The 1,123,281-nt window shown below is 44.6% G+C and overlaps 2 protein-coding genes across 2 annotated transcripts; both read right to left on the bottom strand.

The window, feature by feature from the left end:
- Positions 1–148,696: 148,696 nt before the first annotated feature.
- On the bottom strand, positions 148,697–670,357 carry LOC146808907 (phospholipase A2 inhibitor and Ly6/PLAUR domain-containing protein-like). The gene is made up of 6 exons (XM_085614801.1): positions 670,284–670,357; positions 669,815–669,828; positions 259,311–259,430; positions 252,888–253,043; positions 219,577–219,726; positions 148,697–148,827 (listed from the first exon to the last, which is right to left on the bottom strand). The coding sequence occupies exons 1-6, from the start codon at positions 670,355–670,357 to the stop codon at positions 148,697–148,699; spliced, it is 645 nt and encodes a 214-aa protein (XP_085470927.1).
- On the bottom strand, positions 612,180–652,901 carry LOC146808908 (uncharacterized). Its single transcript, XM_085620361.1, has 4 exons — positions 651,683–652,901; positions 651,383–651,528; positions 636,251–636,889; positions 612,180–612,260 (listed from the first exon to the last, which is right to left on the bottom strand). Exons 1-4 carry the CDS (start codon positions 652,884–652,886, stop codon positions 612,180–612,182), a joined length of 2,070 nt encoding a protein of 689 aa, XP_085476487.1. The 5' UTR covers positions 652,887–652,901.
- Positions 670,358–1,123,281: the final 452,924 nt, after the last annotated feature.

A 1,123,281-nucleotide genomic window follows, 5' to 3' on the forward strand; every position in this document is an offset into this window, starting at 1 on the left:
AGTACTCTAGTGGTAAATAAGTGATATTAAAGCCCCATTAAAGTACTCATGCAGTAGCCCAGATTCCTACTAATGAATGAGATAATTACTACCTTGACTGTGCAGAGAGGGACTTCTGCGCAGAAGCAAATTAGAATGCATTGTACATAGATTTAGGATTGTATGCATGGCTTTGGTGGTGGTAAATTTGTTGTGGTGATAAATTGCCTTGTACCAGAAGGAAAGTATATATACCTAGGACTAGAGGTAAAAGTAGAAGAGGACTACTGTTGCTGTCTGTGGGGGTATGGAACCCCCTGCCATATTGAAAAACTCTGCTGTTCTGGAAGGGACCATCAGTCCCAGAGATTGCCATGCTCTCAGAACCCCAACACTCAGAGAGGGGCCGGGCTACCTGACCATCAGCACTACAAAGTGTCGACCCTTAGCCTGTGGCACAGACACTCCTGGGCAGGGTCGGATTTGGATCACATTTGCTGGGCGTGCCCTATTATAAAACACCATTTGGTTACTCTTAGAGGTCACATTTGTAGATAAATGTTTGGTAAATTAAGCCTTTTAAAGCTTATAGAGCCAGTAACATTGGTAAAGACTAAGAGCCCTGCAGTTTTGAAAACTGAATACTTACTTGTTGTCTTAACGCTCTGCTCCATGCAGTTAGATACTCTTTTCCAACCAGCTATGTACTTGGTCTGATCATCACATAAATAATAAAATCTAGTACAAAGTCAAGGGGAAAGGGTCAGACTGGAATCTCTGGGAACAGAACCTGTAATAACAAAAGTAAGAGGAAGAGCAGCGCTGAACCTCTGCCTTGGAGAATAGAACCTCTAATGACAAACAGTGAAGAAATACATTTTGCATATCAACTATAAAACATTTTGCAAAGCACTCAAAATAAATGAAATCTAGCTCCCTCACAAAACTTTGTTTTTCCCTGAACGTAAGTACCTTTTGTTCAGAAACTTGACTCTGCTAGCTCTTCTGTGATCCACTTGTTTGGGCCTCTGAGTATCGAAACTGCAATAATACATAGAGAGAAAAGCATGTATAAGTCAAGTATGGAAAGCAGATCCTAAAGATCGCCGAACTTAATAAAATCAAATGCCTTCACAAGTCTGGCTTGAACCCGAATTTATGTAGATTTTGACCAAAGTATTCTCTGGAACATCTCCATAACAGGAGATGAAAATGAAATTCCTTTGTTTATACTTACGTGAAGACTAAACACCTTGCACAAGGTGGAAAGATATCCATTCCCAACTAACTTTATGCTGGACATTGATCATTAAACAAATCAGAAATCTCACACATAGTCAAGTGGGAAAGGGTTAGGTCAGGACATCTGGGAACAAAATCTACAACGACCCAGAAAGAACAGGTCTTAAACTCTTGTGGGTTCTTCTCTTGCCCATTCACAATAAACGGACTTGGGGGAACAGAACCTACAACAACAAAAATAAAGAGAGTACCTTTATTTTTCACCCATTCATAAAAGAAATATTACAGATTGTAAAAAAACAGATAGATTCTATCATTTTACCAACAGGTATAGTTTGTGTTCGTTGCAACACCTCTCTAATTCCAGCAAATTATTCCTTCTTCCTGATTTACTGGAAGAGAACCCTTAATATAAATGAGACCTACACCACATAAGTGTACCAAATTCACATATATATACAATTATGCCCACTCAAATGATTAGTCTTTCACCTAAAAGTATGCAGACTTTGCCCTACACATTAGCTGAATAATTTCCATTGGGCTAGAATGGATTTGAAATTTCTGAGCATCTTTTCCATTCCCTGGTCAATAGAGGAGACATTGTAGAAAACAGAACATTCAGGGACACATAATAAATATTTGATATGGGGCAACAAAATTATACTGTAAAAATCCCAAAGTAAGAAATCTAGACCTATCACAATGTGTAGTCTTTTACCTGGTTGTACAAATGCTTGTCCAAGGTTTTTACTGCTGGCCTCTCTCTGTACGGCTAGATTGTCTCATCACCAAGGGGTCTGTCATGCAGATTAATACTGCCCTTGTCCAGCTTTACTGTGGAGGACTCCAGAAAAAAGAACTGCTACAATATAGAAAGAACAAAAATAATATCTAAAGTCACCTGCTTAAAGTAGACTTACAAAACCTCCACAACATAATGTAGCTCAATCACAACCCCTGATCATTTCTTGAAAGTAGCATCTTTTCTCCACAGAATTTTACAGGATTATACCTGAAGGATTAGAGGGCAGTTGAATTTTCTGTGGATCATTGCTAGCTCCTGATTCACATGGGATGGATGAGTGGGCTAGTGGAGAAAAGAACCTGTGGAAAGGAAATACCAGATTAAAACCTACCAAAGAATACTCCCCCAAAAAACTAAAAAGTTAACTCAAGCCAGCATAATTTGTTATGATGTACCTGCATTTATGTACCTGTTGCCTAAAATCTTCACTAGGATATCTGTTGAAGATTGAATTGAATCTTATTATTGTCTTCAACATTCATGTAGATACTTCTCTTGTTCAAATGAATGACTGAGGCTCTAGAGAATATAACTTGTGCCAACAGATAAAAGAAATAATAAAAACAAAATCATGCAAAATCGAGCAACATACATGGAATCTGATTCTTGTAATATATGAGGTATTCTACCTAATCATATGCAGCTTCCAGTCCAACTCTTCACTAGGTTTTCTCCAAAGGATTGAGTGAGGTTTGGTAAAAAGGAGCAGCTTTGATATCAATGTGGCATCTCTTTTGAATTCACAAACAAGGAAAAGGCAGTCTGGGGTGTAAAGAATGCTGAAAAAATATATCCGTACAATCTATTAGTAAATTTGTTCCAAAGCCAACAGTTGACATACAAAAAACACAGTTATTGTCCATATCTGTTGCTGTCTTCATGTCTGGGCCAGGGGGAGACTGAGGATTACTTAATCAAGAGTTCATGCAGCAATGCACTTTTTTTTGCAACTAAGTCAATAATGTCATCGGTTTTCAACTGAGACAGGACATTACATTCAACTGACATGAGGATAAAGGCGTCAAGGTTTTCCTGACCAATTTGGTTTCTTAGGTAGGTTTTGATGCACTTCAGTTTTGAAAAACCTCTCTCACAGGCTACTTGTGTACATGATATGGTCTAATTATGTGGGGAGCGCGTAGCCCGTGCTCCACTCCCAGACGCACTGCATGTGAAGGATACCAGATCCAACCTATTTTACTCCATTTCATCTTGCGCAACATTCATCCAGTTTATCCATAAAGTTTATCATGCGTTTTTCTTCTCTCATTTATCCACATATGTCTCATCATGTGTTTGGAATGCTTCTCATATTAACGTGTGCCCATCCAGGTCTCTTCGGAAATATGATCCAAATACAAAAGTAGTTCAGTGCAGCATTTCTTTATTCAAAACCCAATGCATTTCGGGCTAATGTTCAGCCCTTCGTCGGGGGTATCTGCTTACACCATTTCGTTCTCTCTACTCGGCGTTCACCACCGGCTGATTAGTTTCCCTCGCATAGTTGCGAGGGAAACTAATCAGCCGGTGGTGAACGCCGAGTAGAGAGAACGAAATGGTGTAAGCAGATACCCCCGACGAAGGGCTGAACATTAGCCCGAAATGCATTGGGTTTTGAATAAAGAAATGCTGCACTGAACTACTTTTGTATTTGGATCATATTTCCGAAGAGACCTGGATGGGCACACGTTAATATGAGAAGCATTCCAAACACATGATGAGACATATGTGGATAAATGAGAGAAGAAAAACGCATGATAAACTTTATGGATAAACTGGATGAATGTTGCGCAAGATGAAATGGAGTAAAATAGGTTGGATCTGGTATCCTTCACATGCAGTGCGTCTGGGAGTGGAGCACGGGCTACGCGCTCCCCACATAATTTGTTCAAATTAGGATGCATTCAGGGCAATGCATAACCCAGTTCTGCACGCAACAGTAAAAGTTTGTTTAAAATATCACTGCTTAAAAATGCGAGAAACACGGAGTGCATACCACCCCCCATGTTGCATGATATGGTCTAGACATATTTGTATGACAGAGGCACTGCTGAAAAGAAGGGTTTTTTTTCAAGCTAAAGTAACAGCAGACAGCACAGTCACTGCAAGTATTACACTTTGTTGGCCCATACTCAGGTTCTTGGTCAAATTGTTGTACTTGCAGTTATTTGTCTTCATTAGTCTAGTCTTCTCTGTCATACTCTTCAGGTAGTGTCCTTTTTTAAATTTGCCCATTTAGCAGCAGAATCTTGAAGTTCTTCCTGCAGAGTTTGCACAGTTGTGGAGCTATCTATGTTTTGCAGCAAGGAGCAAAGTCTCAGAAGAGCATTGCCTGGGAGACTCTGATTGAAGTTCTTTGGGTCCAGGCAGCCTATATCTTGCAGCCAACGTTAAGTGTGTCCTGAAAAGTGTGGTCAGACTTTGAATAACCATGTCTCTTACTGCATTATACACCCCTATACGAAATCAATCTTTGGCTAGTGTTATTGGCTCATCCCAGGCAGACACTCTCCCTTCAGGAAGTGCCATTTCTTCTTTTTGGTCACAGTTCTTTTCTTCTAAACTTTTGTTGACCCACTCTGAAAATTCTGTGGCAGCAGAGCACACAGCATCCAAATTGCGTGAATCGGTGTCAAGGAGTTTTATAGTGTCTGACACCATTCTCTGCGCCTGCAGGATATCAATTCTACTTGTTTGGAGATACTTAGACAGTGGTGCAGTTGAAGCAAAAATGCAAAGATACAATTGGGCTGTTAGGAATGGTTGAAATTTGAATATATCCTCAGCAAATTGTAAGGCTTGGCAACCTACATTTGGAATAAATCTAAGATTGGCAGATTAAATATTATGAAGGGATTTGATCTAATCAATAAACATAGAATTGACAGGGTTATTGAAAGAGCCAAAAACATTCTTGAGAGAAGCATCTTTTGCCCACCACCTAGTTTCTCCAATGATCTGGACTGTCTGGCCATCCTTTGCCAGCTCACTCCACAGAACCATCCTTGTATATGACTCACAGACTGCGTGTAGCAGTCCAAAGAGAAAGTTGGTTGATTTAGATGCTTGGGTCAGAAAGCAGAAACAACATATAACCTCAACATACTAGAAAAAGCAATCTTGCTTCACAGAAATAGAAGTGTCAAATTTGCAAATTTAGCTTAGACTTGTGCAGGGCCTGTCTGAGAATGAGGCTCAAACAGTTTTCTTTTGAGAAAGCACATTACACAAAGTCTTAAATATATCCTAAAATCAACGCACACATGTTGGCACATTCTGGCATAGGACCTAAAATAGAGAATAGTCAGAATGACCTACAAACCAATGCCAAAAACTAACCAAAAGTTACTAATTAATATTCCTGGCATGTAGAGAAATAAGTCCACTATCTGCAATTTTGGATAAAGCCTTTAAAATGGAGCTAAAAGGTTGACTAGCACACTAATTAATCAGTTAATTGTGCAACAAAATGGTAAACAATCACTACAAATGGTTCCTACCTGTTCCATTGTGCTTCAGAGGAAGGGAGCAGCTAGCAATACACTGCGTTTCTGCTTGCTGGAGGTGATAAGTTAGTAAAGTGATCCAGCGCAAGATTGGGACTTAAGGAAAATATACAGATATCCTCCCTGTGTCGCAGACCCGTTATCACACTAGCTCATTCATACATGCATTCATTGGTGGGGCCCATAACACCAACTCTCATACGTCACTATTCACGAGTGTGCACACAGGAGGGATGAATGATTCTAGCGCTGGACATGTGGGGGGTACCTTATAACCTAAAGGGAAGAAAAGTTTTGTTACAAAATATACATTAGCATCCGCCTCCTATAGATTCCTAATCCTAAATATCAAGGCACTCCACCACTCGGTCGACGGACCAATTAGTTGGATTGGTTGATGGTGATTTAGAACCAGCTAAAACACATTTAAGACTCAGAATCCTTTACTCTCTTCATTAAATAACCACAAACTCGTAAATTATGTTAATCAATATTTGTTTATCTAAATATTATTTCCTTTAGTCTCAACATTTATAATTAATCAAAGTTTAGAGTTTATTCATTTCGCATGACATTATATTTACCTTTTCTTGCTATCTGGATTTTCTTTAGTTCATTTGGCTCTGCATAACCGAAATTTTGCCGTTAATTGTCCAAATAAGGCAGGCCAAATCTCAAAGTCCGAAAGTTCTCTGCTCAGCACGCTACAGTCCCAAAGATCTCCAAAGGACCAGAAATTCATGCCAGCATCTGTCATCAATAGGTTTGCGGTCATAGAACAAAAAGCAGCATCAGATCCGAACAGCGGTTCAGAGGTCCAGCGGCAGCGAGCAGACCCCTCCCTATTCTACTACTCTTTTATAATGAAATTCGGGATAACATGAAACAATTTTAGACCAAGGAAGTACGCTATTGGCTGATTGGAAACGTCCGATTTTACATCAGAATAGTTCACATGGATTTTGCTGTTTCGCTTCCGTAGGGTCTGCTAATCCTTATGTTACAATGTTTCAGGTTTTGCTTGTATAGCCCAATTGTTCCTTTAAACCAGTTTTTTACTTGTTCGGAGTCTGGCAGTCCACCAAGTTCCTATCCTTGACTGAGGACATGGTGTGCAAAGAGCCATCCGAGTCTGCGCAGTAGACATCGCGTTCACAAGACTGTGGCCACTTCTGAACTCCATGTCGGGTGCCATTTTCTAGGTAGGCCCAAATGCCAACTTAAGCGAAACAAACACAAAAGAATATTTAATACAAAGAAATTAAGATTCTAATGTTAAACCCTCACTAATCCCTTTATGTATTAGTATTTTCCTAGCATATAGCGACATTTAAAGCAATTATATTTACCTTTACGGTCCTCCACGAGAATGCAAAATGTCACAAAAGCAACATAAATCATGCGATTTCTATTTCTACATGTACTACTATTAATATGTGTACAGTTTTTAGTTATTAGAGTTATTTCGCCATGCAAATAGCAGTTTCCCACGTATAATTGGTGTATGCGATTTGTGAGAAAGGCTCTAGGTGAGGTGTCAAATACAAACGATGGGCCCCGATTCACAGAACTAACTTAAGACAAAATCCTAAACATACTACCATTTTGGTATTCACAGAAGGCACTTACTCATTTTGGTATTCACAGAAAGCACTTACTCATTTCGGTATTCACAGAAGTTAGTAGTCCTTCTGTGAATACCGAAAGCCTTAAAATTAGGATTTTTCTCAGTTTAGTAGTAGTACAGTTAGGACTCCTAACTTTAGGACTCCTAAATGCCTTCTGTGAATACCGAAAGTCTTAAAATAAGGATTTTTCTCAATTTAGTAGTAGTAAAGTTAGGACTCCTAACTTTAGGACTCCTAAATGCCTTCTGTGAATACTGAAAGCCTTAAAATTAGGATTCTTCTCAGTTTAGTAGTAGTATAGTCAGGAGTCCTAACTTTAGGACTCCTAAATGCCTTCTGTGAATACCGAAAACCTTAAAATTAGGATTTTTCTCAGTTTAGTAGTAGTACAGTTAGGACTCCGAACTTTAGGACTCCTAAATGCCTTCTGTGAATACCGAAAATCTTAAAATGAGGATTTTTCTCAATTTAGTAGTAGTAAAGTTAGGACTCCTAACTTTAGGACTCCTAAATGCCTTCTGTGAATACCGAAAGCCTTAAAATTAGGATTTTTCTCAGTAGGGTAGTAGTAAAGTTAGGAGTCCTAACTTTAGGACTCCTAAACTGAGAAAAATCCTAATTTTAAGACTTTCGGTATTCACAAAAGGCATTTAGGAGTCCTAAAGTTAGGACTCCTAACTTCTGTGAATACCAAAATGAGTAAGTGCCTTCTGTGAATACCAAAATGGTAGTAAGTTTAGGATTTTGTCTTGAGTTAGTTCTGTGAATCGGGCCCACTGTGTCTGGGCTAAATGGTTCACAATCACCCGCTCTCCAGATCACCATCAGGGTGACTGCTTGGCAGGGGGTCAAGGAGAGGCCGCAGCTGATAATTGCCGAACACCATATCACCTGGTACCCCAGTAAGGCTGCTTTACTCTCACTGTCTAGTGACCTCTGTGAACTGGGAAAGAAAACAAATGCCCCACAGAGGGCACTGAGACACAGACCCTTCAGCCAATGCTTGTGTACCTGCAGTACCAATCCGTTCCTGAATGTCGGTTATGCCCGGGCAAAGCTCGGGTCAAGGGCAAGACCATCCACCCCTGTCGGAGCCGAGAGGAGGTTGGGCTGGGCCCCCCTCTTGGTTTTTTAAACTTGACCCATCTAACTGGCTAAACCCACTGGACCATCTGGAACTGATGCAGGTACTGTGACTACACTGCCCTGTGAGTTGTGTCCCCAGCATTGTTTATTTGTCGAGTATCCTTGGGAAAGGAACCTTGTTTGTGTGCTGTTGTGCACATGAGCCAAGGAATACTTGTCTATCTATCGAATCCCATTAGCTTATAAGGGAACTATATGTTTTAAGGAAGTGACTGGGTTGGGGGTTTGTTGCTGCCTCCAGATTACGCTGCCCAAACTATACCACCAGAAACTCCTTTGCTATATTTCCATGTAACGTTTCTATGACTATGTGGACCCGGCTGGTGGTGGTTGGACATAACTGCTAACCTTCATGTCTCTGCACTGGTTTGGGGTGGGGAAACTTCCCTCGGTCATTACCAGTGCAAGGCGAGTGGAGGAGGTGACTTGCCACTCCAAGCGTCCAATGAGTGATTGTAGTCTCCGGTGTGCTTAGCACCTTCATTTCACTCCTAACCTACATTTTCTTGTTGTCTTTGCATAGCAGGGAAAGAATCATTGGCTAAAGGAAAATTCCAAGGGACAGAGTCATTACTTCTGCCAATACCTCAGGAGGTACAACACTCAACACTTTTTTTGATTTGTGCTGTCAATGTTGTTTCAAAGGACATATAACAGGCTGAAAGCCATCTCTCTCTGGATTTTGGCATTGCCTCTGGTTGTCCTCTAGCTTCCCCAGTCAGGTCAATGTGCACCTTATCAGTCCCACCTAGCACCCCTAGATTAATGCCGGATATGGCTACAGACCAGATGGCTGCCCTGCCCAATCCTACATCTTTCTGCAATCTGGATGTTATGCATATCAGTAACAGTGTACCTAGCTCCAAAAGGAAGCATAAAATGTAGCAAGGGGGACCTATTAAATTACAATGCAGTTTCAGTCATAGTACTCGCCGCAAGGTGTCTGTAGACACCACCCCCCCTTGCTGCTGTCTAGGCAGGATTCTATTAAACCTACAGCTGGGGATGGTGTAGTGCCACCTATCGACAGGGATGGCATTTTGTACAGATGTTCGTCTTCTGTGCATGCACGCATCTCTCCCTTGTTGGATAAGATTAGTTACAGTGAACATACTGTTAGCCAGTTGATTTTTTCTTTAAACATTGCCTCAGGTCGGCAGGTTTCGGTATAGCCGCAGTTGACTAGCACTGTTGGTAATAGTATTCCTTCAACTGTCCGCTCAAGGTTACTGGATAGCATAGGTCCTGACCAGTCCTCCCAAGTTCAAGTTGATTTGTGCCCCCCACAGTCAGGAGCAAGATGGGTAGATGGTTCAGGTGTGTAAACTTTAGGATTGGGTGCCCTGGACAGGGCACAATGATAAGGGCCTAACTCACAGATTCAATCATCTTCACCCAGCCTCAGTCCTGCCTAAACCTACCCCCTGCCTCCTGTACCTAAGTGGTCATTCTAACTGGAGTTCCCCCACCCCTAGAATCCTGTAAGGAGTCTTGTGGGCACCTTAAAAATAAGGTATTCTTTAGTTGATCAATCATACGGATTTCAAAATCCCTGAATATGACAGCATCCTATTGGTAAGGACGGTGGGTTGGGTGGAACCATCACCCAAAAACATTAGTGGGTAGCCCATCACCGAAAAATATTAAAGGGGATTGTTTTGTCATTAATTGTAGGAACCCTAGTCTGGCTCAGTGGTTGGTCAGGAGTGGGACTAGAGCCTGTTTAGTGAGAGACAACCTTAACCTTGTCCCCCTGGCATTTTTTTAAGCATTTGGCACCCAAGGAAAGGGTGGGATCCATGTCCTTGCCCTCCAGGGTTACTTCTGGGGATGGTATTTCAGTCTCAACCTCCAACAGATATCTTCCTCTCTCTGACCTATATAGTTTAGACTGACACCCTGGTCTGTCTACCAGCAATAGCGATATTCTGGCTACTCTTCTCCAAATTCCTTCCCACCAAGGTGGAGCCGTCACCCACTAATCTCCCCTGATCTGCCCCAAATCCTTCTGGAGTGTGTGTCCCTTCCCTTAGTTATGTTGGGCCTCCAATTGTATCCCCCATAGCTTTGGAGTCTCATGTTTTGGGCGCCACTGCGCCACAACTGCACTCCCATTACAAGATTGTCTCCTGGAATGTTGCTGTATTGCTGTCAAAACTTGAGTACCGTGATTGGAGTCTTTGCACAGATTCATTTGACATCTGCCTTTTCCAAGAGACTTTGGACCATATTTACTAATTTCTCATGCAGCGCAGTGCAGCAGCCACAAATCTTGTGCTGTGTGAGAAAGAAAGAGCAGGAGAGTGCCAAATTAACTGAAATATGACACTCTCCTCCCCTCTCCCTAGTACCAGTGCTGAAATGAGCTGCCGTGCGCCACAGAGACCCCTTTGTACCTCAGTGCAAAGGTGTCTCCGTGAGTCAAGCAAAGGTTTTGTACTGGAAGGGCAGCCTAACCAGTACAAAATACCATGCTTAGACTAATTTTAAACGTTTCCCCACTTTGTATGTGTGCTGTACAGTGTAGCACACATGCGAAGTTGGAAAATGAAGGAGAAAACTAATAATTTCTTCTTCATAGCGCCTGGTTGAAAGGTGCACTATTTTCTGATGCTAAACTCTGTCTACTTTATTTAGCAAATTGGGTTTAGTGTCAGAAACCTTAGAAGGCTGCATGGGGAAGCCCATGCACCACCAATGGCATGCCCCCTTGGTGCTAAGTAATGCAGCAGCTCTATGTGCTGTTTTGAGTTACTTTCATGTTATTTCCAGTGCTAACCAAGTTTAGAACTGGCATGAAAATTGGACAAAAAGATTGAGCGCCGATATGCGTCACTTCTGTGACACAAACACGGCATAACATCCTAGTAAATCTGCCTCTTGGTCAGTTGCCCCAGAGCACAAAGCAGGGTTTGTCAATTTTTCCCTGGTTGCTACCACCACGGGAAAGGCAGACCCTCGGAAGGGTTGTCAGTTTGGGTCAAAACCACTGATTGCTGCATGTCTAGGGAGTTTGCATTGGTAGCACTGACGTACAGTGTGTTTCCCTTTTCTTTTTGCCAGGTAGGGTATACTACTTATATAATGTGTACTGCAGGCATGGGGCTATTGGTGCTGAGCTTCAAGTAACTAATTTAATTAATTCACATATGGCTGATTTGCCAGCAAATTATTTTAAAATAGTGGCAGGCACTTTTTAATTGAAATTCTGAGCCGTTGTCTGTCCTGCTAGAAGATCCTATTGGTGATGAAGATGAAGCCGGGTGTGTTCCTGGACTCACACATCCCCCCCTTGTCAAGAGGTGGTCTGCTGTTATGTAACAACTAAATGCTTTTACATATAGAAATGGTCTCTGGGCATGCAATTGGAAAACCAATTCAGACTGGATGGGGAGCCACACATATCATTGCCCACTGTGCACTTTTTGGCTAAACCTTATAAGACATTAGGTTGTGGCTATCCTTGGTAGACATCTCAGTAGTCCCCAGGCAGGATAGTGATTATAATGCCCTGGGGCTGACGTTGGGTGATCTGGACAACACCCTTCTGAATGCCTTTTAGGAGCCACTAGACAGAAGGTTGGTTGCAACCAATAATCGGCGTATGCTCAAATAGAGCTCTCTGTCAGAAACCAGAAGTAGCATTGGGAAAAGAGTTTCAGATAGTGTCGTTTGGCTTGGATGCTGTACCACAGATTTTAGGACCCTGGATGACTCAGCTTCCCTGTTGAGATTGAGTGAAATTTGTAACCTTTTGTTTGCCTCAATAAGGGACATATTCTTGATAGAATCCAGGCCCATTCCCACAAGGAAGAAAAAGGCCCCCTGTTACACCTGCTGAGCGGCCAAGTGTGCCCTTTCCCAATCCATCAAAAAAAGGTGTAGAGCACCCATCTGGATTGCCAGGTCACTCTACAAAAATCAATTGTTAATTCTAAAAGAAATTGTAACGTTCAAAATGGTTGCCATCTAATGCAAGTTAAATGCAAATGAGTGCCATCAAATGCAAGTATTATAGCTCTTTTTGGCGCATCATCACTAATGAGGACTCTGTTTTCCATGCACTATTGGATAGTAAAATTATAAAGTTATATTCGGGAGCTGTCGACCAGGGAATTTCCCATGATATCCTTTATTCCAAAACCACCAGGGTGGTAAGTATTAACCCCTTTCGTAGGTTTATGGCTGAACATTTCATTGAGTTGGTGGTGCAAACAGCCAACAGTATTTCCAGCATTGAGATCTCTAAAGCATTAGATTGGATCGTACCAAATAAAGGCCCAGATTTGAATGGGATGCCAGGTGATTTTTTCAAGACTTATACAAATGTATGGGGTCCTATTTTTCTCTGTTCTTTATTGCTATTGATCAATGCATCTGTGCCTCCCACTTGGGCGGGGCCTGAGATGATCCCAATTTTTAAAAAGGGTTATCGGTCCCTACCCTCTAACTACAGACCAATCATTGATAGTTCATAAAAATTGTTCAGTTGTATAATTTTGAATAGGTTGAGTGAGTGGATGTCCAATTCGAATGTACTAACTTCCTTGCAGTTGGGTTTCACCAATGACTAGGAACAATTAACCCGGTGTTCCACCTGCAATTGTTATACTGGAAATACATTCACCTGGGGGGCGTCAAACTTTATGTTATTTTTATGAACCTTCAGTCTGCTTTTGATCTAACCCCCAGAGAATCTCTGTGGAAGGTATTGGCAGAGATTGGGGTCTCTGAGTATTTAATAGAAGTTTTAACTAGACTACACTAGACCAATTATGCCAAGTCCAGATGCCGGCCCCAGGGTAAATTAACACATCTCATCCTGTTTGATCAGGGAGTAAGGCAGGGGTTTGTGCTGGCTCCCACCCTCTTTCTCTTATATATTATTGATTTAGTATAACAGCTTGAGAAATGTGAGAGTGACTCCCCACATCTTGTCGGGTTAAGATCCCAGCCCTATTGTTTGAATACAATACCCTTTTTTTATTATCAAAATCAGAGAATGCAGAGGAGACTCGAGATTAACCTAGGCAAGACAAAATACATGGTTTTTAACCCCTGCCCAACTACCCATGCAAACCGGCCTCTCAGTGGAGGGGCTCTCGAGAGTATTCAGATAGTTGATCATCTGGGGGTTACGCTCACAGAATGATTTGATTGGTTAACCCATATTCAGATGCGCGGGATCAAACTACACTGTGGGAATATTTTGAGGGCTCACAGCGGCTACTTTTTTCACTTGGTGACTCCAGTTCTTGAAATCTACAAACGTCAGGCACTAGGAGCTACTCTGTACGGTGGAGAGCTTTTTGGCTTCCAAGACACTAGATCCTTAGCGATTATGTAAAATCGATTTTATAAGGAACTTAAGTAGTTTAGCAGCTGGCAACCCACTTGTCACCCTTTGTCTAGATTATGGGCTTAGATGCATCAATGACACAGCTGTGTTAAGACGGCTTTTGTACTGGCTGAGACTCTGAGTTACCCCAGAGCTCATGACATTTCATATGACCATAGAGGACCTGTAAGAATGCCTGGCTTCAGACAATGTAAGATCGTCTGGGCCAGATTTGGTACAAGAATCTTTGGTTTTCCCGTGCAGATGCTGGGTTAATTTTAAATCTGAGCTAAAAGGTGCCTATTGGCGTTATACTGACGACCAATCTCTATACCCTCTTTGGGTATTCAGTCAAAATATAAAGTTTGAAATGTCAACTTATACTAGTATTGAGTTTTAAATATCGTGACACAGAAATATTGACAGCAAGAATATTGTGGTCAAAAATATTGACTTTAAGGTAAGAAATATCGATTTTAAAAATATAGAAATCATTAATATCGTTTGCAAAAATATTGTTTTTTAAAATATCGATTTTTTAATTAGTTATGTATTTTAGTATATATTTTAAATGTATGTGATGTATTTTTCTGTATAGTTATGGTTTATGTTTTTTAATATATGTGTTACATTTTTAGTAGTTATTATTTTATTTTAATTAGATTTTGCGTGTTTATTTCAGTAGTGGGTTGTGGATTTATAGGGAAATAGGTTGGGAAGTAATTTAATTATAATAAATAATGAATATATGTATTTATTAATATTTTTTTATTGAGATTTTATAATAATAATTGTGTTTACAAAAAAAATTGGATACATTTTAGGTGTGGGTTGGGGGGTTTATAGGTGTAAAGGGTGGGAAGTAATTTATTTTAAAGTAGTTAATAATTAGTTGTTAATTCTACATGTATATCTAAATTTCTGACCCGTGGAATTATCTGGGTGAGCATTTCCCTAACTTTTCGCTTTGCTCTTCGGTCCGCCGCGAGGTCTGTCCTCGGTAGTGCGGAAAGAGCTCCACCTTGCTTTGCTTTCCTATTCTCAAACCGGGCCCCCATCATAGCAGTTGGTGGTCCAGCTCTTTCAAGCTCTTCCGGTTCCCCACTTCCGGTTCCCGCTCCTGGGGCATATTTTCGCAATGCAGTCCTGAGCGTGCAACGGACGCATGGTGAAGTGAGGCGCATGCGTTTGACTAGTGTTAATACTGATGTGGCATACTTGCATTTCGGCACTAAAGAATCTCTTTAACTTACTTACGTTGCTTTTACTGGTGCTAACCTTTAACCTTTTTAAGTTTAATTTAAATCTAAATTTCTGAGCTGTGGAATTGTCTGGGTGAGCATTCCCCTACCTTTTTGTTTTGCTCTTCAGCCTGCCCCGAGGTCTCTCCTCGATTGTGCGGAAAGAGCTCTACCTGACCTCGCTTTCCTATTCTCCAACCGGGCCACCGTTGGTTGGCGGTCCCGCTATTTCAAGCTCTTCTGGTTCCTCACTTCCGGTTCCGGCTCCTGGGGCCTATTTTAGAAATACTGTCCCGAGTGTGCAGCCGACTCACGCAGCGTGCGCGCCACTGGTACACCAAAAGCAAGCCCATCTGCGCCCCCAGCACCCAGAATGCGCCATGCACCAGGGCCCTTGCTCATCTCTTAAGAATTAGCTACTTTTCAACACAGCATATAATAATGATAAGCATTGCAACTCAGCCAGGTGGTCTGAGGGGGACGATAATGACAACTATCATAAGGACCCCATCGCACATACTTCCACCCCTAACCCCTGCTGGTTGACAAGAATTTACCAGACCCTAGGAAGGATAGCATTAAGGTCCCCTTAGTTTAGCACACCCCATGCAAGTTAGCAAAAAACAACAATACTAATCGTAAATTAGAGGCGGGATGTCTAAATGCTATATTGCTGAACACAAGATCGGCTATCAAGCACAAATATGGACTATATCTTTTACTACAGACCTTAGACCCTGACTTGGTTTTCCTTACTGAAATCTGGGCTACCAAAACACTTTGGAGCCTGACTGGGCTATTGTTACACCAGCAGGTTACTCCCTTGCCAGTGTAGAAAGATCAGGGAAAAAGGAGGTGGCATAGCGATTATCTACTGCTCCACTTTCAAGGCCACTTTCATGTCTTGCCATCTCCCAGGAGCAGACAAGCAATGGATTTTAATATTAAATACTCCAATCCTGCTTCCTTTCCTGGCTTGCTCCTATACGGCCCCCGGGCCCAAAAATGCTCTTCTTACAGGGTTTACAGACACTTATGGAATCATGTCTGGACTTCCCGTCTTTCACTATACTGAGGGATTTAATTTCCACTTAGAAGCAGACAAAAACTCAGATACAGCCATACTGGTTAATACCTTAGAAGGTTTTGGGCACACACAACTAGTCTCGGAACCCACACACAAGGCCCAAAACTCTCTTAATAGTATCTTCTCCAATAACCAGAATACCTCATTTGGAAAAATACTTCCAGTAACATAGTCAGATCACAATGTAATCTCCTTCAAAATTACCTATAAGGAGAGTGATAGGCTCCAACCAAAGATCATGCCCCCGGTGAAATCCAGGCCTTGGCATAAAATTAGGAAAGAAGAGTGAACAGAGCTGTTGGATACAAGCCCACCGTCTCTAGGGATGAACGTTAATTAGGCAGCTGATAATATGGATGGATGGATCCATTCAGCAATTGATCAGTTAGCCCCGCTAAGATAAAATAAACAATGGCAAAAACGGGCCTCTCCCCCTTGGTACAATCCAGACCTTAAAGCCATAAAAATCAGGTGTCGGCACTTAGAGAGGGGCAGGAGTGCAGATTACAGTGAACAGAGTAAACTGCCCTACAAACTTGCCTTAGAGGAGTATAAGCAAGCCATCATAAATGCAAAAGAGTTGTATTTTATTAGTAAAATTGATGGGGCAAAAAACTCTTCAAGAGAGCTTTTTAAGACGGTCATGGCACTATCAAAACCAAACCTAGAAAATCAATCTGCCCAGGAACAGAATTTCTGCGACAAGATGGCAAGTTTCTTCCAGACAGAAATACAACTGATCTACAACAAATTGGCAGGAAACTTACGAGCCCTTGTAGTACTAGCACGCCAGAGCCAGCTAGCTTAATTGGGCCGTCATGTCAGTTGAGCAGGTTTTCCCCTCTATCTACGGAGAGAACAAATGATCTGTTACTAACAGACCCTTGCCCGCTGGCTATTGTACATTTGGTCTTGAATAAAATAAGCACCCTACTTGCCCCACTTCTAAACAATATCATGAGCTCAGGAATCTTCCCCACCTCTTGGAAGAAGGCATGTGTCAGGCCAATCTTAAGGAAACCAACCTTGGACCCCTACTTGGTCTGCCCATATCTTGTCTACCACTAGCGGCAGAAATACTGGAAAAATCCATGAATCAAGACTTAATGGGTATCTAGAGCTTAATTAAATCTTAGACCAATCTAAACACGGGTTTAGACAACACCATTCCACCAAATCAGCCCTAATTATGGCCACAGAGGAACACTCAGGCAACTGGACAGTGGAGGATAGGCCATCCTAATCCTCCTTGAACTCTCAGCTGCATTTGATACCGTGAACCATCAGGTACTGATTCAAAGGCTGAAGGCAATAGGTGTTAATGAGATGGCTCTTAGCCTTCTGGCCTCATTCCTCATGAATAGGGAAAAAAGGGTGTACTGGGACAACCATCAATCAGAGAGGTTTTCCATCCCCTGTGGAGTTCCCTGGGGGTCAGTGCTGTCCCCAAAACTCTTTAACATTTATGTGACACCTCTGGCTGAGCTAACCAGAGGGCATGGCTTCTTGCTGGTGTCATAAGCTGATGGCACCCAACTTGTCATTTTCATCTCTTCAAATGTGGACACCATTGCTGGGAAATTCCATGGCTGTCTAAAACATATTATGGACTGGATGCACCAGAACTATCTCAAGATAAATACAGGAAAAACAGAAGTGATGGAGTCTGGGTCTGGTGCACCGCTCTGGGACCAGGAATGGTGGCCGGCAGAGGCAGGAAACTGCCCTGTACCTGTAGGAAAAGTCAGGAACTTTAGAATCTTGTTGGATGATCAACTGATTTTCCTAGGCCAAATTAACCAACTTACATCCGCTTGCTTCTTCCAGCTGAAAGTCCTACGAAAAATGTACCTCTTATCCCCCTGGAACTTCAGATAACGGTTCTTGTCACTTTGATTCTTTCAAGGATTGACTACTTAATGTCCTCTTTAAGGGCATTACCAAGCGCCAACTGTCCAAACTACAATCTGTTCAAAATGCCGCAGCTAGAATGCTGTTAAACATTCCTAAGTTCCACCACATAACTGGCAGCATTAACATCCTTCACTGGCCGCAGGTGCAACAGCGAATTGAGTTTAAATCTTTGTGCTTAGTACATAAAACTCAGTTTGTGGGAGGAGCAGTGGATTTACAGAAACTATTTCAGCAGTACACTTCTCGGCGCAATCTTAGGTCGGCTAGCAAAGATCTAGTCTAGATACCCAGAATACAAAGAGCTAGATGGGGTGGTAGGAGCCAGACATGATGTGCGTCAAGACTATGGAATGAATTACCAGACGATATCAGGCTCCAACCTTCCATAACGCGATTCAGGAAGTTACTGAAGACGTGGCTATTTACTAGGCAGAAGTAAGGTTCCCCTCTTGTGCCAAACTGGTGTCCTGATACAGCGCCAAGATGCCTCAGCATTTGTCCGCTCTACAAGCATAATACTTACTTTTTAAAATTATTTATTTTATATTATTGTCCTCTCTCTTGCTAGGGTTACTCTTATCCCTCAGAAGCCAAGGAGGGGAAAGAGAACATTTCCACACAAGAATACTTCTGTTTCCACTTCCATCTCCTCACGGAAGGGGACCACGACACAGGAGAGGCCAGGACAGACAGCATGTTTGGCTTAATCATCTGACCCACTTGCCTTCCCTCTCTAATCTACCAGCATTGTCCAGATATTATCCTGACTGCTGGGGTCACAGGCCATATCAGACTGGCTCGTATAGATGATACTTTTGAGGGACTCAGCAAAAGATGGGGGGCTTTCAGACTTTCAAAGCCTACATATCTCCCGCCTCGCCAGCAGAACCACATACAAGATCAACTTGGAGAAGGCTGAGTTTATCCGCACATCTTCTTCTAGATTGAGTCCAAAAAATACAAGACGAGGGCTTACCTTAATCAGTTTACCAGTTACTTCCCCAAGAAAATCACATACCGATGTCCAGTAGGAAGCAATGTTCGGACACTGTATAAACAGATGCAGGTCATCTGCTGATGGGAGCATACACCTTGGGCAGTTGTAGAGATTACCTATGACCTTTGATAACTTTGCTGGGGACCAATAGACTCTATGGGTGGTAAAAAGTTGATTACGTTTAAGCAAGGCAGGTTTTACCACTGCTCGTAAAATGCAAAAATAATCCAACCACATTTGCTTCAAATCTCCATCCCCAAGCTCTTATGCCCATAGGTTTGAAATTTCAATATCGATCTTCTCATCCGCCTCCAGAAAGGCCCAATACCAGAATGAGACTTCCTTTTCCCATCGGTCAGCTCTCATCACCTGATCAAGCTTTGAATCCCCTTTCTTTCCTACCCAATCTTGTGTTACCCACCAGGAACACAGTTACTAATATTTAAATCCCATCAATTGTACCTTGGTGCAGTTGCTTAACACTTCCCAACTCACTAGGCTTGAACCCATTTTAAGATCTGCCCAATAACATAGCCCCCCAGACTTTAAAGGCTGACTAAGTTGATCTCACAGACATTCCGGGGTACCCGGAGATTCCCAGATCGGAGCCCGTGTTGAATAATATAGGACTCCCAACCTTTTCCGCAAGTACAACCAAGTTCTTAAGACAGACCTCAGAATCTTCAACCTCACCTTTAAAAAAAAAATCAGGTCTCTGTATTTAGAAAGGAAGTGATGCTGGCTTTGACAAACATCGGCTAACATTGCCTCAAAAAGTCGACCCATAGACGACCTATCTGTCTTATTAGCAAGCATAGGAATATTCTTAAGGTGGAAAGCGTAGCAGTACACAAGCAAATCAGGTAAAACCAAACCTCCTGCCACTAACCTCCTCCTCAACGTTTTGCAAGCTATCCTAGGGCCCCTTGAAGCCCAAATGAAACTCCCTATTTTCCCCTGGAGCTTGGCTATATCCTTCTTCCGAAAGGTTAAGGGAATAGAATTAAAAAGAAAAGTGATTTTAGGAAGAACAATCATTTTTATAAGATTTACCCGACCATTGATATATAAAGGTAGGTTGGCCCATCTTAACAGCAAACTCGCTATCTCCTGACTAACCTTCTTTCAGTTTGTTTTAGGGACATCATCAAGCTTCTTTGTGATCAGTACTCCTAGATAGCGCATTTGAGTTTTAACCCCCTGACATACTCTGATTCCATTCCATTATTTCGTTTTTTTCTGCATTTACGTTATATCCTGAAGTTAAACCAAAGCGCTCTGCCTTGCCATCAGTTTAGGGATTGCATCTTGCGGATTGGTGGTATAAAGAATCAAGTCATCTGTGTATAGGGCCAATTTTGCCCCAAACCCAGAGGACTTAAAGGAAGGATAGTGGGATCTGCTCTGATCAAATTAGCAAAAGGCTCTATGGACAAATTAAAGAGGAGCAAAGACAGAGGACAACCTTTTCTTGTACCCCTTGAGATGTTAAACCATTCTGACAGTTCTCCATTCACCAACACCTTAGCCCTAGGATGATAATAAAGATTTTGCACAGCCCTCACAATATTCTGCGGAAAGCCAAAACTACTCAAGGTCTCTCAAAGATACACCCAGTGCACTTGGTCGAAGGCCTTAGCTGCATCCACAGCTACTATACTCAAAGGTAGATGCTGGGCCTCGCCATATCTATAACCCCCAACATCAAAACCGTAAGTTTGTTTAGCTGCCTCCCTGGTAGAAAGCCTTTTTGGTTGGAGTGGATACATTCCTTTAAACCTTTGCTACTCTTGATGCTACAATCCCTGAGAAGATCTTATAGTCTGTATTTAAGAGGGATATTGGTCTGTATGAATCCACTCTCTGCGGATCTTAGTTCGGTTTCAATATTAAGGTTACCGCAGCCTCCGACCAAGAGCTGGGAGAAGTTTCCCCATCTATATATATAGCGTTGAATAGGTCTTTTAAGATTGGGGCCACTTTGTCTATGATGTGAGTATAGATGTCAACTGGAAGACCATCTGGACCAGCTGCCTTTCCTCCTGCCATTCTCCTACACTGTGCCCTGATCTCCTCTTCCATAATCTCACCTTCTAGGGCCCCCTTCTGCTCATTTGTTAGTTGAGGGAGCTCTGTCATCTTTAACCATGCCTCTATTCATTCCCGCCTAAGTTGTATATCATCGCTATAGAGGCTACTCATATAGCTTCGGGCCTCTCCACTTATATCTATAGTAGAGTACAACAACTCCCCTGACTCTACTAATGAAATTCCGTATTGTGCTTCTGGCCCTATCTGTTTTGGCCTTCCAGGCCAGCAGTGAGCTACACCTTTCCCCATACGTAAAATGTTGGAGCTTACTCACTTTCCATTTGTCTGGTATCCTCTTCTCTAACTGTGCCTGAAATTCTGCCTGGTGCCCCTCCAGTTCTTTACTAAGCTCAAATGCTCTACATGAATCTTCCATCGAGGCCTTCTGGAGAACACCTTCTCTAGTCTTAATCTCCCTGATACAGTTCTCATCTTCCTGCTTCATAGCACGCCTTTTACCTACCATTATAGATCTTAAAATGTCCCTGAAATATGCTTCAAAAGCATCCCAAACTATTACACCTTTGCATAGCCCTTATTAGGCAGAAAAAAGTCAACAGTTCTTTCCATTAAGTTAAGTACTACCTCCTCGTCAAGTAGAATCGTCCTATCCAACGTTCACCTTCGGTGCCCCACTTTTTGATAAAACCTCACAGATAAGGACACAGAAGAGGGGTCTGAGAAAACCACAGGAACATGAGTTACTCCCTCCACTTCTGCGAACAACTCCTAATCTACCAGAAAGTAGTCAATATGAGAGTGATGTCGATACTTCTTACTATAGAAGGTAAAGTCCCTCACTTCCCCATCTTACTACGCCGAATGTCAATCTCCTTCATCTCCTTTGGCATAGACCCTAGATTGAACTTCCCAACCCCATGGAACCCATAAATGCCCTCAGCCAATTTATGGAATAGCAAACAGAGGACTATTTTTTCTTTCTTCCCTTTTAAATGGCCCTAGAGGTCTATAATCCTTCCTTGTTAATCATAGGTAGCATCATCGATAATTCACTGTGGCCACCGGAACTGTCTGATGCTGAGAGTCACGTTTTACGAACAGGACCACAATTTGAACTAGCCACATCTCCTTACCACCATCCTGGCTACAAGTAATTTGGCCAAAGTGAGGCACACTGTAAAGACACCATGTTGTTTGTGTGCCAATCTCATGTCTGTTGGGCCAGCTTTGTCTATAGGTTGGGTTCCACCTGTAGGCACATTGAAGCCTTGAGTATTTATTATATGTATGTATATATGTATGTCACTTATAGAGAGGAAATGGAGTGATGTGGATGGTAGAATTTGACAGTACAGAGCAGACAGACAAAGAGGAGATCGATATTTGTGGAGCAAGGATACAGCTCTGAGTGGTGAAATTTTAAGAGACAGACACCATGAGCATTATAGTGGACATTTATATGATTAGTCAAAGCGTTTGTTTTTTTCAGTATTGCACAACATTTGTGATGTACTTGGTCCCAGAGGTGTCAGTAGCAGCAGCTGGATGCATGGGGCTGGTTTGACCAATGAAACAGGCTTCAAAGGGTTTTAACTTCCTAATAGCATTGTTTCGGTGAGTAATGAGCCTTTGAAAGAGGGATACCATGGCTGATCCTGTTCAACTCGTCTGTATAACCTTGAAATATACTGCAGGCTGCATGTCTAGCTAAATGCATACCTTTCATCCAAGTATAATCTCAATCTTGAGCAGCTTCTTCCCGGGAAAAGAGAGAGGACTCTGAAAAGTGCAGATGATCAAACTCTATAGCTGATCATCCCATTTTCTTCCACACTTCTGGCCAATGTCTCCTCGCACCGATTAGCCACACTTCTGCAACACAGAATGCACTTATATTTGTGAGTCTTTCCCATGTGTTTCCATATCAATTCTTCTCTTCCACATCCCTTTTTGTAGGTGGCAACAAGTAAACACAGGGAAAGCAGCCTGAGGCAAACAAATCTGTCATCAAATTGGCCATGATACATTTCATACTTTTGCACTTCGCGACTGTGGTGATGGCAGTGTGACACATTTTTTGTTTGGAATTTAGATGGGGTTCTCTTCATGTATCTTTGAGCCTTTAAGACTGTTGGTAATGGCCATCTTGAGTGTGGTATTCCACTAGATAGATATTTTTCTTTTGCTGTATCCATTTCTGCTGGTCATAGGACTGTGTACACCTTACTACTGCTAACAGCGGTAAAGAGATGTGATCTCCTCTCTAAACATTTAATTTATTTGTAAGTCCTTAGTAAATACTACCAAATGTATCCAGTTTTGTACAGTGACTTTGCCCCAAGAGGGATGAGGAGTGATGTTGTGGGTCTGGTGAAATGCATCAATAAGGCAAGTCAGCAGTCCACTGCCTTCATTACTGTGATGTGGACACACACAAACTCCACAAACTGTAAGATCATTGTAAGTGATGGGAAAGGAGTTATGTGTTTCTTTCAGTTGGAGATATGATAACATTGCAGCCCTAATAATCAGTCAATGTGATGTTTGGAAGTATTTGCCTTGCTGAGGTGCTGGGGAAGAAGACTTCTGCCTCTAAATGAATGCCTGCTTCATACTTGGCAAGCTTCCAAGGTGTGGCCCTAGAACATCATCATCAGAATACTGACTGACATAAATATTGTATCTTAAATGTAATTTACAAAAATATTTTCCCATTGGAGTTAAATATAGAAAACCCACACCCAATGCGGCTCTATATGTTTAAAAAATATCCGTTTTTTTTCTTTGAGTCAAAACTGTTAAAAATGATATTCTGACAAATAACTGTTTTCAGAGCAGACCCACTGGAGCAGTTGGAGCACACAATCACGCAGTAGTGATCCAGCAGGTCTTCCACCTTTCTGAATTTCTGACACGGGAGTGATTAAGAGTTGACTGGAGGTGTCAGCACCACTAAGCATTCTGTTAATATTTAGTAGCTGTGTTGAGAACCATGGTTGCTTGCTTCTCCCTTGTCTAAAAGCGAAGAAGCAGATTCCAAGAGGAATCCGATAGACATTTGGTTGAGACTGTCATATAGCAATCTGAATGTGTCATAGAGAGAACAGCATGAGAAACATTGTGCCACTGAGCTAGTGTGTACCCAATGAGCTTTCGCAAGGCTCAAATTAGCACAAAATAGTGTTTTGGTGAGATGGGACAATGAAATTAAGTTAATGTGTGTTCAACAAATAATGACTCTGGTCAGATCACTAACCATGGGATTTTCAGCCTAAAAAGACTTAAAGCTTTGTCTCACCAGTTTATGAGGCATCTAAGAATTTCCTGGGCAGACTAAGGGCCTAAATTATGAGGAACAGCGCTGCAAGTCTTCTTGCTGTGCTTCTCTATGCCAATGTGAAAGGGTAGGAATGCACAGTATTTATGAAATACAGTGCATTCCTGTCCTCTTCCCCTGCGCTAGTGCACAATTTGCTGCCTAGCACAAACAGGGGCACCCTTTTACCATGGTGCCTCTGTTGCATGTAGGATTGTTTTGCGCTGCAAGGGACACCTTCCTGCACACAAACAGTCCGGAGAGGCATGTTCCTCTTTCCATGTGTACTGCACATTGCAGCACACATTGGAAGAGGAAAAAACAAGAAGAAATACAAATATTTCTCCTCATTATGCCTGCTCTGGGGAGTTATTGCCTCTGCCCCAGAGTTACGTGATTAAGTAAATCTGGGGCAGCATCAAAATCCATGGGCACTGCGTCGGAAAACCCACCGCAATGCGCATGGAACTCTTCACTGATGCAGAGTAAAGAAAGCCAGCGGCTTGCTCTGCTTTGCCTTACTCCATATCTACAAGGCTGTAGAGTGGCTTTGCGTCACCTCATAGATGTGATTGAGAGTATTGTGCTGCAGGAGCATAAAAAAATGTGACACAGCGGCAGTACAGGCCGCTTGTGAATGAGGCACTGAGTCTTCTGCATGAGGATCAGAACTGCGACTCATGGATCATCATTTAGCCTCTAATGCCTCCGTAAACTCATGTGGTGTCTGCTTTAGAGATTAGGATTCATCTCAGATTGTGAGCACAGTGGAGGTGGGACTGGAATGTGTCATGGTTGTGGTGATACTTTGTAGATGGATTCTTCTGCACAGTTCAGGACTATCATTCAAAGATCATCCTGAAGCCTGTAGTGCCTCAGAAAGCCCCTCTGGTGTCTGTTTTGGATCAGATGATCCATCTCAGATTGTGGCCACTGAAATGTGGAGATGACACTGGGATGTGACACGGTTGAGATAAGACACAGTAGATGGGTCCTCTCAACGAAGTTCAGAACCACCACCCAGAGATCAACAGGAAGCCGGTGGTGCCTCTGCAATGGGCCTTGGGACCCACATAGCTGTCAAGTTTTCAGATTGCTTGTGTAGCTTTTTCATAAATTCACTTTAATTATGAGTTACATTCCGCTACTATGAGTGACACTTTTTTGTGAGCAAAATCAAGCAATGAAGATGAGGAAGACATAAATATCGGAAATTCCACCCATTTCAGCAATGAGAATCTCTAAAAAAAAGTAAAAACTGCTGCAAATGGAAGAGTACTAACCTAGTGCCCCACTGTAGTTTTTTCAAAATATTTAACTTTACTCAGGCTCATGATGGTTCGCTCTAAGTTAGTAAATTAAATTAGGATTCATCAGAGACGATCTGCCAGCTGCCAGTTTGCACATGTGTAACATTTCCTTATCTGCACTGTGATTGTGTGTGACACTTTAATGCCATACGAGTAGGCTTTCCTGTTTTCAGTTTCTATTTTTGGTAAATTCTGGTGGGGTTTTTTCAGTGTTTTAAAGTGATTTCAATACCTCACAGTGGTTATCAGTGGTTACACATTTTCGCGCCATTAAAAACAACATAAACAGTGTTTTTCCGGTGTTTATTGAATGTTTTGCTTTTATTATTGCTTGCTTTCTGCACTGATAGCACATGGTATATAGACAGTGTACATATAGTGTATATGAGGTCCAAATGAATGTTTGCAAATTAATTAATATAGTACACCATAGAATACTTCTTCAGGGAATCTTTGGTCATGTGCGCTTGCTAATTCCTTTCCATGTAAACTTTTTTATGTGAAAAGGCCCTCTCAACATTGGCACTTGAGTTGGGCAATACCAAAACAGCCAGTACACAATTTTTTTTTCTTTGGCCATTTACATAGCTTTCCATGCCAATACTGGGGCACTTGAAGATTGCGATTCTCAGGGTAGGTTCTGCAACATTTGCATTGAACTGGGCGCCAGGGTTGGTGAAGGGACATTTCTATGCATCATTACAAGCCATTTCCATTACATTGTTAAATAAAAGTTCCTGAATTGCTCTTCAACGTTGCTTTGCTTACCAAGTGGCAAGCACTCTAACATGGAACATGTTGCAGTGCCAAAGTCACTAAAGGTGTCACCCAGCCTACTCTCAAGGAGATGTTTCACATCTACACCAATTATGCTGAACACTTGGCAGACAAGGGTGTTTTCAGACTCTAATGTTTTTATTATGTCCACTACGGCAGGTATGTTTTCGTGTAAATATCTAAGAATGCAGTAGAGTGTACTTTTTTCACATCACTATCAATAGGTGACCAAAGATCCTCACATTTCTTGCCTTTGGCATCATCACTAAGCAGAAATTCTACAAACGGTTGCCAACTGGATAATAAAGCATTGGACTGAGAACCATCATCTAAGTGACACAGTTGGGATGACTTTCATTAATGCCACACAAAGCACAAAATTAGAAATATTTGCGTTTTAGTTCCTGTGCATAACAAAACAGTGCACAAGAATGGACTAAAAAGGCAATAGCTTTCTTCATTAAGTCTGAAGATTGTAAATATGTTTTCAGTATATCATCTAACAAGTGACAAGGATCTCTTACAGGGAATACTTCAGCTCAGGTATCGATTTTGACAGAACATCACACAACTTTTTCATATACATAGCTGAATCACTGCAAATACAAACAATATCACTCCAGTCTTTGTTGAACGTGGAAGGAACCTTTTTGCAGAGCATTCCAAGTGACACTGTGTTCCATATTTTCCAAAAGTCTGGTGCCATGTTTTCGCCCCTATTCCAGATGCTTGGTGATAGCACTCTTTTCACATATACTTGTCCCCATACCTTGCATTGAATGTTTAAAGCCTGAGGTATTGGCAATTTACTTACTATCAAAACTGACTCACTAGTAACTGGGAGCTGATGCATCAAGGATTTTTATGCATTCTCTGTGGGTAAATGTGATGACACATATTGGGAAAAATTCCAAGCCATTTTATCAATCAGTGAAAGAATCAAATGCAGCCAAAATATCAAGTATGATTTTGATATTTCCTGATTCTCTACAGTTTATAAAATAATTAAACAAGACCTAAAACATGCTTCTAAACGCTGCATCTTTAGACCAAAGACAACAAAACTGAAAAAACCGAAAGGAAGAAGAAACAATATTTTCCCTAAACAAAAAAACTCAAGCAGAATAATGTTAGCCCAGTCTTTCTTGCCGCTAGCTTATATAACATAGGTTCATTGTATTGGCCACTCCAGGAAGATAAAATTACTCTTTCGCTCTCTTTGTTTCTCTCTTTGAATGGCATTTAGTTAGTGGTTGTGCAGGTGTTTTTTCAGTGTTTATATGTTTTCACTGGTGATGGCTATTTGTCTTTCAGTGGGGTTTTATCAGTTATTATAGGTTTAAACCTAAAACCGGACAGCCTACTTATGAATGAGCCTTTGAGAGACACCTTTCAATGAATGAATGAACAATTTATATAGCGCAAACAAATACCCTCATGAGTCTAGGTGCTAAAGCAATTACAGCTATCTAGTGGGAGCTGAATATAAAAGATCAAGTTTCCAGAGTAAAAAGCCAAGTCTTCAAGGCCTTGTGAAAAGGAAGATGTAACTCTAAGCCAGATTTAGTTAAAGGAAGATATTCCAATGCTTGGGCGATGCGAGCGAAAAAGCTCTTCCTTCCCATCGTGACCTTTGGTATCTTGAGACAGCCAGCCCATTTTTATTGGCTGGTTGCAGTTGTCTGATAGGGACATGTAGGTGGAAGATGTTCCTGATTCCCTCTGGTCCTGAATTGTGTAGGTCCTTATGCACAAGGCTTTAAATAGAATTATTTTTTGTGCCGGAAGCCAATGCAAATTCTTGATGGCAGCCGAGATTGAATGGTATTCAGGAATGTCTAGTACCAGTGTTGCTATCGCATTCTGTACCAGCTGGAGTTTATTGATGGAAGACCTGTTAGATTCTGAAAGAAGGACATTACAAAAATCCAACCTTGATAGAATTAGTGATACAGCAGCCTGATTTCGTGAGCCAAGGGAAAGAAATGAGAATATTTTTGAAAGAGTCCTTATGATCCACAAGCAAAAGGATACAGTCCTTTTAACCTGAAGGTTGAAAGATAGACTTGTGTCAACTATGACACCAAGGTTTCTTGTAGATTCAACTGGAGTGGGACATGACCCCTATGTTTCTGGCCACCAAAAGCTGGTCCATTTGGGGTGATGATTACCAAACATCAAAACTTCCGTTTTATCACAGTTTATCTGAAGTTAGTTGTCTCTCATCCAGAGAGCCGCCAACTTCATGCAGTTATTGAAATTGGCGGCTGAGACTTCTAAGTCTTGTGCGATAGACACAATTAGTTGTGCGTCATCTGCAAAGGATATTACCTCCAGCCCAAATGTTCTACCAGTTTGGCCAGTGGAGAGACGGATATATATTAAACAGTGTGGGTTTCAAGGAGAACCCCTGAGGGACTCCACAACAGTTTAGAATTAGGTCTGAATGTAATTGATCCATCTTAACCTGTTGTGATCTGTCAGTCAAGAAGGAGGCCAGAAACTTCAATGCACATCCTGAGATCCCTATTTGTTGGAGCAAATTGATCAACTTGTTAGGGGAGATGGTATCAAAGGCTGAAGACAAATCCAAAAAGATCAACAGAAATGTTTTGCCAGCATCGACCTGAATGTGCATATTATTAACTGCAGTTATTAAAGCAGTTTCTGCTCCATGGCAAGTTCTGAATCCATACTGGGAAGGATCCAACAGATGATGTTGCTCCAAAAATGCACTAAGTTGTGAGTTGAGATGTTTTTTCATAATCTTGGCCTGTACCGAGACTAAGGAAATTGGCTGATAAGTTTTAAAGTCTGTGGGATCAAGATTGTCTTTTTTTAATAGAGGCTTGATGACCGCTGTTCTCTAAACACTTGGATAGCATCCCAATTTAATGGCTAAGTTCCGAGTCTCTGTTAGATGGGGTATAGCAATCTCCCTGCCAACCTCATCAACTTTGAGAGCGCGCCTCTAGAGGGGAGCCAGATTTAATTCCTTCCAGAAGATGGTTGGTTAGTTCATTCGAGAGGAGAAGGATGGCCATAAGGCAGTGGTCGCTTCCCAAAAGCTGGGGGAGGCTAATAGCTAGGGGTTAGTATTTTGGTCCTTGTTGAGGCCATGGCATCACTCTTCTCCAAAGAGGAGTAAATGTTAGCAATTTTAGAGTGAAAATAATCAGCCATACCATCACAGGAAGCCTGTGTGCTCTCATGCAGTCTAAAGAGATCTCTAGAGGACTTGAGAGATGATGTCACCTGAGTATAAAAGGCTGATTTTTTCTGTTCTAATTAATAATTTATATTCTGATAGTTTAACTTTATACTTTATTTGCTCCAATATGTCATACTGTTTATGCCAGATGTGTTCTTGGCGACGACAGGATTGATTAAGTAGCTTGAGTTTTTCTGAGAACCAGGGGCGGTGTTTTTTTTTCTACCCACATACATTTCTTTAAGAGGGGCCAGCGAGTCAACTGCTACACCTAACCAGGTGGAATATGTTTTAGGGCCTGTGAGAAAATGCCCGTATTAATGTTTTTAACATTTCTTTGAGCATTTCATTGTTTTCATTTTTATCAACTTTTTTAGTTATTGGAAGCATCAGAGAAAATGGTATAGCATGAAGATCTGACCATGACAGAGGAAGGGATTTCCCTACCTTAATACGCTGATCGTTGGTAAAAAGGCAATCCAAAATGTGTCCAGCACAATGGGTGGGAGTGTTTACTAATTGAAATTAACCACAATTTAACAAAGCCTCTTTGAATGCTTGTGAAACCTTGCAGGAGACATTATCAATATGATAATTAAAATCTCCCAAAAAAGGTGAAGTTATGTTTACCGAGATACGACTCTATGAGGTCAGTGAACTCCATGATAAAAGCGGACCTGGGTTCCGGTGGTCGATAAGTTAAAATTCCTGCAAAAGTCTCTGTTGAGGACATTTTAATAGTGAAGGCTAATGCTTTGCGGATGTCCGAGGCTGTTGACAGGGCTTTTATAGGACAGAAAAACAAATCCTTATAAATGATTGCTAGCCCACCTCCACTTTTCCCTACTATATCTAATCTCGCAAGGTTAAAATTCTTTATACATGTACAACTAAAAAGTTATGCCCATTCAGTTATATTAGTTTCAGATATAATTATTTCAGCTATAAATCCTCTGTGCGGTTAGATTTCCCTGAGCTTCTGAACTGCAGTTATGATTTCTGCTTTAATACAACTTTCAAGATAAGATCCGAGCTGTGGGTAATGGATGTCAGAGCCTTATAGCTGGACAGAAGCTCACACACTTTTCCAGTTAAAAGGAAGTGGAAAACATAATTCCTGGATATGGGCAGCTTTGAAGCCTGGAGCCCTTCATAGTGAGAGATACTTCTAAGAGCAGTCTGATCCCAAAGTGCAGCACTTCTCTGAGCCTAAACTGCCTCTAAGTACTCCAAAAATCCAGAAAAGTTGTCTTTTTACTTATGGAAACTTTTCAGTCTTCATTGCACTTTAGTGATGAGTGATGGCCCCAACCCCCGAACCTCCCCTGCATAGCTGAGAGTGCTGCTGTCTCCCTTCAATTGTGATGCCGCAAGTGCACTGCTTCTGCAGAGCTGTCAAATGAGGTTAAGCTGTGAAGTCTCCAATGGGGTAAGGTAGCAGAGCAGCGCAAAACTTGTTTATTTCAAGTGATAACACTTCTAAAAGATTTCGGGGCAGATTAACAAGCCCCTTGCGCATCATTTACGCCGCTGTTGCGTCACTTTTGTGATGCAGCGGCGGCGCAAATCCTGTGCCATGGTGCGGGGAAATCTACAAGATTTCACTCAGTCACTTTTAGGCCCATGCTGCGTCAAAACCCTGCGCCTGCCTGAAGCAGGCGTAAGGATTGACGCAGCATTAACAAGATAGGGCCCCCCAGAGCATTGCTGGAGCTGCGTCGCGCTTGCGACGCAACTCCAGCAATGCGCCACTTTTATGGCACAGATGCGTCATGCATCTGTGCCGTTTTTGCCCCATGGTGCGCCGCATTGTAAATGCGACGCATCCATGGTGGCGGAGCTGTGGCGCACAATAACGGGCGCATCCCTGCTGATATGCAGCGATGCGCCAGTTATTGTAAATATGCCCCTTCGTTTGTTACTCTTCCCCCCCCTTTTCGGGGGGGGCAGGAATTTGGCTAATTTGAATATAACCTTAAATCCACTGCTTTTAACTGCCTAAAGCCTGTTGCTTTGAAGAATTAGGCAGCAGCCTAAACTCGGAGGCAGAAGTCTCATCTAAGAAGCGTTCCTACAGCATCAGTGATCCAACACACCAAATATCTGCTTGAAACAGTGGAGTTGAACATATACTGTTTCTTTCTTGTAAATCTAATGAGAGTTATTGTACAATTTCAATAGCTTTTTTTTTTTTTCTTTTTTAAATGAATCTTAATATGTGCATTGTTAGACTTGCCAAATATTATAAAGGAATGATAAAGTGATCGACACTAGAGAGCCAACCTCTTAATCTTAACCACTACCGGTAAGATTAAAAGGAGTTGAATTTGAATAACAAAAAAAATCATGACCCCACCTAAGCGACAGGGAAAACATGTTTTTGCAATGTATGCTTTGTGGAACCGAATAACGTTTATTGCGTAATGAGTAAATTATGTAATTTTGCAAATGGGGAAATATAGCACAGAATCAGAAGAAATAATGTTTTCCTGAAACCGACTCATCTGTATTTAACATTCAGAGGAGCTGATGAATCCCAATGAAAATAATATGCATGCTTTGTGTATTTACTCGCCACAGTGCTAGCAAAGATTTGGTACGGTGGGGGTCTATCGTCCTCAGTGTTCTCGGCCTGTGTTACAGTCGCCTTCCAAAGACTCAGCAAGCTAAGATAGCAGTCATCAGGTCACTTCAACAGCATGTCTGGTATGGGAAGCCAGGGTTTACCATCGGCATGCCTGATTCAAGGCCAGTTGGACCTCAGGGTCTCACCTGTGAATGTTCAGGATACCAGCAGCCCACCACAACGACATCCCCCTTCACGGGCAGTGGCCGCGGTCCAGGACTTTACGACTCATGCAGGCTGCCTGCTGAAGTTGAAGCACCACCACTGCAGTGGCGGCCACAGTCTGGGTCGGGCCACAGCCGTTGTCACACAATGCACAGTGTACGCTGCCAAATTTAAACTGACTGGTGTGCCGCCTACTCACGCCATGGGCGGCAATCATGCCTATGAATGTGTGTAGTCTTTGTCCATCAGAAGAAACCATTGGGCAGGGCTAATCATTCAGGCACTGATTCATTTGAATCATCAGTGAATCTGAATGTGGTGCTACTGGTGAAGTTGTTACATTGTTGCCCCTAAATCCAGCCCAGAGATGACTGAACCAGCCCTCATGCCTGCTTTACGCAGCGTGGACCCAGTGATGCCAGCTTTCTGTCAGTGGTGATACCTAGCCGCTAGCTCTCAGCTTGACAGCTGAGGAGGCTCTATAAATGCATGACAATGCATTTTAATGCGGTGATGCAGACCACTACACTGAAATGTGTTAGTCTAACCCCCTATGCGTGGTACTTGGCAGGGCTGGACCCAATTCAAGAGGAGTGTCCTAATGGTTGTGCTTTCCAAAGGTGAGCAGAAATACCTTCAGTGAAAAACGTGAGGATTAGTCAGTAAGGAAACCAGTTACATCACAGAAGACTGTGACTTCTCTCCGGCACAGGCTGCCAAGGCAATTTCCATCATAAACTCTCCACTGATAATTTATTGTGTTAACACTTTGAAAATAATACTCTCCTGAGAAAATTAATGCCATTGAACCACCAGGGGACAGCAAAGCATTATTTAAGCCTTGCTCTTCCATTGGTGAAGAACAACTCTTGCTTGTTTTAAACACTTTTTCCACAGCATAAAGGGGCTTATTTATGAGAGGTTTGCATTATGTTTGCACCCCGCAACGTGGTGCATGTGTGATGCAAAACCTCTAAGTCAGATTTTTGAAGCCACGCAAAGCCACTTTGTGTCACACGGAGTGGCTTAAAAAAAGTGAATAACGCAATGCAGCACAAATCGATGCGTTGCGTTACTATGCCTCGGGAAGGCAGTCCATGGGTGTTGCTTGGTGTTCCCATGCAACGCCCATGTTTTGTGACGCACCCCCAAATTTACAAGACCTTGTAAAACACACATAGAAAGAGGAATATGCCTCACAGAATTGTTTTTGTGCAGGAAGGGTTCAAGGGTGCCTGCGTTGGCGCTAGGCTGCCAAAAGGGCAGGAATGTGCCATATTCTCCTTAATACGGTGCATTCCCTCCCTTTCCCTGTCATGCAGCTCAGCAAGATGACTTGCTGTACTGCACTGCATGACTTTCCCGTAAATGAGGCTTATTGTATTTACAATACATCAACCTTTGGCTTTGCTAGTCCCTGAATATTAGGGACATGTAAAGACTCTCTACAAGTCCCTAATAATGTAATAACAAAGAACTCTAACTCATCTTCCCTCCCCTAAACATTGTCCACCCACCAAATACTCTAAAACCACCTTCTATTAGAGGTCAAATATCTAACAGATCAATATAACATCCTCTTAATTCTTATTCCTCTCTAATTCTTTAATCTTATATCTTCATCGACTGTCTGCATATTTTGTGCATTGTCCAGAAACTGGAAATGTTCCCATTCACAACGGACCCTAAATGAGGTCCATAACCATCCCCGACAGCATAGGTCATAACAAGATATATTTATGTTGTCATTACACAATAGAGATTAAAGGTAAACCTTTATTAAAGAGATTTCAAAACTTATCAGAGTGTCAAAGCCAAGGGAGCAAGCGAAAGTGGGTTATAACACATGGGGTTCTACAATCACTGCATAAAACCTGTCTTTAATGTTGTTATACTAGGAGAGTTGTGATGCACCCAGTCCCTTTTATAAAGAATTTCATAAGAAGTTATTATTATTTTTTTTGGCTTTTTTTTATTTAAAATTTTTCCGAAAATACAGAAAGCAAAAACACATATTTTCTAACCACATTTTTGTTCTAGCAGTAATCATCATCGAAAGAAAGAAAGCATCAACATTGGTGGGAAGAAAGGAAAAAAGAAACAAGATATAAGTCATACAGCGCTTAAAAAAATTTTTAAGAAAGGAATGCACTTTAACCCCTTCGCTGCCAGGCCTTTTCCCCCTCCTGTGCCACGCCCTTTTTTGGCTATTTGGGGTAGTGCGCGCTGAGGCCCCTGTAACTTTTTGACCACATAAGGTATCCACACCAAATTTGTGTCCTTTTCTTTCAACATCATGGGGATTCTGAAAGTACTCAGGGTTTGTGGATTCCCCTGGAGGGGTCACAGAAATGAGCCAAAATACAGCAAAATTGAGGTTTTTTTTTGGGATAATGGGAAAAACGGGCTGCAAATGAAAGCATCTGGGTTTTTCCCTGCAAATGTTATAAAAAAAGGGTTTGTGGGGCTGAAATCACAATTTTCCCAGCTTTTAGGGGATACCAGACTTTTGTCAGAAACCCAAAAATGTTTACACAGTTTTGGCATTTTTTATGGGACATAGCCTATTTTTGCTATTTTTTGTGCTTTCAACCTCCTTCCAGTTAATGGTAGAAATGGGTACAAAAGCAATAATGGATCCTGGAAAACTATACATTTTAGAGAGGTAGACAAAATTCTGAATTCAGCAAGGGGTAATTTGTGTAGATCCATCAAGGTTTCGTTATAGAAACTAACAGTTAAACATAGGATAAATTGAAAATTTTTTGAAAAAAAGCGCCTTTTGTGTCAATGTTTTCACCTGTAACTTCTTCTAATTTTGACAGTTCTTTGAAAGCAATATACCGTTACATCCGCTGGACATTACTGGTTGTGGGGATATATAGGACTTGTAGGTTCACCAAGAACCCGGCGAACCCAGAGCCAAAAACTGAGCAGCAATTGTTTTTTATTATGTACCGGGTATATAGTAATTATTCTGTAAAAATGTGTACATGGAAAAATCTGTATGAAAGACACCTATGTATTTCTGAAATGGGAACAAAATATAGAGTTTAGAAACAGTAGATATTTGCACATTTCCGAAATTGGGATACTCATATAGCATGAGAATTATCAGTCATTTTTTAGAATGACTTCTTTTTTACACAATGTCTTTCATTTGGAAGGCAGAAATGCATCGGAAGTCAATAGGTAATAACAGTTCCTTTACAAATCTGAATTACCCTAAGTCTCCTGATAAAAATGGTACCTCACTTGTAGGGGTAGGCATAGTGCCCACAACAGGAAATGGCTCAAAACCCAACGTGAACACACCACATTTTCACAATGCAAAATTACCCTTTTTTAGCAAAGTGCCTAGCTGTAGTTTTTGAACCTTAGCTCTACCGGCACCTAGGGAAACCTAGCAAACCTATACATTTTTGAAAACTAGACACCCAGGGGAATCCAGGAAGGGGGGGACTTTACTGCCTCCCACCAGGTTCTGTTATCCAGAATCCCTTGTAAACCTAAAAAATTGCCAAAAAAACACATTTTCTCCACATTTCTCTGGTGGAAAGTTCTGGAATCTGCGTGGATCCACAAATTTCCACCCACCCCGCGTTCCCCAAAGTCTTCCGAGAAAAATGGTACCTCACTTGTGTGGGTCGGCCTAGTGCCCGAGACAGGAAACGGCGCAGAACGCAACGTGGACACACCTCAATTTCGCTGTGAAAAATGACCCTTTTTTGGCAAAGTGCCTAGCTGTAGTTTTTGAACCATAGCTCTGCCGGCACCTAGGGAACCTAGCAAACCTATACATTTTTGAAAACCAGACACCCAGGGAAATCCAGGATGGGGTGACTTGACTGCCTCCCACCAGGTTCTGCTACCCAGAATCCCTTGCAAACCTAAGGAATTGCCAAAAAAAACACATTTTCCCCACATTTCTGTGGTGGAAAGTTCTGGAATCTGCGTGGATCCACAAATTTCCACCCACCCTGTGTTTCCCAAAGTCTTCCAATAAAAATGGTACCTCACTTGTGTGGGTCGGCCTAGTGCCCGCGACAGGAAACGGCGCAAAACGCATCGTGGACACACCTCAATTTCGCAGTGAAAAATGAACCTTTTTTGGCAAAGTGCCTAGCTGTAGTTTTTGAACCCTAGCTCTGCCGGCACCTAGGGAAACCTACCAAACCCACACATTTCTGAAAAATAGACACCCGGGGGATTCCAGGGAGGTATGGCTTGCATGGATCCCCCAACGTTTCCTTACCCAGAATGCCCTGCAAACCTCAAATTTAGCTGAAAAAAACCCATTTTTCACACGTTTTTGTGTGGGAAAGTTGTGGCATCACCGGGCTGACACAAATTTCCTACCACCCAGCGTTCCCCCGGGTCTCCAGATAAAAACAGGGCCTCACTCGTGTGGGAGGGCCAAGTACCCGCGACAGGCAAGGGCCCACAACGTAGTGAGGCGACATGAAAATTGCCTACCTCAAAACAACCTGGTTTTGCAAGGGGAGTCACCTGGGTTTTTGGCCCGGTGCTCGGCGGCCACCTAGGGAAACCTACCAAACCCACACATTTCTGAAAACTAGACACCTGGGGGAATCCAGGGAGGTATGGCTTGCGTGGATCCCCCAACGTTTCCTTACCCAGAATGCCCTGCAAACCTCAAATTTAGCTGAACAAATCACCTTTTTGACACATTTTTGTGTGGGAAAGTTGTGGCATCACCGGGCTGACACAAATTTCCTACCACCCAGCGTTCCCCCGGGTCTCCCGATAAAAACAGTGCCTCGCTCGTGTGGGAGGCCCAAGTACCCGCAACAGGCAAGGGCCAAAAACGTATTGAGGCGACATGAAAATTGCCTACCTCAAAACAACCTGGTTTTGCAAGGGGGGGTCACCTGGGTTTTTGGGCCGGTGCTCGGCGGCCACCCAGGGGAACCTACCAAACCCACACATTTCTGAAAACTAGACACCCGGGGGATTCCAGGGAGGTATGGCTTGCGTGGATCCCCCAATGTTTCCTTACCAAGAATGCCCTGCAAACCTCAAATTTAGCTGAAAAAATCACCTTTTTCACACATTTTTGTGTGGGAAAGTTGTGGCATCACCGGGCTGACACAAATTTCCTACCATGGTGCTTCCGATCCTCATCCCACTGCCTTACAATTTCATCTTGTGTCATCATAATCCTGCACAATGCCATCCCCTCATTGTCAGCCTCTCTCAGATCAACGTTAGCTGCACAGCCCGCACATATGCATATTTAGAGAGCCATGACGCCTGCATTACCAGCAATACATTTTGCAATACATCTTGCCTTCATCAGTACTCCTTACGTACTCCATGCGCACTCCATGTGCTGAATATGTAAATGCTTAACATGTAACCTCGCTCCGCTCCGCTTAGCGACGTGTGATCCGCAGCACTCGCTGGTTAAAGCCAAGGAGGGTGAAGTGAGTCCCCCACCAGGAAGTCCACTCCTGCACACCCCTTATCGCCGTATATTGAGTTATTTGAGAGACCAGCTAACGCTGCTGATTTTCAGTGTCCCGAGAGGAGCCTGATATCCGCCGTCACTGCCGCCATTTTGTGTAGGAGCATCCATATGCACCAATCCAGCTCTCTACCTGAGATACGATGCACTCATTTGCAGCATTAACCATAAAGTACTTCACACTTCACATGCTCCAGTAGCAATCCCGCGCTGACCTCCCTTCTTATTGAAGCCTTTCTCGCACGCCGACAAATACACAGCAGCCTCGGAGACTCTCACCGCCGCCATTTTGCTTCTTCCACGCGTCGGCGTTTACCCAGCATGTTGGGGATGATATATATATTAACCATAAAGTACCTCACACTTCATACACTCCGGTGGCAATCCCGCTCTGACCTCCCTTCTTATTGATGCCTTTCTCACACTCCGACAAACATACAGGAGCCTCGGAGACTCTCACAGCCGCCATTTTACTTCTTCCATGCATCGGCGTTCATCGGCAATACCCAGCATGTCGGGGATGATATGTATCCACCCTATCCAGTCCTTTATCCAGGCCCACTCACTCTTGGATGTGGTAGCGATGTGACCCCCCTCCAATCCTCCGAGGAGGCAGCGACAGCGTCAGCCCGGGGACCAGCAGAATCCTACGGCTGCATGCACCGCTCGTGGTCAGTCTCCAGGGCACTTGCCTAAAACTTGCCTTCGGGACCGCCTAGAAGTCTCAGATTCAGCCCAGTGTGGTAAATTTAAATTACCTAGACTTAACTTATGCGGTAAAATACAATACGAATAACTCAGTAAAAATAAGAGGCAGAATCCGTGGTATTCGAGGGTATAATAGGGAATTTATTCCTTACAAAGGAATGATGGTTCGAACCAGGCAATCGAGTTCCGTCACCACGAAGGTTCAGGAAGGGATCAGCAATACATTATTGACAGGTTATAATATATATAGTCAATGCATTACAGTAAAGACAGATGCAGGAGGCGTTACAGTTGATAAGAATACACATACGTAATGAAAAAAGGCGTTACAATAGGCGTGCATAGAGGCGTATACTAGAAACGTCATTAGGATGATGACACAAGTGGGTGGATCGATAAGAGAATCCTGCAAAGTCAGCAAAAATATATGGCAGAGATGCGCGCACAGCCGCATGACGTGTGATTGACGTGTAACTAGAGGGTGAAGGGAACTTGACATTTAGCCCTACATGAGGAGACAGAAGTCTGGGGTGTCAGGACAACCTAGTCCTAAATCATATCTAATATCTTGTGTTTAGGGAACTATATTATCTGGAAGGAAAGGTCTTTTCGGACAGATCCTATTCTATACTGACTGCTAGTGCGTGTAAAAGCGTCTAAGTGTCTACATGAGATGCGAGGGGGCATGGGCCTACCATGGTAACGAAAGTCATGAATTACTTGAACGGAGACAGTAAGGCCGGGCCCTTGGCTCTGCAGCTGGAGGGATGTTTACCTAAGCTACTAGACAGGAATGTATTTCTTGAGGAGCGGAGCAGATAACTTGAAGGCTGAATACAGTTTTGGCAGGCAACAGGCCGGGCTAGGCACCGTTAGCCGCGCAGGAAGTAAGACAAAGTTCATGGATACAGATGCAGGTCCAGGCTGGAGCATTCAGAGGCAGAAGCAGGAAAAGCTCGATGGCAGAATTCAGGGCCTACCTTGCCAGAGCTGGAAAACGTGAAAAGTATACCATATAAAGACGGTGGCAAGGCATACTTAGGAACGGAATATCTGACCCATTCATGGCAGATCTGAAAGAGGACATATTACGTTGGACACAATTGTATTTGCGTCTTCATAGCTTGAAGTGGAGGGAACATACATGTACTTGTAGCATGTACATGGAGCCGTTGGGGTCTAGATAGGGGACACAATTGACCATAAAAATTCATATTTCCTCATTCCCTCCTTGTCCCCTACGGACCCTTCATGAAATATCGATCTTCAGGAATCCATCAATCTGTTCATGTAACATCATTTGCTCTTCTTTCTTCTTCCGGGATCTTGAATGAAAATTTGAACGTGGAATACACGATGTGGCACACAGGCCGCAAATCGCTGGTCCACATTGTAGGCACAGGCAGCAACTGAATACTACGAGAAGGCCAATACCTAGGAAGGATAGGACTTTCCATCCCCAGGCTGACAACACGCTCCAGAACCAACCGGACCATGTCCAGGTGCCTGGAGTCTGATGTATCTGGTTTGCAATCTTGTGAAGACGAGTTATGGCTTTATATACGGATGGCGCGTTTTCTGGGATGAAAACACAGCAACTTGATCCGATGACCCTACAGGCTCCGCCCCTATCGGCTAGGATGACGTCAAGGACAAGACGATTTTGGAGAACAACAATCCGCATCGCAGACTGCTCCTCTGTTAAGTTGCCTAGGGCAGAGGTAGTTTCATTCACTACTGCTTCAAGTGTTCTAGTTAATCTACGTATCAGTTTACTATTTGAGACCACACCTATGTAAGGAAAGAGACCTTTATGGAAGTCTGTATACTGTTCCCATGCTGTTTCGGTGTAGTCAACAATCGGGATATCTCTCTGGGGTCTATGGTGTACTAGATTGGTATTTCTATGATAATCAGGAGGGGCTAGGAAAACAGGTGGCAGAAGGAATGCAATGTAACAGGTACCATCCCAATCTAGAGGTAGGCGTATATATGCGGTATGACCACATATGAAGTAGGAATGACGGGAAGCTCTAAATGTAGACTTGCCTTTATCACTGAATTCGATCACAGTAGTACATTTACTATGACCCAGGTGTACTGAACCATTCTTTCTTACACAGAATTCACCTTTGACTGGTAATACGGACATAGCAGGCAAGACTAGTGTAGCTTCAGATTCAACATTCAGAATCATGAGGTTAAGTGTAAAATTACCTAGTCCATATACTTCATTTTCTAGATCAGTTCCTGTTCTTTTGGGAAGTCCCTCCTTGTCAGGATAACAGGCTTTAAGCAAAACTAAGTTCAGGTTTCCCCATACCCAGTTGCTCTGGTAAACTACAGTGTTTGAGTCTAGAGAGTTAATCAAACTAAACCATGCTCCACAGGAACCATTGTGTGTGAACGGGTACGGAAAGAGAGGCAGAACTCCTTTGTATTTCTGATAGGGAGGGAGTCGGCCACATATCCAACAATTTGTAGCATTGCTGGTCTGATGGGAATGATGTAACATACTAATGAATGTGTTGTTGCGCAGCGCAAATCTATAGGACAACTCATGTGGAGGTAGTTCACTAAAAGAATGTTCGGCAGTAACATTGTGAGCACGCTTGAAAATAGGATAGTACATGTGCAACAGTATACTTGCAGCAATAATAAAAAGGCTTAGAAAAAACATAATCAACAATGTCACTATACAGTGACTATGAAGTGATTTACAATATGCATGTTTCTTGAGCTGTTTCTGTCTATTTCTCTCTCTAATTCGGTCTAGAGGATACATGTCAAAGACTTAATTCAACCGATTCACCTTGGAGAGGACTTAAACAATCGAATTGTCTGACTTGCTAGACCTTAGTTTCAGTTTATATTCCTGTGATTCGGTCTTTTCAACCAGGGGGAGTTTTGAATCAGTCTCTGGAAGGGAGCAGGGCTGAGAGTTCAGATCAGATGGTAGTCCATGAAATTTCTTGATATGGCTCGAGTGTAACCAACCCTTGCGACCCTCGACCTTCACTGCTGTCCTCGTCGTTAGAAGAACCAGTTTTGGTTGTTGCCAGCGAGGCTCCAACGGGTTCCTCCTGTCGAAGTTTCTGATGAAAACTAGGTCTCCAGGAACCACTTCATGGGGCTTTACCTCGGTGTTGTCGGGAAAGGCTGCAGCTACCTGTGAACGGCAAGATTGGAGTGCAGACATCAAGGAAGCAAGGTAATCTGTCAGCATATTACAATCAACATCAGTGATTTTACGAGGTATAGGCGTCCCCCACATATTTGGTGGCCTACCGAAGACCACCTCGTACGGGGATAGCCCTGTGCGAGAATGTGCTACCATTCTCATGTAAAATAGTGCAACTGGTAAGGCTACTATCCAGTCGACACCTTTCTCTCTACATATTTTAGAAAGTCGTATTTTCAGGGTCTGATTATGACGTTCCACGAGACCTGCTGCCTCGGGATGTCGGACACAGTGGAATTTCCATTGATAGCCTAACAAGAGTGAAATGTGTTTCATTAGCTCGGATGAGAACGGCTGGCCATTATCTGAGTACACGATACGGGGCAAACCATACCGTGGGAAGAATTCACAAACTAATTGTTTGGCAGTAGTCGGGGCAGTGTAATCTGAGACGGGATATGCCTCTGTCCAACGGGAAAGAGCGCATACAACTACGAGGACATATTTGAATCCTCGACATCGTTCCATCTGGATATAATCCATCTGGAGGACTTCAAAAGGGTGATCGGGAGGTTGAAATCCACCCTGCTCTACAGGTACGCCTTTACCTGGATTGAACTGACAACAAATCATACAAGTTCGGACTTTCTGTTTGGCTGCAGCTCGTAAGTGTTTGTTGAACCAAATGTGTTGAATACTGTCTAACATAGCTTTCTCTCCTAGATGTGCTGGACTATGTATTGTGTTAATGATAACTTGAACCATTGAGTCGGGGAGAAACCATATAGATTTTCCCTTCGTCATCCATCCCTGATCTGTTTGGATCCCTCCTAATTCAGTCCATTTCTTTATTTCTTCTGGCGTAGCATGTGTCTGTATGTCAATTACATCAAGGGCGGGATCCCTAACTGTCATGCAGTGTGTCGGCGTCGGAACTAATGTCTTTGTCAAGTCAGTTACATGAGTCCTATTCTGTGCTGTTTGCTTAGCTGTTCGGTCTGCTAGGTCGTTACCCTGGGAAATAATATCGGTGACTTTTGTATGGGCTTTACACTTCATGATAGATATTGAAGTAGGTAGATGTATTGCATTTAACAGAGCTTGAATGAGGGGACCGTGTTGAATGTTGGCACCGTGAGAAGTCAAATAACCTCTCTCTCGCCAAAGGACTCCGAAGTCGTGTACAACTCCGAATGCATAACGTGAATCTGTGTATATGTTAACTTTTCTATTCTTGGCTTGAATACAGGCTTGTGTCAGAGCAATAAGCTCTGCTGCTTGAGCTGATAATGTGTCAATACAATTTGTTTCAATGATTTCGGTGTCTGTCGTGACTGCATAGGCGGCCACTAACTCTCCTTTACTTGTTCTCATACATGAACCATCTACATAAAGTGTCAGGTCTGGGTCTGGTAATGGGACGTCTGTCAAGTCTTGTCTGGGTTTCGTCGTAATAGTAATGACTTCAATACAATCATGTGCCAGTGGGTCTGTTCCACTTAATGGCAAAAGTGTGGCAGGATTTAATGTACTACAACGTCTGATTTCTATGTGTGGCTGAAACAATGTGAGTTCGTAACCTGTCAGTCGTGCTATAGTCAAGTGTTGTGTCTGTGTCCGGTTCAAGAGAACCTCTACTGCGTGTGGTACCTGTACTGTCAATTGATGTCCTAATACTATGGAATCGCTTTGTCTGATCGCTAGAGCTGTCGCTGCAACTGATTTCAGACACGCAGGAAGAGCTTGAGCTACGGGATCTAATGTGCTAGAAAAGTAAGCACATGGCTTGTGTGATCCTGCTTGTTCCTGAGTGAGTACTGACAAAGCAGTACCTTCACGTTCTGTAACAAAGAGTGTAAAAGGCTTACTGTAACATGGTGTCGCTAAAACAGGTGCTTGGCATAAAGCTTTCTTTAAGTCTTCAAATGCTTGTGTATGTTCTGAAGTCCAAGGGAGGACAGTCGATGTCGCTGCCTCCTGGGTTGTCAACTGAATGAGTGGTTTTGCTAAAAATGCATATTGGGGAATCCACTGCCTACAGTACGAAGTGTGGCCTATGAAGGCCCGTACCTCCTTTTGTGTCTTGGGTGGTGGCATGTTTACAATTAACTGGATGCGGTCAGGTGTGAGCTGTCTCCCCCATTTGGACAGCAAGTGCCCTAGGTACACAACTTGCTGGGCACAGAATTGCAGCTTTGAAGGGGACACCTTGTGCCCCTTGTCGGCCAGAAAATGTAAAACCGTCAGTGATGCTTTTTCACATTCGGGTTCGCTTCGGGCGGTGATCAGCAGATCATCGACATACTGAAACAGTGCAGTGTTAACTGGCATGTGGATACTGTCAAGTTGTCTTTTCAGTGCTTGGCTGTAGATGCTAGGACTTTCTGTAAATCCTTGAGGTGCGCGTGCGAATTTAAAACTTCGTCCATTTAAACTGAATCCGGTTAAATATTGGCTTTCCGGATCGATTGGGACACTAAAGAAGGCGTTCTTGAGGTCAATTACAGTAAAGAACGTTGCCTCCGAATCAATAGCTGTCAGTAATGAGGAGATATCTGGGACCACGGGATATTGTGGTACCATGCATTTATTCAATTCGCGTAGATCAATAACTAATCGGTATACTGGGGGTGCTTTTGGATCAGTTCGTTTAAGAATCGGAATGATCGGAGAATTACATACATTGGAGTCGGTTTCTACAACTACTCCTTGTGCAATGAGCTCGTCAATGATTTGCAGTAAAGCCACTACAGCATCTGGAGGTAACTTGTATTGTCGCATTCGTGGTAATACCACTCCTGCTTTGAGTGTAACTCGATATGGTGTAATGTGCATATAACCTACATCACTGGGGCCTTGAGCCCATAAATGTGCAGGTAGATTCTGTAACCGGTGATCCATGTCTCTAGACACGTAGTGACCTTTAAAGTCACGCAAAAATAGTCGTACTCCGTCCGGAGAACAACATATTATAGCTCCTAGAGCTTTCAATGTTTTTATACCTAACAAGTTTTCTGGGCATGATTTCGTAAGCAATAGATCTGTAGTCCGTGTCAATGGACCAACTGTAAATGCGATACTTCGTTAATAGTAGGCTTTCCTGAGAAACCAAGGGAAATATTTTGTGAGCCTGAGAGGGGTGCCCCTGGGACTTCATCGTGACTTATAGTTGTTCTGCTTGCCCCTGTATCAAGTAGAAACTTTCTGTCTTTCCCTAATACTTGACTCTGTACATAAGGACCCTCTTGATCTACAGGAACCTCAATAAGGGGTAAGCCAACTTCCCTCTCTAGGCTATTTCATGTGTATCGCTGATACTCTGGATAGTCATTTTGTGCATACTGGTACATCTGTTGTGTCGTGTTTTGTGTTGCGGCAATAGGCTGTGGCTGTGGTACCGCTACGGTCTGTTGTGCAGCTTGCATAGGCTGTACATTCTGAGGTACTTGTTGTTGGATCTGATCCTGTCTAGGCGGACGTGGTCTCTCCTTGGTTTTACCCGTAGAGATATTATGTTTCAGAACTGCACAATCGTTTATATAATGACCTGGCTGTTTACAATAGTTGCATGTCCCTTTAACGGGAACCGCTGAATTACTGGACAGTGTCGCACCCTTTTTATGACCGTCAGCTGGAACTGACTGAGCGACGAGCATTTTCATTTTCGTGTCTTTCATACGTCTTTGTTCGTGTTCTTGTTCTTCTCTAATTCTATTCTGGTGATACTGTAACATTTGTAACATTTGTGAAGGAGTGTTAGCTTGCCAAGTGCTCTCAACTTTCAATACTCTATTTTTAACCTGTGGCAGGGAATTCTCGACTAGTTTTGTTACAAAGAGATGTGGATATGAATCACTATTTGCTTTCAGGCCGCTATTAATACCAAAACATTTTTCAAATCGGGAATAAAAATCACTAGTGTCTTCATCGGGTTTCTGTTTACAAGCTGAGATTGCTCCCCAGTCTTCCTTTTTCGTAGTTAATAAACGTGGCAATACTTGTACTAATAATCCTGGCAATGCTTTTGTTCTCTCCCCAAGCCCTACGCCTGCAGTTCGGGCAGTTTCTTCGTTTTCTAATACTGTCCAATCAATCTTTTGGTCTCCCACTTCCCATTCTTTTTCTTTGAGTTTCTCGTAAATACCGGCAGGCAATAATACTTTCAATATTTTCATAATGTCAGGATAGGTATAGTCACCCATGAGTAACATGTCCTTTAGTTCGCGGTGAAAACCTGCTGGATCTTTGTCATGGCTGGGCACTAATTTTTTCATTTCCAATAGTTCTATTTTAGTTATGGGCGTGTACACAAACACGCGTCTAAACGTATTGTCATCATTTCTAACTGGGTGTACTTCGCGTAAGGGATTCTGTCTGTCTATGTAATACGTTTTTCTCTCCATGGAAGGAGCTGGATCATGTTCTGGACAAAAAAAGGCACTATATCTATGTCGGTATTCTAGAATTACTTTAATTAGATCGGTACCTAGACCTCTCCATTTGTTCAGGAGTAGTTCTATCAATATATCAGGTAGGGGACCAGGATCGGAGTGTTGGCCTTTATATAATATAAGGAGATGTTGTATCATGTATATACTAGCTAAACGCTGTTCATCTGGGGCAAGATTCAGAAACGTGTGTGCTAGTGCATCATCACTGTATTTTTCAGGGCTGTCAGCCCATTGTACTGCTGACCTGGCTAATTCTTGTTCATCCATAGAATCGAGCACATGGTACCCCCTTCGTTCTCGAAGTAATTTATCAGTAACCTGGAATAAGTGTTCAGGGGTCCTTGGATTTGAGATAACTGTTTGAAAAATTCTGTTACATTCTGGACGTATCGGACGTATTGGATTATTAAAAGATCTTCCTTTTCCTACATAAGCTATCGTTGGTCTAGCTGGTAATTCTAATTGTCCTGTGTTCATTTCTGACTGTTCCTCCTCCTCTTCCTCTGATTCAGTTTTATCTGCTTCTAATCTTCTTTCATGTATTCGTTCTACTTCTTTTCTGATCTTTCGGCACATGACTTCTATATACTTCTGTTTATCATGTTTTCCATCTGTTATATTCTGACCCCATCTGGTAAGTACTTGCATTTCCTCCGGATTTACTTCAGGCCTATCTCTGTTTCTGATCAAGCAGTTTATGAAAAAGCGTAACAATAATTTTTGCATGTCTACTTTCTGGTATTCCATAGCCTCGCTAATACTTTCAGGACCTTGCCCTGTTTGGACAAAGCGATATATTTTGTCTAGATGTTCAACCATTCCTGGTAACGTCATTAAATAGTTTGCAGCTCGTCGTAAACGTACTGAGGATAGCAACATTCTGTCGTGTTTACCTGGCACTGGATCATATCTACAGTCTGTAAGAGGCTCATTCAATATATTGTCATTAGCTCTTTGGGGTGTACGTTGGTATGCTAAATCCCTATAAGTCAATCTAGTTGTTGGCGGTGGCGTGGAAAAACCTCCTGTCGCACCTCCTGAGGTGCCAAGTCCAAAAGGATTTGTTGGGTGTAGGGTAGAGAGTGTGGGTGCAGGAAGGACTGTAGAAACAGATGGAATGTCTAGAACGTGAGGAGGACTTTGTTGCTGCGGAGGCAGGTGCAGCTGATTCTGGGGTTGAGCGTCGTTAACAGGTGGTGTACGTGGCTGCGCACCATTAGCATATTCGGGGGCTGCATCATCTAAATAGGAAGAAAGGAAAATGTCCTTTGCGGTCTTGGGATGTACTTTAATCGGGAGTAATGGAGGTGGCAGATCCTTTGGTACCTCCAAGGTGGCCTTAGGCAAACCCTCGGCCAGAAGAGGATACATACCATTCATAAGAGTGTTTCGTTGTCTGTCTACTTGTTCTGTTTTTACTCGGATACCTTCGTTAATTAATATGTTTTCTCGGGCTCTTTCTGAATCTTCCCTACTTTTCTCTTCCTTTCTGAGCGCTTTCTCTGTGCGCCTATGCGATTCTTTACGCCATAGTTCAATGGCATCTTTCTGTGACTGTCTGGCTTTCTTTTTCCATAATGCTTCTTCTACTCTCATGATGCAATCTGCATCCCATTTTCCAGCAGCGGGCCATCTCTGACTCTCTGCTAAATCCTTGGTGTAGTCCACCCATAAATCAAGATATAATACGGCATCTAGGCCATGTTTATGGTACATAAAGTACCCTGGAGTGTCCCTAGGTGGAATGGGAACAGCTTCCTCGAGTATCCCTTTTCTAGTTTTTATCTGTCTTAATTTTGAAAATAACGGCATCTTGAACCTTGCTACTTAATTCTTACTCGGTCCTGGACACAATAATTACAATAAACACAATAATGAAGATCGAACAATCACTCATACCACGACATTTAAAATATATCAAAACATTTTAGAACGAACAATAATAATTAGAATAAAAACTAGTTAACTGCATAATACTAAATATACTGTATGTACTGCTAAACAGCACCGATACACTGCTAAAACAGTGCAAACCAGGTCTGTGTACCCAAACCCGTCTTGACCGGCACAAACTAATGTGCACGTCTAGATTAGTCCCCAGCAACGGTACTCACCGGGAAGCACGGAACGGAAGGCCTCGGAAGTCTGGACTGGACTAGACCAAAATGGACTGGACTCGACTCGTGACTTAGATACTTCGGAACTTCGGAATCTGGTGGGCCTCTGTATACCTCGGATCTTGCTCTCTCAGCTAGGCTCTGGTCGGGATTCTCCGCACTCCTCACCGCCTCGTCTGGGTGTTGATCGCAGCCTCAGTCGCCCCCGTTGGCCTGAGGGAGATACAGGAAATCCTGCAGGTACGCGTAATTGTCCGTCCGGCTGTGGCAGGAGACCGGGTCTGCAACGCACCTCCGGCGCGTGGGGTGTGAGAGGTGTCCCTATTCGGGCGCCAATTATGTGGTAAATTTAAATTACCTAGACTTAATTTATGCGGTAAAATACAATACGAATAACTCAGTAAAAATAAGAGGCAGAATCCGTGGTATTCGAGGGTAGAATAGGGAATTTATTCCTTACAAAGGAATGATGGTTCGAACCAGGCAATCGAGTTCCGTCACCACGAAGGTTCAGGAAGGGATCAGCAATACATTATTGACAGGTTATAATATATATAGTCAATGCATTACAGTAAAGACAGATGCAGGAGGCGTTACAGTTGATAAGAATACACATACGTAATGAAAAAAGGCGTTACAATAGGCGTGCATAGAGGCGTATACTAGAAACGTCATTAGGATGATGACACAAGTGGGTGGATCGATAAGAGAATCCTGCAAAGTCAGCAAAAATATATGGCAGAGATGCGCGCACAGCCGCATGACGTGTGATTGACGTGTAACTAGAGGGTGAAGGGAACTTGACATTTAGCCCTACATGAGGAGACAGAAGTCTGGGGTGTCAGGACAACCTAGTCCTAAATCATATCTAATATCTTGTGTTTAGGGAACTATATTATCTGGAAGGAAAGGTCTTTTCGGACAGATCCTATTCTATTCTGACTGCTAGTGCGTGTACAAGCGTCTAAGTGTCTACATGAGATGCGAGGGGGCATGGGCCTACCATGGTAACGAAAGTCATGAATTACTTGAACGGAGACAGTAAGGCCGGGCCTTTGGCTCTGCAGCTGGAGGGATGTTTACCTAAGCTACTAGACAGGAATGTATTTCTTGAGGAGCGGAGCAGATAACTTGAAGGCTGAATACAGTTTTGGCAGGCAACAGGCCGGGCTAGGCACCGTTAGCCGCGCAGGAAGTAAGACAAAGTTCATGGATACAGATGCAGGTCCAGGCTGGAGCATTCAGAGGCAGAAGCAGGAAAAGCTCGATGGCAGAATTCAGGGCCTACCTTGCCAGAGCTGGAAAACGTGAAAAGTATACCATATAAAGACGGTGGCAAGGCATACTTAGGAACGGAATATCTGACCCATTCATGGCAGATCTGAAAGAGGACATATTAACGTTGGACACAATTGTATTTGCGTCTTCATAGCTTGAAGTGGAGGCAACATACATGTACTTGTAGCATGTACATGGAGCCGTTGGGGTCTAGATAGGGGACACAATTGACCATAAAAATTCATATTTCCTCACCAGAGGTAGACATTAACCTCCGATCACCAATGTCTTCATTCTCGTTATTCACGGATTAGATTGTGACTCCCAAATTACTCCGTGCTTCATTGCCACGGGAGGAGCGATGCGCTATGCCGCCATTTTCTCCGGCGTTTTATCCGATCACTCATGTATCTCCCTGTCCATCTCCAACGTCAAATCTTCCACTCACCAATCAATCTGGAGGTTTAATGAGGAGGTCCTCGATAAATAACAGCATAGGGTAACGATCAAGACCGCTATTAGAGAATATTTAGAGCATAACAGTAGGGGAGACACTACTGACTTGATACGGTGGGAAGCACTAAAGAGCACGATAAGAGGGGTCATTATTAAAATAAAATCTGCCATAAACAAGAACCACAATAAAGCACTGGAGGCTTTAGAGGGAGAAATTGCCACACTGGAGAAGAGACACTTGCTTGATAGGAAGGAAGAAACACTGAATAAACTAGCCAATAAGAAGTACGAATATAACAAAATAATAAGTGAAAGAGCAGGGATTTGGTTAACCAGGAGGAAACAATTCCAACTATGTGAATCAAATAAGGCAGGGAAGAGCCTTGCTGCATACCTCAAATTCAAAATACAGAAAAATATGATAAATTCCATTAGGGATCAAGGGGGGACGGCACACTCGGACCCGGTTAAGATAGCAGAGGTGTTCAAACAATTCTATGAGCAACTCTATGCCAAAAATACAGAGGTGGTAGACTCCAAAATTGAGGGCTATTTGGATGAGTGTACTCTTCCCTCACTCTCTAATACGGATCGTGAAGACCTTAACGGTCCCATCATGCTTCAGGAAGTCGAGATGGTTATTAAGTCGTTAAAATGCGGTAAGGCACCCGGACCAGACGGGTTCACTGCTAGATTCTATAAGGGTTTTTCCTCACTTAAATCACAACCACTCTTGCACCTATTTCAGGAAATCAGCACTGCTGGGGAGGTGAAGGGTACGCTATCTGAAGCCATCATTGCGGTACTACCAAAAGAAGGGAAAGATCCAGCGCTCCCAAAGAATTATAGGCCTATCTCACTTATTAATCTTGATTGTAAGCTCTTAGCCATGATTCTAGCTAATCGACTTCAGAAGGTCCTGCCCAAACTGATACACGCTTCACAGGCGGGCTTTTTAAAACATAGACTGTCCAGTGATAACACCAGGATACTAGCACATGTACTCGAAAAAGCAAAACTGTTATCTACCCCCACTGTTGCAATCACACTTGATGCCGAAAAGGCATTCGACAGAGTCGATTGGAACTATTTGAATGCGGTAATAAATAAATTCAACCTAGGCCAATTTTTTACGAAGACGGTGATATCTCTATATTCTTGCCCCTCTGCTAGAGTTAGGGCTGGAGGTTCGTTTTCCTCCACGTTTCAATTGCACCAAGGTACCAGACAGGGGTGTCCCCTCTCACCTTCACTGTTCTTATTAGCCATTGAGCCATTTCTCTATCACTTGAGAGCTAACAAAGGTATTGCTGGAATTCCATTTGAAGACTGTACAATAAAGCTAACCGCATATGCGGATGATGTCTTAATTGCATCGGAAAGGGCGGAGGAGGCTATACCGGCCCTCATCTCTACCATTGACGAATTCTCCAGGGTGTCGGGATACAAGTTAAATAAAGATAAAACAGAGGTTAAATTGTTGAATAATTTGGGAAATAGAGAGGTTATGGGGGACTCTGGTCTGACGTGGCAACCAGGCTGCTTTAAGTATTTGGGGCTGGAATTTGATAAAGATCTAATCACAACATTGGGGGTTAACGAAAACTTGACTCTGAAGAAAATATCTAAATTACTAGAAGGATGGTCACCGAAATATCTTTCACGGTGGGGAAGGGCAGAAACTTTAAAGATGATGGTGACCCCATTGGTAAACTACCTGGCGAGTATGTTACCGATGACCTTTTCGGAGGCCTTATTGACAAAGGTAGATAGGCTATTTGGTGAATTCTTGTGGCAGGGGAAGAAACCCAGGATATCAATGAAGAAGCTACAGCTATCAAAAGGAAAAGGCGGCCTGGGTCTTCCTAGCTTCAGGAATTATCAGACGGCCTTTCTCTGTAAACAGGGGGCGCAGTGGCTGACTGAGGACTCGGACTACACTCCGATGTGGATTGATATTGAAAAATCCCTGATTGGTAGAGCTCCTCTTATAGCATTGCTCACGATGGATCTATCCCATCTCCCCCACTCCAAATATATCTTACTAAACACTAGAAGGGCCCTTCTGAGGCTTGATCAAACTCATAAAGTGGGACTACTTTGGAGGAAGACTACTATGGTGTCCTTATGGTATAATCCCTCACCTAAGATGGAAGGAAAACCTATGCAGTGGAAGAATTGGTCTAGGAGAGGAGTTAACCTGGTGAACGACTTATTCCTCGCTCCAAGCCAGCCACAATCTGTCACCGATGGATTTCTATGACTTTTTGAAACTCAAAGTTATTCTGTCTACTCGCTCCCTTAACAGGAGTGACCCATGGCTTAAGACCCATGTCCCACGACTTATGAAGTCGGGTCATTTTGTTTCCAAAATTTATAAGCTGCGTCTCCCTGCCCCAAGGAAGGCACACAAGAAGAATGAATCCAAGTGGGAGTCTGAACCCAACTCTACCGGTTTAGTGTTTGACTGGGATTTGATACATGCTGCTGCCCTAACAAATAAGATCTCCCCGATTCTAGCTCAAACCAAGTACATGCTCATTAATAGGACATACTAGACGCCAGAAAAGCTCCATAAACTTCATCTGAGAGATAGCCCCCTATGTTGGAACTGTGATTCAGCGGTAGGAGACTTAGCTCATATGCTCTTTGGCTGTTCTGCGTTGGGACCATTCTGGGGAAAAGTATTCGATTGCATAGATCATATTTTCAATATCAAACCTAAAAGAGAGTTCGTCTATGTTCTATTGGGTGTGTTGGATCAGGAGCTCCATAATGACAATGATCGTCAGTTGTTAAATATCTTGCTTACTCTAGCCTGTAAGGTGGTGCTGCATAAATGGAAAAGTGCCTCTGAGGTCTCATTCAGGGTATGGCAGGAATGGCTCTCGTTTCTAAGAGGAGCTGACAATCCAGATCTGCACTCCTCTCCGTGGCGTGCTCCCCACAGGAGGCTATGGAAAGCTCTAGATGGATCTTCATTCTCATTTGACCCACCCTGACTGGAGGATACAGAAATATGGCGAATAATGCTCTGTCATAAAGGGCGTGGCGGATTGCAGCATGGGCATTCAGGACGGTAACACACATGTAATAAGGTATTGGCAGTTATGGTGCTCACTCAACATAGCGCAATCGGATCTTGGTATGCTAGGCATGGTTTCATGACATATCTTAGTTTGTTTTAATTTAATTTAATTTAAATCTGATATAAGTTAATTCAAATTACTCTGATGTGAGGATCTGAGTTAATGACCTGACCTACTGATTTTATTATTATGTTTATGAGGACTATGGCATTACACATGTCCGTGATGGGTATGAACCACCTATAGACTTGCCGGATCGCAGGTACTGGGACTTCATATGTCATTTATTGTATGTATTTGTCATTTTTCTATTCTTTTTCAATAAAAACGATTTGAAATTAAACAAAAAAGAAGGTGTTTAATTTGATGATGCGCAGCAGTCTACCGAAGGGATGCGCCAAGTTAGGAACATGATGCTGTTGTGACCTCTGCCTATCAAAAAAAAGGCTCAGATTTCCTTCTGCAAAGTTTACTGGTTGAGCCCCTGTTTATATCCTGGCAAATAGCTTGCAGCCTAAAACTGTGGTTTGCCAAAAGCTGGCACCTCCACTCCTTTAAAATGCGAGCAATAAGTGCAAACAATTTGGTAGGATATAAACGTGGGGCTGGTGATGGATGGCTAACTGTATTTGATGGGGATGGTCATGATATGTGGGCTTGGGCAGGCTGTAAACTCTAGGAAAGGAAATGTTTTATTTTAATTTTTTCAACTCATCTACAAATTGCCTAATGAAAATAGAACATTAACTATTGTAGTTGCACAGAAATGAAGGGCGGTGATTGCATCATATGTATATGTTACAGTAATAGCCAAAAACCCAGAGTTTTGATTTTAGCATTGAGTAGCTGAGAATCTGTGAGACCATAAATACTGTGTTTCGTTTGAGCGTGGAGAGAGCTACAAGTGGGAGATACTGATTCAGTTAAAAACAGGATATCCTTTTTGTGAAACTTAACTGACACATCATCTCACTTCAATGAAAAGTTGACCTATGACATGGTGCAGTAATGCAGTAACATATGAGGAAGGTTTCAATGTGTTTAAATATTTCAAGGGTATGCATTCACAATTGCGTTATAAACCTTCATGCTTGCTCAAATTTGCTTCAAAATGCACCATTTGCCTTCTCTTTTTTTCAGAATTTTCTAGGCAGTCCTCCCTCCCCACTGAACCTCCCCTTATAACAACAGGCTCACTTGCTTTTCTTGCAACATGGCACTCATCCCCAACTTTTACGCCCCGCCACTTTGCAATGTCACCAGCGGCCACTGACAAAGATATACTTGTAAACCCCATCTGAGTGTAGGGGGCCTCAGTGGTCCAGATAGACACAAGCCAATGGTCTTTCAGATATTAGTAGATTTGTCTGCACTGGACATGCTTCAGTGGAACCCTTCATCTGTTGACAGATGTCACATTTTATGATAAAATTCTTCATCTGTTTTGTTAAATCAGGCCACCAATAGTGTTGTTTCAGTAAAGAAACAGTTACGTTAATCCCTGCATGTGCAGAACCTAGACCCTAGTGTGCAGCTAGTATTAAACCTAATCTACGATCCATGTTTGGTGTTACTCCATCCACCACTCCTGGAATCTGAGCATACGGAATGTTGTTTGCATCTAACTTGTAGGAGTATTTAAGTGGAAAACCTTTTGGTAATGCTGAGCTGTTTTTGCTTGAAGCAATGACAGCTATCATCTGTCCATCTATTCCCGTTTTCAACGAGTGATTGCAGCTACGGCAGCATTTCATACTACCCCCTTTGCAGCTTCATCAGCCAATGAATTCACTTCAACTTGAACGTCATCACGTTGATGACTCAGTGTGTGTATCACGTGAGCTCTTGGTAGTTGTTTTTCAACACAGCTACCTGTTCCCATAGCAACATATGCTTGATTGTGCAACCTTTAGAGTCTCTAAACCCGTTCTGACCCAGCGCCTTGAGACCCTCTCGGGTGAGTAGCGCGCTATACAAATCCCTGATTGATTGATTGATTGACCCCAGTAGTGAAGATATTCGTTGTATGACTGGACACAGTAAAATTAATCGCACACTATGAGTGTGGGTAATTCTCGATCCGTATTTATTAGTGCCAGTAATAGGGCTTTTAGTTCTGCCATCTGAGGAATGCAGTCTCCTAGAGACTGTGTCTTTGTATCACTGGGATGGAACTTGCCATCCCTCATATGACCTTTTACCAGCGGCGCTGTATTGCTGTTTAGTTCCTACAGCAGGCTGAGCAGATCTGTCAGTGTAAATAATGTATTCATACTGATCCAGAGGCATTATTTCATTTGGTAGAGGATATTATTGTTCATATTGCAGAAATGCTTGTGTCTATAATCTTGGGTCATATCTGTATTCTACATCCGTTGCAGTGAGAGAATTAGCCCATTGTATCCATTTTGAAAGTAAGGTTTTAGCATTAGGAACGCTTGCCTTTGTAGCAGCCTCTAAGGCTGGTACTGGAGTTACGACAAATATTTGTTTCCCTTGAGCCAGTGCTTTCTCCTACTACACCAGTCTGTACTGCTGTCAGTAGTTTCTCTGTAGAAGCAAAGCACATTTCAACATTAGTGTACAAATGTGATTTGTAAGCTATGGGTACTGTTTCAACTTCATTAGGTAAGTATACCCGGATTGACCCACTATAACGTGGATCACCAGATTGCTTATATTTACGCATGTCTGTAAGTGTTTTGAAGCTATCATGTCAGCTTGTAGGGAACAAAGGATATCTGTGTGTTCCTGTATCCAATGCCTAACTGAAAAATCAGGTCTTATTAAGTCATAGAAAGGATTTACTCTTTCTGCGTAATCCAAAATGTATGCTCTGCCAAAATTTAAAATCCCAATATAGATTGTAAGTTTTTTAAAGATTTAGAAGGTTGGAGCAGCATACATCTTTCTAAAAAAGGTAGCTGCCAGGCTTTTTCCTTCACTTGATAGCTTGTATCCTAAAAAAAGGACATTTAGGTGGTCTATTTTTTATTTTTAAAGTTGAATTTGGGATTAGCCATCAGAGACGAATCCCAAAATGATGGTGCTCACCCTGGTTAAGTGATCCTTTAAATCATCATCCATCAGATAAATATCATCTACATAGGACAATGCCTCTTCATCCAAATTCTCAAGTAATTCTGTTTCCCTAGAACTGAACAACCCACGGCTATTTGTATACCCTTGGGAGAGTCAACAAAAATGACCCTGGGAATCTAGCACGGAAATTCAGTTAGATACCTGCTTTCAGGTGCAATATTTTGACAGAAGAATCCAATTGAGAAATTTGGGGGCCCATTAGGATCCTGCCACACTAGCGGTGCTGGGACCGGCTGCCAGTGGTGCGGCGGTCCTGCACCTGCCGTCCCGCACCTGCAATTAGGATGCCACCGCCACCATAGCCAAAAGTTATGTTCTCCCAAAAGAGACCTTTAACTTTTCTGGGTTTGTCCCCCTCCTTTTGGTGTGTTATTGTATGTGACCTATGTGGGACACTTACCCTCGTATCAGGTGTTTCCACTGTGATGTGCTCATTCAACTCTGCTGTCACCAGAAATTCCATCAAGTTCCGCCGAGCTATTGTTACTTCTGCTGTGCTGTCTAGCATCGTCAGAGCCCATTCCCCGTTCAGTAGTTGAGTCCTCAGAATTCTGAGCAAATCTAACTTTGAGACCTGCTACTGTCTTCTTTTTAAATTGAGGTTTAGATTGTGGTTTGTCTTCTATTTTTAGAAGTGTCGCTTGAAGCGCGTGGCGTGTCTCTGGATTTCGTATGCTCTTCTTGTCTGTGTTCTGACTGTTGTTCCCTCTCGGAGTTTCTTGGTGAACCCTGAAAGGAACCGTGAGGAACGTGTATCAGAATCCTGATACCTGTCAGGCTTTTTAATGTTATTCCTAAGGTTGTATATTATTTCAGAGGCCTCCTGCTGAGGAGACCCACTCCTGAATAGCGTTCTGTTTTCTCTAATCTTTTGGTTTTTATTATTATTATTCCATTTCTTCTTAGAAAAATCAGGTGCATGCTTGGTGTTCTCTTTTTAAGGACCACTCATGATTTGAGGTTTTGTTGCTCTAGCTCCCAAACTATCTCTACCTTATTCAGCTTAGGTGTCTGTGATAGTTTTAGGTAATTCACATTCTTGTTGTAAAGGAGTGAAATCCCTCAGGCGTTAGAGTATTGCCACTGCTGCTGCCTCCCCTTTTATATTTGCTAGTATTATAGCTGACACCTGGGCAAAATTATCTCATAATTTCATCCCTAAGTGCAGAGCAGGTTCTGCTCCATACTCAGTCTGTATCTGTCTTAACATGTCTGGTAATACTGCTAATGACAAGATACCATGTGTCCTGGTATGTATGGCAGCGAAAACTGTACCCCAAGTGGTACAATCCTCTATCTGGGGAGCTATCCCCATTGGCAAGCAGATTGTTAGCATTATATGTTTTTGTTGAGGGCTTATGTGTGGAAATACTGCCTCTATTCTGTGTTATTGTTTGAGCTATCCAGAATGGCATTTGCTCATGTTCAGTAGGCATTCTACCCATAACTGCGCATAGCGTTTGTTGTGCAATTTTAGTTGTAAAACACTGAATTTGTACTGCTTGTGTAGCTCTTGATGGCTGAAGTGTGAGTGTTCTCATGACGAACTGTGTCAGGTTTCTGTAAAGTTTTATTATTTCTTTATGAAGTAGACACAGGTCTGCTACTGGCATTGTGTCAATGTCTGGATGTGGTGTGTAAGCCACAAGGACAGGCCAAGTGGCTTCATCTCTTCGGAGTGGACCTAGTCTTGCTTTGTCTTTTGTATGGGGAAGGGTGCCTTTAAACCAGTTTATGTGCTCCTGGTAGGTGAGGGGAATTTCAATGTCCTCATATGGACTGTATTATCTAGTATTTCATCTTCAGTGTAAGAATGAAATGTATTTAATTGTGCCTCTGCTTGTGGGAATTTAACCCATTAATAGAATACCTCTGTTCTATATGATTCGTGAGCCTCAATCACGAAGGTTACTGTCCCACCCCTAGCTGTGACTCCATAGCCTGTTAGTTTTTGAGTAAGGGCATAGCAAACATTTTCTGAAATGTTTATTTCCCCTTCTATTTCTTCTTCCCTGATTGCAGCAGGTTGTGTTGGCACAGCGGCGTTTTCTTCAGTCATTGCTGAAAAAAAGATTTTTCCTCAAGGAAGAGTTTCAAGGAAACTGAGATTAGGTTTTATGCACAATCGGAACTGTTTGTCCTTCAAGCTTGATAAACCTACATCCAATACATAGGAATTGTGCCTACTCAGCTGTGGCGGATAGTTCCCTTCCCACTCCAGACATCTCTGAGAAAATGTGAGTAGGGGTCTCTGAGAATAGCATGACTGAAGCACTCAGATTTTACGTACCCAACCAATGTAGGAGGCGCCCTGTAGTATAGTTCCTATAAACCTATACACAATCTGCGCCTTTAGACAACATATACTGTAGGAATGGAGTCAGACTGACTCTAGACACCCCTCCCGAATATGTTATGCCGTTTCCCTGCTTGCTCACAGTGCCACTAGAAACCCCTCTTACCAAGGAGAGAATAGTTCTTGGCAACTATCAAACATGACAACCCTGATCCCTCAGGATTGTGGAAACAGTGTACTTTTCGTTCAGTCACTGGTGCTCACTTCGTCTCAGAGAGATACACAGACTTGTCATGTAGTTCCTATAAAACCTATACAGGATCTGCGCATTTAGGCAACATACACTGTAGGATTGGTGTCAGACTGATTCTAGACACCCCCACCGGGTATGTTGGCTTGTGTACCAGCTAGCTCACAGTGCCACTAGAAACCCCTCTCACCAGGCAGAGAATGGTTCTTAGCAACTATCGAGCATGACAACCCTGATCCCTCAGGGCCGTGGAAGCAGTGTACTACTTTTCGCTCAGTCACTCGTGCTCACTTAGTCTCAGAGAGAGACACAGAGTAAACAGTATGGACGTTTTTCAATAAGTATTTATTGAACAGTTGTTATTCTAGAGTAAAATAGGTGTGCTGAAACAACCATTAGATAGTAACAGATATAAATGATTAGAAGCACCAACAAAGGAAAAGGATGGTAGATTTCTACCATTTTGCTATAACCATGAATACAGGCAAGTATAAAAAATACATTACAAAAGAATGCGTACTCCTACTATGCTACCCTAACTAGGTGTACCTAAGTGTACCTGGCATGTATGTAGGTTTCAAGCCAAAAATCCCTCTAGGATAAAGTCAACTCCTTTACCTCAAGTGATAGACTGTAGGACCCTGTCTTGGTCTTGAGTTGGACACCCCACAAGGGATGTTAGACCACTGCAAGCCGGAGTATCTGCATGCAGAAATCTCAGCGTCTCATGTCAGTGTGTCGGCAGGTAAATCCTGATCTCTCTGTTTGTCTCAGTAAGATGTGATGTTTATATACCTGAAGGTCTCCCTGGGAGTTCTACCTTGCTCTGTCACTTGTCGGACTTAGGATGACGTCGGGAATTAACTTTATCCTTAGTTATTATACAGTAATAATAATAATAATAATTGTATTTGTTTGATTAATTAAAATCTTACAAAAAATGCTAAAATGTCATCAAGTTCAATAAAACAATCATATTATACAGGAGATGGTAGTCCTGCTGAGTTTCCAAGAATCCTCATGCATAATGTATGAGGCTTTTACTAGTGAAAATCCTGCGTTCTGTGTGCAGTGTTGCATCTAGGTAAAAGGTCAGCCCCAAGATCCCTTGTTGTGTGTAATGAAGGTAAGAATAGAGGTGAAAGGTTAGGATGTTACCTGAGCCTATATTGGGTTACCTATATGGAATATAACAGAATGAATAAACGGTGGGAACGTTTCTTAATAAGCATTTATTGAATCAGCATCATTCTAGTGTAAAATAGGTGTACTGAAACAACCATTAGACAGAAATATATATAAATGATAATAAGCGCTAACAGAGTAAAAGGATGGTAGATTTCTACCATTGGGCTAAAACAATGAATACAGGCAAGTATATAAAATACATGACAGTAAAAATGCATACTCTATGATGCGTCCATAACTAGATGTACCTGAATGTACATAGCATGTATGTGGGTGTAAAGCCCAGAATATCTCTAGGATAAATTCAAGCCCATTATGTGAAGTGAGAGACTGTGGGACCCTGTCTTGGTCTCGAGATGAACACCCCGCAAGGTATGGCAGACCACTGCGAGCTGGAGTATCTGCAGGCAGGGACCTCAGCGCCTCGCGTCAGTAAGAGATGATGTATATATACCCAAAGTGATACCACCTGGGGATATGCCTTGCTGTGTCATGTCATACTGGGATGATGGAAGGAATGACCCTTGTACATAGTTATTATGCAGGAGATGGTAGGCTTGCTGTGATTCCAAGAATCGTCATGCATAACGAATGAGGCTTAAGCTTTTCGGAGAAAACCCCATGTCATCTTTGGATATTGCCGTAACTAGGTAAAAGGTCATTACTAAGAACTGTTATGTAGATTAATGGTAGGGAGAATATAGGTGAAAGGTTAGGGGACTACCTGAACATATATTAGGGTACCTGTATGGAACATAGCATACCCAAGGGGGAAGGGGTCCCCTGGGGACCCCTTCCAGTTTATGAGAGCCTTACCACCCTTTTGAAAAGGGTGGTGAACTGCGAGTGTTTTGCAACAGTAATTGTGGTTGTAAAACATTTATACATAGGTTTTTGAGTCACAATTAGGAAGGGACGCCCTTGGCAAGACCCTTCTTAATAGCGAGTTGCTAACCCAATTTTGTGTGTCGCTAATTGATGTTCCAGGTGTTCTAGTCAATGTATGGTGAGATCTGTATGCTGATAGACCATGGCTCTGGATTGAGCTATTAGTAGAATGTCATCCAGGTATAAAATCATTCACTCCCCTTGCTTGAAGCCAGGCCGTTACTGAGTAAAAGACCTTGGTGAAGCACCAAGGTGCTAAAGAGAGGCCAAAAGGAAGACTGCAGAGCTGCCAAAGTATGCCCTTCCTAACAAATTGGAGACATTTTGGAAGCGGGCCAGATCAAAAAGGTCAAATATTGCATCCTTGAAATCTCATCTTGCCAGCCTCCATTTCTCAGTATATCCCACAGAAGATGGATCCCTTACATTTCAAAATAATGGTAGGCTACCCAATTGTTTAGATCTTTCAAATTGATCACAGGTCTCCAACTTTTTACTGGGAAGATAAAACCTGACTCTGTTCCCTCTCGAATTGCTCCTTTGGCCAGCAATTCCTCTAGGTGTGTGTCCTCCTGCGAGAACACCATTTCCCATGGGATCTTCAGTTGGACCAGGGTGTCTACTAATTCGAACCTGCACCCTTTGACAATGTCCAGAACACAAGAGTCCTGAGTTACTAAGTTCCAATTCCCACAAAATTGGAACTTTCTTGGGGTACCTGAAAGGTTTTTCCATACCCTTACCTGCAAAGAATTCTCTCTGCTTGCGATCACCTCTGAATGGTCCCCCACAATACCTCTTCTTTTGTGGATATAAGGTTTGCTGGGTGCCGAACTGTGACTGTGGAAATCTTCCTCCACAGCTCAGGAAGGGTCTTGTTGTGGTGTGACCACAGCCGAGGAACCACCCCCTCGTTCTCTTGGTCCTGTCATGAACCTTATCCTAAAACCCCTACTAATGTATTTTTGGGATTATTGAATGGAGCTAAATACTCCCATATATTTGGCCAGGTCCCTAATAAAATCGTCGCCGAAGAGGAGCCCCTGAAAGGTAGGTCCTCCTTAATTGTTGACCAGTTTAGGGTCTATTTTTAGTAAGACACCCTTCTACTCTCGTTTGATTTTGCAGTATTTGCATTGCCTAGAAGGCAGATGGTCCTTTTGGCCCATTGCCGCAGCTCTTTGGGGTCAACACATGTGTCGCCAAGGTAAGCTACCTCGCCCATTTAGAAAATGTTGGTTAGGGGTTAAGTGATGTCAAGCAGATGATCCTAGAAAGACTTCAGGCCCATGTCACGCCCTTTCCTAGGGTCCTTGCCACCCTTGGCAATGAATGCTACAACCTTGGCATCGAGGTCCGGGACCATTGTGACCTGGTCAAAGAGGGAGGGGCATGGACATTCCGATCTCAAGCGAGACCTGACCTCCTTCTGGATCTTACTTCTAAGCCAGAATGAGAATTACTCAGCAACATGCTGAGAGGGCACCCACTCGGAGCACAGGAGGTGTTTGATAAGCAGTTGGTTATACATATGGTCTCCGAGGGGATCAAAGATATTCATTTTAGATCCTGAGGCCTTACATGCTTCCTCAGATCATCCAATTCTCCTGACCTACAGTCTTCAGAATCAGAATCGAATTCAGAGGAGCTGGACATCTCTATTTTGGGCTCAAGGGCTTCCTCACTATCACTAAGGATGGGAACCTCTGGGTCTGTATCTTGCTCATCTGTAGTGCCCAAGGCACAGTTCTTGTCACATCCTGTAATGCCTGATGATATCGCCTTGGTGGTTTTTGGCTTTTTTCCACCCTTTAGTAGGTTTTCCCCTGCAGTCCTCTTCCTCAGAGCTTTATCTGCCAAATCTGAACCTTCGAGCAGTCCTAGGCCATGCTTTTTGTGAAAAGGTTTCAAATGTCTTACTGATGGCCTCATCCAGGGATCCCACTACTTTTTCTAGGGCCTTGTTTACCAGGTCCTCCAATTTATTTTCAGTGCTACTCCCCAGAGATTCCATAGACATGTCTGCAGTTAAGTAATTAGAGGGAATGTAACTGGTAACAATCAAATAATTTTGCCCCTGTAGGAAAGGAAAGGAGGTTGGTAGTTCAGTAGGTCAGCTGTACCATGACGTAGCATGAACTGCAACTGACTACAACTACCAAAATTCACTGTTTATGGCAACCAATGGGTTAAAGTGGCCACCGTTATCACAATAATGTGTATTTCCCAATTTGTTAAAATGGCGGCAGGCACACATGTTGCGTGCGCAACCGGCTGTGAAGGCCATTCCTTTTTTTAAAAAAATGTATTAGTCTAGGCGATGCAGTCGTAATGCGCCGCACTGCCAAATGTTATGTTATGTTATGTTAGCCGGATTTATAGAGCGCACAGATGCCCCAGCAAAGGGGCGTCCCGGCGCTATGGAGGACAAAATACCGGACACAGGCAGTACCAAAGACAAGAGCATAACACTAAGAGTCCAGAGGAAAGAGGAAGGTTTTAACGGCCTTCCTAAAGACCAAAAGTTCGTTAATTGCGCGGATATGAACAGGAAGAGAGTTCCAGAGCCTAGCAGCAAGCACTCTAAAGGAGCGGCCACTGGCCCTAGCCCTCTTAAAGCGTGGGACTGTAACCAGGTGAAGACCTGAGGATCTTAGAGAGCGCGAGGGTACATAGGGCAGAATAAAATGCCCCAAAATCTGAGGAGAAGAGTGCTTCAAAATTTTAAACAAGAGGCAGAGAGACTTAAACTTAATCCTCTGAGCAACAGGGAGCCAATGGAGTTTGCCGATGGTTTTTTTGGCCGAACAAAATCTCGGTAAGCCAACCAGAGCCGTGGCGGCAGCGTTTTGAACGCGTTGAAGTCTAGAGAGTTCGGCCAAATTAGCTCCCAAAGGAGATGGGACCCAGTCACCTAGAGAAGCAGGGGATCGTGGGGAAGCAGTCGCGTTGACTTGTTGCGGGTACCGCTGGGGCGTCGTCTGCTGTTATGGAAACTGGGAGGCTGAGTCACTGGTAAGCAAGCTCATGAGTGCAGCCGCTGCCATGAAGACCATAACACGGCGCCAGCTTTCAAAGTAAGCCGGTCCGCCGTACGGAGATCTTTTGGTCAAAATAGACCTAAAGTAAGCATTAGGGCAAGGAAATGAATCGACAACAAGCCTTAAAGCAGAGTAAAGGAATTTAGAAAAGCCATCCTCCCCCAAAAGAAAATAAATAATATTGTAGAAAGGGGAAAGTAGGAGTAATTTCCGACAAGGGGGGGTGGTAGGGAAGAACAGACAGTAGGCTAGTTCAGTTGGTAAAAGAAATTAGTACAAGCCGCCATATGATACTTATCTTGTGAGCAGCAGCAACAAAGAAGAAGGAAGAAGGCTGCGCATGGGGGGACTTTATATTTGGTTAGGATGTTCCTTGAAGTTCTATATTCATCAAGTGTTGCTGCTTTGAGCTGGCCATAAAGAAGATTTGCATAATTCTTCTTGTCGTTTCAATCTGCAGATCTGAGAGGCTCTGCACCTCTCATATATTTATGCAGTGTTCTCTGGTGACAAGCAGGGGGTCACCCCTTTCCAATGGGGTGCGGGGGAATGCCCCAAAGCATGACAACTTCCTCCAAAGTGCGGCATGGTCATGTCCTTGAAAGCACTAATCTCTCAAAATCCATCATGGCTGAAATTTCAGCAGAGAAGCAAGATATAACTAAACCAAACTCAGAGTATGGCTTATTTCCACAAACTCCACCCATTCACATCTGGGAAATACTTCCTTAAGCCTCCCATCGGGCAGGGATAAAGGGTGGGCCTGGCTGACAGGCTTGATTGACCTTGTCAGTGTTTGAATGATATATTCCACACTCCATAATGTCCATAACATATTGTCAAATTAGCCTATGAGGCCAATTATCTTCAAGTGGAAAAATCAAATGTGCAATTTCTTCCTCACCAGGGTTTATAAAACCTCATTTATAAAGCCCCTGTTCACAACGACAGGACCTACACCCCTACAACACCTAGGGAAGAGCTGGGGGGTTCCTAATATGCAAAAACAATTTTGGTTGTTATTTCACAGTGCCCACAGCAACAAAGTCAAATGTGTAGTAAATTTGCAGCACTGTGGAAAGAAATAGACAGCCTCTACTCACCAGTGTTTATAAAACCTCCTATATAGGGAGACTGTTCATAGTTACATGACCCCCCCCCCCCCTTCCCCGGAACACCTAGGGGAAAACTTGGGGATACCAACAATGTACAAATAAGGTAGATTATCACTTTTAAAGTGCCCATACAATAAAAGTCTAGTTTGTAGTGAATGTTACTTTTAAAAGCAGTTCTGCAACACAGGGTTGCTTTTAAAATGACCTCAGGCTCTCAGCAACACTCACATGCAAGTGCAAGAAAGGCTGCTGGCCTGTAAACTTCCATGCCCTATTATACAGTAGGGATTTAAAGGTAGTTGTCATCGACTATTCCTATTATCTACTAGGGACTTCTACGGTAGGTCATGCTAATTATAAGTGAACCTCAATATATGTGTTTGTTTTTAACATAGCACTGGCCCGGAGCATGAGTAACAGAGTCATATACATAGTCAGAGTCAGCTGCCACCATTCCATTCATTACCAAAAAAGTAAGGAAGCTGGAATATAGGCTGGATAAGTGTTTGTTGTCAGGGGTTTGTTGTCAGAGGTTTTGCTCACGCAACACAGGAGGTGTTCAGCTCGAGACACTGCAATTTTTTTAATGTTTTATGTCATGTTTTAACTGTGTGGAATTTTTATTTGGTGTCTCTGTATTCAACTGCTGGGGAGATTTTTTAGCTGCTTGCACTCTGCACCATTGATTTTCCTTTCCCTTCCGGTCTGAGGACAGCAATCTAGTTACTGACCCAGATGCCATCTTTGGCGTGCACGCCCTACTAGAAAGGAGGATATTGACACGCACGAGCAGCGGACCCGCCGCTGACGCGCCAAAGGCTCGCCAAAGACGAGCCCATCTGCGCCCGTCCGTGCCCAACAGGGACCAGGGGCCATAACCCCTGATAGTTTCCCTAGAGACACCAGAGAGACATTATCCTATACATCCGACCACCTTCCCCACCTTAGAACTGCCAAAAGTATATGTATCCATCCTATTTGGCCAGACTGTAAGGCAGCCTACTGCCCGATTGTTTATTTAATCCTTCCCAGCACTAGCAAGCACACTGCTCTGTTTCCTCCTACTGTTTTCAATATGTTCCTACTTAATTGTCGCTCGATCCCAGGGCATACTACGGAAATTAGATTATTGCTAGAGGAAGAGAAACCTGATGTTCTGTTTTTAACGTTTAACGGAAACATAGCTAACGAGTGAGGCTGATTCGGCCATCATTCAAGCTCTCCCCCCGGGATATGTCATACAAAGACAAGATAGAGAATTGAACAGAGGAGGTGGCTTAGCGATTGTTCATAAAAGCAATTTTAACTTCCGCATGTTAGCAAATCCTATTCCTGACTGTGAGAGTCTGTTCTTTTCCATTAGCCTATTTCACACCTACACTACCTCTGGGATTTTAATGTACTGCCCCCCTGGGCCTCTGGGCCAATTTGGCAAGGATCTACCGGACATCACAGCTAATTTAGCCTGCCCCCTGTCTAATTTTTTCCTATTAGGAGATTTTAATATGCATTTTGATGAAGCCTCAGTGTCAGCAACTCGTGAACTAATAGGCGGTTTGGGAGCCCTCCAATTTAGTCAAAAAGTGAGAGGTCATACACATTCGAAAGGACACCTGCTTGATCCCATTTTTTCCAATGATAATAACTTTCAGGTTGGGAGCCCCAGCCCTGTGCCTTGGACAGATCATTATCTGAGCCCTTTCTCCTGGACCGTTCAATCTAATGAAAGACCGGCGGCAAAGTTCATCAAATTGCTTTGTCCCTGCAATGGTCAAATCCCTTTTAAAGAAACCAAATTTAGATCCAGAGGTGTTAGAGAATTATTGTCCCATATCATAATTGCCTGGTATTAGTAAAATTGCTGAAAAGCATGTAAACTCTGGGCTCTCTACATTTCTGGAACGCAACGGATGCCTTTACCCCTCCCAAACTGGTTTCAGGCCCCAAGAGGGGACCAAGACAGCCCTTCTGGCAGTAGTTGAGGAAACCAGAAAAATCTTAGATAATGGAGGATGCGCTGCCATTGTGCTTCTGGATTTTAGCGCAGTCTTCAACACAGTCAATCACCAGTTGCTTATTCAGAGACTCAGAGTAGCCGGAGTGATGGGAATGGCCCTTAAGTGGCTCTGCTCCTTCCTGGAGGACAGGTCTTTTCAGGTATTCCAAGATGAAATTACCTCTGAACCTAGGCCGCTAAGATGTGGGGTTCCCCAGGGATCCTCCATGAGCCCCACTCTTTTCAATGAATATATGAGTCCTTTAGCCAGCATCGTCAAACCCTTTGGCATTGAGAAGCTTAATTATGCTGACGATACACAGCTGATTGTCCCTTGTAATCAGCTCAACAAAACTGGCCCAGATTTAATAGGGTGCCTTGAAGAAGTTTCGTCCTGAATGGAAGTATAATTTCTGAAACTTAATGGGTCTAAAACGGAGCTGATGCTACTAGGCAATCCCTCGCCCAGTTTTAGGCTACCATGTCCTAGCTGCTTTGGCCCTACTCCCTCATCTCAAGAATATATTAAAAGTTTAGGGGTCTGGCTGGATCACAAGCTAGATTTTGGAGAACAAGCTCAGAAGGTGGCAGGCAGCTGTTTTGGGTTGCTGAGGATGTTACGAAAAGATCTCCCCCTGATTCCTTGCCCCGCGAGGAAAATGGTGGGTCAGGCCCTTGTGCTCTCTAGGCTCAACTATGCCAATGCCCTTTATCTAGGAGCTCCTGCCACACCCATCAGGAAACTTCAAACTGTGCAGAATTGTGCAGCCCACCTGCTGCTGAATATTCCCAGACGACAGTCAGCTAGGACCGCCCTGGGAATTCTGCACTGGCTGCCCATTCAGGAAAGAGTTCAGTTCAAGGCACTATGCATTGTACACAAGGCACTGCTAGGTAATGGTCACCCTAACAGAGCCTTGTGGTTAAGCAACAAACAGCTGGCGATGGTCCCTAAAATCCGGAAAGCACGGATTGGTGGTCGCCTCTTTTCATATAATGCAGCTAGGTTGTGGAATACGCTTCCCCTGGACATTCGTTGCAAGCCCAATCATCTGGCCTTTCGGAAACGGTTAAAAACATTTTGTTTCCATAATGCTAGTACTTGGTCCCTGAGCTGCCGCCTCTAGTGCTGGGATGCCTCCGGGTAACCATGCGCTTTACAAATGCTTACTCAATTCAATTGTCCCTGCTGAAATCTGGGCTTCAGCTTAGGGAAAGGGAAAGAGCTTGGAAAGTAGATGCAGTGGAGAAAAGGGAGTGAAAAATAGTTAGAGAGTGTGTGTAAAGTAACAGTGTAAAAATATGTGTTTGTGCATATGTCTCAGCTGCTGAACCCTGACACCGAGCATTCTTGACAAAGTTCTAGCTTTCCCTTCCATAATGCTATTAGAAGTATAATTGTAGAATGCACCAATGAGGTGACATCTGTGAAGTCTTGCTAGATGGCGCTTATGTAATCCAACTCAGGACGATGAACATATAATTGAATCAGCTCGAGTTGAACCTGTGACCATGGGGTCACATACAGATCACAAGAAAGGATTCATTAGGCCCTGAGCCACCAGACACACCTGTACTAATTAAGGTAGACCATCAACATATAGTGGCCAATATTGATAACATTTTGAATATCCCAGGCTTATTAGAGGGATGAGATGGGCTTGAACCAGTGCCCATTATTATCTTCTGCCATGCCCCAACAACTAAAGAGACTAAACTTACAAAAATTAAATGCATTCAAAAAGCCAGAGACCTGCAAGCAGCAGGAGCTTATCAAGTATTGGACAGAACATGCTGACCACAATTTACTAAAAAACTAAAACTTGTCAATGGTGTTTAGATCTCAGATTTCCAGGGGTCAAAGAGACTACTTTTAAAGCCACCTAAAAAAGCAGAAGCCTACCTATCAGGTACATATCATCCTGGGCTTCCTGTGAATATACTATAACACGATTATTGCATTTTGTTTCATTAGACTGATAAAGCACTGCCTTTGACCAGAGGAGATTCTTAATGACCTAAACTAATCAGTTTTACCCCTGCTTAATAAAAATTAATATTTTAACCCTGACCCCCTACAAAACTACTGGCCTCTAACCAGCATACTTGCTATCACATATTATACTTGTGTCTCAGCTCTAAGCATTCGACTCTCTTATGACAGCTTAAATAGACATCACATACATTTTAGGTATCAATATAGCAATGCTGAGACACTGCTAGACAATGTGCTTGGTGCCGAGGGCAAAGGCGATATATCTCTGTTGGTACATCTGGATCGGTCTGCAGCATGTGCCTAAGAAGATCTTGAAATTGTTGTCTCAATGCTCTTCTAAGTCTGATAAGGACTTTAGTGCTCTGGGTTATTGCTGTTGGCAGTACACCGAGGGTAAAGCTGGATCCTTTTCAGTCTAGTAGCGGAATGTCATGTCGCCATTTTGAATTAAAAAGTTCTGCCTGGGATAATTGGCCCTTCTATACGAGACAACAGAAACAAGCTCTAGCCTGTGTGGATGAAATCTTCACAAAAGTACTGTTGGCTATCTTGCAAATTCAAAACTTGATTCACTAATATCATATCGAGAGTTCTTACGAAGTACCAGATTGGACAGCTCCTAATTGTACCACATTTGTAAGGCAGGCAGAAAATACTATTGCCTCGGGGAAATCTTTTCCTCCTATCCGTGCCTTCAGTTATCGAGTTGTCCTGTCTGGGAATTAAATGTCTCAAATTAATTACCCCTGGCTACTTCTAGGAACAAGGATCTAGGTATCTTCATACACGAGCACTTTGAGGTGACCATCAAATGCTGCTCAGAGTTCCAAGAACTAGGCTGCATTGAGAAAGAAATCACTGTTTTACTGTCTTGGGGCCCCACTACTGAAGGATATCAAACAGTTTTCCTCAACTGTGAGATTTTGAAAGTTTATAAAAGTCGTGCTGAATATTGTAAAGCTATCTCTTTTAAAGCCCTCTCTTTTATGTTGTAAAGCTCTCTCTTTTATATTGTAAAGCTCTCTCTTTTATATTGTAATGCTATCTCTTTTAAATCATAAAGTTCTCTCTTTTATATTGTAAAGCTATTTCATTTATAGTACAAAGCCATTTATTTCGGTCATTATAGACCATAAAGGCAGAAAGTATAATACATATATCACTGGATTTGAGCGATAAAAACATCAATAAACCTTAAAAAATATAACCAGAATGCAGATGAATTGATCAGGTTTCATAAATATGTTAAAATTTAAAAAGAAGTAAAAACAGTGATTATATGAATTAGTAGTGTTAAAACAGTACAAAATACAAAAAGGGTGTTTAACATATGCAGGGGGAGTTTAAAAACTTAGGGCACCTAAGCCACATAGAATTGAGGAAACGGGACACAGCAAAAACAATCGGAGGATGGGTGTCAGCTCTCAAAACTCTAAAGGCCTCCAGACACTGCCTATACCCCAAGTTCCTGCAAAGTGGTAAGAGCCAGTACCTCCTGGCTGCATTATAGCATGAACCGGCAGGGAGCACAATCTGAACTGTATATATAGCTTCCTTGCCATGGATGGTTGCACAACATCAAGGAAAGACTAAAATAGATACTGGTCTTTAAAATTAAGGAAGTCAGAAGTTAGGCGGCCACGTTTTGTGCTCCCCTGAGTTTCAGCCAGTCTGAGCAGTCTGTAGGCTTTAACTAGTTCTATCCGCGATATTGTCAGGGACACTTCCTCAGGGTGGGTCCATAGGTTTGGCCGGCCTAATCTGAAGCACATATCTCTTATGTGTGCAACCAGGATAGTTTTCCCACCCCTGGGACTCTCAGAATCACCTTAAGTTCAGACTGGTAGACTGTTAGTTCGGGGGTCGCCCATAGTCCACGCCAGAAAGTCAAGGGTCGCAGTTCAATCTCCTCCTCTATGAGTCTAATGCCAAAATCCATAGGGGAATAAGGGGATCAAAGGGGTACTTAGTGGTAAACCAAGAGCTGCCGCATAAGCTTATTCTTAGATTTGGCCAATCCACCTGCAGGGAAATTACCCCAAAGCTCTGCCCCATACATTATAGCACTCCTGATTTGGACTTTGTAAATCTTGGCCGGCGGGCCCGGCAGTCTATATGATGAGTTCCTGAATGATTTTACTATACCCCCAGCCATCTGTACTTGCCTTAAGCCTGCCATTTGTTGCTGTGGGCCCCATCCAAATGTTTCTGTCAGCGTAACACCAAGGTAATCAAAGACAGCTCTCCTCTCCAGCTGGGTGTCATTTAGAGAGGGATTTGGGCGAGATGTTTTGCTTGGGTTAAAAACCATATACTTGGTTTTTGATGTGTTGATCTCCAACCCCCTCCCCTGTCTTTACATAATAAAGAGAAGCTGTCAAGGATCCTTTGGATGCCCATGGGAGACTTGAATAGTAACAAGGTGTTGTCCGCATACATCATTTCTGGCACTTTGTCACGGACCAGCTTTGGGGCATCATTGTTAGCTACCTCATTTAATTGGTCCACCAGAGCATTAATAAAAAGACAGAACAGTGTAGGGGCCAGAACACACCCCTGCCTTACACCTCTATTTACTGGGAAACGGGGGGTTAGTTCCCTATATTTCCGGTATCTCACCTGGGCAAAATTTACAGTATGCAGACGCTTAATAATAGACAGCAAGTAGGGCGGAATGCGCATTTGCTCAAGAACCATCCACAGTTTATCTCGAGGTACCAAATCAAAGGCTGATTTAAGATCAACGAAAATCAAATAGAGGCTCCCACCCTCTATTGACACCGTCTTCCAATATAATAATTGGAGCAATAGTGGAAATATTTTTACGAAAACCAGCCTGGCTCGCACTCAGGATTTCGTGCTTGTCAACCCAGGACTGGAGACGCTCCAGGACAATCCTGGCAAACAACTTCTGAGTGATGTCAATCAGGCTGATCGGCCTGTAATTAGTGGGCAGGAGGGGTGAGCCCTTCTTATATACTGGAAACATGTCAGCCCCTAACAAGTATCCGGGATTTTCATGCCATTTAAAATGGCGTTAAATATTACCCAAAGATACGGGCCCCAGATATTGGGTTGTTCCCAAAATAAGTCCCCAGGGATCTTATCTATACCAGGGGCCTTTCCAAGGGGAAGCTTCCCAATAGCACTCAACACTTCAGTCAGAGTGACAATGTTCGGCTCAATAGATGAGTTCTCTGTGGAGCTATCTGTACGAACTAGGATCCAAAATGCCTTCATATCCCTGCTAGTGATTGCATCCCATCTTTCAAGCTCCCAGTTCTTTTTGGCTAGCTTTATACTATCACTATATAGAGCCCTATTTGTTTGTATCAGAGATCTGTCTTTGGTTTTTATAGCGTCGATAAGGGCGCCCTTTGCCATTCTGCAAGAATTATTAAACCATGTAAGTTCTGTCTTTTATATTGTCCATCATTCTCATTTATATTGTAAGGTTCTCTCCTATGTATTGTAAACATCTTTCTTTTATATTGTACAGCTATGTCTTTTATTTTGTAAAGTTCTCTCCAATGTATTGTAAAGCTCTCTTTTATATTGTAAAGCTCTCTATTATAAAGCTATTTATTTTATATTGTAAAGTTCTTTCTTTTATATTGTAAAGCTATTCCTTTTCATATTGTAAATCTCTCTCTTTTATATTGCAAATCTATTTCTTTTAAATTGTAAAGCTATCTCTTTTATGTTGTAAAGTTCTCCCTTTTATATTGTAAAGCTCTCTTTTTATATTGTAAAGCTATGTCTTTTATATAGTGAAACTCTCTCTTTTATACTGTAAAGCTCTCTTTTATATCGTAAAGCTCTCTCTTTTATAATGTGAAGCTCTCTCTTTTATATTGTAAAGTTCTGTCTTTTATATTGTAAATCTCTCTCGTTTATATTGTAAAACTCTCCTTCATATTGTACAGCTCTCTCCTATGTATTGTGAAGCTCTCTTTTATATTGTAAAGCTCTCTATTATAAAGCTATTTATTTTATATTTTGTAAAGCTCTTTATTTTATATTGTAAAGCTCTATCTTTTATATTGTAAACCTCTTTCTTTTATATTGTACAGATATGTGTTGTATTTTGTAAAGTTCTCTTCTTTGTATTAAAGCCCTATTTTATATTGTAAAGCTCTCACTTTATATTGTAAAGCTCTCACTTTTATTTTGTAAAGCTATCTGTTTCAGTGGCAAATCTTAGCAATGTGTTCAGCAATTTACAGAAACACTAGTGCTTAGAGAAGCTTTATCTTGTGAATTGTGCTTAACCAAAAAAATAAATCAATACATCAATTGTGGTCCAGCCTTAAACAAATTGTGGGCATTCGTGGTGACGTTTAGGCTCTCATTGGGCATAACCGAGGCCCATACATGACATTTAGAATCCATTATTGATGTTGTTCTAGTTACTGATTTTTCTTTTGTTTTTAAAAAAATATCTACTAGATTTTTACCGTCAGATATACTTCAAAGTCTAATGTATAATATGCGACAAATATAACATTTTTGCAACCAGAGTATAGCTATTTATATGAGATTTAAAAGTGCCATGTGCTAATATCACTCAAGTAAAAGGTGTTCATTTTGTAATCTCATATGTATTATAAACCATCCAATCTAACTGAAATGTAACCCTGAAACTTGAGCAGTTAGTAATAACCCACTGTGCTATCTTGTCAGCAGATTTAAGTCATGCTGGTCTTACATTGTTCATTCATCAGCAATGTGCATGTCATCTGTACTTCCTGTTCTGCACAGCTGCACATGGTCCCTTTTTCCTGTCCCATTCATTGTGCACCTGACAAATATTATGTTTCATTTTTGTTTTAGTGCAGTAAGGTGTTCCTTTCTGCACACTAACAACCCTGCCTGCAACACAGGCACCCATGTACTATGGTGCAAGCGTGCTTGCATTGGCACTAGGCAGCCAAACCTGCGCCAGCACTTGAAAAGAGCAGGAAAGCACCATATCTTTAGGGGCTACAGTGTAACAACTTCATCCACGGCACCGCATTAAAATTCACTTATGTCACTTGACAACTCGAGTGAATCAGTGTCTGCATGATTTGTTCTGCCCAATTGCTTCCTCTGACAGACACTGACTACACACACCCATAGACAAGCCCGGTCACCCGAGGCATGAGCAGGCAAAAGGCAGATTTAATTTGGCAGCAGGCATCATGCTCTGTTGTGCCATATGGCCCAACCCAGACTTTGGCCACTGCCGGAGTGGCCATGCTTCAATTTCACCAGGCAACCTGCACGAGTCATTAATTCCTGGACCGTGGCCAGTGCCCGCAGCCTGGGCCGTGCATTCGGCAGTCATTATTGCGGGCTACAGGTATCCTGAAAAGTCACAGGGGAGACCCTGGGGCTCAACTGGCCTTGAATCAAGCATGGTGATGCTAAACCCTGTCCACCCATACCAGACATGCTGTTGAATCAGCCTGATCACTGCAAGCACTCTATCTTAGCTTGCTGAGTCTTAGTACGGCAGCCAAACCGTAGGCTTTGAACACTGAGGACGATAGACCCCCCCCACCTAGCTGAATCTTCCCCAGAACTGTGGCAGTTAAATAAACAAAGCACACATATTCATTTTATTGGGATTCATCAGCTCCTCTGAATGTTAAAAACAGATTTCTCACTCGGTTTCAAGAAACCATATTTCTTCTGATTCTGTGTTATTTTTCCCCATTTGCAAAATTAAATCTATTTACAAATGACACAATTAAAAATATTTGTTTCGAGAAAGCATGGATTTCAAAACCATGTTTTTCATGTATTATAGCCAGAGGTCATGATTACATTCGTTATTAGTTTTAAATTCAGCTGTCTTTTAATCTTACAATTAGTGATTAAGTTTAAGTGGTCGGCTCTCCAGTGTTGATCACTTTATTATTCCTTTATAATATTTGGCAAGTATAATGCACATGTTAAGTTCATCTACTGATGCTGTGAGGCCAATTCTTAGATGAGACTTCTGCCTCTGACTTTAGGCTGCTGCCTAACTCTTCAAAGCAACAGGCTTTAGGAAGTCAAAAGCAGTGGACTTAAAGTGACATTCAAATGAGTCAAATTCCCCCCCAAAAAGGGAGCTGAACAGTAACAAATGAGCTTTCATCCAATAAAGTCTTTTGGAAGTGATATCACCTGAAATAAACCCGTTTTGCGCTCCTCTACCATATTACCCCATTGAAGACTTCACAGCTTAACCTCATTTGACAGCTCTGAGGAAGGAGTGTACTTGCAGTGTCAGAGATGAAGCAAGACAGCAGTACTCTCAGCTATGCAAAGCTGGCACGGGTGTTCAGAGTTTGGAGCCCACTTCCGTCACTAAAGTACACTGACGACTCTATCCTATCACTAAAGTTTACAGATGTAAAAAGCCAGCTTTTCTGGATATTAAGAGCATTCATAGGCAGTTGAGGCTCAGTGAGATGCTGTACCTTGGGGTGAGGCTGCTCTTAGAAGCATCTCTCACCATGAAGGGCTCCAGGCTTGAAAGATGCACATGTGCAGGAGCTATGTTTTCCACTTACTTTTCCCTGGAAAAGTGTGTGAGCTCCTGTCCAGCTATAAGACACTGGCACACATTGCACAAAGCTGGGATCATATATCAAAAGTTACATTAAAGCAGAAACAATAACTGCAGTCCAGAAGTTCAGGAAATCTAGCAGCACAGGGGCTTTATAACCAGAACACTCATCTGAAATTAATATAACTAAATGGGCATAACTTTTAAATTTTACATGCATAAAGGTGTCACTCAAAGGGTCACTCGTAAGGCACTGGAGTGCCCCATACCATCACAGAACACACAAGGAAATGTCACACATATGCAAACAACATTTACTAACTTAGAGCATGTCATCATGAGCCTAAGTTGAGTCTTTTGAAAAAATTACAGTGGAGCACTAAGTAAGCAACCTTCCATTTCTGGTGCTTTGCAGCAGTTTTAAGATTTTCTAATCTACATTACTTTGTTGTGCTCACATAAATTGTCACTCACAGTTTCTGAATGTCTCTCATAATTACACTGAAATTATGAAAATGTCAATCATTAGCCATCTGAAACCTTGGTATTTATGAGGGTCCCAAGAACCAGTGCTGAATCACCACAGGCTTTCTGTTGATCTCTGGGTGGTGGTCCTGAACTTCGTGCAGAGGACTTCACCTGCTGTGTCTTACCTCGACCGTATCACATCCCAGTGTCACTTCCACTATCTCAGTGGTCACAATCTGAAATGGATCATCTGTTCCAAATCAGACACCATATGAGACTTCTGAGGAATTGCAGGCTTCATGATGATCTTTGAGTCGCAGTTCTCATGCAGTAGGCTCAGAGTCTCACTTATTACCGGGCTCCACCGCAGCTGAGTCAGTTTTGTTGATGCTGCAACAGCGCAAGCACTTCAATAACACCTATGAGGTGAAGCAAAGCCACTCTGCGTGCCTTCCCATGGCCTCATAGATATGGAGTTAGAGAAAGCAGCGCAAGTCGCTGCCTTGCTTTAATCTACATCAAGGAGGCATTCCATGGGCATTGATGTGGGTTTTCCCAAGCGACTACCATGGATTTTGACGTTGCCCCAGGTTATGCTTAATCACGTAAACCTGGGGCAGCACCAAAAACATACACTTCCCTAGAGCAGGTGTAGCAAGAAGAAATATTTTTCTTCTCATTTTTTCTGCTTTCCATGTGTGCTGCTTTGTGCATCACACATAGAAAGAGTAAAAAGCCTCTCGGGATTGTTTTTGTGTGGGAAGGTATCCCTTCCAGCGCAAAAAGAAATCATGCATGAAACTGTGGAAATATGGATTTTTATGATCAGTTATGTCCCCTATCTTGGACCCCAACGGTTTCATGTACAAATCATAAGTACATGTATGTTTCCTCCAGTTCCAGTTATGAAGACGCAAACACATGTGCGTCCACCGTCAACATGTCCTCTTTCAGACCCGCCATGAATGGGCCGGATACTCTATTCCTAAGTATGAAAGGCCACCGGCTTTATATGGTTCACTTCCCACATTTCTTACAGTCCAGGCGAGTAGGCCCTGATTCTGCCATCAAGCCTTCTCTGCCTTCTGCCTCTGAAAGCTCCAGTCTGAGCTCGCATCTGTATCCATGAACTTTGTCCTACTCCCTGTGCGGCTAACGGTGCCTGACTCGACCTGTCTGCTTGCCAAAAACTGTATTTCACCTTCAAGATTATCTGCTCTGCTCCGCTCTTCACCCAATGCATTCCTGTCTAGTAGTTTAAGTAAACATTCTTTCAGCTACCGAGCAAAAGGCCCGGCTTCTCTGTCTTTATGCAAATAATTCATAGCCCTGTTACTATGGAAGATTTCTGCCCTCGCATCTAGTGTAGACACTTAGACGCTTGTACACGCACTAACAGTCAGTATAGTCAGTATAGAATAAGATTCTATCCTAAGAGACCTTTCTTTTTGGATAACACAGTTCTTTAAACATAGGATGTTAGATATGATTCGGGATTAGGTTGACATAACCCCAGACTTCTGTCTCCACATGTAGAGCTAAAATGTCAAGTCCCCTTCACCCCCTAGTTGCACGTCAATCACACGTCATGCTGCTGCGCGCGCATCTCTGCCAAGTATTTCTGCTGACATTGCGAAATTCTTTCATGGAACCACCCTATTGTGACATCATACCTGATGACGTTCTTTAAGTTACGCCCAGTTACACCCATTTTAGTTACGCATGTATGTTCTTATCTTTATTATCAACTGTTACGCCTCCTGCATCTGTTTCACTGTAACGCCTATTGTATAAAAATGATTACTTGTCAATAAAGTTTGTCCTTCACTTCCTGAACCTTCGTGGTGATGGAATATGGAGTCCATCAATTCGAATTGATTTTGGAATAAAGCCCGTTCCGAACCTCTAATACCACGGATTCTGCCTCTTATTTTACTGAGCTATTATTATAGATTTTCCGCATCAAATTAAGTTCCGGTAATTAAATTATTTACCACATATATGGTGCCCGAACAGGGACACTTTCTCATCTCACGCGCCGGAGGTGCGTTGCAGGCCCGGTCTCCTGTCACAGCTGGACGGACAACAACGCGTACCCACAGGATTTCCTGTATCTCCCTCCTGCCGAGCGGGGGTAACTGAGGCTGCGATCAACACCCAGACGAGGCGGTGAGAAGTGCGAAGTATCCCGACCAGAGCCTAGCTGAGAGAGCAAGATCCGAGGTATACAGAGGCCCACCAGGTTCCGAAGTTCCGAAGTTCCGAAGTTTCGAGTCGAGTCCAGTCCGGTCCGAGTCCGAGTCCAGTTCAGTTCAGTTCCGAGGCCTTCCGTTCCGAGCTACCCGGTGAGTACCATTGTCGGGGAGGCGTTCTGACGTGCACATAGGTTGTGCCGGTCAAGACGGGTTTGGGTACACAAATCCGGTCTGCACTGTTTCAGCAGTGTATCTGTACTGTTTAGCAGTATACCAAGTATGTCTAGTATATAATTCAGAATTACCTAGTTAGTGCCGAGTATCATGTTTAGTGACTAGTTCCCCAAATGGCCATCATTGTTGTTCATTAAATGTTAAATGTTAAAATGTTTTAAATACGTTCTGCATATTGTGGTGTGAATGACTGTTCATTACTGTGTTTTGTTGTATTAAACGTGTTCAGAATTAGGTATCAGATCAGATCAGTTCTCAAAAATGCCGCTCTTTTCGAAATTAAGACAGATAAAAACTAGAAAAGGGGTACTCGAAGAAGCTGTTCCCATTCCTCCTAGGGACACTCCAGGGTACTTCATGTATCATAAACATGGCCTAGACGCCATATTATTTCTTGATCTATGGGTAGACTACACCAAGGAATTGCCAGAAAGTCAGAGGTGGCCCGCAGCTGGGACCTGGGATGCAGATTGCATCGTGAAAGTAGAGGAAGAATTATGGAAAAAGAAAGCTAGACAATCACAGAAAGATGCCATCGAATTATGGCGTAAAGAATCGTATAGACGTACAGAAAAAGCACGTAGACAGGAAGAGAAGAGTAAGGAGAATTCAGATAAAGTCCGAGAAAATCTATTAATTGAAGAAGGTACCCGAGTAAAATCAGAACAAACAGACAGACAAAGGAATGCCCTTATGAATGGTATGTATCCTCTTCTGGCCGAAGGATTACCTAAGGCTACTCCGGAGATACCAAAAGACTTGCCACCCCCATTGTTCCCGATAAAAGTACATCCCAAAGGGCATCCCAGAACGGCAAAGGATGTTTTTCTTTCCTCTTATTTAGACGACGCAGCTCCCGAGTATGCTAATGCTGCGCCACATAGACCGCCTGCCGAGGGGGTTCAACGCCAAGACCCTCCTCCGTCTGTACCGCCGCAACAACAAACTCCGACACAAGTTCCGGCAAGCACATCTGTTTCTACAGCTGTACCCACATCTATGGTTGCTATATCACGTTCAACGAATCCTTTCACATCCAGCACCCCAGGTGGTGCTACGGGAGGTACAACAAACATTTTTTCCACGCCACCCAGAGTAAATAAACTTTCCTTTCAAGAATTAGCCCACCAACGTACGCCCAAACTAGTAACTCCCGACACGCTTAAGGAACTTCTAATAGATTGTAGATATGACCCTGTGCCCGGAAAAGGGGACGAAATGCTGCTGGCATCATTACGTATCCGACGAGCTGCAATATATTTAGGGAGGCTACCAGGAATGACTACACATTTAGAAAATATATATCACTTTGTCCAGTCAGGACGAGATTCTGAAAGTATTAATAGAGCCTTGGAGTACCAGAAAGTGGAGATACAGGGGGAACTGTTACGTTTCCTCATAAATTGTGTGATCAGAAATCAAGACCGACCAGGGGTAAATCCGGAAGAAATGCAAATTCTTACCACATGGAGTCGGAATATATCAGAGGGGAGACATGATAAACGATCATGTATAGTAGCTATGTGCCGCAAGATCCGCAAAGAAGTAGAACGAATACATGAAGAAAGATTAGCAGTAGACGAGCCTGAACAAACCGAGGAGGAGGAAGAATTAGAACTGCCCACAGGACAGTTAGAAACCATGGCCTATGTAGGTAGAGGAAGATCTTGTAATAATACTAGAGGCTTTACTGATCCGATACGTCCGATACGTCCAGATAATAGCAGAATTTTCCAAACTCCTATAATAAATATACGGTCCCCCGAACATTCGTTCCAAGCCGCTGACAAATTACTCCGAGAACGAAGGGGTTATCATCTACTCGATTCTATGGACGAACAAGAATTAGCCAGGTCAGCCGTTCATTGGGTTGACAGTCCCGGAAAATATAGTGATGATACATTAGCGCACACGTTTTTGAACCTCACCCCAGATGAACAGCGTTTAGCTGGTATCTATATGGTTCAACAACTCCTTATATTATATAAAAGCCAACACTCCGATCCTGGTCCCTTACCTAATATCTTGACTGAATTACTCACGAATAAATGGAGAGGTTCAGGTACTGAGTTAATTAGAGAAATACTAGAATCCAGAAAGCAGTACATTCTTTTTGTATGTCCCGAACATGTCTCACTGCCCATAAAAGAAAGAACGACGTATTATATGGATAGACAGAACCCCTTACGCGAAGTGCACCCGATAAAAGGTGATGACAATCAGTTTAAACGTGTGTTTGTATACACACCCATATCTAAAATAGAACTATTAGAAATGAAGAAAGTGGTACCCAGTCATGACAAAGACCCAGCGGGTTTCCACCGTGAAATTAAAGACATGTTGCTCATGGGAGAATATACCTATCCCGACATTATGACAATATTGAAGGTATTAATGCCTGCGGGCATTTACGAAAAACTCAAGGAAAAGGATTGGGAGGTGGGAGACCAGAAGATAGATTGGACAGCATTAGTAAACGAAGAAAAAGCTGGAGGTCCAGGTTCAGGGCTTGGGGAAAAGACCAAAACACTACCAGGTTTACTAGTACAGGTACTGCCACGTTTATTAACTACGAAAAACGAAGACTGGGGTGCAATCTCAGCCTGTAAACAAAAGCACGATGAGGACACTAGTGATTTCTATGCCCGATTCGAAAAATGTTTTGGTATAAATAGTGGAATAAAAGCAAGTAGCGAATCGTATCCACATCTGTTTGTGACAAAATTAGTTGAAAATTCCTTGCCCCAAGTTAAGAATAGAGTATTGAAATTCGAGAGTACCTGGCAAGGTAACTCTCCGTCACAAATGTTACAAATGCTACAGTACCATCACAATAGAATTAGAGAGGAACAAGAACATGAACAAAGACGCATGAAAGACACGAAAATGAAAATGCTAGTTTCTCAGACAGTTCCAGCTGACGGTCATAAAAAGGGTATGACACAGTCCAGTGTTTCAACCGGTCCTGTAAAAGGGACATGCAACTATTGTAAACAGCCAGGCCATTATGTACACGATTGCCCAGTTTTAAAACATAATATCGCCACAGGTATTACAAAAGAAAGACCACGGCCACTTAGACAGGATCAGAACCAACAAGGAGCTCCGCAGCATGCACAGTCCATGCCAGCTCCGCAACAGTCTATGCCAGCTCCACCACAGCAGCCTATTGCTGCCATACAAACAACGACACGACAGATGTACCAGACCGCACAGTATGACTATCCTGATTATCAACGATACTCATGAAACAGCCTAGAGAGGGAAGTTGGCTTACCCCTTATCGAGGTCCCTGTAGATCAAGAAGGACCTTACGTACATAGTGAACTATTAGGCCAAGATAGAAAATTTTTACTTGACACAGGGGCAAGCCGAACAACCATAAAACGTAGTGAAGTTCCAGGGGCACCCCTCTCAGGCTCACAGAATATTTCCCTTGGTTTTTCAGGAAAACCTATCATTAACGAAGTATCACAGCCTCTTCCCCTTACGATTGGTCCCTTGACACGAACTACAGATTTATTGCTTACTAAATCATGTCCAGAAAACCTGTTAGGTATAAAAACTTTGAAAGCTCTAGGAGCTATAATATGTTGTTCTCCGGAAGGAGTAAGATTGTTTCTACGTGATTTCAAAGGGCACTACGTGTCCCGAGACATGGATCACCGACTGCAGACTTTACCCACACATTTATGGGCACAAGGCCCTACAGATGTTGGTTGCATGAACATTACACCATATCGAGTCACACTAAAGGCAGGAGTGGTACTACCACGAATGCGACAATACAAGTTACCCCCAGATGCTGTAGTGGCTTTACTGCAAATCATTGACGAGCTCATTGGCCAAGGAGTGGTTGTGGAAACCGACTCCAATGTATGTAATTCCCCGATAATTCCGATTCTTAAACGGATTGATCCAAAAGCCCCGCCAGTATATCGATTGGTTATTGATCTGCGCGAATTAAATAAATGTATTGTACCACAATACCCCGTAGTTCCAGACATTTCTTCATTACTGACAGCCATTGATTCCGAAGCAACATTCTTTACTGTAATTGATCTCAAGAATGCCTTTTTCAGCGTCCCAATAGATCCGGAAAGCCAATACTTGTTCGGATTTAGTTTAAATGGACGAAGCTTTAAATTCACACGCGCACCTCAAGGATTCACAGAAAGCCCCAGCATCTATAGCCAAGCACTGAAACGAGAACTTGACAGTATCCACATGCCAGTCAACACTGCCCTGCTTCAATATGTCGATGATCTGCTGATCACCGCCCGAAGCGAACCTGAATGTGAAAAAGCCTCACTGACGGTTTTACATTTTTTGGCCGAAAAGGGGCACAAGGTGTCCCCTTCTAAGCTGCAATTCTGTGTCCAGCGAGTTGTTTACCTTGGTCACTCGCTGTCCAAGGAGGGAAGGCAGCTTACACCAGATCGCATCCAGTTAATTGCTAACATGCCAGTACCAAAGACACAAAAGGAGGTGCGGGCTTTTATAGGCCTCACTTCATATTGTAGGCAGTGGATCCCTCAGTATGCATTTCTAGCAAAACCACTCATTCAGTTGACAACACAGGAGGCAGCCACATCGACTGTCCTCCCTTGGACTCAGGAACATACACAAGCTTTTGAAAGCCTAAAGAAAGCTTTATGTCAAGCACCTGTCTTAGCAACACCATGTTACAGCAAACAGTTTACACTCTTTGTTACAGAACGCGAAGGTACTGCTTTGTCAGTACTCACACAGGAACAAGCAGGATCACACAAACCATGTGCTTATTTTTCTAGTACATTAGATCCCGTAGCTCAGGCTCTGCCTGCGTGCCTGAAATCAGTGGCAGCGACAGCTTTAGCAATCAGACAAAGCGATGCCATAGTGTTAGGACATCAATTGACAGTACAAGTACCACACGCAGTAGAGGTTCTCTTGAACCGCACGCAAACACAACACTTGACTATAGCAAGACTCACCGGTTACGAACTAACATTGTTTCAGCCACACATAGAAATCAGACGTTGTAGTACATTGAATCCTGCCACACTTTTGCCAGTAAACGGAACAGACCCACTAGCACATGATTGTATTGAAGTTATTACTATCACGACGAAACCCAGACAAGACTTGACAGACGTCCCATTGACAGATCCAGACCTGACATTGTATGTAGATGGTTCATGTATGAGAACAAGTACAGGAGAGCTAGTGGCCGCGTATGCAGTCACAACAGACACTGAAGTCATTGAAACAAATCGTATTAATACCTTATCAGCTCAAGCAGCAGAGCTCATCGCTCTGACACAAGCCTGTATTCAAGCCACAAATAAGAAAGTCAACATATACACTGATTCACGTTATGCATTCGGAGTTGTACATGACTTCGGCGTGCTGTGGCGAGAGAGAGGTTATTTAACTTCTCACGGTGCCCACATTCAGCACGGACCCCTCATTCATGCCTTATTAGATGCAATACATCTACCCGCTGCAATATCAATTATGAAATGTAAAGCCCATACGAAAGTTACTGATACCATTTCCCAAGGCAATGATCTAGCTGACAAAACAGCTAAACAGACTGCTCAAACTCACACATCTGACATGACAAAGACAATAGTTCCGACACCAACACAGTGCATGATGGTTAAGGATCCCGCTCTTGACGTAATTGACATACAGACACATGCTTCACCAGACGAAATAAAGAAATGGACTGAATTAGGAGGGATCCAAACGGATCAAGGATGGATGACGAAGGAAAAATCTGTATGGTTTTTTCCCGACTCAATGGTCCAAGTTATCATTAATACAATACATAGTCCAGCACACCTAGGAGAAAAGGCTATGCTAGACAGCATTCAACACATTTGGTTCAACAAACATTTACGAGCAGCAGCTAAACAAAAAGTCCGTACCTGTATGATCTGCTGTCAGTTTAACCCAGGTAAAAGCATTCCCGTAGAACAGGGTGGATTTCAGCCTCCTGATCACCCTTTTGAAGTCCTCCAGATGGATTATATCCAAATGGAACGATGTCGAGGATTCAAATATGTTCTCGTAGTTGTTTGTGCTCTGTCCCGTTGGACAGAAGCATACCCGGTTTCAGATTACACTGCCCCGACTACTGCCAAACAGTTAGTTCGAGAATTCTTCCCACGGTACGGTTTACCACGTGCTGTCTACTCAGATAACGGCCAGCCGTTCTCATCCGAACTAATGAAACACGTTTCACTTTTGTTAGGTTATCAATGGAGATTTCATTGTGTCCGACACCCCGAGGCAGCAGGTCTCGTGGAACGACATAATCAAACTCTGAAAATTAGATTGTCCAAAATATGTAGAGAGAAAGGTGTCGACTGGGTAGTAGCCTTACCAGTTGCACTCTTTTACATGAGAATGGTAGCACACTCTCGAACAGGGCTATCCCCTTATGAGGTGATCTTCGGTAGACCACCAAATATGTGGGGGACGCCTATACCTCGTAAAATAACTGACGTTGACTGTAATATGCTGACAGATTACCTGGCTTCCTTGATGTCTGCACTACAATCTTGTCGTTCACAGGTAGCTGCAGCCTTTCCCGACAACACCGAGGTGAAACCCCATGACGTAGCTCCCGGGGACCTGGTGTTAGTGAGGAACTTTGACCGGAAGTCTCAGCTGGATCCTAGGTGGAAATCGCCTCAACTCGTACTGTTAACCACGAGGACAGCCGTGAAGATCGAAGGTCGAAAAGGCTGGATACATTCAAGTCATATCAAGAAATTTCATGGACTACCATCCGATATAGAGACTAAACCCTGTATTTCCTCAAAGACAGACTCAAAGCTTCCTTTGGTTGAACAAACGAACTCAGAACTATATAGACTAAAATTGAGGTCCAGACAGTCAGACAATTTGATTGTTTAAGTCCTCTCCAAGGTGAATCGGTTGAATTTGTCTCTGACATGTATCCTCTGGACCGGAATAGAGAAAGAAATAATCAAATCCAGTTGAAAAAACATGCGTACTGTAAATCACTGCGTAGTCATTGCACAGTGACGTTATTAATTCTGTTTTTCTTATGTCTTTTAATAATCGCTGCAAGTATATTGTTGCACATATATTATCCTATTTCTAAACATGTTTATAATGTTACTGCTGAACATTCTTTTAGTGAATTTCCCCCGCATGAGTTGTCATATAGATTTGCGCTGCGCAACAACACTTTTATTAGTATGTTACATCATTCCCATCAGGCTAGCAATGCTACAACTTGTTGGATATGTGGCCGACTCCCTCCCTATCAGAACTATAAGGGAATTCTGCCTCTCTTTCCATATCCGTTCACACACAATGGCTCCTGTGGAGCATGGTTTAGTTTAATTAATTCCCTAGATTCGAATTCCGCAGTTTATCAAGACAACTGGGTTTGGGGAAACCTGAACTTAGTCCTGCTTAAAGTCTGTTACCCTAACAAGGAGGGACTTCCCAAAAGAACAGGAACTGATCTAGAAAATGAAGTATATGGATTAGGTAATTTCACGCTTAATCTCATGATCCTGAATGTCGAATCCGAAGCTACACCAATTTTGCCTGCCATGTCCGTATTCCCAGTTAAAGGGGAACTATGCATAAGAAAGAATGGCTCCATACACATGGGCCATAGTAAATGGATCACTGTAATAGAATTCAGTGATCAAGGCAAATCTACATTTAGAGCTTCTCGCCATTCCTACTTCGTATGTGGTCAGACTGCATATACACGTTTGCCTCTAGATTGGGATGGTACCTGCTACATCGGATTCCTTTTGCCACCTGTTTTCCTAGCTCCTCCTGATTATCATAGAAATACTCATTTAGTACACAATAGACAGCAGAGAGATCTCCCAATAGTCGACTACACTGAAACAGCATGGGAAAAATACACAGATTTCAATAAGGGTTTCTTTCCTTATATAGGTACAGTCACTAATAGTAAGCTGATACGTAGATTAACCAGAACCCTTGAAGCAGTAGTAAACGAAACTATTTCCGCCTTAGGCAATTTAACAGAAGAGCAGTCGGCTATGCGGATTGTTGTGCTTCAAAATCGTCTTGTCCTTGACGTCATTCTGGCCGATAGGGGCGGAGCCTGTAGGGTCATCGGATCAAGTTGTTGCATTTTCATACCAGAAAATTCGCCATCTGTGTATAAAGCCATAACTCGCCTTCATAAGATTGTAAGCCAGATACACCAGAATCCAGGCACCTGGACTTGGTCCGGTTGGTTTTGGAGTGTATTATCTACCTTTGGATGGAGGGTCCTATCCTTCCTAGGTATTGGCTTTCTCATACTATTCAGTTGCTGTTTATGCCTACAATGTGGGCCAGCGATTTGTGGTCTATGTGCCACCTCGTGTATCCCACATCCAAGTTTTCATTCAAGATTCCGGAAGAAGAAAGAAGAACAAATGATGTTATATGAACAAATCAACGGATTGATGAAGATTGATATCTCTTAAGGGCAAGTAGGGGACAAGGAGGGAATGTGGAAATATGGATTTTTATGATCAGTTATGTCCCCTATCTTGGACCCCAACGGTTTCATGTACAAATCATAAGTACATGTATGTTTCCTCCAGTTCCAGTTATGAAGACGCAAACACATGTGCGTCCACCGTCAACATGTCCTCTTTCAGACCCGCCATGAATGGGCCGGATACTCTATTCCTAAGTATGAAAGGCCACCGGCTTTATATGGTTCACTTCCCACATTTCTTACAGTCCAGGCGAGTAGGCCCTGATTCTGCCATCAAGCCTTCTCTGCCTTCTGCCTCTGAAAGCTCCAGTCTGAGCTCGCATCTGTATCCATGAACTTTGTCCTACTCCCTGTGCGGCTAACGGTGCCTGACTCGACCTGTCTGCTTGCCAAAAACTGTATTTCACCTTCAAGATTATCTGCTCTGCTCCGCTCTTCACCCAATGCATTCCTGTCTAGTAGTTTAAGTAAACATTCTTTCAGCTACCGAGCAAAAGGCCCGGCTTCTCTGTCTTTATGCAAATAATTCATAGCCCTGTTACTATGGAAGATTTCTGCCCTCGCATCTAGTGTAGACACTTAGACGCTTGTACACGCACTAACAGTCAGTATAGTCAGTATAGAATAAGATTCTATCCTAAGAGACCTTTCTTTTTGGATAACACAGTTCTTTAAACATAGGATGTTAGATATGATTCGGGATTAGGTTGACATAACCCCAGACTTCTGTCTCCACATGTAGAGCTAAAATGTCAAGTCCCCTTCACCCCCTAGTTGCACGTCAATCACACGTCATGCTGCTGCGCGCGCATCTCTGCCAAGTATTTCTGCTGACATTGCGAAATTCTTTCATGGAACCACCCTATTGTGACATCATACCTGATGACGTTCTTTAAGTTATGCCCAGTTACACCCATTTTAGTTACGCATGTATGTTCTTATCTTTATTATCAACTGTTACGCCTCCTGCATCTGTTTCACTGTAACGCCTATTGTATAAAAATGATTACTTGTCAATAAAGTTTGTCCTTCACTTCCTGAACCTTCGTGGTGATGGAATATGGAGTCCATCAATTCGAATTGATTTTGGAATAAAGCCCGTTCCGAACCTCTAATACCACGGATTCTGCCTCTTATTTTACTGAGCTATTATTATAGATTTTCCGCATCAAATTAAGTTCCGGTAATTAAATTATTTACCACAAAACGGAGGCAGCCTTGCTCCATGGTGAAAGGCGCATACATTGGTGCGAGGCAGCAAATTGTGTGCCACAGCAGGGGGAAAATGACAAGAAGGCACCTTACTTCATAAATACAGTGCATTCCTGCCCTCTCACATTGGCGTAGGGAAGCATTGCAAGAAGACTTGTAGTGCTTACCTACGCCAGTTCCTCATAAGTGAGTCCCTTAGCCTGCCCAAGAAATTCTTATATGTCCCATACACTGGTGAGACAAAGCTTTAAGTCTTTTTAGAATGATAATCCCATGGTTCGTGAGCCAACCAGATGCATTATTTGTTGAACATACGCCAACTTTATTTCATTGCCCCATCTCAACAAAATACTATTACATGCTCATGTGAGCCTTGAGAAAGGTCATTGGGTACACACTAGCTCAGTGGCACAATGATTCTCATGCCATTCTCTCTGTGACACATTCAGCTTGTTATACGATAGTCTCAACCCTATGCCCATTGGTTTCCTCTTGTTAGGTGCTTCTTAGCTTCTAGACACTATAGAAGCAAGCAACTAAATGGTAACAGAATGCCTAGTGTTGCTGACAACTCCAGTCAACTCTTAATCACACTCGTGCCAGAATTTCAGAAAGGTGGAAGACCTGCTGGACCACTACCCCTTGGCTTATCGAGGGATCAAGCTCTCCATTCAAAAGCCAACAGTTTGTGGGCTCTAACCTCCCCAGTGGGTCTGCTCTGGAAACAGCTAGATGCCAGAATATAATTTTTAAAAGTATGTATTCAAAGAAAAAAACATGAAATTACACATATATAGCCCCATTGGGTGTAGATTTTCTATATTTAACCCCAACGGAGCAATAGTTTTGTAAATGACATTTAAGATACAATATTTATGTCAGTAAATATTATTTTGATGATGTTCAAGGGCCACACCATGGAAGCTTGCTCTGCCTAGTATGAAGCAGGCATTCACTAAGAATCAGAAGTCTTCTTTCCCTGTACTTCAGCAGGGCAAACACTTCCAAACATCAAACTGAGTGCGAATGAGGACTGAAATGTCATTATCTCCCCACTTGAAAGAAACATACGACTGCTTTCCTATCACAGTCCTATTAACAGTCTGTGGAGTCTGTGTGTGTCTACATCACAATAAAAAAGGCAGTGGCCCAACGACTCACCTTATTGATGCATTTCACCAGACCCACAACAGCATGCCTCATCCTTCTTGGGACAAAGTCATTGTATGAAACTGGATACATGTGGTGCTATCTACTAGGGGCTTACAAATACATTAAATGTGCCGCTTAGTGGTATACCAATGCCAACATTTTTAAAGAGGAGATCACAATCACTTTGCCACTGGTTAGCAGTAGTGAGGTGTACACAAACCTATGGCCAGAGAAAACGGATACAGCAAAAAAAGGCAGAAATCTGGGCGAATACCACACAAAAGATTATCATAACCAACAGTCATGAAGGCTCAAAAATACATTAAAAAAGCTGCTTCTAATTTCCAAACCAAAAATGTGTCACGCTGCCATCACCACACTAGCCAGGTGCAAAAGTATGAAAAGTATCAAGGTCAATTTAATGACAGATTTGTATGCTCCGGCCTCTTTCCCTGTGTTTACTTGTTACCACCCACAAAACGTGATGTCGCAGAGCAGGATGGATATGGGAACACACAGGAAAGTCCCACAAATATAAGTGAATTCTGTGTTTTAGAAGTGTGGAAAATCAGTGTGAGGGGACATTGGTCAGAGGTGGAGAAGAATATGGGGATGATCAGCTACAGTGATTGATCATCAGCACTTTTCAGTTTTGTAAGAAGCTGACTTAGTATATGGTGCACACTTATGTAAGTGGGCACCCTGCACTAATCCAGACAACCCTTATGGTGATGTTCCATCACCATAAGCCACTGCTTACACCTGCCACTTAGAAAGCTCTCTAAGTGGCAGGTGTAGAGAGCAGCCTTTGGGCTCAGTCCAGAAGGAGTGTAAAGCAACTTGTTTTACCAAAACATAATCCTATTGGTATAGATTAAGTAAAAAAAGAATCATACAGTGTATTTATAATAATATGTATATATTATAAGACACTCACTAACACATACAAATATCTACTACCCAGAAATATACACAATGCACACAATACTTTGTAATAAAAACAGGTAAGTAGCACCAATACACAGTGGTTGCCATGGGGAGGCTAAACGATATGATAAAATAGTGATATGCGAACCATGACTCAAGTCGAGACTATACCGAGAAGGTACAGAAGCACCGGGGACCCAAAGAACTGCCTGAGGTAAGTAACCAGGAATCCCACAGAGGCTGTGTGCAGAGTGGGAACATGACGGCAGGTTCATTACAAGTCAATGGGTAAGTTGCGGTTGCAAAGTTAAAGAAGAAGGACCCTTCCCAGCAGACCCCGAGGAAGCCCCATGGCATATAGAGGTTGGAGAGCCACCCCACCCGTGGATGCCCCTACACCAGGGAAGCCAGGTGCATAGGTGTGAAGTGGCATTGGAAACCGCTGTCAAACTCAATGGAGGACTTCAGGAAGATGCCACTGCTGGAGAAGAAGAAAGTGTTAGGTGAAATCCAAAGGTGGACTCAAGATGAAAAGTACCTGCAAGCAGAGGGGACAGAGTCTATGCCTCTCAGGAGTGACCATGAAGCACAGAAGACGAATGCCCACTGATGTCGGGAGTTGCGAGAGAGTTGACAGTGACTTTGGAGCTGCAGCTGTGAAGACATGGCAATGCTGTGGATGACCAGGAGCTGTTCACAAGCTGTCCCATGTCTGATATCGAGAGCAAAGGGGTCAGTGTCCATCAAGAGCACCAATAAACCTTGACAACTGCAAACAACATGCTGTGTTGGGACCAGCAAGATTCAGGTGACTACCCACAAGCAGGGGAGTCAGGGCAGGCCTCGAGCAATTAGGGGAGCCCACAGAAATCAAAGAAGACGCTCAAGAGGACCCACAGGCCATAGGTACTGGAGTTGCAAGCGGACCTCGAGCAGCTCACCAAAGATTCAGGCTTATGGTGCAAGTAATGTGTTGAGAATGAAGATCTTGGTCACAGGAAATACTTGATGTTGGGGCTACTTGGAGCCCAAAGATCATGGAGTAAGGAAATAAGTAAGCCTTTGCAGTGGCAAGTCGACATGGTGCACAAGGGTTCCGTTCATGTGGCTATGACAAGGGATACTGGCATCAAACTTGGTGAGAGGAAGGGGCAGGCCTCAAGGGATGTGAAGAACTACCACCTGTGTTGCTGACCCTCTTGAAAGTCCATGGGAGCCCAGGATCAGCAGCCGGTCAGAATAGATTGTGGTGCCTTCACTTCTAGGGAGATTCTTTCAGGTGTCTTGGATGTCGACAGGCTGAGGAAGGTTCCTGTATGGAGCACAGGCACAGAAGTTACAGCAGGTGAGCAGGGTGACGAGACCAGAAGCAGCAGGAGTCTTCCTAGTTGCAGTCTTGAGGCCCAGACGATCGAAGAAGAAGTGGTGTCTTGAAATTAATCTTGTCCCACGATGAATCTAGGGACCTACCTACAGGTAAGCCCTTAAGTACCCTAAGTTAAGGGTTGGGGCAATTCAAGGTTCCCTCTCAGGGGAGGGGTAGGACCGTGGGGAGGATACTCCTATGTCCTATCTCCAGTTTCGCACCAGAGAGGGGAGCCAACGGCTCCCCGAGCTGGTTTGAACTGGACTATGCAAGGAGGGCACCAAATGAGCCCCTCAAGCAGACTGTGTGGTGCTGGCAACCTATCCTACTGGCCCCAATACACTAAACCCCATCTGGGAGGTGGTCACACCTCCCTGTGATAGGATACCTATTGTTCTGCCTTCCCGTTCTTGGCTCAGTAGCAGGAGGGAAGAATTGTTTCTCTGGTTAGCAGCAGCCATGTTGTGCTATCTGGGTCTAGAAGACTGGTAATGGGAGCACCTATGTCTCAAATAGGAGCTTTACAGTGCATGGAATCATACTTGTGGGGGTATGATTCCAACATGTTTGATACCAAACATGACAGGGTTCATGACAGCCAGTTGAACAATGGTTATCGCATAATGATGCATGGCCACTCTATGTATCATAATGGCTGATGCACTTACAACCCAGGAGAATGGACTCCAAAGGTTGTAGGGGTGTCCTGCTCATAACGGACCACCCTCACACTTAGAACCGAGCACCTTGCCTTCAGGATTAAAAGGCCTGCTTTAGGGGTGAATTTTAGACTTTAAGTACAGTGACCTCAGATATAAAGAAACCTGTATCTGTCGGAAGTAGTGCTAGCACCAGCTTACCCAGTCTGCAATGGCAGGTCTGTAGTTACAGCTTGAGTGATCCCCCATGGATATCATTATGCATGATTCAGCCCATGGGGGACCCCTGGTGTACCTATGCCCTGGGTTCCTCAGTACCATATACTAGGAACTTATAAGGGTACACTAGTGTCCAATCTGGGATGTACCTAAGTACTTACCATACCAATTTAGGGGAGAAAGTACAAAGACTGGGGTCCTGATTAGCAAGATCCCAGCCAAACTAGTCAGAAGCAGCATAGAAACCAGGCAAAACGTGGGGTGAACCATAAAAGCAGATCCTACTTTCCTACAAGAGTCCTCTCTCAGAGGTAAGTGGGCCTTTTCTTGCTAGTCCTCGGAAGGAGCTGCTCAAGTTTGAGATGATACTGGGAAGAAAGGGATGCGGTTAGCTAGCCATGCACCATATTTCAAGGTAAATCAGGATTCTCCATGGTATCCCTCTTTCAAATTCTCATTTGTCTCACATACAATGTCAGTAGGAAGTTAAACCCCTTTGAAGTCTGGTTCATTAGGTAAACCTGCCCCATGCACCCAGCAGCTCCCACTGAGACCTCTGGGACCAATGACATCACAAATGTTGGACAATACTAAATAACTGAAGTTTTGACTAATCATATACATGATCACTATAATGCTCATGCTGGCTATCATCTTCATGGCTCCAAAAATTCCAACTCCTCTTTGTCTACCCGCTATGTACTGTCAAACTCTACCATTCACATCACTCCATTTCGTCTCTATAAGTGACATACATAATACATACATATAATAAATGTTGAAGGCTTCAATGTGCCTACAGGTAGAACCCAATCTACAGACAAAGCTGGCCCAATAGAAGAGGGATTGGCCCACAAACAGCATGGTGTATTTACAATGTGCGTCACTTTGACCTAATTAGTCGCCAGCATGGTGATAAGGATGTGGTTAGTTCAAACTGTGGTCCTTTTCATAAAACCTGACTCTCGGCATCAGATGGTTCCGATGGCCACAGTGAATTATCGATGAGGCTACGTATGATTAACAAGGCTGAGAAAAGGATGGATTGTAGACTTCTAGGGCCATTTTAAACATTACTGGCAGGAATACATTTTACATCAAAATGAAATGATGTAGATGGCGCTATTCTGAATTGTCCAGCATCACAGGCAACCTTGGTAGCACACCCTCTAATGCTGTACCCTTTCACTGTTCTACCTGAAACACAAAGATAGCACACGTCAGTTTTCCATCAGCTAGTGTATTTTGTAAGTTGGTAAAACTGTAGAACTCTGCATAACATGCATTGACTGGGTGAGATAATGTTTTAGTATGAAAAGCTGTACATCATTTAATTTGCATGTTTGATGATTGAACTGAGACTTTTTTTCTACAAAAAGAAGGACCCAAACAATGGACTTATTTCTGTTCAGTTATGATACTAACAACCTAATAAGAGAACTTACTGTGCTAGTGAGTTCATTTGTTGGGAACCTCATACCCTGATGGGTACATTTCTAAGGGTGAAAATAACACATTTCTAGAATGAAGACTTTTGCTGCAAGAAGTAACTTCAGTATTATATTATTTATTCATTGTACAACATTCTACATTTTTAAAACCTTTAAGCAGACACATGTTTCGCATGGTGTTTGGATTGATCGAATAAGCTTTCTGAAGGCTGGATTGGGCAATAAAACAAGAAACCAAAAGTTTAATCAAGTGAAAACCTCATTCCAAAGTTCATCTTATATTTTCTCAGGCATGCAGTAAGTATATTAATGGAATTAAGGCATCATGTGCTTGACTAACAATACATTTTAAGAGCGCAACCTTCCACAGCAATAAGTGCCCAACAGCCAGGACACTGCGATATAAGGATATCAGTGATGCATATTTTAGTGGAAAGACGGCATGGGCACTTAGAGGTGTAATACTTGGTACGTGGTTATCAAAGCATAATGTTTCATATATGTGTTGTAATACCGTACCTGCTGTGGCTGGTCATGGAAGCATTTACTGAACCATTGTGTATTGTTCCGACTGTTCCCCCCCATTGAACATATGGTAGCTTTTTCAGATCATGGTAAGAAGAAGCAAATCTTGGGGAGATCCACTTTGGATTTCCAGGCAATAAAAATTAATAGCATCTCAGACCAGTCTACAGATGACTACATGTTTGCCATCCCCAGGTAGTCCATGGCACAGCTGTTCCTTCTGGATACACGTACCCATTGAAAATTGTGCAAGTGTAATGCCTAGTTCTGATGGGGTAATGCTTTGTCAATCTGATTCTTCAACAACATGATCTTTCAAAAATTCTGATTGGGCATGCCTTCAACCAATTAGTAGATATTTCATACAGTTAAGTCGATTCTGATCGGGCTGCTAGTGATTTTCTGCCTTTCTCTATTCTGCTCTTGGGGTATATTTTTTTTTGCAGTTTTATATGCTGTGATCTTGGTTCACAAGGTGGGTTCTACAAGAGAACTAGACTACATTAGATATATATTTGTCTTGTAGGGAAGCATAATGTAAAGATCTGAATTGGAGGAATCTAGTTGGGGGATAGGTTAGAAAAGAGAAGCCAAGTAACTGTCAGTGGAGAGGATGTATACAGCCCAGAAACATAAGATCTTCAATAACCAACTCATAGGGAGCCTGTAAAGGAGAGGAAGATGGACAAAAATGCTAGTTTTCCTGCTCAGCCTCAGACTAGGCACTTTGGTTAAGTTGTAGTTTTTAGCAGGGATCAGCAACAATCCTACAAAAGAGAATTGCAATAGTCCAACCTAGTGATGATAAGGGCCTGAAATAGTTTTTTTCTGGAGCAGCTCTGCAGGAACTGAGTAATATTCCCTGGTTACTTTAAGCATAAAGAAGCAGGTGGTAAGCTTCTTAATATGTGACACAAAAGATTTGTCATTAAAAATATTGTACATAATTATTAGGCAACAACTTGCCTATGGACAATAATTTGGTAGAACCTCAAAACAAATCACCAGGCCCGTAATCCCCTACCTATGCAATATAGTGAAATAGATCCTGGAGAGATACAAATACTGCATTTTTTAAGTCAATGCATTTGTTACAATTTCAGATGATCTACTGGAGACAAATGCCTTTTTCTTTCAAATGGCTGCAAGTCCTGTAGTGTTAAACTAGACAAGCTATTTCTTTTATTCATTCATTACAAAATTTCACATCTCTATTATTCTCCTTCATTTAAATGTAAAACACCATATGTGTTTGCACCCAGGTGACTTATAGTAAATGTGAGACAGTGCTCATGACTTGTTTACAGAATATGTCACATACATTAGCATTCGAGTCTAATACGCTACGTATAAAACCTTAATACCTCACTTCCACCACATTTATAAAAATTGCACAAAACTACTGACGCAATAGGCAACCTTCAAAAACTGTACACAGTATCGGAAAACTTCTTAGGCTAACTACAAGAAGATATCATCACCGGAACTTTACTTTTAGTGATGTTCTGGTGGCAATATGCCCTTCTCCATACTAACAAAGTAGCATTAAGCAACTTTTTGTGGCTTAACGCCACCTTGTAAAAGCGGCTCCTTTACACTCATCACTTAGCGTGACAGGGGCATATTTGGGGGCTTTCCACTGCAACAGCCATTGCTTTTGACACTGCCCCATATTTATAAGAGCAGGCATTAGAATGGCAAAATTAGGAGAACTAGCCTCCATGTGTACATTAAAAATTGTGTGAAAGAGAACACAATGCATAGTCTGGTAACACTTCTTAAAATACTGGATGTATTCCTAAAATTCCTAATCTGCATGTTAGTGCAAATCCACTTCCTTCTGATGCTTATGCATGTTGAACAGAAAAATATGACATGCTCAGCTGATTTGACCACCTCAGGGCAGAACAGGCCAAATCTGTCACAATTGCTAGAGTGGCAATTCCACTTGACCGCAAAATAGCAAATAGGCAAGATACCCTTTCAGAACACAACATAGAAAGGCTTTACAACGGGGGGTTTGATCGCATCCAAAAATGCTTCCAGGTGGTAATCTACTTTGAGCCGTAAAAAAGAAACAGCTAGAGAACTGGCCATAAGAGCGTATTCAGTTCGGTTGTCAGTATAACGCCAATAGATACCTTTTAGCTCAGATTTAAAATTAACTCAGCATGGGCAGGGAAAAACCAAAGATTCCTGTACCTAATCTGGGCCAGCCGATATTTCATTATCCAAAGCCAAATAATCTTACAGGTCCTCTATGGCCATGTGAAATATCACGAGCTCTGGGGTAACTCAGAGTCTCAGCCAGCACAAAAGCAGTCTTATCTCAGCTGTGTCATTGATGCGTATAAGGCCATAATCTAGATGTGGGGGGACAAGCAGGATGCTAGCTGGTAAATTTATTAGGTTCCTCATAAAAATAATTTTCTATATTCTCTAAGGGTCTAGTGTCCTGGAAGCCCAAAAGCTCTCCACCGAGTGGCTCCTAGAGTCTGACTTTTATAGATTTCAAGGGCTGGAGTAACCGGATCAAAAAAGGAGCTGTGGTGAGCCCTCAAAATAACCCCACAATGTAGTTTGAGCCCACACGTCTAGATAACCAATCAAATCGTTCTGTGAGTGTAACCCCCAGATCATTGAATACCTGTACTCTCTCAAGAAGAGCCACTCCACTGAGAGTCGAGTCTGCATGGGTTGTTGGCTAGGGTTTAAAAACCATGTATTTTGTCTTGCCGGGGTTAATCATCAGTCTCTGCTGCTTACAGAAGGACCCAAAACAATCCAGAAGAATCTAGAGCCTTATAGGGGATTTTGATAATAAAAGGGTTTTGTCTGCAATCAAAAGGGTTGGGATCTTAACTCCGGCAAGGCGTTGGGTGTTACTCTAACATTTCTCAAGCTGTGGTACTAAATCATTCATATATAATAGAAAGAGGATAGGGGCCAGCACACCACCCTGCCTTATTCCCTGATTATATGGGATGGGGTGTGTTAATTCACCCTGAGAACCACACCTAGGCCTAATTGGTCTAATGTAGTCTAGTTAAAACTTCTATAAGATACCCAGGGACCCCATCTCCGCCTATACCTTCCACAGAGATTCTCTGGGGGCTAGATCAAGAGCAGATGGAAGGTCCAAAAATATAACATAAAGTCTGCCTGCACCCCCCCCAGGCGAAACACTTCGTCAATTGTTCCTAAGCCATCCGTGAAACCCACCTGCAAGGAAGTTAGTACATTTGAATCGGACATCCACTAAATCAACCTATTCAAAATTCTCCAACTCAACAATTTTTAAGAACTATCAATGAGGCGGATTGGTCTGTAGTTAGAGGGTAGGGACCTGGAAATCTTTTTAAAAATTGGAATCATTTCAGCCAGTGCTTAGTTTGTAAAATTTTAAGTACAGGTGCTCACATTTGTTTGGGAAGCCACACCCACTTCCACAGCTCCACCCACCTCATTTAATTGCTCTACCCACATCCACAAGCCTCAACACATCAGAGCCACCTCCTCACTTCTTGAGTTCTGCATGAAACTGAAGACATGGCTCTACATATGAGTGCCTTGGGGACCTCCCACCAACACTTCTGCCCAAGTACCTCGATACTCTCCCGGGTGATCAGTGCACTTAACAAATCATTATAACATTTCATAATATAACATATAAAATGCCTATGACAACAACTCAAAAGTTAACTCAGATTAGAGAATGTGCAAACATCTCAAAATGCAGCATTTGGAAAGATCATTTGAGGCTTTGAGGCCTCAAATGAAGAAAGTAAGTAACGAATGAAGGAATAAGGAAATAATGCACTGAGGGAGGAAGAATGGCGAATGAATGAGGATGTAAGGAAACAAGAATGGAAAGAAAAAAGGAGGCATGGAGGTACTGGGTCAAGGAGGGACAGAGGGAATAAAAACAATGTAATATTGGAAATAATATTAAAAAACAAAAGATGAAAATAAATTTCTATGTCCGTAACACATCATATATCTTTGCAAAGTACATATATCCACCAGAGAGGGGCCTGACACCAAATTAAAAATGTTTGTATCGGAGGAGCCTAGCGCGCAACCAAGATGGCCGCGTAGGTGCGAGGCTCCCGAGGACCTCCGCAACCTCCCACGACTATCCTGAATTTATCCTGTCTCGGATGAGGGGAATGTGTTGGTGAGCCTGAGCTGAGGTGGCACCCGTTTCCCGTTGTCAAATCGGACCTCGGACACCGGAGTGAGCACCGATTGAAGTCTGCGGCCTTCTCCTCGCCAGACCCCGGATTTGCGCTGAGGGGTGTCCCAGTGACAAAGTGAACAACAGCGGCGGGCCGGGCCTGGCGAGTCGCGCACCCCGCGCTTTCGCTTTCGCACCCCCTTGCAGTCACTGCGGGGTTGGGTCGCGGGGCTCTTTGTGTTGGTGTGGTCTCGCTGGGAGACTTGGCCTGCCCGCCGGCTGTGACCCACCCCGCCGATCTGGGGTGGCCCCCCCCGGAGCTTGTGGCCCTGATTGCCTGCCCTTCACGACGTGACTGGTGCGACCGGGAGACTAGTGGCCATGGCCACCAAACAAGATGGAGACCGGGCAAAGACCAAGCCGACCCGGCGTGGCACCACCCATCAGGCCAACAGTATGGACCGCTATACCCTCCAGAAGGGATCTCCCGGCGGACCGCACAAATCCCCTGAGGACCCTCCTGATGCCCCGGACCTGCCCACGGATCTGACTCTGCGGGATGTCATGGGCGCCATTGCCGAGATGAAGGCCTCGGTAGGCCAGCGGTTCGACACACTGGCACAGAAGATCGACTCGGTCCTCGTGGATGTTGGCCTGGTGAGGGCCGATCTTTCCAAGACCAACGACCGAGTTGATTCTTTGGCCCACACCGCATCGGGCCTTACTACTGATGTGGCGGCGCTACAAACAGAGGTGCGCCGGCTTAGTCAGGCGAGCGCGCTTATGGAGCGGCGCCTGGAGGACTCCGAGAGTCGGGCCCGGAGAAACAACATCCGTATCATCGGAGTACCCGAGGGACGGGAGGAGGCGGCGGCGGACCTATTTGTGGAGGACCTGATCGCTACCCATCTCCAGCCACGGGGGCTGAGTAAATTCTTCGCGGTGGAGCGGGCCCACAGGGTTCCCGGGGTAAGGCCGAAGGTCGGAGCCCCTCCGCGGCCCCTCATTGCCCGGATTTTCAACTTTCGGGACAGAGACGCCTATCCTGCAAGCCTCCAGACTGTTGGGGCCGGTTAAGCTTGACAACATGGAGGTGAACTTTTATCCGGATTTCACCCCAGCGGTCCAGAAGCAGAGACTGAGCTTCCAAGGCGTCAAGCGCCGTCTTCGGGACTTGAACCTTAAATACGCAATGCTCTTCCCAGCCAAGCTGCGAGTGGAGGTAGAGGGTCGCACACACTTTTTTGATCGCCCCGAAGCGGCCGGAGACTGGCTGGACACTCTGTCTGGGGATCGTGATCTGGGGGGCGGGGGGGGGCGGCGGGGGGAGACGGCACACTGGATCGGGACTGAGGGGGTGATATTGGGCTTCACTCTGGACAAAAATGATGCCACTCTCGATTAAGCATCTGTCTGTATATTTTCCCCTCCTATGGAGGTTGTGTGGGGTCTCTTGGGGGTTCTCCCTCCTCCTCTAGGGGGCTTAGCTAGTTTTTATTATATATATGGGGCGACAGGCACACTGCACGTTGGGGGGGCTGTTCGGGCTCATGCAGGGGTGCAGAGAGGGGGGAGTTTTGTTGGGGTGGGTGGGCAGGGATGGGGGGGTGTTGTTCGATTTTACCACAAGGCAAAAGTATCATTGTGCTAGCTCTATAGTGCTCTCGGGGGGACGAATGGTGGCTCTTGTCTATGATGGGGGGTAGGGAACTAACTCTGTTGTCCTGGAACGTGAATGGACTGGGGGACAGGATTAAACGTGGGGTGGTCCTGCAGTTCTTGAAGCGAATCTCGCCCGATGTAGTTTTTCTGCAGGAGACACACCTCATTGGCAACTCCTTCTGCGCCATGAATCGGCGTGGCTATCGCCTAGTGGCCCATTCGGGCTTTACGTCTGGCTCAAGGGGTGTGGGCATCATGGTTAAGAACTCGCTTCCGCTGGAGATTGATGAGGTGCTCCATGACGACAGGGGACGTTACGCGGTCTTGGTGGGAAGGATGGAGGGCAAAGTGGTTGTTTTTGTGTCAGTATACGTCCCACCGGGGCTGCAGTCGACTACCTTCGCGGACCTGGGGCGCCTCCTCCTTGGCCTTCCGGGGGGATTCTGGTGGTGGGGGGGGATTTCAATGCGGTGGTTTCCGGGACTGTGGATCGTCACGCCCCTAGGGACCTCCCCCGGGCCCAAGCGTGGCTCTCTGGTCTATTGGACACTTTGGGATTGGTGGATTGCTGGCGTTTAAAACATCCCACGCAGTTACAGTATACCTTCCATTCGGGGTCCCATGGTAGTCTCTCACGACTAGATTATGTCCTGGTCCCGGCGGCCTATGTTGGGAGGGTGGGAGAGGTGCGCCATTTGGCACGGGGTATCTCGGACCATTCCCTGCTCCTGTTACACCTGGACCTTTTTCCGAGGGGTGAGGGTAGGGTGGTCCCGATCAATCCCTGGTACTTGCGCGACCCCACTATTCGCGCTGAATTGATTAAATCCCTCCAGCGCTACTTTGACGAGAATGTGGGGTCCGTGCCTTCGGCTGTCTCACTGTGGGAGGCATTCAAGACAGTACTACGAGGAGAGGCCCTGTCCCTCATTTCCCACACCCGGAGGCGCGAGCGGGAGGAGGTGACCCGGGTGGAAGCTGAGATAGCCGAGTTGGAGGGTAATCTAGAAAGTGGGGTGACGGATGCCGTATTACATGTCCTCCAACTCAAGCAAGCGGCCTATAGGGCCCTCGTCACGGAGGCAGCCAGGGGCCTCAGTAGAGAGCAACAGGGGAGATTGTATGATGTGGGTGATAAGGCTGGTAAATTGATTGCGTGGCTGGACAAAAAGGAGAGAGCGAGTCGTGTAGTCCCGCTAATTGAGAAAACAGACGGTGTGTGTGTTACTGAGCCGGAAGAAATTGTCTCCTGCTTCGCGGACTATTTCCGTGGGGTGTATTCCCCGGTGTCTTCCTGCTCTGAAGAGGATTCCCGTACCCTGCTCAGGGATATTGCGCTGCCTTCCCTTTCGGAGGAGGACAGAGTGTCGTTGGACGCCGCTCCAACCTCCGACGAAATCGCCCTCGCCATACGTTTGGTCGCTTCCGGCAAGGCCATGGGTCCTAATGGTCTCCCCATCGAGTTGTACAAATTGAGACCGGATACGCTGGCACCACATCTCCGATCGATGTTCCTGGAGGCCCATTCGGTGCGCTCCCTCCCGCTGGACCAGCGTCTGGCTACAATCGTGGTTATCCACAAGGAGGGGAGACCTCGGGACCGGGTTACATCCTATCGGCCCATTTCGCTACTGAACGCGGAGCCTAAAATTCTCGCCAAGGTCCTGGCCAATCGGCTGGTCGGCGTGGTGGGCGAACTGGTTCACCAGGATCAGTCCGGCTTTATTCCCCATCGTAACACAGCTCTTAACTTGCGGCGTTTGCATGGGGTGCTCGCACGTGTTCAGTACATACGGGAGCCGGCCATTTTGGCATCCCTGGACGCCACCATGGCGTTTGATACGCTTGAATGGCCATACATCTGGGCGATGCTTGCGAAGTTTGGCTTTGGCGCAGGGTTCATCAGTTGGGTCAAATTGCTGTATTCGGGCCCATTGGCGCAGGTGGTGGTGAACGGTAGAGTATCGGCTCCGTTCGAGCTGGGCCGGGGCACGCGGCAGGGCTGCCCCTTATCGCCGCTCCTTTTTGCGCTTGCCTTGGAGCCCCTGGCAGAGTGGCTGCGGTGGGAGCCTCCCATCCGTGGTCTCCGTTGGACCCCCGAGTATGAGGACCGCATATCCCTATACGCTGATGACATCCTCTTGTACCTAGCTTCCCCACGTAACTCACTTATAGTACTGGTTGATGTTTTGCATTCATTTGGTCGTAACTCCGGCCTTGTCATCAACTGGGCTAAATCGTGTGTGTATGTTCTCTCTGGGGAGGCTCCTATTCTCCCGCGGGGCTGTCCGATCCAGATCGCCCCGCAGGGATTTCGGTACCTGGGTGTCTTCATTACTCTGGACCCGGAGGCCCGGTATGATCGGAACTTGCTTCCCCCCCTCCTGCGCCTGAAGGAAGATGTCACGCGCTGGCGGCGCTTGCCGCTTTCGCCGCTCGGCCGGGCGGCATTGTTCAAGATGATGTCTCTGCCGCGTTTCCGGTACGCCTTGCAGAACACCATGGACCTCGTCCCAGCGCGCTACTTCCGTGAGGTGGAGAGTTTGCAGCGCCGCCTGTTCTGGGACGGGAGGCCGCGTATCGCGCTGGCGAAGCTGACGCTCCCATGGTATGACAGAGGGATCGCCCTCCCGGATATCAAGCGGTACTATTGGGTCTCCCAGCTGGCTGCGATTAATCACGGCCTGTACGGGCCCGCCTTAAACCCGGCATTCGAAATGGATAAGATGCTACTCCCGGGTGGGGACTATAATCGAGCGCTCTACTCTAGCGCGCCCGACGCTCGGCTTACCGGCCCCACGCGTGTCATGGTGCGAGTGTGGCACGCGGCCAATGTGGCGATGGGGTGGAAGGACCGTCTGACCCGGGCATCGCCACTATACGCGTCCGAGCAGTTGGGCTCCCTGTGGACCTCGAAGGGCTTCGAGAAGTGGGACATGATAGGCATCAGCAAAGTGGGGGATCTCTGGACGAGGGGAGGATTTAAAACGTTCGAGATGCTGCAGACGGAATTCCAGTTGCATGACAGAGAGTACTTTCGGTTTTTGCAGATCCGTCATGCACTGGGCTCCGTCTTCCCGGACGTTGCATCCATCCTGGAGTATTCCCCCCTGGAGGATAGAGTGCTGGATGGACACGTTCCGGACAGCACGATCTCACTGATCTACAAAAAACTGATCAATGACCGCTCGGGATTGCTGATTGCCCTTCGTGAGGCTTGGGTTGCCGATGGACTGGAGCTGGACGACGAGGACTGGACCTCTGCGGTGGCCTCCCTGAAAGAGGTGGCCATACCGGCCCGCCTTCGCTTCGTCCAGCTCAAGATACTCCACAGAGTCTACATGACGGGGCCGAGGCTTCTGCGTATGGGCTATGCTGTGGACGGGTTGTGTAAGCGTGGGTGTGGCGCTTTGGGGACCTTTCTGCATATATTGTGGGAATGCCCGGAGGTGGAGCGATTCTGGCGTGGTGTGCATGAGGTCCTGCGTGTGGTTACGCATGTGGTGCTGCTACCCGAAGCGAGGAGATGCCTGTTGAATGTGTGGGAACCTACCGACTACTCGGCGCCACAGACGTGGTGGGTGACTCTGGGATATATGGTGGCCAAGCGTGATATTGCTCAACTGTGGGGATCTCAGAGGTCCCCGACTGTCTCGGCCTGGAAGGAACATATGGATTGGTGCATGTTTCGGGAAAAGGTGGTGTATGTTGCGAGAGGTAAGCCTGGGACATGGGTGAAAGTCTGGGGCCCCTGGAACGCCTACCGCGGGGGAATCTGTACTCTGCCGTTATTGCCTGATCCGTCGCCTGCCCCATCCCCGTAGCCGACCCATCTTCCCTGTTCCGGGCATTGAGTTTTACCCAGCCCTAATCCTGATCTCTTCCCCTTCTTGATACTCCTATGGATTGGTAGGGTCCCCCTCTCAGGGGAGCACATGCTGCTATTTCTGATTGTAGATTGCCTTGTGGTTTTGTTTTTTCTGGTTGTTATTTCAGTTTAAAATGAAACCGTACAGTGGGGTCCGGATGGTGTGGCTATCAACGCTGCTAACTCCTGTGCATCTTCCTCAGCCGCAACGCGCGCTCTACAATGTGTATCATATGCTCCTTTTGTTTGCTAGCGGCCGGCCGGAAGGTTGTAGGCCCATCTTTGTATATTTTTTGAGTTTTGTAATAAACGGTTTCAAAAAAAAAACAACTCAAAAGATAACTCAGATTAGAGAATGTGCATACATCTCAAAATGCAGCATTTGGAAAGAACATTTGAATCCTCAAATGAAGAAAGTAAGTAACGAATGAAGGAAGAAGGAAATAATGCACCGAGGGAGGAAGAATGGTGAATGAATGAGGATGTAAGGAAACAAGAATGGAAAGAAAAAAGGAGGCATGGAGGTACTGGGTCACAGAGGGACAGAGGGAATAAAAACAATGTAATATTGGAAATAATATTAAAAAACAAAAGATTAAAATACATTTCTGTGTCTGTAACACATCATATATCTTTGCAAAGTACATATATCAACCAGAGAGGGGCCTGACACCAAATTAAAAATGTTGGTATCCAACTCAATAGCACACATTTTATCGACCTCAGAAAGATGAAAGTCTAAGTGGCCACACCAAGATTTAAATTTATGACCCTGAGCTCAACTGTGGATTCCTGGGGTGGATATAAAGATATGTGCAAGAAGCAAAAGCATAAAAGGTAGAGTGAAGAAGTAGGAAAGGTCTGAAGGTAAAGGTAGATAGGGGAGACAAAGAGTGTGAAGAGAAGTGGAGAGAGCAATGATTGGGACTGCAATATTGGAGTGGAACATGATGAGAACTAAAAGTGGAAAGAGGAGAAAAGCAAGGGAAGAAGATCAGATAGCTGGGATGAAAGGAGTGTAGAAGGGAAAGATGAGAAGGTAGAAAATAAAAAGCAGTTAATGCGGGAGGTGGCAATTAAGAGTAAACGCAGACGTAGGTCAGAAAGTGAAGGGAGCATGGAGACAAGGAATGGAGTGAGGTGTGAAGAGGAGGAACAAAAGCAGATAATGATGAAAATCAAGAAAAAGAGTACACCTCTTCTGTATTAAAAATACAGTAATTAATGTTGTAAAGTTGAGGGGTGACAGGGCCGTATCATTCTTGGGCCTGTCTAATAAATGCATAGCTGTGCTGTCCAAGACACACAATAGCAATTCTTTAACAGTGTAAGACGTATTCCATTAAAAGATGTGTTGTGGCATCACAATAGGAGTTTTCGATAAAAGATAATAAAGTGTCAGTTATACCATAAGGATTAAGCTTTTATTGAGAATCAAACTCTCATGTGTCAAAGAAATAATTCTATTACATGAGCAGGCTATGAGACACAAAATCCCATTACCACCTATTTCAAAATGAAGTCAGACATTCAACTCCATTAGGAGTGGATTTCACATGCACTTTTGAACTAATAAAGCATCAAATTCAATGGAGTCTGCCCTGCTGTTGTTGAGATGTGGGCATATTCTCCTGTCCCCTCAAACCTTCAACCTGCCCCTTGAACAGTGGAGCTGATCGCGCCTTGATCCAGGAATCCATGCTGGGTGATACAGGGCAAGGACAACCTAAAGTCCTAGGAATATCATCAGCCCTGGACTCCCTGAAAGGTGACTTGCAAACCCGGAATGGAAACCCAAGGCGACCCAATGGATGAGTGGCAGTGGCCCTCATTACAATCTGTCACTTTCACAAAATTAGTCAGCAATGGAGCCTTACACTCTCAATCAAACTTCATCTCTTTTTGGACTGTGAGGCAATAGCCCCTTGTGGGATCAGAACTTTTACCATCTACTTGGCGGGACAAAGCTCACAACTCAATCTGGCTGCTCCCACCAAAATACTCTCTTATCCTCAATAAACTCAACATTAACGACTGCCATTAATGCTCTCACACGGCAAACACAGAAACTTGAAATTCAAATGGACACCATGCAGGCAAAAGCAACAGCTATAACGAACATAGCATCCAGAATTGATAACTTAGAAGGGAATCTGGAAATGTTGAAGAAGCAACACTCTGTGAGGTGTTCAAGCCTTCCAATTGTTGAGAAGCTCAGCTCTCTGCCAGAAGTTGTCACATCACTAGTCACACAATTAAAACAAAGACAAATATGATCACAGACAATCAGAATCATTGCATACAGGACAAGGCTCCAACCAAAGTAAAAAACAACGCAAGCAATGAGACAGCCGAATCAGAAATCTTACCAAATATCCCACATTCAATAACAATGAAGAGTCCAAATCATGCTCCTTAGAATCATTGTTTAGAAGTCAAGTCCCCTACCCACGTTAAAAACCAAGCTAGTAATAGTAATAAATCAATCTTAATTCAGCAAAGCATACAAGCATAAAAGACACGCTACAGTAAAAAACTAAATAACAGAGTCAGACAAATGGGTTAATTTATTTTGTTACCACTATAAAAGTAACAGCACATTAAACACTCCTCTTACAGGGTCATTAAATTATACATACGTCTCAAAACCGGATGTTTTTCTAGAGGCCTAATTTAGATGTATTACAATTTACATAAAACACCTCACTATTGCTCTTAAAAAGTGTGTAACCACAAATAAAATATGTTCAGTCTGTAACAGTTGCATGTACAAAAGCGCAATTCGAGCCTGTCTAAAGCCTATGGGGCAGATTTATGTCAACTGCCGCATCCCTGCATATCAGCAGGGATGCGCCAATTATTATGCGCCACAGCTGCGCCACCATGGATGCGCCGCATTTATAATGCGGCGCACCATGGGGCAAAAACGGCACAGATGCGTGACGCATCTGTGCCGTAAAAGTGGCGCATTGCTGGAGTTGCGTCGCAAGCGCGACGCAGCTCCAGCAATGTTCTGGGGGGCCCTATCTGTACAATGCTGCGTCAATCCTTACGCCTGCTTCAAGCAGGCGCAGGGTTTTGACGCAGCATGGGCCTAAAAGTGACTGAGTGAAATCTTGTAGATTTCACTCAGCCACTTTTAGGAGGCGTTCCTGCGCCGGAACGCCCCCACCTGCCCTGGAACGCCTACATTTGGCGCAGGGCTTTACAACGTGACGCATCTCCCAGATGCGTCACGTTGTAAATACCCCGCACCATGGCGCAGGATTTGCGCCGCTGCTGCGTCACAAAAGTGACGCAACGGTGGCGCAAAAGTGGCGCAAGTGCAACATAAATCTGCCCCTATATCTTTTAGATATGGTTTAAGATTCAGTTGCCGGGAATGCGTAAAATATTTGCATAAAAACACAAAATGTAAAATGTCCTGTGGAGACCTATTATCACAGCCACAGGGTCCTCTATCTTCAGTTCTCGCTATAAATCCAATAGGGACAGCCACAAGATGATGGAACATATTGATTCTAAAATGAGTAATTAAAAAATGTGCATAATCACTAGTTAAAATAGTAAGATAGTGTTCTATTCCCTTGCACTGTTTTTACTAAGACATGTGCTCTAACTAACAGTTTTAGCAATTCCTTAGCTTCTTGTTCCATGCTAACCTTTTTATCGCCTTTCTTCACCGATCTAATTTTTTTAACATATCTGATATTCCAAGGCTTTCCAACGTGTCTTTAATATACCTTAGTGATGCAATTATTTTAAGGGGGTTCTCCAATGTGAGGCAATACAGGATTATCTCATGGTGATTAACAGTCTGTGGAGTCTTTGTGTGTCTACACCACAGTAATTAAGGCAGTGGCCCAACAACTCACCTTATTGATGCAATTCACTAGACCCACAACAGCATGCCTCATCCCTCTTGGGGCAAAGTCATTGTATGAAACTGGATACATGTGGTGCTATCTACTAGGGACTTACAAATATATTAAATTTGCCGCTGTGTGGTATACCAATTCTAACATTTTTAAAGAGGAGATCACAAGCACTTTGCCACTGGTTAGCAGTAGTGAGGTGTACACAAACCTATGGTCAGAGAAAACGGATACAGCAAAAAAAACCAAAATGTGTCACGCTTCCATCACCACAGTAGCCAGGTGCAAAAGTAATGAAAAGTATCAAGGTCAATTTAATGACAGATTTGTATGCCCAGGCCGCTTTCCCTGTGTTTACTTGTTACCACCCACAAAACGTGATGTGGCAGAGCAGGATGGATATGGGAACACACAGAAAAGTCCCACAAATATCAGTGCATTCTGTGTTTTAGAAGTGTGGAAAATCAGTGTGAGGGGACATTGGTCAGAGGTGGAGAAGAACATGGGGATGATCAGCTACAGTGTTTGATCATCAGCACTTTTCAGTGTTGTGAGAAGCTGGCTTAGTATATGGTGCACACTTATTTAAGTGGGCACCCTGCACTAATCCAGACAACCCTTCTGGTGATGTTCGTGCTCTTAGACAACCTTAGAAAGCTCTCTAAGTGGTAAGTGTAGAACGCAGCCTTTGGGCTCAGTCCAGAAGAAGTGTAAAGCAGCTTGTTTTACCAAAACATAATCCTATTGGTACAGATTAAGTAAAAAAAGAATCATACAGTGTATTTATAAAAATATGTATTATTATAAGGCACTCACTAACACATACAAATATCTCTTACCCAGAAATATACACAATACACACAATACTTTGCAATAAAAACAGGTAAGTATCACCAATACACAGTGATTTCCATGGGTAGCTCAAACGATATGATAAAATAGTGATATGTGAACCATGACTCAAGTCAAGACTGTACCGAGAAGATGCAGAAGCACCGGGGACCCAAAGAACTACCTGAGGTAAGTAACCAGGAATCCCACAGAGGCTGTGTGCAGAGTGGGAACATGACGGCAGGCTCATTACAAGTCAATGGGTAAGTTGCGGTTGCAAAGTTAAAGAAGAAGGACCATTCCCAGCAGACCCTGAGGAAGCCCCATGGAATATAGAAGGTTGGAGAGCCACCCCATCAGTGGATGCCCTAGGAACCAGGATACCTACACCAGGGAAGCCATATGCAAAGGTGTGAAGTGACATTGGAAACCGCTGTCAAACTCAATGGAGGACTTCAGGAAGATGCCACTGCTGGAGAAGAAGAAAGTGTCAGGTGAAATCCAAAAGTGGACTCAAGATGAAAAGTACCTGCAAGCAGAGGTGACAGAGTCTATGCCTCTCAGGAGTGACCATGAAGCACGAAAGACGAATGCCCACCGATGTCGGGAGTTGCGGGAGAGTTGACGGTGACCTTGGAGCTGCAGCTGTGAATACATGGCAATTCTTTGGAAGACTAGGAGCTGTTCACGAGCTGTCCCATGTCTGATATCAAGAGCTGAGGGGTCGGTGTCCATCAAGAGCACCAACAAGCCTTGGCAACTGCAAACAACGTACTGTGTTGGGACCAGCAAGATCCAGGTGACTCCACACAGGCAGGGGAGTCAGGGCAGGCCTCGAGCAATTAGGGGAGTCCACAGAAATCAAAGAAGACCCTCAAGAGGACCCACAGGCCATAGGTACTGGAGTTGCAAGCGGACCTCAAGAAGCTCACCAAAGGTTCAGGCTCATGGTGCAATGTGTTGAGAATGAAGATCTTGGTCACAGGAGATATTGAGGTTGGGGCTAATTGGAGCCCAAAGATCATGGAGGAAGGAAGGAAGTAAGCCTTTGCAATGGCAAGCCGACATGGTGCACAAGGGTCCCGTTCCTGTGGCTATGACAAGGGATACTGACTTCAAACTTGGTGAGAGGAAGGGGCAGGCCTCAATGGATGTGAAGTACTACCACCTGTGTTGCTGAGCCTTTTGAAAGTCCATGGGAGCCCAGGATCAGCAGACCGGTCAGCTTAGTTTGCGGTGCCTGCAGATGCAGGGAAGTTACTCCTTCACTTCAAGGGAGATTCTTTCAGGTGTCTTGGATGTCCACAGGCCTAGGAAGGTTCCTGTATGGAGCACAGGCACAAAAGTTGCAGCAGGTGAGCAGGGTGACGAGACCAGAAGCAGCAGGAGTCTTCCTAGTTGCAGTCTTGAGGCCCAGATAATCGAATAAGAATTGGTGTCTTGAAATTAATCTTGTCCCACGATGAATCTAGGGACCTACCTACAGGTAAGCCCTTAAGTACCCTAAGGAAAGGGTGACCTTTGACCTTTGACCTTTGACCCTGCCTCAGGTAGGTCGCCCCTCCAGCCACCACACGGACCTCCTGTGATGCCTGCCCCCGCTGTCGCCTGCTCCTGCCGCCTGCCTGCTGATACGTGAGCCCCCCTTGGTCCTCACGCACTGTCTGTGTTGTCACTCGGCTTTCCACCGCCTTCTTCCCGCCGTTCTTCCTCTGTGCACCTTGCCCCGTTTTGCCTCCTGTGCCCCTCACACCTGTTGCCTGTTCCTCCGCATTTCCGCCGTTTCTGTCCTTCTGTGCCGCCTGCCCCATTTGCCTCTGTGCTCCCCTCACTTGTTGCCTCACTTGTTGCCTGCTCTCTTCCGCATTTCTGCCGTTTCTTCCTTCTGTGTCCCCCTGTTGCCTCTGCTCCCCTTCATTGTTGCCTGTTTTCGTTTTTCGTTTTGCTCTGTGCCCCTTGCCCCGTTTCTGTATTCTGTACCCCTTCACTGTTGCCTGTTTTCGTTTTTCGTTTTGCTCTGTGCCCCTTGCCCCGTTTCTGCCTTTTGTACCCCTACACTGTTGCCTGTTTTCGTTTTTCGTTTTTGCTCTGTGCCCCTTGCCCCGTTCTTTTTTTTTCTCTTTCTGTACCCCTTCATTGTTGCCTGACTTGCGCTTGTACCACCGCTGTTTTCCGTCTGTGCCCTTCCCCCGCCTTCCTCCTGTGCCATTTCCCGCCGCTGCGTCCCTGCGGCCCCGCCCCCCGCTATCCCATTCGCCACCCCGCTCCCGCCTCCCAGCTGCTCCTCCCTCCCACAGCCCCTCATATTGAGGCCGCGCAGCGGCCACGCAGCGGACGCGAGCAGCGGGTGCGCCACGGACGCGAGCAGCGGGTGCGCCGCTGACGCGTCTAAGGCAAGCCCGTCTGAGCTACGACTCTGCCGCCCTGAATTCACTCAACACCGGACAAACACCCGCCTGCTACCGAGCCACCCCGAAGCAAACCCACGGACCCTTCACCTGTCAAGCATGCAGATTCACCTTCCTCCGAAACTGTAGACAGCCCACCAAACCCAACATCAACAACAACCACCTCAAGTGAATCCTCATCTACACACGCTCAGTCCACAAGCACGCCATCGAACTCTGTGACCTCCTCGACACAACAGCACCAGACGTCGCCTTCCTCACGGAAACCTGGATGAACGCCTCCTCGGCCCCCGATATCGCCATAGCCATCTTGGACGGCTACAAGATCACCCATAAAGACCGCGTCAACCGAACCAGAGGAGGGATCGCCATCGTCCACAGGAACACCATCAACATCACGACCAACACCGAAGACACACTCTCCGACGCCGAACACCTGCACTTCCAGATTCACACCGACCCCAAGACCACCCTTAGAGGAACGCTCATCTACAGACCTCCGGGCCCGCGCACACAATTCAGCGAAACCATCGCCGACTTCATCAGCCCACACGCCCTAGCCTCACCAGAATACATCCTCCTAGGGGATCTGAACTTCCACCTGGAGAAAAACAGCGACAACAACACCACCACCCTGCTCGACAACCTCGCCAACCTCGGACTCAAGCAACTGGTTAACACCCCCACCCATCTGGTGGGCCACACGCTGGACCCCATCTTCTCCGCCAGCAACCACGTCTCCTTCAGCCACTCCACCGGACTACACTGGACCGACCACAGATGCATCCACTTCACCTTCAAAAAGCATACATCCCACCACCGCACGCAACAGATCCCCCGCAGATGCTGGAGCAAAATCACCGCAGACCAGCTCCTCCCATCGCTGAGCCAGAACCCGCCAGCCGACACCGCTTACACCAACAACGCAGCCCACAACCTCACACAGTGGATCACCCACTGCGCCGACGACCACGTCCCCCTGAAGAACCCCCCAGGCAAGACCGGCAACAGGAAAACCTCATGGTTCACAGACACCCTCAAAGAATCAAAGAAATCCTGCCGAACCCTCGAAAAAACCTGGCGCCACGAACGGACGACAGAAAACATGGCAGCCCTCTAGAACGCCACCCGCGAATACCAACAGCTGATCCGCTCCACCAAAAGGTCATCATTCAAAGAGCGGCTAGACAACAACACTCACAACAGCAAGGAACTCTTCAGCATTGTCAAAGAGCTCTCCAACCCCAGCGCCAGCAACAACGACATCACACCATCACAAGACCTCTGCAACTCCCTCGCCACGTAATTCCACCGCAAGATCGCAGACATACACGACAGCTTCGGGACCCAGACTACGCCTCCAGTCATCGAACCAACGACCCCGACCACCACCCTCAACGCCTGGACCCCCATTAGCATTGAAGACACCACCAACGCCATGAACTCCATCCACTCCGGCTCCCCCTCTGACCCATGCCCCCATCACATCTTCAACAAAGGCGACACCATCATCGCACCCCATCTCCGGAACATCATAAACAACTACTTCACGTCCGCCACCTTCCCTGAGAGTTGGAAGCACGCAGAAATCAACGCCCTTTTGAAAAAACCCACAGCGGACCCCAAAGACCTCAAGAACTTCTGCCCCATCTCTCTTCTTCCCTTCCAGGCTAAAGTCATCGAGAAGACCGTCAACAAACAGCTGACCGCTTTCCTGGAGGCAAACAACTCGCTCGACCCATCCCAGTCCGGATTCCGAGCCAACCACAGCACCGAGATCGCCCTCATCGCAGCCACCGACGACATCAGGACCCTGATGGACAACGGGGAAACTATCGCTCTCATCCTCCTAGACCTCTCGGCAGCCTTCGATACCGTATGCCATCGCACCCTAACAATCCACCTCTTCAACACTGGGATCCCAGGAAAGGCCCTGGACTGGATCTCCTCGTTCCTCTCCGACAGAACCCAGAGAGTCCGCCTCCCTCCCTTCCGCTCAGCGGCCACCGAGATCATCTGCGGCGTACCCCAAGGCTCCTCGCTCAGTCCAACCCTCTTCAATATCTACATGAGCCCCCTCACCGCCATCGCACGCAAACACAACATCAACATCATCTCCTACGCCGACGACACCCAGCTGATACTCTCCCTCACCAAAGACCCAGCCACTGCCAAAACCAACCTCCAGGAAGGAATGAAGGAGGTCGCCTGAAGCTGAATACAGACAAGACGGAGGTCCTCATCTTCGGACAATCCCCATCCGCCTGGGAAGACTCCTGGTGGCCCACAGCGCTGGGCTCCGCGCCAACACCATCGGACCACGCACGCAACCTGGGATTCATCCTGGACTCCTCGCTCACGATGACCAAGCAAGTCAACGCCATCTCGTCCTCTTGCTTAAACACCCTGCGCCTGCTCCGAAAAATCTTCAGGTGGATCCCCACCGAAACCAGGAAGACCGTCACCCAGTCCCTCGTCACCAGCCGACTGGACTACGGAAACGCCCTTTACGCAGGAACCACTGCCAAACTTCAAAAACGACTCCAACACATACAGAACGCATCCGCATGACTCATCCTCGACATCCCTCACCACAGCCACATATCCGCCCACCTGAGAAACCTGCACTGGCTCCCCATCAGTAAGAGGATCACATTCAGGCTCCTCACCAACACACACAAAGCACTCCACGACATGGGCCCCGAATACCTCAACAGCCGCCTCTTGTTCTACACCCCACACACCAGCTCCGCTCCGCCAGCCTCGCTCTCGCCACAGTCCCTCAGATCCGCAAAACCACCACCGGAGGGAGATCGTTCTCCTACCAGGCAGCCAAAACGTGGAACTCCCTCCCGCACACCTACAACTGACCCAGGACCATCTCACCTTCAGGAAACACCTCAAGACCTGGCTATTCGAGCAGTAGCGGCACCCCCCCTCCCTTCAGCGCCTTGAGACCCTCACAGGTGAGTAGCCCGCTCTATAAATGTCCTGATTGATTGATTGATTGATTGATTCATTGATTAAAAGGGTTCGGACAATTCAAGGTTCCCTCTCAGGGGAGGGGTAGGACCGTGGGGAGGATACTCCTATGTCCTATGTCCAGTTTTGCACCAGAGAGGAGAGCCAAAGGCTCCCCGAGCTGGTTTGAACTGGACTATGCCAGGAGAGTACCAAATGAGACCCTCAAGCAGACTGTAAGGCACTGGCAACCTCTCCCACCGGCCCCAATACACTAAACCCCATATGGGAGGTGGTCACACCTCCCTGTGACAGGATACCTATTGTTCTGCCTTTCCCTGCTCAAGCTTGGCTCAGTAGCAGAAGGGAAGAATTGTTTCTCTGGTTAGTATCAGCAATGTTGTGCTATCTTGGTCTAGAAGACTGGTAATAGGAGCACCTATTGTCTCCCAGAGGAGCTTTACAGTGCATGGAATTACCATACCAATTAAGGGGAGAAAGCACAAAGACTGGGGTCCTGATTAGCAGGATCCCAGCCAAACTAGTCAGAAGCAGCATAGAAACCAGGCAAAAAGTGGGGTGAACCATAAAAGCAGATCCTACTTTCCTACAAGAGTCCTCTCTCAGAGGTAAGTGGGCCTTTTCTTGCTAGTCCTCGGAAGGAGCTGCTCAAGTTTGAGATGATACTGGGAAGAAAGGGATGTGGTTAGCTAGCCATGCACCATATTTCAAGGTAAATCAGGATTCTCCATGGTATCCCTCTTTCACATTTTCATTTGTCTCACATACAATGTCAGTAGGAAGTTAAACCCCTTTGAAGTCTGGTTCATTAGTTAAACCTGCCCCATGCACCCAGCAGCTCCCACTGAGACCTCTGGGACCAATGACATCATAAATGTTAAACAATACTAAAATAACTTAAGTTTTGACTAATCATATACATGTTCACTATAATGCTCATGGTGGCTATCATCTTCATGGCTCTTCAAGGTTCACCACTCAGGGCTGTAGCCTTGCTCCAAACATTCCATCTCCTCTTTGTCCACCCGCTATGTACTGTCAAACTCTACCATTCACATCACTCCATTTCCTCTCTATAAGTGACATTCAAAATACATACATATAATAAATGCTGAAGGCTTCAATGTGCCTACAGGTAGAACCCAATCTACAGACAAAGCTGGCCCAATAGAAAATGGATTGGCCCACAAACAGCATGGTGTCTTTACAATGTGCGTCACTTTGACCTAATTAGTCGCCAGCATGGTGATAAAGATGTGGTTAGTTCAAACTGTGGACCTGTTCATGAAACCTGACTCTCAGCATCAGATGGTCCTGGTGGCCACAGTGAATTATCGATGATGATTAACAAGGCTGAGAAAAGGATGGATTGTAGACTACTAGGGCCATTTTAAACTTTATTGGCAGGAATACATTTTACATCAAAATAAAATGATTTAGATGACGCTATTCTGAATTGTCCAGCATCACAGGCATCCATGGTAGCACACCCTTTCATGTTGTACCTTCTCACTGTCTTACCTCAAACACAAATATAGCACACGTCAGTTTTCCATCATCTAGTGTATTCTGTAAGTTGGTAAAACTGTGGAACTCTGCATAACATGCATTGTTTGCCTGGTTGAGATAATGTGTTAGTATGAAAAGCTGTACATCATTTAATTTGCATGTTTGATGATTGAACTGAGGCTTTTTTTCTACAAAAAGAAGGACCCAAACAATGGACTTATTTCTGTTCAGTTATGATACTAATAACCTAATAAGAGAACATACTGTCCTAGTGACTTCATTTGTTTGGAACCTCATACCCTAAGGGGTACATTTCTAATGGTGAAAATAACACATTTCTAGAATGAACACTTTTGCTGCAAGTAGTAACTTCAGTATTATATTATTTGTTCATTGTACAACATTCTACATTCTTAAAACCTTTAAGCTGACACATGTTTCGCATGGTGTTTGGATTGATCGAATAAGCTTTCTGAAGGGCTGGATTGGGCAATAAAACAAGAAACCAACAGTTTAATCAAGTGAAAACCTCATTCCAAAGTTCATCTTATATTTTCTCAGGCATGCAGTAAGTATATTAGTGGAATTAAGGCATCATGTGCTTGACTAACAATACATTTTAAGAGCGCAACCTTCCACAGCAATAAGTGCCGAACAGCCAGGACACTGAGATATGAGGATATCAGTGATGTATATTTTAGTGGAAAGACGGCAGGTGCACTTAGAGGTGTAATACTTGGTACGTGGTTATCAAATCATAATGTTTCATATATGTGTTGTAATACCTTACCTGCTGTGGCTGTTCATGGAAGCATTTACTGAACCATTGTGTATTGTTCCGACTGTTCCCTCCATTGAACATATGGGGGCTTTTTTAGATCATGGTAAGAAGCAGCAAATCTTGGGGGGATCCACTTTGGCTTTCCAGGCAATAAAAATTAATAGCATCTCACACCAGTCTATAGATGACTACAAGTTTGCCATCCCCAGGTAGTCCATGACACAGCTGTTCCTACTGGCTACCCGTACCCAGTGAAAATTGTGCAAGTGTAATGCCTAGTTCTGATGGGGTAATGCTTTGTCAATCTGATTTTTCAACAACATGATCTTTCAAAAATTCTGATTGGGCATGCTTTCAACCAATTAGTAGATATTTCATACAGTTAAGTCGATTCCGATCGGGCTGCTAGTGATTTTCTGCCTTTCTCTTTTCTGCTCTTGGGGCATATTTTTTTTCCAGTTTTATATGCTGTGATCTTGGTTCACAAGGTGGGTTCTACAAGAGAACTAGACTATATTATACATATATTTTTGTCTTGTAGGTAAGCATAATGTAAAGATCTGAATTGGAGGAATCTAGTTGGGGGATAGGTTAGAAAAGAGAAGCCTAGTAGCTGTCAGTGGAGAGGCTGTATACGGCCCAGAAGCATAAGATCTTCAATAACCAACACTTGCTCATAGGGAGCCTGTAAAGGAGAGGAAGATGGACAGAAATGCTAGTTTTCCTGCTCAGCCTCAGACTAGGCACTTTGGTTAAGTTGTAGTTTTTAGCGGGGATCGGAGACAATCCTACGAAAGAGAATTGCAAAAGTCCAACCTAGCGATGATAAGGGCCTGAAATAGGTTTTTTTCTGGAGCAGCTCTGCAGGAACTGAGTAATTTTCCTGATTACTTTAAGCATAAAGAAGCAGGTGGTAAGCTTTTTAATATGGTGGAAATATGCCCTTCTTCATCCTAACAAAGTAGCATTAAGCCACTTTGTGTGGCTTAACGCCACCTTGTAAATGCGGCTACTTTACACTCATTACTTAGCGTGATAGGGGCATATTTGGGGGCTTTCCACTGCAACAGCCATTGCTTTTGACACTGCCCCATATTTACAAGAGCAGGCATTAGAATGGCGAAATTAGGAGAACTAGCCTCCATGTGTACATTAAAAATTGTGTGAAAGAGAACACAATGCATTGTCTGGTAACACTTCTGAAAATACTGTATGTATTCCTAAAATTCCTAATCTGCATATTAGTGCAAATCCACTTCCTTCTGATGCTTATGCATGTTGAACAGAAAAATGTGACATGCTCAGCTGATTTGACCACCTCAGGGCAGAACAGGCCAAATCTGTCACAATTGCTAGAGTGGCAATTCCATTTAACTGCAAAAGAGCAAATAGGCAAGATACCCTTGCAAAATAACTCATAGAAAGGCTTTACAACGGGGGGTTGATCGCATCCAAAAATGCTCCCAGGTGGTAATCTACTTTGAGCCGTAAAAAGAAACAGCTAGAGAACTGGCCATAAGAGCGTATTCAGTTCGGTTCTCAGTATAACGCCAATAGGTGCCTTTTAGCTCAGATTTAAAATTAACTCAGCAAGGGCAGGGAAAAACCAAAGATTCCTGTACCTAATCTGGGCCAGCCGATATTTCATTATCTGAAGCCAAGTAATCTTACAGGTCCTCTATGGCCATGTGAAATGTCATGAGCTCTGGAGTAACTCAGAGTCTCAGCCAGCACAAAAGCAGTCTTATCCCAGCTGTGTCATTGATGCGTCTAAGGCCATAATCTAGATGTGGGGGGACAAGCAGGATGCTAGCTGGTAAGTTTCTTAGGTTCCTCATAAAAATTATTTTCTATATTCTCTACGGGTCTAGTGTCCTGGAAGCCCAAAAGCTCTCCACCGAGTGGCTCCTAGAGTCTGACTTTTGTAGATTTCAAGGGCTGGAGTAACCGGATGAAAAAAGGAGAGTCGAGTTTGCATGGGTTGTTGGCTAGGGTTTAAAAACCATGTATTTTGTCTGCCGAGGTTAATCATCAGCCTCTGCTGCTTTCAGAAGAACCCAAAACAATCCAGAAGAATCTAGAGCCTTATAGGGGATTTTGATAATAAAAGGGTTTTGTCTGCAATCAAAAGGGTTGGGATCTTAACTCCGGCAAGGCGTTGGGCGTTACTCTAACATTTCTCAAGCTGTGGTACTAAATCATTCATATATAATAGAAAGAGGATAGGAGCCAGCACACCACCCTGCCTTACTCCCTGATTATATGGGATGGGATGTGTTAATTCACTCTGAGAACCACATCTAGGCATAATTGGTCTAACGTAGTCTAGTTAAAACTTCTATAAGATTCCCAGGGACCCCCATCTCCGCCTATACCTTCCACAGAGATTCTGTGGGGGCTAGATCAAGAGCAGATGGAAGGTCCAAAAATATAACATAAAGTCTGCCTGCCCCCGCCCCCCCCCATGCGGAACACCTCATCAATTGTTCCTAAGCCATTCGTGAAGCCCATCTGCAAGGAATTTAGCACATTTGAATCGGACATCCACTCAATCAACCTATTCAAAATGATCCAACTCAACAATTTTTATGAACTATCAATGAGGCGGATTGGTCTGTAGTTAGAGGGAAGGGACCTGGAAATCTTTTTAAAAATTGGGATCATTTCAGCCAGTGCTTAGTTTGTAAAATATTAAGTACAGGTGCTCCACCCACCTCATGTAATTGCTCTACCCACATCCACAAGCCTCAACACATCAGAGCCACCTCCTCACTTCTTGAGTTCTGCATGAAACTGAAGACATGGCTCTTCATATGAGTGCCTTGGGGACTTCCCACCAACACACCTGCCCAAGTACCTCAATACCCTCCCGGGTGATCAGTGCACTTAACAAATCAATATAACATTTCATAATATAACAAATAAAATGCCTATGACAACAACTCAAAAGATAACTCAGATTAGAGAATGTGCATACATCTCAAAATGCAGCATTTGGAAAGAACATTTGAATCCTCAAATGAAGAAAGTAAGTAACGAATGAAGGAAGAAGGAAATAATGCACCGAGGGAGGAAGAATGGTGAATGAATGAGGATGTAAGGAAACAAGAATGGAAAGAAAAAAGGAGGCATGGAGGTACTGGGTCACAGAGGGACAGAGGGAATAAAAACAATGTAATATTGGAAATAATATTAAAAAACAAAAGATTAAAATACATTTCTGTGTCTGTAACACATCATATATCTTTGCAAAGTACATATATCAACCAGAGAGGGGCCTGACACCAAATTAAAAATGTTGGTATCCAACTCAATAGCACACATTTTATCGACCTCAGAAAGATGAAAGTCTAAGTGGCCACACCAAGATTTAAATTTATGACCCCGAGCCCAAATGTGGATTCCTGGGGTGGATATAAAGATATGTGCAAGAAGCAAAAGCATAAAAGGTAGAGTGAAGAAGTAGGAAAGGTCTGAAGGTAAAGGTAGATAGGGGAGACAAAGAGTGTGAAGAGAAGTGGAGAAAGCAACGATTGGAACTGCAATATTGGAGTGGAACTTGATGAGAACTAAAGGTGGAAAGAGGAGAAAAGCAAGGGAAGAAGATCAGATAGCTGCGATGAAAGGATTGTGGAATGGAAAGATGGGAAGGTAGAAAATGAAAAGCAGTTAGTGCGGGTGGTGGCAATTAAGAGTAAACGCAGACGTAGGTCAGAAAGTGAAGGGAACATGGAGACAAGGAAAGGAGTGAGGTGTGAAGAGGAGGAACAAAAGCAGATACTGAGGGAAAGCAAGAAAAAGAGTACACCTTTTCTGTATTAAAAATACAGTAATTAATGTTGTAAAGTTGAGGGGAGACAGTGCCGTATCATTCTTGGGCCTGTCTAATAAATGCATAGCTGTGCTGTCCAAGACACACAATAACAATTCTTTAACTGTGTTAAGGTGTATTCCATTAAAAGATGTTTTGTGGCATCACAATAGGAGTTTTCAATAAAAGATAATAAAGTGTCAGTTATACCATAAGGATTAAGCTTTTATTGAGAATCAAACTCTCATGTGTCAAATAAATAATTCTATTACATGAGCAGGCTATGAGACACAAAATCCCATTACCACCTATTTCAAAATGAAGTCAGACATTCAACTCCATTCAGAGTGGATTTCACATGCACTTTTGAACTAATAAAGCATTACATTCAATGGAGTCTGCCCTGCTGTTGTTTAGATGTGGGCATATACTCCTGTCCCCTCAAACCTTCAACCTGCCCCTTGAACAGTGGAGCTGATCGCCCCTTGATCCAGGAATCCATGCTGGGTGATACAGGGCAAGGACAACCTAAAGTCCTAGGAATATCATCAGCCCTGAACTCCCTGAAAGGTGACTTGCAAACCCGGAATGGAAACGCAAGGCGACCCAATGGATGAGTGGCAGTGGCCCTCATTACAATCTGTCACTTTCACAAAATTAGTCAGCAATGGAGCCTTACACTCTCAATCAAAGTTCATCTCTTTTTGGACTGGGAGGCAATAGCCCCTTATGGGACCAGAACTTTTACCATCTACTTGGCGGGACAAAGCTCACAACTCAATCTGGCTGCTCCCACCAAAATACTCTCTTATCCTCAATAAACTCAACATTAACGACTGCCATTAATGCTCTCACACGGCAAACACTGAAACTTGAAATTCAAATGGACACCATGCAGGCAAAAGCAACAGCTATAACGAACATAGCATCCAAAATTGATAACTTAGAAGGGAATCTGGAAATGTTGAAGAAGCAACACTCTGTGAGGTGTTCAAGCCTTTCAATTGTTGAGAAGCTTAGCTCTCTGCCAGAAGTTTTTACATCACTAGTCACAGAATTAAAACAAAGACAAATATGATCACAGACAATCAGAATCATTGCATACAGGACAAGGCTCCAACCAAAGTAAAAACCTACGCAAGCAATGAGACAGCCGAAGCAGAAATCTTACCAAATATCCCACATTCGATAACAATGAAGAGTCCAAATCATGCTCCCCAGAATCATTGTTTAGGAGTCAAGTCCCCTACCCATGTTAAAAACCAAGCTAGTGAGGGGAGGAGCCTAGCGCTTGACCAAGATGGCCGCGTGAGCTTAGAGCTCCCGAGACCCTCGCGCCCTCCGTCGACTATCCTGACTCTAATACTGATGGTATGCATGGCACCGTGTAGCTGAGTTGTCAGGGAGGCGATTGATGCCACCCGCGGTCGGATCGCCCATCGGGAACCGGACTTACGACTGGCGAAAGATTGCGGCCTAACTCCCGGAGATGCCAGGGGCTAGAGTTGGCAGGATGCCCGACTCCTAGTTGATCAACAACGGCCTGGTGAGGTGTGAACTGTCGGACGGAGGCCTTCGCTTTTTCACTTTCGATTTCGTTCCCTTTGGCTGCCCGGACACTGTAGAGCTCTGGGTGGCTTTATAACCCCAAGGACGCTCGGCGGGCTACTCTGGCAGCACAAGACGGACCTGCTCACTCCTTATTCCTCTTTCTGAGAGCGAACGGTCTTCACTGCATTGGACTGCCTGGAGTCCATTATGTCGGGCAAGGCAGAAGGGGATCAGCTGAAGACTAAGTCCACCAGGCGGGGAACGTACTCCCAAGTCAACAGTATGGACCGCTACGCCCTCCTGAAAACATCGCCTGGTGGACCGGGCCAGGCGCCGGATGCCCAGAAGGAGGACTCGCCTGGGACACCGGAGCTATCCCTGCAGGATGTCATGGGCGCGCTTGATGGGATGCAGACCTCGATGGGGAGGCAATTCGAGGCCCTGGCGCATAAGGTGGATGCCATCCTGGTGGATGTCAATTTGATCCGATCGGACCTGGGCAAGACAAACGAACGCGTCAAGAACCTGGATCACAAGACCACGGGCCTCACTGATGATGTCGCGGATTTGCAGAACGAGGTCCGGAAGCTGAGGGCCGAGAGTGACCTCGCCGCCCGCCGGCTGGAGGACTTCGAGAGCCGGTCCAGGCGCAACAACGTGCGCGTCATCGGGGTCCCAGAGTCCTCGGACGAGGCTTCGATGGACCTGCTTGTGGAAGATTTGGTCCTCAATCATCTGAAGCCTAAGGGCCTTGGAAAGTTTTTTGCGGTGGAAAGGGCCCATAGGGTGCCGGGCGGGCGGCCCAAGGCGGGTGCCCCGCCGCGGCCGATTGTCGCCCGGCTCTTTCATTTTCGAGATCGGGACGCTATCCTGCAAGCCTCGAGGGTGACGGGCCCAGTCCCCTTCCAGAATGCGTCGGTGAATTTTTATCCGGACTTCACCCAGCAGGTGCAGAGACAGAGACAGAGCTTCCTGGGGGTGAAGCGGAGACTTCGGGAACTGGACCTGAAGTATGCCATGCTTTTCCCCGCCAGACTCCGGGTGGTGCATGAAGACCGGACATTCTTTTTTGATTCTCCTGTTATGGCCGATGAATGGCTGGACGCTTTGCCTCGGCGACGGACCGGGGACGACACAGCCGAGCATGGAGACAGTGGCCGGGATGGACAGGGCTGATATCTCAAAGCCGGCCTGACTTGATTTAATCATACTTGAAGATTTGAACAGAGTGCAGTAACTGTGGAGGGTCGCGGGAGGACGAGGGGTGCTCTTTTCCTCCCTTAGGGTACTTTTTGTAGATTTTTGTTTTTGTAGGGCGACAGGCACACTGCAAGTTGGGGGGGCTTTTTAAGCTGCAGCAGGGGTGCAGGGTGGGGGGAGTTTTGGGGATTTTGAGTTTGTTGTTGGGGGGTTTATTTCTGCAAGGCATGATGATTATCCTCAGGGCTGTTCCGTGGTGGCGCCTCGGGTGTGGGGTGGGCCTCTTTCCGTTTGAGGATGGGGGGTAGAGGCTTAAGTGTTATAAGCTGGAATGTTAATGGTTTGGGGGATCGCATCAAGAGGGGGATTGTTTTGTAATTTTTGAAACGCTCAATGCCAGACGTTGTCCTGCTGCAGGAGACGCATCTCATAGGCAATACGTGCTATGCCCTGAATAGGAAGGGGTATAAATTCATTGCACACTCGGGATTCTCTTCTGGGTCCAGGGGTGTGGGCATCCTCGTTAGAGCATCGTTGCCTTTAGAGGTGGACTCCACCATTGTTGACGATAGGGGGAGGTTTGTGGCGGTGGCGGGGCGGTGGGAAGGAAGGACTTTGGTTTTGGTTTCGGTTTATGTCCCGCCGGCCCTGCAGGCCTCCACACTTGCTGAATTGGGCAGGGCTTTGCTGACTCTCCCGGGGGGAATGCTGGTAGTGGGAGGGGATTTCAACGCTGTGGGTTCAGGACTGTTGGATAGATACCCGCCCAGGGACACAGGGGGGGCTCAGAAATGGCTTCCAGACTTCCTGGATACGTTTGGTCTGATCGACTGCTGGAGACTCCGGCACCCCACACAGAGTCAATACACGTTTCACTCTGGGGCGCATGGTAGCCTCTCCAGGATTGACTACCTGCTCACTCTGGCAGCACATGCCTCGTTGATATCCGAGGCGAGGCACATGGCACGCGGTATCTCTGATCACTCGCCAGTATGGATCCGGCTGGATCTAGGTCGGGAGGGAGGAGGGAGGGTGGCCCCCATCAACCCATGGTATTTCCGAGACCCCAAGATGCGCAGCGCCCTGGTAAAGAAGGTAGATAATTACTTTAAGGACAATCTGGGAACCGTGGACTCGGCGGTGTCGCTGTGGGAAGCTTTTAAGACCGTGCTTCGGGGGGAAGCCCTCTCCCTGGTGGTGGCTGCCAAGAATCGGAGGGATGGCGAGGTGCGGCAAGTGGAGGAGGAGATTGCGGCCCTTGAGGGGGATATGGAGGAGGAGGTTACAGAGTCCTCATTGCATGAGCTTTGCCTGAAGCAGGCGGAGTATAGGGACCTGGTGACGAACGCTGCTAAGACCCTCAGCAGGGAACAACAGGGCCGCCTGTATGACGTTGGGGATAAGGCAGGGAAACTCCTGGCGTGGTTGGACAGGAAAGAACGGGTCAATAGAGTGGTGCCAGAGTTGATTGGAGAGGGGGGAGAGGCGATTGTGGAACCTGAGGGGATTGTGAAGTGCTTTGCGGAGTATTTTCATAGGGTTTATTCCTCTGTGTCGGACAGGCCGTCCGAGGACTCGTCTGATCTCCTCCGTGATATCGAGTTGCCCTGCCTCTCTGACATAGATAGGGACGATTTGGATGGTGACATCACGGTTGACGAGGTGGCGGGGGCGATTCGCGCGTTGAACTCGGGTAAGGCCTCTGGACCGAATGGACTGCCGATCGACCTGTACAAACTGTTCCCGGATAGGGTCGCCCCTCACCTGCGCGCCATGTTTTTGGAGGCGCGGGGGGATGGGATCCTTCCGTTGGACCAGCGGCTGGCGTCGATTGTGGCCATACATAAAGAGGGTAAACCCCGAGATAGATGCACCTCCTATCGGCCCATTTCCCTCCTCAACGCTGAGCCGAAAATTCTGGCCAAACTCCTGGCTACCCGTTTGATTAGGGTACTTGGCGATTTGGTCCACCCGGATCAATCTGGCTTTATCCCGCACCGAAACACAGCATTGAACCTTAGGCGTCTTCATGGCGTCATCGCCAGGGCGGGCACGCTGCGTGAACCGGCTGTTGTGGCATCTCTTGATGCCACGATGGCCTTTGACACGGTGGAGTGGGCATATTTATGGGCCGTGCTGGCCAAGTTTGGTTTCGGTCGCGGTTTTGTGAGTTGGGTTCGGTTGCTGTACGAGGGGCCACTAGCGAATGTTGTGGTGAATGGTCGGGCATCTACTCCGTTTCAGCTTGGTAGGGGTACTCGGCAGGGCTGCCCCCTGTCGCCTCTGTTGTTCGCCCTCGCCCTTGAACCGTTGGCTGCGTGGATACGTTGGCACCCGGATATACGGGGCCTTCGGTGGTCGCCTGATCACGAGGACCGTATTTCGCTTTATGCCGATGATATCCTACTGTACCTTGCCTCACCTAAGAAGTCACTTATAGTGGTCTGTGACGTACTCGCCTCGTTCGGTAGGAACTCGGGACTTGTGATTAATTGGGGCAAATCGTACTTGTACGTTCTTAGTGGCGAAGTCCCACCGATCCCTAGAACATGTTCGATACAGGTTGCCCAGCAGGGTTTTGTGTATTTGGGGATTTTTATATCCATGGATCCTGCTGTGCGCTATGAGAGGAATCTGCTCCCCCCCTTGGCACGCTTGAGGCGAGATGTGGAAGGTTGGCGGAGGCTGCCGCTCTCCCTTGTTGGGCGTGCGGCCCTGTTCAAAATGATGTCTCTACCTCGCTTCCTCTACGCCCTCCAGAACACCTTGGACTGGGTACCGGCCAAATACTTTCGGGAGGTCGAAGGCCTCCAAAGGACGTTGCTGTGGGATGGGCGGCCACGAATAGCTATTTCAAAGTTGACGCTCCCATGGTACGATGGGGGCATTGCGCTCCCAGACATCCGACGGTACTATTGGGCCACGCAGCTGAGCGCGATCAACCATGGGTTTTATGGCCCTGCCCTCAGCCCTGGGTATGCCATGGATAGGTGGCTGCTGCGCGGCGGCAACTACTACAGGGCGTTGTATTCGCGGTCCTTAGACTCGTCCCTCACGGGGCCCACAGGTGTGGCGGTGCGCGTATGGAAGATGGCGACTGACTCGTTGGGCTGGAAGGATAGGCTAACCCTCGCTACCCCATTGTTTGAAACGGAAAGATTGGGGAAACTCTGGCACACGAAGGGTTTTGATAAGTGGGATCTGATAGGTATATCCAAGGTGGGAGATGTGCTGCATAAGGGGAGGGTGAAGTCCTTCGAGGAGTTGCAGACTGAGTTTGAGCTAGGGCCCTCAGAGTATTTCAGGTATATCCAGCTGCGTCACGCCCTCCGATCAGTCCTCGTGGAGGGTGAGAAGGTGCCAGAGTCCTCTCCCCTTGAGGACCGAGTCCTTGATGGTCATATGCCCGAGAGCACGATCTCGCTCATATACAAGAAGCTGATAAACGTCCGGGCAGACTTGCTATTGGGGCTGAGAGAACAGTGGACCAGGGATGGCCTTGAGTTGGATAATGAGGACTGGCAGTCAGCGGTTTCATCGCCTAAGGAGGTTGCGATCCCGTCGCGTCTGAGGCTGGTGCAGCTTAAAATACTACACCGGGTGTATGTGACGGGGCCAAGGCTGGTCCGCATGGGATTCTCGGAGGACGGCCTGTGCAGAAGGGGATGTGGTATGGTGGGTACTTTCCTGCACATCATTTGGGAATGTGGTGTCATTGTGGAGTTCTGGAGGAGAGTCCATGCAGTTATGGGGGAGGTGACGGGCATTGTGGTACAGCCGGAGGCGCGGTGCTGCCTCCTGAACGTTTGGGGGCCCACTGACCTCGATGAGGCGCAGACCCAATGGGTGACTCTGGGTAACATGGTAGCTAAAAGGGATATCGCGCGACTATGGGGCTCCTCGGGACCCCCTACACTGACCGCGTGGCAGGAGAACATGGATTGGAGCATGTTTAGGGAGAAGACGGTCTATTGCTCTAGAGGTCGCCCCCGGAAGTGGCATGCCATCTGGGGGCGGTGGAACCAATACAGGGGGGGAATATGTCATGCCCCGGACCTGGAACCTCCCGAGGAACAGCTTTCCCCCTGACCTACTTTCCAGCACAGTTTGGTTTTCGTAACTGTTCTGGGCCTCTGCTGTTCCCCTTCTTCCTCCTTACACAGTCTTGTACTTATTAGACGAGTGGGGTCCGGCCTCCCCTGGGGGCCTCCGCCATGGGCTTTCATTGTCCTTGCCTTGCTGGGGTTTGTTGTTAGTTTTTTCTGTGTTTACTTAAAATTGGACCTTTGCATTACTCTTTGAACTGCATTGGGGACACATCACTGTATCTAACTTGCAATGCTGCCGAACCTCCGGGCTGTCGGCTGAATAGCTGTGTCCTGAATTTTGAAATAAAGGTTTTCAAAAAAAAAACAAAAAAAAAAAAAAACAAGCTAGTAATAATAATCAATCTTAATTCAGCAAAGCATACAAGCATAAAAGACTCGCTACAGTAAAAAACTAAATAACAGAGTCAGATAATTGGGCTAATTTATTTTGTTACCACCATAAAAGTAACAGCACATTAAACACTCCTCTTACAAGGTCATTAAATTATACTTAATTCTCAAAACCGGCTGTTTTTCTAGAGGCCTAATTTAGATATATTACAATTTACATAAAACACCTCACTATTGCTCTTAAAAAGAGTTTAACCACAAATAAAGTGTGTTCAGTCTGTAAAAGTTGCATGTTCACAAGCGCAATTCGAGCCTGTCTAAAGCCTATATCTTTTAGATATGGTTTAAGATCCAGTCGCCGGGTATGCGTAAAATATTTGCATAAAAACACAAAATGTAAAATGTCCTGCGGAGACCTATTATCACAGCCACAGGGTCCTCTATCTTCAATTCTCGCTATAAATCCAATAGGGACAGCCACAAGATGATGGAACATATTGAATCTAAAATGAGTAATTTAAAAATGGGCATAAGCACTAGTTAAAATAGTAAGATAGTGTTCTATTCCTTGCACTGATTTTACTAAGATATGCGCTCTAACTAACAGTTTTAGCAATTCCTTATCTTCTCGTTCCATGCTAACCTTTTTATCCCCTTTCTTCACCGATCTAATTGTTTTTAACATATCTGAAATTCCAAGGCTTTCCAACGTGTCTTTACTATACCTTAGTGATGCAACTATTTTAAGGGCGTTCTCCAATGTGAGGCAATACAGGATTATCTCATGGTTAAGGAAGGCATTCTCCTTTGCCCAAATGCTCAACCACACTACTGCTTTCCCATCACACATAATGATTTAACAGTCTGTGGAGTCTGTGTGTGTCTACACCACAGTAATTAAGGCAGTGGCCCAACAACTCACCTTATTGATTTAATTCACTAGACCCAACACAGCATGCCTCATCCCTCTTGGGGCAAAGTCATTGTATGAAACTGGATACATGTGGTGCTATCTACGAGGGACTTACAAATATTTTAAATATGCCGCTGTGTGGTATACCAATTCTAACATTTTTAAAGAGGAGATCACAAGCACTTTGCCACTGGTTAGCAGTAGTGAGGTGTACACAAACCTATGGCCAGCGAAAACGGATACAGCAAAAAAAGGCAGAAATCTGGGCAAACCCCACACAAAAGATTATCATAACCAACAGTCATGAAGGCTCAAAAATACATTAAAAAAACTGCTTCTAATTTCCAAACCAAAAATGTGTCACGCTGCCATCACCACAGTAGCCAGGTGCAAAAGTATGAAAAGTATCAAGGTCAATTTAATGACAGATTTGTATGCCCAGGCCGCTTTCCCTGTGTTTACTTGTTACCACCCACAAAACGTGATGTCGCAGAGCAGGATGGATATGAGAACACACAGGAAAGTCCCACAAATATAAGTGCATTCTGTGTTTTAGAAGTGTGTAAAATCAGTGTGAGGGGACATTGGCCAGAGGTGGAGAAGGACATGGGGATGATCAGCTACAGTGTTTGATCATCAGCACTTTTCAGTGTTGTGAGAAGCTGGCTTAGTATATGGTGCACACTTATGTAAGTGGGCACCCTGCACTAATCCAGACAACCCTTCTGGTGATGTTCGTGCTCTTAGACAACCTGAGAAAGCTCTCTAAGTGGTAGGTGTAGAGAGCAGCCTTTGGGCTCAGTCCAGAAGGAGTGTAAAGCAGCTTGTTTTACCAAAACATAATCCTATTGGTATAGATTGAGTAAAAAAAGAATCATACAGTGTTTTTATAAAAATATGTATTTATTATAAGACACTCACTAACACATAAAAATATCTACTACCCAGAAATAAACACAATGCACACAATAATTTGCAATACAAACAGGTAAGTATCACCAATACACAGTGATTGCCATGGGGAGGCCAAACGATATGATAAAATAGTGATATGCGAACCATGACTCAAGTCAAGACTATACCGAGAAGATGCAGAAGCACCGGGGACCCAAAGAACTACCTGAGGTAAGTAACCAGGAACCCCACAGAGGCTGTGTGCAGAGTGGGAACATGACGGCAGGCGCATTACAAGTCAATGGGTAAGTTGCGGTTGCAAAGTTAAAGAAGAAAGACCCTTCCCAGCAGACCCTGAAGAAGCCCCATGGAATATAGAAGGTTGGAGAGCCACCCCATCAGTGGATGCCCTAGGAACCAGGATACCTGCACCAGGGAAGCCAGGTGCAAAGGTGTGAAGTGGCATTGGAAACCACTGTCAAACTCAATGGAGGACTTCAGGAAGATGCCACTCCTGGAGAAGAAGAAAGTGTCAGGTGAAATCCAAAGGTGGACTCAAGATGAAAAGTACCTGCAAGCAGAGGGGACAGAGTCTATGCCTCTCAGGAGTGACCATGAAGCACGAAAGACGAATACCCACCGATGTCGAGAGTTGCGGAGAGTTGACGGTGACCTTGGAGCTGCAGCTGTGAAGACATGGCAATGCTTTGGAAGACCAGGAGCTGTTCACGAGCTGTCCCATGTCTGATATCGAGAGCTGAGGGGTCGGTGTCCATCAAGAGCACTAACAAGCCTTGGCAACTGCAAACAACGTGCTGTGTTGGGACCAGCAAGATCCAGGTGACTCCACACAAGCAGGGGAGTCAGGGCAGGCCTCAAGCAATTAGGGGTGCCCACAGAAATCAAAGAAGACCCTCAAGAGGACCCACAGCCCATAGGTACTGGAGTTGCAAGCGGACCTCGAGCAGCTCTCCAAAGATTCAGGCTCATGGTGCAATGTTTAGAGAATGAAGATCTTGGTGACAGGAGATACTTGAGGTTGGGGCTAATTGGAGCCCGAAGATCATGGAGGAAGGAAGAAAGTAAGCCTTTGAATTGGCAAGTCAACATGGTGCACAAGGGTTCCGTTCCTCTGGCTATGACAAGGGATACTGGCCTCAAACTTGGTGAGAGGAAGGGGCAGGCCTCAAGGGATGTGAAGAACTACCACCTGTGTTGCTGCGCATTTTGAAAGTCCATGGGAGCCGAAGATCAGCAGACCGGTCAGCTTAGTGTGCGGTGCCTGCAGATGCAGGGAAGTGACTCCTCTCTGCTGACCTCAAAGTAAAAACAGCACATTACGAAGAGAGGGCTATTTTAACACACGACACTAAGGCACTACCCACCATAAATTTACCGCCAGAGTCATGTCCGTTGGTGGTAGTTTTTGCTGGGGTTCCGGAATTAAAACACGAACAGAGAGAATCACACCAGGAGCTAAAAAATAAACTCATTTATTGGCTGACCCAAAATAGACCACTAGCTAATAACCAGGACGGGGAAATCCTTCTGGTCAGAAGAGTGAACTGGTTAGGAACTAGACCCAAAAACATTGAAGGCAATTGTATTATTGCCAATTTTAGGGATAGGGGGGTGGTTGAGCACATCCTTAGACAGGGACTATTTGGACGTGTGAGTGGCATAAGGCCTTTGTCACTCAGTTATTTCTATCTAAGGCAGCAGGAAACTAATGAGGGACAGCATAATACATGGAGAAGTTGGGAGGGACCAAACCCAAGCTCAAATAGGGCCCCTAATCGCACACGACGAGTGACAGGGATTTGGGAAGGTGGACACCCATGCTGGGCAAATAGGTTCTCCCCATTAAGGTCGCTAGAGGAGATCGATTGACTACTCACCCCATACATCCCGGTAATGCAGGCTGACACGGATCATAAGAAATCTGATCTGGACGCATTGATAGGAAGAACACCACTCACACATCGCTTGGCCAAAGAGGACGGACAATTAACATTAGGGGTGGGCAGCTGTAGGACCCCATTAAAGACCACAGAAGCTTCTAACTCTATCGCTAAGGGATGCCCGCAAACAATCTAAGGGAGAGGAATCATAGCCCCAGATCCAATACAGCAGGGCAGGGCTTTGCAGAGACTATCTAATAGGAATCAAGTGGGGCTGGTTAATATCACTCAAGGCATGTCTGGGCCAGGGACTGTTAACGCCGTGAAAGAGGGACTGAGAACTATCTCTTGGAATATAGCAGGTCTTGCGGGTAAATTCGATAATGAGGACTGGCGGCAATACATGGCCCATTTCCATATAATTTGCCTGCAAGAAACCTGGGTAACGGACAACACCCACTTTCATATTGCTGGTTATAAATGTTTTTTTATTCCAGCACAAAAAACCTCTTCAGGCAGGGCTAAGGGTGGTTTGTCCATGTATGTAGACTTAAAAATACAAGGCAAATGGTCCAGTGTGGACTGGTTTGCATGGAACATCCAGGCCCTGAGGTTCAGGAATAAAGGGCTAGGGCTCGTGTTGTTCAACGTGTATAACACCGGCCTTTCAGAAAATGACACTTCCACTCTGAGGGAACTAGATGCCAGGTTGAGTCAAGAACTCGCACCTGCTTATGGTGCCCTGGCCCCATTGACACTAGTAGTGGGTGATTTGAACTGCCACTTATGCCCCCGGTTGTTCCCGATCAATGTGAACTGGTCAAAATGCCCAGTGAAAAAAGGTCCCCATTTTAGCCACTCATCGAGTGGTATAGAATTGGGAAAGCTCCTCCAATCTCACGATCTGGAACACACGGTCGATATGATCCCACTGGGGCTTGATGGCTCACTCCCCCCCACTTTCAAAGGGAGAGGGTGCTCCTCCTAAATAGACTACATTCTTGCTTCTAGATGTTTAAAAAACCGGATCATTGAAGTAGGAATTGAGTGGAGCCCCTTCAGCGATCATAACCCCTTGGTTATGGAGTTTTTGTACCTGGCCAAACAAAAGAACATCCCAGTCGGGGGCATCACTGAAAGAGTGACGGCCCAAGGCAGAAGACTTAGGTGGGCGAAAATAGATGGGGACAGATTTTACCGGTCCTTAATGGAAAAAGGTAAATCACTCATTGATGAGTGTTTAGACTTCTCTGTGGCAGGGGCTTGTTTAATAACCGTATTGGGCCAAATAACTAGCCTGGTGGAAGGGCTACTGTGGACCAAGGCTCCAAAGAAAACGAACTCTAACTCGCCGAGATGGTTTGACGGGGATTGCACACGAGCCTTGAAGGAGTTAAAGAAAGCCCTTAGTAGCAAACCTAGGGACTCAGTAAAAGTCAACACATGTAGATCAAAATACAGAAAGGAGCTAAAAAGAAGGAAAGTAACACTGCAGGGGGAAGCATGGGCGGCCTTGAGGGAGGCCTCCGAAAAAAAGGATATTACAGAATTTTGTTCCTGAGTAACGTGGAGTTATGGGCCCCTATTTTAACCAGAGTAATAAACGCGGCCATTATGGTCGGACTGCCCCGGTCTTGGTCGTTGGCCATTATAGTACCTATTTTTAAAAAGGGCAACAGAGATAACCCCCAATGCTATCGCCCAATTTCTCGGATAGATGTCACAGATAAAATCCTAGGAAGAGTAATCCTGAATCGCCTGACCGAGTGGGCTGAGGATAATAACATCATCTCAGATGCCCAGTACGGTTTTCGGACCGGCAGGTCTACCAGTGACCAATGCCTGAACCTCTACATGCTGGTTGCAAAGTATACTAAAACCAGAAACGAAGCCATTTACCTGGGGTTCATGGACTTGGCCACTGCATTCGACCATGTTAACAGGAACAAGCTCTGGGCAATGATGAATCACCTGGGAATTGACCCAGGTATAATCTGCCTGCTGAGGGAACTGCATAGAGAGACCTCTGCCAGGGTACGTTATAATAAGGATGGGGGGTTGACGGATTCTTTCAGCTGCACCAGCGGTGTGAGGCAGGGCTGCATTTTAGTCCCTTTCCTATTTTCGCTATATATCAATAATTTAGAACAGTCCCTGAACAACCTAAAAACAGATTGCCCAAGGGTGGGGACACGCAACATCCCGGTGCTGTTGTACGCAGACGATGCGGTTCTCCTGGCGCGAACCCCCAAAGGCCTGCAGATCCTAATCGATGGGTTTGTCAATTTCATGGACGTGTTAGATCTGTCCGTCAATTTAAAAAAATCATATGAAATGACAGCAGGTCACAAACCACGGACTAGTTTCCTATATAGAATTGGTAATCAAACACTAGAAAGGGTGCAATCGTTCTCGTACTTAGGTGTGCTCTTTGACGAGTCATTGAAATTTTCACCTCTGGCTCAGGAAAGGTGTGGCAAATTGGTGGCATCAACTGGGGCCATTGCAGGTTACGGGAGGAGAGTTGGCCGCTGGTGTCCGGAACAAACAATGAACCTTTATGGCTCAATGTGCTGTCCCAAAGCCTTGTACGGCTCAGAAGTGTGGGGCTTTATAAATCTTGATGCATTGCAAAGGGAGGAAAATAAAATATTCCGCTCAATATTGAAAGTCCCTAATTGCACACCAGCCGTTATAGTCCACAGAGAACTAGGAAGGCCCTACCTAGAGGATTTGATTAAGTTTAGACCAATTCTGGCCTGGCTCAAAATCTGGACGAACCCGGAAGCCGCACTGAGTAGGTTGATCCTACAAGATTGCCTTGGCAGAGACAAAAGTCTGAATATTCCATGGCTTAACTACGTCAAGACTAGCTTGGAAAACATGGGTTGCCAAGAGCTTTACTTAAACGCTTCAGTGATCATCGCACAGGATAAGCTTAACCTGAAGAGAATTTTCATGGACCTAAGAGTATCGGGCAGAACCACAACAGAAGGGGTCAAACCATCAGTGAGTGCTTATAGCAGGCTTGAAACCACTGAAGGGATGGAACCGTATCTTTGTGTCATGTATAATGCTCAAGAAAGGTTTTTAATGTCACGTTTTAGGCTCAATTTTTTACCTTATTTGTTGGCTGACCCAGCTGGTTTTAGTCACTCAATTGAGCAGAAAGGTGCCTGCGGCTGCGACAACAGGTCTCCGCAGGACACCCTTCATTTTGTACTCTTATGTCCCCTATATGCAATACCAAGACGAAGATTTTTAAAAGAAATTCTAAAAAAGGCTAGGTTCACTCGAGCCAAAGAGGCACTGACTTTCCTACAAAGGGCTAGCGACCCGCTAACACTGTGCTCTGTGATAAGTTTCCTGAAATTTGCATTAAGATTAAGGGTAACTAGAGGCCAGTATCATGCACGAACCCTGTAGGCTCCTCCACCCGTTATTTTGATTAAGCGATCAAGGTGGATTCTTTGTGAATAATGAATTATTTTTATGTACATAGATTCAGTCAATGTTCTTGTATAATCATTTAATACTCTTTTAACTGTATATATGTGTACCCTTTTATGATGGTTTTTAACCACCGAATAAAGAACTATTGAATTGAATTGAATTGACTCCTTCACTTCAAGGGAGATTCTTTCAGGTGTCTTGGATGTCCACAGTTCCTGTATGGAGCACAGGCACGGAAGTTGCAGCAGGTGAGCAGGGTGATGAGACCAGAAGCAGCAGGAGTCTTCCTAGTTGCAGTCTTGAGGCCCAGACAATTGAATAAGAATTGGTGTCTTGAAATTAATCGTGTCCCACGATGAATCTAGGGACCTACGTACAGGTAAGCCCTTAAGTACCCTAAGGAAAGGGTTGGGATAATTCAAGGTTCCCTCTCAGGGGAGTGGTAGGACCGTGGGGAGGATACTCCTATGTCCTATGTCCAGTTTCACACCAGAGAGGGGAGCCAACGGCTCCCCAAGCTGGTTTGAACTGGACTATGCCAGTAGGGCACTAAATGAGCCCCTCAAGCAGGCTGTAAGGCGCTGGCAACCTCACCCACCGGCACCAATACACTAAACCCCATCTGGGAGGTGGTCACACCTCCCTGTGACAGGATACCTATTTTTCTGCCTTCCCCTGCTCGTGCTTGGCTCAGTAGGAGGAGGGAAGAATTGTTTCTCTGGTTAGCAGCAGCAATGTTGTGCTATCTTGGTCTAGAAGACTGGTAATGGGAGCACCTATTGTCTCCCAGAAGAGCTTTACAGTGCATGGAATCATATGTGTGGGGGTATGATTCCAACATGTTTGATACCAAACATGACAGGGTTCATGACAGTCAGTTCAATGGTTATCGCATAATGATGCATGGCCACTCTATGTATCATAATGACTGATGTACTTACAACCGAGGAGAATGGACTCCAAAGGTTGTAGGGGTGTCCTGCTCATGCCGGGGCACCCTCACACTTAGAACCGAGCACCCTGCCTTCAGGATTGAAAGGCCTGCTTTAGGGGTGAATTTTAGACTTTAAGTACAGTGACCTCAGATATAAAGAAACCTATATCTGTCGGAAGGAGTGCTAGCACCAGCCTACCCAGGCTGCAACGGCAGGTCTGTAGTTACCGCTTGAGTGATCCCCCATGGATGGCATTATGCATGCTTCAGCCCATGGGGGACCCCTGGTGTACCAATGCCCTGGGTTCCTCAGTACCATATACTAGGAAGTTATTAGGGTACACTAGTGTCCAATCTGGGATGTACCTAAGTATTTACCATACCAATTTAGGGGAGAAAGCACAAAGACTTGGGTCCTGATTAGCAGGACCCCAGCCAAACTAGTCAGAAGCAGCATAGAAACCAGGCAAAAAGTGGGGTGAACCATAAAAGCAGATCCTACTTTCCTACAAGAGTCCTCTCTCAGAGGTAAGTGGGCCTTTTCTTGCTAGTCCTCGGAAGGAGCTGCTCAAGTTTGAGATGATACTGGGAAGAAAGGGTTGCGGATAGCTAGCCATGCACCATATTTCAAGGTAAATCAGGATTCTCCATGGTATACCTCTTTCAAATTCTCATTTGTCTCACATACAATGTCAGTTTGGAAGTTAAACCCCTTTGAAGTCTGGTTCATTAGGAAAACCTGCCCCATGCACCCAGCAGCTCCCACTGAGACCTCTGGGACCAATGACATCACAAATGTTGGACAATTCTAACATAACTTAAGATTTGACTAATTATATACATGTTCACTATAATGCTCATGGTGGCTATCATCTGCATAGCTTCTCTTTGTCTACCCGCTATGTACTGTCAAACTCTACCATTCACATCACTCCATTTCCTCTCTATAAGTGACATACATAATACATACATATAATAAATGCTGAAGGCTTCAACGTGCCTACACGTACAACCCAAACTACAGACAAAGCTGGCCCAATAGAAGAGGGATTGGCCCACAAACAGCATGGTGTCTTTACAATGTGCGTCACTTTGACCTAATTATTCGCCAGCATGGTGATAAGGTTGTGGTTAGTTCAAACTGAGGTCCTGTTCATTAAACCTGACTTTCGGCATCAGATGGTTCCGGTGCCCACAGTGAATTATCGATGATGCTACGTATGATTAACAAGGCTGAGAAAAGGATGAATTGTTGACTTCTAGGGCCATTTTAAACTTTATTGGCACGAATACATTTTACATCAAAATGAAATGATATAGATGGCGCTATTCTGAATTGTCCAGCATCACAGGCATCCGTGGTAGCACACCCTCTAATGCTGTACCCTTTCACTGTTCTACCTGAAACACAAAGATAGCACACGTCAGTTTTTCATCAGCTAGTGTATTTTGTATGTTGGTAAAACTGTAGAACGCTGCATAACATGCATTGACTGGGTGAGATAATGTTTTAGTATGAAAAGCTGTACATCATTAAATTTGCATGTTTGATGATTGCACTGAGACTTTTTTTCTACAAAAAGAAGGACCCAAACAATGGACTTATTTCTGTTCAGTTATGATACTAAGAACCTAATAAGAGAACATACTGTGCTAGTGAGTTCATTTGTTTGGAACCTCATACCCTGAGGGGTACATTTCTTAGGGTGAAAATAACATTTCTAGAATGAACACTTTTGCTGCAAGAAGTCACTTCAGTACTATATTATTTGTTCATTGTACAACATTCTACATTCTTAAAACCTTTAAGCTGACACATGTTTCGCATGGTGTTTGGATAAATCGAATAAGCTTTCTGAAGGCTGGATTGGGCAATAAAACAAGAAACCAAAAGATTAATCAAGTGGAAACCTCATTCCAAAGTCCATCTTATATTTTCTCAGGTATGCAGTAAGTATATTAGTGGAATTAAGGCATCATGTGCTTGACTAACAATACCTTTTAAGAGCGCAACCTTCCACAGCAATAAGTGCCCAACGGCCAGAACACTGAGTTATAAGGATATCAGTGATGTATATTTTAGTGGAAAGACGGCAGGTGCACTTGGTACGTGGTTATCAAAGCATAATGTTTCATATATGTGTTGTAATACCGTACCTGCTGTGGCTGTTCATGGAAGCATTTACTGAACCATTGTGTATTGTTTCGACTGTTCCCCCCAATGTACGTATGGGGGCTTTTTTAGATCATGGTAAGAAGAAGCAAATCTTGGGGACATCCACTTTGGCTTCCCAGGCAATAAAAATTAATAGCATCTCACACCAGTCTACAGATGACTACATGTTTGCCATCCCCAGGTAGTCCATGCCACAGCTGTTCCTACTAGCCACCCGTAGCCATTGAAAATTGTGCAAGTGCAGGGCCTAGTTCTGATGGGGTAATGCTTTGTCAATATGATTCTTCAACAACATGATCTTTCAAAAATTCTGATTGGGCATGCTTTCAACCAATTAGTAGATATTTCATACAGTTAAGTGGATTCCGATCAGGCTGCTAGTGATTTTCTGCCTTTCTCTATTCTGCTCCTGGGGCATATTTCTTTTTGCAGTTGTATATGCTGTGATCTTGGTTCACAAGGTGGGTTCTACAATAGAACTAGACTATGCTAGATATATATTTTTGTCTTGTATGGAACCATAATGTAAAGATCTGGATTGGAGGAATCTAGTTGGGGGATACGTTAGAAAAGAGAAACCAAGTAACTGTCAGTGGTGAGGCTGTATACGGCCCAGAAACATAAGATCTTCAATAACCAACACTTGCTCATAGGGAGCCTGTAAAGGAGAGGAAGATGGACAGAAATGCTAGTTTTCCTGCTCAGCCTCAGAATAGGCACTTTGGTTAAGTTGTAGTTTTTAGCGGGGATAGACGACAATCCTACAAAAGAGAATTGCAATAATCCAACCTAGCGATGATGAGGGCCTGAAATAGGTTTTTTCTGGAGCAGCTCTGCAGGAATTTTCTGATTACTTTAAGCATAAAGAAGCAGGTGGTAAGCTTCTTAATATGTGCCACAAAAGAGTTTGTCATAAAAAATAATGTACATAATTATTAGACAACAACTTGCCTATGGACAATAATTTGGTAGAACCTCAAAACAAATCACCAGGCCCATAATCCCCTACCTATGCAATATAGTGAAATAGATCCTGGAGAGATACAAATACTGCATTGTTTTTAAGTTAATGCATTTGTCACAATTTCAGATGATCTACTGGAAACAAATGCCTTTGTCTTTCAATTGGCTGCAAGTCCGGTAGTGTTAAACTAGACAAGATATTTATTTTATTCATTCATTACAAAATTTCACATCTCTATTATTCTCCTTCATTTAAATGTAAAACATCATATGTGTTTGCACGTAAGTGACTTATAGTAAATGTGATACAGTACTCATGACTAGTATACAGAATATGTCACATATATTAGCATTCAAGTCCAATACGCTACGTATAAAACCTTAATACCTCACTTCCACCACATTTATACAAACTGCACAAAACTGCTGACACAATAGGCAACCTTCAAAACTCTACACACTATCGGAAAACTTCTTAGGCTAACTACAAGAAGATATCATCACCGGAACGTTACTTTTAGTGATGTTCTAGTGGCAATATGCCCTTCTCCATACTAACAAAGTAGCAATAAGCAACATTTTGTGGCTTAACGCCACCTTGTAAATGCGGCTCCTTTACACGCATCACTTAGCGTGACAGGGGCATATCTGTGGGCTTTCCACTGCAACATCCATTGCTTTTGACACTGCCCCATATTTACAAGAGCAGGCATTAGAATGGCGAAATTAGGAGAACTAGCCTCCATGTGTACATTAAAAATCGTGAGAAAGAGAACGCAATGCATTGTCTGGTAACACTCCTTAAAATACTGTATGTAGTCCTAAAATTCCTAATCAACAGGTTAGTGCAAATCCACTTCCTTCTGACACTTATGCATGTTGAACAGAAAAATATGACATGCTCAGCTGATTTGACCACCTCAGGGCAGAACAGGCCAAATCTGTCACAATTGCTAGAGTGCCAATTCCACTTGACTGCAAAAGAGCAAATAGGCAAGATACCCTTGCGGAATACAACATAGAAAGGCTTTACAACGGGGGGTTTGATCGCATTCAAGAATGCTTCCAGGTGGTAATCTACTTTGAACTCTAAAAAAGAAACAGCTAGAGAACCGGTCATAGAGCATATTTTAGCTCAGATTTAAAATTAACTCAGCATGGGCAGGGAAAAACCAAAGATTCCTGTACCTAATCTGGGCCAGCCGATATTTCATTATCCAAAGCCAAGCAATCTTACAAGTCCTCTATGTCCATTTGAAATGTCTCGAGCTCTGGGGTATCTCAGAGTCTCAGCCAGCACAAAAGCAGTCTTATCCCAGCTGTGTCATTGATGAATCTAAGGCCATAATCTAGATGTAGGGGGACAAGCAGGATGCTAGCTAGTAAGTTTCTTAGGTTCCTCATAAAAATAATTTTCTATAATCTCTAAGGGTCTAGTGTCCTGGAAGCCCAAAAGCTCTCCACTGAGTGGCTCCTAGAGCCTGACTTTTGTAGATTTCAAGGGCTGGAGTAACCAGATGAAAAAATGAGCTGTGGTGAGCCCTCAAAATAACCCCACAATGTAGTTTGAGCCCACGCATCTAGATAACCAATCAAATTGTTCTGTGAGTGTAACCTCCAGATCATTGAATATCTGAACTCTCTCAAGAAGAGCCACTCCACTGAGAGTCGAGTTTGCATGGGTAGTTGGCTGGGGTTTGAAAACCATGTATTTTGTCTTCCCGAGGTTAATCATCAGCCTCTGCTGCTTTCAGAAGGACCCAAAACAATCCAGAAGAATCTGGAGCCTTATAGGGGATTTCGATAATAAAAGGGATTTGACTGCAAACAAAAGGGTTGGGATCTTAACTCCGGCAAGGCGTCGGGCGGTACTCTAACATTTCTCAAGCTGTGGTACTAAATCATTCATGGATAGGAGCCAGCACACCACCATGCCTTACTCCCTGATTATATGGGATGGGATGTGTTAATTCACCCTGAGAACCACATCTAGGCATAATTGGTCTAATGTAGTCTAGTTAAAACTTCTATAAGATACCCCGGGACCCCTATCTCCGCCTATACCTTCCACAGAGATTCTCTGGGGGCTAGATCAAGAGCAGATGAAAGGTCCAAAAATATAACATAAAGTCTGCCTGCGCCCCCAGGCGGAACACCTCGTCAATTGTTCCTAAGCCATCCGTGAAACCCACCTGCAAGGAAGTTAGTACATTTGAATCGGACATCCACTCATTCAACCTATTCAAAATTATCCAACATAACAATTGTTATGAACTATCAATGAGGCTGATTGGTCTGTAGTTAGAGGGTAGGGACCTGGAAATCTTTTTTAACATTGGGATCATTTCAGACAGTTCTTAGTTTGTAAAATATTAAGTACAGGTGCTCACATTTGTTTGGGAAGCCACACCCACTTCCACAGCTCCACCCACCTCACTTAATTGCTCTACCCACATCCACAAGCCTCAACACATCAGAGCCACCTCCTCACTCCTTGAGTTCTGCATGAAACTGAAGACGTGGCTCTTCATATGAGTGCCTTGGGGATTTCCACCAACACACCTGCCTAAGCACCTCGATACCCTCCCGGGTGATTAGTGAACTTAACAAATCAATATAATATTTAATAATATAACATATAAAATGCCTATGACAACAACTCAAAAGTTAACTCAGATTAGAGAATGTGCATACATCTCAAAATGCAGCATTTGGAAAGGTCATTTGAGGACTTGAGGCCTCAAATGAAGAAAGTAAAGTAACGAATGAAGGAAGAAGGAAACAATGCACCGAGGGAGGAAGAATGGCGAATGAATGAGGATGTAAGGAAACAAGAATGGAAAGAAGAAAGGAGGCATGGAGGTACTGGGTCACGGAGGGACAGAGGGAATAAAAACAGTGTAACATTGGAAATAATATTAAAAAAGAAAAGAATAAAATACATTTCTATGTCCGTAACACGTCATATATGTTTGCAAAGTACATATATCCACCAGAGAGGGACCTGACACCAAATTAAAAATGTTGGTATCCAACTCAATGGCACACATTTTATCAACCTCAGAAAGATGAAAGACTAAGTGGGCACACCAAGATTTAAATTTATGACCCTGAGCTAAAATGTTGATTCCTGGGGTAGATATAAAGATATGTGCAAGAAGCAAAAGCATAAAAGGTAGAGTGAAGAAGTAGGAAAGGTCTGAAGGTAAAGGTAGATATGGGAGACAAAGAGTGTGAAGAGAAGTGGAGAAAGCAACGATTGGGACTGCAATATTGGAGTGGAACATGATGAGAACTAAAAGTGCAAAGAGGAGAAAAGCAAGGGAAGAAGATCAGATAGCTGGGATGAAAGGAGTGTAGAAGGGAAAGATGGAAAGTTAGAAAATGAAAAGCAGTTAGTGCTGGAGGCGGCAATTATGAGTAAACGCAGACGTAGGTCAGAAAGTGAAGAGAGCATGGAGACAAGGAAAGGAGTGAGGTGTGAAGAGGAGGAAGAAAAGCAGATACTGAGGGAAAGCAAGAAAAAAAGCACACCTCTTCTGTGTTAAAAATACAGTAATTAATGTTGTAAAGTTGAGGGGAGACAGGGCCGTATAATTCTTGGGCCTGTCTAATAAATGCATAGCTGTGCTGTCCAAGACACACAAAAGCAATTCTTTAACTGTGTTAAGATGTATTCCATTAAAAGCTGTTTTGTGGCATCACAAAAGGAGTTTTCGATAAAAGATAATAAAGTGTCAGTTATACCATCAGGATTAAGCTTTGATTGAGAATCAGACTCTCATGTGTCAAACAAATAATTCTATTACATGATCTGGCTATGAGACTCAAAATCCCATAGCCACCTATTTCAAAATGAAGTCAGACATTCGACTCCTTTCAGAGTGGATTTCACATGCACTTTTGAACTAATAAAGCATCAAATTCAATGTAGTCTGCCCTGCTGTTGTTGAGATGTGGGCATATACTCCTGTCTCCTCAAACCTTCAACCTGCCCCTTGAACAGTGGAGCTGATCGCCCCTTGAGCCAGGAATCCCCGCTGGGTGATACAGGGCAAGGACAACCCAAAGTCCTAGGAATATCATCAGCCCTGGGCTCCCTGAAAGGTGACTTGCAAAACCTGGAATGGAAACGCAAGGCGACCCAATGGATGAGTGGCAGTGGCCCTCATTACAATCTGTCACTTTCACAAAATTAGTCAGCAATGGAGCCTTACACTCTCAATCAAAGTTCCTGTCTTTTTGGACTGGGAGGCAATAGCTCACAACTCAATCTGGCTGCTCCCACCACAATACTCTCTTATCCTTGATAAACTCAACATTAACGACTTCCATTAATGCTCTCACACGGCAAACACATTAACTTGAAATTCAAATGGACACCATGCAGGCAAAAGCAACAGCTATAACGAACATAGCATCCAAAATTGATAACTTAGAAGGGAATCTGGAAATGTTGAAGAAGCAACACTGTGTGAGGTGTTCAAGCCTTCCAATCGTTGAGAAGATCAGCTCTCTGCCAGAAGTTTTTACATCACTAGTCACAGAATTAAAACAAAGACAAATATGATAACAGACAATCAGATTCATTGCATACAGGACATGGCTCCATGATATCTTACCAAATATCCCACATTCGATAACAATGAAGAGTCCAAATCATGCTCCCCAGAATCATTGTTTAGAAGTCAAGTCCCCTGCCCACGTTAAAAACCAAGCTAGTAATAATAATAAATCAATCTTAATTCGGCATAGCATACAAGCATAAAAGACACGCTACAGTAAAAAACTAAATAACTGAGTCAGACAAATGGGCTAATTTATTTTGTTACCACTATAAAAGTAACAGCACATTAAACACTCCTCTTACAGGGTCATTAAATTATACATAAGTCTCAAAATCGGCTGTTTTTCTAGAGGCCTAATTTAGATATATTACAATTTGCATAAAACACCTCACTATTACTCTTAAAAAGTGTGTAACCACAAATAAAGTGTGTTCAGTCTGTAAAAGTTGCATGTACAAAAGCGCAATTCGAGCCTGTCTAAAGCCTATATCTTTTAGATATGGTTTAAGATCCAGTCGCCGGGTATGCGTAAAATATTTGCATAAAAACACAAATGTAAAATGTCCTGTGGAGACCTATTATCACAGCCACAGGGTCTTCTATCTTCAGTTCTCTCTATAAATCCAATATGAACAGCCACAAGATGATGGAACATATTGAATCTAAAATGAGTAATTAAAAAATGGGCATAAGCACTAGTTAAAATAGTAAGATAGTGTTCTATTCCTTGCACTGATTTTACTGAGACATGCGCTCTAACAGTTTTAGCAATTCCTTATCTTCTCGTTCCATGCTAACCTTTTTATCGCCTTTCTTCACCGATCTAATTTTTTTTAACATATCTGATATTCCAAGGCTTTCCAACGTGTCTTTAATATATCTTAGTGATGCAATTAATATAAGGGCGTTCTCCAATGCGAGGCAATACAGGATTATCTCATGGTTAAGGGAGGCCTTCTCCTTTGCCCAAATGCTCAACCACACTACTGCTTTCCCATCCCACACAATGATTTAACAGTCTGTGGAGTCTGCTCGTGTCTACACCACAGTAATTAAGGCAGTGGCCCAACAACTCACCTTATTGATGCATTTCACTAGACCCACAACAGCATGCCTCATCCCTCTTGGGGCAAAGTAATTGTATGAAACTCGATAAATGTGGTGCTATCAACTAGGGACTTACAAATACATTAAATGTGCCGCTTAGTGGTATACCAATTCTAACATTTTTAAAGAGGAGATCACAAGCACTTTGCCACTGGTTAGCAGTAGTGAGGTTTACACAAACCCATTGCCAGCGAAAATGGATACAGCAAAAAAAGGCAGAAATCTGGGCGAATACAAAACAAAAGATTATCATAACCAACAGTCATGAAGGCTCAAAAATACATTAAAAAAGCTGCTTCTAATTTCCAAACCAAAAATGTGTCACGCTGCCATCACCACAATAGCCAGGTGCAAAAGTATGAAAAGTATGAAGGTCAATTTAATGACAGATTTGTATGCCCAGGCCGCTTTCCCTGTGTTTACTTGTTACCACCCACAAAACGTGATGTGGCAGAGCAGGATGGATATGGGAACACACAGGAAAGTCCCACAAATATAAGTGCATTCTCTGTTTTAGAAGTGTGGAAAATCAGTGTGAGGGGACATTGGCCAGAGGTGGAGAAGAACATGGAGATGATCAGCTACAGTGTTTGATCATCAGCACTTTTCAGTGTTGTGAGAAGCTGGCTTAGTATATGGTGCACACTTATGTAAGTGGGCACCCTGCACTATACCAGACAACCCTTCTGGTGATGTTCGTGGTCTTAGACAACCTTAGAAAGCTCTCTAAGTGGTAGGTGTAGAGAGCAGCCTTTCGGCTCAGTCCAGAAGGAGTGTAAAGCAGCTTGTTTTACCAAAACATAATCCTATTGGTATAGATTAAGTAAAAAAAGAATCATACAGTGTATTTATAAAAATATGTATTTATTATAAGACACTCACTAACACATACAAATATCTCCTAGCCGGAAATATACGCAATGCACACAATACTTTGCAATAAAAACAGGTAAGTAGCACCAATACACAGTGGTTGCCATGGGGAGGCCAAACGATATGATAAAATAATGATATGCGAACCATGACTCAAGTCAAGACTATACCGAAAAGATGCAGAAGCACCGGGGACCCAAAGAACTACCTGAGGTAAGTAACCAGGAACCCCACAGAGGCTGTGTGCAGAGTGGGAACATGACGGCAGGCTCATTACAAGCCAAGGGGTAAGTTGCGGTTGCAAAGTTAAAGAAGAAGGACCATTTCCAGCAGATCCTGAGGAAGCCCCATGGAATATAGAAGGTTGGAGAACCACCCCACCCGTGGATGCCCTAGGAACCAGGATACCTACACCAGGGAAGCCAGGTGCATAGGTGTGAAGTGGCATTGGAAACCACTGTCAAACTCAATGTAGGACTTCAGGAAGATGCCACTGCTGGAGAAGAAGAAAGTGTCAGGTGAAATCCAAAGGTGGACTCAAGATGAAAAGTACCTGCAAGCAGAGGGGACAGAGTCTATGCCTCTCAGGAGTGACCATGAAGCACGAAAAATGAAAGCCCACCGATGTCGGGAGCTGCGGGAGAGTTGACGGTTGGAACTGCAGCTGTGAAGAAATGGCAATGCTTTGGAACACCAGGAGCTGTTCACAAGCTGTCCCATGTCTGATATCGAGAGCTGAGGGGTCGGTGTCCATCAAGAGCACCAACACGCCTTGGCAACTGCAAACAATGTGCTGTGTTGGGACCAGCAAGATCCAGGTGACTCCCCACAAGCAGGGGAGTCAGGGCAGGCCTCGAGCAATTAGGGGAGCCCACAGAAATCAAAGAAGACCCTCAAGAGGACCACAGGCCATAAGTACTGAGGTGCAAGCGGACCTCGAGCAGCTCACCAAAGATTCAGGCTCATGGTGCAAGTAATGTGTTGAGAATGAAGATCTTGGTCACAGGAGATACTTGAGGTTGGGGCAACTTGGAGCTCGAAGATCATGGAGGAAGGAAGGAAGTAAGCCTTTGCAATGGCAAGTCGACATGGTGCACAAGGGTTCCGTTCCTGTGGCTATGACAAGGGATACTGGCCTTGAACTTGGTGAGAGGAAGGGGCAGGCCTCAAGGGATGTGAAGAACTACCACCTGTGTTGCTGAGCCTTTTTAAAGTCCATGGGAGCCCAGGATCAGCAGACCGGTCAGCTTAGTTTGCGGTGCCTGCAGATGCAGGGAAGTGACTCCTTCACTTCAAGGGAGATTCTTCCAGGTGTCTTGGATGTCCACAGGCCTAGGAAGTTTCCTGTATGGAGCACAGGTATGGAAGTTGCAGCAGGTGAGCAGGGTGATGAGACCAGAAGCAGCAGGAGTCTTCCTAGTTGCAGCCTTGAAGCCCAGATAATCGAATAAGAATTGGTGTCTTGAAATTAATCTTGTCCCGCGATGAATCTAGGGACCTACCTACAGGTAAGCCCTTAAGTACCCTAAGGAAAGGGTTGGGACAATTCAAGGTTCCCTCTCAGGGGAGGGTTAGGACCGTGGGGAGGATACTCCTATGTCCTATGTCCAGTTTCGCACCAGAGAGGGGAGCCAAAGGCTCCCCGAGCTGGATTGAACTGGACTATGACAGGAGGGTACCAAACGAGCCCCTCAAGCAGACTGTAAGGCGCTGGCAACCTCTCCCATCGGCCCCAATACACTAAACCCCATCTGGGAAGTGGTCACACCTCCCTGTGACAGGATAGCTATTGTTCTGTCTTCCCCTGCTCGAGCTTGGCCCAGTAGCAGGAGGGAAGAATTGTTTCTCTGGTTAGCATCAGCCATGTTGTGCTATCTGGGTCTAGAAGACTGGTAATGGGATCACCTATTGTCTCCCAGAGGAGCTTTACAGTGCATGGAATCATACGTGTGGGGGTATGATTCCAACATGTTTCATACCAAACATGACAGCGTTCATGACAGCCAGTTGAACAATGGTTATCGCTTAATGATGCATGGCCACTCTATGTATCATAATGGCTGATGCACTTACAACCCAGGAGAATGCACTCCGAAGGTTGTAGGGGTGTCCTGCTCATGCCGGTGCACCCTCACACTTAGAACCGAGCACCCTGCCTTCAGGATTGAAAGGTCTGCTTTAGGGGTGAATTTTAGACTTTAAGTACAGTGACCTCAGATATAAAGAATTCTATATCTGTCGGAAGTAGTGATAGCACCAGCTTACCCAGGCTGCAATGGCAGGTCTGTAGTTACAGTTTGAGTGATCCCCCATGGATGGCATTGTGCATGCCTCAGCCCATGGGGGATCCCTGGTGTACCTATGCCCTGGGTTCCTCAGTACCATATACTAGGAACTTATAAGGTTACACTAGTGTCCAATTTGGGATGTACCTAAGTACTTACCATACCAATTAAGGGGAGAAAGCACAAAGACTGGGGTCCTGATTAGTAGGATCCCAGCCAAACTAGTCAGAAGCAGCATAGAAACCAGGTAAAAAGTGGGGTGAACCATAAAAGCAGATCCTACTTTCCTACAAGAGTCCTCTCTCAGAGGTAAGTGGGCCTTTTCTTGCTAGTCCTCGGAAGGAGCTGCTCAAGTTTGAGATGATACTGGGAAGAAAGGGATGTGGTCGCTAGCCATGCACCATATTTCAAGGTATATCATGATTCTCCATGGTATCCCTCTTTCAAATTCTCATTTGTCTCACATACAATGTCATTAGGAAGTTAAACCCCTTTGAAGTCTGGTTCATTAGTTAAACCTGCCCCATGCACCCACCCAGCAGCTCCCACTGAGACCTCTGGGACCAATGATATCATAAATGTTGGACAATACTAAAATAATTTAAGTTTTGACTAATCATATACATGTTCACTATAATGCTCATGGTGGCTATCATCTTCATGGCTCTTCAAGGTTCACCACTCAGGGCTGTAGCCTTGCTTCAATAATTCCATCTCCTCTTTGTCTACCCACTATGTACTGTCAAACTCTACCATTCACATCACTCCATTTCCTCTCTATAAGTGACATACATAATACATACTTATAATAAATGCTGAAGGCTTCAATGTGCCTACAGGTAGAACCCAATCTACAGACAAAGCTGGCCCAATAGAAGAGGGAGTGGCCCACACACAGCATGGTGTCTTTACAATGTGCGTCACTTTGACCTAATTAGTCACCAGCATGGTGATAAAGATGTGGTTAGTTCAAACTGTGGACCTGTTCATAAAACCTGACTCTCGGCATCAGATGGTTCCGATGGCCACAGTGAATTATCGATGATGCTACGTATGATTAACAAGGCTGAGAAAAGGATGGATTGTAGACTGCTAGGGCCATTTTAAACTTTATTGGCAGGAATACATTGTACATCAAAATGAAATGATTTAGATGACACTATTCTGAATTGTCCAGCATCACAGGCATCCATGGTAGCACACCCTCTCATGTTGTACCTTCTCACTGTCTTACCTGAAACACAAAGATAGCACACGTCAGTTTTCCATCATCTAGTGTATTTTGTAAGTTGGTAAAACTGTGGAACTCTGCATAACATGCATTGTTTGCCTGGGTGAGATAATGTGTTAGTATGAAAAGGTGTACATCATTTAATTTGCATGTTTGATGATTGAACTGAGGCTTTTTTTCTACAAAAAGAAGGACCAAAACAATGGACTTTTTTCTATTCAGTTATGATACTAATAACCTAATAAGAGAACATACTGTGCTAGTGACTTCATTTGTTTGGAACCTCATACCCTGAGGGGTACATTTCTAAGGGTGAAAATAACATTTCTAGAATGAACACTTTTGCTGCAAGAAGTAACTTCAGTATTATATTATTTGTTCATTGTACAACATTCTAGATTCTTAAAACCTTTAAGCAGACACATGTTTCGCATGGTGTTTGGATTGATAAAATAAGCTTTTTGAAGGCTGGATAGGGCAATAAAACAAGAAACCAAAAGTTTAATCAAGTGAAAACCTCATTCCAAAGTTCATCTTATATTTTCTCAGGCATGCAGTAAGTATATTAGTGGAATTAAGGCATCATGTGCTTGACTAACAAAACATTTTAAGAGCGCAACCTTCCGCAGCAATAAGTGCCCAACAGCCAGGACACTGAGATATAAGGATATCAGTGATGTATATTTTAGTGGAAAGACGGCAGGTGCACTTAGAGGTGTAATACTTGGTACGTGGTTATCAAAGCATGATGCTTCATATATGTGTTGTAATACCGTAGCTGCTGTGGCTGTTCATGGAAGCATTTACTGAACCATTGTGTATTGTTCCAACTATTCCCCCCATTGAACATATGGGGGCTTTTTTAGATCATGGTAAGAAGAAGCAAATCTTGGGGATATCCACTTTGGCTTTCCAGGCAATAAAAATTAATAGCATCTCAGACCAGTCTACAGATGACTACATGTTTGCCATCCCCAGGAAGTCCATGCCACAGCTGTTCCTACTGGCTACCCGTACCCATTGAAAATTGTGCAAGTGTAATGCCTAGTTCTGATGGGGTAATGCTTTGTGAATCTAATTCTACAACAACATGATCTTTCAAAAATTCTGATTGGGTATGCTTTCAACCAATGAATAGATATTTCATACAGTTAAGTCGATTCCGATCGGGCTGCTAGTGATTTTCTGCCTTTCTCTATTCTGCTCTTGGGGCATATTTTATTTGCAGTTTTATATGCTGTGATCTTGGTTCACAAGGTGGGTTCTACAAGAGAACTAGACTACATTAGATAGATATGTTTGTCTTGTAGGGAAGCATAATGTAAAGATCTGAATTGGAGGAATCTAGTTGGGGGATAGGTTAGAAAAGAGAAGCCAAGTAACTGTCAGTGGCGAGGCTGTATACGGCCCAGAAACATAAGATCTTTAATAACCAACACTTGCTCATAGGACAATAATTTGGTAGAACCTGAAAACAAATCACCAGGCCCATAATCCCCTACCTATGCAATATAGTGAAATAGATCCTGGAGAGATACAAATACTGCATTTTTTTAAGTCAATGCATTCGTCACAATTTCAGATGATCTACTGGAGACAAATGCCTTTTTCTTTCAATTGGCTGCAAGTCCTGTAGTGTTAAACTAGAAAAGCTATTTCTTTTATTCATTCATTACAAAATTTCACATCTCTATTATTCTCCTTCATTTAAATGTAAAACATTATATGTGTTTGCACCCTGGTGACTTATAGTAAATGTGAGACAGTGCTCATGACTTGTATACAGAATATGTCACATACATTAGCATTTGAGTCTAATACGCTACGTATAAAACCTCAATACCTCACTTCCACCACATTTATAAAAATTGCAGAAAACTACTGACACAATAGGCAACCTTCAAAAACTGTACACACTATCGGAAAACTTCTTAGGCTAACTACAAGAAGATATCATCACCGGAACGTTACTTTTAGTGATGTTCTCGTGGCAATATGCCCTTCTCCATACTAACAAAGTAGCATTAAGCCACTTTTTGTGGCTTAACGCCACCTTGTAAATATGGCTCCTTTACACTCATCACTTAGCGTGACAGGGGCATATTTGGGGGCTTTCCACTGCAACATCCATTGCTTTTGACACTGCCCCATATTTACAAGAGCAGGCATTAGAATGGCGAAATTAGGAGAACTAGCCTCCATGTGTACATTAAAAATTGTGTGAAAGAGAACACAATTCATTGTCTGGTAACACTTCTTAAAATACTGTATGTAGTCCTAACATTCCTAATCTGCATGTTAGTGCAAATCCACTTCCTTCTGATGCTTATGCATGTTGAACAGAAAAATATGACATGCTCAACTGATTTGACCACCTCAGGGCAGAACAGGCCAAATCTGTCACAATTGCTAGAGTGGCAATTCCACTTGACTGCAAAAGAGCAAATGGGCAAGATACCCTTGCAGAATACAACATAGAAAGGCTTTACAACGGGGGTTTGATCGCATCCAAGAATGCTTCCAGGTGGTAATCTACTTTGAACTTTAAAAAAGAAACAGCTAGACAACCGGCCATAAGAGCGTATTCAGTTTGGTTGTCAGTATAACGCCAATAGGTGCCTTTTAGCTCAGATTTAAAATTAATTCAGCAAGGGCAGGGAAAAAACCAAAGATTCCTGTACCTAATCTGGGCCAGCCGATATTTCATTATCCGAAGCCAAGTAATCTTACAGGTCCTCTATGGTCATGTGAAATGTCACAAGCTCTGGGGTAATTCAGAGTCTCAGCCAGCACAAAAGCAGTCTTATCTCAGCTGTGTCATTGATGCGTCTAAGGCCATAATTTAGATGTAGGGGGACAAGCAGGATGCTAGCTGGTAAGTTTCTTAGGTTCCTCATAAAAATAATTTTCTATAATCTCTAAGGGTCTAGTGTCCTGGAAGCCCAAAATCTCTCCACCGAGTGGCTCCTAGAGTCTGACTTTTGTAGATGTCAAGAGCTGGAGTAACCGTATGAAAAAAGGAGCTGTGGTGAGCTCTCAAAATAACCCCACAATGTAGTTTGAGCCCACGCATCTAGATAACTAATCAAATTGTTCTGTGAGTGTAACCCCCAGATCATTGAATATCAAAACTCTCTCAAAAAGAGCCACTCCACTGAGAGTCGAGTTTGCATGGGTATTTGGCTAGGGTTTGAAAACCATGTATTTTGTTTTGCCGAGGTTAATCATCAGCCTCTGCTGCTTTCAGAAGGACCCAAAACAATCCAGAAGAATCTAGAGCCTTATAGGGGATTTTGATAATAAAAGGGTTTTGTCTGCAATCAAAAGAGGTTGGGATCTTAACTCCGGCAAGGCGTTGGGCGTTACTCTAACATTTCTCAAGCTGTGGTACTAAATCATTCATATATAATAGAAAGAGATTAGGAGCCAGCACACCACCCTGCCTTACTCCCTGATTATACGGGATGGGATGTGTTAATTTAACCTGAGAACCACATCTAGGCATAATTGGTCTAATGTAGTCTAGTTAAAATTCTATAAGATACCCAGGGACCCCCATCTCCGCCTATACCTTCCACAGAGATTCTTTGGGGCCTAGATCAAGAGCAGATGGAAGGTCCAAAAATATAACATAAAGTCTGCCTGCCCCCCCAACCCCAGGCGGAACGCCTCGTCAATTGTTCCTAAGCCATCCGTGAAACCCACCTGCAAGGAAGTTAGTACATTTGAATCGGACATCCACTCAATCAACCTATTCAAAGTTATCCAACTCAACAATTTTTATGAACTATCAATGAGGCGGATTGGTCTGTAGTTAGAGGGTAGGGATCTGGAAATCTTTTTTAAAATTGGGATTATTTCAGCCAGTGCTTAGTTTGTAAAATATTAAGTACAGGTGCTCACATTTGTTTGGGAAGCCACACCCACTTCCACAGCTCCACCCACCTCATTTAATTGCTCTACCCTCATCCACAAGCCGCAACACTTCAGAGCCACCTCCTAACTTCTTGAGTTCTGCATGAAACTGAAGACATGGCTCCTCATATGAGTGCCTTGGGGACTTTCCACCAACACACCTGCCCAAACACCTCGATACCCTCCCCGGTGATTATTGAACTTAACAAATTAATATAACATTTAATAATATAACATATAAAATGCCTATGACAACAACTCAAAAGTTAACTCAGATTAGCGAATGTGCATACATCTCAAAATGCAGCATTTGGAAAGGTCATTTGCGGACTTGAGGCCTCAAAGGAAGAAAGTAAAGTAACGAATGAAGGAAGAAGGAAACAATGCACCGAGGGAGGAAGAATGGCGAATGAATGAGGATGTAAGGAAACAAGAATGGAAAGAAGAAAGGAGGCATGGAGGTACTGGGTCACGGAGGGACAGAGCGAATAAAAACAGTGTAACATTGGAAATAATATTAAAAAACAAAAGATTAAAATACATTTCTATTTCCGTAACACGTCATATATGTTTGCAAAGTACATATATCCACCAGAGAGGGGCCTGACACCAAATTAAAAATGTTGGTATCCAACTCAATGGCACACATTTTATCGACCTCAGAAAGATGAAAGACTAAGTGGGCACACCAAGATTTAAATTTATGACCCTGAGCTCAAGTGTGGATTCCTGGGGTGGATATAAAGATATGTGCAATAAGCAAAAGCATAAAGGGTAGAGTGAAGAAGTAGGAAAGGTCTGAAGGTAAAGGTAGATATGGGAGACAAAGAGTGTTAAGAGAAGTGGAGAAAGCAACGATTGGGACGCAATATTGGAGTGGAACATGATGAGAACTAAAAGTGGAAAGAGGAGAAAAGCAAGGGAAGAAGATCAGATAGCTGGGATGAAAGGAGTGTAGACGGGAAAGATGGAAAGTTAGAAAATGAAAAGCAGTTAGTGCTGGAGGCGGCAATTAAGAGTAAACGCAGACGTAGGGCAGAAAGTGAAGAGAGCATGGAGACAAGGAAAGGAGTAAGGTGTGAAGAGGAGGAAGAAAAGCAGATACTGAGGGAAAGCAAGAAAAAGAGCACACCTCTTCTGTATTAAAAATACTGTTATTAATGTTGTAAAGTTGAGGGGTGACAGGGCCGTATCATTCTTGGGCCTGTCTAATAAATGCACAGCTGTGCTGTCCAAGACACACAAAAGCAATTCTTTAACTGTGTTAATATGTATTCCATTAAAAGCTGCTTTGTGGCATCACAAAAGGAGTTTTCGATAAAAGATAATAAAGTGTCAGTTATACCATCAGGATTAAGCTTTGATTGAGAATCAGACTCTCATGTGTCAAACAAATAATTCTATTACATGATCAGGCTATGAGACTCAAAATCCCATAGCCACCTATTTCAAAATGAAGTCAGACATTCGACTCCTTTCAGAGTGGATTTCACATGCACTTTTGAACTAATAAAGCATCAAATTCAATGGAGTCTTCCCTGCTGTTGTTGAGATGTGGGCATATACTCCTATCCCCTCAAACCTTCAACCTGCCCCTTGAACAGTGGAGCTGATCGCGCCTTGAGCCAGGAATCCCCGCTGGGTGATACAGGGCAAGGACAATCCCAAGTCCTAGGAATATCATCAGCCCTGGACTCCCTGAAAGGTGACTTGCAAAACCTGGAATGGAAACGCAAGGCGACCCAATGGATGAGTGGCAGTAGCCCTCATTACAATCTGTCACTTTCACAAAATTAGTCAGCAATGGAGCCTTACACTCTCCATCAAAGTTCATCTCTTTTTGGACTGGGAGGCAATAGCCCCTTGTGGGACCAGAACTTTTACAATCTACTTGGCGGGACAAAGCTCACAACTCAATCTGGCTGCTCCCACCACAATACTCTCTTATCCTCGATAAACTCAACATTAACGACTGCCATTAATGCTCTCACATGGCAAACACATTAACTTTAATTTCAAAACGACATCATGCAGGCAAAAGCAACAGCTATAACGAACATAGCATCCAAAATTGATAACTTAGAAGGGAATCTGGAAATGTTGAAGAAGCAACACTGTGTGAGGTTTTCAAGCCTTCCAACCGTTGAGAAGCTCAGCTCTCTGCCAGAAGTTTTTACATCACTAGTCACACAATTAAAACAAAGACAAATATGATAACAGACAATCAGATTCATTGCATACAGGACAAGGCTCCAAACAAAGTAAAAAACAACGCAAGCAATGAGACAGCCGAAGCAGAAATCTTACCACATTCGATAACAATGAAGAGTCCAAATCATGCTCCCCAGAATCATTGTTTAGAAGTCAAGTCCCCTACCCATGTTAAAAACCAAGCTAGTAATAACAATAAATCAATCTTAATTCGGCAAAGCATACAAGCATAAAAGACACGCTACAGAAAAAAACTAAATAACAGAGTCAGACAAATGGGCTAATTTATTTTGTTACCACTATAAAAGTAACAGCACATTAAACACTTCTCTTACAGGGTCATTAAATTATACATAAGTCTCAAAACCGGCTGTTTTTCTAGAGGCCTAATTTAGATATATTGCAATTTGCATAAAACACCTCACTATTACTCTTAAAAAGTGTGTAACCACAAATAAAGTGTGTTCAGTCTGTAAAAGTTGCATGTACAAAAGCGCAATTCGAGCCTGTCTAAAGCCTATATATTTTAGATATGGTTTAAGATCCAGTTGCCGGGTATGCATAAAATATTTGCATAAAAACACCAATGTCAAATGTCCTGTGGAAACCTATTATCACAGCCACAGGGTCCTCTATCTTCAGTGCTCGCTATAAATCCAATAGGGACAGCGACAAGATGATGGAACATATTGAATCTAAAATGAGTAATTAAAAAACTGGGCATAAGCAATAGTTAAAATAGTAAGATCGTTTTCTATTCCTTGCACTGATTTTACTGAGACATGCGCTCTAACAGTTTTAGCAATTCCTTATCTTCTCGTTCCATGCTAACCTTTTTATCGCCTTTCTTCACCGATCAATTTTTTTTAAACATATCTGATATTCCAAGGCCTTTCAATGTGTCTTTAATATATCTTAGTGATGCAATTATTTTAAGGGCGTTCTCCAATGCGAGGCAATTCAGGGTCATCTCATGGTTAAGGGAGGCCTTCTCCTTTGCCCAAATGCTCAACCACACTACTGCTTTTCCATCACACACAATGATTTAACAGTCTGTGGAGTCTGCTCGTGTCTACACCACAGTAATTAAGGCAGTGGCCCAAACACTCACCTTATTGATGCATTTCACTAGACCCACAGCATGCCTCATCCCTCTTGGGGCAAAGTCATTGTATGAAACTGGATACATGTGGTGCTATCAACTAGGGACTTACAAATACATTAAATGTGCCGCTTAGTGGTATACCAATTCTAACATTTTTAAAGAGGAGATCACAAGCACTTTGCCACTGGTTAGCAGTAGTGAGGTTTACACAAACCTATGGCCCGTTGAAACGGATACAGCAAAAAAAGGCAGAAATCTGGGTGAATACAAAAAAAAAGATTATCATAACCAACAGTCATGAAGGCTCAAAAATACATTAAAAACGCTGCTTCTAATTTCCAAACCAAAAATGTGTCACGCTGCCATCACCACAGTAGCCAGGTGCAAAAGTATGAAAAGTATCAAGGTCAATTTAAAGACAGATTTGTATGCTCCGGCCTCTTTCCCTGTGTTTACTTGTTACCACCCACAAAACGTGATGTGGCAGAGCAGGATGGATATGGGAACACACAGGAAAGTCCCACAAATATCAGTGCATTCTGTGTTTTAGAAGTGTGGAAAATCAGTGTGAAGGGACATTGGCCAGAGGTGGAGAAGAACATGGGGATGATCAGCTACAGTGTTTGATCATCAGCACTTTTCAGTGTTGTGAGAAGCTGGCTTAGTATATGGTGCACACTTATGTAAGTGGGCACCCTGCACTATACAAGACAACCATTCTGGTGATGTTCGTGCTCTTAGACAACCTTAGAAAGCTCTCTAAGTGGTAGGTGTAGAGCGCAGCGTTTGGGCTCAGTCCAGAAGGAGTGTAAAGCAGCTAGTTTTACCAAAACATAATCCTATTGGTATAGATTAAGTAAAAAAAGAATCATAAAGTGTATTTATAAAAATATGTATTTATTATAAGACACTCACTAACACATAAAAATATCTCCTAGTCGGAAATATACACAATGCACACAATACTTTGCAATAAAAACAGGTAAGTAGCACCAATACACAGTGGTTGCCATGGGGAGGCCAAACGATGTGATAAAATAGTGATATGCGAACCATGACTCAAGTCAAGACTATACTGAGAAGATGCAGAAGCATCGGGGACCCAATGAACTACCTGAGGTAAGTAACCGGGAACCCAACAGAGGCTGTGTGCAGAGTGGGAACATGACGGCAGGCTCATTACAAGTCAATGGGTAAGTTGCGGTTGCAAAGTTAAAGAAGAAGGACTCTTTCCAGCAGATCCTGAGGAAGTCCCATGGAATATAGAAGGTTGGAGAACCACCCCACCCGTGGATGCCCTAGGAACCAGGATACCTTCACCAGGGAAGCCAGGTGCATAGGTGTGAAGTGGCATTGGAAAGCAATGTCAAAATCAATGTAGGACTTCAGGAAGATGCCACTGCTGGAGAAGAAGAAAGTGACAGGTAAAATCCAAAGGTGGACTCAAGATGACCTGCAAGCAGAGGGGACAGAGTCTATGCCTCTCAGGAGTGACCATGAAGCACGAAAGACGAATGCCCACCGATGTCGGGAGCTGCAGGAGAGTTGACGGTGACCTTGGAGCCGCAGCTGTGAAGACATGGCAATGCTTTGGAAGACCAGGAGCTGTTCACGAGCTGACCCATGTCTGATATCGAGAGCTGAGGGGTCGGTGTCCATCAAGAGCACCAACAAGCCTTGGCAACTGCAAACAATGTGCTGTGTTGGGGACCAGCAAGATCCAGGTGACTCCCCACAAGCAGGGGAGTCAGGGCAGGCCTCGAGCAATTAGGGGAGCCAACAGAAATCAAAGAAGACCCTCAAGAGGACCACAGGCCATAAGTACTGAGGTGCAAGCGGACCTCGAGCAGCTCAACAAAGATTCAGGCTCATGGTGCAAGTAATGTGTTGAGAATGAAGATCTTGGTCACAGGAGATACTTGAGGTTGGGGCAACTTGGAGCTCGAAGATCATGGAGGAAGGAAGGGAGTAAGCCTTTGCAATGGCAAGTCAATATGGTGCACAAGGGTTCTGTTCCTGTGGCTATGACAAGGGATACTGGCCTCAAACTTGGTGAGAGGAAGGGGCAGGCCTCAAGAGATGTGAAGAACTACCACCTGTGTTGCTGAGCCTTTTGAAAGTCCATGGGAGCCCAGGATCAGCAAACCGGTCAGCTTAGTTTGCGGTGCCTGCAGATGCAGGGAAGTGACTCCTTCACTTCAAGGGAGATTGTTTCAGGTGTCTTGGATGTCCACAGGCCTAGGAAGGTTTCTGTATGGAGCACAGGCATGGAAGTTGCAGCAGGTGAGTAGGGTGACGAGACCAGAAGCAGCAGGAGTCTTCCTAGTTGCAGTCTTGAGGCCCAGATAATCGAATAAGAATTGGTGTCTTGAAATCAATCTTGTCCCACCATGAATCTAGGGACCTATCTACAGGTAAACCCTTAAGTACCCTAGGGAAAGGGTTGGGACAATTCAAGGTTCCCTCTCAGGGGAGGGGTAGGACCGTGGGGAGGATACTCCTATGTCCTAAGTCCAGTTTCGCACCAGAGAGGGGAGCCAAAGGCTCCCCGAGCTGGATTGAACTGGACTATGCCAGGAGGGTACCAAATGAGCCCCTCAAGCAGACTGTAAGGCGCTGGCAACATCTCCCATCGGCCCCAATACACTAAACCCCATCTGGGAAGTGGTCACACCTCCCTGTGACAGGATAGCTATTGTTCTGTCTTCCCCTGCTCGAGCTTGGCCCAGTAGCAGGAGGGAAGAATTGTTTCTCTGGTTAGCATCAGCCATGTTGTGCTATCTGGGTCTAGAAGACTGGTAATGGGAGCACCTATTGTCTCTCAGAGGAGCTTTACAGTGCATGGAATCATACGTGTGGGGGTATGATTCCAACATGTTTGATACCAAACATGACAGGGTTCATGACAGCCAGTTGAACAATGGTTATCGCATAATGATGCATGGCCACTCTATGTATCATAATGGCTGATGCACTTACAACCCAGGAGAATGGACTCCGAAGGGTGTAGGGGTGTCCTGCTCATGCCGGGGCACCCTCACACTTAGATCCGAGCACCCTGCATTCAGGATTGAAAGGCCTGCTTTAGGGGTGAATTTTAGACTTTAAGTACAGTGACCTCAGATATAAAGAAACCGATATCTGTCGGAAGTAGTGCTAGCACCAGCTTACCCAGGCTGCAATGGCAGGTCTGTAGTTACAGCTTGAGTGATCCCCCATGGATGGCATTGTGCAAGCCTCAGCCCATGGGGGACCCCTGGTGTACCTATGCCCTGGGTTCCTCAGTACCATATACTAGGAACTTATTAGGGTCCGCTAGTGTCCAATCTGGGATGTACCTAAGTACTTACCATACCAATTAAGGGGAGAAAGCACAAAGACTGGGGTCCTGATTAGCAGGATCCCAGCCAAACTAGTCAGAAGCAGCTTAGAAACCAGGCAAAAAGTGGGGTGAACCATAAAATCAGATCCTACTTTCCTACAAGAGTCCTCTCTCAGAGGTAAGTGGGCCTTTTCTTGCTAGTCCTCGGAAGGAGCTGCTCAAGTTTGAGATGAGACTGGGAAGAAAGGGATGTGGTTAGCTAGCCATGCACCATATTTCAAGGTAAATCAGGATTCTCCATGGTATCCCTCTTTCAAATTTTCATTTGTCTCACATACAATGTCAGTAGGAAGTTAAACCCCTTTGAAGTCTGGTTCATTAGTTAAACCTGCCCCATGCAACCAGCAGCTCCCACTGAGACCTCTGGGACCAATGACATCAGAAATGTTGAACAATACTAAAATAACTTAAGTTTTGACTAATCATATACAAGTTCACTATAATGCTCATGGTGGCGATCATCTTCATAGCTCTTCAAGGTTCACCACTCAGGGTGGCAGCCTTGTTCCAAAAATTCCATCTCCTCTTTGTCTACCCACTACGTACTGTCAAACTCTACCATTCACATCACTCCATTTCCTCTCTATAAGTGACATACATAATACATACTTATAATAAATGTTGAAGGCTTCAATGTGCCTACAGGTAGAACCCAATCTACAGACAAAGCTGGCCCAATAGAAGAGGGATTGGCCCACAAACAGCATGGTGTATTTACAATGTGCGTCACTTTGACCTAATTAGTCGCCAGCATGGTGATAAGGATGTGGTTAGTTCAAACTGTGGTCCTTTTCATAAAACCTGACTCTCGGCATCAGATGGTTCCAATGGCCACAGTGAATTATCGATGATGCTACGTATGATTAACAAGGCTGAGAAAAGGATGGATTGTTGACTTCTAGGGCCATTTTAAACTTTATTGGCAGGAATACATTTTACATCAAAATGAAATGATTTAGATGACCATATTCTGAATTGTCCAGCATCACAGGCATCCATGGTAGCACACCCTCTCATGTTGTACCTTCTCAATGTCTTACCTGAAACACAAAGATAGCACACGTCAGTTTTCCATCATCTAGTGTATTTTATAAGTTGGTAAAACTGTGGAACTCTGCATAACATGTATTGTTTGCCAGGGTGAGATAATGTGTTAGTATGAAAAGCTGTACATCATTTAATTTGCATGTTTGATGATTGAACTGATGCTTTTTTTCTACAACAAGAAGGACCCAAACAATGGACTTATTTCTGTTCAGTTATGATACTAATAACCTAATAAGAGAACATACTGTGCTAGTGACTTCATTTGTTTGGAACCTCATACCCTGAGGGGTACATTTCTAAGGGTGAAAATAACTTTTCTAGAATGAACACTTTTTCTGCAAGAAGTAACTTCAGTATTATATTATTTGTTCATTGTACAACATTCTACATTCTTAAAACATTTAAGCTGACACATGTTTCGCATGGTGTTTGGATTGATCGAATAAGCTTTCTGAAGGCTGGATTAGGCAATAAAACAAGAAACCAAAAGTTTAATCAAGTGAAAACCTCATTCCAAAGTTCATCTTATATTTTCTCAGGCATGCAGTAAGTATATTAGTGGAATTAAGGCATCATGTGCTTGACTAACAATACATTTTAAGAGTGCAACCTTCCACAGCAATAAGTGCCCAACAGCCAGGACACTGAGATATAAGGATATCAGTGATGTATATTTTAGTGGAAAGACGGCAGGTGCACTTAGAGGTGTAATACTTGGTACGTGGTTATCAAAGCATAATGTTTCATATATGTGTTGTAATACCGTACCTGCTGTGGCTGTTCATGGAAGCATTTACTGAACCATTGTGTATTGTTCCAACTGTTCCCCCCATTGAACATATGGGGGCTTTTTTAGATCATGGTAAGAAGAAGCAAATCTTGGGGAGATCCACTTTGGCTTTCCAGGCAATAAAAATTAATAGCATCTCAGACCAGTCTACAGATGACTACATGTTTGCCATCCCCAGGTAGTCCATGCCACAGCTGTTCCTACTGGCTACCCGTAACCATTGAAAATTGTAATGCCTAGTTCTGATGGGGTAATGCTTTGTGAATCTGATTCTACAACAACATGTTCTTTCAAAAATTCAGATTGGGCATGCTTTCAACCAATGAATAGATATTTCATACAGTTAAGTCGATTCCGATCGGGCTGCTAGTGATTTTCTGCCTTTCTCTATTCAGCTCTTGGGGCATATTTTTTTTTGCAGTTTTATATGCTGTGATCTTGGTTCACAAGGTGGGTTCTACAAGAGAACTAGACTACATTAGATAGATATTTTTGTCTTGTAGGGAAGCATAATGTAAAGTTCTGAATTGGAGGAATCTAGTTGGGTGATAGGTTAGAAAAGAGAAGCCAAGTAACTGTCAGTGGAGAGGCTGTATACGGCCCAGAAACTTAAGATCTTCAATAACCAACACTTGCTCATAGGAAGCCTGTAAAGGAGAGGAAGATGGACTGAAATGCTAGTTTTCCTGCTCAGCCTCAGACTAGGCACTTTGGTTAAATTGTAGTTTTTAGCGGGATCGGCGACAATCCTACAAAAGAGAATTGCAATACTCCAACCTAGCGATGATAAGGGCCTGAAATAGGTTTTTTCTGGAGCAGCTCTGCAGGAACTGAGTACTTTTCCTGATTAATTTAAGCATAAAGAAGCAGGTGGTAAGCATCTTAATATGTGACACAAAAGATTTGTCATAAAACATATTGTACATAATTATTAGGCAACAACTTGCCTATGGACAATAATTTGTTAGAACCTCAAAACAAATCACCAGGCCCATAATCCCCTACCTATGCAATATAGTGAAATAGATCCTGGAGAGATACAAATACTGCATTTTTTTAAGTCAATGCATTCGTCACAATTTCAGATGATCTACTGGAGACAAATGCCTTTTTCTTTCAAATGGCTGCAAGTCCTGTAGTGTTAAACTAGACAAGCTATTTCTTTTATTCATTCATTACAAAATTTCACATCTCTATTATTCTCCTTCATTTAAATGTAAAACATTATATGTGTTTGCACCCAGGTGACTTATAGTAAATGTGAGACAGTGCTCATGACTTGTATACAGAATATGTCACATACATTAGCATTCGAGTAAAATACGCTACGTATAAAACCTCAATACCTCACTTCCACCACATTTATAAAAATTGCACAAAACTACTGACACAATAGGCAACCTTCAAAAACTGTACACACTATCGGAAAACTTCTTAGGCTAACTACAAGAAGATATCATCACCGGAACGTTACTTTTAGTGATGTTCTCGTGGCAATATGCCCTTCTCCATACTAACAAAGTAGCATTAAGCCACTTTTTGTGGCTTAACGCCACCTTGTAAATGTGGCTCCTTTACACTCATCACTTAGCGTGACAGGGGCATATTTGGGGGCTTTCCACTGCAACAGCCATTGCTTTTGACACTGCCCCATATTTACAAGAGCAGGCATTAGAATGGCGAAATTAGGAGAACTAGCCTCCATGTGTACATTAAAAATTGTGTGAAAGAGAACACAATGCATTGTCTGGTACCTGTTTTGTATTGCTTTTATGACTTTCGTCGAATAAAGCTCTTTTGGATTGGATTGGCAAATCCACTTCCTTCTGATGCTTATGCATGTTGAACAGAAAAATATGACATGCTCAGCTGATTTGACCCCCTCAGGGCAGAACAGGCCAAATCTGTCACAATTGCTAGAGTGGCAATTCCACTTGACCGCAAAATAGCAAATAGGCAAGATACCCTTGCAGAATACAACATAGAAAGGCTTTACAATGGGGGGTTTGATCGCATCCAAAAATGCTTCCAGGTGGTAATCTACTTTGAGCCGTAAAAAGAAACAGCTAGAGAACTGGCCATAAGAGCGTATTCAGTTCGGTTCTCAGTATAACGCCAATAGGTGCCTTTTAGCTCAGATTTAAAATTAACTCAGCAAGGGCAGGGAAAAACCAAAGATTCCTGTACCTAATATGGGTCAGCCGATATTTCATTATCCGAAGCCAAGTAATCTTACAGGTCCTATATGGCCATGTGAAATGTCACGAGCTCTGGGGTAACTCAGAGTCTCAGCCAGCACAAAAGCAGTCTTATCTCAGCTGTGTCATTGATGCCTCTAAGGCCATAATTTAGATGTAGGGGGACAAGCAGGATGCTAGCTGGTAAGTTTCTTAGGTTCCTCATAAAAATAATTTTCTATAATCTCTAAGGGTCTAGTGTTCTGGAAGCCCAAAAGCTCTCCACCGAGTGGCTCCTAGAGTCTGACTTTTGTAGATTTCAAGGGCTGGATTAACCGAATGAAAAAAGGAGCTGTGGTGAGCTCTCAAAATAACCCCACAATGAAGTTTGAGCCCACGCATCTAGATAACCAATCAAATCGTTCTGTGAGTGTAACCCCCAGATCATTGAATATCTGAACTCTCTCAAGAAGAGCCACTCCACTGAGTGTCGAGTTTGCATGTGTTGTTGGCTAGGGTTTAAAAACCATGTATTTTGTCTTGCCAAGGTTAATCATCAGCCTCTGCTGCTTTCAGAAGGACCCAAAACAATCCAGAAGAATCTAGAGCCTTATAGGGGATTTTGATAATAAAAGGGTTTTGTCTGCAATCAAAAGGGTTGGGATCTTAACTCCGGCAAGACGTTGGGCGGTACTCTAACATTTCTCAAGCTGTGGTACTAAATCATTCATATATAATAGAAAGAGGATAGGAGCCAGCACAACACCCTGCCTTACTCCCTGATTATATGGGATGGGATGTGTTAATTCACCCTGAGAACCACATCTAGGCATAATTGGTCTAATGTATAATGTAGTCTAGTTAAAACTTCTATAAGATACCCAGGGACCCCCATCTCCGCCTATACCTTCCACAGAGATTCTCTGGGGCCTAGATCAAGAGCAGATGGAAGGTCCAAAAATATAACATAAAGTCTGCCTGTCCCCCCCCCCAGGCGGAACACCTCATCAATTGTTCCTAAACCATCCGTGAAACCCACCTGCAAGGAAGTTAGTACATTTGAATCGGACATCCACTCAATCAAGCTATTCAAAGTTTTCCAACTCAACAATTTTTATGAACTATCAATGAGGCGGATTGGTCTGTAGTTAGAGGATAGGGACCTTTTGGGAAGCCACACCCATTTCCACAGCTCCACCCACCTCACTTAATTGCTCTACCCACATCCAAAAGCCTCAACACATCAGAGCCACCTCCTCACTTCTTGAGTTCTGCATGAAACTGAAGACATGGCTCTTCATATGAGTGCCTTGGGGACTTTCCACCAACACACCTGCCCAAGCACCTCGATACCCTCCCGGGTGATTAGTGAACTTAACAAATCAATATAACATTTAATGATATAACATATAAAATGCCTATGACAACAACTCAAAAGTTAACTCAGATTAGAGAATGTGCATACATCTCAAAATGCAGCATTTGGAAAGATCATTTGAGGCTTTGAGGCCTCAAATGAAGAAAGTAAGTAATGAATGAAGGAAGAAGGAAATAATGCACCGAGGGATGAAGAAAGGTGAATGAATGAGGATGTAAGGAAACAAGAATGGAAAGAAGAAAGGAGGCATGGAGGTACTAGGTCACGGAGGGACAGAGGGAATAAATACAGTGTAACATTGGAAATAATATTAAAAAACAAAAGATTAAAATAAATTTCTATGTCCGTAACACGTCATATATGTTTGCAAAGTACATATATCCACCAGAGAGGGGCCTGACACCAAATTAAAAATGTTGGTATCCAACTCAATGGCACACATTTTATTGACCTCAGAAAGATGAAAGATGAAAGCACACCAAGATTTAAATGTATGAACCTGAGCTCAAATGTGGATTCCTGCGGTGGATATAGAGATATGTGCAAGAAGCAAAAGCATAAAAGGTAGAGTGAAGAAGTAGGAAAGGTCTGAAGGTAAAGGTAGATATGGGAGACAAAGAGTGTGAAGAGAAGTGGAGAAAGCAATGATTGGGACTGCAATATTGGAGTGGAACATGATGAGAACTAAAAGTGGAAAGAGGAGAAAAGCAAGGGAAGAAGATCAGATAGCTGGGATGAAAGGAGTGTAGAAGGGAAAGATGGGAAGTTAGAAAATGAAAAGCAGTTAGTGCTGGAGGCGGCAATTAAGAGTAAACGCAGACGTAGGTCAAAAAAGTGAAGAGAGCATGGAGACAAGGAAAGGAGTGAGGTGTGAAGAGAAGGAAGAAAAGCAGATACTGAGGGAAAGCAAGAAAAAGAGTACACCTCTTCTGTATTAAAAATACAGTAATTAATGTTGTGAAGTTGAGGGGTGACAGGGCCGTATCATTCTTGGGCCTGTCTAATAAATGCATAGCTGTGCTGTCCAAGACACACAATAGTAATGCTTTAACTGTGTTAAGATGTATTCCATTAAAAGCTGTTTTGTGGCATCACAAAAGGAGTTTTCGATAAAAGATTATAAATTGTCAGTTATACCATCAGGATTAAGCTTTGATTGAGAATCAGACTCTCATGTGTCAAACAAATAATTCTATTACATGAGCACGCTATGAGACACAAAATTCCATTGCCACCTATTTCAAAATGAAGTCAGACATTCAACTCCATTCAGAGTGGATTTCACATGCACTTTTGAACAAATAAAGCATCAAATTCAATGGAGTCTTCCCTGTTGTTGTTGAGATGTGGGCATATACTCCTGTCCCCTCAAACCTTCAACCTGCCCCTTGAACAGTGGAGATGATCGCCCCTTGAGCCAGGAATCCCCGCTGGGTGATACAGGGCAAGGACAACCCAAAGTCCTAGGAATATCATCAGCCCTGGACTCCCTGAAAGGTGACTTGCAAACCCGGAATGGAAACACAAGGCGACCCAATGGATGAGTGGCAGTGGCCCTCATTACAATCTGTCACTTTCACAAAACTAGTCAGCAATGGAGCCTTACACTCTCTATCAAAGTTCATCTCTTTTTGGACTGGGAGGCAATAGCCCCTTGTGGGACCAGAAATTTACCATCTACTTGGCGGGAAAAAAGCTCACAACTCAATCTGGCTGCTCCCACCAAAATACTCTCTTATCCTCAATAAACTCAACATTAACGACTGCCATTAATGCTCTCACACGGCCAACACAGAAACTTGAAATTCAAATGGACACCATGCAGGCAAAAGCAACAGCTATAACAAACATAGCATCCAAAATTGATAACTTAGAAGGGAATCTGGAAATGTTGAAGAAGCAACACGCTGTGAGGTGTTCAAGCCTTCCAATCGTTGAGAAGCTCAGCTCTCTACCAGAAGTTTTTACTTCACTAGTCACAGAATTAAAACAAAGACAAATATGATCACAGACAATCAGAATCATTGCATACAGGACAACCAAAGTAAAAATCAACGCAAGCAATGAGACAGCTGAAGCAGAAATCTTTCCAAATATCCCGCAGTCGATAACAATGAAGAGTCCAAATCATGCTCCCCAGAATCATTGTTTAGAAGTCAAGTACCCTCCCCATGTTAAAAACCGAGCTAGTAATAATAATAAATGCAATCTTAATTTGGCAAAGCATACAACCATAAAAGATACGCTACAGTAAAAAGCTAAATAACAGAGTCATGCAAATGGGCTAATTTATTTTGTTACCACTATAAAAGTAACAGCACATTAAACACTCCTCTTACAGGGTCATTAAATTATACATAAGTCTCAAAACCAGCTGTTTTTCTAGAGGCCTAATTTAGATATATTACAATTTACATAAAACACCTCACTATTGCTCTTAAAAAGTGTGTAACCACAAATAAAGTGTGTTCAGTCTGTAAAAGTTGCAAGTACAAAGCGCAATTCGAGCCTGTCTAAAGCCTATTTCTTTTAGATATGGTTTAAGATACAGTCGCCGGGTATGCGTAAAATATTTGCATAAAAAAGCACGAAATGTAAAATGTCCTGTGGAGACCTATTATCACAGCCACAGGATCCTCTATCTTCAGTTCTCGCTATAAATCCAATAGGGACAGCCACAAGATGATGGAACATATTGAATCTAAAACGAGTAATTAAAAAATGGGCATAAGCACTAGTTAAAATAGTAAGATAGTGTTCTATTCCTTGCACTGATTTTACTAAGACATGTGCTCTAACTAACAGTTTTAGCAATTCCTTATCTTCTCTTTCCATGCTAACCTTTTTATCGCCTTTCTTCACCGATCTAAATTTTTTAAACATATCTGATATTCCAAGGCTATTCAACGTGTCTTTAATATATCTTAGTCATGCTATTTTAAGGGCGTTCTCCAATGTGAGGCAATACAGGATTATCTCATGGTTAAGGGAGGCCTTCTCCTTTGCCCAAATGCTCAACCAACAGTGAAGGGGTTTAACTGCTACTAAATCCCCCACATGCCTCATCCCGAGTCCTTCCTAGTCTGAATAGGCAGGCGTGGCTTGAGGGACCTTTAATACCCATCTCAGGTATTTATTGTGTTTCGTCTGAAGCTCCCCCATACCCTTATAGCCCCAAATTGCACTCCCATACACAGCTTTAGAAATGCAAATTGATCAATATAATTTTAAAATCACCCCCGGAGATCATGTGCCTAATCTACCACCTTCTATTCTTTCAGTGTGTTCCAATTGTAAAGTGTATGACTCTTCTCTCGACCGCCCACTTCCATCACATACGACTTTCCGTAATTGGGAGATAAGTCCAGTCCCTTCATAAAGGAGACAAATGCTCTTGGTGTGCGTGCGATGAGGATGACATCATCTGCGTAAACCAAAACTTGTACTGATCTAGTACCTATTCTCGGAGTATCGTCATGCAGAGATATCATGGCAGATTGCAGCCCATTAATGTACAATGTGAATAAAAAAGAGGCAAGAATGCAGCCTTGCCGCAGCCCTATTTGTGAGATCACCCTCTTGAGTAAAACGTACAGCAGCGGTGGTATAAGCATATAAAGACATCAGGGCATTTATAATTGAGCGCTCTACACCCAGATCATCTAACAGGGCCCATAGTTTACTACGGTTCATCCTGTCAAATGCTGCAGTGAGATCCATAAAACCTAGGTAAATGGATCCCGTTTTAGCAATTGTGTATTTGGCTATCACTAGGAAGAGGTTCAGGCACTGGTCCACTGTGGATTTGTCTGCTTGGAAGCCATATTGGACCTCAGAGATAACTTTATTTGTGTCTGCCCTTTCCACTAGTCTGTTAAGGATGACCTGCCCAATGACCCTAACGGTCGAGTCTAACAATGAAATGACTATTTATCAATTAGGGTTATCCCTATGCCCCTTCTTATAGACAGGGACGATAATGGCTGTTGACCATGATCGGGGCATGGCTGTTGACACCGCCACATTCAAACCATGGTTAAAATAGGGGACCACACGTTGATTTTACTTCTACACAGGTCATGGGGGAAACTGTCTGGGCCCGGCACCTTATTGTTGGTCAGTCCCTCTATGCATAATATTACCTTGTGTAACTGGAATACCATATACAAATCATATGGGAGAGGCTCCCATGCACTATTACAATAAGCTTTCTCCCCAACATTATAAACTGATTGGAAGTGGCTCTCCCATTGGTCTTGTGTAATGTGATGTCATATAGATGATTTGCCAGGTTCAGAGAAGAAGGGTCTATTAATAACATTCCAAAATAGAGAGCTATCTTTCAGCTCACTGGCCTCTACCAGTTTGTTGCAAGCCTGTTTTTGTAGAATTGACCTCCTTTCGTTTAAAACCTTTTTATAAATACTACGGCATTAGCAATGTTACATCTGCTATGTGGTGTCTCTTTCAGCGTCACTTTAAGGGATCTCAGTGCTTGGGAGCATTCCTTATCAAACCACCTTGGGATATCTGGCTGAGACATGACTACTGGGACAGATGGAAGAATCCTCACTGACTTTGCTATGGTGTCAAAAGATCTGAGTACATCCTCCTCTGAAGGTAGGATATCTAGGCACTTCCGAATCTCGTGTTTCCTCTCTTTAAAAAGGGATGAATAAAAAGCATTACTATCAACCAGTGACCATCGCAAATGTCTCCCCTGGTCCGTTGACTTTAATGTCCTTCCCACCCTCCAACTATTGGCTTTTTTTGGCCGCTGAGTCCACATCCCCATAACCAGAAGGTTATTATCACTGAAAGGACTTTCTATCATCCTGAAAGATGTTATATTATGTGTCAGGGCTGACAACACAAAGATGTAGTTAATGGTGGATGCACAACCCATACCTTTATAGGTAGGGGGATAAAGAGTAATGGGTGGTATAACGGCCTTTTGAAGTGTAAACGTCAGATCATAATTATTATTTAAGAGAGCATTTATTTCCTGACCCTCCCCAGAGTGTTCCATGTGCCATTCTTCCGCTTTCATACATGTGGGAGTAACCCCAGTGTTTTGCCCAATATTTGAACAAAAATGACAGTTAAAATCCCCTAGCACAACCAAGCTAGTAACCTTATTGCAGGCCCAGACACTACTCCTACCTATTTGCAGCTGCCAACTGCGATGGGTCAAAATAAAACCCCTTATGACTCAACAGCAATGAGCAAAGCTGCACTGAGGAGCAAAGGTCCGATGGACAACCTTGAAGAGACCGCAGAACCTAGTAAATTGCTTTCCAGAAGGGCAAAAAACACCTGAAGAAGCAAACAGAAAACACTTAACACCACGTTGTGTAAAGCAACTACAATTGTCCCTGGAAGCATTAGACGGTAACCCGGGTCCCAAAACAGACCCAAAGGTCGACCAACAACCAAAACCACTTTGGCCACAGACACTCTACCCAATCTTTCAAAAGGCGAGGTCTACCATCAGTCCAGGGATTGACCAGCCAACCACTGCACCTGTAGCACAACCACTCACAAAACCGCGCCACGAAGATGGCCCCGCTGACGAAGGGCCAAAGCAAGCCCCGTAGGACATCAATCTTCCTCTCCAAATTGACAGTAGAGAATGCAACGACATAGCACAGTATCTAAACAGGCAGGAGCAAGATGTGCATCCACTCAATATGGATAGCACAAGAACACCACTCCCCTAAATAAACAGTATAGGGCTGCGGGAGATCACTGCAGCCCAAACAGATAGCAGAGCAAATATACCAAATAGATACTGCCCGGAAACATACGCCATTAAAATAAGGCTAAGGGTTCACACTGGAAATGAATCAGAAAACAACATCATAGTATTTACACCCGAAAATACATCTTGCGGAGGTTTAGATACATTAAATAGGGCTAATATTTTACAAATTCTCCATTATAATAAATCTCACAACAGAAGATGTAATCCGAGTTCAATTCAAGGCCCGGAACAGCAAGAGAATCAACAATAGCAACATAGAAAACCAGCACAATAGCCCAAATTATTATTAGCAAAATGGGGGATCAATTTACATGAACCCAAAGAGGAAAAATATCCACACATGCTAACGGGCAGACCCAGCAACAGAAATACACAGTCGCAGAAAAAGTCCATTTTGAGAGGCACAACTCAAGCACAGAGCTGAATTTGAATTTTTACAGACAGGGGACCTGCTGTGTCTCCAGGAAACCTGGCTTCTCGCCCCATTGGTTATATCAAGATTAATTCGAGGAATTTCAACACCCAGGCTAAAAAGCATGATATATTCGGAAGACCATCAGGGGGCCTATCCATATACATAGGCTTGGGTACTACCATAACATCAGCAAAATCCCCAATAAGCACAGACATGGTCCAAGCCTTACACTTGCAAGGCCTGAAATTGAACATGTCCCCAATAACGATACTGCTCATGAATGTTTACATCAATTGCAACGATAGCCCGAGACACGGCAAGATGAGGCAACTGGTCAATACACTTGAAGAAATGTTCAGCAACTACCCGGATTGTGGGATAATAATGGTAGGTGACTTCAATACTCATAACCTGGGTACAGAAATAAACATCCTACCACAAAGGGATCGCGCTGGTAATTTGCTTAATACATTTCTAAACACTTACAGACTAAGGTCCGTACAAGAGGTACAAGCTGCAAACCACGCTACAGTTAAAGATTCCCAGGGTAAATCCAAATCAACTATTGATCACATTTTTATGGGCTACTGCCTTCAAGTACAAGTGGTAGAATTTCTAAAACTAGTACAGCAGACCAGTGATCATCTGCCACTGTTCACACCTATTTCTTTGCAAACAGTTAGCCTGAAGCACATCACTCCCCATGGCGCATTTAATGGGGAGGAAATACACATGCTCCTAAGGCGACTAAAGTGGAATAAAATAGACTCATCTGGCCTGGCAGACTGCAAAAGAAATTGGCCCACACGCAACATCAACTACACTGAGGTGAATATACCCGTAAATTTGTCAAAACTGGTGCCGGAGCTTGCCACATTCTACTAGGCACAAAAACAAACCTTTGTTCAGGATCCAAAAAAAAGGTGTGCTGCCAATATCAGCCAAGGTAAGAAGGCACTGAGACAAGCCAACCGCAATTAAAAATGTGCAAGAGATGAAACAGGACTCCAAAAACGGCTGACAGGCAGGAATATGCACAGAAGAAACATACGGAACTTCAAAAGATTCCCAATGGCTGTACATCCACAGTCTTTTAATCCCAAGTAGACATGCACGATTTTGGCTATACATCAACATGCTGTGGAGGCACGGCCACGACCGGTGAAACAGAGTTCCAAGTCACACATGGATTAACCATGTGGAAACACTCTACTGCAAGTCTTCTTACAATACCCTTCCAGAGTATCAATGATCACTTACAAGCACCAGCCAGCATATTGTCACTGGTGAAGAAATTGGAGCAAATCAAATAATCATGGAAGAAACAAGTGAACCTCCTGATGTGTACAACCATGTGCTAATAATATTAAATAACATCAGAAGCAACAGAGTCCCCCGGGACCAACAGCCTACCAGGACACCTAGTTAAAGAGGATCACGTATTCTGGGAAACTATACTCACCCCATTATACAAGTCCTTTAGGATTAATTCAACAATCCCCGTAGCCAGGAAAGGCTCCCTACTGCAACCAATCCATAAAAAAGGCGACACAGGAGATCCAACCAACTACTGGATCATTGCCCTTCTGAACATTGCGGCAAAGGCATACGCAAGTCTCCTCTTAAAAGACCTACAAAACTTGGATAATGAGGAGGGAACACTACCAGTCTACCAATCTGGCTTGAGGGCAGGAGCATTAAAATTGGATAATAGTCTAGCCCTAGCCTACCTGGTAGAACAGTCCACCTGGGAACAAAATTGCTCCCTTTTTGCATGCATCATTTACTATTCTGCGGCGTTCGACTGTGTCTATAGGAATTTAGTTTGTCAAAAACTACAAAACTGGGGGATCTCAACCATGCTGTTAAACACCATAATTTACCTCTAGACCAGAACCTGGGTACGTGTTAAACTAACCTGGAGCACAGCAAATAAGAAGGTGTACACGGATTGAGGGCTGAAACAAGGATGCGTATTGGCACTTTACTTTTTATCTTATATACTGCAGGCCTTGGCAAATCAATATCAAAAGCCAGCTTGTTAGCACCCAAAATTGGGCTGACCCGACTGTTCTTAATGCAATGCACTGATGACATGGTCTTGATGGACCACACGAAACTGGGCCTGCAAAGAGCACTGGACACACCAAGCACCTACACTGACGAAAACAAATTGACAGCAGCTGCTAATAAAACAAAGGTAGTGAATGGTGATCTTTGTAAAATATGCTAACAAACTCAAATACCAATGGAGAATGGGTAACCTGAAAATAACTACAACAACTCAGTATATCTGTGTGAGGGTTTGGATCACGTGCAATGGCAAGCCGACAGCACATATTGCATCCATAGAATCAAAAGCCAAGGCAGTGACGTACGCTCTCTGCAAACTCAACTCCAAACTGCGCTGCCCGACAACAAAGCATATCCAGCAGGTTATAAAAGGCAAGTTACTTCCCTCAATTTCTTACGGGCAACTAGTCTTTCCTGGGGCACTAATTAACACCATGAGGTATGCCAACTGCTGAGCATTTTAACAGATCTTCCAGATACCTGCCCATACCCGGAATGCTTGAGTACGGCTAGAATTTGGACTAAGCAAACAATCTTACAAACACTGGGCATCGATCATCGGTTACTACTGAGGGACATGTGCAGCCCCCCTAACACAATGAAAGCAACCCTGAAAGAAATTTTCACGAAAGGCAAAAATATTTGGGCAGAAGCTCTATCTACTGCTCTCACTGAACTGCACCTTACTTGTCCAACTGGGGGAATTTTATTCATCAATCAGGATTTCTAAACACCAGTTTTAGGAAATGAGTAAGAGTATTATCCAAGCAAGACGACTTGGGGTTAATAGAGTGCTCTAGTAGCAACATTGGGGAATTTTGCCAGCTCCTACAAGGGTAAATTGAGGCAGCCATATCTTGAATCAGCTCTGAACGAATCAATTCTAAAGGAAATCCTGTCAAGTGGACAAATGGTCATACCAATGATAGACATAAATATTCACTGGAAATCCTTAGAGGCAGTATCCTCTTGCAGATTGTGTCATCGCTACGATGAGATTTTGGCCCACCTAGTTTGTATTTGGCCTCAATTGAGTCATGCACGCTGCACTTTATTAAAACCTTTGATTTTAATATATGGCACCCATACCTGCCTAGACGCAATAAAACTCCTTTTTAACTTAGAGATCCCCATGGAACTGGCCAGATTAACAAAATTTGCACGTCAATTTAAAGAATTTATAAGCAAAGATTGAGCCTTGGTCTAAAGGCAGACCGTAGGCCCAATTTTGCTGCATGTATTACATTTTCTGGATTCCTAATTTTGTCCTGTGTAACTGTTCAAAAGGTACTAAATAAAATGATACGATGTTGTTTTTATTAATGACCGAAGAAGGTGCCTGGAAGGACATACCATGCACAGTCTTTTGTAACATTTGTTCATTCATTCATACTCCTGGAAATGCAGCAACCCACATGTTCCAATGAAGCCTCCACCCCATTCATGCAGTCTAATTCACAGGGGGTTATTTCTACCTCTCCATGAAGAAAGGCACAATTTTGAACCCTCACAGAGAGGCTGAGTCCTGCACCCACCTCTCTCACATAAAGTACTACATTCAAACGTTGCATATCAAAGATTGACGGCTTCTCACCTTTGAAACAAAGCGCAGTGTTTGCTGGGAGCTCAAAGTGCAAGGAGGTGGCAAAAATCACACAGCCTAACTTTGTGCCTCTTCCCCATCTTACACCATTTAAACAGTGGAGTTACAAAACTTTAAGAGGCCTACCTGCAAGGTATCCTAATGTGGCCCTAGTCATATCTAGAGTTCACTAGCACCTGCCTAATTGTAAACCCCTGTGAAAAGGCTTCACAACATGTAAACAAGTCACAATTTGTCTTAAGACAGCAGATGGATTCCCCAGGCAACAGAAGTTGCAGGCTCAGGCCTCCCAGAAGAGCTGCACCTAAAGAGTTGCGGAATTTTCCAACTTTAACTTCAGAGAGTAGAACGAAGGTTCCACTGATCTCACAATTTTCAATTTCAATTTCTTCTTATTGTTTGATTAATTAAAATCTTACAATATAGTAACAATAATTCCTATTATAATAAATATATTATTATTACAAGTATGATTTAAATTGTTTAAAAAAAAATTTCATTTAATAAACTGATGAATTTCATCTATATAGTTAAATATAATAGCACTTCATAATACAACATTTCCCGTTATATACATCCTATATTACATCACGCCTTGATCTCAAATTAATCTACTTCCCTTCTTACTATTATTAAGGTTTTACAAAGACTGAAGTCCGTAATATGACATCTTAAACCAATCTTACTGGTCTAATGCCCTTTTCACTATTAATAAAAACTTTAGAAAAGCTGAATTCAGTGCTATGTCCTCTGCAGGAAGGCATCTTATCAATGCTTGTCTGCAGGTCTGTATTCCTGAGGAGCTGAAATACCACTTAAATATAGCTTTTCTTTCAACTTTAAGTTTTAGGCATATACACAGTAATTGAATAATGCTCTTTTTTCCCATTTTACATTGGCAACAGGGCATCATCTCTATTGGTCGAAGCAAAGGCATTACGTGGCATGAGCCTGGTAAAACACCTAAGTGAGCTTTTATGAACAATTTTGTATGCTTCAAGGACCAGGGAGTTTCTAAGTACGATTGGACTCTCAATTTTGTATACCCATTTGCTACTGACCAAGCATGCGTTCTCTTTGCCAAGGAATTTTTATCATTAAATAATGATAAATATTTTGTAATTTTGTTGATAGATTTTTAAAATGAATCTGTAGTTATTGGCATAACCCAAATTGTATCCGCTGAATATTCAACTAAGGTGGCTTGTAAATACTTCCAGAATGAAGACTTCTGATTTGTTTTTATTTCCTGCCTTAGCAAATTGGACATTTGATTTACGTCATCCATTTTGATTCTTTTTGATACTTTTATGTATTGGCCTTTTCTTGCAATTAGCTGGTTGGTTAGGCCAAATTCCAATCTCATTTGTGCAGGCGATGCATTATATTGAAGATAAAAAAGTGATTTAAAATGTTTGTCACATCATTATTGATGATTATAGCATCTTTTCCATACAGTGCTTCACTACCACATGTTAAATTTGATAATTGTTTTTCCGATATAACTTTTAGTAGCGGTAAGTAAGTCAGCCCTCCTAATGACTTCTGCAAAGTTCTAAATTCAGTCAGTAAGGTGTTTGATCTTCTTTGGATCTCAGCCTTAAGTGGACGAAATGATCCTTTATCGTGGAATAGTACTCCCGGATATTTGTATGTTCTTACATGTTCTAATGGCAAGTTTTGGAGGAACCATTTATACTTATACTTTGATTTTCGGTTTTTGTTAACCTCCATAGTTTTTGTCTTGGCATCATTTACAACCATACCATTCTCTTGGGAGTACCTTGATATCTTATTTATCATATGCTGTAGCCCAACATTTGTTTGGATTAATAGGATAACATCGTCTGCATATAACAGATTTGATATATGAGTGCCACCTAATTTTGGTGGAAAGGTATTCACTTCATCGATTGCGTGTGTTAGGTCCGATAGAAACAGAGTAAAAAGCAATGGGGCCAGAACACACCCATGCTTTAGGCCCCTGGAAGTTGGAATTTCCTTAGATACAGACGAGCCATTATCCATCCGAACTCTGACCCAGGTCTTTGAAGAGTAGTTGGATCGATCTTAAGAGGGAAGGTGTAATTCCTTGCTCTTTACGTTTTTGAATTTGTTTGCATACTTGATTGGGTGTTATATCAATTTTGTCGTCAAATCCTTCTATTGGCACATCAATCACCTTCACACTGTAGCCTTTTGGGTGATTTCACAGTTGTAGTTAAGATGTATTGTTAAAAATCAGATCCAATCTTCTTCGCCTAATGTAGATGATACACCTGTTTCGGAGGATCATGATCAACCATTTATAATTTTCCCCAAATCCCTTGAGTTCGATTGTTTGCCCAGAGATCTTGCTTGCTTGATTGATTTTTTCCTCCCAGATTAGCCTCTGCAGGTTATGATTAATACTTTTAAAATTAAAATGTAGAACCATATCATTTGGGCGTTTATTTATCGGTCCCCAAAGTCTATTATGGGATCTTCTCAGAAACTGCGTTGAGTATAGTAACTTGATTTTATTTCTCAGTTCGTCATGTCTATTTCGGAACTACTTTTAATGGCGCTTAGATTCATATGTATTAACTAGTTTTTTTATGATATTCGCCCATCTTTCCATTACAGTCAAATGTTCTTCTTCAAAGAATTCTTTAACCAAGTTTTGAGCCAGCTTATGGGTAAGTCCTTTGGAGTCTTCTTTCCAGTACAGTCTCCTGTAATTAGTTGTTCGCGTCTGGCCAGGTACAGTTGCATACATTTTATGTTGCCTATAATGCAGCTTTATGACAAGTATTTGCTGGCTATGGTCGCTATCAATCACTTTTTCCATATGGAAACATGACATTTTGTTGAAAAGATTCGAAGATGCTACTGTATAATCAATTCTTAATTTATTGCTGTGTGAATGATATGTCCATGCTGGGGGTATATCTTGTAGAAACCTCCCATTTAAAATTCTTGATCCCAATGCATTCATATCTTTAAGGAAAGTTAGTTTGATTTTACTTCGTGTGATACTCATTTCCGTAGGTAATATTTGTTGAGGAATTGCCCAAAGATAATCCTGTTGTGCGATTGAGTCATCTCTAAAATAGGGCACTAATAGATTTAGATTAAAATCCCCTGAGATATTATATTCAATAAATGGATCCTCAATTGTTTGCTGAAGTAAGAAACTAAGGGGCATATTTTCAAGGAGTTATCGCCGAGTTATCGGCATCTTATCGCAGCCAAAGTTGAGATAAATTTATCGCACCATTCACAAGCTGGTGCTAACAGCCGATATCACTAGTTTTCTGGCGATAGCATCCTCAAAAAACATCGCCACGGATGACCCCGTCAGCTATCGCTAATGAGATGCAGATTAGGCGTACCCGAGCACAAAGCAGCGACAACACCACTCCGCAACATTCTCAACAACCAGCCAGATCGGCGATAAGATCCCAAAACTGGCGATAAGGCTTGTTAGCAGCAGGAAATTAACACTTGCGCTGACCTGGTGCAAAGCCGGATGACAACCTGCAGTATCAAAGGGAGCCCAGCCTAGAGCCACACCTGAAGAATAACAGATGCCATGGAGCTACTCATCATGCAGCTTGGAGCCCCAACAGGACCACCACCCCCGCCGCCACCACCCCCAGGACCGCCCCCCGGTACCCCCACCGCCCCCCCGGACCACCACAGAGGAAGCGCAGACAAAGACAGCGGACCTTCAGGAAACGCACCAGCCTCACAGACTTAACATCAGAGCATGCCATTGCTAACTACAGACTCAAAAGGACAACAATCCTCCGCATCCTGAACATCAATGCCCACTGGCTGACGGCACCAACACAGCAGACAACCAATATCCCTCCGCAGACAAAGCTGCTGGCTGTGCTGCACCGTTTGATCTCTGGGACTTTCCAACCAACAACCGCCAGAGCCGGAGGAGTCTCACAACCAGCCCTATCCAAGTTCCTCAAACATGTCCTGGATGCCATCATCAGCTTGGTACCCCAGTACCTATACTTCCCCCACACTGCACAGGAACAGCTGGAGACCAAGCAAGGCTTCTACGCCATAGCTGCATTCCCGCATGTGTTGGGGGCAATTGACTGCACACATGTCCTACTTGTGCCCCCTGCCGACACTGCATACAATTACCGTAACAGTAAGCACATGCATTCCATCAATGTGCAGGCAATAGTCGGCCACCAGGGACTCTTCACCAATGTCGTCGCCAACTACCCAGGCAGTGCGCATCACTCATACATCTTCCGACAGTCCATCATCAACTGCCGCTTCCAGGATGGCACCTACGGAAACGCAGTGCTCATTGGTAAGTACCAAATGAACACACTACACACCTTAACTCCACAATCATGCAACTCACAACTCTGTCAAAACACATGCTACAAACACACATACTACATGCCAAACATGCCCACCCACCAGACATGACAGCACAACTTACTGTGGTAACCTGGGCTAGCCATGTACATTAGCCATCAACGGCATGGCACCTCAGCCATACAATAGCAGGATGTGGGGAGAGGTGGGAACCAGGCATGTGCGAAGGAGGCAACTGACCCATGAATGAGAAAGTACACAATGCCAAGTGTGGCGTGGATTTGCTGGACAGACTGTAGTATGCAGACCACAGACATGTCCATGTTGACATATAATGCTGGTGGTGGTAGTGTTGTGGACAGTGGATGCAAACATTTCACCCAGCCAGTGGGAAAGATCACGGAAATGTAGCTTGGTACGTCCCCCCTGTAAGCGTGTCCAGAGTGGGATGGCCCGGCGTACGCCAGGCTTGAGGAGGGGTGTGAATAAAAAGCATGTAGCTCTGGGCGGGGTTCTCTTCTGGAATGCCCAACATCTCTGCCAGGGCAGCGCCTCTCACCCCGCTACGAGGCCGACGACATGTGCGGCTGTGCCTGTGGACCTGGGCGCCTGCCGCAGCCCGGGCCGCTGCTCCCAGGACCAGTCTCGTCTGCCCATGCACATTCCAGGCCTCACTGCTCACCTGCTGACGCCTGTGTGTCTCCAAGAGTGCCAACCATGAGCCGGTGCAAGCTCCAAGCCTGAGGTCCACGACCGTGGCAGCGTTCTCAGACCATCACGGCCTCCCCGAGCAAAGCCCGCAGTACTGCTTTTTCGTTGACGTACTCCACCGGCATACACAGTGGATAAGTAGGTCACACATTTGAAACTGAGTCTTGTTCACATAGTGGCAGAGTACATATCTAAGGCATAGGTTAAATCCCTATACTCCGTTCGATGTGGTGCCATTAACTCTGTGCATAGCATTCCGACAACACGCGTCTTTGGGCCCCTGAGGACTTCTCCCTTAGGCCTACACACCGGTCCAGCAGACCTCAGACAAATCCAATCCAGTCCATCCCAGGCCCCCAACTCCATCAACCAGGAATCTTCTCCACATGCCATTCCAACGCTGGGTGTTAGAGATCCAGGAAGAGCTGGCTGCACAGTGGTTGCCCCATGCTGACCGCTGCCTCCGGCACATACTGCGGTCGAGTAGGACACACAATTGGAACCGAGTCTTAATTTGTTAATTGCAGAGTTGAATTCATTGTACAGCCCTTATCGCAGACTGCATCCCCTTCCTGCTCTGGTGCCACTGACTCATTTGTTGGCATATGAGTCTATGGCCTGGGGGCTGTCTTCATCATGTAGCTGATACAGACATGGTGGGAAAAAAGGAGACTGTAGCATTCAACTCCTCCATGTTGCCTGTTTCTGCTTGCTTCTGTCCTCTGCATCATGCCCTGGATGGACACCTTCCACTGTCCCCCGTAACACTCCGCGACATTCTCCTTGGACATCAACGAGGACCCGCTCAGCTCTCATGTCCCTTTCTCAGTGCACCGCAAGTCACCGTCCCTTGCGGGTGTGCCTGTTCACCGCAGTGCATCCGGGGCCACTAACTCTGTGCAGCTCACATCATGGACCCTTGCTGTTTGTACTTTGAACTTCAGATTGTCTGATCACTGTTGTAGTTGTTGCCAGCACCAACCAACCCCTGAGGGGTTGCTTACACTACCCAACACCCATCCAGCACAGGCGTCACTGGATGTGTGACCCTGGCAATAAAAGGGTCCGGGCGCACGTGCCCATAGCTAGTTCCACAAATTCTCTCAGTGTGTCCATGTAGTCATTATATATGCATGAGGGCCCCGGTCCATACCACATCACATTGTGCTGTGTACAGCGTGCGGAACCTTGTCACCTGAGGCAGTGGGGTAGGCCTGGGAGATGTAGCTGTGCTGGACCCCCTGTGATCGTAAGTGAGAGGACCGGCGTATGGCAGTGCGGCGTCGGGGTGTGGTCATTCGACACGTGGCTCTGGGCGTGGTTGAGTTTTGGCCTTGACAAGGAGGTAACTGATGCATGTGTCTCTGGTGTAGTGTCTGCGCCAGCCGTCACGCAATGTGCAATGTTGCCATGTAGCATGCCCACGGATTGCAGCCTCGGGCGATGGGTATATGAGGGTGAGCAAGGCCACGCGGGGTCCGGGATCATACATGCCAACTTCTGTGTGTGTCGCTATTTCTGCAGCATAGGCCAAAGGTCTACCTCAACCGCAGGGCAAGTTCAGCCAGGCATGAACTCTACATCTGTGTCCGCTCTGTCCTTACCATAGGCCTAGACACACGTGGCCGCCCACCTTCAGCACACAACATCACTGTGTCGTTGTCAGGCTTGTGGACATGCACAGACGGACATGACAATGGTGTAGGGGTGCAAGTGATGCAACCCCGCTGCGCACACTGGTGAATGGGCTTGGGGGGAGGGAGGAGCAGCAGTGAGGCTACGTAATACACATTGATGCCGCTCATTTGCAACAAGCAGTACATGTCATGAATGAATCACCTGATGGGGGCGCGGCTTGGCCAGCTGCAAAATGGCCGCACTCTGAGTGGGCTCTGCAGGCCAAGCTTAATAATCCGTCACTATCCTGCAGGTTTTGCATCTTACCTGCACTTCGCCACTGGCTCCTTAATCCCCACGATGAGAGGTGTCGATCGGTGCTGATCTTGCTTTCCTGCTTGGCTGGGTGGCTGAGTTGCACCATTGGAAGGCAGCTCCTGGCCTCCGTACCGGCTCTCGTGTGGGCCGCAACTAACCTCTCCGAGGCCGCCCTGTCTGTGGTAAATATTTCATTACCGGTACTATTTTTTATGCGGTAAAGTCTAGTAAGAATAACTCAGTAAATATAAGAGGCAGAATCCGTGGTATTAGAGGTTCTAAAAGGCTTTATTCCTCTATAAAGGAATTACAGTTCGAACTGTAGGCTTCAAATTCCATCACCACGGAGGTTCAGGAAGGGAAGGCAATACATTATTGACAAGTAATGATATTTATATGAAAAGTATTACATTAAGACAGATGCAGGAGGCGTAACAGCTGATAATACAGATAATGATATACATACGTAATGGAAAAAAGGCGTAAACATAGGCGTAACTAGAAACGTCATTAAACATGATGTCACAAGTGGGTGGATCCATAAGAGAATCCTGCAATGTCAGCAGAAAATATTTGGCAGAGATGCACGCGCAGCCGCATGACGTGTGATTGACGTGCAACTAGAGGGTGAAGGGGACTTGACATTTAGCTCTACATGTGGAGACAGAAGTCTGAGGGGTCATGTCAACCTAATCCCAAATCATATCTAATATCTTATGTTTAAAGAACTGTATTATCCAAAAGGAAAGGTCTCTCGGACGGAATCTATTCTATACTGACTGTTAGTGCGTGTACAAGCGTCTAAGTGTCTACATGAGATGCGAGGGGGCAGGAATCTTCCATGGTAACAGGGGCTATGAATTACTTGCATGAGGACAGTGAGGCCTGGCCCTTTGCACGGTAGCTGGAAGAATGTTTACCTAAACTACTAGACAGGAATGCATCGGATGAGGAGCGGAGCAGATAATCTTGAAGGTGAAATACAGTTTTTGGCAGGCAACAGGCTGGATCAGGCACCGTTAGCCGCGCAGGGAGTAGGACAAAGTTCAGGAATACAGATGCATGTTCGGACTGGAGCTGTCAGAGGCAGAAGGCAGGAAAAGGCTTGATGGCAGAATTCAGGGCCTACTCGCCTGAATCTGTAAAATGTGGAAAGTGAACCACATAAAGTCGGTGGCCTTTCATACTTAGGAATGGAATATCTGACCCATTCATGGCGGATCTGAAAGAGGACATGTTGACGGTGGACGCACATGTATTTGCGTCTTCATAACTGGAACTGGAGGGAACATACATGTACTTATAGCATGCACATGGAGCCGTTGGGGTCTACGATAGGGGACATAACTGATCACAAAATTCATATTTCCTCATTCCCTCCTTGTCCCCTACGGACCCTCAGGAGATATCGATCTTCATCAATCCATCGATCTGTTCATATAGCATCATTTGTTCTTCTTTCTTCTTCCAGGATTTTGAACGAAAACTTGGATGCGGGATACACGATGTGGCACACAGACCACAAATCGCTGGCCCACATTGTAGACATAAGCAGCAACTGAATAGTATGAGAAAGCCAATACCTAGGAAGGATAGGATCCTCCATCCCCAGGCTGACAACACGCTCCAGAACCAACCGGACCAAGTCCAGGTGCCTGGACTCTGGTGTATCTGGCTTATAATCTTATGAAGGCGAGTTATGGCTTTATATACTGACGGCGAGTTTTCTGGTATGAAAACACAGCAACTTGATCCGATGACCCTACAAGCTCCGCCCCTATCGGCCAGGATGACGTCAAGGACAAGACGATTTTGAAGCACAACAATCCGCATAGCAGACTGCTCTTCTGTTAAATTGCCTAAGGCGGAAGTAGTCTCGTTCACTACTGCTTCAAGGGTTCTAGTTAATCTACGTATCAGCTTACTATTAGTGACTGTACCTATATAGGGAAAGAAACCTTTATTGAAATCTGTGTATTGCTCCCATGCCGTTTCAGTGTAATCGACAATTGGGAGATCTCTCTGCTGTCTATTGTGTACTAAATGGGTATTTCTGTGATAATCAGGAGGGGCTAGGAAAACAGGTGGCAGAAGGAATGCTATGTAACAGGTACCATCCCAATCTAGAGGTAGACGTATATATGCGGTCTGGCCACATATGAAGTAGGAATGACGGGAAGCTCTAAATGTAGACTTGCCTTGATCACTGAATCTTATTACAGTGGTACATTTACTATGGCCCATGTGTATGGAACCATTCTTTCTTACACATAATTCCCCTTTTACTGGGAATACTGACATAGCGGGCAAGATTGGCGTAGCTTCGGATTCAACATTCAGAATCAGGAGGTTAAGTGTAAAATTACCTAATCCATATACTTCATTTTCTAGATCAGTTCCTGTTCTTTTGGGAAGTCCCTCCTTGTTAGGGTAGCAGACTTTAAGCAAAACTAGGTTCAGGTTTCCCCATACCCAGTTGTCTTGATAAACTACGGGATTTGAATCTAGGGAATTAATCAAACTAAACCATGCTCCACAGGAGCCATTGTGTGTGAATGGATACGGAAAGAGGGGCAAAACTCCCTTATAGTTCTGATAGGGAGGGAGTCGGCCACATATCCAACAATTGGTAGCATTGCTGGTCTGATGGGAATGATGTAACATACTAATGAAAGTGTTGTTGCGCAGCGCAAATCTATAAGACAACTCATGCGGAGGTAATTCGCTAAAAGAATGTTCTGCGGTAACATTGTAAGCATGCTTAGAAATAGGGTAATACATATGTAACAATACACTAGAAATGATGATCAGAAAACTTAGAAAAAACAAAATTAATAATGTAACTGTGCAGTGACTACGAAGCGATTTACAGTACGCGTGTTTTTTAAGCTTTATCTGTCCATTTCTCTCTCTATTTCGGTCTAGAGGATACATGTCAGAGACAAATTCAACCGATTCACCTTGGAGAGGACTTAAACAATCAAATTGTCTGACTTGCTAGACCTTAATTTCAGTTTATAGAGTTCATTTTTTGTCGGTTCAACCAAGGGGAGCTTTGAGTCTGTCTGTGAGGGAATGCAGGGCTGAGTGTTCACATCGGACGGTAGTCCATAAAATTTCTTGATATGACTCGAGTGCAACCACCCTTTACGTCCTTCAACCTTCACGGCTGTCCTTGTTGTCAGCAAGACGAGTTTGGGCGATTTCCACCTGGGCTCCAACTGGGTCTTCCGGTCGAAGTTCCTCACAAGGACCAGATCACCTGGAACCACGTCATGGGGCTTCACCTCAGTGTTATCGGGAAAAGCTGCAGCTACCTGTGAACGACAAGATTGTAGTGCAGACATCAAGGAAGCCAGGTAATCTGTCAGCATATTACAGTCAACATCAGTGATTTTACGAGGTATAGGCGTCCCCCACATATTTGGTGGTCTACCGAAGATCACCTCGTACGGGGATAGCCCTGTTCGAGAATGTGCTACCATTCTCATGTAAAAGAGCGCAACCGGTAAGGCTACTATCCAATCGACACCTTTTTCTCTACATATTTTGGACAATCTAATTTTCAGAGTTTGATTATGACGTTCCACAAGACCTGCTGCCTCGGGATGTCGAACACAGTGGAATTTCCATTGGTAACCTAACAGAAGTGAAACGTGTTTCATTAGTTCGGATGAGAATGGCTGGCCGTTATCTGAGTATACAACACGTGGTAAACCGAATCGTGGGAAGAATTCTCGAACTAGCTGTTTGGCAGTAGTCGGGGCAGTGTAATCTGAAACCGGGTAGGCTTCTGTCCAACGGGAAAGAGCACAGACAACTACGAGAACATATTTGAATCCTCGACATCGTTCCATCTGGATATAATCCATCTGGAGGACTTCAAAAGCATGATCGGGAGGTTGAAATCCACCCTGCTCTACGGGGATGCTTTTACCTGGATTATACTGACAACATATCATACAGTTACATACTTTCTGTTTGGCTGCTGCTCGCAAGTGTTTGTTGAACCAAATGTGTTGAATACTGTCTAGCATAGCTTTTTCTCCTAGGTGCGCTGGACTATGTATTGTGTTAATGATGACTTGAACCATGGAGTCGGGAAGAAACCATATAGATTTTTCCTTCGTCATCCATCCTTGATCCGTTTGGATCCCTCCTAATTCAGTCCATTTCTTTATTTCTTCTGGTGTAGCATGTGTCTGTATGTCAATTACATCAAGGGCGGGATCCTTAACTGTCATGCAATGTGTTGGTGTCGAAACTATTGTCTTTGTCGTGTCAGTTGTATGAGTCTGGTTCTGAGCAGTCTGTTTAGCTGTTCTGTCAGCTAGGTTATTACCCTGAGAACTGATATCGGTAATTTTTGTATGAGCTTTGCATTTTATAATCGATATCGCAGTAGGTAGATGAATCGCGTCTAATAGAGTTTGAATGAGGGGTCCGTGTTGGATGTGGGCACCGTGAGAAGTTAAATAACCTCTCTCTCGCCACAGCACGCCGAAGTCATGGACGACTCCGAATGCATAACGTGAATCTGTGTATATGTTGACTTTCTTATTTTTGGCTTGAATACAGGCTTGTGTCAGAGCGATGAGCTCTGCTGCTTGAGCTGACAAAGTGTTAATACAATTTGTTTCAATGACTCCAGTGTCTGTTGTGACTGCGTAAGCGGCCACTAACTCTCCTGTACTTGTTCTCATACATGAACCATCTACATACAATGTCAGGTCTGGATCTGATAAAGGGATGTCTGTCAAGTCTTGTCTGGGTTTCGTCGTGATAGTAATGACTTCAATACAATCATGTGCTAATGGATCTGTTCCATTTACGGGCAAAAGTGTGGCAGGATTTAACGTATTACAACGTCTGATTTCTATATGTGGCTGAAACAATGTTAATTCATAACCGGTGAGTCTTGCTATAGTCAAGTGTTGTGTTTGTGTGCGGTTCAAGAGAACCTCTACTGCGTGTGGTACTTGTACTGTCAATTGATGTCCTAACACTATGGCATCGCTTTGTCTGATTGCTAAAGCTGTTGCTGCCACTGATTTCAGGCACGCAGGAAGAGCCTGAGCTACTGGATCTAATGTACTAGAGAAATAAGCACATGGTTTGTGTGATCCTGCTTGTTCCTGAGTGAGTACTGACAAGGCAGTACCTTCGCGTTCTGTAACAAAGAGTGTAAACTGTTTACTGTAACATGGTGTTGCTAAAACAGGTGCTTGACATAAAGCTTTCTTTAAGCTTTCAAAGGCATGTGTATGTTCTTGAGTCCAAGGGAGGACAGTCGATGTGGCTGCCTCCTGCGTTGTCAACTGGATGAGTGGTTTTGCTAGAAATGCATATTGAGGGATCCACTGCCTACAGTATGAAGGGAGACCTATAAAAGCCCGCACCTCCTTTTGTGTCTTGGGTGGTGGCATGTTAGCGATTAACTGGATGCGATCAGGTGTAAGCTGTCTTCCCTCCTTGGACAGCGAGTGCCCAAGGTAAACAACTTGCTGGACACAGAATTGCAGCTTAGAAGGGGACACCTTGTGTCCCTTGTCGGCCAGAAATCTTAAAACCGTCAGTGACGCTTTTTCACATTCAAGTTCGCTTCGGGCCGTGATCAGCAGATCATCGACATATTGAAGCAAGGCAGTGTTAACTGGCATGTGGATACTGTCAAGTTCTCGTTTCAGTGCTTGGCTATAGATGCTGGGGCTTTCTGTGAATCCTTGAGGAGCGCGTGTGAATTTAAAACTTCGTCCATTTAAACTGAATCCGAACAAATATTGACTTTCCGGATCTATTGGGACGCTAAAGAAAGCATTCTTGAGATCAATTACAGTGAAGAACGTTGCTTCTGAGTCAATAGCTGTTAGTAATGAAGAGATATCTGGGACCACAGGGTATTGTGGTACAATACATTTATTTAATTCGCGCAGATCAATAACTAATCGATATACTGGTGATGCTTTTGGATCCGTTCTTTTAAGAATCGGAATTATCGGGGAATTACATACATTGGAGTCGGTTTCTACAACCACTCCTTGTGCAATGAGCTCGTCAATGATTTGCAGCAAAGCCACAACAGCATCGGGTGGTAACTTGTATTGTCGCATTCGTGGTAGTACTACTCCTGTTTTTAGTGTGACTCGATATGGTGTAATGTTCATGCAACCAACATCAGTCGGGCCTTGTGCCCATAAATGTGTAGGTAAATTCTGCAGCCGGTGATCCATGTCTCTAGACACGTAGTGACCTTTGAAGTCACGTAAAAATAATCGTACTCCTTCCGGAGAACAACATATTATAGCTCCTAGAGCTTTCAATGTTTTTATACCTAACAAGTTTTCTGGACATGATTTAGTAAGCAATAAATCTGTAGTACGTGTTAATGGACCAACCGTAAGTGGAAGAGGTTGCGTTACTTCATTAATGATAGGCTTTCCTGAGAATCCAAGGGAAATATTCTGTGAGCCTGAGAGGGGTGCCCCTGGAACTTCACTGCGTCGTATAGTTGTTCTGCTTGCCCCTGTATCAAGTAAAAACTTTCTGTCTTCCCCTAATAGTTCACTATGTACATAAGGTCCCTCTTGATCTACAGGAACCTCGATAAGGGGTAAGCCAACTTCCCTCTCTAGGCTATTTCATGTGTATCGCTGGTAATCGGGATAGTCATTTTGTGCATACTGGTACATCTGTTGCGTTGTTGCTTGTGTGGCAGCAATAGGCTGCGCTTGTGGTGGTGCTACGGTCTGTTGTGGAGCTGCCTGTTGCGGAGCTGGCTGTTGCGGAGCCGGCCTATATTGTGCATGCTGAGGGATTTGTTGTTGATTCTGATCCTGTCTAGGTGGACGTGGTCTTTCCTGAGTTCTACCTGTGGCAATATTATGTTTCAAGACTGGACAATCGTGTATATAATGACCTTGTTGTTTACAATAGTTGCATGTCCCTTTCGTCGGACCTGCGGAATCACCTTTTTTATGACCATCAGCTGGAACTGACTGGGCAACAAGCATTTTCATTTTCGTATCTTTCATACGTCTTTGTTCATGTTCTTGTTCTTCTCTAATTCTATTGTGGTGATATTGTAACATCTGTAACATCTGTGACGGGGTGTTACCTTGCCAGGTACTCTCAAATTTCAATACTCTATTCTTAACTTGCGGCAGGGAATTTTCAACTAATTTTGTCACAAATAGATGTGGATATGACTCGCTACTTGCTTTTATGCCACTATTGATACCAAAACATTTTTCAAATCGGGAATAGAAATCACTAGTGTCTTCATCTTGCTTTTGTTTACAGGCTGAGATTGCACCCCAGTCCTCCTTTTTCGTAGTTAATAAACGTGGCAGTACCTGTACTAGTAATCCTGGTAGTGCTGTAGTCTTTTCCCCAAGCCCTGATCCTGCAGCTCGGGCCTTTTCTTCGTTTTCTAATGCTGTCCAGTCTATCTTTTGGTCTCCCACCTCCCATTCCTTTCTCTTCTTGTCTGAGCGCTTTTTCTGTACGTCTATATGATTCTTTACGCCATAATTCAATGGCATCTTTCTGTGACTGTCTGGCTTTCTTTTTCCATAATTCTTCTTCTACTCTCATGATGCAATCTGCATCCCAGGTCCCCGCTGCGGGCCACCTCTGACTTTCTGGCAACTCTTTGGTGTAGTCCACCCATAAATCAAGAAATAACACGGCATCTAGGCCATGCTTATGATGCATAAAGTATCCTGGAGTGTCCCTAGGTGGAATGGGAACAGCTTCTTCGAGTACCCCTTTTCTGGTTTTGATCTGTCTTAGTTTTGAAAAGAGCGGCATTTTTAGACCTTATTATTTGAACACACTTAATACAATAAATACAATAATGAACAATCATTCACACCACAATATGTAGAACGTATTAAAACATTTAACATTTAACAGTTAATGAACGATGATAATTAATAGAAAACTAGTTACTGACATAATACTGACACTAAATAATACTGAATTATATGCAAGACATACTAGATATACTGCTAAACAGTACAGATACACTGCTGAAACAGTGCAGACCGGATTTGTGTACCCAAACCCGTCTTGACCGGCACAACCTATGTGCACGTTTAAATGCCTCCCCGGCAATGGTACTCACCGGGTAGCGCGGAACGGAAGGCCTCGGAACTGAACTGAAACTGGACCGGACTGGACTCGACTCGACTGGACTCGGAACTTCGGAACCTGGTGGGCCTCTGTATACCTCGGATCTTGCTCTCTCAGCTAGGCTCTGGTCGGGATACTTCGCACTTCTCACCGCCTCGTCTGGGTGTTGATCGCAGCCTCAGTCGCCCCCGCTTGGCCGGAGGGAGATACAGGAAATCCTGCGGGTACGCGTTTTTGTCCGTTCAGCTGTGGCAGGAGACCGGGCCTGCAACGCACCTCCGGCGCGTGAGATGAGAAAGTGTCCCTGTTCGGGCGCCAATTTATGTGGTAAATATTTCATTACCGGTACTATTTTTTATGCGGTAAAGTCTAGTAAGAATAACTCAGTAAATATAAGAGGCAGAATCCGTGGTATTAGAGGGTCTAAAAGGCTTTATTCCTCTATAAAGGAATTACAGTTCGAACTGTAGGCTTCAAATTCCATCACCACAGAGGTTCAGGAAGGGAAGGCAATACATTATTGACAAGTAATGATATTTATATGAAAAGTATTACATTAAGACAGATGCAGGAGGCGTAACAGCTGATAATACAGATAATGATATACATACGTAATGGAAAAAAGGCGTAAACATAGGCGTAACTAGAAACGTCATTAAACATGATGTCACAAGTGGGTGGATCCATAAGAGAATCCTGCAATGTCAGCAGAAAATATTTGGCAGAGATGCACGCGCAGCCGCATGACGTGTGATTGACGTGCAACTAGAGGGTGAAGGGGACTTGACATTTAGCTCTACATGTGGAGACAGAAGTCTGAGGGGTCATGTCAACCTAATCCCAAATCATATCTAATATCTTATGTTTAAAGAACTGTATTATCCAAAAGGAAAGGTCTCTCGGACGGAATCTATTCTATACTGACTGTTAGTGCGTGTACAAGCGTCTAAGTGTCTACATGAGATGCGAGGGGGCAGGAATCTTCCATGGTAACAGGGGCTATGAATTACTTGCATGAGGACAGTGAGGCCTGGCCCTTTGCACGGTAGCTGGAAGAATGTTTACCTAAACTACTAGACAGGAATGCATCGGATGAGGAGCGGAGCAGATAATCTTGAAGGTGAAATACAGTTTTTGGCAGGCAACAGGCTGGATCAGGCACCGTTAGCCGCGCAGGGAGTAGGACAAAGTTCAGGAATACAGATGCAGGTTCGGACTGGAGCTGTCAGAGGCAGAAGGCAGGAAAAGGCTTGATGGCAGAATTCAGGGCCTACTCGCCTGAATCTGTAAAATGTGGAAAGTGAACCACATAAAGTCGGTGGCCTTTCATACTTAGGAATGGAATATCTGACCCATTCATGGCGGATCTGAAAGAGGACATGTTGACGGTGGACGCCCATGTATTTGCGTCTTCATAACTGGAACTGGAGGGAACATACATGTACTTATAGCATGCACATGGAGCCGTTGGGGTCTACGATAGGGGACATAACTGATCACAAAATTCATATTTCCTCATGTCTCCTGGCGCCGCCTGCTGCAGGCCGGGATCAGAGGATCAGCCATAGAGACTCCCGGTGAGTGGCGCCGACCGGGAGGGCGATTGCTGGCTTGGTTGGGGGTCCGCAGAACCACCGGGTCCGGGACACCGCGGCCTTGGTGGGGATGCGCCGCTCTGATTCATCTAGTCGTCAACACCCGGACCTGGTTGATGGGGGCGGCGGTCCCCCCGTGTCTCCTTGCCGGCCCTGCCCCCTGTGTGTCGCGCGCCCCCGCTTGCTTTCCACTGCGGCCCGGCCGGGCTGTAACCCCCTGTGCTGCTGCCTCCGCTTTGCACCATCTGTCTGGCGGCCTGCCTGGACTCTGCCTGCTATTCCCTCATTCCTTTGGGCCCGTGACATTTCACCTCAGCGCACCATCACTTGGCTCCTGAGACTGGTGGAGGTACCGGGGAGCGTTCATCGGACGGTGGCCTTACTGTTGTGGATTCCTGGCGCCGGCCTTGTGGTGGGCCCCACGCCGGGCTTCTCATATCTGCTGCTGGCCGCCGCTGCCTCTGTGGGGTTCGCCTGCATGGGGTGGCCCCTTCCCCCGCTGCTGGTGAGGGGGGTCGTGGGAGCCCCCTGGACGCTGGTTGACGGGGGAGACCTACTGGTGCCTTGACTCTTTCCTTTGGGGGATCTCCTCTGCATACCATGGGTGTTGTGGGACTGGGAGAGTTCACGCCCGGCTGCTCTACACATGCTCGATTGCACCGTGTGCTTGCCTGTGTGCAGCGGGCCGCAATCCTGGGGGTTGTGGTTGGGGTGCGGCAGCCCCCCCTGTTTTTCATATTCCTGGAGAGTCCGGGATGGAGGTGACCCACGCTGGTGACTTGCTGGTTGCACGCTCAGACTCCTGGTTCCGTTCTGGCCCCTGGTTCTTCTCCGTCACTGGCCATCGTCCGGCTGGAGTCTCCCATTGGCCCGGCCGCCGTATTGACTACTCTCCAGGTGGGGACTTTTTTGTACAGCTTCAGTGATTTTGCGGTCCTGATACTTCCATGCCCTTCACCTCTCCGGTGCCTTGGCCATACATTCATCACTCGTCACTGTTGTTGTGCTGGAGGTCATCTATACTTGGGGTATACGCCCGGCCACTGCTCCCTCACGTGAGCCAGTCTGTTTCGGGGTGCTGGTCAACCGGGTGTCTCACTCGCCATGGGAAAGTCTGACCCAAAGCAGCCGAAGATCGCCTTCGATCTCCGCAGGTCCTCCCGCCAGGAGGGTTTCAGTGCTGAAGGAGGTGAGCCTGTTGCCACCCCGGTTGCTCCCCTCTCCCGAGATGACGACTTAAAGGCAATCATGTTAGACGTAAAGTCGACGGTCACCGGCATCGCCACCCAGGTAGACCAACTCTCGGCCCGCTTGGACTCAGTGAAGGCCCGTGTGGATACGCACGACAATCGCCTATTACATGTGGAGTCCCGGGTGTCCGATGCAGAAAAGGCCGTCATGCAGGACCATCAAAAATTGCTCCAAATGGACAAGATCCTGTCTGTCATCCGGGAGAAGAATGAGGATTTGGAGGCTCGCTCCCGCCGGAGCAACCTCCGCATAATAGGCCTTCCAGAATCGACCAACATCTCCCGCATGGAGGACTTTGTTGAGACCCTGATCAAAGAACTCTTTGGCGATGTCCTCTCCTCGGTGTTCATTGTGGAATGCGCACATCGCTCCTTGGGTCCTCGCCCTGGTCCCGGCTTGCCCCCACACCCCATTATCGCTAAACTGCTCAATTTCCGGGATCATGATGCTATACTCCGAGCTGCACGGGACAGAGGCACCATTACTCACCAGGGCAATGCCCTCTCCTTTTTCCCAGACTACACCACTACAGTTCAGGCTGCCTGGCGGGAATTCCTAACTGCCAAACGAATCCTACAGCAACACGAAGTCCCATACTCCTTGGCTTATCCGGCAAAGCTCAGGGTCCGCCAGGGTGCTAAAACCCTTGTTTTCTCAGATCCTCTGGAGGCTCTAGCGTTCGCCAAGAAGCTCGAGAAATCGTCCCGGCCATCAACATCCAGAGACCCGTCTGAAGCTGTGGACCGCCTAAGTGACAATGACTGAAGTGTCATGCATTGCTTGTTGTTGGTTCTCTTTTTTCGTTTATGTGAGGCCTGAAACCACCTTAGCTTGGCCACCCTGCTTTACTGTAGGGGTGTTTGCCTAGCACTGCCACGCCCTCACGGGATGATTCCCAACTGCACAGTTGTTTTCCCCCTCCTAGTTGTGGGTTCCTGGGGTGGGGTGGGTTGGAGTCTCAGCCTGATTGGGGGGTTGGAGTGGGTGTGGGGTTGGGGGTCCTTTTGATTTTCCTTTCCAGTCATTTCAGTTGGGGGGGTTTGTTTGGGATGGGAGGTAGAGCACTGTTCTCTTTGCTGTGTTCCAGGGTGGTTGGGTTGGGCTGGGGAGATTGCGGGGGTTCTTGGTTTGCCTTCAGGGGATGCTGTTTTCTTTTGGTATTGTTTGGGTTTTTTGTATTGCTCACACATGTTCAGTCCTCGACACCACATTGTGCTCCCAGCTGCCCATCTTGGCAGGCCAATGGCTATTCACTCTCCACTTCCGTGCTGCAATCGCCTGCTCACGGGTATGGGGCACTCTCCTGGTCCTCAAACTAGTCCTATATCCCTACTACATTTTCGGCCTACCTTTGCCTATGGGTGGTTCCCCTGTTGTTCCGCCGGCTGACTCCTTTGCCGCGCACTGCTCTGCGGTTGCGAGCATGTGGCGCATCCCATCCGCGCAGAGCACATTACCAATTCTGATCATCTTAATATGAAGGACATTGTCTGCTGGACTTGGAATGTTCGTGGCCTGAACGACCACCGAAAGGCGAGACTCATCCACTCACACTTGCAGCGCCATAGAGTGGACATCTGTCTCTTACAAGAGACGCACCTGTTGTCGGGATCCCTTTCCAGACTACAGGCGCGCTACTGGGGGGAGTCTCACTCTTCCACATACTCGTCCTATGCCAGGGGGGTTTCCATTCTCATTCGTAGGGGCATCCCATGGCACACAGATCAGACGCTAACGGATCCCGAGGGATGGTATGTTATCCTTCATGGTTCCCTACTTGCCCAGCCCGTGACGATTGTCGCTGTATATGGTCCCAACTCGGACGACCCCGACTTCTGTAATCACATTTGGCACCTTGCATCCGCTGGCGACCAGGCCGCTGTTATCTGGGGAGGGGATTTCAACATTACACTTTTGGCGCACCTTGATAGGTCTGGTCCCCACAGGTCCCATTCGCGCGCTGCCGCAACACTCAGGTCCATACTAACCGATAACTCCCTCTATGATGTCTGGCGTTACTCACGGCCGGATGCCCGTGAGGGCACCTGTGTTACTGGTGTGCGGGCTTGCCGGTCATGCATAGATTATTGGCTGACCTCCCCAGATGCTCTGATGTGGTTAGTCGATGTGACTCACATGGCTCGCACCTTCTCTGACCATGCTCCAGTCCAGCTCTGCCTGCGCCTCCCCCATTCCTCGCAGCGGGCCTTCACCTGGCGACTTCCCCCTAACGCTCTTTGGGATACTGTATTTTGCGCAGACATTCGCACCGCAATCACTAACTATTTTGACCTGAACACGGGGTCTGTCGACTCGGCTTCGGTACTTTGGGAGGGGTTCAAGACGGTCATCCGAGGCGAGTGTATCTCTAAACTGGCTGGTGTTCTCCGATCAATCCGCAACTCGCTTGCTAAGCTTGAGGCCGAAATTAAGGAACTGGATGCCGCCCATGCTGCATGCCCCGGGCCCCAGACACTGGCTCTTATACGCCAAAAACACACTGAATTCTCTGTGGAAGCTGACCGAGAGCTCTCATTTCTGGGTAGGGAGGGCCGGGCTCGCCGGTTTGATGAGGGGGGATCGCCCTGGCAGAACCCTAGCCAATCATTTGCGTCCACCGCGTGCTGCCTCCTACATCACGGCCCATGCCGACGGTGGTTCGGCCAGGACGACCTCCCCGGAAGAGATCAAGTTCCGCTTTCTGGACTTTTATTCACAGCTCTATTCGGCCAGTTTACCCCCGTCACGGGAGACTTTCGATCAATACTTCGAATCAATTACGCTGGTCTGGCTAGAGGACTACCATCGGGAAATTCTTGGACGTGCCTTTCACTAGGGCGGAAATACTTGCCGCGATCAATGGGCTTCCTGGGGATAAGGCTCCTGGCCTGGATGGCCTACCGGCTTCCTTTTACAAAATGTACGCGGACATTCTAGAACCACACTTGGCTGCCATGTATAATGAATCGTTCGATAATGGCCTCCTTCCCCAGTCTCTCCGTAAGGCCATGATAACTCTGCTCCTTAAGCCCGATAAGCCGGCTGATCGTCGTGATTCCTACCGCCCCCTCTCTTTAATAAACATTGACAATAAAATCTTCGCCAAATTGATCTCTGCCCGGCTCTTGCTACTCATGCCCCTCATCGCTCTCCCGGACCAATCTGGCTTCATTCCCGGCAGAGCTACTTCGCATAACCTCCGTACAATCTTTTCAGTCCAACATCAAATCAATCCCAATCTTCCTGCAGTGGCTGCCCTCCTGGACGCCACGAAGGCGTTTGACACGCTCAAGTGGCCTTTTCTCTTCTACCTCCTACTACGAACGGGCTTCAGCGAACTCTTCATTCGCAAGATTCGGCTCCTCCACACCAGTGCTTCTGCGCGCCTCCGCATCAATGGACAGATCTCGGACCCTATTTGCATCGAGCGAGGTACCCCGGCAGGGGTGCCCCCTCTCACCCATGCTCTTCGCTATTCTCCCTTCTTCAAGATATATGCCCTATGCGCCCAGGCCAGCTTTTTCACTTCTGGATTCATCCCACCCCCCATTAGCCACACGTGGCGGTCGAAACGGACATAGCATCCCCTTGGCCTTTATCCACGGCATTGTTTGCGCCGGCACTACGACCGGGGGCGGAGGTGAATACGGTCAAGACATTACGCTGGGCCTGGTCCGGTCTGCGTTGGCTCTCTAATCTTCCTTTACTCTCTGCGAACGCCATGCCGATATTTCAACACCCTGATTTCCCTCCATTTCAGCCTTCCGGCATGCATAGACATGCGGCGCGCTTAGGTCTGCGGAGGGTGGCGGACCTATATCCAGGGAACACCGTTTACTCCCTTCCAGACGCCTTGGGCCCATTGGGCACTATCTTATTTTACCAGCTGCGGGCGATTTGTAAAACTACACTCCACATTCCCTCGGCCCCCTCCCACCATGCCGGCTCTTGATCTTCTTTATACATCCCCGTCCCCACGTAAATTGATTACCAAACTATACGCTTTTACGTTAACGTCCACAGCTGTCTTTGTGGACCGGACGCGTGTGGCATGGGGTGCAGACCTTGGCATGGACATTGCGCAGGCGAACTGGCTTTACTTCTGTAATCAAACGAAGAAACTTTCACCAAATTACCGGTTACGATTGATACATTTTAAGTACTTGCACTGACTTTACTGCACCCCTGTTCAGCTCCATAAGCTGGGGCTCATACCTATTGACTCCTGCATGCGTTGCACTGCCCCCGCTGCGGACTTTGCGCATCTGGCGTGGCTGTGCCCTAAGGTTTCCGAGTTCTGGCGGGCGGTGTGCTCCGTCATCTGTAACATTACTGCCACCACGGTGCACCCTGACCCCCCCATGTGTCTTCTAGGGTTTGTTAAATTCTGTCCGGACCCTTCTCGCCGTCTGACTGCTATGCTGCTGGTCCTGGCCAGACATAGGGTGGCCATGTGTTGGGGTTGTAGACCTGCCCCTAAGGTCGAGAGTTGGCTGGAGGATGCCGCTAGGTGCCAGACTTTGCTATCGGAGTTCTGGGATCTCTTGCCCGCCAAGTCCCGTCCAGCTGACATTTGGGGTCCTCTGGTGACCTATCTCCTTGCCCGCTCCCCCCAGTGGTGCTGCCTCTCCCGTGCTCCCCGCCGGTGCTCCGCCCGCGGCGGCTGCCGGTGATGGTCAGTGATCATCCTGTCCTCTTTCATTCCCCCCCGCCTTGTGGTTATGCACCCCCCATGCTGTGGACGAGTCGGTATCCTCCTCTGGGGAAGGGTCCCCCCATGGAGAAATGTTGTGATTGTAGCCTCTAATGTTTTCCTGTTGCTGGTAGAGTGCAGCTGATTTTGATTCTATAAGTCCTGGCTTGTACAATACTGTGTCCTTAGTGTTATTATGTAGCGCAATGTAATGTGTCTGTATTAACTATCCTTAATAAAGGTTTCGGAAAAATTTAAAAAAATAAAAAATATATAAATAAATGAATCACATGATCACACATATCACACAGCAATGAACCAGTGAGCCGGCCAACACGTCATGCAGGACCAACTATTGACTCATGTCTCTCTGCACTGTCACAGGTGACCAAGGATATACACTCTGCGCTAGGATGATGACGCCCCTCCGAGCCCCGAGGCAGTACAATGTGGCCCACAAACACACCAGGGGCATCGTGGAACGCACATTTGGCGTGTTGAAGTCACGTTTCAGATGCCTGGATGTCACAGGTGGAAGGCTCCTGTACAGCTCAGGCATCGAGTGCAAGATGATCGTTGCATGTTGTGTGTTGCACAACATATGTGTACGCAGCAAGGCACCATGGATACCAGTTCCAGAGGCACCGGACGAGGATGATGAAAATGAGACAGGTGGACCATACCCCACTGCAGCCGCAGAAGGAATTGCCCGCAGGGACACCATCATTGCAAATTTCTTCTGATGAACACGTCACATTGTGACAGTCCTTGGCACTCATGGGACAGTACAGGATAGCCACAGACACAGCATGTGCAAATAAATGCATTCCAAAATAACATTCCCTAAGTGCATGTCATTCATCTATTCGGGCACATCACTCAGAGAGGTGAGAGTGCGACATGTGTTGATGACGATTTTATGATGCGTTCATGGATGGTGGGTGTGTCCCCTCTGTGCATAGGGGCTGTTTGGGGTGTCACGTATTCGAACTGCCAGCTCTGTGTGTCACAGTTAGTAGGGTATCCCACTCTTCGGCGTTTCACGTGTGTGTGTAACATGTGTTGAATTTGCAATTTCAGGGGTGCATCAGGGTATCCTTTTGGCACCTTGGCACCCTTGAAATTGCATGCGCAATTTGCGAGCACCTATTTGGTACTCACAAATTGCGCATGCTATTCCCATTGATTTCTATGGGCCTCTAGGCCCATAGCAATGAATGGCAATCAATTCCTTATTGGCGAATCGCATTTTGCGAGTCGCAAATAAGGAATGTGTAGGAATCTCAAATGTTTGTGATTCCTACATGCATAAGCATTTGTGATTCCTAAATAGCAATTTCTTAAAAATCGCAATTAATAAATTGCAAATGCACTGTTTGATGCATGTGGCACATAATCTGGTAGTTATTTAGCATTGAAGTTAGATATGCATTTTTATTTTTGAACGTATCCCATTATGTTCCAAGAACAAAGTATAGATTCACTAAGTTTATACATTTCCTCCTTAGGCCTTTTAGAGTTATACTGTCAAGGTTAAGTTCTCCCATGAAGGGCCACAGTAATCCATCCTTAATTTAACCTGATTGGCATTTCTTTTTTGGATGTATTCGTTATCGATGTGACTGCTTTATCTGTTTTTCTTAAAATGTTTTTCAATATTGAGAAGACCTGTTGATTTGTATTTTCCTTTTGATATTTGGGGCTCTCATTTAAAGTAAATGGACTTGGGTATGTTGTTTGGTAAGGCCTACTAATTTTTATCCCTCAACTTAAGAACGTTTCTTTTTCGTTAATGATTAGTTCCAATATTTAGACAGAATTCAGAGATGTCAATGTCATTTCTTGGGTACTTTCTTTATTTGAAAGAAATTCAATAGCCTCAATGTTTTCACTTGTGATATTTTCTAGGGAAGGGATAGCTTTAAAAAGACGTAGGATATTCCCTCAGTTTATTATATCATGTTCAGTATTCAGGATTAAATATGAATTGGATATTACCATTAATTGTTGATTTCTCACTTCCGTCCTTTACAATGATTAAATGTTCCTCATTTGATAAGTTTCCGTAGGCATTTATTGGCTGCATCGATCCCTTTGGTGTCAGGTACACACTCTCATTTGGGCGGTTTTGGTATTGTTTTGAACTTTGTCTTAGACTTTGGTTTAAATTTTGATATCCTGGATTGTTCTTTTTATTGGAAGCATTGGATAACTTTCTGTTTCGTGATTCCCAGGTTCTTCAGTGTTTACCTGAGTCTAGAAATGCTTTTGTATTCCAGCCTTTTCTAGCAGCACATCTGCTCTAGCAACTGACATCTTCTCTTTGGTTTACGATCTTCTAACCACACTACTTTTTTTGTTTTGTTTTTATGAATCCCTTCTATGTCTGGTTCGTAAGGATAAACTCCACTTTTTTCTTCCTTCAAAGGCAAATACAGTCCATCACATGATTCAGTATCCACTTTACGCGGTTCCTTGTGCGTTTTTTTCCTTTTTTACCCTTATCAAATAGAGAAAAGTACTTCATGCTTTTTTCGTTAGATTGAATAGACTTTTTTCAGTGTGATTCTATATTCTGATTTCCCGGTGTTTCATTATATTGCTTTGTACTGATTGTACAAGTCTCCTTCTGTCCAATGTCTTGGTGTTGTATACTGTTATTCGAGTTAGGTAACTTTAGCCTTGTTTCTTGCTTTTTGCAGCATTTTCCTATGTTTTTTTGACAGTGGAGAAGTTAATTGCTTGCCTCCCTGGTCCTCAGTGTTTTCATCTATAGACAATCCTATGGGTTTTTGATGATTGTTTGGCTCAACCTTTCTTGTTTTTGCCAATATTGTATTATCCGTATTTGTCTTTTTGCGCATTGAGTTTAATTGAACCACATCACTTTCTAGGTTTATACTTCTGATTGATTCTATTTTCCAGTTGTTCATTCGACCTTTCAGTTTGAAGACCAAATTTTAAAACTTCGAGGATAGTATTCATCACATCTGGTATTGTTGCCAATTTATTGATTATTGGGGCACATGTACATTCTAAAGAGGAGCCAGCTGCTTGCGTTTGAGCTCTAATTATCAAGCTTTTTAGCTTGATAGTTTCTGATCTATTCTGGCCATCGCATTTGCCATGGCATTGAGTAAATCAATTTGTACCTACATTTTATTTGATTGAAGCGTAAAAACTTCTAATGTTAAGTGTGAAGTTCGATAAAATATGTCCCATATTGTCATTAAATCCTGTGTACCCGAAGTTAGTAAGTTTTCAGTTTGCTGGCATTCAGAGTCACATAGTGATGTATTTATGGAGCCAACTGTAGAATTTAATTGCTCGTCCTCTTTCTTTTTTGTCATACTTGGACCTTTTTTTGTAGGTATGATTGTTATTTGGAGTACTCAAAAGCTGTAATTTATCCTCCTTTATTCCAAATTCACCCTTTTTTTCTTGATGGGCTTCTGGCTCACCTTGAATGCTGTTCCCCGTATCCGGATCTAGTCTTATCTCTAAGCTTAGACCCAAGGAATTCTTACTGCCACTATTAACTCTGTACTGAGGTTTCTGAGACTCCACTACTGATGACTCTTGGTTAACCTGGTTCATCTCAGGAATTAGGGGCGTAGACTCCATCTCAGTTTTGGTCTTTTTGATTTCTACTTTAACTTCAGGGGGGGAGGAGTGCCCCAAATCAGTACTTTCTGTGGTATTCCTAGTGCATCTGACTCCTCATGTGAACATGGCATTATTGATGCTAGTGTTAGCATTTCCGAGTCCGTAATATGCCCCTCTAAAGCGCCTTCCTTTTCCCTTTTCACATGGTAGTTAAAGTTGGTCACATTTGTTGATTCTTGTGTTATACAATCAGGTTTAATTGGGGATTGAAGTTTAGTTGTTTCTGTCTCAGTTTGTGTTGACAACATGGTTCCAATGGGATCTTCCATAAAATCAAATTTGTGTAGAACTTTCATAGATTTTTCAAACATTCGTTCAATTGGTGAAATTAGCTAATGATTTCCTCCTAAAGTATTTTCTTTTACTTTTTTTGATGTTTCTGAATCCTGCAATTTCTTTGTTCTTTTTGTGGGAGGAACAGGAGCTCGTTCTTTACCTGAGCACATGCTGCCTACTATCATCGGTGATGATATTTGTGCACTGGTCCGTAAATACATTTTGGAGTCTCTTAAGGTTTGATGAAGGGTCCACCGGAGGGACTACAGTATGGTGCCTGAAAGGATTGATATGGGCTGAACTTGACTCTTCTGGTCACCAGTACATGCGTTTCCGAACACAGCGCTGTTAGATGTACCCAAAACCCTGGTCTTGAGAGTTGATAAGATAGCAATGATAATAAATAGCAGAAAAATGGAGACTCCATGGCGTTGTTGAAAAGCAGTTACGAGTGAGGCGACCTGGGAGAGCAACAGGCTGCACCCGGAACTAAACGGGCCACCTCTGCGGCTCTCTTCAGGCCTCACTTCCCAGCCGCCGTCTAATGGCAGCCGCACTCATGTTCACAAGCCATATCAAACAACCATTGTGGCAACTGGCCTGGGAGAGGTACAGGAGTACAGAAGTCAGCGGAAGTTAGCAGAGAGGGGGTGAATACCAAGACCGTACACCCTGACTCACCGGCTTAGCCGCTTCCTCAGTCCTTATTCCTTCATCCTTGTGGCATTGTGCCACAGCTGTTACGCCAAAGCCAACACAAGAATCCCCACCATAAAGGTGCTTGCTGCTTCAGGTGATGTTGTCGCAGGTACGAGATTCCTAGATTGCAGCTAATTTGACTACCCTAACTCCCGCTCCTGGCACCAATTTTCCATGAGCCCCAGCCGATGCGGTTAATGCAACCGGCACAGGCTACAGGCTGCAGGAAAGTGGCGCAGTGGGAGTATGGCAGGAGTACGGCTTCTTCGATGGTCGGAGGGCCACTACAGCCTTTTTCCCTCTTCCCACTGTCCGCTTCTCTACTGCTTTTTTACCACCTGCGGTGTCTCCGGAGCACCGTGGGAGAAGGTGCGGGTACGGTTGTGGGAGCTGCGCGGCTTCTGTTCTGCCACTCTCTAACTCGCTGACTCGCTTTGTTGCTCGCTCAGCTCAGCTCAGGGTCGAGCAATCGACTGTCAAAAACCATGTGCTGTGCATTCGTGGAATAACACAGATCCTACAAGAGATTTCTTGAGACGGGAGACAGTTTTACACACAAAGTACACTAGTATTGGTTTTCAAACAACAGCACTATGTCGCACTAATAGGCACTGACTTTAACTACCAGATCAATACCCAGGTAAAACAGAACCTACATAGACTGGCTTTGGTATGACACAGAAACAGTATGGGCCACATTTACTAAGGCTTTGCTCTTTTGCAATGTGGCCCAAAGTGATGTATAGGTATTCATTTTCAAGCGCAAATGATGCTTTGTGCAGTGAAGGTGCCCTTTTCAACCGAAAAAAGATTTTAACTGCTTTGCAGAGCTTTACTTATTTAGGTGGATCAATGCAAATCCCCTTAGGTTTTGACGTGAAACTTCACCTGCCAAGGTGCCAGACTTGTCTTTGCATAGAAAAATAAAGCAGGTGTTAACAAGGGGAAATGTGTTCATGCCTCAAAACACCCACGCAGGGCATGTGTACTGAAGTGCACCGCACATATCCAATGCCAGGGGCTTGTTTGAGTTTGTCTAGGAACAGAATTTTGTACTGAAAAGGTATGCTTCCTGCTAGACAATGCTCACTCACCTCTACGTCATGGTGTGTTGCACAAGGCAGTTTTATTAGAGAAACAGTGTGGACTAGCACGCCAATCTTAGTAGATATGGGTCTCCGCTGCATTTTCTGCATTGTGCTACGCAGCACTGCAAATTTGGTTACTGTGCTATGACGCTTGAACATTTTCAAATCTGGCCAGTCCCCTTAAAGAGTTATTACTCAGCACAGAACATAAACCTCTAGGCTATAAACAGCAGTCCAACTCTCAGGCGACAGATATGGGGCAATTCAGCTAATCTTCTGGGTTCACTGCTCTCATTGCATGAGGGTGAACTCTATCTAAAACCCGACAAACTCCTCATGAGTGCCTAAGTAGTCTTTTTATAAAAACAGGCTATGCTTTCCTGCCTTTGACCCTGTGCTTCATTCCTCATTGGATACTGCACTACTCACTGTGCTGCGCCCTTCATTCTGGGCTCCTTCCCACTTTCTCAGCCAGTGCTGTTTGCCACTACATCAACTTGTGCTTCCTACTCCTGGACTCTGTGATGCCCTCTGCTGCTGGAACCCGTGCTGCACCCAACTCCCAGTGAACCTTGTGTTTTGCTCTCACCACTCTACGGTTCCCTGGTCTTTTCATTCTGGACTTTGTTATCCCCAGCCCCACCTTTAACTTGAGCTTTTTTCCTCCTCCTCTGAGCTGCTGCTTCCCGCTTCTGCACCATTCTCATACTTGCCAACATGTTGTGACCAGAAAAAGTCTGGACCAATAGGTTTTAAAATTACTAGTGAGAATAATGATCATGTCACCACAAAGACATCAATTGATCTTACCCCCTGTGATGTCACTACAGAGATGACATCGCATGGGTTGTGAAGGGAGCTTTCCCAACTTACTTCCCAGTACACGTAGCAGGACTCAGTTGCCGGTAGCAGGATGATGTATGACAGTGGTTAGAGATACAAAGGCCCATCATGAGCACACATGGTGAGCACTCAAACACCTGCCTTTTAAACATACTGCTCTCCAACCCTTCTTTAACTTGCAATGCTCTCTGACCCCATTTTTATCCTGTGCTTGTCTTCCAGCCCTTGGAACCCTTTAGTGTTCACTCCCCTCCACCGCCCTAGGCACAGTAGTGTTCTCTTTTCGCTGTAGACCCTGTGCTGCTCTTTACAGCATGCTAGTGTCTGCCCTCTGAGCCCTCTTGGCACCCTGCAGCTCTCTGCCACTCTCTGCTCCTCTTTGACCCGCTGTGCTGCTCTCGCTCCTCTCAGTTGCCCTTTGCTCCTCTCTGCCTCTCTCTGACCCTCACCGCTCTTGTCTGCCCTCTCTGCAGCTCTCTCTACTCCTCTCTGCCTCTTTCTGCCACTAGGGCCGGACTAGGAACCCAAACTGGTCCTGGCAAACTGCTGTATTGGCCCCCAGGAGGGGGTGCGGCTGAGCTGTTCGCTATGGCCAGCTTTGGCCGATTTTCTTACAGGGGGCAGATATTGCCGGCCCCTAGTAACAAAAACAGCCCCCACACTAGCAGCACACCGGGGAAATGCCTGGTGCCTACTACGGCCAGTCCTGGCCCTGTTTGCCACTCTGTGCTCCTCTCTGCCCTCTCTGTTTCTCTCTGCCCCTCTGTGCTGCTCTCTGCTCTCTGCTCCTCTCTGTTACCCTTTGCTCCTCTCTGCCACTCTCTGCCCCTCTCTGCTCTTGTCTGCCCTTGTCTGCCCTCTGTGCAGCTTGTAGTGTCTGGCTGGACACGTTCTACTGTTTCACCCTGTATAACACCCACACTAATCAATCAATCAATCAATCAATCAAAGCATTTATATAGCGCACTACTCACCCGGAGGGTCTCAAGGCGCTGGGGAGGGGGGGTCCGCTACTGCTCGAACAGCCAGGTCTTGAGCTGCTTCCTGAAGGCGAGGTGGTCTTGGGTCAGGCAGAGGTGGGTCGGGAGGGAGTTCCAAGTCTTGGCGGCCAGGTAGGAGAAGGATCTTCCTCCTGTTGTGGCTCTTCGGATGCGGGGGACGGCGGCGAGGGCGTGGCTGGTCGATCGAAGCTGGCCGGTGGGAGTTTAGAAGTTGAGGCGGCTGTTGAGGTATCTTGGGCCTTGGTTGTGTAGGGCTTTGTGAGCGTGGGTGAGGAGACGGAAGGTGATTCTCTTGTTGACCGGGAGCCAGTGCATATCTCTCAGGTGTCCGGAGATGTGGCTGTGTCGGGGGATGTCGAGGATGAGTCTTGCTGAGGCGTTCTGGATCCGCTGGAATCTCTTCTGGAGCTTGGCGGTGGTTCCGGCGTAGAGGGCGTTGCCGTAGTCCAGTCGGCTGGTGACGAGGGCCTGGGTGACCGTCTTCCTGGTCTCGGTGGGGATCCACCGGAAGATCTTGCGTAGCATGCGCAGGATATTGAAGCAAGATGAGGAGACGGCGTTGACTTGTCTGGTCATGGAGAGGGAGGAATCCAAGATGAAGCTCAGGTTGCGTGCGTGGTCTGTCGGTTTGGGTGCGCTGCCCAGGGCGGGGGGCCACCAGGAGTCGTCCCAGGCGGAGGGAGAGGAGCCCAGGATGAGAACTTCCGTCTTGTCTGTGTTCAGTTTCAGGCGGCTGGTTGTCATCCACTCGGCTACGTCTTTCATCCCTTCGTGTAGGTTGGCTCTGGCGGTGGCGGGGTCGTTGGTGAGGGATAGGATCAGCTGAGTGTCGTCAGCGTAGGAGATGATGTTGAGGTTGTGTTGGCGTGCGATGGCCGCAAGGGGACTCATGTAGACATTGAAGAGGGTGAGGCTGAGCGAGGAGCCCTGAGGAATGCCACAGATGACTTCGGTGGCTTCTCATCTGAACGGTGGAAGGCGGACTCTCTGTGTCCTTCCGGCGAGGAAGGAGATGATCCACTCCACTGCCTTCTCCTGGATTCCGACGTTGCTGAGGCGCTGCACTAGGGTGCGGTGGCAGACAGTGTCGAATGCCGCGGAGAGGTCCAGGAGGATGAGGGCCGCTGTTTCTCCGTTGTCAAGCAGGGCTCGGATGTCATCGGTGGCAGCGATGAGGGCGGTCTCGGTGCTGTGGTTGGCCCGGAAGCCAGACTGCGAGAGGTCGAGGGATCCATTCGTCTCGAGGAAGGCGGCCAGCTGCTTGTTGACGTTCTTCTCGATGACTTTGGCCAGAAATGGGAGGAGCGAGATGGGGCAGTAGTTTTTGAGTTCGGTGGGGTCCGCTGACGGTTTCTTGAGTAGAGCGCTGAGTTCGGCGTGCTTCCAGCTCTCAGGGAAGGTAGCGGTGTCGAATGAGGTGTTGATGATGTCCCGCAGGTGGGGTGCGATGACAGCGTCGGCCTTGTTGAAGACGTGGTGGGGGCAGGGGTTGGTTGGAGATCCAGAGTGGATGGTGTTCATCGTGCGGATGGTGTCTTCGGTGCTGATCGGGGTCCAGGCGCGTAGGGTGGTGGTGGGGAGCGTAGGTGCGGTCGTGGGGAGCGTTGGTTGTGTGCTGAAGCTGTTGTGAATGTCAGCGATCTTGTTGTGGAAGTAGGAGGCGAGGGAGTTGCAGAGGTCTTGAGATGGGGTGATGTCGTTGTTTCCGGCGTTGGGGTTGGAGAGCTCTTTAACGATGTTGAAGAGTTCCTTGCTGTTGTGTGCGTTGTTGTCCAGTCGTTCCTTGAATGCAGTTTTCTTGGTGGCGTGGATCAGTTGATGGTGTTTTCGGGTGGCGAGCTTGAGGGTGGTCATGTTGTCTGGTGTAGGGTCTCTGCGCCAGGTTCTCTCGAGGGCTCGGCAGTTCTTCTTGGAGCTCTTGAGTACGTGGGTGAACCAGGGTGCTTTCTTGCTGCCGGGTCTGCTAGGTGGGGTCCTCAATGGGGCGAGGTCGTGAGGTTGTCGGCGGCCTGGCTGGGGTTCGCTGAGCTGGTGGGGGGGTGCTGGCTCAGGGATGCGGCGAGCTGGTCGGCTGTGATCTTGTTCCAGCTTCTGCGTGCAACCTGTTGCTGGTGGTGGTGGACCGTTGTTCTTTTGAAGCTGAAGTGGATGCAGCTGTGGTCCGTCCAGTGGAGTCCGGTGGCGTTGCTGAAGATGATGTCCTTGCTGGATGAGAAGACGGGGTCAAGTGTGTGTCCGGCGTAGTGGGTGGGGGTGGTCACCAGCTGCTTGAGACCGAGGTTGGCGAGGTTGTCCAGCAGGGTGGTGGTGTTGCGGTCGTTGTTGTTCTCCAGGTGGAAGTTGAGGTCACCGAGGAGGATGTAGTCAGCGGAGGGGAGGGCGTGCTGGCTGATGAAGTCAGCGATGTCTTCGCTGAATTGTGTGCGGGGTCCCGGGGATCTGTAGATGAGGGTGCCTCTGAGGGTGGTCTTCGGGTTGGTGTGGATCTGGAAGTGCAGGTGTTCGGCGGTTGTCAGGGTGTCGTTGGTGTTGGTCGTGATGCGGATGGTGTTCCTGTGGACGATGGCGATGCCTCCTCCAGTTTGGTTGCCGCGGTCCCTCTGGGTGATCTTGTATCCGTCCGGGATGGCGATGTTGGGTGTTGAGGAGGCATTCATCCAGGTTTCCGTGAGGAATGCGACGTCTGGGGATTTGGTGTCGAGGAGGTTCCAGAGTTCGACGGCGTGTCTGTGGACGGAGCGAGTGTTGAGCAGGTTGCACTTCAGGTGGTTGCTGCTGGTGCTCGGCTTGGTGGGTGCGGTGCAGGTCCGGATGCAGGTGAACTTGCAGGAGTGGCAGCTGAAGGGTCCGTGGGTTCGTCTCGGGGTGGCTCGGTGGCATCCCGGGGTTCGGCCGGTGTTGAGTGCGTTGAGTTCGGTGGTGTTGTATGTCCGGCGGGGGGGCTGGTGTCTGCGGGGGCCAGGGGTTCGGGCGCTGGGCGCGGTCCAGGCGCGGACGGGCGCAGACGGGCTTGCGCGTCAACGCTGCGCGTTTGCCACTCTGCCATATGAGGAGAGTGGGGGGGGCGAAGCGAGGGAGGAGCAGCTGGGAGGCGGGAGCAGGGCGGCGAATGGGAAGAGTCCTAGGTGGAAGGGGGCGGAGCCGCAGGGGAGAAGCGGCGGGGAGGTGGCGGGAAACGCGGCGGGGGCACAGCAAGGGAAAACAGCGGGCAACAAATAAGAGGACAAAGGCTGGGCACAGAAAGGGCAACAGAGGATACAGCAGCAATCAGAGGGGAAACAAACCGCAAATCACAGGAGACAGGTCACGAAACGGGCAACAGGGGGGAAAACAAACAGTCAGCAGGAGAAAGCGGCGCTGCGCTACGGAGGCTGAGACCACACCAGTGGTCAGGAGCACAGCTGCGGGCAGCAGCGGAATCGGGGCAGCCTGGGCACACCCACGGGGAGTGTGCGCGGTGCGTGGTGGTGTGACCGGCCCAGAGGCACCCACCCTTCACAGGCATCACCGGTCAGGTGATCCTGCTAATAAAAGGGTCCAGACGCACTTGCCCGTGGCCAGTTCCAGTACCCATACACGCTGTGTCTGTGGCGACGAGTGGATCTTACCCCATGTGTGAGGAGGCAGCCGCATCCCAGTCCTGTGTGGGGGAAAGTGTAGCTTGAACAGAGGGCACCTCCCGCACCTGCTGCTGAGCGACCGCAGCACCTGAGCTGTAGCATGCCTGGACACGCGCCCTCCAGTTCGTCCTACATCCGACTGCATGCTGACCCGGTTGCAGCCCACCGCACGGACCATCACAGCACCAGGCTTGGGGTGACTGCATGCGATGCGATCGGCACCTCAGGAGGTAAAACTCCACCCCTCACCAGCATCACCTGCATGAGGCGAGAGAACTGTGACCATCTGATAATGGAGTCCCCAGGTGAGAGGAGCCAAGAGCGGCCCTGCCCCGACCCCCCAGGCACCTGCTGTCAGCGGCCGAGAGTTATGGATAAGGGGCAAGTGTTGTAGCTAGCTCTGCACTTGAGGCACTCTCCCACTGCTCACCCACCTGCAAGAGGCAAGACATCTCCCTGCTCTGACAGTGTCCACATGGCAGAATGAAAACTGAGTTAGATGGAGTACCCGTAGTGCCCCCCGTACCCGCCAGAATGCGGCCCCCGGGGGAAGGAAGGTCAGCAGACTAGTCTTCCCCTGGGGTGTTCGCGCAAGGGAGGGACAGGACAGTGAGGGGTGGGATAAGGGGTGGGGTTTTTAGGAAGGGATAAAGGGGGCTGGGTGAGGAAGTCCTTCCTCTTCCTTCTCCAGTGCCCCAGGGGAAAAGTTAGCTTTGTTTTTGGCCGCCCGCCCACCCTACAGTTCGGTGGGAGTAATCGGGTGGAATTCTATAAGGCGTGCCAGTTTAGGATGGGTTGTGAGTGAGTGTGGCGGATTTGGGAGGGGGGGGATGGGGGGGGGAGTCCATGATGGGCATACTCACCCTTCCGGGGAGGGGGATACTGGTGAAAGGTGGGGGTGCGTCATACCAGATTACGATGGATGGAGATGAGGGAGGAGGTTGGAAGAGAAGTGAGGAAGCGAATTGTATAAGTGAGGAGTTTGCTGTGTGAGGTGGGATGGAGTTTTTGGAGTATGAGAGAGAATGGAAAGATGAGAGAGATGTCGTTGGGGATTGTTGGGGGGTTTGTTTGATGTTTGGTTATGGTTGTTCAACCCTGTCCTAATAAATGGCCTTTTACGCTAATAACTGGCGTGGAGTGGTTATTGCGCGAGCTCCACCAGCTGCCTAATGCCGGCCTGGAAGGAGGAAATCGGACAAGTCACGGCGGTGCAAGAGGTATGACCCCTGCTGCCTGCCGCCATCTGCCCGATGTGGAAGGAGGGAGCAGCCCCCCCCCCCAAGAGGTGCAGTTAGGCCCATAGCGATGCCTACGCAGTAACAGTTTCCCCAAGGCTGTTTTTCATGCCTGCTGAGACCCAGCAGGCTGAGGAGAAGAGTGAGGCCTCGCCCGTGTCTGCAGCCCCTGCAGAACAAGACAAGCTGCTCCAGTCATAGAGGGTTGCGGCAGCGTGTTGGAGCGTTGCCCGCCTCACCGCTCTCAGGCCAAGAAGAAGTGCAGTGAGTCGCCAGAACCCTGCACCCCACGGGGTTTGAAAAGCACCGCAGGTGCATCCGAAATGAACTACTGTGCGTGTGACCCAGTGCTCCCACAGCCTCCCAGTACGTCCCGATCAGCAGCGCTCCCGCAGGCTGCTCCCGCATGCTGACATGACATCCTCCCTGTGGCAGAATAGGACGAGGTCCCGCCTGCCTGTATGGTGCGCTCAACCTGTAGCTTATAAGATGACTGCCAGGGGACACAGAAAGCCTGCATACATGCTGTGACCCCGTCTTTAACAAGGATAGATAATGTAGAGGCCCGTGGCGCAGTCAAGGAGAAGGCTGCCGAAGCCTGTGCTGGGAAGAAAAATTGGCACTACAGGCCTTACTAGGGGCAACCCCTTCCACTCCAGCAAGCGAGCCGCTCTGCCACACCAGCGCACCCACACAACAAGATGACCAAAGCATTTGCAAGCGCAGAGCCCGGTGAGCAGCTCTGGGTGACTGAATAGCTGCACTCAAACCTGGTGATTGTCAAAAACCCTGCTTTACAGAGCGACGTCTGCAGTGCGTGCACATACCTCTGCAACAGCCCACTGCAGCAATGATGACCTCCCGCTCTGCCTGCGAAAGCTGCGACCTGTAGTTTCATGAAGTTGGGAATGGTAGCTGCAGTACCACCTGGTGGTGTTTCCCGCCATCACATCTTTAAATAGAAATAGCCAGCTATCGCCTAAAGCCAATTCCCTGTGCTACAGTGAAGGCATACGCAGCACCACAGAGACTACCCAGGAGAAGGACCACAAGCCTCCTCAATGCAAAAGCTGTGAATAAAGGAAAGGGAGGTTACCCCATGAGAGACACATCTGCAAGCCAGTGTGGCAAGATGTGGAAAGGCAGCATTGCCAACATGACCGCTGATCTGCCTGAGGAAGATTTGAGCCACACGAGCCCTACACTGGGTAAGAAAGAGAACAAGCAGTGCCCCATCACATAGCCACAAACAGTGAGGCACAGACTAGGAAAGAGGGGCACACCAATCACATTGGCAGCGCAAACAGAAATGTATACAAGCTGGACTTACCAGCTATACTGCTGCACATAACCTGGAGAGTACGCCCCCACTCCCAGCAGGACCCTGCTGTGACTGCTGGACTGACAAAACATGTGTGTCCTGACACACTGGCCGGACTCTGCCACAGAGGAGTCAAGAGAGAGACTGGGCAAAATTACCATTCACACTCAAGTGAGTTACCTATCCATTGCAGGTCAGACTGTAACTGCGCACAAGGGAAATCTCAAAGAAGTAAAGGAGCAGCATGGCCCACCACGTCAGCAAAGTTGCCCCGCCCTCAGCGGAAGTAATAGTGGTTCACCAGAGACTGTGAAAGCCCGTAAATTCCGCTGCCACTGCTGGCAGCCAGAGATCTGCTTTCCCTGTGAAGGCGCACTACGTTGTGGCTACAGAGACGAGGCCACACAACAAGAAAATACTACACCTGAAGAGAGAAGTGAGAAATACGCATCCCCAGTGGCTGTTTGCCAGCACAGCAAGCGAGGAAATTGTGCCACTCGCCCCTGATGGTGAACAGCCACCAAAGCAATAAAGAGAGAGTCAGAGAAAAGCAATGCAGAAGACCACAGGGAGATCCTTTACATCTCCACCATGCCAGCGAAGCCCCGCAGTGGGCCGAAGACAGCAGAGTGTCCTCCCTCACACTGCCTCAAGACGGAGTCGCTAGAAGCCGAAGACAGGCAAGAGGAGAGTCACACACCCCACGAGGCAAGCTGCCACCACAACGTGCGTCCCGACAAAGGCGACACGTGGCCGGATGCCACAGTCGCATCGCAAGCATGGAGCAGGTCACTCAAAGTGACCAACCCTGCCAAGCATACCCGATCGGAGGCAGGATCAAGCACCACCACGGCGCAGCCTCGAGGTGCAAGAACGACACCCCGAATGAGGACAAGAGGGGCATCGCAAAATCCCTGAGGAGGGGACGGTGCCGTGAAAGGTCCTCAAGAGGAAGAAGCAAGTCCTACCAACAGGATAGAGCTGTGACAGGTCCACAGAAAAGAAAAGATTGTCCCAAGAACCAGAGACAACCGGTGAGATGTCCATGTGGCGCAAACATGACACAGGTGGCAGAACACCACATCCATGTGAGGAGCCTAGTCACAAGGAGGGGAAGAGTGTGGCTGGATGCCACTTAGCGAAGAAGAGCATGGCATGATGCTACTCCGCAAAGGAAGAAAGAAAGAACAGTGGCACAATGCCATAGGGCAGACAACCACCACAGGCGCGCATGGAGGAATGGAGAAGAGCAACAGAACAGAGGACTCGTGCCATCACCTCAAACCAGCCACCGGGGTGCAGAGATGTCACTGGAGACAGCTTTGTGGAGGACCAAACGGAAGCCGCTAGCAAGTGCGATTTGCGCCCAGGCCCCACGCATCGCAGTTTGATCGTCCTCTCACCTGTTACCAGCTGCTTGGCATCGATAGCACCACGCATATGAAGTGCACCTGCTGGAAGACAACTGCAAGTGGCCACAAAGACTCTCCAGTCCGCCTCCCTTCACAAGGTCACCCAAGGCAAGAGACGCCGCATGTTGCCCAAGTAAAGGAAAATTACTGTGTTTGCCATCATCATCCAGGTGTATCATCACCAAGGAAGTCAAGGGAGCATCGCACCACCAGAGTGGATCCCAACACTCCAGACAACCTGAGTTCAACAAGGCTAGCCACCCAGGAGCGTTCTGTTTACCCCTGTCAACCTGAAGCCTGCCGAAGTAGAGCATACCTGAACATTGGAAAAATGCACCCTTGGGGTGCCATGAGGTTTGGCAGTGGCCCTGTTGGGAGTTCTGCAGCGACCCCTCATCGCGGCCTAAGAAAGGCCCACACAGCCCAAATGGTCACGTGACAATCCAGGGGCAAGGGCCTCGACGGAGTTCCTGTGTGAGGGGAGTCCGAATAGGAGAGATGCGTCGGCAGCAGCTCCACAACAGGCAGGGGAAGCATGGAGGTCACAGAGGAAGACAGGTCACCCAAAGACCATCGGATGAAGGCATAGAGACCGAGTCCTGACGGTGAAAACACCCAAACTGAGGCGCCACCCTCTGCGGCTACATGAGCAACTTGGCTGTGGTCCTGTTGGTAGTTCCTCAGTGACGCCTCGCGCGGCCTACACAAGGCCCGCACAGTCCACATGGTCCCATGGCAGCCTGGCCGGAAGGCCCTCCAGGGAACTCCAGTGAGAGAGGAGTCCTTGCACGAGAGGCAAGTCCTAAGTTGCTTGGCTATCAGTAGCTGGGAAGATCAAGTACGTCGCCTCCAAGGTAAGGCCGCATTGACCAAGTTTATCCTCAACAGCTGATGGCTTGTCGTCCACCGGAACCAGAGAACATGCAGGATCTCCAAAGTGGCTCCACCACTGCTCCAGATGCACCACTATTTTGAACTTTGTATATAGACTTCAACACCGCGAGAACAGGGCGGTCTTAATGACGTTGCCAGGCGGACTAAAGCATCCCGACCATGCGGTCCCAAGCTCCAGCGCTGCCTGGCAGATGGCCTGAAGAGACTCACTTTGTACTGTGTATTGGTTATTTGTTTTCTTATAGGTTGGACTTTTGTTTGTTTCTTTTCATTAAAGTTTGGGAGGGATGTAGTGTTCAGCTGGACACATTCTGGTGTTTCACCCTGTATAACACCCACACTAACACCCACCCATCACAGGCGTCACCAGTCAAGTACCATTTATAAGGTTCCACATCTCTCTTAGATTTAAAAATTGGTTTTTGCAGAGTGATCTGGCCATCCAGATGGAGGCTCTCCACCCAGTTTTGATGGATTGGGAAATGGTACACTTGAACGCTCAGCAGGTGTGGCAGGGGCCTCTTTCGTCCTCATGGGAATGGGCCTAGATTCTATCAAGAATAAGTTCCTTAGTGAGGTTAACATAACCTTACAAATTTCACTCAATCTCAACAGGGAAGTTGAGTCATCCAGGGTCCTAAAATCTGCCGCTTCAGCAACTAAGTTAACAGACACACACATTTTTCCCAATGCTACTTCTGATTCCGCCAGCGAGCTCTACTTGAGCCTACGCCGATTATTGGTTGGAACCATCCTTCTGTCTAGTGGCTCATAAAAAGTATTCAGAAGGGTGTTGCCCGGAACACCCGACGTCAGCCCGAGGGCATTATGATCACTATCCTGCATGGGCACTACTGCCCTGTCTAACAAGGAGTGCAAACACCTAACGTTTAATACGATTTAGCCAGTAAGGCTGGTACACTGTGGGCGATGATGTGTGGCTCCCCTCCCAGTCAGAATTGGTTCTCCCATTGCACGCCCAGAGACCATTTCTATATGTAAAAGCATTTAGCTGTAACACAGCAGCAGACCACCTCTTCACCAGGGGGAGTGTGATGCCAGGAACACCCTAGGCTTCATCCCCATCACCAATAGGATCTTCTAGCAGGACAGACAACAGCTCACATTGTCAATCAAAAATTACCTGCTTCTATTTTAAAAGTATCTGTAGGCTGATCATCCATATGTGAACCAATCAAATCAGTTACTTGAAGCTCAGCATCAATACCCCAATGCCTGCACTACACATTAAATAAGGAATATACCCTCCCTGCAGGAAAGGAATGGGAAACGCACTGTACGTCAGCGCTAACAATGCAAACTCCTTAGACATGCAGCAAACAGTGATCCAAACTGACAACGCTCCCGAGGGTCTTCCCTTCCCTGTGGTGGTAGCAGTCAGGGTAAAATTGACAAACCTTGCTTGGCGTCTGGGGCAACTGACCAAGAGGCAGATTTACTAAGATGTTATGCCGTGTTTGTGTCACAGAAGTGAAGGATATCGGCGCCAAATCTTTTTGTCCAATTTTCTTTCCAGCGCTAAACTTGTTTAGCACTGCAAATGACGTGAACGTATCTTGAAGCAGTACATAGCATTACTTAGCACCAAGGGGGCATCCCATGAGTTGTGCATCGGCATTCGTATGCAGACATCCAAAGTTTCCGATGCTAAACCCAATTTCCTAAAAAAAGTAGACAGAGTTTAGCATCAGAAAATGGTGCACCCTTTAAATAAGCGCTATGAAGGAAAAATAATTTTTGTCTCCTTTATTTTCCGACTTCTGATACACTATACAGCACACATACAAAGTGTGAAAATGTTTAAAAATAGTTTATGCATGGTATTTTGAACTGGAAGGGTATACTTACAGTACAAAACCAATGCTTGACTCCTCGTGACACGTTTGCACTTTGGCGCAAAGGTGTCTCAGTTGTGTACCGCAGCTAATTTCAGCGCTGCAATAGGGAGAGGGTAGGAGAGTGCCATATTTCAATAAATGTGGTGCTCTCATGCTCTCACCTTCTCAGGCAGTGCAGAATTTGCAGCTGCTGCACTGCGCTGCATGAGAAATTGGTAAATCTGGTTGAAAGTCTTTTGGAACATGCAGATGTCAAATGAATCTGTGGAAAAACCCGAATCAGGGTACTCAAGTTTTGACAGCGAGCCAGCAACATTCCAGGAGATGATCTTAGTATGGGAGTGCAGGTGCGGCGCAGTGTTGCCCAAAATGTGAGACTCCAAGGCTATGTGGGATAAAAGAGTGGGCCCAACACAACTAAGGATGAGGATACACACTTCAAAAGGAATAGGGGCAGAACATGGGGGATTAGTGGGGGACAGCTGCCCCTTGATGGGAAGGAATTTAGAGATTAGTAGCCAGAATATCGCTTCTGCTGGTAGGCAGACCAGGGTGTCAGTCTAAACTATCCAGGTCAGAGAGAGGAAGAAATCTGTTTCAGGTTAAGACTGAAAACCCATTCCCAGCAGCATCTTTGGAGGGCAAGGGCCTGGATCACTCACTTCTTTGGGCACCAAATCTTTAGGGGTACAAGGTTAATGTCGTTTCTCACTAAACAGTCCATAGTCCCACTCTTAACCAACCACTGAGCCAGACCAAGATTCCTACAATTGATAACAAGACAATGCCCTCTAATGTTTTTGGGTGATGGGCCCACCCAAGGCCCACCCAACCCACCCTCCTTACCAATAGGATGTCATCAAATTCAGGGATTTTGAAATCTGCATGATTAATCAACCAATTACATACCTTATTTTTAAAGTGCCAGTAAGACTCTTCACGGTTCCCTGGGGTGGGGGAACTCCAGTTAGAATGATTACATAGGTACAGCAGGCAGGGGGTAGGTTCAGGCAGGACTGAGGCTGAGGGGCGTTGCTTGAATCTGCGAGTTAGGCCTTTACAGGGCACCCAATTCTAGAGTTTGCACCCCTGAACCATCTCCTCCACTTGCTCCTGACCGTGGAGGGCACAAATCACCTCGAACTTAGGAGGACTGGTCTGGATCTACATTATCCCGTACCCCTGAGGGGACAGCTGAAGGAGTACAATTACCAACAGTGCTAGCCATCTGTGGCTATGCCGAAACCTGCTGACCTGAGGCAACGTTTAAAGAAGAAATCAACTGGTTAACAAATCTTATCCAACGTGGGAGAAATACATGCATGCACAGAAGATGAACATCTGTCCAAAATCCCATCTCAGTCGATAGGTGGTGGTACACCATCATCAGCTGTACGTCTAATTGAAGACTGCCCACACAGCAGCAAGGGGAAATCTACAGACTCCTTGCGATCAGTACTACGATTGAAACTGCGTTGTAATTCAGCACGTCCCCCATGCTTCGTTTTATGCTTCCTTTTGGAGCTAGGTTCACCGCCACTGATTTGCGTAATGTCCGGATTGCAGAAAGATGTAGGAGTGGGCAGGGCAGCCATCTGGTCTGTAGCTATATCCAGCAATGAATCCAGGGGTGCTAAGTGGGTTGGAATGATGGGACCTGCGGATTGACCTGCCGGGGAAGCTAGAGGACAACCAGAGGCAAAATCCAGAGAGAGCATTAGTACTTTAGTGACCCTTCCATTTCACTTACTCACCACTAGAGCACTATGGGCCAAATGTACTGCCCTTAGAATTTGCAAGTCACAAATTCCATCTCTTTGCGACTCGCAATTTACGACTCACAAAATGTAATTTACAACAGTGTCTCAGACACTGTTTGCGATTCCTAATGCAGTTGCAAATTGCCTGCAACATTGATATTCATGAGGCAGGTGCAATTTGTGACCCCATTGGGAATGGCTGGCACTCACAGGTATGGTGGCCAGCAGGGGTCAGCAGACCACCATGTCTGTGACTGTTTTTTAAATACAGCCTGTTCTCCTTAAAAGGAAAACGAGCTGCATTTAAAAGAGAAAAATGAAACGTTCTTGTTTCATTTTTTGAGAGCAGTTAGTGGTCCGTGGGACCACTGCCTGCTTCTAAAAAATATTTACGCATACATTCACAAAGGCGATGGGATCCCCTGGGGACCCTTTCTCGTTTGCGAGTGACTAAACACCTACTTGAAGTAGGTGGAAAACTGCAAGTGTTTTGTGACCGGAATTGCGGTCGCAAAACAATTGCACACTGAAGTGCAACTCGCTATTTGGAAGGGAAGCCCCTGGCATGCCCCTTCCTGATAGCGACTCGCAAACCATTTTTTGCGAGTCAGTAATAGCTTACTGACTCGCAAAATAGAGTTTGTACATGGGACAGACCAATATTCAGGTCACAAGCGGGCAGATTTCCCGTTTGCAACCGCAAAATACTGTCATACATCTGGTCCTAAGTCCTCTGCCCTGAACACCCCAGGCTGGATACAGAGAGATTGCTGTATAAGTATGTGTGACTTACTATTGTAGTACCCCTAGCCTACTCATGAATTTCACAAGTGAACCATGAGTACCTCTGGTATTCTATTGGAATTAAGTAGTGCGACAAGTGTAAACACATCAACATCTTTGTGAATCGGGCACCTCTACCTTCACACTATTGCCAAGCTGACTGGCTCTTCATTAAGAACAGGGCCCTCCCTCTACAAACTACTTGCACTAGTCCTCAAAGCCATTAACGCTAATCCCAAAATTGTCTTATGATGCCAGACATATCTCTTCCTGCAACTTAATGTCAGCTAATCTTTGCTTCTTAACCGTAGCAAGACTCCTGCCTGCTCCTCTGAGTCCAGTCCTTTTGGGACCAAAACACCAGAACCCTTATCCACTGGCTACCAGGGCCAGCCGAACAGGATAGGAGTGCAAAGGTCGTGTTTAACTGTTTATGCAGTCAAAGCTTTTAAAAGAGCTGAGTCCTTTCGACTCTCAGACCCGATAGTATTTTAGGACAGACATTGAAACGAGTCCCTATTGGGCCCTATATTCAGGCCCTTGACTTTCATGGGATTTCTGAGCTTAAATATAATAGATTTTTAGGTAATCCATGTCAGTGATTCAGTTCCGGTTTATATTTCACATCTTGTCCCGAATCTTGCACTTCATTAGAGTATTGCTATCTCCAGGATGTTGCTTTTTGTGTATGTTTTTGTAGCATATTACTCTTGTAAGGTGCATGCTTTGGCCTAAGCCATCATCACGTGTTTATAAAAGGTGCGACTGAGAGCTCTGGACTTGAGTCTAAAGGCAGTGCGAGTTTCTCACAATGCCTGTCAATGGGATGCTCAGAATACATGGTCAACCAATCCCTGGCTTTTCTCCACAAAAACAACCATTGACAAAGCCAACAGTCTTGTCTAGTTTTAGGTGTACTTATGTTGTTGTGTTTTTATAACAGAAAGCTCAGAGAGAAACCAAAGCACTGGTCGGGTGACACACACACACAGAAACTGTTTGTGTTTAAGTCACGGCTATAACTGCATAGGGCACACTCCTTTCAGAGATCCCCACACCTTTTAACCCATTTGAGCTCTGCATGCAGTTCTTCGTAAGAGTGCAGCTATGTTAGTTGTGCCTATGTACCTCAAGCAAGCAGTCATTTGCCCGTTACACTGACCTCTTAACATGTTTCAGACGTGGGTCCCGTGCTCACTACGCCACTGGAGTCAAGCTATCCTGGCTGATGACGGCTGATAGCCAGAAACCGGTCCTAGGATGCTTGATTCTGGTCCAGGGAAGACATGGCTTGGCAGTTCTGGCTGGACTGTTCCCATGAGGCACAGGGTCAAGACTGATTTGCATATGGCCATGTCTGAACTGGGGTGGCTTGGTGAGCAAAATAACGATGGATTAAACCCAGATCTGTGACTGGGGGTGAATGTGTTGCCATTGTGCAACATTCCGTCCATCATCTTGTGTGTTTTGCAGGTTCAACGGTACTCACATATCTATGACCTTGTTGTTTTCTGTTCCATTTACTAAGTGTATTCTTCCTTTAATGTACAAAACGGTTTTTCAAAATGTTAATTGCTGCTGCATTTAAATATATGCATGTTTTATTTTATTTAATAAATAAACACTTTTTTTATTTTAGCTTTCTTATCTATTGCTCGTAGCCACAGTCCATCAGGGCGTTGTAGAATTATACAACATGATGCACTGCTTTTTACTGGGACCTGTTCATAAGTTACCATATTAAATAACTTGTAACGATGATGCTTCATCCATGAGGCTTACCTGCTTTGTAGCCTGATCTAGTGTAGCTGGCACACTGGTCCTCATTGCCTACACAGGGAATATCACCCACAGCTCTGCATCCATCAGGTGACTGTTCCTTGTAGCAAGTTGGACACTTGTATCCGTTCAGCGTCTGATTTATAGGAGGCACTAAAGGAACAAGGAAAATACATCTCAGGATTTTTTCCACTACATTTGAGGAATAAAAAAACGCCACAAACGTGATGATTGCAGACCCAATCTCAACAGGATATGAGGACCTGTCCTTACATGGACCACATCACTCCCAGTAAGACTGTCCCAGTTAGCCACCTCCCCAAGATAGCTACTCATTTCTCAAATCTCCCATAGAAAGAGAGGCCCAGTGTGCACTCCTGGACAAAAATACAGTTTCCAGACAGGGGATAAGCAAGTCCATCTGTACATCTCATCTACTGGGGACATGCAGCACCTAAGGTCCTGTCAGTCTCACCTGCGATGCCAGCTGTCCCGGCATCTTTGTTTCCCCAGAACCTCTGATCACAACACTGTGGCCCGTGGACTCCACAGAATAAATTTGGGAGTCAACCCTATAGACTTCATATAATGTGGACTGTGAGGCTTTTTCACTCTCTACTGGGGTAGTGGAGCCATGCCTCAAGGCTTATTCTTGGAGAAGTATTTAATAAAGACTAAGATATAGCACAATAAAGTAAACAACACACAAACTCAAGATGGAAAGGGCTTTTATTGACAGGTGTAAAAAATAGTAAATTAATCACAATACATAGAGAACCCTGAAAGGTCCCAACATTTTCTTGGATCGAGGAACAACCTAGAGCATTCATATAGTGTTCATGCACTCGGTTGCTTTAACATTGGTTTCCCAATGGGCTATGCTTGAGTTAAATCAGGGAACATTTGGACTTGCTACAAGTGATGCAATGTTGCATTAATGCAACAATATTATGATATTTCCGACTTCATTCTAAGTGCTCTGGCCCGGGAGGACTACTATGCTGGTAGAAGCTTTAGCTACTCAGTTTCTGGTAGGAGAAGGACAAATCCAGGATTCAGAGCATAACACAGTGGTTAGGGTTGACTTAAGGGGACTACAGGATGTAGGATTCACATGCTACAAAACTCCCATACCTCGCCAGCAGGTACTTTAATCACTAGAGTAATCGTGACACTTTTGTGTTACCTGAAAACTTCTGAATACACAAGAAACTTGCAGTGCTTTTGAAACCAGCCCCCACTAACAAAACCGCCCCCCCACCCTTCCATCTTCCAGGGGAAGCAGTGATGTCTGGAAGGGCCAGTCTAGCCTTGCTTCTTCCATGTTCTCTATCCTGCTGGGCTTTGTGCAGATCATTCCATTATTAGGACACCATCTATTTTTTGAAGAGGAATTCAGGTCCTCCTTTCGTAGAGGAAGGTAGCTCATCTACTCCCCACAGGTCACACCAGCCAAGCATATTCTAAGAGCACACTTTTTGTCCCCAACCGGGGTAGGAAAATCCTACAAAAGTTTGTTTCAAAGTAACGTACTTGTTTTGAGCTGGTGCAAAGATGTCCAAATGAAAGGCCCTCTAGAGTTTGTATCCCCCTTTAGTGGTATAGAGGTTAGGGCAAGAAGTCTAACACATTCAAGTGGTTCTTTATTTTACTAGGCCAGACTCTTTTCAGTCAGGGTGAAGTACATCTCATTATTGTGTGTGGGCTCCACAGGCTTCTCCGGTGACCATAAAACAACTTTCTCTTCCAGTCTATTTGTTCAGGGTATGCTATCTCACTGGATGGTAGTCCATATTTGTAACTATTATCAATCAATCAATCAATCAGTGACACTTGTAAAGCGCGCTACATACCCGTAGGGTCTCAAGGCGCTGGGGGGGGGGGAGGGGGGGGTGCCGCTACTGCTCGAACAGCCAGGTCTTCAGCTTCTTCCTGAAGGAGAGGTGGTCTTGGGTCAGGCGCAGGTCGGTAGGGAGGGAGTTCCAGGTCTTGGCGGCCAGGTAGGAGAAGGACCTTCCTCCTGTAGTCGCTCTTCGGATGCGGGGGACGGCGGCGAGGGCATGGTTGGCTGATCGGAGGTGGCGTTTGGGAGCGTGGAAGTTGACTCGGCTGTTGAGGTAGCTCGGGCCTTGGTCGTGTAGGGCTTTGTGTGCGTGGGTGAGGAGGCGGAAGGTGATTCTTTTGTTGACGGGGAGCCAGTGAAGGTCTCTCAGATGTCCGGAGATGTGGCTGGTTCGTGGGATGTCGAGGATGAGTCTGGCTGAGGCGTTCTGGATCCGCTGGAGTCTCTTCTGGAGCTTGGCGTAGAGGGCGTTGCCGTAGTCCAGTCGGCTGGTGACGAGGGCCTGGGTGACGGTCTTCCTGGTCTCGGTGGGGATCCACCAGAAGATCTTCCGTAGCATGCGTAGGATGTTGAAGCACGCCGAGGAGACGTTGTTGACTTGCCTGGTCATGGAGAGGGAGGAGTCCAGGAGGAAGCCCAGGTTGCGTGCATGGTCAGTCGGTTTGGGTGCGGTGCCCAGGGCGGGAGGCCACCAGGAGTCGTCCCAGGCGGAGGGTGAGGAGCCCAGGATGAGGACCTCCGTCTTGTCCGAGTTCAGTTTCAGGCGGCTGGTCGTCATCCACTCGGCTACCTCTTTCATCCCTTCGTGCAGGTTGGATCTGGCGGCGGCGGGGTCGTTGGTCAGGGAGAGGATCAGTTGGGTGTCGTCGGCGTAGGAGATTATGCTGAGGTTGTGTTTGCGTACGATGGCCGCGAGGGGGCTCATGTAGACGTTGAAGAGGGTGGGGCTCAGAGATGATCCTTGAGGGACGCCGCAGGTGACTTCGGAGGCCTCTGACTTGTACGGTGGTAGGCGGACTCTCTGTGTTCTTCCGTCGAGGAAGGAGATGATCCAGTCCAGCACCTTGTCCTGGATTCCGATGTTGCTGAGGCGCCGTACTAGGGTGCGGTGGCAGACCGTGTCGAATGCCGCAGAGAGGTCTAGGAGGATGAGGGCCGCTGTTTCTCCATTGTCCATCAGGGCTCGGATGTCATCGGTGGCGGCGATGAGGGCGGTCTCGGTGCTGTGATTGGCTCGGAAGCCGGACTGTGAGGGGTCGAGGGATCCGTTTGTCTCGAGGAAGGCGGCCATCTGCTTGTTGACGGTCTTCTCGATGACTTTGGCTGGAAACGGGAGGAGCGAGATGGGGCGGTAATTCTTGAGGTCGGTGGGGTCCGCTTATGAATTCACAGGCTTTCCACTATTGGGCTTGTGCTGCTACATTCTGGTGGAGTTTTCGTAAATTCCACTTTGCTGGGACTCTCAACTTACAGCAATGACTTACATTCTGGTAGGATCTGCTGCTGGCATTTCTCTTCCTCCACCATATATGAAGGCACCTAGGATACTGATCCTGTCATACCTAGACCCACCAAGGCACTTCCACGTCACAGGGTGGAAACATACTCCAAGTGGTTTCTGGTGTTTTTTTCAGAGCGCTATACATGAGCACCAGTTGCGTTACACAAGGACACATTCATTTTTTGTTAGGTACAGGGAGATTAGGTGATTTTCCCAGAATCACAGGAGGTTGAGCGTCATTGACGAGACTCGATCCCATTTCCCCAGATTTGAAGTCAACCGCCCTTGCCGTTAGACCTCATCCTCTCTCCAGAGGGTTAGCACTACCTCCACTTCTAAGACCCCAGTCCAGCAGGCATTCCATACTAGGCCTTATTTTAGGGCAACAGTAGCTGGCCCGGGATCACCATCCATCTTCAGCTAGACATTGCTGACAGTTGCAATGAATATGTGCAAAAGGGATTGTGAGGATATTCTTTGACTGGCCTACTGTTTCTGAAAGAGACATAGATGGACAGGGAGTGGTGGTGTTACAAGTTAGCCAACCTGATGCCGTTTACAAACACAGGCTCCTGGTATTCCTGGCTGTTGGTTAGGGTTTGAGGTTTGGTACCTCCTACACAGGTCATCCACAGCCAGCTCTATTTCACAGAGGAGCTTCTAGAGCAACTCCGATAAATCTGCTGGACTGAAATCTATACAGCCGGAGGAATATTTGGGACATTACACTTTAATTGACCATGTCCCCCACAGCAATAACGCCTATCCCTAATGAGCTGAGGTACCACCTTCCTACCTCCGCCATTTACATTTTTGAGAAACTTAGAAAAGGGAATTACTGTTTTCATTCCCAACATTTCGGCCTTTTGCCACATGTTTTTGTCACCAAGGTTGCTTCTTCTGATCTCCCTGTTAACAACTCACTTATTAGAATGTGCTTTAAATCGTGTAATGCTGCTGTTCAGTGAATCAATCATGGCAAAAATGTTCTGAGCATATGTAGCAAAATTGATTTATGCACATCAGATTAAGAAATCCAAGTAAGATTGTCAGTTTCTTTCCCTTCACATACCACCCAAACTTTTAAAATTCTATCAATAAATGTTTTCCAATTCACATTGAACATCTTCTTAGGACCTTTAAATAGTTTTAATAATGATTCGAACATTGGAATGTTTGAAGCTCCATTGAAAACGATGGAGTGCTCTGGGCTTCTCACGGCCGGCAGAAGCCCTGAGCATCAACATTCTAATGTTTAACAACGGCCTCATGATGCCCAAGGGGATTACAACCCCCTCGGCTCCGTTGAGCCTTTGTTTTACAAATTAGAACATTTGGCCCTTTAGGGGCAGAATGTTCTAATAGCCTTGGAGCCCATGATAGTGGGCTCTACTGGCCATAAAAGGCCACTTCCTTGTTAAAAGTCCTTGCCTTTGGTGAGTGCCTTTAACACTGAAGCAGGCCTTTAATGGCCAAGTAGAGTCTGCTATGGCAGGCTCCATGGCTATATTAATGTTCCACTCAATTCCGAAAATGATAGAAAACTTCAGGCAGTTCTACTACCAATGGAGCACCACCTGGAGAACTTTAAGGCGGTGCTCCATTGTAGCCACGCTGCTATATTTTCTCATCTACACATAACGGAAACAGGCTAGGTGTCATTTAAAAAACATTCACCCATGAACTTACTGAACATGGAGGGGTACCAATCTGAGATGCATCTCTCCATGTAAGGCACTACAGTGGCAGTTGGAAGCTCATACTGTCTCAATTCTAGGGCATCAGCAAGCTTCATCTCCTGTATCTTCTTCTTTCTGAGATCCAGACACTCCTGAGGCACAGCCGGGAGCTTAGCGCTAGAAACACGAAAATCAAGCCTTTTTAAAAAAATTGTGATTGTGTCTTTATTTTAACTTTGCCCGCCCTTACCTGCTACTTGGGGTTTTATTTTGCTTCCTGACCCCCGCGCAGCCGAGCTGAACGCTGCTGCGGGTCAGGCTTTCCCTCTCGCCGCCATCAGCGAGGCTCCCCCAGGCCACGCCCACCTTTGCTAGGCCACGCCCACCCGCCTATGTAAACGGAGCTGACCACGAGCTCTGTGATAGATCCAGACACTCCTGAGGCACAGCCGGGAGCTTAGCGCTAGAAACACGAAAATCAAGCCTTTTTAAAAAAATTGTGATTGTGTCTTTATTTTAACTTTGCCCGCCCTTACCTGCTACTTGGGGTTTTATTTTGCTTCCTGACCCCCGCGCAGCCGAGCTGAACGCTGCTGCGGGTCAGGCTTTCCCTCTCGCCGCCATCAGCGAGGCTCCCCCAGGCCACGCCCACCCACCTATGTAAACGGAGCTGACCACGAGCTCTGTGATAGATCCAGACACTCCTGAGGCACAGCCGGGAGCTTAGCGCTAGAAACACGAAAATCAAGCCTTTTTTAAAAAATTGTGATTGTGTCTTTATTTTAACTTTGCCCGCCCTTACCTGCTACTTGGGGTTTTATTTTGCTTCCTGACCCCCGCGCAGCCGAGCTGAACGCTGCTGCGGGTCGGGCTTTCCCTCTCACCGCCATCAGCGAGGCTCCCCCATGCCACGCCCACCTTTGCTAGGCCACGCCCACCCGCCTATGTAAACGGAGCGGACCACGAGCTCTGTGATAGATCCAGACACTCCTGAGGCACAGCCGGGAGCTTAGCGCTAGAAACACGAAAATCAAGCCTTTTTTAAAAAATTGTGATTGTGTCTTATTTTAACTTTGCCCGCCCTTACCTGCTACTTGGGGTTTTATTTTGCTTCCTGACCCCCGCGCAGCCAAGCTGAACGCTGCTGCGGGTCGGGCTTTCCCTCTCGCCGCCATCAGCGAGGCTCCCCCAGGCCACGCCCACCTTTGCTAGGCCACGCCCACCCGCCTATGTAAACGGAGCTGACCACGAGCTCTGTGATAGATCCAGACACTCCTGAGGCACAGCCGGGAGCTTAGCGCTAGAAACACGAAAATCAAGCCTTTTTAAAAAAATTGTGATTGTGTCTTTATTTTAACTTTGCCCGCCCTTACCTGCTACTTGGGGTTTTATTTTGCTTCCTGACCCCCGCGCAGCCAAGCTGAACGCTGCTGCGGGTCAGGCTTTCCCTCTCGCCGCCATCAGCGAGGCTCCCCCAGGCCACGCCCACCTTTGCTAGGCCACGCCCTGAACTCCTCTACAAAACATGTGCTTCCCACGTACGCGCAGCAGACGGGCGCAGCGGGCGCGCCGTTTGCGCGACGAAGGCGCGCCTAAGGCAAGCTCGTCTGCGCCCGTCCGCGGCCGACCGGGGCTAGGGGCACGTCACTCTACCCAATTCATCACCTACACTTCCTCTCAACTCCGTAGTCTCCATGGCACGTGGCCCTTGCCTGCCCCCACTTGCTCTCGCATATCTTCACTTGATCTGTCCCCTGTCTCTTTATCTTCCCGCCCTCTCCCTCCCCCTATTCCACTTCATTTCCCCAGAGAAGATGCCAGCCTAGTATCATTTAGGACTCTCTCGGCCTATTATCTTAATACCCGGTCAGCAGTGGCCCACTCACACGAACTGTCGGTGCTGCTGGACCTTCACGCACCGGATCTTCTCTTCTTAACAGAGACTTGGTTTAGTGATGATTCTCTCCCTGTCTTATTGGCCACTCTCCCTGCTCCATACTATGCTCTACGAGCAGACCGCTCTGCTGGTCGGGCTGGGGGTGGCGTAGCGGTCATTACCCGGGCTGACCTCCCCTTCCAACTTCTATCTTTGCCAGATATTGCCACAACAGAGTACCTTGCTATTCGTACTACATCTACCACCCCCCCTCTTACTTGAGTTCTCACTTATCGTCCCCCACAGTCAGCCTTACGTTTCTCTGTGATTTTCAGGAGGTACTGGCCACACTTACGGTCAATAACTCTTCCATCTTATTATTGGGAGACTTTAATTTTTGGTCTTCAGATCCAGCGGAATGTCCGTCCTCAAGAGAGTTCTCAGATACCCTTCAATCCCTCAATTTTGTGTCACATGTTCATTCTCCCACTCATGTCAAAGGACACATCTTAGATCAGATTTGGTCCTTAAACTGTCCGGTGGACTCCTTGTCCATCTTACCCTGAACCTGGTCTGACCATCATTTGATTTCGTTTACCCTTCCCATTAAAAATCAAGCCTTTTTAAAAAAATTGTGATTGTGTCTTTATTTTAACTTTGCCCGCCCTTACCTGCTACTTGGGGTTTTATTTTGCTTCCTGACCCCCGCGCAGCCAAGCTGAACGCTGCTGCGGGTCAGGCTTTCCCTCTCGCCGCCATCAGCGAGGCTCCCCCAGGCCACGCCCACCTTTGCTAGGCCACGCCCTGAACTCCTCTACAAAACGTGTACTTCCCACGTACGCGCAGCAGACGGGCGCAGCGGGCGCGCCGTTTGCGCGCCGAAGGCGCGCCTAAGGCAAGCCCGTCTGCGCCCGTCCGCGGCCGACCGGGGCTAGGGGCACGTCACTCTGCCCAATTCATCACCTACACTTCCTCTCAACTCCGTAGTCTCCATGGCACGTGGCCCTTGCCTGCCCCCACTTGCTCTCGCATATCTTCACTTGATCTGTCCCCTGTCTCTTTATCTTCCCGCCCTCTCCCTCCCCCTATTCCGCTTCATTTCCCCAGAGAAGATGCCAGCCTAGTATCATTTAGGACTCTCTCGGCCTATTATCTTAATACCCGGTCAGCAGTGGCCCACTCACACGAACTGTCGGTGCTGCTGGACCTTCACGCACCGGATCTTCTCTTCTTAACAGAGACTTGGTTTAGTGATGATTCTCTCCCTGTCTTATTGGCCACTCTCCCTGCTCCATACTATGCTCTACGAGCAGACCGCTCTGCTGGTCGGGCTGGGGGTGGCGTAGCGGTCATTACCCGGGCTGACCTCCCCTTCCAACTTCTATCTTTGCCAGATATTGCCACAACAGAGTACCTTGCTATTCGTACTACATCTACCACCCCCCCTCTTACTTGTGTTCTCACTTATCGTCCCCCACAGTCAGCCTTACGTTTCTCTCTGATTTTCAGGAGGTACTGGCCACACTTACGGTCAATAACTCTTCCATCTTATTATTGGGAGACTTTAATTTTTGGCCTTCAGATCCAGCGGAATGTCCGTCCTCAAGAGAGTTCTCAGATACCCTTCAATCCCTCAATTTTGTGTCACATGTTCATTCTCCCACTCATGTCAAAGGACACATCTTAGATCAGATTTGGTCCTTAAACTGTCCGGTGGACTCCTTGTCCATCTTACCCTGAACCTGGTCTGACCATCATTTGATTTCGTTTACCCTTCCCGTTAACCCTACTGTTAGGCCCCCGCTCCCAAAGAATGTTTGGGTCCGCTCATTGAGCCGAGTGGATCCGGAGAATCTATCCGCATTACTAACCTCTTCCTACCCTACCCTACAAGGCCTATCCACCCTCTCTCAGGCCGTTGCCATTGAACATTGGCTCTCCTCAGGCTGTGATTCCATTGCCCCGCTGAAGCGGGTGACTTCAAAGCGGGAGAAGGATGCCAACTTGTGGTTTAACGAGGATCTTAAGACCATCAAACTAGCGGTACGCCGAGCCGAGCGTGCCTGGAGGAGGAATTATTGTCCCTTACTCAGATCTGAGTTTACCACTATCCTGGCTCAATATAAGAAGGCCATCTTGGCTGCAAAAACGGCCTACTTTTCCTCAAAGATTCTTGCAGCTGAGAATCAACCGAGGGAAATTTTCTCGATTGTCCACAATTTGGCATTCTCCGATAGGACATCTCTTAAGCCCTCTCCTTCCCAGGACCTTTGTCACTCTTTAAATAATTTCTTTATTGAGAAAATTGCTATTATTAAAGCCAACATTCCCTCACCCCCCCTCACTTTTGTTGACCCTCAGTGTCCTCCACCTAAGGGACAACTCGATGCCCTTCCCCTCTTGACTAAGGAATCCTTGACCTCGATAATTCCCCTTGTTAAATCCGGCTCTCCATTGGACCCTTGCCCCGCGCACATCCTTCCCCACATTTATACAACTTGTCCAGACCCCCTTCTTCACTTCCTCAACAGTTCTCTTTCCCAGGGGGTTGTAGCCAATTCACTGAAAACAGCTGTTATTGTTCCCATCTTAAAGAAGCCCGGCGCTGACCCTTCGGTCCCCGCCAATTATCGCCCCATCTCCCTCCTACCATTTCCGGCTAAGGTGCTCGAACGCCATGTTACCAGTTCTTTGAGCACTTTTGTGGAGGAGTATGGGGTTTTGGCTCCCCGCCTGGCCGGCTTCCGCCCCGCACACTCTACGGAGTCCGTAGTACTCTTGGTCCTTGACAACCTCAGGGAGGGAATGGATACCAACCAGGCCCAGGCTTTGGTCCTCCTCGATCTCTCAGCCGCCTTTGACACGGTTGACCACACCATCTTGCTTTCCCGTGTCAGGGTGGCGGGGATCGGGGGTACCGCCCTGGTGTGGTTATCCTCCTTCCTGAGGGACCGCACCCAGGCTGTTCGCCTGGGTGACTTTTCTGCGGACTTCCGGAAAGTTCAGTGCGGGGTTCCCCAAGGTTCCTCCCTTTCACCTCTTTTGTTTAACCTCTATATTGCCCCCCTTATTTTTTCGTTGCAGCAAATGGAGGTCAGCATATACAATTATGCGGATGACCTCCAACTTGTTTTCAATCTCTCTTCTTCCTCTGCTTCCATCTTAAATTTCCAGTCCATTATGATTTTTATCCGGGACTGGATGAACCACAACCACTTGAAACTTAACCCGGACAAGACCGAGTTGGTGTTGACGGGTGGTTCCTCCAGTCCCTGGTCTTCACTTTTTTGGCCCCCTTCCCTTGGTTCTTCCCCGGTCCCTTCTACCTCAGTTAAAACTTTAGGTATCAAACTTAATTCTCAGCTCACTCTTCACTCCCAGGTTAGCTCTGTGGTGTCTTCTTCTTTTCTGTCACTGCGCACCATCCGCAAGGTATCCTGCTTTTTTTCCTTTGATGCCTTAAAATTGATCATCTTGGCGATGGTTATCTCCCGCCTGGATTATGGCAACGCCCTATATGCAGGTATACCTGCATATAGTTTAAGGCGTTTGCAGTTGATCCAGAATCAGGCGGCACGGTTGGTGTTCAATCTTCCAAAATCCCATCACGTAACATCCCTTCTCAAATCCTTGGACTGGCTCCCTGTCCGTGAACGCGTCCAGTTTAAGCTTGCTTCTATCATCTTTCAAGCACGACTGGGCGCGGCTCCGGCCTTTATTTCATCTGAGATCGTTCCCTACGTTCCAACTAGGGAACTACGCTCATCCACGCAATCCCTGCTGTCAGTCTCCCGTTTCCGGAGGAAGAAGTGGGGAGGATCGAAGTTTGCGACCCTTGCCCCAGTCCTGTGGAATTCCCTGCCTTTAGAGCTTAGATCTCTAACTTTCTACCCCCAATTTCGGAAAAAGCTCAAAGCTCATCTATTTGCTAAATTTTTTAACTAGATCATTTGCTGTTTTTGTCTTCTTTTTATTATTTTCTGTTATTTCTACTCTGGGGATCTGTCTGTTGCAGCGCCATGAAACCGCTGGTGGAAGTGCGCTATATAAATATTTTTAAACTCAAACTCAAACTCTGCTTAATGTCTTCCACTCTGTCCCTTTCTTTCTGTTGTATCCTGTGGACCTTCACTTCATTTTCACTAGTAAGCCTTTGTTTCTTGATTTGAAACTCTATATCCCACTCGCCCTCTTTGAACCTCCACCTTTCCCTTTATCTCTCAAAGTGTCTGGCTCTATTTATGGGGGAAAGCAATGCTGCAGGATTAGGTATGTACCCAGTGTGGGAAACCGGGGACACAGGAATATCAAAGGTGGACAGTCAGAAGCTGACGAGACTATACCTACTGCTGGTACTGTACTTGTGATGACAATATTTTCACCATTGAATGTTTTGAAATTCATACTGATATTAACATGTAACACGCAAATGTACTAGGTGTGTACTTTTTCACGTTTAAACTGACCACAGCTAATGTAGACCTCATTTTAAAAAGGTTAGTGCAGTGTCTGGCTGCCACCTTGTTCCATGTTGTGCATCTTTCTTTATTTCAGGAGAAACTGAACCAGCAATCTCAAATGGTGTCACTTTTGTTTTCTGTCCCTATGTGAAAAGTTGTGTACATTCCTTTACAGAACACACTAACGAGCACGAGCAGAGTACTTCTTGGACCAAGCGTATCTCATTATGTTGCAGATAAACGTAAGTCCAAAGTACGTTTAGAGTTGGATCATTGTGCAGTAGCCTGTGAAAATAATACATTTGTATTATCTTCACGTCCCTTAAAGTGGTTGGCCCTTCCTGGGGGAATCATGGGTAGGTGTATCAAGTGTTAGAATTGTGTGATTTAAACTAATGCAATGTAGACAGAGATTCAGTTGCATAAGGCAGATGCCCTTTCACTTGCCTTAACATCAGAACCCTTTTTCCTGACATCCTAGTAGAGCCTTTGCATGACTTAGCAAGGCGGGGGGGGGCTATTTATGGTAGAACGGACCTTGCTAAATTTGCCTTTGAGAGGTATAATAGTGTTTATTCATGATCTTTAATTTGCTTCCAATCATGATTCCGAAGCAACCATAGCACAGAGACTGCCCTACTCGCTGCCACAGACGTCATCCGTAGCCTTCTGGACATGGCTACTCGCAGCCCTCATCCTACTTGACCTATCAGCAGGCTTCGACACCGTCTCCCACTGCACACTAGTCAGCAGACCACATGGCGCAGGCATACAAGGAACAGCCCTGGACTGGATCCGATCATTCCTCACCGGAAGAAGTCAAATAATCAGAATCAGCGGCGCTTTTACTGAATTTGAGCAGGCCAGACGAGAGAGCCTCATTTAATATTGGTGTGGGGTTTGAAAAGTGTCTGCTTTTAAAGTATTTAAAGTCTTAGCCGAGAACTGAATTTATTGTGAATGTACCGTGACTGCACTACCGCGAGCTGTGTTATAGCTCTGGGGGGGGCGAGGGGGGGTAGGAAACATCAGTGCTGATAGAACCTAGGTAACCGTTGTAGATACTGACGCTGCCGCACCGGCGCGCGCACTCACCCGATAGAAAAGGGGCACCTGTCCGCGCCCGACCGGGGCCAGGGGCCAGAAACCATGCCGGTTTTTCGAGGGTAAAGCTCTCTTACACTGCGGATCAGCTCAATTTTTGCAGAGGGGCAATTTCATCGACTGGTGCCTGACAGCAATAATAACCACTGCCCCTATTGTCCTTTTAAACTGTGTCCTCGGATTAGGACACTCGCAGTCACCCCTCCCAACACGGGGCTTAAAATGTTTTTACTTAACTGTCGGTCAATTCAGAAACATGCTATTGAAACTCGGTTATTGTTGGAGGAAGAAATCCCGGATGTGTCGTTTCTAACAGAAATGTGGCTCAATAGTGAGGCTAATCCTGCCATTGTTATTGGTATGCGATTCAGAGGCTTGATCGGGAGTCAGGAAGGGGAGTCGGCATAGCAATTATTCATAAAACTGAACTTAGCTGCTGCATCTTGTGGAAATATGGATTTTTCTGGTCAGTTATGTCCCCTATCTTGGACCCCAACGGTTCCATGTGCATGTCACAAGTACATGTATGTTCCCTCCAGTTCCAGTTATGAAGACGCAAATACATGTGCGTCCACCGTCAACATGTCCTTTGACAGATCCGCCATGTATAGGCCGGATATCCCATTCCTAAATATGAAAGGCCATCGGCTTTATATGGTTCACTTATGCCACTTTTCAGTCCAGGCAAGTAGGCCCTGATTCTGTCATCAAAACTCCTCTTGCCTTCTGCCTCTGAAAGCTCCAGCCCGAGCCTGCATCTGTGACCATGAACTCTGTCTCATTCTCTGCGCGGCTCACGAAGCCTGACATCAGCTTACTCTCTGCCAAGAACTGTATTTCACCTTCGAATTATCTGCCTCCCCCTCAGCCGATGCATTCCTGCCTAGTAGTTTAAGTAAACATTCTTCCAGTTACCAAGCAAAAAGGCCCATCTTCTCTGTCCTCATGCAAGTAATTCATAGCCCTGTTACCATGGAATATTCCTACCCCCTCGCATTCAGTGTAGACACTTAGACGCTTGTACACGCACGCACAGTCAGTATAGAATAGATTCTGTCCGAGAGTCCCTCTTTTATGGATAACATAGTTCTTTAAACATAGGATGTTAGATATGATTTGGGATTAGGTTGACTTGACCCCCCAGACTTCTCGTCTCCACATATAGAGCTAAATGTCAAGTCCCCGTCACCCCCTAGTTACACGTCAATTACACGTCATACTGCTGCGCGCGCATCAATGCCAAGTATTATCTTATAGATCCACCTATGTATTACATCATAACCAATCATGTTCCTTTTTACTCATTATTACACCCATTTTCGGTTACGCAAACCAAACGTCAATGTCCTTATCAATTGTTACGCCTACTGTATTCACTTCATTATAATGTATGTACTATAAAAGTTACTTCTTGTCAATAAAGTATGTACTTCACTTCCTGAACCCCCGTGGTGATGGAACTTGAGGCATCCGATTATAATCGATTATTGGAATAAAGCCCATTCCGAAACTCTAATATCACGGATTCTGCCTCTCATTTTACTGAGCTATTTTATAATGTTTCTGTATCAAATTCAGTCCCGGTAAAGGAGAAATATTTACCACATGATGGCGCCCGAATAGGGACACTTTGTTTAGCAGTATATCAAGTATTCCGAGGTATTCCGAAGTATCTAGTTATTGTCTAGTTATTGTCGAGAATTAAGCTTGGTGATTAGTTATGCAGACGATCATCATTGTTGTTTCAGTTAAAGGTTTAATGTTAAATGTTTAAAGTGTTTAAGTATGTTCTGTATATCGTGGTATGAATGACTGTTCATTATCGTGTTTATTGTATTAAGTCTGTTCAAATTCAAGTATCAGGTCAAAATCAAGTATAAGGTCAGTTCTCAATATGCCGCTCTTTTCGAAATTAAGACAGATCACTACCAGAAAAGGGGTTCTCGAAGAAGCCGTCCCTATTCCTCCTAGGGACACTCCAGGGCACTTTATGTATCACAAACATGGTTTAGACGCTATATTATTTCTTGATTTATGGGTAGACTATACCAAGGGATTACCAGAAAGTCAGAGGTGGCCCACAGCGGGGACCTGGGATGCAGAGTGCATCATGAAAGTCGAGGAAGAGTTATGGAAAAGAAAAGTCAGACAGTCACAGAAAGACGCCGTTGAATTATGGCGTAAAGAATCACATAGACGAACAGAAAAAGCACGTAGACAGGAAGAGAAGAGTAAAGAGAATTCCAATAAAGTTCAAGAGAATCTATTAATTGAGGAAGGTATCCGAGTGAAATCAGAACAAGTAGACAGACAAAGAAATGCCCTTATGAATGGTATGTATCCCCTTCTGGCCGAAGGATTACCTAAGGCTACTCCAGAGATACCGAAAGACTTGCCACCCCCATTATTCCCAATCAAGGTACATCCTAAGGGGCATCCTAGAACCGCAGAAGATGTTTTTCTTTCCTCATATTTAGATGACGCAGCTCCCGAGTATGCTAATTCCGCCCCACGTAGACCGCATACCAGGGAGGTCCAACGCCAAGATCCAGCACCCGTATCCCTGCAGCAACAAATCGAGTCACAAGGTCCGGCAAGCACATCTGTTTCTGCATCTGTTCCTACAAGTACTTCTATAGCTGAATCCACACCTATAGTTGCTGTGTCACGTTCGACGAATCCTTTCACACCCGACGCCCCAGACGGGGCCACGGGAGGTGCTACCAATATTTTTTCTACGCCACCTAGAATAAATAAACTTATTTTCCAAGAGTCAGCGCATTCACGTACACCCAAATTCGTAAGTGATCGTACGCTTAAGGAACTTCTTATAGATTGTAGATATGACCCGGTGCTCGGTAAAGAGGACGAAATGATCCTGGCATCATTACGTATCAGACGAGCCGCAGGGTATTTAACGAAGTTACCAGGAATGACTGCGCATCTAGATAAAATATATCATTTTGTTCAAACAGGGCGAGATCCAGAATGTATTAACAGAGCTATGGAATACCAGAAAGTAGAGATACAGGGGGAACTGTTGCGTTTCCTCATAAACTGTGTGATCAGAAATCAAGACCGACCGGGGGTAGATCCGGAAGCAATGAAAATTCTTACAAAATGGAGCCAGAATATATCAGAAGGGAGACACGATAAGCAAAATTGTATAATAGCCATGTGCCGAAAGATCCGTAAAGAAATAGAACGCCTACATGAAGAGAGATTAGAGACAGACGAGTTCGAGCAAAGCGAGGAAGAAGGGTCAGGACTGCCCGCAGGACAGTCGGACACCATAGCCTATATAGGTAGAGGAAGATCTTGTAATAGGAATCAGACTAGATGTCATACTGACCCAATACGTCCAATATGTCCAGATAATGACAGGAATTTCCAAATACCTATAATTAACATAAGGTCTAACGAGCATTCGTTCCAAACCGCCGACAAACTACTCCGAGAACGAAGGGGTTATCATTTTCTCGATTCTATGGATGAACAAGATTTAGCGAGGGCAGCTGTTCATTGGGTGGACAGTCCCGGAAAATATAGTGATGAGACAGTAGTACGCACATTTTTGAATCTCACCCCAGATGAGCAGAGGTTAGCTGGGATTTATATGATTCAACAACTCATTATACTATATCAGAGTCAGCATTCGGACCCTGGTCCCTTACCTGACATATTGACTGAATTGCTTATGAATAAATGGAGAGGTCCAGGTACCAAATTAATTAAAGAAATTCTAGTATCTAGAAAGCAGTATATTCTTTTTGTATGCTCAGAGCATGTCTCATTGCCTGTCAAGGAAAGAACGACGTATCACTTGGATAGACAGAATCCCTTACGAGAAGTACACCCAATAAAAGGCGAGGACAATGAGTTTAAACGTGTATTTGTATATACGCCTATATCGAAAATAGAATTGTTAGAAATGAAGAAAGTAGTACCCAGTCATGACAAGGACCCAGCGGGTTTTCACCGAGAAATTAAAGACATGTTACTCATGGGAGAGTATACCTACCCCGACATTATGACAATATTAAAGGTGTTGATGCCTGCTGGCATTTATGAGAAACTCAAGGAAAAAGAGTGGGAGGTAGGTGATCAAAAGATAGAATGGTCAGCATTAGAAGCAGAAGAAAGGGCCCGAGGTCCAGGTTCGGGGCTTGGGGACAAAACTAAAGCACTACCAGGTCTACTAGTACAGGTACTGCCACGTTTATTAACTACGAAAAAGGAAGATTGGGGTACAATTTCAGCCTGTAAACAGAAGCAAGATGAAGACACTAGCGATTACTATGCCCGATTCGAGAAATGTTTTGGTATAAATAGTGGCATAAAAGCAAGTAGCGAATCATACCCGCATCTGTTTGTAACAAAATTAGTGGAAAATGCCCTGCCCCCAGTAAAGAATAGAGTATTAAAATTCGAAAGTACCTGGCAAGGTAACACTCCAACACAAATGTTACAAATGTTACAGTACCACCACAATAGAATTAAAGAGGAACAAGAACATGAACACAGACGCATGAAAGACACGAAAATGAAAATGCTAGTTTCCCAGACAGTTCCAGCTGAAGGACATAAAAAGGGTATGACACATTCCGATTCAGCAGGACCTGTAAAAGGGACATGCAATTATTGTAAAAAGCCAGGTCATTACGTACACGATTGTCCAGTGCTAAAACATAATATCGCCATAGGTAAAACACAAGAAAGATCACGGCCACTAAGACAAGATCAGAATGAACAAGGAGCTACGCAGCATGCCCAGGCCATGCCAGCCGCACAACAGCCAATACAGTTTGTGCCAGCTGCACCACCGTTGCCTGTTGCTGCCACACAGACAACAACACGACAAATGTATCAGACTGCACAGTATGAATATCCGGAGTATCAACGTTACGCATGAACTAGCCTAGAGAGGGAAGTTGACTTACCCCTTATCGAGATTCCTGTAGATCAAGAAGGACCTTATGTACATAGTGAATTATTAGGTCAAGATAGAAAATTTTTACTCGATACAGGGGCAAGTCGAACAACTATAAAACGTAGTGAAGTTCCAGGGGCACCCCTCTCAGGCTCACAGAATATTTCCCTTGGTTTTTCAGGAAAACCTATTGTTAATGAAGTGTCACAACCTCTGCCACTTACGATAGGACCTTTGACCCGAACTACAGATTTATTGCTTACTAAATCATGTCCAGAAAATCTATTAGGAATAAAAACGTTAAAAGCTCTAGGAGCTATAATATGTTGTTCTCCGGAAGGAGTAAGATTGTTTTTACGTGATTTTAAAGGTCACTATGTGTCTAGAGACATGGATCCCCGACTGCAGACTTTACCTACACGTCTATGGGCACAAGGCCCTACTGATGTTGGTTGCATGAATATTACACCATATCGAGTCACACTAAAGGCAGGAGTGGTGCTACCACGAATGCGACAATACAAGTTACCACCAGATGCTGTAGTGGCTTTACTACAAATAATTGACGAACTCATTGCCCAAGGAGTAGTTGTGGAAACAGACTCCAATATATGTAATTCACCGATAATACCGATTCTTAAACGAACAGATCCTACAGCGCCGCCAGTATATCGATTGGTTATTGATCTGCGCGAGTTAAACAAATGCATTGTGCCACAATTTCCTGTGGTCCCAGATATCTCGTCATTATTGACAGCTATTGATTCCGAAGCAACATTCTTTACTGTAATTGATCTCAAAAATGCCTTTTTCAGCGTCCCAATAGATCCGGAAAGCCAATATTTGTTCGGATTTAGTTTAAATGGACGTAGCTTTAAATTCACCCGCGCACCTCAAGGATTTACAGAAAGCCCCAGCATCTATAGCCAAGCACTGAAACGAGAACTCGACAGTATCCACATGCCAGTTAACACTGCCCTGCTTCAATATGTCGATGATCTGCTGATCACCGCTAGAAGCGAACCCGAATGTGAGAAAGCATCACTGACAGTTTTACAATTTCTAGCCGAAAAGGGGCACAAGGTGTCCCCTTCTAAGCTGCAATTCTGTGTCCAGCGAGTTGTTTATCTGGGACACTCGCTGGACAAGGAGGGAAGGCAGCTTACACCTGACCGCATTCAGTTAATTGCTAACATGTCAATACCCAAGACACAGAAGGAGGTGCGGGCTTTCATAGGCCTCACTTCATATTGTAGACAGTGGATCCCTCAGTATGCATTTCTAGCAAAACCACTCATTCAATTGACAACACAGGAGGCAGCCACACCGACTGTTCTCCCTTGGACTCAGGAACATACACACGCCTTTGAAAGCTTAAAGAAAGCTTTATGTCAAGCACCCGTTTTAGCAACGCCATGTTACAGAAAACAGTTTACACTCTTTGTTACAGAACGCGAAGGTACGGCCTTGTCAGTACTCACACAGGAACAAGCAGGAGCACACAAACCATGTGCTTATTTTTCTAGTACATTAGATCCCGTAGCTCAGGCTTTGCCTGCATGCCTAAAATCAGTAGCAGCAACAGCTTTAGCAATCAGACAAAGCGATGCCATAGTGTTAGGACATCCATTGACAGTTCAAGTACCCCACGCAGTAGAGGTTCTTGTAAATAGAACGCAAACACAACACTTGACTGTAGCGCGACTTACAGGGTATGAACTTACATTGTTTCAGCCACATATAGAAATCAGACGCTGTAACACATTGAATCCTGCCACACTTTTGCCAGTAACCGGAACAGACCCACTAGCCCATGACTGTATTGAAGTTATTACAATAACAACAAAACCCAGACAAGACTTGACCGATGTTCCATTGTCAGATCCAGACTTGACATTTTATGTCGATGGTTCATGCATGAGAACAAATACAGGAGAGTTAGTAGCCGCTTATGCAGTCACAACAGATACTGAAGTCATTGAAACTAATCGTATAAATACTTTGTCAGCTCAAGCCGCAGAGCTCATCGCTCTGACACAAGCCTGCATTCAAGCCACGAATAAAAAAGTCAACATATACACTGATTCACGTTATGCATTCGGAGTTGTACATGACTTCGGCGTGCTGTGGCGAGAGAGAGGTTATTTAACTTCCCACGGTGCCCACATTCAGCACGGACCCCTCATTCATGCATTATTAGATGCAATACATCTACCCACTGCAATATCAATTATGAAATGTAAAGCCCATACAAAGGTTACTGATATCATTTCCCAAGGCAATGATCTAGCTGACAGAACAGCTAAACTGACTGCTCAAACTCAAACCCCCGATATGACAAAGACAATAGTCCTGACACCGACACATTGTATGACAGTTAAAGATCCTACTCTTGACGTAATTGACATACAGACACATGCTACACCAGACGAAATAAAGAAATGGACTGAATTAGGAGGGATCCAAACGGACCAAGGATGGATGATGAAGGAAAGGTCTGTATGGTTCCTTCCTGATTCAATGGTCCAAGTCATAATTAACACTATACATAGTCCAGCACATTTAGGAGAAAAAGCTATGCTAGACAGCATTCAACACATTTGGTTCAATAAACATTTACGAGCAGCAGCAAAACAAAAGGTCCGTACCTGTATGATCTGTTGTCAGTTCAACCCAGGAAAAAGCGTTCCCGTAGAACAGGGTGGATTTCATACCCCTAATCATCCTTTTGAAGTACTCCAGATGGATCATATCCAGATGGAACGATGCAGAGGATTCAAATATGTTCTCGTAGTTGTCTGCGCTCTGTCCCGTTGGACGGAGGCATACCCGGTTTCAGATTACACTGCCCCGACTACTGCCAAACAGTTGGTTCGAGAATTCTTCCCACGATACGGTTTACCACGTGCTGTTTACTCAGATAACGGCCAGCCGTTCTCATCCGAATTAATGAAACACGTTTCACTTCTGTTAGGATATCAGTGGAAATTCCACTGTGTCCGACACCCCGAAGCAGCAGGTCTCGTAGAAAGACATAATCAGACACTGAAAATCAGACTGTCCAAAATATGCAGAGAGAAAGGGGTCGACTGGATAGTAGCATTACCAGTTGCACTTTTTTACATGAGAATGGTAGCACACTCTAGAACAGGGCTATCCCCGTATGAGGTGATCTTCGGTAGACCACCGAATATGTGGGGGACGCCTATACCACGCAAAATAACTGATATTGACTGTAATATGCTGACAGATTACTTGGCTTCCTTGATGTCTGCACTACAATCTTCTCGTTCACAGGTAGCTGCAGCTTTTCCCGACAACACTGAGGTGAAACCCCATGACGTTGTTCCGGGTAATCTTGTCTTTGTGAGGAATTTCGACCGAAAGACTCAGCTGGAGCCCAGGTGGAAAGCACCCAAGTTGGTCCTGTTGACCACAAGAACAGCCGTGAAGATCGAGGGCCGCAAGGGCTGGATTCATTCAAGCCACATCAAGAAATTTCATGGACTATCTTCGGATATAGACATTGTGCCCTGCACTCCCTCACAGACTGATACAAAACTCCCTTTTGTTGAACCTAACAAATCTGAAAATTACAAACTAAAGCTTAGGCCCAACCAGTCGAGCAATTTGATTGTTTAAGTCCTCTCCAAGGTGAAGCGGTTGAATTGTCTCTGACATGTATCCCTTGGACCTGAGTAGAGAAAATACCCGAAAAATGTTGAAACGACAGGCGTATTGTAAATCACTGCGTAGCCACTGCATAGTGACATTATGTTAGAATCAGTCCCTGTTCCGATACTCCTCAGGATTCGGGCGACGCTATATGGGGTCCACCTCTCGACGTCACCAACTTCCTGCACTAAAGGCACGGAAGACTGGAGCAATCAAGCGAGGGAAGGGAAGGATGGGAACAGCGGGGATTAGAACCTGTAAAGAAAGAATTAACAGGCAACACAAAACACAAGTACACTGCCAATACAGATTACTACTCTCGATAATTCTCGCTACAATTTCAACAATCTAGTAATGATTTCTTGAGTTCATTATAAACATACACACACATACTCGCATGCGCCAATATCCATTTGAGAGCCTGGTGACCTCAAAACCAATTAGAACCCCTGTGTCTTAGGGAATGTATGAAGAAAAGATATATATAGACAATGCAATGTCAGAGCACCAGACGTTTCTTTCTCTGGAACTGTGGAGAAATTGGTATCAGGACGATGCAAATTGGAACTCCTTCCTGTACTGCACACTATCCTATGGATTCCCTCTAACTTGTAACCTAAATATATATGTCCTATTATTCTTGTAGGACAAGGTCTGGAAGGCTGCCTATACGTGTCCTGACAGCCAAGGTTATGTACTATCCACCTTCATTACTCCCCGTATTTACAAGAAGTAGTGAACCGGTCGTAATTCAGTGCGGTAACAATGGCGGTTACGTCACCGCTCAATTTCGCCACCACACACGAAAGAAGGAATATCCAGGCCTTTCCGGAAAGGTAAGTGAGGTGCTGTCGCTAGACGGGAACTTAAACCTAAAGTACTGAGTCCCCTTCTCCGAGGACTTAACAAGAAGTACTGAGTCCCCTTCTCCGAGGACTTAACAAGAAGTACTGAGTCCCCTTCTCCGAGGACTTAACAAGAGCCACCACCCATACTTGCAGTTTGTGGAAGCTCCGGTATTCGCCCTTCTCGTACACTCCGCCGACGCGCGGAAACTCGTACTTCAGAGGACACACTTCTTCGGTGTCCCAGTGAAGTGAAGAACAAAGGTCTCCGGTCCGTCCTCGTGCTGCAGGCACTCTCACCGGTGCCCTTCTCTTGGATTTGCGGTCTCTGCCGCCTGTGACTCCAATGCCGATCTCGTCGGCTTCCAGGAACTAATTGCGGGAAACTCCGTAACAAGGTCCCCGCTCCTCGAGTCTTCGGATTCGAATAATTACGCACAACGTCGTGCGCGCGTTCAGGGCGTTTTAAGCCCGTGGCTCCTCCCACTCATGCACAGTGCATTCTGGGAATCGTAGTTGTGGCAGGCGCTTCCAGCCCAGATCCTGACAGTAGGTCCCCCTCCAGGCGCCTCCTAGAACCCGGTTTATTGGGATATTTCTTGTAGAAAGACTTGAGTTTAGCTGGCGCGTGCACGTTGGCACTGGGAACCCACGAATCCTCCTCAGCCGAGTACCCCTTCCAGGAGATTAGGAACCACAGTTTTCTCCCTCGATACTTTGAATCCACCACACGTCGTACCTCATATTCCTGACCGACATCCGTGGTTAGTGCAGGTGGAGGCTTTCGCACTCCTCCCTTTGCTGGTTTTAGCAGACTACAGTGGAACACTGGGTGTATACGTAAGGAGCCTGGAAGTCTTAGCTTATAAGCTACCGGATTCACCTGTTTTATCACACTATAAGGGCCGATGTATCGTGGATGAAAAACACTCCGTAGCTTAAACCGGAAATTCCTGGTGGACAACCACACCCGGTCCCCTTTTTTGTACTGTGGGCCCTCCCTTCTATGCTTATCCGCCCAGTTTTTATATCGGAGCTTGGCCTTAACCAAATGTTTCTGTACTCTTAAGTGTCCTTGACGCAACTCTCTCAAGTGGTCGTGGAGCGAAGGATGGTTGCGGACCCGGCCAGGCATGACAAACGGCAAGATCCTCGCGTCATATCCGAAATTGGCCCTGAAAGGCGACATCCCGATGGAGCTGTGTGTGGCGTTATTATATGCCAACTCTGCCATCCATAGCATGTCCACCCACGATTCATGAGCGTTTTCTGCATAACATCTTAAGTACTTTTTCAAAGTTTGGTTTAACCTTTCGGTTTGTCCATCCGATTGAGGGTGGAAACTGGAGGACAACGCTGAGTCAATTTGCAGAGCCTTACACCACCCTTTCCAGAAACGTGCCACAAATTGAGGGCCTCTGTCAGACACGATAACCTGTGGTATGCCATGGAGCTTCACTATGTTTTTTAACAACAGTCGTGCCGTCTGTCCAGCGGTAGGCAGTGTCTTGCACGGGACAAAGTGGCCCATCTTGGTGAGACTGTCGATCACCACTAGTATGGCCGTATGCTCTTGGTCCACCGGGAGGCCTGTAATAAAATCCAGGCTGATGTTCTGCCAGGGTGCACCGGGGGTAGGTAAGGGAACCAGTTTGCCTCTACCTGCGGAGGTGTCTGTCTTCCCCCTTGCGCAATCTTCACACCTCGACACCCACTTCTTTATGTCCTGGACCAATGATTTCCACCAAAAAGATCTTTGTACCAACAGCGTGGTCTTTAGTATGCCCGGATGCCCTGCCAAAGGAGAGTCATGGCACCATTCAAAAGCCCTTTTTTGAAGTGCTGGTGTGGGCAGGAACAATTTCTTGTTTATGAAGGGCAGTCCTTCCTGTATCTTGCGTTCCGGGTCTTTGTCCGCCCAACGGCTCCAATCAATGGTGGGATTGTGAAGGCTGAACCAAGGCATCCCCAGAATAATCTCATACTGAGGCGCATCTATGATATTTAAGGCCAACCAGTCTATGTGGCTCATATTGCCCGCTTTACAGGTTAACTTGACTATCTCGGTTTGTTCTATGAGCAGTCCGGAGGTGAGAGGCTTGCCATCCACCGCTAATACTTCCTCGGGGATATCGCGCTTGGTCTTTCCTATGGCTAATTTGTCCACTAATCCTTGATGGATAAAATTACCAGTGGCCCCTGAATCCAACATAGCGGTGATCTGAAAGGTTTGCACTCTGGTTTCTAACCACATGCTCAATTCCAAATGTCTTTCTGTCTCACCCTGTGGTTGAGTGTCAAGGGAGGGTATCGTCCACCTGGGAACCACTACTACCTCTGCTGTTTCACCCTCCTTTACGGGAACTTCTCCTCCCGCCACCGTGGCTATAGCCTTTTTGTTCCTGTAGTTCCCCCCTGGTCTTTTGGGCCTAGCTGGACACTCACGGACATAGTGCCCCTTCTTTCCGCAGTACATACACAAGCCTTGTGTCCGTCTGCTCTCTCTCTCAGTTCTTGACAATTGAGCACGGACCGCTCCCACTTCCATGGGCTCCGCAGCTGTCTCACTTACCGTGGCCTCCTTCCTACTTCTATCTACCCTAAACCGATCCCCCCCTCTGTCGGTAATACGACCATCCAACCGCAATGCCAGACTAATGAGAGCCTCGCATGTCCTGGGCTGAGGATCGATTCGAGCGATTACGTCTTTTAACTCGTTACACAATCCCTGATAGAAAAGAGACATTCTCTTCTCTTCTGGCCACGCCGCTTCCGCCACCAACCGATTGAATGTGGTTAAGTAAGATACTAATTCCGTTCTCCCCTGTTTCAACTCCAATAGCTCCCTGTCAGCGCTAAAAGTGGTTGTTCTCCTGTCAAACACCCCTTCCAAAGCGGTTCGAAACTCGTCCCAATCCGATAATACCGGATCATTATGGCGTACTAAAGGCACCGCCCAATTGGCTGCATCTCCAGCCAAGTAGGAGATAGCAAACGCCACCCTAGAATGGTTAGTAGGGAATGAGGAAGGCCTACAGGAAAAATGCATCAATATCTGAGTTAAAAATACCTGTATTTTCTGTGGGTCACCTAAGTACCGCTCAGGATTCGCTAAAGGAATGGGAGGAGATACATGAACCTGAACGGGATGCACACTTGATCCCACATCAAAAGGGTTCCGTGACAGTCTATCCACTTTATCACGTAGGTCCGCCGTTTCGGCCCTAGAGGCCGCCAACTCTCGCTGTACTGCGGCTAAAGCAACTAAGACCTCTTCCATACTGCGTCCTTTCCTACCCCCCGAACCGGGAGGAGTCTCAATACATGGGTGCGTAATTCTGTTAGAATCAGTCCCTGTTCCGATACTCCTCAGGATTCGGGCGACGCTATATGGGGTCCACCTCTCGACGTCACCAACTTCCTGCACTAAAGGCACGGAAGACTGGAGCAATCAAGCGAGGGAAGGGAAGGATGGGAACAGCGGGGATTAGAACCTGTAAAGAAAGAATTAACAGGCAACACAAAACACAAGTACACTGCCAATACAGATTACTACTCTCGATAATTCTCGCTACAATTTCAACAATCTAGTAATGATTTCTTGAGTTCATTATAAACATACACACACATACTCGCATGCGCCAATATCCATTTGAGAGCCTGGTGACCTCAAAACCAATTAGAACCCCTGTGTCTTAGGGAATGTATGAAGAAAAGATATATATAGACAATGCAATGTCAGAGCACCAGACGTTTCTTTCTCTGGAACTGTGGAGAAATTGGTATCAGGACGATGCAAATTGGAACTCCTTCCTGTACTGCACACTATCCTATGGATTCCCTCTAACTTGTAACCTAAATATATATGTCCTATTATTCTTGTAGGACAAGGTCTGGAAGGCTGCCTATACGTGTCCTGACAGCCAAGGTTATGTACTATCCACCTTCATTACTCCCCGTATTTACAAGAAGTAGTGAACCGGTCGTAATTCAGTGCGGTAACAATGGCGGTTACGTCACCGCTCAATTTCGCCACCACACACGAAAGAAGGAATATCCAGGCCTTTCCGGAAAGGTAAGTGAGGTGCTGTCGCTAGACGGGAACTTAAACCTAAAGTACTGAGTCCCCTTCTCCGAGGACTTAACAAGAAGTACTGAGTCCCCTTCTCCGAGGACTTAACAAGAAGTACTGAGTCCCCTTCTCCGAGGACTTAACAAGAGCCACCACCCATACTTGCAGTTTGTGGAAGCTCCGGTATTCGCCCTTCTCGTACACTCCGCCGACGCGCGGAAACTCGTACTTCAGAGGACACACTTCTTCGGTGTCCCAGTGAAGTGAAGAACAAAGGTCTCCGGTCCGTCCTCGTGCTGCAGGCACTCTCACCGGTGCCCTTCTCTTGGATTTGCGGTCTCTGCCGCCTGTGACTCCAATGCCGATCTCGTCGGCTTCCAGGAACTAATTGCGGGAAACTCCGTAACAAGGTCCCCGCTCCTCGAGTCTTCGGATTCGAATAATTACGCACAACGTCGTGCGCGCGTTCAGGGCGTTTTAAGCCCGTGGCTCCTCCCACTCATGCACAGTGCATTCTGGGAATCGTAGTTGTGGCAGGCGCTTCCAGCCCAGATCCTGACACATTATTAATTTTGTTTTTATTGAGTCTTTTAATAATTATTACAAGTATGTTGTTGCACATATATTACCCTATTTCTAGACATGTTTATAAAGTTGCTGCTGAACATTCTTTTAGTGACTTACCTCCGCATGAATTGTCTTATAGACTTGCGCTGCGCAATAACACTTTCATTAGTATGTTACATCATTCCCATCAGACTAGTAATGCCACCAATTGTTGGGTGTGTGGCCGACTCCCTCCCTATCAGAATTATGAAGGAGTCCTGCCTTTCTTTCCACATCCATTTACACATAATGGCTCCTGTGGAGCATGGTTTAGCTTAATTAATTCCATAGACTCAGACACAGCAGTTTACCAAGATCATTGGGTATGGGGAAATCTGAACCTAGCTTTACTCAAGGTCTGTTACCCTGACAAGGAGGGTCGCCCCAAAAGAACAGGAACTGATCTAGAAAATGAAGTATATGGATTAGGTAATTTTACACCTAATCTCATGATTCTAAATGTCGTATCTGAAACTGAACTAGTCTTACCCACCATGTCAGTATTCCCAGCGAGGGGTGAATTATGTGTAAGAAAGGTTGGTTCCATACATATGGGCCATAGTAAATGCACTACTATGGTATAATTCAGTGATCAAGGAAAATCTTCATTTAGAGCTTCTCGCCACTCCTACTTTATATGTGGTCAGACTGCATATATGCGTCTACCTCTAGATTGGGATGGTACCTGCTACATTGCATTCCTTTTGCCACCTGTTTTCCTAGCTCCTCCTGATTATTACAGAAATATTCATTTAGTACACAACAGAGAACGGAGAGATCTCCCCATTGTCGATTACACTGAGACGGCATGGGACAAGTATGTAGATTTTAATAAAGGCATCTTTCCCTATATAGGTACTGTTACTAATAGTAAGCTGATACGTAGATTAACTAGAACCCTTGAAGCAGTAGTGAATGAGACTATTTCCGCCTTAGGCAATTTAACGGAAGAGCAGTCTGCTATGCGGATTGTTGTGCTTCAAAATCGTCTTGTCCTTGACGTCATCCTGGCTGATAGGGGCGGAGCTTGTAGGGTCATCGGATCAAGCTGCTGCGTATTCATACCAGAAAATTCGCCATCTGTATATAAAGCCATCACTCGCCTTCATAAGATTGTAAGCCAGATACACCAGAACCCAGGCACTTGGACTTGGTCCAGTTGGTTTTGGAATGCGGTATCAGCCTGGGGATGGAGAGTTCTATCCTTCCTAGGTATTGGCCTTCTCATACTATTCAGTTGCTGTCTATGTCTACAATGTGGACCAGCAATTTGTGGTCTGTGTACCACATCGTGCATTCCACATCAAGATTTTCATTCAAGATCCCGGAAGAAGAAAGAAGAACAAATGATGCTATATGAACAGATCAATGGATTGATGAAGATTGATATCTCTTGAAGGGCAAGTAGGGGACAAGGAGGGAATGTGGAAATATGGATTTTTCTGGTCAGTTATGTCCCCTATCTTGGACCCCAACGGTTCCATGTGCATGTCACAAGTACATGTATGTTCCCTCCAGTTCCAGTTATGAAGACGCAAATACATGTGCGTCCACCGTCAACATGTCCTTTGACAGATCCGCCATGTATAGGCCGGATATCCCATTCCTAAATATGAAAGGCCATCGGCTTTATATGGTTCACTTATGCCACTTTTCAGTCCAGGCAAGTAGGCCCTGATTCTGTCATCAAAACTCCTCTTGCCTTCTGCCTCTGAAAGCTCCAGCCCGAGCCTGCATCTGTGACCATGAACTCTGTCTCATTCTCTGCGCGGCTCACGAAGCCTGACATCAGCTTACTCTCTGCCAAGAACTGTATTTCACCTTCGAATTATCTGCCTCCCCCTCAGCCGATGCATTCCTGCCTAGTAGTTTAAGTAAACATTCTTCCAGTTACCAAGCAAAAAGGCCCATCTTCTCTGTCCTCATGCAAGTAATTCATAGCCCTGTTACCATGGAATATTCCTACCCCCTCGCATTCAGTGTAGACACTTAGACGCTTGTACACGCACGCACAGTCAGTATAGAATAGATTCTGTCCGAGAGTCCCTCTTTTATGGATAACATAGTTCTTTAAACATAGGATGTTAGATATGATTTGGGATTAGGTTGACTTGACCCCCCAGACTTCTCGTCTCCACATATAGAGCTAAATGTCAAGTCCCCGTCACCCCCTAGTTACACGTCAATTACACGTCATACTGCTGCGCGCGCATCAATGCCAAGTATTATCTTATAGATCCACCTATGTATTACATCATAACCAATCATGTTCCTTTTTACTCATTATTACACCCATTTTCGGTTACGCAAACCAAACGTCAATGTCCTTATCAATTGTTACGCCTACTGTATTCACTTCATTATAATGTATGTACTATAAAAGTTACTTCTTGTCAATAAAGTATGTACTTCACTTCCTGAACCCCCGTGGTGATGGAACTTGAGGCATCCGATTATAATCGATTATTGGAATAAAGCCCATTCCGAAACTCTAATATCACGGATTCTGCCTCTCATTTTACTGAGCTATTTTATAATGTTTCTGTATCAAATTCAGTCCCGGTAAAGGAGAAATATTTACCACAATCTCTGTAAGTCTCCTACTAGACTGTGAAAGCCTCTCCTTCACACTCCGTGTATCGCATGGATGCACATTCTCTGGGATCCTGAATTATCGCCCCCATGGCCCCCTTGGCCAATTTAAGAAGAGTCTTCCCGCGATAGCAGCTATTTTTGCTAGCTCTCTTCCCAATTTTACGCTTTTAGGGGATTTTAATCTTCATTTTGAGGACACCTCACAGTCAGCCACAAGTGAACTGATTGATGGTTTAGATGCATTTCAATTCATCCAAAACGTTTGTAGCCCTACTCACTCTAAAGGCCATTTATTGGACCCTATTTTTTCCAACCTCGAGAGTCTTTCAGCCGGGGACCCCCTTCCGGTGCCCCGATCCAACCATTTCCTAATCCCTTTTCGTTGGGTCCCACAGGGTGTCTCTATGGCTGCCTTGGGAGCCAAAAGACAGGCTGGTACGTGGTCTAAATTATCCTAAATTATCAATAGAGTCATAGGCAACGACCCTGGAAAACTCTAGACCAACATTTGACCCAAATCCCATCACCACAAATGACAAATTCAATGAGTGGCTTGAGTCATCACTGAATATTGTCCTTCCAATAAAACGGACATATAATAAGGCAGGGACCAAGAGTAATCTCTGGTATTCCCCAAAACTCCGTGAACTCAAGCAGGCATGTAAAAGATCTGAAAGGATATGGAGGAAGGATTTCTCTGCAAGTCATAAAGATAACTATAGAGAGGCTATAAAAATCTATAAAGCTAAAATTAAATCCGCCCAAGCTCTCTAATATGAAGAGAGAATCATAGCAGCTGCCAACTCCCCATGCGAAATCTTTCGCATTGCGAAATCACTACTTATTCCCCTCTCTCCTCCTACTGTATCTGATGATACTTTAGTTTGCTGCAATAAAATGGCAGAGTTTTTTCCAATAAAATACAAGTCGTATATAACTCCTTCCCACAGGTGATAGCCCAACAAAATGTAGTATTGAGGGATAATAGGTCCCAAGACAGAGATGGTTTAATTAAAGAAATCCCCTTGATCTGACTACTGTGCAAGGTATTCTGTGTAAATTAAAACAGGGCTCTCCTACAGACCCGCCCCCCCAGCATTCTAAACTTAGTTCCAGAGACGCTGTTTCCAGTCATTCTTGACCTGATCAATGCTTTATTCACGTCAGGACTTGTTCCCCCTTTGTGGAAGCGGGCAATGGTCAAAGCACTCCTAAAAAAACCTGAAATTTGGACCAGGAAGTGTGGAGTAATTATCGTCCCTTCTCTTTACTGCCAGGTATCAGCAAGATTGCAGAGAAACATGTGAACTCTGTACTCTCTGCTCTCCTGGAAAATAACAATTGTCTCCACCCCTAGCAGATGGGTTTTAGACCGCAACAGGGCAGGGAAACTGCAATGCTTGCAGTGGTGGAGAAACCCAGAAAAATTCTAGAAGCTGGCGGCGGCGCTGCCATTATCCTTTTAGATTTTAGCGCAGCCTTCGGCACGGTTAACCATCAGCTGCTGATCCAGAGGCTAGGTGAGGTGGGAGTGTCTGGGACAATGCTTAAATGGTTTCACTCCTTCCTGTAGAACCGATTCTCTGAAGTTTTTGAAGATGCAATTACTTCAAAACGGACTCCTCTTAAATGTGGGGTACCCCAGGGGTCATCCCTGAGCCCCACTCTTTTCAATGTTTATCTAAGCTCTTTGGCAGACATAGTCTTACCTTTTGGAGTCCAGATTGTCACCTATGCTGACGTTACCCAGCTAGTGGTCTCCCTCAACAAGCAGGATCCTACTGGGCCTGGCCATGCCCGCTGCCTGGAAAAATTTCAATGTGGATGGAAGATTCATATTTGAAACTTAATGGGTCAAAATTGGAGTTAATGCTCTTAGGTAAACACAAGACTCTAAATTTAGGATTGTTCTGGCCTAGCTGTCTTGGTCCAGTCCCCCCTCCTAAAGATCAAATCAAGAGCATAGGTGTCTAGCTTGATCATAATCTTGATTTTATCGAGCAAGGAAAGAAAGTGGCAGCTAGTTGCTATGGGATATTAAGGATGTTACGCAAAGTCCTCCCTCTGCTACCTTCTCTTGCCAAAAGAATAATGGTTAAAGCACTCATCCTCTCCCGGCTTGACTATGCAAATGCCTTTTATCTGGAAGCACCTTGCTCCTCGATAGGAAAACTACAAATTGTGTAAAACTGTGCGGCGCGCATGCTCCTGAAAATTCCAAAGCGCCTTTCGGCTAAGCCTGCTTTGGCGACACTTCATTGGCTCCCTATCCAGGAAAGGATCCAGTTTAAAGAGCTGTGTATGGCACATAAGGCTCTTTCAGGCAAGGGATCACCCGCTATTTGTTCCCTTATTCAGCCATACCGTCCTAATAGGACTTTGAGGTCAGAGAATAAGCATTTGGTGGCAGTACCGGGAATCAGAAGAGTACAAAGTGGCGGACGTCTCTTCTCTTATAATGTTGCCAAACCATGGAATCGTTTGCCCCTACTGATCCGTATTCAACCAAACTATTTGATTGTTCGGAAACAAATTAAAACATTACTTTTTCCTTAATACTGTTCGGAGTCCATAATTGAGCCGTTAGCAGCGTGGGGATGCCTTCGGGTAACCAGGCACTTTAGAAATGCTAATTCAATTCAATTCACTACCATCCTTCCTCTCTGATCCCCCGAAAATCACCTGCGGAGTCCCATACGGGTCATCACTGAGCACAGCACTCTTCAACATCTACATGGGGCCCCTCGCAACCATCGTCCGACAAAACGGCCTCAACATTGTATCCAAGGATACACCCCTGAGTGGTGAACTTTGAAGAGCAATAAGGAGACAGATACCATGAGCATTTATATGATTAGTCAAAACTTACTAAGGGTATTTTAGTATTGCACAACACCCTCTGCATCCTTCAAATGGATCCCCCCTGAGTCAAGGAAGACAGTCACCCACGCACTCATCACCAGCAGACTAGACTATAGAAATGCACTCTACGCCGGCATCAACAAGTCCCTACTCCGCAAACTCCATACAATACAGAACACCGCCGCCAGACTCGTCCTCGGCCTCCCCCAGCATGAACACATCACCCAGCACCTACGAAAACTCCACTGGCTCCCTGTGGAGAAAAGAGTCACCTTCAAAATCCTTTCCCATGCCTACAAGTGCCTACATACGAACGGACCCAAATATCTCAAAGACAGAATCATCTTCCACGTACCCAAAAGAAACCTGCAATCCTCCAACCTCGCACTGTCCAAAACCCCACACATCCTCAGAGCCAGAGCAGGTGGAAGATCCTTCTCCCACATTGCAGCCAAGACCTGGAACAAGCTACCAGCAGACATCAGAAGAGCCCCCTCCCTGAACACCTTCAGGAAAACCCTCAAGACCTGGCTCTTCGGCTAGACTGATCTAAGCCCCCCCAACCCTCCCAGCGCCTTGAGACCCTCACGGGTGAGTAGCGCGCTTACAATTCCCTGATTGACTAATACATTTATGTATTGATTAAAAACTAATTTGATGATTTGAGTTTAAAACTTTGCTAACCCTTTGCTAAACCTTTATAGTTTTGAAACTTAACCACTCTCTGTCTTACTTGCGGAGCCAAATGGGTTTCAGGGTATTGACTTGTATTGATGTTTGATGCCAGCCTCAGTCAGAACTAAAGATTCATCAGAGATTGCCTTCCGAAACTGAATTTGTACCAGAGTTTTCAAGGAGCCAAGCATTCTATCACTGGTCACATTGTGGGCATCCTGTCACCTTAAAAACTCAGTCACAAAAATCTGCCTTATGCAGCCCTGCATATGTCAGCAGCATTCTGTACAAGCTGCTTTCAGCTGATTATTTGTCATTTAATTGGTGCATATGCAGTTCTTCTTTGACAGTCCTATTAAGATTCGCCAAATAACTGCAGATTTATCCAATAATGAATCTGGAGATTGAACTCCCTCCTGGATTCTTCGGTGATGGAAGGCAGATTTCTTTTCTTCGGCTTCCAAATAGTATCCATCTTAGATTTAAAAAGTATGTGTTGGTAATGCTACTATGGTGAATTTATAAGTACAAATTATACAAATTGGGATCCCCTATAAACATTTTTAAACCTTTTTCAGGCATGTTCCTTACCAATAATTTTTTCATTGTTACACTTTTCTGAGTCGCAGCACTTTCGTGTGATCTTCAAGAAAACGTCACGACTCGAGACCACAACTTCTTTTCCACAGGTGGCCTGTTTGGCGGGCTTCACGCAACCCTTGAACGCAGTGAGAATGACTTTGGGCCCTATGCAAAAATAACACATTTTTTTGTTAAAAGAAAAGGGTACAGCAGCAACAAGCAGCCTAATATCTAACACCTACACAAACACAGGCACTCTATCTCCAAATGACGCTGGGCAACCTTGGTCATTTTTAGACTGTTTCTTCATTCCTTTCTCTAGCCCCTCAGTACATTATGAACTTGCTTCTCTCAGTGTAATGTGTGTTGTTGAGATCAACAGCTACTCTTCTGGGTTCTAACAGCAGCAACATTTGCTTCTGGCATGGCAAGAAGTTCTATAAGTGTTCTAGAGGTTAAAATGATGTCATAATAATTGGAAGAGGGCGCAACTGATTGATGTGTAATACAAATGAAGTGACATGCAATGAAATTTAAATATTGAGCTAGTAGTGTTTGGGTGAGTAACACACACTTCTCTCACCCATAAATCCCAACACATTTTTAGCAAAATCAAGAACCTTAGCTGTTCTCCCTCTGCACTGTTAACCAACTTCAAGAACCTTAGCTGTTCTCCCTCTGCACTGTTTACTAACGTCTTCCAACATTTTGTAAATGGTCTTTCTAACCTAAGTTTCAGAATATCTTCTCAGCTATGCTCTTTAAATCAAGTTCTAATAACTTTAGGTTTAAATGCTGTTATCGGACCAGCCCATCCATAAGTTTGGACTGACCGTCTCAACAATGTTCCATTAGTTTACCAATATGGCCCCAAATTAGCATCTTCCATAAATTCTACGCCAAAGGAGTGCAAAGGAGTGCAAAATCTCATAATTATTGTCCCAAACTTATGTGAAATGTCAGAAATTTGTTAAAAATTACACATAATTTACGCAAAATGCAATTTGTGTTATCTCGAGTGAACACTGAATGCAGGTGCATACTTTGCACTCAAAAGTCGCCGACAAGGGGAATGGTTCATATTGGAAATTTCCCTTATGGCACATTTTCTGCCAGAATCTGTATCCCGCAAGACCTTTTATGCTTGAACAGATTCCCACCAAAAAATGAACTTACACAGTGGCGTTACCACTGACATTTTGTAAAGTGTGCATGCTGGAAAATTATGATTGAGCGGGTTGTACACAATTTTGTATACCCCCCCATTCTGCATGTTTATACTAATTAAAATAATCTATTAATTATAATACTATTAATGTGTTTGTGTGAAATTTAATCAACATTACTAATGTCCGAAAACATAAGTGGGATTTGTATTTTGCATGGCTAAAATAATTTGTAATTAACATATGTACGCATACTAATATTAGAAAAATTGAATATTGCATGATACATGTTGCTTTTGTGACGTTATCGTATGTTGCACCAGATGACATCACTGGGTGAATATGAACGCTTTAAATGTCGCCATATTCTAGATAATTACAAGCACATAGTGGAATTAGTCAGGGTTTAACATTTTATTCGTAATTTCCATATTTTAATTACTTTTTGTGTTTGTTTCGCTTAAGTTATCCTTTGGGCCTAAAAACAAGATGGCCGTCTGACACACTCGACCCGATGGACACCATTCCACGAGGTTTCAGACCAAGTGCGCTTGCGCCAAGCACCCGTACCAGTAGCCTCAACATGACCCCAAACACGATGTGCCTTAGCAAGGTCATGATGGGACGCTTGCCAAATGTTCAAACAAAGGACTTATGCAAGGAACCGGATGGATCATGCCTGACAATATGACATTATGAACTGTGTGAAACTTCACCGGACGATTCCAACTGACCAATGGGATAAGCCCAAATTCTCTAATTTGTAACTTTTAAGCCTTATTTCCATTATATAAATGATGTTAGAATAGAGAGAAAAAAGCTGCTGTTCGTTCATCTCTATCTCATACTTCCCTTTTTGCTGACGGACACGACGGTGACGCTACGTGACGGCTGTGTTCCTGAATCTTTGACAGACTGAATTGCTGCCCAATTTCTTGATGAACTAAAGACTTACGAAATCTATGGGCACTGATCGATACGTGCACGTCTCTGGTCCTTGACCTGATCTTTGGGACTGTAGCATGCTGACGACTGAATTTGATGACTTAGAGGACGACCGATAGCCAGAATAGGTAAATATGGTATTCTATGATTTGCGTAATGATTAATAAATTTACTAGATGGAACAAAAATTCTTGCATTATTTAGATAAACAAAAATATTGATTAACAAGAAAATGTGTTTGGTCGTTTATTGAAAGGGAGTAGATCAGGAATTTTGAGTACGCTTTAGTTGGACTGAATCACCAAACTCAAAACAACTAATTTGATCCGTCGATCACGTGGGAGGAGTATCTTAATGTTTAGATTCATGATGAGCAGTAATAAAGGTATTAGTGAATAGAAGTGTAAATAAGTGTTCTCTCTATAGGTTATAAGGTATTCCTTTCATGTCAGCACTTGGAAACAGTCATTCCTCCCGTAAGTACAGGCCAGTGAGAAGCGGAGTGTGAAAGTTGGTGTTATGGGCCCCACCAATGATTGTACGAGTGAATGTGTTAATGTGTTATTTGGTCTGTGACGAAGGGAGGATATATCAGGTACAGGGTTTTGTCTTGATTCCCGTTACCCAGGTTTCCGCGCTGCATCAATGACACAAGCTTGCTGTAAAATTAGCATGGTCTTAGTTATCACACGCTGTGCTGAATTGCACCCTGAGCAAATAAGTCCAAAATATTTGAATGAATGTGCTGCCCCAGAGCAGCCGCCAGGGCAGCACACTCAAGTGAAATACGGATCAGCTGTTTCAATCAATCAATCAATCAGTATTTGTAAAGCGCACTACTTACCTGTGAGGGTCTCAAGGCGCTGGGGGAGGGGGTGCCGCTACTGCTCGAAAAGACAGATCTTGAGGAGTCTTCTGAAGGTGAGTAGGTCTTGGGTCTATCGTAGGTGGGTAGGGAAGGGTGTTCCAGGTCTTGGCGGTGAGGAAGGAGAAGGATCTGCCACCGGGGGTCGTTAGTTGGATGCGGGGGACAGAAGCGAGCGCGAGGCTGGCTGAGAGGAGCTGGCGGGTGGGGGTGTAGAGGCTGAGTCTGCTGTTAAGGTAGGCTGGTCTGGTGTTGTGGAGTGCTTTGTGTGCGTGGATGAAGAGCTTGAAGGTGATCCTCTTGTCGACAGGGAGCTAGTGTAGGTCTCTCAGGTGGGGGGTGATGTGGCTGCGGCGAGGGATGTTGAGGATCAGTCGGGCGGAGGCGTTTTGGATGCGTTGCAGTTGTCGCAGGTGTTTGGCTGGGATTCCTGCGTAGAGTGCGTTGCCGTAGTCCAGCCTGCTGGTGACGAGGGCCTGTGTCACTGTTCTTCTTGTTTCGGTGGGGATCCACTTGTAGATCCTGCGGAGCATGTGGAGGGTGTTGTAGCAGGAGGAGGTGATGGCGTTGACCTGTTTCGACATGGAGAGGGAGGACTCGAGGATGATTCCTAGGTTGCGTGCGTGATCAGTGGGTGTTGGTGCTGTTCCCAGCGTGGTCGGCCACCAGGAGTTGTCCCAGGCTGAGGGGGTCGGTCCAAGGATGAGGATCTCCGTCTTGTCTGAGTTCAGCTTCAGTCAGCTGCTCCTCATCCATTCAGCGACGTCCTTCATTCCCTCATGGAGGTTGGTTTTGGCGGTGTGCAGGTCCTTGGTGAAGGAGAGGATGAGCTGGGTGTCGTCGGCGTAAGAGATGATGTTGAGGTCGTGCTGGCGGGCCACTTGTGCGAGGGGGGGCCATGTAGACATTGAACAGTGTTGGGCTGAGGGATGCGCCCTGGGGTATGCCGCAGATGATGTCGGTGGCTTCAGATCAGAAGGGTGGGAGTCGGACGCTCTGGGTTCTGCCGGTGAGGAAGGACGTGGTCCAGTCAAGGGCTTTCTCTTGGATTCCGGCTTCTTGGAGGCGTGCCTTTAGTGTGCGGTGGCAGACCGTCTCGAAGGTGGCTGACAGGTCCAGGAGGATGAGGGCTGATGTTTCGCCGTTTTCTAGTTGGCACCTGATGTCGTCTGTGGCGGCGATGAGGGCTGTCTCGGTGCTGTGGTTTCTTCTGAATCCGGACTGGGATGGGTCTAAGATGTTGTTGTCCTCGAGGTGTTGGGTCAGTTGCATGTTGACGATTTTCTCGATGAACTTCGCCGGGAACGGGAGCAGGGAGATGGGCCGGAAGTTCTTGAGGTCCTTGGGATCCGCCTTGGGCTTCTTGAGAAGGGTGTTGATTTCGACATGCTTCCAGCTTTCCGGGAAAGTAGCTGTCTCGAAGGAGATGTTGATGACCTTCCGTAGTTGGGGTGCGATGGCTGCGTCTGCTTTGTTGTATACGTGGTGTGGGCAGGGGTCTGATGGTGATCCTGAGTGGATGGAGTTCATGATCTTGCGTGTCTCGTCATTGTTGACGTTGGTCCAGGAGGTCAGGCCGTTGATGCGGGTGGTGTTCGTCGGGTGGGTGGGGACTGGTGTTGTTGGGGTGGTCGAGGTGTTGAAGCTGACGTGGATGTCAGCGATCTTGCAGTGGAGGAAGGTGGCCAGCGAGTCGCACAGTTCTTGTTAGGGCGGGATGGCGTTGGCGCTGGGGTTGGAGAGTTCCTTAACGATGCTGAAGAGCTCTTTGCTGTTGTGTGCGTTGTTGTCCAGGCGGGCTTTGAAGGACGATCTCTTGGCTAATCTGATGAGGTGGTGATGTCTGTGGGTGGCGTCCTTGTGGGCTGCGTGGCTGTTCGGTGTACGTTTGTGTAGCCACTTCTTCTCCAGTTTCCGGCATGCTCGATTGGAGGTCTGGAGCTCTTCGGTGAACCAGGTGGCTTTCGTGCTGGTGCGGCTGTTGGGGGGTTTCTTGAGAGGGGCGAGGGTGTTGGCGCAGTCATCGATCCACTGTCTGAGGTTGCGGGTGGCGGCGTCTGGGTCGGTGGGGTCGGTTGGCGGGCTCTGGGCGAGGGTGGTGTTCAGCTGGTCCTCTGTGACTTTGCTCCAGCATCGGTGGGGCAACTGTTGGGTTCGGTAGTGTGTGGTGGGTTTATTGTAGGTGAAATAGATGCAGCGTTGGTCGGTCCAGTGGAGTTCAGTGGTGTGGAGGAAGGAGACGTGGGTGCTTGTGGAGAAGATGGGGTCAAGCGTATGGCCGGCGGCATAGGGGTGTGCGGTGACGAGTTGTCTGAGGCCGAGATTGGCGAGGTTGTCAATCAGGGTGGCGGAGTTGGCGTCGTTGTTGTTCTCGAGGTGGAAGTTCAGGTCCCCGAGGATGATGTAGTCCGTGGAGGCGAGGGCGTGGGTGCTGGCGAGGTCGGTGATGGAGTTGCTGAACTGTGCTCAGGGTCTGGGGGGTCTGTAGACGAGTGTTCCTCTGAGGGTGGTGTTGGGATCGGTGTGGATCCGGAAGTGCAGGTGTTCGGCGGTGTTAAGGGTGTCGTCTGAGTGGGTGGAGACCTTGAGGGTGGAATTGTGGATGATGGCTATTCCTCCTCCGCTGCGGGTGATCTTGTAGCTGTCCGGGATGGCTATGGCGAGGAGTCGTTCCACCAGGTCTCGGTCAAGAAGGCTACATCAGGGCGGAGGTGTCGGGCAGGTCCCAGAGCTCGACTGCGTGTTTGCGTGCGAAGCGGGTGTTCAGGAGTATGCAGCAGAGGTGGTTTGGCCCGGTCCTTGGAGGTTTGGTGGCTCTGTCACAGGTGAAGCTGCAAGTGTGGCAGGAGAAGGGTCCGTGGGTGCGTTTCGGGGCAGCCTGGAAGCAGCTGTGGTTTCGGCTGGCGTTGAGTGCGTGTAGAGTGCTAGCGTCGTAGCGGAGTCCGCGACGTGGCGTTCGCGGGGTCCAGGGGTTCTGGCGCTGGGCGCGCTCCAGGCGCGGACGGGTGCAGACGGGGCTTGTCTCTGGCGCGCCTCCGGCACGGCTGCCATTTAAGTCGGGGAGGGACGGAGGAGCAGCTGGGAGGCGGGAGCGGGGTGGCGAATGGACGGTGAGGGGGCGGGGCCACAGGGGAGCAGCGGCGGGAAACGGGCCAAAGGGAACCGAGGAGAAAAGGGGGAGAGGGTAAAACGAGCTAGGTGAGCGGACACAAGTGCAAGACAGTACAGCAAGGGCAAACGAAGGCAAGACAGTACAGCAGTTCACAAAATACAGGCACAAAACAGAGATATTAAACTAATTGGGCACAACAGACAGTCAGAAGCGGGACACAGCAGGATCCCTGGGGGAGCTCAAAGTGGGTGCACATGCCTTTTATGCCCCCTGGGCACAATGTATAAAACGAGCCTATGTCAGCAATAAAGAGACAGTTCATCCATACATCCATGGACACGTACCTGATGTTTTATTCCGCAGGCCATTGACGCAGTGAGTGACTTTTTTGGAGCAAAGTACAAAACTGCCAGAGCAAATGTCGCTTTTGACTTTTAAGCACTTCTCGCAAGTGAGGGAACTCCCTGGAAAGAAAAGAATGTTTATATTGTCAGATTTTGTGTGCATTTAGATTTTCCATTAGGCAACTATTTTACTACTGGGTTCGGCATGTTTGTAAGAAACTTATATATATGATATATGTTGGCTCTGAGAACGTTTTCAAAGGTACACCCTAGTTCTACTGTGCAACATATTGTAGGATACATATTGGTATACGATTAAACTGCACCTAAATTTCTCACTTTGAGATTATTGTCCAATCTGGGGACTGTGTACATTAAATGATGCTGAGCCACATGTTGATGAATCATTTTCTATATTTTATGCACAATTTAATTGGCGTGGGAAGGAAATTGCACTGGCAGTGTTATTAAGTATGGCTTATAACTTAAAGTTCCTCTTCTGTCATTGATGTAATTTAGGAACTCACTAAGTCACCATGAATGCACTCTGTCACTCATTCCTGGACTGATAGATCGATTCATCCACCCAATGAGTCATTCTTGCATTTAGCCAATTATCCACCCACAATAAAACATACTGACAAATGCCCACATGTACGATAAATAAAAAGAGCGCACATAGAAAAATGAAAACATACCACCTCCTAAATTTGGTGAGAAAAAGCAAATATAAAATTAAACATCGGAAGAGGCGGTCATCTTTCAATGGTATTGTACACAGTGTACAACTCCTTTACATTCAACATAGATGCCACATTAAGTAGCAATGAATTGGCCACCTTGGAGCAGTAAAAGCAATGACACAGAGTGCAGAATACAGTCGTAAAATGCTAAAAAGCCATGCTAAGCCAAGACATAACACTTCTAAATATGTTTACCATCTTGGAACTATAAAACAATGTACACTATAGACAATACCATTTTCAGATGGGCAACCAGTTTAGAAATAGTGACCACAGAGGATGCAGCAAATGGAATTTGGGGCAAGCGAGCAGCCGGTAGGAGTGTGTGTGAGCTGCAGGACGCTCATGAAAAAGAATGAAAGAAATGAAAGCTGACCTATGAAGTGAAAACACAGAAACATGGAAAACTAATAGATTGGTCACCAGCCCAGAAAAAGAAGTGCCCTCATTTTTAGATGGATGTGCACATACGATCAGGACAAATACTGTTACTCACTGCCAATTGCAGAAATGGAGGAAACAATTGCCCCATGCAGTATGCTGCCATGGGGAGAGAGTTTTTTTTACAAGGACCTGGCAGACACCACCCCACTTAAGAAGGCCTAACAAGGATTACTACAAGGCCAGTCCTCTTCTTGAAAGGTTGTCCGAGGTATCTGAGAGATTCCACATAACAAAATAAATATCAGTTCACAGCCTTCAATACGGTATCAGATTAATCCACCCATAAAGGCCTATTGGAGTTAATGATTGTAGTTCACAATAAGTAGGCCAGGCCTACTCCCTTTGTAACGTTTAATAAGAAACCTATCTGACATATTGTTCCCTAATGAACCTATCCAGACTATGATCTTCATTATTGAGTTATCACCATAAAAAACTGAGGCCTCCTGTCTTGCACATAATCCGGCAACCATCATCAACAGTCGAAGAATAACAAATATATACAAACTTACGTTTGTCCAAGTGGGTGACCAAACTGCACCCCTTGAATACAATGTACAACTGTGACATTCCTTGTAATAAAATATCTGTCTGGAGCCTTTAACTAAGTGTAGTGACTATCTACACTTAAAGGCCCGTTGGCATTAACCAACACTTTTCACAATGAATTAGTCAGCTTTACTGCCTTTGTCATAACTTTTCATGATAAGCATATCAGAGGCAGATGGATGGGTTGCTGACGTGCAGGAAACATTGTGGGGCACTGTGCCGCCCACTCAAGCTGCTGCAGGCGCTGCCACAGTTGTGGCTGCTGCGAGCCCTGCTAGTAGATGGAGGCCCGAGGGCCTTCACGATCAAGTCCACCTCCATGCCCCATACTTTTGGCTCTTTGGGACCTCTCTAGGGGGCAATTAGAATCCAATTGTCCCACAGGATAGACAACCGCTGCCTGTAGGCCAGCATGATAGTTGTAAGTCAGCCCACCTGAAGACCCACATCAGTGCCAATGCCAAGGAAGAAGAAGCAGTGTGAGGTAGAGAGGCGATGTGGATGGCCATGCAGACAAACAGCAACACCACCAGTGGCTGGAGATTAAATTCTAATGGGGCACAAGAAGTGAGATGACAGAAGTAGGCAGCAGTACTCCTTACCCAGGTACCTTGGAGCGTGGATGAGAAATTTAGCACTGTTTCTGGGGGTCAAGTGGGTGGAAGTGGCCCAGCTAGGTCTGTGGTGCAGCTAGCCTCCCACTGTGTGCTCTCCCACACCTGTTCCTAGCCTAAAGTACCACAACCTTCCTTGCATGTCCTTGATGGTTGTGTCACACAAGATTTGAGTAGTCTCCAAATAGTCTCCAACACCAAGCCATACAAAACACTGCATAGTGCAAAGAAAGTTGGTGCTCCATTAAAACCAAGATCTATGCTCCATGAAGGCACTGTCAGCTTTATTCTAGGAACACTGTGTCAGTTTCAACTGTAGAGTGGGGCGATTGACAAGAACTGTACAAGACTAACTATTCAGAGGCACGCAATTTATGGCTTACGACTCATGGTCAACTGAAAAGTTGCTCCATTCTGGAATCCCAAAAAGAACCGTGAAAGGAAGAGAGACAGGTGCCTCTTTGAGAGTGGAGGCCATCACCCCCACTTCCCCTTAATACTCAAAAGTGCTTGGTGGTGTCAAACCTAACCCAGGAGCTGAAAACCACTGCGCATAAGCAGAGGTGCACTCATGCTGCTAAAAGTAACAGCATTCAGTGCTCGATTCCATGAAGTAACAAGACAACAGGATCCACCAGCAAACGCACCTTGGCCCCAGGAGCATACACTTAACTAACCTACAAAAGACTCTAGATGGTTGTTGGGCAGGCTGGCCTCTTCCACCATTTCATTTGCCTCTACCTTGGAAGCTATCCCCTAGTTGTAAGAAATGAGTTTGGTAGAAATAGGTACACTAGCGTGTACTTTGGTCTCTTGGGATCGATCTCCTGATCTGGCTGAAACTAGTGTATTGTTAAATAACACTCAAAACTCCCCAATGCAACAATATCAAAGAGATGAAATGCAGGAGACTTGGGAGTTCCTGCTAAATTCATTCCAAGTGGCAGTAGACATTCTAAGGTATCACTCAAAGAAACATGGCCTGCAGGTCAATTTACTTAATACCTAGGCAATGCGCTCACTGTGATCGATTCCAAAATAGGGGCCTTAATTAATCAGATACAGCGGCCACAAGTAGATGTGGCACAATTGGCAGTGGCTTCTATCTGCGGTCCACTGATTGTCAAATTATCCACCCTTCCTGCATAACGTGATGTGGTACTAAACTAAGTAAAACTCCAACTAAAGCCAAGAACTGCACAACTAAAAAAACAAGCAATCTACAAACTACCTACAATGATAACCACTTAAAGATAGTACCTAATGACCCCAAACTCAGAGTAGGTTGAGTCTATAGACCTCTCTAAAGAGACCTCCTTATCTCTTCAGAACAACTGATTCTTGGGCCAGGGCTAACTAGTCTCGGTCAAAAAGCAACACAAACAACAAAGAAAGGCCCAGAACAAGCAGCCCTCTTAAGGGCAGCAAAACCAAACAATTGGATCAGATAAAAAGCATAAAGAGCATCTAAAAAACTAGAGACAGCTCCGGAGTCGCCAATGGAGGCCACAGCAACAGGGGCAAGCTGGAGTTCTCCAATAATAGCAGGGTCTACCTTGCAAAATAACAGTCAAGTAAAAAAAAAGTGGTTGTGCATCGTCCTTTCAGCAGAATACACAAGATACAAGTAGATCCCTTGGTTATCCAGAAGGAAACAGGTCCCAGTGACCCCAAGCAGCAATTAGACAAGTGTGAAATGCGACCACCTAAAACCACCATATAGACAGCACACCAGATCTTATGTCTGGATCAAAGAGTACTACAGCTCTGAAAACCATCAGTGCTGGAAGGTGTTACACTTGCAGTATAACATGTCCGGTACCTCCAGACCTACCAGGCATCATAAAGCTAATAGAACCAAGCAACGGTGTCATCCTTCAGGTCACAATAAAATGCCCATCGAATGATGATCACAGTCACTTGAAAGCTGAGAGCAAGGACCAGAACGCAGTGAAGGCACAAAACACCTGTACCTTGCAGAATAAAATATTTTTCACCCAAAGTAAATTTTCTTTATTTGCTGATTAATTAGAATCATTAAAAAAGACAGACCAGTACAACATTAAAACAATCTGTAACAGATAAGGCACAATTTCAATTGATACATTGTGCTTTTTGTTTACAAAGGAAAATGTATTTAATAACCGGTTAAAACTCTCTTGGGACAGAGGATACCCATAATTACTAGGATGCAGTTCAGTTGTTTCTAAGCAAAAAACGGTATGGAGGGAGCTTCCTACTGCATTCCATGCAATGGGCTGCCACTCACAGTTTCTGCACTGTGCCCCTTCTGTGCTTGTAACAGTCTATTAATTTGCAGTAGGAAGTTCGCTGCCCTGCTTAGAGAGCTGGAGCAACTGACTGTTCAAGAGTGTCATTACGGCGGAATGGCAGGTTCTTATTAGGCCTGGGCGGTAAATTCCGTTCCGTTCGCGGAATTTGCGGAATTTGGGCAATTTTGCGTCCTGCGGAGAAAGCGAAATTGCCCAAAATGCCGCTTTACACGACTTCGCGAAATTTTTGCTTGTTCGCGTTCTCAAAATGCGTGTTCGCGAGATATTTCTCCCCGAGCACGCAAACAGCGATTGTGAACAGGAAAAAAGCATCGCGAACAAGCCATTCCGCGTGTTTGCGGAATTTCTGCGTGTTCGCGGAGATTTTTTACCGTTTCGCGGAGATTTGCGTAACGCGATTACGCAAATTCCGCCCACCCCTAGTTCTTATCTGGAGGGTGTGGAGAGCTAGTAGTGGCAGTTTCCATCTCAGCTGGCTGACGGCGAGACAAATGTTAAAAAATGCGACAAATGCATTTGAACAGGGTAAACTCAAGTTGATTTAGAGTGGTCGCATCCTTTCCCTTTAAAAACTCTAAACCATGAGTAAGTGTAGGGAGACACCTAACTGCTATTACTTGTAGATGGGAGTGTGATGTGCACCCCAGTTTTGTTCGTAGTGTTTACAGTGCAAAACGCAATTTATTAGTCGGAGCTTTTCTTTGAACAAGGTGCTCTTTAAACTTTAGTCTGGTGTCCAGGACCGCTTCTAGGGTATTTGTAGGGCTGATGAGCTCTAGTTTGTTCCCCACTGTTTCCCACTTGAATTTGATATTGTGATGATAGGAATTTGCAGAGAAACAGATGACCTTTGTTTTATTATAGCTCAATTCTAGACTCAGGACTTCTGTGCATGGAAGAAATGTGGTTATCAGGTGCTGAAGACCAATTGGGGTCTGGCTACATAGAACATTGTTGTCCGCGTATTGTAGGCACATCGCTGGGCTCTTTGCTAGTTTGGGTGGATTGCTTTTGCTTCAGATAACCATTCATCTAGGTCCGCCATGAAAACGGTAAATCAGCAAGGGGCGAGCACACTCTTCTTTAGGCCAGTGTGTGTGAATATAAGTTGACTATGCCCCCCAGGAGCTTCTGTGGTGGGCCTCATATGGCCATCTTTGCCCAAGGAGCTCTCTCTGGACCATGTACAAGGCCGATTTTAGTTCAACAAAGCAGGTGTATAATTTAGAGGTCTTGTGAGTAGCTTTTTCAACAAGGGGACTCAGGGCAAAGAGTTTGTTCATTGTGCTCATGACAGCTCTAAACCCCATTTGTGTAATTGGAAAAATGTTGCTGGCTGCAGCCCAAGCCTCAAGGTCTAATAGTAGATTGGAGGCATACAATTTGGCTTCAACGTCGATAAGCGCGGTCAGTCACTAGTTCTCTGGGTTGGATCTACTGCCTGCTTTGAAGATTGGATTTAATTTTCACCCCTATATACAAGTCCCAGGGAAAGCATGATGTAATTAACAAAGGTTTAAAGTTACTTATGACCCTGGAAAACCCTTCTCTACAGCACATCTCTACCACTGACATTTTAACAGTTGCATTCCGATGACCTACGCCGAATAACATGAAAATTACTACCATTATTACTTAAATAATCAAATCGCACAGCAGGAATGGAAGAAGAAAACAGCATTTGAGAAGTGGGGCATAGAAACTGCACAACACATGAAACTTGCATATCCATTATTCATAGCCCCAGGCCGAAGGCAACAAAGATGCAATGCTAGAATTACAAATGGAAAGGTACCCTTGGAAATAATGTAGTCCATAAAGTTTACGTATATGTTTCAAAGCATATGTTTTATTCTTTCTTTACTTTATGTCCATAGAAACATTTTTCCCATACAAAGAAGATCCAGCCAATGCATTTTGTTCAAACAGGATTTTGAACTTCGTCAGGGCTGTAAGTAACATACAAAAACAAGAGTAAGCCAATTATTGCTGGCACATTGAGACAATACAACACTATGTACAAATACATGAAGGGCAACAGAACAAAAGATTTGTTTGCTACCATACATATATTACAACATAATACGAAACAATTTTATATCAACACAAATAAAGCATGACAATGCTTTGAAATGAATCTAAATTTAGAAAGAAGAATTACAAAAGAACCAAAACAATATCCCATTACACAATTATTACAACATTATAAAGTTCAATGAACTTGTGTACATGTTCAATGAACATGTAGAATCACATGTGTATAGAGGGAGACTCAAACATGTGAAAATAATAAACTCACTCCCATAATTTTATAATGAGTTACCGAATCCCTAGTCCTCATGTTGTGAGTTCATTAATTACCTATTATTCACAAGCAAAGAGGGAGGGATAACCCACATTATATCTACTTGTCCCCATTTAAACGGAACATACCTAATATACATTTGCTCTCTTTATACTCCTAGTATGGAGAATTTTTTCACTTCTTTGTGAAATCCTTCCAAGTGTGTTTGATAAATGTCTAATGTAAGAAACAGCTCTCATATTCTCATATTCACGGATGAGATAATTCTAGGAAAATATATTAGTGCTATCAGAGATTTTCTAGGAGGAATCCCTCTGGATATGATACCTAGAGGATTATACGGATTTTATATATAAATGATGAAATGCAAAAATGAGCCATCAAGGTCCTGCAAATAACAAACAAAATATCAGAAGGATTATACCGGTAAAGAGCTCAAAATCTCTAATATAAAAACCTCATATGGCAACCCAAATAGGGCTCTTAATCAAATGCCTACTTCATGAAGACACACACAATTCAGTAACATAGGGTTAAATCCCCCAATAGTACGGTCCCAGTAAGTGTAATAAGCCCTTGTGTGCAATAGCCACAAGACAACATTTGTGGTGTACCGCAATACGAGAAGCAACAAATCTTGAACATTAAACTCTCCGGACCTCAATTTGTCATATACGGTGAGGCTTAAGTGCTTGAACTGTGTGAAACCACACGAACACCATCAATAAATAGTTTGTCAGATTAACCACATCCTTCAAAGCTTTCGAGAACTTGAACACAATTGTCTGATATAATGTGTGTGGGCCTTAAGATGGAAAACATGTTCAAGGATAAAACCGCCCACCGACAATTAAATCTATTCATAAGAGAATTACTAGGGACTCAAGGAGGTCCAAGATCATAACTAAACACAGGTGGACATTCTTGCATTGCGGGACCAAACCCCCGTACGAGGGATTCCATTTTTGTCAGAGCTTTACACCATATTAAAGACACTGTTCCAAAACCTTAGCTTAGCGCCCAGTAACCACATGTAACTTGATACGTATCCTGTAACAGGAGCCGTGTTGGTTGTATAAACACTGCCCCCAGGTTACGGTGCCCTGTTTAAAGGAATCTGGAAATGCTAAAAGTGATCAGCAGGTTCATGGAGCTCGCGGAAAACCATGGCCCCCGGATATCAGGGACTAACTCATAGGTGGCTTCCATTTTAGTGTGGCATAAAAGAATATGTATGCTTATGAAACCATAATGATATCAATGGTTATCACAGATCACTGGAGAGTCAAGGTGCTATTTCAAATATTGAGATATCATAATTGTTTAGTCCTAATGTAATATACTCCTTAGACATGTTGCACGATATAAATGATCAAATTGCCAATATCCAATTGAGGTGATACTGGAAGGGCATAGTGGGCAAGAGAAAAAATATTAAGAATTAAACTCACAGAATACTATTGTGTTGAGAGAAGCACTTAAATATGAAATTCTAAATAATGATGCGGCACTGGTGGTCCCTCCAGATGCCATACATTTATAAATAAGGGTCTTTAGGATGAGTCAAAATGTCACTAAACAGTGTATTGCAAAAATTAGAGATAAAAAAGTGAAATGAAATAAGTGGGTCACATTCACATTATTACAAATACGATAAGACAAAGACAATGATGTAGCTAAAAATTCCAATGTCAGAATCACAAAGGCATAATGATCAAGCAAAAGAAAACTTACAATTTAATAGTCACAAGATACTGTGGTGGTGGGAAAGAAAACCTCACCAGATTCAACCACACAAAAAATGTACGTTTAAAATTAGATGGTGCTGGAAGTCAGTTCAGGTACCATTCATCTATATATGGAGATCTTCAATATAACCCCGCATACCATATCAATTTAAAGTGTTGGAGTAGATCTGTAATAAAGTCTCATAGACTAATGGTATATACGGTCATTATCTTAACCCAAGAAGTGTTGACATTCATTGTCTGTGTTATGGCCATCAGTGATAGCTCTCAAACGGCATATCCATTTGGCCTCAAGTTGTTTCTCTCACATGAGTTCTCAATAATGTGGTCAATTCTCAGGAACTGAAAGCTCGAGTCATTTGGATGAGTCACCCTGTAATGGTCAGTCATGGGATATTTTCTATCTCCATTCCTTAAAGCTCTGAGGTATTCTTGTATTTGTGTCTTAAGATTACCGGCTTTTGTGCCTGCATAAATCATATTGCATTAGCAGCCAATTACATATACTACAAAGTGTGTGTTGCAATTAACAAAATATTGTGAACTGTGCTCTTATGATGTATTGAACCTAAACTCGTATGCCTTGTTTTTGTCATATGGACATACATTACAGGCATAACATGTACAAACAAACTACATGGTTTGCATGGCAACCAAGTACCTCCTTGTTGTGTTGAGGTAATGTAAGTTGGGCACAGAGAATCCGTTAATGTGCGTCCCCTCCTGAATATCACCCGCGAACTTCTGTAAATTGTGTTGTATGCCTTCGAATATCCAAAAGGAGATGCAAGTGTTTTTGTTAGATTCTAAAAATCTTGTCACTATGTACTGAGTATGTCTTGATGAAGGCCAGTTTGTCTTGTTCCCTTCCTCGTGTATTCTTTCTGTTGTAAATACTAGTCTCTAGAGTCAATTCCCTCAGTAGTTGATACACTCCTTTCTGCCTCTGTCAAAGCCTTGGCATTATAACCTCTGTTCAGGAAACTTCTCCCGATGTCTGTTATGTTTTACCTAAAAATAGTGTACTCACTCCAGATCCATCTTACACGAACCATTTCTCCATATGGAATGTTTCTAATGATTGATGTTGAATGTGCGCTTGATGCATGTAGAATACTGCTACAGGTAGGTTCCTTACTGAACATGGTGGTATGAATATTACCAACTCTAACATAAAACTGAAGGTCCAGAAAGTTGATTCTATCTTTGTGATGGATCAATGTTAATTTGATGTTATAAGGATTATTATTAAGATTGAGAAAATAATCATACAACGCCTAAGTGGAACCTGTCCGAAAGCAGATGATGTCATTGATGTACCTCCTATAGAAGACTATATGTTCTGTATAGTGGAGGCACCTTTGCCACAGGCATGCTCTCTCTCATGCTAGCCCATAAGGAGGGCAGAATAATAGGTAGCAAACCAGGAACCCATAGCTGTCCGCTGCAGTTGATGATACCAATGGCCACCATGAATGAAATAATCCCTGGATAGGATGATGTCAATCATATCCAGAATCATGGTATTCTACTCAAAGTGGTCTGCTTCGTCCTCATCCAAAAAGGATTAAACTGCTGTAAGTCCAATATCCTTATGTATGCATGTATACAGGCGGGTTACATCCAACGTTACAAATTGAATGTTCTCTAACCATGAAAAGTTGTTGAATTTAACAAGAATGTATTTGCTGTCCTTAATATATGATTGCAGTTTGGTCACATATTTCTGTAATTTAATGTTCCCAAATTCAGATAGCCTCTCGGTGGGGGACCTCATCCCTGAGATGATGGATCTCCCTAGGGGAAAAGCACCTCCCTTGTGAACCTTAGGCAAGACATAGCTGCAAGTTAACCTTGCATTCACAACCAATAGATTATGGTAATCATCATCGGATAGTAAACATGTGTCTCACCATTCTCTCAGTTTCATATGGATGAATATTGTGAGTTCATTGGTGGAATTGGTTTTGGTACAGTCATATCACCCGTGATCATTTAACTGCCAGATAATCTCATTCATGTAGTCAACTTTATCCATGACTTTTGTCCTCCTCACTAATTACTATATTAGTGTCATTCTGTAATCTAAGAAGCGCTTCTCTCTCCTCATGTGAAAGAATATTTTGAGGTTGTGGACCGAACCTAGTAAGATATTCAAAAGATGCAATTTGCAGGTCACTCTTTCATTGAATTCATCAATGTTTGGATGGTATGCTGTAGAGGGAATACATTTTGATTTAGGCCTCCACCCACTTTCCACATCCAAGCTCTCTTTTGTATCAAGATCACACAGTAATGATTTCATGTACTTGACTTCATCATTTCCAATAGACAGAAGACACTGTAGATCATGGATATCTGAAATTGCTGTGGGAATCTGCTCAGAAACACTAACATCAGATTTATGTGAATGTTGAGAAGAAAACATTTCCTTTAATTTTAAAGCTCTTGTGAATTTGAACAGATCAATATGCACATCAACCACACACCCCTTTTGTGTGTGACAAAAATGTAAACCCTTTTGCAAAACATCAGTTTCATTCTGGACAAGTAATCTATCTGGAAATTTAAATTTTTAAACCCTTGTGTGTGCTAGTATCATTCAAAATGTTTAAAGTTAAGTTGGGAAACTCAGTATTGCAAGCAATAGCATTAACAGGGATCATACCAGCTAGTTCTTCTTGGAGTGTGTCTGGACACCCATTCTTTCTACATGTTTTCCCTTTCCACCTCCTTTCAACCCTAATGCTTTTTTTACTTACTTCTTACTTTGTCTGCAGCTTATTCATAGCCTTTCCAACTCTTTTTGAAAGGATGTGCTTCCTTCCCTTAGAGGTGGTAGTACTCATAGCAGCAATGTAACTATTAATTGCTGACTTGGTTTCCTCACTCTCCTCTCTGGCCCTCTTCCTGTCCTCCATTGTGTTTACATTATTGTACTTTTTCACAAAGGATTATAGGTGGCCTTCTCGATAGACACGTTCATCTTGCTTGATTTTTCTCATTTGTTTGTCTTTAAGATATTGCTTGGGATTTTCTACCACCTAGTTCAAGATATCCTAATTCTTCTCAATTAGCTCTTTACAAACAATTGTCTCAATTTCTTTTTCTAGAATTTCTATTTCACATTGTAGATTTTCCCCCTATTCTTCAGCATGTTTAATTAAGAGCTGCATCATAGTGTATGATGCCCTCTCTACGTTACACTCCCATTCTGCCAAAAGTTCCTCACAAAGATCTTTAAAATTGAGAAATATTAGCATGCGCAACCCTCACAGGATCATTTTGTGCTCTACATACTGTTGTAGGGTGACCCCATCCAACCACCGTGTTTTTTTAAATGTTCTAACTTGAACAAACAAGATCACAATCCAAAATTCTGTGGGTCTCTAGGCACTGATGGTGATGAGGTAAACTCTGTCAAAAATATATTGTGTCAGTTTCTCTCTCCTATGCAAAATAAACAATTGATGGATGGAATGCTGGACAAATAAAACATTGCAGGTCCCAGATAATAGAGATTTTGTGCTCCTTACCTGTATAATCTTTATGATATTTGGTGTGCTATTTGCAGGATATTGATGTCTTAATTTTGTGTTTCATCATTCATTTATATAACATTTGTATAATCCTTATAGATGTCATACCTGGAGGGATTCCTCTCAGAATATTTTCTGATAGAACAAACATATTTCCTTGGATGGATCTCATGATCTGATACATGAATAGGTCAGCTGTTTCTTACATTAGATATTTATCCAACACACGTGGAAGGATTTTACAAAGAAAAGAAAAAGTTCTTCATACTAGGAGTATAAAGTGAACAAATGTATGTGAGGTAGGTTCCATTTAAACCTCATATGGGGACAAGCAGATATAATGTGGGTGATCCCTCTGTGGTTGAGAATAATAGGTAGTGAAGGTACTCACAACATGAAGACTGGGGATTCAGTAACTCATAAACTATCCAAGTGCTCTTTGTATACGTTGCCTTGTTAGTGCATTACTTTGCTTGAGTTACAAAGAACTAAGCAGTAGATGATGGGAGTGAGCATAATATTTCGCATGTTTGAGCCCCCCTCGATACACATGCGATTCTATAGGCCCATCAAACTCTATAATTTTGTTATAATCGCTTAATGTGAGGATGTTTGTGTGTTCTTTTGCAATTCTTGTTTTCTAAAGTTAGATTCATTTCTAAGTATTGTCATGTTTTTGTTTGTGTTAATATATAATTAACTTGTATTATGTTTTCATATATGTATGGTAGTGGACGAATCTCTTGTTCAGTTTCTCTTCTTGTATTTGTACATAATGTTGTATTGTCGCAATATGCCAGTAAGTATTGTCTTACTCTTCTTTTTTGTATATTACTTACAGCCCTGATGAAGTTCAAAATCCTGTTTGAGTGAAACACGTTGTCTGGATGTTCTTTGTATGAGAAAAATGTTTGTACGGACATGAAGTAAAGAAAGAATAAAACATACTTTCAAACATATATGTGATCTTTATGGATCACAGTATCTCCGGTTGCACCTTTCCATTTCTAATTCTAATCTATTTCTACTTGACAAAGGTACTAAATGACAGTGGGTACCGGAAAAGAAGTGCACTTGGGGGCAATTTCTTGGAATTTTGAGTGAAGTGCGGTCTCTTTAGTCTGCATTTGATGCATGATTTTGGTTACTAAAGATGCATTGTTGAACTGCTGCAGCTAGAAGATCGCTACAACAAACAAATGATGGACGGAATGCTGACAATGCATACATTCTCCCCCAGTCAAGAGATCTAGGTTAAATCCATCGTTCTTTTGCCCACTACACCACCCCAGTTTAGACATGGCCATATGCAAATCAGTCTTGACCCTGTGCCTCATGGGAACAGTCCAGCCCGAACTGCCAAGCCATGTCTTCCCTGGACCGGAATCAAGCATCCTAGGACCGGTTTCTGGCTATCAGCCGTCATCAGCCAGGATAGCTTGACTCCAGTGGCGTAGTGAGCATGGGTCCAACGTCTGGGAATACCCATCCCACTTAGGGCGAAAAGCGTTACAACAAACAAATGATGGACGGAATGCTGACAATGCAGACATTCTCCCCCAGTCAAGAGATCTAGGTTAAATCCATCGTTCTTTTGCCCACTACACCACCCCAGTTTAGACATGGCCATATGCAAATCAGTCTTGACCCTGTGCCTCATGGGAACAGTCCAGCCCGAACTGCCAAGCCATGTCTTCCCTGGACCGGAATCAAGCATCCTAGGACCGGTTTCTGGCTATCAGCCGTCATCAGCCAGGATAGCTTGACTCCAGTGGCGTAGTGAGCATGGGTCCCACGTCTGGGAATACCCATCCCACTTAGGGCGAAAAGCGTTACAACAAACAAATGATGGACGGAATGCTGACAATGCAGACATTCTCCCCCAGTCAAGAGATCTAGGTTAAATCCATCGTTCTTTTGCCCACTACACCACCCCAGTTTAGACATGGCCATATGCAAATCATGGATTTAGGCCCAGATCTCTGTACTGGGGTGAATGTATGACATTGTTCTGCATTCTGTCCATTAATTGTTGTTTTTGCATCTGTCACCCCGAGTGGGAAGGGCATGCCCAGCCGTGGGTCCCTTGCTCTCCATGCCACTGGAAATCAAGCAAGCCTGGCTGAAGACGGCTGAAATGCCAGAAACCGGTCCTAGGATGCTTGTTTCCAGTCCAGGGAGGACCTGGCTTGGCAGTTCGGGCTGGACTGTTCCCATGAGGCACAGGGTCAAGACTGATTTGCATATGGCTGGGTTCAAACTGGAACGGCATGGTGAGCAAAAAAACGATGGATTTAGGCCCAGATCTCTGTACTGGGGTGAATGTATGACATTGTTCTGCATTCTGTCCATCAATTGTTGTTTTTGCATCTGTCACCCCGAGTGGGAAGGGTATGCCCAGACGTGGGTCCCTTGCTCTCCATGCCACTGGAAATCAAGCAAGCCTGGCTGAAGACGGCTGAAATGCCAGAAACCGGTCCTAGGATGCTTGTTTCTAGTCCAGGGAGGACCTGGCTTGGCAGTTCGGGCTGGACTGTTCCCATGAGGCACAGGGTCAAGACTGATTTGCATATGGCTGGGTTCAAACTGGAACGGCATGGTGAGCAAAAAAACTATGGATTTAGGCCCAGATCTCTGTACTGGGGTGAATGTATGACATTGTTCTGCATTCTGTCCATCAATTGTTGTTTTTGCATCTGTCACCCCGAGTGGGAAGGGTATGCCCAGACGTGGGTCCCTTGCTCTCCATGCCACTGGAAATCAAGCAAGCCTGGCTGAAGACGGCTGAAATGCCAGAAACCGGTCCTAGGATGCTTGTTTCTAGTCCAGGGAGGACCTGGCTTGGCAGTTCGGGCTGGACTGTTCCCATGAGGCACAGGGTCAAGACTGATTTGCATATGGCTGGTTTCAAACTGGAACGGCATGGTGAGCAAATAAACGATGGATTTAGGCCCAGATCTCTGTACTGGGGTGAATGTATGACATTGTTCTGCATTCTGTCCATCAATTGTTGTTTTTGCGTTTGTTTTTGCAGCTAGAAGATGGCACTTATGAGAAATCTGTCCTAAAGCGAAAGAGGAAGGGGCTCCTCCAATATCAGTGCTCAAAGGAGCAAGAAGCCACTCAGTTCTGTCATCAGCTGAAGAGGTTTGCAACTGTGGCCGCAAAAGCGAGGGTAAGTGCAAACTAACTGTGCTTCTATTGGAGTGGCATGGCTCCCGGGAGTATTGCACTGTAGTTCTAAGAGCAGTGCTAGCCACTGACCAAAGAACATAATTCCCATATCCCAGTCACAGGAAAAATGTGATCATGGAATATAGAGGCAATACAGAACAAAATTGAAGATCGATAATTCCTGTATTACCTAAACGCCTTTCATTTAGTAGCACTGCAGGAAACATGGGCACTAACTCCGTCACACATTCCGGCATTCATAGGATTTATCAAGTTGGCAGTTAAAACTTACACACTCGGCCGCCCAGCTGGTGGCCTAGCCCTCTACATATCAGCTGGTATTAACAGAAAAGTAACAGAGATGCAAATGATCATCCAAACTTACAAGCTGTGTAGTTGTCGAAGTGTTTTCAAGACAATGTTAACCACTGCTAATAATGAACACTTATATTCACCCATTTTCAAAAACAAAAATAGCAACAATTGAAACCTCAAATGCCTTTATCATTCGATATACGACAAATAAGCCCACATCATGCATCCTCTTGATGGGATTTCAACAGGAATGCCAGGTAATCAAGTGCTGGGTATCTCAAACCAAATTTGGCACACACAACCTTAAAATCTCGGCTTCCAAGAAAGGACAATCAGGGCCTGGCCTTTATGGAAGTTATGGAGCACCTGGGCCTGAGGACCCTGAACAGAAAAAAAAGCAGTGAGGTATCAGCAGAATACACTTTCCATCCGAGCAAGGAACATTCGACCCTCGAGTGCAGCTTGGTTGGCTTACCTCTCTACCAAATCTTAACATATTTTAAGATCAAACCTTGCCTTCAAAGTGATCAGCAACCACAAGGGATCCACCTTAACTTAAGCTATTGACGGCATGCACAATCATAGCTGGAAATCAGCACAGTCACCACCACATAAAATAGAAAGCTCAAATTGACACCAAGCTCAATTACTCACACTTAAGCTTACGCAAGAACTGTATGGGTAAATATAAGGTAGGTCAACATAGATCTGATAGCACAATGAACCCAATTTCCAGCTGCACTACTGCCTGCAAAAACATAAAACCACAGAGGCACAAATCTTCGCCTATATGCCCGCCTCAAGAAACGATCAACTAAGATTGCAGCAGCAAAACGGTACTAAATCATGCCCTGAGGACATTCTGAAGAAAGCACATACCACTGGCACATACAATTAGCTTGAGCAAGATGAGAAGCTTGTACGAAAATCAATATATGAAAACTATGAGACAAAGAGAGATCAGTCCTGGCAGAAACTGTTGGTAGCCACAACAACAAAAAATGCACAAGAGTTCTGGAGACTCATGAACAAGACTGTGGGACCTACACCACCCCCAGCATCATTCAACATAGATGATGAAATGTAGGCATCTACCTGCCAGAAACAAAAGTAATGTAAAGGTGCCATTTCTAAAACCCTACAGGTGGAATACAAACATGGCTATTGCCCCCTCAGGGCCAGAACTTTCCTCTACTCAGGAACCTGTCATCCTGAAAGTTGTCACAAAAGCAATCATGCCAGGGCGCGGAGACAAGGCTCCTGTCTCCAACAGACTACTACAGGCCATCTTTAAAGAAAATCTGCAATACTCTGCAAAATATCTTATGCTCGCTCTTTAATTATGTTCTTTTCCATGAGGCAATCCCCGACAGCTGGGGGGTTTGATAATAACCTGAATTTACAAAGCTGGGAACAAGTCCCTACCATTCAATTTAATGTTGATTGCCTTGGTGGATGGGCAGACAAAATATTTAGCATAAGTGCTATTCACTAATGAGAGAAAATCCCTAATGCCTCTGAACCAAAATGGCTTTAAAAAGGGATACAGGAACTTAAACGAATAACTTAATGCTTTCCCAAATAATTAACTAGTCATGGCTCCAACACCATAACCTACATCTATGTTTTTTGGACTTTCGGTCTGCATTTGATACTGTCCAGCGGAACCTTCTTTGGCACAAACTCCAGCAAGGTGACATTGCACCAACACTTCTAAATGATATTCAGCTCCCATATTCCAACACATGGATACAAATCAGGATTGGGACTGGAACTACACTTTTGCGGAAAATACACATTAGCTTTGTCTTGAAACAAGGGTGTGTCAATGGGCTGTTCTTGTTCAAGTTATATCTGGCAGAACTCACATCTACACTTAAGAAGGTAAACTCTCACTCCCCAAAGGTGGCAGGTTTTAATGCTTCAAACATGATATATTCTGATTACGTTGTTTTGATAAGCCACACAAAAGTGGGATTCCAGAGGTTAATAAACTTCATGGTGAAGTTCTCAGAAACATACTGGCTAGTAGTCAATCTCCAAAAACTAAAACAATGTCCATCAGAACAGAGAGATTTCAAGCACCAGTATGCTATTTGAACAGTGATGTGCTGGAATCAGAACCAGAGTACAAGTACCAGGGGATAATGTTTGGTACAAGAGGGACATTTGCAGCACATAAATGTTCAATAACAAAAAGGAGAAATACACTGTTAGCTGCATTCTACACACTAAGTAACTCTCTAAATAGCCCATCTCTTTAACCTCTGGTGAGTTGTAAGTTGGCGAATTAATTCTCTTTCAATACTGAGGGTCCCTGAGGGCCAACTAGCCCACCAGGCACCTCCAGTATGCGCCACCGAGCTGCGTTGCAGACAGGTGTTCAGAGACCACGCCCCTTTTTACACCTCTCTGTAACGCAGCTCTGTGGCGCTTACTGGAGGTACCTAGTGGGCTACTTGGATCCTAGGGACACTCTGGATTCAAGGGGACTTAATCTCTCAAATTAAAATGACACAGGGCGAGTTTACACAGTGGTGAAGGGAGGGGATGGGGCCTGAGGTGACGTGTGTAAACAAGCCCTGTGGCGGGTTTTCAAATGGGGAAATAATTCCCCTTCAATCCTGAAGGACCCTGGGGCCAACTAGTCCACCAGGTGCTTCCAGTAAGCACTACTGCGTGGCGTTGCACAGAGGTGGTCCAGGCCGTGCCCTTTTTTACACCTCTCTGCAATGCAGCTCGCTCTCTGGTGCTTACTGGAGGAACCTAGTGGGCTACTTGGACCCTAGGGACCCTCAGGATTCAAGGGGACTTAATCTCCCGAAATTAAAATTGCCACAGAGCGCGTTTACACAGTGGTGAAGGGAGTGGATGGGGCCTGAGGTGACGTGTGCAAACCTGCCCTGTGGCATGTTTTAAGATGGGGAAATAATTCACCTTCAATCCTGAAGGCCCCTGGGGGCCGACTAGTCCACCAGGTGCTTCCAGTTGTCGTACTTTAATCTCTGTGACCGCGTAGGGGACAGGGCCCCACCCCTGTCCATCCTGGTATTAGCAAACCGCAAATGGTTAATGCGGTATGTACGAGTGCTTTATATATCATTCTAGCTATGAATGCACTGTGTACACGTTATTCTGCATCACTACGCGGGTTCCATTTTGGAAGTGGTGGCCATCCTGTGATTGCCCTCACATAGGCTATAATGAAGCAACTACGGGCCTTGCAATGCATGTGTCTTTCCTTGACTCTTCTGTGACCTGGGCAGCTTGGCTCTGCTGCCCCAGGTCAAACTGGTCTCACGAGTTCCCCATCCCCTGGCCTCCTGTGATGAGCATCAGGGCTTGACACACCATAAAGTCTTTTCATCCTACACGAGCCTCCAGCTAATCTCTTTCACACCTGGCTGTTCCTGCTTTTTGGCTTGTTTCCCAAAACAGGAGATGCTCATATTTATTGGGGCCTATCGATATCTAATGTGGGATCTGAACCTTGCTGTGTAAATAATTGTGGGCTGGTTTAACTGGAATGTGGGATGGTCATCATGACTCTGCTCTTTCGTTTGAAATGTACACTTGTATATTGCCGTATCATAAACCTAGGAATGTATGCCTGAGGCAGGAAAAACTGTACTTAAGGAGAAGCCCGTTTCTATGATTTTTAGCAGTCTCCTGAGAACATACACGCTGTTGTACTTCTAGGATACCTGTAATTGGTCTGCAGCCAATAAATTAATCTTTGACTTCACCCAGAAGACTCTGTGTTTCTGTAGGTCTGGAACAGGGAGAACCCAGAAGTCATAGGGTGTGTGCCCCTGCACCGCTGGGTCTAAAATACCCAGTACTTCAGTTTGGCGCCCAACTCGGGACGATTTCAGCGGTACCAGTCCAAGCCAGAGGTTCGTGAGGAGCTTCGTGTGGATATTCCGGAGGAAGGCCGCCACTTCATCGACCCCTGCATGTCGACGTGGTCCGAAAGTCTTTTCTGCGAGGTTCTCCGCGTCCCGACGGCTACAAAGGACTGCTGCCCTGATTAATCGACCTGTTTTGGACCCTTGACGAGTTTGAGAGAGCGAAACAACTGAGAGAGTCTTCTGGTGACGCCATCAATCAGCAATATTCAGTTAAGTATAAGTGGAGCGTCTCCCATTTGTTTGGTATCCCTCGGGATCGTTTTGATTTGGAAATTTGGAGTTTGCAAACGCCAAAGCCAGAGGACTCGTGTATTCACGAGACTATCGTAATTGATAATCCTTTGACGTTTAGATCTAGACTAGTGAGCGAAGATGCCTGGTTCTAGAATATTTGGTAGATTGTTCTGTTTGGGTTGTGGAAGAGATTTCCAGCTGGAGGAATCATGTCCGGTTCCTCCGGTTGGAACTCCAACTTATGAGCTCTATGTAAAACATGGCGTAGGCCCCATTGCATATAACGAAGTATGGATCCACTACACCAGAAAAGACGGTGTTTTAAAATGGCCCCAAAATGGTAGTTTCGATACCGATATTTTAGATAATTTGGAAATTAAATTGTTTAAAAAGAAAGCCCGGCCGGCGATGTTTGATTCTTTCCGCTTATGGCGAAAGGAAGCCAAACAGAAGGAAATTAAGCTAGCGAAAAAGAATAAAAGAGAGAGAGGTATGACAGTAATGCAAGCAGCCGTACAATTCAAAGACAATGAGAAGGAGCAGATGAATGAGCAATTGCACAGGCAGCGTAAGTTAGGGATCGACAAATGTTACCCAGCTTTACCACACTCTAAGCAGAATGAGTTAGAAGAAAAGGAGAAAGATCCCCTGATGTCGCATTTGTTGAGTTCGCCACCCCCGTATGCTCAGAATGCCACGGCACCTCCCCAGCTTGTGAATATGCCACCCCCAGTTAATGTGCCGCAAGCCTTGCCACAGCCGCCAGCTGCTTCGCAGCCGGCTCTTATCCCTATAGCGCAGCCCTCTCAAGGGCCGCCAGTTGTGTTTCCAACTGCCCCCGCGCTTCCTGCGACTTTGCCTAGTATATTGACTGCCTCCCCTGATACTCTTCCTTGCACCACTCCAGTACCTGTTTCTGCATCCTCTTTTCTCCCCTCTGTTTATCCCCCTGTTTTCGCCTCAGCTTCTCCTTCAGCGCGACAGCGCTTAGCTAATGTGGTTACTACGTTAATGTCTCCTCTCTTTGAGTCATCTGGTGCGACTCCTGGTTTGCAGCGTAAGCAATTGCGCAGTCAATTGCCTAACCCCGATGAGAAAAAGGTAATAGATCGCATGGGGCGTAGATGGATTGTTTTCCCTTCACTGTATGATGTGGAATCAGTTGTCAACGTTTTCCATCAATGGGATGCCCCAAAACAGAGATATGTGTTTGAGAAAATGTGCGAAATTCTCTGTGAGGAATTGGAGGATAGTGGTAAAGACCCGAGCCCGCAGGAGTTGTGTAGAGTGAGGTTTGATTTTGGAACTGGTACAATTGTGGATCGCGAGGTAGATAAAGCAGTTGCGGTTGTATTGTCCTTCAGGAATGCTGATTGTCAACAGTCATTATTTGAACAAGATGTCCTTGTGGGGAAGAAGGTAAAAGCGCGACAATACCCCATGAGAGAAGTTCCCCCGGTATGGAAGGAAGCAGTTGCAGCTGACGCCGGTGCCGGTATCGCTGCTATGCCAGCGCATTTCCAGCGTGTTTGGGTGCATGTTCCATGGAAGCGTTCTGAGGTGTTAGCGCTTAAGCAGACATTGCCTGATCCCCGTAAAAACCCTGCAGGATATTATAAAGAGTTGTCACAGACGGCAGGGTCATGCGTTATGAATTTGGCCGACATAGACATGTTGTTTGGTAATGTTGTTCCACAGCCCCTATGGGGATCAATTCGTAATGCAGATCACGATGCAGAACTAGGTGCTACATGGGCTGACATTATTGCCGCTGACGCTAGACAAACTGGTGGCGCGAAACCTGAGCCATTAATAGCAGAACTCCCTGGTAGAATCATCACATATATGAAGACAATAATGCCTGCGATGCGCATAAATTGGGACAAGCTATCTGCATGCAAGCAGAAGAAAGATGAGACAGTGTCAGACTTCTTTACCAGGTTTGAAGAAACGTTTATTGATCACAGTGGGCAAGATATGAGTACTGAGGGTGGCCAACGGTTATTTGTGGATAAATTTGTGCAGAATTTACTTCCTGACCTGTGTAAAAAGTTAAAAGATTCAGAAAGTTCTTGGGCTGTTTCCTCTTCAGCGCAAATACTGGCTACTGCACAGTATTATGAAAACAGAGATAAAGACGAAAAAGATAGAACAGATAAGAAAACGAAGGAACTAAAGACGAAGGTCCTTTTGCAGCAGGCCTATCCGCCACGTGGAGGTCAGAATAATTATAGGCAACCCCAAGGTGTCTACCACCAACCCCAACAATTTCAGAACAATCAGCAAATGAATGGGTATTATCAACCACGTGTCCCTGTAGGTCCCAATCAATGCTCATACTGCAAAGAGGAAGGTCATTTTAAATATAGTTGCCCTAAATTGATGCAGCGTAACGGTAATGCGTATGGCGCAAGAGGTAGGCGTGGTCAGCAAGCTCCTAGAGGCAGAGGGCGTGGAAATGCTCCCCAGAACGCGCGTCCTCTTCCGCCTCAAAATACCATCAATAGTTTTGACCAGCAAGCTAACACAACTAGTAATACAGCTCAGTATTACAATAATGATTATTATGCAGAGGACGGCGATGCAGAAAATAATGGTTACTAGGACAGCCGTAGACAGAGAGAGGGAGTTGTTCCAGTGCCAGTGGATCAGAGCGGACCGTATGTTGAGGTAACTACAGCAAATGTAACGGAGCCCTTTCTGCTAGACACTGGTGCTGCAAAGAGTTCAATCATGCATTCAAAACTCCCTGGCGCACCTTTGTCTGGCGATATAAATGTCTCAGTAGGTTTTTCTGGCGCCCCAGTTAGGAACCCGATTTCTAGTCCCATGTCACTTTCTATTGGACCTTGCGAGCTGAAAGCACCCCTGATTCTAACAACAGGTTGTGGTGAGAATTTGCTAGGGTTAGATTTGTTGAAAAGATTGCATGCTACACTGTATTGTTCACCGTCAGGGGTACAACTTACATTAGGCAGGAAAGTGATTTCCCCGATGTATTTGTCTCAAAATGCAATGCCGCCTGAATTGTCATCCCTTCTGGATGTCCTTTGGGCTACTGGTCCCAATGATGTGGGCCTCTTGGAGATACCGCCATACGTGGTAACATTAAAGGCTAATGTCAGACTGCCACATATTCCCCAGTACAAGATCTCTAATGAAGGCCAGAAAGCATTGTTAGACATTGTCAGCGACTTGATTAATAAGGGTGTAATTGAAGGGACAAGAGGCAACGTTTGCAATAGTCCGATTTTACCTGTCTTAAAACGAACGGACCCTTCACAGCCACCTGTTTACAGATTTGTGATCGATCTTAGAGAAGTTAATAAGATTGTTGTGCCACAGTTTCCAGTTGTCCCTGATATAACTGCCTTGTTAACGATGATTCCAGCCTCTGCTGCATGGTTTTCAGTGATCGATTTAAAGAATGCTTTCTTTAGCATCCCAATTGCAGAGGAGAGCAGAGACATTTTTGGCTTTAGTCTGGGAGGCCGAAGCTTCCGCTTCAAACGCGCTCCCCAGGGCTACTGTGAAAGTCCATCAATATACAGCCAAGCTTTGAAAGCGCAGCTTGATGCACTGGTTTTACCGAGTGGCGCTATCCTGATTCAGTACATTGACGATTTACTAATCGCCGCGGATACTGTAAAGATCTGCAAAGAAGCCACATTGTCATTATTGCGCCATTTATCTGCTTTCCATCACAAAGTGTCTCTCTCAAAGCTGCAATATTGTCGACAAGAAGTGACCTACTTAGGTCATCTCTTGTCGAAGGAGGGAAGGAAACTGACCCCAGAGAGAATTCAAGCCATTGCACAGTTGAGTGTGCCAAGAACACAGAGAGAAGTGCGTGCTTTCTTGGGCATTACCTCATACTGTAGGCACTGGATCCCAAATTTTTCCTTGTTGGCAAAACATTTGTTAGCACTAACATGCAAAGACACACCGAATCCTATCCCATGGTCTGAAGAGTGCCAGAAAAGTTTTGTGGAATTACGCAATGCATTATGTTCAGCTCCTGTGTTGGGTACCCCTGACTACAGCAAGCCTTTTACATTGTATGTTCACGAGAAAGATGGTTGTGCGTTATCAGTGTTAACACAGCCTTTTGGCGACAGACCGCGCCCATGCACATATTTTTCATCAACCTTGGACCCTGTAGCGAGGGCATTGCCAAGCTGTCTGAGAGCGACAGCTGCTGCAGCTATGTCTATCCGACAATCTGCTGGTTTGGTAATGGACAACACATTGATCGTTATGGTTCCACATGCTGTAGACACATTATTAAACAGAACCAAGACACAACACTTGACTAGTGCGCGATTATCAGGCTATGAGCTTACACTGTTAGCAAACCACATACACATAAAGAGATGCAACACGCTGAATCCAGCTACGTTATTGCCAAATCCAGCAGACCTAGATGAGATTGAGCAACATGACTGTCTGTTTAGAACAGAAGAAGAGACGAAAGGGAGAGTAGATCTAAAAGATACTCCCCTGGCTGAGTGTGATGGTACTTTATGGGTGGACGGTTCGTGTTTCAAGCTCCCAACTGGTGACACGACTGCTGCATATGCTATCACGACGTTACACATGGTCGTGGAAACTGCACGAGTGCCACATAATTCGGCCCAAGCAGCAGAATTAATCGCCCTCACAAGAGCATGCGTGTTGTCTGAAGGAATGAGAGTGAATATATACACCGGTAGCCAGTACGCCTTTGGCGTGGCTCACAGTTTTGGGCGATTGTGGAAAGAACGTGGGTTCCTGACGTCGCATGGAGCTAAAATTCAGAATGGCAAGTTGGTGAATGATCTCCTTGAGTCACTGACCCTACCGTTGCAAGTTGCGATTATGAAATGCAGTGCGCACAGGAAAATCACAGATGATGTTGGACGTGGGAATGCGTTTGCTGATGAGATCGCGAAAGAAACAGCACAGAATGTAAAGACTAGAATGTATGTTGCAGGCCCCGCAAGATGGGTTGACGATGCTGGAATGTGTGAAAACACGATAGAGAGTGTGAAGTCGCTTCAAGCTGAAGCTACAGAGAAAGAATTAAGCAAGTGGAGAGAAAGTGTGGGTAAGTTGGATGAGAATGGTTGTTGGATTGATCTGACAGAACATAGGCGATGGTTGTTGCCTGATGCATATGTGCTCCCAGTAGTTATAATGGCACATGGAATGGCACATATCAGTACGAAAGGTATTTGTAAGTTGTTGGCTCCAGTATGGCAGAATGCTGGAATTCCCAAGTGCGCAGACAATGTGGTCAAGAATTGTATGGTATGCTTGAAGTACAACCCTGGTAGGGGAACCCCAACTCCAGCTGGTCATTTTGCACCCCCATCATACCCATTTGAAGTTTTGCAGCTGGACTTTATCCACATGGAAAGGTGCAACAACCTGAAATATGTATTGGTGGTTGTTTGTGCTTTCTCGAAGTGGATAGAGGCTTATCCTCTGCAAGATAACACTGCCCTGTCCACAGCCAAAGCTCTTGTGAAGGAGTTTTTTCCCAGGTTTGGAATGCCAAGAATGGTGTGGTGTGATAATGGAAGTGAGTTTGTGGGTAAAGTAATGAAGAATGTGTGTGAGGGTTTAGGCATCAAGCAAAAGTTTCACGCTGCAAATCACCCCCAATCAGCTGGATTAGTAGAGCGCTACAACGGTGCTTTAAAACTTAAACTGGCCAAAATCCAGGCGAGCACCGGTCTTAAATGGCCTGATGCTCTGCCTTTAGCACTCCTGTCCACCAGAATGACCGTACACTCACGAGTGGGACTTAGTCCTTATGAAGTGGTTTTTGGCCGCCCGGCCAACGTATGGGGTGTACCAAGGCCTACGAAATTCAGTGAGATCGAGCATCCAGTACTACTCGATTACTTGTATGATTTGACTGTTAAACTGCGTGTTTTACATCAACAGGTGCATGATACTCTTCCCCAAGCTTCTGAAACTCCTGGACACACTATCGACCCTGGCACATGGGTGCTGATTAGAAACTTCCAGCGCAAGAGCAACGACGAGCCTCGGTGGATCGGCCCCCACCTTGTACTTCTGTCGACAAGATCAGCGGTTCGAGTGAAAGGCAAAAAGAACTGGATCCACGCCACCCACGTGAAAAGGATCCCTTTGCCTCTGCCATATGACCAGTGGGTCCAGGAGGGTATCGCAGACTCTGAGACAGATACTGTACTTCGTGTTGTACCATTCAGTGATGCACGCATAAAAGGCACAGTTTCAGACCAAGAGAGTGACAATATTCTGCAAGAGGCTGTGCCACTGTCAAATCGATTGGACACCACAGAGCCTGAACTTTTGTTCCAGGATCAAACAGCACCTGGCCGTCTCCGCTATAATTTGAGACCAAGGCCTATGGACAAATAAAGATTTCCTTACTATTTCCTTTTTGACATTTTAGCTCTCCCATCTGAAGGACTTTCTTGATTTTTGTTTTTCGAACCACCATCCGGGTTCAGCCGCAGGGTCGCGGTGCCAAGACTTTGGGGTACAGGCCGAAGACGTTAGGTCAACGGTTCTGGTTGGTCTAGGGCGTTTCCTTGGACTGACAGGCGTACTCCTTAGCAGAAGAAACTCATCCGCCGCGAGCGGCCCGATTAGAGGATGGAGTTTTTCAAGATGGAGAGACCCGTTGAGGAAATGAACTTTAAAGCAAAGATGTGTAAAATTATGAGAAGCAAATGTTTTGTATTTTTGTGCCTATTTATACTATGTAGTATAATAATGTTCATCGTTGGATTTGTATTTTTCTCCTTTCAAAAGCCCATTGCACCCACTGTACAGCCTATACCTCTTTCTACTGCCTCCTCACACTCTTTTCACCCTTTGCCTGAACACGAACAGACCAGACGATCAGAATTTGTAAATAACTCGTTTATTCAGCTCTTGCACCAACACCAACTAGTAATGAATACAACCAATTGCTGGGTCTGTGGGTTAATGCCACATACCATTAACAAGGGTATTCCCTATTTGTTGCTGCCATTTAGTTACAATGGATCGTCATGGGCATTCCAGACCATGTTTCTCTATGCTCTAGATGCTTACTCCCCGCGACAACCGCGTTCCATCAGACCTAGTACAAATAATAAAGCCTTAGTGAGAGGAGTTGCCGATATGAGCAGAGATATCGATGCATACTCATCCATACCCAAGGATGAGTTAAGACCTTATGTAGGGTGGAACACAACGGGGTATAGTATTAGTCTGGGTGAAAGACAGCGAAAAATCTCATCCCCAATCTGGGTCGTACCCCACATGGGTCGGTTCTGCTTACAGGGTAATGGTCAGAATCCTAGAGCTCAACTGGGAAGAAGTGACTGTACTGAAACGTACACTTTCCCGTCACAGTTTTCCCCTGCGTTTTTGGCTGCCAAGGGTACATATTTCATCTGCAATGACCGAGCATATACATGGTTGCCCCCTGATTTCTCGGGCACATGTTATATTGCGAACTTGCTACCGCCAACATTTACTGCTGCCTCTGACTATCACAAGACCAGAGTTGTGAGGGGCGTGTTTAGTAAGGAGGATACTGCCGGTCAGGAAGCAGGAGACTTCTTCTTGGGTTTCCTGCCCTTTTGGGGACCTATGGTAAATAGTAGGAACCTGAGACAACTGACTCGTGTGGTTGAATCCACTGTCAATGTAACGGCTGGTGCCCTTGGTAATCTGACCGCTGAGCTCCAAGCGGATCGCCTTATGACTTTGCAGAACCGCATGGTTCTAGACGTTTTTCTTGCAGACCGCGGTGGGGTATGTAAGGTTATCCAATCCAGTTGTTGCATTTTCATACCAGATAACGCTCCAACAGTCTATCAAGCCATCTCCAAACTGCATAAAATATCTGAGTCCATACACGTGGATAAAGGAGATTGGTCACTGGTGGGGTGGTTCTGGGAACTGATGTCTGCCTGGGGTTGGAAAGTTCTGATGGTCATTGGAATGATCTTAGCCATTCTTTTCCTGTTCTGTCTGTGCATACAGTGTGCTCCTGCGATATGTGGCCTCTGTGCTACCTTATGTGTAAGGAAACCTGTATCGAGGGACGAACTAAGTAATAGGATGATGCTACAGCAACATCTCCATGAATTCGTGAACATTGACCTAGACTCTGATTGAGATGAGTATAATGATTGCCTATGTAAGGGCAAAAGGAGGGTCTGTCGTACTTTAATCTCTGTCACCGCGTAGGGGACAGGGCCCCACCCCTGTCTATCCTGGTATTAGCAAACCGCAAATGGTTAATGCGGTATGTACGAGTGCTTTATATATCGTTCTAGCTATGAATGCACTGTGTACACGTTATTCTGCATCACTACGCGGGTTCCATTTTGGAAGCGGTGGCCATCCTGTGATTGCCCTCACATAGGCTATAATGAAGCAACTACGGGCCTTGCAATGCATGTGCCTTTCCTTGACTCTTCTGTGACCTGGGCAGCTTGGCTCTGCTGCCCCAGGTCAAACTGGTCTCACGAGTTCCCCGTCCCCTGGCCTCCTGTGATTAGCATCAGGGCTTGACACACCATAAAGTCTTTTCATCCTACACGAGCCTCCAGCTAATCTCTTTCACACCTGGCTCTTCCTGCTTTATGGCTTGTTTCCCAAAACAGGAGATGCTCATATTTATTGGGGCCTATCGATATCTAATGTGGGATCTGAACCTTGCTGTGTAAATAATTGTGGGCTGGTTTAACTGGAATGTGGGATGGTCATCATGACTCTGCTCTTTCGTTTGAAATGTACACTTGTATATTGCCGTATCATAAACCTAGGAATGTATGCCTGAGGCAGGAAAAACTGTACTTAAGGAGAAGCCCGTTTCTATAATTTTTAGCAGTCTCCTGAGAACATACACGCTGTTGTACTTCTAGGATACCTGTAATTGGTCTGCAGCCAATAAATGAATCTTTGACTTCACCCAGAAGACTCTGTGTTTCTGTAGGTCTGGAACAGGGAGAACCCAGAAGTCATAGGGTGTGTGCCCCTGCACCGCTGGGTCTAAAATACCCAGTACTTCACAGTAAGCGCCACTGCGCTGCGTTGCAGAGAGGTGGTCCAGGCCGTGCAACGCAGCTCTGTGGCGCTAACTGGAGATACCTGGTAAGCTAGTTGGACCCAAGGGACACTCAGGATTTAAGGGGACTGTATCCCCCAAATTAAAACAGCCACAGGGCGCGTTTGCACATGTCAGCTGAGCCCCCCCTCCCTTCACCAGTGTGCAAACGCGCCCTGTGGTGCGTTTTGGGAGGTAGTTTTAATCCCCCTGCCCTAATATGTACTAGGGCCTTACAGAGGAGGTCATTTTAATCACAGGGTACCCCAACGCATAGTGTTTCCTTGTGTATGTAGGTGTTTTTTAACTGTATTCTAAGTGTCTTTTAGCATAGCACTGGCTCTAGGAGTGGTTAGTCAGAGTCAGTTACCACCAGTACCCATCTGAAAAAATTGTAAAACCCAAACACTTATAAATTCACCCAGGTACACTCCTTGCAGTACTCTAATCATTCAGTCACTACTCAAGTACTCATGCACTGAGCCAGGCCTTAGCACATGGACTGCTTCAAACGCCTATACACTATGCATGCAGTCCTCTAACCACCTACACACTTGTCTTTCACACCTTCAATTCCCCAGTCAGTATCCATACATGTCCAGCAAACACCCTGTCACTCCCCTTACACTCCTTTAGTGACCCATTCAGCACCATGTACTAATCCATTCACTGCGCCAAAACCCAAACACTTAAAAATTCACCCAGGCATTCTCCTTGCAGTACTCTAATCATTCAGTCAGTACCCAAGTACTCATCCATTGAGCCAGGCCTTAGCACATGGACTTCTTCAAACCCCTATCCACTATGCATGCAGTCGCCTAACTAACCAACACACTTATAGTTCTGCACTTATATATTCATAAAAACAAACAATATTTCAGTTTCAATATTTAAAAAAACATTTTTATTTCCATTTATATTAAAAACATAGGGCCCGATTCACAGAATTAACTTAAGACTAAATCCTAAATTTACTACTTTGTGGTATTCACAGAATGCACTTACTACTTTTGGTATTCACAGACTGCACTTACTACTTTTGGTATTCACAGAATGGATTTACGACTACTAACTTTACGTCCGCACTCGGGCCGGAAATTCCGGCCTGGAGGCAGAGCTTCCGGCACAGAGGCGGAGCTTCCGGCCCGGAGGTGGAGATTTCGGCCATGGTTAAATCTCCGCCACTGGCCAGAATCCCCACCTCCGGGCCGGAAGCTCCGCCTCTGGCCCGGAAGCCCCGCCTCCGGGCCGGAAGCTCCGCCTCCCGGCCAGAAGCTCCGCCTCCGTGCCGGAATATCCGGCCCGAGTGCGGATGTAAAGTTAGTAGTCGTAAATCCATTCTGTGAATACCAAAAGTAGTAAGTGCAGTCTGTGAATACCAAAAGTAGTAAGTGCATTCCGTGAATACCACAAAGTAATAAGTTTAGGATTTAGTCTTAAGTTAATTCTGTGAATCGGGCCCATATAATGTAATTTAAAAAATAAAATATGTAAAAATAATCATTTAAAAAACTGTAGAAAATCAGTATCAGAAAAATACATATAACTTTTATTACATTTAAATATTATCATTTAAAAAACCTTAGAAATTCACTGAAAAAACCATAGGTTTCAGACATCTTATAGTTAGGAATTAGCATTTAAAAAAACCTTAGAAATTCACTGAAAAAACCATAGGTTTCAGGGCTGTTATAGTTAGCTGGACATTTCACTCGTACAAAAAAATTGAAATTTCTCCGTTATAGATAATTCTGCTAACTATAACTTGCGCGCCCGCAGTCCACTGCTGATAATGTCACATATTACATCATTCATGACATGGTCAGTGACATCACTGATGACATCACTGATGACATCATCCACATGACAATTAGATACACCTCATCATACACTAGTTTAACCTTTCATCACTCACTGTAAAATACAGAGTACCATATTTGAATCCATTGACACACCAATACAAGTTTCTAAAAACCCACTCAGTGATTCCTAGATCTACACACACATCTAATCACTTACCTATAGATTCACTCATACATGCTGTCAATGATCAATAGAACACTATCAAATATACTTATACACCTATATTGACATTACACACCAGTACACATCCTATTCACTAATGCAGTCATCTTACTCACGTATGCAAACAATGGATCATACTTACATTTAGTCAGCTACACACTTATACAAACACCACTTCATTTATTCATATAGATAGTAACTCATACTTAGTGTGTTATAAAATCACTATTACAAGTATACAGTTATTCATACAGTCACTCATACAATCACTGAGTCTTATGTATACTTATTTATATACAACAACTTTCACATACACTGCCTTTTATTTTTCTAGTTTGTTGGACATGTACCATTGAGAGATATATTTGCTCATCACCACACCCATAAAGATATTCACTCACCCAAACAACTGTTACAACATGTAGTCTTATCTCATATACCTACTGAATCAACTATTCACATATCTTTGGGCAGTCACACCCTCCCCACCAAACCACACACACATTCACTCTCCCATACAAATACTCAGTTAACTAATCAATAACTAATATAGACTTTCACGTAGCTAGTAACCAACTGGTGCAGCAACTGACAAAGCGATACAGATATTCACACAGTTTAGTCACTAATCAATATATTTAGTGAGACACTATAAATTAGTCAAGTAAACAGTCAATCACACTGCTATTAACCTCTTCAGTGCCCATGACGAGATAGTCTCGTCATGGAGCACGGTCGCGCTGTGCCCATGACGAGACTATCTCGTCATGAACCCCACCCACTAATGTAACGCCCGGCACAGGAGGGGGAAAGGGCGTGGCACAGAAGGGGTTAATCCTCCATCCAGATATTTATATTTATATATCCACTCATTCTTCAATGCACATTGCTATATATATATATATGATACATATTTAAATAACGAACATAAACCACATTCACTGGATGATGTCATTTGAGATGTCATCAGTGATGTCACTGACCATGTCATGAATGATGTAATATGTGACATCAGCAGCAGTGGATTGCGGGCGCGCAAGTTATATTTAGCAGAACTGACTATAACAGAGGAATTTCAAAGGTTTTGTATGAGTGAAATGTCCAGCTAACTATAACAGCCCTGAAACCTATGGTTTTTGCAGTGAATTTCTAAGGTTTTTTAAATGCTAATTCCTAACTATAACATGTCTGAAACCTATGTTTTTTTCACTGAATATATATATATATATATATATATATATATATATACAATAACAATCGGGTCCTTCCGGGGTCCATATGGGTACGTTTGTATATGAGGCACTAGTCCGTATAGAAATCCCTATAATTGAGTTCGAAGTTTGCAAACCATTACATGCATGCCTGCACATCTATAGGAACGTATGCGGCACTAGTCCGCTGAATTGCGCATGTGTAGTGGGGCTTGACTTTTCAGCATTACTAGCTTTTGTCTGTTTATCAGCTCACAATGGATAAAGTTGATTGAATGTTTTGTCTAAATTTAAGTGCGGTTAAACGTATTACATATACTCGACAGCATGACATAATCCAATATGTATATTGCAAACAAGCAACAAGCTGATTGAATGTCTGAACTCAAAGAATACTAGGTTAGATTCATCTAATTGTACGAGGTTTGTACCTGTTTAGAAATGGCGGCCGCTTTGCAGCCTAAATGAGCAACATGTTAGCACCTCTTCTATGTTTACATATACCTATATGTATGTTCGAGAATCCAGAAGTAATCGTGTGATCAAGACACAGGTTGTGTCGAAACGCGTAGCGATTCATGATTAAAAAAGACTGACCTTTGAGAGTGCGTTTTTCGTTTCTTGAAGTAATATATATATATATATATATATATATATATATATATATATATATATATATATATATATATATACATATATATATACACATAGATAGTTATAGTTAGGACCGTGTTTCCATAGGAAATCTCAAAATTCTATTTTGAATAACTTTGGCGCCGGTTGACGAATCCTCGCGAATTTTTCAAAATAGGTGGGGCGCTACGCTCCGCTCCTACCCTGAAAGTCTCGGGGGGATTCGTCAAGCGGGGGCTGAGATAAAAGGGGGGTCCCAAAACGCGTTTTTCCCATGCATTTTTCCATAGGACCTTTAGACACAGCTACAGCCCGAACGGCTGAACAGAATTACTTGAAATTTGGCAGAGAGGTAGTCCTCAGGTCAAGGAAGTGCCTTTTGTAGGTTTGGTGTAAATCTGTTCAGTAGATCCTGAGAAAATAGCATTTAAAAGCATATATATATGTGGGCGGAGCCTAACCACACATCTCATCCTGAGATCTGATTGGCTGTCAGCACTTCATCCAAGAAGTGTTGGCAGCCATCTTGGGACCAATATACATGATAGCACCTCATTAAAAAGCATTGCAGTTAATAGAAGGTTTTAAGACTTTAGTTACATTATAAATCATTTGTTGATGGTACCATACTCATTTTAGGAATTGTGGTATGTTCTAAGGTGATTTCACCATGTGAAAAAGCCTTCTGCTGGGATATCATGATTGAGAGAAAAATATTTTCTCATGCTTTTACCACAGAGGTTTGGAAGGTGATCTATAGGCTAAACTGAGAGCTTATTTTCTGTAAATTCACATTATCTTTCTCAGTCATGTGAGAATGAAGTCTGACATTCTCAGTAAAACATGTACATCCAACAAGGGCAGAGACTGTCAGTTGATTCCTTTGTGTTCTACTGCAGCTTCCCAGAGTGTTCCAAAGAACTACTAGAGCGCTAACAGTCCTACTTATGATAAACTTATGGCACACCTGAAGCCATCTTGCTTGGATTAAAGTGGTAACTCTTAAAACATTTAATTTAAAAAGGAACAAAATGAGGGGGTTCATTTTTCAATAAAAAGTATGATTAGTGCTGCAGAAAGAAAAATTAGGGCACATTTTGAGTGACTTCTCAAATCCTCTTCTATTTCATTAAAAAATTCTGACATGCAGACTGAAACATGCACTTTCAATACCAGCAGCAGTTTTCCCTGGTGAGCAGTAGCTTTACTACAGTGATCTAATGAGCAAAAAGAGTGCTAACATTCTGAATTTATGGCAAATGTGTGACACATCTGAATGCCTTCTTGATGGAATCAAAGTAAAAAACTGAAAGTATTTCCTACTGAGGAGACTGCAGTAAATGAGGAAATTAGGAAACTTCATAACAAATAAGTCTCCCAAGATGGCCACCAGAGACAAAAGAGCCCAAATGTAGCCCAAATATCACCCAGATGTAGCCCAAGTATAGCCCAATGACAGAATGTCCCAGAATGTTCTTAAAAACAACTAGAGCGCTTACTGTCTTCATTATGACAAAAGTATGGCACACCTGAAGCCATCTTGATTGGAATAAACTGGTAACACTTAAAACATTTAATTTAAAAAGGAACACAATGAGGAGGTTCATTTTGCCATAGAAATTATGATTAATGCTGAAGAAAGAAAATGAGGGCACATTTTGAGTGACTTCTCAAATCCTCTTCTATTTCATTAAAAAAATTCTGACATGCAGACTGAAACATGCACTTTTAATACCAGGAGCAGACTTCCATGGTGCAGTAGTTTTACTACAATGATCTAATGAGCAACTAGAGTGCTAACATTCAGAATTTATGGCAAATGTGTGACATATCTGAATACCTTCATGATGGAATCAAAGTAAAAAACTGAAAGCATTTCCTACTGAGGAGACTGCAGTACATGAGGAAATTAGGAAACTTCATAACAAATAAATCTCCCAAGATGGCCACCGGAGACAAAAGAGCCCAAATGTAGCCCAAAATCACCCAGATGTAGCCCAAATATAGCCCAATGACAGAAGTGTGCAAAACACTTATTATTTTGTGTTTTTGCAGTGTTATATAGTGCAGACTTGTCAGGTATTGGAGTGCTTTACATGAGCATTGGTTACATCACACAAGAACACATTCATTTTGGTTGTAGACATGGGGAGACTAAGTGATTTGACCAGAATCACAGAATGTCGAGCTGAAGCAGAAACTTCAACCTGGTTCCCCAGTTGCAAAGTCTGCAGTTCTGGAAGTAACACCACATCATCTCCCCTAAGTGCAACATTTAATCAAGTGGTCAACTGGATAAAAAAACATAAAGATAACAAATAATTTAAAAGTGCTTTGTCGCTATTTGAAAACTCAGAAAATATGTCCTTATTTTAGCCTTTTAGAGCACTAACCATAATTTTGATGCCAATAAGACCCTCTCATATATGTAATTTCTAAAGGAAATGCTCTAGGTATTACAGTTTTGATTACATCAAGATGATGTCAGGCGTTCCACACTTTTGTAATAAATATAGAATGTTAGCAATCTAGTTGTTCATTAGGATACTGTTGAGAGGCAGAGGCCAGGGGCACGGACTCTGAAAATTGAAGGCAGGTAGGAGGGTGCAAAGGCAACAATTTAACCACACTGAGCAGGCAGGAAGGGCCGTGGAAGCACAACAGACTATGGAGGGCAGTGGAAAGGGGGGCAGGGGCAACAAACCAACAATACAGGACTTGCAAGAGAGGCTGTTGGAGGCAAGATCTATTACGGGTCAAGGAAGCTAGGGGCGGTCCCCAGATCCCCGGGAGCCACCACAGAACTGAGCAGGAGAGTGAGTCAGGGACAAAAGGGGCACCTTAATTTGAGCCGGGGTGCCTAGGAACGCTTGCTCCAAAAATGAAGAAAACAGACATATGAGACATGGAATTGGAGGCAGAATACAATGGCAGTTTAATGAGAAGATGCAACTTCAAAGAAACCGCAGAATAGAGACATAAAGTACAAAATACAGAATCCAGATAATCATACAGCTGTCATGATATTCTCTGTATCTCAATTAATGTACTGACAGAGAGAGAGAGAAAACACATCTATAAATGCATCATGAGAAACAAGTTACACCAAGGAAAATGTTACCTAGGAACACTCACGTTTACTCTTAGAGCAAGCATTCCTGCAATTACAATACAAAATCTTTTAAATGCAAAAGTAAAGAGAACAATGGTTAAACATAACATGACATTTCATATAGGTAAAATAGAATAAGATACTTCAAGCAAAGCAGAGCAAGACATTTTAAGCAAAGGAAGACAAGAGCTCCCAGCTCTTGGGGAAAACCTGCACTGCCTGTTAACCTACATACAGACGGCGAGGTAGTCCGTCGATATCTGTGGGTGCTCCCTTTTTATATCATTTTGTGGGCTCCTTTGCACGCTACATCTACCTACGTATGCTACCCAAAAGCTTCGTCTGCAGATTTTACCAGACATTTCGTCATTTACCCACTTAATGCTGACAATGGACTGGGTGAAAAGGTCAGTCTCTCAGGCCAATCGCTTATCGTAAGTTCCATAGAGCAAGCAGAAAATAATGGGTATTGTACGGGAATTCAATATATTCATGTATAAAATCTCCTCAGTTCTCCTAACTTGACGCTCTGCGGTTGCCACTTCCTTAAAAGCGGGAAACCTGCCCAGGAAGCAAGTACCAGTCCAGGATGCAGCCTACTGTATGTCGACAGCTTCAGGGGGATGTTGAACTTTGATACCGAGCACGGAGCACTCGGGTAGGGTGGGGGCTACTGGTTTGGAGCAGAAGGCCTCGCATACCTGCCTTCAGACTGCTATACACTAAAATTGCAGAGCTATGGTCAATTTAACAAAGAGGCCTACATATTGAACAGAAGGGCCTACACAGGGGTTTTATACTGGCTGAGTGGTAAGGATGTCTCAGGATAATTATATAGCAACACAGGACCCGCTGGTCAATTTAATACGGCCTACAAATGCAGCTGGCAGGGCAAGGACAAGGGTCTCATACTTCAGGTGTGGACAGAACGGGCCAGGGGCCCCCTGTGATACAAAATCTACCCTCCTTCAAGCCTGTGGCAATGTAATAGACCATTGTGGGCAGAAGGAAGAGGCAATGGTAGTACAACCATACATGCCAACAGACCCGATTCAGCCAGAAAACGTCCAATGTTTTTAAGCTCAAATGGGCTTTATTTGATCTGTCTCCTGTCTACAATATCCTCTTTTTCAATGTAACTCAAAGGGGAAAATCAATACCCCAGTTTTTTTTCAAAATCTCCCTCTTACCAAGTTCAAAATGTTCGCAAGTATGGTACATTGGATCATGGAAGGAAATGGGATAGGGACATGGACTTGGATAACAGAGGACAGGAGGGACATGGAGAGGTGCACCAAACTGACCCTGCAGGGCAGGCATCAGGGTTTGCAGCAGCACAATACACCACACGGGAGTGCAGCACAACAATCCATAGAAAGCAAGAGGGAGGGGACAAGACCATGCACATGGACAACAGAGAACAGAGGGGCAAGAGGCAATGGTAGCTAGCTGACCATAATGGACAGACAGGAGAGAAAGCTGCAGCATAACAGACCATAAAGGGCAGGAGGGACGGATCAGGGGCATTACAATGGAACAGACAAGCCAGGAGGGAGGGAGTAGGGCTGGGGGCAAGGGGGCAGGGCAGGAGCAGCAAGATAGCCATGGAGGTCAGGCAGGATGGGCACTAGAAGCAAGACACACCATGAAGAGCAACAGTGAGACTGTGATGGCATACACACAGACCATGGAGGGAAGGTGGGAGGGGGTCAGGGGCAGCTAACTGACCACACAGGGAAGGTGGGAGGGGCCATGGCAGCACAGAAGACCATGCATGGCAAGTGGGAGGGTTAGTGGCAGCACAATGGCTATGATGGGCAAGAAGGAGGGTGGAGGGGCATGCACAAAGGACGATGGAGGATAGAAGGGAGGGTCAGGACCTGTGCACAGACAAGAAAGTTCAGGGGAAGGGACCTCACAACAGACCACACGGGGCAGGCAGGAGGAGCAGCTGCAGCACAACAGACCAGGGAGGGCAGAAGGGTGTGGCAGTACAATGGACCATGTAGGACAGGAGGAAGAGGATAGGGGCATGGCATGTGGACAGGCAGGGTGGAGGTGACAGGGACAGGTTACAGTCATCTGACAATGCTAGGCAGGTGGGAGGGGAGTGACAGCTCAACAGAACACTCAGAGTAGATAGGAGTGGCAGGTCCATGGGACATGGTGGGCAAAAAGGATGGAGCAGGGGCATGCACAAAGACATCGGAGGGCAGGGGGAAGGAGAATAGGGGCAGCAAGCTAAGCACAGAGTTTAAGCAGGAGGTCAATGATGGGGCATAGAATTGGGCAATGGAGGGCAGGAGGAGTGGACTGGTGCATCATACTGAGGGCAGTGGCAGCACATCAGACCATGCATGGCAGGAGGGAGGAGGCTAGTCCATGGATTCACACAACAGAGGATAGGGAGGAAGGGGATGGGGCAGCAAGCTAACTGTTCAGAGAAGGCGGGTATTAGGAACTTTATTGTTTTTAAAACATTGTGTCTGTGCGAACTACTTAAAATATGAACAAGTATGCAGCATAATCTCACTTTTATTCAGGAAGAAGAGGACGTTTGTGACTGTGACTCCGGGCTCACTTGGCAGAAACACCCCCTGACCCTCCACCCCCTATCGCAAAATGTAATGCCCGTGAAAAGGGTAGGTGAACACAGTGTTATATAGAACATAGTCCTGAGAGCACGATTGAAAATGAAAACTAGATATAGTGTATGGTATAAACTATGCACCAAAAAGTGTGATATAAGATGAACCGGGCGTGAAATATAATATGCAATACATTGTGCGCAATGACAGATTCATTGGAGAGCGCGAGATAGCACAGGCACTAGCGCGTGCTATGCGATATGCGCCTTGGAGTGTAATATGCACAGGGCAGTGTTGTGTAACCTAACTAGTCTCTAAAGTTGTAATATAAAATATGTGCTGGGGAGTGTAAGGTTGCATATGCACTGTGACAAAGATATGGATCCCAGATTGTAATATGTATGGCATAGCACTGTGCGTTATAACATAGGCATCGAGAAAGGCACGTTAGATGGGGCAATATAACCCGTGCGAAGACAAGTGTGGCATGACATATTCACGGGGTGGTGTTACAGTGCACATGGGCTAGAGAGTGTCATAGCATATGCACTAGCTAGTGGAATACAACACAGAGGTGTGTGGCACACGGCAGGCAATGGTGGGTGTAACACAGCATTGGGCTCTGTCAGGAGCGCGCTGTGACTCTCAAGTGATGTTCGTCCCCTTTCCAGAGAGTAAAATAAAAAGTATTACACATCCGGCAGTGGATGTGTGTTTTATTAACCGTGAGGGGGGTTTCTTGCATAGTTTTGGTCGAATTTTTGTCGAATCCCCGTTGAATGGCTTGGTGTGCATGTGTATTAAATGTGCCCGTCAATAGCTACCCAAGTTTGTATAAATAAACGACAAGGGTGTCTACCGGGATTAGGCACGGTAGGGCATCAGACATGTCAGAGCTTCACTAGTGGTGTAAATACATTCCACGTGGATTCAATGCATGCATAGTCGCCTTTTAATGAATATCACGCAAATCGTCATGGTGATAGGTACGTACGGTTTGTCCAGCATGTCCTAGGTGTGTCTATAAATATATATTTTTAAAAAATAATAAAAAACAGTGGCCGGCCCTGGGGATTGGGGTCAAAAAAATATAATTAGGAGACTGGCCCTGGGGGATGGGGTCATCAGGGCCAATAAATTAGAATAAGAAGGGGAACCAAACAGCCCCCCTTCTTAAAAAACTAAAATAAATAAAAGACTGGCATCGTGCAGGAGGCCATGCCCCCTCCGTGCAGCACTCTGCAAACGCGCCCCCAACAGGTATCTCCAGTATGCGCCAGGGAGCTGCGCTGCAGCCAGGTGTTCTGAGGCCAAGCCCCTTTTTACACCTCTCTGCAACGCAGCTCTGTGGCGCTTACTGGAGGTACCTAGTGGTCTAGTTTGACCCTAGGGACCCTTAGGATTCAAGGGGACTTAATCTCTCAACTTAGAACAGCCACAGGGCGCGTTTACACAGTGGTGAAGGGAGGGGACGGGGCCTGAGGTGACGTGTGCAAACACGCACTATGGCACGTTTTAAATTGGGGATATAATTTCCCTTCAATACTGAGGGCCCCTGGGGGCTAACTAGCCCACCAAGTGCTTCCAGTAAGCGCCACTGAGCTGCATTGCAGAGAGGTGGTCCAGGCCGTGCCACTTTTTACACCTCTCTGCAACGCAGCTCTGTGGCACTTACTGGAGGTACCTAGTGGGCTAGTTGGACCCCAGGGACCCTCAGGATTCCAATGAACTTAATCTCCCAACTAAAAATGGACACAGGGCGTGTTTACACAGTGGTGAAGGGAGGGGACGGGGCCTGAGTTAACGTGTGCAAAAACGCCCTGTGGCCTGTTTTAAGAGGTAGTTTTAATCCCCATGCCCTCTTATATACTAGGGGCTTACAGAGGAGGTCATGCTAATCACAGGGGGACCCCAACGCATAATGTTCCCTAGTGTATGTAGGTGTTTTCACTGTATTCTAAGTGTCTTTTAACATAGCACTGGCTCTAGGACTGGTTAGTCAGGCTCAGTTACCACCAGTATCCGTCTGAAAATGTTGAGGGTACAGGATGATTTTGCAACAAGGCTTCTTTCTGCTCTTCTTTTTGTTCTTTCTGCACGTTATCCTTCTTCCTGCAATTATCTTCGTATTTGAGGACTTCTGTTGCTTCTTTCTGCACTTCTTTTGTTTCTTTCTGTGCATTTTTTCTTCTTTCTTCACATGTCCTATCTCTGTAGGCATAGTTAGAAATTAGCATTTAAAAAACCTTTGAAATTCACAGAAAAAACCATAGGTTTCAGGCACGTTATAGTTAGGAATTAGCATTTAAAAAACCTCAGAAATTCACTGAAAAAACCATAGGTTTCAGGGGTGTTATAGTTAGCTGGACTTTTCACTTGTACAAAACCATTGAAATTCCCCCGTTATAGTTAGTTCAGCTAACTATAACTCGGGCGCCCGCAATGCACTGCTGATGACGTCACATATTACATCACTCATGACATGGTCAGTGACATCACTCATGACATCACTGATGACATCTCAAATGACATCACTGATGACATCACTGATGACATCATCCTTGTGATAGAGTGGCAGACCTCCTCTCACCCTAATATAACCTTTGATACACACATTCAAAAATAGAGACTAAAATTTTCAAAACAATGGACATACCAATACCAGTTACAACAACCTCTTCAGTAATTCTAAGATCCACATACACATCCACTCATTCACCAACAGTCCTATACAGTCACTCATACATGTACTCACTCATCATATGTACTCATACACCTATACATCCTGTTACACAATGCCACTCATCCATAGAGTTACTCACACACATAGTCACTCATGCTAATAAAGAATCAAACATACATTTACTTGCATATACAGTTATACACACACCACCATACTTACTTCTACGGAAACTTACACATACATAGTCTTTTAAACAATCACTTATAGAAACACATACTTATTCATACAGGAACTCTTTCAATCTCTCACTCTCACATATACTCACATATATACACCAATAGTCACATATACTAGTTTAAAACATATGTAGTTACTCATAAAGACACTACCGAGACAGTCATTCACTCACTAACACACCCATACACACACTCATCCACCCATACAGTCCTGCACACATGCTGTGTTCAACACATACAAACAGTGAGTCACTCATTCATGCACCTATGCACTACATAATACCCCCCACCGAACCATGCAGACACTCAGACTGATACTCAAAAAAACAACTAATAACCTATATAGACACCCATGTAGCTACTCACCAACCCATGCAGCCACTTATACACAAAGTGAGAGACTGATACAGATATTTACATATTTAAACATTACTCACTAAGCCATGTATTCACTATGATACACTTAATCAGTCAGTTACACAATCAATTTTTCAAAAACAAATCATCCATTTAGACACTTATATACCCATTTATTCTTCCATCGACCTTGAGATATACATATATAAAACATATTTAATTTTCAGAAAAACACACATTCACTGGATGATGTCATCAGTGATGTCATCAGTGATGTCATTTGAGATGTCATCAGTGATGTCATGAGTGATGTCACTGACCATGTCATGAGTGATGTAATATGTGACGTCATCAGCAGTGCATTGCGGGCGCCCGAGTTATAGTTAGCTGAACTAACTATAACGGGGGAATTTCAATGGTTTTGTACAAGTGAAAAGTCCAGCTAACTATAACACCCCTGAAACCTATGGTTTTTTCAGTGAATTTCTGAGGTTTTTTAAATGCTAATTCCTAACTATAACGTGCCTGAAACCTATGGTTTTTTCTGTGAATATATATATATATATATATATATATATATATATATTATCTACTGGCGGTCGCCAGTAGATAGTTAGTGTTTCCATAGGAAATCTCAAAATTCTATTTTGAATAACTTTGGCGCCGGTTGACGAATCCTCGTGAAATTTTCAAAACTAATGGGGCGCTCCGCTCAGCTCCTAACATGAAAGTCTCGGGGTGATTCGTCAAGCGGGGGCCGAGAAAAAGGGGGGGTCCCAAAACGCGCTTTCCCCATGCATTTTTGCATAGGACCTTTAGTCGCAGATACAGCCCGAACGGCTGAACAGAATTACTTGAAATTTGGCAGAGAGGTAGCCATAAGGTCAAGGAAGTGCCTTTCGCAGGTATGGTGTAAATCTGTTCAGTATTTCCTGAGAAAATAGCATTTAAAAGCATCTCAATATCTATACGCGCGCAGGGTGCGCGCACTGTGCAAGCCCTGTGCGCGTACCCTGCCGTGCGCGAGCGTAATTCTGATTGGTTGTTAGATGTCAGTAAACATTCGAATCGGTCAAAATCAGGAAGTGTCGGCCGCCATTTTGTCTGTTGCACTGAAAGGGAAAGGTGGAGAACGTGAATAGGAGCAGAGTAGGGAGTTCTTGACCCCCTAGCCATTGTCAGGGGGTCACAGTAGGACCACGAAGGGCAAAAAAAAAGATTTAATTTTTTTTTAAAAACATCGCGAGGTGCGCGCACTATGCGCGCACCCGAAAAAAACATTTAAAAAAATAGAAATAAAAATCAAGTTTAAGAGTTTAGATATTAGGTGGCTCTAAAAAGAGCCCTTGTGTTTATTGAGTGATTTTCGGTGAAAAACCTGAATAAAAAAAAATTCATAAATACATAACTTAGCATTTAAAAAACCGTACAAATTCACTGAAAAAACCATAGGTTTCACACACGTTATAGTTACGAATTAGCATTTAAAAAACCTTGCAAATTCACTTTAAAAAACCATAGGTTTCACACATGTTATAGTTAGCTGGACATTTCACTCATAAAAAACCAATGAAATTCCCCCGTTATAGTTAGTGCAGGCAACTATAACTCACGCGACTGCAATCCTCTGCTGATCACGTCAGATATTATATCACTGATGACATATGTGTCTTTATGAAAAATAAATATTTGTAATATATGTATAGCTAAAGAGTAATGGAAGAAGACATGGGTAAATAGGTGTCTAAATACAGTGATGTAATATCTGACGTCATCAGCAGAGGATTGCGGTCGCGTGAGTTATAGTTGCCTGCACTAACTATAACGGGGGAATTTCATTGGTTTTTTATGAGTGAAATGTCCAGCTAACTATAACATGCGTGAAACCTATGTTTTTTTAAGTGAATTTATATATATATATATATATATCTATAGGGATTCCTGTTTTCAGTTTCTATTTTTGGTGAATCTGGTGGGGTTTTTTCAGTGTTCAAGTGATTTCAATACGTTAAAAAACAGTGTTTATCCGTGGTGACACATTTTGAAGCCATTAAAAACAACAGAAACAGTGTTTTTCTGGTGTTTAGGGAACGTTTTGCATTTATTATTGCTTGCTTTCTGCACTGATAGTCATTGGTATATAGACAGAGTGGCAAGCACTCTAACATGGAACATGTTGCAGTGCCAAAGTCACTAATGATACCGCCCAGCCTATTTTCAAGGAGATGTTTCACATCTACACCAATCATGCTGAACACTTGGCAGATAAGGTTGTTTTCAGACTCTAGTTGTTTTATTATGTCCACTAAAGTAGTTATGTTTTCCTGTAAGAATCTAAGAATGCAGTAGATGCATAGATCCTCACATTTCTTGCCTTTGGCATCATCAATACTGTAAACGGTTGCCACATGGATAATATAGCATTCACAGGCCCTTGGACTGAGAACCATCAGCTAAGTAACACAGTTGGGATGACTCTTTCTTTGATGCCACACAGAGCAAGAAATATTGGTATTTTTATTCCCCTGCATAACAAAACAGTGCACCGGAATGGACTACAAAGCCAATTGCATTCTTCATTAACACTGAAGTTTGCAAAGATGCTTTCAGCATATCATCTAACAAGTGGCAAGGATCTCTTACAGGGAAGTACTTCAGCTCAAGTATCGATTTTGATAGGTCATCACACAACGTTTTCATATAAGTAGCTGAATCACTGTAAATACAAACAATATCACTCCAATCTTTGTTGAACTTGGAAATAACCTTTTTGCAGCAGCATTCCAAATGATATTGCTTTCCATGTTTTCTAAAAGTCTGGTGTCATTTTTCACCACTATCCCAGATGCTTGGTGATAGCACTCTTTTCACATATACATGTGACTTTAACCTGCATTGAATGTTTAAAGCCTGGGGTGTTGACAATTCACCTTCTATCAATACTGACTCACTAGAAATTGTGTGCTGATGTATCAAGGATTTTTACCCACTCTCCGTAGGTAAATGTGATGGCACATATTGGAAAAGATTCTTATGAAACCAGCCATTTCACCTATCAGTGAAAGATTAAAACGCAGCCAAAATGTCAAATATGATTTTGATGTTTACTGATTCTCTACAGTTTATAAAATTATTAAATAAGACTTGCTTCTAAACCCTGTATCTTCAGGCCAAAGACTACATGCCTGAGAAAAGCAAAAATAGTTTTTTAGTGGCATCCCTTAACAAGCAGAATAGTGTTAGCCCAGTCTTTCCTGCTGCTAGCTTGTATACCAAAGTTCCATTGTATTGGCCCCTTCAGGAAGAAAAAAAATGACTCTTTCACTCTCCTTTTCCTTTCTTTGAATGGCATTTAGTTTGTGGTTCTGCAGGTGTCTTTGCAGTGTATATATGTTTACACTGGTGAGGGCTATTTCCCTTTCACTGGGGTTTTATCTAAACCTAAAACTGGACAGCATATATATATATATATATATATATATAATTCACTGAAAAAAACATGGGTTTCACACACGTTATAGTTAGGAATTAGCATTTAAAAAACCTTGCAAATTCAGTGAAAAAACCATAGGTTTCACACACGTTATAGTTAGCGGACATTTCACTCATAAAAAACCATTGAAATTCCCCCGTTATAGTTAGTTAAGCTAACTATAACTCGCGCACCCGCAATCCACTGCTGATGACGTAACATATTACATCACTCATGACATGGTCAGCGACATCACTCATGACATCACTGATGACATCTCAAATGACATCACTGATGACATTTGTCTTTATGAGTTATTAAATATGTTTTAAAGAAGTATATTTGAAGGACACGGATAGGTCTCAATCAACTTGCAGAAATGGGTTCCGTGGCCATGCAGTGTGTACGGACGATGCCGGATCAACTGTCAAATTGAATATTGAGCATTCACGTAGAGTTGGCATTAAGCAGATGACACTTTTCTTTTCTGCAATGTTCTTGTATATCTTCTCTGCAACTATTTCTTCCTTTGGAAATAAATTATGTAGCAACCGACTCTGTAATGCTTTTGTGCCAGCTTCAGTGAGTAGTCCAATTCTGATATCTTTCAGAATACTTCCATATTCTTCATCGTTTGCTTGCCTCATATTAGTAGTAAGTTCCTTGTACTCAAAGAAGGACCAAATATTTGCATTACCAATGCTTCCCAATGACTTCTTTGTGTCTTCTTGTGTCACAGTATTAAACACTGGTTGTCCTTTAACTGGAGTAAGCTGTAGAAGATCCCCAAAAACGATGACATGTTTTCCACCAAATAACACGTCATAGTCTGTCCTTAGAATTTGCTGCATTCTTAAATGCACAAAGGCAAGCATTAAGTTTGATACCATGCTCACCTCATCAATAATGAGAACTTGCATCTTCTTCAATACTCTTGAAACTTCCAAGCAGGCTTCTCCAGTTAGCTTGTGGTATTGTATTTTGTTCTCATGCTCCACTGGTAACATTAGCAAACGATGTAAGGTGATTCCTTTTATGTTATATGCTGCTAACCCAGTTGGAGCAGTAACCACACAAGACAAAGTTGAATCCGTTTTTTGCTGTAGGTAGCTTCTGATGACTTTTATTAAGAAACTTTTTCCAGTTCCAGCTTGTCCGCTTACATACATCCTGATTGGATGAAATGATGTGCATGAGCACTCTTTTTTTTCATGTAGTAATCCGTGATCAATTTTGTTTCTGATCTCTTCATAAATTTGTTGCTGCTCTTCATTCAGTTGTCTTTCCAAATTTGGTAAGTCTATAAATTCTTCTTGAGCTTGATTCATAGCCGTTTCCACTTCATTCATGGCTATTGCAGCTTCATTTTCAACGATTGGTTGTCCTAGGGGATCTTGACTGAGTGTTCCTGAACTTTGGCTGTCTTGAGAACTGTCTCTAGCTACTTCAGCTGCAATTGTAGTTTCCTGTTCAATTTCTTCATTTAACATTTGCACATAATTTGTGAAAGTACTGCATTCTATGCTGTCTTTGCAAGCATTAAAGGAATCTTCATAGCTTTGAAATTCTCCCAGTAGTTCATCCTCTGTACGCCATGGTTTAAACAGCTGTAAAAGAGCCAAGTAGTAAAATTCCTTTTTGTCAGTAGTGTCGCAACTCAGCTTCCTGTGATTTATCAAACTTCCTTTTGTTTGCTTCACCAAACATCCTTCCTCACCAATGACTTTATATTTTCCATTGTTGATGTCTTCTGTGGCTTTCCGTTAATTAAATGTAGTTCTGCAGCACTTCATAAAGACACATGTTCTCTAGATGAAGACTTCTCTAGGGATAATATGTGTCCAACATGTTTGATTTCAAAATATCTGTACTTTCTGGGTCATTCTCGGACAAATATTCAATTTCTCCAACAGATTTCAGTACCCGATTTCTCATTGCTGCAAGGCCTAAACTTTCCCAAATTATTCTTCTTGATTTTGAGTAGAGACTTGCAGAAGATAACCTATCTGAACATTCGTAGGATCCAATTTCTCGATGCGATAACATCTTTAAACTGAAACTGTACAGCTTCTTACTGACATTCTTCTTGTGAGAAATCTCTTCCCACATTTCTTTCAATTCAGTTTTTTCTGATTTAGTAATGTAAGACGTTACATATCGAGCCCCAGCAATGGAATTGTCAGCTACATACTGTATATCCATGTTAGCATTCCACATGGATAAAATGACTGGGTTGTAGTCATTTATATTTTTTGATTCTTCTTTTCTTTTAAGGTTGTAGGTATTTTTTGGTGATTTTCTTGTAATAGTATGTCTCACAGATGACATAAAACTGTTGACTCTTCCATTTGAAAGAACAGGTCTAGTAAATCCAAATCGACATTTAGTGTAGTATTTATCTTTGCTCTTGTATTTCCGTCGACAGTATTTTCCACACCGATGACTTTGGAAACGTAAAACTTGCTCCTTCAACTTTTTCTCTTCTGTGCTTTTTGGTATAGCACATGTTGCATATTCTTCAATGAAAGATAACACTGCTTCATCAGTATCTGTTCCAAACTTTGGGGCATACTTTATCCACAACAGCATATGAATATGAGGAGCACCTCTTGCCTGGTACTCTTTTCTCCAAAAGAAATCCACTACTTCTCCAAGAGGTGGATTTTTTTTATTGCAGATGAAGGACATCATAGCCTCAAATCTATGATTGAAATATCTGCAAACATTAACCGGATCCAATGAGCACAGTTCTCCTGCTGTCTTGTATTCGATGTTTTTAATGTTTGAATTTGCCTCTCGTAGAAAATCCAGTAAATCATCCCAAGCGTACTCAGCACAGCTTAGGGTAAGGAACCATGTTGGTGTTCCTAAATTCCGGAACATGCATTTTAATTCACCATGGCGTCGGTACCAATATTCATTTGTCCCACGCTGACAAGCCATCAGATTGATCAGTTGTGTTTCCAAATGATCATCTCGGTGCTGCACTTTCTCCATAAAATCCTTAGCAGACACATTTTGTAAATGTACTCCACTTTTTAAAATGTGATTTACTGCATATGATAATGCAGACAAGTCGCTTTCAAATAAAAGATGGAACAAATAAGGAATACTTTGTCGAAATCTGGGATCTTCTGCATATAGTCTTGTAGTTCGATACTCAGAAGCTGGAATCTGTTCTGGACGTTCATCGTATCGTCCACCTTTTCCTGTAGGAAACAGCTGGGGAAAACATCGAGCTTCCAAGCTCTCCTCCCATACACTCACGGGAGTTCCTTTTGCTTTCTTCATCTGAAACAGATCAATATTGTCTCCCATAACTTCTTTTGAATGAAGAGGATGTGTGCTAAAATGTTCATAAATTTCTTCTTCCTTTGACTTGTCCACTTTTTCAATTTGTCCAGTTGGTGTTTCTGTGTCTTCTTGTAAATCTTCTTCTTCTTCTTCTATATAAATTGATTCATACCATTTGTTATTCCTTTTCAAATACAGATTTGCTCTTTGTACTTTCCGTACATCTACCAGCTCCTGCCAAATCTTCTTATTCTTTGTAGGTACACCATTAACCAGAATAACTAATGGTTCAGTTTCCAAAGTGTCTGCATCAATAGTTTCCATATTTTTTTTCAAATCCAAGGGCAAATACACCACTCTACCTTTTAAACCTCTCAGTAAATCTGAAGGAGGTAATTTACCAGTTTTGGGCTCCATACGTACTATGGTCTGGAACGGATGAACACATTGAATAAGTATAGACTCATATGTATTTAATTCAGAAAGTTCGGCAGGAATAGCATCCAATTCTAAATTATTATGTACAGCTCTGGTCGGCATTCTATTTTCCTCTAACTTGTTGTAACAGTATTTACAAATACGCTGATCTTCACCCAATTCAAAACAATTTTCAAGAAATATATATGTGGCAAAATCCTTCCACTTATAATTATCTTCATTTTCACTTTTTCTGTAGAGATCCACATTCCTGGTTTGTGTTCTATAATGAGTTCTGCGGCAACAAATACAAGTAATATTTGGTCTTTCATTAGAGATTATTGCAAATTTTGTTATGTGATCATTAAATGCCTTACTTACAGAGGGTTCTACATTCTCTTCCACTTCTTCCTCATTTACTGTGTCCTTTTCTGCACTTTCTTGTTCTGGACCAAAGTAACAAAACTGAATTTCATCAGTAACCTTCTCTACATCTGATACCGATCCACGGAACAGAGCCCTATTCAATTCATCTAACTTTATTGCTGGACTTTTAGCAAAATACAACCGTCTCACAAACTTTCTCATTTCAGTATGATGAACAGCCAGCATCCTAAAATGATGAAAAACACTTTTACACACTTTTCTAGATAGACAAGCCAGAGAATGTCCCTGCAAACCAGTATTCTCTCTCACTCTGCATGGATCTAGACTTTGAAGCACCTTAATCTTCTGTTTAACACTTTTTTTTACTATATTCTCTTAGAAACTCACGAAATTTATCAATAGATTCCTGACGCACAGTGCAAATACTACTACAATTCCAAGTGTACACTGGGGCTTTAGGACGTCTCCCCATAGCCTCATCCGCCATCACTTGTACCTCATCTCTTGGAACCATTTTCTCCTTCTCCATTATACAACCATTTTTCACTTCATAAGCACGACCTCTGGTGTATTTGCATTACTGACTGCAACCTCAAACCCCACTCGGTTGTGAATACTATGCATGATTCCAGAGGATAAGCAGCTGGGTGTGTGCTAAGAGTCTGCTTCTGCAGAAAAAATACCTCCCCCTTGCCATCTAATGCAACTGTAAAATTACCAGAGTAATACGCAATAAATCTCTGTCTATAATTCCTCTTTGCACACAGAGTCATGGTTTGATATTAGTCAGAAAACGAAATTTCTTTGCCAATTGGAAAGCACACTTACTACTCTTTTTTTGGCAAGTGATAAGTACTTTTACAGTCTGACACATTTTGAATCCACTTTTCAGATTCTGAAAAAAAGCACATGTCCAAACAGCTTTTTGAGACCAGAAACATGTGTAACCTGGGTGACTGACTACACTCCAGCAAGGGCAACCAGCCTTAGTGAGGCTGAATGTATTTGCATTACTGACTGCAACCTCAAACCCCACTCGGTTGTGAATACTATGCATGATTCCACAGGATAAGCAGCTGGGTGTGTGCTAAGAGTCTGCTTCTGCTTAAAAAATAGCTCCCCCTTTCCTACTAATGCAACTGTAAAATTACCAGAGTAATACGCAATACATCTCTGTCTATAATTCCTCTTTGCACACAGAGTCATGGTTTGATATTAGTCAGAAAACGACATTTCTTTGCCAATTGGAAAGCACACTTACTACTCTTTTTTTGGCAAGTGATAAGTACTTTTACAGTCTGTCACAGTTTGAATCCACTTTTCAGATTCTGAAAAAAAGCACATGTCCAAACAGCTTTTTGAGACCAGAAACATGTGTAACCTGGGTGACTGACTACACTCCAGCAAGGGCAACCAGCCTTAGTGATGCTGAATGTATTTGCATTACTGACTGCAACCTCAAACCCCACTCGGTTGTGAATACTATGCATGATTCTACAAGATAAGCAGCTGGGTGTGTGCTAAGAGTCTGCTTCTGCTTAAAAAATAGCTCCCCCTTTCCTACTAATGCAACTGTAAAATTTCCAGAGTAATACGCAATAAATCTCTGTCTATAATTCCTCTTTGCACACAGAGTCATGGTTTGATATTAGTCAGAAAACAAAATTTCTTTGCCAATTGGAAAGCACACTTACTACTCTCTTTTTGGCAAGTGATAAGTACTTTTACAGTCTGTCACATTTTGAATCCACTTTTCAGATTCTGAAAAAAGCACATGTCCAAACAGCTTTTTGAGACCAGAAACATGTGTAACCTGGGTGACTGACTACACTCCAGCAAGGGCAACCAGCCTTAGTGATGCTGAATGTATTTGCATTACTGACTGCAACCTCAAACCCAAAAAGTATTCCTCATTTATAACAATACACCTTATTTTATGGTGAAAACATAGTCCATATTAATTTACATGTTCCTTACATTTAAATTTCTCCCAAAACACAAAACGATAAACACAACTTCAACAAAAGGAATTCCAATTCTATTATTCATTTCTCAATTTACCATATACATCCCCTCTCAAACTCATAACTCACCTTTAAAATTACTTAGTTGTGAAAGAAATGTGGCACTCAAACAGCAGATTATCAGAGCCAGGATCTCTGTTCTGTACACCTCTCTCCTCTCAGCAGAACCAGATAATGGCAAAGTTTCCCTCTCTTTTTCCACACATATACATGTTAATTTCAAATCTCAGTGCTTCCCCCTTTTTTTCAAATGTAATCACACATTTCTATTGGTTGAAAACCAACCCTTTTCCAAAAGTACCCTTCCACCAACTTGACTTCAGCCTAGTACCCTTCCCCCAACTTGACTTCTGCCTGCTACCATAGCAACAGCTCATGCAACACTGCTGTGTAGAGTTAGGTCAGAAGTTCACCACACAATGTTTCATTTCCAAAGAGCAAGAGTGCTTGACTTTTCAAACCTAACAGCAAATCCATAGCACTGTTCTTTGGTAACACATTTTTCTGTACCAATACAAAACATGCTTCTATATATTGATGCATATAGCCTAGTTTTTAGTGTAGAATGGTATGAAACAGCCAATGAGTTATTTTTGTTTTAAAAAAATATGTATGCCTCCATTTCCAAACTGTCTTTCATTTCTTTTTCTCATTCTACTGAAATACACCTCCTGAGTGCATCCAGATCTCCTTGGAAGATGTTCACAGTGTGGATTGTAGGGCACAGCTATGTCTTCTGGAGTGAAAAGTACGCAGAGAAAACAGGTATGGTGAGAGACCTTGCTTTGCCAAATGTAGACATTAAATGGATTGGTCAGAGAGGGTTAAAGTTGCACCAATTGATGCCATTGGTGAAATCTTTCATGCAAATCCAACACCCTGACCTCATAATAGTGCACTGTGGTGGCAATGACCTAGGCACTTTGACTGGGGTAGGTCTGGAAATGCTTATGAAGGAGACCTTTGCACAACTGTTTTCACTTTTCCCTAAAACTGCCTTTGCGTATTCTAACATATGCCAAAGGCAAAAATGGAACTGGTCCAACCAATTTTGTCCGCAGATTGACAAAGCAAGAAAGCACGTCAATAAATCTGTTTCTGCTTTCCTCCGAGACTATGGTATGGGTTCCATTTACCACAACAACTTGCGTTACGACATGCAAGACATTTATAGAGGAGATGGTGTACACTTCACTGATGAAGGGAACAGAGTCTTCCTATTGAACCTTAGACTCTGCATCGGTACTTACTTGTAGGTACCACTAAAAAATCAAATCACTTCATAAACACAACGGCTCTTTTTAGAGCCCCCTAATATCTAAACACTTAAATCTGAATTTTATTTCTTTTTTTATTTTTATTTTCTACCGTACGCGTACGGTAAGCTCACCGTAAGCTTACCGTAAGCTTACCGTACGCGTACCCCGCGATTTTTTTTTTTAAATTAATAAATGTTATTTTTGTACTTTTCTGTCCTTCTTTGACCCCCTTTCAAATGTTAGGGGGTCTGTAACTCTCTTCCTAGCCCCCTTTTCACGATATCTCCCTTTTTTTTCTGAGTGAAACACACGAAATGGCGGCCGACACTTCCTGATTTTGTCCGATTCGAATGTTTACAGTCAATCAGATTTGAGCTCGCGCACGGCACCGTACGCGTACGGTAAGCTTACGGTAAGCGCACGGTAAGCGCACGGAGCGCGCTTACAGATATATATATTGATTTAAATGCTATTTTCTCAGGAACTACTGAACAGATTTACACCAGACCTACAAAAGGCACTTCCTTGACCTGCGGACTACCTCTCTGCCAAATTTCAAGTAACTCTGTTCAGCCGTTCGGGCTGTAGCTGTGTCTAAAGGTCCTATGGAAAAATGCATGGGAAAAACGCGTTTTGGGACCCCCCTTTTTTCTCAGCTCCTGCTTGACGAATCCCCCCGAGACTTTCAGGGAAGGAGCGGAGCGTAGCGCCCCATTAGTTTTGAAAATTTCGCGAGGATTCGTCGACCGGCGCTAAAGTTATTCCAAATAGAATGTTGCGGTTTTCCTATGGAAACAGGGTCCTAACTATAACTACCTACTGGCGACCGCCAGTAGGTAATATATATATATATACTTTATCTTTTACCAAAGATCCATAAACACCCTACTATTCCTCCTGGTAGGCCGATTGTCTCCTCAGTAGGAAACGTGTTGGAAAATATTTCAAAATATGTTGATCAATTCCTGAAGGATTATGTCATTGAACTTCCCTCATACGTAAGGGATACTAAGGACTTCCTTAACAAGATCGAGGGCCTGGTATGGGAGGATGAGTATTTGTTGATTACCTTAGATGTAAACACACTATACACTATTATCGATCATGATCAGGGTGTCGAGGCATGTTTACATTTTTTGAAGTCACGAAATATAATGTATCTGCAACATACTAACATGTTGAGAGACATGATATTGATATGTCTTAAAAACAACATTTTCCTCTTCAATGGCATATTATACAAGCAGGTGCGAGGCACGGCGATGGGTACGTGCTTCGCACCTAGCTTTGCCAACCTTTTTCTAGGAAAATGGGAAGAGGAAATTCGTGCAGACATCACTTTATCGGAAGATTTCAAGTCAGTAATAAAATGGCTGCGATACATCGATGATTTGCTAATTGTATGGAAGGGTAGTGAAGCAGAAGCCCTAAATTTTATCAAGAAACTCAATAACAACCAATATAATATCACCTTGACCCATACTATCAGCAAAACATCTGTGGAATTTCTTGACATTAAAATCGAAGTAGAACAGAAAGAAATCACTACCAGTCTTTATCGTAAAGAGACAGCTGGTAATAGCCTTCTTCATGCCCTCAGTGAACATCCAGAAGCCTTAAAATGGAGCATTCCATATGGCGAACTACTGAGGGCAAGAAGAAATTGCAACAATGAAGCCAAATATATACTGGAACAAGATGTCCTTTTGAAAAGATTTAGAGAACGTGGATACCCTGAATGGGTGTTGAAAAAAGCATTAGAAAAGATCTCTAAAATAAGCAGGGAAGTAGCATTGGGCCAAACACCCGAATTGGAGACCACTGAATCTGTCACAAGAGTGATTACTACTTTTAATAGTCATTCTAGAAAAGTACAGAAAATTCTATGTGACAATTGGAATATCCTCAAAACCGATAATATTATTGGTACAGAAATAGGTGATAGACCCAAAATAACTTATAGAAAGGGTAGAAACCTGAGAGATATTCTAGTTAAAAGCGACATCACAGTGATGAAGAAAAGCACGTTCCATGATCTGAAGGGCTTCTTCCCATGCGGTCATTGCAGATCTTGTAAATATAGTCCTTCTGTTAAAGAATTCAGTATTCCAGGCAGAACACGCAAATGGAAAATACAACAGTTTCTCACATGTAGTAGCTCCTACATAATATACATTTTGGAATGTCCCTGCAAGTTGAGGTACGTAGGAAGCACCACATGTATGATAAAAAAGAGGGTTATGGAACATCTAAGAGCAATTACCAACACTGACGCTCATTATCCGATTGCCAGACACTTTAAAAGATTTCACAATTCTAACAGTGATCTATTACGCTTTTATGCTATTGAACAGATTGTCCCTAGTAATAGGGGGGGGCAACAGAGAATTGGCCCTTCGTAAGAAAGAATCCAAATGGATACTGGAATTGGAGACAAAATTCCCTGGGGGCCACAATATTGATGATGAAATGGCAACCCATCTGTATGAAGAATGAATGTTAGTCAGTGTAACTCTAATTGACTATATCGTGACAAAAAGTAAGAAACTGTAATTAATTCTCAATGTTCTGCCTCTATGGATAATTCGCTACGATGAAGTTCATTCTTTATTGTATTTTAAAATGTTGTTTTTCTTCTTGTTTTCACATTTATAGGAAGAAAGGAAGGGACCCACCGTATTAAATGGTAACCACATGGGTACCCTACCCTTTCCTTCCACCGGGCTCGGAACTACATGTGAAACAAGATAAGAGAGCAATTTGAATTTTACGCTAAGTTTGAATTTGTACAAAAGTCTGATCATTTACTTGCACTTCTTTCACTTTTTTAGGGATTGGGTTATTAATTTTTTGATAACCCTTATTACTTGGTGGACTTATATTAAGTAGGGTGTGCACATGTTTTTTAGTTCTGCTATTGTCTTATGGTTACAAAAAAAAGGCCGTCTCTTGAAAAACTATATATATAGTAAATTTAAAGAAATGCAGTACGAGGCAATATACTGTTATCAAAAGCATGTTGTGAAGTGATTCCAGTTAAAAATGTAGCTAAAGCATAAAAGCAACTAGTGTGATTGGATGTAATTCTCATGATGTGTAATGAATTTACAAATGATATATACTATAGATATGTTAATATATAAAAACCGTTTTCATATCTTTTTTAGCATCACCTTGTTTAGCGCCACTAGAGCGAGATAGAAATTTATAAATCAAAGTTGTTGCCTTGTATATACTGCAGTTATTACGATATTTATCGAATTACAAATGCCACATAAGTTTGGGTTTACCAGTACAAGTTGCCCGATACGTGTCAATGATAGGACATATATATAGTAACTTTAAAGAAATGTAGTACGAGGCAGTATGTTGTTATTAAAAGCATGTTGTGAAGTGATTCTAGTTAAAAACTCAGCTAAAGCAAAAAAGCCACTAGTGCGATTGGACATAATGCTTATGATGTATAATGAATTTACAAATGATATATACTATAGATATGTAAATATAGAAAAACCTCTTTCATATATTTTTTTAGTATCACTTTGTTTAGCGCCACTAGAGCGAGATAGAAATTTACAAATCAAAGTTGCTGCCTTGTATATACTGCATTTATTAGGATATTTATCGAAATACAAATGCTACATAAGTTTGGGTTTACTATTACAAGATGGCCGATACCTGTCAATGATAGGACATAGCATGAATGTATAGAAGTCCTTCATCGATTTTACATTTGTATTTAAACACGTCTTTATTGGTTTATACTTTGTGTGAACAAGACATTCATTTGTCGAAACGCGTAGCAAACAATAAATTGGCTTCCTGCTAAGCATTTAAACTTCGAGAGTGCGTGTTACTTTGAAGAAGAATAAAAGATTATTTACCGGCGAGGGCATACCGGCAAACGCACCACCTGACTTCGGGCTCAATCCCAGAATGACCCACCTGGAAGATTGTAAATATATATATATATATATATATATATATATATATATATATATATATAAATATATATATATATATATATGATAAGAAGTTCTCCTCACTTCTCCTCCAAATATAGAAGGTGCGTCGCAGGTAAGAATCACAGCACCACAAAGTTCAATCCGTTAGTATTTATTCGTCAATGGAACAGGGCATACGCAAAAGACGGTCTACGCGTTTCGGCACTCGGCCTTCGACTGGACCATAGAGTCTCGAGGCCCAGAGTGTCCATTTTAAGGTGTGGATACAAATTAACAAATAGAAAGTGAAGACATACTGGGCATGGTCGACAATTCGTTTTTTTGAAGTAAACAATAATTTGATTGCTACAATTTATCCACAATTGCAATTGATTGAATGGAAGAATAATGAATGGTAGCATTTTGCTCACGGTCTACAAGATAACAGAAAGTCAAGGTAAAGTACCTTATTAAAGGAGGGGGGAACATAATTTGTGAAAGGGAGTGATTCCAATTTCATATTAACTTCAACTTTGACAATGAATAATATACATATATACAAAGTATTTACAATGATTCCTATAGTATCTACATATAGTATCCTAATGAGTGTTAATTCTTGTGAAAAGAAATATATGTATATTCTAATTCATGTATACGTAAAGTACTAAGTGGTCAAGGTTGACACGAAGAAATAATACTGGAAATCACATCGAGTAATACGTTCCCACCTTTCCAAATAAACCACTTGCAAGGAGTTTATATAATTAATCTAGTCTGTTACAGAGAAAATGAAAGGAAAGCAGCAGTGTGTAGTTGAGTGATATGTATAACAAGGATCAACTAGTTAGATGAAAAAAGTCAATTAATTCTATCCTCTTTGGAGAGGGGATGTCCATGTTCTGTTTACTTTTTATTCTGGTTTATAAGTGTACATGTAGTTCAGCATCCAGATTATGGCCCCATGGCTTTTCGGTGCCAATTGATAATATTGTTCTTGACTCTGCTCTTCTTAGTTCAAGAATTCTATTACCACCCCTTTCTTTCAGTTTGATGATTTTGATGCCAAAATACTTTAAAAGAGTACTATCACCAGTGTGAAATTCAGAAAAGTGTTTGGCCATAGGGTAGGAAAAATCTTGATTTTTGATGGCGCGGAGGTGTTGAAGGATGCGGAGTTTAAGTTTATTGATCGTACTCCCTACATATAGTTTCTTACACGGACATTCTAGAATGTAAATGGCAAATTTCGATTCACAAGTGATGTGGTCCTTGATTCGTTCCTCACGACCATTTTGTAGTAGATATGATGTTGTATTCTTTCCATGTTCACATGCTTTGCACTTTGAGCACTTCCAAAAACCCGGGGTGTTCAACCAGGATGTTGTAATTGTTGGTTTGATCTCAAAGTGACTGTGTGTCAGTAGATCACCCAGAGACGCAGTTTTCCTGTAGGTGATCTGTGGTCTTGAGGATAAGATGTTTTTGACAGTTTCATCCAATAACAATATTTCCCAGTGTTTTCTGACAATTTTGCGTAGGTTATCACTTTGATTGTTAAAATCAATGATTAACCTGGAAGTTGTTTCGGTTTCCTTTGCCGGCTTGGTTTGAAGAAGATCAGATCGTTTTTTCGTGCTGACTCTGTCTTTAGCCGTATTGATGACTTCCATAGGATATCCTCGTTGTAGGAAACGTTGACTGATTTCTTGGAGTTGGAAGTTTAGATCAGAAGGTTCTGAGCAATTTCTTTTTGCTCTCAACATTTCCCCGTAGGGTATACTCCATTTGAGTTTTTTTGGATGTCCACTGTTGGCATGAAGAATGCTGTTGCTGGCAGTCGGTTTCCTATGCATTTTTGTACAAATTTTGCCATTTGAGATATAAACTTCGACATCCAAAAATACAATGTTAGTAGTGCTTGTGGTGGAGGTGAAGGTCAGCTTATATTTGTTGGTATTGAGAGAGTCAAGGAAATTCCTGAGGCCATCAATGTCGCCTTCCCATATGATGAAAAGGTCATCGATATATCTAGACCAAGATCTTATATTCCTAGCTTTCTCCTCTTTTAGAACCTCCGTCTCCCATACAGCCATCAGGAGATTGGCATACGTTGGAGCAAATGAAGTCCCCATCGCGGTCCCTTGTCTTTGCAAGAATAGATCTCCTTTAAAAAGGAAAATATTGTGTGTCAAGCAGAACGTGAGCATTTGTATTAACATGTTTGAATGTTCTAAGTAACAAATTGGTCGGGTGTCAAGAAACTGTTTCACCGCTGCTATTCCATCTGAGTGATGAATGGATGTATACAGGGAAGATACATCAATGGAAGCCATGATATAATTTTCTTTCCATTCCAATTTTGCAATTTTTTGTAAAAAATCCATAGTGTCTCTTAGATAGGATGGTAAGGCTGTGACGTAGTTCATCAGGAAGATGTCAATGAAACGAGATGTGGATTCCAACAGAGAGACGATGGAACTGACAATGGGCCTGCCTGGTGGATTAATGATGGATTTGTGGATCTTTGGAAGAAAGTAAATGGTTGCCGTTATAGGATGGTTTGTTTTCAAGTATGAATATTCTTCTGAATCAATGAGGTCTCTTTCTTTCCAGATCAAAAGATTTCCATGATATTCCTTGGTCCAGTCCCTAATCTGATTGGTCGTGAGCTTCTCATAATGTTCCTCAAAGTTCAATGGTCTATAGGCTTCTTTAACATAGTCCTCACATGATTGGATGACTATGTTACCGCCTTTGTCTGAGGCTTTGATGATTATACTTGAATCTTCCCGTAATTCTTGTAATGCCGTATGTTCAGTGGGTGTGAGATTCCATGTCTTTTTCCTCTCCTTTTTTGAATGTGACATCAGATGATTGATGGACATTTTGTTGATTTCCTCTACCATGATTTCTCGGAAAAGGTCTATTTTATTTCCTGGAGGGAGTTGTGGACAAAAAGTTGATCGTGTTTTGAGGCCACTGTTGCCACCTCTGTTAGTTTCATGACCCATTGATTGGCAGTATTGTAGATCAGATACTTGGGAGGATTCACTTATTGTAACTTGTGTACTCGACTCAGTTTGTAGTGAGGTTGCTGTTCTAAGTGCTGGAATATCCTTTATGCTCAACGGTGGAATACTTTGGCTTATGAGTATAGGTGATGGTTGAGACGTCTTTTCTTCGAAGTATTTCTTGAGTTTAATTTTTCGGCAAAATTTGTAAAGATCAATACGTATATTTGCCAGATATATATATATATATATATATATATATATATATATATATATATATATATATATATATATATATATATATATATTCACTGAAAAAACCATAGGTTTCACACACCTTATAGTTAGGAATTAGCATTTAAAAAACCTTGCAAATTCACTAAAAAAACCATAGGTTTCACACAAGTTATAGTTAGCTGTACATTTCACTCGTAAAAAACCAATGAAATTCCACGTTATAGTTAGATCAGGTAACTATAACTTGCGCCCCCGCAATGCACTGCTGATGACGTCACATATTACATCACTTATGACATGGTCAGTGACATCACTCATGACATCAATGATGACATCTGAAATGACACATTGTGCATTGCGGTCGCGCAAGTTATAGTTACCTGATCTAACTATAACGTGGAATTTCATTGGTTTTTTACGAGTGAAATGTACAGCTAACTATAACTTGTGTGAAACCTATGGTTTTTTAAGTGAATTTGCAAGGTTTTTTAAATGCTAATTCCTAACTATAACTATAACTATAACTATAACTATAACTATATATATATAGATATATATATATATATATATATATATATATATATATATATATATATATATATATATATATATATATATATATATATAACATCACAAAGAAACCCAATGCCAAGACAGTCCCTCCAGCGAAACACAAGGGCACAACAAACTCCGAAAGCTGGTGTGAACAAGGATGGAAGATTATTCACACATCAAAAAGTCCAACATGACGCGTTTCGGCTGCCAGACATGCAGCCTTGATCACATAGCGCTTTGTGAGAAAATGTGCAGAATATACAGGTAGATGTAAGTGGATGCAGTAGTCTGATTACTATGTCCATAGCAGTAGGCATTTTACTTACATCTTACGTCATAGGTCATGCGTGTCTTTTTACTGCAAGAAGAAGAGCACGCTTCTGGTGACATGACACAGTATTGAAACAACAGAAAAAACAGACTATGTACAAATAAAGACAGAATCCTCTGGCGGCGAAATTTCAAAGCAAAATGCATGCAAGAAAAAGCACCAGACTCCATTACACTCACACAGCCTGCACAGAAAAAACATAAATACATTGCATCCTGCCAATATTGCAAGAATTATTGGATGAAGGTATAGGGCCTTCTATCAAATGCTGTCATGTGGCGTGCGTTTATACCAATGACTATACTTTCGGGGGTCCGAGAATAACCCCGCCAGTCAAAAAATACAGGACCGTGCGTGAACCCTTGAAGTGTAAATCAGGGCTAGAATGGTGTGTGCGCCCAGGATAGTAAATTGTCGAGGAGTGTTAGCTGCTATAAAAGCCCCTGTATTATGTGCTGAAATGCATGATACTGGATTCATGGTGCCCGGAAGCATGCTACAAAAAGGACAAAGGTAAGCGGCTACTGCATGGTGATGTCAAAAGTAAAAATAAAACGCACATAGTGAGAGGGGTCGAGGGTGTGTGCTAAGGGGAGAGAGGAAGAGACGTGCGTAAAGAAGTGCACAGTAAATTAAGTGGTGGTATTCATAACCTGAATTAAAAATCCCTTCCAGTCCTCGAGACATATATATATATATGTAACCTGCTCCAACTGGTGGTCACCAGTAGGTAGTTATAGTTAGGATGTAGTTTCCATGAGAAGAGCATTTTTTCATTTGCCAATAACTTGGGCATCGTTTGAAGAATGCTAGCGATATTTTCGAAACTAATACGCCAATCACTTCAGCTGCTATCTTGAAAGTTTTGGGGTGATCCATTAAGAGGGGGCCGAGAAAAACTTGGGGTTTCCTAAATGCTTTTTCTCCATAGGAAAATTTAGACACAGCTACAGCCCAAACTGCTGAATGGAATTACACCAAATTTGGCAAAATTGTGGCACTTGGTCCAGAAAGCAACCTATTTGTTAAATGGTGTAAATCTTTTAAGTAGTTGCTGAGAAATTTAAAGAATTCTCAGATATACAACTGTGGCCACGACCCCTTCCGATCTCGAGCCTGAGATCTAATTGACTGCCAATACTTCAGACTAGGAAGTGTTGGCAGCCATCTTGTGACTTGGTTGGACTGAGTCCCAAGAAAAAAGATTAAAAGAAAAGAAAGGGAGCAGGGTAGAAACACCCTGACCTCCTTTACCTCTACGGCGGGTCCCAGAGGCACGCCAGGACCAAAAAAGCATTTTTTTAAAAAACATTTTGGTGTGAGTCGTATTGGATCCAGCGCTTCATTAAATGGAGGCCCACTCGTGGGCCAGGTTCCAGAGACAGTTTATAAGTTAATATGGGGCTGCCTATGTGGCACCCCTGGGAGCCAGCACCTCCTTAAGGCAAACATAATTAAAGAGGTTTGGGAGGCCTGCACGGTCTCCCACAGCCCTGGGGACTGACTGTTAAACAAAAAGGTACAGGGCAGGCCCTATGGCCTCCCCCGCAACAGGGCTAATGTATTGAGGGGACTGCGAAGACCCCTCCTGCCCCAGTGATCACCACCTCCCCAGGGCTTTTACATTTTAATATGGTGGACCTCATGGACTTCACCAGCCCCGGGGACCACCACCCTCCTGGGGCCTAAGATGGCCCTGGGGACAACCACCCTTCAGGGCCCGCTCCAACATTGTCCAGCCATGCACACCCCCGGGATATTGCAGTGTGCTATGGCATGGCGGGAGCACAGTTCCACAGCTCCAGCTATGCCATAGCAAACAAGTGCTCTGGTGTCAGAAAGCAAGAGCATTTTGCTCTTGCTTGCTGAAAGGGTCGCAATTTGCTTTTCACACACAGGGAGCTGCTTTTCAGAAGCTCTCTGTATGTTGAAAGCAATGCGAGCTCATGTAGGAGGCAGGAAGCCAGCAAGGACTGCGGGAGCCTTCAGGCTCCCCCACAGTCCCATTGATGAGTGCGTGCCCTAGAGGCACCCACTTTAAATGGGACAGCCCTGGGGGATGGGTTCCTGGGGCCACAAATGCCCCAGGATGGGGACGCATTAACCCCCACTCTTTTTATTTTAAATAAATACAAAAAATAATACAACGGTTATGCCCCGGGGGATGTGGTCCCCGGGGCCTTCCTTTTATTTTTATTTTTTTAAATATAAAAATGGTGAGGCCCTTGGGGATGAGGTCCTGGGGTTCAAAATGGTCCAGGGAAGGGTGGACACCAGACCCCTATTCCTCAAAAGTAAAAGAAAAGCTGGCAACTCGGCCAAGAAGCCCGCCTGGTACTTCCTGTAAGTCCTATACAGTGGGATTCCTGAAAACTGGTCGGAGGCCCAGCCCCCTTTCTCAGCCACTCTACAAACCAACTATTGCTGACTGACTATCATGATTAATTCACTGAAGAAAACTAAAGTTACAGGGATGTTATAGCTAGGAATAAGCATTTAGAAAAACCTTAGAAATTTGCTGAATAAACCAAAGGTTACATTCACGTTATAGTTAGGCTCAGGTATAACTCGTACAAGACCAGTGAAATTCAGCAGTTAAGACCTCACATATTACATCATTCATGACATGGTGAGTGACATCCCTGATGATATCTCAAATGTCATCACTGATGACATCATCCACAGAATCTCCGGCGCAGCTACTCACACCTCCATAAAACCTTCCAGACACCCACTCCAACTTCCCTACTCCTATTCTCAAACCCATTTACATACCAGCACTTACACAGCTACTCACTGATTCACAGATCATCACACCCATCCACTTACTCACCCATACAGCCACTCACACACCAACTCACTCACTGTCAAGGAGTTCTTGGATGTGAACCAAGACAACAGAACTTCCACAGGAGTGAAGACCCGATCCCCACACCTTCAGAAACAACTCTAGGAGAAGGACAGAAAAACCTCCTGCCAAGATGTTGTCCGCAAAAAGTGAGGGGAATAACCAATGAGTGACCACCACTCTTCCCCTGAGGTTGTATCAGGTAGCGTTGGTTGTGGAGCAGTAGATTGCTAGAAAAAAGTACAGATTATATTTACAACTTTGTTCAACAGGTTTGCACTCAGAGCCTATAACATTAATGCATTTCACTTACCAATAGAGAGTCACGGTGTGGTTGAAATGTTTTTTCTCCAGAGAAAGTAGCACAGCCCATAAAAGTTTCTCCAGAGGTCTGGCATGTAGGAGTTGACGGACACCTAATGAGAGGGCTACTAGGAGAGGGGCGAGGAAAAAAACTCACTCACTACACAATCAAGCCTGGTCACTAAATGAAATCAAAGGGGAATACTAATGAGTATGATAAAGAAGAGGGTATAGCTCTGGGGGCAAGGGAAGATAAACAAGTGTTGAGATGGCCGGCTCCGGGAGTTAGTGAGCGGAGCAACAACGAGCACTTTGCTTTACAGAGAGGTAAATAAGGTATGTCGTGCTGGCCATCTCATAGAGCAATGTGAGGAGCGGAGCAGCCACGAATATACCCTGGGAGAAAAGGTGTGCTGTGCTAGCTGGCACCTATGAAATCGAGAGGAGAGGAACAGCCACAGACACACTCACAACACACTCCGGGAAATAACAAAAAGGTTGTGTGGCGTTGAATGGTTATAAGCCAGAGAAGGGAGCGGAGCAGCAACGACGCTCACTCCAAAAGGTGACTGCACTCACCTTAATAGATGACACGCCGCGCTGGCCGGCTCATAGAGTAGTGACAGGAAGCAGCGAAGCAACCATCCTGTGTTGGCTATCTCCGGGGCAAGGGCGTAGCCACCACGAACGCTCGCTCGAGGGGGTGACGCGCAGCGCTTACTGGCTCCGGGAAGCAAAGGAGCGGAGCAGCACAGCCTCGTAGTCAGGGCTTTTAGATGGTAAAAGGATCCCAGATATAAGAGGTACAATGCGGGAGAGATTTGTTGGTCTTGGATTCAAAGGTAGTTTTCTTGGAATGGGGGGGCGTGGTCACCGGTCGAAGCAGGATCAGTAAGCCAAGCGCTGCTTCGTGGATGAGACGCCTTCTTATAGGAGACAGGGGATGTCTCAAAAGTACCTCTTTCTAATACTACTTAGGGATCCTCTCAAATATATGTGCTTGCTGAACAAGCATGAAGGTGGATCATGCATTAAGGTTTCGGCTATCTTACATGTTATTCTTTGTTACAAAGGGAATCCTAACACTCACTAATACAGCCACTGAAATATCTACTCATGCCCCCATACAGCAACTTGCATACTAAATCAGTCACCCATAAAGTTACTCACACACCTACTCACTCACCCATACATTCAGTCACACATCCACTTACTCACCCATACACTTACACACACACTCACTTACTCATACAGATACTTACACAAACACACACTCACCCATACAGTCACTCACATACCCCAAAACTCACCTATAGTACCTTTCATATACCCATTTACCACTGACACATGCACTCAATCCCCGACACAGCCACACACACACTAACTCACCCTTACAGCCCTTCACAGAAACACTCACTAACCCATAGAGTCACTGACTCACCCACTCACTCATCCATACAGGCAGTCACACACCTCTTCACTCAACCACACAGACACTCAGACAACCATACAGGTACACAATCAACCAATCACTCACCCATACAGCCAGTCATGTACCCACTCACACACCCATACAGACACTTAGACACCAACTGACAGACAGATGCAGATATTCACACAACCTGTCACTCACCCATATATTCTCTGAGATACCTAAGCACTAACTTATGCAGTCAGTCACACACCCACTGAATCATTCAAACAGGCAATCATACACCAACTGATTCACCAATACACCTTGGTATATATATTTAACACACATAAACCTTTTAAAAACATTCACAGTCACAAGTCGATGTCATGAGTGATGTCATCTGTGATGTCATTTGATATGTCATCAGTGAAGTCTCTGGCCATGTCATGAGGGATGTAATATGTGAGTGCATTGCAGGGGGCACGAGTTATAGTTATCTCAGATAACTATAAGTGTTGAATTTCACTGGTTTTGTACAAGTGAGTCAAACTATAACGTCCCTGTAAACTTTGTTTTTTCAGTGAATATATATATATTTTTTGGTGCGCTGGGGAAGGCATCAATCTGAAACGCTTATGCGGCTAATAATGTTTTATTGAGTAACTCGCGAGTGCTCCATATGTCCTTGCAGTGGTTGTGGAACCAGCGGGTCCTACCGCCGCTTTTAAGATGCACCTGTCTCGAGTTTGGCGGCCCCGGTGGAGAGTTGGCAAGCATATTCTTTTTGGCCTGCCTGAACTGCCGCTGACAAACAGCGTTGACCAATAGAGGTCAAAGATTATTAAAGCCAGAGAAGCCATCCATTTGACTGATGCCAGCGGAGAGATTGTAATTCATCCAGTGGCAGGCAAGGGATATATACAGTAACTTACCATCAACGAGTGGCAGCCCAGGTGAGGTATTGTTGAGGTGCAGGACAGATGGGGTGACAGGGGCCGGAATCCAGCGGGAACGTCGGGAGAAGATTTCAATCGGACATAGAGGTCTTTTGATTGATTAATAACATTGAGGATGCTGACACGTCATTATCGTAACAGAGTGACTGACGCCTTCTGATTGGCCAGAGAACAGCCAATCATAAAGCTGAATAATTTAAATGAACTTGGTGCTGTGTGTATCGGACATTTGTTTTTGCCGCACTGAGGAGTGCATCAAGCTGAAACGTATATGCGGCTGATAAAGTTTGTTTCAATTCCCCGTGGGTGCTCCAGATGTCCTTGCAGTGGTTGTGTAACTAGCTGGTCCTACCCCATGATACAGCACAGCATAGGTGGAAAGGCACTCTCTTCTGCATGTATTTTATATTATTAGCCCTCAGTGAGCTCCACAGGTGAGTTCAACTTACTGTTGCATGCTGGGATCAGTAGTGCACTTTCATGAATTCCTTTACTTTTATTAAGTTTCTGGACTGTAGCATAATGTTCATTTGATTTAAAAGCCATCCAGTGGGCCTCCAAAATGAAAATGTTTAGTATCTATTTATTTTCTGCTTTTCCACTAAGGAAGACTCTGAGTAGTTCAATGTCCTTGTGTCCCCCTGACCTTGAGGGGTGGTGCAGTCAGCTGTCCTGCCAGTCATAAATATTTCAACAAACATTCCCATTTCAAAACCTACTCGAAGAGCAGATGAATTCCACTGAATCTTTAATAAAAGGAAGCCAGCATTTTCATTCAGATGCATATTTTGCATTACACGTTTCAGCGCAACAGCTCCATGGTCACAGCCTTCATGATACTGCGCAGGGTAGGTGGAAAGGCATTCTCCTCTGCAAGTCCTTTAGTTACTAGCATGCAACACCAAGTTGAACTTGTGAAGCCCACCGAGGGCTCATTAAATAAAGGACATGCAGAGGAGTTGTTTCCCATGTCACTACATAGGGTGCCACAAAATGTCCTGCAGCCCACTCTTGGCCGCTAACTTACAGGCCCTGGGTACACTTATGTACCATATACTAGGGACTTCTAGATGAGTTAAGTATGCCTAATAGGGGTATGTCAATGGTGCCATGTTGAAAGAGGGAGTAAAGGGACTTTACCACAGGTTGAGAGTTTACAGCCAGTATAACCAGTCAGGGCAAAAGTCTGGTGGGACAGCTGGCAAACGGTGGTCATTTCCAACAGTTGCATAGCTAACTGTTGGAGCTAAATAGTACTATTAGCTACTACTGTCTCCCATTACATTTCATTGATGCTGAGGCTGGAATATTTAATAGTCAGGTAGGTCCAAATAGTCCAGAAATCAAAGTATCTGCTTTCCCTACTTCATCTTGGAGTCTACTAGAACTGGCGGTGCAAGCTGGGGGACCGTCGATTCAGTCATTAATGCTGCACCTTATCCTTTGCCTGGTAGCCAGCCCCAGTTTCTCAGACTATTAATCAGATCTTTCTTTCTCAATTGAACTTAAAACTGTACTAGAAGTTTAATGATTCCTCTAAAGGCCTATTGTGTCCTCTATGTGTAACATGGCTCTTTCCGGGCAAGCCCAGTCCGCCACTACTTGCAGCCATAAAGCAATAGTAGGTGCATTAGGTGACCTCCAATTCATAGCTATCCCCCTTTGGGCTAGGAGAAAACCATGTTCAACAAATCGGCAAGGTGACTTTTGGTTTCTAGGACTTGAAACCATGCGGAAATCACACATTTCACAAGTGTTTAAATGAGTTTTTCTGTTATTTCTGTGAGTTTTCAAGTGTGAACACCACAGTAGCATACAATAATTTGGTGTACGCACAACATTCAGGGTTAAAGATATCATATATAGAATATTGATTTGGAGTAATTTAAATCTGGTATTTCTGGGCGCCATTGGTATACAATTCAATTTAATTGTGTAGTTCTCGTCTTTGAGGCACTGTGTACCTAGAACCATTTCTCCCTTAGCCCAGCCAGTACACTTTTGTTTCAGTCTATTAGAACTGTAAATAGACGTGAAACTGCTCTTTCCCAGTTCCTATCATGATTAATAGATTTCTTATTTCATGTGTCGGCAATCCTTCACTTTTGCTGCCCCAAAGCTCTTGTATCACTTTGGTGATATTAATGTGAGTTATGAACTGTCCCTCTGATACCCGATAACCCATTCTCATGCATCATGTGCTTGAGAACCCTGTTGTTATAGAACTTTTTCATCTGGAGTCATCCACCTATTCCACTGAGACTCCAGATTCGAATACTCGGAGAATGTGGGCCTCAGACAGCTACTTCAGTCTGTCCAATACTGCCTTCAATAATATCCCTTTCTGTTCTATGTATCTGCACCCTTAACATCCGCAATGTGACTCTCCCAAGCAAGAAGATGGATAGATCTTGTGGCATTCCGCTGCCCTACACAAGCCCTACTGGAAATATGTGCAATTTGGGCCAATTTCCCCTCATACCCGATAGTTCCCTGAACTCTTCTATACCTTCTATAGATGGTCAGAACCCTGTCTTTATACCCTTACGTAAAGCACTATATCATCTCTTTAACAGGAAATAACGCCTAGCTGTATCCTCTTTGTTGTTGCGCTTCGCTTCCATACCACTGGCTTATGGTTCCTTTCCAATTTCAACCTTGAGTGGTCCCTTGCTCTAACCTAAATGACTCCTGCTGCACTGCTTCCTATTTAGTCTGGTTGGATGTTTTGCTTTTCTGATCACCCAGTCTTTGAACTGTTTACTGTGCGTGTGTCTCACTACTGGTGTCTCACCCATGGTAATCACACGACAAACGGATCACTCGTGTTTACCACCAGTATCTCCCTTTTAAGATAAGGCTGCTGCAATACAGCCAGGGTAAGGGGCACTTGGCTGGATACATGTGACCAGGTGTGCACACATGTGTGCACACGTGTGCGGGCTACACTTGGGAGACTACTGTTGTGCCCAGCCATGTAACAGTACACAGACAATGGGCACTCTGCAGGATTAGGTATTCACCTGGGAAAGGCCGTGTAAGGGTAGTACACACTAACAGGGAAAGTCAGTATGCGTTACAATTTATCCAGTAGTGGCACCCATCGTACACATGGGGAGAGAACTACCTAAGAGTATAGTTTCACTCCCCCTTGGCCTACAGAGACCACTGACATCTTGAGTTTGAGTGTAACCTGTACAGGAACACAAAATATGTAGCTTTCAACATGATAACTGTACATCTTATGGGTCATCCAGTGTTTCCATATTTTCCTGACTCAGCTCAGGATCAGAGCCCAGGCCTTGTTTCATTCTGCTGTGCCAGGTATTTACAATTTTTCCAGCAGCAGGAATAAAGGCTGCCCCACATAAAAGAAGCAATTAGCAGTACTTCTCCCAGCTCCTGAGGAGGAAAGTGGTGGGCGGAATGATCTCCATCAATCAATCAGCTGTCACACTGTACCGGGCATGGGCATGCCCAAGCTCACTGTACAAAGGAGAGTGCCTAGAAAACTGGAGCCAACCCAGAAGGGGAAAGCCTTTGAAATTCTATTGTGCAAGTCCCTGCCAGTGATGGCAGTGAGGGGATGGAGCTGAGACCCCAGGAGATATTGTGAGCAGTGCTTCCTTGATGACAATATTTTGGAATTTCCCAACATGCTTTGCAGGAAGGCTGAGACAGGGGTGCATAGGTAATGTGGCTCCCCAGAATTGACCAAGGTTGTCTGTTTTCTGAAACCTTCCTCTTCCCGTTAAAACCCTTGTACAAGGAAGAGACGCTCTCTTGCCTCTGGATTTCTACCCACTTCACTTCTGGATCTTGGGACTGCCAGGTGAGTCCAGGGCCAGTGGGTTTCTCCGAGGGGCAGTGAGGCTGGCTCCCTAACACCCCTTGTAGACCGGTTGGGGGAAAGCCCTTGACTTTTTTGCACCCACCAACAAAGAACCAAAGGAGAAGTGGTGCATAGGGACCAGGAAATCCTTTGGAGGTAATGAGGGTTGCAGCAACTGCCCCTGGTGGATAGAAATCACCACCAGGAGTAAAACGAGTCCAGGATCATCCAAATCCACCCAACAGGGACTGAGTTATGGTATTCTAAAGTTTGACAACCTTTGACCTACTTTCCCACCTCTGTGCTCTGCTGTTGTTCCAATAATCTCCCCCAGGGTGGACCAGGGCCCAGGGAATGTCGCAGAGAAACTACTGGCTTATAGATTTGAGGGGAGCGGTAGTTTGTTGGACCCTATACCCACTCTTCCCTTTTTCCCGGGGACCCCATCCTTCATTCCTAAAGGGGGCAGACCACATCTCCAGACCCTTAGTGCTCAACCAATGCAGGGGAAGCACGGTCGCACTGCCCCAAAGTGTTGGAGAATGTTATTACCCCGTAGGAGGCGCTAGGGGCAAAGGACCCCATCCTTGGATCCCGAGACAACAATATGGGGGATTGGGGAGCACTGCTGCACCCAGACCCCCTATGTGGTTCCCTTCCCCGTTACCCGTGCCTGTGTCTGCTGGGATCAGGCGGTTGCCACACGCACTGCCCATCTGTCCCTTGGAGCAGGCAGATACCAATGACCACTGCCTGTCCGGGGAGACAGCAAGAGCATGTAACAATAGGTAGGGGTAGACAAGGATCAATTGTGATCCAGTAGGGCATTAATTACCATTCACAAGAGAAGGGAATGGAAGGTCCGGCCACAGTCGTAGCCCCAGATATGAAAGCAACAAAAAGAGATGACTGGGCTGTTCCTTAGGAAAGGAAAGAGGAAAGGATCACTAGGAAAAAAGGGTTAGTGCTCAATGGAGGACAACCCCTGGGTATCCAATTTGTTGGATATAATGGCCTCACACACCCTTGCGAGTGTCATGCTTCATCATCGGCAATGCTCCTCGTTGGGCAGGCGGTGCAATGCCCAACGGGCTCACCAGGATAAAATGTGGCCTAAGGTACCGGAAAGTAATTTTTATTCTGGTGGTCCTCTGCCACAAGTAAAATCAAGGATAGCCGGTGCTCATGGGGACTATGGTTTCCCGGAATGGACCAGGGCTAGAGTTCAAATGGTGTGGTCAACATGTTTCTCGCTTTTAGTACATTGACTGCGATTCTTCAGGACCTAGTAAAAAACTACAATCTACAAAACATGACCTAATGATTAGTATCAGTTTAAATACTGCACATAAGTTGTACTACCTGTATGACACTGCTCCTACCTAAGGGTTAGAGTTATAGGGTGTCAACAGTACCCGGTGGATCTGACATCAAGGGAGAAGCCATAAAGTTTCAGGTTTCTACTGCTCGTGTCAGGGCCAGTCAAGCCTACCCATCTCACTGGGTTTTGTTGCAGACAGCAAGAGCAGCCAGGGGTGGGCTCCACGGGCTGCCCTCCGAAGTACCTTGTGGCATGGGGTGCCTGAGTGGGGCCAAGCACCTCACGACGGAAATACACAGCATGAGGCTGCATAAAAAATTAAGATAAACCAAAAGGAGAACCCGATGGGGTGCTCTGAAGAGCAGCGGGAGAGTCAATGCTAAAACATGAACCTTCTCTAGAAAACTCACGTCAAAATGCCTTGAAGTGCCTCCTATTTTAAATAAAGTTTTGCCCAAGCTACTACTGTATCTTTGCTTTATCAATTACCAATATGCTTTCTATCACACAGATAGGGAGAAGCTGTTGCACAAGGAAAATGACTGGAAAATTCCACTTGCTCTTCTGAAACAACTAGTCTTGCAGCATATGGGCACGTGGGTACAAGTTAAGCTAGGGGCTGGTACACACCTATCTAGACGCATGATAACCACCAAAGGCCTGAAGCAGGCTTGCGTCCTTGCCCCCACCCGATTTAATCTTTTTATGGCAGATCTTACACCAAGGTTGAACTGCTTCAAATGCCACTCTATTAACCTTCGGGGGTTGATATTATCAAATTTGTTTTATGCCAATGACTTTGTGTTGACAAGCTGCAATCCGGTTGGGCTCCAATGCTTGCTTGATGTAACATAAATTTACTTGATCCAGAACGGCCTGAAGATCAACTTAGAGAAAACTAAAACTCTGATACTAAATCAAGTGGAAAAAATGTCCCCATATTGGTACTTAGCCAAGCAACGTCTGACGACAGTAGAAGAATTTAAGTACTTGGGAGTGATAATAGACAACAATGGGTAATTCACTCCCAAGAAAGAAGTCCTGAGGAGAAAAGACAGTGCTCTAGATCTTGCATTAAAAACCTGAAGAAGAAAGTTGTGTTCGCCAGTTTTACACCTTTACTGTGGGTAATTCAGGGAAAGCTTGTACCAACAATAACCTGCGGGAGTGAGTCAATGCGGCGCAGAGATGTGCCTCTTCTGGATGGAATAATAACAGGTGCATTCAGACTGATCTAAAGAATACACTTCATCAGCACAGCTATGGCTAGAGTTTGACCTGCAGAAGCAGACAAATGCCAGAAGTGGTGCATATATAAAATGCTGGCATATCATAGAGAGAGCACAATTGAACACCCTGAACTCTCACCTTTGGTTAGAATTAATAACCAGAGACAACTCTCCTGCCTACCTCAATGAGTCAATAAAACAGGTGGTCATACAGGACCTGTGGGAAATGTCTGTTACTCATACAAGCTTGAAAATCCTTGCAACCAAGACCATAATGCAGACCTCATTATTAGAGGATAAAGCAACACTGGCAGCCGGAGCCCACAGTTGCTTTTACAACATCATCTCAACCGTACCCTCCCACAGGGTTCACCAAAGCAGCCATAGAGAAGTACCTGCACTATGGTCTTGGCACATTGCCCTCGTTATTCCATTTACCACCTTGAAAGCGTCATCCAGCCATGACCAGCTATCGGCTGTGCGGAGCAGAGTGAGCACAGAACTACTGAGTGAGCACAGACCAATGCTACGACCTCTCTATAATCAAAGAGGGTTTCAATCATGTAGACATGCAGTCATGGAGGACTCGCAGCTAAATTGACGCCTTGTGAGATACCTAAATTAAGTGGAAGGAAAACTGGCAGCTAACATCAACATTGAGGGCGATCAGGAAAACCAAGGCATACATGCATAAAGGGAAGATAAGCTGAGGACCACCTCTGTCGCTGAGTGAAATTACCCTGACTCCAGGAGCTGAGGATGGCCTCAGCTGCAATAAACCACTCCATGTTTGTGTGGCACCTGCTGAGTACTCTTTTATCAATGAACTCACTACCGGTAAGGGACTGGCAGGCACTGTGGAAATGTACAACTAATGCACTTTTCAGTCTTGATATTGCTTTCTTTTTGTTGACTCAGTTTAGTTACCCTTGCGTCTTTGCATACTCCGGCTAATGACTTCACCCTGCCTAGGAACATACAAGAACTCAAACATCACTTATGTGCTACCATGCGCTTTAAACTGTCAATCTGGGAAACCTTTAAATCAATACTATATGCTCTGGTAATGATGTTTAATACACTCCAGTATGAGCAACAGGTTTTAATAATCATGCAAGACATTGTAAGACAATGGGGACATGGCACCCGCTGAGTACTTTCTATTTTTTAACCAATGAATCTATTGCTGGCAAGGTAGTGGCAGGGTCTTGGAAAGTGCACAACTAACACACTTATTTCTCTAGATACTGCTTTCTATTTGTTGACTGTTTAATTACCCTTGCTTCTTTGCACATTCTGGCTAATGACTACACATTTCCTGTGAACAGTCAAACGCTTGAACATCACTCACAAGCTATATTGCACTTTAAAATGTTAGTGCAATCTGGGGAGCCTTTTATTCAATATTATATTGCAAAGCAATGATGTTTAATACACTCTATTGTGAGTAATAGGCTTTTTAATCAGGCAAGACATTGACAGGAATTGGGGACATGCATTACTTTTGTACTTTTTAGGTCTCGCCTAGGCAGTGTTTGTGCTTTCTCTTCTAGACATGATGGTATGGACTTGAAGCTCCGCCCATTTTCCACTGATCTTTTCAATTGGCTCCTGTTGCTGTCCATTCTAAATGGTTGCTTTTGATTCATGAATAGGCTTTCTGCTTTTGTAACCTCCCATGAGGACTGACATTTTACTTGTGTTGTTATTCAGTATGTTTCAGTTACGGTCTGTGAGCACTATTTTCTTAAATGAGTTTCTCCTCACTGCTGTTCCAGGCACACTTTTCACTTCCTAGCTAACACACAGCATTTATTTCCTGCTCATCATCAGAGGTATTTGGAAGGTGCCTGTTCTGATCTGTGCACTTCCCTGCTGCCCTCCACCCTGCTTGTTTTTTAATAATAGTGAGCATACATCCTCAGCGCTGCACCCGTTCCACGAGCGCTGCAATGGTTTTGCTCTCATTGCTGTGAAATTTTAAATATTTGAGAACATACTTTATCGGCGCTGCACCCGTTTCAAGAGCACTTCGCTGGTTTTGCTTTCATTGTTGTGTATTTTTTAATATTTGTGAGCATACGTTATCAATGATGTGCCCGTTTCACAAGTGCTGTGCTTTCATTGTTGTGTCATTTTTAGGTCTCGGCTAGCGATGGCTGCGCTTGCGCAGTCTCGCTCGCGAGACATAATGACTTGGGAGAAGAGGGGCTTGAACCCGCCCCTCTTCTTCCCTGTTCTCCATTGGCTGGCCTAGTAAATCCTGGCCAGCCATTGGAGAAGAGGTCCCGTCACTCTAATCCTGCCCCGTCCTTTTCGGATCGGGAGGCGTGTTTTTTGCGAGAAGTCTCAGGGAGGAGACAAAAGCAAAACACGCCCCCCAATCCGAAAAGGACACTCCCTTTCTCCGAGGCATTTTCTGCTGTGCCTCGAAGAAAGGCGGTGGTGCCCCGGCGTTGCTCCCGCGCACACACGCTATCGCTTTTACTTTCGGAGCTTTTCCAGTCTCCCCTTTGAATCTAATGACCCATAAAATGTCCCCTTCTGCCTTTCCCGTTCTACCGTCCCCCGAACCCCCCCCCCCATCGCCGTCCAATCTAATTCTGCCCCCTCCGTTGCTCCCTTCCTGGCCCTCTTCACTGTTTCTCTCCCTGCCTCCTCCCCCTCAGGGGACAGGACGTTATCGGAAAGCGAGAGACGTGCAGCAGAGCGGAATACGCCGGGACAGACAGAACCTCTTTCAGGACTCACTCACCATCAGACGATCCCTTCCTTCCTTCCTCGGCCTCTTCTTAGTGCGCACCAGCACGGAAAGCCACTTCCGGGTAGACGGAAACGCGCATCGGGACGGTGCACGAAGGGAGCTAGGCCGAGCTGACTGAAGTTATAACGTAAACTGGCAACACAAAAGGCTTTCTCAGTAGTACAGTTCCTTTCTCACACGATGCGCGTTTTCATTACGGCAGCAGTGATGTGTGATTTTTCTGTTTTGCACATTTAATAGAAAATTTTGAAATACAAACAAAATGGCATCTCTTTTGCGTAGCGGCGTAGTGTCAGGAATAAAATAGTTTGCAAATTATTATATTCGGGAATATGCATTCTGGTACTTGTAGTTCCTTATAACGTTGGTATAATAAAACCTCTCTACCCGAATGGCGTTAACTGTGTTACCCACAATTCAATGCGCAGAGTAAAACTATTTAGCGGAAGTGACGTTTGGTCGCTTTTGTGACGGCTACCGGAGGCCGGAAGTCGTTTCGTTTTCGGCGGCGGCGGTGCGGAGCAGCAACAGAACATGGCGGAGTACCTTCATCAATCTTCGGTACCGAGAAGGACAAGTAAGAACCCCAGAAAGAGTCACAGGCTTTGTAGAGGATGGGAGCTTGGTACCGGTACCTCCGGAGGCCTTTGGGTGGAGGGAACCTCGCAGGACAGAATCGGTCAAAGGAGAGTGGGCCTTACTGTGGAGCGAGAGGATTGGGGCGCGCTGGGAGTTTGTGAGGTGGCAGAATGGAGGCGCTGGTGGGGCAAGGGCGGTGGTGTTAACCATTTGAAAGCGAGAGGATGGAAACAGTTTAAACATTCATAGAAGGGCTATTAAATTGGCTAGTGACACCCTATTATGCGAGCAGGTGTTGGGAGCCCCTTAACTGGCGTCATATCCCATATCAAACGAGTGGGCAGCAGAGTTTGCAGGCAATTACAACCTGTGAAAGATAATCGCGGGGCCTAAGACCGTGAGAGAATGGATGCGACTTGGCGGGCACATGGTCTAGGAGGAGAAGGTCTGATAGTGGCGATGGCACTTATGTTCTCTGTTTTGGCTGAGGAGAACTTTAATTTATCAGCATGTAAGGAGTGGTAGGATAACTTGCGTACAGGTAATATGTGGATACTAATGAGGCTGCAGTTCAGACAAACATCTGTTATGTACAGAGTCAACACTTCATGGAACAACACGTTTGGGTTCGTCTTAATTTGAAATTGTCATGTTTTACTCTGTTGGCTTTGGCCAGATAACTGCTCGCTTTGTTTAGTGTACTGCATTTCAAGTCCCCCTCCTCCTAAATATTCTGTTTTGGCGGTTTGGTTGAGTAGGGCCACTAGTATTTTGTGGTTGGAGACAACTAAATTATGCGGCATGGTTGACTAAATTATTCGGCAAGAAAAGACTACTGTGATAGTATAACTTCATTTTTTTCACACTTGTTAACCATGTCTGATCGCAGGTTCCTGTATCAAAATAAGGGAGTGAGTAGTATTAAAGATTGTCGCCTACACTGTCCAGGCTCATATGATTTATCAGTAGAGTGGACTCACTATTAATAATGCTTCTCTCCAAGCACCCCCCCCCCCCTTTTTAGGTCTCGGCTAGCGATGGCTGCGCTTGCGCAGTCTCGCTCGCGAGACATAACAAGCATTTACAATGCAATGGTCTCGGCATTGTTAAAGTTTGAGCTATTGGCATTGCTCATGGCATTATTTTTGTTTTTAAAACATCTGTCTCTGTCACCAAAATAAGTCTTTTTTTTGTGAGAGAGAGAGAGAGATGTTTTTAAACCAAAAATAATGTCATGAGCAATGCCAATAGCTCTAACTTTAACAATGCCGAGACCATTGCATTGTAAATGCTTGTTTATATTTGTGAGCATACATTATCAGTGATGCGCCTGTTTCACAAGTGCTACACTGGTTTTGTTTACATTGTTGTGTATTTTACCAGCTTCTCCATCCCACTTTCTCAGCTCTCCCTCCCCTCCCAACCAGTCAGCAGGCTCCAGCCTCACCTGCCTCATAGCAGAGTCAGGCGGACAAGACGGAGGGTTGTCCTGCAGCCTACTCAGAGTACGGAGCACTTCTGTCTGTGCCTGCTCCTCGCAGATGCCCCAGACGCGGAGTGGCTCTAGTCTCTGCAGAGACCTGCAGGTATGAGGTGTTTCTATCAGTGGCGCCATTTTCACGAACGCCGTACTTGTTTTTCTTTCATTCTCATGTCTTTTCCCCTGCTCCTCCACCCCACTCCATCTGATCTCCCTCCCACTCCCTTTCAATGAGTCACGGGGCTCCAGCTTGCACCTGCCTCCCAGCGGAGCCAGGTGGATGGAGACAGAGGGCTCTGCTGCTGGTTTACAATGTCCTCACCGTAAGGCTGAGGAGCTGGCGGCAGAGACCGGTGATTTAGCTCACAATTTATAATGCCAAGGATTGTCACAGCCACCTGCTTTAAACAAGCATTGACAATGCCAATTGGTCTTGGCATATTAATGAGTTTAGTGGAGTAGTTGCTATTATAACTATATTAATATACTGTGTTTAGCATCAGATGAATAAGTTAGCAGGTTAGCAATGACTTTAGAAGTAGCAGAATAGTAATGCAGCAGTTTTACTAGTAAAGCAGTTACAGCATGAGCATTCATGGCTTTTAACATTGTGAGTTTCCCGCCAAAATCGATTCTGTTCGCAGATATAAAAATGCTGGTCTTCTTGGAGCAGTAGGAAGAGGAGAGGAGATGTGGCCCCTGCCACTAAATTCTAGGTGCCCATGATTCTGGATAATGAACAAATGATCACATTATTCCAGTAACCCAGAGCCCTAAAAACAAACCTTTACAGAACTGGCCAGAGCTGCCAGCTTTGGAACTGGGACAGCAGGTTCAACTCCCTGTGTCACCTCAACAGCCTGTGATTCTAAGCCAATTACTTAATCTCCCCATGCCTAAAAAAAAGTAATCTGACTTTGGTGTAATGTCTGGCGCTCATGTAAAGTGCTTTAATGCCATTGGGCCAAGTTCATGCAATATACAAATAGCACTAACTATGTATATATGATGAAGAGTTACACATGAACCGAAGTGTCTGGCGCTTCCCTGGTGCTGGAGCTTCTGCCCTCCCTCACCCCACCCTCGAGCTGAGTGGAAGGGCTGGGCCCCAACCAGTAGCATAGCAAGGGCAGCATAGGCCCTGTCGCAAGCAAGTCATATTGTTCCTTTCACTGCTTTTTGGGTAGTAAAATACAACATTTATCGCAGTCAACTGGCCCCTTCTGGGGTCTTTACCCCGTTGACACTGCAGCAGCTGAACCAATGGTGGTAGCAAAGCCCTTGACATGCAACTGAGGAGTATGTCTGCAGAACTGAAGCATCTCAGCAGGAGGAGGGCTTCAGAGAACAGATGCCTGCCCTGGTCCCGCTAAACCTCGCGAAGGCTGAAGAGCAGATCCAGCGGACCAGGGAGACCAGGACAGTGTGCAGGACTGCGGTGAAGAGCTGATAATCATATGGAAGTCGCAATAAAGTCTCAGAAAGTGACATTACATGAAGTGATACAAATAGGTATAATAATGGTCTCTTAAAAGATCAAGGGCCTATTCACAAAAACGACAACGTATCACAAACAAAAGTGAAAACGAAATGTTTTGTTTTTATTGTGTATACATCAACAGCCTATGCTTTTACACATATCCATTTGTAACTAAGCTTAGAAATGGCTGAAAGCGACAATATGTTTAAACAAACAAGTGGACTTTGGAGAGTACATGTTTAAACTACTTTCAGTGAGTAAACTAAATGTGCTAGGGGTATCTTTTAAACATTAAAATTGCTGTTGGTGCGGGTTTGTTTACTGCTGGCATCCTTTCTCCAACTCCAAAGCACAAACGTGCTTCACATTTAAAGTTTTTAAAGCAATAGAACTGTTAATTTTGTCAAGTTTTCAGAAAATACATTTGAAGATGATCTCTCCTTGTCCATTGTCAGAAATGGACTTGAAGGAGGTTTACAAAGACCTTGAGGCCGGCTTACATGCATCAAAGTGTTTGCAAAGGCAAGCAGGAGCAATGCTCGGGTACAAGGTGACACCTCTCATCAGTGGGCAAAGGGCTAAGGGCGACTGAGTCTTCTTTCTGAAAACAGTTAGGGGCACTTCGTACACCTGCCTCCAAATCTGACTTGTGCCATGATAGTGTACCTGTGAGCACATGCAACCATGAGTCTACCTGGTGAACTCACTTCCCTGTAGCAAGAAAACACCTAGTTCATCTCTGGGTCCATCACCATCATAACAAAAGTTCACAATTCTGCCTTCTTGGCATTGACCTTGTGTCTGTGGCCCCAGTCTCATGTGCTGGGGCTGTGTCTGATAGAACTCAACAACACTCAACCCAACCCAACTTGGAGTCAGGGTCCAGCAGCAGGTGGTCAAGTACCAGATCACCCTAGAGAAACTGAAGTTTCCCTTAACCCTGGAGGCCACATTTTTCCAAAGGTCACCTAAATACCTTGGCCTGTGGCCATTTGAAGTAGCCTCGGTATTCCTAGCTAAATACACAAAATTCCCCATAATCCCAACAGAGCCAACAAATCTTCCTACGATTAGCCAGTTCTAAAATGCATGCAGAGCCACTGAATTATGTGATTCTACAGCGGTGGATGCGGCGCTTTCAACATAATTATAGATTTACCTCATTTGCCACATAATCCATCATCTGCTGCATACTTTACAGATTTACCAAAATAAATAATTGTTCTAGCTCAAACAGATCAAAAGTTGCCGTAAATGTTGGGGCACGAGTTGCCTCGCAGAGGAAGGCCCTAGTTGCGAAGTTCGACTGATCACATTTCAATTGCTTATTTCTTCATGTGAGTGTTAAACTGTTACTAATAATTCGGAACCTTTGCCCATATGGTGTTAGCATGTAGCAAAAAGATCAAAATAATGCAAGAATACTGTCACAAGATGGGCTGCATTACGCCAGATAATCTGCCTTTTCTTGCCATATAATGTAGTAAACTCTCAGCATAATTTGACCCCTGCCACTAAATTCTAGGTGCCCATGATACTGGATAATGAACAAATGATCACATTATTCCAGTAACCCAGAGCCCTAAAAACAAACCTTTACAGAACTGGCCACTTTCGCCCTATTGGTTTATTTATCCATTTGGTTGTCCCAATCGGGAACTGCAAGCTCTGTAGCCCCCCCAGCACCAGTGAACAGTTACAAAATATACAAACAAAAAAATCCAAAGTCCTTATAAAACAGGCAACTTTCAAAATAGGTTTATTTTACTTTTACTACACTTGTAGCCCAAAACATCACAGAAACATCTGAACCAATTAAGGTGCCACGCATCTCTAGTTCTGGTGCGCCTGTCTTGTGCTCTGAGACACATTCTATTCTTTGACTGACTCTCAAAGTGATTCTCAGAGTGATTCTCACACACCTGAGCGGTTCCCAGTGACCGGCGGAACCAATATTTTAATGTTAGTAATGTTTTTTAATAATTGCTCATCTATCAATAAATAATAATAATGTACCACTGAACTGCACTAGTGACATATTAGGTTGCAATGGGCCCCAATTCAAGCAAGAGAAATTAGTCCTACAGCCTTGGCATGTGGAGGGAAAGACCGACATGGTTCAGAGGACCCATCATACCCCTGGGCTCCAGTGCCGCTGCACCTGTTGCACTAATGGCAGCTGCTGAACTTCGGCAGCTGCGCCTCTGCACAGTGCCAAGGATGGACGTCCGACATTTTGTTTAATGTAACATGATTTGTCTAGTCTTCACTGTTTTGCACTTTAGCTAGTCCATATTTTTGCTATATATAATCCATGCATTCTTTTGTAGGAGAACTTCTAAGGCTGTACTTTTACCATTACTGTGACAACGTATGTTTGAATATGTAGTGTAAAGTATATCCGTAACCAGCGCTCAAGCCATCGCCTCGCAGTAGGCCTTGGATGCTTGGTCACTGCTAACCCCAGGGTCTGAGGGAGCTACCAATGGAAACTAATGGAGGGGGTCGTGGAAAGCCTTTCCAAATGGCAGTACCCGGTCAACGGGGCGAGAAGTGAGAAAAGGCCGTTTTATTACAACCTGATAAGTGGTTCCCTTTAACCCCCCCCAGGTTTGTATATAATACCTGACTCTCCTCATGCCCACTTTCACCAAATAACCGAATCACTGCCCTCCGTCGCCCCCACTCACTCAAAGCAACCCTCTCAAGGTCCTACCTAAAATCTCCATTCTTCCTAGCCCTCAGCACTTCCCATCGCTTTATCCTATCTCCTTTCTCCAGCAAATTACCTCCCTGTTTTCACAAAAACACCTCCCTACACCAAAAAACATATAAAGGACGAGACTTCTGCGATAAGAACGGACACCTGAGGAAAGAGTACAAGAAACACACCTGCGAAGCGGCTGACATGAGGGCACAGGCGTGATGAGAGCGGATACCAGGGCTAACAGACTGCAGACACGTGAACTTGGCGGCACGAGGAGACCGCTCCGAAATTAACAAAAAGTGTCTCCTTCCAATGCTAATAATGCTCCCCGGTCTACGGCAAGCAGTAAATGCGTGTGGCGAGACAAATAGTGCGAATGCATGAACCAATCAAAAAGCAAACAAGCACTGAAAATGCAATAGGACGCGTATTTACAGGAGTCCTATTGCATTTTTAACAAAAGTGCAGATGTAAAAGAAGGCATGAACAGGAGGGGGTGGGAAGGTGTTGGTGGTCGAAGAACTCACGGAGTACGCGAGTTAACAGGGAGAGGCAGGGGAGCAAAACTGTATAGGAAGTAGAGGGGCTAATAGCCGAGGAAGGGAAAACATGACGACATGCCCGTCAGGAGGCGGGATTACCAAGCCAAGCACCAATCACAATGCTGAAAATATGATGCAAGCCAATCACAAATAAGCCTGGAAAGTGGGCGGAGCTTCCCCACTGTACTGTATACAGCATCTCTCGACGAGACAGCGCATGCGCTGCCTAGTCGAGACCTAAAAACACACACGCAGGCTCTCCCTGACCTGCTTTTCTTAGGGCTACAGAGGTCTTGGGGTAGTGTTAATTTTTGTAGACACAAACGTGTTCGGTCGTGTATGTCAAGAAATTACTTTATTTAATTTGGAAGTTTGCCTGGAGGCTGTCCATTTTCGGTGGCCTTTGCAGTTATACATTTTGGTGGCTGCGGGAATGGAGAGGAGGGGAACTAGACTAGTCTCACGGGTCAGAATTGAAGCCTCTCTTTATGTGAGGGTCTCTCGTATGAGGTAGTTACTGCAGCAAACAGTGAGGCAGCTCCGGTGCAGTAGTTGTGAAAGCCTCTAGCAGTTATTTCTTTTTAACCAATGTAACATTTCTTAACATGATGTTAGTTGACCTGTTTGAAGTTCTATTCATAGGATGTTTTGAAAACCGAGTGGAAATCAGCATTGTTACATTTACTGCCCCTCTCCCCACCCCCCAGCACTCATTGGTGATGCGGGAGCTGGTTATATCAGGTCTGACCCATGCCCTCCTCAGTCACCTGGATCCGATTCATTTAGGGCTCTAACCTCCATAGCACACCGGGTTCTCAGTTTCCTCATTCAGTGTGGTTTTATTGATGACCCTAATACCACAAGCACACTTCCGGTGAGAGCTGGTCTTACGGGTGACGGTCACCTCACGGGATCCGGTTAATTGAGTAATGGTCCCTCTGTGCCATCCCTAAAAGCTGGTTTTCTCACTTCCGACCGTTTAAATCTCTATTTATTATTATTATTTTTTTAAATAAAGAATGGCCTCACCACACTGAGATTGGCATTGCTATTTCACACTCCGAGAGGAGTTGAAAATTCCTCACACAACAATTAATTTTGATATCTACCCACTTTAAATGGATTGAAACATATAAATTGTTTAAAAAATACCATTTGAATGCGCTGTCTTTAGTTAGGTAAACTGTATAGGCGATTGGAATGCATTTTTCCAACACAAAACATGAATTGGCCTTTTCACCTCCGGATTTTTGTGTGGAATGGACTCATTTGTTTCCTAATTCGTCTTGTGTTCGTTTGCCACTCTTTGACCTGATATATTTCATTCCAGTTGATTGTTTTCAAATCATCAATTTCATGCTTGAAGTGCTGCTCTTGTACCGGGTTTTAATTAGTAATGATCATGCATGTGCATGTGAGGATTTAGGTTTGGCAAATCCTCACATGAACATGCATGGTTCTCTAAGTGAGAGTTCTAAAGACTAAATTAAATGTTTCCCATGTTGTGATTTTACTCAACCTTTGCTAAATGCTTGCTACATTTCTTTTCTATGAAGATTTGAAAGCCTGCTTCCAAATGTTCTTTCTACCTTGGAATAGGGCTGTACTGACTGCCATGCCAGGCTTCTCAGAATCTCCCCATCAATGGCCTGTACACATACATTTTATTAGCTTACAGTGGGCTGACAGCCCACCCATTGTTTACTATTGGTTGGCTTCATCATCACGCAGTCCCTTACTTCTGTTTGGTTAGCGGGTGCTAGTTTTAGTCCTTGCTTACGAGAAGCAAGGCTGGCAGTAAAAGAGGCGCAGTTACTGCCATGAGCGACGACTAGAAGTGCAATGTGCGTGCTTACGCACCACTTACAGGTGTTCAAAACACATAAATAAAAGGCATTGTCATTTGCTCAAACTCTCGAGATCTTATGCATTGCAAATGTTTGTTTTTTACTTGATTCTTCTTCTACTTGCTGGTTTTGCTCATTCTTCCTTGGGTCCTCGCACACACTGGCCAACAATTTTCTCCTGCGTGAGAGCTGAGAAGCACTTGTGTATCATTTAGATGCTATCATGCAATTTAAATAAGGCTCCCTGTTTTCCGTTTTTATTGGTTCACCATAACGATTGCACATATTGTATAGGTTAACTATAATGATGCATAATGCTTTGTTGATCACTGCAATATGGACAATGATCCCTGCTAAAGTTATGATAAAACTCACTTGGTATGTTTGGGTGACCCCTCTAGGAGGTCACCAGTGGTTACACAATATAATCTATTGTATGTTCCATCTGCCACTTTGTACATTTGTAAATTACTGCGTAGCATTTAGTAGTGTGTGTGTGTAATAAATGTACTTCATTTTCTAAAGAAAAAGTACTGAGTGAACAATGATTTATTCAGTGTTGTTACTGCGTGCCAGTGATTGATGCTCACTAGCCTACAGTAGGCCTTACACTGCTCTGCTTTGCTACCCTGTAAGAGTTAAGTGCTAGAATGAGGTTGGCTAGGACAATTGTGGACCTATTACTTGTAATGGCCACCCAACTAATAGCCCAATTTCCAACAACTTCTATTATATGTATTCCGTGCATACTATCGTCGTAGGATTGCCACAGGAATTATGTAATTGTGCGGCTGAGGCACTTTTCACATACTTATGGATTTTCTGCATTTGCCACAAAATCCTTCATCTGCCGCATATTCTGCAGATTTTCATAAAAAAAGATTTGTTTCTAGCTCAATAGGGTCAAAAGTTACTAAAAATGGTATGACACGTTGACTCAAAGTGGAAGGCTCTTTGCAAAACTGGACTGGTCACCTTTCTGTTGCTTCTTACTATTTTTTGGTGTCAAACTGGTACTAATGCCCAGAGAGTGTTACCAAGTTTTATTACAAAATGTGCTTCATTGTGCCACATAATTTGCCTTTATTTGCTGCATAATTTACTCAACCCTGTTGCATAATTTGTCACTCTCTTGCCACATAATTCCATTTCATAGCTTCTTCTCTAAAACAGCGCAAACAGGCATGTCCAGCTAATAGTCTTGAAGGACTTCTCAAAGTTTATCAACACCACCAACTATTGGAGGTCTGAAAGAGGGGCAGCATCCAGAGTGTGAACGTGCTCTCTGCTGTTGGGGAAGGTGCTCCTCCCCGCTACAAACCCACTTTGGTGGATGTATCAATTCTCATGATTAACGAAGTATACCATTTGCCTGGAAGTTACTTAGTATATTATAGACTGCTCTTAGCACTGATGACGAGAGGTGCATTGGAAATTCCATTACATATTGTCTCGGTTTTTATAGGGACCCTAAGGCTCTGATCATGGTTGTCATTATATTCTGACCAGAGCGTAAACCCTGTTCACACATGGGTTGCAATTACAAGTTTGTAGTTATTTAACACATCTTGATAATTATTGAATGTGTTAAATAGTTAAATACCCCAACCTATGCTACATTTTCAGCTGGTCAAACTTGCCAAAATATAACAGGAGAAAAGTATACAATATTTACTGTATCATGCGTATTTTGGTGAGTAAAAACACCAAAACCCATATGTTATTCCCCAACAACTATCCCACGCGATAAATAACGTGCCCCGTGGTATTGTTATTCATCAGGTGCGTTAAATAGCACCTAAACTCATAATCAGGCCCTTGGTGATGTTGAGAACTGGTGCAGATCTCTTCAGAGGGCCCAGTCACATTCTACAATCACCTTCTGACTATGAGCACTATCACTCTACAATCACCTTCAGACTATGAGCACCCACATTCTACAATCATTTTCAGACTATGAGCGCCCACTTTCTACAGTCCCCTTCAGATTAGAGTGAAGGTCATTACCTCACCCTGTTTGCTTTGGGCCTCATTGTCATCTACATTTACTGAGCAAATTTCAGACAGAGACGTTTTAAGGCATGGGCAAAGTGGGCTCTGGCCCAGGGCCCCAGCCTGTCAGGGGGCCCCCTGAGAGAGCCAGCTCTGTTCATGCCCGGATGACCTTGAATAATTCTTCAACAGATTGTTTCAAACACCATTTTCCTTTAATTTACTTTTAATGTGGGTGGTGTGTGAGAGTCTATTAGAAACATTTTGCAGAGAAATGTGTTTTTGTTTCATACAACATAAATAAAAAGTTTATTTTAGATCAAAACAGGACCTTACATATTCGATGGCACAGAGATTATTTGCAGTAATATTAGTGAGCTACTGCTGTGTTACAATATTGAAAACGCATCACTATCCTAAATATTAGAATGTAAACAGGTTTAGAATTTGGACCAGTGTGTGTGTGCACTGTCAGTGATCTGGCCAAAGAGGGCATAAAAGAGCTAATCTGGATCATACATTCAAAGCTATTTGAAAAGGGGCCCCCACAATATGTTTGGCCCAGGGCCCCCACAATCCTTAAGACGTCCCTGATTTCAGACTGACAATTCAGGTTCCGGCTACAATATATATCCTCTTTAAATCTAATTAGAAGGCTTGGGCGTTGAACTCCGCTCTGTACGTGGGGTGTACGTAGAGCGGAGTTTTTTTCTCGCTCGCCAACAGTAATTTGGCGAGCAAGGAAAGTCCAATGCTAGACCGCTTTCCCAGCAAGATTTCTCGATGTTCACTTTGAGAAACCTTCCGTTTACATTGAGGAAGCTGCCCCTGGAGTAGAACTTCTACTAGAGCTGCAGAAACAAGCAGCGCTCTCTTGCGCGGCACGTGTTAGCGTTCGCAATTTAACAGCGTGAGACAAACATCAGGAGATAAAAATCAGTGCGAGCAGCGTGAGATAACGCACTATGCTGCTCGCGGAACTCTGCATAGCTTGGAAAATATTTTTTGCGACTACCTGGAGTTGCACTCCGCCCAAGCCTGCGGATTAGACTCCCCATTCAATGTTTTTTAATTTTCTGAAAATTCCACCTGCATTCATTTTTTACCATTTTCTATGAATTCATCAATATTTATTTTTTGTTCTGTGCAAAAATATTAACTTGTATTCTATTATCCTGTTATGTACAATTGCACAACAATAACCATAAGGGGTTTGCTTTAATTAAGTAGCCATTTACAATGCATTATTTATTCATTTATTGTTCATTTTTAGTTCTTTTGTACAGCGTCAAAAGCTCAGACAGCGAGATAACAGATAGACCAACACTGCAAAGGAGGTACCATATAGTTGGGCAGGGATGAACACCTGACATAGGAAAGATAAAATATTAATCATGTCTAAAGTGATGGAATAAGCCTTTGAATGACGAGTGGAGGCGTCAGTCTGACAGTCAGGTGTAAATGTCCCATGTTTTCCATCCAGTGAAACGGCACAGCCACTGGAAGGCCTAAGAGCTAGCATTTTATGAGCCTAGTTTCCATTTTTGCCATTTTTATAGACATAAACAAGCAGAGAAAATCATTTTTTTACTGTACATAGGTAAAAGGAATCGGCAAACATGGAAAACGGTCAGTTAGGTCAGATGCCTGATTATTAGAAGTAAATGTCTTTTAAAAAACCTAAGAGTTAAAAGTTGGAAAGCAATTAGTTAGTTGAAATACTGATTTTGTACTTACCCCCTCATTTGCCTGTACCCACACAGAAGCCCTGTAGTCTATTAGAATAAATAGCTTGTATATGAAACTGCTCCAACCTCATTATTTCCCACTAATTGAATTTATTCTCAGGGCATTCTCATCATCAAACATACACAGGCAAATGGTCTCCTGCCCATTTCTCGAGTGTTGCTAGGATGAGTTGGCATGTACTTCACTGGTTGGGTTGTTTAGCACTCTGGTACATGTCGTAAGCATGTACTGGTTTGCCTTTTCTTGTGTCAATCAGAGTTGTTTTCTGGCAGAAGGCTTTATAGTTTGTGTTTTGAACTATGTGATCCCGAGTTCTACAAGGAGAACTAAAAATATTGAGAAGCTTCTGAGGTCTCACCTTCAGTGATCACAAAAGCAAGAAAGATGATGGCGGTGAGGAATACCCGCATGGTGTTAGAGGAAGGGTGGAGCTGGGAAGTGCAGAAGATCAGGGTCCGGGCAGTTCTTCAGGTCTTCTCCACGTCTGATTGTCTGGCCATAGTATTTATTCAGCTGCATGGAGGGGAGGTCCTGCCTGAGCACCTCATGAGAAGACAAATGCTGATGTGGCAGTCTTGTTATTTTCCGCTGGTCAGTGATTTGGCGCGACTCTCAGGCTTCTCAACTAACACTCCACCCAATACATTATTGAAAGAACAGGCTGTCCTGATGTAATGCACTTCTCTCTACCAACAGCTTCAATTATAAGGGTAATGTATTATGTATACTGACACACCATTTCTGAGATGAGAATTAGTTTTGGGCATTTTGCCTTTGGTCAGCTTCCAATGCAGTCTCTGAGCAGCTCAGACATGCCCCTCGGTCTATCCAGCAGTTATTATATCATAGAAGGTGACACTTCTTTTGGTGAGATGAGTGCTGAAAATGGCTGAAACCAAGTGATAGCTGCTGTGTCTTGGGGGCCAGTAAAATGGTTGAGTCCACCTTGAATTTTCGAGGAACTTAGCACTTCTTGTTATCAAGGCAGCAACTGAAGTGATTGATGTCACACGTGATAGCTGAGGAATATAAGGATGGTATTTGCACTAGGCACAGTTTCCTGGTCTTGCTGCACTCACTCGGATGGACCGTAATCTCTAACTGAGGGTTAGAGTCATCTATTTGAAAATTTCAATCACAATTGTAGGAAACTGAGATACTAGTCGAGTGGGGTGAAACCCTATTCAAGCAGCAACCACAATTCTTGTCAATGTGCAAAACAAGAAAACCTCAAATTAACCTGTGCTTAACCCTCTGGTAGCTTGGCGCAAAAGCTGTCAGGCTTAATTTATAAGCAATTTGTAAAGTTTTTCTGCAGCAGTTCAATTATTAATAAAGTGAAAACACAACACAAGAAAAATCCAACACCAATGTTGAAACATAGAGTAACATTTAATACATTATTTGGCACCAAAACAGCAGAAATTCAATCGGTAGAACCCGAGATATACAATTTTAAAGATTTAGGTAAGAATAGGGCTGAAAAACACAAAGCGCCAAATGTGGATATCTGGGCACACTGAACTAGGACAAACTCACAAGTTCGGATTGACCTCAATGGAGCACTGACCAGATACACTTAGAGGATGCATTGCACATCACTGGTTCACCGCTGAGATGCATGATCCTGCGCTGACAATTCTTTGCACTGCAGCAGTTCTGAGCATTTGCCTAGCAGTGATATAAGGTTCTATGATGAGGATGTGCCACGCTTCAACTGCTCCATGGAGCTGCAATGCAAAATCCTATATCAAGGATGCATTGTGCAAGTGCATTTCCAATGAGATGTCGGGTCCTGGGTTGAGGATGCAGTGCGCGGCAGCAGTCCTGTAACAAACCAAGGCTTTTTGCAGTGTCCCCCCTACATTATTGGCCTACTTTTGACTGCTGGATGCTGGATTTCTAACTCTGATTGTGCCCTGGGCTTTGTCTACCAGACCCAGGGCATGTGCTCTGATCAAAAGTACAACATAATTAGGTATAATTACAATTGGTATGACAGCCTACCTGTAAGATTAATGCACTTAAGTGTGCACTGCTGTGTTGCCTGCTGTCATTTTAAAGGCAGCTCTGCTTTACAGGCTGCTTTTAAAATTAATTTATATGCAAATTCGATTTGATTTTGGAATTAAAAGTACCTTAAACATCTTAAACTACCTACTAATTTACATATACATTATTCCTAATGTCTACCCTAGGTGCCCCCAGTGTAGTTAGCCATGTAAAAATAAGGAGGGGCATTTTAAATGATGTTTTGTATGCCCTGGTGAAGGAATAACTGCCAAGTCAATTTTTCTCCATTGTAGGACATTGGATCCATGGGCTAACATGGGAATACTTTAATATAGTACAACTATTGACAGGAGTAAGCAAAAATATAATTCAAAGACTTAAACGAATAATTATGATAAATCCAACACCATGCCAATGTTACATTTATTATAACTATTACATAAAAGAAGTTATAAAACTTGTTTTTCTGATGTGCCATAATCCAGCCTTCCAGCAGGCTCTTCTGATTGACCAGCCTATGACAGGCTGAGCCAAGCTGCTCCGGTGACCTGTGAAGTGACCTGCATAGAGACAAAGGACATCTGATGGGAGGAGATCTGCAGCTGCACAAGACAATGTGTGTGCACAGGGACTAGTGGCAGTGATAGTGCTTGCACACATGGTCTGGTTTTCTGAAATAGTTGCTGCACAAAGGTGATAATAATTACACGCAGTAATATGACTACAGGCACCTACCTTGCGCAGCATGTGCCTGCTGGCAGTGCAACTGGATGAGGTCTAACAAGTGTAAGTTTAACCATTAAAGTAATTTCTATGTTATCATTCACGATATGGACAAGGGATATCGATAGTATGCGAGTCGAAAAGGAAAGAGGGTGTTTTCCTTTTATTGTATGTTTCATGTTTCTCTGAGCATTCGCTTCTTTAGTGAATGTTAGACAATTGAATTGATGGACAAAATGCAAAACAATGTCATACATTCACCCCAGTACAGAGATCTGGGCTTAAATCCATCGTTTTTTTCTCACCATGCCATTCCAGTTTGAACCCAGCCATATGCAAATCAGTCTTGACCCTATGCCTCATGGGAACAGTACAGTACAAAAGGGGGTGGTGATGGACGGAGCATCAGCACCAATCAAACACTCACACCCAGTCAACAGATCTGGGTTTGATCCATCACCATTCTTTAGCCCACTCTGCCACCCCAGTTCAGACATGGCCATATGCAAATCAGTCTGACCCTGTGCCTCATGGGAACAGTCCAGCCCGAACTGCCAAGCCATGCCTTCCCTGGACCAGAAACAAGCTTCCTAGGACCGGTTTCTGGCATTTCAGCCGTCTTCAGCCAGGCTTGCTTGAATCCAGTGGCAAAGTGAGCAAGGGACTCACGTCTGAGCATACCCTGCCAACTTATGGCGAACAAAGCGGTACAAAAGGGGGTGGTGATGGATGGAGCATCAGAACCAATCAAACACTCACACCCAGTCAACAGATCTGGTTTGATCCATCACCATTCTTTAGCCCACTCTGCCACCCCAGTTCAGACATGGCCATATGCAAATCAGTCTGACCCTGTGCCTCATGGGAACAGTCCAGCCCGAACTGCCAAGCCATGCCTTCCCTGGACCAGAAACAAGCTTCCTAGGACCGGTTTCTGGCATTTCAGCCGTCTTCAGCCAGGCGTGCTTGAATCCAGTGGCAAAGTGAGCAAGGGACTCACGTCTGAGCATACCCTGCCAACTTATGGCTAACAAAGCAGTACAAAAGGGGGTGGTGATGGACGGAGCATCAGCACCAATCAAACACTCACACCCAGTCAACAGATCTGGGTTTGATCCATCACCATTCTTTAGCCCACTCTGCCACCCCAGTTCAGACATGGCCATATGCAAATCAGTCTGACCCTGTGCCTCATGGGAACAGTCCAGCCCGAACTGCCAAGCCATGCCTTCCCTGGACCAGAAACAAGCTTCCTAGGACCGGTTTCTGGCATTTCAGCCGTCTTCAGCCAGGCTTGCTTGAATCCAGTGGCAAAGTGAGCAAGGGACTCACGTCTGAGCATACCCTGCCAACTTATGGCTAACAAAGCAGTACAAAAGGGGGTGGTGATGGACGGAGCATCAGCACCAATCAAACACTCACACCCAGTCAACAGATCTGGGTTTGATCCATCACCATTCTTTAGCCCACTCTGCCACCCCAGTTCAGACATGGCCATATGCAAATCAGTCTGACCCTGTGCCTCATGGGAACAGTCCAGCCCGAACTGCCAAGCCATGCCTTCCCTGGACCAGAAACAAGCTTCCTAGGACCGGTTTCTGGCATTTCAGCCGTCTTCAGCCAGACTTGCTTGAATCCAGTGGCCAAGTGAGCAAGGGACTCACGTCTGAGCATACCCTGCCAACTTATGGCTAACAAAGCAGTACAAAAGGGGGTGGTGATGGACGGAGCATCAGCACCAATCAAACACTCACACCCAGTCAACAGATCTGGGTTTGATCCATCACCATTCTTTAGCCCACTCTGCCGGGACAGCCCGAACTGCCAAGCCAGGTCCTTCCTGGACTGGAAACAAGCATCCTAGGACCAGTTTCGGGGTTTCACCCCTCTTCAGCCAGGATAGCTTGATTCCAGTGGCATGGAGAGCACGGGACTCACGTCTGAGCATACCCGTCCCACTCGGGGTGACAAATGCAAAAACAACAATTGATGGACAGAATGCTGAACAATGTCATACATTCACCCCAGTACAGAGATCTGGGCCTAAATCCATCGTTTTTGTGCTCCCCATGCCATTCCAGATTGAACCCAGCCGTATGCAAATCAGTCTTGACCCTGCACCCAATGGGAAAAGTCCAGCCTGAACTGCCAGGCCAAGTCCTCCCTGTTACAAATGCCATACAAACAAAGAAAATACCAGCTATGCTCCTGTAGAATTCTCCAACTCTGTTTTTCTAAAAAAAAGTTTCTTGCTAAACTGAGGCTTTCAGAATGAGTGCCCCTAACTTTTGCAATCTCTGCACAAACCTGGGTGTGTGCAGGTGTTGTAATTACAAGATGTGCTAAGATTAGGCAACGAGGGCCAGCTATACCAACATTCACATTTGCGAGTTGCAAATTGCATCAAATTGCGACTCGCAATTTGCGACTCGCAAATGTGAATGTACAACAGTGTTTCAGACACTGTTTGCGATTCCCAATGGGGTCGCAAATTGCATGCCTCATTAAAATACATGAAGCAGTCGCAATTTGCGACCCCATTGGAAAGGGCTAGCACTCAAAGGGATGGTGGCCTGCTGGGGTCAGCAGACCACTATGTCTGTGACTGCTTTTTAAATAAAGCAGGTTTTCTTTCTTAAATGGAGCCCGTTTTCCTTAAAGGAAACCGGATTGCTTTAAAAAAGAAAAGTGAAACTTTTCAGTTTCATTTTTTAAGGGCTGGCAGTGGTCCCTAGGACCACTACCTGGTCTTAAAAAATATTTTCTCACATACTCACAAAGGGGAAAGGGTCCCACGGGGACCCCTTCCCGATTGCAAGTGATTTACCACCTACTTGAAGTAGGTGGTAAACTGCAAGTTTTTTGCGGCTGCAAATGCGTTTGCAAAACAATAGCACATGACATGGTGACTCGCTATTAGGAAGGGACGCCCCTTCCTAATAGCGAGAGTCGCAAATGCTATTTTGCGAGTCAGTGACTCGCAAAATAGCAGTTGTACATACCATTACCTTTTTTTAGGGTTGTAAACGGGAGGATTTCCTTTTTGCGGCCGCAAAAAAGGGTCGTACATCTGGCCCTGAGTTATTACCATTCGTGATAAAGTCTGTCCACCCGATATTTTCCACAGGTTGTTGTTGTAAGTAAAACATGCCAATATTATTTCCCTAAGGGAAAACGTCCATAAAATACCAGGAAATGCACATTTTGTTGCGGAAAGCATGAGTATTTGCATGCTAGTCCACATTTTAAAGCTTAACATGGAAAAAGAGATATTTATTGCATCTGTTACATTTTTTACCTTGGTGTGTCAGATATACAATAATGATCACATCTGGGTTGGGGAACCATAATCAAGGCCTACGGGGGCAGCTATCATTATACAGAGTCGGTGCAGTGGCATCGGGTCCAGGCCTGTGAGGGGTCCGCAGTACACCAAGTACGGGTCGGTTTTACTGCCAAACTGGGATTGCGGTGTACATTTTCCTTTCTTGAACAAGCGCTAATGGCACCTGAGGCACGCATCAAGAAGCAGATCTAGTGCGTCTTAGAGATACCGTGGGTGTGCCCTGAAAATGGGGATTAGTCCCCGCCCTGTATTCTCAAGGGGATGTCCCCTAAAGTCCCTCTCAACAGCCCCTGAATGGTGGCCGCCTATTCTTCGTTTTGGTTTGCAAACGAGCACACATAGTAGTTGCCCATTGGCCTCATTATATAAATTAAGTGCAGAGACTTCATGTTTATTTACCTTATTTGAAAGTACATATGTTTTCAAAATGTTGGCCTTTGCTGACATTATCTTTAGTGCACATTAGTATGAGTCTGGGTTATAAATGCTGTGCAGCAGTACCAATGCACCTGCCATCAGGGTTTGTTGCAGGGATTCTGCACATATATAGAACTATGCGCAGGAAACCAGGACCTCGTGTATAGTGATGTACCAACTATCCACCTTAGTACCCAAAATCCCAAAATCCCAATCAGACTAGCTATAGTGTCGCATTCGCTCTCCATACTACAGCGAAGCTACCAATGATTAGACAACCCAGAAGATGTCACTCCGACCCTCTCAGGAACCGCGGGAACAAGAACACTCTTTCGCTCACTCACTCATGCTTGTCCACAACATGAGTAATCAGAGACACCGTTTAGTTTAAAATGATTATTTTAACTAACGTGCTCTAAGATACAGTACACATGCCATTAATATCAGCATAATGCATAAACACAGTATAGTCAGCATTGTTACAAGTCCATATAATATAAACAGGGTTCACATTTTATGAAGAGAGTGGAAAAAGGAGTACCGTGCCTTGCCACCCTCCCCGTGCAAGGAACTAGTTTATTATAAAAATAGAAGACCTCTGGGCTTTGTCAGCAGGACCACATACCTCAAAGTCTAGATGAAGGTTTTACATCTCCGGACAAGCACAGCTCTTCTCTCTGGAAAGGTATTTCTCCAAGTGTCTACAACATGCATGAATGCAATATTAAAAGCACTCGATTTTTAGCAGCGCAGCTGTCCTTCGTGTTATGTCTAGGTGCGGGGGACAGACCAGAACAGAATAACAAGGGACATTGTTTTTCGACCTTGTACTTCATGTGCAGACGAAAACCACAGAGAATAGCAAGAGACGTGAAAGGTAGACAGTTCTCATGTGAACAGGCAGAAGCAAAGTTTCTGCAAAAACGAAGTAATATAGTAACGTGTATAAAAGCAGCAGCATGTTAGCCAAGCTTGTGCTAAGTTAGCAATGTCAGTAATGAATCCACCAACCTCACTATAGCGTGTCCATATTTGGGCGTGTCCATTTACTTATATATGTAAGAAACATAGTTGCAAGATGGAAGGTGAGAACTGCCCACAGGAAACTACCTAATGCCTATCTTCTCCTTCTCTATTTATCTTTGCTAGCAACCTGGTCCCACCAGCGCAGCCCGCTGAAAGGTCTACCCACACCTTTGAATTTAGATTGAGGCACCTAAAGTGCATTGAGACCCTCACAGGTGAGAAGAAGATTACTAATTGATTGATTGAAGGGAAATACCTATCCTGGTTGGCGGGACATTTATATTTCAAGAATGCAATGGGCCTCTGCACCACACCCTATCTTTGGAAATAGAATCTGGAGCTTCTCCGCAACTCACTGAACATTTGTTGGACTTGGACCTCTGTGGACCCTAGGCAGACCTTATATCCAGAATGTTGTTAGGATGACCCCAAAGGCCCTGCTAAAGCATTGCTGGCCTTCCCTGCTGCTGCTGCCTTTCCTGTGTGGAAGCCCCCAGGCAGCCCAAGAGACCAATCCAAAGTTTTAAAGCCAGTCCTTCCCTGCTAACCACAAGACCTGGGATGGGAGGCTGGAGAGTCCACCATCATAACTATGTCCCTAAACTTGTGACAATCCCCTGACCACTCTCACCATAGGCCAGGCTGGTAACTGGCAGCCTGGGAGATTGTGTCCTATTTATGTAGGTGATGTGGTGGTGAGACAACTAAAAGAGTGCATCCCTACTTCCAATGGCCTTTATTGGGTTTACCCAGTCCACATATTGCTGTCATGGCCTGCCACATGTGGTTGTTTAATATAAGGATAGCTTGACAGCTGGCCAGATCCAGAAATCCCTTAAGGACCACACTAAGACCTGCATTTTTGGCATTATAGCCATATGTTTATCTCAAAACCGTCAACTAGCGCCCCCCAAATTCTCCATAAACCCAACACACAAACTTTGAGATACATTCCCCTTGTTGCCAGGTAGCCTTGACACTGAAATTACAAAAGCTTTTTTGTTTTTTTTATCACTGCAGTTTTCAGATTCTGCAAGCCCTTCAGGCCACAACCATTCCTTCAGGAATTTCTAAAGATACAACATAACATGTTGTAGCAGGAAGGTTGTGATCCTCCTTAGCTTCAAAGCTGCAGTGCGCATTTAGGGGCAGAGTTACAAGCCCCTTGCAGTACGTTTGTGCCTCTTTGCGGCATAAACAATGCAGCCAATTTACAACGTGATACATCTATGATGATGCGCCACGTTGTAAAGTCCAACATCACAATATTCCTCATCAGGTATAATGTATGCAGGGTGTGCGTTCCCACGCAGGAAAGCTTCATAAAAGTGACGCAGTGCAATCTACAAGATTTCACAGCGCCACTTCTGGGACGCCACTGAGTCAAAATCTTATGCCGGCTTCGAGAAGTACAATAAGTATAGGCCTCAACATGCATTGCTGGAGTTGCGTTGTGCATGCGACACAACTCTAGCAATGCATAACTTTTGGGCCAACAGATGTGTCAGAATTTCTGATGCATCTGTCAATCCTTGTGCCATGGTGCGCTGTATTGTATATACGGCGCATCCATGGTGGCGCAAGGGTATCGGAGGCTGGCACAGGGAAACTGACGTATCTCAAAGTTAATTAAGGCCAAGGGTGAACTCATACACGTTTATTCATCTTTATAGATAATGGCCACCCCCTCCCATTTTTCCCACCCTATCTTGTCTTCTAATCCCATACCCGGGTGGAAGAGCTAGGACTAGGTCAGGTGTGGAATACTTTTTCAACCAGGTCTCTGTTATGACAAGTATGTCTAGATCCTCCTCCTCGCTTAAGTCTAATTTCTGTGTCCTGGGAGAGATCTGCTGTTCATAAGCCACATTTTCCACTGTGCATTCTCTTTTTGCTAGGTGATTGTGCATTTTTGTCTGTGGTGCCCTTACTTACGGTGGCCTTGCTATGGCCACAGATGGTCTTCTTACCAATTAAGCTATCGACTGTGAAGATCAGACTGAGGGGCAATTGTTGACCTCATCAGTGATAGCTCTTTCTGATTATATTTTATGTGCTTTGGGGGTCCTGGAGTGAAATGGGCAGGGTTCCTGGCCCCTGGCCCTGTCCGGACGCAGACGCGCGCAGACCTGCTTGCCTTTTGTGTGCCTTTGGCACGTCAGCGGCATGCCCGCTGAACGCTTCCGCACTGCTGACGCCATAAGTTAGCGTTTTCAGTAGATAAGCTGGAGAGCTAATTTGCTCCCCTTAGTTACACAAGGACCGGATCCTCTCTATGTTTGTTTCTCACCTGCACCGCCCTGGACAGCCTTCCAGATCTCCGGCGTGGAGTCAGGCCAATCACCCCCGAATCTTAGTGGGACCTGAATCCAGTGAGTACTTATGACAATCAAATTTAACACAGATCAACAAATAGCTAGAGCAATTCATTTGCTAAAATGTGGCAGCATAAAAGCGGTTTCAAAATACGTGACTGTATTGCAGTGCTTATGACCCTCAGTCAGCTTCTCCTCAGCGCTTCCGTGCCATGGGCACCATAAGTAGGCATTTTCAGCAGATAAACTAGAGTGCTAACTTGCTCCCTCTAGTTACACCAGGACTGGGTCCTCTCTGTGTTTTTTTCTCACCTGCCCCGCCCTGGATAGCCGTCCAGATCATCGCTGTGGAGTCTACATGTAACATGGGGGAATTACATCATCCTTCAACTCCTCCAATTGAGATGACTGAGCAGTTTTACGAACGGTGGGGTTATCATCAGATAGTTTTAAAAAAAATGCTTATATTTTACCTTCACCTTTAAGGATACCTAAATTGGGAGCTCTATTCCTCAGCGGGCTAGCGTTAGTCTTTTGGCACAGTCTGGTGGTCAGTGTACGAGCTGATCTCAATTTTGTAGCCATCATCTTTCCAGTTGTTTGAATAACCAATAGCAAAGTCGGATTTGTTTGAAGGAAATAGCCCACCCCTAAGCCACTCTAGGGAATCTTAAGCATTCTCTTCTAAGACTCATCAACACTGATGGCAAAAACTCCAGAACTGGCTGAAACTGACCGAACCATAGGCTACCTTAAATGAAAGGGGCACGTTCTGCCCTCCACCCAGAATTGATTGGTGCAGTATTCCCTCAATATGCCCTCCAAAAACACCCCAGGCAGTGAATCACTGATAAAAAACAGTGCTTTTGAGCTCCTGTAATCCAGCTTTGTGACCTCCAAATGACCATGTGACCAAAATCACTCCCGGGTGAGAGCCAAATCCTGGCTTATCTCAGAGGCAGTGTGTAAAGCATTTGTGAACACATACAGTAATCAAGTGACAACACTACAGATGGACACCACACAAGTTTTATATCCAAAATAAGTATTCTTTATATAGATTTACCACAAGACCATAAACGACAAAAATCCACAATACTGTTACTTTAAAGTGGTAGAATTTAGCCTATGTCTCTTTAGTTCTTAAATGCGACACTTTAAGTCAATGTACCTTTAGATGCGACACGCAGGGCAACGAAAGTGTTGCAACGATGTTGATGCGATGAAAGTTTGGTGCAAAGAAATAAAGACGTGAAGATCTTCCTGATACGGCATGCTTCTCCGATGTTGCGAGAGATCTCGGCTCGATGCGTCAGCGGCAACACCTTTGTCCAGCGATGCGACGATAGCGGCCTTGGCGGCGACACTCTTCTCCGATGTTGCAAGACACTTCTGCTCGATGCGACAACTGCAGCGGCGACACCCTTGTTCTGTGATGCAATGGCAGCAGCTCCGACGGCGGCACACTTCTCCGTGGATGCGAGGCGCTTTTCTTGATGCGGTGCAATACGACCGCTACAGCGGCGACATCCAAGATGCGACGGCAGCAGCAGCGATGGCGACACGCTTCCTCCTCAATTGCGAGACACTTCTTGTGATGCGGTGCGATGCGACAGCCCCAGTGGCTGCAAAGGCGACACGCTTCTTCGGCGTTGCGAGATGCTTCTCTCGATGCAGTGCAATACGACAGCTACAACGGCGTCATCCAAGATTCATCAGCAGCAGCAGCGATGGCGACACGCTTCTTCCTCTTGAGTTGCGCTTCCAGCTCCTTGCGACACGCAGTCCCTCAGAAGGCCCAAAACAGCAGCAGGCACTTTCAAAGAACTCTTGGGGAGCTGATGGTTGAAGTCCCTGAGACTTCAGCAGGAGGCAAGCTCTTCTCTCAAGCCCTTGGAGATCCTGCAAGTTGAAATAAGCACACAAAGTCTCTTCTCCTTCCTTTGGCAGTCAGGAAAACCACTGCAGGCCAATCCCTCAAGCAGCTCTTCAGCTTAGGGATACTCTCTCTTCAGTTTCTTCAGGTTCCGCTCCTCAGTAAAGGTTTCTTTTTGTTCCAAAAGTGTTCTAAATCAGGGTCCCACTACTTATACCCCAAAATCCTTTGTCCTCTGAGGGCAGAGGGACCTTTGCCTAGTCCAAACCAGTTCTGGTCAGTCCTGGAGCACTTTGTTGACATGACTCCTTCTTTCCTTTCAGAGTGCAGGGCAGAGACATCAGACGCACCACAGGAGGTGGAGCCAGCATTGTGGAGGGAAGGCACAGCCCTATTCAGGTCCCAGGTGCAACTCCTCCCTCTCATCTCGATGCAGATCTCTCTATTCACCACTGGGCTGCCTCACCCTGTCTCCTGGGATTCCCCAGCCCTGTCACTCAAACTCCTGACAAGGAAGACACAGCCAAGCAGAGGCAGGTTTAAATGGTTAGACAAGAAAATGCCTACTTTCTAAAAGTGGCGTTTTCAAACACAGAATGTTAAAACCAACTTCACTAAAAGATGTATTTTATCATTCTGAGTTCAGGCATACTAAATTCGATTTTCTACCACGTTCCCTGAGGATTATAGGATGTAATAATCAAACTGCCCATTCTGGCCTATGGAGAACAGTAAGGCTTGCAATAGTGAAAGACGAAAATGGCTGTAATTCACTATTAGAATATGCCACACACACCAGGGTATGTCCTACTTTATCCTTACAATGCACCCTGCCTTTGGGCCTACCATAGGGGTGTCTGATATGAAGAAAAGGGAAGGTTTAGGGACTGGCAAGTGGGTGCACTTGCCCAGTCAGCATGACAGTACCAGACTGCACGCAGGCTCTGCAATGGCAGGCCTTAGACACACTTTTACAGGCTGCTTCTGTGGGTGGCACAAATAGTGCTGCAAGACCACCAGCAGTGTTTGAATTACCAGCCCTGGGCACTCGTGGTGCACTGTACTAGAGTCTGACAGGTAACCTAAACCACCCAATCATGGAATCACAAATTCATACATCAATTTACAAAAGGGAGCACTTGCACTGTGGCACTGGACAGCAGTGACACAGTGCACTGTGCATCTAACACCAGCAAAAACACATGAGGCTACTGCAAAAATGGAAGGGAGACCCACGCCAAGGTGCCAGGTCTAACACGGGTCCCCTCCAGCTGAAATGTGGGGAGAACTACCCTACCTCCTAGGAGTTCTCATCCCTAAGGCAGAAAAATCTGGACAGACCATCAGCGTTGGCGTGTTCTGTACCAGGGCGGTGTTTCACCATGAAATCCATCCCCTGTAGGGAAATGGACCACCTCAACAGTTTTGGATTCTCACCCCTCATCTGCATCAACCGTCTGAGGGGCCTGCGGTCTGTCTGAACCCGGAAGTGAGTCTCAAACAGCTATGATCTCAGCTTCTTCAGGGCCCACACCACACAAATGCCTCACGCTCAATAGCACTCCACCTCTGTTCCCGTGGCAGTAACCTCCTACTGATGAAGGCTACGGGTTGATCTAGGCCCTCCTCATTCATCTGTGCCAGAGCAGCCCCCACACCATGCTTTGAAGCGTCTGTTTGTACTATGAATTCTCTGGAGAAGTTGGGTGCCAAGAGCACGGGCGCCATGCACATAGCAGTTTTTAGGGCCTCAAAAGCTTTTTGACAGGTGTCGGTCCAAATCACCCTCTTTGGCTGCTTCCTGGAAGTCAGCGCTGTCAAGGGTGCAACAATGTTGCCATAGCCCTTGACAAACCTCCTGTAGTAACCTGTGAGTCCTAAAAAGGCTCTCACCTCTGTCTGGGTTTTGGGCGGCTCCCAAGCCAGGATGGTTTCAATCTTGGGCTGTAGGGGCACCACCTGGCCGCTTCCTACCTGGTGTCCCAAGTACACCACAGAACCCTGCCCGATCTGGCACTTACTCGACTTGATCGTGAGGCCGGCCCTCCGCAGCGCCATCAGCACTTCCCAGAGGTGGCGCAGATGTTCTTCCCAACTGGCGCTGAACACTGCGATGTCATCCATGTAGGCGGCACTGAACGCCTCCAGTCCAGCCAACACCTGGTTGACCAACCTGTGAAAGGTGGCAGGGGCATTCTTCTTCCCAAAGGGCATCACCCGGAACTGGTAGTGCCCATCTGGTGTGGAGAATGCTGACCTCTCCTTTGCCCCATCAGTCAAGGCAATCTGCCAGTACCCAGACGTTAGGTCAAACTTGCTGAGGTACCGTGCTGCCCCTAGCCGATCTATGAGCTCATCAGCTCTGGGGATGGGATGCGTGTCAGTCCTGGTGACTGAATTGAGCCCTCGGTAGTCCACACACAACTGGAGTTCTGGTGTGGCACCCGGTGCGGCAGCCTTTGGGACCAAGACCACTGGGCTGGCCCAAGGACTGTTAGAGGACTCAATCACCCCTAACACAAACATCTTGGGGACCTCCTCCTTGATGCAAGCTCTCATCCTGTCAGTCACCCTGTAGGTTTTGTGCCTCACACGTGTACTATCCCCAGTGTCCACATCATGGACGCACCAATCAATGACACCGGGAACCAGGGAGGACAGATCAGAAAACTGTCCCAGCAACTGGCGGCAGTCATTCTGTTGCTCAGGGGTCAGGGTGGAAGAGAGGTTGACACCATCCACTGACCCATCTTGCTCTGTGGCTGACACGAGGTCAGGAAGAGGCTCGGTCTCCTCCTCCATCCCACCATCTGTTGCCAAGAGCATGCCCACTTGGGAACTCGCCAAGTGGGGATTCAGGCGGTTGACATGCAGGACCCTCAAGGGGTTCCTGGGAGACCGCAAGTCCACCAAGTAGATAACCAGACTTTTGCGCTCCACAACCTCAAAGGGTCCGGTTCACTTATGTTGGAGTGCACAGGGCTCCACCAGAGCCATGACCCACACCTTCTGACCAGGCTGAAGCTCAACCAGAGTGGCATTCTGGTCGTACTACCGCTTCATCTCCTCCTGGCTGGCTTCCAGATTCACCTCAGTCAGTTGCCTGAAATGCCTAGTTTCGTTCCTAAAGGCCAGCATGTAGCTATATACATCCTGGGGAGGTTTCCAAGGAGATTGCTCCCAGCCTTCTTAAACAAAACTCAGAGGTCCTCTCACTGGGTGTTCAAAGAGAAGCTCAAAGGGGTTGAACCCTAGAGATTTCTGTGGCACCTCATGGTAAGCAAAGAGTAGGCATGGTAAAAGGACGTCCCTCTTACGCCTCATGGGTTCCTCAAGACCCATAATCATGCCCTTTAGGGTTCTGTTGAACCTTTCAACCAACCCATTTCCTTGGGGGTGGTAAGGAGTGGTAAACTTGTCGGTTACCCCCACTCCTGCCACAGGTACTTCATATACTTGGAAATGAAGTTGATATCTCGGTCAGACACTACTTCAGAAGGGAAACACTCTGGAGAAAATTCCCATCCGTGCTTGTCCCACCACGGAGGCTGTCACTGTCCTCAGAGGTATGGCTTCCGGGTACCGGGTGGCATGGTCCACCAAGACCAGCATAAACCTGTTGCCCATGGCTGTCCTGGGGTCCAGTGGCCCCACAATGTCAATACCCACCCGTTCAAAGGGGGTGCTGACAACAGGGAATGGCTGGAGAGGAGCCTTGCGCTTCCTCCCACTCTTTCTACTTGCCTCGCAACTCTGACATGTCCTGCAGTGAGTGTCTGAACTCCTGCACATTTGGGGCCAATAAAAGTGGGTGACAAGCCTGACAAAGGTCTTGTCCTGCCCCAAATGTCCTGCCAATGGAACATCATGAGCCAGCCCCAGTAGGAAGGCTCTGAAGCGCTGGGGTACCACCAGCACACGGGCTGACCCAGGCTTAGCAACCTTAGGCTCAGTATACAGGAGGTCATTCTCCCAGTAAATCCAATGTGACCCAGACTGATCACCTGCTGCCTGGTCTGCAGCCTGTTGCCGCAGACCCACAAGAGAAGGGCATTCTTTCTGCTCCTTGCAGATTTCCTCCCTGGAGGGTCCTCCTACTTGCTGCCAATGGGTCAGCTTAGGCAGGTCCCCCAGTGCGACTACCTGTTCCCCTGTAAGCTCCAGGGCATACCCCTCAGGGTTTGCTCCCTCCTGGACCGTGGGAACTTCGGGGGCCAGTTTCCCACACCCCCTGCCTCTACTCTTGACGGCAGGTACCTGGGCCTCCCTCTCAGGCTCCAGGTCTCTTGAGCACCTTTACTCGCTGCCATGGACCGGGTGGTCACACACGCCCAGTCAGGCAAACCCAACATTTCTAAATGAGCACTCCGCAACACCTTCGCCCAAGGGGGGCTCACCAGATCGTTCCCTAACAAACAGTCAACAGGCATGGCGGGCCTCACAGTTACCTGAAGAGTACCAGAGACCGCCCCACTCAAAGGGAACCTGAGCCACCATGCAGTGACTCTGTGTTGTCAGCGGCAACAACTGGATAGAATGCATCAGGGACAACCTGCTCTTGAGACACCAGGTAACACTTGACAGCTGTCACACTGGCTCCTGTATCTCTAAGAGCCTCCACTCTATGGCCATTGATGGTCACCCACTGCCTGTATTTTTTAGTGTTATCAGGCAGCTGGGTCCTGTGGATCATTTCACAGTCTCCTACAGAGACAAGGGACCTCTCTGTGGGACCCCACCCACCTTGGGCACCCATCTCCTCACCCAGGGCTACACTAGCCATCTGCCGGGGGGCTGCACCAGGGGGTGCAGTTTTCCAAACAGGCGACACTTGGGATCATTCGTTTATGACCCAGATCCCCACATTTGTAACATTTGAAGGATCCCTGGGGAACAGGATTACCTGTCGGGACCATTTGCTTTCTCTCTGGGGAAGGCTGGGGACTTTACCCTTGGTTCCCTTGGGGATTACTTTGGGGCCCTTCATTGAACTCCCTCTGTTTACCCTTGTCCCCCCCCACTCTTCTGCTGGGGACCCTGCCCACTCTTGGCTGAGTCTCCCACATGACCCTTGTGGACCCTGGTATTGACCCAGCGGTCAGCCTCCTCAGCAAGCTTCCTAGGATTAGTCAGCCTACTATCAATCAGGTGCTGGCGTAGCTCAGGAAAACAGTTACTTGACAAGTGCTCCCATGCAATCAAATCAAGAAGTCCCTGAAAATCATCAACTTTGCTACCCTTCACCCAACCATCCAATGCTCTGCAGAAAAAAGTGACATATTCAACCCAGGTACTGTTCTCTATCTTCTTGCAACCCCTGAACCTCTGTCTGTACAATTCAGGCGTTAAACCATATATGGACATTAATGCATCTTTCATGTGGGGATATGAATTATAGACATCAGAAGGCAAGTCTAACAGTGTGTCCCGCCCTTCACTAAGGAACCACCCCCACAACCCCGCTCCCCAATCCTTCTCAGGGACCCGGTGGGAAGACATCGCTACCTCATAGGCCTTGAACCACTGCCCAATATCATCATTTTTTTAAAAATCCTTCACCACATCTTTGGGAATGTACACTCTAGACTCAACAGGTACAGAGAGTATGCTGCCACCGGAGGGAACAATCTCTAAGCTCTTGGCCTTCAATTCCAACTCCCTCAAAACCCTTTCATGATCAGACTGCAATATCTTTTCCTCTGGGGCCAATTTGATTTTTTCGAACTCCAGTTGCCCATTCACTTTGAACTTGGTCATCTCCATTTCATGCCTCCTACATCTTTCTCTGTCCTCCAGCTCCTGGGTCCTCTCTCCTTCCTCCTGGGTCCACAGGCCCTTCCAGCTGCTCCTCTGTATTCTCATTATCAAGGGCATTTCTTGATTCTAACCAGGCCCTGAGCGCCTTGTAGAACTCTGCCTTATTTTTGCACCCAGCAGTGGAAACTTGAATTTCTTGCAGAAGTACTTCAGCTGTGTAACTTTGTAGCGTTCTAGTTTCTCTTCTTCCCAATCACAATCAATAGAGGCTATGGATTCTGCTCTCTCCACCACGGTTGTTGAACCTGGCATTTCTCAAAAATAGAAAATCCCTAAAAGAAATCTACCAGCCAGTATGCAGTTGCGTTTTGGTCTGCACTCAGTAGTAGTGTTCACCAATCACTGTACATGAGTCACAAATGCAAGTCCAGAATACTCCCCGCTGACCACCAATGTTAAAATTGGGGGTCTCTGGTTGGCACAGGTAGGTACTTGTGACAAATAGGGACCCTCTCCTCTAGTCAGGGTAAAGGGGTACACTCCTAAAATAACCCCTGCTCACCCCCTTGGTAGCTTGGCACGAGCAGACAAGCTTATCTCAGAGGCAGTGTGTAAAGCATTTGTGAACACATACAGTAATCAAGTGACAACACTACAGATGGACACCTGACAAGTTTTATATAAAACATAAGAATTCTTTATATAGATTTACCACAAGACCATAAATGACAAAAATCCACAACACTGTTACTTTAAAATGGCAGAATTTAGCTTAAGTCTCTTTAGTTTTTAAATGCAACACTTTAAGTCAATGTACCTTTAGATGCGACACGCAGGGCAACAAAAGTGTTGCAAAGATGTTGATGCGATGAAAGTTTGGTGCAAAGAAATAAAGACGTGAAGATCTTCCTGATGCGGCAAGCTTCTCCGATGTTGCGAGAGATCTCGGCTCGATGCGTCAGCTGCAGCGGCGACACCCTTGTCCAGTGATGCTTTTCTTGATGAGGTGCAATACAACCGCTACAGCGGCAACATCCAAGATGCGACGGCAGCAGCAGCGATGGCGGCACGCTTCTTCGGCGTTGCGAGACGCTTCTCTCGATGCGGTGCAATATGACAGCTACAGCGGCGACATCCAAAATGCGGCGGCAGCAGCAGCGACGGTAACATGCTTCCTCCTCTTGAGTCACGCATCCAGCTCCCTGTGACACGCAGTCCCTCAGAAGGCCCAAAACAGCAGCAGGCACTTCCAAAGAACTCTTGGGGAGCTGGTGGTTGAAGTCTGTTGTCCCTGAGACTTCAGCAGGAGCCAAGCTCTTCTCTCAAGCCCTTGGAGATCCTTACAAGTTGAAATAAGCACACAAAGTCTCTTCTCCTTCCTTTGGCAGTCAGGAAAACCACTGCAGGCCAATCCCTCAAGCAGCTCTTCAGCTTAGGGATAGTCTCTCCTCAGTTTCTTCAGGTTCCGCTCCTCAGTAAAGGTTTTTTCTTGTTCCAAAAGTGATCTAAATTCTTGGGATCAGGGTCCCACTACTTATACCCCAAAATCCTTTGTCCTCTGAGGGCAGAGGGGCCTTTGCCTAGTCCAAACCAGTTCTGGTCAGTCCTGGAGCACTTTGTTGACATGACTCCTTCTTTCCTTTCAGAGTGCGGGGCAGAGACATCAGACGCACCACAAGAGGTGGAGCCAGCATTGTGGAGGGAAGGCCCAGCCCTATTCAGGCCCCAGGTGCAACTCCTTCCTCCCATCTAGATGCAGATCTCTCTATTCACCACTGGGTTGCCTCACCCTGTCTCCTGGAATTCCCCAGCCCTGTCACTCAAACTCCAAACAAGGAATAAACAGCCTAGCAGAGGAAGGTTTAAATGGTTAGACAAGAAAATGCATACTTTGTAAAAGTGGCATTTTCAAACACAGAATGTTAAAACAAACTTCACTAAAAGATGTATTTTATCATTCTGAGTTCAGGCATACTAAATTCGATTTTCTACCATGTTCCCTGTGTCAGTTAGGATTATAGGAAGTAATAATCAAACTGCCTATTCTGGCCTATGGATAACAGGTAGCCTTGCAATAGTGAAAAACGAAAATGGTTGTAATTCACTATTAGAACATGCCACTCACACCAGGGCATGTCCTACCTTATCCTTAAAATGCACTCTGCCCTTGGGCCTACCATTGGGGTGCCTGATATGAAGAAAAGGGAAGGTTTAGGTACTGGCAAGTGGGTGCACTTGCCCAGTCAGCATGACAGTACCAGACTGCACACAGGCTCTGCAATGGCAGGCCTTAGACACACTTTTACAGGCTGCTTCTGTGAGTGGCACAACCAGTGCTGCAAGCCCACCAGCAGTGTTTGGATTACCAGCCCTGGGCACTCCTGGTGCACTGTACTAGGGTCTGCCAGGTAACCTAAACCAACCAATCATGGAATCACAAATTCATACATAAATTTACAATAGGGAGCACTTGCACTGTGGCACTGGACAGCAGTGGCACAGTGCCCTGAGCATCTAACTCCAGCAAAAACACATGAGGCAACAACAAAAATGGAAGGGAGACCCACGCCAAGGTGCCAGGTCTAACAGCCCATCATTAATTCTTAAAATTATTGGTTCAAAAGTGCTATTCATGTCCTCTTCTTTTTCAGCATGGTTACAGTCATCATTAAAGCTTCTTAACCTCCGGTCCCCCCTAAACATTGAAGTCTTTGGATTTCATTATGTGGAAATTTTATTTTTTTCCATGGAAGTATGGTGTCACTTTGTTCTCCTTTACAACCACCTTTGCTTCTTACTGTATTTTAAATAGGAGTGTGTAAAATTGACATCATTACTGCTGGTGTAATAATTACTCAAAATGTAAAACAAAATATGCAAAATGATGCGTAATTACGTGAAAAGCAGCTCTTTGCATGCAAAGACACATTTCGCATTAAAAAAACAGCATGGGCCCGCTTCGATGCAAATGGGAACTGGACCTGGGGCGACCACTAGTGGATAAGGAGTAGGAAAGGATACTTAAAAGCCCTGTGCGTATCCCCAGAAACATGCGGTTCTGCCAAATCCAGTTATTCATTGTCCACATGGTTTATCTCACACCAGAGCTGATCAACAGGTATTTTCATCGTAACGATGCATTGTGCCCTAGGTGTAATGAGCTGGGGGCGGGGTTCTTGCACATGCTGTGGAGCTGTCATGGGTTGGGCATCTATTGGCGTGCTATTAGTGGGCTGCTGCAGGGTAGCACAGGTCGTACCATACCCTTTGACTGGCCCGAATACATCTTGCACCACTTTAAGAAGTCCCCTAAAGACAACGTCGCGATTCTTGGATCTGGGGCTCGTGGTAGCAAAGCGCCTCCTTACAAGGAGATGGAAGGCACACGACCCGCTGCACACACGGGCATGGAGTTCCTCATTTCAGGCATGGGCTACGGCAGAGGGGACTGCCATCCGAAGGGAGGAAACACTGGGGTTGCGGAAGGAACCTATAGCGGCCCGCTGGGAACAGATGCTCTGTGCGTTACAGCGGCTGGAAAGGGAGGGCCACATGAGACACACGGATGAAGCTCGTAATGACCACACAGGCGGAGGCATACCACAGGCTGCTATACTGACGGGATGGTATGGTCCCACTTTCTCCTACCCTACCCTGGCACGAGTGCAACTACACTAACGCGGTTATGGTTGAGGAGCACACAAGCGGCCCCGGGGAGCGAGGGGTGGGGGCAAATGTAAGGGGGGAGGGAGTTACGCATGTACACATGGTTTACACTGCCATTGTTATTGTTTCTTTGCTTTGTAAGTAATTCATTTGTTTCATTGCTCGAGCTGAACGATCAGCATTGGACCACACGAGTAACCGGGAGGTTGATACACTGCTCTTCTACTGCACCTTTGAGACTGCATCAGAACTGGCAGAACGCAGTACAGCTAGCTCCTGGGTGAGCATTCATTGTCTCAGTCGCAGTAAAGTTTGAACGCATGTTAAACTAATGTGGTCACATGCCCATGTACCGATGAACAATTTATGCATGATTGCAAACTTCTGTATGCAATGCCTGTTATCACGGAGTGTACTCTTAAAATAATAAAAACAGATTTGATAATTTAAAAAAATAACGCAAAGTGCCGCAATTCATGAAGCATGCATGACCCATTCTGAATAGGAAGTGGCACTTTTACTAAAATCTGCTGATTTCTAACTTTATTCCTTCATGTTCCCTGACTATAATCAAACTCCTTCAGTTTCAATTCTGTCAATCTCTCCCATTTCCATGTAACTTTTTTGCCTCCTTTTTTCAACTGTGTTTTAAATTTTTTCCCGTCTCTTTGTTATAGCTAATTTGTGTTACCCTCTCAACCCCAACCGGCAGAGAATCAGTGTCATGAGAGGAGGCACCTGATCTGGGATAGAGGAGGTTACTTGAGCAATATTTATTTTGGAGAACGAGGTGGCAGCACTTTTTTTCATGTTGGCGGCAGGAGGTAGTCCTTTCCTGAAAGAAAGCACACACCCAGCCATAGTTGATCTACCAATGATCACCAATGGGCCTGAGTGACCAACGATAAGCAAGCCCTGCTGGATCTATCTGGAATTAAGGTGCGAGAGCCCAGAAGTTTACTATTTTTAATTGTATTTTTATTACTTTGAAGGCAGCATTATATAGCTGTAAGTTTAATTGCATATTAATAATAAATATATAAATATATGCTGTCACTTAACATGTCATGATTGATATAAATATGTGAAGTCATATGCAGTACATGATGTAGATATAAGCTATAGAGTGTTCACTAAACTATAACGTTCATATTTCAGTGTTTTTTTTTTTAACCCCTTCTGTGCCACGCCCTTTCCCCCTCCTGTGCCGGGCGTTACATTAGTGGGCAGGTTTCATGGCGAGATAGTCTCGTCATGGGCACAGCGCGACCGTGCTCCATGACGAGACTATCTCGTCATGGGCACAGAAGAGGTTAACCTTAGTTTTGTCTTGTTCCAGCACCTATTACATCACTTTAATAGTTGTTTTTTCTGTAAACTTCTATTTTTGTTTTAAGTTAAGGTCTTAGCACCTAACTTAAATATAGCATTACTTTAACCTTTTTCATTGTATTTTTTGCTATTCCAAAATATTACTATTTTAGAACTGATGAGCTGTTATATGACCGAGAAGATGGGTAGGCTGAGTAGAAAGATGAAGATAGGGGATGCAGTATCTATGCAGACGTCTTTTTAACTATTTTTATCTCTTATAAAACGTTATGCCTCAAATTACGAAAAATCCACACCACATTTTTATCATCTCAATGCACTTTTACATCAGCCTACTCCTCAGGAATGACATTAGGTGCGCCTCACTTTTTGTCTTGAGCAAAAACCAAAGGAAATGATGGACGGAGTGTTGAACATTGCAAGCACTCACCCCCAGTCAACTGATCTGGGTTTAATCCATCACCGTTCTTTAGCCCACTCTGCCACCCCAGTTCAGACATGGCCATATGCAAATCAGTCTGACCCTGTGCCTCATGGGAACAGTCCAGCCCGAACTGCCAAGCCATGTTTTCCCTGGACCGGAAACAAGTTTCCTAGGACCGGTTTCTGGCATTTCAGCCGTCTTCCGCCAGGCTTGCTTGAATCCAGTGGCAAAGTGAGCAAGGGACTCACGTCTGAGCATACCCTGCCAACTTATGGCGAACAAAACAAAAACCAAAGGAATTGATGGACGGAGTGTTAAAATGACATCAGGCTCTGAGCAGCCCACACATGCAAGTGCAACAAAGGCTGCTGGCCTCTAAACTGCCTTGCCCTATTATATACTAGGGACGTAAAGGTAGTTTGCATCCACTATCCCTATTATCTACTAGGGCCTTATAGGGTGGGACATGCCAATTATATGTGTACCTCAATATGTTTGTTTGTGTTTAACATAGTACTGGCCCAGGGTCTGATTAGCAGAGCCAAGGACATAGTCAGCTACCACCAGTTCCATTCAGTACCAAAAAATGGGGGTGAAAGGCCAAAATGGTGACTTTTTCTAACAGTAGGGAAGCTGTAACATAGGCTGCATAAGTGTTTGTTGTCCCAGCCTCCATGCTGGGCTTTAGCATAGGGAAAGGGAGAAAGCTTGGAAAGTAAATCCAGTGGAGGAGAAGGAATGAAGAATAGGTAGAAAGTGCGTGTGTAGGGTAACAGTGTAAAAATATGTGTTTATGCATATGCCTTAGTGCTGGTCCCTAATACTGAGAATTCTTGACAAAGTTCTAGCTATTTCTTCCATAATTCTATTCAAGGTATATAAGTAGAATGCACCAAAGAGGTGGCATCTGTGGACTATAGCTAGATGGTACTCATATAATCAAACTCAGAATGATGAAAAGTTAATTGAAGACAGCTGAAATGCCAGAAACCGGTCCTAGGAAGCTTGTTTCTGGTCCAGGGAAGGCATGGCCTGGCAGTTCGGGCTGGACTGTTCCCATGAGGCACAGAGTCAGACTGATTTTCATATGGCCATGTCTGAACTGGGGTGGCAGAGTGGGCTAAGGAACGGTGATGGATCAAACCTGGATCTGTTGACTGGGTGTGAGTGTTTGATTGGTTCTGATGCTCCATCCATCACCTTTTGTATCACTTTTGTCTTGAACACAAAATGCTATCTCTGTAATAGTTCTTTAGAACTTAGTGGTGAAGGAGCAGTTGATCCACATGTTGAAAGTTTATGTTTTCTCTCTGCATTTCGGAATGTTTCACTGACATGGATGAGAACTCATTTGAGAACTCATAGAAAATGTCTACTGATTTTCACTATCAATAACAGTAACCATGAATTCTATACCAAAAAGAAACTCCTCTTTTGCTCAATCACAGTAGTATGATCTGTAGGAAAGGCTTTCAGTTCTACAGCTTAACTCCATCAAGATGACATTCAGATGGTCCATACATTTGTCATGAATACGTGATGTTAGCGCTCTAGTTGTTCAGTAGAATACTTTGGGGAAACCACCGTAGAACACTGGGGAATCAACTGACATGCTGCTGCTACTGTTGGAAGCACATGTTTTACTCAGAGCATCAGACTTTAATTTAATTTAAAAAGTTTTATATAGCGCTAGCTCCACCCGGGGGTATCAGAGCACTTTACAGTGGCATAAAAATTATTTAGGACAAAACGGAGCAAATTGTTAAATAGTGAGGCAATTATACATGGAGGACTAAAAGATTCAGTTGAGCACATACAGATAATAACAGTAAAAGGAACAAAAGGGTAGGTTCAGTGGACAAAATAGCGCATGGAGGGATTAGGTATGTGAGAAGGAGATGGAGGGGAAAAATTAGGATAGGAAAAGAGGGAAGTAGGGTGGCAAGGGGTGGGGCTGTAGAAGTGTGGGAGGCAAGTGGGAGAGCGGTAGTGTTTAATAGAGGAGGGGTGGGCAGCACAAGTATGGTAAGAGAGGGATTAAGTACCCCAATATTGATTGAGCAAGTGTACTTTAAGGCCTCTTTAGAAACTGATATAGGAAGAGGTACAACGAAGATCTTTGGGGAGGGCATTCCAGATGCTGGGGGCTTTTCCAGAGAAGGAGCGTGACTGAGAGGTTTTTTTCTTTAATAGCGGGGGGACGAGAAGAAGTGTGTTTGAGCTTCTCAACGTCCGGGCGCATCCTGCTTTAGTGAGTTTGTTGGAGATGTAAATTGGTGTCCTTTGATAAAGGACTTTGTGTGTAATGAAGGCAATTTTATAGGAGGATCTGCCTTCAATGGGAAGCCATTTGAGGTCCTTGAGCGCAGATGAGATGTGTTCAGAACGCTTACAGTCGGTTGTTAGTCTGGCCGCTAAGTGGAGTACAGATTTGAGGGGAGCTAGGTGAACTTTGGGTGTTCTGGAGAGTAAACCGTTTCCGTAGTCAATCTTAGAAAGGACAAAAGATTAGATAACCGATTTGAAATCTTCCGCAGGAATGAACGGTTTGATTTTTTTGAGAAGCTGGAGTGTGAAGAGTGCTCCTTTTGCCGAATTTTTTATATGGGTATTGAGCGCAAGTTTACTGTTGATGGTGATGCCAAGAGATTTGACTGATTCGGCTAGGGAGAGAGAGTAGTTAAGGGCATTAAGGTCAGCTATCCATGCTTGAAAGGGGAGAGGGTTGTTTTTGGGAGAGAATGATTTCAGTTTTGTTTGGATTAAGTTTGAGATGGTTTGTGAAAAACCAGGATAGAATATTGGATAGGGCTGTGTTTAAATGTATGATATCCGAGTGGGATTTGATTTTATAGTACAGTTGGGTGTCGTCAGCATACAGGTGGTAGTTAATTTTAGCTTGTTTTAGTATGAGGGTGAGGGGTTCCATAAAGAGGTTGAAGAGGGCAGGAGAGAGGATAGATCCTTGGGGTACACAGAGGGAGATCGATGTAGGGCAGGAGAGGCAGTTTTGAATTTTGATTTGTTGTGTTCTATGTTGGAAGTAGGAGGTGAACCAGTTTAGGACAGTGCCATTAAGGCCGAAACGATCTTTGAGTGCATTGAGTAAGGTTGAATGGTTAACTGTGTCAAATGCGTGAGGTCGAGAAGGATGAGTATGCAAGACTCACCCTTATCCAGGGTAAGGTGGATGTCATCGACAATGTTAAGCAGTGCGGTTTCAGTGCTGCAACCTTTGCGGAAGCCAGATTGAAGGGGGTCAAGCAGGTTGTACGTTTCAATGTGCTTATCCAGTTGAAGTAGGGCACATTTTTCAAGGGTTTTGGAGAGTAGTGGGAGGTTGGAGATAGGGCGGAGGTTGTTGGGGTCATTAGGCTCGGCATTAGGGTTTTTGGAGATGGGCGTGATTTGTCAAAGTTGGAGGGAGATAGGAACACATTCAGAGAGGGAGGCGTTAATGATGTTGGTCCAATAAGGGACAAAGACGTGCTTTAGTTCTTGGGTGAGAGCAGATGGGAGAGGGTCTTTTGTGTGAGAGGATGGTTTTAGTTTGGATAGGATGTTAAAGACTTCTAGTTCAGAAACAGGGTGGAAATTTAGCCAGGCGGCTTTATTTTTAAGCAGTGGGTTGGTGTGGTGTGGTGTGGTTCAGGAGGGGTAGAGGAGGGAGGGTGTGTGAAAGATAGAGATAGGGGGTGGGATCAGGGGCGAGTGTGGTGTTAGAGTAGTATTCAAAGGACATTGGGGGTGGGAGGGAGCTGGTTTACATGGAAGGAGAGATCAATCTTGGTGATTTTTTCGGAGAAAAAGTTAGCAATTTCTTCACATTTGCTTGTTGAGTTCGTCAGGTTATGAGGTGCAGGGGTGGATTGGTTTCTCATGATATTGAACGGTTCTCTGGGTCTTGGTGCGGGAGAGTTGCAAGCGAAAGAAAGATGTTTTTTCAGAGAAAATGTGTTTTTGTAGGTGGATCTAGCGGTTCTAAGGAGGGCCAGATGGGAGGGAGAAGGGTGTTGTCGCCATGTTCTTTCAGCAAGTCTAAGTGAGCGTCTTTCCTTGTTAAGGTCAGAGGTAAACCAGGATTTGGAGGGGACATTTTTTTGCGCTTTAAGTTTGAGCGGGGCAAGTTGATCTAAGACCTCAACGACAGTTTTGTTAAAGTGCTCAGTAAGATCGTTTGCATTGAGAGAGTGTGGGATGAGACAAAGTTGGGTTTGAAGTTTGGACTCCAGTGTGCCAGGGGGGATTTGCTTAAGATTTCTGGACACTGTCATGGTCTTAGTGTATTTAGCTGGGGCGGGCGGGGTTGGGGGGAGATCGTGAACAATATGAGGTGATGGTCGGACCAGTCGATAGGGATGATGTTGGATAGGGAAGCCAAATCAGTGTTAGAGATGATGGCGTCAAGGGTGGCTCCTTTGGCGTGGGTGGGGGAGTGGCAAAGTTGTTTGATGTTGATATTCTCAAGAAGATTAGTGAGAAGGCTGATTGTGGGGTCCTCTGGTTCATTCCAGTGAAGGTTGAGATCTCCTAGGAAAAGGTTTTTGGTGTTAGATAGTGACGATTGTGTGAGAAGGTCTGATAGTTCTTCGGCAAAGGGGAGAGGCTCACCGGGCGGTGGTAGATATTATGTAGTCGAATTGGTGGGGAGTTTTTCAACTTAAGTTCGGCTCCAAGATATTCAAAGGTAGTAAAGTTTGTGTTCTTTGTGAGGGAGAGTTGTAGTTCGTTTTTATAGATAATTGCTAAACCACCCCCTATTTTTTTAGATCTGTCTTTTCTGAGTATGGAGTAGCCAGGGGGGCTGAGTAGGTCAAGGATAGGTGTTGAGTGATCTTTGAGCCAGATTTCTGTGAGAAAGGCGATGTCAATATTGTCGTTAAGGATGGTTTCTGATATTTCGGTTGCATGTCGAACAGCCGAGCGGCAGTTCACGAGCATGCACGACAGGGGTTTGGGGATGGTATTGGAAGGAGGGCATAAGTGAATGGTAGTAAGTTGAGGGGGAGGTCTTGGGGAGCTGGGAGAAGAGTGGATTCTGCAGGTCCCAATGATGACAGGGATGTTAGAGGGGATGGTATGTGAGTTAAATGAGTTGGAGGGGGTAGATTCCAGAGGGGGAGTAGGAATGGAGGACAAAGAAAGGGGAGTATCATAAAGGACTGGAATTGTCAGGAAGGAGAGGGGTTAGTGTTGGTGAAGCGGGGGAGATCTCAGGGGGGTCTTGAGGGTGAGCAGAGGGGGTAGAGGAGTAGGAAAGGACTCTAGGAGGGGTTCAGGAATAGGTGAAAGAATGGGGGACTGAGAAAGGGGGTGACATTGGGGTTAGGTATGACCGGAGGGAGAGGGGTTAGCGTCGGGGAGGCAGGGGAAGGCCATGGGGGGTCTAGGGGATGCGTAGTTGTGGGGAGAGGAGCGGGTGTGGACAACTGGTGGAAAAATTTGTTGAAATGGTGTTCGAAAACAGAGGGGTGGCGTTCGGAGGCTTGAATCAGGATGTTGCCAGTTTTGAAAATGGAAATGTCAATTTCCCCAGGGAAAAGTGATGAGGGAGTGGTGGATAGTTTATAACCATAAGGGATTTTGCTTGATTTAGATACTGGTAGGCTGCGCAGAAGGTGCTTTTCCATTTGGAGGGTCGTTTGGTGTAGAAAATGTAGTTGGTTTTAATGTGGGACATGAGGCTGTGGTAGTTGTCGACAATCAGGGTTTCGGGATGACGGATTAGTAGATTGTGTTTAAACTTTTTTGGGGCATTTTTAGAAAGGTTGGGAAGGTAAGGGATGGACCAAGAATTGGGGCCATGTTTGGTGAGGGGGGTGGTGTTTGGAGGAGAGGGATGGATTGAGGAGGGACATAATGGTACAGTTGAATAGGGGTAGGCGGAGGGAAAAAAAATGGGAGACAAAGAGAGACAAAAGGAATTTGGTGACAATGAGGGGTGGGGGGAGGACTTAGTAGGGAGAGGTGAGTGCTCAGTACAGGAGATAGGGGGAGGTTTAATGCGGGGAAGCGAGGGCGGGCAAGTGATAGGCGGTGAGGGAAAACAGATTCAGGAGGGTGAGATGTAAAATTTGAGATGAATTAAATGAGAGAGTATTGGGTAGGTAATAATGCGTATGGTTCATACAGGCAGTTTTCACAAGCAAATAGGTCCAATTTAGTAGCGAAGAGGGAGCAAAAGGAGCCACCTGAGAAAATTTAGGTTATCAATAGCACATCAGGGGTAAAGTGACCAAGTTAGTGTATATAGAGAGGGTGCATGAGGCATAATGATGGACGTCAAACAAGGTCATCAAACAGGAATAGTATATACGGTCAATACAAGCAGTTTTCACAAACAAATATATCCAATTTAGAAGCGAAGAGGGAGCAAAAAGAGCCACAAGAGCGAAATGTCGGTTAACAATAGCACATCAGGGGCATAGTGGCCAAGTTAGTGTAAATAGAGAGGGCGCGTGTGGCAAAAATGATAGTCCTCAAACAAGGAAGTCCACAGGAGAGCTGATAACAAACAAGTTCAAAATTGTAGGCAAAAAACAGACAAAAGAAAATAGTCCTGAGGTAGAGGGTCCAAGTGAACAAGTCATTTTAGGTAGTGTGCAGAGCACAGGTCAAAACATACAGGAGTAGCCTTGAAATGGAGGGCCCAATGAAAAATAGTCTCACGGAGGCCATTTTAGGTAGTGGGCAGCAAGCAGGCAAAAAAATGGACAAAAAAAGTTAAGAAAATGGTGGGCAGAAAGTGAGCAGCAGATTAGAAAAGGCAAGTTAAAACCCTTTTCCAGTATTAAAGTAATAGCCACCACAGTCTTTGAGTGCAGGGACAGAGCTCGTTGAGAGGTGAAAATGGGGGGCAGAGTAAACAGAAACTTACCCGAAGCCGGTCTAATGTCCGGGCGGGGGGGTGTCACTAGTCCTAGTCCTGAAGATAGGGAACTAGTGAGGTGAAATGAAGGTGGTGGTGCTCATTTACAGCCCGGTGTGAAGGCAACAGGAGCGCGTCTTCGAGTGCATCTCGAACAGTGCCAGACATCCTGGTCCACCGCGGGGGAATGGCGGTACACTGGGGAGGCAGGCCCGGTTAAGACCCATTTCAAATGAAGGAGCCAGAGTTCCATGAGAGCCGTGTGCTACACGGCAACGCGGCGAAGCCAGACCCAACCCCCTGTGCCGGAAACTGAGTCAGTGCGAGAAGAGACTCCAGCAGACAGTTCCGAGCCAGCCCAGTGCTTCGCTGGGCCTCCAGTGTGTCCGAGGCAATTCCAAGAGGCCGGGGCATCGTGGGTTAGATCGTAGACCCCGAGGAGGCAGGAATCTCAGGATGGACGATTCGCTGGCGTTACTAGACCTTCTGCAGAACGGATGACAGGCCAGTCTCCCGGCCAGGGCGCCTCGGAGTCTCCAGACTGTAAGCACCGACGTGAGGTTCCTCATGGAGGTCCTAGATGCGGGAAGGCTGATCAGGAAAAATCCGTCTGGAGTAGAAAGTATGCCGCACCTCGCTACGACTTAGTGTAGCACAGCGGAGAGGGGCAGTACAACGCCATGACCGAAGGGGCCAAGTCCTCGAAGGGGCACCAAGGGGCCGATCATAGACACCCAGGTGGAGGAGGCAAGGCACCTAGAATGTCCCCACTGCACGATCGCCAGCGTCATTCAAACCTCCGGCTATACTGATGTCCAGCAAGTATCTCGCCAAGTCCCTCGCCAGGGGTCTCCAGGAGCGGACCCTGCCGTGAGTGCCAAGTCGAGAGAGGTGAGGATCCTCACGGGCAGCCCCGATGCAGGTAAGTTGTTGAAAACTGTTTGTTCGGTGTCGTCATTAGTCATAGTTAGCTGTATCTCTGAGTAGCGTCGTAGAGAGCGGTGGATGGCAGGGTTACCTGGGGATATACACCATTTTGTGATCCCCAACCTCGGGAGCTCTGATCCAGAGCTCCTACCTGTTAGCGATTTTCCTGTGTAAATTTGAGGCTCATAAAGAGCTATCTCATAAACCGAAGTTTCCAACTGAGGCTGGTCAACAAATCAATACATTTAAATAACGTGAAGCACATTAAGCTCCACAAGGAAGACAGGTAATGGCCACATTTTAAACCATAAATATTTATTTCATGTTTAAAATTACTGATGACAAAATCATCAAGTTAGTGTCAATCAATAATCAATCTACGAATGCATTAATTAATATGAAGATCAAATTGATCATAGTCATAAAATGAGACGACAAACTAACTTAGAGTTGCCTCAAAGGAAAAGTTAAGTTAAATCAGTTTTTACATAGAGAGTATTACTCTGCTCTAAGCCGTCTCAAAAGTTCACAAAGCATCCCTGAACTGTAGGTTACACTGCACTAGCTTAAAGCACTCTGTTTTGCCATCCAATCAGTTTAGAGTGAAAAGATGCCATTTTAAACTCTTTAGTTTCCGAGTATCCTCCACAATAAAGCTTCCTTCAGTGTTCTTCAAGCTTTATCTGCAACAAAAAAAAATGTGTTGGCGAGTCTGTACCTCCAGGTGTACTGTTGAAAGCATATATAATATTCTATGGGTTTCAGGAAAAATAAACACATTTTGCATGAGAAACAAAACAATGGAACACTGTGTTTGTTCATTTGGATATCAGTTTTGCCTAGAAATAAAATTAATCTTTGATGAAGCAAGATGTGAACCAAGGTTAGGCATTTTAAACACTTGCCTACATGTCCTATGGTTAATATAAATGTGAATAATATATCAATCAGGTGTATGTTAAGCGCGACTACTCACCCGTAAGGGTTTCAAGGTGCTGGGGGTGGGGTGGGTCGCAGGTTCCAGTTCATCAAGGAGGGGGTCTGTCGAAGAGCCAGGTTTTGAGGTTTCTTGCAAAGATGGGGAGCGATGCTGTCTGTCTGAGCTGCAGCGGAAGGTCGTTCCAGGCTCTGGCCGCACGGAAGGAGAAGGAGCGTTCTCCCGATCTGGTCTTTCTGATGCGGGGTCCACGGCGTAGGAGAGCTGGGCTGATCGTGGGGTCCTTTGGGGTGCGTGGAATTTGAGTCGACTGTTCAGGTATGCTGGTCCGGTGTCATGGAGGGCCTTGTGAGCGTGGGTTAGCATCTTGAAGGTGACTCTAGCTTCGATGTGGAGACAATGGAGTGTGCGAAGGTGCTGGGAGATGTGGCAGTGTCTTAGCAGGTTAAGGACCAGTCTTGCGGCAGCGTTTTGGATGTTCTGTAGCTTGCGGGTGAGGATTTCTGTTTATTACAGCATAGAGTGTGTTGCCGTAGTCGAGCCTGCTGGTGACCAGGGCATGAGTGAAGGTCTTTCTGTGTTCGAGGGGGATCCATTTGAATGTCTTACGTAGGAGGCGGAGAGTGTGGAAGCAGGAGGACGAGACAGAGTTGATCTGGAGGTCCATTTTGAGCTCTGACTCCAGGATGATTCCCAGGTTGCGTTCGTGGTCCGTGGGGTGGGCGGGCTTCTGAGGGCGGGGGGCCAACGGGTGTCGTTCCAGGCGTCGGGGTTTGGGCCCATGATGAGTACTTCTGTTTTGTTGGTGTTTAGCTGTTGGCAGCTGTTTTTCATCCATTTGGCGACGGCTTCCATGCCTTCTCGAAAGTTGTGTCTGGCGGTGTTGGGTTCAGTGGATAGGGAGAGGATGAGTTGAGTGTCGTCTGCGTATGACACAATGTTGAGTCCGTAGGTTCTGACGATGGGGGCGAGTGGAGCCATGTAGATGTTGAAGAGCGTAGGGCTGAGGGAGGACCCCTGGTGGACTCCGCAGGTAGTAAGTGTCAGGACCGAGAGGAATTGGGGAGTCTGACTCACTGCGTTCTGCCGGAGAGGAAGGAGCGGATCCAGTTGAGGGCCTTGTCTTGGATCCCTGCATCGTAGAGTCTGCGTATTAGGGTGCAGTGAGAGACTGTGTCGAACGCCGCTGAGAGGTCGAGGAATATGAGGGCTGCTGTTTCTCCTTTGTGCAGTAAGGTGCGGATGTCGTCTGTTGCGGCGAGGAGGGCGGTTTCTGTACTGTGTTTTTTTCTGAAGCCGGATTGGGATGAGTCGAGGATGTTGTGTAAGTTGGCTGTTGATGGCTTTCTCAATGACTTTAGCTGGGAACGGGAGCAGGGAGATGGGTCTGTAGTTTTTGAGGTCAGTGGAGTCCACCGAAGGTTTCTTCAGGAGGGGGTTGATCTCAACATGTTTCCAGTCGTCGGAGACCGAGGCCTTTGCCAGGGAGCAGTTGATGGTGTGGCAGAGCATGGGTGCGATAGTGTCGGCGGCTCTGTTGAAAATGTGGTTGGGGCAGGTGTCGGTGGGGCCCCGGAGTGGATTGACTTCATCGTCTTCAGTGTGTCTTCGGTGGTGAGGGCTGTCCAGTTGTCGATCGCTGGCTTCAGGGTGTCGGGGTGGTTGGTGAGGGTTCAGTGTGTTGGTTGTCTTTGTCGAAGTTGTCATAGATGCTCTTGATTTTGTGGTGGAAAAAGGTGCTGAGTTTGTCGCAGAGGTCTTGTGAGGGAGGGATGTTGGTGGACCCGCTGGTGAGTTGGGAGAACTCCTTGATGATGTTGAAGAGTTCTTTGCTGTTGTGTGCAGGAGTGGAGAGTCTGTCTTCAATCGCTTTTTTCCTCATTTTTCTGATGAGTTGGTGGTGGGCTTTGGTGGCAGCTCTGAAGTTGTTGTGGGCTTCTGTGGATTTGGTGTTCCTCCAGGCCTTTTCGAGACGGCAGCAAGTGTGTCTGGACTCTCGAAGTTCTGTGGTGAACCATCTAGCTTTCTTGGCGTGGGTGGTGTTGTTTTTCTTGAGGGGGCTATTGTGTTGGCTCTGTCGGAGGTCCATCTGTGCTGGGTTTGGGCTGCGGTGTTGGGGTTCGTCGTTTTCCGCGATGGTTAGGGTGGAGTTGCTAAGTGATGAGGTTAGCTGGTCGTCGGTGATTCTGGTCCAGTTTCTTCGTGGGAGCAGGTGCTGGTGTCTGTGGATGGTGGATGTTCTGAAGGTGAACTGGACGCATTGATGGTCAGTCCATGGGAGTTTGGTGGTGTGACTGAAGGTGATGGAGTTTCCTGTTGTGAAGAGGGGGTTGAGGGTGTTTCCTGCTGAGTGCGTGGGTTCGGTCACGATCTGGCGGAGTAAAATGTTGTGGTGGTTGTCCAGTAGGGATGTGGTACTGGGGTCCAGTTGGTTGTTGAGGTGAAAGTTGAGGTCGCCCAGTAGAGTGTAGTTGGTGGACGAGATGGCATGCGGGGAGATGATGTCCGTGATGGAGTTGGTGAAAAGTCCAGGGGGTCCAGGGGGTCGGTAGATGAGGGTTCCTCGGAGGGTGGAGGTAGGGCTGGCCAGTATCTTAAAGTGATGGTGTTCCATCAGGTCTGTGGACTCGTTGGGGAGTGTGCTCAAGCAGAGGGTGGATTTGTGGACAGGGGCGATTCCTCCTTCCAGGCAGGTGTGGCAGTCTTTCCTGGAGATCTTGTATCCTTGGGGAATGGCAATGGCGATGTCCGGTCCCGAGGTGGTGTTGGTCCAGGTTTAGTAAAGAATGCTACATCCGGGGTGGTGCTGTGAAGGAGGTCCCAGATTTTGGTGGAGTGTTTATGGAGGGATCGGACATTGAGGAGGATGCATTGCAGGGTCTTCAGTTTGGTTGAGTTCTTGCGGGCGGGTTGCGCCGGGTCTGTGGTCTTGGCGGTGCTGCAGGTGTGCTGGCAGTGGTGACAGCTGAAGGGTCCGTTGGTGTCGGCTGGTGATGCTAGCTTGTAGTTGTTGTTGCGGCCTGGGTTGAGAGCGTGGAGTGCCGCTGGGTTGTGGCGTTGGCGGTGCAGAGATCCAGGGTTCCTGGTGCTGGTTGCAGTCGGGATGCAGACAGGCGCAGACGGGCTTGCCTTTGGCGCGCCGGCACCGGTGCCGCTGTGGTACGTGCAGTGGCCGCCATTAAGTAGGGATCTGGGAGGGCTGGACAGCTGGACGGCAGGAGTGGGGAGGGGAGCTGGATTGGGTCGGTCGCACTGGTTGTGCTGGGGGGGAAGGGCCGCAGGGGCAGCAGCAGCGGGGGAATAACAGGCTGAAAAAGGCAAAAGGAAAAAGGCAAAAAGAGAGAGAAACGTGCAAATGAGGCAATAAAAGTGCAAGAAAGAGTGCAGGAAAGACACAGAGGACAGGGAAGGAGAGTGAAAGGGGGAGATTGAGATGAGGGTAAAAAACAAGTGAAAAACGGAGGAAAGACACAGAAGGAGAGTGAAGGGGGAGCTTGAAATGAGGGAAAAAAAACGAGTGAAAAGGGAGAGAAAAAGCAGAGCGAGAGAATAGAGAGAGAGAGGTCTACTGGACCACCAGGGATGAGGTGCAGGTGATACCTGCAGGTGGAGGAGGGCCTCGAACAACAACAATCGAGAGTGCAGGGGCTCGGGGTATGGCATTACTTACTGGTGGAGCTGTGGGGGAGGGAGAACAATTTTACCGACAATGAGTCAGTGGTCTTGCTATACACAGTTAATACATTTGAATGCTTTCATGGTAATATCAATATAATGCAAAACCGTATGTAAAAAACCTTTTTAATTGCAGAAACAGTTTTCTTTCTAACATTCTTCAAGAAAATCCCAGCAAAGGGCTAGCATTTTTCACAGTGTAAGATCACCCGACAACTCCCCAGAACTTCTAAAATTAGTGTAACACCACCAAAACATTATTTCTATTATATTGTAGTTACAATCTGTTATCAATCTTTATACATGCTCCTTTTTGTAACACTCAAAACCTGGCATTCAAACAATACATTTCACTGGGTACCATGTCCCCATGTCCTGTAATGTCTGCCACAACATGTGGTCCATGTTGTTACAAGAAAATGAAATGTGTGTCCCTTTGGGATGTCCCACATACCACTACATGCTCACACCACCACTTTATATTTTGTATTTAATTTCATTAAACAGGTACTGTGTTCCTGAGTTCTGTAATGGCTACTACAACATATTGTTCATGTTGTGGACAGTGAAGCAGAGCTGACTAGTGCCCTTCAAAATGGCCTATCAGAGAATATATGGACACCAACCGTCCAGACTTCTCAAACTTTTCCAGGAGGTTGTGAGGTTAACCCCTTTCATGATGAACCCAAGGGACTTTTTAAACACAATTTTCTTTTAAACAACTGGACAGGTTTATACCAAATAATGAAAAAGAAGTAGGAACTCTGGGTGGTTCCCAAGTTTTAGGTGGCGAGCAGCTCCTTTATATGGAACACTCTACAACACCACCGGCTCTCTAAAACTGCTCCACCTAAACGTCTTTTACTACTGAAATAACTATAACCTGCACCACTGCCATGCACTGCTAATGACCTCACATATAGCATCACTCATAACATATTTGATAACATCACTGATGACATCTGAAATTATATAATTGATGAAAAAACTGTTACTTTTCCTTCAGGTTGCGGCTGTCCAATCACATGCTTAAGCTACCGGATCAGCCGACCAAAAACTACCAAATGGATTTACACCAAATCACAAAAAGCACACTTTCTGTATCAAGACATAGCTTTCGGACAAATTTGGTTCAATTCTGTTCAGCTGTTTTTGTGGCATCACTGTTCAATTACCCTATGAAAAATTAAAGGGGGAAAATGCATTTTGGGACACACCCTTTTTTCTTGGTCCATGGTTGATGGATCACCCTGAAGCTTACTTTTGTCACTTGTAACTGAAAACGCTCCACTGGCGGAGTTCAATAATCACATGGCCATCTTGATTTGAACATCGGTGATTCAATATGAGGAATGCAAGGTTCATAGATCCACAGATATGGTGGATTCAACAGAGTGTTAATACGCAATCCAAATAATAACCTCCAAAAGAAAAGAACCCATTCCCTGCATGAGAATCCAGGGGCCCCTGGTCTCGCCATCAGAGAATGACCAACAAAGGAGCAGAGGGTTTGAAAACAACACAAGCGCTTCTTTGCAAGGAATCACCGATAGTGCAGGGCCCCCCTCCTGAAGTCAATCATGGCCCCGGGGATCCCACCCCCGGTGCCTAACCAGCCTTGTTGTTTTTTTTGGATGGGGCGCGTGCCCCCCTCCAGAGATCAATTCTGGCCTCGGGGACCCCATCCCCTCGGGCCTGGCCAGCCTTTACATTAAAAAAGTTTTTGGGAGGGGGCCTCATGGCTCCCTTCCTGAGGCCAATCATGGCCCCGGGGATCCCATCCACCGGGGCCTGACCAGCCTTGTTGTTTTTTTTGGAGGGGGGCGCGTGGCCCCCCTCCAGAGATCAATTGTGGCCCCGGAGACGCAATCCCCGGTGCTGTGCCTCAATCTTTTTTTTAATTGGGGGGGTCTGGATGGCCCCCCTTCCCTTGGCCACTTCTGGACCCAGGGACCACATCCTCCAGAGCCTGAACTGACTTTCCTTTCTTTTTAAAAAAAATTGGAGGGGGGACATGTGGCCAATTATGGCCCTGGGGACCACATCCCTCGGGCTGTGCCTCGATCTTTTTTTTTTTAAATGTCTTATTTTTTTAATTAGGGAGGAGGGCTGCATGGCCCCCCTTCCCTTGGCCACTTCTGGCCCCGGGAATCCATCCCCGGGGCCTGGCCTCGTGTTGGGGACCGTGGGGGAGCTCCAGTGCCCCCACGGTCCCTGCCTGCTCCCTGCCTCCTGCGGGAGCTGTGACAGGGTGGGAACCGTGCTTTTGCCCTGCCATATCAAACAGCAATGTCCTGGGGGTGGGCACCCCGGGACATTGCAGGAGCCCGCCCTGGGGGTGGCGGTCCCCAGGGCCATTGGGGGCTCCAGGAGGGGGGCCGCCCGACACTCTCCCTACATTTAACTCAGCTCCAGGGAGGTGGTGGTCCCCGGGGCCGTGAGTCCGTAATGGACCCCCATATTAGCATAATTTGTGCCCCAGGGAGGTGGTGACCCCCGGGTCAATATGGGGAGTGGCAGAAGCCCCTCGCCACACTTCTCTAATTAAACTCGAGCACCGGAGAGGTGGTGGTCCCCGGGGCAGCGTGGGGAGCAGGAGTCCCTCCGTGAATTTTTTTTAAAAGCCCCCACACATTATGAGGAAAGCCCCAGGGAGGTGGCTGTTCCTAGGGCTGTTTTAAATTGCCCCCGGGACCTGGCCCACCCAGGGGTTTTGAACAGACAATGCGCGGGAGCCCGAGGTTCGCTTTTTAAAATTGTTTCATCCGAATTTTCAAACCCAGCGCGCAGTCGACCGATTCTTTTTTTTCAGAAAAATGCTTTTTTTGGCCCTGTGGGTCCTTTTGGGCCCCCTGAGCAGGCCTAGCGGGCAGGGTGTTTCTACCCTGCCCCTATTTGTGTCTTTTAATGTTTTTTTTAACTGTTTTCTTGTGACTCGGCTACCAAATCACAAGATGGCTGCCAACACTCCAAACCAGGAAGTGTCGGCAATCATCTTGTGACTTGGTAACCGAGTCACAAGAAAACATTTAAAAAAAACATATAAAAAAACTAAAAGGGGCAGGGTAGAAACACCTAATCAGAATTAAGCTTGTGCTCGGAAGGGTTTGTGAATCCTTCTCAGTGCTCAGATATACAAATTTTAGTTTTTTGAATTCCTCAGCAACTATTGAACAGATTTACACCATCTAAAAAAAAGGTCGCTTTCTGGACCAAGAGCTACACTTGTGCCAAATGTGGTGTAATTCCTTTCAGCAGTTCAGGCTGTAGCCGTGTCTAAAGTTCCTCAAATGATATTGGCAAAAGAAAAAACACTTTTTGAATAGAAACAAGGTCAGTAATTTAACATATGTATATATCTAAATATATATATTTTTTTTCCTCCCAATGCTCTCTAACAACGTGTGGCACACACTCGAGTTTTTAAATATCAAACACTACTTTATTCTTGTCCCTTGGCTTGACAAACGCGTTTCGGCCATGACGGCCTTAGTCAATGTCAGCGCGACAATCAATTCATAAAGTTTAAATACAAGTCATTCACTGCTTGTTTTCGGCAACAGTAGAAAACGGACTTTCAAAAAGGTTGTTGTCGACATTGAAAATAGCGGCCATCTTGGAGAGGATAACAGAACATGATTATTCCATGCATATAATGAGTATTCCTCTCCATGTTGAATCGTGTAATTCCACATTAATAAATAAATATCAATACATATCAAAATTTGCCCCTGAATGGGCATATGTGTTATGATCATCTGCAATTCATATCATAGAAATCCCAACAATTGTTGGCAAACAAAGTGACCGACAATCTATCCCTGAATGAGCTCAAAATATTTGACAACTTGATACCACCTAATAATCATTCTTTATGACCATATGAGCTGTTTCTAGCATATTCCATGTTAGATCAGTAATGACGTGAACAATAAAGACATATCAGAAAAAATCTAAAAAGTGAGAAAGAGGAGATATTTTGGAGAAATTTAGATAACTTGTATAAACAAGTGAGAAAAGTGGGAGAAGAGAGGAGAGTGGAGTGGAGAAAATGTAGAGGGGTAAAGTGTATATGGCACCGAGTATCAGAGAATCATTCAACCAAGTTGGTGAAAAGATTCTCAGAACAATAATTGTAATTGCCTAAATACATATCCTCTTGATTAGAAGTACGCATCATGCCATATTCATATATAATAACGATGATAACATCCTAGGAATATCTGATATGCATCTAATTGATCTCCCTATTATGTCTGTTCACATTACTTTCTTCTCACAATAAATTCATAATAAATTCAGCATGGCTTAGCCTACATGAACCCATAATTCTTCTTCACAATTGAGGCCATGAGGAGCCAGAGTTTGCAGATCCACTATGTATTTAGACTCCAACTGTCTCAATATTCTTATTTTGTCACCTCGTCTCTTCAGGGGGGACACCTGGTCAATACAGAAAAAATTCAACAATTGGCTGTTGCTGTTGCGGTGTTCTGCAAAATGTCTTGCAACAGGTAGCTGCTATCTTTCTTAGTTATAGCACGCATGTGCTCCAAGATTCTCTTTTTTGTCTGGTATATCCTGCTTCCCATATAACGCAGGCTGTACGGACACACCAGACAATACACAGTGAAATCCGAGTTGCAATTCAATAATTTTGCCATGTACTTGATCTGATCACTACCGGGAACCTGAAACTCTTTCACTACTCTGCTGCTTTTGCAGGCCTTGCACTTGTTGCATGGGTAAGAAACCCTAAATATTACAAGAGCTACCTTCTGTTTTACTAAAATGACTATGCACCAACATATCTTTTAAGGAGATGTTTTTCCTATATGTTATGCTCGGATGGTGTGTGATGGTTTTACCAATCACCCTATCAGACTGAAGAATGTTCCAATGCTTCCCCAGAATCTGGCGGATTTCTCCAGAGTCCGTGGAATATGTCAATATCATTCTAGTGGCCTCCTCCTAAAATGACTATGCACCAACATATCTTTTAAGGAGATGTTTTTCCTATATGTTATGCTCGGATGGTGTGTGATGGTTTTACCAATCACCCTATCAGACTGAAGAATGTTCCAATGCTTCCCCTGAATCTGGTGGATTTCTCCAGAGTCCGTGGAATATGTCAATATCATTCTAGTGGCCTCCTCATCATTGGTTCAGGGTATTTTATTCAAGAGTTCTCTCTTTCGTTGGTTTTCCCTTTCTGCAGCGGACTGTAATACTTTCTGTGGATAGCCTCTTTGGACAAAGCGGTTTACAGCTTGGTTAGTGGCTATGTTTTAATCCTCTTTAGTTGGGCTGTTCCTTTTTAAACGCAACAACTCCCCATAGGGGATGCTATTGACGAGACAACGTGGGTGTAGTGAAGAGTAGCATTACCTGCTGTAGGTTTACGGAATAACTTGATTTTCAGTTGACTGTCGTCAACATATACCAGCAGATCAAGATATGCTACCTCGTGTGTACTAATGGTTCTAGTGAAATGTAGGTTGACCTCATTGATGTTAAGACCATCTATGTATTCATCCAGCTCATTTCTTGAGCCCGTCCAGACATAAAATATGTTGTCTATATAGCGGGTCCAAATAGCTATTCTCTGTTACAAGACCTCATTGGTACCTGCCCAGGCCACGTGCTTCACCCACCAGACAGCGAACAAGTCTGCATAGCTGGGGTCGAAACACGTGCCCATCTCAGTACCTTGCGTCTGGATATACAGTTGGTCTCCTAGGCAAAAATATTATTGTGTAAGCAGAATGACATGGATTGAATTATCATCTGGCTATGTTTCATGTATTTTAGCGGTCTAGTCTTCAAAAACGTTTTTACAGCTTCTTCTCCTTGACTATGATTAATACAGGTATATAAGCTGGAAATGTCTAAAGTCACAAGAAAGAAGGAATCCTTCCAAGCGATATTGGCAATCATCATCTTAATAAAATCAGTACTGTCAAATGACAAATGAAACCAAATCATAGAAAAAAGGGCAAAGAATCGTATTTACTAAGATAGAGTTGTTCTCCAAAAGACTCCCTTTTGAAGACACTATAGGTCTACCTGGAGACCTCTTGTTATCTTTATGTATCTTAGGGATATGATAAAAGGTTGGAGTAACCGGATGATCAACTTTTATATATCTATACTCATCTTGACTTAAGATGCCCTTGTCCCTCCAAAAATCAATCATAGAATAAAATTCTAGAATGCTTAGAATATATTCTTTTTTAGAGAACTTAGTGTAACAATTGTGATCATTTAATTGTCTCAGGGCTTTCTCTTTAGAGGCTATATATAGCATCTTGCACGACAATATGTCCGCCCTTACCTGACGGTTTTATCACTATCATCTGATCTCCTTGCAAAGTTTTTATTACTTGTCGTTCCGCTAAGGTGATGTTGTGTCATTGTTTCATCTACTCTTTTGGTTTAATTCGTATTTTATCCAAGTCTTTTATGACAACCTCGTAAGAACTGTCGATCATATCAAAGGCTGTCCTCGGGAAAAATCTTGACTTTTTTTCTAAGTTACTGGTCATCTCTGCTTGGGCTAGGTCGATTTGCTCCAAGAATTCCATATCATCTATAGCTGGGGATTCTCTTATGTCCATAGATGCACCTCCTAAATAATGGTGCTCTTTTAGGGCTGGAAGATCACTCCCAATTAGTACATCTGTAGGGTCTGAGATTCGTTCTATATTAGATGTGGGTCTAATTGCTCGCCCTTGGAATAGTTTTTTTAACTTCAGCTTTCTGATAAAAAGGTAAAGATCAATGCATGTTTGCATGTAATCCCATCTGTTAGTTGGGCAAAACAACAGTCCTTTGCATAGCACTTGTATTTCCGTATTTGTCAGTTGTCTTTTCAATAAATTCACTATGGTCAAATCCATTTTGTTTACTTCTTGTAAGTTCCTCTCTTGCCCCTGGTTACCCTGGGAGTATATTGCTGTATTTCTTTTTTTGCTCCTTCTGGTTTTCTTTTTCTTGTTCCGGTGGTCTTGTTCTTTGTGGCAATTGTCACCATGATTGTTGTTTTATTTGATATTCCTGTGGAAAATGTATTCTTTTTGGTTATGCTTGCGCTCCCTCCGACTGTTCTGTTTCCAACTGATTCAAATGTGTCTCTCGTTGATGCTGTGTTTGTTTTCTTCGCCTCTTGGACTGATTTTCTTGGCAGGTCAAATTTTCTGGCGAATGTTAGAACCCTGCCAGATTCGTAATCATTCTGGTCTCTTACAAATTTTTCATGCTTTTATTTTCTGATTGTCTCATATTTGACCAGTCGCTGTTTCATTTGTTGTCTAAAATTCTCCGCTGTCTAGTTTGCGGAATCTTATGCAATTAGATCTTCTTTTAATTTCTTCCATCAGCTTCACTCTGTCACTGATTGCGTATTTTATTAAAATCTCCACCATCCCTTTAGCAGAATTGGTTGTATGGTCTGACGATTCTAGTAATAGATTGGGATCGGGGTTTTCATATGATGGCTCCGTATATGTATGCAAAAACCTCGGGTAATGCGATCAACCTCGAAATATCTGCGTAATGATGTAGACGTAGATTCCCACCATTTATGCACTTCTTTTTCATATGTTTTTTCTATTAGTTGGAACAGCAGCCAGACTATATATATATATATATATATATATATATATATATATATATATATATATATATATATATATATATATATATATATATATATTCACTGAAAAAACCATAGGTTTTACAGATGGTATAGTTAGAATTAGCATTTAAAAAACCTTAGAAATTCACTGAAAAAAACCATAGGTTTCGGGGACGTGATAGTTAGTTGGACATTTGACTCATATAAAACCAGAGAAATTCGCCCGTTATAGTTAGTTGAGCTAACTATAACTCGCGCGCCCACAATGCACTGGTGATGACGTCACATATTACATCACTTATGACATGGTCAGTGACATCACTGATGACATCACTGATGACATCTCAAATGACATCACTGATGACATCATCCAGTGAATGTGTGTTTCTGTAAAGTTTAAATATTTTTCATATATATCTATGCCAAGGTGTATTGAAGAAAGAGTGGATTTACAAGTGCCTGAATGGATTATTTAGTAGGTGCGTGACTGACTGTATAAGTGAGTGATTGAACATGTGTTACTGAATGTATGGATTAGTTACTAAACTGTGTGAAAGTCTGTATTAGTGTCTCAGTTGGTGTATAAGTGGCTGCATGGGTTGGTGAGTAGCTACATGAGTGTCTATATGGGTTATTGATTTGTTGTCTGAGTATCTGTATGGGTGCCTGAGTGTCTGTATATGTGACTCTGTGCATACATGTCTGAGTGGGTGATTCACTGGTTGTAGGGATTAAAAAGTGCAACTGGGAAGAGCTGTATGGGTGAGTTTGTGTGTGTATGGATGTGCTGGTGAGTGAATGAATGTCTCACTGGTGTATGTGTGAGTAACTACATATGTTGTAAGGCAGTATATGTGAGTGTTGGAGTATACAAATGACTGTACGTGAGAGTAAGTTATTTGAAGAGTGGGTGTATAAAAGAGTGTCTGCTTGTATCAGTGATTATATAAGACAGTAAGTATGTGTTAGTATCTGCATAAATAAGTGATGTGGTATGTGTATAAATAACGCAGTTGTGTATAACTGTATACATGAGTAAATGGCTATGTGATTGATTATTTGCATGACTGACTAGGTGTTTGAGTAACTCTATGGATGAGTGGCGGACTGTGACTGTATGTATAGGTGTATGAGTGCATATTATAGTACTGTATTGATGATTGCATGTATAAGTGAGTGGATGTGAGTGTAGACCTAGGAAATAGTGGGTGGTATGTAGTATCTGGCATTGTTGTGTGTATGGTTTCAAAAATAGTATTTTGGAGTGCATGTATCAAAGTTTATATTAGGCCATCAGTATGTGCATCAGATTATCACGTGGATGATGTCATCAGTGATGTCATTTGAGATGTCATCAGTGATGTCACTGACCATGTCATGAGTGATGTAATATGTGACGTCTTCACCAGTGCATTGCGGGCGCTAGAGTTAGCTCAACTAACTATAACGGGCAAATTTATCTGGTTTTATATGAATCAAATGGCCAACTAACTATAACGTCCCTGAAGCCTATGGTTTTTTTCAGTGAATTTCGAAGGTTTTTTTAAATGCTAATTCCTAACTATAACGTCTGTAAATGTATCTATTTTTTTTGGGGGGGGAAAGCTAGACTCCCGTACCGGTAGTGCACCAAGCTCCATCACTTCGCGAATCCTATCCGCCATATTGCAAAACTTGTTAAGGATGCACATTTCGTATCCGACGGCTTCATAGCACAGTGTCCCGCCTAACATCACATACGTATAAGGTCGCGCCAGCTCCTAGTTTGGTATGCGACGGCTGCATGGTACCAATATGCGCGTTACATCATCTACGTATAGGGTCGCGCCAGCTGCACGTTCCATATGTGACAAGTGCATGCTGTCAGAACCTGTGTTACGTCATAGACATATGGTATCATGCCGGGTACGCCATTCCCTCATTTTTTTTTTATGTCTCAAAACTATATCTAAATAAGTTTAAAGGGTATATGAGAGCAAGCGATAATCTAAAATATTTTCCACATTTATATTTTTCTAACTGTAATAAACTTATATTATGGTAAATATATTTTCTCAAAATCACGTCGGGTGCGGCCTCCTTGCGCGCTGGGTGCACGATTGCCATGTGACCTTAGAAAAAAGCTTTTGATTGGTTTATAACATTTCCCATTGTAACAGTTGGAGGACCCCACCCATTTTAGTCATCCTCTCTACACCGTTTGATGAGAGACACCTCTTCTGCTTACAGAGCCTTTTTGAAAACGTTTTTGCTGTGTACACATATCTTATAGTTAAGGCTCCCTGTTTTCCGTTTTTACTGATTTTTACAGATAAATACAGACAGAAAACCATTTATTTTCCTGTCTGTATTTATTTTTAAATGTGGATAAAAACGAAAATTGGGTTGTTTTTGAGTGATTTTAAATGCTGTCAATCATGACTGACAGGCCAATAGCTGTACAGTTTGACATGCAAGGTGATTAAAAAAAAATAAGGATTTTAGTAAAGAGCTTTAAAAAGCAGTAGATTTGCACAACCTTGATACTAAAATTTACATCTTTTCTTACAAGTGCATATTTTACTGTCTGAGTGTGTATTTATCATTGAAACCTATCAGGCGTTCAGGCACGAGTGTTAAATAAATGCATAAATATACACATTTCAGCTTAATTTTTTCACAAAACCTAAAACAGATATGGATAAATACAGGTAAAATTAGAAAAAAATAAATATGGATAAATACAGACGTAAATGATGAAAATATAAATACCATAAAACCGGGAGCCCTACTTATAGTACACACTACACGCAACGATCATCTTGATCAATAATCATGCTCTGTACAGTAGCCTTCCATGTGTGATCACCATGCATCTGAAACGTTACATCAAAAAACAAATTTGAGTTACACGATGCCCCTGGTGTGTGTGTGCACGTTCATTATTGTGCTGCCTTTCAGCCTGGGTATTGGTGGCTCGAAGGGGTATCATCAGCCATGGGCAGAGTGCACATCCTAGATCACATGTGACAAACAGTAAAGAGTAATGTGTAGATTTGTGTTACAGTATGCTCTGTTCTCAGGCTTTACCAGTATAGTAGTGTGTCATATGTGAGATTTTCAGATTCATGTTTGACATGCATTGCTTGACTGTAATGAGCGTTATCACTGTGTATGACATAGCCTCACTGCTGATCCTCCCTCCATCAGAGCACATTCACATGTGTGCGCTTTGCGATAGCAACACTTTCAATAATACCGCACACCATTGACATGCGTGTCTGCGCATATCCACAAGCTTGACAACGACATGTGATGTTGTCCATTCAATGTTTTCGGACAGCATCTCATTAGCGATAGTTGCCGCCCTCCCGGTACATGCTACATTAATGTAAATTGCGGATTGTGTGACGTCAAAACTGCAACAGGGACACACACATAAGTACACTTCCTGGCCAGGCAGGAACTGAACAATGCCCAGGTCCCCGGAATAATTATTCACACCCCTATGCTGGCCTGCCGTACGCAAGCCAAGCCCACTTTGCATACGTATAAATAGGATAACGACAACACCACATGTCCCAGTTCTTCCACACTGCTTCAGGTGATAAGGCCGCATCCACCTCGCATATCACAATGCGCAATAAAAAAAAGGGATCCATGAGGTGTACGTCATCCTGGCAACCAAAACTACATCTGAATTGTGAACCCTGCTGGCCGTCGTGTTTGGACACACACCAATGACAGCAGGTGAGCAGTGGGGCCTGGGTGCACAGGGGCTGCAATTGAGCGCTGTGCAGCGGGAGGGGTGGGGTGCAGACGTGTAGTACAGCAACCAGAGTGTAGTGAAGAGGCAGAGGAAGCCCAAAATCAAAAAATATAAATCCTACCAGAGGTAGGATCACATAGTTCGATGAGCCGACGACCCCGCGATGAGTAGAAACAGCTTCACCAAGAATACGGGTCTTCAGTAGAACGCAAGCGAGCTCAAAATCTTGGTGAGTGCTGCCTTCTTTTTACCTTCTCCCGCTCATCGCCAAATTTATGTAGTAAAGAGGAAGACAGCAGTGGATCCGATATGTAGATTCATGCCCATAGCACATCACTTTATAGCAATGAGCTCACAGTTTAATTCCAGAGTCTTCAGACCAGTAGCAGTGAGTAGTTCGTTTACCACTCCCTGTATAGTGTAAACGCATACTAACACTACTTACACAGTTATACTACAGCGGCAAGTTTGCTACAGCGCCCAGAGCTCATCCCTTTACAACATTCAGCTCGGTTTGATCCCAGAGTCTTCACACAGGTAGGCGAAAGTACTTCACTTCTCACTTCCGGTATAGTATAAACGCACGGTAGAGGTCAGTAGCTCGCTTCCCACTCCCTGAATGGTATAAACGCCTACTGACACTACTTCCACAGGTATGCTACAAAGACAAGAGCACATCACTTTACAGCAATGACCTCACAGTTTAGGCTCTCGGTTTCATACCCGAGTGTAGCAGCATCTCATCTCCGCACCATGTCACTCTGAGCAACACCGCACTTTCAGTCCGGAAGGAGTGACTACTTCGCTTTGCACTCCCCCACAGAGGTTACAGTGCTCCTATCCTCCTGTTTCCTACTCTTTTCGCCCTTTTTTCCCTTATTCGTTTCAACGGAATCACAAAATGGCTGCCAACACTTCCTAATTACAACCACTCGCACCGCTCGCAGCCAATAAGCATCAAGCTTGTGCTCGTAACGCCTCAGCCAATGAGATGACAGAATTCCCAAATATCGATATCTGCAAATTTCGATATTTCTCCAAAACTACTTAATGGATTTACACCAAATAAACAAAAGCGTGCTTTCTAGACCAAGACCCTTCTCCCTGCCAAATCTGGGGTTATACCGTTCACCCATTCGACCTGTAGCCTTGTTTAAAGTTTCCTATGGAAATTGCATGGAGAAAACACGTTTTGGGACCCCCCTTTTTTCTCAGCCCCCCCTTGACGAATTACCCCCAAACTTTCAACATAGGAGCTGATATGAACAAAGAATTAGTTTGGAAAATTTCATGAAAGTTCATCAAACACCAAAGTTATAAGCAAAACAAAAAATGCTCTTCCTATGGAAACTTGGTCCTAACTATAACTACCTACTGGTTATATATATATATTGTGTGAAATTGATGGGCTGCTCCGTGCCCATTGCTCGTGAGGCCGCCCTGTAGGGTCGGGGGCTCCTGTTGCTCGGAGGATGTTTGTGATGTTTAATCGGGAGCATGACCCACTTGCTCTCACGTGCCTATTTAAGGAGAATCTATTTCAGCCAATATCGTGAGCACGAGGAAGGGATTCACAGAGGAGGACTTCCCTTGTGATCGTGCTGGAAGGCAAGCATTTTTCAGGGCACTCGAAATATTTGAGCACTTCGCAGTAACTGCTATGTACATGACTTTTTCATTTATTTTGTCCACACTAACATCGTGCAGGTGCAATAGAAAATGAGGATTTCCTTACCTGTATTGTAACAAGAACTTGACCTGCATTATGGGAAATTTATTCTTTACGAACCATTCGTGTGACTATAATTTTTTAAGCAAGCACGTTCGCACTATGCAAATGATATTGTTTCCACCTGTGAACAAGGTGGCATTGAACACTGAAACGCGTAAGGTGATGGAAGCTTTCATGTGCTGCTGTGCCTTAAATAAATGCGACATTTCCAGTATTGGGCCTCACATCTTGTATATATATATATATTATCTACTGCCGGTCGCCAGTAGATAGTTATAGTTATGACCGTGTTTCCATAGGAAATCTGAAAATTCTATTTTGAATAACTTTGGCGCCGGTTGACGAATCCTCACGAATTTTTCAAAATAGGCGGGGCGCTCCGCTCCGCTCCTACCCTGAAAGTCTCGGGGTGATTAGTCAAGCAGGGGCCGAGAAAAAAGGGGGGTCCCAAAACGCGTTTTCCCCATGCATTTTTCCATAGGACCTTTAGTCGAAGGTACAGCCCGAACGGCTGAACAGAATTACGTGAAATTTGCCAGAGAGGTAGCCATAAGGTCAAGGAAGTGCCTTTTGAAGGTCTCATGTAAATCTGTTCAGTATTTCCTGAGAAAATAGCATTTAAAACCATATCAATATCTATACGCGCGCACTGTGCGTGCACCATGCGCGCACCCTGCCGTGCGCGAGCGTAATTCTGATTGGTTGTTAGAAGTCAGTAAACATTCGAATCGGTCAAAATCAGGAAGTGGCGGCCGCCATTTTGTCTCTCGCAGTCTGAGGCAGTGAAAAACAAAGGTGGAGAACGTGAAAAGGGGGCAGGGTGGACAGTTCCTGACCCCCTAGCCTTTGTCAGGGGGTCACTGAAGGACCCCCAAGGGTGAACAAAACATTTATTTTTTTGTCGAAAATGCGCGCGGTGCACGCACGGAGCGCGCACGGCACGCACAACGCTTTGTGGGTGCTCGGCGCGCGAAGCCCACCGAGTGCCCACCGTGCGCGCATGGTGCCCGCACGGTGAAAAACCTGAAAAAAAAAATATTAATAAATACATAACTTAGCATTTTAAAAAACTTACAAATTCACTTAAAAAACCATAGGTTTCACACACGTTATAGTTAGGAATTAGCATTTAAAAAACTTTGCAAATTCACTTAAAAAACCTTAGGTTTCACACATGTTATAGTTAGCTGGACATTTCCCTCGTAAAAAACCAATGAAATTCCCCCGTTATAGTTAGTGCAGGCAACTATGACTCACGCGACCGCAATCCTCTGCTGATGACGTCAGATATTACATCACTGATTACATATGTGTCTTTCTGAAAAGTAAATATTTGTAATATATGTATAGCTAAAGATTAATGGAAGAAGACATGGGTAAATAGGTGTCTAAATACAGTGATGTAATATCTGACGTCATCAGCAGAGGATTGCGGTAGCGTGAGTTATAGTTGCCTGCACTAACTATAACAGGGGAATTTCATTGGTTTTTTACGAGGGAAATGTCCAGCTAACTATAACATGTGTGAAACCTATGGTTTTTTAAGTGAATATATATATATATACACACATTACCTACTGGCGGTCGCCAGTAGGTAGTTATAGTTAGGACCCTGTTTCCATAGGAAAACCGCAACATTCTATTTGGAATAACTTTGGCGCCGGTCGACGAATCCTCGCGAAATTGTCAAAACTAATGGGGCGCTCCGCTCCGCTCCTACACTGAAAGTCTCGGGGGGATTCGTCAAGCGGGGGCTGAGATAAAAGGGGGTCCCAAAGCGCGTTTTTCCCATGCATTTTTCCATAGGACCTTTAGACACAGCTACAGCCCGAACGGCTGAACAGAGTTCCTTGAAATTTGGCAGAGAGGTAGTCTACAGGTCAAGGAAGTGCCTTTTGTAGGTTTGGTATAAATCTGTTCAGTAGATTCTGAGAAAATAGCCTTTAAATCAATATATATATCTGAGCCAGCTTACGGTGCGCTTACGGTGCGCTTACCGTACGCGCACGCCGCCGTGCTCGAGTGCGATTCTGATTGGCTGTTAGATATTAGTAAACATTCGAATCGGTCGAAACCAGGAAGCGGCGGCCGCCATTTTCTCTCTCGCAGTCTGAGAGGGGGTTAAAAAACAAAGGGCAAAAACATGTAAAGGGGCTGTTTAGACAGCTCCTAAGCACCTAGCCATGTTGAGTGAGTCCTCAAAGATCCCCCAAGGCCAAAAACGGAATTTTAAATTTTTCGATAATTTCGCCGATTACGCTTACCGTACGCGTACGGTAAAAAATAATTAAAAAAAAAAAAATATCCATACTCTCCCCACCCCATGTGCAAATGGTGCCCGAAGGGCACCATTTGTTCATGGCATATCACACATAGGAAAAAATAAAATATTACCTTTCACAACGAAGCGCATCATATGTCCTCCATGGGCGCACGGTGCGCGAAGCGCATCGTGCGTACATGGCCCATCTAGCATAACGTGGGCACGCGGTGCGCGTAGCGCACCGCATGCCCACCGTGCATGCACGGCACTAACTGCGTAAAGTGGGCGTGCGGTGCGCGAAGCGCACCGCGCGCGCACGGAACGAACTGCGTTAAGTGGGTGCGCACGCCACGAATGGCGTAAAGTAACTTAGCATTTAAAAAACCTTGCAAATTCACTGAAAAAAACATAGGTTTCACACACGTTATAGTTAGGAATTAGCATTTAAAAAACCTTGCAAATTCAGTGAAAGAACCATAGGTTTCACACATGTTATAGTTAGCTGGAAATTTTACTGATAAAAAACCAATGAAATTGCCCTGTTATAGTTAGTGCAGGCAACTATAACTCACGCGACCGCAATCTTCTGCTGATGCTAATACTGTATTTAGACACTTATTTGCCCATGTCTTCTTCCATTAAATTTTAGCTATACATATATTTTTTTTTCATAAAGACACATATTTCATCAGCAGAGGATTGCGGTCGCGTGAGTTAAAGTTGCCTGCACTAACTATAACGGGGCAATTTCATTGGTTTTTTATCAGTAAAATTTCCAGCTAACTATAACATGTGTGAAACCTATGGTTTTTTCACTGAATTTGCAAGGTTTTTTAAATGCTAATTCCTAACTATAACGTGTGTGAAACCTATGTTTTTTTCAGTGAATATATATATACACACAGAAAAATCCATAGGTTTTAGGGACATTATAGTTGAAAATTAGCATTTAAAAAACCTTGGCTATGCCCCAGGGGATGGGTCCCTGGGGTCAATAATGGCCTAAAAGGGGGGCCACAGGGCCCCCCTCCATTTAAAAAATAAATAAAGACTTTAGCATGTCCAGGGGAGGGGGTCCCAGGGGCCAGTTGGCCCAGGGAAGGGGGCCCCCTTCCCGAATATAAAAATATATATATATTTTTAAATAAGGTTTAGACCTGGGCAATGTGGGCAACGGAGTCAAAATTGGCCACAGCTGGGGGGGCACGCAGACCCCCTCCATTAATAATATTAAAAAACAAGAGCAAGCCTCGGGGGATGGGGTCCCCGAGGTCAAAAGAGACCCAGGGAAGGGGGGCCATGCTGCCCCCTTCCTGTTCTTTTAAAAAATGGCTAAGGCCCTGGGGTCCCCAGGGCATAAGCAATAGTAAGAGAGCCACTGAGCAAACAGGACTCTTGGCGCATTCTGGGTTGGGGGATTGAGTCCCCTCACATCTTAAGGGTCGTTAGGACACAAGTGGACTTCATCCCCCGAGCAGCAGTGCGTCAGGCGGTGCTTTTACAGAGTTTTGTAAAAATGGGGCATGGCCTTGGACCACTCCCAGCAATCTAGCTATGTGGGGCTTACTGGAGGTACCTGGTGGGCTAGTTTGCCCCCAGGGACCCTCAGGAGGCAAGGGGACTTCATCTGCCAACCAAGAGCGCACCAGGAGGTGCTTTTGCAGAGTGGTGGAGAAAGGGACATGGCCTCTGTCCACCACTCAGCAATCCAACAGTGTGGGGCTTACTGGAGGCAAGAGTTGGCCCCAAAGGACCCCCAGCAGAAAAGGTGACTTCAATCCCCATTCAAGAGTGCGCCAGGGAGCGTGTTTGCAGAGTGGAGGTCAAAGGGGGCATGGCCTGCTATGAGAACTTATCAATCCTACTGTGTGGAACCTACTCAAGGTAACTGGAGGGGTAGTTGGCTCCCAAGGATGTCCTCGGGTGCTAACTACCACTCTTATTACCTCCAGTAAGTACCTCACAGTGGGATTGCTAAGACGTTTTCAGAGGCCATTATCCTTTCTCCACCACTCTGCAAACGCACCTCCTGACATACTACGGGATGGGGGATGAAGTCCACTTTACTTCTGCAGGTCTTTGGGGGCCAAGAGGCACTCCTGGTACCTCCTGTAAGGCCCAGTACCATTTCTCCACCACTCTGCAAATGCAACTACTAGTTAAAGAAGCATTTGCAATGTAATAGGTTTCGCATTTGTGAGAGTTAGAGCGATTGGCGATGTAAATGTAAAAGTTTTTTACTAATGTCTTTTGTTGTAGAGTTGATGTAGGTTGTGTGTAGTGGAATTATGTAGTATGTTGCGCAGAGAATTTATGTGAATAGAAAGTATTTTGTATTTAGTGAGGTGCAGAAAAAAGTAAGAGCAGTGCAGAAAGAACCAACAGAGGTGCTGAAGGATGCGGGAAGGGTGCAGAAGCAGGCAGAAAAGGTGCAGAAACAGGGAACATGGGTGCAGAAAGAGGCAAGAGAGGTACAGAAAGAGAAAAAAGGGATGCAGAAAGAGGCAAGAGTTCTGCAGGAAAAAGCAAGAGAGGTGCTGAAAGAGGCAAGTGAGGTGCAGAAAGAGGCAAGAGATCTGCAGAAAAAAGCAAGAGAGGTGCTCAAATAGGCAAGTGAGATAGAAGAAGAAGCAACAGAGGTGAGAGAAGTACAGAAAGAAGCAAGAGAAGTGCAGAAAGAAGCAACAGTGGTGCTGAAAGAGGCACGAAGGGTGCAGAGGCAAGAGAAATGCAGAAAGAAGGAACAGAGAGAAATAGCAAAGAGTGGTGCAGAAAGAGGGAAGAGAGGTGTAGAAAGAGGCAAGAGAGGTGCAGAAGCAGTTAGAAAAGGTGCAGAAACCAGGAACATGGGTGCAGCGAAAAGAAGGATGCAGAAAGAGGGAAGAGCTCTGCAGACAAAAGCAAGAGAGGTGCTGAAAGAGGCAAGTGAGGTGCAGAAAGAGGAAAGAAATCTGCAGGAAAAAGCAAGAGAGGTGCTCAAATAGGCAAGTGAGATGGAGGAAGAAGCAATAGAGGTGCTGAAAGAGGCACCAAGGGTGCAGAAAGAGGCAAGAGAAATGCAGAAAGGAGGAACAGAGGTACAGAAAAAGGAAAGAGTGGTGCAGAAAGAGGGAAGAGAGGTGTAGAAAGAGGCAAGAGAGTTGCTCAAAGAGGAAAGAGGGGTGCAGAAAGAAGCAACAAGTGAAGTGCTGAAAGAGACAACTGAGGTGCAGAAAGACACAAGAGAGGTGCAGAAACAAGCAAAAGAAGTGCAGAAAGAGGAAAGAGATTTGCTGAAAGAAGCAACAAAGGTTTGGAAAGAAGCAAGAGAAGTGCATAAAGAGGCAAGTGAGGAGCAGAAAGAAGCAAGAACAGTGCAAATAGAACCAAAAGAGGTGCACAAAGAGGCAAGAGGGGTGCAGAAAGAGAAAAGAGGGGTACAGAAAGAGGCAAGAGATCTGCAGAAAGAAGCGACAGAGGTGCTGAAACAGGTAAGAGAGGTGCAGAAAGAAGCAAGAGATCTGCAGAAAAAAGCAACGGAGGTGCTGAAAGAGACACATAAGCTGCCGGAAGAACCAAGAGATGTGCAGAAAGAGGCAAAAGAAGTGCAGAAAGAAGCATCAGAGATACAGAAAGAAGCAAGAGGAGAGCGCAAAAGGTAGAGAGAAGTGCAGAAAGAAGCAAAAGAGGTGCTCAAAGAGGCAAGAGGGCTGCAGAAAGAGACACAAAGCAAGAGAGGTGCAGAAAGAAGCAAGAGAGGTGCAGAATGAGAGGTGCAGAATGAGGGAGGAGAAGTGCAGAAAGAAGGAAGGGACGTGCAGAAAGAAGCAACAGAAGTACAAATAGAGGCAAAAAGGGTGTAGAAAGAGGCAAGAGAAGTGCAGAATGAAGCAAAAGAGCTTCAGAAGGCGGCAAGAGAACTGCAGAAAGAGGCAAGAGAGTTGCAGAAACAGGCAGAACAGGTACATAAAGAGGTGCAGAAAGAAGCAAGACAGGTGCAGAAAGAAGCAAGTGAGGTGCAGAAAGAGGCAAGAGAGCTGCAGAAAGAGGCAAGAGAATTGCTTACAGAAGAAACAGAAGTGTAGAAAGGAGCAAGAAAAGTGCTAAAAGAGGAAAGTGAGATGCAGAAACAGGCAGGAAAAAGGTACAGAAAGAGGGAAGATGTGTGCAGAAAGAGACAACAGGGGTGCAGAAAGAAGCAAGACAGGTGTATAAAGAGGTAAACACCCAAAATATCGATTCCAAAATATCGACTGCCCAGAATATCGAAGTTAAAATATAGAGTGGACAGAATATCGACTCATCAAAATATAGATAGGTCAGAATATCGAAATTGGGGTACAAAACATCGATTACCAAAATATAGACCTTAAAAATATCGAATACCATAATATCGAATTTTTTTGTGTTATGTATGGTAGTATATGTGTTAAAATGATGTATTATTTTTGTAATGTATGTTTAATTTATTTCAACAAATGAATGTTATGTAATTTAATTATTGCGTAATTTAATTCCATAGCGGGTTGTGGGTTTATAGGGGAATAGGGTGGGAAGTAATTTAATTATGGTTAATTAAATGTTAATTATATTTATATGTTTTGATAATTAATTAATTGATAATTAATTATTAATTGGTAATTTATTTTTATTAATTGGTAATTATTTATATTAATTGATTAATTGATAATTAAGTTAATTGTATTTGTTATTAATAGGAGCGGGTTGTGGGTTTGTAGGGGAATTGAGTGGGAAGTAAATTAATTGTAATAAAGTAAATAATTAATTTTTTATTTATGTGTATTGATAATTAATTGATAATTAATTAATAATTGGTAATTAATTTGTATTAATGGGTAAATAATTTGTATGAATTGCTAAATAATTTTTATTATTTGCAAAATTATTTTTATTAATTGATTAATTGATAATAATGTTAATTGTATTTTTATTATTGGGAGTGGGTTGTGGGTTTATGGGGGAATTGGGTGGGAAGTAAATTAATTGTAATAAAGTAAATATAATTTTTTTTATTTATGTGTATTGATAATTGATAATTAATTTGTAATTGGTAATTAATTATTATTAATTGGTAATACATTTTTATCAATTGATAATTATTATTTTTAAATGGTAATTAATTGTTATTAATTGGTAATTATTTTTAATTAACTTTTTATCGGTATTGATAATTAATGTCAACATGTTTTTAATTTAAATTATTACTTTGCCTACTTTTGCACTCTCAGGAGTGGAAATAGTATTTTTTACCCTCTGCTATCCAACTCTTTCCCTACTGGTGCACTCATTGGAGTTGGAATAGTAATTTTTACCCTCCTGCTATCCAACGCTTTCCCTACTGTTGCACTCTTTGGAGTGTGAATAGCAATTTTTACCCTCCCGCTATCCAACGCTTTCCCTACTGTTGCACTCACTGGAGTGGGAATAGTAATTTTTACCCCTGCGCTATGCAACGTTTTCCCTAGTGTTGCACTCTCTGGAGTGGGAATAGTAATTGTTACCCTCCCGCTATCCAATGCTTTCCCTACTGTTGCACTCTCTGGAGTGGGAATAGTAATTTTTACCTCTATGCTATCCAACACTTTCCCTACTGTTGCACTCTCTGGAGTGGGAATAGTAATTTTTATCCCTACGCTATCCAACCCGTTCCCTGCTGTTGCACTCTCTGCAGTGGGAATAGTAATTGTTACCCTCCCGCTATCCAACACTTTCCCTACTGTTGCACTCTCTGGAGTGGGAATAGTAATTGTTACCCTCCCACTATCCAACGCTTTCCCTACTGTTGCACTCACTGGAGTGGGAATAGTAATTTTTACCCCTGCGCTATCCAACACTTTCCCTAGTGTTGCACTCTCTAGAGTGGGAATAGTAATTGTTACCCTCCCGCTATCCAACGCTTTCCCTACTGTTGCACTCTCTGGAGTGGGAATAGTAATTTTTACCTCTACGCTATACAACGCTTTCCCTACTGTTGCACTGTTTGGAGTTGGAAGAGTAATTTTTACCCCTACGCTATCCAACGTTTTCCCTACTGTTGCACTCACTGGATTGGGAATAGTAATTTTTACCCCTACGCTATCCAACGCTTTCCCTACTGTTGCACTCACTGGAGTGGGAATAGTAATTTTTACGCTCTCAGTATCCAACACAATCTCGACTTTTTTAAATTACTTATATTATGTTTACATTTTAAGCTTTTATATATTATATTATGTATTGTTTTTAATATTTAATTAATTTTATATTTTTTTTAATACATTTAAAGAATTCAATATTTTGGCTAACTATATTTTGACAGTCTATATTTTGAAATCAATATTTTAGTACTTACCTGTTTGTAGATAGGGAGTCGATATTCTGTCCCTCGATATTTTGGTGTCGATTTTTTGTATAGTCGATATTTTGTCCCTCGATATTTAGTCACTGAACCGTATAAAGAAGCATGGAAAGTGCAGAATGAAGCAACAGGGTACAGAAAGAGGCAAGAGAAGTGCAGAAAGAACCAACAGAGGTGCAGAAGGAGGGAATAGAACTGCAGAAAGAGGCAAGAGAGTTGCAGAAACAGGCATAAGAGGTACAGAAAGAGGTAACAGAGGTGCAGACAGAGGCAAGAGAGGTGCAAAAACAGGTAAAAGGGGTGCAGAAAGAGACAAGAGGGTGCTGAAATTTGCAAAAGAGGTACGGACAGAAGAAAGAGCAGTACAAAACAACCAACAGAGGTGCACAAAGAGGCAAGAGAGTTGCAGAAACAGGCAAAAGGGGTGCAGAAAGAGGGAGCAGGTGGACAGACTGAGGCAAGAGAGGTGCAGAAAGAGGGAAGAGGGATCCAGAAAAAGGCAAGAGGGATGCAGAAATGTGGGACAGAGGTCCAGGAAGAAGCCACAGCAGTGCAAGAAGAACCAGCAGAGGTGCAGAAAGAAGCAAGAGAAGTGCAGAAAGAGGCACTAGAAGTGCAGAAAGAAACAATAAAGGTGCAGAAGGCAAGAGGGGTGCAGAAAGAAGGAAGAAAAGTGCAGAAAGAAGCAATCAAGGTGCTGAAAGAGGCATGAAGGGTACAGTAAGAGGGAAGAGAAATGCAGAAAGAAGCAACATGTACAGAAAGAGGCAAAAGTGGTACAGAAAGAGGGAAGAGAGGTGTAGTAAGAGGCAAGAGAGTTGCGCAAAGAGGGAAGAGGGGTGAAGAAAGAGGAAGGAACGGTGAAGAAAGAAGCAACAGAGGTACAAAAAGAGGCAAGAGTGGTGCAGAAAGAGAGAAGAGAAGGGGGTTCTTTGTTTTTGAGTCAAGATGCACGAGCAAGCAGACAACATCCCAGACCTATGATTATTTATTTTCGGAACTTTTTGCTCAGACAAGCTGTTTATTTTCGAGCTCGCCCAAGTATGACTAATTTATTTGCATTTTCTGTGAGGTCAGACCTCTATAAGGAAACAATGTAACAACTCTGGAATTTAAGCCAGTTGATCGACCCTATGAAGGCAGCTGGTGCACAAGCGTTCCTTCAAGAACCAGCAAGACTTAAAGTTATGCGTGGTGGACACACATGGATGTTCCATACAGCCTCTGAGGCCCAGCAAACTCTCAATTCTTGGAAGTCTTCGGAGAAGCCGGCCTATTAAAAACTTAGATGGCCCTTCTTTGGTGATCCCAATCCCAATCCCTTTCCATCTTATCTTATCTTCAGTTTTTTTCTTAGAATTCTTTTTTGGCACTGTCAGGTTCCGCTATAGTATACGATAATATACTTATGAACGGCTGACTCTTGACAGGGCCAATGTTAACATGTAGCGGGTAGCCTTTGCGAGTGCAAAGCTCTCGTTGGCTGTCAGGTCCATTGAAAGCCTCGTTATGGTGGTTCCTTCTCTAGGATACAGGGTGGGGTGGGGAGGGTTTGAGTGTGGCTCTGGGTAGTTTGGGTAGAGGGGGTTAAGACAAAAATGTCAAAAGGAGTAAACAGTGGAATCATTTCTGATTTGAGCTTCACTGCTTATAACTATAATACCATTAATATGTATAGTTTAGGATTGTATCAAATTATGGTTGAAATAACTTTGTTTGTTTAAGGTCATTGAATGGATTTTTGAACTTTTTACAAAAATGCCAGAAGGAGTAATCATTGGTTTAATTTTTGATCTGAACTCTAACGCTTACAGCTACAGTTTTGCTAGTATTGCTAGTACATATAGTTTAGAAGCCCATAAGCTCCTGTCCGCAAAGTTTTCTTGTTTGCTTAAGAATGATGTTAAAGATAATGGGCAGAGATATGCTTTGTGGGCTCTAGGTTTTCATATGATCAATAATTGTCAGATGGTAAGGGCAGAACTTCAGAATTATAAACCCCATGTTGTTGCTCTGACCGAAACACATTTGGCATATAAGGACAGACATTTGTTAAAACAAGTGGGCTGTAAGACATTTGCTTGTACTTTGCAGATGGTTTCTATTAGAGGTGTTGCTTTGTTAGTCGATAAACGGCTAGACTGTACTCTGCTCAGAACTTCTTATGATAATCGAGGCAGATGGATAACTGTGCAGCTGTTTATTAATGGCCATAAGTTTGTACTCTCTATGGTCCAAATCTGAACGATCCATTTATTTTTGAGTCACTTTCTTTGGACCTTTTTGAGTGGCAGGGGGTCTAATAATTATGGGTGATTTTAATTGCACTATGAATCCACATATAGATTCATCTAACCAAGGCGCTTCAATCAGAATGAGGAAGGTCAGGGCTGCTATTGTGGAAATGGCTCGATTGCATAATTTGAATGGCATCCTCTAAAACCTGGTTACACTTATTATACCATACCATACCACACCAACAGTATTCAAGAATTGACATGATATTTGTTATTAATTCTATCCTTAATATAGTTAAATGTGATGTCTGCCCTAAGATAGTTTCAGATCACAATCCTTTGACGCTCATTTCATTTCATTTATTCCATTTGTAACGCGCTCAGCTACTCAAGAGTGTCCCGGCGCGAACCAGAGGGGGGGAAAGAGACAATCATACAAAAAGGAATGTTTTAAGCTTTTTCTTAAAAGATGCGAGCTCCTGAGTGAGGCGAAGATCAAGAGGAAGGGCATTCCAGGCCCTACTAGCTCTGACCACCAAAGAGCTACCTCCCATCCTCTGAAGCTTGTATCGCGGGACGACAGCCAGGCGGAGGGCCGACAAGCGCAGGACCCTAGCAGGAGCATAGAAGGCAAAGCGTCTTTGAAGATAGAGTGGGCCCTGCCCATGAAGAGCACGATGTGCCAGGACCAGAGATTTAAATTTGATCCTGGCCGCGATCGGCAGCCAATGTAGAGATTTTAAGTGCGTGGTGACGCTCGACCTAGATGAAAAACCTAACACTAGCCTAGCCACCGTGTTCTGGACCACCTGCAACTTCTTAACCAAATAACCAGGTGACCCAGTGAACAAGGAGTTGGCATAGTCTAGCCGAGAGAGAATCAGAGCGCAGGTCACGGTTACTCTGGCTGCCTGCGGGATCAGTGGGAAGAAGCTCCTGAGTGTTTTAATAAGACCAAAGCAACATCCGGCCGTTTTCTTAATGTGTGTAGAGAAGGACAGGTTCTCCTCAAACCAAATGCCCAAGTTCTTAGGGGGCTGTCCTTCCGAAAAGGGAGGAGGGAGCTCTTGAGGCCACAACTGTTGACGGAAGTCAGTAGGAAACGTGCCGAAGAGCAAGATCTCGGATTTCTGCTCATTACACTTGAGCTGAGCATTAGCCAGCCAAGAGAAGATGGATCGAAGGCACTGTTGGGCGGCCAGAACAGAGCTGGAGGTCTTATCCCACGTAAAAAGTAGCTGGGTGTCGTCAGCATACGCCAGTACCTTAGCCCCCAGATCCTCAGCAAGATGAATCAACGGTGTGACGTAAATATTGAAGAGCAGAGGGCTGAGTGCAGAGCCCTGCAGGACTCCCGTAGTGACCAAATGAGGGGAGGAACTAAACGGGGGGATCCAGATCTGTTCGGCCCTTTCCTCAAGAAAAGACCTGAGCCAGCCCCACACGGCCCCAGAGACTCCAATCTCAGTGAGACGGGTCATCAAAAGGCCGTGTGGGACCGTATCGAAGGCCGCCGAGAGGTCCAATAGGATCAGGGCTGCTCTGCCCCCAGCATCCAGGCATGTTCGAACCGCCTCGACCACTTCGACAAGAACCGTCTTGGTGCAATGGCCAGTCCGGAACCCCGATTGTGCTTGATGTAAAATACCCTCCGTCTCCACAAAATCCGACAACTGTTTGTGCACCACCTTCTCACAAACCTTAGCAATAGCTGGCAGGAGGGAGATGGGGCGATAGCTGACCGGATTGAGCGGGTCCAAAGACGGTTTCTTCAGCAAAGGAAGAATCTTGGCCTGCTTCCAGACCTGAGGGACCACCATAGACTGAAGGGAAAGGTTGATAATCAAATTGACCTCCAGATAGATACAATCAGCAGCCTCTGCTAAGAGTCTGGCCGGGCATGCATCGGCAGGGGATACCGACTTAAGCCCTTTAAGAATCTTCAAAGTTTCCAAGGGAGGGACCGGAGAAAAAGCAGACAGTAAGGTAGAGGGAGTGGGCAGAACATTCCGTACGCCATCCCGTACATCACTGTCAGGAGAAAAAGATGCCTGAATGGCCAGTATCTTATCTCTAAAAAACTCAGACAGAGTATTACACCAATCAAAAGAAGAGGGTGTGGCACTCTTCTGAGCCAATGGAGAGATGAAGCTCTGAACTATAGCAAAGATTTCTTTGGAATTGTTCCTGGCCGCCTCAACGCGGACCGCATAAAACAGCCTTTTAGCCGCAGATATGGCGTCATAATAGGATCTTTGCATAGTACGTAGTTTTGATTTCGCCACAGGGCAGTAATTACTCTTCCGCCATGCCCGCTCCAAGATTTTACAATCGTGTTTAAGAGCTTTGAGAGCCGGGGTAAACCATGGCTGACACTTTTATCTAACTCATCTAACAAACAAAAACGTCAATTCTCTTTTCCTCGCTATCTGCTGACCGACATAGAGTACCAATCCCTTATGATGGGGAGTATTAACAATTGTTTATCTGACAACGAAGGCTCTGCCTATTTTTTTTTCTGTTTGGTACTCACTTAAAGCCTGTATAAGAGGAATCACTCAGCAGTATGTTTGGACACAAAATTGTATTAAGAATCAGACAAGTGAAGATACCAGAGAAGAAATCCGACAACTAGAAATTGCACATGCGAATGAAATTAGACATGGGAATATTCAAAAGACTACAGCTTCTACATACTCTCAAACATACTTACTTCTAATTGAAAAACGTGCTGCACAAGGACGGTCCCTAAAAAATAAAACGGCGGCAAATTACAATAAAAATAGAGCTCTCCAATATGAGTATGGTGAACAAGTAGGTAAAGTGCTTGCACACCAAGTCTCTGATAAAAGGTCGGGCGAGTAATAACGAGCATAAGAGGAGGTGGGGGATCTACTTCATACACATTCTGAAGAGATATTAGAACAAGTCTTAGGCTTTTATCAGACACTTTATAGCAATCCTAACATGTTTGATGAAAGGAAATTTATCGACTATATGGATAATGTAAATTTTCTGAAACTATTCATAGACTTGAAATAGATCAGACTCAAGATCTTAATATAGATATTACAGCTGATGAAATATCTGATACCACCGATGCACTCCCTTCCGGAAAAGCAGCAGGAGAAGATAAAATACCCATGGAATTTTATAAGATATTTAAGACTAGCTTAATTCCTATTATGTACCATATTATTAATTATATTGGTGTAACGGGACGGTACTAAACTCATGAGATATGACAAATATTGTCTTCTCTCTGAAAAAGAATAAGCCAAGAGAAGAATGTGGGTCATATCGCCCGATTTCATTCATAAACACCAACGCAAAAATCTTCGCAAAAATTTTGGCGAAGCCTATTGCACCTTATATGGCACAATTAGTCTCTGACCAGCAACATGGATTTATACCTGGCAGGGATACAACTTTGCACATGAATACAGCCCTAGTTGCTTTTGATGCTGCCTCTAAACTTGATTAGGATATAGTGATGATCATGCTTGATGCTGAGAAAGCATTCGATCATGTATCGTGGGACTGTCTTTGGGCTATACTTTCAGTTTATAATATTCACGGCCACTTTTACGATTGGATTCGAGCTTTGTATAAAAGTCCAGCAGCTAAATTAATTTACTTAAATTATCAGTTTGCTCCTTTCTCTATATTGAGGGGTACTCGACAAGGGTGCCCCTTATCACCTTTAGTATTTGCCTTATATATAGAGCCGTTTATTAGATCATTACTTATTAACCCCCATATTCCGTCAGTCTTATTAGGCTCTGAAGAATTAAGAGTGATGGCTTACGCTGACGACATCGCCGTTTTTTCTGCAGATCCAGCCAGGGCCATAGAGGCTATTTAAACTGAAGCTAATACATTTGGGGACTTTTCAGGATATAAACTAAATGTCAACAAGACCCAGATTATTCTTAACTTTCAGGCAGATAGGGCCCTAACCGGGATAGTCACATCAGCAACCTATCTAGGAGTGCAGATTACCGCAGACTTGGGACAGGTCATAAAACTGAATTATGACTCTTTATTTAAGTCTATGGTTTCTAAAATGAAGGAATGGTATAAACTGCCCATTAGTATTATAGGACATTGTAATATTGTCAAAATGATTATTTTGCCCAAATTCCTTTATTTATTTAGGGCAATACCGTTACGTGTCCTGAACTATTTTTTTTTAAACTTGAGGGGGCTATTAGCAGATTTATATGGAGCTATAAACAACCAAGATGTGCTATAAAATTTTAAAACTACCCTACAGACATGGATTATTATACTTTTGGGCCTCTTTTGTAGGGCTTCTCCGTGACCTCCTTGATCCTAATAGACAACATTGTTGCTATAATCTTGCTGTTGGTAATGATAGTACTATGTGTTTGTACAGGATTAATGACCCAAACTATTTTAAAAGAGCATGGTTTAAGACCTTAAGGGACATAGTGTATATATGGCGGGATGTCACAATAAGTGTACCTTGCCTCTGATACACCTTAGTACGCCATTATGGAGCAATCTGATGCTTCTGGAAATGTTTCATGATACGCAAGCCAAATCCTGGAATACATATGGCATCAGCCAACTCAGTCACTTATATAATGCTATTGGTTTTCGTACATTTTTAGATCTTCAGAAGGCATTAGGTATCCCTAGGAATATGTTCTATAAATACTTACAGATTAGAGATTGCTTATGGGGGCGTAGAGAAATAAGACATCCTACGGGATCAGATATATTGAATTACCTACACTTAGTGGGAAAATTGACTATTAGTAAGGCTTAACAACTATTCTCTCAAATATGGGAGAGTGACAGTCTTAAAATAACACCTAAATGGAGCGAGATACTGAGACAGGATGTAGGTCCTGGAGACATAGAAGAAGTATTAGAGATCTCAGATACTGCGATATATTCTATTAATCTAAAATTGCAACAGCTCAAAACTGTATATATGCTCTATTATGCACCAGAACGAATAGTTAAATGGATAGATCCCAGTGGTATAAATATGAATGACTTTATTACTTCTCCAGGTTTGACTGGTTTTTGGAAGGACGTCTTCTGTATAATAACCAATCGTTTAAAAATTAACATACACTTAACGGATAAAGAACTGATACTTGGCTATAAGCCAGATGTAGCTCTGGGATTAAGATCTTTTATATCGATCATTATAGCAACAGCAAGACTTTGCATTGCCCGTGCATGAATATCCAAACTCCCACCCAGAGCGTATGAATGGTGGGCAATACTGAGTGAGGTCTTTGAAAGGGAGATGTCTATAGCCAGAAGTAGAGGTGTCCGCTCTGGAAAGAAGTTTTATCAAATTTGGGGGCCTATGCTAAATTAGACTAAAGCAGGACTGTAATGGTTTTGAATATCAGCAAAACATTGTACCTCTCTGTTTTTTTTCTTTTCTTTATGCTTACTACTTGAGGTGTGCAAAAAGAGGAGAGAGAAGTGCAGAAAAAAGGAAGAGAAGTGCAGAAAGAAGCAACACAGGTGCTGAAAAAGGCACGAAGGGTGCAGAAAGAGGCAAGAGAAGTACAGAAAGAAGCAACAGAGGTACAGAAAGAGGCAAGAGTGGTGCAGAAAGAGGGAAGAGAGGTGTAGAAAGAGGCAACAGAGATGCGCAAAGAGGGAAGAGGACTGTAGAAAGAGGCAACAGAGGTACAAAAAGAGGCAAGAGTGGTGCAGAAAGAGGGAAGAGAGGTGTAGAAAGAGGCACAAGAGTTGCACAAAGAGGGAAGTCGGGTACAGAAAGAGGCAAGAGGGGTGCAGAAGCAGGAAAGAGAAGTGCAGACAGAAGCAAGTGAGGTGCAGAAAGAGGCAAGAGAGGTATAGAAAGAAGCAAGAAAAGTGCTGAAAGAGGCAAGAGAATTGCTGAAAGAAGCAACATAGGTGTAGAAAGAAGCAAGAAAAGTGCAGAAAAAGGCAAGTGAGATGCAGAAACAGGCAAGAAAGGTACAGAAAGAGGGAAGATGAGCGCAGAAAGACAACAGGGATGCAGAAAGAAGCAAGACAGATGCAAAAAGAAGCATGGAAAGTGCAGAATGAAGCAACAGGAGTGCAGAAAGATGCAAGAGATGTGCAGAAAGAAGCAACAGAGCTGCAGAAGGAAGCAAGAGAACTGTACAAAGAGGCAAGAGTGTTGCAGAAACAGGCAGAACAGGTACATAAAGAGACAACAGGGGTGCATAAAGAAGCAAGACAGATGCAGAAAGAAGTATGGAAAGTGCAGAATGAAGCACCAGGGGAGCAGAAACAGGCAAGAGAAGTACAGAAAGAAGCAAGTGGGGTGCATAAAGAGGCATGAGAAGTGCAGAAAGAGGCAAGAGAATTGCTGAAAGTAGCAACAGAGGTGCAGAAAGAGGCAAGATGGGTGCAGAAAGAGGAAAGAGAAGTGGAGAAAGAAGCCAGAGAAGTGCAGAAAGAAGCAACAGAGGTGCAGAAGGAGGCACAAGGGGTGCAGAAAGAAGGAAGAGAACTGAAGAAAGAAGAAACAGAGGTGCTGAAAGAGGCACAAAGAATGCAGAAAGAGGCAAGCGAGAAAGAAGCAACAGAGGTACAGAAAGACGCAAGTGAGGTACAGAAAGAAGCAAGAGAGGTGCAGCAAGAAGGAAGAGAAGTGCAGAAAGAAGTAACAGAGGTCCTGAAAGAGGTGCAATGGGAGCAGAAAGAGCACGAGAAGTGCAGAAAGAGGCAACCAGCTGTGAGGTGCTTACTGGAGGTACCTTGTTAGCTAGTTGGTCCCCAGGCACCCTCAGTATTCAAGGGGACTTAATTCCCCAACTTAGAACGCACCAGGGGGCACATTTGCAGAGTGGTGCAGGGAGGGGGCACGGCCTCCGGCAAAAAGCCAGCTTTTTTTATAAATATTTTTTAAGAAGGGGCTGTATGGCCCCCCTTCTTTTAGTATTTTTGGGATCTTGGGGCCTGACCCTTTTTTTTTTTAACAAAAATGGGAAGTGGGCTGCGCGGCCCCCTCCCAAGGCCGATTTTGGCCCTGGGGACCCCATCCTCTGGGGTATGGCCTCCTTTTTTAATATATATTTATAGGAAAGGGCGGCCACGTGCCCTCCACCACAGGCTGATTTTTGCCCAGTGGACCCTATCTTCTGGGGCCCAGCCATTTATTTAAAGGGACGGGGCCCCCCTCCCCGGCCACTTCTTGCCCCGGGGACCCCTTCCCCGGGGCTGGCCCTCAGCATTGGGGACTGTGGGTTTAGCCCCAATGCCCCCACAGTCCAAGCCAGCTCCCTGCCTTCTGCGGGAGCCGGCATTGTTTTTGGCCAAGGGGAGCTGCTAACATGCAGTTCCACTTGCCCAAAGGTAATTCTGCTTTGCTTCTTGGAAGCAAGAACAGGTTTCCTGCTCTTGCCTCCAAGAAGCAAAGCAGAAGTTTGCTATGACACGGTGGGAGTTATCCTCCCACCCTGCTATAGCAAACAGCAATGTCCTGGGGTGGGCACCCTGGGACGTTACAGGAGCCGGCCCTGGGGGGTGGCAGTCACTAGGGCCTTCGAGGGCTCCAGGAGGGGGGCCACGCGGCCCCCTCTCATCATTCAAACAGCCCCAGGGAGGTGGTGCTCTCCGGGGATTGGGGGGCCCATGAGGCCCCCCCAAATAATTTATGAAAGCCCTGGGGGGTGGAGGTCCATTGGGTTTGTGGCGGGATCTGTGAGGCCCCCATCCACAAAATAAACCCCCAGGGAGGTGGCCATCCCCACTATAAAATTTGGCATTGCCCCCAGGACCTGGCCCACCCGGGGGCTAAATAAAACGAAGCGCAATTCACGCACCCAGCGCAAATTCTGCTGATTTAAAAAAAATATGCTTTTTTTGGGCCAGGGTGTCCCTGTCCCTGAGCAGGCCTAGAAGGTCAGGGTGTTTCTACCCTGCCCTTTTTCTTCATTTATCACTTTTTTTCCTTTTTATTGTAACTCGGGGCTCCGTCTGTGAACTTGGCTGGTGCTGCTGCCCTTGAAGGGATTCCTCGGACTCTTATTTTAGCTTTCTTGGAACCAATACCGCGCCTCGCGGCCCCCGCTTCGCGGGAGCCGCTCGAGGGACCGGGACTTTGCTGCTGCTACTTGGGGCATTGTTGGAGTGCTGACCCTGCAAGAACCGGCGTATTCAGGACTGCGAGGACCAGGGTGCTGTGCACGAAGCAGATCAGCCGCACCTGGTCCTCTTCCTGACTCCTCCCCCAACACTTTAAACAGGCGGTGTAGCCCCAGCATCGTGGGCTCCGTCTGTGAACTTGGCTGGTGCTGCTGCCCTTGAAGGGATTCCTCGGACTCTTATTTTAGCTTTCTTGGAACCAATACCGCGCCTCGCGGCCCCCGCTTCGCGGGAGCCGCTCGAGGGACCGGGACTTTGCTGCTGCTACTTGGCGCATTGTTGGAGTGCTGACCCTGCAAGAACCGGCGTATTCAGGACTGCGAGGACCAGGGTGCTGTGCACGAAGCAGATCAGCCGCACCTGGTCCTCTTCCTGACTCCTCCCCCAACACTTTAAACAGGTGGTGTAGCCCCAGCATCGTGGGCTCCGTCTGTGAACTTGGCTGGTGCTGCTGCCCTTGAAGGGATTCCTCGGACTCTTATTTTAGCTTTCTTGGAACCAATACCGCGCCTCGCGGCCCCCGCTTCGCGGGAGCCGCTCGAGGGACCGGGACTTTGCTGCTGCTACTTGGCGCATTGTTGGAGTGCTGACCCTGCAAGAACCGGCGTATTCAGGACTGCGAGGACCAGGGTGCTGTGCACAAAGCAGATCAGCCGCACCTGGTCCTCTTCCTGACTCCTCCCCCAACACTGCTGCCCCTTATTATATGTACGTTTCCCTGCCTACACGCGCTAGCGGGACGCGCGCGGGTCTTAGCACGGGGCTAAGACCGGGCAAAGAGCGGGCCGTTTGAGGCCGTTAGAGAACGGAAGAGACCGGACCGGGCCACCCCCCTAACACCCTCAACTTTGTGTGAATAGTGTACGTATTACTTCATGTAATTTTATCAGATTATATTATTAGTGTATATTTATGGTTTTAAAAGTGCAACGATACCTGAATACGTACACTTAATCCCTCACCCATTTTCCATTGGTATCTAGAAAACATGGTATTAACGAGAGGGAAAAAATCTAAAGTGAAGGGGGGTGGAGGGAAGTGCCTAGGCCCCATGGATGACTTTATAGCCAAGGCAAACACATTCATTGACCAGAGTATCAGCCTAATAGAAGACAGGTGTGGAAATGTGGATTTTCCTGATCAGTTATGTCCCCTATCTTGGACCCCAACGGTTCTATATGCATGTTACAAGTACATGTATGTTCCCTCTAGTTCCAGTTTCTAAGACGCAAACATATGTGTGTCTACCGTCGACATGTTCTCTGTCAGATCCGCCATCGATGGGCTGGATATTCGATTCCTAAGTATGAAAGGCCACCGACTTTATATGGCTAAGTTACTCCATTTTTACAGTTCAGGCAAGTAGGCCCGATTCTGTCCTCAAAGCCTTTCCCTGCTCTCTGTCTTTGACAGCTTCAGCTTGAGCTCGCATCTGTATCCATGAACTTTGCCCTACTCCCTGTGCAGCTAACGGTGCCTGCCTCGGCCAGTTTTCGCCTGCCTGCCAAGAAGCTGTATTTCACCTTCGAATTATCTATTTTGCTCTTCAGCCGATGCATTCCTGTCTAGTGATTTAGGTAAACATTTCCTTTAGCTCACAAGCAAAGGACTCAGCCTTTCCGTCCTCCTGCAAGTGATTCATAGCCCTGCTGCCATGGAAAGTTTTCTGCCCCTCGCATCTCATATAGACACTTAGGCGTTTGTGCACGCACACAGTCAGTATAGACTAGATTCTGTCCGAGAGTCCTTCCTTGTGGATAACATAGTTCTTTAAACATAGGATGTTAGATATGATTTGGGATTAGGTTGACTTGACCCCCCAGACTTCTCGTCTCCACATGTAGAGCTAAATGTCAAGTCCCCTTCACCCCCTAGTTGCACGTCAATCACACGTCATGCTGCTGCGCGCGCATCTATGCCAAGTATTATCTTATAGATCCACCTATGTCTGATAATCCTAACCAATCATGTTTCTTTTATTCCTTATTACGCCTAGTTTCGATTACGTACCTGTTTTGTCACTTTTCTTATCAAATGTTACGCCTTCTACATTCGTTTCATTGTAATGTACTTATTATAAAAATGCATGTCTGTCAATAAAGTATTGTACTTCACTTCCTGAACCCTCGTGGTGACGGAACCTGAAGGCCGCGACTCGAGTCGGCCATTTTTGATGGAATAAAGCCCATTTAGAAACTCTTATACCACGGATTCTGCCTCTTGTTATTCTGAGCTATTTTATTTTATTTCAAGATCCCGTATGAAATTCAGTCCGGTAAAGAAGATTTTTGTTTACCACATAATGGCGCCCGAACAGGGACACTTTCTCATCTCACGCGCCGGCGGTGCGTTGCAGGCCCGGTCTCCTGCCACAGCTGGACGGACCATAAACGCGTACCAGCAGGATTTCCTGTAAGCTCCCTCCGGTCAAGCGGGGGCGACTGAGGCTGCGATCAACCCAGACGAGGCGGTGAGAAGTGCGAAGTATCCCGACCAGAGCCTAGCTGAGAGAGCAAGATCCGAGGTATACAGAGGCCCACCAGTTATTTCGAAATCCCGATGTCCAGAGGGTCCGCTGTCCGCAGTCATCGAGTCCTGTCCATTCTCTGAGGCCTTCCGTTTCAAGGAGCTACTCGGTGAGTACCATCGCCGGGGAGGCGTGTTGACGCGCACATAGGTTGTGCCGGTCAAGACGGATTTGGGTACACAAATCCGGTCTGCACTGTTTAGCAGTGTATATGTACTGTTTAGCAGTATATCAAGTATTCCGAAGTATGCAGTTATTGTCAAGAATTCAGCGTGGTGATTAGTTAGGCAGACTGTCATCATTGTCGGTCGTTGTTAAAATGTTTAATGTTTAATGTTTAAAGTGTTCAAATATTGTGGTATGAATGAGTGTTCATTGTTCACTGTTCATTATTGTGTTTTTCGTATTAAGTGAGTTCAAGAGTAAGTATCAGATCAGTTGTCAATATGCCGCTCTTCTCGAAGTTAAGACAGATTACTACCAGAAAAGGGGTGCTTGAAGAAGCAGTTCCTATTCCTCCTAGGGACACTCCAGGGCATTTTATGTACCATAAGCATGGCTTAGATGCCATATTGTTTCTTGATCTATGGGTAGACTATACCAAGGGATTGCCGGAAAGTCAAAGGTGGCCCGTAGCGGGAACCTGGGATGCAGAGTGCATCATGAAAGTGGAGGAAGAGTTATGGAAAAGAAAGGTCAGACAGTCACAGAAAGACGCTGTTGAGTTATGGCGTAAAGAATCTCATAGACGAACAGAAAAAGCACGTAGACAAGAAGAGAGGAGTAAAGAAAGTTCAAATAAAGCTCAAGAAAGTCTATTAATTGAGGAAGGTATCCGAGTGAAATCAGAACAAGTAAATAGACAAAGAAATGCTCTTATGAATGGTATGTATCCCCTTCTAGCCGAAGGACTACCTAAGGCTGCTCCAGAAATGCCAAAAGACTTGCCACCCCCATTATTTCCAATTAAGGTACATCCAAAAGGGCATCCCAGAACCGCAGAAGATGTTTTTCTTTCCTCATATCTAGACGACGCAGCTCCCGAATATGCTAACGCCGCACCACATAGACCGTCTGGTGTAGGGGTTCAACGTCAGGATCAGGTATCTGTCCCCGTGCAACAGCAAGTCCCGACGCAAGCGTCAGCAAGCACATCTGTTTCCGCATCTGTCTCCGCAGTCGATTCTACAGGGGTATCGACACCCATAGTTGCTGTGTCACGTTCAACGAACCCATTCACACCCGACGCCCCAGATGGGGCCACGGGAGGTGCTAGCATTACCTTTACACCACCCAGAATAAATAAACTTGTTTTTCAAGAGTCAGCACATTCACGTACACCTAAATTCGTAAGTGAACGTACGCTTAAGGAACTCCTTGTAAATTGTAGATATGACCCAGTGGTTGGTAAAGAGGACGAAATGGTCCTGGCATCATTACGTATCAGGCGAGCCGCAGAGTATTTAGCAAGGTTACCAGGAATGACTACGCATCTAGATAACATATATCATTTTGTTCAAACAGGACGAGATCCAGGATGTATTAACAGAGCTATGGAATTCCAGAAAGTAGAAATACAGGGGGAACTGTTACGTTTCCTCATAAACTGTGTGATCAGAAATCAAGACCGCCCGGGGGTAGACCCGAATGCAATGCTTATTCTTACAAAATGGAGTCAGAATATATCAGAAGGGAGACACGATAAGCAAAATTGTATAATAGCCATGTGCCGAAAAATCCGTAAAGAAATAGAGCGTATTCATGAAGAGAGATTGGGAACAGACGAGTTTGAGCAAGATGAAATGTCCGAATCAGGGAATTCCGCAAGACAGTCAGAGACCATAGCTTATGTAGGCAGAGGAAGATCCTGTGAAAATACTAGATGTTTTTCTGATCCCATACACTCAGTATGCCCAAATAATAGCAGAACGTATCCGACGCCTATAATAAATCTGAAGTCTCCTGAACATTCGTTTCAAGCCGCAGATAAAATATTACGAGAACGAAGGGGTTACCACTTCCTCGATTCCATGGATGAGCAAGAGTTAGCCAGATCAGCCGTTCACTGGATTGACAGTCCTGAAAAATACGGTGATGAGACCGTAGCACACACGTTTTTTAATCTCAGTACAGATGAACAACGTTTAGCTGGAATCTATATGATTCAGCAACTCCTCATATTATATAAGAGCCAACATGCTGACCCTGGTCCTTTACCTGATATATTAACGGAACTACTCACAAACAGATGGAGAGGTTCTAGTAACAAGCTAATTAAAGAGATATTAGTGTCACGTAAGCAGTATGTCCTTTTTGTAAGTCCGGATTCTCTCTCGCTGCCCCGCAGAGAAAGAGCGCCGTACTATATGGATAGACAAAATCCCCTACGAGAAGTGCACCCAATAAAAGGCGAAGACAATGAGTTTCACCGTGTATTTGTTTACACACCCATATCAAAAATGGAATTATTGGAAATGAAGAAAGTAGTACCTAGTCATGACAAAGACCCAGCGGGTTTCCACCGAGAAATTAAAGACATGTTACTGATGGGAGAGTACACCTTTCCTGATATTATGACGATATTAAAGGTGCTTTTGCCTGCTGGCATTTATGAAAAACTGAAAGAAAAAGAGTGGGAAGTGGGTGACCAAAAGATAGACTGGACAGCATTAGCAGAGGAAGAAAGGGGCCGAACTGCAGGTTCAGGGCTCGGGGATAAAGTTAAACTGTTACCAGGTTTACTAGTACAGGTACTGCCACGTTTATTAACTACAAAAAAGGAAGATTGGGGTGCAATCACAGCCTGCAAACAAAAGCAAGATGAAGACACAAGCGATTATTATGCTCGATTTGAAAAATGTTTTGGTATAAATAGTGGTATAAAAGCAAGTAGTGACTCATATCCACATTTATTTGTGACAAAATTAGTGGAAAATGCATTGCCTCCAGTAAAGAATAGAATATTGAAATTCGAGAGTACCTGGCAAAGTAACACTCCGTCACAAATGCTACAAATGTTACAGTATCATCACAATAGAATTAGGGATGAACAAGAACACGAGCATAGACGCATGAAGGATACAAAAATGAAAATGCTAGTTTCTCAGACAGTACCAGCAGATGGTCACAAAAAGGGTGTGACACATTCTGGTGATTCTGCAGTTCCTGTAAAAGGAAGCTGCAATTACTGTAAACAACTGGGCCATTATGTACACGATTGTCCAGTCCTGAAACGTAATATAGCTACAGGTATTGCAAAGGAGAGACCACGATTAGTTAGACAAGATCAGAATGAACAAGGAGCTATGCAGCATGGACAGTCCATGCCAGTTCAACAACAGTCCATGCCAGCCTCACAGCAACCCATACAGTTTGTGCCAGCTGCACCGCCGTTGCCTGCTACTGCCACACAAACCACAACACGACAAATGTATCAGACTGCACAGTATGAATACCCTGAGTATCAGCGTTACGCATGAACAAGCCTAGAGAGGGAAGTTGACTTACCGCTTATCGAGATTCCTGTAGATCAAGAAGGACCTTATGTACATAGTGAATTATTAGGTCAAGATAGAAAATTCTTACTCGATACAGGGGCAAGTCGAACAACCATAAAACGTAGTGAAGTTCCAGGGGCACCCCTCTCAGGCTCTCAAAATATTTCCCTTGGTTTTTCAGGAAAACCTATTGTTAATGAAGTATCACAGCCTCTACCACTTACGATAGGACCTTTGACACGAACTACAGATTTATTGCTTACTAAATCATGCCCAGAAAATCTGTTAGGAATTAAAACTCTGAAAGCACTAGGAGCCATAATATGTTGTTCTCCGGAAGGAGTAAGGTTGTTTTTACGTGATTTTAAAGGTCACTATGTGTCTAGAGACATGGATCCCCGACTACAGACTTTACCAGTACATCTATGGGCACAAGGCCCTACGGATGTTGGCTGCATGAACATTACACCCTATCGAGTCACCCTGAAAGCAGGAGTGGTACTACCACGAATGCGACAATACAAGTTACCGCATGATGCTGTAGTGGCTTTGCTGAAAATCATTGATGAGCTGATTGTCCAGGGAGTAGTTGTAGAAACAGACTCCAATGTATGTAATTCACCAATAATTCCGATTCTTAAACGAACTGATCCTACTGCCCCACCAGTGTACCGATTGGTTATTGATTTGCGTGAACTAAACAAGTGCATTGTACCACAATTCCCTGTGGTCCCTGATATATCATCATTGTTGACAGCAATTGATTCCGAAGCAACATTCTTTACTGTAATCGATCTCAAGAATGCCTTTTTCAGCGTCCCAATAGATCCGGAAAGCCAATATTTGTTCGGATTCAGTTTAAATGGGCGCAGCTTTAAATTCTCACGCGCTCCCCAAGGATTCACAGAAAGCCCCAGCATCTACAGCCAAGCACTGAAGAGAGAACTTGACAGTATCCACATGCCAGTCAATACTGCACTGCTTCAATATGTCGATGATCTGCTGATCACAGCGAGAAGCGAGCCAGAATGTGAAAAAGCTTCTCTGACAGTTTTACATTTCCTAGCCGACAAGGGGCACAAGGTGTCTCCTTCTAAGCTGCAATTCTGTGTCCAGCGAGTTATTTATCTTGGTCACTCGCTGTCCAAGGAGGGAAGGCAGCTTACACCAGATCGCATCCAGTTAATTGCTAACATGTCAATACCCCAGACACAAAAGGAGGTGCGAGCTTTCATAGGCCTCACTTCATATTGTAGGCAGTGGATCCCTCAGTACGCTTTTCTAGCAAAACCACTCATTCAGTTAACCACGCGTTAACCACACAGGAGGCAGCCACATCGACTGTTCTCCCTTGGACTCAGGAACATACACAAGCTTTTGAAAGCTTAAAGAAAGCTTTATGTCAAGCACCTGTTTTAGCAACACCATGTTATAGCAAACATTTTACACTCTTTGTTACAGAACGCGAAGGTACTGCCTTGTCAGTACTCACTCAGGATCAAGCAGGATCACGCAAGCCATGTGCTTATTTTTCCAGTACATTAGATCCCGTAGCTCAGGCTTTGCCTGCATGTCTGAAATCAGTGGCAGCGACAGCTTTAGCAATCAGACAAAGCGATGCCATAGTATTAGGACATCCATTGACAGTACAAGTACCACATGCAGTAGAGGTTCTTGTGAACCGAACACAAACACAACACTTGACCATAGCAAGACTTACCGGTTATGAATTGACATTGTTTCAACCACACATAGAGATCCGACGGTGTAATACATTGAATCCTGCTACACTATTACCTGTAATTGGAACAGACCCACTAGCTCATGATTGTGTTGAAATCATTGAAATAAAGACGAAACCTAGACAAGACTTGACAGACGTTCCGTTGTTAGATCCAGACCTGACGTTGTATGTAGACGGATCGTGCATGAGAACAAGTACAGGAGATTTAGTGGCCGCGTATGCAGTCACAACAGACACTGAAGTTATTGAGACAAATTGTATAGATACTTTGTCCGCCCAAGCAGCAGAACTTATTGCTCTAACACAAGCCTGTATTCAAGCCACAAATAAGAAAGTTAATGTATACACTGACTCACGTTATGCATTCGGAGTTGTACACGACTTCGGCGTGTTGTGGCGAGAGAGAGGTTATTTAACTTCCCATGGTGCCCACATTCAGCACGGACCCCTCATTCATGCTTTGTTAAACGCAATACATCTACCCACTGCTATATCGATTATGAAATGTAAAGCACACACGAAGGTTACTGATATCATTTCTCAAGGCAATGATTTAGCTGACAGAACAGCTAAACAGACTGCTCAGAATCGCACATTAGACATGACAAAGCCAATAGTTCAGACACCAACACAGTGTATGACAATTAAGGATCCCGCACTTGACGTAATTGATATACAGACACATGCCACAGCAGAAGAAATAAAGAAGTGGACTGAACTAGGAGGGATCCAGACAGATCAAGGATGGATGACGAAGGAGAAATCTGTATGGTTTCTCCCTGATTCCATGGTTCAAGCCATTATAGCTACAGTTCACAGTCCAGCACATTTAGGAGAGAAGGCTATGCTAGACAGCATTCAGCACATTTGGTTCAACAAACATTTACGAGCAGCAGCTAAACAAAAGGTTCGTACCTGTATGATATGTTGTCAGTTTAATCCAGGAAAGAGTGTTCCCGTAGAGCAGGGTGGATTTCAGCCTCCTGACCATCCTTTTGAAGTCCTCCAGATGGATTATATTCAGATGGAACGTTGTCGAGGATTCAAATATGTTCTCGTAGTTGTCTGCGCTCTCTCCCGTTGGACAGAGGCGTATCCCGTATCAGATTACACTGCCCCGACTACTGCCAAGCAGCTAGTTCGAGAATTCTTCCCACGGTACGGTTTACCACGTGTTGTATATTCAGATAACGGCCAGCCTTTCTCATCCGAATTAATGAAACATGTCTCACTTTTGTTGGGATATCAGTGGAAATTCCACTGTGTCCGACACCCCGAGGCAGCAGGTCTCGTGGAACGACATAATCAACTTTTAAAAATCAGACTGTCTAAAATATGTCAGGAGAAAGGTGTGGACTGGATAGTAGCTTTACCAGTTGCGCTATTTTACATGAGGATGGTAGCACACTCTCGAACAGGGCTATCCCCTTATGAGGTGATCTTTGGTAGACCACCGAATATGTGGGGGACGCCTATACCCCGTAAAATAACTGATGTTGATTGTAATATGCTGACAGATTACCTGGCTTCCTTGATGTCTGCACTACAATCTTGTCGTTCACAGGTAGTCGCAGCTTTTCCCGACAACACCGAGGTGAAACCTCATGATGTAATTCCCGGCGATTATGTTCTCGTCAGGAATTTTGATCGGAAAACCCAACTGGAGCCAAGGTGGAGGCGTCCTAAGTTGGTCCTGCTGACGACCAGAACAGCTGTGAAGATCGAAGGGAGAAAAGGCTGGGTGCATTCCAGCCATATAAAGAAATTTCATGGACTTCCTCCTGACACAAACAGTACTCCCCGTGTGTCTTCCCCCATTGACTCAAAGCTACCTTTGGCTGAGGCCAGTAGCACCGAACTTTACAAGCAGAAACTCAGGTCCAGATCTAAACTGTCGGACGATTTGATTGTTTAAGTCCTCTCCAAGGTGAAGCGGTTGAATCTGTCCCGACATGTATCCCTTAGGTCTGAATCATGTAGAGTCCAGAATCATAATGAAACGACATGCTTATTGTAAATTACTGCGTAACCACTGTATTGTGACTTTATTAATTTTGTTTTTCTTGAGTTTTTTAGTTACTGCAAGTATATTGTTGCATATGTATTATCCTGTTTCTAAACGTGCTTTCAATATAACTGATGAACATTCTTTTAGTGAATTCCCCCCACATGAGTTGTCCTATAGACTTGCGCTGCGCAATAACACATTCATTAGTATGTTACATCATTCCCATCAGACTAGTAATGCCACCAATTGTTGGGTGTGTGGCCGACTCCCTCCCTATCAGAATAACAAAGGAGTTCTGCCTTTCTTTCCACATCCGTTCACACACAATGGCTCCTGTGGAGCATGGTTTAGTTTATTAAATTCCATAGACCCAGACACAGCAGTTTATCAACAACATTGGATATGGGGAAATCTGAATCTAGTTTTATTCAAAGTCTGTCACCCTAATAAGGAGGGTCACCCCAGTAGAACAGGAACTGATTTAGAAAATGAAGTGTATAAATTAGGTAATTTTACGCCTAATCTTATGATTTTGAATGTCAAATCCGAAGTTGAACTAATTCTGCCCACTATGTCAGTATTTCCAGTTAAGGGTGAATTATGTGTGAGAAAAGTTGGTTCCATACACATGGGCCATAGCCAATGCGTTACTACAGTAGAATATAGTGATCAAGGTAAATCTTCATTTAGAGCTTCTCGCCATTCTTACTTTATATGTGGTCAGACTGCATATATGCGTTTGCCTCTAGATTGGGATGGTACCTGTTACATAGCATTCCTTCTGCCACCTGTTTTTCTAGCTCCCCCTGATTATTATCGAAATGTTCATTTAGTACACAATAGAGAGCGAAGAGATCTCCCAGTTGTCGATTATACTGAGACGGCATGGGACAAGTATGCAGATTTCAATAAAGGTATCTTTCCCTATATAGGTACAATATCAAATAGTAAGCTGATACGTAGACTCACCAAGACTCTTGAAGCTGTAGTAAATGAGACTATAGCCGCCCTAGGCAATCTGACAGAGGAACAATCAGTGATGAGAATTGTTGTTCTCCAGAATCGTCTTGTCCTTGACGTCATCCTGGCCGATAGGGGCGGAGCTTGCAGGGTCATCGGATCCAGCTGCTGCATATTCATACCAGAAAATTCGCCATCTGTATATAAAGCTATAACACGCCTTCATAAGATTGTAAGCCAGATACACGAAAATCCAGGCACTTGGACGTGGTCCGGGTGGTTTTGGAGTGTGATATCAGCCTGGGGATGGAGAGTTCTATCCTTCCTAGGTATTGGCCTTCTTATGCTCTTCAGTTGTTGTTTATGCCTGCAATGTGGACCAGCGATTTGTGGTCTGTGTGCCACATCATGCATTCCATATCACAGTTCTCGTTCAAAATGCCGGAAGAAGAAGGAAGAAGAAATGATGCTCCATGAGCAAATCGATGGAATGATGAAGATTGATATCTCTTGAAGGGCAAGTAGGGGACAAGGAGGGAATGTGGAAATGTGGATTTTCCTGATCAGTTATGTCCCCTATCTTGGACCCCAACGGTTCTATATGCATGTTACAAGTACATGTATGTTCCCTCTAGTTCCAGTTTCTAAGACGCAAACATATGTGTGTCTACCGTCGACATGTTCTCTGTCAGATCCGCCATCGATGGGCTGGATATTCGATTCCTAAGTATGAAAGGCCACCGACTTTATATGGCTAAGTTACTCCATTTTTACAGTTCAGGCAAGTAGGCCCGATTCTGTCCTCAAAGCCTTTCCCTGCTCTCTGTCTTTGACAGCTTCAGCTTGAGCTCGCATCTGTATCCATGAACTTTGCCCTACTCCCTGTGCAGCTAACGGTGCCTGCCTCGGCCAGTTTTCGCCTGCCTGCCAAGAAGCTGTATTTCACCTTCGAATTATCTATTTTGCTCTTCAGCCGATGCATTCCTGTCTAGTGATTTAGGTAAACATTTCCTTTAGCTCACAAGCAAAGGACTCAGCCTTTCCGTCCTCCTGCAAGTGATTCATAGCCCTGCTGCCATGGAAAGTTTTCTGCCCCTCGCATCTCATATAGACACTTAGGCGTTTGTGCACGCACACAGTCAGTATAGACTAGATTCTGTCCGAGAGTCCTTCCTTGTGGATAACATAGTTCTTTAAACATAGGATGTTAGATATGATTTGGGATTAGGTTGACTTGACCCCCCAGACTTCTCGTCTCCACATGTAGAGCTAAATGTCAAGTCCCCTTCACCCCCTAGTTGCACGTCAATCACACGTCATGCTGCTGCGCGCGCATCTATGCCAAGTATTATCTTATAGATCCACCTATGTCTGATAATCCTAACCAATCATGTTTCTTTTATTCCTTATTACGCCTAGTTTCGATTACGTACCTGTTTTGTCACTTTTCTTATCAAATGTTACGCCTTCTACATTCGTTTCATTGTAATGTACTTATTATAAAAATGCATGTCTGTCAATAAAGTATTGTACTTCACTTCCTGAACCCTCGTGGTGACGGAACCTGAAGGCCGCGACTCGAGTCGGCCATTTTTGATGGAATAAAGCCCATTTAGAAACTCTTATACCACGGATTCTGCCTCTTGTTATTCTGAGCTATTTTATTTTATTTCAAGATCCCGTATGAAATTCAGTCCGGTAAAGAAGATTTTTGTTTACCACACAGGGTCTCTCTGGATTTAGCTTTGGCCAAAAGATCATCCATTGGAAACTTAAGGAATGCAAAAAGCCCGGAAACTCTTAGTACAGATGGGCGCAGGCCACCTTGTGAGGGTAGGCGTAGCCTGCCAAATAACGTTGATTTATCGGCCTCCCAACTATCTGAGTTCCAGACAAGTTTAGATTTAGAGAAGACACCAGACATGATTCCTCAATTAACACCGGAAGAAGTGAGACAATCAAGAGGGAGGAGAGAGGGTGCCATAAGGAAACGAAAAAACACCTTTAAAAACTCTAGTCTTCGCCAAATTGCTGATCACTGTAGTGGGGAAGAGATAGAACCTCACAACGCAGAACATCTATCTGATCTAATAGCGATAAATCAGTCTACGCAAGACACTCTAGAAGTAACAAACGAAGAAATTCCTATGCACTCACCTCACAGTAAAACAAGAAATGAGACTGATAATTCACAATTGATTAACAATCTCACGGCCCTCCTAAAATCTTCCCTTGCTCCACTTGAACCAAGACTAATGTGGATAGAGCAACAGCTAGTGAACCTGATAGATGATATAAAACTTAAGCAAGGCCCAGGGGATTGTAGCAAGGAAAGAACTAAGTTGCCCCCTCAAAAGCCAGCAAACAGACAACATAAAGTTTTAGAAAATGTATCAGCAAAACTAACACCAAAATTACCTCCTTCTAAAGTGCGACATGGCAATAGAGTAGTGGAACCCACCCTAAACCTCGTGACAACTCCGTCTCAGAATAACACCCCGAAAGAAAAAATATCAGCTCCGATAACCTTGGCCCCAAAAAAACTCATGCCTAACAAAAAAATAACGCCAACAAACAAAGCCCCCAAAAAAACCGTGGTGCCCGATAGTAACAGTGGCGACGTAAGGAAGCCTCCTGAACCCAGACTGGCTGTGGATTTGCCCCCAGAAGCAACTCCTTTCGTGGTTGTAATGACAGGCGTCCCCGAAATAGATAACCCAAATACAGAACCTACGTGGTCTTTAAAAAATAAAGTCCAATACTGGCTTAATACTAATCGTCCTGTACCAGTAAATTGGACTTGTAGGATTCTGATGGTACGCAGGACCCCATGGGTGGGAAACAGTAGAAAAACTATACCAGGAGATTGCATTTTGATCACATTTGAGGACCCAAGAGTGGTAAACCAATCTGCTCTTGGGAGTTCTCGAATGCAAATGAGGAAATAGGAACTAGGAGACTTTCCTTTTTCTATCCCTCTGGTCTTGTTAAAGGGATCCCAAATTATGCCGTTCGCCCCTGGGAAGCAATAGTTCTACCTCAGGGGAAACAACCTAACCATTGGCAAGTAGCGGGTTCCCGCCACTATGATAACGATGGCCCCTGGCACGCATCGAGACCACAACATTGGAGAGGAGGGCGGGAGGACTGGGGTTCTCGAATGGTATACAGAGAGTCACCCCAAAGTGATTTTTGGTCTAGTATTCCGATGACAAATAGGTATAGTGTTCTTGAATCAGTTGATTGACTACCAGACATGATAGAAACAACAACATGCAAACTAAAGTCCAAGGAAAAAACAATCTGTCCAACAACTGAGCTTGTGACCATCTCGGAAATTACAAACCCTAAGACATGTTACCCAGAACCTAAAGAAAAAATGACCTATATAATAAATAAAGCCCCGGTCAATATAGAACTGCAGCATTTACCCATCCTCTTTTGGAACGTAGCGGGCCTCCGCTCCAAGATTAATGATGGGACGGCCGTTGCTTTCCTGGAGTCAGGGAAAATCATATGTCTCCAGGAGACATGGTCTATGACCGGACTCCATCTTCAGGGCTATAAAACATTTTTCACTCCCGCACAGAGTACCAATGTAGGTAGACCCAAGGGAGGGTTGACCACATACATAGCAAACACAGTCAACTTTCTGAAAGTATCTGTAGTTGTGTATGAACCAAACTTTCAACTACTCTCCCTTGTGAAAAATAATAAAGAGACGATCCTATTGCTTAATTTTTACAATAACTTGGAAGAGGATACATTTTTGTTTGTTCTATCTGACATCAAGGAAAGGATAACCCATAAACTAAGGATAGGAAAAGGGGTAGTTCATCTTCTATGGGGAGGAGACCTGAATCTACACCCATGCCCACATGTAGGGAAAAATCGTTGCGGGATCGTGGACGAAAATGATATTCCCCTGATGCATTTTTTTCATAGCAGGGGGGGAAACGCAATGAATAATGTTTTGACAGACCTGGAACTTGTAATCATCAATGAATCAAGTCCAGGTACAAATTCCCTGCAACCAACATACGTGGGTCGGGGCCATAAAACCACAGTAGATTATATCCTCGCTTCAACAGGATTGTTGCCCCGAGTTAGGCTGTTTGAGGTGTTGACAAACGATTTAAGTGATCATTCTGCCCTTAGGATGGAATGTCATGTAACCGATTGTCAATCTCCAACCGCTGTTATAGCGAAGACCCTCGCACAAAATAATCTTGAGATGGGAAGGCAAAATGGCTATACATTAAAATGGGGACAAGTGGATCCGGAAGAATTTACAGGCAAATTGGTCAACGAGGCATATGAAAATATAATTAAGTGTTTGGATTTAGGAGTAACAGATGTAGAAGTCCTAAATAATTTTGCACAAATTATAGAGAAAATTAAGGAACTTCTCACAGTAACTTTACACAACTCAAATCCAACTACTAAAAGATGGTTTAACCATAGCTGTACTATGGCCTTAACCAAATTAAAGGAGGCGTTAAACAAAACCGATAGAGATCAGGTTCAGATCCAATTCTTGAGACATCAATATCGATGGGCTCGCAAGCAAAGAACCAAAGACTTAAAAGAGAAACTTTGGAATGATTTACATTCTAGCGCAGTTTCTAATAATAGCGCTGCCTTCTGGAGAACTGTTAAAACTCCTTATCTACAAGATAAAGATGGCCCAAAGATAGAAGTCGCAATTGAGGAAGATATCTGGGTGTCTCATTTTTCCAATATTTTTAATAAACATCGACAGGGGCACAATTGCTACTTCCTACAGTTGTATACCCAATCTCCCTGTACATTGATATTTCCGAAGTTATAGAGGCCTTGGTAGCGAGCAAAAGTGGGAAAGCCCCAGGCCCAGATGGGGTCCCAGTGGATCTTTTTAAATTTAATTTAGATCTCTGGTCCCCCATCCTTACGAGAGTATGCACTGCATCAGTGAAGCTGGGCCTGTTAAAATCTTGGACGAAATCGATTATGGTTCCTATCTTTAAAAAGGGAGACCGTCAAGATGTGAAATGTTACCGTCCGATTTCCCTATTAGACTCCTTGGGAAAGGTTGTTGGCAGAGTCGTGCTTGAGCGACTCCAGAACTGGGCCGAAGAGAAAGATATTGTCTCAGATCTTCAATTCGGTTTTCGGGAGGGCTTTGGAACTGTGGAGCAGGCTCTTAATCTTAGCATGATAGTGGCCAAATATCTTCAAGCAAAAAATGACACAGTCTACATGGTTTATGTGGACTTGTCCGCTGCGTTCGACTGCGTTTCGCACGCAAAACTTTGGTCGATCTTAGCCCACATGGGAGTGGATTCCCCCATTCTAGACTTTTTAAGAGAACTGTACTCAAATGCAACAGCAAGGGTTCGCTTTGGCACAAGAGGGGAGCTGACAGCACCTTTTGCAGTAGAGCGTGGAGTCAGGCAGGGATGTGTCCTGGCTCCCTTCCTCTTCTCTCTATACACAAATGGATTAGAGGAGGCGATGTTGAGGGGGGCGCAGGACCTACCACGAGTAAAACAACGCCTGATTCCCGCCCTGCTCTATGCAGACGATGCTGTCATTTTGGCACGCACACCACGAGAACTGCAAAACTCCCTGAACAGATATGTCAATTTTATGGGTGGGCTGGATCTACAAGTAAATGTAAAAAAAACGTTTGTTATGGTAACAGGTAGCGGGAAAAAACGTTTAAAGAACATTTTCCTTAATGACCAAAAATTGGAGATAACCACTCAATACTGCTACCTGGGCATCATGATTGATGAAAAACTCAATTGGAGACCAGCAGTAGCGGCCAGATGTCATCTTTTCAAAAGAGCAATAATTTCCTTGATGAGTTTTTCTCAGTGATTGGGGAAAAGGCCCCCAGTGGAACTATTAAGAATATATATAGCCAAATGCCAGGCCATTGCACTATATGGGGCGGGGCTCTGGGGACATGTAGACGTTAGTGCCCTACAGGTGATTGAAAATACCTTTCTTAGTTTCCTGTTAGCAACACCACGTAGCACTTCGATCTACGCCTCCCATCTAGAACTCGGAATCCCATATTTAGAGGACCTATTAAAGATCCAACCATTATTGCTTTGGCGGCGCATATGGACCTCTGAAAAAAATAGTATAACTCAGGAAGTTGTTGCAGATTCAATGATCCTTGATCAATCATTAAAAATCAAATGGCTTCGATACATTAGAAATTTCTTCAAAGATCTTGGATTGGAGAAATATTATCTCGAACCCAAAAACGTTATCGAGCTATCAAAACGATCATTGAAACAACTGGCCCTGACACATTTAGAATCACTAAGGCTGGCATCTGAGTGGTCAAAACCCTCGGTTTTACATGCCAATACGATCCAGCTGACGTTCCTAATCCAGCCCTATCTTACATTACAGATTAGCACCTATGACAGAATGCTATTAACAAGATTCAGACTAGAGCTTTTTCACAGATTAGTAGCATTCCCTGATAAAAAAAAGTGGGATTTAACTCTCTCTACCTGTCCCTGTGATGAAAAATCAATACAGTCAAATTTACACACAATATTGTTCTGTAAATTCTATCACCCACACAGGAGGGTTTGGCTACTTCCTTTATTAAAGCAGTGGGGATTTAGACAATGTCGTCCAGCCATGTTACGCCTTCAACTGCTAGAATCTGAACTGGTCTGTTATTGCGTTCTCAATTTTCTAAAATGTATTGTAAAACACAGGAAAAATCTGTAAGACAAAATGCCATCGAAAACATAAGAATTGCTTTCTGTAAAACACCTGACTTTGGATTTGTGTAACTATTTCCCATGATTATCATTTTTATTGTATATTTGTATATTTTTGTGTGTGAAATGTACCTTTTATGGTTTTACAATTTGTAAAAATCGAATAAAGAAGTTTATTATTATTGTAACTCGGTAACCTTCTGCTTTGGAGTGTTGGCAGCCAATCAGAATGAAGCTCATGCTCGGGAGGGTTCGCAACTCCTCCTTGGTGCTCAGACATATACATTTTTATTTTTTGAAGTACTCAGCAACTACTGAACAGATTTACACCATTTTAAACAAAGTCACTTTCTGGACCAAGAGCTACCTTTTTGCCAAATTGTACCTCTATGGATGATTGGTGGTGTGTGAGTGTCTATATAGGTGTATAAATGCATATGATAGTTTTGTATGGAGTGACTGTAAGTATGAGTGACTGTACAGGTGAATGAGTGGAGGTGTATGTAGACCTAAGAGTTAATAAGTGGGTATGTAGTTATTGGTATTGCAGTATGTATGGTTTTGAGAATGGAACTCTTAAATTTTGAGTCGGTGTATCAAAGGTTATATTAGGGTGTGAGAAGATGTGCTAATTTATCACATAGATGACATCATCAGTGATGTCATCAGTGATGTCATTTGAGATGTCATCAGTGATGTCATGAGTGATGTCACTGACCATGTCATGAGTGATGTAATATGTGACGTCATCAGCAGTGGATTGCGGGCGTGCGAGTTATAGTTAGCTGAACTAACTATAACGGGGGAATTTCATTGGTTTTTTACGAGTAAAATGTCCAGCTAACTATAACATGTGTGAAACCTATGGTTTTTTCAGTGAATTTGCAAGGTTTTTTAAATGCTAATTCCTAACTATAACGTGTGTGAAACCTATGGTTTTTTCAGTGAATTTCAAAGGTTTTTTAAATGCTAATTTTAGAATTTTTTAATATATTTTTTATATATGTCTTTTACAAAAAATTTCCCTATGTATACATTTATAGATTTTCTGTATCCTTTAATTTGGTGTGGCTCATTTTTTTTTAACTTTGAATTTGGATAAAGTTGAACAGCATTGTTAATATGTTCTATTAACTTATGTACACTTTAGTTTTTTTTTTTTCTATAAATTTTTAGGGTGCGCGCACTGAGCGCGCACCTAGTACGCATGCGTACGTTTTTCATGTACGCCTGCATATGTTATCTACGTACGCATACATACGTTTTAGTGCGCGCTCGCAGTGCGCACCTAGTATGCATGCGTACGTTTTTTGTGTACGCATGAGTACGTTATATACGTACGCATACGTACGTTTTAGTACGCGCTTGCAGCGTGCACCCATTACGCATGTGTATGTACGCTTGCGTGCGTCGTACGTGCTCCGCGCGCTACACTCGCGCATACGCGCGGAGTACGCACGCTGACGTTCGAGCATGCGCGTGTGCTGCGTATGCGCGTTACGTACGCGCTTAGTACTTATGCGCATGCGCGCATACGCGTTCGCGCATGCGTAATTGCACCATGCGCGCTCTGAGCTGCTCCGTGCGCGCACCTCGAGTTATGTGGTTAATAAAACAACACTTTTAATTGGTTTTCATTACTTTCAGTTTCAGATTGTTTCAACACCACACCCAATCCCCTCATGGCAAGTCATGTGATCAAGAAACATCACTTTTCATTGGTTCAAAGTACTTTCAGTTCCAGATTCTTCCAAAATCACACTCACTCCCCTCATTGTTAGTTCTGATTCCCTTGGAGAAGGAGCTACTCTGTTTTTGTGAGACAATGGCAGAGCACCAGCCACCTTCTGAGAGTGAACAGGACACTCTTGAGAGACAGAGGCAGAGGAAGCAGAAAGACTCCTTTTATGGCAGTTTTTCACTTTTCCTGAGGGACAAAAGAAGGTGAATGCACCAAAAGTCACCTGCATACTTTGTCAGCTCACCTTATCACGTGGGAATGCTAATAAGAAGTACTCTTTTAGTATTCACACAATGTTGAGGCACGTTGAAAAATGCATCCTGTGACTTTTCGTCAAGCTTCTGGAGCAAACCCTCCACCTGCTCAGCCGACGACATCTGCAGCAGCTCAGCCGAGCACATCTTTGGCAGCTCAGCCGAGCACTTCTTCTGCGATGGTGCCTTCACCTTCTTACACACCTCTGGATATTCGTCCTTGTTTTGAGAGGATGACTACACGGATTGTGGTACTCTTATTACTATGGGTGAGAGCAGTGTTGATCTCATTCAGAGAAAATTTGAGGAGCACTCTTGCACTGGGCCATAGTTTTGTTATTTTTTTTTCCGTTTTTCTCTTTCCCTGTCCCTACATTAACTCAAGGGCTCTTTTTAGAGCCACCTAAAATCTAAACACAAAAACTTGTTTTTTGAATCTATTTGTCAATTTTTTTTGTTGGGGTGCGCACACCCTGCGCGCACCTAATGATGTTTTTTAAAAAAAATAATCATTTTTTTCAACTTTAGTAAACCTTCAGGGACTCCCGGACAAAGAGAGGGGAGTGGCAAAGTAATTAAAAAAGAGATGGTGTACATTTCACAGATGAAGGGAAGAGAGTCTTCCTATTAAACTTTAAACTGTGCATCAGTACTTACGTATAGGTACCCTAAACCTATCAAAAAAGATAATAGCTCATTTTAGTGCTGCGTTTGAATTGGCTGTATTTACAAGGAGATGAAAAGACACACAGAGTGGCTTATCCTCTCCTTGTAAATATGGAGGAGCACACTGCGCCACTAGTACGTCAAGAAAAGTGACGTAGTGGTGGTGCAGGTGGCTTGTAAATCTGCCCCAGAGATGTTAAGGAAGTTAAGGGTAAAACAGACAAACAGAGAGTGACAGATACAGAGACAGAAAGCAAACAACTGAGAAGGAGTAAGGCAGTTAAAAAGACTAAGACATATGGATACAGAGAAAGAAACATGGATGAAAAATTAATGATGGAGGTAGTAAAAGTAGGGGAGTAGTAGAGAAGGAGTGAGGGAGTTACAAAAGAGTAGTAAAGCAGGAAGAGAGAGTGAGAAGAGAAATGAGAAAAGCAGAGTAAGGAGAGGTGAAGAAAAGGAAGCATGAAACGAAAGCAGTGACACATACAGATATTTTAAACTTACCTGACCATCAAAGTAACTTATTTAGAAATAAATGTTTTTATTTAATTGCAAGGAAACTGAATTACATTTTCTAAATTTTCTTTCTAGTTCTGAAAAAAAGAAAAAAAGTATTAATATTCAACAATACATTTTATTAAACAGTACATGTTTTTTCATATTTAGCAAAGCAATTTTTTGCCCTTTTTTTGCAGTTTTCAGAATGTTTTGATTTTCACTGAAAATACTGAAATCAATTGTATTCATCATTTAACAGCGGGCAAAAAAAAAAACAATCTGAAAGATTGTTTAAAAAAGCCCTGAATCTATCCTCACTAAAACATACCTTAATAAAAATGTCAAAAATACCTTTTAAGTACAATAACAATTTTCAAGAAATAACGTCTGTAAACCTTGTTGCAAAAGAATATTTTCCAAAATAATATCTGTCAAAGAAGTCCACAATTGTTTGTTTTACCTTTTCTAGAGGCCAAATGGTAAGTTTAAAATCCTTGTTGAGTGAAATGTTCAACTTTAATCCTTTAAAATTTAAATAATGCTTTCTTCAGATGCTGAATTTAGTATTTAAAATTTGGGTTTCAGAAAAATTAAGTAACAATTGGGTAAATCATAAGGCAAACGTTGCTTGAAAATCAATTGAGAATAATTACACAGTGTCCATCCTTTTTCACATTTAAGATGAACTGTGTAATGACCAGAAGTTATAGAAGGACCGTCATGAAAAATTATTGCAACTGCTACAAAAGTTTTTCCAGATATAGATAATTGATTACCAACAAACTTCTTTAGTGAAGTTTCCAATTTTGTTCCATCAGCTCTACAACGTTGTACCGTTAAAATTACATACTGTCCATATTTCTTTAAAAATAACGTTGACAACATTTCAGATTTACATTCAGAACATTCCATGTTGTGATTAGCATCTTTAACTGATTTACTAAAAATCACTGTTTTACTTTCTGGTAATGGTAAATATATGAACCTTTCAGAATCAACATTACTACTGCATGTGTTCATACAGTTATCAAAACAATGTTCCCATTTATAAGAGACACCAAATACATTTTCTACTTCTACCCCTTCATCTTCCAGTACCATCAGGATATACATCAAGAATTCCTGTGCATCTTGCTGGACATTTTGTGTAAACTGTGTACATCCAGAACATACATCTAAAAGATTTCTAACATCAGAAGCACTTTCTATTTTATTTTTAACATTACTCAGCTTCTCATAAAGGAGACTCAGCAAAGAACAGAATCTTTTTTCATGATTTAGTATTATCTGCTCTTGCAAACTTTCAAGATAAAATACAACATTCAGAACTACATTTGCGTAGCAGTTGACACCAGAGCTATTTTCAAAATGACAACCAACAACCTCTTCCACACTGTCCTTTTTCTTTTTGCTTGCAGTCACATCACTGTCTTTTTGTTTTTTCTTCTGTACATCCTCATTACAGATATTCTCACATCTCCTTTTCCGACAAACAACACGTTTTTCAAACACAGGATACTGACCTAAATGAGGAGCATAGCTTCTTCTTAATCTATTATACTCCTTTACACAGTTTGCATCAGCACTTACTTTTGAGTCATCAAAGTCTATCATGAATAAACCAGATAATTTTTTCACGCGTGACAAAGCAACATATGCCATACCTTCTTTAAACACAGTAGATCCAATGTTTACAAAAGCACTATCAACAGTTAATCCTTGAGACTTGTGAATAGTTACAGTATATGCTAGAGAAATCAGAAACTGCTTCCTACGTACATATAAGTCTTTCACTAGCAAAAAACGAACTGAACAACGACTAATGACTTTAACCTCTTCAATCTGATCAAATTTTATTTTTAAGAATTCAATTCCATCTTTTTTCTGGTACTTTACAAAACCCACAGCTTTACCCATAGCTCCATTCACTAAACCTTTTTCTACATCCAAATTACGTCTTAAAATTACTCTACAGTTCATACACACATAAAGATTCTTTCCAAACCAGCTGTTTTTTAAATGTTTTTCTCCAGAGAATCCAATTTAGTAGCCAAATTGCCTGTCAATATAATAGTTATTCGTTCATGTTGAATTTTATCCACAGCTTCCAGTTTTATGATCTCTTCATTTTCCAATTTCAAAAGTTCTTGATTGAATACAGAGCATTCATGTAGTGTTGGCATTAAGCAGATTACAGTATTTTTTTCAGCAATTTTCTTGTATATTTTCTCTGGAACTATTTCTTCTGTTGTAAACAAATTACTCAGCAATCAACTCTGTAATGCTTTTCTGCCATGTTCTGTGAGTAGTCCAATTCTTATATCTTTCAGAATACTTGCATAGTCCTCATCATTGGCTTGCCTCATATTGGTAATGAGTTCCTTATACTCAAAATATGTCCAAATATTTACATTGCCTATACTTCCTAACGACTTTTTCGTGTCTTCATGTGTAAGTGTATGGAATACCGGTTGTCCTTTAACTGGAGTAAGTTGCAAAAGATCCCCAAAAACTATGACGTGTTTTCCTCCAAATAACACGTCATAGTCTGTCTTCAGAATTTGCTGCATTCTTAAATGCACAAAGGCAAGCATTAAGTTTGATACCATGCTTACCTCATCAATATTGAGTACTTTCATTTTCTTCAATACTCTTGAAACTTCCAAGCATGCTTCTCCTGCTAGTTTGTGGTATTGTATTTTGTTCTCATGCTCTACTGGTAACATTAGCAAACGATGTAAGGTAACTCCTTTTATGTTATACGCTGCTAACCCAGTTGGAGCAGTAACAACACAAGACAAAATGGAATCCATTTTCTTCTGTAGGTAGCTTCTAATTACATTAATTAAGAAACTTTTTCCAGTTCCTGCTTGTCCACTTACATACATTCTCATTGGTTCAAAAGATCTGCATGAGTACTCTTTACTTTCATGTAGTAATCCGGGATCAATTTTTTTCCTGACTTCTTCATAAATTTGTTTTTGTTCTTCATTCAGTTGCTGCTCCAAATATGTTAAGTCTACTAAATCTTCCTGAGCTTGATTCATAACTGTTTCCACTTCATTCATGGCTATTGCTGCTTCATTTTCGACGATTGGTTGTCCTAGAGGATCTTGACTGAATGTCCCAGAACTTTGACTGTCTTGAGAACTGTCTCTAGCTACTTCAGCTGCAATTGTTGCTTCTTGTTCAATTTCTTCATTTAATATTTGAGCATAAGTTGTGAAAGTACTGCATTCTATGCTGTCTTTGCTAGTATTGAAGGAATCTTCATAACTCTGGAATTCTCCAAGTAGTTCGTCCTCTGAACGCCATGGTTTAAACAGCTGCAAAAGTGCCAAGTAGTAAAATTCATTTTTGTCAGGAGTGTCGCAACTCAGCTTCCGGTGATTTATCAAACTTCCTTTTGATTGCTTCACCAAACATCCTTCCTCTCCACTGACTTTATAGTTTCCATTGTTGATATCTTCTGTGGCATTCCGTTTAAAAATGAAGTTCTGCAGCACTTCATAGAGACACATGTTCTCAAGTGATGACTTCTTTGTGGGTAATATGTGTCCAACATGTTTGTTCTTAAAATGTCTGTACTTTCTGGTTCGAACTCTGCTAAATATTCAATTTCTCAAATAGATTTCAGTACCCGATTTCACATTCCTGCAAGGCCTAAACTTACCCAAATTATTCTTCTGGATTTCGAGTACAGACTTGCAGATGATAACCTATCTGAGCATTCGTAGGATCCAATTTCTCGATGCGATAACATCTTTAAACTGAAACTGTATAGCTTCTTACTGACAGTCTTCTAGTGAGAAATCTCTTCCCACATTTCCTTCAATTCCGTTTTCTCAGATTTAGTGATGTAAGATGTGACATACCGAGCAACAGCAATAGAATTGTCAGCCACATACTGTATATCCATGATAGCATTCCACATGGATAAAATGACTGGGTTGTAGTCATTTATATATTTTGACTCTTCTTTTCTTCTTAGGTTGTAGGTATTCTTAGGCGATTTTCTTGTAATAGTATGTCGCACAGCTGACATAAAACTGTTTACTCTTCCTTTTGAAAGAACAGGTCGTGGAAATCCAAATCGACATTATGAGTAGAATTTATCTTTACTCTTGTACTTTCGTCGACAGTATTTTCCACACCGATGACTTTGGAAACGTAAAACTTTCTCTTTTAAGTTTTTCTCTTCTGTGCTTTTAGGTATAGCACATGTTGCATATCCTTCAATGAAAGATAAAACTGCTTCATCAGCATCTGTTCCAAATTTTGGGGCATCCTTGATCCACAACAGCATATGAATATGAGGAGCACCTCTTGCTTGGTACTCTTTTCTCCAAAAGAAATCCACAACTTCTCCAAGAGGTGGATTGTTTTTATTGCAGATGAAGGACATCATAGCCTCAAATCTATGATTAAAATATCTGCCAACATTAACCGGATCCAATGAGCACAATTCTCCTGCTGTCTTGTATTGTATGTTTTTAATGTTTGAATTTACCTCTCGAAGAAAATCTAGAAGATCATCCCAAGCGTACTCAGCACAGCTTAGGGTAAGGAACCATGTAGGAGTTCCTAAATTCCGTAACATACACTTCAATTCTCCATGGCGTCGGTACCAATATTCATTAGTCCCACGCTGACAAGCCATCAAATTGATCAATTGAGATTCCAAATGATCATCTCGCTGTTGCACTTTGTTGATGTACTCCAGTTTTCAAAATGTGATTTACTGCATATGATAGTGCAGACAAGTCACTTTCAAATAAAAGATGGAACAAATAAGGAATACTTTGACGAAATCTGGGATCTTCTGCATATAATCTTGAAGTCCGATACTCCGAAGCAGGAATCTGTACTGGACGTTCATCATATCGTCCACCTTCTCCTGTAGGAAACAGTTGGGGAAAACAACGAGCTTCCAAGCTCTCCTCCCATACACTCACAGGAGTTCCTTTTGCTTTCTTCATCTGAAACAGATCAATAGCGTTTCCCATAACTTCTTTAGAATGAAGAGGATGTATGTTGAAATGTTCATAAATTTCTTCTTCTTTTGACTTATCCACTTTTTCAATTTGCGCAGTTGGTATTCCTATGTCTTCTAGTAAAACTTCTTCATCTTCATCCATATAAAGTGCTTCATACCATTTATTATTTTTTTTCAAATGCAAATTTGCTCTTTGTACTTTACGTACATCCACCAGCTCCTGCCAAATTTTCTTATTCTTTGTAGGTACACCATTAACCAGAATAACTAATGGTTCAGTTTCCAAAGTATCTGCATCAATTGTTTCCATATTTTTTTTCAAATCCAATGGCAAATAGACAACTCTTCCTTTTAAACCTCTTTGTAAATCCGAAGGAGGTAATTTACCTGTTTTTGGCTCCATACGCACTATGGTCTGAAACAGATGGACACATTGAATGAGTATAGACTCATACGTATTTAAATCAGAAAGTTCTGGAGGAATATCAACCAATTCTAATTTATTATGTACAGCTCTTGCTGGCATTCTATTTTCTTCTAACTTGTTATAACAGTATTTACAAATACGCTGATCTTCACCCAATTCAAAACAATTTTCCAGAAATATATATGTTGCAAAATCTTTCCACTTATAATTATCTTCATTTTCACTTTTTTTATACAGATCAACATTCCTTGTTTGAATTTTATAATGGTTTCTCCGGCAACAAATCCAAGTAATATTTGGTCTTTCATTAGAGATGATAGTACATTTTTTCATTTCATCTTCAAAATTTGTCCTAACAGTAAGTTCTACATTCTCTTCCACATTTTCATCAATAACTGTGTCATTTTCTGCACTTTCTTGTTCTGGACCAAAGTAACAAAACTGAATCTCATCAGTAACCTTCACTACATCTGATACAGATCCACGGAACAGAGCATTATGCAACTCATTTAACTTTAGTGCTGGACTTTTAGCAAAATACAATGTTCTCACAAACTTTCTCATTTCAGTATGATGTACTGCCAGCATCCTAAAATGGTGAAAAACACATTGACACACTTTCCTAGACAGACAAGCCAGAGAATGTCCTTGTAAACCAGTATTCTCTCTCACTCTGCATGGATCTAGTCTTTGAAGCACCTTAATCTTCTGTTTAACACTCTTTTTACTATATTCTCTTAGAAAGTCACGTAATTTATCAATAGATTCCTGACGCACAGTACAAATACTACTACAATTCCAAGTATACACTGGGGCTTTAGGACGTCTCCCCATAACCTCATCAGCCATCACTTCTTCCTCATTTCTTGGAACCATTTTCTCCTTTTCCATTACACAACCATCTTTAACTTCATATGCTCTACCATTGGTTTCAACTGCATGCAACAAACTATTACTTTGAAGATAACTCTCTTCATTAAAAAATGGTTCAGTACTTGAACTATGCTTCAATTCTCCTAAGAACACTTTACAAAAGTTATTTTTTTTCACTTCTCTTTTCCTTTTGCTTTGTGACTTCATTGCATTGACTAATTTATCTAATCTACGCATCCTGTTCAAAATTAAAATGAATAGTTTTTTTTATTTCTAAAGCCTTCGTAACAATACTTTCAATAAATTACTTTTTCTTATAAAATTTGGTTTTCTTCTTATATTTTTTCACATCCTTTAGCAAATTTAACATCACTCTTCTCTGAAACATTTTTCGACGAATGTTTTTAAAATCTATTTTTCGTGTTAAGTCACTCTTTCTTACTTCTGAGTCTACATTAGCATTTTGTTTTTGCTGTCGACTCTGTTGTTGTTTTGTACTTGAAACACTGTTTGAATTTATCTTTCGATCATTTTTTTTTTTTGGAAGATATTTTTAAAAAATTATTTAGTCTGCTTACCAGAAGACTTTTTCTGTTTTCCAACACGAGCTTCTCCTCCTATTTTTTTTTACCAGTTGTCTTCAAATATAGTTGTTGTTGCTTTTCTTTTCTCTTTCTTGACTTTATAGGCATCTTTAAATTTTTTTCACTGTTGCTCAGCAATACCTGCAAGAAACTAAAAAAAAATACCTTTATGTAATTTTAAATCATTAAAAAAATTTTTTGGGCTTTTCAAATCCTATCACATGAGCTGACCCTTTCCTACGAGTCCAAGTCTTACAAAACAAGAGAATCATGAATTAAATCTCTGACAACAATTCCTGTGTGCACACAGACTCATGGTGTGATTCTAGGCAGAAAACGATATTTGATTGGCAATTTCAAAGCACATTTACTACTGTGGAGGAGCAAGTGATAATTACTGTGACAGCCTGACACATTTTTCTTATATTTTAGAGAAGCAGAAAAGAGCAGATGTCCTTACAGCTATTTGAGACCATGACCATGTGTTACAGGGTGAGTGATTAGACTAGAGCAAAGGAAATGAGCCTTGCTGACGTTGAATGTGTTTGCGTTACACACTGCTATCTGAAACACCACACAGAGCTGAGTAGTACGCACGGGAGTGTAGGAGAAGCTGCTGCGTGTGTGCAAAAAGTGTGTTTCTGGAGACTGTGTATTGTCAGTTGCAAGAGAGATCTGCATGGAAACTTGCACAAATGCATGAAGAGTGCAGACATGTGTATTAGAGTAGATGTGTGGTAAGGGTTAATTTGACTTTTGAACATGTAGGAACAACCTCAGCCATTGCAAGATTTGATGGAAAATCTACCTTGTTGATTTGAAATGGGTTAGCATTTGCCTCTCATTTTTGAGATAGTGATTTCTGCTGAGTGCTAACCAACACATTTGAAGAAAACAAGCTGGCCCTTTCCTGAAAGTGCAAGTTTTACAGAACAACAGCAACACAAATTAAATCTCTGACAACAATTCCTGTGTGCACACAGACTCATGGTGTGATTCTAGGCAGAAAGCGATATTTCCTTTAGCAATTTGAAAGCACATTTAGTACTGTGGAGGAGCAAGTGATAATTACAGTGACAGCCTGACACATTTTTCTTATATTTTAGACAAGCAAAAAAGAGCACATGTCCTAACAGCTCCTTGAGACCATGACCATGTGTTACAGGGTGAGTGATTAGACTACAGCAAAGGAAATGAGCCTTGATGACGTTGAATGTGTTTGCGTTACACACTGCTAACTGAAACACAACACAGAACTGAGTATTACGCATGGGAGTGTAGGAGAAGCTGCTGCGTGTGTGCAAAGAGTGTGTTTCTGGAGACTGTGTATTGTCAGGTGCAAGAAAGATCTGCATGGAGACTTGCACAACTGCATGAAGAGTGCAGAGATGTGTGTAAGAGTACATGTGTGGTAAGGGTTAATTGGAGTTTTGAACATGTAGGAACAAACTCACCCATTACAAGATTGGAAGCAAAATCTACCCTGTTGATTTCAAATGTGTTAGCATTTGCCTCTCATTTGTGAGATAGTGATTTCTGCTGAGTGCTAACCATCACAGTTGAAGAAAACAAGCTGGCCCTTTCCTGAAAGTGCAAGTTTTACAAAACAACAGCAACACAAATTAAATCTCTGACAACAATTCCTGTGTGCACACAGACTCATGGTGTGATTCTAGGCAGAAAGCGATATTTCCTTTAGCAATTTGAAAGCACATTTAGTACTGTGGAGGAGCAAGTGATAATTACTGTAACAGCCTGACACATTTTTCTTATATTTTAGACAAGCAAAAAAGAGCACATGTCCTAACAGCTCCTTGAGACCATGACCATGTGTTACAGGGTGAGTGATTAGACTTCAGCAAAGGAAATGAGCCTTGATGATGTTGAATGTGTTTGCATTACACACTGCTATCTGAAACACAACACAGAGCTGAGTATTATGCATGAGAGTGTAGGAGAAGCTGCTGCATGTGTGCAAAGAGTGTGTTTCTGGAGACTGTGTATTGTCAGTTGCAAGAGAGATCTGCATGGAGACTTTTACAACTGCATGAAGACTGCAGATATGTGTGTGGAAGAGTACATGTTTGGTAAGGGTTAATTAGAGTTTTGTACATGTAGGAATACCTCACCCATTACAAGATTGGAAGGAAAATCTACCCTGTTGATTTCAAATGTGTTAGCATTTGCCTCTCATTTGTGAGATCATGATTTCTGCTGAGTGCTAGCCATCACACTTTAAGAAAACAAGCTGCCCTTTTCCTGCGAGTGCAAGTTTTACAGAACAACAGCAACACAAATTAAATCTCTGACAACAATTCCTGTGTGCACACTGTCTCATGGTGTGATTCTAGGCACAAAACAGTATTCCTGGGTGATACCAGGCCCTTTCCTGAAAGTGCAAGTTTTACAGAACAACAGCAACACAAATTAAATCTCTGACAACAATTCCTGTGTGCACACTGTCTCATGGTGTGATTCTAGGCACAAAACAGTATTCCTGGGTGATACCAGTACACCTTAACTTATGTTGAAGACATACTCCATAATATCTAACATGTTCAAGGCACTTAAATATCTTCCTTAACATAAAATGTAAAACACAACTTTTAAAGTGGTAGGAAAATGTACCATGCTATTTTCAAATGTGTTTGCATTTGCCTCTCATTTTTGAGATAGTGGTTTCTGCTGAGTGCTAACCAACACAGTTGAAGAAAAGAAGCTGGCCCTTTCTTAAAAGTGCAAGTTTTACAAAACAACAGCAACACAAATTAAATCTCTGACAACAATTCCTGTGTGCACACAGACTCACGGTGTGACTCTAAGCACAAAGCGATATTTTCTTTGGCAATTTGAAAACACATTTAGTACTGTGGTGGAGCAAGTGATAATTACAGTGACAGCCTGACACATTTTTCTTATATTTTACACAAGCAAAAAAGAGCACATGTCCTAACAGCTCCTTGAGACCATGACCATGTGTTACAGGGTGAGTGATTAGACTACAGCAAAGGAAATGAGCCTTGATGACGTTGAATGTGTTTGCGTTACACACTGCTAACTGAAACACAACACAGAGCTGAGTATTATGCATGGGAGTGTAGGAGAAGCTGCTGCGTGTGTGCAAAGAGTGTGTTTCTGGAGACTGTGTATTGTCAGGTCAAGAAAGATCTGCATGGAGACTTGCACAACTGCATGGAGAGTGCAGAGATGTGTGTAAGAGTACATGTGTGGTAAGGGTTAATTGGAGTTTTGAACATGTAGGAACAACCTCACCCATTACAAGATTGGAAGCAAAATCTACCCTGTTGATTTCAAATGTGTTAGCATTTGCCTCTCATTTGTGAGATAGTGATATCTGCTGAGTGCTAACCATCACAGTTGAAGAAAACAAGCTGGCCCTTTCCTGAAAGTGCAAGTTTTACAGAACAACAGCAACACAAATTAAATCTCTGACAACAATTCCTGTGTGCACACAGACTCATGGTGTGATTCTAGGCAGAAAGCGATATTTCCTTTAGCAATTTGAAAGCACATTTAGTACTGTGGAGGAGCAAGTGATAATTACTGTGACAGCCTGACACATTTTTCTTATCTTTTAAACAAGCAAAAAAGAGCACATGTCCTAACAGCTCCTTGAGACCATGACCATGTGTTACAGGGTGAGTAATTAGACTTCAGCAAAGGAAATGAGCCTTGATGATGTTGAATGTGTTTGCATTACACACTGCTATCTGAAACACAACACAGAGCTGAGTATTATGCATGAGAGTGTAGGAGAAGCTGCTGCATGTGTGCAAAGAGTGTGTTTCTGGAGACTGTGTATTGTCAGTTGCAAGAGAGATCTGCATGGAGACTTTTACAACTGCATGAAGACTGCAGATATGTGTGTAAGAGTACATGTTTGGTAAGGGTTAATTGGAGTTTTGTACATGTAGGAATACCTCACCCATTACATGATTGGAAGGAAAATCTACCCTGTTGATTTCAAATGTGTTAGCATTTGCCTCTCATTTGTGAGATCATGATTTCTGCTGAGTGCTAGCCATCACACTTTAAGAAAACAAGCTGCCCTTTTCCTGCGAGTGCAAGTTTTACAGAACAACAGCAACACAAATTAAATCTCTGACAATAATTCCTGTGTGCACACTGTCTCATGGTGTGATTCTAGGCACAAAACAGTATTCCTGGGTGATACCAGGCCCTTTCCTGAAAGTGCAAGTTTTACAGAACAACAGCAACACAAATTAAATCTCTGACAACAATTCCTGTGTGCACACTGTCTCATGGTGTGATTCTAGGCACAAAACAGTATTCCTGGGGCATACCAGTACACCTTAACTTATGTTGAAGACATACTCCATAATATCTAACATGTTCAAGGCACTTAAATATCTTCCTTAACATAAAATGTAAAACACAACTTTTAAAGTGGTAGGAAAATGTACCATGCTATTTTCAAATGTGTTTGCATTTGCCTCTCATTTTTGAGATAGTGGTTTCTGCTGAGTGCTAACCAACACAGTTGAAGAAAAGAAGCTTGCCCTTTCTTAAAAGTGCAAGTTTTACAAAACAACAGCAACACAAATTAAATCTCTGACAACAATTCCTGTGTGCACACAGACTCATGGTGTGATTCTAAGCACAAAGCGATATTTTCTTTGGCAATTTGAAAGCACATTTAGTACTGTGGTGGAGCAAGTGATAATTACTGTGACAGCCTGACACATTTTTCTTATATTTTAGACAAGCAGAAAAGAGCACATGTCCTAACAGCTCCATGAGACCATGACCATGTGTTACAAAAAACAAGCTGCCCCTTTCCTGCGAGTGCAAGGGTAATAGAGCAAGACCAACACGAATTAAATCTCTGATAACAATTCCTGTGTGCACACTGTCTCATGGTGTGATTCTAGGCAGAAAACAGTATTCCTGGGTGATACCAGTACACCTTAACTTATAGTGAAGACATACTCCATAATATCTAACATGTTCAAGGCAGTTAAATATCTTCCTTAACATAAAATGTAAAACACAACTTTTAAAGTGGTAGGAAAATGTACCATGCTATTTTCAAATGTGTTTGCATGTGCCTCACATTTGTGAGTAACTGATTTCTGCTGAATGCTAACCATCACACTTTAAGAAAACAAACTGCCCCTTTTCTGCGAGTGCAAGGCTAACAGAACAAGAGCAACACAAATTAAATCTCTGACAACAAATCCTGTGTGCAGACAGACTCATGATGTGATTCCAGGCACAAAACAGTATTCCTCAGTGATACCAGTACACCTTAACTTACAGTGAAGACATACTCCATAATATCTTACAAGTTCAAGACAGTTAAATATCTCCTAAAACACAAAATGTAAAATACAACTTTAAAAGAAGAATGACAATTCTAATATTTATTTCAAAAATCACCACATACATCCCCTCTCAAACTCATAACTCACCTTTAAAATGAGTTAGTTGAGAAAGAAATGTGGCACTCAAACAGCAGATTATCAGAGCCAGAATCTCAGAGCTGTACACCTCTCTCCTCTCACCACAACCAGTAAATGGCAATGTTTCCCTCTCTTTTTTCACACATATACATGTTAATGTAAAATCACAGTCCTTCCCACATTTTTTCAAATGGAATCACACATTTCTATTGGTTGCAACTTTCAACCCCTTTCCAAATCATCCCTTCCCCCAACATGACTTCTGCCTGCTACCATAGCAACAGGTCATGGAACACTGGTGTGAGCAGAGAGGTCAGAAGTTCAGCACACAATGTTTCAAATCCAAAGAGCAAGAGTGCTTGACTTTTCAAACCTAACAGCAAATCCAAAGTAATGTTCAGTGGGAACACATTTTTCTGTACCAATCCAAAACATGCTTTTAAAAATGTCAACATACATCCTAGTTTTAACTGTAAAATGGTTTGAATCAGCCAATGAGGTATTTTTATTAAAAAAAAAGTATGTATGCGTCCATTTTTCAACTGTCTTTCTTGTCATATTGCCATTCTACTGAAAGACACCTCTTGAGTGCATCCTGTTCTCCTTGAAAGATGTTCACAGTGTGGATTGTAGGTCATAGCTATGTCTTCTGGAGTGAAAAATTTGCAGAAAAAAGAGGTATTGTAAAAGACCTTGCTTTGCCAAATGTAGAAATTAAATGGATTGGTCAGAGAGGGTTAAAGTGGCACCAATTAATGCCTTTGGTGAAAACCTTTCTACATTTCCCACAGCCTAACCTTATTATTGTGCACTGTGGTGGAAATGACCTAGGCACTTTAACTGGGGTAGGTCTGGAAATGCTTATTAAGGACACCTTTGTGCAATTGATGTCACTTTTTCCACAAACTGCCTTTGTATATTCTAATATATGCCAAAGGCAAAAGTGGAACTGGTCCAACCAATTTTGTCTGCAGATTGACAAAGCAAGAAAGCACGTCAATAAGTCTGTTTCTGCTTTCCTCAGAGACTATGGTATGGGTTCTATATACCACAACAACTTGCGTTACAACATGCAAGACATTTATAGAGGAGACGGTGTACATTTCAATGATGAAGGGAACAGAGTCTTCCTCTTGAACTTTAGACTCTGCATCGGTACTTACTTGTAGGTACCGAAAAACACTCAATAAACACAAGGGCTCTTTTTAGAGCCACCTAATATCTAAACACTTAAACTTGATTTTTATTTCTCTTTTTTTTAATGTTTTTTTTCGGGTGCGCGCAGAGTGCGCGCACCTCGCGATGTTTTTAAAAAAAATTAAAATCTTTTTTTTGGCCCTTCGTGGTCCTACTGTGACCCCCTGACAATGGCTAGGGGGTCAAGAACTCCCTACTCTGCCCCCTATTCACGTTCTCCACCTTTCCTTTTCATTGCGACAGACAAAATGGCGGCCGACACTTCCTGATTTCGACCGATTCGAATGTTTACTGACATCTAACAACCAATCAGAATTACGCTCGCGCACGGCAGGGTGCGCGCACAGGGCTTGCACAGTGCGCGCACGCTGCGCGCGTATAGATATTGATATGCTTTTAAATGCTATTTTCTCAGGAAATACTGAACAGATTTACACCAGACCTGCGAAAGGCACTACCTTGACCTTATGGCTACCTCTCTGCCAAATTTCAAGTAATTCTGTTCAGCCGTTCGGGCTGTAGCTGCGACTAAAGGTCCTATGGAAAAATGCATGGGGAAAACGTGTTTTGGGACCCCCCTTTTCTCGGCCGCCGCTTGACAAATCACCCCGAGACTTTCAGGGTAGGAGCTGAGCGGAGCGCCCCATTAGTTTTGAAAATTTCGCGAGGATTCGTCAACCGGCGCCAAAGTTATTCAAAATCGAATTTTGAGATTTCCTATGAACTATCTACTGGTGACCGCCAGTAGATAATATATATATATATATATATATATAATATATATATATATATATATATATATATATATATATATATATATATATATATATATATATATATATATATATATATATGTATATATATATATGGGAAAACAATGAAACAGTCACTGATGACAGAAATGATTAATCAAACGTACATATGACTACATTCAATCAATCCAGACACCTCTACGGAAGAGGAATTGTAAATCTTGGCCAACGAACACCCTTCAAAGCGAAGTCTACATTTAATCCTATCATGACTCGTGATTCCATAGATATTTCTCATGAACGTGTAGTGGAACAGATAAAAGAACTCAATATAAAAACTAGAAACAACCGAATGCAATACAGCAAACAAAATCACGAATATGAACAACTGATGAAGAAATTGAAAGAAAACAACAACATTGTTATTCGCAATTTGTACAAGGGTGGGAACATTGTCCTCATGTCCACAGAGGACTATACCAAGGAAGCTTATCTGCAACTAAAAGATAGCACGTGTTACATCAAAAGTAGTGTTGCTGAATTGAAAACAATGTATACAACTTTTTACACCAAATTAATGACATGGAAAAACAACAACTTGATAACTGCTCAAGAATACACATTTTTGAAAAATGATCACCCAGTGGTACCCACGATATATTTAATTCCTAAAGTCCATAAAGATCCACAGAAGCCGCCTGGCAGACCTATAATATCAGCCAGGAAGAGTTTACTGGAGCATACATCACAATATGCAGATTTTGTTCCTCCAAGATTTAGTCAAAGCTTTACAATCGTATGTGTGTGACACCAGTTACTTTTTAAGGAAACTTAAAGATTTTATTTGGAAACAAGATTATCTATTTATAGCACTGGATGTGAGCTAGCTGTACACGAGTATCAGACATATGGATAGCCTAAAAGCATTACGGTTTTATCTGGAGAAGAAAGTGGAAAACACAGCAAATCAGAACAAAATGCTAATTGAGATGGTGGAATTCTGTTTAATTAATAATGCATTTATGTTCAATAACTTGTTGTATAGACAGACCAGAGGTGCGGCGATGGGGGCCAGCTTCTCTCCCAGCTAAGCATGTTTGCACATGGGCTGGTGGGAGGAGCTGGTCCTCATGACCCAACACGAGCAGGTCGTGACGAAGAAGGTCAAAATATGGTTACGATTTATCGATGACTATTTGTGATATGGGATGGTAATGTCAACAAAGCCAATGATTTAGTGACAGCTATAAATACTAATGAATTACATCTACACTTTACAGCCAACATCAGTGCAACAGAAGTGAGCTTTTTAGACACTAAGGTGTATATATAGCCAACAGCAAGATTGCAACTAAACTATACTGTAAGAAAACCATGGGAAATTCCACGTTGCATGCTAGCAGTTCTCATGCAAAGCATTTTGTAAAGAGTATCCCCTATGGGGAGATGTTCCATTTGCAACGCATCCACAGCAATGACAATGACTTAAGGGAAGCCCAGTTAGCCAGCAAGGTCAGGTTCCTAGACAGAGGATACTCCAGAAAGGTTATAGATAATACCTTTTTAAAATCTATGCCCCAGGAAAGGTATGAGCTACTGGCAGCAAAATATTCTAATCTTGACAAATCTGCCCAACAGCCGGAAAACAGTAATTTGGGGACTGTAAAAGAATTTAGAATTATCATACAATACAGTCAACAACATAAACAGCTCCAATCGATTTTTACACACAATTGTCTCATGGTGTTACCGACCAGACCCTCCATTACATACAGCAGGGGTCTATCCATGTGAGATGAGTTGGTCAGAACAAGCCCAGAGGTCATTGAGACTACTAACTGGTTACAGACACAAAGGTTTCTTGAAGTGTAAAACTGTAAGGCGTGCCAGCAGGGGGCAAACAGGACATGGTATACAACACCTTTCAGTGCCAGAAATGTAAAAATAACTAAACTTCTAACATACAAGACTGAATATGGAGAATAAGTTTTAATCTGACCATGCAACCTACAGTATGTAGGCAGCACCAAATTACAGGTACATAAAAGGATTTTACCACACTTAAGGATGATTAACAATCAAGATAATACCTACCCTGTAGCGCGCCACTTTAAATTTAAAAGCCAACACGAATCCAAAAGTCAAGACTGAAGATATTATGTGATAGACTCTGTGCCACCTTGTAGAAGAGGAAGGAATAGGGAACAGAGATTGCAGCAATTGGAAACAAGATATATTTTAGAGCTGAACACCAAGCAACCAGCTGGGCTTAATATAACTGAGGACCTTTTTACATGTCTTAAATCCTTATAGTTGTGTGTCGGTCGCACTCCTTCGTTTAACTTTCAATTACTGTGTGATCCTTTCACTATATTATCGGTGCTGTGGGATCTTTTCCCCAGATCAAGAGGGATGTGGCTTAAGACTGAATTCCGGTTCCTTCACCAGTGGAAGGTGTATCCCAGTATGCACTCTTATTACTTCAAACTGTAATAAATTAAACCACGAATGTCTGTAGATCAGTAAACTGTTTTATTTCACAGTTTTCAATTGATTTTGTTGCTTCCAAAATTATTCATAAATTTCATAATTCAGGTTTGTTAAGAACCACTTCTTGTGAATAAATTCCAATATTGTAAACATGATTCCATGTAGTAAATGTGAATATTTGGGTTACAGGGATGAATCCCAATGCATTTCGGGGTCTCCCTTCGTCAGGGGATTCTCCCTATAAACAAAATGACCATGTATTAATAATATTCACGCTAGAATATAACGAGAGTAAAAGCTGATAGCATAACAACAGAGCCAGAGTTTTTACGTGAACAATCACCAATTGCCACGGATCTAGTACGGTGTAGACGCAAATGATATCTGATTCAGTGAAGGTAAATTCCTGAAACATTCCCAGTGCTCGTTGAGTGAACTGTAAAACAACTAAAAAACATGTGAAGTGAAAGTCTACGGAGTGCCGGTAAATGGTTATTGCCGTGTGCCGTATGTGTCTTAACCACGGGTTCAGTGCGAGTCCTTTAAAAGATGTGCCAATTAATTCGAGAGCGTGTTAAAAGATTCCGGTTTAATAACTGGTTATGCCTACGTGAGGGACTTGTACGTCCATTAAACTGATTGTGATTAAAAAGAATCTTATCGTGTATTGTCTCATATGTGCCGCTGCGGTGCATACCTGTGCAAAACCCGTTTCTCGATCGTAGCGATTCCGCGTCCCGTAACCGTTGAGATCAGCTGTGTTCCTTGTGTGCCCCGGAAGTAAATATACACATGCGAGAAAAGAACATGCAAGATAAAGAAGAAAGACTCGAACCCAAACTTAGTGATACGGGTGAATGTCTACAACGTAAAGTTGTGATAACTTAATAAACAAAAAAAATTAAAGAATGTTTGTTGGATTAAAAAACAATGAATTGCGAAACACCATCATCAGGATAAAGAAGAAAGACTCGAACCCAAACTTAGCGATACGGGTGAATGTCTACAGCGTAAAGTTGTGATGACTCAATAAACAAAAAAAATTATTAAAGAATGTTTGTTGGATTAAAAAAACAATGAATTGCGAAATACCATCATCAGAAAATGCATTCCAAATCTGAAAACATTAAATGCAGTCTGTTATTCACAAATGCACACCTGCATGTTGATACGTTATTACAGATAACAATTATATTCCACCCGGTCATTCAGACCCTTCGGGTGTAGTGAATCCAATGCAAAAATCCAATACAGTTCTCTTTGCAACAGAAATTTCTTGTTGTCTCTGCCCGTTTGTACTGGCACCTGTTCCAAAATTAGAAATCGGAGTTGACTAATGTTATGTGATAATCTGTTGAAATGTGTGGCAATGACCGATTTCGGATTATTGATTCTTATGTTACTTTTATGCTCTGTCAAACGGGTTTTAATTTTTCGTTCCGTTTTTCCCACGTAGGTTAACCCACATGGGCACTTAAGTAAGTACACAACAAAACTTGAGTCGCATGTCGCTGTCACACGCAATTTGATGGGAGTTCCTTGTGTTGGATGAGTCAATGTTGTTCCTTTATTTATGTTGTTGCAGCTGCCACAATTCAAACATGGAATAGTTCCCTTGTATGTGTCTTCTCTATTTTGTTTTTTGTGTTTCAACATCTGTTGTAGATTTTTTGTGCGTTGATATGCAAATATTGGTAGTTGGTTGAAAATGCCATTAAATTCTGTTTCCGCTTGTAGCATTGGCCAATATTTTTTTATTGTGTGTTTGATTTTTTGACTTCTGGTTGAGTATTTGGAGACGAACACATTTCGGTCCTGTTGAATGTCCAAAGTCTTTTTCTTGAGTAATCCTTGTCTACTTTGTTTGTTTGCTCTTTCATTAGCGTGATGTAGTACAGAATCTGGGTATGCTCTTTGTTTGAATTTTGCCATCATTGTGTTTTTATTTTCCTGATACAAGTCTTCAGTTGATGATATTCTTTTTATCCTCAATAGCTGTGAGTAAGGCAGATGTTGTTTGAGACTTAATTGGTGAAAACTTGAGAAATGTAGAAAGTTGTTTCTGTCTGTAGCTTTTGTGTACACTGTGGTTATTAGTTTTTGATCAATTATCTTAACTTCCACGTCTAGAAAAGGAATTTTTTCTTTACTCAAAGAATGTGTAAATTGGATACGGTCGTCAACCGTGTTCAGTTCTTGAATGGCGTTAACTAGTGTAGATTCTTCGCCCTTCCAAATAAGAAAAATATCATCAATGTATCTGCTGAATAAAATTGCATTGTCTGTCCATTTTTTATGTGCAAGAATGTGAGTAAGTTCAAAATGATGCATAAACAAATTTGCATACGCCGGAGCGGCGCAATTTCCCATCGATGTTCCGTTCAACTGTGTAAAAAATTGATCCTTCCAGGTGAAATAGCTGTGATACAGCGTAAAATGCATCAACTCCATTAGAAAAACATTGAGGTCGCTCTCCTTATTACTTCTTACTAGGAAAAATTCCAGTGCTTCGAGTCCCAAATTATGGGGAATTGAAGTATACAATGATTGTACATCCATAGTACATAAAATGTACTCGATATCTTCCATCAACTTCATTTTATCAAGTTTTGTGAGGAAATCAGTTGTGTCTTGAACGTATGTGGTCATTTGTGTGACCATTGGTTGAAGGTGTCGGTCTATGTATTTGCCAATTGGTTCATGAATAGAATTTCGTGTACACACTATTGGTCTGAATGGAGGGTGGTGTAAGTTCTTATGAATTTTTGGTATCATGTATAGATACGGTATACTTGGATTCTGCTTAATCAAAAAATTTTTGTCCCTGTCGTTGATGGTTCCCGATCTTAAAGCCTTATCAATGATAGATACCAGAATCTGTTTGAAGGATGAGGTAGGATCCGAAAGTAATCGCATGTATACGTTGGTGTCTGAAACATGCAACTCCACGCTGTTCATGTAGAATGATGTATCCAAAATGACTAGTGCTCCTCCTTTATCAGCTTTACAGCATGTGATTGTCTGATTGTTGGCAAGGTTAGAAATGGCCATTTTCTCATTGCTAGTTAAGTTGGTACCTTTGGATGTTTTGGATCGAAATATGTCATGAAGGTCTTTGCGGACTACTGTTTCAAAAGTATCCAGAATTTTATGACTAACGGGTGCTTGGAATGTGCTGTCTGGCTTTAGATCCATTAAGGTGCCTTGATCGATCGGTGCTGAAAATGTACTGATATTTGTAAAAAAATGTTTCAATCGAAGATTCCTCATGAATCTGAATAAACTCACTTGTGCTTCAAGTTCATGGCTTTGGTACGTGGGTACATACGATAAGCCCTTTTGTAACGTCTGTGTTTGAAATTTTGACAATTCAGTGGAAGAAATGTTAATCACTAAGTTTTTTGACTCCTTGTTGATTTGGCAATTGGTGTCATATTTTGTCCGCCTGGATCTCCGAGTGGGGCCTGGCCTCTTCCTAAAAAAGAAGCGCCGGAAGTTGAAGGTGTTGTGCTTCCGTCATTAGTTGTGGTGAATCGTTTGTCTTGATTAACATTTGTATTCCTAGAAGGGTGTTCTTTAGGTTGAAAATTGGGTTGACGTCTCTGTTGTGAATCCTCAGAGGATGAGGTGTCGTCCGTGGATCTGTTATCAAATTGTCTTCGTTGTCTGCGTGTGGCATACTCCTCTGCCCAACTGTAGTAATATAGTGAAAGGATCACACAGTAATTGAAAGTTAAACGAAGGAGTGCGACCGACACACAACTTTAATCTTTTCCATGATCAAAACGTGTCAGCACCCAGTTAAAATATGTCATACGAAGATATTGCTAATATTACCGGCAACAAAGCCGATACATTTGGTTTCAACACGGAAGATATCAACCGTATATATTCTCTCATACAGGAGCCAGAATGCATAGCAACGAGCACAGGATCAATACAATCAAACATTAAACAACTACTATTCGCCGCCAAAAGGGAAATCAACCAACGACTGCACGCCAGCACATTGATACGCTACCACAAAGTCCAAAGGATTCCAAGAGGTTTAAGAATACCACTGAAATCTACATTATGTAAGAATAATGCACGATTCACTGAACGATGGTACGGCATTTTAAATAAATGTTCATTAGACTTGATACTACTAATCATTGAAGAGCTCTCAAAAGTACTAGAGGATCTTGAAAAAGAAGTTGGCCAATTGAAACAGGAGCTAAGCGATAAAATGACCACGGAAGATTGGAAAAAAACTCTAGAAGATATTAATATTCAACTTGACAAACACACAGCAGAAATAAATGAGAGGAAATTAAGAAAATTCAAGAGAGATACAGTGGATTATAAGTTGGGGGAAGTCTACAGTTGGGCAGAGGAGTATGCCACACGCAGACAACGAAGACAATTTGATAACAGATCCACGGACGACACCTCATCCTCTGAGGATTCACAACAGAGACGTCAACCCAATTTTCAACCTAAAGAACACCCTTCTAGGAATACAAATGTTAATCAAGACAAACGATTCACCACAACTAATGACGGAAGCACAACACCTTCAACTTCCGGCGCTTCTTTTTTAGGAAGAGGCCAGGCCCCACTCGGAGATCCAGGCGGACAAAATATGACACCAATTGCCAAATCAACAAGGAGTCAAAAAACTTAGTGATTAACATTTCTTCCACTGAATTGTCAAAATTTCAAACACAGACGTTACAAAAGGGCTTATCGTATGTACCCACGTACCAAAGCCATGAACTTGAAGCACAAGTGAGTTTATTCAGATTCATGAGGAATCTTCGATTGAAACATTTTTTTACAAATATCAGTACATTTTCAGCACCGATCGATCAAGGCACCTTAATGGATCTAAAGCCAGACAGCACATTCCAAGCACCCGTTAGTCATAAAATTCTGGATACTTTTGAAACAGTAGTCCGCAAAGACCTTCATGACATATTTCGATCCAAAACATCCAAAGGTACCAACTTAACTAGCAATGAGAAAATGGCCATTTCTAACCTTGCCAACAATCAGACAATCACATGCTGTAAAGCTGATAAAGGAGGAGCACTAGTCATTTTGGATACATCATTCTACATGAACAGCGTGGAGTTGCATGTTTCAGACACCAACGTATACATGCGATTACTTTCGGATCCTACCTCATCCTTCAAACAGATTCTGGTATCTATCATTGATAAGGCTTTAAGATCGGGAACCATCAACGACAGGGACAAAAATGTTTTGATTAAGCAGAATCCAAGTATACCGTATCTATACATGATACCAAAAATTCATAAGAACTTACACCACCCTCCATTCAGACCAATAGTGTGTACACGAAATTCTATTCATGAACCAATTGGCAAATACATAGACCGACACCTTCAACCAATGGTCACACAAATGACCACATACGTTCAAGACACAACTGATTTCCTCACAAAACTTGATAAAATGAAGTTGATGGAAGATATCGAGTACATTTTATGTACTATGGATGTACAATCATTGTATACTTCAATTCCCCATAATTTGGGACTCGAAGCACTGGAATTTTTCCTAGTAAGAAGTAATAAGGAGAGCGACCTCAATGTTTTTCTAATGGAGTTGATGCATTTTACGCTGTATCACAGCTATTTCACCTGGAAGGATCAATTTTTTACACAGTTGAACGGAACATCGATGGGAAATTGCGCCGCTCCGGCGTATGCAAATTTGTTTATGCATCATTTTGAACTTACTCACATTCTTGCACATAAAAAATGGACAGACAATGCAATTTTATTCATCAGATACATTGATGATATTTTTCTTATTTGGAAGGGCGAAGAATCTACACTAGTTAACGCCATTCAAGAACTGAACACGGTTGACGACCGTATCCAATTTACACATTCTTTGAGTAAAGAAAAAATTCCTTTTCTAGACGTGGGAGTTAAGATAATTGATCAAAAACTAATAACCACAGTGTACACAAAAGCTACAGACAGAAACAACTTTCTACATTTCTCAAGTTTTCACCAATTAAGTCTCAAACAACATCTGCCTTACTCACAGATATTGAGGATAAAAAGAATATCATCAACTGAAGACTTGTATCAGGAAAATAAAAACACAATGATGGCAAAATTCAAACAAAGAGCATACCCAGATTCTGTACTACATCACGCTAATGAAAGAGCAAACAAACAAAGTAGACAAGGATTACTCAAGAAAAAGAATTTGGACATTCAACAGGACCGAAATGTGTTCGTCTCCAAATACTCAACCAGAAGTCAAAAAATCAAACACACAATAAAAAAATATTGGCCAATGCTACAAGCGGAAACAGAATTTAATGGCATTTTCAACCAACTACCAATATTTGCATATCAACGCACAAAAAATCTACAACAGATGTTGAAACACAAAAAACAAAATAGAGAAGACACATACAAGGGAACTATTCCATGTTTGAATTGTGGCAGCTGCAACAACATAATTAAAGGAACAACATTGACTCATCCAACACAAGGAACTCCCATCAAATTGCGTGTGACAGCGACATGCGACTCAAGTTTTGTTGTGTACTTACTTAAGTGCCCATGTGGGTTAACCTACGGGGGAAAAACGGAACGAAAAATTAAAACCCGTTTGACAGAGCATAAAAGTAACATAAGAATCAATAATCCGAAATCGGTCATTGCCACACATTTCAACAGATTATCACATAACATTAGTCAACTCCGATTTCTAATTTTGGAACAGGTGCCAGTACAAACGGGCAGAGACAACAAGAAATTTCTGTTGCAAAGAGAACTGTATTGGATTTTTGCATTGGATTCACTACACCCGAAGGGTCTGAATGACCGGGTGAATATAATTGTTATCTGTAATAACGTATCAACATGCAGGTGTGCATTTGTGAATAACAGACTGCATTTAATGTTTTCAGATTTGGAATGCATTTTCTGATGATGGTATTTCGCAATTCATTGTTTTTTTAATCCAACAAACATTCTTTAATAATTTTTTTTGTTTATTGAGTCATCACAACTTTACGCTGTAGACATTCACCCGTATCGCTAAGTTTGGGTTCGAGTCTTTCTTCTTTATCCTGATGATGGTGTTTCGCAATTCATTGTTTTTTAATCCAACAAACATTCTTTAATTTTTTTTGTTTATTAAGTTATCACAACTTTACGTTGTAGACATTCACCCGTATCACTAAGTTTGGGTTCGAGTCTTTCTTCTTTATCTTGCATGTTCTTTTCTCGCATGTGTATATTTACTTCCGGGGCACACAAGGAACACAGCTGATCTCAACGGTTACGGGACGCGGAATCGCTACGATCGAGAAACGGGTTTTGCACAGGTATGCACCGCAGCGGCACATATGAGACAATACACGATAAGATTCTTTTTAATCACAATCAGTTTAATGGACGTACGAGTCCCTCACGTAGGCATAACCAGTTATTAAACCGGAATCTTTTAACACGCTCTCGAATTAATTGGCACATCTTTTAAAGGACTCGCACTGAACCCGTGGTTAAGACACATACGGCACACGGCAATAACCATTTACCGGCACTCCGTAGACTTTCACTTCACATGTTTTTTAGTTGTTTTACAGTTCACTCAACGAGCACTGGGAATGTTTCAGGAATTTACCTTCACTGAATCAGATATCATTTGCGTCTACACCGTACTAGATCCGTGGCAATTGGTGATTGTTCACGTAAAAACTCTGGCTCTGTTGTTATGCTATCAGCTTTTACTCTCGTTATATTCTAGCGTGAATATTATTAATACATGGTCATTTTGTTTATAGGGAGAATCCCCTGACGAAGGGAGACCCCGAAATGCATTGGGATTCATCCCTGTAACCCAAATATTCACATTTACTACATGGAATCATGTTTACAATATTGGAATTTATTCACAAGAAGAGGTTCTTAACAAACCTGAATTATGAAATTTATGAATAATTTTGGAAGCAACTAAATCAATTGAAAACTGTGAAATAAAACAGTTTACTGATCTACAGACATTCGTGGTTTAATTTATTACAGTTTGAAGTAATAAGAGTGCATACTGGGATACACCTTCCACTGGTGAAGGAACCGGAATTCAGTCTTAAATCCTTATAGTAACATACATATATTGGTATTCCATGTCAAATGATCAATTTTACGGATTTTTGTAGCAAGTTTTATATAATATTTATTGACATTTTATCTGTATACAACTATGTTTTAAATCTAGTATTTTACTCGATGTTAGATATTTATATCATTCATATTTAATACATGTATACATAGATATCTGTCAGCAATTTATTTGAGACATTGAGGCAGTTTTACACGGACAATTTTTGCACATACAGTTGGCACATTAATGTGCATATATTATGCGTGCATATTTTGTGCAACTAAAAACCCGCCTAACAACTCAAGTTAGGGAATTAAATTGTCAATCTGGTATGGAAACCGGTAGTAACATCCAGATACAACTATAAGTAAAATTATTTCACTTCGGCACGGATATAGTTATTCAGTAGCATGAGCCAGCATAACGTAAGAAATACAAAGAATAGTATTTCATATCCATGTAGCCTACTGGGGCTCCAGTACCAGAGAAACGCAGGAGGACAGTATGTAGTCTCAACCTGATCAACAGTAATCACAATCAAATCCATTGTACTGAAAATGGTATCTGTGTCAAATGTCACAATATAAGCACTTTGGGTAATAGGTGATATTCACATATGCACTTTCGCACTGCAGAACTTTTTTGCACTGAATCTAAACATATGCAAGGCACTAAATAAGGGAAATGAGATCAGTAGAATGGCACAGACATAAATGACAACCAACAGATTTAAAAGCGTTTTTTCTGCAATCATGTATTATAATTGTGTTTTATCAAACATCACAACGAGCTTTAAAGTTTAAATGTTAAGTAAATTGATATTGAATATGATTTGCAAGGTAATTCTATGAAAAAATGTGTGCCACAACTGAAAGAACTACAACTGCAATTTTTACTAGGTCTATTGTGTATTTTGAACACGTGGTGTCAACCACGCTTGCACTAGTCACTTTAAATTGCCAATGATAACGCAGAACAAATGTCATGTGATCATGGCTCCTGTGAGGGCTGAAACGCGTTATGCCGACTTGCACCAATAAAGAATAAATTGCACCAATTACCGTGGTCCGCATCCGTTTGTTGGAGGCATCCAGAGGAGAAACAGTCTTGTGTAGATGTATATATATATATATATATATATATATATATATATATATATATATATATATATATATATATATATATATATATATATATATATTCACTGAACAAAACAAAGGTTTCAGGCACGTTATAGTTAGCTGGACTTTTCACATGTACAATACCATTGAAATTCCCCCGTTATAGTTAGTTCAGCTAACTATAACTCGCGCGCCCGCAATGCACTGCTGATGACATCACTCATGACATGGTCAGTGACATCACTCATGACATCACTGATGACATCTCAAATGACATCACTGAGCCTGAAACCTATGGTTTTTTCAGTGAATTTCGAAGGTTTTTTAAATACTAATTTCTAACTATGCCTACAGAGATAGGACATGTGAAGAAAGAAGAAAAAACGCACAGAAAGAAAAAAAAGAAATGCAGAAAGAAGCAACAGAAGTCCTCAAAGACGAAGAAAAGTGCAGGAAGAAGGATAACATGCAGAAAGAACAAACAGAAGAGCAGAAAGAAGCCTTGTTGCAAAATCAACTTTTTCAGACGGATACTGGTGGTAACTGAGTCTGACTAACCAGTCCTAGCACCAGCGCTATGTTAAAAGACACTCAGAATACAGTGAAGACACCTACATACACTAGGGAACACTATGCTTTCGGGTCCCCCTGTGATTAGCATGACCTCCTCTGTAAGCCCCTAGTATGTAATAGGGCAGGGGATTAAAACTACCTCTTAAAGCGCGCCACAGGGCGTGTTTGCACACGTCACCGCAGGCCCCGTCCCCTCCATTCCCCACTGTGTAAACATGCCCTGTGGCCGTTTTAAGTTGGGAGATTAAGTCCCCTTGAATCCTGAGGGTCCCTAGGGTCCAACTAGACCACTAGGTACCTCCAGTAAGTGCCACAGAACTGCGTTGCAGGGAGATGTAAAAAGAGACACGGCCTAGACCACCTCTCTGCAACGCAGCACAGTGGCGCTTACTGGAAGCACCTGGTGGGCTAGTTGGCCGCCAGGATCCCTCAGGATTGAAGAAGAATTATTTCCCCAACTTAAAACGCGCCAAAGGGCGTATTTGCACATGTTAACTCAGGCCCCGTCCCCTCCCTTCACCACTGTGTAAACGTGCCCTGTGGCCGTTCTAAATTGAGAGATTTAGTCCTCTTGAATCCTAAGGGTCCTAGGGTCAAATTAGCCCACTAGGTACCTCCAGTAAGCCCAACAGAGCTGCGTAGCAAAGAGGTGTAAAAAGGGGCGTGGCCTCAGAACACCTGTCTGCAACGCAGCTCCCTGACGCATTCTGGAGATACCTGTTGGGCTAGTTGGCCCTCAGGGACCCTCATTATTGAAGGGGAATTAATTCCCCAACTTACAACTGGCCAGGGGGCGCGTTTGCAGAGTGCTGCAAGGAGGGGGCATGGCTTCCGGCGCGATGCCGGTCTTTTATTTATTTAATTTTTTTAAGAAGGAGGGCTGTGTGGCCCCGCCTTCTTTTTCTAATTTATTGGCCCAGGTGACCCCATCCTCCAGGGTCTGCACCCTAAATTTTTTTGTTGAAAAAAATTAATTTGGCCCTCCCAAGGCCTTAATCGACCCCGGGGACCCCAACCCCCGGGTCATGGCCTTTTTTTTTTATTATTCTTTAGGAGGGGGTCTGTGTTGCCCCCCCTCCTCAGGCCACTTATGGCCCCGGGGACCCCATCCCCCGGTGCCGGCCTTTGTTTTTTATTATTTAAAAAAAAAATATATTGATAGAAACACCTAGGACATGCTGGACAAACCGTATGTACCTATCACCATGATGATTTACGTGAAATTCAATAAAAGGTGACTATGCATACAATGAATCCACGTGGAATGTATTTACACCGCTAGTGAAGCTCTGACGTGTCTGACGCCCTCCCGTGCCTAATCCCGGTGCCCCCGCCGGTGGGTACTCTCCAAGTAGACAACCTTGTTGTTGATTTATACAAACATGGGTAGCTATTGACGGGCACATTTAATACACATGCACACCAAGCCATTCAAAGGGGATTCGACAAAAATTAGACAAAACTATGCAAGAAACCCCCCTCACGGTTAATAAAACACACATCCACCGCCGGATGTGTAATACTTTTTATTTTACTCTCTGGAAAGGAGACAAACCTCACTTGAGAGTCACAGCGTGCTCCTGGCTGAGCCCAATGCTGTGTTACACCCACCAGTGCCCGCTGAGTGCCACACACCTCTGTGTTGTATTCCACCAGCTAGTGCATATGCTATGACACTCTCTAGCCCATGTGCACTGTAACACCACCCCGAGAATATGTTATGCCACACTTGCCTTCGCATGGGTTATATTGCCCCATCTAACGTGCCTTCCTCGATGCCTATGTTATAACGTACAGCACTATGCCATACATATTACAATCTGGGATCCATATCTTTGTCACAGTGCATATGCAACGTTACACTGCCCAGCACATATTTTATATTACAACTTTAGAGACTAGTTAGGTTACACAACATTGCCCTGTGCATATTACACTCCAAAGGGCATATCGCATAGCACGCGCTAGTGCCTGTGCTCTCTCGCGCTCTCCAATGAATCTGTCATTGCGCACAATGTATTGCATATTATATTTCACGCCCCTGTTCATCTTATATCACACATTTTGGTGCATAGTTTATTCCATATACTATATCTAGTTTTTATTTTCAATCGTGCTCTCAGGACTATGTTCTATATAACACTGCGTCCACCTATCCTTTTCACAGGCATTACATTTTGCGATGGAGGGTGGAGGGTCAGGGGGTGTTTCTGCCAAGTGAGCCCGGAGTCACAGTCACAAACGTCCTCTTCTTCCTGAATAAAAGTGAGATTATGCTGCATACTTGTTCGTATTTTAAGTAGTTCGCACAGACACACATTTTAAAAACAATAAAGTTCCTAATACCCACCTTCTCTGAACAGTTAGCTTGCTTCCCCATCCACCTCCTCCCTATCCTCTGTTGTCTGAATCCATGGACTAGCCTCCTCCCTCCTGCCATGCATGGTCTGATGTGCTGCCACTGCCCTCCATTTAGCATGATGTACCAGTCCACTCCTCCATTGCCCAATTCTATGGCCCATCATTGACCTCCTGCTTAGCCTCTGTGCTTAGCTTGCTGCCCCTATTCTCCTTCCCCCTGCCCTCCGATGTCTTTGTGCATGCCCCTGCTCCATCCTTTTTGCCCACCATGTTCCATGGACCTGCCACTCCTATCTACTCTGAGTGTTCTGTTGAGCTGCCACTCCCCTCCCACCTGCCTAGCATTGTCAAATGACTGTAACCTGTCCCTGCCACCTCCACCCTGCCTGTCCACATGCCATGCCCCTATCCCCTTCCTCCTGTCCTCCATGGTCTATTTTACTGCCACACCCTTCTGCCCTCCCTGGTCTGTTGTGCTGCAACTGCTCCTCCTGCCTGCCCCGCGCGGTCTGTTGTGAGATCCCTTCCCCTGAAGGCTCTTGTCTGTGCCCAGGTCCTGGCCCTCCCTTCTAAACTCCATGGTCCTTTGTGCATGCCCCGGCAACCTCCTTCTTGCCCCTCATAGCCATTGTGCTGCCACTAACCCTCCCGCTTGCCATACATGGTTTTCTGTGCTGCCATGGCCCCTACCACCTTCCCTGTGTGGTCAGCTAGCTGCTCTTGACCCCCTCCCACCTTCCCTCCATGGTCTGTGTGTATGCCATCATAGTCTCACTGTTGCTCTCCATGGTGTGTCTTGTTTCTAGTGCCCATCCTGCCTGACCTACATGGTCATCTTGCTGCTCCTGCCCTGCCCCCTTGCCCCCAGCCCTCTGTTTCCATGTGCAGACCCCTATTCCCTCCCTCCTGGCTTGTCTGTTCCATTGTAATGCCCCTGATCTGTCCCTCCTGCCCTTTATGGTCTGTGATGCTGCACCTCTCGATGTCCCTCCTGTCCTCTGTTATCCGAGTCCATGTCCCTACCACAATTCCTCCTGCCTACCATGATCCAATGTACCATATTTGTGAACATTTTGAACTTGGTAAGAGGGAGATTTTGAAAAAAAACTGGGGTATTGATTTTCCCCTTTGAGTTACATTGAAAAAGAGGAGATTGTAGACAGGAGACAAATGAAATAAAGCCCATTTGAGCTTAAAAACATTGGACGTTTCCTGGCTGAAAACGGGTCTGTTGGCATGTATGGTTGTACTACCACTGCCTCTTCCTTCTGCCCACAATGGTCTATTATATTGCCACAGCCTCTCTTGCCATTCCTGTATTGTTGGTTTGTTGCCCCTGCCCCCCTTTCCACTGCCCTCCATAGTCTGTTGTGCTGCCACTGCCCTTCCTGCCTGCCCAGTGTGGTCAAATTGTTGCCTATGCACTCTCCTACCTGCCTTCAGTTTTCAGAGTCCGTGCCCCTAGCCTCTGCCTCTCAACAGTATCCCAATGAACAACTAGATTGCTAACTTTCCATATTTATTACCAAAGTGTGGAACGCCTGACGTCATCTTGATGTAATCAAAACTGTATTACCTAGAGCATTTACTTTAGAGATTACATATATGAGAGGGTCTTTTTTGCATCAAAATTTCAAATAGCGACAAAGAACTTTCAAATTATTTGTAATCTTTATGATTTTTTATCCAGTTGACCACTTGATTAAATGTTGCACCTAGGGGAGAGGATGTGGTGTTACTTCCAGAGCTGCAGACATTGCAACTGGGGAACCAGGTTGGAGTTTCTGCTTCAGCTCAACATTCTGTGATTCTGGTCACTTAATCTCCCCAATGTGTACAACCAAAATGAATTTGATCTTGTGTGATGCAACCAATGCTCATGTAAAGCACTCCAATACCTGACAAGTCTGCACTATCTAAAACTGCAAATACACAAAAAATAAGTATTTTGCACACTTCTGTCATTGGGCTACCTGTGGGCTACATCTGGGTGATATTTGTGCAGCATTTGGGCTCTTTTGTCTCTGGTGGCCGTCTTGGGAGATTTATTTGTTATGAAGTTTCCTAATTTCCTCATTTACTGCAGTCTCCACAGTAGGAAATGCTTTCAGTTTTTTACTTTGATTCCATCAAGAAGGTATTCAGATATGTCACACATTTGCCATAAATTCCGAATGTTAGCACTCTAGTTGCCCATTAGATCTCTGTAGTAAAGCTACTGCTCACCAGGGAAGTCTTCTTCTGGTATTCAAAGTGCATGTTTCAGTCTGCATGTCAGAATTTTTTTATGAAATAGAAGAGGATTTGAGAAGTCAAAATGTGCCCCAATTTTTCTTTCTGCAGCACTAATCATAATTTCTATGGCAAAATGAACCCCCTCATTTTGTTCCTTTCTAAATTAAATGTTTTAAATGTTACCACTTTATTCCAATCAAGATGGCTTCAGGTGTGCCATACTTTTGTCATAGGTAAGACTGTTAGCGCTCTAGTTGTTCTTTAGAACTCTCTGGGAAGCTGCAGTAGAACACAAAGGAATCAACTAACAGTCTCTGCCCTTGTTGGATGTACATGTTTTACTGAGAATGTGAGAAAGATAATGTGAATTTACAGAAAATATGCTCTCAGTTTAGCTTATAGATCACCTTCCAAACCCCTGTGGGAAAAGCATGAGAAAATAGTTCTCTCTCAAACAGATATCACAGCAGAAGGCTTTTTCACATGGTAAAATCACCTTAGAACACACCACAAGTCCTAAAATGAGTATGGTACCATCAACAAATGATTTATAATGTAACTAAAGTCGTAAAACCTTCTATTAACTGCAATGCTTTTTAATGAGGTGCTATCATGTATATTGGTCCCAAGATGGGTGCCAACACTTCTTGGATGAAGTACTGACAGCCAATCAGATCTCACGATGAGATGTGTGGTTAGGCTCCGCCCATATATATCTGTCTTTTTAACTCTAATTTTCTCAGGAACTACTGAACAAATTTACACCATTTCAGCAAAAGGCACGAGTCTGAACTGAGGACTACCTCTTTGCCAAATTTGGTGTAATTCCGTTCAGCAGTTCGGGCTGTAGCTGCGTCAACAGGTCCTATGGGAAAATGCATGGGGAAAACGCGTTTTGAGACCCCCCTTTTTTCTCGGCCCCCGCTTGACGAATCACCATGAAATTTTCAGGATAGGAGCGGACCGGAGCTGGCCAAAAGTTTGGAAAATTTTGTGAACATTCGTCAATCGGTGCCAACGTTATTCCAAATAGAATGTTGATGATTTCCTATGGAAAATAGGTACTAACTATAACTACCTACTGGCGACTGCCAGTAGGTAATATACATATATATATTCCAAAAGAAAGTGCCCAAAAGGCGAAGACACCTCACACGTCGTTAGTTTGGCCTTTTATTAGTAGACTGCAGGAACACAGAAACGCCCTTCCAGCATGGCATCTTCGGCAAACACGTTTTGGGTTACAATTCCCTTTGTTAATGGCTTAGAGGAAACAGCAATCTTTATTTGCTCGCACTCATGATTTCAAATGTCAATCCCGCCCCACTGGGCGTGTGCTGCCACTGCACCTTGGTCTTTGTAGTTCAGGTAAGTTATAATGTCCATAGTGGGTGCTATTGTTAGTTCCCTTTTATGCTTTTTTAAAAACTCTTATGATTGCTGTCAGAGGCGAGATTCAGCTGCTGCTTCGCTTGTGTCATGCCAATACAGCCACGGTGTTCCATATATATATCAAACGAAATGCCAGAAATGTCCCAGCCACAGCGGTGGCGCAACACAGGGGCACAGACTCCAAAAGCAAGGATGTAGAATAATGGTTTTATTGACACATCAAGGTCCAAATGACGTCTTTCGGCTGCCAGACCTGCGGCCTTTATCACACAACGCACTGCTAGTGAATGGGTGCATTATATACAAGTGATAGTAGGAGTGTGTTTTCTATGTTTACCACATGAGTCGGCGTTTTACTACAGTTGGTAAACTTTTACATGAGCGCAGCTTTACTGCTGGAAGTAAGTCAGCTAGAGCTTTACATAATTTTAGCTTAATGCCACAGACATGATGAACAGACTGTGCCAATGCAAGTGTAAAAACAATATTGTGTGAATACTGGACACAAATTGAACTCTAGAAGCGGTTTACAGGCATAACAGTGAGATATTCTCATATTATGGCAAAGTTTAATTGCATACAATTGAGGGAAAGAACACTGTTACATTTTGCACAAATACGGGCTTGATCGGCTGTGAAATAGACTACTGTTAGAGTTACCAATGTGCTGGATGGAGCATGCTTGGCACTGTCTGTGAGCAAACATAACTATGGGAAACTCAAATGTTTATGTTAGTTTAAGAAGGTACTCGTGTGTAAGTGCGGACATCCGTCATGCGCCCTTAGGATTTTGCAATTTGCTGTGGTTAAAAAAATATTGAGAGCTACTACTACGATAAAGTGCTTTAAGTGAACACAGTGAGAGGTACAGGCAGTGACTCGGGGAATGTGAAGCGATAAAAAGTGATTTGTGAGCATAGAATTACAAGAAATCAGTGCCTTAAAAATTGAAGTCTTATGCTCACGAGTGCTATATATACAGTGCACGTGAATAATTTTAAAAAAAGAGCAATTCAGACTGACTACCAAAATTAAGAGTGACTGAACAATGTCATCAGAGAATGAGCTCAGAAATTGAACAGCGAGAAAATAAAGAAAAGAAAAAATGCTTGCACAAATGAGTGACTATGTATACATAGGATAATCAATACATAACGGTAAGTGGGTAACAAAAGGCTCAGGCTGTATGCCCATGTGTACACTGGCCGCTATAATGAGTTTCACGTTAGATGCAGAAAAACTGAGGAAGAAGAACCCAACAGGATGGTCTAAAAGCTACAGGAAATTGTGTAAATCCTCGCTAGTGTTGAGGCCTGAGGGTGTCTTGGTGTTGAATTCCAAGATGTATTTGCTTTCAAGTTGGCGCAATAATTTTTCTCGATTCCCCCCTCTTCTCAATATGGGTATGCAGTCAATTACAGAGTATTGGAGGTTGTCAAGATTGTTATTATGCACCTCCTTAAAGTGCCATGCTACAGGATATGATGGATCAATATTCAATATAGCTCTAAGATGTTGCAGAATATGTAAGTGCACTTGTAACTTAGTACTGCCTATGTAGCACAGCCCACATTTAAATTCGAGTAAATAAACTGCAAACTCTGTTCTGCATGTTAGGCGGTGTTTGATGGTGAGGGTTCTTTTCTGAAGGCAGAATCTAACTGTGTCATGTTCCTGCCGCATTTACATACCCTGCAGCTGCTGCATTTTACAAAACCTTTTATGCTAGATACCCAATTGGCTTTGGTGCTGATTTCAGGACTATTTCTCACTAGAGCATCATGGATGGAAAATGCACGTCTGTATGTGATGTCAGGATGCTGTGACACTATGGGGCCCAAAGTTGGGTCGGATTTAATTATACCCCAATATTTGTTGAATACCGATCTGACTGCGCGTTCCTCTGTGTTGTATGTGATTATGAGGCTAGTGGTGACCGTGTGTGCATGTGATGATAATTCACTACTGGCGGTGTTACTCCCTGGCATGGGTTTTCCTGTGAGGAGTTCATCTCTAGGGATGGTGTTAGCTCTGTCAATGGCTTTGTTTATGTTACCTTTGAAGTATCCATCTGCCCTGAACCCATTGAACGCTTCATTTTTACACTCCTTTAAGTCATCGTCCGAATTATATATTCTGCAGATGTGAAGCATTTCACCATAAGGGATGCTTGCTATTAAATGCCTAGGGTGAAAGCTAGAGGCATGAATGGTTGATTTGCCCGCAAAAGGCTTCCTATGTAGTTTTGAGTGTAAGGCCCCATTGGAGATGTACAGCATAACGTCAAGGAACTCTATTGAGGTGTCACTGATGCTGACATTAAATTCCAGATTAAGATGGTTAGTTTTATATATATATATATATATTTTTGTTATGCAATCACCCGAAAGCTTCAAAGGACGCACTCACAGCAGCTGAAGCACAGGCTTTATGATTGGAAAAAAACACCATCTTCATTTTAGAAAGCAGTTCATGCCGACGCGTTTCAAGGACACAGCCTCCTCTTCATGGGCAGCTCTAGCCAACACACAGATGGCTCCAATCAATGAATTTAAATGCATGCTGGACCCCCAGGATGCCATGCGTAGTGCGTGTGTTTGGTACCTTGCATGCTGGGACATTGAGTCCCTGTTGGAGTTCTTTGTTACTCACAGTGAGTTCCGTGCGCTGCTAAAATTAAAAAGCATTGTTCTCCCTCCAGTGGGCTCTAAAATGCCATGCTGGTTTATAATGTTTCCTCAGTTGCTGCGCTGACCGTGGCTTCAGTACAGTTACATACGCTACGCAGTCTCTCCTTGCAGTCCTGGAAACGGTTTATCCTTTTCAGGGCAGGGCAGCTGTGTCATCAATTTTGTTTTGCAAAGCTTCAAAGGACGCACTCACAGCAGCTGAAGCATATATATATATATATATATATATATATATATATATATATTCACTGAAAAAACCATAGGTTTCACACACGTTATAGTTAGGGATTAGCATTTAAAAAACCTTGCAAATTCACTGAAAAAACCATAGGTTTCACACACGTTATAGTTAGGAATTAGCTGGACATTTTACTCGTACAAAACCATGAGTGCTAATAAAGGTGTAATGCTTGGAACACCTTGGTGTTTTTCGAGTGCTTTTCAAACCAAACGATCAACCAAGCCGGAGCATGATTTATTGGCGGCGGTCGTGCCGTCGAAGAGCACCACCCCGAAAACCTGGGGGCCCCAGGGGCTGACATCAGCTGGCCTCTTTTTGGGGACTAACATCAAGGAATTGAGGACTACGTCAATCTGCCGGGGCTCATTTGGGGGCTCTGTTCAGCAGGACATTGCACTCTTATTCAAAGCCGACACTACATTGCCCAGAATACTTTGCTCATCGCACAGGTGACAACCGATCATGTGGTATGTCACACGGTGCTTTTAAGCAGGGAGTGATCGGAGGTGCATTTTTCCACTACCAGCCCTGAAGAGAGGATTGCCTGGAAACGCGTCGGCGTACGTGGTGGGAACTGTGTAAGCATTAGAGAGACGTTTACCTTCCCGCTTAATAAAGGTGTAATGCTTGGAACACCTTGGTGTTTTTCGAGTGCTTTTCAAACCAAACGATCAACCAAGCCGGAGCATGATATATATATATATATTCACTGAAAAAACCATAGGTTTCAGGGGTGTTATAGTTAGCTGGACTTTTCACTTGTACAAAACCATTGAAATTCCCCCGTTATAGTTAGTTCAGCTAACTATAACTCGCGCGCCCGCAATGCACTGCTGATGACGTCACATATTACATCACTCATGACATGGTCAGTGACATCACTCATGACATCACTGATGACATCTCAAATGACATCACTGATGACATCACTGATGACATCATCCAGTGAATGTGTGTTATTCTGAGAAATTAAATATGTTTTATATATGTATATCTCAAGGTCGATGGAAGAATAAATGGGTATATAAGTGTCTAAATGGATGATTTGTTTTTGAAAAATTGATTGTGTAACTGACTGATTAAGTGTATCATAGTGAATACATGGCTTAGTGAGTAATGTTTAAATATGTAAATATCTGTATCAGTCTCTCACTTTGTGTATAAGTGGCTGCATGGGTTGGTGAGTAGCTACATGAGTGTTTATATAGGTTATTAGTTGGTTTTTTGAGTATCAGTCTGAGTGTCTGCATGGTTCGGTGGGGGTATTACGTAGTGCATAGGTGCATGAATGAGTGACTCACTGTTTGTATGTGTTGAACACAGTATGTGTGCAGGACTGTATGGGTGGATGAGTGTGTGTATGGGTGTGTTAGTGAGTGAATGACTGTCTCAATAGTGTCTTTATGAGTAACTACATATGTTTTAAACTAGTATATGTGACTATTGGTGTATATATGTGAGTATATGTGAGAGTGAGAGATTGAAAGAGTTCCTGTATGAATAAGTATGTGTTTCTATAAGTGATTGTTTAAAAGACTAAGTATGTGTAAGTTTCCGTAGAAGTAAGTGTGGTGGTGTGTGTATAACTGTATATGCAAGTAAATGTATGTTTGATTCTTTATTAGCATGAGTGACTATGTGTGTGAGTAACTATGGATGAGTGGCATTGTGTAACAGGATGTATAGGTGTATGAGTACATATGATGAGTCAGTACATGTATGAGTGACTGTATTGGACTGTTGGTGAATGAGTGGATGTGTATGTGGATCTTAGAACTACTGAAGAGGTTGTTGTAACTGGTATTGGTATGTCCATTGTTTTGAAAATTTTAGTCTCTATTTTTGAATGTGTGTATCAAAGGTTATATTAGGGTGAGAGGAGGTCTGCCACTCTATCACAAGGATGATGTCATCAGTGATGTCATCAGTGATGTCATTTGAGATGTCATCAGTGATGTCATGAGTGATGTCACTGACCATGTCATGAGTGATGTAATATGTGACGTCATCAGCAGTGCATTGCGGGCGCGCGAGTTATAGTTAGCTGAACTAACTATAACGGGGGAATTTCAATGGTTTTGTACAAGTGAAAAGTCCAGCTAACTATAACACCCCTGAAACCTATGGTTTTTTCAGTGAATTTCTGAGGTTTTTTAAATGCTAATTCCTAACTATAACGTGCCTGAAACCTATGTTTTTTTCTGTTAATTTCAAAGGTTTTTTAAATGCTAATTTCTAACTATGCCTACAGAGATAGGACATGTGAAGAAAGAAGAAAAAATGCACAGAAAGAAACAAAAGAAGTGCAGAAAGAAGCAACAGAAGTCCTCAAATACGAAGATAAGTGCAGGAAGAAGGATAACGTGCAGAAAGAACAAAAAGAAGAGCAGAAAGAAGCCTTGTTGCAAAATCATCCTGTACCCTCAACTTTTTCAGACGGATACTGGTGGTAACTGAGTCTGACTAACCAGTCCTAGAGCCAGTGCTATGTTAAAAGACACTTAGAATACAGTGAAAACACCTACATACACTAGGGAACATTATGCGTTGGGGTCCCCATGTGATTAGCCTTACCTCCTCTATAAGCCCCTAGTATATAATAGGGCATGGGGATTAAAACTACCTCTTAAAACAGGCCACAGGGCGTTTTTGCACACGTTAACTCAGGCCCCGTCCCCTCCTTTCACCATTGTGTAAACACGCCCTGTGTCCGTTTTTAGTTGGGAGATTAAGTTCATTTGAGTCCTGAGGGTCCCTAGGGTCCAACTAGCCCACTAGGTACCTCCAGTAAGTGCCACAGAGCTGCGTTGCAGAGAGGTGTAAAAAGTGGCACGGCCTGGACCACCTCTCTGCAATGCAGCTCAGTGGCGCTTACTGGAAGCACTTGGTGGGCTAGTTAGCCCCCAGGGGCCCTCAGTATTGAAGGGAAATTATATCCCCAATTTAAAACGTGCCATGGTGCGTGTTTGCACACGTCACCTCAGGCCCCGTCCCCTCCCTTCACCACTGTGTAAACGCGCCCTGTGGCTGTTCTAAGTTGAGAGATTAAGTCCCCTTGAATCCCAAGGGTCCCTAGGGTCACACTAGACCACTAGGTACCTCCAGTAAGCGCCACAGAGCTGCGTTGCAGAGAGGTGTAAAAAGGGGCTTGGCCTCAGAACACCTGTCTGCAGCGCAGCTCCCTGGCGCATACTGGAGATGCCTGTTGGGGGCGCGTTTGCAGAGTGCTGCATGGAGGGGGCATGGCCTCCGGCACGATGCCAGTCTTTTATTTATTTTATTTTTTTAAGAAGGGGGGCTGTGTGGTTCCCCTTCTTATTCTAATTTATTGGCCCTGATGACCCCATCCCCCAGGGCCTGTCTCCTAATTATATTTTTTTGACCCCAATCCCCAGGGCCGGCCACTGTTTTTTATTATTTTTAAAAAATATATATTTATAGACACACCTAGGACATGCTGGACAAACCGTACGTACCTATCACCATGACGATTTGCGTGATATTCATTAAAAGGCGACTATGCATGCAATTAATCCACGTGGAATGTATTTACACCACTAGTGAAGCTCTGACATGTCTGATGCTCTACCGTGCCTAATCCCGGTAGACACCCTTGTCGTTTATTTATACAAACATGGGTAGCTATTGACGGGCACATTTAATACACATGCACACCAAGCCATTCAAAGGGGATTCGACAAAAATTCGACCAAAACTATGCAAGAAACCCCCCTCACAGTTAATAAAACACACATCCACTGCCGGATGTGTAATACTTTTTATTTTACTCTCTGGAAAGGGGACGAACATCACTTGCGAGTCACAGCGCGCTCCTGACAGAGCCCAATGCTGTGTTACACCCACCATTGCCTGCCGAGTGCCACACACCTCTGTATTGTATTCCACTAGCTAGTGCATATGCTATGACACTCTCTAGCCCATGTGCACTGTAACACCACCCCGTGAAAATGTCATGCCACACTTGTCTTCGCACGGGTTATATTGCCCCATCTAACGTGCCTTCCTCGATGCCTATGTTATAACGCACAGTGCTATGCCATACATATTACAATTTGGGATCCATATCTTTGTCACAGTGCATATGCAACGTTACACTCCCCAGCACATATTTTATATTACAACTTTAGAGACTAGTTAGGTTACACAACACTGCCCTGTGCATATTACACTCCAAGGCGCATATCGCATAGCACACGCTAGTGCCTGTGCTATCTCGCGCTCTCCAATGAATCTGTCATTGCGCACAATGTATTGCATATTATATTTCACGCCTGGTTCATCTTATATCACACTTTTTGGTGCATAGTTTATACCATACACTATATCTAGTTTTCATTTTCAATCGTGCTCTCAGGACTATGTTCTATATAACACTGTGTTCACCTACCCTTTTCACGGGCATTACATTTTGCGATAGGGGGTGGAGGGTCAGGGGGTGTTTTTGCCAAGTGAGCCCGGAGTCACAGTCACTAACCTCTTCTTCTTCCTGAATAAAAGTGAGATTATGCTGCATAATTGTTCATATTTTAAGTAGTTTGCACAGACAAAATGTTTTAAAAACAATAAAGTTTCTAATACCCGCCTTCTCTGAACAGTTAGCTTGCTGCCCCATCCCCCTCCTCCCTATCCTCTGTTGTGTGAATCCATGGACTAGCCTCCTCCCTCCTGCCATGCATGGTCTGATGTGCTGCCACTGCCCTCAATTTAGTATGATGTACCAGTCCACTCCTCCTGCCCTCCATTGCCCAATTCTATGCCCCATCATTGACCTCCTGCTTAAACTCTGTGCTTAGCTTGCTGCCCCTATTCTCCTTCCCCCTGCCCTCCGATGTCTTTGTGCATGCCCCTGCTCCATCCTTTTTGCCCACCATGTCCCATGGACCTGCCACTCCTATCTACTCTGAGTGTTCTGTTGAGCTGCCACTCCCCTCCCACCTGCCTAGCATTGTCAGATGACTGTAACCTGTCCCTGCCACCTCCACCCTGCCTGTCCACATGCCATGCCTCTATCCTCTTCCTCCTGTCCTACATGGTCCATTGTACTGCCACACCCTTCTGCCCTCCCTGGTCTGTTGTGCTGCAACTGCTCCTCCTGCCTGCCCCGTGTGGTCTGTTGTGAGGCCCCTTCCCCTGAACTTTCTTGTCTGTGCACAGGTCCTGACCCTCCCTTCTATCCTCCATCGTCCTTTGTGCATGCCCCTGCACCCTCCTTCTTGCCCATCATAGCCATTGTGCTGCCACTAACCCTCCCACTTGCCATGCATGGTCTTCTGTGCTGCCATGGCCCCTCCCACCTTCCCTGTGTGGTCAGTTAGCTGCCCCTGACCCCCTCCCACCTTCCCTCCATGGTCTGTGTGTATGCCATCACAGTCTCACTGTTGCTCTTCATGTTGTGTCTCGCTTCTAGTGCCCATCCTGCCTGACCTCCATGGCCATCTTGCTGCTCCTGCCCTGCCCCCTTGCCCCCAGCCCTCTGTTTACATGTGCAGACCCCTACTCCCTCCCTCCTGGCTTGTCTGTTCCATTGTAATGCCCCTGATCCGTCCCTCCTGCCCTTTATGGTCTGTTATGCTGCAGCCTTCTCTCCTGTCTGTCCATTATGGTCAGCTAGCTACCATTGCCTCTTGCCCCTCTGTTCTCTGTTGTCCATGTGCATGGTCCTGTCCCCTCCCTCTTGCTTTCTATGGATTGTTGTGCTGCACTCCCGTCCTGCATGCCCTGTGTGGTGTATTGTGCTGCTGCAAACCCTGATGCCTGCCCTGCAGGGTCAGTTTGGTGCACCTCTCCATGTCTCTCCTGTCCTCTGTTATCCAAGTCCATGTCCCTATCCCATTTCCTTCCATGATCCAATGTACCATACTTGCGAACATTTTGAACTTGGTAAGAGGGAGATTTTGAAAAAAAACTGGGGTATTGATTTTCCCCTTTGAGTTACATTGAAAAAGAGGATATTGTAGACAGGAGACAGATCAAATAAAGCCCATTTGAGCTTAAAAACATTGGACGTTTCCTGGCTGAATCGGGTCTGTTGGCATGTATGGTTGTACTACCATTGCCTCTTCCTTCTGCCCACAATGGTCTATTACATTGCCACAGCCTTGAAGGAGGGTAGATTTTGTATCACAGGGGGCCCCTGGCCCGTTCTGTCCACACCTGAAGTATGAGACCCTTGTCCTTGCCCTGCCAGCCGCATTTGTAGGCCGTATTAAATTGACCAGCGGGTCCTGTGTTGCTATATAATTATCCTGAGACATCCTTACCACTCAGCCAGCATAAAACCCCTGTGTAGGCCCTTCTGTTCAATATGTAGGCCTCTTTGTTAAATTGACCATAGCTCTGCAATTTTAGTGTATAGCAGTCTGAAGGCAGGTCTGCGAGGCATTCTGCTCCAAACTAGTAGCCCCCACCCTACCCGAGTGCTCCGTGCTCGGTATCAAAGTTCAACATCCCCCTGAAGCTGTCGACATACAGTAGGCTGCATCCTGGACTGGTACTTGCTTCCTGGGCAGGTTTCCCGCTTTTAAGGAAGTGGCAACCGCAGAGCGTCAAGTTAGGAGAACTGAGGAGATTTTATACATGAATATATTGAATTCCTGTACAATACCCATTATTTTCTGCTTGCTCTATGGAACTTACGATAAGCGATTGGCCTGAGAGACTGACCTTTTCACCCAGTCCATTGTCAGCATTAAGTGGGTAAATGACGACATGTCTGGTAAAATCTGCAGACGAAGCTTTTGGGTAGCATACGTAGGTAGATGTAGCGTGCAAAGGAGCCCACAAAATGATATAAAAAGGGAGCACCCACAGATATCGACGGACAACCTCGCCGTCTGTATGTAGGTTAACAGGCTGTGCAGGTTTTCCCCAAGAACTGGGAGCTCTTGTCTTCCTTTGCTTAAAATGTCTTGCTCGGCTTTGCTTGAAGTATCTTATTCTATTTTACCTATATGAAATGTCATGTTATGTTTAACCATTGTTCTCTTTACTTTTGCATTTAAAAGATGTTGTATTGTAATTGCAGGAATGCTTGCTCTAAGAGTAAATGTGAGTGTCCCTAGGTAACATTTTCCTTGGTGTAACTTGTTTCTCATGATGCATTTATAGATGTGTTTTCTCTCTCTCTCTCTGTCAGTCCATTAATTGAGATACAGAGAATATCATGACAGCTGTATGATTATCTGGATTCTGTATTTTGTACTTTAGGTCTCTATTCTGCTGTTTCTTTGAAGTTGCATCTTCTCATTAAACTGCCATTGTATTCTGCCTCCAATTCCATGTCTCATATGTCTGTTTTCTTCATTTTTGGAGCAAGCGTTCCTAGGCACCCCGGCTCAAATTAAGGTGCCCCTTTTGTCCCTGACTCACTCTCCTGCTCAGTTCTGTGGTGGCTCCCGGGGCTCTGGGGACCGCCCCTAGCTTCCTTGACCCGTAATAGATCTTCCCTCCAACAGCCTCTCTTGCAAGTCCTGTATTGTTGGTTTGTTGCCCCTGCCCCCCTTTCCACTGCCCTCCATAGTCTGTTGTGCTTCCACGGCCCTTCCTGCCTGCTCAGTGTGGTTAAATTGTTGCCTTTGCACCCTCCTACCTGCCTTCAATTTTCAGAGTCCGTGCCCCTGGCCTCTGCCTCTCAACAGTATCCTAATGAACAACTAGATTGCTAACATTCTATATTTATTACAAAAGTGTGGAGCGCCTGACATCATCTTGATGTAATCAAAACTGTAATACCTAGAGCATTCCTTTAGAAATTACATATATGAGAGGGTCTTATTGGCATCAAAATTATGGTTAGTGCTCTAAAAGACTAAAATAAGGACATATTTTCTGAGTTTTCAAATAGCGACAAAGCACTTTTAAATTATTTGTTATCTTTATGTTTTTTTATCTAGTTGACAACATGATTAAATGTTGCACATAGGGGAGAGGATGTGGTGTTACTTCCAGAACTGCAGACTTTGCAACTGGGGAACCAGGTTGAAGTTTCTGCTTCAGCTCGACATTCTGTGATTCTGGTCAAATCACTTAGTCTCCCCATGTCTACAACCAAAATGAATTTGTTCTTGTGTGATGTAACCAATGCTCATGTAAAGCACTCCAATACCTGACAAGTCTGCACTATATAACACTGCAAAAACACAAAATAATAAGTGTTTTGCACACTTCTGTCATTGGGCTATATTTGGGCTATATCTGGGTGATTTTGGGCTACATTTGGGCTCTTTTGTCTCCGGTGGCCATCTTGGGAGATTTATTTGTTATGAAGTTTCCTAATTTCCTCATGTACTGCAGTCTCCTCAGTCGGAAATGCTTTCAGTTTTTTACTTTGATTCCATCATGAAGGTATTCAGATATGTCACACATTTGCCATGAATTCTGAATGTTAGCACTCTAGTTGCTCATTAGATCACTGTAGTAAAACTACTGCTCACCATGGAAGTCTGCTCCTGGTATTAAAAGTGCATGTTTCAGTCTGCATGTCAGAATTTTTTAATGAAATAGAAGAGGATTTGAGAAGTCACTCAAAATGTGCCCTCATTTTCTTTCTTCAGCATTAATCATAATTTCTATGGCAAAATGAACCCCCTCATTGTGTTCCTTTTTAAATTAAATGTTTTAAGTGTTACCAGTTTATTCCAATCAAGATGGCTTCAGGTGTGCCATACTTTTGTCATAATGAAGACAGTAAGTGCTCTAGTTGTTTTTAAGAACATTCTTGGACATTCTGTCATTGGGCTATACTTGGGCTACATCTGGGTGATATTTGGGCTACATTTGGGCTCTTTTGTCTCTGGTGGCCATCTTGGGAGACTTATTTGTTATGAAGTTTCCTAATTTCCTCATTTACTGCAGTCTCCTCAGTAGGAAATACTTTCAGTTTTTTACTTTGATTCCATCAAGAAGGCATTCAAATGTGTCACACATTTGCCATAAAATCAGAATGTTAGCACTCTTTTTGCTCATTAGATCACTGTAGTAAAGCTACTGCTCACCAGGGAAAACTGCTGCTGGTATTGAAAGTGCATGTTTCAGTCTGCATGCCAGGATTTGAGAAGTCACTCAAAATGTGCCCTAATTTTTCTTTATGCAGCACTAATCATACTTTTTATGGAAAAATGAACCACCTCATTTTGTTCCTTTTTAAATTAAATGTTTTAAGAGTTACCACTTTAATCCAAGCAAGATGGCTTCAGGTGTGCCATACATTTATCATAAGTAGGACGGTTAGCGCTCTAGTAGTTCTTTGGAACACTCTGGAAAGCTGCAGTAGAACACAAAGGAATCAACTGACAGTCTCTGCCCTTGTTGGATGTACATGTTTTACTGAGAATGTCAGACTTCATTCTCACATGACTGAGAAAGATAATGTGAATTTACAGAAAATAAGCTCTCAGTTTAGCTTATAGATCACCTTCCAAACCTCTGTGGTAAAAGCATGAGAAAATATTTTTCTCTCAATCATGATATCCCAGCAGAAGGCTTTTTCACATGGTGAAATCACCTTAGAACATACCACAATTCCTAAAATGAGTATGGTACCATCAACAAATGAATTATAATGTAACTAAAGTCTTAAAATCTTCTATTAACTGCAATGCTTTTTAATGAGGTGCTATCATGTATATTGGTCCCAAGATGGCTGCCAACACTTCTTGGATGAAGTGCTGACAGCCAATCAGATCTCAGGTTGAGATGTGTGGTTAGGCTCCGCCCACATATATATATTGATTTAAATGCTATTTTCTCAGGAACTACTGAACAGATTTACACCAGACCTAGAAAAGGCACTTCCTTGTGGAGCGCCTGACATCATCTTGATGTAATCAAAACTGTAATACCTAGAGCATTCCTTTAGAAATTACATATATGAGAGGGTCTTATTGGCATCAAAATTATGGTTAGTGCTCTAAAAGACTAAAATAAGGACATATGTTCTGAGTTTTCAAATAGCGACAAAGCACTTTTAAATTATTTGTTATCTTTATGATTTTTTATCTAGTTGACAACATGATTAAATGTTGCACATAGGGGAGAGGATGTGGTGTTACTTCCAGAACTGCAGACTTTGCAACTGGGGAACCAGGTTGAAGTTTCTGCTTCAGCTCGACATTCTGTGATTCTGGTCAAATCACTTAGTCTCCCCATGTCTACAACCAAAATGAATTTGTTCTTGTGTGATGTAACCAATGCTCATGTAAAGCACTCCAATACCTGACAAGTCTGCACTATATAACACTGCAAAAACACAAAATAATAAGTGTTTTGCACACTTCTGTCATTGGGCTATGTTTGGGCTATATCTGGGTGATTTTGGGCTACATTTGGGCTCTTTTGTCTCCGGTGGCCATCTTGGGAGATTTATTTGTTATGAAGTTTCCTAATTTCCTCATGTACTGCAGTCTCCTCAGTCGGAAATGCTTTCAGTTTTTTACTTTGATTCCATCATGAAGGTATTCAGATATGTCACACATTTGCCATGAATTCTGAATGTTAGCACTCTAGTTGCTCATTAGATCACTGTAGTAAATCTACTGCTCACCATGGAAGTCTGCTCCTGGTATTAAAAGTGCATGTTTCAGTCTGCATGTCAGAATTTTTTAATGAAATAGAAGAGGATTTGAGAAGTCACTCAAAATGTGCCCTCATTTTCTTTCTTCAGCATTAATCATAATTTCTATGGCAAAATGAACCCCCTCATTGTGTTCCTTTTTAAATTAAATGTTTTAAGTGTTACCAGTTTATTCCAATCAAGATGGCTTCAGGTGTGCCATACTTTTGTCATAATGAAGACAGTAAGTGCTCTAGTTGTTTTTAAGAACATTCTTGGACATTCTGTCATTGGGCTATACTTGGGCTACATCTGGGTGATATTTGGGCTACATTTGGGCTCTTTTGTCTCTGGTGGCCATCTTGGGAGACTTATTTGTTATGAAGTTTCCTAATTTCCTCATTTACTGCAGTCTCCTCAGTAGGAAATACTTTCAGTTTTTTACTTTGATTCCATCAAGAAGGCATTCAAATGTGTCACACATTTGCCATAAAATCAGAATGTTAGCACTCTTTTTGCTCATTAGATCACTGTAGTAAAGCTACTGCTCACCAGGGAAAACTGCTGCTGGTATTGAAAGTGCATGTTTCAGTCTGCATGCCAGGATTTGAGAAGTCACTCAAAATGTGCCCTAATTTTTCTTTATGCAGCACTAATAATACTTTTTATGGAAAAATGAGCCACCTCATTTTGTTCCTTTTTAAATTAAATGTTTTAAGAGTTACCACTTTAATCCAAGCAAGATGGCTTCAGGTGTGCCATACATTTATCATAAGTAGGACGGTTAGCGCTCTAGTAGTTCTTTGGAACACTCTGGAAAGCTGCAGTAGAACACAAAGGAATCAACTGACAGTCTCTGCCCTTGTTGGATGTACATGTTTTACTGAGAATGTCAGACTTCATTCTCACATGACTGAGAAAGATAATGTGAATTTACAGAAAATAAGCTCTCAGTTTAGCTTATAGATCACCTTCCAAACCTCTGTGGTAAAAGCATGAGAAAATATTTTTCTCTCAATCATGATATCCCAGCAGAAGGCTTTTTCACATGGTGAAATCACCTTAGAACATACCACAATTCCTAAAATGAGTATGGTACCATCAACAAATGATTTATAATGTAACTAAAGTCTTAAAATCTTCTATTAACTGCAATGCTTTTTAATGAGGTGCTATCATGTATATTGGTCCCAAGATGGCTGCCAACACTTCTTGGATGAAGTGCTGACAGCCAATCAGATCTCAGGATGAGATGTGTGGTTAGGCTCCGCCCACATATATATATTGATTTAAATGCTATTTTCTCAGGAACTACTGAACAGATTTACACCAGACCTACAAAAGGCACTTCCTTGTGGAGCGCCTGACATCATCTTGATGTAATCAAAACTGTAATACCTAGAGCATTCCTTTAGAAATTACATATATGAGAGGGTCTTATTGGCATCAAAATTATGGTTAGTGCTCTAAAAGACTAAAATAAGGACATATTTTCTGAGTTTTCAAATAGCGACAAAGCACTTTTAAATTATTTGTTATCTTTATGTTTTTTTATCTAGTTGACAACATGATTAAATGTTGCACATAGGGGAGAGGATGTGGTGTTACTGCAGACTTTGCTACTGAAACATGCACTTTTAATACCAGGAGCAGACTTCCATGGTGAGCAGTAGTTTTACTACAGTGATCTAATGAGCAACTAGAGTGCTAACATTCAGAATTCATGGCAAATGTGTGACATATCTGAATACCTTCATGATGGAATCAAAGTAAAAAACTGAAAGCATTTCCGACTGAGGAGACTGCAGTACATGAGGAAATTAGGAAACTTCATAACAAATAAATCTCCCAAGATGGCCACCGGAGACAAAAGAGCCCAAATGTAGCCCAAAATCACCCAGATATAGCCCAAATATAGCCCAATGACAGAAGTGTGCAAAACACTTATTATTTTGTGTTTTTGCAGTGTTATATAGTGCAGACTTGTCAGGTATTGGAGTGCTTTACATGAGCATTGGTTACATCACACAAGAACAAATTCATTTTGGTTGTAGACATGGGGAGACTAAGTGATTTGACCAGAATCACAGAATGTCGAGCTGAAGCAGAAACTTCAACCTGGTTCCCCAGTTGCAAAGTCTGCAGTTCTGGAAGTAACACCACATCCTCTCCCCTATGTGCAACATTTAATCATGTTGTCAACTAGATAAAAAAACATAAAGATAACAAATAATTTAAAAGTGCTTTGTTGCTATTTGAAAACTCAGAAAATATGTCCTTATTTTAGTCTTTTAGAGCACTAACCATAATTTTGATGCCAATAAGACCCTCTCATATATGTAATTTCTAAAGGAATGCTCTAGGTATTACAGTTTTGATTACATCAAGATGATGTCAGGCGCTCCACACTTTTGTAATAAATATAGAATGTTAGCAATCTAGTTGTTCATTAGGATACTGTTGAGAGGCAGAGGCCAGGGGCACGGACTCTGAAAATTGAAGGCAGGTAGGAGGGTGCAAAGGCAACAATTTAACCACACTGAGCAGGCAGGAAGGGCCGTGGAAGCACAACAGACTATGGAGGGCAGTGGAAAGGGGGGCAGGGGCAACAAACCAACAATACAGGACTTGCAAGAGAGGCTGTTGGAGGAAAGATCTATTACGGGTCAAGGAAGCTAGGGGCGGGCCCCAGAGCCCCGGGAGCCACCACAGAACTGAGCAGGAGAGTGAGTCAGGGACAAAAGGGGCACCTTAATTTGAGCCGGGGTGCCTAGGAACGCTTGCTCCAAAAATGAAGAAAACAGACATATGAGACATGGAATTGGAGGCAGAATACAATGGCAGTTTAATGAGAAGATGCAACTTCAAAGAAACCGCAGAATAGAGACCTAAAGTAAAAAATACAGAATCCAGATAATCATACAGCTGTCATGATATTCTCTGTATCTCAATTAATGGACTGACAGAGAGAGAGAGAAAACACATCTATAAATGCATCATGAGAAACAAGTTACACCAAGGAAAATGTTACCTAGGGACACTCACATTTACTCTTAGAGCAAGCATTCCTGCAATTACAATACAACATCTTTTAAATGCAAAAGTAAAGAGAACAATGGTTAAACATAACATGACATTTCATATAGGTAAAATAGAATAAGATACTTCAAGCAAAGCCGAGAAAGACATTTTAAGCAAAGGAAGACAAGAGCTCCCAGTTCTTGGGGAAAACCTGCACAGCCTGTTAACCTACATACAGACGGCGAGGTTGTCCGTCGATATCTGTGGGTGCTCCCTTTTTATATCATTTTGTGGGCTCCTTTGCACGCTACATCTACCTACGTATGCTACCCAAAAGCTTCGTCTGCAGATTTTACCAGACATTTCGTCATTTACCCACTTAATGCTGACAATGGACTGGGTGAAAAGGTCAGTCTCTCAGGCCAATCGCTTATCGTAAGTTCCATAGAGCAAGCAGAAAATAATGGGTATTGTACAGGAATTCAATATATTCATGTATAAAATCTCCTCAGTTCTCCTAACTTGACGCTCTGCGGTTGCCACTTCCTTAAAAGCGGGAAACCTGCCCAGGAAGCAAGTACCAGTCCAGGATGCAGCCTACTGTATGTCGACAGCTTCAGGGGGATGTTGAACTTTGATACCGAGCACGGAGCACTCGGGTAGGGTGGGGGCTACTAGTTTGGAGCAGAATGCCTCGCAGACCTGCCTTCAGACTGCTATACACTAAAATTGCAGAGCTATGGTCAATTTAACAAAGAGGCCTACATATTGAACAGAAGGGCCTACACAGGGGTTTTATGCTGGCTGAGTGGTAAGGATGTCTCAGGATAATTATATAGCAACACAGGACCCGCTGGTCAATTTAATACGGCCTACAAATGCGGCTGGCAGGGCAAGGACAAGGGTCTCATACTTCAGGTGTGGACAGAACGGGCCAGGGGCCCCCTGTGATACAAAATCTACCCTCCTTCAAGGCTGTGGCAATGTAATAGACCATTGTGGGCAGAAGGAAGAGGCAATGGTAGTACAACCATACATGCCAACAGACCCGATTCAGCCAGGAAACGTCCAATGTTTTTAAGCTCAAATGGGCTTTATTTGATCTGTCTCCTGTCTACAATATCCTCTTTTTCAATGTAACTCAAAGGGGAAAATCAATACCCCAGTTTTTTTTCAAAATCTCCCTCTTACCAAGTTCAAAATGTTCGCAAGTATGGTACATTGGATCATGGAAGGAAATGGGATAGGGACATGGACTTGGATAACAGAGGACAGGAGAGACATGGAGAGGTGCACCAAACTGACCCTGCAGGGCAGGCATCAGGGTTTGCAGCAGCACAATACACCACACAGGGCATGCAGGACGGGAGTGCAGCACAACAATCCATAGAAAGCAAGAGGGAGGGGACAGAACCATGCACATGGACAACAGAGAACAGAGGGGCAAGAGGCAATGGTAGCTAGCTGACCATAATGGACAGACAGGAGAGAAGGCTGCAGCATAACAGACCATAAAGGGCAGGAGGGACGGATCAGGGGCATTACAATGGAACAGACAAGCCAGGAGGGAGGGAGTAGGGGTCTGCACATGTAAACAGAGGGCTGGGGGCAAGGGGGCAGGGCAGGAGCAGCAAGATGGCCATGGAGGTCAGGCAGGATGGGCACTAGAAGCAAGACACAACATGTAGAGCAACAGTGAGACTGTGATGGCATACACACAGACCATGGAGGGAAGGTGGGAGGGGGTCAGGGGCAGCTAACTGACCACACAGGGAAGGTGGGAGGGGCCATGGCAGCACAGAAGACCATGCATGGCAAGTGGGAGGGTTAGTGGCAGCACAATGGCTATGATGGGCAAGAAGGAGGGTGCAGGGGCATGCACAAAGGACGATGGAGGATAGAAGGGAGGGTCAGGACCTGTGCACAGACAAGAAAGTTCAGGGGAAGGGGCCTCACAACAGACCACACGGGGCAGGCAGGAGGAGCAGTTGCAGCACAACAGACCAGGGAGGGCAGAAGGGTGTGGCAGTACAATGGACCATGTAGGACAGGAGGAAGAGGATAGAGGCATGGCATGTGGACAGGCAGGGTGGAGGTGGCAGGGACAGGTTACAGTCATCTGACAATGCTAGGCAGGTGGGAGGGGAGTGGCAGCTCAACAGAACACTCAGAGTAGATAGGAGTGGCAGGTCCATAGGACATGGTGGGCAAAAAGGATGGAGCAGGGGCATGCACAAAGACATCGGAGGGCAGGGGGAAGGAGAATAGGGGCAGCAAGCTAACCACAGAGTTTAAGCAGGAGGTCAATGATGGGGCATAGAATTGGGCAATGGAGGGCAGGAGGAGTGGACTGGTACATCATACTAAATTGAGGGCAGTGGCAGCACATCAGACCATGCATGGCAGGAGGGAGGAGGCTAGTCCATGGATTCACACAACAGAGGATAGGGAGGAGGGGGATGGGGCAGCAAGCTAACTGTTCAGAGAAGGCGGGTATTAGAAACTTTATTGTTTTTAAAACATTTTGTCTGTGCAAACTACTTAAAATATGAACAAGTATGCAGCATAATCTCACTTTTATTCAGGAAGAAGAAGACGTTAGTGACTATGACTCCGGGCTCACTTGGCAAAAACACCCCCTGACCCTCCACCCCCTATCGCAAAATGTAATGCCCGTGAAAAGGGTAGGTGAACACAGTGTTATATAGAACATAGTCCTGAGAGCACGATTGAAAATGAAAACTAGATATAGTGTATGGTATAAACTATGCACCAAAAAGTGTGATATAAGATGAACCAGGCGTGAAATATAATATGCAATACATTGTGCGCAATGACAGATTCATTGGAGAGCGCGAGATAGCACAGGCACTAGCGTGTGCTATGCGATATGCGCCTTGGAGTGTAATATGCACAGGGCAGTGTTGTGTAACCTAACTAGTCTCTAAAGTTGTAATATAAAATATGTGCTGGGGAGTGTAACGTTGCATATGCACTGTGACAAAGATATGGATCCCAAATTGTAATATGTATGGCATAGCACTGTGCGTTATAACATAGGCATCGAGGAAGGCACGTTAGATGGGGCAATATAACCTGTGCGAAGACAAGTGTGGCATGACATTTTCACGGGGTGGTGTTACAGTGCACATGGGCTAGAGAGTGTCATAGCATATGCACTAGCTAGTGGAATACAATACAGAGGTGTGTGGCACTCGGCAGGCAATGGTGGGTGTAACACAGCATTGGGCTCTGTCAGGAGCGCGCTGTGACTCGCAAGTGATGTTCGTCCCCTTTCCAGAGAGTAAAATAAAAAGTATTACACATCCGGCAGTGGATGTGTGTTTTATTAACTGTGAGGGGGGTTTCTTGCATAGTTTTGGTCGAATTTTTGTCGAATCCCCTTTGAATGGCTTGGTGTGCATGTGTATTAAATGTGCCCGTCAATAGCTACCCATGTTTGTATAAATAAACGAAAAGGGAGTCTACCGGGATTAGGCACGGTAGAGCATCAGACATGTCAGAGCTTCACTAGTGGTGTAAATACATTCCACGTGGATTAATTGCATGCATAGTCGCCTTTTAATGAATATCACGCAAATCGTCATGGTGATAGGTACGTACGGTTTGTCCAGCATGTCCTAGGTGTGTCTATAAATATATATTTTTTAAAAATAATAAAAAACAGTGGCCGGCCCTGGGGATTGGGGTAAAAAAAATATAATTAGGAGACAGGCCCTGGGGGATGGGGTCATCAGGGCCTATAAATTAGAATAAGAAGGGGAACCACACAGCCCCCTTCTTAAAAAAATAAAATAAATAAAAGACTGGCATCGTGCCGGAGGCCATGCCCCCTCCATGCAGCACTCTGCAAACGCGCCCCCAACAGGCATCTCCAGTATGCGCCAGGGAGCTGCGCTGCAGACAGGTGTTCTGAGGCCAAGCCCCTTTTTACACCTCTCTGCAACGCAGCTCTGTGGCGCTTACTGGAGGTACCTAGTGGTCTAGTGTGACCCTAGGGACCCTTGGGATTCAAGGGGACTTAATCTCTCAACTTAGAACAGCCACAGGGCGCGTTTACACAGTGGTGAAGGGAGGGGACGGGGCCTGAGGTGACGTGTGCAAACACGCACCATGGCACGTTTTAAATTGGGGATATAATTTCCCTTCAATACTGAGGGCCCCTGGGGGCTAACTAGCCCACCAAGTGCTTCCAGTAAGCGCCACTGAGCTGCATTGCAGAGAGGTGGTCCAGGCCGTGCCACTTTTTACACCTCTCTGCAACGCAGCTCTGTGGCACTTACTGGAGGTACCTAGTGGGCTAGTTGGACCCTAGGGACCCTCAGGACTCAAATGAACTTAATCTCCCAACTAAAAACGGACACAGGGCGTGTTTACACAATGGTGAAAGGAGGGGACGGGGCCTGAGTTAACGTGTGCAAAAACGCCCTGTGGCCTGTTTTAAGAGGTAGTTTTAATCCCCATGCCCTATTATATACTAGGGGCTTATAGAGGAGGTAAGGCTAATCACAGGGGGACCCCAACGCATAATGTTCCCTAGTGTATGTAGGTGTTTTCACTGTATTCTAAGTGTCTTTTAACATAGCACTGGCTCTAGGACTGGTTAGTCAGACTCAGTTACCACCAGTATCCGTCTGAAAAAGTTGAGGGTACAGGATGATTTTGCAACAAGGCTTCTTTCTGCTCTTCTTTTTGTTCTTTCTGCACGTTATCCTTCTTCCTGCACTTATCTTCGTATTTGAGGACTTCTGTTGCTTCTTTCTGCACTTCTTTTGTTTCTTTCTGTGCATTTTTTCTTCTTTCTTCACATGTCCTATCTCTGTAGGCATAGTTAGAAATTAGCATTTAAAAAACCTTTGAAATTAACAGAAAAAACCATAGGTTTCAGGCACGTTATAGTTAGGAATTAGCATTTAAAAAACCTCAGAAATTCACTGAAAAACCATAGGTTTCAGGGGTGTTATAGTTAGCTGGACTTTTCACTTGTACAAAACCATTGAAATTCCCCCGTTATAGTTAGTTCAGCTAACTATAACTCGCGCGCCCGCAATGCACTGCTGATGACGTCACATATTACATCACTCATGACATGGTCAGTGACATCACTCATGACATCACTGATGACATCTCAAATGACATCACTGATGACATCACTGATGACATCATCCTTGTGATAGAGTGGCAGACCTCCTCTCACCCTAATATAACCTTTGATACACACATTGAAAAATAGAGACTAAAATTTTCAAAACAATGGACATACCAATACCAGTTACAACAACCTCTTCAGTAGTTCTAAGATCCACATACACATCCACTCATTCACCAACAGTCCAATACAGTCACTCATACATGTACTCACTCATCATATGTACTCATACACCTATACATCCTGTTACACAATGCCACTCATCCATAGTTACTCACACACATAGTCACTCATGCTAATAAAGAATCAAACATACATTTACTTGCATATACAGTTATACACACACCACCACACTTACTTCTACGGAAACTTACACATACTTAGTCTTTTAAACAATCACTTATAGAAACACATACTTATTCATACAGGAACTCTTTCAATCTCTCACTCTCACATATACTCACATATATACACCAATAGTCACATATACTAGTTTAAAACATATGTAGTTACTCATAAAGACACTATTGAGACAGTCATTCACTCACTAACACACCCATACACACACTCATCCACCCATACAGTCCTGCACACATACTGTGTTCAACACATACAAACAGTGAGTCACTCATTCATGCACCTATGCACTACGTAATACCCCCACCGAACCATGCAGACACTCAGACTGATACTCAAAAAACCAACTAATAACCTATATAGACACCCATGTAGCTACTCACCAACCCATGCAGCCACTTATACACAAAGTGAGAGACTGATACAGATATTTACATATTTAAACATTACTCACTAAGCCATGTATTCACTATGATACACTTAATCAGTCAGTTACACAATCAATTTTTCAAAAACAAATCATCCATTTAGACACTTATATACCCATTTATTCTTCCATCGACCTTGAGATATACATATATAAAACATATTTAATTTCTCAGAATAACACACATTCACTGGATGATGTCATCAGTGATGTCATCAGTGATGTCATTTGAGATATCATCAGTTTTGTCATGAGTGATGTCACTGACCATGTCATGAGTGATGTAATATGTGACGTCATCAGCAGTGCATTGCGGGCGCGCGAGTTATAGTTAGCTGAACTAACTATAACGGGGGAATTTCAATGGTTTTGTACAAGTGAAAAGTCCAGCTAACTATAACACCCCTGAAACCTATGGTTTTTTCAGTGAATATATATATATATATCATGCTCCGGCTTGGTTGATCGTTTGGTTTGAAAAGCACTCGAAAAACACCAAGGTGTTCCAAGCATTACACCTTTATTAAGCGGGAAGGAAAACGTCTCTCTACTGCTTACACAGTTCCCACCACGTACGCCGACGCGTTTCCAGGCAATCCTCTCTTCAGGGCTGGTAGTGGAAAAATGCACCTCCGATCACTCCCTGCTTAAAAGCACCGTGTGACATACCACATGATCGGTTGTCACCTGTGCGATGAGCAAAGTATTCTGGGCAATGTAGTGTCGGCTTTGAATAAGAGTGCAATGTCCTGCTGAACAGAGCCCCCAAATGAGCCCCGGCAGATCGACGTAGTCCTCAATTCCTTGATGTTAGTCCCCAAAAAGAGGCCAGCTGATGTCAGCCCCTGGGGCCCCCAGGTTTTCGGGGTGGTGCTCTTCGACGGCACGACCGCCGCCAATAAATCATGCTCCGGCTTGGTTGATCGTTTGGTTTGAAAAGCACTCGAAAAACACCAAGGTGTTCCAAGCATTACACCTTTATTAGCACTCATGGTTTTGTACGAGTAATGTCCAGCTAATTCCTAACTATAACGTGTGTGAAACCTATGGTTTTTTCAGTGAATTTGCAAGGTTTTTTAAATGCTAATCCCTAACTATAACGTGTGTGAAACCTATGGTTTTTTCAGTGAATTTGCAAGGTTTTTTAAATGCTAATTCCTAACTATAACGTGTGTGAAACCTATGTTTTTTAAGTGAATTTGCAAGGTTTTTTAAATGCTAATTTCTAACTATAACGTGTGTGAAACCTACGTTTTTTTAGTGAATTTGTAAGGTTTTTTAAATACTAATTTATCTATGTATTATTATATTTTTTATATATTTATTTTACAATAAACTACCTATGTATATAGTTATAGATTGACTGTATCCTGTAATATGGAATGGCTCAGCTCTTTTTTTGGGAATTTAGATAAAGTTGAACAGCATAGTTAATATCTTCTATAAACTTATAAACAGTTTTTTAAGGGTTTTTCACGGTGCGCGCACTGTGCGGCACCGGCAATTTTTTTTATTAAAGTATATGGTTTGTTTTTTATTTACGAGGTCCTTTAGGGACCCCCTGAGAAGGTCTAGGGGGTCAGGGAGTGTCTTCCCTGCCTCCTTTTCATGTTTTAGAAATCGGGTTAAAAGTAATTCATTTCTGATGCGTGCGTGCACCGTGCGCGCATGCGTGCGAGCACCGTGCGAGCACCGGCAATTTTTTTTATTATACAAAATGGTTTTTTTTGATTTATGAGGTCCTTAAGGGACCCCCTGAGAAGGTCTACTGGGTCAGGGAGTGTCTTCCCTGCCTCCTTTTCATGTTTTAGAAATCGGGTTAAAAGTAATTCATTTCTGATGCGTGCGTGCACCGAGCGCGCGTGCGTGCGTGCACCTTGCGCGCTCCGGCAATTTTTTTTATCAAACAAAATGTTTTGTTTTTTTACGAGGACCTTTAGGGACCCCCTGAGAAGGTCTAGGGGGTCAGGGAGTGTCTTCCCTGCCTCGTTTTCATGTTTTAGAAATCGGGTTAAAAGTAATTCATTTCTGATGCATGCGTGCACCCTACGCGCATGCGTGCGAGCACCGTGCTCGCACGGTGTGCGCACGGTGCGCGTATACGTGCGAGCACCATGCACGCACGGAAAGTCATGTGATTAAGAAACAATACTTTTCATTGGTTCATAGTATTTTATGTTCCAGAATCTTCAAACACCACACCCACTCCCCTCACTATTTCTTCTTACTTCCTGGGACAAGGAGCTGAACAGCTACTCGAGTGAAATCTTACTTGAAAATGGCAGAACAGCAGTCAACTTCAGGGAGTGAGAAGGAGACCTTTGTGGAACCACCAAGGAAGAGCAAGCAAAAACACTCTTTCATCTGGAATTACTTCACCTTTCCAGAGGGCCAAAAGAAGGTGAATGCACCAAAGGTGACTTGCACTATTTGTGGAAGTGTCTTATCTAGAGGAGATCCCAGCCAAAAATACTCCTTTAGTATTTATTCCATGCTGAGACACTTTAAGACAGTGCATTCTGTACGTTATGCTCGTGAAACAACTAGAGCCCTAACGGACAACCCTCCACCTGCTCAGCCGAGCACATCATCCGCGGCCGCAGATTCACCGTGTACCAGGCCACTGGACATCCGCCCCCTTTTCCAGAAGGTGCACATACATTGTAATCTGTGCAATGCTGTTCTTTGCTACGGTGAGAGCCGTATAAACTTGATTGAAAACAGAATACAGCAGCACACATGCTCCAGCCCATAATTTTTTTCATTTTTTTTTTTTGTTCCTGTTGAACAGTTTTTCATTACCTGTTTTTTTTTGGTGCTCTAAAAAAATAAAACAAAATACAAAATTGTTAAAAAACAAAAACAAAAATACAAGACAAAAAAGACAAAAAAAACAGTTCTTTTCAGAACTCACTTTACTTCTCCAAGAACAGCTATATTCCTAATATACTGTGTTGTAATTTTATTGAATGAATGTGTAGTGTATACATGAATGATTGAAATGATTGAAATGACTGAGTGAAGAGGAGGAAAGGACAGACAGAATGAGTGAAAAGAACAAGTTACTTACCTTCGGTAACGCTTTTTCTGGTGGATACGGTATCTGCCTGTCGATTCCTCACCTTGTGAATATCCCCTGCGCCAGCAACATTTGGAAACTTTTGTAGCAGTTCACGCCGATGAGGTCGAAGACGACGTCACAGAGGAACGACACCGCTCGCGACTCCGGTGACGTCACCAGCTCCATAAGAAGACCTCGTCGGCGTGATGACGTCAGTTCCGCCCCTTTTTTACGTGCCTTCGAGGCACACGGACGGACTGACAGCAATATATACACAGTATACACAGTACACAATATGCAGATCAACACACTTAGGGCCTCATGTAGGTAGCTAAATACCGGTCGGTAACGGCCGAAATTCGGTAAATATCCCGTTACCGACCGGTATTTAGCTATTTGGGATGTAGGAGCATAATTCAGGATTCGGTAAATTACTGAATCAGTAAAATACCGTATCGGTAAAATACCGAATCCTGAATGTAGGGAGCACTCTAAAGAGTGCAAATTAGAATAAAGAATTTGTTATTTACCACCAAATACAGGTTGGTGATAAATAACGAATACCTTGCAAAACGCAATATTTTGCAGATGTAAGAGTGCCATGTGGCAGACATACATGCCCTTAGGGCATGTATGTGCGCCACATGTGCACACATGCAAGAATCAGGGGTGCAACAGGGTGTCAATGTGACACCCTGCCACCCTTGTATATGCTCCCCCCATTACCGAATCGGTATTTACCGAATCGGTAATGGTGACTGGCTTCCCATTGATTCCTATGGGCCTCCAGGCCCATAGGAATCAATGGGAAGGTATGCCCCATTACCGAATCGGTAAATACCGATTCATATTTACCGAATTTTTCCGATTCGGTAAAATTTACCGAATCATTACCTACATCACATTTACCGATTCATAAATACCGAATCAGTAAAATTCGGTATTTATGAATCGGTAAATGTGATGCTACCTACATATGGCCCATAGTGTGGAGAATGAATAGAAAGGCCAAAGAAAAATACAATGCCTTTGACAGTAACATACACATTTTGAAATACCATCATCAGAATAGCAGACTAAAACATTATTAACAGAACCTTAGGTATAGAAGGATGGACAACGGGGAGGCGGGTGGGTCAGTGAGGAATCCATAGGCAGATACCGAATCCACCAGAAAAAGCGTTAACTCAGAACTCAGAAGGTCTTAACCAGTCACTTCTTCTGGTTGCGACAGACAACCCCATAATCCTTGCAACAGAATCTGCACTGTCCAGTCCACTCTGGATCACCTGACGTGCTGCCGCCTGAGCATCAGCCAAGATGTCACTGAAACCAGTCCTCTCCTCCTCAGGCAGTTTTGGTGCCAGTTTTTTAGCCAAATCCATCAGTCCGTGCACATAGCGTCCCAAAAGACAAGTGGCGTTTGTTGATTTCAAAGCCATGCTGGCCAATGAAAATACTTTTTTGGCAGACTGGTCTTGCCTTTTAGCCTCTCTGTCCCCAGGAACCTGAGGAAAAGCCCCCTTAGACTTTCCCGAACAAGCTGCCTGAATCACCAGGCTCTCAGGTGAAGGATGAGACGTCAAAAATTCAGGATCTCCTGGGGCTGCCCTATATCTTCTTGCAATCGTCTTGGAGACTGCAGGAGCAGAAAAGGGCTTGCGCCACACCTCTAACACAGGTTCCACAATGGCCTCATTAAAGGGAAGCAAAGGCTCTGATACCGCTGTGGGAGAATGCAGTACCTCAGTTAAAATGTTCGACTTAAACTCTGTAGTTGGCAACTGGAGATCAAGCAGCTCCGCAGCCTTCCTGATAACTGAATGGTAGGGAGCAACGTCCTTAGAGGGTTCATCCGACGGTGGAGTAATCTCCCACTAAGGAGACAGATCCAGCCCACTAGCTTCTTTAAGCTCTTCGAATATTTCATCCGACTCCACCAATTCCCCCTCTTCCGCTTCCTCCTGAAGGTACCTCTGCTCCTCAATAATCCTCTGAGTCTCCCTTATGGAACGAATCCGAATCATCGGCGGCGCCGTATTCGAATCCGATGGCGCCGGTGCCAGCATCGAGCGTGGATCTGCCGGAGCCATCGGCGTCGAACGAGGTCGAGCCGGAGCCGGAGGATGGAAGCGGCGTCGATGTCCTCGGAGCCGGAGGATTCCAAGACGGCGTCGTTGGAAAGAATGGTATGAAAGGGGCCTGTGGATATACTTGCGGCACCCCCAAGTTAAATGCCATTGGACCCATCGGACCCGCAGGTACACCAGAGGTATACATGGCTCGAGCAAACACCCCATACATCGCATTTAAGTAATGCGAGGGGTCCTGACCTGGTCCAGGGAAGGCAGGGTACTGGTCAGGCCTCACCGGACTCGGGCCAACCGGCGCCGATGGTGGAATCAGCGGCGTCGCATGCTCACCCTGGGTTTGAAGAACTTCCGGGGCCGGAGACGGAACTGGCGCCGGAGATGGGACCGGCGTCGGAGTCCGAGCTGGAACCGGTGAAGCCGGAGACAAGGAGACCACTGGAGATGAAGGACCAGCAGGCGAATCCAGCACAGGAGAAGGAGAAACAGAGTCCTTACGACGCCGAGCAGGTAACTTCGGCGTCGAGCTCTTATCAGAATGGTGTCGAGACGAGTGCCTTCTCTTCTTCTTATGTTTCTTGGCCCGAGAAGTATGTCCCGAAGTCGACTTCGACGCCGACCTCGACTTCGATCTAGACCTCGACCTCGTTCTCGATCTTCTTCTCCCTCTCTTCTCCTTCTTCATTTTTGCAATGAAGAGTTTTGCCTCCCGTTCTTTAAGAGCCTTTGTGCTCATCTTCCGGCAGCTGGTACAGCCATCCATGTCGTGGTCCGACGATAAACACCACACAAAATCCTGATGAGGATCTGTGATGGACATGTGCTTGTCACACTCCCGGCAAGGCTTAAATCCAGACTTTTTTGTCGACATCCTCGAAAGAGAACAGGAAAAATAACCAGAATACACAAAGTATCAACGACGCTAACAACAGCGATTCCCGAAATCCGTTGGCTTCGACGGCGCGGAAAAAAGGGAACTGACGTCATCACGCCGACGAGGTCTTCTTATGGAGCCGGTGACATCAGCGGAGTCGCGAGCGGTGTCGTTCCTCTGTGACGTCGTCTTCGACCTCATCGGCGTGGACTACTACAAAAGTTTCCGAATGTTGCTGGCGCAGGGGATATTCACAAGGTGAGGAATCCACTGGCAGATGTATCCATCAGAAAAGGAAAGTTTGATCAGTCATGAAAGGGAAGTGAAAGACTGACTGCAACAAAAGGACTAAGGGTAGAGGATACAGGTAAGAAGAGTGAATGAGTAAAGGAATGGCAGTGAGTAATGGAGAGTGATGGAGGAGGAGTGAGAAAAGGGGAGTAAGGGACGGAGATAGGGAAAGGGAGTAACAGATGAAGCGGATGAAGTACAGCAGGGTAAAGGGATTGAAAGTAAGAGAAGTGGAGTGATGGTGAGATAAGGGGTATGAGGATTAGCAAAGGGGATAAGGGAAAGTGACAGATGGGGAGTGAGGGGATGGAGGGATTTAGGAAACTGGAGTGAGAGAAAGGGAGTCAGGATTTCAATGAGCAAAGGAGAGTGAGGGAGAGTGAAAGAAAGAATGCTAAAAGATGAAGGGGTGTGAGATACAGACAGGAGGAAGTGAAGTAGGAGAATAGGAGTGACTATGAGTAAAGGATAGTGACTGTTAGGGAAGGTGAGGGAAGGAGAATGACGGAGAAGGTTAAAAAACTTAACATAGATGGAAAATGAGTGATGGGGAGTGGAGGAGTGGTAGAAACAGAGATGTTAAGGAAATTAAGGGTAAGACAGACAAAGGGAGAGAGACAGAAACAGAGACAGAGAGCAAGGAACTGAGAAGGAGTAAGGCAGTTAGAATGACTGAGACATATGGAGACAGGGAGAGAAACATGGCTGAAAAAATAGTGATGGAGGCAGTAAACCTAGGGGAGTAGTAGAAAAGGACTGAGGGAGTTACGAAAGAGCAGTAAAGGAAGAGGAGAGAGGGAAGGGGAATGAGAAAAGCAGAGTGAGGAGAAGTGAAGAAAAGGGAGCATGAAAGTGAAGGGGTGAGAAATACAGATATTTTAAACTTACCTGACCAACAAAATAACTTAATTAGAAATAAATGTGTTTTTTTTAATTACAAGAAAAATGGATTCAATTTCCTAAATTTTCTTTCTAGATCTGAAAAAAAAGAAAAAAAGGAGTAATATTTAACAATACATTTTAGAATACAGTACACATATTTTCATATTTAACAAAGTAATTTTTTGTCCTTTTTTTGCTGTTTTCAGAATATATTGAATTTCACTGAAAATAGTGACATCAATTGCATTCATCACTTAACAGCGGGCAAAAAAATAAACAATCTGAAAGATTGTTTAAAAAAGCCCTGAATCTATCCTCAGTAAAACATACCTTGATAGAAATGTAACATATATATTAAAAATATCTTCTAAGAACAATAACTATTTGCAATAAATAACGTCTGTAAATCTTGTTGCTTAAGCACGTACACCAAAATAATATCTGTCAAAGAAGTCCACAATAGAAACATTTACCTTTCCATGAGGCCAAATGGTAATTTTTAATTCCTTATTAGGTGAAATATCCAATGGTAATCCTATAAAATCGAAATAATGGTTTCTTCAGATGCTGCAATTTGTATCTAAAATGTTGGTTTTAGAAAAATTAAGTAGGAATTTGGTAATTCTGCAGGCAAACATTGCTTGAAAATCAATTGAGAATCATTACACAGTGTCCAGCCTTTTTCACATTTTAGATAAACTGTGTAATGACCAGAAGTTATAGAAGGTCCATCATGGAAAATTATTGCAACTGCAACAAAAGTCTTTCCTGATATTGATAATTGATTTCCTACAAACTTCTTTATTAAAGTGTCCAATTTTGTTCCATCAGCTCTACAACGTTGCATCATTAAAATTATATACTGTCCATATTTCTTTAAAAATAACGTTGATAACATTTCTGATTTACATTGAGAACATACCATGTTGTGATTAGCATCTTTAACTAATTCACTAAAAGTCACTGATTTACTCTCTGGTAATGTTAAATGTATGAACCTTTCAGAATCAACATTAGTGCAGCATGTTCCCATTTATAAGAGAGACCAAACATATTTTCTATTTCTACCCCTTCATCTTCCAGTACCATAAGCATATACATTAAGAATTCCTGTGCATCTTGCTGGACATTTTGTGTAAACTGTGTACATCCAGAACAGACATCTAAAAGATTTCTAACATCAGAAGCAATTTCTATTTTAGTTTTATCATTACTCAACTTCTCATAAAGGAAACTCAGCAGAGAACAAAATCTTTTTTCATGATTTAGTATTATCTGCTCTTGCAAACTTTCAAGATAAAATACAACATTCAGCACTACATTAGCGTAGCAGTTGACACCAGAGCTATTTTCAAAATGACAACCAACAACCTCTTCAACATTGTCCTTTTTCCTTTTGCTTGCAATCACATCACTCTCCTTTTGTTTTCTCTTCTGTACATCCTCATTACAGATATTCTCAATTCTCCTTTTCCGACAAACAACACGTTTTTCAAACACAGGATACTGACCTAAATGAGGAGCATAGCTTCTTCTTAATCTATTATACTCCTTTACACAATTTGCACCAGCACTAACTTTTGAGTCATAAAAGTCTATCATGAATAAACCAGATAATTTTTTCACTCATGACAAAGCAACATATGCCATACCTTCTTTAAACACACTAGATCCAATGTTTACAAAAGCACTATCTACAGTTAATCCTTGAGATTTGTGAATAGTTACAGCATATGCTAGAGAAAACGGAAACTGCTTCCTACGTACATATAAGTCTTTCACAACCAAAAAACGAACTGAACAACGACTAATGACTTTAAGCTCTTCAATCTGATCAAATTTTATTTTTAAAAATTCAATTCCATCTTTTTTCTGGTAATTATCAAAACCCACAACTTTACCCATAGCTCCATTCACTAAACCTTTTTCTACATTCAAATTACGTCTTAAAATTACTCGACAGTTCATACATACATAAAGATTCTTTTCTAAACCAGCTGTTTTCGATATGTTTTTCTCTAGAGAATCCAATTTAGTTTTCAATTTGCCTGTCAATATAATAGTTATTCCTTCATGCTGTATTTTATCCACGGCTTCCATTTTCATAATCTCTTCATTTTCCAATTTCAAAAGTTCTTCATTGAATATAGAGCATTCATGTAGTGTTGGCATTAAGCAGATTACAGTATTTTTTCTGCAATTTTCTTGTATATTTTCTCTGGAACTATTTGTTCTGTAGGAAACAAATTACATAGCAATCGACTCTGTAAAGTTTTTCTGCCATGTTCTGTGAGTAGTCCAATTCTGATATCTTTGAGAATACTTGCATAATCATCATCATTTGCTTGCCGCATATTGGTAATGAGTTCTTTGTACTCAAAGTATGACCAAATATTCACATTACCTATACTTCCTAATAACTTTTTCGTGTCTTCATGTGCAAGAGTATTAAATACTGTTTGTCCTTTAACTGGAGTGAGCTGCAGTAGATCCCCAAAAACTATAACATGTTTTCCTCCAAATAACACGTCATAGTCTGTCTTTAGAATTTGCTGCATTCTAAAATGCACAAAGGCAAGCATTAAGTTTGATACCATGCTTACCTCATCAATAATGAGAACTTTCATTTTCTTAAACACTCTTGAAACTTCAAAACATGCTTCTCCTGTTAGCTTGTGGTATTCTATTTTGTTCTCATGCTCTACTGGTAACATTAGCAATTGATGTAAGGTAATTCCTTTTATGTTATATGCTGCTAACCCAGTTGGAGCAGTAACAACACAAGACAAAGTTGAATCAGTTTTTTTCTGTAGGTAGCTTCTAATTACTTTAATTAAGAAACTTTTTCCAGTTCCAGCTTGTCCACTCACATACATTCTGATTGGTTCAAATGATGTGCATGAGCACTCTTTATTTTCATGTAGTAATCCATGATCAATTTGTTTTGTGAATTCTTCATAAATTTGTTGTTGTTCATCATTCAGTTGTTGTTCCAAATTTGGTAAGTCTATTAAATCTTCCTGAGCTTGATTCATAGCTGTTTCCACTTCAGTCATGGCTATTGCAGCTTCATTTTCTACGATTGGTTGTCCTAGGGGATCTTGACTGAGCGTACCAGAACTTTGACTGTCTTGAGAACTGTCTCTAGCTACTTCAGCTGCAATTGTAGCTTCTTGTTCAATTTCTTCATTTAACATTTGTACATAATTTGTGAAAGTACTGCATTCTATGCCAACTTTACATTCATTAAAGCAATCTTCATAGCTCTGAAAATCTCCAAGTAATTCATCCTCTAAACGCCATGGTTTAAACAGCTGTAAAAGTGCTAAGTAGTAAAATTCCTTTTTGGCAGCAGTGTCGCAACTCAGCTTCCTGTGATTAATCAAATTTCCTGTTGTTTGTTTCACCAAACATCCTTCCTCACCAATGACTTTATATTTTCCATTGTTGATGTCTTCTGTGGCATTCCGTGTAAAAATTTAGTTCTGCAGCACTTCATAGAGACACATGTTCTCAAGGTGATGACTTCTGTTTGGGTAATATGTGTCCAACATATTTGTTTTCAAAATGTCTGTACTTTCTGGTTCGTTCTCTGCTAAATATTCAATTTCTCGAATAGATTTCAGTACCCGATTTCGCATTCCTGCAAGGCCTAAACTTACCCAAATTATTCCTCTGGATTTGGAGTATAGACTTGCAGATGATAACCTATCTGACCATTCGTATGACCCAATTTCTCGATGCGATAACATCTTTAAACTGAAACTGTATAGCTTTTTACTGACAGTCTTCTCGTGAGAAATCTCTTCCCACATTTCTTTCAATTCCGTTTTCTCAGATTTAGTTATGTAAGATGTGACATACCGAGCAACAGCAATAGAATTGTCAGCTACATACTGAATATCCATGTTAGCATTCCACATGGATAAAATGACTGGGTTGTAGTCATTTATATATTTTGACTCTTCTTTTCTTCTTAGGTTGTAGGTATTTTTCGGAGATTTTCTTGTAATGGTATGTCGCACAGCTGACATAAAACTGTTTACTCTTCCTTTTGAAAGAACAGGTCGTGGAAATCCAAATCGACATTTTGTGTAGAATTTATCTTTACTCTTGTACTTTCGTCGACAGTATTTTCCACACCGATTACTTTGGAAACGTAAAACTTGCTCTTGTAAGTTTTTTTCTTCTCTGCTTTTAGGTATAGAACTTGTTGCATATTCTTCAATGAAAGATAAAACTGCATCATCAGAATCTGTTCCAAATTTTGGGGCATCCTTGATCCACAACAGCATACGAATATGAGGAGCACCTCTTGCTTGGTACTCTTTTCTCCAAAAGAAATCCACAACTTCTCCAAGAGGTGGATTTTTTTTTATTGCAGATGAAGGACATCATAGCCTCAAATCTATGATTGAAATAGCTGCAAACATAAACCGGATCCAATGAGCACAATTCTCCTGCTGTCTTGTATTGGATGTTTTCAATATCTGAATTTGCCTCTCGAAGAAAATCCAGTAAATCATCCCAAGCACAGCTTAGGGTAAGGAACCATGTAGGAGTTCCTAAATTCAGTAACATACATTTCAATTCTCCATGGCGTCGGTACCAATATTCATTAGTTCCACGCTGAAAAGCCATTGATTAATCAATTGAGATGCCAAATGATCATCTCGCTATTGCACTTTGTTCATAAAATCCTTTGCAGACACATTATGTAGATGTACTCCAGTTTTTAAAATGTGATTTACTGCATAATATAGTGCAGACAAGTCACTTCCAAATCAAAGATGGAACAAATAAGGAATACTTTGACGAAATCTTGGATCTTCTGCATATAATTTTGTAGTCCGATACTCAGAAGCAGGAATCTGTACTGGACGTTCATCATATCATCCACCTTTTCCTGTAGGAAACAGCTGGGGAAAACAACGAGCTTCCAAGCTCTCCTCTCATACACTCACAGGAGTTCCTTTTGCTTTTTTCATCTGAAACAGATCAATAGTGTTTCCGATAACTTCTTTAGAATGAAGAGGATGTATGCTGAAATGTTCATAAATTTCTTCTTCTTTTGACTTATCCTCTTTTTCAATTTGCCCAGTTGGTATTCCTGTGTCTGCTAGTAAAACTTCTTCATCTTCATCCATATAAATTGATTCATAGTACTTATTTTTTCTTGTCAAATATAAATTTGCTCTTTGTACTTTTCGTACATGTACTAGCTCCTGCCAAATTTTCTTATTCTTTGTAGGTACACCATTAACCAGAATAACTAAGGGTTCAGTTTCCAAACTATCTGCATCAATTGTTTCAATATTTTTTTTCAAATCTAATGGCAAATAGACAACTCTTCCTTTTAAACCTCTTTGTACATCTGAAGGAGGTAATTTACCTGTTTTGGGCTCCATACGAACTATAGTCTGAAACGGATGGACACATTGAATGAGTATAGACTCATACGTATTTAAATCACTAAGTTCTGCAGGAATATCAACCAATTCTAAACTATTATGTACAGCTCTAGCTGGCATTTTATTTTCTTCTAACTTGTTATAACAGTATTTACAAATACGCTGATCTTCACCCAAATCAAAACAATTTTCCAGAAACAAATATGTAGCAAAATCCTTCCACTCATAATTATTTTCTTTTTCACTTTTTTTATAGAGATCAACATTCCTTGTTTGAGTTTTATAATGGCTTCTCCGGCAACAAATACAAGTAATATTTGGTCTTTGATTAGAGATGATAGTAAATTTTGTCATTTGATCTTCAAAATTTTTACTAACAGTGGGTTCTACATTCTCTTCCACAGTTTCTTCAATAACTGTGTCATTTCCTGCACTTTCTTGTTCTGGACCAAGGTAACAAAACTGAATATCATCAGTAACCTTCTCTACATCTGATAAAGATTCACGCAACAGAGCACTATTCAACTCATTTAACTTTAGTGCTGGACTTTTAGCAAAATACAATCTTCTCACAAACTTTCTCATTTCAGTATGATGTACTGCCAGCATCCTAAAATGGTGAAAAACACTTTGACAAACTTTCCTAGAAAGACAAGCCAGAGAATGTCCTTGCAAACCAGTATTCTTTCTCACTCTGCATGGATCTAGTCTTTGAAGCACCTTAATCTTCTGTTAACACTTTTTTTACTATATTCTCTTAGAAAGTCACATAATTTATCAATAGATTCTTGTCGTACAGTACAAATACTACTACAATTCCAAGAGTACACTGGGGCTTTAGGACAATTCCCCATAACCTCATCAGCTAACACTTCTTCCTCATTTCTTGGAACCATTTTCTCCTTTTCCATTACACAACCATTTTTAACTTCATAACTTCGACCACTGGTGTCAACTGCATGCAGCAAACTATTACTTTGAAGATAACTCTCTTCATTAAAAAATGGTTCAGTACTTGAACTATGCTTCCATTCTCCTAAGAACACATTACAAAAGTTATTTTTTTCACTACTCTTTTCCTTTTGCTTTTTGACTTCATTACATTGACTATTTTATCTAATGTACGGATCCTGTTCAAAATTAAAATGAATAGTTTTCTTTTTAATTCCAAAGCCTTTGCAACAATTGATTCAATATGTTTCTTTTTCTTATAAAATATTGCTTTCTTCCTATATTTTTTCACATCCTTTAGCAAATTGAACACCACTCTTCTCTGAAACATTTTTTTACAAATGTTTTGAAATTCTGTTTTTCTTTTTAAGTCATTCTTTCTTGCTTCTGATTGTAAATTAGCATTTAGTAATTTCTTTCTATTGTCTTGTTGTTTTCTTCTTGAAACACTATTTGCAGTGAATATACTTTCTACATTTGTTCTATGTTTGAGGATATTTTAAAAAAAATCCTTAGTCTGCTTACCAGAAGACTTTTTCTTTTTTCCAACATGAGGTTCTTCAACTAATTTCTGTAGTCCAGTTGACTTCAAATATAGATGTTTTTGCTTTTCTTTTCTCTTTCTTGATTTTATAGGCATGTTTAATTTATTTCTGTGTTGTTCAGCAATACCTAAAGGAAACAAAAAAAAATACCTTTATGTAATTTAAATATATTACTATATTTTTTTTGAGCTTTTCAAATCCTATTATATGAGCTGCCCCTTTCCTACGAGTGCAAGTCTTACAGAACAAGAGCAACACAAATTAAATCTCTGACAACAATTCCTGTGTGCAGACAGACTCATGGTGTGATTCTAGGCAGAAAACGATATTTGATTGGCAATTTCAAAGCACATTTACTACTGTGGTAGAGCAAGTCATAATTACTGTAACAGCCTGACACATTTTCCTTATAGTTTAGAGAGGCAGAAAAGAGCACATGTCCTAACAGCTACGTGAGACCATGAGCATGTGGAACCTGGGTGAGTGATTAGACTAGAGCAAAGGAAATGAGCCTTGGTGATGTTGAATGTGTTAGCGTTACTCACTGCTATCTAAAATACCACACAGTGCTGAATAGTAAGCATGAGAATGCAGGAGAAGCAGCTGCCTGTGTGCTAAGAGTGTGTTTCTGGACACTGTGTATTGTCAGCTGCAAGAGAGATCTGCATGGACGCTTGCACAACTGCATGAAGACTGCAGAGATGTATGAAAGAGCACATGTGGTAAGGGTTAATTTGGCTTATGAACATGTAGGAACTACATCACTCATTACAGTACTGCAAGGAAAATCTACCCTGTTGTTTTCAAATGTGTTAGCATTTGCCTCTCATCTGGAAGATGGTGATGTGTGCTGCATGCTAACCATCACAGTTCAAGAAAACAAGCTGCCCCTTTCCTACGAGTGCAAGTCTTACAGAACAAGAGCAACACAAATTAAATCTCTGACAACAATTCCTGTGTGCACACAGACTCATGGTGTGATTCTAGGCACAAAACAGTATGCCTGGGTGATACCAGTACAACTTAACTTATGGTGAAGACATACTCCATAATATCTTACAAGTTCAAGGCTGTTAAATATCTTCCTTAACATAAAATGTAAAACACAACTTTTAAAGTGGTAGGAAAATGTACACAACTTTAAAAGAAGGAACACATTTCTTTTATTTATATCAAAATACACCACATACATCCCCTCTCAAATTCATAACTCATCTTTAAAAGTAGTTAGTTGAGAAAGAAATGTGCCACTCACACAGCAGATTATCAGAGCCAGAATCTCTGAGCTGTACTCCTCTCACCAAAACCACTAAATGGCAAAATTTCCCTCTCCTTTTTCACACATATACATGTTAACGTCAAATCACATTGCTTCCCACAGTTTTTTAAATGGAAAGACACATTTCTATTGGTTGCAAATTTCAACCCTTTCCAAATGATTCCTACCCCCAACATGACTTCTGCCTGCTACCATAGCAACAGATCATGGAACACTGGTGTGAGCAGAGAGGTCAGAAGTTCAGCACACAATGTTTCTAATCCAAAGAGCAAGAGTGCTTGACTTTTCAAACCTAACAGCATATCCAAAGTAATCTTCTGTGGGAACACATTTTTCTGAACCAATACAAAACATGCTTTTAAAAATTTAAACATACAGCCTAGTTTTTAGTGTTGAATGGTCTGAAACAGCCAATGAGCTCTTTTTATTAAAAAAAAAAAATGTAAGCCTCCATTTTACAACTATTTTCTTTTCATATTGCCATTCTACTGAAAGACACCTTCTGAGTGCATCCAGATCTCCTTAAAGATGTTCACAGTGTGGATTGTAGGTCATAGCTATGTCTACTGGAGTGAAAAGTATGCTGTCAAAAGAGGTATTGTGAAAGACCTTGCTTTGCCAAATGTAGACATTAAATGGATTGGTCAGAGAGGGTTAAAGTGGCACCAATTAATGCCTTTGGTGAAATCCTTTCTACATCTCACACAGCCTGACCTTATAATTGTGCAGTGTGGTGGAAATGACCTAGGCACTTTAACTGGGGCAGGTCTGGAAATGCTTTGTGCAATTGATGTCACTTTTTCCACAAACTACCTTTGTATATTCTAATATATGCCAAAGGCAAAAGTGGAACTGGTCCAACCAATATTGTCTGCAGTTTGAGAAAGTAAAAAAGCACGTCAATAAGTCTGTTTCTGCTCTTTTTAGAGCCAACCAACATCTAAACACTTAAACTTGATTTTTGATTCTATTTTTTTTATGAATTTTTTGCCGCCGTGCGCGCACCGTGCGCAATATTTATAAAATATATATATATTTTTGGGGACCTTAGGGGTCTTTCATGGTCCCCCTGAGAAGGCCTAGGGGGTCAGGGACTCTCTACCCTGACCCCTTTTCACGTTCTCCACTTGTGTTTTTAGCGCTCTTCTGCCTCTAAAACTCAAAATGGCGGCTGGGGGGGTGCACGCACCGTGCGCGCACCCTGCGATTTTTTTAAAGAAAAATAAAATGTTTTTTTCACCCTTCGGGGTCCATCAGGGACCCCCTGAAAAAGGCTAGGGGGTCAGGAACTCTCTACCCTGCCCCCTTTTCACGTTCTCCACCTTTCTTATTCACTGCCACACACAAAATGGTGTCCGACAATTCCTGATTTCGACCGATTCGAATGTTGACTGATATCTAACCACCAATCAGAATTACGCTCGCGCACGAGTGCTCGCACGGTGCGCGCACGGTGCGCGCATATAGATATTTATGTACTTTTAACTGCAATTTTCTCAGGAACTACTGAACAGATTGATACCATATATGCAAAAGGCACATCCCTGACCTGAGGACTACCTCTTTGCCAAATTTCAAGTAATTCTGTTCAGCCGTTCGGGCTGTACCTTCGACTAAAGGTCCTATGGGAAAATGCCTGGGGAAGACGCGTTTTGGGACCCCCCTTTTTCTCAGCCCCCGCTTGACGAATCACCCTGCGGCTTTCAGGGTAGGAGCTGAGCGGAGCGCCCCATTAGTTTTGAAAATTTCACGAAGATAAGTCAACCGGCGCCAAAGTTATTCAAAATTGAATTTTCAGATTTCCTATGGGAACTCGGTCCTAACTATAACTATCTACTGGCGACATATATATATATATAAAACTAGAAAGGGTAGTGATGGTTTATCGACCGCACCTCTATTTGGCAAGTGCTACTATCTTTATAGAAATATTCTCAAGCAATTATTGTCAGTCCGGTGCTATGTGGTACTGATACATCACACTACCCAATATGCACATACCATATTGGTTAAACGCCTCCATGTTTAAATACAGAAAAATATACCAAACCATCCTTCAATAGTCAACATATGGTGTTCCCACCATGTATATTAATCCATAGCATCATAATCAAAGTGTCAGGAGCCAAGTGTTTCAATGCAGCTTTTATTGAATCCGGAGAGCAGCCGGCACATGTTTCGCCACACAAGTGACTTCTTCAAGGCTGCAGTTACATATTGTACAAAAAATATGTAGAGATCAACCAGTAAATCAGTACGTGTATATACATGTCTTGTTATGCTACTAGCATCACATGGTGATTAAACTCAAGGAGTCAAAACCATATCCGTGCTTTTTTATAATCCCATAGTGGTGTATCCGCTGTGTGAGAGAAACAACGCAGAAAATGCATTTGTGTGCTCCCTTATTATAAGTAACTAGAGAGTGACAGAATAACAATTGAGAGTTCCAGAGAAAGTGGTGATGTAGCGTAGAACCAACAACCCACAGACTAGTATAATGAGATGATTTGAGCATCAATCATCATAGGACTAACATAATAATTCCATCAAATAGCCCCAAACTGGTAGGGCTACAAGTGTAATTTGAGACGTATGATAACTGGTAGCAAGAAAAACGCAATTAGCAATCCATCCCATCCAGCAATGAAAAGAAGACTTACAATTCAAACATATTCCACGTACCAAACTTACAATTGTAAACACCATTAGGATGTAAATCTGAGTATCACGAAAGTGTCCAATTATCTTAAAGATTGTCCTAGTATCTGGGATCAAGTTCCAGATGGTTAAGAGACCAATGAAAGCTTTATCCTAAGAAGAAATGATAGTGTAAGAAAGACATGATAGAGCGTCACGTTATTCTGAGATTGGTAGGGGTGCATCACAATCACTGTTAGTCCGCACCCACATATTATTCGAAGTAGTTTAAGTGTGACATAGAAATTGTATTATTAGAATCATTTAACATAGAAGTGATTAGAAATGTAACCATGCTTCTCATGAAGAATAATGTCGTAGATCATTGCAAATGTATTTTCGTAAATGTATAATGTTTGATTTTATGTAATGCAATGTGTTAAACGTGTGTCGTATAGTTTGCTTATTTACGTTAAAAGAATAATGAACTAATGCTTAATGTGGGATTTAGTAAGGTGTTTAACATTGTAAAGGCCTGATCGCATATACGTTTAAAGAGAAAGGCCTGTTCATTTCTTATGTTAGCTAACGTTGTAGGCCGAAAATGATTTCCCTTGGTAAAGGCTTTGGGTTTCAGGAGAATGGAAAATCTTAGAGAAGAGAAAAGTTTTTCGTTCCCATGTTTCTGTTGCAGGTGCAAGAACATTTAGCTCGTTAGAGAGACTAGGTCTTTGTTTTAGGAGTTAGGATGGTACGAGAAGCCAACGGGGTAGCACATTGGAATTTACGGATGATACTTTCAGCGAAGAAGGTGCCTGGGTCAAGCTAACCATCGTTAGATGGAGTACAAGTTTAGCTGGAAAAGTACTGGGAGAAGACCTGGCTGAAGAGGTGTGCCGAAGGGCGTGTTCTACGTTTTTGGGATTTTGCATTAGGGACAGTGCCCCGAGGGTTGAGCAGTTGAGGTTTAGACGGGACGCTAGAAGGAGCATCTTAGAACGAGCTCTAACTAAGTGAATGTACTTCTAAGGAAGTCTTCACTTCTGACACCTTTTTTTACTCTCTTGCCAGGGAGGGAAATGTTCAGTAGGGACTTCACCTTAGAGCTAGAGTAGGGATAGACTAACTGTTTTTCTTTTTAGGCTAATGATTCCTAATGTAGACATTGGCTTAACCATTGCATTTCTTATGCTCGTTATTGTTTTTATTCTGAGTCGTATAAGACTCTTATGTAGACTTGCATTTGTTCTAGTGCCCATTTATCTTCTTCACCTTGTGCTAAGGTGTCTGTATGTGCAGTTATTTTTGGTTGTAATAATATCTTACAAATTTTAGATTCGGAGTCAGTGGTCCTTTTGAAATGAGATTTGATTATGACGCTCTGCTCTTCATTTTAAAAAGGGGACGTTCTGCTCTTCATTTTAAACTTGCCGTGAGGGGAACGGCTTCCTATCATTCCACGCTTGCCTGAACTTTGATATCGCCATACTCCGAGCCGTGAGGGGAACGGCACCAAAACCTCGCCGATACCGGACCACAACTCCCAGGGGGCCTTGCGCTTGGAGTGCGCCGGACATCACCTGAGGGCGTTTGAAGCCCGTAAAAGCTCTGAGAGCCTCCCGCAGCGCGGGACGTGCGCGGGCCCGTCCTTGGCCGTCAAAGGCCGAAGGAGGCCGGGCTGGGCCATTCCCCTAAAATCGTGCCTGGGGGTTAGTTGGACTTTGTATTATTTACATACGTGGTAAATATATGTGTTTTCCAGTTATTTATCCAATCAGTCAAAAGCCTTTTAGTGTAGCTCTTTTATCTTTAACTATTTGTGTTTCAAGGTATTAGCTGTGATATTCACAAGGAGGCTTTGCCTTTAAGTTCCTTGTGACTAAACCATGGGGAAACATTCTAAGACCTCTACCACCCGTCCAATGACTAGGCAACTAGCAAATTTGAATCCGCCGCTCCCGAGCCTTACTGCTATTGATAAAATGCTCCAGAAAACTATTGGGGTGGTAGCTTCAGCAATTGAAAACACTGAAAGGCGGCTGTCAATTACCCCTGCCATTCCTTAGATGATTGCTCTGTAGATTTACTAAACTAGGATGATGTGGAAGCTGCGTCGTTTATGTTGCCCTCCTTTGCACATTTACCACATGCCCAGACTTCATTCATGGAGAACGTGTCAGTAGAGGCTGCTCTGCTTACATCTTCCATGGTATCTCCAGTGGCACATAAACTGCGTGTACGGCCAAAGAAAAAGAAAAAGAAGTTAGTAAAAAAAACAGCTAAATCTTCAGTCCCATCTTTATACATTCCTGGTCATCCAGATACTGTTGCTCATCCACCCACCTCGGGCCCCCCAGTGTGGGTCACCCACTTAATTATCGAACTACAGACTCATATAGACCAGATTCTAAACGTTCATTTCAAATCTCTGTCAACTAGGATCGACAGATTAGTAACCCTGATTAATAATAAAGCTGCAGGGAAAACTCAGCAAAATACTGCTTTGCGAGATCCTGGTAGTTTGGGGGGTCTGGGAATTTCTGTTATGAATAGTAATGTCACCCCACAGGTTCCCTGTATTTCTCAACAACCTACATCACAAGACCTAGCCCAGCCGCCTTTGATGATGCCAATTCAACCTCCAAATGCTATTGGTCCATCTACCTGTCCCAACTCGTTTCGAGTTGCTACTAGTTTGTCCCCCCGTGAATTACCCCCCATCCCAAAGGCTCTCGGAATACGGAGTCTGGGGGCGGGTAGGCCTCAACCTAACCCATCTGTGAATTTTGGTAAAAAGAGTTTGGTTAAATCTTCTTCCTTCCCGCAGTCATAGACCTTTGAATGGAGTAGGTCGGGGTGAGATTCTGTTTGTGAGGAGAGTGTGTTGGTTGGGGACTAGACCTAAAGATATCTGCTGGGACTGTGTCATAATTAACTTCAGGGACCCGAGAGTGGTTGGTCATATACTGGATCATGGAGGGCCGACTAAAGTAGGTTCTATCAACACTTGTCATTTGGGGTACTTTTACATTCATCCCCGTATCCCTAGGCCCTTGGAATTATCCTATTTCCATCAAGACATTCAGGAATATGATTATAATATCCCGGTCGCAAACTCATTTAATGCACAAAGTTTTGTGGACTGACCACCACTACTGAGGCACGCTGAAGGAAGGGCCATGAATATGGAAGGAGGCCAGGTAAAGGGTGGCTGTAGCACGGAGGTGGGCATCCACAACTTGGCACATGGAACTGGGTTAGGAGCAACTGCTATCCTCCTATCCCCCCAAAGTAACAGCTTAGTATATGGGATAATAGAGTCAGTTGCTCCAGACCCAGTGGTATCTCCCTCTTTTGCTGCTTGTGACTCTTCTGAGGACTGTCTTTCCCAAGTAGAGACACGCAGACCCTTAGTGGGGTCTTGGAATGTGGCTGGACTGGGGTCTAAACTACCCAATCCAGAGTGGGGAGAACTTATGGACAGTTATGACATATGTTTGTTTCAAGAAACTTGGCTACTGTCCATTCCAGTGAGGGTAGGTTATGCGTCCTTTTATGTACCTGCGGTTCAAGGAGCTAGGGGAAGACCTTCGGGGGGGTTAGCTATCTGGGTCGCCTCTCACCTTGGTTGTCCAGCTAAGATCATAGATACTCAGTGCCCAGATATTCTATGCTTAATGCTTAACTTCTCAGCTGGATACTCATTGGTAGTACTTAATGTCTACCTACGCCCCAATCCCCTTCAGATGGGCTTATCGATTTTGGGTGCTCTAGATGCTCTTTTACACTCTCTTCCCCCTTCGTCCCACAAAATTATAGGCGCTGATTTTAATTGCCACTTCGAACCCCTTTTCGGGATCCCCTCAGTGATCTCGGATGAGGATGAAAATAGCAAAATCCCAGACTGTATTATGTACTCGGAAAAACGTATATTGCCTCTGGCCCTTGAGATTAATAAGTTAGTTATTTTACATTCTTTGAGGGCCTGCAATGGCAGACTTCTTCCTGATGTCCCGGGTTCACACACCTTTAATAGACCTGGAAATTGCTCAACAATTGATTATATTCCGGTGAACGTGGAATTTTTGCTGCTATTTGGGAGCCTTTTCTGTCATTCCTAGGGTTGACAGTGATCATAATCTACTGTCATTCGAACTAGCAAATAATATCGGTGGTCGTAGTGTTTCTAGGGGTCTTGTAACATCAAGTTGTGGGAATTTGGTTCTAGCGGCAGGTGGTAGACGCATCAGGTGGGCAAAAATTGTGGTAGAAGAAGCTAAGCTGGCGGAACTATACCACCATGTTGCCTGCTCTCTAGCAGAGGTCTCCCACCTTTTGAGACTCAATGGAGATTTTTTCCAGCTTTACCTCCCGGTCCTGCAGTCTATCCACAATAAACTCCTTAACTCCATGGCCGGCTATTTCTATAGCACTACCACACAGAGGCCTAGGATAACTAAGAATGACCACTGGTATAATAAAAGTTGCAGGTTGGCTAATAGTGCTTTGATTAGGGAAGTAAAATTGGGCACCCAGTCAAGCATTAGATCTGCGAGGGATAACTATAAAATCCTGATGAAGGAGGCTAAATCTGAGTGGGAGGACTCTAGGTGGTTAAGTATGAAGCTTGCCCTAGAAGCGCAAGACTTCAGGGCATTCTGGAAACTAGTTTGAACTGGTTCGGCAGAAAGTCCTTCCGCAATCATTCCTAATCTTAGCGAAGAGGTGTGGCTAGAGTATTTCAAGCCCCTCTATTCGCTTAGTAATCCCGATTGTGGATCAGACTTAGTAACTCAAGCGAATGCCACTGTTATGACTTACCCAGAACATGTGGATCCGGAGAGCCGATCCTGCACCCTTTTGGAAATCGAGCGGGCTCTTAGTAGCCTATTACTGGGGAAAGCCCCGGGTCTCAATAGGATCCCAGGTGATTTATATCAAAGCGAACGAAAAATCTGGGCTCCTTACATTTGGGTCTATTTTAATGCTATTCTGCAGGGCCTTCAGATTCCCCACATTTGGCTAGGAGCCGAAATTTTACCTATCCACAAAAAGTCTTCTCCCCTGGACCCGGCTAATTATCGCCCTATAAGCTTGATTGATGTTTTACAGAAACTGTTTGCCCGCATGCTTTTAACAAGATTACAGAGTTGGATGGAGGAATATCACATCCTAACTTCTCTTCAGGCGGGCTTTCGAGCAAAAGTTTCCACTATTGACCAACTGTTCAGGTTACAGCTGGTCTATTGGAAGACGGTTTCTATGGGTGCTGGCAACTTATACCTGATTTTCGTGGACCTTCGGTCCGCGTTTGACATGGTTCAAAGGGAGAAACTTTGGGCCCTACTATTGGAGATGGGTGCCCTCCCTTATCTGTGCCATCTAATCAAGCGAATGCATGATGGAACTTATGCAAGGGTGAGATACGGGAGATGTGGGGAAATCTCGGGGCCATTTCTGGTTGAAAAGGGTGTGAGGCAGGGGTGTGTCTTGGCTCCAACATTATTTTCTCTCTTCATTAATGGGCTGATTGACCATTTATTGTGTGCTAGTAATCTGGATTCCCCAAGGTTAGCAGGGCGAAAGATACCTGCCCTAATGTTCGCGGATGACACGCTCTTATTGTCACAATCATTTATGGGCATCCAGCGTACACTAGAGGCATTTTGCTCCTTTTGCAAATTAAGGAATCTGGAACTGAATTTATCTAAAACTAAATTTATGGTCTTCAACTGTAGTTGGGCCAATTGTCCTCATCCCCAGATGGAAGGAACAGTGCTAGACCGAGTAACCTTATTTGATTACCTGGGGGTAACTCTTAATGACAAAATGAAATGGGGGTCTCATTTGGTGAAGGCCAATTTGAAGCTGACACAATCTGTGGGGGGTATTTTGAAGGTTTTTAATAACTCCTCATCTAAGCCCCTGGGCCCCCTATGGAAATCTATAAATCCCAAGTAAGAGGGGGTGCGCTTTACGGTGCAGAGCTCTGGGGCCATTGTAGTATTGCCCCCCTAATTGTAACCGAGAACAGCTTTATTAGGCGGGTTTTGAAACTACTAATGAGTACCCCCCTGAGATGGGATCTAGGCCTGGTTCCTATTGAAGAGATTGCCCTAAACCGACCACTCTTGTACTGGAGACGACTCTGGTCTACACCTGAGCTTGTGAGTTATAGGCAGGACCTTGGTGACCTCTTGTCAAGAGGGAATTTGAGGAATATCCCATGGCTTATGTACATTAAGAATCTTTGTTATGCCCTAGGTAAGGGGGACCTGTGGACGACACCAGAAGAGTCTTGTCTTTTACAGACTAAGAAATCACTGAGCGCGGCTCTTCACCAGTATCAAAAGGATACATTATTAAATTCTTCTTTGGGTAGGCTTACTAATACCTTCTTGGACATTAAGACCAGTCCCCATTTTGAAATTTTTTGGGACGTTATCCAGCCCCCACTGGCTGAGAAATTATACATCCAGTTTAGACATGGTTCTCTACCACTGAGGGTTTTAACCCATAGTTGGTCCAGCGCGCTCTGTCTTACGAGATTTTGTCCAGAGTGTGTCGCTACCTGTGAGACAGAGTTGCATGTTGTGCTCTTTTGCCCTCTTTACATCAAGGCAAGAGCAAAATGGATTATCCAACTCTGTAGGTCTAGGGGTTTTAGGGATAACAAGGAGGTATTTAGAATCCTTAAATATGACACTACCCCTTTGATAGTGTTTGTGATGGCTAGATTTCTCCTTTTCATGTGGTATTCAAGGTGTAAAAAATAAAAAATTGATAGGTCATAAACTGTTCCTACAGTGGTGATTCTAGCGCGGTAGCGAAAGCACGCTTAGCCATGAGATTTGTCTAGGGATGGGATGTTGCTTCATTTGTCTACATCTCCCTTGATACTACCTTGTCCCTTTTAACAATGTATTCAATTGTGTTTTAATTGTTTATCCAACTTTTAAAATAGGTTTTTAATTTGTGATTGATTGAACCATATGTAAATGTTTATTTTTTATTAATCTTATTGTAAATATGCATTTATGTCTTTTTATGGTATCATGCCGAAATAAAAGTTTTGACTGACTGACTGACTGATTATGAATTAAGAATTGGGGTTTCTCCCCTCTACACTATTTAGCAGATAAAAAGATCCTGGTGACCTGAGTGGATTGTTGGAGAGAATCAGGTAGGCAAGAATCCTGTCCTATCAGTTGGTAGCTGAGGATGGTTATCTCTGATAGTGAGGGGAGATCTAGATCAAGATAAGAGATTTTTAGAGGCCCACAGAAGTCAAGTGATGGTGACCCATTGGATGGTGAGCGGCGGACGACAGCGGCTGATGGAGATTGATGGAGAGTAGCGGTGCGGCGGATAGCAGCAGCAGTTCGTGGAGGAGTGAGTATGAATAGGGTGACATGTCTTGTAGATTGCGGTGTTGATTTGAATGTCCGATGTCTTGCGGAGTTGGAGTGAGTGTTGAGTGATTGTGAGATCAGGCTGTGAGCGCGCGCAGCCCAGGTAAATCTTAGGCTCGACGAGTAGCTTAAGTGATCGTGGTGTAGAAGACGCCCAAGGTAGATTTTGTTGACCACCGAAAGGGGATCGTGAAATGTCATCTATTACCCGGACCGAGATAGGGGGTGCGAATGTGTGAGGGCATAAGTAACCGACGCTGGTCGTGGGTTGTTGTATGTGGAACATTGAGTGGTTGAAACCTATCAGTTGAGGCGATTGTCCGGTCGTTTCGCGGACAGACAGTTGCCAGTTGAGGTCGACAATTTCGAGAGACTGTTGGAGACAGTCAGAGAAGAGATTGTCCGGTCGTTTCGTGGACAGATAATGACTTCAGCGTATTAATGGGATGAATGCTAGGGTGAGATGTGAATTGTAAAGGAGGGGAACTGCTGCGAGCGGAGGAAGCGTGACTTCAGAATGTGTCGCGCTGCAATAGGTCGGTTGGTGTGAGTCGCGCTGCTATTGGTGGATTGACATCAGGAAGTGAACAAAAACAATGTGTACGATTGAAAATTTGTTAATCATGAAATGTGTTAAGGTTTTCTGAGAATTATGTAGAGGTGATAAACATGTAGTTGCTTGAGGGGGAGAAGAAGCCCCTCCCGAGGATACTCCGGCGCATTATATGGCAAGAAATGTAGGACTGCATACTATAATTTGGCTTGAATATTGGCATAAAATGACCCAGGGCGAGGGAGAATTGGCTTTCCCACGATATGGCTCCTTCAGGTTGGAAGTGTTGTATCAGTTGAAATCTGTAATGTCTTCGTTACGACCTTTGCCGAAACCAACTCAGTTTGAGGCGTTGCATGCATGGATTAGAGCAGCGTATGACAGGAAAAGAGATCGAAGTCAAGAAAGGGTGAAGAAGTCCATTAAGGCATTCCAGGATGCGAGGTGGGATGCACAACAGAAAAGGTGGCGAGCAGAAACGATAGAGGGAGACAGGTTGTACCCGCTACTGGTAAAGACAGACAGTGCTAAGGCAAAGAGTGTGGATGACGATGACAGTGATACAGATGACAGTCTAGTAGAGAGGTTGTTGTCTGAGAGACCACCTCCATACAATCCAGATTCTTATGAAGAGAAGTCGGCTCAAGCAGAAGGGACTAATGGATCACAGACTCAGTCAGAGGTGAGAGTAGAAGGGAAAATCTCGACAGGAACGGAGGGCACGAAAAATCAGCCCATAGTAAACACAGAGGTTGGGAGAGGCGTGAGGTTACTGGATGCTCTCAAAGGTACCGGTTACCATCGGGCCCATTGTCTCAGTTTACGACCCAGATCAAGAGAGAGTTGGGAGTCTAGTACAGTCAGCTGTAGGAGCGGGGAGTGTGGTGGAGGGAAATGGAGCAGTGAGTGGGATGGAGCAGACTCCAAAACCTATAGAATGGAGTAAGCCATTGCCAGCCACCGCAGACTCCTCTAGGGGACAGGTGGATGCGAGTTCAGTGAGACCGAGGTTTTTGGTTGAGTCAAGATCAGATTTGTGGATGTGGGCACCGTCGGTGAGGAATCAGAATCAGAGTGAGAGAACGGTAGAAAGTGAACAAGGCAATTTAGCAAATCGATCCGTTTCTAGGAGCATGACAGAAGGGATTAGACCTCAAGAACAGGAATGCGAGTACGATGAACAGAATGGGGCAGCTTGTCGAGAAATACTGAAGGGAGCTTTGAAAGGGAGGATGCTAGATGTGGTAAGGTTGAAAGCGGAAGTAGACAAAATAATAAGTGGAAATCTGCCTCTTGAAAGGGCATACATGTATGAACAAGATGAGTTACTTTTAGTAGCGAAGGATGTGACTCGCAAATCAAGAACTGCGCATGAGAAATTGTCAGAATTGGCCAAAAGGTATGATGTGGATCAGTCCAAAACAAAGTAATTGCAGGGAAGCCATAGGCTGCAGTATAGCGACCAAGAATTGGAAGAGGAGAGGGTCATGGGATTGAGGTCCCATATCAAGGATTTGATTATAGCAATGCGTGCATGGATCATGCTTGACAAATGGGAAGAAAGGTGATCTAAGAAGAAGAGTTCTAAAAGGATGATAGGAGAGACGCCCCCTCCAGGTTGGGGGATGGTGGATGTAGGAAATTTCCCTGTACGAGAGGTACAGAATGGAGGGTACGTGCATATGCCTTGGAGTAGGGGTGATTTGGCTGCATTTACAAATGATTTCCTCCGCTTGCAGTAGAAGCCCGTCGAGTGGTATAAGCAGGTTGATCTGTTTGTTAAGATCTTGAAGGTGTTGTGGATTGACTTGAATACCTTGTTCGACATTGTGGTTCCAGGTGATTTATGGTCCGCATGTGAAATTGCTGTTGAGTGGCCAACTTCAGAGCCCAAAAGAGATCCTGTTTCGAATGGTCCGTCACCTATAGTCATGAAGAAGTTTGAGCAAGTGATTACACAGCTAAAGTCGAAAATCTCACCTCAGGATATTGATTGGGTTAAGATAGATCGGACAGTTCAATAACCAAAAGAGACAGTGCATGAGTATTAAGAAAGACTCTTGCAGGCCTTCAAGCAGTACAGCGGATTAGAGACTAAAGACATGGGACAGTTTGTCTCGAAGTTTGTGTTGGGGTTGAGACCAGATGTTATTCTCATGATACAGCAACATCTGATTTGCTGGCAGAATAAGCCTGTAGATGAGATCTTACGGTATGCCAGGTACTGTAGTGATGAGATAGAATCAAAGCACAGGAAATTGAAGGATAAGTTGATGCTTGTCTAGATGCAAACGGTTCAAGCTCAGTCTGGTGGAGGGACATTAGGAAGGAAGCAGAGAAATAACCAAGGAGGAAATAAGAATGCCCAGAATCAGGGAAGACCAAAGTCAGTTGATCCCAAGACAGGGATGGATTTGGCGACATTGAAAAAGACCACCGCATGTCATCTTTGTCATCAGGTTGGACATTGGAAACCCAATGAATCAGGTGCAGCAAGAAGTAGAGATAACTCAGGTACCTGTACCTGAAGTAGTTCCCACAGTGACTAGACCTAGGATGGTGAAAGGGGGGACTAGTAGTCCGCAGTTGCAAGTTCCTCAGCCACCTAGGGTTCAAATGTTCAGCAGGGAGTCCAAACTTATCAACAGATGCCTTTGTTCGAAGGGAGTGAGGAGTTTGGTCCAGACCCGTTGGCATGACGTTGCCTGAGGGGGGGAGGAAGACTGCACACTTGGAGCAGTCTTGGAGGTAGTCCAGAGGGGACCATTTGTAGAAGCGATGTTGATGGTCACCCTACCACCTTTTTGGTTGACACTGGTGCTATCCGGTCTACTGTAAGATCAGCAGTAGTCCCCAACCTACCCCTCTCGGGACAACCAATCCAAGTTGTTTGCGTAGCAAATAAGAAATTGACTAGCCCATTGACAGAGCCAATTCCTGTGAGAATAGGAACATTCCGAGAAAGATACCAGTTCGTGGTGTGTGACTCGAGTCCAGTTTGCCTGTTAGGAAGAGATCTGTTGTGCAAGTCGAATTGCACCATCTATTGCACACCAAAGGGAGTTTAAGTACAGACAAGAGATGATGACGCGACCTTTAAGGTTAGAAATCAGCATGTGTGCATAGAAATGTACCCAGCGCTGACAGTGGAGGAACTTCCACTTGACTTGAGGGACTCTGTGTCACTTGATGTGTGGTAATTCAGTGGAGAAGAGATTGGATTGATCAACAGTGTAGAGCCAGTGAAGATTCAGGTCAAGCCGAATGTAGAGTTCCCCAGGACACCCAGTATAATTTGTCACCTGAGACTATTTGCAGGGATCAAGCCTGTAATCGAGTCTATGATCAAGCAGGGAATTCTGAAAGAGATCATGGGTAGCCCATGTAATTCACCTATCATGGGACTACAGAAACCAAGTGAGAAATTCAGGATCGTACAAGACCTGCGAAAGGTCAACACGATAGTTGTTCCATGTTGTCCGGTGGTACCGAATCCATCTGTGATACTGTTTCAAATTCCATGTGAAGCTGAGAGTTTTAGCCTGATTGATCTGTGCCAAGCATTCTTCTCGATCCCACTCCATGAGGAAAGCCAATTTCTCTGTGCTTTCCGGCTGGAGAACCGTGTATTAATGTGCTGTGTATCCCACAGGGTACACAGAGAGTCCATCGATCTTTAATCAGATTCGGAAGAAGAATCTTGAAGGTCTTGTGTTGCCGTAGAACTCTGTTCTGATGCAATACATTGATGATTTGCTTGTTGCCTCAGAAACAGAAGACGCTTGCAGAATTGATACCATTGCTTTACTGAATAATTTGGCTGAGAACGGACACAAGGGGTCACAGAATAAATTGCATTACTGTTTGAGTGAAGTGCATTATTTGGTTCACAAAATTGAGAAGGGCAGGAGAAAAGTGTCGCCAGATCGCATTGAGGCTATTATGAACATGCCTGCGCCCACCACTCAGAGAGAAGTCAGAATGTTTTTGGGAATGGTTGGTTACTGTCGTCAATGGATTCCCATCTTCACTTTGAAGTGAAGCCTTTGCAACGGCTGAGGCACAAGGATGTGAGTGATCCGGAACCATGGGACAATGCTGTTTGATGTCATTTTTGAGGCTGAGAGAAGCCCTGTGTAGCGTTCCAGTTTTGGAGATGCTTGATTACAACAAGGCATTCACATTGTTCTGTTGCGAGAGAGAAGGTTTTGCATTGTCAGTTCTGACTCAGAACCATAGAGGTGTCCGTAGACCAGTTGCCTATTTTTCAGCTACTTTAGATCCAGTAGCTTCTGCGTTGCCCGGATGTCTCAAATCCGTTGCTGCAACAGGTGTCAGTCTTGAAAGATGGGAGAGTATTGTAATGGGACATCCACTTACAGTTTATATGCCACATTCTGTTGAACTGTTGATGACGAGGACCAAAACACAGCACCTCACGAACAACAGATTAACACGTTATGAGCAAGTTATACTTGCTGCAGAAAATGTGACTTTGAAGAGGTGTTCTGTTTTGAATCCCGCAACATTGATGCCTATTCCAAATGCAGATGGTGAAGATTGTGAGGATCATGATTGTCTCGATCTGACTGAACTATGCACCAAACCGAGACCAGACATTGTTGATGATCCGCTCCCTGACCCTGATGAAATTTTCTTTGTGGACGGTTCATGTCTAAGAGACGATGTTGGTCGATTAAGAGCAGCATTTGCTGTATGTACCATCACAGGAGTGGTTGAAGCTGCTTGTTTAGAAGGAGTACACTCCTCACAGGTAGCTGAAATCATTGCTTTGACCTGGCTGCTGATCAGATTCGGATAACGATTTACACTGACAGTCAGTACGGGTTTGGTGTGGTTCATGATTTCGGACAGTTATGGTCACAGAGAGGATTCATGACATCTTCAGGTTCGCCCATAAGGAATGGGGAATATGTGAGACAGCTGTTGGAAGCGTTACAATGTCCGAAAGAAATTGCAGTTGTTAAATATTCAGCACACAGCAAGGGGAGTGATTTCGTTTCCCTGGGAAAAAATTATGCAGATGAAGTTGCCAGTTTTGTGCAGAAAAAGGATGCATATTTACTGGAGAAAGCCAAGAAAGAACTGAGATCAGCATGACGTTAGCCATGGCCGATACATGGGAGGAACTAAAACGTTTGCAGGATGAGGATCCTGATCAAGAACGAGATAGCTGGAAACGAGCAGGATGTGAGAAGGGAGATGTGGATGTGTGGGTTTCGAGTGATGGACGAGCTGTGCTACCGGAAAATCTGTTGAACCCAATGGCAAGATTGATACACGGTGCAGTACATCTTGGTAGAGACGCAATGGTGCAAGTGTTCAGACAAACATGGTACAATCCGAAGTTTCGTGCGGTTGCTGAAGCTGTGTGTCAGAGGTGTGTTATACATGTCAGCAGATGAATGCAGGAAAGAAGACTGCTGTAACTCTGAGTCACATTGGGAGGTCAGGAGGGTCTTTCAATAGGATGCAGTTGGAATTTATCGAGATGCCGAAGTGTAATGGGTTGAGGTACATCTTAGTTGTGGTATGTGTCTTTTCAAGATGGGTAGAGGCTTACCCAACACGTAGGTGCGACACACTCACTGTAGCTAAGCTGTTGTTGAGGGAACTTATCCCTAGGTTCAGATTTCCGACCTCTTTGGAGTCGGACAGAGGGACACACTTCCACAGTGTGATCATTAAATTGCTCTGTGCTGCCTTGAATGCAGTTATCGACCAGAGGCTTCTGGGATTGTGGAATAAGTTAATGGGACTTTGAAGGCGCGGATGGCCAAAGTGTGTTCTTCGACATCCCTGAAATGGCCTGACGCACTGCCTTTGGTCCTCATGAGCCTTCGCAGTGTTCTTGTTAGGAGAACGGGATTGTAACCCCACGAGATCCTGATGGGGAGGGCAATGCGAGTACCATCGATACATGCGACTGCTTTGATTAACATCACAGATGATTTAATTCTCGACTACTGTAAGGGACTGGCTGACGTAGTCCGTTCTGTGTCCCAGCAGGGGCAAACAGCAACTGTTCCATCCGCAAGTGACCTATGCCACGACCTGTGCCCGGGAGACTGGGTGCTTGTCCGCAAGCACGTGAGGAAGAGTTGCCTGGATGTTCGTTGGCGTGGCCCATACCAGGTAATACTGGTCACGAACACGGCAGTGAAGTGTGGGGGACTGCCGAACTGGGTGCATGCCTCCCATACCCGCAGAGTTCCAGCACCCTTGGAAGATACAGCCCCTCTCGTGAATGAAAATCCAGCTGAGGTGGCAGGGCCATCTGAGAGGACAAGCCAAGCTGTGAGGGTTGCTGATGCAGTTGGTTGTGCACTAGATCGAGCTGGAAGGGGTTGTGCAAATCAAAGCCCCGAATTTGACTCAGACGGAGAAAGTGTTGCCTTGGGTGGAGTACAGTCAAATTCAGTTGAAGGAGGAAGTAGTGCACAGGGTACCCAAAGGGAGAGCATAGGTGCCGCAGGAGCAGAAGAGGTTTGGCCTGTGAGTCAGAGATGGCTGAACTTGAGATTGGCACCTGAATGAGATCTTGCCCCAGTTTCTGAAACATCTGAATCTGAACAGAGCAACGAAGAGCAAGCTTGAGGTGGTTTGAGAAGGTCCAGGAGGAGAAGAGTGCTGTGTCAAAGGTACGCCTCACCAGAGTGGGCATACGCTGTGACTGATGCCAGGAGTGTTGAGCTCAGGGAGACTGAGGTCCTTGACGCTGGTCGGCAATTCTCAGGAACCTGAAAGTGGATGTGTTGCTGCTGGTTCCAGGGGTGGAGATCGAAGGAATACTGACTCTCACTATTCCGAATCCACCACTTCTGACAAGATTCGTGAGCTGAACCTGGAGACGTTGGTTTTTCCAACCTTTGATCATGTACCACCGCATCAGGAATTGTTGGTGCTTCGTCTTGAACTCTTGCAGCGTGTTTTAGAGATCTTGGGAGCTGATCTTATTTTGGATTGAAAGTGAACTTTCTTATTCATAAATGCCTAAGGAAAATAACCTAGACCCGAGTGGAAGAAGAATAAACCTAGGGACTTTCCATCGACACAATGAAAGAGGGCTAGGGAAGTTTTTTTGTGGACTGTGTAAATAGGGAACTGAAAGTTGCAAGGGGATTTCTAGCTCTTGAAGTATCGTTCAAATTGGTTGACAAGCGATATCTGGAGGAGAAAAGAGACTCTTAAATGTTGCTGAAACCAAGAACTTTGAGAACTTTGCAAACATGGTAGATGCTAGAAATACTCACCGTAGGTCTAAATTAGTGATAGGTACACTCATTGGGTTGGTAATAGTTTCTATAGCCATAATAGTTATAGCCTCGTACATCGTTTCACATTAGCAGAAAGTAGAGGTACAGGGAACACCTACACCTACCACTTCTAGCCAAAAGGAGGTTACTATAGGAGCTATAAGAGCTATACTAATCGAAGAGAGTCGTAGATTTCACATAAGTATGATTATTATAAATCGGAAGACAGGCTCCGGAAGTATATTGTACCGTCTTTGGAACTGGATATGGCTTATGCTCACCGACATAATTTGACATGTTAATTGTCAGACAAAGAAGTTTATAGGTCAAGTAGAAGATAGATATAGAAAACTAACACAAACACGAAATACAGGAGATAGTCCAGTAGATTGGACTTATGAGGAGAGATTACACAGATCTAAGGGGAGTTATGGACCCAAAGCATTAGACCAGGTGCAAAAGGGGAAGTTGTGTGTGAGACGTCCTCAGACCTACTATGAAAAGGTTTCGGTAGGACAAAGTACGTGTGATTCAGCTAAGAACTTTTTGCAAGGCTCGGTGCAAGTGATCACAACTGTCTATTATGTGTGTGGAAGGAGTGCCTATGTGATGTTGCCTGTGAATTGGTATGGTACATGTTATTTGGCCATTATTTTACCGAAAATCTATCATGCAGAAGATTTGGAGCTCTTGGAGACTGGACATCATTCTAGAGCCAAGAGAGCTGTGAGTGCAGGAGCAGTGATTGGTGATGTCTTTGGAGCGATAATACCAAGTTTGAGTGTAGTCTTGAATGATGTGAAGATCAGAAGGTTGGCAACTGTGGTTGGTGAGTTGTCAATGAATACAGCAAGGTCTTTGATATTGGTGGATGGAGAGATGTTATCGATAAGGACAATGGTTTTGCAGAACCTCCTTGCTTTAGTTGTATTATTAGCAAAAGAGGGCGGAGTCAGTAAATTACTGAAGGTTCAGGAATGTTGTATGTATATTCCAGACAATAGCAAGGATCTGGAGACATATATAGACAACATTACCACGATTCATCAAGAGATTGGGAATCTGACCTAAGAGGGGGTGTGGGAAAAGATTGGTAAAGGATTTGGTCGTGTGGGAAACTGGTTTGCGAATTTGGGAAAAGAGTTCCTTGGATTCGTGCTGAAACCCCTTATTATTGTTGTGGTTTGTGTGATCTGTTTGTGGGGTCTCATCAGAGCTTATAAGTGGTACAGAGGCAACAGAATTGAAAGAGCTCTCAGAGCGAGTGAAATGCGAATGGCTAGACTGCAGGACTGTCAATATCAGAATGTTAAGAATATGGAGAGATTCCGACGGGGGAAGATGGCGACAAGTACTGTTTAGGTTGGCTCTTTCTACAAGGGAATTGATTTTGTGATGGTGTGATGACATTTGTCATCAAACGGGGGAACTGATAGAGCATCATGTTATTCTGAGATTTGTAGGGGTGCATCATAATCACTGTTAGTCTTCACCCACATATTATTCGAAGTAGTTTAAGTGTGACATAGAAATTGTATTATTAGAATCGTTTAACATAGAAGTGTTTAGAAATGTAACCATGCTTCTGATGAAGAATAATGTCGTAGATCATTGCAAATGTATTTTCGTAAATGCATAATGTTTGATTTTATGTAATGCAACGTGTTAGTTAAACGTGTGTCATGTTAAAGTTGTACGTGTAGTTTGCCTATTTACATTAAAAGAATAATGAACTAATGCTTAATGTGTGATTTAGTAAGGTGTTTAACATTGTAAAGGGCTGATCGCATATACGTTTGAAGAGAAAGGCCTGTTCATTTCTTATGTTAGCTAACTTTGTAGGCCGAAAATGATTTCCCTTGGTAAAGGCTTTGGGTTTCAGGAGAATGGAAAATCTTAGAGAAGAGAAAGGTTTTTCGTTCCCATGTTTCTGTTGCAGGTGTAAGGACATTTAGCTCGTTAGAGAGACTAGGTCTTTGCTTTAGGAGTTAGGATGGTACGAGAAGCCAACAGGGGAGTACATTGGAATTTTCGGATGATACTCTCGGTGAAGAAGGTGCCTGGGACCCAAGGTCAAGCTAACCGTCGTTGGATGGATTACAAGTTTCGCTGGAAAAGTACTGGGAGAAGACCTGGCTGAAGAGGTGTGCCAAAGGGCGTGTTCTAAGTTTTTAGGATTTTGTATTAGGGACAGTGCCCCGAGGGTTGAGCAGTTGAGGTTTAGACGGGACGCTAGAAGGAGCATCTTATAACCAGCTCTGACTAAGTGAAACTACTTCTAAGGAAATCTTCACTTCTGACACCATTTTTTACTCTCTTGCCTGGGAGGGAAATGTTAAGTAGGGATGTCACCTTAGAGCTAGAGTAGGGATAGACTAACTGTTTTTCTTTTTAGGCTAATGATTCCTAATGTAGATATTGGCTTAACCATTGCATTTCTTATGCTCATTGAGCTGGTTATTCTTTTTGTTTTGAGTCGTATGAGACTCTTACGTAGACTTGCGTTTGTTCTAGTGCCCATTTATCTTCTTCACCTTGTGCTAAGGTGTCTGTATGTGCAGTTATTTTTGGTTGTAATAAAATCTTACAAATTTTAGATTGGGAGTCAGTGGTCCTTTTGAAATGAGATTTGACTATGAATTAGGAATTGGGTTTTCTCCCCTCTACACTATTTAGCAGATAAAAAGATCCTGGCGACCTGAGTGGATTCTTGGAGAGAATCAGGTAGGCAGGAATCCCGTCCTATCAGACATCATCGCATTTAGTCATGATCTGTCCATGGGACTATCATGCATAATCCATGCCATGTTTAGGACGGGTAAGTCACCTTTAAAAACAACAATAGCCCACCTGGGGACTAAAATGTCATCCTTCTGTTGTCAATTAATAACAGTTAGTCTAGCTGAGGCGAGCCATGATAAGCCGCCTGAAACCGAAAAGAATGTTTGTTATATATCACACAGAGGAAGTGTACAATATACACATATTGAAGTCACATCTACTTTTAGAATATGGAAAATGTATATTCAAACTACATTATGGGCAGTCGACTTGTAAATTAGGTAGCTTCCATGAGACACATCTGTAAGCTAAACCAAACATGGTATATGGTAAAATCTTCTGCCTTCATTCCTATACGTCCAAGACCATGTTACTAAAACTGAGTGGGAAACAGTAACATTTATAAATCCCAACTGGTCAGGCAACAGAAGCCCGATGTGTGTTGACCGAACAAAGCACATTGGTTAACAAATTTAAACAAAGCACGACCAAAACAGTGATAAGGGTTTGTATAAGTTAGTAGCCGACATGCCGTAGATAAACAAACAAAGTGCATAGTTTCACAAATGTATACTGTGTGCAACCCAATCTTAACCATGAAAAGGGTTTGTTTGAGTTAATAGTTGATATTTCATTGATAAATTATCCAGACTACTACTTGTATATATAAAAACTGAATAGTAGAAATCGGAGACAGAGAATAACAACCTAAACGTTCGAGATGTCGGGAGTAGATGTCTCAGGGTATTAGTTGCGCTATATAAATGTATAAATAAATAAAATATCCCTTACCTCAGTACTGGGTACCACGTCCCTGCCAAAATCTCAAGATACCGGAAGTTGCAAACAAACATTCGGAATATCCACTCCCTTTTAAGACGAGATAGATCATAGATCTAGGAAGCGGATTGAAGCCAGATCCAAAAAGAGTGCCTATAAAAACAGGCCACCTTTTATAGATGTGCGTGCCGTGAAGTACAGCTCAGGCATTAACAAAATAATTTAGTAGAGTATGACTCTGGAAAAACAATCTGGACAATAACTACCCAGTGGGGACTAGTGAGGCATCATGTCATATATAGATATATGTATATTTAATTTAGTTTCTGCATCCTTCTTCCTACTGTCCTCTTTGTTTTTCCCTTCTATGTCCCATTCTTTTCTTACTGTGCATCAACCTCCTCCTTACCCTTATTTTACATGTATCCTCTCCAAACCCTTCAGCTCCCTTTATTGTTTTACTGAACTTTCACAAACCATTCCCCTATTGTTAAAACTTTGTTTTATAGAATTGATTATTTGAATATTTATGTTTGTAGGAAGAAAACATTCAAAGAATTTCATTTGCCTAGGAATAATTATAGATTTGTTAGGAGTTGTTTTTTACCAGGTGCAAATATAGTTGTTTGGAAGTGATATTACAAAATAAGTGCCTTTTGTTTTTGTCCAGAACCTTCCTAGGTGGTGGCCTTCCTAGGCCAACAGGGTCAACTAGGAGGTCTGGGGCGACCAACCTATGGAGGTAAAGGGTGATGAGCCGGAAGCTGGTTGGATGAGTCATTCTCAATGACAACAGCTTTTTGTATTAAGGGATTCTTTGCTTCTCAACCCCAAAGTGATACTTTTCAATTGTCTACCTTTCTTCCTATGTTTCTATCACTTCCTCTGTGCCATATGAATTATTAGTAGAAGATGTGAATTAGCCAGTTTCCTCTGTTCACAAATAGCTTCTACCACATAATACTGGATCAATTCCATTCCCATCCTAGCATTTGCCACATTTCTCCCAATTCTTCCTCAGTGTTTTGCTCTTATGTCATCTCTTTCACTACTATGTATTTTACCTTCCATTAGCCATATTCTGTAAGTCTTTTAACACAACCTCTCTATAGATGTCCTAGAGAACCAGCAAAATTGTGGCTGTCCGACTATACAAACATTTGCTTGGAGTGGGGACTACAAATCATGTTCTTTTCTTCTTTCCTCACAACATACAGTTATCCCCACCGGCCCCAGCCGGTTCCACACATGGTCGAGGAGAAAGCATTGCTCCCGCCTGGAGGGAGCAGCTGTGATGACTTCCCTTGTAAACTCCTGGCTCTTGAGGGGAGTTGGGCTCACAAGACAGTTTTCCCACTATCTGAAAATGCTTTGTATTTCACTTGGAGAGCACGGGTTCTTTTTATTTCCAACGGTCTCCGAAGTCGCATGCAGGTGCTGCGGCTCGTCCATTCTGTAGGGCTGTAAGGGGTGCTGTCTAGCGTGCCTTCACTGTTTGCTGTCCCTCCTTCTCAAGGAGTATCCCTCTCCATCCTTACATATGTCCCCGACCTTCCTGGATATTACCCCCTCTCCTTATCATATGCTCATTGTTCCAACCTCCTGGTCAGGGTAACTGCTCCCCCCTCGTTCAGCTCCATCATTGCGGCTCTGCCCCCTGCACCTCTCTGATTACAGGTAGGTGTTCGAAGCCCTCCTCCACTCTCAGGCCCCTGCCTGTGCCTCATCCCTTGTGGTACAGTAGGAGGGCCTTGCTCTTCTGCTGGTTTGCTCTGCTAGCCTTTTTGCTTTTTCTGCCTACTTTTTTCCTTTTTGTCTTTCTGTGCCATTTTTCTGTCTTCTGTTTTCACTGTTTAGCTCTTGATTTCAATGTTGCTTTGCTCGCTCCCTTTTCCGCCACTGCTCGCTCACGGCCCCTCGTTACCTGCGTGTTCCCGCTCCCACCTCCCAGCTGCTCTCCATCCCCCGACTGCTACTTAATGACGGCCGCTGCACAACAGGGTGAGCAAGACCTCTGAACCCCTGGTCAGGGAAACTGATCTGCTCTCTGGCAGCTCTGTCATTGCGGCTCTGCCCTCTGCACATCTCTGATTCCAGGTAGTTGTTCGAGGCCCTCCTTCACCCACGTGTTCCTGCCTGCTCCTCATCCCTTGTGGTCCAGTGGGAGAGCTTTGCTCTTCTGCTGGTCCGCTCTGCTAGCCTTTCTATTTTTTCCGCCTACTTTTTTAGGTCTCGTCTGAGCCAGCGCTTATAGCGCTGCTCAGGCGAGAGTTTTAGTAAGCAGGTTTTTGGAAGTGCTAACCTAGTTGCTTTTTTCAGGCCTCCAGCTTGCGTTCGCGATGTCATGCACACGCACAGCTGCTATACTGGTTTCTAGCATTCCTCGCATGGCCAGCTTCCCCTCCCTCACCCGCTCCTCCCCCTCCCTTACTGCACGGAAGAGTTTCAGCCTTAAACGTAAGGTAACACTTGGAAACGTTTCTTCACTCTATGTCAAACCCTGTGTACTTGTAGAAATACAAATCTCTTATGCAGGAAAAGCTTCACATTTTTAAACAATGACATCCAAAACAGAACTGTTTACGTGGTCACAGGGAGACACTACTTTTATTCTGCTGTACTGGCGCTCGTGGTTTGTTTACTTGTAACACGTGCAAATGCTAAGCTATTAAAGAAGCTGGATGGCTCTGTCTGGCTTCGTGCCCCGTGGCGCCTGTTGTCTGTTCCCTCCTTAGTATTAGTAAATGCAGTATTTGAAGAGCAGATATTTTAGCTACTAGTAAATGTGTGTTTTTATTTAGCCTTTCTGCCCACTTGTTTCCGCTTAATCTTTGCACTCTCCTCTTTGCTCAGCTTTTCAGTCTTTTTCTCTTAAATCGTTCTTTTACTTTTGTCTGAGTTTCTCTCTCACTGTTTGCAACCTCACTTCTACTCAAATCTCTTGACCTTAGCTTGTTCTACTCTTAGTTCATTTTTTCTCACACTCTGCAGTCTCACTCTTCGTTACTATTACAAGGGCACTGCCCACCTTCTATGGTGTAGTGCCTGTCCCTCGCAGCTTGTTCACTCTCTTGTGCCCCATACAAGCCCCTCCAACCTTCACTGGCGGCTGTTGCTCCCCCTTTCACCAGTGGCTAGTGAAGTATCAGTAGATGTTGTAGCACCCAGAATAATGTGCTGCATAGCTAAATACTTACAAGGTCCCAAAGGCGAGACCTATTGGCTTTGCCAATGCTTGTTCCTTTTTGTCTGGCTGTGCCCTTTGGTCTGTTTGTGCCATTTTTCTGTTTTCTGTTTTCACAGTTTTGCTTTTGTTTACACTGTTGCTTTTCTCGCTCCCTTTCCCGCCACTGCTGCCCCGAGTCCCTCCCACTTCATGTTCCCGCTCTCCCTCCCTTCAACCCCTACTTAATCCTCTGACCCCCACTGCTACAACTCAGGGTCCCTCAACGGACTCAAACCTGGATGCAATAACAACTGCCAGCTCACAACGTCAAACATCACCCAAGGCCTGTTCTCCTGCGGACACTGCCGCTGCACCTTCACCCACCTGTAGACCCTGACAGCTACCACCAATCCACTGGATGCCAGCACACCCATACCCCTGAGCTGTATCCTCCTCAAAGTATGCTCCCTGCACAGACATGCAGTAGAAATCTGGGTCCCCCTCAACACCATTGGCCCAATGTCGCCTTCCTCACAGAGCCCTCGACCAACGTCAGCTCCGCACCCCACATTGTAACCCCATCCACGATGGGTACAAGGTCCAGAGGAAAGATTGCCCCAACCACCCTGGAGGAGGCCTCCCCATCATCCACAAAAGCTCCCTCCGACTAACAACTTCCATCTCCATTGACTCCTTGCCCCCAACGGAACACATCTACCTACAGATCCAGGTCAACCCCAGAACGACTCTACGTGGACCTCTCGCCTACAGACCTCCTGGACCACGTGCCCCGTTCACTAACACCATGATAGACCACATCGCACCCCACGCCTTTGCCTCTACGGATTACGTACTGCTCTGAGACCTGAACTTCCACCTCGACAACCTCAGCTACCCCAACTCCACCGCCCTCCTAGACAACCTCACCAACATTGGACTGAAGCAGCTCATCACCACCCCCACCTAAAAGGTAGGATACACCCTCAACCCCATCTTTGCCAGAGGAAACAACGTTCGCTTCAGTCACAACATGCCACCCCTTTGGACGGACCACTTCTGTGTCCACTAGTCCTTCTCGAAACCCACTGCACACATGCCAACACCATGCCCATCATGCAGAAACTAGAGCAAGATCATCGAAGAGCACCTCACCCTCATCCTCAGCCACAGTCCTCTCCCCATCAAGACCAACCCAAAATCTGCAGCCAACATACTCCACAAATGGATCACCAACTGCACCAACACGCTCGCACCCCTCCAGAATTCTGACAGACAACACACCACGAAAGCCACCTGGTTTACCATGGATCTCTGAGAATCCAAGCACTCATGATGAAGACTTGAGAAAGCATTGAGGTACAGCAAGACCCTGAAATCACACACCGCCTACAGGACAACCACCATGGCACACCACCAACTCATCAGATCTACAAAGAGGGACTTCATCCAGGACAGAATCCTCTCCAACTCCCTCAACTCCAAGGAACTCTTCAACATCTTACAAGAATTCACAAGACCCCCTCAGGGAGACCTCCGACGTACCTCCCTCCCAGGACCTCCTCAACAAACTCAGCTCGTTCTTCCACCACAAGAATCAGGACACTCTACGACAACTTCGACGAACATGACCAAGGCACTGACCCAACACCTTCCACCAGAAACCCCATTCAGCAGACCACCCGCGCCTGGACCCCATCACCATAGAAAACACTGCAAAGAAAATGAGGAGCATACACTCCGGCCACCCACTGACTCCTGCCCGCCGCACATCTTCCATAGTGCTGCCCCCGCCATCTCCACAGAACTACTGTTAGACCTGGCACCTTGGCGTGAGATTCCCTTCCACTTTTTGATGGTGTGCCTCGATTGTTTTGCTGGTGTTGTCCGCTCAGGGCACTGCGCCACGGCTAATCCGTGCCGCAGTGCAAGTGCTCCCTAGGTAAAGTGTACCTGTAATTGATGTTCATGATTGGTTTATTGGATTCACTGTCAGTCCCCAGTAAAGTGCACCAGGGGTGCCAGGGCTTGTGAATGCCAATGCTGCTGGTGGGCTTGCAGCGCTGGTTGCGCCACCCACAGAAAGCGGCCTTGTAAAATGTGTCTAGGGTCTGCCACCGCAGACCCTGTGCGCGGTCTTGGACCGTCGCGCTGACTGTGCAAGTGCCCCCACTTGCCAGTCCCTAAACCTTCCCTTACCTACATATTAGCCACCCCTCTGGTAGGCCCACGGGCAGGGTGCCTTGTAGGCATAAGGTAGGACATGCCCTGATGTGTGTGGCATGTCTTAATAGTGAATTACAGCCATTTTCGTCTTTCACTATTGAAGGCTACCTGCTCTCCATAGGCCAGAATGGGCTGCTGGAGTCACTACACGCTGTGACCCCAGTGGACTCAGAGAGCATGGTAGAATGTCAAGTTTAGTATGCCTGAACTCAGAATAATAAAATACTTCTTGTAGTCAAGTTTATTTTAATATCCTGGGTTTGTAAATACTACTTTTAGAAAGTTAGTATTTACTGACCTGGCCATTCAGTCCGCCTCTGCTGTGTGTGTGTGTTCTGCCTAGCAACAGTAAGGAGCAGGGGTGGGGAATCCCCAGAGACAGGTTGGCTGCCAGGTGGTGGGTAGAGAGATGACACCAGGATGGGTGGGAGGAGTACACCTTGACTCTCGAATAGACCAGTGCTCTGCCACCACAAAGCCGGCGCCGCCCCCTGTGGGGCGGCTGATGTCTCTGCCCTGCTGCTGAAAGGAAAGAGCAGAGTCACCATAACAAAGTGCTCCAGAACTGGACTGAGCCAGGCCCAGGCCCCCTGGCGCTAAAGAACAAAAGAATCACTGTATAAAAGTAGGAGCCTGGCTCCTAAGAAATCAGAATCCTGTTTTACCACAAAGAACCTCTGCCCGACTAGAAGGAGAAGAAGACGCTGGAGGAGCTGGCCTGCTGCTTGCCTTGCTGAGAAAGGAGAGGAAGAGACTACTGAAAGGACTTTGCTGCTTTGTGCTTTAAACATTCTCCAAGGGCTTGATCTGAGCTGGCCCCCTGAACTGAACCCCAGGACCAGTGGGTTCTCTGTGCTTTTGCTCGTCCTCCGATTCGAGCCGTGTGTGCATCCCGCTGGAAAGAGACTGCGCCCCTCAACGCCCCTCCTAGGGCCGTGACTCTCAGGAGCTCGCCTGCCGCAACCCCGTGAGAGCCCCGCTCCGTCCGGAGCTGCTCTCTGTCCCCGGGCTAGGCCGCCTGCGCCCCTGTCACCGCCTGCCACTGGAGCGCGCTGAACGCGCTATCACCCCTCCCGCCGGAAACCGTCCGACGACTGTGATCTACGCCGGGTCATCCAGCTGCACTGACCGTGCCCTGTGACCCCGCTTCGCTATCCCCGGACACCTCAGGCCGCGCCGCCCCCACTGTGGAGACCCCCCCTGCACCGCCGTGCTGAGGGTCGCTGGCCGCGCCTGCCTACCTGCCCACACCCGCTGATCGAGGACCCAAGACCACTTCCCAAGCTGAGAGTCGCACCGACCTGTGCCGATTCTCCACATCACTGAAGAAGTTCCAGTATCGGGCTCGGGGCCCGCAACGCCTTATTTCCCCGTTCGCAGGAGTCGATCCCTGTAATTACTGGAACCACAAGTGACATTTGCAAGAGACTGCAAAGTATCTATTTGAAGCTACGAACAAAGAACATTTGCCTGCTTTACAACCTGGTGGCATAGCGAAAACGTTATTGGTCTTGTGATAAGTCTGCTCAGATATATATACCTATTTTTACATAAAGAAGCGTATTTTTCTACATATCCAAGTCTGGTGTCAGTTTCTGGGGGGATTGATGTATTTACTGTGTGTGCAATTGTAAGTGCTTAACCAACAACGCCTGAGGAATCGCCTTGGCTGCTCACGCCACGCACCTAGAGGGTGAGCAAGGGTCATTCAAAAGGGGTTATCCTGCGCCCTGACGTAGAGGAGAGGGTTCCTGCTTGACACAGCAACCTTGCGCCAACCAGAGACCCCCAAGTCTAACAACTACCAAAGACAATCAAATGCACCCTCAAAACAGGCATGTTCCCCAATGAATGGAAATGTGCAGAAGTCAAACCCCTCCTCAAGAGGCCCTCGACAGAGCCGACAGACCTCAAGAACTACAGGCCCAATTCTCTCCTCCCCTTTGCCGCCACCGAAGTCACCGAAAAGATCGTCAACAGCCAGCTATCGAACTTCATAGAATCTAGCGTCATCCTCGACACTTCTCAATCCGGTTTCCACAGCAACCACCGCACCAAGATCACCCACCTAGCTGCAATGGACGACATCTGTACACTCCTTGATCTAGGCCTTACTGCAGCCCTCATCCTACTAGACCTCTCAGCAGCCTTCAACATCATCTCCCACAGTACACTAGCCGCCAGACTCCACAACGCTGGCATGCAGGGAACTGCCCTAGACTGGATCCGCTTCTTCCTCGATGGCCAAACACAAAGAATAAGACTCCTGCACTTCCTCTCCGAACCCACAGAGTTCAGATGCGAAATACCCCAAGGATCCTCCCTCAGCCCCACACTCTTCAACATCTACATGGCTCCCCACGCTACCATTGTCAGAAAACACAGACTCAACATATTATCTACAACACCCAGCTAATCCTCTCCCTCACCAAGGAACCAGACATCACCAGGCACTATTAACATGAAGGACGTCGCATCCTGGATGAGCAGCAGCTGCCTGGAGCTCAACTCAGAGAAAACTGAAGTCCTTAACCTCGGATCCACACACTCTACATGGGACGACAACTGGTGGCCCACCACCTTCAGAAACCATCCCACGCCCACTGAGCACGCCCGCATCATAGTCAACTTCCCCCTCACCATGAACCAACAGATTAATGCTGTATCATCAAGATGCTTCAACACCTTCGGCATACTCCACAAGATCTTCAAATGGATCCCCCCTGAATCCTGGAAGACTGTCGCCCACGTACTCATCACCAGCAGGCTGGACTATGGGAATGCTCTCTATGCCGGAATCAACAAATCTCTACTTCACAAATTCCAGACTGTCCAGAACACTGCAGCCAGACTTGTCCTCAGCATTCCACAACATGACCATATCACCCAGCACCTACGAGACCATCACTGGCCCCCAATCGAAAAAAGAATGAGCTTCAAGCTGCTCACACATGCCTACAAAGCCCTCCACAACTCCGGACCCTGATACCTCAATGAAAGAATCTCCTTCTATGCCCCCAAGAGAAACCTCCACTCTGCTGACCTAGCCTTGGCCAAAATCCCCCACATCCACAGAGCCAGAACGGGAGGCAGATCCTTCTCCTACATCGCGGCCAAGACCTGAAAGGAACTCCCTTTAGCACCACACAAAGCCACACACTGCAAGCATTCAGGAAGAGCCTCAAGGCCTGGCTCTTTGGATGACTGGAGCTGCCCGAAAAGCCCCCTCCCCCTCACCCATTTCCTTGAGACCCTTAAAGTTGAGTAGTGCCCTCTACAAATCTCTGATTGATTAATTGATTGGTTTTCTGCATGCTCCCGAATATTGATCTGTACCTGTGGGTGAAGTTATAGTTTTTAAACTGTGTAGATTGTGTAACCACCTTGGCACAGCCACACTGTAAATCTTCCCAGAACGGATACATTAAAAAGTCCACTTCTATTTGCCTTTAATCTGCAGCATGTCCCCAAGTGGTGTGTGCTCGCAGCCTCTGGGCACCATGGACAAAGTTGGCACCATGTCTCGTTCTGTGCCTTTACTGTAAGCTCACAGTCATCCTAAACATGACAGCCTAGCTACCGCTTGCAACCCAGCAATAGTTGTGCACTGACATGAGATTGCCTTTGTGTATTGGACTTCTATTATAAATCTGCCAAAAGACCCTCTTCTCTTATTTAAATCTTACATAGCATCCAGCCCCTTAAAATGTTTATTTGTGCCTGGAAGCGGGTATCCTGTTTTCTGGGCCCAGAGCATGTCCATCCGTCTGTTTCTCAAGTGCTGAGATGAATGCATCAGGGTGGGGGTGACAGGGAGTGGAGGCGGTATTATGATGTATGTCACAATCTGTAGTGCTGACTCCTATATAGTAGGGGGTTGCAAAATTGTGACTTTTTTTCTTTGAATGTTGCATATTTTGCCCCATAATAACAGAAAAATATGCAAAGGTTGTGAACTTCCAGGCAGTTGGTATTTCACAGGAAAATAGGGATTTTTGCAAAGGTGTGTACTTTCATATTCACAACCTTTTCTTTTTTTTTTCTTTTAGTTTATAAAGTGCAAACTCGACCCAAAGGTCACAGAGCACTTTACATGAGCACCAGATGCATCACAAATGGACACATTCAATTTTTTAGGTACGGGGAGCTTAAGTGATTTACCAGATTCACAGGATGTTTGATAGACTCAAACTAGGTGGTTCCCCAGCTTCAAAGTCAGCTGACCTAGCCGCCTAGCCACACCCTATAGAACAGTGTAGCCTGAGTTAGCTGTCCCTCACGCCATTGATCCCTCACAGGGCACAGCCAAGCAAGATACAGATGCGTACAAAACGAACGGTCATTACCAGAGCCAGATCGTCACAGTACTTGTAAACAGCAAGCATTGCTCGCCTCTTAGTAACCTATAGACTTTGGAGATGGCTTTAGGAGTGCATTCCCGGAGCTGTACAGCATACCTCTTAAAAAGCAAAAAATCAAAAAGCCATATGCGTCACTTTGTGGAGCTGTACACAAAGCATGCACGCACCTACTAAATTATGTGCTCACTTTTGAGGTCGAGCCTGAGCCAGCCCGCAAGTACTGGTCTGGTGATCTGTTGTAGGTACTGTACGGAGGAGAAGCCCCGCCCGCATTTGTCACTGGCTTGTTTCTTTGTCCTTCCGAACTGCTGGGGTCTAATTCCTTCATTGGCTTGTTAGTCCCTCCTTAGTACGACCATGTCGTCATTTGTACCCTCCCATGGCTACTGGCCCCTTTACTTGGTTGTTACACGGACCGTGTTCTATTTCCTTTATTAGGCAAAGCAGCCGGGACAATAGCGGCTGCTTATTTCCAATGCCTTAGGTCACTCATTCAAATGCGACACCTATTGCATTGAAAAATGTATTTTTATTATCTTTACACAATACAGCGTGGTGCCCATTTCACGAGTGCCATGCTTTCAACTTTAAAGCTCCATCTCTCCGCAGGGTGCCCTACCTTCCACCACCAAAAAACAGTCTGCCTATTGAACTCTCCTCTCACCCCCGCTGCCAGGTTAAGGAGTTCATCAGCGACCGGGTTCAGGCTATTCTGCTATGTTTTGCTTGCAGCTTGGATGCTGCATTTCTCCATTGGGTGCCCATACCACTTCACACCTCCCTTCCCTTCTGCTGGGTTATGAAGACTGCCCCTTTGTCATCAGCCGGGCTTAGCCTCTCCCGGGATCACCGCTTCAGCTGCAAGAGCCAGCCTGCCTCAGACCTGCCAATTCTCCATCTCCCCTGCAGCTGCCCACAACACCACAAAGAGTTGTTGCTGACAGGAACTCCGTGCAGTATGTATTGAATTAACCCCATGCTGTTTGTTGCTTTTTTTGGTAGGCATGGGGAGATTTTGAGTGATTTGGCCAGAATCAAAGGATGTTGAGCAGATGCCGAGGCTCGAACCTGGTGCCCTAGGTTCGAGGTCGATAGCTGTAGCCATGAGACCACATCCTCTGTTTATTTCAGCTGAATTGTTGTGCAAACATCTGTGATGGCAAATATGTATGGGCGTGCTGGTTTGTGCCATGCTCTTTCAGTTGTTGGTTGTGAATGAAGATGGGTGGATGAGGGATCAAATCCAAGAACTATAGTGAAGAGATATACTTCTTTAGTAGTTTGGAGGGGATGAAGATCTGTGACACTGAACGTGAATCCTGAGCAGCTGCATTTCCATTTACATGCGATTTGGGCCAACCCTCATAGGTTACTAGGTATGCTGTTATTTGGGGAAAAAGCTCTAGTCAATGGCAACCAACCCGGCTCCTTACCTATTTTATCTCTGTATAATATTTGGCATCATACAATATTTCCACCAGATTGGCTCAAAAGAATGTAAACAAACCAGGGATTGACACACAGCTCTCCACACACAAACACACACCCCACCTCAAACCCAAATAACAGCACACTGCTCTGCACACACACATCCCAATTCAGACCTGAATCATAGCACACAGCTCTGCACACACAGTCGCAAACCCCACCTCAGACCTGAATCACAGGACAAAGTTCTGTATACACCCAGACAGTCTCCCCATGCATACAGCTCTGCAAACACAGACACACACCCCACCTCAACCTAAATCACAGCACACAGCTCTGCACACAGAAACACAGACCCCAACTCAGACCCGAGTCTGGACCCGGGCCGGGAAGGCGAAGCTGGACCAATGAGGGCCTGGGTAGAACGCCATCCGGATGTGGGAGCCCGCCCCCGTCCCACACTAGCAGCGGGGAGTCAGGATTAGATTGGCTCCCTTTAAGCAAAGCAAGCTCCCCCTCCCCAATCAGGGGACGAGGGCGGAAACGCGAGGGGGGAGGATAAGAAGGGGCAATGGCCCAAAGGAGACACATTTCCCCCCTCGCAGGAAGAAAGAAAGAGAAAGAATTTCAAAGAACAATAGATGAAAAGATAAAACATGGACATTAAATGACGCGATGACCATGAACATTTGAAATGGATAAAAAATGTTATGTAAGAAATTAAAGTTTGATGTGATAAATAAACTGCGACCTTTTCAGGCACCAAAGAAAGTTGTCAATGGTGATTGTAAGGTAAAAGCACGCAGTGGTGGTAACAGTGAAGGGAGCGGGATGACTTGACGCCTGGAGGGGGTTACATCACACAGCTCTTCACACACAAACACGCACCCCACCTCAGACCTGAATCATAGCACACTCAGACACACACAGACAAACACCCCACCTCAGACCTGAATCACAGCACACAGCTCCGCGCACACAGACACACACTCCACCTCAGACCTGAATCACAGCACACAGGTCTGCACACACAAGCACACAACCCAGCTCAGACCTGAATCACAGCACACAGCTCTGCAAACACAGACACACACCCCACCTCAGACCTGAATTACAGCACTCAGCTCTGCACGCACAGACACACACCCCACCTCAGACCTGAATTACAGCACTCAGCTCTGCACACACAAACATCGCTTGAGCCGTGTGTTTGCAGCAGTGAAAGTCCCACAGTGGTTCGTGTGATCATTCGGTTTGTAGTTAAGTGGCTTGTGCTGTGACATTGCTTTACTGCATCTACACCAAGTTATGATGATTTATCTCTTTTTTGCAGAGCTCTAATTATGGTGTATTTTAGTCACTTTAGATAGCCTGTCTATTCTGTGGAGTGTTACTGTAGTGACATGTTGGTGTATTGGCCATTAGGTGCCTGCTGTGCTGGACGTGTGAAGTTGAGGCAATAGTGAAACGTTATGATAGCTGTGCCAAATGTTTACTAATCATCTGTCTGTGAGGTATTTACTGCCCATAGTGCTTGATGGCACCAGGCACGCTACACGTCTAGCATACAAATCCAGTACAATACGACTAGGAATATTATAAAGGTCTGTCCCCCTGAACAATGGAAAACAAGCATTTGCATAACAAAAGGTCTCGCATTTTTGAAACTCTGACCTATTAGTATTGTGAATGACAATGTCTTTTAGTATTGCAGGTTTTTTAAACACATACATAAAAGACATTGGGCATATCAGCAACAACCGGTGATAATTATCGCTAAGCGCACCTAGCGCTAGGATAATTATCGCCGGCTAACGTGGATTTGTATCGCTGAGATAGCGTGCTATTAGCAACGCTTATCTCAAAAGCGATAAAAATCCTAGCGCTAACTGCCAAACATGAGATTATCGCTGGAAACCCAGCGATAATCTCACGAAGTTTGGCGTTAGCTTGATGATAGGGCCTCACAAACTTAGCCATGATATCCACCTTCCATAGGATATCATGGCAAAGTCAGTCCTAAAGCAGGCGTAAGGAAAGTAGCGATAACAGGGGTTATCGCTACTTTTCCTGCCGCTATGCTTCATAGCTGGGGCTTGATGATAGGAGAAATGTCGCTTAGCGACATTTATCCAGTCATGTCAGGTCAGGAACGCCCACTTTGTATCTCATTAGAGATGCAAAGCTGGGCATAAAGAATTTGTGCGCTAATGCAAGGTTTAACGCAATAGCGTGACCTTGCTGATTAGGCGATAAAATTATCGCCGCTGTTCACCCAAAAACGGCCGCAAAAGCGGCGATAATTTTCTATCGCCACCTTGTAGAAATGCTCCCTTGTCCTTTACAATGTCAATAGCTCAAAATATTGCAAATGCAAGACCTATTGCATTGAAAATGCTCGGTTTTTCTGTTTGTCACGGGGATGGGGTAGTAACGAAGGGGGTTCAACACCAAGAGGCGGAGCAGCATGGAGGTGGGTGAGGAGCACAAAGGAACATGTGAGGAGAGTATGGGAAGCAACATGTAGTGCAACATGTAGTGCACAGGGAGGGAACTGGGGGGAGAAAGAGGAATGTGGGAGGAGCAAACAAATGAGAGCGAGTGAAATGCGGAGCTGGAAAATGCACCGCGGGTTGAGCTTAGCAGGGGAAGCACACAAGCAGCGAGTGCGGAGAAGGGGGAGAAGTACACAGGAGACACTGCAGGGGAAAAACAAGCATTGGCAAATGCATTAGGTTTCACCTTGGTGATTAATAATAAGCAGTGCGTTTGTTGTAAGTTGTAGCTTGCTGTGTAGTTGTACTATACATACCTGCCAACTTGAAGAACAATCTTGCAGTGTGAGACTCGTACCGAGAAGTACCCTACGAGTCACCTTTGAACGCCACCCCTCCTTCAAACCCCGTCCACCCCAAAGGTAAGCTTGCTGAGCCTGGTGCTGTTGTCCTAGGGTATTTTCACACCCCTTATTGGACGTCAGCAGTTAACAGCCTCTCAAAACAAGCTGGAAAACCACAATATACAGTTGTTTTCAGCTTGTTTTCCCTGCCACCATGTGATATTGGCTCCTCACTGAAAGTCAGTGTGATGGGGGACGATATTGTGTGTCACATGGTGGCACCATGTGAGTTGGCAGGTATGCAATATAAGTTACTGAAAGTCTGTTAAAGTGTTATGACTTGTTTATGTACAAAAATTCAAAATATTTGGTTGAAAAATGAAAGAGGGAAATAATAGAATTAATTGATTCGGCAGGACGGGTAATACTAGCAAACACGTTGGTGCCCCGTCTCCAGTAACACAGGAGTGTGTAAGTAGCATAGCTAAGAGAGGGGCTCGAGACGGAGCACCGAGGGAGAAGGGGCCCGACTTGGGGATAGGGGGGTTGCACATGGATGATTTACTACCTGGGGCAGTTAGCTGTAGTAGGACAAACAAGAATTTTAAAGCAGGGGAGGTAAACAGTAACATCAACATTCTCTCATGTAATTTGGCAGGGATCAAGAACAAATTCTTATGTCCAGATTGGGGTCTGTTTGTAGAAAAACATGATATTTGTTAAATGCAGGACACGTGGGCCCTGGAAAATAACCAATGGAGAGGTTTTGCCACTTTTAATATACCTGCCACAATGAGGGGTAGGGGCAGACCATCAGGGGAGCTAAGCATCTGGGTGGGCACGCACCTGGGTGCTAAAGCAGAGCAGCTGCCAACAAATTCCCATGATATACAATGTGTCCTCCTATCCCTCCCAGCCAACAAACAAATTGCCCTAATTAATATCTATTCAAGGCCAATTCAGAGTGGGCAAGAGTCTAGAGTTATTGAAAAATTGAGAGACTACATACGGACTCTTGAGCCAGAGAACATTTTAATAATAGGGGGCGATTTTAATTGCCAGTTTGAGCCTCTTAGTAATGTGATCCTAGATGACTCAGATAGTGAGAACCAGTGCTGGAACATCCCGGAACCCCTGATCCCACCTGTTAGAGCGTGGACGCCGTTGGTCCTCCAAATAAATTAATTTATTTTTTCTTTTTCCCTGAGGGCTTGTAATGGGAGATTAAAATCGGATAGACCTGGCTTACCAACATTCAACAGAGGAGGGCAAACCTCGACCATAGATTACATTTTGGTGGAATCCAGATTCTGGGATAGGGTCCAGGACTTTCAGATTTACCAGCGGAAAGACAGTGACCACAATGCTCTGGTTATGACACTTAAGCCAGGGAGTTGGGGCCTGTCTAACTACTCAGTAGCGCCCACTCTAGTTCAACAACCTCTCCTGCTACATAACAACAGGCGGAGAGTAAAATGGCCCTACATATTGGGTTCCCCAAATAAGTTAGCACACATATACCAGCAGTTTGTGCCGTATCTTAGGGAAATGGCTGGGGTTGGGCCATTGGGCACTCAAGTAGGGCTGGATGCTAGGCCGGTGGAAATACACAACCATCTGTCTTCAAAGATGCTTGGGGTGTTCTACCCGGAAGTAAGTATTAAAGAAAAACGGTCCTATCTCATCCCTGGTACAATGCCTCCTGCCGCGAAACGAAAAGGGATTTATTAGAAGCTATAAAGGTCAAGGACAAGCCGAGGATAAAGGAACTTTGGTTGCAGTACAAGCAGGCTATTCAATTTGAGAAGAAGGCCTGTGAAACGAAAAAAATGGGAAGATCTGAGAACTGCTCTCCAGCGTAAGGATTTGAAATCCTTCTGGGCAATAGTTAGTGAAGGTGGGAGGGATGGTGGATTAGTGATAGTACCAAATATAGCACCAGCAGTATGGGAAGCCCATTTTGGAACCTTGTATGCTCAGTCAGGCATTGACGATTTAGCACCTTCAACTTTTGGCCCCCTTCATGAGCATCGATTGGGGGGGTACAGGAGATCACTATTGTTGAAGTTGAATCTGCTATCGCCAAGCTATTACCCAACAAAGCACCCGGTCTTGACAAGCTCCCAGGGGACCTATTTCGGTCAGAACCAAAAATATGGGCCCCTTATCTCTGTGTCTTGTTTAATTCCATCTTAATAGGAACGGATCCGCCAGATTCCTGGCGAGGCGCAGAGATATTTCCTATTCACAAGAAAGGCTGACCCCTACTACCGTCCAACTACAGGCCCATTAGCCTGATAGATATCACCCAGAAGCTGATGGGACGAATAATCCTGGAAAGAGTCCAGGCCTGGGTTGAGGAAAATAAGATCCCGAGTACTCTTCAGGCCGGCTTTAGGATGAGCACGTCAACTATTGACCAGATCTTCAGACTCCAGGTCCTGTATTGGAAAACAGTGAGTGTGGAGGGTGGCAGCCTCTACCTCATTTTTGTGGACCTGAGGTCTGCATTTGATCTGGTCCCTAGGGGAAAATTGTGGAGTGTACTTTTAGATCTTGGCATCCCAAAATCCCAATGTTTTAATAAGGCTCCACACAGAAACCTATGCCCAAGTCAGATGCGGGAAGCATGGAGAATTGTCTGCTTGCTTCCCGGTAAAAAAGGGGGTGCGCCAGGGGTGCATCCTGGCCCCTACCCTTTTTAGTTTATATATAAATGGCCTTATAGACCATTTATTAGGTACAAAGGATATTGATGCTCCAAGGTTAGTTACAGGCCGGGTACCCGCATTGATGTTCGCGGACGACACCTTGTTGTTGTCCAAGACATCAATGGGTATCCAACGTACCTTGGATGGCTTCGCCGATTGCTGTGCATCAAGAGGTCTGGAGATAAATCTATCTAAAACAAAGTTATGATTTTTAACCCACCCAGGCAGACCCGCCCAAATCCAGTATTGGACGGCATATCTTTGGAACGAGTAAAAACCTTCGAGTATTTGGGCATCATCCTTGCGGAACATCTGGAATGGGATGCCCAAGTAGCAAAGGCTGCTTTAAAATTGACACAAATGGTGGGTGGGATTTCGAAAATGCACAGAGTATCTGTGTACAAGCCTGCAGCTCCAGTTATAGAAATTTATAAAGTACAGGCTAGAGCGGCTTCTATGTACGGGGCGGAGCTTTGGGAGCATTTTAGGCCCACAAGCCTTACAAGGGTGGAATTTGTTGGGATTGCCAGTTAGCACCCCGTTAGCACCTCTTCGGCTGGACCTAGGGCTTCTCCCTATTGAGGAGGAAGTGGCCCTAAGGCCACTTATGTATTGGAGAAGAATATGGTCAGTTCCTGAATTAGCTCCCTTTAGAAATGAGTTTAGGGATGTGTGGGCTGATATTAGAACCAAGAAAATCCCGTGGTTAATTCATATTAAGGAACTCTGTAATAGGATTGGCTTACCTGAGTTATGGCGTTATAACAAAGGGTAAACCCAAAAAATCACTGGGACCTGGGTATCAAACAGTAGAAGGGAAATGGTCCCAGAACATGAATATTTTTAAAGACTGGACAAGAACAACAAAATTACTTAAACAATCAAGTAATATCCAAGTGTTATTTAATCACACCTAGATAGAAGCACGTTTTTGTTTAGATAAATACACATTAATCAAACAGTGCGGGGTGCCAAGGGAGGGGGGGGAGAGGGGGGTGATGAGTCGAGTGAGGTAATGGGGTAAGTGACATGCGGAGCTCGGGGTTTCCTGACAAAGCTTTGTCAGGAAACCCCGAGCTCCGCATTCATTGATGTTGCTTAAAGCCGTGATCTATTTCACTTGCCCCACCGATGTTTGCCACGGCGTGTGAAGTTGGAGTGAATAATACCTCCTTTGTGATTTGATCAGAAATTAGTGTACGTCACTCCCACCCTCCCTTGGAGCCTACCAGCCCCTGCGCCCTTTGACGCCAAGCTAACATTAACTAGATGTCCATCTTCTAACATGGTGCCTTCCCTCCTTGTTACACTGTCCTTTTGGTCCTGAGGAAGACCCCGCCAGTAAGGACGCAATCAACCTACCTATGTCCAGGGGTCGAAACGTCGACATCTGACCTTGCCAGTACCCTCAATAGTGCAATGTGCACTGTGTTCCTCCGATTGTACATGGTTTCTGTCAAATAATCTATTCTCAAATGAATGAATTTCACCCTGATTATGTGGCATAGTATTGTTTGCCTAACAATTGATTTGTGCCAATGTTACCAATATTCGTATGTCACTTACCCCATTACCTCACTCGACTCATCACCCCCCTCTCCCCCCATCCCTTGGCACCCCGCACTGTTTGATTAATGTGTATTTATCTAAACAAAAACGTGCTTCTATCTAGGTGTGATTAAATAACACTTGGATATTACTTGATTGTTTAAGTAATTTTGTTGTTCTTGTCCAGTCTTTAAAAATATTCATGTTCTGGGACCATTTCCCTTCTACTACCTGAGTTATGGGGCACACCAGAAGAAGTGTGCCCGGCAATATCTAGGGCCGATTTGGTATACCATTACAGGCACCACAATTTATTGTCTCTTGACGCGAGCTCTACAGTTGGTAGACTGACATCTCAGTTCCTCCAAGTAAAAGAGGATTACAAAAAGGAGGATTTCCTTGACCTGATTAATCCAGCTTCGGCAAGGAAACTGTACATGCAATTTAGGATGGGTAGTCTGCTGCTCATGATATTGACTAGTAAATGGGACTTAAATAAAAATACTGAGTGCGCAGCGTGCAAATACCATCTTGAAAATGAGATCCACGTCCTGTTTTTGTTGTCCCAAATATCAGACTGTACGCAATCGTTAGGTGAAACCTATTTGTAGGAACCTTGGCTTCAGAGAATGTTATAAGGCCTTGAGAGTATTAAAATATGATACGCACCCTCCTATCGTTTTCGCCGTCTCGCGCTTTTTAAATGGGATGTGGAATAAGTGCAGGAATTTTTTAATGAAATAAATTGTTGACTTACACATTTATAGGAAATTTCATGTATACCTCCGATAACTACTTTCAATGGTTTAATTTGATTTTAATATATGTCGGTTTTAATAGGTGTATATATATGATTGTGATTGTTTCTGATTAGGTGCATGTTATTTATTTTCTGTAACATAGTGTTTCTGCGTATTTTAACCTGTACTTTTATGGTCCGTTGTGACTGAAATAAAGAAAGATTTAATAGCAATATTATGTGTCTAGAGGAGTCCTAACAAAATTTGGCCACAGTGCCACTGCACCTGCTGCCCCATTCAAATCATGACTCTATTTCCTATAAGGTAACGCCACTTGTAACTGCCTGCTTACTAGTAAAATATTGCAGTATGTGGTGTTTGAAGGGATTTCTAGAGCATTGGGTCCCGGTGTCACTACACCTGCAGCACCATTGAAACCATGACCCTAGTGCTTGCTAGACAACTGCACTTATGACTGCCTGTTTAGTTGTAAAAGATAGCTATATTAGGTGTTTTAAGCAGTTCAGAATGCCCTGTGCCACTGCACTTGCTGCACCATTCAAATAATGACCCTGTTGCCTGCAAGATAACTGCACTTGTGACTGCCTGTTTAGTAGTAAAATATAGCAATATTTGGTGTTTAGTAAAGTTATTAGAACTTTTGGCTATGGTGCAACTACACCTGCTGCACCATTTAAGTGAAACCCCTTTCAACTGCAAGGTAACTGGAATTGTGACTGCCTGTTTAGTACTCAATTTAATTAAATTCTTTCTTTATTCGTCCTTCCAAAGACAAGACATAAAAGATACACATAGATATAAACATCATTTAAAATCAATCACAGCCAATACAAACACATTTTCTGTTTAAAAAGAATACAACAGCTGACAAATACAGTACTTTTTGTTGAAACTAAAGTGGCAGTGCAAAACACTTGGGTTCGTAAGTAGCAGCAGATTTATCTGATGTGTACTAAAGTGACAGTGCAAAACGCTTGGGTTCGTAAATAGCAGCAAATATTATCTAATATCTCAACAAAGAGAAACAACTGCAGCCATCAATAGCAGCCAATATAATCAGAAAATACATGAGTAATAAGATAAGACCTAAAAACAAGTCAGTAAATCAGGTAAATATTTTAGCAGCAATACCAATGCATTCCATGCAGAAAATGATAAAATAGATTAAAGTTAAAACAGCATACTCCTTCTCTTTGCTAAAATGCACTTCAAAAGCTGCCAAAAGCAAAACAGACATCGAGATCATTCAGTTGCTGCAAAAAGTACAAAGCCGCTTTGCACTTAGAGAATTTGTGTCTGCGCAAAAGAGGTATTACAAGTTTCCTGGTAAATGGAAGATAAAATTGACAAAAAAAATACAAAATGTAAAATGGTTTGACTCGAATGTTCATCAGGGGCAGACCATAATAGATTCTGAAAAATACTGACCCAAGGGGAAGCATATCAACCAACGAAAAGATCCCAGCCAGAATCCAGATAACAAATTCCTTTCATACACATTATTTACATGTATTAGATACAGGGCAATGTAGGGAGGAACTTGTATAGGACAATAATCCCTGACCATGAGTTTGACTACTTCAGACAATTCCCTGGACAGATCTTTGTGTTTACGGAAGCTCACCAAAACCCGCTGTTGATCCCCTTTAACAATTTGATCTAGGTGCTCAAACATAGAGGGATAACCAAGTTCCGTAAAACAGGTTTTAATGTATTGGAGCCAGAGGATACAAAGGCCTCGGGTACAGTTTAGACAGTCTCGAAAAATTGCCCTTTTAAAATCAGCTTCTTCATTTGTCCAGATGGAGCACCAGGTAGCTACAGATGCCACATTTATAGTATCTTGGATATACTCGAGACCCAACTCCAAATGAAGGGAAAAATGCAGTGAAGAAGGGGCACTCCTAAGACTCTACAGCAAAATCTGTTCTCCTTCAGCTGCATAGCATGTACATCCCTAAATCCCCAGATCCTCATACCATATGTTTAAATCGGAATACATTTACGCTTATAATTCTCTAAAATAGGGGCTATGGGATTTTTACCTATTGACATTGCAAGTGAATAAGTGGTACCAACTGTGCATGTAAATCTTGTTATTCTAGTTTTTTATGCAGGTATGCCACGTACAATCGTCATCGAAGTCCAGACTTAAATATGGGAAAGAGCTAACCCTTTCCATCTTTTTACCCTCTATATTCAAGCTACAGGACTTAGTGTTTTTGGGGCCACAAATCAGGACAAAAGTCTTCTTATAGTTTGGCCCCAGCCCCAAATCCTTCATAAATTTAACATAACTGGAAATGAGATTTTTTAGACCGAACACAGTCCTTGCCATAAGGACTGCGTCATCCGCGTAAAGGGTGCTGTCACAGCCTTATTCTCCACCTGTAACTAATGTTTTCTCCAAATCGTTTGTATAAAGGAGAAATAGGATTGGGGCGAGAATGCATCCTTGGCATACCCCTCGCTTAATACTGAACTGTTCTGAACATTCATCAGCATTACCATACCTCACTGAGGCAGAGAGATCGTGGTGGAGGAGCCTCAGAAAGGAAACCAGACCCGTATCGACACCCACCCTAGAGTGTGAGACATAGTCGAACACACTGGTTAAATCCATTAATGCTAGGTGAGTAGAGGTGCCCATCACATATTTATATTTGGCCAGAATAAGATGGAGATTAAGACATTGTTTGATCGTGCCTAGACCTTTCCTAAACTCATACTGGGTTGTGGCCAGAATATGGTTTGCACTAATCCAGTCCAGGAGGCGATCTAGTACGACTCTTCCAATAACTTTAACAGAAGAGGACAAAAGAGATATTGGACGATAGTATGCTTGGGATCATGCACATCACCCTATTTAAAAACAGGCACTATCACAGAGGTACCTCAGGAATTTGGGACATCCTCACTGCAAACTGAGTTAAAAACAGCGGTAAGTAACGGGGACCAGAATGCGGGATCTTCCTTAAATAAATCCAGGGGAATTCCATTTGGACCTGGTGCCTTCTTACTTTTACTGCTATCAATCGCTTTTTCTACTTCCCTTACATAAAAAACAAGGTTTTGACAAGTTAAATTCAGCTGTAAAGGGGCTTTCTCTGCAGCAAGGTCAGCCGAATAAAGGCCAGCATAGTGAGTCACCCAAGTCTCAGGGGGGATATGGACAACAACTTTGTTGATAGGGTGGGAGATAAGACAGACCGTACGGCCTTCCAGAAGGCCTGAGGGTCTCTTGACATGCAAGCGCTCACCACTAGTTCCCACTTTTCTTTCTACTTTCTACTTTCTATGGTTTTGTTTTAAAGCCCTTTGTACGGTATTTATTAGCCCTCTCTGCAAGCCTTGTCGAACCAGGAATGTGCCTGATTACAAGACTGGGACGTAGGTTTAGAAAGTAAATGTTTGACTTTGTCTTACATGATTGCAAAACATTGTAGGATGCAAGCTGGCTCACATGGTATACAATTACAGCTAGACACCAGGGCAGAACTAAAGGAAATTATCTGTGACATAATACTATTCATGTTTGCTGAACGCCAGACCACCCTGCACTCAGCATCTTTAGTAGATAATGACTGAATGGATAAAGGCTTGGGCTTCGGTCCCCTGGACGGTAACACTAGCTTAGCAGAGATAGGATTGTGGGCACTATAAGGCTCGATAATGACCTCACAATCCTTAATAAAAGGAAACATGCCCCAGGAGGCGAATACATAATCAATAATACTTCCTATACCTCGTCCAGCACAGGTGGGAATATAGTGGTCAGTCAAATTGGGCTCCATATTAACCAAACCTCTTTCTAACAAGTGGCTAAGTAGGACCCGTCCCCTAGCGTCCATTACATCTTGGATCGGCTCAGCAGCGGCTGGATCAAAAGTGGACTGGGAAAGCGATACTGGAAGACCCAATTTTGCATTAAAATCCCCCACCACCAACAGCTTAAAAGGATGATCCACTCGAGCCTCTCGCTCCACAAGCTTATCAATCAGCATAAACAGACCTTGAAAATTGCCTTTGGATGTAAAGTTATTATTATAAAAATGTACCAGGTGCAGCTTAAAAGTATCTTTCCAGGCAAAGCAAAACACCTGCGCCTCCCCCTGCTCCTGGAATAGCTGAATAATCATGCCAGCAATTCCCACTTTAAACCAAGCCGACATGCCCCCCTTAGTTCTACCTGTTGTAGAAGGAACAGCAGGCAGGTTAAAACACATAAATCCATCAAAAACAATGTCCTTACTCTCCCATGTTTCTTGCATAAAAACGATATCATAGGTCATAATAAAAGACCGCCATCCCTTCAATACAAGGGCTATACCTGCTATATTCCAATTTAGGATCTTCAAACAAGCATTATCTATTTGACCTTTAACATTGATTGTACTCACACTTACCCTGACTGGGGGCGGAAACAGTAAGGGACCAGAGGTCAAATGGGAAGCAGGGGTTAAATTTGCAGGGACCTTCAGGCTAGTCCCAATACAAGGTCCTGCCCCAGAATGGTCAAATGGTAAGATGTTGTTTCTCCATACACCAGATCTACAATTACAAAATCAACTACCCGCCACCTCTAGACCAGGCTCCGAAGGTGCTGGATTAGGTTGAGAAGGGGATGGTATTTGGATATATGTGGTAAATAATTTAATTACCGGAACTTAATTTGGTGCGGAAAATCTATAATAATAGCTCAGTAAAATAAGAGGCAGAATCCGTGGTATTAGAGGTTCGGAACGGGCTTTATTCCAAAATCAATTCGAATTGATGGACTCCATATTCCATCACCATGAAGGTTCAGGAAGTGAAGGACAATACTTTATTGACAAGTAATCATTTTTATACAATAGGCATTACAGTGAAACAGATGCAGGAGGCGTAACAGTTGATAACAAAGATAAAAACATACATGCGTAACTAAAATGGGTGTAACTGGGCGTAACTTAAAGAACGTCATCAGGTATGATGTCACAATAGGGTGGTTCCAAGAAAGAATTTCGCAATGTCAGCAGAAATACTTGGCAGAGATGCGCGCGCAGCAGCATGACGTGTGATTGACGTGCAACTAGGGGGTGAAGGGGACTTGACATTTAGCTCTACATGTGGAGACAGAAGTCTGGGGTTATGTCAACCTAATCCCAAATCATATCTAACATCCTATGTTTAAAGAACTGTGTTATCCAAAAAGAGAGGTCTCTTAGGATAGAATCTTATTCTATACTGACTATACTGACTGTTAGTGCGTGTACAAGCGTCTAAGTGTCTACACTAGATGCGAGAGGGTAGGAATATTCCATGGTAACAGGGCTATGAATTACTTGCATAAAGACAGAGAAGCCGGGCCTTTTGCTCGGTAGCTGGAAGAATGTTTACTTAAACTACTAGACAGGAATGCATTGGGTGAGGAGCGGAGCAGAGCAGATAATCTTGAAGGTGAAATACAGTTTTTGGCAAGCAGACAGGTCGAGTCAGGCACCGTTAGCCGCGCAAGGAGTAGGACAAAGTTCATGGATACAGATGCGAGCTCAGACTGGAGCTTTCAGAGGCAGAAGGCAGGAAAAGGCTTAATGGCAGAATCAGGGCCTATTCGCCTGGACTGTAAAATGGGATAAATGAACCATATAAAGCCGGTGGCCTTTCATACTTAGAAATAGAATATCCGGCCCATTTATGGCGGATCTGAAAGAGGACATGTTGACGGTGGACGCACATGTGTTTGCGTTTTCATAACTGGAACTGGAGGAAACATACATGTATTTGTGATTTATACATGAAACCGTTGGGGTCCAAGATAGGGGACATAACTGATCATAAAAATCCATATTTCCACATTCCCTCCTTGTCCCCTACTTGCCCTTAAGAGATATCAATCTTCATCAATCCGTTGATCTGTTCATATAGCATCATTTGTTCTTCTTTCTTCTTCCGGGATGAATGAAATCTTGGTGGTGGAATACACGATGTGGCACACAGACCACAAACCGCTGGTCCACATTGTAGGCATAAGCAGCAACTGAATAGTATGAGAAAGCCAATACCTAGGAAGGATAGGACCCTCCATCCAAAGGTAGATAATACACTCCAAAACCAACCGGACCAAGTCCAGGTGCCTGGATTCTGGTGTATCTGGCTTACAATCTTATGAAGGCGGGTTATGGCTTTATATACAGATGGCGAATTTTCTGGTATGAAAATGCAACAACTTGATCCGATGACCCTACAAGCTCCGCCCCTATCGGCCAGAATGACGTCAAGGACAAGACGATTTTGAAGCACAACAATCCGCATAGCAGACTGCTCTTCTGTTAAATTGCCTAAGGCGGAAATAGTTTCGTTTACTACTGCTTCAAGGGTTCTGGTTAATCTACGTATTAGCTTACTATTAGTGACTGTACCTATATAGGGAAAGAGACCTTTATTGAAATCTGTGTATTTTTCCCATGCTGTTTCAGTGTAGTCGACTATTGGGAGATCTCTCCGCTGTCTATTGTGTACTAAATGAGTATTTCTATGATAATCAGGAGGAGCTAGAAAAACAGGTGGCAAAAGGAATCCGATGTAGCAGGTACCATCCCAATCTAGGGGCAGACGTATATATGCAGTCTGACCACATACAAAGTAGGAATGGCGAGAAGCTCTAAATGTAGATTTGCCTTGATCACTGAATTCTATTATAGTGATGCATTTACTATGGCCCATGTGTATGGAGCCATTCTTTCTTATACACAATTCACCTTTAACTGGAAATACTGACATAGCAGGCCAAATTGGTGCAGCTTCGGATTCAATATTCAGGATCATGAGATTAAGCGTGAAATTACCTAATCCATATACTTCATTTTCTAGATCAGTTCCTGTTCTTTTGGGAAGTCCCTCCTTGTTAGGGTAACAGACTTTAAGCAAGACTAAGTTCAGGTTTCCCCATACCCAGTTGTCTTGATAAACTGCGGAATTCGAATCTAGGGAATTAATTAAACTAAACCATGCTCCACAGGAGCCATTGTGTGTGAACGGATATGGAAAGAGAGGCAGAATTCCCTTATAGTTCTGATAGGGAGGGAGTCGGCCACATATCCAACAATTTGTAACATTGCTAGCCTGATGGGAATGATGTAACATACTAATAAAAGTGTTATTGCGCAGCGCAAATCTATAGGACAACTCATGCGGGGGTAATTCACTAAAAGAATGTTCAGCAGTAATATTGTAAACATGTTTAGAAATAGGATAATATATGTACAACAATATACTTGCAGCGATTATTAAAAGACATAAGAAAAACAGAATTAATAACGTCACTGTGCAATGACTACGCAGTGATTTACAGTACGCATGCTTTTTCAACTGTATTTGATTATTTCTTTCTCTATTCCGGTCCAGAGGATACATGTCAGAGACAAATTCAACCGATTCACCTTGGAGAGGACTTAAACAATCAAATTGTCTGACTTATTGGACCTCAATTTTAGTTTATAGATGTCTGAGTTCGTTTGCTCAACCAAGGGGAGCTTCGAGTCTGTCTTTGAGGGAATACAGGGTTTAGTCTCTATATCGGATGGTAGTCCATGAAATTTCTTGATATGACTTGAATGTATCCAGCCTTTGCGACCTTCGATCTTCACGGCTGTCCTCGTGGTGAGCAGTACGAGTTGAGGCGATTTCCACCTAGGATCCAGCTGAGACTTCCGGTCAAAGTTCCTCACTAACACCAGGTCCCCGGGAACTACGTCATGGGGTTTCACCTCGGTGTTGTCGGGAAAAGCTGCAGCTACCTGTGAACGACAAGATTGTAGTGCAGACATCAAGGAAGCCAAGTAATCTGTCAGCATATTACAGTCTACATCAGTTATTTTGCGTGGTATAGGCGTCCCCCACATATTTGGTGGTCTACCGAAGATCACCTCATAAGGGGATAGCCCTGTTCGAGAGTGCGCTACCATTCTCATGTAAAAGAGTGCAACTGGTAAGGCTACTACCCAGTCGACACCTTTCTCTCTACATATTTTGGACAGTCTAATTTTCAGAGTTTGATTATGTCGTTCCACGAGACCTGCTGCCTCGGGGTGTCGAACACAATGAAATCTCCATTGATAGCCTAACAAAAGTGAAACGTGTTTCATTAGTTCGGATGAGAACGGCTGGCCGTTATCTGAGTAGACAACACGTGGTAAACCGTACCGTGGGAAGAATTCTCGAACTAACTGTTTGGCAGTAGTCGGGGCAGTGTAATCTGAAACCGGGTATGCCTCTGTCCAACGGGAAAGAGCACAGACAACTACAAGAACATATTTGAATCCTCGACATCGTTCCATCTGGATATAATCCATCTGGAGGACTTCAAAAGGGTGCTCAGGAGGCTGAAATCCACCCTGTTCTACGGGAATGCTTTTACCTGGGTTAAACTGACAGCAGATCATACAGGTACGGACTTTTTGTTTAGCTGCTGCTCGTAAATGTTTGTTGAACCAAATGTGTTGAATGCTGTCTAGCATAGCTTTTTCTCCTAGGTGCGCTGGACTATGTATTGTATTAATGATAACTTGGACCATTGAATCAGGAAGAAACCATACAGATTTTTCCTTCGTCATCCATCCTTGATCCGTTTGGATCCCTCCTAATTCAGTCCATTTCTTTATTTCATCTGGTGTAGCATGTGTCTGTATGTCAATTACGTCAAGAGCGGGATCCTTAACCATCATGAAATGTGTTGGTGTCGGAACTATTGTCTTTGTCATGTCAGATGTGTGAGTTTGAGCAGTCTGTTTAGCTGTTCTGTCAGCTAGATCATTGCCTTGGGAAATGATATCAGTAACTTTCGTATGAGCTTTACATTTCATAATTGATATCGTAGTGGGTAGATGTATTGCATCTAATAAGGCATGAATGAGGGGTCCGTGCTGAATGTGGGCACCGTGAGAAGTTAAATAACCTCTCTCTCGCCACAGCACGCCGAAGTCATGTACAACTCCGAATGCATAACGTGAATCGGTGTATATGTTGACTTTCTTATTCGTAGCTTGAATACAGGCTTGTGTCAGAGCGATGAGCTCTGCTGCTTGAGCTGACAAGGTATTTATGCAATTTGTTTCAATGATTTCAGTGTCTGTTGTGACTGCATACGCGGCCACTAGCTCTCCTGTACTTGTTCTCATACATGAACCATCTACATACAACGTCAGGTCTGGGTCTGACAATGGGACGTCTGTCAAGTCTTGTCTAGGTTTCGTCGTGATAGTAATAACTTCAATACAATCATGTGCTAATGGGTCTGTTCCATTTACTGGCAAAAGTGTGGCAGGATTCAATGTACTACAACGTCTGATTTCTATGTGTGGCTGGAACAATGTCAATTCGTAACCAGTGAGTCTTGCTATAGTCAAGTGTTGTGTTTGTGTGCGGTTCAAGAGAACCTCTACTGCATGTGGTACTTGTACTGTCAATGGATGTCCTAACACTATGGCATCGCTTTGTCTGATTGCTAAAGCTGTCGCTGCCACTGATTTCAGGCACGCAGGCAGAGCCTGAGCTACGGGATCTAATGTACTAGAAAAATAAGCACATGGTTTGTGTGATCCTGCTTGTTCCTGTGTGAGTACTGACAAAGCAGTACCTTCGCGTTCTGTAACAAAGAGTGTAAAATGTTTATTGTAACATGGTGTTGCTAAAACAGGTGCTTGGCATAAAGCTTTCTTTAAGCTTTCAAAGGCGTGTGTATGTTCTTGAGTCCAAGGGAGGACAGTCGATGTGGCCGCCTCCTGTGTTGTCAACTGAATGAGTGGTTTTGCTAGAAATGCATACTGAGGGATCCACTGCCTACAATATGAAGTGAGGCCTATAAAAGCCCGCACCTCCTTTTGTGTCTTGGGTATTGGCATGTTAGCAATTAACTGGATGCGATCGGGTGTAAGCTGCCTTCCCTCCTTGGACAGCGAGTGACCAAGGTAAACAACTCGCTGGACACAGAATTGCAGCTTAGAAGGGGACACCTTGTGCCCCTTTTCGGCCAAGAATTGTAAAACCGTCAGTGAGGCTTTTTCACATTCAGGTTCGCTTCTAGCGGTGATCAGCAGATCATCGACATATTGAAGCAGGGCAGTGTTGACTGGCATGTGTATACTGTCAAGTTCTCGTTTCAGTGCTTGGCTATAGATGCTGGGGCTTTCTGTGAATCCTTGAGGTGCGCGTGTGAATTTAAAGCTTCGTCCATTTAAACTAAATCCGAACAAGTATTGGCTTTCCGGATCTATTGGGACGCTGAAAAAGGCATTCTTGAGATCAATTACAGTTAGGGGTGGGCGGAATTTGCGTAACCGCGTTACGCAAATCTCCGCGAAACGGTAAAAAATCTCCGCGAACACGCAGAAATTCCGCGAACACGCGGAATTGCTTGTTCGCGATACTTTTTTCCTGTTCGCGATCGCTGTTTGCGTGCTCGGGGTGAAATATCTCGCGAACACGCATATTGAGAACGCGAACAAGCAAAAAATTTCGCGAAGTCGCGGAACGCAGATTTTTGGGCAATTTCGCGTTCTCCGCGGAACGCGAAATTACCCAAATTCCGCAAATTCCGCGAGCGGAACGGAATTTACCGCCCAGGCCTAATTACAGTAAAGAATGTTGCTTCGGAATCAATGGCTGTCAGTAATGAAGAAATATCTGGGACTACGGGGTATTGTGGTACAATACATTTATTTAATTCGCGCAGATCAATAACCAATCGATATACTGGCGGGGCTTTTGGATCAGTTCGTTTAAGAATCGGAATTATCGGGGAATTACATACATTGGAGTCCGTTTCCACAACCACTCCTTGGGTAATAAGCTCGTCAATGATTTGCAGTAAAGCCACTACAGCATCTGGGGGTAACTTGTATTGTCGCATTCGTGGTAATACCACTCCTGTCTTTAGTGTGACTCGATATGGTGTAATGTTCATGCAACCGACATCTGTAGGGCCTTGTGCCCATAAATGAGTGGGTAAAGTCTGCAGTCGGTGATCCATGTCTCGGGACACATAGTGCCCTTTGAAATCACGTAGAAACAATCTTACTCCTTCCGGAGAACAACATATTATAGCCCCTAGAGCTTTCAAAGTTTTTATACCTAACAGGTTTTCTGGACATGATTTAGTAAGCAATAAATCTGTAGTTCGTGTCAAGGGACCAATCGTAAGGGGAAGAGGCTGTGATACTTCGTTAATGATAGGTTTTCCTGAAAAGCCAAGGGAAATATTCTGTGAGCCTGAGAGGGGTGCCCCTGGAACTTCACTTCGTTTTATGGTTGTTCGGCTTGCCCCTGTATCAAGTAAAAATTTTCTATCTTGGCCTAATAGTTCACTGTGTACATAAGGTCCTTCTTGATCTACAGGGACCTCGATAAGGGGTAAGCCAACTTCCCTCTCTAGGCTGTTTCATGAGTATCGTTGATAATCAGGATAGTCATACTGTGCGGTCTGGTACATCTGTCGTGTCGTTGTTTGTGTGGCAGCAATAGGCTGCGGTGGTGGAGCTGGCATAGATTGTTGCGGAGCTGGCATGGACTGTGCATGCTGCGGAGCTCCTTGTTGGTTCTGATCCTGTCTAAGTGGCCGTGGTCTTTCTTTTGTATTACCTATGGCGATATTATGTTTTAAAACTGGACAATCGTGTACATAATGACCTGGCTGTTTACAATAATTGCATGTCCCTTTTACAGAACCTGCTGAAACACTGGACTGTGTCATACCCTTTTTATGACCGTCAGCTGGAACTGTCTGGGAAACTAGCATTTTCATTTTCGTGTCTTTCATGCGTCTTTGTTCATGTTCTTGTTCTTCTCTAATTCTATTGTGATGGTACTGTAGCATTTGTAACATTTGCGACGGAGTGTTACCTTGCCAGGTACTCTCGAATTTCAATACTCTATTCTTAACTTGGGGCAAGGAATTTTCAACTAATTTTGTCACAAACAGATGTGGATACGATTCGCTACTTGCTTTTATTCCACTATTTATACCAAAACATTTTTCGAATCGGGCATAGAAATCACTAGTGTCTTCATCTTGCTTTTGTTTACAGGCTGAGATTGCACCCCAGTCTTCCTTTTTCGTAGTTAATAAACGTGGCAGTACCTGTACTAGTAAACCTGGTAGTGTTTTGGTCTTTTCCCCAAGCCCTGAACCTGGACCTCGAGCTTTTTCTTCGTTTTCTAATGCTGTCCAATCTATCTTCTGGTCTCCCACCTCCCAATCCTTTTCCTTGAGTTTTTCGTAAATGCCCGCAGGCATTAATACCTTCAATATTGTCATAATGTCGGGATAGGTATACTCTCCCATGAGCAACATGTCTTTAATTTCCCGGTGGAAACCCGCTGGGTCTTTGTCATGACTGGGTACCACTTTCTTCATTTCTAATAGTTCTATTTTAGATATGGGTGTGTATACAAACACACGCTTAAACTGATTGTCCTCACCTTTTATCGGGTGCACTTCGCGTAAGGGATTCTGTCTATCCATGTAATACGTCGTTCTTTCCTTGATGGGCAGTGAGACATGTTCGGGACATACAAAAAGAATGTACTGCTTTCTGGATTCTAGTATTTCTCTAATTAACTCAGTACCTGAACCTCTCCATTTATTCGTGAGTAATTCAGTCAATATATCAGGTAATGGACCAGGATCGGAGTGTTGGCTTTTATATAATATAAGGAGTTGTTGAACCATATAGATACCAGCTAAACGCTGTTCATCTGGGGTAAGGTTCAAAAACGTGTGCGCTAATGTATCATCACTATATTTTCCGGGACTATCAACCCAATGAACGGCTGACCTGGCTAATTCTTGTTCGTCCATAGAATCGAGTAGATGATAACCCCTTCGTTCTCGGAGTAATTTGTCAGCGGCTTGGAACGAATGTTCGGGGGACCTTATATTTATTATAGGAGTTTGGAAATTTCTGCTATTATCTGGACGTATCGGACGTATCGGATCAGTAAAGCATCTAGTATTATTACAATATTTCCCTCTACCTACATAGGCCATTGTTTCTAACTGTCCTGTGGGCAGTTCCAATTCTTCCCCCTCTTCCGTTTGTTCAGGCTGGTCTACTGCTAATCTTTCTTCGTGTATTCGTTCTACTTCTTTGCGGATCTTGCGGCACATAGCTACTATACATGATCGTTTATCATGTCTCCCCTCTGATATATTCCGACTCCATGTGGTAAGAATTTGCATTTCTTCCGGATTTACCCCTGGTCGGTCTTGATTTCTGATCACACAATTTATGAGGAAACGTAACAGTTCCCCCTGTATCTCCACTTTCTGGTACTCCAAGGCTCTATTAATACTTTCAGAATCTCGTCCTGACTGGACAAAGTGATATATATTTTCTAAATGTGTAGTCATTCCTGGTAGCCTCCCTAAATATATTGCAGCTCGTCGGATACGTAATGATGCCAGCAGCATTTCGTCCCCTTTTCCGGGCACAGGGTCATATCTACAATCTATTAGAAGTTCCTTAAGCGCGTCGGGAGTTACTAGTTTGGGCGTACGTTGGTGGGCTAATTCTTGAAAGGAAAGTTTATTTACTCTGGGTGGCGTGGAAAAAATGTTTGCTGTACCTCCCGTAGTACCACCTGGGGTGCTGGATGTGTAAGGATTCGTTGAACGTGATATAGCAACCATAGGTGTGGGTACAGCTGTAGAAACAGATGTGCTTGCCGGAACTTGTATCGGAGTTTGTTGTTGCGGAGGTACAGACGGAGGAGGGTCTTGGCGTTGAACCCCCTCGGCAGGCGGTCTATGTGGCGCAGCATTAGCATACTCGGGAGCTGCGTCGTCTAAATAAGAGGAAAGAAAAACATCTTCTGCGGTTCTGGGATGCCCTTTGGGATGGGCTTTTATCGGAAACAACGGGGGTGGCAAGTCTTTGGGTATCTCCGGAGTAGCCTTAGGTAACCCTTCGGCCAGAAGAGGATACATACCATTCATAAGGGCATTTCTTTGTCTGTCTGTTTGTTCTGATTTTACTCGAGTACCTTCTTCAATTAATAGATTTTCTCGGATTTTATTTGAATTCTCCTTACTTTTCTCTTCCTGTCTGAGTGCTTTTTCTGTACGTCTATATGATTCTTTACGCCATAATTCAATGGCATCTTTCTGTGACTGTCTAGCTTTCTTTTTCCATAATTCTTCCTCTACTTTCATGATGCAATCTGCATCCCAGGTCCCAGCTGCGGGCCACCTCTGACTTTCTGGTAATTCCTTGGTGTAGTCTACCCATAAATCAAGAAATAATATGGCGTCTAGGCCATGTTTATGATACATGAAGTACCCTGGAGTGTCCCTAGGAGGAATGGGAACAGCTTCTTCGAGTACCCCTTTTCTAGTTTTTATCTGTCTTAATTTCGAAAAGAGCGGCATATTGAGAACTGATCTGATACCTAATTCTGAACACGTTTAATACAACAAAACACAATAATGAACAGTCATTCACACCACAATATGCAGAACGTATTTAAAACATTTTAACATTTAACATTTAATGAACAACAATGATGGCCATTTAGGGAACTAGTCACTAAGCATAATACTCGGCACTAACTAGGTAATTCTGAATTATATACTAGACATACTTGATATACTGCTAAACAGTACAGATACACTGCTAAAACAGTGCAGACCGGATTTGTGTACCCAAACCCGTCTTGACCGGCACAACCTGTGTGCACGTCAGAACGCCTCCCCGGCAATGGTACTCACCGGGTAGCTCGGAACGGAAGGCCTCGGAACTGAACTGAACTGGACTCGGACCGGACTGGACTCGACTCGAAACTTCGGAACTTCGGAACTGGTGGGCCTCTGTATACCTCGGATCTTGCTCTCTCAGCTAGGCTCTGGTCGGGATACTTCGCACTTCTCACCGCCTCGTCTGGGTGTTGATCGCAGCCTCAGTTACCCCCGCTCGGCAGGAGGGAGATACAGGAAATCCTGTGGGTACGCGTTGTTGTCCGTCCAGCTGTGGCAGGAGACCGGGCCTGCAACGCACCTCCGGCGCGTGAGATGAGAAAGTGTCCCTGTTCGGGCGCCATATATGTGGTAAATAATTTAATTACCGGAACTTAATTTGATGCGGAAAATCTATAATAATAGCTCAGTAAAATAAGAGGCAGAATCCGTGGTATTAGAGGTTCGGAACGGGCTTTATTCCAAAATCAATTCGAATTGATGGACTCCATATTCCATCACCATGAAGGTTCAGGAAGTGAAGGACAATACTTTATTGACAAGTAATCATTTTTATACAATAGGCATTACAGTGAAACAGATGCAGGAGGCGTAACAGTTGATAACAAAGATAAAAACATACATGCGTAACTAAAATGGGTGTAACTGGGCGTAACTTAAAGAACGTCATCAGGTATGATGTCACAATAGGGTGGTTCCATGAAAGAATTTCGCAATGTCAGCAGAAATACTTGGCAGAGATGCGCGCGCAGCAGCATGACGTGTGATTGACGTGCAACTAGGGGGTGAAGGGGACTTGACATTTAGCTCTACATGTGGAGACAGAAGTCTGGGGTTATGTCAACCTAATCCCAAATCATATCTAACATCCTATGTTTAAAGAACTGTGTTATCCAAAAAGAGAGGTCTCTTAGGATAGAATCTTATTCTATACTGACTATACTGACTGTTAGTGCGTGTACAAGCGTCTAAGTGTCTACACTAGATGCGAGAGGGTAGGAATATTCCATGGTAACAGGGCTATGAATTACTTGCATAAAGACAGAGAAGCCGGGCCTTTTGCTCGGTAGCTGGAAGAATGTTTACTTAAACTACTAGACAGGAATGCATTGGGTGAGGAGCGGAGCAGAGCAGATAATCTTGAAGGTGAAATACAGTTTTTGGCAAGCAGACAGGTCGAGTCAGGCACCGTTAGCCGCGCAAGGAGTAGGACAAAGTTCATGGATACAGATGCGAGCTCAGACTGGAGCTTTCAGAGGCAGAAGGCAGGAAAAGGCCTATTCGCCTGGACTGTAAAATGGGATAAATGAACCATATAAAGCCGGTGGCCTTTCATACTTAGAAATAGAATATCCGGCCCATTCATGGCGGATCTGAAAGAGGACATGTTGACGGTGGACGCACATGTGTTTGCGTTTTCATAACTGGAACTGGAGGAAACATACATGTATTTGTGATTTATACATGAAACCGTTGGGGTCCAAGATAGGGGACATAACTGATCATAAAAATCCATATTTCCACATAGCAACCACTGGACTAGCAAGTAATCTGTCAGCCTCCTGAGAAGCTGGATAGGCAGACTCCTCCCCATGCCATCGATCTATGTCTTCCAAGCCAGCCAGAGGGGCAAATCTATTGGACAGGTGAAGTGATAGTGAAGAGGGAGGTTCAAACTGTGCCGGGACTCTGGTAGGAAACTGCCCGAGGTACCCACTTGATTTCCCAGATGCTGATAAAAAAAGCCAAGTGGGACTGGCTTTATACAGTATTTCCTGAACTGCCTTTGGCGAATGGAAGTTTACTACAATAACATCTTAAATTTTTCCGCAAACCCCTACCCCAAATATCACTTGCCCGCCTGGCCATTAAAATGTCACTTGAAATATCCCAACTACCAATAACATTTTTGTTCAGCCAATGTGTAGATTTATTTATTAGGCCTTTTGTGGATCCCGCATTAATTTCTGTGAGCCTGGGCACATTTGTCAGTACTACCACGTATGGGGCTGATGCTGGAGGAAGGTCTATCACAGGAAGAGTGGCCATGTCTATGGGGCGAGCTGCCAGGCCCATAGCAGGTGGAGCTGTAGGCACAGTTTTAGCTGGCTGAGAGGCGTCCTTGGCATGATCAGTGGAGATAGGGATGAAATCACTGGCCAAATACTGGGTACAAATAGAGATTAAGGACCGATGATCAATTAACTTTGCTAAATTCGATTCAAGTATATCCAGTCGATCAAGAATGGAGCATAGCTTAGAATCCAAAAGCTCGCTTAAACATTTGTTCAGAGCACCCCATGAGTTCGCATTTGGCTCCTCTATCCCACCCAATACGAAACCATTTACACCTTTGCTTTGGGAAAGGGGATTGCTAGTTTTAGCAGAAACCTTTGGCTTTGTAGTTTTAGCAGTTTACCTCCTCCGTTTTGTTCTAGGCCCACTTTCCCCTTCCGAGGCACTGAGCTGAACCATACCATCAGAACATGTTGGGCCAGGCACCAACTCCCCTCCACGCACAGCCACAGCCCCCGCAATTGCTGGACCTGTGCCCTCCCTACAGGGTTGAATCACAGAAGGGGTCAAGTCCTTGGTGCCTCTTGCTAGCTTCCGGTCTCCACAACACCCTGTATTGGTAAAGGCTCATTACAACTCTGATTGAAGTGAGAATGATTGACCTCCTCAGTTGTAAGGGAAAGGCGACGTTCAACCATCCGAATCTCACTTGAGACCATGTCCACGGCTCGTGTTAGGTAATTATCAATTGTTGAGCGCATGCGAGGAGGTGGTAGCATGCTAGGCAAGCTTCGAGACCCCTTTCTCTTACTCATTTTTAGACTAATCACTTAAATTAAGGTAAAGCGTAACTTCGGGCTCCTTAATTCTGATCTGCCAGTTCACCCCCCTGCATGTTGCTGAAGAGGAAAATGGCACCCGATGGCACTGGGAAATGCAAATACAGGACCGGTTGGGCGGTCTGTTGTTCCCAGTGTTCACAGTACAATACCACCTGCAATCTCCGCTACACTCAGTGGCTTATAGGGTATTCAGGGCATTGTCAGTAGTATACCCATACAGCGGAGGGGGAGGGCGGAAAGGAGTAAAGAAGCGCACCTCAGCCGCTGTGTGCACCAGTGCGGGCTCGCCTCCCGTGCACCTCTGGTGCGATCGGGATCAGTCTGTGTGGGAGGGATTCCGGGGGGGTCTGGGCCCGAGCCTCTACATCGACGGATCGTCTCCCCTTCTATTAGGAGGTGATGATGACAGCCGGATTGCACCGATACGATGTGCTCCACAATGCAGGAACACAGCGGCCTCGCCTACTGTCCCACAACGTTACTGACTCCGTCTCGCTGGGTGATGGCGTCCGCCTCTCTATCCCAGGATGACGATTCTCCTGCACCGTAGCATGAGCAAGCTCCCAAAGTTTAGTACTCAAATATAGCAATATTATGTGTTTAAGGAGTTCTGACTACTTTTGTGCCCGGTGCTTCTGCACCTGCTGCACCCTTCAAATCAAGACCCCTTTGTCTGCAAGGTAACTGCACTTGTGGCTGCCTGTTTAGCAGTAACATATAGCACTGCTCTTGTATATTAACTTTATTTTTTGACCGTGCAATGTTTATAACAACATTTAGAATGTTATCATAATGACCAAATAGATTAAGTTGAAAAAATCAATTCCATAATGCATACATGGTGCAAAGAAAGGTACAGCGGCATGAATAGGAAATGCCACAAACATTCTAAGGCTAAGGTATCTGATTTACACAACTAAGTAATAAAAAGTAAGCATTCCAGCATACTGTTAGCAGCGGTCCCCTTTTCCGTGGGAAGAGATCTTATCATGACATGCATTTGACTTAAGCAGTCTGAACAGCTTTAGTGGAAGTATTGTAAATGCGTGAGACCAGGGGAAGTTCACAAAAATAAATTCCAGACAAATGCGAATGAACACAGTATTTTGGAAATGGGAACTCATAAGAGCCCCCTCATGAGACATATTAAATCCAAGAGATTTCCCACTGTGCAGGTGACACCTTAAAAAGTAGCAACTGAAAATGGCACTTGCGATACCACAAATGTAATTTATGCCTTGAAATGTCCATGTGACAAGATCTATGTAGGTCGAACTGAAAGAAAAGTAAAGACACGAATAGGTGAACACAAGAGTAACATTCGCTTGATGAATGAAAAATCCACAGTCGCAATGCATTGGAAAGACGCAAGACATAACATTGCGCAACTACGTTTCACCATTCTTGAATCGCAGAAACCTACAGGAGAGTGTGATCCTGCTAAATCATTAGCACGCTCTGAATTCTTTTGGACTAAAAAATTACAATCTCTCCAACCTATTGGATTAAATGATAGGATTGAATACAGTTGTTTTCTATAAAATCATATGTGATATATTTTATATGCTGCACTTAACCAATTGTGTATTGTTTCTAGGTTGTATTTCAAAAACTATTTCATTATTTGTCTGTACTCGAGTTTGTTTTCTATGTTTAGCATTCACCACAGCACCCGAGTCTGTTTTTTATGTTTAGTATTCATAACGGTGATCCGCTTTCTATTTTCATTGACCCATTTTTTTAAATGGTGACGTTGAGCACGTCACGCACCCAACCTTGGCTGAGTAACCATGCATCATTTCCAGACTTGGTGAGTGTGACACGCACGGTTGAAAACCTTAGCGTATCTTAATTAACTTGCGGAGCAAATTTGTTACACTGGGTGAGGTGGTTAGCCACAGTTAAACTGCATAACTATGAGTTTAGCCATGAGTTTGGGCACAATCACTTTACTCTTCGCCATCTTTTTTTCACATTAGAGCAACTGTTTTCCACCGAGCCAATCGGTCACGCTTTGTTTTCACCGAAGTAGCATGATCTTTTATCTTTTATCTTTTTTCTTGTCTGTTTTTCGCCCTTGCGCATTTTCAGCTAACTAATGTACACATTTTGGTATGTCATAGAGAGAAAGTTTTTCTCGTACAGCAATTGTAAATTATCAAGTCTTTGGGTTATGAGGACAATGCAGTTGAATTGCTTCTTTTGTTTGTTTTTTGTAGCATGGAATATTGACCCCTGATGAAGGGTCCGCATTTGACCCGAAATGCATTGGGTTCTGTTGAATTTACGTCAGCTATGGATTCTGTTCGTTTTCACAGAACATTGTGATTCTAATTGAAGTGCATTTGCAGAGATAGAATGCAATAAAACCTTCGAAACATTGAAGATCTTCATGAGCCTTGATAATTGAATTCACTCATTTGTTTAAATTGTATAGCAACACGTTTGCTGTGTCTACAGTGCTCACACCAGCAGGAAGTTTTCTTCATGCATTTTCGTTGATATCTAACTATTGAGACCCCACCCATTTCAATCATTCTTCTTTGAGCTTCTTTGGAGAACCACCTCTAAGGAGAGAAGAAGATTTTTTAGACTAAGTTTACACTTAGCTCTAACTTTTTTCAACCAAAAATGGCTTCAGGGCAGCAGGCATCACCTGCATCACCTCATACTTCTGAGGATGAATTTTTGCCGGAGGCACCACTCAAAAAACGTTTCTCTTCAGTGGTGTGGAAATTTTTTACTTTTCCCGAGGGGCAGAATAAGACCAATGCCACCTTGCTCACATGCAAGATTTGCAAAAGAGTCCTATCGAGAGGGGATCCTAACAAGAAATACTCTTGCGGCAAGGCAAGTATGATGAAGCACATGAGGACCCTTCATCCAAACAATCTTGCAAAAGAAGAGTGCCGACGGATGAGAAATACTCCTGCTCCTGCGCCATCCACCTCATCGCAGCCGAGCACATCAAGAGTGCATCCATCAGACCAAACCTTGGACATCCATCCTCAATTTCAATTTTTAAAAGTGCTCTGCACTAAGTGCAATAAGACTTTGTGCTAAGGCGAGCAGTCGATCGATCTGATCTGCCGCCGCCAAGAAAGTCACATTTGCTATTTTTATTTTTTTATTGTTCCCTGAAGTTCATTGTTTGGTTTCTCCTGTTTTTTTTTTTTTTTTTTTTCAGAATAACCCAAAAAATCACAAAATTGTTAGAAACCCCCCCCAAAAAATATAAAAGAAGAAAGAAGAAAAAAAAAAGTTCTTGTAAGAACTAACTTTCCTGGTTTAAAAAAAAGCTAAATTTCTTTGTTAGTGTGTGAAAGTTTAGATGAATGTATCTCTAGTACGTAATTGACTGAATGAATGCCTTAGTAGCGTATGGTGAATGTATAAGTGCAGAACTATAAGGAAGTGCTGCAGCATCACACAGTAACCTCTTTAACTGCAGTGTGCTGTAGTACTTCCGAAGCACAGGGATGCAACATATGTACATAAATATGTTGCAAATCTATGCTTCTGTCTGCACGGCTGCTTAAACTGCAGCCATGTGGTGACACAGCCACCCTTGCACCATAGTGCAAGGATATCTGTGTCATGTGCTGTTTGTTTTTCTACAGGAAGACACACCTTCCTGCACAAAAACAATGAGAAAATGCATTTTTCTCCCTCAATGTATGCTGAACATTTCAGCATGCATTGAAGATATAAAAATGTGGAGAAATTAAAACAATTCTTTTTGTTGTGCTTTCCTACACCAATTGTAGAATGGTGCACCATTCACACACATATCGAGATTTATGATTTATGATAAATCTAGACATGTGTCTTGTTCTATGAGTATTAAGTGCAATCATGCACAACAACACTTATAGAACACCCTTTCAACACAAAGTGGTCTAAATGATGAGGTTGTATTTACATGGAGTATAAAAAGTGCACAGAGTGCCTTTTCCTCTCTTTGTAAATATAAATATATATCTTGCACAATAACTATGTTACAAAAAGTGACATATTTCTGTTTTTAAATTTCCTTGCGAATGATAGCAGGTAAGCACAGAGTTTTGTCTGCAAAGATGTTCAAAGAAGAATGATTGAAATGATTGCGGTCCTTCAACAGCTAAAAAGGTGAAATATTATGAACCCCTCATATCTCTTTTTTTGCAGGTCACATGATGTCTGATTATGGTCAGATTTCAAAACTACATAAACATTGTTCTTAGAAACGTGTTTCAACTTTGTAGCTTCTTGCATGCCTCTTCATTCTGCATATTGAGACTTAGTTAAACTTACCTTCACAGTAATAGGAATAAAACATGGTATTCATTTTGTGCTGTTTTTCATTCAAATATAAATTCTTAAAATTGCTTATTTTAAAATTTGGATCTGTGAAAGAAAAGAAAAAATATATAACATATAATAATACATTTTTTACAACACAACATAATTTCCACAAAGTAATTTGTTTGCCTTTTTTGCTGTTCTCAGAATATATTGAATTTCACTTGAAATAGTGATTTCAATGGTACTCATCACTTAACAGCGGGCAAAAAGAAAAACAATCAGAAAGATTGTTAAAAAAAAACAACATACTATTCTCAGGAAAATACCAGAAAATGCAACTCATACATATATGAAATGCTTACAGATTACAAAATGTTATAACTTTAACTTATTAAAACTGTAAATGTTGCCGCATTAAAATAATCACCGGATAAATGACCACCAAGAAGTCCATAATTCAAAAATATACCTTTCCTTGAGGCCAAATGGTATTTTTGCACTTCTTCTTTATGTAAATTGTCCAATGGTTGTCCTATTAAATTATAATAATAAATTCCTCAGAGAGTGAATTATCTTCCTAAAACTTTGGCTTTAAAAATATTAGGTAGGAATTTTGTAATTCCCTAGGCAAACGTTGTTTGAAAACCAACTGGGCATCATTTCAAAGTTTCCAGCCTTTGTCACATTTTAGATAGGCAGTGTAATGTCCAGATGTGGTGGAAGGACCATCATGGAAAATTATTGCAATTGCTACAAAAGTCCTTCCTGATATTGATAGTTGTGCTGCTACAAATTGTTTTATTAAAGTATCCGATTTTCTTCCGTCAGCTGTACAACATTGCATCATTAAAATTATGTATTTTCCATATTTTGTTAAGAATAATGTGGATAAAATTTCTGATTTACATTGGCTACACTCCATGTTTTGAATTGCACCTTTCACTAATTTATTGAAAGACACTGATTTACAGTCTGGTAATGTTAAATACAAGAATCTCTCAGTGTCTACATTGGTGCTACATGTATACATGCAATTTTCACAATAATGTTCCCATTTGTAAGAAAGGCCAAAAATATTTTCTATTTCTACACCTTCATTTTCAAAAATTGTAAGCATATACATTAAAAATTCCTGAGCATCTTGTTGGATATTTTGGGTAAATTGTGTAGAACCAGAACACACATCCAAAAGATTACGAACATCTGAAACAGATTGTATTTTACTTCTATCTGTTGTCAATTTTTCATAAACAGAATGCAACAGAGAACAAAATCTTTTTTCCCGATTCTGCATAATTTGTGCTTGCAAACCTTCCAGATAAAAAACAACATTGACCACTACATTAGCATAGTAGTTGACACCAGAACTATTTTCAAACTGATAACCAACAATCTCTTCAACAGTGTCCAATTTCTTTTTACCTGCAATCACAACATTATCTTCTTTTTTTCTTTTCTTGATACCTTCAGAACAGATATTCTCTAACCTTCTTTTTCGACCAACCATACTCTTTTCAAATACAGGATATTGACCTAAATTTGGAGTATACACCCTTCTTAACCTATTATACTCTTTTACACAGTTTGCATCTGCAGTAACCTTTGTCTCATCAAAATCAATCAAAAACAAACCAGATAATGTTCTGACATGCGACAAAGCAACATATGCTATACCCTCTTTAAATACAGTAGATCCAATGTTCACCAATGCACTGTCTACAGTTAATCCTTGAGATTTATGAATAGTCACTGCATATGCCAGAGAAAATGGAAATTGTTTCCTACGGACATATAAATCTTTAACAAGCAAAAAACAAACTGAACAACGACCAATTTATTTAACTTCATCAATCTGATCAAATTTAATTTTTAACGATTCAATTCCTTCTTTTTTCTGATAATTCCCAAAATCCACCACTTTGCCCATTGCACCATTAACTAAACCTTTCTCTACATCCAAATTACGCCTTAAAATTACCCGACAGTTTACACACACATACAGTGTCTTTTCCAAACCAGCAGTTTTAGATATTTTTTTTCTAAACAATCTAGTTTTGATCTCAACTTACCCATCAAAATAATAGTGATTCCTTCATGTAGTATTTTATCGATGGCTTCCATTTTTACAATTTCTTCATTTTCCAATTTTAATAATTCTTCGTTGAATATTGAACACTCACGCAGTGTCGGCATTAAGCAAATCACTGACTTATTTTTAGCAATTTCCACGTACTCTTTTGCAGCAACTGCATTTTCATTTGGAAAGACATTGCAAAGTAATCGACTCTCCAAAGCTTCTTTCCCTTTTTTTGAAAGAATTCCAATTCTTATATCTTGAAGAATACTTCCATATTCAGCATCATTTGCCTGTCGCATATTTGTTGTCAGTTCTTTGTATTCAAAATTACTCCAAATGTTCACATTACCAACACTGCCAAGAGACTTTCTGGTATCTTCATGGGCAAGTGTTTTAAATACCGATTGTCCTTTTACCGGTGTCAGTTGCAGTAGATCTCCAAAAACTATGACGTGATTTCCTCCAAATAACACGTCATACTCTGTTTTAAGAATTTGCTGCATTCTTAAATGCACAAAGGCAAGCATCAAGTTTGAAACCATGCTCACCTCATCAATAATGAGAAGTTTCATTTTCTTCAGCACTCTTGAAACTTCACAACAAGCTTCTCCAGATAGCTTGTGGTATTCCAATTTGTTCTCATGCTCTACTGGCAGCATTAGTAAACGATGTAAAGTAATTCCTTTAATGGTATGTGCTGCCAACCCAGTTGGAGCAGTGACAACACAGGACAAATGCGACTCAGTTGTTTTTTTGCAGATATCTTGTAATTACTTTAATTAAGAAACTTGTTCCTGTTCCAGCTTGACCACTCACATTCATTTGAATAGGTTGAAATGATGTACATGAGCACATTCTTTTTTCATGAAGTAATCCATGGTCAATCTGCTCTTTCACTTGCTGATATATTTGTTTCTGTTCAACATTTAGTTGCTCTTCCAAGTTTCCTAACTGTATTGCATCTTCTTGTGCTTGATACATTGCTGTTTCCACCTCATTCATTGCAATCGCTGCTTCATTTTCACCAATTGGTTTTCCTAGTGGATCTTGACTCAGTGCAGCAGAACTTTGACTGTCTTGAGAACTGTCTCTAGCAATCTCAGCTGCAATTGGAGCTTCTTGATCAATTTCATCATTCAACATTTTCACATAATTTGCGAAAGCACTGCATTGTATGCTATCTTTACAAGCATTAAATGAATCCTCATAGCTGGGAAAATCTCCAAGTAATTCCAGTTCAGAACGCCATGGTTTGAACATTTGCAAAAGGGCTAAATAGTAAAATTCCCTTTTGTCAGCAGTGTCGCAACTCAGTTTTCTGTGATTAATTAAACTTCCTTTCCTTTGTTTCACCAGACATCCTTCAGAACCAATCACTCCATATTTTCCATTGTTGATGTTCTCTGTAATATTCCGTTTAAAAGTGTAGTTTTGCAGCACTTCATAGAGACACATGTTCTCAAGATGATGACTTCCCTTTGGATAGTATGTGTCCAACATATTCGTTTTCAAAATATCTGTACTTTCAGGGTCATTTTCTGCTAAATATTCAATTTCTTGAACAGATTTCAGTACCCGATTTCGCATTCCTGCAAGACCTAGACTCACCCAAATGATTCTTCTACTTTTGGAATATAGACTTGCAGATGATAACCGATCTGAACATTCATATGCTCCAATTTCACGATGCGATAACATCTTCAAACTGAAACTGTATAATTTCCTACTTAGAGTCTTCTCGTGAGAAATCTCTTCCCACATTTCGTTCAATTCAGTCTTTTCTGATTTAGTAATGTTAGACGTTACATATTGAGCAACAGCAATGGAATTGTCTGCAACATACTGAATATCCATGTTAGCGTTCCACATGGATAAAATAACTGGATTGTAGTCATTTATGTATTTTGATTCTTCGCTTCTTCTTAAGTTGTAGGTGTTTTTCAGAGACTTTCTTGTGATGGTATGTCGTACAGCTGACATAAAACTGTTCACTCTTCCTTTGGCTAATACAGGACGTGGAAATCCAAAACGACATTTGGTATAGAACTTATCCTTTGACTTGTACTTTCGTCAACAGTATTTTCCACACCTATGGCTTTGAAATCGTAAGACTTGTTGTTTTAAGTTTTTCTCTTCACTGCTATTTGGAAGAGCACATGTAGCATAATCTTCAATGAAAGACAAAACAGTTTCATCTGAATCTGTTCCAAATTTGGGGGCGTCCTTGACCCATAACAACATATGTATGTGAGGAGCACCTCTTGCTTGATACTCCTTTCTCCAAAAGAAATCCACAACTTCTCCAAGAGGAGGGTTCTTTTTATTGCAGATGAAAGACATCATAGCTTCAAATCTATGATTGAAATATCTGCATACATTGACAGGATCCAAAGAGCACAATTCTCCAGGTGTCTTGTATTCAATATTTTTTATATTGGAATTTGCCTCTCGAAGAAATTCAAGTAAATCATCCCAAGCATACTCAGCACAGCTTAGTGTAACAAACCATGTAGGAGTCCCCAAGTTCCGTAGCATGCATTTCAGTTCTCCATGTCGACGGTACCAATATTCATTAGTCCCACGCTGACATGCGATCAGATTAATCAACTGAGATTCTAAACGATCATCTCTCTGATGCACTTGATCCATAAAATCCTTTGCAGTTACATTTTGAAGATGCATTCCAGTTTTTAAAATGTGATTTAGTGCATATGAAAGTCCAGACAAGTCACTTTCAAACAGAAGATGAAACATATAAGGGATACATTGTCGAAACATGGATCTTCTGCATATAATCTTGTTGTCCGATATTCAGATGCAGGAATCTGCACTGGATGTTCATCATATTGTCCACCTTTTCCTGTTGGAAACAACTGCGGGAAACAACGAGCTTCCAAGCTCTCTTCCCATACACTCATGGGACTTCCTGTTGCTTTTTTCATTTGAAACAACTCAATTGTATTCCCCATCACCTCTTTGGAATGAAGTGGATGTACACTGTAATGTTCATAGATCTCTTCACATCTGGAAATGTCCATTTTTTCAATTTGTCCACTTAATGTTTCACTATCTTCTGCTAAATCTATTTCTTCTTCTCCAACACATTTCTATAGTACTCATTATTTTTAACAGATACAATGATGCCTTTTGCACTTTTCTAACATCCACTAACTCTTGCCAGATTTTCTTATTCTTAGTAGGAACACTATTAACTAGAACGACTAGTGGCTCATTTTCTGCATGATCTAAACCAATAGTTTCAACATTTTTCCTTAAATCTGATGGTAAATACACAACTCTTCCTTTCAATCCTCTTTGCAACTCTGATGGAGGTAATTTACTTGTTTTGGGCTCCATACGAACAATAGCCTGAAACATTGTATCAGAATAGACTCATACGTATTTAAATCTATCCGCTCTGGAGGAATAGCAACCAACTCTAGATTATTATGAACAACTCTAGCAGGCATTTTATTCTCATCTAATTTATTATAACAATATTTGCAAATACGCTGCTCACATCCCAAATCAAACCAATCCTCTACCAACAAATAAGTTGCAAATTCCATCCACTTATCATTATCTTCTATTTCACTTTTTAAATACAGATTGAAAACCCCTAGTCTGATTTTTATAGTGACTTCGCCGACAACAAATACAAGAAACATTTGGTCTTTCACCTGAAATTACCTTAAACTTTGTGATTTCATCCTCAACTTTTTCTGTAATTACAGGTTCTACTTTGTCTTCAACATTTTGTTCTACTAATGTGTCAGTTTCTTCACTCTCTTGCTGAGGCCCAAAGTAACAAAACTCAATATCCTCACAGACCTGCTTCACATCTGAAACTGACCCACGTAAAAGAGCACTGTTCAACTCACTTAACTTTAGTGCTGGACTTTTTGCATAATACAACCTTCTCAATAACTTCCGCATTTGAGTATGATGTACTGCCAGCATTCTGAAATGGTGAAAAACACTTTCACAAACTTTCCTAGAAAGACAAGCCAGAGAACGACCTTGCAAACCAGTATGTTTTCTCACTCTGCAAGGGTCTAGTCCTTGCAACAGCTTAATCTTTTGTTTTACACTTTTTTTAGTATAGACTTCTAAAAAACGACATAATTTTTCAATAGATTCCTGTCGTACACTACAAACACTACTGCAATCCCAAGTGTACACAGGGTTTTTAGCACGTCTCCCTAAAACTTCATCAGCTATCACTTCTTCTGCATTTCTTTCAACCATTTTCTCTTTCTCCATTGGACAACCATCACTAACCTCATAACCTCTACCACTGGTGTCAACTGCATACAATAATTTTTCACTTAGTGACTAAGGGCCTCATGTAGGAAGCCAAATACCGGTCGGTAACGGCCGATTTTCGGTAATTATACCGTTACCGACCGGTATTTTGGCTTTTGAGATGTAGGGGGAGACTTTCATGATTCGGTATTTACCGAATCGGTAAAATTACCGAATCGGTAATATTACCGATTCGGTAAATTTACCGATTCGGTAAATACCGAATCATGAAATGAAATGTAGGGGGAGTGTGTGGTGGGTGTGGGGATTCGTTATTTACCACCAACTAAAGGTTGGTGGTAAATGACGAAAAGGTGAAAAAAAGCATTTTTGTGCACGTTTAAGTGTGCAATGTGGCAGACATACATGCCCTTAGGGCATGTATGTGCGCCACATGTGCACACATGGCCGAATCAGGGGTGCAACAGGGTGTCAATGTGACACCCTGCCACCCTTGCATGTGCTCCCCCATTACCGAATCGGTATTTACCGATTCGGTAATGAGGCATACCTTCCCATCAATGGGAAGGTATGCCTCATTACCGAATCGGTAAATACCGATTCGGTAATTACCGAATTTTTCCGAATCGGTAATTGTTACCGACTCATTACCTACATTGCATTTACCACTTCATAAATACCGAATCGGTATGATTCGGTATTTATGAAGTGGTAAATAGCAGCCCACCTACATAAGGCCCTAACTCTCTTCATTAAAAAAAGGCTCTGAACTAGAACTGTGTTTCAATTCTCCCAAAAAAACATCACAATTTTATTTTTTATTAATAACTCTTTTCCTCCTACTTTTGGCCTTCATTACATATATTGGTTTATCTAGTGATCAAATTCTGTTTACCAGTAAAATAAACAGTTTCCTTTTTACTTCAAAAGCCTTTTCCACAATGCTTTCAATATGCTTCATCTTTTTATAAAATAAAGCTCTCTTTTTATATTTCTTCACATCTTTCAGCAAATTATGCACTACTCTCTTGTAAAATATTTTTTTGCGTAATTCCTTATACTGATTTTGTATTCTTTTACCATACTTTATCTCCTTTGACTGAACATTTGCTTTTTTACTTTTCCTCTTATTGAGATTTTTTTTCTTACTTAAAAAATTCTCTGAAGTTGCAGCATTCTCTACATTCTGTTTGCTCCTACAAACATTTTTAATAAATTGCTTTGTGATCTTACCAGAAAATGTTATCCTTTTAGCCACATTATCTTGTTCATTCAATACTTGTGGTTGATGTTTCTTCAAATAATCCTCCTGTCTCTTTTCTTTTCTTTTTCTTTTTCTTTTTTTTCTGGCATAATTTCTCGATTTTAACGTTGAAAAACAGTAATTGCAAAAAAGAATCACAAATAAATGTATATTAATAACTTTCAAATTTACAGTATTTCATTACTGTACAAACACATTTTATATAAAAACAGACTAAGAAACTATAGCCCTGAACCACAAGTGTGACGATGATTAAAACACTACATACATAGTGCATACTACTTTGAAGCAGTTCATGCCCTAAAGCCTACCTCACTAAAAGACTACATGTTAAGTGACTGAATGATTACTGTACTAAAAAGAGACACACTGGGTGAGTAACAGGGTGTTTGCTAGAAGTATATGAATACTAACTGGGGAATTGAAGGTGCGAAAGACAACTGTGTAGCTGATTAGAGAACTGAATGCATACTGGATAGGCATTTAAAGCAGTCCATGTGTTAAGGCCCGGCTCAATGCATGAGTACTTGGGTACTGACTGAATGATTAGACTACAACAAGGAGACTGCCTGGATGAATTTATAAGTGGTAGGCTTTTCGCACAGGGAATGGATTAGTACTTGGTACTGAATGGGTCACTAGAAGAGTGCAAAGGGAGTGACAGGATGTTTGCTGGACTATATGGATACTGACTAGGGAATTGAAAGTGTAAAAGACAAGTCTGTAGGTGGTTAGAAGACGGAATGCATAGTGCATAGTGGTTTGAAGCAGTCCATGTGCTAAGGCCTGGCTCAGTGCATGAATACTTAGACAGTGACTGAATCATTAGAGTACTGTAAAGAGAGTATCTTTGTGAATTTATAAGTGTTTGGGTTTTGGCACAGTGAATGGATTACTACATGGTGCTGAATGGGTCACTAGAAGACTGCAAAGGGAGTGACAGGGTGTTTCCTAGAAGTGTATGGATACTGACTAGGGAATTGAAGGTGTGAACACAACTGTGTAGGTGGTTAGAGAACTACATGCATACTGCATAGACATTTGAATCAGTCTATTTGGTAATGAATGGTTCACAACATAAGTACTTAGAAACTGACTACATCATCAGACTACTTCTAGGACAGTGCCTGAGTAAAATTTTTAAATTTTCAGTTCTGGTGCAGTGAAGACAATACTACATGGTACTGCACTTTAGTGTCAAAGCATGACTCATTTTATCAATGCATAAGCAAACACTGGCTTCTAATGCTACTAAAACTTGACAACACAACAGGTTTTATAACAGTTATCTGTCAGCAAATACACAATGTTACCAAACGCTTCTCTCACAGTGGTTCCCAAATGCACACAGACTCACAGTGTGATTCTAGACAAGCACCACTATCCCTAGGAGTTTACCAAAACTCATTCACTACACTGGAAGTGGTAAGGGAACTGCACACAATCTACATATTTCACGACTACACTTTACTGTCAATACCTAACTCATTTAATGGAAGCATAAGCCATAACTGTCTTCTAATGCTACTAAAACTTCACAACCTGACATGTTTTAAAACAGTTGTCTGTCTGAGGTGACCGCTCAGCCCTCCACAGGGCTTGGTCGCCCCACTCACTGCTGCCGCTCCTGCCTGCCTTTGCCGCCTCCTGCCTGCAGATTCTTTCGCTCGCTGCCCGCTGCTCCTGGGAATTTCCCGCTGCTCCTGGGAATTTCCCGCTGCTTCTTGGAATTTCCCGCCGCTGCCTCCCTGCGGCCCCGCCCCCCTGTGATTCCATTCGCCGCCCCGATCCCGCCACCCAGCTGCTCCTCCCTCCTGGCTCCTTACTTAAGGGGACCACAGAGTGTGACCGCTCAGCCCTCCACAGGGCTTGGTCGCCCCACTCACTGCTGCCGCTCCTGCCTGCCTTTGCCGCCTCCTGCCTGCAGATTCCTTCGCTCGCTGCCCGCTGCTCCTGGGAATTTCCCGCTGCTCCTGGGAATTTCCCGCTGCCCGCTGCTTCTTGGAATTTCCCGCCGCTGCCTCCCTGTGGCCCCGCCCCCCTGTGATTCCATTCGCCGCCCCGCTCCCGCCACCCAGCTGCTCCTCCCTCCCGGCTCCTTACTTATGACGCCCCCAGAGCGACCGCGCAGCAGACGCGCGCAGCGGGAGCGCCGATTGAGCACCGAAGGTGCGCCAAAGGTAAACCCGTCTGCGCCCGTCCGCGCCTGGACCGCGCCCAGCGCCAGACCCCCTGGTCCTCGCCCTCGCCAGCACACCCTGCACATCTACGACGCCAAAACCCTCCACGCACTCAACGCCGGCCGAAACACCGCCTGCTACCGAGCCACCCCGAGACGCACCCACGGACCTTTCACCTGCCTGACCTGCCGCTTCACCGGCCTCCGACCCAACACCGCACCTGCTAAACCGAGCCCCAGCAACAAACACCTGATGTGCATCCTGCTCAACACCCGCTCCGTTCACAGGCATGCCGTCGAACTCTGGAACCTCCTCGACTCGACAGCACCAGACATCGCCTTCCTGACGGAAACCTGGATGAACGCCTCCTCAGCGCCCGACGTCGCCATCGCCGTCCCGGAAGGCTACAAAATCACCAGGAAGGACAGCGTCAACCAGACAGGAGGAGGCATCGCCATCATCCACAAGAACACCATCCGCATCACGACCAACTCCGATGACACCTTCACCTCCGCCGAACACCTCCACTTCCAGATACACACCGACCCCAAGACCACGCTCAGAGGCACCCTTGTCTACAGACCACCGGGACCACGCACACAGTTCAGCGAAGACATCACAGACTTCGTCAGCCCGCACGCCATCAATTCCACCGACTACATCCTCCTGGGGGACCTCAACTTCCACCTGGAGGACAACAAGGACCGCAACACCACTGCTCTGCTGGACAACCTGGACAACCTTGGACTCAAGCAACTGGTAACCACCCCCACCCACTACGCCGGCCACACGCTTGACCCAGTCTTCTCATCCAGCAAATACGTCACCTTCAGCCACTCCACCAATCTCCAGTGGACTGACCACAGCTGCGTCCACTTCAGCTTCAGTAAAACGACGACCCACCACCACCCTCAACAAGCCCCCCACAGGAGCTGGAACAAGATCACCGGCGACCAGCTCACCACCTTCCTCAGCCAGAACCCCCCCACCAGCTCAACGGACCCCAACGAAGCCGCCAACAACCTCACACAGTGGATCACCAACTGCGCAGACGCCCTCACACCACTGAAGAAGAACCCCCCCAGCAGACGCGGCAGCAAGAAAGTCTCCTGGTTCACTGACGAGCTCATCACCTCCAAGAAGAACTGCCGCTCCCTGGAGAACACCTGGCGCACCAACCAGACCACAGACAACATGACGGCCCTCAAACACACGACCCGCAAACACCACCAACTGATCCGCGCCACAAAGAAGACAGCCTTCAAGGAATGACTGGACAACAACACCCACAACAGCAAGGAACTCTTCAGCATCGTCAAAGAGCTCTCCAACCCCGACGCCGGAAACAATTACATCACTCCCTCGCAAGACCTCTGCGACTCCCTCGCAGCCTTCTTCCACGACAAGATCGCCAACATTCAGAACAGCTTCGGCCCACCAACCATGAACCCCACCACCGAACTGATGCCCCCCACCGCCACCCTCCGCACCTGGACCCCAGTCAGCACCGAAGACACAACACGCACAATGAACACCATCCACTCCGGATCCCCTACGGACCCCTGCCCACACCACATCTTCAACACGGCTGACCACATCATCGCACCACACCTCCGCCACATCATCAATGCCTCCTTCAACACCGCCACCTTCCCGGAGTGCTGGAAACACGCCGAGATCAGTGCCCTGCTGAAGAAACCAACTGCAGACCCCTCCGACCTCAAGAACTACTGCCCCATCTCGCTCCTCCCGTTTCCTGCCAAAGTCATCGAGAAGACCGTCAACAGACAGCTAGCCGCCTTCCTCGAGACCAACGGATCCCTCGACCACTCGCAATCCGGCTTCCGAGCCAACCACAGCACGGAGACCGCCCTCATCGCACCCACAGACGACATCAGATCCCTAATGGACAACGGGGAAACTGCGGCCCTCATCCTCCTGGACCTCTCTGCAGCGTTCAACACTGTCTGCCACCGCACCCTGGTACAGCACCTTGAAAAACACCGGCATCCAGGAGAAGGCCCTGGAGTGGATCACCTCATTCCTCACCGGAAGAACCCAGAGAGTCCGCCTCCCCCCGTTCCGGTCAGCGGCCACCGAAGTCATCTGCGGCGTTCCACAAGGGTCATCGCTCAGCCCCACCCTCTTCAACGTCTACATGAGCCCCCTCGCAACCATCGCACGTCAACACAACCTCAAGATCATCACCTACGCCGACGACACCCAGCTGATCCTCTCCCTCACCAGCGACCCGGACGCCGCCAGAGCCAGCCTACACGAAGGGATGAAAGACGTCGCCGAATGGATGAAGAACAGCCGCCTTAAACTGAACTCAGACAAGACGGAGGTCCTCATCCTGGGATCATCACCCTCCGCCTGGGACGACTCCTGGTGGCCCCCCGCCCTGGGAGCCACCCCCAAGCCAACGGACCACGCACGCAACCTAGGCTTCATCCTGGACTCCTCCCTCTCGATGACCAGACAAGTCAACACCGTCTCGTCTTCATGCTTCAACACCCTGCGCATGCTTCAAAAGATCTTCCGGTGGATCCCCACCGAGAACAGGAAGACAGTCACCCAGGCCCTCGTCACCAGTCGGCTGGACTACGGGAACACCCTCTATGCCGGCACTGCCGCCAAACTCCAGAAGAAACTCCAACGGATCCAGAATGCCTCAGCACGACTCATCCTGGACATCCCCCGACACAGCCACATCTCCGGACACCTAAGAGACCTGCACTGGCTCCCCGTCAACAAAAGAATCACGTTCCGACTCCTCACCCACGCACACAAGGCCCTCCACGACCTGGGCCCCAAGTTCCTCAACAGCCGCCTGACCTTCCACAAGCCCACCCGCCAGCTCCGCTCCGCCAGCCTCGCTCTCGCCACCGTCCCCCGCATCCGCAGAGCCACCGCCGGAGGAAGATCCTTCTCCTACCTGGCAGCCAAGACATGGAACTCCCTCCCCATCCACCTCCGGACAACGCAAGACCATCTCGCCTTCAGGAAGCAACTCAAGACCTGGCTGTTCGAGCAGTAGCGTTCCCCCCCCAGCGCCTTGAGACCCTCCGGGTGAGCAGTGCGCTATACAAATGCCTATGATTGATTGATTGATTGTCAGCAAATACACGATGTTACCAAACGCTTCTCTCACAGTGGTTCCCAAATGTACACAGACTCACAGTGTGATTCTAGACGAGCACCACTATCCCTAGGAGTTTACCAAAACTCATTCACTACAGTGGAATAGGTAAGGGAACTGCACACAATCTACATATTTCACGACTGCACTTTAGTGTCAATGCCTGACTCATTTAATCAACACATAAGCAAAGACTGGCTTCTAATGCTACTAAAAGTTGACAACATGACAGGTTTTAAAACAGTTATCTGTCAGCAAATACACAATGTTACCAAACGCTTCTCTCACAGTGGTTCCCAAATGCAAACAGACTCACAGTGTGATTCTAGACAAGCACCACTATCCCTAGGACTTTACCAAAACTCATTCACTACAGTGGAAGTGGTAAAGGAACTGCACACAATTTACATATTTCACACCTGCACTTTAATGTCAATGCCTGTCTAATTTAATCAACGCAAAAACAAAGACTGGGTTCTAATGCTACAAAAACTTGACAACATGACAGGTTTTAAAACAGTTATCTGTCAGCAAATAAACAATGTTACCATATGCTTCTCTCACATTGGTCCCCAAATGCACACACACTCACAGTGTGATTCTAGACAACAACCACTATCCCTACGAGTTTACCAAACCTTATTTACTACTATGGAAGTGTTAAGAGAACTGCACACAATGTGCAAATTTCAAAAGTGCACTTTTGTATCATTGCCTGACTCTTTTAATCAACGCATTAGCAAAGACTGACTTCTAATGCTACTAAAACTTGAGAACATGACAATTTTAAACGAGTTATCTGTCAGCAAATACAAGATATTACTAAATGCTTCTCTCACAATGGTTCCCAAATACACACAGGCTCTATGTGTGATTCTAGACAAACAACACTATCCCTTGCACTATACCAAAACACATTTCTTCATCTACAAGGAGTACTACATTTTACTGCAGAAACATAACTCATTTCACAAATTCATAAACAATGACTGGTTTCTAATTCTACCAAAACATAAAAACTGCATAGTTATCTGTCTACAAATACATGAAAAAAACAAATCCTTATCCCAAAATAGTTTCTACATGCACACACACTGTCAATAATATTGTAGAGAAAAAAAAGTATTCCCTACACTTTAGCAGAAGAAATACATTAGTCTGATTACAATAAAAATAGTCTACATACATCCCCTCACAATTAAATAACTCACCTTTCAAGATGTTTTGTAGATTAAGAAGTATATCAGTCACACACCAGATATCAGTCACACACCAGATTTTCTTATACAGAATCTCTGCACTGTGAACCTGTCAGCAGAACCAAAGAATGGCAAAGTTTCCCTCTCATTTTCCACACATATACATGTAAACATCAAATCACATTCCTTCCCACATAAATTCAAAAGCAAACACACATTTCTATTGGTTAAACATTTCAACCCTTTCCAAATGTCATAAACTTCAACCCTTCCCCCAATCTGCCTTCTGCCCGTTACCATAGAAACAGGTCATGGAACACTGTACTGAGCACACAGGTCACAAATTCAGCACACACAATGTTGCTAATCAAAACAGCAAGTGTGCTTGACTTCTCAACATATCAACTAATCATATATAATATTCCTTACAATCAGTTTTTGTTAACCAATAAGAATCATGCGTTTAAAAAACAGAAATATGCACCCTACCTTTCAGTGTAGAAGGTTGTTAAACATCCAATGATTTCTTGTCTTTTTTCAAAATTGCATCTTAGCCACCATTTTAGAAACATCTTACTTTCCAAACTGCCATTTCATTTACAGAGACCATCTGAGTGCATCCAGACCTCCTTACAAGATGCTTACAGTGAGGATTGTGGGACACAGCTACATTTTCTGGAGCCAAAGGTAGGCAGAAAACAAAGGCATTCACAAAGACCTAGGTTTGCCAAATGTAGACATTAAATGGATTGGACAGAGAGGGTTAAAGTGGCACCAATTGATGCCATTGGTGAAATCCGTCATGCAAATCCAACACCCTGACCTCATAATAGTGCACTGTGGTGGCAATGACCTAGGCACTTTGACTGGGGTAGGTCTGGAAATGCTTATGAAGGACACCTTTGCAGAACTGATTTCACTTTTCCCTAAAACTGCCTTTGTGTACTCTAACATATGCCAAAGGCAGAAATGGAACTGGTCCGATCATTTTTGTCCACAGATTGAGAAAGCTAGGAAACATGTGAATAAATCTGTTTCTGCTTTTTTCCTAGACTACAGAATGGGGTCCATTTACAATAACAATCTGCGCTTTCATTTGCAAGAGATGTATAGGAGAGATGGAGTACACTTTACTGATGAAGGAAACAGAGTCTTCCGCAACAATTTTAGACTCTGTATAGGTACTTATAAGTACCAAAAACTCTCAATGAACACCACGGCTCTTTTTAGAGCCACTCAAGAACAAAACACTTAAGCTTAATTTTTATCTCCCAACAATTTCATTTTTTTCCCTTGGATCCGCGAACCCACCGCGAGAGGATCCGTGCATCCAACGCGATAGGATGCGCGCACCATGCGCGCATTTCGCCGTTTAAAAAAAAAAAAGGGAGGGCCCCAGGGGGTCCTTCTTTGACCCCCTAAGCACCTCTAGAGGGTCAGAGTATTTCCACTCTGCCCCCTTTATATGTTTTACACACTTATTCCCCTTGCTTCTTTAGCCTCGATTCTACCGAGGCAGAAAATGGCCACCAACAGTTCCTGGTTTCGAATGTAGAGAGACACTCGACAGCCAATTAGCATTCAGCACGCAATCGGAAGGGTGCGCGCTCGGTTCGGGGAGGGTGCGCGTACGGTGCGAGTAGGGTCTGCGGATCCTCCCCGGCCATAGATATCACTAACTTTTTTACCCTAATTTTCTCAGGAACTACTGAACATATTCACACCATTTATGCAAAAGGCACGTGTCTGAACTGAGGACTACCTCTTTGCCACATTTGGTGTCATTCCGTTCAGCGGTTCGGGCTGTAGCTGTGACAACAGATCCTATAGGAAATTGCATGGGGAAAACGTGTTTCGGGACCCCCCTTTTTTCTCAGCCCCCGCTTGACGAATCACCACGAAACTTTCAGGGTAGGAGCGGAGCGGAGCTGGCCAAAAGTTTGGAAAATTTCGCGAGGATTCATCAACCGGCGCCAGACTTATTGGGAATAGAATGTTGCGGATTTCCTATGGAAAATAGGTCCTAACTATAACTATCTACTGGCGACCGCCAGTAGATAATATTCATTTACATCTCAACAAAATATAACAACAAGGATTCAGGGTGATAAAAAACACCCCCAGCTTTGGGAAAAAATATAGTGAAATAAATAGCCAATAAAACAAGGCGCTCACGTGCTCTTATTTCAGGCATGCAGCCAGCCGGGCAGAGTTCAGAGGCAGGCAAAAACAGATATACATATATCAGACAGGAGGGAGGAGAGAGGAGAGGCCATCACACCCTGTACAGTGTGTTGTCCAAACAAAATTCTCTCTTAGTAAAATCGCCAGCGAGGAGCTAAGCCCACAAAGGAGGAACATTTAAACCGTTCGCTGATAGGCCTTATCCCCCCCTGTGCTAATCCTTTTTTTTTTGCTATTTGGGTTAGTGAACGCTTAGGCCCCTGTAACGTTTTGGCCACATAAGGTATCCACGCCAAATTTGCGTCCTTTTCTTCCAACATCATGGGAATTCTAAAGGTACCCAGGGTTTGTGGATTCCTCTAGAGGGGACCCAGAAATTAGCCAAAATACACCTAAATTGTAGTTTTTGGGGAAAAATGGGGGAAGAAAAGGGCTACAGTTGAAAGTGTCTGTTTTTTTCCCTGCAAATGGTATCAACAAAGGGTTTGTGGTGCTCAAATCACCATCTTCCCAGCTTTCAGGGACAAGCTGACTTTTGTCAGAAAACCAATTTTTTTACAAAGTCTCCCGATAAAAATGGTACCTCACTTGTGTGGGTAGGCCTAGTGCCCACAACAGGAAACATGTCAAAACGCAACGTGGACACACCACATTTTGAAAAATGACCCTTTTTTTGCAAAGTGCCTAGCTGTAGTTTTTGAACCCTAGTTCTGCCGGCATCTAGGGAAACTTGGCAAACCTATACATTTTTTAAAACTAGACACCCAGGGGAATCCAAGATGGGGTGACTTGACTGGCTCTCACTGGGTTCTGTTACCCAGAATCCCTTGCAAACCTAAAAAATTGAAAACAAAAACAAACGGTGATTCTTCACAAAAATATGTGGGAAATTTGTTTTTTCAGCTAAATTTGCAGCAGAGGCTGGGTAGGGAAATGTACGGGGATCCACGCAAGCCATACCTCATTGGACACCCCAGGGTGTCTAGTTTTCAGAAATGTGTGGGTGATTTGGTAGGTTTCCCTTGATGGCGGTGAGCCTGGGGCCAAAACCCCAGGTGCTACTCCTCCAAAACCAGGTAGTTTTGTTATAGATAATTTTGAAGTTTCCACAATACGATTTGGGCCATTTCCTGTTGCAGCCACTATGCCTACCCACACAAGTGAGGTACCATTTTTATTGGGAGACCTGGGGCAACGCTGGGTGGTAGGAAATTTGTGGATCCACGCAGATTCCAGAACATTCCCACACAGAAATTTGAGAAAAAATAGATTTGTTCAGCTAAATTTGAGGTTTGCAGGGGATTCTGGTTAGGAAAACGTGGGGGGACCCACGCAAGCCATACCTCGCTGGAATGCCCCCGGTATCTAGTTTTCAGAAATGTGTGGGTTTGGTAGATTTCCCTAGATGGCCACTGAGCCCGGGGCCAAAAACTCATGGGACCCCCCCTTGCAAAGCCAGGTTGTTTTGTGATATGTAATTTTGATGACGCATCAATAGGTTTTGGGCCCTTGCCTGTCGCGGTTACTTGACCCACCCATGCGAGTGAGATACCATTTTTATCGAGAGACCTGGGGGAACACTGGGTAGTAGGAAATTTGTGGTTCCACGCAGATTCCAGAACTTTCCCACACAGAAATTTGAGAAAAAAGTGATTTTTTCAGCTAAATTTGAGGTTTGCAGGGGATTCTGGGTAGGGAAACGTTGGGGGACCCATGCAAGCCATACCTCGCTGGAATGTCCTAGGTGTCTAGTTTTCAGAAATGTGTGGGTTTGGTAGGTTTCCCTAGATGGCCGCCTAGCCCAGGGCCAAAAACTCATGGGACCCCCCTTTCAAAACCAGGTTGGTTTGTGATAGGTAATTTTGATGTCGCCTAAATAGGTTTTGGGCCCTTCTCTGCTGTGGGGACATGGCCCACCCACACAAGTGAGGTACCATTTCTATTAGGATACTTGGAGAAATGCGTGAAAATTTTGGCACAATAATGCAAGAAAATTTGACAATTTGAGGTTTGCAAGACATTGTAAGTAAGATAACTTGATCCACAAGAGAGAAATCACTGTGCACTTCCATCGGTGTTTAGTTTATGACAATATCTACAGTTGGTAGGTTTTTCTTAGATAAATGTACACCTTGGCAGAGAGACAAAAAAGACACAGCATACACATACTGGTTGGATTTGGCACGAGGGTGAATGATGGTTCAGTCCACGCACACCGTCAGCTAAGCGCAAGTCCACCCACACTGCCAGCCAAGCGCAAGTCCATCCGCACCGCCAGCCAAGCACCAGTCCACACACACCGCAAGCCAAGCGCCAGTCTACACACACTGCCAGCCAAGCACCAGTCCAGGCACACCTCAAGCCAAGTGCCAGTCCACGCACACCGCCAGCCAAGCACCAGCCCACACACACTGCCAGACAAACGCCAGTCCAAGCACACCACCAGCCATGTGCCAGCCTACACATTTAGGATTTTTTTATACAAAAAAGCAAACACAAACAAATTGCAAATAGATACAAATCTACTAACACAAAATCTGAAACTAAATACATTGCACAAATGCCAACCTTGAAACTGAATGAAAAATATAAAACAATAGAGAGTAGGCAGTTCACTTTACCACTCATGGATGCTCCCAAAAATTATTTTGCTTGTGGTACATTCTAAAACAAGCAGGCTCACACAGCCCAGGGTTAGAAGGACACTTGTGGCAGTACATACGAGTCTCCTTCCGCGTACCTCTTCACCAACAGACTCTACATCTCCAACTGGGAAATTCTTTTGAGGGTGTGGGAGGATTGTGATCAGGAAATTGGCGATCTTTCAATCAGGCCACATCCTCCACCACTCCAACTCTAGGAACACTTGCCACTAGAACAAGGCTGCCTATTACAGACTCCTGAAACTTAGCAAAAGTCATCTTTGACTCAGGACAAGAATCCTTGAATACAACAAAAGCATTAAAGGTTGCCAAGTGGAAAAGATGGATAGCCACCTTCTTATACCAAATGTAAGCCTTACGAAGAGCAGCGTAAGGTTCCAACCTCTGATCTACTCTATCAACACCACCCATGTGCCTATTATAGTTTAAAATGCACACATGTTTGCGCGCTTCAGTAACCTGACCCCAAATAGTCACAGGTGAAGTGCTTTCATCATGGATGGTAGTCAGCATGTAGACATCTTTCCTGTCTGAAAACTTCACAGCTAGAAGTTCCTCGCAACGCAATGCACTGCACTGCACTGTCCCTGCACAAGCTTTTGACAAACAAGTTCTTTTGGGAAACCTTTACAGTTAGAGCAGATTGTGCCACAAGCAACAGTGTCCACTGTGGCCAATTCCCTGAACAACCGCACACCAGTGTAGATGTTATCTACATATAAATGGTGACCTTTGTTAAAAAGTCCTCTACCAAGTTCCCACACAATTTTCTCAGTCACTCCAAAAGTGGACGGACAACCAGGGGGGTTAATCCTGGATTCCTTACCAGCGTACACCCTGAAATTAGAGACATATCCAGTCCTACTGCCACACAGCATATACAGCTTAATTCCATAGCGTGCCCTCTTAGTAGGAATGTATTGCCTAAAAACCAAGCGGCCCTTGAACAACACCAAAGACTCAACCACTATTTCTTTCCATGGAGCATAGATCTCAGAAAATCGATCAACAAAGTGATCAACGACAGGCCTAATCTTTAAAAAACGGTCACAATCAGGGTGACCTCGTGGCAACGCTAAACCATGATCGACAAAATGCAGCATCCGAAGCAGATATCTATCACAACTCATGACTGCCGGAAATATAGCCGTTGCCATCAAGGGAGTAGTAGACCAATATGAAGACATTGATGGCTTCCTTAGCAAGCCCATCAAAAAAGTTAAATCCAATAACTTCTTCATATCTTCCAGATTTGTGGGAGTCCACTGGGTACCTCTAGAGTGGGGCCTAAGGCTGGCGCTGTTTCCCTCAAAAACTGTTCGGTATATAAATGAGTCTGCTCAACAATCTCTGCCAAAAACACATCGTCCATAAACAACTGAAAAAAATATATCGGCAAAACATTTTCTGTATTCACTCTACAACCAGGAACACCAGTAAAGTCTGGCAAAGCTGGCTGCACCATGCCTGGGGCAACCCATAGGTCATCACTTCCAACTGAAAGCCTTGCAGCCCCAGGTTGCAGCCCATATGCCTCTTGCTGCACTATCGGCACATCAATGTCCTCCTCTAAAACAGGCACTTCATCCGCACTAAGAGTAGCTTCATCCGCATTGAGAGTAGCTTCATCATCCGATGATTTGAGAGAAAACTCACTGCCTGAATCTTCGACTCCCTCCTCTGCTTCAGATGCCGAGTCAGTGTCTGAACCATGGTCAGAGGAAGACTCAAAAAGCATACGAACAACCTGCTGAGCAGTGATCATGCGGCTAGCTATTATCCTTACTAAGAAAGGAGACTTCACAAACAAGTCAACAACAACCAACAACCAACACTGTGCAAAATAAGTAAGTAAAAACAATGTGTGCCTTTATCACAAAGATAACGTCATCCCGCACTGTGAATATTTTCCGGCAGCCAAAAACTGCCGGGAAATCAGGACGACGCGAACAAGGACCACCAGTACGCGACGGACAGACAGGACGAGGCGAACAAGGAGGACCAGTACGCGACGGACACACAGGCGAACAAGGAGGACCAGTACGCGACGGACACACAGGACGACGCGAACAAGGAGGACCAGTACGCGACAGACACACAGGATGACGCAAACAAGGAGGACCCGTACGCGACGGACAGACATGGACCCGAACCTACGTGTCATCCCGGCCCTCATAGCAGTCGACCTCCTCTACAGGTTCCGACGCAGACGCCGCAGAAGGTCAGAACAACTAAGGGAGGGGGGAAAGGGGGGTGGGGGGGGTGGTGGCAGGACCAGGGCAGGCCACAAACCCCCCACCAAAGTCACACAGCACACATGCCCTGGACATACCTGACTCCCAGGCCGTGGTCACTACGAGGGGGTGGGGGCGTGTCCAGCTAAGCCAGCGACCGCCACAACGGAAGTCCGTCACGACGCGAACCCGCAACACAACCAGACATCTACGTCCCGTACCCACGACTGAAGAGCGTGGGTACGAGTCGCACCACGCCCACACCCACGTCACCCCAACAATGGCGGGACGGCTCGTACCCACGTGGCAAAGGCCTGGGTACGGGCCGCACAAGCATCACATAGCGTGGGGATGGACATGTACGGACCGTACCCCCAACCCATATGCATGGAGCGTACCCCCACCCCAACAGTGCAAGTACGACCCGTACCCACACCCGCGTACATATGGAGCGTACCCCCACCCCAACAGTGTAAGTACGACCCGTACCCACACCCGCGTACGTATGGAGCGTACCCCCACCCCAACAGTGTAAGTATGACCCGTACCCTCACCTCGAATGCATGGAGCGTACCCCCACCCCAACAGTGCAAGTACGACCCCTACCCACACCCGCGTACGTATGGAGCGTACCCCCACCCCAACAGTGTAAGTACGACCCGTAGCCACACCCCGTATGCATGGAGCGTACCCCCACCCCAACAGTGTAAGTACGACCCGTAGCCTCACCTCGAATGCATGGAGCGTACCCACATCCGTGCATGTCATGAGCGTACATATCGTGACATTGGAGAGGTGGGTGCAGAGTCCTCCCAGCAGTGCCCTGAGACAGGAGGGGTGGGTGCAGAGTCCTCCCAGCAGTGGCCTGAGACAGGAGGGGTGGGTGCAGAGTCCTCCCAGCAGTGCCCTGAGACAGGAGGGGTGTGTGCAGAGTCCTCCCAGCAGTGCCCTGAGACAGGAGGGGTGGGTGCAGAGTCCTCCCAGCAGTGCCCTGAGACAGGAGGGGTGGGGGCCTATCACTCCCAGCAGTGCCCTGAGACAGGAGGGGTGGGGGCCTATCACTCCCAGCAGTGCCCTGAGACAGGAGGGGTGGGGGCAGAGTCCTCCCAGCAGTGCCCTGAGACAGGAGGGGTGGGGGCCTATCACTCCCAGCAGTGCCCTGAGACAGGAGGGGTGGGTGCAGAGTCCTCCCAGCAGTGGCCTGAGACAGGAGGGGTGGGTGCAGAGTCCTCCCAGCAGTGCCCTGAGACAGGAGGGGTGGGGGCCTATCACTCCCAGCAGTGCCCTGAGACAGGAGGGGTGGGTGCAGAGTCCTCCCAGCAGTGCCCTGAGACAGGAGGGGTGGGGGCCTATCACTCCCAGCAGTGCCCTGAGACAGGAGGGGTGGGTGTGATGCACAGTGTGAGCCTGGATCTTTGATTGTGTCGTTGCCCACATTCCACCTGTGTACTTTCAATGGCACGTACTGCTGTTGCCCTTCCCCAGAGGATCATGTCCCTATGACAAAGGTGCAATGCGTTGGATGCATACTAGGACTTGTTGAAAACAGCGAATGTGTTCTAATCTGTGTCCCTGTGACATGTGCCAGGTGTATTGATGTAGTGTCACTTGTCCATCCTCACAGGTAGACGCCTCTGCCAAGGAGCAGATATGGCTGGACGCCGTCTCCTCGCGTATGCGTACACGTAGTGATAGTGAGCGCACATGCGTGTGTACGGCCCGTACCACAACGAGTACGCATACGCGAGGACACCCATAGTGATAGTGAGCGTAGATGCGTGTGTACGGCCCGTACCACAACGAGTACGCATACGCGAGGACACCCATAGTGATAGTGAGCGTAAATGCGTGTGTACGGCCCGTACCACAACGAGTACGCATACGCGAGGACACCCATAGTGATAGTGAGCGTACATGCGTGTGTACGGCCCTATCACTATGGGTGTCCTCGCGTATGCGTACTCGTTGTGGTACGGGCCGTACACACGCATGTGCGCTCACTATCACTACGTGTACGCATACGCGAGGAGACCCATAGTGATAGGGCCGTACGCACGCATGTACGCTCACTATCACTATGGGTGTCCTCGCGTATGCGTACTCGTAGTGGTACGGACCGTACAAATGCCTGTACGCTCGCCATCACGATGGGTACACATACGGAAGCACTCCCATAGTGATTTGGGAACGTACACAGGCCCTCTTAGCAGCAGTACGGCGGTTTTTACACATCACAGTGGTGATAGGCAGCACACAGGTACGAATTGGGCGGACATACCTGTCCATGGATGGACATCAAGCCATCGTCTGTGCATTACTACATGTGTGGGGCACAGGTGTGACAGGCTGTGATGTGGAACATTACTCCTGAGAGGAGAATGCACCAGATGTATGATGAGATGTGTACAGGTGTACTGTGTGACGGTGCAATGTGTGCCAGGCATGCCCTTGACTCCTTTGACATGTGTGAATGTCGCACTGCACCCTTGGGGTGAGCGTCAATGGCATGGCACGGACACCAACACACGGAAGTGTCCCCTGAAGCCTGTTACAGGGGTTACCACACCTGCCTTGTCACTACCCACGGTGCACAATGTGACTATGTCATGTATGTGTGGGGGCTTCCCATCAGGTTGATGTTGGAGCACCCTCAAAAGCAGCAGCTGTTGCAGCAACCAACATGTGTCTGTGTGTAGATTGACATTGCACACTGTTCCACACACCATGCCACATGTGGTATCGGATGTGAGGTGCACATGTATGCATGGGACACGGAGTAGCGTGACAAGGACATGTCTGCATCCTCACAATGATTGTGTGGTGAGTCATGACATGTGCACCTTCATGGCAAGGTGTGTGGGCTGTCCTAGTGTAATGTCATGTGACCTGTGGCTCTAGTGTTCCGCTGCCAGTCTCTGCAATCGGCATCCTACTTCTGCTGATGTGTGGGCGTATGTCACTCCTGTCTTGCGTCTGGCTATTCACTTGCACTGGGACACAGCTATTCCCATGGCATGGCATGGGGAGGTTCTCAATCTCCGTGTGTAGCTGGGTCTTGGTAGGAGTGTCACCTGGCAGCCATACGTGTCCTGGGCATGTAGCACATACCTGACTCCCTATGTAGCATATGTGTATTGACAGATTAACATGTGCTCAGTACAAATGATTTGTTGTTGTGGTGCACTCACTCTTCCTTGTCACTTCAAAATGACTGCAGAGCGCCGCCTCTACCCCGAGCAATGCCGGACTTGGCTGACATGCAGGAGAATGATCGGATCCGGTGCTACCGCTTCCCCCGACGGTTGATTCTGGAGTTGACGGCGAGACTGGCACCACACCTGCAACCGCAGCACAGGTATCCTACGGCACTGACACCCCAGCTGAAGGTAATGGCAGCCCTACATTTTCTTGCCACGGGTACCTTTCAATATACCATAGCTCAGGTTGGTGGCATGTCCCAGAGCATGTTCTGCCGTGTGCTGCATGATTTCTTAGAGGCCATGTTGATTCACCTGGATGACTTCATCAAGTTCCCAACCCCTGAACAGTTGACTGCGGTCAAGCGTGGATTCTATGCCCTGGGAGGGATGCCCCATGTCATTGGGTCCATAGATGGGACACATGTAGCTTTGGTACCACCACACGCACGGGAGGTAGCGTACCGCAATCGGAAGCACTACCACTCCATCAATGCCCTTGTGGTGTGTCAGTCCAACATGTTGATTTCACATGTCTGTGCTCGTTTTCCAGGATCAGCACACGATGCCTACATCATGAGGTGTAGCAGGATGCCTCAAATAATGATGCAGCTGCGCAACGAAAGAGCATGTGTTGTTGGTGGGTACAGTCTGTCAGTCCTGTATTTTGCATAGCCTACCAGCACGACCGCTTCACCAGTTCTAACGATGTCCATGTGCTTCCCATGTAGGGGACGCTGGCTATCCCAACATGCCATGGCTGCTCACACCTCTCCGCAACCCCATCACGCCGGCCCAGCTCCGCTACAACACCGCCCATGGCCGGACAAGGCGAGTGATAGAGAGGACGTTTGGCATGCTGAAGAGCCGCTATCGGTGCCTCCACAAGACCGGCGGCGCCCTCCCATATGCCCATGCAAAGGTCTGCAAAATCTTCATGGTCTGCTGTATGCTGCACAACATGGCAGTTGAGAAAGCTGTGCCACTCATCCTAGATCAACATGACGAGGACCATCCACCCGTGGAGGACGAAGGCCTTGGCAATGGGGCTAGTGATGTGGAGGATGTGGAGCCGCAGGAGGACATCCGGACTCGGCTCATACGCGACTTCTTTGCTTAGTGGTGAGTACCAGTGTCTGTGTGTGCACGCATTTGTCCCCGTGTGGCATGTGTTGTGATGTGTGTGTCCACCTGCATGTATGGCACGTGAGTCAGAGGTGTGTGTGGGTGTGTCACTGGAGTGATGGTGCCAGTCATAATTGTGACCTAGCATGTTGTCATCCTAACATGTGTCGAGTACATGCACATGCAAGTGGCTGTGCTTTTTGTGGCTGACTTCTTGTGTGTCTCTCTTCCCCAGGTACTTGCGCATGCCGTCTGCTGGTTGCATTGTTGTGGCGACCCACTTCGCATTTTGTATTTAAAGCTCCCTGAGCCATGGGTTGACGAGCCCGGATCCCGCACCCGCGCGCCGTGAGAGGTACTATACCTGATAATTTTTTGGCAGTCTACAGCACCCCGCATACGTACCTGCTCCCTGCTGACGAGAGGCAATTACCTCGAAACACGTGTCCAGGGATGGCATTTTAACTTTTTACTCGTGGCATAGGTGTACCCGCCGCTGTCACTACATTCTCCAGAATCCTATGGGGCTATTTGCTAGTATGACGAGCGGTGTGCGACCCACTTCGCATTTTGTATTTAAAGCTCCCTGAGCCATGGGTTGACGAGCCCGGATCCCGCACCCGCGCGCCGTGAGAGGTACTATACCTGATAATTTTTTGCCAGTCTACAGCACCCCGCATACGTACCTGCTCCCTGCTGACGAGAGGCAATTACCTCGAAACACGTGTCTAGGGATGGCATTTTAACTTTTTACTCGTGGCATAGGTGTACCCGCCGCTGTCACTACATTCTCCAGAATCCTATGGGGCTATTTGCTAGTATGACGAGCGGTGTGCGACCCACTTCGCATTTTGTATTTAAAGCTCCCTGAGCCATGGGTTGACGAGCCCGGATCCCGCACCCGCGCGCCGTGAGAGGTACTATACCTGATAATTTTTTGGCAGTCTACAGCACCCCGCATACGTACCTGCTCCCTGCTGACGAGAGGCAATTACCTCGAAACACGTGTCCAGGGATGGCATTTTAACTTTTTACTCGTAGCATAGGTGTACCCGCCGCTGTCACTACATTCTCCAGAATCCTATGGGGCTATTTGCTAGTATGACGAGCGGTGTGCGACCCACTTCGCATTTTGTATTTAAAGCTCCCTGAGCCATGGGTTGACGAGCCCGGATCCCGCACCCGCGCGCCGTGAGAGGTACTATACCTGATAATTTTTTGGCAGTCTACAGCACCCCGCATACGTACCTGCTCCCTGCTGACGAGAGGCAATTACCTCGAAACACGTGTCCAGGGATGGCATTTTAACTTTTTACTCGTAGCATAGGTGTACCCGCCGCTGTCACTACATTCTCCAGAATCCTATGGGGCTATTTGCTAGTATGACGAGCGGTGTGCGACCCACTTCGCATTTTGTATTTAAAGCTCCCTGAGCCATGGGTTGACGAGCCCGGATCCCGCACCCGCGCGCCGTGAGAGGTACTATACCTGATAATTTTTTGGCAGTCTACAGCACCCCGCATACGTACCTGCTCCCTGCTGACGAGAGGCAATTACCTCGAAACACGTGTCCAGGGATGGCATTTTAACTTTTTACTCGTGGCATAGGTGTACCCGCCGCTGTCACTACATTCTCCAGAATCCTATGGGGCTATTTGCTAATATGATGAGCGGTGTGCGACCCACTTCGCATTTTGTATTTAAAGCTCCCTGAGCCATGGGTTGACGAGCCCGGATCCCGCACCCGCGCGCCGTGAGAGGTACTATACCTGATAATTTTTTGGCAGTCTACAGCACCCCGCATACGTACCTGCTCCCTGCTGACGAGAGGCAATTACCTCGAAACACGTGTCCAGGGATGGCATTTTAACTTTTTACTCGTGGCATAGGTGTACCCGCCGCTGTCACTACATTCTCCAGAATCCTATGGGGCTATTTGCTAGTATGACGAGCGGTGTGCGACCCACTTCGCATTTTGTATTTAAAGCTCCCTGAGCCATGGGTTGACGAGCCCGGATCCCGCACCCGCGCGCCGTGAGAGGTACTATACCTGATAATTTTTTGGCAGTCTACAGCACCCCGCATACGTACCTGCTCCCTGCTGACGAGAGGCAATTACCTCGAAACACGTGTCCAGGGATGGCATTTTAACTTTTTACTCGTGGCATAGGTGTACCCGCCGCTGTCACTACATTCTCCAGAATCCTATGGGGCTATTTGCTAGTATGACGAGCGGTGTGCGACCCACTTCGCATTTTGTATTTAAAGCTCCCTGAGCCATGGGTTGACGAGCCCGGATCCCGCACCCGCGCGCCGTGAGAGGTACTATACCTGATAATTTTTTGGCAGTCTACAGCACCCCGCATACGTACCTGCTCCCTGCTGACGAGAGGCAATTACCTCGAAACACGTGTCCAGGGATGGCATTTTAACTTTTTACTCGTGGCATAGGTGTACCCGCCGCTGTCACTACATTCTCCAGAATCCTATGGGGCTATTTGCTAGTATGACGAGCGGTGTGCGACCCACTTCGCATTTTGTATTTAAAGCTCCCTGAGCCATGGGTTGACGAGCCCGGATCCCGCACCCGCGCGCCGTGAGAGGTACTATACCTGATAATTTTTTGGCAGTCTACAGCACCCCGCATACGTACCTGCTCCCTGCTGACGAGAGGCAATTACCTCGAAACACGTGTCCAGGGATGGCATTTTAACTTTTTACTCGTGGCATAGGTGTACCCGCCGCTGTCACTACATTCTCCAGAATCCTATGGGGCTATTTGCTAGTATGACGAGCGGTGTGCGACCCACTTCGCATTTTGTATTTAAAGCTCCCTGAGCCATGGGTTGACGAGCCCGGATCCCGCACCCGCGCGCCGTAAGAGGTACTATACCTGATAATTTTTTGGCAGTCTACAGCACCCCGCATACGTACCTGCTCCCTGCTGACGAGAGGCAATTACCTCGAAACACGTGTCCAGGGATGGCATTTTAACTTTTTACTCGTGGCATAGGTGTACCCGCCGCTGTCACTACATTCTCCAGAATCCTATGGGGCTATTTGCTAGTATGACGAGCGGTGTGCGACCCACTTCGCATTTTGTATGCATCAGGGGTGTATTGGGTGTGGCAGTTGTTCACGATGTATGCACACTGCCCCTGTCGATGTTTGGTTCCTCTGCAGCCATGTAGCATCAGCATGGGACACGACATGCAGCTGGGTACACCTGAATAGATGGTCTGACTGATTGACAGTCATCAGTGATGGGATAGTGGATTGTGATGATGGCATCAATGTGTGTGACACTGCCCTCGGACACATACGATTAGCATTGGCTTGACATGGTGTGGGACTTCCACATCAGCGGATCTATGGTGTATGGCAGGCTCTCCGTGAGCAGCTGTGGGTGTTTAGCTGTTAGCCGACGCTTGTGTGCCAGTTCCATGGCTAACACGCATTTGTGCTGCAGAAGGGGGGTGCCAGTGTTGGACCCACATGTTACTCCACAAGATGTGTTCATGTGTACTTCAAGTTGCCTCTGCACTCCCGAAAACATGACTAATAAAGGTGTCCCTATGCCTCCAAGGTGCCTCTTCTCACTCAATGCTGGTGTGTTGCCGCGGTGCATCCAGCATGTCTGGCATGGTATTCCCTGATTGTGGCTATGTGTCAATGTGTCAAGTAGCAAGATGCAAGCTGTGTGTGGGGGCTGAGACTGTGTAGTGGGCATGATGTCCATGACTGTGTTGGTATTGTGACATGTGCCATCCCCATGCATCCAACGTTGGCCAGGCCCCCATTCTCTGCATCCACCGGACTCAAGCTTGCAGGACATGGTTCTGCCACCTGTCTACACATACCAGGGTGCCCCCCAGGACACTGGACAGGATCCCTGACCTCTGCGCATGTCTGTTGCTGTACTCAATGTGTCTGTCAGCACGGTTGTGCGGCCACCCCCTCAGCTGGTTGGCCCATCACGGGTGTGTATGGTGCTCCATGTCTGTCTTGCCTAATACACTGTGACCCATGTGTCCTGTGCCAGACTCAGGCCCCAGGGTGTGGATGGTTGAAGACAAAAGATGACTCAGGCATGTTTAGACTTTACAAGACACATGTTAGGTAATAATGCAACCAGCAGGCATCTTCTCTTCATAGTGTGATTTATTATTGGGGGGGGGGGACAAAGTGAGGGGCTTTCCGGGAGTTTGGAATCCAAAGTTCAGTAGGGGAGTTGGTGTCCTTGCCATTGGAAATCCTCATAGTCCATGCCACAGTCTTTGTCAACATTGGTCAGACAGTGACCAGCAGGGCCATGTGGCAGAGAATGTCTCTTGATGCTGTGATGCTGTTGCTCCAGTGGGCCAGGTGCCAGGCCAGGTGTCCTGGGAGATGGTGATGTTGCTCCGACCCTCACGGTCTTTTCCGTGGACGACCCGCCCTCCTGCGGGAACCCTCAGAAGCAGGCCGTGACGACGTCTGGGATGCTCTATCGGATGTTTCCTCCTCCTCCTCCTGATCCCTCCCTGTGGGTGGTGATGTTCTCCGCCTTCTGGCACACGGAGGGTCGGCCATGTTGTCGGCCATCCGACGGAGTGTATCGTGAATCCCCTGGAACGCCGTCACTTGCTCAGCCTGTTTGTCCTCCTTCCTCCGTTGGTGTTGCAGTAGACAGGCATGTAGCTCCGCATGTTGCTGGGCCTGCTTGGCCTTGATCCCCTCGAGGACGGACACAACCTGGGCCAGGCCCGTGGTGTCCTGCCGGTATGTGTCCAGGATGTTACGGACATGGGAAAATACCGGTTCCCCAGCCAACTGGTCAGGCTCGCGCCTCCGCCGTCCTCCACTCCCACCACCCCTGCCCACTTGAACCTGGCATGCCCTTGTGGGCACATCGGGTCTCCGGGACCCCTGAGGGGTGGCATTGGCGTTGTCGCCTGCCTCCTCCTGGGTGCCCGGGACACCGTGTCCCTCCTGGCCAGCCTGGCTGCATTGTGGTGTTGGGGCAGGGATCCTGGGTGTCTCCTGGGATGTGGCAGGAGTGGGGGTGGTTGTTGGCACAGTTGTACCTGACGCAGGTGCTGCAGGTGGTTGGACACCAGAGGGGCCAGGTCGGTCGGGGTCGTCCACAGAGTGGTGAGAGTGGTCGCTGCCGGTGGGATCGGGCTCCTGCAGATCCGGGTCCTGTGAGTCTTCCCACCCAGTGTTGGGGGGTGAACCACGACGTTGACCTGTGTGTGAGAGAGACAATGTTAATTTTGGTCCATGCAACATCCATGTTTCATCAGTTTCAAAGTTGGGACATTTCCTCTTGGAATTGGGATCTGTCTTGCAGTCCACTCACAGTGCACTTGTGCATGGGTGTGTCCCTTGGGCACCACTTTGGCCCCTTTAACTATGTGTGGCACGGTCTTACTTGCTGCGTCAAGTGTGACTGCAGTCAGCAGTGGAGTGGGCAGGTGTGGCGAGCCATGCATTGGTGCCTTCCGTGTAGCACTGTACATGTGCACATGGAGTGGATCCACACACGTATATGATCCAGGTAGCTGTCGTTGTGCTCGTGAACAGATTGTGACATGGCCCTGTCTTTTGCCATGGGGAAGAGCGGGGGTTCTGGGACTGGCCACCCTTGTCTACATGCACGCAGTCTACCTGCTGACGAGCAGACATTCGCACACGCCACACGGCTGATTTGCTCTCCCTGTGTCTCGCTCCCTCTCTGTCCCCCTTTCCCTCCCTCTCTGTCCCCCTCTCCCTCCCTCTCTGTCCCCCTCTCCCTCCCTCCGTGTGTCAGCCTCCTCCCTCTGTCCATCTCGCTCCCTCTCTGTCCCCCTCTCCCTCCCTCCGTGTGTCAGCCTCCTCCCTCTGTCCGTGTCCCTGTGTCTCCCTCCCTCTCTGTCCCCCTCTCCCTCCCTCTCTTTCCCCCTCTCCCTCCCTCTGTGTGTCACCCTCTGTCACCTCAGGCCAGCTTCCTGGGCACACACTTTTAGCAGATCTTTGAATGGCCCTTGGCTTGTTGAAGTGAGTTTGTTTCTGATCTCCAGGCACCCATTGGGTGTAGTGTCTGTGTGTGCGCTGCTGCTGTGGTGGTGTGTGCTGCCACTCTTTCACAATGTTGGCTGTTCATCAGCTGCTGTCATGTGCAAAACAGTGCCTTCACCCCCATGTGTTGATGCAAGGCGTCCGCCATTTGCTGGCGAGTCTTTCCTGTGTGGGGACACACTGTTTGTCTGGCTGTGACCTAGGCCATATGGGCAGAGGGCATTGTTGTCTGCTTCTGAGTTGCACTATGTGATTTTTGGGGCCCACCCTCCCGCCATCCGGGTTACCGTGTCATGTGTTGGTGTCTTCTGTGGCCTGTGACTTGACATTGTCCAGCTGGGTGCATGGGGCATGGTGGCAGCAGTGGCATGTGCGTGTTCATGGAGTGTGGTTGAGTCATGCGATGGCTTGGGGTGGTTGCGTGCCTGTTAGTGATTTTGGTTGTGGATGACGTTCCCCCCATGTGAGGTGCGTTGTTTGTGTACTTACCCGGGTCTCGGAGTCCTTCTAATCCGTCCACTGCCTCCACCGGCAGTATGGCCATCACCCTCTCCTCCCAGGGCTGGTAGTGTACGGGTCTGCGGGAGGGCCCTCCTCCAGTGGCGTTGGCCTGGTTGTGTTCCTCCTGCATCTTGGCTCGGACCCTCCTCCGCAGATCGTATCACCTGGATTGGCATTCCTGCCTGGTCCTTCTGGTGTCCCCAACAGCATTCACAGCATCGATGATGGTCTGCCACATGGCTGTTTTTGCTGCCATGCTGGTGTTTCTGACCAATGGTCCAAAGAGCTGTGGCTCGACTCTGAGGATTTCATCGACAAGAACTTCCAACTCTCGGTTACTGAACTTTGGATTCTTGGTAGTGGGCATGGTGAGGGGTGTGGGTGTGGATGGTGGGGGGTGTGTGTGGATGGTGGGGGGTGTGTGTGGATGGTTGTGGGTGTGTGGGTGTGGTTGTGCAGGTGTGTGTGTGTGTGTGAATGTGATGAGGGTGTGTTTGTGAAGGTGGTTGTGTGAAGGTGTGCAAGTGTAAGGTGTCGTGAAGCTTGTAGTAAGGTGCTGTAAGTTGTCTGTGGTGTCTGGCAGCAGTGAGTCTGTTGCAAAGGCTCATGGTTTGTGTGTGTGGGCCCTTTTTATTGGTTCATTGGTGGGTGTGGCTGTGTTTGAACTTTGGGTGGGTGTGTTATAAGGAGTGGTGGTGTTTAGGGCCTCTGTTTGTATTTGGCAGTTGCAGGTCAGTGTATGTGTTTTTTTAGTGTTTGTTGGCCATGTTTAGTGGCTTTGTGCCATTCGAATAGTGTTTTCTTGTGTTGTTTTGTTTTGTCCTGGTTGTGTACGTGCGTTTTGAGCTTGTGTACGGTGTGTAGATGGGCCATTTGGTTGTACGGTGCTGTCCTTGTGTGTGGCTTGGTACGACTCGTACATGCGGTTGTGATGTTGGGGCATGGGGTGCGCTCCGTACTTAGGAGGTTGTGGTGGGGGTGCGACTGGAACGTACTGGGGTGTAGGTACACGGGGGTATGACACGTACAGGGGTGGGGGTAGGACTCGAACGTACAGGGGTGTGGGTACACGGTGGTACGACACGTACAGGGGTGGGGGTAGGACTCGAACGTACTGGGGTGTAGGTACACGGGGGTATGACACGTACAGGGGTGGGGGTAGGACTCGAACGTACTGGGGTGTACATTGACGGTGGTACGACACGTACAGGGGTGGGGGTAGGACTCGAACGTACTGGGGTGTAGGTACGCGGGGGTATGACACGTACAGGGGTGGGGGTAGGACTCGAACGTACTGGGGTGTACATTGACGGTGGTACGACACGTACAGGGGTGGGGGTAGGACTCGAACGTACAGGGGTGTGGGTACACGGTGGTACGACACGTACAGGGGTGGGGGTACGACTCGAACGTACTGGGGTGTAGGTACACGGGGGTATGACACGTACAGGGGTGGGGGTAGGACTCGAACGTACAGGGGTGTGGGTACACGGTGGTACGACACGTACGGGGTGGGGGTAGGACTCGAACGTACTGGGTTGTGGGTACATGGTGGTACGACACGTACAGGGGTGGGAGTAGGACTCGAACGTACTGGGGTGTAGGTACACGGGGGTATGACACGTACAGGGGTGGGGGTAGGACTCGAACGTACAGGGGTGTGGGTACACAGTGGTACGACACGTACAGGGGTGGGGGTACGACTCGAACGTACTGGGGTGTACATTGACGGTGGTACAACACGTACAGTGGTGGGGGTAGGACTCGAACGTACTGGGGTGTAGGTACACGGGGTATGACACGTACAGGGGTGGGGGTACGACTCGAACGTACAGGGGTGTGGGTACACGGTGGTACGACACATACAGGGTTGGGGTAGAACTCGAACGTACTGGGGTGTACATTGACGGTGGTACGACACGTACAGGGGTGGGGGTAGGACTCGAACGTACAGGGGTGTGGGTACACGGTGGTACGACACGTACAGGGGTGGAGGTACGACTCGAACGTACTGGGGTGTACATTGATGGTGGTACGACACGTACAGGGGTGGGGGTAGGACTCGAACGTACTAGGGTGTAGGTACACGGGGGTATGACACGTACAGGGGTGGGGGTACGACTCGAACGTACTGGGGTGTAAATTGACGGTGGTACGACACGTACAGGGGTGGTGGTAGGACTTGAACGTACTGGGGTGTACATAGACGGTGGTACGACACGTACAGGGTTGGGGGTAGGACTCGAACGTACTGGGGTGTAGGTACACGGGGGTACGACACGTACAGGGGTGGGGGTAGGACTCGAACATACTGGGGTGTACATAGACGGTGGTACGACACGTACAGGGGTGGGGGTAGGACTCGAACGTACTGGGGTGTACATACACGGGTGGGGGTTCGACACGTACACGGGTGTACATACAGGGGGGGTGTACATTAACGGGGAGTACGACTCGAACGTATGGGTGCTGGGGGGAGTGTTTGGCACGTATGCGGGCACATTTCTCCATGGTTGCAATGGGAGTTCGGTGCGGACGGTGTTTTTACCATACGGTTGTGAGTTCGGACGCACGGGTGGGATCGTGATTCCTCGGTCGGACTTGACTTTTCACGTTTGTACGGTAAATCGTCCGAGGATGTGTCGGACACATTTTCCGACCCGAGGATGTGTGGGGAATGATTCCAAATGCGGATTGTATGGACTTTTTAGCATGCGAATCGTGATTGCCAGTTCGTACGGCACTTGTACGATTCATACGGTAAAAAGACCGGATACGAGCCGCACGGGGAATTTTTCTATCGGATCGTAATCGGCACCTTAGTGTGCCGCCGTGAGCTAGTGATGAGCTGCCTGACCATTGCGCCTGACCCTGACATGGTGGAAGCGCTCCAATTCTCAGCCAACACTGCGTGCAGAGAACGAGTCCTGGGAAAGTGCCCCTGGTATGCTGCTTGACCTCCATGCGCAATAAGAGCCAGTAGCGGTAAGCGTGTGGAGCAGGAGGGGGTGCTCTGAGCATTGGCCTGCTACCTTTCTAAAGAACTTTACATTGACGAGTTTGGCCCCGTAGAGTCGGCCGAGGCTGGGCATCATCAAGATGGCATCCCCGTAATGAGAACCTGACGGGGAGTGTGCAACGACGCACGGTAATCCGCGAGGGACCGGGCGGAAGAAGATAGCAGTGCGGCGGCAGCGGACTCTGATAGGACACCGGCCACAGTGAAGGAGGTATAGCTCACTTCTCGTCCAGCCAAAATGGCAAGCGCCATCCCTCACACAGGAGGAGTTCAGGAGGCTTCCCTGCAGTCCCATGGGGGTAAGGAAGACATAGTAAGGCTCCCTGTACTGTGGTTGGCAGATGTTAATGAAGAGACAGGTTCAGCGATACATGGGAGCACATAGCCAATGACTGACCTTAAGATGGCTGCCATGTGACATTATTAACTCAAGGTTCCTTCATTTCAGGCACAAATCGTACCGGATAGGCGCCTATTGTTTATCTTCAACCTTTATCAGCCATATAGCCTTGGGCGGACTCTTATGGGATGGCGCCGATGCGGGAGGCCCGATGCACTGGAGCTGCTTCAAGACTCATAAGTGGCCGTACTCTACTTCAATCTCCCTTAAGTCTGTCTCCCGGCCTCCACATCTTAAGGATTCCCCCACTGGGACCCATTTCAAACAATTTCAAATAAGATGCCGAGATGACCCTGCTTACTCTTAACTTTGTGACTCCCATGAGGTTCTCTTCATCCCAGCCCCCTGTTTCTACTCCCCCCCCCCCCAATTCCCTCTATCCATTATTGGGGACTTGTTTCTTCCTAGTTTGATTATGCAACTGTAACTAATGTAACTATGCCAAACTGTTTTTCTTGTTATTCCTGACCGCGGAGACCTGAGCAACATGGATGGTACCCGGTGGAGTTGCTAGATAGCTATAGAGAAGATCGGCCCTGGTTCACCCCCTCAGCAGTCACCTACCCAGCCGACATTGGGCACAGTTCTCCCCACTATGTCTTCTTCCTCCCCCTCCCTCCGACGAATTACCGTAACGTTGTTTATTTCCTGTGTTTTACTATGCTCTTGTAACGCATGTAATTTGTAACTTATAACTTGTAACTCAATGATCCTCATGTAAAGCGCTCTGATACCTCTGGGTCTAGCCAGCGCTACATAAAACTCGTCAAATAAATAAATAAAAAAGGCCCTAGACTGAAGTTGAAGCCCAACATCCCAATCGTAGGATTTTGCCTATTGGGCCCATTGAGATAATCTCTTCGATGCCGATTCATACACTTAGCTGCGACATGGACCCCAACTTCATGCTTATGCCGACTCCCGGGTGGGAGATATTGTCAGTTCTATTAGTCTTGTTGTGTTATTTTTTGATTTATGTTTCTTATACCCATTCTTCCCTCATTCTTCATGACGTTTTTGTCAGTCCCACCTCTTGGGGGGGACATGAGGTGGCGAGGTGGTTGTTTGGCAAGGAAGAGGAGGGTGACTACACTGGGCATGGTGACCATACTTAGCCTCAATGTTAGAGGCCTTAATTTCCCAACAAAACGGCTGGCTGTACTTTGGTTTCTCAAAGATGCCAAGTGTGATACCTGTATGCTACAGGAACCCATCTAGTTCAGTAGGACTGGCGGCGGATGTGCTCTCGCTGGTCGACCCAGCAGTACTTCTCCTTCGGCCTGGGCAAAAATTGCGGGAGTTGCCATCTTGCTCGCCACACACTTTGCGGAGAAAGTTGAGGGTGTCTTTTTGGATGTACCGGGGTTCTTGCTAGCACTGCATATACAAATTCAAGGAACTAGATACACAGTGGCCACTGTCTATGGCCCTAATGACACACAGAAAGAGTTCCTCAGGGACTTCCCGGGACGCCTACACTCTACCCCGGACAGGAAGATGTTGGTGGGGGGGCAACTTTAATGTTATAATGCCGTGAAGCGGGACAGGTCTCACCCTGGCAGGGACAGGATAGGAGCCTTACCATGGGCATCAAGGGTTGGTTGTTCAAAGCGGTACACAGTCAAAATATCGAAAATAAAATTTCGACCTACACTAATATCGAGTTTTAAATATCGAAGGGACAGAATATCGATGTCAATATTATCTATGGACAGAATATCGACCCTAAGGTAAGTATTTTTATATCGATGTTAGTAATATCGAAGTTAGTAATATCGATATCAAATATATCGATGTTACTAATATTGATGTTACTAATATCGATATTTATATTATTGTTATGTATTTTATTATGTATTTAATATGCATGTGTTATATGTTTTTTGTTGAGTGTTTTACTGGTTTTAAAATATATGTATACAATTTTTATATGGTAATAATGGTTTTTTAAGTGAATTTTGTGTTTTAGTACTGTAGCGGGTTGTGGGTTTATAGGGGAATAGGGTGGGAAGTAATTTAATTATATGAAATTTATTATACATTTTTAGGAATTATAAATTAATTTTAATTAATTTTTGCGTTTCAGTTCTGTAGCGGGTTGTGGGTTTATAGGGGAATAGGGTGGGAAGTAATTTAATTGTAATAAAGTAATAATTTATTTTCATTTATTGGTATTGATAATTATATTATTGTTAATTAAGTATTAATTGGTCATTAATTTTTATTAATTGGTAATTAGTTTTTATTAATTGATTAATTGATAATTATGTTAAGTGTATTATTTTATTTTTGGAGTGTGTTGTGCGTTTATAGGGTAATAGTCTTGGAAGTAATTGAAATCTTATTAAGTAGTTATTACATTTGTTGTTGGGTGTTGATTATTAATTAATTGGACATTAATTATTAATTGGTAAATATTTTAAATTATAAAATTTTGGTTATGAAAAATAATTTGTTGTTGATTAATCATTAATTGTGAATTAAATATGATTAAATATTATGTATTGATATTTCTAATTAATATATGAATACGTAATTATTAATTGGTAATTAATGTTTCATAATTATTTTGTGGTATAATTTTTGTTAATTGTTCAATATTTTTTAATTGGTAATTACTTTTTCATAATTCAGATGTTTTTGGTTATGAAAAATATGTTATTGTTTAATATTTATTATTGGGTAATTAATATTTATTAATTGTTTTTATTGGTATTTATTATTAATTTATTGTTAATTAATTATCAATTGGTAGTTATGTTTGTAATCATAATTTATTGGTATTTGTAAATAATTTTGAGTTATTTAATAATTAAATCACTAATTATGTTAAATAATTATTTTATTTATAAGTATGTTATTTTTAACTTCTACGCTATCCAACACTTTCCCTACTGTTGCACTCTCTGGAGTTGGAATAGTAATTTTTATCCCTACGCTATCCAGCACTTTCTGTACTGTTGCACTCTCTGGAGTTGGAATTCTAATTTTGACCCTTACGCTATCCAACACTTTCTCTACTGTTGCACTCTGTGGAGTTGGAATAGTAATTTTTACCCCTACGCTATCCAACACTTTCCCTACTGTTGCACTCTGTGGAGTTGGAGTAGTAATTTTTACCCCTACGCTATCCAACACTTTCCCTACTGTTGCACTCTCTGGAGTGGGAATAGTAATTTTTACCCCTTTGCTATCCAACACTTTCCCTACTGTGGCACTCTCTGGAGTTGGAATAGTAATTTTTTCCCCTACGCTATCCAACACTTTCCCTACTGTTGCACTCTCTGGAGTGGGAATAGTAATTTTTACCCCTACACTATCCAACACTTTCCCTACTGTTGCACTCTCTGGAGTTGGAGTAGTAATTTTTACCCCTACGCTATCCCACACTTTCCCTAATGTTGCACTCTCTGGAGTGGGAATAGTAATTTTTACCCCTACGTTATCCAACACTTTCTCTACTGTTGCACTCTCTGGAGTTGGTATAGTAATTTTTACCCCTACGCTATCCAACACTTTCCCTATTGTTGCACTGTCTGGAGCGAGAATTGTAATTTTTACCCCTACGCTATCCAACACTTTCCCTACTGTTGCACTCTCTCGAGTGGGAATAGTAATTTTTACCCCTACGCTATCCAACTCTTTCCCTACTGTTGCACTCTCTGGAGTTGGAATAGTAATTTTTACCCCTACGCTATCCAACACTTTCCCTAATGTTGCACTCTCTGGAGTGGGAATAGTAATTTTTACCCCTACGCTATCCAACACTTTCTCTACTGTTGCACTCTCTGGAGTTGGAATAGTAATTTTTCTCCCTACGCTATCCAACATTTTACTTACTGCTGTATTTTTTTAGCTGGAGTAGTAGTTTTATTGTCTGTGCTATTTAATATGTTTTGTATTATTTTAGCTAATGTAATATATAATTAATTTTAGCAATATTCAAATTAAATGTAATTTTTTAAATGTGTTATAGATAATTATTTAATTTTTATTCATGTTATTGTTTTATGTGTACGATGTATTTGTAATTTATAATAATTTTTAATAATTTATACGTTATTAAAACAATTATTAAAACTGATTAAGTAAGTATATATATTATATATTATATGTATATGTTTAATTAATGTTTTAATAAATTATATATATTAATTATTAATTTTAAACATTATAAAATATTTTTGATTATGTTTATTTTATTTATATGTATTATTTGTTTTATTTAACATAAAAAATACCCTATATTTTTAAAAACGATATTTTTGACATTCTATATCTTATTTTCGATACTTTTGTACTTACCATGTCGATATTCTTGACATCGATATTTTTGCTCCGATATTTTTGTAGGTCGATTTTTTGACCTTCGATATTTTGTCAGTGATCCGTTCAAAGCAGGCCTAGTTGATGCCTGGTGACACTTACACCCTACAGAAGTAGACTATACATACTTTTCAGCGGTACATCACATATATAGACATGGATTGACTACTTCCTTACCACACCGGGGATAATGAGTGCCACGATAACTGCGGACATCGGGGCAGTCGCCCTTTCTGACCAATCTCCCATCACCCTACGTGTCCGCTCCACTAGGTCACCACCACACTCTACCCGCTGGCGACTTAACACAAATCTTCTTACATATGAGAAGGTCCCCATGGCTACACTGGAGGCATTGGCTCGAAGTAGAACACAACTACACAGCAATAAACCCACTATGGGAGATGCTATAGGTGGTCTGAGGAGTCACTTTATTGGTGTCGTGGCATACTATGCACAAGGCAATAAAGCGGGAAGCATGTTATCACACCGCCTCTGGGCGTTTATTCGAAATTAGTGTGCAAATGGCTCCATTCTCAATACAGACGAGGGCATTGTGAACACATTTGGGGAATTCTACCGGCCCTCTACACCGCCGATCCCCTACAGTAAGCAGACGTTGAGGCATATTTGGCTAGGGTGTATCTGCCTGGGGTGGAAATACCTGTGTACACTGCCCCAGAAAAGGACATTACAGCGCAGGGAGTCCTCTGCGCCATACTGAAGTTGTAACTGCATAAGGCACCCGGTCCCGATACACAAGGAATGCTCCCGGAGTCAATGCGTCATGCCACTATCACAGTAATTCCCAAACTGGGCAAGGACCCCAAAAATTGCGCTTCTTACTGTCCAATCTCCTTGCTGAACGTGGACGCCAAGATCATCAATCAATCAATATCTTTATTTCGATCACTTAAGACCACAAAAGACAATTAACAATGAAACACACGAGCCCACCATTTAAAGGGATAAAATATACAATATTCATGATAAAATATAAAGATTTTTTTTCAGTGTGATTACTGATCAAAAGTTTAAAAACATACAAATTTCAGGAGATATACAAAAAAAAATTAAAATTCATATTATTAAAACCACACAAGGTAATTAAATATTCTTAAAAGACATGGAACGAATCTACTGTACATTTCATAGAACTAAACGGTTGGAAGCCTTGAAAATAAGCAACCGCAGTAAGCATATATATAAACAGGATTGGGGTTAAACAAATAAACACCAGTTTAGCGATACAGTTGATATATAAGGAAATGATTAAAACTCCACTTATAGTTGGGGTTATCCCAAACAAGAGTTAAAACATTGGACTGCTGGCGTAATACTGGCCTAACTGTTTCCACATCATTTTACTTCTTTTACAGATCATTAAATTGGGTGGACTTGGCAATTTTGGTCATTTTTTCACGAATTAGCCACATCCAGCTTAAAAATTTAGCAACAGCTATGACACACTGTGCATTTGTGTCGGTCTGCATTATTCTCATTGCGGTGCCACTACTCCTAACACCCATGTTTCTACATAGAGGTTTCAACTCTTCTCCGCGGTGCCTGATAGGCTGGGCAAACAAATAAAATATGCGGGTTGGTCCCCTCCTACTCCATACACAACTTGCACTTGCTATCATTTAGATTGTGCCATTTGCATGTAAACTAGTTTACAGGTAGGGAGCCCACCCGGAATTGAAAGTAAAGACGTCTGTCCCTTGTTTTGGTGATGACAAGATCTTCACTAGTGAGCTGACGCTCAGATTGGCACCATATGTTCAGGGGATAGTCGACCCAGACCAAGCTGGATTTGTCCCGGAACGTGGGTGTAGTAATAATACGAAACAACTATGCCACCTCCTGGACAAGTCACAATGCTCACAGATGCCAACTTATTGACAGTTGACGCTGAGAAAGTGTTTGACCGTGTACACTGGCTGTATTTATACCGAGTGCTGGAACGAGTGGGCCTTGGGCCCCCATTCCGCGGGTACGGGCTTGCTAAGCAGCCCCATGGTCTAACGTTTATGTGAATGCCGTCCAATTCCCCCTTCCCCATAGGGCGGGGAACAAGACAGGGGTGCCTTATGTCCCCTCTCCTTTTTGCGCTATACATGGAGCCTCTGGATGAGCGCATAAGAGATAACATAGGGGTAACCGAGATTCAGATGGGTGTGAGGGAACACAAGATAATGCTTTATGCGGATGATGTACTCATGACCCTTACAAAGCTGTTTGACTCCTTAACATCGGTTACGGCGGAATTCTCGGAGTCTGGGTGAGTCTCAGGGTTTAAAATCAACCTGCAGAAATCCCTGGTTCTATACAGAAGGAGGGGTCCCTTACCTAGGCCTACACATTTTCCCCACATTCAAGGCTATTGTGGACTACAACTACAGTAATTTGCTTGTTCTGACATGGTCAGACCTTACTAAATGGACGCAACAGAATCTCTCATGGCTGGGGCAGCTGGCAGCTTTTAAAATGACGCTACTCCCCAAATTGCTCTATGTGATGCAAACTCTACCGCTTCGGCCACCTGTGCTACACGCCCTTACATTGGACTTTATTTGGGAGGGTAAAAAGGCAAAAATGTCTAGATCAAGAGCTTTCCTTACGGTGGTCAGGGGCAGCCTGGGGATTCTAAATGTTCATAAATATTACCAAGTAGCCCAACTACAGTATATGGTGGAATGGTCGCGCATACTTACCCAAAAGCACTGGTGCTTCATAGACCAGGCTATAGCTGAGATACACCTTTGGAAGGTGCCATGGTGGTCTAAACCACATAGACCGTGGGGCGTGTACATTTCACCAGTCACGAGAGCAGCAGTGAGAGTCTGGGACAAGGTGCAGCGGAAGCACAACCTCTCCACTCCGATATCCCCGCAGACCCAGCTGATAGGTAATCCGGACTTCCCGCTGGCGCTGGAATATTCGGGCTTTAGAGCATGGCTGGCCGCCAATTGTAAATGGGTGGGGGACTTATTTGACACCAATGGCCTCATGGAGTTCACCAAATTACAGGACTGCTATGCGCTGCCCAACTCGATGAGATGGCAGTATCTGGCAGTAGTCCATTGGGTCACCCGACCATGGATCCAACCACATGATGCTACCTTTCAAAAGAGGCTTATTACGTGGCGCTCAGATAAGAAATTGAGGTCAGACATCCATGCATTTTTGACACAACAGGAGAGCCCTCATCCCTTCCCTCCAGGGACAGATGAAAAAGAGAGTTTGGACGCTCCTTTTCTGATAAAGAGTGAAGTGACATCTTGCATCGGGCACGAACATCCGCCCTCAACACTACTAGTAAAGAAATGCTCCTGAGGAGAGTAAGATGTACTGGCGGCTGTGCAGACAATAGGGAACACTCACGCATATTCTACATCAGTGCCCCAAGAAAGAAACATACTGTGCAGAAGGATTGGCTGCTATTAACACAATGTTCAATACAGATATACCCAAATTCCCCAGTTATATATTATAGGGGACTCCCTAACCCAATCTCATATCCACTAAAGTCACCCACAGGCAAAGCAATCAATTTCACCTTGGGGGCGGCGAAACAACTCCTATGGGGGACAGATAGGATACCCACACATCAAGATTGGCTAGGCAAAGTGTGGGACATCCTAGGAATGGAAAAATTGACAGCAGTAGCCACACAATAATTACCCCTCTTTGATAAAATGTGGAGGCCTTGCATAGCGTACTTGGCAGACGGGTTCCACGAATTGACGTGTCTGCACTATTTGCGGATCCTACCCCTACCAGCCTCTGGACCCACTCCACACACCTACACATGTGGTTAACTTCAGCGTTGTCACTACTCGAGGCAATGAAGCCTGCCTCCCCCCTCCTCGCCACAATGTCCTTCACTTCTTACTTTTATTTGATAATGTTGGATTTATATCTTAATTTCTTTACCTACGTAAAGTTTACTTAAGGCGCCCTCAAATGTATAACCACTGGCCAGGGGATGTAGGCGGTTTAGGTTGTATTGCTGTTCTTTCAAAAATCAATAAAAACGATCTAAACCGAAAAACAGCCTCAGGAGCAGTGGACACATCAACGCCAATAATTTCGACAATTGAGCTCTTAACAATAAAGATTTTCACCAAAAAAACAACAAAAACTGTAAATGCCACGGTGGAGTTGAGCGCTTCAGATTTGGAACAGCAGGGTAGTGGAGCTGAAAGGTCTTCAACTAGAAAGCATCCCATAAATTTTGAAAGCAGCGACAGACCCCCGACTCAATCCCCCCATGACACCAGCTAGCCAGTAGCACATATTTCACTAAGGATCACTCTACTTGGAGATACTGTTCAGTCAACTAAAAGACAGCGCAAGAGGCTCTGGAAAGCATCTAATGAAAAGTCAAATCCATGTATATGTGAATTACAACCTGAACAGACAGGTCAAGTCTATCCCATTTCCGGTAGTAAATCCAACAGGATCAGTCAAAACGCTGGAAGAGGAACTGGATCATACTGAGGAGGCAGATATTCACAATAATGTGATCAACACGGTCACCAACCTAGCAAATTTGGTCACCACAATCAAAACAAGTAAACCTATATTACAATTGGACCCAAACCCGCTATTGCAAGCCCTCCCTCCATACAAAAAGAAGAATCTCAACGCACTAGGGTTAGAGCAAGAGCAAGCCCCAACAAAAGAAACAGGCACACAAGTGGGGAATCTGTTTTTTTAAACAACCAGGCCACTACAATTGCTCATCCTGTGGTAAATAATTTAATTACCGGAACTTAATTTGATGCGGAAAATCTATAATAATAGCTCAGTAAAATAAGAGGCAGAATCCGTGGTATTAGAGGTTCGGAACGGGCTTTATTCCAAAATCAATTCGAATTGATGGACTCCATATTCCATCACCACGAAGGTTCAGGAAGTGAAGGACTAACTTTATTGACAAGTAATCATTTTTATACAATAGGCATTACAGTGAAACAGATGCAGGAGGCGTAACAGTTGATAGCAAAGATAAAACATACATGCGTAACTAAAATGGGTGTAACTGGGCGTAACCTAAAGAACGTCATCAGGTATGATGTCACAATAGGGTGGTTCCATGAAAGAATTTCGCAATGTCAGCAGAAATACTTGGCAGAGATGCGCGCGCAGCAGCATGACGTGTGATTGACGTGCAACTAGGGGGTGAAGGGGACTTGACATTTAGCTCTATATGTGGAGACAGAAGTCTGGGGGGTCAAGTCAACCTAATCCCAAATCATATCTAACATCCTATGTTTAAAGAACTATGTTATCCAAAAGAGAGGTCTCTTAGGATAGAATCTTATTCTATACTGACGATACTGACTGTTAGTGCGTGTACAAGCGTCTAAGTGTCTACACTAGATGCGAGGGCAGAAACCTTCCATAGTAACAGGGCTATGAATTACTTGCATAAAGACAGAGAAGCCGGGCCTTTTGCTCGGTAGCTGAAAGAATGTTTACTTAAACTACTAGACAGGAATGCATTGGATGAGGAGCGGAGCAGAGCAGATAATCTTGAAGGTGAAATACAGTTTTTGGCAAGCAGACAGATCGAGTCAGGCACCGTTAGCCGCGCAGGGAGTAGGACAAAGTTCATGGATACAGATGCGAGCTCAGACTAGAGCTTTCAGAGGCAGAAGGCAGGAAACGGACTTAATGGCAGAATCAGGGCCTACTCGCCTGGACTGTAAAATGGGATAAATGAACCATATAAAGCCGGTGGCCTTTCATACTTAGGAATGGAATATCCGACCCATTCATGGCGGATCTGAAAGAGGACATGTTGACGGTGGACGCACATGTGTTTGCGTCTTCATAACTGGAACTGGAGGAAACATACATGTATTTGTGATTTATACATGAAACCGTTGGGGTCCAAGATAGGGGGCATAACTGATCATAAAAATCCATATTTCCACATTCCCTCCTTGTCCCCTACTTGCCCTTAAGAGATATCAATCTTCATCAATCCGTTGATCTGTTCATATAGCATCATTTGTTCTTCTTTCTTCTTCCGGGATGAATGAAATCTTGGTGGTGGAATACACGATGTGGCACACAGACCACAAATCGCTGGTCCACATTGTAGGCATAAGCAGCAACTGAATAGTATGAGAAAGCCAATACCTAGGAAGGATAGGACCCTCCATCCAAAGGTAGATAATACACTCCAAAACCAACCGGACCAAGTCCAGGTGCCTGGATTCTGGTGTATCTGGCTTACAATCTTATGAAGGCGAGTTATGGCTTTATATACAGATGGCGAATTTTCTGGTATGAAAATGCAACAACTTGATCCGATGACCCTACAAGCTCCGCCCCTATCGGCCAGAATGACGTCAAGGACAAGACGATTTTGAAGCACAACAATCCGCATAACAGACTGTTCTTCTGTTAAATTGCCTAAGGCGGAAATAGTTTCGTTTACTACTGCTTCAAGGGTTCTGGTTAATCTACGTATCAGCTTACTATTAGTGACTGTACCTATATAGGGAAAAAGACCTTTAATGAAATCTGTGTTTTTTTCCCATGCTGTTTCAGTGTAGTCGACTATTGGGAGATCTCTCCGCTGTCTATTGTGTACTAAATGAGTATTTCTATGATAATCAGGAGGAGCTAGGAAAACAGGTGGCAAAAGGAATCCGATGTAGCAGGTACCATCCCAATCTAGGGGCAGACGTATATATGCAGTCTGACCACATACGAAGTAGGAATGGCGAGAAGCTCTAAATGTAGATTTGCCTTGATCACTGAATTCTATTATAGTGGTGCATTTACTATGGCCCATGTGTATGGAGCCATTCTTTCTTATACACAATTCACCTTTAACCGGAAATACTGACATAGCGGACCAAATTGGTGCAGCTTCGTATTCAACATTCAGGATTATGAGATTAAGCGTGAAATTACCTAATCCATATACTTCATTTTCTAGATCAGTTCCTGTTCTTTTGGGAAGTCCCTCCTTGTTAGGGTAGCAGACTTTAAGCAAAACTAAGTTCAGGTTTCCCCATACCCAGTTGTCTTGATAAACTGCTGAGTTTGAATCGAGGGAATTAATTAAACTAAACCATGCTCCACAGGAGCCATTGTGTGTGAACGGATATGGAAAGAGAGGCAGAATTCCCTTATAGTTCTGATAGGGAGGGAGTCGGCCACATATCCAACAATTTGTAGCATTGCTAGCCTGATGGGAATGATGTAACATACTAATAAAAGTGTTATTGCGCAGCGCAAATCTATAGGACAACTCATGCGGGGGTAATTCACTAAAAGAATGTTCAGCAGTAACATTGTAAACATGTTTAGAAATAGGATAATATATGTGCAATAATATACTTGCAGCGATTATTAAAAGACATAAGAAAAACAAAATTAATAACGTCACTGTACAATGACTACGCAGTGATTTACAGTACGCATGTTGTTTCAACTTCATCTTTCCGTTTCTTTCTCTATTCAGGTCTAAGGGATACATGTCAGAGACAAATTCGACCGATTCACCTTGGAGAGGACTTAAACAATCAAATTGTCTGACTTGTTAGACCTCAATTTTAGTCTATATTGTTCCTTGTCATTCAGTTCAACCAAAGGAAGCTTTGAGTCAATCGGTGAAGACACGCGAGGTGTGTCGTTTACATCGGACGGTAGTCCATGAAATTTCTTGATATGACTTGAATGTATCCAGCCTTTTCGACCTTCGATCTTCACGGCTGTCCTCGTGGTTAACAGTACGAGTTGAGGTGATTTCCACCTAGGATCCAGCTGAGACTTCCGGTCAAAGTTCCTCACTAACACCAGGTCCCCGGGAACTACGTCATGGGGTTTCACCTCGGTGTTGTCGGGAAAGGCTGCAGCTACCTGTGAACGACAAGATTGTAGTGCAGACATCAAGGAAGCTAGGTAATCTGTCAGCATATTACAGTCTACATCAGGTATTTTGCGTGGTATAGGCGTCCCCCACATATTTGGTGGTCTACCGAAGATCACCTCATAAGGGGATAGCCCTGTTCGAGAGTGCGCTACCATTCTCAAGTAAAAGAGTGCAACTGGTAAGGCTACTACCCAGTCGACACCTTTCTCTCTACATATTTTGGACAATCTAATTTTCAGAGTTTGATTATGTCGTTCCACGAGACCTGCTGCCTCGGGGTGTCGGACACAGTGAAATCTCCACTGATAGCCTAACAAAAGTGAAACGTGTTTCATCAGTTCGGATGAGAACGGCTGGCCGTTATCTGAGTAGACAACACGTGGTAAACCGTACCGTGGGAAGAATTCTCGAACCAACTGTTTGGCAGTAGTCGGGGCAGTGTAATCTGAAACCGGGTATGCCTCTGTCCAACGGGAAAGAGCACAGACAACTACAAGAACATATTTGAATCCTCGACATCGTTCCATCTGGATATAATCCATCTGGAGGGCTTCAAAAGGGTGCTCAGGAGGCTGAAATCCACCCTGTTCTACGGAAATGCTTTTACCTGGGTTAAACTGACAACAGATCATACAGGTACGGACTTTTTGTTTAGCTGCTGCTCGTAAATGTTTGTTGAACCAAATGTGTTGAATGCTGTCTAGCATAGCTTTTTCTCCTAGGTGCGCTGGACTATGTACAGTATTAATGATAACTTGGACCATTGAATCAGGAAGAAACCATACAGATTTTTCCTTCGTCATCCATCCTTGATCCGTTTGGATCCCTCCTAATTCAGTCCATTTCTTTATTTCATCTGGTGTAGCATGTGTCTGTATGTCAATTACGTCAAGAGCGGGATCCTTAATCATCATGCAATGTGTTGGTGTCCGAACTATTGTCTTTGTTATGTCAGATGTGTGAGTTTGAGCAGTCTGTTTAGCTGTTCTGTCAGCTAGATCATTGCCTCGGGAAATGATTTCAGTAACTTTCGTATGAGCTTTACATTTCATAATTGATATCGTAGTGGGTAGATGTATTGCATCTAATAAGGCATGAATGAGGGGTCCGTGCTGAATGTGGGCACCGTGAGAAGTTAAATAACCTCTCTCTCGCCACAGCACGCCGAAGTCATGTACAACTCCGAATGCATAACGTGAATCAGTATATATGTTGACTTTCTTATTCGTAGCTTGAATACAGGCTTGTGTCAGAGCGATGAGCTCTGCTGCTTGAGCTGACAAGGTATTAATACGATTTGTTTCAATGACTTCAGTGTCTGTTGTGACTGCATACGCGGCCACTAGCTCTCCTGTACTTGTTCTCATACATGAACCATCTACATACAACGTCAGGTCTGGGTCTGACAATGGGACGTCTGTCAAGTCTTGTCTGGGTTTCGTCGTGATAGTAATAGCTTCAATACAATCATGCGCTAATGGGTCTGTTCCGTTTACTGGTAACAGTGTGGCAGGATTTAATGTACTACAACGTCTGATTTCTATGTGCGGCTGGAACAATGTCCATTCGTAACCAGTGAGTCTTGCTATAGTCAAGTGTTGTGTTTGCGTTCGGTTCAAGAGAACCTCTACTGCGTGTGGTACTTGTACTGTCAATTGATGTCCTAACACTATGGCATCGCTTTGTCTGATTGCTAAAGCTGTCGCTGCCACTGATTTCAGGCACGCAGGCAGAGCCTGAGCTACGGGATCTAATGTACTAGAAAAATAAGCACATGGTTTGTGTGATCCTGCTTGTTCCTGTGTGAGTACTGACAAAGCAGTACCTTCGCGTTCTGTAACAAAGAGTGTAAAATGTTTATTGTAACATGGTGTTGCTAAGACAGGTGCTTGACATAAAGCTTTCTTTAGGCTTTCAAAAGCTTGTGTATGTTCCTGAGTCCAAGGGAGGACAGTCGATGTGGCTGCCTCCTGTGTTGTCAACTGAATGAGTGGTTTTGCTAGAAATGCATACTGAGGGATCCACTGCCTACAATATGAAGTGAGGCCTATAAAAGCCCGCACCTCCTTTTGTGTCTTGGGTATTGGCATGTTAGCAATTAACTGGATGCGATCGGGTGTAAGCTGCCTTCCCTCCTTGGACAGCGAGTGACCAAGGTAAACAACTCGCTGGACACAGAATTGCAGCTTAGAAGGGGACACCTTGTGCCCCTTTTCGGCCAAGAATTGTAAAACCGTCAGTGAGGCTTTTTCACATTCAGGTTCGCTTCTAGCGGTGATCAGCAGATCATCGACATATTGAAGCAGGGCAGTGTTGACTGGCATGTGTATACTGTCAAGTTCTCGTTTCAGTGCTTGGCTATAGATGCTGGGGCTTTCTGTGAATCCTTGAGGTGCGCGTGTGAATTTAAAGCTTCGTCCATTTAAACTAAATCCGAACAAGTATTGGCTTTCCGGATCTATTGGGACGCTGAAAAAGGCATTCTTGAGATCAATTACAGTAAAGAACGTTGCTTCGGAATCAATGGCTGTCAGTAATGAAGAAATATCTGGGACTACGGGGTATTGTGGTACAATACATTTATTTAATTCGCGCAGATCAATAACCAATCGATATACTGGCGGGGCTTTTGGATCAGTTCGTTTAAGAATCGGAATTATCGGGGAATTACATACATTGGAGTCCGTTTCCACAACCACTCCTTGGGTAACAAGCTTGTCAATGATTTGCAGTAAAGCCACTACAGCATCTGGGGGTAACTTGTATTGTCGCATTCGTGGTAATACCACTCCTGTCTTTAGTGTGACTCGATATGGTGTAATGTTCATGCAACCAACATCTGTAGGGCCTTGTGCCCATAAATGTGTGGGTAAAGTCTGCAGTCGGTGATCCATGTCTCGGGACACATAGTGCCCTTTGAAATCACGTAGAAACAATCTTACTCCTTCCGGAGAACAACATATTATAGCTCCTAGAGCTTTCAAAGTTTTTATACCTAACAGGTTTTCTGGACATGATTTAGTAAGCAATAAATCTGTAGTTCGTGTCAAAGGACCAATCGTAAGGGGAAGAGGCTGTGATACTTCGTTAATGATAGGTTTTCCTGAAAAGCCAAGGGAAATATTCTGTGAGCCTGAGAGGGGTGCCCCTGGAACTTCACTTCGTTTTATGGTTGTTCGGCTTGCCCCTGTATCAAGTAAAAATTTTCTATCTTGGCCTAATAGTTCACTGTGTACATAAGGTCCTTCTTGATCTACAGGGACCTCGATAAGGGGTAAGCCAACTTCCCTCTCTAGGCTGTTTCATGAGTATCGTTGATAATCAGGATAGTCATACTGTGCGGTCTGGTACATCTGTCGTGTCGTTGTCTGTGTGGCAGCAATAGGCTGCGGTGGTGGAGCTGGCATAGACTGTTGCGGAGCTGGCATGGACTGTGCATGCTGCGGGGCTCCTTGTTGGTTCTGATCCTGTCTAAGTGACCGTGGTCTTTCTTTAGTATTACCTATAGCGATATTATGTTTTAAAACTGGACAATCGTGTACATAATGACCTGGCTGTTTACAGTAGTTGCATGTCCCTTTTACAGGACCTGCTGAAACACTGGACTGTGTCATACCCTTTTTATGACCGTCAGCTGGAACTGTCTGGGAAACTAGCATTTTCATTTTCGTGTCTTTCATGCGTCTTTGTTCATGTTCTTGTTCCTCTCTAATTCTATTGTGATGGTACTGTAGCATTTGTAACATTTGTGACGGAGTGTTACCTTGCCAGGTACTCTCGAATTTCAATACTCTATTCTTAACTTGGGGCAAGGAATTTTCAACTAATTTTGTCACAAACAGATGTGGATACGATTCGCTACTTGCTTTTATTCCACTATTTATACCAAAACATTTTTCGAATCGGGCATAGAAATCACTAGTGTCTTCATCTTGCTTTTGTTTACAGGCTGAGATGCACCCCAGTCTTCCTTTTTCGTAGTTAATAAACGTGGCAGTACCTGTACTAGTAAACCTGGTAGTGTTTTGGTCTTTTCCCCAAGCCCTGAACCTGGACCTCGAGCTTTTTCTTCGTTTTCTAATGCTGTCCAATCTATCTTTTGGTCTCCCACCTCCCAATCCTTTTCCTTGAGTTTTTCGTAAATGCCCGCAGGCATTAATACCTTCAATATTGTCATAATGTCGGGATAGGTATACTCTCCCATGAGCAACATGTCTTTAATTTCACGGTGGAAACCCGCTGGGTCTTTGTCATGACTGGGTACCACTTTCTTCATTTCTAATAGTTCTATTTTAGATATGGGTGTGTACACAAACACACGCTTAAACTGATTGTCCTCACCTTTTATCGGGTGCACTTCGCGTAAGGGATTCTGTCTATCCATATAATACGTCGTTCTTTCCTTGATGGGCAGTGAGACATGTTCGGGACATACAAAAAGAATGTACTGTTTTCTGGATTCTAGTATTTCTCTAATTAACTCAGTACCTGAACCTCTCCATTTATTCGTGAGTAATTCAGTCAATATATCAGGTAATGGACCAGGATCGGAGTGTTGGCTTTTATATAATATAAGTAGTTGTTGAACCATATAGATACCAGCTAAACGCTGTTCATCTGGGGTGAGGTTCAAAAACGTGTGCGCTAATGTATCATCACTATATTTTCCGGGACTATCAACCCAATGAACGGCTGACCTAGCTAATTCTTGTTCGTCCATAGAATCGAGTAGATGATAACCCCTTCGTTCTCGGAGTAATTTGTCAGCGGCTTGGAACGAATGTTCGGGGGACCTTATATTTATTATAGGAGTTTGGAAATTTCTGCTATTATCTGGACGTATCGGACGTATCGGATCAGTAAAGCATCTAGTATTATTGCAAGATCTTCCTCTACCTACATAGGCCATGGTTTCTATCTGTCCTGTGGGCAGTTCTAATTCTTCGTGTATTCGTTCTACTTCTTTGCGGATCTTGCGGCACATAGCTACTATACATGATCGTTTATCATGTCTCCCCTCTGATATATTTCGACTCCATGTTGTAAGAATTTGCATCTCTTCCGGATTTACCCCTGGTCGGTCTTGATTTCTGATCACACAATTTATGAGGAAACGTAACAGTTCCCCCTGTATCTCCACTTTCTGGTACTCCAAGGCTCTATTAATACTTTCAGAATCTCGTCCTGACTGGACAAAGTGATATATATTGTCTAAATGTGTAGTCATTCCTGGTAGCCTCCCTAAATATATTGCAGCTCGTCGGATACGTAATGATGCCAGCAGCATTTCGTCCCCTTTCCCGGGCACAGGGTCATATCTACAATCTATTAGAAGTTCCTTAAGCGCGTCGGGAGTTACTAGTTTGGGCGTACGTTGGTGGGCTAATTCTTGAAAGGAAAGTTTATTTACTCTGGGTGGCGTGGAAAAAATGTTTGCTGTACCTCCCGTAGCACCACCTGGGGTGCTGGATGTGAAAGGATTCGTTGAACGTGATATAGCAACCATAGGTGTGGGTACAGCTGTAGAAACAGATGTGCTTGCCGGAACTTGTATCGGAGTTTGTTGTTGCGGAGGTACAGACGGAGGAGGGTCTTGGCGTTGAACCCCCTCGGCAGGCGGTCTATGTGGCGCAGCATTAGCATACTCGGGAGCTGCGTCGTCTAAATAAGAGGAAAGAAAAACATCTTCTGCTGTTCTGGGATGCCCTTTGGGATGTGCTTTTATCGGAAACAACGGGGGTGGCAAGTCTTTTGGTATCTCCGGAGTAGCCTTAGGTAACCCTTCGGCCAGAAGAGGATACATACCATTCATAAGGGCAATTCTTTGTCTGTCTGTTTGTTCTGATTTTACTCGAGTACCTTCTTCAATTAATAGATTTTCTCGGATTTTATTTGAATTCTCCTTACTTTTCGCTTCTTGTCTGAGTGCTTTTTCTGTACGTCTATATGATTCTTTACGCCATAATTCAATGGCGTCTTTCTGTGACTGTCTAGCTTTCTTTTTCCATAATTCTTCCTCTACTTTCATGATGCAATCTGCATCCCAGGTCCCAGCTGCGGGCCACCTCTGACTTTCTGGTAATTCCTTGGTGTAGTCTACCCATAAATCAAGAAATAATATGGCGTCTAGGCCATGTTTATGATACATGAAGTACCCTGGAGTGTCCCTAGGAGGAATGGGAACAGCTTCTTCGAGTACCCCTTTTCTAGTTTTTATCTGTCTTAATTTCGAAAAGAGCGGCATATTGAGAACTGATCTGATACCTAATTCTGAACACGTTTAATACAACAAAACACAATAATGAACAGTCATTCACACCACAATATGCAGAACGTATTTAAAATATATTAACATTTAACATTTAATGAACAACAATGATGGCCATTTAGGGAACTAGTCACTAAGCATAATACTCGGCACTAACTAGGTAATTCTGAATTATATACTAGACATACTTGATATACTGCTAAACAGTACAGATACACTGCTAAAACAGTGCAGACCGGATTTGTGTACCCAAACCCGTCTTGACCGGCACAACCTATGTGCACGTCAGAACGCCTCCCCGACAATGGTACTCACCGGGTAGCTCGGAACGGAAGGCCTCGGAACTGAACTGAACTGGACTCGGACCGGACTGGACTCGACTCGAAACTTCGGAACTTCGGAACTGGTGGGCCTCTGTATACCTCGGATCTTGCTCTCTCAGCTAGGCTCTGGTCGGGATACTTCGCACTTCTCACCGCCTCGTCTGGGTGTTGATCGCAGCCTCAGTCACCCCCGCTCGGCAGGAGGGAGATACAGGAAATCCTGTGGGTACGCGTTGTTGTCCGTCCAGCTGTGGCAGGAGACCGGGCCTGCAACGCACCTCCGGCGCGTGAGATGAGAAAGTGTCCCTATTCGGGCGCCATATATGTGGTAAATAATTTAATTACCGGAACTTAATTTGATGCGGAAAATCTATAATAATAGCTCAGTAAAATAAGAGGCAGAATCCGTGGTATTAGAGGTTCGGAACGGGCTTTATTCCAAAATCAATTCGAATTGATGGACTCCATATTCCATCACCACGAAGGTTCAGGAAGTGAAGGACTAACTTTATTGACAAGTAATCATTTTTATACAATAGGCATTACAGTGAAACAGATGCAGGAGGCGTAACAGTTGATAGCAAAGATAAAACATACATGCGTAACTAAAATGGGTGTAACTGGGCGTAACCTAAAGAACGTCATCAGGTATGATGTCACAATAGGGTGGTTCCATGAAAGAATTTCGCAATGTCAGCAGAAATACTTGGCAGAGATGCGCGCGCAGCAGCATGACGTGTGATTGACGTGCAACTAGGGGGTGAAGGGGACTTGACATTTAGCTCTATATGTGGAGACAGAAGTCTGGGGGGTCAAGTCAACCTAATCCCAAATCATATCTAACATCCTATGTTTAAAGAACTATATTATCCAAAAGAGATGTCTCTTAGGATAGAATCTTATTCTATACTGACGATACTGACTGTTAGTGCGTGTACAAGCGTCTAAGTGTCTACACTAGATGCGAGGGCAGAAATCTTCCATAGTAACAGGGCTATGAATTACTTGCATAAAGACAGAGAAGCCGGGCCTTTTGCTCGGTAGCTGAAAGAATGTTTACTTAAACTACTAGACAGGAATGCATTGGATGAGGAGCGGAGCAGAGCAGATAATCTTGAAGGTGAAATACAGTTTTGGGCAAGCAGACAGATCGAGTCAGGCACCGTTAGCCGCGCAGGGAGTAGGACAAAGTTCATGGATACAGATGCGAGCTCAGACTAGAGCTTTCAGAGGCAGAAGGCAGGAAACGGACTTAATGGCAGAATCAGGGCCTACTCGCCTGGACTGTAAAATGGGATAAATGAACCATATAAAGCCGGTGGCCTTTCATACTTAGGAATGGAATATCCGACCCATTCATGGCGGATCTGAAAGAGGACATGTTGACGGTGGACGCACATGTGTTTGCGTCTTCATAACTGGAACTGGAGGAAACATACATGTATTTGTGATTTATACATGAAACCGTTGGGGTCCAAGATAGGGGGCATAACTGATCATAAAAATCCATATTTCCACATTCCGGTAAATAAGGACAACAAATCCAGGGCCCTTTGATCTGTAATAGGGGTACATCCTCCCCTTAATGAAAGGACAACCTTCTACAAAGACAGAAATACATTCAAGCCTGGATCCTCTGTCCAAACTTGCAGCACTTCTCATGATCAATAAGATCTTAAAACATGCTGCACTGTTGCCCATTGCACAACAGCCAACTGAAGGACAAATCACGGTCAAGATTGAAATACTCCCATCCAACACCTGCCCACCTGACAACCATTGCAATGTTTACATCAAAGTACAAGTCAAGGGGACAGTTTGTCAAAATTAACAGTGTCAATACTGCGTATGGCAAAATACATTTTGTCCCTAAGCCACATTGTGACATCTTACATTCACGCAGTCACTTTTTTAAATGCTCCAATTTTGGGTGGGGAAGAACCCACAACAATCATCTGAGCAAAAGCTCAGTTAGCTGAACAAGTATGGGCAGAGAAGCAGGCATTTTCAAACTGGGGAATAGAAATGACACGTAGAAAGGAGGAAACATACCCTTAGGTTCTTCAGCCTGAAATGCTTGGGGCCCGTACCGAAGGGAAAAGGGGCAGCCAGGGCTCACATGGCCAGAGCACAAGCTTTAAAAATTCTACGTGTTATCTGTAGCCTTCTTCCTCTCCAGACATTGGTTTTGGGCCTTTGAGGGCCCATAACACCAATCCAAGTTGCTCCTTGGGAAGTTGGGCATACAAGATCCACAAGCACCTGGCCAAATTCTTAAAAGTCCACTGAACGCTGTCCCTGTTTTTTTTTTGGGGGGGGGGGTGGAATAATGCAGGTAGAGCTCTTTTACACTGTTGCTTCCAGGGAGTCCACTCCTTCAACTTTCAGAGCAAGGCAAAGTCTGTTTTGGACAGAAGACAAAAGTGTGCAGCAGGTGCAGTCCTTATGAGTGCAGTCCTCTCTTGTGCAGTACAAAGGTCCAGCAAGGCAGTCCATTTCTTATTGTATTTTTGAGGAAGGGATCTGAGTTGCTGGAAAGCTCACCCATATGTATCCAGCATTATTGGGTGACAAGCAGGTCGGCACCCAATACCAATGAAGTACAGAAGTATGACAGTTCCATACAAGTGTGGCATATTCTTCTCCCAGAAAGCACTGTACTTTAAAATCCAAAATGGAGAAACTCTCTCCTGGAGGTTAAGATCTGGTTAAGACAACCCTCTGGCATAGAAAAGCTTCCAAAATACCCTCCTTCAAGACCCTCTGCTAATCCAATTGCTTGGGCTCCTGCCTTGCTGGCAGTGCAGGACCTAGGGATGAGCCTGTGTCCTGTCCTTTCATTTCCTCTTGGAAGACCCACGCAGATCTCCTCCCATCAGATGTCCTTTGTCTCTATCCAGGTCAATGCACACCTCATCAGAACAGCTTGGCCCAGCCTGTCAACAGCTGGCTAGTCAAAAGAGATTGCTGGAAGGCTGGATTTTGACACATCAGAAAATTAAGTTTTATGAATTACTTTCTATAATAGTTATAAAAAATCTAACATTAGCATGGTGTTGGATTTATCATAACTATTCTCTTATGTCTTTGAATGTTATATTTAGCTCATTCCTGTCAGTAGTTATACTTTATTAAATTATTTCCATGTTAGCCCATGAAGACAACATGCCATAATGGGGAAGAACGGAAATGGTAGTTATTCCCTCACCAGGGCATATAAAACATCTTTTAAAATGTCCCCACATATTTATGCATGGCTTCCTACCCTTAGGGGTGACCTAGTTGTAAAAAATAAGGTAGTTTAAGACTTTGAAAGTACCTTTAATTCCAAAGTCAAAGTTGCATATAATTTCATTTTAAAAGCAGCTTGCAAAGCAGGGCTGCCTTTAAAAGGAGAGCAGGCAACACAGCAGTGCACATTTAAGTGCATTAAATCTACTGGGTCTCTATATCCATATGCCCTACCATATACTTGGGACTTACAGGTAGGTTATCAGTACAAATTCTATTTATACCTAATTATGTTGTATTTAATCATAGCACAGACCCTGGGTCTGGTTAGCAAAGCATGGGGTACACTCAGAGTCTGGAACTGATGCTGCACGCTGCATCCTTAACGCAGGACACCACATCTCATTGGAAATGCCACTGAGCGAGGCATCCTCGATGTAGGATTTTGCATCACAGCTCTATGGAACAGTTGCCGCGTGGCCCATCCTCATCGTAGGACCTTATATCACTGCTCGAAAGCTGCTCAGAACTGCTGCTGCTCAATTCATTCTCGACACAGGACCATGCATGTCCGCCCTGAACCACTGATGTGCAACCTATCCTCGACGCAGGACCTCGCAACCCTCCATAACCTGGATTTAAGGTACCTTGTTCAGCGGGTCTACCCTGGTCCCTGTATCCAATCAGCGCTCCATCGTGGTCAATCTGAACTTGTGAGTTTGTCCCAGTTCCGCGTGACCAGATAACCTCAGTTGGGGATTTGTGCTTTTCAACCCTATTCTTACTTAAATCTTTAAAATTTCATACCTCTGGTTCTAACTATTGCATTTTTGCTGTTTTAGTGACAAATACTTTAACACATTTTACTCTAACTTTCTAAATTGGTGTGGGATTGTTCTTGTGTTATGTTTTCACTTTATCACTAATTGAAGTACTGCATGAATATTTAACACATTGCCTCTAAGTTAAGCCTGAAAGCTTTTGTGCCAAGCTACCAGAGGGTTAAGCACAGGTTAGTTTGGGGTTTGCTTGTTTTTCACCTTGACAATAATTGCGGTTGCTCCTTGAACAGGGTTCACCCCATGCGACTAGTAACTCAATTTCCTACAACTGTGATTGAAATGTTCAAATAGATGACTCCAACCCACAGTTCGAGTTTATGGTCTATCCGAGTAAGTGCAGCAAGGACAGGAAACTGTGCCTAGTGTGAATACCATCCTTGTCTTCCTCGGCAATCATGTGTGACATCAATTACTTAAGTTGCTGCCTTGATAACAAGAAGTGCTAAGTTCTTCGAAAATTCAAGGTGGACTCAACCATTTTACTGGCCCCCAAGACACAGCAGCTATCACTTAGTTTCAGCCATTTTTAGTACTCATCTCACCAAAATGAGTGTTCCCTTCTGTGGTGTGACCGTGGAGCCTGCGTCAGCTGTTCAGAGACTGCATTGGAAGCTGCCCAAAAGCATGATGCCCAAAAATAATTCTCATCTCATAAAGTGTGTGTCATTGTACACAATACATTAACCTATTAATTGAAGCTGTTGGTAGAAAGAAGTGCATTACATCAGGACAACCTGTTCTATCTATAATGTATTGGGCACTCTGTCTGTTTAATGATGGACTGCTTGGCCAGCCTCGGCTGTTGTTTCAAGCAAAGAATTTCAACCCCGCATGGATGGTCCGACTCGAGGCCTGGCCTTCCCAGCAGAGCAAAGAGGGTGGAGTGATGGTTGAGAGGCCTGAGAGCCACGCCCATTTCACTGAGCAGCGGAAAATAATGAGACCGCCCCATCAGCGCTCAGGCAGGACCTCCTCTCCATCTACTGCAACTGAATAAATACAATGGCCAGACAATCAGAAGTGGAGAAGACCTGAAGAACTGCTCAGAGACAGTTCTTCTGCACTGCCCAGCTCCATTCTTCCTCCAACATCTTGCTGGTGTTCCTCACCGCCGCCATGTTTCTCGCTTCTGCAGTCACCGAAGGTGAGACCTCATCAGCGTCTCAATATTTTTAGTTCCCTTTGTAGAATCAGGATCACATAGTCCAAGACACAACTTTTAAAGTCTTCTGCCAGAAAAAAACTCTGATTGACACAACAAGAAAAGGCAAAACAGTACATGCTTACAACATGTACCAGAGTGCTAAACAACCCGACCAGTGTGGTACATGCCGTCTCATCCTAGCCACATTCGAGATATAGGCAGGGACCCTCTCCCTGTGTATGTTGACAATGAGAATGCACAGGGAATAAATTCAATTAGTGGGGAATAATGGGGTTGGAGTAGTTTTATGAACATGGTATTTCTTCCAGTAGGCTGCATCACTTCTGTGTGGGTACAGGCGAACGAGGGGTAAGTAGAAAAACAGTATTTCAAATAACTAGATGCTTTCCAACATTTTACATAGATTTTGTTTTAAAAGACAGGTATTTCCAGTAATCAAGCATCTGAAATAACTGAACGGTTTCCATTTTTGCTGATTTATTTCACCTGTTTATGGAAATAAATAATTTTCTATTTTTGTACATGTTCGAATTCCCAGGATCCCTGGTTGGCTGAGGTAGGTACCGTAGGCCAAACAGGGACCCGCGAGCCCCACCGTAAGGGGAAAAGACAGGTCGCCTCTAGAGATAGCCCCCCCTCTCCACCCCCTTGGTAGCTTGGCACGAGCAGCCAGGCTTATCTTCAAGGCCAATGTGTAAAGTATTTGCATTTACGCTCACAGCAATCCAATGGTGACACCACAAATAAACTCCACACGAGTTTCCTCGAAAAACAAGTATATGTTTATAAAAAGATATACGATGCAACCACACAATACTAAACCAACATATGCGTCGGGGCAATGTTCCCCCTGGCCTATTATTATTGAGCTAAACTAAACAATCCTACGTAATCCTAATGTCGTAATATGCAGTTTGTTATGCAAGAATCAGGTACTTCACAACATAAGAATAATGCAGATCGTAATACGGCTATCTGGTGATTTGTACTGTCACTGTAATGCAATGCATGAAGCAACAACGTGGTAAACTGCTATGACCCCGTAATGTAATGCTTATGGTCCTCTTTCAGGTGCAACGTGTAATACAGTTATCAGGCAGTTCGTTATGCGAAACTAATGTAATGCGGAACACATATATCCGGCAGTTCGGTATGCAACACTAATGCAATGTGTAATACGACAATCCGGCAGATCAGTATGCATAACTAAGACAAGGCGTAACACATCTATCAGGCAGTTCATTATGCAAACCTAGTGCAATACGTAACACACCTATCAAGCCGTTCGTTAGGCAAACTAATGCAATGGGCAATACGACAAAACAGGCAGTCCGTTGTGCAGAAATAAAGCAATGCTTTATACAATCATCAGATACTCCGTTATGCAGGAGTAATGCAATACGTAAGCTACTCCAGCACCGTTCACGGTGCCTCCGGCGGTCTCTCCACCAGTTGTGCTGGCTTGCGGTTAGTCTCTGGCCACAGTTGCCCCCCCCACATGGGTAAGATAGAACACAGTAAATGCAGCTTCACACTCCGGCCCGGTGCTGCCACTCCCTTGGCACACGGGCCTCAATCCGAGCCGAAGCAGAGGCTCGCGCTGCAGGACAGAGAGAGAGGCCGAGAGTGACTCCCTCCGAGCCCGCTCCCTGCCGCAGGAGTCGACACACGTTACCTGGGGGCATGAACCCACTCTCCTGTCCTCATCCAGTGACTTGGGCCTCAGATGCAATTTCTCAGAATTTCCGGGTAATGGGAAGATCCCAGGCTGCACAATACACCCGCACTCAGAGTCAATGAGACTCACGGGAACTCCAGGTGCATGATAAACAGACAACTCCTCACTAGGGTTTCAGGCTGTGCATGGCACACACACGCAGCATCGCTGAGACACACTTGATCTTCTGGTGCCCACGATCACACGGCACAACTTGCACAGGCCTCAGTGGGTAGAAAGTACACGCACACACCGTGTCGCTGAAAAAACACCTTATCTTCCGGTGCCCCCGATCACAGGGCACCTCCAGCGAGGGTCTCAGGCTGCAAACAGCACACGTACACAGCATCGCTGAGACAGGCTTGCTCTTCTGATGTGCACAATCACGGGCCTATCCACACAAAAGTCTCAGGCTGCCCCCAAGCACACACACACTGCGTCGCTGAGACTTACTTGGCTCCCCAGTACACACGTTCATAGGACGATCCTCTCGAAGGACTCAGGCTAGACAGAACACATGCACACCGCGTCTCTGAGTCGTGTTTGGAACTCCAGGTGCCAGAGATCACAGGGTACAACTTGCGAAGGTCTCAGGCTAGACAGAGTACATGCACTCACTCCATATCTGAGAGTCTTCTCTGGAAACTTTTGTGTTCCTGTGTTTCCAAACAGGGAGCCAGCTCACCTTTGGCCCTTAGGGATAGTTACTTCAGGACACAGCGCACAGCAAAGTCCTTCAAGCAGGGGGACACAGCACACAGCAAAGTCCCTACAGTCTTTCCTTAGTTGAAACAGCAAACTGCAGGCCAGCTCCAGATCACACAGCAAGGGCAGTCCTATCCATCAGTCTCTTCAGTTGTTTCTTCCATGGCAAACGTTCCTTATGATCCACAAAGTAGCTCCAGTCTTGTTCACACTTGATCAAGCCATTCTCCAAAGTTCAGGGGCTTCAGCTCACATAGTTATACCCCTCAATGGTTTTGAATGCTTTGTGTTACGGGGGCACTGACCCCTGCTCAAACCAGTTCTGGGTGCCTCCCTACCAGTGACATCTTCTTCCTTTGATTAGTGGGGATCTGGATTCTCAATCACTCGGCAGGAGATTTATAGCACCAGCCCAGGCCTCTTCACCTCTAGGCCTACTCCTCCCCTTACAGACTCCACATGCAGGTCAGCCTGTGCTGTCTCACCTCCTCCCCTGGGTCAAGATATTCCCGAGATCCTATCGCTTTCAAATGCAGCCAGTCAATCCACAACCGGGGAGAGACACACATAAATGTTTAAAGCACAAAAACCCAGCCACTTCTGTAAGAGTGGCTTACAAACACATAATTCAAAAACCATCTTTATAAAAAGATGTGTTATTGCAGGATGAGTTCAGGCATACTAAACTTCACCTTTCCATCTTAAGCCTTTGGGAAGATAGGCTGGAAAACATATTACATAGCCTTTCCATTCTATTCTAATGGGCAAGATGGCCTTTCAGCAGTGAAAACGAAATGGAGATAATTTCACTGCCAGGACATGGTACACACCTGGGTACATGTCCCACCTTTCAAATGCACTGCACCCTGTCCCGGGGGTACCCTAGACCTTCCATAGGGGTGCCTGATGTGTATGGAAAGGGAATGGGAGGGTCTGATAAGTGCGTGACCTTACCAGAACAACATGGCAGTTTAGGAAACTGCGCGCAGGCCCTGCAATGGCAGGCCTGAGTTCCATTCTGAAGGCTACTTGAGTGGGTGGCACAATGGATGCTGCAGGCCCACCAGTAGCATTTGCATTACTAGCCTTGGAACACATAGTGCACTCTACTAGGGACTTTACTAGTAAAGCAAACATACCAATAATGGACAGCCAATCTCCATTACCCTACACAGAAAGCACTTGCACTTTGACACTGTTTAGCAGTGGCAAAGTGTCAAAAGCATCTAAGTTGGCAACACATGTCAGAAAAAAGGTCTATGGGAAAAGCAAAAAGTGTAGGCAACTTTAGCCAAAAAGGGCCACAGTCTACATCTATAAAAATAGCAAAAATGGAAATAGGCTTTTAAAATACTAGCTCCTAGGCCTAGCAGTGGCTATGCAGTTTCAGTGGATGGAAAGCATGGGACATTTACACCCGATTGTCAGACTGACGCCTACGGGGGTAAGTCAAAGGTTTTTTCCATTACTTCAGACATAATTAACATTTCACATGTCCTATTTCGGGTATTAATCCGTGCCCAACTAGATGGTTCCTCCTTTGCATTGTTAGTCTATGTGTCATCACAATGTGTGGCATTTTGGTGCTTTACAAAGAACTAAAAATGAATAATAAATTAATAAATAATGCATTGTAAATGGCTACTTAATTAAAGAAAACACTTTGTGGTTGGTCTTGTGCAATTGTACATGACAGGACAAAAAAATGTTTAAAAATACTTGTTCATTTTCTTGCACCAACCAAAAAATAAAGTTTGACGAATTCATTGAAAATTGTAAAAAATAAATGCAGGTGGACTGTTCAGAAAATAAAAAAACATTAAATAGGAAGGTTAATCAGTGGCTAATAATATTGAAAGAGGCCTAATAATGTAACTTGAACCAGGATTGTCAGACTGAAATTTGCACTGTAAATTTAGGTGAAAATGAGACCGTAAGTAGACAGTATAAGGTAATGACCTTCACTCTAGTCTGAAGGTGATTGTAGAATGTGGGTGTCCATAGACCGAAGGTGATTGTAGGCAGTGGGTGCTCATAGTCTGAAGGTGACTGTAGAATGTGATGGGCCCTCTGAAAAGATCTGCATTAGTTCTCGGCACCACTAAGGGCCTAATTATGAGTTTAGGTGCTATTTATCACACCTGATAAATAACAATATCACATGGCATGCACTTTATAGGGTGCAAAAAAACCCACCTGTTACTTACATGTGGTCGGGAATAACATATGGATTTTGGTGGTTAACGCACCAAAATCCGCTTACTACAGTAAATTTTGTATGCTTTTACCCTGTTCAATTTCATCTGGTTTGACCAGCCGTATATTTAACAAAGCTTAAGGTATTCTATAATTATTACTACTAAATACTATGCAGTAATTTACAATATATACATTGAGAGATTGTACTGCATTCGCCATTTTACACGTGCTAAACTGCATGTTGACCTCGATTCCATGTGATGCTCTGATCTTCCATTTTGTTGCACTGCATTTCCATCTTGTACTGCTTTGCCCTGTAGTTACACTTCAGCAGTAACATAAACATGTTTTTCACGTAAACCAGTCCAAGCTGGAGCAAGACATATCTCGTGAGGTTATTTTGTACCTTGAGCTTGTTTTTGTGCATTCTATGCTTATCTCTAGGACAGAGGGAGGATGCGCTGTGGAAGGCTCTCCAAGGCCGAAGATAGGGAAAGGAATGTCTTTTGCCTCGGCGCACCCAAACAGAATCTGGCCAGGTCTGTATGGGTGGATCTGACACAGAGATGCGGCCAGCACCTATGATGGATAGATGGGCGAGAACGCCTACTAGAGGGTTCTCGAACGTGTTGATTTAACTATAAAAAAGCGGTGTCTGTGGGGTGGAGCTCAGGAACTCAGTCTTGGAGTGGACGCACTCGCGGGACGACTTTGATGCCCAGAGAGATTGCTTCCTGTGCCCCAGTCTCTACAGGGTTCCCGGCCTGGTGTTTTCAGTGCTTGGCCAGGTATGTTGAAGACTCCGGTGCAGACGCATCTGGTGAGGTGCTTTGTACATTAACTGTTTATATATCTATATGCAGGATCTCATATTTGTATGGATTACTATATACATATATATATATATATATATATATATATATATATATATATGTATATATATATATTACCTACTGGCGGTCGCCAGTAGGTAGTTATAGTTAGGACCCCTTTTCCATAGGAAAACCTCAACATTCTATTTTGAATAACTTTGGCGCCGGTCGATGAATCCTCGTGAATTTCTCAAAATAGGTGGGGCGCTACGCTCCGCTCCTACCCTGAAAGTCTCGGGGGGATTCGTCAAGCGGGGGCTGAGATAAAAGGGGGGTCCCAAAACGCGTTTTTCCCATGCATTTTTCCATAGGACCTTTAGAACGAGCTACAGCCCGAACGGCTGAACAGAATTACTAGAAATTTGGCAGAGAGGTAGTCCCTAGGTCAAGGAAGTGCCTTTTGTAGGTTTGGTGTAAATCTGTTCAGTAGATTCTGAGAAAATAGCCTTTAAATCAATATATATATCTGAGCCCGCTTACGGTACGCTTACCGTACGCTTACCGTAAGCGTACGGTGGCGTGCGCGAGCGCGATTCTGATTGGCTCTTAGATCTTAGTACACATTCGAATCGGCCGAAACCAGGAAGCGGCGGCCGCCATTTTGTCTCTCGCACTGAGTGTTGTTTATCAAACAAGATGGCCAAAAACATGTTACGGGGCTGTTTTGACAACTCCCTCCCACACAGTCATGTTGAGGGAGTCCCCAAACATCCCCCAAGAGCAAAAACGGTTTTATTTTTTTTTCGGCAATTTCACCGAGTACGCTTACCGTATGCTTACCGTAAGCGTACGGTAAAAAAATAAAAATAAAAAAAACACTATCCACACTTACCCCACCCCCTGTGCTTTTGGTGGCCGTAGGCCACCAAATGTACAGGGCTTATTAATAGGTAAAAAAAACTAAATTTTGGCAACATGAAATTATAAAATCGAAATAAAAAAAACACTATCCACATTGACCCCACCCCCTGTGCTTTTGGTGGCCGAAGGCCACCAAATGTACAGGGCTTATTAAAGTTGATAAAAACCGTGCACGGAACGAACTGCGTTAAGTGGGCGCGCACGCCTCGAATGGCGTAAAGTAACTTAGCATTTAAAAAAACGTACAAATTCACTGAAAAAACCATAGGTTTCACACACGTTATAGTTAGGAATTAGCATTTAAAAAACCTTGCAAATTCACTGAAAAAACCATAGGTTTCACACATGTTATAGTTAGCGGAAATTTTACTGATAAAAAACCAGTGAAATTGCCCCGTTATAGTTAGTGCTGGCAACTATAACTCACGCGACCGCAATCTTCTGCTGATGACATATGTGTCTTTATGAAAAAAAAATATTTGTAATATATGTATAGCTAAAAATGTATGGAAGAAGACATGGGCAAATAAGTGTCTAAATACAGTATTAGCATCAGCAGAGGATTGCGGTCGCGTGAGTTATAGTTGCCAGCACTAACTATAACGGGGCAATTTCACTGGTTTTTTATCAGTAAAATTTCCGCTAACTATAACATGTGTGAAACCTATGGTTTTTTCAGTGAATATATATACATATATATATATATATTCACTGAAAAAACCATGGGTTTCACACACGTTATAGTTAGGAATTAGCATTTAAAAAACCTTGCAAATTCACTGAAAAAACCATAGGTTTCACACATGTTATAGTTAGCGGAAATTTTACTGATAAAAAACCAATGAAATTCCCCCGTTATAGTTAGTGCAGGCAACTATAACTCACGCGACCGCAATCCTCTGCTGATGCTAATACTGTATTTAGACACTTATTTGCCCATGTCTTCTTCCTTTAAATTTTAGCTATACATATATTACAAATATTTTTTTTTCATAAAGACACATATGTCATCAGCAGAGGATTGCGGTCGCGTGAGTTATAGTTGCCTGCACTAACTATAACGGGGGAATTTCATTGGTTTTTTATCAGTAAAATTTCCGCTAACTATAACATGTGTGAAACCTATGGTTTTTTCAGTGAATATATATATAGATATATATATATATATATATATATATATATCCTGTAGCAAAATGTCCAATTGACAGTGGGAGCACTTCTCACAGCTGGTGCCCGCGTCAAGACCAGGACAGGGTCTTGCGAAATTTGGTTGCTCAAAGAGAAAGGAGCGCGGCACACCTCTTGATGGTTTAAAGATGTTTATTCAGTTCGTGACAAGCTTCCCTACGCGTTTCGAACCGTAGTTCCCGATCACGGTAGTGTATTACTTGGTCCTTTCTCAATTTCTCATTATATACATGCTGATTTGTATAGGTGCATTATGGGTTTAGTAGTTTGATAGTTTTTTATGTAAATACACAAAACTTTATCTAAACTTAACAGTGCACACTTATTGGTAATGACGGCGATTTAGAGAGTGTTAGAGAGAAACTCATGTGTTTAGTCCTTATTTGTGAATGTTTTGATCCACCCATGTTAGTCCAGGTGGGGCCCCATTTTTTGGTGATTAGCCAATATACTGTTGTGTGTCGGGCTGAGTGCCCATTATCTCTATTTCTAGATTGCTCTCCTCGTTATCAGAACCAAGAGTGTGCACATAGCATTCAGCATTTATGAATGTTGTTCATACTTGGGATGTTTATAACACAAGTCTCTTGCTATTATTTAGCATATTAGTAATCATATGCACAATGTATTATTGTCCTCATATTTCAAGAGTTCGTGAGTCGAATTCTCGTATGATCATACGGGTCCATTGATGTGGATTGTCCTGTTGCATTTCATTTGGCGTTTCTTCTTTTCTGTTCCTCCATTTTGATACAATCACAGGTTATTTAAAGATGGACATACATCTCTTCATCTGCATTTAATCCCAGTGGGTGTTTTGTTTTAAATCTTATGATCATTCGGGATTCTAGTCTACGTAATTTTTGTACTCGATTTCCTCCACGTTCGTTTGCTGCGATTGTTACAAGTCCTGAGTACTTGATGTTTAACCATGTTTTATCTTTGTGTGTAGACATATGTTTGGCGATTGCATATGTATTGTCCATGTGTTGTATAGCCCGTATATGTTCTAGTATACGTTTCTTTAGGGGACAGATTGTGCTCCCTATGTATTGTTTCCCGCAATAGCATTGGAGGATGTATACTACATGTGTAGATTCACATGTAATGGTTTCCTTTATTTCGAAGATTCTGCCTGTGGGATCTGTCAGATTTTTCAGGTTTTTTCCAATTTTGCAGGCTTTGCATGATGTACATTTTGTGAAGCCCTTTGATCTCATCTGTAGCCAAGTTTCTGTTTTTTTGTTTGTAAAGTGACTCCTTACCAGATGGTCTGTTAGGTTCGGTGCCCTTCTAAATGAAATTAAGGGCCGATCTCCGATTGAGTTTCCAATGTCTGGATCCTTTTTCAATATGTTCCAGTATTTCGTGACTCTTTTGTGAATTTCATAACTTTCTTTGGTGTAGGTCAGAATCAAACGTGGTTGATTATCATTAGATTTACTGACTCCCTTTGTTTTTTCTAGATCTGTGTCTGTATCGCTCTCTTGGTTGCTGTTTTTTTCTTCTCTGGTCATTAGTATTTCCGCTCTTGTTTTTTGTCTTGCTTTCATTTCACCTCTCTTTATATCTGCATGTCTGTACCCACGTTGTTTGAAGCGGGCTGTTGTTTCTTCAAACTTCTTTTCCATTTCTTGCTCATCTGAACAGTTCCTCTTCATCCGCAGTAGTTCACCATACGGTATGCTTTTTTTCAGTGCCTGGGGATGAAAGCTTAGACCGTGGAGGATACTGTTTGTTGCTGTTTTTTTACGGTATACTGTTGTGTGTAGTTGGTTATCTTTGACGTATACCTTGGTATCAAGGAATTCGATCTCTTTGGGGCTTGAGTTATATGTGAACTTAAGGCCAACATCATTTGCGTTGAGCTCCGCAAAGAAATCCTGAAATTGTTTTTCTGTTCCCTTCCAGAGTAAAAAGAGGTCATCTATGAAACGTAGCCATAAGGCTACATTTGACATGTGATGGTCGTTTTCCTCTCTCCAAGCTATGTTCTTCTCCCACCAACCCATCATGAGATTCGCATAGCTTGGAGAGAATGAAACTCCCATTGCGGTACCGCAGCATTGGGCGTAGATTTTTTTGTTAAACAGAAATATATTATTATACAGGCACATAGTGATCATATCAAGTAGCATATTCGAATGTTCCAATTCATTCATAGGTCTTTGTTTAAGAAAGTATTTGATTGCATTGAGTCCCTTCTCATGATCGATTGAGGTGTACAGTGACACCACATCGATCGTTATCAGGAGGTAGGTCGGTTGCCATTCAGTATGGAGATACGCAGTGTCAACAAGGTTACGAGCTTTGCGGCACCACCCACTGTGGTTTAATTTTAACATTTTGACTGTGAGGTAATGGCCGCTCACTGAAGTTTAAAATATGGCACTGCAACTACCATCATGCCATGGGGTGTGATTACGCCCACTGAGGCGGAGCTTGCAATTGATTTTTAAGTGCCTGAAATGTGCCCTGCCTCATGGTTCACAAATCCATCGCCTCTGAAGAAGTGAAGATCACGAAACGCGTCAGGCGGCTTGGACGATACTCCTGTGCCCAAGAACCTTATTTCCTTGTTGTTCCCTCCAAGTAAAGAAATTTGGCTGAAACTTACCTGTTGTGGGCTTCCTTCTAACCGGGCACCTTTGGTCTTTGATGTTTAGCGGCCTCGCCTAAGCCGCAGAGGAAGCACCGGTGCCGTGGCACCCCTGCAGCGACGCCAATCGACGCCGTTGTTCAAGGAACAGGTTGCCTGTTGTTTGGAGATACGCAGTGTCAACAAGGTTACGAGCTTTGCGGCACCACCCACTGTGGTTTAATTTTAACATTTTGACTGTGAGGTAATGGCCGCTCACTGAAGTTTAAAATATGGCACTGCAACTACCATCATGCCATGGGGTGTGATTACGCCCACTGAGGCGGAGCTTGCAATTGATTTTTAAGTGCCTGAAATGTGCCCTGCCTCATGGTTCACAAATCCATCGCCTCTGAAGAAGTGAAGATCACGAAACGCGTCAGGCGGCTTGGACGATACTCCTGTGCCAAGAACCTTATTTCCTTGTTGTTCCCTCCAAGTAAAGAAATTTGGCTGAAACTTACCTGTTGTGGGCTTCCTTCTAACCGGGCACCTTTGGTCTTTGATGTTTAGCGGCCTCGCCTAAGCCGCGGAGGAAGCACCGGTGCCGTGGCACCCCTGCAGCGACGCCAATCGACGCCGTTGTTCAAGGAACAGGTTGCCTGTTGTTTGGAGATACGCAGTGTCAACAAGGTTACGAGCTTTGCGGCACCACCCACTGTGGTTTAATTTTAACATTTTGACTGTGAGGTAATGGCCGCTCACTGAAGTTTAAAATATGGCACTGCAACTACCATCATGCCATGGGGTGTGATTACGCCCACTGAGGCGGAGCTTGCAATTGATTTTTAAGTGCCTGAAATGTGCCCTGCCTCATGGTTCACAAATCCATCGCCTCTGAAGAAGTGAAGATCACGAAACGCGTCAGGCGGCTTGGACGATACTCCTGTGCCCAAGAACCTTATTTCCTTGTTGTTCCCTCCAAGTAAAGAAATTTGGCTGAAACTTACCTGTTGTGGGCTTCCTTCTAACCGGGCACTGAAAAAACCATAGGTATCAGGCACGTTATAGTTAGGAATTTGCATTAAAAAACCTTCGAAATTCACTGAAAAAACATAGATTTCAGGGGCGGTATAGTTAGCTGGACATTTCACTCGTACAAAACCATTGATGACCTCTCAAATGACATCACTGATGATATCACTGATGACATCATCCAGTGAATGTGTGTTTTTCTGAAAATTAAATATGTTTTTTATACGTATATCTCAAGGTCGATGGAAGAATAAATGGGTATATAAGTGTCTAAATGGATTAATTGTTTTTGTAAAATTGATTGTATAACAGACTGATTAACTGTATCTTAGTGAATACATGGGTTAGCGAGTAATGTTTAAATATGTAAATATCTGTATCAGTCTCTCACCTTGTGTATAAGTGACTGCATGGGTTGGTGAGTAGCTTCATGAGTGTCTATATGGGTTATTACTTGGTTTTTCGAGTATCAGTATGAGTGTCTGAGTATCTGTATGGTTCAGTGGGCGGTATTACTTAGTGTATAGATGCATGAATGAGTGTGTCACTGTTTGTATGTGTTAAAGACAGTATGTGTGCAGGACTGTATGGGTGGATGAGTGTGTGAATGGGTGTGTTAGTGAGTGAATGACTGTCTTAATAGTGTCTTTATAAGTAGCTACATATATTATAAACTAGTATATGTGAGTATTGGTGCATATAAGTGAGTATATGTGAGAGTGAGAGATTGGAAGAGTTCCTATATGAATAAGTATGTGTAAGTTTCTGTAGAAGTAAGTGTGGTGGTGTGTGTATAACTGTATATGCAAGTAAATGGATGTTTGATACTTTATTAGCATGAGTGACTATGTGTGTGAGCAACTCAATGGATGAGTGGTGGTGTGTAACAGGATGTATAGGTGTATGAGTACATATGATGAGTGAGTACACTAGCGCCACAGAGCTGCGTTGCAGAGAGGTGTAAAAATGGGCGTGGCCTCATAACAACTCCCTGCAACTCAGCTCCCTGGCACATACTGGAGGTTCCTGGTGGGCTAGTTGGCCCCCAGGGACCCCCAGTATTCAAGGGGAATTAGTTACCCATCTCCAAACATGCCAGGGGGCGAGTTTGCAGAGTGGTGCAGGGAGGGGGCGGGGCCTCCGTGCGATGCCGGTCTTTTAAAAAAAAAAAAGAAAATTAAGAAGGGGGCTGTGTGGCCCCCTTCTTTTCCTAATTAATTGGCCCTGGCGACCCCATCCCCCAGGGCCTGCCCCCTAATTTTTTCTTTTTTTACAAAACTTTGGAAGGTGGGTGCGTGGCCACCCTCCCTAGGCCATAATCGGCCCCGAGGCCCCATTCTCGGGGCATGGCCATTTATTTTTTATGATAGATTTGGAGGGGGCTGCTCCGGCCACTTATTGCCCCGGGGACCCCATCCCTGGGGCCGGCCTTTCCTTTATTTTCATTTTTTATATTTGGGGAGGGGGCCACGTGGCCCCCCTCCCTGGCCACTAATAGCCCCGGGGAACCGATCCCCCGGGGCTGGCCCTCTCCGTTGGGGACCGTGGGGGGTCCCCAATCCCCCCACGGTCCCGCCGGCTCCCCGTGTCCTTCGGGAGCCGGCATTGCTTTTCCACATGGGGAGCTGCTAAGATGCAGCTCCCCATGTGGAAAAGCAATCGTCTTTGGTTTTTGGAAGAGAGAGCAGGTTTCCTCCTCTCTCTTCCAAAAACCAAAGCAGTTTGCTATGGTAGGGCGGGAGCCGGCCCTGGGGGGTGGCGGTCCCCAGGGCCATCACAGGGCTCCAGGAGGGGGGCCGCACGGCCCCCCTCCCACCTTTTTCAAAGCCCCGGGGGGTGGTGGTGGTGGCTTGGGGGTCCATCACAGACCCCCAAATTTCAATACTTAGTGCCCCGGGGAGGTGGCGGTTCCTGGGGCATGTGTGGGGGCTCATTCCCCCACATAGGTTTATTTTTTTTAAAAGCCCCGAGGGTGGCGGTACCCGGGGCTTGGGGGGGCTTGGATGCCCACCCCCACGTTAAAAATCAAAACCTTTGAGCCGCCCCACCCAATAAATTCAAAAGCTCTGAGGGTGGCGGCCCCCGGGGCTGGGGGGGGGGCTGTGAGCCCCCCCACATAATTCCAAAAAGCCCCGGGGCTGGTGGTCCCCTTCGGCCCCCATCACAATTAAAACATTTCCCCTGGGATTTGGCCCACCCAGGGCTAAATAGCAATGAAGCGCGGGAGCCCCCGCTTCGTTTTTTTTTCTAGGCAGGATCCATGCACCCTGCGCGGATTATGCCGATTTTTTAAAAACAAAAAATAATTTTTGGGGCCCTGGGGGTCCTTGTGGGACCCCCTAAGCAGACCTAGGGGGTCAGTGTGTTTCTACCCTGCCCCCTTTTTGCATTTTTCGCATTTCTTTTTCTGTTTTCTTGTGCCTCGGTTCTACCGAGGCACAAGATGGCTGCCAACACTTCCTGGTTTGGAGTGTTGATAGCCAATTAGCATAAAGCTCATGATCGGGAGGGTTTGCGGATCCTGCGCGGCCATAGATATATCTCTGTTTTTACTTTTGATTTTCTCAGCAACTACTGAACAGTTTTACACCATTTAACAAAAAGGGTTCTTTCTGAACCAAGAACTACCTCTTTGCCAAATTTGGTGTAATTCCGTTCAGCAGTTTGGGCTGGAGCCCCTGCTAAAGTTTCCTAAGGGAAATTGCATAGGGAAAACACGTTTTGGGACCCCCCTTTTTTCTCGGCCCCCGCTTGACGAATCACCCCGTAACTTTCAAAATTTCGCGAAGATTCGTCAACCGGCACCAAAGTTATTGGAAATAGAAGGTTGTGAATTTCCTATGGAAAATAGGTCCTAACTATAACTATCTACTGTCGACCGCCAAGGTGTATTTAAGAATGAGTGGGTGTATAAGTGTCTGAATAAATGATTTGTGGGTGCATGACTGACTGTATAAGTGAGTGGTTGAATGTGTCTTAGTGAATGCATGGGTGAATGGCTAATCTGTGTGGATGTTTGTATCAGTCTGTCAGTTGGTGTGTAAGTGGCTACATGGGTTGGTGAGTATCTACATGAGTGCCTAAATGGGTTAATGATTGGTTACCTGTATGGGTGCCTGTGTGTCTGTATGGGTGGGTGAGAGTCTTTGTGACTCCCTGTATGGATGTATGATTGAACGAATCCCTGGGTGTATAGGTTGATGAGTGCATCTGTGAGGGATGGTATGGTTGAGTGAGTGTGTGTATGGCTGTGTCGGTGAGTGGATGGATGTCTTAGTGGTACATGTGTGAGTAACTATATATGTGAAAGGCAGTATATGTGAGTGTTGGAGTATATAAATGATTATATGTGAGAGTGAGTGATTGTGAGAGTGGCTGTATGGATAAGTGTGTGCTTGTGTCAGTGATTGTATAAGGGAGTAAGTATGTGTTAGCATCTGTATAAACAAGTGAGGTGTGTGTGTATAACTGTGTAGGTGAGTTTTTGGGGGTGTGATTGATTCTATGCATGAGTGACTAGCTGTGTGAGTAACTCTATGGGTAAGTGGCAGAGTGTGAGTGTCTGTATGGGTGTATGAGTGCATATGATAGTGGCTGTATTGATGAGTGACTGCATGCATGAGTGACTGTATGGGTGAGTGAGTGGATGTATGTGTGGACCTAGGAATCAGTGAGTGGGTATATAGTAATTGGTATTGTGTGTCTATGGTTTCGAGAATGGAAGTCTGTAATTTAGTGTGGGTGTATCAAAGGTTATTTTAGGGTGTGAGGAGGTGCATCAGATTATCAGGTAGATGATGTCATCAGTGATGTCATCGGTGATGTCATTTGAGATGTCATGAGTGATGTCAGCAGTGATGTCACTGGATATGTCATGAGTGATGTAATATGTGATGTTATCAGCAGTGCATTGTGGGGGCCCGAGTTATAGTTAGCTAAGCTAACTATAACAGCTGAATTTCTCTGGTTTTGTATGAGTGAAATGTCCAACTAACTATAACGTCCCTGAAACCTGTGGTTTTTTCAGTGACTTTCAAAGGTTTTTTAAATGCTAATTTCTAACTATAACGTCCCTGAAACCTATGTTTTTTTCAGTGAATATAGATATATATATAGATATATAGATATATATATATTCACTGAAAAAACCATAGGTTTCAGGGGTGTTATAGTTAGCTGGACTTTTCACTTGTACAAAACCATTGAAATTCCCCTGTTATAGTTAGTTCAGCTAACTATAACTCGCGCGCCCGCAATGCACTGCTGATGACGTCACATATTACATCACTCATGACATGGTCAGTGACATCACTCATGACATCACTGATGACATCTCAAATGACATCACTGATGACATCACTGATGACATCATCCAGTGAATGTGTGTTTTTCTGAAAATTAAATATGTTTTATATATGTATATCTCAAGGTCGATGGAAGAATAAATGGGTATATAAGTGTCTAAATGGATGATTTGTTTTTGAAAAATTGATTGTGTAACTGACTGATTAAGTGTATCATAGTGAATACATGGCTTAGTGAGTAATGTTTAAATATGTAAATATCTGTATCAGTCTCTCACTTTGTGTATAAGCGGCTGCATGGGTTGGTGAGTAGCTACATGGGTGTCTATATAGGTTATTAGTTGGTTTTTTGAGTATCAGTCTGAGTGTCTGCATGGTTCGGTGGGGGGTATTACGTAGTGCATAGGTGCATGAATGAGTGACTCACTGTTTGTATGTGTTGAACACAGCATGTGTGCAGGACTGTATGGGTGGATGAGTGTGTGTATGGGTGTGTTAGTGAGTGAATGACTGTCTCAATAGTGTCTTTATGAGTAACTACATATGTTTTAAACTAGTATATGTGACTATTGGTGTATATATGTGAGTATATGTGAGAGTGAGAGATTGAAAGAGTTCCTGTATGAATAAGTATGTGTTTCTATAAGTGATTGTTTAAAAGACTAAGTATGTGTAAGTTTCCGTAGAAGTAAGTATGGTGGTGTGTGTATAACTGTATATGCAAGTAAATGTATGTTTGATTCTTTATTAGCATGAGTGACTATGTGAGTGAGTAACTCTATGGATGAGTGGCATTGTGTAACAGGATGTATAGGTGTATGAGTACATATGATGAGTGAGTACATGTATGAGTGACTGTATAGGACTGTTGGTGAATGAGTGGATGTGTATGTGGATCTTAGAATTACTGAAGAGGTTGTTGTAACTGGTATTGGTATGTCCATTGTTTTGAAAATTTTAGTCTCTATTTTTGAATGTGTGTATCAAAGGTTATATTAGGGTGAGAGGAGGTCTGCCACTCTATCACAAGGATGATGTCATCAGTGATGTCATCAGTGATGTCATTTGAGATGTCATCAGTGATGTCATGAGTGATGTCACTGACCATGTCATGAGTGATGTAATATGTGACGTCATCAGCAGTGCATTGCGGGCGCGCGAGTTATAGTTAGCTGAACTAACTATAACGGGGGAATTTCAATGGTTTTGTACAAGTGAAAAGTCCAGCTAACTATAACACCCCTGAAACCTATGGTTTTTTCAGTGAATTTCTGAGGTTTTTTAAATGCTAATTCCTAACTATAACGTGCCTGAAACCTATGGTTTTTTCTGTGAATTTCAAAGGTTTTTTAAATGCTAATTTCTAACTATGCCTACAGAGATAGGACATGTGAAGAAAGAAGAAAAAATGCACAGAAAGAAACAAAAGAAGTGCAGAAAGAAGCAACAGAAGTCCTCAAATACGAAGATAAGTGCAGGAAGAAGGATAACGTGCAGAAAGAACAAAAAGAAGAGCAGAAAGAAGCCTTGTTGCAAAATCATCCTGTACCCTCAACTTTTTCAGACGGATACTGGTGGTAACTGAGTCTGTCTAACCAGTCCTAGAGCCAGTGCTATGTTAAAAGACACTTAGAATACAGTGAAAACACCTACATACACTAGGGAACATTATGCGTTGGGGTCCCCCTGTGATTAGCATGACCTCCTCTGTAAGCCCCTAGTGTATAATAGGGCATGGGGATTAAAACTACCTCTTAAAACAGGCCACAGGGCGTTTTTGCACACGTTAACTCAGGCCCCGTCCCCTCCCTTCACCACTGTGTAAACACGCCCTGTGTCCATTTTTAGTTGGGAGATTAAGTTCATTTGAATCCTGAGGGTCCCTAGGGTCCAACTAGCCCACTAGGTACCTCCAGTAAGTGCCACAGAGCTGCGTTGCAGAGAGGTGTAAAAAGTGGCACGGCCTGGACCACCTCTCTGCAATGCAGCTCAGTGGCGCTTACTGGAAGCACTTGGTGGGCTAGTTAGCCCCCAGGGGCCCTCAGTATTGAAGGGAAATTATATCCCCAATTTAAAACATGCCATAGTGCGTGTTTGCACACGTCACCTCAGGCCCCGTCCCCTCCCTTCACCACTGTGTAAACGCGCCCTGTGGCTGTTCTAAGTTGAGAGATTAAGTCCCCCTGAATCCTAAGGGTCCCTAGGGTCAAACTAGACCACTAGGTACCTCCAGTAAGCGCCACAGAGCTGCGTTGCAGAGAGGTGTAAAAAGGGGCTTGGCCTCAGAACACCTGGCTGCAGCGCAGCTCCCTGGCGCATACTGGAGATGCCTGTTGGGGGCGCGTTTGCAGAGTGCTGCACGGAGGGGGCATGGCCTCCGGCACGATGCCAGTCCTTTATTTATTTTAGTTTTTTAAGAAGGGGGGCTGTTTGGTTCCCCTTCTTATTCTAATTTATTGGCCCTGATGACCCCATAACCCAGGGCCAGTCTCCTAATTATATTTTTTTGACCCCAATCCCCAGGGCCGGCCACTGTTTTTTATTATTTTTAAAAAATATATATTTATAGACACACCTAGGACATGCTGGACAAACCGTACGTACCTATCACCATGACGATTTGCGTGATATTCATTAAAAGGCGACTATGCATGCAATGAATCCACGTGGAATGTATTTACACCACTAGTGAAGCTCTGACATGTCTGATGCCCTACCGTGCCTAATCCTGGTAGACACCCTTGTCGTTTATTTATACAAACATGGGTAGCTATTGACGGGCACATTTAATACACATGCACACCAAGCCATTCAAAGGGGATTCGACAAAAATTCGACCAAAACTATGCAAGAAACCCCCCTCACGGTTAATAAAACACACATCCACTGCCGGATGTGTAATACTTTTTATTTTACTCTCTGGAAAGGGGACGAACATCACTTGAGAGTCACAGCGTGCTCCTGACAGAGCCCAATGCTGTGTTACACCCACCATTGCCTGCCGAGTGCCACACACCTCTGTGTTGTATTCCACTAGCTAGTGCATATGCTATGACACTCTCTAGCCCATGTGCACTGTAACACCACCCCGTGAATATGTCATGCCACACTTGTCTTCGCACGGGTTATATTGCCCCATCTAACGTGCCTTTCTCGATGCCTATGTTATAACGCACAGTGCTATGCCATACATATTACAATCTGGGATCCATATATTTGTCACAGTGCATATGCAACGTTACACTCCCCAGCACATATTTTATATTACAACTTTAGAGACTAGTTAGGTTACACAACACTGCCCTGTGCATATTACACTCCAAGGCGCATATCGCATAGCACGCGCTAGTGCCTGTGCTATCTCGCGCTCTCCAATGAATCTGTCATTGCGCACAATGTATTGCATATTATATTTCACGCCCGGTTCATCTTATATCACACTTTTTGGTGCATTGTTTATACCATACACTATATCTAGTTTTCATTTTCAATCGTGCTCTCAGGACTATGTTCTATATAACACTGTGTTCACCTACCCTTTTCACGGGCATTACATTTTGCGATAGGGGGTGGAGGGTCAGGGGGTGTTTCTGCCAAGTGAGCCCGGAGTCACAGTCACAAACGTCCTCTTCTTCCTGAATAAAAGTGAGATTATGCTGCATACTTGTTTATATTTTAAGTAGTTCGCACAGACACAATGTTTTAAAAACAATAAAGTTCCTAATACCCGCCTTCTCTGAACAGTTAGCTTGCTGCCCCATCCCCTTCCTCCCTATCCTCTGTTGTGTGAATCCATGGACTAGCCTCCTCCCTCCTGCCATGCATGGTCTGATGTGCTGCCACTGCCCTCAATTTAGTATGATGTACCAGTCCACTCCTCCTGCCCTCCATTGCCCAATTCTATGCCCCATTATTGACCTCCTGCTTAAACTCTGTGCTTAGCTTGCTGCCCCTATTCTCCTTCCCCCTGCCCTCCGATGTATTTGTGCATGCCCCTGCTCCATCCTTTTTGCCCACCATGTCCCATGGACCTGCCACTCCTATCTACTCTGAGTGTTCTGTTGAGCTGCCACTCCCCTCCCACCTGCCTAGCATTGTCAGATGACTGTAACCTGTCCCTGCCACCTCCACCCTGCCTGTCCACATGCCATGCCCCTATCCTCTTCCTCCTGTCCTACATGGTCCATTGTACTGCCACACCCTTCTGCCCTCCCTGGTCTGTTGTGCTGCAACTGCTCCTCCTGCCTGCCCCGTGTGGTCTGTTGTGAGGTCCCTTCCCCTGAACTTTCTTGTCTGTGCACAGGTCCTGACCCTCCCTTCTATCCTCCATTGTCCTTTGTGCATGCCCCTCCACCCTCCTTCTTGCCCATCATAGCCATTGTGCTGCCACTAACCCTCCCACTTGCCATGCATGGTCTTCTGTGCTGCCATGGCCCCTCCCACCTTCCCTGTGTGGTCAGTTAGCTGCCCCTGACCCCCTCCCACCTTCCCTCCATGGTCTGTGTGTATGCCATCACAGTCTCACTGTTGCTCTTCATGGTGTGTCTTGCTTCTAGTGCCCATCCTGCCTGACCTCCATGGCTATCTTGCTGCTCCTGCCCTGCCCCCTTACCCCCAGCCCTACTCCCTCCCTCCTGGCTTATCTGTTCCATTGTAATGCCCCTGATCCGTCCCTCCTGCCCTTTATGGTCTGTTATGCTGCAGCTTTCTCTCCTGTCTGTCCATTATGGTCAGCTAGCTACCATTGCCTCTTGCCCCTCTGTTCTCTGTTGTCCATGTGCATGGTCCTGTCCCCTCCCTCTTGCTTTCTATGGATTGTTGTGCTGCACTCCCGTCCTGCATGCCCTGTGTGGTGTATTGTGCTGCTGCAAACCCTGATGCCTGCCCTGCAGGGTCAGTTTGGTGCACCTCTCCATGTCCCTCCTGTCCTTTGTTATCCAAGTCCATGTCCCTATCCCATTTCCTTCCATGATCCAATGTACCATACTTGCGAACATTTTGAACTTGGTAAGAGGGAGATTTTGAAAAAAAACTGGGGTATTGATTTTCCCCTTTGAGTTACATTGAAAAAGAGGATATTGTAGACAGGAGACAGATCAAATAAAGCCCATTTGAGCTTAAAAACATTGGACGTTTCCTGGCTGAATCGGGTCTGTTGGCATGTATGGTTGTACTACCATTGCCTCTTCCTTCTGCCCACAATGGTCTATTACATTGCCACAGCCTTGAAGGAGGGTAGATTTTGTATCACAGGGGGCCCCTGGCCCGTTCTGTCCACACCTGAAGTATGAGACCCTTGTCCTTGCCCTGCCAGCTGCATTTGTAGGCCGTATTAAATTGACCAGCGGGTCCTGTGTTGCTATATAATGTAGATTTTCCTAATAATTTATGACGGAAAGTCCTAATTTTATTAAAGACACGGAGGCGAGTATTATGCTTTCTTTTCTTGCTGTATTCCAATAGCAGCAAGATAAAACTACTCTTCCCAGAAGGCTTGGAGAAACAACTACCAGCCAATGGGAAACAAAGAAGCAAATACTGACCAATCACATCATAGATAATAGTATAAGGTGTATCGTGACTGCAAACAGCCCTCTTTTCTTATGCGAGCAATCATAGAGTATGGAAAAATAAAGGAGAAACAGAGAACAAAATGCAAAAAGTCAAAGTCCACGTAAAAAGTTCTTTTCCGAAGACCACCAGAGGAGAGTCGGAGAGAAGATCCAGTCCAAGGACAGAAGGTGCCGTATCAGAAGGAATGATCTTGATAGAATCCATGAGGACCTCAGGATGATGCCGGTGGCAGCGCTGGAGTTCCTGTGGGGAGGGAGAACACCAGTTAGAAGTGTTGTGGCGGGATAATACTCGCCTCCGTGTCTTTAATAAAATTAGGACTTTCCGTCATAAATTATTAGGAAAATCTACATTTTATGGCAAGACCGGAGGCTCCTATTATGCTTGTTTAAAGCATATCAACCACCATAGAAGAAGCAGTAAGAACAGGTTTGCAATAAAATGTACGGAACACTGAATCATTAGACCAATCTGCTGACTTCAGGATATCCTCCAGACGGGAGCCAGCCCAAAAGGCTTTAGAAGCCATGGCTCCTCTAGTGGAATGAGCTCCGAAAACAGAGACGTCAATACCTGCCAGGGACATGACCCAACGAACCCAACGGGCCAAGGTAGCAGCAGAAACAGGATGAAAGGGTTTACGAAAGGAAATAAGGAGTTGGGAGCTGGAGGAAGTCCTGAGAGCAGAGGTCTTACTTTCATAAACTTTTAAACATTGGCCTACACACAATTTGGGATTGGAGGGAAAATAGGGATAGAACACAGACTGTAAATTGGTCTTGGTACGTTTATGAATATGAAACATTACACCAGTAGGAGTAAATTGTCTAGAAGAAACATCTAAGGCCTTCACATCAGATACTCGTTTAATGGAAATTAAACATAATAACATAGTAAGTTTAGCTGAGATCATTTTTAATGAAAGAGCAGAGTTATCAGGCCAGGTAGAAAACAATTGCAAAACCAAATTGACATCCCATAAACTAGAATACTTAGCCAAAGGAGGTTTTGAAAAACGAATTCCTCTTAATAGTCTGCATACCAAGGGATGCGCCCCCGCAGGTTTTCCATCAATGTGGGTATGATTGAGTGAAATGGCAGATCTATAGAGGTTGATGGTACGATAGGATTTACCCGAGCTAGCCTCAGAGGCTAAGAAGTTAACCATAAAGTTTAAAGAGGCTGAAACGGGATCGACAGATTTCTGCAGACACCAGCTTGACCAAAGAGACCAGGCGGACTTGTAAGCCTTGGAGGTGCCAGGGGCCCATGCTCGACTAATAAAGACTGAAGCTTCCTGTGAAATGACGAAATCAGAAGAGGAAGGCTGGAAATTTTCCAGGCGGACAACGTCAAAGACTGGTTGACCATTAAAGGATGGGGGTTGCCCTGAGGATCCGAGAGAAGATTGGGGAAAGGAGAAAGAAGGACGGGGAAGTCTACCGCCAATTCCAGGAGAGACGGGAACCAAATCTGGGACTGCCAAAAGGGAGTTATTATTACCAGAGATGTCATTTGGCGACGCACCTGCGATAAAACCCTGTTGATCAACAGAAAAGGAGGAAAGGCATAATTGAGGTGAAGGGACCAATCTTGGAGGAAGGCATCGGTCGCCAGAGCCAAAGGATCCGGACGCCAACTGAAGAAATGAGGCAACTGGGAATTGAGACGGGAAGCAAAAAGGTCTACTGAGAAAGGACCCCACAACTGAGAGAGGGAGAGAAACACGGAGGGAAGAAGCTTCCAGTCGCTGGAATCCCGGAGGAAGCGAGAATGCCAGTCGGCCACAGCGTTGAGATCTCCTGGGAGATATTCCGCAGAGAGCGAAAGTCTGTTGGAAAGGCAAAACTCCCAAAGGCTTTTTGCCAGATCTGCTAGAGCCTTCGATTTTGTGCCACCGAGATGGTTTATATAACGAACCGCAGAAACATTGTCCATGCGTAGAAGGATGGTACAACTTACTCTGTCTTTTGCCAGACTCTGGATTGCAAAGGAACCTGCAAGCATCTCTAAACAGTTGATGTGCAATTTGGACTCCTCTTTTGACCATGTACCGCCAGTCGATATTGGTCCACAATGGGCGCCCCAACCCGACAGACTTGCATCGGATTCTAATACAAGATCTGGGGCGGAAGCGAAGATGGTTCGGCCGTTCCAAGCCTCCAAGTGGTTTAACCACCATTGCAGTTCCAGTTGAGATTCGAGATCTAATTCTATTTGATCGGAGTAAGCGAGACCTTGCCGAAGATGCCTGATCTTTAGGCGCTGAAGAGCGCGATAATGGAGGGGACCTGGGAAGATAGCCTGAATGGAGGCTGATAAAAGGCCGACTATTCTCGCAAGGGTTCTGAGAGAAATGAGTGGACGGCGCAGAGCCTGGGAAATCTCCGTTTGAATTGTGGAGATCTTGGATTGAGGAAGAAACAGGGAAGCCAGGGGGGAATCTATACGGAACCCCAGAAACTCCATGCTCTGAGTCGGGATGAGAGAGGACTTTTCTAAATTGAGGAGAAACCCCAATTCGAGAAGAAGAGAACGTGTAGTGTTGAGATCGTTCAATAATGCCGATTTGTCTAGATTCATGAGGAGAATGTCGTCGAGATAAATGATGAGTCTGATCCCCAGAGATCGTAGATAAGCTACGACCGGTCTCATTACCTTTGTGAAGCACCAGGGTGCTGAAGAAAGACCGAAGGGCAGAGATTGAAAACGATAAGTGACGTTTTGCCATTGAAATTGGAGGAACTTTGTGTGCGATTCGTGAATAGGAACAGAAAGATAAGCGTCTTGGAGATCTATGCGGACATCCAATCGTTTAGACGCAAAGTGTCTCGCAAGTGAAGAATCGTCTCCATTTTGAAGTGGCGATAAACCACGAACCGATTGAAGAATCTGAGATTGATCACCGGTCTCATCTTTTTGTTTTTCTTTTGAACAAGAAAAAGAGTGCTGAGGAAGCCGGAGGGATCGAAGGGGGAAACCAGAATAGCCTTTTTGGAGAGAAGGGCCTGTATTTCCGAGGTGACCAGCAGTGACATTTCTGTTGAGAACACTAGAGGGGAAGGAAGAACATGTTGAAAAGGAGGAGCGTAAAGCTCGATACGATAACCCTGGACGGTGTCGAGAACCCATGGATCCGCAGTGAGAGTCTGCCATCTGTGAAGGAAAAGGGCTAAACGACCCCCCACAGGAATAACTGCACTCACCTTGTTGGGAGTTGTTGTTGTTGTGGCGGAAGCCACGTTGGCCCCTGCCCCTGTAACCTCGACCTCGTTGGGGGTAAAACTGGGGCTTGAAATCCTGCTGGTTGGAGTTGAAGGCACCACGGGAGCCTTGGGACTGGAAACCACGGCCGGTAGAGCGGCTCCTGCCTCTTCCGGCCCTGCCAAAAACCCGAGAAGGAAAGACCTTCTTGATGGACTGCTGCGCCTTGTCCAATGAGGCAAAGGTGGTGACAAACCGACTTAAGTCCTTTACTAACGAATCTCCAAAGAGAAGACCATCAGCCTTGACGCCAGGATCTAGGGGGGCAAGGTTGGCAAGCTTGGGATCTAACTTTATTAAGAGACCCTTGCGGCGCTCATGAGTCAAGGCCGCATTAGTGTTTCCCAGGAGACAAAAAGCGCGTTGGACCCACAGCGAAATCTCCTCTGGGTTAAGGTCTGTCCCATCCAGACGAGCTGTTTCAGCTAAATCAAAGATGCGGGCCAGTGGTCCCACCAAATCAAGCAGTTTGTCTTGGCAGGAGGACCAAGCTTTATCCACGCCTTTGCGCGGGTCCTTGCCAAACTTCGAGAAGAAAGTGAGGAGAGGTTGATCAATGGCAGGGGTAGAAGTTATGTGAGAAGGGAGAGAGGGCTTAGGACACTCGGACTTTAATTTGGCCCGGACAGTTTTGTCTAAAGGGAGACGAAGTCTGGAGGTTATATACTCTCCGACATGGTCAATAGGAAACCATTCGGTAGAATTAGGATGCCTGATAGAAGCCGGGTCAAAGAGAGGGGTACCTTCAGGATCCAGCACCGGCTCCGACGCAAAAGCGTCGAGTTTCAATTTCTTAGGAGGGGAAGGACTCACAATATCAAAAATATCATCAAGGTCAGTGGCGTCATCCATATCATCATCTGTGTCGTGAATTGTTGAAATGACCAATTTCTGTGGTACCTCCGGGTTGTTGGACTTAACCTTGCGTTTACCAGATAAACTTTTTAACCCCTCCTGAACAGGAGGCCTGGGAGGAACCACGTCCTCTGTCATATGTGAGGAAGACTCACCAACCACTCTTGACGCCAAAGAAGAAACCTTGGAGTGTACCACTGTAAGTTTTCTGCTATCCCCCGCAGATTGGGCCATTGCTTTGGTCATTATACTTAAGAGAGAGTTCTCCATAGTCTTGGAAAAACGCTTCATAGAAGCTTCGACCGCAGTCTCCACTGAGGAATTAATAAAAGAGCTCAAATCTTCTTTGAACTCTTCCCCTTCATTGTCATGAGGCTCATTAGAAACCTGCATTATGAAAAATAAACTGGAGCCTGTTCAAAACCTGACAAGAAAGGGTTAATTTATGCTTGTGCAGAGAAAAGGAGTGGGCGTATGAAAAAGAAGAAACCCCTCCCCTTAGGGGGCGTGTGAAATATACACGAAGGAAACGTGGTGAGGAGCCGGTAACAGCGCGTCGAACTGAGGAGCCGTTCTGGAGCGCTGCGCCACAGAGGAGGCGGAAACCGGTGAGAGAGAGGCGCGCGAGGGGCAGGCAATGCGTGCAGGGCACGGGGGGGAACGTAAACTGAAAGTTGTGTGCGCGTGTGAGAGCGCGAAGAAAACGGGAGCAACAAGTTGCGCTACAAAGGCCAAAAATACCATAAACAGAACAATACCATGACAGTAATTCGAATTAATTAACTTCATATGAATGACAGGAAAAAAGGTACTTATCTTGACTGCGAGCAGCAAGAAAAGAGGGCTGTTTGCAGTCACGATACACCTTATACTATTATCTATGATGTGATTGGTCAGTATTTGCTTCTTTGTTTCCCATTGGCTGGTAGTTGTTTCTCCAAGCCTTCTGGGAAGAGTAGTTTTATCTTGCTGCTATTGGAATAAAGCAAGAAAAGAAAGCATAATAGGAGCCTCCGGTCTTGCCATAAAATTATCCTGAGACATCCTTACCACTCAGCCAGCATAAAACCCCTGTGTAGGCCCTTCTGTTCAATATGTAGGCCTCTTTGTTAAATTGACCATAGCTCTGCAATTTTAGTGTATAGCAGTCTGAAGGCAGGTCTGCGAGGCCTTCTGATCCAAACTAGTAGCCCCCACCCTACCCGAGTGCTCCGTGCTCGGTATCAAAGTTCAACATCCCCCTGAAGCTGTCGACATACAGTAGGCTGCATCCTGGACTGGTACTTGCTTCCTGGGCAGGTTTCCCGCTTTTAAGGAAGTGGCAACCGCAGAGTGTCAAGTTAGGAGAACTGAGGAGATTTTATACATAAATATATTGAATTCCCGTACAATACCCATTATTTTCTGCTTGCTCTATGGAACTTACGATAAGCGATTGGCCTGAGAGACTGACCTTTTCACCCAGTCCATTGTCAGCATTAAGTGGGTAAATGACGAAATGTCTGGTAAAATCTGCAGACGAAGCTTTTGGGTAGCATACGTAGGTAGATGTAGCGTGCAAAGGAGCCCACAAAATGATATAAAAAGGGAGCACCCACAGATATCGACGGACTACCTCGCCGTCTGTATGTAGGTTAACAGGCAGTGCAGGTTTTCCCCAAGAGCTGGGAGCTCTTGTCTTCCTTTGCTTAAAATGTCTTGCTCTGCTTTGCTTGAAGTATCTTATTCTATTTTACCTATATGAAATGTCATGTTATGTTTAACCATTGTTCTCTTTACTTTTGCATTTAAAAGATTTTGTATTGTAATTGCAGGAATGCTTGCTCTAAGAGTAAACGTGAGTGTTCCTAGGTAACATTTTCCTTGGTGTAACTTGTTTCTCATGATGCATTTATAGATGTGTTTTCTCTCTCTCTCTGTCAGTACATTAATTGAGATACAGAGAATATTATGACAGCTGTATGATTATCTGGATTCTGTATTTTGTACTTTATGTCTCTATTCTGCGGTTTCTTTGAAGTTGCATCTTCTCATTAAACTGCCATTGTATTCTGCCTCCAATTCCATGTCTCATATGTCTGTTTTCTTCATTTTTGGAGCAAGCGTTCCTAGGCACCCCGGCTCAAATTAAGGTGCCCCTTTTGTCCCTGACTCACTCTCCTGCTCAGTTCTGTGGTGGCTCCTGGGGATCTGGGGACCGCCCCTAGCTTCCTTGACCCGTAATAGATCTTCCCTCCAACAGCCTCTCTTGCAAGTCCTGTATTGTTGGTTTGTTGCCCCTGCCCCCCTTTCCACTGCCCTCCATAGTCTGTTGTGCTTCCACGGCCCTTCCTGCCTGCTCAGTGTGGTTAAATTGTTGCCTTTGCACCCTCCTACCTGCCTTCAATTTTCAGAGTCCGTGCCCCTGGCCTCTGCCTCTCAACAGTATCCTAATGAACAACTAGATTGCTAACATTCTATATTTATTACAAAAGTGTGGAACGCCTGACATCATCTTGATGTAATCAAAACTGTAATACCTAGAGCATTTCCTTTAGAAATTACATATATGAGAGGGTCTTATTGGCATCAAAATTATGGTTAGTGCTCTAAAAGACTAAAATAAGGACATATTTTCTGAGTTTTCAAATAGCGACAAAGCACTTTTAAATTATTTGTTATCTTTATGTTTTTTTATCCAGTTGACCACTTGATTAAATGTTGCACTTAGGGGAGAGGATGTGGTGTTACTTCCAGAACTGCAGACTTTGCAACTGGGGAACCAGGTTGAAGTTTCTGCTTCAGCTCGACATTCTGTGATTCTGGTCAAATCACTTAGTCTCCCCATGTCTACAACCAAAATGAATTTGTTCTTTTGTGATGTAACCAATGCTCATGTAAAGCACTCCAATACCTGACAAGTCTGCACTATATAACACTGCAAAAACACAAAATAATAAGTGTTTTGCACACTTCTGTCATTGGGCTATATTTGGGCTACATCTGGTTGATTTTGGGCTACATTTGGGCTCTTTTGTCTCCGGTGGCCATCTTGGGAGATTTATTTGTTATGAAATTTCCTAATTTCCTCATGTACTGCAGTCTCCTCAGTAGGAAATGCTTTCAGTTTTTTACTTTGATTCCATCATGAAGGTATTCAGATATGTCACACATTTGCCATAAATTCTGAATGTTAGCACTCTAGTTGCTCATTAGATCACTGTAGTAAAACTACTCCACCATGGAAGTCTGCTCCTGGTATTAAAAGTGCATGTTTCAGTCTGCATGTCAGAATTTTTTAATGAAATAGAAGAGGATTTGAGAAGTCACTCAAAATGTGCCCTCATTTTCTTTCTTCAGCATTAATCATAATTTCTATGGCAAAATGAACCTCCTCATTGTGTTCCTTTTTAAATTAAATGTTTTAAGTTTTACCAGTTTATTCCAATCAAGATGGCTTCAGGTGTGCCATACTTTTGTCATAATGAAGACAGTAAGCGCTCTAGTTGTTTTTAAGAACATTCTGGGACATTCTGTCATTGGGCTATACTTGGGCTACATCTGGGTGATATTTGGGCTACATTTGGGCTCTTTTGTCTCTGGTGGCCATCTTGGGAGACTTATTTGTTATGAAGTTTCCTAATTTCCTCATTTACTGCAGTCTCCTCAGTAGGAAATACTTTCAGTTTTTTACTTTGATTCCATCAAGAAGGCATTCAGATGTGTCACACATTTGCCATAAATTCAGAATGTTAGCACTCTTTTTGCTCATTAGATCACTGTAGTAAAGCTACTGCTCACCAGGGAAAACTGCTGCTGGTATTGAAAGTGCATGTTTCAGTCTGCATGTCAGAATTTTTTAATGAAATAGAAGAGGATTTGAGAAGTCACTCAAAATGTGCCCTAATTTTTCTTTCTGCAGCACTAATCATACTTTTTATGGAAAAATGAACCCCCTCATTTTGTTCCTTTTTAAATTAAATGTTTTAAGAGTTACCACTTTAATCCAAGCAAGATGGCTTCAGGTGTGCCATACGTTTATCATAAGTAGGACTGTTAGCGCTCTAGTAGTTCTTTGGAACACTCTGGGAAGCTGCAGTAGAACACAAAGGAATCAACTGACAGTCTCTGCCCTTGTTGGATGTACATGTTTTACTGAGAATGTCAGACTTCATTCTCACATGACTGAGAAAGATAATGTGAATTTACAGAAAATAAGCTCTCAGTTTAGCCTATAGATCACCTTCCAAACCTCTGTGGTAAAAGCATGAGAAAATATTTTTCTCTCAATCATGATATCCCAGCAGAAGGCTTTTTCACATGGTGAAATCACCTTAGAACATACCACAATTCCTAAAATGAGTATGGTACCATCAACAAATGATTTATAATGTAACTAAAGTCTTAAAACCTTCTATTAACTGCAATGCTTTTTAATGAGGTGCTATCATGTATATTGGTCCCAAGATGGCTGCCAACACTTCTTGGATGAAGTGCTGACAGCCAATCAGATCTCAGGATGAGATGTGTGGTTAGGCTCCGCCCACATATATATATGCTTTTAAATGCTATTTACTCAGGAAATACTGAACAGATTTACACCAGACCTGCAAAAGGCACTTCCTTGACCTTATGGCTACCTCTCTGCCAAATTTCAAGTAATTCTGTTCAGCCGTTTGGGCTGTAGCTGTGTCTAAAGGTCCTATGGAAAAATGCATGGGAAAAACGCGTTTTGGGACCCCCCTTTTATCTCAGCCCCCGCTTGACGAATCCCCCCGAGACTTTCAGGGTAGGAGCGGAGCGAAGCGCCCCACCTATTTTGAAAAATTCGCAAGGATTCGTCGACCGGCGCAAAAGTTATTCAAAATAGAATGTTGCGGATTTCCTATGGAAACAGGGTCCTAACTATAACTACCTACTGGCGACCGCCAGTAGGTAATATATATATATATATATATCCACATGAAGGTGCTCAAAGCTTGAAAGAGCCTCACGCAGTGTGTTTTCTTTCCCTCTTTATTGGTGGACTGCGGGGTAATAACACAGCTAGTTTCAGCACAATACGCCCATTATCGCCATAAGCGTTTCAGGAGCCTCGTCCCTTGTTCACTGGCTAGGCATCATGGAGAACAGGTAGGTGGAAAATGACGCCGCACTCGCAGCTTATTTATCAGTCCCGCCCTTATGGGCGTGTTCACTCAGTGCTTTGTGGTCTTTGAAGTTCATAATCCTTTAGTAGGTACCTCCATGCTCCTCCTAATATTGTCTCTTGTAAGCGGCCTGCTCCGGTCGCGAAAGAGCCCCTCGACTGACAGAGTGGATCCCCAGCACCGATGATGCACGAAGTGCTGAAGGAGCAGTGTGTCCTGTTGGTTGGACGTTGAGAATGCGAGGCAGTGTCATTTTCCACCTACCTGTTCTCCATGATGCCTAGCCAGTGAACAAGGGACGAGGCTCCTGAAACGCGTATGGCGATAATGGGCGTATTGTGCTGAAACTAGCTGTGTTATTACCCTGCAGTCCGCCAATAAAGAGGGAAAGAAAACACACTGCGTGAGGCTCTTTCAAGCTTTGAGCACTTTCATGTGGATATATATATATATATATATATATATATATATATATATATATATATATATATATTATCTACTGGCGGTCGCCAGTAGATAGTTATAGTTACAACCTAGTTTCCATAGGAAATCTCAAAATTCCATTTTGAATAACTTTGGCGCCGGTTGATGAATCCTCGCGAAATTTTCAAAACAAATGGGGCGCTCCGTTCAGCTCCTACCCTGAACGTCTTGGAGTGATTCGTCAAGCGGGGGCTGAGAAAAAGGGGGGGTCCCAAAACGCTACAGCCCGAACGGCTTAACAGAATTACGTGAAATTTGGCAGAGAGGTAGCCATAAGGTCAAGGAAGTGCCTTTTGCAGGTTTGGTGTAAATCTGTTCAGTATTTCCTGAGAAAATAGCATTTAAAAGCATATCAATATCTATACGCGCGCACCGTGCGCGCACTGTGCGCGCACCCTGCCGTGCGCGAGCGCAATTCTGATTGGTTGTTAGATGTCGGTAAACATTCGAATCAGTCGAAACCAGGAAGTGTCGGCCGCCATTTTGTCTCTCACAGTCTGAGGGGGTGAAGAAAAAAGGTGGAGAACGTGAAAAGGGGGCAGAGTGGACAGTTCCTGACCCCCTAGCCTTGGTCAGGGGGTCACAGAAGGACCCACAAGTGAGAAAAAAACATTTTTTTTTTTTTTTTTTTAAATCGCGAGGTGCGCGCACCGCGCGCGCACGGCACGCACTGCGAACCGTGGGTGCTCGGTGCACGAAGTGCACCGAGCGCCCACAGCGCCCGCACTGTGCGCGAAGCGCACGGTGCGCGCACGGTGCGCGCAAGGTGAAAAACCTGAAAAAAAAATAAAATGATAAATACATAACTTAGCATTTAAAAAACCATACAAATTCACTCAAAAAACCATAGGTTTCACACACGTTATAGTTACGAATTAGCATTTAAAAAACCTTGCAAATTCACTTAAAAAACATAGGTTTCACACATGTTATAGTTAGCTGGACATTTCACTCGTAAAAAACCAATGAAATTCCCCCGTTATAGTTAGTGCAGGCAACTATAACTCACGCGACCGCAATCCTCTGCTGATTACGTCAGATATTAAATCACTGATGACATATGTGTCTTTATGAAAAATAAATATTTGTAATATATGTATAGCTAAAGATTAATGGAAGAAGACATGGGTAAATAAGTGTCTAAATACAGTGATGTAATATCTGACGTCATCAGCAGAGGATTGCGGTCGCGTGAGTTATAGTTGCCTGCACTAACTATAACGGGGGAATTTCATTGGTTTTTTACGAGTGAAATGTCCAGCTAACTATAACATGTGTGAAACCTATGGTTTTTTAAGTGAATATATATATATATATATATATATATATTTATATATATTATCTACTGGCAGTCGCCAGTAGATAGATATAGTCAGGATCGTGTTTCCATAGGAAATCCGCAACATTCTATTTGGAATAACTTTGGCGCCGATTGACGAATCCTCGCGAAATTTTCAAAATAGGTGGGGCGCTCCGCTCCTTCCCTGAAAGTCTCGGGGGGATTCGTCAAGCGGGGGCTGAGAAAAAGGGGGGGTCCCAAAACGCGTTTTCCCCATGCATTTTTCCATAGGACCTTCAGTCCAAGCTACAGCCCGAACGGCTGAACAGAATTACTTGAAATTTGGCAGAGAGGTAGTCCTCAGGTCAGGGATGTGCCTTTTGCAGGTCTGGTGTAAATCTGTTCAGTATTTCCTGAGAAAATAGCATTTAAAAGCATATATATATCTATAAGCGCGCACCGTGCGCGTACGGTAAACTTACATTACGTGCACGCTGCCGTGCGCGAGTGCGATTCTGATTGGTTGTTAGATCTTAGTAAACATTCGAATCGGTCGAAACCAGGAAGTGTCGGCCGCCATTTTGTCTCTCGCAGTCTGAGGGGGTGAAAAAAAAAGGTGGAGAACGTGAAAAGGGGGCAGAGTGTACAGTTCCTGACCCCCTAGCCTTGGTCAGGGGGTCACAGAAGGACCCCCAAGTGAGAAAAAAACAATTATTATTTTTTTTTTAAATCGCGAGGTGCGCGCAACGCGCGTGCGCACGGCACGCACTGCGAACCGTGGGTGCTCGGTGCGCGAAGTGCACCGAGCGCCCAAAGCGCGCGCACTGTGCGCGCACGGTGCGCGCAAGGTGAAAAACCTGGAAAAAAAATACAATTATAAATAAATAACTTAGCATTTAAAAAAACGTACAAATTCACTGAAAAAACCATAGGTTTCACACACGTTATAGTTACGAATTAGCATTTAAAAAACCTTGCAAATTCACTTAAAAAACCATAGGTTTCACACATGTTATAGTTAGCTGGACATTTCACTCGTAAAAAACCAATGAAATTCCCCCGTTATAGTTAGTGCAGGCAACTATAACTCACGCGACTGCAATCCTCTGCTGATGACATCAGATATTACATCACTGATGACATATGTGTCTTTATGAAAAATAAATATATGTAATATATGTATAGCTAAAGATTAATGGAAGAAGACATGGGTAAATAGGTGTCTAAATACTGTGATGTAACATCTGACATCATCAGCAGAGGATTGCGGCCGCGTGAGTTATAGTTGCCTGCACTAACTATAACGGGGGAATTTCATTGGTTTTTTACGAGTGAAATGTCCAGCTAACTATAACATGTGTGAAACCTATGTTTTTTTAAGTGAATATATATATATATGAAGTGTGGTGTATTCATTGTTGATTGTCTTTCACTTGGTGCCTAAGAACTTACTAGCTTCAGTGACTTACTGCCCTTGTCTACAATACTAATAAAGCTCATTATACCTCCAGAGGAGTGTCGGAGTTTCTGTGTAAGTGGTGTGCGTAAGTTTAGATTACGCAAGTGGGCAAGGCAATACAGAGATGGAACATACAATAGAAGACATTGTGCAATCACTGGTGTCCTCCTAGAGGGGTCACCCAAATATACCAAGATAGTTTAATCATGTTGCTTCATAATAAACCACATTAGGGTACCTATAGCAGGGATCATTGTCATTATTGCAGTGATCAACCAAACATTATGCATCATTATGGTGAACCTATACAATATGTGCAATCAATACACTGAACCAATAACCAATAAGGCATTAAGCTCTGTGTTTATGTCATTCCCAGGCTTTTTATACCAAGATCTCAACCAGGCCCTGGTCCAGTGCCATGGTGAAAACACAGATAAAACACACACACATTAGGCTACACTATGGGTTAGGGTATCCCTATGATTGATATGACCTATCCTATAATCCCCAAGTAAATAATGGGTCAGTGGGATTAAAACTACCTTAACGCTCCTAGTATTTAATAGGGCATGGCAGGTTAAAGGCCAGAAGCACTTTCAGAACTTGCATGTGTGCACTACTGAAGGCATGAGGTCATTTTAAAAGCAGGCATCTGTTGCAGGACTGCTTTTAAATATAAACTGTGCCCAAACTCGACTTTGATGGTAGGGGCACTTACAAATTAATAAACTACAATATGTTGGCATATTAGGTACCCCCAGGTATGGAGATCAGTTACTTATAAGGAGGATGTGTTTTATATGCCCTGGAGATAGAGAAACTGCAGATTTAACTTCCTCCATTGCAGTAAAGTGCTTCCAAAAATCCAGGAGCTCTGTGAAGTGAGGATCCACATTATTTCTGCATATTTAGAGCCCATAAAGTCTCCCCTAGGTGTCCCAGGGATGGGGAGTCATGTAGCTTGGAGCAGGGTCCTTATAAAAGATGTTTTATAAGCCCCGGTGTTGGAGATTTCCCCCATTGCAGTTCTCCAGCCACATAAGTTAACATTGCAATGGTTTATGAAGTCATAACTAACGCTAGGGATTACAGAAAAATATCAGTCACGTTTTTAGGAGAATTGTATTGATAAATCCAACAATATGATATTGATGAAATTATCCTGAAATGTAAAGAAAATAAATTATAAGATTCTCTTCTCTGTAAGCCAAAATTCAGCCATCCTGTAGTCTTCCCTGACTGGTCAGAGTTAACAGGATTAGCCAGGCTGCTTTCATGATGTGATAAGTGGCACTCAGGGAGAAAGGCTATATAGCAGGAGAGGACTCTGCTAAACAGGAATGCCAGAGCAGAGGGGTGAGGTCGTAAACCATGAGATTCAAAGGAAGTAAGGGACAGGCAGAAAAGGCCAGGTCCTTCTACGCCATCCCCTCTGAACTCAACCAGATGACAGACTTAAGGAAGGAATTTGCAGGTGGGGGGAGAGCTATACAAATGAGCCATACTGGAGGCTAGCATAACTGGTTCCTACTCCTCTGATGAGATTTCAGCCATATTGAATTTTGGAGGACTAGTGCTCTCTGGGAAATTTTTATGCCACACTTTGGAGGAAGTGGCCATGCTCTGGGATGTTTCCCTGTACATCATTGGACAGGAGTGCCCTCCTGCTTGACCCCAGAAAACATTGAATAAGCATATGAGAGGTGCAGAGCCTTCCAGATCTGGAACTTGAAACTAATAGTAGTAGAAGGATCCATGCTGGAAGTTTGATTTGCACAAACCAGACCCTGCACTCTGACTGACTGTGCTTTCTGCAAGGTCTGGAACTACAGCCCAGTCGACCTAACTTGCTACAAGAGGAATAAAGAGTGGATTCCCTGCAAGCAACAGGTTAACAGAGCTCACCTGGACCATCACCAAGAATCCCCCGCCTGGAGGTCCGACTTCCAGAGTTTGACCAGGAGCTCCCTGAAAAGCAAGCCAGCGAACCCTCACCTAACCCCGACTGGTGCGAGCATCGAGGAACCCCAGCAGAAAAAGCTTGAGAAATGTTTCTAGGCAGCCAAAGGTAAAACTTTAAATGAGGTCTACCGCAAGGGGTAGCTGCACGGGGCTCCATCGCGGGCGGCCTGAAACTTTGACTTTGCCCCTGTGTAGCAAGACTAGACGGGTATGGGGCTATAGGGGCTATAGGGTTCTATGTGCTATATAGTGCTAAGTCTTTAAAAATGTATATCTCCAGTTCACTACATTGGATTGTTTTCATTTTGGTGTAGTTTTAAAAATAAACATATTAAAGCAACATTTCCTCACAGTATAATGTTTGTTTAAAAAAATAAGTTCTGCAGGTTTACCCAGATGCTTTAAAATGCATGATAGTGCCTAATTTATACACAAGTGCTTCCCAGCTCTCACGCAGGATAAAATCATTGGCCAGAGTGAGCGAGGCTGAGGACCCAAGGGTAAATGTGCTAAATCAGCAAACAGAAAGTAGCATCAAGTAAAAAAAAGAAGTTTAAATGTAATGTATGTCCCCAATTCCTATCATTGTGATGCGTGATTAATAAAACCTGTTACTCGCAGTAAACAGTGGCGGCTTGCAGAGGGAGTGCGGTGGGGTGGTGAGGCTGCATCGCCAATTCGGCGATGCAGCGAGCGCAAGGTAAATAGCATTATTTATTTATTTACTTACCTTGCTCTATGTTGTCGTATGTCTTAGTCCACTATCGCCCACCCAGACCCTCCCCTCCCGCACCGCCCCGTATCACTCCCTCTGCGAGCCGCCACTGACAGTAAAGTGTTTTAAACATTATTGCCTTGCCATGTAATATTGAATACAAGGTTTCCAAAATTGCACTGACAATTTAAAGTGTTATATGTAAGTGATGTTCGAGTGCTTGTCTGTTCCCAGGCAAGGTGTAGTCATTAGCTGGAGTATGCAAAGACGCAAAGGTAAATAAGTAGAGTCAGCAAATAGAAAGCAGTATCTAGAGAAACCAGTGCATTAGTTGTGCATTTGCCCAGGCTCTGCCAGTCCCTTGCCAGCAATGGATTCATTGTTTACAAAAAAAAAAAAAAGTACTCAGAGGGTGCCATGTCCTCATTTCCTACCAATGTCTTGCGTGATTATTAAAACCTGCTGCTCACACTGGAGTGCATTACACATAATTACCATGATGTATAGTATTGGTTTAAGGGTTCCCAGATTGCACTGTCAGTTTAAAGTGCATGGTAATGCATAAGTGATGTTTGAGCGCTTGTCCGTTCCCAGGCAGGGTGAAGTCATTAGCCGGAGTGTGCAAAGACGCAAGTGTAAGTAAACAGAGTCAACAAATAGAAAACAATAACAAGACTAAAAAGTGCATTAGTTGCGCATTTCCCCAGTGCCTGCCAGTCCCTTACCAGCAGTGAGTTCATTGGTAAAAGAGTACTCAGCAGACACGGAGGTGCTTAGTGCAGCTGGGGCCATCCTCAGTTCCTGGATTAGGGGCAATTTCACTCAGCGACAGAGGTGGTCCTTAGCTTATCAACCTTGGCATGCCTTGTTCTCCTTCTCACCCTGGGTGTTGATGTTAGCTGCCAGTTTTACTGCCACATAATTTAGGTATCTCACAAGGTGTCAATTTAGCTGCAAGTCCTCCAGGGCAAAGCATGTCATCATACAATCCCAAGTTTAAAACAGCAAGCCACAACAAATATACCTTTGTATAATTGTGATGCACATCCCACACACAATTCAGCCAGACAGAGTCAAATCAAATCAAATCAGGTGTTTGTTAAGCGTGACTACTCACCCGTAAGGGTCTCAAGGAGCTAGGGGATGTGGGGGGGTTCGCAGGTTCCAGTCCATCAAGGAGGGGGTCTGTCGAAGAGCCAGGCTTTGAGGTTTCTGGCGAAGATGGGGAGCGATGTTATCTGTCTGAGGTGGAGCGGAAGGTCGTTCCAGGCTCTGGCCGCGCGGAAGGAGAAAGAGCGGCCTCCCGATCTGGTCTTTCTGGTGCGGGGGACCACGGCGTAGGAGAGCTTGGCTAATCATGGGGTCCTTTGGGGAGCGTGGAATTTGAGTCGGCTATTCAGGTATGCTGGTCCGGTGTCGTGGAGGGCCTTGTGAGCATGGGTTAGCATCTTGAAGGTGATTCTAGCTTCGATGGGGAGCCAGTAGAGTGTGCGCAGGTGCTGGGAGATGTGGCAGTGTCTTGGCAGGTTGAGGACCAGTCTTGCGGCAGCGTTCTGGATGTTCTGTAGCTTGCGGTGAGGTTTTTGTTTATTCCGGCATAGAGTGCGTTGCCGTAGTCGAGCCTGCTGGTGACCAGGGCGTGAGTGACGGTCTTTCTGTGTTCGAGGGGGATCCATTTGAAGGTCTTACGTTGGAGGCGGGGAGTGTGGAAGCAGGAGGACGAGACGGAGTTGATCTGGCGGTCCATTATGAGCTCTGAGTCCAGGATGATTTCCAGGTTGCATGCGTGGTCCGTGGGGGTGGGCAGGCTTCCGAGGGTGGGGGGCCACCAGGTGTCATTCCAGGCATCTGGGTTTGGGCCCATGATGAGTACTTCCGTTTTGTTGGTGTTTAGTTGTAGGCAGCTGCTTTTCATCCATTTGGTGACGACATCCATGCCTTCTCGAAAGTTGTGTCTGGCGGTGTTGGGATAGTTGGATAGAGAGAGGATGAGTTGGGTGTCGTCTGCGTATGATACAATGTTGAGTCCGTAGGTTCTGACGATGGGGGCAAGCGGAGCAATGTAGTGGTTGAAGAGAGTAGGGCTGAAGGAGGACCCCTGGGGGACTCCGCAAGTGGTAGATGTAGGGTCCGAGAGGAAAGGGGGGAGTCTGACCGGCTGCGTTCTGCCGGAGAGGAAGGATCCAGTCAAGGACATTGTCTTGGATTTCTGCGTCGTGGAATCTGCATATTAGGGTGCGGTGAGAGACTGCGTTGAACGCCGCTGAGAGTTCGAAGAGGATGAGGGCTGCTGTTCTTTGTCCAGTAAGATACGGATGTCGTCTGTTGCGGCGAGGAGGGTGGTTTCCGTACTGTGGTTTTTTCTGAAGCCGGATTGGGAGGAGTAGAGGATGTTGTGCTCTTTGATGAATGTGGCGAGTTGGCTGTTGATGGCTTTCTCGATGACTTTCGCTGGGAACGGGAGCAGGGAGATGGGTCTGTAGTTTTTTAGGTCAGTGGGGTCCGCCGAGGGTTTCTTCAGGAGGGGGTTGATCTCAGCATGTTTCCAGTCTTCAGGGAATGAGGCGGTTGCCAGGGAGCGGTTGATGGTGTGGCAGAGCATGGGTGCTATGGTGTTGACGGCTCTCTTGAAAATTTGGTGGGGGCAGGGGTCCGTGGGGGCCCCGGAGTGGATTGACTTCATCGTCTTCAGTGTGTCTTCAGTGTGTCTTCAGCGGTGAGGGCTGTCCAGTTCTCAATCGCTGGCTTCAGGGTGTCGGGGGTGGTTGGTGAGGGTTCAGTGTGTTGGTTGCCTTCGTCGAAGTTGTCGTAGATGCTCTTGATTTTGTGGTGGATAAAGGTGCAGAGTTTGTCACAGAGGTCTTGTGAGGGAGGGATGTCGGTGGACTCGCTGGTGGGTTGGGCAAACTCCTTGATGATGTTGAAGAGTTCTTTGCTGTTTTGTGCATGAGTGGAGATTCTGTCTTCAATCGCTTTTTTCCTCGTTTTTCTGATGAGTTGGTGGTGGGCGTTGGTGGTGGCTCTGAAGTTGTTGTGGGTTTCTGTGGATTTGGTGTTCCTCCAGGCCTTTTCGTGGCAGCAGCAGGTGCATCTGGACTCTCGAAGTTTGGTGGTGAACCATCTAGCTTTATTGGCGTGGGTGTTGTTGTTTTTCTTGAGGCGGGCTATGGTCTTGGCGCTGTCGGAGAACCATCTGTGCGTGGTTCGGGCTGCAGTGTTGGCGTCGCCTTTTTCCGTGATGGTTGGGGTGGAGTTGCTGAGTGATGAGGTTAGCTGGTCGTTGTTGATTCTGGTCCAGTTTCATCGTGGGAGCAGGTGCTGGTGTCTGTGGATGGTGGGTGTTCTGAAGGTGAAGTGGACGCATTGATGGTCAGTCCATGGGAGTTCGGTGGTGTGGCTAAAGGTGATGGAGTTTCCTGTTGTGAAGAGGGGATAGAGGGTGTGTCCTGCTGAGTGCGTGGGTTCGGTCACGATCTGGCAGAGTCCAATGTTTTGGAGGTTGTCCAGGAGGGATGTCGTGCTGGGGTCCAGTTGGTTGTCGAGGTGGAAGTTGAGGTCTCCCTGTAGTGTGTAGTTAGTGGACGCGATGCCATGTGGGGAGATGATGTCTGTGATGGAGTTGGTGAAAAGTCTGTGGGGTCCAGGGGGTCGGTAGATGAGGGTTCCCTGGAGGGTGGAGGTAGGGCTGGCCAGTATCTTGAAGTGAAGGTGTTCCATCAGGTCTGTGGGCTCGTCGGTGAATGTGCTCAGGCGGAGGGTGGATTTGTGGACGATGGCGATTCCTCCTCCCGGGCGGGTGGGATGGTCCTTCCTGGTGATCTTGTATCCTTGGGGAATGGCAATGGCGATGTCCAGTCCCTAGGTGGCGTTTGTCCAGGTTTCGGTGAAGAATGCTACTTCCGGGGTAGTGCTGTCGAGGAGGTCCCAGATTTCAGTGGCATGTTTGTGGAGGGATCGGACGTTGAGGAGGATGCATTGCAGGGTCTTCGGTTCGGTTGTGTTGTTGCGGGCGGATTGCGCTGGGTCAGTGGTCTTGGCGGTGCAGCAGGTGTGCCGGCAGCGGTGACAGCCGAAGGGTCCGTGGGTGTCGGCTGGTAATGCTAGCTTGCAGTTGTTGTTGCGGCCTGGGTTGAGAGCATGTAGTGCCGCTGGGTCGTAGCGTTGGCAGTGCAGAGATCCAGGGTTCCTGGCGCTGGTCGCAGTCAGGTCGCGGACGGACGCAAATGAGCTTTCCTTTGGCGCCCCGGCGGAGCGGCCACTGCGCGGCCGCTCAGTGGCCACCATTAAGTAGGGATCGGGTAGGGCTGGACAGCTGGGAGGCGGGAGCGGGGAGGGGAGCTGGATAGGGCCAGTCGCACTGGTTGTGCTGGGGGGGGGGCCGCGGGGGCAGCAGCGGCGGGGACAAACGGGCTGAAAAAGGCAAAAGGAAAAAGGCAAAAAGGGAGAGAAAAATGCAAATAGGGCAGCAAAAGTGTAAGAAAGAGTGGAGGAAAGACACAGAGGACACTGGAAAGGGGAGATTGATATGAGGGTCAAAAACGAGTGAAAACGGAGGAAAAACACAGAAGGAGAGTGAAGAGAGGAGCTTGACATGAGGGGAAAATGACAGAAAAAGTGCAAGAAAGAGTGGAGGAAAGACCCAGAAGGAGGGTGAAGGGGGGAGATAAAAGTGAGGGAAATAACGAGGGAAAAAGGAGAGAAAAAGTGGAGAAAGAGAATGGATACAGGGATCCACTGGACCACCAGGGATGAGGCTCAGGTGAAACCTGCGGGTGGAGGAGGGCCTCCAACGCCAGCACTTGAGAGTGCAGGGTCTTGGGGGAAGGCTTCACCTAATGGTGGAGCTGTGAGGGAGGGAGAGCAATTTCACTCACAATGAGTCCCAAAATGTGAGCTATTTTGCTCAAGCGGTGTGCATGTCCAGTGCTCCCGCTGTTTCCAAGGAGCAGTCTCCATGACCAATGTTCAAATTCCCACAAATGTGGAATGCACCACCAACATCAAGAATAATAATGTCCATCCAATGTTGGTTTTATATATATGGTTTCTTTATTCCTCCAATTTCAATAAAAAGATAGCCAAACAGCCAACGTGTTTCGTCCAACTGGTTTAGAATTCATCAGGGCTGTGAAATACATGAAACATACAGGGGCCGATTAGGATGGCGGGCGGACATTAGTCCGCCCACCACCCTAGCGGTGCTGGGACCAGCCGCCAGTGGTGCGGCGGTCCCGCACCTGCAATTAGGATGCCACCACCACCGTGGCGGTGGCATCCTCCATTCCCAGCATTGTGGCAGGCGGTGCTCACAGCACTGCCCGCCACAATGCTGGGAATGCACTGTGTGCATTGTCATGCACAAGGTGAAAGGCAATGCTTGGTACCTGCCACCTTGTCCATGACAATGTCGAGGGGTACCATAGGTACCTCCCATGTGCACCCCCACCCCCCCAATACCCTGGCGGCCCGCAACGGGCCCCTGTATGCAAAATCTGCATTCCTTTCCATGGCGGCAACACCGCCACGGAAATTCTGCTTCCCGCTGCCTTCCTAATATGGATGGCGGTGTCTAGCAGACACCGCCACGATATCAGGCCCTGTTTCAGCCCGGTCACATGTGTGACCGGTGGAAAACCGGCCAACGGTCTTTCCATCTGCTGATGTCCCCCACGTCATACTAATATGGCGGGGGGGAAACGGGTGGCGGGTGTGGCGTGTTGTAGGGCGGATCGCAATCTGCCCTACATCCTAATTGACTCCATAGTGTATAATATAACGTAAAAGACTACAGATGGACATTGACACTTGACCAAACATTGATATTAATATATGACGAAATATAACTACATACAAGACATTACTCTTAAAAGCCAACCTGACAGGGTCACTATAACTGTACAGCATAAGGAAGGTTAAGACAGGTTGATAAGGAGAAGCAAATAAAAACCATGCTATTAATGGTCGCGGTAAAAAGCCAAAGGAAGGAAAAGTAGTTGGGTTGAGGACACAGCAGATAGAACATATTTTGAAAACGAATGAAAGAACAAGATTAGTAGAGTGGATAGAAGCAGGTAGATCACCACACCCCTTGTGAGGAAGTCGTAATGAAACTGAGAAGATGCTTAAGTCCATTCAGAATTCAGGAAACAGCTTAAGTCATATTGAGTGAGAATATTAACGTTCACATACCTTTATAGGTCAATCTATTCTTCAGTATTATTCGTTAGTGTAGGACTAGTGGGGTCCTATGCAGAAACTGTTTCTTCTTGTGTCCAGGGACAGATAAGAGTAAAAGGCTCCTGGGCCTGTGAACAAGAAATAGCAGGCGATGAGGAGAAGTAAACCTCTTGCATCAAAGGTACGCGATATAGTGTGGCATAGTAGACATGTAATGTCTCACTCTCTAAAGGCTCATTGTAGTTGAGCTTAAATGCTCTCAGGGATTTAAAGCAAGTATTGAACAGTACACGGACATCTATATCTGTACTTCTATAATAGAGAACCAAATCAGATCTATGGCCGGGTATGTCCATCATAGGGAAGGGGGTGAAAGGGCCGGGCCCATAAGTTCTAGATCAAACTCCACCATCACACTACATTGCTCACTGCTAGATTCCATCGCCATTTGTGGTTTTAGGGTTTTAAGTTCCACCTATACTGGACCACTTCTAGATTCTCTCCTTGCTTCATGTGTGAATCATCCTTGCTACCAACTGAAAGGACCCAGTCCATTAGTTCTAGACCTTTTCTAGAGACTCACTTCGATGTTTTTTTTTCGCAGCATGAATGTGTAAAGGGGAGAAAGGTTTACTTGTTAATCAACAGTTAATTAGTGAATGAAACATAATAACCCACTGATAATTGGAAAGCTGACATGGGAGTCTGTCTTTGTCAGTTGCAGCGCGAGCACGCTGTCTGTTTGTTTGTTTCTGCCTTATTTTCTGTATGTGCGATATAGCGCTTTTTAACCTGTGCAGTGTTACACTTATTTGCTTTTAAAAATAAGACTCACCTATTTTATGCCACCATTCTCCTCGGTCCACCGCAGCCCGTGCTGATTGTTGTGGAGGGAGTTCTTGGCAATATTTTCCTTCGTTTCTCCATTTCCGATGGTTTGAATTGCGGGGCCATCATGGAAGGGGCTGACTAGTCTCTTGATTGGGCACACCTACTGGCAGTATAAAAAGAGACCTATGGCGCCGCCGCACATGGAAAGCTGACACGGGAGTCTGTCTTTGTCAGTTGCAGCGCGAGCACGCTGTCTGTTTGTTTGTTTCTGCCTTATTTTGTGTATGTGCGATATAGCGCTTTTTAACCTGTGCAGTGTTACACTTATTTGCTTTTAAAAATAAGACTCACCTATTTTATGCCACCATTCTCCTCGGTCCACCGCAGCCCGTGCAGATTGTTGTGGAGGGAGTTCTTAGGGATATTTTCCTTCATTTCTCCACTTCCGATGGTTTGAATTGCGGGGGCCATCTTGGAAGGGGCTGACTAGTCTCTTGATTGTGCACACCTACTGGCAGTATAAAAAGAGACCTATGGCGCCGCCGTGCAGCGGGCGTGCTGGCGGCGCGCTGATGGCGCACCAAAGGCAAGCCCGTCTGCGCCCGTCCATGCTAGTTCGACGTCAGATGCAAGACACACTGCCGGTTTTGAGAGAGATAAGGTTACCTATACTCGGGAGGAGTTGTGGAATGTCAGGAAGCTGGCGAGTGATTGCTGTCAGGCTGGTAGGCTCGTTCTTGAGGGCCCTTTTAGCTGTCTGCAATGCAGATTTCAAGCTACACTCTCACCACTATCTTACCATGCCCTTCCCAGATCAAAAAAACATGTTAGTATATTCAGTCTCAACTGTCGCTCTCTAGCCAAATATCATGCGGACGTTCCGGATCTGTTAGAGAAGGCCTCTCCAGACGTCCTCTTCCTGACCGAAACATGGCTCTCGGATGACATGACTGCTGAGCCTGGCCTTGCACTCCCTCTGGGGTACAATTTTCTTTTGGTTAACAGAGCAACTAGAGGTGGGGGTATAGCGATGATTTTTAAATCATGCTACGTATGTTCTTTTTCTAAGCAGAGGATCACTGGCTGTGAGAGTGCTCTTTTTAAGGTCACCTTGAGCCCCACTTACACCTTGTCTGGGCTCTTGATATATCGGCCTCCAGGACCGTCCCTTGGTTTTAGGGAAGCCTTGGTAGACATGGTCAGTACTTTAGCAGTTTACACCGCCAACTTTACTATTTTGGGGGATTTGAACCTACACTTAGACAAAGTAGAGGACATTGATATGCCTAATTTTGCGGCCGACCTAGCAGCCTGCTAAATATTACAGCTAGTAGCGGGCCATACCCATATTGCAGGGCATTTATTAGATCCAGTTTTTACCAATATATCCCACATCACAATGCATACACCGATTAGGCTAGGTTGGACAGACCCGTTTCTGGTTTCTATGTCCCTTTACGATGTCACTCATGCTCGGACTGAGGGTCAGTCTTCCACATGGAAACGGCCGTGGCACAAACTTAATTGAGACTATCTGGATGCCTGCCTCTCGGCTACTTGCTCGAATCTGGCTGAAGATTCCAACAAAGCCTACAGAGCATTCTCGCAGTGGATAGAGCACCCATTAGATAGCTTAATCCCTATGAAGCGCTCAGCCAATCGCAAAACCAAATCACGACCATGGTTCAAGACTGAATTGGCTGATATGCATAAGGGTTGCAAGAGATTAGAACGGATATGGAGAAAAGACTTTTGCTCTGCGGCCAAAGTCATCGATCGGTCAGCAATCAGGCCATATATCGGGCACGCGCTGTTTTTATCTCCAACCAAATACGTGAGAGCTCCAATCCCACTTAGAGTACTTTCTCTATTCTCGCCAGTCTGCAATCTAAACAAACCACAGCTGGGTCAACCATTAAGTCCAATAAACAGTGTGACTCCATTTATCGGTCCTTTCCGACCACCTATAGCATCCCACAGGAGCCACGTGGCTGTCAACAGGCTAACACCCTCCACACTTTTCCGTCTGTCACGGCTGATCAACTCTCTGCTCTTTGCTATAAGATCAAGTCAGGTTCTCCTGCCGACCCACTTAAACCTGACCAATTTAAGAAGGTATTGTCGACGATTTTACCGCCCCTGAATCAGTTGATAAATTGTTCCCTCAGAACAGCTGTGGTGCCCAGGGCCTGGAATCAAGCTAAAGTGATTCCTCTACTTAAGAAACCTTCCCTTGACCCAGCCAGACCAGAGAACTACCGCCCCATTTCTTTGATTCCATGGGCATCTAAAATCACAGAGGCCTATGTAAACTCCGTTCTATTGGATTATCTGACCGCTAATAACCTTCTGGATCCTTCTCAGAATGCTTTTAGGCCGGGTCATAGCACGGAGTCAGCACTCTTAGCAGTTACAGAACACTGCTGGTCAGCTGTTGATGAGGGTCAAACTTCGGCGCTGATTTTGTGAGATTTGAGCGCCGCGTTCGACGCGCTGTCGCATGACATAATGCTGAGACGCCTTGCAGAGGCTAGAATTATGGACTCGGCTTTGGAGTGGCTGGACTCACTTCTTCATGAGAGGTCATTCACGGTTATTGACCCACCCCCCGTTTGCCTCTGGCAAACATCCAGTTAAACAAGGGGTGCCTCAGGGCTCCTCCCTTAGTCCCCTATTGTTTAATATTTATGTTCAACCTTTAGCGGTAGTTTCCAGCAGTAGTGGTCTGACCATGGTCTCCTACGCTGACGATACTCAGTTGGTGGTGGCACTCTCGAATAACACTGAGCAGGACGCCCTTGCGGAAGTGGCAGAGTGGCTGAACAGCAACTGCCTCCAACTGAACTCTAACAAATCTGAGGTATTGTTAGTGGGTAGGGACGCGTCAGGTCATCATTCAGGCGACGGTTTTGTCAAGACTCGATTATGCCTGCTCCCTTTATTTAGGGTCCAACAAGGCAGACGTCCTGAGGTTGCAAAGGGCACAGAATGCAGCCGCTAGTATACTTTTAGTTCTTCGCAAATTCTGCTCTGTGTCTAATGCTATCCGCCGTCTGCACTGGTTACCGGTGGCCAGACGCATTGAATTCAAAGCCTTATGCATCGCCTTCAAGGTTTTGAAGCTGGCCACGCCTCCCATTCTGGCCGATCTCCTGTTGCCTTATGTCCCCTCATGATGTCTCCGCTCACAGGGTCAGCATTTGGTGGTGGTTCCCGACCCCGTAGAGCTCGGGCTGGTGGCCGCTCCTTTCGTTACAGAGCCGCCACCCTTTGGAACTCACTCCCTGTGCAGATCCGTGGCCTTGACAACTACTTGGCATTTAGAAAGGCCATCAAGACCTACCTTTTCCCTGCCCCCTAGTTTCCTGCAAGCTCTCTGCTGTGTTTGTCTTTCCTGCATTAGAGCCGGGACGCCCCCTTGCTGGGACAGCTGTCGCGCTTTACAAGCTAAGATAACATAACATAACATAACAACTTCATCAGGTTAATGAGTTTATTACAAAGCCAGAAATAACTGGACCTTAAAGACACCTCAAAACAAGGGTATAGAAATTCAAAGGAATAAGCGTGAAGCCAAATCTGCGCATACAATTTAGACTGTGCAGCATGAACAAAAGTATTATTTCAAGAAGTAGAATACAGAAAATCAGGTAGCATGAGTCCAACTTTCGCTGCAGCGAGGGTTGGTGAGTGAAAAGCATTAAATCTAGCCCTTCCCTAGCGGTAAAGTAACATCCCTACATGAGCATTTTCAATAGAAAGGTGTCAGTACATGAAGTCTTTCTAAGAGGTCTCTCCACCATCCATGAGACAAATAGCATAAAGTCACTATCACAAAGAAAGAGCTCATTCTGAGATGCTGTCTCTCTGAAAGCAAGAAAGAAGTGGGGATTTTCCCCTAATTCTAACAAACAATTAACAACAGATTAATAGGGCACCTTGCACATGCCATGCACTTTGGGTATAGTCCTGAGCATACATTTCCACAGCACTGTCCATCTGCAACCTTGGCAACATTTGATCCATGGCTCCCCGGCCTTCTCCTGTGTGAATCCTATTGTCCTTCCTTTATCGACTCAAATCACATGATTGTAACTTCTTCTCTCCTTGACTAGCTATTCAGGCCTACAATTTCAGTTAACATAAGACCGTCCCATTTGAAGGATTACAGATTGGCATAACCTTATTTCATTTCAACTAACACATTTACCAAAATATAGAAACATCAGTGTTAAACACTTTCAGTATATTAGTGGCATTAACTTTATAACACAAGTTCTTCATGTTAACATTTTCTGCTAGTTATATCCATTTCCTATGTTAATGCTCCATGCTACTTGTCAATAACCTAAAAGAACGTCATATACTTATGTTAATGCATTTCAAAATTCTAACACCTCATATTTATATAATTGAAATATCATATGCGAGTGCGATCTACACATGATTATGAAGCACACCTACAATGAACTGGGATTTCTGCTCCATCAGTTCCCCCCTCTGATGGCATTGAGCCATCACAAAAAGCTTTCAAAACATCCCTGCAGAGTAGACTGATCTGAATAATTGTCATAGCTAATCCTCTCTGTCTGAATTTCACCATTCGTTTCAAATTCTCAGTGTGACTGTCCTGCTTTCTTTCCATCCTTCTTTCTCTTTCTTTTAAGGAGTTCTCCATCTGCCTCAATTTGTGGCACTTCTATGCCGTTATCGTCCCTACCAATACACTTATTGCAATTATTATTGGCTTTAAGATGTATCCAAAGACTCCACTTCCCAGATTTGCGAACCATTTTCCTACTGGACCAAATCCTTTTCCAATCTTTCCAAAGCTCCTTTAGCTGCCAAGTCCTGTATCTCGTGATGTATATCAGGTATGTTATTACTATATTCCCTCAGATCTATACTTCTATCAGGGATCTAGGTACACCACTGTTGGACCATCAGCATCCAACAGACTTGCCTTCTTTTGCGAGTAACACATCTAATGCAAGGCGATTCTGCATCACCATCTTACTTATTGAGACCATTTCCTCTTTTATGAGTATCAAAGACTGAGCCATGTTAACAGAAAACATATCCACAATGGTAGACAGCCTTCTAATCTTGATGTCATTTAACACTTCTCCCAAACTAGGTATCATCTCCCCAAATAGATCTCCTACAACCTCTTCAGCAGTCATTCGATGTTTTTCTCTGCTGTTCGATTTTCTTTCAGAACTCTCCAAATCATCCACAGGGTATATTTTCGGAAACATGACCGCCAAGTAACAAGTACCATACCATTTGCTCGATAACTGAACATATGCATTCTTCCCACACACAAAATATTCTCCCTGTACTATTCGAACTGACTCTTGCAAAAGTGTCTTTCAATGACCCTTAATTAAGAAGATCTAAACACACACACTCTGTCCCACAAATAGTATCATATTTATTCTCAGCTTGATGTATGCAAAGTTTGTCTTCCTGTTGCCAATCCAAAACTTTAGTACCAGATCTTCCTTTAGCCTTCCTAACTAACTCCTCCCTGTCCAATCAGAATCATTGTCCTTGTTCTCATCCTTTTTAACAAATCTGCTATGTCTATCTTCTACTTAGTCTATAAATGTATTTTCTATATCTGGTACTATGCATGTTAAGTTATGCCTATTCATGTAAGCAGTGTCTAGTGTCCTTGTTGGTGAGAAGTAATTTCCATTCTTTTTACTCTCTTATATTAATTGTATTTATGCTGATGGTTGGAGATATCTATTTATGAAAGTACCACATCATACTTTTTTCTTAAAACATACAAAATAGTAAACTATGAGTAATGCAATAAATGAAGGGTAAATGATTGTATCGTATTCCCTCCTCGACTGAGGCAGATAATTGCATGCACAAATAGAAATCTCTAACTTCCATAGTGTCCACATAACTTAGCATAGGCATTCAAAGTATTATCACCCTTGCATAAAGGAAGCGATGCTTTTCCTCTATGAAGCCTTTCCCAGATCCTAGTGTACCCTCTTTTGAGACAGCAGTGGTATGTTAGGTGTGGATGTCCCGTCTACCCCCACTCCATCTTCCTCACTTTTGTGTGCTTTTAAAATTGACTCTATAATGACTACAGCTATAACTACAACTATCCATAATGAGTGTACCTACAATACATTATTGCCTACGATTCAAATTTCCAGACCCCATTTTAGAGTAGCTGGGATTACAGTTTGAAAGAGGATCCCCAAAAAGAATCTCTTTTCTCCGCCTTTGTTCACGTATAACAAGGTTCTTGAGCAACTTTATTTTTGAAATCCTGGAAAGTTCTTTTCAACAGTCTCTGTTTACAGTATTTACACTATCTTCTACTTGGTCGATAAATTTCTTTTCTATATCTGTTGGTATGCAAGTTAAGTTATGCCTATTCATGTAAGCAGTGTCTCACGTCATTGTTGGTGAGAAGTAATTTTCCATTCTTTCAACTCTTATATTAATTGTATTTATGCTGATGGTTTGATACAAGTATTTCTGAAAGTACCATGTCATACTTTTTTCTTAAAACATACAAAATAGTAGACTATGAGTAATGCAATAAATGAAGGGTAAATCATCGTATCGTATTCCTTCCTCAACAAAGGCCGGTAATTGTATGCACAAATAGAAATCTCCAACTTCCATTGTGTCCATATAACTTAGCATAAGCATTCAAAGTATTATCACCCTTGCATAGGTCTACATGAAGGAAGCAATGCATTTGCACTGTTAAGCCTTTCTCAGATCCTAGTGTACCCTCTTTTGAGACAGCAGTGGTAGGTTAGGTGTGGATGTCCCGTCTACCCCCACTCCATATTCCTCACTTTTGTGTGCATTTAAAATTTACTCTATAATGACTACAGCTATAACTACAGCTATCCCTATAATGAGTGCACCTACAATACATTTGTGCCTATGATTCAAATTTCCAGACTCCATTTTAGAGTAGCTGGGATTACAGGTTGAAAGAGGATCCACACAAATAATCTCTTTTCTCCGCCTCTGTTCATGTATAACAATGTTATTGAGCCTGAACTGCCAAGCCAGGTCTTCCCTGAACTGGAAACAAGCATCCTGGGACCAGTTTCTGGATAACACCTTTCATCAGCCAGGCTAGCTTGAATCCAGTGGCAAAGTGAGTAAGGGACCGACGTCTGGCAGGGTATGCCCAAATGTGGCACAGGGTCAATATTGATTTGCATATAGATGGGTCTGAACTGAGCTGGCAAAGTGAGCTAAAGAATGATGAAGGATTCAGCCCAGATCTGTGACTGGGGGTGAGTGTCTAAAAAGTTTCAGAACTCCGTCCATCATCTCCTTGTGTTTGCTTTGTTCGCCCTAAGTTGGCAGGGTATGCCCAGACGTTGTTGATAGATGTCTATAATCGATGTTTCAATGATTCCTACTACCCTCCCCCTTGAGTGCTACCGAACCATATGATAGGATGGGGGCTAGTTTCACATTAATGACCTCACCCAGATGTTAAAAATAAGGCAAATTACAGAGTTTCTTTATGTGTAGAACGCAGCTAACAGGGTATTGCTCCTTTTTGCAATTTTAACATTTGCGCGCTGCAAATTTCCCTCTTGCAACACACATTATCCCCAGGTACTTGTACTCTAGTTCTGATTCCAGCACATTGCTGTTCGAATAGTATACTGGTGCTGGAAACCTCTCTGTTTTGATAGACATTGTTTTTGGTTTTTGGAGATTGACTTCCAACCTGTGTGTTTCTGAGAACTTTGCCATGGAGTTTATTAGCCTCTGGAGGTCCACATTTGTGTGGCTTAACAAAACAACATCATCAGCACACACCATGTTTGAAGCGTTAAACCTTGCCAACTTTGGGGTGTGAGAGTTTACCTTGTTAAGAGTTTATGTGAGTTCTGCCAGATATAAACTTGTAAAGAAATGGTGCAAGGACGCAGCCTTTTTGCAAGCCATAGCTCATGTGCATTTTCCGTGAAAGTGTTATTCTGGTCCCAATTCTGATTTTTATCCATTTGTTGGAATATAAGAGCTAAAGAGAATATATAAGTGCTGGTGTAATACCACCTTGCTGGAGTTTGTGCCAGAATTAGTTACGCTGGACCGCATCAAATGCAGACCCGAGGTCCACGAAACATAGATGTGGGTTCGGGCACTGGTTCCTTGCCTAGTTGACTAATTGGGAAAGCATAAAGTTATTGACGTTCCTGTATCCCTGATAAGGCCAATTTGGCTTAGGGATTTTCTTCTCTGACCATTCAGTGAGCTTAGCGAATAGCACTGATGCAAAATATGTTCTCTCCCCATCCACCAAGGCAATCAGCCTTTAAATTGAAGGTTGGGACTTGTTCCCCAGCTTTGTACTTGAGGTACTATAAAACCACGCCAGTATTCGGCGATTGTCTGGTGAAAAACATGATTGGGGCCGAGCACAGATATTTTACAGAGTATTGCAGATTTTCTTCAAAGATGGCCTGTGGTAGGCCTTTGAGGCCAGGAGCACTGTTTCGGCATCCTGACATGATTGGTTTTGTGACATCTTTCAGGGTGATAGGTTCCTGAGTTGAGGAGATTTCTAGCCCTGTAGGGACAATAGTCATATTTGTGTCCCCCGTCTGGTTTTAGAAAATGCACCTTTACATCATTAAATACTTCCTGCAGGTAGACCACCTATACTTCATCAGCTATGTTGGATGATGCGGAAGGCGGTCTGAGTCCTACAGACTTGTTCACGAGTCTCCAGAACTTATGCATATTTTTCCTTTTTGTGGCTTCCAAGTGTTTCTCGCAGTATTGATCTCTCTCTGTCTCATAGCCTTCATATAATGTTTTTTGTACAAGCGTTTCAGCTTGCTCAAGCTAGTTGTATGGGCCAGTGGTATGTGCTTGCTTTGGGGTATCCTCAGGGCATGATTTAGTATATTTTTGCTACTGCAATCTTGGTTGATCGTTTCTTGGTGCTTGCATATGGACAACGACTTGTGCCTCTGTGGTTGCATGTTTTTGCTGGTCATAGTGCAGTTGGAAATTGGGTTCATTGTGCTATTGGATCTATGTTGACCTTAACTATATTTTCCCATACAGTTCTTGCGTGAAGTTAAGTGTGAGTAATTGAGTTTGCTGTCCATTTGAGCTTTCTGTATTATGAGGTTGTGACCGTGCTGATTCTCAGCTGGGCTTGGGCATGGTGCTGATAGCTTAAGTTAAGGTGGATCTATTGTGATTAGTGATCACTTTCTAGGCAAGTTTCGATCTTAAAATATTTTACCATTTGGTAGAGAGGTAAGCTCACCAAAGTGTAATCAAGGGTTGAATGCTACTTCCCCGGGTGTAAAGTGTATTCTGCGGGTACGTCACTGCTTATACACCCATTTAGGATCCACAGGTCCAGGTGCTCCATAGCTTTCATATAGGTCACCCCCATCCTGTCCTTCCTTGGAAGCCAAGGTTTTAAAGGTGGCATTTGCCAACGCTTGATTAGCCGTGGTTTCTGTAACAAGTTCATGTTGAAATCCCGTCAATAGGATGTATGATGTGGGCTTATTTGTCATATGTCCAGTGATCAAAACATTCAAGGTTTCAATTGTTGCTATTTTCTTTTTTGACAATGGATGAATGTGTTTGCAGTATTGGAAGTGGGTTAACATTGTCTTGAAAGCACTCTGGCAGCTGCATAGCCTGTAAGTTTGGATGATCAACTTGCATCTCTGTTACTTTTCTGTTAATATCAGCTGATACGTAGATGATTACACCCAGTATGTGAGTTTGTACTGCCAGCTTGTTAAATCCTATGTACGCCAGAATGTGTGATGGAGTTAGTCCCTATGTTTCCTGCAGTGCTGCTAAATGAAAGGCATTTAAATAATAAAGGAATTAGTGATCATCAATTTTGGTCTGTATGCCCTCTGCATTCCATGAGCACATGTTTCCTATGACTGGGATATGGGAATTATGTTCTCTGGTCAGTGGATAGCACTGCGGTTGGAACTACAGTGCAACACCCCTGGGAGCCATGCCCAATCCAGTGGATCCATAGTCAGTTTGCATTTACCCTCACTGTGGCTTCTTGCTCATTTGAGCACTGATATTGTAGAAACCCCTTTCTCCACTGGCTTTGGTACAGATATCTCATAAGTGCCATCTTCTACCAGCAGCAGTGCAACCCTGCATCTTAGGCAACTAAAAACATGCATCAACGATGGACTAAAGAGACCGCACCTCATTCAATGTTCCTGAAAATTGCTGCCCGTAGACTTCTTTTTAGGTACCCGCCACTGTCCAGCAGAAATAGATTAGAATTACAAATGGAAAGGTGCACCTGGAAATATTGTTGTCTATAAAGATCACGTATATGTTTCAAAGTATATGTTTTATTCTTTCTTTACTTAATGTCCATAGAAACATTTTTCTCATACAAAGAACATCCAGACAATGTGTTTCGTTCAAACAGGATTTTGAACTTCATCAGGGCTGTGAGTAATATACAAAAATCAAGAGTAACACAATTCGTACTGGTACATTTGGACAATACAACACTCATATGAAGGGAAACAGAACAAGAGATTTGGGGCCATATGTAGGTAGCTAAATACCGGCCGGTAACGGCCGAAAATCGGTAATTTTCCCGTTACCGACCGGTATTTAGCCCTTTCTAATGTAGGAGGCAGGTTTTAAGGATTCGGTAATTTACTGATTCCTTATTTTAAGGAATCATTAAAATACCGAATCCTTAAAAGCTATGTAGGAGGCACTCAAGTGAGTGCATTTTTGCATTCATGATTCGTTATTTACCACCAACTACAAGTTGGTGGTAAATACCGAATACCTTTAAGAAAGCAATAATTTGCTTTTCTCAAGGTGCCATGTGGCAGACATTCATGCCCTTCGGGCATGCATGTGTGCCACATGTGCACACATGCACGAATCAGGGGTGCAACAGGGTGTCAATGTGACACCCTGCCACCCTTGAATATGCTCCTCCCATTACCAATACGGTAAATACTGATTCGGTATTTACCGAATCGGTAATAGTGAACGGCTTCCCATTCATTCCTATGGGCCTCAAGGCCCATAGGAATGAATGGGAAGGTGATTCCTTATTACCGAATCGGTATTAGTGATTCGGTAATAACGAATATTACCGATTCGGTACTTTTTACCGAAATATTAGCTACATATGCTAAAAACCGAATCTGTAAAATTCGGTATTTAGGAATCGGTATTTCATATTTAGCTACATCGGGCCCTTGGTTACTACCATACATTTATCAAAACATAATACAAAACAATTATATATCAACCTAAATAAAACATGACAATAATTTCGAAATGAATAGAACTTTAGAAAACAAAAATTACAATAGAACAAGCAAACATCATCACAAATATTACAAAATATTAAAGTGTGTATGGAGGGGGACTGAAAACTGAAAAAATAATCTCACTTCCATCATCTAGTGCTTAGTTCTTAGTAACTCAAGCAGAAGAAGGCTCTCCAGGGTAGTAGCCAACAGAAGCTCAAACGTGCAGATTTAAACTGAGGGCCTCCTACGTCTTTCATAATCTCAGAACAACCCTGACAGCTCACAGCAATGGAAGGGTCTAGTTCAGTGTCACTGGAAGCAGCCCCAAAGAGCCCAAAGGCACAAAATGATATAAGCAAGGGGATTGGCACTGAATTCCCAAACAGCAAAATTGGTGCATAACATTGGAAATCTGGTCTCACCGTCCGTATACACTTTCGGAACGCATCATGCAGACCAGACAGAGCACCACACAGTTTAGTCTGAACAGAACATACTGTATTCCCCTAAACAGGCAAGCTCCAGACCAACAATACTCGAGACAGAGCCAAGAAACACAACTTTAAGTTTGCAGTCAAAGGCAGTGACCCATAGCAGTTGCCAACCCGATACTCTAGCGCCTGCCAATGACCATCAACAGAAAATTCTTCTGCAAAGAGATACGCAGGAGGCCATGCATGCCACTCTCCTTTACCCCATATTTACATCAAAAGGACACTAGACACCCTAAATAGGGGAAATATTCTAAGTCTGTTGCAAGCAATTCCAACTCTCACTGACCTGAGCTCAACTGACCTACTCTCAATAGAATTCATTCGTCCCGCAAACCCCTCGATGCCAGAGGCCAGCAAGGCCACATAGAAAGTTCTAGCTGAACAGTGCACCTTCAAAGCCAGAGGGATAGGCATCGCACCGTATCTTATTCCAGCATACCTTTCACCTTGTCTGGCAGCCATTTTGAGGCCAGCACTTACAAAACCACATGGGTGTCCAAATTCAGTGGTCAGAGGGGCTCTTGGTCAATCACCTCAATGGGGGGCCAACTCGATGACTGATAGACAAAACATATCTTGGGCAGCACCTGCCCCACAGAGCAGATCTCCAGACTTTAGGTCAATTACTCGGACAATAACTACCTCTGCAGGAAGGCAATGATGACCAACACAAAATGAATCTAGAGTTGGAGCAGACATCAACCCACTCTGCCTATGCTCGTGGAATATAATTGGCCAGTCAACAAAAATTATGGATTAGGACTTCCTGCAATACCTCAAACTTTTTGACATAATTGGGATGGTTGGCAACCTATGTTACCACAACTAGAGTTACGTCAGCGTTCCTTGTTGGCCCCCCAGCACCGGCCACCTCTGCAGTGAAGATCACCGTCTCTCTTCATGGAGATCAAGATGAGGTGGTTTTAGTCACCACTTACGTCCACCCAAAATGGAAAACCAAAGATGCAGAAAAACAGCTAAAGTATCTAGCTACATAACTGAGATGGAAACCCCATATTTTATGACGGGAGACTTGAACTAACACATCTTTAGCATATCAGGGGGTGAAGAGACCTGCATTTTCACTTCACTCTGTAACATCCCCCCACAATGTGCTCCGCTAATCGCAAGCAAGAGGCGCAAGAAAAACCATCTTTTGGAAGACCAAGAACATCTAACTTTCAGGGCTCTGAATGGCAGATTTCCTGAGGACTCTTCCCCCGTTCCTTCACACTACCTTGCTTCATCATGCTCAATACTAGACTACACGTTTGTAAGTCTTGCATTCTTCCCCTTCATTCAAGGGTGCAGAATGAGGGACAAGGGGGACAGTGACCACCGACAACAAGAAATTCTACTGATAGCCTCCACAACATCCTGCATCCATCAAAAATTAGCCTTTGCGCCTATTTTCACCTCAAACCTAAGGAGGATCAAATGTGCAGCATCAACTATGGAGTCCATGTCGAAAATAGCAATCAATCTTTTTCAGTCAAAAGTAACAGGCACAACTGACCGAATAACACAGCTACTAAGCCTCTGGGGCATACCACCATCAAAAGCAGATTCTGGCCGGGCACTCATCTGGAGAAACAGGATCTCAAAAGCACAAGGAAATCAACTAAAATGAACAAGAAATCAATAAATAGCACCTTAAGCTCTCTGAGAAGACATCCAGGGCACCTAAGTGCCCTCATACTCCGAAATCAAGGGAGCCTATTGAAAAAATTGAAATGGGAAACTAATAAAGAGCAAGAAGAGGAAAGCTGGACAAAGCTTCTTCATGATGCAAACCACAACGATAGTGCCTGATTCTGGAAAAAGATGAATGCTATAAGCCGTCCACACCACAAGGCAATCTCGTCACATATCTCAGAGGAAATATGGCTCAAATTTGTATCTGAACATTTCAACAAAGCAGTCGGGGCGCCTGTTCAATGGGCTTAAACAGATGGATGCCAAGCGACCACTCAGGAGCAGGCTCCAAGGTGACGCTTGCGCTGAACATGCCTGACCCAGTCAACACATGGGTGCGCGAGCCGGGCGAACCATCACCATCCGCAATCAAAAAGCAGATTGTCAAAAGGGAGAAAGAGGGGGCTCTGGGTCCGCATGGAATCCCACCGGCCCTTTTCAAACACAAACCGGCCAATTGGGCAATTTTCTGCAACCCATATTTTTGGAAGTCATGTCACAATGCAGAATACCGGAATCAAGGAAAGGCTCAACGATCGGGCCGATTTATAATAGCGGTGACAAGGCTCAGACAACCAATTAAGCCCTAGTGTCCCAGATTGATAATGAGGCAAAGTATTTTGTGTGGACCATCTTAGAGGATCTCACAGCCTGGGCAGATGCCAATAAGATAATAACGCTAAACCAGACTGGCTTCTGCAAAACGTCCGGCACGACAACTCTCTCTTCTTATTGACACAACCAAAACAGCCAACTTGCAATTACATTTATGCTTCATTGACTTTAGTGTTGCATTTGATAACGTCGAGAGAGGGAAACTCTGGGGGAAGCTGGCACTCTGGGGAATCCCTCAGGACATCTTGAATATCTGCCCATACCTGCATACCGGTACCTAGGTCCAATTGAAACTGGGAGGGGGAACCCACCTGTCTAGAAAAGTCCCTACAACCAAAGGCCTGAAGCAGGGTTTTGTGCTGGCACCTACCCTGTTTAATATTTATTTGGCCGACCTCCCTCAAGCTCTTAACATCAGTAACGCACATGCACCCAGGGTAGGAGGCAAATCACTGACCAACCTTCTGTATGCGGATGATGTGGTGCTGCTTAGCCACACATATGTTGGTCTTCAACATCTACTTGGCAAAATGCAGAAATATGCCATAGAGAATAACCTAAAAATCAACTTTAGGAAAACAAGGACTATGACGGTGAATAACAAAAGAAGACGGCAGATGAGGTGGCACCTGGGAGGTATCTAAATTGAACCCACCACTGATTACAAATATCTAGGTGGAATCATTGACAAAGGAGGGTCCTTCACTTGCCAGAAAGAAGAAATCAGAAGGAGGGGCTTGGTTGCAGCACTAACGCTGAAAAACCTGATATTAAAATTGATGGGGCCTTCGCTATGCCCTCTCCTGAAGGTAGCACAGGCTAAGCTACTCCACACGATAACCTAAGGCAGCAAAGTATTGCGGGGGGGGGAGACGCTGAACAACTGGACAGCACCATGGTTATGGCATATAGAACCATGTGCATCCTCCTGAACTACACTTCATCAGCTCAAATAAGGCTGGAGTTTGGCTTATTGAAACAATGTTTGGCTAGGCATTGGGCCTATATCTTCTGCTGGAACAAGATCAGATCCTCTGCCTTAAAAACTCTAAACCAGCTTCTATGGCAAGAAGTCCAGCACAGGGAAACTTCCCTGGCAGACACTACCTACAAGAATCTCTTTAAATTACAAAGCTTACCGATATGTAGAACACACAGCTCCAACACACAACCTTCATAAAAATTGGTCTGGAAATCTGTAAAAAAAATCCTACTGCTGGAGGACAAGGGTCTGTTTTTGGCTAGATCCCATGCCTGGATGTTCCTGAAAACTTACAAAACACATGCACCTCAAAAATATTTTAATCAGGGTTATGCTAAATTTCTCAAAATAAAGTTTCTAAAGCACCATCTAGGCATTCTTCAATGCGCCAAGAACTTTCCACCATGGGAGAGGGTATTGTGAGAAGTTGGCCTGGTATATGCTGTCCACTACTTAAAGTGGGCACCATGTACCAGTCCAAACAACCCTTATTGATGATTAGGTTAAAGACAACCTTTATTGAAAGCTATCCTAGTGGTAGCTATGGAGAGGAGCCGTCAGGCTAAGTCTCGAAGGAATGTAAAGCAGCTTGTTTTACCAGATCAGAACCTCCTGAATGACCAAATGAAAGGAGAACCACACAAGAGATATATAAAATATATGTATTTATTACTAAACACTCTCTACTAATCTCTTTATGAGATTAGAGCACAAAGCACACAATATTAAATCACTAGAACAACAGTAAATAGCACAATACACAGCGGGCTCCGGGGGAGACCGAACCATATATTAAGAAAGTGTTATAACAACCATGACATAACTAGACACAGTGCCTAGAGCATGTAGAATCGCTGGGACCCCAAGGAACCGCCCAAAGTAGTGACACAGGGGACCCACGGAGGACGGGTGCAGTGTGTGAACACAGGCACGAGCTCCGTACAACTCTATGGGAAAGTCGCTGTTGGAAAATTACAGTTTAGGGACACTTCGTAGAGGACTTCAAGCAAACCCTTTCAAACATAGTAGGCTCTAAGGCCAGCACCCTTGTGAGTACCGAGGTACCCGTGTTACCTATCCCAGAGGAGCCCAGTGCAAAGGGGTCAAGTGGTGTCGAAAACCCTCATCGTTTTCAATGAAGTGATGCAAAGAAGTGCTGCTGCCGGGAAGATGAAAAGTGTCCAGTGGAATCCAAGCCTGGATCTGAGGTGAGAAGAACCTGAAAGTCGAGAGGACAGAGTCTGGGTCACTTCAGAGTAACCAGGGGCACGATAGACGAATACCCACCGATGTCGGGTGCTTCCGGTGAGAAGATGCGATGCTTGACTCTGCAGCCACGGGGACCAGGAGACATCGACGACAACCAATGTCTGGAGGTGAGCTGTCCCATGAAGGATGTCAAGTGCTGGGGGGTCAGTGTCCGGATCAAACACTAACAAGCCGTGGTACCTGCAACCCATGCGGGCAGAGGAAATTAGCTTCATTGAGGACCAGCAAGGCCCTGGGGACTCTTCAAGCAATGGAGAATCAGGGCACGTCTGGAGCAACCAGGAAAGCCCAAGGAAAGTCAAAGTTACCTTCACAGGGACCCACAGGCCAACGGACCAGGGATCGCGAAGGGACCTCAAGCTGAATCATGAAATACCAGCCCAGGGAACACTCGTGGAGTGTAGGCTGGAAATATTCTGTGGAAATACTGCTCGGGGTCAGGACTACACGTAGCCCAAAGCACAGCCTCAGGGATTGCCAAAAAGCATATGCTGCTGCAAAAGAATGCAGTGCACAGGGGTTCAGGTTGCACGGTCCCCACGAGGGATACTGGTCTCACACTTGCTGAAAGAACAGATCGACCTCAGAGACCTCAGGAACCCACCTCATGCATTGCAGAAATCTTCGGAGTCCTCAGGAGCTCAGGAGATGTAAACCGGTCTGATGTGTGAAGGTGCTTGCTGCTGCAGGGGAGTAACTCCTTTACTCCAAGGGAGATTCTTCTGTCGTCCAGTGAAGTGTAGACCGTCAAAGTACTTGGTTTCTGTAGCAGAGTTTAGTCCAGGTAAAATCCAAAGTTCTGTAATCAGGGTTCCTACTTTATTCCCAAGGAAGGGGTGGGACAAACTCTGGGGACCCACCTATGGGAGGGTCAGGACAGAGGGGTGGCTACACCCATGTCCTTTGTCCAGTTTCGCGCCAGAGCAGGAGCAAATGGCTCCTGCAACCGGTTTGATTTGGACTATGCACAAGAACACCAAATGTGCCCCCAGTGCAGACTTTCTGACACTCTGATTGCACCCTCCCAGTCTTGTCTGCTAGGAATCTAGGGTTCAAACTAGATACCTTCTTGTCATGTAAGACCCAGATAGGCCAAGTTTCCTCGTCCTGCTTCTGGAAAATAAAGGCCCTCCGGAGATTCCTCTATTTTCTACCAATGGACTGCAGGAAAACAATAGTCCATGGGGTGATTACATCACAACTTGATTATGCAAACAGTCTGTACTTGGGGCTGCCAGCATACCTGCTTAGAAAACTGCAAACAGTGCAGAACGCGGCAGCCAGGCTCATTAGCCAACAGTCCCCCACCCACATGGTCCATCAAGCCCACACTGAACTATGCTCACCTCACAGGGAGTGCCAAAGTACTGACAAGATGGCTGACACCAGGCCCTGCTGTGGGGAGCACAAGGCCCTGCTGGGACTTGGGCTCAAACACACAACAGGACACTACTGCCTGACATCATGATCGTACACTGTGACTCCCTGCAATGGAATCATGCCACATGGGGGATTACCTGGTCTCTGTGGGTGAAGGAGGTCCTGCAATGACTCCAGATGCTATCAAGGCCGGTTCAAAACACACCTTCTCAGCCAGAACAAATAGCACCCTTGGGACCAGTCACTCCGAAAGTAAATGCCTTGGCAAGATGGCTGACACATTGTATGCATTGGCTTCAAGTCACACCTACGCACTGGCCAACTCAAACACATTTAAACTCACAGCCATTGGAACTGTAGGTATCCTCTCATAGTCTGGGGATGCAGTGTCCCTGGGGTGTCCCCTGACCTGGCTGTGAAGGTGTGTCTCGTAGATGACCAATTAGGGAGATGCAGACATAGTACATAGCAGCAAGCACACACAATGTCACCTATACATTATTGACTGGGGACACCTGACAGTGACTAGCATGGACACTGTAGCATGGTATCATTCCCAAAAGGTGCAGTTGTTAGCTGCATTTCAATCCCACATCGTACTTCGTTGTATGCATCAATCACACAACACATCACTCACTGTCATGGACACTTCAAACACAATGACTAACCTGGACCGCATTGGAGGAGGCATGCAACTCACAGCAACAGAACTGCAACACACACACCTCTGGCCATCACTTTCATGAGCATGGAAAAGCAAGAGAGCTGCTGTGCTCAATCTCCCTCACCATGGAGGAAATTGCCAAGATGAATGACGTTAGCACGGACAAAACTCAGCACCAACATCATTAGCTACGGTAACACCATCACTTGTATGAAATGAGATGTGAACTAGGAACACAGACAACCAAATAGTATCTCCCATTAGATCTCAGGCATGCCGGACTGTGACTATGTTGTTCAGACACACCAATGTGATGCACAAAGACAAGCAAAAACTGCCACCACACCTGCCCCAAGCTTGCAACATACCCTAAGTGGAATTGTACATATGTCATCGTTAAAGCACAAATGTGGGCTGGGATGATACAGCTGTGTCAGGCATGTGATGGCACATGAGTAGCAATGGCCATGTACATACAATTGATCAATACATGAGCTGGTCATGCACACAGCTTGACGGGCACATTGAAATGCTTCAGGTTGCCATGACAAAGTGTTTCAACAATATCAAACTCTGTGTGTCACAATTTAGGACAATGCAATGTACAGACTCTCATAATGATGTCCAGGGGCAACTGTCATGTGTGAAACGTTGATGTTGGTAGGACCATTACATACATTGTATGTCTCTTCCAACCACAGGGGATGCTGGGGACACAGCAGGAATAGAAGAAGAGTCCCAGTCCCAGACTCTGGCGGACTCTGAGCTCCCTGGTATGGATCAGTCTCTGTCCTCTTTGGATGACGACCACGAATGACCTGGCACCTCCGGTGTGAGTCATCGTGCAGCACCAGCTGTAGGAACATGAGCACTCCCTGCAACCACTCTTGCCACATCTGACAACAGACAGAGTACCCCTGCCCACACCGACAGACCAAGGCCACAGACGGCACAGATACACAGGGCACCCTGGAAGCGACGGACAACACCACCAGAGCCAACACCCAAGGAGGTCCAGTGTCACCTGAGACTACCACAGCAGATCCTGCCCATGTGGGCAGTGGAAGTGGGGGCAGGCAGAGGACACGGCCTGCAAGGGAGCTGGACTACATGACAAGCCACACCTGGGACGCATCATAGATGCGTACCATGAATGCACCGGAGGTTGTGGCCAAGTATTGTGGATCCTCAAGGACCTCAAACAACAGCAGGCTGCCCATTATGCCCGCTTAGTCTCCCACATGTCCCGGGTGGAGACAAACATGTCCCACATGGAGTCTCAAATTGGGACAAATTGGATGATCGAACAGCGGTGCATAGGGAGATACTGACATGCCTCCACCAGATCAGCGCCGATATGACCACACCTCCCTGTGCGCCCACGACATCTGTTGCCACAACATCCGCAACTGCCACAGGGAGGGAGGATGACTCTGGCAGAGAGTCCTCATCACCGCTACAGCCTGCACTTGAGGGTCCCCCAAGAAAGAAGAGGGGTCATCCGAAGAAGGGCAAGTGACACGCTGATGGCCATGCACATCCCCCAGGAACTCAACACCTGTTCTTATGATCGTCCTTTGTGTGCAAACCATTTAACCTTGTTGACTGACACCCAACTCACCCACTTGACATGGAGGGTCTAAGTTGTGACAATGCATCAAATTACTGTGGACTTTACTCTGGACATTTCATCTTCCAACACTACCAACTCACCTGTGTACTTTGGATTACCATCACACTGTACAGCACTTCCAATTACGTTCACTATCCTCACACATGTTTGTAAATAAAATCACAATCACACAATACTTGCCTCTGTTGTGATTTAAACTTGGTTTGTGTCATGGAGATGATGATCTGTCATGGAATGTGACACATATGAGGGAGACACACCACTAGGGCAACATAACACATACTCACCATGGCCATCTAACTCATTGCCTACACTGATGTTGACAGGAAATACAGTGGTATGCACATACACCACACCCATCCTGAGTCAGTAGCAATCAGCCCACAGGTACAGAATGCAAATGACTGTTGGATGTGTGGATACAGACGAAGCACATCCCAAAGTGAAGCTCAGGTTTATTAAAGATTCACAACCTGAGAATTCCACAACTGATGTAAGGTAACCTCACGTGACAGTGATCAAAAAGTAACCAAGTGGTAAACAATGAAAGTCCAGGGGTGTGTGGCAAATCATTAGTTGGGACAACAACTACTTGCACTCTGGAACCGGAATCTTGGTGGCGGGGTTCAGACCTCACCATACAGCAGCCAAAGTACCCTATGAAGGGCAGACAGAAAACAATCAAAAACACAGATTTACAGCATACAACTACAATATACATGCTCAAAACAAATCCCAAGCTACGTAAACACAACCTAGCAATCAGGTAAACATTGTTTGGGAGTACAGACTACCTGATAGGACACATCTCTGCAAGCATCCTGTCAAGTAGCACACAGTCAAACTCAAGCAGCACCAATGCAACACCAACATATATCAGGCAAACACAATACTTTGACAACACATCACTGTATACTGACATTCGTGTAGATCAGCTGGGTCCGAACATCACCCTCACCCTCACCCTCACCATCACTGGCATCATGCCCCAGGGCATGATCCTCCATGGCTGGTGGATGTTAGTCATTGTCATCTTGGATGAGAGGCAACTTCTTCCTCACTGCCAGGTTGTGTAGCATGCAGCACACTATGAAGATTTGGCACACCTTAGCAGGTGCATATGGGAGGGCCCCTCCTGTCTTGTCCAGGCAGCGGAATCTGCTTTTCAGGAGACAAAATGTCTGCTCGATCCTTCTCCTGTTCCGACCATGTGCCTCATTGTAGCGCATCTCTGCCTGTGTCACAGGGTTGCTAAGGGGTGTCAGCAACCACGGCCTGTTGGGGTAGCCGGAGTCACCTACATACAGACAATTGCACATTAGATGAGTCTGAAAAGAGGGTGGAAAACAACTCTACCAAACACACACAATGGTAAACAGTACACACCGACAAGCCAGGCATGCTGGTACTGCATCTGTGAAATCATCGCTGGGATGTGACTACTCCTCATGATGTAAGCATCGTGCGCTGAACCTGGGAAACGTGCACACACATGTGAAATGGTCATGTCCGCCAGACGTACCACCAGAGCATTGATTGAGTGGAAATGTTTCCTGTTTCAGTATGTCTGCTCATGTGCCTGTGGTGGTACCAAAGCCACATGTGTCCCAGCACTGGGGCCAATGATGTGGCATCCTCCCCAGTGCATAGAAGTCACTCTTGATGTCAGTGGTGTGGTGTTGAGAAATGGATGCAGTGGTTGAAGAAATGCAACATCGCCTCCAACACATCTCGAAGCACACGGCTGAACATGGTCTGTGACATCCCACCAACAGAAGCCACAGTGTATTGGAATGTACCGGTGGCAAAGAAGTGTAGGGTTGCCATCACCTTCACCTTGGGGGTCAGCGCTGTAGGGTATGGCCGGCCAAGTTGTAAGTGTGGGGCCAACTGCTCTGCCAAATCATCAATCAGTGGCCTAGTAAAGCGGTACCGTCGGATGCAGTCACATTCAACCATGGTTGCAAGGTCAGGGAACGGTCTGTGAACAGCTGGTCTCCTTTAGTACATAGATGAGCAAATAAAGGTTGTCAGTTATGGTATCTATGTGCCAGTGTCTATGCTAAATAGTACATGAAACATCATAACAGGACACAAGTACCTGATGTGTGTGCTGTTGGGTATGGGCACATATGTCAGATACACGTCCATCATCTGACATCTCAGCTCTACATGTCTACACAACAAGGTCCATGTAGTGCTGTGACAAATCTATGGTCTCTGTCACAGTACATCAGTACGAGTGTCACATACCAAACACACACCACAGTGACTAGTGAGGACAGATGTCTTCCCCACATCACAGGTTTTTGACGGACACACATACAGGGACCTTGTATTGCCACAAGGCCACTATCATGATGTAGCGTCTCATGTACACCACACAACGCACACATGACACCCACATTAAGTGCCACCTGATTTTTTTGTAGGTCATACATGGATGTCTGTGACACACAAACGCAACATCGACTCACATTGACAAAACACATGGATGTGATGACCATTTGACATTGAGCACATGGAATCAGAGTCATCTGCCTTGCAAAATGCACACATACTGTGCATGAACATCACATTTGTGGCACTGGGACACCCTGTGACACACATACCATTCCACCTAAGAGTGAGGGTGTATGTCACATGTCCTACACAATGTACCCCTGTGTTCATGCCTCGTGCTCTGAACTGTACAGTTGGCAATCACAGTGGTTATGTGCACAACACACAAAGGTATCTGTCCCCATGACACCTTGCACAGACTGGGAGTGGGTTCCACTAAGTGCCACATACTAAACCACTCCATTTTGAAACACATACACACACAGGTAATGCAGCCTGACATGCCTTTTGATATACTGTGTCACATGCTGTATTGTTGTTGGTGTGCACATGGGTCCCTGGCAAGTTTGGTGGGTGGCATTCTTTTTGCCCAATGACTGTAATGGTGACAGACGCGGGTGACTTTTTCAAAGACATGTGGTATACCTAGGGACCGATCCTTGCACACGCCTTGCCCATTGACTGCAATGGTGACAGACGCGGGTGACTTTTTCAAAGACGCGTTGAACACCATTGGGACCGAAGTGCGTGCACGCATTGGCTATTGACTATAATGGAGTTGGGTGCGTGTGAGTTTTCAAAAGACGGATTGTACACACTACAGCTGCAGAAAGGGCCAGCAGAGTTGTCTACAGTGACCATGTGTGTCTGTAACGTTGCCGACGGGCCCCGGGGTCCCTCGAGTCAGCTGTTCATCATAGTGGGGAAAAGGGAGGTAAGACGTTGCCCACCGCAGTTCACATGCCTCTTGTTTATAAAGGGCCAGAGACCGATCAGAGCAGCAGATGAGGAGACAGAACCTCCTGGCGTCAGCAGCTACACGGGGATTGCGCTCGAGAAAGTCGTGGATGCACAGAGCTCTATCAAGGATCACAGCTAATTTTTGATGGTAGATGTGGGGAGAAAAGCACACCTGCCCAGCCTCGACCTAGCTCCCGAATGTTTTGTGCTGATTAATGCGTTACTGAATTTGAGCTCCAACTCGGGCACCTGCTTTATTTATATCTGTAAGTGCTTCCTGTTGAGGTTTAATTTTTGTGACAGGAGCATCGTGCCAGAATGAATCCTACCCTGCATATTTACCCAAGAAGATGCCACCATTTTGTGCAATACCTCTACTCAACTGGAGTACTTTCTACTGGCTAATCAGTAAGTGCTACCTCGGTGGGTAAATGTTTAGTGCTTTTCCCACACTACAGCTGCGTAAAGGGCCAGAAGAGTTGTCTACGGTGACCATGTGTGTCTGTAACGTTGCCACCACGCCGACGGGCCCCGGAGTCCCTCGAGTCAGCTGTCCATCATAGTGGGGGAAAGGGAGGTAAGACGTTGCCCACTGCAGTTCACATGCCTTTTGTTTATAAAGGGCCAGAGACCGATCAGAGCAGCAGATGAGGAGACAGAACCTCCTGGCGTCAGCAGCTACACAGGGATTGCGCTCGAGAAAGTCGTGGATGCATAGAGCTCCATCAAGGATCACAGCTAATTTTTGACGGTAGATGTGGGGAGAAAACAGCACACCTGCCCAGCCTCGACCTAGCTCCCGAATGTTTTGTGCTGATTAATGCGTTACTGAATTTGAGCTTCAACTAAGTCCCCTGCTTTATTTATATCTGTAAGTGCTTCCTGTTGAGGTTTAATTTTTGTGACAGGAGCATCGTGCCAGAATGAATCCTGTCCTGCACCGGCATATGTTGCCCACCCCTACTATCATGGAGACGGACACGGATTTGATGCTTGTACGATTCGTGTGCTGAAAAATCCATTGGCTACCTACAAAATGTATCAAACTCATTGGTGTCATGAACTTGACATTTTTTAACAATGAGGAAGGCGTGTACGAGGCATGCAATGTGATGGATTGACCAGATTCATAGGATGCAAACGTGTCAGACCTATCGCTTTGGCGCATGGGACAGAATCTGCCTCTGCAGCACAGATATGAGGCTGTCTGTTCCCCTGTGAACTCACTTGCCTGCACTACCAATAAATCAATCAATCATTTGTAAAGCGCACTACATACCCGCGAGGGTCTCAAGGTGCTGGGAGGGGGCGCTACTGATCGAACAGCCAGGTCTTGAGTATCCTCCTGAAGGTCAGCAGGTCTTGGGTCTGTCGTAGGCTCAATGGGAGGGTGTTCCATGTCTTCGCAGCGAGGTGGGAGAAGGATCTCCCGCCGGTGGTTGTTCTTTGGATGCGTGGGATGGTGGCGAGTGAGAGGTCGGCGCAGCGGAGCTGGCGGTTGGGGGTGTAGCAGGAGAGCCTTCTGTTGAGGTAGGCTGGGCCGGACTTGTGGAGTACTTTGTGTGCGTGGATGAGGAGCTTGAAGGATATCCTCTTGTTGACGGGGAGCCAGTGCAGGTTTCTCAAGTGGGGGGTGATGTGGCCATGTCGTGGTACGTCGAGGATCAGTCATGCCGAGTCGTTTTGGATGCGTTGTAGTCGTTTTATTATCTTGGTCGGGGCTCCCGCGTAGAGGGCGTTTCCGTAGTCGAGTCTGCTGCTGACGATAGCCTGGGTGAGTGTCTTTCTTGTATCTGTCTAGATCCATCTGTAGATCTTGCGGAGCATGCGGAGGGTGTTGAAGCAGGAGGAGGAGACGGCGTTGACTTGCTTGGTCATTGAGAGTGTTGAGTCGAGGATGATTCCCAGGTTGCGTGCGTGGTCGGTGGGTGTCGGGGCTGGCCCCAGTGCCGTCAGCCAACAGGAGTCGTCCCAGGCTGAGGAGTTGAAGCCGAGATTGAGGACCTCCGTCTTGTCCGAGTTCAGCTTCAGGCGGCTGATCTTCATCAAGTCGGCGACGGCCTTCATTCCTTCATGGAGGTTGGCTTTGGCGGTGATGGGGTCCTTGGTGAGGGAGAGGATCAGTTGAATGTCATCTGCGTAGGAGATTATGTTGAGGTCGTGCTGTTGGGCGACGTGTGCGAGCGGGGCCATATAAAGGTTGAACAGTGTCGGGTTGAGGGAGGATCCCTGGGGTACGCCGCAGATGATCTCGGAGGCTTTGGAACGGAATGGGGGAGGCGGACGCTCTGGGTTCTGCCGGAGAGGAAGGAGGTGGTCCATTCCAGAGCCCTGTCTCTGATCCTTGAGGCATGGAGGCGTGCGTGTAGTGTGCAGTGGCAGACAGTGTCGAAGGCGGCGGAGAGGTCTAGGAGGATGAGTGCTGCGGTCTCACCATTGTCCAGCAGGGTCCTGATGTCGTCGGTGCGGCGATGAGGGCAGTCTCGGTGCTATGGTTGCTGCGGAATCCTGACTGGGAAGGATCCAGGATTCTGTTTTCTTCGAGGTAACGGGTTAGCTGTCTGTTGACGATTTTCTCGATGACCTTGGCCGGGAAGGGGAGCAGGGAGATGGGCCGGAAGTTCTTGAGGTCTCTTGGGTCTGCCTTAGGCTTTTTGAGTAGGACGTTTATCTCTGCGTGTTTCCAGCTCTCTGGGAAGGTCGCGGTCTCGAGGGAGAGGTTGATGACGTTGCGCAGGTGGGGTGCAATGGAGCTGCTTGCTTTGTTGAAGACGTGGTGCGGGAATGGGTCTGACAGAGAGCTGGAGTGGATTGTGCTCATGGTCTTGATGGTGTCATCGACACTCACGCTGGCCCAGGCTAGCAGGGGGTCGTGGATGATGGTGTGCGGAGGGTCTGTTGTGTTGCTGTCTCTTGGGGCTGTCTGGGTGTTGAAGCTGTCGATGATGTCTGCTGTCTTGCGGTGGAAGAAGGTGGCGAGGGAGTCGCACAAGGCTTGCGACAGTGGGATGTGGTTGGTGTTGGAGAGATCCTTCACGACATGCTCTAGATTGACATCTCAGCTACCACTGCTGCTGTCTCTGCATCCTCTGGCTCCAAGAATGGCACGCACTGTGGAGAGGGCCCCAGCCTTCACAGAGGAGGAGAACCAGGACCTGCTGGACACCCTCCTTCCCCAGTACAGCAAGCTGTATGGGAAACCAGGAGGGCAGGTGATTGTGCATCCACATCCTTTCTCATTGTGCAAGTTGTCTGAATAGCACTAATGGAATTGTGTACACCAGTGGCTAGCATGCTCACTGAGTAGTTGTACCCCCCAAAGTGTGCAGGTACCTATAGTGAACAGGTACTGTGCTGGAAAATTGCATTAAACAGTTACAATACCAAGGCAATGTTTCCATGTTGTTAATGCAGGACAACTGTCGATAACCATAGTTGCACTACCAGTGTACATCATATGCCCTTGTGATAACAACATGTATACCAACTGTGTAAGGTACAAACATGTTGCATGTGTATTAATGGTCTTTTATCTTTGTCATCCTCACAGGTTGATGCCCATCAGAAACAGGAGATCTGGCTAACCAGTGCCCGGGCACTTCGATCTGTGGGGGTCTACAGGCGCCGCATCCACAGCTGCCAGAACAGGTGGCAGGACCTTCGTGGTTAGACCCGGAGGATCGCAAGAGTCCAGCTGAAGCTGTCACCTCCTCGCAGAAGGGGCAGATGATGGATCCTGACCCCCCACATGCTCCGGATTCTGACAGTGGTCTTCCCTGACCTGGATAGGCAGTTAAAGGCCAGCCAGCAGCAAGGATGGAGTAAGTGCATGCCTATTCTGTGAACTGTGTCTCACATGCTCTTTGTACTCCTTCAGCCTGGTTACACTCCCACAGTTCGTCTGTCTGCTTGAACAAGAGTCATGTGCCTAAATTAGGTTATGGCCCATCCCATTATTTGCGACCTGCTGTCAATCCCTCAGGTCTGCACGAGTACCGGATTGCTGGAAGTTGGCAGTGGTGTCTTCACTTCTTAAGAAGGAAACTTTGGATCCTTCTTGCCCTGCCAATTACAGGCCCATTTCCCTTCTCCCTTTTCCAATCAAAATCTTGGAGAACTGGGCTACAAACCATCTTTCCAGCTATCTGGAGACCAATGCATGCCTGGATGTGGCCCAATTTGGTTTTAGACCAGCCCATGGGACAGAGTCAGCACTGGTGACTGTGCTAGATGACCTCAGGACGCGTGCCGACCAAGGACGGGCAGCCTTTTAGTGCTGCTCGACATGTCGGCCGCGTTCGACACGGTCAGCCACACGATCTTGATCAGGAGGTTGGAGGAAGTGGGGGTGACTGGCTTGGCCCTTGGCTGGTGTCTTATCTGGATAACAGACACCAGGTAGTGGCCCTGCCACCGTTCAAATCCACCAACAGAAGGGTTGGGCAGGGCGTGCCTCAGGGGTCAGCCATCAGTCCTAGCCTTTTCAATCTTTACCTCCGCCCCCTGATGAAGCTGATAAAATCTTTTGGCATCGCAGTCACCAACTATGCGGACGACACCCAACTTATCTTCTCGTTTGAGGGTAAGGAGGCGGTGTCGCAAGAGGTCTTCCACCGTTGCATGACCTCTACGGCAGATTGGTTATGCCACAACTCCCTACAATTCAACAGTTCCAAAACTGAGGTTTTACATTGTTCAATAGACCGTACCCCCAGGCCTCTTCCGTCGGACTTTTGGCCCCCTTCCCTCCAGGGCACTAGTGCACCGGCAGACTGTGTGCGGAATTTGGGAGTATTTTTCAGCTCCAATCTTCAATTGGATGTATCCGTTAACAAAACAGTAGCAACGTGCATGGCTTTGCTTTGCACGCTGAGGAAGATCCTACCACTGCTCCCAGCACAGGCTAGACCAGAGGTAGTGCGGAGTACCATCTTAAGTAGACTTGACTACTGTAACGCACTACTTCTGGGAGCCCCAGTGACTCTGGTGTGAAAATTGCAGCGCGTGCAGAATTTTGCTGCTAAATTGGCCCTGTCACGCCGGCGTGCTGATTCCTCTACCATTGCGCTCAGGGACCTCCACTGGCTGCCAGTCCCTCAGCGGATTGAATTTAAAGCCCTCTGCATAGTTTTTAGGGCCCTTCATGAACAAGGTCCCTTCCCTTTGCAGAACATGTTCTCGTGGTACACTCCGTCTAGATCTCTCCGCTCTGCCACAGCCTGCTTGGTGGTAGTCCCTAAAATCCTGAGGACTCGGTTGGGAGGCCGGTCTTTCAGGTTCTCAGCAGCAACTTTGTGGAACTCTTTACCGCTGGCTTTGAGGAGTGTGGGAGATCTTCCTTCTTTTAAGAAAGCTTTGAAAACACATCTCTTCCCAAGAGTGGCGTAAATCATACAGTGGTTGATAACATCGTGCAGGTTCCATTAAAAGTCTAAGCGCCAGGATGCCCGTTGGGTGACAGTTAATGCGCTATACAAGTATACCTATACATACATACCTATACATCCTCATCTGATACACAGATGTGGCCTTTTCAGTCGGTGACTTGTGTCACTTGGGTTGTGTGTCCTTGCTGTTGTCCAAGATTGAGGTTGGAAACAGCATCTGCTACCGGTGCATTGTTTTGGGCTTCATGAGTGAGGCAATTGATTGACATGTGTCTGCACATTGCCAGTATTCTGACATGTACTCTGTGTGGGCCATTATTATGTGTTTTAATAGCTGCTCTGGCTCACAATATGTGTCTGGGGTATTTACCACACACCAATGCAGCAGGTGAGACAATGTTGGGGCCTCAGAAAAATGTATATCATGTGTGTCACACATGCATGGACACATGCCCAGTGTTCAGGGTAATCCCATGTTGCACATGGACCAGGACAGGTATGCCTACTCCGGACATGGAGTACACTCTGTTCTCCTGCTCCTGTGTGTCAGCCTATGTTTACTGCATTGTGAAATGTGCAATCAGGTGTCTTACTCTGTGTCATTGTGGAGTGGCCTAGCTTTTTAGACTCCTGGGGTGTTAAACAGTTTGGGGTAGGGAGCCAGCTGAGATGTGGCTGTTGGATCAGCCCAATGGGTTAACACATAGGTGTGTAATCACTTGACTGTGCCTAATGGTGTATTCTACATTAAAGCGTAGGCAGCTTTAATTCGTTCTCATCAGACTGTGATGTGCTCATGTTTACAGATTTGTGCTTGCAGTCACTCAACTGTAACATTTGTATAATGTGGAATCCTCGGATGCCTTAAGATGTGGGTAGCAGTGAGGGAACATGTGCACTTGACAGCTGCACACAAACATGATTGTGACACAGTGCAGGCTGTTTGTTTTTGGATGCACTACCCCTGTGACTGAAGCCAGGAATGACTGATTAGTCAGACTGGCCTGTAGCATGGTAACCCACTTGCAAATGGGTATCCTGCAGTAATGTCAGTTGTCCTGCATGCACTCAATTTTGGCATTGACCGTCAATACATGAGCACATCATGGTGTCTGGTGAAGGAAGCATATCCTCATTACTGACAATGCGTTTGGACATCCCTTATCCTGACACATGTACCGATTCAGTGGCAGGAGCTAGGATATGTGTGTACTGACAAATTTCAATCACAAACCCTGCAGTTCAGACAACTGTCTATGTGGTGCACGTGTGCACATATGAGTAGTGGCAAACTACATTCACCAGACAGATGGGTCCATGGACGGGAAGAACATGGGGGGCATGGTTGACTGGCAGGCTTGCAAGTGTCTTGTTCAAATATGTGTCAGCAATATTTGCAATATTTTGCAAATGATGCAAAGGTGTGCTCTGTAATGTGCTGTACTGACTGTGATGTGTCAGGTCAATACATGTGACTGATTTGGATCTGTTTATCCTGAGGAGACAGCTCCACGGACCAAGAGGAGCCACAGAGCCATACTGGGTCCGCTGCAGTGGAGTCAGAGGGACCCAGTGGCACGGAGGGTGAGGGGAGCCACACTGACGAGTCCTCAGCTACAACCACCTCTGCTGAGGAACATAGCAGCTGGAGTGATGACTCCCTTGTGGAGGCGGGTGTCAGCAGCCCCCAGACAACACCTAGGGAGTCTGTCCCCGCCACCACCACCATCTCCACCCTCCCATCTGCTCCCATCTCAGATGTCCATGCAGGCTCCCGTGTAAGCGAGCATGTCTCCTTCGTGCCAGGCACCGCACCTGTTGCCCCTGTCTCCCCTGCTGCCCTGAGTGTGGAGTCTGTGGACTTACTTAAGCAGATCAATGTAGGGCAGACAGCAATGCTGAGTGTCCTCCATTGTCACACCAGTCTGTTGACACAACTGGTGTCCTTCATGTAGTGATGAATACAGGCCCCAGCTAGGCCCACAGAATACAAGGGTTCGTCCTCCTGTAACAAAAGCTAGAAGGAAGTTGGCACGGAAACTGCAAATACAAAGACAACGTTTATTAACCCTTAAGGGTGGTCCTACAACCCATACAACACTCTTCAGTATTGCATAGAGTAGCACAAAGAACTTGCGTACACGGTCCCCTTTTATACACAACAGAGGGGCTCATGAGTGGGTGGATACAACATGAGGCAAAGAGTATTACCTTTTATGGACATTTTCGATACAAGATCAATATGTGGGCGGAGCAACCAGTTTCCTGAGCCCGCGAAAACATGGTCAAGCAAGAACTAACTGATAACAGATGTGGTCAAGTCTGGACATGCGCCAGACGGACAAAGGGGCTATTTATAGACTGTTACTAGGCAGATTACAAGAGCAACTAACACGAAGATAGGACTCTTCTCGTGGTGAGCATGTGGAGACATGACAGTACAAAATGGAGTCCGGACAGTAGGCAACATAAGACGAAAGACATGCCTTAACTAGAGAGAATTCATGTCTTTAGTGAATGCTTAATCATATCGCCATTTTAGTTTTCAACAGACGACCCTTTCAGCATTTACTGAAGACATTCAGCTTATTAGGATAATCATCATATATGTCAATTTTCATCATCTCTTCCACCTCTTTGGTTAAATGTTTCTGATAGGTGACATTGGCAATAGCTTTCTTATCAGGAATACAAAATGACACACATAAAGAACAGAGTAAAGGACCACACTGGACACAGATGCAACAGGAAAACAGAATTGCCACAATAATGCAGAGACCAGTTAAAACCTTCCATCCCCATGTAGTGACCAATGCCCAAAACCATCCAGAAAAGGTCCAAGTGCCATTTTCTGTATGAATCTCAGCTGCGATTTTATGCAATTTATTAATAGCATTACAAACTGATGGCGTATGGTCAGGAATAAACACACAACAACTACTCCCGATAATTTTACATGCTCCACCTCGGTCAGCTAACATAACATCTAATACCATACGATTCTGTAATGCAACAATTCTAGTAATTTGTAATTCTTCCGTAAGATTCCCAAGAGCAGCAGCGGTTTGATTCGTCATAGCCTCTACAACTCTCGTTAACCTTCGAACCTTCCTACTATTTAGGGCAGCTCCAACAAAGAAAAACAATCCTAAGTTAAAATCAACATACTGCTGTAAGCTAGTATCAGTTTGATCAACATCATCAATAGATAGAGTACATTTATATCTATTTACAGTTACATTGTTCAACAATTTCAAATCTTTATGATAAGATGCAGGTGCTAAAAATACAGGAGGTAATAAGAACGCTACATAACATACTCCGGACCAGCCGGCTGGCAAACGATAATAACCCTTATTCCCACATACAAAGTATGTATTATGGGAAGCTAAGAAGGTACTATTATTTAGACCATCTATGTTCAAAACAATAATACAGTCACTAACACCAACTGGAATATAACCCACACTCTGGACACACAGGTCTGCTTGAGCTTGTGCCACTTGAATCACAAATTTTTCTTTCCCTACTGTGTCTCTAGTGTTCGTGAAAATGTAGGGGATCGATTCATTGTCCGGTCGATATTCTTCCCATTCCCATATTGTCCCATTCGCTTGTGGATAGCCTTCTTTATCCTGATGACATTCCTTATTAAGTCTGAAAAGTAATCGTCCCACTGTAGGTTTCCGTGTGGCAAAAAGCAAAGTGTACCATGCTCTACAAGAGCCATTATGAGAAAAAGGAAGAGGTATGAATGGCGTTCCTCCTTCTTCTGATGAGCTGGCATCATACCACATATCCAACAGTTCGTAGCATTTGTAGCAACATGGGTATGATGCAACATCTGGATGAAGGTGTTATTCAAATAAGACTGACGATGCTTCAATTCTTGATACGGGAGGGTATAAAAGTAGTGCTCCTCAGGCACTGGAGTGGTCAAGACAAGCGACTCACGGGCAGGAGTCACGTCTTCAACAAACCATGTGATTGTACCAACAATAGCTACACTGATAATAAAACTCGTCGCACAAACAATCTTCTTCTTTTCCATCGTATAGTAGAAAGTCAATATCTTCCTGAAACTAAAAGGTTGTCAGAACTCTTCCCCTTAGGCAGCCGTTGATTTCTTCACCATCGGGCCAAGACGGGTGTCACTACACTAATGCAGGGCTGATCCCCCCCCCTTGCCACATTGGCTCTCCGTTTCACTAACCTAAGGGCCGTTCTGACAACGTCTTTGGATGCACAAAGAAAAATCACTTCCTCGGTCTGAGATGATATCTTCCTCCTCCAGGAATGGATTGGTCTGGGAAGAGCTCCTCAGTGTCGTTCGGTTCCACAGCACTCGATGGTCGGTCAACACAGCAGGCTCCACCAATCCAGGCGGCACTTTACAACAGTGCAAGGAGTGGATCCAGTTCTTCCGATTGGAAACTCGCACAGCTGTCCTCATTGCAAGCAGGACCTGCTCGCGACCAACCCATCTCGGCTCCAGACTATTCGTCCTTTCGAAGACCTTGATCATAACCTGATCGCCAGGTCGGAGATTATGACCTTCACCTGTGGACCGATCAGGGAGCGCTTCTCGAACCTGTTGATGAATAGAAACCAAATTATCCGTTAACTGTGCCAGATAATCATTCATCATCACACAAGGTACATCATACACTGACCTCGGTTTTGGTGGACCCCAAATATTCATTGGGCGTCCGAATACAATCTCGTAGGGTGTGAGACCGGTCCGAGAATGCGGTATCGATCTAATTGACAATAATGCCAGCGGTAAAGCATCTGGCCAAGTCAAAGAAGTCGAAGCTTGGATCTTCGCGATCTTAAGCTTCAGAGTACCATTATATTTCTCGACCAATCCCGCAGACTGAGGGTGAAACACTGCATGAAATTTTTGGGTAATGCCTAGCCCTTTCAGGACATACTTGATAACGTCTGCTACGAAATGAGGTCCGTTATCACTCCACAACAATCTGCAAACCCCATATCGAGGGAAGAAGTCCTTCAATAGCATCTTGGCTGTAGTCATTGCAGTATTGTCTTTCGTAGGGTATGCCTCAACCCATTTGCTGAAGGCACAAACCACTACTAGAACATACTTCAGATTGTTACAGCGCTCAAGCTGGATGTAATCCATCTGCAAAACCTCAAAGGGTGCAGTAGGTGTCGCAAATCCTCCTGCTGGAGTTTGTGTACCCTTTCCCGGGTTATACCTCAGGCAAATCATGCAGGTCTGCACTACCCTCTTTGCCGTACTAGCGATCTCCGGATGCTCCCAAACTCGTGTGAGTAATTTGACAATTGCGGAAGCTCCGACATGCGCTAGTCCATGTGCCATCTGAACCATAGGTTGTACGAAGGCTGTGGGTAACTTCCACTTATCCATCTGCTTACTTCTCCAGCACCCTTAATCATCTAATTCTCCATCATTGGACCATTGCTTCCGTTCCTTATCGGAAGCGGTCCTCTGTATCTCCAGCACTTCCCTCCTAGCATCGTGCCATCTTTCTGCCTGCGACTTCACAACATACATTGCAGTAGCACCAGGCTGCATCGCAGTCTCTCGTGCCACCCGGTCTGCTAAGGCATTCCCTTCTCCAACTTTATCGACCACTTTCTTATGGGCACTACATTTAACTATAGCAATCTTCTTTGGATATGTTAATGCAGTCAAAAGGTTGTGAACTAACTCCCCGTACATTATCTGTGCTCCATGTGACGTTAGAAACCCTCTCTCCTTCCAGAGCAGGCCGAAATCGTGCGCTACTCCGAAGGCATAGCGGCTATCTGTATAAACATTCACACACAATCCTGTACTGAGCTCACATGCTCGTGTTAATGCTATCAGTTCCGCCGCTTGAGCTGATTTCTGCGGTATGCGTGCTGTCTCCACTATTGTTTGTAATGTGGTAATTGCATATGCTGCTGAAGTCGTACCATCTGGTAGCTTCAGGCATGATCCGTCCACCCACAGTTCTCCATCTACATCTGTAAAGGGCGTATCCTGGAGATCAATACGACCCTTTGTCTGTTCCTCAGTCACAAGAATACAGTCGTGTGCTTTCCGTGCTTCAGACTGAGTTTCCGGGAACGGCAACAATGTGGCTGGATTTAACGTTGCACACCTCTTTAACGTAATATGAGGAGCCAAAAGCGTCAACTCATATCCCGTTATACGAGCACTGGTCAAATGCTGCGTCTTTGTCTGATTAAGCAGGGCATCAACAGCATGGGGAACTAGTACCAACAGCTTATGAGATAACACAATTCCCTCGCTTTGGCGTATTGACACAGCTGTCGCCGCAACCGAGCGAAAACAACCAGGCAATGCTCGGGCAACAGGATCAAGTACAGCCGAAAAATATGCACAAGGGCGCTGCTTGTCGCCGTGCATCTGCACTAAAACTGATAATGCACAGCCGTCTTTCTCATGCACATACAGTGAAAAGGGCTTTGTATAATCAGGGGTACCTAACACTGGTGCTGAACAAAGGGCTTGTCGTAATTGCTGAAAGGCAATTTCACACTCATTTGACCAGGGAAGAGGGATCGGTGTGTCTTTTGTCAAAAGGGCTAACAATGGTTTAGCTATGTGTGAAAATCCCAATATCCATTGCCTACAGAAAGAAGCAAGACCCAAAAATGCACGCACGTCCTTCTGTGTGGAAGGTACTGGCGTGTCCAAAATTGCTTGAATACGATCTGGTGTGAGTGCACGCCCCTCCTTAGACAAAAGGTGACCCAAATAAGTCACCTTTGGTCTACAGAATTGCAATTTCTTCTTCGACACTTTGTGATTGTGAGATGCCAAAAAGGAAAGCAAAGATAACGTACACTTCTCACACAGCTCAGGAGTGTCGGCCGCCAACAAGATGTCATCGACATATTGTATGAGGGCGACACCCTCAGGCAGAACAAAGGAATCCAATTGCCTTTTCAATGCTTGACTGTAAATGCTAGGGCTTTCTGTATAGCCCTGAGGGACTCTACAAAATCTATAAGACCTATTATTTAAAGTAAAACCAAAAAGGTATCGGCTATCAGGGTGAATAGGAATCGAAAAGAAGGCATTTTTCAAATCAATAACTGAAAACGTGGTCGCCGTTGGCGGGACCAGAGTAAGTAACGTCGTGATATCAGAAACCACTGGATATTGAGGTATCACTATCTTATTCACTTCCCTTAGGTCAATGATAAAACGATAAACCCTAGTATCGGCATCTTTCTTCAAAATGGGTAAAATAGGACTGTTGCAGACATTATAGGGAACTTCCTCCACTACTCCCACCTTAATCAAATCCTGCACAATCTGTATGAGTGCCTCCTCCCCCTCCTGGGAAATACGATACTGAGGGAGGCGCGGTAACACCGCACCCTCCTGGACACTAATGTGGACAGGCGGAATCACCATCTGTCCCACATCAGTATCCGAAGTAGCCCACAAAGTACGAGGGAGGGAAGCTAAGTCAATTTCAATTTATAATCTTTATTCGGTTCTTAAAAAGACACCATAAAAGCACAAATACAATAAAAATATGCGCAAATTAAAAACACAGCAAGTGATATTCAGTTTAAAAGATATAAATATTAAAATTTCTGTACTCAGGTAGAGGGCCAGGGGATTTGTAGAGATTTAAATGTTCAGATCACTTTTAGGGGCCAATGTCTCTGGTGTTCCTCAGTCTTGTTGCAATTCGAATAAAGTTTATCGTGCAAAACAGGGTGTAAGCGTCCTCCGCTTCCTGTAAGAATCTCAGCGCCAATTTTGCCTGTTTGAATTTTAGCTCTTTCAGGATTCCCACCAGGAACTTGCGTCTTGGCATTGTATAGAAAGGACACAGTAAAACAAAATGAAGGGTATCCTGCGGAGATCTAAGATCGCAGCCGCAGGTACCCTTCTCCTCCACTGTGTGGGTGAACCCAGATGGCACTGCAAGGATATGGTGTAACATGTTAAATCTGAAGCGGGTCATGAGGTAGCGATCCTGCGCATTATACATGACCCTCAGATAAGGTTCCATCCCTTGCTTCACAGTGAGGTAGTTGTACAAGTGATTAGTGGTTTTGTGCTTCTCTTTTTCTGCCCTTGATGTCTTCAAATGTGTGAGAAAAAGTTTTTTAACCAGGGTCTTACTCTCCCGGGGCAGAGAGTGTGGGGCTGAGAAGTATTGAGAGCAGCCAATCTCTGTTAGCGACTTCTTAACAAATTTCAGCCAGGGGATTACGTGGCCTTTGTCTCTTTTGAGGCAGTCCTCGATAATTTGTCTCGTAAGGGCCGCCTCAGGGTTGGTCCATACTTTCACCCATGCTAGGAGGGGTTTGGATTTAATTTTATCCTCTAAAAAGGGTTCTCCTACCTCTTCGTGTATAATGTGGGCCGAAACACTCTGTGGGACTTTTAATATTCTTCGTAAGAATTTGTTTTCTTCAGTCTGGAGCGGCTGTGCTTTTTTGCCCAGAAAGCCCCACACTTCTGCCCCATAGCTTACTTTCGCACAACAGATGGATCTGTATAAGGTCAGAATTTGTTCGGGGGACCATTTCCCTAATCTTTGCCCATACCCCATGATTGCCCCAACTGCAGCTGCCAGTTTAGTAGAATGCTTCTCAATCAGGGGTTTGAACGATAAGGCGTGATCAAATAACACCCCCAAATACGTAAAAGACTTGACCTGATCTATTTTGTGTGACCCGATGTTGTAGGTGAAAGTTCCTTTTGTGGGTTTCCCAGATGACATAATATAGGACTTTTCCAGGTTTGTTGCCAGGTCCAGTTTCTCCATGAATTTGACAAACCCGTCAATTAATTTTTGCAGTCCCAAAGGTGTTCTAGAGAGCAGGACCGCGTCATCGGCGTAGAGTAGTACGGGCACTGCTCGATGACCAATTTGGGGTGAGTCAACTTGGAGCTTAAGGAGATCCTTTTCCAATGCGTTAATGTAAATAGAGAAAAGGAAGGGCGCAAGGATGCATCCCTGTCTAACTCCACTATTGCAGGTAAAGGGATCGGTCTTTTTGCCTTCCTGACTGTACCTTACACTTGCAGAGGTGTTCCGGTGTAGGTTTTGTAGAGTGTCGACTAGTGATTGGTCCACACCTAGCTCCTTTAGCATAGCCCAGAGCTTTCTCCTGTTTACGCGATCAAAGGCCGCTGAAAGGTCCATAAACCCCATGTGTATTGACCCCCTCCCGGCGATGGTATATTTTGCAATCAGGAGGTATAAATTTAGGCATTGATCGGTGGTAGATCTGCCTTTCCTGAAGCCGTATTGGATTTCTGAGAGGATTTGTTGCTCCTCTGCCCAATCTTGCAATCTCGATAGGATGACTCGCCCCAGGACCTTGGCTGACACGTCGATGAGGGAAATAGGTCGATAGCATTGGGGGTCATCACGGTTGCCTTTTTTATAGATGGGGACTATGGTCGCCGTTGACCAGGACTGGGGGAGGCCTACCTCCCCTGCTTCGTTTAGCACCCTCATAAGTAACGGAACCCATAGTTCGGGTCTACTTAGGAATAGGTCTGGTGGAATTCCGTCCGGGCCCGCAGCTTTATTTTTGCTGAGCCCGGTTATTCCTAGTTCGACCTCCTTCAGGGTAAAATTTAGCTTTACGGGCTGGTGGGCCTCCGCTAGCTCCTCCTGGGATTCCTTGTTTGAATGGTTGTATAAGCCCTGGAAGTGTTTCTGCCATTGTTCCGGCAGAATAGTATTCATGATTTTAGGAGCCCCTTGGTCCTGGAAGAAGGGGGCGTTGATCACTTTCCAGAAGGCAATAGAATCTTTTCTTTCTGCGGCGTCCCTTAAGTCTTCCCAGGCCTGGTTTTGTATGCTTTGCTTTCGAGCCTTCAGAGCTTTTTTGTATTCAGCTCTGTTCCGTGCCACCTTCGTTTTGTCCCTTGGTTGTGCATGAAGGCTATCCTTCAGGTTTTTCAGCGCCTTTGTACAATTTGAATCAAACCAGCGGGGGTTTAGGGGCATTTTGTTCTTAGCTCCTGGGGTGTGTAAGGAGTTATTTACAACCTGTGCGATTTCTTCAAATGCCTTCACCACCTCAGCTCCGGTTACACAGGGGTCAAGACATTTATCAATTGCTGCTGGGGCTTCGAGTAATAGTTTTTTGTGAAAACTGTCCGCATCAATTTTGGCCCATTTAATTCTTCTGCCCTGGTCCACTACTCTTTCCGTAATGGCAGGTCTCTTTTGAAGTGAAAAAACAAAACCTTCCATTTTAATGATCACCGGATTGTGGTCACTGAAACTACTGGCCTCTATGATGATTGTACTGATGCTTCTTTTTAGATTGGGAGAGACTAGTGCAAAATCAATGTAAGAGTAACAACCTCTTCCTTTGAATGTTGGAGTTAATTCTCCTTTCTCGTTAAATGTGACAAGGTCTAGGATTTGGATTAGGTTGTACCTTTTCATGAGTCTTTCTAAATCCCAGCCCTCAGTTGAATGGGTAAAGTGAGGGCCTTTCATGATCGTGCATCTTGACCAGTCGTTGTTGAAGGGTATTAGTTTCTCACAAAGGTGACAATTAAAATCTCCCATTAGTATTAAATCCGTGATATTTGGTGTCTTGGATAAAGAGCTCAAACAGTTTTCTAATTCATTTATGGCTATTCCCTTGTCCGTCATAGCCGGTGCATTGTACCAGTTCATAAGCAGGAATGTTAAACTTGGTGAGATGAACCTTAGTACTTGGAGGTTGGGTGTGGCCCATTTGGTGTTGGACCAGGTGCCCTTGATGTCTAGATTGACATAGACCGCGAGCCCCCCACTTGCTCTCCCCGAGGTGGCTTTTTTTGCAGGGACAAAAAAGCTTTTATAGCCTTCCAGGCTATAAGCGTGCGGTTCAGTAGCCCAGGTCTCTTGCAGGCACAAAATATGGAATTTACTTATATAGCTGCGCCAGTCCTGAGATGCGAACTTGGCCGCTAGCCCTGCGATGTTCCAGGTGGCTATTAGTAGATTGTCATGAATCATGACCTTGGGTGTTCTTTTTCCCTCGCCTTGCAAAATCTTTAATTGATTATCCGTTGCGGGTGCAGCAACCCGGCTTAGTTGCGGCCTGTGGGGGGTAGCGATTCTTCTATGAGTAGAAAGGGAGTTGTCTATTGTGGGATTTATCCCCTCCCCTTTTCCCCGGTTAGTATTCGACGGTGTGTTGCTGCCTCCTATGGTGTGCACAGGATCCAGAGCGTCAGTTTGGCCCTGGTCGCCTCCATCTTTTATCCCTGTTGGTGTTAGAGTTGGCTCCTTCCTATATTTGATTTTTGAAGGTGATCGGCCCAATCTCAGTCAGTCCACCCCTTCAAGTGTACTAAACCTGTTCCAGTGGGCGTACTGTGTAATGGAGGAGTCATAAGATCCGCCACCATGTTGGTTATCCAGCATGGTATTCCCGGTGTAGATGGGTTTATGGGCGTGATCAAGTTGTGATTACTGGGTTTGACATGACCTTTTTTCCTCCCTTGTTTGTGGGCTTCCCTGTGCGGCGTTATTTCCGCAGAGGATATGTCTTTATCATGAGTATTTATTTGAGTGCTTGTTTGTGCACCATGTCTGTCCCTGCTGATTTCGGCGGGTGGCTGGGCACAAGGAAGGTCCACAAAGGATGGTGGGGTTATGGGCCGGCTAGTATCCATCTCCTCTGCCAAGTCTTTGGAAGCTTCTGATAGGTTAATCAATGAATCCTGAGTATCTTGAATGATAGTTACAGGAGGTAAGGACATTCTTCTCTCGGTGTTAGCTATGGCATCGGAAACCGCCCCTATAGTCCGTTTGAGCATTTTGTCGATGGCAGTAAAGGTCGGTAGTGGGGATGGATGATCCGATTTAGTTTTTGTGCTCGATCTTAGGGTAGGCATCCTTGTTTTCTTGGTAGTTTTCCTCATTACGGGGAGTACTATATTGGGTGGTAACGGGCAGATATAGGTTGTGTCGAGGGGATAGCCAGTGGTCCGGCTAACTGTCGTGGGACTATTAGCGGTGTATTATTGGGAGGGCAATTTTAGGGGGCTGGCCCTGCCCAGCCTCTTCTGGCCCCTGAGGGCCACAGAGGGCCCGCCCTTTGCCCGGGCTTCGCTCGGCGTCCCGCTCGCGTCCCGCTAAGCGTTACCGCGCTTTGTTTGTAGGGGGTGTTGCGGCCGGGGGCGTGGCTTGCTGGGGGTGCGGCCGTGCACACCTGTGCGGCGCAGGGGCTCCTGGTCTCTGTGGTCCCTGCTTCACTCTCCCCCAATTGCCTTACACGGTTGTTTCTTCCTCCCGGGTGCTGGATGCTGGGAGTAGACCTGCTGCCTCGACCCCACACCTGAGCGCCGCGCAGCGGCACCCGCGAAGCGGGTGCTGCAAGCTGTTAACGCGGGCCTCAGGCGGTCAGTCCCTCCTGGGATACAGGGAGGCTGCGGGCGTAAGTGGCGGTTTTCATCGGTGAGTAAGTCCCACTGTGCTCTGGGAGGATTCGCTTTTCTGCAGCGCTTGGACGGCCGGGGGCATGGCTTGCTGGGGGTGCGGCCGTGCACACCTGTGCGGCGCAGGGGCTCCTGGTCTCTGTGGTCCCTGCTTCACTCTCCCCCAATTGCCTTACACGGTTGTTTCTTCCTCCCGGGTGCTGGATGCTGGGAGTAGACCTGCTGCCTCGACCCCACACCTGAGCGCCGCGCAGCGGCACCCGCGAAGCGGGTGCTGCAAGCTGTTAACGCGGGCCTCAGGCGGTCAGTCCCTCCTGGGATACAGGGAGGCTGCGGGCGTAAGTGGCGGTTTTCATCGGTGAGTAAGTCCCACTGTGCTCTGGGAGGATTCGCTTTTCTGCAGCGCTTGGACGGCCGGGGGCGTGGCTTGCTGGAGGTGCGGCCGTGCACACCTGTGCGGCGCAGGGGCTCCTGGTCTCTGTGGTCCCTGCTTCACTCTCCCCCAATTGCCTTACACGGTTGTTTCTTCCTCCCGGGTGCTGGATGCTGGGAGTAGACCTGCTGCCTTGACCCCACACCTGAGCGCCGCGCAGCGGCACCCACGAAGCGGGTGCTGCAAGCTGTTAACGCGGGCCTCAGGCGGTCAGTCCCTCCTGGGATACAGGGAGGCTGCGGGCGTAAGTGGCGGTTTTCATCGGTGAGTAAGTCAATATCCTCTGCAACCACACACATCCGTTCTGTCATGGGGTGATTATCGTTTAAGATCACACGCACTCCAGTAGGGGAGCAGCGGATCGTTGCTCTGAAGTACTTGAGCATATCAAGACCCATAATGTTGTCGGGCGTGTTCGGGGCAAGCAGAAACGGACAGGACGCAGAAAGGTTGTCAACATGGAATGTAAGGGGTCGGGAAAGAGGGCTTCGAGAGAGTGTACCATCAAACCCTACCGATGTAACCATTAAGCCAGATGGGGGAGCCCTCGGAACCAATTGTTTGGACAGCGCACTGCGAGTAGCTCCTGTATCGACTAGGAACCGATCAGTAGAACCCAAGACATTTGCTGAAACATAAGGACCCTTCTGATCAACCGGCACTTCAACTGATTCAAACCCCCATCCAACGCAATCCTACGCATGCTGTGAGTCATGATACCCAGAACGGTCGTTCCCAGACATTTGATACTGGTGTTGTCTATCAAACACATTAGGCCTATCCCGTTGCTGTACGTTAGGCTCAAATCGAGTACGATCATTAGAGTTCCCTCTATAATTAGAAATGCCCCCTCTACCTCTCGGTGGTCCCTGACCGCGTCCCTGACGAGATGCATACAACACCGGACAATCTCTGGCCCAATGACCCGACTGTTTACAATACGCACATTGATTTCTATTTACATCAGACCGACCCGAAGGAGGACCATAGAATCCTCCCCTACCTCTTTCTACACCCCGACGAGGCAGACCATATACTTGTGCTAACATCACCTTAGTTTTCAAATATTTCGATTTCTTCTCCTCATTCCCCTTCGCTTCTTGTTCCTGACGCTCATAATACTGAGCCATAGTCAGGAGGGATGCCGGAGACGAGGTGGACCAAGAACTTTCACTTGCTTTTAAACGAGCTGCTATTCCCGGTAATAAATTTGCCACATATTTATCCCCAAAAAGATGTCGGCCTGTATCATCCGTAAGCGACTGACCACTGAAATCATGAAATGTCTCCTCAAAGCGTGTAAAGAAATCTGAAACTGATTCATCAACCTTCTGTTTACACAAGGCTAACATATTCCAATCAATCTTTTTAGGGGGGATAATCGTTTTCAACTTGGTCAAGATAGCAGCGGGGAGAGCTAAAATAATCTGGGGCGGTTTTTGCGCGGGTTTTCTCTCCCTATCCTCATCCTCAATCTCAGACCATTTGGCCCTAAAAACGGCTTGATCATCCACCTTCCGCACAGAGCGCCACATATCCGGTGGTAAAATAAGCCCAAAGAACAAATCTATATCTGCTAAAGTCATAGTACAAGAATTCAAGGCCCCTTCGACTTCTTCGTAAAAGGCCGCTGGATTCTTGCGGGGGTCAGGCAATGCATTCTTTAATGCCATTACATCAGCCCTATGCCAGGGAGTATAAACCCAATTATACACAAAATAACCCTTAGCATCGGGGGAAGACATATCTGAGCTAGTTCCTGCTCCTTTAGGAGGAACATACAAAGGTGCCGCCTCTCGCATCGGTTTAGTATGCACTAATTCGCTCTTATCTGAGTGGGAGGTAGATGATTGGTCACCACCGATACGGGAATCCGACTGCTCCTCCTCTCCTGTTTTTAGGCGCGCTCTTTCTTTAAGTTCACTCGCCGCGTCCCACAATGCAAACAGCCGCCGGACCGCATCGGGTGCCTTAGAGGGAGAAAAAAACACCGTTACATAATGCTTTAGCATCTAATACTACATCATCAGGCTCAAAAACTTCTGAATATTTCCGAAAGGCAGTAATCACTTCATCAGAAAAAGTTTCAAGACAATACAACTTCTCTCTATCCCGCAACTTTTCCAAAGAATCCAACAATTCAGCAAGGGATAACTTGCCCTTAAGTGCACGAAGAGAAATTTTCCGAAGCTCACTCATACGCTCGACTGATAACATGGACCGCGTGTCTACCTTATCCGAAACCGATCCAGAATCCCGTGATCTCGGGGCAGACGCGCCAACATAAGGGGGCGGAGAGCGATCTAATAAATAAAAATCATCGTCAAGATTAGTAAGGACAGGATAAAGTGGCTGGCGGACAGCATATTGACCCGAGACTTGCAACCTACGTTCTTTCTCTTGTTTCTCCGCCAGTTCTCTTTTCTCCTGACGCTTCGCTTCCTGCGCTCTCACATGATCATTTTTCCGATGCTCTTTATCCAACAGCGCTTTCTCACGTTTCTCTCGCTCACGCACTTCCTTCACCCATAACCGTACACATTCAAACATGTCTTGCCGAGCACGCCGTTTACACATACACTGTTCCACATACTCAATCTTGCGCATATCAAACGATCCATACAAAGGCCATCGTAACTCAGGATCCTTTTTGGTATATTTCCTCCACACTGTGCTGTACATTATAGAGGAAAGACCATGCTTCACATACATATCCCTATTAGGAGTCCCCTCTGGGGGGGCTGGAGCAGATTCGTCGAGGTTTAACCGGTTTCCAAAACAGCAGCACCACTTACGGAGTGCGCTAAAAGCAGGCATGCTCAAAAATAATGCAAAATATGCAGTATTATCAAAAAAATGGCACTTAAACTTTGCGCCGTTCAGATTTACACAGCTCTGGAGAAATATCTCCACATTACCTGCCTATATGTGTTGCAACGCATATATTCTCACAGTAATCACTATAAAATATGACCGGTCATCACAAATCAATCTCAAATACCCAACCCAGGCTTCAAAACTCGGAGCAAGTACCGCACAACGGTTCTTACCAATCAAGAGTGTCCAGGTTCCAACTGCCAAGTTCCAAAATTCGCCCAAACGGCTGTCGCGGCAAACCGACAGAAGAGGTCTCAGTCGATGACCGGCGCCACCCAGAAGGTCAGTTCGGAAGGGAAGGAAGAAAACCTCGGGATGCCAGGACTAAAAACGCCACTGGCAGTGATCACATCCCCGGCCAAATTCCTCACCTTCGTCACGACCAGTCCTTCGAGCATCCGAGTCGCCGATGAGCCCCACGTGACGGGCGCCAATTGATGAATACAGGCCCCAGCTAGGCCCGCAGAATACAAGGGTTCGCCCTCCTGTAACAAAAGCTAGAAGGAAGTTGGCACGGAAACTGCAAATACAAAGACAACGTTTATTAACCCTTAAGGGTGGTCCTACAACCCATACAACGCTCTTCAGTATTGCATAGAGTAGCACAAAGAACTTGCGTACACGGTCCCCTTTTATACACAACAGAGGGGCTCATGAGTGGGTGGATACAACATGAGGCAAAGAGTATTACCTTTTATGGACATTTTCGATACAAGATCAATATGTGGGCGGAGCAACCAGTTTCCTGAGCCCGCGAAAACATGGTCAAGCAAGAACTAACTGATAACAGATGTGGTCAAGTCTGGACATGCGCCAGACGGACAAAGGGGCTATTTATAGACTGTTACTAGGCAGATTACAAGAGCAACTAACACGAAGATAGGACTCTTCTCGTGCTGAGCACGTGGAGACATGGCAGTACAAAATGGAGTCCGGACAGTAGGCAACATAAGACGAAAGACATGCCTTAACTAGAGAGAATTCATCTCTTTAGTGAATGCTTAATCATATCACCATTTTAGTTTTCAACAGTAGGGCATATCATCAAACATGTCTTCCCTACAGTGGACCATTCAGTCCATGGCCTCCACACAGACGGCAGCAGTGTCCCTCCTCCAACAGTCCCTCACCACTCCTACCTCTGCCACATCCACAATCCCCACTACCCTACCTGTCCAAAGCACACACACACTGGCACATGCATGCACCACAACAGACACAAGCAGCACACAGCCACGCAAGACAAAATCCGGAGCCACAAGCACGCACACTCCGGGGACTGATGGCACACACACAGGAGATGGGTGACAGACACACAAGCAGGCATCCACAAGCCCTCTGCAGTCCTCAGATGCGTCTCCCTCCAAAACCCCTTAATTGCCTCACCTGCAACCCCCCCCCCTTCCCAGCAGCTCTTCCCCTGTGACCTTGGCCCCTTCCCCACCCATCCATCTGCTCCAACTTAAAAGGGGAAGAGGAATTCACCACGTACAGAGGGGAGTTCCCCTGCCACATGGACACCTTCCCCCTGGTGCACAGACACTGAGGCCCACATCCGCAAATCCGCCTGGACCAGGAAGGGCAAGACCTCACCACAATCCCACACTTCCACCACACAGTCTCCATCCTGCAACCCCCAGGCCACCAGTCCACAGGTCCCCCCGCCACACCCTGCCCCAGGTTCCCCCACACACCAATACCATATCCCCAAAATGCTTAGGCCCCCCCCACCACATGCACTTCCACCCCCACCTCACACACTCAGCCTGTTCCTGCCACTGGTGTAGAAAACGTGTCTCCCCCTCTGTCCTGCCCACCTCATCTGAACCCCATTACACTCCATTGGAGATTGGCACTGCAGCAGAGGGCACATCCACCCCGCCTGACTTAGGCACTACAGTGGAGACCCCGTCCACACCATCTGACCTGCCCACTGCAGTGGTGCCAGCAACCACCCCATGTGATTGAGTCCTGCAGTGGTGACGGCACCCCCACATCTGATTTGAGCCCTGCAGTGGTGACGGCGCCTACTGTGTCAGACACCTCCACTGCAGTTGCCAGTGACACTACTGCACCCACGACCACTTGCCTGCCCCAATCTGCTGTCCCCTGATCCTGTCCCTGCGGTGCCTGGCCTGCCGCTATGTATGCCCCTGCAAGGAGAGATGTCCCCTGGCCGTAGTAGTGCAGGCAAGCAATGGGTGACAACTTGTCACATGTCACCCTGGTAGGACTCTTGAAATGGACTGGCTATTGGCCTTTTGAAATTGTGGACTTAACAGTTACAAGGATTTATGTGCTGAATAAAGCCAATTTTTGTTGTCCAGTGGTGTTGCATCTAATGTACATGATGTTGATGAGCATCATGAGCTAGCTGTTGTAATGGTGTTTTAAAGGTATAAGACACTGATTTGTTGATGTGATGGACTCCATGTGGTCCATTGGATATGTGTACAATTCTGGTATTTATCCATTACATCCTTTGCTGCAATTTCAGGGTGTAATGATAGGAAACATTTGGGACCAGGATTATCTCCTTTTGTTTGATACTTCACATCTTTGGCAAACACTGTTGCACATATGTTGGGCTTACATTTGTGCACGTTGTAAGATTGCCTTACTGGGCCCATGAGTGGGGATGGTAGTAGTGATGGGCATCCAGCTCCCTGTGTGTAGGGGATACTGGTAATGATGGGCATCCAGCCCCCTATGAGTGGGGATGGTAGTAGTGATGGGCATCCAGCTCCCTATGTGTAGGGGATACTGTTTATGATGGGTATCAAGCCCCCGATGAGTGGGGATGGTAGTAGTGCTGGGCATCCAGCCCCCTATGTGTAGGGGATACTGGTAATGATGGGCATCAAGCCCCCTATGAGTGAGGATGGTAGTAGTGATGGGCATCCAGCCCCTTATGTGTAGGAAGTACTGGTGGTGCTGGGCATCCAGCCCCCTATGAGTAGGGGGTACTGGTGGTGCTGGGCATCCAGCCCCTATGAGTGGGGATGGTAGTAGTGATGGGCATCCAGCTCCCTATGAGTAGGGGGTACTGTTGGTGCTGGGCATCCAGCCCACTACGAGTGGGGATGGTAGTAGTGATGGGCATCCAGCCCCCTATCAGTTGGGATGGTAGTAGTGATGGGCATCCAGCCCCCTATGTGTAGGGGATACTGGTAATGATGAGCATCAAGCCCCCTTTGAGTGAGGATGGTAGTAGTGATGGGCATCCAGCCCCCTATGTGCAGGGGATACTGGTATTGATGGGCATCAAGCCCCCTATGAGTGGGGATGGTAGTAGTGATGGGCATCCAGTCCCCTATGAGTGGGGATGGTTGTAGTGATTGGCATACAGCCCTCTATGAGTAGGGGTTACTGGTGGTGCTGTGCATCTAGCCCCCTATGAGTGGGGATGGTAGTAGTGATGGGCATCCAGCCCTCTATGTGTAGGGGATACTGGTTATGATGGGCATCAAGCCCCCTATGAGTGGGGATGGTAGTAGTGATGGGCATCCAGCCCCCTATGTGTAGGAAGTACTTGTGGTGCTGGGCATCCATCCCCCTATGAGTGGGGATGGTAGTAGTGATGGGCATCCAGCCTCCTATGAGTAGGGGGTGCTGGTGATGCTGGGCATCCAGCCTGCTACGAGTGGGGATGGTAGTAGTGATGGGCATCCAGCCCCCTATCAGTGGGGATGGTAGTAGAGATGGGCATCCAGCCCCCTATGTGTAGGGGATACTGGTAATGATGGGCATCAAGCCCCTTATGAGTGGGGAGGGTAGTAGTGATGGGCATCCAGCCCCCTATGAGTGGGGATGGTAGTAGTGATGGGCATCCAGTCCCCTATGAGTGGGGATGGTAGTAGTGATGGGCATCCAGCCCCCTATGAGTAGGGGGTACTGTTGGTGCTGTGCATCCAATCCCCTATGAGTGGAGATGGTAGTAGTGATGGGCATCCAGCCCCCTATATGTAGGGGGTACTGTTGGTGCTGGGCATCCAGCCCGCTACGAGTGGGGATGGTAGTGGTGATGGGCATCCAGCCCCCTATCAGTGGGGGTGGTAGTAGTGATGGGCATCCAGCCCCCTATATGTAGGGGATACTGGTAATGATGGGCATCAAGCCCCCTATGAGTGAGGATGGTAGTAGAGATGGGCATCCAGCTCCCTATGTGTAGGGGATACTGGTAATGATGGGCATCAAGCCCCCTATGAGTGGGGAGGGTAATAGTGATGGGCATCTAGCCCCCTATGTGTAGGTAGTACTGGTGGTTCTGGGCATCCAGCCCCCTATGAGTAGGGGGTACTGGTGGTGCTGGGCATCCAGCCCCCTATGAGTGGGGATGGTAGTAGTGATGGGCATCCAGCCCCCTATGTGTAGGGGATACTGGTAATGATGGGCATCCAGCCCCCTATGAGTGGGGATGGTAGTAGTTATGGGTATCCAGCCCCCTATGTGTACGGGATACTGGTTATGATGGGCATTAATCCCCCTATGAATGGGGATGGTAGTAGTAGTGTAGGTAGTACTGGTGGTTCTGGGCATCCAGCCCCCTATGAGTAGGGGGTACTGGTGGTGCTGGGCATCCAGCCCCTATGAGTGGGGATGGTAGTAGTGATGGTCATTCAGCCCCCTATGAGTGGGGATGGTAGTAGTGATAGGCATCCAGCCCCCTATGAGAAGGGGGTACTGGTGGTGCTGGGCATCCAGCCCGCTAAGAGTGAGGATCGTAGCAGTGATGGGCATCCAGCCCCCTATGTGTAGGGGATGCAGGTAATTATGGGCATCAAGCCTCCTATGAGTGGGGATGGTAATAGCGATGGGCATCTAGCCCCCTATGTGTATGAAGTACTGGTGGTGCTGGGCATCCAGCCCCCAATGAGTAGGGAGTACTGGTGGTGCTGGGCATCCAGCCCCTATGAGTGGGGATGGAAGTAGTGATGGTCATTCAGCCCCCTATGAGTGGGGAAGGTAGTAGTGATAGGCATCCAGCCCCCTATCAGTGGGGATGGTAGTAGTGATGGGTATCCAGCCCCCTATCAGTGGGGATGGTAGTAGTGATGGGCATCCAGCCCCCTATCAGTGGGGATGGTAGTAGTGATGGGCATCCTGCCCCCTATGAGTAGGGGGTACTGGTGGTGCTGGGCATCCAGCCCCTATGAGTGGGGATGGTAGTAGTGATGGGCATCCAGCCCCCTATGAGTAGGGGGTACTGGTAGTGCTGGGCATCCAGCCCACTACGAGTGGGGATGGTAGTAGTGATGGGCATCCAGCCCCCTATCAGTGGGGATGGTAGTAATGATGAGCATCCAGCCCCCTATGTGTAGGGGATACTGGTAATGATGGGCATCGAGCCCCCTATGAGTGGGGATGATAGTAGTGATGGTCATCCAGGCCCCTATGAGTGGGGATGGTAGTAGTGATGGGCATCCAGCCCCCTATGAGTAGGGGGTACTGGTGGTACTGGACATCCAGCCCCCTATGAGTGGGGATGGTAGTGTTGTATTCCGCTTTAGGTGTCCGTATATAGGTTTTCATAATACATGTCCGTATATAGGCACAATTCACATTGCCCTTATATAGGCATCAGATCCCAGTCCTTATTTAAGCATTAGCCATGCTATCCAAATACATGCATGGTCATTTACATCCGTCCACCCCGTCACAACGAGTTCTTAGAAACCAGACCCTTAAGCTCTTGGGAGTTCCCCTAGCACAGGATTATTGATTTCTCCGAGAACTCATTTATTATGCATGAACCGCTATTCCTTAAGTGTTCATTCCTTGGTCATCCTCTGCCCGACATTACGTCAATGCTAACATTCCAAGGCACCTACCAGGTATAAATATACCTTCCCTTGCCCAAGAAAGTAAAAGGAGACCTCTACTTTAGAGGAGCCCGTGTCCCAGCCTGACGCACTGACAAGAGACGCTGTCATCCCTGCTCGCAGAGAATCCAGCTTCTAGTGTTCTGATCCCCTTTGCAGGGTGTTAGAGTTCGAGACCCGGAAAGAGATTCCCACCTCTCTCATTCTCAAGCTATGGAGCTGACTAGAACCTAGAGGGACTCTTAGCATACTAAACTTAGCATACCATACTATAGCCTACCGTACTATAGAATACATCACCTACTTCTTACCTTGTACTACACTTTGGTTAGGTACATTGGGGTAGAACTAGTTAGAGAAGCATCTCATGAGTACTCGCATTTTTAGTTTATGGTATTTATGTATATGAATATATGCGTCATAGCTAAAAGGAAATGCTAGCGCAGTATTATTTCTTTCTACTGCTTACGCTGTACATATTATATCTCACCTACTTTCTTGTGATTGTAACAGCTAATATCTATTACTCGAGAAACAAGACTGTTCCATAAATATTTTTATTGAAACGCCCGTCTATTCTCTCTGTGTATCTCTGAAGAAACTAAGCATGCATGATTAGCTGAATGAAACTGTTATCTGTTGTTTCCACAATTCTCGGAGTGTTCCGATTCTAAAGGGAAACAAAGTTGTCATGTTTATGCGGTTCCCAGAAACGAATCCCTTCTTGTTTACAAGGAATTTCTAGTGGCCTCTGAGTTTGCTGGTACAAATTAAGTTTAATATACTCGATAGGGGCATACTGACCTCAGTCCTATGCCAAATCTATAGGGTATCTTATTCCAATGCGCAGAGCCTATTAGGGAAATAGGAACTACAATACAGTAGTAGTGATGGGCATCCAGCCCCCTATGGGTAGGGGGTACTGGTGGTGCTGGGCATCCAGGCCCCTATGAGTGGGGATGGTAGTAGTGATGGGCATCCAGACCCCTATGAGTGGGGATGGTAGTAGTGATGGGCATCCAGCCCCCTATGAGTAGGGGGTACTGGTGGTGCTGGGCATCCAGCCCCCTATGAGTGGGGAGGGGAGTAGTGATGGGCATCCAGCCCCCTATGAGTGGGGATGATAGTAGTGATGGGCCTCCAGCCCCCTATTTATAGGGGATACTGGTAATGATGGGCATCAAGCCCCCTATGAGTGGGGATGGTAGTAGTGATGGGCATCCAGCCCCCTATGAGTAGGTACTGCTGGTAGTGATAAGCCCCCCCTACGAGTGGGGACTGCTGGTAGTGATGGGCATCCAGCCCCCTATGAGTGGGGATGGTAGTAGTGATGGGCATCCAGCCCCCTATGTGTAGAGGACACTGGTAATGATGGGCATCAAGCCCCCTATGAGTGGGGATGGTAGCAGTAATGGGCATCCAGCCCCCTATGAGTGGGGATGGTAGTAGTGATGGGTATCCAGCCCCCTATGAGTAGGGGGTACTGGTGGTGCCTGGCATCCAGCCCCTATGAGTGGGGATGGTAGTAGTGATGGGCATCCAGCCCCCTATGAGTGGGGATGGTAGTAGTGATAGGCATCCATCCCCTATTAGTAGGTACTGCTGGTAGTGATAAGCCCCCTATGAGTGGGTTCTGCTGGTAGTGATGGGCATGCAGCCCCCTATGAGTAGGGACTGCTGGTAGTAATGGGCACTGAGGTTCTGGACTTTGTTAGAGTCCAGAGGTGTCAGGGAAACAACACCCAAAAGACCCCTGAGTTCCTTCCTGCCTTGGTGCACAAATAAACAGAGACACAGGCTTCTTGATGGTGGCGTCAGAGACCAAGGTTTATTTACTGCAGGGACACAGAAGTCATAGGAACCACACAAAGGCAGAATCTAGGAGACTGTTCGAATTGTACAAAGTGGGTCGCTCCTTAAATACACCAAATATGTCTTTAGGCAACATTGCAAAAATATCTTTCATGCCTAGCCCGGTATCCCAAACAAACAATAAACATATACCAAACGATAATTATTTGTAAGTTTCCAGTATTCGATCAAGTCTTCATGTCAGTTTTCCATTCTTCGACTGATCCTCCCCATTATAAAAATTGTATCCTCCCCATAGTAAAAGCCCAGAAGGAGAGGAGCAGAGCCAGGTGTAAAAGATAGAAAAGTAGGATAAGAGATGCTTGTGGGTCATAAACGGGCATGGCTACTGTCTTCGGCCTCCTAATCGTGATCAGGACAACGAACACAAGAACCAGTATAGCAGGACTGGCCTCAGGCAAGGGAGGCAGCTTCTGCCTAGTCACGCAGCATCAGCTTCCTTGGACTAAAGCTTACGTGTCCTTAACAAGGTGATTCAGCCAGGGTCATTGCTTGTCCATTGACTATGTGAGGGCAAGAAACAAAATGGATGCCGTATCTAAAATGGATGCCATGAATTTACAACAGAATGCCCTATTTCTCAGTGAATCCATGCTCGTAGCACAGCGAAAACACTGTCACATACTAAATGGATCATTTACGGTTCACTGGTACCAAAATCGTGTCAGTACTACGATACCGAACACACGGGTTCGGATCGCTACAGAACCTCAGCACCCCCCCATGTATGGGGACTGCTGGTAGTGACGACCATACAACCCCGATGGTTTGGCTGTTGCTGGTGGAAGGGATATCCACCCCCTATGTGTGTGTAGCATTTTGCGGGTTTGTGACGTTTGTTTGTGTTGTGGGTGTCTGACATACCGTTTGCGATGTATACATCTGTTCCTGATACGGTCATAGATATACAATACTGGGATGACCAGCACAATGTAATTCATCATTGGTTTGTCTCGTACTTGCTGATTGTTGCTCCGTCTCGTACACGTAGAGAATTGATCCGTCTCGTAGCCGTGAATCGTGTTGTGGCACAAATTGGACCTGCAATGCAGCTTTTCCGGATGCTCTGATGTGCTGAAAGTGGCAACCCGATCGGCGCGTATGAAGTACGCATTGTACTTGTCCGGCCAGAAACTGCTGTGAAACTGCTTCCGGTGCTACTCGAATCGGCGTTTACGGATACGGTTCGTTTGGGATATGTTGCTGGAATCGGAGCCTACGCGCCGGTTGGGATTTTTACACATTTGCGAATCGTACTTTATCACCCTAATGGACCGGCTCCCGGAACAAGTCGGTCGCAAGGTAAGGCTACGGACAACTCTCGGAGGGCTGTCCAAGCGAGATCGGAATCGACCCATAAGTGATGCATGTAAAGCGGCCTTATTTACAAGATGGCGCTAAGCCACCTAACGTGGCTTAATGCCACTTTGTAATTATGGAGTAGGGCACATCGCCACCAGAACATCGCTAAAAGGGACGTTCTGGTGGCAATATCCCCTTATAACTATGCTCCTCAGTATTTTGTTGACTGAAAGGGTGCGATGGGTCTCAAAAAGGGTGAGCTGGCATTGAAAACAAGGATAGTGTTTGCTGAAGGAACCAAGTACTTAGTGTGACATAGGGTGGCGGGGGTAGGTGAGAAGGTTAATAGGTGTATTGAGATGGTATGTCTAATTGTGGTGGTTTTATTGAGATGTTAAACGGAAAATATACTGCAACATGTAATGGAAGTAGTTGACCTAAGAAGATTTCTGATAGCTTGTACAGTTTTAAAAGTTGCCTACTGTGTGTTCAGTTTTTTAAGGTTGCCTGTTGTGCCTGCAGTTTTGTGCAGTTTCTGTAGATGTGGTGGAAGTGAGTTAATTAAGTTGTGTAAGTAAAGTATTAGACCCGAATGCTGATGTACGTGACATATTCTGTATACAAGTCATGAGCATTGGATCACATTTACTATGAGTCACTTGGTTCCAAACAGATACAATGTTTTACATTTAAATGAAGGAGAATAATGGAGATGTCAAATTTTGTGATAAATGAATGAAAATAAATATTGAGTCTAGTTTAACACTACAGCACTTGCAGCCAAATAAAAGAAAAACATTTTTTTTCCAGTAGATCATCTGAATTTGTGACAAACGCATTGCCTCTAATAAAAATGCAGTATTTGTGTCAGTCCAGGATCTATTTGACTATATTGCATAGGTGGGAGATTATTGGCTTAGTGATTTGTTTTGAGGTATGTAGTAGGGTGAATAAAGGAGATCCACAGCCAAATAAGTGATGTAGAAACGTTTATTTCCTAAAGGAACAACCCACGACTCAGGATGCATCCGGATGCTTTGAGGAAACCTAGCAGACTAAGCTGAAGTTCCAAGAACCATGCAGCTCATTCCAAAGAACATGGAACATAGACCAAAAGAAACACTTTGCAGTAAACACGGAACACGTAAATGTTAAAATCACATACTACATCAGTTCTACCAAATTATTGTCCTCGGGCAAGTTGTTGTCTAGAAATTCTTTACGTTACTTTTATGGCACATATTGAGAAGCTTACCACCAGCTTCTTTATGCCTAAATTAATCAGGGAAATTACTCAGTTCCTGCAGAGCTGCTCCAGAAAAAAACTATTCAGTCCCTCATCATCTCTAGGTTTCACTATTGCAATTTTCTTTTGTAGGACTATCAGTTATCGCCTCTAAAAACTACAACTCAACCAGAGTGCGGCCATTCGTCTTATTCTGGGGATAAGCAGGAAAGCTAGCATTTCTATCCATCTTTCTCTCCTTTACTGGCTCCCTATGAGCTAGTGTTGGATATTAAAGATCTTATGTTTTGGGCCATATACAGCCTCACCACTGACAGTTACTTGGCCTCTATTTTCTAAACATATTCCTCAATTAGATACCTCCAATCCTGATATTTACATTATGCTTCCCTACAAGATAAAAATATAAATGTAACGTAGTCTGGTTATCTTGTAGAACCCTCCTTGTGAACCAAGATCACAATTTATAAAACTGCAAAAAATACGCCCCAAGAGCAGACTAGAGAAAGGCAGAAAATGCAGGTTTTGCACCAAAACACAGAAAACCACTAGCAGCCAGATCAGAATGGTCTTAACTGTATGAAATATAATTGGTTAAAAGTATGCCCAATCAGAATTGTTGAAAGAACTTGTTGTAGAGGAATCAGATTGATGAAGCATTCACCCAATCAGCACAAGGCCATGCACTTCCACAATTTTCAATGGCTACAGGTAGCCAGTAGGAACAGCTGTGGCATGGTCTACCTGGGGATGGCAAACACATAGATATAAGGTTGTTGAGACCCAATGTGCACAATGGTTCAGTAAATGCTAGCATGAACAGGTTTATCAGCTATGATGTACAACACATGTAAGAAACATTATGGTTTGATAACCACATACCAAGTTGTTACCCCTCTAAATGCACCTGTTGTATTTCCATTAAAATATACATCACTGGCATCCTTATATGTCATTATACTGGCTGCTTGGCTGTTGGGCACCAGGCCCACTTATTGCAGTAGAGGGTTAAGTTCTTAAAATGTATTGTTAGTCAAGCACATGGTTCCACACACAATAGTAAGGTTTGGGAGGATCAACCCACTTCTACCTCCTATATCAAGACTCCACACACACAGAGAAGTGGGAGCAAAGAGATATATCACTTTTCAGAAGAGGTAAGGTGACAAAACACACATGTTGAAAAAAACTGCCCTCAACCACAAAAATGTGTGGCATGCTTCATCATAGGGCTGCTACAACACCTCTGCACAAGCCAACAACAGAGGTCGAGTAAGAGGGTGGGGGAGACAATACAAACATAAAGAAAATTTGAGATCAAAGAAAGGGTGCAGAAGAACACTGTTAAAACTAACTCATGGATCTCCAAATTTCCCTTTATTAGTGGACTCCCTGGTTAGATTAAAAAGGTTTTATTCAATCAGTGGATGGTGGTACGCTGGTCTATAATGGACCCTTTACCCCTCCACTCAGCAAGCTGTCGACATGTTTAAGACGGATGCTGCGTCTTCCCCAGCTTTCATCAGGACTAAAAGAGGATCCCTTAGTAACTCCCCCTATCTCCTACCATAAGGAGTAGAGTAGATTGTAGTCACAGCCTTTGTCAATACGCAGGTCTTGCAGATCTCATGCACATACTCACAGAAAATATCCTGTAATCGAGAGAATATTTTACACATAAACACATAACACACAGTGAATATAGTAGTGTATGACTGTGAAAAGAAAATAATGGTGAAAAAGTGGTCTCGTCCCTCTTAACTTGTTCAGTGCGATACAGGGGCCGATTCACAGAACTAAAATGAGATGAAGTCCTAAACTTACCACTTTTGGTATTCACAGAAGGCATTTAATAGTAGTAAAGTTAGGACTTCTAACTTTACTACTACTAAATGCCTTTTGTGAATACCAAAATTCGTAAAGTTAGGATTTTGTCTCAGTTTAGTAGTAGTAAAGTTAGGATTTCTAACCTTACTACTACTAAATGCTTTCTGTGAATACCAAAAGTAGAAAGTTTAGGATTTTATCTCAGATTAGTTCTGTGAATCGGCCCACACAGTGTCTACTCATGATTCTTTTCAAACACACCGTTTTGTAGGACCCATCGTCCTAGATGAGCGTGTAAACAGCACTCAATTAACAATTTTGAATTAAAAACATTGGGTAATCATTAATCGGATCCCTTCCATAAGCGTGCTCTCGGTATATTTTACCGAGTTTTACTGGTAATCATGTTCAAACTGGAAGGGGAGTGGGAACGGCTCCCTGTACTCACACACTATACTGGTAGAGATAAAATAATAATGTATATGGTGGTTAAAACAAGGTTACGTCTGTAAACTCAGCCGATCACAATACTGGGGAGAGGATGTAGCCTTACGGCTAGAGCGGTTGACGTCTAATCTGGATAACCAAGTTTGAGTCTCGGCAACGACGCTCAACATCCTGTGATCCAGGGCAAATCACTTAATCTCCCCGTGCCCAACAAAAAAAATGAACGTGTCCTCATATAACAAAACTGGTGCTCTGTAAAGCGCTCTGATACCCGATATCTTCAGGTCTAGTTTGCACTATATAAACCTCTAAAAAAAAAAACACTCAGTCGACCACTTCTGTCAAAGTAAACTCACTTGCACCTCCACATTAGGCAGTACCGCTTCATGCCTTGCTTGATATTGTGATCAAATTGTCCTTCATACGTGTTCAGGAGAGCTCAGGCATGCGGTCAACTCACTAGTTCCTGGTCCTAAATTCCGTCCTCCCTACTTACTTCATCAAGGTGAGCCCGTTCCGGACATTGTGTCCCTCCCAGCGCCGCATAGGTACAGAGAGCAGCTCCTCGCTACCTGGTTATTGCAAGAGGCGCGTACCATCATGTTACCACGTACGTGGTCCAAGTGACTGGGACACGCCCTAGGGACAGCTAGTGCGCTGACCCGTGCCACTATGTTAAACAAGCTGGGGGGTATAAAATTAATGACAGTAAATCAGAGATCCTACTATTTAATTGCCACAGCTAGATTCTGCGCCAGGCCCTTCAGAGTCGGGTGGCAACATAGAATCCTATTCGATATTTAGGTGTCTGGGTTTCAAATGATTTCACACAACCTTTCACACTTAATTATATCACAACATTTAATAAAGTTAGCAAGCTACTCCCTTTATCTATAATTTGAAGTGTGGCATTGATCAAAATTATGGTATTTCTATTATTTATTGTTTTACCAAATGTTCTTATCAAAATTCCTTATTTTACAGAAATACACCAATTCGTTTTAAGAGGAAAAAAACCACGGATGAAATTAACAATACTGCAACTGAGACCGGAAGAAGGTGGTCTAGGGCTTCCTCATATTCAAAATATTTCCAAGGTGCTTTCTTGGGTTGGTGTGGACACGCATTATCAGCACAAGATTATGACCCTAACTTTTACCTACATCAAAGGTTATTGGAAGAAAATACAGATCTAAAATCTTTTATTAAAATCGCTAAGCTGCCCAAATGCTACCTATTTAAGACTCCCTGCAGGATCCATGATAGACTACATACGATTAAAAGAGGAGTATTAATTCACACATTTGCACCCAGAAACTAAACTGCTAAACTGTAGGGAACTAGGATTTGAAATTGATACACAGACATTGAAGAACTGGGAAAGGCTGGGCATCTATCAAATTAAAGACTTAGTAATACAAGGAGAGACTAAATCTTAGGGACAAATTAGACAAGATAAAATAGACGAAGTCTCAACCCTCATATTTTCCTATCTTCAGATTTCAAGCCTAGTTAAGAAATTGCGACTCCCAGAGGGTCCACTTCCTAAGGCCATCACCTATGTGTTGTATATCGAACAAATGGGGGAAATCGGAAACTGGTACCAGATCTTGCAGCTATATATATATATATATATATATATATATATATATATATATATATATATATATTCACTGAAAAAACCAAAGGTTTCAGGGGCGTTATAGTTAGGAATTGGCATTTAAAAAACCTTAGAAATTCACTGAAAAAACCATAGGTTTCAGGGGTGTTATAGTTAGCTGGACATTTCCCTCGTACAAAACCCTAGAAATTCCCCTGTTATAGTTAGTTCAGCTAACTATAACTCGCGCCCCCGCAATGCACTGCTGATGACGTCACATATTACATCACTCATGACATGGTCAGTGACATCACTGATGACATCACTGATGACATCTCAAATGTCATCAGTGAATTTCTAAGGTTTTTTAAATGCCAATTCCTAACTATAACGCCCCTGAAACCTTTGTTTTTTTCAGTGAATTTCAAAGGTTTTTTAAATGCAAATTCCTAACTATAACGTGCATGAAACCTATGGTTTTTTCAGTGAATTTCAAAGGTTTTTTAAATGCTAATTCCTATCTATAACTTATCTCTGAAGATATCATGAAAAGCATTCTTTTTTAAAAGTAGGGTGCACATTAGTTTTGTAGAAAAGCATCTTTGTGATTGGTTAAGAAAAAGCAGTTTCAACGTGGAGTACATATCATAGGATAAAATTTGCTCAGCTCAACCACACCTGCTACTTGCATTTGGAAGGCACTGTTCGAACTTAAAACAATCGTCAACTTTTAACCTGCAAGTGTCGTTAAATGTTCAAGAAAATGTTACAAAAAAATATCGTAAAGTTTTAAAAAACGTATGAACTTTTAACCTGCACGTATTGTAGAATGTTCTAGAAAGTGTGTTGATAGAATACGTTGCAGTTCTGACTTCTATGTGTTGTTGAATATTTTAAAAAACGGTTCATATGGAAAATTAAAAAGAAACCAATAGAGAAGTTTTGAAACCTAAAAGAATCAAGGAACTATTCTAATTTATTCTTTACATGTATTTATGTGTGCAGCAACAAAATTATAGACACAACAGCACTAGGAAGAGGAAGAAGCAGGGAGTGGGGGGAGGGGGGAGATGGGCAGAATGGCACACATGCACAATTAAATACAACACACATATAGACTAACAATGGCCAAAATGAAACACACCAACAAGGAGCACAAGTCACACAACCTGCCAACATCACACCACTGAACGAGCATAGAAGTGAAAACCATGTTGCATTCATACAGGATGTGTACAAAGGCCAGTCGTTAGTGTTATGGGATGTCTGCGACCGTGGTCATCATGGATGAGATGCCCAGCATGTGGCACATGGTCGAGTTCACTGTGTGTTATGTTGCCAAACGGCTGCTCCCACCTCCCACGAGCCCCCACACTTTTGTACGGTGAGCTGTTGTATCTCGTGCACTCGTACGGCACGCCATTGTAATGCCTATTTGCGCATGTCCTGCTACATTCCAACTACAACATCACAGTGCCGTTTGGAGGTGGTGCATGCCACTTTACAACATCGACTGCTGCGGCTCTTGTAACAGGCCACACCAGAACACAGAGACACACTTACCGCACTTCCTGTACACGGTCATGTCCGAGACACCCCGTTCCCCTTGTCGGATAGGCACACCCCTGCACTGACCTGTGAACGACAGACCAGCACACGCCAGTTGTGCATGCAGGAGGATGCGTACGTAGCTATACATCCAGGCTCACTGCCAATGCTGAGGTGACAGCACACTGTGATGTTGCAGGGCTCGTGCCTATCATGATAAGACAATGACCACAGGGACACACTTACTAAGATGTGGGTTTGGGGGGCATTGGCAGTCCTGGAGTTGTTGAGATGAGTCTTCTGGTCCTCATGGGTATCCCTGCATCATGCTCATTGACTCTATGGCACCTGTGGGTGTTCTGGTGTGGCTCTTGGCTGTGTTCCCTTTCATGGTGCAGGTGGTTGTCCTGCTTAACACCAGCAGAAAGCAGGTGTAAAATCCCCGGTGCTAACGTGTCCTATTGCCGGAATTTGTTTCGCATTGCAATTGGTGTGAAAGTTGTGATGTGAATTTTTTCGTGTGCACAACAATATACGAACTGAGCAGTGTATCTCGTCAAGATCCAGCACCTAATGCACTATTCCCAATCAATATAAATACAATTAGATTTCTTAATAGATTTTGTGTGTACACTGTAAGTGCAGCCAATACCTCAGTGCAATACAATACAGGATTTTAGTATTTAGAATAAATCGCAAAGGTGCACCTCGTGTCTTTTTGCACGGGAACGGCTTCTCTTCATTTCATTATCAGGACTTTATCGGAAGTAAAGTTGAGATAAATCTAACACACTATTCAGAAGTTGGTGCAAACTGCAGATATCACCAGTATTCCAGCGATAAGTGCCCCAAAATTTAACACCATGGTGGACTCCATCAAATAACAGTTATAAGAACAAGAAAGAGTCACACAGCAGTTAAGAGAACAACCAAAAACATTATAAAAATTTTTTTCATACTTTATTTTTTATAATAATAAATATATAAACGATAAACTATTTTCAAACGTTATTTTTTTATTAGCATAAATATAAACAATAAACTAATAAACAAAATGTAACAACAATAATACAAAACAACAAGGCGGAACACTCCTGTGGGAACCACGGATGTCGACAGACCTGGAAAATCAGAAAGATTGTTAAAAAAAAAACAACATGGTATTCTCAACAAAATACCACAAGAAACAAATCACAGATATATAAAATGCATACAGCTAACAACATTTTATAAGTTTAACTTACAAAAACTGTAAATGTTGCCGCTTTAAAATATTTACCGAATCTGAGGATTTTTCTTTTCAGAAGGCACCACGCCCACAACGTTTTTCTTCAGTGGTGAAGACATTTTTAACTTTTTCCAAGGGGCAAACAAAGACCAATGCCACCTTCTTCATTCGCAAGATTTGCCAAAGAGTTCTGTTACGAGGGGATCCTAACAAAAAATACTCGTGCGGCACAGCAAGTATGATGAAACACCTAAGGACCCTTCATCCAAACAATCTTGCACGAGAAGAGTGCAAACAGATGAGAAACACTCCTGTTCTGTATCTGTAAAAAAGAATCACAAATAAATGTATATTAATATCTTTCAAATTTATACTATTCCATTACTGTACAAACACATTTTATATAAAAACTGACTAAGAAACTATAGCCCTGAACGACAAGTGTGACGATCGTTAAAACACTACATGCATAGTGCATACTACTTTGAAGCAGTTCATGCCCTAAAGCCTACCTCACTAAAAGACTACATGCTAACTGACTAAATGATTACAGTACTATAAGGAGACACACTGGGGGAGTGACAGGGTGTTTGCTAGAAGAGTATGAATACTAACTAGGGAATTGAAGGTGTAAAACACAATTGTGTAGGTGATTAGAGGACTGCATCCATACTGCATAGGCATTTAAAGCAGTCCATGTGTAAGGCCTGGCTCACTGCATGACTACTTGGGTACTGACTGAATGATTAGAGTACAGCAAGGAGAGTGCCTACGTGAATTTATAAGTGCTAGGCTTTTCGCACAGGGAATGGATTAGTACTTGGTACTGAATGGGTCACTAGAGGAGTGCAAAGGCAGTCACAAGTGCTGGACTGTATGGATACTGACTAGGAAATTGAAAGTGTGAAACACAAGTGTCTAGGTGGTTAGAAGACTGCATGCATAGTGCATAGGGGTTTGAAGCAGTCCATGTGCTAAGGCCTGGCTCAGTGTATGAATACTTAGGCACTGACTGAATGATTAGAGTACTGCAAAGATAGTATCTTGGTGAATGTATAAGTGTTTGGGTTTTAGCACAGTGAATGGATTAGTACATGGTGCTGAATGGGTCACTAGAGGACTGCAAAGGGAGTGACAGGGTATTTCCTGGAAGTGCATGGATACTGACTAGGGAATTGAAGGTGAGAAAGACAATTGTGTAGGTGGTTAGAGGACTGCATGCATAGTGGATAAGGGTTTGAAGCAGTCCATATACTAAGGCCTGGGTCACTGGATGAGTACTTGGGTACTGACTGAATGATTAGAGTACTGCACTGAGAGTGCCTGGGTGAATTTATTAGGGTTTGGCGCAGTGAATGGATTAGTACATGATGCTGAATGGGTCACTAGAGGAGTGCAAATGGAGTGACAGGGTGTTTGCTGGAAGTGAACGGATACTGACTGGGGAATTGAAGGTGTGAAAGACAAGTGTGTAGGTGCTTAGAGGACTGCATGCATAGTGGATAGGGGTTTGAAGAAGTCCATGTGCTAAGACCTGGCTCAGTGCATGAATACTAGGGCAGTGACTGAATCATTAGAGTACTGGAAAGAGAGTGTCTTAGTGAATTTATAAGTGTTTGGATTTTGGCACAGTGAATGGATTAGTACATGCTGTTGAATGGGTCTCTAGAGGACTGCAAAGAAAGTGACAGGATGTTTCCTGGAAGTGTATGGATACTGACTAGGGAATTGAAGGTGTAAAAGACAAGTGTATAGTATGTTAGAACACTACATGCATATTGCATAGACATTTGAAGCAGTCTATTTGGTACTTAGAGACTGACTAAATAATCAGACTACTTCTAGGACAGTGCTTAGGTAAAACGTTTACATTTTCAGTTCTGCCATAAGTGAACAGAATAGTACATGGTACTGCACCTTAGTGTCAAACCCTGACTCATTTTATCAATGCATAAGCAAAGACTAGCTTCTAATGCTACTAAAACTTGACAACATGAGAGGTTTTAAATTAGTTATCTGTCAGCAAATACACGATGTTACCAAATGCTTCTCTTACAGTGGTTCTCAAATGAACACAGACTCACAGTGTGATTCTAGACAGCAACCACAATACCTAGGAGTTTACCAAAAATCATTCACTACTGTGGAAGTGGTAAGCGAACTGCACACACTTTTCATATTTCAGGACTGCACTTTTATGTCAAAGCCTGACTCATATAATCAAACCATAAGCAAAGACTGGCTTCTAATGCTACTAAAACTTCACAACATGACCGGTTTTAAAACAGGTATATGTCAGCAAATACACGATGTTACCAAATACTTCTCTCACAATCCTTACCCAAATGCACACAGACTCACAGTGTGATTTTAGACAAGCAACACTATCCTAGGAGTTTACCAAAACTCATTCACTACTCTGGAAGAGTTAATGGTACTGCACACAATCTACATATTAAAGTACACCACATCAGTGTCAAAGCATGACTCATTTAATCAACGCATAAGCAAAGACTGGATTCTAATCCTTCTAAAACTTCACAACATGACAGGTTTTAAAACAGTTATCTAGCAAATACATGATGTTACCAAATGCTTCTCTCACAGGGATCCCAAATACACACTAACTCACAGTGTGATTCTAGACAAGCCCCACTATCCCTATGAGTTTACCAAAACTCATTCACTACAGTGCAAGTGGTAAGGGAACTGCACACAATCTACATATTTCACAACTGCAATTTACTGTCAATGCCTGACTCATATAATGAAAGCATAAGCCATAACTGTCTTCTAATGCTACTAAAACTTGACAACATGACATGTTTTACAACACTTATCTGTCAGCAAATACACTATGCTACCAAACACTTCTCTCACAGTGGTTCCCAAATGCACACAGACTCACAGTGTGATTCTAGACAAACAACACTATCCCTGGGAGTTTACCAAAACTCATTCACTACAGTGGAAGTGGTAAAGGAACTGCACACGATCTACATATTTCATGACTACACTTTAATGTCAATGCCTGACTAATTTAATCAACGCATAAGCAAAGACTGGCATCTAATGCTACTAAAACTTGACAACATGACAGGTTTTAAAACAGTTATCTGTCAGTAAATACACGATGTTACCAAATGCTTCTCTCACAATCCTTACCCAAATGCACACAGACTCACAGTGTGATTTTAGACAATCAACACTATCCTAGGACTTTACCAAAACTCATTCACTACTGTGGAAGGGGTAAGGAGACTGCACACAATCTACATATTTAAGTACAGCACATCTGTGTCAAAGCATGACTCATTTAATCAACATATAAGCAAAGACTGGATTCTAATGCTACTAAAACTTCACAACATGACAGATTTTAAAACAGTTATCTGTCAGCAAATAAATGATGTTACCAAATGATTCTTTCACACTGATCCCAAATACACACTAACTCACAGTGTGATTCTAGACAAGCACCACTATCCCTATGAGTTTACCAAAACTCATTCACTACAGTGCAAGTGGTAAGGGAACTGCACACAATCTACATATTTCACGACTGCATTTTACTGTCAATGCCTGACTCATTTAATGAAAGCATAAGCCATAACTGTCTTCTAATGCTACTAAAACTTGACAACCTGACTGGTTTTAAAACAGTTATCTGTCAGCAAATAACACGATGTCACCAAATGCTTCTCTCACAATCCTTACCCAAATGCACACAGACTCACAGCGTGATTTTAGACAGTCAACACTATCCTAGGAGTTTACCAAAACTCATTCACTAGTCTAGAAGAGTTAATGGTACTGAACACAATCTACATATTTAAGTACAGCACATCAGTGTCAAAGCATGGCTCATTTAATCAACGCATAAGCAAAGACTGTATTCTAATGCTACTAAAACTTCACAACATGACAGGTTTTAAAAAAGTTATCTGTAAGCAAATACATGATATCACCAAATGCTGCTCTCACACTGATCCCAAATACACACTAACTCACACTGTGATTCTAGACATGCACCACTATCCCTAGGAGTTTACCAAAACTCATTCACTACAGTGCAACTGGTAAGGGAACTGCACACAATCTACATATTTCAGGGGGAAAACATGGCGGCCGCGGGCTAGAGCGGCGCGCACGTCTCCTTTGAGCTCATGTTCAGCTCCGCTTGACTCCCTATGATGGCAGCGAGCCTGGAGTAGGCTCGCCATCTTTACCGTGTCTTTTCTCCAGAATTACCGTCGAATCCTTTCAGCTTTCCCGAGAGACGTATTATCGGCGTTTTCAGCGGTGATTTGCTCGCCCGGTACCCACTCGCTTTGGAGACGCTTTTGTTGATGCTTCGGAGGAAAGCCACCCTCGTGGGGGTCCTGGTGTCTTGTGTCCGGTGGCAGCTGGCTGATTTCTGCATAAAACTTTCTGGACTTCACCCGGTCGGCTACAGGGGGGCTGATGTGTTGGCCCTCAGACGGTGACTTTCGCCCCCCCCTCCTGTTTACTCAAGTGGAGGGAAGCAGCCGTGGAGCTCAGGAGAGGGCGGAGAGCGACAGCCCGCGGACTCTTGTTTAGAGGTTTGGTGAGGGGTATGGGGGGGTGACCACCATTTTGGCTGCCACATTGGATGCCCAAGAAGCTGTAGGGGCCCCTACTGTCCCTTCCCAAGCGGACTTTGTCTCTGAAGAAAGGGGGGGCGGGAGGGAGGGGGGAGAGGTCGAGGAGGTTGGGGCTGGAAACTGTGTATATAACTTGAGGAAAACATCTGGGGAGCTTTCTATAAAAAGTAAGGGGAAGAAACAGGGTAGAGGGAAAAGTGTAAGAAGCTTAAAATCTTGTGTTAGAGAAGCTTTGTCTAACTTAGAGAAACCCTGTCCTCTGAGAGATCAAACTGAAGGTGGTCGAAGCTCAGACCACCCTAGCGAAAGGAGCAAGGGGGGCAATTTGAGCAAAGAATCCGGGAAAAAGAGAAGCGGCAAAGATAATAGTAGACTGAACAGCGTAGTTCGGGTTACCCCTTCTCTTCGCTCTTTTTTTAAAGTACTCCCCCAGGTTTTGAATATCAGTTCTGAGGGTTCTGGTAGTTTGGTGAGGAGGGGGGGATGGAGGAGACTTATTTGCCAGATGGTTCGAACAAAGAAAAACACATAGGTACCCCCCACCCCCCCACACTACCCCAGCCTCCACAAGGTTCACAGGTTCCCAGTTCAGGGGGTCCAGCTCCCCCTAGTTCCCTTCCTCTCCTTCCCACCTCCCCTAATACTCTTGAGCATACCTCGCCCCATACCCATAACTCTATCCCGGTGTCCACAGTTGCTCTCCCTGCCAATATTGATATAATTCAAGCGCAAATACAAGACAGGGAGGGCGCAGTTTTCACGTTGGATACTTCTAGGAGGGATGAGGGTGGGAGAGGGGACGGGGAGTTAAGTAATTCTCTCGAATCTATTATGACTGCCATGGTAGCAATGAGGGAGGAGATTCAAAGTGATTTTGCTATATCTAAGGCAAATCAGAAAGAAATAAGAGCAGTATGCGATACACTCGAAAAGAAAGTGGATATGCTCCATGAAAAAACAGAATATTTGGAGGGAGAAGTAGGGGTCTTAAAATCAAAATTTGATTTAGCTGAGGGGGTGATTCAGGTCTTGCGTAGGGAAAGGGAAAGCCATGAAGGAGAGGGTTGAGTCATTGGAGAATTTCTCACGGAGGAACAATCTTCGGATCTTGAAGGTTCTGGAGGGAAGAGAGGGGGAGAACCTAAAGGCATTCGTGGTGTCACTTTTGAGAGATTCACTTAAAGTCGACGAACCCGCAGAGCAACTAGAAAAGGATATACAGCGGATTAATCGTGACCCCTTCCGCCTTAACCCTGGAGAGCTAAACCACGCAAGATCTTGATAAACTTTCAGACATACTCTTTGAAAAAAAAAATTCTGAACTTAGCCTTAAAATCAAAGACACTTAAGGGCCCCGACTTTCTTTGTGAAATCAGGTCAGATTTGTCTAAGGTGACATTGGAGCGTCAATGGGAGCTTGGCCAGAGGATGGAAAAACTCAGGGCGTCAGGGGCCACGGTTCAGATGCGATTCCCCGCATTTATGCGTGTCATGTATAACAACAAGATGTATAACCTTCGTACTCCCATCGAAGTAGATGAATTTCTAGCAAAGATGGGAGCCAGTTGAAGAGCACGCTGTCCAAAGTCTGGAACTATTAGTTTTTTTTCCAAGGTTTCCTTGTTTTTTTTCTGTTTGGTGGTGGAGAAAGGGGAAAAAAAAAAAAAAGGAGCAGAAAAAAACAGTTAACAAAAAATAATAAAAAAAAAAAAAAGAAGGGAATAAATGGGATTCTATTGTAATGAGGGGCCTTGGGAGAGGAAATCCTGAGCTCGTTGAAAATCATTCTTATCTTTTTCGGGACTATTAGCACTTTTGAGAAAATGTAAAAAAAAAAAGGGTAAAAAGGGTTAGTAAAAAAAAAAAAGAAGAAGAAAAGGAGATAAAGACAAAAAATAAACAAACTAGGAGTGGGACGGGGGGGGAGACGTAAACCTTGCCTTACATCTGGCAAGAGTCAGCAAGGAAGGGTTTTCCGGGGGAGGGTATTCTAGGGGAGGAGGGAGGGGTCCGGGGGGGGCACTGGGGGAACTGGGGAAAAGCAATAAAAATCCTCAAGAGTCAGACCTCACTATGGCCAAAAAATTGGCTTCTTGTATTAACAGTGAATGGTCTATCCTGGCTTACGACAATTAAAAAAAAAAAAAGAAATTCCTTTATAGATGACTCCTCATAGGTTTCAATCCTGGAATGTCAATGGCCTCCGAGTAAAAAGTCGTAGACATAAAATTTTACAGTACTTGAAAGATTCTCCTGCGCAGGCCATTGTCATCCAGGAAACCCATTTACTAAAGCTGGAGGTCTCTGAGATATTAAAAAAACAAAGTTGGGTAGGGACGTTCCTATGCACGGACCAATCCGCTAACACAAGAGGGATTTTAATCATTTTAAAAAAATCGGTTAAAGTCCAAATTTTGGATTATAAGGAAGATCGTAGTGGGAGATGGCTAATCTCTAGCATCGTACTGGAGGGCTTCCCGCTAATACTGGTAGGATACTATGGACCGAACCAGGATGATCCCTCCTACCTGAATCTAATTCAGAACCATCTCATACTTCTACACGATCCAGTCATATGGGTTGGTGACTTCAATATTGTTCTTAATCCTATGATAGATAAATCCTCTAGGTCAAGAGCACTCGTCCCATCCAAATCTAGCTTGGTTCTGTTGGATATAATGGAGAACATCGGTTTAGCAGATGTATGGAGGGAAAGGTCAGGTAATAAGTTTGGGGTATCTTTTCATAACCTTAAATACAAACACAAGTCAAGAATTGATTATGCCCTTTTTAGTTATTCTTTAAAAGACTCGCTAAAAGGGCTTAATTATCTTCCTTCACACATCTCAGACCATATGGCCATTATTTTTAACCTTCAAGGGGCCACTCATAAGAAAGCATCTTCCTGGTCCTTTGATCGTACGTTATTATTAGAAGAAGAAGAGATAAACTTTCTGTCAGCCGAGGTTAAGTTCTTTTTAGATATAAATCTGGGCTCGGTAGATATTAATGTAGTGTGGGATGCTTTGAAGGCTTTTATTAGGGACTGCATAACTAATAGAGCTACTTATAGGAGGAAAGCTTATCGTCAGAAAATACAAAACCTCGAGATGGAGTTGGCCAAAATAGAGCAGCAGCTGGGCTCTAATACGGCTTCTTTGGGGGAGGCAGAAAAACAGGAGAATTTGCGGCGTCAACTTGAAGGTATACTACAAGAAAGGCTAACTAAAAGATGGGTAGCGAGCAAAATTTCTAATTTTGAATTTGGGGAATCGGCCGGAAAGGTTCTGGCATGGAAGGTTAAGACAGAACAGACCAGAAAGTATATTAAAGAGATCAAACGAGATGGCGAGATCACTATGAGAACTTCAGACTTGGAAATTGGATCTGCTTTTCAGGAATTTTTTCAAGATATATATAAGGAAGAGGTCAGGGATGACCCGGAAGCCAGGGAGAGCTGGTTAAATAATATCGATCTACCATTTCTCCAAACATCATATAGGGTTCAATTAGAGAAGGAGATCTCAGAAGAAGAGGTGGGAAAAGTGATCGGCCATTTAAAGAAGGGGAAAGCGGCGGGCCCGGACGGCCTGCTTGGAGAATTATATCGAGCAATAAGCCCAGTTATTACCTCAACATTGTCCAGTCTCTTTAATGCAATTCTTTTTAGAGGTGAGAATTCCCCTGATTCATGGATGGAGGCCACGATTGTCCTCATTCCAAAGCCCAGTAAAAAGTTATCAGAATGTGGTTCGTATAGGCCGATTTCTCTTCTGAATAACGATTATAACATTTTTACATCTATTTTGGCGTCAAGATTGGGGGAGGTAATCGGATCTATAATTCACCAAGATTAAAGGGGTGTTATAAGGGGACACCAGGTGGCTGACCAAACTCGAGACTTGGTAGGGGCGATCAACATAGCAACAACCTTTTCTCTTCCATTCGCTACCCTGACCCTGGACGCCACAAAAGCCTTTGATAGGGTCAATTGGCCCTATCTGGTGGAGGTTATGAGAAGATTTGGGCTTGGGGAGATCTTTTGTCGGGTAATCGAGACACTGTATAGGGCTCCTACAGCTAGACTATTAGTCAATGGCACTCTAACAGACCCGATTAAAATTACTAGAGGCAGTAGACAGGGCTGCCCGTTATCCCCGCTCTTATTTAACCTCTATATAGAGCCGTTTGCCCATATTTTGAGAAAGGAAGTGGATATTCCTCCATTTGTATATGGTGAATGGGAGAAGCGGATAGCGCTTTATGCGGACGATATTTTGGTGCATACTTCAGATCCGCAGATAGCTTTTCCGACGGTAATTAAAAAGGCAGGAGAATTTGGGCAAATCTCTGGTTATGACATTAACACCAATAAAACAGAGATTATGTGTTGGAATGTTCCACAATTACACTTTACAGCTGTATGATCAATGAGATACCTGGGAATACGTATTACTCATGACATAGGAAGCTTGGCACAGCTTAATTTAGATAGGGTAGCAACGGACAGTAGGAAACTTTTGAGATCTTGGACATTTTTACCACTCTCCATTTTTGGGAGAATAAACCTAGTTAAGATGTCCATTCTCCCAAAATTTACCTTTATTTTCAACTCAATTCCCCTGTCTTTTGAACAGAGAAAAGTGGAAAAATGTCAGCGAGAAATACATTCGTTCTTCTGGAATTTTAAAACAGTAGGATGCTTCTGAAAATCCCCGTAACATCATCTATGGGGAGTATGTTCAGGGCTATGCTAGGGGGATTAAACATCCCATTGGATGGATTTTTATTTAAGTTTGGAGACATGAAATACTTTAAAAAAGTCAGATTAAAGATCTTGCAATCAGCTTTATTAAATTGGGTTCAGATAAGAAAAAATGTCAGTTTACATTATTATTCTAATTTTGCGCCGGTTTGGGATTCTCCCGGGATTCCACCCTGTATGCAGGACAGCCTTGCAACCCCGTTGAGGGACGCTGGGATTTTAAGATGGGGAGAGATAATGGTGGATGGAAGGTGGGCACGGCTTTTTCTAGATTTAAATATATACAGTTGGAGAGTTGGGCACGGGCGGAAACTAGGAAAGGTCCTCAAGTGGGGAGTTATAGCCAGTTTGAACAAAAACTGGTGGAAAAGCAAGAAGGGGGTAAAGAAGTGGCAATTTGGTACTGGGGTATGGTAGAGGAGGCGGACGGAGACTTTGTCTTGCCAGAAAAGCTATGGGGGAAGGAGTTGATCCCCCAGTGTGAGGACCTATGGATAAGATCCTTCTCTTTTCTTTATAAAATAGTGAAACCAGTCTGGCTAAGACGTAACCACTTGTTTACCCTCCACCGGGCCTATTTTACACCCCTGAGGCTCTCCAAGTTTCTTCCTGGGAAGAAATGCAATAAGTGCAATTTGGTGGCAGCCTCAGATATACATATGTTTATGGAATGCCCGGCCATCAGGCTGTTTTGAGAGGTAGTAATGGCCACCTTGTACTCAATTTTAAGCTTATCATTGGAAATTACTCTCCCGCTAATAATTTTCGGTTTGGAGGAAAATATAACTGGACAGGCAAAGTCTTTTCTTTTTTACTCCATCATCTTGGCAAGAAGACAAATATATAAATTTTGGGTGGATACCAGAGCCCCATCTCACGCAGCGTGGCTGACATCAATGTACGAAACCGCCAAGACTGACTTGGCTAGAACATGCTCCAAACAAAATGTGTCTTTCTGGGAACTGCTAATAAACTGGAGATAGGGTGCCGGGGTTTTTTTTTTTTTTCTTTTTTCCCGGGTCCGATGATTATGTCAACTAGGCTCCAGAAGATCCTGGGAAGTGGTTTCCCCCGTACGTGTTATCCTGGGTCGATCTATATTGACTGGGTAGTCTCCCGCCCTACCTATATATTCTGCCCACGAAAACGATATGGAGGATAGATCGATAAACTACTCTTTGGCAGACAAGTGGCGCTTGGCTTCTCTTCGGTGAGTGGAGGTAATGGCAAATGAGGACACAAAAAAAAAAAAAAATTCTACATATTTCAGGACTGCACTTTTCTGTCAAAGCCTGACACATTTAATCAAATCATAAGCCATAACTGTCTTCTAATGCTACTAAAACTTCACAACATGACAAGTTAAAAGCAGTTATCTGTCAGCAAATGCACGATGTTACCAAATGCTTCTCTCACAGTGGTTCCCAAATGCACACAGACTTACTGTGTGATTCTAGACAAACAACACTATCCCTTGCACTATACCAAAACACATTTCTTCATCTAGAAGTAGTACTACATTTTAGTATAGAAACATAACATAACTCATTTCACAAATTCATAAACAATGACTGGTTTCTAATTCTACCAAAATATAAAAACTGCACAGTTATCTGTTTACAAACACATGAAAAACACAAATGCTTGTCACAGAATGGTTTCTACATGCACACACATTGTAGAGAAAAAAAGTACTCCCTACACTTTAGCAGGAAAAATACATTAGTCTGATTAAAATCAAAATAGTCTACATACATCCCCTCACAATTAAATAACTCATCTTTCAAGTTCTTTTTTAGATTAAGAAGTATATCAATCACTCACCATATTTTCTTTTACAGAATCTCTGCACTGTGCACCTCTCAGCAAATGCAAAGAATGAAAAAGTTTCCCTTTCATTTTCCACACACATACATGTAAACATCAAATCACAATCCTTCGCACATAAACTCAAAAGCAAACACACATTTCTATTTGTTAAACATTTCAACCCTTTCCAACTGAAATACATTTCAACCCTTCCCCCAATCTGCCTTCAGCCTGTTACCATAGAAACAGGTCATGGAACACTGCACTGAGCTCACAGGTCACAAGTTCAGCAAACAATGTTCCTACACAAGACAGGAAGTGTGCTTGACTTTTCAACATATCAGCTTATCATATATAATGTTCCTTACAATCTGTTTTTGTTAACCAATAACAATCATACCTTTAAAAAGCAGAAATATACACCCTACCTTTCAGTGTAGAAAGTTGTCATACAACCAATGATTTCTTGTCGTTTTTCAAAAAACGTTGCCGTGGATCCGCGCACCCACCGCGAGTGAATCCGTGCATCCAACGCGGTAGGATGCGCGCACCTTGCGAGCATTTCCCCGTGGTTTCTTTTTTTAAAAAGGGGGCCCCAGGGGGTCCTTCTGGGACCCCCTAAGCACCTCTAGAGGGTCAGAGTATTTCCACTCTGCCCCCTTTATATGTTTTACACACTTATTCCCATTGCATATTCAGCCTCGCTTCTACCGAGGCAGAAAATGGCCGCCAACAGTTCCTGGTTTCGAATGTAGAGAGACACTCGATAGCCAATTAGCATTCAGCGCGTGATCGGGAAGGTGCGTGCTCGGTTCGGGGAGGTTGCGCTTACGGATCCTCCGCGGCCATAGATATCACTAACTTTTTTACCCTAATTTTCTCAGGAACTACTCAACAGATTCACACCATATATGCAAAAGGCACGAGTCCGAACTGAGGACTACCTCTTTGCCAAATTTGGTGTCATTCCGTTCAGCAGTTCGGGCTGTAGCTGCGACAACAGATCCTATGGGAAATTGCATGGGGAAAACGGGTTTTGGGACCCCCCTTTTTTCTCGGACCCCGCTTGACGGATCAACGCAAAACTTTCAGGGTAGGAGCGGAGCTGGCCAAAAGTTTGGAAAATTTCGCGAGGATTCGTCAACCGGCGGTCGCCAGTAGATAGTTATAGTTAGGACCGTGTTTCCATAGGAAATCCGCAACATTCTATTTGGAATAACTTTGGCGCCGGTTGACGAATCCTCGCGAAATTTCCAAAATAGGTGGGGAGCTCCGCTCCGCTCCTACCCTGAAAGTCTCGGGGGGATTCGTCAAGCGGGGGCTGAGAAAAAAGGGGGTCCCAAAACACGTTTTCCTCATGCAATTTTCCATAGGGACCTTTAGTCCAAGGTACAGCCCGAACGGCTGAACAGAATTACTTGAAATTTGGCAGAGAGGTAGTCCTCAGCTCAGGCATGTGCCTTTTGCAGGTCTGGTGTCAATCTGTTCAGTAGTTCCTGAGAAAATCAAAAGTAAAATCATATATATATGTAGGCGGAGCCTAACCACACATCTCATCCTGAGATCTGATTGGCTGTCAGCACTTCATCCAAGAAGTGTTGGCAGCCATCTTGGGACCAATATACATGATAGCACCTCATTAAAAAGCATTGCGGTTAATAGAAGGTTTTAAGACTTTAGTTACATTATAAATCATTTGTTGATGGTACCATACTCATTTTAGGAATTGTGGTATGTTCTAAGGTGATTTCACCATGTGAAAAAGCCTTCTGCTGGGATATCATGATTGAGAGAAAAATATTTTCTCATGCTTTTCCCACAGGTTTGGAAGGGGATCTATAAGCTAAACTGAGAGCTTATTTTCTGTAAATTCACATTATCTTTCTCACTCATGTGAGAATGAAGTCTGACATTCTCAGTAAAACATGTACATCCAACAAGGGCAGAGACTGTCAGTTGATTCCTTTGTGTTCTATTGCAGCTTCCCAGAGTGTTCCAAAGAACAACTAGAGCGCTAACAGTCCTACTTATGATAAACGTATGGCACACCTGAAGCCATCTTGCTTGGATTAAAGTGGTAACTCTTAAACCATTTAATTTAAAAAGGAACAAAATGAGGGGATTAATTTTTCCATAAAAAGTATGATTAGTGCGGCAGAAAGAAAAATTAGGGCACATTTTGAGTGACTTCTCAAATCCTCTTCTATTTCATTAAAAAATTCTGACATGCAGACTGAAACATGCACTTTCAATACCAGCAGCAGTTTTCCCTAGTGAGCAGTGGCTTTACTACAGTGATCTAATGAGCAAAAAAAGTGCTAACATTCTTAATTTATGGCAAATGTGTGACACATCTGAATGCCTTCTTGATGGAATCAAAGTAAAAAACTGAAAGTATTTCCTACTGAGGAGACTGCAGTAAATGAGGAAATTAGGAAACTTCATAACAAATAAATCTCCCAAGATGGCCACCGGAGACAAAAGAGCCCAAATGTAGCCCAAAATCACCCAGATGTAGCCCAAATATAGCCCAATGACATAATGTCCCAGAGTGTTCTTAAAAACAACTAGAGCGCTTACTGTCTTCATTATGACAAAAGTATGGCACACCTGAAGCCATCTTGATTGGAATAAACTGGTAACACTTAAAACATTTAATTTAAAAAGGAACACAATGAGGGGGGTTCATTTTGCCATAGAAATTATGATTAATGCTGAAGAAAGAAAATGAGGGCACATTTTGAGTTACTTCTCAAATCCTCTTCTATTTCATTAAAAAATTCTGACATGCAGACTGAAACATGCAGTTTTAATACCAGGAGCAGACTTCCATGGTGAACAGTAGTTTTACTACAGTGATCTAATGAGCAACTAGATTGCTAACTTTCAGAATTTATGGCAAATGTGTGACGTATCTGAATACCTTCATGATGGAATCAAAGTAAAAAACTGAAAGCATTTCCTACTGAGGAGACTGCAGTACATGAGGAAATGAGGAAACTTCATAACAAATAAATCTCCCAAGATGGCCACCGGAGACAAAAGAGCCCAAATGTAGCCCAAAATCACCCAGATGTAGCCCAAATATAGCCCAATGACAGAAGTGTGCAAAACACTTATTATTTTGTGTTTTTGCAGTGTTATATAGTGCAGACTTGTCAGGTATTGGAGTGCTTTACATGAGCATTGGTTACATCACACAAGAACAAATTCATTTTGGTTGTAGACATGGGGAGACTAAGTGATTTGACCAGAATCACAGAATGTCGAGCTGAAGCAGAAACTCCAACCTGGTTCCCCAGTTGCAAAGTCTGCAGTTCTGGAAGTAACACCACATCCTCTCCCCTAAGTGCAACATTTAATCAAGTGGTCAACTGGATAAAAAAACATAAAGATAACAAATAATTTAAAAGTGCTTTGTCGCTATTTGAAAACTCGGAAACTATGTCCTTATTTTAGTCTTTTAGAGCACTAACCATAATTTTGATGCCAATAAGACCCTCTCATATATGTAATTTCTAAAGGAAAGGCTCTAGGTATTACAGTTTTGATTACATCAAGATGACGTCAGGCGTTCCACACTTTTGTAATAAATATAGAATGTTAGCAATCTAGTTGTTCATTAGGATACTTAGGATACTGTTGAGAGGCAGAGGCCAGGGGCACGGACTCTGAAAATTGAAGGCAGGTAGGAGGGTGCAAAGGCAACAATTTAACCACACTGAGCAGGCAGGAAGGGCAGTGGCAGCACAACAGACTATGGAGGGCAGTGGAAAGGGGGGCACGGGCAACAAACCAACAATACAGGACTTGCAAGAGAGGCTGTGGCAATGTAATAGACCATTGTGGGCAGAAGGAAGAGGCAATGGTAGTACAACCATACATGCAAACAGACCCGATTCAGCCAGGAAACGTCCAATGTTTTTAAGCTCAAATGGGCTTTATTTGATCTGTCTCCTGTCAACAATCTCCTCTTTTTCAATGCAACTCAAAGGGGAAAATCAATCCCCAGTTTTTTTTCAAAATCTCCCTCTTACCAAGTTCAAAATGTTCGCAAGTATGGTACATTGGATCATGGAAGGAAATGGGGTAGGGACATGGACTTGGATAACAGAGGACAGGAGGGACATGGAGAGGTGCACCAAACTGATCCTGCAGGGCAGGCATCAGGGTTTGCAGCAGCACAATACACCACACAGGGCATACCGGACGGGAGTGCAGCACAACAATCCATAGAAAGCAAGAGGGAGGGGACAGGACCATGCACATGGACAACAGAGAACAGAGGGGCAAGAGGCAATGGTAGCTAGCTGACCATAATGGACACACAGGAGAGAAAGCTGCAGCATAACAGACCATAAAGGGCAGGAGGGACGGATCAGGGGCATTACAATGGAACAGACAAGCCAGGAGGGAGGGAGTAGGGGTCTGCACATGTAAACAGAGGGCTGGGGGCAAGGGGGCAGGGCAGGAGCAGCAAGATAGCCATGGAGGTCAGGCAGGATGGGCACTAGAAGCAAGACACACCATGAAGAGCAACAGTGAGACTGTGATGGCATGCACACAGACCATGGAGGGAAGGTGAGAGGGGGTCAGGGGCAGCTAACTGACCACACAGGGAAGGTGGGAGGGGCCATGGCAGCACAGAAGACCATGCATGGCAAGTGGGAGGGTTAGTGGCAGCACAATGGCTATGATGGGCAAGAAGGAGGGTGCAGGGGCATGCACAAAGGACGATGGAGGATAGAAGGGAGGGTCAGGACCTGTGCACAGACAAGAAAGTTCAGGGGAAGGGGCCTCACAACAGACCGCACGGGGCAGGCAGGAGGAGCAGTTGCAGCACAACAGACCAGGGAGGGCAGAAGGGTGTGGCAGTACAATGGACCATGTAGGACAGGAAGAAGAGGATAGGGGCATGGCATGTGGACAGGCAGGGTGGAGGTGGCAGGGACAGGTTACAGTCATCTGACAATGCTAGGCAGGTGGGAGGGGAGTGGCAACTCAACAGAACACTCAGAGTAGATAGGAGTGGCAGGTCCATGGATCATGGTGGGCAAAAAGGATGGAGCAGGGGCATGCACAAAGACATCGGAGGGCAGGGGGAAGGAGAATAGGGGCAGCAAGCTAAGCACAGAGTTTAAGCACGAGGTCAATGATGGGGCATAGAATTGGGCAATGGAGGGCGGGAGGAGTGGACTGGTATATCATACTAAATTGAGGGCAGTGGCAGCACATCAGACCATGCATGGCAGGAGGGAGGAGGCTAGTCCATGGATTCACACAACAGAGGATAGGGAGGAGGGGGATGGGGCAGCAAGCTAACTGTTCAGAGAAGGCGGGTATTAGGAACGTTATTGTTTTTAAAACGTGTGTCTGTGCGAACTTCTTAAAATATGAACAAGTATGCAGCATAATCTCTCTTTTATTCAGGAAGAAGAGGACGTTTGTGACTGTGACTCCGGGCTCACTTGGCAGAAACACCCCCTGACCCTCCACCCCCTATCGCAAAATGTAATGCCCGTGAAAAGGGTAGGTGAACACAGTGTTATATAGAACATAGTCCTGAGAGCACGATTGAAAATGAAAACTAGATATAGTGTATGGTATAAACTATGCACCAAAAAGTGTGATATAAGATGAACCGGGCGTGAAATATAATATGCAATACATTGTGCGCAATGACAGATTCATTGGAGAGCGAGAGATAGCACAGGCACTAGCGCGTGCTATGCGATATGCGCCTTGGAGTGTAATATACACAGGGCAGTGTAGTGTAACCTAACTAGTCTCTAAAGTTGTAATATAAAATATGTGCTGGGGAGTGTAACGTTGCATATGCACTGTGACAAAGATATGGATCCCAGATTGTAATATGTATGGCATAGCACTGTGCGTTATAACATAGGCATCGAGGAAGGCACGTTAGATGGGGCAATATAACCGTGCAAAGACAAGTGTGGCATGACATATTCACGGGGTGGTGTTACAGTGCACATGGGCTAGAGAGTGTCATAGCATATGCACTAGCTGGTGGAATACAACACAGAGGTGTGTGGCACTTGGCAGGCAATGGTGGATGTAACACAGCATTGGGCTCTGCCAGGAGCACGCTGTGACTCTCAAGTGATGTTCGTCCCCTTTCCAGAGAGTAAAATAAAAAGTATTACACATCCGGCAGTGGATGTGTGTTTTATTAACCGTGAGGGGGGTTTCTTGCATAGTTTTGGTAGAATTTTTGTCGAATCCCCTTTGAATGGCTTGGTGTGCATGTGTATTAAATGTGCCCGTCAATAGCTACCCATTTTTGTATAAATAAACGACAAGGGTGTCTACCGGGATTAGGCACGGTGAGGCATCAGACATGTCAGAGCTTCACTAGTGGTGTAAATACATTCCACGTGGATTCATTGTATGCATAGTCGCATTTTAATGAATATCACGCAAATCGTCATGGTGATAGGTACGTACGGTTTGTCCAGCATGTCCTAGGTGTGTCTATAAATATATATTTTTTAAAAATAATAAAAAACAGTGGCCGGCCCTGGGGATTGGGGTCAAAAAAATATAATTAGGAGACAGGCCCTGGGGGATGGGGTCACCAGGGCCAATAAATTAGAATAAGAAGGGGAACCACACAGCCCCCCTTCTCAAAAAATTAAAATAAATAAAAGTCTGGCATCGGGCCGGAGGCCATGCCCCCTACTTGCAGCACTCTGCAAACGCGCCCCCTGGCGAGTTGTAAGTTGGGGAATTAATTCCTCTTCAATACTGAGGGTCCCTGAGGGCCAACTAGCCCAACAGGCATCTCCAGTATGCGCCAGGGAGCTGCGCTGCAGACAGGTGTTCTTAGGCCAAGCCCCTTTTTACACCTCTCTGCAACGCAGCTCTGTGGCGCTTACTGGAGGTACCTAGTGGTCTGGTTTGACCCTAGGGACCCTTAGGATTCAAGGGGACTTAATCTCTCAACTTAGAACAGCCACAGGGCACGTTTACACAGTGGGGAAGGGAGGGGACGGGGCCTGAGGTGACGTGTGCAAACACGCACTATGGCACGTTTTAAATTGGGGATGTACATTCCCTTCAATACTGAGGGCCCCTGGGGGCTAACTAGCCCACCAAGTGCTTCCAGCGCCACTGAGCTGCATTGCAGAGAGGTGGTCCAGGCCGTGCCACTTTTTACACCTCTCTGCAACGCAGCTCTGTGGCACTTACTGGAGGTGATTACGTAGTGCATAGGTGCATGAATGAGTGACTCACTGTTTGTATGTGTTGAAGACAGCATGTGTGCAGGACTGTATGGGTGGATGAGTGTGTGCATGGGTGTGTTAGTGAGTGAATGGCTGTCTCAATAGTGTCTTTATGAGTAACTACATATGTTTTAAACTAGTATATGTGACTATTGGTGTATATAAGTGAGTATATGTGAGAGTGAGAGATTGAAAGAGTTCCCGTATGAATAAGTATGTGTTTCTATAAGTGATTGTTTAAAAGACTAAGTATGTGTAAGTTTCTGTAGAAGTAAGTGTGGTGGTGTGTGTATAACTGTATATGCAAGTAAATGTATGTTTGATTCTTTATTAGCATGAGTGACTATGTGTGTCAGAAACTCTGTGGATGAGTGGCATTGTGTAACAGGATGTATTGGTGTATGTGTACATATGATGTGTGAGTACACGAATGAGTGACTGTACAGGACTGTTGGTGAATGAGTGGATGTTTATGTGGTTCTTAGAATTATTGAAGAGGTTGTTGTAATTGGTATTGGTATGTCCATTTTTTTAAAAATGTCAGTCTCTCTTTTTGAATGTGTGTATCAAAGGTTATATTAGGGTGAGAGGAGATCTGCCACTCCATCACATGGATGATGTCATCAGTGATGTCATCAGTGATGTCATTTGAGATGTCATCAGTGATGTCATGAGTGATGTCACTGACCATGTCATGAGTGATGTAATATGTGACGTCATCAGCAGTGCATTGCGGGCGCGCGAGTTATAGTTAGCTTAACTAACTATAACGGGAAAATTTCATTGGATTTTTATGAGTGAAATGTCCAGCTAACTATAACGTGTGTGAAACCTATGGTTTTTTCACTGAATTTGCAAGGTTTTTTAAAAGCTAATTCCTAACTATAACATGTGTGAAACCTATGGTTTTTTCAGTGAATTTGCAAGGTTTTTTAAATGCTAATTTCTAACTATAACGTGTGTGAAACCCATGGTTTTTTCAGTGAATTTGTATGGTTTTTTAAATGCTAATTCTTACCTAAAACATATGTGATTCCCATATATTTTTTTTTTGATTTTGTATGATTTTTTTATTATAAATTCTTATCTTAAATGTGTTTTTTTTAAAAAAAAAAACAAGTTTTTTTAAAACTTTTTATTCTCTTAAAACACTATGTTTTTTTAATAAAAAATATGCAATATATCAAGTTTTCTCTTTTTTTTTTTACCAAACAGGTAACATATATTAGTATAACATAAAAAATATATATATATATATATTTTTTTTTTTTTTTTTAGTGCGCGTACGGTAAGCGTACGGTAAGCTTACGGTTTACGCAATGTTTGTAATTTATCTACTCCGTTTGCGTATAGTTACGCAATTTGCGTAGCTGCGCGTACTGTGCGTGGGGCGCGTAGGCGTGCACACTACACGCGCACGTTACGCGGAAGTGTTGTAGAGTGACTGTTTTGCGCATGCGCGCAAGCGCGTGTCTTTTTTATGCGCATGCGCACTTTTACCGTAAGCGCACCGTAAGCGCACCGTAAGCGTAACGTAAGCGTAACGTACGCGCACGGTGGGTCATGTGATCATGAAACACAACTTTTGATTGGTTGAAACTACTTTCAGTTCTAGAACTCTCCTACACCACACCCATTCCCCTAATTTCTGCTTGTGATCCCTTAGGAGAAGGAGCTGAGTTGTCTTTGGGATACGATGGCAGACCAGCACTCTTCTGCTGAGAGTGAGGCTAGCAGCACCACCATCAGGCAGAGAAGGAGGAAACAGAAGAGCTCTTTCATATGGGAGTATTTCAGTTTTCCAGAGGGTGAGAAAAAAGTCAATGCTGCACTGGTGACTTGCAAGCTGTGCCAGCGTGTACTTTCGCGAGGTAATCCCAACAAGAAGTATTCCTTTGGGAATCACACTATGTTGAGACACCTTAAGGATGTGCATCCTAGGACACATGCACGACATACTAGGGGCAACCCTTCAGTAAGTCGAGCGAGCACATCCACAGCAGCTCAGCCGAGTCCTTCTTCGAAAGCTCAGCAGAGCCCTTCATCTGTGGGGGCACAATCACCTTTTTCTGAACCTCTGGAAATGAACCCTCGGTTTGGTAGGGTTACTATGCGGTGTTCATTTTGCCATGATCTAATTGTTCACAGGGAGACCAGTGTTTCCCTCATTAACAACAGAATAGATCAGCACAAATGTCCAACCAGCTAATGTTCCCATACTTCCTTTCCTCTGTCCCTGAATGAACACAACGGCTCTTTTAAGAGCCAACCTTACCTCTCAACTTTTTTTTATTTTTTCTTTAAAACTTTTTTTTTTTTTTTACCGTACGCGTACGGTAAGCGTATTTTTTTTTTTTTTTTTTTTAAACACTAAAAATCAATTACCACATCTCAAGATCCTTGAGGAATTAATAACTAAATACTAAAAATCTTTTTGAGATAAAGTGGAAGAAAGAGACCTTCTAATTTCTCAGTTACCTGTCCCACCCAACAATTTAATTTTTAATTAAAATGTAATTGAAATTACTTGAAAAAATGGTTGTTGTTTTTTGAAAATTTTCTTTCACAATCTGAAAAAAAAGAAAAAAGTATTAATATTTAATAAATCAATATATTACACAGTACACGAATTTACATGTTTTTACCCAAAAAATTTTTGCCTTTTTTTTGCTGTTTTCAGAATGTATTGCATTTCACTATAAATTGTGAAAGCAAATGCATTCATCATTTAACAGCGGGCAAAAAAAAAATAACAATCTCAAAGATTGTATAAAAAAAGCCCAGAATCTCTTTTAACTTAAACATAACATTATAGAAATGCATAATATTCTAAAAAAATATCAACTAATATCAATACTTATTTCTTTAAAATATCGTCTGACATTTTTGTTTCAGAAGTATAATCACAAAAATACATCTCAAATAACTCCACAATACATCTGGTTCCATTTCCTTTAGGCCAAATAGTAATTTAAAAATTCTTTTTTGATTAAATTTCCAATGGTAATGCAATAAAATTCTAAAGTTTAAATTGTACAGATCTTACCGATTCTCTGTAACATTTTGGTTTCCGAACGATTAATTAATAATTAAATAAGTCCACAATACAATTGGTTACCTTTCCTCATGGCCAAATAGTAATTTTAAAAATCTTTTTTGAATAAATTTCCAATGGCAATCCAATAACATTCCAAAATGTAAATTGTGCAGATGTTACCGATTTTTTCTAAATTTTTGGTTTTCCAAAGTTTCATTAAAAATTTAAAAAGTCCACATTACAATTGGTTACCTTTCCATTAGGCCAAATGATAATTTGAAAAATCATTTTTTTTGAAAATTCCAATGGTAATCCAATAAAATGGTAAAATTGTTTTGTACACATCTTGCCAAGTCTCTCTAAAATTTAGGTTTCAGGAAGATTAGATAGGAATTTGCTAAATCAAAAGGCAAACGTTGCTTGAAAATCAATTGGGAATCATTACACAGTGTCCAGCCTTTTTCACATTTAAGATAAACTGTGTAATCTCCAGAAGTAACAGTAGGTCCTTCATGGAAAATTATTGCAACTGTTACAAAAGTTTTTCCTGAAATTGATAATTGCTGTCCTGTAAACTTCTTTATTAAAGTATCCAATTTTGAACCATTAGCTTTACATCGTTGCATCATTAAAATTACATATTGTCCATATTCCTTTAAAAGTAACGTTGAAAACATTTCAGATTGACACTCACTGCATTCCATGTTATGATTAGCATCTTTAACTAATTTAGCAAAAGTGACTGTTTTACTTTCTGGCAATGTTAAATAAATAAACCTTCCAGAATCAACATTAGAGCCACATGTATTGAAACAGTTTTCACAACTATGTTCCCATTTATAAGAGAGACCAAACAAATTTTTAATGGGAACCCCTTCTTCTTCCAGTACCTGAAGAAAAAACATCAAGAATTCCTGTGCGTCTTGCTGTACATTTTGAGAAAACTGTGTTCGTCCTGAACATACATCTAAAAGTTTTCTAATTTCAGTAGCACTTTCTATTTGAGTTTTATCATTGATCAGCTTTTGAAAAAGGAGACTCAACTCAGAACAGAATCTTTTTCCCTGATTTACTATTATCTGCTCTTGCACACTTTCCAGATAAAATGCAACATTCAGCACTACATTAGCGTAGCAGTTGACACCAGAGCTATTTTCAAAATGACATCCTACAACCTCTTCTTCATTTTCCTTTTTCTTTTTGCTTGCAATTACATCACTCCTCTTTTTTTTCCTCCTCTCTACATCTTCATTACAGATATTCTCATTTCTCCTTTTACGAGAAACTACACGTTTCTCCAACACAGGATACTGACCTAAATGAGGAGCATAGGTTCTTCTTAATCTATTATACTCCTTTACACAATTCGTATCAGCACTAACTTTTGAGTCATCAAAGTCTATCATGAATAAACCAGATAATGTTTTCACTCGTGACAAAGCTACATAAGCCATACCTTCTTTGAACACAGTTGAACCAATGTTCACAAAAGCACAATCTACAGTCAATCCTTGAGACTTGTGAATAGTTACAGCATGTGCTAGCGAAAACGGAAACTCCTTCCTACGTACATATAAGTCTTTCACAAGCATGAAACGAACTGAACAACGACAAATGTCTTTAACTTCTTCTATCTGATCAAATTTTATTTTTAAACATTCAATTCCATCTTTTTTCTGGTAATTAATAAAACCCACAACTCGTCCCATAGCTCCATTAACTAAACCTTTTTCAACATCCAAATTTCTCCTTAAAAATACTCTACAGTTCATGCAAACATATAGATTTTTTTCTAATCCAGCTGTTTTGGAAATGTTCTTGTCTAGTGAATCCAATTTATTTTTCAGTGTGCCTGTTAATGTGATAGTAATTCTTCCATCCTCAATTTTGTCCACTGCTTCCAATTTCCTGATATCTTCCTTTTCCAATTTCAAAAGCTCCTCATTGAATATTGAGCATTCACGTAGAGTTGGCATTAAGCAGATGACACTTTTCTTTTCTGCAATGTTCTTGTATATCTTCTCTGCAACTATTTCTTCCTTTGGAAATAAATAATGTGGCAACCGACTCTGTAATGCTTTTGTGCCTGCTTCAGTGAGTAGTCCAATCCTGATATCTTTCAGAATACTTCCATATTCTTCATCGTTTGCTTGCCTCATATTAGTAGTAAGTTCCTTGTACTCAAAGAAGGACCATATATTTGCATTACCAATGCTTCCCAATGACTTCTTTGTGTCTTCATGTGTCACAGTATTAAACACTGGTTGTCCTTTAACTGGAGTAAGCTGTAGAAGATCCCCAAAAACTATGACATGTTTTCCACCAAATAACACGTCATAGTCTGTCCTTAGAATTTGCTGCATTCTTAAATGCACAAAGCAAGCATTAAGTTTGATACCATGCTCACCTCATCAATAATGAGAACTTCAATACTCTTGAAACTTCCAAGCATGCTTCTCCAGTTAGCTTGTTGTATTGTATTTTGTTCTCATGCTCCACTGGTAACATTAGCAAACGATGTAAGGTGATTCCTTTTATGTTATAGGCTGCTAACCCAGTTGGAGCAGTAACCACACAAGACAAAGTAGAATCCGTTTTTTGCTGTAGGTAGCTCCTGATGACTTTTATTAAGAAACTTTTTCCAGTTCCAGCTTGTCCACTTACATACATCCTGATTGGATGAAATGATGTGCATGAGCACTCTTTTTTTTCATGTAGAAATCCGTGATCAATTTTGTTTCTGATCTCTTCATAAATTTGTTGCTGCTCTTCGTTCAGTTGTTTTTCCAAATTTTGTAAGTCTATAAATTCTTCTTGAGCTTGATTCATAGCCGTTTCCACTTCATTCATGGCTATTGATGCTTCATTTTCAACGATTGGTTGTCCTAGGGGATCTTGACTGAGTGTTCCTTAACTTTGGCTGTCCTGAGAACTGTCTCTAGCTACTTCTGCTGCAATTGTAGTTTCCTGTTCAATTTCTTCATTTAACATTTGCAGATAAGTTGTGAATGTACTGCATTGTATGCTGTCTTTGCAAGCATTAAATGAATCTTCATAGCTTTGAAATTCTCCCAGTAGTTCATCCTCTGAACGCCATGGTTTAAACAGCTGTAAAAGAGCCAAGTAGTAAAATTCCTTTTTGTCAGTAGTGTCGCAACTCAGCTTCCGGTGATTTATCAAACTTCCTTTTGTTTGCTTCACCAAACATCCTTCCTCACCAATGACTTTATATTTTCCATTTTTGATGTCTTCTGCGGCTTTCCGTGAATAAATGTAGTTCTGCAGCACTTCATAGAGACACATGTTCTCCAGATGTTGACTTCTCTTGGGATAATATGTGTCCAACATGTTTGATTTCAAAATATCTGTACTTTCTGGGTCATTCTCCGCCAAATATTCAATTTCTCCAACAGATTTCAGTACCCGATTTCTCATTGCTGCAAGGCCTAAACTTGCCCAAATTATTCTTCTTGATTTCGAGTAGAGACTTGCAGAAGATAACCTATCTGAACATTCGTAGGATCCAATTTCTCGATGCGATAACATATTTAAACTGAAACTGTACAGCTTCTTACTGACAGTCTTCTCGTGAGAAATCTCTTCCCACATTTCTTTCAATTCAGTTTTTTCTGATTTAGTAATGTAAGACGTTACATATCGAGCAACAGCAATGGAATTGTCAGCTACATACTGTATATCCATGTTAGCATTCCACATGGATAAAATGACTGGGTTGTAGTCATTTATATTTTTTGATTCTTCTTTTCTTTTTAGGTTGTAGGTATTCTTAGGTGATTTTCTTGTGATAGTATGTCTCACAGATGACATAAAACTGTTTACTCTTCCATTTGAAAGAACAGGTCTAGGAAATCCAAATCGACATTTAGGGCCTCATGTAGGTAAATAAATTTTACCGGTTCTTAAATACCGAGCCGTACCGAATCGGTAAATTAGAATCGGTAAGTTATATGTAGGTAAAAATTCGGTAAAATTTACCGATTCGGTACCATTCGGTAATCACGAATCGGAATTCACCGAATCGGTAAATACCGAGGTGGTATTTACCGAATCGGAAAATACCGAGGTGGTATTTACCGAATCGGAAAATACCGAGGTGGTATTTACCGAATCGGAAAATACCGAGGTGGTATTTACCGAATCGGAAAATACCGAATCGGTATGTACGGATTCGGTAAATAAAATCACATGACTTGACGAAACAGCTAATCCTGTGCAACGACAGCCCACCCAACCAGGAAGTGGCCACACCCAGGCAGGTGTACATAATTAGCCGACCCTGGAGAGGCTTTGAGTGCAGAGGAGAGGCAGGGAGCCGTTGCCTGTGCGAGCGGGAAAACGAACAGCATGTCCAGCCAGAGAACACAGAGAGACGGAGGGGAAAGGAGGAGGAAGCTGAAATTTAGCCCCAAGGAACTCCAGGTGCTGGTGGAGGAGGTGGTGAAGCAGCACCAGAAGCTGTTTGGAAGGCAATCCCTGCAAGTGCCTGAGGCTGAAAAGCGCAACATATGGCTGGCCATCCAGGCGCAGGTCAATGCTGTGGGAGTGACCCACAGGGACATTGAGGTCCTCAAAAAGCGCTGGTATGACCTGAGGATTGTAACCAAGAGGAAGATGGGCGACATCCAGAAGGAGGCCAGCCAGACCGGAGGTGGAACCAACAGGGCACCTGCCCTCACCGAACTGGAGGAGCTGGTGGCGGCCACAATCGAGCAAGAGAGCGTCGTGGGTCTTGGGGACGCCGACAGCTCTGCCAGAGCCGCAACACACCAAGGTAAGACGAAAGCACAGCAATGTAGCCCCCCCTACCCCTATCCCACATCCCCCATTGTGAAACGAGAATCACACTGCAGTCCACACGTGTCAGTGCAGACAGGCAATGCATTCCGGGAGATGTAGTCAGGGTAACACTAACCATGACGTAAATGTTACAGGGCAACAAGGCATGTCACGCACTCGAGGCACAAGGAGACAGAGGACATTTTGGAATGTGAAATGATTTATTGTGACGCTTGCAATGCAGCCCTTCGGGGACACTGAGCCAATGTTGTATTTCTGTCCACAGATGTGACATCATGCAGGACAGGGCATGCTGCAGGAGAGACGGCACACCGGCCACAAATATCACCTCTAGCCAGCACAAGTTCAGACCAGGGAGCAGGCCCACTGGCAGCCGCACCACCAACACAGCCAGCCTCGCCGCACCCAGAGCCAGCATCACCTCACCGAGAGCCAGCATCACCTCAACCAGAGCCAGCATCGCCACTCATGTTCGAATCACCGGCCACATCTCCGCTTGCAGGTGTGAGAATGAGGAGGCGTCCAGCAGCCAGGCTACGAGCCTTAGACACCTCGTCAGACGACAGCATGGGCCCAGAAGACCGCACCAGGCCCCAGGAAGGGAGCCATGCCACTGTGCCCCACACCTCACAGGCAGCACAGACGGGAGCAAGAGGGCGCCGCAGGTCGCGTGTCCAGAGTCCACCAGCACCCATTGACGGCCATGGTGTCTTCTTGGGTCTCGAGGGCCAAATGTTGAAACAACAGCGCCTGCAATCAAAGGCAGTCATGTCAGTCCAGAGGCACATGCGGGTGATGAAAACAACATTAGTCAACATGGACAATAACATTAGCGGCATGGCTGCGGGCATTCGGGACATGTCCCAGTCAATCCAGCAGTTGTGCAGCAAATTAGATGCTGACATCGAAGCACGGCGCCGGGAACGCCAGAGAAGGGACACTACCAGCAGGGCACTCAACCGTCTGGCAACTGCGACTTCTCTACTGTGCCGGCGCTCTGTGACGATGCAGGAGGGCCTAACACAGTGCTGCAGCGACCTGTCTCGGGGGATGGTGCAGGTGACAAGTGCACTAGGGGTGCTATTGACTAGTCAGGCGTCGACAACTGCTGCAGGGGATGCTGCGGAGAGCATCGACACCAGCAGCAGGAGCAGCATCACACCCCCCGTCCCAGAAGCACGCAGGAGCAGCAGGCGGCTTGGGGTTGGCTCTAGTGAGGATGCACAGGCCGTGCAATCCACCACTGCAGCGCGTATGCGCAAACATTGATGTAGCCCTGCTTAGCCACTTCCCATTGGGTGACGTAACCCTGGACTTACTCCTTGTATAGATGGGATATTGCCAGATTGGCTTGTTCATGTGTTCATGGCGTGGTGCCACATTAAAACTACGTCATGACTTCTCACAACTCGCTGTGTCCCCTCACTTACTCAGAAATAGTTGCATGTGATCTCTGCCCGTCTCTCTCTCCCATCGATTGCAGTTGGCACTCTAGCTGCGTTGCCCTCTGGCTGGCCTGACTCATCCTCGTTGTCCTCAAAATATGTTAGTTCCACATCTGTACCTTTTTTCGTGGCAAGGTTGTGCAGCATTGCACAAGTGGCAATGATCTTGCAGCAGGTGATGGGTTTGTACTGGCGTGCGCCTCAGCTCTTGTGCAGGCAGCGGAACCTGCTCTTCAGTAGTCCAAACGTGCGCTCCACCACATTGCGTGTTGTTTTGTGTGCCACGTTGTATCGTCTCTCACTCTGGGTTGCTGGGTGTAGGTAGGGAGTGAGGATGAATGACCGGCATGCATATGCACTGTCGCCTAGATGAGTAAAAGGGAACCATCAGTAACATGCCTCTATACACTATGATTTGCAGGTTTCAAGGGGCGTCACTGTTACTTACCTAGCAGGTATCCCTCTCCGAATTCTCCGGCACTCAGTCGTGTGTAGATCCCACTATTCTGGAAGATGTAAGAGTCGTGGGTGCTCCCAGGATACTTTGCAACAATATCTGTGATGATGTTCCCTGCATCACAGATCACCTGCACATTGATGGAGTGGGTGGACTTCCTGTTCCTGTAGATGTGCTCTGTGTCAGCTGGTGGACAGATTGGGATGTGTGTACCATCAATACAGCCGATGACATGGGGGAACTGTGCCATGTGATAAAAGTCTGTTTTTGTTTTCTGCAGTGCAGCCTGTGTGTTTGGGAAGCTTATGTAGTGGTGCATTCTCTGCATCATGGCATCCAGGAACTTCCTGAAGAAACGTGACAGGCAACTCTGGGTTACCCCACCCACCGCAGCTATCACCACCTGATAACTGCCGGATGCCAGCAGATGTAGGCTGCAGAGCACCTGCACATGTGGGGGTATGGCGTGCGCCCTTCTTATTGGCTGGTCCAGGAGTGGGTGAAGGTCCCTGATTAAGTCCATGATGGTTTCGGGGTGTAGCCTGTACCTCTCATGTATCTCTGCATCAGTCAGCTGGAATAGTGTGATGCGCTGTCTGTAGATGCGTTCCTCCCGTCGCCAAACCCTCAGTCCTGCTGCCTGTAGACGTAGGCGCCTTGCAATGACGTACATAGCGGCCATGTTGTCCATGCTGTTGCATTTTGGGATTGCTTATCTGCACTGTTGATGGTTACCACCTGCTTTCAATCCGTGTTAATTACCGACTCTTATTTACCGATTTTCTTGGATTTCTTAATTAACGAGTGCTCCTACATGTCATTTTAATTTTTACCACTTCATATTTACCACTTCATATTTACCGATTCGTTAATTATGTATTCGGTAAATCTGATTCGGTATTTTGGAATTCGGTAAATATGAATCGGTATTTACCGCCTCATATTTACCGAAAAGTGGTTTTTGGACTCTTACATCTCACTTGTCTGAATACCGGTCGGTAACGGCATGTTTACCGAAAATCGGCCGTTACCGACCGGTATTTGGCTACCTACATGAGGCCCTTAGTGTAGTATTTATCTTTGCTCTTGTATTTCCGTCGACAGTATTTTCCACACCGATGACTTTGGAAACGTAAAACTTGCTCCTTTAACTTTTTCTCTTCTGTGCTTTTTGGTATAGCACATGTTGCATATTCTTCAATGTAAGATAACACTGCTTCATCAGTATCTGTTCCAAACTTTGGGGCATCCTTGATCCACAACAGCATATGAATATGAGGAGCACCTCTTGCCTGGTACTCTTTTCTCCAAAAGAAATCCACTACTTCTCCTAGAGGTGGATTTTTTTTATTGCAGATGAAGGACATCATAGCCTCAAATCTATGATTGAAATATCTGCAAACATTAACCGGATCCAATGAGCACAGTTCTCCTGCTGTCTTGTATTCGATGTTTTTAATGTTTGAATTTGCCTCTCGTAGAAAATCCAGTAAATCATCCCAAGCGTACTCAGCACAGCTTAGGGTAAGGAACCATGTTGGTGTTCCTAAATTTCGTAACATGCATTTTAATTCACCATGGCGTCGGTACCAATATTCATTTGTCCCACGCTGACAAGCCATCAGATTGATCAGTTGTGTTTCCAAATGATCATCTCGGTGCTGCACTTTCTCCATAAAATCCTTAGCAGACACATTTTGTAAATGTACTCCACTTTTTAAAATGTGATTTACTGCATATGATAATGCAGACAAGTCGCTTTCAAATAAAAGATCGAATAAATAAGGAATACTTTGTCGAAATCTGGGATCTTCAGCATATAGTCTTGTAGTCCGATACTCAGAAGCTGGAATCTGTTCTGGACGTTCATTGTATCGTCCTCCTTTTCCTTTAGGAAACAGCTGGGGAAAACATCGAGCTTCCAAGCTCTCCTCCCATACACTCACGGGAGTTCCTTTTGCTTTCTTCATCTGAAACAGATCAATATTGTCTCCCATAACTTCTTTTGAATGAAGAGGATGTATGCTAAAATGTTCATAAATTTCTTCTTCCTTTGACTTGTCCACTTTTTCAATTTGTCCAGTTGGTGTTTCTGTGTCTTCTTGTAAATCTTCTTCTTCTTCTTCTATATAAATTGATTCATACCATTTGTTATTCCTTTTCAAATACAAATTTGCTCTTTGTACTTTCCGTACATCTACCAGCTCCTGCCAAATCTTCTTATTCTTTGTAGGTACACCATTAACCAGAATAATTAATGGTTCAGTTTCCAAAGTATCCGCATCAATAGTTTCCATATTTTTTTTCAAATCCAAGGGCAAATACACCACTCTACCTTTTAAACCTCTCAGTAAATCTGAAGGAGGTAATTTACCAGTTTTGGGCTCCATACGTACTATGGTCTGGAACGGATGAACACATTGAATGAGTATAGACTCATATGTATTTAATTCAGAAAGTTCAGCAGGAATAGCATCCAATTCTAAATTATTATGTACAGCTCTGGTCGGCATTCTATTTTCCTCTAACTTGTTGTAACAGTATTTACAAATACGCTGATCTTCACCCAATTCAAAACAATTTTCAAGAAATATATATGTGGCAAAATCCTTCCACTTATAATTATCTTCATTTTCACTCTTTCTGTAGAGATCAACATTCCTAGTTTGTTTTCTATAATGAGTTCTGCGGCAACAAATACAAGTAATATTTGGTCTTTCATTAGAGATTATTACAAATTTTGTTATGTGATCATTAAATGTCTTACTTACAGAGGGTTCTACATTCTCTTCCACTTCTTCCTCATTTACTGTGTCCTTTTCTGCACTGTTTTGTTCAGGACCAAAGTAACAAAACTGAATTTCATCAACAACCTTCTCTCCATCTGATACCGATCCACGGAACAGAGCCCTATTCAATTCATCTAACTTTATTGCTGGACTTTTAGCAAAATACAACCGTCTCACAAACTTTCTCATTTCAGTATGATGAACAGCCAGCATCCTAAAATGATGGAAAACACTATTACACACTTTTCTAGATAGACAAGCCAGAGAATGACCCTGCAAACCAGTATTCTCTCTCACTCGTCATGGATCTAGACTTTGAAGCACCTTAATCTTCTGTTTTACACTTTTTTTTACTATATTCTCTTAGAAACTCACGAAATTTATCAATAGATTCCTGACGCACAGTGCAAATACTACTACAATTCCAAGTGTACACTGGGGCTTTAGGACGTCTCCCCATAGCCTCATCCGCCATCACTTGTACCTCATCTCTTGGAACCATTATCTCCTTCTCCATTATGCAACCATTTTTCACTTCATAAGCACGACCTCTGGTGTCAACTGCATGCAGCAAACTATTACTTTGAAAATAGCTCTCTTCATTAAAAAAAGGTTCACTACTTGAACTATGCATCCATTTTCCTAAAAACACTTTACAAAAGTTTGTTCTGTTCACTACTCTTTTCCTTTTGCTTTGTGATTTCAGTACATTAACCATTTTATCTAATGTACGCATCCTATTCAAAATTAAAATGAATAGTTTCCTTTTTAATTCTAATGCCTTTGCTGCAATGGCTTCAATTTCTTTTTTTCTCTTGTAAAATTTTGCCTTTTGCTTATATTTCTTCACATCCTTTATCAAATTGGACATAACTCTTCTCTGAAACATTTTCTACGTATCTCTTTAAACGCTGTTTTTCTGTTTAAGTTAATCTTTATAGTTGCAGAAGGTATATTTGCATTAACTAAATTCTCAATTTTTTCCTGTCCTTTTCTATTGAAAACAGTCTTTCCAGTACAGACATTTTGTACATTTTTCCTTTTTTTGAATATGTTCTTTAAAAAATCTTTTGTCTGCTTACCAGAAGATTTTTTCTTTTTCCCAACATGAGCATCTCCAACTAACTTAGGTCCTCCAGTTGTCTTCAAATATAGTTTTTTTTTGTGGTCTTTCTTTAGTCTGGATTTTGTAGGCATCTTAAATTTTGTTCACTGCTCTTCAGCAATACCTGAAAAAAACTAAAAAAAAATTCCTTTATTTTATTTAAATATATTACTACATTTTTTATGTTCTTTAGAAATCTTAAAATACTATAAACCCCTTTCCTATAAATGAAAATCACAATAACACCTTCACAAATTAAATATCTAAAAATAATTCCTGTGTGCACACAAAGTCATGCTTTGAAATTAGGCAGGAAACGAAATTTCTTTGCCAATTGCAAAGCATACTTTCTACTACTTTTTAGGCAAGTGATAAGTACTTTTACAGACTGACACATTTTGAATCCACTTTTCAGATTCTTAAAAAAGCACATGTCCAAACTGCTTTTTCAGACCAGCACCATGTGTAACCTGGGTGACTGACTACACTCCAGCAAGGGCAACCAGCCTTAGTGATGCTGAATGTAATTGCATTACTGACTGAAACCTCAAACCCCACTCGGTTGTGAATACTGTGCATGATTCCACAGGATAAGCAGCTGGGTGTGTGCTAAGAGTCTGCTTCTGCACCAAAAAATGGTTCCCCCTTTCCATCTAATGCAACTGTGAAATCACCAGAGCAAATCGCAATAAATCTATGCTTGTAATTCCTATTTACACAGAGTCATGTTTTCACATTAGGCCCTTAAACGAAATTTCTTTGCCAATTTGAAAGCACACTTACTACTCTTTTTTTTGGCAAGTGATAAACACTTTTACAGACTGACACATTTTGAATTCACTTTTCAGATTCTTAAAAAAGCACATGTCCAAACTGCTTTTTCAGACCAGCACCATGTGTAACCTGGGTGACTGACTACACTCCAGCAAGGGCAACCAGCCTTAGTGATGCTGAATGTATTTGCATTACTGACTAAAACCTCAAACCCCACTCGGTTGTGAATACTGTGCATGATTCCACAGGATAAGCAGCTGGGTGTGTGCTAAGAGTCTGCTTCTGCACAAAAAAATGGCTCCCCCTTTCCATCTAATGCAAATGTAAAATCACCAGAACAATACGCAATAAATCTCTGCCTGTAATTCCTATTTGCACACAGAGTCATGTTTTCACATTAGTCACAAAACGAAATTTCTTTGCCAATTTGAAAGCACACTTACTACTCTTTTTTTTGGCAAGTGATAAGTACTTTTACAGACTGACACATTTTGAATCCACTTTTCAGATTCTTAAAAAAGCACATGTCCAAACTGCTTTTTCAGACCAGCACCATGTGTAACCTGGGTGACTCACTACACTCCAGCAAGGGCAACCAGCCTTAGTGATGCTGAATGTATTTGCATTACTGACTGAAACCTCAAACCCCACTCGGTTGTGAATACTGTGCATGATTCCACAGGATAAGCAGCTGGGTGTGTGCTAAGAGTCTGCTTCTGCACAAAAAAATGGCTCCCCCTTTCCATCTAATGCAACTGTGAAATCACCAGAGCAATACGCAATAAATCTCTGCCTGTAATTCCTATTTGCACACAGAGTCATGTTTTCACATTAGTCACAAAACGAAATTTCTTTGCCAATTTGAAAGCACACTTACTACTCTTTTTTTTGGCAAGTGATAAACACTTTTACAGACTGACACATTTTGAATCCACTTTTTAGATTCTTAAAAAAGCACATGTCCAAACTGCTTTTTCAGACCAGCACCATGTGTAACCTGGGTGACTGACTACACTCCAGCAAGGGCAACCAGCCTTAGTGATGCTGAATGTATTTGCATTACTGACTGAAACCTCAAACCCCACTCGGTTGTGAATACTATGCATGATTCCAGAGGATAAGCAGCTGGGTGTGTGCTAAGAGTCTGCTTCTACACAAAAAAAATGGCTCCCCCTTTCCATCTAATGCAAATGTGAAATCTCCAGAGCAATACGCAATAAATCTCTGCCTGTAATTCCTATTTGCACACAGAGTCATGTTTTCACATTAGTCACAAAACGAAATTTCTTCGCCAATTTGAAAGCACACTTACTTTTCTTTTTTTTGGCAAGTGATAAACACTTTTACAGACTGACACATCTTGAATCCACTTTTCAGATTCTGAAAACAGCACATGTCCAAACTGCTTTTTCAAACCAGCACCATTTGTAACCTGGGTGACTGCCTACACTCCAGCAAGGGCAACCAGCCTTACTGATGCTGAATGTATTTGCATTACTGAGTGCAACCGCAAACCCTTAAAGTATTCCTTATTTTTACCAGTACACCTTAATTTATCGTGAAAACATAGTCCATATTATTTTCCATGTTCCTCACATTTAAATTTCTCCCAAAACAGAAAATAATAAACACAACTTCAACAAAAGGAATTCCATTTCTATTATTCATTTCTTAATTTACCATATACATCCCCTCTCAAACTCTAAACTCACCTTTAAAATTAGTTAGTTGTGAAAGAAATGTGGCACTCAAACAGCAGATTATCAGAGCCAGGATCTCTGTTCTTTACACCTCTCTCCTCTCAGCAGAACCAGATAATGGCAAACTTTCCCTCTCTTTTTCCACACATATACATGTTAATTTCAAATCTCAGTGCTTCCCCCTTTTTTCAAATGTAATCACACATTTCTATTGGTTGAAAACCAACCCTTTTCCAAAAGTACCCTTCCCCCAACTTGACTTCTGCCTAGTACCCTTCCCCCAACTTGACTTCTGCCTGCTACCATAGCAACAGCTCATGGAACACTGCTGTGTGGAGTTAGGTCAGAAGTTCACCAAACAATGTTTCAATTCCACAGAGCAAGAGTGCTTGACTTTTCAAACCTAACAGCAAATCCATAGTACTGTTCTTTGGTAACACATTTTTCTGTACCAATACAAAACATGCTTCTATTAATTTACACATACAGCCTAGTTTTTATTCTAGAATGGTATGAAACAGCCAATCAGTTCTTTTTTTTATAAAAAAAATATGTATGCCTCCATTTCCAAACTGTCTTTCATTTCTTTTTACCATTCTACTGAATTACACCTCCTGAGTGCATCCAGTTCTCCTTTGAAGATGTTCACAGTGTGGATTGTAGGGCACAGCTATGTCTTCTGGAGTGAAAAGTATGCAGAGAAAACAGATATGGTGAGAGACCTTGCTTTGCCAAATGTAGACATTAAATGGATTGGTCAGAGAGGGTTAAAGTGGCACCAATTGATGCCATTGGTGAAATCCTTCATGCAAATCCAACACCCTGACCTCATAATAGTGCACTGTGGTGGCAATGACCTAGGCACTTTGACTGGGGTAGGTCTGGAAATGCTTATGAAGGACACCTTTGCACAACTGTTTTCACTTTTCCCTAAAACTGCCTTTGTGTTTTCTAACATATGCCAAAGGCAAAAATGGAACTGGTCCAATCATTTCTGTCCGCAGATTGACAAAGCAAGAAAGCACGTCAACAAATCTGTTTCTGCTTTCCTCCGTGACTATGGTATGGGTTCCATTTACCACAACAACTTGCGTTACGACATGCAAGACATTTATAGAGGAGATGGTGTACACTTCACTGATGAAGGGAACAGAGTCTTCCTCTTGAACCTTAGACTCTGCATCGGTACTTACTTGTAGGTACCACTAAAAAATCACTTCATAAACACAACGGCTCTTTTTAGAGCCCCCTAATATCTAAACTCTTAAATCTGCATTTCATTTCTTTTTTTTTCTTTTTTTTCTACCGTACGCGTACGTTGAGCTAACCGTACGCGTACCCCGCGATTTTTTTTAAAATCAATAAATGTTTTCTTTGTACTTTTCTGTCCTTCTTTGACCCCCTTACAAATGTTAGGGGGTCTGTAACTCTCTCCCTTGCCCCCTTTTCAAGATATCACCCTTTTTTTTCTGAGTGAAACACACGAAATGGCGGCCGCCGCTTCCTGGTTTTGACCGATTCGAATGTTTACTAAGATCTAAGAGCCAATCAGAATCGCGCTCGTGCACGCCACCGTACGCGTACGGTAAGCGCACCGTAACCGCACGGTAAGCTGGCTCAGATATATATATTGATTTAAAGGCTATTTTCTCAGAATCTACTGAACAGATTTACACCAAACCTACAAAAGGCACTTCCTTGACCTGAGGACTACCTCTCTGCCAAATTTCAAGTAATTCTGTTCAGCCGTTCGGGCTGTAGCTGTGTCTAAAGGTCCTCTGGAAAAATGCATGGGAAAAACGCATTTTGGGACCCCCCTTTTATCTCAGCCCCCGCTTGACGAATCCCCCCGAGACTTTCAGGGTAGGAGCGGAGCGTAGCGCCCCACCTATTCTGAAAGATTCATCGACCGGCGCCAAAGTTATTCAAAATAGAATGTTGCGGATTTCCTATGGAAACGTGGTCCTAACTATAACTACCTACTGGCGACCGCCAGTAGGTAATATATATATATATATATATATATTAACCAACAAATCGCCCTAGCTTTAAGGACGCACTCGGCAGCAAGCCCACCATCCGGCTTTTAATGACACAGCGCCATCACATCTTGCTACGATTTCTCGCCTGACGCGTTTCGAGGCACTCCGCCTCTTAATCATAGGCAGCTTAAACACATGAGATACGGATTGCCTTTCCTTTTATTCAAATTGGAAGCATGATTGTCATTGGTTGTTCAGCCCCCATTTGGCTGTGCTGAGTGCATGACAGAAAACATTGCATGCTGGGGCATATAGTCCGAAAGGAAAGCGAACGATCTTCCCTAAGTGGGTTCCGTTCTCATTTGTAGATTAAAAGCATTGTTTGTAGTCTTAAGTAGAATCCAAGACGTTTTGGCGCATTCGTTTCGTCTGGCTTGCTGCGCTGATACTGGTCGAACATCGTTTCATACCTCAGCCTCTTCATGTTTGGAAGATGGTGCAGTCCTCCACGGCAGGGCCGCCGTGCAGAAAGATTAACCAACAAATCGCCCTAGCTTTAAGGACGCACTCGGCAGCAAGCCCACCATCCGGCTTTTAATGACACAGCGCCATCACATCTTGCTACGATTTCTCGCCTGACGCGTTTCGAGGCACTCCGCCTCTTAATCATAGGCAGCTTAAACACATGAGATACGGATTGCCTTTCCTTTTATTCAAATTGGAAGCATGATTGTCATTGGTTGTTCAGCCCCCATTTGGCTGTGCTGAGTGCATGACAGAAAACATTGCATGCTGGGGCATATAGTCCGAAAGGAAAGCGAACGATCTTCCCTAAGTGGGTTCCGTTCTCATTTGTAGATTAAAAGCATTGTTTGTAGTCTTAAGTAGAATCCAAGACGTTTTGGCGCATTCGTTTCGTCTGGCTTGCTGCGCTGATACTGATATATATATATATAAAGTTCCACACTTGCCAAAGCTTCAGGACGCACTCTCCATAGGAAAATTAGGCAACTACGCATTCTGCAACTCCATGGTAAATAACATTGCCTTACGCGTTTCAAACATAAACTGTCCTTCATCATAGGCAGAGCGACATTGAATGAAAGGCATCGACTGCTGCTTCGCATTTCAAATACCTTTAATAGCCATCAGGTGAGGCTTCGTATTTGTCAGCGATTGCATTCTGGGAACAGCAGTTCTTAACTCAGACTCGTAGTTCGTAAACAACAACCCATGTCTGCTCTCAATATATTATAATTTCGCCATTAGTGGGCTGCCAGGGGAAGCAAAAGAAACGTTGTTCAAATATAGTAAGCCATCCTCATGGACCGAAAACTGCTCTTGACATCCAGAGCCTCCGGCCCGCCCCTCTGCGGTGGTGCAGTCCTCACGGCATGGCTGCCGTGTAATTTATAAAGTTCCACACTTGCCAAAGCTTCAGGACGCACTCTCCATAGGAAAATTAGGCAACAACGCATTCTGCAACTCCATGGTAAATAACATTGCCTTACGCGTTTCAAACATAAACTGTCCTTCATCATAGGCAGAGCGACATTGAATGAAAGGCATCGACTGCTGCTTCGTATTTCAAATACCTTTAATAGCCATGGTGCAAGGAGGCCTGCATTGCAGGCAGCAATTGTTTTGTGTGCAGGTAGGGACATCTTCCTGCACAGAAACACAAACAAAAACATAATGGTTGTCAAGTGCACAATGAATGGGGCAGAAGAAAGGGGATATGTGCGGCTGCGCAGGGCGGAAAGTACAGTTGACATGCATATTGTTGATGAAATCTTGCCATTTGAGGAATGTAGTATATGTGACAAACATGACTTAAATCTGCTGTTAAGATAGTACAGTGGGTTATTAACACCTTGGAATTTGCGCCACGGTGCTGGACAACTAATGAGTGGGCGGGGTTCGGACGGTCTATCTGATGTTAAATATCCAATAGCGATTTTAAAAATCCAAAGAATAATTGGTAACCAGAACATCATCAGTAATGGGTTCTAAATATCAAGTATGATCCTCAGTTATGACTAAGGACAGCCTAAATGTCAACAAGAATGCCCACAATTTGTTTAAGGATGGGCCACAATTGATGCATTTATTCTTTTTTTGTTAAGCACACTTCACAAAATAATCTTTCTCTAAGCAATAGTTCTACTGTAAAGCACATTGCTAAGATTTGCCATTGAAACAGATAGATTTACAATATAAAAAGGAGAGTTTTGCAGTATAAAAGAGAGCTTTACAATATGAAAGAGAGTGCTTTACAATATGAAAAACATAGCTATACAATATAAAAGAGAGAGCTTTACAATATAAAATAGAGAGCTTTACAGTACAAAAGAGTGAGCTTTACAATTGAGAGCTTTATAATATAAACGAGAGAGCTTTGCAATATAAACGAGAGAGCTTTACAATATAAAAGCGAGCTTTACAATATAAAAGAGCGCTTTACAATATGAAAAACATAGCTATGCAATATAAAAGAGAGAGCTTTACAATATAAATGAGAGCGCTTTACAATATGAAATAAATAGCTTTACAGTAGAGAGCTTTACAATACAAAGAACGAGCTTTAAAATTTAGAGCTTTACAATGTAAAGGAGAGACCTTTACAATACTAAAGAGAGACCATTACAGTTGAAAGCTTTACAATATAAAAGAAATAGCTTTACAACATAAAAGGCATAGCTTTACAATACAAAGGAGAACACTTTACAATATAAAAACCATAGCTTTACAATATAAGGAAGAGAGCTATACAATATAAAAGAGAGAGCTTTGCAATAATAAAAGACATCGCTTTACAATACAAAGAAAGAAACAAGCATGTACACAAAAGCATTCCACACTATTCCTTCAAAATATCTGCTGAGAAAGTACAGATTCCCTTACTCTTTCTCTCACTTGTCTCTCACACAAAAACAGGCAATCCCACAGACATAAAAACACTCACACACGGCCTCAGGTGGGATCAAAGCCATTTTATGGCTTTCTTTATTGCCACTGACATCAGGGTGCCTCCATACCTGGGTTTGCACAAATTCACACGATAGTGTCAATGTGATCAACAGCGCAGGGCCTAAATGGACCCGCCACTGTCAAACACAGTGTTATGGTGAACACAAGGACATCATGCAAATGAGTCCATGCTGAATAGTTGAGCATCAGTTCAGCCTAAGACTACAGAGAGCCTTGGCTGTCATGGACAGATTCCCCTCTGACAGCCTAGTGGTCATCAGCACTAGAAGCCAATGAGCCTACCTTTAAAGAGTACTGGTACACTCCCCCATTCAAAGCACTGACTCTGTTTTTGTGCCCTATGGTAAGGCTCTTCCTGTCTCTTGTTGGTTCAGTGACTTTACATCCACATCACCTTTCCATTCTCAGCTCCCCTCTCATCTCTACCCAGCCTTCAACCTTTTCTTGCTGGTTCTATCCCTCTTTCTCCCACCTCTCCTTTACTATCTTCACAAGTCTCTTACATTTTCTTGCAATTTTTTTCCACACTTGCCTTCTCTTCTCCCCTCCATGCTGTGCTCATTCCCTAAGTTTGCAACCTGTCAAGTATTTTGTTGTGCTATATTTCAACATTTGTTTTTTATAGAGCACACTTACTGTCATGGCCTGCATTTTTAAATAAAGGCTTGTTAAAAAAAAACACTTGGTAAATCAGGATTAATATTTTCTCCTCTTTGATATACAACAATAAATAAAAGCATAAGTCACTTTAAAAGTACAAAAATATTTCCAAGCTGTGAAAATGTGTGTGTGTGTGTGTTTGTGCATGTGTGCATCTGTGTATGTGGATATAATAGATGTATATATATCCACCACCAAATTCCCATACCAGGAAATCACAGAGCACTCTGCAGTTCTGTGCAGTTCTCATTGGACAGCAAAAAGTGCTGTAAGAGAAAACGGACTGCATTATGCTCAATGTTATCTATTTACTCAGTCCGCCATTTTCACATGCATAGTTTGTTCATAATCTCTCAGTGAGTGTGCCTTAATACTCATAGGGTATAGGGGGGTGCCACTGCACTAGTGGCACCCCGCAGTGGGCCAAAGCCAGCCCAGAGTGTCATCCCTCACACTGCCTCAAGACTGAGTCATCAGTGGCCGAAGACAGGCAAGAGGAGAGTTGCACACTCCCTGTGGCAAGCTGCCACTGCAACATGCGCTCCAAAGACATGTGACACAAGGCTGGATGCCACATCACACACCAAGAAAGGAGCATGTCACACGAAGTGACCGACCCAGCCAAGCATGTGGCAACGGAGGCAGAGGCAGGAGCCACAACGGTGAAGGCTCAAGGCGCAAGCACAACACCTAGAGTGAAGAAGGTGAACCGCTCTCCAGGTAGAGGAGCAGCATGAAGACCCCTGAGGAAGGAATCAGATCAGCAAGAGATCCACGCAGAGAAAAGTGAGAACCCCGTCACCATGACGAACCGGGCGACCACAGGTGAGTCAGAGAGACCGAGGGAAGAAGGACAAGGACTGGCACCACCACAAGACGTCACGGCTGGTATTGCTGGAGCCACTCTGAGCAGACAGCTGTTCTACTCTCCACATCATGACTCCAGCTATGTCAGTCAGGGCTCGTTGGAGACCATGGGGCGGATATAAACACCCAAGGATGGCGTCCAGTTTGGCAGCCATGAGTTCGAACCCCACCCGCATCTGCTCAGCCGTCTCTCTCTGGCCCTCCAGCACACAGCATTGGAAGGCTATTTGTTGTTCCTGGGGGACTTGGGAGGGTGCCAGGGCTGTGGGTGCCTCCTGCTGGGTTGTTTGGGTGGTGGGTGGGGTCTCCTCGATGTAGCTGGGCTGCCCTGATCCTGGACATGAGTCGCGGATGAGGTCAATGATGTCTAGGAGGGCTTGTGCATCGATGCTGGTGTTGTCCTCCTCGTCATCAGTGAAGAGTGGTTGGGACTGCTCTGCAGGAGGTGTTGATGATGCCCCTGCGATGTGAAGGGAAGATGGTGTGTTACAATGTGTCCACATGTATGTAGCCGCATGGCACAGGTTGACATTCTGACATTGTACATTGTCACAATCTGTGGGTCTGTGCGAGGAGCCAGGGTCATTGTGGGTGTGTACTGTGCCCTGCTTGATTGTGCTTGTGTGCCATCATGGCCATCTCCACCCATCCCCACAGTACCTGCTAGTCACTCACCCTGTTGCGGTTGTGTTGTGTCCTGTCGAGCAGTGTCCGGTCGCCCCGACTCCGGCCACAGTATCCACACTGATGAATGTCGAAACCAGTTCCTCCATGTCATCCAGCACGAGCTGTGGCACTTGGCCCCCACCTCCGGTCTGCATTGCTGCCTTCTGATAGGCGGAGTGTTTCTCCTTGGTCTTCCGCTTGATGTCATTCCATCGACTCTTGACCTCGTCCATCTCCATCGCGTCTTGTGCTCTCCAAGGGCATTCACCTTGTCTATGATGTCCCGCCATATTCCAGTTTTGATGCCCAATGACACTTTGGGGGTGAAGAAGAGTTGTTGATGGAGTTCCATCACCTCCGTGACTATGATCCTGTTCGCCTGCGGACTGAACTTCGTCTTCCTTGTCTTCTTGTCCTTGTCCTTCCCTGTCCCCGATGTCCCGGGCTGGTCTTTCGGGGTACTTGTGGGGTTGCGCTCGTCCTCTACTCGTGCTCCGGCTCCCTCCATGGTGCTTGGGTGTAGGTCAGTTTGGGTGTGGGTGTTTTTTCTACTTTTATGGTGATTTTTTCGGCCTGCCAGGTGTGTGTTGCAGGCCTGGCGCTGTTTATCGCTGATTTTCTCATCGCACTTTGGCCCATCGTGTTTTTTTGGTGTTGTGGTTTGTGGTCTTACCTCCGTCGTGGTGGTTGTATCGCGGACATTGTCCGCGGTGTCGGCGGACTATCGCATGGTACCGTCTTGTTATGAATTCCACGTTGACACAGGGTTATTTTCCTGCGATCGGCTGCAATATTGGAAGTTGCGTTACGCTACTCTTGCGGTAGTTATCACACGTTCTTGTGAATATACCCCTGTGTGTTTGCCAAGGAGGATTTAAAAACCTTTCAACAATCTTCCCTGCCACAATTGTGCAGGTTGCTGGATAAGTATGTTTAGAACCTACTGCCGGCTGCGCAGAACCATCAGTGTAAACTATACATTTGTATTGATCCAGAGGAAGCAAAGACATAGGAGGAGGTTGTACATGTTTATATTGCAAAAACTCCTGTGTCTGTAAAGAAGGGTCAAAGATAAAATTGGCATCCGCCGATGTCAAGGAACTAGTCCATTGTATCCACCAAGGATGCAAGGCTTTGGAGTTTGGAAGGTTATCCTTCATAACTGCTTCTGAGGCAGGTACTGGAAAAACCAGAAAAATTCGTTTACTCTGAACCAGAGAACGTTACTCCAGAATTGTCATCTGGAAAGCCGTCAAAATATTTTCCCGTAGAAGAGAACCGGCATCTCAGCTGAAGTGTACAAATGCGATTTGTAAGCAATGGAGACTCTGTCCCCTTCATTGAACATCAAGTAAGTGAAACACAATGCGACTGGTACAATCCTTATTACCAAAATGTTAACAAGAAGTTGGTCGCCAGCAGATCAGACTGCAGAGACTGAAGAATTGCGGTGTGTTCCGCAAGGCGACAGGAAGCCGAGTAAGTAGGTTGTATCAATGATTAAAGAGGTTTGATGCATTGGGCATAATCTGGAACGTATGTCTGCCTGAAATTTTAAAAAACCAAAAACCCAGCAAAGATTGAAATTTTTTACGGGTAGACAGGGGCTGCAATTGTGCGCATTTCTCCAGAAAGTGGGCGGCTTATCCCGGACCTTCATTGTTAAGTTTGTGCCCAAGAAAAAGGACTGCCAAAAAGTTAATGTGTGACTTGGCAAAGTTGAATTTGTAACCCAAGTCAGCCAAAGACATAATGATGCGGTCCACATGCACAAGATGCAGTATCAATTCATCATCGGTCAAATAGATGTCATCAATGTATGAGGTCATCAATGTATGAGAAAGCATCATGGTCAAGTTCATGTAAAACTGACACCACGCATGCCACAAAAGCATCAGGACTATTCTCATATCCCATAGGCAAGCATGTATATCTTTTGTGATTTCCGAGGGCGCTTAATGCTGTCAAGTCACGACTCTCAGGAGCCAAATTGTGACTGTAAAAACCAGTAGATATATCAAGAGTCATTTTATATTTTTCAGGAACAAGGTTATCAACCAACGCAGAGCTGTGGGTATTCTGTATAGCGAAGGTACGAACATGACTGTTTAAATGACGGTAATCCAAAACCATACGATGTGAACCGTCCGGTTTCAATATCGGCAAAAGAAGATTATTCATGGACGAAACACAGGGTTCAATGACACCCTGCTATATCAACTGGGCAAGAATCTCTCTAATGGATGCTTTCACCTCACACTTAATTGGGTATTGTGGTTGGGGATGTGGCATAGAACCCAAAGGAACTTCATGTTCTGGGGAATCCTTAACCCAACCCACCTGATTACGATAAACAGCCAGAGCAAGGTCAAATGCTCTCTCCAATGCGTACTCACGTTTAGCCTCCTCCGAGACATAATGGGAAAAACTCATCCCCCTTAGAAGAAGCCAGAACAAATGGGGGAGGCCAGTTAACCTATACCCTAACAAAATACCATAAGAAGAAGTAAGGTTGTCCCAAAAGATTTTTTATATCACCTCCAATTTGGAGGCCTATCTCATGAAGACTATCGGGGGGGGCAACTTGTGTGTCAGCTGTTTTCACTGTAATGAACGTGTCAGTTGCTTTTGCCTCCAGACACTGGTGGAGTGCCTCACGCACTATGGTATCTTCTGCTGCACTGTTGAGGAGTGTTACCGCCCATCTCCAGTCGAGGAGCAGGGTTTTCACCATCTGAGGCATACTTTGCAGTCAAAGCACAAACTTGTTTCTTCTGAAATGGGGCGCGATATTGAGGTGATCCCGCTGGCTTGGCTTTTACATCAAACTGGCGCTGCGGGTTGCATCTTGCTTGCGCAGACTCGCCTTCTCTGCGATCCTGATATCCTCACCCCACTGAACTGTTGGTCCAACGATTCCTAAAAGGAACAAAGAGAACGAGGATTTTAGAGAGGTCAAGCAAATCATATCTATGTTCAGAAGTGTCTGGTGGTAGCGAGCCAGCACGAGAAGCAGGCTTTCTTTGTTGCTGCAGTTGATTTTTACTCCGAGCCTTCATTGGCAAGACTGGCTGACCCTTCTTGTCAGGAGGAGGATTATTTTGAACTTGAGTAAAAGGTCTTACACCCAAACTATTGCGTCCTAATGATGTGTATAAATTTGCAATAATAATCAGCAACTGTTGTTGTTTGTCAACGTCCGCTACCGCCGATAGGCATTGACCCACTTGCAAGCTAACCGCCTTACCTTCGACATTGGCCAGAATCATGTCAGAGACAATAGGGAACATGCCCACTAATCTCATCCCCAACTCTAGGCCTGGACCGGCCCGGATTCTTCTTGAGAACGCAACGTAGAACGGTCATGGAGGGCGTGCCAAAACACAGTGTATTCACCGCAGCAAACACCGTCCCCCAGGTGGTGCAATCAGCTAAAGCAGGAATAATGCCACTAGGTAAACTCGTCGTAAGAATCCTCTGTTTTTCTACAGGAGTAGTATGTAGAAAAACATCGTCGAGTTGCTCAATTTTTTCTGCCGCCAATATGGGAAATCATCTCTGATGGGACTTATGACAAGACCACCACCATGTGCAGGTGGCTGTGGAGCGGCTCCAGCTGGAGCAACTTGTATATTACTTGACATTAACTGTATGACACTTCTGTGAGGAATGAAATTGTCGTAGCTCTGCTCTGATAATTGGGATGTTATGTAAAACCAGTCAAGTGGCCCAGTCGCCTGATGAGGGGCCGAAACGGACCACAGAAACTGGGTGACGATGTGCGCCATTAAACCAAATGGTATGCTCTGAGGCTGTCAACGGAACTTCAAGCAAAGCATATGGGCGATATTTTCGCGGAACTGCGGCTGGTTTATATTCATAAGAGAAATTATCAATCACATCCACAGCAAGAAATGTAACCCAAGAAAAAAAACATCAAAGCAGTAAGCTGCATCCGCTTCGAAAATAAAAAATAAATCAGCCCCCACTTGCAGTCAAATATGCTGTAACCGCCGCATGGTTAGGTACAGCAATAACAACCGGTTATGTCATATTATAAACGGGACAAAGAAACAGAGAGAACGGTAGCGCAAAAGAGGGTATCGAAAAACCTTTTAAATTTCAAGTTTGAAAAACCTATAAACTGTAGTAAGGACTCCCTTAATACGTACATACATTGTTAAGTTAGCATAACCACGTTAGATGTTAGAAAGCCATCTTGCTGCTTTTGCGCACGACACTGCGTTTACATGTTATTGCTTAAACAAACTGCTGACTCGAGCTTTGCCTCACACGAGAGCAATCTGTTGTTACCATCCAGAGCTCTGCGCAGCGACCTTGGTCTGTACATGATGTGACAAACAGTCTGGGTTGTTAGACAATGCATGTTTTCCACTCTAGGTTGATCGACCCACTATTTAGCCATAACACACAGGCAGCTGCAAATACCTGAAAGTTGGTGCTTTTAATATTGCAGACATCATGTTTAATATTCAGACCGAAGACGAGCCTTCCTGCGAGAAGACTCCTGATGCTCCTGTGATGTGATTTCACTAAGCTGATCTTTGAGGTATGGGGTCCCCTATTCAAGCCTAAGAGACCTTCTATTAGCATAATAATAATATTAGCTTCTTAGTAAAGGGAAGGTGGTAGTATCCACTGTCATTATAACATGATCACCCCTTTTATATTCTATGGTATTGTAACGATGCTGATGGTTTTGATTCTAATCATTTGTCTGCTTGTATTAGCCAAAGTACTGCATCTTAGGACACGTGGTCTATAAAAATAAACTCTTTTCATTTTCACCGTGTCTCTGTTGATTCTTGTTGTGGACTGATGTGAGAATAATATACGAACAGGTATTTCCGATTCCCACCATTCCTGAGAGTACACTGAGTAGCTTGTTCTGGGTTGTCTTCTCATTGGGATCGCCGAGCCAAATCTCGGATAACGAATGGGACACTTATGCTAGCCGGATACTGGGTTCTGGGTTCTGAGGTGAGTTTCTGGTACACCACAATTCACTGAGGTCCCGGGGTTCTACGCATAGTTCTGTGTATAAGCAGAATCCCTGCAACAAAACATACAAATATAGGAGGCTAAGCCCCCTCACCACGGCTGTCCCCGGAAACAGGTGAGAGGGTATTATGTACAAGCACAAGCGCTACTCAGGAATCTTGCAAATAAGTACCAGACCAAACATTGGTGGCGTCATGTTGCAGGGATTCTGCACAATCACAGAACTATGCGCAGGATTATGGGACCTTGGTGTAGAGGGACTGAGTCTTAATGCCCATGAGCCCAGGACCTACTGGCTATAGTGTCTCACTTGCTCTCCTACTCACTCCCAGAGAAGCAAATGATTGGACACCCCAGAACACAACACTTCCCAATCTCTCAGGAATCGCGGTAACAAGACATACCCGTTCGCTTGCACTTTTGAACTCATCTACAATAAGATCTAACAGAGTCACAAAACAGTTTGAAATATTTATTTTAACTAATGTGCGCTAACATGCAGTATACATGCCACAACAAGCAGGAAAATGCATAATACAAATATAGTCAGCTTAGCAACTAGTCCATAAATCATGAAGGGAGATGTCATCATAAAAAGACAGTGGAGCCTATCCTCCCTCCCCTTGCTAAGAAGCAGTATCATTATATATTAGAAGATGTCTGAGTTTTGCAAGTAAACCCCATACCTTAGCCTATAGATGGTAGATCTACATCATAGGTGCTTTCTCGCTGTTGTCCCTCTCCAAGTATTTCCTGTATCCCACTAAAAACCAAATAACGTTGTTCGTTGTCCAAACAACAGCTGCATCGGGCTAAGGCTGGCCAGAACAAAATAACAAGGCACATTGTTGTTCGACTTTGCACATAATGTTCAGTCAAAATCGATGAGTTCTCATGTGAAAGCAGTCATTGCAAAAAAAAAGACGTAGTAACATGCACAAAAGCAGCAGGCAAGCGACAACGTGCTCATGCTAAGTTAGTGAACAACGACAATGTCCGTATGGGTCACGTGACACTGACACAGATTTTTTAGAGCGGTGTATTCATTACACCTAAGCCCTCTACACTGAGCTGTCACCATCAACATCAACACCATCCAATAATTGGGTAGGGAATACCCAGCGATGACAACCTTAGTGAACAACTGACCCCCCACACAGGAGGTACCACCATCACACTATTATTAGATCATGCGGTGTTTGACTGGCACCATGACGCCATATGTGCCCTCTTTCACACCATAACTTTGTGCCCCTGAATTTAAGCCATCTCTAGAGTTGTGTAACAATATAGAGGTAGACAGTATCAATACTGAGTAGTCATTCTCTTAGATGGCTGCCAGAGATAGCCATGCAACTCACCATATAGGAGGCATGACCATTACACCCTAACTAGATTACACAGTGCACAACCTGCAACATTATACCATAAATGCCCCTGTTCATGCCTTGCCTTTGTACCCCAGGAGTTGTGCCACCGGCAAGGGTATCTACCAATAGTGAGACGCAAAGTACCCATACTATATAATCCTTCTCCAAGATGGCTGCCAGAGAAGGCACCACTGACTTTATAAAACAGGCAGGACTACCTAGTTCCGCTCTCGCTGGGTCACTTCTGGGTCACCAACTCTGCCAGGAGGCACCGCACCCTTGGTGCGAACATGCCTAAAACTACTGAAGACAGAGTTGATCCCTGACTTTTAGGAAGACAGGGAGAGGGGAGGTCCGACTCGAGACTACACTACAAGACTGTTCTCCGCAGTGTACGCTGTCCTCTGCCTAGAACAAAGGCACAAGTGGGTTGAATATTGTGGATAAGAAATGTGGGCATTTTAACCCGTTGTTTTTATCTCAACAGAGATGTCTAGCACTGTGAAAATTACTGATTGTGTGTCATGCTTTAATTTGTCCTGTATGTTACTTTATGTTGGTCTTTTTTGACACTTCGCACATGATACTCTTTCTCATTATGATTTCATAGAGGTGACACCATGATATGTGGATACTGGAGGCACCTCCTTATATAAGAAAAAAACAATGATGCTTACGATTGAAAGCACATTATGCACTATGTAATGACATGTTTAGGTGACTCTCCATTGTGAATGCCCTTGCCAGAACATAGCATTAGTTATTCTGTGGCTCGTTTATTATCTTAATTTTAATATTATTATTTCTTCTTGTTTTTTTCCTCCTTCTCTCTAGATTGGATTATGATATATGATACACCTTATGTACTTTCATGACCTTATGCTGATCCACTAGAATAGGCTATATATTATAACACCCCTATACTCTTTCAGACCCAGATTAGGGTTAACACTACATTCACTGGTCCTGAAGAAGCACCACGGATCAATCTGGACCACCGAGGCATGAAGCATGTTGGCCTGACCAAGCATTAACCACGATGCGTTTATGCTCCATTCACCAGACAGTCACACATCCCCGATTTTACCCTTTTTTTAACCCTACCATACTCATCAAAGGGCACCCTTTAGGTAGTTTTAAATCAAGAACACACTCACCTGTCAGCACCACATACCCACACGCATGGCTTTTTTACTAAAAAGATTTCTGCCAAAAAACCCTCTTGCAGGGCCAATGAGGTACTGCAACGCCAGCCTCACGAGGAGCAAAAAGCCCAATGATGAAGCAGGACACCCATATGGGTGAGTGAAGGCATAAGATCCTATTAAGAAAGATCTCCCTAGCATTTTTCTACTTCAACCATTCTCGTTCATCTTTTCTAGACAGGAACAAGTACACTAGTTTTGTTGATACATAAGTTAAACCTTTTAAAGGAGCATGAGTACTGGACCTTGATTATGCTCCTTGTACCTCTCCCATTTTGATATATGTTAAGCAGAAACTGTCTATTTGACACAGAAAAATGCTACCGCTGGCTTCTACTTATAATAAATGTGATATCCACATCTTCTACCTCTGATGTGTGTGGTGTCTCCTGTGAAGGTGATGTTGGATTAGCGGCAGCCCAGGGACACACAGACACATCAGGGGCAGAAGATGGGGATGCTGTAGGTACGCACCATTCATCTCCCTCACCATGGATTCCTACAGTACTGCACTAAAATTGTATCTGTGGGTCATCATAGGCCAGGTTTGTGGCTGTGGTGGTACCTGCTGTATGTTTGGGGGGGCATGTGGAGACACTGCAGCACTGCTGGATCTCCCTAAGTGCAGAGATGGGCTGCCTATGAAGTCGGGCAACTCTTGGAGGGTATATTGGTCGATGATTGTGAGTTCCAGGATGTGAGGTTTCATCCTCTGCAATGTAAAGGGCAGATACTGTTGTATGTGTCTGCTACATGCTGACATGTATTTTAGCATTTGGCAATCAGAGTGCATGATACTTTCCATTCTCCTGTGATACATGGTACACCTGTTACACGCAGCTTTGTGTGTCGATTTACAATGTCCCTGAAGGTTCAATTATAGTTGTTCATGATTTTGACATTTGCCCTGTATGCCACCAGTGACGGGCATATTTACAAGCCCCTACGGCCACTGGTATGTCATCTATTCAGACCATCCTATGGTACTGGGTGCTTCACTTTTTTTTACAATGCAGCATTAAGCTACTCCACAAAGCTTAACGCCACATTGTGGATAAGGCCCCCTTGCCCACTACCCATTGCGTGGAAGTGTTGTTCACTGGGTTTTGAGGTGGGCATTCCACTGCACCCCCATTGATGTTGCCACTGCCACCTATTTCCAAATGTGGAATTGGGGGAGGCCACTAGTACACTTGAGACCAGGAATACAGTGATTTTCACATTGAAAAGACAGGAAAAGGTGCTTCGATTCTCCTCATTTTAGAAGTATCTATGTGTTTTAAGGTGTACACATAGAAACAGGTCAATCCCATTAATTGAAGTTTATGTGTGTGGAGTAACACCTTCATGTTCATAAACAATCATACCCTCTATCAAGACACACTTGCACTTTGGTGCAAGGGTGCCTGTTTTGATGGTGACAAAATGCAAGCAGGAGGACTCAGGAATTTGAGGCAGGCTTCAAGGATGGGTGCATTGTTTCACAGCAGACCTTGGTTGAATATCACAGGGTGGAGCACATGGATGATACATACTGGATAGTTCATGGTCCTTCCATGCCTTTGTAACAGGAAGAATGTTTACACAAACCAATCGCAATACATGTTCTCCCTGCCACGGTTTACTTTACCTTAGGCCAATGTTCCATGCATGTAAATGTGTGTAAATTTGTGTCATTGACCACAAAACCCAGGACTATGAATACAATGTCATATTGCCAACGGAACATCACTTTAAGCAACTTTCATGTGGATAAATGCATTTTGAGGAAAAATAGCAAGTCAGCGTGTAGTCAAATAACGTTCATTAGTGCAGCATTGTGAATAACGCCCCTTCTCACCCTTCACTTCTCATGTAGAAAAGGGGAAGTCAACATCAATTTTTTATGTTGTTATGTGTGCTGCATTTAGCTGCACACATCAAACCAGCAATTAAGCAATTACTATTGCTTGTGGCATATTTAGAAACCCCTATCACTACAGGAACATCACTATTTTATACTTTACTGTGAGAAAACGTGCTTCGCTATATTTGCAAACCAGTTTTAACCGACTTGATATGGCTTTGCCCAGCCTTATGAATGAGGCACACATTCACGCTGTACTTGAGAGGGGTAAGCAATGGGTGTTGCAGTGGACCTTCCACCACAACAGCCAGTGATTTTGATGCTGCCCCTTATTACTAAGGATGGGGAAAATATATGGCTAGTCCAACAGTAAGAGCAGTAATAACAGGGTAGTGACATTGCACAACAATGCAAAATTCTAGACCTGTCCTCATTTTTGATGTTTGTATGTGTGCTGCATTGTGCAGCACATTTTGAGACAACTAAACAGCATGCATGAATATTTATGTGCAGGTAAGTGTCCCTTCCTGTACACCAATTAATCATCCACAACAATGCAGGCACACTTGCACATTACCGTAACTAGGTAAAAGGTCAGTCCCAAGAACCGTTATGTAGGGCCTATATTGGGCACCTGTATGGAACATAAGTCCCACTCCTCACCTGACTGGACAACATATGAAGAATACTACATGTATTTCTAAAATACACAGATAATTTAATAGACAAAAAATTCAAAAATATGCTAAAATTCTGGTAAAAGCTGTAGAAGTCTCATAAAGAATGTTTGTATATTTGGTCCGAAAAACTATGAGTGCCTGAAAGCCATGCAGTACTAAAAAGTCTACTGTTTAAGATTCTAAATGTTGATTGTTTTGAAAAAGGCTGAATGTTTCCAGGCACACGATGAGCCAAATGTTAATGTGTCCTGGCTGGGAGACACAAAATCACTGTGCTTGCCAGCGCATACAATGATCCCTGCAACACCTCACAGATCAGGTCAATCGAGCACAGATGATCTTCTGTAGTGCCCACTGCCGATGCTGGGGAATCCTGTTTAGTCTCCTCGACTGGTGTGCCTGTAGAGGAGCCTGTCTCTGTTCCAACAGGAGCGGAAGAGTCCCTGGTGGTTCTGAAAATGCCAACATCATCTTGGGAATACGCTGAGGACACAGCAGTACGTGGGCCTTTAACGGGTCCAGGAAACCATCCACGTCTGGTAGCGCATCCGATGAAGTGTTAGACAGAGATCCAACACGCATTCTTGTCAGCAGAATAGTTAGCGGAGGACAGGCAGAAAACAGTCAATCCAGACTGGTTGAAATGATAGGAACCAGGACTCACTTAGTTCCCGAAGGCGAGGTGTGCCCAGATGGAGTACCATGCGATCATGGTATTGATGCTCCAAGAGCGCTTTTTCCATCTCCTTGGTGACTGGGACATCCATTGCATAAAAGAAAAATGACAATCAGGATTCCTGCTATTGGGAACAGAATCAGCGGAAGCCCTCCAAAAATACTTCCAAACAACGTAGGAAGTTGTGAATAACTGCGAAGATTGTCTGAAAGGTGCTTAACAGGCCAGAACCTATGGTCTTAAATAGGTGTACTATGCCCGTCGTATCAGACATGTTAAAAATACGTTGCACCGTTTCTATGAAATGGAAAGGGCAGTTTGTTTGTACGAGTGCCAGCATCTCAGCTGAGGTCCTTGCGACCTGAACATTTTAAGTCTCTTGGGCGGAGTTTTAGGGCACGGTTTTCTGTAAAAGCATGGCTTTCACTCTGCTCAGAGTATCAAACTGTATAAAGGGAACATTGAACGAAGGCCACAATGGAGCCTCCCTGACTGTGTGGATCGGTGGAACCAATACTTGCATACGGCAAGTGAACCTGGAGCTTACAGTGACAAGATATGCGATGCCTGGGAGCATCACACAAAATCCTTGATCGTTCATCATCAATGATACTCCCAGTGGGAAGCAACTGGAACAGCGAATTAATCACAGCAGCTGGGGACCCTTTCAAGTGACAGGATAAGTTTTTAACTGAACCATTACAAGCCCCGTGATGCATGATATCCTGGAATTTGAGAGATCCACTTAAAGCATTCTAGCAGTTTGTACCGCTAAGAAACACTTTCATATCCCCATTCCTGCATCGAAATCTGTACGGCAAATCCCAAGATTCCTTGATGAATTCCTGCCCATCGCTTCATATCTGCCTGCCGGTTGTTGTTCTGGGCAGTACTGAAACTGGAAAGTTATGACTAGTAATGTTATATGGCCATGGATTAACCATTATGTGAATGGTGATTCTAACACAGTAAAAGGTAATTGGTCCAGCATTGTATAATTGTCTTCCCTTTGTGCCATTGGTATCTGCTTCTCAGTTAGATTGTATGCAGAAAATAGGGACGTACTGTTGATAAATCGCCAAGGCACATAACCAGCGCGCAATGATGGCAGCGTTTAGCGTAATAACATATAAGAACGTAGTTGAGATTGTCCGTGTTGTAGTATGGACAAATCCTGTTCTAGTATATCAATAGCAGAAGATACAATGTTGCCCAGTGAATAAATACTGGATGTTAATGTAGTCATACCATTGTCAACTATAGCTAATGCCTTTTCGAGGTTAATTCTATCTATTTCAAGAAGTTTCTCTGCGGTTTCTTGTTGAGAGATCTTCCAGATGTCTTTATCGCCAGCATTGTAGAAAGATTTCTGATGTGGTTTTCGGGGACATAACAAAAAATCCCTTAAGATCCACCTCATCTAAGAGTAGTCAGTCAGTCAATCAACTTTATTCGGTTTCAACATATAAAAACATAAAAGTTATCAATACATACAAATATTATAAAAAGATACCCCAATTCATCACTGTTAAAAGTAATCGATACATATCAGACAACACAATTCATTACGGTTAAAATACATTCCACGAGAGTCCTTGTTGATTCAAAATCTAGGGAGCAAAGTTAAATGCATGTACCATTAACCCACAATAGAAATTTTAAACAGTTTAAACAGTGAGTTCCCAGGCCTCTTTCTTGAGTATGTATATCATTGGGGTGGCATAGACCCTGACCAATTCTGATCTTTCATAAAGGCAGGGCCTTGCCTTCATAGCAGATTTCAAGTAACTGAGAATAAAGAAAGTGGATTCATCATACAACATCTGTAGATAGATAAAAGCTGGATGGGCCGGTGTAAAATTCATCTTCTTTAAAATTGGGGCAATAAAGGTTTTTCGAGGGACTTCATAAAATTTACAAAATAATATAAAGTAAAGCAGATCCTGTGGAGACTCATCGTGCTGTTTCACCTGGGACAGTGTCGAGGTTTTTATCCAATCGAGGCACAACTTCCCAACACTGTATGATGTCACCACCCCTGGATGTTCTCTTTGTACATAGCTTTGGTCCGGCCTATGGATACTAAACCCTTCGGTTGTACCCCTGAATCTTGTTTGACATCTATTTGTGTCTGTGGGCTAAACTAACCATACCTTCCAATTGGGGTATGAAGTATTGTACTGTATGATTTCATCTATTGTATCCCCTCCATGTGATGTAAAATTGAAATGAGAAGCTGTGGGAACAGGAGGTGTGTTCAAATCCTTGTTCTTGGCTAGTCCAAAACAGGAAGTCTGTTGCACTGTGTCATTCAAAAAGATGATTTGCTGTGGGATGAGGCGAGCACCAAATAGTGCTGCTGTTCCCTTACCTGCCAGTCCTTTAAACCCCAGACTGATTTAATGTCTATTGTGTCTTTCCATAAAACCTAGTTCAGACAGTTGGGCAATGAAGGATGCAGAATAAATCTATTTGGTGTTAGTCAGCATATTTTACCGTGCAGTTATAGCAGCAACCTTATAGTAATATGAGGTCGTGTCTGATGTGTTAAACCCTGAAAAATAGGAAAACTTCTGTGCAAATGTTTTTGAACTACCTTTTGGTGGTGTTGGGTAATGTTCCCATTGGTGGTATGTAAAAGCATTTTGTGGAATACTGGATTTGTGTAAAAAGTGATGACCATAATGTTGGTAACAGACATAGTGTTAAAATCAGATGTGTCCTCTAACATTTCAGTGTTTGAAAATGCAGCGGATTGTTCCAAATCAGACAACATATTATTTATAGTTTGAAAATCCCAATCATCAGAAAATGTACTGTAGGTAATAATATTATTTAGAGAAATTTCAAATACACGTGGAATTTTCAAAAGTTCAGTGGGGCCAAATACATAATAATCAACATTGTCCCAAACTATACCATCAGAATTGGAACAGCTGTAACGTTCATGAAGGACAGGTCTCTTTGTTCATGATGAGATGACGAATGAGGTTTCAGGACCAAGTTCACTTTGGAAACTGCAGAGCGTTCTGTGAGATAATGCCCATTCATGAGTAAGCAAAAAACAGTCACTAGGCCAATCCTGACCAGAAAAAAAACAATATTCCAGTTATTATCCAGAGCTAGAGGCATAGTGATACTAGATAAGTCTTTTTCAGAAAAGTGTAGAAATCACAAATTTGTTCCTTTACGGGAAACTGGAGCTGGCCCTGTCCCAGGTTCACTGAGATCAAGAGAGAAGGTAAAAAAGTCAATGAAATATCCAGGTGCAGTTCCATCTATTTTTGGTAGCTCAGCAGGTTTTATTGAACTGGCAGACATCTCTTGTAGAGGCATATTGATGTAGACATCAGTTGAAGGCTGAATGGTATTTGTCTTTCATTTTGGTTTTGAAGTTCTGTTTCCAGAGGAATCAGTTCCATTTCATTGTTGGAAATTCCATTGCTTGGTATTGGTGACTCTTCAAATGTTGTGAGTCTTTCTGCCTGAACTTCCTGTATGGCAGGGAGAGGAGCGTGTCAGCTACCCGGGAGCCCACGAGGCCTACTATTCAGTAGCGACCACATAGTGTGGCTTGATCAGATCAATGGAGACAAATCTCTTTTCTTTTTTGCCAGGAAGTGGCAGAAGAAGTATAGTTATTGTTCCTTTAACAGCCAAGATAGGAACTAGCTTTCTGTATGATGGCCCAAATACTTTTCTGTCCACAATCTTTTCTCTGACCAGCTCCCTGTCTTTTGGGAACCAGACAAGTCTTGCTGTGACTGATTTGACTTCCCCAGTGTTGGGGCGTTTTACTTGCATGTTGCTTAGTAGTGCCCAGGATTCAATCAGATTGTGTAAAACAGCCAAACATTTATTGATGTCAAATGGTTTTTCATCCACCACTGTGCTTTCACAATCAAGATCAGGTACCCACATTTTTGTCCTAAATAGGACCTTTTAAGGAGTGACACCTCCTAGGGAACTTCTTGGCATATTGTTAAGGGCTCTTTGGACCCTGTATAAGTACTTGACCCAATTAACATCCAAACCTAATACTCTTGCTGTAAAAGATTGCTTTAAGTCTCGATTTCACCTCTCTGCAACTGAATTTTCCTCGGGATGGTATGGAGAGGAGTAGCGCAATGATACACCCAAACTTTCCATGGTTTCCTTGTAAGCCCTAGTGCTAAACACAGGCCACAGTCAGAATGTAATGTTCCAACTGCGCATATCCCTATAAAGACAGTTCGAATGTCAGCCGAGTGCCGAGGCCATGCCCAAAGGAATCCAAAGCATGAATCCACTGCCACCAAGATATACCTGTAAGCCCCTTCTGCTTGTAGGGGGCCACAGTGGTCCAAAAAGACACAAGTTAGTGGTCTGTCTGATATTAGTAATGTCTGCACTGGACGTGCTACATTGGAACCCTTCATCTGCTAGCAGGTGTCGCAATTTAGGACAACATTCTTTGTCTGTTTAGTTAACCCTGGCCACCAAGAGAGCTGTTTTAATAGTGAAACCATCACAGTAATCCCTGCATGTGCAGAACCTAGACCCTCCTGTGCAGCTAGAATTAAACCCAATCTGCGATCCATGTTTGGTATTACTCTATCCCCTACTCCTGGATTTTGAGTATATTGAATGTTATTTTCATCTAACTTGTAGGAGTATTTGAGTGGAAAGCCTTTTGGTAAGGCTCTGCTGTTTTTGCGTGAAGCATCTTTTCTAATTTTTGAACGAGTGATTGCAGCTACAGCAGCAGTTTATACTGCCGGCTTCGCAGCATCATCAGCCAATGAATTCCCTTCAACATGAACGCCATCACGCTGATGACTTAGCATGTGTAGCACGTGAGCTCTTGGTAGTTCATTTTTTAACTCAGCTACCTGTGCCCATAGCATTGTATACATAATTGTGCCACCTTTTGAGTCTTTAAACCCATTTTGACCCCAGTATTGACCGCCGACTGCGCTGAACTTGGGGAGGCTGTTGTGAACCATCGTGACCCCGGGACTGCGAGGACCAGGGTGCTCGCTGCTGCGCTGACCCAGCACACCTGTGTCCTCTTCCTGGCCCCGCCTCCTTTCCTACTATTTCTTCAACATAAGAGTCCTGCACTTACGCGCCAGCGGAACGCGCCCGGAGCGAAGACCGGGCAAAGAGCGGGCCGTTTGAGGCCGTTAGAGGACGGGAGAGGCCGGGCCTGGGCCATCCCGCCTGGACTTCCCTTAGAATACTGTTCGACTCAGAAGGTCATTACCGGCACTTTCCTGTAAAGATGTCGACAAGAGAAACAAGGAGCAAAAGTGCCATGGCTGTCGCATCTACATCAAAGGGAACATTGGATAACTATTTTGTGAAAGCCGGGTCACTGCTAATCGAGGACATTACGCTCCTGGAAAGGCGAATATCCCAAGAACTGGACTGGGTGCGGAGATCGTCTATGGGCCCCTTGGCTCAGGCTAAATCTCCTGTGGTAAGCCATGAACTCATTGTGTCGGACATAGGGGTGGATGGTATGAACAATCTCTCTGGGTTGCTGGATATATCAAATTGTATTTCTCAGCTGAGTAGGAAGGATCCCATTGATGGTGCAGATCTTAGCATGCTAACCCTCCCGCCTGCTCAACCCCACCCCACACTTACTACTCTAAATTCTACGTTAGACACCGATAATGCCAACCCCAGAGCCATCAAAGCGAATACCCGAAAGGGGATTAGAGAAGGAGCCATCCCCAAAAAGAGTGGAGGGCCCAAGGCTAAGGGTGTGGGAAAGCCAAATATTATAAAATCTTGCACGAACCCGATATTAAAAAGCTCCTGTTTGAATATCAGGGAAAAATTGCAAATAGATACAGCTGGGGTTACGCGTTCCAATCTATCAGGGGAGACAAGTAACCAATCTGACCTAAATCTACTTGAGCCTACTGAGGAGGATATTACCCTTGCGGACATAGGTGCCCTCATAAGAAATCTCCTCAGCCCACTGGAAGAAAGGCTAATAAAAATGGAAGCTAGACTAGTGGCCATAGAAAAATCTACAGTCCAACTAGCTGACACTCTGAAAACAGCCAATAACGGTGGAATAAAAGGTCCCGATAGGGCAGCAAAAAGAGGTCTCTCCCAGCCTATAATTCAGGCTAAAAGCTCCACACATATAGCACAGCAGGCAACACCCATCTTGCCCACAAATATTAACACTCATTCGAGGGCAGATCAGCTTAACCATCTATCTTCCCCTCCAATTAGGGCAGACCGAATTGGGCAAAGTAACTCCGCTTCTATCACCGCACTGAATAATGTGGAATTAATGGCAGAGGGTGTGAGCAAGAGGTTAAATCCTGGACTAATAAACCTCCCCCCAGAGGCAGCTCCATATACTGTTGTCCTGGTAGGGGTACCAGAATTGAATGCCACCTCTAAAGAATCCACCGCCTCCCTTAAGAATAAGGTGATTAATTGGCTATGTACTTATAGACCACTCCCTGAAGGCATATCAAGCCCTGTCCTTATGGTACGAAGGGTTTCGTGGTTGGGCAGTTTAACTAAATCTATAAATGGTGACTGCGTCATAGTCAATTTTAAAGATCACAGGACCGTCCGGTATATTTGCGGATGGACAGCTAAGGAAGAGGGGACTATTATTCAATCTTTACCCCTCTCCTTTTTTTATCCCCCTCTAGCATATGATAGAGAGGATGAGATCTGGGGGGCTCAGATACAAAGACCGGCCGGGAGGGGAGATCATAAAAAAAGGGGAGTCCCTTATCACTACAGAAGCCAACGCCAAGGGTATCCTGAAATCAATGCACACCACTCGCATCCGGAGAGATTGGGTGGGGGACCATTAAGAGGTTGGAGAGTATTACCCAATTTACGAAGAGAGGAGCTAGCCCATTATACCCCCAACATGGCTGAAGAGGGTTGGGAAATCTGCCATAGGAGAGGCGGTAACTGGGGCGTAGGTGAGCAAAATCATCCTCCCTGGAGATCCTATCAGCAATTCTATCTTCCAACCCAGAATAGTTACAGCCTACTAGATATGGTCGATTGACTGCCCACAGACCCAGGCGGGAAGCCTAATTCTGTAGTATGGGAGACTGTGGACGAAACCAGTCAAGAAATAGAGCCGCCCAATCACCTGGAACCCCATGAGCCTTTGAGCAACTCCATTAGCAATATATTCCATAATGCGGGGGAAGAGACAAGCATCCCCCTTACCACTACCCTGAGTGATGGGCCCCTCCCACTAAAGATACTATCATGGAATGTAGCGGGTTTGGGAAATAAGTCCCATTGTCAGGAATGGATTGAATATATTGATACTAAAGACCTATGTATGTTCCAGGAAACCTGGGAGAGAGAGGAACATGCGAGGCAGGGCTTTGCAGTATTCTCTACTCCCGCGAAATGGGGGGGAAGGGGGCGCCCATCAGGTGGACTTGAAATTTGGGTTGCAGTTCATCTGGGATGCAAAGCTACGCGCTTTCCAGTGGTTTCAGACGATATACTAGTGGTACTACTGGAATGGTCCCACTGCAGCAGACTAGCGGTGGTGAATGTTTACTCGAGACCGGTTGCCACCTCACAGGAATCCCCCACTATTGATAAACTTGCAGATCTCCTGGCTGAATTGCCCAAGGGGTTCCCCTTTGTAGTGGGCGGGGATTTGAATTCACACTATGAACCCCTACCAGGTCTCTTAGATGGGGCCTGCCTAGAGGAAGAGGCAAGATGGCGAGTACCACCGATAGAATCCATTTCGCCAAAAGCTTGGAGCCCACTGGCGGTGCAAATTACTGCCCTAACTTTGAGACATGGAGTTAGGGCTTGTAACGGGCGAGTTAAATCTGATATCCCGAGTAAACCCACATTTAATCGGAAGGGCAGGGAATCAAGACTTGATTACATCTTAGTGCAATTATCTTCGTGGTCGCATGTCATTGATTTTAGGGTCACCAGTAGAGAAGACAGCGACCATAACGCCCTGGAACTGGACTTTCTCCTCCCTGGCCGGGGCTGCGGGGAAGTAGAGTCGTACAAGACATATCCTGACCTAGTCCTTGAAAATAACAGGAGAAGAATTAAGTGGGAAAAAATAGTAACAAGTGCAGATAAACTCCCCCGGCTTTATAATAGCCTTATTCCCACTCTAGAAAAAATGGCGCTTTTGAGTAACCAATCTAGTACAGGGGTCAATAATAAACAAATTTGGCTGCTTCATGATGAACTTGTAAAGACCCTATCTGTAGATCTATTTAACAATGGTCCAAGGAGGGGAAGTGGAAGGAAACAGTGCACCTGGTATAATGCGGCGTGCCGTAGTGCAAGGAGAGATCTCTTGTTGAGTATTAAGAACCGCAACAGCAGGTTGGAGATTCAAACTAAGAGACGCGAATATAAGAAGTTAATTACTAATGCTAAGATTGACTGGGACCAGACCAAATGGGAAGAACTTGCTAGTTCCCTAGCCTCCATGGACTCACGGAAGTTCTGGATGATTGTCAACTCAGGTTCTGAGGAACTTGTTTCGGCAATAGAGCCAAATATCTCTTCCAAGACCTGGCAGGAGCACTTTCAGTCTCTGTATACAGAGGTGCCAGGCCATGGGAGCTGCACTACAATCCCGTCGGTCTATAATTGCAAGGAAGGAGATCCATTCACCATAAGGGAAGTCCGGCTTGCTATAACAGGCCTGTCAACTGGAAAGGCACCCGGTTTATATGGCCTCCCAGGTTATCTTTTTAAACAGGAGCCAGACATGGGCCCCTTATTTCCTTGCGCTATTTAATGCGATTCTTAAGGGTATGGAGGTGCCCTGCACTTGGCTGGGCGCAGAGGTGGTTCCGATTTTTAAGAAAGGTTCGCCTCTGCTCCCATCCAACTACAGGCCCATCAGCCTGATAGATGTGTCGCAAAAACTCTTCGGGAGGCTCATTTTAGACCGTTTGCAGAATTGGATAGAGGAGACCGATATTATGAGCCCCTACCAGGCTGGGTTCAGAAAGGGGGTATCCACCACGGATCAAATTTTCCGCCTCAATCTTATTTATTGGAGGACGGCACTTTTGGAAGGGGGCAGCCTGTACACGGTATTCGTGGATCTGCGGGCTGCCTTCGACCTGGTGCCTAGATCCAAACTTTGGAACGTCTTGGGCGACATGGGAGTTCCGCTAGACATCCTGGCTATACTGATTAAATTACATCAGGACAACTTTGCGCAGGTCAGGTGCGGCCGGATGGGGGGCTTAACCGAAAGATTCCCCGTTGACAGGGGGGTGAGGCAGGGGTGTGTGCTTGCACCCACCCTGTTCTGCCTCTTTGTCAACGGGGTAATCGCCCATCTGTCCAGGCTAAAAGACATTGACGCTCCCAAATTGAATGGCAGCAGGGTGCCTGCTGTAATGTTTGCAGACGACACCCTGCTGCTCTCTAAATCATTTTTGAGCATCCGGACCGCCGCACGGGATTTCTCGATTCCTTGAACTCCACTAGGCATGCCTGGAACTGTATACTACAGTGCGACTCTGGGGCGCAGCTGTATTCACCGGCAATGCCCACTGCTTGGGCGGTGTGGCTGACCCCTTGCAAGGAGGAGGGAGTGCGGCGAGCGCTTAAGGAGATGGGAGTACACACACTGGGGGACATGTTTGCTGACGGCCAAGTCAAAACGTGGACGGCGGTGGCAGCCTCAGGCGCGGAGTGCACGCAATTGCAGCGTTTTCAGTATTACAGAGTCAGGCAGGCCTGGAGACAGTTGCTGGGGAAGGATATGGAGGAGCCGGCGGAGGTTCAGGAACTGACGTACATAATTAAGAATGATAGCCCCCGCGGGTTGATCTCTAAGTTGTACAGAATGGCGCAATCGCATAGAGTGCACGAGTTCGCAAAATGCAGACTGGACTGGCAAAGGGACTTAGGGATTACCATTGACGATGCAATGTGGGCGTACTGCTGCACGGGGATTAGACGCATCTCTCTGCATGGCAGACACCGGCTGGTCCATTTCAAATTCCTCAACAGGTACTACTACACGCCGGAGCGCTTGCATAGATATGGGCTGCGTGCAGACCCTGTATGCGAACGTTGCAGACACCCGACGGCTGACTTCCTCCACCTGGCGTGGCAATGCCCGGGCATATACAACTTTTGGGTGGCGGTATGCCTCCAGATAGTGGGGGTGACGGGGGTGGAGCTGGCTCCGGATCCGGCGGTGGCGCTATTGGGGCATTCACGAGGTGTGCCGAGGGCTGCCAGACGCCTGGTTGATATGGGGATGCTAGTGGCGAAACGGCGAGTGGCGATGAGCTGGATGCGTGGCCCAGTGCCCACGGTGGAGCAGTGGAAACGCGATGTGCTGTACTGCTGCACCCAAGCGGAGAGGTTCAGCGAGTTGCTGCCGCCGCGTAGCAGGCCTAAAAACTTCTGGGAATTGTATGAGGAATACCTGAGCGGGCGGGGGGCTGCGGCAGGACGCCCGGATGGGGGCCCTGACCCGGATGCTGCAGAAGAGGGAGCTCCCGTAGGAGGTGATCGGGCGGGTGACACTAGATGAGGATGAGTGGCGGCTGAGTGCGGGAGGCGAGCGATACTGCGACTAACCTAGGACCTCAGGGGTTTGGTTGGGGAGGGTGGGTTAGGGGAGTTGGGGGAAGCGTGAGGGGAGGGAGGGGGTTTGGAGTTTTATGGCCATAAAAAAGAGTGACTGTCCCCTAAGCTTTGGGGAAAGGAGCGCGTTAAAGCCTGACCGCAGACAGGGGATCTGCCCCGCATGCAAGCGCTGAGCTGGAGGGACACTCGGGAAGCATTAGGTGTTTATTCAGTGTAGCACGGCGATGCCCGGCCTCCGGGATGTGGGATAGCCGATGTAATCGATTGCGAGATGAGACAAAATGGCGGGCCTTGGGTTGATGGCACTCGGATCTGTATATCACTGTTCCTTGTATGCAGTCAATAAACACATTTAAAAAAAAAAAAAAAAAAAAAAAATCCCCCATGGGAATTCAAAGGATAGTGGACGGGTTCTTAAAATTTTGTACTGAGAGGGGTCTTGAAATCAATGCCTCCAAGACAAAATTTATGATTCTGAACCCAACACCTTCAACACGTCCAAACCCTCTCCTAGGCATGGTGCGATTGGAGAGGGTTTCCACATTCGAATATTTGGGGGTAACCCTGAATGAGAAAATGACATGGTGACTCATTTGATTAAGGCAAATTTGAAATTATCACAGAAGGCTGGGGGAAACCTAAGAATGGCGAGTAAATCTATATATCACCCACTGGGCCCTATGATACAGATCTACAAATCACAATCTCGGGGCTCAGTCGTATATGGGGCGGAACTCTGGGGCCATGTTTCTGCAAAAAATCTATAAACTACTGAGAACAAGTTTCTCAGGCAGTTAGTGGCCCTTCCTGTTTCCCCTGAGGTTGGATCTAGGTCTAAGGCCAATTGCCGAGGAGCTAGGGTTGAAGCCCTTAGCCTTTTGGTGAAGAATATGGAGTAGCCAGGATCTTGGTGATTACAGAAGAGAGCTCCAAGAGTTTATGGCTTTACCAAACACTTGCAATATCCCTTGGTTAAAATATATAAGGAGTGCATGCGAAAGCCTAGGTCTTTCCGAACTATGGACCGACCCTGCTAACTCATGCAAGAGGATCTCTCAAAAGGCACTTGCACAATCATACTATCAGTCGAAGTTGACCACTGATATAGATAATACACGGGTGGGATCATTGACTCACATATTTATACAACTGAAAGATTCCTACCAAATGGAAAGTGTATTGGATGGCATGAGTCCTGTGCTGGCTAGAAAATTATACCTACAATGGAGATACGGATCTCTACCTTTGAGGGCCTTCACTAGTTCTTGGACCAGGCCCTCGATGGTAGAGCAGTGTCCAGCCTGCACATATCCTTATGAGAACGACCTACATGTGGTTCTCTTTTGGAAAGCCTACCAAAGAGCGAGGAGATACTGGCTTCTGCCTATTCTTAAAAACATGGGCTTTAGGAAATATCTGCCCGCGTTCAGAATCCTTAAAACTGATTTGTCACCTCCGGTTGTTTTTGCACTAGCAAAGTATCTAATGGCCATGTGGCACGTTCGATCTCGCATTTTAAAAGCGGGGGTCACTGGTTAAAGCATTAAGATGTTGGTGTACCTTTTTTATGACTTTCTAATGTTTTGAATCATGACATTTTTTGAAGGTTTTTGCGTAATTGAATTTGCACAAAACATTTTACTGTATTTTTATCTTTGATGGTCTAAACGACCGAGAATAAAGATTATTGAATTGAATTGAATATATTTGTTGTATGACTGAACACAATAAAAAGTATTGCACACGATCAGTGTGGGGAATTCTCGATCCATATTTATTAGTACCAGTAATAGGGCTTTTTGTTCTGCCAGCTGAGCTGTGCAGTCTCCTAGAGACTGTGTCTTTGCACTGCTACGATGGAAGTTGCCATCCTGCATATGACCCTTTACAATCGCACATGCGGTGCTGTATTGCTGTTTACTTCCTACGGCAGGCTGCTCAGATCAGTCAGTGTAAATGATATATTCAAACTGATTTAGAGGCAAATATTTCATTTGGTAGAGGATATTCTTGTTCATATTGCAGGAATGCTTGTGTTTTTAGACCAGGGTAATATCTGTATTCTACATCCATTGCAGTGAGAGAATTAGATCATTGTATCCATCTTGGATGTAAGGCTTTTGCATTTGGAAAGCTTGCCTTTGTAGCAGCCTCTAAGGCTGGTACCGAAATTAAGACAATTATCGTTTCCTCAGAGCCAGTGCTCTTTCTCTTACTACAGCAGTCTGTACTGCTGTCAGTGTTTTTTTTGTAGAAGCAAAGCACATTTCAGCGTTTGTGTACAAGAGTGATTTGTATGCTAATTTCTCCTTCACTAAAGGTTTGGTAAGTGTACCCAGATTGCCCCGCTATAACACGGATCACCAGGTTCCAGACATTTACGCGTGTCTGCAAGTGTTTTGAAGCTATAATGTCAGCTTGTAAGGAACTAAGGATATCTGTGTGTTCCTGTGTCCAATCCCTAACTGAAAAATCAGGTCTGAATAAGTTGTAGAAATATTTTACTCTTTCTGCTTAACCCAAAATGTATATTCTGCCAAAATTTTAAAATCCCAATATGGATTGTAAGTTCTTCAAATACTTAGGAGGTTGGAGCCGCACACACTTTTCTAAAAAGTTAGCTGCCAGGGTTTTTTATTCACTTGATAGCTCTTATGCCAAAAAAAGTACATTGAGGGGGCTATTGTAGGTTTTTTAGAGTTGAATTTGTAGCCCTCAAAGGCAAACCCCAAAATTATGTTGTACACCCTGGTCAATTGTTTCTTTAAATCATCTAGCGGAAAACAACTCAGGGCTATTCTTACACCCTTGGGGTAGTCGACAAAATTGACCCTGAGAACCTAGCGCTGAGAATGCTATCAAATACCTGCTTTTCAGGCACTATACTTTGACAGAGGTCTTGTATTTCTTCCGCACAATATTATTCATTAATGCGGCACTGTGTGCATTCTGTATTGCAAATGTTTTAGTGCATGTGTTCAGATGTCTATAGTCTAAAACTAGAGGATATGAATTGTCTGGTTTCATTACGGGAAACAAAGGATTATTCATTGAGGAGATGTAAGTTTCTATTATACCCTTGTATTTAAGTTGATCTAAGATCACTCAGACCTGTTTTTTCGCTTCTTGTTTTATTAGGTACTGTCTTTGTGGAGTTGGAGTAGTTCTTACTGGGATCATATGGTGAAGCGACTCGGTATCCCACCCAACATGGTTGTGATATAATGATGGAGCAAGGGCTGCCGCCCACTCCTGCCCATATGTATGTTTTAAGTATATTGGAATGAGGTTAGAAAAAGCTGGTCAAATTACCATTTCTCCCTTTGGGCAAGCCATAACAATTTCAGGTGGCCAATCTCTTTCAGCTAAAACGATGTCATAGGCGTAAAGAGTCCTTTAATGTTTCCGGATTTGTCCCCCTCCATGTGGAGTGTAACCTATGTGGGACACTTACCGTTGTATCCAGTGTTTCCACGGTTACATGCTCAATCAACTTCGCTGTCACCAGAGATTCTATCAGGTTCTGGCAAACTATTGTTACTTCTGCTGCTCTCTCTAGCATTGTCAGAGCCCATTCCCCGTTCAGAAGTTGAGTCGTCAGAATTCTGGGCATGTCTACCTTTGGGACCTGCTACTTTCTGCTTTTTAAATTGAGGTTTAGATTTTTGTTTTTCGGAGCTGTAGTCCGAAGTGTGTTGCGTGTCTCTGGACTTGGTATGCTCTTCTTGTCTGTGTTCTGGCCATCCTCCCCTCTCTGAGGTTTTTGATGAACCCTGAAAGGAACAAGAGGAACTTGTATCGGTATCCCAATACCTTTCAAGTTCTTTAATGTTATCTCTATTCCTAAGGACAGGGAAGGGGAGGGGGTGGGAATGTTTAGAATGATAGTTCCAGGGAGGTGGGGGGAAATGTTATTCTGGTGTACAGCTTATAAATATACCTGCGATTTAAAATCCTGCTACCACGGCTCCTACTGTGAATGCACCTTCCGTAGACTGTATTAGTTGTAATGATCCACCTGTGATTACAGTATGGTACACCTATATGAACCCTGTAATGTATGATTTGCTGTCACGCCAGATTGTTAAGCATGAAAATCAATAAAGTATGTTTTAAAAAGAGCTCCTGTTGAGGAGACCCACTCCTGGATTGAGGTTTATTTTATCTATTCTTTTGTTTTTTATTGTTATGATCCCATTTCTTTTTGGAAAAATCAGGTGCTTGCTTGGTGCTATCCTTTTCAGGACCACCCATGAGTTGAGGTTTTGTTGCACTAGCTCCCAAACTATCTCTACATAATTCTGCATAGGTGTCTATGATTATTTTAGGTAATTCACTTTTCTGTTGTAAAGGAGTGAAATCCCTCACGTGTTGGCATATTGCCACTGCTGCTGCATCCCCTTTAATGTTAGCTAATATAATAGCTGATACCAACATTTCCTAATAATTTCATCCCAAAGTTCAGACCAGGATCTGCTCTATACTTATTCTGTATTTGTCTCCTTCAAACATGCCTAAATTGGCTTACACCCAATTGGCACATTTAATTTACTTGTAAGTTCCTCGTAAAGTGGTAGCTGTAAATGAATCACTATTAGTAGGCCTGCAGTACTCATTCTACGAAAGGCCTGTAAATTAATGCTACTAGCTGCCCGCAGCATTCATAGTGTGAACCGCTTAAATAGTCTTTTTAACATGTCTCAGGCCGGCCATTGTAGCATTTCTGTGTAGTTTCAAACTGCCGTTTCGACCTGGCAAAATAAACCTTATGTCAGGCCTTAACTTTTCTTTTTTAATACACATAAGCCTGAATTAGAAGGACTGGGCCTGCATTGTGAATTCAGGACCATACAAGTGACTTCAACGGCTGGCCTTTTGATCAGAGCCTCAGAAACAGAAAATACTTCAACCACCTTGAACCCAGCTCCTGGTCTATGCCTGCTATGAGTCTTGCCCCCAAGGGTTGTCACCCTAGTACTAGACCTTTGGAAGTGGGCCGGAAGATGTTCTGCCAGCCCAGATGTGGTCTTTTGGGCAGAACCGACTCAGTGCAACAAATATCCTCGCAGCTCAGCATGGGGAAAAGTCGGAATGCGACCAAACAGTGTTTGGTCGAATGCTAACCAGGAAGTCGGGACCGCTGACCAGAGGTCGGTCAGTCCCTGTTCCACCCGACTTCGTCATAGGACCTATTGTCTCTAAATAAAGACTGAATGATTTTGTGCCGAGCTACCAGTGGGCTAAGCACAGGTTAATTTGGGGTTAGCTTGTGTTTCACCCTGATATGAATTATGGTTTCTGCATGAGTAGGGTTTCATCCCACCTCAAACAGAAACCCAATTTCCTACACTCAGCTTTCAAAGAAACCAGACCTATACAATTAAAAATAACATCACTTCAGGAAAGGAGGGGTATTCACATTATAATTGGATTAGATATTACTGAGCTGGAAACATCAGCAAGCCTTCACCAAGTGTAATATGCTTCAATGGATCAAAAGGCCATCATCCCCTCTTTTATTTGAACATCATCTTGTCTGAGAGCTATCAGGACCCTAACACATAGATGTCAACGCAATTGAGAGAAACAAAGGCAAACAACTTGTTATCACTTCACAAGAAGGTAAGAAAAACTGATTTAGAGGAAATTGTTTGCCTTTGTCTTTTACAACTCTACACATACACCATGCTCCTTTTCCTTTCCAATTTCACCAGGTTGAAATGCCACTACCCCCTTATAACTCCAGCCCCACCATTTTAAAAGTTCATCAGCCTCCACTGATCCAATTCCCTGTTTATGTTCACAGTTCCCTTCAGTAGCTCCAGCCACCCCTTTTGGCACTTGTGCTAACCCTGGTCAGAGGGCAGCAGGGGGCTACAAGTACTGGTCCATCACAACATCAGAAATTTAAACACCAATTCCCATTAGCCAATCTCCCCTTGCTCCACATATCTCTCCCCTCAGGGGACCCCAAGCACAACACTTATCAAACCGCCCACGTACCTCGTGTTTCTTACTTGCTCTTCCAGAATAACTCTCCTGTTGTCAAGGGCCTCTCATCATGCTGCTTGTGCTGTCCATGACGCTCACAACATGTTACCCAAGTACTCCAAAACCCACCAGAATGCTGTGAACACTGAGATCTAGGTATCATTGGCCTTCCCCATCCTCCAGTTCTCAATATAATCCATAGGCCTGCTTACTTCTATCTGTTAATGAATGGTGACAAAATGCTCCCAAGCCCATTTCCCACAGAACCCAGTCAAACCTCAATGTTCAGTGACCCTCTAGACCTTCCCTTCCTTTTTCCTAAATTCCCACATGGCTTAGACCTCCTTCCAGCCTAGCAGCGTCTTATGTCATAGGGGTTCTGCTTGAGTCCATTCATTCCTGCAAAGCTTCTGCTCCTTAATTACTCACCTGCATAATGTTTCCAGCAATGATCTTCCAGCTCCTTGGACTCAGCAGTGACTTCAGTTTTGTCCTTGATGCCATTGTCTACTGTCAAACTCCTGCACTTCCTGCAAACAAAATAAATGAATAGAGAATTCTACAGCTGAAAAGACAGGTTGGTGCACTGAGCCTAAACTCTAGGAATGTGCTTTCACCAAAGATTGCAGAAATGATACAAAAGACAAAACCTGAAGGCATGGACCTCCTTTTATTGTGCACTATTTGAGCTTTAATTCTCATAGTAAAGTAAGAGACTTGCTAAACTAGTTGAAGCTCTTCTTGATCATTTTGAAGACAATTTCTCTATGGTTAAATAGAGAAAAGACTAATTTTAAAAACATTGTGATTATCCCCCGTTAGTGAGTAGATTTCCAAGAACGGAGGTGGGAGCAAAACTTGGGTGGAAGTAACGTTTAAATGTTCCTAAAACTATTGTGTATGTGTGTTCTGTAGGTACAGAAGAGGTGACTGAAAAACCCTCAGGAAAAAACCCAGAGCACGAGGGCTCTTCACTGCAGGAGACTCAGAGAAATAAGACTATCTTGTTCATCACCACCCCCTTTTCCCTGGGGGCTAACTGCCAGCTAGCATTACTCCAGGGCAAATCAAAACCATAATTGGTTAGGTAAAGACCAAAGAGAACTAAGGATGGCCAACATAATATTTACAAAATTCTGGGAGAAAGCAACACCAAGAAAATGGAAGTGTGCAAGGTACCTCATTGCAGAAAGCTCCCCAGGATCAGTATGAAGTTGCCAAGGACAACACCGGTGGGCCAGCTGCCATGAGCTCCCCCATCTCACCAGGGGAGAAACGCTGTGTGTTGCGCCTGCCCGAGCCTGTGTTTGAAGCTGGTGTCAAGGGCGCAATTGCACTACAGTAAGCTCCTCCCACACCCCCATGGCCAAAGGCTTATCAGGCAAGTAGAAAAAAAAAGCTCCAAACCAGGAATGGGGCATAAAATGAGAATGCATCCTCCCATTATTTTTCACTCAGAGGATAGTCTTTCCAGTAAATCAGGAACTGGAGTTAATTTCTAAAGAAACAAGAGTTACAGATATCTTGGATCTTGAACTTAGAAACATTATTTTCCAACACCAGAGGAGGCCTGAAGAAAACACTGTGCAAGGGATCTACTTTAAATGGTTTGAGTTTGGAAGAATGGAACATAGGATGGATGTTCTAATGCAGCGGCAGGTGGATCTTAAAGGCCCCTGGATTCCTGAATTTAAGATTCTTAATTGAGCCATAGAATCAAGGTTTGAATTTATTGTGAGAGAAATAGGGTGGCAAGAATTTGGAAGATATCCAAACTTTATTCCTGACCTGATAATCTGGTGCTGGAGTGCATTATACGTCAGAAAGGCCTTCATTCTATATTTAGCGTTGTGAAGATTGAGGGAAATCCGATGTTTTATGGTCTGTAACCAGTTGAGAAAACTGCTACAAGCAGGTACCATCAATGGGCCCTTCAAAGTAGAAGGGAAGACCGTAGGATACAAACCATGCAGACATAAAAATGGAGAAGTCTTAGGGGCACTGTGGACTGAGCTGTTATATGAGAACTCAGCCATGGGTAAAAAGCATAACCATTCACTCTGAAAAGAAGTACAAAAACATCAGAGATGTTACTCTAAGCCCCTTATTGACACATTCAGCCCAGCCATAGGTCAGGGGATGAAAGGCAGATGACAGGCCTTCTTCAATTTGGAGAGAGTTACACAGCGAATTCCAGAACGAGAAATGAAATGTGGCACTCGATTGGAAATAATAACCTGCGGAAGCCAATGTAACCAAAAAATCACCCACAAGAATATTTATCCCATTGTGCTAGCACTGGGCAAATCATTTAAAGCAGTAAAATGTGCCATTTTGGAGTAGGAATCAACTGTCACCAGAATGACTTGATTTCCGCCAGATGAGGCTAGAGCTCCAAAAAAATCAGTTATGATTGTGTGTCATGGCAATGGGGGAATGATTAATGGAAGAAGGAGTCCAGCAGGTCAAGAATAATTTTTTCTAATGTTTCCTTAATACCCTTGTGACCTGCGACAGGTAAATCTTGACACATTTTAAAATTATTGACTCTCAAGGCTTTCGTCGGTACAAACAAAGACTTTTCTTTGTGTAGCATCTTGCCACCTTTATGGACTAGACCTTAAAGTGTGTTCCATACTTGTACCTTAAGAATGGAGTAGGCCGCTTTCTGAAGAAAAGGACTGGGGAGTTCCAATTATTTTTTGTGGAGAAAAAGATTCTGACCTAAGGCAGCAGGAGACTCAGAATGCCTTCGAGACAGGGCATCTGCAAGTGTATTCTTTGTGCCCAAAATAGGAGTGATGTAAAATTTGTATTGATTGAAAAATTAGGCCCAGCGGGCTTGACAACTATTCTTACAATGCAAGTTGTGAAGACATTGGAGATTTCAATGATATGTTTGAATTTCAAAAAATTCACAAGCTTTAATTAAAGACTGTCTCCATTCTGAACCGGCCTTCTTCATGGCCAATACTTCCCACTCCAAGATAGATTAATTTAGTTCAGACACAGATAGTACATGGGATAAATAAAAATGTGTGTGTTCGAGTCCATCATCTTCTTGTAGCTGTAAGAGTACGGCTCTAATGGCATGTTCAGATGCATGCGTCTCATCTATGAATTTGTTTGTTAGATCTGGATGGTGGAGAATGAAAGCCTGCTTGAAGGCTTGTTTTAGTTTGACAAAGGCATCTTTGGCTTGTTCATCCCAACAGAATTCAGCTTGGAGTTGACTCTTTTTTTTTAAGACGCAAGATATTTCACAGACAGGTGAGCAAAGTCTTCAATGAATTGTCTATAGAAATGAGCAAAACCTAAAATAAAAATTGGGTCTCCTTGACATTCAATTGAGATGGTCAATTCAGGATTGTTGATCCATGTGATATTCCTGTCTTGCTTAATCAATTAAACAATTGATTTTGTTGAAGATGACGTGCAGACGCATACACACGGCACAAAACACTCACAGCAACGGGAGTCTCAAATGATTATGAAAACCCTCCATTGAGCAGAAGACATAGCTGCAAAGCCTACTTTAAGACTCAGTGATACATTTCAGATTCTTGTAAATTTCCCCAGGAGGGTGAACCCTCCTGAGATAAAGAGGTCCTGAGGGTTATTCAAAGATCCGTGGGAAATTATCCTTGACTGGGACCGGGTAAGCAAATTCACTGGATTTTGATAATAATCAAACCAACATTACACGAAAGACTTTTGCTTTTGCTTGTTTTTTTTTATGATAGTTACATATACACGAGAGATATTTATTGTCTTGTAAAAGGTAGTCCACATCTGTCGTTAACAACTGAAACATGTCAATGCCTATTTCATGCTAAATTTGGAAAACACATGGGCACAGGAGATGAGGATTGTCAATAATCATGTGTCCATATTGTTGTTTCAAACAAATTAGCAAAATATGTGATTTTCTAGTTCTCTCACTTCTTTGATATTTCTGTTGCACTGACACAAAATTTGTAAAGTCATTGATTTTTTTTAAAAGTGTTTTTTATATTCATGTTTTATGTGATGTGTGTGTATGAATCAAAATATCTATATATATATAGATACATAAATATATAGATATATATTTAATATATATCTATATATATTTGTATATATTTTATTTGAATAATCCATTGAATGCAATGTGTAATGACGTTTTTATATAAAAAATTGGAAACTGTATGTAAACCATTGTGGGACTCCACTTACTCAGGCTGGGGGATGAATAGTAGATGACTTAGACTATCATCCTATTACTTCTCTCCCCTAATGTTTTCTATATTTATAATTTTTTCCTTTATATAGTGTGATGCTTTTTTACTTCTTTAATTATTATTCTCTCCTATAAGACAATGCAGTTCGTTGTATTGTATTCAGTTCAACTTGGGATTACTGCCCTGGTTTGCTTGTTATAATACCGGTTGGCTAACTTAGATTTGGTATTATTTGGGTCTCAATTTCTATAAATATCCTGTACTTTGCTGGCTGACCTAGTTTATATCATTCCCTGCAGTACTGTTGTTACAATTGATTATTGTTAACATTGTTAACATACCGTTACATTCTTTTTCTTCCCTCTTTTCTAAACTTTTCATTACTGGTAAGTATTTGATCCTTTATTCATTTGCTTCTTTTACTTTCAATTTTATTTTACTTTCTGTCTTCCCTTTCTCCAATGGTTTTCTTAATTGGTAATTTATTTCTATGAATGTATTAGTTTCTGACGACATTGTCCTTCAATTCTTTTTTTCCTCTTTTCTAAAATCTTTTTCTATCAGTAAATATTTGATCTTTTATTCACTTGTTTTTTCTACTTTCTCTCTTAATTTTTTGTTTTGTCTTTTCCTTGTTCAGTGGTCTATTTAAGTGGTAATCTATTTATATGGTTACATTATTTCCTGACATCATTGAATACCAATGACCTGATAGTTATACAGTTGCCTTATGCTATAGTTATGATGTCTTACTTGTAAGATCAGCTTATGACAATGATTTCTCTTATTAATTGTTATAACTATAATGATATAATTCAGGATATTTTTCTCCCACAGCTTTTTAGTGGTTATTTATGCTGTATATAATACATTGAGCTGTTGATAATAATACGATGCAGTTCCGTACTCTTCTTTTTGATGACTACTTCCCTTAGTATTCTATTTTCTATATTCTTTCTCCTTCCTTTGTTTATATGCTTCCCTTTATTTGTTCTTTCTGTTTGGTTCACTTATTTTCACCTTACTTCTTTGTCTTTGATCTTTTTTCGGTCTCTGTGTTGATGGTCATTCACTCATATGTATATACTATTTATTGATAGGGTTGATCTTCATTGAATTATCAAATTATATTTGCTGATCTGTGTCTTTATAGCTTCCAACTCAGGTGGCGATTCCAATCCGGGTCAGAAAGCATTCCGACCGAGCCGGATCCGGAGTGTTTTCTGACTGAGCCGGAGTCCTGCAGTTCGACCGAGAGAGTACGATGCAGCCGTCTGCTGCCGGACTCGGTTCGGTCAGACTCCCATAAAAGTCAATGGGAGCCGGTCGTACGACGCGTACATGGGCTCCCATTGAATGAATGGGTATGTCTCGCGCAAGGGCGCCCCCTACAGTGGGTACGTGTCAGTGCCATCCGCACCGTACATGCCTGTGTTGGGGGGACCCTTGGGTCTCCCCCGGTGTCCGAGGTCCGAGTCATAGGGCTGCGGGTGACAGGGAGTCCGACGCGGACCCTCAAAGGCAACTACCTGGACAATTTGCGAGCCGGACACTCCGGCACGCACAGGCTGTCGGACGCGTGCATCGTACTGGCTCGATCGTGAATCGCATCCATTGCACACCACGGTTAGCTTACGACCGAGACGTACGGAGCGGTTCGGACCCGGAAACGACTCGGTCGGTGAATTTCATGTAGCTCTCATCGTACTTGCTCGCTCGTACAGCTGTACGAATCAGGCGGAAAACACGGATAACTTTTTGGGCTGGTTTATGGCTCTTAGATTGGTATTTATCCATTAATATAAGCTGCCTTATTTATTTATTTATGAAATGCTATCTATTTTCTCAAATGTTCAACTATGATATATTTATTTATTATTATTATAATTGATATATTTATTGTATTTATATTATTTATTCTTGGCACCATAATGAGGCAATATAAGTAAACCACCTGAGAAGGATATGCCTGTTTCGCTGCTCTGCTGCTTATTTATCCTTGAGCTGTACATACCGAGGTTGGTTGCCTCTGCTGTTGGTCTTCAACGATGTTCCCCCCATGCATTTTGTTTCCTACAGACTTCCCATGGTGGGGTTGCATTTGGTTGATACTCTTTTTTTCTTTGGAGTACTTTTGTTCTTTCTTTTCTTCCTTCTATTCTTCATTCCCCTCCTTGCTCTCTATCCTAGTTTTGGGACATCTGCTTTATTTTATTTTAGGATAAATGATTTATTTTCCTATGTGATTTTATTTATCTTGGATACCCCTTTTTTCTTGTTATCAGATGCTTTTACTTATGTTGTTTTATGTTTATCTATGTCTGGTTTAAATGTAGTTTCACTTAATGTTCGGGGGTTTAACCACCCTGTTAAGAGGGTCAAAATCTTAGATTATTGTAAAAGTTTATCTAGTGATGTTGTTCTACTTCAAGAGACTAAGAGTGCCTTTAAAGAAACTCTTCTTATGCGGAAGGATTGGGTTCTTGATGTTACTTGTTCCAAAGCCTTTGGTAAGAAGAATGGGGTTGTTACTCTTATTTCCAAAGACTCTGGTTTGTCCATTGTTACAGCTGAGCATGATACCAATGGCAGATGGCTACTTACCCATTTGTCCAATAGTTCAGATGACCTATACATTATGAATTTATATGCCCCAAACATTGATGACTTTCTTTTTTGGCGTACCATAAATGAAAACCTTTCTGATATCTCTCAGAATTCAAGAACAACTGTTGGCGGTAATTTTAATCTTCCCTTTGATCTAATTTTAGATAGACATTCTACTCTTAAATTTCAACCCAATAGGGCACATAAACACATGCTCAATATGTGCTCATCTCATCAGCTTGTTGACGCATGGAGATTGCATAATCCTACGGGTAGTGAGTTCATATTTTTTCTCCTCTCCACATTCTAGTTTTTCTCGTATTGATTATCTTTTGGTAGATGCCTCTCTTTTAAAGCACACTATAAATGTTATGATTCATCCAATAGTAATTTCTGACCATGCAGTGGTTTCTTTGACTATCCTTAATCTTATCCTTATCCTTAATCCAGGAGCTCCTATAGAGATTACCTAAATTATGGTGATCCTGCAAGGGGCCGTGCCGATAGGGTGGAGGGCGAGTAAACCGCTCTGTCTGTATACAGATCTACAGCGGGTGCACTGAAAAAGGCAGCGGCATCGGCAGGGGATCTCTGTTCCGGATATGGACCACAGGTGATCTCGACTGGTACCCACCATTTTAAACATTTGCAGATCTACTAATTTCTTTACATATTGGCCAGCCGGGTCAGAATTATCAATGGCAGAGTGATCTTAAAGAGTCCATTTGCATCAAGTACTGCCCTGAAGAAGTCGCGGGACACTTTCTCATTGTGACGAAACACGTGTTGGCTGGTTGTTTTTTGATGTTACAAAGAACAAAAGAGTAAGAACAAACTCACTCGAACCTTAATGACATTTTTCTGAGCACACAAGATCAGATGAACTCTCATCAAATAATTGTAAACGTGTGCATAGGACTTTTGTTTATAACATTGTGTGGGATCCTTTCCTACACACTTTTATAGGGTATTTCCCCGAACCTGTCAGCACCATTCCTATTACACATCTAGCACACTATACGCATAGTCAGCAGAGCCTGTACTTCCCAGACCACCAAAACAACATTATTGAGAAAAAACTCAGCAGGACGAACCCGGAATCAGGGCCGGGACATGGTTAAAGGTGGCCGGCTTGGCTCAGGTCGGTCATCTCTTGGAGCTTTTTCTAAAAAGTTTTCCAAACTTTTGGAGGTCCTTCTAGAAGGTCTCCTGGTGATTTCCAAGTGTACAAAACACAGATCCAAGGGCCTGTAATCTCCTAGATGGTCTTTGGCAGGCCTGGACTTCACTTTCCACAGTGCACTTGGTCAACCCCTTAAAACTCCACTGGAGGCACTCCAGAAGGGGGACTCTGGCTGGAGAAGGGTCATTTAATCTCTGTTAACCTGTAGCTGCAGAGAGTCCATTCCTTACTCCTTTTTGATGCACAGCAAAGTCCTCATAGCCATAGTCCCAGATAGTGCACCAGGCAGGCAGGATTCCAGCCAGGCAATTTAGATTTTTCAGCTTGGTAGGGAGAAAATCTGTGTTTTATTAAAGATAAGGAGGCTAAGATTATGCAAATCTCCATTATTGCTAGCTTACAGGAGCAACAATTGAAGAATGTAGAACTTCAAGGAACATTCCAAAAAGTTATAATGTCGCCCCACACGCAGCCTTCTTCCTTCTTTCAGTGCTGTGAACAAGATAACTCCAAAGAAACTTAAACTTCTGTGTATAAACTTTCACCAGTAGTAATCCAAAAAAGAGGTAACTTCTTATTCTGCAAGAAAACCAAGGCATTTAAATATTAACTGAGATAATATCTTTCATACCACTAGGGTAGGTAACAATGTGATGTGGAGGGTTAATTCTAGCCTCTCTGTCTTTAATAAAATCCAGGTTTTCTGCCCACTAGGCCATGAAAAACTTAAATTTTATGACATGACATGGAGGCATTATGCAAGCTCACATTGGTGATTGGTCTAAAATACCAATTCTTAAGCATGCTTTCAATGGACCAATCTGCGGCCCTAAGAATATCCTGCAAAACCCTCCCACAAGACAAAAGCTTTGGAAGTCGATGCACCCCGAAGTGAGTGTGCTCTAAAGAATAGGGACATCCACACTACTCACTATCATAACTTCTTTCACCCATCTCGCTAGGTTAGGTGAAGAAATGGCTCTATGTGCCTTTTATGGGAAATTAACAGTTGCATTGCGTTTCTTCTCAAAATCTCAGTTCTTCTCTTATATTCTTTCAGGCACTTCACCACGCAAAGTCTCTTGTTCTGAGAAAAGAAAGAATAGAACACAGAATATGACATTTATTTATTTATTTAAGAGTTTTACATAGCGCTAGCCAGATCCAAAAATATCAGAGCGCTTTACAACATATATCGCAATGCAATCAGTTATACAGTATTACAATAAACAGCATTGACTTGTGTCGAATCTTTTTCAGGCGGTCTTGGGAGTGAGTCAAAGAGCAGGCCATGTAAAGCCTTCTTATTGAAGTGTCTATGTTCTGCGCTGTGCAGGATTTCTTTGGTGGTATAGCTTTGGCACATAGTGAGGCATCTTTCCATTCAGAAGAGGACGCTTGAGGAGAAGTTGTTTGAGCTGGCTTTTGAAGTTTATGAAGGAGGGATTAGACCTGATGTGAACTGGTATGGAGTTCCAAATTTTGGGCGCATTTCCCGAGAAGGAGCAGAACTGGGTTTTTTGTTTGCGAGTTTTCGGAGGAATGAGAAGAAGAGTGTTGGTGCTCCTGAGGTTACTTGTTTATCCTGCCTTTTTGAGTTTGGAAGCCAGGTAGGCCAGTTTACCGGTGTGAAGACCTTTATGTGTGAGACAAGCAGTTCTGAAGATGGCACGCAATTCGATTGGGAGCCATTTTAGCTCTCGAGAGGGAGAAATGTGGTCGTATTTCTTTACTCCAATGATCATCCTGTCAGCTGCATTTAGAGATGTTCGGAGGGGAGCTAAGTGAGATTTTGCCATGCCCATGAGTGTTGCATTCCCCTAGTCCAATCTGTACAGAACCAAGACTTGTGTGGCCAATTTAAGGTCATTGGGGGGGGGATGAAGGGTTTTATTGTGTTGAGTAATTTTAGGTTCAAAAATGCGCTCCTTGCTGAATTCTTGATGTGTTTGTCCATGTTTAGGCATGGGTCAAGAGTGATTCCCAGGGATTTTACAGAGTCTGCCAGGGTAAGATTGCAATTAAGAGTGTCAATGGATTTAAGCCGTTCTGTGATTAGAGGGGTCTGCTCCTAGTTGGATGTGAAGAGGATTTCTGCTTTGTCTTGGTTGAGCTTTAGGTGGTTGTGGGATAGCCTGTATTGGACTTCTTGCTGAGTGTTATTTAGTTTCTGAATTTCTCTAATTGAGGAAGTTTCTACGTAGATCTGGGTATTGTCTGCATAGAGGTGGAAGGGGATGTTAGCTTTTTTGAGTATGGAGGTGAAGGGCTCCATGTAGATGTTAATTAGTGATGGGAAAAGAACTGATCCTTGTGGGACTCCACTGGTTCTGGGGAGTAGATCAGATGTGAAGTTGTTAATTTTTATTCTTTGTGAGTGTTTCTGAAGGAAGGAGGTAAACCATTGTAAGACCATCTCATCTGCACCAATTCTCTCTCGGAGTGCATTTATGAGAGATTGTGATCAACTGTATCAAAGGCTGCCGATGGGTCAAGGAGTATGAGTAGGCAGCCACAGTCTGCATCGAGTGAATTGTAGACATCATCTATCACGTTCAGGATCTGTGCTGCAACCTTTTCTGAAGCCTGATTGGTGAGTATCTAGAAGGTTGTTGCTGTGTTGGTTGAGTTGGAGGAGAACACATCTTTTCAGGATTTTGGATAGGAGAGGGAGATTAGAGACCGATCTGAAGTTGCTGTCGTTGTTTGGGTCCGTGCCAGTTTTTTTCATAATGGCGTGACTAGTCCAATTTTTAGACAGTCTGGCATGATTCCAGTACTCAAGGAGCTATTTATAATCTTGGCCCAAAGGGAGGCTAGGGTGAGGTTGAGCTTTTTAGCCTGTTGGGCGGAAATAGAGTCAGCTATGTGTGAAGAAGGTTTGGACCTGATAATCATTTCCGTGATGACTGCTTCGGAGATGGGTTTGAATGTCTTCCAGCTGCATGGAGGGTGGCGAGGGGTGTTGTTTCCCTCATTGCTAGGAGGTGGGTTATCATTGGATGACAAGAGGTGGTCATCGAGGGAGCGTTCAATCTTGGTGATTTTGTCGTGAGAGAACTTGGCAAAGGTGTCACATAGTTCTTTGGAAGCCTACATGGTTGATGCAGGAGGTTTCGTTGTTTGTTGTTTGATGATGTTAAAGAGTTTTTTGGGATGAATTGTGGCATTGTCTAGAGCACTAAGGAAGAAGGTAGACTTTTCGTTCTTGATATGCATTTTATATTTCCGGTGTTCTGATTTGAGTTGGTCAAGGTGGGTTGAGGACGGGTTGTTCTGCCAGAGTCTTTCTGCAACTCTGAGATGTCTTCTTTCAGAGTTTGGGTCTGTATTGATCCAGGCTCTCGATGGTTTGTTCCTGACTCTTTTTTGCTTTGGGGCGGCTACTTGGTCTAGTATGGTTGTCATTGTTGTATTGTAGTGTGTAGTGAGCTCAGTTGTAGATAGGTCATTCGTGTTGAGGGGAAGTAGTGCTCTTACCCTTTCATCCAGGTCATCAAGGGGAATCTGTTTGAGATTACTCATCCAGTGAAGGGCATCCTGTGGATGTGGAAGGCAGTGAGACAGATGGTTGATATGAAATGGGTGTGGTGGTCTGACCAGTCGTCAGGAAGGATGTGGTCGATAGTGACTGTATCTTCCTGAGCTAAAATGGCATCTAGGATTGAGCCTCCATTATGCGTTTGTTCTGTGCAGTGTTGGATAAGGTTATTGTTGAGAAGATGTTCATTTAGGGATTGGATCAGGGTGTTATTTTCATCATTCCAATGTAGGTTGAGAACCCCTAGTATTATGTTGTTGGAGTCTAAGAGTGCGCAGTGTGTTATCAGGTCGGAAAGGTGGTCTCCGAAAGAGGGAGTGTTGCCTGGCGGATGGTAATGGAGACGGCAGTGTATCGTTTTGTTGTCCTTCGTCCTATTGGTGGAGGAAAGATATTCAAATGTATTGTAGGAGAAGGAGTCTATTTTGGTTATGGAGATGTTGCTCTTGTGGATGATTGCAATACCCCGCCACAATGGTTCTTTCTGTCTTTGTTTATGATTGAGAATCCGGGGGGAACAAGCATGTCAAAGATTGGTAAGGAGGATTCGTTCAACCAAGTTTCTGTGATGAACGTGATATCGATGTCGTGAGTTAAGATGGTTTCTTGCCAGGAGGGGCCATGGGTATGATCATGAGGAGGTCTGGTGGTCTCTCCGTTCTTGGTGTGATGTGGTCTCTCCCAATTCCGTGATTATCTGGATCTTGGAGCTGGGGATGCTGGTTGTAGAGGAGTCGTAAGAGTTGGCAAGATCCGTTGCTTCTTTCATGGACATTGCGGCGCTTGTTCTTTTGGGTCTTTGAGGCTGGTTTTGTTCTTCTGTTAAGATAAAACCAGGTTGATAGGCCCTGCTAGTGACATCTAAGACTTTCACGTCTGAGGTCAGCCTAAAAGAAACCAGGCAGAGTAGAACTGTAAGTTTATAAGAGATGCCTTTGAAAGGCAAATTAGAGTTCTCACCCCAACTAGCTAGGACCCGTAGGACATCTTTAACGTCCCACAAAGCAGTGTATTTTGCAGTGGGAGGGCTCAGGACCCGAAAACTTCTCATTATTTTCTTAGTTAGTAAACTCTGGCCCACACAGACACCATTCACCAAACAATGGCCCACTGCTATAGCTGATCTGTAAACATTAACTGATGTATAGACCGGACCTGAGGTAAAAATTTCAGATACAAAATTGATTACATGCGCTAGATCAGTTGAAACAGGATCGTATCTCCGTTGAAGACAGCAACAAATTCATTTCTTCAAAACCACTCGATATGTTTTCTATGTTCTGGATACCCATGACTCAGATATGAGATTTGAAGCAGATGACAAAAGGCCTGAAATTCGCCACTGACTAAAATTTCCCAGGCCATCAGTACCAGTAGTCCTTGCTCTACGAGAGTGTGTGACTCTCCTTCTGGTCTTAGGATTACTTCCTTGAATGACGGTATTAAGATAGGGAAACCTATAGTCGTTTCAAGCATGATTGGAACCAGGCCTACAACCTCGAATGGGGTGTTATCACCAGCGTACAGGTAGGAGTAGTCTTGGCAGCATGGCAAATGGAGGGAACGCATAAGGTGCTAAACCCCTCCAATCCTGGAAGAAGGCATCTACCCCCAATGGCTCAGCCTCAAGCTGAAAAATCTTGTCAGCTGTGTATTCAGTCTGTCTGCAAAAAGGTCTGCCCCGAATTGCCCCCATTATGCTTGAATAATCAGGAATATGTCCCTTTCTAACCTCAAATTTTGAAAAATTCCTGGAGAACCAATCTGCGACAACATTGCGTAACCGAAACTCCTATGCTCAAGCAATGCCCCCCAAAAACCTTCATTAAATCTGCAAGTCCCTTGGTATGAGGGCCCCCATTTTACCTCACTGCTGATACATTGTCCATGCATAACATCACACAACACTTCATCAAGCCCTGGGTAAAGCAGCAAACTGTGAATGAACCTGCTAGTAATTCTAAGCAATTGATGCAATTCCATCTCTTGATCTGTCCAGCACCCCCATGCTGATAGGTTGCCACATCTCACACCCCATCCATCTAAACTCACATCCGATTATATTATTATTTCCGGCTCCTACCCAAAAATGACCCTGACATTCCATGCCTCTACATTCCTTAGCTACCACAGTAATTCTGTCCTTGACTCCTGGTCCAAGGACAACATTTGGGGACAAGACTGTGTTGCTCTCGAAGCCTTGCTGTGAGCCTTAGGGGGACCCGTTAATGCAAGGAGACTGAGAAAATTGCCAGGTTCGTTGAGAATGGGACACCCAGGATCCTTGCAAGAAACCTTAATGGAAACTCCTTTTTCCATAGTATTTTCCTCAGCTCCTTGTTTAGCTTCTTTAACTTGTCTCCTGGTAATTTTAATTCTGGCTTTACTATGTCTACGACAAAGCCCAGAAAATGCGTTTTCTGGCTCGGTACCATGCAGGATAAATTGGGGGATACCCACAATGTACAAATAAGGTATATTATCACTTTTAAAATGCCCATACCACAAGTCGAGTTTTCTGTGAATGTTACTTTTAAAAGCAGTTTTGCTACACAGGCCTGCCTTTAAAATGACCTCAGGCTCTGAGCAGCACAGACATGCAAGTGCAAAAAAGGCTGCTGGCCTCTAAACTGTCATGCCCTATTATATACTAGGGACGTAAAGGTAGTTTTCATCCACTATCCCTATTATCTACTTGGGCCTTATAGGGCAGGTGATGCCAATTATAAGTGTACCTCAATATATTTGTTTGTGTTTAACATAGTACTGGCCCAGGGTCTGATTTGCAGAGCCAAGGACATAGTCAGCTACCACCAGTTCCATTCAGTACCAAAAAATGGGGGTGAAAGGCCAAAATCGTGACTTTTTCTAACAGTAGGGAAGCTGTAACATAGGCTGCATAAGTGTTTGTTGTCCCAGCCTCCATGCTGGGCTTTAGCTTAGGGAACGAGCTTGGAAAGTAAATCCAGTGGAGGAGAGGGAATGAAGAATAGGTAGAAAGTTTGTGTGTAGGGTAACAGTGTAAAATATGTGTTTATGCATATGCCTTAGTGCTGGTCCCTAATACTGAGCATTCTTGACAAAGTTTTAGCTATTTCTTCCATAATTCTATTAAAGGTATATATGTAGAATGCACCAAAGAGGTGGCATCTGTGCACTGTAGCTAGATGGTACTCATAAAATTAAACTCAGAATGATGAAAAGTTAATTGTATCTTCACAAGTTGAACCTATGACCATGGGGTCACATACAGATCACTAGAAAGGATGCATTAGGCCCGGAGCCACCAGACACACCTGTACTAATCAAGGTAGACCATTAACATATAGTGGCCAATATTGATAACATTCTGAAAGTCGCAGGCCTATTTGAGCAATGAGATGGTCTTGAACCAGTGCCCATTATCTTCTCTCATGACCCAGCTGTGGTAAATTTAAATTACCTAGACTTAATTTATGCGGTAAAATTCAATAAGAATAACTCAGTAAAAATAAGAGGCAGAATCCGTGGTATTTGACCCAGCGACTAAAGAGACAACATTTTACCAAAATTAAATGCATTTAAAAAGCTAGAGACCTACAAGCAACAGTAGCTGACCAAGTATTGGACAGAACAAGCTCAACATAATTCACTAATCACAAAAACTTGTCAATGGAGTTTCGATCTCAGTTTTCCATGGGTCAAATAGACTACGATTAAAGCCACCTAAAAAAGCAGAAGCCTGCCTACCACGACTACGATATATCATCTTGGGCTTGCATACTATTACACTATTATTGCATCTTCTTTTATTAGATGGATAAATCCCTGCCTTTGACCATAGGAGAGTCTTAATGGCTGAAACTAATCAGCTTTTCCCCTGCTTAATAAAAATAAATCTTTTAACACAGACCCCCTACAAAACTACTGGCCTCTAAACAGCCTACTTGCTATCACATATTATATTTGTCTCTCAGCTCTAAGCATTCGACTCTCTCATGACAGCTTAAATAGATATCACAAACACTTTAGGTATCAGTACTAGAGGATGTGCTTGGTGCCGAGGCCAAAGGCGATATATCGCTGTTGGTTCACTAGATCTGTCTGTAGCATTTGCCACAGAAGATTTTGAGATTTTGCTCTCAATGCTCTTCTAAGTCAGATAAGGACTTTAGTGTTCTGGGTTATTCCTGTGGGCAGAACACCCATGGTAGGGCTGGACCCGTTTCAATCTAGTAGCGAAATGTCATGTCACCATCAACGCCATTTTAAATTTAAAAGTTCTGCCTGGGTTCATTGGCCCTTCAATATGAGACAACAGAAACAAGCTCTAGCCTATGTGGATGAAATCTTCACAAAAGGTGATTCACTAATGCCATATTGAGAGTTCTTAAAAAGTACCAGATCGGACAGTTCCTAATTGTACCACATTTGTAAGACAGGCAGACCTGACAATAAGAACATATTACTGCCTTAGGGAAAGCTTTTCCTCCTTTCCTTGCCTTCAGTTATCGAGTTGTCCTGTCTGGAATAAAAGGTCTCAAATAATTACCCTTGGCTACTTCTAGGAACAACGATCGACGTATGTTCGTACACAAGCACTTCAAGGTGACCATCAAATGCTGCTCAGAGTTCAGGAAACTAGGCTGCCTTAGGAAAAGAATCACAAGTTTCCCTCAACTGTGAAGTTTTGAAAGTTTATAAAAGTCATCCTGTAATTGTAAAGCTATCTCTATTAAACTCTCTCTTTTATATTGTAAAGCTATGTCTGTTATACTGTAAACATCTCTTTTATATTATAAAGCTGTCTTTTAGATTGTAAAGTTCTGTCTTTTATTTTGTAAAGCTCTCTCATTTATATTGTAAAACTCTCTCTTTCATACTGTAAAGCTCTCTTCTATAAAATAAAGCTCTCTCTTTTATATTATAGAGCTCTCTATTCTAAAACTATTTATTTTATACTGTAAAGCTCTTTCATTTATACTGTAAAGCTATATATTTTATATTGTAAACCTCTGTCTTTTATATTGTTCAGCCATGTCTTTCTCTCCTTTGAATTGAAAAACTCTCTTTTATGTTGTCTTTTACATTGCAAATTTCTGTCTTTTATTTTGTAAAGCTCTCTCATTTATATTCTAAAACTCTCTCTTTCATATTGTAAAGCTCTCTTCTATAAAATAAACCTCTCTCTTTTATATTATAGAGCTCTCTATTCTAAAACTATTTATTTTATACTGTAAAGCTCTTTCCTTTATACTGTAAAGCTATATCTTTTATATAGTAATCCTCTGTCTTTTATATTGTTCAGCTATGTCTTTCTCTCCTTTCAATTGAAAAGCTCCCTTTTATGTTGTATAGCTCTCACTTTAATATTCTAAAGCTATCTCTTTCAGTGGCAAATCTTAGCAATGTGTTCAGCAATTTACAGAAACAGTAGTGCTTGGAGAAACTTTATCTTGTGAAGTGTACTTAACAACAACAACAAAAAATCAATACAACAATTTTGGCCCTGCCTTAAAAAATTGTGGGCATGTGTGGTGACATTTAGGCTCTCTTTGGGCATAACAGATGCCCATACTTGACATTTAGAAACCAATATTGAAGTTCCATTTACCGATTTTTTATTTTTTATATTTTCTAAATCTCTACTGGATTTTTACCGTCAGATATACTACAGAATCTAATGTATAATATGCCACCAGAGTATAGCTATTTTTATGAGATTTAAAAGCGCCATGTGCTAATTTCACTCAAGTGAAAGGTGTTCATTTTGTAATCTCATATGTATTATAAACCATCCAATTGAACTGAAATGGAACCCTGAATCTTGAACAATTGTTAATAACCTACTGTGCTATCTTGCCAGCCGATTTAAGTCAATCAATCAATCAATCAATCAATCATGTCATTTGTAAAGCGCACTACTTACCCGTGAGGGTCTCAAGGCGCTGGGAGGTGGGGAGTGCTGCTACTGCTCGAAAAGCCAGGTCTTGAGGAGTCTTCTGAAGGTAAGTAGGTTTTGGGTCTGCCGTAGGTGGGTACGGAGGGTGTTCCAGTTCTTGGCGGCGATGTGGGAGAACGATCTGCCACCAGAGGTTGCTCTTCGGATACGGGGGACTGTGACAAGGGTGCAGTCGGCGGAGCGGACCTGGCGGTGGGGGTGTAGAAACTGAGTCGTCTGTTGAGGTTAGTTGGTCCGGTGTTGTGGAGTGCCTTGTGTGCGTGGGTGAAGAGCTTGAAGGTTATCCTCTTGTTGACAGGGAGCCAGTGCAGGTCTCTCAGGTGGGGTGTGATGTGGCTGCAGCGAGGGATGTCGAGGATCAGGCATGCAGAGGAGTTCTGGATGCGTTGCAGCTGTCTCAGGTGTTTTGCCGAGGCCTCTGCGTATGAGGGCGTTTCCGTAGTCCAATCTGCTGCTGACGAGGGCCTGGGTGACCGTTCTTCTTGGTCCGGTGTGGATCCACTTGTAGATCCTGCGGAGCATGCGGAGGGTGTTGAAGCAGGAGGAAGAGACGGCGTTGACCTGCTTCATCATGGAGAGGGTGGAGTCGAGCCTGACCCCTAGGTTGCATGCGTGGTCGGTGGGTGTTGGAGCTGTTCCCAGTGCTGTCAGCCACCAGGAGTCATCCCAGGCAGAAGGGGTGGATCCGAGGACAAGGACCTCCATCTTGTCCGAGTTCAGCTTCAGTCGGCTGTTCCTCATCCATTCGGCAATGGCCTTCATTCCTTCGTGGAGGTTGGTTTTGGCGGTGTGGGGGTCTTTGGAGAGGGAGAGGATCAGCTGGATGTCATCAGCATCAGAGATGATGTTGAAGTCGTGCAGTCGGGCGACGTGGGTGAGAGGTGCCATGTAGCTGTTGAACAGCGTTGGGCTGAGGGATGAGCCCTGGGGTACGCCGCAGATGAACTCGTTGGCTTCGGGGCGGAAGGGGGGAAGGCGGACGCTCTGTGTTCTGCCAGAGAGGAAGGAGAGGAAAGAGGTGGTCCAGTCCAGGGCCGGCGTCATGGAGGCGTGTTCGTAGTGTGCGGTGGCAGACCGTGTCGAAGGCAGCTGACAGGTCCAGAAGGATGAGGGCCGCTGTTTCTCCGTTGTCTAGCAGGGTCCTGATGTCATCGGTGGCAGCGATGAGGGCAGTTTCGGTACTGTGGTTGCTGCGGAACCCGGACTGGGTGGGGTCCAGGATGCTGTTCTCCTAGAGGTAGCAGGTCAGTTTGTTGACGGTCTTCTAGATTACCTTTGAGAGGTAGCAGGGAGATTGGTCAGAAGTTCTTGAGTTCCTTGGGGTCCGCCTTGGGTTTCTTGAGTAAGGCGTTGATGTCGGCGTCCTTCCAGCTCTCCGGGAAGGTTGCTGTCTCAAAGGAGATGTTGATGACTTTCCGGAGATGGGGTGCAATCGCTGTGCTGGCTTTGTTGAAAATGTGGTGTGGGAATGGGTCTGACGGAGATCCGGAGTGGATGGTGTTCATGATCTTGATGGTGTCGTCGTCGGTGATGTTGGTCCAGGAGAGTAGGCAGTTGGCGCGGATGCTGGTCGTGGGGGCGGAGGTCTCGGTGGTTGTCGGGGTGGTCATGGCGTTGAAGCTGTCATGGATGTCTGTGATCTTGTGGTGGAAGAAGGTGGCCAGTGAGTCGCACAGGTCTTGCAAAGGTGGGACGTCGTTGATGTTGGAGCTGGGGTTGGAGAGTTCCTTCAAGATGTCGAAGAGCTCCTTGCTGTTGTGTGCGTTGTTGTCTTGGCGATCTTTGAAGGAGGCCGTTTTTGTGGATCTGATGAGGTGATGGTGTCTGCGGTTGGCGTTCTTGTGGGCTGTGTGGCTGTCCGGTGTTCGTTCACGGAGCCAGTTGATCGCCAGTTTTCGGCAGGTTTGCTTGGAGTCCTGGAGGTCTTCAGTGAACCAGCTGGCTTTCTTTGCTGGTGTGACTGTTGGAGGGTTTCTTGAACGGGGCGAGGGAGTTGGCGCAGTCGTCGATCCACTGTCTGAGGTTGCGGGCGGTGGTGTCTGGGTCGGCGGGTGGGCTCTGGGCGAGGGTGGTGGTTAGCTGGTCTTCGGTGACTTTGCTCCAGCAGCAACGAGGCATTTGTTGGGTGCGGTGGTGCGTGGTGGGCTTCTTGAAGGTGAAGTGGATGCAGCGATGGTCGGTCCAGTGGAGTTCGGTGGTGTGGTTGAAGGAGACGTGGGGGCTTGCGGAGAAGATGGGGTCAAGCGTGTGGCTGGTGGAGTGTGTCAGTGTTGTGACGAGCTGTCTGAGTCCGAGGTTGGCGAGGTTGTCGATCAGGGTGGTGGAGTTGCGGTCGTTGTTGTTCTCGAGGTGGAAGTTCAGGTCCCTGAGAAGGATGTAGTCTGTGGAGGCGAGGGCGTGTGTGCTGACAAAGTCAGCGATGGAGTCGCTGAACTGTGGTCAGGGTCTGGGGGGTCTGTAGACGAGAGTTCCTCTGAAGGTGGTGTTGGGTTCAGTGTGGAACTGGAAGTGCAGGTGTTTGGCGGTGCTGAGGGTGTCATCGGTGTTGGTCGAGACTCTGAGAGTGTTCCTGTGGATGATGGCGATTCCTCCTCCTGCTCTGTTGGTGCGGTCGCTGCGGATGATCTTGTAGCCTTCCGGGACGGCTATGACGATGTCGGGTGCCGAGGCGGGGTTCAGCCAGGTCTCTGTCAGGAAGGCGACATCTGGGGAGGCAGAGTCGAGTAGGCCCCAGAGTTCCACAGCGTGTTTGTGGGCGGAGCGGGTGTTGAGGAGGATGCATCTGAGGTAGTTGGGTTCCTTCCTGGTCGGCAGCTTGGTGGGGCGGAAGCTGAAGAAGCTGCAGTTCCGGCAGGTGAAAGATCCGTGCGTGCACTTCGGGGCGACCAGGAAGCAGGTGTGTGCTCGTCCGGTGCTGAGTGTGTGGAGGGTGCTGGCATCATAGCGGTTGCAGGGGCCAGAGGTTCTGGAGCTGGGCACGGTCCAGGCGCAGACGGGCTTGCATTAGGCACACCAGCGGCGCGGCAGCTACGCGCCCGCTTCACGCGGCTGCTGCACGGCCTCCATATGAGGGGAGGTGGGAGGGAGGAGCAGCTGGGAGGCGGGAGCAGGGTGGCGAATAGGAGAGCAGGGGGCGGGGCTGCAGTGACGCAGCGGCGGGAAAAACGGGTGAGGAACGGCGGGGAGAGCAAGGGAAAACCGGGCACAGAAGGGAAGCAGAAGGCAAGCAAATTTAAGTAAGCAGAGCACAGTCTGGAAAATTAGGCATGCAAAGCAAGTCTGGCAAAACACTGCGGCAGCGTGGGGGAGCGCCTGTCTGCGGGCAGGGTATGAGGTCGCTCCTTTCACCGCTGCGCGGCCTCCATATGAGGAGGGGTGGGAGGGAGGAGTAGCCGGGAGGCAGGAGCGGGGTGGCGAATAGGAGAGCAGGGGCGCGGGGCTGCAGGGATGCAGCGGCGGAAAAAAACGGGTGAGGGACGGCAGGGGGAGCAAAGGGAAAACCGGGCACAGAAGGGAAGCAGAAGGAAAGTAAAGGCACAGTCTGGAAAAAGCAAAATTAGGCAAGCAAAGCAAGTCTGGCAAACCCTGCAGCAGCGTGGGGGAGCGACCTGCCTTCGAGCAGAGTCTGAGGTTCGAGTCATGCTGTTCATATTTAGTTCATTCTTCAAATTGCAAGATTTTCTCACCAATGTGCATGCCACCTGTACTTCCTTCTCTGCACAGCCGCACATGGCCCCTTTCTCCTGTCCCATTCATTGTGCACCTGACAAACTGTTTTATTTATGTTTTAGTGCAGGAAGGTGTTCCTTTCTGCACACTAACAACCCTGCCTGCAGCACTATGGTGCAAGCATGCTTGCATTGGCACTAGGCAGCCAAACGTGAGCCAGCACTTGAAAAGAGCAAGAACGCACCATATCTTTAGGGGCTACAGTGTAACAACTTCATTGTGGCACCGCATTCAAATAATCTTATTTTGTGTGACAACTCGAGTGAATCAGTTTCTGCATGATTTGCCCTGCCCAATGGTTTCTTCTGACACTGACTACACACGTCCATAGGCATGTCCGGTCACCCGAGGTGTAAGCAGGCAGTGCAACTGTCAATATTAATCTGGCAGTGGGCACCATGCGTTGTTGTGCCATGCAGCCGTAATGTGGCAACGGCTGCGACCCGACCCAGACTGTGGCAACTGCAGGCGTGGCCATGCTTTAATTTCAGCAGGCAGCCCCCACAAGTCATCAAGTCCAGGACCGGGGCCACTGCTGGCAGCCTGGGCCGTGCATGGGGCAGTCGTGATTGCGGGCTACTGGTATCCTGAAAAGTAACAGGTGAGAAGCCGGGGTTCATCTAACCTTGAATCAGGCATGGTGATGCCAAACCCTGCCCACCCATACCAGACATGCTGTTGAAACAGCCTGATCACTGCACGCACTCTATCTTAGCTTGCTGAGTCTGAGGACGGCGGCAATAATGTAGGCTTCAAAGACTGAGGACGATTGCACTATAGCTTTTAAATAAACAAAGCACATATAATATTTTTATTGGGATTTATTAGCTCCTCTGAATATTAAAAACAGATGTCTCACTCGATTTCAAGAAAACAATATTTCTTCTGATTCTGTGTTATTTTTCCCAATTTGCATAATTAAATCTATTTAAAAATATTTGTTTCGATAAAGCAAAGATTGCAAAATCACGTTTTTCCTGTATTTTAGCTAGAGGTCCTGATTTTATTAGTTTTTAGTTTGAATTCAGCTGCCTTTTAAGTTTAATAGGCTGGCTCTCCAGTGTTGATCACTTTTGTTTTCCTTTATAATTTTTGCCAAGTGTAATGCACATGTTGAGTTTTTTTTTTTTTAAACACAATAGAAATGTTTCAATAACCCTCTTTAGATTCACAAGAAAGAAACAGTAGTATTTGTTTGACCCTACTGTGGCAGGAATTTGGCGTGTTGTGGGAGAACACTCAGGTGCCGATCACGATCCGGTAAAAAAATTCCCCGTGCGACTCGTATCCGGTCTTTTTACCGAACAAATCGTACAAGTGCCGTACGAACTGGCAATCACGATTCGCATGGGAAAAAGACCATACGAATCGCATTGGGAATAATTCCCCACACGTCCTCGGGTCGGAAAAAGTGTCCGACACGTCCTCGTACGATTTACCGTACAAACGTGAAAAGCGAAGTCCGACCGGGGAATCACGATCTGTCCCGGGCGTCCGAATGTACAACCGTATGGTTAAAAGACCGTCCGCACCGAACTCCTATAACAACCATGGAGACGTCCAAACAGGTGCCCGGTACGCACCGTACCCCCCCAGCCCCCGCATGTACGCGCCGTACCCCCCCCCCAGCCCCCGCATGTACGCGCCGTACCCCCCCCTGCCCCCGCATGTACGCGCCGTACCCCCCCCTGCCCCCGCATGTACGCGCCGTACCCCCCCGCCCCGCATGTACGCACCGTACCCCCCCCAGCCCCCGCATGTACGTGTCGAACCCCCCGTGTATGTACACCCGAGTACGTGTCGAACCCCCCGTGTATGTACACCCGAGTACGTTCGAGTCGTACCCCCACCCGTGTATGTATGGTGCGTACCCCCAGCGCTACGCTATGCGCTGGGGGTACGCACCGTACATACACGGGTGGGGGTACGACTCGAACGTACTCGGGTGTACATACACGGGGGGGTTCGACACGTACTCGGGTGTACATACACGGGGGTTCGACACGTACTCGGGTGTACATACACGGGTGGGGGTACGACTCGAACGTACTCGGGTGTACATACACGGGGGGTTCGACACGTACATGCGGGGGCTGGGGGGGTACGGTGCATACATGCGGGGGCAGGGGGGGGTACGGCGCGTACATACGGGGGCTGGGGGGGGTACGGCGCGTACATGCGGGGGCTGGGGGGGGTACGGTGCGTACATGCGGGGGCAGGGGGGGGTACAGCGCGTACATGCGGGGGCTGGGGGGGTACGGCGCGTACATGTGGGGGCTGGGGGGGTACAGCACGTACATGCGGGGGCTGGGGGAGGTACGGCGCGTACGTGTGGGGGCTGGGGGGGGTACGGCGCTTACCGGGCCACCTACTCTGGTCGTTTCGCGCCGTACTTCGCATTTGCGGCACTTTTTGGGTGCCGTGAAAATATTGCCGTCCGGACTGCTGTCGGTTCGAATCGTAATTCCTGGGTCGTGAAACGCTGCCTAGAAGCGTCCCGACGTCACGTCGCAGCATTCCCGGATCACATTCGTATGCATATTTTCGCCGGTCGGTGTTTTTTACGATTCGTACGGAAATGGTGTTTCCGTGCGAATCGTAATTCCATGTTTGTAATGTTTTACAACCGGGTATGAGTCGGACGGAGAATACGCTCCGACCGACGGTTCGTACCCGGTTTTTACCGGATCGTAATCGGCACCTCATTGCCCCTTTGGATTACTACTGATGCTGTGAGGCCAATTCTTAGATGAGACTTTAGGCTGCTGCCTAACTCTTCAAAGCAACAGGCTTCAGGCAGTCAAAAGCAGTGAACTTAAAGTGACATTCAAATGAGCCAATTTCCCCACAAAGGGGAGCTGAACAGTAACAAATGAGCTTTCATCCAATAAGATCTTTTGGAAATTATATCACCTGAAATAAACCTGTTTTTCCCTGCTCTGCCACCTTACCTCATTAAAGACTTCACAGCTTGACCTCATTTGACAGCTCTGCAGAAGGAGTGCACTTGCAGTGTCAGAGATGAAGCAAGACAGCAGTACTCTCAGCTATGCAAAGCTGTCAGGGGTGTTCGGTGGTTGGAGCCCTCTCTCATCACTAAAGGGCAAGGGAGACTCTATCCTATCCCTGAAGTTTCCAGAAGTAAAAAGTCAGCTTTTCTGGGTATTAAGAGGTCTCAGAGGCAGTTGAGACTGAGTGAGATGTTGAACTTTGGGTTGAGGCTGCACTTAGAAGCATCTCTCACCATGAAGGGCTCCAGGCTTGAAAGATGCACATGTGCAAGAGCTATGTTTTCCACTTCCTTTTCCCTGGAAAAGTGTGAGCTCCTGTCCAGCTATAAGACTCTGGCGCACATTACACACAGCTGGGATCATATCTCAAAAGTTAAGTTAAAGCAGAAACTATAACTGCAGCGCAGGGGCTTTATAACCAGAAGACTCATATCTGAAATTAATATAACTAAATGGGCATAACTTTTCAGTTTTAGATGCACAAAGCTGTCACTCAAAGGGCCACTCGTAAGGCACTGAAGTGCCCCACATCATCACAGTACACACAAGGAAATGTCACACATATGCAAACAAACTTGTCAGCTATGACCTTATCCAATGAATCCTAATTTAATTTACTAACTTAGAGCATGTCACCATGAGCCTAAGTTGAGTATTTTGAAAAAACGAAAGTGGGGCACTAAGCTAGCACCCTTCCATTTCTGGTGCTTTGTAGCAGTTTTAAGATCTTCTTAGAGATTCTTGTTGTTCAAATGGGTGTAATTTCCGATATTTATATTTTTTTCTCATCTACATTGCTAGGTCGTGCTCACAAACAAGTGTCCCTGAATGTCACTCATAATTACACTGAAATTATGAAAATGCAAATCATAGGCAATCTGAAACCTTGGCAGTTGTGGGTCCCAAGACCCAGTGCTGAGTCACCACAGGCTTCCTGTTGATACACTGGGTGGTGGTCCTGAACTTCATGCAGAGGACTTCATCTGCTGTGACTTACCTCAACTGTGTCACATCCCAGTGTCACCTCCACTATCTCAGTGGTCACAATCTGAAATGGATCACCTGCTCCAAAACAGACACCATATGAGACTTCTGAGGAATTTCAAGCTTCATGGTGATCTTTGAGTCGCAGTTCTAAGCCTAGTGCAGAAGACTCAGGGCCTCACTTACAAGCGGGCTGCACTGCCATTGAATCAAGTTTTTTGATGCTACAGCGGCACTGATGTGGGTTTTTCCATGCAACTCCCATGGATTTTGACGCTGCCCAAGATTTGCTTAATCATGTAAACCTGGGGCAGCGTCAAAAACAAACACCTCCCTAGAGCAGGTGTTACAAGAAGAAATATTTTTACTTCTCGTTTTTTCTGCTTTGCATATGTGCTGCATTGTGCAGCACACATAGAAAGAGTAAAAAGCCTCTCAGGATTGTTTTTGTGTAGGAAGGTGCCCCTTCCAGCGCAAAAACAATCCTGCATGAAACGGAGCCACCCTTGCACCATGGTGAAAGGGTGCCTACATTGGTACTAGGCATCAATCTGTGTGCCACAGCAGGGGGAAAGGACAGGAATGCACCTTACTTCATAGATATGGTGCATTCCTGCCCTCTCACATTGGTGTATGGAAGCACAGCAAGAAGACTTGTGGTGTTGCCCTACGTCAGTTCCTCATTTTTAAAATAATATTTCTATTGTTTTTCGTTTTTTCTTTCTTTCTTGTGATGACAACAATAACAAATTGCATATCATGTTTTGCATTTGACGTCTTTAGTCCTCTTTACAACAGTTCATTTTTACGTCAGTTCCTCATTAGTGAGTCCCTTAGTCTGTCCAAGAAATTCTTAGATGTGCCATACACTGGTGAGACAAAGCTTTAAGTATTTTTAGACTGAAAATCCCATGGTTAGTGATCTAACCAGAAGCCATATTTGTTGAACAGAAACTAACTTTATTTCATTGCCCCATCTCACCACAATACTATTCCATGCTAATTTGAGCCTTGAGGAGGCTCCTTGGTTATAAACTAACTCAGTGGCACAATGATTCTCATGGTGCTCTCTCTATGACACATTCAGCTTGCTATACAACAGTCTCAACCCAAAGCCCATGGGTTTCATCTTGGAAGGTGTTTATTAGCAAGCAACTAAATGGTAACAGAATGCCTAGTGTTGCTGACACCTCCAGTCAACTCTTAATAACGCACATGTCAGAATTTCAGAAAGGCGGAAGACCTGCTGGACCACTACCCCTTGGCTTATCCAGGGATCAAGCTCTCCATTCAGTAGCCAACAGTTTGTGGGCTCTAACCTCCCCAGTGGGTCTGCTCTGGAAACAGCTAGATGCCAGAATATCATTTTTAAAAGTATTTGCTCAAAGAAAAAACATAAAATATACACATATATAGCCCCATTGGGTGTAGCTTTTCTATATTTAACCCCAATAGAGCAATAGTTGTGTAAATGACATTTAAGATACAATATTTATGTCAGTCAATATTCTGGTGATGATATTCTAGGGCCACACCCTGGAAGCTCACTCTGCCTAGTATGAAGCAGGCATTCATTTAGAAGCAAAAGTCTTCTTTCCCTGCACCTCAGCAGGGCAAACACCTCCAAACATCAAACTGAGTGTGTATTAGGAGTGTACTGTTATCATCTACCCAGAAACACATGACTGCTTCCCCATCACATACAATGATTTAACAGTCTGTAGAGTATGTGTCTACATCACAGCAATTAAGGCAGAGGCCCAACAACACACCTTATTAATATATTTTACCAGACCCATACAGCATGCCTCATCCCTCATGGGGCAAAGTAATTGTATGACACTGGATACATGTGGTGCTATCTACTAGGGCATTACAAATAAATTAAATGTCCCGCTTAGTGGTATACCGATTCAACATTTTTTAAAGAGGAGATCAAAAGCTCTTTGCCACTGGTTAGCAGTAGCAAGGGGTACACAGTCCTGTGGCCAGCAAAAACAGATACAGCAAAAGAAGGCAACAATCTGGGGGAATACCACACAAAAGATGATCATGACCAACAGTGAAGGCTCAAAGATACATGAAGACATTTCTTCTAATTCCCAAAGCAAAAATGTGTCCTGCTGCCATCACCACAGTAGCCAGGTGCAAAAGTATGAAAAGTATCAAGGTCAATTTAATGACAGATTTATTTACCCAGGCCGCTTTCCCTGTGTTTACTTGTTACCACCCACAAAACGTAATGTGGCAGAACAGGATGGATATGGGAACACACAGGAAAGTCCCACAAATATAAGTGTATTCTGTGTTGTAGAAGTGTGGAAAATCGGTGTGGGGGGCATTGGCTAGAGGTGGAGATGAACATGGGGATGATCAGCTACAGAGTTTAATCATCTGTACTTGTTAGTGTTGTGAGAAGCTGGCTTAGTATATGGTGCACACTTATGTAAGCAGGTACCCTGCACTAATCCAGACAACCCTTATGGTGATGTTCGTGCTCTTAGACAACCTTAGAAAGCTCTCTAAGTGGTAGGTGTGAAGAGCAGCCTTTAAACTTAGTATAAAAGGAGTGTAAAGCATCTTGTTTTCCCAAAACATAATCTTATTAGTATAGATTGAGGGAAAAAGAACCACAAAGTGTATTTATAAAAATATGTATTTATTATAAGACACTCACTAACACATACAAATATCTCCTACACGGAGATATACACAATGCACACAATACTTTGCAATAAAAACAGTTAAGTAGCATGAATACACATAGTAATATGCGAACCACTACTCAAGTCAAGACTATACCCAAAAGATGCAGAAGTGCTGGGGACCCAAGAAACTACCCATGTAAGTAACCAGGAACCCCACAGAGGCCGGGTGCAGAGTGGGATCACGACCGTAGGCGCATTACAAGTCAATGGGTAATTCACTGTTACAATTTTAAAGTAGAAGGAGCCTTCCAGCAGAACCTGAGGCAGCCCCATGGAAGACAGAAGGTTGGATAGTCACCCCACCAGTGGATGCCCTAGGAACCAAGATGCCTACACCAGGAAAGATGGGTGCATAAGTGTGAACTGGTGTCCGAAACCGCCCCCAAACTCAATGGAGGACTTCAGGAAGATGCCGCTGCTGGAGAAGGAGAAAGTGTCCGGTGGAACCCAAAGATAGATTCAAGATGAGAAGTATCTGCAATTAGAGGGGATACAATCCATGCCACTCGGGAGTGTCCCGGAGGCACGAACGATGAATGCCCACTGATGTTGGGATTTGCAGGAGAGTTGAGGGTGACCTTGGGTCTGCAGCTGTGAGGACAAGGCAATGCTGTGGAAGACCAGATGACGCTACTGAGTTGTCGAATGTCTGATGTCAAGAGTTGAGGGGCCGTTGTCCATCAGAAGCACCAACAAGCCTTGGCAACTGCAAACAAAGCGGAAAGCAAAGAAGGTAGAGTGTCTGGACCCTCAAGGTCCAGGTGACTCACCACAAGCAGGGTAGTCAGCGCAGGCATGAGCTTTCAGGTAAGCCCACAGAAATCAAAGAAGATCCTCAAGAGGACCCACAGGCTTGAGGCACTGGAGTCGCAAGAGGACCCCGAGCAGCTCACCAAAGATGCAGGCTCACAGTGCAAGTGATGTGGTGAGGATGAAGATCTTGGACACATAAGATGCTTGAGGTTAGGGCTACTTGTAGCCCAAAGATCTTACAGGAAGGAAACCATCCACGGTGCACATGGGTTTGGTTCCTGTGGCTCAGACAAGGGATACTGGCCTCAAAATCGGTAAGAGGACAGGGCATGTCTCAAGGGATGTGAAAAACTACAACCTGTGTTGCTGAGCATTTTGAAGTCAATTGGAGCCCAGGATCAGCAGACCGGTCAGCTTAGTTGCGGTGCCTGCAGATGCGGGGAAGTGACTCCTTCACTTCAAGGGAGATTCCTTCAGGTGTCTTGGATGTCCACAGGCCTTGGACGGTTCCTGTATGGAGCACAGGCACCGATGTTACAGCAGACGAGCAGGGAGACGAGACCAGGAGTAGCAGGTGTCTTCCTAGTTGCAGTCTTGAGGCCCAGACCAAAGTCCAGTGAAGTCCAGAGTGCCCAGATGGTCAAAGAAGAGGCGGTGTCTTAAAATGAATCCTGTCCCACGATGAATCTAGGTACCTACCTACAGGTAAACCCTTAAATACCCTAAGGAAAGGGTTGGGATGATTCAGGGCTCCCTCTCAGAGGAGGGGTAGGACAGTGGGGAGGATGTCCTTTGTCCAGTTTCGCACCATTTTGGGAGCTAGTGGCTCCCTGGGCTGTTTTTAACTGGCCTATACAAGGAGGACACCAAATGTGCCCCCAAGCAGACTAAGCGGTGCTGGAAATCTCTCCCACCCGGCCCAAATACACTCAATCCTATCTGAGAGGTGGTCACACCTCCCTGTGACAGGATACCTATTGTTCTTCCTTCCCCTGCTCAAGCTAGGCTCAGCAGCAGGAGGGAAGAATCGTATCTCTGGTAGGCAGCAGCCACGTTGTGCTGTTTATTGCTAGAAGACTGGTACCTGGAGCACTGAGGACCTCCCAGAAGAGCTTTATAGTGCATGGAATCATAGATGTGGGGGTATACCAAACATGACAGGGTTCGTTACAGCCAGTTAAACGATGGTCACAGCGTTATGACACATGGCCACTCTATGCATCGTAATGGCAGATGGAATTACAACCCAGGAGAATGGACTCCAAAGGTTGTAGAGGTGTCCTGCACCCACACACTTAGAACGGAGCACCATGCATTTAGGATTGAAATATAAGGAAACCTATATCAGTCATAAGTAGCGCTAGTACCAGCTTCCACAGGCTGCAATGACAGGCCAGTAGTTACAGTTTGAGTGATCCCACATGGGTGGCATAATGCATGCCTCAGCCAATGGGGGACCCCCGGTGTACCTATGCCCTGGGTTCCTCAGTACCATATACTAGGGACTTATAAGGGTACACCAGTGTCCTATCTGGGATGTACCTATGTACTTACCATACCAATTTAGGGGAGAAAGCACAAAGACTGGGGTCCTGATTAGCAGGATCCCAGTCAAACTTGTCAGAATCAGCATAGCACCAGAAAAAAAGTGGGGGAACCATAAAAGCAGATCCTACTTTCCTACAAGAGTCCTCTCTCAGAGGTGATTGGGCCTTTTCTTGCTAGTCCTCAGAAGTAGCTGCTCAAGTTTGAGATGCTACTAGAAAGAAAGGGATGTGGTTAGCTGCCCATGCAGCCTGCACCATATTTCAAGGGTAATCAGGATCAGCCATGGTATCCCTCTTTCAAATTCATCATTTGTCTCATATACAATGGCAGTAGGAAGTTAAACCCCTTTGAAGTCGGGTTCATTGGTCAAACCTGTCCCATGCATCAAGCGGCTCCCACTGAGACCTCTGGGAACAAGGACATCACATATGTTGGACAATACTAAAATAACTTATGCTTAGGTTTTGACTAATCATATACATGTTCTCTATAAAGCTCATGGTGGCTGTCTTCTTTATGGCTCTTCAAAGTTCACCACTCAGGGCTGTGTCCTTGCTACAAAAATTCCATCTCCTCTTTGTCTGCCCGTCTCTTGTACTGTCACACTCCACCATCCACATCACTCCATTTCCTCTCTGTAAGTGACATACATATATGTCGGGCCCCGAAATAGAGCCCAAGGACTCCCAAAGGCTGAACCGGAGGAGCGGTGAGGAGGCAGGTGCAGATCTGCCAGGGACACCTTGTGGTGGGTCCTGGGGAAGCCCCTGGCCACCACTGGTGAAAGCGAGCTGAGAACAGAGGACGGACCGGCAATTCCTAGGGAACGCTGCACTGGTCCCCAGAAGGTAAGCGGACTGCAGAGGCATTGAGGTAACTGGCAGGGACAGCGGCCGGTAACTGAGGCAGAGGTATAGAAGGCCCCCCACGACAGAGCGAGTGCAGCCTTAGAGATATTAGCAGGCGCCTGGGGGAGACGAAGGCCCGGAGGATTGAGACCACGCTGCAGAGAGTCCCGAATATACTGGAGGCTAGGAGACCCCTGGGGCTTTATAGAAGAGTGCCCCGACGGGGATCCTAGATGCACGCCCAGGGCCCCAGTGGTGAAGACTGGCAGCGAGAGGCCGGAGAGGCGGGGTCCTTCCCCCAGGTCGGCAGCAAGCAGCAAATCATACATTGAGACCGAAGGAGAAGGACAGGCGATTAGCAACATCAAAGAGGAGGCATAAAATAGCAGAGTGGGCCCAGCAGCGCTGATGAAGTCGAAGAGCGGGGCCCAGAGCTCGCCTATACCAGTGACCAATATACAAACAGAGGAGAGACCACCCCCCCCGCGTGGGTGCCTGACCCTAGGATGGCCGCCTCTGGGGACATCTGACACACCAATTTTCTAATAATGCCACCATGAGTGGGCCCCTTTCCAAAGCACTCCTTCTCCCCTTGTTGGGGAGGGATCCAGCATTTATGACCTGGAGTCTCAGAGACCCCTCTGAGAGAGTCCACAGCGACATGGGAGTCTCACACAGCGTAGGCCTGGGTTTTTTATCCCATTAGCGCTGGGAGCATAGTACCGTACACTGTGACCGGCGCCCTCGATTGAATTTTTCACTATGCCCCCCCTAGGCGGAAACTATAACCTTTCTCTATGTACTGCGGAGCCCCAGCAACCTTTGGCCGATGACCGGTGGAGCTGTCCCACGCAGCTATAGAGGAGTTTGGCTCTGGTTCATCCCTCGGCCGTCACCTACCCAGCCAGACGTCAGACACTGTTTTTCCTCGTCTCCCCGTTGTGCCTCCTACACCCTCCCCCTCTTCTTCCCTCCATTATTCTCTGTTTACCTCCCGTGTTCTTTCCCTCTCTCCCCAAATCTTCTCTCCCCTTGCCTATTTTTTTCCTCATGTTTATACTATGCTTTTGTGCTCTTGTAATTCCTGTAACTACGCTCCAGTAACTGATGTAACTTTGTAACCATGTTCTGAAACAATGTTTCTTCCTCATGTAAAGCGCTCTGATAACTCCGGGTCTAGCCAGCGCTATATAAAACTCAATAAATAAATAAAATAAAATAAAATACATACATATAATAAATGCTGAAGGCTTCAATGTGCCTACGGGTGGAACCCAACTAAAGACAAACCTGGCCCAATGGAAGTGGGATTGGCCCACAAACCGCATGGTGTCTTTACAATGTGCGTCACTTTTACCTAGGCAGTAGCCAGGATTGTGATAAGGGGATGTGCTTAGTTCAAACTGTGGTCCTGTTCATAAAACCTAACTCTCGGCATCAGATGGTTCGATGATGCTACCTATGATTAACAAGGCTCAGAAAAGGATGAATTGTAGACTTCTAGGGCCATTTTAAACTTTATTGGAAGGAATACACTTTACATCAAAATGTTGTATTTTAGTTGACGCTATGCTGAAATGTCCGACATCACAGGCATCCGTGGTAGCACACCCTCTCATGCTGTGCCATTTCACTGGCTTATCTGAAAAACAAAGACAGCACACCTCAGTTTCACCTACTCTAATGTACTTTGTACGTTGGTAAAACTGTAGAACTCTGCATAACATGCGTTGTTTGACTGGGTGAGATATTGTGTTTATGAACAGCTGTACATCAGATAATTTGCATGTTTGATGATTGCACTGAGTCTTTTTTTCTACAAAAAGAAGGACCCAAACAATGGACTTATTTCTGTTCAGGTATGATAATAAGGACCTTATTAGAGAACATACTGTGCTGTTGATTGCACTTGTTGGGAACCTCATACCCTGATCGGTACATTCATAAGGGCAAAAATAACACATCTCTAGAATGAACACTTTTGCTGCAATAAGTCACTTCAGTATTATATTACTTGTTCATTATTTGTTCAATGTAGTACAGTCTACATTCTTAAAACCTTTAAGCTGACTCATGTTTCGCATGGTGTTTGGATTGATCGAATAAGCTTTCTGAAGGCTGGATTGTGCAATAAAACAAGAAACCAAAAGATTAATCAAGTGGAAACCTCATTCCAAAGTTCATCTTATATTTTCTCAGGTATGCAGTGAGTATATTAGTAGAATTAAGGCACCAGGTGCTTGTTTAACAATACATTTAAAGAGAGTAAATTTCTACAGCAATAAGTGCCCAACAGCAAGGACACTGAGATATAAGGATATAAAATATGTATATTTTAGTGGAAAGACAGCAGGTGCACTTAGAGGGGTAATAACTTGGTACGTGGTTATCAAAGCATAATTTTCATATATGTGTTGTAATACCATAGCTGCTGTGGTTGTTCAGGGTAGCATTTACTGAATCATTGTGCATTGTTACCCCCATTGTACATATGGGGGCTCAACAACTTTTTAGCTTTTTCAGTTTAAGGTAAGAAGAAGCTAACCTTGGGGAGACCCACTTTGGCTTACCAGGCAATCAAAAATATTAGCATCTCACACCAGTCTACAGATGACTACATGTTTGCCATCCCCAGGTAGTACAGGCCACAGCTGTTCCTACTGGCTACCCGTAGCCATTGAAAATGGTGCAAGTGTAGGGCCTAGTTCTGATTTGGTGAATGCTTTGTCAATCTGATTGTTCAACAACATGATCGTTCAACAATTCTGATTGGGCATGCTTTCAACCAATTAGTTTGTATTTCCAACAGTTAAGTTGATTCTGATCTGGCTGCTGGTGATTTCCTGCCTTTGGGTTCAAAATATGCATTTTCTGCCTTTCTCTAGTCTGCTCTTGGGGTGCTTTTTTGCAGTTTTATACACTGTGATCTTGGTTCATAAGCAGGGTTCTAAAAGCAAACTAGACTACATTAGATATATATTTGTGTCTTGTAGGAAAGCATAATGTAAAGATCTGGATTGGAGGTATCTAGTTGGGGGATTGGTTCAGAAAAGAGAAGCCAAGTAACTGTCAGTGGTGAGGCTGTATACGGCCCAGAAACATAGGATCTTCAATAACCAACACTTGCTCATAGGGAGACAGTAAAGGAGAGGGAAATGGACAGAAATGCTAGTTTTCCTGCTCAGCCCCAGAATAAGCACTCTGGTTAAGTTGCAGTTTTTAGCAGAGATAGACGGCAGTGCTTCACAAGAGAATTGCAATAGTCCAACCTAGCGACGATGACGGTCGGAAATAGGTTTTTTCTGAAGCAGCTCTGCAGGAACTGAGTAATTTTCCTGATTATTTTAAGCATAAAGAAGCATAAAAAATAATGTACAGAATTATTAGACAACAACTTGCCTATGGACAATAATTTGGTAGAACCTCAAAACAAATCACCAGGGGCCATATGTATCAACATCACCATTTGCGATTCTCAAATAGCGATTTTTAAAGAATCGCTATTTGAGAATTGCAAAACGGGATGTATTTAAAAAATTGCAAACTTTTTGCGATTTCTTAAAATTCCTTAATTGCGATTAGCAAATTGCGAAATCACAATTAAGGAATACCTGCCCATTCAGTTCTATGGGCCAGGAGACCCATAGGAATGAATGGGAAGTAATTCTCAAATAGCGAATCGCAATTTGCTAATCGCAATTTGAGAATTATTTCAAAGGTGCAAGGGTGTCATGATGACACCCTGATGCACCCCTGAAATTAGCATGTGTGTGCATATGGCGCACATACATGCCCTAAGGGCATGTATGAGCGCCACGTGGCACTTTGTAAAATTCAAAAAAGTGCTTTTTGAAAGGAAATCGCAAATTACCACCAACTGGAAGTTGGTGGTAATTTGCGATTTCTTAAGGATAATTCGCACAACTTGGGTGCTTTTTACATATCATTTAAGAAATCGCAATTTGCGATTTCTTTAATGCTTACGCAAAATTAAGAAATCGCTAAATTGGCAATTCCTTAATTTTGCGATGGGATTTGGCTCATACATCCCGATTACCGATTTTTAATCGCAAACGCTGTTATTTTGCGAATCGCAGGGTTTGCGATTAAAAAATCGTTCGATACATATGCCCCCAGGTCCATAATCCCCTCCCTATGGAATATAGTCAAATAGATCCTGGAGGAATACAAATACTGCATTTTTATTTAAGGCAATGCATTTGTCACAATTTCAGATGATCTGCTGGAAACATATGCCTTTTTCTTTCAATTGGCGGCAGGTGCTGTAGTGTTAAACTAGACAAGATATTTTTTTATTCATTTATCACAAAATTTCAAATTTCCATTATTCTCCTTCATTTAAATGTAAAACATCATATGTGTTTGCACGCCAGTAATAGTGAATGTGATACAGTGCTCATGTTTTGTATCAAGAATATGTCAAATACATCAGCATTCAGGTCCAATACTCTACTTACAAAGCCTCAATACCTCACTTCCACCACATTTATAAAAACTGCACAAAACTGCAGACACAATAGGCAACCTTCAAAAACTGAACACACAATAGTCATCCTTCAAAAACTGTAAACACTATCGGAAATCTTCTTAGGACAACTAAAAGAAGATATCATGCCCTTCTCCATACTTCCAAAGTGGCATTAAGCCACTTTTTGTGGCTTAAGACTGCTTGTAAATACGGCCCCTGTACACGCTTCACTTAGCGTGAAAGGGGGTTGCAGTGGGTGTATCTGTGGCCATTCTGCTGCAACATCCATTGCTTTTGACGCTGCCCCAGATTTACAAAAGCAGGCATTAGAAATAGCCTCCACGTGTACATCAAACATCGTGAGAAAGAGAACATAATGAAGTGTCCGGTAACACTCCTTAAAATTCTGTATGCAGTCCTAAAATGTCTAATCTGCAGGTTGCAGCAAATCCACTTCCTTCTGGCGCTTAGGGATGATGAACTGAAAAATGTGACAGGCTCAGCCGAATTCTGCCACCTGAGGTCAGAACAGGCAGAATCTGTCACAATTGCTAGAGTGACAATTCTATTTGACTATAAAAGAGCAAATAGGTAAGATCCCCTTGTGAATTTTAACATAGAAAGGCTTTACAAAGGGGGGTTTGATCTCATCCAAGAATGTTTCCAGGTGGTAATCTACTTTGGACTATAAAAAAGTAACAGTAAGAGAACCGGCCATAAGAGTGTATAGAGATTGATTGTCAGTATAACACCAATAGGTGCCTTTTAGCTCGGATTTAAAATTAACCCAGCATCTGCAGGGAATAACCAAAGATTCTTGTACCCTATCTGGCCCAGCCAATCTTTTGTTATCCTAAGCCAGGAAATCTTACAGGTCCTCTATGGCCATATGAAATGTCAAGAGATCTGGGGTAACTCAGATTCTCAGCCAGCCCAAAAGCCGTCTTAACCCAACTGTGTCATTGATGCGTCTAAGGCCATAATCTAGATGCAGGGGGACAAGTGGGGTGCTAGCTGGTAAGTTACTTAGGTATAATCTCTAGGGTTCTAATGTCCTGGAAGCCCAAAAGCTCTCCACCATACAGAGTGGCTCCTAGTGCCTGACTTTTGTTGATTTCAACGGCTGGAGTCACTGGATGAAAAAAGGAGCCACAGTGAGCCCTCAAAATATCCCTACAATGTAGTTTTGTAGTTTGAGCCCACGCATCTGAATATGGGATAACCAATCAAATCGTTCTGTGAGTGCAACCCCCAGATAATCAAATATCTGAACTCTCTCAAGAGCCACTTCACTGAGAGTCTGGTGTGCATGGGCAGTTGGGCAGGGGTTGGAAACATGTATTTTGTCTTGCTGAGGTTAATCATCAGCCTCTGCTGCTTGCAGAAGGATCCAAAACAATCCTGAAGAATCTAGACCTTTATAAGGGATTTCGATACTAAAAGAGATTTGTCTTCAAACAATAGGTTTGGGATCTTAACCCCGGCAAGACATGGGGCGTCACTCTCGCATTTCTCAAGCTGTGATACTAAATCACTCACCCCTGCCTTACTCCCTGACTATATGGGACGGGATGTGTTAATTTACCCTGGGGCCTGCATAATTGGTCAAATGTAGTCTAGTTAAAACTTCTATAAGATACTCAGTGACCCCCATTTCCACCAATACCTTCCCCAGAGATTCTCTGGGGGTTAGATCAAAAGCAGACTGACGGTCCAAAAATGTATCATAAAGTCTGCTGCCCACCTTAATTGCAGGCATAACACCTGGTCAGTTGTTCCTAAGCTATCCGTGAAACCCACCTGCAAGGAAGTTAGTACGTTTGAATGGAACATCCACTCATTCAACCTATTCAAAATTATCCAACTAAACCCTTTTTATGAACTATCAATGAGGCTAATTGGTCGGTAGTTAGAGGGTAAGGACCTAAAAAACATTTTTTTTAAATTGGGATCAGTTCAGCCAGTGCTTAGTTTGTAAAATATTAAGTACAGGTGCCCACATTTTTTAGGAAGCCACAACCACTTCCCCGGCTCCACCCACCCCATATGATGGCTTCACCCACAAACACAAGCCTCAACCCATCAGAGCCACCTCACTTCTTGAGTTCCGCATGAAACTGAAAACATGGCTGTTCATATCAGCGCCTCGGGGACCTCGCAACAACACACCTGCCCAAGCAACTGGATACCCTACCGGGTGATTAGTGCACCGCATTTGCCCTTGACTCTCTTGCCCCTGGATAGAGGACTTCCTTGTTAGCTGACGCTCCCGCTATCATCTTTGGTCTCCCTCCCGCTGCCGCTGCTGGTCATCTTGCGGCTGCCCAGAGGAGGGAGACTACACTTCCCAGCCTGCCCTGCTTCCACCAGGAATTCGACAAAGCTGACACCGCGCCCGGAGGCGCTTTAAATTCCAGGCAGCCCCGGAGGAGCGGGTTGAACCGCATTTGCCCTTGACTCTTTTGCCCCTGGATAGAGGGCTTCCTTGTTAGCTGATGCTCCCTCTGTCATCTTTGGTCTCCCTCCCGCTGCCGGTCATCTTGCGGCTGCCCAGAGGAGGGAGACTACACTTCCCAGCCTGCCCTGCTTCCACCATGAATTCGACACAGCTGACACCACGCCCGGAGGCGCTTTAAATTCCAGGCAGACCCCGCGTCGTGGAATCGCGCGCGGATCGCGCCGGGCGAAGCCCGGGCAAAGGGCGGGCCCTCTGTGGCCCTCAGAGGCCAGAGGAGGCTGGGCTGGGCCTCCCCCCCTTCGATCTGCAACCCACGGCGAGGATGGACTGTTTGCACAAGACGCTAGTAAGCAGTTCCACTTAAAGCTCCTCATTTGGCCTCCCTGATAATTGTTAAATGTATGATTACAGTTCTGTTTTAGACAGCACTAAAGGCTGTCTCTAAGGAAAAATCCTCGCTGGGAGGAGGAGTTAATCGAGGAACGTTAGACAATTATGTCATTAGGGCTGCCACAGGAATTAGCAGGGATATCGCACTTGCAGAGCGACGGGCCGAGAGACGCCGTTCTGTAGAGCTTATTAAGAACAGGCGTTCATCTCTGGGCCCGTTCCAGCTAGCCATGTCACCGCATTCCAGCACGCTCTGCGAAAGCGAGGGTCTTGATGTTGCTTCTCTTTGTGACAGCATACCGTTACTCCTCCGAGATAGAACCCCCCCACCCGAGTCAAATAATGACTTGAGTATAAACCTTTCTGCTTCTTTTAGTAACACAATACCAGAGGCAGAAGTTCTGTCAGATACACTGTCACCAATTGTAGAGATTGTTCAAAAATCTAATACAACTCCGAAAACTCCTCGAGTACAGGGCCCGCCACTGAAAAATAGAAGAAAGAGGAGGAGTGGACTAAAGAGAAACAAGATCAATTTACCTAATTTTGGTAACTCTAAGAGCTCCTCATCCAATGCACCCACACTTCCCTCATCGGCTGCTCCATTACACTTCCCAATAATAGAAACATCGGGCACTGTCCTAATGGGAAGTATTGAAAAACTGATTAGATCTCTCACATTGCCTTTAGCAGAGAGACTAAAAAGAATAGCCCAACAGTTGGGGAAATTAGAACAGGCAATTGGGGAAATCAAAGAGGGAACTAAGGACTTACCAAAGCCCCCATTAGCGCCCTTAACTATTGCATCAGCCCCAATCACCATCGTCCAAAAGGGAGCAAAATCCATGAGTCAAGTTAAATCAAAAACCCTGAACCCAATGTCCCCCCAAAAATCTCGGCAAAATGCAAAAATTAGAGAAAAAGAGGCTGAGGTAGGTGGGAAACCTAATCTTTCAGGAACTGCCCAAAGAACTAAAGGCCATGAAGATTCTGTAAGGACATTCTTGCCTAAGAGGCATAATGTGGGACTGCCTCCGGAAGCGGCTCCGCTTGTGGTGGTCCTAACGGGAGTCCCAGTCCTAGAAGATGGGAAGAGAGAAGATCAAAGCCAACTAAAAAATAAAGTAATATTTTGGCTTAGGCAGAACCGGCCACTTCCTCCAAACGTAAATGGGGAAATTCTATATGTTAGGCATCTTCCCTGGCTAGGACACAGAACAAAAGATATTATGGGGGATATTATTATAATACATTTCAGAGATAAAAGGGCAGTTAGACATGTTTTAAACTGGTTTCCCCTAAATGGCAGCAATGCAATCACAGCACGTGAATTGCCCTACTTTTACCCTAGAGCACTGATGACCTCTGAAACTAAATCGAGGCCCCCATTCCGAAATCAGGACGATTGCATTAGACCTTTACTCCAACATCAGATCGTACACCCTAGGCCCCCATTTAACCGTCAAGTTGATTGCTTTAGGCACCCATCTCAACATCTGGACGAATGTTTTAGGCCTCTATTTCTACATCAGAAGGATCACCATAGACCCATATATCAATATCAGAATGATGTTTTTGGGCCTTTACTTCAAAATCAGAATTATTGTTCTAGGCCCCCATCTCAGTCTCAGGTTGCTCGCTTCAACCCCTCACCTCAATATCAGAATGGCCACTTTAGCCCTCCATCTCAACGTCAGGATGGTCGTTCTAGGTTCTTATTTCAATATCAGGATGACCGCTTCAGGCCCATATCTCAACATCAGGATAATCATTTCTTACCTCTCTATAATCGCTATGAGGCATTATCAGGTTTGGATGGAGTGGACTGACTTGATTCTTAGGGTATAATAACGTATGCTGCTGACAGTCCACAAAAGGTGCCTTCCACAAGCATAGAACTAAATACTAACTATACTGTTCATGTCCCTTATGTCTCTCATCCAAGACGTAAACGGTCTCAGGTCACATCAACTGACCTGTTGGGCAAGTCCATAGCTCTGAATCAGGCCGAATATATCCCTGTTTCTGAACAGGATTTAAATCCTAATCCTGTTACCGGATCCGTATTAGATATGCAGGGACGCATAGGGGAGGAGGAAAAACCCCGTATTGCAGTTCTATTCTGGAACATAGCAGGCCAACGATCCAAGGTCACAAATGACGAATGGAGGGACTTTAGCCCTAAATTTGATATTATAGCGCTTCAAGAGACTTGGGCTATTGATGCGATACACATGGAGGGATTTAAAACCTATTTCACACCTGCCCAACCCTCCATTTAAGGCAGAGCGAAAGGAGGTCTAACAATTTATGTTTCAAACCTCCTCAATACAATGGAAGTAGTGCCCATAAATCTGGACCCTAATTTTCAGATTCTTAGGCTGAGTTTAAACAACAGGGATAGCTTCCTTATAGTGAACTTCTACAATAACCTTCCTGATGTTGAGGCAATGACTTTGGTATCCTTGATCCAGTCCATATTAATAACCAAAACAAGGAAGACAACTAATGAAGAGGTTATTATTTGGGGGGGGGGGATTTCAACCTGGGACCATGCCTTACTGGTAATAATAATATCTGTGGTATCCAGGACGAATTTGAAAACCCCATTCCACATTTTAGACATTCCACCCTAGGTAATTATTTAAATGAAACCTTATTCGAGTTAGACCTGGTCCAGGCAAATACCCTGAATAATAAGAATTTAACATTGGCCCCTACTTTTCACGGGAGAGGATACCAAACAACTTTAGATTACATCTTGGTCTCAAATGGTGAGAGGACTATAGATGCAGGATTCACTAGACACATAATTGTGCTAAGCGACCATTATCCTCTCAGCATTTCTCTCTCATTGTCCTATAAACCGAAGAGTGGCCTGGGTTCTATTTTAGCACAAAATAATCTGGCATTAAGCAGATTAAATGGATATGCGCTTAAATGGGGGAAAGCAGACCCTATGGAAATAACAAAGTTAGTGATAGCGAGGGCCTACCCCTCCATTATGAAATGCCTTACTCCAGATACTACACATACAGAAGTCATTGCCAACTTTGAATTGATCGTTAAAGCGATCAACGAGGCTCTGTGGGTAGAAATAAATCATAGGTCAAAAAAGAGGAAGGGTTGGTTCAACCACGAGTGCATGGTTGCCTATTCTAATTTAAAAACTGCACTGAGAAAATTGGTGAGGATCCCACACGAGATAACATCATTAAGGAAAGCTTATAACCTTGCATTAAAAAACAGGAAAAAAGAACTAAAAAACCAACTTTGGGACCAATTGCATGAAACCTGCTCCCATAAAAGCTCACTGCTTTTTGGCAAGTGGTCAAGTCTCCCTTTTTAACTGACAATACTAATCACGCAAAGTTAGATTTAGTAATAGTAGAAAAGGAATGGGTTCTCCATTTTTCCAAGATTTTTTCAGTCGGTCTGGAGTCTGTTAAACCTCAGGACCCAAAACCTCCGAACTCTAATTCCCGGAACGTTTCAGATAGTGTCTATCCCATCGACCTACAGTTCTCATTGAAACAAACCACCCAGGCTCTGACTGCAAGTAAAAATGGGAAAGCACCGGGCCCAGATCGCGTCCCTATCGATTTATTTAAAGCTCAAATGGACCTCTGGACCCCCCTTCTAACTAGAGTCCTGAACGCAACTTGTAATATAGGCTTACTGGTTTCATAGTCAAAATCCGTACTAGTTCCCATTTTTAAAAAAGGTGACCGGGAGTCAGTAACCTGCTATCGTCCAATCTCTCTCTTAGACTCCCTTGGAAAGGTGGCAGGTCGAGTCATTTTAGAGCAACTGCAAGATTGGGCGGATGATGGCAGGATTATTTCAGATCTACAGTACGGGTTTCGCCAGGGTCTGGGGACCATGGAACAGGCCTTAAACCTCTCACTTTTGATAGATAAGTATGTTTACATCAAAGGAGGAGACCTGTACATGGTCTATGTGGATTTATCGTCCGCATTTGATTGCGTTTCCCACTCCAAGCTTTGGACATTACTGGTTGATATGGGGGCTCCATTGAATTTGGTCAAGTTCGTGAGGGAACTTTACTCAAATGCCACTGCAAGAGTGCGTTATGGGGTGGGGGGGGGTTGATGGAAGAGTTCCCAGTAGAAAAAGGGGTTAGGCAAGGGTGTGTCCTGGCCCCTTTCCTCTTTACACTGTATACTAATGGGCTGGAAAGAGAGATGATGAAGGGGTGCCAGGATCTTCCAATGGTGAACAATCGTCCAATACCCGCACTCCTTTATGCAGACGATACCGTCATTTTAGCTCGTACCCCCGTGAACTTCAAAAGAATTTGGACAGATATTCCACATTTATGGCAGGCCTTGACCTGAAGATAAATATCAGTAAAACCTTTGTCATGAGGGCAAGTTCTGGCCACAAAAGCATAAGTAAAATGAGGGGTATCTATATGAACCAAGAAAAAATAGCAACTACACAAAAATACTCCTTTTGAGGCATAACAATAGATCACAAACTATCCTGGAAACCGTCTGTAGAAACGAGAAAACCTATTTTCTTAAGAACAACTACAGCCCTTGTCAATTTTACCAGGAAGTTGGGAAATAGAGCTCCCCCTGAAATTATTGCGATCTATAAAGCTACATGGTTATCTGTGGCTTTGTATGGGGCGGGTCCCTGGGGCAACGTGGGTACGGATAGCATTCAGAGAGTTGAAAATTCTTTTCTGAGGTTTCTTCTTGCAGTTCCTGGGAGTGCGGGCACCTTGGCTTGTCACACAGAGCTGGGTCTTGTACATGTGACGGACCTAGCCAAAGTCGAACCTCTTTTATTATGGCGCAGGATTTGGACTTCGGATAAAGCAACCCTTACCCAGTCTATTCTATCCGACTGTCTAACCATGGACAATGCTTGTAGATCTAGGTGGTTGTGGTACATTGCGAGATTTTTTCACGACTTGGGTTGGGATAAATATTATCATAATCCCTCCTCAATACGTGAGGTTTCGAGGAAGGCCCTAAAAAAGAAAGGTCTCGCCCATCTTGAGGAGCTGAGACTGATGAGCGAAGCCGCTAAACCTTCGGTTACCCACAGCTTAATGATACAATTGGTACCTACAATACAGCCGTACCTCACTTTTAATACCACGAGTTACGAGCATTATCTACTGGTAAGATTTAGGATGAACTTCTTCCATCGAATGGTTGCATTTCCAGCGCGAAACAACTGGGCTAAAGTACTTTCCACCTGTCCCTGTGATGACACTTCTTTACAATCGACTTTGCACACCATTCTTTTTTGTAAATTCTATACTGAACCCAGGAAAAAATGGCTTATTCCGTTCCTGAGGCGTATTGGACACAGACAATGTCGCCCAGCTTTTTTTTTTTTACAGATGCTGGAGGGAGAGCAGTTGGTATTTATAGTAGTTAGCTTTCTTAAATGTATTGTTTGCCATCGTAGGAATTTAGATTAATATTCCACGGAGACCAGTTCTAAAATTTATTAATATAAATATGTAATGTCATTTTTCACTTTAATGGATTTATTATGTTGGTTGTGAATCGTCTTAACTAAAGATTAAATAGTTGATTTGTATATGCCCTTCTCTGTTTCCTTGTAAAAGATTAGGTGGGGCATACATTTCTTTTTTTTTTTTTTTTTTTAATTTGTAAATATCATGTTTTTTATTGTACTTATGTATTTAGGTTCGGTATTTTTATTGTATATTTTTATGTGTGATCATTTTATTGTATACTTTTATGATTTGTAATCAAAATCAAAATAAAGCAAGAATTGATTGATTGATTGATTAGTGCACTTAACAAATCAATATAACATTTCAGAATATAACATATGAAAAGCCTATGACAACAACTCAAAAGTTAGCTCAAATTAAAGAATGTTTGTACATCTCAAAATGCAGCTTTTGGGAAGGTCAGTTGAGGACTTGAGGCAGCTTTGCACACTAAAGAAAATGTGCTTGTACTGTGCTGTTTAAAAGAAAGGAAGGGATGAAGGAAGGAATACATTAAAGAAGTGAGCAACAAATGCAGGAAGGAAGGGGACTACAAGAGTGAGAACATAAATAAGTAATGGATCAAAAAAGGAGGAACTAAGAAAAGAATGTGAAAGGAAGAAATTCTAGGATAGAGGGGGGAAAGGAAGTGAACGATGTGTGATGGATGAATAGAAAGATGAAAGGAGGTAGAAAATCCCAAGGAAGGGTTAAGGATAGGGAAGGAAGAAATTAAAGACGGGTTGCAGGAAGGTGCAGGAAAAAAGAAAGTAATTAACAAATGAAGGAAGAAAGAAATAATGTGCCAAAGGCGAAAGGATGGAGAATGAATGAGGATGTAAGGAAACAAGAATGAAACCAAGAAAGGAGACATGGCGGTACTGGGTCACGGAGGGACAGAGGGAATAAAAACAGTGTAATATTGCAAAGAAATTAAAAAACAAATGATTAAAATTAATTTCTGTGTCCTTAACACACCATGTATGTTTATAAAGCACACATATTCACCAGAGAGGGTCTTGGCACCAAATTAAAAATTTTGTTATCCAATTCAATGGCACTCATTTTATTGACCTCAGACAGATGAAAGACTGAGTGGCCACACCAACATTTAAATGTATGACCATGAGCTCAAATGTGGATTCCTGGAGTGGATATAAAGATATGTGCAAGAAGCAAAAACATACAAGGTAGAGTGACCAAGTAGGAGAGGTCTGAAGTCAAAGGTAGATATATGAGACAAAGAGTGTGAAGTGAAGTGGGGAAAGCAGAGATTGGGAGTTCAAGAGTGGAGTGGAACATGATGAGAATTAATAGTGAAAAGAGGAGAAACGCAAGGGAAGAAGATCAGATAGCTGGGAGCCCATGAAAGGAGAGTGGAAGGGAAAGATGGGAAGGTAGAAAATTAAAAGCAGTTAGTGCAGGAGGTGGCATTTTAGACGAAACACAGACGTAGGTCATATGCAGGTCAGAAAGTGAAGGGAGCATGGAGACAAGGGAAATGTGAGGTGTGAAGGGGAGGAAGAAAAGCAGATACCGAGGGAGTAAACAACAGTAATTAATGTTCTAAAGCTGAGAGGCTGAGAGGTGACAGGGCTGCATCATTCTTGGGCCTGTCTAATCAATGCATAGCTGTGCTGTTCAAGACACACAATAGCGATTCTTTAACTGTGTTAAGATTTTATGCCATCAAAAGATGTTTAGTAGCATCACAATATGTATTTGTGATAAAAGATAATAATAAAGAGTCAGTTATACCATTGGGATTAAGCTTTGATTGAGAATCAGACTCTCATGCTTCAAACAAATAGTTCTATGACATGATCAGGCTATAAGACACAAAATATAATTGCCACCTATTTCAAAATGAAGTCAGACATTCAACTCCATTTAGAGAGGATTCCATTCCACATGTGCTTTTGAACTAACAAAGTATAATATTCAATGGAGTTTGACCTCCTGTTGTTGAGCTGTGGGCATATACCCCTGTCCCCTCAAACCACCACCCAAATGTAATTGGCACATTCGCTGCACTTTCTAGGGTTGCTACTTGATCGGTTTCTAATGGGACCAATGCTATTTAATGTTCTGGTCTGTACATAAATAAGCAGAATTGCCTAAACCGGGTGTTTTCAGCCCTCATCTGTACATACTCTAAGAGTTGAGCACTGAGTTCCGGATCCTTGCCTAATAATTAAGTAATAAAAGACAAGAGTCATGTTACAAATGAATAAATACAATTTAATGTAAAGTGTAATGTATCATGTCTGGGTTTTTGCAGACTCTTAAAACAGCAACAAATGATTGAGCCAGAGTCTGAGTCGGAGCATGGCAGAGCATGAGCCGCATCTCTCTCACACCCGCTCAGCCGGTACCACAGCATCTCTGGAACTGCAGGGCAGGCTAGGCCAGAGGAGGCTCCCTACCAAGGAAGAAGTGGCCAACAATAGGCCAGTGTGACTTGTCTCGAGGTTGGCCACCGCGACTCTTGTGGTGTTCCTGCTGTGACAGGGACCTTCTGGCCTTATCCACCTGTTGTAAGGGAAGACCACAGGGAGTTAAGGGGAGACAGGTGGGGGCACTATCTCCTTGGCAAGGGAGACAAGGTGGGCTACTAGGGAATCTACTACAACCACAGTCACCATCACCACCAAACCTCCCACAGCCTCCCCCCTGCCGCCCTGCAAATGTTCCCCTTCTGTAGCCCCTGTTCTATCCACTGCCTGCCCCCCCATCCTCATCGAGGGGGCCAAACAAAGGGGCTCCATCCTGCCAACGGGGCTGGAATCCTGCCCCTAGTCACCAAGAGAGCTCTAGGGAGAGTGAGGCTAGAGCTTGGGAGGGCCCAACCAGCTGCCCAGGCTTGCCCGGCCCAGGGGGCCCAATCTGGAGCCAGCAAATAAAGACTGCCAAGTCTGTGACATTCAACAGCCTAGTTCTGTGAAAGCATTCAAAAAGCAATCACATTTACAGGACTAGTTGGACCCAGGAAAGCCCAGCCGAACCATGTCAAATGACATCAAATGTTTGCCGAAAAATCCCCAAAACAGAGCAACTTGGAGAACAGTGACCACTGATAAAGAATGCAAACACCCTGCACACACCTGGAAACTGGTTTATAAATTACCTTTCAAGTTAGGGATCAGGATCCTACAAAGAAAATATATACAAGACAGCGGTCTACAGGGGTGGAAAATGGCCAAGAGGACATGTTCTGGGCATACAAAAAGAATGTACTGCTTTCTTGATTCTAGTATTTCTTTAATTAATTTAGTACCTGAACCTCTCCATCTATTTGTGAGTAATTCAGTCAATATATCAGGTAAGGGACCAGGATCTGAATGCTGACTCTGATATAGTATAAGGAGTTGTTGAATCATATAAATCCCAGCTAAACGCTGTTCATCTGGGGTGAGATTCAAAAATGTGTGTGCTACTGTATCATCACCATACTTTCCGGGACTGTCAACCCAATGAACGGCTGACCTGGCTAATTCTTGTTCATCCATAGAATCGAGAAAATGATAACCCCTTCGTTCTTGGAGTAATTTATCAGCGGCTTGGAACGAATGCTCGGGGGACCTTATATGTATTATAGGTGTTTGGAAATTCCTGTTATTATCTGGACATATCGGACGTATCGGGTCAATAAGACATCTAGTACTATTACAAGATCTTCCTCTACCTACATAGGCTATGGTGTCTGACTGTCCTGTGGGCAGTCCTGATCCTTCCTCCTCGCTTTGTTCGAACTGGTCTACCGCTAATCTTTCTTCGTGTAGGCGTTCTATTTCTTTACGGATCTTTCGGCACATGGCTATTATACAATTTTGCTTATCATGTCTCCCTTCTGATATATTCTGGCTCCATCTGGTAAGAATTTGCATTGCTTCCGGGTCTACCCCCGGTCGGTCTTGATTTCTGATCACACAATTTATGAGGAAACGTAACAGTTCCCCCTGTATCTCCAATTTCTGGTATTCCATAGCTCTGTTAATACATTCAGAATCTCGCCCTGTTTGGACAAAATGATATATATTATCTAGATGCACAGTCATTCCTGGTATCTTCCCTAAATACACCGCGGCTCGTCTGATACGTAATGATGCCATGATCATTTTGTCCTCTTTGCCGGGCACAGGGTCATATCTACAATCTATAAGAAGTTCCTTAAGCGTGCGGGCATTTATGAGTTTGGGGGTACGTGAATGTGCTGACTCTTGAAAGGTAAGTTTATTTACTCTGGGTGGCGTAGAAAAAATGTTGGTAGCACCTCCCGTAGCCCCATCTGGGGTATCGGGCGTGAAAGGATTCGTTGAACGCGATACAGCGACTATAGGTGTGGACACAGCTATAGAAGTAGCAGTAGGAACAGATGTAGAAACAGATGCGCTTGCCGGAACTTGTGTCAAGATTTGTTGCTGTAGAGATACAGATACTGGATCTTGGCGTTGAACCTCCCTGGCAGGCGGTCTATGTGGGGCGGGATTAGCGTACTCGGGAGCTGCGTCATCTAAATATGAGGAAAGAAAAACATCTTCTGCTGTTCTAGGATGCCCCTTAGGATGCATTTTTATCGGAAACAATGGGGGTGGCAAGTCTTTTGGTATTTCCGGAGTAGCCTTAGGTAATCCCTCGGCCAGGAGGGGATACATACCATTCATAAGGGCATTTCTTTGTCTGTCTACTTGTTCTGATTTCACTCGGGTACCTTCTTCAATTAATAGATTTTCTCGGACTTTATTTGAATTCTCTCTATTTTTCTCTTCCTGTCGGAGTGCTTTTTCTGTACGTCTATGAGATTCTTTACGCCATAACTCAATGGCGTCTTTCTGTGACTGTCTGACTTTCCTTTTCCATAACTCTTCCTCTACTTTCATGATGCACTCTGCATCCCAGGTCCCAGCTGCGGGCCACCTCTGACTTTCTGGTAATTCCTTGGTGTAGTCTACCCATAAATCAAGAAATAATATAGCGTCTAAGCCATGTTTATGATACATGAAGTACCCTGGAGTGTCCCTAGGAGGAATAGGAACGGCTTCTTCGAGTACCCCTTTTCTAGTTGTGATCTGTCTTAATTTCGAAAAGAGCGGCATATTGAGAACTGATCTGATACTTGATCTAGAACAAACTTAATACAAATAAACACAATAATGAACAGTCATTCATACCACAATATGCAGAACGTATTTAAAACATTTAACATTTAACATTTAACTGAACAACGATGATGATGACGATCTAAGGAAAACTTAATCACTAAACATAATACTCGACATTAACTGAATTAATCTGAATTTATATACTTGATATACTAGATATACTGCTAAACAGTACAGATACACTGCTGAAACAGTGCAGACCGGATTTGTGTACCCAAACCCGTCTTGACCGGCACAACCTATGTGCACGTCAGAACGCCTCCCCAGTAATGGTACTCACCGGGTAGCTCGGAAACGGAAGGCCTCGGAACTGAACTGAACTTGAACCGGACTGGACTCGACTCGGGACTTCGGAAACTGGACTCGACTCGGGACTTCGGAAACTGGTGGGCCTCTGTATACCTCGGATCTTGCTCTCTCAGCTAGGCTCTGGTCGGGATACTTCGCACTTCTCACCGCCTCGTCTGGGTGTTGATCGCAGCCTCAGTCGCCCCCGCTTGACCGGAGGGAGATACAGGAAATCCTGCTGGTATGCGTTGTTGTCCGTCCAGCTGTGGCAGGAGACCGGGCCTGCAACGCACCGCCGGCGCGTGAGATGAGAAAGTGTCCCTGTTCGGGCGCCATTCTTGTGGTAAATAATTTAATTACCGGGACTTAATTTGATACAGAAACATAATAAAAATAGCTCAGTAAATAAGAGGCAGAATCCGTGGTATTAGAGGTTCGGAATGGGCTTTATTCCAATGGTCGATTCGAATCGGTTGCTCCAAGTTCCATCACCACGAAGGTTCAGGAAGTGAAGTACATACTTGATTGATAATTAATCACTTTTATACAATAGGCATTACAGTGAAGCAAATGCAAGAGGCGTAACAATTGATAGTGTGGATAAGGAACGTCATCAGATGTGATGTCATAATAGGGTGGTTCCATGAAAGAATTTCGCAATGTCAGCAGAAATACTTGGCAGAAATGCGCGCGCAGCAGCATGACGTGTGATTGACGTGCAACTAGGGGGTGAAGGGGACTTGACATTTAGCTCTACATGTGGCGACAAAAGTCTGGAGGGTCAAGTCAACCTAATCCCAAATCATATCTAACATCCTATGTTTAAAGAACTATGTTATCCAAAAGAGAGGTCTCTTAGAGTAGAATCTTATTCTATACTGACTATACTGACTGCTAGTGCGTGTACGAGCGTCTAAGTGTCTACACTAGATGCGAGGGCAGAAATCTTCCATAATAATAGGGCTATGAATTACTTGCAGCAAGACAGAGAAGCCGGGCCTTTGCTCGGTAGCTGGCAGAATGTTTACTTAAACTACTAGACAGGAATGCATTGGGCAGGGAACGGAGCAGATAATTTTGAAGGTGAAATACAGTTTTTGGCAGACAACAGGCTGATGTCAGGTTCGTGAGCCGCGCAGGAAATGAGACAAAGTTCATGGTCACAGATGCAGGCTCAGACTGGAGCTTTCAGAAGCAGGAAGGCAGGAAGAGCTTGATGACAGAATCAGGGCCTACTTGCCTGGACTGTAAAATGGCATAAGTGAACCATATAAAGCCGGTGGCCTTTCGTACTTAGGAATGGAATATCCGGCCTATTCATGGCGGATCTGAAAGAGGACATGTTGACGGTGGACGCACATGTGTTTGCGTCTTCATAACTGGAACTGGAGGGAACATACATGTACTTGTGATTCATACATGAAACCGTTGGGGTCCAAGATAGGGGACATAACTGATCAGAAAAATCCATATTTCCACAGTGCCCCTAGCCCCGGCCGGCCGCGGACGGGCGCAGACGGGCTTGCCTTAGGCGCGCCTTAGGCGCGCCACCGTCGCGCCCGCTGCGCTCGTCCGCTGCGCGTCCGACCAAGACACATGCTTTATGCCGCTGACCGGGAGGTTTGGAGGGGGCGTGGCCAGCCGAGGGGGCGTGTCTCGCCTCGCCCTCGTGAATGGCGTCGGAATGAGGGGGTCGTTGCAGCGAGGAGCGCTGTTTGTGGAAGCCCAGGTACAGGATTAAAAACAAAGTATCACACACAATGTTTAAAAATCGATTTGTCCCCTGCTCCCGGCTTTTCGCCTCAGGAGCCAATCACAAGTGCGGCACAGGGCGTTTGGCGCGCTCTATTTGTATGATTTCCTGGCGGGGGGGCGTGGCCAGCCGAGGGGGCGTGTCTCGCCTCGCCCTCGTGAATGGCGTCGGAATGAGGGGGTCGTTGCAGCGAGGAGCGCTGTTTGTGGAAGCCCAGGTACAGGATTAAAAACAAAGTATCACACACAATGTTTAAAAATCGATTTGTCCCCTGCTCCCGGCTTTTCGCCTCAGGAGCCAATCACAAGTGCGGCACAGGGCGTTTGGCGTGCTCTATTTGTATGATTTCCTGGCGGGGGGGCGTGGCCAGCCGAGGGGGCGTGTCTCGCCTCGCCCTCGTGAATGGCGTCGGAATGAGGGGGTCGTTGCAGCGAGGAGCGCTGTTTGTGGAAGCCCAGGTACAGGATTAAAAACAAAGTATCACACACAATGTTTAAAAATCGATTTGTCCCCTGCTCCCGGCTTTTCGCCTCAGGAGCCAATCACAAGTGCGGCACAGGGCGTTTGGCGCGCTCTATTTGTATGATTTCCTGGCGGGGGGGCGTGGCCAGCCGAGGGGGCGTGTCTCGCCTCGCCCTCGTGAATGGCGTCGGAATGAGGGGGTCGTTGCAGCGAGGAGCGCTGTTTGTGGAAGCCCAGGTACAGGATTAAAAACAAAGTATCACACACAATGTTTAAAAATCGATTTGTCCCCTGCTCCCGGCTTTTCGCCTCAGGAGCCAATCACAAGTGTGGCACAGGGCGTTTGGCGCGCTCTATTTGTATGATTTCCTGGCGGGGGGGCGTGGCCAGCCGAGGGGGCGTGTCTCGCCTCGCCCTCGTGAATGGCGTCGGAATGAGGGGGTCGTTGCAGCGAGGAGCGCTGTTTGTGGAAGCCCAGGTACAGGATTAAAAACAAAGTATCACACAATGTTTAAAAATCGATTTGTCCCCTGCTCCCGGCTTTTCGCCTCAGGAGCCAATCACAAGTGCGGCACAGGGCGTTTGGCGCGCTCTATTTGTATGATTTCCTGGCGGGGGGGCGTGGCCAGCCGAGGGGGCGTGTCTCGCCTCGCCCTCGTGAATGGCGTCGGAATGAGGGGGTCGTTGCAGCGAGGAGCGCTGTTTGTGGAAGCCCAGGTACAGGATTAAAAACAAAGTATCACACACAATGTTTAAAAATCGATTTGTCCCCTGCTCCCGGCTTTTCGCCTCAGGAGCCAATCACAAGTGCGGCACAGGGCGTTTGGCGCGCTCTATTTGTATGATTTCCTGGCGGGGGGGCGTGGCCAGCCGAGGGGGCGTGTCTCGCCTCGCCCTCGTGAATGGCGTCGGAATGAGGGGGTCGTTGCAGCGAGGAGCGCTGTTTGTGGAAGCCCAGGTACAGGATTAAAAACAAAGTATCACACAATGTTTAAAAATCGATTTGTCCCCTGCTCCCGGCTTTTCGCCTCAGGAGCCAATCACAAGTGAAAGCCCAAACCATTGGCATCTCACTGTGAATGAATGTACCTCTGAGCCTAGCCGGGTTCTAGCACTCCGAGCTTTGCTAGCAATCAGATCAGAGATACACTGACTCAGCTGACCGGGCCAGGGTCAGTTCCCAGGTTTGCAGATTTCAAAGTTGCGAATGGGATACAAAAAACAATCACAGTACAAATATTTATAGGTGCGTCTCACACTGGCACTACTTTTTCGTTTACATAGTAACCTGTACCACAGTTGACTGGCAGTATTATTTTTCTATTATTATCCAACTGTTAAATGCACATTTATTGATCCTAGAAGCATGAAAGGCTGTGCTGGCACTGCGAGATTCAAACGTGTGACCTTTCGGCTGTCCTCAGCAAGCAGTGCAGTGTGCAACACAAAAGTATCTGTAGAAGACTAGCACAAAGGGTTCATGTCCCATTGCAGCAACTGTACTTCTTCTGTGTGAAGCAGGTCTCTGCTCTTCTGGTAACATAGCTAGGGAGGTTAATGCCCTTCCTGCAGATACCTGGGTGGAACCTGCTGATCACAGGCTTACAGCATCATAAAAAGCCCTGGAATATTAACATGCCTGCTGCTGAGCAGTGTGAAAGATGATGACACACCATTATCCAAGTATCATAGCTTAGCAGGTCCATGTGCTTGCTGCTGTGACTCATAAGTAACTTTGAGCTCACAAGGCATAAAGTGTAACCTTTGAGGCGCTACGTCAAGCTTTCATTCTTGATTTGAATGTAAATGTAGTGATTTGGAAAGCAAAACCACCCACCAAAAGTGGAAACAATAGAGTGGCCTGAACATCTACTTCTCCAGATGCACAAACTCGTTCTACTGATGCCCTACTGACCCCGACTGATAACTAAAGTAACCGTAGACAGAAATCCCACGCTGGAATTAGTGGAGACCTTTTCATATGATGTTTTCCCAAGAATCCTGTCCAGGCCTTTGTAGAATGTTAAACCATGAACTGATGAGCTGTACTTTTCTCTGGGAAGGTGGGCAACACTAAGCAAGAAACATAAAATAAAACAAGCATTTGCAATGCAATCGGTCTCGCCTTTGGGACCTTATATGTATTTAGTTATACAGCATATTAGCCTGGGTGCTAAAACATATTGGCATTTACTTTTGAATGAATGAATGAATGGAAACTTGTAATCGCGCTACTTAGCCCGAAGGCATCAAGGCGCCTAAACAAAACAGTTCGAAAAAGAGGCAGATCGTATCTAAGCGTAGGCCTTGGCAAAAAGCCAGGTCTTAAGGGCCTTCCTAAAAGCCAGAGCCGAGGGAAGAGATCTTATCTCCAGAGGCAGGGAATTCCACTGCCTGGGAGCAAGAGTTGAGAAAGCTCTACCTCCCCACCTAGCCTTACGTATCCTGGGCACTGAAAGCAGAAGTTTATTTGACGACCGGAGGGTTCTGGGGGGAATGTATGCGACCAGCAAATCCTTCATACCCCCAGACCGATTAGTTGCCAAGGCTCTATAAATCAAAGTCAGGGACTTAAAGGATATCCTGGACTCAATAGGGAGCCAATGTAAGATCCTTCTTGCTTGAAGAGTCTTGGCCCGTTTAGGCAGGTCCAGGACCAGTCTAGTGGCAGCATTCTGCACCATCTGTAGACGGGTCACCAAGCCCTTATTGATGCCCAAATAAAGAGCATTGCAATAATCAAGTCTGGACCCAATCAATGCCAGGACAGTATGTTTCCTGGCCTGGAAGGACAGATAGTGCCTGATCCTCCTTAAGATGTTTATCAGTCCCCAGCAGGTGGAGATGGTCCTGCTTACCTGTTGATCCATCCTCAAAAGGGGATCGATCAAAACACCAAGATTTTTGGCCAGGGTCGACGGAGTAGGGCACACCCCCATAGAGGGCGGCCACCAATCAGCTGACCAGAAATCCTCCTTTCCCCCGAACACCAGAAACTCTGTCTTATCCCCATTGAATTTCAATGAATTACCCACCATCCATTGAGCGACTGCCTTCAAACAGTTTTTAAAATTGGAGGCAGCCAGGATAGTGGGTTGGGTAAAGGACAGCAGAATCTGTGTGTCGTCAGCATAAGAGATTACCTCCATCCCAAAAGATCTAATAAGCCTGGCCAGTGGGGTAACATAGATGTTAAAAAGGGTCGGACTTAAAGCCGACCCCTGTGGGACCCCACAAAGCACAGGAAGGGATGGAGACAGAAAATCCCCCAGCTTTACCCTCTGTTCCCTCTGATTGAGAAAGGATGTCAGCAGACTAAGTGCTGTGCCCTTGACCCCGATCTCCCTCAGCCTTGATGTTAATACTGAGGGAGACAGGGTATCAAAAGCAGCCGAGAGATCCAAGAGGATGAGGAGAGTAGTCAGTCCCTTATCAACCCTAGTGCGAATGGTGTCGAGCACAATAGTAAGGGCAGACTCGGTACTGTGTTCTCTCCTAAAGCCGTGCTGCGAGTGGTCCAGCTTATCATGGGCTTCCAGAAAATCAACAAGATGCTTATTTAGATGGATTTCCAGCATCTTGGCAGGAGCTGGAAGCAACGAGATAGGGCGGAAGTTCTTAAGCACACCCGGGTCAAGAGAGGGTTTTTTTAAAAGAGGCTTGACCACCGCTTTCTTCCACTGAAGGGGGAAGGTCCCTTCCTTAATTGCCCCATTCATCACACCCAATAAGGGTGGAAGAAGACAGTCTTTACACTGTTTAAGAAGTTTGAGGGGGCAGGGGTCTAAGGGGGAACCCGACCTAACCTTGGTCAAGAGGCCTTCAAGATCCAGTAGGGAAAGAGAGGGAAAACTAGACAGACTTCCAGAGGGCACCTCCTCAGATAAAGATGGCGGAACACAGTCTAAGGGGATAGATAGAGTCACCCTTTGTTGCTCCAGAGCTGAATAAATATCCACAATCTTGGTGTTGAAAAATTGTGCAATATCATTGCACAGCTGTTGTGAGCTCACCACCGGGTCTGGCATCTTTAGTGAGGTAAGCGTGTCCATGATTTTAAAAAGATCTTTAGGTGAGGAAAGTGAGGCAGTAAGAGAGGTAAAATATTCTTGTTTGGTTTTTATAACCTCCTTCTTATAAAACCTCAACATAGTTTTATGTCTGTCCCTCTCACACACGTACCCACTGGACCGCCAACGACGCTCCTGTCGCCGTAATCCCTGCCTAAGTAATCTGAGTGGTTCCGAGAACCAAGGGGCGGATGGAGTTCTTCTGGCCGAATAGCACAAGATGGCCGGTGCAAGTTCGTCCAGGGCTACAGTAACCCCGTTCTCCAGCCTTTCCACCGCCGATGTTACCTCCTCCCCCGGGGCGATCAAGAGCCCTGCAAGCTTGGGAGCGAGTAGATTATTAGATAACTTTTTTAAGTTACGTCTTCGTTCAAACTTGGAAGGCATATTACCCCTATTACTGGACAGAGAGGTAGTAAGGACCAGAGGAATTGCATAATGGTCTGACCAAGAGAGGGGGATAGGCAATTCGGTGACCAACCGCATGTCGTTGGAGAAAACCCCATCGAGCGTATGGCCAGCCAAATGTGTGGGGCCTCTGACTAGCTGTGTCAATCCGCACCCCGAAAAAGTATCCAAAAGAGACTGGGTTTCGGGCAGATCAACCTTCTCTAGATGAAAATTTACATCCCCCAGAACGGTGAGATGGTCACAACCGAAGTGTGGTTCAAGGACCTCCAGCATTTGACTGCAGAAGTCTACTTTGCTCCCTGGGGGTCTGTAAATCAGGAGGCCCTTAAACGGCACTCCATAAGCCCCATTAATAGAAAATTGGAGAGCCTGAAAGGACTCCTGATGATCATCTAGGGGAATGATGTGACAGGACAGATGGTCCCTGTGCAGAATACCAATCCCTCCCCCCATCCGGCCCGTTCTATCCATTCTGACTAAAATATAGCCATCTGGAACCGCCTCCACGAGATCAGGACCTGAGGAATCCTTTGCCCAGGTCTCAGTTATGAAAACCCAGTCCGGGGCTCTTGACAACACGAAATCCTTTCCTAACCATTTGGTGCCTGCAGCCTGGGTCCTGGGTCACATGACTATAAATAGCTAGGCAGTTGGCCTTTGTGTATTCCTCCCACACAGAGAGACATGGGAGGACAGGTGTTGGCAGGATGGCCAATCCTGCAAAACTGGATCGTGCTGAGCTGTTCCCTGCCCCAATTATATTTAAAAGGGCTGCTTCAAGCGCACAAAGGGGCATGGCACTGACCATTTGTAACCCTAGACTGCTTGGAGCTGTGACATGGGAAGGGAATAACTTTCAAGAGCAAGATGAGGGGGTATCTAGGTTGCCATTCCACTTCAAAGGCTGGCACCAAGTATAAATGTTGGACCTCCTAAACCATCTATTCACTACACTCCTGGACCTGCGGACTACAGAAGAAGGACTGCCTTGTTCCCCAGATGACTGTCCTGGTATTCGAAGCCTGCCTTGTCCTTTAGAGGACTGTCCTGCTGCTGCAAGAGGAGATCCCTGCTGATTATTGATGTCTACCTTGTCCTCCAGAGGACTGCCCTGCTGCTAGAGAACTGCCCTCTTTGAAGCAAGACTGAACCTGTTCCCTTCATCCCAAGCTAAACTGAGTGACTCCATGGGTCGGCTGGCTGTCCTCCTGTTCTATGCTGCAGGGACACAAGAAGCTCCAGACACCTACCAGCAACTGCCCAGTCTACCTGAGCTCTGCTGGCCTCTGGTAGAGTGAGTCCTTATTTCCTAAGAGGTGCCACCCCAGGACCTGGATGCTTGGCTGGCATCAGAGTGCATTCCTCTGGAAGAAAATAAGAAAACCTGAAGTGTTGGGATCTTCACAACCAAGAAGACAGTCGAGACCTGCACTACAGCAACTGCTAGTGACAACAGGCATTGCAAGATCTATACTTTGTGCTACAGCAACGACAGCCAATGGTGACCATTAAAGTGAAGCTCCAGCAATGACCGTCTGCGATGCTTTGCAATATATTCATGCTAGAGTGATGACCGCCTATGATGTCCGACCTGTTCTTCATGCTACAGCAACGACCATTTGCTACACTCTTCTGGCAAGCATATGGCACTAACATAAAAAGAAGTAAAACAAAAGTATGCGGCACCAAACAATGGTGATTATATACTTGCAATAAAAACAAAGAAAAATGAAAGCAAAAGATGTGAAAAAAATGCGCCCACGAAAATATGGTGATCATACACTTGCAGTAAAAGCGTTCAAATACAAATAACTGTTGCTTTTAATTGTAATAAAACTATGGGTGCTTCCTTTCAAGTTGGGGTGCTTAGAGCATATATAAAAGCCCATTTAATTTTAATGCACTTCATAATAAAATATAAATCGTATTAGAAGAGAAAAGGCATAATTGGTTATAGTTCACTGCGTCCTAAATATATAGCGGCAGATTTATGTTCCCTGGCGCATCCCTGCAAATCAGCATGGATGCGCCAGGAAAGATGCGTCACGAAAGTTTACCCTTGTGCCACAATAGATGCGCTGCATTTACAATGCAGCGTATCGTGGCGCATGGATAAACAGATGCGTGACGCATCTGATGGCGGAAGGTTGGCGCATTGCTGGAGTTGCGTCGCAAGCACGACGCAGCTCCAGCAAGGCTCGGGGGTGCCCTATCGTCACAATGCTGCGTCAATCCTTACGCCTGCTTCAAGCAGGCGCAGGGTTTTGACGCAGCATAGCCGGAAAAGTGACTGAGTGAAATCTTGTAGATTTCACTCAGCCACTTTTCGGAGGCGTTCCTGCGCCGTAACGCCCCCCCCTGTGCAGGTACGCCCACATGTGGCGCAAGCTTTACTACGTGACGCATCTCCCTAGATGCGTCACGTTGTAAATGTGGCGCAACATGGCGCAGGGTTTACGCCGCCGCTGAGTCACAAAAGTGACGGAACGGCAGCGTAAAAGTGGCGCAAGTCCGTTATAAATCTGCCCCAGAGTTTAAACACATAAAAATTACCAAAAAATAGATTTAACACTAAAAGTGAATTAAAAAATAAAGGCAGATGAGAATTGAAAGGAAAACATCAATAGCCAACAAGTGTTACCCAAGAGCTGTGCCACTGAAGTACACATTTTTCAGGCAGACATGTACATTCGATCAGGTAAAAGGCTGTCAATTTTAGTGCAAGAGAGCCAATAGCTTAAGTGAGTTGACCCACTGCCAGAGGCAGTATGCTAAGCGAATGACAGTTGAACAGGGCAATGGAAGAGAGCTATCTCAAAGCACTCTTTATGTATGAATATTTACATGTATTTATTCATCTATAACGTTATTAGATTGCATGAGGCTGGGGACACAGCTAAGGATGTCTCTAGGCCAGAAATACATTTGATGGTGACGTAATTACAGGCTACTTCACATCCCTGCATATAATTGGAAAATGAGCAGTTCGAGCGTGCCTGGTTTGAGTTTCTCTATCCCTGCATATCTATACTCTGTGACTGCCACAGTTAATGCGTGCCCATTACTGGATGTACAATGTGATGACAGCAATCATTCATTTGCGGCGCATGAGCAGAAACGGTTTTACAGCTCTGCGTCACTCGCCTGTCTTTGTGCTCATATTCTCGACCCCTGTGGGCTCTCAGAGCCTGGGTCTACTACTTCAGGAATATGACCTATTGGAAAATCTATTTCAGAGAAAAGTCAACAACAAAAGGAAAATATAAATAGCTCTCTTCTAAGAGTTATTGCATGCCTTCATCGCGTGAGATGCAGTACTGGTATGTACTATCGGACCAAAGAGAAACACGTTATTCTGCACAGCGGACTGCAGAAACAATAATAACGATACAAACAAGCATTTGCAAGACAATTGATCTTGCATTTACGAGAGTTTAAGCTATAGTCATTTACAATGGCATAGCTCAAACTCCTCTAAATGCAACACCTCGGTCGCCTTTGTCCCAGGCAGCTTGAAAGTGAAAGCGAACGGAGTGCTGTTGAAATACGACCCCTGCCAACCTAACACTATATTTCTTACTACTAGAGCTGTTCATACGAAGTGACTACATGGGTGTAGGTTGTGACTGCACTTTCTTATAAAACACCTGGTTCTAAATTGTGTGTATTCTATTTCAAAGTTTGAAGTATCTAATTTGAGCCGCAAATGTAATATTGTGATTTAAAAAAATTATTTGGCGTGTCCCCTGCTCTACGAAAGTCTTCGGACGTCTGCCTAATGAACAGCTCGGCTAAACACAGTACCAACTGAAGGGGAGGGCGAACCTGTCCAGAGCCGTTCTCCGGGAAATGACTCAGTACACGGGTTTTCCAGCATGAAAGGCACACTGAAGTGGGTGCCTGCTTGTGCCCCGGGGGGACCGCAGAGTGCGTTCTTCTAAAGAAGCACTGTAGTAGGTCCCTGCTTGTGCCCCGGGGGGACACAGAGTGCGTTCTACTAACGAAGCACTCTAGTAGGTCCCTGCTTGTGCACGCATGTAATGTCGAACACAGCAACGGCACGAGATTAAACGATTGAAGTTTTTGAATATCACGGGCTTGCCTCAAGTAAATAAAAATTATCCGGAACGGGAAACACACTCGGCAACCAACTAACAAAATGTAACCGTATATTGTAAACGGGATGGGCGGGCGATAATAAGACAGGAACAACGGAAGGGGTGGGGGGCGGAAGAGAAGGCTCGGACTGTGGGAGGAGTGGCAGGGAACAAAGTAGTGCTCAGGAAACATGCAGTAAAGGGGCCAATAGCCGTGGAAGGAGACATGGCTGTCATAAGGCGGGACTAGCAGCCTCTAAACCAATCAGAAGGCAGCACTTAGAAAGAAAAAAGCCACAAGCCAATGAAAAAGTCCACGGAGGAGTGGGCGGGGCTTCCCTCACCTATAGTGTATACTGCATGCCTCGCAAAGCGAGCAGCGCATGCGCTGCATCGCTAGGCGAGACCTAAAAATGAGACCGAAGGACAGCGCTGTCGCTGCTCTGATGAACCTGATCTCAAGGCAGGAAGGCGGAGCACAGGCCCCTGCAGCGCCTCGGGGTGCAGTGCGGATGGAAAGAGGGTCCTAGGGTCAGGCCATATGCTTTACTAGCACAGCCCAGCTCTACAGTTTGGGGTGACGACTGGTAAAGAGAGCTGTACGTGAAACTAAGTTGTAGCTTCAAGGGGAGCTAGGTCGCTTCATCCACTGGACCTAGGATGGCCCCCTGCACAGTCCTGGCCTCCTGCCTTACAAATAGATACATGCGTGTCCCTGAAAACACATCATCAGCAGGGTCCAGCCTGGTAGCAGCAGCTGCAAATTGTTTTTCATAATAAGTTTGTGATACACAATTCAGGCTCAGAGGGGCCCCCTCTCGGAGACCTGGGCCCCCTCCACCCCGCACAGCGGGGCTGCGGGTCCTTATGTTACACCCCTGCATCAAAACAAAGCTGACGAAATGGGCCAATACTTTCTTCTATCCCTCGCCAGTGGGCTTGCCCTGAATATGCACAGTGTCCGAGCAGCAGAACCTCTCTTTCCCTCTCAGTCACACTATAAGTTACCACTCAGCTTCCGCTTCCGTTCCGAAGCAGAGATAATACTGTGGAATGCAAGAGATAGAAAATGGACCATGAAAACATACACCTTAGCGGACATCAGGCACTGGCAATCACAATCAGTTTCCTGAGATTCAATAGACCTGGCCCTGTGAGATAAGTGCCGGTGCTGAGCACCTGAAACCACTGGCACAAATTAAGCACTGTCCTCGCGGAAGGCATAGATGCATCGACCATTATAGCACTAAAGAACAGAGAAAAATAAGGACCCCATGCATCTCTGTAAGTCTTAAGAACCTGGCATCTTTTCTAAACCTGGGCCTTTATTTGGTATGATCAGGTCTAATGCTTTAGAGATATCAATTTTGGAAATACTGCCGGCTGTTTGTGTCACCAACTCAATGGAATGTTCAGTCATGAAATTACAAAAGGGGTTAATACTTGACACCCCGGTGACTTGAGTATGAAAGGCAGCCTGGGACAAACCCTGGTCGACAGTTCCAGAATATAACTTGGAGAATTTCTCAACCCAAGCAGCAGCAGCAGCAGAAATGTTACTATCCAATGGGGCATGGATGCCAGAGTCCACATTGGCTATGATGCACCAAAAAGAACGACAATACTTGCATTTGATGGCACTCAAGAACCATTTAGAAGGTTCCAAGTCTCTTTTAGAATTACCAATTGATTTTTGCACAGTGACCTGGCCATCCAGATGGTTCGCTCTACACCCAGTTTTAATGGTTTGAGAGAGGGCACACTTGGCCACTCAGCATTTGTAGCAGGGAGCCTCTTTCTTCCTCGTGGGAATGGACCTAGATTCTATCAAGAATAAGTCCCTTATTGAGGCAAACAAAAGGTTACAAATTTCACTCAATCTCAACAGGGAAGCTGAGTCATCCGGGGTCCTAAATTCTGCGGTGCAGCATCCAAGCCAACAGACACTATCTCAAACTCTTTTCCCAATGCTACTTCTGGTTTCTGCCAGAGAGCTCCACTTGAGCCTATGCCGATTATTGGTTGGAACCAACCTTCTGTCTATTGGCTCATAAAAAGTATTCAGAAGGGTGTTGCCCAGAGCACCCAATGTCAGCCTTAGGGCATTATGATCACTATCCTGCCTGGGGACTACGGCCATGTCTACCAAGGATTGCCAACACCTAACGTCTAATACGATTTAGCCAATAAGGCTGGTGCACTGTGGGCGATATGCGTGGCTCCCCTCCCAGTCAGAATTGGTCCTCCCTTTGCATGCCAGTAGACAATTGTTATATGTAAAAGAATTTAGCTATAACACAGCGGCAGACCACCTCTTGACCAGGGGGAGTGTGAGGCTAGAAACACCCCAGGCTTTCTTCCTCATCACCGATAGGATCTTCTAGCAGGACAGACAACGGCTCCAATTTCCAATAAAAGAATCTGCGGGCAGATCAGCAATATGTGAACCAATCATATCAGTTACTTGAAGCTCAGCACCAACACCCCCATGCCTGCATTACACGTTATATAAGAATACCCTACCTGTAGGAAAGGAAAGGGAAACGCACTGCGTGCGTCACTACCCAATGCAAACTCCCTAGACATGCAGCAAACAGTAGTTTTGATCCAAACTGACAACGCTCCCGAGGGTCTTCCCTTCCCTTTGGTGGTAGCAGTCAGGTTAAAATTGACAAACCCTACTCGGCATCTGGGGCAACTGACCAAGAGTCAGATTTACTAAGATTTTATGCCGTGTTTGCATCACAAAAGTGAAGCATATTGGCGCTAAATCTTTTTGTCCAATTTTCTTTCCAGCTCTAAACTTGGTTAGCACTGGAAAGTACCTCGAAGCAGCACATTGCGGAAGTCAGGCGACCGGCCATCTTGGGGGAACACAGGTCAGCAGACTAGGCTCTCCCTGACCAGGAGTTAAAACCAGATAAAGGCACGAGCATGCAGCGGACGCGCCGCTTGCGAGCTAAAGGCGCGCCAAAGGCAAGCTCGTTTGTGCCCGTCCACGCTCGGACAGCGCTCAGGGTCATGACCCCTGAAAGTTGTGGGGCAGGTAAGCCCACTTTTTGCACTTACACTAAAAAAAGTCTGTTAGAACTTAAAGGTTCGGATAGGGGTCGTGACTGCATCTGCCTTTCTCCTGACTATCCATCAACACCACGGTCTTTGGTTTGTCCCAATTGCAAAACTTCCCTTCCCAAGATCCTTTATCAGCCCTCTTGATTATTGAAGGATCTAAGGACAGGGTCGGGTGGGTATGATACCCAAGTAATTAAATGTATTCTGCTTAAAGCGAGATCATTAGTTCAGCACAGTATGGAATATGCAAGGCTCATTGAGGAGTGGGATCTAACGTTGGCTTCTATTACAGAGGCATGGACGGATAACTCCTCTGGTCCTGACATATTAAATGCCACTCCCCCAGAGTTTTTGTGCTACACGCTAAATAGGCCTCTTAGGAAGGGGGGAGGATTGGCCGTGATCTATCATAATTTAATCAGGGCAACTTATCAGGCTGTCCCATCTACAACATGTAATGCCCTATCTTTCAATCAGAAGCTTTCCAACCGTCATACCTTTAAATGCATTCTGCTATACAGACCACCGGGAGCTAGAAATACCTTCTTAGCTTCATTGGGTAACCTTTTGGAAGAAGGCTTTTGCACAGACGCCTACACTATCATGGGAGATTTTAACTTCCACCTTGACACTTCTGCTGATTCCGATACAGTCACTCTAACAGATATGATGAGTAGTGCAGACCTGAAGCAGCAGGTTTTTAGTCCAACGCATGTGGCGAGTCATACTTTCGATGGCATTTTTTCTAACCATTCTGGCCTACAGTTTACAAGCCCTTAAAAGTCCCTACTGATACTCTAGACACATTTGTGCCAGTATCTCTGGACAATTTCGAGAGGCTGCTTATGACAGCTAAATCAGGCTCACCCTATGATCCATGTCTGGTAGCAGTGGCCAAACTGGCCCCGGGTCCTATTGCTTGGTCATTGTCATCGATTTTAAAGGGCATGTGTGAATCAGGGCATTTCCCTACCTGTTGGAAATTGGCATCTACATTGCCCCTTCTAAAGAAACCGAGTTTGGATCCTAAAGACCCTAATACATTCCGCCTGATCTTGCATCTTCCACTTCCAGCCAAGTTGGTTGAAAATATTTTGAATACTCAACTTAGCTCTTTCTTGGCTACAACACAAGCCTTGGACCCCTCCCAGTATGGTTTCAGAGGAGGACACAGCACCGAGTCTGCTCTCATTAAGGCCACAGAGGAGATTAGAGAGGCCGTGGATCAGGCTGGAAGGGCAGCCCTGATCCTGCTGGATCTGTCCGCAGCTTTTGACACGGTTCATCATGGTATGTTGATGGACCGTTTAAAGGAGTGAGGGATCCAATCTAAAGCCTTGGAGCTGTTAAGCTTGTTTATTATCTGGTAGAGGACAAACTGTTGCGCTGGGTGGATACCAGTCCAAACCCTTTTCATTACCCTGTGGGGTTCCACAGGGATCCTCCTTGATCCCTAGCCTTTTTAATGTTTATGTTTCATCATTGGACCCCATTATTAGATCATTTGGGCTAGGTCTTACTTCCTATGCGGATGATACCCAAATTGTGGTGTCTCTGCGACCGGGCCAGGATACAGGTATAGATAAACGTTTCCAAGCTTGCATGCAATCGGTTGGGAGATGGATGGCAGAGAATTGTCTGAAGCTTAATTCAGGAAAAACTGAAGTTTTATTGTTTGGAAAGGATACAAACTTTTGGACACCTAATTGGTGGCCCAACTCGATGGGCTCTCTCCCTTTGCCTTAGAAAAAGGTAAAGAATTTAGGTGTACTTGTGGATGAGAGACTCACATTTGGTGACCAGGGTAGTAGCAAAACAGTGGTCACAGCCTTGATACTGTCGAGGCTGGACTACTGTATCTCAATATTCAACAAAAAAGTATGAACAAACTCCATCTGCTGCAAAATGCAGCAGCGAGACTCCTGACGGGTACTTCTAAATTCTCCCCCATCTCTAAGGAAATACAGAAACTGCACTGGCTCCCGTTAAGGAGTCGAGTGCGTTTCAAATCACTTTGTATGGTTTTCAAAGCTCTTCATGGTACAGGCCCAGACTTCTTAAATTGGCTGTTCCAGTGGTACGTTCCAAAAAGAACACTTTGCTCGCTGGGGGTCAAGCTGGTCTCCGTACCACATACGAAAAAAGCTTAGTGGGGGGGCAGAAGCTTTGCGGTTTGTGTGGCGAAAGCCTGGAATGACCTTCCGATTCACTTAAGAAACGCCACTGATCTTTTAGACTTCAGGAAGGGTCTAAAGACCTGGCTTTTTACTGAATAAATCCTTATCCTCCTTGCTCATTGCCTTCAGGATAAATAATATAGCGCCAGGACACCCTTGAGTAATTGCTGCGCTTTATAAAAGTTACTAACATACCATAGCGCTGCTTTGCATTACTTAGCGCCAAGGGAGCATACCATGGGTGGTGCATGGGTATTCCTATACAGCCATCCATGGTTTCTGACACTAAACTCAATTTCCTAAATAAAGTAAACAGAGTTTAGCATAAAAAAATAGTGCACCCTTCAACCAAGCGCTATGAAGGATAAATAATTTTTTTCTCCTTCTCCTTTATTTTTCGACTTCGCATGTGTGATTCATTATACAGTACACATACAAAGTGGGAAAATGTTTAAAATTAGTACAAAACCTAAGCTTGACTAATGGAGACACTATGGTGCAAAGGCGTCTCCGTGGTGTATGGCAGCTAATTTCAGCGCCGCACTAGGGAGAGGGTAGGAGAGTGCCATATGTCAGTAAATGTGGTTCCCTCGTGCTCTCTACTTCTCACCGATGCAGAATTTACAGCTGCTGCACTGCACTGCATGAGAAATTGGTAAATCTTTCCGAAAGACTCTTGGAACAGGCAGAAGTCAAATGAATCTCTGGAAAGACCTGAATCAGGGTACTCAAGTTTTGACACCGAGCCAGCAACATTCCAGGAGATGATCTTAGTATGGGAGTGCAGGTGCGGCGCAGTGTCGCCCACAACATGTGACTCCAAGGCTATGGGGGATACAAGAGGAGGCTCAACAGAACTAAGGGAGGGCATACACACTCCAGAAGGGGTAGGGGCAGAACAGGGGGGATTAGTGGGTTACAGCTACACCTTGGTGGGAAGGAATTTAGAGATTAGGAGCCAGAATATCGCAATTGCTGCTGACAGACCAGGGTGTCAATCTAAACTATTGAAAAACAAAATGGACAAGTTTTTGGTGATTTCGAGCAGGCGTTATTCGCTATCACCTGATAGGGAACTTAAGGAATGCACAACTGTTGTAGAAAAAAACCCTCACCCACCTACCTAGTAGGTGGCATGCTTCATCATTGGGGCCCAGCTGGGTTGTCTAATACACTCCAGCTGTGCTACGACGCCTGAGTTACAGCGGAGCAGGATTGGTAAAGTTGAGCAGAGAGTGACATACTATGTGAGGTGTGGCTATAGGTTAAAAATGCCTCTGGGAGATGCCCTTTTGAGAAAAAGTTTATTACAAGGGTCCCAGGGCAAGTGTTAAAAATATGCGGGATCACTGGTTAGGAATTTTATTTTCCTAGTGTCCCTTGTGAATAAGGTCTACTAGTTTCAGCCTACTAGTTAGTTCCAGAGGCTTTCTTCAGGACCAAAAAAGAGACGGTGACTGGCCGTAAAAACTTGATGTAGGCCAGGTGAAGTGTAAATATCAGCACACACACTAAAGTGTGCTGTGAGTGTAGTGGCAATTTACTCACAGTATCTCCATTTGAGAATACCTGAAAATAAAAGGTAAGTTAGTGAGAGAAAAAAAGGGAAAAAAAGGAAACCTACAACAGTGGTTAACATGCATCTTGATTGAATGCATGCACCTGTGTGCTAATAGCCGGTGGTCTAATGCCTGTAGCATGGTGAGCATGCACGAACACTAGAAAGAACTTGCGTGGCTACAATGTGCCCCAATGTGTAGATATACACGGGGAATCCTTAAGTGGATGGGTGTGAGGTGAGTCAATAGCGTTGTATTTTAGGGCACATGGTGCTCATAATCTCTACTGACTATCAGTAACGTGCGGGCGTTTGTGCAATAAAATCTTGCATCCCACACACTCTATTGTATTTGTGAATGATAACATTTGTGATGGCTGGTACAAACTCGTATCGACACACGCATACACATCATTCAAATTAATTGAATTGTGGCGTGTTATGTCTTAATTGGAAAGTATCGCGAAAATTAACACACGGACAGCAACATAAAAGACAGACAACATATAGGCTGGTAACATGATCTCACTTGGGTATCGAGGTTGTTATGCCTCTGATAACCGATCGGCGTGTCAGATTCCCCTCCTGACCCTGATAAAAATAGAGAAGAAATGGCGATGTGTGGATCTTAGGATGAACTATATGGGAATCCGAAGGATTAGTTGCTTTGTATACATAAGCCTCTCTTGCTCGGCTGGGCCTATGTTAGTTGCCAGGATAGCGAGATAGAACGAAGCTTAGTACTCACGTTTGCCAGGGAAATACAGGTCCGAAATACCTAGTACGCCATTCAGGTCCGCTTGTAGTGCCCCGTACTCTTGGTAGGAGGGGACTAATAAGGAAACGGAAGGAAGGCGGAAAGTCACGTGGGCGGCCTTGGAAGACTAGACCGGGGTGAATTGAGACGGGTAATTGCTGCGCATGCGTGTGCGTGCAGTAAATGTAACAGAAAAGGAAAAGTCACGGGTAGTGCTTAGTGCAACTAGATTATGGAACAGAAGTAATTTTTATAGTACCAATGTGGTGCAAGACGGTCAATCATCCTGCGTGTATATATAGAAGACTAATGCTGTATAGGGAAATAGACTGGGTGTGTTGCTCTCAAGTTTTGATAAAGTTATGGGCTCAGATGGTATGAGAGAAGAACCCGGGATGATTTGATTAAGGGACATAGGTGCGTGGATACTATCGGCACAGTAGACCCAGTACGGAGGGGCAGAACATGACGTGCATATAAGCTCATGTAAAAGGGAATGGGGTCTCTCTAGTGACAAACAAAAGTCATTAAGGTTGAGCTTATTTCTGGGATGGTGATTAAGTTGCATATGTATTCCCAACCATTACGGAACGTGCAATTTAAACCGTAACTGTTTAAATACCACCCATTGATATTTATGAACGATGTATGCTATTCCAGGGTACATTGTCGTTCAGTCCTGAGATATGGGTTGAGAGTCTATAGACCCAACGCTGTTCCTTTTCGAACAAGCGTTCTTGGATGTTAATCTGATTAGGCTCAAGTTGTTCAATTATAACCCAGGACATATCATTGGTGGTATGTCCCTTAGTTAGAAAATGTTCTGTGAGTTTGGTCGTGCTGCGTTTGCAACGGATGTTGCTGCGATGTTCGCAGATTCTGATTTTGACTTTTCTGCTGGTCATCCCGACATATTGTAATTTGCAAGGGCATGTGATGAGATAGATTACATTTGCCGAATTGCAATTTGTATGTTTCATGATGGTCCAGGTTTTGCCTTCTTCGAGATGTAAGGTTTTAGTTGGTTGTGTGAGATGACATATGCTGCAGTTGCCACACGGGTAATGGCCTGTCACTTCTGGTAATCCCCATGCATTACGTACTGTGTTGGGGACGTTTAGGACCTTTTTTGGTCTGGTTGATACAAGACTGTCTTTAAGATTGTGAGATCTTTTATAGGCGAATAAAGGTTTGTCCCATTGCAATTTGCCTGAAGTTACCATTTTCCAATTGCTTTGAATGAGTTTAGCTACTTTGTTCGAAATGGAGTTGTAAGTAGTTACGCATGTGAGTGGTATGGATGTCGGCGTTTCAATTTTGGGTTCCAAAAGGCTGTCTCGATTTTGGTTCCTGGCTCTTTTTTGCGCTTTCTGGATAATTCTGTTGGGGTATCCGCGGTTTTGTAGTTTTGTTGTCAATTCTTCTGATTGTCTTTTAAACTCTTTTATTTCACTGCAATTCCGGCGCAGTCTGAGGTACTGGCCAAACGGTAGATTGTCCCTCAGTGGCCTTGGGTGAAAACTTTGGAAATGTAAAAGAGAATTTTTGGCCGTGGGTTTAAAGTGAGTTTTTGTCAAGAGTACCCCGTTACGTGCTTCAATCTCCAGGTCCAAAAAGGTGATGTTGGCACTGCTTGTTGTATGAGTGAAACGTAAATTAGGATCAAGTGTGTTGATTCATATTAAGAATTCACTGAGTCTTTGGCTGTCACTTGTCCATATCAGGAATACATCGTCGATGTACCTCTTGTAGAAAGTGATGTCCTAAGTATATGGTGATGTGTGGTTAAAGATATATAGATCTTCAAAATTAGCCACATACAGACCCGCTACACTGGGAGCAAAAGTGCTCCCCATAGATGTACCGTACTGTTGGAGAAAAAGGGTGCCTTCATATTCAAAGAAATTATCTTTGAGTGCTATTTCAGCACATGCCATTACGAAGGATTTAGGGGTATTGTAAACCCAAGTTGTTTTGTCGAGGGAGGTGCGAATGACCTCGAGGGTGTCGTCTTGAGGAAGGCTGGTGTACAGGCTTTCTATGTCTAGGCTTACAAGGATAGATGTTGTAGGGTTGAACTCCAGATTATTGATTTGGTTCAATAAGTCTTTGGTATCTTTTAAGTAGGCAGGTGTGGATTGAACCAGTGGTTGTAGATAGAAGTCACAAAGGCGGGACAGGGGTTCGAGTAGTGAACCTATACCTGAAACAATTGGTCTACCAGGAGGTGGTGTTTTATTTTTATGGATTTTTGGAATGGTGTAGAAATATGGAGTAGTTTTGCCGCCTGAGGTAAGGAAGGATGCTTCATGTTTGCTGATATCACCATTCGATTCTGCTTCATGCACCAAGATATCGATTTTGGTTTTTAGTTTGTCAGTAGGATCTTCATCCAAAATTTTGTAGTTCTTTGGATCGTCTAGTAGGCGTGTGCATTCCAAATGGTAAGGATTCTTGTTTTGGATAACTATGCCTCCGCCTTTATCTGCTGGTTTTATGATGATATCTCTGTTGTTTTTGAGGCTCCTTATGGCGTTGAACTGTTGTGCTGTGGTGTTGCAGAATACTTGATTCTCATGGGTATTTTCAACACCTTTGTATATTGCTTGTTCGAAGGCGATAAGTTCCGCTGGTATTGTGTGGGGTGGAGGAGTGAATGTTGATTTTAGTTTAAGGGTGGTGTCGCTCATTTCTTCTTGTTGAGTATCGTTTGATGGTAAATTTTCAAAGAATGCTTTGAGTTTAAGTTTACGAAAAAATTCTGATAGTTCACAGTGCAGTTTGAATTTGTCGAGTCTGGCTGTGGGTGAGAAACCAAGACCTCTGTTCAGTACCTCTTCTTCTGCTGTTGTGAGTGTGTGGTCTGAAATGTTAGTTATTAAACTCTGCTTGTGCTTGTTACCGGTTGCGGTTCCTTTGTCCTGCTGCGTGTGTTGGCGCTCGGGTTCTCGTTGTCCTCCCAATGGACTTGGCCTCTCCGTTGTCGTCTTCCTCGTCCCCTCTGGCCTGATCCTAAAAAAGGAAACCGTTGATTGGGGTTGCCGAATTGGGGTGGAGGTTGTTGAAATTGGGGATTCCATCCATAGAACATGGGTTGAGTCATTGGTGGAAATGGAGCCTGAAAGTTGGGTAATATTCCTGGATATGTGTTGGGCCATGGTTGTTGCCACTGTGTATTTCTTCCTCTACCCCTTCCACGTTGTCTGTTTCTGTAATAGCTGTTGTCTGATCCAGAACTGTCACTACTGCCGCCGCTGTGTACTGATGACCCCTCTTCCGATGATATGGAATGGGTTGATCTTGTTGGTGCTTTGTAGTCTGCATCTGAATATGGATATGTTTTGACAAATGAGAATTTCTTTAGATCTTTTTGGAATTGTTGAATTTTGGATTGTGTGAGTTCTTCTTTATAGTCTGCAATCTCTTTGTTGACTTCCTCTAATCTTTTTTTATATGAGGTCAGTGTGGTCTTGAAATGCTGTTCTGTTGCCTGGATGTCTATCAGAATGGCATCCGAGAGTCTTTTTGCTGTTTGAATTATGAGGATAATCCAGTCTCTGGTGCAATGCCATGCAATTTGTGCCCAGTCTCTACGGAATGCTGCATCATCCAGAAAAATACGTGGCGCATTTGTTACTATGAGGCCCTTTGGGGCTGTGTTGGATCGTAAATATTCAGTTAGTATGACCCCGTGTAATATTGTCCTAATTCGTGTTCTTTTTTTCTCGGACAGGTTTTCCCAGTCGGCACTTTGTGAGATGGTTTGTGCCACGTTAAAGTCTGCTAGTAGTGGGGATGCTGCTAGGATGTTACTTACATCCTCATCCATGAACGTGAGTCCTGCGTTTTCAGCCATGGTGTCTTAAAAGTTGTTGATGAAACAAGTCATGTGGAAATATTGATACAGAGTACAGCCAAGTGTCTGTATAAGGATATATCTTGCTATCCTGGCACCTAACATAAGCCCAGCCGAGCAAGAGAGGCTTATGTATACAAAGCAACTAATCCTTCGGATTCCCATATAGTTCATCCTAAGATCCACACATCGCCATTTCTTCTCTATTTTTATCAGGGTCAGGAGGGGAATCTGACACGCCGATCGGTTATCAGAGGCATAACAACCTCGATACCCAAGTGAGATCATGTTACCAGCCTATATGTTGTCTGTCTTTTATGTTGTTGTCCGTGTGTTAATTTTGGCGATACTTTCCAATTAAGACATAACACGCCACAATTCAATTAATTTGAATGATGTGTATGCATGTGTCGATACGAGTTTGTACCAGCCATCACAAATGTTATCATTCACAAATACAATAGAGTGTGTGGGATGCAAGATTTTATTGCACAAACGCCCGCACGTTACTGATAGTCAGTAGAGATTATGAGCACCATGTGCCCTAAAATACAACGCTATTGACTCACCTCACACCCATCCACTTAAGGATTCCCCGTGTATATCTACACATTGGGGCACATTGTAGCCACGCAAGTTCTTTCTAGTGTTCGTGCATGCTCACCATGCTACAGGCATTAGACCACCGGCTATTAGCACACAGGTGCATGCATTCAATCAAGATGCATGTTAACCACTGTTGTAGGTTTCCTTTTTTTCCCTTTTTTTCTCTCACTAACTTACCTTTTATTTTCAGGTATTCTCAAATGGAGATACTGTGAGTAAATTGCCACTACACTCACAGCACACTTTAGTGTGTGTGCTGATATTTACACTTCACCTGGCCTACATCAAGTTTTTACGGCCAGTCACCGTCTCTTTTTTGGTCCTGAAGAAAGCCTCTGGAACTAACTAGTAGGCTGAAACTAGTAGACCTTATTCACAAGGGACACTAGGAAAATAAAATTCCTAACCAGTGATCCCGCATATTTTTAACACTTGCCCTGGGACCCTTGTAATAAACTTTTTCTCAAAAGGGCATCTCCCAGAGGCATTTTTAACCTATAGCCACACCTCACATAGTATGTCACTCTCTGCTCAACTTTACCAATCCTGCTCCGCTGTAACTCAGGCGTCGTAGCACAGCTGGAGTGTATTAGACAACCCAGCTGGGCCCCAATGATGAAGCATGCCACCTACTAGGTAGGTGGGTGAGGGTTTTTTTCTACAACAGTTGTGCATTCCTTAAGTTCCCTATCAGGTGATAGCGAATAACGCCTGCTCGAAATCACCAAAAACTTGTCCATTTTGTTTTTCAAAAGTCAGTTGGGGAAGGGGACAAGTTACCTCGTTCTTCCTCGCTCTCTTTGTGTTTTCATTTGTCAGTCTAAACTATGCAGGTCAGAAAGAGGAAGAAATCTGTTGGAGGTCGAGGCTGAAAACCCATCCCCAGCAGCAACCCTGCTGGGCATGGGCTTGGATCCCACTGTTTCCTTGAGTAACAAATGCTTATAAAAAAATCCCCACCACTGAGACAGACCAGGGTTCTTACAATTAATAGCTACACAATCCTCTGTAATGTTTTTGAGTGATAGGCCCACAGAAGCCGGGCCAACCCAACCCGGGCCCACCCAACCCACCCTCCTTACCAATAGGATGTCGTCAAATTTGGGGATTTTGAAATCCTTATGATTGATCAACCAATGACATATCTTATTTTTAAGGTGCTAATACGACTCTTCACTGCATCCCTGGGGTGGGGGAACTCCAATTAAAATGGCCACATAGGAAGAGCAGGCAGGGGGGAGGTTCAGGCAGGACTGAGGCTGAGGGGCGTTGCTTGAATCTCCGAGTTAGGCCTTTATCGATGTGCTCTGTACGGGGCACCCAATCCTAAAGTTTGAACCCCTGAACCATCTTCCCCACTTGCTCCTGACAGTGGGGCACAAATCACCACGACCTTTGGAGGACTGGTCAAAACCTACGCTATCCAGTATCCTTGAGGGGACAGCTGGAGAAGTACTATTACAAACAGTGCTTGACTACTGCGGCTATGCCGAAACCTGCCGACCTGAGGAAACGTTTAAAGAAGAAATCAACTGGCTAACAGTATGTTCATTTAAAAAATCTTATCCAACAAGGGAGTGATCCAGCGCAAGACTGAGAAATGGGCAACAACATATACCGATATCCTCCCTGCGTCGCAGACCCGTCACCACGCACACTCATTCATACACGCATTCATTGGTGGGGCCCATAACACCAACTCACACACATCACCATTCACGAGTCTACACACACAGGAGGGATGAGTAATTCAAGCGCTGGACATGTGAGGGGAACACCTTATAACCTATAGGGAGAGAAAATTATTAGCAGATATACATTAAAATTCGTCGCCTATAGATCCCTAATCTTAAACATCAAGGCACTCCTCCTACTGGGTCGACGGACCAATTAGTTGGATTGGTTGATGGCGATTTAGAACCAGCTAAAACCCATTTAAGACTCAGAATCCTTATTTCCCTTAATGAAAAACCACAAACTCATATTTCTTGTTAATCAATATTTGTCTATCTAAATTTTCATAATAATCTATATTATCATTTGTTTCGTCAAAAGTTTAGAATTTTAGATCAATTTGAATAAATTAGGGGTGGGCGGAATTTGCGAAATTAACTTTCGCAAATTATCGCGAAAATGTTTAAAATTATCGCAAACAAGCGGAAATATCGCGAAGATGCGGAAGTTTTTTTCCGGCATGTTCGCGAGATTTTCTGCATGGTTGCGGGTCGCCAACTTACCCATGTGGTTGCTTGCGGGCGCGACCATCTTGTTTTGAGTTGTCTCGCGGTGCATGATCGCGAGAAGAAAGACGTGATCGCGCGACGCATGACGTCACTGCGGGCGCGAACTGTCGCGAGACAGCGCAAATGGCTAAAAACAATACAACGTCTCATGGAGAACGCGACCGGATCAAGAAAACTTGTCGGCGAACGCAGGGATTCAGGTAAGGCAATCGCGCGCGCGCGAGAATTTATTATATCACCAAGCTGCGGAAACCGGAATTTTTGACATTTTCGCGCTCTCCTCGGAACGCGAAAATGTCAAATTATCGCAATTTCCGCGAACGGAACGAAATTTTCACCCAGGCCTAGAATAAATCATAGAACATCATATTTACCTAAACTGGCTATTTGGTGTCCTCTAATTCATTGGCTCTGCATAACCAAATTTGCCATAAATTGTCCGAATAAGCAGGCCAAGGCTCAAAGTTCAAAGTCCTCTACTCAGCACGTTACAGTCCCAAATTTATCAAAGGACCAGAAATCATGCAAGCATCTATCATAGCCTGTGGATTTGGAAAAAGTTTGCAGTCATCAAACGGTCTGGCAGCATCTGGACCATCAGGAAAAGAGTCACAAACGAATGTATATATCCCTCTCTGTTCTACTACCCTTTTTATAATAATATCAGGTTAAAGAAGATTCATTTTTAGGCTTAGGACAGTCGTGATTGGCTGGTTGGGATCGTCCGATTCTTATTCCCAGATTCTCAGTACAGTTCGAGGGGTGAGGTCACTTGTCAGCTAAAGTGTCGGCTTGTTCCGGTTTACTGTAAGGTTGATTGACACCCCTATCTTGGCTGACCACCAAATTCATATCCTTGACCGGGAACATGATGAGCAAAGGTCGCTAAGAGGTTCATGATACTTTTCGCACATGCGCAGTTCACTCCGCGCCTCACGAGACAGTGGCTACTTCTGCGTGCGATGTCAGCGGCCATATTGGATTAGGCCCAGATGTCAACTTAAGCGAAACAAACACAAAAGAATAATTAATACATAGAAATGGTGATTCTAATGTTAACCTCTTACTAATCCCTCTATGTGCTTGTATTTATTTAGCATATAGCGACATTTAAAGCCATTATATTCACCTTTTTTGATCCTCCTCAATGATGCAACATCACAAAGCAACATATATCATGCAATATTCTATTACCACATATACTATTCATTAATATGCGTACAGATTTTAGTATTAGAGTTATTTTGCCATGCAAATAGCAAATCCCATGTATAGTTTAAGTTTTAATAATGTTGATTAGTATACATGCAACACTCGTTCAATAATATTATAGTTAATAGATTATATAATTAGTATTTTCATGCAAGAATAGAGGAGGTATACAAAATTTTGCACTACCTGCTCCATCAGGAGAAATACATGCATGCACAGAAGACGAACATCTGTCCAAAATCCCATCTTATTGGATAGGTGGTGGTACACCATCATCAGCTGTAGGTCTAATTGAAGCCTGCGCAGACAGCAGCAAGGGGGGAGGGGGTCTACAGACTCCATGCGATCAGTACTACTGTTTGAAACTGCGTTTTAATTTAGCAAGTCTCCCATGCTTCACTTTATGCTTCCTTTTGGAGCTAGGTTCACTGTCACTGATTTGCGTAACGTCTGGATTGCAGAAAGATGTAGGAGTGGGCAGGGCAGCCATCTGGTCTGTAGCCATATCTGGCATTAATCCAGGGATGCTAGGTGGGACTGGAGTGATGGGACCTGTGGACGGACCTGCCCGGGAAGCTAGAGGACAACCAAAGGCAAACTCCAGAGAGAGACACCTTTTGACCAGTTATATTTCCTTTGAAACAGCATTAACACCACAAATCCAAAAAAGAGTCCAGTGATGTGCCTACCGAGGTATTGGCAGAAGTAATGACTCTGTCCCTGGGAATTTTCTTTTTTCCCATTATTCTTTCCCCGCTATAGAAGAACCACAAGAAAATGTGGGGAAGTGGTGAAATGAAGGTGTTAAGTGCACCGGAGCCGACAGACACCTAGAGATAGCAGAGCCAGGGCACTACACGACAACAACAGGAGGGTCAGCTACCTAAAAATGAAAGAAAATAGGCCTCGCCTCTACTAGCGCTATGAGACTCACAGGACACTTGGAGTGGCACGTCACCTCCTTCGCTCCCGAGCGCCCGCCTTGCACTGGAAATGTCTGTGGGAAGTAGTCAAACCCCAAACCGGTGCACAGACAAAAAGTATAGCAGTTATCTCCAACCCCCATTAGCCTGTGTCTACATAGTCGTGGACCCTTGAAATGGAATTATAGCTAAGGAGTTTCTGGAGGGGGTTAGGATGAGCAGTGTAGTCTGGAGGCAGCAGCAAACACCCCCCCACCCCCAAGTGGCTGCCTTGAAACATATAATTGATAAGCTAATGGGATTCAAGAGATGGACAAGCGTTCCTGCGCTCATGCACACAGGAGCATGCAGATAAGGTTTGTTACCCAAAGCCACACGGGCAAGTAAACAATAAAGGGGGCACATAGAGCAGTGTAGTCACATTACGTGAAGGAATTCCAGATGTTACAGCGGGTTCATGCAGGTAGATGGGACAAGTTTAAAAAACCAAGAGGGGGGGCCCAGCCCAACCTTCTCTGGACATGGCTGGGCCTGCCCTTGGCTCAGGCTTTGCCCAGGCACAATTCATGCATGTCCAGCGCCACAGTCACAGGAGAGACACTTTTCAGCAATACTGATCAGGCAGTCCAGCCCCTCTGTGAGCGTTGGTGCTCTAACAGCGCAAGGATCTCTGGGACTGAAAGACCCTTCCAGGAATGCAGAGATGTTCAATATGGTCAGGGGCTCCGTTCCCCAGCAGCAGTAGTCCTCTTCTACTATTACCACTACTCCTAGGTATATATAGTTTCCTTCTGACACAAAGGCATTTACCACTACCACAATTTTATCACCACCAAAGCCATGCATAAAATCCTGAATCTATGTAAAATGCATTCTAATTCCACTTCCGAAGAGAGATTCGCTTCTCCGCAGAGGTCCCACCTCTGTACAGTCAAGGTTGTAATTTACTCATTCGTTATCAGGAATTTGGGCTACAGCATTAGTACTTTAGTGACCCTTCTAGATCACTTACTCACAACTAGAGCACTATGGGCCAGATGTACGACCCTTACAATTTGCAAGTTGCAAATTGCATCTTTTTGCGACTCACAAAATGTACTTTACAACAGTGGGGCATATTCTCAAGAACGTGTGATAACTACTGCAAGAATAGCTTATCGCAACTCACCACATCGCAGTACATCGCGGGAAAATAACTCTGTGTCAACGTGGTATTCCCAAGCCGGCGGCAGCATGTGATAGTCCCATGACAATGCGTCACACCAACAAGTAAAAACCAACTTGACACCACAAAAATGCAAAACACCAATGTCAAAAAAGCGGCGAGGACTCCAATCGCGATACAAAAATCAGCGAAAACCAGCCACAGGCCTGCAATCTCCACGTGACATGTGGGGAAAATGCACTACAAAAGGTGAAAAAAACACATACAAAATCCAAACAACAGCGAAGCACAATGGAGTCAGCCGGAGCAAGTGCAGAGGACAACCAGAACCCCACAAGCCCCCCAGAGGACCAGCCTGGGACTTCGGGGTCGGGGAAGTGCAAGGAGAAGAAGAGTAGGAAGAAAAGGTTCAGTCCGCAGGAAAACAGGATCCTGATAACGGAGGTGATAGAACACCATCAACTACTGTTTGTCACCTTCACTGTGTCACTGGCAACTAAAAATGGAATATGGCAGACCATCGTGGACAAGGTGAATGCAGGCGGAGTGCTAAGAGGACAATGGACGAGGTCAAGAGGCGCTGCAATGATGTCAAGCGCAAAACCAAGCAGAAGCTCACAAACAACCGTAAGGCAGCAATGCAGACTGGAGGTGGCAGTCCAGCACCACAGGAGGAGCTGGACGAGATGGAGGAAATGGTGTCCACAGTCATCAGTGGGCTGACGGTGTCAGGAGTTGGGGGCCCGGACACTGCTCAACAGGACCGGACACAACAGCAACAGGGTGAGTAACGACCAGGGACTGGGGAACGGGGGAGATGGGCACAATGGCACACATGCACAAGAAGCACAGCACATCATCAGACAAACCATGCCCCATACCCCCAACCCCCACCAATATACCAATACACCCACAAAAGCCACATACCAGCACTGTATAAGAACAGAAGGCAGAGGCACACCGCATGTAAGGGATCAGGGGCAGCCAACTCAGAGCTGCAGGGGCTGCTACCCAAAATGCGGCACACACATCACATGCAGAGCACAACAACGTTGACAACAATGTGGCACAATCCGCAACACGTCCACAACAGAACAGGGGACACAACTGGTCCCGCTTGTGTGCAGTAACTGGCCAATCACATAGGGCATTACAGGGAAATGTGAGTTGACAATGTACAAGTACAAACAGACATCCGTGAAGTGGTCGAAATGTCCACTGTCCCACATCACATAGGCAGCTCCCCAAAAACAGTCACAATGTACACTGTCATTCAGTCTGCATGTAACCATGTTCAATGCCTCAACATACATGCGAACACAATGTTAATGCATTTCTGCTTCACATTACAGAGGGAAATGCAACACCTCCTGCAGAGCAGTCCCAACCTCTATTCTCTGATGACGAAGAGGACAATCAGACCTTTGACTCCAACGCCCTCCAACAGCTTGTGGAGAGCCTCCGGAGCCCACTTCCAGGAGCAGGGCAGCACATCTGCTATGAGGAGAACCCACCCCCTGCAAAGTACACACAGCAGGCAGCGCCCACCACCACGGCTGACTCCCAGGATCCCCACGACCAACACATGGCCTTCCAACTCCGCGTGTTGGGATGCCAGGAGAAGCTGGCCGAACAGGTGCAGGTGGGGTTCGACCGCATGGCAGCCAAACTAGACACCATACGTGGGTGTCTAAGTCCCATCAGGGACCACTCACAGTCATTAACAGACACGACAGTCTGCTCCATGCTCTCCAACAAACCATGTCCAACATCGCCAGGGTCCTGACTCAGAGGCAAGAATGACTGTCCAGTCATAGTGGCTTCAGCGACATCGCCCGGGAGTTGGGACTCATGCAGAGGCTCATGGAGGGCAGGGAGCGTAAGCGTGCAGAAACAGCGGCTGACGCGGCTGCACAACAGTGAGAGCTGAGAACGAAGATGCGGATGAATCTGGCCTTGTGGTCATAAGGAAGTGGTAGCATCCATGTCCCCCATATGGCCTGTTAATGCTTGGTTCTGCCCTCAGCATGTCCCCTTCCAGTGTCCCCCGATGCATTCTGCGACACTCACATTGGACCCCGACATGGACTGCCATATTCTGTCTGGGCACCCATGACACAGATATCAGACTGCTGACTGAACTCCCCCACTACTGAGGAACATGTCATTCACAGAAGTACTCTGGATGGCCCACCACTGGCCGACGCTGCAAGGTGGGCTTTGCATGGCTCTGTACTGCTCCGCATGCAACACTCCATTGAATGTGCATTAAACATTCATTTTCACAACGATGTGTCATGTCCATGATCTTGCAAGTGTGGAGGCATGAATGCATGTAGGGTCATTGATTGCACCTTCCGTCCATGTTGCTCATGTTGTGGGACTTGGGTCGCAGTGTGACACATTGCCGATTGCGTGCTGGGTGGTGTCGACACGAGAACGGGGAAACACGTATTCGTTACTTCCTTGTCCAGGCCAGAACGGAAGCGCGCACACCGCCTCGGGGTCATTGTTCACACACCTATGCTGGACTGGCATACGCCAGGCCAGTCCACTCCGCTCACACTCACGGGGGGGACAACAACGCTACATGTCCCAGGTTTTCCCTGTAGGGATCTGCTGCTCACTGGTCTAGTTGTCCGCATGCAACGGCCACTCCCTCATGGCTGGTTCACGCCCATTCGGCACCGGTGTCACAGGACATGTGACCCTGCTAATAAAAAGGGCCTGGCGCAGATGCTGGATGTCATTTCCACTCTCCAAATGGGTATCTCTGTGTGGGTATCCTTTATGCATGAGGGCCTAGGGCTCTGCCACGTCACATAGCCCAGTGCCGGTGGTGACATGATGGCGTCCGCACCACGGTACTCAATCATAAAGGGTCCATGGCTAGCGGTGCACAGACTTGGTGGCACCGGATGCACACTGCCACGGGACGGTGCCTTTCGGTGCACTGAGATAGGGGCACCTTCAGTGCTGAGCGGGTATGCAGCCTGCGATGATGCACCGTCTGAGCGTTCCGGAATGGTAGCATTGGTGTGAGAGCCTGCTGGACTGCAGTGTAGGCCTGAGCCAGCGGGCAGTGTGTGCCTCTCACCACGTGGCGTCGCCTCACAGTTCACAGAGATGCCCTGTGCACTGATGTGTTCTCTGCCATTGCGAAATCAAGACCCAGATGTGGAGGGTGCCATGGTCCCGGGCCACGGCCTTGGATATCCAACCGGCACGTGGTGGGCCCTCTTGGAGACACGGCGGTGGCAGAAGGTGAGCAGTGAGGCCTGGTCATGCAGGGGTGGGCAGTCTCCACTGGGCGGCGGGGTGGCTGGGGTGCAGCAGCCTGTGTGCGCAGGGGCGAGCAAGCTGTGATGGCGTGTGCTACTGTATGGACTCTGCGATTCATGTCTCTGGCAACTGTTTCAGATGAGTGACATGGGGGACTGCAGTGTGTGCCGGCACATAGTTGGATACACACCGGTGGCTGCAGGTGAGCAGTGGGGCCAGGGTCTGCAGTGTCGGCACTCTCTCTCTCTAGCTCCCTCTCTCCCTCTCTTTTCTCTTTCCCTCTCTTTTCTCCCTCCCTCTCTCTTTCTCTCTCCTTGTCGCTCTCCCTCTCTGTCCTTTGATGGGTGCATGACACACCTTCTTATCTGTCTTTCTGTCTTGCAGGATGTGACTTACAGAATGCCCAGAGAAGACACACAGTGCCTCTTCAAGATTGTTTTTATTTGAATTGAATTGAATTGATTTGAATTGAAGAAGCTCTTCTATAGGGCATGGCTACTCGAAAGCATCCCAGCACTCAACAAGGGTAACCTAAGGAAAATTGGAAAGCCGTTAACTAGACCAGAAAACACGACTTAAGTCCTCGGAAAGAGCCAGGTTTTCAACTTCTGCCGAAACACAAGCAGACAAGGCTCCTGGCGAAGCATCAGAGGAAGGGAGTTCCAAAGTTTGGAGGCGTTTAGTGAAAAAAGACGCCCACCCGAACGAGATCTCTTAATTCGAGGGATCACTACCAAGTTCTGATCATTGGATCGAAGAGTTAGAGGGGATTTGTGGGGAATGACCAAATTTTCCACGATGGGAGGACCTTTCCCGTGGAGGAGTTTATGTGCCATACACAAAGATTTAAAGAAAACCCGCTCTTTCACCGGAAGCCAGTGAAGAGATTTCAGGGCGGGTTTAGCTGATGTGCGGTGATTGACGCCCATTAGAAGTCTTGCCGCCGCGTTCTGAACGACTTGAAGCCTTTTGGTCGTGGAGGCTGGTACTCCCAAATACAAGGCATTCGCATAATCTATCCTGGAAAGGATCAGAGATTGTATTAGGATTTTCTGGCCCTTTCCGGCAGTTGTGGGAGGCTTTTCGCAAGGTTTTTAGAATCCCAAAACAAGTGGCAGCAACCTTCCTAGCCTGAGTTCTGAAAGTTAGCTCCGTATCGAGCCAGAGCCCAAGGCTTTTAATTTCTGGATTAGAGATAGGGCCCGGCCCCATACACAAAGGCCAGAAGCTCGCGTTGTCAAAGCTGGCCTGCCGTCCCAGCAACAGCAGCTCTGTTTTCTAAACAGTTACGTAACTGCAGCGGAGACTGTCTGAACTGATTCAGGGAGAACACCAGCTAAGTGTCATCGGCGTAACTCACAAGCTGGACCCCGAAGGGGACCACTATCTCCGCCAAAGGGGCCATATACACATTGAACAATGTGGGGCTGAGGGCCGACCCCTGTGGAACCCCACACTGTAACGGGAACGGACCGGAGCAATGATCATCTTCAAAGACCCTAAAAAATCTGTCCTCAAGGAAGGATTCCAGCCACTTAAGAGCCTTGCCCGTGATTCCCATATTGCTGAGGCGGGAAACCAGAATGTGATGGTTAACTGTGTCGAAGGCGGCACTGAGGTCCAGGAGGATAATGGCTGCGCTGCCACCATCATCCAGAATCCTCCTGGCATCCTCCACCACCCTCAACAAGGCAGTTTCTGTTCCCTGTCCTTTCCTGAACCCAGTTTGTGATGGGTGCAGCAAATTATTAGTTTCCAAAAAGGAAGCCAATTGTGAATTGACGAATTTCTCAGTCAGTTTACTAATGCCCGGTAATAGAGAAATAGGACGGTAGTTGGAAAAGTCCCCTGGATCCAAACTGGGTTTCTTAAGCAAGGCCCTAACCATTGCTATCTTCCATTCTCTAGGCACAATAGCTGGTTTAAAGATGCATTCACCATATTCACAATTGGTTTGCTGACAGTGGAAAGGGCTGCATTTAAAATGCTCATCGGAGCAGGATCACACGGGGAGCCACTCTTGATGGTATTCAGCAAAGTAGGCAAAAGATCCTCCCTAAGAGGAGAGAAGAAGGAGAGCCTGGGGTGATCCAATAGATTCTGACTAACAGGTGGCATTTGAGAGGCGATTGGAGATAGTGGAGGAAGCGTATCAATGATCTTTTTAATCTTGGTGCAGAAGAAAGTCGCCAGTTCTTCGCATCGACTGCCTGCTTCGTCCGAGACAGGCCGTGGGTCAGGGACTTTAGTCAGCAATTTCACAATTCTAAATATCTCCCTGGGAGCATTAGCAGAGGACTCGATTTTACTGGGAAAGAAAGCAGATTTGGTATTAATCAGGGTGGTCTTGTATTTCTTTAGAACCGCTCTGTATCTGCTTTTTTTCCCCATTAAAATCTCTCCTCCATTGCCTCTCTTCCCTTTTACACTCTTGTTTAAGAGCTCTCAGCTCCTGATTAAACCAAGGATGCTTGGTGAGGCCTTTCTTGGTTGTTATTGTTTTTTTTGGCACCAGACTGTCCAAGGACCGCTCTATCCACAGGTTAAACTCATGATTGGCTCTCTCCACGTCCAAATGGACTGAGGGTTCAGTGCGCTTCAGGATGCTTGCCCATTTAGAAAGGTCAAGCTTGGACCAATGCCTGGCTAGCCCTCTATAAGAATTTGAGGAAGAATTAGGCTGAGCCATCTTCCAGCTAAAAGGGACCACCATATGGTCTGACCAAGGGACCGGAACAGGAACTTCGGTAATGAGGCCAGGAATGTTACAAAAAATGGGGTCCAGAAGGTTGCCCTTTGAATGAGTAGGATGTAATACCTTTTGACTTAGGTCATAGCTGCCCAGATCCTTTATGACTTCTGAAGCGGCCAAATCCGAGTGTTTATTAAAATGAAGGTTGAAGTCCCCCAGCACCAAAAAGTTAGAGACAGTAGTGGCTACATCCATCACTGTTTCAGCCAGGTTTTCCTGAAAGAGCCCCAGAGGGCCCGGGGGGCGGTAGATCAGGAGGCCTGAGAAGGAGGTAGCTGGGGATGTTGTAATGACAAAGTGTACACTCTCACTATCCGAAATTGAAAGCTCAAGTAAACGACATGTGATGTAATCCTTATAGATGATAGCGACCCCTCCCCCGGCTTTCACGCCTCTATCCTTGTGCTGGATCAGATACCCAGGGGGCAATGACCGCACGATATCAGGGTCCGAGGTGGGGCTCAACCAAGTTTCCGTAAGAAACAAGATATCCAAAGATTTGTCGAGAAGTAAAAGAGAGATCTCGACAGCATGTTTAGGCAACAAACAGCAGTTTACTAGTGCCATTTTTAAGTCCCGTTCACATCGGCTACTTAACTTGTCACTCTCTGTGGTCCCAAATGCACAATTAGTACACGTAGATTGTCCACGGGCTAAATTTAAGGAGTGGTAACAAGTCGGGGGTGTGTAGCCCTTTAGTGATAGTAGAGACTGGCGTGAGTACACAAAAGGCAGCATACATACTGGGGCAGAGGGTCCGAGCCCTTAGCCCGACCGTGCGCGAACGGGCGCAAACGGGCTTACCTCTGGCGCACCTCTGGCGCATAAACGGCGCTCCCGCTGCGCTCGACCGCTGCGTGTATCCATGAGTCGTTTAAGTAGGCTGCCGACCTGACCACCGGAGTGCTAGAGCGCTAACAACAATCGCGCTCCAAAACGGCCCTTCCTACCCCCAATATGGCGTCAATATCGAGCTCTACCGGGCAGGGACCCGCTCTAAAAGCGGTGGAAACAACAATTTAGAGTGCAAGAGATGTGTGACTGGTGAAATAGCTCGAACATCCAATGCCACAAAATAAAAACAGGGCAAAACAAATGAAGTAAAACACAAATGAAAAACAAAGGGGTAAGTTTAAAAAACAGCACATCAGAACTGTGCAATAGCAGCATGCACCAGTAGCAAACAGCGCTTCCAGCACCCAAGGGTACCTTGTTCAGACTGACCCACCTGAGTATGGGATTTAAGTAGGCTGCCGACCTGACCACCGGAGCGCTAGAGCGCTAACAACAATGGCGCTCCAAAACGGCCCTTCCTACCCCCAATATGGCGGCAATATCGAGCTCTACCGGGCAGGGACCCGCTCTAAAAGCGGTGGATACAACAATTTAGAGTGCAAGAGATGCGTGACTGGGGAAATAGCTCGAACATCCAATGCCACAGAATAAAAACAGGGCAAAACAAATGAAGTAAAACACAAATGAAAAACGAAGGGGTAAGTTTAAAAAACAGCACATCAGAACTGTGCAATAGCAGCATGCACCAGTAGCAAACAGCGCTTCCAGCACCCCAAGGGTACCTTGTTCATCATTCATTTGTTTCATCTGTAATAAAGGTTTTGTTTTGGTTATATGATGTGAATGTGGGTTTCAATTTTTGTGGCCACACCTGTTTGTTAGGTGTTGTGGTTGTGTGACTTCAGGCGATTTGTTTGGGTCAAGGTTTCGTGGTGTTGATGTGTGATGTAGCGCTTAAAAGTTTGAAAATTGTAGGGGTGCATTATACTCACTGTTAGTCGGCACCCGCATATAATCAAATGTGTGCTCAGGTATTTTGTGTGCAATGTATTATGAATTGTATAACCTATATCGATTTCCATAGAAGTGTTAGCTATGTACAAGCATCTTATGTATATATTGAAGCAATGCATAGAGCTTAGTCTTTTTTTTTTAACAATGTGGTGTTAGAAATGTGTAACTTAGACTTCGTGTCTGTGGACTGTTTAGTTTGACCACACATGAAAGAAAGACGTAAATGTCAATACTGTGATTTAAACCTGCTTGTGTAACCGAAGTAGTGACCAGAATTCGCATATATCGTTGAGGCGAAAGGCCTGGTATTTTCTTATGTTAGCCAAGGGCAATAGGCCAAAAAGGATTTATTCCAGTAGAGGTTTTAGGCTGTAGTAAATTGCAACTTAAAAGATGTGAAGAATGTCTGCTTTGCATGATCTCACCCCAGGTGCAAGGACAGTTGCTCGTTAGTAGAGAAGCTCTTTGTTCACAAATTGACTTATGTAGTAAAAGCCAGACATGGGAGTGTATTGGAATGTGCCAATCGTAACTCCTAGTGCGGATGGCGTCTGGGACTCAAGGCCAAGCGATGGACGATGGAACTGGACAGCGCTCTGTGGAAAAGTACTGAAAGTCGACCCCGGAGAAGAGGAGGCGCAAAGGGCGTGTTCTGGGATTTGGGGTTCTGTATTAGGGACAGCGCCCCGAGGGTGGAGGCAGATCAGAGCAGCCCAGAGCAGAGGAAGGCTAGGCGAAGGGATAGAGGGGGCAACTTAGACCAAAGCTCTCTAAGTGAAGACTTCTTATGAAGTTTCACTCTGACACCTTTTATTCGATGAGGGTCTCAAGGGATTGCTAAGTAGGGATGTCATCTAGTGCAGAGTAGGGACAGAGATGGTATGGTTCAGTGTCCCTAGTATCGACATTTGCTTGGTGGTGTTCTACCTCATGCTTTTAGAGATTGTACTTTTAGTTATTTTTAGCCGTATGCGGATTCTCCGTAGAGTAGCTTTTGTGTTAGTGCCTATGTACTTGTTGTGCCTCGTATTGAGGACTTTGTACCTGCAAATCTTTATGCTGATAATAAAACCAGAGAGCCAAGAGATTAAGTTTCGAGTCCTTGATTATGGCAAATTGCGGACAGTAATTTTGATAATTGTGTTTTCCCTCCACGCTATTGGGCAAGTAAAAAGGTCCATCTGACCAGAGTGGGTTCCAGTAGATGATTGCGAGATACTAAAATGGGCCGGAGCAGTTGGTAGCAAACGAGGATGGTTTCTTACTGATAGCGAGGGAAGATTAGATAAGGATAAGTGACCCTTGAGGCCCAAGAGACGATAAGTGATGCTGAATCATCAGATGGCGAGCAGCAGACGGCAGCAGATGAGCATCGACGGCGAGTAGCAGCACGGCCGAAAGCAGCAGTTCCAGGAGTGAGTATGAAAATGAGATGTTGTAGATTGCGGTGTTGATTTGTTGTGTGATGTCTTGCGGAGTTGTTGTGTATGTCGTGTGATTGTGAGATCAGGCTGTGAGCGCGCGCAGCCCGGGAATTGTGGTGTAGAAGACACCTGAGATAGATTTTGTTGACCACCCAAAGGAGATCGTGAGGTACCATCGATCACCTGGACCGAGATAGGGGGAGCGAATGCGTGTGTGTATGGCAACTTAACGCTGGTCGTGGGTTGTGGTGTGCAGATCGGAGTGTTAGTAACCTATCAGAGGCGAGTTGTCTGGCTGGACGGGGGCAGACGGGCGCCAATTGAGGTCAACATGGTCGAGAGACTGTGGACGAACAGTCAGAGGCTGTGGACGGACAGCCAGAGAAGTAACTTAATTGGTTATTTCAGTGTGTGAATGGGACGTGAGTAAGCGTGAAACGAGTTTGGAGAAGGGAACTGCTGCGAGCGAAGGAAGGTGACGTCAGAGAGTGTCGCGCTGTGATAGGCCGGTTGGTGTGAGTCGCGCTGTTATTGGAGGAGTCGAGAACAAGAAGTAAATAGAGCGCGAGATCGAATTTGCTCATTATGAAGTGCCTTAGGGCTTTGCGAGAGTTGTGTAGAGGCGATAAGCATGTGGTTGTTCGTGGGGGAGAAGAAGCCCCTCCCGAGGATACCCCGGCACATTACATGGCACAGAATGTGGGGTTACATACTATAGTTTGGATCGAGAATTGGCACAAGGTTACACAAGGCGAAGGGGAACTAGCTTTCCCGAGGTATGGCTCATTTAGACTAGCAGTGCTGTACCAACTGAAGACGGTGATGGGGTCCTTAAAACCCTTGCCAAGACCAGCACAGTTTGAAGCATTACATGCGTGGATTAGAGCAGCGCATGATAAGGAAAAGGGAAGAAGTCAGGAGAGAATGAGGAAGTCGATTAGGGCATTTCAGGATGCCAAGTGGGACGCAGCGGAGAAAAGATGGAGAGTGCAGACAATTGAGGAAGCGAAATTGTATCCCGCGCTAATGGAGGAGACGGGGATAAGACATGGGAAAGCACAGAAAGAGGAAGATAGTGATTCTGATGATGGGGTATTGCAAAGATTGCTAGACGAGAGACCACCCCCTTATAATCCAGATGAAGCGGATGATAGGTGGGGTGAGAGGGGAGACTCTAGGAGGGTAACAATCCAGCCTGAGACCCGAGTGGAAGGGTTGGTTTCGTTTGAAACCGCGAGTTCACAGGGTCAGTCTGAGTCTAGTGGGAGGATTGAAAGAGAGATGAGGTTACCGGATGCCTTAAGGGTACCGGTCACCATTGGACCGATTGTGTCGATATACAGTCCGGAATCAGAAGAAAGAGAGAGGTCAGAAAGAGTGGCAGAAAGAGCGAGGAGAGAAAGCGGAGAAAGTGAGTTGGAAGGGGCAACGGCCCGACCTCCAAGCCCTGTACAATGGAGTACACCATTAGCAGCGGTGTCAGACACATCTAGGGGCGAAGAGGACGAGAGACCGGTGAGGCCGAGGACTCTGATGGAGTCGAGATCAGATTCAGGGTCATGGGTACCGCCAAAGAAGCAAATGAGCTGGAATATGGGCAAAGCGGGGACAACCCCAGTTGCCTTTACGAGCCATTCTGCTCCCATAGAACCACCAGAAGAAAGGAGAGAGCAGGAACCGGAATGCGAGTATGATGAGGGACGTGGAGCAAGTTGTCAGGTGTTGAAAGGAGCCTTGAAGGCAGGAATGATAGATGTAGTAAGACTTAAAGCAGAGGCGGATGAAATAATATATGGGAATCTACCTCTTGAGAGAGTAGTGACATATACTCCAGATGAATTGCTTTTTGTAGCAAAAGATGTGACTCGGAAAGCACGAGTGGCACATGAGAAACTGGCGGGTTTGGCTAGAGAATATGGGGTGGATCTGTCCAAGACTAGAGCATTACAAGGGAACCATAGGATGCATTGTACCGAGCGGGAATTGGAAGAGAAAAGAGTTGTTGGTCTAAGGTCACATACTAAGGAACTGATTGTAGCTATGAGAATATGGCTGATGCTTGACAAATGGCAAGAGAAATGGGCTAGGAAAAGGAATTCTAGGGGAGCGAAAGGAGGGAGCTCTGAAGGAGATTTGCAGGAGGTAAAGATCCTTCCCTTGAGAGAGGTGGCGAATGGAGGATATGTGCATGTACCATGGAGCAGGGGGGATTTGGCATCATTTACGAATGATTTTCCCGGGCTCAGGGAGAAGCCTGCAGAGTGGTACAAGCAAGTTGAGCGTTTCGTTAAAATTTCGAAGGTGTTGTGGATAGATCTGAACACCTTATTCGATATCGTGGTTCCGGGAGATCTGTGGAACGCATGTAAAATTGCTGTTGATTGGCCGGACTATGAGCCTGATAGGAACATAGTTACAAATGGTCCGTCGCCCGTGGTAATGAGGCTGTACGATAAGGTAATTACCTGGTTGAAATCGAAGGTTTCACCCCAGGACATCGATTGGGTGAAGATAGACAGGACGGTGCAGGAGCCAAAGGAGACAGTACATGAATTTTATGAGAGACTTTTGAAGGCTTTTAAGCAGTACAGTGGTTTAGATGAGCTGGAAACGAAGGACATGGGACAGTTTGTGTCTAAGTTCGTGCTGGGTTTGAAGCCCGAGGTCAGTCTTATGATACAGCAGCATTTGATCTGTTGGCAGAATAAGCCTGTAGATGAGATCTTGCGGTACGCCAGGTACTGCACGGATGAGATTGAGTCCAAGCACAAGAAGATGAAGGATAACTTATTGCTCATTCAGATGCAAGCTGCTCAGGGACCGCCGAATGGGGGTCCAGTGGTGCGGAGACAGGGAAATTATCAGACAGGGAATCAGAACGCGCAGGGTCAGGGAAGGCCGAGGCCCGTTGACCCTAGGACAGGCATAGATGTAGCGATCTTGAAGAAGACGACTGCTTGTCACCAGTGTCACCAGGTGGGACATTGGAGGCGCAAGTGTCCCTTGAACCCCTATAATCAGCCGCAGATGGAGGGAGGAATGGGCCAGGTCCCTGGGGCAGAACAGGTACAGACGGTGACTGTACCGAGAATGATGCAAGGGGGGACTGGCGTCTCGCAGGTGCAGGTTCCCCAGCCACCCCGGATGCAGAACATACAGCAGGGAGCTCGGACTTATTTGCAGATGCCCATGTTCGAAGTGGGAGAGGAGAGGGATGCAGATTTGCTGGCGCAGCTAAGTTTAGGTCAGGATGATGATTGCCTACTTAGGGCCATACTAGAGGTAGATCAGAGAGGACCCTTTGTGGAAGCAGAACTCGATGGACACCCTACTACCTTTTTGGTAGATACGGGGGCTACCAGGTCAACTATAAGGTCAGCAGTAATTCCGGGGGTAGCCCTTTCGGGGGAATGCATACAAGTGGTCGGAGTGGCGAATAAGAGGCTAGTGAGCCCCTTAACGGAACCGATTCCAGTCAGGATAGGAAACTTTAGGGATCGACATCAGTTCGTGGTGTGCGATTCTAGTCCTGTTTGTCTGTTGGGAAGAGATTTGCTGTGTAAGCTCAATTGCACAATCTACTGTACTCCGAAGGGAGTAGAGGTACAGACAAGGGATGATGACGCGACCTTTAAGGTTGCAAATCAGCGGGTGTGCGTGGAAATGTACCCGGCTTTGACAGTGGAGGAGCTTCCACCGGATTTGAGGGAGTCTGTATCGACCTAAGCGGAGAGGAGATCGGCTTAGTCAGGGGAGTGGAACCAGTGAAGATACAGGTTAAGCCAAACGCGGAATTCCCGAGAACACCCCAGTATAAACTGTCGCCTGAAACAATTGCAGGGATCAAACCTATGATTGAGTCTATGATTAGGCAGGGAATACTGGTGGAGATCATGGGTAGTCCATGTAACTCACCCATTATGGGATTGCAGAAACCAAGTGGGAAGTTTAGGATAGTGCAAGACCTGCGGAAAATAAACGACATAGTTGTTCCATGTTGTCCAGTGGTACCGAATCCATCTGTGATACTGTTCCAGATCCCATGCGAAGCTGGATGGTTCACTGTGATTGACTTGTGTCAGGCATTCTTTTCGATTCCCCTACATGAAGAGAGTAGATTTCTTTTTGCATTTAGGCTAGAGAATCGGATATTAACATGGTGTCGTATCCCACAGGGGTATACGGAGAGCCCGTCAATTTTTAATCAGCTCTTAAAGAAGAATCTTGAAGGTCTTGTGTTGCCGAAAAACTCTGTTTTGGTGCAATACATTGACGACCTGCTTGTTGCGTCAGAGACAGAAGACGCTTGCAGGGTCGATACCATTGCGTTGTTGAATTTCCTGGGAGAGAACGGTCACAAGGTGTCTCCAAACAAGCTGCAATACTGTTTACCTGAGGTACAGTATTTGGGGCACAGAATTGAGAAGGGTAAAAGGAAAGTGTCTCCAGATCGCATTGATGCCATTCTGAGGATGCCAGTTCCCTCGACACAGAGGGAAGTTAGAATGTTTTTGGGAATGGTGGGCTATTGCCGCCAGTGGATCCCAAACTTTTCCTTTGAAGCGAAGCCTTTACAGCGGCTGACGCGAAAGGATGTAAGTGATCCGGTACCATGGGACGACGACTGTTTGAAATCATTTCTGAGGCTGAGAGAAGCCTTATGTAGCGCTCCTGCGTTGGGAATGCCGGATTACAACAAGGCATTTGCATTATTCTGCTGCGAAAGAGAAGGTTGCGCATTAGCAGTGTTAACCCAGAATCATGGAGGTGTCCGTAGACCAGTTGCTTATTTCTCAGCTACTTTAGATCCAGTAGCTTCTGCGTTGCCCGGATGTCTCAGATCCGTTGCGGCAACAGGTGTCAGCATCGAGAGATGTGAGAGCATTGTGATGGGTCATCCACTTACTGTACATGTGCCACATTCTGTTGAATTGTTGATGACCAGGACTAAAACACAGCACCTCACGAATAATAGGCTGACTCGTTATGAGCAAGTTATCCTTGCAGCCGATAATGTGACATTGAAGAGGTGTGCTGTTTTAAATCCTGCTACATTGTTACCTGTTCCAATTATAGATGATAATGAAGATTGTGAGGACCATGATTGTCTCGACGTTACGGAACTATGCACCAAACCGAGACCTGACATTGTCGATGAACCACTCCCAGTTTCAGATGAGATTTTCTTTGTAGACGGTTCATGTTTAAGAGACAGTGTCGGTCGACTGAGAGCAGCGTTTGCTGTATGCACCATCACGGGTGTGGTTGAAGCCGCTTGTTTAGAAGGAGTACACTCCGCGCAGGTGGCTGAGCTCATTGCCTTGACTCGTGCCTGTTTGGCAGCCGACAAGATCCGTGTAACTATTTACACGGACAGCCAGTATGGGTTTGGTGTGGTTCACGACTTCGGACAGCTATGGTGCCAGAGAGGGTTTATGACGTCTTCAGGTTCACCCATAAGAAATGGTGAACATGTACGGAAACTGTTAAAAGCATTGCAAGGTCCTGATGAAATTGCTGTTGTTAAATGTGCTGCCCACACAAAGGGAAATGATTTCGTCTCGTTGGGAAATAACTACGCTGATGAAGTAGCCCGATTCTGTGCAGAACAGGGATGCAATTTCACTGAGACCCACGTCGAGGAAACTGGGGAGGAGGTGGTGTACGGTCAGATGTTAGCAATGGCCGACTCATGGGAGGAACTGAAACAGCTTCAGGAAGGGGTCTCGGATCAGGAACGTGACAGCTGGATACGAGCTGGATGTGAGAAGGGAGATGTGGATATATGGGTTTCGAATGATGGACGAGCGGTGTTGCCGGAAAGTTTGTTGAATCCCATGGCGAGGTTGATACATGGTGCTGTACATCTGGGTAGGGATGCCATGATGAGAGTGTTTCGTCAGACTTGGTACAATCCGAAGTTTCGTGCAGTGGCTGAAACTGTGTGCCAGAGGTGTGTCACTTGTCAACAGATGAATGTAGGGAAAAGAACCGCTGTGACTTTGAGCCACATAGGGAGGTCAGGGGGACCTTTCAATAGGATGCAGTTGGATTTTGTCGAAATGCCGAAGTGTAATGGGTTGAGGTACATATTAGTGATAGTATGTGTCTTTTCCAGGTGGGTGGAGGCATACCCTACACGCAGATGTGACACACTCACAGTAGCGAAACTATTATTGAGAGAACTCATTCCAAGGTACGGGTTCCCGACGTCCTTTGAATCGGACAGAGGAACTCATTTCCACAGCGAAGTTATGAAGTTGCTTTGTGCTGCTCTGAATATAGACCAGAAGTTACACTGTAGCTATAGACCAGAAGCTTCAGGGATAGTGGAGCAGGTGAATGGAACTCTGAAGGCTCGGATGGCGAAAGTGTGTTCGTCTACGTCTCTGAAATGGCCTGATGCATTACCTTTGGTCCTTATGAGCCTCCGAAGTGTGCCTGATAGAAGGACTGGGTTGTCTCCCCATGAAATCCTCATGGGAAGAGCGATGCGTTTGCCTGCAATACCTGCCACTGCTCTGATAAATATCACTGATGATATGATCATGGACTATTATAAAGGCCTTGCTGACGTGGTCCGTTCTGTGTCTCAGCAGGTGCAGACAGCAACGGTTCCAGCTGCGAGTGACCGGTGCCACGACTTGGACCCAGGCGATTGGGTCCTAGTCCGAAAGCACGTGAGGAAGAGTTGTTTGGATGCTAGGTGGCGCGGCCCTTTCCAAGTGATCCTTGTCACGAACACAGCTGTCAAGTGTGGAGGTTTACCGAACTGGGTGCATGCTTCTCATACCCGTAGAGTCCCAGCACCCTTGGAAGATACAGCCCCTCTCGAGAACAAAGATCCCAGTGAGCCGACAGAGCCTCCTGAGAGGGCCAGTCAAGCTGTAAGGGTTGCTGAAGCGGCTGCTGGTGCACTGAATCGTATTGGGGAAGAGCGTGAAAGGAGTACTGACCCAGAAACCGGCGAAAGAGCAAGAGGTGCAGTGGGTAGTACAGAATCAAGTTCTGCCGAAGAAGAGGAGGTCAGTGCACAGGGTATCGAAGGGAAGACCGGAGGCGTTACCGAAGCAGAAAGGGTTTGGCCCGCAAGACAGAACCGGGTAAACCTGAGGTTGGCTCCGGACACAGACCTTGCACCAGTTTCGGAAGAACCAGAAGAAGAATCAGGTGACGAGGAGAATCCTCAAGGTGGTGTGAGAAGGTCCAAGAGAACTCGAGTGCCAAGTCGGAAGTACGCTTCACCAGAGTGGGCGTATCAAGTGACTGATGCCAGGGTTACCGAGCACGGGAAGGTTGAGGTCGATGACATTGGTCAACAGTGTCCCGCTCCAGAGGGTGGAAGTGTTGCTGAAGGTTCCGGGATTGGAGATCGAAGGAATTTTGACGATTCATATTCCGAGTCCGCCATTCCTGAGTGTCATTCGAGGTATGATCTTGGACAATTTGGAGTTCCCGACGTTCACGACTGTGCCAGACCCACAGGAACTGATCATTCTTAAGCTCGAAATATTGCAGGGAGTCCTGGAACTGTTGGGACCAGCGCTTATGTTAGATTGATTTGAGAAGGTTGCAAGCAGAGAAGAAGATAACCTAGATCCGAGCGGAAGAAGAACAAAATTAGGGATTTTTCCGTTATAGAACGAAGAAAAGTTAGGGAGGTTTGCTTAAAGTTCACGAAAGAGACACTGATGAGAAAGAGACTTACCCTTTCAGAGACTGTATTAGACACTGAGTACATTCCGAAGATGGCAGATCCTGCAAACCCACATCGTAGGGCTAAATTGATAATAGGCACATTGGTAGGAGTTGTGATAGTCACCATATTTGCGGTAGTGATAAGTTCATACATGGTGGCTCACAGGCAAGAGGGGAAGGTTCAGGGAGCACCCACACCTATTACCCCAGGGCAGAGAGGTGTCAGTATCAGAGAACAGGAAATATCGAAGTTGAGGGATGATCGCAGACTCCACATGGATTTATCGAGGGGTGATTTTAAGCTTAATGCGTATGCAAGGTTGCTGTATGAGTATGTTGATGCGATGGATGTGAAGGATTGCTATGTGTGTATGCAGTTGCCTGCTTCAGTGGATGAGGGTATCAAGTATCATCATCTCCCATTGACATATGGGATTTCTTGTAGTTTATTGCTCAGTTTATTTTATGACAGGAGACAGTTCGAGTATTTCTTTTCAAATTTTGACACGGTACTTCCTGAAGTTCCAGCAATCAAGCATTTGAACAAATATGATTCTAGCAAGAAAGAGGACAGACTCCTAAAGTATTTTAGACCGACTATGAAGTTGGATACGGCGCATGCTCACAGGAATAACCTGACATGTGCGTTATCTGAGATAGAGAAGAAATTCATAGACCAGGTAGAGGACAGATACAGACAGTTGACCCAGACACGACACACCGGAGATAGCCCAGTAGATTGGACAGACGAGGAGAGGGCTCACAGATCCAAGGGAAGTTATGGACCAATAGCGTTAGATGAGGTACAGAGAGGGAATTTGTGTATTGGACGGCCTCAATCCGATACGGATAAGGTCGCAGTAGGACATAGCACTTGTTCTCAGACCTTTACAGTGGAAGCTTCTGCTAAGAATTTTATGGTAGGTCCAATAGAGGTAATTCCGACAGTATATTATGTATGCGGGAAGAATGCTTATGTCAGACTACCTGCGAATTGGTATGGCATATGCTATTTGGCTATCATATTCCCGAAGATCTATCACACCGAGGACTTGGAGTTGTTAGAGACGAAGCGACAGTCTAGGAAACGTAGGGCTACGAACGCCGGTGCAGTGATTGGGGACATATACGGGGCAATGATACCTAGTATGGGTGTGGTATTGAATGATGTGAAGATTAGGAGGTTGGCGACTGTGGTTGATGAGTTGTCTATGAACACGGCGAGATCTTTGTTGTTGGTGGCTGGAGAGATGTTGTCGATACGGAATATGGTTATGCAGAATCGCCTTGCTTTAGACGTATTATTAGCCAAAGAGGGCGGAGTCTGCAAATTATTGAAGGTTCAGGAATGTTGCACATATATTCCAGACAACACGAAGGAGATAGGGAAGTACATAGATAACATCACGACTATTCACAAGGAGATTATGGATTTGACGGAGGAGAATGTGTGGGAGAAGATTGGATTAGGATTTGGAAGAGTGGGAACTTGGTTTGCGAATTTGGGAAGAGGATTTCTGGGATCAGTGTTGAAGCCGATTATCATTGCTGTGGTTTGCGTGATTTGTTTGTGGGGATGCGTGAAGGCATGGAAGTGGTATCAAGGAGGCAAGGTTGAAAGGGCTCTTAAGGCAAACGAGAAAAGGATGGCGAAGCTCCAGGAGCAGCAATATGAGAGTCTTAAGAGACTGGAGGGAGTTCGACATGGCAAGATTATGACTAGCGCGGTCTAAATCAGTTCTAAAGAAGAGAAATGTAATGGTGTGATGACGGGTGTCATCAAAGGGGGGAACTGATGTAGCGCTTAAAAGTTTGAAAATTGTAGGGGTGCATTATACTCACTGTTAGTCGGCACCCGCATATAATCAAATGTGTGCTCAGGTATTTTGTGTGCAATGTATTATGAATTGTATAACCTATATCGATTTCCATAGAAGTGTTAGCTATGTACAAGCATCTTATGTATATATTGAAGCAATGCATAGAGCTTAGTCTTTTTTTTTTAACAATGTGGTGTTAGAAATGTGTAACTTAGACTTCGTGTCTGTGGACTGTTTAGTTTGACCACACATGAAAGAAAGACGTAAATGTCAATACTGTGATTTAAACCTGCTTGTGTAACCGAAGTAGTGGCCAGAATTCGCATATATCGTTGAGGCGAAAGGCCTGGTATTTTCTTATGTTAGCCAAGGGCAATAGGCCAAAAAGGATTTATTCCAGTAGAGGTTTTAGGCTGTAGTAAATTGCAACTTAAAAGATGTGAAGAATGTCTGCTTTGCATGATCTCACCCCAGGTGCAAGGACAGTTGCTCGTTAGTAGAGAAGCTCTTTGTTCACAAATTGACTTATGTAGTAAAAGCCAGACATGGGAGTGTATTGGAATGTGCCAATCGTAACTCCTAGTGCGGATGGCGTCTGGGACTCAAGGCCAAGCGATGGACGATGGAACTGGACAGCGCTCTGTGGAAAAGTACTGAAAGTCGACCCCGGAGAAGAGGAGGCGCAAAGGGCGTGTTCTGGGATTTGGGGTTCTGTATTAGGGACAGCGCCCCGAGGGTGGAGGCAGATCAGAGCAGCCCAGAGCAGAGGAAGGCTAGGCGAAGGGATAGAGGGGGCAACTTAGACCAAAGCTCTCTAAGTGAAGACTTCTTATGAAGTTTCACTCTGACACCTTTTATTCGATGAGGGTCTCAAGGGATTGCTAAGTAGGGATGTCATCTAGTGCAGAGTAGGGACAGAGATGGTATGGTCCAGTGTCCCTAGTATCGACATTTGCTTGGTGGTGTTCTACCTCATGCTTTTAGAGATTGTACTTTTAGTTATTTTTAGCCGTATGCGGATTCTCCGTAGAGTAGCTTTTGTGTTAGTGCCTATGTACTTGTTGTGCCTCGTATTGAGGACTTTGTACCTGCAAATCTTTATGCTGATAATAAAAACCAGAGAGCCAAGAGATTAAGTTTCGAGTCCTTGATTATGGCAAATTGCGGACAGTAATTTTGATAATTGTGTTTTCCCTCCACGCTATTGGGCAAGTAAAAAGGTCCATCTGACCAGAGTGGGTTCCAGTAGATGATTGCGAGATACTAAAATGGGCCGGAGCATGTGCATTCTCCATGTCAGGAGGGAGGAGGGGGTGGTAAAGTCCGGGGTGGGGGTGGGGGCATGTGCTGTTGCCCTCTTGGTGCTCCGGGCTGCATGTTCAGTTGCTCGGGGGCATCTGTTGTTCTTCATGCTTGGCAATGGGCTGTGCTCCTTTGGCTGCAGCCGGTTGTTGTTCAACTTTTCACCAGGTCAGAGCAGGTGTTAATTTCCTGCTGCTAACGCGCCTTATTGCCTGTTTTGTGTTCTTATCGCAGATCAGGCAGGTCATTGAGAATGTTGTGGAGTGGTATTGTCGCAGCTTTTTGCTCAGGAACGCCCACTCTGCATCTCATTGGCAATAGTTGCCGGGGTCATCCGTGGCGATGTTTTTTGAGGATGCTATCATGGGAAAACTGGTGGTATTGGCAGTTTGCACGGGCTTGTGAATGGGGCGATGGATTTATTGCAACTTTGGCTGCTTTAAAATGACATTAACTCGGCGATAGCTCCTTGCAAATATGCCCCAGTGTCTCAGACACTGTTTGTGATTCCTAGTGGGGTTGCAAATTGCCTGACTCATTAATATTCATGAGGCAGGTGCAATTTGTGACCCCATTGGGAATGGCTGGCACTCACAGGGTTTGTGGCCTGCAGGGGTCAGCAGACCACCATGTCTGTGACTGGCTTTTAAATTGAGCAGGTTTTTATTTTAAATGCAGCCTGTTCTCCTTAAAAGGAAAATGAGCTGCATTTAAAAGAGAAAAATGAAACGTTTCTGTTTCATTTTTTAAGAGTAGGCAGTAGTCCGTGGGACCACTGACTGCTCTTAAAAAATATTTACGCAAACATTCATGAAGGGGAAGGGGCCCCTTGGGGACCCTTTCCCGTTTGCAAGTAGCATACCACCTACTTGAAGTAGGTGGAAAACTGCAAGTGTTTTGTGGCCGCAATTGCGGTCGCAAAACAATTGCACATTGAAGTGCAACTCGCTATTAGGAAAGGAAGCCCTTGGCATGCCCCGTCCTAACATAGAGTCGCAAACCCTATATTGCGAGTCGGTATAGGTTACCAACTAGCAAATGGAGCAGACCAATTTTGTGGTTGCAAACCGGCAGATTTCCCGTTTGCAACCACAAAAAAAAGCTGTTCATCTGGTCCTAAGCCCCCTGCCCTGAACACCCCAGGCTGGATACAGAGAGATTGATGTATAAGTATGTGTGACTTACTATTGTAGTACCCCTAGCTTACTCATGAATTTCACAAGTGAACCATGAGTACCTCTGGCATTCTCCTGGAATTAAGGAATGCGACAAGTGTAAACACATCAACATCTTTGTGAATCGGGCACCTCCACCTTCACACTATTGCCAAGCTGACTGGCTCTTCATTAAGAACAAGGCCCTCCCTCTACAAACTACTTGCACTAGTCCTCAAAGCCATTAACGCTAATCCCAAAATTGTCTTATGATGCCAAACATATCTCTTCCTGCAACTTAATGTCAGCTAATCTTTGCTTCTTAACCGCAGCTAGACTCCCCCTGCACCTCTCAATCCAGTCCTTCTCGGACCAAAACACCGGAACCCTCTTCCATAGGCTCCCAGGGCCAGCCGAACAGGATAGGAGTGCAAAGGTCATGTGCTAACTGGTTATGCAGTCAGGGCATCTAAATGGGCCAGGTCCCTCCGGCTTTCCAACCCGATAGTATTTTAGGACAGATATCGAAGCGGGTCCCAATCGGGGCCTAAATGCATGCCCTAGACTTTCATGGGATTTCTGAACAATAAATGTAATAGGGTTTTAGGTAATTCATGTCAGTGATTCAGTTCCGGTTTATATTTCACATCTTGTCCCGAATCTTGCACTCCATTAGAGTGTTGCTATCTCCAGGATATTGCTTTTTGTGAATGTTTTTGTTGCATATTACTCTTGTAAGGTGCATGCTTTGGCCTAAGCCATCATCAGGTGTTTATATCAGCCGCGAAGAAAGAGCTCTGAGCTTGAGACTAAAGGCAGTGCAAGGATTCTCATAATGCCTGTCAATGGAATGCTCAGAATACATGGTCAACCAATCCCTAGCTTTTCTCCACAAAAACAAGCATTGACAAAGCCAACATTCTTGTCTCATTTTAGGTGTACGTATCTTGTTTTGTAATATATGGGATACAATAACAGAAAGCTTAGAGAGAAACCAAAACACTGGTTTGGTGACACACACACACACACAGAAACTGTTTGTGTTTATGTCACGGCTATTACTGCAAAGGCCACGTCCATTTCAGAGATCACCCCACCTTTGAACCCATTTGAGCACTGCATGCAGTTCTTCTTAAGAGTGCAGCTATGTCAGTTGTGCCTATCTACCTCAAGAAAGCAGTCATTTGCCCGTTACACTGACCTCTTAACATGCTTCAGGTTTGGCGGTACTCACATATCTATGACCTTGTTGTTTTCTGTTCCACTCTACCTGTTTTCATTTCCATGTACTAAGGGTATTCTTTCTTTAATGTATAACACTGTTTTTCAAAATGTTGATTTCTGCTGCATTTAAATAATTGCATATTTTTATTTCATTTATCACATAAACACTTTTTTTATTTTAGAATTTTTATGTAGTGCTCATAGCCACAGTCCATCAGGGCGCTGTATAATTTTACAGCATGATGCACAGCTTTTTACTGGGACCTGTTAATACGTTACCATATTAAATAACTGATAACGATGATGCTTCATCCATGAGGCTTACCTGGTTTGTAGCCTGATCTAGTGAAGGTGGCACACTGGTCCTCCTTGCCTACACAGGGAATGTCCCCCGCAGGTGTGCATCCATCAGAGGAATTATTCGTGTAGCAAGTTGGACACTTGTATCCGTTCGCCGTCACATTTACAGGATGCACTAAAGTAACAAGGAAAATACATTTCAGGACTTTTTCCTCTACATTTGAGGAATAACAAATGTCACAAAGGTGATGATGTCCGACCCAATTTCTACGGGATATGAGGACCTGTCCTTACATGGACCACATCACTCACTGTAAGACTCTCCCAGTTAGCCAACTCCGCTGGGTGGCCACTCACTTCTCAAATCTCCCATAGAAAGGGAGGCTCAGTGTACACTCCTGGACAATCATACAGTTTCCAGACAGGGGATAAACAAGTCCATCTGTACATCTCATCTACTGGGGACATGCAGCAACTAAGGTCCTGTCAGTCTCACCTGCAATGCCAGCTGTCCCGGCACTCTTTGTTTCCCCAGAACCTTTGATCACAACTCTGTGGCCCGTGGACTCCACAGAATACATTTTGGGGTCAACCTATAGACTACTGGGGTAGCGAAGCCATGCCATCAAGGCTTATTCTTGGAGAAGTATTTAATAGAGACTAAGATATAGCATGATAAAGTAAACAACACACAAACTCAAGATGGAAAGGGCTTTTATTGACAGGTGTAAAAAAGAGTAGATTAAACCCAATGCATAGAGAACCCTGAAAAGACCCAACACCTTCTTGGGTTGAGGAACAAATTAGTGCACTCATATAGTGTTCATGCATTCGGTTGCGATAACATTGGTGTCCCAATGGGCTATGCTTGAGTTGATCCAGGAATCTTTGGGACTTGCTACAAGTGATGCAATGTTACATTATTGCAACAATCTTATGATATTTCTGACTCTGTTCTAAGTGCTCCGGCCCAAGAGGACTAGTCTGCTGGTAGAAGCTTCAGCTATTCAGTTTTTAGTCAGAACGCTGTTCAAAACCAATTAAGGCTGTAACTGGCTTTTAGTTCATAGAAACTGAGGGATGTGATAGGAGATCAATACTCACTGTGAAGTCCTCCATTGACTATGGTTGGTGTTGCCACACTCATAGTCACAACTGGAATCTTCTAGTTGTAAGGAACACCAGTTTAGGATGGAGACCCAGCACAAAGAAAAATAGTATAATCTCTATAAGTTCCACATCCAGTCTTCGTCTTGGCGTTCTTGGATGTGGATCTTGATGGCTCTGGGATGGGCTCTTTTAATTTAGGCATCCTCCCAGGGCCGTACTGGGAATCCAAAGCAACCCTGGCAAAGTTTGTCAGACCAGCCCCCCTATGCTGCATAGAATGTGCAGCGAGCAAGCCTGACCACTATAAAAAAAGGTTTTGAGAGGGAGGGATTCTCGCTCTGAGAAAATGTGGGGAAAAGTGGTGCATAATACAAAATATTTGTCATTATATATTAAACTGTATATGCTTTTAAAGCATAGTAAATGATGACCTGACAGTGCACCAGGATACAACAATATTTATTGGGGCTCTTTAATGATTCCATCACTATCACCCTCTATCAGTGCCTCACAGCCTCTCTCTCACATGTATTTTATTTGTTTTACAGCACCTCTAATACTGCTGTAGGGTGTTGGAGCACTTTACATCACAAACACATACAGAGATAATGCATTTTACATGTGTACATTAGACTACAGAAAATGGTACATAAAGCAAAGGGGACTACAAGGTGTAGGATTCACACCATCCATACTGGTAGGCACATTTGAAGAGTGCTCTGGAGTGTCTGGAGAAGCACAAATCCATGATTCAAAACATAACACAGTGATTGGGGTTGACTTTACTAATAATAATTTATTTCTACCCAAACAAACCTTTTTTTAGCAACAACCGGATGAGGAAAGACTGAGAAAAAAATACCTTTCTAACCTGTACCATGCAACTTAAATGCAGCTCTTTCATGGCAGTTCATAGTTCACTGTGCTAGATTATGATTGCAATTTACAAACTGAACAGTAACAAAACAATCTCTGTGAGAAAAGCAGTAACCCACTGAGGTTTGCACATAAAATATATTTCTTTGATATGCATGATACATGCACTTTTCCAGCAGTCCTCCCCTTGCCCACCAGGTATTAGACCTTATTTTAGGGCAATAGTTGCAATGATTATGTGCCAAGGGATTATGGGAAAGTCTTTGGCTGGCTGACTGTTTATGCATGAGACATATTTGGACAGGGAGTGGTGGTGTTACAAGGGAGTCAACCTGTTATATAATGTCGACTATGAGGCCTTTTCACTCTCTACTGGGGTAGTGACGCCATCAAGGCTTATTCTTGGAGAGAATACAATATAGCACGATAAAGTAAATAACACTCAACAAACTCTAGATGGAAAAGGCTTTCATTTACAGGTGTGTTAAATAGCAAATTAAACACAATGCATAGAGAACTGTGAAATGTCCCAACACCTTCTTGGGTCAGGGAACAACCTAGAGCATTAATATAGTGTTCATTCACCTGGTTGCTATACCATTGGTGGCCCAATGGGTTATGCTTGAGTTGAACCAGGAAACTTTGGGGCTTGCTACCAGTGATGCAATGTTAAATTATTGCAACAATCTTATGATATTTCCGACTCTGTCCAAAAGGCGCTTGCCCGAGAGGACTAGTCTGCTGGAAGAAGCGTCAGCTACTCTGTAGCTGTTCTAAACCTATTAAGGCTGTGATCTCTGCACAGCCTCTCTCTCATGTATTTTATGTGTTTTATAGTACCTCTCATACCAGTGTAGGGTGTAGGAGCACTTCACACACACACACACATACAGATACAATGTATCATACATGTGTAATCAGAGCTGGGTATTACTTAAGGTAAGGGGGACTATAAAATGTAGGATTCACATGCTACTTATGCTGGTAGGCAGGACTTAAGAGTGCTTGGTCTGGAGAAGCACAAATCTAGTATTCAGAACATAACACAGTGGTTAGGGTTGACTTTACTGATAAGAATTTATTTCGACCCAAACAAACCTTTTTTTAGCAACATCAGGATAAAGAATGACTGGGAAAAACATAACTTTCTAACCTATACCATGCAGTTTGCATGCAGCTCTTTGATGGCAGTCTATAGCTCACTGTGCTAGATTACCATTGTAACTTGTGAACTGCACTGTTTACAAAAGAATCTCTGTGAAAAAAGAAGTAGCCAAATGAGCTATGCACAAAACATACTGTTCTGCGAAAATTCATGGTACATGTTCTTTGCAGCAGGCATATTAACCCTCTGTGTACCTTTGATAAGTCAAAACTACCACTAGACAAAACTCCCATCTTTCGCCAGCAGGTACTTTTATCACTAGAGTAATCTTGACACTTTTATTGTTGCCTGAAAACTTCTGAATATACAAGAAACTTGCTGTGATTTTAAACCCAGCCCACACTAACAAAACTGCCCACCCGCCCGTTCATCCTCCAAGGGAAACAACTGATGTCAGGTATTGACAGTCCAGCCTTGCCTCCTCCATGTTCTCCATCCTGCTGGGCCTTGTGCAGATCATCCCATTATTAAGACAGCATCTATTTTTTAGGAGGAATTCAACTCCTCCTTTTGCAGATGAGGTCAGCTTGTCTACTCCCCACAGCTCACACCAGCCAAGCATATTCTAAGAGTACACATTTTGTCCCCAACCGGGGTAGAAAAATAGCAATCCTCCAGAAGCTTGTTTCAAAGTAATGCACTTGTTTTGAGCTGGTGCAAAGATGTCCAAATGAGAGGCTCTCTAGAGTTTGTATCCCCTTTAGTGGTTTAGTGGTCAGGGCAAGAAGTCTGACACAATAAAGTGGTTCTTTATTTAATTAGGCCACCCTTGTTTCAGTCAGGGTGAAGTACATATCATTATTGTGTGTGGCCTCCACATGCTTCTCCGGTGACCATAGAACAACTGTCTCTTCCGGGCTATATGTTCCGGGTATGTTATCTCACTGGAGGGTAGTCCATATTCATAACCATTATTAATCCACAGGCTTTCCAGTATTGGGCTTGTGCTGCTACATTCTGGTGGAGTTTTAGTAAATTCCACTTTGCCGGGACTTTCAACTTATAGCAGTGACTTACATTCTGGTAGGTTCTGCTGCTGGCATTTCTCTTCCTCCACCATATATGAAGGTACCTGAGATACTGATCCTGTCATACCTAGACCTACCAAGGCACTTGCACTTCACAGGGTGGAAACATACTCCAAGTGGTTTCTTGTGGCAGCTTGTGCTCCAGTTTTTTTGTATTTTTTTCAGGAGTTTTATTTAGCATGAACTTGACCCGAATGTATCAGGTATCAGAGCACTTTACATGAGCACCAGTTGTGTTACACAAGGACACATTCATTTTTTGTTAGGCATGGGGAGATTAAGGGATTTGCCCAGAATCACAGGATGTTGAGCGTCATTGCCGAGACTAGAACCTGGTTCCCCAGATTTGAAGTCGACCGCCCTTGCCGTTATGAAGGACTGGGTTATTCTTAAGACCCAGCGGTGCCAGGGAACAACACCTGAAACCTTCGTGGGTTACCTGTTCTGGCGTACCAACACAGAGACACGGGACACTTCCAGCGACGTCAGAGATCAGCGTTTATTTACTGCAGGGATACAGAGGTCACAAGAAGTACACAACGTGTAGGTTCTCGGAGACTGCTTCAAATTCGTAGAAGTGGATCGCTCCTTTTATACAGGTTTTGGCCATAGCACAGTATGGTGAACAAAGGTTACAACTCAGTTCCCACAATAAATTTCAAAAAGGGTCGCATTCATGTTTCAAGAGGCCGGAACATAATTACAACAGTCTTGCCGGTTCCCAACTGTAAAAACATATCCCCTCCGCGATAAACACATTCCATCCTAACCATAAACGCATTAAGGAAGGACGAAAAACATAATACAAGGAAAGGACAAGGATGCACAACAGGTTAGAAAAGAGGGTTGGGGCAATAAAGGAAACTCGATAGAGGGGTCAAAGACCTCGTGTCTAATGTATGCGTGGCTGAAACAATAGACCGGAGCGGCAAGATGAGCCTCGAGCGGGGCCATCTGCTTTAGTCGTGTCATTTCCCTCATCATAAAAGTCACCTCAAAGGAACACGTGTCCTTCGTGTAAGCTTGAGAGTTCCAGGGTCACGAAGCGGACAAAAAGCCCGTTCGCTGGCTACCTGAGGGCAAGAAACAAAATGGACGCTGTATCTAAGATGGAACCCGAGGGTTCGGATGAACGAACCCAAAAATGAGGCGAACCATACGTGGCTGCATAGCGAAACTTCGTACACCCACTATACTCGTCATTTGCGGTTCATAGATACCAAACTCATCCATATTCGTCACCACTCAGAAAGTGGCGTCCCGTCTCGCACGGAACCTCAGACGCTCCTTTTGCCCTCATGTAGGCAAGCACTAGTCAAGATCGGAATCTATATCAATATTCATCAGATCGTTCAGCTGCTGCTGGAACATCATTCTATCCATCAATGTCTCCTTGGTAACAGATGGCCGCCTTATACACGTCGTAGCACATAGGCCACATAAGGCAGGACCACACTGCACACAAAGACAACACGTGAACAGAAACGCTACAACAGTCCCTACGATCATTAGAATCTTCCAACCCCAGGTTGACATCAGGCCCCAAAACCATCCTAGGAGCGTCCAATTACCTTCGTCCACGTGTATGGACTCGGAAATCTTGTGCAACTTCGAGATGGCTTGATAAACAGTTGGAGCATTGTCAGGAATAAAAATGCAACAACTCGAATGGATAATTTTACACACGCCCCCTCTATCTGCAAGAACAACGTCTACAACCATACGGTTCTGCAGCGTCATGAGTCTATCCGCCTGTAGTTCAGCTGTTAGATTACCAAGGGCATTTGCAGTAATATTAGCAGTCGACTCTACCACACGGGTCAACTGTCTTAGGTTCCTACTATTAACCATAGGTCCCCAAAACGGCAAGAAACCCTTAAAGAAGTCTCCTGCTTCTTGACCAGCAGTATCCTCTTTGCTAATAACGCCTCTCACGACTCTAGTTTTGTGGTAGTCCGAAGCAACTGTGAAGGTTGGAGGCAAAAGATTCGCAATATAACAGGTACCCGAAAAATCGCGGGGTAACCATGTATATGCGCGTTCATAACACACAAAATAGGTGCCCTTAGCAGTCAGAAAAACAGGGGAGGAGAGCATCGGTAGGACGTACGTTTCAGTGCAAGCACTGTTCCCAAGTTGTGCTCTCGGATTTCGACCCAAACCCTGCAAGCAGAAATTTCCAAGGTGCGGTACAATCCATATTGGGGACGAGCTCTTAAGTTGTCTATCACCCACTGACGTACTATACTCAGTCTCGCTCAGATCCTTATAGGCCTGCACTTCTTCATCTGGAATGAGTGATGCATCAAAAACATCTCTATCCAGATCTGCTATGTCTATCGCCAAAGGCTTGTGGTACGGCCCGGGACCAAAGTTGACAGACCGTGGCTCTCGACTGGGGTAGGAATCTAGTGCACTGCGGAACATAGTTTGGAATGCTCGAGCTGAACCCTGGGAGCTGTATGGAAGAACCAAATACGGAATACCCCTATCCATAGTGTGTGGCATTAACCCACACACCCAACAATTGGTAGTATTCACCACCAACTGATGCTGATGTAGGAGTTGAACAAAGGAATTATTCATGAATTCCGCACGTCTAACCTGCTCATGTTGAGGCAAAGGATGAAAGGAATGTGGGGAGACAGTGGTGAGGGAACTTAGGTTAAGAGAAGAGGTAGGTGAAACAGAAGGCAAGAATTGCGATACTCCAAAATACACTCCACCCACCAATAACATAGATACAGTTAGAAACAATAGAAACACCTGAAACAGAAAACATTTTGTTCGTACAACCCTCCATAACTCTGATCTCTGCGCTGACACCCTTTCTTCGTCCACTAGCTTAGAGAATGCCATCCTCTACAAACCGTCCGTGACGTACTTGACGCACTTCGTTCTGAGTAGCGATTATCAATCCCCAGGAGTTCCCAGAGATCGACAAAAGTAACCAACCTAACGTCAGAAACCTGGTAAGCAGAAAGAAGTACCCGCACGGCCCTACGGTGACCCGGATGGCGAGGTTTCCTCGAAACGTTCAGATTTATTACAAGTCTCTTAGCAGTGGAAAGCACAAAAACTCAGAAAGAAAGGATGTAATCGTTCATAATATTCGTAACGTTAAAGACCACTATACTGTCAATTTTTATTAGTCCTTGAACGAAGAAAGTATCGACTTCTTCCAGGTCGAGTTTGCTCTACGAACAATTGTTCAGATGGCGCAACAGTGTTCAATGAAACAGATGACGAGTCGGACCTTGGGTTCTCTGCTACTAATGACTCCACCTGTGGATCTGACAATGACGAATCCTCCTCCACAGGTTGAGCGTCGCTAAATGGCACAAAGCGCAAAGGAGTCTCAGTTTCTTCGGCCGAAGTCCCAGTTCTCACCCAACCGTCGGTTGGTAAGGGGATCGGTACCTTCTTTGTGTGGCTGGCATGTACCCAATTTTTCCGGCCCTCCAGTCGAACCGCTGTCCTCGTCGTCAACAAGACTTGGTGGGGTCCGACGAATCTTGGCTCCAAATTACGCTTTCGACCAAAGTTTCGGGTAACCACCCAATCTCCTGGCCGGAGCTGGTGTCCAGGACCCTCTGTCTGCGCTGGTAGAGCTTCAAAGACCTGTTGGTGAATTAACCGTAGTTTAGTGGTCAAATCGTGCAAGTAATCGATCAACATTGGATATTCAAGACTATCAAAAGCCCTAGGTCTCGGGACTCCCCAAATATTCGCAGGGCGACCGAACACAATCTCATATGGGCTGAGCCCTACTCGAGAGTGTACAGTCGCTCTGGTCGATAGGAGAGCCAGAGGCAAGGCATCAGGCCATGACAGACCAGTCGTAGCTTGAATCTTAGCAAGTTTCAGCTTCAGGGTACCATTGTACCCTTCAACCAAACCCGCTGCCTGAGGATGATTAGCACTGTGGAATTTCTGCCGAATTCCAAGGCCCTTACACACACTCTGCATTACACTTCCCACAAACTCACTCCCATTATCCGACCATACAATCCGGGGCATTCCGTACCGAGGAAAGTATTCCTTCAGCAGGATTTTTGCTGTGGACAGGGCAGTATTATCCTTAAGAGGATAGGCCTCAATCCATCTGGAGAACGCGCAAACCACAACCAAAACATACTTCAGATTATTGCATCTCTCCATATGGATGAAGTCCAACTGGATAACCTCAAAGGGACAGGCAGGAGGAGCGAAATGACCAGGTGGAGTGGGGGTGCCTTTTCCGGGATTGTGCATCAAACACACCATACAATTCTTAACCACTCTTTCGGCACACTTAGCGATACCATCATTCCTCCATACAGGAGACAAGAACTTACATATTCCTTTCGCACTAATATGTGACAACCCATGAGCCATCGTCACAACAGCTAATACATACGCGTCTGGTAACATCCACCTCTGACATTCCGTCAGGTCAACCCAACATCCATGCATATCCAATTTCCCTGTACTTTCTTTTCACTTGGTCTTTTCAGCTTCCGTAGCTTCGTTCTGAATTACTTTCACACTTTCAACAGTACTTTCACACATACCAGTCTCCGCCGGCCACCTCACTAAACTCGTGACATACATTCGAGTCGCAAGATTCTTAGCCGTTTCTTTAGCAATCTCATCCGCAAATGCATTACCACGACCGACATCATCCGTCACTTTCCGATGTGCACTACATTTGACGATCGCCACTTGTTTAGGCAATGTAAGTGCATCCAAAAGATCCTTCACGAGATGCCCGTGCTGGATCTTTGTACCATGCGATGTCATAAATCCTCTTTCTCTCCACAATCTTCCGAAATTGTGCGCAACACCAAATGCATACTGACTGTCAGTAAACACATTCACTCGCTTTCCTTTCGACAGAACACACGCTCTTGTCAATGCAATTAACTCTGCCGCTTGCGCGGAATTCTGGTTCAATCTTGCAGTTTCCACAACCGTACTCAACGTCACTACAGCATACGCAGTCGTCACATCACCATTCGGCAACTTGAAGCAAGAGCCATCCACATACAAAGTACCATCGGGATCTGACAAAGGAGTGTTTTTCAGGTCCACACGACCTTTTGTTTCTTCCTCAGTCCGTAAATAACAATCATGGGGTAGCACATCATCTGATTCCATATTAATCGGCAACAATGTCGCCGGATTCAGTACATTACAACGCTTGATCTGTACATGACTTGCCAAAAGGGTCAGCTCGTACCCAGACAACCTTGCACTCGTCAGATGTTGAGTCTTTGTCCGATTCAAGAGCGTATCAACTGCATGCGGAACCATTACTATGAGCATATTGTCCATGACCAGACCTGCGGACTGCCGAATAGACGCCGCAGCTGCCGCTGTCGCCCTCAAGCAACTTGGCAACGCTCTAGCCACCGGGTCTAAGGTCGAGGAAAAATATGCACACGGACGCTGCTTATCACCAAATTGTTGCGTTAGAACACTCAACGCACAACCGTCCCTCTCATGGACGTATAATGTGAAAGGCTTGCTGTAATCAGGAGTACCTAACACAGGAGCCGAACACAGCGCATCACGTAGTTCAGAAAAACTTTTCTGACATTCCTCCGTCCAAGGCAAAGGGGTTGAAACGTCCTTGCACGTAAGAGCTACCAATGGCTTCGCTAACCAAACAAGTCTCTGCTTTCCTCAGCAATTGGAATGCTAAAGAACGCATTCTTCAGATCGATGACCGAAAACCATGATGCAGTGGCTGGAATCAGAGTCAGTAAAGCTGTAATATCTGGCACCACAGGAAACTGCGGAACAACGACTTTATTTACCTCCCGTAAGTCGATGACTAGACGATACACGGGAGGCTTGGAGGGATCCGTTCGCTTCAGAATAGGCAACACGGGACTATTGCACACATTACCTCGTGTCTCCTCAATAACATCTTTGCCGATCAGATCATAAATGATCGCTAATAGTGCCCTTTCACCATCAAGGGAAATACGATACTGAGGTATACGTGGCAAACGCGCACCAACTTTTAGGTGGACAACATAAGGTGGTATATCCAACAGGCCCACGTCATTGGGACCTGTCGCCCACAAGGAGTCTGGAAGAGATCTCAATTCCGATGGGAGCTTGTCGATCGATAAATACATAGGGGAAATCACGCTCTTGCCCAACGTAAGCTCAACACCCGTAGGAGAACAGTACAAAGTCGCATGTAACCTTTTCAACAAATCTAAACCCAAAAGATTCTCACCACAACCAGTAGTCAAAATCAAAGGAGCTTCCAGCTCATGAGACCCAATTGTGAGGGGCAAAAGGCTAGAAACTGGATTGCTAACGGGGGCGCCAGAAAATCCAACGGAAACATTCGTTAAGCCAGACAAAGGCGCGCCAGGGAGTTTCGAATGCATGATGGAACTTTTTGCTGCACCAGTGTCCAACAGAAAAGGCTCAACAACGCCCATAGTGGCTACTGCAACATATGGCCCTCTCTGATCAACCGGAACTGATACTTCTCCCTTCCTTTGTCTATGGCTGTCCTAGTAGATACCGTCCGCATCAACATCACACTCAACATAACAATCATCTACATGATACTGTGTAGACCGGCCGGACGGCAGGTCGCGTCGATCGAAACAATTTTGCGAATCCGAAGACGTCGCAAAGCGTTCGGCCTGATTCTGGGTAACTCCGCGACCTCTACCACGAGAAACCTGTTGAGGGCCACTACGTCCTCCTCGAGCCGACACACCATTGTTCCTATCACGGAGAACCGGACAGTCAAACTTCAAATGGCCCTCCCCACGACAATATGCACATTGATTATAACCCAGCACAAAGCGAGGCGCAGGCGAAACATTTCGCGGCTGTGATCTAGAGAACTGTGATTGCGATCTGTTTGGCTGCTGTGTATCACTGAAATTCGGACGCGGTGGGTAGGCTTGCTGCAACAAGACCTTAGTTTTGAGATCCTTAGTTTTCTTTTCTGCACGCTCACTTTCCTCTTTTTCTCTATTCTCGTAATATTGGGCCGTAGCCAATATTTGGGCAGTGGTAGAAACAGCCCACGCACTCTCAGAATTCTTCAACTTGTTGCTAAGGTCGGGCAACAAATTCGATACAAACTTATCAACGAACAGCCGCTGACCACCCTCGGAACCCATGTCCTGACCGCTATGGTCAATGAACGCTTCCTCAAATCTCGTAAAGAAATCGGAAACACTTTCATCTCTCTTTTGCCTGCACGCCGATAATTTGTCCCAATTGACGCGCATCGCAGGCATAAGCGTTTTCATGAGGGTAATTATCCTCTGGGGCAAAGCCACAATAATCTGTTCGGGTTTAGCCCCACCGACCTGCCGGGCATCTGCCGCTGTAAGGGCAGCCCAGTCACCGCCTAACTCGGCTACGTGATTCTCGTGACGAATTTTCGCCCAAATCGGCTGAGGCACCACATTGCCAAACAACATATCAACATCGGCTAGGTTCATAACAGTAGCATCCACCAATTGGGACAGCTCTTTATAGTACCCTGCAGGATTCTTACGGGGATCAGGTAGGGATTGCTTCACTTGCAAAACTTCCGATCGCTTCCAAGGGAGGTGTATCCACACTCTCTGGAAATGGCCTGGGACAGGAGGGTTAGCAGCAGCATCACCTGGCATCCATACCGGGGGAACTTCCCGCATAGGATATTGGCCAGGTTGTGCCATCCATTCCGCGGTCGCGTCCTTAAACAGCGCACGTGGTTGCACTGTACATCGAAAGGATAACAAGCGTTCCAGAGCCTCTCGAACTTTGTCCCCTACAATGACACCCGTGGCAAACCGAAGCTGTAGCGCGGAAACCTCAGGTGGTATATCATCAGCTATTTCATCGTCCCACTCCTCTTTCAACGACTTACACAATTCTTCGAACACAAACCGTTGCGTGGGCACGTTAAACTGAGAAAACGTTTCGAACACTACACGTGGGGTGTATTTAACAGGGTTACGAATCCATCTACGTGCCGTTTTCACCAACGATTCACGTTCCCTACCATCAGGAAGCTGACTGCGTCTTTGAGCAATATCTGAAAGAGTCGAGCCAAGTATCGGCCCAAAGAGCGGAGAATAAAGAGAAGCAACAGCAGTCAAGAGACGACTACGAGCAGAAGGAGAAGAAGACGAAGATGCAGGCGTAGCAGCCATAGGGGTGGAAACGGTAGAAGTAGACGCAGCAGCAGGAGTAGCGGGAACGACAGGCTGAGGAGGGACTTGGAAAGGCGCAGTAGGGAGAGAAGCCGGGACAAGAGGATGTACGATCTGTGGCCCAAGGGGATTCGGGAGTACGGGAGGAACGGCGGGCTGACCAGCAGCCGCCAAACCAGCGGGTTGAGGAAGAGGTGGACGAACGGGACCCATAACATCAGGAGCATAGGGAGGTGGCGATTTCATCAGATAAGACAAAAGCGAATCTTCCACCGATTCTTCTCCTGCCTTATCGATCGTAGAAGGTAGCGCCGGATAACATTTGTCCACTGCCATGTGGTGAAGCCGAGCACTAACTTCCTGCTCTTTCTCATCTTTGTCTAACTGATATTGTTCTGCATTGCGCATCACCGTAATAACACCTTCTCGTTTATTTTTCTTATTCTGTTTGATTTCTTTCTGTTTGGCCTCTTTCCGCCATAACCGGAAGGAATCAAACATGGCCGGCCTAGCTTTCTTTTTAAATAATTTAGCTTCCAAGTTATCTAAAATGGCAGTCTCGAAACTACCATGAGGTGGCCAACTAAGGACACCATCCTTTTTAGTGTAATGAACCCAATATGCATTATATACGATAGGACCCACGCCATGGCGACTATAGAGCTCGTAAAGCGGAGTTCCAGCCGGAGGTATCGGACAGGAATCCTCCAGCCGGGAATCCATGCTGCAACATTTGAGAAACCTAAACAAAGTACTACGGCCAGGCATCGTGCACACTAGCCAAGTATACAAACTTCAAGGGCTATCGGATTACGATGTCCTCGCAAAAATGCAAGACCCTCGGTTTTTGGCAATTGCAATCGTCAAATAAAACCCAACAACTAAGAACCACGAATGCTATGGAACCATGCAAACAACAAAGCGACACTGGGAGCGACCCACAAATACTTAACTGAAAGAACAATGGCGTCACCAGGAAGGCCCGTTGATCGTCTCGCCGTACAAAGGACTACGCCAGGCGCCAAAACAGGTCGACAGTCAGGGCATCGGTCCGTCGCAGCCGTCAGGAGGCGGGGATCTTCGCGGGAAAAGACGTCGGGCCACTTATTTCGACAACTGGATCGATGAAGCGGGGTGCACCTTCCCTCGGAGATTTCACACGAAGTTCCTCACGATCGTCGGGCTTTGGACCGGTACCGTTGATGTCGCCCCACGTTGGGCGCCAACTGAAGGACTGGGTTATTCTTAAGACCCAGCGGTGCCAGGGAACAACACCTGAAACCTTCGTGGGTTACCTGTTCTGGCGTACCAAACACAGAGACACGGGACACTTCCAGCGACGTCAGAGATCAGCGTTTATTTACTGCAGGGATACAGAGGTCACAAGAAGTACACAACGTGTAGGTTCTCGGAGACTGCTTCAAATTCGTAGAAGTGGATCGCTCCTTTTATACAGGTTTTGGCCATAGCACAGTATGGTGAACAAAGGTTACAACTCAGTTCCCACAATAAATTTCAAAAAGGGTCGCATTCATGTTTCAAGAGGCCGGAACATAATTACAACAGTCTTGCCGGTTCCCAACTGTAAAAACATATCCCCTCCGCGATAAACACATTCCATCCTAACCATAAACGCATTAAGGAAGGACGAAAAACATAATACAAGGAAAGGACAAGGATGCACAACAGGTTAGAAAAGAGGGTTGGGGCAATAAAGGAAACTCGATAGAGGGGTCAAAGACCTTGTGTCTAATGTATGCGTGGCTGAAACAATAGACCGGAGCGGCAAGATGAGCCTCGAGCGGGGCCATCTGCTTTAGTCGTGTCATTTCCCTCATCATAAAAGTCACCTCAAAGGAACACGTGTCCTTCGTGTAAGCTTGAGAGTTCCAGGGTCACGAAGCGGACAAAAAGCCCGTTCGCTGGCTACCTGAGGGCAAGAAACAAAATGGACGCTGTATCTAAGATGGAACCCGAGGGTTCGGATGAACGAACCCAAAAATGAGGCGAACCATACGTGGCTGCATAGCGAAACTTCGTACACCCACTATACTCGTCATTTGCGGTTCATAGATACCAAACTCATCCATATTCGTCACCACTCAGAAAGTGGCGTCCCGTCTCGCACGGAACCTCAGTTAGACCACTTCCTCTCTCCAGAGGGTTAGCACTACCTCCTCTTCTAAGACCCCAGCCCAGCAGACATTCCATACCTAGACCTTATTTTAGGGCAAAAGCAGCTGGCCTGGGATCACCATCCATCTTCAGCTAGACATTGCTGACCGTTGCAATGAATATGTGCCAAGAGATTGTGAGAAAATTCTTTGACTGTCCTACTGTTCCTGAAATAGACATAGCTGGACTGGGAGTGGTGGTGTTCCAAGTGAGCCAACCTGGTGTCATTTACAAACAAAGGCTCCTGGTATTCCTTGCTGTTGGTTGGGGTTTGAGGTTTGGTACCTTACCTCCTACACAGGCCATCCACAGCTAGCTCTATTTCACAGAGGGGCTTCTAGAGCAACTCCGATAAATCTGCTGGACTGAAATTTGTACAGCAGGGAGAATATTTGGGACATTAGACCATGTGCCCCACAGCATTAACGCCTATCTCTATTGAGCTGAGGTGCCTCCTTCCTACCTCCACCACTCACATTTTTCAGAAACTTAAAAAAGGGAATTACTGTTTTCATTCTTGACATTTTGTTCTTGTCACCACGGTTGCTGCTTTTGGTCTCCTTGTTCACAACTCACTTAATAGAATGTGCTGTAAATAATGTAATGCCGCTGCTCAGTGAATCAATCATGATAAAGATTTTCTGAGCATACGTAGCAAAATTGATCTATGCACATCAGATTAAGCAATCCACAGAAGATTGTCAGTTTCTTTCCCATCACATACCACCCAAACTTTAAAAATTCTATCAATAAATGTTTTCTAAATCACATTCAGCATTTTACTAGGCCCTATAAATAGTTTTAATACTGATTGGAATGTTGGACGCTCCATTGAAAACAATGGAGTGCTCCGGGCTTCTCACAACCAGTGGAAGCCCTGAGCATCAACATTCTAATGTTTATCAAAGGCCTCATGATGCCCAAGGGGATTTCAACCCCCTCGGCTCCGTGTAGCCTTTGTTTTACAAATTAGAACATTTGGCCCTCTAGGGACGGAATGTTCTAATAGCGTTAGAGCCCTCCGTAGTGGGATCTTCTCGCCATTATAGGCCTCTTTCTCCTTAAAGGCCCTTGCCTTTGGCTCGGGGCTTTAACACTGAAGCAGGCCTTTAAAGGCCAAGTAGAGTCTGCAATGGCGGACTCTAAGGCTTTATTAATGTTCCACACAATACCAAAAATGATAGAAACCTTCAGGTGGTTCTACTACGCTCCATTGGAGCCACGTTGCCTGCAAAGGAAAGTGCTTAGGAAAGCAGCTATATTTTTTCATCTACACATAACGTAAACAGGTTAGGTGCCAGTTAAAAAACATTCACCCATGAACTTACTGGACTCATCTCTCCCTGTAAGGCGCTACAGTGGCACTTGGAAGCTCATACTGTCTCAATTCTAGGGCATTAGCAAGCTTCATCGCCTGTATCGTCCTCTTTCTGCTTAATGTCTTCCACTCTGTCCTTTTCATTCTGTTTTATCCTGTGTGCCTTTACTTCTTTTTCACTTGTTTCTTGATTTGAAACTCTATATCTCACTCGCCCTCTTTGAACCTCCACCTTTCCTTTTATCTTTCAAAGTGTGCAGCCCTATCTATGGGGGCATTAGGTATGTACCCAGTGGGGGAAACTGGGGGCCCAGGAATAGCAAAGGTGGAGGGTCAGAATCTGACAAGACTATACCTACTGCTGTGTCTGGGCTTGTAATTACTATATTTTCACTATTAAATGTTTTGAAATTCTTACTGATATTAAAATGTAACAAGCAAATGTACTAGGTGTTTACTATTTACGTTTAGATTGACCACAGCTAATGTAGGCCTTTAAAATGGTTAGTGCAGTGTCTGGCTGCCATCCTAATCCATGTTGCGATCTTTCTTTATTTCAGGGGAAACTAAGCAGCAATCTCAAATGGTGTCACTTTTGTTTTCTGTTCCTATGTGAAAAGTTGTGTTTACACATTCTCTTCAGAACACACTAACAAGCACGTGCAGAGTACTTCTTGGACCAAGTGTATCTCGCTATGTTGCAGATAACTGTAAGTCCAAAGTACGTTTAGTGTTGGATCATTGAGCAGTAGCCTGTGAAAATAATACATTTGTGTTATTTACATGTCCCTTAAGCCATTGGCCCTTCGTGTGGGACTCATGGGTAGGTGTATCAAGTGTTAGAATTGTGTGATTTAAGCTAATGCAATGTAGACAGAAATTCGGGTGCGTTTACAGCAGATGCATGTTCACCTGCCTTTACAGCAGAACCCTTTTTCCTGACATCCTAGCAGAACCTTTCCCTGACTTAGCAAGGTAGGGTGGTCTCTTTATGGTAGATCTGACCTTGCTTAATTTGCCTTTGAGACTTATGATAGTGTTTATTCATGATCTTTGATTTGCTTTGAATATATTGACTAACACATGTATGTATTGATTAAAAACTAATTTGATGATTTGAGTTTAGACCTTTGCTAAACCTTTGATAAACATTTATGGTTGTGAAACATAACCACTCTCTGTCTTAATTGTGGAGCCAAATGGGTTTCAGGTTATTGACTTGTATTGATGTTTGATGCCAACTTCAGTAGGAACTAAAGATTCATCGAAGAGTGCTTTCTGAACCTGAATTTGTACCAGAATTTTCAAGGAGCAAAGCGCTCTAACATTGGTCACATTGTGGGCATCCTGTCAACTCAGTCCCAAAAATCTGCCTTATGCAGCCCTGCATATGTCGGCAGCATTCTGTACAGGCTGCTTTCAGCTGATCACCTGTCCTTTAATTGGTGCATGCGCAGTTCTTCTTTGACAGTCCTAATAAGATTTGCCAAATAACTGCAAATTCATCCAATAATGAGTCTGCGGATTGAACACCCTCCTGGATTCTGGATGGTAGGTGCATTGCTTTCCTTGGGCTTCCAAATAAAAGCCATCTTAGATCTAAAAGTATGTGTTGGTAATGCTACTCTGGTGAATTTATAAGTACAGATTTTACAAATTGAGGCCCCCTTTAAACAGTTCTTAACTTTTTCCATTTTCAAGAGCTCGGTCACATATTTGATGGCCAGATCAGGCATGTTCCTTACCTTTGATTTTTTTACCGTTACATTTGTCTGAGTCGCAGCACTTCCGTGTGACCTGCAAGAAAACGCCAGCGCCCGTGACCACAACTTCTTTTCCACAGGTGGCCTGGGTGCCGGGCTTCAGGCAACCCTTGAACGCAATGAAAAGGCTTTTGGACCCTACGTGAAAATAACACATTTTCTGGTTAAATGAGAAGGGAACAGCAGCAACAAGCAGCCTAATATCTAACACCTACACAAACACAGGCCCTCCATATCCGAATGACGCTGTGGCAACATGGCCCATTTTTAGACAATTTTTAGAATTTTTGCATTCCTTTCTCAAGCCCTTCAGTACATTATGAACTTGCTTCTCTCAGTGCAATGTGTATTGTTGAGACCAACAGCTTCTTTTCTGAGTTCTAACAGCAGCAAAAGTTGCTTCTGGCATGGTCAAGAAAGTTCTATAAATGTTCCAGAGGTTAAAATGATGTCATAATAGGTGGAAGAGGGCACAACTGATTGATGTAAAATACCAACAAAGTGACATTGAATTACATTTAAATGTTGAGATAGTAGTGCGTAGGTGAGTAACACACACTTCTCTCCCCCATAGACCCCAACACATTTTATAGCAAATTCAAGACTCTTAGCTGATCTCCCTCTGCACCGTTCACCAACTTCTCCCAGCATTTCGTAAATGGTCTTTCTAACCTCATTTCCAGAATATCTTCCCAGCTATGCTCTTTAAACCAAGTTCTAATGCATTTAGGTTTAATTGCTGTTATCGGACCAGCCCATCCTTAAGTTTAGACTGACTGTCTCAACAATGTTCCAGTACGTAACCAATTGGGCGTGAAATTTGTATCTTCCATAAATTCTGCACCTAAGGAGTGCAAAATCTCATAATTGTTATCCCAGAATTATGTGAAATGTCAGAAAATTTGTGAAAAACTACACTCAATGTACACAAAATGCACTTTGGGTTATCTCGAGTGAACACTGAACGCAGGTGCATTCCTCACATTCAAAAGCCGCCGACAAGGGGAATGGTTCATATTGGAAATTTCTCTTATGGCACATTATCTGTTAGAATCTATCTCCTGCAACACATTTTATGCTCGAACAGCTTCCACGCCAGAAAATGTATTAAATTACACAATGGCGTTACCTCTGACATTTTGTAAAGTATGCATAATGGCAAATCACACATGCTTGCTGTAAAATTAGCAAGGTCGTATTTATCACACGCTGTGATGAACTGTGCCTGAGCAAATAAGGAAAGTCCGAAATATTTGAATGAATGTGCTGCCTCCAGAGCCGGCGACAGGGCAGCGCATTCAAGTGAATTACGGATCATCTGTTCCAAAGCTGCTTTGTGTCTCACTGTGCAGGCTGCAACCCACCTGCACTTTTAAGGGAGATTAGAGATCCCCCTGTGGAGACTCCTTTAACATGGAATGTTAGAGGTGTTGCTAGGATGGAATGTTGTTGTTCAAGGAAGGGGAGGTTAGAGCTAGAGAGCAGGAGAAGGAAGCTGGAGGTACCTTATACTCTGTACTACCAATAAAGACATTCAACTTCAAACTTATGTGGAGAGATCTTTACATTGGCGACGAGTAGACGATTCTGCGCAGGGGGCAGACAAGTAGTACCTCCACCCCTGGAAAAAGAAACCTGCATTCATTTTCACGAGGCCACTGCTTCAAACAAGAAAGAAAAGAAAAGAGAAAAGGAAAAGAAGATCTGGATACCTAAAGTAACTGGTATGTACCTTCTCTGAACTCTCTGAATACTGAACTCTACTATATTGCTTCACTTCATATCTACATGGATTTTGCCCGCATCTAAACATTTATTGTCAATGCTGTTCAACTCTCTTTCTTGCCAATATTGAGGGCTTCTTGGATATCCGTCATGTGTTTCTTCGAATTCTTCTATAAGAATTATACTCTTAATTTATTTCCTTCAACAGGGAGACTGTAGCCGTTACCGTTGAAACCACGTTACTCGTTTTCTACAACAAACTGTGTAACGAACTGTGGAGGTGAAAGTATTTTTTTTTTTTGGGGGGGATTTACGTCGATCCACAATACTAAATTGGATGTCCATTCATAAATTTATGAAAAGCGATTTGTTTTTGAAACATACCGTTGCTGTTGCATCTTCTGAATTGAGGGCTGCACGTAAGTTTGACGCCGTCGGCGAATCCATTGTGGAGGCGCGAGTCTGAGTACCAGCTCGAGACCAGAGCGATCTTGCAGCGATCTCGCCTGAAGGGAGGATCCCAGAGAACGCGCATGCGTGGAGACGTGCATACATCATCCGCATGCGAAATGAGCCCAATTTTCTTTGGAAAGAAAGCCGAGTGTTTGCGTATGCGTGAATACACACGACCTCTCAAACACTAACTGAAAACTCTCCCAGCGCATCGTTAAGCTCGTAATTCCTTCCGTTCTGTGTGCCCTTCGTTCATTGCTGCACAGCAAAAGCAGGGACTTCATATCGACGGCCAAGAGGTATTGTGTTCACAGCTTTATAACTGTTATTCAAGTATTCAGTAACTTACAATTCTACGATCTAAATGAATCTAGCACTACATTAGTGACAATAATTTATGCTTTCTGTGGTTTCCACACCCGTTTTTTTATTCTTAATTTTCTTGTTTCTATTAACGCAAATTTCCTTTTCAGGTTGATTTCTTAAATATTGTGATTGTGTCCCAAAAAACTATTCAAATGGCTGATCAGGGTTTAGCAGCCCCTCCTTCCTTCCTTCCTACTCCTGGTGATCCCCCTATCCCTTGGAAAGAATGGAAAAAATTATTTCTCACTTATGTCTTGGCAACAGGTGCAGACAAATATGGACCTGTACGTAAACAGGCTATACTACTCCATCATTTGGGAGTTGAAGGGCGTCGTCTTTATGAAGACCTCCCCGAGATATCGTTAGGTGTAGGTGATGGGCAACCTATGAATGTTTATGATATGAGCATGTCAATGTTGGAAAAAAGATTCATTTAGAAAATTAATACAGTGTTAGAAAGGCACAAATTGTTCTGTTGTGTGCAAAAAACGGATGAAGATATTGCAACTTATGTTGCTGCGTTGAGGGGACTTTCTTTAACTTGTCGCTTTGAGGGTTTAGCTGATTCACTTATACGTGATCAGATTGTGAGGTGTACTAACAACAAAAGAGTACGTGAGAAGCTGCTCATAAAAGATTCTACGTTAGAAGAGGCAATTCAAATAGCGAAAGGTCTGGAACACACAGACCTGTGGATAAAAGAGATGGACAAGTGCACTAATTCTACAATTCCTAGGGATGTGCGGTCAGGTGATTCAATTCCAAAGAATTTAGATTCTAAGGAACAAGAAGTCCACACAAGTGTCAACGAGACAAAAACTGTTAGACCTATGGTGAAACCAGCTGGAAAACTGCATCCTAAGCCCCACAATGAAACTGTTGAGGTTCCTAATTCAAGCAGTGTGACTTCGCGAACCAATTCCCGTGTCTTTAAATGTTACAGGTGTGGTTCGCCTGGACATATTACTTCTAACACTAGATATATGGCCAGGAATACCTTGTGTAGAGCGTGTGGTAAGAGGGGTCATTATGCAAAAGTATGTCATTCTAAAACCCAATACGTGCACAAAGTCGATGATACCTGTGAAAGTATCCAAGAATTCATGTTATGTGTTGAAGGATTCTCTGTCCTTGATGGAGAGTGTTCCGACATTGTTGGTAATGTTGATGTAACCTCTGAGAGTACGGACAAGCTAGAAAAGCCGCATTGTATGATAAGCTTTGATACAAATGATGTAAGGATGCTGGTGGACTCAGGGAGCTTATATACTTTATTGTCCAAGGAAACATATCGACCCTGTCAAATCCACAATCATTCATGATGTCGATGACTTTGAGGGTAAAATAATGGAGACATTTTCAAACGTCTTCTCAGATAAGTTAGGGAAACTTGCAAATTTTTCTCATAGAATAATCCTCAAAAAGAATGCAACACCTGTGGTTCATAGAGTAAGGAATGTACCTCACTTGATGAGGGGTCCCCTTCAAGATGAACTTAACAAATTATTGCGTGAGGGGATTATAGAGCCAATTGAAGCCTCGGAATGGTTGGCTCCAATTGTGGTCGCACCTAAGGATGGTGGTGCCAAGATTCGTTTATGTGTGGACTTGCGTGACTTAAACCGAAATATTTGGGTCGATAGACAACCCCTACCCAACATATCAAAAAATTGACTGGCATGGATGGAGGGGAAGTTTTTAGTGTTATCGATATGTCTGCAGCATACCACCAAATTGATCTTAATGAAGAATCAAGGCATCTCACTTCGTTTGTGACACCTCTAGGTGCATTTCGTTATCGAAGGATGCCTTTTGGCTTAGCGTCTGCCTCTGCGGTATTTCAAAGAGTCATGCAACAAATTTTTGTTGGTATAAAGAATGTCTTATGCTTTCAAGATGATGTATTGATTGTGGGAAAGAATAGTGAGCACCACGATGAAGTATTGTATGAAGTACTGAAATGTATGGGTAGTAATGGGTTGACCATAAAGAAAGAAAAATGTCAATTAAAAAGGAAGTGCGTGACCTACTTGGGGCATGAAATCTCACGAGATGGGATAAAGCCTAAGAAAAGTATTATTGCTGCCATAAATAATGCTCCTACACCCCTCAATAAGGATCAACTAAAATCATTTCTAGGATTAGCTGAGTACTGTTCCAAATTTATAAAAGGGTTTACAGAGATTGTTGAGCCATTAAGGTTACTCATGAAAAATGGAGTTGCTTTCGATTGGAACGACTCGTGTGAAAAAGCGTTCTCTAGTGTAAAAAGAGGTATCCTGCATGCACCCACTTTAGGACATTTTAATGTCAATGCTAAAACTTTTGTTACAACTGATGCAAGTGCAGTAGGGATTGGAGCGGTTTTATCTCAAGTGTGTGATGGTGTAGAAAGAATCATAGGGTTTGCCTCTAGAAGACTCCAGGGTGCTGAGGTTTCATACTCAGTAATTGAGAAGGAGGCTCTTGCGTGCTGTTGGGGAATTAAACATTTCTGTTATTTTGTTTGGGGTTTGCCGTTCAAGGTCGGCACAGATCACAAACCTTTAGTGCATTTGTTCAAGGGAGGTAGAGGTTTGGAAGGAAATGTTACTCCTAGGATCTCGAGATGGATTTTATCAGTACTTGAGCACAATTTTGAAGTAGAGTACGTGAAAGGTCTAAAAAATGTAGTAGCTGATTGTCTGTCCAGGATGCCAGTGGATGTGGTGAATACAGATTGCGAGGATGATGTGGATGTGATTAAGTCTAATGAAGAACAAGCCTTTGGTAAAGAGGAGTGGGAGTCTGCGATGCTGAGTGATGAGGTTCTGCCAGAAGTGATGAGATGTGTATCAGGAGGATGGAAGGAGAGTCACTGCCAAGATAAGCGCTTTAAGGGTTATTATCATGTGGAAAGTGAATTGAGTGTGAGTGAAGGGAAGTTGTGGAGGAGGAACAATTAGTTCCTCCGATTACCTTAAGAAGTAAAATAATGAGTATAGCTCATGAAGGATAATTGGGGAGAAATATGACCAAGAGGCATGTTAGGCAATCTTTCTGGTGGCCAGGCATGGATAGCGATGTGGAGGAAGTTGTGAAGGAGTGTTACGCATGTGCAAGGAGTGATAAAACAAAGATAGTGAGGCAACCTCCTCTTACGTGCAGGGAATTTCCAAATAATCCGTGGGAGAGATTGGCGATTGATTTTCTTGGTCCCATTTCCAAGCTGGGTCCACGTGGAAAGTTCTTGATGGTGCTTGTGGACTACCATTCTAAATGGTTTGTTGTTGAATCTACTGAGTGCATTGATACTGAGAAGGTGATTGGATTTTTGGAAAGGACATTCATGAGTGAGGGAATACCTAAGACTCTTGTTTCGGATAATGGGGTCCAGCTAGTTTCTAAAAGAATGACAGAATTTCTTGGGAATCTAGGTATTGTTCATGGGAGGGTGGCAATGTTCAGGCCACAAGCTAATGGTTTAGTTGAGAGAGTTAATCGATTGTTGATGGAGAACATTCAGCTCTCATTAGCGAATGGGTTGTCGTGGTCGGAAGAACTTAAGATGTTGGTATGGTCTTATAGAGTGACACCACATTCAATTACTGGTGTGTCTCCATTTGTATCTCTTAAAGGGCTTGAACCGGGAGTAAAAGAAGTTCCGGGGTGGCTCAAAAATAAGGAATGTGTCTGGGTGGATCGTGATGCAGTGGGAAACAGTGTGGCGAGCCAGCAAGAGACAGCTAAAAATTACTACAATATGAGGAAAGCTGTAAGGGATACTGATATAAAAGAAGGTGATTGGGTTGTAGTGAAGAGAGGAGGAGTTGTCATTAAGGGAGAGAGTAAATTCTCTCAACCTGTACAAGTAAAGTGTGTAAACAAGAATGTCCTCATTCTTGCGGATGGATCTGCTTGGAGCACGGGAAATGTTTCTAAATGTTGTGATCCTTAATGTACTTGTATAGCAATCCAATTGAGCACAGGAAATGTTTCCAAATGTCGTGCTCCTTAAAGTACTTGTATAGCAATATGATTGGGCTAAGGTAATGTTTGTATAGCATTGTAGATTTTTATTTCGTTTTATTATTGTATAAGTACATTTTCATTTTGTATTCTCAATTGTATTTTGTGTTGGGGCAAAGATGTGTGGAGACTCCTTTAACATGGAATGTTAGAGGTGTTGCTAGGATGGAATGTTGTTGTTCAAGGAAGGGGAGGTTAGAGGTAGAGAGCAGGAGAAGGAAGCTGGAGGTACCTGATACTCTGTACTACCAATAAAGACATTCAACTTCAAACTTATGTGGAGAGATCTTTACACCCCCCCCTTGCAGTCGGTTGCAGTGAGTGACTGCACCCGCATGCAGGGTAATGTCTGAGGAGGTCAATGGGACCCGGTTTCTCCCCCTCGAGAGGACTGCTGTTCAGAGGCACACTGAAAGTGCACTACCTATTTTGGGCGCACTTTCAGTACACCTCTTAAAGGCATGTTTGCATCTGTGCCCACGTCGGTAATACGGCATGGGCGCAGAGGCAAAGTGATACCCTCATTTACATGGAGCCACGCCTCCATGCAAATGTGGAAACGCCCTCTCATGCTAGCACAGGAGAAACTTGTGCACCAGTGCTATGTGTAATACAGAAGGGGACACACAAGCGTCTGCAACTCCTTCTGTATTACCATTGTGCCCGGGGGGCGCTCGAAGTGGGCGCACATGCCTTTTGCACCCCCAGGCACAATGTATAAAACAAGCCTAAGCTGGCAATGAAAACAGAATTCATCCATGCAACTATGGACACCTACCTTCTGTTTTATTCCGCATGGCACTGATGCAGTGAGTGACTCCTTTGGGGCACAGGTCAAAACTGCCAGAACAACTGTTTTTGTTGATGCTTAAGCAATTCTCGCAAATGAGGGAACTTCCTGAAAAGAAAATAATGTTTATATTGTCAGATTTTGTGTGTGTTTAGATTTTCCATTCTGCAACTATTTTACTACTGGGCCCAGCATTTATGATAGTTGTTGGCTCTAAGGACTTTTTCAAAGTTACACCCTGGTTCTACTGTACAACATAGGGGCCGATTCCAATCCTGGAAAAAGGCTGTACAAATCGTTGTATGGAGCGTTTTCCCCGTACAACTCATACCCGGTAAACTTTTCTTACAACCTAGGAAGTACGATTCGTACAGAAAGCCTCTTTCCATACAAATCGTACAAAAGACCATACAGCTAAAATAAACCAGCGATTCTGATCCGGAACAGCTTGCACGTGACGTCTGTATGTATTTAAGCAGCGGTTTCCAGCCCATCAAGTACGATTCGTCACTACGGCACTCCGTAAGGCTCTTTTCTTACGGGAGCCAAAAACAGCTGTAAAAGCAGAGTCCCCAGAGGTACGAGTCGTACAGGCATACACCCCGTGGGTTGTGTATGTACGGTGCGTACCCCAACACCGCGTACCCCAACATTGAGTACCCCAACATCACATACCCTAACATCGCGTATGTTGGGGTACGCGATGTTGGGGTATGCGATGTTGGGGTATGCGATGTTGGGGTACGCGATGTTGGGAAACGCGATGTTGGGGTATGCGATGTTGGGGTACACGATGTTGAGGTACACAATGTTGGGGTATGCGATGTTGGGGGTACGCGATGTTGGGGGTACGCACAGTACATACGCGATGTGGGGGGTGCGCACAGTTCATGTGCGATGTTGGGGTTTCGCACCATACATACACAACGCATGGGGGTGTATGCCTGTATGACTCGTACCCCTGTACGACTCGCACCCCGGGAACAACTTTTCCCGGGATACGAGTCGTACAAAGTTCGCTTCGTAGCGGGTAATGGCATTCCCCGTGTACGGGACGTTTTCCGTACAAATCGTAAATTGGAAAGCCGATCCGGATCGTAATAGTACGGTTGGACTGCATTTTTACAATTTGTACGGAAAAGTGTCCGGGACCATCTGGTACAACTTTTCTCGATCCGATTTGTAAGGATCGGGCCGATCCGTACAAATCGGACCAGGAAAAGTTGTATTTTTCCTGTACGAATCGTACTTCACGGGTCGGACGGGACTTGTACGATTTGTATGGAAAAATTTACCGATACGAGTCGGAATCGGCACCATATTGTAGGATACATATCGGTATTTGATTAAACCGCACCTAAATTTCTTTTTTTGAGACAATTGTCCAATTTGGGGACTGTGTACATTAAATGATGCTGAGCCACAGGCTGGTGAATCATTTATAATATTTTATGCACCTAAGAATTTGCTAAAAAGAAACAAACACTGGCAGTGCTAATAAGTCTGGCTTATAACTGAAAGTTCCTCTTCTTTCATTGAAGTACTTTAGGAACTCACTAAGTCATCATGAATGCACTCTGTCACTCATTCCTGGACTGATAGATCGATTCATCCACCCAATGGGTCATTCTTGCATTTAGCCAATTATCAACCCACAATAAAACATACTGACAAATGCCCACATGTACGATAAATAAAAAGAGTGCACATAGAAAAATTAAAACAAGCCACCTCCTAAACTCGGTGAGAATATGCAAATATAATATTGAACACAGGAAGAGGCGGTCACCTTCCAGTGGAGTTGTACACAGTGTACAACTGTTTTACATTCAACATAGATGCCACATTAAGTAGCAATGTGTTGGCCACCTTGGAGTGGTAAAAGCAATGACACAATGTGCACAATACAATCTTAAAATGCTAAAGCCATATTAAGTCAAGGTGGCCGAAACAACATTTCTAAATATGTTGACCATCTTGCAATCATAAAACAATGATACACTATAGGCAATACCATTTCAAGATGGGAAACCAGTTTAGAAATAGTGATTTGCAGTAGGATGCAAAAGGTACAATGGTTATTTTCAGCACAAGTTGAATGTGAAAGCGTTTTCAGGGAACGCACAAAAAGGCACAGTAACCACAATGAAATCGGGTTTTCTCATGGTATTAAGATATTTTAATATAAATTACATCATTTACATATACCCACATATAAGGAATTTTGTTGCATACGTGGCTGCCAACAAGGTGAAAACTTAAGGTGAATTGTGATCAAGTGACATGGTGTGATCAGTGACATAATAAGTGCATGATATGTACAAAGTGATTAAAATATATACATGTTTGGAAGAGGCCAGAGTAAGCAGAAACACAATGACCCTGCTGCTCTATTCAATTTCTGTGTTTTGCGAGCGGGGCCTTGAACTGGACTGGGCAGTATTGTCGACGTTTCAACCCTCTATGCGCGATACTATATGGTCAAGGCCGGTCTTCATCAGGACTGGAGTGGGGGAAAGGGATGGCAACCTCAAGGTAACCAGAGTAATTCCTGGTTTGGCTCAAGTCAGCGTTGAGCGAGGACCCATCATATGGCCAACATGACTGACGATATGCGGTTACAGTGCAGGAATCTCTACTGCACATGTGCTTGATTCCCGGATTTGATACCAACATTTAACTCTACAGACGTGAACGAGTAATATCACCCGACTTTGAATTCACTCATCTGACTCAACACGAGATCGGAATAGACATCCACATGATGGGCCCTCGATCAACACTGACTTGAGCCAAACCAGGAATTATTCTGGTTACCATTAGGTTGCCATCCCTTTTCCCCACTCCAGTCCTGATAAAGACCCGCCTTGACCATATGATATCACGCATAAAGGGTTGAAACATCGACGATACCTCCCGGTCCAGTTCAAGGCCCGCTCACAAAACACAGAACTTGAATAGAGCAGCAGGGTCATTGTGTTTCTGCTTACTATGGCCTCTTCCAAACGTGTAAACATTTTATTCACTTTGTACATATCACGCACTTATTGTGTCACTGATCACACTATGTCACTTGATCACAATTCACCTTAAGATTTCACCTTGTTGGCAGCCGCGTATGCAACTAAATTCCTTATATGTGGGTATATATAAATTATGTAATTTATATAAAATATCTTAATACCCTGAGAAAACACGATTTCATTGTGGTTACTGTGCCTTTATTGTGTGTTCCATGAAAACATTTTCACATTCAACTTGTGCTGAAAATAACGTGTTCCTAGATTGAATTGAATTTATAAGAAATATTTTGATCATACCCGACAGAACCATTGGCGGTCTGTCAGGTATGACTAAGTTGGCGGGATATGCCCAGACGTGGGTCCCTTGCTCACTTTGCCACTGGAATCAAGCTAGCCTGGCTGATGAAGCGTGTTACCCAGAAACCGGTCCCAGGATTCTTGTTTCCTAATGAGGGAAGACCTGGCTTGGCAGTTCGGGTTGGACTGTTCCCATGCAGCAAAGGGTCAAGACTGATTTGCATATAGCTGGGTCTGAACTTAGGTGATGAAGTGAGCTAAAGAATGAAGTTGGATTCAACCCAGATATCTGACTGGGGGTGAGTGTCTGAAAAGTTTCAGCGCTCTGTCCATCATCTCCTTGTGTTTGCTTTGTTTGCCCTAAGTTGGCGGGGTATGCCCAGACGTGGGTCGCTTTTTCACTTTGTCACTGGTTTCAAGCTAGCCTGGCCGATGAAAGGTGTTAGCCAGAAACCGGTCCCAAGATACTTGTTTCCGGTTCAGGGAAGACCTGGCTTGGCAGTTCGGGCTGGACTGTACCCATGCGGCACAGGGTCAAGACTGATTTGCATATAGCTGGGTCTGAACTGAGGTGGCGAAGTGAGCTAAAGAATGATGATGGATTCAACCCAGATCTCTGACTGGGGGTTAGTGTCTGAAAAGTTTCAGCGCTCCATCCATAATCTACTTGTGTTTGCTTTGTTTGGCCTAAGTTGGCGGGGTATACCCAGACGTGGGTCCCTTGCTTACTTTGCCACTGGATTCAAGCTAGCCTGGCTGATGAAGGGTGTTACCCAGAAACCGGTCCCAGGGCGCTTGTTTGCGGTCCCGGAATACCTAGCTTGGCAGTTCGCGCCGGGTTGTTCCCATACGGCACTGGGTCAATACTGATTTGCATATAGCTGGGTCTGAACTGAAGTGGTGAAGTGAGCTAAAGAATGATAATGTATTCAACCCAGATCTGTGACTGGGGGTGAGTGTCTGAAAAGTTTCAGCGCTCCGTCCATCATCTCCTTGTGTTTGCCGATCTCAATTTCCAACACAGTTTGATATGTGCATCCAGCCTTGCTAAGGGGTTGATGGAATACCCCAAATTCCAATCAACCTGAGCTTGAGAAGTGTATCGTGGAAGGCGAAAAATGCATTTGAACAGGGTAGAATGAAGTTGGTTTAGAGTGATCACATCCTTTCCTTTTAAAAGTTCCAAACTGTAAGTAAGTGTAGGGAGACACTTAGCTGCAATTACTAGGAGATGGGAGTGTGATGTGCACCTCAGCTTTGTTTGTAGTCTTTTCAGCGCGAAATGCAATTTATTAGCCTGAAGCCCGTATTTGATGTAGGTGCTCTTTAAACTTTAATCTGGAGTCCAGGACCATACCTAGGGTATTTGTAGGGTCTGATCAGCTCTAGTTTGTTCCCTGCTGTTTTCCACTTGAATTTGATATTGTAATGATAGGCATTTGCAGTAACATATGACCTTTGTTTTATTATGTTCAATTCTAGACCCACCACTTCAGTGCATGGAATTATTTGGTCACCAGGTGCGTAGGACCAATTGGGATCTGGCTACGTAGAACAATCTCATCCGCGTATTGGAGGCACCTCACTGGGCTCTTTGTTAGTTTGAGTGGATCGCTTTGTACTTCAGATAACCATTCATTTAGGTCCACCATAAAAATTTTAAATAAGCAAGGGGCGAGCACACACACTTCTTTAGGCTGGTGTGTGTGGAGTATAAGTTGACTATGACCCCCAGTAGCTTCAGTGGTGTGCCCCATCTGGCCATCTTTGCCCAAGGAGCTCTCTCGAGACCATGTCAAAGACCGATTTTAGATCAACAAAGCAGGTGTATAATTTAGAGGTCTTGTGATTAGCTTTTTCAATGAGGAGACTCAGGGCAAGGAGGTTGCTGGCTGCAGCCCAAGCCTGAAGGTCTCATAGTAGATTAGAGGCATACAATTTGGCTTCAACGCCGTTAAGCATGGTCAGTTGGTAGTACTCTGGGTTGGATCTACTGCCTGCTTTGAAGATTAGATTTAATTTTCACCCCTAAATATAAGTCATGGGGTCAGCATGATGTAATTAATAAAGTTTTAATGTTACTTATGACCCAGAAAAACCCTCCTCTGCAGCACATCACTACCACTGACATTATAACATTTGCATTCCAGCGACCAGCGCGGAATAACACGGACGAATCTACCATTATTACTTGGGCAAATAATCAAATCGCACAGTAGGTATGGAAGAAGGAAACAACATTTGAGAAGCGGGGGATAGAAATTGCACAACACATGGAACTTACATATCCATCATTCTTAGCCCCAAGCCGAAGGCAACAATGATGCAATTTTGGAATTACAAATGGAAAGATACTCTCTGAAATACTGTAGTGTAGTGTATATTACTTACAGCCCTGATGAAGTTCAAAATCCTGTTTGAATGAAACACATTGGCTGGATGTTCTTTGTATGAGAAAAATGTTTCTATGGACATAAAGTAAAGAAAGAATACAACATATACTTTGAAACATATACATGATCTTTATGGACTACAATATTTCCGGGTGCACCTTTGCATTCATAATTCTAATCTATTTCTACTGGACAAAAGGTACTGAATGACTGAGGATACCGGAAAAAAAGTGCACTGGGCCTCAATTTGTTGGACTTTAGAGTGAGGAGCAGTCTCTTTAGTGTGCATTTGATGCATGATTTTGGTTACTGAAGATGCAATGTTGAACTGCTAGCAGTAGAAGAGGGAATTTATGAGAAATCTATCCCAAAGCCAATGGAGGAAGGGAATCCTACAATATCAGTGCTCAAAGGAGCAAGAAGCCACTCAGTTTTTTCATCAGCTGAAGCAGTTTGCAACTGTGGCAGCAACAGCAAGGGTAAGTGCAAACTAACTGTGGTTCCACTGGATTGGGCATGGCTCCCAGGGGTATTGCACTGTGGTTCTAAGCACAGTGCTAGCCACAGACCAGAGAACATAATTGAAAATTTGATCATGGAATGTAAGGGAAATACAGACCAAAATAGAAGATCGATAATTCCTGTATTACCTAAACGCCTTTCATTTAGTAGCACTGCAGGAAACACGGGCACTAACTCCGTCACACATTCCGGCATACATAGGATTTATCAAGTTGGCAGTAAAATCTTACACACTGGGCCGCCCAGTGGGTGACCTATTCCTCTACATATCAGCTGGTTTTAACAGAAAAGTAACAGAGATGCAAATGATCATCCAAACTTACAAGCTGTGTAGTTGTCAAAGTGCTTTCAAGACAATGTTAACCACTGCTAATAATGAACACTTATATTCACCTATTGTCAAAAACGAAAATAGCAACAATTGAAACCGCAAATGCCTTTATCATTCGATATACAACAAATAAGCCCACACAATAGATCCTCTTGATGGGATTACAACATGAACATGTTACAGGAATCCCAGCTGATCAAGCGCTGGGTATCTAAAACCAAATTTGGCAAATACAACCTTTAAAACCTCGGCTTCCAAGAAAGGAGAATCGGGGCCTGTTCTTAATGGAAGCTATGGAGAACTTGGGCCTGAGGATCCTAAACAGAAGAAAAAGCAGTGAGGTATCAGCAGAATACACTTTCCATACTGCCTAGGTACATTCAACTCTTGATTACACTTTGGTTGGCTAACCTCTCTACCAAATGGTAACATGTCTGAAGATCGAAACTTGCCTTGAAAGTCATCACCAACCACAAGGGATCCACCTTAACTTAAGCCATCGACAGCATGCCCAATCATAGCTGGAAATCAGCACGGCCACCACCACATAAAACAGAAAGCTCAAATGGACACGAAGCTCAATTACTCACGCTCAAGCTTATGGAAGGTAAACATAGATTGGATAGCACAATGAGCCCAATTTCCAGCTGCACTACTCCCTGCAAAAATATACGAACACAGAGGCACTATTCTTCGCCTATATGCCTGCCGCAATGAACGATCAACCAAGATTGCAGAAGCAAAACAATTCTAAATCATGCCCTGAGGATACCCCGAAACAAGCACATACCACTGGCCCATTCAACTAGTTTGAGCAAGCTGAGAAGCTTGCACAAAAATCTATATATTAAAACTATGAGAAAGAGAGAGATCAGTACTGGCAGAAACAGTTGGTAGCCACAAGAAGGAAAAATACACAAGAGTTCTGGAGACTCTTGAACAAGACTGTGGGACTCAGACCGCCTCCAGCATCATTCAACATAGCTGACGAAATCTAGGCGGTCTACCTCCACGAGACATATAGTAATGTAAAGGTGCCATTTCTAGAACCATACAGGTGGGATACAAACATGCCTATTGCCCCCTGAGGGCCAGAACTCTCCTCTGCTCAGGAACCTATCACCCTGAAAGCTGTCAAAAAAGCAATCATGTCAGGGCGCCGAGACAGGGTTCCTGGCTTCAAGGGCCTACCACAAGCCATCTTTAAAGAAAATCTGCAATACTCTGCAAATATCTAATGTTTGCTCTTTAATCATGTTCTTTTCCATCAGGCAATCCCCGACAGCTGGCGGGGTTTGATAATAACCTGAATTTACAACGCTGGGAACACGTCCCTACCTTCAAATTAAATGCTGATTGCCTTGGTGGATGGGGAGACAAAATATTTAGCATCAGTGCTATTCGCTAAAGAGAAAAAATCCCTAGTACCTCTGAACCAAACCGGCTTCATCAAGGATACAGGAACATCAACTAATAACAATGCTCTCCCAAATAATTATCTAGACAAGGCTCCAGCATCAGAACCTACATCTATGTTTCGTGGACTTTCGGTCTACATTTGATACTGTCAAGCGTAACTTAGTCTGGCATAAACTCCAGCACAGTGATATTGCACCAGCACTTCTAAATGCTATTCAACTCTTATATTCCAACACATGGATAAAAATCAAGATTGGGTCCAGAACTACACTTTTGCGGAAAATACACATTAAGAATGGCCTGAGACAAGGCTGTGTCCTTGTGCTGTTCTTTTTTTATTTTATATGTGACAGAACTCACATCTACACTTAAGAAGGTAAACTCTCACTCCCCAAAAGTGGCAGGTTTTAGGGCGTCAAACATGATATATGCTGATGACGTTGTTAGGTTAAGCCACACAAAGGTGGGCTTCCAGAGGTTATTAAACTTCATGGTGAAGTTCTCAGAAACAAACGGACTAGAAGTCAATCTCCAAAAATCAATGTCCATCAGAACAGAGAGGTTTCAAGCACCAGTATACTATTTGGACAGTTATGTGCTGGAATTTAAGTAGGGAGTGACCGGAGGTGCATTTTTCCGCTACCAGCCCTGAAGAGAGGATTGCCTCGAAACGCGTCGGCGTACGTGGTGGGAACTGTGAAAGCAGCAGGCAGACGTTACCCTTCCCGTGTTAATAAAGGTGTTATGCTTGGAGCACCGTGATGTTTGTCGACTGCTTTTCAATTGAACGACCAACCAAGCCTGAGCGTGATTTATTGGCGGCGGTCGTGCCGTCGAAGAGCACCACCCCGAGAACCTGGGGGCCCCAAGGTGTTGACATTTACCAGCATGTATTCGGGGACCAGCGTCAAGGAATTGAGGATAACGTCGAAATGCCGGGGCTCATCTGGGAGCTCTGTTCAGCAGGACATTGCATGCTTATTGAATCCGGCACTACATTGCCCATAATGCTTCGCTTTATGCACACATGACAGCCGATCATCTGGCGTGCCGCGTTGTGCATTTAAGTGGGGAGTGACCGGAGGTGCATTTTTCCGCTACCAGCCCTGAAGAGAGGATTGCCTCGAAACGCGTCGGCGTACGTGGTGGGAACTGTGAAAGCAGCAGGCAGACGTTACCCTTCCCGTGTTAATAAAGGTGTTATGCTTGGAGCACCGTGATGTTTGTCGAGTGTTTTTCAATTGAACGACCAACCAAGCCTGAGCGTGATTTATTGGCGGCAGTCGTGCCGTCGAAGAGCACCATTCCGAGAACCTGGGGGCCCCAAGGTGTTGACATTTGCCAGCATGTATTCGGGGACCAGCATCAAGGAATTTAGGATAACGTCGAAATGCCGGGGCTCATCTGGTAGCTCTGTTCAGCAGGACATTGCATGCTTATTGAAGCCGGCACTACATTGCCAATAATGCTTCGCTTTATGCACACGTGACAGCCAATCATCTGGCGTGCCGCGTTGTGCATTTAAGTGGGGAGTGACCGGAGGTGCATTTTTCCGCTACCAGCCCTGAAGAGAGGATTGCCTCAAAACGCGTCGGCGTACGTGGTGGGAACTGTGAAAGCAGCAGGCAGACGTTACCCTTCCCGTGTTAATAAAGGTGTTATGCTTGGAGCACCGTGATGTTTGTCGAGTGCTTTTCAATTGAACGACCAACCATGCCTGAGCGTGATTTATTGGCGGCGATCGTGCCATCGAAGAGCACCACCCCGAGAACCTGGGGGCCCCAAGGTGTTGACATTTGCCAGCATGTATTCGGGGACCAGCATCAAGGAATTGAGGATAACGTCGAAATGCCGGGGCTCATCTGGGAGCTCTGTTCAGCAGGACATTGCATGCTTATTGAAGCCGGCACTACATTGCCCATAATGCTTCGCTTTATGCACACGTGACAGCCGATCATCTGGCGTGCCGCGTTGTGCATTTAAGTGGGGAGTGACCGGAGGTGCATTTTTCCGCTACCAGCCCTGAAGAGAGGATTGCCTCGAAACGCGTCGGCGTACGTGGTGGGAACTGTGAAAGCAGCAGGCAGACGTTACCCTTCCCGTGTTAATAAAGGTGTTATGCTTGGAGCACCGTGATGTTTGTCGAGTGCTTTTCAATTGAACGACCAACCAAGCCTGAGCGTGATATATATATATATATATATATATATATATATATATATATATATATATATATACATATATATATATATATATATATATGTATATATATATATTTTTAAAAAAATTGCCTCACTAAGGAAGGAATCAAGCTGAAACTCATATGTGGCTAATACATTTTTATTGAATACCTTGTGAATGCTCCATATGTCTTTGCAGTGATTGTGTAACCAGTGGGTCCAACCGCTGCTTTTTGGATGCACCTGTTGCGAGTTTTGCGGTTCTGGTTAGAAGTAGCTAAACATATTCTTTTTGGCCTGCCTGAACTACCGCTGACAAACTGTGTTGACCATTGGAGGTCAAGGATTCTTCAAATCCAGGGACACCAGCCATTTGACCGATGCCCGGCGAGAGATTGTAATTCATCCAGCCGCAGGTAGGGGTATATATATAAATTTACCATCAACAAGTGGCAGTCCAAGTGAGGGATTGTTGAGAAGCGCAGGACAGATGGGGTGACAGGAGCTGGCATCCGGCAGGAACATCAGGAAAAGATTTCAATTGGACATCAAGGTCTTTCGATTGATTAATAACATTGAGGATGCCAATCATAAAGCTGAATAATTTAAATGGACTTGGTGGTGTGTGTATCAGACATTTGTTTTTGCCGCACTGAGAAAGGCATCAAGCTGAAACGCATATGTGACTGAGAAACGTTTATTGAATACCCCGTGAGTGCTCCAGATGTCCTTGCAGCGGTTGTGTAACCAGTGGGTCCAACCCCTGTTTTTTGGATGCACCCATTGCGAGTTCGGCAGCCCTCAGGGGGGAGTTGGTACACATATATATATATATATATTCACTGAAAAAGACCACAGGTTTCAGGGACGTTATAGTTAGTTGGACATTTCACTCGTACAAAAACAGAGAAATTCGGCCGTTCTAGTTAGTTCAGCTAACTATAACTCGCGTCCCCGCAATGCACTGCTGATGACGTCATATATTACATCATTAATGACATGGTCAGTGACATCACTGATGACATCACTGATGACATCTCAAATGACACCACTGATGACATCATCCACTGGCTGTGTGTTTCAGTAAAGTTTAAATATGTTTTATATATTTATATATATATATAGACCAAGGTGTATTGAAGAATGAGTGGGTGTATAAGTGTCTGAATGGATGATTTAGTAGGAGCATGACTGACTGTATAAGTGAGTGATGAAATGTGTCTTACATAATGCATGGGTTGGTGACTGATACAGACATTCACACAGTTTAGTTTGTCAGTTGGTGTGTAAGTGGTGGCATGGGTAGGTGAGTAGCTAAATGAGAGTCTATATGGGTTATTGATTGGTTGTCTGAGTATCTGTATGGGTGTCTGAGTGTCTGTGTGGGTGTGTGGGGGGTGAGACTGTGCATATATGTGTGAGTGAGTGATTCACTGGGTGTATGGGTTCCAGAGTGCATCTGTGAAGGGCTGTATGGGTGGGTGAGTGTGTTTATAGGTGTGTTGGTGAGTGAATTGATGCCTCCATGGTACATGTGTGAGTAACTGTTTATGTAAAAGGCAGTATGTGTGAGTCTTGGAGTATATAAATGACTATATGTGTGAGTTAGTGATTGTGAGAGTGGCTGAATGGATGAGTGTGTGCTTGTATTAGTTATTGTATAAGAGTGTAAGTATGTGTTAGTATATGTTTGAGTAAGTGAGGTGGAGTGTGTATAACTTTATAGGTGAGTAAATGGGAGTGTGATTGATTCTTTGCATGACTGACTAGGTGTGTGAGTAACTCTATGAATGAGTGGTGGTGTGTGAGGGTCTGTATAAATATGTGAGTGCATATGATAGTGCCGTATGGATGGTTGACTGCATTTATGAGTGATTGTATGGGTGAATGAGTGGATATGTGTCTAGACCTAGGAATTAGTGAGTGGGTATGTATTAACTGGTATTAATGTGTCTATGGTTTTGAAAAATGGTAGTCTGTAATTTAGAGTGGGTGTATCAAAGGTTATATCAGGGTATGAGGAGGTGCATCAGATTATCACATGGATGATGTCATCAGTGATGTTATTTGAGATGTCATCAGTGATGTCATCAGTGATGTCACTGACCATGTTATGAATTATGTAATATGCGACGTCATCAGCAGTGGATTGCTGGGGCGCGAGTTATAGTTAGCTGAACTAACTATAACGGACGAATTTCTCTGGTTTTGTACGAGTGAAATGTCCAACTAACTGTAGCGTCCCTGAAACCTGTGGTTTTTTTCTGTGAATTTCTAAGGTTTTTTAAAATGCTAATTTCGGACTATAATGTCCCTGAAGCTTGTGGTTTTTTTCAGTGAATTTCAAAGGTTTTTTTAAATGCTAATTTCTAACTATGCCTACAAAGATAGGACAAGTCCAGAAAGACGAAGAAAGGGGCAGAAAGAAGCATGGGATGTGCACAAAGAACCAACAGAGGAGAAGAAAGAGGCCTTGTTGCAAAGTCACCCTGTGCCCCCAACGTTTTCCTGCAGGTACTGGTGGTAACCGACTCTGACTAACCAGGCCTGGAGCCAGTGCTATGCTGAAAGACACTTAGAATACAGCGAAAACACCTACATACACTAGGGTACACTATTGGCTGGGGTACCCCTGTGATTGGCATGACCTCCCCTGTATGGCCCTAGTACATAATAGGGCAGGGAGATTAAATCTACCTCTAACTAAGAGGTGCAGAAGGAGGAAAGAAGTACAGAAAGAAGCAACACAGGTACTGAAAGAGGCAAGAGAGTTGCAGAAAAAAGCAAGTGAAGTGCAGAAAGATGAAAGAGCAGTGCAGAAAGAACCAACATAGTTGTAAAAAGAGGCAAAAGGGGTGCAGAAAGAGGTAGGAGAGGTGCACAAAGAGGCAAGAGAAGTACAGAAAGAGGCAGGAGGGTTGCAGAAAGATGGAAGAGAAGTGAAGAAAGAGGCACAAGAATTGCTGAAAGAAGCAACAGAGGTGTAGAAAGAAGCAAGAGAAGTGCAGAAAGAGGCAAGTAAGGTGCAGATAGAAGCAAGAGCAGTGCAGAAAGAGGAAAGAGGGGTGGAGAGAGAGGCAAAAGGGGTACAGAAAAAGGTAGGATGGGTGCACAAAGAGGCAAGAGAGGTACAGAAAGAAGCAAGACAGGTGCAGAAAGAGGCATGGAAAGTGCAGAATGAAGCAACAGTGGGCAGAAAGAGGCAAAAGAAGAAGTGTAGAAAGGAGCAAGTGAGGTGCAAAAAGAGCTAACAGAGGTGCCAAAAGAGGCAAGAGAGGTGCAGAAACAGGCAAGAGAAGTGCACAAAGGCAAGATAATTGTTGAAAGAAACAACAGAGGTGCAGAAAGAGGGAAGAGGGGTAGAGAGATAAGCAAGAGGGGCGCAGAAAAAGGTAGGCTGAGTGCACAAAGAGGCAAGAGGTAGAGAAAAGGCAGGAGGGGTGCAGAAAGAAGGAAGAGAGGTACAGAAAAAGGCAAGAAAAGTGCAGAAAGAGGCAAAAGAGGTACGTAAAGAGACAACAAGGGTACAGAAATAAGCATGAAAGGTGCTGAAAGAAGCATGGAAAGCGCAGAATGAAGCAACAGGGGTGCAGAAAGAGGCATGAGAAGTGTAGAAAGGAGCTAGTGAGGTTCAGAAAGAGCCAACAGAGGTGCAAAAAAGAGGCGTGAGGTGCAGAAACAGGAAAGAGACGTGCCCAAAGACGTAAGAGAATTGCTGAAAGAAGCAACAGAGGTGTAGAAAGAAGCAAGAAAAGTGCAGAAAGAGGCAAGTGAGATGCAAAAACAGGCAGGAAAGGTATAGAAAGAGGGAAGATGAGTACAGAAAGAGACTACAGAAACTATGTCCTAACCAGAATGTAAATGTATGGATACTTGTATAGCGCTAGAACTACCTACTGTTATAAAAAAGGGGGTTTGGGGGTTAAAAAAATGCAGGATTAGTGTACACTGGTGAAACACACCTGAAAACAAGCCACCTGCCCCTGCTCAATATGCATATATTAATGGGCCGGCCCAGCGAGAGAAAGGGATTGACACCTCTGCCGTTGATAAAAGGGAGGTAATGAGAGCCCATCTACTTCCAGAAAGGCCACTTAGGCACCCTACATCTTCCACCCCCCACCCCACCCCCGCGGCTGCTCAAAAAAGCAGCCCACAGCTGGAATTCAGATTCCGGCCCCTCGGGCATTGCCTGAGAGTGCCCGCGTTACCAACCCGACGCTTCCCCAAAGAATAATTTTGGCCACATGGCTAAGTGTAAATAGAACAATTAGCACCTAGTGCGAAGAATCAATAAATATATTTGAGGTCTCAACTCAGGCTCGAATGTTGCCAAGCATTCTGAATTTCATTGCCTATCCCAGTTTTGGATGCGTGTTTTTTTACTTATCTGTTAATAAAAGTATTTTTTTCTAAAGTGAAGGACTGACTGGACATTGAGTGATAACTCACACTGAATCGGAGTCTTTAAACCCCTCCACCTCCAGGAGTAAGTCTTGATTGATCATCTGATCATCCTGCTACACTGATGTAGTTTCTTGCCTATTCACTTAGGAGTGTGCCATTATTGTGCCCTTGTATCACCAAAGGTAAGCAATGGTACCTACAAAGGGTACTGCCCAGTAATCATCAACTGCACATTGAACCCAAGTAAATAATAGAACACAATGCTCTTAAAACAAGCCGACTGAAAATGTACAGCAGATTCCCACAATTGTACACAATTTTATGTGGCAGATGCACTCTACTCATGTGCGATATGAAGCACGGCTCAGAACAGTGCGGAGGTGGGTGATTCCCCAGGTTGGCTAATAAAAGATGGTTGGTTGAGGCATGGAATTTGTCACTATCTGGTGCTTGTGGCTGATGCTCGACTCTGGCACGCTTTGCTCGAATTGGTGCTCCTTGTTAGTAATTCTATACATTCTGGGATGCATCTGTGTGAGGTGCTGTCTGCTCAGTCACTTTTATTAAAATCATGTGCCAAACAAATTGTCACCTAAGGTGTCCTGTTGGCAGGTCGGCAGGGGGGGGGTTTGCACATACGAACCAGGAAACGGAATGGCAGCTCAAAAAAGTATATCTCCTCGAGACCCAAAATATCTTGACACACGCACGGCTGTGTGCCTGGCTTTGGCTGGGTGTATCTACAGCTATGTGCAATGCTAAAGAATAACAGAAAAGCGAGCTGTGTGACTGGCTCTGTTTGCCCAACTGTGTGTCTGAGTGACATGCTGTGCATTGTACCACAAAATGATAGTTCAGGTATGTTATTATACATTTTCTGGATGCATAATAGGTGGGGAAAAGAAGTGCTGAGTGGACAGCTTGGGCATAGTTATAAAATTAAGTATGTTTTTACCCCATCCTGTAGTAGCTGGACCTACAAGGCTGCTGTCTACGTAGACTCTGAAGTAGCATGCCAGACTGTGTTCTGGAATTGTGTAACTGTCTCAAGGAATGTCTTGAAGTGCTCTGGGGCTTGGTTCTGTGGCCAAGAAGACACCTACTGCAATCCTCAGGCTCCCATGTGCACACTCCTGAATACCTATAGCATAGATGACCTGACACTGTAAACACTGGGCATATGAGCAAAATAAATATATTGTCTTCCTTCTAGAACATCTTCTCTAAAGATGGCGTTGCCACTATCTCAGCAAGGGCCAGATTACAGGTGTCCACACTTGAATAGGATTATAGGGCATGGATAGTCTGTAGCAGCCTGTTTTGCTATGAAAGCAGATCTGTACCCGGCAGCCCCTTGGGAAACGGACAGAGTGTGAGAATGGCGATGGAGGCCCAGAGCTCAGCCTCCACATACCTCTGTGAATCCGTTACACAGAAGGTGAGAATGCCTACACACGTGTTTTAAGGGGAAAGGTTTCCCCATCTCTGTGAGAAATCTCTCAGAAACATCACACTGATAGTTAAGCCACATACAACAGAGATAGCCCATGAATCAATTTGCTGGCACAAGCCATCTACGAGTTCAATTCTTTATTTAAGGCACTATGATGGCATTTTTGAGAGTTTGCAGTGCTAGACAAAAGAGAATGTTACAGCTTGTGTTTAAATATGTTGTACAATTATATGTGATGCATGTTTGAGTAAAAGTGACCTATGAGTGAAGGTTTTGGTCCATGTGAGAGTCTACAGTAGATAGTGAAATGGTTCTTATAGCATGTTTCAGTGGGTGTGATTACTCCATGTAGTTGATTATTATATTTAATATGAATACCCGTGCGGATACTGTGACATGCTTTGGAATAATTGCTTGAGGAGCATGAGGGCCTTGGATGGAAGATTTCCATCACATCTGAGGCATGTTCCATACTTCGCACACGCAAAACATTTGCAACACCAATCACTCAATTAGTGACTTATAATTAGAAGTTTTTACAAACTTAAATTCCTTAAATTGAGCCTACGATATTGAAGCTGGCGGAGAGATTAGCTTCCGGTGGTATCAAAGGGACTGCCCTGAAGTGGCTACAACAGTTTTTGGCCGACAGAACCCAAACTGTCATACTAGGTCCCTATTCCTCGCCCAAAATGCCTTTGAAGAGGGGTGTTCCGCAGGGCTCCTGCCTGAGTCCTACCCTCTTCAATATTTACATGTCTCCTCTGGCGAGGATAGCTGAACAGTTAGGCTTCGAGATCATCTCTTATGCAGATGATATGCAGCTTATGTTCACCATTGAGGACAACTTAGTGAATGAGAAAGCTCGCTTTGCAAATGGCATGAAGATGATATATGACTGGATGACGGTTAATTACGTGCAGCTGAGAGATCATGCTGCTGGGTAAAGCAACTGATGTCTGGTCGGATGATTGGTGGCCGGCTCAATTGGGCTCTGTCCTCATCCCCAAATTTTCAGTAAAAAAACTGGGCATAAAAATTGATTGGTTGTTGTCCATGAAAGACCATATCGTGACCACATCCACCTCATGCTATTATAGCCTCCGGCTTCTGAGAAAAATCCTTCCATATATGCCTACCTGTTATCGTAGGACTTTAGTGCAAGCTTTGGTAACCAGCCGTTTGGATTACGGCAATGCACTGCTGGCAGAAGTAGGTGAGACCCACCTAGTTAAGCTGCAGGTGGTTCAGAATACAGCAGCGAGAATTATCTTTAATCAACCGGCAGGCTCCCCTTCTCTGCCATTGCTCAGAGAATTACACTGGTTAACGGTGAAAAAGAGATCTTTTTTCAAGATTTGCTGTCTCACCTATAACGCTTTGAACAATAGAGGTCCTCTCTATCTACAAAAAAAACGTTTTAAATTCTACCCATCAAGGAGTCTTAGATCTAGTTTGCAGGGCCTCCTCCAGGTCCCCCGTTTCCGTCTTACTCGGATGGGAGGCAGAGCTTTTTCATATCTTGCTCCAAAATATTGGAATCAGCTTCCCCAGACTCTGCGATCAATTCCTAGGTACGAACTTTTTAGGAAAAAGTTGAAAGCCTTCCTGTTCTGAACGGTGAACAACCTTTACAACGCAACTGTTACAACGCACTACACTTACAACGAAATTTTTACAACGCAACATCCACTACAACGCATTCCATTACATAGCATGACACTACAACGCATGTTTAAAAACTACCTTTACAACGCATTCCATTACATCGCATACTACCTTTACAACGCATACCATTACAACGCAATCCAACACTTACCCTACTGTTGCACCCCCTGGAGTTAGAATAGTAATTTTTACCCCTATAATATGCGTTGTAATGGTATGCGTTGTAAAGGTAGTATGCGATGTAATGGAATGCGTTGTAAAGGTAGTTTTTAAACATGCGTTGTAGTGTCATGCTATGTAATGGAATGCGTTGTAGTGGATGTTGCGTTGTAAAAAATGTGTTGTAAGTGCATGCGTTGTAAAAGTGTGTGTTGTAACGACATACATCCGTTCAGAACTCTCTCCTAGTTCCCTTCGCTGTTCTGTCCAGGATGTTAGTCTATTAGGCAGCGCTGAGATGCCCCAGGGTGAGTTGAGCGCTTTACAAACTTTCTAACATAACATAACATAACCATGTACCCCTGTGCAGGGACATGCTGCTGCTGCCTACACTTTAGAAAACGAATCTGGGCATCACACAATGCTAAGAGGAGTGTGTGGATGGCAACTGGTCTTTTATTGAATACCCCTTCATGCTATCTGCTTGAAAACATGCTTTGCCATTATTTATGTTTTTTACTCTACAATGAGCTGGTAAAGATGTGAGATTCTGAGTTCGGGCACATCTGCCAACACATCCTGGTTAGAGAAAGATATTTTCAACAGTTTTAGGATGCTTTAAAATGACGCACCGGTGATAATTGTACATTTGGAAGAACAAAACCTTTGTTATGTCATCCTAGAACCATCTGATGATGCCAATCCATGAATGAATCATCCCGACCCTCACTGCAATCTGTCAAAATGCATGATTTGAATAGATATTCTCAACACCCTCTGGTGAAATATTACAGAGCTTTTGTTCCCATTGTGATGAAAGTGCAGTGTTTTTAAATTATACAGAGATAGGAGGGAGTGTGTAAAAACGAACATCACGTGCATTATTTAGGGATAACAGGTAACGTTAACAAACATTAACCTAATCAAGGGGGATATTAACAAGGAACAGGGAAAATTAACGCTAAGGGCGCTTAGCGTTAATTTTTTTAACGCCCACTATCGCTGGATAATATCGCCTGGTTATTGCGTTATTAACAACGCTAACCGCCTAGGCGATAAAAAATCCAGCGATAGCAGCATTTTGGGAGGTTATCGCTGGTAATGCAGCGATAAAACTACAAGGATAGGGATATCCTTGTTGATAGCCCATGGTGGATTTAGCCATGTAATCCACCTCCCATTGGATTACATGGCTAAATCTGAAAATTAGCAGACGTAAAAAAGCAGCGGTAACCGTGGTTAGCGCTGCTTTTTTTGTCTCTAACAGGGTTAGCATGAAGCTTGATAATAGGAGAAATGTCGCTTAGCGAAATTTCTCCTATTATTTTGCTCTGGAACGCCCACTTTGCATCTCATTAGAGATGCAAAGGGAAGCGTAGTGAAAAAGGGTGCTAACACACGATTTTGCATGTTAGCACCCTGTTGTTGATAGAGCGATATTTTTATCTCCGGTTCTTTGGCTTTTAAAGCCAAAAAAGCGGAGATAAAGCCCTTGTTAGATAGATAGATAATGAACTTTATTCGATATGTACAAAAACAATATCATAAAAGTGCATACACTTAAATATAAAAAATCCATTTGAAACAAATTAAAATTTCAATTATTTTGTAACGTAGTTAAGATCAGATAAAAGTAGAGATACACAATCAAAGCATCAAGGTATATATCAACTTAGGTCTCCATTGATGTTCGCTGCCTCAGGGTGATTTTCAGGTAAGATGAAATGGCTGCCAGGGCTAAAGGAGTTTCCAGGGTTTTTAGTTTTTGGTAAGCCATTTTACATGAACGTAATCCCCATGATTTAAGCAGCGGTTTTAAAAAGATAGTCCTTGGCAATTGATAGAATCTACAGAATAGAATACAATGAATGTTAGATTGGGTTGAAAGGTCATCGCAAGGACACTTCGGTAAGTCACTGGACCAACAGTTTGGATTGGGAAAAGTTAGAAGTCTAAAAAAAGTGTTAGTACGAAAACGGGTCAGGAGCATGCGGGTAAACGGAGATGGTTCTAAGAGTAAATATTGCTGGGTACCACTCGTAATGGTCGATTCTTGGTAATCCGCAATAGTGCTCTTTTGTTTTTCTAAGGACCATCGATGACAGCTCCAGTAATTTAGAACAAGACGCTTTAACGTAACTTTTGCTATGTTAACTAAGGTTGAAGGGTCAGTAAAAAATTCAGGATGCCCTATATCAGTGGACAACCTCTTGACGTAGTTCAACCATTTTATGTTCTTGGCGTCTTTCAATTTTAGACAGTCTGTAATAATTTCCCTGTTAAAAGGTAACTCTTCATTGGTCCAGACTTTATGCCATAAAATAAGGGGGGAAGAATTGATCGTGTCAGCGATGTATGTGAGGCCCAATTCAGTATGCACCATATAAGTGGAGGTGCCAGGAGGGACATCCAGGAGATAGCGTAAGAAAGCATTCTCGAGGCGTTGAATTTGATCAACGGGTTCAATCCCCCAAATCCCGGATCCATAGGTGCCAGTTGAGATGCACTTCGCCCGATAGATCTGGAGTAAAGGGCTTATTGGTCGACCCCCTAGTTTTTTAGAAAAGTTGGTCAGTGCTCCTATGGCTTTAGACAATGCTAAGCCTCTGGTTTGAGCCGCAGCTCGCCAAGTGCCCCTCTTGTTAAAAATACTGCCCAAATAAGGGAAACTATCAATATTATCCAATTTGTTGCCGTTCAGGAAGATGGAACATGGCTTTTTACCGATCCCTAGGCCACAGGACATGGTGTAAGTTTTGGAGGTATTAACGTTTAGGCCTCTCCTTGACATAAAGTCAGTAAATTCGTTGACTGCCCTTTGTATCCCCATGCGGGTCTGGGACATAATTGCGGCATCGTCTGCGTAAAGCAAAATGGGTATAGGTTTGCCGTTTATTGTGGGATAGTCATGAAAAGTTCTGTTCAGATGATGGCTAACAGAGTTGATATACAGGGTAAAAAGTAAGGGAGCTAATATACAACCCTGTCTGACGCCTCGCCTGATGAAAAACCTGTCAGAACATTCTCCGTTATTACCATATCTCACGCGGGCCGATGCATCCCTGTACAGCTCTTTAATAAATGAAAGAATAGGGGGATCTAAACCAATCTCTGCAAGGGTTTCCCATAACTGCGTATGGTCGACACAGTCAAATGCAGAGCTGAGGTCTACAAAGGTTATGAAGAGATTGCCTTTTTTGGCCTGAGTATATTTGGCTATTATAAGGGTCAGATTTAAACCCTGTTCAATAGTGCCCTTACCTTGTCTGAAGCCATATTGCAAGTTGGAGATAATATCTTGATCGCTTAGCCAGTCATGTATTCTGTTTAAAATAATTCGCCCGGCTACCTTCATGAGGGAGTCTAAAAGTGAGATTGGGCGATAATTGGCGGGATTATCCCTTGCGCCTTTTTTAAAAATCGGGACGACAATTGCCTCAGGCCAAGTGGGAATAAAACCAGTGGTGTTCAAAGAATTCAATACATTGGTGAGCAGTGGAGCCCATAGATCAGGCTGTGATTTAAAAACGTCTATTGGGACGCAATCCGGGCCTGGGGCTTTCCCAGAGGGACTTTGTTTTAAGGCCATCAGTACTTCGGCATGGTCGAATAGAATGTTTAGGGGGAAAAAAGTAGTGATAGTTAAATCAGAGGGGGAATTGGAATCACTTTCCCTCTCATACAATCGATTAGCCAAATCAGTAGGGTTGTATAAGGTGCTAAAGTGTTTAACCCAAGTTTCGGGGGTTATGGCTGAATCCAAAATCGGGGGCTGGGAGGGTCGGAAAAAGGGAGCATTGACTGCCCTCCAGAAGGCGGTATTATCCCTCTTCCCGGAGGCTTCCACAAGGGCTATCCAAACCTGTGATTTCAGCTGGTTTTTCCTTGCCTGACGCATAGTGCGGTAGTTATGTCTAGCTTGCTGTATTACTAGGCGGTTTCTAGGATTAGATTTCAAAGCTACTTTCAAGAGTCGCAAGGCTTTGGAACAGTTCCTATCAAACCAGCCATGAGTAAGTGGGGGAGATTTCCTTGGGGCACATGCGAGCAGAGTTTTGATTTCTGACAAGATTGCAGAAAAAGAATTGGTTATTGTCTGCGGATTTTCTATGAGTGACAAACAAGTTTGAATGTGATCATATACGTTATTAACCAGAGTGTTAAGAAAAGAGAAGGGAACCACTTTGTCCCATTTAAGAAAGAGGCCCATAGTGGTTCCCAGCTGTAGGGGAGGAAAATAAGGGGGATTCTGCCTGACCGTGTCCTTAGCGTACGGGGTTAGCTTTAAGGTTACCCCGATTGGATAGTGATCGCTGATAACAGTGTCAAGGGTCTCCCAAGTAAGTATCGACCCTGAGTACCTGGAAGATATAAGTGTATAATCAATCGTAGTATGACAACCTCTCCCATTATAAGTGGGTTTAAAGCACTTGGGTGGGAAGCATAAGTCATTGACAAAGGATAAATTAAAATGGGATGTTAAGCCATTTAAAAGATCTCCTAGTTTAGAGTGGAGAAAGTGACTAGGAGAATCGTCCATGTCAATTGTCAGTCCACAAGAACCTTTAATGCTCTGTGGGCACAGAGGGCAATTGAAATCACCTAGGAAAATAATTAGAGTGTCAGAATTATTTTGGGACTCTATTTTAATAAGATCATTTTTTAATCCATTAAGCACCAAATCCAAGTGAGAGCTTGGGATGTTATTGTAAAAATTGACCAGGACAATGTTTTTAAAAAAGCCACCGGTCAATCTAATAAGCTGGTAATTTGAAGTCCCTGTGACAAAGGCTGGTTTTAATCGACATTCTACAGAAATGTAGGTCGAAAGTCCCCCCTTTCTTCTACCATGGGGACTGGGAGAGGCTGGGGTATGAAAGGTCTGATACCCTAGGAGATGGAGCTCTGTGGCAGTCCAAGTTTCCTGTAAACAGATAATGCTGTAGCGGGAAACGGTTTGAGTCCATGCGGGGTTAGTCAATTTGTCGAGGAGACCTGCCACATTCCAGGACAAAAGACCATCACCCTGCAGGAGTTTATCCGTACCGATGTTACCAGTCATAGAATCTGTTACAATCTCAGTGGTTTCTGAGGATTGCAAAGGAATTTTAGGGAGGAAAATGTCACTGTGGGCTAAATGATTGGAAGGAAGATTGGTTATCAAACAATCAGTCAAGAGCATTAGCTCTAAAGATGGAGAGTGAGGGAAAATGCCAGAAGTTGACTTCCACCCCATATTGTCAATGTGCGGTGTGTTATTCTTAAAATTCAGGTTATCATGTTCTGGGATAATTGGCAGAATGCTCGTGGTAGAAAAATTATCAGCCACAGGTCCAAAGTTAAAAAGTCAATCCTGTTCGTCCAAACCTGAAAGAGTGGCATATCTGTTTGAAGTTGGGAGAGTGAAGTGGTGAGCCTGGATGTTGAACCTCGATGGTGGGTGTGGAGATGTGGAATTAGACAAGAGAGAGCGGGGGTAAAAATAACTTAAGTCAACCGTAGAAATTCCCATACCCCTGCTCGGGGTGTACCAATCCACAATGTGGGGTAACACCCTACGATCTCTAAAATTAATTATGATGATATCACCTTGGATGTCCTTCGGTCTAGTGCCCAACCATTTCAATCTCCTCACATGTAATATTTCACCATTAATTTCTGGGGGGAGTGGTCTACTTTGGGTCAGCCAGTATACTACTTTATTTTTGAGTTCCTGGTATCTCTCCGTTTTACCCTGGGCAAGCACTGGAATGCCAGTGAGTGTCACTACGTAGGGAGCCGCTTCGGGGGGCAAGTCGATGTAAGAGCTTTTGTCCAGTTTGTAATCCGAAGTGGGCTGCCAGTTGATGTTACCCAGGGACACTGCAGGGTTGGAGAGTTGATCTTCTCTTAAAGCCCCCTTGGCGGTGATTTCTTTCTCTGCTATAGGCGGAGGAACAGATATGTTCTCTGTATGATTCGTTGTATTAGGCTGAGTAGTTGTTTGAGTGGAAGGGAGGGGCATAATAGCCACAGTAGGGTTTTTACATAAGTGGGAATTCAGGTCGTTATTTGAGGCAATAAGTGAAGCATGGGATGCTTCCAGGCATGTTAGCTGTGTTGCAATATTCTTAACTCTCTCCACTAAAGGTGAAAGTAAAGATCTTACCAGGTGCTCTATGTCAGCCAGTAAGTTGGAGAAAGGAGAGATGGGAGGCTGTATCGGGAGTGTTGAAGACCTAGCTCGTGTGAGGGTCGGTGTTAATTGAGGTGTAGATTTAAGCACATCAGGATGACAGTCTCTTCTCCTTTTTTTTGTTGGGGCAGTAGGAATTTTTTTGCTGTAAGCTTGGAGGAAGAGGGTCTATTCTTTACAGGTTTTGTCTTGGGAATCTTGGCGGTGTCAGTTGGGGTTAGGTCCTCAAAGGAAGAGACCATTAATGATTGCGAATTGGGAGGGCATATGTCAAGTTCCTTTGGAGTAGCCGCTATGACTATTGGGTCATATGATTGCACGGAAGAGCCAGCGTCGTCGATGGGATCAGGGGCAGGGGTCCTAGTTGAAGGCGAAGGAACCTGTTGGATGTGGCCCAGGGACGAACGCTTCTGGTAAATAGGGTCCAGTGATAAACGGCGTTCCGTAATAGCAATCTCTTGTTCTAAAACAGAAGCGGCCCTGGTGATAAAGTGATCCAAAGTCCCCCTAACAGAGCCCCCCACCAAAGAGAGCCTTGATTTTGTGGAGTGTGAAGCCATGATAATTTGTTAAGTGAGATGAAACACAATTAGCATGAAAACCAATACGTTATGCAGTGAGGATAATATGACAAATATAACTGAGGAACTGTAAACAAAAAAACTGTAAAAGACAGCCCCCTATATGCCTTAGAGAGACAATGAGACTATCAGTCACCTGACTCTGGGACAGCTTGTAGCATGTATGCAGCCAACAACAGGGGGGGTGGCCCAGCCCAGCCTCGGTCGGCCTTGGACGGCCGTAGACGGCCCGCCCTTTGCCCGGGCTTAGCCCGGCGCGTCCCACGAAGCGGGAGGTGCGAGGTCTTTTAAGTCTGCTGATGGGAGGAAGGAGGGGCTGTTGATGGTCACGCTGCCCCCACAGACTTCTGGGCCAAGTAGTTCAACACCAGCACCGGTCAGTGAAATCCGCACTCCAAACGCTGCGCGTCCCGCGAAGCGGCAGGCGCGAGGTCTTTTAAGTCTGCTGATGGGAGGAAGGAGGGGCTGTTGATGGTCACGCTGCCCCCACAGACTTCTGGGCCAAGTAGTTCAACACCAGCACCGGTCAGTGAAATCCGCACTCCAAACGCTGCACGTCCCGCGAAGCGGGAGGCGCGAGGTCTTTTAAGTCTGCTGATGGGAGGAAGGAGGGGCTGTTGATGGTCACGCTGCCCCCACAGACTTCTGGGCCAAGTAGTTCAACACCAGCACCGGTCAGTGAAATCCGCACTCCAAACGCTGCGCGTCCCGCAAAGCAGGAGGCGCGAGGTCTTTTAAGTCTGCTGATGGGAGGAAGGAGGGGCTGTTGATGGTCACGCTGCCCCCACAGACTTCTGGGCCAAGTAGTTCAACACCAGCACCGGTCAGTGAAATCCGCACTCCAAACGCTGCGCGTCCCGCGAAGCGGGAGGCGCGAGGTCTTTTAAGTCTGCTGATGGGAGGAAGGAGGGGCTGTTGATGGTCACGCTGCCCCCACAGATTCTGGGCCAAGTAGTTCAACACCAGCACCGGTCAGTGAAATCCGCACTCCAAACGCTGCGCGTTTTAGAACTATAACGCTAACAGGAGCACTTATGGACTTGGGTGAGGTTGAGCATCAATGAATGACTACGGGTGCTGCTAGAAAGAAAATAAATACATTTTGAATTTTAACATATATTGAATATTTGTTGGTTTACTAAATCAGCATTCTGAAAATGGATGTGTTTCTTCAATGATAAAGGCTTCAGCTATCAATGTGTTACCCCCTTCTTTCCCATAGAATATTCAAATACGAATGGGCCACGGTTGCCTCTTTAATTAGCCAACAGCAGACGTGCTTGTTTTTAACAGAGTCGATAACGCTACAGGATATAATCGAGCTGTGATCAAACAGATTTTGTGATCGAAAATGAGGGCTGTAGCTCTCTCACTGTTACATTTACTCTTTGGATAAAAACTGTGCATTTCATCTATTTACATTGGCATGGAAACCAGCTTGCATCCGTTAAATGCAGAAGCTGCCAACTAAAATCACTTTTTACAGGACAGAGTGAGCCGCTACTCTGCGGATTTATTCAATTCAGTACCATGCAAATGACGTCACTGTGCCTGTTGCAAATAACTGATAGCTAGATCAGAAAGGTTATCGATTGATGAGTTCCTCTGTCAAAGGTTTGTTTTTGAAATCTCTTTTCACTCTGGCATCTGTAGCGAAACACACTCCAAAAGACGTACCTTTTAGCAGACGGAGGTGAAAGTGCACTGTATTCCGCGGGCACAGTGACCATTGCTGAGGACCTGAGCTGTCATTGCGGAACTGGAGAACAATATGGGTTCCTTCACCAAAAGCTGCACATTTTCTTATGAATTGTTTGTAGACTGAGGGGGACGTGCAGGGCTCACGAGGTGGTTCTGCAGGCTGCGCCCAGCCTAGCCGGGCTACTTCCGCAGGGCTGCTAAGGTCTCGCAGTTACTGTGGCCGCGCTTGCCTCGTACCTAAGGACACCTTCTCCAGCCCCTGAAGCGAACCCCGCAATCCTTAATACCAGCGAGGCCGCAAACGCCTATGGGAAGGTCCGCGAGTTGCGGATCAGAAGTCAGCTGCGGGTTGTGGTCTGAGGGTGAATAGCGGTATGGCACGGCTTGTGGCGTAGAGGCGGGCTGTAGGGGGAAGATCGCACTGCTCTGCACTCACAGCTGAGTCCTGCTTCCTGCAGACAACCTGCTCTGCACCGCTCGCTGCTCATAACCTGCTCTGCACTTACTGCTGAGTCCTGCTCCCTGCTTACAACATTGCGGGCTCGCGGGCTCCCCACCGCCGACCTCAACCACGTCCCCTCCTCGCAAAGAACTAACTCTGCCTTTGCTCCCTTCGTTTTTTTAAATTTAGGACGGTTTCTCGCAAAAAATGCTTTGTTTGGGCCTGGGGGTCCCTATGGGACCCTCTGAGCAGGCCTGGGGGGTCAGGGTGTATTTACCCTTCCCCTTTGTATTGTTTTTTAGCTTTCGCTGAGCCCAGCGCTCAGCGCTGGCTTGGAGAGACATTTTGTATGTGAGTTTTTTAAGTGCTGCTGGCTGGCCTAGCGCTTGCGTGCACGTGAGCATGCACACGCACAGCCACCATGCGCTAGGCCAACCAGCAGCACTCATGAACGCCTTTCTGCGTCATCGCGGTCACTTTCGCTTTCACAGCGATAGCGATCTTGATCGCGATGACTTTCGTGGCCAATACTTATCTTTCTTTGTATTGAACTTTCTCTTATTTATTTTTGTCGCATCTTCTTTCTTCTGTAATTCCTTCGGGCTCTTGTCTGTCTCAGCATTTAGTTTCAATGTTGCTGACTCACAATGCCTGACTCTCCGCCCCCTTGTCTTTCCTTTTTGCTTTGCCCGTGCCCCCCTCTCTGTCTTTCACAAATAGTACAGTACACAGACGATCTGAGCGAGCACAAAAGGCAGTTTCATTCTTTATTTGGGCCCAGCAGAGTTACTTGAAAATGTGAGCGCCTCCCACCCACCCCTCCTTGTAAACAAGCATTTGCAATGCAATCGGTCTCGCATTTGCGAGGGTTTAAGCTATTCGCATTGCAAATGACAATGCCTTTTATATATGTTGTAAAAACCAAAACATAAATAAAAGGCATTGTCATTTACAATACCAATAGCTCAAACTCCCGTAAATGCGAGACCTATTGCATTGCAAATGCTTATCTTTTTGCTCACCTTTTCTTTCTCCCTGGGTCCAAGCACAAGATGGCTGCCAACACTTCCTGGTTTGAAGTGTCGGCAGCCAATTGGGGCCAAGCTCGTGCTCGGAGGGTTAGGCTCCGCCCAGATATCAAAACTTTTTTATTTTTGAATATCTCAGGAACTACTGAACTGATTTACACCATTTAACAAAAAGGTCTCTTTCTGAACCAAGGGCTACCGTTTTGCCCAATTTGGTGTAATTCCGTTCAACAGTTCAGGCTGTAGCCGAGTCTAAAGTTTCCTCTGGAAAATAACATGGGGATAATACGTTTTGAGACCCCCCCTTTTTCTCGGCCCCCGCTTGTCGAATCACCCCGAAACTTTCAAGACAGGAGCTGACTGGAGCACCCCACTAGTTTTTCCTATGGAAACTAGGTCCTAACTATAACTACCTACTGGCCACCGCCAGTAGGTAATATATTTATATATCATTCAACAAACATCCCCAGTTGAAGACGTACTTGAAGAACAGATGAATTCCACTGATTCTTTAATAAAAGGGTAACAGCATTTTCATTCAGATGCTTATCTTGCCTTACGCGTTTCAGCGCAACAGCTCCTCAGTCACAGGTTTCATGATACAGCGCAGCATAGGTGGAAAGGCACTCTCCTCTGCATGTCTTTTTTTATAATATTAGCCCTCTGTGGGCTTCACAGGTGAGTTCAACTTAGTGTTGCATGTTGGTATCAGTAGTGCACTTCCACGAATTCCTTTACCTTTAGCCGGTTTCTGCACTGTAGCATGGTGTTCATTTGATTTAAAAGCCCTCCAGTGGTACTGCACAGGATAGATGGAAAGGTACTCTCCTCTGCATGTCCTTTATTTAATTAGCTCTCAGTGGGCTTCACAAGTGAGTTCAACTTAGTGTTGCATGCTGGGATCATTAGTGCACTTTCATGAATTCCCTTACCTTTAGCAGGTTTCTTCACTGTAGCATAATGTTCATTTGATATAAAAGCCCTCCAGTGGTCCACCAAAATGAAACCAACATTTTCATTCAGATGCATATCTTGCCTTACGTGTTTCAGAGCAACAGCTCCTTGGTCACAGGCTTCATGATACTGCCCAGGTTAGGTGGAAAGACATTCTCCTCTGCATGTCCTTTAGTTCCCAGCATGCAATACTAACTTGAGCTAACCTGTGAAGCCCACTGAGGGCTAATTAAATAAAAGACATGCAGAGGAGTTGTTTGTCCTGTCACTACATAGGGTGCCACAATATGTGCTGCAGCCCACTCTTGGCATCTAACTTACAGGTCCTGGGTATACTTTAGGTCCCATATACTAGGGACTTCTAGATGATTTAAGTATGCCAATTAAGGGTATGTCAATGGCACCATGTTGAAAGAGGGAGCACGGGCACTTTACTGGTTGGGAGTTTACAGTCCGCAAAAACAGTCAAGGCAAAAATCTGGTGGTACAGCCAGCAAAATGTGGTCATTTCCAACAGGTGCATAAGTAAATGTTGGAGCTGCAAAGTACTATTAGATACTACTGTCTCCCATTACTTTTCATCTATGCAGGGGCTGGATTATTTCATAGTCAGGTAGGGCCAAATAGTTCAGAATTCAAAGTATCTGTTTTCCCTACCTCATCTCGGAGTCTACTAGAACTGGTGGTGAACTTAAAACTCAACTAGAAGTATATCAAAGGACTAATGATTCCTCTTAAGGCCTATTATGTTCTCTATGTGTAACATGGCTCTTTCCTGGCTAGCCCAGTCCGCCACTACTTGCAGCCATAAAGCAATAGCAGGCGAATAAGGTGACTTCCAATTCATGACTATCCCCCTTTGGGCTAGGAGAAAACCATGTTCAACAAATAGGCAAGTTGATATTTGGTTTCTAGGACTTGGAAAAATGCTGAAATTACACATTTCACAAGTTTTCCAGCGTGAACACCACAGTACCATGCAATAATTCGGTGTATGCACAACCTGTACCAGAATTAGCTTTTTGTCTTAACATTGTGGGCAGCTCGCCAGAGGCAATGAATATATTTTGACAATCCACTTCAAGGTTAAAGATATCCTATGTAGAATATTGTTTTGGAGTAATTTAAATCTGGTATTTCTGGGCACCATTGGTATACAATTCAATTTAAGTATGTAGTCTACGTCTCTGAGGCACTGTGTCCCTAGAACCATTTCTCCCTTCACCCAGCCAGTACACTTTTGGTTCAGTCTATTAGAACTGTAAATAGATGTTAAACTGCTCTTTCCCAGTTCCTATCTTGATTCATAGATTCCATATTTCATGTGTCGGGGATCCTTCACTTGTGATGCCACAAAGCTCTTGTATCACTTTTTTAATACTATAATGAGTTATGAACTGTCCCTTTGATACCTGATAACCCATTCTCATGCGTCATGTGCTTGAGAACCCTGTTGTTGGAGAAGTTTCTCGTCTGGTGTCACTCCCTTTGAGGACTAGTATACTAAACCGTGGAACGCGTTTGTCCACCTATTCCACAGAAAATCCAGATTGGGACACTCAGAGAATGTGGGCCTCAGACGGATGCTTTAGTCTGTCCTATACTGCCTTCAATAATATCCCTTTCCGTTCTATGAATCTGCGCCCTTACCTACAGCAATGTTACGCTCCCAAGCAAGAGTGTGGCTAAATCACACGGCATTCCGCTGCCCTGCACAAGCCATACTGGAAATGTGTGCAATTTGTGCCAATTTCCCCTCATGCCCGATAGTTCCCTGAACTTTTCTATACCATCTATACATGGTCAGAACCCTGTCTGCATTACCTTACATAAAGGAGTATATCATCTGCTTAAAAGGAAATAACGCCTAGCTGTACCCTCTTTGTTCCTGCGCTTCACTTACATACCACTGGCTTATGGTTCCTTTCCAATTGCAAACTTGAGTGGTCCCTCGCTCTACCCTACATGACTCCTGTTGCACTGGGTTCTTCCTCTTCAGTATGGTCAGATTTCTTGCTTTTCTGATCACCCAGTCTTTGAGCTGTTTCCTGTGGGTCTGTCTCACTACTGGGTCTCATCCATGGTAATCCCATGGCAAACTGACCGCTCGTGTTTACTACCAGTGTCCGCCTTTAAAGATAAGGCTCCTGCGATACAGCAGGGGTAAGGAGCACTTGGCTGCACACGTGTGACCAGGTGTGCACACATGTGTGCACACGTGTGCGGGCTAGGCTTGAGAGACTAATATTGTGCCCAGCCATGTAACAGATAATGGGGATTTTGTAGGATTAGGTATTCACCTGAGATCGGCCTTATCAGGGTAGTGCACACTAACAGGGGAAGTAACTGTGCTCTACTGTTTTTCCTGTAGTGGCACCTATCATACACATGGGGAGAGAACTACCTAAGAGGATAGTTTCACTCCCCTTTGGCCTACAGAGACCATTGACTTCTTGAATTTAAGTGTAACCTGTTTAGTAAAACAAAATATGTAGCTTTCAACATGATAACTCTACATTTTATGGGTCATCCAGTGTTTCCATATGTTCCAAGCTCAGTCCATGATCAGAGCCCAGGCCTTCTGTCATCCTGCTGTGCCCAGGTATTTACATTTTCTCCAGCTGCAAGAAAAAAAGCCACCCAAACAAAAGGAGCAATTAGCAGTACTTCTCCTAGCTCCTGAGGAGGAATGTGTTGGGGCGGAATGATCCCCATCAATCACTCAGCTGTCACACTGTACCAGGCATAGGCCAGCCCAAGCTCACTGAACAAAAAAGAGTGTCCAGAAAACTGGAGTCAACCAAGGCGGGGGGGTGTCTTTGAAATTCTAGTATGCAAGTGATATCAGTGAGGAGTGGAGCTGAGACCCCAGGAGATGTTTTGACCAGTGCTTCCTTGATGACGCCATTTTCGATTGTCCCAACATGCGGTGCAGGAAGGTTGGGACAGGGGGGCAGATGTAATGTGGCACCCCAGAATTGAACAAGGTTGCCTGTCTTCTGAAACCTTCCTCTTCCCATTAATAACTCTTGTACAAGGAAGAGATGCTCTCTTGCCTCTGGATTTCTACACCTTCGCTACTGGATCTTGAGACAACCAGTTGACTCCAGGGCAAGTGGGTCCCCCCAAGTATCCCCAAGAGCCAGTGAGGCTGGCTCCCTAAATCCCCTTGTGGGCCAGTTGGGGGAAAGCCATTGACTTTTCTGCACCCACCAACAAAGAACCAAAGCAGAACCCAGTTTTGTTAGGGTTACAGCACATTGGAGGTAATGAGGGTCGCAGCAACTGCCTCTGGTGGAGAGAACTCACCACCAGGAGTAAAACGAACCCAAGATCATCCACATCCACCCAACAGGGCCTGAGTTATGGTATTCTAAAGTTTGACAACCTTTGACCTACTGTCCTACCTCGGAGCTCTGCTGCTGTTCAAATAATCTCCCCCAGGGTGGACCATGGCCCGGGGGACTGTGCAGAGAAACTGTTGTCTTATAAGTTTGAGGGGAGAGGTAGTTTGTTGGACTTCATCCCCACTCTTCCCTTTTTCCCGGGGACCCCATCCATGGGTGAATTCAGACCTAAAGGGGGGTGACCACATCCCCAGATCCCCAAGTGCTCAACCAAAGCAGGGGCAGCACCGTCGCATTTCCCCAAAGTGCTGGAGAATGTTTTTACCCTGCAGGAGGTGGGGGGGCCAAGGACCCCATCCCTGCACCCTGAGACAACAATAGAGGATGGTTGAGTGCCGCCGTACCCCCACACCCTACATGGTTCACCTCCCACTACCCGTGCCTGTGTCCACTGGGAGCAGGAGGTGGCCACACACACTGCACGCCTGTCCCTGGGAGCATACAGACACCAATGACCACTACCGATCCGGGGAGCCAGCAAGAGCAGCCAGGGGTGGGCTCTCCGAGCTGCCCTCCAATGTACCTTGTGTCATGGGGTGCGTGAGTGGGGCCGAGCACCCCCCAACGGAAATCCACCGCATGAGGCCACATGAAAAATGAAGAGAAAACAAAAGGAGAATGTGATGGGGTTCTCTCAAGTGCAGTGGGAGAGTCACTGCTAAAGAATTAACCTTCCCTAGGAAACTCATGCCAAAATGCCTTTATGTGCCTCCTATTTCAAATAAAGGTTTGCCCAAGCTACCCTGGTATCTTTGCTTTATCGATTACCAATCTGCTTTCTATCATATAGATTGGGACAAGTTGTTGCGCAAATTGAATGACTGAAAAATTCCACTTGCCCTTCTGAAACAACTGGTCTTGCAGCATACAGACACATGGGTACAAGTTAAGCCAGGGGCTGCTACACACCTAACCAGATGCATTTTAACCACCAAAGGCCTGAAGCAGGCTTGCGTCCTTGCCCCCACCCAATTTAATCTTTTTATGGCAGATCTTACACCAGGGTTGAATTCCTGCAAATGCCACTCCATAAAGCTTTGGGGGTTGATATTATCAAATCTGTTTTCTGACAATAACTTGGTGTTGACAAGCTGCAATCCAGTTGGGCTCCAATGCTTGCTTGATGTAACATAAATTTACTTGATCCAGAATGGCCTGAAGATCAACTTAGAGAAAACTAAAACTCTGATACTAATCAAGGGAAAATAATGACCCCATATTGGTACTTAGCCAACCTCTGGCAACAGTAGAAGAATTTAAGTACTTGTAAGTGATAATAGACAACAAGGGGCCATTCACTCCCGGGAAGAAGCCCTGAGGAGAACAGGCAGTGCTCTAGAGCTTGCATTAAAAACCTGAAGAAGACAGTTGCTCACCCCAGTTATACACCTTTACTGCTGGTAATTCAGGCAAAGCTTGTACCAACAACCTGTGGGAGTGAGTCAAGGCGGGGCAGAGATGCGCCTCTTTTGGATGGAATAATGGCGGGTGCATTCAGACTGATCTAAAGCCTCCCTGAGTACACTTCATCAGCACAGCTGTGGCTAGAGTTTGACCTGCAGAAGTAGACACACACGCCAGAAGATTTGCATATATAAAATGCTGGCAGAACATAAAGAGAGCACAATTGAACACCCTGAACTCACATCTTTGGATAGAATTAACAACACTACTGCCGACCTCAATGAGTCAATAAAACAAGTGGCTGTACAGGACCTGTGGGAAATGCCTCTTACGCATGCAAGCTTGAAAACCTGGCCACTAAGACCATAAATCAGACCTCATTATTAGAGGATAAAGCAATGCTGGAGCAGGGTTTTCTATTGAAAATTTATTGAGATTTAAACTCTAGTTTATGTTTATATGTCATAATTAAAATTACTGATAATTAATTAATAATTACTGATTTTGTTAAAGTTTCTGATTAACCAACATTACTAATGAAAGAGTTACACGCGGGAATGCATTTATGTTGCTTTATTAATACGTGAACTAAATTGGTGGGCAAATTAATTAAATAAGTGTCGAGAGGGTGCTATTTGTTTCGTGTTTGCGCTTTAAAATAACGTGCTTTAATGCTTCTTTGTGTCGCAGACGGCTAGATAATTACATACACATAAGGGTATTAGTGGGAATTAACACTGTTTAATCATTATGATGTAGTAACGTTGTTTTGTATTTCTTTTAATTAAGTTGGCCTAATCCAAGATGGCCGATATTTACAGCCTGCACTTGAGTTTCCGAAATACGACGAGAGGCCTTGCTGAACATGGTTAGAAACCACCTGACTTCGGCCTCTGACTGTATTAATAGTTTCCGTGAGGACAGCAGCTCCAGGCATGCTGCCAGTTGCCCTTGGAGAAGAATAAAGCCACAATGAACTCTGATAAACTTGCGATGGCTTCACTATGGTTCCGAGGAAGAGCATTCATGGATGTTTCATTTTTAAGTTTGGCTTCCTTCTTCCGTGTTTTTATTTTTGTGATTTTCGAGAGCGGAGATTTTCTAAATGTTGCGAGTCAACATCCTTTCTTGCTCGCTCTGCTCAGCGGCTCAACGGACGTTTAGAGTTTGTTTGTTACTTTCAATTTGTTAGTTCCGCTATAAATATTGTTAGACTAGACAGGGTCTAAGGCCACTTCTTCTTGAACCTATGCTCGAGAGGATCGACGCTGATTGAGAGGACGGCGACTCGGGAGACTTTACTGAGAGACCTGTCCTGACCCAAATGACACTTAGCTAGAATAGGTAACTATGAGAATAATAATGATAATGATTTTGCTATTGGTTGATTTTCCTTTGAACTAATTTAGATAAAAGATGACCTTTGTTTGAATCACAGTGTCGGGTGGTTATTTCTTTGTCATTTATTGAGTTCCAAATGTATTTCCTATGTTTTAAATCATGACTCAAGACAGATCTTTTAGGTCGCATTGACCTCACTTTAGATGCAGATTGGTTCAGGGTTTTTCCTATATATTCAGTGTGGATAGAGTAATAGAATGAATGTTAGTGTGATGGGCCCTAGCGTATGATGAGTGTATGTGCGTGTGACTGTGGATTTACTCTGTCCGTGGAAGTAGGGAGAATTTATATGCTCCAATCTGCAGCAGTTTCCTGGTAGCAGTGTGATGGTTTTTAGATTATTGTCTTGATCTGATAGATTGCTTGTACATAGGCTTTTGATTTATTGATTTATTGATTGATGTTGGTATATGTACTAATACTATATGTTGAAGTCGTCGTATTGAGTTCTATGTAGTGTGTACGGCTTCTGGAACGTGGGGAGCTGGTGACGGTTCCGTAGTAGGGCAGAGGGAAATGAGTGCTGCTCTCGGGAAAGACGGGATTGTTGGCCCTGTACGTATGCGGGGAACAACGTGTGACAATTGAAGTTGCGCGTCACATTGTCTGGGTTCGGAATCAGTGACATCGTCGTGTCTATTAGAGACATATTTTCAGTATAAAAGGAGTGTGAATGGTAGCGAAGGTTATCTATGAAACTCTGGTCTTAAGTCCCAGGGATCCGTAAGGTTTGCCGTATAAGCTTATCGCTGGAGAAGTAATAGGTATTCTCTGAGCTTGTTTGAAGGACTGGGCAGAAGTAAGCGCTGCTTGGTTAACGTGTGTTATAATTCTGTAGTGGGACAGACTGTTTGCTGTTCTCGGGAAAGGCAGGATCCTGTGTGGATGTGCTACATTTTCTGGTATGAAAGTGCGTGAATGTATGAGCATTTATTTGATTGTGAGACTCTTTGGAGCATTCCTGGAGGAAACAGTTATTGGATGCATGTTAGAAGGGCAGAGTAGAGGGATGTGCTACTGTGTCAACAAAAGTAATCATTCCGTGGTAGAGCAGAGGCAAGCGCTGTTCTAGAGAGAAGCGGGATTCTTGTGAAAAAGAATTTTCTTTACTATTCTGTGGTTAGCGAAGCAGACAATGGAGATGTTTATATGTTGTAACTAATAGATTTTGTAGAATCTGAAACGAAGTCTACTGAGAAGGCTTTGTGAAGGAGGGGTAGACGAGTGACAGGAGACAGAGCAGAAGCGACTGCAGCGACTACTGACGTCAGGGAGTCAGACCCTTGACCCCAGGGTAGGTCGCTCCTCTGTCCTCACAGCGCCACCAGATCCCCTGTTCTGCCTTCTCCTTTTGCCTGCATCGCTGCCTGTGCCCCGAGTGCCTGTGTTGCCGCTTGTCTGCGTTCGCGCTCCCCTTTTTTTCCTTCTGTATCCCCGAGTGCCTGTGCTGTGTGATCGCGCTCCCCTGGTTTCCTTCTGTATCCCCGAGTGCCTGTGTTGTGTGATCGCGCTCCCCTGGTTTCCTTCTGTATCCCCGAGTGCCTGCATCTCCTGAGTGCCGTCCCCCTTGCCCTCCCGCCGTCTCCCCCTCGTTTTTCCTGTTTTTCTGCACCTTTTTCATTTCTCTAGGCCTCCTCGCCTTCGGAGCCTTTTCCCGCCGCCGCTTTTTTGCCGCTTTTTTCCCCTACCCGCCCTCCTCCCGTCTCCCAGCTGACCCCGCCTCCCCGGCTACCCCTTAAATGGCGGCCGCTGTGAGGCCGCGCAGCAGACGCGCGCAGCGGGCGCGCCGCTGGCGCGCCGAAGGCGCGCCTAAGGCAAGCCCGTCTGCGCCCGTCCGCGCCTGGCCCGCGCTCAGCGCCCGAACCCCTGGCCCCCGCACCCCCCGCCTGACCTACGACTCCGCCACCCTCGTCAACCTCAACCCCGGCCGCACTCCGGGCTGCTACTGCGCCCACCCTAAACGGACCCACGGACCCTTCACCTGCAACAACTGTCACTTCACCTGCCCACGGACCAACACCGCTCCCGTCAAGAACAACTCCCCCGGAAGCAATCTCCACTGCATCCTGGTCAACACCCGATCCATCCACAGGCATGCCATCGAACTGTGGAACCTCATCAACTCTACGAACCCGGACATCGCCTTCCTCACCGAGACCTGGATGAATCCCTCCTCGGCACCCGACATCGCCATAGCCATCCCCGACGGCTACAAAATCATCCGGAAAGACCGCACCAACCGCATCGGAGGAGGCATCGCACACAAAAACTCCATCCGCATCTCAACCAACACCGACAACTCACTCCCCGACGCCGAACATCTCCACTTCACGATCCACAGCGACCCCAAGACCACCCTCAGAGGCACCCTCATGTACAGACCACCAGGACCCCGCACCAAGTTCAGCGAAGACGTCGCAGACTTCGTCACCCCTCACGCACTCTCGTCCACCGACTACATCCTCTTAGGAGACCTCAACTTTCACCTGGAGAACCTCACCGACAACAACACCACCGCCTTACTGGACAACCTCACCAACCTGGGACTGAATCAGCTAGTCAACACACCCACCCACTACGCCGGACACACGCTCGACCCCATCTTCTCCTCCAGCAAACACATCACCTTCAGCCACACCACCGAACTCACCTGGTCGGACCACAGCTGCGTCCACTTCATCTTCAAGAAGACCACTGTGCACCACCACACCCAGCAACCACCAAGAAGACACTGGACTCGTATCACCACGGATCAGCTCGCATCAACCCTCTCCCAGAACCGACCCACCAGCACCACCGACCCAAACGAAGCCGCCAACAACCTCACCAACTGGATCTCCGACTGCGCCAACCTCCTGGCCCCCCTGAAAACTCAAGCCAGCACCAACAACCACAAGAAAAACTCCTGGTTCACCCCCGACCTCAAGGACTCCAAGAAAGAATGCCGCGCCCGCGAGAAGACGTGGCGCCTCAACCAGACTGAAGAGAACATGTCAGCTCTCAAGGACGCCACCCGCCAACACCACCAACACCTCCGCGCCGCACGAAAAACAGCCTACCGGAACAGACTTGACAAAAACGCCCACAACAGCAAGGAACTATTTGGCATCGTCAAAGAGCTCTCCAACCCGGACGCAGAAAACAACTCCATCCCCCCATCACAGGACCTCTGCGACTCCCTCGCGACCTTCTTCCACCACAAGATCACCGACATATACAACAGCTTCGCGACCACCGACACGAACCCCCCCCCGGAACCCGATACCGACATCACCACCATCCTCACCTGGAGCCCAACCACCACCGAGGAGACCACCCGCGTCATGAACTCGATCCACTCCGGATCCCCATCGGACCCCTGCCCGCACCACATCTACAACAAAGCCGACGACATCATCGCACCGCACCTCCGAGATGTCATCAACGCCTCCCTCACCACCGCCACCTTCCCGGAGAGCTGGAAACACGCAGAGCTCAACGCCCTCTTAAAGAAACCCACAGCAGACCCCACCGAACTCAAAAACTTCCGGCCCATCTCTCTTCTGCCGTTCCCCGCCAAAGTGATTGAGAAAATTGTCAACACTCAACTCTCCAACGCCCTGGAAACCAACGACTCCCTCGACCCCACACAGTTCGGTTTCAGGACCAACCACAGCACCGAAACCGCCCTCATCGTAGCCACGGACGACATCAGAGCCCTGACCGACAAGGGTGAGACCGTGGCCCTCATACTCCTGGACCTCTCCGCAGCCTTCGACACGATCTGCCACCGCACCCTGATACGACGCCTCAGCAACGCCGGCATCAGAGGCAAGGCCCTCGAATGGATTATCTCCTTCCTCTCCGGAAGGACTCAGAGAGTCCGCCTGCCCCCCTTCAGATCCACAGCCACGGAGATCATCTGCGGCGTACCTCAAGGATCCTCCCTCAGCCCCACTCTCTTCAACATCTACATGACCCCCCTGGCGAACATCGCACGCAAACACGGACTGGACCTTATATCATACGCCGACGACACCCAGCTCATCTTATCACTCACAAACAACCCCACCTCAGCTAGGACCAGACTTCATGAAGGAATGAAGGAAGTGGCGAACTGGATGACAGACAGCCGCCTGAAACTGAACGCCGACAAGACGGAGGTGCTCATCCTCGGCCCCACCCCCACCGCATGGGACGACTCCTGGTGGCCCCCCGCCCTAGGCAGCACTCCCCAACTCACCGACCACGCACGCAACCTCGGCTTCATCCTGGACTCATCCCTCACCATGACCAGACAGGTGAACTCGGTGACCTCAGCATGCTTCAACACCCTCCGCATGCTCCGCAAGATCTTCCGCTGGATCCCCACCGACACCAGAAAGACCATCACCCACGCCCTCGTCACCAGTCGCTTGGACTACGGGAACACCTTGTACGCGGGCATCACCACCAAGCTGCTGAGGAAACTCCAACGGATCCAGAACGCTGCCGCAAGACTCATCCTGGACATCCCTCGCCACCACCACATCTCAGGACACCTGAAAAAACTCCATTGGCTCCCCGTCAACAAGAGGATCACCTTCCGACTCCTCACCCACGCACACAAAGCCCTTCACAACCTCGGACCCAAACTCATCAACAACTGCGTCTCCTTCTACACTCCTCCGCGCACTCTACGATCCGCCGGACAGGCCCTGGCAGCCGTACCCCGCATCCGCAAAGCCACCGCCGGAGGAAGATCCTTCTCTTTCCTGGCAGCGAAGACCTGGAACTCTCTGCCCAGCCACCTTTGCGCCATACCTGAACACCTCTCCTTCAGAAGGCAGCTCAAGACCTGGCTCTTCGAGCACTGACCGCCCCCCCCCTCCCCAGCGCCTTGAGACCCTTTATGGGTGAGTGCGCGCTTTATAAATGCAAATGATTGATTGATTGAGAAACAGACCGCGCTGTGATTGGACAGTGGATCAGAACAGTGCTCCCGCTGGGATTGGTGCGTTGGTGTGAGCCGCGCAGGGATTGGAAGGAGTACAGGGTGACGTAAACGCTCCAGGATTGGTGCGTTAGTGTGAGTCGCGCTGTTATTGGACAAAAGATCGTACAGTTGCGGAGAGGACTAGAGAATAGTGGTAAACGCGAAAATGTATTATCAACCGGAGGAAAAGAAAAAGAAATCCTTGTTCGGTAAAATTAAAAGATGGTTCGACAAGGATAAGAACATAATAACTAGAGAAGGTGAATTGTTACCTCCGACAACAACTCCTGCATCCTTTATGGTTGCGAAATATGGGTATCATACCTGTATTTGCTTAGACAACTGGGCTAAGTACACTAAGGAGGATGGTGTTTTAGCGTTCCCGGAACATGGTTCATTTAATCTGGCCGTGTTGAGAAATTTACGGGAAAAAATGATGTGTCTAGAGCCTAGACCAAGGCCGACACAATTTGAGGCGTTGGTGGAATGGGAAGATGAGGTGCATGAGCGAGAAAAGCAGAGGAGTGGAGGAAATTATAGGTATATTTTTGGGAGGAAATATGATCGTGAAACTCATCATGATCGAATGAGGAGATGGCGAGATGCTAGTATGTCAGAGGGATTATATCCTATGAGAACTGTTGAAGAAGCAGAAGGAAGGAAAGGTGCAGAAAAGGTGCCTGTTACAGAAGTGAGAAGGTATGGGGCTAATGATTATGAGGATGAGGTCTTGGATGACATGATTTATAAGAGACCACCTCCATATAGACCAGAACCAGAAGAGAGAACGCCAGTTGCTACTCCCATAAGAGATACTTTACGAATTGTTAAACTGAGATTGTGACACCTGATTTAAAAAGTAGTAGCTCTTTCACGGAAAGGGAGAGAGAGAGAGAGAGCGAGAGAGAGAGAATCAAATCGGTGATGAGAAAACAAGAGAATTAGCCAGAACCACATCTGAGCTGACTGAGAAAATTAGAGAGCTGACGAAAAATCTTGAAGCAGTTACAGTGCCTGTAAAAATTGGTCCGGTTGTGCCTATTTTTGATAAGCAAAGAATGGGTGAAAATGGTTTGACAGTTCCCTATGTTGGAAATGGTTTGGTTGGTACTTGCACTTTGGAAGAATCAAGAATGAGAACGGGTGAAAATAATTTGAGACAGTCGAGACATGACGCATGTAGTGGAGGATTAGATGTACAGCCTAATTCAGGATTGAATACTGGTTGTTTGGGAGGAACGATTTTGGAACCACAGAGGATGGCAGAACAAGTGGGTGCAGTGAAAAAGTCTACTGAAATAACAGCTGAAGATTTGAATGATTGGTTGAAAGTTCTTCAAAAGAAGGATAAAGATTCACAGGCAATTGATGTAGCCAGGTTGCGCATAGAATTGGAGGAACTTATTGCGGGAACAATTCCTACAGAAATATTGAAAAACCATCATGATGGAGAATTGTTATTTATGTGCAAGAGTATCACCTGGAGGGCTAAGAGTACACATGACAGGTTAAAAACAATAGCGAGTGAACAAGGAGTTGACATGGATAAGGTGAAAGCTTTGCAGAAGCTTTATAGGGTGGATTTCTCCGACAAGGACATTGAGAATCTAAATGGTGTTGGCAGAACAGGGCAGATTAAGGAAATGATTTCCTTATTGCGAAAATGGGGTGATGTGGAAAAATGGAAGGATAGATGGTACAAGAAAAGGGAAGATTCAGTAGACAGGACTTACTCAGCTTTTCCTATGAGAGAAAAAGAGAAACAGTGGATGCTTATCCTATGAGAGATTCCTGGAGGAGGATATGTACATGTCCCATGGACTAGACAGGATATTTTATCATTTATGAATGATTTTCCTCGACTGAGAGAAAAGCCCGTCGAGTGGTATAGGCAGGTAGACAGGTTTGTGAAATTGTCAAAAGTGCTGTGGATTGACCAGAATAGTCTGTTTGATATAATTGTTCCAGCAGACTTGTGGGCAGAGTGTAAGATAGTTGTAGATTGGCCTGCTAAGGAGTATCCAAGAGATCCGAAAACGGGAGCACCAGACCCAGAGGTGATGAACAAGTATGAACAGGTATTGTGTTCCTGAAAAATAAGGTACCCCCGAAAGAGACAGACTGGGTTAAGATAGATCGAACACATCAGGAAGCAAAAGAATCAGTTCATGCTTTTTATGAAAGGCTGATACTGGCTTTTAAACAGTTTAGTGGAGATGAACACCTGGGTGATAAGGATTTGAGTCATTTTGTATACAGGTTTGTATATGGCTTGAGACCTGAAATCAGTGAAAGGATTCGAGAGCACACAGTTGATTGGCAGAGTAAAAAGATTGATGAAATTTTGAGACATGCAAAGTACTTCAGTGATGAGATTGAGGCAAAACAAAGAAAGCTGAAAGAGAAAGCAATGTGGGCACAGGTGAAGGTTGCTGAAAGACAGGAAGCACAGATGGTGGAACAAGCAAATAATCCAGGAAATAGGCCTAGATATGGTGCAGGAAAAGGAAAGGGGAATCTAGAGGAGGCCAAGAAAAAGTTCCCATGTCACAACTGTGGACAATTGGAGCATTGGAGATCCGAGTGTACGAATCCACCATTAGTGAGTAATGAGAATAAATCATTGAATCAACAGGTGCAGAACGAGGGGTGTAATAATCAGCAACAACAGCAGAAGGTTGTCAGACAGCAGAGTTAAGAGCCAAAACCACCCTTGCCGCAAAATAGAGGGTCCCAAAAGTATAACCAGGACTCAGGATTCTACAATGATGAGCAGGTAAACAAACCGAGACGTTCAAACCTGGTACAGCAGTACTGGTTAAAGAATGAGGGGAGTGAGTCTGAAGGGGACTATTGACAGTGCCGAAGAGAGGAGGAAGAGTGCATACTTGGTGCAACTCTAGAAATAGACCAGGCAGGACCATTTGTAGATGGGAAAATTAATGGGGAGAGTGTTACTTTTTTGGTAGACACAGGAGCGACGAGATCAACTGTCAGGTCAGCAGATAAAAGAAATCTTCCTCTCTCGGACGAAGCAATCCAAGTGGTTGGTGTAGCTAATACACAGATTAAGACTCGACTTACCGAACCAGTAAGGGTAAGAATAGGGAAATTTTCAGACATGCACAGATTTGTAGTCTGTGACACTAGTCCAGTGAACTTGTTAGGTAGGGACTTATTGTGTAAGATGAATTGCACAATTTTCTGTACTCCGGATGGAATAGCTTTTGAGACACCAGATGAGGATGTTCTGTACAGGATGACTCTAGATAATAGAGAGAGTGAGATTGTTGGTACGTATGCTGTGTTTAATCCAGATGATTTGCCTCAGGAGTTGAGACACACAGTAAAAACAGCGGTTTGGGATTTTACTGGAGAAGATGTGGGATTGATGAATAATGTAGATCCAGTGAAGATTTCAGCGAAAGAGGGAATCGTGTATCCTAATATCCCACAGTACAGATTGACACCAGAGATAATTGAGGGAATAACCCCTATAATTGATAAGATGATTCAACAGGGTGTTTTGAGAGAGTTACTGAGTAGCCCGTGTAATTCACCGATAATGGGGCTAAAGAAACCTAATGGAAAGTTCAGGATTGTACAAGATTTGAGGAAAGTTAACAAAATTGTGGTGGCATGTTGTCCCATTGTGCCAAATCCATCAGTGATTTTGTATCAGATTCCTCATGATGCTGAATGGTACACGGTGATTGATTTGTGTCATGCTTTCTTTTCAATTCCATTGCATCATGACAGCCAGCCGATTTTTGCATTTCGGTTTGGACAGCGTATTTTGGCATGGTGTCGTATCCCACAGGGGTATACAGAGAGTCCTTCAATATTCAATCAGTTGTTGAAAAAATCATTGGAGAGTTTGATCATGCCTGAAAGCTCAGTACTAGTGCAGTACATCGATGACCTACTTGTGGCATCGAAGACACGTGAAGCTTGTGAAGTAGATACCATAGCTTTACTGAATCATCTGGCAGATGGAGGGTTAAAGGTATCTCCAGCCAAATTGCAATTTTGCAAGAAAGAAGTGCATTATCTTGGACACAATATTGAAAAGGGTCTGAGAAAGGTGACCGATGACAGGATCAAAATTATCAGAGGAATGAGAGCCCCAATGACCCAGAGAGAAGTGAGGATGTTTCTGGAAATGGTGGGTTATTGTCGTCAGTGGATAAGTAATTTCTCCCTGATAGCAAAGCCATTGATCAAGTTGACCAAAAGTGAAGTGAGAGACCCATTGGAACTGAATGCAGAACAAATGGCAGCATTTGAAGAATTAAAGAGCAGAATGTGTGAAGCTCCTGCTTTGGGAATGCCAGACTATGAGAAGGAGTTTGAGTTGTACTGCAGTGAGAGAAATGGATGTGCACTTTCAGTGTTAATCCAGAAACATGGACAACTGAGAAGGCCAATTGCGTACTTCTCATCAACACTTGATCCCGTGGCTGTGGGTTTGCCAGGTTGCCTGAAAGCAGTAGCTGCTACATGCAGAAGCTTGGAACAGAGTGAGGGTATAATAATGGGATATCTTGTACGGGTATTCGTACCTCATGATGTGGCAATTCTTTTGACAAGAAGCAGGACTCAATATATGTCACACAGTCGGTTGACTAAATATGAGAAGATCATTTTGGGAGCATCAAATGTGACTCTTGAGAGATGTGTGAATGTGAATCCAGCGACATTGTTGCCAGATGCTGAAAAGGTGAATGTGGGAGATGATGTTGATCATGATTGTTTGGATGTGCTTGACTACTGTGATTGCTGTCACGGCTGTGATTTGCTACCGCCCGCCGGGAGCTTTCAATTCCACTCAGCAGCAGTCGCTCCTCACCACCCTCACTAATATGGCTACCTCTCACAACAACCTGATTGTCTTGGGCGATTTCAACCTTTGGCCCAACGGCAGCCTAGATTCTGCCCTTAACAATCTCCTACTTTCCTGTGAAGGACTGGGACTTTCCCAGCTAGTGAACAAACCCACACACTCAGCGGGGCACCAGCTCGATTTAATCTTCTCCTCCCCCCAGCTAGCACTTCTGAGCGATATTTTGCCGATGTGCTGGACCGACCATGCACTCATCAAATTTCATATAGCAGGCAGCAGGTCTTGCAGACCGGCACTCCGCCACGGCCCTGAACCCCCGTACAGAGATTGGAAGGCTCTGGACAAACTCAGACTGAATGGCCCAGTATTTGAAGTGGAAGACAGTTTTTCCATTACTCAACCAGTAGAGGCTAACTATCTATCCCTCTGCACAAGGATTTCCAACACCTCGGAACGCCTCGTTCCTCAGAAAAAGGGCAAACCACAGAGACGAGTACCGGCCCCATGGTTCGACGACTCTTTAAGAGCTCTCAAACTAGCATGCAGACAAGCAGAGAGAAAATGGAGGCAAGGTTATTCTGACACTCACAAAACTCTTTGGAAAGAAAACCTCCGGGAGTACAAAACTGCCATCGCCCAAAATAAGGCTAAACATTACTGCTCCATCATTACCAACGCCACCAACAGCTCAAAGAGTATTTTTCAGATACTCAAAAACTTAACCAATCCAGACTGTGTCATCTCTACACAGCCTCCCACCCAAGCCCTCTGCGACAATCTTGCAGTGTTTTCATTAATAAAATAAACACCATTATTCAAAACCTGAAAACACCTCCCTCTTCGGGAACTTCCAACACGCAGGGACCAGACACCAGCTCTCGAAACTTGTCGTCTCCAGGCTCTGTCCTTTTGGCTAGACTACGGGAATTTCCCCCAATCCCGGCCTCCGAGTTTGAAAGACTGGCGCTTGGTATCACCTCGGGTTCTCCACTCGACCCCCTACCTCCAAAAGTTTGGAAAAATTTTGGAAATGATCTTTTTGGCACCATGCGCCTAATATGTAACCAGTCTTTACACAGTGGCTTTGTCCCAACCCCGTGGAAACAGGCGCTAATCACCCCTCTCTTGAAGAAACCTTCCCTGAGCCCAGATTGTCTTTCAAACTACCGACCCATCTCCCTGCTGCCTTTCCCAGCGAAGGTCGCCGAACGATGGGTCAGTTCGTGCCTGTCCGCCCACCTAGAACAAAACAACCTTCTTGACGATCACCAGTTCGGGTTCCGTCCTGCCCACGGCACCGAAACAGCAGTCTTAACAGCCATGGAGGATCTTCGCTTGCGTGCAGACAGGGGCTAACCAGTGGCGCTGATACTGCTGGACCTGTCTGCCGCATTCGATACGGTCAACCATGGTATGCTGCTGCAGAGACTTGGTGAAGTGGGAGTGGAAGGCACTGCACTGCTCTGGTTTCACTCCTACCTTCGGGAACGAAGACAGGCTGTCTCCCTTCCCCCATTCCAATCCACCTTTGCACCAGTACCCCAGGGAGTCCCTCAGGGCTCCTCCATCAGCCCCATCCTTTTTAACGTGTACCTCATCCCGCTAATCAAGCTAATCCAATCCTTTGGGATCAAAACAATAAATTACGCTGATGACACGCAGCTCATCCTCTCTTGGGAAGGTGAAGATGCCATTTCTTTTTCCACCTTCCACGACTGCCTAAGAGAGACGGCTGGATGGCTACACAGAAACTCCCTCCAGTTTAATTCCTCTAAAACGGAGGTCCTGTTTTGTTCAGGCACCATGATACCCCGCCAGTTTCCGAATGAATTCTGGCCCCCAGAGATTAGAGACAAACCTCTGCCAGTTGCCTCGGTTCGCAACCTGGGAGCCATGCTTGACAACAAATTAAGTATGGAAACCCAGGTAACGAAAACTGTGGGGATCTGCACAGCCCTGCTTCGCTCACTGCGGAAAATCATGCCTCTTCTCCCGGCACAAGCCAGGGCGTCGATAGTCAGGTGTACGATACTCAGTCGCCTCGACTATTGTAACGCCCTGCTCCTGGAGTCTCCAGTCACGTTGATGGATCGACTACAGCGAATTCAATCTGCCGCCGCCAAGCTGGCTCTGGGCTGGACGAGGAGGGCTTCGGCCACAGCAGCTCTGGCTGAGCTACACTGGCTACCCTTAAAACAACGTGTGGCCTTCAAGTCCCTCTGCATTGTCCTTAAGGCTCTGCACGGACTTGGACCCAAACCTCTGCAAGCCCTGTTTCGGTGGTACACTCCTGCCAGAGATTTACGATCATCCTCGGCCTGTCTGGTAAAGGTACCCAGATTCAATAAAACCAGAACAGGGGGCAGATCCTTCAGGGTTGCAGCGGCCAAGCGGTGGAACAGCTTGCCCACTGACATACGTCAGATTTCACAGCTTCTTCCATTCAGGAGACGTATCAAGACCTGGCTTTTCCCCCAATAAATGTCCGTCTGACTGTTCCCCCGGTTATCCGTCAGCAGAGTACTCTCCAGCGCCAGGAAGCCTGCAAGGTATCAGTCGCGCTTTACAAATTCGCAAAATAAATAATAATAAATAATAATAATACTGCACAAAACCGAGACCAGATATAAGAGATTTGCCATTATCTGAGAGTGATCATGTGCTGTTTGTGGATGGATCATGTCTGAGAACTGATGATGGTGTGCTGAGTGCAGCATATGCAGTGTGCAAGGTTTCAGAAGATATGGAAGCTTCGTCTTTGAAAGGAGTAAGATCTGCTCAAGTGGCTGAATTGGTGGCATTGACAAAAGCTTGCAAGATTGGGAAGAATTTGAGAGTGACTGTGATGACTGATAGTCAGTATGGATTTGGAGTGGTTCATGATTTTGGCCAACTTTGGCTACAGAGAGGTTTCTTGACGTCGAGTGGGACTCCAATAAAGAATGCTGAAGTGATTGGAAAGTTGCTTGAGGCGATACAGCTGCCTAAAGAATTAGCGGTTGTAAAATGTGCTGCTCATGGACAAGGAGATGATTTTGTTACTCTTGGTAATCGTTTTGCCAATGACATAGCACAGTATTGTGCAAAGAACAATCATTCGATTAACCGGGGACGAGAAAGGGAGATGTCTTTTTGTTCTGTGATGTTTACTAATGTCCTGGAAACATGGGATGAGGTGAAACAGTTGCAGGATGAAGCAGGAGATGAGGAAATGAGAGATTGGATCAAGGCAGGTTGTGCCGCAAGAGAGACAGATCATGTTTGGATCTATAGAGATGGAAGACCAGTCATGCCTAACTCGATGTTATCAACAATGGCAAGAATGTATCATGGCCAGGGACATCTGGGGAGGGACGCAATGATTAGGTCCTTTAAGCAAACCTGGTACAATGCAAAGTTCAGGCTGATTGCAGAGAGCATCTGTCAAAGATGTTTGATTTGTCAGCAGTTCAATACTGGGAAAAAGACAGTGGTGAGCCTGGGAACAATAAAAATCCGATTGGCCGCACTCTGCTAGTCCTACCAGCGTGTTACCCCAAAGAATTGTGGTCCATGAAGTAGCGTCGGCGGGTACGCCTATGCCAAAAGTTTAAAATGAAAATGAGTGTCGCGTTAGCCATCCCTGGACACGTGTTTCGAGGTAGTTGCCTCTCGTCAGCAGGGAGTAGGTGTGAGTGTAGGGTTGCTGCGTAGGCTGCCAAAAATATTCACAGGTATAGTACCACTCAAGGCGCGCAGGTGCGTAGCCATGGGCTCGTCAGCCCCACCGGCTCAAGGGAGCCTGAATATAAACAAAAATCCGATTGGCCGCACTCTGCTAGTCCTACCAGCGTGTTACCCCAAAGAATTGTGGTCCATGAAGTAGCGTCGGCGGGTACGCCTATGCCAAAAGTTTAAAATGAAAATGAGTGTCGCGTTAGCCATCCCTGGACACGTGTTTCGAGGTAGTTGCCTCTCGTCAGCAGGGAGTAGGTGTGAGTGTAGGGTTGCTGCGTAGGCTGCCAAAAATATTCACAGGTATAGTACCACTCAAGGCGCGCAGGTGCGTAGCCATGGGCTCGTCAGCCCCACCGGCTCAAGGGAGCCTGAATATAAACAAAAATCCGATTGGCCGCACTCTGCTAGTCCTACCAGCGTGTTACCCCAAAGAATTGTGGTCCATGAAGTAGCGTCGGCGGGTACGCCTATGCCAAAAGTTTAAAATGAAAATGAGTGTCGCGTTAGCCATCCCTGGACACGTGTTTCGAGGTAGTTGCCTCTCGTCAGCAGGGAGTAGGTGTGAGTGTAGGGTTGCTGCGTAGGCTGCCAAAAATATTCACAGGTATAGTACCACTCAAGGCGCGCAGGTGCGTAGCCATGGGCTCGTCAGCCCCACCGGCTCAAGGGAGCCTGAATATAAACAAAAATCCGATTGGCCGCACTCTGCTAGTCCTACCAGCGTGTTACCCCAAAGAATTGTGGTCCATGAAGTAGCGTCGGCGGGTACGCCTATGCCAAAAGTTTAAAATGAAAATGAGTGTCGCGTTAGCCATCCCTGGACACGTGTTTCGAGGTAGTTGCCTCTCGTCAGCAGGGAGTAGGTGTGAGTGTAGGGTTGCTGCGTAGGCTGCCAAAAATATTCACAGGTATAGTACCACTCAAGGCGCGCAGGTGCGTAGCCATGGGCTCGTCAGCCCCACCGGCTCAAGGGAGCCTGAATATAAACAAAAATCCGATTGGCCGCACTCTGCTAGTCCTACCAGCGTGTTACCCCAAAGAATTGTGGTCCATGAAGTAGCGTCGGCGGGTACGCCTATGCCAAAAGTTTAAAATGAAAATGAGTGTCGCGTTAGCCATCCCTGGACACGTGTTTCGAGGTAGTTGCCTCTCGTCAGCAGGGAGTAGGTGTGAGTGTAGGGTTGCTGCGTAGGCTGCCAAAAATATTCACAGGTATAGTACCACTCAAGGCGCGCAGGTGCGTAGCCATGGGCTCGTCAGCCCCACCGGCTCAAGGGAGCCTGAATATAAACAAAAATCCGATTGGCCGCACTCTGCTAGTCCTACCAGCGTGTTACCCCAAAGAATTGTGGTCCATGAAGTAGCGTCGGCGGGTACGCCTATGCCAAAAGTTTAAAATGAAAATGAGTGTCGCGTTAGCCATCCCTGGACACGTGTTTCGAGGTAGTTGCCTCTCGTCAGCAGGGAGTAGGTGTGAGTGTAGGGTTGCTGCGTAGGCTGCCAAAAATATTCACAGGTATAGTACCACTCAAGGCGCGCAGGTGCGTAGCCATGGGCTCGTCAGCCCCACCGGCTCAAGGGAGCCTGAATATAAACAAAAATCCGATTGGCCGCACTCTGCTAGTCCTACCAGCGTGTTACCCCAAAGAATTGTGGTCCATGAAGTAGCGTCGGCGGGTACGCCTATGCCAAAAGTTTAAAATGAAAATGAGTGTCGCGTTAGCCATCCCTGGACACGTGTTTCGAGGTAGTTGCCTCTCGTCAGCAGGGAGTAGGTGTGAGTGTAGGGTTGCTGCGTAGGCTGCCAAAAATATTCACAGGTATAGTACCACTCAAGGCGCGCAGGTGCGTAGCCATGGGCTCGTCAGCCCCACCGGCTCAAGGGAGCCTGAATATAAACAAAAATCCGATTGGCCGCACTCTGCTAGTCCTACCAGCGTGTTACCCCAAAGAATTGTGGTCCATGAAGTAGCGTCGGCGGGTACGCCTATGCCAAAAGTTTAAAATGAAAATGAGTGTCGCGTTAGCCATCCCTGGACACGTGTTTAGAGGTAGTTGCCTCTCGTCAGCAGGGAGTAGGTGTGAGTGTAGGGTTGCTGCGTAGGCTGCCAAAAATATTCACAGGTATAGTACCACTCAAGGCGCGCAGGTGCGTAGCCATGGGCTCGTCAGCCCCACCGGTTCAAGGGAGCCTGAATATAAACAAAAATCCGATTGGCCGCACTCTGCTAGTCCTACCAGCGTGTTACCCCAAAGAATTGTGGTCCATGAAGTAGCGTCGGCGGGTACGCCTATGCCAAAAGTTTAAAATGAAAATGAGTGTCGCGTTAGCCATCCCTGGACATGTGTTTCGAGGTAGTTGCCTCTCGTCAGCAGGGAGTAGGTGTGAGTGTAGGGTTGCTGCGTAGGCTGCCAAAAATATTCACAGGTATAGTACCACTCAAGGCGCGCAGGTGCGTAGCCATGGGCTCGTCAGCCCCTACCGGCTCAAGGGAGCCTGAATATAAACAAAAATCCGATTGGCCGCACTCTGCTAGTCCTACCAGCGTGTTACCCCAAAGAATTGTGGTCCATGAAGTAGCGTCGGCGGGTACGCCTATGCCAAAAGTTTAAAATGAAAATGAGTGTCGCGTTAGCCATCCCTGGACACGTGTTTCGAGGTAGTTGCCTCTCGTCAGCAGGGAGTAGGTGTGAGTGTAGGGTTGCTGCGTAGGCTGCCAAAAATATTCACAGGTATAGTACCACTCAAGGCGCGCAGGTGCGTAGCCATGGGCTCGTCAGCCCCACCGGCTCAAGGGAGCCTGAATATAAACAAAAATCCGATTGGCCGCACTCTGCTAGTCCTACCAGCGTGTTACCCCAAAGAATTGTGGTCCATGAAGTAGCGTCGGCGGGTACGCCTATGCCAAAAGTTTAAAATGAAAATGAGTGTCGCGTTAGCCATCCCTGGACACGTGTTTCGAGGTAGTTGCCTCTCATCAGCAGGGAGTAGGTGTGAGTGTAGGGTTGCTGCGTAGGCTGCCAAAAATATTCACAGGTATAGTACCACTCAAGGCGCGCAGGTGCGTAGCCATGGGCTCGTCAGCCCCACCGGCTCAAGGGAGCCTGAATATAAACAAAAATCCGATTGGCCGCACTCTGCTAGTCCTACCAGCGTGTTACCCCAAAGAATTGTGGTCCATGAAGTAGCGTCGGCGGGTACACCTATGCCAAAAGTTTAAAATGAAAATGAGTGTCGCGTTAGCCATCCCTGGACACGTGTTTCGAGGTAGTTGCCTCTCGTCAGCAGGGAGTAGGTGTGAGTGTAGGGTTGCTGCGTAGGCTGCCAAAAATATTCACAGGTATAGTACCACTCAAGGCGCGCAGGTGCGTAGCCATGGGCTCTTTAGCCCCACCGGCTCAAGGGAGCCTGAATATAAACAAAAATCCGATTGGCCGCACTCTGCTAGTCCTACCAGCGTGTTACCCCAAAGAATTGTGGTCCATGAAGTAGCGTCGGCGGGTACGCCTATGCCAAAAGTTTAAAATGAAAATGAGTGTCGCGTTAGCCATCCCTGGACACGTGTTTCGAGGTAGTTGCCTCTCGTCAGCAGGGAGTAGGTGTGAGTGTAGGGTTGCTGCGTAGGCTGCCAAAAATATTCACAGGTATAGTACCACTCAAGGCGCGCAGGTGCGTAGCCATGGGCTCTTTAGCCCCACCGGCTCAAGGGAGCCTGAATATAAACAAAAATCCGATTGGCCGCACTCTGCTAGTCCTACCAGCGTGTTACCCCAAAGAATTGTGGTCCATGAAGTAGCGTCGGCGGGTACGCCTATGCCAAAAGTTTAAAATGAAAATGAGTGTCGCGTTAGCCATCCCTGGACACGTGTTTCGAGGTAGTTGCCTCTCGTCAGCAGGGAGTAGGTGTGAGTGTAGGGTTGCTGCGTAGGCTGCCAAAAATATTCACAGGTATAGTACCACTCAAGGCGCGCAGGTGCGTAGCCATGGGCTCTTTAGCCCCACCGGCTCAAGGGAGCCTGAATATAAACAAAAATCCGATTGGCCGCACTCTGCTAGTCCTACCAGCGTGTTACCCCAAAGAATTGTGGTCCATGAAGTAGCGTCGGCGGGTACGCCTATGCCAAAAGTTTAAAATGAAAATGAGTGTCGCGTTAGCCATCCCTGGACACGTGTTTCGAGGTAGTTGCCTCTCGTCAGCAGGGAGTAGGTGTGAGTGTAGGGTTGCTGCGTAGGCTGCCAAAAATATTCACAGGTATAGTACCACTCAAGGCGCGCAGGTGCGTAGCCATGGGCTCTTTAGCCCCACCGGCTCAAGGGAGCCTGAATATAAACAAAAATCCGATTGGCCGCACTCTGCTAGTCCTACCAGCGTGTTACCCCAAAGAATTGTGGTCCATGAAGTAGCGTCGGCGGGTACGCCTATGCCAAAAGTTTAAAATGAAAATGAGTGTCGCGTTAGCCATCCCTGGACACGTGTTTCGAGGTAGTTGCCTCTCGTCAGCAGGGAGTAGGTGTGAGTGTAGGGTTGCTGCGTAGGCTGCCAAAAATATTCACAGGTATAGTACCACTCAAGGCGCGCAGGTACTATACCTTTGATATTTTGGCAGTCTACTCGGCACCCCACATACCTACCTGCTCCCTGCTGACGAGAGGCAATTACCTCGAAACACGTGTCCAGGGATGGCATAATACTGACATACTCGTGGCATAGGCGTACTCACCGCTGCCACTACATTATCCAGAGTTCTATGGGGCTATTTGCTGGTATGACGAGCAGTGTGCGACCTATTTCGTATTTGCATTTAAGCTCTCTCGAGCGACTTGGGCTGACGAGCCTTGGTTCCGCACCTGCGCGCTGTGAGAGGTACTATACCTTTGATATTTTGGCAGTCTACTCGGCACCCCACATACCTACCTGCTCCCTGCTGACGAGAGGCAATTACCTCGAAACACGTGTCCAGGGATGGCATAATACTGACATACTCGTGGCATAGGCGTACTCACCGCTGCCACTACATTATCCAGAGTTCTATGGGGCTATTTGCTGGTATGACGAGCAGTGTACGACCTATTTCGTATTTGCAGCCTGGGAACAATAGGCAGAGAAGGAGGTCCTTTTACCAGAATGCAAATAGATTTCATTGAAATGCCCCAAGTGAATAAATTGAGGTATGTTCTAGTGGTAGTCTGTTTGTTCTCAAGATGGGTGGAGGCCTATCCGACTAGGAGGAATGATGGAATAACAGTGGCAAAGTTACTGTTAAGAGAATTGATTCCTAGGTACGGGTTCCCAGTGACAATTGAGTCAGACAGAGGTGGACACTTCTACAATGAGCTGATGGGTTTAATTTGTGAAGCATTGAGCATACAGCAAAAACTACATTGTGCATACAGACCAGAGGCTTCTGGTGTTGTTGAACAAATGAATGGCACAATCAAAAACCGAATTGGTAAGATGTGTTTAGCCACTGGAATGAAATGGCCTGATGTCTTGCCTCTAGTGCTAATGACTATTAGGTCTACTCCAGATAGAACCACAGGGTTGAGTCCACATGAAATATTGATGGGACGTGCGATGAGACATGCTTTCGTGCCTGTCAACAAGTTGATGACAATAACTGATGACATGATTTTGGATTACTGTAAAGACGCAGTTCATTCTGTGTTTCACCAGGTTGGAGAAAACGCCACCACACTTGAAAAGAAGCAAGTCCATGATCTGAGTCCAGGGGACTGGGTGAGGATAAAGGTGCACAGAAGAAGAAATTGCTTGGTTCCAAGGTGGGGAAGGCCAAGACAAGTAATTCTGACTACGACAACTGCAGTAAAGTGTGCTGGTGTGAAAAACTGGGTTCATGCAAGTCATACTCTAAGAGTTCCAAATCCAAAGGATGGGACTGGGAAGGAGTATTTTAAAGAGTCAGATTCCAGTGATGATGCAGAGACTGAACCAGTGAGAAGAAAAAAGAATCCTGAAAGGGGAGAAGGAGAAAGAGAGTCAGAGTCAGGTGATTCTTTTTTCTTTCCAAGAGAGGCTTCAAGAGAAACATTGAGAGTCTCAGAGGAGAGATCGGATTCTGTAAGAGTGCCTGAAGTTCCAACAAGCAATTCCACAGAGATTACACCTGAATCAGATGAGGAGGTTAAAGATCCACCTGAGATTACTTCTGAAGAAGCAGGGTCAGTAGAAGATAGAGAGGGACAGATTGCGGACGACCCCCGAGGAGGTGTAGGGAACATTCCTGATAAGCTAGGTGAAGGTGAGGAAATATGAATTTTGTGATCAGTTATGTCCCCTATCGTAGACCCCAACGGCTCCATGTGCATGCTATAAGTACATGTATGTTCCCTCCAGTTCCAGTTATGAAGACGCAAATACATGTGCGTCCACCGTCAACATGTCCTCTTTCAGATCCATCATGAATGGGTCAGATATTCCATTCCTAAGTATGAAAGGCCACCGACTTTATGTGGTTCACTTTCCACATTTTACAGATTCAGGCGAGTAGGCCCTGAATTCTGCCATCAAGCCTTTTCCTGCCTTCTGCCTCTGAAAGCTCCAGTCCGAGCCCGCATCTGTATCCATGAACTTTGTCCTACTCTCTGCGCGGCTAACGGTGCCTGATCCGGCCTATTGCCTGCCAAAAACTGTATTTCACCTTCAAGATTATCTGCTTCGCTCCTCATCCGATGCATTCCTGTCTAGTAGTTTAGGTAAACATTCTTCCAGCTACCGTGCAAAGGGCCAGGCCTCACTGTCCTCATGCAAGTAATTCATAGCCCCTGTTACCATGGAAGATTCCTGCCCCCTCGCATCTCATGTAGACACTTAGACGCTTGTACACGCACTAACAGTCAGTATAGAATAGATTCTGTCCGAGAGACCTTTCCTTTTGGATAATACAGTTCTTTAAACATAAGATATTAGATATGATTTGGGATTAGGTTGATATGACCCCTCAGACTTCTGTCTCCACATGTAGAGCTAAATGTCAAGTCCCCTTCACCCTCTAGTTGCACGTCAATCACACGTCATGCGGCTGCCCGCGCATCTCTGCCAAGTATTTCTGCTGACATTGCAGGATTCTCTCATGGATCCACCCATTTGTGACATCATGTTTAATGACGTATTTAGTTACGCCTATGTTTACGCCTTTTTTCATTACGTATGTGTATCATTATCTGTATTATCAGCTGTTACGCCTCTTGCATCTGTCTTAATGTAATACTTTTCATATAAATATCATTACTTGTCAATAATGTATTGCCTTCCCTTCCTGAACCTCTGTGGTGATGGAATTTGAAGCCTACAGTTCGAACTGTAATTCCTTTGTAGAGGAATAAAGCCTTTTAGAACCTCTAATACCACGGATTCTGCCTCTTATATTTACTGAGTTATTCTTACTAGACTTTACCGCATAAAAAATAGTACCGGTAATGAAATATTTACCACATAAATTGGCGCCCGAACAGGGACACTTTCTCATCTCACTGTGGAAATATGGATTTTTATGATCAGTTATGTCCCCTATCTTGGACCCCAACGGTTTCATGTATCAATCACAAGTACATGTATGTTCCCTCCAGTTCCAGTTATGAAGACGCAAATACATGTGCGTCCACCGTCAACATGTCCTCTTTTTGATCCGCCATGAATGGGCCGGATATTCTATTCCTAAGTACGAATGGCCACCGGCTTTATATGGTTCACTTATGCTATTTTACAGTTCAGGCAAGTAGGCCCCGATTCTGCCATCAAGTTTTTTCTTGCCTTCTGCCTCTGAAAGCTCCAGTCTGAGCTCGCATCTGTATCCATGAACTTTGTCCTCATTCTCTGCGCAGCTAACGGTGCCTGACATCAGCCTGTTGCCTGCCAAAAACTGTATTTCACCTTCGAAATTATCTGCTCCGCTCCCTACCCAATGCATTCCTGTCTAGTAGTTTAAGTAAACATTCTGCCAGCTACCGAGCAAAAGGCCCGGCTTCTCTGTCTTTATGCAAGTAATTCATAGCCCTGTTACTATGGATGATTTCTGCCCCCGCATATTGTGTAGACACTTAGACGCTTGTACACGCACTCACAGTCAGTATAGTCAGTATAGAATAAGATTCTACTCTAAGAGACCTCTCTTTTGGATAACACAGTTCTTTAAACATAGGATGTTAGATATGATTTGGGATTAGGTTGACTTGACTCTCCAGACTTCTGTCGCCACATGTAGAGCTAAATGTCAAGTCCCCTTCACCCCCTAGTTGCACGTCAATCACACGTCATGCTGCTGCGCGCGCATTTCTGCCAAGTATTCCTGCTGACATTGCGAAATTCTTTCATGGAACCACCCTATTATGACATCATACCTGATGACGTTCTTTAGTTACACCCACTTTTGCTACGCATGTATGTTTTATCTTTACTATCAATTGTTACGCCTCCTCCATTTGTTTCACTGTAATGCCTATTGTATAAAAATGATTACCTGTCAATAAAGTAACGTCTTCACTTCCTGAACCTTCGTGGTGATGGAATATGGAGCTCATCAATTTAAATTGATTTTGGAATAAAGCCCGTTCCGAACCTCTAATACCACGGATTCTGCCTCTTATTTTACTGAGCTATTGTTATAGATTTTCCGCATCAAATTAAGTTCCGGTAATTAAATTATTTACCACATAAATGGCGCCCGAACAGGGACACTTTCTCATCTCACGCGCCGGCGGTGCGTTGCAGGCCCGGTCTCCTGTCACAGCTGGACGGACAACAACGCGTACCCACAGGATTTCCTGTATCTCCCTCCTGCCGAGCGGGGGTAACTGAGGCTGCGATCAACACCCAGACGAGGCAGTGAGAAGTGCGAAGTATCCCGACCAGAGCCTAGCTGAGAGAGCAAGATCCGAGGTATACAGAGGCCCACCAGTTTCCGAAGTTTCCGAAGTCCGAGTCGAGTCCAGTCCGGTTCAAGTTCAGTTCAGTTCCGATGCCTTCCGTTCCGAGCTACCCGGTGAGTACCATTATCGGGGAGGCGTTCTGACGTGCACATAGGTTGTGCCGGTCAAGACGGGTTTGGGTACACAAATCCGGTCTGCACTGTTTCAGCAGTGTATCTGTACTGTTTAGCAGTATATCAAGCATGTCTAGTATATAATTCAGAATTACCTAGTTAGTATCGAGTATTATGCTTAGTGACTAGTTCCCTAAATGGCCATCATTGTCTATTTCATTTAAATGTTAAATGTTAAAGTGTTTTAAATACGTTCTGTATACTGTGGTGTGAATGACTGTTCATTATTGTGTTTTATGGTACTAAACGTGTTCAAAATTAGGTATCAGATCAGTTCTCAATATGCCGCTCTTTTCGAAATTAAGACAGATCACAACTAGAAAAGGGGTACTCGAAGAAGCTGTTCCCATTCCTCCTAGGGACACTCCAGGGTGCTTCATGTATCATAAACATGGCCTAGACGCCATATTATTTCTTGATCTATGGGTAGACTACACCAAGGAATTACCAGAAAGTCAGAGGTGGCCCGCAGCTGGGACCTGGGATGCAGATTGCATTATGAAAGTAGAAGAAGAATTATGGAAAAAGAAAGCTAGACAGTCACAGAAAGATGCCATTGAATTATGGCGTAAAGAATCATATAGACGTACAGAAAAAGCGCTCAGACAGGAAGAGAAAAGTAAGGAGAATTCAAACAAAGTTCGAGAAAGTGTATTAATTGAAGAAGGTAATCGAGTAAAGTCAGAACAAACGGACAGACAAAGAAATGCCCTTGTGAATGGTATGTATCCTCTTCTGGCCGAAGGGTTACCTAAGGCTACTCCGGAGATACCAAAAGACTTGCCACCCCCATTGTTTCCGATAAAAGTACATCCCAAAGGGCATCCCAGATCCGCAGAAGATGTTTTTCTTTCCTCTTATTTAGATGACGCAGCTCCCGAGTATGCTAATGCTGCGCCACATAGACCGTCTGCCGAGGGGGTTCAACGCCAAGACCCTCCTCCGTCTGTACCTCTGCAACAGCAAACCCCGACACAAGTTCCGGCAAGCACATCTGTTTCTACATCTGCATCCACACCTATGGTTGCTATATCACGTTCAACGAATCCTTTCACATCCAGCACCCCAGGTGGTGCTACCGGAGGTACATCAAGCATTTTTTCTACGCCACCCAGAACAAGTAAACTTTCCTTTCAAGAATTAGCCCACCAACGTACGCCCAAACTAGTAACTCCCAACACGCTCAAGGAACTTCTAATAGATTGTAGATATGACCCAGTGCCCGGAAAAGGGGACGAAATGATGCTGGCATCATTACGTATCCGACGAGCTGCAATATACTTAGGGAAGTTACCAGGAATGACTGCACATTTAGAAAATATATATCACTTTGTTCAGTCAGGGCGAGACCCTGAGAGTATTAATAGAGCCATGGAGTACCAAAAAGTGGAAATACAGGGGGAACTGTTACGTTTCCTCATAAACTGTGTGATCAGAAATCAAGATCAACCAGGGGTAAGTCCGGAAGAAATGCAAATTCTTACCACTTGGGGTAAGAATATATCAGAGGGGAGACACGATAAACGATCATGTATAGTAGCTATGAGCCGAAAGATCCGCAAAGAAATAGAACGAATACACGAAGAAAGATTAGCAGTAGACGAACCTGAACAAACCGAGGACGAGGAAGAATTAGAACTGCCCACAGGACAGTTAGAAACCATGGCCTATGTAGGTAGAGGAAGATCTTGCAATGATACTAGATGCTTTACTGATCCGATATGTCCGATACGTCCAGATAATAACAGAAAATTCCAAACTCCTATAATATATATAAGGTCCCCCGAACATTCATTCCAAGCCGCTGACAAATTACTCCGAGAACGAAGGGGTTATCATATACTCGATTCTATGGATGAACAAGAATTAGCCAGGTCAGCCGTACACTGGGTTGATAGTCCTGGAAAATATGGTGATGATACACTAGCGCATACGTTTTTGAACCTCGCCCCAGATGAACAGCGTTTAGCTGGTATCTATATGATTCAACAACTCCTTATATTATATAAAAGCCAACACTCCGATCCTGGCCCCTTACCAGATATATTGACTGAACTACTCACGAATAAATGGAGAGGTTCCGGTACTAAGTTAATTAGAGAAATACTAGAATACAGAAGGCAGTACATTCTTTTTGTATGTCCTGAACATGTCTCACTGCCCATCAAGGAAAGAACGACGTATTACATGGATAGACTGACAGCCTCATGCATCAACCCAAAATCCAGTCGGTAAAATACCGATTCGGTAATAGCTCCCGGTATTAAGTAAAAAATACCCAATCCCAATGCATCAACCCAAAAGCAGAAATCGCTATTTAAGGAATCCTTAAATAGCGATTCTTTAAATAGGGATTCCTTAAATACCGATTCCTTAAATAGCGATTGCATTTAAGGAATCCCAAAGTGAGATTCCTTAAATGCAATGCATCACAGTTAAAAAATTAGCGATTTCGCTAATAGGGGGAGCAAATTACCATGAAGATGAACTGCATGGTAATTTGAAAAAACTTTGAAAAATGCACTTTTGTGCATTTTTCAAAGTTTCATGTTGCGCACACACATGCCCTTAGAGCATGTGTGTGTGCAACATATGTGCACATATCATTTTCAGGGGTGCAACAGGGTGTCCTTTTGACACCCTGGCACCCTTGAAAGTGCTCCCGCTATTAGCGATTCGGTAATACCGAATCGCTAATACAGACTGGCTTTACATTCATTCCTATGGGCCTCCAAGCCCATAGGAATGAATGGGTAGGTATTCCTTATTACCGATTCGGTATTACCGATTCGGTAATAAGGAATATTAAGGAATCGCTATTTTAATAGCGATTCCTACATGCATAGCCTTTTGCTATTCCTTATTAGCGATTCCTTATTTTTCGCTAATAAGGAATCGCAAATGGCATTGTTGATGCATAGGCCCCAAAATCCCTTACGAGAAGTGCACCCGATAAAGGGTGATGACAATGAGTTTAAACGTGTGTTTGTATACATACCCATATCCAAAATAGAACTATTAGAAATGAAGAAAGTGGTACCCAGTCATGACAAAGACCCAGCGGGTTTCCACCGTGAAATCAAAGATATGTTACTCATGGGAGAATATACCTACCCCGACATTATGACAATATTGAAGGTATTAATGCCTGCGGGCATTTACGAAAAACTCAAGGAAAAGGATTGGGAGGTGGGAGACCAGAAGATAGATTGGACAGCATTAGAAAACGAAGAAAAAGCTCGAGGTCCAGGTTCAGGGCTCGGGGACAAGACCAAAGCACTACCAGGTTTACTAGTACAGGTATTGCCACGTTTATTAACTACGAAAAAGGAAGACTGGGGTGCAATATCAGCCTGTAAACAAAAATCAGATGAAGACACTAGTGATTTCTATTCCCGATTTGAGAAATGTTTTGGTATAAATAGTGGAATAAAAGCAAGTAGCGAGTCGTATCCACATCTGTTTGTAACAAAGTTAGTTGAAAATGCCTTGCCACAAGTTAAGAATAGAATATTGAAGTTCGAGAGTACCTGGCAAGGTAACACTCCATCACAAATGTTACAAATGCTACAGTACCATCACAATAGAATTAGAGAAGAACAAGAACATGAACATAGACGCATGAAAGACACGAAAATGAAAATGCTAGTTTCCCAGACAGTGCCAGCCGACGGTCATAAGAAGGGTATAACACAGTCCAGTGTTTCAACAGGTCCTGTAAAAGGGACGTGCAACTATTGTAAACAGCCAGGTCATTATGTACACGATTGTCCAGTTTTAAAACATAATATTGCCATAGGTAACGCAAAAGAAAGACCACGACCAATTAGACAGGATCAGAACCAACAAGGAGCCCCGCAGCATGCACAGTCCATGCCAGCTCCGCAACAGTCTATGCCAGCTCCACCACCGCAGCCTATTGCTGCCACACAAACAACGACCCGACAGATGTATCAGAGCGCACAGTATGACTATCCTGATTATCAACGATACTCATGAAACAGCCTAGAGAGGGAAGTTGGCTTACCCCTTATTGAGGTCCCTGTAGATCAAGAAGGACCTTATGTACACAGTGAACTGTTAGGTCAAGATAGAAAATTCTTACTTGATACAGGGGCAAGTCGAACAACAATAAAACGTAGTGAAGTTCCAGGGGCACCCCTCTCAGGCACACAGAATATTTCCCTTGGCTTTTCAGGAAAACCCATCATTAACGAAGTAACACAGCCTCTTCCACTTACGATCGGTCCTTTGACACGAACTACAGATTTATTGCTTACTAAATCATGTCCAGAAAACTTGTTAGGTATAAAAACTTTGAAAGCTCTAGGAGCTATAATATGTTGTTCTCCGGAAGGAGTAAGATTGTTTTTACGTGATTTCAAAGGGCACTACGTGTCCCGAGACATGGATCACCGATTACAGACTTTACCGACACATTTATGGGCACAAGGCCCTACAGATGTTGGTTGCATGAACATTACACCATATCGAGTCACACTAAAGGCAGGAGTGGTACTTCCACGAATGCGACAATACAAGTTACCCCCAGATGCTGTAGTGGCTTTACTGCAAATCATTGACGAGCTTATTACCCAAGGAGTGGTTGTGGAAACTGACTCCAATGTATGTAATTCACTGATAATTCCGATTCTTAAACGAACCGATCCAACAGCCCCGCCAGTATATCGATTGGTTATTGATCTGCGCGAATTAAATAAATGCATAGTACCACAATACCCCGTAGTCCCAGACATTTCTTCATTACTGACAGCCATCGATTCCGAAGCAACATTCTTTACTGTAATTGATCTTAAGAATGCCTTTTTCAGCGTCCCAATAGATCCGGAAAGTCAATACTTGTTCGGATTTAGTTTAAATGGACGTAGCTTCAAATTCACACGCGCATCTCAAGGATTTACAGAAAGCCCCAGCATATATAGCCAAGCACTGAATCGAGAACTCGACAGTATCCACATGCCAGTCAACACTGCCCTGCTCAGGGTTGCCTTGCGGGTGTGGTTTTTTAGTGTTGTTTTGTTTTAAGAAAAGGGAACCGTACTGTGGGCATGGAGCTGTGTGGCCTGCACCATTGATTACTCCTGTTTCACTACTCTGCACTGCCGAGAGACTTACTACTGTATATATGCAATATGCTTTTGTCACTCTAGCGGCCGGCCTGGTGGTTGTAGGCCCATACCTGTAACTTTTACAAACTGCAATAAACGGTTTCAAAAAAAAAAAAAAAACACTGCCCTGCTTCAATATGTCGATGATCTACTGATCACCGCTAGAAGCGAACCTGAATGTGAAAAAGCCTCACTGACGGTTTTACAATTTTTGGCCGAAAAGGGGCACAAGGTGTCCCCTTCTAAGCTGCAATTCTGTGTCCAGCGAGTTGTTTACCTTGGTCACTCGCTGTCCAAGGAGGGAAGGCAGCTTACACCAGATCACATCCAGCTAATTGCTAATATGCCAGTACCCAAGACACAAAAGGAGGTGCGGGCTTTCATAGGCCTCACTTCATATTGTAGGCAGTGGATCCCTCAGTATGCATTTCTAGCAAAACCACTCATTCAATTGACAACACAGGAGGCAGCCACATCGACTGTTCTCCCTTGGACTCAGGAACATACACAGGCTTTTGAAAGCCTAAAGAAAGCCTTATGCCAAGCACCTGTTTTAGCAACACCATGTTACAATAAACAGTTTACACTCTTCGTTACAGAACGCGAAGGTACTGCCTTGGCAGTACTCACACAGGAACAAGCAGGATCACACAAACCATGTGCTTATTTTTCTAGTACATTAGATCCCGTAGCTCAGGCTTTGCCTGCGTGCCTGAAATCAGTGGCAGCAACAGCTTTAGCAATCAGACAAAGCAATGCCATAGTATTAGGACATCCATTGACAGTACAAGTACCACATGCAGTAGAGGTTCTCTTGAACCGCACACAAACACAACACTTGACTATAGCACGACTTACTGGTTACGAATTAACATTGTTTCAGCCACATATAGAAATCAGACGTTGTAGTACATTGAATCCTGCCACACTGTTACCAATAGATGGAACAGACCCACTAGCACATGATTGTATTGAAGTTATCACTATCACGACGAAACCCAGACAAGATTTGACAGACGTCCCATTGTCAGACCCAGACCTGACGTTGTATGTAGATGGTTCATGTATGAGAACAGGTACAGGAGAGCTAGTGGCCGCTTACGCAGTCACAACAGACACTGAAATCGTTGAAACAAATTGCATAAATACCTTGTCCGCTCAAGCCGCAGAGCTCATCGCTCTGACACAAGCCTGTATTCAAGCCGCAAATAAAAAAGTCAACATATACACTGATTCACGTTATGCATTCGGAGTTGTACATGACTTCGGCGTGCTGTGGCGAGAGAGAGGTTATTTAACTTCTCACGGTGCCCACATTCAGCACGGACCCCTCATTCATGCCTTATTAGATGCAATACATCTACCCACTGCAATATCAATTATGAAATGTAAAGCTCATACGAAAGTTACTGATATCATTTCTCAAGGCAATGATCTAGCTGACAGAACAGCTAAACAGACTGCTCAAACTCGAACATCCGACATGACAAAGACAATAGTCCCGACACCAACATATTGCATGATGGTTAAGGATCCCGCTCTTGACGTAATCGACATACAGACACATGCTACACCAGACGAAATAAAGAAATGGACTGAGTTAGGAGGGATCCAAACGGATCAAGGATGGATGACGAAGGAAAAATCTGTGTGGTTCCTTCCTGATTCAATGGTCCAAGTTATAATTAATACTGTACATAGTCCAGCACATCTAGGAGAAAAAGCTATGCTAGACAGCATTCAACACATTTGGTTCAACAAACATTTACGAGCAGCAGATAAACAAAAAGTTCGTACCTGTATGATCTGTTGTCAGTTTAACCCAGGTAAATGCATTCCTGTAGAACAGGGTGGATTTCAGCCTCCTGATCACCCTTTTGAAGTCCTCCAGATGGATTATATCCAGATGGAACGATGTCGAGGATTCAAATATGTTCTCGTAGTTGTCTGTGCTCTTTCCCGTTGGACAGAGGCATACCCGGTTTCAGATTACACTGCCCCGACTACTGCCAAACAGTTGGTTCGAGAATTCTTCCCACGGTACGGTTTACCACGTGCTGTCTACTCAGATAACGGCCAGCCGTTCTCATCCGAATTAATGAAACACGTTTCACTTTTGTTAGGCTATCAGTGGAAATTTCACTGTGTCCGACACCCCGAGGCAGCAGGTCTCGTGGAAAGACATAATCAGACCCTGAAAATTAGATTGTCCAAAATTTGTAGAGAGAAAGGTGTCGACTGGGTAGTAGCCTTACCCGTTGCACTCTTTTACATGAGAATGGTAGCACACTCTCGAACAGGGCTATCCCCTTATGAGGTGATCTTCGGTAGACCACCAAATATGTGGGGGACGCCTATACCACGCAAAATAACTGATATTGACTGTAATATGCTGACAGATTACTTGGCTTCCTTGATGTCTGCACTACAATCTTGTCGTTCACAGGTAGCTGCAGCCTTTCCCGACAACACCGAGGTGAAACCCCATGACGTAATTCCAGGGGATTTAGTTTTAGTGAGGAACTTTGACCGGAAGTCTCAGCTGGATCCTAGGTGGAAGTCGCCTCAACTCGTATTGTTAACGACGAGGACAGCCATGAAGATCGAAGGTCGCAAAGGCTGGATACATTCAAGTCATATCAAGAAATTTCATGGACTACCGTCAGACGTAAACGACACACCTTGCGTGTCTTCACCGATTGACTCAAAACTTTCTTTGGTTGAACTGAATAGCCATGAACAATACAAACTAAAACTTAGGTCTAACAAGTCAGGCAATTTGATTGTTTAAGTCCTCTCCAAGGTGAATCGGTCGAATTTGTCTCTGACATGTACTCCTTAGACCTGTGTAGAGAAAGAAACAGAAGGATAAAGCTGAAACGACATGCGTACTGTAAATCACTGCGTAGTCATTGCACAGTGACGTTATTAATTTTATTTTTCTTAAGTCTTTTAATAATTACTGCAAGTATATTGTTGCACATATATTATCCTATTTCTAGACATGTTTATAATGTTACTGCTGAACATTCTTTTAGTGAATTACCTCCGCATGAGTTGTCTTATAGATTTGCGCTGCGCAATAACACGTTTATTAGTATGTTACATCATTCCCATCAGGTTAGCAATGCTACAAATTGTTGGATATGTGGTCGACTCCCTCCCTATCAGAACTATAAAGGAATCCTACCTCTCTTTCCATACCCGTTCACACACAATGGATCCTGTGGAGCATGGTTTAGTTTAATTAATTCCCTAGATTCAAATTCTGCAGTTTACCAGAATAACTGGGTATGGGGAAATTTGAACTTAGTTTTACTCAAAGTCTGTCACCCTAACAAGGAGGGACTTCCCAAAAGAACAGGAACTGATCTAGAAAATGAAGTATATGGATTAGGTAATTTTACGCTTAATCTTATGATCCTAAATGTCGAATCCGAAGCTACTCCAATTTTGCCCGCCATGTCAGTATTTCCAGTAAAAGGTGAATTATGTGTAAGAAAGAATGGTTCCATACATATGGGCCATAGTAGATGCACCGCTGTAATAGAATTTAGTGATCAAGGCAAGTCTACATTTAGAGCTTCCCGCCATTCCTACTTCATATGTGGTCAGACGGCATATATACGTTTGCCACTAGATTGGGATGGTACCTGCTACATCGGATTCCTTTTGCCACCTGTTTTCCTAGCTCCTCCTGATTATTATAGAAATACTCATTTAGTACACAATAGAGAAAGGAGAGATCTCCCAATAGTCGATTACACTGAGACCGCATGGGAAAAATACACAGATTTCAATAAAGGTCTCTTTCCCTATATAGGTACAGTTACCAATAGTAAGCTGATACGTAGATTAACCAGAACCCTTGAAGCAGTAGTGAACGAAACTATTTCCGCCTTAGGCAATTTAACAGAAGAGCAGTCTGCTATGCGGATTGTTGTGCTTCAAAATCGTCTTGTCCTTGACGTCATCCTGGCCGATAGGGGCGGAGCTTGTAGGGTCATCGGATCAAGTTGTTGCATTTTCATACCAGAAAATTCGCCATCTGTATATAAAGCTATAACTCGTCTTCATAAGATTGTAAGCCAGATACACCAGAATCCAGGCACCTGGACTTGGTCCGGTTGGTTTTGGAGTATATTATCTACCTTTGGATGGAAGGTCCTATCCTTCCTAGGTATTGGCTTCCTCATATTATTCAGTTGCTGTCTATGCCTACAATGTGGACCAGCGATCTGTGGTCTGTGTGCCACATCGTGTATTCCACCACCAAGATTTCGTTCATCCCAGAAGAAAAAAGAAGAACAAATGATGCTATATGAACAGATCGACGGATTGATGAAGATTGATATCTCTTGACGGGCAAGTAGGGGACAAGGAGGGAATGTGGAAATATGGATTTTTATGATCAGTTATGTCCCCTATCTTGGACCCCAACGGTTTCATGTATCAATCACAAGTACATGTATGTTCCCTCCAGTTCCAGTTATGAAGACGCAAATACATGTGCGTCCACCGTCAACATGTCCTCTTTTTGATCCGCCATGAATGGGCCGGATATTCTATTCCTAAGTACGAAAGGCCACCGGCTTTATATGGTTCACTTATGCTATTTTACAGTTCAGGCAAGTAGGCCCCGATTCTGCCATCAAGTTTTTTCTTGCCTTCTGCCTCTGAAAGCTCCAGTCTGAGCTCGCATCTGTATCCATGAACTTTGTCCTCATTCTCTGCGCAGCTAACGGTGCCTGACATCAGCCTGTTGCCTGCCAAAAACTGTATTTCACCTTCGAAATTATCTGCTCCGCTCCCTACCCAATGCATTCCTGTCTAGTAGTTTAAGTAAACATTCTGCCAGCTACCGAGCAAAAGGCCCGGCTTCTCTGTCTTTATGCAAGTAATTCATAGCCCTGTTACTATGGATGATTTCTGCCCCCGCATATTGTGTAGACACTTAGACGCTTGTACACGCACTCACAGTCAGTATAGTCAGTATAGAATAAGATTCTACTCTAAGAGACCTCTCTTTTGGATAACACAGTTCTTTAAACATAGGATGTTAGATATGATTTGGGATTAGGTTGACTTGACTCTCCAGACTTCTGTCGCCACATGTAGAGCTAAATGTCAAGTCCCCTTCACCCCCTAGTTGCACGTCAATCACACGTCATGCTGCTGCGCGCGCATTTCTGCCAAGTATTCCTGCTGACATTGCGAAATTCTTTCATGGAACCACCCTATTATGACATCATACCTGATGACGTTCTTTAGTTACACCCACTTTTGCTACGCATGTATGTTTTATCTTTACTATCAATTGTTACGCCTCCTCCATTTGTTTCACTGTAATGCCTATTGTATAAAAATGATTACCTGTCAATAAAGTAACGTCTTCACTTCCTGAACCTTCGTGGTGATGGAATATGGAGCTCATCAATTTAAATTGATTTTGGAATAAAGCCCGTTCCGAACCTCTAATACCACGGATTCTGCCTCTTATTTTACTGAGCTATTGTTATAGATTTTCCGCATCAAATTAAGTTCCGGTAATTAAATTATTTACCACCGCCGGAGGTGCGTTGCAGGCCCGGTCTCCTGCCACAGCTGAACGGACAAAAACGCGTACCTGCAGGATTTCCTGTATCTCCCTCCGGCCAAGCGGGGGTGACTGAGGCTGCGATCAACACCCAGACGAGGCCGTGAGAAGTGCGAAGTATCCCGACCAGAGCCTAGCTGAGAGAGCAAGATCCGAGGTATACAGAGGCCCACCAGGTTCCGAAGTTCCGAGTCCAGTCGAGTCGAGTCCAGTCCGGTCCAGTTTCAGTTCAGTTCCGAGGCCTTCCGTTCCGTGCTACCCGGTGAGTACCGTTGCCGGGGAGGCATTTAAACGTGCACATAGGTTGTGCCGGTCAAGACGGGTTTGGGTACACAAATCCGGTCTGCACTGTTTCAGCAGTGTATCTGTACTGTTTAGCAGTATATCTAGTATGTCTTGCATATAATTCAGTATTATCTAGTGTCAGTATTATGTCAGTAACTAGTTTTCTATTAATTATCATCATTCGTTAACTGTTAAATGTTAAATGTTTTAATACGTTCTACATATTGTGGTGTGAATGATTGTTCATTATTGTGTTTATTGTATTAAGTGTGTTCAAGATTAAGTAATAAGGTCTAAAAATGCCGCTCTTTTCAAAATTAAGACAGATCAAAACCAGAAAAGGGGTACTCGAAGAGGCTGTTCCCATTCCACCTAGGGACACTCCAGGGTACTTTATGTATCACAAGCATGGCCTAGATGCCGTATTATTTCTTGATCTATGGGTGGACTACACCAAGGATTTACCAGAGAGTCAGAGATGGCCCGCAGCGGGGACCTGGGATGCAGATTGCATCATGAGAGTAGAAGAAGAATTATGGAAAAAGAAAGCCAGACAGTCACAGAAAGATGCCATTGAATTATGGCGTAAAGAATCATATAGACGTACAGAAAAAGCGCTCAGACAGGAAGAGAAAGGTAGGGAGAATTCGAATAAAACCCTGAGAAAATTTATTAATTGAAGAAGGTACCCGAGTAAAAGCAGAACAAGTAGACAGACAACGAAACACTCTTATGAATGGTATGTATCCTCTTCTGGCCGAAGGGTTACCTCAGGCCACCCCGGAAATACCGAAAAACTTGACACCCCCATTGCTCCCGATAAAAGCACATCCCAAAACAGCAAAAGATATTTTCCTTTCTTCCTATTTAGATGATGTAGCTCCTGAATATGCTAATGTTCCGCCACACGCACCGCCCACTGATGGTGCTCAACGCCAAGATCATCCGTCTGTATCCCCGCAACAACAAACTCCTACGCACATTCCCACAGGTCCATCTGCTTCTACCGCTTTTCCTACATCTACAGCTTCTATCTTACATCCAACAAATCCTTTCGTGCCTAGCACCTCAGACGGTGCGACAGGAGGTACGACAGAAATTTTTGCCACGCCACCCCGAGGAAATAAATTATCCCTTAGAGATTTAGCATACGAACGTACACCCCAACTAGCAACTTCCGACTTGTTTAAAGAGCATCTAGTGGATTGTAGATATGATCCGGTGCCCGGTAGACGGGACGGTATGCTGTTGTCATCACTACGTATACGACGAGCTTCAAGATATTTAGCGACGCTACCAGGAATGGTGGCACATCTAGACAATATATATCACTTTGTCCAATCAGGGCGAGGCCCTGAAAGTATTGACGAAGCTATGGAATACCAGAAAGTGGATGTACAGAGACAACTGTTACGCTTCTTCATAAACTGTGTGATCAGAAACAGAGATAGGCCTGGGGTAGATCAGGAGGAAATGCAAGTACTTACCAAATGGGGTCAGAATATCTCAGAAGGAAAACATGATAAACAGACATGTATAGTAGTTATGTGCCGTAAGATCCGCAAAGAAGTAGAACGAATACATACAGAAAGATTAGAGTCAGATCAACATGAATCAGAGGGAGAGGAGGACGAAATGCCTACAGGACAAAGAGAAACGATGGCTTATGTAGGTAAAGGAAGATCTTTTAATAAAACCAGATGTTTTAATGATCAGATACGTCCGATACGACCAGAATGTAACAGACATTTTCAAGCCCCTATGTTAAATACAAGGTCTCCTGAACACCTATTCCAAGCCGCTGATAAACTACTCCGAGACCGAAGGGGGTACCATATGCTCGATTCCATGGATGAACAAGAATTAGCCAGGTCAGCAGTACAATGGGCTGACAGTCCCAGCAAATACAGTGATGATGCACTAGCACACACGTTTCTGAATCTTGTCCCAGACGAACAGCGTTTAGCTAGTATATACATGATTCAACACCTCCTTATATTATATAAAAGGCAACACTCCGATCCTGGACCCTTACCTGACATATTGACCGAATTACTCACGAATAAATGGAGAGGGTCAGGTACTGATTTAATTAAAGAAATTCTAGAATTTCGAAACCAGTATATAGTTTTCGTATACCCAGAACACGTTCCAGTTCCCACTATGGGAAGAAAAATGTATCACATAGATAGACAGAATCCGTTACGCGAAGTACACCCAATCAGGGGTGAAGATAATAACTTTACACGCGTGTTTGTGTACACGCCTATAACTAAAATTGAATTATTAGAAATGAAGAAAGTAGTACCCAGCCATGACAAGGATCCAGCAGGTTTCCACCGTGAGATAAAAGACATGTTACTCATGGGAGAGTATACCTACCCCGACATTATGAAAATATTGAAAGTGTTAACCCCTTCAGTGCCCGCCCCTTTCCCCGCCCTGTGCCGGCCGTTGCATTAGCGGGCGGGGTCGATGACGAGCTGGACTCGTCATGGGCACAGCGCAACCACGGCCCATGACGAGTCCAGCTCGTCATGGGCACTGAAGGGGTTAATGCCTGCCGGTGTTTACGAGAAACTCAAAGAAAAGGAATGGGAGGTGGGAGACCAAAAGATAGATTGGACAGCATTAGAAAACGAAGAAAAGGCCCGAGCTGCAGGATCAGGGCTTGGGGAAAAGACTACAGCACTACCAGGATTACTAGTGCAGGTACTGCCACGTTTATTAACTACGAAAAAGGAGGACTGGGGTGCAATCTCAGCCTGTAAACAAAAGCAAGATGAAGACACTAGTGATTTTTATTCCCGATTTGAAAAATGTTTTGGTATAAATAGTGGCATAAAGGCAAGTAGTGAGTCATATCCACATCTGTTTGTGACAAAATTAGTTGAAAATTCCCTGCCGCAAGTTAAGAATAGAGTATTGAAATTTGAGAGTACCTGGCAAGGTAACACCCCGTCACAGATGTTACAGATGTTACAATATCACCACAATAGAATTAGAGAAGAACAAGAACATGAACAAAGACGTATGAAAGATACGAAAATGAAAATGCTTGTTGCCCAGTCAGTTCCAGCTGATGGTCATAAAAAGGGTGATTCCACAGGTCCGGCGAAAGGGACATGCAACTATTGTAAACAACAAGGTCATTATATACACGATTGTCCAGTTCTGAAACATAATATCGCCACGGGTAGAACCCAGGAAAGACCACGTCCACCTAGACAGGATCAGAATCAACAACAAATCCCTCAGCATGCACAATCTAGGCCAGCTCCGCAACAACCAGCTCCGCAACAGACAGCTCCACAACAGATCGTAGCACCACCACAAGCGCAGCCTATTGCTGCAACACAAGCAACGACACAACAGATGTACCAGTATGCACAAAATGACTATCCCGATTATCAGCGATACACATGAAATAGCCTAGAGAGGGAAGTTGGCTTACCCCTTATCGAGGTTCCTGTAGATCAAGAGGGACCTTATGTACATAGTGAACTATTAGAGGAAGACAGAAAGTTTTTACTTGATACAGGGGCAAGCAGAACAACTATACGACGCAGTGAAGTTCCAGGGGCACCCCTCTCAGGCTCACAGAATATTTCCCTTGGATTCTCAGGAAAGCCTATCATTAATGAAGTAACACAACCCCTTCCACTTACGGTTGGTCCATTGACACGAACCACAGATTTATTGCTTACTAAATCATGTCCAGAAAACTTGTTAGGTATAAAAACATTGAAAGCTCTAGGAGCCATAATATGTTGTTCTCCGGAAGGAGTACGATTATTTTTACGTGATTTCAAAGGTCACTACGTGTCCAGAGACATGGATCACCGGCTGCAGAATTTACCTACACATTTATGGGCACAAGGCCCAACTGATGTTGGTTGCAGAACATTACACCATATCGAGTCACACTAAAAACAGGAGTAGTACTACCACGAATGCGACAATACAAGTTACCACCAGATGCTGTTGTGGCTTTGCTGCAAATCATTGACGAGCTCATTGCACAAGGAGTGGTTGTAGAAACCGACTCCAATGTATGTAATTCCCCGATAATTCCGATTCTTAAGAGAACGGATCCAAAAGCATCACCAGTATATCGATTAGTTATTGATCTGCGCGAATTAAATAAATGTATTGTACCACAATACCCTGTGGTCCCAGATATCTCTTCATTACTAACAGCTATTGACTCAGAAGCAACGTTCTTCACTGTAATTGATCTCAAGAATGCTTTCTTTAGCGTCCCAATAGATCCGAAAAGTCAATATTTGTTCGGATTCAGTTTAAATGGACGAAGTTTTAAATTCACACGCGCTCCTCAAGGATTCACAGAAAGCCCCAGCATCTATAGCCAAGCACTGAAACGAGAACTTGACAGTATCCACATGCCAGTTAACACTGCCTTGCTCCAATATGTCGATGATCTGCTGATCACCGCCCGAAGCGAACCTGAATGTGAAAAAGCGTCACTGACGGTTTTGAAATTTCTGGCCGACAAGGGGCACAAGGTGTCCCCTTCTAAGCTGCAATTCTGTGTCCAGCAAGTTGTTTACCTTGGGCACTCGCTGTCCAAGGAGGGAAGACAGCTTACACCTGATCGCATCCAGTTAATTGCTAACATGCTACCACCCAAGACACAAAAGGAGGTGCGGGCTTTTATAGGTCTCACTTCATACTGTAGGCAGTGGATCCCTCAATATGCATTTCTAGCAAAACCACTCATCCAGTTGACAACACAGGAGGCAGCCACATCGACTGTTCTCCCTTGGACTCAAGAACATACACATGCCTTCGAAAGCTTAAAGAAAGCTTTATGCCAAGCACCTGTTTTAGCAACACCATGTTACAGTAAACAGTTTACACTCTTTGTTACAGAACGCGAAGGTACTGCCTTGTCAGTACTCACTCAGGAACAAGCAGGATCACACAAACCATGTGCTTATTTCTCTAGTACATTAGATCCAGTAGCTCAGGCTCTTCCTGCGTGCCTGAAATCAGTGGCAGCAACAGCCTTAGCAATCAGACAAAGCGATGCCATAGTGTTAGGACATCAATTGACAGTACAAGTACCACACGCAGTAGAGGTTCTCTTGAACCGCACACAAACACAACACTTGACTATAGCAAGACTCACCGGTTATGAATTAACATTGTTTCAGCCACACATAGAAATCAGACGTTGTAATACATTAAATCCTGCCACACTTTTGCCAGTAAACGGAACAGATCCATTAGCACATGATTGTATTGAAATCATTACTATCACGACGAAACCCAGACAAGACTTGACAGACATCCCTTTATCAGATCCAGACCTGACATTGTATGTAGATGGTTCATGTATGAGAACAAGTACAGGAGAGTTAGTGGCCGCTTACGCAGTCACAACAGACACTGAAGTCATTGAAACAAATTGTATTAACACTTTGTCAGCTTAAGCAGCAGAGCTCATTGCTCTGACACAAGCCTGTATTCAAGCCAAAAATAAGAAAGTCAACATATATACAGATTCACGTTATGCATTCGGAGTCGTCCATGACTTCGGCGTACTGTGGCGAGAGAGAGGTTATTTAACTTCCCACGGTGCCCACATCCAACACGGACCCCTCATTCAAACTCTATTAGACGCGATTCATCTACCTACTGCAATATCGATTATGAAATGCAAAGCCCATACAAAAGTTACCGATGTCATTTCTCAGGGTAATGACCTAGCTGACAGAACAGCTAAACAGACTGCTCAGAATCAGACTCATACAACTGACACGACAAAGACAATAGTTCAGACACCAACACATTGCATGACAGTTAAGGATCCCGCCCTTGATGTAATTGACATACAGACACATGCTACACCAGAAGAAATAAAGAAATGGACTGAATTAGGAGGGATCCAAACGGATCAAGGATGGATGACGAAGGAAAAATCTATATGGTTTCTTCCCGACTCCATGGTTCAAGTCATCATTAACACAATACATAGTCCAGCGCACCTAGGAGAAAAAGCTATGCTAGACAGCATTCAACACATTTGGTTTAACAAACATTGCGAGCAGCAGCCAAACAGAAAGTACGTACCTGTATGATATGTTGTCAGTTTAATCCAGGTAAAAGCATCCCCGTAGAGCAGGGTGGATTTCAACCTCCCGATCATGCTTTTGAAGTCCTCCAGATGGATTATATCCAGATGGAACGATGTCGAGGATTCAAATATGTTCTCGTAGTTGTCTGTGCTCTTTCCCGTTGGACAGAAGCCTACCCGGTTTCAGATTACACTGCCCCGACTACTGCCAAACAGCTAGTTCGAGAATTCTTCCCACGGTTCGGTTTACCACGTGTTGTGTACTCAGATAACGGCCAGCCATTCTCATCCGAACTAATGAAACACGTTTCACTTCTGTTAGGTTACCAATGGAAATTCCACTGTGTTCGACATCCCGAGGCAGCAGGTCTTGTGGAACGTCATAATCAAACTCTGAAAATCAGATTGTCCAAAATATGTAGAGAAAAAGGTGTCGATTGGATAGTAGCCTTACCAGTTGCGCTCTTTTACATGAGAATGGTAGCACATTCTCGAACAGGGCTATCCCCGTACGAGGTGATCTTCGGTAGACCACCAAATATGTGGGGGACGCCTATACCTCGCAAAATCACTGATGTTGACTGTAATATGCTCAAACAAAAAGGTAACAGTTCCTAAGGATGGCAGTACCAGTATGGTATCTTGCCTGGAGGGTTGAGAGGGAGCGATAGAGGAGGTTCGTGGTGGTGTCTGTGGTGTAGGCCAGATACTCCTAGGTGGTGTTCAAAGTGCCCTCACACACCCTTGCGGGTGCAAAGCATCATCATAGGGCGTTGCTCCTCGTGGGGGTGGCGCTGCAGTCCCTCACGGGCCCTTCAAGAGGGCTCTCTGTCGGAGATCTTTTGTTGGAGTAGCCGTAGTTGTGCGTGCGGGTGTGTGGGGATAGTGGGTGAGGAGGTGAAACTAAAAAGACCCTAAGGTACCCCAAACGGTTTATTAGTGAGTCCGTAGGGTCTGGATAAAATCTACCGGGGAGTGGTGCCTAAATAGCACTCTAATGAGTAGGGGAAAGGATAGGTAATCCTACTGCTCTCAACCCGTGTGTGAATTATTTAGAGTGAGAGTGAGGACGTGGAGTGGGTGGTCAACATGTTTCGCGCTGCCCTTGGTCCCTAACGGATCCTTAGCGCTTCGTCAGGACCTAAAGTGAAGAAAAGTTGAGAAATGGAGATAAAAGGAAAAGGGAATATCCTAAAATCCCATTTTGCAGGGGAGCACGTATAATTCGTGTCCCTAACAGCGAACCTAAAGGGAAGGGGAGGAGACAAAAAGAAGCAAAAATGAGAAGGTCAACGCAATATCCAAATTAAGGTACAGGTCACCAATGTGGAGTGCGGACCGGTTCGACGGCATGCTTAAGAATAGATGCCTGTGCAAGGGGGTGGAACAGCCCTGCTCTAGTGAGGGCAAGAGTGAGAATGACTCATGGCTCTATGGAATGAAATGGGATAGTGATCATGCACGTCTATAGAAGGCACGTCGATTGTAAGGAGTGCAGGGCTTCACGGTGCTGTGATCAAGAGTGTTGGTGGTGACACCTGTCAGGATAGTCTACTGGCATCGTGGGATGTGGTGGAAAAGGCACTGGAGAGATAGTGAGAGCTATCTAGCGTGTGGGATATATAGTGTCGTCAGGGTGGCGATGCACGTATCAATGGTGGAAAGCGAGGTACGCAGATGGCAGGAGATACGTGGCTAGAAGAGCAAAGTTAATGCTTAGAGGCCAGCAGCACAACAAGAATCTAAGCCATATGACTAAAAAGGACAGGCGGAATCCAGTGCCGGGTTCGCGCACGAAATCATGCTGCGTGAAGGTGACAAACATAGAATGCTGCCGTACACGTGGACTGGGTTGAGGACCGAAAAAACCTACCCGCATTAGTATGGGTCCAAGCTGTGCCGGGTAAAGATCAACTGGGACAGAGGCTACATCTGGGAGAAGATACCATTTAAAAAGCAAGTGTTACTGTCATATATCACACAGCGATGTAGACCAATGGGGGAGAAAAAAGAAAAAAGAGACACATCTAGTGCAGATAGCTGACGGCTAAAGAGCGGTCCGTAAATGTGATGTCTCAAACTTAAAACAAATCTAAGTTCAAAGACAAAGACAACACTAGCAACGCTAAGGGGTAACCTAGCAGAGCATCTATAGTCTATGACAGAGATTAAAACAATAAGGTCAGATAATGACGGTAAGAACCAGCCGGTACTTACCCGAGCCCCAGGTAAACTGTTCTGAAAACCTACGGTGCCTCCAGGATCGCCGGTGATTGGGATGGGGTGGAGGCTCAGTATTTAACTGGAGTTGATTGGGTGCTCGCAGTGACGAAATGAGAGTTAGGTGTGGGTGTAGTGGAAACTAAGGAGAGACTAAACACCAGGGTCCCTAATGGTGGCGGCCATGATGGAAAGGTCTGTCTCATAGTAAAAAATATATATATCACATGGTTCTGAAGAGTAGAGTTTTGTGTATATAATTCGAAAAAACATGCTTTGAGGGAAAGCAATGATAAATGTTGTGACGGGGGCTGTGTGTCAGAGACACAATTAGCGATACTCGGGAGTTGTCCTGAAATTTGCATCTTCGGAAACCCAGGCAGGCTGGACAGTGGTAGGCGGCAGCCATGATGGAACAGTACAGTGTTCATATTAAAGTGAGTGTCGAGATGCAATAGCCTCGTAGTTGGATGAAAAAGGCACCGCATCTCAGAGTACCCTTTGGCAGCATGATGTCATGATCTATCTCGATACACATGTAACTGATGGTGATCAATAAATATGGAAAGAGACAAACGTGTGTAGTGATGTATCCTACAGTTGTCTACAGTAAATATGCATGAAGATCAACATGTGTGGTCAATATTCTACAGATATCAGCCAGCACTTTGTGGAAGGCTACCCACAGGAAAGTCCCTGACACTGGAGAGAGTGGTGGTCCTAATCCTATGGGGTGTCATGATCAAGCATATGTCAATAGGTATCGTGTGGTTGATCTACTGTGGGATCATTGGGTAAGGGAGCTCCATGGGATGTCGTCATTAAGACCAGTGACATTCGAATGGAGTCTAAAAACCCAACGTTGTTCAGTTTTGAACAGAGTTGCTGGTGACCATGAAGGGTTGTGATCAATCACAGTCCAACTGAAACTGTCTGGGGGGTGGTTGAGTTCCAGGAAGTGATTCTGCAGTCTTGTCTGGGTTTTTTTGCACCGTATCGTACTCTTATGTTCTCCGATGCGGGTTTTGACAGGTCTGGTGGTCATGCCTATATATCGGAGTCCGCAAGGGCAGGTGAGTAGATAAATGCAATTTTTAGAGTTGCAATTAGTGTGACGTTTTAGCTGCCATGGTTTGGGTAGTCCCAGGTCCAGCTCTTTGATGGGTTTAGTTTGAGAACAGGAGGTACAAGATCCGCATGGGAAATGCCCTACGACTGGAGGTAGGGCCCATAGAGTTCCTGATGGTTTGGTGTTCTTTCTAGGACGGGTATGTACTAGGATGTCTCTCAGGTTCTGGGTACGTTTGAATGCAAACAAGGGAGGTGGACCTGGATCAAAGGAACCCGTTTTCAATATTTTCCAGTGTCTTCTCACTATCTTCTGGATGTTGTTCGAGAGAGGGGTGAATGAGGTCACGCACGTCAGGGTCGTGTTCTCTGGTTTGATTTTCGTTTCCAGCAGTGCATCACGATGGTTGTTCCTAGCCCTTTTGTGTGCTGTTTTGATGATGTTAGTAGGGTATTTTCTGGCAATAAGGTTCTTTTTGAGGATGGCTGCTTGAGCCTCGAACTCAGTGAGGGTGTTACAATTCCTTCTCAGTCTAAGGAACTGTCCCACAGGGAGGTTGTCCCTCAGTGCTTTGGGATGGTGACTCTGGTAGAGTAGGAGACTGTTCCTATCGGTTGGTTTTCTGTAGTTCGTTGTAAGTAAACGGCCATCTTTGAGGGATATGGAAAGGTCCAGAAAGGGAATCGACTCGGGGGATTGGGTCCCTGTGAATTTAAGGAAGGGATTGATCGTATTCATCCAGGCAAAGAAAGCAGCACATTCAACTGTACTCCCCCTCCAGAAGACAAGGATGTCGTCGATGTATCGGCGCCACAGGAGGATGTTCTCTTGGAAAGGGTTAGATGGATTCTGGATTTTATCTTCCTCCAACTTGGCCATATAGAGACAGGCCAGGCTCGGCGCGAATGTACTCCCCATGCATGTGCCCTGAGTTTGATGGTACAATTTGTTGTTAAACTCAAAGAAATTTTCTTTGAGTGCAAGTTGGGCACATTCGCAAATGAAAGGTATGGGAGTAACAAATGGCCATGGGTCTAGACTATGTAGAGCATCTTCCAGGACCTTCAAAGTAGCGTCCTGGGGTATATTGGTATATAATGCTTCTACATCAAGGGTGACAAGAAGATCAATAGTGTCAGGGGATTCAAACTCTTGTATAAGGTTGAGAACCTCCATGGTGTCTCTCAAGTAAGTGGGTGTTTTTGTCACAAGTGGTCGTAAGAAGAAGTCACAGAATTTGCTTAGTGGTTCCAATACAGAGTTGATCCCTGACACGATGGGGCGGCCCGGGGGAGGGTTGATACCTTTATGGATTTTGGGGAGGCAGTAAAAAAATGGTGTAACTGGGTTAGTCTGGTTCAAAAATGCTGCTTCATCATGAGAAATCCAATCTTCTACTTCAGCTTCGGTGGTCATATTCTGTATCTTGATCACCAGGCGTTTTGTTGGATCCACATTAATAGGTTGGTAATATCGCCTATCCGAGAGTTGGCGTTCGCATTCTGCTTCGTAAATACCTCTATCCAAGATGACGATGGCTCCACCCTTGTCAGCAGGTTTGAGAATGATGGTCTGATCATCTGTGAATTTGGTCAGGATTTGTCGTTCCCCTTTGGGAAGGTTATCAAAGCGGTGGTAAGGGGTCGTATCGGCGACATCTTTCAAGACCGCCTGTTCGAAGGTGAGAACTTCGTTCGGTGTCATAGCCGCGGTAGGGGTGAACTTAGATTTGTTCTTGAGGCCGGTCCCCACCGTAGGTATTTCGGGTTTCCCTTCGAAGAATGCTTTCAGGCGGACCTTCCTGAAGAATTGATGTAGTTCTTGGTGAAGTCTGAAGTTGTCTTCTCTGGGGGTGGGGACGAAACCAAGGCCTTTATCCAGGAGTCTTTGTTCGTCCACTGTCAGAACTTTGGTGGATAGGTTGACTACGAGGGTTTGGATGTTTTGCTCCTCAGGATCATCTGTTCTGGGTCTTGCCACTGTACATTTTTTGGTCCCGTTCTTCTTCTGCCTCTTCCTCTGCCCCTCCCTCTGTTTAGAAAAGGTGGGGTCTGGAATTGATGGTATTGAGGCAACGGTGGGTTAGGTCCTAAGTGGGGGTTCCACAAAGGTTGGGGGCCCATCCAGGGTCCCTGATACATGGGTGGTTGGTATGGAAGACCCGGAAAGCCTTGAAATAGAGGGGGAGGTTGGGATGGATGTCTGTAACCTCCACGGTACCTTGGTTTTCTGTTCTCGTAGCTCGTATTGCTATTGGTGGAGTTGGATCCGGATGAATGATTGCTACTGGCATCGTCCGATGTTTCAGTAGTTTGAAAGACATAGTCTTCCTTGGTATAAGGGTAGATCTTCTCTTTATCAAATCGTTTTACATCCTTCTGAAGTTGGTTTATTTTCTGTTTGGTAAGATATTCCTTATGTTCATTCATCTCTTGGTTGATCTCGGACAGGCGGGACTTGAATGTCGTGATGGAGATACCCGTTTTTAATCTGTTTTCAGAGAGAGTAATCTGAATCAGAAGTTCGTCTGACAGTCGCTTGGCTGTGTTGATGATTAGTACCAGCCAATCTCTGGTACATTTCCACGAGATGCGTGACCATTCTCGCCTAAATGTAAGGTCTTCCAGGAATATTCTTGGTGCCAGACTAACCCAGTTACACCATTTTTTTACTGCCTCCCCAAAATCCATAAAGGTATCAACCCTCCCCCGGGCCGCCCCATCGTGTCAGGGATCAACTCTGTATTGGAACCACTAAGCAAATTCTGTGACTTCTTCTTACGACCACTTGTGACAAAAACACCCACTTACTTGAGAGACACCATGGAGGTTCTCAACCTTATACAAGAGTTTGAATCCCCTGACACTATTGATCTTCTTGTCACCCTTGATGTAGAAGCATTATATACCAATATACCCCAGGACGCTACTTTGAAGGTCCTGGAAGATGCTCTACATAGTCTAGACCCATGGCCATTTGTTACTCCCATACCTTTCATTTGCGAATGTGCCCAACTTGCACTCAAAGAAAATTTCTTTGAGTTTAACAACAAATTGTACCATCAAACTCAGGGCACATGCATGGGGAGTACATTCGCGCCGAGCCTGGCCTGTCTCTATATGGCCAAGTTGGAGGAAGATAAAATCCAGAATCCATCTAACCCTTTCCAAGAGAACATCCTCCTGTGGCGCCGATACATCGACGACATCCTTGTCTTCTGGAGGGGGAGTACAGTTGAATGTGCTGCTTTCTTTGCCTGGATGAATACGATCAATCCCTTCCTTAAATTCACAGGGACCCAATCCCCCGAGTCGATTCCCTTTCTGGACCTTTCCATATCCCTCAAAGATGGCCGTTTACTTACAACGAACTACAGAAAACCAACCGATAGGAACAGTCTCCTACTCTACCAGAGTCACCATCCCAAAGCACTGAGGGACAACCTCCCTGTGGGACAGTTCCTTAGACTGAGAAGGAATTGTAACACCCTCACTGAGTTCGAGGCTCAAGCAGCCATCCTCAAAAAGAACCTTATTGCCAGAAAATACCCTACTAACATCATCAAAACAGCACACAAAAGGGCTAGGAACAACCATCGTGATGCACTGCTGGAAACGAAAATCAAACCAGAGAACACGACCCTGACGTGCGTGACCTCATTCACCCCTCTCTCGAACAACATCCAGAGGATAGTGAGAAGACACTGGAAAATATTGAAAACGGGTTCCTTTGATCCAGGTCCACCTCCCTTGTTTGCATTCAAACGTACCCAGAACCTGAGAGACATCCTAGTACATACCCGTCCTAGAAAGAACACCAAACCATCAGGAACTCTATGGGCCCTACCTCCAGTCGTAGGGCATTTCCCATGCGGATCTTGTACCTCCTGTTCTCAAACTAAACCCATCAAAGAGCTGGACCTGGGACTACCCAAACCATGGCAGCTAAAACGTCACACTAATTGCAACTCTAAAAATTGCATTTATCTACTCACCTGCCCTTGCGGACTCCGATATATAGGCATGACCACCAGACCTGTCAAAACCCGCATCGGAGAACATAAGAGTACGATACGGTGCAAAAAAACCCAGACAAGACTGCAGAATCACTTCCTGGAACTCAACCACCCCCCAGACAGTTTCAGTTGGACTGTGATTGATCACAACCCTTCATGGTCACCAGCAACTCTGTTCAAAACTGAACAACGTTGGGTTTTTAGACTCCATTCGAATGTCACTGGTCTTAATGACGACATCCCATGGAGCTCCCTTACCCAATGATCCCACAGTAGATCAACCACACGATACCTATTGACATATGCTTGATCATGACACCCCATAGGATTAGGACCACCACTCTCTCCAGTGTCAGGGACTTTCCTGTGGGTAGCCTTCCACAAAGTGCTGGCTGATATCTGTAGAATATTGACCACACATGTTGATCTTCATGCATATTTACTGTAGACAACTGTAGGATACATCACTACACACGTTTGTCTCTTTCCATATTTATTGATCACCATCAGTTACATGTGTATCGAGATAGATCATGACATCATGCTGCCAAAGGGTACTCTGAGATGCGGTGCCTTTTTCATCCAACTACGAGGCTATTGCATCTCGACACTCACTTTAATATGAACACTGTACTGTTCCATCATGGCTGCCGCCTACCACTGTCCAGCCTGCCTGGGTTTCCGAAGATGCAAATTTCAGGACAACTCCCGAGTATCGCTAATTGTGTCTCTGACACACAGCCCCCGTCACAACATTTATCATTGCTTTCCCTCAAAGCATGTTTTTTCGAATTATATACACAAAACTCTACTCTTCAGAACCATGTGATATATATATTTTTTACTATGAGACAGACCTTTCCATCATGGCCGCCACCATTAGGGACCCTGGTGTTTAGTCTCTCCTTAGTTTCCACTACACCCACACCTAACTCTCATTTCGTCACTGCGAGCACCCAATCAACTCCAGTTAAATACTGAGCCTCCACCCCATCCCAATCACCGGCGATCCTGGAGGCACCGTAGGTTTTCAGAACAGTTTACCTGGGGCTCGGGTAAGTACCGGCTGGTTCTTACCGTCATTATCTGACCTTATTGTTTTAATCTCTGTCATAGACTATAGATGCTCTGCTAGGTTACCCCTTAGCGTTGCTAGTGTTGTCTTTGTCTTTGAACTTAGATTTGTTTTAAGTTTGAGACATCACATTTACGGACCGCTCTTTAGCCGTCAGCTATCTGCACTAGATGTGTCTCTTTTTTCTTTTTTCTCCCCCATTGGTCTACATCGCTGTGTGATATATGACAGTAACACTTGCTTTTTAAATGGTATCTTCTCCCAGATGTAGCCTCTGTCCCAGTTGATCTTTACCCGGCACAGCTTGGACCCATACTAATGCGGGTAGGTTTTTTCGGTCCTCAACCCAGTCCACGTGTACGGCAGCATTCTATGTTTGTCACCTTCACGCAGCATGATTTCGTGCGCGAACCCGGCACTGGATTCCGCCTGTCCTTTTTAGTCATATGGCTTAGATTCTTGTTGTGCTGCTGGCCTCTAAGCATTAACTTTGCTCTTCTAGCCACGTATCTCCTGCCATCTGCGTACCTCGCTTTCCACCATTGATACGTGCATCGCCACCCTGACGACACTATATATCCCACACGCTAGATAGCTCTCACTATCTCTCCAGTGCCTTTTCCACCACATCCCACGATGCCAGTAGACTATCCTGACAGGTGTCACCACCAACACTCTTGATCACAGCACCGTGAAGCCCTGCACTCCTTACAATCGACGTGCCTTCTATAGACGTGCATGATCACTATCCCATTTCATTCCATAGAGCCATGAGTCATTCTCACTCTTGCCCTCACTAGAGCAGGGCTGTTCCACCCCCTTGCACAGGCATCTATTCTTAAGCATGCCGTCGAACCGGTCCGCACTCCACATTGGTGACCTGTACCTTAATTTGGATATTGCGTTGACCTTCTCATTTTTGCTTCTTTTTGTCTCCTCCCCTTCCCTTTAGGTTCGCTGTTAGGGACACGAATTATACGTGCTCCCCTGCAAAATGGGATTTTAGGATATTCCCTTTTCCTTTTATCTCCATTTCTCAACTTTTCTTCACTTTAGGTCCTGACGAAGCGCTAAGGATCCGTTAGGGACCAAGGGCAGCGCGAAACATGTTGACCACCCACTCCACGTCCTCACTCTCACTCTAAATAATTCACACACGGGTTGAGAGCAGTAGGATTACCTATCCTTTCCCCTACTCATTAGAGTGCTATTTAGGCACCACTCCCCGGTAGATTTTATCCAGACCCTACGGACTCACTAATAAACCGTTTGGGGTACCTTAGGGTCTTTTTAGTTTCACCTCCTCACCCACTATCCCCACACACCCGCACGCACAACTACGGCTACTCCAACAAAAGATCTCCGACAGAGAGCCCTCTTGAAGGGCCCGTGAGGGACTGCAGCGCCACCCCCACGAGGAGCAACGCCCTATGATGATGCTTTGCACCCGCAAGGGTGTGTGAGGGCACTTTGAACACCACCTAGGAGTATCTGGCCTACACCACAGACACCACCACGAACCTCCTCTATCGCTCCCTCTCAACCCTCCAGGCAAGATACCATACTGGTACTGCCATCCTTAGGAACTGTTACCTTTTTGTTTGAGTAGTTAACTTAGGAGCGTTGGTACAGGACCTATTCTTTAACCCTTGCTCCTTGTCCCCCCCTTAGTGTGTTTACTATTTAGTACGGCAGTTTGCCGTGGGACATTCTCTTTCACTCTTTCCCTCCCTCCCTCCCTTTTCTAACACAAGATTGGCTCAGCTCTTCGATCTCTAAAATGGAAGATCCCGGTCTCTGTTTCGATGACGAAACAGTAGCAGAAATTCTGAGGGCACCCTCCTTACTTTCAGAGGATGGCAATCTTCCATCAGGAAGTAGAGACGATGATTGGAAATCTCTCCAAACCTTGAGAAGATTACAGATCAAAACTGCCCTGCACGGTATAATAATGACCGAATACCTTAGAGCTAACATCGCTCCCAATGGTCTCCTTGTGACTCTGGCACCAAGAATATTCCTGGAAGACCTTACATTTAGGCGAGAATGGTCACGCATCTCGTGGAAATGTACCAGAGATTGGCTGGTACTAATCATCAACACAGCCAAGCGACTGTCAGACGAACTTCTGATTCAGATTACTCTCTCTGAAAACAGATTAAAAACGGGTATCTCCATCACGACATTCAAGTCCCGCCTGTCCGAGATCAACCAAGAGATGAATGAACATAAGGAATATCTTACCAAACAGAAAATAAACCAACTTCAGAAGGATGTAAAACGATTTGATAAAGAGAAGATCTACCCTTATACCAAGGAAGACTATGTCTTTCAAACTACTGAAACATCGGACGATGCCAGTAGCAATCATTCATCCGGATCCAACTCCACCAATAGCAATACGAGCTACGAGAACAGAAAACCAAGGTACCGTGGAGGTTACAGACATCCATCCCAACCTCCCCCTCTATTTCAAGGCTTTCCGGGTCTTCCATACCAACCACCCATGTATCAGGGACCCTGGATGGGCCCCCAACCTTTGTGGAACCCCCACTTAGGACCTAACCCACCGTTGCCTCAATACCATCAATTCCAGACCCCACCTTTTCTAAACAGAGGGAGGGGCAGAGGAAGAGGCAGAAGAAGAACGGGACCAAAAAATGTACAGTGGCAAGACCCAGAACAGATGATCCTGAGGAGCAAAACATCCAAACCCTCGTAGTCAACCTATCCACCAAAGTTCTGACAGTGGACGAACAAAGACTCCTGGATAAAGGCCTTGGTTTCGTCCCCACCCCCAGAGAAGACAACTTCAGACTTCACCAAGAACTACATCAATTCTTCAGGAAGGTCCGCCTGAAAGCATTCTTCGAAGGGAAACCCGAAATACCTACGGTGGGGACCGGCCTCAAGAACAAATCTAAGTTCACCCCTACCGCGGCTATGACACCGAACGAAGTTCTCACCTTCGAACAGGCGGTCTTGAAAGATGTCGCCGATACGACCCCTTACCACCGCTTTGATAACCTTCCCAAAGGGGAACGACAAATCCTGACCAAATTCACAGATGATCAGACCATCATTCTCAAACCTGCTGACAAGGGTGGAGCCATCGTCATCTTGGATAGAGGTATTTACGAAGCAGAATGCGAACGCCAACTCTCGGATAGGCGATATTACCAACCTATTAATGTGGATCCAACAAAACGCCTGGTGATCAAGATACAGAATATGACCACCGAAGCTGAAGTAGAAGATTGGATTTCTCATGATGAAGCAGCATTTTTGAACCAGACTAACCCAGTTACACCATTTTTTTACTGCCTCCCCAAAATCCATAAAGGTATCAACCCTCCCCCGGGCCGCCCCATCGTGTCAGGGATCAACTCTGTATTGGAACCACTAAGCAAATTCTGTGACTTCTTCTTACGACCACTTGTGACAAAAACACCCACTTACTTGAGAGACACCATGGAGGTTCTCAACCTTATACAAGAGTTTGAATCCCCTGACACTATTGATCTTCTTGTCACCCTTGATGTAGAAGCATTATATACCAATATACCCCAGGACGCTACTTTGAAGGTCCTGGAAGATGCTCTACATAGTCTAGACCCATGGCCATTTGTTACTCCCATACCTTTCATTTGCGAATGTGCCCAACTTGCACTCAAAGAAAATTTCTTTGAGTTTAACAACAAATTGTACCATCAAACTCAGGGCACATGCATGGGGAGTACATTCGCGCCGAGCCTGGCCTGTCTCTATATGGCCAAGTTGGAGGAAGATAAAATCCAGAATCCATCTAACCCTTTCCAAGAGAACATCCTCCTGTGGCGCCGATACATCGACGACATCCTTGTCTTCTGGAGGGGGAGTACAGTTGAATGTGCTGCTTTCTTTGCCTGGATGAATACGATCAATCCCTTCCTTAAATTCACAGGGACCCAATCCCCCGAGTCGATTCCCTTTCTGGACCTTTCCATATCCCTCAAAGATGGCCGTTTACTTACAACGAACTACAGAAAACCAACCGATAGGAACAGTCTCCTACTCTACCAGAGTCACCATCCCAAAGCACTGAGGGACAACCTCCCTGTGGGACAGTTCCTTAGACTGAGAAGGAATTGTAACACCCTCACTGAGTTCGAGGCTCAAGCAGCCATCCTCAAAAAGAACCTTATTGCCAGAAAATACCCTACTAACATCATCAAAACAGCACACAAAAGGGCTAGGAACAACCATCGTGATGCACTGCTGGAAACGAAAATCAAACCAGAGAACACGACCCTGACGTGCGTGACCTCATTCACCCCTCTCTCGAACAACATCCAGAGGATAGTGAGAAGACACTGGAAAATATTGAAAACGGGTTCCTTTGATCCAGGTCCACCTCCCTTGTTTGCATTCAAACGTACCCAGAACCTGAGAGACATCCTAGTACATACCCGTCCTAGAAAGAACACCAAACCATCAGGAACTCTATGGGCCCTACCTCCAGTCGTAGGGCATTTCCCATGCGGATCTTGTACCTCCTGTTCTCAAACTAAACCCATCAAAGAGCTGGACCTGGGACTACCCAAACCATGGCAGCTAAAACGTCACACTAATTGCAACTCTAAAAATTGCATTTATCTACTCACCTGCCCTTGCGGACTCCGATATATAGGCATGACCACCAGACCTGTCAAAACCCGCATCGGAGAACATAAGAGTACGATACGGTGCAAAAAAACCCAGACAAGACTGCAGAATCACTTCCTGGAACTCAACCACCCCCCAGACAGTTTCAGTTGGACTGTGATTGATCACAACCCTTCATGGTCACCAGCAACTCTGTTCAAAACTGAACAACGTTGGGTTTTTAGACTCCATTCGAATGTCACTGGTCTTAATGACGACATCCCATGGAGCTCCCTTACCCAATGATCCCACAGTAGATCAACCACACGATACCTATTGACATATGCTTGATCATGACACCCCATAGGATTAGGACCACCACTCTCTCCAGTGTCAGGGACTTTCCTGTGGGTAGCCTTCCACAAAGTGCTGGCTGATATCTGTAGAATATTGACCACACATGTTGATCTTCATGCATATTTACTGTAGACAACTGTAGGATACATCACTACACACGTTTGTCTCTTTCCATATTTATTGATCACCATCAGTTACATGTGTATCGAGATAGATCATGACATCATGCTGCCAAAGGGTACTCTGAGATGCGGTGCCTTTTTCATCCAACTACGAGGCTATTGCATCTCGACACTCACTTTAATATGAACACTGTACTGTTCCATCATGGCTGCCGCCTACCACTGTCCAGCCTGCCTGGGTTTCCGAAGATGCAAATTTCAGGACAACTCCCGAGTATCGCTAATTGTGTCTCTGACACACAGCCCCCGTCACAACATTTATCATTGCTTTCCCTCAAAGCATGTTTTTTCGAATTATATACACAAAACTCTACTCTTCAGAACCATGTGATATATATATTTTTTACTATGAGACAGACCTTTCCATCATGGCCGCCACCATTAGGGACCCTGGTGTTTAGTCTCTCCTTAGTTTCCACTACACCCACACCTAACTCTCATTTCGTCACTGCGAGCACCCAATCAACTCCAGTTAAATACTGAGCCTCCACCCCATCCCAATCACCGGCGATCCTGGAGGCACCGTAGGTTTTCAGAACAGTTTACCTGGGGCTCGGGTAAGTACCGGCTGGTTCTTACCGTCATTATCTGACCTTATTGTTTTAATCTCTGTCATAGACTATAGATGCTCTGCTAGGTTACCCCTTAGCGTTGCTAGTGTTGTCTTTGTCTTTGAACTTAGATTTGTTTTAAGTTTGAGACATCACATTTACGGACCGCTCTTTAGCCGTCAGCTATCTGCACTAGATGTGTCTCTTTTTTCTTTTTTCTCCCCCATTGGTCTACATCGCTGTGTGATATATGACAGTAACACTTGCTTTTTAAATGGTATCTTCTCCCAGATGTAGCCTCTGTCCCAGTTGATCTTTACCCGGCACAGCTTGGACCCATACTAATGCGGGTAGGTTTTTTCGGTCCTCAACCCAGTCCACGTGTACGGCAGCATTCTATGTTTGTCACCTTCACGCAGCATGATTTCGTGCGCGAACCCGGCACTGGATTCCGCCTGTCCTTTTTAGTCATATGGCTTAGATTCTTGTTGTGCTGCTGGCCTCTAAGCATTAACTTTGCTCTTCTAGCCACGTATCTCCTGCCATCTGCGTACCTCGCTTTCCACCATTGATACGTGCATCGCCACCCTGACGACACTATATATCCCACACGCTAGATAGCTCTCACTATCTCTCCAGTGCCTTTTCCACCACATCCCACGATGCCAGTAGACTATCCTGACAGGTGTCACCACCAACACTCTTGATCACAGCACCGTGAAGCCCTGCACTCCTTACAATCGACGTGCCTTCTATAGACGTGCATGATCACTATCCCATTTCATTCCATAGAGCCATGAGTCATTCTCACTCTTGCCCTCACTAGAGCAGGGCTGTTCCACCCCCTTGCACAGGCATCTATTCTTAAGCATGCCGTCGAACCGGTCCGCACTCCACATTGGTGACCTGTACCTTAATTTGGATATTGCGTTGACCTTCTCATTTTTGCTTCTTTTTGTCTCCTCCCCTTCCCTTTAGGTTCGCTGTTAGGGACACGAATTATACGTGCTCCCCTGCAAAATGGGATTTTAGGATATTCCCTTTTCCTTTTATCTCCATTTCTCAACTTTTCTTCACTTTAGGTCCTGACGAAGCGCTAAGGATCCGTTAGGGACCAAGGGCAGCGCGAAACATGTTGACCACCCACTCCACGTCCTCACTCTCACTCTAAATAATTCACACACGGGTTGAGAGCAGTAGGATTACCTATCCTTTCCCCTACTCATTAGAGTGCTATTTAGGCACCACTCCCCGGTAGATTTTATCCAGACCCTACGGACTCACTAATAAACCGTTTGGGGTACCTTAGGGTCTTTTTAGTTTCACCTCCTCACCCACTATCCCCACACACCCGCACGCACAACTACGGCTACTCCAACAAAAGATCTCCGACAGAGAGCCCTCTTGAAGGGCCCGTGAGGGACTGCAGCGCCACCCCCACGAGGAGCAACGCCCTATGATGATGCTTTGCACCCGCAAGGGTGTGTGAGGGCACTTTGAACACCACCTAGGAGTATCTGGCCTACACCACAGACACCACCACGAACCTCCTCTATCGCTCCCTCTCAACCCTCCAGGCAAGATACCATACTGGTACTGCCATCCTTAGGAACTGTTACCTTTTTGTTTGAGTAGTTAACTTAGGAGCGTTGGTACAGGACCTATTCTTTAACCCTTGCTCCTTGTCCCCCCCTTAGTGTGTTTACGACTGTAATATGCTGACAGATTACCTGGCTTCCTTGATGTCTGCACTACAATCTTGTCGTTCACAAGTAGCTCCAGCTTTTCCCGATAACACTGAGGTAAAGCCCCATGACGTGGTTCCAGGTGATCTGGTTCTTGTGAGGAATTTCGACCGGAAGACCCAGCTGGAGCCCAGGTGGAAGTCGCCCAAACTCGTCTTGCTGACAACAAGGACAGCCGTGAAGGTTGAGGGACGTAAAGGGTGGTTGCACTCGAGTCATATCAAGAAATTTTATGGACTACCGTCCGATGTGAACTCTCAACCCTGCATTCCCTCACAGACAGACTCAAAGCTCCCCTTGGTTGAACAAACAAAAAACGAACTCTATAAACTGAAACTAAGGTCTAGCAAGTCAGACTATTTGATTGTTTAAGTCCTCTCCAAGGTGAATCGGTTGAATTTTTCTCTGACATGTATCCTCTAGACCGAAATAGAGAGAGAAATAGACAGATAAAGCTTAAAAAACATGCGTACTGTAAATCGCTTCGTAGTCACTGCACAGTTACATTATTAATTTTGTTTTTTCTAAGTCTTTTGATCATCATTTCTAGTGTATTGCTACATATGTATTACCCTATTTCTAAGCGTGCTTACAATGTTACTGCTGAACATTCTTTTAGCGAATTATCTCCGCATGAGTTGTCCTATAGATTTGCGCTGCGCAACAACACTTTTATTAATATGTTACATCACTCCCATCAGACCAGCAATGCTACAAATTGTTGGATATGTGGCCGACTCCCTCCCTATCAAAACTATAAGGGAGTTTTGCCTCTCTTTCCGTATCCGTTCACACACAATGGCTCCTGTGGAGCATGGTTTAGTTTGATTAATTCCCTAGATTCAAATTCAGTAGTTTATCAAGACAACTGGGTATGGGGAAACCTGAACCTAGTTTTGCTTAAAGTCTGCTACCCTAACAAGGAGGGACTTCCCAAAAGAACAGGAACTGATCTAGAAAATGAAGTATATGGATTAGGTAATTTTACACTTAACCTCCTGATTCTGAATGTTGAATCCGAAGCTACGCCAATCTTGCCCGCTATGTCAGTATTCCCAGTTAAAGGGGAATTATGTGTAAGAAAGAATGGTTCCATACACATGGGCCATAGTAAATGCACCACTGTAATAAAATTCAGTGATCAAGGCAAGTCTACATTTAGAGCTTCCCGTCATTCCTACTTCATATGTGGCCAGACCGCATACATACGTCTACCTCTAGATTGGGATGGTACCTGTTACATAGCATTCCTTCTGCCACCTGTCTTCCTAGCCCCTCCTGACTATCACAGAAATACCCATTTAGTACACAATAGACAGCAGAGAGATCTCCCGATTGTCGATTACACTGAAACGGCATGGGAGCAATACACAGATTTCAATAAAGGTTTCTTTCCCTATATAGGTACAGTCACTAATAGTAAGCTGATACGTAGATTAACTAGAACCCTTGAAGCAGTAGTGAACGAGACTACCTCCGCCTTAGGCAATTTAACAGAAGAGCAGTCTGCTATGCGGATTGTTGTGCTTCAAAATCGTCTTGTCCTTGACGTCATCCTGGCCGATAGGGGCGGAGCTTGTAGGGTCATCGGATCAAGTTGCTGTGTTTTCATACCAGAAAACTCGCCGTCAGTATATAAAGCCATAACTCGCCTTCATAAGATTATAAGCCAGATACACCAGAGTCCAGGCACCTGGACTTGGTCCGGTTGGTTCTGGAGAGTGTTGTCAGCCTGGGGATGGAGGATCCTATCCTTCCTAGGTATTGGCTTTCTCATACTATTCAGTTGCTGCTTATGTCTACAATGTGGGCCAGCGATTTGTGGTCTGTGTGCCACATCGTGTATCCCGCATCCAAGTTTTCGTTCAAGATCCCGGAAGAAGAAAGAAGAACAAATGATGCTATATGAACAGATCGATGGATTGATGAAGATCGATATCTCCTGAGGGTCCGTAGGGGACAAGGAGGGAATGAGGAAATATGAATTTTGTGATCAGTTATGTCCCCTATCGTAGACCCCAACGGCTCCATGTGCATGCTATAAGTACATGTATGTTCCCTCCAGTTCCAGTTATGAAGACGCAAATACATGTGCGTCCACCGTCAACATGTCCTCTTTCAGATCCGCCATGAATGGGTCAGATATTCCATTCCTAAGTATGAAAGGCCACCGACTTTATGTGGTTCACTTTCCACATTTTACAGATTCAGGCGAGTAGGCCCTGAATTCTGCCATCAAGCCTTTTCCTGCCTTCTGCCTCTGAAAGCTCCAGTCCGAGCCCGCATCTGTATCCATGAACTTTGTCCTACTCTCTGCGCGGCTAACGGTGCCTGATCCGGCCTATTGCCTGCCAAAAACTGTATTTCACCTTCAAGATTATCTGCTTCGCTCCTCATCCGATGCATTCCTGTCTAGTAGTTTAGGTAAACATTCTTCCAGCTACAGTGCAAAGGGCCAGGCCTCACTGTCCTCATGCAAGTAATTCATAGCCCCTGTTACCATGGAAGATTCCTGCCCCCTCGCATCTCATGTAGACACTTAGACGCTTGTACACGCACTAACAGTCAGTATAGAATAGATTCTGTCCGAGAGACCTTTCCTTTTGGATAATACAGTTCTTTAAACATAAGATATTAGATATGATTTGGGATTAGGTTGAAATGACCCCTCAGACTTCTGTCTCCACATGTAGAGCTAAATGTCAAGTCCCCTTCACCCTCTAGTTGCACGTCAATCACACGTCATGCGGCTGCGCGCGCATCTCTGCCAAGTATTTCTGCTGACATTGCAGGATTCTCTCATGGATCCACCCACTTGTGACATCATGTTTAATGACGTATTTAGTTACGCCTATGTTTACGCCTTTTTTCATTACGTATGTGTATCATTATCTGTATTATCAGCTGTTACGCCTCTTGCATCTGTCTTAATGTAATACTTTTCATATAAATATCATTACTTGTCAATAATGTATTGCCTTCCCTTCCTGAACCTTCGTGGTGATGGAATTTGAAGCCTACAGTTCGAACTGTAATTCCTTTGTAGAAGAATAAAGCCTTTTAGAACCTCTAATACCACGGATTCCGCCTCTTATATTTACTGAGTTATTCTTACTAGACTTTACCGCATAAAAAATAGTACCGGTAATGAAATATTTACCACAAAGGGACAAGTAGACAGCAAGGAGATTGCGTGTCGGAGACTCGAGGAGGGACAGTAGAAGGGAAATCTCAATCGGTGGGGAAGAAGTCTGTGGAGCAAAAGAGAATTGTTGAAGAACACGAGGCAAATGAAACAGAATCAGATGAAAGTGAGAATGAGAAATCAGAGGGTCGAGTTCTGAGAAAGAGAACTTGGATCGGAGAAAGAAATAATAAAGAAGTAAGACCAAAGAGAAGTGTAAGAGGAGATCTTTGGCCTAAAAAGATAAAGAGGCTGAGGTACAGACTGACACGAGCAAGTGCAAGTTCAAGTTAATCAAAAGCTGAACAGGTGAACGAGGTGTCCAGTCAGAATCAAGCGAAAGGTGAAAAACAAAAGGTTTCAAAGGAACCAGAGGAGATCAAGAGAATCAGAAAACCTAACCAGAAGTATAGGTCACCGGAATGGACGTACGTGGCACTGTCTGAAGGTGAAGAGGCAGAAAGTCAAGGAAATCCAGAGGGGACCTTACGAGAAGTGGTTGAGGAGGAGAAAACTGTTGGAATCCTGAAAGTTATCTTGACTGACATTGGAGAAGAGTCAGATGCTCAGGATATTGAAGATCTGATACAATTTTATGTTGCTGAAGAAGAAGTGAAAAGTGATGAAAATCCAAATTGAGTGAACTGAAGGAGTCACTTGGAGACGAGTGAAAAGAAGAAAATCTAAATTAGCTGTTTGAAATAATCTAGGGTTCTAGGAATTCAGTAGTGGAGTAGAAGAGGCTAAGTCAAAAAACACTGCCAAAGTAGTAAAATGGCTAACACAGAAAATAATCAAAGTAGATGTGCCTTCTTGAAGAGATGGTGTAGAATGTGCTGCTGCTGTACAGGATTATTAATGCTGTTATGGGGTGTACTTGCTTTACTAGTTACCTTTAGGGTTACAATACACACTTTTGGAATACATACTGAGAATATGACTAATATTGGGAAGAGCTCACAGAAAGTAGTGCCAACTAGAAGTAGTAACATTTACATACATAAAGATAGGTTGATTAATGATTTTTCTAGCAATGTTTTTTCAAAGTTGTTGTACGAATACGTAAAGACAATGGAAGTTAGGGATTGCTACGTTTGTATGCAATTACCTGCATCCGTTTCAGAGGGTGTTACTTATCACCATTTACCAGCTACGTATGGGATTTCATGTAGTGTGCTAAGTAGTGTTTTTTATTTGCTTGGGAAAATAGATTATGAAATGTCTAACAAAGATAATATTTTTGGGCAATTGCCTATGAATAAGAAACTAAATCCTGCTAAAGAAGCTAACATTTTTGGTGAGATTTTTATTGAAACAGAAGAACTAACATTAGATTACATTTTTAGGAGCAATTTAACTTGCAGTTTGAAAGAAGAAGAAAAAGCTTTCCTAGACTTGGTAGAGAAAAGGAGAGTGGGCATGCATGAAAAAGCAGGGAAATATGAAGTGAGTGAGATAATATGGGACATTGAGATGGGAAAGGAGTTAAAGAATGGGGCCAGTCCAACTTTGGCTTTAGATGCACCACAGAAGGGTAAGCTATGCATTATCAGAAAGAAATCCCAATATGAAAATTATTTTTTTGGGACTAGTGAGTGTCATGATACATACTTTATTGCAACAGGATGGGGTTTTAAAGGTGGAGAAGATCCCGTTTTCCCGGGAGTGTATTATATTTGTGGGAATAGGGCTTATTACAAGTTGCCTGACCATTGGTATGGCACGTGTTATGTTGGCCTGGTCTTTCCAAAGATTTTTCATATAGATAAGATAGAGGATGTAGAACACATTAATCTACTAACACGTTTTAAGAGAGAAACTTGGTCAGAAATTGTAGGTGATATCTTTGGAGCTTTAATTCCAGCAGTGGGAATTTCATTAAATGCATATGGAATTCGGAAACTGTCAACAGTGGTGGATCGCTTATCGACAAGTACCGCTGGAGGGTTTCTTTTGGTAAATACGGAGATGATTGCCGTACGTGCCATGTCTATGCAAAATCGACTTGCCCTTGATATTATATTGGCCAAGGAGGGTGGAGTCTGTGGAATGCTGAAAGTTCAACATTGTTGCACTTACATTCCTGACAAAAGCAGAGATCTAAAGGTCTATATCAAAAATATTACTGATTTGCATGAAGAATTAGTACCACTGGAAGCTGAAAGTATCTGGACTAAAATGGCTAATAAGCTACTTGCTGTTAAGAGTTTTATTGCTAAGATAGGTAGTACCATTATTGGTAAGATATTATTTCCTTTGACATGTGTAATTGTTGCTTTATTGATGCTTAGATTAGGGTGTTTGTGTTGTAAAAACAGGGGAGGGAAAAAGAGAATAATTGAAAGAAATACTGCAAAGAAACAAAAGAGGTCAAAGAGAGACCCACAAGAAATAGAATTAGAAGAATTGAGGGAGAGTGTTTACTTGGAGTCGAAGAGGGATGATGAAAGAGAGTCTGGTGTGTAGTGTCGTAAAAAAGACATTTCAATTTCTCCTAAAAATGGGGACTACATTTTTTTTTTTTTGGGTTGGTTTTTGTGGTGATATATATCACCAAAGGGGGGATTGCTGGAGCAGGGTTTTCTATTGAAAATTTATTTAGATTTAAACTCCAGTTTATGTTTATATGTCATAATTAAAATTACTGATAATTAATTATCAATTACTGATTTTGTTAAAGTTTCTGATTAACCAACATTACTAATGAAAGAGTTACACGCGGGAATGCATTTATGTTGCTTTATTAATACGTGAACTAAATTGGTGGGCAAATTAATTAAATAAGTGTCGCGAGGGTGCTATTTGTTTCGTGTTTGCGCTTTAAAATAACGTGCTTTAATACTTCTTTGTGTCGCAGACGGCTAGATAATTACATACACATAAGGGTATTAAAGGGAATTAACATTGTTTAATCATTATGATGTAGTAACGTTGTTTTGTATTTCTTTTAATTAAGATGGTCCGTTTTGGCCTAATCCAAGATGGCCGATATTTACAGCCTGCACTTGAGTTTCCGAAATACGACGAGAGGCCTTGCTGAACATGGTTAGAAACCACCTGACTTCGGCCTCTGACTGTATTAAAAGTTTCCGTGAGGACAGCAGCTCTAGGCATGCTGCCAGTTGCCCTTGGAGAAGAATAAAGCCACAATGAACTCTGATAAACTTGCGGTGGCTTCACTATGGTTCCGAGGAAGAGCATTCATGGATGTTTCATTTTTAAGTTTGAGCTTCCTTCTTCCGTGTTTTTATTTTTGTGATTTTCGAGAGCGGAGATTTTCTAAATGTTGCGAGTCAACATCCTTTCTTGCTCGCTCTGCTCAACGGCTCAACGGACGTTTAGAGTTTGTTTGTTACTTTCAATTTGTTAGTTTCGCTATAAATATTGTTAGACTAAAGAGGGTCTAAGGCCACTTCTTCTTGAACCTATGCTCGAGAGGATCGACGCTGATTGAGAGGACGGCGACTCGGGAGACTTTACTGAGAGACCTGTCCTGACCCAAATGACACTTAGCTAGAATAGGTAACTATGAGAATAATGATTTTGCTATTGGTTGATTTTCCTTTGAACTAATTTAGATAAAAGATGACCTTTGTTTGAATCACAGTGTCGGGTGGTTATTTCTTTGTCATTTATTGAGTTCCAAATGTATTTCCTATGTTTTAAATCATGACTCAAGACAGATCTTTTAGGTCGCATTGACCTCACTTTAGACGCAGATTGGTTCAGGGTTTTTCCTATATATTCAGTGTGGATAGAGTAATAGAATGAATGTTAGTGTGATGGGCCCTAGCGTATGATGAGTGTATGTGCGTGTGACTGTGGATTTACTCTGTCCGTGGAAGTAGGGAGAATTTACATGCTCCGATCTGCAGCAGCAACACTGGCAGCCAGAGCCCACAGTTGCTTTTACAACATCATCTCAACTGTACCCTCTCACAGTGTTCACCAAAGCAGCTAAAGAGAAGTAGCTGCATTCTTGTCTTAGTGCATTGCCCTCGTTATTCCATTTACCACTTTAGAAGCATCATCCAGCCATGACCAGCTGTCGGCTGTGTGGAGCAGGGAGATTAAAGTACTACTGAGTGAGCACAGACCAATGCTACGACCTCTCTATAATCAAAGAGGGTTTCAATCATATAGACATGCAGTCTTGGCATCCTTTGCCCCGGAGGACTCACAGCTAAATTGACGCCTTGTGAGATACCTAAATTAAGTAGAAGGAAAACTGGTAGCTAACATTAACATTGAGGGCGATCAGGAGAACCAAGGCATACATGCATAAAGGGAAGATAAGCTAAGGACCACCTCTGTCGCTGAGTGAAATTGCCCTGACTCCAGGAGCTGAGGATGGCACCAGCTGCACTAAAACCCTGCATGTCTGTGTGGCTCCTGCTGAGTACTCTTTTACCAATGAACTCACTGCCAGTAAGGGACTGGCAGGCACTGGGGAAATGCACAACTAATGCACTTTTCAGTCTTGATATAGTTTTTTATTTGTTGACTCGGTTTACTTACCCTTGCGTCTTTGCACACCCCAGCTAATGAATTCACCCTGCTTGAGAACAGACAATAACTCATACATCACTTATGTGCTACCATGTGCTTTAAACTGTCAGTGCAATCTGGGAAACCTTTAAATCAATAATATACTGTCGTAAGGATGTTTAATACACTCCAGTATGAGTAGCAGGTTTTAATAATCATGCAAAACATTGGAAGGCAATGGGGACTTGGCACCCGCTGAGCACTTTCTGTTTTTCAACCAATGAATCTATTGCTAGCAAGGGACTGGCATTGCCTTGGGAAATGCACAAGTAACACACTTATTTCTCTAGATACTGCTTTCTATTTGTTGACTGTTTAATTACCCTTGCGTCTTTGCACATTCCGGCTAATGACTACACATTTCCTGTGAATAGTCAAACACCTGAACACCACTCACAAGCTATATTGCACTTTAAAATGTTAGTGCTATCTGTGTAACCTTTTATTCAATATTAAACTGCAAAGCAATGATGTTTAATAAACTCTATTGTGAGTAATAGGCTTTTTAATCAGGCAAGACATTGACAGGAATTGGAGACATGCATTACTTTTGCACTTTTAAGGTCTTGCCTAGGCAGTGTTTGCGAGGTCTTTTAGAGACATGCTGTATTCAGGTATGGACTTGAAGCTCCATCCATTTTCTGCTGATCTTTTCAATTGGCTCCTGTTCCTGTCCATTCTAAATGGTTGCTTTTGATTCATGAATAGTCTTAGTAGTCCCTCCTGTGTACCGCCATTTCTGCTTTTATAACCTCCCATGAGGACTGGCACTTTTACTTGTGTTGTTACTCAGTATGTTTCAGTTACAGTCTGTGAGCACTATTTTCTTAAATGAGTTTCTCCTAACTGCTGTTGCAGGCACACTTTTCACTTCCTAGCTAACACACAGCATTTATTTCCTGCTCATCATCAGAGGCATTTGAAAGGTGCCTGCTCTGTTCCATGCTCTTCCCTGCTGCCCTCCACCATGCTTGTTTTTTAATAATAGTGACCATACATTATTAGTGCTGCACCTGTTTCGCGAGAGGTGTGCTGGTTTTGCTTTCATTGTTGTATATTTTTAAATATTTGGGAGCATACTTTATCAGCACTGTGCCATTTCAGGAGCACTACGCAGCTTTTGGTTTCATTGTTGTGTATTTTTTTTATATTTGTGAGCATACATTATGAGCGCTGCGCCCATTTCAAGAGCACTGCGCTGGTTTTGCTTTCATTGTTGTGTCATTTTTTATATTTGTGAGCATACATTATCAGCGCTACACCCGTTGCCAGAGCACGGTGCTGGTTTTGCTTTCCTTGTTGTGTATTTTTAGATCTCGCCTACGAAGCGCACATGCACTGCATAGGAAAAAGACCTATTGAAATTGCTTTGGCTTTTCAGCCAAAAACGTGCGCGCGTTGCATTGCTTCCAATGGCAACGCGTGCACGAATGGCGATTCCCTTGCGGGAGCGAGCTTTCTAACCATATGTCTGTAATTAAATCACTCGCTTCCGCAAGGGAAACCGGCGCAGGCCCCCTCCTCTCTCCCCTCCCCCTGCTGTCTCCTTTCAGCGCGAGGCGCGCACGCTTGTTTCTCTTGTGCTTGGAGAGTTTGGCGGTGTATCAGGAAAATGTTGCCTTTTATGCCAGGTCCGTGATGGGCAGTGGAACGAGCGCTAATGAGCCTGGGATAGATTGTTCTTGTTTTGCCTGACAGCTTATGTGTGCTGATGAGCGGCAGGCGAGGTAAGTGCCGGTTTTAGGGTGTTAGGTATTTGTAGGATGGTTGTTTGTTGCTTATTGTTAGCATGCATTCCACAAGCTTACTGATGACTGAGGGCAGCGTTAGCAGCATTCTCTTGCACGTTATTGTGCAATTATGCTGCTAAATAAAGTCGTATTCATGCTGCTCACTTTTCCCCATCGTCCATTTCCGTCCTCTAGATGCCGCTTGTTGTTATTCACCAGCAGCTTGTTGGAGGGCTGCCAGGACGTTTACCTTGAAACAAGATGCTGTGTCAAACAGAGGCAAATCTATTGAGCCTGTTCTTGCTCAATTGCACCCATTATGTCGGTAAAAGGTGTCGAAACGAGAGGGTGTTTTCAGGCAGCACTTGCCTGAACAAGCCATGTCAATGCACACGGCATTCTAATCTGTTCTTTTGTCACCAGGAGGATGGATTTGTGTGGTTCTGAATGCTTTGTCGAGTTGAACAGGCCACAGGTCAGCTAGCATGACTGCTCTGCATGCCTGACAAGTGCCGCTTACAGCTGTCCTTGACATCCATTTAAGTGAGAGAACACCCACACCCAACACACAGGCGTGAAATCGGTCTTTCAGTGCACCCACTAAGGGCCTTGCAAGTCTAAAAATCTCTGCACTTCTTTTTTTTTAAACTAGAATCTGTAATTTAAGGAATTTATCTGGTATTTTCCTCAAGGTCCCTTTTGCCAGCTTGACTGTATTGTCGCAAAGCCTCTCACGTGGCAGGCAAAGCCACAGATGTGACTAACTCTGCCCCGCAACTGCTGTGGCTTGTCATAAACTAGGGGTGTGAGAAGTTCCAAAAATGTTCCTTTGTGAAATTCCGTAATGCTCACAAATACTACAGCTACTACCTGTAGTTAAAAAGGGGTTCTTAAAGTGGGTTACAATCTGAACTTTTGCACGACCTTAAAGTTGCTTCAACAAAAAAGGATTGCCCACATCTGCCCAGACCTTTCCAGACTTAAAGATAACTTTCACCCTGTGATCATACAACGGAGGGGCGTGGCCATGGAAAGAGCACGCGGGACATAGTGGGTGAGTCTTTCGTGCCCCGCTTACCTAAAGCATACCCACCTATCACCCGCCACGACCACATCAATCATGTTTCACCTGGAGTCACCTGTCATGCCCTGGGGCAGCTGTAAATGTAGCCCCGCTGTGCAAAGCAGTCACATCTGAGCTCGAAATCTATTCTATGAAAGAATGCCCTGCTCATACCACATAGAAGTGTTCGTTAACCAGGCCAGGATGTGAACAGGTGTGACACTGTGTGAGTTGGAAGGCTGCTATCCAGTTTTAAATGTGCTGTGTTTTTGCATGTGTGTGTATGTACATGCTGTGTGTGCATGTGTGTGTTCATTGGGGGTCCACTCCTATGTAGACACTTAGACAGAATAACTCTCCCTGAATGAGAATCCTTTGGTGTGTGGTGATTGTTCCAAATACTTACTAAAGCTATGGAAAATACAAAGTCCAGTATTTCACACTGTGGTTACTGAAGGTGTGTGCTCTACTCTAAAAAGTACAACAAATTTGTTGTGCTTTGCAAATGTCAATGTAAAATTGCATCTTTAATGATGTCCCGTTGTCTCCTTTGTGTGCTGCTTCTGCTCTCAAATCCTGACACCCCCATATTTTCACGGTTGCTCCCCCATCTCGTCTGTTGCTTTTTCCACCCCATTCATGGCTTTTTTTAAATGTATTTTTCAAACCCCTACCAAACTTACCCTACCTCGCTACCCTTGGTGTACCCAGCTACTCCCACCATTAGGCGGAATTGACCTTCTGGCCTCCACCCCTCATCCAGTGCTCCACTTCTCCTATCCATTTTGGTCTTTTTTTTTTTTAAATGTTTATTTTTTCCTTTATGGAGTGACACCAAACATTTACTCAACCTTCTAACTGACAGTGAGTACAATCCAAATGATAACATCTTGGTCTGCCTCGATGTCGAGGCCCTATACACCAGTATACCCCAGAACGAGAGCATTGTAGTCATAGAAGAACTACTTAAGAAAGAAGACTGGCCATGGACAGCCCCTGTTGAATGGATCATTACCTTGATACGAATAGCACTTACTGAGAATTATTTCAAATTTGAGGACCAACTGTAGCTTCAAGTCCATGGCACTTCTATGGGCAGCACATTTGCTCCAAGCATTGCCTGCCTATACATGAGCCATTTGAAGACCAACACATATGGACTACGAACCCATATAGTAAGAACATCTGCAAATGGTACCATTACATTGATGACATCCTCATAATCTGGAAGGGAAAAGAGGAGATCCTGTTGGAGTTCAGCAACTGGATCAATCAGCTGAACCCACACTTACGGTTCACTTTTAACAAAGATAGAGAGAAGATCTCCTTTTTAGACATCAACATTATTGCGTCTAATGGGACATTGAGCAGTTCCCTCTACACTAAACCCACCGATAAGAACAGCCTGTTAAGGTTTGACAGCACACACCCACGGGCTCTCAGGGAGAATCTACCGGTAGGACAGTTCCTACGCACTCGTAGGAACTGCTCAGAAGACCGTGACTACAAAAAAGAAGCCCATATACTTACGGAGAAACTAAGACAAAAAAACTATCCGTCTAAAATCATTGAGAGAGCCAAAAAAAGAGCACGAAACACCCCTAGAGAGGCCCTCTTGGAGACCCAGGAAAGAGTTCAACCACGACAAATGATTGCGTTACCACCTTCAACTCTTCTTCGAATGTAGTGAAAAAAAGAATCAATAAGAAATGGTCTATACCCACATCAAACAAACTGACGTGTGAGAAACCTATGTTCTCATTTAAGAAAAACAGGAGCCTAAAAGACTCCCTTGTTCACACAGACACATACAAACCAAAGAGTGACAACCAATTGACGTTGTGGAACACCCTGCCGGTCATTGGCCACTTCCCGTGTGGGTCATGTGTAGTGTGTGCATTCACTGAACCCACCAAGAGTATTGACTTAGGCCTACACACCCCATGGGAACAAAGGTCCCATACCAACTGCAATACGGAGTCAGTCATTTACCTCATCAAATGCCCACGTGACCTACTCTATGTAGTCATGACTAGCCGCAAGGTCAAGATCCATATAAGCGAACACAGGAGTACCATCAGGAGGGCTGTCACAGCGACCAGACTCACAGCACATTGCGTGGAGCAACATCATAAAGACACTGATATAAGATGGACAGTGATTGAGAAAGTAAAAGGTAGTGTTAATCTACAAAAAAGACTCCAAGACAAGGAACAACGTTGGGTTTACCGTCTGAAGACTCATGAGACCGGACTAAACGACATTATCCCATTGAGCCAACTTAACAAATGATTAGGACATTCCTTCCTCCTTACATCAGTATTATGATATAAAAATGAGCCTCTCCTGGAGACAATGCATTGAGATGTATATACATAGATATATTAAAAACACACCTATGTATATCCTTAGGAATCCTCCAGACATACATATACGCAATCCGACCTATGCAGGAGTCTAAAAAAAAAAACAATTTCTTCATGATCTAATTTCAAAGAGACATATATACACGTAATCCATGAAGACTCCAGAGACCTCCCTTCTTCGGGCTCGTGCTGAACACACAAGGCACTTTTAGACATTATGTTCTTTTTACTTCTGATGCTCATAAGTATGATTTTAATCACCTAATCAACTTAGTCTATTGTTAAAAACATCTGTACACTCGCTATGATTAATATGTGAGGACCGCTATTCAATCATGGCCGTCTCACTTTATCTTCCATCCCAAGGACAATCTAATGACGTTTTATGGTGATGTCCCACATCCTGTTACATCTTAAATGGCTACGGTGGTTTTGAGAGAACCAAACACCTAGGGCAAACTACGCTCCCCATAATTCCCAGGGACGCTCCCTACGCACACGTCACGACATGTTAGCGTCACTTCCGGGGATCACGGAGGCAGCAAACTTCATCCTCAGCCCCTTCCACGGTAAGAACATATTTAAAAACCCAGCCTCGCGTCTCGCTAATCGCACGAGCCGAGGACCGGAACCACAGCAGGTTGAGATGCCGGGTGACAACTTCAATTGAAGTAAGTACATTAGCAAGCCCAACGACACACACAGTGTCTGCATGCCCAAGCATACGCTACCTACGATACCCGGGGGATCCACCACTAGTTCCTTTTCCACCCTCCCCACACTACCACCATCATCTTTTTTAATACCAACTATAGGACCACCCACATTATCGCTCCGGTACTATGAGTATCGAGCAGCCCTCCCGCAATTGGTAAATTATGATGATAGCATTAAGTAATGATGGACGAATATGTATGAATGTGTATAAATGTGCATGATGTTTATCAAACCTACACTAGTTTACGAGACGGTGCTTCCGACTACTGCAATCTGAGACTGTTTTTCATTGGTGCGATATTGTCATTGATAATAAGACTGACACGCAGATAGTGTTAGAATGTGAGTAAAATTGCCACTTCACCTGGTCTGTCACATATTACTTGTATGTCACAGAGCAACATAGGAAGAGTGGCACAATGAGGGGACCTCCCCTCCAACGGAGGCATGCACACCAAAGCAAGCATGTAATCACCATACACCGATTTGGTATGACACACTTATTGAACGTGTTTTTAATGTTTTTTACGGCGTATCCGACCCTTACTTAATCTTTCAGATGGAGAATGGCAGTACACAAATACACATACATTCTACACACTGCGAGGAGTAGCTACTCTGCCCTCGCTTTACAGAGAGTATTGGGAAATCCCATCCTGTAATAGCACTCACATAGGGGGTTCTCTATTTGCCCTGAAGAAAGTCCGAGACCTTTAAGGCCACTTTGGACTGAAACATGTCGGCACTAGGGTCTTAGAACCATAATACCCTAACAAGACCCGTTTTTAGATTTTTTTACTGACCCAGACAGACCCAAAAGTAAAGGGAAACCGGGGGTCTGCCTGGGGTATTTTATCTTTAACCTTCATCCATTCCGAGAGCTCCCAACACTGTGGTTGAGCCCACCCCGACTTGTAGGGGTCGGGGTGACCCGATGATGAAGCATGACACCACTAGGGTGTGTGAGGGTAACTTAAACAAGAAGTGTTCTCTCCCTGACACAAGATTGTGTTTAGCACAACCTTCACTAGAGAGGCCCCAGTCTTCTCCCTTGTCTTCTTCTCTGTCTTTTGACACGGATAATATAATAACCTCTCTGACTACGGTCAACTGGAGTATTTTTTGTGATTAATGTTTTGATGGGAAGATATACTCCAAGTTAAAGATTTCCTCTTTAACCCCCTTGATACTGGGACTAATTCCCGGTACCCTTACGTGTTAATATGCTGCAATTTGCTACCTGGCCGCTCCTTTCTCTTATATGTGCTTTCTGAGTTCTTTTTTTTAAATTTCTCACCATCTTGGAACAATAAATAAAAAATAAAAATATGGCCACTACATCATGATGCATACATGTGCAAGCTGATTGACACATATGAGTATAGGTTATCATGCTGTGGTGGCCATTTCAAGTTTTTGTTGATGCTGTTCCACATTGGAAAAACAGGCATTATTTTCTTGTTGCCTGTGCAGAACAGCCTCTGCAGAGACCTGCAGGTATGAGCTGTTTCTATCAGTGGCGCCATTTTCCTGAACGCTACGCTAGTTTTGCTTTCATTCTCGTGTCTTTTCCCCTGCTCCTACACCCCACTCTATCTGATCTCCCTCCCACTCCTTTTCAAGGCTCCAGCTTGCGCCTGCCTCCCAGCGGAGCCAGGTGGATGGAGACAGAGGGCTCTGCTGCTGGTTTACAATGGCCTCACCGTAAAGCTGAGGAGCTGGCGGCAGAGACCGGTGATTTAGCTCACAATTTATAATGCCAAGGATTGTCACAGCTACCTGCTTTAAAACAAGCATTTGCAATGCAATCGGTCTCGCCTTCGTGACCTTATAAGTATTTAGCCAGGCAGCATATTTTCCTGGGTGCTGCCATATCTACTGTGCTTCAACATGGAAGTGTTGACACTAATAGCACTGCTTTGAGAAGTACTTGTCATGAAACAATTATGGTCATTTGTGTGTGCCGCGAGAGTGGTTGCTAAATATATACCATAGCAACTGAGCTACCACTAACTGTACTGTACTTTTAATATTACAATGTTTCCTTATCTTTCAGCATAATTTACTCAACCCTGCCGCATAAAGCTTTGTTAAACAGCCAGTCGAACCAATCCATTCCTTAAAATTCACAGAAATAGAAGAAGGTAAAGGTTTTTTTTTGATGAGATAAAACACACTTTTTTTATTATTGTTTAAAGTATTTCTGAAAGTGATGATTGAGAAGTGCAAACATTTGTTAACACTGCTTCCTTAAAATTGATTTTCCTGAGAGCACTAAAAGATGGCACAAAATGTTAGAGGCTGGGAAAGGTTTGTAAGCTGAGGCAGTCAATTTAAGAGGCACTGAAGCGTGACTTTGGCAGGGTTATCGTTCGCCACCATATTGTTACTTTATAATATACATAGTGTTGCATATAGATGCCTTGTGCTGTGATTGACAAGCCACAAACATGTCAGTAGAAGCTCCTAAAAAGGCGCAGAAAGTGCTTTATGTTTAAAGTATAAGAGAGACCTGGCTTGATTGAGGGTGCATGCACAGGGTCGTGTTAATAAAAATGATAACACAAATTAATAAAAACAAGTGATCAGGTTGCCAATAATTGCCACAGCGGGACATGTGGCATTCCGCAAGATAAAAAAATGTAGGCAAATGACATTGTTCAGTAGAGAGGTACCAGAGCGTGCTGCATGTATTTTCATGAAAGCGTGATCAGCTCTGCTGTAGTGACAAACGATGGAAATGAAAAAGCAAGTTATCTAAGATAAAATAAAGTAACAGAATAGTAGGTCTGTACGTAAAAAATTACATGAAATTACATTAGAAGATGAGGGTTGGAGGTGAGCAAGTTGGAGAAAGAAGGGGGAGGCTTTTGTGTGGAAATCACCACGGCCTGTTGCAGCTACACAGTGGCATGTTTGGAATTACAGATAACAAAGTAAAAAACACCATTGATCAGTGTTTCAAGCCTTTGAGAATGCAACCAGTGATTAGTCCCTCTCAATCGGGCTTCCATCACCTGCTGCACAGAGCGCCTAGATCAAATGTTTTGTGCAGCGGGCGCTAAATACCTCCCTCCCCACGTGTGTAAATGCACAAGCAATCAAACTCATTGCAAAGAATTATGATGCCCCGTTAACATGTCTTTTTTACAGTAAAAAGTTAGTGTGTATGCCGTCGTTTCCCTGAAATGATCCTGCCTCAGGTTACTTCTCAATGAAAATCTGCTGGTGTGAAGGTGAATGCTAATTAAAAATGGTCCTATCATGCTGTTTTTATGACATAATCCCATTATCTATGGCCTTTTTTAAAATGAGACTTGCTGCTCAAGGGAATAGTTTACTAAATCACAATTGTGTTGATTAAATACAAACATATCAGTTCTCATAAGCAAAAACCAATAAGTCTGGCCTCGGTGAAAGTGATTTCGCCAGGCTTCCGTCTTTGTTTGCAAACATATGCAAAATACATTAAACTCTGCAGCTGTGTGAAGGTGGCATGCGTATATATGTTTAGCAAATAAAAAGAAGTGAAAATTATAAATGACAAAACCACTCCGTCCCAGAAAAGAAGGCGGCGCCCTAATCCTTTCTGACAAGAAATGCGCCTGTCCCTGTACTTTGGGCGATACTAAGTGAAAATGAATACAAATCTGTGCTCGGAAACAGGTCAGGAATGGGGGAATCGGCTGCTGCTCACAGCAGGAGCTGGGGCTGCTCGATTGTGAGATCCTCTGGCCTGCACCCCGAGCGTGGATAATGCGTTCTTTATCACCCAACAACTTTCTGTGCTTTGTGTCCCTCTCATTGGGGCATCTGGGAAGCTATGAGCACCGCTTGAAATGCACGCATCAGAGAGCCGCCAGACTGTACCCACTGAAGACTTATTTACAATAAAAACACAGCTTGTGCCGGCCACAACTGCGGCAGTAGTGGGGTTACCTCGGAGGAGTGGTGGTGGGGGCGGGCAAGGAGTGCTGGGGAAACAGATAAAATCACGAGCGGGAACGGTGCTATAAGTTATAAAACTGCCTTAAATTTGAAGTTGCTGAACAGCGACCTCCGAACGAGAGGTGGTGGTGGGGGCAGGCTCAGTGTTGTGAGGAGGTCGAGCAAGCTGTATTGTGAGAGGGGGAAGGTGTAGATGAGTGGGGACACTGTGACGGGAGCTAATTGACGTGTGCGAAGGGTGCACAAAGTAAATAAAACTGGCTTAAATTTGAACTCCGAGCAGCGACTTTGGAGCGAGGAGTGATGGTGGGAACGGCTCAGTGTTGTGGGGGGGTGGGGGATGCAGGGGAGAGTAAGTGATGGAGATGACAGCTATAAACATCACGCCGGAGGTGGAAATGGGGTCTTGGGGGTGGCATTCGAAGAATGTCCACCCCCGGGCAGCTTCGGGCTTGTGGTATCGCCCACGGCCGAGCACGTGCAGGCAGGGAGCCTGCTTTAGAACGCTGGCGTTCAAACGCCAAGTTATTGGCAGTTGGGGGTCCAGGAGCAGGTAGGCAGGAGGCACGCTCGCTTTTCGTGCCTCTTGTGTGATTTATTGGGGCTCTGGCAGGCTGCTAATTCGTCTTTTATGATGGCTGAAGCTGCGGAGAGAGTCAGGGAAGCCCTTAGAACATTGTGCCAGGCAGGGAGGGAGGATTTATTGGCCCCTGGTGTCCTGAATCAGGCTTGGACTGGGTTAACCCTTAAGAAGAGGGCTTCCTCTGAGGGTGTGTCTGCTGCAGTTATTGCCTGCACATTATCGGACAGCTCCCCTGAAGTTTTTTCTGTGGAAAATTCAAAGTCTTTGAAGAAATTATCTAGGGAGGATCCCCTTCTTACCTCTTGTCAGCGGTCAGCTCCTACCGTTGTGGTAAAAAGCAGGGGGAGGGCTCGCACACGCTCAGTGAGGGGTAGAGGGGCAAAGAAACCTGCCTTTCTTAGAGGGATATCCAAGGTCTCTGAAGTTGTGGAAACTGTTAGTAATGAGGCATTGGCCCGATCTAGCGGCGAAGTATAGTTTCGCGATTCTGGCAATGGTGAGCACATCTTTTCTGGTAAATCGCCTATAAAACGCGATATTCCTATTTTTAATAAGAAAATTTTATATTCAGCGGTTGGTAATTCTGTTTCTGGTGACCGGTTTCTTACTCCTGTTAGGTCTTCAGATACCATTAATTTGTCAGCGGAGTTTTAAAGTTTGCCAATTGTTCCCATTGTAAGGGCTGAAGAGAATATGGCTTCTGGAGTATCTTCGAATTTGCCTTCTTTGGATTTTCCGGTCAGGGAATTAAATAAGGATTTTTTGTCTGTTTCTGTTGTTGGCGGAGCAGACGTTAGCCGTTTTAGGTCAGCGAGTGAGCCTCCTGCCGCAGGGGGATGGGTTTGGGTGGGGGGGGAAATAAAGGCAGTCCTGCGGTGCCTGAACATCACCGGTCTGCGAGTAATAGCGACTCGCAGGCCAACTCTGCGTCCAGATTGCAGAAGGGCATCAGGTGTGGCGAGTTTCCAGTGGCTTGCTCACCTTTTCACGTGGTGCCTGAAAATTTTCAAGGACCCCCTCAGTCTGCAAGTGCTAGCGGCTTGCAGGCTGACATTCCTACAAGCCTGCGCAAGGGCAGCGGGCGCAGCGAACAACCTTTGAGCACGTTTCATGCGTCTTGCTCGCCTTTTTCCACGCAAGAAACAGCTGTTAAAGAGATTTTTCCAAATTCATTACCTGATTATAGGCTTCCACAGTTTAAAAAAGCAGTGAATTGGAGGGTTTTCGATGGTGGTGTTGGGGATGGGGCTAGGCCTTCAGGTAGTGGCGTCGAGCAGAATCATTATGACAATGGGGATAACGACTTATCTGACCTGGAGAAGGGTGAAATCCCCCATCAAGAGAACCTTTCTAATGACTGTTTTCCTTCCAAACAGGGGGGGCTTGTTAATCAGTTTTCTCGAGCTGATCTTTTACAGACACAAGAATCCGAGAGGAACTGGAAGCGGCTAGAGCGTTTTTCCAAGGCCTCGGAAGGAATTGGTTCTGATGCTCCGTCCATCACCACCCCCTTTTGTACCGCTTTGTTCGCCATAAGTTGGCAGGGTATGCTCAGACGTGAGTCCCTTGCTCACTTTGCCACTGGATTCAAGCAAGCCTGGCTGAAGACGGCTGAAATGCCAGAAACCGGTCCTAGGAAGCTTGTTTCCGGTCCAGGGAAGGCATGGCTTGGCAGTTCGGGCTGTACTGTTCCCATGAGGCACAGGGTCAGACTGATTTGCATATGGCCATGTCTGAACTGGGGTGGCAGAGGGGGCTAAAGAACGGTGATGGATCAAACCCAGATCTGTTGACTGGGTGTGAGTGTTTGATTGGTTCTGATGCTCCGTCCATCACCACCCCCTTTTGTACCGCTTTGTTCGCCGTAAGTTGGCAGGGTATGCTCAGACGTGAGTCCCTTGCTCACTTTGCCACTGGATTCAAGCAAGCCTGGCTGAAGACGGCTGAAATGCCAGAAACCGGTCCTAGGAAGCTTGTTTCCGGTCCAGGGAAGGCATGGCTTGGCAGTTCGGGCTGGACTGTTCCCATGAGGCACAGGGTCAGACTGATTTGCATATGGCCATGTCTGAACTGGGGTGGCAGAGTGGGTTAAAGAACGGTGATGGATCAAACCCAGATCTGTTGACTGGGTGTGAGTGTTTGATTGGTTCTGATGCTCCGTCCATCACCACCCCCTTTTGTACCGCTTTGTTCGCCATAAGTTGGCAGGATATGCTCAGACGTGAGTCCCTTGCTCACTTTGCCACTGGATTCAAGCAAGCCTGGCTGAAGACGCTGAAATGCCAGAAACCGGTTCTAGGAAGCTTGTTTCCGGTCCAGGGAAGGCATGGCTTGGCAGTTCGGGCTGGACTGTTCCCATGAGGCACAGGGTCGGACTGATTTGCATATGGCCATGTCTGAACTGGGGTGGCAGAGTGGGCTAAAGAACGGTGATTGATCAAACCCAGATCTGTTGACTGGGTGTGATTGTTTGATTGGTTCTGATGCTCCGTCCATCACCACCCCCTTTTGTACCGCTCTATACAGGTCAGGGCAGAGGGAGAGGCGTCCCTGTCCAGCCTCCTTTCAAAGGCGGTTACGCCAATTGACATTCCCAACTTATGTAAGTGGCTAAAATTTTACCCTCTCAGGGAGAAAGCTTTAAAGTTAGAGTGGGGGATTAAGGAAGGTTTCAAACTCGGTTATCAAGGTCCTAGGCAACGTAGGTTTGCGCAAAATTTAAAATCTGCAAAGCAGTTTCCTCAAATTATTGCTAACATATTAGACTCTGAAATTGCTGAAGGTAGAATAGCCGGCCCCTTCTTTTCCTGGCCCCTTCCCAATCTTATTGTTTCTCCTTTAGGAGTGGTTCCCAAGAAAACGGAGGGAGAATTCCGTATGATTCAACATTTGTCTTGGCCTCAAGGACTGTCAGTAAATGATTTTATAGCTAAAGAGGATACTGTAGTGCAGTTTTCTTCTGTGGACGTAGCTCTGGATTTAGTTGAAAAGGCCGACATTAAGTCAGCTTTCAGACTGCTTCCAGTGCATCCTCAAGATTTTGAGTTGCTAGGGATTCATTTTCAAGGTCAATTCTTTGTTGACAAAGTGTTACCTATGGGATGTGCAGCTTCCTGCCAACTTTTTGAAGATTTCAGTTCTTTCCTACAATGGCTTTTTCATTCAGGTCCGGCTACATGCAAGTGTCGCATTATTTGGATGATTTTCTTTTTGTGGGTAGAAAGGGCTCTCGTTCATGTGACAAGGCCCTCCAATTTTTCCAATCTGTGATGCAGGAATTAGGTGTTTCCTTGGCGGCAGAAAAACAGAGGGACCAGAGACTTGTCTAATATTTCTAGGCATAGAAATTGATACTGAAAGGATGGAAGCTAGGTTACCACAAGGTACGGTGCAAGAAATTGTACAGTTGCTCAATTATGCTAAGGCGGCGAAAAAACGGACTCTATTTGAGATGCAATGGTTGTTGGGTCATTTGAATTTTGCCTGCAGAGTAGTGAAGGCCGGGAGATCATTCTGTAGGAGGTTGGGTTTTGCTATGGCGGGAGCGTCATTACCTCATTATAGGGTCAGGGTATCTCTTCACATGAGAGCAGATTTTGAGGTCTGGTTGATTTTCCTGGACAGTTTTAAAGGTGTTCCTATTAGGTGAATGGGCGACCAGTTTTTATGGTATATACAGATATTTTCCGATGCTTCAGGATCTAACGGTTTTGGACTTTTCTGGGATGGCAAATGGTGTGCTGAACAGTGGCCTCCGCACTGGATTAGTGAGAAGCGCAGTATCGCGTTTTTTAAATTTTTTCCCTTGATAGTAGCACTGTCAGTCTGGGGTAAGTTTCTAGCTCACAAATCTGTTCTCTTTCATGTCGATAACAGGACCGTGGTCGATCTGGTCAGTGGTCAGAAGGCAAGAGACAAACGCCTGCTCCATTTATTGCAGAATTTCATGCTGAGTTGCTTGTTGTTGAATATAACTTTTAGAGTGAAGCATATTCCTGGAATAGACAATACTATAGCTGATGCGTTATCTCATTCCCAGTGGCGGAGATTCCGTGGTTTGGCACCCACAGCAGATGCAGAAAAGACATCAATTCCTCAGGAGCTATGGCTGTTGGCGGACTGACGATTAGGAAGTTGGTGGAGCAATCTCTGGCTATCAGCACACGCTTAGCGTACAGGAGGGCATGGGCGGAATTTCTATCAATCAATCAATCAATCAATCATATCACTTGTATAGTGCGCTACTCACCCGGAAGGGTCTCAAGGCGCTTGGGGGAAGAGGGCCGCTACTGCTCGAACAGCCAGGTCTTGAGTTTTCTCCTGAAGGCGAGGTGGTCCTGGGTCAGCCGAAGGTGGATGGGGAGGGAGTTCCATGTCGTGGCCGCCAGGTAGGAGAAGGATCTGCCTCCAGCGGTGGCTCTTCGGATGCGTGGTACGGCGGCGAGGGCGAGGCTAGCGGATCGTAGCTGGCGGAAGGTCAGGCGGTCGTTGAGGTACTTGGGGCCCAGGTTGTGGAGAGACTTGTGTGCGTGGGTGAGGAGCCTGAACGTGATCCTCTTGTTGACAGGGAGCCAGTGCAGGTTCCTCAGGTGGCCGGAGATGTGGCTGCGTCGAGGGATGTCTAGGATGAGTCGGGCGGAGGCGTTCTGGATGCGTTGTAGTCTTTTCTGTAGCTTGGCTGTGGTTCCGGCGTAGAGGGTGTTTCCGTAGTCCAGCCGGCTGGTGACGAGGGCCTGGGTGACCGTCTTCCTGGTTTCGATCGGGATCCATCGGAAGATCTTGCGGAGCATGCGGAGGGTGTGAAAGCATGAAGAGGGGACGGCGTTGACTTGTCTGGTCATGGAGAGGGAGGAGTCCAGGATGAAGCCCAGGTTGCGTGCGTGGTCTGTCGGCTTGGGGGTGGTGCCCAGGGCAGGGGGCCACCAGGAGTCGTCCCAGGCGGAGGGTGATGGTCCAAGGATGAGGACTTCCGTCTTGTCTGAGTTCAGTTTCAAGCGGCTGTTCTTCATCCACTGGGCGACGTCTTTCATCCCTTCGTGGAGGCTGGTTCTGGCGGTGTCGGGGTCTCTGGTGAGGGAGAGGATCAGCTGGGTGTCGTTGGCGTAGGAGATGATGTTGAGGTTGTGTTGGCGTGCGATGGCTGCGAGGGGTCTCATGTAGACGTTGAAGAGGGTGGGGCTGAGTGATGATCCTTGCGGGACGCCGCAGATGACTTCGGTGGCCTCGGAATGAAACGGGGGGAGGCGGACTCTCTGTGTTCTTCCAGCTAGGAACGAGATGATCCACTTCAGTGCCTTCTCGTGGATGCCGGTGTTGCTGAGGCGTTGGACTAGGGTGCGGTGGCAGACAGTGTCGAACGCGGCGGAGAGGTCAGGGAGGATGAGTGCCGCTGTTTCCCCGTTGTCGAGAAGGGCTCGGATGTCGTCGGTGGCTGCGATGAGGGCGGTCTCGGTGCTGTGGTTGGCTCTGAAACCGGACTGCGAGGGGTCGAGGGATCCATTCGTCTCGAGGAAGGCGGCAAGCTGTCTGTTGGCGATCTTCTCGATGACTTTGGCAGGAAAAGGGAGGAGCGAGATGGGGCGGAAGTTCTTGAGGTCGGTGGGGTCCGCTGTTGGTTTCTTCAGTAGGGTGCTGAGCTCGGCATGCTTCCAGCTCTCCGGGAAGGTGGCGGTGTCGAAGGAGGTGTTGATGACATCTCGGAGTTGGGGTGCGATGGTGGAGTCGGCCTTGTTGAAGATGTGGTGGGGGCAGGGGTCAGTCGGAGATCCGAAGTGGATGGTGTTCATCGTGCGGGCTGTGTCTTCGGTGGTCACTGCGGTCCAGATGTGGAGGGTGGCAGTGGGGTGCGTTGGTTCGACGGTAGGGTGCGAGGATGGTGTGTCGAAGCTTTTGTGGATGTCGGCAATCTTGCGGTGGAAGAACGAGGCGAGGGAGTCGCAGAGATCTTGTGAAGGGGTGATGTCGTTGTTGCCGGTGCTGGGGTTGGAGAACTCCTTGATGATGCTGAAGAGTTCCTTGCTGTCGTGGGCGTTGTTGTCCAGTCGATCCTTCAGTGATTTCTTCTTGGTGGTGCGGATGAGCTGGTGGTGCTTGCGGGTCGCGTGTTTGAGGGCGGTCATGTTGTCAGTGGTCCGGTCGAGGAGCCAGGCTTTCTCGAGGGTGCGGCAGGTCTTCTTGGAGTCCTTGAGTTCTTCGGTGAACCAGGGGGCCTTCTTGCTTCTGGGTTTGCTGGGGGGGTTCTTCAGTGGTGCGAGGTCGTCGGCGCTGGCGGTCAGCCATCGCGTGAAGTTGCGGGCTGCTTCGTTGGGGTCCGGTGTGCTGGCAGGTGGGTTCTGGCTGAGGGAGGCGGTGAGCTGGTCGGCGGTGATCTTGCTCCAGCTCCTGTGAGGAACCTGTTGCGGGTGGTGGTAGGTGGTGGTTTTTCTGAAGCTGAAGTGGACGCAGCTGTGGTCGGTCCAGTGAAGTTCGGTGGAGTGGCTGAAGGCGATGTGCTTGCTGGATGAGATGATGGGGTCAAGCGTGTGGCCGGCGTAGTGGGTGGGGGTGTTGACCAGTTGCTTGAGTCCGAGGTTGGCGAGGTTGTCCAGCAGGGTGACGGTGTTGCGGTCCTTGTTGTTCTCCAGGTGGAAGTTGAGGTCCCCTAGGAGGATGTAGTCGGCGGAGCGGAGGGCGTGTGGGCTGATGAAGTCTGTGATGTCTTCGCTGAATTGTGTGCGTGGTCCTGGGGGTCTGTAGATGAGGGTTCCTCTGAGGGTCGTCTTTGGGTCGGTGAGGATCTGGAAGTGGAGGTGTTCGGCGGCGGTGTGGGTGTCGTCGGCGTCGGTCGTGATGCGGATGGTGTTCTTGTGGACGATGGCGATGCCTCCTCTGGTCTGGTTGACGCGGTCCTTCCTGATGATCTTGTATCCATCTGGGATGGCGATGGCTATGTCGGGGGCTGAGGAGGCGTTCATCCATGTTTCAGTGAGGAAGGCGACGTCTGGTGATGTTGTGTCGAGGAGGTTCCAGAGTTCGACGGCGTGTCTGTGGACGGAGCGGGTGTTGAGCAGGATGTACTTGAGGTCGCTGCTGGGATTAGGCTTGGCGGGCGCGGTACATGTTCGGAGGCAGGTAAACTTGCAGGTTGTGCAGGTGAAGGGTCCGTGGAAGCGTTTCGGGGCGGCCCGGCAGCAGGCGGGGTTCTGGCCGGCATTGAGTGCGTTGAGGGCGGCGGCGTCGTAGGTCTGTCGGGTCGTCTTGCATTGGTGGGGACCAGAGGTTCTGGCGCTGGGCGCGGTCCAGGCACGGACGGGCACAGACGGGCTTACCTTTGGCGCGCCTTCGGCGCACAATCGGCGCTCCCGCTGCGCGTACGCGCGGTCGCCATTTATGGCAAAGTGGGAGGGAGGGAGGAGCAGCTGGGAGGCGGGAGCGGGGAGGGCACAAAACAAAAGGGGGCGTGGCCGCATGGACGGCGGCGGGAAGTGGGGAGCGGGGCGGGCACAGGGGGACACAACAGCAAAGAAGCCTGGCAGTGGCACAATACAGAAAGGAAATAAAATCAGTATCGCGTTTTTTTGAATTTTTTCCCTTGATAGTAGCACTGTCAGTCTGGGGTAAGTTTCTAGCTCACAAATCTGTTCTCTTTCATGTCGATAACAGGACCGTGGTCGATCTGGTCAGTGGTCAGAAGGCAAGAGACAAACGCCTGCTCCATTTATTGCAGAATTTCATGCTGAGTTGGTTGTTGTTGAATATAACTTTTAGAGTGAAGCATATTCCTGGAATAGACAATACTATAGCTGATGCGTTATCTCATTCCCAGTGGCGGAGAGTCCGTGGTTTGGCACCCACAGCGGATGCAGAAAAGACATCAATTCCTCAGGAGCTATGGCTGCTGGCGGACTGACGATTAGGAAGTTGGTGGAGCAATCTCTGGCTATCAGCACACGCTTAGCGTACAGGAGGGCATGGGCGGAATTTCTACAGTCAGGTGCGGCTTGTCATAGCAATGATCATACAGGCCTTTTATTACGCAATGATGACATTCTCCGTTTTGTGTTGAGCAACATTGATAAGGGCATTACAGCTGCTACCATTGCAGGAAAGCGATCAGGAATATCCTTTTACGCAAAATGTTTTTGGGGATATGACCCGTCTTTGGGAGAGTTGGGTAGAAGGATTTTGTCAGGATGGTCCAAGGTTCAGAAACGTAGTACAGTACAGCGCAAGCCTATATCTCTAAATTTATTGGAAAGGATTATAACAACGTTGCCTACACTTTGCTTTTCCAAGTTTGAAGCGGCGCTCTTTACACTTTGCATGTTATGGCTATTTTTTGGCGCCTTTAGGGTAACTGAACTTTTGGGTAAACCTTTTATTCAGGGTCTCAGATATTCAAATGTCTCTATGTCTGCAGATTCACTAAAAATGTATTTAGAATCATCCAAAACAGACCAAAGAGGAAAGGGGGTTACTGTGGAGTTGTGGAAACTTAGCGGTCCGCTATGCCCATGGTTTGCCTGGTTAAAATTTCAAGAATTTCCTCATTATCCTAACAGCAGCTGCATGTTTCAACACCAGGATGGCTCTCAGCTGACTGCTTCTCAGCTTTTGGCCGTACTGAGGAAATCGTTGTTGTCATTAGGGTTAAACCCTTTTTATTTTGGAACACATTCATTTCGTATAGGAGCTGCTTCAGAGGCTGCCAGAAGGGGCTGCTCTTTACAACAGCTGCGTAGGCTAGGCCGTTGGTCATCAAATTGTTGTTTGAAATATGTTAGAGATTTTAATGAATGTTAAACATCCATTTCGCTGTTGCTAATATGTATCTCTTTCCAGGTCACCACTTACCTTCATCAACCTCCATGGCGTATAAGTGGATTGTAGGACACTCTTTCGTCAGATGGGCAGCCAAACAAGCAGACAGGAGCCACTATGGTGTAAATTTAGGCTTTAGTTTTGAAGATACGGAAATTTTGTGGTTTGGTAAGAGGGGAATGAAATGGGGTCAACTGTTGCCCAGTTTAAATGAGTTGGCTTCTTCAAAGCCGCTACCTAAGGTGTTATTAATTCATTTGGGCGAAAATGATTTAGTACAGTTGTCGGGCCTGGGACTCCTTTTGGAGCTGAAAGCTGATTTAGCCAAGATAGTGCTTGCATGGCCTAATTCAAAAATTGTTTTTACTGCACTGGTGCCAAGGAGGGTTTGGAGAGGTGCTGAGAAGTTTTCTGCCATCGACAGGGCTCGGCGTAAATTTAACAGGGAACTACGCCAGTTTTGTCTCATCAATGACATTTCTTGGTTGGCACATGAGGACATCAGTAAAGATGACTTTCAATTTTTCAGAGCGAATGGTGTACATCTAACGTTCATTGCAAATGAACTGTACATTGTAAATATTAAAGATAAGTTATCTTATATTTTGGGGTTGCATCCGTGGGGTTGAAGGTTTGCAGTAGCGGCTTTCCTTCTTGTTTGGGGAACATATTTCATATTAACCCCTTCGGTGCTCATGACGCAACGGTTCCGTCATGAGCCACGGTTGAGCTGTGCTCATGACGGAACCGTTCCGTCATGACCACGCCCGCGCAAGATTCCGTCAGCACAGCGGCGGAATCTGCGCAGCATGGAAGGGGTTAAACAATTTCTGGTTATTCTTGCAATGGTGATTTTCTATCATTTGGGGAATGTGTTTAGCACAATATCTGATACTAAAAAAAAACAAAAAAGAGGGGGAACTGGGGGGGGGGGGGAGGACCGGAAAAACACCTTTGCAGGGTTTTTTCCTGGTGGCAGATTGGGATGGGATTGAGGCAGGTAGGAAGGGTTGGGTCAGGCAGTATAGCTTAGGACAGAAGGGAAACAGAGATAAGGGGCTGGGGTAGACGTTCCAGGTGGGGGAGAATTGGGGATCTATCTGGGGGAAAAATTCATGGGGAAAATCTCTTGAGGGATCGATATGGGGGAAATTTCATTGGGGGATCGATATGGGGGAAATTTTATTTGGGTGATCGATATGGGGGAAATTTCATTGGGGGATCGGTTTGGGGACTTTTCTTGGGGGATCAGTGAGGGGTGGCGGGGTAATTTTGCATTGAAAGTCATTGTTTGGCATTATGATTATTTTGCTATGTTGCTAAATAAAAGCGACCTTTTAACCCCCATCGGCCTGCGATGTGATTCATTGCCCAATGGGGGCTTGGCGGTGGCATTCGAAGAATGTCCACCCCCGGGCAGCTTCGGGCTTGTGGTATCGCCCAGGGCCGAGCACGTGCAGGCAGAGAGCCTGCTTTAGAACGCTGGTGTTCAAACGCCGAGTTCTAATTATTGGCAGTTGGGGGTCCAGGAGCAGGTAGGCAGGAGGCGTGCTCACTTTTCGTGCCCCACCCACCCTCCCTATTTTGTTACAGGTTTTATATTTTGCGGTTACGGTAACGTTTCCCGGTTCCTGGGATTTTGGGTCTCTCTCTCCCTCTCCTTCTTTTTCCATTAGGTTGCAGATTGGGACAGGATTGAGGCAGGTAGGAAGGGTTGGGTCAGGCAGAATAGCTTAGGACAGAAGGGAAACAGAGATAAGGGGCTGGGGTAGAGGTTCCAGGTGGGGGAGCATTGGGGATCTATGTGGGGGAAAAATTAATGGGGAAAATCTCTTGGGGAATCGATATGGGGGAAATTTCATTGGGGATCGATATGGGGGAAATTTTATTTGGGGGATCGATATGGGGGAAATTTCATTGGGGGATCGGTTTGGGGACTTTTCTTGGGGGATCATTTAGGGGTGGCGGGGGCGGGGTAGTTTTGCATTGAAAGTCATTGTTTGGCATTATGATTATTTTGCTATGTTGCTAAATAAAAGCGACCTTTTAACCCCTTTTCGGCCTGCGATGTGATTCATTGCCCGATCAGAAAAACAAGTGTAATGTGAATGCTTAGATTGGAGCGAGGTTAGCAGCGGTTCCCTGACCCTCAAAGACACGCTTAATTTTTCGGATACAGCAGACATTAGAAGTTTATGCTTGCACCAGTGCGGACATGGAGTCCAGTGTTGCTCCTTATCATTATAGCGGTGCCGGTGCAGAAACGGCAGGGATTATCTACTTGTAGATGGCATGCTCCTGTGACTAGTTTGTCCTCGGCAACACCAAGGTGCACAACCAGATGGAGAGGCCTGAGAGAGAACGTCATGAACATGATGTCAGAGCGTAGACTGCTCATCTTCGGGTGCGGCCACTTTAAACTTGAGTCCGTTATTTTTGCTGATATATAGGTGGAAAGTCGGCAATTAATAAATAAACAATTTTAAATATATTGTTGGGAAGTTTATGCAGCATTTTTGAAAGATACTTTGGATTGGGGATCTCACTAAACGTGCATCGAGTGTACACACGTCAGTTTGTTGTTAGGTGTGCAGCTCGACTGAGGCAAAAGTGGCGGGAGCGTCAGAGAGGTTTTATTTATTTGGTTAGATTAGAGGAAGCTGCGAGGGGAGGGAGGAGTAGGGGAGTGGGAGGCACCAGCAGATTCAGCAAACTGTAAACAGCCCTGTGTGCTCGCGAGCAGAGGGAGCTGTGAGGGGTGGGAGGAGTTGGGGGGTGGGAGGCACCAGCAGATTCAGCAAACTGAAAACAGCCCTGTGTGCTCGCGAGCAGAGGGTGCTGCGAGGGGTGGGAGGAGTTGTGGCTGCGTGGGAGGCACGGGGAGATTCAGTGAAGTTAAATCAGCATTGTGTGCCCGTGAGCAGAGGGCTAAGAAAAGAAGCTGCAAGGGGTGGGAGGGAGGAGGTGTTCTGGAGATGGCGGCAGTAGGAGATTAAAAGAGTTGAAAGCAGAGTTGTGCGCCAGTGAACAGAGAGAAGAGGTTCAAAGAACAACCCAGAAACGAGGGGTGGGGCGGTGAGAAGGCATCGGATGGGGGGGGAGAAAGTAGTCTGTGCAGTGAAGGGGCCAGGAGCCATAGAAGGATACAAATGACTGACATGGCTGTCATAGGGAGGGACTAACAAGCTTAAAACCAACCGGAAGGCAGCATTTATAACCTAAACCAATGAGGAAGATGGGCTGGAGAGTGGGCGGAGCTTCCATGAAGCTTCCACACTATAGTGTATACTGCATGCCTTGCAAAGAGATGGTAGCGCATTCACGCTGCAATGCTAGCGAGACCTAAAAACACACACAGAGACTCTCCCTGACCTGCTTTTCTTAGAGCTACAGAGGTCTTGAGGTAGTGTTCATTTTTGTAGACACAAACATGTTCGGTCACGGATGTCACGAAATTACTTTTATTCAATCTGGAAGTTTGCCTGGAGGCTGTCCATCTTCGGTGGCCATTCCAGTCATACATTTGGTGACTGCGGGTATTGGGAGGAGGGGAACTAGATTACTCTCGCGGATCAGAATTGAAGCCTCTTTTTATGTGAGGGACTTTTTTATGAGGTAGTTACTGCAGCTAACAGTGAGGCAGCTCTGGTGCAGTAGTCATGAAAGCCTCTAGCAGTTTTTTCTTTTTAAACAATGTAACATTTCTTAACATGATGTTAGTTGACCTTTTTGAAGTTCTATTCATAGGATGTTTTGAAAACCGAGTGGAACTCAGCCTTGTTACATTTACTACCTCTCTCCCCACCCCCCAGCACTGATTGGTTATGCGGAAGTTGGTTATATCAGGTCTGACCCATGCCCTCCTGAGGCACCTGGATCCGATTTATTTAGGGCTCTAACCTCCATAGCACACTGGGTTCTCAGTTTCCTCATTCAGTGTGGTTTTATTGATGACCCTATTACCACAAGCACACTTCCGGTGAGAGCTGGTCTTACGGGTGACGGTCACCTCACGGGATCCGGTTGTTTGAGTTATGGTCCCTCTGTGCCATCCCTACAAGCTGGTTTTCTCACTTCCGACCCATTACATCTCTATGTATTATTATCTTTTTTTTTTTAAATAAAGAATGGCCTCACCACACTGAGATTGGCATTGCTAATTTACACTCCGAGAGGAGTTGAAAATTCCTCGCACAACAATTAATTTTGATATCTACCCACTGTAAACGGATTGAAACATATAAATTGTTTTAAAAATACAATTTGAATGTCTGTCTTGAGTTAGGTAAAACTGTATAGGCGATTGGAATGCATGTTTCCAACACAAAACATGAATTGGCCTTTTCACCTCCTGATTTTTGTGTGGAATGGACTCATTTATTTCCTAATTCGTCTTGGTGTTCCTTTGCCACTCTTTGACCTAATATATTTCATTCCAGTTGATTGTTTTCGAATCATCAATTCCATGCTTGAAGTGCTGCTCTTGCACCAGGTTTTAATTAGTAATGATCATGCATGTGCATGTGAGGATTTAGGTTTGGTATATATATTGCTAAGTGCGAGTGATAAAGTCTAAATTAAATGTCTCCCGTGTTCTGATTTTACTCAACCTTTGCTAAATGCTTGCTACATTTCTTTTCTATGAAGATTTTAAAGCCTGCTTCCAAATGTTCTTTCTACCTTGGACTAGGGTTATACTGACTGCTATGATGATGCAGGCGTCTCAGAATCTCCCCATCAATGGCCTGTACACATACATGTTATTAGCTTACAGTGGGATGACAGCCCACCCATTGTTTGCTATTGGTTGGCTTCATCATCACTCAGTCCCTTACATCCGTTTGGTTAGCGGGTGCTAGTTTTAGTCCTTGCTTACGAGAGGCAAGGCTGGCAGTAAAAGAGGCGCAGTTACAGTCATTCTTGATTCTCATGAGCGACGACTATAAGTACAAAGTGCGTGTTTACTCACCACTTACAGGTGTTCAAAACACATAAATAAAAGGCATTGTCATTTACAATGCCAGTTGCTCAAACTCTCGGAAATCCGAGACCTATTGCATTGTAAATGTTTGTTTTTTACTTGATGCTTCTTTCTATTTGATGGTTTTGCAAATTCTTCCCTGAGTCCTTGCACACTCTGGCTAACAATTTCCTCCTGGGTTAGAGCTGAGAAGCATTTGTGTATCAGTTAGATGCTATCAAGCACTTTAAATACGGCTTCCTGTTTTTTGCAGATAAATACAGACAGAAAACGCTGTGTTTTCTGTCTGCCTTTATTTTTAATAGTGGATAAATACAGAAATGTTGCTTCTTTTATGTGACTCTCTCCGTTAAGTCTTTCATGAATTATAGGCCAGCGGTTGGACAGATGGACAGCATGGGATATTAAAAAACAGGATTAAATTCCCTTAAATAACATACATTTATGTAATTATGCTAGTATTTACCAGTGGATGTATTGTTATGCAATATTTGAAAGCTTAAATAGCTTAAACATGACAGACATCGAAGTATGAGTGCATCTATCAGTTAAATAAATATGAAAATGTACAGTTTTTCAACTTCATGTATATGCAAAACATAAAATAAATATGGATAAAAACAGATAAAATGGCCCAAAAATAAATATGGATAAATACAGACGGAAATGTTGAAAAAATAATTACCAATAATCCAGGAGCCCTTATTTTAAAGCATCTGTGTAAACCTTTGAAACATATTTTTTTTTCAACTAATGTTATATGGTGGGGTAATGTTTTAATATGTACATTTTGTATGCAGTAGTTTTGATTAATCAAGCAATAATAAATGTATTTACTTACATATCTCTTCCCCTGGATTTTCAATGACTTTTCAAGCACTATCATGGCTGAAGCTTTTGTTCTGCAGCAGGGAGTGTTATGCCCTCTGGGGGCCAGGGGTATGGTGACGTTCAGGAAGGACTCAAAATACATAAATGTAAGGTTGATGATATTACGCCCTCTAGGGACTCCATGTATGGTTGCATTGCAATACTTTCTCAATGTGAGGCTCTCTAGCGGCTGTTTGTACGATAACAGCTTGGAATCAAATGCCTGAACACAGAACTTAATTGTCATAAATGCTTTTTTGGTTCACCATAATGATTGCACATATTGTATAGGTTAACTATAATGATGCATAATGTTTTGTTGATCACTGCAATATTGACAATGATCCCTGCTAAAGTTATGATAAAACTCACTTGGTATGTTTGGGCGACCCCTCTAGGAGGTCACCAGTGGTTACACAATGTAAACTATTTTATGTTCCATCTGCCACTTTATATATCTGTAAATTACTGCGTTACATTTAGTAGTGTTTGTGTGTAATAAATGTACTTCTCTTTTTCTAAAGAAAAAGTACTGAACAATGATTTATTCAGTGTTATCACTGTGTGCCAGTGATAGGTGCTTACAAGCCTACAGTAGGCCTTGGACTCCTCTGCTTCGCTACCCTGTAAGAGTCAAGCGCTACAATGAGGTTAGGACAATTGAGGACCTATTACTAGTAATGGCCACACAATTAATAGCCCCATTTCCAACAAATTCTATTATATGTATTCAGCGCATACCCTCCTCGTAGGATTGCCTCAGGAATTATGTGATTGTGTGGCTGAGACACTTTTCGCATAATTATAGATTTTCTGCGTTTGCTACACAATCCTTCATATGCTGCATATTCTGAAGATTTTAACAAAAAAAGATTTGTTTCCAGCTCACAATGTTCAAAAGTTAATAAAAATTGGATAACACATGTTGACGCACAGTGGAAGGCTCTTTGCAAATCTGGACTGGTCACCTTGCTTCTTAATATCTTTGGTTGTCAAACTGGTACTAATGAAGTGTAACCAATGCCTAGAGAGTGTTACCAAGTTTTAATACATGTGCTTCATTGTGCTACCTAATTTACCTTTGTTTGCCGCATAATTTACTCAACCCTGCTGCATAATTTTTCCCTCTCATGCATCATAATTTCATATTATAGCTTTTTCTTTAAAACAGCGCAAACAAGTATATCCAGCAAATAGCGTTGAAGGATTTCTCAAAGTTTTTCGACACCACCAATGATTGGAGTTCTGAAATAGGGACTGTCTCCAGAACGTGAAAGTGCTGTCTGCTGTTGGGGAAGGTACTCCACACTGGTACAAACCCACTTTGGTGGATGTATCAATTGTCTTGTTTAACGAAGGATACCATTTGCCTGGAAGTTACTTAGGGCCTTATGTAGGTAGCCTAACATTTACCACATCATAAATACCGAATTTTACCGATTCGGTATTTATGAAGTGGTAAATGCTATGTAGGTAATCAGTCGGTAAAAATTACCGATTCGGAATTGGTCGGTAATTATGAATCGGTATTTACCGATTCGGTAATGGTAACTGGCTTCCCATTGATTCCTATGGGCCAGGAGGCCCATAGGAATCAATGGGAAGCCAGTTACCATTACCGAATCGGTAAATACCGATTCGGTAATGGGGGGAGCACAATCAAGGGTGGCAGGGTGTCACAGTGACACCCTGTTGCACCCCTGATTCCTGCATGTGTGCACATGTGGCACACATACATGCCCTAAGGGCATGTATGTCTGCCACATTGCACACTTCTAAGGGCCAAATAATGCTTTTCCTAAGACATTCGTCATTTACCACCAACTTTTAGTTGGTGGTAAATAACGAATCCACACTACACCCACACACTCCCCCTACAACTCATTTCAGGATTCGGTATTTACCGAATCGGTAAAATTACCGATTCTGTAATTTTACCGATTCGGTAAATTACCGAATCCTGAAATGTCCCCCCTACATACCAAAAGCCTGAATACCGGTCGGTAACGGGATTTTTACCGAAAATCGGCCGTTACCGACCGGTATTAGGCTACCTACATATGGCCCTTAGTGTATTATAGACTGCTCCTAGCACTGATGACGGGAGGTACATTGACAGTTTCATTACATCATGTTTCAGTTTTTATAGGGACCCTAAGGCTCTGATTATGGTTGTCATTATATTCCGGCCAGTGTGTAGACCTGTTCACACATGGTTTGTAATTACAAGTTGGTAGTTATTTAACACATCTGATAATTATTGAATGTGTTAAATAACTCAATTGTTGTTACATTTTCAAAATCCACAAAAAGTATACAATATTTACTGTATCATGTGGATTTTGGTGAGTAAAACACCAAAACCAACTCATAACAGGTTTTATTCATCGCACCAGATAAATAATGTGCCCGTGGTATTGTTCTTCATCAGGTGTGTTAAGTAGCACCTAAACTCATAATCAGGCCCTTACTGATGCTGAGAACTGGTGCAGATCTTTTCAGAGGGCCCACCCACATTCTACAATCATCTTCAGACTATGAGCACCCACATTCTACAGTCACCTTCAGACTATGAGCACCCACTTTCTTCAGTCACCTTTAGATTAGAGTGAAGGTCATTATCTCATCCTGTCTGCTTTGGGTCTAATTTTCACCTAAATTTACAGTGAAAATTTCAGTCTGACAATCCAGGTTCAAGCTACATTATATATCCTCTTTCAGTCTGAATAGTAGGCCTGGGCGGTGAACTCCGCTCCATTTATGGAGTGTACATAGAGCGGAGTTTTTTTCTCGCTCGGCAACGACAATTTGGCGATGCAGAAAATCCAAAGCTAGACCGCTTCCCAGCGAGATTTCTCAACACGGGCGGTCAAAGATGGTCGCAACCGCTCGCGTTGAGAAAACTTCCGTTCACGTTGAGGAAGCTGATGCTCAAGCAGAGCTTCTACTCAAGCTGCAGAAAGAAGCAGCACAGCTGCAGAAATAAGCAGCACCCTCTTGCGCTGCATGTGATGCTGTTCACACTGATTTAACAGTGTGGGACAAACACCCGGCACTAAAAATCAGTGTGAGCCGCTGGCGGCGTGGATCAGATGGGAGCCGATGATTCGGGGACTCAGATGGACAGCGGAGTGGGAGGACCGCGTCTCCCTATACGTGGATGATGTGCTATTATATATGGCCTCCCCCAGTCGCTCTATTGAGGCACTCCTCAATATATGTGAGCTTTTTGGTCAGGCGTCTGGGTACACCATAAATTGGTCCAAGTCTGTCCTATTTATATTGTGTGGACCGCCACCTCAGCTCCCCAAGGATTGCCTACTAAAGGTCGCAGATGGCACATTTAAATATTTGGGAATCTATATTACTGCACGCTCGGATGAATTCTTTAAATGGAATCTCATGCCTCCTCTGGAGTGTCTCAAACGTGATGTGCTACATTGGGGAACACTACCGTTGACACTCCTAGGAAAGGTGGCTCTTTTTAAATTGATGGCACTTCCTCGATTCCTGTACGCACTGGAGAATGCACCATTCCTGGTACCCCCAAGCTATTTCAAAGCTTGCTATGGGGGAACAAATCAGCACGTATTGCACAGGGAAAATTGGTAAAAGGGTGGTATGACGAGGGAATAGCGCTCCCAAATATACAGTTGTACTATTGGACAGCACAATTAAAGATTATCAATCAGTGGATACATGCCCCGCAAATAGATCCCGCCTTTAAAGCTGATAGACACGAACTAGGGGTAGAGGGTATGATGTCAGCGCTGTACAACGAGAAACGACCCCCCTCTTTGCTTGGACCCACAAAACACACAATCACTCTATGGCATAAGGCACACGCTAAATTAGGCTGGCGGGGAGTCATTACCCAACTTACTCCATTGTGGGATACCAAGCGGTTGGGACGACTCAAGAACAGTAAGGGGTTTGCTCAATGGGATGCAATTGGCATCTCCACGGTGGGCGACATGTGGAGCAAAGGGGAAATAATCACATTTGAACGCCTTAAGGAACAATATGAACTATTAGGAAATATTTTGCTACCTGCAGGTAAAACACGCACTACAAGCCGCCCTACCAACAGGTACAGGAGTCCCAGAAGCCACCCCCTTAGAAGTTAGATTACTTACAGACCATATGCAAAGGCGAGCCACTTCTTTTATCTACCAAAAGCTAGTCAACAACTTACCAGATCCCACTACAGCACTCAGGGGAAAATGGTCCCGAGACGTCGGGGGACTTGACGATACCGAATGGCAGGATGCAACGGCATCCCCGCGGGAGGTGGGCATATCCTCGAGGCTTAGGTTGGTACAGCGTCACCCTCTGCAGAATAGGGAAAGCTTCCCATCCGTATTGCTTGAGGCGCTGTGGGGACGAGGGGACCTTTTTTCACACATTATGGGAATGTCCGAGAATTGCAGAATACTGGGTCAGGGTTATGAGGACAATATCACAAGTGGAGGGGGAGTCACTTATGCCGGAGCCCAAGAGTTGCTTGTTAAATGTTTGGGGACCAAATGATCTTACTCTTCAGGCACAGGAATGGGTTACATTAGGAATAATGGTAGCAAAGCGGAACATTGCGCAAAGATGGGGTTCGGAGGAAATACCGACGATCAAACCTTGGTGTAAAGACATGGACGCAGTCATGCTAACTGAAAAAACAGTGTACACTAATCGAGGGTGTCCGCGTAAATGGAATAAAGTGTGGGGGGCCTGAAATGCATTTCGGGGATACATCTGTGAACCTCCCAGGGTGCAGTCAGGGGAAACATCTGAAGACGAGACTGATGGGGACGTACATGATTAGAGTATGCAATGTTACTGAAGGGTATGTTGTTTTGCCAAGATCAGACGAAAAAATGTAGTAATATTTAATGCTGAAATGCACTTTTGTGGTATGTCTTCGGAACGAAATGTGCTAAAAAAAGTTTGATTGTAACAATAAAAATAAAAAATGTTTCCCCCAAAAAATAAAAATCAGTGTGAGCGGCGCGAGGTAACGCACTCCGCTGCTTGCGGAACTCCGCACAGCTTGAACACGTTTTTTTGCCACTTCCTAGAGTTTCACTCCTCCCAGGCCTGCTGATTAGCCGCTAATTAGACTCCCCATTCAATGTTTTTTAATTTTCAGAAAATTACACCTGCATTCATTTTTTACCATTTTGTTATGAATTCATCAACAGTTATTTTTTGTTCCGTGTCCTGTTATTTGCAATTGCACAAGAATAACCGCAAAGGGTTTGCTTTAATTAAGTAGCCATTTACAATTAATTATTTCTTCATTTATGGTTCATTTTTAGCTCTTTTGTAAAGCACCAAAAGCCCAGACAGCGTGATGACAAATAGACTAATACTGCAAAGGAGGTCCCATATAGTTGGGCACGGATGAACACCTGACTTAGGCAAGGCGAAATATTAATTACGTCTAAAGTGATGGAAAAAACCTTTGACTGACGACTGTATGCATCAGTCTGACAAAATTGGCTGTAAATGTCCCATGTTTTCCATCTAGTGAAACTGCATAGCCACTGGAAGGCCTAAGAGCTAGCATCTTAAAAGCCTAATTTCCATTCCTGTAAATAGGTAAAAGAAATCATCAAAAATGTAAAAGCAGTCAGTTAGTTTAAATTCATGATTATTGGAAGTAACTGTCTTTTAAAAAACATCAATGTAAAAAGTTGAAAAGCAATTAGTTCATTGAAATACTGTTTTTGTACTTACACCCTCATTTGCCTGTACCCACACAGAAGCCATGTAGTCTATTGGAAGAAATACCTTGTGCACGAAACTGCTCCAACCTCATCATTTCCCACTAATTGAATTTATTTTCAGTGCCTTCTCCTCATCAAACATACACAGGGAGAGCGTCTCCTGCCCATTTCTCGAATGTCGCTAGGATGAGTTGACATTTACCTCACTGGTCGGGTTGTTTAGCACTCTAGTACTTGTCGTAAGCATGTACTGTTTTGCCTTTTCTTGTTGTGCCAGTCAGAGTTGTTTTCTGGCAGAAGTCTTTAAAGTTTGTGTTTTGGAATATGTGCTCCCGAGTTCTATGAGGTGAACTAAAAATATTGAGAAGATTCTGAGGTCTCACCTTCGGTGATCACAGAAACAAGAAAGATGGCGGCGGTGAGGAGCACCCTCATGGTGTTGGAGGAAGGGTGGAGCTGGACAGTGCAGAAAATCAGGATCTGAGCAGTTCTTCAGGCCTTCTCCACATCTCATTGTCTGGGCATTGTATTTATTCAGTTGCATGGAGGGGAGGTCATGTCTGAGCACCTCATGAAGAGACAAATGCTGATGTGGCAGTCTCATTATTTTCCACTGGTCAGTGATTGGGCTCGACTCTCAGGCCTCTCACGATCACTCCACCCAATACAGTATTGAAAGAACAAGCTGTCCTGATGTAATGCACTTCTCTCTACCAACAGCTTCAATTATTAGGGTAATGTATGATGTATACTGACACACCCTTCTGAGATGAGAATTAGTTTCGGGCATCTTGCCTTTGGTCAGCTTCCAATGCAGTCTCTGAAAAGCTCAGGCAGGCCCCTCGGTCAGCAGTTATTTGACCATAGAAGGTGACACTTCTTTTGGTGAGATGAGTACTAAAAATGCTCAAGCCAAGTGATAGTTGCTGTGTCTTGGGGGCAATTTTAGTAATATGCTTAACTACACCTTGAACTTTCGAGGAAATTGGAACCCCTTGTTATCAAGGCAGCAACTGGAGTGATTGATGTCACGCGTGAGAGCTCAGGAAGATAAGGATGGTATTTGCACTGTGTAAACTGAGCACAGTCTCCTGCCCTTGCTGCACTTACCCGAATGGACCATAATCTCAAACTGAGGGTTAGAGCCATCTATTTGAAAATCTTAATCACAGTTGTAGGAAATTGAGTGACTAGTTGAGTGGGGTGAAACCGTATTCAAGCAGCAACCACAATTCTTGTCAAGGTGAAAAACAAGTAAACCCCAAATTAACATGTGCTTAACTCTCTGGTAGCTTGGCACAAAGGCTGTCAGGCTAATTTGTAAAGTTTTTCTACAGCAGTTCAATTAGTAATAAAGTGAAAACACAACACAAGAAAAATCCCACAGCAATTTAGAAACATAGAGTAACATTTAATAAATTATTTGCCACCAAAACAGCAAAAATTCAATCGCTAGAACCGGAGATATGTAATTTTAAAGATTTATGTAAGAATAGGGCTAAAAAACACAAATCGCCAACTGCAGATTTCTGGTCACACGGAACTGGGACAAACTCACAATTTCAGATTGACTATGATGGAGCGCTGACCAGATACAGGCAACTGGGTAGGCCTGCAGAACAAAAGGACCTATCATGATGATAGGCGGACTATGTCCGCCCGCAACCATAACGGAACACGGAACCAACCACCAGAGGTGGGGCGGTCCCGCCAGGCCTCTTAGGATGTGCCCGCCACACTGGCGAGCGCATTCCTGCCTGTAACATTGCAGCGGGCGGTGCTGTAAACAGCACCCGCCGCAATGCTGAAAGCCCATGTTGACCCTTTTTTTGCAATGTGCCTAGATGTGGATGTTGGGCTGTAGCTCAGCCGGCACTGAGGGAAACTTAGCAAACCTGTACATTTTTTAAAACTAGACTCCCTGGGTAATCCAGTATGGGGTGACTAGTGTAGCTCTCACGGGGTTCTGTTACCCAGAATCCCTTTCAAACCTCAAATTTTGGGAATAAAAACATCTTTTCCTCACATTTCTGTGATGGAAAGTTCTGGATTCTAAGGGAAGCAACAAACTTCCACAAATCCAGCATTCCCCAAAGTCGCCCGATAAAAATGGTACCTCACTTGTGTGGGTAGGCCTAGTACCCGTGACAGGAAACTGCTAAAAATGTACTGTGGAGACTTCAAAATTATCAATCTCGGGCTCAGCAGCCATCTAGGGAAACCTACCAATCCCAGACATTTCTGAAAACTAAACACCAGGGGGAGTCCAGGGAGGTGTGACTTGCGTAGATTGCCTATTGTTTTCCTACCCAGAATCCCCTGCAAATCTCAAATTTAGCTGAATAAAATGTGAGAAAAATTAGTTTTTTTCAGCTAAATTTGAGGTTTGCAGGGAATTCTGGGTCTGCAAAATTTTAAAAGAAACTGACGTATCAATTTCCCTGCGCCAGCCTGCGATACCCTTGTGCCACCATGGATGCGCTGTATTTACAATATGGAGCATCTGTTGGCCCAAAAGTAACACATTGCTAGAGTTGTGTTGCAAGTACGACTCAGCTCCAGCAATGCAGTTGACAACAGTATCTGCATCCATTATAACAACCTGGCAGGCATTATTTTTAAATCAGTATTTTCCTGCCTTCATGCGATTTTAATAGAGCGGGAACTACAATTCACAGCATCACTGCAACGTCAATGGGACGCGCCGCACCTTCACCGGTGTGCCTTGCTTTCCAATTAAGCCACACATAAAAAGGACTACCATCCGTATCCGTTTACCTCCATTCACAGCTCAGAGAAGCCCAGGGTACCGACGGATAGGTAAGTTCATTGTTTGAAGTGTGGTATTGTGACTAAACGATTTCTGTGAGTTTATACATTTTTTACATGAAGGCGCCCTGCTTTGAATGACTCTTTCGAGCTAAATACGTGTTCTCTGACTAGTCTATGTCTGCAAGCTCTGCTTTTAACCCTTTGTTTGGAGTGCAGTCTTGATAAGACTAAGTTAGCTGATTCTACCTGAAGCTCAATATTTGACAAGGATTGATCTTTTTTCTTATGGACTATGTTCTAATATTGATGATCACTGTGTTTTCCAAACACCAGTTTTCAGCCTTATTAGTTTACTACTTGATAGGGACTCAGTTTGGGTCTAAGGTCTCTATTCCCTAATAGATATCATCACTGTGGCTTGCTAACATCAGTGGTCTGCTTGAATACCTTAAATATTGCTGTGTTTTTATGTTTAGACTGATTTGTTAAACAAATCTATTGTTAGCCATAACCATTCTTTTATAGTTTACTAAAGTTTAGTTTTGCGTTATTTTTTCTAGAGCGGTGCCTCACATCCTGAGCAGTGGCCAGGTGAGGTTTTTTACCCGTACATTGTGGGTAAGTGATAAGATGATTATGAATTGTTACACATAAGGTGTGAAAAGGAGATTGAATATTCAATACCAGCTCCTGTATTACTTTTTATACTACTACGCCAGTACTCTACACGATTATGATTGTTATTTTTGTTTTTTCACACAGGTGACGTACCAAGGAACAAAACGACTGGTGCGATAAGTTATACTTTATCATTTACTTTCTACACTGATATTCCATGTTCTTTGCACTTTTACTCAGTAGCTTATATGTTAGATCCTGAGGAAGGCTAGACACTCTTTAGGTCATTTATAGCTGAAACATGTAGACCGACCTTCTAAACTAGACAGTAGCAGTTTATTTTTTCAAAACTGCCTTAGCACTGTTTAACCCCGACACTAGGAGATACATAATAAATATATTTTCTCTTAGGAGCCAGTTTTACTTCACTTTGTTCGTTTTTCACAAAATTTCTTTTGCACTGCGCCCATCACTCTATAAAACATCTCAGCTCATCATACTTTGGATTTTAGTATATCCTAGGAGTTCCTATAAAACATCCCAGAGCTCCTCCCTCACAGTGAGGGGGTTGTAGCCCTCGGCTGCGCTAGGGTTTACCACCGGGAGTTGAACCCAGATGATGAAGCATGTCACCAATTGGTGAGTGATAGGACTCCTTTAACCCTTATAGGTTGCCCACAATAAGGCTTGATTTGTTTAGTCATGTTTAGAAACTAGTGAGCAGTGTAGGATGCCAGTAGGCACCAAGTAATAGTGCTGACCTCGAGACAAATTAGTGTGTTTATGGATCTGGCCAGCTGTCAAGATATCCTTATATTCAAACCTCCACATGTGGCACTTTGAAGTCAAAGAAAATTAAAGAGGCTATCTTGAAAACACTGTTTGAAGCATCTGACATTTTATCTCGGTATTTGTTTCGAACAGAGAAATTAAGTGATGGGTACCAAAGCTGAACCACTGAAGAAGGGCAAACAGTGAGACAAGCAGGAATCAAAGAAAACAATAGTCACCCAAATCAACACATAAACACAGAAGAGTATTGTTAACAGTAATTGGGCGGTACTCTGTGGGAGGAAATTAAACACAAAAGGAGAGACTAAGAGGAAGGATTACCACTAGCAAGCAAGCATTTTTAAATGACAATCGAAGGGACAAATAAAAAGGCAAAGGGAGAACTGTAAGCCCACTGAGAGAAATAGCATGTCTTGAAGAGAAAGCCAACGCGCTACCTAGTCTCTCCAATGGCAGAGACGTCACGTCCCTCCTCCCCCAAGCCTCTCTTCACCACGCACCCTTCTCCAGAGTTTTCCATTGAAAACACTGCTCACATTATCTGTTTAACAGATTTGGGAGCACAGGACACAGTAACAACTACACAATACTCCCATTTGTCAGGTAAAGGGGAAATAATGAATAAATAGGGTCGGCATCACTTAATCTCCGTGCACCTAAAAACATTAAAATTAACCTGACCTTGTGAAACGTAACTGGTGCTTTTGTAAAACTGGGTACACGATCTACAATAATGCTCCCAAAAATGTATCTTACCTTGAGTAATGTAACTAGCATTCATGTAACCCGCTCCAACACCTGCAGGATGCTCAAGTTTACATGATATTATATAAAATGGCTGACAGACCCTAGGGAGCTGCTTTGAATGTGCTTTGTCACGCTGGACTGGGACAAAGTTACAAGTTGAGGCTGACTGCAATGAGCACTGGCCCGATACAGGGACCCAGTAGGCCTGGTGAAAAAATCTACCTTAAATCCTGGTTGCCAAAGCATTGCGGGATCCCCTGTTGAGGATGGGGTGGTACCACAAGGGGATTATGACTCAAAGCAGACAGAGCCCAGGTGCTTGGCTCAAGGTGGTTAGAGCCTTTTCTATCCCCAAGGCTCTGACCAGGAAGCCAGCCAATTAGCCCTTGGAGTCACTCTGAGTGTCCTGGGTTCAAGGTGCAGGTCCAGTCCTTCTTACTCATGCAGCAGGGCAGAATGGCAGCAGGGATGCAGGGCAATAGGGCAGTAGAGCACCAATCTTTCTTGCAGCACAGCACTCCACCTGAGTCTTCCACAGGTTCAGAGGTGTATTGAAGTGTGGGTCCAAGGGTCTTATCTTATTACCTTGTGCCTCCTTTGATGCAGGAGAGATTCCTACAGAATTCCCTTTGAAGTGCTTGAAGTTTCCTGACTACTCTGCCCTGTCTCCAAGTTGACTGCATGAACCTTTGTGTGAAGGCACAGCCGAGAGAATTCAGTTGCCCAGCTCCGACCCCCCCCCCATTTTGCCAGTTGATGGCCCATCCATGCACACCTAATCCCTCTTTTGTGTGGCTGTCTGGGAGGAATAAACAACGTCTAACTGCCAACTGCACTCAGTTATGTGAACCAGGAACAGGCTGCAGATATCAAATAGTTAGGCCAGAAAAATGTTAACTTTCTAAAAGTTTCCAAATTTTAACATAAAATCTGACTTTACCATTAAAGAGGATTTTTAATTACAACTTCTCAGACACCAAATATGAAACATTGTAGCACCTGTTAAATGTAATAAGGCAACCCTATGGGAGACATAGGCAGTAGTAAAAAAATGAATGTAGAAACGTTTTACTACCAGAACATGTAAAACTTAGAATGTCATGGTCAGACTTTTATTTATAATGCACCATGCCCTAGGGGATTCCTTAGGCAAGTGGGCTCTATTGCCAAGTTGAATCGGTAGTTTAAAACTGTGTACAGGCTGCAATGACAGGCTTGGGACATGTTTTAAGGGGCTACTGAAGTGGGTGGCATAATATGTGCTGCAGTCCCATTGGTAGCATTTAATTTACAGGTCCTTGGTATATTGTATACCACTTCACCAGGGATAAATAAGTAAATGAAATATGCCAATCAGGTGTAAGTGTCAAAAATCCTTTATTCGATCTTACTCATAAGAGCATAAAAGTGTTTACAGTCACAGTTTATAAAAGACATAGTAAAATTTATCATAAACCAGGTGTAAAAAGAATGCAAACATTAATTATATCATAAAATCTAATTCATCAATATGAATACAATAAAAACATAATAAGCTGTCCTGCTATAGAATGAGTGTTATTAGGTTTTGTGTGAGGGGAACTGTCACCCTGCACCAGAATGAGTGCCTTTTAATTGTATCGATGATGTATGGTAAAGCCAATTCCATATGTAAAACATAGTTTGAATATGATTGTGGAACGGAAGTAAAACACTCAAAAAAATGATTGTCTATGGACCGCAGAGTATCACAGCGAGCCATCCCCCATATCGCTGCACCATATATTGCTGCCGTCTTGGTTTTAGCATGGTACATTTTTTTCATTGGGATCAGAGGTTTGACTCCCAGCCTTCTAGAGAATGTTTTCAGTGCCATAAGGCTTCTCTGCATGCTCAATGCTCTTCCCTCTAGTAATAAGACCATGATTGGTTTCTATCAAAAAGGACTCCTAAATAGGGGAACGACTCCACCACCTCGATCTTACCGGAGTCCATAAAAAAAGTAAGGAGGTCTGTCATGTTCCCCCCTTTCCCCACAATGATAATAAAAGATTTGCTCTGGTTGACCTTTAAATCTTAAGATTCCATGAAAGTTGCGTAGGCAGATATAAGATAATGGAGCCCCCTCCCAGTTCTCGCCATCAGTACGGCATCATCCGCATATGCTAGCATTGGTAACCACTGATGATAAGCAAGCACAGGGACATCCAAGGCTGTGCCCTCGAGGTGTTTTTCCACACCATTAGTTTGGATGGAAAATAAAAATGGTGCCAGTACGCAGCCTTGTCTTACCCCTCTCAAGATCTTAAATGAGCGGGTACACTCCCCGTTCCTACCATAGTGGACTGAGGAGGAGACGTCAGAATACAACTGCCTGATGAAGTTAACCAATGCCTGATCTATTCCCATCTCCTACATTATCTGCCAGAGTCTAGGGTGGGACACACAGTCAAAAGCTGCGGATAAGTCCATAAAGGCAAGATAGATCTTCCCACCCTTGGCTCTGACATATCTATCCATGATCAATGACAGATTCAGCATTGGTCTATTTTTCCTTTTCCCTCTTGGAATCCATATTGGGACTCCATTAAGATGTTTTCCCTCCTCGTCCATGCCTTTAATCTCGTTAAACGTAGGCGGCCCATAAGTTTGGCCGTCGTATCGATCAGCAAGATCGGTCGATAATTTTGGGGATTTTTTTGTCTCCCTGTTTATGAATGGGGACGATAATACTTGGGGGGGTCACCATGGCGATTTCGTTAAAAACATTAGTTAAAAAGGGAACCCATATATCCGTGTTCTCAAAGAAGAAATTCATTGGGACACCATCAGGCCCCAGTGCTTTCCCACTGCTGCATGCCTCAATCCCGTTCCTGACTTCATTATAGATGAATGAGAGATAAATCTCAGGAGTAATAGTTACTGATGGTGATCAGTTGGTGAGAAAATGTCTTTGAAATTAGCCACCCAATCCTCCTCCCCCACATTAACATCAAGATGATACATAATCAGTTGGGGAGAAAATGCCTTTGAAATTAGCCACCCAATCCTCCTCCCCCACATTAACATCAAGGACTGGTCATTTGGAGTTTTAAAGTGCGTGCCATTTATTATTCCCCAAACCTCCTTTGAGTTGCCAGAGGTTGAGGCCTTCTCTAAATTTGCCCAGATTTCTATTCTTAGTTCATTTTCCCTGTTTTTCCACGCCGCTTTATATTCCCTTTGGAGAATAGAAATTCTGGAATATTTCTAGGCTTGACCCCTAAAGCTTTAGTAAGCGCCTTCTTTTTTAGGGTAAATATAGAGTCAAACCAGCCCTTCCCCCTTTTCAGCTTGTTGGTGCTGTTCATGACAAGTGACATCCTTATACATCCTAAAAAGTCTACAAAGGAAGATACCACAGACTGGGGGTCGTAGTCAGGATCTAAACAATTACTAATGGTAGGAAGCGCACTCCTGATAATTTTTGGTATGACGTTCTTTTTATCAATTTTTGGCCACTTCTGATGGTATCCATTTCGTCTTGCTAATATTGGTTGACCAATTGTCTGAGGGTTTATCGCAGACTTCTGGATAATTTTAATTTCACATATTAAAATCACATGATCACTAAAGATATTGAATTCAGTAGTTACTTTGCTACATCTGATATTTAAGGGATTTGAAACCAGTATAAAGTCAATAGTCGTTTCCTGGTGATACCTACGAAACGTTGACAATAGGGTATCATTAGTAGAGGCTAAGTTGTTGACCATAACCATATTTCTTATTGACATTAGGGTATTGAAAGAGTTTCCATAAGTATTATGCGAAAAGTGATAGACAGGAATGCCCCTCATATCCCCCACACCACAAACCCTCTCTAAATTCTGTTTGCACTGTTGTAGATTCAAGTCTCCCAACCATAGAATGTTAAGGGCCGCCTTTTATTTTAATAAAAATAGTTGCTTTGTCAATGGCACAATTCACTTAATCCAAGATTTTGTACCTATTTATACCAAAATTATTATTATAAAAATGTATTAAAAGCCATTGATCTCGGTTCATAAACTCTAAGCTAATAAGATGAAAATTTGGGGAAGTTCCTTCCATCATCTTTACTTTTATTGTTAGTGTATTTGGAATTAAGGTGATTTAGTTCCCCCTTTGCTCTTCCCGATGGGGATGGAGTGGCTCTTGTCTGGAAAGAACGGTATTCATTTACAAAGATATCTTCTATGGCCTTGGTCTCCTGAACGCAGGTGATATCATGGTCCTGCCACAGATTGAGCCATTGGGCGCCCCCAAGTTTATTTACAAAACCTGCGACATTCCAGGAGGCTGTTCGTATTACCTCTGACATCCTTCTTGTAGTGTTACTAGGGGTTATGGTCACTTCACCATTAATTTCATTTGTGAGACTTGTTATGGGCGGTACCGCCTGCCCCATCTCTCTGCTCTCTGGAAGTCCACAGCACTGATCTAACCCTGAAAGGGGGACAAATGTGTTCTCATGCAGAATTCCCTAGTTGTTCATCTCATTCAAATTTCCTAGGTTTTTACTAACATGAAGTGACAGTCCCAAATCAGGTAGTATAAAAATAACCTAGCGAAACTGCGATAAGCTGCGTCGCAACGGGAGGGAATCCGGACAAATGATCCAAAAGAAGTTTTACAACATAGGAATTATTAAAAATAATCAATACAATCGCCATAAGAAGTTTTCTGAGACGTGCCCACCCATCCTGCCCTTCAGGCCATAATGATTTGATTTGCTAGGTATGGGACCCCACTACTAGGGCCCGCTGCATAACTATTCAGCCAATGAAGGCACTTGTCTATCAGCTGGAAAGTAGTCTCCACTTGACACTCCCTCAGAGGTGGACCATTCCTCAGTACTATTACTAATGGAATTGCCGCCGGGGGGATATGGATAGGGTGGTTCTCACTATTCATATACTGGGTTAGATTGACTACTTTATCGCCACCCGCCTTTGATCCAATTGGGTATTAGTAAAAGGATTAGGTCTGGTGTAAGCTACGGCCAAGGGTATTTAAATTATTAGTGATCAACGCAGATCCCTTCATTGTCTGGAGAGCTGACCAAACTAAGGACGCGATGGGTCCAGAAGACTGGGGAGAGACATGGCTATCTGTCTCCAGGCTAGGGAGTGTAACTATGGCTGGTGTTGCCTGTATCTGAGCCAACACCCCCTCTGTTGCCTTAACCTGGGATCTAGAATCATGGGTGATGTGCAATCTGGAGCCAACCTCCAGTAATGACAACCTTTCTTCTATTCTAGTTAGTTTATGCAAAACAGGGTTCAAAAAAAGGGAAACCATAGTCTCTATCTATTTCAAAAACACCTCCCCATGCGAATCTATAGGTATAGCAAGAGTGTCTGGGTCCCTTGAATTGACAAGCTCTAATTGGCCCACATCCAATTCTTCTGTCCTAGATCGTTTCCCAGGACAGGATCCTTTTGCAAGTTTATGCTTAGTGGGGTGAGCCCCCCTTCTTATCTTCACTGGGGGTCCACTCTGACCTGGGTCCGGTTGAGGTGGTACTGACTTGGCCTGGGTCACTATAGTACCAGGTGGTGTTACTTCGGTAAAGGCAGTAGGGGCAGAAGGGACAGATGGGACGGAAGAAATGTCAATGGCCGATTTGGAGGCAAGCTGCTTTGGCGAACTCACTAATGGAAGCACCGTACTGACAGTATTAGAAATGCTAAAGATACCAAGGGATGAGCGCTTTTGTAACATGAGAGATTCCAAAGAAAGCCGACGCTATGTCAATTCTATTTCATGCAATAAGACAGTCTCAGCCCTTGTGAGAAAAGCGTCCAACGTCCCTGCAACACCACCCCCTTGCTTCTCTTTTGTCCCCTTCCATTTGCTCATTTTAGAAACAAAGTCAAAAACTATGGGCAAAGGACACAGTAACTTCAAGTTATGCGGGCCCAGCTCAGCCTGCTTCAAACTCAGACGGGCGTGGACGCGCCTGCCCTTGGCCCGGGCACACCCGCCCGTGTCAAGCACTGTGGGAGCCCTGACCTGCATTAATGCACCTCCTGGCATGTCTGGTGACAGGTACGGTGTGCACGCTTCTTGGGCTTGTGGGTGGTGTAGTCCTCACCCCTCAAGGGAACCAGTGAAGAAGGCGTGGGCAGCAATGGAGACCGGCTCTGAGTGCGCGGCGGGCGTTCTGGCTGGAAAACAACAGGCAGGAGCACTCAACAATCAAGGCTGAGAAGATGTGGCTGTGCACCCCGACTCGATGCGTCCAATACCTCGAGGCCTAATGACGGCAGCCTTCACGAACCCCAGCATCTGGCGGTCACAGTAGCTGCTGCATTCCACCACATGCACTTTCCAACTCCAAGCAGGTGGACGAATGCACAGCAAACCCCCTCTTCTACTGTGGATGCGGGTGTCCCCGGGTGTGACTCACGGCCGCAATCCAAAAATCCCGCTTCTCCCCACTCTCCACTTTAGCAGTGCAATGATACGCGACCCGCAGGAAGATTCAGGGCTCCAATTTCAGGCACGATTCCTGGTTTTCCGGCTCTCTGACTTTCAGACTGCGGGGGCGTGAGCAGTCCGACTTGCTTTCTCACTGGCTCGCTCCTCTCAGGCTCTGCCCCAAGCACTGTAAGTCAATTTCACCATGTTTTAGGGCAAGGGGCTCAAACATTTTAGCACTGCTTGGCAGTGGTACATACTTTTGCAACATGTGGACTGCAAAGTGAAAATGTTTGGGGGAAGACTACCCTAACACTGTCAGACCTAACATTAGTGTTCAGGAAGAACTATTCAGCAGTCTTTTGCTAGCAAGGCTCCTATTGAATTTCTAAATGAAGCCCTGTCACCATCCCCCTCACTTTAGTGTCAGGATCTCCATCCTTCTGTCAGAGGAATGCTGTCAATCATTTTTGACTGTTTGGTGAAGTTGTTCTCCATCTTGGGTCATATAAATATGCCAGGGTCATCCAAAAAGGATCCCATTGGTCCAGTTCTCAGACTCATACCACACACAGAGGGCTCGATTCACAGAACTAACATAAGACAAAATCCTAAACGTACTACTTTTGGTATTCACAGAAGGCATTTAGTAGTAGTAGTAAAGTTAGGATTTTGTCTTAATTCTGTCTTAAGTCTGTCCTAAGTCTGTCCTAAGTTTGGCTTAAGTTTGGCTTGAGTCTGTCTTAAGTCTGTCCTAAGTTTATCTTAAGTCTGTATTAAGTCTGTCTTAAGTCTGTCTTAAGTCTGTCTTAAGTCTGTCCTACTACTTTTGCTATTCACAGAAGGCATTTAGTAGTAGTAAAGTTAGGATTTTGTCTTAAGTTTGATTGTGAGTCTTGTTGTGAATTGACAGGTCGTTTGACAGCAAATTGCAATCTCCGTATTATTCATTTCAAGTATCTACATCAATTGTATTTTACCCCCAGCCAGCGTAAGAAATGTGGCTTAAGGCCAGAGGCGAGTTGTATATGATGTGGGCAGGAAGAAGCGGATTTCTGGCATCTGGCATGGGCTTGCCCTGACTTTAATGCGCTCTGGAGTAAGGTAGTGAAGGTATTATCAGATATAACTATGGAACAAGTCACATGTACTACAGATCTAGGGCGCGAGAGTGAATACGAACTTGTTTTTTAATTGTGCACTTGATGGCGGAGTACTTAATAATCTTGGGGTTGCAGTTCTCCAGGGCTAATTTGAGCTGGTCTACTCCGGCTGCGAGGGCAGTTGACCATGGATTCCCAGGTTCGCAGAAAATATGTTTTAAAACCGCCTTCATAGATTTCTCTTGGGCCGCTGTTGTGAGAAAATAATATTTGCACAGAAAGGCCATCTCTTCCAGCGTTTGATGGTTCAAGGAGAATTCTAGGCGCACTAATGTATTACGGGTGCACGCAGGTAGATGAAACAACCTTTTGTGGGCACTGCAATGTATTTTTTCCAGTTCTTTCGTTAATTTTCCGGGGAATGCTAGGGCGGGCATTAGTTTTGCGCGTAAAACTCTTCGGATGTCTGTCGTGGTTGGGCTGTGCAGAGTAGCTTGTAATTTACAGAGAGCATAAGTAATGCATTTCCCTTTCGTTTGGATTTTGTGCAATTGAGCACACGGACGCCCTGATTCAGTGAGCCAGACACCCAGGTAGTTGTATTTTTGTGCACTTTCCAGTGTCAGCTGGCCGAGGCTCCATCTTGCTAATTTCTTTTTCGGGTGATGGCCGAAGATGACAACTTTAGATTTAGATTGGTTGGCCACCAGCTTGTGGGCCACGTTGTAAATTGCCAAAGCCGACAGAGCTTTTTGTAGACCTATTTTGGTATGGTCTAGAAGTACCAAGTCGTCGGCATATTGAATAAGCTGTTTCTTGGTGTCCCCGATCCTCGGCGTAGCCAATGCTGCTCCTGTCAAGGCTTGGCCCATGTCAGCGGTATACAGATTGAACAGGAGCGGTGGAAGGACGCACCCTTGCTTTAGACCCCGATCTGTGTTTATTTTCTCTGTTGCTGCGGTGTTGGAGAGTTTGATTCTGACCCAAGTTTTATGGTATAATGATTGTATTGCTTTCAACAACGCGGGGTTGATGTTCCAAAGTGCCAGCTTCTTCCATAGGATTGTTCGGTCTACACCATCGAACGCTGCTGAATAATCAATAAAGCAGGCGAAGAGAGGGAGACTTTTGCGGATAACTGCTTGGTGGGCCAGATAAGAAAGGGCTAATATATTATCAATCGTCGATGCCCCAGATCTGAACCCTGTTTGAAAGAATGGTAAAAGACCTTCGGAACTTGCCCAGTGGGTTAACTCTACTAAGATGGAGCTGGCGTAGGCCTTGCCCTCGATGTCCAGGAGAGCAATCATGCGATAGTTGTTCGGGTTGGATTTTGGACCTTTCTTATGAATCGGATGAAGAAGCGACCCTCTCCAGGAGTCTGGCACATCCCCCAGGAGCCGGCATTCTGCATAGAGAAGCGTCAGAGTCTCGGACCAGAATTCTATGTTTGCCCTGAACAGGGAGCCGGGCAGGCCGTTAGGACCCGGAGCTCCGTTGTGTGTGATGTTTTTTAGAATTCTGGTGACTAAAGCTGTCTCAAGGTCAACTTTAAATTTGGCAGAAGAGTCTAATTCGCCAATCCCAGCATGGTCGTAATTTGGGTGGAGACTATGTTGGTCATCTTGATATAAGGTCTCTACGTGGCTCACCCAGGAACATGCATCAAGTGAGTTTTCTCTGTGGTTATGACCTTGAGCGAGGGTGTTTAAATAGCTCCAGAACTCTTGGGTTTTACAAGGTCTTAACAGTTCAAAAATCCGCAGCCATTGGGCATTTGAGTGATCGCGCTTTGCAGCCCACACCGTTTTTGAGTGATTTTTTGCGGCTGTTTTTAATCGCATTTTATCTTGGTCAGAGCCGGTTTTTCTGTATGTTCTGCGTAGGGCATTTAGTGATCGGGCGCTTTCTTTAATTGCCGTATTGGTACCTAGTTTGTGGGGTACATACGATCGGGCACAACCTGCTGGGTTGTCGCGGAGCACGAGGGCTAGATCCGGAGCTAATCTGTCCCATTCTTTTATAACACCCCCAGGATTGGGACTTAATGGCCAACCTTCCCATGCTTGTTTCCAGACCTCGAACTTGGTGGCCGGCACAGGCCCCCATTTAATTCGTCTCGGAAGGTTGTACAGTTCTTCACCAGTAGAAGTCCCGAGGCAGTTCGTCCTAGGGCAGGTTTCCATTGTGAGGTTCAGGGTAATTGTTAGGGCAGCGTGATCGCTTTCATTGCGTGGGTGAACTGTGTAATTTGACAGTAGAGGTTGAAGATTTTCGCTTAAAATGATATAGTCAATCGTTGTTTGATTGTTGAAAGTGGGGGCTACGGCGGCCATTGGATGAGTTTTTAAGTAGACCACGTGAGCAGTAGCCAAGTTATATGATTTAATTAAAGTATTGAAGGCGTTTGCTGCCCCGGGGAGATGGCTTTGGGTAGCCCATATGTCCAGTAGGGGCTAATGTACCCCCTTAAGGATATGGGTTTAACTGCCCAAGTTTCTTGGGTGCAGATTATGTCGGCGCCTTCAAGGAAATCCACTGCCGCTTGATTTTGAACTAATTTGGTTATCCCTGCGACAATCCAGGACATGATGTTTAAACTGCTGATAGTCGATGGTCGTGTGGGGTACTTTTTGGGAGGGCAACTATTAGGTGCTGGGGTTTAAAGCGTGCGGCAACCAGGACCAATCTTTGCTGATGTTTCCCATTACGCAGCAGAGGCGTTTGCCCTGACCCAAGTTGGTTGTGATTTTAATTGGGGTTTCATTGGCGGGGCTGGAGGACGTCCCCCCTTTGGATCCAAGAAGGACGGAGACTACTTGCGGAGCTGGTTTCCGTGCGGCACTCATGCCCTCCAGCCGCCCAGTATTCCCCTCTGAAGAAACCAGACGAGTCTCCAAGCCGCAGGTTTTCAATATCGATGGATATTTTTCTAACGGTTGAGTCTTTATTTTTATGCCCCAACTGTCCAGTAGCGTATGATGATTTTTCATAATCTCTGCCGGAATTGGGCTAGTGAAGGTTAGCTCAGTGGTTTCATTGGTCTCATTAGGGCCTCGAGATAGAAAAGATACGCTCTCGATATCTGTTGTTTTTATCTTTTCCAAGCCGGGGATATTTGCACAGAGTTTCAAAAGATTACTACGATTGAGGGTGTCCCATTTGCCTTGTGAGACGTACTCTGGGTATAGCAAAATTTTTCGTTCTTGTTGTTTTATATGAGACTGGGTCTGGGTCCCAGTTACCAGTATTGGGATGGTGGCCAGTGTAAAAGGGGTAGTTGGACAGGCTACCATCCCCTCAGTGGCTCGTCCCCAATGGGGCGTGACTGTTGTTGTCCCAGCGGCGAGCCCTGGCATTAACCTAGATGGAACTGAGCTTGTGTCCGTGGTGGTAGCCAGGTCGGTTTTAAGTGGCGACTCTTGTGGTTGTCTGTTCTTGCTTATGATTAGTTGATTTCTGTGCGGAGGGTTTTCCAGCTCTACTAAACAATCTCTAGAGGAGCCCTGATTTGCTTCATTCGCCTGGATAGTATGTAGCTCTGTCGAGATCTGTTGAGCACCCGGACCCGAAGGGGCTGCCCAGCATAGGGTCGGAGGTAGTCAAGCCAGGAGCGTCGTGACATGCTGAGTTTGTTGCTATTATAGTAGTTGCGGTTTGCGACATAGCCCCCTGGTACTCGTTGGAATGTTTATACGACTCTGAGGAGGCAGGCAATAGCCATTGTCGGATTGAACCATTCGATGCAGACTTATATTTACTCTGTTTGTTGAGTTTTTTAAATCTTTTTTTATTTTTTCGAGAAAGATGTCGAGTAACTGGGATTGCCAATTTTTCAGTAGTGTATTCGTCGTTGTTTTTATCTCGAGGGAGATTTGGAAGGCGGGTGGTCTCGTCAGGTTTGACGCTGGGCTCCAAGACGAGTCTGTTGTCTACTTCAGCTGGATTAGCTGGGTTAGGTTTACCCGGGTAAGCATCTGTGATGTTAATTGGCCCGTCTGTTTTTTGGTGAGCAAATTCATTGTTCCGTGTTCTTCGGGCTTCGTCTTTGAGGTCGACAATTAGCGTGCTCATTATGTCTGGGAGTTTTCCTAGCTTGAGCAATATGGGGCTGCAGCCACAGCTCACTGGTTTGGTCGAGTAAGAAGTGTTTGTCTGTGCTCTGTGTATTAAGGAATTCAGGTTATCCAGTTTAGTGTCTATCCCAGAGATCAGGCCAGCTACTGTCTGTAGTATGGTTATTTGAATGTCGAGTTTGTCGGCGTGCATTATGGCTGCATTTGCCATAGAAGTTGAAGCCTCATTAATTAATGTTAGATGATTAGCAATTATAGATGACTGCTCCTCTTTACATGTGTCTCACTCCCAAGACAAGGGGGCTGAAAGTCATTGGCTTGGGCTGGGCTGTCGGACGCTGAAAAGGTAGTAGCCTGGGGATGTATAAAATCAGAAGTTGAGCTAGTTGTAGCTCTCATAGCAGCGTTGGGCTCGTTGCCCCCATCTGTAACCTGGCTCGGAGTTAAGTCTACCAACTGGTATGTGAGAGAGCAGCTTGGGCTTATATCGTTGCCTGTTTGGACACTCGTTTTGGTGGACTCTGTTAAAGCTGGCCCTTGAAGAATAGTTATTTTGGGGGACAATGGGGTGGTCGGCCGACTAGATGGAGCCAAGCACAGAGATGTTTCTGGAACTGTAGTTTCAACAGTGTTGCCGGGTGCTTCCGTCAGAGTAGTTGGCTGAGTGCGCTGTTGGGGCTGTAAGGTAGGTAAAATCTCTTATGTCTCTATATCCTGTGGGGTCAAATATGGTCTTTTGGGGCCTTGGGCTGAGCCCGCTGGCTGAATGATTATCTGGAATGGAGACCTTTACTTGGCATGATTTTGTCGGTGTCGCCAAACCAAATGTAAAGGCACCGTCTTGAGAAGCTTCCCCATGGCCTGAACCTCGGTTGGAATTCGTTCTACTGGTGGGGTAGAGTAACTTTCTTTTTTGCCTCCTTGCTGATTTATGGGGGCGGGGCTTCTCGGTGCGCTGTACCAAGGTCGAATTTCTAGTCCTCATGTTGAATATTTAAGTTTTAGATGTTCAATGGCCGGGGGGGAGTATAGTATAGTGAAGTCTGTGGCTCCCAAGGCTTCTTTAATTCTTAGCCTTCTTCCTCCCTCTCTCCCGTGCTCCCTTACGTGTCTAGATGTCCAGACAAAGTGCCACACGTCGGTAGGCTTACCTCGGACGTGCGAGATGGCCTCCGTTTCCAGGGGTGAGGATAGCAGTCGTCGGGATGTTAATGGTCGGGCTGCTGGTCGTACGGGAAAAACCTCCTCGAGTCTGCCAGCCAGAAGAAGCAACCTGCGAATGTCGGAGGGGGGGGCTGTCTGCCCACCCAGTCCTTCCCGGCCCTCCTGGGCTTCACTTTAGTCACTGCTCACTGTTCGCTGCAAGAATGGCAGGGTCGAAGTCAGGAGGCTGGAAACTGCACTGACGATTGCGTGACGGGCGGCAGATGAGACACTCCCTGTGCCGATATTATGCCTCGCGCTGGGCCCCCTGCACTCCCGAACCCACTCCCACACCTGCAACCTGCAACCTGCCGCTAGGTGTGTGGAGAGAGGGAGGGGCCAGCCGGCCAACCAGCCGGTGGTAGACGCCGGGGCTAGATCCCCAGCGTGCTCCGAAGTCCGGAAAAGCGGCGGCTCAACGGTCCAGCAGCCCCGCGGCCCACCAACGGGACTCCACGGCCCACCAACGGGACTGCACGGGCTTTGATTTTGGCTTTTTAGCGGTCCCAGTCTCAGTCCCAGTCTTAGTCTTCCCGACAATGCACAGCGACGGCAGCTGCAGCGGGCGCAGTGGCGGATGCGGCTCGGAACACGGACAGCAGGAAACCGGAAATGTAAAGACTAGTAACGACTGTGGAGACTCTGCAGTCGGGACAGAGAACACTGCCTTTTCTCATGCGGCTCCTGCCATATGGAATAGTTTGACTTTCTCTCTTCGAACTTGCCCCAACTACACCAACTTCAAAAAAGCATTAAAAATAGTACTGTTCTAGATGGCAAACTCATGTTTGAGTTGACTGAGCACCGAGATACCCCTGTAGGGGGGATTCATGCGCGATATCAAATTCTATCAATAATAATAATAATTAATAATTGCATAATCAATGACAGATGTTTTCCTCCAGTTATCAAACGTAGATTGAAAAGGCTGATCCGTTGGACTCCTACCATTTTTTATAGTCATATTTTAGCTGTAAAATAGGTAATTGCCTACCAGACCCAATTTCTATGTCCCCTTGGATAACATTACTCAGCTGGTTAGTACAGATCTGCCTATCATAAGAATAGGCACATTGGGGAGTGACAATCGAATCTTATCCTATAATAGTGCTAACTCCTTATGTTGCTTTTCTTTGTTTTGTTTCTGAGGGAAGTATGATTTGGTGATTATCAAGTCAGGCCACCCCTTGCGGCCCCATTTGTATATCTTAGTAGAAGAAAGCCCAGAGACATATAATACTAGACAGTTAGTGGAGTCCCTGAAAACATCAGATGCCACAACATCACGCTGAACAGATATTATAAAAGCAAGACCCCCTGCAGGTTGCCCTTATTGCCCGTTACGGCTTTGAGACTGAAAACAATGTAGTCAGACAGTACCCAGTTCTCCGTTCCCTAATACGGTCATGGATCCTTTACAGGCAATAGTAGCCGCTATGAGGTCAGGGAAAGTGTCTAGGAAGGTATTGCAGGAACCAGGAGGCCTGTAAACAAGTGCCCCAGAGAAGGTACAGGTGGGAGATAATTCGATACTGAATTGTGTTATCTCACAGTTAATTAAGGCCAAGGGTGAGCTCATACAGCTGTGTTCATCTTTATAGATGATGGCCACCCCTCCCATCTTTCCCACCCTATCTTGTCTTCTAATCACATACCTCGGGTGGAAGAGCTAGGACTAGGTCAGATGTGGAGCAGTCTTTCACTCAGGTCTCTATTATGAAGAGTATGTCTAGATCCTCCTCCTCGATTAGAAGCCTAATTTCTATCTAGTGTCCAGGGAGAGATCAGCTGTTTATAAGCCCCATTTCCACTGTGCATTCTCTTCTGACCTAGGTAATTGTGCGTTTTTGTCTGTGGTGTCCTTACTTAAAGTGGCCTTGCAATGACCGGAGATGGTCTTCTTGCCAATTAAGCCATCCGTCGTGAAGCTGTGGGAACACTGAGGGGCAACTATTGGCCTCAACAGTGTTAGCTCTTTCGTATTATATTTTATGTGCCTGGGGGGTCCTGGAGTAAAATGGGCAGGGTTCCTGGCCCATGGCCCCATCCGGATGCGGATGGGTGCAGACGGGCTTGCCTTTTGTGCGCCAGCTGCGAGCCTGCTGCACGCATCCGCGCCGCCCTCAATATACCATCCAAAAGCACTCCAGGCAGTGAATCACTGATAAAACCAGCTCTCCTAAGCTCCTGTATTCCAGCTTTGTGACCTCCAAATGACCATGTGACCAAACTCACTCCCTGGTGAGAGATAAGTCCCTGCCAACGAGCCGTACCCAGGTCACCATCCGATCAGCAATGGCTGTGATCAGCTCCCTAACCCCCTTCTACAGCAGTGCAATTTCAACAGCCGAGCCAAGGTTACTGCATGCCAGCTCATCCACCTCAGCTAGCAATTCACTGCCGTCCCCCCACTGCAGAACACTCCCCAACTCACCTTGCTTACACAACATGAGAGGAGTGCACCACCAATGGACCTGCGTGTGGGGAAGTACCACTTAGAGCAGCACCTACCACCAAGGAAGGAGAGGGAGGAGAGAACATAGCGATGGCCTCGCTTCTGTGGGCTTGGCGGGGACGCTAGTACTGCTGCATGGAGACCTCCTGCGCAGGGGCACTGGCTCCGCATGGCTTTCTGGTAGCATGGCTTTCTGGTAGCAGGGATCGAGCCAGAAGTCAGCACAAACACCGCTCCAGATTCTGGAGAGCACTGCAACCGGTGACCCCCCTTGCAAAGCCAGGTTGCTTTGGATAGGTAATTTTGATGTCTCCTCAATACGTTTTGGGCCCTTGCGTGACGCGGGTACTTGACCCACCCACCCGAGTTAAGTACCATTGTTATTGGGAGAACTGGAGTAATGCTGGGGAAATTTGTGGAGCCATGCAGATTCCAGAACTGTCCCACACAGAAATGTGATTTTTTTTTTATTTTTGCAGCTAAATTTGAGGTTTGCAAGGGATTCTGGGTGGGAATACATTGGGGTTCCATGCAAGCCATACCTCATTGGACTCCCCCGGGTTTCTAATTTTCAAAAATGTGTGGGTTTGGTAGGTTTCCCAAGATGGCCACCGTGCCCTGGGCCAGAAACCCAGGTGACCTCCCTTGCAAAACCAGGTTGTTTTGTGATAGGTTAATAGGAAAGAGAAGGACAAGGGGACATCAAACTCAAACTAAAATCTACATTTATCCCTCCTCCAAGCACAATACCAAGAAAACTGAACACTTTTGAACAAGCTGTCTTTAATGAAATCGAGGGCACAAATCAAGAACCCAACTTCAAAAACACAAGCAGCGCAAAATTCTGCTCTCTACAAATCTTAAGATCAAATGATAAGATCATCATCAAACCAGAAAACAAAGGGGGTGGCATAGTACTCCAAAATATGGATGATTATCATGCAGAGTGCAGACGATTACTCAGTGATACAAAGAATTACAGACATCTGGAGCATGACCCCAGTGAGAACCTCAGAGCCAGAATTGATTCCCTTGTAGAAGATGGAGCATCAAGGGGCAACATCAGTAAACAGGAAGCCCAGTTACTGGCCACAAATTCAGCGAGGATCCCGTACTCCTACACCATCCCAAAAATACATAAAAACAAACACAACCTATCAGCCCGCCCGATAGTCTCAGGTATTGGATCTCTGCTAGAAGAACTTACGCACTTTTATGATTTTTTCTTTTAACCAATTGCGCAGGCAACACCCACTTACTTGAAAGCCTGGACCTCGAGAGCCGTATCGTTGTTGGAGTCCAGAAGCTGGGAAGACGCCGTTTTTGAAGACGAAAGGAGAGCGGACGCGGGAGCCGGCAGGAACGAGCGAGGACGGAGCCGGCATTTTAAAGGGAAGTCGTGGGGCGCCCTGGGGGATTTAACCCCTTGAGTGCCCCGCCCTTTCCCCCTCCTGTGCCGGGCATTGTATTAGCGGGCGGGGTCCATGACGAGATAGTCTCGTCATGGGCACAGCGCAACCGCGCTCCATGACGAGACTATCTCGTCATGGGCATAGAAGAGGTTAAAGTAAGGCGCGTGCACGCGCCTTCAAGGTACAGGGAAAGCGGTGGATCTCTGAGTAGCGCAGAGGCTCTCCCAAAGCGTGTTGACAAATCAAGCAATTGAGGGTTCGGTCCCCGTGCTTTCTTCTTAAATTAGGGTCGTCATCGGAGACGGAGAGCAGCCGCTTTTGAAGCCGGGGAGGGAGGTTCGAGGCGGGTGAGAGGCTCAAACATCCTCCGTATATTAATACAAGAGTTGGTCTGGCTTAATGGCTACGCTCTGAGACTCTTACTGTGAAGATTAGGTGTTCAATACCTGGGCTTTCAATGTCACTGGGTGCTCAATCAAAAGTGTAGACATTGGTATTTCCTTCAGTAAGGTTGGGAAATATTTACAAGTGGGAGGGCTTTGGATAGTGGGTAGAGCTTCAATTTGTGGTTCAATCCCTGGTCTTCCAGTGTCACTGTTTGCTCAGTCTAAAGTGTAGGCAATGGTATTTCCTTCAGTAAGGTTAGGAAATATTTTTTTAAAATAACTCAGAGGCATTGTCGGCAGCCTTGTGGTGTTGCAGCTGCCTCAAAAGGCAAGGGTTCAATCCCCAGCAGGGGAGGCAAGTTTATCTCTGACGGGCAAAGATTTATACCAATTTTTTTTAAAGGAGCTTAGTGCAGTGGCAATATTATACCTACTGAGGTCTGCTTAGGCGCGATCATCGCTCAGTGAGACCTTGCAGGTACTTTAGATAATAAACATTGTTTGCAACATTAACAGAAACAAGGGGGGCGAGGCCAATTCAATGTGGGTAGCGTATTTCCTTGCGACATACGCAATCTGTGGCGATTCAGGGAAATTATCTGAGCGAGGGGTGTTGCTAGAGGCATCATATAACAAGACTGTGTAGTGCGTTGGATCAAAGATTATAGTTTATACATTGCATATGCTAAACTGTTTTTTCATCGTAGGAGTACATGGGGGGTGCTCTTCGTACTAGAACAGAAGGAGGCGAGACAGAGGGCATCGCGGTAAGGGGACATAGACGGGTCTGCACTTCACTGTTTCTGTGGGCCGCCGGGCTAGAGTTCACTCGTCTACCGCCCAGACTAGCTGGTGTGGCGCGGTCCCAGTTGCATGGTGCTTACGGCCAGTCTGTGTACCCCCAACGTACAGTTAAGGACCTGGATAGGTCCCATTTAGGTGGCAAATAGCATTGTGTTCGCAGGTGTAATTGCTGATCAGTGTGTGGGTTACCTGGCAATGGCTAGTAAACGGGGTGCAAAGCGTTCCCACAAGGAACATATGTTGGAATCTATGATGCGCAGCATGGCGACAATGGATAGGAGATGGGGAAAGGTAGAGCAAATGGGGCATAGCCTGGCGGAGCTCAGGCAGAAAGTAGATGACCAGAGTGGCCCATCAAGCAGGCCCAAGCGAACAATAGTGCCCCCAAAACCCAGAGGGGACTTAGAATCTCTCCCCAAGCGGGTTAGAAGCAGGAAGGGGAAGAATCAAGACCCCACACCAGGGCAACCTCTTGGGGATATTCCTTCTGGGGTGCAGACGATTACTCAGTGATACAAAGAATTACAGACATCTGGAGCATGACCCCAGTGAGAACCTCAGAGCCAGAATTGATTCCCTTGTAGAAGATGGAGCATCAAGGGGCAACATCAGTAAACAGGAAGCCCAGTTACTGGCCACAAATTCAGCGAGGATCCCGTACTCCTACACATCCCAAAAATACATAAAAACAAACACAACCTATCAGCCCGCCCGATAGTCTCAGGTATTGGATCTCTGCTAGAAGAACTTACGCACTTTTATGATTTTTTCTTTTAACCAATTGCGCAGGCAACACCCACTTACTTGAAAGCCTGGACCTCGAGAGCCGTATCGTTGTTGGAGTCCAGAAGCTGGGAAGACGCCGTTTTTGAAGACGAAAGGAGAGCGGACGCGGGAGCCGGCAGGAACGAGCGAGGACGGAGCCGGCATTTTAAAGGGAAGTCGTGGGGCGCCCTGGGGGATTTAACCCCTTGAGTGCCCCGCCCTTTCCCCCTCCTGTGCCGGGCATTGTATTAGCGGGCGGGGTCCATGACGAGATAGTCTCGTCATGGGCACAGCGCAACCGCGCTCCATGACGAGACTATCTCGTCATGGGCATAGAAGAGGTTAAAGTAAGGCGCGTGCACGCGCCTTCAAGGTACAGGGAAAGCGGTGGATCTCTGAGTAGCGCAGAGGCTCTCCCAAAGCGTGTTGACAAATCAAGCAATTGAGGGTTCGGTCCCCGTGCTTTCTTCTTAAATTAGGGTCGTCATCGGAGACGGAGAGCAGCCGCTTTTGAAGCCGGGGAGGGAGGTTCGAGGCGGGTGAGAGGCTCAAACATCCTCCGTATATTAATACAAGAGTTGGTCTGGCTTAATGGCTACGCTCTGAGACTCTTACTGTGAAGATTAGGTGTTCAATACCTGGGCTTTCAATGTCACTGGGTGCTCAATCAAAAGTGTAGACATTGGTATTTCCTTCAGTAAGGTTGGGAAATATTTACAAGTGGGAGGGCTTTGGATAGTGGGTAGAGCTTCAATTTGTGGTTCAATCCCTGGTCTTCCAGTGTCACTGTTTGCTCAGTCTAAAGTGTAGGCAATGGTATTTCCTTCAGTAAGGTTAGGAAATATTTTTTTAAAATAACTCAGAGGCATTGTCGGCAGCCTTGTGGTGTTGCAGCTGCCTCAAAAGGCAAGGGTTCAATCCCCAGCAGGGGAGGCAAGTTTATCTCTGACGGGCAAAGATTTATACCAATTTTTTTTAAAGGAGCTTAGTGCAGTGCCAATATTATACCTACTGAGGTCTGCTTAGGCGCGATCATCGCTCAGTGAGACCTTGCAGGTACTTTAGATAATAAACATTGTTTGCAACATTAACAGAAACAAGGGGGGCGAGGCCAATTCAATGTGGGTGGCGACAATGGATAGGAGATGGGGAAAGGTAGAGCAAATGGGGCATAGCCTGGCGGAGCTCAGGCAGAAAGTAGATGACCAGAGTGGCCCATCTGTGGAAATGTGGATTTTCCTGATCAGTTATGTCCCCTATCTTGGACCCCAACGGTTCTATATGCATGTTACAAGTACATGTATGTTCCCTCCAGTTCCAGTTTCTAAGACGCAAACATATGTGTGTCTACCGTCGACATGTTCTCTGTCAGATCCGCCATCGATGGGCTGGATATTCGATTCCTAAGTATGAAAGGCCACCGACTTTATATGGCTAAGTTACTCCATTTTTACAGTTCAGGCAAGTAGGCCCGATTCTGTCCTCAAAGCCTTTCCCTGCTCTCTGTCTCTGACAGCTTCAGCTTGAGCTCGCATCTGTATCCATGAACTTTGTCCTACTCCCTGTGCAGCTAACGGTGCCTGCCTCGGCCAGTTTTCGCCTGCCTGCCAAGAAGCTGTATTTCACCTTCGAATTATCTATTTTGCTCTTCAGCCGATGCATTCCTGTCTAGTGATTTAGGTAAACATTTCCTTTAGCTCACAAGCAAAGGACTCAGCCTTTCCGTCCTCCTGCAAGTGATTCATAGCCCTGCTGCCATGGAAAGTTTTCTGCCCCTCGCATCTCATATAGACACTTAGACGCTTGTACACGCACACACAGTTAGTATAGAATAGATTCTGTCCGAGAGTCCTTCCTTGTGGATAACATAGTTCTCTAAACATAGGATGTTAGATATGATTTGGGATTAGGTTGACTTGACCCCCCAGACTTCTCGTCTCCACATGTAGAGCTAAATGTCAAGTCCCCTTCACCCCCTAGTTGCACGTCACTCACACGTCATGCTGCTGCGCGCGCATCTATGCCAAGTATTATCTTATAGATCCACCTATGTCTGATAATCCTAACCAATCATGTTTCTTTTATTCCTTATTACGCCTAGTTTCGATTACGCACCTGTTATGTCACTTTTCTTATCAAATGTTACGCCTTCTACATTCGTTTCATTGTAATGTACTTATTATAAAAATGCATGTCTGTCAATAAAGTATTGTACTTCACTTCCTGAACCCTCGTGGTGACGGAACCTGAAGGCCGCGACTCGAGTCGGCCATTTTTGATGGAATAAAGCCCATTTAGAAAACCTCTTATACCACGGATTCTGCCTCTTGTTATTTTGAGCTATTTTACTTTATTTTAAGATTCCGTATGAAATTCAGTTCGGTAAGAAGATTTTATTTACCACATAATGGCGCCCGAATAGGGACACTTTCTCATCTCACGCGCCGGCGGTGCGTTGCAGGCCCGGTCTCCTGCCACAGCTGGACGGACCATAAACGCGTACCAGCAGGATTTCCTGTAAGCTCCCTCCGGTCAAGCGGGGGCGACTGAGGCTGCGATCAACCCAGACGAGGCGGTGAGAAGTGCGAAGTATCCCGACCAGAGCCTAGCTGAGAGAGCAAGATCCGAGGTATACAGAGGCCCACCAGGTTTCTCGAAATCCCGATGTCCAGAGGGTCCGCTGTCCGCAGTCATCGAGTCCTGTCCATTCTCTGAGGCCTTCCGTTTCAAGGAGCTACTCGGTGAGTACCATCGCCGGGGAGGCGTGTTGACGCGCACATAGGTTGTGCCGGTCAAGACGGATTTGGGTACACAAATCCGGTCTGCACTGTTTAGCAGTGTATATGTACTGTTTAGCAGTATATCAAGTATTCCGAAGTATTCAGTTATTGTCAAGAATTCAGCGTGGTGATTAGTTAGGCAGACTGTCATCATTGTCGGTCGTTGTTAAAAATGTTTAATGTTTAATGTTTAAAGTGTTCAAATATTGTGGTATGAATGAGTGTTCATTGTTCACTGTTCATTATTGTGTTTTTCGTATTAAGTAAGTTCAAGAGTAAGTATCAGATCAGTTGTCAATATGCCGCTCTTCTCGAAGTTAAGACAGATTACTACCAGAAAAGGGGTGCTTGAAGAAGCAGTTCCTATTCCTCCTAGGGACACTCCAGGGCATTTTATGTACCATAAGCATGGCTTAGATGCCATATTGTTTCTTGATCTGTGGGTAGATTATACCAAGGGATTGCCGGAAAGTCAAAGGTGGCCCGTAGCGGGAACCTGGGATGCAGAGTGCATCATGAAAGTGGAGGAAGAGTTATGGAAAAGAAAGGTCAGACAGTCACAGAAAGACGCTGTTGAGTTATGGCGTAAAGAATCTCATAGACGAACAGAAAAAGCACGTAGACAAGAAGAGAGGAGTAAAAGAAAGTTCAAATAAAGCTCAAGAAAATCTATTAATTGAGGAAGGTATCCGAGTGAAATCAGAACAAGTAAATAGACAAAGAAATGCTCTTATGAATGGTATGTATCCCCTTCTAGCCGAAGGACTACCTAAGGCTGCTCCAGAGATGCCAAAAGACTTGCCACCCCCATTATTTCCAATAAAGGTACATCCAAAAGGGCATCCCAGAACCGCAGAAGATGTTTTTCTTTCCTCATATCTAGACGACGCAGCTCCCGAGTATGCTAACGCCGCACCACATAGACCGTCTGGTGTAAGGGTTCAACGTCAGGATCAGGTATCTGTCCCCGTGCAACAGCAAGTCCCGACACAAGCTTCGGCAAGCACATCTGTTTCCGCATCTGTCTCCGCAGTCGACTCTACAGAGGTATCGACACCCATAGTTGCCGTGTCACGTTCAACGAACCCATTCACACCCGACGCCCCAGATGGGGCCACGGGAGGTGCTAGCAGTACCTTTACACCACCCAGAATAAATAAACTTGTCTTTCAAGAGTCAGCACATTCTCGTACACCTAAATTCGTAAGTGAACGTACGCTTAAAGAACTCCTTGTAAATTGTAGATATGACCCGGTGGTTGGTAAAGAGGATGAAATGGTCCTGGCATCATTACGTATCAGGCGAGCCGCAGAGTATTTAGCGAGGTTACCAGGGATGATTACGCATCTAGATAACATATATCATTTTGTTCAAACAGGACTAGATCCAGGATGTATTAACAGAGCTATGGAATTCCAGAAAGTAGAGATACAGGGGGAACTGTTACGTTTCCTCATAAACTGTGTGATCAGAAATCAAGACCGTCCGGGGGTAGACCCGAATGCAATGCTTATTCTTACAAAATGGAGTCAGAATATATCAGAAGGGAGACACGATAAGCAAAATTGTATAATAGCCATGTGCCGAAAAATCCGTAAAGAAATAGAGCGTATTCATGAAGAGAGATTGGGAACAGACGAGTTTGAGCAAGATGAAGTGTCCGAATCAGGGAATTCCGCAAGACAGTCAGAGACCATAGCCTATGTAGGCAGAGGAAGATCCTGTGAAAATACTAGATGTTTTTCTGATCCCATACACTCTGTATGTCCAAATAATAGCAGAACTTATCCGACGCCTATAATAAATCTGAAGTCTCCTGAACATTCGTTTCAAGCTGCAGATAAAATACTACGAGAACGAAGGGGTTACCACCTCCTCGATTCCATGGATGAGCAAGAATTAGCCAGATCAGCCGTTCACTGGATTGACAGTCCTGAAAAATACGGTGATGAGACCGTAGCACACACGTTTTTTAATCTCAGTACAGATGAACAACGTTTAGCTGGAATCTATATGATTCAGCAACTCCTCATATTATATAAGAGCCAACATGCTGACCCTGGTCCTTTACCTGATATATTAACGGAACTACTCACGAACAGATGGAGAGGTTCTAGTAACAAGCTAATTAAAGAGATATTAGTGTCACGTAAGCAGTATGTCCTTTTTGTAAGTCCGGATTCTCTCTCGCTGCCCCGCAGGGAAAGAGCGCCGTACTATATGGATAGACAAAATCCCTTACGAGAAGTGCACCCAATAAAAGGCGAAGACAATGAGTTTCACCGTGTATTTGTTTACACACCCATATCAAAAATGGAATTATTAGAAATGAAAAAAGTAGTACCTAGTCATGACAAAGACCCAGCGGGTTTCCACCGAGAAATTAAAGACATGTTACTGATGGGAGAGTACACCTTTCCTGATATTATGACGATATTAAAGGTGCTTTTGCCTGCTGGCATTTATGAAAAACTGAAAGAAAAAGAGTGGGAAGTGGGAGACCAAAAGATAGACTGGACAGCATTAGCAGAGGAAGAAAGGGGCCGAACTGCAGGTTCAGGGCTCGGAGATAAAGTTAAACTGTTACCAGGTTTACTAGTACAGGTACTGCCACGTTTATTAACTACAAAAAAGGAAGATTGGGGTGCAATCACAGCCTGCAAACAAAAGCAAGATGAAGACACAAGCGATTATTATGCTCGATTTGAAAAATGTTTTGGTATAAATAGTGGTATAAAAGCAAGTAGTGACTCATATCCACATTTATTTGTGACAAAATTAGTGGAAAATGCATTGCCTCCAGTAAAGAATAGAATATTGAAATTCGAGAGTACCTGGCAAAGTAACACTCCGTCGCAAATGCTACAAATGTTACAGTATCATCACAATAGAATTAGGGATGAACAAGAACACGAGCATAGACGCATGAAGGATACAAAAATGAAAATGCTAGTTTCTCAGACAGTACCAGCAGATGGTCACAAAAAGGGTGTGACACATTCTGGTGATTCTGCAGTTCCTGTAAAGGGAACCTGCAATTACTGTAAACAACTAGGCCATTATGTACACGATTGTCCAGTCCTGAAACGTAATATAGCTACAGGTATTGCAAAGGAGAGACCACGATTGGTTAGACAAGATCAGAATGAACAAGGAGCTATACAGCATGGACAGTCCATGCCAGCCTCACAGCAACCCATACAGTTTGTGCCAGCTGCACCACCGTTGCCTGCTACTGCCACACAAACCACAACACGACAAATGTATCAGACTGCACAGTATGAATACCCTGAGTATCAGCGTTACGCATGAACCAGCCTAGAGAGGGAAGTTGACTTACCGCTTATCGAGATTCCTATAGATCAAGAAGGACCTTATGTACATAGTGAATTATTAGGTCAAGATAGAAAATTCTTACTCGATACAGGGGCAAGTCGAACAACCATAAAACGTAGTGAAGTTCCAGGGGCACCCCTCTCAGGCTCTCAAAATGTTTCCCTTGGTTTTTCAGGAAAACCTATTGTTAATGAAGTATCACAGCCTCTACCACTTACGATAGGACCTTTGACACGAACTACAGATTTATTGCTTACTAAATCATGCCCAGAAAATCTGTTAGGAATTAAAACTCTGAAAGCACTAGGAGCCATAATATGTTGTTCTCCGGAAGGAGTAAGGTTGTTTTTACGTGATTTTAAAGGTCACTATGTGTCTAGAGACATGGATCCCCGACTACAGACTTTACCAGTACATCTATGGGCACAAGGCCCTACGGATGTTGGCTGCATGAACATTACACCCTATCGAGTCACACTGAAAGCAGGAGTGGTACTACCACGAATGCGACAATACAAGTTACCGCATGATGCTGTAGTGGCTTTGCTGAAAATCATTGATGAGCTGATTGTCCAGGGAGTAGTTGTAGAAACAGACTCCAATGTATGTAATTCACCGATAATTCCGATTCTTAAACGAACTGATCCTACTGCCCCACCAGTGTACCGATTGGTTATTGATTTGCGCGAACTAAACAAGTGCATTGTACCACAATTCCCTGTGGTCCCTGATATATCATCATTGTTGACAGCAATTGATTCTGAAGCAACATTCTTTACTGTATTTGATCTCAAGAATGCCTTTTTCAGCGTCCCAATAGATCCGGAAAGCCAATACTTGTTCGGATTCAGTTTAAATGGGCGCAGCTTTAAATTCTCACGCGCTCCCCAAGGATTCACAGAAAGCCCCAGCATCTACAGCCAAGCACTGAAACGAGAACTTGACAGTATCCACATGCCAGTCAATACTGCACTGCTTCAATATGTCGATGATCTGCTGATCACAGCGAGAAGCGAGCCAGAATGTGAAAAAGCTTCTCTGACAGTTTTACATTTCCTAGCCGACAAGGGGCACAAGGTGTCTCCTTCTAAGCTGCAATTCTGTGTCCAGCGAGTTATTTATCTTGGTCACTCGCTGTCCAAGGAGGGAAGGCAGCTTACACCAGATCGCATCCAGTTAATTGCTAACATGTCAATACCCCAGACACAAAAGGAGGTGCGGGCTTTCATAGGCCTCACTTCATATTGTAGGCAGTGGATCCCTCAGTACGCATTTCTAGCAAAACCACTCATTCAGTTAACCACACAGGAGGCAGCCACATTGACTGTTCTCCCTTGGACTCAGGAACATACACAAGCTTTTGAAAGCTTAAAGAAAGCTTTATGTCAAGCACCGGTTTTAGCAACACCATGTTATAGCAAACATTTTACACTCTTTGTTACAGAACGCGAAGGTACTGCCTTGTCAGTACTCACTCAGGATCAAGCAGGATCACGCAAGCCATGTGCTTATTTTTCCAGTACATTAGATCCCGTAGCTCAGGCTTTGCCTGCATGCCTGAAATCAGTGGCAGCGACAGCTTTAGCAATCAGACAAAGCGATGCCATAGTATTAGGACACCCATTGACAGTACAAGTACCACATGCAGTAGAGGTTCTTGTGAACCGAACACAAACACAACACTTGACCATAGCAAGACTCACCGGTTATGAACTGACATTGTTTCAACCACACATAGAGATCCAAAGGTGTAATACATTGAATCCTGCTACACTATTACCTGTAATTGGAACAGACCCACTAGCTCATGATTGTGTTGAAATCATTGAAATAAAGACGAAACCTAGACAAGATTTGACAGACGTTCCATTGTTAGATCCAGACCTGACGTTGTATGTAGACGGATCGTGCATGAGAACAAGTACAGGAGATTTAGTGGCCGCGTATGCAGTCACAACAGACACTAAAGATATTGAGACAAATTGTATAGATACTTTGTCAGCCCAAGCAGCAGAACTTATCGCTCTAACACAAGCCTGTATTCAAGCTACAAATAAGAAAGTTAATGTATACACTGACTCACGTTATGCATTCGGAGTTGTACACGACTTCGGCGTGCTGTGGCGAGAGAGAGGTTATTTAACTTCCCATGGTGCCCACATTCAGCACGGACCCCTCATTCATGCTTTGTTAGACGCAATACATCTACCCACTGCTATATCGATTATGAAATGTAAAGCACACACGAAGGTTACTGATATCATTTCTCAAGGCAATGATTTAGCTGACAGAACAGCTAAACAGACTGCTCAGAATCGCACATTAGACATGACAAAGCCAATAGTTCAGACACCAACACAGTGTATGACAATTAAGGATCCCGCACTTGACGTAATTGACATACAGACACATGCCACAGCAGAAGAAATAAAGGCAGCTTACACCAGATCGCATCCAGTTAATTGCTAACATGTCAATACCCCAGACACAAAAGGAGGTGCGGGCTTTCATAGGCCTCACTTCATATTGTAGGCAGTGGATCCCTCAGTACGCATTTCTAGCAAAACCACTCATTCAGTTAACCACACAGGAGGCAGCCACATTGACTGTTCTCCCTTGGACTCAGGAACATACACAAGCTTTTGAAAGCTTAAAGAAAGCTTTATGTCAAGCACCGGTTTTAGCAACACCATGTTATAGCAAACATTTTACACTCTTTGTTACAGAACGCGAAGGTACTGCCTTGTCAGTACTCACTCAGGATCAAGCAGGATCACGCAAGCCATGTGCTTATTTTTCCAGTACATTAGATCCCGTAGCTCAGGCTTTGCCTGCATGCCTGAAATCAGTGGCAGCGACAGCTTTAGCAATCAGACAAAGCGATGCCATAGTATTAGGACACCCATTGACAGTACAAGTACCACATGCAGTAGAGGTTCTTGTGAACCGAACACAAACACAACACTTGACCATAGCAAGACTCACCGGTTATGAACTGACATTGTTTCAACCACACATAGAGATCCAAAGGTGTAATACATTGAATCCTGCTACACTATTACCTGTAATTGGAACAGACCCACTAGCTCATGATTGTGTTGAAATCATTGAAATAAAGACGAAACCTAGACAAGATTTGACAGACGTTCCATTGTTAGATCCAGACCTGACGTTGTATGTAGACGGATCGTGCATGAGAACAAGTACAGGAGATTTAGTGGCCGCGTATGCAGTCACAACAGACACTAAAGTTATTGAGACAAATTGTATAGATACTTTGTCAGCCCAAGCAGCAGAACTTATCGCTCTAACACAAGCCTGTATTCAAGCTACAAATAAGAAAGTTAATGTATACACTGACTCACGTTATGCATTCGGAGTTGTACACGACTTCGGCGTGCTGTGGCGAGAGAGAGGTTATTTAACTTCCCATGGTGCCCACATTCAGCACGGACCCCTCATTCATGCTTTGTTAGACGCAATACATCTACCCACTGCTATATCGATTATGAAATGTAAAGCACACACGAAGGTTACTGATATCATTTCTCAAGGCAATGATTTAGCTGACAGAACAGCTAAACAGACTGCTCAGAATCGCACATTAGACATGACAAAGCCAATAGTTCAGACACCAACACAGTGTATGACAATTAAGGATCCCGCACTTGACGTAATTGACATACAGACACATGCCACAGCAGAAGAAATAAAGAAGTGGACTGAACTAGGAGGGATCCAGACAGATCAAGGATGGATGACGAAGGAGAAATCTGTATGGTTTCTCCCTGATTCCATGGTTCAAGCCATTATAGCTACAGTTCACAGTCCAGCACATTTAGGAGAGAAGGCTATGCTAGACAGCATTCAGCACATTTGGTTCAACAAACATTTACGAGCAGCAGCTAAACAAAAAGTTCGTACCTGTATGATATGTTGTCAGTTTAATCCAGGAAAGAGTGTTCCCGTAGAGCAGGGTGGATTTCAGCCTCCTGACCATCCTTTTGAAGTCCTCCAGATGGATTATATTCAGATGGAACGTTGTCGAGGATTCAAATATGTTCTCGTAGTTGTCTGCGCTCTCTCCCGTTGGACAGAGGCGTATCCCGTATCAGATTACACTGCCCCGACTACTGCCAAACAGCTAGTTCGAGAATTCTTCCCACGGTACGGTTTACCACGTGTTGTATATTCAGATAACGGTCAGCCTTTCTCATCCGAATTAATGAAACATGTCTCACTTTTGTTGGGATATCAGTGGAAATTCCACTGTGTCCGACACCCCGAGGCAGCAGGTCTCGTGGAACGACATAATCAACTTTTAAAAATCAGATTGTCTAAAATATGTCAGGAAAAAGGTGTGGACTGGATAGTAGCTTTACCAGTTGCGCTATTTTACATGAGGATGGTAGCACACTCTCGAACAGGGCTATCCCCTTATGAGGTGATCTTTGGTAGACCACCGAATATGTGGGGGACGCCTATACCGCGTAAAATAACTGATGTTGACTGTAATATGCTGACAGATTACCTGGCTTCCTTGATGTCTGCACTACAATCTTGTCGTTCACAGGTAGTCGCAGCTTTTCCCGACAACACCGAGGTGAAACCCCATGATGTAATTCCCGGCGATTATGTTCTCGTCAGGAATTTTGATCGGAAAACCCAACTGGAGCCAAGGTGGAGGCTTCCTAAGTTGGTCCTGCTGACAACCAGAACAGCTGTGAAGATCGAAGGGAGAAAAGGCTGGGTGCATTCCAGCCATATCAAGAAATTTCATGGACTTCCTCCTGACACAAACAGTACTCCCCGTGTGTCTTCCCCCATTGACTCAAAGCTACCCTTGGCTGAGGCCAGTAGCACCGAACTCTATAAGCAGAAACTCAGGTCCAGATCTAAACTGTCGGACGATTTGATTGTTTAAGTCCTCTCCAAGGTGAAGCGGTTGAATCTGTCCCGACATGTATTCCTTAGGTCTGAATGATGTAGAGTCCAGAATCATAATGAAACGACATGCTTATTGTAAATTACTGCGTAGCCACTGTATTGTGACTTTATTAATTTTGTTTTTCTTGAGTTTTTTAATAGTTACTGCAAGCATATTGTTGCATATGTATTATCCTGTTTCTAAACGTGTTTTCAACATAACTGATGAACATTCTTTTAGTGAATTACCCCCACATGAGTTGTCCTATAGACTTGCGCTGCGCAACAACACCTTCATTAGTATGTTACATCATTCCCATCAGACTAGTAATGCCACCAATTGTTGGGTGTGTGGCCGACTCCCTCCCTATCAGAATAACAAAGGAGTTATGCCTTTCTTTCCACATCCGTTCACACACAATGGCTCCTGTGGAGCATGGTTTAGTTTATTAAATTCCATAGACCCAGACACAGCAGTTTATCAACAACATTGGATATGGGGAAATCTGAATCTAGTTTTATTCAAAGTCTGTCACCCCAATAAGGAGGGTCACCCCAGTAGAACAGGAACTGATTTAGAAAATGAAGTGTATAAATTAGGTAATTTTACGCCTAATCTTATGATTTTGAATGTCAAATCCGAAGTTGAACTAATTCTGCCCACTATGTCTGTATTTCCAGTCAAGGGTGAATTATGTGTGAAAAAAGTTGGTTCCATACATATGGGCCATAGCCAATGCGTTACTACAGTAGAATATAGTGATCAAGGTAAATCTTCATTTAGAGCTTCTCGCCATTCTTACTTTATATGTGGTCAGACTGCATATATGCGTCTGCCTCTAGATTGGGATGGTACCTGTTACATAGCATTCCTTTTGCCACCTGTTTTTCTAGCTCCCCCTGATTATTATCGAAATGTTCATTTAGTACACAATAGAGAGCGAAGAGATCTCCCAGTTGTCGATTATACTGAGACGGCATGGGACAAGTATGTAGATTTCAATAAAGGTATCTTTCCCTATATAGGTACCATATCAAATAGTAAGCTGATACGCAGACTCACCAAGACTCTTGAAGCTGTAGTAAACGAGACTATAGCCGCCCTAGGCAATCTGACAGAGGAACAATCAGTGATGAGAATTGTTGTTCTCCAGAATCGTCTTGTCCTTGACGTCATCCTGGCCGATAGGGGCGGAGCTTGCAGGGTCATCGGATCCAGCTGCTGCATATTCATACCAGAAAATTCGCCATCTGTATATAAAGCTATAACACGCCGTCATAAGATTGTAAGCCAGATACACGAAAATCCAGGCACTTGGACGTGGTCCGGGTGGTTTTGGAGTGTGATATCAGCCTGGGGATGGAGAGTTCTATCCTTCCTAGGTATTGGCCTTCTTATGCTCTTCAGTTGTTGTTTATGCCTGCAATGTGGACCAGCGATTTGTGGTCTGTGTGCCACATCATGCATTCCATATCACAGTTCTCGTTCAAAATGCTGGAAGAAGAAGGAAGAAGAAATGATGCTCCATGAGCAAATCGATGGAATGATGAAGATTGATATCTCTTGAAGGGCAAGTAGGGGACAAGGAGGGAATGTGGAAATGTGGATTTTCCTGATCAGTTATGTCCCCTATCTTGGACCCCAACGGTTCTATATGCATGTTACAAGTACATGTATGTTCCCTCCAGTTCCAGTTTCTAAGACGCAAACATATGTGTGTCTACCGTCGACATGTTCTCTGTCAGATCCGCCATCGATGGGCTGGATATTCGATTCCTAAGTATGAAAGGCCACCGACTTTATATGGCTAAGTTACTCCATTTTTACAGTTCAGGCAAGTAGGCCCGATTCTGTCCTCAAAGCCTTTCCCTGCTCTCTGTCTCTGACAGCTTCAGCTTGAGCTCGCATCTGTATCCATGAACTTTGTCCTACTCCCTGTGCAGCTAACGGTGCCTGCCTCGGCCAGTTTTCGCCTGCCTGCCAAGAAGCTGTATTTCACCTTCGAATTATCTATTTTGCTCTTCAGCCGATGCATTCCTGTCTAGTGATTTAGGTAAACATTTCCTTTAGCTCACAAGCAAAGGACTCAGCCTTTCCGTCCTCCTGCAAGTGATTCATAGCCCTGCTGCCATGGAAAGTTTTCTGCCCCTCGCATCTCATATAGACACTTAGACGCTTGTACACGCACACACAGTTAGTATAGAATAGATTCTGTCCGAGAGTCCTTCCTTGTGGATAACATAGTTCTCTAAACATAGGATGTTAGATATGATTTGGGATTAGGTTGACTTGACCCCCCAGACTTCTCGTCTCCACATGTAGAGCTAAATGTCAAGTCCCCTTCACCCCCTAGTTGCACGTCACTCACACGTCATGCTGCTGCGCGCGCATCTATGCCAAGTATTATCTTATAGATCCACCTATGTCTGATAATCCTAACCAATCATGTTTCTTTTATTCCTTATTACGCCTAGTTTCGATTACGCACCTGTTATGTCACTTTTCTTATCAAATGTTACGCCTTCTACATTCGTTTCATTGTAATGTACTTATTATAAAAATGCATGTCTGTCAATAAAGTATTGTACTTCACTTCCTGAACCCTCGTGGTGACGGAACCTGAAGGCCGCGACTCGAGTCGGCCATTTTTGATGGAATAAAGCCCATTTAGAAAACCTCTTATACCACGGATTCTGCCTCTTGTTATTTTGAGCTATTTTACTTTATTTTAAGATTCCGTATGAAATTCAGTTCGGTAAGAAGATTTTATTTACCACACATCAAGCAGGCCCAAGCGAACAATAGTGCCCCCAAAACCCAGAGGGGACTTAGAATCTCTCCCCAAGCGGGTTAGAAGCAGGAAGGGGAAGAATCAAGACCCCACACCAGGGCAACCTCTTGGGGATATTCCTTCTGGGGAGGGTCCTGCAGGTGTGCCAGTCACACCAGTGAGCGCTATAGCGATACCAGACTTAGCGCCCAGTGTCCCATTGAATCCTGTGCCTTCCCTGCCTTCGCCTGCACCAATTTCGGTGCCTCCAGCAGCTACCCCGGTGGTACCAATGACCATTCCAGTGGTGCCCACACCATGCCCAAGGGTTCCGGTCCTGACTCCAGTGCCCCCCACCCCGGTTTTAGCGCCAGCAAAAGTAGGTCATGTCCCGCCGGAGTTAGCAGCGCAGATAGCGGCAGTCCTCCCTTGGTTAGGAAAGGGGGGAATGTTACCACCTTCTGTGGACGCAAAAGAAGTTGGGGAGGACCCATTAGCAGAGGCGCAGAGGATGGTGGCGAGGATTATGGCTGCCCCAAGCGGGGGGCCGAGCCCAGGGCCGAGTAATGCCAGTCAACCCCAACCAGCGCAACAAGAGAGCGACATTGGAAAAGACAAGATGGCGGAGCCAGCTGGAGTTGGGGCAATAGGTAAGGAGGTGGCATTGCCATTGTTGGGCGTGGGTGTGCTACTCTCTAGGAGGGAACATTTAGCAAGGCATGTAACATGGGAGGTGAGGGAATTGATATGGTCTGGGGCTTATGTCAATATGTTTTCTTTACCTGTGGATAACAGGGAAATGGAGTATGCAAAGAAGCAAAAGGATTGGATGCTTCCCAGTCAATGGCGGGTTGAAATGTCGAGATTCAGAGTGGAGGAGACCCTGACCAATTGGATAAGGGCTTTCTCAGTGTTTATGGCCATAATAGCTGAGCGGTCGCCCAATCTGCAAGCAGAAATGGCATGTTACCAGAGCAGGGTTACTATGAATCATGATCAGTATGGGGGGGTAGGTTGGAAAGAATATGACATGAATTTCAGGAAGGCTAAGGAATTTGACCCATCACTTACATGGGACCGGGTTGACTCAATTTCATGGCTTGATCAGTTTGGCCCAGGGCAGCCGGGCAATGCAGGGCAAAATTGGAACAAGAGTCACACTTCTCAAGCACCTCAGCCCTTTCGGCCACCACAAATCGGGGGCATGGCCCCGGGTGCAGGGAACGGAGGGGGGGTCAAAAAGGAGTATGCTGGGATTTTAATAGGAAGACATGCACCAGAGCCCAAGGCACTTGTAAATTTAGACACGCATGCTTCATATGTAATCACCCCTCTCACCCAGAATCAAAATGCCTCAAGAAAGGGAATGGATTCTCTGGAAATAGAGGGAGGAAGAAACAAGAATAGGGAAAAGGAAAACATGGTAACGCATTCACCCATTGACGTAATGGCTATGACTCCTTGGTTAAATAGGTACCCAGATCATGCTACGGCTGGGATGTTACAGGAAGGGTTTTTGTATGGCTTTAGGATTCCAGTTGTTGACTATACAGGGACACCAGAGTGTAAAAATCAGCTGTCGGTGAGGTCCAACCCAGGGGTAGCAGCAATAAAAATTGAAAAGGAACTGCGCCTGGGTAGAATAGCGGGTCCATTTGACCATATCCCCATGCCCAACTTTGTCTGCTCGCCCCTGGGGGTGGACCCGAAGAAAGATGAGGGGGAGTTCAGGTTAATTCATAATCTATCAACACAGAGAGGCAATTCATTAAATGATGCCATCAATGAAGAAATCTGTAGCGTTAGATATGCTTCTTTTGACCAGGCTGTGGATATGCTAAGGGTTCTGGACCAGGGTCCTTGCTAGCCAAATCAGATGTTGAATCTGACTTCCGGCTGTTGTCTGTTCATCCTTTAGATCACCACCTGTTAGGCTTTTCATTTCAGGGGAAATTCTACATGGATATGCGCATGCCCATGGGTTGTTCTGTTTCCTGTGCTTACTTTGAAAAATTCAGTTCATTTTTGGAATGGGTTTTCAGGCAGGCAACGGGGTACCAATTTGTCATGCATTATCTGGATGACTTTCTCTTTCTGGGGTCGGCGGGCTCCCGGGAATGCGCAGTGGCATTGCAGGAATTTTGCATGCTCATGCGTGCTTTTTGGGTCCCTCTGGCACCAGGGAAGACAGTGGGTCCAGCAACCACAGTTGAATTTTTAGGCATTGAATTGGACTCTGTATAGGAATGTTTTAGGTTACCTAAAGAAAAAATAGTGAAATTTAGAGCAGTAATCCAAAAATGTTTGTCAAAAGATAAAGTGACACTACACCAGCTACAACAGGCAGTGGGCCAGTTGTACTTTGCGCTACGGGTAATACCTATGGCACGACCATTCTCCCGTTCCATCTCGCAGGCCATGACAGGCCTGCAAGAAAAACATCATCACACAAGACTGTCTGAGGTTTGCCACGACATGCGGATTTGGATCGTATTTCTGGAGGGTTTCAACGGCAGGGTAGTGTGGCCTGGGCCCCCCACTACTTCCCCGGAGTTAGGTTTATGGACTGACGCTGCGGGCAGTGTGGGATTTGGTGCCATACTCTGGAACAAGTGGGTGGCACAACATTGGCCGGTTTGGTGAGTTGTGAGTAGTCTGACAGTCAACATAGGTTTCCTTGAGCTTTCCCCATTTGGGTGGCATTGACTGTTTGGCCTCATCATCTGCGAAATCAATCGGTGATTTTTTGGTCAGACAACATGACAGTGGTGGAATGCATCAACCAACAGGCTGCATGGTGCAAAATGATTCTCCGCCTGTTGAAAGAGATAGTGCTGTTGTGTATGAAACTGAACATATAGTTTAAGGCTAAACATGTTCCGGGAGTGATGAATAATGCTGCTAATGCACTCTCTCGCTTCAAGATGCAGGTTTTCAGGGAACACCTGCCATCTACAGAGGCAACGCCAACACACTTCCCGGAAATACTCTGGCAGATTGGTGCCCCCAGCTACAGAACCTCGTGGCAGCTAGCCTAGCACCCAGGACCAGGAAAGCTTACGAAGGGGTGTTTTGGTCCTTCTGCGCGTTTTTGGGGCAGGAATGGGCGGGTAGCTGGCATAAGGCTGGGGCATTCCTCATGTACTTAGACAAGTTAAATAAAGAGGGGTGCTCCGCGGTGACAGCCAGGCGACATGTAGCAGTGGTTTCTTTCTTTGCGCAGATCAGGGACACAAAAGACCCCACAAATAGTTTCATTGTAAGAAAGGCATTGAAGGAGTGGCGGCGCCTCCAGGGGGCTGCTCCTGACACCAGGCAGCCGATTGGTTTGGAGCGGCTGACTGCACTGCTAACAGCCTTGGGTGCCATTTGCAGCTCAATAGGGGAGGCATTACTATTCAGAGCTGCCTTTGCTTTCTATGGGGCATTTAGGGTGGGGGAACTGGTGGCACGCAACAAGCAGGATGTACAAGGTGGGCTCCTACTGGAGCATGTGAAGATACAGGGAGACGCTTTGCTAATAACCATTAAAAAATCGAAAACCGATCAGGAAGCCTGGGGCGAAGGGATGGTACTTTACCGGGCACAAAGCAATCCATGCTGCCCAGTGATGCACCTAGAAGCCTACCTCCGATAGAGGAATAGTGCGGTAGGTGGGACATTGTTGATACATGCGGACAGTACCGTACTTACCTTGTTCCAATTTAAAAGAGTATTGGCAATGGCGATCGGCAGGACAGGTTTGAATCCAAAGGAATTTGGGACTCATTCATTCAGAATAGGGGCTGCCACAGAGACAACAGCTAGGGGGTTGCATAGCAGCAGTGTAAAGAGGATTGGCCGATGGGCGTCTAATAGTTACAAGCGCTATGTGCGGCTGCACTTGTTGTGAGGGTACCATACAATTGTGGACTGATGCCTGTCCTGTTTTACAAAAAACTCTTGATTGGTAGTGATGGTTTGAACAGCCGCACATCCAAATCCTATAGTAAACAGTATGCACTATTGAGTCAATTTATGGTGCCTCTCAGGCTAGACTAACATCCCACTACCAGAGATGTGAAATAGGCAGAAATTCTCCTAGGAGAGAGTCTGTTCTAAACATTTTTTGGCACATAGCTAAACCCCGGCACTCCAAAGTTTTTGTGATAATGAAAAGTATATATCACAGATTTGTCATAGAAAGTTCAACAATTCTTTAGTGAAAACACTCTGATGACAATAGGTGATATACTGTTGTCAAAAATTGAGACCACAATATGTATTATCCTTATTTCAAAAGGAAGAACATCATACGGAGATTCTTTTTTTACAAAATTTAATCTCATATGTAACATGAGAATTTCATATGATGTACTTAACGTTACAAGGTGTGAGTAAACAAGTCAAGTCCATACAAAACATTTCAGAATTGGATGAATGTTCTATATTCTCTATTCTTATTTCAGAAAGATCATACTCCGATGTGAAAGTCCAAATGATGAAGTTGGTTTCTTTCTCCCAAAGACAGCCAGCCATGTTACATATGAGATTAAATTTTGTAAAAAAAAGAATCTCCGTATGATGTTCTTCCTTTTGAAATAAGGATAATACATATTGTGGTCTCAATTTTTGACAACAGAATAGCACCTATTGTCATCAGAGTGTTTTCACTAAAGAATTGTTGAACTTTCTATGACAAATCTGTGATATATACTTTTCATTATCACAAAAACTTTGGAGTGCCGGGGTATAGCCTGTCCTGTTTGTTTGTTTACTTTCAGTTTCTCGAACCTGTCACGTAGGGGGGAAACTGTCGTCGGCACAACAGCAAGATTCTTCACAACGGCGGCCACAACCACGGGACAAGGGAGCACAGGATGTGTGGGTCATTGGTCATTCTTATATACGGCGTATGAAATCTGTTTTCCTTTCAGGTAATTACAGACAAAGAGCTGGGCAGGAAGGTTTCAAAGTTTCTTTCCATGGGAAAGGTGGCCTCTGCCTCAACCAGTTTAGGGGTTATGTGATGGATCTTTTGAATAGACACAGCCCTTCGCCCACAATAGTTATCCTGCATTTAGGGGGGAATGACCTGGTAAAACTGGGGAGAAGGGTCTTGATGGTGGACATAATCTCCGAAGTAGGCTGGTTCGCTAAGGCGTGCCAGGGATGCACCATAGTTTGGTGTCAGATGATACCCAGATTCAAATGGAGGGGGGGGAATTCTGTGAAAGCGTTGAATCACTCAGTAAGAAGGATCAACAATAAAATAGGGAAAGTGTTCAGGTCCCCTCAGTTACAAAACATTGCACATGGGTGTGTCAGGGGAGAATCGTGCTTCTTAAAAGACGGGGTCCACCTGACTAGGTTAGGCAATGAGATGATGTTAGAAAATATCATAGCTTGGCTAGGGAGTGTAAGGGCTGGGCATGACCTTGTAGGGCAAGAGGAGGGGGGGGCCAGATAGTCGGGCAACTACGCTGGCCTGTGGCGGTACGGTCATGACTGGTGAACAGTATATTTAAGGTCCTAAAGGGGCGGCGCCATTCTTGGATGGGGTCGCCCAGGGGGAAGGACAAGGGGTCTCCCCTAGAACTCCAGGGGTGGTACATCCGGTTGGCTGGATGGGTGCGGGGAAGGGGGGAGTCACGCTTTCTTTAGGCTGATGAGCCACCCCGCACTGGCACGATGATGCCACTAAATGGCGCAGAGTGCAAGAGCCCCCATTTTTAACGGAGTTCAGGGAGCGTTTGAGGGTAACCGGGGGGGGGGAGTACCCTCTCAGTAAACAGGCCCTCTGCGCATGTGCACTCCTATGGGAGGGCGTGGCTAATTGATAAGGATCAGGCACCGGTTAGCGATCTTGCCGTAGGCCCAAATAGGATACGCAGAAAGTAATTAATGTATGATTATGATCCAGATGTTAGATTCGGATAGGAAATACTCTGTATTAGAAATATGTTAAGGTTAGCCATCTGATATCTGTACATATGAATTGTAATCAAATGTCATGCTACGTTTCTGCGTAAATTGTGTAAATATTGTTTAATTCAAGTTTGTTTTATTTTCATGTTTTAATAAATACGGCCAGGGGTTGTACGACCCCCGCCTCCAAAGAAACTCCCCTCTCATGTCCATCATTAATAGATGTGGTTTATACACAAGGCGGGGGAGGGGGAAGTTCGGTAGTCCCAGGCCATAACACCACAGCAGGCAAAACACACCTCAGAGCGTGTGATGCACACAATACACGTGGCTTCCTTTTTGCCACATCACAGTTCGCATCACAGGGTCCTCAAGAAAGCCTCATAATAATTTTTGGGAAGGCTGAAACATGTCAACCAACACTTAAAAGGATAACTAAGACCAATTTTTACCTTCATACTATCCCGCACTGTTTTTACTGTGTTCCAGGACCCCAGGAATAAACCTTTTTCCGCAGGGAAAACCCCAGAGACATTTTTAATATCACCACTCTGAGCACCCTTCACAAATACAAAAATTCGAAACCTGCTCCGCAGTAACTCACGCTGTGTCGTGAGTGGAGCTGTTCCATTGTGTGGCCCTTGTCTGCGTGGGAGAGCTGAGGAGGGGAGGTTCTATGGAGTGTTACGCATTCGGGTGGTTCGGAGGGTGAAGAATCCACAGGTAGGCACTGCGTTACATGAACGATTGTCTCCTTGCACACTAACTCAGAATTCATACAAAGGTACTTTTGGACTACCATTTAAATGAACCAGTAGTTTTCTGGGCTTTAGTTTCAAATACCTCGGTTTCAGCATGGCAGTTCACTTGCTAGATTTTTGTTGGTGCATCAAATTTTACTTGAACAGAAATAAGGAATTTTTGAAAATGCAATACATTTTTCATCTCTTTTGGCTGCCCAAGCAGGGGCAACTCTTGTCTGTACAGGGCATTGCCCGCCCTACTTTTTGTCACAGATTAAGCACCCGTGGATGTTAGGGTGAATTCATATTCCACCAGGAGCATGCCCGCGACAGTATTACTCTGTATGGTAGATCCCCTGCTACACATATGGCGAGCTGCTTTATGGAAAATCAGGCACACTATCACCAAGCTCTAGTGTCTGGATTTGAACACAGAAGCAGAATCTTCAGTGGGGTAAACATTACTACATAATCAGTTTCACCGAAGAGGACTTTGCTTCCCACTAATAAATCATTTTTTAAGTACAACACTTGAAAACCAGAGTTTATCGAATGCATCTTTAATCTACTTATACTTACTTCCTTTATGCATCTATATACTTTCCGTGTACTTGGATCTATGTATTAATTACTTTCCTCAACAACAAAAAAATGCACTACCCTATTTCTCACCCTATACCTCTTTCAATATATCTTCTACCTCTACTCTCTGACTCATCTCAGACCTCTTTCTACTACTCTTTCCAATGCACTACCCTATTTCTCACCCCATACCTCTATCAATATATCCTTTACATCCATTCTCTCATTCATCTCAAACCCCATACCACTACTATGACCCCAAAATAGTCTTTTCTAGACTCTCCCCTACCCTACCCCTCCTTGCACCATCTGACACCATTTTTTATTATACTGATCCTCCAAAAACAAGCCTTTCTAAACTTTTCCCTCTGACTCTTGCCCTCCACATTCCTTATTACTCACCCCAAGCCTCCGACTACTGCTATGACGTCCCCCCAAAAATAATCTCTAAATCCTTCACTCTTCTATCCCTTCACTATCCCTTTTAATAAAAATAACAGACTAACATGTCCACTTATCAAATTTCATATTCCACTAAATTAATTCCCCACCAATACTTAATGGGTCCCAAGTAGCTTGCTACTCACCCAAAAAACTATTTCAACACCTCATTAGGGGTAGCAAGCACTAGATAAATGCAACCCTTTTCCCCCTCTTCTATCCCTCCGCTATCCTTCTCAGTCCAAATAACTGACTAATATCCACCAGTCAAATTACTTTCATAATTCACCATACTAATTCACCACTAATCCTTTATGGGTTCCGGAGTAGCGTGCTACTTGCCGAAAAAGCGCTTCAACAGCCCATCACGGGTAACAAACGTGTGTGTATATGTATATGTGTATATATATATATATATATATTTTTTTTTCAAACAAAGTGCCTAAGCATCAAGAGGTCACTCGACAACACACCGCCCTCCGGCTTTCCAATGCAATCTGCTTAACACATCCATCAATTGATTCAGTTTGCCGACGCGTTTCAAGGCCTGATGGCCCCTTCTTCCTGGGCTGCCACAAACCACACAGCTGACATCTGCATTGGATTCATTACAGACTTTAATCACTTTTAGCCCATCCCCAAGTAGGCGTACGCTGAGTGCAAATTGGCCTTGGTGCATTCTGGGGCATGGAGTCTTCAATGCAAATAAAATTGTAATCTTTAAGTAAGTTCAAAAGTGCGGTTGAATTAAGGCTTATTTAGTCCTTTAGTAGGTGACGGGGGTGAAGACAGATAGGTTCGCATTTTGTGTGTTGTGCTGATAACATCCCGAAAAGTGCGGAACTTCAGCCTCTCTCACCCAGCGAAGCGCTTCCTCACTGGATGACGATGGTGCTCCTCTTCGCGGCTAGGCGGCCGCGCGGTAATTTTTTCAAACAAAGTGCCTAAGCATCAAGAGGTCACTCGACAACACACCGCCCTCCGGCTTTCCAATGCAATCTGCTTAACACATCCATCAATTGATTCAGTTTGCCGACGCGTTTCAAGGCCTGATGGCCCCTTCTTCCTGGGCTGCCACAAACCACACAGCTGACATCTGCATTGGATTCATTACAGACTTTAATCACTTTTAGCCCATCCCCAAGTAGGCGTACGCTGAGTGCAAATTGGCCTTGGTGCATTCTGGGGCATGGAGTCTTCAATGCAAATAAAATTGTAATCTTTAAGTAAGTTCAAAAGTGCGGTTGAATTAAGGCTTATTTAGTCCTTTAGTAGGTGACGGGGGTGAAGACAGATAGGTTCGCATTTTGTGTGTTGTGCTGATAACATCCCGAAAAGTGCGGAACTTCAGCCTCTCTCACCCAGCGAAGCGCTTCCTCACTGGATGACGATGGTGCTCCTCTTCGCGGCTAGGCGGCCGCGCGGTAATTTTTTCAAACAAAGTGCCTAAGCATCAAGAGGTCACTCGACAACACACCGCCCTCCGGCTTTCCAATGCAATTTATTTGCATTGAAGACTCCATGCCCCAGAATGCACCAAGGCCAATTTGCACTCAGCGTACGCCTACTTGGGGATGGGCTAAAAGTGATTAAAGTCCGTAATGAATCCAATGCAGATGTCAGCTGTGTGGTTTGTGGCAGCCCAGGAAGAAGGGGCCATCAGGCCTTGAAACGCGTCGGCAAACTGAATCAATTGATGGATGTGTTAAGCAGATTGCATTGGAAAGCCGGAGGGCGGTGTGTTGTCGAGTGACCTCTTGATGCTTAGGCACTTTGTTTGAAAAAATTACCGCGCGGCCGCCTAGCCGCGAAGAGGAGCACCATCGTCATCCAGTGAGGAAGCGCTTCGCTGGGTGAGAGAGGCTGAAGTTCCGCACTTTTCGGGATGTTATCAGCACAACACACAAAATGCGAACCTATCTGTCTTCACCCCCGTCACCTACTAAAGGACTAAATAAGCCTTAATTCAACCGCACTTTTGAACTTACTTAAAGATTACAATTTTATTTGCATTGAAGACTCCATGCCCCAGAATGCACCAAGGCCAATTTGCACTCAGCGTACGCCTACTTGGGGATGGGCTAAAAGTGATTAAAGTCTGTAATGAATCCAATGCAGATGTCAGCTGTGTGGTTTGTGGCAGCCCAGGAAGAAGGGGCCATCAGGCCTTGAAACGCGTCGGCAAACTGAATCAATTGATGGATGTGTTAAGCAGATTGCATTGGAAAGCCGGAGGGCGGTGTGTTGTCGAGTGACCTCTTGATGCTTAGGCACTTTGTTCGAAAAATATATATATATATATATATATATATATATATATATATATATATATATATATATATATATATAACAACCAAGGTCTCTCCAACGAAAGAACCAGGCACACACGTAGGCTTGCTTGGACCAGCAGATTTATTTTGGACGGCGTAATGCATTTCGGATAGTTCCTTCGTCAGACGCCATTCCGCTAACAGGCAGTGCTGTCGGTGTCCAGTTTTAAAGTAATGCCTGCATCGCTCTGATAGGCGAAGAACATCCGGTGGGCGTGGCAAGGATTCAAACACATACGGTAAGTACCATCCCCCATGTGGAAAGTGCTTTCATTCCTGTCAGTTACACCTCTGTCCTGGGCATCACTCCTGCTGATCCCACAAGCCTTCACCCAGCCGCTCTCACCTCAGCGGGAAATCCCGGCATGGAGTATCGGACCAATAATGGCCCCAACAAGTGTTGTTTGATGTTAGATGAAGCGGCGGTGCAGCAGTTTTCCACACGAAAAAACACCAAAGCTGCCACTTGTCCTGCTGCGCTACTGTTAGGGTGGGGTGCCAAAGGTGCAAAGTAGCCACGCACCGAATATAACAACCAAGGTCTCTCCAACGAAAGAACCAGGCACACACGTAGGCTTGCTTGGACCAGCAGATTTATTTTGGACGGCGTAATGCATTTCGGATAGTTCCTTCGTCAGACGCTATTCCGCTAACAGGCAGTGCTGTCGGTGTCCAGTTTTAAAGTAATGCCTGCATCGCTCTGATAGGCGAAGAACATCCGGTGGGCGTGGCAAGGATTCAAACACATACGGTAAGTACCATCCCACATGTGGAAAGTGCTTTCATTCCTGTCAGTTACACCTCTGTCCTGGGCATCACTCCTGCTGATCCCACAAGCCTTCACCCAGCCGCTCTCACCTCAGCGGGAAATCCCGGCATGGAGTATCGGACCAATAATGGCCCCAACAAGTGTTGTTTGATGTTAGATGAAGCGGCGGTGCAGCAGTTTTCCATACGAAAAAACACCAAAGCTGCCACCTGTCCTGCTGCGCTACTGTTAGGGTGGGGTGCCAAAGGTGCAAAGTAGCCACGCACCGAATATAACAACCAAGGTCTCTCCAACGAAAGAACCAGGCACACACGTAGGCTTGCTTGGACCAGCAGATTTATTTTGGACGGCGTAATGCATTTCGGATAGTTCCTTCGTCAGACGCCATTCCGCTAACAGGCAGTGCTGTCGGTGTCCAGTTTTAAAGTAATGCCTGCATCGCTCTGATAGGCGAAGAACATCCGGTGGGCGTGGCAAGGATTCAAACACATACGGTAAGTACCATCCCCCATGTGGAAAGTGCTTTCATTCGTGTCAGTTACACCTCTGTCCTGGGCATCACTCCTGCTGATCCCACAAGCCTTCACCCAGCCGCTCTCACCTCAGCGGGAAATCCCGGCATGGAGTATCGGACCAATAATGGCCCCAACAAGTGTTGTTTGATGTTAGATGAAGCGGCGGTGCAGCAGTTTTCTATATATATATATAGATAGATAGATATATGTGCAAACCTCTTTCCCTCTTCTATCCCTCTGCTACCCTTGTCAATCCAAATAACTGGTTAATATCCACCACTCAAATTACTTTCATATTTCACTATACTAATTCACCACTAATCCTTATGGGTTCCGTAGTAGAGTGCTACTTATCAAGAAAGTACTTCAACGCCCTAGGGGTAGTAAGCGCTATATAAATGCAAAACTTGTTCCCTCTTCTATCCCTCCGCTATCCTTCTGAATCCAAATAACTGACTAACCTAGCCACCACTCAAATTACTTTCATATTTCACTATACTAATTCAACACTAATCCTTCTTGGGTTCCGGAGTAGCGTGCTTCTCACCGAAAGAGCACTTCAATGCCTCGTCCGGGGTAGTAAGTGCTATATAAATACAACTACAATACAATACAATACAAGTGTGGCCAGGTGTTGGGAATAGTTGGGAAATGTGTGCAGCTGAGAAGGAGATCAGAAACAAAAATGACTATGGTCTCATGGCAAGTTCCTCTTTGCACTTGCAAGTTCTTTGACCTACCTGCTTTCTTGTAGCAGCCCTTACAGCTGTTGATTATATTGCTGTTTTATTCCTGCACGAGATAACTTAGCCACTCGAGAGGGTCTAAAGAGATGATACAATATAGACAAAGGATAAGCACAAAACATGGCAACTATTATATCCTAATTACTGTCATGCACGAAGCATATGGGTAACATACCTTTTTACAGGTAGTCTGTGGGTTATTGCAGTCTCTTTCCTGACAAACAATGTCATCCAAACCTTGCTGAAGCCACAAAGTTCTAATCGCTGATGATGAGTTTTGTTGTTGTGCTCTCTTTTAAAAAATAACACAAGTTGTCCTTTTGAGTTCTGTTATTTACTTTCTTTAGGATGGTAGTTTCTGATGTGGAGCAAAAGGAATGATTGGCAAAAGGAAAGTCTCAAGGAATGTTCCTTGCTAGAAAAACAATTAAGTACTGACCTGTTCGGGTCAGGGTTGTTCTTCCATTACTTCCGTGATCCCATGAAGAAGGAGGCTTCCAGTGCAGAGTCACTGAATCTGGAACTGTAGAGGCAAAGACTGCACCACTCGAGTTGAAATTCTCTCAAGACTGAGCTCATGCATTTGGGTATGGCTCCTATTTATGCAATGCTGTACCCAAGATTTCTGCTACACTTGAATTCTGGGATTTGTATTTCCGATTAGAACGGCAATGGAAATGGTTCCTCCAGAGGTGACTGCCGATGTGGGAAACCAACTATAATCATGTGAAGGCTAACATGAAGGCACTGATAGGCCTTCTGTCAAGAATTCCTGTCATGCGAGGGGAGGAAAACGGTAACCAGCGAAAACGGACTACATCTCCCAGGATGCTTAGCGGTTGAGAGGTTATGTAAACAGGAGAGCTGTTACATAACTCAAGGAAAACACGCCCTTATGTAAACAGGAGAGCTGTTACATAACTCAAGGAAAACACGCCCTTATGTAAACAGGAGAGCTGTTACACAACTCAAGGAAAACACGCCCTATAAAGGGAGGAACCGGGAGGTACAACGCTGTCGGATATTGTGTTTACACCGACGTACCTGCTTAGTGAAGAGCAGTGTTCCGGAGTGGTGCTCCAGTAAGGCAAGAACGGAGGTAGGTCGAGTCGTTACTCCCTGGGCCGTGTCTTGCCCCATCGTCACCTGTGAAGGACCCGGAAGCTCTACCGGATAACCATTGAGCTTCGCTTTTTGACTCGGCTGAGTCAAAGCGCAGTGGCGCTTTTGCTGGTTGGAGTCGTAACTCCCAGCCCGACCAGAGATACAGGGACTGCCAGCTGTAACGCACACCAGGAGGTGTTTGCCGCGTTACAGACTCGGAAGTCCACAGGATCGATCGAGCGGCTGCTCTCGGTTCAGTCTTCTTTGCTTGTGATTGGGGTATCGGTGACGCATCACCAGGAGGTGACTCCGCGTCCCGGTGCAGTCTGAGGAAGAGGTTGAGCGGCTGCTCCCTTCAGGTAGAGACCCCGGCTGGGTGTTTCCCTGACTCCTCGATTCTCCCCAACACTCTTCGTGCCCCTCACAGCCTACCGATTGGCATTGTCGGCCATTTCATTTCTGCCCTCTGTTGGCATACGCCGGGATCGGCGTATATGCAGAGGACGGCTAGGACCATCCGTGCTGTGGGCTGGTAACGTACTTAGCCTGGAGGATTCCAGTGACTATAACCTTTGTTTATTCCTTGTATTATTTTTGCCTTCATTAAAATAACTAAACCTTCACAAGTGGTTGCGTTCTCATTATCGTGTCTGTTAAACGATCCTGAGACGTTCAGGGCGTTACACCTTCCATGTTAGGAAACCGCAGGTGGGCAATAGCATCATCATGGGCATCCTAACTTTGAGGTTATGAAACAGGTGACCAGCAGCATCAAGATGGCATTATGGGTATAGACTCTTGACAGTACTTCCTCCTTTACACCATTTCACAGAACCACATTTACATGTGTGTTGAGCATGTAATTGCTTGACTAATTGTGGTATATGAAAATAGGAAGCTGGTTCCCATGATTTGTCCTCAGATTTGTATCCTTTCCAGGCCAACAGATGCCAAGTTTAGAATCCGATGTTCAGAATCCAATACCTTTTGAACTCTGCTCGTCTAGGAATGAGTACTGGTGGAGGTTTTTTTCAATGGTTTGATTTTTGCTGGTTTGAGCCGGGAGGTATGAAACACTGGATGAATTCACATATTAGCCAGTAAATTCAATTCTGGAGCTTACTGGTTGAATTAATTGTATCACGCGGTAAGGGCCAATGAACCATGGGTGGAATTTCCTTGTTTCTTGAAATGTAAATTCGGAGTGGACAGCCAAACATAATCTTCTATGTGATAATCTGGAAGTTTTTGTCTTTGATTGTCTGCCTGCAACTTGTAAGTTACTTTCGCTTTAGTGAGATGATGAATTTTTTATAAGTGGATTTCCTGACTCTCCTTTAGATATGGATGGACTTTTATCACACAGTGATATTTGGTTCAAAGGCAAGACCCATCGGTGTTGTCCAGAGTTACTGAAAAATGGGGAGTACCCGATGGAAAAATGCACATCAGTGTTATATGTGATTTACGCAAGAGAAAGCAGATCAAACCACAAGCCAGTGGAGGTGGCCAAATAACAAAGCAAATAGAGCTTGAGTGTATAGTTTAGACTTTCAGTCCGGCCGTACTATCATGAATGGTAACTAGTTGACTTAGCCGTTTCAACTCGTAATGTGGAACACTAAGATTTCCAAAATTTAGAGGTACTCTGGGAGCTCCTATTAGAACTGATAATTTTTGGAATCTCATGCAATCTGACAATTTTCTTTAACAATATAGTAGCCAGTTGCGCTGCTGTGGGTGATCCTGAACATGAAAGTATATGGACCATTTTTGATAGACTGTCAACCACAACCAGGATTGTATCCTTTTAATGGCTGGTGGGAAATTTATTAATGAAGTCAAAATACATCAGATGCCAAGGATGTGATAGAGTGGGGAGAGGCATGAGCAAACCCAGTGGTTTGGTTAAATTAGCTTTGGCTCTCGCATAGGTTTTGTAACATTGTACAGTGTTTGTTGTATCATGGCATAAGGAGGGCCACCAGAACCATCTTTGAATGAGTTCTAAAGTTTTGGCAACTTCCAGGTGCCCTGCACTTGGGATTTCATGGTTCTGGCACAAATTTTGCTTTGCAGCTTCCTAGTAGGTACAAACAATTTGTTGTTCCTTAATGGTAAACCGTCTTTTAGGATACATTCCGTGTGTTTTAGCCGTTTCAGGGAGAGAAATTCTGATTGAATTTGTTTTAGAAAATCCTCATCCTCAGTTAACCCTTTCACCTGTTTTGAGTTTAGACTTGGGTGTATATCTCACGTCTTATCAGTTTCTGTTGTGTCTTGTTGCCTTTAAGCACCAGCTTTGCAGCTTTGCATACTGTGTCAAAAAGTAACTATGCAATTAAATCCAGCAAAAAATGCATTCAGTGCAGTTGTCGGGCTGAAATAAATAGTGCTGACAGCATAAATTGCAGGTTGCAATGATCTATCTACACTACATTTCATTTCATTTCATTTATTCCATTTGTAACGCGCTGTTATTGGGGGTCAAACACTACAGTGTTTGACACCCAATAACAAATATTGCCACTTAGAAAAGGCTTCCTGGGGGGGCGTGGCTAGGCGCCCAACGAGTATGGCGGTGTCTCCGCGAGGCTCCTCTCACCGAGAGGCAGAACTGCACTTACAGCACCCTTTGCGCGGAGTAACCCGTGGAAATGCCTCTGTGAAGACGTGGACATTAACAGGAGATAACGCCTAAGTATTTTCCAACAGCAGGAAGACTCCGTTAAAGGTAAAGCACCTTTTCGTGAAATTGCTGGACCGCGGCCGCCATTTTGAATTCCGGAGGCACGCTGCAAGCGTTTTTCTCCCTTGTATCTGGAGATTTATGAACTTTATATACAAGCGCCCCAGCCTCCATGGCAAGTAACATCTTCAGCTCTCCATTTTAATGGGATTTTACCGTGATACAGCACCCTAGCTTTACTCCAACTATTAAAAAAGAACTGAGGTAATGAAATTGCGACTGCCATTTTGAGGAAGAACATTTCTTTTCTCTCTTTTTTTTTCCTTCTTTCTTCAACTAAATTTGGTGACTGCCTCAATATATATTCCGACTGTGCATGGTCTTAATGTGGTTTCTGTCTTCTCCATAACCTCCAGAATAAGTGTTTATTTTTATGATTTCTACTTATCTTTGTCATGCTTTAGCTTTATTGATAAACACTAAGTGGAGAGGAAAGACTTATTGAGCATTATGAATATATTCAGTGTAACAGATGTCTCATTGATTTATGATGATGTAAGGCTGCAACTGTTCTACGCTACGTAGCTTGTTGATTTAATCATCAAACCAGCACAGTTAGTTTTTGATGAAGCTTCTTCCTGACTGAATTTACTTGTTTGTCTCTCAACCTCAATAATATTATCCTTTAGAGTACATTGGAAGAACGAAAGGAACCCTTCACAACGCCCCAAAACCACAACGCTCCTTTATCAAAAACTCTACACTCTTCTCAGAATTTTCCAAACTGGAGGATTCAGGACTACTTGCGACAGAGAGCACTGATATGACAATGGATCCCTCACAAACAATACCAGGAAAATCCAACGTGAAATGGCTGAAAAAAGACCCTCCTTCACCACCTAAACCGGCTTCTCCAGTTTCAATGGAGTTACTATTACAAGAAATAAGAGCCCTCAGACCCTTTGTGGAGGAAACTTACTCTAAATTACAAGTACTCTCAGATAATTGGTCTCTGCTTGATACAAGACTTACTGTAGTAGAACAAAGTGTCTCTTCCTTTAATGATACCACCAAAAGTGTTACTTTCCTACACTCTCAAGTCTCAACACTTCAAAAGCAGGTGGAGGACCTTGAAAATCGCAACAGGAGAAATAATATGCGTATCTATAGTCTGGCGGAAGGGGCCGAAGGTACAGATCCTCTTGCATTCTTCAAATCGTTCCTTCCTAGGATCCTTCACATGCCAGAGGAAACGGCACTAAATATACAGCGCGGCCATAGGTTGGGCTGATTATCAACAAATATATCATATTCACACCGACCAAGAGGGGTCATCCTTTACTTTCTCGAGTATCCAGACCTGCTGAAAGTACTGGCAGCCGCGAAAGCTATTCAACGGGTTTCTTGGTCTGGCTCCACATTGTTCTTTGCCCAAGATTATTCCAAGGTTACAGCAACCAGGCGTAAAGCTTTTCTTAACATGAGACCTGATCTTCAAACCATGGGTGCTAGATATGGTTTATTCCACCCCTGTCTTTTTAAAGTCACTTACAATAACAAAACAACAACGTATGAAGATCCATTATGTCTACAAAGCTTCATCAACGCGCATAAAATGGAACATATGGATTCTCCAGGACCCTCTTCTTCACATGTTACATGAATTTCCTGAATTGTTCACTTGAGATATCATTACTTCTTCGAAAAGTATTCTTAAGTTGTTAGTCTTATATATATACTGATAATTTTTCCTCTGCAGTTTTACAGTTTACTGTCGCTTTTGAATCTCGCAGTTCATGTTACTGAGCCTGAATGTCTTCTTGTTTACTGTTGTTCTTATGCCTTAATGTTACGTATGTTATTTTTCACTTCACAGTTATGTTCTAGTGATGGCGTGGTTCTCCCCCGGTTCAGTTGAGTCATCCCTAGACGTCTGTCTGCTCCATGTGGCTCCACCCATCCCCACATCTACGTTTCCCGTTTGAAGGTATGTTTTTTGTTTTGTTTTTTTGTTACTTATCATATCTCACTTTTTCACTTTCCCATAGGTGTCTCTAGTATCTTCACTCAATTTTCCCTTTTTGTAGGCATGTTATTTGTTTTGTCTTTTGTTCTCTATATTGCTTTGTTTGTTCGCATCTTCTCTTATGCTGGTGTCTCTTGCTTTTTCATTTCTTCCTATCTTCTCATGCCCATAACTATTGCTGTCATTACAACTATAAATGTTTTTATCTCTTCGTTCTCTCATCATTTCTCTTTGGTTTATCTTTCTCCGTATTGCTATATTGTATTTTTATTCTTGGCTTGGGCTATTTGATTTATATTTTTTTTGTTCTACGATCAAATTAATCATTTACTTTCCTCTCTTCTCCTTCCACATTCGATATTGTTGTTGCAATGAATTAGACTTTTGTTTCATATTTCTAGATCAACTTGTTTTTAATAACTTATGTCATTAAAACTGATTTCATGGAACGTTAGGGGATTAAGCTCTCCCATCAAAAGGCAAAGAGTCCTAAGGAGTCCTAAGAACAATCTGGCTTGGTCAAGGGTTGATTCATAACTGATAATACACGACTCCTTTTTAATGTTTTATCTAAATCTTCCCATTTAAAAGCGTCCCTTGCGGCAATAGCACTTGATGCCGAAAAGGTGTTTGACAGAGTTGAGTGGACTTATTTGTTTTATACCCTCAAGGGGTTTGGCCTTGGCCCTAAATTTACATCCTTAATTTCTCTTCTCTATTCTAACCGTCGTGTGGCAGTCTGCGCCAATGGTTTGATTTCTCCATTCTTTGACTTAGGGAAGGGAGTGCGCCAAGGATGTCCTCTCTCCCCCTTCTTATTAAATTTGGCTTTGGAACCCATTCTTTCTAAATTACGCCAAAACCCAAATTCCAAACATTAAATTCCCATATTAAACTAGCAGCCTATGCTGATGATATTTTGCTTTTTGTATCAAAACCAAATGACTCTATCCCTGCCTTTTTGGCAGAAGTACAAGCATACTCTAATATTTCTGACTACAAATTAAATAAGTGTAAGATTTTGCCCTTATCTAATTCCACTTTTAAATCGGATTTTAGTGCTTCTAACTTCACATGGAGTCCTAACCACATTAAGTATCTAAGACTACATGTTACTTCTTCAATTTCGGACACAGTAGCGTTATGCATGAATAAGTGTACTCAAAAGATTTCAGATCTTTCCACTAAATGGCATCTCCTCTACTTATCCTGGTGGGGCCATTTAGACACTATAAAGATGATGTTGTCGTCCATAGTTTATTTCTAACATTCCAGTCCCTATTCATGCTAAATTTTGAAAAAGATAAATTCCATCCTTTCTTCCTTCCTATGGAATAATAAAAAGTCCCGAATGTCTCTATTAAAGTTAACTCGCCCTAAAACAGATGGTGGAGTTAATTTTCCCGACTTTCAGGCGTATCAGATAGCATTCCTCTTGCATCAAGCATCTCTTTGGTTGCATGATCCCACAGAAGACTGCCCTCTATGGACTACAATCGAGCGTCTTTTTCTGTCCCCCTTTTCCTTTTATGAATAGCTCTCCTTCTCACGCAAACCACAGGCTCTATCTTCTCCCATAATCAAACTGACCTCCAAACTCCTTAAATCTGTATCTCTTCCTGCTCATAGCACTAGAGATTCCTTCCTCAACTCAACAATTTGGCACAATAAAAGCGTATTTAGACATAATAAACCATTCTACTGGAAGACTTGGAGACACAAAGGAATAATATGGATCCATCAGCTATTCTCACAATCAGATTTTTTTACCTTTTTCCTCACTTAGTCAATTGTTTAATTTTCCTGCATCATTTAATCTTAAGTGCAATCTACTTAAAAAAGCTGTGATGGATACATATACCCAATTATCTACTACACCTACTGCTTCTACCATTTCAGACCACCCTTCACAACTTTACACTTTGTTAAAAACTACGCCCAAAGCTTCCACTATATAGTTATTTACAAGGTAAAGACATTGTCAGGCAGAAATCCAAAATAGAAGAGACATGAGAACGGGATTTTACGATATCTTGGCCTGTGTCTATATGGAAGAACATATGGACCAAGATACGTAAATCATCCAGAGCAGCTAACATAACGCAAACACTGTTTTTTGTCTACAATAGACTTTTATTAACACCGACTGCTTTAAGCAAAAGATGTACGACTGTACCAGATGCTTGTTGGACATGTTCGTCCACAAATGCTGATTTATTTCATATGTTATTCTCTAGTCCACTTGTATATAGTTTCTGGAAACAAGTATGGTCCCAAATTAATTTAATTTTTGGAACTAAATTCTCTTTTTCCTTTACTCATGTTTTCTTAGGAAGTCTCTCATCTATCTGGGAAAATGTTACGCTTAATGTCAAAATTATTGATTTGTTATTAGCGGTCGCATTCCAGCAAATTACCATAAATTGGAAAGATTTCACAAAAATCTCTTACAAGGCATGGTGGTATGCTGTTTGCCATAATCATAGATTGGACACCTCCTTTGTGTATCCAATACATATGGCGGCGTAACGTCTGGATTTATGGTCACCCGTTACAATATAGCTTGACGTAAATGCCAGAAGATGTTCCCAGCTACATCCATCTCAACAAGAAGTTCTAAAACCCCCTTGAACCCCCTAAATGTTCCTAGTAATTTCGATATCTCAATGTTTTCTATGATCCATATATATCATTTTTGTTCTTTCTTTTTTTTATTCATAAGTCTGATTCATATAACTTTAATGCAGAAAATTTCAATTGTAATGACATGAGTTTAATATTGTGTATTGACACCTTTATTTTCATCAATAAAACTTCTTTGAACTTAAAAAAGAGCAACAGAAAAGGCTTCCTTAATAGCGAGTAGTTCTTTTTCCGCAAATAAGTAATTGGCTTCAGCTGTGTTGGTATTTTTTTAACCGATAGGGTATTGGATGCATTAGCTCACTTTTCCCATGTCTTTGCAACAGAATGGCTCCAACGGCTACATTTGAAATGTCCTCTTCAACATAGTAAGGAAGTGCGGGATTAAGATGCATCAAGATTGGTGCCTCTGTGAAGGATTTTCCTAGAAACAGGAAGGCTCGTTCAGCTTCCTCTCACCACACAAAGTGTTGTTTCTTTCATAGTAGATGAGTTATTGGGGCAGTGACTTGAGAAAAGCATGAGATAGAAGTTGGCGAATTCCAAGAAGCACTAAATGTCTCTTATGTTCTTTTGGTTTAGCCAGTCATTAACTGTCTGTAACTTGTGTTCAGCAGTGCTCATCCAATAGGGGGTCAAAATAACTCCCAGAAATTCTACCCTGATCACATTCAAATCTCAGTTTGAGAGTTTGCAATATAAACTATTTTTCTGTAGAGCTAGGAGGACAGTTTACACATTTTGAACATGGTCTCATTGGGGGAACAAATCAAAATGTCATCTATGTAGAGAACACAACACACAACCAATATAGAAAAACCCTGTCAATACATATGTATCTGTCAGTCTGGTATACAGTCCCTCAAAGACAAAGCGACAAAAAACATAATATGTGATATCCTGCTCAGACTGAACAGTCAATAAAGCTGGAAAAAAAGGGCAATGCAATGAAAGAGAACAATTATTCATGGTAATTCAAGTTGAGGAAGGCTTCGCTGAAATGCGTAGTCTGTTGTGTGCACAATAAAGTTTATTGTGCTCCCCTCTAGTGTGCTGCTGTATTTCTACTGGATTCCCCAAAATTACTTGCATCGTAATATACATATATATACACACACACACACTCACACACTCATTCAATTTTTGATTATTTGGTGTTTCAAGAATAATTTTGGAGTTTGCGTGCAGAAAAAAAACAAATGAAAATTGAATGATTATCTCTGGTTGCTGAGAGCTTGCTATGGCGCTGCGTTGGTGATAGATATACCATTTTAGATGAGGTTTTTATATGATGCAATCTTTTAATCAAATAGGTATATTTATATACGGATATTTGATACATTATAATTTATGTCTTCCATTCTAGTGGTGAATTTTATACTGATGCAGAAAATGTAATAAGGCAAATAACTAACATTCACGCCATGGAAAACAAATTTTAAAGTATTTCTTTTATGTCTGTATGTGTGCTCACTCTTTGCAAGAATCACAATAGCACTATGTCACTTTAAAAATGAAAAAATTTAACTAAAATGATGTCATGTGATCAAGACTCTTGAGGAGTTGAAACGCGTTATGGCGAAATAAAAATATAAAAAATAGCACCTACTTTGTGGTCCGTGTCCGTGTGTGGCGAGGAGGAATCGAGAGAGCCTACTGAGAATGTAATATGTCAACCGGGTGGGTATCACCCGGCTCTACACGGACCCCTGCTGAATAAGCTGTCCACGCCGCATCCCGAGCTGCGGCGAAGGGAGAAAATTGAATTCAGGAGGATTAGGAGCATCTGACCCCCCACCCCCCTCCCTCCCCCCCCAGGGCGAGAGAAACTCGCCGAAACCGGAGCGGACACCAGCAATAACCAAGTTGGAGGACCCGGTCGGAACCGGCAGCACGCGAGGTAGGCGTGAACATAAGTGCCGCACAGGGGAGCAGCAGAGTGCTAGGCGTACAGGGCAATACATTTGGCAAGACCAAAGAACGCATTAATTTAAGAAATGAAAATGTTGGGCAACACATTGCGGGACAGCGAGGCAGCGGCACTTGAGATGTTCAAAGATCTGCCCTCTACAATCCCTAAAACATCAAATAGAAAGGAGGAAATCAATAAGACAAACCAAACAATAAAGAAATTTCAAGCAGCTAGAGAAACCAGGAGCAAAGCAAGTGGTGGCAGTCCAAATCCCTACAATTATATATCGATGTTGGGAGGATACCCAGGGACTTAAGAATATTTATAGCCCCCAATTACGAAAATCCTAATCCTAAAATTATGCAAGAATGAGCTGACTGCAATTTAGAGTCATCAAAACATTTAGGGGCCGATTCCGATCTGGGTCAGAAAGCTCTCCGACCGAGCCGGATCCAAATGTTTTCCGACCGAGCCAGACTCCTGCAGTCCGACCGAGCGAGTACGATGCGGCTGCATGCTGCCAGGCTCGGTTCGGTCGGACTCCCATAGAAGTCAAAGGGGGCCGGTCGTACGACACGTACATGGGCTCCCATTGACTGAATGGGTACGTCTTGCACAAGGGCGACAGTGGGTACGTGTCGGTGCCATCCGCACCATACATGCCTGTGTAGGGGAGACCCTTGGGTCTCCACCTGTGTACGAGTCATAAGGCTACAGGTGATGGGGGTCCGACATGGACCCCCAAAGGCAGCTTCCCGGACGTTTTGCAAGCCGGAAACTTCGGCTCAATCCAACTGTCCGACATGTGCATCGTACTGGCTCGGTTGGAATTCGTCTCCATTGCACGGCATGGTTTGCTTACGGATGAGGCGTACGGAGCAGTTCGGACCCGGAAACGATTCGGTCAGTGATTTTGCGTTTCTCGCATCAAACTTGCTCGCTCGTACAGCTGTACGAGTCGGGGTGAAGAACACACGTACGGCCCGCACTTTTTACGGCCGGATCACGTTCGTAGCCCTTCCAAGCAAGATCAGAATCGGCCCCTGAGGGTTAATATTAATTAAATATGCAATAGATCGTGCCTCACTGTTGGAACAGATTTACAAACTCAATGAAGAGATTGACAGCAATGAACAGACGGAGGAAATCTCCAAATTGCGCAAAGATATGATAATGTGTCTAAAAAAAGAGGAGGAAAAGATAAAAGAAAGAAAAGCGTACAAATTCTTGTGAGAGAAACCTGACTACGAGTTGGGGCAAATTTTCACCTTCTCTAAAAAATATGATTCAATGAGACGATCTAAGTTAAGTAAAACTGACTGACAAACACCAAATACATCCCAGAACAGCAAACAGTGCTTCGATTACAAAATATTACTGTGTAATTGCTGATAAATCCCATTATTTTACCTTCCCTTAGAGCAAAAGGCCATCTCAATGGAAGGATTTGACAACTGAATAGAGGAATTCTGGAAATTGCTTAATCAGTCTTGCAGCAATTCAGAATATATATACTTTTTCATCAATTTTTGTTTACTGGCTATATTTTATCGGAATTATAAAAAAGCGGGCTTCCTCTTTTAGCCTGGATGGTGAACTTCAAGTGTGCTCCTGTATCAAGGGTGATCAAGCTGCCTATTAATTACCAAGGATTGGACTCCTAGTACGCTTCTTTTTCATGTCATGGGGGCACAAATCCACTTCTTTTTGTAATGGGGATACATGCTCCCAGAACCCTTGCCTGTCTCGTTGCACAGTGACATTGTCGGTATGGCCCAAACGCAGTCTCTTTTAAGCATTTCTTTACACAACATTTTTCTGCATCATGTGACGCCAAGTTTCATGGGATTAGAAGTCCCGATGTTCATACAAAGATCATTTGTCAGGGTTATTGGGCTCCTGGTATGCCTCTGTTTAATTTTGCTGGGAAATCAATCTGCTTTTCTGTTTTACAGGGTAGGGAGGTAATTCCAGAGTGCTCTCTGATCGTGTTTTCAGTGGTACTGGTCAGTGTGGCTGGAAGAGAGAATCAATAAGATATTTCCTAGCTCAGCATTTTTTTGCATCACATGACACCAAGTCACGATGTGCATAAAAAGTTTGTGATTTTTTTTTTTACACTATATTTATTATTGGAAAAGCAGCAAGCCCCATGCTGTGCACAGCCTTTGGCATGTGTGGCATTGGGTTATCCTTAGGGACCGAAAGACCCCTTCCCCATCTCCAAAACATATATATTAAGGGAAAATGGGCATGCAGTGCCCATTTCGAGCCTTAATTGGCCCTAGAGACTCCATCCACCTGGACTTGTTCCAATAAAAAGGGGAGGTGGCAGCATGATCCCTTTCCTCAAGCCTAAAAGGGCCCCAGGGACCCACCCATTGGGATAAATGAAATTAAATAGGGGAGGGGCTGCATACCCCTGCCCAAGCCTTCTTGGGCCTAGTGACTCCATCTCCTGGGCCCAATATCTAATACGAGAGCTTCATGCAGACCCCCTCTCTGAATCCTAATAGGCCTCTGGGACCCCATTCTCTTGGGTCAAATACAATTAAAAAGGGGAGGGAGCTGCAAACACCCCTCACCAAGACTTATTAGACCCGTGGACTCCATTCCTTGGGACTGTATCATATTAAAAAGGGGAGGGGACAAGTCTTCATAGGCCCCATGGCCATGTCTTATTTAAAAGACCTATATTGGCTACAGGGAGCCCATCCACTTGGGACATATTTCTAAAGGGCAGGGGCCATCCAGGCCTATTTTGGCCCTGGGGATCACATCCCCCAGGACTGTATTTTATTAAAAGGGGGAGGGGGCTGCACATCCCCCACCCTGAGCCTTTATAACCTATTATTGCCCTGGGACCCCTTTCTCCGGGGCTCTATTGTTTATAGGTGTGCCCTGGTGCCCAGCCAGAGTACCAACCAAGCACAATGTTAAGGACTGTGGGGGAAGCCTCAGGGCCCCTGCAGCCTCTGCCAGTTCCTCGCATGGTGCGGGAACCAGCATTGCTCCTGCCGAGGAGGGAGCAGCTGTGACGACTTCCCTTGTAAACTCCTGTCTCTTGAGGGGGAGTTGGGCTCGCAAGACAGTTTTACCACTGCCTGAAAATGCTGTGATTTCACTTGGAGAGTACGGGTTGTGTTTATGTCCCACAGTCCCCAAACTCGCATGCAGATGCTGCGGCTCATCCATTCTGTAGGGCTGTAAGGGGTGCTGTATTGTGTGACTTCAGTGTTTGCTGCTCTGCCTTCTCGAGGAGTATCCCTCTTCATCCTTACACATCTCTCTGACCATCCCGGATATTACCCCCTCTCGTTATCAGACGCTCATTGTTCCAACCTCCTGGTCAGGGAAATGGCTCTCCGCTCGCGCAGCTCTGTTATTGCGGCTCTGACCCCTGCACCTCTCTGATTCCAGGTAGGTGTTCGAGGCCCTCCTCCACCAGCAGGCTCCTGCCTGCACTTCATCCCTGGAGGACCAGTGGTTAAGACTTGCTCTTCTGCTGGTCCGCTCTGCTAGCCTTTTTGTTTGTTTTGCGTACTTTTTTCCTTTTTGTCTGTCTGTGCCTTTTGGCCTGTTGGTGCCTTTTTGTCTTTCTGTGACGTTTTTCTGTCTTCTGTTTTCACTGTTTTGCTCTTGATTTCACTGTTGATTTTCTCGCTCCCTTTCCTGCCGCTGCTGCCCCCACGGGCCCTCCCTCCCTGCATGTTCCCGCTTCCACCTCCCAGCTGCTCTCTCTCACCCTGACCCCTACTTAATGGCGGCCGCTGCTGTGACAGGGTGAGCAAGATCTCTGACCTCCTGGTCCGGGAAACTGCTCTGCACTTTGGTAGCTCTGTCATTGTGGCTCTGCCCCCTGCACATCTTTGATTCCAGGTAGGTGTTTGAGGCCCTCCTCCACCCGCAGGCTTCTGCCTGTGCCTCATCCCTGGTGGTCCAGTGGGAGAGCCTTGTCCTTCTTCTGGTCTGGTCTGCTAGCCTTTCTAATTTTTCAGCCTACCTTTTTCCTTTTTGTCTGTCTGTTTGTCGGTCTGTGCCTTTTGATCTGTTTGTGCTGTTTTTCTGTCTTCTGTTTTGCCCTTGTTTCCACTGTTGCTTTTCTCGCTCCCTTTCCCGCTGCTGCTGCCCCTGCGTCCTCTCCCCCCTACATTTTCCCGCTCTCCCTCCCCTCCACCCCTACTTAATGACTGCCACTGTGCCTGAACGCGACCAACGCCAGGGACCCTCGTCCTATGACTCCCGCCGCTACGACTCAGGGACCCTCAATGCACTCAACCCTGTCGCAATAACAACAGCCAGCTTTTGCTGCCTAGCATCACTCAAAGCCTGTTCTCCTGCAGACACTGCCGCTGCACCTTCACCCACCTCCAGACCCTGACAGCTACCACCAACCCACTGGAGGCCATCATACCCATACCCCTGAGCTGCATCCTCCTCTATGTACGCTCCCTGCACAGAAATGCAGTAGAAATCTCGGAGCTCCTCAACACCCGCTCGCCTGATGTCGCCTTCCTCACAGAGCAACGCCAGCTCCGCACCCGAAATCGTATCCACCATCGCCAACAGGTACAAGGTCCAGAGGAAAGATGGCCCCAACCACCCTGGAGGAGGCCTCGCCATTGTCCACAAAAGCTCCCTCCAACTGACAAGCTTCATCTCTAACGACTCCTCTCCCCCTACGGAACACATCCACTTTCAGATCCAGGTCAACCCCAGGACAACTCTGCGTAGAACTCTCGCTGACAGACCTCCCGGACCCTGTGCCCCATTCACTAACACCATCACAGGCCACATCGCACCCTACACCCTTACATCCACGGACTACGTACTGCTCGGAGACCTGAATTTCCACCTCAAAAATCTCACTAACCCTAACTCCACCGCCCTCCTGGACAACCTCACTAACATTGGACTGAAGCAGCTCATCACCACCCCCACCTAAAATGTAGGACACACCCTCAACCCCATCTTTGCTGGAGAAAACAACATTCGCTTCAGTCACACCATGCAGTCCCTCTGGATCGACCACCACTGTGTCCATTTCTCCTTCTCAAAACCCACTGCACCCAAGCCAACATTATGCCCCTCTCGCAGAAACTAGAGCCAGATCACCGAATAGCACCTCACCTCCTCTCTCAGCTGCACTCCTCCCCACCACGAGTGACACCAACTCTGCAGCCAACAAACTCCACAAATTGATCGCCGACTGCACCAACATGCTTGCACCCCTCCAGAATTCTTACAGACAACACACCATGAAAGCCACCTGGTTCACCACGGATCTTCGAGAATACAAGTGCTCGTGCCAAAGACTTGTGAAAGCATGGAGGAACAGCAAAACCCTGAAAGCATGCACTGCGTACATGACCACCACCAACTCATCAGATCTACAGAAAGGGACTTCATCCATGACAGAATCCTCTCCAATTCCCGCAACTCCAAGGAACTCTTCAACATCATATAAGAATTCACCAGACCCCTCAGTGAGATCTCCAACGTCCCTCCCTTCAAGGACTTCTGCAACAAACTCAGCTCCTTCTACAACAAGATCAGGACACTCTACATCAACTTTGACAAACATGAACAAGGCACTGACCCAACACCTTCCACCAGCAACCTCACACAGTTGACCATCCGCGCCTGGACCCCCGTCACCACAGAAGACACTGCAAAGACCATGAGGGGCATACACTTCGAAGCACCCACTGACCCTTGCCTGCTGAACATCTTCCACTGGGCTGCCTCTGCCATCGCACCAGAACTGCAAAAGACAATCAACTGCACCCTCAAAACAGGCACATTCCCCGATGACTGGATATGCACAGAAGTCAAACTTCTCCTTAAAAAGCCCTCCGCAGACCCTACGGTCTTCAGGGCCCATCTCTCTCCTCCCCTTCACTGGCAAAGTCACCGAAAAGATCGTCAACAGCCAGCTAATGAACTTCATAGAATCCAGTGACATCCTCCACACTTCTCAATCCAGTTTCCACAGCAACCAGAGCACCAAGAACACCCACCTAGCTGCCATGGAAGACATCCGCACACTTCTCAATCAAGGCCACACTGCAAGCCTCATCCTAATAGACCTCTCAGCAGCCTTCAACATTATCTCCCACAGTACACTAGCTGCCAGACTCCACAACACTGGCATGCAGGGACTTGCCCCAGACTGGATCAGACTCCTGCCCTTCCTCTCCGAGCCCACAGAGATCAGATGGAGAGTACCCCAAGAATCCCCCATCAGCCCCATGCTCTTCAACATCTACATGGCCCCCCTCGCTAACATTGTCAGAAAACACGAACTCATCATAGTATCCTATGACACCCAGCTCATTCTCTCCCTCACCAAGGAACCCGACATTACCAGGCACAATTTCCAGGAAGGAATGAAGGACGTCTCATCCTGGATGAGCATCAGCTGCCTGAAGCTCAACTCGGAGGAAACGGAAGTCCTTATCCTCGAATCCAGCCCCTCCGCATAGGATGACACCTGGTGGCCCACCACCTTTGGAAACCCTCTCACGCCCATGGGCCACGCATGCAACCTCAGCATCATACTCAACTTCTCCCTCACCATGAACCAACAGATTGATGCCATATTATCCTCATGCTTCAACACTCTCTGCATTCTCTGCAAGACATTCAAATGGATCCCCCCGAATCCTGGAAGAACTTCACTCATGCACTCATCACCAGCAGGCTGGACTACGGGAAAGCTCTCTACACCAGAATTGACAAATCTTGACTTCACAAACTCCAGACCATTTGAACGCCGCAACCAGCCTCGTCCTCAGCATCGCACGACATAACCATATCACCCAACACCTAGGAGATCTTCACTGGCTCCCCGTCAAAAAAAGAATGACCTTCAAGCTGCTCACACATGCCTACAAATCCCTCCACAACACTGGACCCCAATACCGCAATGAAAGAATCTCCTTCTACTCCCCCAAGAGAAACCTCCGCTCCGCTGACCAAACCTAGGCCAAAATCTCCCACATCCACAGAGCCAGAACGGGAAGCAGATCCTTCTCCTACATCGCGGCCAAGACCTGGAAGGAATTCCCTTCAGCACCAGACAAAGCCCCACACTGCAAACATTCATGGTGAGCCTCAAGACCTGGGTCTTTGGATGACTGAAGCTGCACAAAAAGCTCCCTCCCCCAGTGCCTTGAGACCCTTATGGGTGAGTAGTGCACTCTAAAAATTCCTGATTGATTAATTGATTGGTTTTCCGCATGCTCCCACATATTGATCTTTACCTGTAAGTCAAGTTGTAAGTTTTAAAAATGTATAGATTCTGTAACCAGCTTGGCGCAGCCACACTGTAAATCTTCCCAGAACAGATGCATTAAAATGCCCACTTATATTTGATTTTAATCTGCTGCATGTGCCCAAGTGGTTTGTGCTCGCAGCCTCTGGGCAGAGTGGACAAAGTTGGCACAATGTCTCTTTCTGTACCTTTACTGTAAACACACATTCATTCTAAACATGACAGCGTAGCTACCGAGTGCATCCCAGCCATAGTTGCGCTCTATCATGAGATTACCTTTGTGCATTGGAATTCTATCATAAATCTTCCAAAAGGCCCCCTTCTCTTATTTAAATCTTAAATAGCATCCAGCGCCTTCAAATTTTTATTTGTGCCTGGCAGCGGGTGTCCTGTTCTCTGGGCCCAGAGCATGTCCACCCGTCTGTTTCCCGAGTGCTGAGATGAATGCATCAGGGCGGGGGTATCAGGGAGTGGACAAAGTATTATGATGTACGTCACAGTCTGTAGTGCTGACTCCTATATAGTAGGGGGTTGCAAAATTGTAAAGTTTTTTTTCTTTGAACATTGCATAATTTTGCCCCAAAATAACAGAAAAACACACAAAAGTTGCGAACTTCCAGGTATTTCACAGAAAAATTGGGATTTTTACAACGGTGTGTAATTTTATATTCACAACTTTTTTTTGTAGTTTATATAGTGCGAAGTC

The sequence above is a fragment of the Triturus cristatus genome, chromosome 7 (assembly GCF_964204655.1).
Source record: "Triturus cristatus chromosome 7, aTriCri1.1, whole genome shotgun sequence".
In the NCBI taxonomy this organism is placed as follows: Eukaryota; Metazoa; Chordata; class Amphibia; order Caudata; family Salamandridae; genus Triturus; species Triturus cristatus.

Excerpts from the sequence above, each read along its gene's own strand:
- LOC146808908 (XM_085620361.1), bottom strand. The coding sequence starts at position 652,886 with ATGAAGCGTTTTTCCAAGACTATGGAGAACTCTCTCTTAAGTATAATG. Across the intron at positions 636,890-651,382 it reads AAAACAAAAAGATGAGACCG|GGAACAGAAAAACAATTTCA; the intron begins GTGATCAATCTC and ends TTACTCTGGAAG. Across the intron at positions 612,261-636,250 it reads CGAACCTAACAGACCATCTG|GTTGGTGACCGTGTTGATCA; the intron begins GTAAGGAGTCAC and ends CAAATTTGCTAG.
- LOC146808907 (XM_085614801.1), bottom strand. The coding sequence starts at position 670,357 with ATGGACTGGGTCCTTTCAGTTGGTAGCAAGGATGATTCACACATGAAG. Across the intron at positions 253,044-259,310 it reads CCTGCGGAATAAAACATCAG|GGCCCAAAGTCATTCTCACT; the intron begins GTACGTGTCCAT and ends ATTTTTGCATAG. Across the intron at positions 148,828-219,576 it reads TAGATCAGGCTACAAAGCAG|GTAAGACAGTGAGAAGGTAC; the intron begins GTAAGCCTCATG and ends TTTGTGTTTCAG.